This window comes from Hypanus sabinus, chromosome 1 (assembly GCF_030144855.1).
Source record: "Hypanus sabinus isolate sHypSab1 chromosome 1, sHypSab1.hap1, whole genome shotgun sequence".
NCBI lineage: Eukaryota > Metazoa > Chordata > Chondrichthyes > Myliobatiformes > Dasyatidae > Hypanus > Hypanus sabinus.
In genome coordinates, this window is record NC_082706.1 from 203052835 (window position 1) to 204206267 (window position 1153433).

At 48.1% G+C, this 1153433-nt stretch overlaps 2 protein-coding genes across 3 annotated transcripts; both read left to right on the forward strand.

Moving 5' to 3' along the window:
• The first annotated feature begins 188035 nt into the window (after positions 1 to 188035).
• On the forward strand, positions 188036 to 948782 carry LOC132402003 (transcriptional activator GLI3-like). 2 transcript variants are annotated; one of them, XM_059984438.1, is made up of 15 exons: positions 188036 to 188332; positions 267600 to 267762; positions 359360 to 359602; positions 463204 to 463309; positions 855389 to 855594; positions 862252 to 862392; positions 871757 to 871958; positions 892632 to 892848; positions 895572 to 895685; positions 902449 to 902589; positions 924858 to 925007; positions 931290 to 931454; positions 932859 to 933128; positions 937615 to 937942; positions 945030 to 948782. In XM_059984438.1, the coding sequence occupies exons 2-15, from the start codon at positions 267639 to 267641 to the stop codon at positions 947345 to 947347; spliced, it is 4725 nt and encodes a 1574-aa protein (XP_059840421.1). In that variant the 5' UTR covers positions 188036 to 188332; positions 267600 to 267638; the 3' UTR covers positions 947348 to 948782. The 2 variants fall into 2 exon arrangements, with proteins under 2 accessions (XP_059840421.1, XP_059840431.1); XM_059984448.1 differs by lacking the exons at positions 188036 to 188332; positions 267600 to 267762 and adding an exon at positions 314745 to 314787.
• Positions 948783 to 1009490: 60708 nt separating this feature from the next.
• Positions 1009491 to 1018181, forward strand: inhbab (inhibin subunit beta Ab). The gene is made up of 2 exons (XM_059984459.1): positions 1009491 to 1010214; positions 1011909 to 1018181. The coding sequence occupies exons 1-2, from the start codon at positions 1009833 to 1009835 to the stop codon at positions 1012670 to 1012672; spliced, it is 1146 nt and encodes a 381-aa protein (XP_059840442.1). The 5' UTR covers positions 1009491 to 1009832; the 3' UTR covers positions 1012673 to 1018181.
• The last annotated feature ends 135252 nt before the right edge of the window (positions 1018182 to 1153433 follow it).

The window sequence follows — 1153433 nt, forward strand, 5'->3', positions numbered from 1 at the left end:
CCGGTCCCATTCAGCACTCAGACCGGTCCCAGTCAGTCCCCAGACCGGTCCCAGTCAGTCCTCAGTCCGGTCCCTGTCAGCCCTCAGTCCGGTCCCTGTCAGCCCTCAGTCCGGACCCAGTCAGCACTCAGTCCAGTCCCTGTCAGTCCTCAGTCCGGTCCCATTCAGCACTCAGACCGGTCCCAGTCAGTCCCCAGACCGGTCCCAGTCAGTCCCCAGACCGGTCCCTGTCAGTCCTCAGTGCGGTCCCTGTCAGCCCTCAGTCCGGTCACAGTCAGCTCTCAGACCGGTCCCAGTCAGTCCCCAGACCAGTCCCTGTCAGTCCTCAGACCGGACCCCGTCAGCAATCAGTCTGGTCCCTGTCAGTCCTCAGACGGGTCCCAGTCAGTCCTCAGACCGGTCCCAGTCAGTCCTCAGTCCAGTCCCTGTCAGTCCTCAGTCCAGTCCCTGTCAGTCCTCAGACCTGTCCCAGTCAGTCCTCAGTCCGCCCTGTCAGTCCTCAGTCCAGTCTCTGTCAGTCCTCAGACCGGTCCCAGTCAGTCCTCAATCCAGTCCCTGTCAGTCCTCAGTCCAGTCACTGTCTGTCCTCAGACCGGTCCCAGTCAGTCCTCAGACCGGTCCCTGTCAGTCCTCAGTCCAGTCGCTGTCAGTCCTCAGAACGGTCCCTGTAAGTCCTCAGTCCACTCCCTGTCAGTCCTCAAACCGGTCCCGTCAGTCCTCAGACCGGTCACTGTCAGTCCTCAGACCGGTCCCTGTCAGTCCTCAGTCCAGTCCCTGTCAGTCCTCAGACCGGTCCCTGTCAGTCCTCAGTCCAGTCCCTGTCAGTCCTCAGACCGGTCCCAGTCAGTACTCAATCCAGTCTCTGTCTGTCCTCAGTCCGGTCGCATTCAGCACTCAGACCGGTCCCAGTCAGTCCCCAGACCGGTCCCTGTCAGTCCTCAATGCGGTCCCTGTCAGCCCTCAGTCCGGTCCCAGTCAGCACTCAGACCGGTCCCTATCAGCACTCAGCCCGGTCCCTGTCAGCACTCAGCCCGGTCCCTGTCAGTCCGCAGTCCGGTCCCAATCAATCCTGAGACCGGTCCCTGTCAGTCCTCAGACCGGTCCCCGTCAGCACTCAGTCCAGTCCCTGTCAGCCCCAGACCGTTCCCAGTCAGCCCTCAGTCCAGTCCCTGTCAGCCCCCAGACCGGTCCCAGTCAGTCCTCAGTCCAGTCCCTGTCAGTCCTCAGACCGGTCCCAGTCAGTCCTCAAACCGGTCCCAGTCAGTCCTCAGACCGGTCCCAGTCAGTCCCCAGACCCGTCCAAGTCAGTCCTCAGACCGGTCCCTGTCAGTCCTCAGACCGGTCCCAGTCAGTCCTCAGACCGGTCCCAGTCAGTCCCCAGACCGGTCCCAGTCAGTCCTCAGTCCAGTCCCTGTTAGTCCTCAGACCGGTCCCAGTCAGTCCTCAGAGCGGTCCCAGTCAGTCCTCAGACCCGTCCCAGTCAGTCCTCAGACCGGTCACTGTCAGTCCTCAGACCGGTCCCTGTCAGTCCTCAGTCCAGTCCCTGTCAGTCCTCAGTCCAGTCCCTGTCAGTCCTCAGTCCAGTCCCTGTCAGTCCTCAGACCGGTCCCAGTCAGTCCTCAGTCTAAGCCCTGTCAGTCCTCAGTCCAGTCCCTGTCAGTCCTCAGACCGGTCCCAGTCAGTACTCAATCCAGTCACAGTCTGTCCTCAGTCCGGTCGCATTCAGCACTCAGACCGGTCCCAGTCAGTCCCCAGACCGGTCCCTGTCAGTCCTCAATGCGTTCCCTGTCAGCCCTCAGTCCGGTCCCAGTCAGCACTCAGACCGGTCCCTATCAGCACTCAACCCGGTCCCTGTCAGCACTCAGCCCGGTCCCTGTCAGTCCGCAGTCCGGTCCCAATCAATCCTGAGACCGGTCCCTGTCAGTCCTCAGACCGGTCCCCGTCAGCACTCAGTCCAGTCCCTGTCAGCCCCAGACCGTTCCCAGTCAGCCCTCAGTCCAGTCCCTGTCAGCCCCCAGACCGGTCCCAGTCAGTCCTCAGTCCAGTCCCTGTCAGTCCTCAGACCGGTCCCAGTCAGTCCTCAAACCGGTCCCAGTCAGTCCTCAGACCGGTCCCAGTCAGTCCCCAGACCCGTCCAAGTCAGTCCTCAGACCGGTCCCTGTCAGTCCTCAGACCGGTCCCAGTCAGTCCTCAGACAGGTCCCAGTCAGTCCCCAGACCGGTCCCAGTCAGTCCTCAGTCCAGTCCCTGTTAGTCCTCAGACCGGTCCCAGTCAGTCCTCAGAGCGGTCCCAGTCAGTCCTCAGACCCGTCCCAGTCAGTCCTCAGACCGGTCACAGTCAGTCCTCAGACCGGTCCCTGTCAGTCCTCAGTCCAGTCCCTGTCAGTCCTCAGACCGGTCCCTGTCAGTCCTCAGTCCAGTCCCTGTCAGTCCTCAGTCCAGTCCCTGTCAGTCCTCAGACCGGTCCCAGTCAGTCCTCAGTCTAAGCCCTGTCAGTCCTCAGTCCAGTCCCTGTCAGTCCTCAGACCGGTCCCAGTCAGTACTCAATCCAGTCACTGTCTGTCCTCAGTCCGGTCGCATTCTGCACTCAGACCGGTCCCAGTCAGTCCCCAGACCGGTCCCTGTCAGTCCTCAATGCGGTCCCTGTCAGCCCTCAGTCCGGTCCCAGTCAGCACTCAGACCGGTCCCTATCAGCACTCAGCCCGGTCCCTGTCAGCACTCAGCCCGGTCCCTGTCAGTCCGCAGTCCGGTCCCAATCAATCCTGAGACCGGTCCCTGTCAGTCCTCAGACCGGTCCCCGTCAGCACTCAGTCCAGTCCCTGTCAGCCCCAGACCGTTCCCAGTCAGCCCTCAGTCCAGTCCCTGTCAGCCCCCAGACCGGTCCCAGTCAGTCCTCAGTCCAGTCCCTGTCAGTCCTCAGACCGGTCCCAGTCAGTCCTCAAACCGGTCCCAGTCAGTCCTCAGACCGGTCCCAGTCAGTCCCCAGACCCGTCCAAGTCAGTCCTCAGACCGGTCCCTGTCAGTCCTCAGACCGGTCCCAGTCAGTCCTCAGACCGGTCCCAGTCAGTCCCCAGACCGGTCCCAGTCAGTCCTCAGTCCAGTCCCTGTCAGTCCTCAGACCGGTCCCAGTCAGTCCTCAATCCAGTCCCTGTCAGTCCCCAGACCGGTCCCAGTCAGTCCTCATGTCCGGTCCCTGTCAGTCCTCAGACCGGTCCCTGTCAGTCCCCAGACTGTTCCCTGTCAGCACTCAGCCCGGTCCCTTTCAGCACTCCGCCCGGTCCCAGTCAGTCCTCAGACCGTTCCATGTCAGTCCTCAGACCGTACCCCGTCAGCACTCAGTCTGGTCCCTGTCAGTTCTCAGACCGGTCCCAGTCAGTCCTCAGACCGGACTACGTCAGCACTCAGTCTGGTCCCCGTCAGTCCTCAGTCATGTCCCTGTCAGTCCTCAGACCATTCCCTGTCACTCCTCAGTCCGGTCCCAATCAATCCAGAGACCGGTCCCTGTCAGTCCTCAGACCGGTCCCTGTCAGTCCTCAGTCCGGTCCCAATCAATCCTGGGACCGGTCCCTGTCTGTCCTCAGACCTGTCCCTGTCAGTCCCCAGACCGTTCCCTGTCAGCACTAAGCCCGGTCCCTGTCAGTCCTCAGACCGTTCCCTGTCAGTCCTCAGACCGGACCCCGTCAGCACTCAGTCTGGTCCCGGTCAGTCCTCAGACGGGTCCCAGTCAGTCCTCAGACCGGTCCCCGTCAGCACTTAGTCCGGTCCCTGTCAGTGTTCAGACCGGTCCCCGTCAGCACTCAGTCCGGTCCCTGTCAGTCCTCAGACCGGTCCCAGTCAGTCCTCAGTCCAGTCCCTGTCAGTCCTCAGACCGTTCCCAGTCAGTCCTCAATCCAGTCCCTGTCAGTCCTCAGTCCGGTCCCTGTCAGTCCTCAGTCCAGTCCCTGTCAGTCCTCAGACCAGTCCCAGTCAGTCCTCAGACCGGACCCCATCAGCACTCAGTCTGGTCCCTGTCAGTCCTCAGTCATGTCCCTGTCATTCCTCAGACCGTTCCCTGTCAGTCCTCAGTCCAGTCCCAATCAATCCTGAGACCGGTCGCTGTCAGTCCCCAGACCGGTCCCAGTCAGTCCTCAGTCCAGTCCCTGTCAGTCCTCAGACCGGTCCCAGTCAGTCCTCAATCCAGTCCCTGTCAGTCCCCAGACCGGTCCCAGTCAGTCCTCATGTCCGGTCCCTGTCAGTCCTCAGACCGGTCCCTGTCAGTCCCCAGACTGTTCCCTGTCAGCACTCAGCCCGGTCCCTTTCAGCACTCCGCCCGGTCCCAGTCAGTCCTCAGACCGTTCCATGTCAGTCCTCAGACCGGACCCCGTCAGCACTCAGTCTGGACCCTGTCAGTTCTCAGACCGGTCCCAGTCAGTCCTCAGACCGGACCACGTCAGCACTCAGTCTGGTCCCCGTCAGTCCTCAGTCATGTCCCTGTCAGTCCTCAGACCATTCCCTGTCACTCCTCAGTCCGGTCCCAATCAATCCAGAGACCGGTCCCTGTCAGTCCTCAGACCGGTCCCTGTCAGTCCTCAGTCCGGTCCCAATCAATCCTGGGACCGGTCCCTGTCTGTCCTCAGACCTGTCCCTGTCAGTCCCCAGACCGTTCCCTGTCAGCACTAAGCCCGGTCCCTGTCAGTCCTCAGACCGTTCCCTGTCAGTTCTCAGACCGGACCCCGTCAGCACTCAGTCTGGTCCCTGTCAGTCCTCAGACGGGTCCCAGTCAGTCCTCAGACCGGTCCCCGTCAGCACTTAGTCCGGTCCCTGTCAGTGTTCAGACCGGTCCCCGGCAGCACTCAGTCCGGTCCCTGTCAGTCCCCAGACCGGTCCCAGTCAGTCCTCAGTCCAGTCCCTGTCAGTCCTCAGACCGTTCCCAGTCAGTCCTCAATCCAGTCCCTGTCAGTCCTCAGTCCGGTCCCATTCAGCACTCAGACCGGTCCCAGTCAGTCCCCAGACCGGTCCCAGTCAGTCCTCAGTCCGGTCCCTGTCAGCCCTCAGTCCGGTCCCTGTCAGCCCTCAGTCCGGACCCAGTCAGCACTCAGTCCAGTCCCTGTCAGTCCTCAGTCCGGTCCCATTCAGCACTCAGACCGGTCCCAGTCAGTCCCCAGACCGGTCCCAGTCAGTCCCCAGACCGGTCCCTGTCAGTCCTCAGTGCGGTCCCTGTCAGCCCTCAGTCCGGTCCCAGTCAGCTCTCAGACCGGTCCCAGTCAGTCCCCAGACCAGTCCCTGTCAGTCCTCAGACCGGACCCCGTCAGCAATCAGTCTGGTCCCTGTCAGTCCTCAGACGGGTCCCAGTCAGTCCTCAGACCGGTCCCAGTCAGTCCTCAGTCCAGTCCCTGTCAGTCCTCAGTCCAGTCCCTGTCAGTCCTCAGACCTGTCCCAGTCAGTCCTCAGTCCAAGCCCTGTCAGTCCTCAGTCCAGTCTCTGTCAGTCCTCAGACCGGTCCCAGTCAGTCCTCAATCCAGTCCCTGTCAGTCCTCACTCCGGTCCCATTCAGCACTCAGACCGGTCCCAGTCAGTCCCCAGACCGGTCCCAGTCAGTCCACAGACCGGTCCCTGTCAGTCCCCAGACCGGTCCCTGTCAGTCCTCAGTCCAGTCCCTGTCAGTACTCATTCCAGTCCCTGTCAGTCCTCAGTCCAGTCCCTGTCAGTCCTCATTCCAGTCCCTGTCATTCCTCAGTCCAGTCCCTGTCAGTCCTCAGACCTGTCCCAGTCAGTCCTCAATCCAGTCCCTGTCAGTCCTCAGTCCAGTCCCTGTCTGTCCTCAGACCGGTCCCAGTCAGTCCTCAGACCGGTCCCTGTCAGTCCTCAGTCCAGTCGCTGTCAGTCCTCAGAACGGTCCCTGTAAGTCCTCAGTCCACTCCCTGTCAGTCCTCAAACCGGTCCCGTCAGTCCTCAGACCGGTCCCAGTCAGTCCTCAGTCCAGTCCCTGTTAGTCCTCAGACCGGTCCCAGTCAGTCCTCAGAGCGGTCCCAGTCAGTCCTCAGACCCGTCCCAGTCAGTCCTCAGACCGGTCACTGTCAGTCCTCAGACCGGTCCCTGTCAGTCCTCAGTCCAGTCCCTGTCAGTCCTCAGACCGGTCCCTGTCAGTCCTCAGTCCAGTCCCTGTCAGTCCTCAGTCCAGTCCCTGTCAGTCCTCAGACCGGTCCCAGTCAGTACTCAATCCAGTCACTGTCTGTCCTCAGTCCTGTCGCATTCAGCACTCAGACCGGTCCCAGTCAGTCCCCAGACCGGTCCCTGTCAGTCCTCAATGCGGTCCCTGTCAGCCCTCAGTCCGGTCCCAGTCAGCACTCAGACCGGTCCCTGTCAGTCCACAGACCGGTCCCTGTAAGTCCCCAGACCCGTCCCTGTCAGTCGCCAGACCGTTCCCTATCAGCACTCAGCCCGGTCCCTGTCAGCACTCAGCCCGGTCCCTGTCAGTCCGCAGTCCGGTCCCAATCAATCCTGAGACCGGTCCCTGTCAGTCCTCAGACCGGTCCCCGTCAGCACTCAGTCCAGTCCCTGTCAGCCCCAGACCGTTCCCAGTCAGCCCTCAGTCCAGTCCCTGTCAGCCCCCAGACCGGTCCCAGTCAGTCCTCAGTCCAGTCCCTGTCAGTCCTCAGACCGGTCCCAGTCAGTCCTCAAACCGGTCCCAGTCAGTCCTCAGACCGGTCCCAGTCAGTCCCCAGACCCGTCCAAGTCAGTCCTCAGACCGGTCCCTGTCAGTCCTCAGACCGGTCCCAGTCAGTCCTCAGACCGGTCCCAGTCAGTCTTCAGACCGGTCCCAGTCAGTCCCCAGACCCGTCCCAGTCAGTCCTCAGACCGGACCCTGTCAGTCCTCAGACCAGTCCCTGTCAGTCCTCAGTCCAGTCCCTGTCAGTCCTCAGTCCAGTCCCTGTCAGTCCTCAGACCGGTCCCAGTCAGTCCTCAGTCCAAGCCCTGTCAGTCCTCAGTCCAGTCCCTGTCAGTCCTCAGACCGGTCCCAGTCAGTCCTCAATCCAGTCCCTGTCAGTCCTCAGTCCGGTCCCATTCAGCACTAAGACCGGTCCCAGTTAGTCCCCAGACCGGTCCCAGTCAGTCCCCAGACCGGTCCCTGTCAGTCCTCAGTGCGGTCCCTGTCAGCCCTCAGTCCGGTCGCAGTAAGCACTCAGACCGGTCCCTGTCAGTCCACAGACCTTTCCCAGTCAGTCCCCAGAGCGGTCCCTGTCAGTCCTCAGCCCGGTCCCTGTCAGCGCTCAGCCCGGTCCCTGTCAGTCCTCAGACCGTTCCCTGTCAGTCCTCAGACCGGACCCCGTCAGCACTCAGTCTGGTCCCTGTCAGTCCTCAGACCGGTGCCAGTCAGTCCTCAGACCGGAAAACGTCAGCACTCAGTCTGGTCCCTGTCAGTCCTCAGTCATGTCCCTGTCAGTCCTCAGACCGTTCCCAGTCAGTCCTCAGACCGGTCCCTGTCAGTCCTCAGTCCGGTCCCAATCAATCCTGAGACCGGTCCCTGTCTGTCCTCAGACCTATCCCTGTCAGTCTCCAGACCGGTCCCTGTCAGTACCCAGACCGGTCCCTGTCAGTCCTCATTCCGGTCCCTGTCAGTCCCCGGACCGGTCCCTGTCAGTCCCCAGACCGGTCCCTGTCAGTCCACAGAGCGGACCCTGTCAGTCCTCAGACCCGTCCCATCAGTCCTCAGTCCAGTCCCTGTCAGTCCTCAGTCCAGTCCCTCTCAGTCCTCAGACCGGTCCCAGTCAGTCCTCAGACCGGACCCCGTCAGAACTCAGTCTGGTCCCTGTCAGTCCTCAGTCATGTCCCTGTCAGTCCTCAGACCGTTCCCTGTCAGTCCTCAGTCCAGTCCCAATCAATCCTGAGACCGGTCCCTGTCAGTCCCCAGACCGGTCCCAGTCAGTCCTCAGTCCAGTCCCTGTCAGTCCTCAGACCGGTCCCAGTCAGTCCTCAATCCAGTCCCTGTCAGTCCACAGACCGGTCCCAGTCTGTCCCCAGACAGGTCCCTTGTCAGTCCTCAGTCCGGTCCCTGTCAGCCCTCAGTCCGGTCCCTGCCAGCCCTCAGTCCGGTCCCAGTCAGTCCTCAGACCGGTCCCTGTCAGTCCCCAAACCGGTCCCTGTCAGCACTCAGCCCGGTCCCTGTCAGTCCTCAGACCGTTCCCTGTCAGTCCTCAAACCAGACCACGTCAGCACTCAGTCTGGTCCCTGTCAGTCCTCAGACGGGTCCCAGTCAGTCCTCAGACCGGTCCCAGTCAGTCCTCAACCGGACCCCGTCAGCACTCAGTCCGGTCCCTGTCAGTCCTCAGACCGGTCCCCGTCAGCACTCAGTCCGGTCCCTGTCAGTCCCCAGACCGGTCCCTGTCAGTCCTCAGTCCAGTCCCTGTCAGTCCTCAGACAGGTCCCCGTCAGCACTCAGTCCGGTCCCTGTCAGCCCCAGACGGTTCCCAGGCTACCCCTCAGTCCAGTCCTTGTCAGTCCTCAGACCGGTCCCTGTCACTCCCCAGTCCGGTCCCTGTCAGTCCCCAGTCCGGTCCCTGTCAGTCCTCTGACCGGTCCCTCTCAGTCCTCAGACAGGTCCCAGTGAGTCCTCAGTCCAGTCCCTGTCAGTCCTCAGACCGGGCCCAGTCAGTCCTCAGACCGGTCCCAGTCAGTCCTCAGACCGGTCCCAGTCAGTCCCCAGACCCGTACCAGTCAGTCCTCAGACCGGTCCCTGTCAGTCCTCAGACCGGTCCCTGTTCGTCCTCAGTCCAGTCCCTGTCAGTCCTCAGACCGGTCCCTGTCAGCACTCAGTCCGGTCCCTGTCAGCGCTCAGACCGGTCCCTGTCAGTCCAAAGACCGGTCCCAGTCAGTCCCCAGACCTGTCCCTGTCAGTCCTCAGACCGGTCCCTTCCAGTCCTCAGACCGGTCCCTGTCAGTCCTCAGTCCAGTCCCTGTCAGTCCTCAGACCGGTCCCTGTCAGTCCTCAGTCCAGTCCCTGTCAGTCCTCAGTCCAGTCCCTGTCAGTCCTCAGACCAGTCCCAGTCAGTCCTCAGACCGGACCCCATCAGCACTCAGTCTGGTCCCTGTCAGTCCTCAGTCATGTCCCTGTCATTCCTCAGACCGTTCCCTGTCAGTCCTCAGTCCAGTCCCAATCAATCCTGAGACCGGTCGCTGTCAGTCCCCAGACCGGTCCCAGTCAGTCCTCAGTCCAGTCCCTGTCAGTCCTCAGACCGGTCCCAGTCAGTCCTCAATCCAGTCCCTGTCAGTCCCCAGACCGGTCCCAGTCAGTCCTCATGTCCGGTCCCTGTCAGTCCTCAGACCGGTCCCTGTCAGTCCCCAGACTGTTCCCTGTCAGCACTCAGCCCGGTCCCTTTCAGCACTCCGCCCGGTCCCAGTCAGTCCTCAGACCGTTCCATGTCAGTCCTCAGACCGGACCCCGTCAGCACTCAGTCTGGACCCTGTCAGTTCTCAGACCGGTCCCAGTCAGTCCTCAGACCGGACCACGTCAGCACTCAGTCTGGTCCCCGTCAGTCCTCAGTCATGTCCCTGTCAGTCCTCAGACCATTCCCTGTCACTCCTCAGTCCGGTCCCAATCAATCCAGAGACCGGTCCCTGTCAGTCCTCAGACCGGTCCCTGTCAGTCCTCAGTCCGGTCCCAATCAATCCTGGGACCGGTCCCTGTCTGTCCTCAGACCTGTCCCTGTCAGTCCCCAGACCGTTCCCTGTCAGCACTAAGCCCGGTCCCTGTCAGTCCTCAGACCGTTCCCTGTCAGTCCTCAGACCGGACCCCGTCAGCACTCAGTCTGGTCCCTGTCAGTCCTCAGACGGGTCCCAGTCAGTCCTCAGACCGGTCCCCGTCAGCACTTAGTCCGGTCCCTGTCAGTGTTCAGACCGGTCCCCGGCAGCACTCAGTCCGGTCCCTGTCAGTCCCCAGACCGGTCCCAGTCAGTCCTCAGTCCAGTCCCTGTCAGTCCTCAGACCGTTCCCAGTCAGTCCTCAATCCAGTCCCTGTCAGTCCTCAGTCCGGTCCCATTCAGCACTCAGACCGGTCCCAGTCAGTCCCCAGACCGGTCCCAGTCAGTCCTCAGTCCGGTCCCTGTCAGCCCTCAGTCCGGTCCCTGTCAGCCCTCAGTCCGGTCCCAGTCAGCACTCAGTCCAGTCCCTGTCAGTCCTCAGTCCGGTCCCATTCAGCACTCAGACCGGTCCCAGTCAGTCCCCAGACCGGTCCCAGTCAGTCCCCAGACCGGTCCCTGTCAGTCCTCAGTGCGGTCCCTGTCAGCCCTCAGTCCGGTCCCAGTCAGCTCTCAGACCGGTCCCTGTCAGTCCACAGACCGGTCCCAGTCAGTCCTCAGTCCAGTCCCTGTCAGACCTCAGTCCAGTCCCTGTCAGTCCTCAGACCTGTCCCAGTCAGTCCTCAGTCCAAGCCCTGTCAGTCCTCAGTCCAGTCTCTGTCAGTCCTCAGACCGGTCCCAGTCAGTCCTCAATCCAGTCCCTGTCAGTCCTCACTCCGGTCCCATTCAGCACTCAGACCGGTCCCAGTCAGTCCCCAGACCGGTCCCAGTCAGTCCACAGACCGGTCCCAGTCAGTCCCCAGACCGGTCCCTGTCAGTCCTCAGTCCGGTCCCTGTCAGTCCTTAGTCCGGTCCCTGTCAGCCCTCAGTCCGGTCCCAGTCAGCACTCAGTCCGGTCCCTGTCAGCGCTCAGACCGGTCCCTGTCAGTCCACAGACCGATCCCAGTCAGTCCCCAGACCTGTCCCTGTCAGTCCTCAGACCGGTCCCTGTCAGTCCCCAGACCCGTCCCTGTCAGTCCCCAGACCGGTCCCTGTCAGTCCTCAGTCCGGTCCCTGTCAGTCCCCAGACCGGGCCCTGTCAGTCCTGAGACCGGTCCCTGTCAGTCCTCAGACCGGTCCCTGTCAGTCCCCAGACCGTTCCCTGTCAGCACTCAGCCCGGTCCCTGTCAGCACTCAGCCCGGTCCCTGTTAGTCCTCAGACCGTTCCCTGTCAGTCCTCAGACCGGACCCCGTCAGTCCTCAGTCATGTCCCTGTCAGTCCTCAGACCGTTCCCTTTCAGTCCTCAGTCAGGTCCCAATCAATCCTGACACCCGTCCCTGTCAGTCCTCAGACCGTTCCCTGTCAGTCCTCAGTCCGGTCCCAATCAATCCTGAGACCGGTCCCTGTCTATCCTCAGACCTGTCCCTGTCAGTCCCCAGACCGGTCCCTGTCAGTCCCCAGACCGTTCCCTGTCTGCACTCAGCCCGGTCCCTGTCAGTCCTCAGACCGTTTCCTGTCAGTCCTCAGACTGGACCCCGTCAGCACTCAGTCTGGTCCCAGTCAGTCCTCAGACCGGTCCCAGTCAGTTCTCAGACCGGACCCCGTCAGCACTCAGTCTTGTCCCTGTCAGTCCTCAGTCATGTCCCTGTCAGTCCTCAGACCGTTCCCTGTCAGTCCTCAGTCCGGTCCGAATCAATCCTGAGACTGGTCCTGTCAGTCCTCAGACTGGTCCCTGTCAGTCCGCAGTCCGGTCCCAATCAATACTGAGACCGGTCCCTGTCTGTTCTCAGACCTGTCCCTGTCAGTCCCCAGACCGGTCCCTGTCAGCACTCAGCCCGGTCCCTGTCAGTCCTCAGACCGTTCCCTGTCAGTCCTCAGACCGGACCCCGTCAGCACTCTGTCTGGTCCCTGTCAGTCCTCAGACGGGTCCCAGTCAGTCCACAGACCGGTCCCAGTCAGTCCTCAGACCGAGACCCCGTCAGCACTCAGTCCAGTCCCTGTCAGTCCTCAGACCGGTACCAGTCAGCACTCAGTCCGGTCCCTGTCAGCCCCAGACCGTTCCCAGTCAGCCCTCAGTTCAGTCCCTGTCAGCCCCCAGACCGGTCCCTGTCAGTCCCCAGTCCGGTCCCTGTCAGTCCCCAGTCCGGTCCCTGTCAGTCCTCAGACCGGTCCCTGTCAGTCCTCAGACCGGCCCAGTCAGTCCTCAGTCCAGTCCCTGTCAGTCCTCAGACCGGTCCCAGTCAGTCCTCAGACCGGTCCCAGTCAGTCCCCAGACCCGTCCTAGTCAGTCCTCAGACCGGTCCCTGTCAGTCCTCAGACCGGTCCCTGTCAGTCCTCAGTCCAGTCCCTGTCAGACCTCAGACCGGTCCCTGTCAGTCCTCAGTCCAGTCGCTGTCAGTCCTCAGTCCAGTCCCAGTCAGTCCTCAGTCCAAGCCCTGTCAGTCCTTAGTCCAGTCCCTGTCAGTCCTCAGACCGGTCCCAGTCAGTCCTCAATCCAGTCCCTGTCAGTCCTCAGTCCGGTCCCATTCAGCACTCAGACCGGTCCCAGTCAGTCCCCAGACCGGTCCCTGTCAGTCCTCAGTCCGGTCCCTGTCAGCCCTCAGTCCGGCCCCAGTCAGCACTCAGACCGGTCCCTGTCAGTCCACAGACCGGTCCCAGTCAGTCCCCAGACCGGTCCCTGTCAGTCTTCAGTCCGGTCCCTGTCAGTCCTTAGTCCGGTCCCTGTCAGCCCTCAGTCCGGTCCCAGTCAGCATTCAGTCTGGTCCCTGTCAGCGCTCAGACCGGTCCCTGTCAGTCCACAGACCGGGCCCAGTCAGTCCCCAGACCTGTCCCTGTCAGTCCCCAGACCGTTCCCTGTCAGCACTAAGCCCGGTCCCTGTCAGTCCTCAGACCGTTCCCTGTCAGTCCTCAGACCGGACCCCGTCAGCACTCAGTCTGGTCCCTGTCAGTCCTCAGACGGGTCCCAGTCAGTCCTCAGACCGGTCCCCGTCAGCACTTAGTCCGGTCCCTGTCAGTGTTCAGACCGGTCCCCGTCAGCACTCAGTCCTGTCCCTGTCAGTCCCCAGACCGGTCCCAGTCAGTCCTCAGTCCAGTCCCTGTCAGTCCTCAGACCGTTCCCAGTCAGTCCTCAATCCAGTCCCTGTCAGTCCTCAGTCCGGTCCCATTCAGCACTCAGACCGGTCCCAGTCAGTCCCCAGACCGGTCCCAGTCAGTCCTCAGTCCGGTCCCTGTCAGCCCTCAGTCCGGTCCCTGTCAGCCCTCAGTCCGGTCCCAGTCAGCACTCAGTCCAGTCCCTGTCAGTCCTCAGTCCGGTCCCATTCAGCACTCAGACCGGTCCCAGTCAGTCCCCAGACCGGTCCCAGTCAGTCCCCAGACCGGTCCCTGTCAGTCCTCAGTGCGGTCCCAGTCAGTCCTCAGTCCGGTCCCTGTCAGCCCTCAGTCCGGTCCCTGTCAGCCCTCAGTCCGGTCCCAGTCAGCACTCAGTCCAGTCCCTGTCAGTCCTCAGTCCGGTCCCATTCAGCACTCAGACCGGTCCCAGTCAGTCCCCAGACCGGTCCCAGTCAGTCCCCAGACCGGTCCCTGTCAGTCCTCAGTCCAGTCCCTGTCAGACCTCAGTCCAGTCCCTGTCAGTCCTCAGACCTGTCCCAGTCAGTCCTCAGTCCAAGCCCTGTCAGTCCTCAGTCCAGTCTCTGTCAGTCCTCAGACCGGTCCCAGTCAGTCCTCAATCCAGTCCCTGTCAGTCCTCACTCCGGTCCCATTCAGCACTCAGACCGGTCCCAGTCAGTCCCCAGACCGGTCCCAGTCAGTCCACAGACCGGTCCCAGTCAGTCCCCAGACCGGTCCCTGTCAGTCCTCAGTCCGGTCCCTGTCAGTCCTTAGTCCGGTCCCTGTCAGCCCTCAGTCCGGTCCCAGTCAGCACTCAGTCCGGTCCCTGTCAGCGCTCAGACCGGTCCCTGTCAGTCCACAGACCGATCCCAGTCAGTCCCCAGACCTGTCCCTGTCAGTCCTCAGACCGGTCCCTGTCAGTCCCCAGACCCGTCCCTGTCAGTCCCCAGACCGGTCCCTGTCAGTCCTCAGTCCGGTCCCTGTCAGTCCCCAGACCGGGCCCTGTCAGTCCTGAGACCGGTCCCTGTCAGTCCTCAGACCGGTCCCTGTCAGTCCCCAGACCGTTCCCTGTCAGCACTCAGCCCGGTCCCTGTCAGCACTCAGCCCGGTCCCTGTTAGTCCTCAGACCGTTCCCTGTCAGTCCTCAGACCGGACCCCGTCAGTCCTCAGTCATGAACCTGTCAGTCCTCAGACCGTTCCCTTTCAGTCCTCAGTCTGGTCCCAATCAATCCTGACACCCGTCCCTGTCAGTCCTCAGACCGTTCCCTGTCAGTCCTCAGTCCGGTCCCAATCAATCCTGAGACCGGTCCCTGTCTATCCTCAGACCTGTCCCTGTCAGTCCCCAGACCGGTCCCTGTCAGTCCCCAGACCGTTCCCTGTCTGCACTCAGCCCGGTCCCTGTCAGTCCTCAGACCGTTTCCTGTCAGTCCTCAGACTGGACCCCGTCAGCACTCAGTCTGGTCCCAGTCAGTCCTCAGACCGGTCCCAGTCAGTTCTCAGACCGGACCCCGTCAGCACTCAGTCTTGTCCCTGATAGTTCCTCAGTCATGTCCCTGTCAGTCCTCAGACCGTTCCCTGTCAGTCCTCAGTCCGGTCCGAATCAATCCTGAGACTGGTCCTGTCAGTCCTCAGACTGGTCCCTGTCAGTCCGCAGTCCGGTCCCAATCAATACTGAGACCGGTCCCTGTCTGTTCTCAGACCTGTCCCTGTCAGTCCCCAGACCGGTCCCTGTCAGCACTCAGCCCGGTCCCTGTCAGTCCTCAGACCGTTCCCTGTCAGTCCTCAGACCGGACCCCGTCAGCACTCTGTCTGGTCCCTGTCAGTCCTCAGACGGGTCCCAGTCAGTCCACAGACCGGTCCCAGTCAGTCCTCAGACCGAGACCCCGTCAGCACTCAGTCCAGTCCCTGTCAGTCCTCAGACCGGTACCAGTCAGCACTCAGTCCGGTCCCTGTCAGCCCCAGACCGTTCCCAGTCAGCCCTCAGTTCAGTCCCTGTCAGCCCCCAGACCGGTCCCTGTCAGTCCCCAGTCCGGTCCCTGTCAGTCCCCAGTCCGGTCCCTGTCAGTCCTCAGACCGGTCCCTGTCAGTCCTCAGACCGGCCCAGTCAGTCCTCAGTCCAGTCCCTGTCAGTCCTCAGACCGGTCCCAGTCAGTCCTCAGACCAGTCCCAGTCAGTCCCCAGACCCGTCCTAGTCAGTCCTCAGACCGGTCCCTGTCAGTCCTCAGACCGGTCCCTGTCAGTCCTCAGTCCAGTCCCTGTCAGACCTCAGACCGGTCCCTGTCAGTCCTCAGTCCAGTCGCTGTCAGTCCTCAGTCCAGTCCCAGTCAGTCCTCAGTCCAAGCCCTGTCAGTCCTTAGTCCAGTCCCTGTCAGTCCTCAGACCGGTCCCAGTCAGTCCTCAATCCAGTCCCTGTCAGTCCTCAGTCCGGTCCCATTCAGCACTCAGACCGGTCCCAGTCAGTCCCCAGACCGGTCCCTGTCAGTCCTCAGTCCGGTCCCTGTCAGCCCTCAGTCCGGCCCCAGTCAGCACTCAGACCGGTCCCTGTCAGTCCACAGACCGGTCCCAGTCAGTCCCCAGACCGGTCCCTGTCAGTCTTCAGTCCGGTCCCTGTCAGTCCTTAGTCCGGTCCCTGTCAGCCCTCAGTCCGGTCCCAGTCAGCATTCAGTCTGGTCCCTGTCAGCGCTCAGACCGGTCCCTGTCAGTCCACAGACCGGGCCCAGTCAGTCCCCAGACCTGTCCCTGTCAGTCCCCAGACCGTTCCCTGTCAGCACTAAGCCCGGTCCCTGTCAGTCCTCAGACCGTTCCCTGTCAGTCCTCAGACCGGACCCCGTCAGCACTCAGTCTGGTCCCTGTCAGTCCTCAGACGGGTCCCAGTCAGTCCTCAGACCGGTCCCCGTCAGCACTTAGTCCGGTCCCTGTCAGTGTTCAGACCGGTCCCCGTCAGCACTCAGTCCTGTCCCTGTCAGTCCCCAGACCGGTCCCAGTCAGTCCTCAGTCCAGTCCCTGTCAGTCCTCAGACCGTTCCCAGTCAGTCCTCAATCCAGTCCCTGTCAGTCCTCAGTCCGGTCCCATTCAGCACTCAGACCGGTCCCAGTCAGTCCCCAGACCGGTCCCAGTCAGTCCTCAGTCCGGTCCCTGTCAGCCCTCAGTCCGGTCCCTGTCCGCCCTCAGTCCGGTCCCAGTCAGCACTCAGTCCAGTCCCTGTCAGTCCTCAGTCCGGTCCCATTCAGCACTCAGACCGGTCCCAGTCAGTCCCCAGACCGGTCCCAGTCAGTCCCCAGACCGGTCCCTGTCAGTCCTCAGTGCGGTCCCAGTCAGTCCTCAGTCCGGTCCCTGTCAGCCCTCAGTCCGGTCCCTGTCAGCCCTCAGTCCGGTCCCAGTCAGCACTCAGTCCAGTCCCTGTCAGTCCTCAGTCCGGTCCCATTCAGCACTCAGACCGGTCCCAGTCAGTCCCCAGACCGGTCCCAGTCAGTCCTCAGACGGGTCCCAGTCAGTCCTCAGACCGGTCCCAGTCAGTCCTCAGTCCAGTCCCTGTCAGTCCTCAGTCCAGACCCTGTCAGTCCTCAGACCTGTCCCAGTCAGTCCTCAGTCCAAGCCCTGTCAGTCCTCAGTCCAGTCTCTGTCAGTCCTCAGACCGGTCCCAGTCAGTCCTCAATCCAGTCCCTGTCAGTCCTCACTCCGGTCCCATTCAGCACTCAGACCGGTCCCAGTCAGTCCCCAGACCGGTCCCAGTCAGTCCACAGACCGGTCCCAGTCAGTCCCCAGACCGGTCCCTGTCAGTCCTCAGTCCGGTCCCTGTCAGTCCTTAGTCCGGTCCCTGTCAGCCCTCAGTCCGGTCCCAGTCAGCACTCAGTCCGGTCCCTGTCAGCGCTCAGACCGGTCCCTGTCAGTCCACAGACCGGTCCCAGTCAGTCCCCAGACCTGTCCCTGTCAGTCCTCAGAACGGTCCCTGTCAGTCCCCAGACCCGTCCCTGTCAGTCCCCAGACCGGTCCCTGTCAGTCCTCAGTCCGGTCCCTGTCAGTCCCCAGACCGGGCCCTGTCAGTCCTGAGACCGGTCCCTGTCAGTCCTCAGACCGGTCCCTGTCAGTCCCCAGACCGTTCCCTGTCAGCACTCAGCCCGGTCCCTGTCAGCACTCAGCCCGGTCCCTGTTAGTCCTCAGACCGTTCCCTGTCAGTCCTCAGACCGGACCCCGTCAGTCCTCAGTCATGTCCCTGTCAGTCCTCAGACCGTTCCTTTTCAGTCCTCAGTCCGGTCCCAATCAATCCTGACACCGGTCCCTGTCAGTCCTCAGACCGTTCCCTGTCAGTCCTCAGTCCGGTCCCAATCAATCCTGAGACCGGTCCCTGTCTATCCTCAGACCTGTCCCTGTCAGTCCCCAGACCGGTCCCTGTCAGTCCCCAGACCGTTCTCTGTCAGCACTCAGCCCGGTCCCTGTCAATCCTCAGACTGTTTCCTGTCAGTCCTCAGACTGGACCCCGTCAGCACTCAGTCTGGTCCCAGTCAGTCCTCAGTCCGGTCCCTGTCAGTCCTTAGTCCGGTCCCTGTCAGCCCTCAGTCCGGTCCCAGTCAGCACTCAGTCCGGTCCCTGTCAGCGCTCAGACCGGTCCCTGTCAGTCCACAGACCGATCCCAGTCAGTCCCCAGACCTGTCCCTGTCAGTCCTCAGACCGGTCCCTGTCAGTCCCCAGACCCGTCCCTGTCAGTCCCCAGACCGGTCCCTGTCAGTCCTCAGTCCGGTCCCTGTCAGTCCCCAGACCGGGCCCTGTCAGTCCTGAGACCGGTCCCTGTCAGTCCTCAGACCGGTCCCTGTCAGTCCCCAGACCGTTCCCTGTCAGCACTCAGCCCGGTCCCTGTCAGCACTCAGCCCGGTCCCTGTTAGTCCTCAGACCGTTCCCTGTCAGTCCTCAGACCGGACCCCGTCAGTCCTCAGTCATGTCCCTGTCAGTCCTCAGACCGTTCCCTTTCAGTCCTCAGTCAGGTCCCAATCAATCCTGACACCCGTCCCTGTCAGTCCTCAGACCGTTCCCTGTCAGTCCTCAGTCCGGTCCCAATCAATCCTGAGACCGGTCCCTGTCTATCCTCAGACCTGTCCCTGTCAGTCCCCAGACCGGTCCCTGTCAGTCCCCAGACCGTTCCCTGTCTGCACTCAGCCCGGTCCCTGTCAGTCCTCAGACCGTTTCCTGTCAGTCCTCAGACTGGACCCCGTCAGCACTCAGTCTGGTCCCAGTCAGTCCTCAGACCGGTCCCAGTCAGTTCTCAGACCGGACCCCGTCAGCACTCAGTCTTGTCCCTGTCAGTCCTCAGTCATGTCCCTGTCAGTCCTCAGACCGTTCCCTGTCAGTCCTCAGTCCGGTCCGAATCAATCCTGAGACTGGTCCTGTCAGTCCTCAGACTGGTCCCTGTCAGTCCGCAGTCCGGTCCCAATCAATACTGAGACCGGTCCCTGTCTGTTCTCAGACCTGTCCCTGTCAGTCCCCAGACCGGTCCCTGTCAGCACTCAGCCCGGTCCCTGTCAGTCCTCAGACCGTTCCCTGTCAGTCCTCAGACCGGACCCCGTCAGCACTCTGTCTGGTCCCTGTCAGTCCTCAGACGGGTCCCAGTCAGTCCACAGACCGGTCCCAGTCAGTCCTCAGACCGAGACCCCGTCAGCACTCAGTCCAGTCCCTGTCAGTCCTCAGACCGGTACCAGTCAGCACTCAGTCCGGTCCCTGTCAGCCCCAGACCGTTCCCAGTCAGCCCTCAGTTCAGTCCCTGTCAGCCCCCAGACCGGTCCCTGTCAGTCCCCAGTCCGGTCCCTGTCAGTCCCCAGTCCGGTCCCTGTCAGTCCTCAGACCGGTCCCTGTCAGTCCTCAGACCGGCCCAGTCAGTCCTCAGTCCAGTCCCTGTCAGTCCTCAGACCGGTCCCAGTCAGTCCTCAGACCGGTCCCAGTCAGTCCCCAGACCCGTCCTAGTCAGTCCTCAGACCGGTCCCTGTCAGTCCTCAGACCGGTCCCTGTCAGTCCTCAGTCCAGTCCCTGTCAGACCTCAGACCGGTCCCTGTCAGTCCTCAGTCCAGTCGCTGTCAGTCCTCAGTCCAGTCCCAGTCAGTCCTCAGTCCAAGCCCTGTCAGTCCTTAGTCCAGTCCCTGTCAGTCCTCAGACCGGTCCCAGTCAGTCCTCAATCCAGTCCCTGTCAGTCCTCAGTCCGGTCCCATTCAGCACTCAGACCGGTCCCAGTCAGTCCCCAGACCGGTCCCTGTCAGTCCTCAGTCCGGTCCCTGTCAGCCCTCAGTCCGGCCCCAGTCAGCACTCAGACCGGTCCCTGTCAGTCCACAGACCGGTCCCAGTCAGTCCCCAGACCGGTCCCTGTCAGTCTTCAGTCCGGTCCCTGTCAGTCCTTAGTCCGGTCCCTGTCAGCCCTCAGTCCGGTCCCAGTCAGCATTCAGTCTGGTCCCTGTCAGCGCTCAGACCGGTCCCTGTCAGTCCACAGACCGGGCCCAGTCAGTCCCCAGACCTGTCCCTGTCAGTCCCCAGACCGTTCCCTGTCAGCACTAAGCCCGGTCCCTGTCAGTCCTCAGACCGTTCCCTGTCAGTCCTCAGACCGGACCCCGTCAGCACTCAGTCTGGTCCCTGTCAGTCCTCAGACGGGTCCCAGTCAGTCCTCAGACCGGTCCCCGTCAGCACTTAGTCCGGTCCCTGTCAGTGTTCAGACCGGTCCCCGTCAGCACTCAGTCCTGTCCCTGTCAGTCCCCAGACCGGTCCCAGTCAGTCCTCAGTCCAGTCCCTGTCAGTCCTCAGACCGTTCCCAGTCAGTCCTCAATCCAGTCCCTGTCAGTCCTCAGTCCGGTCCCATTCAGCACTCAGACCGGTCCCAGTCAGTCCCCAGACCGGTCCCAGTCAGTCCTCAGTCCGGTCCCTGTCAGCCCTCAGTCCGGTCCCTGTCAGCCCTCAGTCCGGTCCCAGTCAGCACTCAGTCCAGTCCCTGTCAGTCCTCAGTCCGGTCCCATTCAGCACTCAGACCGGTCCCAGTCAGTCCCCAGACCGGTCCCAGTCAGTCCCCAGACCGGTCCCTGTCAGTCCTCAGTGCGGTCCCAGTCAGTCCTCAGTCCGGTCCCTGTCAGCCCTCAGTCCGGTCCCTGTCAGCCCTCAGTCCGGTCCCAGTCAGCACTCAGTCCAGTCCCTGTCAGTCCTCAGTCCGGTCCCATTCAGCACTCAGACCGGTCCCAGTCAGTCCCCAGACCGGTCCCAGTCAGTCCCCAGACCGGTCCCTGTCAGTCCTCAGTCCAGTCCCTGTCAGACCTCAGTCCAGTCCCTGTCAGTCCTCAGACCTGTCCCAGTCAGTCCTCAGTCCAAGCCCTGTCAGTCCTCAGTCCAGTCTCTGTCAGTCCTCAGACCGGTCCCAGTCAGTCCTCAATCCAGTCCCTGTCAGTCCTCACTCCGGTCCCATTCAGCACTCAGACCGGTCCCAGTCAGTCCCCAGACCGGTCCCAGTCAGTCCACAGACCGGTCCCAGTCAGTCCCCAGACCGGTCCCTGTCAGTCCTCAGTCCGGTCCCTGTCAGTCCTTAGTCCGGTCCCTGTCAGCCCTCAGTCCGGTCCCAGTCAGCACTCAGTCCGGTCCCTGTCAGCGCTCAGACCGGTCCCTGTCAGTCCACAGACCGATCCCAGTCAGTCCCCAGACCTGTCCCTGTCAGTCCTCAGACCGGTCCCTGTCAGTCCCCAGACCCGTCCCTGTCAGTCCCCAGACCGGTCCCTGTCAGTCCTCAGTCCGGTCCCTGTCAGTCCCCAGACCGGGCCCTGTCAGTCCTGAGACCGGTCCCTGTCAGTCCTCAGACCGGTCCCTGTCAGTCCCCAGACCGTTCCCTGTCAGCACTCAGCCCGGTCCCTGTCAGCACTCAGCCCGGTCCCTGTTAGTCCTCAGACCGTTCCCTGTCAGTCCTCAGACCGGACCCCGTCAGTCCTCAGTCATGTCCCTGTCAGTCCTCAGACCGTTCCCTTTCAGTCCTCAGTCTGGTCCCAATCAATCCTGACACCCGTCCCTGTCAGTCCTCAGACCGTTCCCTGTCAGTCCTCAGTCCGGTCCCAATCAATCCTGAGACCGGTCCCTGTCTATCCTCAGACCTGTCCCTGTCAGTCCCCAGACCGGTCCCTGTCAGTCCCCAGACCGTTCCCTGTCTGCACTCAGCCCGGTCCCTGTCAGTCCTCAGACCGTTTCCTGTCAGTCCTCAGACTGGACCCCGTCAGCACTCAGTCTGGTCCCAGTCAGTCCTCAGACCGGTCCCAGTCAGTTCTCAGACCGGACCCCGTCAGCACTCAGTCTTGTCCCTGTCAGTCCTCAGTCATGTCCCTGTCAGTCCTCAGACCGTTCCCTGTCAGTCCTCAGTCCGGTCCGAATCAATCCTGAGACTGGTCCTGTCAGTCCTCAGACTGGTCCCTGTCAGTCCGCAGTCCGGACCCAATCAATACTGAGACCGGTCCCTGTCTGTTCTCAGACCTGTCCCTGTCAGTCCCCAGACCGGTCCCTGTCAGCACTCAGCCCGGTCCCTGTCAGTCCTCAGACCGTTCCCTGTCAGTCCTCAGACCGGACCCCGTCAGCACTCTGTCTGGTCCCTGTCAGTCCTCAGACGGGTCCCAGTCAGTCCACAGACCGGTCCCAGTCAGTCCTCAGACCGAGACCCCGTCAGCACTCAGTCCAGTCCCTGTCAGTCCTCAGACCGGTACCAGTCAGCACTCAGTCCGGTCCCTGTCAGCCCCAGACCGTTCCCAGTCAGCCCTCAGTTCAGTCCCTGTCAGCCCCCAGACCGGTCCCTGTCAGTCCCCAGTCCGGTCCCTGTCAGTCCCCAGTCCGGTCCCTGTCAGTCCTCAGACCGGTCCCTGTCAGTCCTCAGACCGACCCAGTCAGTCCTCAGTCCAGTCCCTGTCAGTCCTCAGACCGGTCCCAGTCAGTCCTCAGACCGGTCCCAGTCAGTCCCCAGACCCGTCCTAGTCAGTCCTCAGACCGGTCCCTGTCAGTCCTCAGACCGGTCCCTGTCAGTCCTCAGTCCAGTCCCTGTCAGACCTCAGACCGGTCCCTGTCAGTCCTCAGTCCAGTCGTTGTCAGTCCTCAGTCCAGTCCCAGTCAGTCCTCAGTCCAAGCCCTGTCAGTCCTTAGTCCAGTCCCTGTCAGTCCTCAGACCGGTCCCAGTCAGTCCTCAATCCAGTCCCTGTCAGTCCTCAGTCCGGTCCCATTCAGCACTCAGACCGGTCCCAGTCAGTCCCCAGACCGGTCCCTGTCAGTCCTCAGTCCGGTCCCTGTCAGCCCTCAGTCCGGCCCCAGTCAGCGCTCAGACCGGTCCCTGTCAGTCCACAGACCGGGCCCAGTCAGTCCCCAGACCTGTCCCTGTCAGTCCCCAGACCGTTCCCTGTCAGCACTAAGCCCGGTCCCTGTCAGTCCTCAGACCGTTCCCTGTCAGTCCTCAGACCGGACCCCGTCAGCACTCAGTCTGGTCCCTGTCAGTCCTCAGACGGGTCCCAGTCAGTCCTCAGACCGGTCCCCGTCAGCACTTAGTCCGGTCCCTGTCAGTCCTCAGACCGGTCCCTGTCAGTCCCCAGACCGTTCCCTGTCAGCACTCAGCCCGGTCCCTGTCAGCACTCAGCCCGGTCCCTGTTAGTCCTCAGACCGTTCCCTGTCAGTCCTCAGACCGGACCCCGTCAGTCCTCAGTCATGTCCCTGTCAGTCCTCAGACCGTTCCCTTTCAGTCCTCAGTCAGGTCCCAATCAATCCTGACACCCGTCCCTGTCAGTCCTCAGACCGTTCCCTGTCAGTCCTCAGTCCGGTCCCAATCAATCCTGAGACCGGTCCCTGTCTATCCTCAGACCTGTCCCTGTCAGTCCCCAGACCGGTCCCTGTCAGTCCCCAGACCGTTCCCTGTCTGCACTCAGCCCGGTCCCTGTCAGTCCTCAGACCGTTTCCTGTCAGTCCTCAGACTGGACCCCGTCAGCACTCAGTCTGGTCCCAGTCAGTCCTCAGACCGGTCCCAGTCAGTTCTCAGACCGGACCCCGTCAGCACTCAGTCTTGTCCCTGTCAGTCCTCAGTCATGTCCCTGTCAGTCCTCAGACCGTTCCCTGTCAGTCCTCAGTCCGGTCCGAATCAATCCTGAGACTGGTCCTGTCAGTCCTCAGACTGGTCCCTGTCAGTCCGCAGTCCGGTCCCAATCAATACTGAGACCGGTCCCTGTCTGTTCTCAGACCTGTCCCTGTCAGTCCCCAGACCGGTCCCTGTCAGCACTCAGCCCGGTCCCTGTCAGTCCTCAGACCGTTCCCTGTCAGTCCTCAGACCGGACCCCGTCAGCACTCTGTCTGGTCCCTGTCAGTCCTCAGACGGGTCCCAGTCAGTCCACAGACCGGTCCCAGTCAGTCCTCAGACCGAGACCCCGTCAGCACTCAGTCCAGTCCCTGTCAGTCCTCAGACCGGTACCAGTCAGCACTCAGTCCGGTCCCTGTCAGCCCCAGACCGTTCCCAGTCAGCCCTCAGTTCAGTCCCTGTCAGCCCCCAGACCGGTCCCTGTCAGTCCCCAGTCCGGTCCCTGTCAGTCCCCAGTCCGGTCCCTGTCAGTCCTCAGACCGGTCCCTGTCAGTCCTCAGACCGGCCCAGTCAGTCCTCAGTCCAGTCCCTGTCAGTCCTCAGACCGGTCCCAGTCAGTCCTCAGACCGGTCCCAGTCAGTCCCCAGACCCGTCCTAGTCAGTCCTCAGACCGGTCCCTGTCAGTCCTCAGACCGGTCCCTGTCAGTCCTCAGTCCAGTCCCTGTCAGACCTCAGACCGGTCCCTGTCAGTCCTCAGTCCAGTCGCTGTCAGTCCTCAGTCCAGTCCCAGTCAGTCCTCAGTCCAAGCCCTGTCAGTCCTTAGTCCAGTCCCTGTCAGTCCTCAGACCGGTCCCAGTCAGTCCTCAATCCAGTCCCTGTCAGTCCTCAGTCCGGTCCCATTCAGCACTCAGACCGGTCCCAGTCAGTCCCCAGACCGGTCCCTGTCAGTCCTCAGTCCGGTCCCTGTCAGCCCTCAGTCCGGCCCCAGTCAGCACTCAGACCGGTCCCTGTCAGTCCACAGACCGGTCCCAGTCAGTCCCCAGACCGGTCCCTGTCAGTCTTCAGTCCGGTCCCTGTCAGTCCTTAGTCCGGTCCCTGTCAGCCCTCAGTCCGGTCCCAGTCAGCATTCAGTCTGGTCCCTGTCAGCGCTCAGACCGGTCCCTGTCAGTCCACAGACCGGGCCCAGTCAGTCCCCAGACCTGTCCCTGTCAGTCCCCAGACCGTTCCCTGTCAGCACTAAGCCCGGTCCCTGTCAGTCCTCAGACCGTTCCCTGTCAGTCCTCAGACCGGACCCCGTCAGCACTCAGTCTGGTCCCTGTCAGTCCTCAGACGGGTCCCAGTCAGTCCTCAGACCGGTCCCCGTCAGCACTTAGTCCGGTCCCTGTCAGTGTTCAGACCGGTCCCCGTCAGCACTCAGTCCTGTCCCTGTCAGTCCCCAGACCGGTCCCAGTCAGTCCTGAGTCCAGTCCCTGTCAGTCCTCAGACCGTTCCCAGTCAGTCCTCAATCCAGTCCCTGTCAGTCCTCAGTCCGGTCCCATTCAGCACTCAGACCGGTCCCAGTCAGTCCCCAGACCGGTCCCAGTCAGTCCTCAGTCCGGTCCCTGTCAGCCCTCAGTCCGGTCCCTGTCAGCCCTCAGTCCGGTCCCAGTCAGCACTCAGTCCAGTCCCTGTCAGTCCTCAGTCCGGTCCCATTCAGCACTCAGACCGGTCCCAGTCAGTCCCCAGACCGGTCCCAGTCAGTCCCCAGACCGGTCCCTGTCAGTCCTCAGTGCGGTCCCAGTCAGTCCTCAGTCCGGTCCCTGTCAGCCCTCAGTCCGGTCCCTGTCAGCCCTCAGTCCGGTCCCAGTCAGCACTCAGTCCAGTCCCTGTCAGTCCTCAGTCCGGTCCCATTCAGCACTCAGACCGGTCCCAGTCAGTCCCCAGACCGGTCCCAGTCAGTCCCCAGACCGGTCCCTGTCAGTCCTCAGTCCAGTCCCTGTCAGACCTCAGTCCAGTCCCTGTCAGTCCTCAGACCTGTCCCAGTCAGTCCTCAGTCCAAGCCCTGTCAGTCCTCAGTCCAGTCTCTGTCAGTCCTCAGACCGGTCCCAGTCAGTCCTCAATCCAGTCCCTGTCAGTCCTCACTCCGGTCCCATTCAGCACTCAGACCGGTCCCAGTCAGTCCCCAGACCGGTCCCAGTCAGTCCACAGACCGGTCCCAGTCAGTCCCCAGACCGGTCCCTGTCAGTCCTCAGTCCGGTCCCTGTCAGTCCTTAGTCCGGTCCCTGTCAGCCCTCAGTCCGGTCCCAGTCAGCACTCAGTCCGGTCCCTGTCAGCGCTCAGACCGGTCCCTGTCAGTCCACAGACCGATCCCAGTCAGTCCCCAGACCTGTCCCTGTCAGTCCTCAGACCGGTCCCTGTCAGTCCCCAGACCCGTCCCTGTCAGTCCCCAGACCGGTCCCTGTCAGTCCTCAGTCCGGTCCCTGTCAGTCCCCAGACCGGGCCCTGTCAGTCCTGAGACCGGTCCCTGTCAGTCCTCAGACCGGTCCCTGTCAGTCCCCAGACCGTTCCCTGTCAGCACTCAGCCCGGTCCCTGTCAGCACTCAGCCCGGTCCCTGTTAGTCCTCAGACCGTTCCCTGTCAGTCCTCAGACCGGACCCCGTCAGTCCTCAGTCATGTCCCTGTCAGTCCTCAGACCGTTCCCTTTCAGTCCTCAGTCTGGTCCCAATCAATCCTGACACCCGTCCCTGTCAGTCCTCAGACCGTTCCCTGTCAGTCCTCAGTCCGGTCCCAATCAATCCTGAGACCGGTCCCTGTCTATCCTCAGACCTGTCCCTGTCAGTCCCCAGACCGGTCCCTGTCAGTCCCCAGACCGTTCCCTGTCTGCACTCAGCCCGGTCCCTGTCAGTCCTCAGACCGTTTCCTGTCAGTCCTCAGACTGGACCCCGTCAGCACTCAGTCTGGTCCCAGTCAGTCCTCAGACCGGTCCCAGTCAGTTCTCAGACCGGACCCCGTCAGCACTCAGTCTTGTCCCTGTCAGTCCTCAGTCATGTCCCTGTCAGTCCTCAGACCGTTCCCTGTCAGTCCTCAGTCCGGTCCGAATCAATCCTGAGACTGGTCCTGTCAGTCCTCAGACTGGTCCCTGTCAGTCCGCAGTCCGGACCCTGTCAGTCCTCAGACCGACCCAGTCAGTCCTCAGTCCAGTCCCTGTCAGTCCTCAGACCGGTCCCAGTCAGTCCTCAGACCGGTCCCAGTCAGTCCCCAGACCCGTCCTAGTCAGTCCTCAGACCGGTCCCTGTCAGTCCTCAGACCGGTCCCTGTCAGTCCTCAGTCCAGTCCCTGTCAGACCTCAGACCGGTCCCTGTCAGTCCTCAGTCCAGTCGTTGTCAGTCCTCAGTCCAGTCCCAGTCAGTCCTCAGTCCAAGCCCTGTCAGTCCTTAGTCCAGTCCCTGTCAGTCCTCAGACCGGTCCCAGTCAGTCCTCAATCCAGTCCCTGTCAGTCCTCAGTCCGGTCCCATTCAGCACTCAGACCGGTCCCAGTCAGTCCCCAGACCGGTCCCTGTCAGTCCTCAGTCCGGTCCCTGTCAGCCCTCAGTCCGGCCCCAGTCAGCGCTCAGACCGGTCCCTGTCAGTCCACAGACCGGGCCCAGTCAGTCCCCAGACCTGTCCCTGTCAGTCCCCAGACCGTTCCCTGTCAGCACTAAGCCCGGTCCCTGTCAGTCCTCAGACCGTTCCCTGTCAGTCCTCAGACCGGACCCCGTCAGCACTCAGTCTGGTCCCTGTCAGTCCTCAGACGGGTCCCAGTCAGTCCTCAGACCGGTCCCCGTCAGCACTTAGTCCGGTCCCTGTCAGTCCTCAGACCGGTCCCTGTCAGTCCCCAGACCGTTCCCTGTCAGCACTCAGCCCGGTCCCTGTCAGCACTCAGCCCGGTCCCTGTTAGTCCTCAGACCGTTCCCTGTCAGTCCTCAGACCGGACCCCGTCAGTCCTCAGTCATGTCCCTGTCAGTCCTCAGACCGTTCCCTTTCAGTCCTCAGTCAGGTCCCAATCAATCCTGACACCCGTCCCTGTCAGTCCTCAGACCGTTCCCTGTCAGTCCTCAGTCCGGTCCCAATCAATCCTGAGACCGGTCCCTGTCTATCCTCAGACCTGTCCCTGTCAGTCCCCAGACCGGTCCCTGTCAGTCCCCAGACCGTTCCCTGTCTGCACTCAGCCCGGTCCCTGTCAGTCCTCAGACCGTTTCCTGTCAGTCCTCAGACTGGACCCCGTCAGCACTCAGTCTGGTCCCAGTCAGTCCTCAGACCGGTCCCAGTCAGTTCTCAGACCGGACCCCGTCAGCACTCAGTCTTGTCCCTGTCAGTCCTCAGTCATGTCCCTGTCAGTCCTCAGACCGTTCCCTGTCAGTCCTCAGTCCGGTCCGAATCAATCCTGAGACTGGTCCTGTCAGTCCTCAGACTGGTCCCTGTCAGTCCGCAGTCCGGTCCCAATCAATACTGAGACCGGTCCCTGTCTGTTCTCAGACCTGTCCCTGTCAGTCCCCAGACCGGTCCCTGTCAGCACTCAGCCCGGTCCCTGTCAGTCCTCAGACCGTTCCCTGTCAGTCCTCAGACCGGACCCCGTCAGCACTCTGTCTGGTCCCTGTCAGTCCTCAGACGGGTCCCAGTCAGTCCACAGACCGGTCCCAGTCAGTCCTCAGACCGAGACCCCGTCAGCACTCAGTCCAGTCCCTGTCAGTCCTCAGACCGGTACCAGTCAGCACTCAGTCCGGTCCCTGTCAGCCCCAGACCGTTCCCAGTCAGCCCTCAGTTCAGTCCCTGTCAGCCCCCAGACCGGTCCCTGTCAGTCCCCAGTCCGGTCCCTGTCAGTCCCCAGTCCGGTCCCTGTCAGTCCTCAGACCGGTCCCTGTCAGTCCTCAGACCGGCCCAGTCAGTCCTCAGTCCAGTCCCTGTCAGTCCTCAGACCGGTCCCAGTCAGTCCTCAGACCGGTCCCAGTCAGTCCCCAGACCCGTCCTAGTCAGTCCTCAGACCGGTCCCTGTCAGTCCTCAGACCGGTCCCTGTCAGTCCTCAGTCCAGTCCCTGTCAGACCTCAGACCGGTCCCTGTCAGTCCTCAGTCCAGTCGCTGTCAGTCCTCAGTCCAGTCCCAGTCAGTCCTCAGTCCAAGCCCTGTCAGTCCTTAGTCCAGTCCCTGTCAGTCCTCAGACCGGTCCCAGTCAGTCCTCAATCCAGTCCCTGTCAGTCCTCAGTCCGGTCCCATTCAGCACTCAGACCGGTCCCAGTCAGTCCCCAGACCGGTCCCTGTCAGTCCTCAGTCCGGTCCCTGTCAGCCCTCAGTCCGGCCCCAGTCAGCACTCAGACCGGTCCCTGTCAGTCCACAGACCGGTCCCAGTCAGTCCCCAGACCGGTCCCTGTCAGTCTTCAGTCCGGTCCCTGTCAGTCCTTAGTCCGGTCCCTGTCAGCCCTCAGTCCGGTCCCAGTCAGCATTCAGTCTGGTCCCTGTCAGCGCTCAGACCGGTCCCTGTCAGTCCACAGACCGGGCCCAGTCAGTCCCCAGACCTGTCCCTGTCAGTCCCCAGACCGTTCCCTGTCAGCACTAAGCCCGGTCCCTGTCAGTCCTCAGACCGTTCCCTGTCAGTCCTCAGACCGGACCCCGTCAGCACTCAGTCTGGTCCCTGTCAGTCCTCAGACGGGTCCCAGTCAGTCCTCAGACCGGTCCCCGTCAGCACTTAGTCCGGTCCCTGTCAGTGTTCAGACCGGTCCCCGTCAGCACTCAGTCCTGTCCCTGTCAGTCCCCAGACCGGTCCCAGTCAGTCCTCAGTCCAGTCCCTGTCAGTCCTCAGACCGTTCCCAGTCAGTCCTCAATCCAGTCCCTGTCAGTCCTCAGTCCGGTCCCATTCAGCACTCAGACCGGTCCCAGTCAGTCCCCAGACCGGTCCCAGTCAGTCCTCAGTCCGGTCCCTGTCAGCCCTCAGTCCGGTCCCTGTCAGCCCTCAGTCCGGTCCCAGTCAGCACTCAGTCCAGTCCCTGTCAGTCCTCAGTCCGGTCCCATTCAGCACTCAGACCGGTCCCAGTCAGTCCCCAGACCGGTCCCAGTCAGTCCCCAGACCGGTCCCTGTCAGTCCTCAGTGCGGTCCCAGTCAGTCCTCAGTCCGGTCCCTGTCAGCCCTCAGTCCGGTCCCTGTCAGCCCTCAGTCCGGTCCCAGTCAGCACTCAGTCCAGTCCCTGTCAGTCCTCAGTCCGGTCCCATTCAGCACTCAGACCGGTCCCAGTCAGTCCCCAGACCTGTCCCAGTCAGTCCCCAGACCGGTCCCTGTCAGTCCTCAGTCCAGTCCCTGTCAGACCTCAGTCCAGTCCCTGTCAGTCCTCAGACCTGTCCCAGTCAGTCCTCAGTCCAAGCCCTGTCAGTCCTCAGTCCAGTCTCTGTCAGTCCTCAGACCGGTCCCAGTCAGTCCTCAATCCAGTCCCTGTCAGTCCTCACTCCGGTCCCATTCAGCACTCAGACCGGTCCCAGTCAGTCCCCAGACCGGTCCCAGTCAGTCCACAGACCGGTCCCAGTCAGTCCCCAGACCGGTCCCTGTCAGTCCTCAGTCCGGTCCCTGTCAGTCCTTAGTCCGGTCCCTGTCAGCCCTCAGTCCGGTCCCAGTCAGCACTCAGTCCGGTCCCTGTCAGCGCTCAGACCGGTCCCTGTCAGTCCACAGACCGATCCCAGTCAGTCCCCAGACCTGTCCCTGTCAGTCCTCAGACCGGTCCCTGTCAGTCCCCAGACCCGTCCCTGTCAGTCCCCAGACCGGTCCCTGTCAGTCCTCAGTCCGGTCCCTGTCAGTCCCCAGACCGGGCCCTGTCAGTCCTGAGACCGGTCCCTGTCAGTCCTCAGACCGGTCCCTGTCAGTCCCCAGACCGTTCCCTGTCAGCACTCAGCCCGGTCCCTGTCAGCACTCAGCCCGGTCCCTGTTAGTCCTCAGACCGTTCCCTGTCAGTCCTCAGACCGGACCCCGTCAGTCCTCAGTCATGTCCCTGTCAGTCCTCAGACCGTTCCCTTTCAGTCCTCAGTCTGGTCCCAATCAATCCTGACACCCGTCCCTGTCAGTCCTCAGACCGTTCCCTGTCAGTCCTCAGTCCGGTCCCAATCAATCCTGAGACCGGTCCCTGTCTATCCTCAGACCTGTCCCTGTCAGTCCCCAGACCGGTCCCTGTCAGTCCCCAGACCGTTCCCTGTCTGCACTCAGCCCGGTCCCTGTCAGTCCTCAGACCGTTTCCTGTCAGTCCTCAGACTGGACCCCGTCAGCACTCAGTCTGGTCCCAGTCAGTCCTCAGACCGGTCCCAGTCAGTTCTCAGACCGGACCCCGTCAGCACTCAGTCTTGTCCCTGTCAGTCCTCAGTCATGTCCCTGTCAGTCCTCAGACCGTTCCCTGTCAGTCCTCAGTCCGGTCCGAATCAATCCTGAGACTGGTCCTGTCAGTCCTCAGACTGGTCCCTGTCAGTCCGCAGTCCGGACCCAATCAATACTGAGACCGGTCCCTGTCTGTTCTCAGACCTGTCCCTGTCAGTCCCCAGACCGGTCCCTGTCAGCACTCAGCCCGGTCCCTGTCAGTCCTCAGACCGTTCCCTGTCAGTCCTCAGACCGGACCCCGTCAGCACTCTGTCTGGTCCCTGTCAGTCCTCAGACGGGTCCCAGTCAGTCCACAGACCGGTCCCAGTCAGTCCTCAGACCGAGACCCCGTCAGCACTCAGTCCAGTCCCTGTCAGTCCTCAGACCGGTACCAGTCAGCACTCAGTCCGGTCCCTGTCAGCCCCAGACCGTTCCCAGTCAGCCCTCAGTTCAGTCCCTGTCAGCCCCCAGACCGGTCCCTGTCAGTCCCCAGTCCGGTCCCTGTCAGTCCCCAGTCCGGTCCCTGTCAGTCCTCAGACCGGTCCCTGTCAGTCCTCAGACCGACCCAGTCAGTCCTCAGTCCAGTCCCTGTCAGTCCTCAGACCGGTCCCAGTCAGTCCTCAGACCGGTCCCAGTCAGTCCCCAGACCCGTCCTAGTCAGTCCTCAGACCGGTCCCTGTCAGTCCTCAGACCGGTCCCTGTCAGTCCTCAGTCCAGTCCCTGTCAGACCTCAGACCGGTCCCTGTCAGTCCTCAGTCCAGTCGTTGTCAGTCCTCAGTCCAGTCCCAGTCAGTCCTCAGTCCAAGCCCTGTCAGTCCTTAGTCCAGTCCCTGTCAGTCCTCAGACCGGTCCCAGTCAGTCCTCAATCCAGTCCCTGTCAGTCCTCAGTCCGGTCCCATTCAGCACTCAGACCGGTCCCAGTCAGTCCCCAGACCGGTCCCTGTCAGTCCTCAGTCCGGTCCCTGTCAGCCCTCAGTCCGGCCCCAGTCAGCACTCAGACCGGTCCCTGTCAGTCCACAGACCGGTCCCAGTCAGTCCCCAGACCGGTCCCTGTCAGTCTTCAGTCCGGTCCCTGTCAGTCCTTAGTCCGGTCCCTGTCAGCCCTCAGTCCGGTCCCAGTCAGCATTCAGTCTGGTCCCTGTCAGCGCTCAGACCGGTCCCTGTCAGTCCACAGACCGGGCCCAGTCAGTCCCCAGACCTGTCCCTGTCAGTCCCCAGACCGTTCCCTGTCAGCACTAAGCCCGGTCCCTGTCAGTCCTCAGACCGTTCCCTGTCAGTCCTCAGACCGGACCCCGTCAGCACTCAGTCTGGTCCCTGTCAGTCCTCAGACGGGTCCCAGTCAGTCCTCAGACCGGTCCCCGTCAGCACTTAGTCCGGTCCCTGTCAGTGTTCAGACCGGTCCCCGTCAGCACTCAGTCCTGTCCCTGTCAGTCCCCAGACCGGTCCCAGTCAGTCCTCAGTCCAGTCCCTGTCAGTCCTCAGACCGTTCCCAGTCAGTCCTCAATCCAGTCCCTGTCAGTCCTCAGTCCGGTCCCATTCAGCACTCAGACCGGTCCCAGTCAGTCCCCAGACCGGTCCCAGTCAGTCCTCAGTCCGGTCCCTGTCAGCCCTCAGTCCGGTCCCTGTCCGCCCTCAGTCCGGTCCCAGTCAGCACTCAGTCCAGTCCCTGTCAGTCCTCAGTCCGGTCCCATTCAGCACTCAGACCGGTCCCAGTCAGTCCCCAGACCGGTCCCAGTCAGTCCCCAGACCGGTCCCTGTCAGTCCTCAGTGCGGTCCCAGTCAGTCCTCAGTCCGGTCCCTGTCAGCCCTCAGTCCGGTCCCTGTCAGCCCTCAGTCCGGTCCCAGTCAGCACTCAGTCCAGTCCCTGTCAGTCCTCAGTCCGGTCCCATTCAGCACTCAGACCGGTCCCAGTCAGTCCCCAGACCGGTCCCAGTCAGTCCCCAGACCGGTCCCTGTCAGTCCTCAGTGCGGTCCCTGTCAGCCCTCAGTCCTGTCCCAGTCAGCTCTCGGACCGGTCCCTGTCAGTCCACAGACCGGTCCCAGTCAGTCCCCAGACTAGTCCCTGTCAGTCCTCAGACCGGACCCCGTCAGCAATCAGTCTGGTCCCTGTCAGTCCTCAGACGGGTCCCAGTCAGTCCTCAGACCGGTCCCAGTCAGTCCTCAGTCCAGTCCCTGTCAGTCCTCAGTCCAGACCCTGTCAGTCCTCAGACCTGTCCCAGTCAGTCCTCAGTCCAAGCCCTGTCAGTCCTCAGTCCAGTCTCTGTCAGTCCTCAGACCGGTCCCAGTCAGTCCTCAATCCAGTCCCTGTCAGTCCTCACTCCGGTCCCATTCAGCACTCAGACCGGTCCCAGTCAGTCCCCAGACCGGTCCCAGTCAGTCCACAGACCGGTCCCTGTCAGTCCTCAGTCCGGTCCCTGTCAGTCCTTAGTCCGGTCCCTGTCAGCCCTCAGTCCGGTCCCAGTCAGCACTCAGTCCGGTCCCTGTCAGCGCTCAAACCGGTCCCTGTCAGTCCACAGACCGGTCCCAGTCAGTCCCCAGACCTGTCCCTGTCAGTCCTCAGAACGGTCCCTGTCAGTCCCCAGACCCGTCCCTGTCAGTCCCCAGACCGGTCCCTGTCAGTCCTCAGTCCGGTCCCTGTCAGTCCCCAGACCGGGCCCTGTCAGTCCTGAGACCGGTCCCTGTCAGTCCTCAGACCGGTCCCTGTCAGTCCCCAGACCGTTCCCTGTCAGCACTCAGCCCGGTCCCTGTCAGCACTCAGCCCGGTCCCTGTTAGTCCTCAGACCGTTCCCTGTCAGTCCTCAGACCGGACCCCGTCAGTCCTCAGTCATGTCCCTGTCAGTCCTCAGACCGTTCCTTTTCAGTCCTCAGTCCGGTCCCAATCAATCCTGACACCGGTCCCTGTCAGTCCTCAGACCGTTCCCTGTCAGTCCTCAGTCCGGTCCCAATCAATCCTGAGACCGGTCCCTGTCTATCCTCAGACCTGTCCCTGTCAGTCCTCAGTCCAAGCCCTGTCAGTCCTCAGTCCAGTCTCTGTCAGTCCTCAGACCGGTCCCAGTCAGTCCTCAATCCAGTCCCTGTCAGTCCTCACTCCGGTCCCATTCAGCACTCAGACCGGTCCCAGTCAGTCCCCAGACCGGTCCCAGTCAGTCCACAGACCGGTCCCAGTCAGTCCCCAGACCGGTCCCTGTCAGTCCTCAGTCCGGTCCCTGTCAGTCCTTAGTCCGGTCCCTGTCAGCCCTCAGTCCGGTCCCAGTCAGCACTCAGTCCGGTCCCTGTCAGCGCTCAGACCGGTCCCTGTCAGTCCACAGACCGATCCCAGTCAGTCCCCAGACCTGTCCCTGTCAGTCCTCAGACCGGTCCCTGTCAGTCCCCAGACCCGTCCCTGTCAGTCCCCAGACCGGTCCCTGTCAGTCCTCAGTCCGGTCCCTGTCAGTCCCCAGACCGGGCCCTGTCAGTCCTGAGACCGGTCCCTGTCAGTCCTCAGACCGGTCCCTGTCAGTCCCCAGACCGTTCCCTGTCAGCACTCAGCCCGGTCCCTGTCAGCACTCAGCCCGGTCCCTGTTAGTCCTCAGACCGTTCCCTGTCAGTCCTCAGACCGGACCCCGTCAGTCCTCAGTCATGTCCCTGTCAGTCCTCAGACCGTTCCCTTTCAGTCCTCAGTCAGGTCCCAATCAATCCTGACACCCGTCCCTGTCAGTCCTCAGACCGTTCCCTGTCAGTCCTCAGTCCGGTCCCAATCAATCCTGAGACCGGTCCCTGTCTATCCTCAGACCTGTCCCTGTCAGTCCCCAGACCGGTCCCTGTCAGTCCCCAGACCGTTCCCTGTCTGCACTCAGCCCGGTCCCTGTCAGTCCTCAGACCGTTTCCTGTCAGTCCTCAGACTGGACCCCGTCAGCACTCAGTCTGGTCCCAGTCAGTCCTCAGACCGGTCCCAGTCAGTTCTCAGACCGGACCCCGTCAGCACTCAGTCTTGTCCCTGTCAGTCCTCAGTCATGTCCCTGTCAGTCCTCAGACCGTTCCCTGTCAGTCCTCAGTCCGGTCCGAATCAATCCTGAGACTGGTCCTGTCAGTCCTCAGACTGGTCCCTGTCAGTCCGCAGTCCGGACCCAATCAATACTGAGACCGGTCCCTGTCTGTTCTCAGACCTGTCCCTGTCAGTCCCCAGACCGGTCCCTGTCAGCACTCAGCCCGGTCCCTGTCAGTCCTCAGACCGTTCCCTGTCAGTCCTCAGACCGGACCCCGTCAGCACTCTGTCTGGTCCCTGTCAGTCCTCAGACGGGTCCCAGTCAGTCCACAGACCGGTCCCAGTCAGTCCTCAGACCGAGACCCCGTCAGCACTCAGTCCAGTCCCTGTCAGTCCTCAGACCGGTACCAGTCAGCACTCAGTCCGGTCCCTGTCAGCCCCAGACCGTTCCCAGTCAGCCCTCAGTTCAGTCCCTGTCAGCCCCCAGACCGGTCCCTGTCAGTCCCCAGTCCGGTCCCTGTCAGTCCCCAGTCCGGTCCCTGTCAGTCCTCAGACCGGTCCCTGTCAGTCCTCAGACCGGCCCAGTCAGTCCTCAGTCCAGTCCCTGTCAGTCCTCAGACCGGTCCCAGTCAGTCCTCAGACCGGTCCCAGTCAGTCCCCAGACCCGTCCTAGTCAGTCCTCAGACCGGTCCCTGTCAGTCCTCAGACCGGTCCCTGTCAGTCCTCAGTCCAGTCCCTGTCAGACCTCAGACCGGTCCCTGTCAGTCCTCAGTCCAGTCGTTGTCAGTCCTCAGTCCAGTCCCAGTCAGTCCTCAGTCCAAGCCCTGTCAGTCCTTAGTCCAGTCCCTGTCAGTCCTCAGACCGGTCCCAGTCAGTCCTCAATCCAGTCCCTGTCAGTCCTCAGTCCGGTCCCATTCAGCACTCAGACCGGTCCCAGTCAGTCCCCAGACCGGTCCCTGTCAGTCCTCAGTCCGGTCCCTGTCAGCCCTCAGTCCGGCCCCAGTCAGCACTCAGACCGGTCCCTGTCAGTCCACAGACCGGTCCCAGTCAGTCCCCAGACCGGTCCCTGTCAGTCTTCAGTCCGGTCCCTGTCAGTCCTTAGTCCGGTCCCTGTCAGCCCTCAGTCCGGTCCCAGTCAGCATTCAGTCTGGTCCCTGTCAGCGCTCAGACCGGTCCCTGTCAGTCCACAGACCGGGCCCAGTCAGTCCCCAGACCTGTCCCTGTCAGTCCCCAGACCGTTCCCTGTCAGCACTAAGCCCGGTCCCTGTCAGTCCTCAGACCGTTCCCTGTCAGTCCTCAGACCGGACCCCGTCAGCACTCAGTCTGGTCCCTGTCAGTCCTCAGACGGGTCCCAGTCAGTCCTCAGACCGGTCCCCGTCAGCACTTAGTCCGGTCCCTGTCAGTGTTCAGACCGGTCCCCGTCAGCACTCAGTCCTGTCCCTGTCAGTCCCCAGACCGGTCCCAGTCAGTCCTCAGTCCAGTCCCTGTCAGTCCTCAGACCGTTCCCAGTCAGTCCTCAATCCAGTCCCTGTCAGTCCTCAGTCCGGTCCCATTCAGCACTCAGACCGGTCCCAGTCAGTCCCCAGACCGGTCCCAGTCAGTCCTCAGTCCGGTCCCTGTCAGCCCTCAGTCCGGTCCCTGTCCGCCCTCAGTCCGGTCCCAGTCAGCACTCAGTCCAGTCCCTGTCAGTCCTCAGTCCGGTCCCATTCAGCACTCAGACCGGTCCCAGTCAGTCCCCAGACCGGTCCCAGTCAGTCCCCAGACCGGTCCCTGTCAGTCCTCAGTGCGGTCCCAGTCAGTCCTCAGTCCGGTCCCTGTCAGCCCTCAGTCCGGTCCCTGTCAGCCCTCAGTCCGGTCCCAGTCAGCACTCAGTCCAGTCCCTGTCAGTCCTCAGTCCTGTCCCATTCAGCACTCAGACCGGTCCCAGTCAGTCCCCAGACCGGTCCCAGTCAGTCCCCAGACCGGTCCCTGTCAGTCCTCAGTGCGGTCCCTGTCAGCCCTCAGTCCTGTCCCAGTCAGCTCTCGGACCGGTCCCTGTCAGTCCACAGACCGGTCCCAGTCAGTCCCCAGACTAGTCCCTGTCAGTCCTCAGACCGGACCCCGTCAGCAATCAGTCTGGTCCCTGTCAGTCCTCAGACGGGTCCCAGTCAGTCCTCAGACCGGTCCCAGTCAGTCCTCAGTCCAGTCCCTGTCAGTCCTCAGTCCAGACCCTGTCAGTCCTCAGACCTGTCCCAGTCAGTCCTCAGTCCAAGCCCTGTCAGTCCTCAGTCCAGTCTCTGTCAGTCCTCAGACCGGTCCCAGTCAGTCCTCAATCCAGTCCCTGTCAGTCCTCACTCCGGTCCCATTCAGCACTCAGACCGGTCCCAGTCAGTCCCCAGACCGGTCCCAGTCAGTCCACAGACCGGTCCCAGTCAGTCCCCAGACCGGTCCCTGTCAGTCCTCAGTCCGGTCCCTGTCAGTCCTTAGTCCGGTCCCTGTCAGCCCTCAGTCCGGTCCCAGTCAGCACTCAGTCCGGTCCCTGTCAGCGCTCAAACCGGTCCCTGTCAGTCCACAGACCGGTCCCAGTCAGTCCCCAGACCTGTCCCTGTCAGTCCTCAGAACGGTCCCTGTCAGTCCCCAGACCCGTCCCTGTCAGTCCCCAGACCGGTCCCTGTCAGTCCTCAGTCCGGTCCCTGTCAGTCCCCAGACCGGGCCCTGTCAGTCCTGAGACCGGTCCCTGTCAGTCCTCAGACCGGTCCCTGTCAGTCCCCAGACCGTTCCCTGTCAGCACTCAGCCCGGTCCCTGTCAGCACTCAGCCCGGTCCCTGTTAGTCCTCAGACCGTTCCCTGTCAGTCCTCAGACCGGACCCCGTCAGTCCTCAGTCATGTCCCTGTCAGTCCTCAGACCGTTCCTTTTCAGTCCTCAGTCCGGTCCCAATCAATCCTGACACCGGTCCCTGTCAGTCCTCAGACCGTTCCCTGTCAGTCCTCAGTCCGGTCCCAATCAATCCTGAGACCGGTCCCTGTCTATCCTCAGACCTGTCCCTGTCAGTCCCCAGACCGGTCCCTGTCAGTCCCCAGACCGTTCTCTGTCAGCACTCAGCCCGGTCCCTGTCAATCCTCAGACTGTTTCCTGTCAGTCCTCAGACTGGACCCCGTCAGCACTCAGTCTGGTCCCAGTCAGTCCTCAGACCGGTCCCAGTCAGTCCTCAGACCGGACCCCGTCAGCACTCAGTCTTGTCCCTGTCAGTCCTCAGTCATGTCCCTGTCAGTCCTCAGACCGTTCCCTGTCAGTCCTCAGTCCGGTCCGAATCAATCCTGAGACTGGTCCTGTCAGTCCTCAGACTGGTCCCTGTCAGTCCGCAGTCCGGTCCCAATCAATACTGAGACCGGTCCCTGTCTGTTCTCAGACCTGTCCCTGTCAGTCCCCAGACCGGTCCCTGTCAGCACTCAGCCCGGTCCCTGTCAGTCCTCAGACCGTTCCCTGTCAGTCCTCAGACCGGACCCCGTCAGCACTCTGTCTGGTCCCTGTCAGTCCTCAGACGGGTCCCAGTCAGTCCTCAGACCGGTCCCAGTCAGTCCTCAGACCGAGACCCCGTCAGCACTCAGTCCAGTCCCTGTCAGTCCTCAGACCGGTACCAGTCAGCACCTAGTCCGGTCCCTGTCAGCCCCAGACCGTTCCCAGTCAGCCCTCAGTTCAGTCCCTGTCAGCCCCCAGACCGGTCCCTGTCAGTCCCCAGTCCGGTCCCTGTCAGTCCCCAGTCCGGTCCCTGTCAGTCCTCAGACCGGTCCCTGTCAGTCCTCAGACCGGCCCAGTCAGTCCTCAGTCCAGTCCCTGTCAGTCCTCAGACCGGTCCCAGTCAGTCCTCAGACCGGTCCCAGTCAGTCCCCAGACCCGTCCTAGTCAGTCCTCAGACCGGTCCCTGTCAGTCCTCAGACCGGTCCCTGTCAGTCCTCAGTCCAGTCCCTGTCAGACCTCAGACCGGTCCCTGTCAGTCCTCAGTCCAGTCCCTGTCAGTCCTCAGTCCAGTCCCAGTCAGTCCTCAGTCCAAGCCCTGTCAGTCCTTAGTCCAGTCCCTGTCAGTCCTCAGACCGGTCCCAGTCAGTCCTCAATCCAGTCCCTGTCAGTCCTCAGTCCGGTCCCATTCAGCACTCAGACCGGTCCCAGTCAGTCCCCAGACCGGTCCCAGTCAGTCCTCAGTCCGGTCCCTGTCAGCCCTCAGTCCGGCCCCAGTCAGCACTCAGACCGGTCCCTGTCAGTCCACAGACCGGTCCCAGTCAGTCCCCAGACCGGTCCCTGTCAGTCCTCAGTCCGGTCCCTGTCAGTCCTTAGTCCGTTCCTTTTCAGCCCTCAGTCCGGTCCCAGTCAGCATTCAGTCCGGTTCATGTCAGCGCTCAGACCGGTCCCTGTCAGTCCACAGACCGGGCCCAGTCAGTCCACAGACCTGTCCCTGTCAGTCCTCAGACCGGTCCCTGTCAGTCCCCAGACCCGTCCCTGTCAGTCCCCAGACCGGTCCCTGTCAGTCCTCAGACCGGTCCCTGTCAGTCCCCAGACCGTTCCCTGTCAGCACTCAGCCCGGTCCCTGTCAGCACTCAGCCCGGTCCCTGTTACTCCTCAGACCGTTCCCTGTCAGTCCTCAGACCGTTCCCTTTCAGTCCTCAGTCCGGTCCCAATCAATCCTGAGACCGGTCCCTGTCAGTCCTCAGACCGGTCCCTGTCAATCCTCAGTCCGGTCCCAATCAATCCTGAGACCGGTCCCTGTCTATCCTCAGACCTGTCCCTGTCAGTCCTCAGACCGGACCCCGTCAGCACTCAGTCTGGTCCCTCTCAGTCCTCAGATGGGTCCCAGTCAGTCCTCAGACCGGTCCCAGTCAGACCTCAGACCGGACCCCGTCAGCATTCAGTCCGGTCCCTGTCCGTCCTCAGACCGGTCCCCGTCAGCACTCAGTCCAGTCCCTGTCAGTCCTCAGACCGGTCCCCGTCAGCACTCAGTCCGGTCCCTGTCAGTCCCCAGACCGGTCCCAGTCAGTCCTCAGTCCAGTCCCTGTCAGTCCTCAGACCCGTACCCGTCAGCACTCAGTCCGGTCCCTGTCAGTCCTCAGACCGGTCCCTATCAGTCCTCAGACCGGTCCCAGTCAGTCATCAGACCGGTCCCTGTCAGTCCTCAGACCGGTCCCAGTCAGTCCCCAGACCGGTCCCAGTCAGTCCTCAGACCGGTCAATGTCAGTCCTCAGACCGGTCCCAAACAGTCCTCAGACCGCTCCCAGTCAGCACTCAGACCGGTCCCTGTCAGTCCTCAGACCGTTCCCTGTCAGTCCTCAGACCGGACCCCGTCAGCACTCAGTCTGGTCCCTGTCAGTCCTCAGACCGTTCCCTGTCAGTCCTCAGACCGGTCCCTGTCAGTCCTCAGTCCGGTCCCAATCAATCCTGAGACCGGTCCCTGTCTGTCCTCAGACCTGTCCCTGTCAGTCCCCAGACCGGTCCCTGTCAGTACTCAGACCGGTCCCAGTCAGTCCTCAATCCAGTCACTGTCTGTCCTCAGTCCGGTAGCATTCAGCACTCAGACCGGTCCCAGTCAGTCCCCAGTCCGGTCCCTGTCAGTCCTCAATGCGGTCCCTGTCAGCCCTCAGTCCGGTCCCAGTCAGCACTCAGACCGGTCCCTGTCAGTCCACAGACCGTTCCCTGTAAGTCCCCAGACCCGTCCCTGTAAGTCCCCAGACCCGTCCCTGTCAGTCGCCAGACCGTTCCCTATCAGCACTCAGCCCGGTCCCTGTCAGCACTCAGCCCGGTCCCTGTCAGCACTCAGCCCGGTCCCTGTTAGTCCTCAGACCGTTCCCTGTCAGTCCTCAGACCGGACCCCGTCAGTCCTCAGTCATGTCCCTGTCAGTCCTCAGACCGTTCCCTTTCAGTCCTCAGTCAGGTCCCAATCAATCCTGACACCCGTCCCTGTCAGTCCTCAGACCGTTCCCTGTCAGTCCTCAGTCCGGTCCCAATCAATCCTGAGACCGGTCCCTGTCTATCCTCAGACCTGTCCCTGTCAGTCCCCAGACCGGTCCCTGTCAGTCCCCAGACCGTTCCCTGTCTGCACTCAGCCCGGTCCCTGTCAGTCCTCAGACCGTTTCCTGTCAGTCCTCAGACTGGACCCCGTCAGCACTCAGTCTGGTCCCAGTCAGTCCTCAGACCGGTCCCAGTCAGTTCTCAGACCGGACCCCGTCAGCACTCAGTCTTGTCCCTGTCAGTCCTCAGTCATGTCCCTGTCAGTCCTCAGACCGTTCCCTGTCAGTCCTCAGTCCGGTCCGAATCAATCCTGAGACTGGTCCTGTCAGTCCTCAGACTGGTCCCTGTCAGTCCGCAGTCCGGACCCAATCAATACTGAGACCGGTCCCTGTCTGTTCTCAGACCTGTCCCTGTCAGTCCCCAGACCGGTCCCTGTCAGCACTCAGCCCGGTCCCTGTCAGTCCTCAGACCGTTCCCTGTCAGTCCTCAGACCGGACCCCGTCAGCACTCTGTCTGGTCCCTGTCAGTCCTCAGACGGGTCCCAGTCAGTCCACAGACCGGTCCCAGTCAGTCCTCAGACCGAGACCCCGTCAGCACTCAGTCCAGTCCCTGTCAGTCCTCAGACCGGTACCAGTCAGCACTCAGTCCGGTCCCTGTCAGCCCCAGACCGTTCCCAGTCAGCCCTCAGTTCAGTCCCTGTCAGCCCCCAGACCGGTCCCTGTCAGTCCCCAGTCCGGTCCCTGTCAGTCCCCAGTCCGGTCCCTGTCAGTCCTCAGACCGGTCCCTGTCAGTCCTCAGACCGGCCCAGTCAGTCCTCAGTCCAGTCCCTGTCAGTCCTCAGACCGGTCCCAGTCAGTCCTCAGACCGGTCCCAGTCAGTCCCCAGACCCGTCCTAGTCAGTCCTCAGACCGGTCCCTGTCAGTCCTCAGACCGGTCCCTGTCAGTCCTCAGTCCAGTCCCTGTCAGACCTCAGACCGGTCCCTGTCAGTCCTCAGTCCAGTCGTTGTCAGTCCTCAGTCCAGTCCCAGTCAGTCCTCAGTCCAAGCCCTGTCAGTCCTTAGTCCAGTCCCTGTCAGTCCTCAGACCGGTCCCAGTCAGTCCTCAATCCAGTCCCTGTCAGTCCTCAGTCCGGTCCCATTCAGCACTCAGACCGGTCCCAGTCAGTCCCCAGACCGGTCCCTGTCAGTCCTCAGTCCGGTCCCTGTCAGCCCTCAGTCCGGCCCCAGTCAGCACTCAGACCGGTCCCTGTCAGTCCACAGACCGGTCCCAGTCAGTCCCCAGACCGGTCCCTGTCAGTCTTCAGTCCGGTCCCTGTCAGTCCTTAGTCCGGTCCCTGTCAGCCCTCAGTCCGGTCCCAGTCAGCATTCAGTCTGGTCCCTGTCAGCGCTCAGACCGGTCCCTGTCAGTCCACAGACCGGGCCCAGTCAGTCCCCAGACCTGTCCCTGTCAGTCCCCAGACCGTTCCCTGTCAGCACTAAGCCCGGTCCCTGTCAGTCCTCAGACCGTTCCCTGTCAGTCCTCAGACCGGACCCCGTCAGCACTCAGTCTGGTCCCTGTCAGTCCTCAGACGGGTCCCAGTCAGTCCTCAGACCGGTCCCCGTCAGCACTTAGTCCGGTCCCTGTCAGTGTTCAGACCGGTCCCCGTCAGCACTCAGTCCTGTCCCTGTCAGTCCCCAGACCGGTCCCAGTCAGTCCTCAGTCCAGTCCCTGTCAGTCCTCAGACCGTTCCCAGTCAGTCCTCAATCCAGTCCCTGTCAGTCCTCAGTCCGGTCCCATTCAGCACTCAGACCGGTCCCAGTCAGTCCCCAGACCGGTCCCAGTCAGTCCTCAGTCCGGTCCCTGTCAGCCCTCAGTCCGGTCCCTGTCCGCCCTCAGTCCGGTCCCAGTCAGCACTCAGTCCAGTCCCTGTCAGTCCTCAGTCCGGTCCCATTCAGCACTCAGACCGGTCCCAGTCAGTCCCCAGACCGGTCCCAGTCAGTCCCCAGACCGGTCCCTGTCAGTCCTCAGTGCGGTCCCAGTCAGTCCTCAGTCCGGTCCCTGTCAGCCCTCAGTCCGGTCCCTGTCAGCCCTCAGTCCGGTCCCAGTCAGCACTCAGTCCAGTCCCTGTCAGTCCTCAGTCCTGTCCCATTCAGCACTCAGACCGGTCCCAGTCAGTCCCCAGACCGGTCCCAGTCAGTCCCCAGACCGGTCCCTGTCAGTCCTCAGTGCGGTCCCTGTCAGCCCTCAGTCCTGTCCCAGTCAGCTCTCGGACCGGTCCCTGTCAGTCCACAGACCGGTCCCAGTCAGTCCCCAGACTAGTCCCTGTCAGTCCTCAGACCGGACCCCGTCAGCAATCAGTCTGGTCCCTGTCAGTCCTCAGACGGGTCCCAGTCAGTCCTCAGACCGGTCCCAGTCAGTCCTCAGTCCAGTCCCTGTCAGTCCTCAGTCCAGACCCTGTCAGTCCTCAGACCTGTCCCAGTCAGTCCTCAGTCCAAGCCCTGTCAGTCCTCAGTCCAGTCTCTGTCAGTCCTCAGACCGGTCCCAGTCAGTCCTCAATCCAGTCCCTGTCAGTCCTCACTCCGGTCCCATTCAGCACTCAGACCGGTCCCAGTCAGTCCCCAGACCGGTCCCAGTCAGTCCACAGACCGGTCCCAGTCAGTCCCCAGACCGGTCCCTGTCAGTCCTCAGTCCGGTCCCTGTCAGTCCTTAGTCCGGTCCCTGTCAGCCCTCAGTCCGGTCCCAGTCAGCACTCAGTCCGGTCCCTGTCAGCGCTCAAACCGGTCCCTGTCAGTCCACAGACCGGTCCCAGTCAGTCCCCAGACCTGTCCCTGTCAGTCCTCAGAACGGTCCCTGTCAGTCCCCAGACCCGTCCCTGTCAGTCCCCAGACCGGTCCCTGTCAGTCCTCAGTCCGGTCCCTGTCAGTCCCCAGACCGGGCCCTGTCAGTCCTGAGACCGGTCCCTGTCAGTCCTCAGACCGGTCCCTGTCAGTCCCCAGACCGTTCCCTGTCAGCACTCAGCCCGGTCCCTGTCAGCACTCAGCCCGGTCCCTGTTAGTCCTCAGACCGTTCCCTGTCAGTCCTCAGACCGGACCCCGTCAGTCCTCAGTCATGTCCCTGTCAGTCCTCAGACCGTTCCTTTTCAGTCCTCAGTCCGGTCCCAATCAATCCTGACACCGGTCCCTGTCAGTCCTCAGACCGTTCCCTGTCAGTCCTCAGTCCGGTCCCAATCAATCCTGAGACCGGTCCCTGTCTATCCTCAGACCTGTCCCTGTCAGTCCCCAGACCGGTCCCTGTCAGTCCCCAGACCGTTCTCTGTCAGCACTCAGCCCGGTCCCTGTCAATCCTCAGACTGTTTCCTGTCAGTCCTCAGACTGGACCCCGTCAGCACTCAGTCTGGTCCCAGTCAGTCCTCAGACCGGTCCCAGTCAGTCCTCAGACCGGACCCCGTCAGCACTCAGTCTTGTCCCTGTCAGTCCTCAGTCATGTCCCTGTCAGTCCTCAGACCGTTCCCTGTCAGTCCTCAGTCCGGTCCGAATCAATCCTGAGACTGGTCCTGTCAGTCCTCAGACTGGTCCCTGTCAGTCCGCAGTCCGGTCCCAATCAATACTGAGACCGGTCCCTGTCTGTTCTCAGACCTGTCCCTGTCAGTCCCCAGACCGGTCCCTGTCAGCACTCAGCCCGGTCCCTGTCAGTCCTCAGACCGTTCCCTGTCAGTCCTCAGACCGGACCCCGTCAGCACTCTGTCTGGTCCCTGTCAGTCCTCAGACGGGTCCCAGTCAGTCCTCAGACCGGTCCCAGTCAGTCCTCAGACCGAGACCCCGTCAGCACTCAGTCCAGTCCCTGTCAGTCCTCAGACCGGTACCAGTCAGCACCTAGTCCGGTCCCTGTCAGCCCCAGACCGTTCCCAGTCAGCCCTCAGTTCAGTCCCTGTCAGCCCCCAGACCGGTCCCTGTCAGTCCCCAGTCCGGTCCCTGTCAGTCCCCAGTCCGGTCCCTGTCAGTCCTCAGACCGGTCCCTGTCAGTCCTCAGACCGGCCCAGTCAGTCCTCAGTCCAGTCCCTGTCAGTCCTCAGACCGGTCCCAGTCAGTCCTCAGACCGGTCCCAGTCAGTCCCCAGACCCGTCCTAGTCAGTCCTCAGACCGGTCCCTGTCAGTCCTCAGACCGGTCCCTGTCAGTCCTCAGTCCAGTCCCTGTCAGACCTCAGACCGGTCCCTGTCAGTCCTCAGTCCAGTCCCTGTCAGTCCTCAGTCCAGTCCCAGTCAGTCCTCAGTCCAAGCCCTGTCAGTCCTTAGTCCAGTCCCTGTCAGTCCTCAGACCGGTCCCAGTCAGTCCTCAATCCAGTCCCTGTCAGTCCTCAGTCCGGTCCCATTCAGCACTCAGACCGGTCCCAGTCAGTCCCCAGACCGGTCCCAGTCAGTCCTCAGTCCGGTCCCTGTCAGCCCTCAGTCCGGCCCCAGTCAGCACTCAGACCGGTCCCTGTCAGTCCACAGACCGGTCCCAGTCAGTCCCCAGACCGGTCCCTGTCAGTCCTCAGTCCGGTCCCTGTCAGTCCTTAGTCCGTTCCTTTTCAGCCCTCAGTCCGGTCCCAGTCAGCATTCAGTCCGGTTCATGTCAGCGCTCAGACCGGTCCCTGTCAGTCCACAGACCGGGCCCAGTCAGTCCACAGACCTGTCCCTGTCAGTCCTCAGACCGGTCCCTGTCAGTCCCCAGACCCGTCCCTGTCAGTCCCCAGACCGGTCCCTGTCAGTCCTCAGACCGGTCCCTGTCAGTCCCCAGACCGTTCCCTGTCAGCACTCAGCCCGGTCCCTGTCAGCACTCAGCCCGGTCCCTGTTACTCCTCAGACCGTTCCCTGTCAGTCCTCAGACCGTTCCCTTTCAGTCCTCAGTCCGGTCCCAATCAATCCTGAGACCGGTCCCTGTCAGTCCTCAGACCGGTCCCTGTCAATCCTCAGTCCGGTCCCAATCAATCCTGAGACCGGTCCCTGTCTATCCTCAGACCTGTCCCTGTCAGTCCTCAGACCGGACCCCGTCAGCACTCAGTCTGGTCCCTCTCAGTCCTCAGATGGGTCCCAGTCAGTCCTCAGACCGGTCCCAGTCAGACCTCAGACCGGACCCCGTCAGCATTCAGTCCGGTCCCTGTCCGTCCTCAGACCGGTCCCCGTCAGCACTCAGTCCAGTCCCTGTCAGTCCTCAGACCGGTCCCCGTCAGCACTCAGTCCGGTCCCTGTCAGTCCCCAGACCGGTCCCAGTCAGTCCTCAGTCCAGTCCCTGTCAGTCCTCAGACCCGTACCCGTCAGCACTCAGTCCGGTCCCTGTCAGTCCTCAGACCGGTCCCTATCAGTCCTCAGACCGGTCCCAGTCAGTCATCAGACCGGTCCCTGTCAGTCCTCAGACCGGTCCCAGTCAGTCCCCAGACCGGTCCCAGTCAGTCCTCAGACCGGTCAATGTCAGTCCTCAGACCGGTCCCAAACAGTCCTCAGACCGCTCCCAGTCAGCACTCAGACCGGTCCCTGTCAGTCCTCAGACCGTTCCCTGTCAGTCCTCAGACCGGACCCCGTCAGCACTCAGTCTGGTCCCTGTCAGTCCTCAGACCGTTCCCTGTCAGTCCTCAGACCGGTCCCTGTCAGTCCTCAGTCCGGTCCCAATCAATCCTGAGACCGGTCCCTGTCTGTCCTCAGACCTGTCCCTGTCAGTCCCCAGACCGGTCCCTGTCAGTACTCAGACCGGTCCCAGTCAGTCCTCAATCCAGTCACTGTCTGTCCTCAGTCCGGTAGCATTCAGCACTCAGACCGGTCCCAGTCAGTCCCCAGTCCGGTCCCTGTCAGTCCTCAATGCGGTCCCTGTCAGCCCTCAGTCCGGTCCCAGTCAGCACTCAGACCGGTCCCTGTCAGTCCACAGACCGTTCCCTGTAAGTCCCCAGACCCGTCCCTGTAAGTCCCCAGACCCGTCCCTGTCAGTCGCCAGACCGTTCCCTATCAGCACTCAGCCCGGTCCCTGTCAGCACTCAGCCCGGTTCCTGTCAGTCCGCAGTCCGGTCCCAATCAATCCTGAGACCGGTCCCTGTCAGTCCTCAGACGGGTCCCAGTCAGTCCTCAGTCCAGTCCCTGTCAGTCCTCAGACCGGTCCCAGTCAGCACTCATTCCAGTCCCTGTCAGCCCCAGACCGTTCCCAGTCAGCCCTCAGTCCAGTCCCTGTCAGCCCCCAGACCGGTCCCAGTCAGTCCTCAGTCCAGTCCCTGTCAGTCCTCAGACCGGTCCCAGTCAGTCCCCAGACCCGTACAAGTCAGTCCTCAGACAGGTCCCTGTCAGTCCTCAGACGGGTCCCAGTCAGTCCTCAGACCGGTCCCAGTCAGTCCTCAGACCGGTCCCAGTCAGTCCCCAGACCCGTCCCAGTCAGTCCTCAGACCGGTCCCTGTCAGTCCTCAGTCCAGTCCCTGTCAGTCCTCAGACCAGTCCCTGTCAGTCCTCAGTCCAGTCCCTGTCAGAACTCAGTCCAGTCCCTGTCAGTCCTCAGACCGGTCCCAGTCAGTCCTCAGTCCAAGCCCTGTCAGTCCTCAGTCCAGTCCCTGTCAGTCCTCAGACCGGTCCCAGTCAGTCCTCAGACCGGTCCCATTCAGTCCTCAATCCAGTCCCTGTCAGTCCTCAGTCCGGTCCCATTCAGCACTAAGAACGGTCCCAGTCAGTCCCCAGACCGGTCCCAGTCAGTCCCCAGACCGGTCCCTGTCAGTCCTCAGTGCCCTCCCTGTCAGCCCTCAGTCTGGTCCCAGTCAGCACTCAGACCGGTCCCTGTCAGTCCACAGACCGGTCCCAGTCAGTCCCCAGACCGGTCCCTGTCAGTCCTCAGCCCGGTCCCTGTCAGCACTCAGCCCGGTCCCTGTCAGTCCTCAGACCGTTCCCTGTCAGTCCTCAGACCGGACCCCGTCAGCACTCAGTCTGGTCCCTGTCAGTCCTCAGACCGGTGCCAGTCAGTCCTCAGACAGGAAAACGTCAGCACTCAGTCTGGTCCCTGTCAGTCCTCAGTCATGTCCCTGTCAGTCCTCAGACTGTTCCCTGTCAGTCCTCAGACCGGTCCCTGTCAGTCCTCAGTCCGGTCCCAATCAATCCTGAGACGGGTCCCTGTCTGTCCTCAGACCTGTCCCTGTCAGTCCCCAGACCGGTCCCTGTCAGTACTCAGACCGGTCCCTGTCAGTCCTCAGTCCGGTCCCTGTCAGTCCCCGGACCCGTCCCTGTCAGTCCCCAGGCCGGTCCCTGTCAGTCCACAGAGCGGTCCCTGTCAGTCCTCAGACCCGTCCCATCAGTCCTCAGACCGGTCCCTGTCAGTCCTCAGTCCAGTCCCTGTCGGTCCTCAGACCGGTCCCTGTCAGTCCTCAGTCCAGTCCCTGTCAGTCCACAGTCCAGTCCCTGTCAGTCCTCAGACCGGTCCCAGTCAGTCCTCAGACCGGACCCCGTCAGCACTCAGTCTGGTCCCTGTCAGTCCTCAGTCATGTCCCTGTCAGTCCTCAGACCGTTCCCTGTCAGTCCTCGGTCCAGTCCCAATCAATCCTGAGACCGGTCCCTGTCAGTCCCCAGACCGGTCACAGTCAGTCCTCAGTCCAGTCCCTGTCAGTCCTCAGACCGGTCCCAGTCAGTCCTCAATCCAGTCCCTGTCAGTCCACAGACTGGTCCCAGTCTGTCCCCAGACCGGTCCCTGTCAGTCCTCAGTCCGGTCCCTGTCAGCCCTCAGACGGGTCCCAGTCAGTCCTCAGACTGGTCCCAGTCAGTCCTCAACCGGACCCCGTCAGCACTCAGTCCGGTCCCTGTCAGTCCTCAGACCGGTCCCCGTCAGCACTCAGTCCGGTCCCTGTCAGTCCCCAGACCGGTCCCTGTCAGTCCTCAGTCCAGTCCGTGTCAGTCCTCAGACCGGTCCCAGTCAGCACTCAGTCCGGTCCCTGTCAGCCCCAGACGGTTCCCAGGCTACCCCTCAGTCCAGTCCTTGTCAGTCCTCAGACCGGTCCCTGTCAGTCCCCAGTCCGGTCCCTGTCAGTCCCCAGTCCGGTCCCTGTCAGTCCTCTGACCGGTCCCTGTCAGTCCTCAGACAGGTCCCAGTGAGTCCTCAGTCCAGTCCCTGTAAGTCCTCAGACCGGGCCCAATCAATCCTGAGACCGGTCCCTGTCTATCCCCAGACCGGTCCCTGTCAGCACTCAGACCGTTCCCTGTCAGTCCTCAGACCGGACCCCGTCAGCACTCAGTCTGGTCCCTGTCATTCCTCAGACCGGTCCCAGTCAGTCCTCAGACCGGACCCCGTCAGCACTCAGTCCGGTCCCTGTCAGTCCTCAGTCATGTCCCTGTCAGCCCTCAGACTGGACCCTGTCAGTCCTCAGTCCGGTCCCAATCAATCATGAGACCGGTCCGTCTGTCCTCAGACCGGTCCCTGTCAGTCCTCAGTCCGGTCCCAATCAATCCTGAGACCGGTCCCTGTCAGTCCCCAGACCAGTCCCTGTCAGTCCCCAGACCGGTCCCTGTCAGCACTCAGCCCGGTCCCTGTCATTCCTCAGACCGTTCCCTGTCAGTCCTCAGACCGCACCCCGTCAGCACTCAGTCCGGTCCCTGTCAGTCCTCAGACCGGTCCCTGTCAGTCCCCAGACCGGTCCCTGTCAGTCCTCAGTCCAGTCCCTGTCAGTACTCATTCCAGTCTCTGTCAGTCCTCAGTCCAGTCCCTGTCAGTCCTCATTCCAGTCCCTGTCATTCCTCAGTCCAGTCCCTGTCAGTCCTCAGACCTGTCCCAGTCAGTCCTCAATCCAGTCCCTGTCAGTCCTCAGTCCAGTCCCTGTCTGTCCTCAGACCAGTCCCTGTCAGTCCTCAGTCCAGTCCCTGTCAGTCCTCAGACCGGTCCCAGTCAGTCCTCAATCCAGTCCCTGTCAGTCCTCAGTCCGGTCCCAGTCAGTCCTCAGAGCGGTCCCAGTCAGTCCTCAGACCCGTCCCAGTCAGTCCTCAGACCGGTCCCTGTCAGTCCTCAGACCGGTCCCTGTCAGTCCTCCGTCCAGTCCCTGTCAGTCCTCAGACCGGTCCCTGTCAGTCCTCAGTCCAGTCCCTGTCAGTCCTCAGTCCAGTCCCTGTCAGTCCTCAGACCGGTCCCAGTCAGTCCTCAGTCTAAGCCCTGTCAGTCCTCAGTCCAGTCCCTGTCAGTCCTCAGACCGGTCCCAGTCAGTACTCAATCCAGTCACTGTCTGTCCTCAGTCCGGTCGCATTCAGCACTCAGACCGCTCCCAGTCAGTCCCCAGACCGGTCTCTGTCAGTCCTCAATGCGGTACCTGTCAGCCCTCAGTCCGGTCCCAGTCAGCACTCAGACCGGTCCCTGTCAGTCCACAGACCGGTCCCTGTAAGTCCCCAGACCCGTCCCTGTCAGTCGCCAGACCGTTCCCTGTCAGCACTCAGCCCGGTCCCTGTCAGTCCGCAGTCCGGTCCCAATCAATCCTGAGACCGGTCCCTGTCAGTCCTCAGACGGGTCCCAGTCAGTCCTCAGTCCAGTCCCTGTCAGTCCTCAGACCGGTCCCCGTCAGCACTCAGTCCAGTCCCTGTCAGCCCCAGACCGTTCCCAGTCAGCCCTCAGTCCAGTCCATGTCAGCCCCCAGACCGGTCCCAGTCAGTCCTCAGTCCAGTCCCTGTCAGTCCTCAGACCGGTCCCAGTCAGTCCTCAGACCGGTCCCAGTCAGTCCTCAGACCGGTCCCAGTCAGTCCCCAGACCCGTCCAAGTCAGTCCTCAGACCGGTCCCTGTCAGTCCTCAGACCGGTCCCAGTCAGTCCTCAGACCGGTCCCAGTCAGTCCCCAGACCCGTCCCAGTCAGTCCTCAGACCGGACCCTGTCAGTCCTCAGTCCAGTCCCTGTCAGTCCTCAGACCAGTCCCTGTCAGTCCTCAGTCCAGTCCCTGTCAGTCCTCAGTCCAGTCCCTGTCAGTCCTCAGACCGGTCCCAGTCAGTCCTCAGTCCAAGCCCTGTCAGTCCTCAGTCCAGTCCCTGTCAGTCCTCAGACCGGTCCCAGTCAGTCCTCAATCCAGTCCCTGTCAGTCCTCAGTCCGGTCCCAGTCAGTCCCCAGACCGGTCCCTGTCAGTCCCCACAGCGGTCCCTGTCAGTCCTCAGCCCGGTCCCTGTCAGCACTCAGCCCGGTCCCTGTCAGTCCTCAGACCGTTCCCTGTCAGTCCTCAGACCGGACCCCGTCAGCACTCAGTCTGGTCCCTGTCAGTCCTCAGAACGGTGCCAGTCAGTCCTCAGACCGGAAAACGTCAGCACTCAGTCTGGTCCCTGTCAGTCCTCAGTCATGTCCCTGTCAGTCCTCAGACCGTTCCCTGTCAGTCCTCAGACCGGTTCCTGTCAGTCCTCAGTCCAGTCCCAATCAATCCTGAGACCGGTCCCTGTCAGTCCCCAGACCGGTCCCAGTCAGTCCTCAGTCCAGTCCCTGTCAGTCCTCAGACCGGTCCCAGTCAGTCCTCAATCCAGTCCCTGTCAGTCCACAGACCGGTCCCAGTCTGTCCCCAGACCGGTCCCTGTCAGTCCTCAGTCCGGTCCCTGTCAGCCCTCAGTCCGGTCCCTGCCAGCCCTCAGTCCGGTCCCAGTCAGTCCTCAGACCGGTCCCTGTCAGTCCCCAAACCGGTCCCTGTCAGCACTCAGCCCGGTCCCTGTCAGTCCTCAGACCGTTCCCTGTCAGTCCTCAAACCAGACCACGTCAGCACTCAGTCTGGTCCCTGTCAGTCCTCAGACGGGTCCCAGTCAGTCCTCAGACCGGTCCCAGTCAGTCCTCAACCGGACCCCGTCAGCACTCAGTCCTGTCCCTGTCAGTCCTCAGACCGGTCCCCGTCAGCACTCAGTCCGGTCCCTGTCAGCCCCAGACGGTTCCCAGGCTACCCCTCAGTCCAGTCCTTGTCAGTCCTCAGACCGGTCCCTGTCAGTCCCCAGTCCGGTCCTTGTCAGTCCCCAGTCCGGTCCCTGTCAGTCCTCTGACCGGTCCCTCTCAGTCCTCAGACATGTCCCAGTGAGTCCTCATTCCAGTCCCTGTCAGTCCTCAGACCGGGCCCAGTCAGTCCTCAGACCGGTCCCAGTCAGTCCCCAGACCCGTACCAGTCAGTCCTCAGACCGGTCCCTGTCAGTCCTCAGACCGGTCCCTGTTCGTCCTCAGTCCAGTCCCTGTCAGTCCTCAGACCGGTCCCTGTCAGCACTCAGTCCGGTCCCTGTCAGCGCTCAGACCGGTCCCTGTCAGTCCACAGACCGGTCCCAGTCAGTCCCCAGACCTGTCCCTGTCAGTCCTCAGACCGGTCCCTGTCAGTCCTCAGACCGGTCCCTGTCAGTCCTCAGTCCAGTCCCTGTCAGTCCTCAGTCCAGTCCCTGTCAGTCCTCAGACCAGTCCCAGTCAGTCCTCAGACCGGACCCCGTCAGCACTCAGTCTGGTCCCTGTCAGTCCTCAGTCATGTCCCTGTCATTCCTCAGACCGTTCCTTGTCAGTCCTCAGTCCAGTCCCAATCAATCCTGAGACCGGACCCTGTCAGTCCCCAGACCGGTCCCAGTCAGTCCTCAGTCCAGTCCCTGTCAGTCCTCAGACAGGTCCCAGTCAGTCCTCAATCCAGTCCCTGTCAGTCCCCAGACCGGTCCCAGTCAGTCCTCATGTCCGGTCCCTGTCAGTCCTCAGACCTGTCCCTGTCAGTCCCCAGACTGTTCCCTGTCAGCACTCAGCCCGGTCCCTTTCAGCACTCCGCCCGGTCCCAGTCAGTCCTCAGACCGTTCCATGTCAGTCCTCAGACCGGACCCCGTCAGCACTCAGTCTGGTCCCTGTCAGTTCTCAGACCGGTCCCAGTCAGTCCTCAGACCGGACCACGTCAGCACTCAGTCTGGTCCCCGTCAGTCCTCAGTCATGTCCCTGTCAGTCATCAGACCATTCCCTGTCACTCCTCAGTCCGGTCCCAATCAATCCAGAGACCGGTCCCTGTCAGTCCTCAGACCGGTCCCTGTCAGTCCTCAGTCCGGTCCCAATCAATCCTGGGACCGGTCCCTGTCTGTCCTCAGACCTGTCCCTGTCAGTCCCCAGACCGTTCCCTGTCAGCACTAAGCACGGTCCCTGTCAGTCCTCAGACCGTTCCCTGTCAGTCCTCAGACCGGACCCCGTCAGCACTCAGTCTGGTCCCTGTCAGTCCTCAGACGGGTCCCAGTCAGTCCTCAGACCGGTCCCCGTCAGCACTTAGTTCGGTCCCTGTCAGTGTTCAGACCGGTCCCCGTCAGCACTCAGTCCGGTCCCTGTCAGTCCCCAGACCGGTCCCAGTCTGTCCTCAGTCCAGTCCCTGTCAGTCCTCAGACCGTTCCCAGTCAGTCCTCAATCCAGTCCCTGTCAGTCCTCAGTCCGGTCCCATTCAGCACTCAGACCGGTCCCATTCAGTCCCCAGACCGGTCCCAGTCAGTCCTCAGTCCGGTCCCTGTCAGCCCTCAGTCCGATCCCTGTCAGCCCTCAGTCCGGTCCCAGTCAGCACTCAGTCCAGTCCCAGTCAGTCCTCAGTCCGGTCCCATTCAGCACTCAGACCGGTCCCAGTCAGTCCCCAGACCGGTCCCAGTCAGTCCCCAGACCGGTCCCTGTCAGTCCTCAGTGCGGTCCCTGTCAGCCCTCAGTCCGGTCCCAGTCAGCTCTCAGACCGGTCCCTGTCAGTCCACAGACCGGTCCCAGTCAGTCCCCAGACCAGTCCCTGTCAGTCCTCAGACCGGACCCCGTCAGCAATCAGTCTGGTCCCTGTCAGTCCTCAGACGGGTCCCAGTCAGTCCTCAGACCGGTCCCAGTCAGTCCTCAGTCCAGTCCCTGTCAGTCCTCAGACCTGTCCCAGTCAGTCCTCAGTCCAAGCCCTGTCAGTCCTCAGTCCAGTCTCTGTCAGTCCTCAGACCGGTCCCAGTCAGTCCGCAATCCAGTCCCTGTCAGTCCTACCTCCGGTCCCATTCAGCACTCAGACCGGTCCCAGTCAGTCCCCAGACTGGTCCCAGTCAGTCCACAGACCGGTCCCTGTCAGTCCCCAGACCGGTCCCTGTCAGTCCTCAGTCCAGTCCCTGTCAGTACTAATTCCAGTCCCTGTCAGTCCTCAGTCCAGTCCCTGTCAGTCCTCATTCCAGTCCCTGTCATTCCTCAGTCCAGTCCCTGTCAGTCCTCAGACCTGTCCCAGTCAGTCCTCAATCCAGTCCCTGTCAGTCCTCAGTCCAGTCCCTGTCTGTCCTCAGACCGGTCCCAGTCAGTCCTCAGACCGGTCCCTGTCAGTCCTCAGTCCAGTCGCTGTCAGTCCTCAGAACGGTCCCTGTAAGTCCTCAGTCCACTCCCTGTCAGTCCTCAAACCGGTCCCGTCAGTCCTCAGACCGGTCCCAGTCAGTCCTCAGTCCAGTCCCTGTTAGTCCTCAGACCGGTCCCAGTCAGTCCTCAGAGCGGTCCCAGTCAGTCCTCAGACCCGTCCCAGTCAGTCCTCAGACCGGTCCCTGTCAGTTCTCAGACCGGTCCCTGTCAGTCCTCAGTCCAGTCCCTGTCAGTCCTCAGACCGGTCGCATTCAGCACTCAGACCGGTCCCAGTCAGTCCTCAGTCCAGTCCCTGTCAGTCCTCAGACCGGTCCCAGTCAGTCCTCAGTCTAAGCCCTGTCAGTCCTCAGTCCAGTCCCTGTCAGTCCTCAGACCTGTCCCAGTCAGTACTCAATCCAGTCACTGTCTGTCCTCAGTCCGGTCGCATTCAGCACTCAGACCGGTCCCTGTCAGTCCACAGACCAGTCCCTGTAAGTCCCCAGACCCGTCCCTGTCAGTCGCCAGACCGTTCCCTATCAGCACTCAGCCCGGTCCCCGTCAGCACTCAGCCCGGTCCCTGTCAGTCCGCAGTCCGGTCCCAATCAATCCTGAGACCGGTCCCTGTCAGTCCTCAGACGGGTCCCAGTCAGTCCTCAGAGCGGTCCCAGTCAGTCCTCAGACCCGTCCCAGTCAGTCCTCAGACCGGTCCCTGTCAGTCCTCAGACCGGTCCCTGTCAGTCCTCAGTCCAGTCCCTGTCAGTCCTCAGACCGGTCCCTGTCAGTCCTCAGTCCAGTCCCTGTCAGTCCTCAGTCCAGTCCCTGTCAGTCCTCAGACCGGTCCCAGTCAGTCCTCACTCTAAGCCCTGTCAGTCCTCAGTCCAGTCCCTGTCAGTCCTCAGACCGGTCCCAGTCAGTACTCAATCCAGTCACTGTCTGTCCTCAGTCCGGTCGCATTCAGCACTCAGACCGGTCCCAGTCAGTCCCCAGACCGGTCCCTGTCAGTCCTCAATGCGGTCCCTGTCAGCCCTCAGTCCGGTCCCAGTCAGCACTCAGACCGGTCCCTGTCAGTCCACAGACCGGTCCCTGTAAGTCCCCAGACCCGTCCCTGTCAGTCGCCAGACCGTTCCCTATCAGCACTCAGCCCGGTCCCTGTCAGCACTCAGCCCGGTCCCTGTCAGTCCGCAGTCCGGTCCCAATCAATCCTGAGACCGGTCCCTGTCAGTCCTCAGACGGGTCCCAGTCAGTCCTCAGTCCAGTCCCTGTCAGTCCTCAGACCGGTCCCCGTCAGCACTCAGTCCAGTCCCTGTCAGCCCCAGACCGTTCCCAGTCAGCCCTCAGTCCAGTCCCTGTCAGCCCCCAGACCGGTCCCAGTCAGTCCTCAGTCCAGTCCCTGTCAGTCCTCAGACCGGTCCCAGTCAGTCCTCAGACCGGTCCCAGTCAGTCCTCAGACCGGTCCCAGTCAGTCCCCAGACCCGTCCAAGTCAGTCCTCAGACCGGTCCCTGTCAGTCCTCAGACCGGTCCCAGTCAGTCCTCAGACCGGTCCCAGTCAGTCCTCAGACCGGTCCCAGTCAGTCCCCAGACCCGTCCCAGTCAGTCCTCAGACCGGACCCTGTCAGTCCTCAGTCCAGTCCCTGTCAGTCCTCAGACCAGTCCCTGTCAGTCCTCAGTCCAGTCCCTGTCAGTCCTCAGTCCAGTCCCTGTCAGTCCTCAGACCGGTCCCAGTCAGTCCTCAGTCCAAGCCCTGTCAGTCCTCAGTCCAGTCCCTGTCAGTCCTCAGACCGGTCCCAGTCAGTCCTCAATCCAGTCCCTGTCAGTCCTCAGTCCGGTCCCATTCAGCACTAAGACCGGTCCCAGTCAGTCCCCAGACCGGTCCCAGTCAGTCCCCAGACCGGTCCCTGTCAGTCCTCAGTGCGGTCCCTGTCAGCCCTCAGTCCGGTCCCAGTCAGCACTCAGACCGGTCCCTGTCAGTCCACAGACAGGTCCCAGTCAGACCCCAGAGCGGTCCCAGTCAGTCCCCAGACCGGTCCCAGTCAGTCCCCAGACCGGTCCCTGTCAGTCCTCAGACGGGTCCCAGTCAGTCCTCAGACCGGTCCCCGTCAGCACTTAGTCCGGTCCCTGTCAGTGTTCAGACCGGTCCCCGTCAGCACTCAGTCCGGTCCCTGTCAGTCCCCAGACCGGTCCCAGTCTGTCCTCAGTCCAGTCCCTGTCAGTCCTCAGACCGTTCCCAGTCAGTCCTCAATCCAGTCCCTGTCAGTCCTCAGTCCGGTCCCATTCAGCACTCAGACCGGTCCCAGTCAGTCCCCAGACCGGTCCCAGTCAGTCCTCAGTCCGGTCCCTGTCAGCCCTCAGTCCGGTCCCTGTCAGCCCTCAGTCCGGTCCCAGTCAGCACTCAGTCGAGTCCCTGTCAGTCCTCAGTCCGGTCCCATTCAGCACTCAGACCGGTCCCAGTCAGTCCCCAGACCGGTCCCAGTCAGTCCCCAGACCGGTCCCTGTCAGTCCTCAGTGCGGTCCCTGTCAGCCCTCAGTCCGGTCCCAGTCAGCTCTCAGACCGGTCCCTGTCAGTCCACAGACCGGTCCCAGTCAGTCCCCAGACCAGTCCCTGTCAGTCCTCAGACCGGACCCCGTCAGCAATCAGTCTGGTCCCTGTCAGTCCTCAGACGGGTCCCAGTCAGTCCTCAGACCGGTCCCAGTCAGTCCTCAGTCCAGTCCCTGTCAGTCCTCAGTCCTGTCCCTGTCAGTCCTCAGACCTGTCCCAGTCAGTCCTCAGTCCAAGCCCTGTCAGTCCTCAGTCCAGTCTCTGTCAGTCCTCAGACCGGTCCCAGTCAGTCCGCAATCCAGTCCCTGTCAGTCCTCACTCCGGTCCCATTCAGCACTCAGACCGGTCCCAGTCAGTCCCCAGACCGGTCCCAGTCAGTCCACAGACCGGTCCCTGTCAGTCCCCAGACCGGTCCCTGTCAGTCCTCAGTCCAGTCCCTGTCAGTACTCATTCCAGTCCCTGTCAGTCCTCAGTCCAGTCCCTGTCAGTCCTCATTCCAGTCCCTGTCATTCCTCAGTCCAGTCCCTGTCAGTCCTCAGACCTGTCCCAGTCAGTCCTCAATCCAGTCCCTGTCAGTCCTCAGTCCAGTCCCTGTCTGTCCTCAGACCGGTCCCAGTCAGTCCTCAGACCGGTCCCTGTCAGTCCTCAGTCCAGTCGCTGTCAGTCCTCAGAACGGTCCCTGTAAGTCCTCAGTCCACTCCCTGTCAGTCCTCAAACCGGTCCCGTCAGTCCTCAGACCGGTCCCAGTCAGTCCTCAGTCCAGTCCCTGTTAGTCCTCAGACCGGTCCCAGTCAGTCCTCAGAGCGGTCCCAGTCAGTCCTCAGACCCGTCCCAGTCAGTCCTCAGACCGGTCCCTGTCAGTTCTCAGACCGGTCCCTGTCAGTCCTCAGTCCAGTCCCTGTCAGTCCTCAGACCGGTCCCAGTCAGTCCTCAGTCTAAGCCCTGTCAGTCCTCAGTCCAGTCACTGTCTGTCCTCAGTCCGGTCGCATTCAGCACTCAGACCGGTCCCTGTCAGTCCACAGACCAGTCCCTGTAAGTCCCCAGACCCGTCCCTGTCAGTCGCCAGACCGTTCCCTATCAGCACTCAGCCCGGTCCCCGTCAGCACTCAGCCCGGTCCCTGTCAGTCCGCAGTCCGGTCCCAATCAATCCTCACTCTAAGCCCTGTCAGTCCTCAGTCCAGTCCCTGTCAGTCCTCAGACCGGTCCCAGTCCGTACTCAATCCAGTCACTGTCTGTCCTCAGTCCGGTCGCATTCAGCACTCAGACTGGTCCCAGTCAGTCCCCAGACCGGTCCCTGTCAGTCCTCAATGCGGTCCCTGTCAGCCCTCAGTCCGGTCCCAGTCAGCACTCAGACCGGTCCCTGTCAGTGCACAGACCGGTCCCTGTAAGTCCCCAGACCCGTCCCTGTCAGTCGCCAGACCGTTCCCTATCAGCACTCAGCCCGGTCCCTGTCAGCACTCAGCCCGGTCCCTGTCAGTCCGCAGTCCGGTCCCAATCAATCCTGAGACCGGTCCCTGTCAGTCCTCAGACGGGTCCCAGTCAGTCCTCAGTCCAGTCCCTGTCAGTCCTCAGACCGGTCCCCGTCAGCACTCAGTCCAGTCCCTGTCAGCCCCAGACCGTTCCCAGTCAGCCCTCAGTCCAGTCCCTGTCAGCCCCCAGACCGGTCCCAGTCAGTCCTCAGTCCAGTCCCTGTCAGTCCTCAGACCGGTCCCAGTCAGTCCTCAGACCGGTCCCAGTCAGTCCTCAGACCGGTCCCAGTCAGTCCCCAGACCCGTCCAAGTCAGTCCTCAGACCGGTCCCTGTCAGTCCTCAGACCGGTCCCAGTCAGTCCTCAGACCGGTCCCAGTCAGTCCTCAGACCGGTCCCAGTCAGTCCCCAGACCCGTCCCAGTCAGTCCTCAGACCGGACCCTGTCAGTCCTCAGTCCAGTCCCTGTCAGTCCTCAGACCAGTCCCTGTCAGTCCTCAGTCCAGTCCCTGTCAGTCCTCAGTCCAGTCCCTGTCAGTCCTCAGACCGGTCCCAGTCAGTCCTCAGTCCAAGCCCTGTCAGTCCTCAGTCCACTCCCTGTCAGTCCTCATACCGGTCCCAGTCAGTCCTCAATCCAGTCCCTGTCAGTCCTCAGTCCGGTCCCATTCAGCACTAAGACCGGTCCCAGTCAGTCCCCAGACCGGTCCCAGTCAGTCCCCAGACCGGTCCCTGTCAGTCCTCAGTGCGGTAGCTGTCAGCCCTCAGTCCGGTCCCAGTCAGCACTCAGACCGGTCCCTGTCAGTCCACAGACCGGTCCCAGTCAGTCCCCAGAGCGGTCCCAGTCAGTCCCCAGACCGGACCCAGTCAGTCCCCAGACCGGTCCCTGTCAGTCCTCAGTGCGGTCCCTGTCAGCCCTCAGTCCGGTCCCAGTCAGCACTCAGACCGGTCCCTGTCAGTCCCCGGACCGGTCCCTGTCAGTCCCCAGACCGGTCCCTGTCAGTCCACAGAGCGGTCCCTCTCAGTCCTCAGACCCGTCCCATCAGTCCTCAGACCGGTCCCTGTCAGTCCTCAGTCCAGTCCCTGTCAGTCCTCAGACCGGTCCCTGTCAGTCCTCAGTCCAGTCCCTGTCAGTCCTCAGTCCAGTCCCTCTCAGTCCTCAGACCGGTCCCAGTCAGTCCTCAGACCGGACCCCGTCAGCACTCAGTCTGGTCCCTGTCAGTCCTCAGTCATGTCCCTGTCAGTCCTCAGACCGTTCCCTGTCAGTCCTCAGTCCAGTCCCAATCAATCCTGAGACCGGTCCCTGTCAGTCCCCAGACCGGTCCCAGTCAGTCCTCAGTCCAGTCCCTGTCAGTCCTCAGACCGGTCCCAGTCAGTCCTCAATCCAGTCCCTGTCAGTCCACAGACCGGTCCCAGTCTGTCCCCAGACCGGTCCCTGTCAGTCCTCAGTCCGGTCCCTGTCAGCCCTCAGTCTGGTCCCTGCCAGCCCTCAGTCCGGTCCCAGTCAGTCCTCAGACCGGTCCCTGTCAGTCCCCAAACCGGTCCCTGTCAGCACTCAGCCCGGTCCCTGTCAGTCCTCAAACCAGACCACGTCAGCACTCAGCCTGGTCCCAGTCAGTCCTCAGACCGGTCCCAGTCAGTCCACAACCGGACCCCTTCAGCACTCAGTCCGGTCCCTGTCAGCCCCAGACGGTTCCCAGGCTACCCCTCAGTCCAGTCCTTGTCAGTCCTCAGACCGGTCCCTGTCAGTCCCCAGTCCGGTCCCTGTCAGTCCCCAGTCCGGTCCCTGTCAGTCCTCTGACCGGTCCCTCTCAGTCCTCAGACAGGTCCCAGTGAGTCCTCAGTCCAGTCCCTGTCAGTCCTCAGACCGGGCCCAGTCAGTCCTCAGACCGGTCCCAGTCAGTCCTCAGACCGGTCCCAGACAGTCCCCAGACCCGTACCAGTCAGTCCTCAGACCGGTCCCTGTCAGTCCTCAGACCGGTCCCTGTTCGTCCTCAGTCCAGTCCCTGTCAGTCCTCAGACCAGTCCCTGTCAGCACTCAGTCCGGTCCCTGTCAGCGCTCAGACCGGTCCCTGTCAGTCCACAGACCGGTCCCAGTCAGTCCCCAGACCTGTCCCTGTCAGTCCTCAGACCGGTCCCTGTCAGTCCTCAGACCGGTCCCTGTCAGTCCTCAGTCCAGTCCCTGTCAGTCCTCAGACCGGTCCCTGTCAGTCCTCAGTCCAGTCCCTGTCAGTCCTCAGTCCAGTCCCTGTCAGTCCTCAGACCAGTCCCAGTCAGTCCTCAGACCGGACCCCGTCAGCACTCAGTCTGGTCCCTGTCAGTCCTCAGTCATGTCCCTGTCATTCCTCAGACCGTTCCCTGTCAGTCCTCAGTCCAGTCCCAATCAATCCTGAGACCGGTCCCTGTCAGTCCCCAGACCGGTCCCAGGCAGTCCTCAGTCCAGTCCCTGTCAGTCCTCAGACCGGTCCCAGTCAGTCCTCAATCCAGTCCCTGTCAGTCCCCAGACCGGTCCCAGTCAGTCCTCATGTCCGGTCCCTGTCAGTCCTCAGACCGGTCCCTGTCAGTCCCCAGACTGTTCCCTGTCAGCACTCAGCCCGGTCCCTTACAGCACTCCGCCCGGTCCCAGTCAGTCCTCAGACCCTTCCATGTCAGTCCTCAGACCGTACCCCGTCAGCACTCAGTCTGGTCCCTGTCACTTCTCAGACCGGTCCCAGTCAGTCCTCAGACCGGACCACGTCAGCACTCAGTCTGGTCCCCGTCAGTCCTCAGTCATGTCCCTGTCAGTCCTCAGACCATTCCCTGTCACTCCTCAGTCCGGTCCCAATCAATCCAGAGACCGGTCCCTGTCAGTCCTCAGACCGGTCCCAGTCAGTCCTCATGTCCGGTCCCTGTCAGTCCTCAGACCGGTCCCTGTCAGTCCCCAGACTGTTCCCTGTCAGCACTAAGCCCGGTCCCTTTCAGCACTCCGCCCGGTCCCAGTCAGTCCTCAGACCGTTCCATGTCAGTCCTCAGACCGGACCCCGTCAGCACTCAGTCTGGTCCCTGTCAGTTCTCAGACCGGTCCCAGTCAGTCCTCAGACCGGACCACGTCAGCACTCAGTCTGGTCCCCGTCAGTCCTCAGTCATGTCCCTGTCAGTCATCAGACCATTCCCTGTCACTCCTCAGTCCGGTCCCAATCAATCCAGAGAGCGGTCCCTGTCAGTCCTCAGACCGGTCCCTGTCAGTCCTCAGTCCGGTCCCAATCAATCCTGGGACCGGTCCCTGTCTGTCCTCAGACCTGTCCCTGTCAGTCCCCAGACCGTTCCCTATCAGCACTAAGCCCGGTCCCTGTCAGTCCTCAGACCGTTCCCTGTCAGTCCTCAGACCGGACCCCGTCAGCACTCAGTCTGGTCCCTGTCAGTCCTCAGACGGGTCCCAGTCAGTCCTCAGACCGGTCCCCGTCAGCACTTAGTCCGGTCCCTGTCAGTGTTCAAACCGGTCCCCGTCAGCACTCAGTCCGGTCGCTGTCAGTCCCCAGACCGGTCCCAGTCAGTCCTCAGTCCAGTCCCTGTCAGTCCTCAGACCGTTCCCAGTCAGTCCTCAATCCAGTCCCTGTCAGTCCTCAGTCCGGTCCCATTCAGCACTCAGACCGGTCCCAGTCAGTCCCCAGACCGGTCCCAGTCAGTCCTCAGTCCGGTTCCTGTCAGCCCTCAGTCCGGTCCCTGTCAGCCCTCAGTCCGGACCCAGTCAGCACTCAGTCCAGTCCCTGTCAGTCCTCAGTCCGGTCCCATTCAGCACTCAGACCGGTTCCAGTCAGTCCCCAGACCGGTCCCAGTCAGTCCCCAGACCGGTCCCTGTCAGTCCTCAGTGCGGTCCCTGTCAGCCCTCAGTCCGGTCACAGTCAGCTCTCAGACCGGTCAAAGTCAGTCCCCAGACCAGTCCCTGTCAGTCCTCAGACCGGACCCCGTCAGCAATCAGTCTGGTCCCTGTCAGTCCTCAGACGGGTCCCAGTCAGTCCTCAGTCCAGTCTCTGTCAGTCCTCAGACCGGTCCCAGTCAGTCCTCAATCCAGTCCCTGTCAGTCCTCAGTCCAGTCACTGTCTGTCCTCAGACCGGTCCCAGTCAGTCCTCAGACCGGTCCCTGTCAGTCCTCAGTCCAGTCGCTGTCAGTCCTCAGAACGGTCCCTGTAAGACCTCAGTCCACTCCCTGTCAGTCCTCAAACCGGTCCCGTCAGTCCTCAGACCGGTCCCAGTCAGTCCTCAGTCCAGTCCCTGTTAGTCCTCAGACCGGTCCCAGTCAATCCTCAGAGCGGTCCCAGTCAGTCCTCAGACCCGTCCCAGTCAGTCCTCAGACCGGTCACTGTCAGTCCTCAGACCGGTCCCTGTCAGTCCTCAGTCCAGTCCCTGTCAGTCCTCAGACCGGTCCCTGTCAGTCCTCAGTCCAGTCCCTGTCAGTCCTCAGACCGGTCCCAGTCAGTACTCAATCCAGTCACTGTCTGTCCTCAGTCCGGTCGCATTCAGCACTCAGACCGGTCCCAGTCAGTCCCCAGACCGGTCCCTGTCTGTCCTCAATGCGGTCCCTGTCAGCCCTCAGTCCGGTCCCAGTCAGCACTCAGACCGGTCCCTATCAGCACTCAGCCCTGTCCCTGTCAGCACTCAGCCCGGTCCCTGTCAGTCCGCAGTCCGGTCCCAATCAATCCTGAGACCGGTCCCAGTCAGTCCTCAATCCAGTCCCTGTCAGTCCTCAGTCCAGTCACTGTCTGTCCTCAGACCGGTCCCAGTCAGTCCTCAGACCGGTCCCTGTCAGTCCTCAGTCCAGTCGCTGTCAGTCCTCAGAACGGTCCCTGTAAGACCTCAGTCCACTCCCTGTCAGTCCTCAAACCGGTCCCGTCAGTCCTCAGACCGGTCCCAGTCAGTCCTCAGTCCAGTCCCTGTTAGTCCTCAGACCGGTCCCAGTCAGTCCTCAGAGCGGTCCCAGTCAGTCCTCAGACCCGTCCCAGTCAGTCCTCAGACCGGTCACTGTCAGTCCTCAGACCGGTCCCTGTCAGTCCTCAGTCCAGTCCCTGTCAGTCCTCAGACCGGTCCCTGTCAGTCCTCAGTCCAGTCCCTGTCACTCCTCAGACCGGTCCCAGTCAGTACTCAATCCAGTCACTGTCTGTCCTCAGTCCGGTCGCATTCAGCACTCAGACCGGTCCCAGTCAGTCCCCAGACCGGTCCCTGTCTGTCCTCAATGCGGTCCCTGTCAGCCCTCAGTCCGGTCCCAGTCAGCACTCAGACCGGTCCCTATCAGCACTCAGCCCTGTCCCTGTCAGCACTCAGCCCGGTCCCTGTCAGTCCGCAGTCCGGTCCCAATCAATCCTGAGACCGGTCCCTGTCAGTCCTCAGACCGGTCCCCGTCAGCACTCAGTCCAGTCCCTGTCAGCCCCAGACCGTTCCCAGTCAGCCCTCAGTCCAGTCCCTGTCAGCCCCCAGACCGGTCCCAGTCAGTCCTCAGTCCAGTCCCTGTCAGTCCTCAGACCGGTCCCAGTCAGTCCTCAAACCGGTCCCAGTCAGTCCTCAGACCGGTCCCAGTCAGTCCCCAGACCCGTCCAAGTCAGTCCTCAGACCGGTCCCTGTCAGTCCTCAGACCGGTCCCAGTCAGTCCTCAGACCGGTCCCAGTCAGTCCCCAGACCTGTCCCAGTCAGTCCTCAGTCCAGTCCCTGTTAGTCCTCAGACCGGTCCCAGTCAGTCCTCAGAGCGGTCCCAGTCAGTCCTCAGACCCGTCCCAGTCAGTCCTCAGACCGGTCACTGTCAGTCCTCAGACCGGTCGCTGTCAGTCCTCAGACCGGTCCCCGTCAGCACTCAGTCCAGTCCCTGTCAGCCCCAGACCGTTCCCAGTCAGTCCTCAGTCCAGTCCCTGTCAGTCCTCAGACCGGTCCCAGTCAGTCCTCAAACCGGTCCCAGTCAGTCCTCAGACCGGTCCCAGTCAGTCCCCAGACCCGTCCAAGTCAGTCCTCAGACCGGTCACTGTCAGTCCTCAGACCGGTCCCTGTCAGTCCTCAGTCCAGTCCCTGTCAGTCCTCAGACCGGTCCCTGTCAGTCCTCAGTCCAGTCCCTGTCAGTCCTCAGTCCAGTCCCTGTCAGTCCTCAGACCGGTCCCAGTCAGTCCTCAGTCTAAGCCCTGTCAGTCCTCAGTCCAGTCCCTGTCAGTCCTCAGACCGGTCCCAGTCAGTACTCAATCCAGTCACTGTCTGTCCTCAGTCCGGTCGCATTCAGCACTCAGACCGGTCCCAGTCAGTCCCCAGACCGGTCCCTGTCAGTCCTCAATGCGGTCCCTGTCAGCCCTCAGTCCGGTCCCAGTCAGCACTCAGACCGGTCCCTATCAGCACTCAGCCCGGTCCCTGTCAGCACTCAGCCCGGTCCCTGTCAGTCCGCAGTCCGGTCCCAATCAATCCTGAGACCGGTCCCTGTCAGTCCTCAGACCGGTCCCTGTCAGCACTCAGTCCAGTCCCTGCCAGCCCCAGACCGTTCCCAGTCAGCCCTCAGTCCAGTCCCTGTCAGCCCCCAGACCGGTCCCAGTCAGTCCTCAGTCCAGTCCCTGTCAGTCCTCAGACCGGTCCCAGTCAGTCCTCAAACCGGTCCCAGTCAGTCCTCAGACCGGTCCCAGTCAGTCCCCAGACCCGTCCAAGTCAGTCCTCAGACCGGTCCCTGTCAGTCCTCAGACCGGTCCCAGTCAGTCCTCAGACCGGTCCCAGTCAGTCCCCAGACCGGTCCCAGTCAGTCCTCAGTCCAGTCCCTGTCAGTCCTCAGACCGGACCCAGTCAGTCCTCAATCCAGTCCCTGTCAGTCCCCAGACAGGTCCCAGTCAGTCCTCATGTCCGGTCCCTGTCAGTCCTCAGACCGGTCCCTGTCAGTCCCCAGACTGTTCCCTGTCAGCACTCAGCCCGGTCCCTTTCAGCACTCCGCCCGGTCCCAGTCAGTCCTCAGACCGTTCCATGTCAGTCCTCAGACTGTACCCCGTCAGCACTCAGTCTGGTCCCTGTCAGTTCTCAGACCGGTCCCAGTCAGTCCTCAGACCGGACCACGTCAGCACTCAGTCTGGTCCCCGTCAGTCCTCAGTCATGTCCCTGTCAGTCCTCAGACCATTCCCTGTCACTCCTCAGTCCGGTCCCAATCAATCCAGAGACCGGTCCCTGTCAGTCCTCAGACCGGTCCCTGTCAGTCCTCAGTCCGGTCCCAATCAATCCTGGGACCGGTCCCTGTCTGTCCTCAGACCTGTCCCTGTCAGTCCCCAGACCGTTCCCTGTCAGCACTAAGCCCGGTCCCTGTCAGTCCTCAGACCGTTCCCTGTCAGTCCTCAGACCGGACCCCGTCAGCACTCAGTCTGGTCCCGGTCAGTCCTCAGACGGGTCCCAGTCAGTCCTCAGACCGGTCCCCGTCAGCACTTAGTCCGGTCCCTGTCAGTGTTCAGACCGGTCCCCGTCAGCACTCAGTCCGGTCCCTGTCAGTCCTCAGACCGGTCCCAGTCAGTCCTCAGTCCAGTCCCTGTCAGTCCTCAGACCGTTCCCAGTCAGTCCTCAATCCAGTCCCTGTCAGTCCTCAGTCCGGTCCCATTCAGCACTCAGACCGGTCCCAGTCAGTCCCCAGACCGGTCCCAGTCAGTCCTCAGTCCGGTCCCTGTCAGCCCTCAGTCCGGTCCCTGTCAGCCCTCAGTCCGGACCCAGTCAGCACTCAGTCCGGTCCCATTCAGCACTCAGACCGGTCCCAGTCAGTCCCCAGACCGGTCCCAGTCAGTCCCCAGACCGGTCCCTGTCAGTCCTCAGTGCGGTCCCTGTCAGCCCTCAGTCCGGTCCCAGTCAGCTCTCAGACCGGTCCCAGTCAGTCCCCAGACCAGTCCCTGTCAGTCCTCAGACCGGACCCCGTCAGCAATCAGACCGGTCACTGTCAGTCCTCAGACCGGTCGCTGTCAGTCCTCAGACCGGTCCCCGTCAGCACTCAGTCCAGTCCCTGTCAGCCCCAGACCGTTCCCAGTCAGTCCTCAGTCCAGTCCCTGTCAGTCCTCAGACCGGTCCCAGTCAGTCCTCAAACCGGTCCCAGTCAGTCCTCAGACCGGTCCCAGTCAGTCCCCAGACCCGTCCAAGTCAGTCCTCAGACCGGTCACTGTCAGTCCTCAGACCGGTCCCTGTCAGTCCTCAGTCCAGTCCCTGTCAGTCCTCAGACCGGTCCCTGTCAGTCCTCAGTCCAGTCCCTGTCAGTCCTCAGTCCAGTCCCTGTCAGTCCTCAGACCGGTCCCCGTCAGCACTCAGTCCAGTCCCTGTCAGCCCCAGACCGTTCCCAGTCAGTCCTCAGTCCAGTCCCTGTCAGTCCTCAGACCGGTCCCAGTCAGTCCTCAAACCGGTCCCAGTCAGTCCTCAGACCGGTCCCAGTCAGTCCTCAGTCCAGTCCCTGTCAGTCCTCAGTCCAGTCCCTGTCAGTCCTCAGACCTGTCCCAGTCAGTCCTCAGTCCAAGCCCTGTCAGTCCTCAGTCCAGTCTCTGTCAGTCCTCAGACCGGTCCCAGTCAGTCCTCAATCCAGTCCCTGTCAGTCCTCAGTCCGGTCGCATTCAGCACTCAGACCGGTCCCAGTCAGTCCCCAGACCGGTCCCTGTCTGTCCTCAATGCGGTCCCTGTCAGCCCTCAGTCCGGTCCCAGTCAGCACTCAGACCGGTCCCTATCAGCACTCAGCCCTGTCCCTGTCAGCACTCAGCCCGGTCCCTGTCAGTCCGCAGTCCGGTCCCAATCAATCCTGAGACCGGTCCCTGTCAGTCCTCAGACCGGTCCCCGTCAGCACTCAGTCCAGTCCCTGTCAGCCCCAGACCGTTCCCAGTCAGCCCTCAGTCCAGTCCCTGTCAGCCCCCAGACCGGTCCCAGTCAGTCCTCAGTCCAGTCCCTGTCAGTCCTCAGACCGGTCCCAGTCAGTCCTCAAACCGGTCCCAGTCAGTCCTCAGACCGGTCCCAGTCAGTCCCCAGACCCGTCCAAGTCAGTCCTCAGACCGGTCCTTGTCAGTCCTCAGACCGGTCCCAGTCAGTCCTCAGACCGGTCCCAGTCAGTCCCCAGACCTGTCCCAGTCAGTCCTCAGTCCACTCCCTGTTAGTCCTCAGACCGGTCCCAGTCAGTCCTCAGAGCGGTCCCAGTCAGTCCTCAGACCCGTCCCAGTCAGTCCTCAGACCGGTCACTGTCAGTCCTCAGACCGGTCGCTGTCAGTCCTCAGACCGGTCCCCGTCAGCACTCAGTCCAGTCCCTGTCAGCCCCAGACCGTTCCCAGTCAGTCCTCAGTCCAGTCCCTGTCAGTCCTCAGACCGGTCCCAGTCAGTCCTCAAACCGGTCCCAGTCAGTCCTCAGACCGGTCCCAGTCAGTCCCCAGACCCGTCCAAGTCAGTCCTCAGACCGGTCACTGTCAGTCCTCAGACCGGTCCCTGTCAGTCCTCAGTCCAGTCCCTGTCAGTCCTCAGACCGGTCCCTGTCAGTCCTCAGTCCAGTCCCTGTCAGTCCTCAGTCCAGTCCCTGTCAGTCCTCAGACCGGTCCCAGTCAGTCCTCAGTCTAAGCCCTGTCAGTCCTCAGTCCAGTCCCTGTCAGTCCTCAGACCGGTCCCAGTCAGTACTCAATCCAGTCACTGTCTGTCCTCAGTCCGGTCGCATTCAGCACTCAGACCGGTCCCAGTCAGTCCCCAGACCGGTCCCTGTCAGTCCTCAATGCGGTCCCTGTCAGCCCTCAGTCCGGTCCCAGTCAGCACTCAGACCGGTCCCTATCAGCACTCAGCCCGGTCCCTGTCAGCACTCAGCCCGGTCCCTGTCAGTCCGCAGTCCGGTCCCAATCAATCCTGAGACCGGTCCCTGTCAGTCCTCAGACCGGTCCCTGTCAGCACTCAGTCCAGTCCCTGCCAGCCCCAGACCGTTCCCAGTCAGCCCTCAGTCCAGTCCCTGTCAGCCCCCAGACCGGTCCCAGTCAGTCCTCAGTCCAGTCCCTGTCAGTCCTCAGACCGGTCCCAGTCAGTCCTCAAACCGGTCCCAGTCAGTCCTCAGACCGGTCCCAGTCAGTCCCCAGACCCGTCCAAGTCAGTCCTCAGACCGGTCCCTGTCAGTCCTCAGACCGGTCCCAGTCAGTCCTCAGACCGGTCCCAGTCAGTCCCCAGACCGGTCCCAGTCAGTCCTCAGTCCAGTCCCTGTCAGTCCTCAGACCGGTCCCAGTCAGTCCTCAATCCAGTCCCTGTCAGTCCCCAGACAGGTCCCAGTCAGTCCTCATGTCCGGTCCCTGTCAGTCCTCAGACCGGTCCCTGTCAGTCCCCAGACTGTTCCCTGTCAGCACTCAGCCCGGTCCCTTTCAGCACTCCGCCCGGTCCCAGTCAGTCCTCAGACCGTTCCATGTCAGTCCTCAGACTGTACCCCGTCAGCACTCAGTCTGGTCCCTGTCAGTTCTCAGACCGGTCCCAGTCAGTCCTCAGACCGGACCACGTCAGCACTCAGTCTGGTCCCCGTCAGTCCTCAGTCATGTCCCTGTCAGTCCTCAGACCATTCCCTGTCACTCCTCAGTCCGGTCCCAATCAATCCAGAGACCGGTCCCTGTCAGTCCTCAGACCGGTCCCTGTCAGTCCTCAGTCCGGTCCCAATCAATCCTGGGACCGGTCCCTGTCTGTCCTCAGACCTGTCCCTGTCAGTCCCCAGACCGTTCCCTGTCAGCACTAAGCCCGGTCCCTGTCAGTCCTCAGACCGTTCCCTGTCAGTCCTCAGACCGGACCCCGTCAGCACTCAGTCTGGTCCCGGTCAGTCCTCAGACGGGTCCCAGTCAGTCCTCAGACCGGTCCCCGTCAGCACTTAGTCCGGTCCCTGTCAGTGTTCAGACCGGTCCCCGTCAGCACTCAGTCCGGTCCCTGTCAGTCCTCAGACCGGTCCCAGTCAGTCCTCAGTCCAGTCCCTGTCAGTCCTCAGACCGTTCCCAGTCAGTCCTCAATCCAGTCCCTGTCAGTCCTCAGTCCGGTCCCATTCAGCACTCAGACCGGTCCCAGTCAGTCCCCAGACCGGTCCCAGTCAGTCCTCAGTCCGGTTCCTGTCAGCCCTCAGTCCGGTCCCTGTCAGCCCTCAGTCCGGACCCAGTCAGCACTCAGTCCGGTCCCATTCAGCACTCAGACCGGTCCCAGTCAGTCCCCAGACCGGTCCCTGTCAGTCCTCAGTGCGGTCCCTGTCAGCCCTCAGTCCGGTCCCAGTCAGCTCTCAGACCGGTCCCAGTCAGTCCCCAGACCAGTCCCTGTCAGTCCTCAGACCGGACCCCGTCAGCAATCAGTCTGGTCCGTGTCAGTCCTCAGACGGGTCCCAGTCAGTCCTCAGACCGGTCCCAGTCAGTCCTCAGTCCAGTCCCTGTCAGTCCTCAGTCCAGTCCCTGTCAGTCCTCAGACCTGTCCCAGTCAGTCCTCAGTCCAAGCCCTGTCAGTCCTCAGTCCAGTCTCTGTCAGTCCTCAGACCGGTCCCAGTCAGTCCTCAATCCAGTCCCTGTCAGTCCTCACTCCGGTCCCATTCAGCACTCAGACCGGTCCCTGTCAGTCCACAGACCGGTCCCTGTCAGTCCCCAGACCGGTCCCTGTCAGTCCTCAGTCCAGTCCCTGTCAGTACTCATTCCAGTCCCTGTCAGTCCTCAGTCCAGTCCCTGTCAGTCCTCATTCGAGTCCCTGTCATTCCTCAGTCCAGTCCCTGTCAGTCCTCAGACCTGTCCCAGTCAGTCCTCAATCCAGTCCCTGTCAGTCCTCAGTCCAGTCCCTGTCTGTCCTCAGACCGGTCCCAGTCAGTCCTCAGACCGGTCCCTGTCAGTCCTCAGTCCAGTCGCTGTCAGTCCTCAGAACGGTCCCTGTAAGTCCTCAGTCCAGTCCCTGTCAGTCCTCAGTCCAGTCCCTGTCTGTCCTCAGACCGGTCCCAGTCAGTCCCCAGACCGGTCCCTGTCAGTCCTCAATGCGGTCCCTGTCAGCCCTCAGTCCGGTCCCAGTCAGCACTCAGACCGGTCCCTGTCAGTCCACAGACCGGTCCCTGTAAGTCCCCAGACCCGTCCCTGTCAGTCGCCAGACCGTTCCCTATCAGCACTCAGCCCGGTCCCTGTCAGCACTCAGCCCGGTCCCTGTCAGTCCGCAGTCCGGTCCCAATCAATCCTGAGACCGGTCCCTGTCAGTCCTCAGACCGGTCCCCGTCAGCACTCAGTCCAGTCCCTGTCAGCCCCAGACCGTTCCCAGTCAGCCCTCAGTCCAGTCCCTGTCAGCCCCCAGACCGGTCCCAGTCAGTCCTCAGTCCAGTCCCTGTCAGTCCTCAGACCGGTCCCAGTCAGTCCTCAAACCGGTCCCAGTCAGTCCTCAGACCGGTCCCAGTCAGTCCCCAGACCCGTCCAAGTCAGTCCTCAGACCGGTCCCTGTCAGTCCTCAGACCGGTCCCAGTCAGTCCTCAGACCGGTCCCAGTCAGTCCTCAGACCGGTCCCAGTCAGTCCCCAGACCCGTCCCAGTCAGTCCTCAGACCGGACCCTGTCAGTCCTCAGTCCAGTCCCTGTCAGTCCTCAGACCAGTCCCTGTCAGTCCTCAGTCCAGTCCCTGTCAGTCCTCAGTCCAGTCCCTGTCAGTCCTCAGACCGGTCCCAGTCAGTCCTCAGTCCAAGCCCTGTCAGTCCTCAGTCCAGTCCCTGTCAGTCCTCAGACCGGTCCCAGTCAGTCCTCAATCCAGTCCCTGTCAGTCCTCAGTCCGGTCCCATTCAGCACTAAGACCGGTCCCTGTTAGTCCCCAGACCGGTCCCAGTCAGTCCCCAGACCGGTCCCTGTCAGTCCTCAGTGCGGTCCCTGTCAGCCCTCAGTCCGGTCGCAGTAAGCACTCAGACCGGTCCCTGTCAGTCCACAGACCGGTCCCAGTCAGTCCCCAGAGCGGTCCCTGTCAGTCCTCAGCCCGGTCCCTGTCAGCACTCAGCCCGGTCCCTGTCAGTCCTCAGACCGTTCCCTGTCAGTCCTCAGACCGGACCCCGTCAGCACTCAGTCTGGTCCCTGTCAGTCCTCAGACCAGTCCCTGTCAGTCCTCAGTCCAGTCCCTGTCAGTCCTCAGACCAGTCCCTGTCAGTCCTCAGTCCAGTCCCTGTCAGTCCTCAGTCCAGTCCCTGTCAGTCCTCAGACCGGTCCCAGTCAGTCCTCAGTCCAAGCCCTGTCAGTCCTCAGTCCAGTCCCTGTCAGTCCTCAGACCGGTCCCAGTCAGTCCTCAATCCAGTCCCTGTCAGTCCTCAGTCCGGTCCCATTCAGCACTCAGACCGGTCCCAGTCAGTCCCCAGACCGGTCCCAGTCAGTCCTCAGTCCAGTCCCTGTCAGCCCTCAGTCCGGTCCCTGTCAGCCCTCAGTCCCAGTCAGCACTCAGTCCAGTCCCTGTCAGTCCTCAGACCGGTCCCAGTCAGTCCTCAGTGCGTTCCCTGTCAGCCCTCAGTCCGGTCCCAGTCAGCACTCAGACCGGTCCCTGTCAGTCCTCAGACCGGTCCCTGTCAGTCCTCATTCCAGTCCCTGTCAGTCCTCAGTCCAGTCCCTGTCAGTCCTCAGACCGGTACCTGTCAGTCCTCAGTCCAGTCCCTGTCAGTCCTCAGTCCAGTCCCTGTCAGTCCTCAGACCGGTCCCAGTCAGTCCTCAGTCCAAGCCCTGTCAGTCCTCAGTCCAGTCCCTGTCAGTCCTCAGACCGCTCCCAGTCAGTCCTCAGTCCAAGCCCTGTCAGTCCTCAGTCCAGTCCCTGTCAGTCCTCAGACCGGTCCCTGTCAGTCCTCAGTCCAGTCCCTGTCAGTCCTCAGACCGGTCCCAGTCAGTCCTCAATCCAGTCACTGTCAGTCCTCAGTCCGGTCCCATTCAGCACTCAGACCGGACCCAGTCAGTCCCCAGACCGGTCCCAGTCAGTCCCTAGACAGGTCCCTGTCAGTCCTCAGTGCGGTCCCTGTCAGCCCTCAGTCCGGTCCCAGTCAGCACTCAGACCGTTCCCTGTCAGTCCTCAGACCGGAACCCGTCAGCACTCAGTCTGGTCTCTGTCAGTCCTCAGACCGGTCCCAGTCAGTCCTCAGACCGGACCCCGTCAGCACTCAGTCAGGTCCCTGTCAGTCCTCAGTCATGTCCCTGTCAGTCCTCAGACCGTTCCCTGTCAGTCCTCAGTCCGGTCCCAATCAATCCTGAGACCGGTCCCTGTCAGTCCTCAGACCGGTCCCTCTCAGTCCTCAGTCCGGACCCAATCAATCCTGAGACCGGTCCCTGTCTCTCCTCAGACCTGTCCCTGTCAGTCCCCAGACCGGTCCCTGTCAGCACTCAGTCCGGTCCCTGTCAGCCCTCAGTCCGGTCCCTGTCAGCCCTCAGTCCCAGTCTGCACTCAGTCCAGTCCCTGTCAGTCCTCAGACCGGTCCCAGTCAGTCCTCAGTGCGTTCCCTGTCAGCCCTCAGTCCGGTCCCAGTCAGCACTCAGACCGGTCCCTGTCAGTCCTCAGACCGGTCCCTGTCAGTCCTCATTCCAGTCCCTGTCAGTCCTCAGTCCAGTCCCTGTCAGTCCTCAGACCGGTACCTGTCAGTCCTCAGTCCAGTCCCTGTCAGTCCTCAGTCCAGTCCCTGTCAGTCCTCAGACCGGTCCCAGTCAGTCCTCAGTCCAAGCCCTGTCAGTCCTCAGTCCAGTCCCTGTCAGTCCTCAGACCGCTCCCAGTCAGTCCTCAGTCCAAGCCCTGTCAGTCCTCAGTCCAGTCCCTGTCAGTCCTCAGACCGGTCCCTGTCAGTCCTCAGTCCAGTCCCTGTCAGTCCTCAGACCGGTCCCAGTCAGTCCTCAATCCAGTCACTGTCAGTCCTCAGTCCGGTCCCATTCAGCACTCAGACCGGTCCCAGTCAGTCCCCAGACCGGTCCCAGTCAGTCCCTAGACAGGTCCCTGTCAGTCCTCAGTGCGGTCCCTGTCAGCCCTCAGTCCGGTCCCAGTCAGCACTCAGACCGTTCCCTGTCAGTCCTCAGACCTGAACCCGTCAGCACTCAGTCTGGTCTCTGTCAGTCCTCAGACCGGTCCCAGTCAGTCCTCAGACCGGACCCCGTCAGCACTCAGTCAGGTCCCTGTCAGTCCTCAGTCATGTCCCTGTCAGTCCTCAGACCGTTCCCTGTCAGTCCTCAGTCCGGTCCCATTCAATCCTGAGACCGGTCCCTGTCAGTCCTCAGACCGGTCCCTCTCAGTCCTCAGTCCGGACCCAATCAATCCTGAGACCGGTCCCTGTCTGTCCTCAGACCTGTCCCTGTCAGTCCCCAGACCGGTCCCTGTCAGCACTCAGCCCGGTCCCTGTCAGTCCTCAGACCGTTCCCTGTCAGTCCTCAGACCGGACCACGTCAGCACTCAGTCGGGTCCCTGTCAGTCCTCAGGCGGGTCCCAGTCAGTCCTCAGACCGGTGCCAGACAGTCCTCAAACCGGACCCCGTCAGCACTCAGTCCGGTCCCTGTCTGTCCCCAGACCGGTCCCTTTCAGTCCTCAGTCCAGTCCCTGTCAGTCCTCAGACCGCTCCCAGTCAGTCCTCAGTCCAAGCCCTGTCAGTCCTCAGTCCAGTCCCTGTCAGTCCTCAGACCGGTCCCTGTCAGTCCTCAGTCCAGTCCCTGTCAGTCCTCAGACTGGTCCCAGTCAGTCCTCAGTCCAAGCCCTGTCAGTCCTCAGTCCAGTCCCTGTCAGTCCTCAGACCGGTCCCAGTCAGTCCTCAATCCAGTCACTGTCAGTCCTCAGTCCGGTCCCATTCAGCACTCAGACCTGTCCCAGTCAGTCCCCAGACAGGTCCCAGTCAGTCCCTAGACAGGTCCCTGTCAGTCCTCAGTGCGGTCCCTGTCAGCCCTCAGTCCGGTCCCAGTCAGCACTCAGACCGTTCCCTGTCAGTCCTCAGACCGGAACCCGTCAGCACTCAGTCTGGTCCCTGTCAGTCCTCAGACCGGTCCCAGTCAGTCCTCAGACCGGACCCCGTCAGCACTCAGTCAGGTCCCTGTCAGTCCTCAGTCATGTCCCTGTCAGTCCTCAGACCGTTCCCTGTCAGTCCTCAGTCCGGTCCCAATCAATCCTGAGACCGGTCCCTGTCAGTCCTCAGACCGGTCCCTCTCAGTCCTCAGTCCGGACCCAATCAATCCTGAGACCGGTCCCTGTCTGTCCTCAGACCTGTCCCTGTCAGTCCCCAGACCGGTCCCTGTCAGTCCTCAGACCTGTCCCTGTCAGTCCCCAGACCGGTCCCTGTCAGTACTCAGACTGGTCCCTGTCAGTCCTCAGTCCGGTCCCATTCAGCACTCAGACCGGTCCCAGTCAGTCCCCAGACCGGTCCCAATCAGTCCTCAGTCCGGTCCCTGTCAGCCCTTAGTCCGGTCCCAGTCAGCACTCAGTCCAGTCCCTGTCAGTCCTCAGACCGTTCCCAGTCAGTCCTCAATCCAGTCCCTGTCAGTCCTCAGACCGGTCCCAGTCAGTCCTCAATCCAGTCCCTGTCAGTACTCAGACCGGTCCCAGTCAGTCCCCAGACCGGTCCCAGTCAGTCCCCAGACCGGTCCCTGTCAGTCCTCAGTGCGGTCCCTGTCAGCCCTCAGTCCGGTCCCAGTCAGCACTCAGACCGGTCCCTGTCAGTCCACAGACCGGTCCCAGTCACCACTCAGACCGGTCCCTGTCAGTCCACAGACCGGTACCAGTCAGTCCCCAGACCGGTCCCTGTCAGTCCTCAGTCCGGTCCCTGTCAGCCCTCAGTCCGGTCCCTGTCAGCCCTCAGTCCGGTCCCAGTCAGCACTCAGACCGGTCCCTGTCAGTCCACAGACCGGTACCAGTCAGTCCCCAGACCGGTCCCTGTCAGTCCTCAGTCCGGTCCCTGTCAGCCCTCAGTCCGGTCCCTGTCAGCTCTCAGTCCGTTCCCAGTCAGCACTCAGTCCGGTCCCTGTCAGCGCTCAGACCGGTCCCTGTCAGTCCACACACCGGTACCAGTCAGTCCCCAGACCTGTCCCTGTCAGTCCTCAGACCGGTCCCTGTCAGTCCCCAGACCCGTCCCTGTCAGTCCTCAGACCGGTCCCTGTCAGTCCTCAGTCCGGTCCCAATCAATCCTGAGACCGGTCCCTGTCTGTCCTCAGACCAGTCCCTGACAGTCCCAAGACCGGTCCCTGTCAGCACTCAGCCCGGTCCCTGTCAGACCTCAGACCGTTCCCTGTCAGTCCTCAGACCGGACCCCGTCTGCACTCAGTCTGGTCCCTGTCAGTCCTCAGACGGGTCCCAGTCAGTCCTCAGACCGGTCCCAGTCAGTCCTCAGACCGGACCCCGTCAGCAATCAGTCCGGTCCCTGTCAGTCCTCAGACCGGTCCCAGTCAGCTCTCAGTCCGGTCCCTGTCAGTCCCCAGACCGGTCCCAGTCAGTCCTCAGTCCAGTCCCTGTCAATCCTCAATCCAGTCCCTGTCAGTCCTCAGTCCGGTCCCTGTCAGTCCCAGATGGTTCCCAGGCAGCCCTCAGTCCAGTCCCTGTCAGCCCCCAGACCGGTCCCTGTCAGTCCTCAGGCCAGTCACTGTCAGTCCTCAGACCGGTCCCTGTCAGTCCCCAGTCCGGTCCCTGTCAGTCCCCAGTCCGGTCCCGGTCAGTCCTCTGACCGGTCCATGTCAGTCCTCAGACCGGTCCCAGTCAGTCCTCAGTCCAGTCCCTGTCAGTCCTCAGACCAGGCCCAGTCAGTCCTCAGACCGGTCCCAGTCAGTCCTCAGAAACGGTCCCAGTCAGTCCCCAGACCCGTCCCAGTCAGTCCTCAGACCGGTCCCTGTCAGTCCTCAGACCGGTCCCAGTCAGTCCAGTCGCTGTCAGTCCTCAGACCGGTCCCTGTCAGCACTCAGTCCGGTCCCTGTCAGCGCTCAGACCGGTCCCTGTCAGTCCACAGACCGGTCCCAGTCAGTCCCCAGACCTGTCCCTGTCAGTCCCCAGACCGGTCCCTGTCAGCACTCAGCCCGGTCCCTGTCAGTCCTCAGACCGTTCCCTATCAGTCCTCAGACCGGACCCCGTCAGCACTCAGTCCGGTCCCTGTCAGTCCCCAGTCCGGTCCCAGTCAGTCCTCAGACCGGTCCCTGTCAGTCCTCAGACCGGTCCCTGTCAGTCCCCAGACCGGTCCCTGTCAGTCCTCAGTCCAGTCCCTGTCAGTACTCATTCCAGTCCCTGTCAGTCCTCAGTCCAGTCCCTGTCAGTCCTCATTCCAGTCCCTGTCAGTCCTCAGTCAAGTCCCTGTCAGTCCTCAGACCTGTCCCAGTCAGTCCTCAATCCAGTCCCTGTCAGTCCTCAGTCCAGTCCCTGTCTGTCCTCAGACCGGTCCCAGTCAGTCCTCAGACCGGTCCCTGTCAGTCCTCAGTCCAGTCGCTGTCAGTCCTCAGACCGGTCCCTGTAAGTCCTCAGTCCAGTCCCTGTCAGTCCTCAAAACGGTCCCTGTCAGTCCTCAGACCGGTCCCAGTCAGTCCTCAGTCCAGTCCCTGTTAGTCCTCAGACGGGTCCCAGTCAGTCCTCAGACCGGACCCCGTCAGCAATCAGTCCGGTCCCTGTCAGTCCTCAGACCGGTCCCAGTCAGCTCTCAGTCCGGTCCCTGTCAGTCCCCAGACCGGTCCCAGTCAGTCCTCAGTCCAGTCCCTGTCAATCCTCAATCCAGTCCCTGTCAGTCCTCAGTCCGGTCCCTGTCAGTCCCAGATGGTTCCCAGGCAGCCCTCAGTCCAGTCCCTGTCAGCCCCCAGACCGGTCCCTGTCAGTCCTCAGGCCAGTCACTGTCAGTCCTCAGACCGGTCCCTGTCAGTCCCCAGTCCGGTCCCTGTCAGTCCCCAGTCCGGTCCCGGTCAGTCCTCTGACCGGTCCCTGTCAGTCCTCAGACCGGTCCCAGTCAGTCCTCAGTCCAGTCCCTGTCAGTCCTCAGACCAGGCCCAGTCAGTCCTCAGACCGGTCCCAGTCAGTCCTCAGAAACGGTCCCAGTCAGTCCCCAGACCCGTCCCAGTCAGTCCTCAGACCGGTCCCTGTCAGTCCTCAGACCGGTCCCAGTCAGTCCAGTCGCTGTCAGTCCTCAGACCGGTCCCTGTCAGCACTCAGTCCGGTCCCTGTCAGCGCTCAGACCGGTCCCTGTCAGTCCACAGACCGGTCCCAGTCAGTCCCCAGACCTGTCCCTGTCAGTCCCCAGACCGGTCCCTGTCAGCACTCAGCCCGGTCCCTGTCAGTCCTCAGACCGTTCCCTGTCAGTCCTCAGACCGGACCCCGTCAGCACTCAGTCAGGTCCCTGTCAGTCCCCAGTCCGGTCCCAGTCAGTCCTCAGACCGGTCCCTGTCAGTCCTCAGACCGGTCCCTGTCAGTCCCCAGACCGGTCCCTGTCAGTCCTCAGTCCAGTCCCTGTCAGTACTCATTCCAGTCCCTGTCAGTCCTCAGTCCAGTCCCTGTCAGTCCTCATTCCAGTCCCTGTCAGTCCTCAGTCAAGTCCCTGTCAGTCCTCAGACCTGTCCCAGTCAGTCCTCAATCCAGTCCCTGTCAGTCCTCAGTCCAGTCCCTGTCTGTCCTCAGACCGGTCCCAGTCAGTCCTCAGACCGGTCCCTGTCAGTCCTCAGTCCAGTCGCTGTCAGTCCTCAGACCGGTCCCTGTAAGTCCTCAGTCCAGTCCCTGTCAGTCCTCAAAACGGTCCCTGTCAGTCCTCAGACCGGTCCCAGTCAGTCCTCAGTCCAGTCCCTGTTAGTCCTCAGACGGGTCCCAGTCAGTCCTCAGACCGGTCCCAGTCAGTCCTCAGACCCGTCCCAGTCAGTCCTCAGACCGGTCCCTGTCAGTCCTCAGACCGGTCCCTGTCAGTCCTCAGTCCAGTCCCTGTCAGTCCTCAGACCGGTCCCTGTCAGTCCTCAGTCCAGTCCCAGTCAGTCCTCAGTCCAAGCCCTGTCAGTCCTCAGTCCAGTCCCTGTCAGTCCTCAGACCGGTTCCAGTCAGTCCTCAATCCAGTCACTGTCTGTCCTCAGTCCGGTCGCATTCAGCACTCAGACCTGTCCCAGTCAGTCCCCACACCTGTTGCTGTCAGTCCTCAATGCGGTCCCTGTCAGCCCTCAGTCCGGTCCCAGTCAGCACTCAGACCGGTCCCTGTCAGTCCACAGACCGGTCCCTGTAAGTCCCCAGACCCGTCCCTGTCAGTCGCCAGACCATTCCCTATCAGCACTCAGCCCGGTCCCTGTCAGCACTCAGCCCGGTCCGTGTCAGTCCGCAGTCCGATCCCAATCAATCCTGAGACCGGTCCCTGTCTGTCCTCAGACCTGTCCCTGTCAGTCCCCGGACCGGTCCCTGTCAGTCCCCAGACCGGTCCCTGTCAGTCCACAGAGCGGTCCCTGTCAGTCCTCAGACCCGTCCCATCAGTCCTCAGACCGGTCCCTGTCAGTCCTCAGTCCAGTCCCTGTCAGTCCTCAGACCGTTCCCTGTCAGTCCTCAGACCGGACCCCGTCAGCACTCAGTCCGGTCCCTGTCAGTCCCCAGTCCGGTCCCAGTCAGTCCTCAGACCGGTCCCTGTCAGTCCTCAGACCGGTCCCTGTCAGTCCCCAGACCGGTCCCTGTCAGTCCTCAGTCCAGTCCCTGTCAGTACTCATTCCAGTCCCTGTCAGTCCTCAGTCCAGTCCCTGTCAGTCCTCATTCCAGTCCCTGTCAGTCCTCAGTCAAGTCCCTGTCAGTCCTCAGACCTGTCCCAGTCAGTCCTCAATCCAGTCCCTGTCAGTCCTCAGTCCAGTCCCTGTCTGTCCTCAGACCGGTCCCAGTCAGTCCTCAGACCGGTCCCTGTCAGTCCTCAGTCCAGTCGCTGTCAGTCCTCAGACCGGTCCCTGTAAGTCCTCAGTCCAGTCCCTGTCAGTCCTCAAAACGGTCCCTGTCAGTCCTCAGACCGGTCCCAGTCAGTCCTCAGTCCAGTCCCTGTTAGTCCTCAGACGGGTCCCAGTCAGTCCTCAGACCGGACCCCGTCAGCAATCAGTCCGGTCCCTGTCAGTCCTCAGACCGGTCCCAGTCAGCTCTCAGTCCGGTCCCTGTCAGTCCCCAGACCGGTCCCAGTCAGTCCTCAGTCCAGTCCCTGTCAATCCTCAATCCAGTCCCTGTCAGTCCTCAGTCCGGTCCCTGTCAGTCCCAGATGGTTCCCAGGCAGCCCTCAGTCCAGTCCCTGTCAGCCCCCAGACCGGTCCCTGTCAGTCCTCAGGCCAGTCACTGTCAGTCCTCAGACCGGTCCCTGTCAGTCCCCAGTCCGGTCCCTGTCAGTCCCCAGTCCGGTCCCGGTCAGTCCTCTGACCGGTCCCTGTCAGTCCTCAGACCGGTCCCAGTCAGTCCTCAGTCCAGTCCCTGTCAGTCCTCAGACCAGGCCCAGTCAGTCCTCAGACCGGTCCCAGTCAGTCCTCAGAAACGGTCCCAGTCAGTCCCCAGACCCGTCCCAGTCAGTCCTCAGACCGGTCCCTGTCAGTCCTCAGACCGGTCCCAGTCAGTCCAGTCGCTGTCAGTCCTCAGACCGGTCCCTGTCAGCACTCAGTCCGGTCCCTGTCAGCGCTCAGACCGGTCCCTGTCAGTCCACAGACCGGTCCCAGTCAGTCCCCAGACCTGTCCCTGTCAGTCCCCAGACCGGTCCCTGTCAGCACTCAGCCCGGTCCCTGTCAGTCCTCAGACCGTTCCCTGTCAGTCCTCAGACCGGACCCCGTCAGCACTCAGTCCGGTCCCTGTCAGTCCCCAGTCCGGTCCCAGTCAGTCCTCAGACCGGTCCCTGTCAGTCCTCAGACCGGTCCCTGTCAGTCCCCAGACCGGTCCCTGTCAGTCCTCAGTCCAGTCCCTGTCAGTACTCATTCCAGTCCCTGTCAGTCCTCAGTCCAGTCCCTGTCAGTCCTCATTCCAGTCCCTGTCAGTCCTCAGTCAAGTCCCTGTCAGTCCTCAGACCTGTCCCAGTCAGTCCTCAATCCAGTCCCTGTCAGTCCTCAGTCCAGTCCCTGTCTGTCCTCAGACCGGTCCCAGTCAGTCCTCAGACCGGTCCCTGTCAGTCCTCAGTCCAGTCGCTGTCAGTCCTCAGACCGGTCCCTGTAAGTCCTCAGTCCAGTCCCTGTCAGTCCTCAAAACGGTCCCTGTCAGTCCTCAGACCGGTCCCAGTCAGTCCTCAGTCCAGTCCCTGTTAGTCCTCAGACGGGTCCCAGTCAGTCCTCAGACCGGTCCCAGTCAGTCCTCAGACCCGTCCCAGTCAGTCCTCAGACCGGTCCCTGTCAGTCCTCAGACCGGTCCCTGTCAGTCCTCAGTCCAGTCCCTGTCAGTCCTCAGACCGGTCCCTGTCAGTCCTCAGTCCAGTCCCAGTCAGTCCTCAGTCCAAGCCCTGTCAGTCCTCAGTCCAGTCCCTGTCAGTCCTCAGACCGGTTCCAGTCAGTCCTCAATCCAGTCACTGTCTGTCCTCAGTCCGGTCGCATTCAGCACTCAGACCTGTCCCAGTCAGTCCCCACACCTGTCGCTGTCAGTCCTCAATGCGGTCCCTGTCAGCCCTCAGTCCGGTCCCAGTCAGCACTCAGACCGGTCCCTGTCAGTCCACAGACCGGTCCCTGTAAGTCCCCAGACCCGTCCCTGTCAGTCGCCAGACCATTCCCTATCAGCACTCAGCCCGGTCCCTGTCAGCACTCAGCCCGGTCCGTGTCAGTCCGCAGTCCGATCCCAATCAATCCTGAGACCGGTCCCTGTCTGTCCTCAGACCTGTCCCTGTCAGTCCCCAGAACGGTCCTTGTCAGCACTCAGCCCGGTCCCTGTCAGTCCTCAGACCGTTCCCTGTCAGTCCTCAGACCGGACCCCGTCAGCACTCAGTCTGGTCCCTGTCAGACCTCAGACGGGTCCCAGTCAGTCCTCAGTCCAGTCCCTGTCAGTCCTCAGACCGGTCCCCGTCAGCACTCAGTCCAGTCCCTGTCAGCCCCAGACCGTTCCCAGTCAGCCCTCAGTCCAGTCCCTGTCAGCCCCCAGACCGGTCCCAGTCAGTCCTCAGTCCAGTCCCTGTCAGTCCTCAGACCGGTCCCAGTCAGTCCTCAGACTGGTCCCAGTCAGTCCTCAGACCGGTCCCAGTCAGTCCCCAGACCGGTCCCAGTCAGTCCTCAGACCGGTCCCTGTCAGTCCTCAGACCGGTCCCAGTCAGTCCTCAGACCGGTCCCAGACAGTCCTCAGACAGGTCCCAGTCAGTCCCCAGACCCGTCCCAGTCAGTCCTCAGACCGGTCCCTGTCAGTCCTCAGTCCAGTCCCTGTCAGTCCTCAGACCAGTCCCTGTCAGTCCTCAGTCCAGTCCCTGTCAGTCCTCAGTCCAGTCCCTGTCAGTCCTCAGACCGGTCCCAGTCAGTCCTGAGTCTAAGCCCTGTCAGTCCTCAGTCCAGTCCCTGTCAGTCCTCAGACCGGTCCCAGTCAGTCCTCAATCCAGTCCCTGTCAGTCCTCAGTCCGGTCCCATTCAGCACTAAGACCGGTCCCAGTCAGTCCCCAGACCGGTCCCAGTCAGTCCCCAGACCGGTCCCTGTCAGTCCTCAGTGCGGTCCCTGTCAGCCCTCAGTCCGGTCGCAGTAAGCACTCAGACCGGTCCCTGTCAGTCCACAGACCGGTCCCAGTCAGTCCCCAGAGCGGTCCCTGTCAGTCCTCAGCCCGGTCCCTGTCAGCACTCAGCCCGGTCCCTGTCAGTCCTCAGACCGTTCCCTGTCAGTCCTCAGACTGGACCCCGTCAGCACTCAGTCTGGTCCCTGTCAGTCCTCAGACCGGTGCCAGTCAGTCCTCAGACCGGACCCCGTCAGCACTCAGTCTGGTCCCTGTCAGTCCTCAGTCATGTCCCTGTCAGTCCTCATACCGTTCCCTGTCAGTCCTCAGACCGGTCCCTGTCAGTCCTCAGTCCGGTCCCAATCAATCCTGAGACCGGTCCCTGTCTGTCCTCAGACCTGTCCCTGTCAGTCCCCAGACCGGTCCCTGTCAGTACTCAGACCGGTCCTAGTCAGTCCAGTCGCTGTCAGTCCTCAGACCGGTCCCTGTCAGCACTCAGTCCGGTCCCTGTCAGCGCTCAGACCGGTCCCTGTCAGTCCACAGACCGGTCCCAGTCAGTCCCCAGACCTGTCCCTGTCAGTCCCCAGACCGGTCCCTGTCAGCACTCAGCCCGGTCCCTGTCAGTCCTCAGACCGTTCCCTGTCAGTCCTCAGACCGGACCCCGTCAGTCCTCAGTCCAGTCGCTGTCAGTCCTCAGACCGGTCCCTGTAAGTCCTCAGTCCAGTCCCTGTCAGTCCTCAAACCGGTCCCTGTCAGTCCTCAGACCGGTCCCAGTCAGTCCTCAGTCCAGTCCCTGTTAGTCCTCAGATGGGTCCCAGTCAGTCCTCAGAGCGGTCCCAGTCAGTCCTCAGACCCGTCCCAGTCAGTCCTCAGACCGGTCCCTGTCAGTCCTCAGACCGGTCCCTGTCAGTCCTCAGTCCAGTCCCTGTCAGTCCTCAGACCGGTCCCTGTCAGTCCTCAGTCCAGTCCCAGTCAGTCCTCAGTCCAAGCCCTGTCAGTCCTCAGTCCAGTCCCTGTCAGTCCTCAGACCGGTCCCAGTCAGTCCTCAATCCAGTCACTGTCTGTCCTCAGTCCGGTCGCATTAAGCACTCAGTCCAGTCCCTGTCAGTCCTCAGACCGGTCCCCGTCAGCACTCAGTCCAGTCCCTGTCAGCCCCAGACCGTTCCCAGTCAGCCCTCAGTCCAGTCCCTGTCAGCCCCCAGACCGGTCCCAGTCAGTCCTCAGTCCAGTCCCTGTCAGTCCTCAGACCGGTCCCAGTCAGTCCTCAGACTGGTCCCAGTCAGTCCTCAGACCGGTCCCAGTCAGTCCCCAGACCGGTCCCAGTCAGTCCTCAGACCGGTCCCTGTCAGTCCTCAGACCGGTCCCAGTCAGTCCTCAGACCGGTCCCAGTCAGTCCTCAGACCGGTCCCAGTCAGTCCCCAGACCCGTCCCAGTCAGTCCTCAGACCGGTCCCTGTCAGTCCTCAGTCCAGTCCCTGTCAGTCCTCAGACCAGTCCCTGTCAGTCCTCAGTCCAGTCCCTGTCAGTCCTCAGTCCAGTCCCTGTCAGTCCTCAGACCGGTCCCATTCAGTCCTGAGTCCAAGCCCTGTCAGTCCTCAGTCCAGTCCCTGTCAGTCCTCAGACCGGTCCCAGTCAGTCCTCAATCCAGTCCCTGTCAGTCCTCAGTCCGGTCCCATTCAGCACTAAGACCGGTCCCAGTCAGTCCCCAGACCGGTCCCAGTCAGTCCTCAGCCCGGTCCCTGTCAGCACTCAGCCCGGTCCCTGTCAGTCCTCAGACCGTTCCCTGTCAGTCCTCAGACCGGACCCCGTCAGCACTCAGTCTGGTCCCTGTCAGTCCTCAGACCGGTGCCAGTCAGTCCTCAGACCGGAAACCGTCAGCACTCAGTCTGGTCCCTGTCAGTCCTCAGTCATGTCCCTGTCAGTCCTCATACCGTTCCCTGTCAGTCCTCAGACCGGTCCCTGTCAGTCCTCAGTCCGGTCCCAATCAATCCTGAGACCGGTCCCTGTATGTCCTCAGACCTGTCCCTGTCAGTCCCCAGACCGGTCCCTGTCAGTACTCAGACCGGTCCCTGTCAGTCCTCAGTCCGGTCCCAGTCAGTCCCCGGACCGGTCCCTGTCAGTCCCCAGACCGGTCCCTGTCAGTCCACAGAGCGGTCCCTGTCAGTCCTCAGACCCGTCCCATCAGTCCTCAGACCGGTCCCTGTCAGTCCTCAGTCCAGTCCCTGTCAGTCCTCAGACCGGTCCCTGTCAGTCCTCAGTCCAGTCCCTGTCAGTCCTCAGTCCAGTCCCTGTCAGTCCTCAGACCGGTCCCAGTCAGTCCTCAGACCGGACCCCGTCAGCACTCAGTCTGGTCCCTGTCAGTCCTCAGTCTTGTCCCTGTCAGTCCTCAGACCGTTCCCTGTCAGTCCTCAGTCCAGTCCCAATCAATCCTGAGACCGGTCCCTGTCAGTCCCCAGACCGGTCCCAGTCAGTCCTCAGTCCAGTCCCTGTCAGTCCTCAGACCGGTCCCAGTCAGTCCTCAATCCAGTCCCTGTCAGTCCACAGACGGGTCCCAGTCTGTCCCCAGACCGGTCCCTGTCAGTCCTCAGTCCGGTCCCTGTCAGCCCTCAGTCCGGTCCCTGCCAGCCCTCAGTCCGGTCCCAGTCAGCACTCAGTCCGGTCCCTGTCAGCGCTCAGACCGGTCCCTGTCAGTCCACAGACCGGTACCAGTCAGTCGCGAGACCTGTCCCTGTCAGTCCTCAGACCGGTCCCTGTCAGTCCTCAGTCCGGTCCCAATCAATCCTGAGACCGGTCCCTGTCAGTCCTCAGACCGGTCCCTGTCAGTCCCCAGACCGTTCCCTGTCAGCACTCAGACCGGTCCCTGTCAGCACTCAGCCCGGTCCCTGTCAGTCCTCAGACCGGTCCCTGTCAGTCCTCAGTCCAGTCCCTGTCAGTCCTCAGACCGGTCCCTGTCAGCACTCAGTCTGGTCCCTGTCAGTCCTCAGTCATGTCCCTGTCAGTCCTCAGACCAGTCCCTGTCAGTCCTCAGACCGGTCCCAGTCAGTCCTCAGACTGGTCCCAGTCAGTCCTCAGACCGGTCCCAGTCAGTCCCCAGACCGGTCCCAGTCAGTCCCCAGACCGGTCCCTGTCAGTCCTCAGACCGGTCCCAGTCAGTCCTCAGACCGGTCCCAGTCAGTCCTCAGACCGGTCCCAGTCAGTCCCCAGACCCGTCCCAGTCAGTCCTCAGACCGGTCCCTGTCAGTCCTCAGTCCAGTCCCTGTCAGTCCTCAGACCAGTCCCTGTCAGTCCTCAGTCCAGTCCCTGTCAGTCCTCAGTCCAGTCCCTGTCAGTCCTCAGACCGGTCCCAGTCAGTCCTGAGTCCAAGCCCTGTCAGTCCTCAGTCCAGTCCCTGTCAGTCCTCAGACCGGTCCCAGTCAGTCCTCAATCCAGTCCCTGTCAGTCCTCAGTCCGGTCCCATTCAGCACTAAGACCGGTCCCAGTCAGTCCCCAGACCGGTCCCAGTCAGTCCTCAGCCCGGTCCCTGTCAGCACTCAGCCCGGTCCCTGTCAGTCCTCAGACCGTTCCCTGTCAGTCCTCAGACCGGACCCCGTCAGCACTCAGTCTGGTCCCTGTCAGTCCTCAGACCGGTGCCAGTCAGTCCTCAGACCGGAAACCGTCAGCACTCAGTCTGGTCCCTGTCAGTCCTCAGTCATGTCCCTGTCAGTCCTCATACCGTTCCCTGTCAGTCCTCAGACCGGTCCCTGTCAGTCCTCAGTCCGGTCCCAATCAATCCTGAGACAGGTCCCTGTCTGTCCTCAGACCTGTCCCTGTCAGTCCCCAGACCGGTCCCTGTCAGTACTCAGACCGGTCCCTGTCAGTCCTCAGTCCGGTCCCAGTCAGTCCCCGGACCGGTCCCTGTCAGTCCCCAGACCGGTCCCTGTCAGTCCACAGTGCGGTCCCTGTCAGTCCTCAGACCCGTCCCATCAGTCCTCAGACCGGTCCCTGTCAGTCCTCAGTCCAGTCCCTGTCAGTCCTCAGACCGGTCCCTGTCAGTCCTCAGTCCAGTCCCTGTCAGTCCTCAGTCCAGTCCCTGTCAGTCCTCAGACCGGTCCCAGTCAGTCCTCAGACCGGACCCCGTCAGCACTCAGTCTGGTCCCTGTCAGTCCTCAGTCTTGTCCCTGTCAGTCCTCAGACCGTTCCCTGTCAGTCCTCAGTCCAGTCCCAATCAATCCTGAGACCGATCCCTGTCAGTCCCCAGACCGGTCCCAGTCAGTCCTCAGTCCAGTCCCTGTCAGTCCTCAGACCGGTCCCAGTCAGTCCTCAATCCAGTCCCTGTCAGTCCACAGACGGGTCCCAGTCTGTCCCCAGACCGGTCCCTGTCAGTCCTCAGTCCGGTCCCTGTCAGCCCTCAGTCCGGTCCCTGCCAGCCCTCAGTCCGGTCCCAGTCAGCACTCAGTCCGGTCCCTGTCAGCGCTCAGACCGGTCCCTGTCAGTCCACAGACCGGTACCAGTCAGTCGCGAGACCTGTCCCTGTCAGTCCTCAGACCGGTCCCTGTCAGTCCTCAGTCCGGTCCCAATCAATCCTGAGACCGGTCCCTGTCAGTCCTCAGACCGGTCCCTGTCAGTCCCCAGACCGTTCCCTGTCAGCACTCAGACCGGTCCCTGTCAGCACTCAGCCCGGTCCCTGTCAGTCCTCAGACCGGTCCCTGTCAGTCCTCAGACCGGTCCCAGTCAGTCCTCAGACCGGTCCCAGTCAGTCCTCAGACCGGTCCCAGTCAGTCCCCAGACCCGTCCCAGTCAGTCCTCAGACCGGTCCCTGTCAGTCCTCAGTCCAGTCCCTGTCAGTCCTCAGACCAGTCCCTGTCAGTCCTCAGTCCAGTCCCTGTCAGTCCTCAGTCCAGTCCCTGTCAGTCCTCAGACCGGTCCCAGTCAGTCCTGAGTCCAAGCCCTGTCAGTCCTCAGTCCAGTCCCTGTCAGTCCTCAGACCGGTCCCAGTCAGTCCTCAATCCAGTCCCTGTCAGTCCTCAGTCCGGTCCCATTCAGCACTAAGACCGGTCCCAGTCAGTCCCCAGACCGGTCCCAGTCAGTCCTCAGCCCGGTCCCTGTCAGCACTCAGCCCGGTCCCTGTCAGTCCTCAGACCGTTCCCTGTCAGTCCTCAGACCGGACCCCGTCAGCACTCAGTCTGGTCCCTGTCAGTCCTCAGACCGGTGCCAGTCAGTCCTCAGACCGGAAACCGTCAGCACTCAGTCTGGTCCCTGTCAGTCCTCAGTCATGTCCCTGTCAGTCCTCATACCGTTCCCTGTCAGTCCTCAGACCGGTCCCTGTCAGTCCTCAGTCCGGTCCCAATCAATCCTGAGACCGGTCCCTGTCTGTCCTCAGACCTGTCCCTGTCAGTCCCCAGACCGGTCCCTGTCAGTACTCAGACCGGTCCCTGTCAGTCCTCAGTCCGGTCCCAGTCAGTCCCCGGACCGGTCCCTGTCAGTCCCCAGACCGGTCCCTGTCAGTCCACAGAGCGGTCCCTGTCAGTCCTCAGACCCGTCCCATCAGTCCTCAGACCGGTCCCTGTCAGTCCTCAGTCCAGTCCCTGTCAGTCCTCAGACCGGTCCCTGTCAGTCCTCAGTCCAGTCCCTGTCAGTCCTCAGTCCAGTCCCTGTCAGTCCTCAGACCGGTCCCAGTCAGTCCTCAGACCGGACCCCGTCAGCACTCAGTCTGGTCCCTGTCAGTCCTCAGTCTTGTCCCTGTCAGTCCTCAGACCGTTCCCTGTCAGTCCTCAGTCCAGTCCCAATCAATCCTGAGACCGATCCCTGTCAGTCCCCAGACCGGTCCCAGTCTGTCCTCAGTCCAGTCCCTGTCAGTCCTCAGACCGGTCCCAGTCAGTCCTCAATCCAGTCCCTGTCAGTCCACAGACGGGTCCCAGTCTGTCCCCAGACCGGTCCCTGTCAGTCCTCAGTCCGGTCCCTGTCAGCCCTCAGTCCGGTCCCTGCCAGCCCTCAGTCCGGTCCCAGTCAGCACTCAGTCCGGTCCCTGTCAGCGCTCAGACCGGTCCCTGTCAGTCCACAGACCGGTACCAGTCAGTCGCGAGACCTGTCCCTGTCAGTCCTCAGACCGGTCCCTGTCAGTCCTCAGTCCGGTCCCAATCAATCCTGAGACCGGTCCCTGTCAGTCCTCAGACCGGTCCCTGTCAGTCCCCAGACCGTTCCCTGTCAGCACTCAGACCGGTCCCTGTCAGCACTCAGCCCGGTCCCTGTCAGTCCTCAGACCGGTCCCTGTCAGTCCTCAGACCGGTCCCAGTCAGTCCTCAGACCGGTCCCAGTCAGTCCTCAGACCGGTCCCAGTCAGTCCCCAGACCCGTCCCAGTCAGTCCTCAGACCGGTCCCTGTCAGTCCTCAGTCCAGTCCCTGTCAGTCCTCAGACCAGTCCCTGTCAGTCCTCAGTCCAGTCCCTGTCAGTCCTCAGTCCAGTCCCTGTCAGTCCTCAGACCGGTCCCAGTCAGTCCTGAGTCCAAGCCCTGTCAGTCCTCAGTCCAGTCCCTGTCAGTCCTCAGACCGGTCCCAGTCAGTCCTCAATCCAGTCCCTGTCAGTCCTCAGTCCGGTCCCATTCAGCACTAAGACCGGTCCCAGTCAGTCCCCAGACCGGTCCCAGTCAGTCCTCAGCCCGGTCCCTGTCAGCACTCAGCCCGGTCCCTGTCAGTCCTCAGACCGTTCCCTGTCAGTCCTCAGACCGGACCCCGTCAGCACTCAGTCTGGTCCCTGTCAGTCCTCAGACCGGTGCCAGTCAGTCCTCAGACCGGAAACCGTCAGCACTCAGTCTGGTCCCTGTCAGTCCTCAGTCATGTCCCTGTCAGTCCTCATACCGTTCCCTGTCAGTCCTCAGACCGGTCCCTGTCAGTCCTCAGTCCGGTCCCAATCAATCCTGAGACCGGTCCCTGTCTGTCCTCAGACCTGTCCCTGTCAGTCCCCAGACCGGTCCCTGTCAGTACTCAGACCGGTCCCTGTCAGTCCTCAGTCCGGTCCCAGTCAGTCCCCGGACCGGTCCCTGTCAGTCCCCAGACCGGTCCCTGTCAGTCCACAGAGCGGTCCCTGTCAGTCCTCAGACCCGTCCCATCAGTCCTCAGACCGGTCCCTGTCAGTCCTCAGTCCAGTCCCTGTCAGTCCTCAGACCGGTCCCTGTCAGTCCTCAGTCCAGTCCCTGTCAGTCCTCAGTCCAGTCCCTGTCAGTCCTCAGACCGGTCCCAGTCAGTCCTCAGACCGGACCCCGTCAGCACTCAGTCTGGTCCCTGTCAGTCCTCAGTCTTGTCCCTGTCAGTCCTCAGACCGTTCCCTGTCAGTCCTCAGTCCAGTCCCAATCAATCCTGAGACCGGTCCCTGTCAGTCCTCAGTCCAGTCCCTGTCAGTCCTCAGACCGGTCCCCGTCAGCACTCAGTCCGGTCCCTGTCAGCCCCAGACGGTTCCCAGGCTCCCCTCAGTCCAGTCCTTGTCAGCCCCCAGACCGGTCCCTGTCAGTCCTCAGGCCAGTCACTGTCAGTCCTCAGACCGGTCCCTGTCAGTCCCCAGTCCGGTCCCTGTCAGTCCCCAGTCCGGTCCCTGTCAGTCCTCAGACAGGTCCCAGTCAGTCCTCAGTCCAGTCCCTGTCAGTCCTCAGACCGGTCCCAGTCAGTCCTCAGACCGGTCCCAGTCAGTCCCCAGACCCGTACCAGTCAGTCCTCAGACCGGTCCCTGTCAGTCCTCAGACCGGTCCCTGTTCGTCCTCAGTCCAGTCCCTGTCAGTCCTCAGACCGGTCCCTGTCAGCACTCAGTCCGGTCCCTGTCAGCGCTCAGACCGGTCCCTGTCAGTCCACAGACCGGTCCCAGTAAGTCCCCAGACCTGTCCCTGTCAGTCCTCAGACCGGTCCCTGTCAGTCCTCAGTCCGGTCCCTGTCAGTCCCCGGACGGGTCCCTGTCAGTCCCCAGACCGGTCCCTGTCAGTCCTCAGAGCGGTCCCTGTCAGTCCTCAGACCCGTCCCATCAGTCCTCAGACCGGTCCCTGTCATTCCTCAGACCGGTCCCTGTCAGTCCTCAGTCCAGTCCCTGTCAGTCCTCAGACCGGTCCCTGTCAGTCCTCAGTCCAGTCCCTGTCAGTCCTCAGTCCAGTCCCTGTCAGTCCTCAGACCAGTCCCAGTCAGTCCTCAGACCGGACCCCGTCAGAACTCAGTCTGGTCCCTGTCAGTCCTCAGTCATGTCCCTGTCAGTCCTCAGACCGGTCCCAGTCAGTCCTCAATCCAGTCCCTGTCAGTCCCCAGACCGGTCCCAGTCAGTCCTCAGTCCGGTCCCTGTCAGTCCTCAGACTGGTCCCTGTCAGTCCCCAGACTGTTCCCTGTCAGCACTCAGCCCGGTCCCTTTCAGCACTCCGCCCGGTCCCAGTCAGTCCTCAGACCGTTCCCTGTCAGTCCTCAGACCGGACCCCGTCAGCACTCAGTCTGGTCCCTGTCAGTCCTCAGACCGGTCCCAGTCAGTCATCAGACCGGACCCCGTCAGCACTCAGTCTGGTCCCCGTCAGTCCTCAGTCCGGTCCCATTCAGCACTCAGACCGGTCCCAGTCAGTCCCCAGACCGGTCCCAGTCAGTCCCCAGACCGGTCCCTGTTAGTCCTCAGTGCGGTCCCTTTCAGCCCTCAGTCCGGTCCCAGTCAGCACTCAGACCGGTCCCTGTCAGTCCACAGACCGGTCCCAGTCAGTCCCCAGACCGGTCCCTGTCAGTCCTCAGTCCGGTCCCTGTCAGTCCTTAGTCCGGTCCCTGTCAGCCCTCAGTCCGGTCCCATTCAGCACTCAGACAGGTCCCAGTCAGTTCCCAGACCTGTCCCAGTCAGTCCCCAGACCGGTCCCAGTCAGTCCTCAGACCGGTCCCAGTCAGTCCTCAGTCCAGTCCCTTTCAGTCCTCAGTCCAGTCCTTGTCAGTCCTCAGACCTGTCCCAGTCAGTCCTCAGTCCAAGCCCTGTCAGTCCTCAGTCCAGTCCCTGTCAGTCCTCAGACCCGTCCCATCAGTCCTCAGACCGGTCCCTGTCAGTCCTCAGTCCAGTCCCTGTCAGTCCTCAGACCGGTCCCTGTCAGTCCTCAGTCCAGTCCCTGTCAGTCCTCAGTCCAGTCCCTGTCAGTCCTCAGACCGGTCCCAGTCAGTCCTCAGACCGGACCCCGTCAGTCCTCAGTCCAGTCCCTGTCAGTCCTCAGACCAGGCCCAGTCAGTACTCAGACCGGTCCCAGTCAGTCCTCAGAAACGGTCCCAGTCAGTCCCCAGATCCGTCCCAGTCAGTCCTCAGACCGGTCCCTGTCAGTCCTCAGACCGGTCCTAGTCAGTCCAGTCGCTGTCAGTCCTCAGACCGGTCCCTGTCAGCACTCAGTCCGGTCCCTGTCAGCGCTCAGACCGGTCCCTGTCAGTCCACAGACCGGTCCCAGTCAGTCCCCAGACCTGTCCCTGTCAGTCCCCAGACCGGTCCCTGTCAGCACTCAGCCCGGTCCCTGTCAGTCCTCAGACCGTTCCCTGTCAGTCCTCAGACCGGACCCCGTCAGCACTCAGTCCGGTCCCTGTCAGTCCCCAGTCCGGTCCCAGTCAGTCCTCAGACCGGTCCCTGTCAGTCCTCAGACCGGTCCCTGTCAGTCCCCAGACCGGTCCCTGTCAGTCCTCAGTCCAGTCCCTGTCAGTACTCATTCCAGTCCCTGTCAGTCCTCAGTCCAGTCCCTGTCAGTCCTCATTCCAGTCCCTGTCAGTCCTCAGTCAAGTCCCTGTCAGTCCTCAGACCTGTCCCAGTCAGTCCTCAATCCAGTCCCTGTCAGTCCTCAGTCCAGTCCCTGTCTGTCCTCAGACCGGTCCCAGTCAGTCCTCAGACCGGTCCCTGTAAGTCCTCAGTCCAGTCCCTGTCAGTCCTCAAACCGGTCCCTGTCAGTCCTCAGACCGGTCCCAGTCAGTCCTCAGTCCAGTCCCTGTTAGTCCTCAGATGGGTCCCAGTCAGTCCTCAGAGCGGTCCCAGTCAGTCCTCAGACCCGTCCCAGTCAGTCCTCAGACCGGTCCCTGTCAGTCCTCAGACCGGTCCCTGTCAGTCCTCAGTCCAGTCCCTGTCAGTCCTCAGACCGGTCCCTGTCAGTCCTCAGTCCAGTCCCAGTCAGTCCTCAGTCCAAGCCCTGTCAGTCCTCAGTCCAGTCCCTGTCAGTCCTCAGACCGGTCCCAGTCAGTCCTCAATCCAGTCACTGTCTGTCCTCAGTCCGGTCGCATTCAGCACTCAGTCCAGTCCCTGTCAGTCCTCAGACCGGTCCCCGTCAGCACTCAGTCCAGTCCCTGTCAGCCCCAGACCGTTCCCAGTCAGCCCTCAGTCCAGTCCCTGTCAGCCCCCAGACCGGTCCCAGTCAGTCCTCAGTCCAGTCCCTGTCAGTCCTCAGACCGGTCCCAGTCAGTCCTCAGACCGGTCCCAGTCAGTCCTCAGACCGGTCCCAGTCAGTCCCCAGACCGGTCCCAGTCAGTCCTCAGACCGGTCCCTGTCAGTCCTCAGACCGGTCCCAGTCAGTCCTCAGACCGGTCCCAGTCAGTCCTCAGACCGGTCCCAGTCAGTCCCCAGACCCGTCCCAGTCAGTCCTCAGACCGGTCCCTGTCAGTCCTCAGTCCAGTCCCTGTCAGTCCTCAGACCAGTCCCTGTCAGTCCTCAGTCCAGTCCCTGTCAGTCCTCAGTCCAGTCCCTGTCAGTCCTCAGACCGGTCCCAGTCAGTCCTGAGTCCAAGCCCTGTCAGTCCTCAGTCCAGTCCCTGTCAGTCCTCAGACCGGTCCCAGTCAGTCCTCAATCCAGTCCCTGTCAGTCCTCAGTCCGGTCCCATTCAGCACTAAGACCGGTCCCAGTCAGTCCCCAGACCGGTCCCAGTCAGTCCTCAGCCCGGTCCCTGTCAGCACTCAGCCCGGTCCCTGTCAGTCCTCAGACCGTTCCCTGTCAGTCCTCAGACCGGACCCCGTCAGCACTCAGTCTGGTCCCTGTCAGTCCTCAGACCGGTGCCAGTCAGTCCTCAGACCGGAAACCGTCAGCACTCAGTCTGGTCCCTGTCAGTCCTCAGTCATGTCCCTGTCAGTCCTCATACCGTTCCCTGTCAGTCCTCAGACCGGTCCCTGTCAGTCCTCAGTCCGGTCCCAATCAATCCTGAGACCGGTCCCTGTCTGTCCTCAGACCTGTCCCTGTCAGTCCCCAGACCGGTCCCTGTCAGTACTCAGACCGGTCCCTGTCAGTCCTCAGTCCGGTCCCAGTCAGTCCCCGGACCGGTCCCTGTCAGTCCCCAGACCGGTCCCTGTCAGTCCACAGAGCGGTCCCTGTCAGTCCTCAGACCCGTCCCATCAGTCCTCAGACCGGTCCCTGTCAGTCCTCAGTCCAGTCCCTGTCAGTCCTCAGACCGGTCCCTGTCAGTCCTCAGTCCAGTCCCTGTCAGTCCTCAGTCCAGTCCCTGTCAGTCCTCAGACCGGTCCCAGTCAGTCCTCAGACCGGACCCCGTCAGCACTCAGTCTGGTCCCTGTCAGTCCTCAGTCTTGTCCCTGTCAGTCCTCAGACCGTTCCCTGTCAGTCCTCAGTCCAGTCCCAATCAATCCTGAGACCGGTCCCTGTCAGTCCCCAGACCGGTCCCAGTCAGTCCTCAGTCCAGTCCCTGTCAGTCCTCAGACCGGTCCCAGTCAGTCCTCAATCCAGTCCCTGTCAGTCCACAGACGGGTCCCAGTCTGTCCCCAGACCGGTCCCTGTCAGTCCTCAGTCCGGTCCCTGTCAGCCCTCAGTCCGGTCCCTGCCAGCCCTCAGTCCGGTCCCAGTCATCACTCAGTCCGGTCCCTGTCAGCGCTCAGACCGGTCCCTGTCAGTCCACAGACCGGTACCAGTCAGTCGCGAGACCTGTCCCTGTCAGTCCTCAGACCGGTCCCTGTCAGTCCTCAGTCCGGTCCCAATCAATCCTGAGACCGGTCCCTGTCAGTCCTCAGACCGGTCCCTGTCAGTCCCCAGACCGTTCCCTGTCAGCACTCAGACCGGTCCCTGTCAGCACTCAGCCCGGTCCCTGTCAGTCCTCAGACCGGTCCCTGTCAGTCCTCAGTCCAGTCCCTGTCAGTCCTCAGACCGGTCCCTGTCAGCACTCAGTCTGGTCCCTGTCAGTCCTCAGTCATGTCCCTGTCAGTCCTCAGACCGTTCCCTGTCAGTCCTCAGTCAGGTGCCAATCAATCCTGAGACCGGTCCCTGTCAGTCCTCAGACCGGTCCCTGTCAGTCCTCAGTACGGTCCCAATCAATCCTGAGACCGGGCCCTGTCTGTCCTCAGACCTGTACCTGACAGTCCCAAGTCCGGTCCCTGTCAGCACTCAGCCCGGTCCCTGTCAGACCTCAGACCGTTCCCTGTCAGTCCTCAGATCGGACCCCGTCTGCACTCAGTCTGGTCCCTGTCAGTCCTCAGACGGGTCCCAGTCAGTCCTCAGACCGGTCCCCGTCAGTCCTCAGACCGGACCCCGTCAGCAATCAGTCCGGTCCCTGTCAGTCCTCAGACCGGTCCCAGTCAGCTCTCAGTCCGGTCCCTGTCAGTCCCCAGACCGGTCCCAGTCAGTCCTCAGTCCAGTCCCTGTCAGTCCTCAATCCAGTCCCTGACAGTCCTCAGTCCGGTCCCTGTCAGTCCCAGACGGTTCCCAGGCAGCCCTCAGTCCAGTCCCTGTCAGTCCCCAGTCCGGTCCCGGTTAGTCCTCTGACCGGTCCCTGTCAGTCCTCAGACAGGTCCCAGTCAGTCCTCAGTCCAGTCCCTGTCAGTCCTCAGACCAGGCCCAGTCAGTCCTCAGACCGGTCCCACTCAGTCCTCAGAAACGGTCCCAGTCAGTCCCCAGACCCGTCCCAGTCAGTCCTCAGACCGGTCCCTGTCAGTCCTCAGACCGGTCCCTGTCAGTCCAGTCGCTGTCAGTCCTCAGACCGGTCCCTGTCAGCACTCAGTCCTGTCCCTGTCAGCGCTCAGACCGGTCCCTGTCAGTCCACAGACCGGTCCCAGTCAGTCCCCAGACCTGTCCCTGTCAGTCCCCAGACCGGTCCCTGTCAGCACTCAGCCCGGTCCCTGTCAGTCCTCAGACCGTTCCCTGTCAGTCCTCAGACCGGACCCCGTCAGCACTCAGTCCGGTCCCTGTCAGTCCCCAGTCCGGTCCCAGTCAGTCCTCAGACCGGTCCCTGTCAGTCCTCAGACCGGTCCCTGTCAGTCCCCAGACCGGTCCCTGTCAGTCCTTAGTCCAGTCCCTGTCAGTACTCATTCCAGTCCCTGTCAGTCCTCAGTCCAGTCCCTGTCAGTCCTCATTCCAGTCCCTGTCAGTCCTCAGACCAGTCCCTGTCAGTCCTCAGACCTGTCCCAGTCAGTCCTCAATCCAGTCCCTGTCAGTCCTCAGTCCAGTCCCTGTCTGTCCTCAGACCGGTCCCAGTCAGTCCTCAGACCGGTCCCTGTCAGTCCTCAGTCCAGTCGCTGTCAGTCCTCAGACCGGTCCCTGTAAGTCCTCAGTCCAGTCCCTGTCAGTCCTCAAACCGGTCCCTGTCAGTCCTCAGACCGGTCCCAGTCAGTCCTCAGTCCAGTCCCTGTTAGTCCTCAGACGGGTCCCAGTCAGTCCTCAGAGCGGTCACAGTCAGTCCTCAGACCCGTCCCAGTCAGTCCTCAGACCGGTCCCTGTCAGTCCTCAGACCGGTCCCTGTCAGTCCTCAGTCCAGTCCCTGTCAGTCCTCAGTCCAGTCCCTGTCAGTCCTCAGTCCAGTCCCAGTCAGTCCTCATTCCAAGCCCTGTCAGTCCTCAGTCCAGTCCCTGTCAGTCCTCAGACCGGTCCCAGTTTGTCCTCAATCCAGTCACTGTCTGTCCTCAGTCCGGTCGCATTCAGCACTCAGACCGGTCCCAGTCAGTCCCCACACCGGTCCCTGTCAGTCCTCAATGCGGTCCTTGTCAGCCCTCAGTCCGGTCCCAGTCAGCACTCAGACCGGTCCCTGTCAGTCCACAGACCGGTCCCTGTAAGTCCCCAGACCTGTCCCTGTCAGTCGCCAGACCGTTCCCTATCAGCACTCAGCCCGGTCCCTGTCAGCACTCAGCCCGGTCCCTGTCAGTCCGCAGTCCGGACCCAATCAATCCTGAGACCGGTCCCTGTCTGTCCTCAGACCTGTCCCTGTCAGTCCCCAGAACGGTCCCTGTCAGCACTCAGCCCGGTCCCTGTCAGTCCTCAGACCGTTCCCTGTCAGTCCTCAGACCGGACCCCGTCAGCACTCAGTCTGGTCCCTGTCAGTCCTCAGACGGGTCCCAGTCAGTCCTCAGTCCAGTCCCTGTCAGTCCTCAGACCGGTCCCCGTCAGCACTCAGTCCAGTCCCTGTCAGCCCCAGACCGTTCCCAGTCAGCCCTCAGTCCAGTCCCTGTCAGCCCCCAGACCGGTCCCAGTCAGTCCTCATTCCAGTCCCTGTCAGTCCTCAGACCGGTCCCAGTCAGTCCTCAGACCGGTCCCAGTCAGTCCCCAGACCGGTCCCAGTCAGTCCTCAGACCGGTCCCTGTCAGTCCTCAGACCGGTCCCAGTCAGTCCTCAGACCGGTCCCAGTCAGTCCTCAGACCGGTCCCAGTCAGTCCCCAGACCCGTCCCAGTCAGTCCTCAGACCCGTCCCTGTCAGTCCTCAGTCCAGTCCCTGTCAGTCCTCAGACCAGTCCCTGTCAGTCCTCAGTCCAGTCCCTGTCAGTCCTCAGTCCAGTTCCTGTCAGTCCTCAGACCGGTCCCAGTCAGTCCTCAGTCCAAGCCCTGTCAGTCCTCAGTCCAGTCCCTGTCAGTCCTCAGACCGGTCCAAGTCAGTCCTCAATCCAGTCCCTGTCAGTCCTCAGTCCGGTCCCATTCAGCACTAAGACCGGTCCCAGTCAGTCCCCAGACCGGTCCCAGTCAGTCCCCAGACCGGTCCCTGTCAGTCCTCAGTGCGGTCCCTGTCAGCCCTCAGTCCGGTCCCAGTCAGCACTCAGACCGGTCCCTGTCAGTCCACAGACCTGTCCCAGTCAGTCCCCAGACCGGTCCCTGTCAGTCCTCAGCCCGGTCCCTGTCAGCACTCAGCCCGGTCCCTGTCAGTCCTCAGACCGTTCCCTGTCAGTCCTCAGACCGGACCCCGTCAGCACTCAGTCTGGTCCCTGTCAGTCCTCAGACCGGTGCCAGTCAGTCCTCAGACCGGAAACCGTCAGCACTCAGTCTGGTCCCTGTCAGTCCTCAGTCATGTCCCTGTCAGTCCTCATACCGTTCCCTGTCAGTCCTCAGACCGGTCCCTGTCAGTCCTCAGTCCGGTCCCAATCAATCCTGAGACCGGTCCCTGTCTGACCTCAGACCTGTCCCTGTCAGTCCCCAGACCGGTCCCTGTCAGTACTCAGACCGGTCCCTGTCAGTCCTCAGTCCGGTCCCTGTCAGTCCCCGGACCGGTCCCTGTCAGTCCACAGAGCGGTCCCTGTCAGTCCTCAGACCCGTCCCATCAGTCCTCAGACCGGTCCCTGTCAGTCCTCAGTCCAGTCCCTGTCAGTCCTCAGACCGGTTCCTGTCAGTCCTCAGTCCAGTCCCTGTCAGTCCTCAGTCCAGTCCCTGTCAGTCCTCAGACCGGTCCCAGTCAGTCCTCAGACCGGACCCCGTCAGCACTCAGTCTGGTCCCTGTCAGTCCTCAGTCATGTCCCTGTCAGTCCTCAGACCGTTCCCTGTCAGTCCTCAGTCCAGTCCCAATCAATCCTCAGTCCAGTCCCTGTCAGTCCTCAGACCGGTCCCAGTCAGTCCTCAATCCAGTCCCTGTCAGTCCACAGACCGGTCCCAGTCTGTCCCCAGACCGGTCCCTGTCAGTCCTCAGTCCGGTCCCTGTCAGCCCTCAGTCCGGTCCCTGCCAGCCCTCAGTCCGGTCCCAGTCAGCACTCAGTCCGGTCCCTGTCAGCGCTCAGACCGGTCCCTATCAGTCCACAGACCGGTACCAGTCAGTCCCGAGACCTGTCCCTGTCAGTCCTCAGACCGGTCCCTGTCAGTCCTCCGTCCGGTCCCAATCAATCCTGAGACCGGTCCCTGTCTGTCCTCAGACCTGTCCCTGTCAGTCCCCAAACCGGTCCCTGTCAGCACTCAGCACGGTCCCTGTCAGTCCTCAGACCGTTCCCTGTCAGTCCTCAAACCGGACCACGTCAGCACTCAGTCTAGTCCCTGTCAGTCCTCAGACGGGTCCCAGTCAGTCCTCAGACCGGTCCCAGTCAGTCCTCAACCGGACCCCGTCAGCACTCAGTCCGGTCCCTGTCAGTCCTCAGACCGGTCCCCGTCAGCACTCAGTCCGGTCCCTGTCAGTCCCCAGACCGGTCCCTGTCAGTCCTCAGACCGTTCCCTGTCAGTCCTCAAACCGGACCACGTCAGCACTCAGTCTAGTCCCTGTCAGTCCTCAGACGGGTCCCAGTCAGTCCTCAGACCGGTCCCAGTCAGTCCTCAACCGGACCCCGTCAGCACTCAGTCCGGTCCCTGTCAGTCCTCAGACCGGTCCCCGTCAGCACTCAGTCCGGTCCCTGTCAGCCCCAGACGGTTCCCAGGCTCCCCTCAGTCCAGTCCTTGTCAGCCCCCAGACCTGTCCCTGTCAGTCCTCAGGCCAGTCACTGTCAGTCCTCAGACCGGTCCCTGTCAGTCCCCAGTCCGGTCCCTGTCAGTCCCCAGTCCGGTCCCTGTCAGTCCTCAGACAGGTCCCAGTCAGTCCTCAGTCCAGTCCCTGTCAGTCCTCAGACCGGTCCCAGTCAGTCCTCAGACCGGTCCCAGTCAGTCCCCAGACCCGTACCAGTCAGTCCTCAGACCGGTCCCTGTCAGTCCTCAGACCGGTCCCTGTTCGTCCTCAGTCCAGTCCCTGTCAGTCCTCAGACCGGTCCCTGTCAGCACTCAGTCCGGTCCCTGTCAGCGCTCAGACCGGTCCCTGTCAGTCCACAGACCGGTCCCAGTAAGTCCCCAGACCTGTCCCTGTCAGTCCTCAGACCGGTCCCTGTCAGTCCTCAGTCCGGTCCCTGTCAGTCCCCGGACGGGTCCCTGTCAGTCCCCAGACCGGTCCCTGTCAGTCCTCAGAGCGGTCCCTGTCAGTCCTCAGACCCGTCCCATCAGTCCTCAGACCGGTCCCTGTCATTCCTCAGACCGGTCCCTGTCAGTCCTCAGTCCAGTCCCTGTCAGTCCTCAGACCGGTCCCTGTCAGTCCTCAGTCCAGTCCCTGTCAGTCCTCAGTCCAGTCCCTGTCAGTCCTCAGACCAGTCCCAGTCAGTCCTCAGACCGGACCCCGTCAGAACTCAGTCTGGTCCCTGTCAGTCCTCAGTCATGTCCCTGTCAGTCCTCAGACCGGTCCCAGTCAGTCCTCAATCCAGTCCCTGTCAGTCCCCAGACGGGTCCCAGTCAGTCCTCAGTCCGGTCCCTGTCAGTCCTCAGACTGGTCCCTGTCAGTCCCCAGACTGTTCCCTGTCAGCACTCAGCCCGGTCCCTTTCAGCACTCCGCCCGGTCCCAGTCAGTCCTCAGACCGTTCCCTGTCAGTCCTCAGACCGGACCCCGTCAGCACTCAGTCTGGTCCCTGTCAGTCCTCAGACCGGTCCCAGTCAGTCATCAGACCGGACCCCGTCAGCACTCAGTCTGGTCCCCGTCAGTCCTCAGTCCGGTCCCATTCAGCACTCAGACCGGTCCCAGTCAGTCCCCAGACCGGTCCCAGTCAGTCCCCAGACCGGTCCCTGTTAGTCCTCAGTGCGGTCCCTTTCAGCCCTCAGTCCGGTCCCAGTCAGCACTCAGACCGGTCCCTGTCAGTCCACAGACCGGTCCCAGTCAGTCCCCAGACCGGTCCCTGTCAGTCCTCAGTCCGGTCCCTGTCAGTCCTTAGTCCGGTCCCTGTCAGCCCTCAGTCCGGTCCCATTCAGCACTCAGACAGGTCCCAGTCAGTTCCCAGACCTGTCCCAGTCAGTCCCCAGACCGGTCCCAGTCAGTCCTCAGACCGGTCCCAGTCAGTCCTCAGTCCAGTCCCTGTCAGTCCTCAGTCCAGTCCTTGTCAGTCCTCAGACCTGTCCCAGTCAGTCCTCAGTCCAAGCCCTGTCAGTCCTCAGTCCAGTCCCTGTCAGTCCTCAGACCGGTCCCAGTCAGTCCTCAATCCGGTCCCTGTCAGTGTTCAGACCGGTCCCCGTCAGCACTCAGTCCGGTCCCTTTCAGCCCTCAGTCCGGTCCCAGTCAGCACTCAGACCGGTCCCTGTCAGTCCACAGACCGGTCCCAGTCGGTCCCCAGACCGGTCCCTGTCAGTCCTCAGTCCGGTCCCTGTCAGTCCTTAGTCCGGTCCCTGTCAGCCCTCAGTCCGGTCCCAGTCAGCACTCAGTCCGGTCCCTGTCAGCGCTCAGACCGGTCCCTGTCAGTCCACAGACCGGTCCCAGTCAGTCCCCAGACCTGTCCCTGTCAGTCCTCAGACCGGTCCCTGTCAGTCCCCAGACCCGTCCCTGTCAGTCCCCAGACCGGTCCCTGTCAGTCCTCAGTCCGGTCCCTGTCAGTCCCCAGACCGGGCCCTGTCAGTCCTGAGACCGGTCCCTGTCAGTCCTCAGACCGTTCCCTGTCAGTCCTCAGTCCGGTCCAAATCAATCCTGAGACTGGTCCTGTCTATCCTCAGACCTGTCCCTGTCAGTCCCCAGACCGGTCCCAGTCAGTCCTCAGACTGGACCCCGTCAGCACTCAGTCTGGTCCCAGTCAGTCCTCAGACCTGTCCCAGTCAGTCCTGAATCCAGTCCCTGTCAGTCCTCAGTCCAGTCCCTGTCTGTCCTCAGACCGGTCCCAGTCAGTCCTCAGACCGGACCCCGTCAGCACTCAGTCCAGTCCCTGTCAGTCCTCAGACCGGTCCCAGTCAGTCCTCAATCCAGTCCCTGTCAGTCCTCAGACCGGTCCCAGTCAGTCCCCAGACCGGTCCCAGTCAGTCCCCAGACCGGTCCCTGTCAGTCCTCAGTGCGGTCCCTGTCAGCCCTCAGTCCGGTCCCAGTCAGCACTCAGACCGGTCCCTGTCAGTCCTCAATCCAGTCACTGTCAGTCCTCAGACCGGTCCCTGTCAGTCCCCAGTCCGGTCCCAGTCAGCACTCAGACCGGTCCCTGTCAGTCCACAGACCGGTCCCAGTCAGTCCCCAGACCGGTCCCTGTCAGTCCTCAGCCCGGTCCCTGTCAGCACTCAGCCCGGTCCCTGTCAGTCCTCAGACCGGTCCCCGTCAGCACTCTGTCCGGTCCCTGTCAGTCCTCAGACCGGTCCCTGTCAGTCCACAGACCGGTCCCAGTCAGTCCCCAGACCGGTCCCTGTCAGTCCTCAGCCCGGTCCCTGTCAGCACTCAGCCCGGTCCCTGTCAGTCCTCAGACCGGTCCCCGTCAGCACTCTGTCCGGTCCCTGTCAGTCCTCAGTCCAGTCCCTGTCAGTCCTCAGACCGGTCCCTGTCAGCCCTCAGTCCGGTCCAGTCAGCACTCAGTCCAGTCCCTGTCAGTCCTCAGACCGGTCCCAGTCAGTCCTCAATCCAGTCCCTGTCAGTCCTCAGTCCGGTCCCATTCAGCACTCAGACCGGTCCCTGTCAGTCCCCAGACCGGTCCCAGTCAGTCCCCAGACCGGTCCCTGTCAGTCCTCAGTGCGCTCCCTGTCAGCCCTCACTCCGGTCCCAGTCAGCACTCAGACCGGTCCCTGTCATTTCACAGACCGGTCCCAGTCAGTCCCCAGACCGGTCCCTGTCAGTCCACAGACCGGTCCCAGTCAGTCCCCAGACCGGTCCCTGTCAGTCCTCAGTCCGGTCCCTGTCAGCCCTCAGTCCGGTCCCAGTCAGCACTCAGTCCGGTCCCTGTCAGTCCTCAGACCGGTCCCCGTCAGCACTCAGTCTGGTCCCTGTCGGTCCTCAGACCGGACCCCGTCAGCACTCAGTCTGGTCCGTGTCAGTCCTCAGACGGGTCCCAGTCAGTCCTCAGACCGGTCCCTGTCAGTCCTCAGACCGGTCCCCGTCAGCACTCAGTCCGGTCCCTGTCAGTCCCCAGACCGGTCCCAGTCAGTCCTCAGTCCGGTCCCTGTCATCCCTCAGTCCGGTCCCTGTCAGACCTCAGTCCCAGTCAGCACTCAGTCCAGTCCCTGTCAGTCCTCAGACCGGTCCCAGTCAGTCCTCAATCCAGTCCCTGTCAGTCCTCAGTCCGGTCCCATTCAGCACTCAGACCGGTCCCAGTCAGTCCCCAGACCTGTCCCAGTCAGTCCCCAGACCGGTCCCTGTCAGTCCTCTGTGCATTCCCTGTCAGCCCTCAGTCCGGTCCCAGTCAGCACTCAGACGGGTCCCTGTCAGTCCACAGACCGGTCCCAGTCAGTCCCCAGACCGGTCCCTGTCAGTCCACAGACCGGTCCCAGTCAGTCCCCAGACCGGTCCCTGTCAGTCCTCAGTCCGGTCACTGTCAGCCCTCAGTCCGGTCCCTGTCAGCCCTCAGTCCGGTCCCAGCCAGCACTCAGACCGGTCCCTGTCAGTCCACAGACCGGTCCCAGTCAGTCCCCAGACCGGTCCCTGTCAGTCCTCAGTCCGGTCCCTGTCAGCCCTCAGTCCAGTCCCTGTCAGCCCTCAGTCCGGTCCCAGTCAGCACTCAGTCCGGTCCCTGTCAGCGCTCAGATCAGTCCCTGTCAGTCCACAGACCGGTCCCAGTCAGTCCCCAGACCTGTCCCTGTCAGTCCCCAGATCCGTCCCTGTCAGTCCCCAGACCGGTCCCTGTCAGTCCTCAGTCCGGTCCCTGTCAGTCCCCAGACCGGCCCCTGTCAGTCCTCAGACCGGTCCCTGTCAGTCCTGAGACCGGTCTCTGTCAGTCCTCAGACCGGTCCCTGTCAGTCCCCAGACCGTTCCCTGTCAGCACTCAGCCCAGTCCCTGTCAGCACTCAGCCCGGCCCCTGTCAGTCCTCAGACCGTTCCCTGTCAGTCCTCAGACTGGACCCCGTCAGCACTCAGTCTGGTCCCTGTCAGTCGTCAGTCCGGTCCCAGTCAGTCCTCAGACCGGACCCTGTCAGCACTCAGTCTGGTCCCTGTCAGTCCTCAGTCACGTCCCTGTCAGTCCTCAGACCGTTCCCTGTCAGTCCTCAGTCCGGTCCCAATCAATCCTGAGACCGGTCCCTGTCAGTCCTCAGACCGGTCCCTGTCAGTCCGCAGTCCGGTCCCAATCAATCCTGAGACCGGTCCCTGTCTGTCCTCAGACCTGTCCCTGTCAGTCCCCAGACCGGTCCCTGCCAGCACTCAGCCCGGTCCCTGTCAGTCCTCAGACCGTTCCCTGTTAGTCCTCAGACTGGACCCCGTCAGCACTCTGTCTGGTCCCTGTCAGTCCTCAGACCGGTCCCTGTCATTCCTCAGACCGGTCCCAGTCAGTCCCCAGACCGGTCCCCGTCAGTCCTCAGACCGGTCCCTGTCAGTCCTCAGACTGGTCCCAGTCAGTCCTCAGACCGGTCCCTGTCAGTCCTCAGACCGGTCCCTGTCAGTCCTCAGACTGGTCCCAGTCAGTCCTCAGACCGGTCCCTGTCAGTCCTCAGACCGGTCCCTGTCAGTCCTCAGACCGGTCCCCGTCAGCACTCAGTCCGGTCCCTGTCAGTCCCCAGACCGGTCCCAGTCAGTCCTCAGTCCAGTCCCTGTCAGTCCTCAGACCGGTCCCAGTCAGTCCTCAATCCAGTCCCTGTCAGTCCTCAGTCCGGTCCCATTCAGCACTCAGACCGGTCCCAGTCAGTCCCCAGACCGGTCCCAGTCAGTCCTCAGTCCAGTCCCTGTCAGCCCTCAGTGCGGTCCCAGTCAGCACTCAGTCCAGTCCCTGTCAGTCCTCAGACCGGTCCCAGTCAGTCCTCAATCCAGTCGCTGTCAGTCCTCAGTCCGGTCCCATTCAGCACTCAGACCGGTCCCAGTCAGTCCCCAGACCGGTCCCAGTCAGTCCCCAGACCGGTCCCTGTCAGTCCTCAGTGCGGTCCCTGTCAGCCTTCAGTCCGGTCCCAGTCAGCACTCAGACCGGTCCCTGTCTGTCCACAGACAGGTCCCAGTCAGTCCCCAGACCGGTCCCTGTCAGTCCTCAGTCCGGTCCCTGTCAGCCCTCAGTCCGGTCCCTGTCAGCCCTCAGTCCGGTCCCAGTCAGCACTCAGTCCGGTCCCTGTCAGCGCTCAGATCGGTCCCTGTCAGTCCACAGACCGGTCCCAGTCAGTCCCCAGACCTGTCCCTGTCAGTCCCCAGATCCGTCCCTGTCAGTCCCCAGACCGGTCCCTGTCAGTCCTCAGTCCGGTCCCTGTCAGTCCCCAGACCGGCCCCTGTCAGTCCTCAGACCGGTCCCTGTCAGTCCTGAGACCGGTCTCTGTCAGTCCTCAGACCGGTCCCTGTCAGTCCCCAGACCGTTCCCTGTCAGCACTCAGCCCGGTCCCTGTCAGCACTCAGCCCGGTCCCTGTCAGTCCTCAGACCGTTCCCTGTCAGTCCTCAGACTGGACCCCGTCAGCACTCAGTCTGGTCCCTGTCAGTCGTCAGTCCGGTCCCTGTCAGTCCTCAGTCCAGTCCCAATCAATCCTGAGACCGGTCCCTGTCAGTCCTCAGACCGGTCCCTGTCAGTCCGCAGTCCGGACCCCGTCAGTCCTCAGTCATGTCCCTGTCAGTCCTCAGTCCGGTCCCAATCAATCCTGAGACCGGTCCCTGTCTATCCTCAGACCTGTCCCTGTCAGTCCCCAGAACGGTCCCTGTCAGCACGCAGCCCGGTCCCTGTCAGTCCTCAGACTGGACCCCGTCAGCACTCAGTCATGTCCCTGTCAGTCCTCAGTCCGGTCCCAATCAATCCTGAGACCGGTCCCTGTCTATCCTCAGACCTGTCCCTGTCAGTCCCCAGAACGTTCCCTGTCAGCACGCAGCCCGGTCCCTGTCAGTCCTCAGACTGGACCCCGTCAGCACTCAGTCTGGTCCCTGTCAGTCCTCAGACGGGTCCCAGTCAGCCCTCAGTCCGGTCCCTGTCAGCCCTCGGTGCGGTCCCAGTCAGCACTCAGTCCGGTCCCTGTCAGCGCTCAGATCGGTCCCTGTCAGTCCACAGACCGGTCCCAGTCAGTCCCCAGACCTGTCCCTGTCAGTCCCCAGATCCGTCCCTGTCAGTCCCCAGACCGGTCCCTGTCAGTCCTCAGTCCGGTCCCTGTCAGTCCCCAGACCGGCCCCTGTCAGTCCTCAGACCGGTCCCTGTCAGTCCTGAGACCGGTCTCTGTCAGCACTCAGTCTGGTCCCTGTCAGTCCTCAGACGGGTCCCAGTCAGCCCTCAGTCCGGTCCCTGTCAGCCCTCAGTCCGGTCCCAGTCAGCACTCAGTCCGGTCCCTGTCAGCGCTCAGATCGGTCCCTGTCAGTCCACAGACCGGTCCCAGTCAGTCCCCAGACCTGTCCCTGTCAGTCCCCAGATCCGTCCCTGTCAGTCCCCAGACCGGTCCCTGTCAGTCCTCAGTCCGGTCCCTGTCAGTCCCCAGACCGGCCCCTGTCAGTCCTCAGACCGGTCCCTGTCAGTCCTGAGACCGGTCTCTGTCAGTCCTCAGACCGGTCCCTGTCAGTCCCCAGACCGTTCCCTGTCAGCACTCAGCCCGGTCCCTGTCAGCACTCAGCCCGGTCCCTGTCAGTCCTCAGACCGTTCCCTGTCAGTCCTCAGACTGGACCCCGTCAGCACTCAGTCTGGTCCCTGTCAGTCGTCAGTCCGGTCCCTGTCAGTCCTCAGTCCAGTCCCAATCAATCCTGAGACCGGTCCCTGTCAGTCCTCAGACCGGTCCCTGTCAGTCCGCAGTCCGGTCCCAATCAATCCTGAGACCGGTCCCTGTCAGTCCTCAGACCGGTCCCTGTCAGTCCTCAGACTGGACCCCGTCAGCACTCTGTCTGGTCCCTGTCAGCACTCAGCCCGGTCCCTGTCAGTCCTCAGACCGTTCCCTGTCAGTCCTCAGACTGGACCCCGTCAGCACTCAGTCTGGTCCCTGTCAGTCGTCAGTCCGGTCCCTGTCAGTCCTCAGTCCAGTCCCAATCAATCCTGAGACCGGTCCCTGTCAGTCCTCAGACCGGTCCCTGTCAGTCCGCAGTCCGGACCCCGTCAGTCCTCAGTCATGTCCCTGTCAGTCCTCAGTCCGGTCCCAATCAATCCTGAGACCGGTCCCTGTCTATCCTCAGACCTGTCCCTGTCAGTCCCCAGAACGGTCCCTGTCAGCACGCAGCCCGGTCCCTGTCAGTCCTCAGACTGGACCCCGTCAGCACTCAGTCATGTCCCTGTCAGTCCTCAGTCCGGTCCCAATCAATCCTGAGACCGGTCCCTGTCTATCCTCAGACCTGTCCCTGTCAGTCCCCAGAACGTTCCCTGTCAGCACGCAGCCCGGTCCCTGTCAGTCCTCAGACTGGACCCCGTCAGCACTCAGTCTGGTCCCTGTCAGTCCTCAGACGGGTCCCAGTCAGCCCTCAGTCCGGTCCCTGTCAGCCCTCAGTGCGGTCCCAGTCAGCACTCAGTCCGGTCCCTGTCAGCGCTCAGATCGGTCCCTGTCAGTCCACAGACCGGTCCCAGTCAGTCCCCAGACCTGTCCCTGTCAGTCCCCAGATCCGTCCCTGTCAGTCCCCAGACCGGTCCCTGTCAGTCCTCAGTCCGGTCCCTGTCAGTCCCCAGACCGGCCCCTGTCAGTCCTCAGACCGGTCCCTGTCAGTCCTGAGACCGGTCTCTGTCAGCACTCAGTCTGGTCCCTGTCAGTCCTCAGACGGGTCCCAGTCAGCCCTCAGTCCGGTCCCTGTCAGCCCTCAGTCCGGTCCCAGTCAGCACTCAGTCCGGTCCCTGTCAGCGCTCAGATCGGTCCCTGTCAGTCCACAGACCGGTCCCAGTCAGTCCCCAGACCTGTCCCTGTCAGTCCCCAGATCCGTCCCTGTCAGTCCCCAGACCGGTCCCTGTCAGTCCTCAGTCCGGTCCCTGTCAGTCCCCAGACCGGCCCCTGTCAGTCCTCAGACCGGTCCCTGTCAGTCCTGAGACCGGTCTCTGTCAGTCCTCAGACCGGTCCCTGTCAGTCCCCAGACCGTTCCCTGTCAGCACTCAGCCCGGTCCCTGTCAGCACTCAGCCCGGTCCCTGTCAGTCCTCAGACCGTTCCCTGTCAGTCCTCAGACTGGACCCCGTCAGCACTCAGTCTGGTCCCTGTCAGTCGTCAGTCCGGTCCCTGTCAGTCCTCAGTCCAGTCCCAATCAATCCTGAGACCGGTCCCTGTCAGTCCTCAGACTGGACCCCGTCAGCACTCTGTCTGGTCCCTGTCAGTCCTCAGACCGGTCCCTGTCATTCCTCAGACCGGTCCCAGTCAGTCCCCAGACCGGTCCCTGCCAGCACTCAGCCCGGTCCCTGTCAGTCCTCAGACCGTTCCCTGTCAGTCCTCAGACTGGACCCCGTCAGCACTCTGTCTGGTCCCTGTCAGTCCTCAGACCGGTCCCTGTCATTCCTCAGACCGGTCCCAGTCAGTCCCCAGACCGGTCCCCGTCAGTCCTCAGACCGGTCCCTGTCAGTCCTCAGACTGGTCCCAGTCTGTCCTCAGACCGGTCCCTGTCAGTCCTCAGACCGGTCCCTGTCAGTCCTCAGACCGGTCCCAGTCAGTCCTCAGACCGGTCCCTGTCAGTCCCCAGACCTGTCCCTGTCAGTCCTCAGAGCGGTCCCTGTCAGTCCCCAGACCCGTCCCTGTCAGTCCCCAGACCGGGCCCTGTCAGTCCTGAGACTGGTCCCTGTCAGTCCTCAGACCGGTCCCTGTCAGTCCCCAGACCGTTCCCTGTCAGCACTCAGCCCGGTACCTGTCAGCACTCAGCCCGGTCCCTGTTAGTCCTCAGACCATTCCCTGTCAGTCCTCAGACCGGACCCCGTCAGTCCTCAGTCATGTCCCTGTCTGTCCTCAGTCCGGTCCCAATCAATCCTGAGACCGGTCCCTGTCTATCCTCAGACCTGTCCCTGTCAGTCCCCAGAACGGTCCCTGTCAGCACGCAGCCCGGTCCCTGTCAGTCCTCAGACTGGACCCCGTCAGCACTCAGTCCGGTCCCTGTCAGTCCTCAGACGGGTCCCAGTCAGCCCTCAGTCCGGTCCCTGTCAGCCCTCAGTCCGGTCCCAGTCAGCACTCAGTCCGGTCCCTGTCAGCGCTCAGATCGGTCCCTGTCAGTCCACAGACCGGTCCCAGTCAGTCCCCAGACCTGTCCCTGTCAGTCCCCAGATCCGTCCCTGTCAGTCCCCAGACCGGTCCCTGTCAGTCCTCAGTCCGGTCCCTGTCAGTCCCCAGACCGGCCCCTGTCAGTCCTCAGACCGGTCCCTGTCAGTCCTGAGACCGGTCTCTGTCAGTCCTCAGACCGGTCCCTGTCAGTCCCCAGACCGGTCCCTGTCAGCACTCAGCCCGGTCCCTGTCAGCACTCAGCCCGGTCCCTGTCAGTCCTCAGACCGTTCCCTGTCAGTCCTCAGACTGGACCCCGTCAGCACTCAGTCTGGTCCCTGTCAGTCCTCAGACCGGACCCCGTCAGTCCTCAGTCATGTCCCTGTCAGTCCTCAGTCCGGTCCCAATCAATCCTGAGACCGGTCCCTGTCTATCCTCAGACCTGTCCCTGTCAGTCCCCAGAACGGTCCCTGTCAGCACGCAGCCCGGTCCCTGTCAGTCCTCAGACTGGACCCCGTCAGCACTCAGTCTGGTCCCTGTCAGTCCTCAGACGGGTCCCAGTCAGTCCTCAGACCGGTCCCAGTCAGACCTCAGACCGGACCCCGTCAGCTTTCAGTCCGGTCCCTGTCAGTCCCCAGCCCGGTCCCAGTCAGTCCTCAGTCCAGTCCCTGTCAGTCCTCAGACCCGTACCCGTCAGCACTCAGTCCGGTCCCTGTCAGCCCCCAGACCGTTCCCAGTCAGCCCTCAGTCCAGTCCCTGTCAGCCCCCAGACCGGTCCCTGTCAGTCTTCAGTCCGGTCCCTGTCAGTCCTCAGTCTGGTCCCTGTCGGTCCTCAGACTGGACCCCGTCAGCACTCAGTCTGGTCCGTGTCAGTCCTCAGACGGGTCCCAGTCAGTCCTCAGACCGGTCCCTGTCAGTCCTCAGACCGGTCCCCGTCAGCACTCAGTCCGGTCCCTGTCAGTCCCCAGACCGGTCCCAGTCAGTCCTCAGTCCGGTCCCTGTCATCCCTCAGTCCGGTCCCTGTCAGCCCTCAGTCCCAGTCAGCACTCAGTCCAGTCCCTGTCAGTCCTCAGACCGGTCCCAGTCAGTCCTCAATCCAGTCCCTGTCAGTCCTCAGTCCGGTCCCATTCAGCACTCAGACCGGTCCCAGTCAGTCCCCAGACCTGTCCCAGTCAGTCCCCAGACCGCTCCCTGTCAGTCCTCTGTGCGTTCCCTGTCAGCCCTCAGTCCGGTCCCAGTCAGCACTCAGACGGGTCCCTGTCAGTCCACAGACCGGTCCCAGTCAGTCCCCAGACCGGTCCCTGTCAGTCCACAGACCGGTCCCAGTCAGTGCCCAGACCGGTCCCTGTCAGTCCTCAGTCCGGTCCCTGTCAGCCCTCAGTCCGGTCCCTGTCAGCCCTCAGTCCGGTCCCAGTCAGCACTCAGACCGGACCCTGTCAGTCCACAGACCGGTCCCAGTCAGTCCCCAGACCGGTCCCTGTCAGTCCTCAGTCCGGTCCCTGTCAGCCCTCAGTCCAGTCCCTGTCAGCCCTCAGTCCGGTCCCAGTCAGCACTCAGTCCGGTCCCTGTCAGCGCTCAGATCAGTCCCTGTCAGTCCACAGACCGGTCCCAGTCAGTCCCCAGACCTGTCCCTGTCAGTCCCCAGATCCGTCCCTGTCAGTCCCCAGACCGGTCCCTGTCAGTCCTCAGTCCGGTCCCTGTCAGTCCCCAGACCGGCCCCTGTCAGTCCTCAGACCGGTCCCTGTCAGTCCTGAGACCGGTCTCTGTCAGTCCTCAGACCGGTCCCTGTCAGTCCCCAGACCGTTCCCTGTCAGCACTCAGCCCAGTCCCTGTCAGCACTCAGCCCGGCCCCTGTCAGTCCTCAGACCGTTCCCTGTCAGTCCTCAGACTGGACCCCGTCAGCACTCAGTCTGGTCCCTGTCAGTCGTCAGTCCGGTCCCAGTCAGTCCTCAGACCGTTCCCTGTCAGTCCTCAGTCCGGTCCCAATCAATCCTGAGACCGGTCCCTGTCTGTCCTCAGACCTGTCCCTGTCAGTCCCCAGACCGGTCCCTGCCAGCACTCAGCCCGGTCCCTGTCAGTCCTCAGACCGTTCCCTGTTAGTCCTCAGACTGGACCCCGTCAGCACTCTGTCTGGTCCCTGTCAGTCCTCAGACCGGTCCCTGTCATTCCTCAGACCGGTCCCAGTCAGTCCCCAGACCGGTCCCCGTCAGTCCTCAGACCGGTCCCTGTCAGTCCTCAGACTGGTCCCAGTCAGTCCTCAGACCGGTCCCTGTCTGTCCTCAGACCGGTCCCTGTCAGTCCTCAGACTGGTCCCAGTCAGTCCTCAGACCGGTCCCTGTCAGTCCTCAGACCGGTCCCTGTCAGTCCTCAGACCGGTCCCCGTCAGCACTCAGTCCGGTCCCTGTCAGTCCCCAGACCGGTCCCAGTCAGTCCTCAGTCCAGTCCCTGTCAGTCCTCAGACCGGTCCCAGTCAGTCCTCAATCCAGTCCCTGTCAGTCCTCAGTCCGGTCCCATTCAGCACTCAGACCGGTCCCAGTCAGTCCCCAGACCGGTCCCAGTCAGTCCTCAGTCCGGTCCCTGTCAGCCCTCAGTCCAGTCCCTGTCAGCCCTCAGTGCGGTCCCAGTCAGCACTCAGTCCAGTCCCTGTCAGTCCTCAGACCGGTCCCAGTCAGTCCTCAATCCAGTCGCTGTCAGTCCTCAGTCCGGTCCCATTCAGCACTCAGACCGGTCCCAGTCAGTCCCCAGACCGGTCCCAGTCAGTCCCCAGACCGGTCCCTGTCAGTCCTCAGTGCGGTCCCTGTCAGCCCTCAGTCCGGTCCCAGTCAGCACTCAGACCGGTCCCTGTCTGTCCACAGACAGGTCCCAGTCAGTCCCCAGACCGGTCCCTGTCAGTCCTCAGTCCGGTCCCTGTCAGCCCTCAGTCCGGTCCCTGTCAGCCCTCAGTCCGGTCCCAGTCAGCACTCAGTCCGGTCCCTGTCAGCGCTCAGATCGGTCCCTGTCAGTCCACAGACCGGTCCCAGTCAGTCCCCAGACCTGTCCCTGTCAGTCCCCAGATCCGTCCCTGTCAGTCCCCAGACCGGTCCCTGTCAGTCCTCAGTCCGGTCCCTGTCAGTCCCCAGACCGGCCCCTGTCAGTCCTCAGACCGGTCCCTGTCAGTCCTGAGACCGGTCTCTGTCAGTCCTCAGACCGGTCCCTGTCAGTCCCCAGACCGTTCCCTGTCAGCACTCAGCCCGGTCCCTGTCAGCACTCAGCCCGGTCCCTGTCAGTCCTCAGACCGTTCCCTGTCAGTCCTCAGACTGGACCCCGTCAGCACTCAGTCTGGTCCCTGTCAGTCCTCAGACTGGACCCCGTCAGCACTCAGTCTGGTCCCTGTCAGTCCTCAGACGGGTCCCAGTCAGCCCTCAGTCCGGTCCCTGTCAGCCCTCAGTGCGGTCCCAGTCAGCACTCAGTCCGGTCCCTGTCAGCGCTCAGATCGGTCCCTGTCAGTCCACAGACCGGTCCCAGTCAGTCCCCAGACCTGTCCCTGTCAGTCCCCAGATCCGTCCCTGTCAGTCCCCAGACCGGTCCCTGTCAGTCCTCAGTCCGGTCCCTGTCAGTCCCCAGACCGGCCCCTGTCAGTCCTCAGACCGGTCCCTGTCAGTCCTGAGACCGGTCTCTGTCAGCACTCAGTCTGGTCCCTGTCAGTCCTCAGACGGGTCCCAGTCAGCCCTCAGTCCGGTCCCTGTCAGCCCTCAGTCCGGTCCCAGTCAGCACTCAGTCCGGTCCCTGTCAGCGCTCAGATCGGTCCCTGTCAGTCCACAGACCGGTCCCAGTCAGTCCCCAGACCTGTCCCTGTCAGTCCCCAGATCCGTCCCTGTCAGTCCCCAGACCGGTCCCTGTCAGTCCTCAGTCCGGTCCCTGTCAGTCCCCAGACCGGCCCCTGTCAGTCCTCAGACCGGTCCCTGTCAGTCCTGAGACCGGTCTCTGTCAGTCCTCAGACCGGTCCCTGTCAGTCCCCAGACCGTTCCCTGTCAGCACTCAGCCCGGTCCCTGTCAGCACTCAGCCCGGTCCCTGTCAGTCCTCAGACCGTTCCCTGTCAGTCCTCAGACTGGACCCCGTCAGCACTCAGTCTGGTCCCTGTCAGTCGTCAGTCCGGTCCCTGTCAGTCCTCAGTCCAGTCCCAATCAATCCTGAGACCGGTCCCTGTCAGTCCTCAGACTGGACCCCGTCAGCACTCTGTCTGGTCCCTGTCAGTCCTCAGACCGGTCCCTGTCATTCCTCAGACCGGTCCCAGTCAGTCCCCAGACCGGTCCCTGCCAGCACTCAGCCCGGTCCCTGTCAGTCCTCAGACCGTTCCCTGTCAGTCCTCAGACTGGACCCCGTCAGCACTCTGTCTGGTCCCTGTCAGTCCTCAGACCGGTCCCTGTCATTCCTCAGACCGGTCCCAGTCAGTCCCCAGACCGGTCCCCGTCAGTCCTCAGACCGGTCCCTGTCAGTCCTCAGACTGGTCCCAGTCTGTCCTCAGACCGGTCCCTGTCAGTCCTCAGACCGGTCCCTGTCAGTCCTCAGACCGGTCCCAGTCAGTCCTCAGACCGGTCCCTGTCAGTCCCCAGACCTGTCCCTGTCAGTCCTCAGAGCGGTCCCTGTCAGTCCCCAGACCCGTCCCTGTCAGTCCCCAGACCGGGCCCTGTCAGTCCTGAGACTGGTCCCTGTCAGTCCTCAGACCGGTCCCTGTCAGTCCCCAGACCGTTCCCTGTCAGCACTCAGCCCGGTACCTGTCAGCACTCAGCCCGGTCCCTGTTAGTCCTCAGACCATTCCCTGTCAGTCCTCAGACCGGACCCCGTCAGTCCTCAGTCATGTCCCTGTCTGTCCTCAGTCCGGTCCCAATCAATCCTGAGACCGGTCCCTGTCTATCCTCAGACCTGTCCCTGTCAGTCCCCAGAACGGTCCCTGTCAGCACGCAGCCCGGTCCCTGTCAGTCCTCAGACTGGACCCCGTCAGCACTCAGTCCGGTCCCTGTCAGTCCTCAGACGGGTCCCAGTCAGCCCTCAGTCCGGTCCCTGTCAGCCCTCAGTCCGGTCCCAGTCAGCACTCAGTCCGGTCCCTGTCAGCGCTCAGATCGGTCCCTGTCAGTCCACAGACCGGTCCCAGTCAGTCCCCAGACCTGTCCCTGTCAGTCCCCAGATCCGTCCCTGTCAGTCCCCAGACCGGTCCCTGTCAGTCCTCAGTCCGGTCCCTGTCAGTCCCCAGACCGGCCCCTGTCAGTCCTCAGACCGGTCCCTGTCAGTCCTGAGACCGGTCTCTGTCAGTCCTCAGACCGGTCCCTGTCAGTCCCCAGACCGGTCCCTGTCAGCACTCAGCCCGGTCCCTGTCAGCACTCAGCCCGGTCCCTGTCAGTCCTCAGACCGGTCCCTGTCAGTCCTCAGACTGGACCCCGTCAGCACTCAGTCTGGTCCCTGTCAGTCCTCAGACCGGACCCCGTCAGTCCTCAGTCATGTCCCTGTCAGTCCTCAGTCCGGTCCCAATCAATCCTGAGACCGGTCCCTGTCTATCCTCAGACCTGTCCCTGTCAGTCCCCAGAACGGTCCCTGTCAGCACGCAGCCCGGTCCCTGTCAGTCCTCAGACTGGACCCCGTCAGCACTCAGTCTGGTCCCTGTCAGTCCTCAGACGGGTCCCAGTCAGTCCTCAGACCGGTCCCAGTCAGACCTCAGACCGGACCCCGTCAGCTTTCAGTCCGGTCCCTGTCAGTCCCCAGCCCGGTCCCAGTCAGTCCTCAGTCCAGTCCCTGTCAGTCCTCAGACCCGTACCCGTCAGCACTCAGTCCGGTCCCTGTCAGCCCCCAGACCGTTCCCAGTCAGCCCTCAGTCCAGTCCCTGTCAGCCCCCAGACCGGTCCCTGTCAGTCTTCAGTCCGGTCCCTGTCAGTCCTCAGTCTGGTCCCTGTCGGTCCTCAGACCGGACCCCGTCAGCACTCAGTCTGGTCCGTGTCAGTCCTCAGACGGGTCCCAGTCAGTCCTCAGACCGGTCCCTGTCAGTCCTCAGACCGGTCCCCGTCAGCACTCAGTCCGGTCCCTGTCAGTCCCCAGACCGGTCCCAGTCAGTCCTCAGTCCGGTCCCTGTCATCCCTCAGTCCGGTCCCTGTCAGCCCTCAGTCCCAGTCAGCACTCAGTCCAGTCCCTGTCAGTCCTCAGACCGGTCCCAGTCAGTCCTCAATCCAGTCCCTGTCAGTCCTCAGTCCGGTCCCATTCAGCACTCAGACCGGTCCCAGTCAGTCCCCAGACCTGTCCCAGTCAGTCCCCAGACCGCTCCCTGTCAGTCCTCTGTGCGTTCCCTGTCAGCCCTCAGTCCGGTCCCAGTCAGCACTCAGACGGGTCCCTGTCAGTCCACAGACCGGTCCCAGTCAGTCCCCAGACCGGTCCCTGTCAGTCCACAGACCGGTCCCAGTCAGTGCCCAGACCGGTCCCTGTCAGTCCTCAGTCCGGTCCCTGTCAGCCCTCAGTCCGGTCCCTGTCAGCCCTCAGTCCGGTCCCAGTCAGCACTCAGACCGGACCCTGTCAGTCCACAGACCGGTCCCAGTCAGTCCCCAGACCGGTCCCTGTCAGTCCTCAGTCCGGTCCCTGTCAGCCCTCAGTCCAGTCCCTGTCAGCCCTCAGTCCGGTCCCAGTCAGCACTCAGTCCGGTCCCTGTCAGCGCTCAGATCAGTCCCTGTCAGTCCACAGACCGGTCCCAGTCAGTCCCCAGACCTGTCCCTGTCAGTCCCCAGATCCGTCCCTGTCAGTCCCCAGACCGGTCCCTGTCAGTCCTCAGTCCGGTCCCTGTCAGTCCCCAGACCGGCCCCTGTCAGTCCTCAGACCGGTCCCTGTCAGTCCTGAGACCGGTCTCTGTCAGTCCTCAGACCGGTCCCTGTCAGTCCCCAGACCGTTCCCTGTCAGCACTCAGCCCAGTCCCTGTCAGCACTCAGCCCGGCCCCTGTCAGTCCTCAGACCGTTCCCTGTCAGTCCTCAGACTGGACCCCGTCAGCACTCAGTCTGGTCCCTGTCAGTCGTCAGTCCGGTCCCAGTCAGTCCTCAGACCGTTCCCTGTCAGTCCTCAGTCCGGTCCCAATCAATCCTGAGACCGGTCCCTGTCTGTCCTCAGACCTGTCCCTGTCAGTCCCCAGACCGGTCCCTGCCAGCACTCAGCCCGGTCCCTGTCAGTCCTCAGACCGTTCCCTGTTAGTCCTCAGACTGGACCCCGTCAGCACTCTGTCTGGTCCCTGTCAGTCCTCAGACCGGTCCCTGTCATTCCTCAGACCGGTCCCAGTCAGTCCCCAGACCGGTCCCCGTCAGTCCTCAGACCGGTCCCTGTCAGTCCTCAGACTGGTCCCAGTCAGTCCTCAGACCGGTCCCTGTCTGTCCTCAGACCGGTCCCTGTCAGTCCTCAGACTGGTCCCAGTCAGTCCTCAGACCGGTCCCTGTCAGTCCTCAGACCGGTCCCTGTCAGTCCTCAGACCGGTCCCCGTCAGCACTCAGTCCGGTCCCTGTCAGTCCCCAGACCGGTCCCAGTCAGTCCTCAGTCCAGTCCCTGTCAGTCCTCAGACCGGTCCCAGTCAGTCCTCAATCCAGTCCCTGTCAGTCCTCAGTCCGGTCCCATTCAGCACTCAGACCGGTCCCAGTCAGTCCCCAGACCGGTCCCAGTCAGTCCTCAGTCCGGTCCCTGTCAGCCCTCAGTCCAGTCCCTGTCAGCCCTCAGTGCGGTCCCAGTCAGCACTCAGTCCAGTCCCTGTCAGTCCTCAGACCGGTCCCAGTCAGTCCTCAATCCAGTCGCTGTCAGTCCTCAGTCCGGTCCCATTCAGCACTCAGACCGGTCCCAGTCAGTCCCCAGACCGGTCCCAGTCAGTCCCCAGACCGGTCCCTGTCAGTCCTCAGTGCGGTCCCTGTCAGCCCTCAGTCCGGTCCCAGTCAGCACTCAGACCGGTCCCTGTCTGTCCACAGACAGGTCCCAGTCAGTCCCCAGACCGGTCCCTGTCAGTCCTCAGTCCGGTCCCTGTCAGCCCTCAGTCCGGTCCCTGTCAGCCCTCAGTCCGGTCCCAGTCAGCACTCAGTCCGGTCCCTGTCAGCGCTCAGATCGGTCCCTGTCAGTCCACAGACCGGTCCCAGTCAGTCCCCAGACCTGTCCCTGTCAGTCCCCAGATCCGTCCCTGTCAGTCCCCAGACCGGTCCCTGTCAGTCCTCAGTCCGGTCCCTGTCAGTCCCCAGACCGGCCCCTGTCAGTCCTCAGACCGGTCCCTGTCAGTCCTGAGACCGGTCTCTGTCAGTCCTCAGACCGGTCCCTGTCAGTCCCCAGACCGTTCCCTGTCAGCACTCAGCCCGGTCCCTGTCAGCACTCAGCCCGGTCCCTGTCAGTCCTCAGACCGTTCCCTGTCAGTCCTCAGACTGGACCCCGTCAGCACTCAGTCTGGTCCCTGTCAGTCGTCAGTCCGGTCCCTGTCAGTCCTCAGTCCAGTCCCAATCAATCCTGAGACCGGTCCCTGTCAGTCCTCAGACCGGTCCCTGTCAGTCCGCAGTCCGGTCCCAATCAATCCTGAGACCGGTCCCTGTCTGTCCTCAGACCTGTCCCTGTCAGTCCCCAGACCGGTCCCTGCCAGCACTCAGCCCGGTCCCTGTCAGTCCTCAGACCGTTCCCTGTCAGTCCTCAGACTGGACCCCGTCAGCACTCTGTCTGGTCCCTGTCAGTCCTCAGACCGGTCCCTGTCATTCCTCAGACCGGTCCCAGTCAGTCCCCAGACCGGTCCCCGTCAGTCCTCAGACCGGTCCCTGTCAGTCCTCAGACTGGTCCCAGTCTGTCCTCAGACCGGTCCCTGTCAGTCCTCAGACCGGTCCCTGTCAGTCCTCAGACTGGTCCCAGTCAGTCCTCAGACCGGTCCCTGTCAGTCCCCAGACCTGTCCCTGTCAGTCCTCAGAGCGGTCCCTGTCAGTCCCCAGACCCGTCCCTGTCAGTCCCCAGACCGGGCCCTGTCAGTCCTGAGACTGGTCCCTGTCAGTCCTCAGACCGGTCCCTGTCAGTCCCCAGACCGTTCCCTGTCAGCACTCAGCCCGGTACCTGTCAGCACTCAGCCCGGTCCCTGTTAGTCCTCAGACCATTCCCTTTCAGTCCTCAGACCGGACCCCGTCAGTCCTCAGTCATGTCCCTGTCAGTCCTCAGTCCGGTCCCAATCAATCCTGAGACCGGTCCCTGTCTATCCTCAGACCTGTCCCTGTCAGTCCCCAGACCGGTCCCTGTCAGCACGCAGCCCGGTCCCTGTCAGTCCTCAGACTGGACCCCGTCAGCACTCAGTCTGGTCCCTGTCAGTCCTCAGACCGGACCCCGTCAGCACTCAGTCTGGTCCCTGTCAGTCCTCAGACGGGTCCCAGTCAGTCCTCAGACCGGTCCCAGTCAGACCTCAGACCGGACCCCGTCAGCATTCAGTCCGGTCCCTGTCAGTCCCCAGCCCGGTCCCAGTCAGTCCTCAGTCCAGTCCCTGTCAGTCCTCAGACCCGTACCCGTCAGCACTCAGTCCGGTCCCTGTCAGCCCCCAGACCGTTCCCAGTCAGCCCTCAGTCCAGTCCCTGTCAGCCCCCAGACCGGTCCCTGTCAGTCCTCAGACCGGTCCCTGTCAGTCCTCAGACCGGTCCCAGTCAGTCCCCAGACCGGTCCCCGTCAGTCCTCAGACCGGTCTCTGTCAGTCCTCAGACTGGTCCCAGTCAGTCCTCAGACCGGTCTCTGTCAGTCCTCAGACCGGTCCCTGTCAGTCCTCAGACCGGTCCCAGTCAGTCCTCAGACCGGTCCCTGTCAGTCCTCAGACTGGTCCCCGTCAGCACTCAGTCCTGTCCCTGTCAGTCCCCAGACCGGTCCCAGTCAGTCCTCAGACTGGTCCCTGTCAGTCCTCAGACCGGTCCCGTCAGTCCCCATCAGTCCTCAGACCGGCCCCAGTTAGCACTCAGTCCGGTCCCAGTCTGTCCCCAGACTGGTCCCTGTCAGCGCTCAGACCGGTCCCTGTCAGTCCTCAGACCGTTCCCTGTCAGTCCTCAGACCGGTCCCTGTCAGTCCTCAGACCGGTCCCGTCAGTCCCCATCAGTCCTCAGACCGGCCCCAGTTAGCACTCAGTCCGGTCCCAGTCAGTCCCCAGACTGGTCCCTGTCAGCGCTCAGACCGGTCCTTGTCAGTCCCCAGACCGGTCTCTGTCAGTCCTCAGACCGGACCCTGTCAGTCCCCAGACCGGTCCCGTCAGTCCCCATCAGTCCTCAGACCGGCCCCAGTTAGCACTCAGTCCGGTCCCTGTCAGTCCCCAGACCAGTCCCAGTCAGTGCTCAGGCTGGTCCCCGTCACTCCTGAGAACAGTACCTGTCAACGCTCAGACCGGTCCCTGTCACAGTGTCAACGCTCAGACTGCTCCCTGTCAGTCCTAAGACCAGTCACTGTCCCCCCTCGGGCCGGTCCCCATTAGCGCTCAGTCCAGTCCCCGTCAGTACTCAGACCGGTCCCCGTCAGTCCCCTGACCGGTCCCCATCGGTCCTCAGTCCAGTCCCCGTCAGCACTCAGACCGGTCCCCGTCAGTCCCCAGACCGGTCCCCATCGTTCCTCAGACCGGTCCCTATCAGACCTCAGACCGGTCCATGTCAGTGCTCAGGCCTGTCCCTGTCAGCGCTCAGGATGGTCCCTATCAATATTTAGACTGGCCGGTGAATAAAGTCCTAACCTGTTCAATGTTTCCCTTTAACTCAACTCCTGAAGACCTGGCAACATCCTAGTAAATTTTCTCTGCAATCTTTCAATCTTACTGATATCCTTCCTATAGTTTGGCAACCAGAGCTACACAAAATAATCCAAATTTGGCCTCACCAATGTCTTATACAACCTCACCATAACATCCCAACTTCTACACTCAATTCTTTGATTTATGAATGCCAGTATGCCAAAAGCCTTCTTTACAACCCTGTCTACCTGTGATGCCACTTTCAGGGAATTATGTATTTGAACTCCCAGATCTCTTTGTTCTTCCGCACTCCTCAGTGCCCTACCATTTGCTGTGTACGTCCTACCTTGATTTGTCCTTCCAAAATACAGCACCTCACACTTATCTATCAGATTATTCAGCTTCCCAGGCACCTTCTTCTCAGTAATACTAGCTACATTCATTTCTCCTCTGTCACTCTCAAATTTCTAGCATACTGCTTGTGGCTTCCACAGTAAAAAAATAATGTAAAATACTTATTATGTCTGTCCACCATCAATTCTTTCTCCCCCATTACTAGCATCATTTTTCAGCAGTCCAATGTCCACTCTCACCTCTCTTTTACTCTTATGACATCCTCTTTGATATTTTTGGCTTGCCTACCTTCATATTTCAATTTTTCTTCACGTAAGGCTTTTTAGTTGCCTTCTGTTGGTTTTTAAAAGCTTCCCAATCCTCTAATTTCCCATTAATTTTTGTTATATCATATAATCGTCTTTTCCTTTTATGCTGTTTTTGACTTCCCTTGTCATCTACAGTTGCCTCATCCTCCCTTTTGAATACTTCTTCATCTTTGGGATGCAACTATCTTGGACCTTCTGAACTGCCTCCAGAAATTCCAGCCATTGCTGTTCTGCCATCACTTCAGCCGGTGTCCCTTTCCAATCAACTTAGGCCAATTTCTCTCTCAAGCCTTTGTAATCCCCATTACTCCGCAGTAATACTGATTTTATCTTCTCCTTCTCAAAATGCAGGGTGATTTCTATCATATTATGATCACTATCTCCTAAGGCTTCTTTTACCTTAAGCTCCCTAATCAAATCTGGTTCTTTACATAACACCCAAGCCTTTCCCCTGCTGGTCTCACTGCTCTAAAAAGCCATCTTGAAGACATTCTACAAATTCCCTCTCTTGGGATCTAGCATTAACTTAATTTACCCAATGTACCTGCATATTGAAATCTCCTATGACTATCATAACATTTCCCTTATTATATCTCTTTTCTATCTCCTGTTGAAATTTGCAGCCCACATCCTCATTACTGTTTGGGGCCCTGTGTATATCTCTCATCAGGGTCTTCTTACGCTTGCAGTTTCTTAACTTTACCCACAAGGACTCTACATCTTCTGATCCTATGTCACCTCCTTCTAAGGATTTGATTTAATTTTTTACCAGTTAATTTTTTACCCCAACCCCTCTGCCTACCTGCCTGTCCTTTCAATACAAGGATGTTAAGCTCCTATGACTTTCTTTCAGGCAAGACTCACTGATGCCCACAACATCATACCTGTCAATTTCTAACTGCGCTACAAGATCATCTACCTCATTCTGCATACTGGGTGCTCTCAACTATAACACCTTCAGTCCTGTATTTATCTCCCTTTTTGACTTTATTGCTATGTTACACTTCAATTCATCCCACTGACTGCAATTTTGTGCTATCATCAGCCTGTCCTTCCTGACAGTCTAACAATGCACTGCATCTACTTGTGTACCATCTGCCCCGCCTTCAGCTCCATCACCCTTGTGCCCTTCTCCCTGCCAAATTATTTTAAATCCTCCCCAACAGTTCTAGCAAACCTCCCTGCAAGGATATTGGTCCTCCTCAGGTTCAGGTATAATCCTTCCTTTTTATACAGGTCATAATTCCCCAGAAGAGATCCGAATTATCAAGAAGTCTGACACCCTGTCCCCTGCACCAGATCCTCAGCCATTCATTCATTTGTACTATCCTCTTATTCCTGCCCTGACAAACACGTGCCACTGAGAGGTTGCTACCTTGGAGGTCTTGGTGTTTGGCTTCTTTCCTAACTTTCTATACTCTATGTGCAGGACCTGTTCCCCTTTTCTACCCATAACATCAGTGCCAATATTCACCACCAGCTCTGGCTACTCAGCCTCAAGACCATAAGAGATAGGAGCAGAAATGGGCCATTCAGCCAATAACATGGCCACCACAGCTACCTGTGGTAATGAATTCCACAGAGTCACCACCTTCTGGCTAAAGAAGTACCTCCTCATTTCCGTTTTAAGTTGATGTTCCTCTATTCTGAGGCTGTGCCCTCTGGTCCTAGACTTGCCCACTTTAGGAAGCATCCTCTCCACATCCACTTTATCTAAGCATTTCAACATTCAATAGGTTTCAATGAGATCCCCCCCCCTGACCTTTTCTTCTAAATTCCAGCGAGTAAAGGCCAGAGTCATCAGTCACAACTCAGACGATAACCCTTTCGTTCCTGGAATTATTCTCATGAACCTCCTCTGGACCTTCTCTAATGCCAGCACATCTTTTCTTGGGTAAGCGGCCCAAAATTGTTCACTCCAAGTGAGGCCTCACCAGAGCTTCATAGAGCTTCAGCTTTACATCCTTCCTTTTATAGTCTATTTCTGATTATTTTGCAGCCGCTCTGACATCCTTGACTCTATCACCCAGGAGGCAAAATACTATCCAGGAGTCTTTCTCGTGGCCACAGCAGCCCCTGTTTTTCCCCTAACGATCAAGTCTCCTATCATTATCACGCTACTTGAGTTTCCGAGCTGAGCCTTGGAGCTGACCTCTTAGCCACAGGCCTAGATGCTGCAGTTGTGCCCTGATACCCCCACCCCTTGCAGTACCCAAGGGTGTATACTTGTTGCTTAGGGGAAAAGTCACAACAGAACCCCACCCTGACTTCTTAATTTTGCGAGAAATTATTATGTCGCATTCCAGTATATCCTTTTCTAATTTGTCTTCCTTTCCTTCGCATTATTACATGATCTCCTTTTTTTCTTCCTTTTCTTTCAAGTCAGCAAAGTTATATATTATCTGCCTTCAGCTCTCTATTATTGCCTATTACCTATTGCCCTCCTTTTTCTCTTGATTACCCCTTTTCTCAAATTCAACATATTCAACTACAGTATCAGTACCCAAAATGCTGGAGGAACTCAGCAGGTTAGGCAACAGCTATGGATATAGTCCTGAGAAAGGATCTCAACCCAATATGTCGACTAGCTATTTCCCTCCATCGATGCTGCCTGACCTGTTGAATTCCTCCAACTTTTTGTGTTTTGCTCCAGGTTTCCAGCATCTGAAGTGTTTTCAGCTGAGCACAGCAGCAATCAACACAACCAATAGAACTGGCACTTTAAAACATTGCAGTAAATTCCAGATGAAGCCATATTTATTGTGTACAATAGCTTATTCATCTCTGAAATTGGCTAAGATAAAAGATAGATCCTGTACAATGGCTCGGCCACACCAAATGATTATGAACCTGAGAGCATTCTAACAGGTTGCATCACCATCTGGTATGGAGGGGCCATTGTACGGTATTGGAAAGCACTGCAGAAAGCCAGCTCTGTCATGGGCACTAGCCTCCCCAGCGTGAAGGACATCTTCAAAAGGCGATGCCCTTAGAAAGGCATCATCCACCATTAAGCAACTCCACCTCTCAGGACATGCCTTCTTCCCATTGCTAACAATAGGTACAGGAATCTTAAGACACACACTCAACTTTTTAGGAACAGCTTCTTCGGTCAGATTTCTGAATGGTCCGTGAACCCATGAAGACTTCCTCAATATTTTTTAATCTCTTTTATTATATATATATTTCATATTATAATTTTTTGTGTATGTTATGTATTACTGCTACCACAACTTTCACAAAATAGGCCTGTGATAATAAACCTGGTTCTGGTTCAGAGGAGGCAAAGCAAAGAAGGGATATGAGCTGCATCACCTGAATGTGGACATTAACTAGAGAAATCCAGCTTTTCAAATTCAAAAGGAAGCAATTAAAAGGTAAATAGTGATAAGTTAATCATTGCCATCTCAGAATCCTTTGCTTCAGAATGATATCACAAAAGCACACGACAAAATAGACTACACTAGAAAATCCACATAACGTTTGGCAATCCCCAATCCAGAGTCTGGAGAGGCTGCTGCATATTAATATCGAGCTACCGTCTTAGCGTGTTCTCCGGAAAGGAGCTCCAAATCCACCAGATAAAACAAGACTACCCAGTCACCAAGTCAGGAGACCAACTCTACCACCCAACAAACAAAAAAACTAAAGCTACAAGACCTACACAAAACCACATAGTTACGTATAGTTATAGTTAACAGATAGTTACAACAGTGCAAACAATACCATAATTGATTAAAAAAAACAGACCATGAGCACAGTAAAAATAGTTCAAAGATGTTAAAAGAGCCCTTGAGAATGGTGTAAAATGAAGGGACCTGGGGACACAGGCACATGGTTTTCCTTAAGTGGAAACATGAGTGGAGAAGGTGATGAAGAAGGTATTTGTTACACTTGCCTTCATCAGTCAGGAGTTGGAATGTCATGTTGCAAATGTACAAGTCATTGGTGAGACCCCACTGTTGTTTTATGCACCGTTCTGGCTTGTCACCTATGGGATGGATGTGACTAAGGTGGAAAAGATACTGAAAAGATTCACAGCGATGTTACGAGGACTGAAGGGTTTGAGTTATAAGGAGTCGCTGTGACATTTTCCTGAGAGCATAGGGTACCAAATTGGACTTTAGAGAGATATATAAAGTCATAATGATCATAGATAAGGTCACTGTATTTTTTCTCAACTTCAGTCTAAGATGGCAATGGTGAAGCCCATTGACCACTTATTGGTGGCAAAGTGAAAATCTAGCTAAATACTTCACTAATAACACTTTTTTCCTGTAAAATTTATGGTAAGCAATCATTGCAAACAATGGAGGTGAGGAAGATTTGAGGGTCAAAGTGAGCGGGTGGGAGGCGAAGACAAGGCAAGCTCAAGGCAGATTTGAGACAGACAAAGTCAGGACAAGCAGAGTTGAGGAACAGAGCAGGCCCAGAGCATTTATAAGAGACAGGTCCCAGGCCCTAGACTGAGGAATGACCTGTTACTTGGACGGGCCAGACTGAAATGGCAGGGTGCCAGGCTGGTTCTGCTCCGCAATGTTTACTCTGCTCTGCGCTGAACTGGGGCTGATGCTGTGGCCTGCTCCAGCTGCTCTGGGCTTTGTACCTGTGGGCTAACTTTCGCTCTGAATCCAATTTGCTTACTTCTACTGTTTGCAGGATTTGTTTTTTTTTCCCTGTACATTGTTTGTCAGTCTTCTTTTTTTTAATGGGTTCTTTTGGGTTTCTTTGTTTTGTGGCTGCCTGTGAGGAGAAAAACCTCAAGATTGTATAATGTATACCTACTTTGATAATAAATGGACTTTGAACTTTGGAAATCTAAAACTAGAGGATATATAGTGAAGGTGAGAGATTTAGAAAGGATGTGAGGGGTAACTTTTTCATACAGTGGGTGGTGGCTATAGGAAATGAGTGAACAGAGGATGTTATACTTAGGAACAATACTTGCAAGAAATGTAGTCAAGTGCATGAACAGAAAAAGTCTAGAGGTTTATGGACCAGTTGAAAGCATAGACTAGCTTGAAAGCACAAATTGGGCCAAATGGTCTGTATACATGCTTTATATTTAGTTCTATAATTCTATAACTCAATATTTTTCTTTCTTCTTGTTTTTGAAGATATTATTTTGTCAAGCTACTTAATACAATTTGAATAGTTTGTAAATGTCTTTGATTATCAAAGATGTCCAGGTGCTCCTAAACTCAATCCCACGATTGATGAAGGCCAATACACCATATGCCTTCTTAACCACAGAGTCAACCTGCACAGCTGCTTTGAGCGTCCTATGAACTCGAAAATCTCCTTGGAGCGACGGAGGATGAGAGGTGAGCTGATAGAGGTGTACAAGATGATGAGAGGCATTGATCATGTGGATAGTCAGATGCCTTTCCCCAGGGCTGAAATGGCTGCTACAAGAGGGCACAGGTTTAAGGTGCTTGAAAACAGGTACAGAGGAGATGTCAGGGGTAAGTTTTTTACACAGAGAGTGGTGAGTGTGTGGAATGGGCTGCCAGCGATGGTGGTGGAGGCAGATACGATAGGGTCTTTTAAGAGATTTTTGGATAGGTACATGGAGCTTAGAAAAATAGAGGGCTATAGGTAAGCCTAGCAATTTCTAAGGTAGGGACATGACTGGCACAACTTTGTGGGCCAAAGGGCCTCTATTGTGCTGTAGGTTTTCTATGTTTCTATGTGTAAGAATTGCCCAGAAGTGTACTTGTTCCGAGTTTGGCCTGCCACACAGATTTGGAGGGCATCTGGTGAGATTGTTCAACCTTCTGCCTCCAGTAACGATAGGTTTGGAATTGACAGTCGGTTGAGCTCAGGACAATATGGCCCAATAATTTCTCCTGATCCTGGATGAACACCTTTGTTTGAGATTTTTGTTTTTGACCGCTTTATTTGGCCTTATCTTATCACTCATCTCTTGTATCTGAATTGTGCAAAAATAGGCAGCATGGTCATATAGTGGTTAGCACAATGCTTTATAGTACCAGCAAATAGGGTTCAATTCCCGCTGTTGCCCGTAAGGATTTTGTATGTTCTCCCTGTAACCACATGGGTTTCATCCAGGTGCTCTGGTTTCCTCCCACATCCAAAGACAATTCAAAGGCATACCGGTTGGTAGGCTAACAGGGCATTGTAAATTGTCCTGTAATTAGGCTAGAATTAAACCAGGGGAATTCTGTGGGGCACCACTCAAAGGGCCAAAAGGGCCTATTCCCCTCTGTATCTCAATAAATAAATAAAAAGTATAGACCAATCCTTTTCCTCAGCATGCAGAATACTTGTACTTTGAGATAACATCAGTTCAACACTAGGGACATAGGAACATAAGAAAGAAAAGCAGGAATAGATCTTCTGATCCCTCAAAATGTGCTTCACCATAAGATAAAAAGAGATGCTGACATGGATTCTCTATCCCAATCTTGCTCAGTTCTTCTGCTATCTAAAAATCTATTGATCCTGCTTTGAGAAAGCTGTCGTCTGAATTTCCCAGAGCCCACCTGGGTAGAGAATTACAAGATTCACCACCCCCTAAGTGGAAAAAATTACCTTACATTTTGTCCCTGAAAGGCCAGTCCCATATATTGAGATTGTGACCATTGGCTTTCAACACTCCATCCATGGAAAAGCATCAATTCCACATTGTCACTGAAAAAAAAAATGCATGTTTCAATGAGGTCACCTATCGTTGCTTTAAAATGAAGAGTGTGCACACCTGGTCTATTTAATCAGTGCTCATAAAACAAATCTCTGGAATCAATGTCCTTCCTCTATCTTAAGTACACTCAGTGGCCACTTTATGAGCACACCTGTACTTACCTGCTGCCTGTTACGCCATTGGCTTTTAGGGCAGTAATGAAGGTCCTCTATCTCTGCCTGTCCGGAGATGTTCAGGGCTTCCTTCATCATGCCAGTAGATTCCTGTCAGTTTTCACTACTGTCAGTTATGCAAGCTGAAGGTGGAGACTCAGGAATATCCTCACACTCAGATGTAGAAAGATTCTTCATTACTGTTTCCATAACAGTTTTGTTTTACCAGTCAGGGTTGTTGCCCTGAGCTGAACCCCTGAACCTGGAGGACCGGTAGACCACTCTTAATTTGGCCTCTCCCCTTTGACTTGTTTGGCATGAGTGACCCTACCAAGAGCCAAACCATAAAGCCCTGACTCCAGCCAACATAGCTCTCCAGGTCAATGAGGCACGTAAGCTTCCAGACCACAACAACATCCTCTTGGAGATCACACCTGTACACCTGCTCGTTTATGCAACTACCTGATCAGCCAATCATGTGGCAGCAACTCAATATGTAAAAGCACGCAGGCATGGTCAAGAGGTTCAGTTGTTGTTCAGATGAAACATCAGAATGTGGATAAACTGTGATCTAAGAGACTTTGACAGTGGAATGATTGTTGGTGCCAGATGGGGTGGGCTTGAGTATCTCCTGGGATTTTCAAGCATAACGTTCTCAAGAGTTTAGAGAGAATGATCCGACAAACAAAAAATACCCAGTGAGCAGCAGTTCTGTGGATGAAAACACCTTGCTAATGAGAGAGGTCAAAGGAGAATGGCAGAATGGTTCAAGCTGGCAGGTAGGCAACAGTACCTCAAATAATCACACATTACAACAGTAGTGTGCAGAAGAACATCTCTGAGAGCACAACATGTTGAAGTTGATAGGCTACAGCATCAGAAGGCCACAAAGTACACTGAGTAGCCTCTTTATTAGGTACGGGAAGTACCTAATAAAGTGGCCACCGAGTGCATATCTTTGCTTAGGTAGGTACACCAGATCTGAATATAATATGCCAGATGTGGTTTCACCAGGGTCCTATCTAATTGGAGCAAGATGTATCTTGTACTCAGATCCTACATAGCATTTGCATTCCTAATTGCTTGCTGTATCTGCATGTAACCTGCATAAGGAGATTCAAATCCCTCAGAAAGTTAATGCCTTTCAATCCCTCGTCATTTAAAAATTGCCCTGCCTTTCGGATTTTTGCTGCCAAAACAGTGACGTTGAAGGCTTGTTACTTACAGATGATCTATCTGTAGGAGGTGTAAATAGAGGAAGATGAATGAGAAGCAAGGAGAGAGTGAGAGAGAAAAAGAGCATTGTGGCACAGTGAGTATTGGAGCAGAGCAGTTGGAGATCTGAAATAAAAAGTGCAAAAATACCCAGCAGGTGTTATTACAAAGTATTTTCAATTTAGCTTGCCATGAAACAAAGTCAATAACATTTCCTCACTTATAATGCAACTCATTATGAATGGTGTTTTACGTGCTCGACCTCTTAATTTGCTTGACATTATTTTTAATTCCTTACTAGTCACGGGGATTCAATAACAGACTGGATTTTTGATACATCTCTTCATTGATTTTAAAATATTCCTGTTATGCATTTTAATTATTTAAACAATACAAATCTCCTATGGTGTAGTCGTATAGTAATTAATATTGTTCAGAGTTTCTTAGAGATAGTAAGACCATTAGATCATAAGATATAGGAGCAGAATTGGGTTATTTGGCCCATCAAGGTTCGTCCGTTGGTTCGCCATTTCATCATGGTTGATCCATTTTCCTCTCAAGTGCATTCTCCTACTTTCTCTCTGTAACTCTCTGTCACCATGCGCTGACTAATCAAGAACCTATCAACCTCTGCTTTAAATGTTTCCAATGACCTGGCCTCCATAGCTGTCTGTGGCAACAAATTCTGAGATTGACCACGCTCTGCTTAAAGAAATTCCTCCTCATCTCCATTCTAAATAGAGATTCCTCTATTTCAAGGCTGTTCCCTCTGGTCCTAGGCACCCCCTCCAAAGGACACATCCTCTACAATCCACTCTATCTGGGCCTTTCAATATTCAATATATTTCAATGGGATTCCCCCATCATTCTTCTAAGTTTCAGCAAATAAATGCGCAGAGCCATCAATTGCTCCTTATACGATAACCTATTCATTCTCAGAATTGTTCTTGTGAACCTCCTCTGAATCCTCTTTGATATCAGCACATCCAATTTTAAATAAGGAGCTTACAACTGCTTACAATACTCCAAGTGAGGCCTCACAAGTGCCGTATAAAGCCTCAGAATTACATCCTTGCTTTTATATTCTAGACCTATTGGGTAGTAGTAGTCGATCATTTGAGTATGATGCTTTCCCATGTGGTTATTTCCTTAATGGAAGACACATGTGCATGACTTTGTTTAATGTGGAGATGCTGATACACAACCAGCCACCACAAAGTCCTTGACATATTAGGTGCACGGTTAAGTGGGATGGAGTGCAAGACAATTGGGGATTCTTCACTGCTGCAGCCTTCCTCCACCTGCATTGCTGTTGTGATGTGTCATTATCTTTTGCCAGCTGCGCCATTGAGCTCTTGGTTGTGTCTGGAAACTCCCCATTGGTCTTACCACCATGGGTGACCTTACCAGGAACTAAGGTCCAGACGGGATCTCAGGAACTCACAAGCCTCTCCATCACGACTGGTGGTGATCTTCAGAGAAGCCTTGGAGGCAAAATTAAAGGAAAGCTCAAAAGAAAGGGATTAGTAATGATCTTTACAGAATCACTTGATCCAGAGGATTGGAAAATTGCAAATATCACTCCACTCTTCAAGAAGGGAGGAAGGCAGAAGAAAGGAAATCATAGGCCAGTTAGCCTCAACGCAGTGCTTGGGAAGATGTTGGAGTTGATTATTGAGGATGTGGATTTGAGGTACTTGGAAGCACATGGTGAAATGGGCCAAAGTCAGCATGGTTTCCTTAAGGGAAAATCTTGCCTGACAAATCTTTTAGAATTCTTTGGGAACTTAACAAACAGGATAGACAAAGGAGAATCAGGGGATGCTGTGCACTTGGATTTTCAGAAGGCCTTTGACAACATACTGCACATAAGGCTGCTTAATAAGATAACAGCCCATGGTATTACAAGAAAGACGCTAGCATGGATAGAAGATTGGCTGAATGGCAGGAGGCAAAGAATGGGAATAAAGGGAGCCTATTCTGATTGGCTGCCAGTGACTAGTGATGTTCTGCAGGGATAGGTATTGGGACCACTTCTTTTACATTGTATGTCAATGATTTGGATGATGGAATTGACGGCTTTGTGGCCTACTTTGTGGAGGAATGAAGATTGGTGGAGGCACAGGTAGAGTTGAGGAAGCAGGGAATCTACCGAAAGACTTGTACAAGTAAGGAGAATGGGCAAAAAAGTGGCAAATGGAATATAATGTCGGGAAGTATACGTTCATGCACTTTGATAGAAGGAATACAAATATAGACTTTTTTTTAAAGGGGAGAAAACTTAAACATCTGATGTCCAATGGGACTTGGAAGTCCTCTTGCAGGATTTCCTAAAAGGTAAATTGCAGGTTGAGTCAGTGGTGAGGGAGCTTTCATTTCGAGAAGACTGGAATATAAAAGGCGAGATGTACTATCGAGGCTTTATAAAGCACTGGTGAGGCCTCGCTTAAAGCATTGTGAGCAGTTTTGGGCCCCTTATCTAAGAAAGGATGTCCTGATATTGGAGAGGGTCCAGAGAACGTTCACAACAGTGTTCCAGGAGTGAAAGGCTTATCAAATGAGTAGTGTTTGTTGGCTGTGGTGTCAAATGCTGTCAAATGTAATGCTACCTCATTTTTTAATATAAATTATTTCTGTTTTTGTACGAGTTCTAATCTATTCATATACTAGAGCTGATTGACTTATTACTATTATTTAATTTTTTTTCTATATTATGTATTGCACTGAACTGCTGCTGCTAAGTTAACAAATTTCATGGCACAAGCAGGAAGAGTTTAAGAGCGAGTTGAGTTGAAAAGGTGAAAGTTATTTCTTCAGCAGTTTGAGTGGGACACAACTGCGCAAGCATGTGGAAGTTGGCCAGCGAGAACAGTGGGAAGAGTTTAAAAGGAGACAGCTTTACAGAGCAGCATTGGATGAGTGGGTGACGGAGTAGTGGGAGATAGAGTAGGAAGGCTCAAAGGGACTTCAGCAATAACGGGTTGAGGTTATCTGTTTAGAATATAGACAGAAAGAATGTGTGTGAGGCCAGTTTCCTGTGCTCGGTGTAAAATGTGGGACGTCCTGGAGACTTCCAGCCTCCCGGACAGCCATAGCAGCACCAGGTGCGTCGAGCTGCAGCTCCTTGGGGACCGCGTTAGGGAGCTGGAGATGTAGCTTGATGACCTTCATCTGGTCAGGGAGAGTGAGGAGGTAATAGAGAGGAGCTACAGGCAGGTAGTCACTCCGGGCCTGGGGAGACAGATAAGTGGGTAACAGTCAGGAGAGGGAAGGGCAAGAGGAGGTGCTAGAGAGTACCCCAGTGCCTGTCCCCCTTAACAATAAGTACTCCTGTTTGAGTGCTGTTGGCTGGGGATGGACTACCTGGGGGAAGTAACAGTGGCTGTGCCTCTGGCACAGAGCATGGCCCTGTGACTCAGAAGGGTAGGGAAGGGAAGAGGAAGGCAGCGGTGATAGGGGACTCTATAGTTGGGGGTCAGACAGGTAATTCTGTGGACGCAGGAAAGAAATGCGGATGGTAGTTTGCCTCCCAGGTGCCAGGGTCTGGGATGTTTCTGATCGCGTCCTTGATATCTTGAAGTGGGAAGAAGGACTGCCAGAGGTCGTGGTACCAATGACATAGGTAGGAAAAGGGAGTAGGTCCTGAAAACAGACTACAGGGAGTTAGGAAGGAAGTTGAGAAGCAGGACCTCAAAGGTAGAAATCTCAGGATTACTGCCTGTGCCATGTGACAGTGAGTATAGGAATAGAGTGAGGTGGAGGATAAATGCATGGCTGAGGGATTGGAGCAGGGGGCAGGGATTCAGATTTCTGGATCATTGGGACCTCTTCTGGGGCAGGTGTGACCTGTACAAAAAGGACGGGTTGCACTTGAATCCGAGGGGGACCAATATCCTGGTGGAGAGGTTTGCTAAGACTATTGGGGAGAGTTTAAACTAGAATTGCTGGGGGGTGGGAACCAAACTAAAGTGACGGAGGAAAGGGAGGTTGGCTCACAGAGGGAGACAGTGCAAAAGGGAGGAAAGGCAGGTGATAGAGAAGGGATGGACTCAGACTGATGGTTTGAGATGTGTCTATTTTAATGCGAGGAGTATTATGAATAAAGCAGATGAGCTTAGACCGGAATCAACACTTGGAGCTATGATGTTGTGGCCATTGCAGAGACTTGGATGGTTCAGGGTCAGGAATGGCTACTTCAAGTGGCAGACTTTAGATGCTTCAGAAATGACAGGGAGGGAGGCAAAAGAGGTGGGGGTGTGGCACTGTTGATCAGAGATAGTGTCACAGCTGCAGAAAAGGAGGAGCTCATGGAGGGATTGTCTACAGAGGTTCTGTGGGTGGAAGTTAGAAACAGGAAGGGGTCAATAACTCTACTGGGTGTTTTTTATAGATGACCCAATAGTAATACGGGCATTGAGGAGCAGATAGGGAGACAGATTCTGGAAAGGAGTAACATTAACAGGATTGTTGTGGTGGGAGATTTTAATTTCCCAAATATTGATTGGCATTTGCCTAGAGCGAGGGTATAGAAGGGGTGGAATTTGTTAGGTGTGTTCAGGAAGGGTTCCTGACACAATATGTAGATAAGCCTACAAGAGGAGAGGCTGTACTTGATCTGGTATTGGAAATGAACCAGGTCAGTTGTCAGGTCTCTAAGTGGGACAGCATTTTGGAGATAGTGATCACAATTCTATCTCCTTTACCATAGCATTGGAGAAAGATAGGAACAGGCAAGTTAGGGAAATGTTTAATTGGAGTAAGGGGAAATATGAGGCTATCAGGCAGGAACTTGGAAGCATAAATTGGATGTTCTCAGGGAAATGTATGAAAGAAATGTGGCAAATATTCAGGGGATATTTGCGTGGGGTTCTGAGTAGATACATTCCAATGAGTCAGGGAAAGGATGGTATGGTACAGGAACTGTGGTGTACAAAGGCTGCTGTAAATCTAGTCAAGAAGAAAAGAGGAGCTTACAAGAGGTACAACAAACTAGGTAATGATAGCGATCTTGAAGATCATAAGGCTAGCAGGAAGGACCTTAAGAATGAAATTAGGAGAGCCAGATGGGGCCACGAGAAGGCCTTGGCAGACAGGATTAAGGAAAGCCCCAAAGCATTGTACAAGTATGTGAAGAGCAAGAGGATAAGATGATAGAGAATAGGACCAATCAAGTGTGACAGTGGAAAAGTGTGTATGGAATTGGAGGAGAGGGCAGAGGTACTTAATGAATACTTTGCTTCAGTATTCACTACGGAGAAGGATTTTGGCAATTATAGGGATGACTTGCAGCAGACTGAAAAGCTTGAGCATGTAGATATTAAGAAAGAGGGTGTGCTGGGGCTTTTGAAAAGCATCAAGTTGGATAAGTCTCCGGGACTACTGTGCTACTGTGGGTGGTAAGGGAGGAGATTGCCGATCATCTGGCAATGATCTTTGTATGATCAATGGGGACAGGAGAGATTCCGGAGGATTGGAGGTTTGTGGATGTTGTTCCTTTATTCAAGAAAGGGAGTAGAGATAGCCCAGGAAATTATAGACCAATGAGTCTTACTTCAGTGGTTGGTAAGTTGATGGAGAAGATCCTGAGAAATAGAATTTATGAACATTTGGAGAAGCATAATATGATTAGGAATAATCAGCATTACTTTGTCAAAGGTAGGTCGTGCCTTATGAGCCTGACTGAATTTTTTGAGGATGTGAATAAACACATTGATGAAGGTAGAACCATAGATGTAGTGGATATGGATTTCAGCAAGTCAGTTTCATAAGGTACCCCATCCAAGGCTTATTGAGAAAGTAAGGAGGCATGGGATCCAAGGTGACATTGCTTTGTGGATCCAGAACTGGCTTGCCCACAGAAGGCAAAGAGTGATTGTAGAAAGGTCGTATTCTGCATGGAGGTCAGTGGCCAGTGGTGTGACTCAGGGATCTGTTCTGGGACCCTTACTTTTCGTGATTTTTATAAATGACCTGGATGAAGAAGTTGAGGGATGGGTTAGTAAATTTGCTGATGACACAAAGTTTGTGGTGTTGTGGATAGTGTGGAGGAATGTCAGAGGTTACAGTGGGATATTGATAGGATGCAAAACTGGGCTGAGAAGTGGCAGATGGAGTTCAACCCAGATAAGTGTGAGGTGGTTCATTTTGGTAGGTCAATTATGATAGCTGAATATAGTACTAGTGGCAAGATTCTTGGTAGTTTGGAGGATCAGAGGGATCTTGGGGTCCAAGTTAATAGGACACATAAAGCTGCTGCACAGGTTGACTCTATGGTTAAGAAGGCATACGGTGCACTGGCCATCATCAATCGTGGGATTGAGTTTAAGAGCCGAGAGGTAATGTTGCAGCTATATCGGATCCTTGTCAGACCCCACTTGGAGTACTGTGCTCAGTTCTGGTCGCCTCACTACAGGAAGGATGTGGAAGCCATAGAAAGGGTGCAGACGAGATTTACAAGGATGTTGCTTGGATTGGGGAGCATGCCTTATGAGAATAGGTCGAGTGAACTCAGCCTTTTCTCCTTGGAGCGACAGAGGATGAGAGGTGACCTGATAGAGGTGTATAGGATGATGAGAGGCATTGATTGTATGGATAGTCAGAGGCTTTCTCCCAGGGCTGAAATGACTAGCATGAGAGCGCACCGTTTTAAGTTGCTTCTAAGTTGGTACAGAGGAGATGTCAGGGGTAAGTTTTTTTATGTAGGGAGTGGTGAGTACATGGAATGGGCTGCTGCCAATGGTGGTGTAGGCGGATACGATAGGGTCTTTTAAGAGACTCCTGGATAGGTACATGGAGCTCAGTAAAATAGAGGGCTATGGGTAACCCTATGTAATTTCTAAAGTAAATACATGTTTGGCACAGCATTGTGGGCCGAAGGGCTTGTATTGTGCTGCAAGTTTTCTATGTTTCTAATATAGTTTAACATTTGGCTAAGGAGTTAGTGCAGGAGGGAGAGCTTCAGAATTTTGGATCTTTGTACTCTCTTCCAGGGAAGGTGGGATATGTACTGAAGGGATGTTTGCAACTGAACTGGAGAGGGACTAATATCCCTGTGGGAAGATCTGTTAATGCTGCACAGGAGGGATGTAAATGAAAGTTGCAAGGGGCTGGGAACCAGATCACCAGAACAGATAATGGAGAGGTTGTGGAGAAAGATGTTCAGCTGACGTAGGAAGTCAGGAATTGAAAGGTCAAGCGGGTTGGGTCTAATGTTTTGAGTTGTAAGGAGTATTGTAGGAAAGGTGGATAAGCTTACAGCATGAACCAGCATGTGGAATTCTGACATTGTAGCCATTAGTGAGACTTGCCTGAAGGAAGGGCAGGACTGGTAGCTCAATGTTCTGTGGTTCCATTGTTTTAAATGTGATAGAGCAGGAAGGATTTCTAGTCACTACGTTACTACATTACTAGTCAACAAAAATATCATGACAGACTGGAGAGCTTGTCAAGTGAGGCTTTATGGGTAGAAATAAGGAATAAGAAAGGTATGGCCACTCAACAGTGCACAGGATTTAGAGGAGATTGCAGACTGTTGCAAGAGGTGTAAAGTTATGATTATAGGTGATTTTAAGTTTGCATATATTGACTGAGACGGCCATACTGTAAAAGGGCTGGATGGGCAAGAGTTTTTCAACTTTGCTCAGGAAAGTTTCCTTAATATGTACATAGAAATCTCAGTCTAGTGCGATACTAGATCCCTACTAGGGAATGTGACAGGGCATCATTTTGCATTTAGTGATCATAACGTAGTGCAGAAATTGCAGGAGCCCGAGCAGAGACACTTAAATCATCCTTAGTGACAGCTGAGGTACAGGAGGATTGGAGGACAGCTGAGGTTGTTCTGTTGGTTAAGAAAGGCTCTAAAATTAATCCACAAAATTCTAGGCCAGTGAGCTTGACATGACAGTGGAAAGTTATTGGAAAGTATTGTAAAGGAACAGATATATAAGTACTTGGATAGACGGAGACTGATTAGGGATAGTCATCATGTGTCTAACCAATCTCATAGGAAGTTACAAGGAAAGTTGATGAAGGAAAGGCAGTGGATATCATTCATAAACTTTGAAACTATTTTCTGAAGAGACCCCTGTCCTGGGGTATTCTTTAATAGAAGTTTGTAATAAAAACTAGGATTGGAATTCCAGATTCCAGCATCTATAGGAAAAGCAGCAATCATTGCCGTCACTCCTTATCTGCTCATGGAGGTAGATTCAGTTATTTTCACCCCAAATGGGGACAGCACAGTAGCATCGTGGTCAGCACATTACTATAACAGTGCCAGCAGATGCTGTCTGCCCTGCTGAATTCCTCCAGCGTTTTGTGTGTGACATGAGTTCATTTCCTGCAGTTGTACTTAAGGAGTTTGTACGTTCTCCTCACATCTGCGAGGGTTTCCTCTGGGTGCTTTGGTTTCCTCCAACATTCCAAAGACATACGAGTTAGTAGGTTAATTGGCCACATAAATGTAGTTGGATGGCACAGACTCGTTGGGCCAGTAGGGCCTATTACCATGCTGTATCTCTAAAAAAAAGCTCATTCCTTAAACTTGTCAACTTTAAAATTGAACTCTCAATATCATCAAACTTTAAGTCTCCTTTTTTCCTTTGCTGTTGCTCTTGTTGCATGGATATGAACTTAGTGGACTTTCTTTGATAATAGCAGCTGTTTGTATGGGGTGTACAGGATGCCCAGGGAGGGGTAACAATTCTAGTGAAGGGGCTCGTCTCGTTCATTCTGGGGCAGATCTCTCACCTTTGGTTCCTACCGGACGCTCAGCTCTCACCCGTGGCTCCAAGTAGCTGTTTGCACTCTGGTACACTGCTTTGACAGGCCGCTAAACCAGGTGAAAGTAACCAGCAAGCCCCAAACCCTGATGTGATAGGGATATGATTCCCTCGCATGCAAAGTCAGCTCTGGTGGACTGATGGATGAGATCAGAAGCAGAATCAGGTTTAATATCACTGGCACGTGTCATGAAATTTGTTGTTTGATAGCAGTGGTACATTGCAAAGCACAGTAATAAAAACTATCAATTACAGTAAAACATGTTATATTTTTATGCTAGCATTTAAAATAAATATGTAGTGCAAAAGAGAGGAAAAATAGGGAGGTAGTGTTCATGAATTCAGTGTCCATTCAGAAATCTTATGATGGAAGGGAAGAAGCCCTGAAACCTTAAGTGTGTCTTTAGGCTTCTGTACCTCCTCCTTGATGGTAGTAATGAGAAGAGGGCATGCCCTGGGTGCTTGGGGTACTTAATGATGGATGCTACATTTTTGAGGCATCCTTAATGCCGGGGAGGCTAGTACCCTTGATGGAGCTGGCTGAGTTTACAACTTTCTGCAGCTATTTTCAATAATGTACAGAGGCCCCTCTATACCAGACAGTGGTGCAAACAGTCAGAAGGCTTTCCAAAGTACATCTGTTGAAATTTGCAAATTTATAGATAGCATTTGAAATTTAGTGACATAGCAATTCTCCACAAACTCCTAATGAAATATAGTCGCTGTCGGCCCTTCTTTGTAATTGCATCAATAAGTTGGATCCTATGATAGATCCTCAGAGGTGTTCACATCCAGGAACTTGAAACTACTCCACTTCCGATCCCTCAATGAGGACTGATGTGTGTTTCCTTGACTTCCCCTTCCTGAACTCCTCAATCAATTCCTTGGTCTTAATTACATTGAGTGTAAGGATGTTGATGCAACGCTACTCAACCAGCTGATCTGTCTTGTTCCTGTACACTTCCTTGTCACCATCTGAAATTCTGCCAACAGTAGTCGTGTCACAGCAGATTTTTAGATGGCAATCGTTGGCCCAGAGAGTAGACATTAAGCTAAGCACGCATCCTTGAGATGTGCCAGTGCTGATCGCCAGCGGGGAGGTGACGTCATTTCTGAAGTCAAGGATCCAGTTGCAGAGGGATGTACAGAAGCCCAGACCTTGAAGCTTGTTTATCAGACTGAGGGTATGGTTGTGTTGAAGGCTGAACTGTATACTCAATAAACAGCAGGTTGATGTAGGTATTGCTATTGTCCTGGAGATCCAAGGCCAAGTGAAGTGCCAGTGAGACTACATCCACTGCAGACTTATTGTGGCGATAGATAAATTGCAGTTGGTCCAGGTCCTTGCTTAGGTAGGAGGTCTTGACCAACCTCTCATAGCACTTCAGCACAGCACAGTGGAATCCAATGGCCAATAAAGTGATGCTGCAATGTTTCATGAAGAGCAAAGGGCATGACAAGGAACAGAAGAAGTCATGGTCATCCACTGTAAAGAAGACCTAGTTGTGATGGCTACATATAACATGGGACCCAGACTTCTGAGGTCAAGAGATTGGAACTGTCCCAGTGGCTTTTCCATTTTAAAAGCTCTCCCACACAGGTTTCTTCATGTGAACTGCTCAAATCTGTCACTGTTGGATATGGCAGACAACCAGTCAATCAATCACCTAATGTTTATCTAAAACCATATAATGCCTACAAGAAACTGTGTGAACTTCAGCTGATTTTCATAATACTATAAACATATAGGAGCAGATTCACTGGCCACACTAAAAGTCCATTCCTGAGGCATTCTACAAATTCTTTCTCCTGGGATCCAGCCCCAACCTGATCTTCCCAATCTATCTGCATATTGAAATCACCCATGGCTATTTAACATTGCCCTTTTGGCATGCATTTTCTATCTCCTGTTGTAATTTATAGCCCACATCCTAGCTTCTGTCTGGAGGTCAGTTTACAACTCCCATCAGGGTCTTCTTATCCCTAACTCTGCCAACAAGGATTCTGCATCTTCACTGAAACCTATCAAATTTTGAAAGACCTTGATAGAGTGGATGTGGAGAAGATGTTTCCTACGGTGGGAGAGTCTAAGACCAGAAGACACAGTCTCAGAATAGTGGGGCCTCTTTTTAGAACAGGTGAGGAGAAATTTCTTCAACCAGAGAGTGGTGAATCTGTGGATTTGTTTGCCTCAGGCAGCTGTGGAGGGCATGTCTTTAGGTAGATTTAAGGTAGAGGTTGATAGATTCTTGATTGTACAGGAGAAGGCAGGAGATTGGGGCTGAGAGGGGAAGTGAATCAGCCATGATAAAATGGAGGAAGTGACGATGGGCCAAATTCTGTGCCTATATCTTCTGGTCTATCTTCCAATCCTACAATATGTTACTTCTTTACAAGAAAAGTTTCTGCACAAAGCTGATGAGATGGAAATGGAACTGGACCCATAAATGTTACACCACCATGGAAAGGCTGAGGGTGGGTTATGTTCAGTGAAGCAAAAAGTAAACTGCTGAGTTCCTCAAGTGGTTTGTTATCTTGCTCAAGATTCCAGTATCTGCAATCTCTTGACTGAGAAGCAATTGTCTTCAACTCAATCAGCTGATTGATTGATATTGCAGCAAAAACCTCACAATGTCACTAAGACCAAGGAAGTGATTGTCAACTCAGGAGCGGGAAATCGTGGGAACACACACCAGTCCTCATTGAGGAATTGAGAAGTGGAAAGGGTGTGCAGTTTCAAGTTCCTGGGTGTCAACATCTCTGAGGCTACGTCCACACTAGACCAGATAATTTTGAAAACATTGGTTTCGCGTAAAAATGATAGGTGTCCACATCAAGTGTTTTTGAAAATACCTCTGTCCACATTAAGACTGGTATTTGGTTGAATCTCTTCCTACTGGGCATGTGCAGGACACATCTACAGAAAACAAGCCACATGTTTGGTATTGAATCAAGCTGTGAAAGACTTTGAGTGCGTTTTTCCAGTTACAGACTTGAAAAACTTAAAAGGAAATTGGCAAACGACAGGCAGTTGTTGGCTCTCAAGCAGGAGGACTTAAAACTAATAAAAAACAAATACTGGAAATATGGAGGCAACCGACAGGCAGTTCACGAACAGCATGACCCAGTTGATGACGAATATTGAAAAACTGACTAACTCTGTTGCATTAATAAAGCACCTTGTTAAACGTATAAAACATGTCTGCACATAGGTAAACCACCTTCATACGAGCAAGGACAGAAAACAGGGCAAAGTGAGTATACTTATTTATTCAGTAAGTTATGTGTCAAAGTATTTGGTGAGTACACTTCTAACTCTTCTGGCTTCAGTCTTGTTGCCGTCTGTTCTGAAATTGTTAGGTTGAGTGGGGGTTGCGTACAAGAAAACAATGAAATGCCGCCATCTGTTCCAGCACGTCATGACAGCATTTTAAAAAATATCCGGTTACCCCGTCCACATTACTGTGCCCAATCTGGCGTTTTCAAATTTACACACTCTGGAGGGTGTTTTAGAAAAGCTCCATTTTCGGGGAGGAAGACGCCGTTTCAGTGTGGATGGCGAGTCAAAAAGAAGAGAATAAGCTTCGGTTGCGGATTTATCCGGTCTAGCGTGGACATAGCCTGAAGATCTATGCTGGACCCAACATATAGATGCAATTACAAAGAAGGCACAGCGGGGGCTATATTTCATCATGAGTTTGCCACCAAAGCTACTAAATTTCTGCAGATGTATGGTGGAGAGCATTGTAACTGATTGCAGCACCATCTGGTATGGAGGGTGCACTGCAGAGGATCGAAAAATGGTGCAGAAATTTGTAAAAAATCAGCCAACACCATCACTGGCACTAGCCCCCCCCCACCCCCACTCCACTGTCATAAAGGCAGCATCGATCATTAAGGACCCCCATCACTCAGGACATGCCCTCTTCTCATTGCTACTATCAAAGAGTAGGTACAGGGACCTGAAGACACACACTCAACATTTCAGGAACAGCTTCTTCCCTCCACCATCAGATTTCTGAATGGACAATGAACCCATGAACATTACCTCACTATTTTCCCTCTCTTTTTGTGCTACTTATTTAATTTTAATTTCTTTTATACATTGTATATACTTTTGGGGTGCCAGGGTGGAAAGACATTTCTACCGAAGGGGATGTAAGTCGCTAGACTGCAGGCCGCCCTTGAGCAATGTGTAGCACCTGCTCAGCCCCTAGATCAGGGTCCCATGAAGCCATAGGAGCAGGTGAAGGTTTGTTGTATGAGGAGCTGGCATGTATCACAAGTCCTGGTTATATAACCATTGACACCAGGCAGACAATCTCTGAAGAGTATTGACAATGGCTGGTGTCACCCACCTTGTCAAGACTCTGCCCAGAAGAAGACAATGGCAAACCGCTCCTGTAGAAAATTCTGCCAAGAACATCATGGTCATGGAAAGACATGGCACATAATGATGATAATGATGATGATATACTTATTCTAACTTAAGAGTTTTTATTATTGTGTATTGAAATGTACTGCTGCTGCAAAACAACAAATTTCGTGACATACGTCATTGATATTAAACCTGATTCTGATGTCTTGGGGCTGCCGGTAAAACAAGAAAAGCACCAAAAAATGTGGTGCCCAATCTCCAAGTGCTAATATCCACTTTTCCTTTATTGTACCTACAGCCTTGCCATGATGTGTGGCTGAGTATACTTAATTATTAAAACTGCTGTATCGGTTGTTTTTTTCAAATCCAATTCCATCTGTTCTGCATTCTGAGTTGTCAATGATGTCCTTGCAGGCAGAGGACTAGAAACCATTCTATTTTCTTGCTCTGATGTTCAAAGTTTGTTCTTACTCAAAGTCAAGTTTAGTTGTCATTCAACCATACATGAATATCCGTGAATACTGCCAAACAAAACAGCGTTACACAGCCTTAACTTGAGGCTTCCTTCTGGTGACAAAGGATGTGCCTGGTACATTGTTACCATGCTCTTGGGATATGATTAATTTTCTGGCAGGCAAGGGGATAACATGTTTGACCACACACACAAAACGCTGGACGAACTTGGCGTGTGAGGCAGCTTCATGTAATGATCTGGTCTGTGTGAACACTATGCAAGACAAATTGAGCCGGAAGGGCCTGTTACTGTGCTCTATCTCTGAATCCAAATCAAGGTCTAATGATGGCTCTTTGTTCAGCTCTGTTGGAGGACTAAGTGTGTAGGAGATGTGGTAGTGTATGGAGAGAATGGAAGCTCTGGGAGCAGTTAAGTAGGGAGACAGGGTTCCTGGGAGCAGCAGTATTGGTGACCTTTCTTAACATGGAATCATAAACACTGGAGATTCTGTAGATGCTGGAAACCTTAAGCAACACACACACACACAAAATGCTGGAAGAACTCTGGAGCTCAGGCAGCATCTATGGAGGGAAATAAACAGTCGATGCTTCTGGCTGAGACCCTTCATATTGGCCCAAAACATCGACCATTAACTCCCCTCCATAGATGTTGCCTGACGTGCTGAGTTCCTCCAGCATTTTGGATGTGTTACTCAGGATTTCCAGCATCTGCAAAATCCTTTGAGTTTATAAAATGGTTGACCCATGATTGGGCCGCCAAACCTTGTACCTTTATCACAAGGTGTGATGGAGCGCACTCGCTAAACATACTCCTTACACATGTGTATACAAACATTGCCTTGTCATTCTGCTGTCATGGTGCTGAGCATACACATTTCAATATCTTCCTCAGATATATTCTCGTATTCGGTCTTAAATCAAGCTGATGCACTCATATTGGTCACACTGGACAAAATATGGAGCTATTATTGTGTTTTCTGGTGGATACCTTTTTGTAAATATTGGCAGTTTTCATTTTATTTTCTCTAACTTTTGTAAGTTTGATTTTGACGCACCTAATAAACACCCTTACACTAAAGTGCTTAAGGGTCTCCAGCCATTTTTCCTTTGGTCAAACCCCACATGTCGCAGAGCAAGATACCCCAGTGCTGCAATCATCTAACTAACTACTCTAGAGGCCTTGAAAAAAAGGAAAAAAAAGTTCTTGTGTTCTCACAACTCCATTAAAACATAGAACATAGACGAATACAGCATAGGAACAGGCCCTTCACTACAATATTGTGCCGAACCAATTAAATTTGTTATCAAATGGCCAACTAAACTAATCCCTTCTGCCTACACAATGTCCATATCCTTCCATTTCTCTCACATTCATTTGTCTATCTAAACATCTCTTAAAAGTCCCTGAAATTTGTGCCTCTACCACCACCCCAGACAGCCACCAATCTCTGTAAAAACCTTGCCTCTCACATCTCACCTCTCACCCTAAATGCATGCTGTCTGGTATTAGACATTTCAACCCTGGGATAAAGATACAGTCTGTCTACCCTGTCAATGCCTCTCATGATCTGATAAGCCTCTCTCAGATCTCCCCTCAGCCTCCGCCACACCAGAGAAAACAACCCAAGTTTGTCCAACCTTTTGTTAAACATATCTTTGTTCACATCTCCAATTGTTCATATCTTCTTTTGTTTATGCTTTTATATTTTATTTTATTTAGTGAAACTGCACAGAGTAGGCCCTTCAGTCCTTTGAGCCACACTGCCCAGCAACCCCTGACAAACCCAGTTAATCATAACCTAATCAAGGGACAATTTACAAAGACCAGTTAACCTACCCTGTACATCTTTGGACTGTGGGAGGAAACTGAAGCACCTGGGGAAAACCCATGCATTCCTCGGAGCATCCTTACAGAACAGGATAGGAATTGAACTCCGAACTCCGGAACGCCCCGAGCTGGAATAGCGTTGCGCTAACCACTACGCTACCATGGCACCCAATTGATTTCCAACAATTATTTCTGCTGTGCTGCTACTCTAACACTGGCACCTTCTATAGGGTGAATGTACGATTGTTCGGAGTGCTGCTTGGGCTATTGCTGCAATCTTAGTTGCGATACAACAACAAAAACTCAGTCACAGGGACGAAAAACATGAAAACCACAAATATGCAAATCTCATCTTTTCACAAGCTTAATAAGGTGTCAGAATGAAAAATTACTGCCTTGTTACCAGTAACATTCAACACCCTCCTGGTTCCCTCTTGGGGCCTCCCTTTTAACTGCTCTTTTAGTGTTACAGTTGCAATTCCCAAATTTCGTATCGTCTCTGTCTCTTATTTCTGTGGAGTGACTCCAGATGCACCCTGTGTACGTTAGTTATTTGTGCACCAAGCCCAAAAATGCAATTGAACTCTGAGATCATGCTCCTGCCGTAGACCAGTTCTCCCTCCCCACACTCCTGGCATTAAGAACTTATATTGGTGTCTTTTATCCTCCATTACAGGCACTTAGTTAACAAATTTAGAAAATGGCAGTGAATAAAAGAAAGGTTGTAATGCTAAGAATTTATAAGGCATTGGTCAGAGCACATTTGGTGTATTGTGACCCGTTCTGGGCCCCCTAACTAAGAGAGAACTTAATAGCTTTGGAGTGAGTTCAGAGGAGATTCATGAAATGATCCGGGAATGAAAGGGTTAACATCTGAGGAACATTTGATGGCTCTGGGTCTGCTTTTGCTGGGGTTTATAAGAATAGGGGTGGGGGACATCTCATTGAAACCTATCAAATATTGAAAGGCCTGGATAGAGTGGATGTGGAGAGGATGTTTCCTATAGTGGGAGAATCTAAAACCAAAGGGCACCTTGTCAGAATAGAGAGACATCCATTTAGAACAAAGATGAGGAGGAATTTCTTCAGCTAGGGGGTGATGAATCTGTGTAATTCATTGCCACAGACGGCTGTGAAGACAAAGTCACTGAGTATATTTAAAGTGAAGGTTGATAGGTTCTTGATGATTAAAGGCATCAACAGTAACAGGGAGAAGGCAGGAGAATGGGGTTGAGAGGGATAATAAATCAGATGGAATGGATTTGATGAGCCAAGTGGCCTAATTCTACTCCTGTGCTTTATGGTCCTAAGCTCCAGTTGTACATGAAGTCCATAGTCATTCATCACAGGCTGGGTTAATAGGATTCTATGGAAATTCTATTAGTTCCGGCATGAGAAGTTCCCATGTAATCATCAACAGTTCAGCTTGTTTTACGATGAAAGAAAACACACATTTTATGTAGTAAAGATCCGCCCAACAGGATTATGACACGTTGAGGAACTATGCTGGTTGGGGATGGCCAATGATAATGTGTCCTATCTATCTACATGATATGCAAACCAGGGCAGTATGATATGGAGAGCAAGCTGTTGCCCCACTCTCACATCTGATGGATCCAAAGGAATGGCAGAGACTGATACAGTTTGGCACCAACAGCATCGCAGGAGTTACCAGTCAGCATTGGACTGCCTTAGGGACTCCAGCTTCGGATTTTTCCATGGGGTTTATGCCTGAAGCTTTCCCCATGAGTGGGCACAGGCACCATGCAGTTGAAGTTTGAGTTGAGATCAGAGTTTTCCTTCTCCGAGATGAATGCCCAGCCACAGCTGACAAGGCCCATTTGCCCAAAGCAACTGGTTTCAAGGTGCCAGTAACCCATCTTTACCCCTTCTGCTGTCAGTAGAAATGGTTCCATTAGGTTTAGTAGCTAAGCCACATGTGAAGGCCAGAAGCTGGTCTTTTTGTCAGGTGCACGCTATTGGGAGCATTTAAAAGGCAATGGAAGCTTACCCTCCCCTTCTATGACAACGTTAAAGAACCAATTACAAGGTATGTCAGGCTAAAATGTTGCCTTGGATTCTATATATTTTTTTCCAAATTGGTTAACAACCCCTAGTGAAATGAAGGTTACGCAGGTCATCCCTTGTTCTCATTGCTACCATCAGGTAGGAGATACAGAAGCCTGAAGGCACACACTCAACGATTCAGGAACAGCTTCTTCTCCTCTGCCGTCCAATTTCTGAATGGACGTTGAACCCGTGAATACTACCTCACTAATTTTTTTAACTTAACTATTTAATTAACATACAGTACGTTGCATACAGTAATTCAGATTCTTTTTCTCTCTATTATTAAGTCTTACATTGTACTGCTGCCGCAAAGTTAACAAATTTTACTGCATAGGCCAGTGATATTAAATCTAATTCTGATTCTGATTCTGTTTTTAATGCAGAATATTTAGTTTCATCTCAAAACCATTGAACAGAGCTACTGAAAGACATGGCTGATGCTTCTACATTTGCATGTTTTCCTCTTATGGTCAGTAAGGACTTTGTAGGTTTTGCCCATGACCACATGGTTCTCTGGCTTCCTTCCACATTCCAAGGATGGACAACTTAGAGCTGGGAAGTTGTGGGCATGCTATTTTGGCAATGGAAGCATGGAGACACTTCTGGGCTTCCCTCAGGACAGCTTGGGACGATCATTGATGCAAATGATGCATTTCATTGTATGTTTTAAACACAAGAGATTTTGCAGATGCTGGAAATCAGGCGCAACATATACAAAATGCTGGAGGAACTCAGCAGGTCAGGCAGCATCAATGGAGAAGAATAATGAGTCAATATTTCAGGCTGAGATGAAGTCCTGATGAAGGGTCTTGGCAGGAAATGCAGATCTTTTATTCCTCTCATAGAGCGTGTTTCACTGTATGTTTTGATGTTTCAATATACATACGACAAATAAAACTAATCTTTATCTCTTTACAGTCGGGAAAATTTGCCAGTCCAGCACTGTCAAAGTTGCAAATGTCCCAGGGTTACTACTGTAGTGGAAACAAATGCATCTTTTTGGATTGTAGGACTGTGATTAGACAGACAGACAGACATACTTTATTGATCCCGAGGGAAATTGGGTTTCGTTACAGTCGCACCAACCAAGAATAATGTAGAAATATAGCAATATAAACCATAAATAATTAAATAATAATAAGTAAATAATGCCAAGTGGAAATTAGTCCAGGACCAGCCTATTGGTTCAGGGTGTCTGACACTCCGAGGGAGGAGTTGTAAGGTTTGATGGCCACAGGCAGGAATTACTTCCTATGACGCTCAGTGTTACATCTCGGTGGAATGAGTCTCTGGCTGAATGTACTCCTGTGCCTAACCAGTACATTATGGGGTGGATGGGAGACATTGTCCAAGATGGCATGCAACTTGGACAGCATCCTCTTTTCAGACACCACCATCAGAGAGTCCAGTTCTACCCCCACAACATCACTGGCCTTACGAATGAGTTTGTTGATTCCGTTGGTGTCTGCTACCCTCAGCCTGCTGCCCCAGCACACAACAGCAAACATGATAGCACTGGCCACCACAGACTCATAGAACATCCTCAGCATCATCCGGCAGATGTTAAAGCAGCTCAGTCTCCTCAGGAAATAGAGACAGCTCTGACCCTTTGTGGTGAACTACATATGCCTGTCTGGACACGCCCCCCCGCTGACTGCTCCTGTGGCTCCTCCCACAGACCCCGGTATAAAGGCGATTGGGGCCTGAGCCCTGCCTCTCAGTCTCCAGGATGTAGCATGGTGGTCAATTGCTGCTTGTTCTTTCTTCCAGTCAATATAAGCTGATATCTCGCCTCATGTCTCAGAGAGTTATTGATGGTGCATCACCCTTCTTGTAGACAGCCTCAGTGTTCTTTGACCAGTCTAGTTTATTGTCAATTCGTATCCCCAGGTATTTGTAATCCTCCACTATGTCCACACTGACCCCGTGAATGGAAATGGGGGTCACCGGTGCCTTAGCCCTCCTCAGGTCCACCACCAGCTCCTTAGTCTTTTTCACATTAAGCTGCAGATGATTCTGCTCACATCATGTGACAAAGTTTCCCACTGTAGCCCTGTACTCAGCCTCATCTCCCTTGCTGATGCATCCAACTATGGCAGAGTCATCAGAAAACTTCTGAAGATGGCAAGACTCTGTGTTGTAGTTGAAGTCCGAGGTGTAGATGGTGAAGAGAAAGGGAGACAGGACAGTCCCCTGTGGAGCCCCAGTGCTGCTGACCACTCTGTCTGACACACAGTGTTGCAAGCGCAGGTACTGTGTCTGCCAGTCAGGTAATCGATAATCCATGACACCAGGGAAGCATCCACCTGCATCACTGTCAGCTTCTCACCCAGCAGAGCAGGGCGGATGTTGTTGAACGCACTGGAGAAGTCAAAAAACATGACCCTCACAGTGCTCGCCGGCTTGTCCAGGTGGGCGTAGACACGGTTCAGCAGGTAGACGATGGCATCCTCAACTCCTAGTCGGGGCTGGTAGGCAAACTGGACGGGGTCTAAGTGTGGCCTAACCATAGGCCGGAGCTGCTCTAGAACAAGTCTCTCCAGGGTCTTCATGATGTGGGAGGTCAATGCCACCGGTCTGTAGTCATTGGAGCCACCGGGTGCAGCGTCTTCGGTATAGGGACGAGGCAGGACATCTTCCACAGCACAGGAACCCTCTGGAGACTCTATTACTCTAGTAGGATAATCTATGGATTGGTTCTTGGCAACAACAGCTCACAGTTATTTGTACTGTGTTGTGCACCTTGGTTTGGAGAAATGTTGTTTCATTTGGCAATATACATGAGTATGGTTGATTGATTATAAACTGGACGTGAACTTGAACTGGACATTTTTAATGAGGGAACGAATTGTAATATATCCAAGTTTGCAGATGATACAAAACCGTGTAGGTGTGTGTGCTGTGAGATGGGGTGCAGGGCAGCTTCAAGAGGGTACAGTCAAGGCTAAATGGTTGAGTGGGGACATGGCAAGAAGTAGTATATAATGGGGAAAATGTCCATTTTGATAAAAAGAAGAGTATTTTTCAAATGGTGCAACATTAAAAAGGGCTGTTTAGAAGGACTTGGCTGTCTTTATACTCAAATCTAGTGTGCAGGCACAGCAGAACAATTCAAATCCAGATGATATGTTGCATCTATTTGAAAGAGGATTTGAGCACAAGAGCAGATACATAGTAGTTAATTATTTAAGCTTCATGTAAACCACATCTACAATATTGTGCACAAGTCATGTAACTGAATGGAGGAGTAAATGGAAGGGGTCATATTGTCCATCACTATTATTTCTTAATACAAAGACTAAGTCCACTAGTGAGAGTTGGAGTTTTAGGCTACTTACATTTCTGAGTCTCTTCTGCACAATTTTTATTTCCTGCCTTAGAAATTGATTCCGATTCTAATGTCTTTATCAGGCTTACATCAAAACATACAGTGAAATGTGACCATTGTTCTGATGAATCTCAACACAGTTCCTCAATGGATAACACTTCATCTTTTCACGAGGTACTTAAATTCCAAACTTAACATTGAACTCAATAGCAACACACACAAAATGGTACAGCCTGACCTACTGAGTCCCTCCAATATTTTGTGTGTGTTGCTTTGGATTTCCAGCATCTGCAGTTTTGCAGAACAGGCGGGATCTCCAAGTGGCCACCCACTTTAATTCCACTTCCCATTTCCATTCCGATATGTCCATCCATGGTCTCCTCCACTGTCGTGATGAGGCCACACTTAGGTTGGAGGAACTACACCTCATATTCCGTTTGGGTAGCCCCCCAACCTGATGGCCTGAACTTTGCCCAACCACCCCCACCCCTTTTCCAATTCCCATCCCCTTTTCCCTCTCTCACCTCATCTCACCAATTAACTTCCCATCTTGGTATTTCATTGCTTCCCCTCCAGGTATTACTTTTCACCTGGTGTTTCTCTCTCCCTCCCCCACCTTTTAAATCTGTTTCTCAGCATTTTTTCTCCAGTCTTGCTGAAGGGTTTCGGCCCGAAATGTCGACTGTGCTTTTTTCCATAGATGCTGCCTGGCCTGCTGAGTTCCTTCAGCATTTTGTGTATGTTGTTCTGGATTTCCAGTCTCTGCAGGTTTTCTCATGTTTGTGATTGTACTCAATAGTTTCAAATGTTATCCCAGCTTTTGATTTCTCTTTAAGTGAACCTTTCAGTGCACCTTGATCTGTTTGTGTTTTCTTCTTTGTCCCATAAAACCCAATTTTGTCTCAGGTCATAATTGTTTTTTTGTCATTTTATTTCCCCAGTATTTTCCTCTCAACTATTTCCTTGTGATCTCCTCTGAACCCTTCCTGTTCCCTCCCTTGCTTCTATATTTGAATTAGTACATCAACCTACAATGGAAACTGCTTTGCCAGCCACAAATGCCACCTGATTAGCTCAGTGTTTCTAGCATTTGCTTTTTCAGTAATGGTTTAGTAAGCAGAGAGCAAAGTTTGATCAATCTAAGTGCCTGTAAGGAGACAGATCTCAATGTTGTGTAATGTATGCATTCTTCGATAATAAGTGTAATTTGAACTTTGCTATCCATAAAATGCCCAAGAAATCACTTTTCTAACATAGTAATTTTTGTATTGTACTGTACTGCTGCCACAAAACAACAAATTTCAATTCAATAGATACTTTTAATGTAAGAGAATGTTGGCCAGAAAGAATGACAATCTTCAAATCAGTGAATTCAAATGAATCAAGGACAGTGGAAGCGGTCTTTGTTCTTGCCGTGTGCTTTGGGGTTGGAGGCTGCCATTTTGTGAAGACACTCGATTCTCCATTTTGTGAGCTTGACATGCTGGGCTTGATTAGTGTTTTAAAGAAGATACAAAGACTTTAGGTAATTTGCTGGACTGGAGGTCATTTCCAAATAAGGAGTTATTTGTAAGGTGTTCTTTGGTTGGCTATAACATGCAGGATTGTGAATGCCTGAGGCGATTCGATCTCATTGCTGACTGAGAACAAAGAGTCATGAGTCAGCAACTGTCCCTTGATGGGGAGAGGCCAATAGATGGATGCTGCTTTGGACCAGAGCCAATGACCAGGTGTTAAAGGCCAGACACGTGACCTGCGGCCAATGACACGGGAATGCGACATTTGAATTGATAAGCAATGGATATAAAAGTGGATGCTTTGTGTGTGCCGGTGGCGGTAACTTTGAAGAATAACCATCGCAGATAACAAGTGAGAAGAACTCTGCGTGAAGCATGTGGAAAATGAATCGGGACCACAAGGAACAAGGAACGCCTGGCCAGTGTAAATTCCTCTGCCCGGGTAATACCTTTGCTATTCTTTGACTATCCAGGAGAGTCAGGGATACTTAGCAGGTGTGTGCACAAGGTATTTAGTGTATGAATTCTTGTTAGTTTGAACAATAAAGGTAATTGTCAGTAAATACAGATCTCTCTGTGCCTCACTCAGAATCGTTGGAAGAGGTAGAAGCAGTATCTCTCTTTCTCTCTTTCCCAACAAGAAATGTATACAATATATATCCTGAAATTCTTTTTCTTCGCAAACATCCTCAAAAACAGAGGAGTGCCCAAAAGAGTGAATGACAGTTAAATATTAGAACTGCAAAGTGACCCCCCGCACCAGCAAAAACAAGCCCTCCACTGAGCACTCAAGTGTGCAGTAAAGCATCAGTAAAGACACAGACTTGCAGTACCCCAAAGACTACTCATTCACCCAGTAATTCAACACTCCCTCCTTAATAAGGGAAAAAGAGCTGTCCCCGTTTCACAGCGAGAGGAGAGACATAACAAACAACTTGCTGGATTTATGATGCTAAGAGTCTGTTGCGTCACTTTTTCTGAGCTCTGCGCCCGGAGAGATCGGGTCTCTGGACACACAGCCCATGGCAACTAACCCGCTGCTCCCGATGTTCCGTGTTCTCCCGCGATGCCTCAGTCAGGGGCAACGGCCTTGAATCAGCCCGTCTCCAGAGCCACGAAAATCCAGCACACTGAAAGCACGCTAGTCTTCCAGGCCAGTAGGATATCAAAAAGCAGCCAGTCGTGAGACCTCGAGAGCAGATCCCATTCCCACAAAGAACCAAAGTCAGTGTGTAACTCCAGGTCAGGGTCTTCAAAAGAACCTTGAAAAGGTAAAAAAGAGAGATATCAAAGATAGAAATAGAGCTGTTCAGGAAGATGTTAGCAAAGGAGTCACCATTTAGCGCCATCTTGACTTTACTCCGCCCCTCTTATTTCAGTGTTAATAAATCTGATTCTGAATTCAGTGTTGGGATAAAGAGTACTTCAGCATTTAAATTAATGCTTCCATGGTTTCTTAAATTAACAAGTTTGCTGATGGATCCAGAGGCATTTATGATGACTCCACACTCCGGGCAGTAATTCAAGTTCAGGTTCGAACTTAATTGACATTCAACCATACATGAGTACAGCCAAATGAAACGAAGATACTCTGGGGCCACGGTGCAAAACACAATACTAACAGTCATGCACAGCACATATAAGACAGCAGGAAAGCATACAGTTTCACACAAAAATAGCCCAAGTTCTGTCATCCATAGATGTTGCAACAGTCAAATCAGATAGTATCCAAATTAAATCATCAAATTTTCAATGGCATCTGGGACTCAAATTGAGGAAGAGCTATTGACGACTGAGTATGTTTGAGGCAGCTCACTATGACTTAATATCAGGCCTTGCAGATAAGTAATTTTCAAATTTAAAAATTTTAAACAGCTTCACTTGTAGACACCATCATGTACAGGAATTCTAAAATTACCAACATGAAAATGATTCATCCAGTAGCCTGTGGGTAATGGAGTCCCCTCACATCCAGTGCCCCAGAGAACAGCTCAGTTTTGCCAACACTTAGGGCCGCTGATGTCCGTAAGACCATAAGACATAGGAACAGAATTACACCATCTGGACCATTGATTCTGCTCTGCCCTTCCATCATGGTTTATTTATTATCCCTCTCAACTCCATTCTCCTGCCTTCTTCCCACATGCTTTGACACCCTTACTAATCAAGAACCTGTCAACCTCTGCTTTCAATATACCCAATGACTTGACCTCCACTATCACCTGTGGGAATGAATTCCACAGATTCACCACATAGTGGCTAAAATATTCCTCCTCATTTCTGTTCTATTAGGACGTCCTTGTACTTTCAGGCCCATGACTTCCCCACTATAGGAAATACCTTCTACACATCCACTCTACCTAGGCCTTTCGATATTTAATAGGTTTCAATGAGATTCCCTCCTCTTTCTTCTAATCTCCATTAATACAGGCCCAGAGCCATTCAACGCTCCTCATATGTTAATTCCTTCATCCCTGGTATCATTCTTTTGAACCTCCTCTGGATCTTTTCCAATGCCAGCACATACTTACTTAAAAAAGGGGCCAAAACTGCTCACAATACTCCAAGTGTGACCTGACCACAGATTATGTCAGTTGCCTAGACAACTTGATGAAGCCAGCAGTGCATGTGGTCAGTTCTAAACTCGATATAAGCAAAGCAGCAAGCACCTCAGCACAATGGTCAACCATTTCTCATTGGATGGACATCAGTCTCAATTGCTAATGAGAAGACTCGAAAATCAATAGAAAACGTTAGGTCAAGCAAAACACAATCAAATGCCCTGGATGACAGCAATCAATCCCAAATCATTGACTCAAAATGTCTTTATTTTGCAAGGAATTAAGCTATCATTGCAAATATGTTGATACAGGAAAAGAGACAGGAATGTGCTGTAGCGCAAAGGGTGACAGTCCGGGTACTGTGCCAGAGAGGTTCAAACATTCCCAAATATACAGCCATATCAGACACTGGTGTTCTGGCATACACCCCAATGACTGGGTCATATTATACCCCATGCCTTATCACGTTCCTTTGCAGACAACTGTTAGTGTCCGAGGAGGAATGGGATGCCAGGATCAATGTCCCACACTAGGTTATCATATAAGGCAATGTATCTTTCCGCCACTCAACTGCAGTGACAGGCTAGTTTCAAGCTCATCCTCATATGCCCATAGAATTCTTTCCACCATCTTCCTCATTCCTCAAACCTACTGAGGAATTTATTTTCTCCTGGAGATGGAGGATCTATGACAAGCATCCTTATAACCAAATGACTGTGACTACAAGGGCTGGGTTAGGCATTCCAGGAGGTATTTCCTCCACTGTATTGCTGGGGATCGCATTTTACGTGATGTTGATGAAAACATGTGGCCCAATATTAGGGACAGAATAGATCAAATCAGACCATTATTGTATTATATTTCTGTTATCAGAGATGTATTTCTGTTTTTCTTCCAAAAGGCGTGTGCAATTTTGTCTTTCATTTTCATGTAACAACAGACAGTAAACTGAGGAGATTACAGTAAAGACTGTGGGTGAGTTTTCATTCATGTATCTCATTCTGTTGGTTCTTCAATGACCTACTCATGACTGGAGTTGTAATCATAATATTTACAATAGTGGATTGTACGGCCTGATCTCTAGTATTGTACACAGTCAACAACAAGAATCACACTGTCTGACTGACTACTTTTCTTCAGGTACAGGAACGTATGCTGTCTCCATTTGCCCAAAATTAAACTCTACTGCACAATTGTGACAGAGAACAATTCCATTCACTTTATTTCCCGTGAGGAACTTTCTTTGTGCAGTGGTAAGGACAACATCACAGAATTTAAGGTACACAGTATCACACTACATATAGTTAAACACAATATAAAATACTCACAATAGATAATAAGTACTTTAAAAATAATGCACGTGATTTAAGATACAAATACACATAATAAAACTGACTGTTTTTACTGTCAAAGGTGTTATGCATACTATATATTCAAAATTGGGTGTTGAGGAGGGCACAAAACTGGATAAGGCTCTTCTGGTGCTGATGGGCAGGGATCTGTAGGTGCACCCAGATGGCATGAGAGAACAAGACAGTCTTCCCCAATCTGAAATGCAACATCCAGGTCCTATCCACTCTTGGTGTAAGTGATTTCTACTTCGTGGGTATCGCGACCTATATCAGAATCAGGTTTATCATCACTCATATCTGTCATGAAATCTGTGTTTTTTTTTGCAACAGCAGTACAGTGTAATACATAAAATTATGACAGTACTGTGCAAATGTCTTAGGCACCCTAGCTGTGTCCTTATGACTTTTGCATAGTACCATACACGTGACAAGTAAACCTGAATCTTAAATCTGGAATCAACCCATAGTGAACAGGAATATTGCAGTAGCAGGTTGTTCTGTGATGAATGATGGTTGTCTTCTTTGGCCCTGGCCGCAGGTAGAGTTGGGCTGTCCATAATAAGTGTTGGAGAACTGAGATCTCTGCAGGTCTTAGTAGAGGTTAGGTGCTCTTCATGTCCCTTGGTGTTGGGAGAGCTGAGCTTGTGGGGAAAGCTAGAGAATGGTAATAAATGGTTGAAGCTCTGACTCGAGGCCTGTGATGAGTGGCGTGCCGCAGGGATTGGGGCTGGGACTGTTCCTGTTTGTCATCCATATCAACGATCTGGGTAATAACGTGGTTAACTGGATCAGCATGTTTGCGGATGACACCATCACTGAGGGTGTAGTGCTCAGCGAAGAAGACTATCAGAGCTTGCAGAGGGATCTGGACCAGATGGAAAAATGGTCTGAAAAATGGCAGATAGAATTTAATGCAGACAAGCATGAAGTGTTGCACTTCAGTTGGACCAACTAGGGTAGGTCCTACACAGTAAATGGTAGGGCACTGCAGAGTGTGATAGAACCAAGGGATCTGGGAATACAGGTCCATAATTCATTGAGAATGGCATCACAAGTAGATAGGGTCATAAAGAAAGGTTTTGGCACATTGGCCTTCAGAAATCAAAGTACTGAGTACAGGAGACAGGATATTATATTGAAGTTGTAAAGACACTGGTGAGGCCTAATTTGGAATATTGTGTGCAGTTTTGGTCACCACCTACAGGAAAGAAGTAGATAAGGTTGGAAGAGTTTAGAGAAAATTTGCAAGGATGGTGTCAGGACTGGAGGATCTGAGTTATAAGGCCAGATTGAATAGGTTAGTGCTTTACTCCTTGGAACATGGAAGATTGAGAGGAGATTTGAGAAAGTATACAAAATTATGCGGGGTATAGATAGGGTAAATGCAAGCAGGCTTTCTCCACTGAAGTTGGGTAGACTAAAACTAGTGGTCATGTGTTAAGGGTGATGTCATCAGATGGTGTCCAACCTTCTTAGAATGTTTCAACCCTTAACCACTACACTTGCTTTAAAAACCAACAGAAGATAACTAAATAAGCAATAAGGAGAGAAATGATGAAATCTGAAGGTAAAGTATCCAATAATATAACAGAGAATACCAAAGGATACTTTCAGATATGTAAAGAGTTAAAGACAAGTGAGAGTAGATATTAAACTGCTGAAAAATGATGCTGGAGAGGCAGTTAGGCTATGCAGAGAAGGCAGGAGAATGGGATTGAGAGGGATAATAAATCAGGACAGAATCAATGGGCCAAACATCCTAATTCTGTTTCTATGTCTTATGGTGTGAATGGTGTTGTTATTTCCATTCTCTACTGGAGTTAGTTTATACAGTGTGCTTCTCCCATACAGTGAGAAACTGGGCTATTCTTCTCACGGTGGATTAAGTATCTCAAAAACTGCTGGTCCCCTACAATTTTCATGCACAACAGTCTCTAGAGAACAGCCAGAGACTCATTCCACCGAGATGTAACACTGAGTGTCATAGGAAGTCATTCCTGCCTGTGGCCATCAAACTTTACAACTCCTCCCTCGGAGTGTCAGACACCCTGAGCCAATAGGCTGGTCCTGGACTTATTTCCACTTGGTATGATTAACTGATTATTATTTATTTATGCTTTCATATTGCTATATTTCTTCACTATTCTTGGTTGGTGCAGCTGAAATGAAACCCAATTTCCCTCGGGATCAATGAAGTATGTCTGTCTGTCTGAGAATGGTGCAAAAAACAAAAATATCCAGTGAGTGGCAATTCTATGGGTGAAAACACCTTGTTAATGAGAGAGGTCGGAGGAGAATGGCCAAACTGGTTCAAGCTAACAGAAAAGCAACAGTAACTTAAGTAACAATGTATTATATCAGAAATATGCAGAAGAGCATCTCTGAATGCACAACGTGTTGAAGTGGATAGACTTCAGCAGGAACATACACTCAGTGTCACTTTATTAGGTAGAGGATGTAGTGGCCACTGAGTGGCTACTGTACATGCAATTATGAAAGGTATAGATAGGGTAAATGCCAGCAGGCTTTTTCACTGAAGTTGGGTGAGACTAGAGATCATGGATGAAAGGTAAAATATTTAAGGGGAACCTGAGGGGGGCTTTCTTCACTCAGAGGATGGTGAGAGCATGGATGACCTGCCACTGGTAGCGGTGGGTGTGAGTTCAGTTTCAACACTTAAGAGAAGTTTGGATAGGTACATGGATGGGAGGGGTATGGAGGGCTATGGGCCAGGTGCAGGTCAATGGGACAGGGAAGAATAGTAGTTTACTAGATGGCCTGAAGGTTTCTGTGCTGTAGTACTCTGTGTCACTAGGACTCTAAGGCTGATAAAGTCAATAATTTCCATTCTAGAGTTGACGTGGACCATTCTGTCCTTTCAATAATACAGTGGACTGATTGAGGGGTGACATTCTTTACATTCAATTACCCAGTAGGCTAATGCCTGCTATTTCCTTCCATTCAATAGCACTGTGCACTACCCATTACCCATTCAATAATTGCGTTTTACTTTAACTTAAACCTTTCAATAATGCAGTAGATTGCATTTTTCCTCTCAGCACATACTGGGCTGACACAGAGCCCTCTTTCTATTCAATAACACTGTGGGCTGGCATAGGCAATTTTACCTGTTTAATCATTCATTTGGATCACACAGGCCATCCTTTCCATTCAACAATGCATTGAGCTCGTCATTCCTATCTGCAAAAGCACAATGTAAATTTATTGTCAAATAATATACAGTGCCTATAAAAACCACTTGGATGTTTTCATGACTACATATATAAAACACAAAATAATTGATTGCATAAGTATTCACCCCCTTTAATATGACACAGCTAATCACCACTGGTGCAGCCAACTGGTTTTAGAAGTCACATAATTAGTTAAATGGAGATCACCTGTGTGCAGTCACGGTGTTGCAATTGATTGTAGTAAAAATACACCTGTGTCTGGAAGCTCCGACTGCCGGTGAGTCAGTGTCCTGGCAAAAACTACACCATGAAGACAAAAGAACACTCCAAGCAATGCCACGAAAAAGGTTATTGAAAAGCACAAGTCAGGAGATAGATACATGAAAGTTTCCAAGTCACTGAGTACAGTTAAGTCAATCATCAAGAAATGTAAAGAATATGGCACAGCTGTAAATCTGCCCAGAGCAGGCCATCCTCCAAAACTGAGTGACTGTACAAGAAGGGGACGTGTGAGGGAGGCCACCAACAGACCTATGACAACTCTGGCGGAGTTACAAGCTTCAGTGGCTGTGATGGGGTAGACTGCATATACAACAACTGTTGCCGGGGTTCCTCACCAGTCACGGCTTTATGGGAGAGTGGCAAAGAGAAAGCCACTGTTGAAAAAAACTCACAGGAACTCTTAGCTACAGTTCATGTGGGAGACTCTGAAGTCAGCTGAAAGAAGGTTTTATGGTCCTGATGAAACCAAATTGAGCATTTTGGCCATCAGACTAAATGCTATGTTTGGTGTAAGCCCAACACTGTACGTCATCAAAAATACACCATCCCTACCGTGAAGCACGGTGGAGGCTGCATCATGCTGTGGGGACGCTTCACTGCAACAGGCCATGGAAGGCTTGAGAAGGTAGAGAGTAAACTGAATGCAGCAAAATACAGGGAAATCCTGGAGGAAAACCTGGTGCCGTCTGCAAGAGAACTGCGACTTGGGAGAAGATTTATTTTCCAGCAAGACAATGACCCTAAGTAGAAAGCCAAAGCTATACATGGGTGGCTTAAAAATAACAAAGTTAATTGTCTGGAGTCACTGAGTCAGAGTCTAGACCTCAATCCAACTGAGAATTTGTGGCAGAACTTGAAAAGGGCTTTTCACTCACAATCCCCATTCAATTTGACAGAGCTTGAGCAGGTTTGTAAATAGTGGAAAAATTGCAGTGTCCAGATTGTGCTCTGATAGAGACCTATCCATACAGACTCAAGGCTGTAATTGCTGCCAAAGGTGTACCTGCTAAATACTGACTTGAAAGGCATGAGTAATCATGCAATCAATTATTTGGTGTTTTATATTTGTAATTAATTTAGGTCACTTTGTAGAGATCTGTTTTCACTTTGACATGAAAAAGTCTTTTTATGTTGATTGGTGTCAAAAAAGCCAAATTAAACCCATTGTGATTCAATGTTGTAAAACAACAAAACATGAAAACTTCCAAGGGGGGAGTGAATACTTGATATTCACTGTATATGTCACTGTATACTACCCTGAGATTCATTTTCTCCCAGCCATCCACAGTAGAACAAAGGAGTACAATGGAATCAATCGAAAACTAAACACAAACAAATGTAAAGACTCTGGAATGATATTGTGGGGATACACTCATCCACAATTGTTTTAATTATGGTGATGACTGTTAAAAATGGTAAGTTCAGTGAATGTTGGAGGACAAGAGAGATTATGAATTCAGTGAAAAAGGAAAAAAGAAGCATATCTGGTGTTCAGGAAGCTAAAATTGCACAGGCCCTTGAGAAACAAAAAGAAGCCAGTAAATAACTCATGAAGGGAATTATGAGAGCTAGGAGGGGTTGTAAAAAGTCCTTAGCAAGTCGGATTAAAGAGAATCCAAGCCATCAAGAAAAAGAGGATAACTAGGGAGAGGGTCGGGCCTCATAAGGGTAAAGGACGGAACATGTTCTCTGGGGAAGGTCCTAAATCAGTACCTTACTTTGGTATTCACATCATACAGATGGAGAATAGTGGGGGCCATGAGAACAGACAGGGATTCTTTAAATTGGATGTTTGTCCCATTATAAAAGGTACTGCTTCATACCTGCTTGTTGGAGGCATCTTGCTGCAGAGACCATTCGGCTTGAGCTGTGGCATGGATCCTAGCCTAAGTACTACCACACACAAGATGATGGAAGAACAGTAGGTTAGGCAGCATCTATGGAGGGAGACAGTGTTTTTTTCTGGCTTCTGCCTCCTTCCTTTTCAGTCCTGATCATGGGTCTGGAACTGAAATAGCCAAGGTTTCCAGCAACTGCCGAACTTCATGTGTCTAAGTGGTGGGCGGCTCGATAGTGTAGTGGTTAGCACAATGCTTTACAGTACAGATGAGCCAGGTTTAATTCCCATTGCTGTCTGTAAGGAGTTTGTACGGTCCCCCCATGGTTTCCTCTGGGTGATTCAGTTTCCTCTCAAGTCCAAAGATGTAACCGTTGGTAGGTTGATTGTTCATTGTAAGTTGTCCTTGATTACGCTAAGATTAAAATGGGGGATAGCTGGCCAGTGTGGTTCGAAGGGCTGCAAGGGCCTATTCCATGCTGTACCTCAATAAATAAATAACACTTTATGGGGGGGGGGTGTTTCTTTGATCAGGAACACATTTCATGGGTAGGGTATTGAAGGAGGCCTGTGCCTTTTTCAGAACCAAACAGCTCTTCCACGTCCCTTACACACCCACTGAGTTAGGATCAGTGGAACAGCCTGTCTAAAGCCTTGGCCAAAATGGGGGAGCGGGGAAGTGCATATGTTTCTGTCAACAGTGCTGAGGTTGAGAGGGTTGAAAACTTCAAGTTCCCAGCTGTGAACATCACTGTGGTGAACTACATATACCTGTCTGGACACGCCCCCCCCCCTCCACCGCTGACTGCTGCTGTGGCTCCTCCCACAGACCCTGGTATGAAGGCGATTGGAGGCACTGCTCCTCCCTCAGTCTCCAGGATGTTGTGTGATGGTCTCTTGCTGCTGACTGCTCTCTTCAAGTGAATAAAAGCCCATCTCTCGCCTCACGCCTCCGAGAGTTATTGACGGTGCATCAATCACCCATTAATGTCCTGGTCAAATCATGTTGATGTCATGATCAGGAAAGCTCACTGAAGCCTTTGGTTCCTCAGGGGGCTACAGAAATTTAGCATGTTCCCGCTGACTCTTACTAATTTTTATTGATGCACCATAGAAATCATTCTGTCGGGATCCATAACAGCTTCGTATGGTAACTATTCTGTGTGTGACTGCAAGAAAGTGCAGAGTTGTTGGCACTGCTCAGCTCCACACATCACATCACAGGAACCAACCTCCCGTCTATAAACTCCGTCGACTCTTCCCACTGCCTCAGTAAAAGGCGTACTAAATTGAGAAGGGTGACTACAGCACAGAAGGTATTATATTTGAGTGCTTACAGTTTATGGAATAAGATGAGCTTGTAGTACAGTTGCAGATTGGCATGTATGATGTTGTAGGTATCAGTGAGTCATGGCTGGAGAAGTTTGTAGCTGGGAGCTTAATGTCCAAGGATTAGCATCGAAAGGACAGGCAGGAAGGCAGAGGGGGTGGCCTTGCTCTTCTGGTAAAAACTGAAATCAAATCATTAGAAAGAAGTGACATAGGGTCAGAAGTTGCTAAATCATTGTGGATAGAGCTAAGGAACTGCAAGGGTTAAAATACCTTTATGGGAGATATATACAGATCCCCAAACAGTAGTAAGGATGTGATCTACAAATAACAATGGGAGGTAGAAAATTCATGCCAAAAAGGTAATTTTACAATAGTCATGGGGGACTTCAATATGCAGGTAGATTGATAAATCAGGTAGGTACTGGATTCTAAGTGGGGGAATTTCTAGAGGGGCTATGAGATGGCTTTTTAGAGCAGTTTGAGGTTGAGCCCACATGGGAATCAACTATTCTGGACTGGGTGTTGTTTAATGATCTGGAATAGATCAGAGAGCTTAGGTAAAAGATCATAATATAGTCAAATTCATTCTGAATTTTGAGAAGGAAAAGCTAAAATCAGACGTATCATTATTACTGTGGGGTAAAGGGTATTACAGAGACATGAGAGTGGTGCTGACCAGGATTATAAGACCATAAGACATACGTAGGAGCAAGATTAGGCCATTTGGCCCATTGAGTCTATTCCACCATTCAATGCTGGCTGATCCTTTTTACTCCTCCTCAGCCCACTCCCTGGCCTTCTCCCTATAACCTTTGATGCTGTGGCCAATCAGGAACCTGCCTGAGGTAACAAATTCCACAAATTCACCACCTTTGGTTAAAGAAATTTCTCTGCATTTCTGTTTTAAATGGATTCCCCTCTATCCTGAGGCTGAGCCCTTTTGTCCTAGATTCCCCACTATGGGAAACATCCTTTCCACATCTACTCTGTCTAGGCCTTTCAACATTCAAAAGGTTTCAATAAGACTCCCACCTCATCCTTCTAAATTCCAGTGAGCATAGGGCAGGAGCCATCAAACGTTCCTCATATAATAACCCTTTCTTTCCCAGAATCATCCTTGCGAACCCTCTCCAAAGCCAGCACATCTTTTCTTAGATAAGGAGCCCAAAACTGTTCACAATACTCAAGCTGAGGCCTCATCAGTTCCTTAAAGTCTCCGTATCATATCCCTGATCTAATATTTTAGACCTCTTGCAATGAATGCCAAATTGTATTTGCCTTCCTTACCACTGACTCAACCTGAAAGTTAACCTTTAGGGTGTTCTGCACAAGGACTCCCAAGTCCTTTGCATCTCAGAGTTTTGGAATTTCTCCATTTAGAAAATAGTCTGCATTTTTATTTCTTCGACCAAAGAGCATGACCATGCATTTTCCAACATTGAATATCATTTGCCACTTTCTTGTCCATTTTCCTAATCTGTCTAAGACGTTCTGTAGCCTTCCTGGTTCTTCAACACTACCTGCCCTTCCACCAATCTTTGTATCATCTGCAAACTTGGCAACAAAGTCATCTAATCCATCATCTAAATCATTGATGTACAGCATAAAAATAACCGGTCTGTACACTGACCCCTGTGGAACACCACTAGACACTGGCAGCCAACTAGAAAAGGATCCTTTTATTCCCATTTGCTGCCTCCTACCAGACAGCTAACGCTCCAACCATGCCAGAAACTTTCCTGTAATACCATGGGCTCTTAACTTTGTAAGCAGCCTCGTGTGTGGCACCTTGTCAAGGGCCTTCTGAAAATCCAAATATACAACATCTACTACATCCCCTTTATCTATCCTACTTGTAATCTCCTCAAAGAATTCCAACAGGTTCATCGGGAAAGATTTTCCCTTAAGGAAACCACACTGACTTTGTCCTATCCCATCCCATGTCACCAAGTATCCCATAGCCTCATCCTGAACAATGGACTCCAACATCTTCCCAACTACTGAGGTCAGGCTAACTAGGTGATAATTTCCTTTCTGCTGCCTCCCTCCTTTCTTGAAAAGTGGAGAGGCATTTGCAATTTTCCATTCTGCACCATCCTAGAGTCCAATGATTTTTGAAAAATCATTACTAATGCCTCTGCAATTTCTACCACTATCTGTTTCAGGACCCAAGTTCATCTGGACTGGTCTTTCAGCTTTTTGAACACAAGTTTGGAGGCAACATCAGATGTACGACAACTCTGGCAGAGTTTGCTAAGCATTTCTTCCTACAAAGTGAACCCCAATAGACTGAATGGCAGCGATGCTTCACTACCAGATGGACTCAATGCCTTCTATGTTCGCTTTGAAAGGGAGAATATAACTGCAGCTGTGAAGATCCCTGCTGCACCTGATGACCCTGTGATCTCTGTCTCAGAGGCCGATGCTAGATTGTCTTTAAAGACAGTGAACCCTCGCAAGGCGGAAGGTCCCAATGGAGTACCTGGTAATGCTCTGAAAACCTGTGCCAACCAGCTAGCGGAAGTATTCAAGGATATTTTCAACCTCTCACTGCTACGAGTTGTAGTTCCCACTTGCTTCAAAAAGGCAACAATTATACCAGTGCCTAAGAAGAATAATGTGAGCTGCCTAAATGACTATTGCCCGGTAGCACTCACATCTACTGTGATGAAATGCTTGAGAAGTTGATCATGACTTGACTGAACTCCTGCCTCAGCAAGGACTTGGAACCATTGCAATTTGTGTATTGTCACAATAGGTCAACAGCAGATGCAATCTCAATGGCTCCTCACATGGACAACACAAACACCTATGTCAGGATGCTGTTCGTCAACTATTGCTCAGCATTTAGTGCCAACATTCCCACAATCCTGATTGAGAAGTTGCAGGACCTGGGCCTCAGTACCTCCCTCTGCAATTGGATCCTCGACTTCCTAACCAGAAGACCACAATCTGTGCGGATCGGTGATAACATCTCCTCCTTGCTGACAATCAACACTGGTGCACCTTGGGGTGTGTGCTTAGCCCACTGCTCTACTCTCTCTATACCCATGACTGTGTGGCTAGGCATAGCTCAAATACCATCTATAAATTTGCTAATGATACAACCATTGCTGGTAGAATCTCAGATGGTGACAAGAGAGCGTACAGGAGTGAGATGTGTCAACGAGTGGAGTAGTGTCACAGCCACAACCTGGCAGTCAACGTCAGTAAGACAAAAGAGCTGATTGTGGACTTCAGGAAGGGTAAGACGAAGGAACACATACCAATCCTCACAGAGGGATCAGAAGTGGAGAGAGTGAGCAGCTTCAAGTTCCTGGGTGTCAAGACCTCTGAGGATCTAACCTGGCCCCAACATATTGATGCAGTTATAAAGAAGGCAGGACTGCGGCTATACTTCATTAGGAGTTTGAAGAGATTTAGCACGTCAACAAATAACACTCAAAAACTTCTATAGATGTACCGTGGAGAGCATTCTGACAGGTTGCATCACTGTCTGGTAAATTTAGTCAGCTCCATCTTGGGTACTACCCCACAATGTTCCCAGAACATCTTCAAGGAGCGGTGTCTCAGAAAGGCAGTGTCCATTATTAAGGACCTCCAGCACCCAGGGCATGCCCTTTTCTCACTGTTACCATCAAGTAGGAGGTACAGAAGCCTGAAGGTATCCACTCAGCGATTCAGAAACAACTTCTTCCCCTCTGCCATCCGATTCCTAAATCAACATTGAACCCTTGAATACTACCTTACTTTTTAAATATATGTTATTTCTGTTTCTTGCACTATTTTTAACCTATTCGATGTACATACACTATAACTGATTTACTTATTTATTTATTATTATTATTTTTCTTTTTCTGTATTATGTATTGCATTGAACTGCTGCCACTAAGTTAACAAATTTCACAACACATGCCAGTGATAATAAACCTGATTCTGATCTGACCTTCTCCCTTGTAATAGTATCTGCATTCAATTCTCTTCCTTCACACCCTTCAACATGCGACACACTGCTAGTGTCTTCCACAGTGAAGACTGATGCAAAATACTCATTTAGTTCATCTGCCATCTCCTTGTTCCCTGTTATTATTTCTCCAGCCTCATTTATTAGTGGTCCTATATCCACTCTCATCTTTCTTTTTATATATACTTGAATAAGCTTTTTCTATCCTCATTGATAATTTTTACTAGTTTGCTTTCATATTTCATCTCTTCCCTCCTAGTGATTCTTTTAGTTGCTTTCTGTAGATATTTTAAAGCTTCCCAATTCTCCATCTTCCCACTAATTATAACTTTGCTGTATGCCCTCTCTTTTGCTTTTACATTAGATTTAATTTCTCTTATCAGCCACAGTTGTACTATTTTGCTATTTCAGTATTTCTTTGAGTTTGGAATACATCTATCCTGCATCTTCCCTATTTTTCCTAGAAACTCAAGCCATTGCTGCTCTGCTGTCATCCCTGCCAGCATTGCCTTCTAATTTACTTTGGCCAACTCCTCTCTCATACTGCTGAAATTTCCTTTACTCCACTGAAATACAGCTACACCAGACTTTACTTTCTCCCTATCGAATATCAAGTTGAACTCAATCATATAGTGATCACTTTCTCATGAGGGCTCCCTTCCCATAAGCTCCTTAATGACCTCCAGTTCATTACATAACACCCAATCCAATATCACTGATCCCTTGGTCGACTCAATGACAAACTGCTCTAAAAAGCCATCTCATAGGCATTCAACAAATTCACTCTCTTGAGATGCATTACTAACCTAATTTTCCCAATCTACCTGCATGTTAAAATCTCCCATGAATATCATAACATTGCCCTTTTGACACACCTCTTCTATTTCCCATTGTAATCTGCAGTCCACATCCCAGCTACTGTTGGGAGGCCTGTATATAACTGCCATCAGGGTCCTTGTAGTTTCTGAGCTCAACCCACAAGAATTCAACATCTTCTGATCTTTCTAATGACTTGATGCCATTCTTTACCAGCAAAACCACACTACCCCCTCTGCCTACCTTCCTCTTCGTCCAGGACGATGTGTAACATTGGACAGCAGTGCAAATGGAATAGAAGCATTCCTGCACAAGTCCAGAGCAGAGCATGAAAAACCCAGTCTCCATAAAAGTATCGTCTAGCGGAGAGGACATCGTAGGAGTGCTTTGAGTCAGAGTGGTAAGGCTTCGGCTCAACAGGCGGAGGCGAGGTAAGTAGGTAATTTTATTTCTTATTTCTTTTTCTTATTAAACTCTTTAAAGAATAGGACGAGTGCTCTGATCTGGGAGTCTGATGTGGGATTTACAGGAGACTACCAACCTCCCCAGTGGCCACATCTGCACTAGGTGCATCGAGATGCAGCTCCTTGGAGACTGTGTTAGGGAACTGGAGCTGCAGCTTGATGACATTTGGCTTGTTAGGGAAAGCGAGGAGGAAATAGACAGGAGCTACAGAGAGGTACTCACCCCAAGGCTACAGGAGACAGAGAAATGGGTGAATGTCAAGAGAGGGAAGGGAAAACATCAGTTAGTGGAGAACACCCCTGTGGACATTCCACTCAACAATAAGTACACTATTTTGAGTAATGTTGTGGGGGGGGGGGGGAATTCTCCAACAGCGGTCATGCCTCTGGCACTGTGTCTGGCCCTGTGAATCAGAAGGGTAGGGAATTGAAGAGGATGGCAACAGTAAGAGGGGACTCCATAGGTAGGGGCCAGATAGGCGATTCTGTGGATGTGAAAAAGAAACACGGATGGTAGTTTGCCTCCCAGGTGCCAGGGTACACAATGTTAATTTGCAGGTTGAGTCTGTGGTGAGGAAGGCAAATGAGATGTTAGCATTCATTTCAAGAGGACTAGAATATAAAAGCAAGGATGTAATGTTGAGGCTTTATAAAGCACTGGTGAGGCTTCACTTGGAGTATCGTGAGCCGTTTTGGTCCTCTTATCTTAGAAAGGATGTGCTGAAACTGGAGAGGATTCAAAGAAGGTTGATGAAAATTATTCCGGGTTTGAACAGCTTGTCATATGAAGAGTATTTGTTGGCTCTGGGCCTGTATTCACTGGAATTCAGAAGTGTGACGGGTGACCTCATTGAAACCTATCAAATGGTGAAAGACCTTGATAGAGTGGATATGGAGAAGATGTTTCCTATGGTGGGAGAGTTAAGATCAGAAGACACAGGCACAGAATAGAGGGGGACCTTTTAGAAGGGAGATGAGGAGGAATTTCTTTAGTGGTGTATCTGTGGAATTTGTTGCCATAGGCAGCTGTGGAGGCCAAGTCTTTATGTATATTTAAGTCAGAGGTTGATAGATTCTTGATTGGTCAGGGCATGAAGGGATACGAGGAGAAGGCAGGAGACTGTGGCTGAAAGAAAAAATGGATCAGCCATGATGAGATGGCAGAGCAGACTCGATGGGCCAAATGGTCTAATTCTGCTTCTAAGTCTTATGGTCTTAAAGCAACCAGGATCATCAAAGATTCCACCCATCCTGAATAATCTCTCACCTACCCTATTCCATCAGGCACAAGAGAGAAAAGATTGAGAGCACATAGTTCCAGGCTCAAAGACAGCTTTCTATCCCACTGTTATCAGACTCTTGAACAAGCTTTTTGTATGGTAAGATGGAATCTTGGCTTCACAATCCATCTTGCACTTCATCGTTTACCTGCACTGCACATTTTCAGCAGCTTTTACTGTTTATTCTGCTTTCTTATTGCTTTACCTTGCTCTACCTCATTGCACTGTGTAATGATTTGATCCGAATGAACAATAAGACAAACTTTTCACTGAATTGGTACATGTGACATCAACAAACTGATCTCAGGTTCATTTCACATGTATATTGATACACAGGTGGCAGTGTGGAGATACGTCTCTACCAGAGGAGATTCAAGGCCCTCCTTCCCTCTGCTAGCTGGCAGGTCACCCCCCTGCGGCTTAGCCCCCTGATCAGGGTCATGAGAAGCCAAGGGAGTAGGTGGTGGATGGTCATATGAGCAGCTGGTGCGTATCACAAGTCCTGGTTGCGCGACCACTGACACCAGGCAGACAATCTCTGAAGAATATTGTTAATGGCTGGGGTCACCCATCTTCCCCAGCAGACTCGTGCACTCACAGACCCATTGGGCCTCGACTTCCAGCCTTTCAATCCACCTTCAGGCTTCAATATCAGCCCCAGGGACCTCAGACATCGAGTCTCAAATTCTGGACTCATCCATATCAATACATTTATCAGCTGACAAGAATGAGGTAGCTAATCAGCAGAGGAAAGTGTGAGGGGTGTGAGAAAGTTTTGAGCCAAAATGCCAAAGTTCAGAGATTTTTGCACAAAAGGCCCCGGTGAAGAGGACCACACTGTATTACAATAGTGGGAGATATCTGCCCCCTAGTGGCTATGAAGAGGATGGCCAGATGGAAAGACTGGACACAACCTGATCTATACAAGCATGGAGCATGGAAAATTAACTATCAAATGACAACTGGGACTTGTGTTTTTATTTGAAAAGTTTTGATTCTTCTATGTCCATCAGAGAACATTGGGACCCCTAGGACAAATGCACCCAAAATGTAATGTTGAGGCTTTATAAGGCATTGGTCAGACTGTACTTGGAATACTGCAAGCAGCTCTGTACCCATTCTATGAAATGATGTGTTGAGCATCCAAACAAGGTTCACAAGAATGATCCCAGGAATGAAAGGGTTAATGTATCAGATGGTTCTGAGCCTATGCTCACTTGAGTTTAGAAAAATGAGGGGAGGGATCTCACTGAATATTGAGAGGCACAGATAAGGTGCACATGGAGAAAATCTTTCCGACAGTGAGGGAGTCCAGAACCATAGGAAATAGCCTCAGAAAAGAAGAAAAGCCCTTTACGATAGAGATGAGGAGGAATATCTTTAGCCAGAGGGTGATGAATCTGTGGAACTCATTGCCATGGATGGCAATGGAGGCCAAGTCATCGGGTATATTTAAAGTGCAGTTGATAGGTTCTTGATCAGTAAGGGCATCAAAGGTTACAGAAGAAAGGGTTGAGAGTGTAAATAAATCAGCCATGGTGGAGCAGGCTTGAGGGGCCAAATGACCTAATTCTGCCTTATGAGGCCTATAGTCTTAAGATAGATGCATAGTGACCAACACAAAAGTCCCAACTTTGAACTCTCAGATGTATGGAGGACTCGTTTAAAGACTGTTATATTATTATTTCATGCTTGTTATTTATTGCTATTTATTTATGTCTGCATTTACACAGTTTGTTTACAGATGTTTGTAATTTATAGTTACTGTTCTATAGATTTGCTGGGTACACCTGAAGAAAAAGAAAGAACCTCAGGGTTGTATGTGGTGACATGTGTGTACTCTGATAATAAATTTTACTTTGAACTTTTAAAGTATAGGGAGAATGTCAGAGATACCTTTTTATTAACACAGGAGATGGTTGGTGTGTGGAATGTGCTGCCATGGGTGAAGGTAGAGACAGATACCATAAGATCATAAGACATAGGAACAGAATTAGGCCATTCAGCCCATCGAGCCCGCTCCGGCATCCCATCAGGGCTGATCCCAGATCCCACTCAACCCCATACACCTGCCTTCTCACCATATCCTTAGATGCCCTGACCAATCAGGAACTATCAACTTCCACCTTAAATATACCCATGGACTTTGCCTCCACCGCGGTCTGTGGCAGAGCATTCCACAGGTTCACTACTCTCTGGCTAAAAAAAATTCCTCCTTACCTCTGTTCTAAGTGGTTGGCCCTCAATTTTGAGGCTGTGCCCTCTAGTTCTGGACACCCCCACCATAGGAAACATCCTCTCCACATCCACCTTATCTATTCCTTTCAACATTCTGTAGGTTTCAATGAGGTCCTCCAACATTCTTCTAAATTCCAGTGAGTACAGGCCCAAAACTGCCAAACACTGCTCATATGTTAACCCCTTCATTCCTGGAATCATCCTTGTGAACCTCCTCAGGAATCTCTGCAATGACAACACACTCTCTCTCTGAGATTTGGGGCCCAAAACTGTTGATAATACTCTTAAGTGTGGACTGACTAGTGTCTTATAAAGGCTCAGCAATATCTCCTTGCTTTTATATTCTGTTATCCTTGAAATAAATGCCAACAGACTCACCCTGTAAATTAACCTTCTGGGAGTCTTGCACAAGGACTCCAAAGTCCTTCTGCACCTCTGATGTTAGAACCTTCTCCCCATTTAGAAAATAGTCCCCACTATTGTTCCTTTTACCAGAATGTATTATCATACATTTCCCAGCACTGTATTCCATCTGCCACTTTTTTCCCATTCTTCCAATTTATCTAAGTCCTGCTGCAGTTGCATTGCTTCCTCAGCACCACCTACCCTGCCACCTATCTTTGTACCATCCGCAAACTTTGCCACAAAGCCATCAATTCCATTATTGAAAGCATTGACAAACTGTGAAAAGTAGCGGGTCCCAATACTGTCCCCTGAGGAACACCACTAGTAGCCAACCAGAAAAGTCCCCCTTTATTCCCACTCGCTGCCTCTGGCCTGTCAGCCATTCCTTTATCCATGCCCATATCTTTCCTGTAATGACAGGGGATGTTATCTTGTGAAGCAGCCTCATATGTGGCACCTTATCAAATGCCTTCCGAAAATCCAAGTAAATAACATCCACTGCCTCTCCTTTGTCCACCCTGCTTGTTACTTCCTCAAAGAACTCTAACAGATTTTTCAGGCAAGATTTACCTTTACAGAAAACATATTGACTTTGATTTATTTTACCATTAGTCTCCAAGTATCCCGAAATCACATCCTTAATAATGGACTCCAACACATTACCAACCACGGTGGTTAGGCTAACTAGCCTAGAATTTCCTTTCTTTTGCCTTCCCCCCTTCTTAAAAAGTGGAGTGACATTTGCAATTTTACAGTCCTCCAGGACCATGCCAGAATCAAGTGATTCTTGAAAGATCATGACCAATTCAACCGTTATCTCTTCAGCAACTTCTCTCAGGACTCTGGGATGTAGTCCATCTGGTCCAAGTGAATTATCCACCTTAATACCTTTGAGTTTGCCTAGCACATTTTTCCTTTGTAATAACAATGGCACTCACTCCTGCTCCCTGACACCGTCGGACCTCTGGCACACTGCTAGGGTCTTCCACAATGAAGACTGATGCAAAGTGTCCATTAAGTTAATTTGCCATTTCTTTGTCCCCCATTAGTACCTCACCAGCATCATTTTCCAGTGGTCTAATATCAACACTCACCTCCCTTTTATTTTTTTATATAACTGAAAAAACTTACAGTATCCTGCTTTACATTATTGGCTAGTTTGCCCTCATATTTCATTTTTCCCTTCTTATAGCTTTTTAGTTACCTTAAAAACTTCTGTATCACCCAACTTCCCAATCACTTTTGCTTTATTATAAAGTCTTTCCTTGGCTTTTATGCAGTCATTAATTTCCCTTGTCAGCCACGGTTGCCTACCCTGCCGTTTGAGAACTTCTTCTTCTGTGGGACAAATTTATCCTGCACCTTGAGAACTCTTCCCAGAAACTTGAGCCACTTCTGCTTTATTATCATCCCCACCAGTAACCCCCCCCCACACTCCCCTCCCAATCTACCTGAGTAGGCTCCCCTCTCATACCTCTGTAATTCCCTTTATTCCATTGAGATATGGAGGCATCTGATGTATGCTTCTCCCTCTCAAATTGCGGTATAAATTCAATCAGTATTATGATCTCTGTCTCCTAAGGATTCCTTAACCTTGAGCACCCCAATAAAACCTGGATTATTACACAACACCCAATCTAAGCTAGTTTTTCCCTGAGTAGGCTCAAGCACAAGCTGCTCTATAAAAAACCATCTTATAGGCATGTGACAAATTCTCTCTCTTGTGATCCAACACCAACCTGATTTTCCCAATCCCCTTGCATATTGAAGACCCCATTACAATTGCGACATTACCTTATTACAAGCCCATTCCAGCTGTCTTTGCAATCTCAACCCCACATCTAGGCTCCTGTCTAGAGGCCTACAATATATGATTCTGATAATGTTCCTTTTACCCTTGCAATTTCTTAACTCCACCCATAAAGATTCAACATTCTGTGACCCTATGTCAGAGATGTAATTCCATCTCCTACCAACAGAGCCACACCACCACCTATGCCTTCCTGCAGGTCCTTTCAATACAAAGTATATCCTTTCATATTAAGCCCCCAACTATGACCTTCTTTCAGCCACAATTCAGTAAAGCCCACAACGTCATAACGACCAATCTCTAATTGTTCATCCACCTTATTCCAAATACTAAGTGTATTTAATTACAGCACCTTCAGTCCTGCAGTCTTTGCCCTTTTGAATGTTGCCTCTGTGGTACAATTTAACTCTTTGCTCTGTCTGTATTTCTCATTGGTTTGTCCTTCTTCACGTTCATATTACACTCATCATCTACTTGTAAACTTGCTGGCTCGTTCTCAGCTCTATCCTACTGGTTCCCATCCCCCTGTCTTATTAGTCCGTACCACTTCCAACAGCTTTACTAAACCTGCCCGCAAGGATATTGGCCCCCTAAGGAGTTAATTGCAACCCATCCCATTTGTATAGACCACACCTGCCCAAGAAGAGGTCCCAATTATCCAGAAATCTGAATCCCTGTACCTGCTCCAATTCTTCAGCCTCAAATTTAGCTGCCCCTCATTCTATTCCGATGCTCACTGTTGCATGGCACAGCCAGCAATCCCAAGATTACTACCCTTTGGGTCCTTCTTCTCAATTTCCTTCCTCACTCCCTGTGCTCTGTTTTCAGGATCACCTCCCTTTTTCTACCTATGTCATTGGAACCAATATGTACTGGCTGCTCCCCCTCCCTTTTCAGGATATTGTGAACATGTTCAAAAACATTACAGACCCTGAAGGCAAACTGTGTCTTTTTTGCATCCACGGGACCACCTATCTGTCCCCCTAACTACAAGTCCCTTCTTACTGCTGCCTTCCTCTTCATTTCCCTACCCTTCTGAGCCACAGGGTCAGACTCAGTGCCAGAGGCACGGCCACTGTTGATTCTCCTGGGTAGGTTGTCCACCTCACCAGTACTCAAAAAGGAATACTCATTGTTGAGTGGAATGGTCATGGTAGTGCCTCCACTATCTAACTTTTTCCCCTTCTTTCTCTTGACAGTCACCCATTTATCTGTCTCCTGTAGCCTTGGGGTGACTACCTCCCTGTAGCTCCTGGCTGTCACTGCTTCACTTTCCCTAACAAGCCAAAGGTCATTGAGCTGCAACTCTAGTTCCCTAACACATTCTCCAAGGAGTTGCATCTTGATGCACCTGGTGCAGATGTGGCCATCGGGGAGGCTGGTAGTCTCTTGGAAATCTCACGTCAGACACCCAGAACAGAACACTCGTCCTGCAGACATACCCCTTATTCTTCCAAGAGTTAAATAAGAAGTAAACTTACTTACTTACCTCGCCTCCGCCTGTGGAGCCAGAGCCTTACCACTCTGACTCAGACCACTCCCACGATCATTGCTACGCTAGATGGCACCTCTTTTTTATGGGGACTGGGTTTTTCAAGCTACCCTCCAGACCTGCACAGGAACACTTCTACCACACCTGCGATGCTGTCTGATCAAAGAGTCCCACTGAAGCCCGACTGCTTTTTTTAAGTTTTGACCCTTACCTGCATGGGAATGCTACTACTGCTTCTGAGCCGCTGTCCAATCAGGATGTGCTGGATGTTACGTGGTGGGCAACAATGAATATAGAATTGAGCCAGGTTTTATAAACAAACATAAACATTTATTAAACTCTGCTCAACAAAAGTGAAAAGTAAACAAACGACTAACTTAACCGCAAGTTAACTGCTATACGGCAATTTAACAGACAGCCAAACTCTGGAATAGTTCTTAAAGTCATGAAATCGAACACAGTCTTAAAGTGGTACATTCAAAAGTCCAAGTGATTTATACAGTCAGTAAGGAGAGACTTCCCTGAAAACTGATTTCTTCGAAGACGTTATGTTACTGCTGATCCCAGCCGAGAAATGCCTTGTCCAAAGGATTTATGATGAAGGAACTAAAACAGCTTAAAGGAACTGACCTTTATGCTGGAAGGTGAATACTGCACAAACCTTCCTGACCTTGCAGGGATTATCTCAGATTCAGGCCATTATTCCTAAACGAAGATTCAGTAAGGTCGATCCTTTATAAAACCGCCAAACGACACCAACTTCACTCAATCCTTCGGGTTCCCATACTTTGGTAAGGTCCTCACTCTCCAACTCAACTGTAGAGGTAAAATAAAGGTGCAACAAACAAAACTGGCAGCGACTGGCGAAACTGCTGGCAATAACCTTTGCACATTAAAATAGAAAGTAAAACTCCACTTTAAAATGAAATTGCGTCATGAAATACGCAGCAAAACTAACTAACTGCGTGACAACAGGGGTTTTCCCCTTATATACCTGTTGGAATATGCCATCACATGACCTCACACCGGCGGGAAAATAACATCATGTGACCTCACACTGGCAGGAAAATTACATCACCCCACCATCACAAGACAATTACATCATGCTTACAAGATACTCAATTACATCATGGTCATAAGACAGTCACAAGATTCCCACAGGGTATGTAACATGAAACTGGAGAGGGTTCAAAGGAGGTTAATGAAAGTAATTCCAGGATTGAATGGCTTGTCATATCAAGAGCATTTGATGGCTCTAGGTCTGCTTTCACCGAAATTGAGAAGAATGAGGGGTGACCTACATGAAGCCTATTGATTGGGGAAAGGCCTTGATAGAGTGGATGTGAAGAGGATGTTTCCTGTGGTGGCAGAGTCAAAGGCAAGAGGACACAGCCTCAGAATTGAGGGGCAACCTCTTAGAATGGAGCTAAGGAGGAATTTATTTAGTGGTGTATCTGTGAAGTTCATTGACATGGGCAGCTGTGCCTGCCTTTAGTATATGTAACATTTACCCAACAGGCTGGTATATGTCTAGGGGGAAAGGAGATCCAGCCACTCACCAACCCCACCTCCTGTACACGCAGGTGCTGTGAGAATCAACATTATGCTGCGTGTACACACAGCATAGAGTACTGTGAAATACAGTATATATGAAGGAAAAGAAAATAAAGTAAAAGGCGCCAGCTTATCAAAGTTCAGTCAGTTTAGTGCACATCGTTGGAGCTCAACCATCGAACCATTCGACCCCTCGTCACTTTCCTCCGACCTCCACATCCTCGCACCTGGGACCACCCCCTGGGCGCATGTCCACCTTCCTTGGCGTCTCCTTCCTGCCAGAAAGTCGTGTTTGATGATCCAGAGCTCAAAGCTTATGATATTTAGGGCAGCGGTGATTCCTGCCCTGCTGAACACTGCCAATCTCTGCAGGCACTTTTGAAGCATCACCCAAGCTGACTCACTGGAAAAATATGACAGAGACAGAGAAAGTGGAGAATGGAACAGAGTCCTTGTAGGAGGCAAGATAGGGCAAAGAGTAGTTGGTATAGCTGTGACAATCAGTAGACTTGTAATGGATGTAATCTCCTGAGGTGGAGACAGAGAGATCCAGAAAAGGAAGAGAAGACTCCTGCAGATGAGGGCAGTATGGAAATTGGCAGCGAAGTGGCAGAGGGCATCATGGTTATAAACAGGAAGGATGGAACCAGAGGAGAAAGGATAGACAAGGTAGGAAGAAATGTTTTGCGTGGCAAGAACAGGCTAAAACAATGGCCCAGCTCGTGAACTTCGGGCAGATTGCATGGAGCTGGGACTCTGGAAGTCTGGAAGCTGCAGGGGGAAGTCTCACTGCATAGGGCTGAGTTTCATTTTCATAAAATCTTTGGTGAAAAACAAATGTTCAAACATCATAGAAGCTCTCGGTGTGATTTTTTGATAACTAATTCTGAGATTTATTGAAATAATTTTCAGAACTTGTAGCGTAATTCATGGTGGGCTGAAGGACCTGTTTCTGTGCTGTGGTGCTTTATGACATTGCCCCGTTAAATTTAAGAAACTTCCACCCAAGTTGCTAGATGTTCAATGTATAATGCTGTGGTGAAGACAACATGGCTTCAAGATGGTGGTTCTGCCAAACTTTGTGGGCATGCAATGTCAGTGCCAGGATGTGTGGCTAAACTAGCGGGCTGCCCCCAGCACACTCTTGGGTGTGTTAGTTGTTAACACAAGCAACACATTTCACTGTATGTTTCGATGTACATGGGATATCTTGAATCAGGGCCTCTGAGAACATGGAACACATAGCACAATACTGTCTTTTTGGCCTACAACCTTTTAACCTACTCTAAGATCAATCTTTCCTCCTACATAGTGCTTTATTTTCAGGTCATCCATGTGCCTATCTAAGAGTTTTTTAAACATCCCTAATGTATCTGCCTTTACCACCACCTCAGGGCACCCACCACTCTCTGTTTAAAAAAAAACTACCTCCGACATCCCCTCTATACTTTTACATTACATTATGCCCCTTTATATTGTAGACCAATGCAACAAACTTTACTTTTCCTTAATTATTGGGTTTTAAGGTTTGAGAAATTCCCTGAAGGACAGGGAAGGAGATGTGTGAACATAAATTAATTCATTTCAGGGTTTTAATATAGTATATTTTGTGTTGGCATGTGGCCAAGTGGTCAAGGCGTTCGTCTAGTGAACTGAAGGTTGCTAGTTCGAGCCTTGGCTGAGGCTGCGTGTGTGTCCTTGAGCAAGGCACTTAACCACACATTGCTCTGCGACGACACCGGTGCCAAGCTGTATGGGTCCTAAAGCCCTTCCCTTGGACAACATCGGTGGCGTGGACAGGGGAGGCTTGCAGCTTGGGCAACTGTCGGTCTTCCATAAAAAAATCCCTGCCCAGACTTACGTCCTGGAAACTTTCCAAGGTACAAATCCATGGTCTATCGAGACTAACGGAGGCCTACGGTAGTATATTTTACTGCAATGTACTGCTGCCACAAACCAACAAACTTCACAACATGTGTCAGTAATAATGAACTTGATTCTGATTCTCACATAAGGTAGAGAAAGGGAGCTTAAAAGGAAAAGGGAAAAGTGGAAGGATCTCAAGGTCAATGTAAATTTAAAGTGGACCTACAACACTCCTCTGTAGTCAAGAAGTTATATAGGTACAATCACATGGTGTTGAACTTGAACTTGAGATTTATTATTCAAGTACAAACATGTTGCCATATACAACCCAGAGGTACGTTTCCTTGTGGGCATACTCAATAAATCCATAGTAGAATATAAGCATACCAGAATCAATGAAAGACTGCACCAGCTTGGGTGTTTAACCAGAGTGCAAAAGATAACAAATGGTGCAAACACAAAAAGGAAGAAATAATAATGATAAATAAATAAATAAGCAATAAATATTGAGAACATGAGATGAAGAGTCCTTGAAAGTGAGTCCATAGGTTGTGGGAACATTTCAATGATGGGGCAAGTGAAGTTGAGCTTTTACAGGTGAAAAAAAATACAACAGAATTTTTGAAAAACTACACATAAACAAAACTGACACACAATTGATTCTGTTATAGTTACTATTCTACAGATTTGTTGAGTAGGCCCACAAGAAAATGAATCTCAGGATTGGATATGGTGAGATACAGGTACTTTGATGCTAAATTTAATTTGGACTCTAACAACTAATGTGCAAAAGAAGACAAATGGTGCATAAATGAATAAGTAAATAAATAGACATAGAAACATAGAAAACCTACAGCACAATACAGGCCCTTTGGCCCACAAAGCTGTGCCGAACATGTCTCTACCTTAGAAATTACTCGGCTTACCCATAGCCCTCTATTTTTCTAAGCTGCATGTACCTATCCAAAAGTCTCTTAAAAGACCCTATAGTATTCGCCTCCACCACCGTTGCCAGCAGCCCATTCCACACACTCACCACTCTCTGAGTAAAAAACTTACCCCCGACATCTCCTCTGTACCTACACCCCAGCACCTTAAACCTGTGTCCTTTTGTGGCAACCATTTCAGTCCTGGGAAAAAGCCTCTGACTATCCACATGATCAATGCCTCTCATCATCTTATACACCTCAATCAGGTCACCTCTCATCGTCCGTCACTCCAAGGGGAAAAGGCCAAGTTCATTTAACCTATCCTCATAAGATGAGCTCCCCAATACATAGACACAGAAATAAATAAATAAATAATACTGTCAACATGAATCGTAGAGACTTTGAAAGTGAGTCCGTAGATTGTGGAATAAATTGTGTCGAGGTGAGTGAAATTATCCACACTGATTTGGGAGTCTGTTCCCATGTTCTAGGTTCTAAGTTAATATTTTCAGATGAGATTGTAAAATGTGTTAATAATATAAATTAGACTAAATAGTTGGATTTTCCTGTTTGCCCCAATGTTTCAGATAGAATTACTATAAAAGGGTGAATGGAAAGTAGGAGCTTGGGTTCATTTCGTACACCACAGGAGAATTTTAAAGAAATGCGAATTTTGCTCAGTTGTATGCAAATTTAGAGGCATCTCCTGAAAGCTGGGTGAAGCAATCACATTTTACAAAGAATAAAATTAGAATATAGCACGCATATGGAAAGGTCATATTTTAGTTCAAAGTTCAAAGTAAATTCACCGTCAAAATACGAATATGTCACCATATACAACCCTGAGATTAATTTTCTTGCAGGCATTTACAGGAAAATAAAGAATTACAACCAAATTTATTTTTAAAATAAAGTTTGACAAACAACCAATGTGCAAATAATTAAAATAAGTAAGAACCTGAGCTCCAGGGTCCACAAAAGGAGGTTGTGGTATCAGTTCAGTGTTGAATTGAATGAAGTTATCTGTGGCAGTTCAGAAGCCTGATGGTTAAAGGGCAACCTGGTGATGTGGCTCCTGTATCTACTTCCTAATGGTAACAGTGAGAAGAGAGCATGGCCTGTATTTGTAACCCGAATGAAATAGACCACATTTTTGTAATCACAATGTTTATGAAGCATTCGGAGTGTGGGACAAATACCTGCAGTATCTGGTGATTCACAATTGTCACAATATCTCCTCCTCACTACAAAATGCAAACTGAGTTGTAATTCATTGAAGAGTCCATAATTCATTGAAGGTGATGTCACAGCTAGATAGGGTCGTAAAGAAAGCTTTTAGCATGTTGACCTTCATAAATCAAAGTACGAAATGTTATGTTGAAGATGTATAAGATGTTGTTGAGGCCCAATTTGGAGCATTGTGTGCAGTTTTGGTCACCTAGCAACGAGATGATGTAAACAAGGTTGAAAGGGCACAGAGAAAATTTAAATGGACGTTGCCAGGGCAAGAGGGCCTGAGTTATAAGGAAAGATCGAATCGGTTAGGACTACAACTTGAGGTCATAGGTTACAGGTGAAAGGTGAAAAGTTCACGATTCAAAGTAAATTTGTTATCGAAGTATGTAGGGTGACATGGTAGCATAGTAGTTAGCAAGACGTCACAGCTCAGGTCTTCGGAGTTCAGAGTTCAATTCTGGCACCATCTTGAGGAGTTAGTACATTCTCCCCCTTAATCATGAGGGTTTCCTCCAGGTGCTCCAGCTTCCCCCCACAGTCCGAAGACATACCAGTCAGTAGGTTAATTGGGCATTGTAAATTGCTAGGATTAAATAGGTAGGTTGCAGAGCTCAGCAACTCGTTAGGCTGGAAAGGCCTGTTTCATGCCGTACCTTTAAATAAAGTTCTCTGTTGGCCGGAGTCAACTATAAATGTCACGTCCCAGCTATCTACATGATACGCAAGCCAATGCAGTACAAAATGGAGAGCAAGCTGTTGCCCATGTCGCGGGCTCACCATCTTCACACATTTGATAAATCCAAAGGAACAGCAGAGACTGATACAGTTTGGCACAAGTGGCATTGCAGTGTTGAACTCAATGTAAGATTGCCTTAGGGACACCAGCTTGCGGTTTACTCCTGAAGCCTTCCCCATGAATGGGTATAGCTGCAAGGTAGTGGAGGTTTGAGATTAGAATTTTCCTTCTCTTGCATGAACTGCTAATGAGAGCCATATGCCCAAAATCTCTAAATAAAACTAAATAAAGTATATATCACCACATACATACATACATGAAGATTCATTTTCTTGCAGACATCCACAGTAGAATGATGAAACACAACAGAATCAATGGAAAACTACACACAAAGACTGACAACCAATGTGTAAAAGAAGACAATATGTGCAAATACAATAAATAAATAGACAAATAAATGAATAATTTAAATAATACAGTGAAGATGAGTTGTAGGGTCATTGAAAGGGAGTCCATAAGTGGTAGAATCATTTCAGAGTTGAGGTGAGTGAAGTTATCCACGCTGGTCCAGGAGCCTGATGGCTGTAGGATAATAACTGTTCTTCATCCTGGTATTATGCGATGTAGGGCTCCTATACCTCCTGCCTGAGGGTAGCAGCGAGAGAAGAGAGCTTGGCCTGGATGGATGGGTCCTTGATGATGGAGTCTACTTTCTTGTGGCAGCTCTCCATGCAAATATGTTCAATGGTGGGGAGGACTTTAGTTCAAAGTTCAAAGTGAATTTATTTTTATAAAACCCTGAGATTCAATTTATTTTGGGTGTTCACAGTAGAACAAAGAAATATAAGCGAATCAATGAAAAACTACACACAAAGACTAACAACCAATGTGTAAAAGGCAAACTGCAAATAAAAAGAACTAATAACAAACACACAAGTAAATAAATAATATTGAGAACATGAAGTATAAAGTTCTTGAAAGTTAGTCCATAAGTTGTGGAATCAGTTCAGTGTTGTGGTGAGTGACGTTATCCACACTGGTTCAGGAGCCTGATGGCTGAAGGGTAATAATTGTTCCTGAACCTGGTGGTGTGGGACCTCCTGTATCTGTACCTGTGTTTTGCTATGTAACATTTGCTCTGTATTTGGAGTCAAATGGTGAACTTATAAAATTTTGCTGGGCAGAGGGAATATTGGAAACTTCCGCATATTAGTTAGAAGATTTATAGAACTATTTAGTCTCCGTCCTTGTTAGCTCCAACCTAAATTGATGTTGGTTCTGTGACAGCAGTAGAAATATTTATTGTATAGGGAACACAAAATTATTTACATCTAAGTTAACGTAATGTGATAATGGGTTAATGAGATATGCTCTTAGTTTAATAACATAGTTCGTTATTATAAAAAATTACTTTTATAAATTGTATAATATTAAATGTAATCTTTATGTTTTGCAGCCAGGTTTGTACAATGTCAATCTACTATTGTAATGAATTGATCTGTATCTCCCTTTCCAGTCCTGATGAAGCATCTTGGCCCAAAACCTCAACTGCTGATTTCCCACATAGATCCTGCCTGACCTGCTGAACTCCTCCAGCATTTTGCATTTGTCACTCAAGACACATTTTTCACAGTACCTTGGTGCAGCCAGCCATAGAGTAATTGAACATTACAGCATAGAAATGAGCACTTCAGCCCAGTGTTCCCTCTAACTCTAACCAGGGTGCACAAAAATCTTGTGCTATGCAATTTTTTTGCCCAGTGATAACAACACATGCACACTGAATAATTTCTTCAATAAAAACAGTATAAAGAAGTCATTTCTAAAATCTGTGGAGAAGCCACAGCAAATTCCACATTGTCAACACCGTTCGCATCAGAAACCAGAGGAGGAAATATGCTTGTGTACATAACATGCCGTGCCAATGAGGTTGAGGGTGACAACATTTGGTACTCAGTTTTATTTCCTTTTGGCGCTGGTAGCTAGAGATGTGTACGTGTGCACGCACCTTAAAGGGAACATTGTTTTGGCCCATCTAGTTCATGCCAAGCTGCCTAGTCCCATAAACGTGCACCCAGACCACTGCCACCCATATCCATCTATCTCATCCATGTACCGACTCAGATTTCTGTAATCATTGAAATCAAGCCCATGTCCACCACTTCCGCACTCTCACCACCCTCTGAGTGAAGATATTCCTCGTCAGGTTCCCCTTAAACATTCCACCTTTCACCCTTAACCCATGACCTCTGGTTGTAGTCTCACCCAACCTAGGTACAAAAAAAACCTGCTTGCATTTACCCTGTCTATATATTGTGTATATATATATATATATATATATATATATATGACAGTAATCAACCAATTTACCAGATTTAAATCTGATCGATTTTTTTTTGCATATTAAGTTTTGAAATCCAAGGTTTTGTATTGCATTGCTATAATTTTTTCTTAAACAGATGAAGTTACCGAGGCTATTGCTTGACTCCCAGATTCCGCCAGGGGGAGCGCGAGGTCCTTTAAAACTCAGAGATACCTGTTGATCGCGGATTCACTAAAACATTCATCAGGTTTCGCTAAAGTTCGTAAGTTATTTTTTTAAGCGAATCAAATTATACAACAGAACTAAACAAAAAAAATCTCGTTTCATTTTATTACAATGGTATATTCCTGGGGTGTTCTAAATGTTACCATAATATTAAAATCTTGGAAAGATATGCAGTTAGTTCATCAGTTTGCTAAACACAAATCCAAGTATCGATGACAAATGAGCTAAGTTAAAGGATTAATCATTTCCAAATACAGAAATACTTGACCTAATCTAAAACAGAAATGTGTGCGGATAAAACAATCCGTGTAATTTTCGGAAGGTTTATCGCATTTTGAGAAGCGATCACTGGTGAATACAGGAGCCAGCTCAAGTGTGCGGGTGACTTTCTGGTGCCGTCCTCTAAGGGCGCAAATTCCTTGTCTGTCTGAAGACCTTGCGATCTCTTAGCTCGAGAATTCATTAAGACCACAAGGCAGACGAACAGAATCAGACCACTAAGTCCATCGAGTTTGCTACGTTATTCCATCTTGGTTGATTTATTGTCCCTCTCAACCCCATTCTCCTGCCTGCTCTCTATAACGTTTCACGCTCTTACTAATCCCGGACCTATCAATCTCCAATCGCTGACTTGGCCTCCACAGCCGTCCGTCAATGAATTCCAGATTCACTGCCCTCTGGCTAAATAAATTCAAAGTTCAAAGTAAATTTATTATTAAAGTACATGTCTGTCACCATGCACAACCCCGAGATCCATTTCCTTGCGGGCATACTCAATAAATCCAATAACCATAATAGAATCAATGACAGGCTGCACCAACTGGGCGTACAACCAGTGGGCAAATATAAAAGAAGTAATAATAATAAATAAATATCTAAGAATATGAAATGACGAGTCCTTGAAAGTGTCCATAGGTTGTGGGGACATTTCTGGTGATGGGTTGAGTGAAGACAAGAAAATCTGCAGATGCTGGAAACCCACACAAAGTGCTGGAGGAACTCAGCAGGCCAGGCAGCGTCTACGGAGAAGTTTAAACTGCCGACGTTTTGGGCGAGACCCTTCGTCAGGACTGGAAAGAAGACGACGGGAAGTGAGAGTAAGAAGTAGGGGTAGCGGAGGACAAGTGCAGTGTGGTAGGTGGTAGGTGAAACCAGGATACGGAAGGGTGAAGTAAATAAAAACTGGGAAGCTGATAGATGAAAGAGATAAAGGGGCTGGAGAAGGGGAATCTGGTTGGAGAGGGTCGAAGACCATGGAAGAAAGGGAAAGAGGAGGAGTACCAGAGGGAGGTGATGAGCAGGTAAGGAGATGAGGAGAGAGAAGGAAACAGGAATGGCAATGGTGAGGAGAGGGGGCAATTGCCCTAAGTTCAGAAATCGATGTTCATGCCATCAGGTTGGAGGCTACCCAAGTTGAATATAAGGTGTTGCTCCTCCCATCTGAGAGTGGCCTCATCGCGGCAGTAGAGGATGTCATGGACTGACATGGGGTGAGTTAAGTCCAGTCCAGACAACTTTTATTGTCATTTCAACCATAACTGCTGGTACAGTACATAGTAAAAACGAGACAACGTTTTTCAGGACCATGGTGTTACATGACACAGTACAAAAACTAGACTGAACTACGTAAAAAAAAATACAACAACACAGAGAAAGCTACACTAGACTACAGACCTACACTGGACTGTGTAAAGTGCACAAAAACAGTGCAGGCATTACAATAAATAATAAACAGGACAGTGGGGCAAGGTGTCAGTCCAGGCTTCGGGTATTGAGGAGTCTGATAGCTTGGGGGAAGACACTGTTACATAGTCTGGTTGTGAGAGCCCAAATGCTTCGGAGCCTTTTCCCAGACGGCAGGAGGGAGAAAAGATTGTACGAGGGATGCATGGGGTCCTTCATAATGCTGTTTCCTTTGCAGTGAAGTTATCCCCTCTGGTTCATCAGCCTGCTGGTTGAGGGGTAATAACTGTTTCTAAACCTGGTGGTGTGAATGCTGAGGCTCCCGTACCTTCTCCAGCATCTGCAGATTTTCTCTTGTTTGTACCTTCTTCCTGATGGCAGCAGCACGAAGAGAGCATGACCTGGGTGGTGGGAGTCTTTGATAATGGATGCTGCCCTCCTGCATGTAGATGTGTTCAATGGTGGGGAGGATTTTACCCGATATGTACTGGATCGTATCAACCTACTTTTTGTAGGATTTTCCATTCAAGGTGATTGACGCAGGCTGTGATGCAACCCGTCAATATACTCTCCACGCACAACTATAGAAGCTTATGAAAGTTTTAGATGTCATGTCAATTCTTTGCAAACTCCAAACGAAGTAGAGGTGCTGCCATGCTTTCTTCATAATTGCCCTTACGTGCTGGGCCCAGGGCAGGTCCTCTGAAATGATCACACCAAGGAATTTAAAGTTACTAACCCTCTCTAACTCTGATCCTCCGCCGAGGAGTGGCTCATGGACCTCTGATTTCCTCCTCGTGAGGTCAATAATCAGCCCCTTGGTCTTGCCGACATTAAGAAGTTGTTGCTGATGTACCACTCAGTCAGCTCTTCGATTTTCCTCCTGATATGCTGATTCGTCAGCACCTTTGATTCGGCCCACGCCACTGGTGTCGTCAGCAAATTTGAATATGGCTTTGGAGTCTCCTCATCTCTGTTCCAAAGGGACATCCTTCTATTCTGAGCCTGCGCCTCTGACCCTAAACTCCTCCATCATTGGAAAGATCCTTCCCACGTCCACTTTATCCAGGCCTTTCAAAATTCGATATATGCCGGTCCTCCCTCATTCTTCTAAACTCCAGCTAGTACAGGTCCATCAAACGCGCCTCATACGCTAACCCTTTCAGTCCCGGAATAATCGTCGCGAACCTACATTCATTAACCGCGTGGCTGGCTATAATCATGTCATGGGGGGGGGGGGGACTTGGTGTTTGCTAAATAAAAATATATACATTTTTATTTCGTGATGTCTAACTTCAAGGATTTATATAGTTGAACGAATCTTCATTTCTTTTCGCAGCTGGTCACCTCCAAGACTTCCTTGGTCATTTTTGCCTGTCCCGAACTTTCGATGACTTTCAAACTTTTTGTAAGCGTTGCCTGGGGTTTAAGACAGGCATTGAATTGAATAGGATGTCGTCTTCGCGAGGCACCGCCGTTTATCAGTCCAAGTTTGTCCTCCGATCGATGATCCAATACCAACTGCCCATCCAGGTCAGATATCTATCTATCTATCTTTCCCACTCTTACTTGGCCGAATGCTATCCCCTTCATTCTATCAACTGAGAAAACCCCGTGTTGTAAAACGCCTTTCAGGTCCGCGCGGTGCCCCGCGGCCTTGCCAAGCTGCCGCAGAAGTGTGGTCGTCTTGTGTTCGACGAAAACGGACCCAAATTGCCTTCAGAGAGGTGTTGCTGAAAACAAAACGTGCTTCGGTAAACTCTCATATGGACGGGGACCGCGGTGATATGCTCCGGCGCAATCGGAAAGATTCTGTGGTTAGCTGCGCAAGAGCGTTCATAGATCGAGAGATAAACTTCAATAAAATAAGCTATTAAGATAGCAAGAAGCAGGACCGTGGCTTTGAAAACATCCGGTGTTATCACTCGTCAAGAATCCCACGATTCAAGATCGTTTAATGCCTTTTCCAATACATGTAAAGGAGAACGAAATAATTGTTACTCCGGAGACACACAAAAAAAAAACACAAGACAATGAATACATAAACATCTTATAGATTGTACGTACATAAAGTGGCGTTAGGCACAGGAATATCTGTACGTAAGGTGACTGACAGGAAACCATCAATTTTGGGGTGGGGGTGTGGTGGCGTGGGTGGAGGCTATATGCCTTACTCCTTTTTCTTTTACCAATTAATCGCTGAAGCAACAGGTGCTAAGGATTTATTCAATACCGCCAGTTTCCCGGATTTGAAACCACCAGATTGAAATATAGCTCCATGTGGTTCAGGGATGATCTTGCAGTCAGGAAATCCGCTGGCCTTACCTATGTGACCGCAGATTTCCCAACTTGGGTGATTCTTAACAGCCTCCTTAATTCGGGGCGATGGGAACGTTGACTTTGCTCCGATGTCCGCACCCCCTGAACGAATGAATAAAGAAACAGAGGCTACCTGACTGGGAAGGGGTACCGGGGACAGTGAAATCTTTAAAAAAAGCCTCTACCCTCCCACACCACAACTACTTTATCATTTTCTGTCAGTCACCTTATGTACAGGCACTCCTGTGCCTAGTGTCACTTTATGGTCAAACAATCAATCTATGTATATAAGCTGTCTAATGTATCTATATTTATTGAGTTTTTAATATCATTGTGTTCTTTATACTATTGTGTTTTTGTGCTGTATCGGATCCGGGGTGAAACTCATTTCGTTCTTCTTTACACTTGTGTACTGGAAATGATGACATTAAACCGTCCTGAATCTTGATCTCTTGAGGAAAAAATGTAACGTTTTAGTGATTTTGAATAGGTGAATTGCCAGTCGTCGGGCACAGATAAAATGTATTCTGAATGCAGCCTCACCGAACACTACGCATTTCGTACCTTAAGCGGGATCTCTTACGTTACGTACTGCTGGCTTCAAATTTTAAGACTAAAAATTCCAAGATCTTTAAATCGATGTACTTACTACTCACTCCCAGAAAGGGCGATCATCACGCCAGCATGTAACGAATCAACGCACTATAGAAAATACGCTCCGTAAAACCGCTGTTATCATGGGTGGTGATACTTTTAAGTACTCGTATGCGCGGCTCATTAGAACGCAAGTTTCAGACTGAAGTCCCGTTTCTTGGTTAAACTAGACACATTCTATAAGTCTGTTGTTAGAAACTTCTTATGGCAATTTTAAAGTTCCCAATTTGAAAAATCTCCGAAACGCCCTGAAAGCAGCGTGCCCTGCATAAATTCAATCAATCCCTGATTTCTTTTCGAAACGGTTTAAGGATAGATTCATTATTTTCCAGTCCTGGCGAAGGAATCCAACTCCAAACGTTTCTTTTTCCCCAGGAGCTGAGTGTTTCGTCTTTTTTTAAAGATTGTTCTTGCCGCGATCCTAGTTTTAGGGAGAGAGTGCCAAGTTAATTCGTTAGTAGAGTTAATCCCCAGGTCAACTAGTTAACATACTGTACCTCGAAGTGGAACGATATTCCGGAAGTCCATAACAAGAAAATACTGTGCATTAAGAACGAATGGAGCATTGCATCCCCGATCATGAGCAAAACCGCGAGGTCTCACACTTGAGATTATGAAGGTTAATTGTAATGCTATCGAATATTGAAAGGCCTAGATAGAGTAAATGGGGAGACGAAGTTCCCTACAGTCGGAGAGTCTAGGACCAGAGAGCACAGCCTCAGAATAGAAGGGCGTCCCATTAGAACAGAGGTGAGAAGGAGTTTCTTTATCCAGGGGGCAGTGATTCCGTGGAATTAATTGCCACGGACCGCCAAGTCATCGAGTATATTTACTCAATTGGTTGGCAGGTTCTTGATTAATAAGAGCGTCAAAAGTTACGTGAAGGCGGCGGGAGGATGGGGTTGAGAGGGGTAATAGATCACCCATGATGGGCCGAATGGTCTAACTCTGCTCCTGCGTGTTATGGACTTTTGGTTAACTCTCGTTTCTCTTTCCACGGAGGCCCCCGATCGGCTGAATCTTCCTGCATTCTCATTTTCTTCTACGGAATATGATTCAATTGTCTGCGAGTAAATGGAGCCGCAAGCAGCCTTGATCTCGATGTTACGGCTGCAACAAGGCTGACTCCACCCGTTACTAAAACCGTTCATTTCTCTGAGGTCAGATCAATATTTATTCTAAGATGAGGCGAAGAAAAATGTTAAACCACGAACGAGATGGAACCGCACACATCCTGTAATAATAAACAAGAACTGGTAAAATGCAATCTTCAAATGTTCGTGTGTGTATGTAACTAGATGTTTAACAGATTATGTAGCCGTCAAGAATCACAATTCGGGGCTGCTTCAGTGACGTGCATGGCGACCCCCGCATTATTCTGTCGTTTCAGATGTTAGCTCGCCTTCCCGGAGCTTTCCCGTTCCCTCGCACTTCGAGGTTTAGAGGCTCATCGAGAGATCTGCCCCCCCCCCCCCCCCCCAACGCATGTTACCGGCTGGGCCGCTGAGCGCGTACAGACCCCCACTACCAGATCCAGGCAGCGTGGATTAGAAAACAGCAAACACAGCGGACATTAAAGGGAGAAACACTGGCTGAAATACTGTAAGGGAATTTGGAGAATTTGATCTCATGCCGTGACAGTCCGTGTACCGAACTGAAATACCGAAAATATTTGGAAAGCGGCGCCCAGAGTTTACCTGTTAGTTCCAATACCTACCACTCACTGTCCGTAACATAAGACAACTGCATATAGAACGCCATTCTACTGAAATATTTTAATCCACACTTTAACTCCGAAAACTGCTCTGTGCCATGACCTGAGCGTTTGTCCCGCCTCTCTCTGTCTCGGTCTCCCTCCTCTTGCTAATACCTTCGGCGGGAGGTGTACGAGTCTTGGGACCCACACCACTAGATCAGGAACAGTTGCTGCCCTACGACCATCCCGGACCAGCGTGGATGACTTCACTGGCCTCAGCACCGGGCTGACTCCTTAGCCTGTAGACTCGCGTTCAGGGACTGACTCTGCCTTTGTTACGTGTGGTTTTTCTTGGATTCTATTGTATTTCTTTATTTTCCTGTGGGTGCCTGTAAGAAAACATATCTCAAGGTTGTGTATGGTGTACATACTTTGATAATAAATTCACTTTGAACGTTAAAACATCTTCCAAAAGTCGGGTGTACGCGGTCAATTCACGAGACTGACAAGGAGCAGAGAACTCCTTTCATTTTCCAATTTCACTTTCCATGAACCTTTTCTTTAACTTTTCCACGTACTCGACCCAACTTTAATTATCCCGTTAACTTCCTGTCCTAATTTTCCAGCTTTTCCCCCCTCGCTTTTTCTGTAACTTCAGCACAAGATCGGACTTTTGAAATCTTCGGCTCCCTGAAGTTCTCATCCCATCCATTCGCCTCCTCCCCTCTTTCATTTCCCCCTCCCCTCCATCCCTCTTCTTTCCACCCCATCCCCATTTCCTTCTCCCCTCCCTCTCTCCTCTCCCTCCCCTTCTTTCTACTCCCATCCCCCTTTCCCTCTCCTCTCCCCTCCTTCCTTCCCCTTCCCTCCCTCCTCTCCTTCTTCCCCCCCCCCCACTCTCCCTCCATCGCCCTCCCTCCCTCACTTCTCTCCCCTCTCTCCCTCGTTTCCTTCTTCCAACTTTCTACATTCAAAGTGAACCCGCCTGAGTGTCGCAGCCGCAGCCTGTCGGTGGGCCGGCCCGGGACGGGACGTCGGGGGTGTGCGAGAGAGAATGTGGCCGGGGAGGCGGGAATGTCAGACTGACAGCTCGGCGCCCTAGCCCCCTCATTGGCCCAACTGCAGTTGGCGGCGCGGTAGAGTCGGGCCGCCTGGCTCCCGTGAAAACCCCACTTTGTTTGCCGGGTCTTTATTTTCTCCTTTTTGAAAGACCAATAATTATTTTTTTATCGGGGTGAGGACGTTGGTGCTGGAGGCCACCGACTCTTCGGCTCTTGCGCTGGGAGGAGCGCGAAGCGGCGACTGGGGACTGTAGCCCGCTGCAGGTAGGAGTTTGTTCGGGGGCGCACGTCTCCCGCCCCGGGCTGAAAACCTTCCCCCACCCCACCGCAACCAGCAGAAACTCCTGCAAGTTGTACAGGCCGGTCAGGAGCCCCCCCGCCCCCCCAGACTTTGGCGGGCTCGAGTTCCGCCATCCCGCCGACCCTCTCGCGTGAAGTCTCTTTCACTCAGGGAATTTTCAATCAGACTTCGCTAAACTTTCGCCGTGAGTTCAGTTGTTTACCCCTTGTCCGAGTCCAGCAGCAGGACCCTTTCTGCCGCCGGGTTTGTTTTTCTCCGAGGAGACGGCGGAGGCTGCTCTCAGACCCATCAGTGTGTTAGATGGGGTGTTGAGGAGAACCGGTCTTCTCCCTCGGAGGACCGGAATCTCCCGCAACTTTCCCGACTGGACAAGAACCCTTTCCCCCCCACTTCCAACACAGACACACTTCACAATCCTGCAAACCGCACCGCGCTGTCGGGCCGAAGCTAGCGTTCTTATAACCGGCTTTGTTTTTTGCGCTATTTTGCTGGCTCGCAGACATTTTTCTGTTCTTGAGACTGCGTTTGACCCAATGAAGAGGAATTAAATTGAGGCGGTGGGGGACCGGCCCAGTCAAGCGGGCGAGAGGAGAGGACAGTGTTTCCATACTCAGTTGAAAATGCCCGTAGAGGAATGGAAAGCGGAGTTTTGCTGAATTCCCCGAGCTCTGTTTGTGTGTGTGTGGATGATTGCCAGCCTGTTTGTGTATGTGTAAAACATTTTAAAACAAGTTGTTTCCAGCTGTTCAACAGATCCCGTCTGCCAGCAAAAAAAATCTATGCTGGGACCCATTGGCTATTCTGCGCGGATGTGAACCGCCTTTTTTGAGTGCGGTATTCACTCGGGGGACAAACCATTTCAGCACGACTTCTTTTCCATTGATTTATACAAAAAAAAAACAAGAAAAGAAAAACTGTGAAAAGGCGTAAATAATTGAAGTAAATTTGTGAAGAAGTGTTTTAAAATCTCATCATCTCTTTGGTAGTTTGGTGCACAGTGCGTACAACGTGACTGGCAGTTAACCTCATTAGTAAAAAAGTTCTCAACGTTACCAGGAGGATTTAAAGCGTCTTGAAAAATGTGCAGAAAGAAAGTAGTTTAGTTGGCTCCCGATTCCCCTCCGTAGAGCGGGGACTGACGGTTCAAATCGCAGGCCCTCCCGTTCTTTTGGCTCCGGCTGGGTTTGGTTTAGAACACATAGAACCGCACGGGAACAGGCTGTTCGGCCCACTGTGTTGTGCAGAACCAGTTAAACTAGAAATCAAGTTACCAGCATAATAAATCCCTTCTGCCTACACAATGTCCTCATCCTTTGCGTTTCCCTCGCACGCATTTCAGTCGTGTGCGGGTTTTCATTGATTCTATTGTGTTTCTTTCTAGTTACCCGCAAATGCCTGCGGAAACGAATCTTGGGATTGTTTATGGTGACATATATGTTCTTTGGTAATAAATTTACTCTGAACGTTGAACGTTCATGTGTCTATTCTAAACCTTTTAGTTTGAACAAAGTTAGTTGGCTAAATGCGCCGTCCCCGCGGTACTTTGCCACAGCTACACGCGTGGTTAACGAAACACGCCGTCTTTATGTAAATTAAAGCTGAAATTTTAATAATTCAAACCTTTTGAAATTAAGCATTTATTAATGTCTGTTGAACGAATTGCTGTATTTCCTAAGGAAAAGAATATTTATCTAACTCCCACCCCCATACATATTTTTTTATCATGATGTTCCCAACTTAATTGCTACAGGAGGTAGTGGGGACTGGCAGTTACCAAATCGCAGCTGTTTGGTGCCTGTAAACTAGAATGACAATTCTGTCCCTGTTAGGATAGCGATGTGTATTTACAATATCTTTGCGATCGCCCCTTTGTTTTGGAACTTAAATACCTTCGAACCATAGGAGATCCAAAAGTCATCTTCTTGTTTTACTTAGTTCTCGCCCAAAAGATTCTTAGGAGAATATCTTCAGAAAATTAGTTTCAAGACTTAGCTAATTATTTTTAAGGCCCGATACTTTGGTTCTGATGTTTCTATTGTGGTTGCTTGAATTGAAATAACGTTTTTATACATTTGAACATTTAAGCACAAAATATTTCCAAACACCAGAAATGTGTTTACTTGTTATTTTTAAAAAAGATAGAACGTTTTAAAGAAAATAATGTGGATGGCTCTTGTTATGCTCTGAATGGCTACATTTATAGGTACAACAGTGGTAATGCTAAGATTCTGTTGCAGCATATTCCAGAAAATTATTTTAATTATAGTTTAATAAAATTAGTCATAAAATTATAATTAGTTTTGAGAAATTAAGTCTAGACTTAGTATTTTGCATCTATTGCCCCTAACGCAGTTACTGATGAACTGAAGTAACCTTTTTAACCATTTGTAGACTGAGGCACAAGATATTTCCAACCTGCAGAAATGTGTTTGCTTACTTTTTTTTAAAGGTGGAAGTAATTAAAGGAAGTAATATGTTATGTAATATATGTAATATAAGTAATAAAGGAAGTTGGTCTGTCTCTAGTTATGAGCTTATACACTCACTGGCCATTTTATTAGGTGCACTTGTATACCTGGTTGTTAATGCAAATATCTAATCAGCCAATCATGTGATAGCAACTCATGGAGACATGGTCAAGAGATTAGGTTGTTGTTCAGACCAAGCATCAGATTGGTGCAGAAATGTGATCTAAGTGACTGACCTTGGAATGATTGTTGGTGCCAGACGGGGTGGTTTGAGTATCTCAGAATCTGCTGATCTCCTAGGATTTCCAAGCCCAACGGTCTCTAGAGTTTACAGAGGATGATACAGAAAAAAACCCCGAAATGTCGACTGTACTTCTTCCTATAGATACTGCCTGGCCTGCTGCGATCAACCAGCATTTTGTGCTCCTATCATTTCGGATCTCCCCCTCCCCCTCCCCTCCCACTCCCAAATCTCTTACTATCTCTTCTTTCAGTTAGTCCTGACGAAGGGTCTCGGCCCGAAACGTTGACTGTACTTCTTCCTATAGGTGCTGCCTGGCCTGCTGTGTTCCACCAGCATTTTGTGTGTGTTGCAAAAAAAAATGCAATGAGCAGAAGTTCTGTGGGTGAAAATGTCATAGTGAAGTACAACACCGAAACAGACCTTTAGCCCATCTAATCTGTACCGAACCATTTAAACTGCCTACACCCATCGACCTGCACTGGGATCATAGACCTCCATATTCCTACTATCCATGTACCTACCCAAACTTCTCTTAAATGTTGAAATTGGGATCGCATGCATCACTTGTGCTGGCAGCTTGTTCCACACTCTCATGACCCCCTGATTTATGAATTTTCCCTTCACCTTAAGCTAATGAGAGAGGTCAGAGGAGAACGGCCAAACTGGTTCAAGCTGACAGGAAGTCGACAGCTACTCCAATAACCATGTGCTACAATAGTGGTGTGCAGAGGAGCATCGCTGAATTGAGCTTTGAAGTGGATGCGCTACAGCAGCAGGAGATCACAAACATATAACTTAATGGCCACTTTATTAGGTGCAGGACGTACCTAATAAAGTGACCACTGAGTGTAGCTTATGTGGCCCTTTCAGGAATTCTGATATGGTTATGATTTAATTATAACCTATTCGGTCTGGACGAAAATAAGTAAGAATCTTTTATGATGTTCTTCTTCCACTTTCACTGCTTTTGTTTTGGCTTCTTTGAAATATATCCAGGGAAGGAGCAAAACCAGAATTTTACACTTTGATGGCTTTGTCTTTGATATCTTGACAGCAAAAGGCTTGCAATTGCTTTATATAGTATAGGCAGTAACACAGAGCAGCAGAGGTGTGCCTGAGTATATTTGTGTTTAACTGCAAAAGAAAATGCACTGATGGGTTCTTATCAGTTTTCTAATCCCAGGTCCCACTCTTCCTTGAGGGCACACCTCAGATCTAGGTGAAAAATCATTGTACACTGTTTCTGTGTTTTCCTGGTTCCAGTGCCAGTCTTATAAACTCACTGTCCTTCCTGCTCTATGTTATTTTTTTAAGTTTTAGCATTTGCTAAAGACATCCCATTATTCCCTGCTCTTTTTAAGTTTCTGAAGAATGGTCTGGGTCCGCAATGTTGACTGTTTATTAATTTCCATCGATGCTACCTGACCTGCTGGGATCCTCCAGTGTTGCTCTGGATTTCCAGCATCTGCAAATTGCTCATGTTTATCATTTAAAAATTTCTAGTTTCTACCCACTTGAGAAAGATCTGTGACTTTTTATTCCTTAAAACAATACATAAATCGAAGGTCATAGTATCAAGAGATTTTGCAGATTCTGGAAATCCAGAGTAACACACGCAGACAAAATGCTGGAGGAACTCAGCATCTACAGAAATTAATAAAATCAACATTTCAGCCTGAGACCCTTCATCAGGATTCATCATGTCTTTGCACAAAACATTAGGTATTTATCCCACTCCATAGATGCTGCCTGACCTGCTGAGTTCCTCCAGCATTTTGTGTGTGTTACTGTGCATTTCCAGCACCTGCGGAATCTCTAGTGTTCATGCACACACAAAATGTTTAAGGCCAAGACCCTTCATCAGGACTCAAACATTAATTCTGGAAATGTTTTTGTCAGGTGATGATGAGAGGCATTAAAACATTGGTTATCAAATTGTCAACTTGTACTCTTTTGGCTTCTTCTTCCTTTACAGTCCTGATGAAGGCTCATTGCAGAATATGTCGACAGTTTATTCCTCCCCATAGATGCTGCCTGACTGCTGAATTACGCCAACGCTGTTTGTGTGGCTGTTGCATATACATAGTAGGTGTGTTAATTGTGTCTGAGGAAGTATATCCAGTGGGAATCATTGCTTGATCTTCAAGTATGTAACGTCCCACTGCATTGCATTTCTTCAGGGACTATTACGTTAGGGAGTTTTAAGAGATGTTTAGCTGGGCACATGAATGTGAGGGAAATGGAAGAATATGGACATTGCATTTAAGGTGAGAAGGGGTAAGTTCAAAGGAGATGAGAGTAGCAGGTTTTTTTCTCAGAGGCAGATACATTAGGGACTTGTAAGAGACACTTAGATGGGCACATGAACGGTGAGGAAAATGGAAGGATATGGACATTGTGTAGGCAGAACAGATTAGTTTATTTGGCCATTTGATTACTGATTTAACTGATTCAACACAGCATTGTGGGCTGAAGGGCCTGTTCCTGAACTGTACTGTTCTATGTTCCATTTAGTATACTCGATTTCAAACTTGACTTCTTTGCACATTGCTAGAAATAATTTTAGCATGTGTGTTTTTGAATTCTGCATGGGTCTGTTGAGAAATGGGTGACAACCATGTATTATAATTGTGGAACTCTCGTAGTCGGCAAAGTTAGCTAGTGCTGGGTTAAAGGAGGCAGCTCTAGTGCTGGTGGGGGAGGAATGGTCTATTATACCCTATTTATTAACTTCAAATTTCTATATCCATCTATCTATCTTATGAAATATGTTCTTTAGTGCTCCGATACAGAAATTGTGACATGTTAAGCCATTTTATAATGCAAATTATTCAAAGAGGCATGCTGAGTATCATTGCCATTCGGCAGTCAGTAAAAATTAATAAGTGTGTCAGCTTCCTTGCTATAGTAGGCAGTTAGCAAGTATAATACACACATTAATAAGGTTTTACACTGGAGTTAATGTTTCAGTCATACAATAATGTGATCTATTAAACGTATATTCCTAATGCCGCAGAAAGACAGACTATCACTTATCTTTGAAAAGACCAATTAGTTTGCAATTGAGAACATGCTGCTGAATTTACTAGAAAAACATTATTAATCTGGAGGGCATTTGTGTAAAATTTTCTGTGAAATAACTTCTGTTTCCTGAATTCCATTTCATTAAAGCATGCAAGTGCCTTCTTTTCCATTTGGCCAATGTAAAAATTTAACTTTTATTCCCAAGAATTTCCATCTCCCTTTGTGATTGCCTTGGGATCGTTCAGATACGTCTAACTCCTTAAAATGCTGGACTTTGTAAGCAGAGGGCTACGAACACAAGAGATTCTGCAGCTGCTAGAGACCCAGAGTAACATGCACACACACAAAATGCTGGAGGAACTCAGCAGGTCAGGCAACATCTATGGAAATGAATAAACGGTCTTGGCCCAAAACATTGTTTATTCCTTTTTATAGATGCTGCCTGACCTGCTGAGTTCCTACAACATTTTGTGCGTGTTGCTAAAGTGTGACAGTGCAGTGTTTATTTTGAAAGTGCTTGTATGTAATTACCGTTAAGTATTCCAACATGATTCATTGATTGGTCGAAAACCTACACAGTGGACTAAATGTATCCTTAGCTAAAGTGTCATTATACAGTCTAAAGCATCACTAAACACAATTGATTAAAAGTATCATTATTATTCCTTGATTGTTATTATGTGTCCTTGTTTAATTATTATTGCAAAGCTATTCTGTAGACTATAAAGTAAAAAGGCAGATTGGTTAGAATCCTGTGTTTTATAAATATAGATGCTTGGTGGTTGTTAATGGGTTTAAATGTCAAATTCAGAGTGAAATTTATCATCAAAGGACATGTACACTCAGTGGCAATTTATTAAATACTTCCTGTACCAAATACAGTGGGCACTGAACATATGTTCAAGGTCTTCTGCTGTTGTAGCCCATCAACTTCAGGATTCGATGTGTTGTGTGTTCAGAGATGCTCTTCTGCACACCACTGTTGTAAAGCGTGGTTACTTGAGTTACTGTCACCTTCCTATCAACTTGAACCAGTCTGGCCATTGTCCTCTGACTTCTCTCATTCACAAGGTGTTTTTGCTGCTTACTGGAAGTTTTGGAGGGTTTTTTTTTGCACCATTCTCTGTAAACTCTAGAGACAGTTTTGTGTGAGAATCCCAGGAAGTCAGCAGTTTCTGAGATACTCAAACCCACCCCATCTGGCACCAACAATCATTTCACCGTCAAAGTCACTTAGATTCCCAATTCTGATGTTTGGTCTGAACTGAACAGACCATGTGTGCATGCTTTATGCATTGAGTTGCTGCCACAGGATTAGGTAATTAAATATTTTCATTAATGAGCAGGTACCTAATAAAGTGGCCACTGAGTGGACATCTCTATATACTGCCTTGAGATCCATTTTCTTGTAGGCATTTACTACAAAATAAAGAAAATCAATATAAATTATGGAGGAAAAAACTATGTATAAAGACTGACATACAACCAGAAGACAAATTCGGCAAATAAAAATAATGTTGAGAACATGAGTTGTAAAGAGCCCTTTGAAAGTAATTCAGTAGATTGTAGAATCAGTTCATTTAGAATGTACATTCTAAAGGTATTGAACAGAACCTTTTTGGAAATAAAAAGTTAAATTTTAGTTTTTGTATTGTGGCACTTGGTTACTCTCCGGGTAGACGTGTGCATACTGTTCGTATGCTAAACTGCATCCTGCAGATTTTTTTAAAAATGAAACCAGTTTTTCTATGTTTGTGTTATGGGAGTAAAATAATGATACTTAGGTCACTGTTGTTGTTTAGTTAAATTTAACTGACCATTTTTCATATTGCAGAGGTTATTTTGTGAATTATGAAAGCTTATTTTTTGCCACATTAGGTTTAGTTGGCTCTCAGGCTCTGAATTTGGCTGTAGTGCTTGTCAGCATGGCTGGGTCATCAGTCATCCATGTATTACTGATGCCTTGAGGCTGTGCACCCGGTCCTCCTTAACACCCTCACAGACACAAAAGTATTTGTACTCGACCGACTTGTAGAATTACTGGTCAGAGTTCTGCCTGACTGACTTTGAGGTAAGCTTCTCTGTGCCTCCAAGCTGAATATAATCGTCTTTGTCTTGCAGGGCTAAGTTTGGCTGCAATAAATGTCGAAGAAAATACTCACTTTTCCTGTACAATTACAGATCTAGAGTCACTTTTCTGATGCAGTATGTGGTTGGTGAGATGTGTAGTTCCCAGCTGGATTTTATTTAAAAATATACTGAAAGGAGGCATTTGTTCAGTGAAAACAGAAAAAAATGTTAAATTGGTCTTGGCATTACAGTGTTGCTCATATTTATAGTTACATATTTTTATTAGATTTGCAATTTGGGTTTGAAATTGGTGATTTCAGCTTCCCAAAAAATTGAAATTCTTTTGTAAAATATAATAAAGACATGGCCCAGTAAATTTGTTTTTATAGATTTTCTTCTTAGTAGAATGAGGATACAGATAAATATGTAGCAATAAGGAATGACAGTGGTTACTTGACTGAAAGCTGTTGACTTAGTTATAAAAGACTGCAAATCTATGCATCTATCACGTGCAGAATATTTTCTTTTAAGTACTGCTGAAAATAGCAATGGCTTTTAAACATCTTCAGCTTATTGTGCAAGTGTGACTGGTTTAACAAGTCATTATATTTGACTCGATTGTTAAGCGAGGGTGAAGTCTTTGGGCTTTGGCGTTGTTACAGTGCTACGGTGTACGCTGCACTGCCGTGGATGGCTTCACTCGCCTCAGCGCTGAAGCCGTCAGCCCCTGCAGCCTGTGCACTCACTTTTGGAGACTCTGCGGCTCATGTTCTCAGCTTTACTTGTTTACTTTTCTTTCTATTATTTGCACGATTAGTGATCTCTTGCATGTTGGATGTTTGTCGGGTCTTTGCAATATGTGGTTTTCCGTGGATTCATTATATTTCCTTATTTTCCTGTGGATGCCTGCAAGAAAATGAAACTCAAGGTTGTATATGGTATGCATACTTTGATAATAAATTTACTTTGAACTTTTAATGATTTCTAAATGGACATTAAACCCATGAACGCTACCTCACTTCTGTTTTTATTTCTGTTTTCGTTTTGCACTACTTATTTTAACAATTTAATAGACATCTATATATATATTTACTGTAACTCATTTTTTTCTGTATATTTATTTATCATGTATTGCATTGTACTGTTGCCGTAAAGTTAACAAATTTCATGACGTATGCCGGTGGTATTAAACCTGATTCTGATTTTAATGTAAAGATAATTTGAATAATTAAGAAAGATTTAAATATCTTAACCTTCTCAATGCTAGTGAATTTTGTAGTATATTTGTTAAAGTTTATATAATCTATGTTGAAGGTGGAATTTTAGGATAATTAGAGCAGCAAACCTTATTGAAATAAGAACTGTGCTTGATGAAAACAGTGATTTCCATCAGTGTGTAGCTAAGTGCTCCAGACACTGATCTCTTATCCTTCTACCGCGGATAGCTATGTAATTACTTGTCGGTAGTGCTTGAATAATGATTACAGCATGGTGGAGCACCGTACAAAGCAGGGAGTATGAGTAATTAAAAGTGTTTTGATTTCCAGCCAGTGTTTAATATTTCATAGATATGTTGAAATACTTCCTGCAGTGTTTCCTGCTATTGTGATGTTCGTTATATGTTGCTGGCTATTGTTACTAAAGAAGCTCAACGGTGTGTACAGAAGTCTTAATTGAAGGTGATAAACTGTGTGGCAGAGCCAGGCTTAGGAATTGCACCTATGTTAGTTCCAGTTTCTGGCTTTTGGAACAATTTGCCTTGGTGGGATCTGTTTCCTCCCCCACCCACCCTTGTTCTGTGAAACGAAGGTTAACATTAAAACTCGTAGTCGTTCATTTTGAGTGATTTAATGTTACAAATATTGTTGGACTTTGCTTTTGTTAAAAAATTGTTGCATTGTTTTTTTTCCCCTAGAGCAAGGGTTCCCAACCTGGGATCCATGGAGTCATCTGTTAATGGTACGGGTCCAAAGCAAAAAAAAGGTTGGGAACCTCTGTGTAGAAGATTGAGGGGAGATTTGATGGAGGTATACAATATTATGTGGATTATAGACGTGGTAATTGCAAGCAGGTTTTTCCCACTGTGGTTGGGTGGCGCTTGATCTAGGGGTCATGGGCTAAGGGTGAAAGATGAAATATTTAAGGGGAACGTGAGGGGAAACTTCTTCTCTCAGAGGGTGATGAGAGAGCAGAACGAGCTGCCAACAGAAGTGGTGGATGTGGGTCTGATTTCAACCTTTAAGAGACGTGGATGGGGGGCGTGTGGAGGGCTACAGTGTGGGTGCAGGTCAAAGTGACAAGACAGATTCATAATTCGGCATGGACTAGATTGGCAGAGGGTGTGTTTCCATGCTGTTGCATTCTGTGACTCTGTAACAATTGCAAAATTAGAACTACCTTTTCAGATCATCTGCATCCGGCATCAATGGAATCTGCTGGAAAAACTTAAACTCTCACTTGTATGTACTATGCATTTAAAAGAAAGGAAAATTGATCACATTGTAACTCCGCTGTTTAAAACAAAACTCCCACTCAGTAAAAGAGGGCATTATTATGTGGTAGATTTGATATACAGTAACTACATGTGTCAATTAGAGCGCACGGAATGTGTGTAGAATATAATAGCCTTACATTTTATTTTGTTAACATGTTACTTAGTAGTTCCCATAAACACAAGAGATTCTGCATTTGCTGGAAATCCTAAGTAATGCACAGAAAATGCTAGAAGGATTCAGCAGGTCAGGAGGATCTATGTAGCGTAATAAAAAGTCAATGTTTTGGGCTAAGACTCTTCATCAGGACCTGCTGACTTCCACAAACACAAAGATGGAAGAGGGTTCTTTATCGCTATCCTCTCCCAGCTTCTCATTTCACCCTCCTCTCCCCCACCCACCTACCTTCCACCTCACACGATCTCACCCATCCCCTCCCAGCTTCTCATTTCACCCTCCTCTCTCCCACCCACCTACCTTCCACCTCACACGATCTCACCCATCCCCTCCCAGCTTCTCATTTCACCCTCCTCTCCCCCACCCACCTACCTTCCACCTCACACGATCTCACCCATCCCCTCCCAGCTTCTCATTTCACCCTCCTCTCCCCCACCCACCTACCTTCCACCTCACACGATCTCACCCATCCCCTCCCAGCTTCTCATTTCACCCTCCTCTCCCCCACCCACCTACCTTCCACCTCACACGATCTCACCCATCCCCTCCCAGCTTCTCATTTCACCCTCCTCTCCCCCACCCACCTACCTTCCACCTCGCACGATCTCACCCATCCCCTCCCAGCTTCTCATTTCACCCTCCTCTCCCCCACCCACCTACCCACCTCACACGATCTCACCCATCCCCTCCCAGCTTCTCATTTCACCCTCCTCTCCCCCACCCACCTACCTTCCACCTCACACGATCTCACCCATCCCCTCCCAGCTTCTCATTTCACCCTCCTCTCCCCCACCCACCTACCTTCCACCTCACACGATCTCACCCATCCCCTCCCAGCTTCTCATTTCACCCTCCTCTCCCCCACCCACCTACCTTCCACATCACACGATCTCACCCATCCCCTCCCAGCTTCTCATTTCACCCTCCTCTCCCCCACCCACCTACCTTCCACCTCACACGATCTCACCCATCCCCTCCCAGCTTCTCATTTCACCCTCCTCTCTCCCACCCACCTACCTTCCACCTCACACGATCTCACCCATCCCCTCCCAGCTTCTCATTTCACCCTCCTCTCCCCCACCCACCTACCTTCCACCTCACACGATCTCACCCATCCTCTCCCAGCTTCTCATTTCACCCTCCTCTCCCCCACCCACCTACCCACCTCACACGATCTCACCCATCCCCTCCCAGCTTCTCATTTCACCCTCCTCTCTCCCACCCACCTACCTTCCACCTCACACGATCTCACCCATCCCCTCCCAGCTTCTCATTTCACCCTCCTCTCCCCCACCCACCTACCTTCCACCTCACACGATCTCACCCATCCCCTCCCAGCTTCTCATTTCACCCTCCTCTCTCCCACCCACCTACCTTCCACCTCACACGATCTCACCTATCCCCTCCCAGCTTCTCATTTCACCCCCTCCTAGCTTGTACTCCTTTCTGTTGTTATTCAGGCATCCTGAACCGTCCATAGATGCTGCCTGACCTGCTGAGTTCCTCGGGCATTTTGTATTTAGTATTTACTGGTTGTACTTACCTTGACAGTCTGGGAATTTTATCCTCTAAGTGCATCTTCTAGCATGTAACTTCCAAGTAGTATTTGTTTAATATTAAAATGGCCTAGTTTCACATCTATTTCTGTATGTCCTAATTAAATACCAAATTGAATTTGTAATGTACTCAATGATCTGTTTTAAAACTTCACTTCTCAGTAGATCAGAGAATTTAAGATCTCACTAAGGCTTGTACCATCTTTGTGTGACAGGATTGAGGAAACTGCTGTCATAAATCACAATGCTTTAGTCAGGCCGTACTTCGAATATGGTGAACAGTTTTGGGCCCCTATCTAAGAAAGGATGTGCTTGTAGTGGAAAGAGTCCAGAGGAGGGTCACGAGAATGATCCCATTCTGAGGCTTTATAAGATATTGGTCAGACTGCATTTGGAGAACTGTGATTGGGCCCCTTATTTAAGAAAGGATAAACTGAGTATCCAGAGGAGCTTCAAAAGAATGATCCTGGACTGAAAGGGTTAACATTTGAGGAGCGTTTGGTGGCTCTGGGCCTGTACTCACTGGAGTTTAGATAATTGAGGGCGGAGTCTCATTGAGTAGTCTAGACAGAGCGGACATGGGGTAGGAGAGTCTAGTCTGGCCTGGATAAGAGTCTGTAATAGACTAGGACCAGAGGGAACAACCTCTGAATAAAATCCCCTTAGAACAGGGATGAGAAAGAATTTCTTTAGCCATAGAGTGATGAACTTATTGCCATGGATGTCTATGGAGGCCAAGTCATTGGATATATTTAAAACAGAGTTTGATAGGCTCTTGATTAGTCGGAGTGTCAAAAGTTACAGAGAGAAGGTAGGACATGGGTTTGAGAGGGATAATAAGTCAGCCATGATGGAATGGGGAAGCAGATTCAATGGGATGAATGGCCTAATTCTGCTCTAATGGTCTAAATCAGAATTAACTTATTGAAGTCTTGAAATAAAATTGTAAAATGAAGGGTTGCAGTGCTTGAACTTAATGTACTGAATGCTGCATCATGAAAAAAGGATTAAAATACTGTAGATTAATTTAGTGTGTGTTGTACTTTATGAATGTTTAATAACCGTAGACTATTATCTTGCTCTTCCTCTATTGCATTTATTTTTGTAACTTATAGTCATTTTTATATCCTGCACTGTACTGCTGCTACAGAACAACAAAATTCATGACAGCAACACACACAAAATGCTGGAGGAACGCAGCAGATCAAGCAGCATCTATGGAGGGGAATAAACAGTCGACATTTCAGGCCAAGACCCTTTATCAGGACAGTATTTTTTGTATTGCTCTTAGTAAGCTTACCATTGGTACAATGAAAGGACAGGACAACCAATTTTTTCTGGAAGTATTGCTTCTTCAGAATTTTATTTTTGTTATGTTAGACTGCTTGAAACTGAACACAAATATAATTTCAGAATTTTAGGAATTTGGAGAAACAAGAAATTAACTTTTATTGAATGCATTGTGTTTAATTGCATAATGGTGCCGACTCTTTCCAATAGTTGAACTAAACTAAAAATGTTTTGTTGACGATTTTTATTTGTCCTCAGTGTCTGAAGCTTCTCGTTCAAGCATCCAACAATTATCAGCCAGCATTGATGGATTCCAGTTGCCCTGACACAGTTTCTCCATGACCGCAATATCCTGGTGAAACCTTTCACTGTGCTCGTCACTGACAGCACCAAGATTTCCAGGGGACAAGGGGAATCAGAATCAGGTTTAATATTACTGGCATATGTTGTGTAATATTTTAACTTTGTGGCAGCAGGACAATGCCATACATGATAAATATAGAAAAAATCTGAATTGCAGTAAATATTAGATGGTTAAGCTTGAATAATTAGTGCAGAAGTAAATAAAAAAAAGAATGCAGAAAATGAATCTTTAGTGACATGTTGCATCTCATGGTTTTGTATGCTTGAAGCATGTAGTCAACCAGTTGCACCTAGTTTGGTGTCATAGTTGTAGAGTCATAGAAAAGTACAGCAGAGAAATAAACCCATTGACCCATCTAGTCCAGGCTGAAACCATTTAAACTCCCTACACCCTTCAACCTATAACTGGGTATCTCGCCCTCCATACCCCTACCATCCATGTACCTATCCAAACTTCTCTCAAACGTTGAAATCGAGCTTGCATGCACCACTTGTGTTGGCAGTTCATTGCACACTCTCACCACCCTCTGAGTCAAAGTGTCCTGTAGTTGCCAAGAAAATTTTCAACAACATCCTTGAATGCTTTCCATGCAATTTTCTGTTGTCCATTGGAAGTTCTGCAAATTGCCTGTCATTGATGACTTGTTTGATCTGTTGACCAACAGAAATAGCTTCCTTAATGTTGGCGTCAGTTATTCTGACTTGAATTATGAATTGAAGTAACAAATTTGGGCAATTTGAAAAAAATGGTGTGTGATAGGGAAATTTCATGGTGATTTTCATGATCAGCAGCCCAAAATCCATTACACCCAAAAATACTGAAGAAGTAAAATCTTTGTTGTCAGTGATATTAGTTCGTTAGATGCTCTTGTCTCTCAGAGTACTCATAAACTATGCAGTTTAGTGTTTTATTGTCTCTACAGATTAAGGTGAAAGCGTAAATATTTGAAGGGAGCTGAGGTGCAGTATTTTCATGCAGAAGGTGGGTATATGGAGCAAGCTGCCAGAGGAAGTGGTAGAGGGAGGAACAATTACAACGTTTAAAAGATGTTTTTGCAGGTAACGCACACAAAATGTTGGAGGAACTCAGCAGGTCAGGCAGTGTCTATGGAGAGGAGTAAAGAGCCGAGGGCCAAGGCCCTTCATCAAGATGTGGATATGTATAGTTTAAGGGTTATAACAGAACAGTTCAGTATAGGAACCGGCTCTTTGGTCCATAATGTGTTGAACAAATAAATTAGTAATCAAATGGCGAACTATATTAATCCCTTTTGACTATGCAATGTTCATATCCTTCCATTTTCCAAATATTCATGTGTCTACCTGAATCTCTCTTAAAAGCCCCTAATGTTTCTGCCTTTATCACCACTCCAGGCAGTGTATTCCAGGCACCCACCACTCTCTATGTAAAAAAAACTTGCTCCCCACGTCTCCTCTGAACTTACACCCTCTTATCTTAAATGCATACCCTCTGGTATTAAGATGAAAAAGATACTGTCTCTCTACTCTATCTGTACCTCCCAGAATCTTATAAACCTCTATCAGATCTCCCCTCGGCCTCCACTGCTCCAGAGAAAACAATTTCTCATCATAGTACGTGCCCTCTAAACCAGGCAGCATCCTGGTAAACCTCTTCTGCTCCCTCTCCAAAGCCTCGCCATCCTTCCTATACTGTATGCAATACTTCAGATGAAGCCTAACTAGAGTTTTATAAAACTGCAACATAGCTTCCTGATGTTTGAACTCAATGCCTTCTTAACCACCCTAACAACCTGCGTAGCCAGGGGCACTAGGACATTGGCAAAGTGCAGGCCAGTGGGAGTAGCTTGGATAGGCACCTTGGTTGGCGGATGGGCCTGTTTCTGTATTCCCCATGACTCTATGATTGATTAACTCTTTTATCTCTGTTATGGGGAGGAAGTATTTAGTAAGGAGATGATATTGCTGTAAACATCCTGCTGGAGGTTTGATCACTAGTGATTCTTAATGTTCCTCTGGGTCACACAGCATCGTGTCTGAAACTCTTGGATAGGCACATGGAAATATGTAGGAGGGCAGGTTTAGATTGGTATAGAGTAGTTTTTAAAGTAGGTTAAAAAGTTGTAACAGCATTGTGGCTGAAGCACCTGTTCTGGTGCTGTAATGTTTGATGTAAAAGGACAATTTTAAATATTTATTGAGAGATGCAATGTGGTAAAAGGCCCTTCCAGCTCACACACCACCCAATTACATCCGTATGACCAATTAACCTACTAACCCATATGTCTTTGAATGTGGGAGGAGACCAGAGCACCCAGAGGAAACCCACATGGTCATGGGGAGAACAATCCCCTCACAGACAGTAGTGGTAATTGAACCTGGGTGCTGTAATACTGTTATGCTAACTGCTATTCTACTGTGCCACCAAAAGTATATTCATTATGGAAATGGATCAGCAGGGAATAAAACTCGTGTAATAATCAAGACCATTCCTTTAACGTATCCAATATTTTAGATTAAAGGGAGAATGGGCCATATTAAACCTCACTTGACACATGCCATGTGGCATCCCTTTCTGCTTACCATTGTCTCATTCAGATTTTATGACTATGCTCACTGCTGTGGAGCCTTCCATGGAGACAGAAGACATGAGTGAGTGACCTGACTTCTCTGTTAGCTCTCTAACAGGGTGTTCTATCAGAAGCTGAGACTGTTTCCAAATGCTTCCGATATTCAGACTACAAGACATAGAGCATAATTCAGCCATTCGGCCCATCCAGTCTGCTCCTCTGTCCCATTCAGGCTGATTCGTTGTTTCTCTGAGCCCCATTCTCGTGCCTTCTCCCTGTAACCTTTGACACCCTGATTAACCAAGAATCTTCTAAACTCCGCTTTAAATAAACCCAATGACTTGCCCTCCACATCTGTCTACAGATTCACACCCTTTGGCGAAAGAAATCCTTCTTCATCTCTGTATTAAGTGAGGTCCTTATATATTCTGGTCTTAGACTCCCCCACTATAGGAAACACTCTGTCCACGTTCACTCTATCTTGTCCTTTCAATATTGTTTTTTATTGCACTTATTTTAACTTAACTGTTTAAAAGACATATGTACATATATACTTACTGTAAATCAGTTTTTCCCTCTATATTGATTTATCATGTATTGCATTGAACTGCTGCTGCTGTTAACAAATATCATGGCATATGCCGGTGATAATAAATCTGATTCTGATTTTCCTAAACTCTAGCGTGTACAAACTCAGAGCCCTCAAATGCTCCTCATACTTTAACCCTACCATTCCTGGGAGCATTCTCGTGAATCTCCAGTGGATCCATACCACTGCCACCATATCCTTTCTTAGGGGCTCAAAACTGCACACAGTACTCCAACGGTGGTTTAACCAATGGCGTTTTAGAAACAAAGAGTTAGGATTTTCTTGTGTGCCATAGAGAAGAACCAATTCTTTGAAACAAAGAAGTGTGGCTGGCTGTTTTCTTGAAGATTGTGAGGCTTTGCTCTTTTTATTGTAACCCAATTTGTCTTTTGCTAGCAAATCGAATATTCAAGTCGCCTGACTGGGTATCAACAATGTAATAGCGGGAAGTGGAAAAACCTGTTACAGTTCTGTTTCAGGATCCATAAGCAGTTCCTTCATCACATAAAGAGGAGAACTAAGCCACAGATTAATCTGGGCAAATAGTGAAGATATGTATTTTTGGCATGGAATCAGCTTGAACCATTAGAGCAGAGACAATCAGCCGGCTTTCCCTGAAAACTGAGAGGAAGTTATAAGATCAACACTTTGAAGCAATCCCTCAAATCCTCTTTAGCCTTGGAATGCACATGTGTGCATCCAATCCTATAACTAAAGCTCCTTTCTATAAAGTTAGGCTTCCACTGAAAGTCTGCGTTGGCATATATGAGCCTATGGAAATCGAGCAAACCTCTAAGCGTATTTCTGTGTTCTGAACTCCACCTGGCATGGAAATAGCTGAAGTCTTGCTAGAATTACCCTGTCAAAGTTTGTGGCATATTGAAACCATAATCACTCCAATAAGGTCTTACGGTTTTACAGAGAAATGCTTTGCGACAATACAGTTCCAGCCAGATGAAAATGGAAAGTAGGATGGTAGTCATCCTTTGAAATAATCAGTTGGGATTTTGTTATGTGCAGTTGAATGTAATGATCTACTCTCAGTTGCCACTTTATTAGGTACAGGAGGGGAATCCGATGTGACCTTCTGCTGCTGTAGCCCATCCACTTCAAGGTTTGATGTGTTGTGCATTTGGAGACGCACCCCTGCACATCACTGTTGTAACGTGTGGTTATTCAAGTGACCGTCACCTTCCTGTCAGTTTGAACCAGTCTCTGACCTTCCTCCTTACTAAGGCATTTTCACTCACAGGACTGCTGCTCACTGGATGTTTTCCTGCTTTTTTTGTCCCATTCTCTATGCACTCTAGAGGATTTATTTTTATTTTATTTATTGAGATACAGAGCGGAATAGGCCCTTCCGGCCCTTTGAGCTGCACTGCCTAGCATTCCCCGAATTAACATTAGCCTAATCACGGGACAATTTACCCACCGACCAGTACGTCTTTGGACTGTGGGAAGAAACCAGAGCACCCAGAGGAAGAATGGAAACATGCAGGGGCAGGAAGTGAACCTTGGTCGCTGGTAGGGTAAAACTTTGTGCTAACCATACTGTGTGAAAATTCCAGAGGATACTCAAATCACCCCATCAGGCACCAACAATCATTCCACGGTCCAGGTCACTTAGATCACATCTCTTCCCCATTCTGATGTTTGGTCTGAACAACAACTGCACTTCTTGATCATATCTGCATGCTTTTATGCACTGAGTTGCTGCCACATGATTGGCTGATGAGATATTTGCATCAACGAGCAGGTGTACCTAATAAAGAGGCCACTGAGTGTATATGTATTCCTTATTTTGTAGACCAGATGCAGGAGGATGAGAGGTGACCTGACAGAGGTGTGCAAGATGATATGAGGCATAGATTGAGTGGACAGCCAGATACTTTCCCAGGGCAGAAATGTCTAATACCAGGGGCCATCATTTTAAGGTGTTTGAAGGGAAGTATAGGGGAGATGTCAGAGGTAACACAAAGATTAGAGATTGTGAAATGTCCTGGCAGGGGTGGTGGTTAGATGTTGATACCTTTGGCCAAGTATTGAAGCCTCAGAATTGATCTGGAAGTCCAGAGGTGGTGCCCTGTTAGTCGGGGTTCCAGGTCTGTGAATCTCTGTGAGTCCACTAGGGTACTTGAAAGTCCAGTGTGTGCAACTATTTCCATATTCGTGGCTAGAGGTCAATGAGTGCGGACTGTCTTGGGGTTAGAGGACTGTGCATATATGTGGATGATGGGAGGGAGGATTGGGGGCTTGTCGCCTGTTTGCTTATTTGGTTCTGTGTTGTTCTGTCAAGCATTGTGGACACGCTTTGTTGGCAACAGAAAATGTGGTGACACTTGCAGGCTGCCTCCATTATGCCCTTTGATGTTTTGGTTGTTAATGCCAATGGCGCATTTCACTCTATGTTTCAAGGTACTCAGGAGAAATAAACTGGAATCATTTGGGGAGATTTAAGAATCTCTTACACATGGATAACAGAAAAACTGAAGGTTATTGGGGAGGGAAGGGTTAGATTGATCTTAGTGTAGTTAAAAGGGCCAGCACAACATTGTAGGCTGAAGGGCCTGTACTGTGCAGTAATGTTCTATGATTTGATTTATATTTATATAGCAATTGATCTATAAAATGGTTGTGTTGTATCCATGCTCATTTCAGAGCACTGTATTTAAAGGTATAATTATTTTAAAGTTCAAGAACTTCAAAGTAAATTTATTATCAAAGAACATGTATGTCTCCATATACAACCCTGAGATTCATTTTCTTGTAGGCATGCTCAGTAAATACAAGAACCATAATAGAATCAATGAAAGACTGCACCCAACAGAACCAATGAGTAAAAGACAACAAACTGTGCAAAAATGAAAGAAAAATAAATAATAATAATAATAATAAAAAAGCAATAAATTCTGAGGACATGAGATGAAGAGTCCTTGAAGTGAGTCCATTGCTTGCGGGAACGGTTCAGTGATGGGGCAAGAGAAGTTGAGTGAAGTTATCCCCTTTGGTTCAAGAGCATGATGGTTAAGGGGTAATGACTGTTCCTGAATCTGGTAGTGTGGGTCCTGAGTCTCCTGTACCTTCTTCCTGGTGGCAGCAGTGAGAAGAGAGCATGGCCTGGGTGGTGGGGGTCCTTGATGGCAGGGCGATGTGGTAGTATAATGGTTCGCACAGTGCTTTAGAGTACCAGTGACCTGGGTTCAATTCCCACCGTATGGAGTTTCTACATTCTCTCCTTGACTGCGTGTGTTTCCTTTGGCTGCACAGGTCTCTTCCCTTAGTCCAAAGACATACAGGTTGGTAGTGTAACCCCAGGCTCAGCCAGCACATGTTCGTTGAGGGGAAAACAACTTCTGGCCCCGTTAAAAAGAGAAATCTCGTTTGTGTGGATGCTGTGTGAAGTGTCACCCGGTTGCCCGGTTACAAATCTGCAATATCAAACAGTACATAACTTGCGATTAAACGATTGATCTTTATAATTCTTAATGTGACTATATGGTTAGTAAAGAAACAAAAAATAAGAAAAGGTCCCATTCCCATGAAACAGTCTGTTGAGTCTGTGAGTCGTTGGAGCTCACTGTTCGTTCATTTGTTCCTGTCGACCTTGGGACGTAGCCGGCTCTCAGACCCTCGCTCCTCAGTCCACTCCATCCGGTGGTCTTCCGACTCTCTCCATTCGCGTCCTCTCTCTCCATCACACTCCGACAAAAGACCGCAAAAAACCCGGCTCCCAGGCACACAAGAAAGAACAGCATTTCCGCAGTTGAATAGCCTCTGCATTCCAAAGCCCCGTTATCTCTAGTCATAACCCAAACATTTCTGCCACAGAGAAACCATTACATTAGCAGTGAAACCTTACAGATTGTTACAGTAGGTTAATTAGTCATTTTAAATTGTCCCGTGATTAAGCTAGGATTAAATCGGGAGTTTCTGGATGGTGTGGCTCGAAGGACTGGAAGGATCAATTCCATGATGTATAAATAAATAACATCCAATAAATAACTGGACGTTGCAAAATACAAAAGGGATGTGTGTGATGGCAGTGTGGTTTACAGAAATGTCAGGATGCAATTGTGGATTAAGCATTGAACATTGTCTATATGTATAGTGAGACAGTATTTCACTGATATCTGTGCTATACATGCCTTGTGCTGCATGTGGCTGTTGGTACACTGTTTTTGTACCTTGCTCCCAGAGGAACACTGTTTCGTTTGGCTGTCTTCATGGGTATTCATGTACGGTTGAATGACAATTAAACTTGAACTTAACACACTTCCTGTCATGTGGAGTCATCCCCATTTTTAGCTTGCAATCATTTTATCAATATGAAATCAATTTTCCTGTTAACCATAGCTGCTAACAAATAAAGCAGTTTGGATATTTAGACATAGTTTTAAAATAGCTGGAAAACGGCTCTTTTCGGCACAGGCCCCTCATTTAAACAGCGTTTGTAAATATACCGTGGAAGCGTAGCGGTTAGTGCGACACGATTGCACCTCAGGCGTTCCGGAGTTCAGAGTTCAATTCCAGCTGTAAGGAGTTTGTACAATCTACCCGTGAACCATGTGGGTTGTCTCCAGGGGTTCCAGTCCAAAGGTGTACTGGTTAGTAGGCTAATTGGTCATTGTAAATCGCCCTGTGATTAGGCTCGGGTTAAGTAGGAAGGTTGCTGGGCAATGCAGCTCAGTGGGCTGTAAGGGCCTGTTCCGTGCTGTATCTGTAAATAACAACAAGCAAATAAATAAATAAAGCGAAGCAACAACCGGGTCTTGCTTCAGCTCCATTGATCTGTTGTATTCTTCCATCTCAGAATTTCTAAATCTTCTTATTGCAAGTTGAACCAGTGAAAGATTTACTATCACTGACATATATGTCTTGAAATTTGTTGTTTTGTGACAGCAGCACACTGCAATATATAAAAACAGTATAAATCACAAAAAGAAATATATATTTCTGTAAGTTCTGCAGAAAGAGCAAAAGTAGTGCGGTGGTGTTCATGGGTTCAATGTCCATTCAGAAATCTGAAGGCAGAGGGGAAGAAGCTGTTCCTGAAATGTTGAGTGTGTGTCTTCGGGCTCCTGATGCCTGTTAACACCACTTCATTAGCCGCTGAGTTGGAGTCAGGGTGTGGGATTAGCCACAAAGAGTCAGCAACAAACAAAGTCTGTTTACTCAGAGAGATGAGTCTGTGTACAGAGTTCAATAGGGCTGAGGATTCTCTGTGAACTCGAGCTAATAAAGAGCAAATATATAGCAATGGGCACATTGAGAGGGCGGAATGAGGTGTTCCTCTGTACCCAGGGCGTCATCAGTGAGGCAGAACAAGGCCCCTGTGGCAAATAAATGATAGTTCTGTGCCTGGGATAATCTTTAACAGGAGACATGGCAGGAGATTTCCAGCATTTGCAGAATCTCTGGTGCTTACCACATGGTGGAAAGTAGAATTTTGCCTCCTGTCTACACTATCCAGGTTTTATTACAGTTTTTGAATGTCAGATATACTTAAACATTATTAAGTGTGTTTTAAATAATTACAAAGTAAACATTATTTAGACTGATTAAAGTAATTTAAAATGGATTAAATCACCATGAAATTGTTGGTATGGAATATGTTTCAGAGAAATAACGAACTAACTATACCTGACCTCTAGCGGGGGCTGGCACAGTAATGTAGCGGTTAGCGCAATGTGAGCGATAGCACTAAAGAGTGCAGTAGAACAGAGGGATCTGTGAATACAGATCCATGATTCCTTGGAAGTGGTGTCACAGATAGACAGGGTTGTAAAGAAAGCTGTTGGCACTTTGGCCTTCATAAATCAGGACACCGAGTACAGGAGTTGGGATATAAATGTGTAGAAGAAGTTGGTGTGACCAAATTTGGAGTATTGTGTGCAGTTTGGTCACCTACCAAAAGTAAAGATGTCAATAAGATTGAAAGAGTTCAGAGAAAATTTGTCAGGATGTTGCTGGGTCTTGAGGATCTGAGTTATAAGGAATGGTTGAATAGGTTTGGAATTTATTCCATGTAGGGTAGGAGAATGAGAGATTTGATAAAGGCATACAAAATTATGAAGGATATAGATAGGGTAAATGCATCCTCCAAATCTTCATTTTCATTGTAAAATTCAAGATTTTTGTCGATATCTTCAAATTGTTCATAGTTCTTAACTCGTTGAAGTAGTGAAATCATTACATTTTCATGCCCAGCCATATCTGGTGCCTCCAAGCCTGAATGCTTATAACCATATAACAATTACAGCACAGAAACAGGCCATCTCGGCCCTTCTAGTCAGTGCCGAACTTGAAATGCTTGAAATGCTAGTCCACGCTTGAACCGGCACTGAGCAAAGCAGTTCTGAATTGTCTTCACTGCTTACTTCTCACCAACTATCAGTGACAAATTTCACTGCTTTTTGAACACAAACACATGCAAATGACACTATTTAAGAACTGTTCACTCCAAGCACAGTGTAGTGTCTAACGGCCATACAAGTTCACGTGACTGATGTTTGTTTGAAACTGTTTGGCTGTAGCCTCCTGTCCCAATTAAGCAGCACACTGTCCCAAGTAAAGGAAAGGAATTCCAGCTATTTTCTCAATTTGTTTTTGTTCTTCAAGAGTAGCCCCAAATACACGGTTGCCCCGATTAACCAATGGACCAATTAACCAGGATATTCTGTGCCATTTCTAACGATTGGCTGGGTGACATGGCAGTGTAGTAGTTTGTGCAATCGCTTTACAGTGTCAGATGTGAGATTGGGGTTGAATTCCCACCACTGTCTGTGTGGAGTTCGTACATTTTCCTGTGATCACATGGGTTTCCTCCATGTTCTCTGAGTTCCTCCCACATTCCAAAGCTGTACAGGTTAGGGTTAATGAGTTGTGGGAATGCTGCGTTGGTGCCGGAAGCCTTGCGGGCTGAACCAGTACAATCCTAGCTGATTTAATTTGATGCAAACAGCATGCTTTGATGTATGTATGACATACAAAGATAATCTTTAAAATCTCAAATCTTTCGCATTAATGGGGGAATTTCAAAGCATCACACAATAGTTATGACAATGGAAGTAGACCACCGACCGTGGGATGAGAGGGTTATCATATCGAGAGAGACTGAGTAGACCACCGACCGTGGGATGAGAGGGTTATCATATCGAGAGAGACTGAGTAGACCACCGACCGTGGGATGAGAGGGTTATCATATCGAGAGAGACTGAGTAGACCACCGACCGTGGGATGAGGGGGTTATCATATCGAGAGAGACTGAGTAGACCACCGACCGTGGGATGAGAGGGTTATCATATCGAGAGAGACTGAGTAGACCACCGACCGTGGGATGAGAGGGTTATCATATCGAGAGAGACTGAGTAGACCACCGACCGTGGGATGAGAGGGTTATCATATCGAGAGAGACTGAGTAGACCACCGACCGTGGGATGAGAGGGTTATCATATCGAGAGAGACTGAGTAGACCACCGACCGTGGGATGAGACGGTTATCATATCGAGAGAGACTGAATAGTTTGGGTCTGCATTCTTTGCCGTTTAGAAGAATGAGGGATGACCTTATGCAAATACATAGGATCTGAAGGAGGCTTGACAGGGTAGATGTCAGGATGTTTCCTCTGGTGGTAGAATCATGAATAAGGGGACATATGGAGCTGGTCATTTTAAAACTGAAGTATACAGACATTTCTTATCACAGAGGATTTTTGACCTCTGGAATTCTTCAGAATCAGGATCAGAACCAAGTTTATTATCACCAGCATGTGACGTGAAATTTGTTAACTCAGCTGCAGCAGTTCAATGCAATACATAATCTAGCATAGAGAAACAAATAAAATAGAAATTAATAAACAAGTAAATCAATTACGTAGATTGAATAAATTAAAAAACATGCAAAAACAGAAATATTCTATATTTTTAAAAAGTGAGGTAGTGTCCAAAGCTTCAATGTTCATTTAGGAATCGGATGGCAGATGCTGTTCCTGAATCATTGAGTGTGTGCCTTCAGGCTTCTGTACCTCTTATCTGATGGTAACAGTGAGAAAAGGGCATGTCCTGGGTGCTGGAGATCCTTAATAATGGACACTGGCTTTCTGAGACACTGCTCCCTAAAGATGTCCTGGGTACTTTGTAGGCTAGTGTCCAAGAGGGAGTTGACTAGATTTACAACCTTCTGCTGCTTCTTTCAGTCCTGTGCAGTAGCCCCTCCATACCAGACAGTGATGCAGCCTGTCAGAACGCTCTCCACGGTACAACTATAGAAGTGTTTGAGTGTATTTGTTCACCCCAGCGACTGGTGGAAGTTTGATCATTAGAACTATTTAATGTGGAGGTGAGTAAAAAATTTGGTAGATTGAGGAATTGTGGTCGTCATTATGTGCCGTGTCATACGATGTGGGCGATCATGGCCTTTCCACGACCATGATTATTTTTGGAAATTTTCTAAAGAACTGGTTTGCCAATTCTTTCTTCTGGGCAGTGCCTTTACAAGACGGGTGACCCCAGCCACTATCAATATTCTTCAGAGATTGTCTGCCTGGTGTCGGTGGTCACATAACTCCTACTTGTGATATTCACCAGCTGCTCAGACAACCATCCACTGCCTGCTCCCATGACTTCACGTGACCCTGATCAGGGTGGAGGGGGGCTAAGCAGGTGCTACACCTTGCCCAAGGGTTACCTGCCGGCTAGCAGAGGGAAGGAGTGCCTTGCACCTCCTTTGCTAGAGACTTGTCTCCACCCTGCCATCCAAGCTTAGAGGAATAGAGGGATTGGTAAAACGGGCACAGAAGAAGAGACAAAACCACAGAACCATGAGGCATAGGAGTAGAATTAGGCCATTTGGTCCATTGAGTCTGCTGCACCATTCGATCATGGCTGATTTATTTTTCCTCACCAACCCTATTCTTCTGCCTTCTCCCCGTAACTTATGACGCCCTTTCTAATCAAGAACCTGTCAACCTCCACCTTAAATATATCCAATCACAAACAAGAGAAAATATGCAGATACTGCAAATGCAAGCAACACAAACAAAATGCTGGAGGAACTCAGCGGGCAAGGCAGCATCTGTGGAAAAGAGTACTGTCAACATTTTGGGCCGAGATCCTTCAACAGGATTACACATTTCTATTGCTGAAGGGTCTCGGCCCAAAGCGTTGACAGTGCTCTTTTCCGTAGATACTGCCTGGCCTGCTAAGATCCTCCAGCATTTTGTAACATGTCCAGTGACTTGGCCTCAACAGCCACCTGTGGCAATGGATTCCACAGATTCAGCACCCTCTGGCTAGAGAAACTCCTCCTCATCTCCGTTCCAAAGGAACGTCCCTCCATTCTGAGGCTGTGCCCTGTGATCCTAGACTCCCCTACTATCGGGAGCATCCTCTCCACATCCATTTAATCTAGACCTTTTAATATTCAATAGGTTTCCTCCCTCATTCTTCTGAATTCCAGCAGGTATTGAAGGCCACCTTTCATTTATGTTAGTTATGTGTAGCATTCAACCACCAACTCTTCACACTCTGCTCCAAAGCATGAGAGTCAACCAATCACATGCTACTTGCACACAAACTTAATTAGGGGCAGGAGAAAGCCCGAGATCCTTAAGCCTGCTTTACCATTTCGTAACATTAGGATATCATCCTAATCTTGTCATCGAAATCTTAAGAATATAGAAAGACTCTGATTTTTCTACTCTTTAGGGAAGAGTTCCAAAGACTCATAACCTAATGATAAAGAAATCACCTCATCTTTCTTAAATGGGTTACTTATACAACACAGAACATAGGACATAGGAAAGTGTTGCACAATACAAGCACTTCAGCTCATGATGTCATTATGACCCTTTAACCTACCTCAATATCAATCTAAACCTTCCCTCCTACATAGCCCCCCATTTTTCTTTCATCCATGTGCCTCTCTGAGAGCCTCTTAAATGCCTCCAATGTAACTGACTGCCACCACCTCTAGCAGTGCGTTCCATGCAGCCACCACTCCCTGTGTGACAATACTACCTCTGATATTTCCCCTATAATTTTCTCTGTTAAAATTATGCCTCCTTGTATTAGCCATTTCCGCCCTGACAAAAAGTCTCTGGTTGTCTACTCGATTCATGGCTTTTTATCATCTTGTACACTTCTATCAAGTCACCTGTCAGCTCCCTTCACTCCAGAGAGAAAAGCCCTAGCTCGATCAACCTATTTTCATAAGATATGCTCTCTAGTCCTGGCAGCATCCTCTGTACCCCCTCTAAAGCTTCCACATCCTTTCCATAATGAGGTAACCAAAACTGGACACAATATTCCAATGTTTCAGAACATTGTGTGTCTTTAAGACAGAGATTGTATGTCATCAAGCTGGAACAACTCATTTTTTACCCCCTAGTTTTCTGAACTCTACTGTGGAATCTGCCAGTATACCATTACCATTGGCAATATATCCAAGACCTTAGTCACCCACTGATTACAAAATATTTCCACACAATTTTTGTCAGATTCCTTCATCCTGTTTTCGAGCTCTTGATCATTCTAAAGGGAAATTAGACGAGAGAAAATTGTTCATGATTTTACTTGTTACTATTAGATCTTAGTTCTACAACACTCACCAGGATCCTGTCTAGGTCCTACTCTGATGTAACTTCTCAAAATGCATCTCTTTGCACTTGGCCTAAGTAAAATTCAGGTTTTCTACTTTCTTGTTTGATCTTGGTACTGGTCAGTTGGTGGAAAAGTTGCTAATGGATGCATATGTCTATGCATCTAAAGAGTAGGGGCCAATCATAGTCATCTAACTTCCCTGAAGGATATTTGGCTCATGTTATGGCCAATCATGTGCTCAACTATGCTTTCAATTGCTCAGAATCAGAATTATTATCACTGACATATGTTTTGAAATATGTTGTTTTGCGGCAGTAGTACAGGGTATTATATGAAATGTACTATAAATTATACCAAGAAATATATATTAAAAAAGTAGAGCAAAAAGAGAGAAGGAAATTAGTGAGGTAGTTATTGTGAGTTCATTGTCAGTTCAAAGATCTAATGGCAAAGGAGAAGAAGCTGTTCCTAAAACATTGAGTGTGTGCTTTCAGGCTCCTGTATTTCCTCTCTGATGGATGTAATGAGAAGAGGTCAAGAACCAGTGTGGCGAAGGTACTTAATGATGGATGCAGCCTTCTTGGGGTATCATCTTTTGAAGGTGTCCTCAATGGTGGTGAGACTAGTGCCCATGTTGATGAGTTTACAGCTTTCTGCAGCTTTTTCCAATCTTGTGCACTGGCCCCTCTGTACCAGATGGTGATGCAATGAGCTTGATTGCTCTCCACGGTACATCTGTAAAAATTGTAGAAACTGTTCTTTCGTTGTACATGGAAATGCCTCCAGTCTTTTTAATATGTGTGTTATTTTGCTGGTGACTTTCTTCTGTGGCTTCTTTCATGTTGCACAATCTCAATTCCAACTGCATAGTCTACTGGCCGAGTCATAACGTTTTTACCTTTTATGTGTCTTTTAAGGAGAAAAGAAAACCGCTTTTCCAATTCTTCAGATTTTGATTTTGATCTCTTAGGCAGGAATCTCTTCTGGCACTTGACATTCGTCAAATGTTCTAAATTTATTCCCTCTCAAGTTATGGACTTTCACCAGGATCTGATTTGAACTTCACTGCTGGGAACATTCATTCAAGTTGCTTGTTTCTTTTTAAATTTTCATGTCAGTATCTTTCTTCTCAGTAATTCTTATGACCATAAGAGATGGTCTGTTCCACGATTCCAACATGGCTGACCCCCTTTTTTTCCCACTCCTCAACCCCAGTTCTCAGCCTTCTGCCTGTAACCTTTGATGCCATGACCAATCAAGAACCTATCAATCTCCGCCTTAAATGCACCCAATGCCCTGGCCTCCACAGCTGCATGTGGCAACAAATTTCACAAATTCGCCACCCTCTGATTAAAGAAATTTTTCCGCATCTCTGTTTTGAATGGATGCCTCTCTATCCTGAGGCTGTGCCCTCTTGTCCTAGACTCGCCCACCATGGGAAAAATCCTTTCCACAGCTACCCTGTCTAGGCCTTTCAACATTCAAAAGGTTTCAATGAGATCCCCCCTCATCCTTCCTAATTCCAGTGAGTATAGACCCAGAGCCATCAAACGTTCCTTTCATTCCTGGAATCATCCTTGTGAACCTCCTCTGAACCCTCTCCAATGCCAGCACATCTTTTCTAAAATGAGGAGCCCAAGACTGTTCACAATACTCAAGGTGAGGCCTCACCAGTGCCTTATAAAGCCTCAGTTTCACATCCTTGCTCTTGTATTCTAGACCTCTTGAAGTGAGTACTAGCTTTGCATTTGCCTTCCTCACCACCGACTCAACCTGCAAGTTAACCTTTAGGGTGTTCTGCACAATGACTGCCCAAGTCCCTTTGCATCTCAGATTTCTGGATTTTCTCCCCGTTTAGGAAATAGTCTGCACATTTATTTCTACTACCAAAGTGCATGACCACGCATTTTCCAACATTGTATTTCATTTGCCACTTTCTTGCCGATTCTCCTAATCTAAGTCCTTCTGTATCCTACCTGTTTCCTGAACACTACCTGTCCCTCTTCCAATCTTCGTATCATCTGCAAGCTAGGCAACAAAGTCATTTATCATTTATATGCAGTTCCTTATAAAGGAAAAATCCATCCAAGACTTGCATTAGATCTGGACACCATCTAGTCCTGGGGAAGAGCCAGACATCTTGAGAGGACTGGAATATAAAAGCAAGGATGTACTGTAATTTTCTAAGGCATTGGTCAGATCGCACTTGGAGTATTATGAGTAGTCTTGAGCCTCTTATCTAAGAAAGAATCTGCTGATGTTCGAGAGAGTCCGGAGGAGGTTCATGTGAATGATTTCTGCAATGACAAGGTTAACATATGAGAAGCATTTGATGAACCCGGGCCTATACTTGCTGGAATTTAGAAGAATGAGGGGGGAATCTCAATGAAACCTATCGAATATTGAAAGGCACAGATAGAGTGGATGTGGAGAGGATGTTTCCTATAGTGGGGGGAGTCTAGGACCAGAGGGCACAGCCTTAGAGTACAAGGACATCCCTTTAGAAATGAGATGAAGAGAAATTTCTTTAGCCAGAGGGTGGCGAATCTGTGGATTGCATTGCCACAGACAGCAGTGGAGGCCAAGGCATTGGGTATAGATAAAGCGGAGGTTAATAGGTTCTTGATTAGTCAGGGTGTCAAAGATTACAGGGAGAAGGTAGGAGAATGGGGTTTAGAGGTTAATAAATCAGCCATGGTCGAGCACACTGAGTGGGCCTGTAGCGCCTCATTTCCTAGCGTATCCGAACCGACTCACAATTAGATAGCCTACGGGGGTTTGCGAGCACAGAGCTTTGGAGCCTCTTCGCCATGGGGGGCCGGTTGACAGAGGCTTAAAAGTGAGGCTGAAGTTTTCGAATAAAGTTTTTCCTTCGACTGCAGTTACCGACTCCGTGTCGTAATTTTAGCGCTGCTTGTAGCACACCGCTACAATTGGTGACCCCGACGGTCCAAACGATTTTTGGACCAGAAATGACCGACGCCGCCTCTGTTCATGTGGTTTCGTTGAAACTGCCGGGTTTCTGGACACAGCGCCCGGACCTATGGTTCCAGCAAGCCGAAGCCCAATTCCACGTTCGCCGGATCACCTCAGAAGACACCCGCTACTACTACGTGGTGGGCTCCCTCGACCAGGACACAGCTGCCCAGGTCGCGGAGTTCGTACAGTCGCCCCCGGCAGACGGCAAGTACACGGAATTCAAAGCCCTGCTCCTCAGGACTTTCGGACTCTCACGGCGCGAGCGGGCTGCCCGTTTACTGCACCTGGATGGCTTGGGCGACAGACCTCCATCGGCTTTAATGAATGAGATGTTGTCTCTGGCCGAGGGACACACAGGCCTCATGTTTGAGCAGGCATTCCTGGAGCAGCTGCCCGAGGACATACGCCTGCTGCTGTCCGACGCGGATTTCAGTGACCCCCGGAAGGTGGCAGCCCGGGCGGACTTGCTGTGGAACGCCAAAAAGGTGAGCGGGGCGTCCATCGCACAGATCTCCCAGCCACGCTCCCGGCAGCAAACCAGTCCAGGCCCGGCCGCAGAGCCCACTAACCCCCGGCCCAATGACCACTGGTGCTTCTACCACCAGCGGTGGGGCGCAGAAGCCCGCCGTTGCCGCCCGCCCTGCAAGTTCCCGGGAAACGCCAGGGCCAGCCGCCGCTGATGGCTACGGCGGCTGGCCATCGGGATAGCCTCCTGTATGTGTGGGATAGAAGGTCGGGACGCCGGTTTTTGGTCGATACTGGGGCTGAGATCAGCGTTTTACCTCCGACGAGTTACGACACCCGCAGCAGGGCACCGGGTCCCCCCCTGAGGGCCGTGAATGGCAGCACAGTAAGGACCTATGGCACCCGTCAGGTGCAGCTACTGTTCGGCCCCAGCCAGTTCACGTGGGACTTCACACTGGCCGCCGTAGCCCAACCGCTTCTGGGTGCGGATTTTTTGCGAGCTCACAGCCTGCTGGTTGACCTGCCCAGGAAGAGACTGGTACACGCCGAGACCTTTCAGACGTTCTCCCTGGGCGCGGCCCAGTTGCCAGCCCCTCACCTCGGCTCCATCACGCTGTCCGACAACGATTTCACCAGGGTCCTGGCGGAGTTCCCATCGGTTCTGGCACTGCAGTTCACAGCAGCCATGCCCAGGCACGGCGTACAGCACCACATCCCGACACAGGGACCACCCCTCCATGCCCGTGCTCGGCGGCTTCCCCCGGACAAGCTCCGACTGGCGAAGGAGGAGTTCCAGAGAATGGAGGAATTGGGGATCATCCGGCGGTCCGACAGCCCCTGGGCTTCCCCCCTGCACATGGTGCCCAAAGCGACGGGGGGCTGGAGACCGTGCGGCGACTACCGCAGGCTGAACGAGGCTACCACACCGGACCGCTACCCTGTGCCGCACATTCAGGACTTTGCGGCAAACCTGCACGGCGCCCGGATCTTCTCCAAGGTCGACCTTGTCCGAGGGTACCATCAAATCCCGATGCATCCTGACGACGTCCCCAAAACGGCTCTCATCACCCCGTTTGGCCTCTTCGAGTTCCTCCGCATGCCGTTCGGCCTGAAGAATGCCGCACAGACGTTCCAGCGGTTAATGGACGCGGTGGGACGGGACCTGGACTTCGCGTTCATCTATTTGGATGACATCCTCATAGCCAGCGGCAGTCGTCAGGAGCATCTGTCCCACCTCCGTCAACTCTGCGCCCGATTGAGTGAGTACGGTCTTACAATCAACCCTGCCAAATGCCAGTTCGGACTTGATACCATTGACTTCCTGGGCCACAGGATTACTAAAGACGGGGCAACCCCTCTGCCCGCTAAGGTAGATGCGGTCCGCCACTTCCCCCGACCCACCACGATCAAAGGCCTTCAGGAATTCGTAGGTATGGTCAATTTCTACCGCCGCTTCCTCCCTTCAGCTGCCCAGATCATGCGCCCCCTGTTCGCCCTGATGTCGGGTCCGAGCAAGAACATTACCTGGGACGAGGAGTCCGCCGCCGCTTTCGTTCAAACGAAGGAAGCTTTGGCTGACGCCGCAATGCTAGTACATCCCAGAATGGACACCCCTACCGCCCTCACAGTGGACGCATCAAACACGGCAGTCGGTGGGGTGCTGGAGCAGCTCATCGCAGGTCGCTGGCAACCCCTGGCGTTTTTCAGCAAACGCCTGCGGCCACCCGAGCTCAGGTACAGTGCTTTTGACCGGGAACTGTTGGCGCTCTACCTGGCAATCCGGCATTTCAGGTACTTCCTAGAAGGTCGGCCCTTCACCGCGTTCACGGACCACAAACCGCTTACCTTTGCGTTTACGAAAGCATCCGACCCCTGGTCGTCCCGCCAGCAATGCCACCTGTCCTACATCTCTGAATACACAACGGATGTCCGGCACGTCTCGGGTAAGGACAATGTCGTGGCGGATGCGCTCTCTCGCCCTACCGTTCATGCCCTTTCCCAAGGGGTAGACTTTGAGGCACTGGCAGAGGCACAGCAGGTAGATGAGGAGATTCCGAGTTACAGGACTGCAGTCTCTGGTTTGCAGCTCCAGGACTTCCCCGTGGGCCCAGGTGAGAGGACCCTACTCTGTGACGTCGCCACCGGCCAGCCCCGTCCGGTCGTCCCCGCAGCCTGGCGGCGACGTGTTTTCGACTCCATTCATAACTTGGCGCATCCCTCCATCCGGACAACTGTCCGGCTGGTTTCCAGCAGGTTCGTTTGGCACGGTCTCCGCAAACAGGTCAGTGAATGGGCCAGAACGTGCATGCACTGCCAGACGGCCAAGGTTCAGCGGCACACCAAAGCCCCACCGCAGCAGTTCCATCCCGCCCACCGGCGTTTCGACCACATTCATGTGGATATCGTGGGCCCCCTGCCAGTGTCGCGCGGAGCGCGTTACCTCCTGACTATCGTGGACCGGTTCACAAGATGGCCAGAGGCGGTCCCGCTCACCGACACCACCTCCGAATCTTGCGCCCGAGCCCTGCTCGCCACCTGGATATCCCGCTTTGGTGTACCAGCCCACATTACCTCCGACAGAGGCGCCCAGTTCACCTCCAGCCTGTGGTCAGCTATGGCCAGCCTTTTGGGGACTCAGCTGCACCACACCACTGCCTACCACCCACAGTCGAACGGGCTAGTGGAGCGTTTCCACCGTCACCTGAAGTCGGCCCTCATGGCCCGCCTGCGAGGAGCCAACTGGGCGGACGAGCTTCCCTGGGTCCTTCTCGGCATCCGCACAGCGCCCAAGGATGACCTGCACGCCTCGTCGGCCGAGTTGGTATACGGCGCGCCCCTGGCCGTCCCCGGGGAGTTCCTACCAGCCCCGAGGGGGCAAGAGGAAGAACCCGCTGCAGTCCTGGGCAGACTTCGCGAGAAGCTCGGTAACCTGGCCCCCATACCCACTTCACAGCATGGGCGGCACCCGACCTGCGTACCCAAAGACCTACGGAACTGTAAGTTGTACGAAGGGGCGGGCATCGGCCACCGCTGCAGCGGCCATACGAGGGGCCGTTTACGGTGCTCCGGAACAACGGGTCCACGTTCGTGCTGGACGTTGGGGGGAAGGAGGAGGTTTTCACGGTGGACCGCCTCAAGCCGGCCCATGTGGACCTGGCGCAACCGGCCGAGTTTCCGGCGCCTCGGCGCAGAGGCCGACCTCCCAAGCAGGTTCTGGCCCAGGCTGTGGACATTGGGGGGTGTATCGCCGGTTCTGGGGGGGGGTTATGTAGCGCCTCATTTCCTAGCGTATCCGAACCGACTCACAATTAGATAGCCTACGGGGGTTTGCGAGCACAGAGCTTTGGAGCCTCTTCGCCATGGGGGGCCGGTTGACAGAGGCTTAAAAGTGAGGCTGAAGTTTTCGAATAAAGTTTTTCCTTCGACTGCAGTTACCGACTCCGTGTCGTAATTTTAGCGCTGCTTGTAGCACACCGCTACAGGCCTAATTAGACGCAAATGACTTAAGTCAGCTCCTATGTCTTATGGTTTTATGATCTAACATTTATTCAAGATCTTAAATTTTCATGTCAGTACCTTCCTTCTCAGTAATTCGTGAAGTTCTTTATAAAGGAAAAGTCCATCCAAGTCTTGTTCATAGTTATTAACACAGGAGATTCTGCAGATGCTCGAAATGTTCAGCAACACACAAAATGCTGGAGGAATTCAAGTCATGCAATATCTCTGGAGGGGAGTAAACAGTCGACATTTCTGGCTGAGACCATTCAACAGGAGTGAAAAGGAAGGAGAAGAAGCCAGAATAAGGTGGGGAGGGAGGAAGGATTACAGGCTGCCAGGTGGCAGGTGAGACCAGGTGAGGAGGAATGTTGGTGGGTGATGGGGGAGGGGAATGATGTAAGAGCAAGTAGGTGAAAGAGGTGAATAAGAAGGAATCTGATAGGAGTGGAGAGTGGACCATGAAAGAAAGGGAAGGAGGAAGGCCACCTGAGGGAGGTGATTGGGAGTTGAGGAGAAGGGAAGGGGTAAGAGGGGAGCCAGAATGAGGAATAGTGAAAGAAAGAAGGAGGGAGAGGGAAGAAATCGCTTGACTTTAGTGAAAATGATGTTCATGCCATCAGGTTGGAGGATACCCAGTCAGAATATAATGTTCTGCACCTCCAACCTGATATGGACTCATGATGGCAGTAGAGGAGGCGATGAAGAGGAGTCAGACATGACTGACTGGAGATGGGAAGTAGAGTTAAAGTGGGTGGCCAACTGGAGATCCAGCCTTTTGTGGTTGATGGAGTGAAGGTGCTCAATGAAGCAGTCCTCCAAGTGAAATGTAACAGTTTCATTATAGTACTAAGATCCTTACTGTAAAGGCAGATAATTACAAAATTCTAGTCGTAAATGACCAGCTCCTTGAATCTTGTGTGTGTTGGATGCTTTATAACCTGTGAGTTCATGCAGAGGAGGAACGTTGCTCTGGATTTCCAGCATCTGCAGAATCACCTGGTTTTATACATCGAATTTCTTGTCACTAACTATGTCAGGGGCAAGGTATGGTAGTGTAGTGGTTAGTGTGACACTTTACAACGCCAGCAATCACCGATCAGGGTTCAACTATTGCCACTGTTTATAAGAAGTTTGTGCGTTCTCCCTGTGACCACATGGAATTCCTCTGGGGGCTCCAGATTTTTCCCACTATCAGCATATAGGAGGAGCACAAATCAGCATGTAGGAGGAAGACTGAAAATCAGGCCGGGTGGTGCCACAACCACCTCTCGATATCAGCAAGAACCAAGGAGCTGATTATTGACTACAAGAGAAGGAAACTGGAGGTCCATGAGCCAGTCTTCATTGGGAGGTCAGAGGTGGAGAGAGTTAGCAACTTAAACTTCCTTGGCATTATCATTTCAGAGGATCTGTTCTGGGTCCAGCATGCAAGAACAATTACAAAGTAAGCATGGCAGCCCCTCTACTTTCTTAGAAGTTTGCGAAGGCTGGGTGTGTATCTGAAACTTTGACAAGCATCTATAGATGTGTAGTGGAGAGTATATTGACTGGTTATATCATGGCCTGGTATGGAAACACCAATGTTCTTGAATGGAAATTCCTACAAAGAAATGCAGACCTCCTGACCACTGGTCGCATCAACACGGAGTGTAGGCAAAGAAAAACAAATCAATGAAAATGCACCCACAGCAAGATGGACAAAACCAATGAGCAAAGTGCAAATATAAAAATAAAAAAGCACAAAATAATATTAGTAATAGTAATAAATAAGCGAGCAGTTAATATTAAGAGAACATGATATGAAGAGTCCTTAAAATTGAGTCCATAGGTTGTGGGAGTAGTTTAGTGTTTGGGTGTGTGGAGTTGAGTGAAGTTATCCTCTCTGGTTCAGGAGCCTGATGGTTGAGGGTAACAACTGTTCCTGGACCTCCTTCTTGATGGCACTAGCAAGAAGAGAGCATGGCCTGGATGGTGCTATTCCTTGAAAAAGTTTGCTGCTTTCTTGCAGCAACACTGAATGGCACGGAGGGCTTTACATGTGTTGGACGGGGCTGTATCCACTACATTTTTGAGGTGTTTCTGTTCGAGGGCATTGGTGTTTCCTTACCAGGCTGCCGTGAAACAGAAACACAAGAGATTCCACAGATACTGGAAATCCAGAGCAACACATGTAAAATGCTAGAGGAACTCAGCTGGTCAGACAGCACCTATGGAAATGAATAAACATTCACCATTTCAGGCCAAGACATCAGATTTAATATCACTGGCAGATGTCATGGAATTTGTTGTTTTTGGCAGTAGTACAGAGCAATACATTAAAAAAACCTACAAATTACAATTGAAATGCAAATGTATTTGAATATAAGAGACCATAATACACAGGAGTAAAATTAGACCATTTGGCCCATTGAGTCTGCACCATCATTCAATCATAGCTGATCCTTTTTTCCCCCTCCTCAGCCCCACTCTCTGGCCTTCTCTCTGTAACTATCTGTCCAGTCAAGAACCGATCTGTCTCTGCTTTGATTGAGGGAAAAATGCACATACACACCACCCATAAGGGGTGAAAAAAAATAAAAATAATAACCAGTGCAAGACAAGCTCCCCTCTAACCTGACGGTCCGAAACGTCGACAGTGCTTCTCCTTATAGATGCTGCCTGGCCTGCCGTGTTCCACCAGCATTTTGTGTGTGTTGTTGTTTGAATTTCCAGCATCTGCAGATTTCCTCGTGTTTGCTCCCTTCTAACATCCAGTTTCTAAATGGACATTGAACCCATGAAAACTACCTCACTACTTTTTTTTATTTCTGTTCTCTTGCACTACTTATTTTAACAATTATTTACTAGACATATATATACTTAATGTAACTCATTTTTTCTCTATATTTATTCATTATGTATTTCATTGGACAGCTGCTGTAAATTTCACAACATATGCTGATGATATTAATTCTGATTCTGAAAACAAGAGCAAAAAAAAAGGTAGTTCATTGTTCATTCAGAAATCTGATGGCAGAGTGGAAGAAGCAGCTCCTGCATCCCCTCCTTGATGGTATCAATGAGAAGAGGGCATGTCCTGGGTGATGGGCTCCCTTGTTGATGGATACAGTCGGCCCTCCTTATCCGCGGGGGATTGGTTCCGAGACCCCCTGCGGATACCAAAAACTGTGAATGCTCAAGTCCCTTATTTAACCTGGCTCAGTGTGGTGGTCTTTAGGACCCAGCGGAACCCCGGACTTCATTTAACATGTTCATTGCGGTGGACATTAGGACCCGGTGGTGTAGCTCTGAATCCACGGTGTTTCTGTTCACAAAAATAATCACGATCACGATTGAAAATAAGGTGGAAGTAATAAAGCAACCGGAAAGAGGTGAAACACCATCGGTCATTGGAAAAGCGTTAGGCTACAGTCGGTCAACGATGGGAACAATTTTAATGGAGAATGTGAAAGGCCCTGCCCTGATGAAAGCTACAATTATTACTAAGCAACACAGTGGTTTAATTATTGAAATATGTATGTTTCTTAAGTGTTTTATATGCATAGAAAGGTAAAATATGTACTATATACTAAGAAAAACCTTTGACTAACTGGTGCTAAATAATACCGGATGTACCTGATTCGACTTCAAATCCGACTTAAAGACGGACTCAGGAACTGAACTCATTCATAACCCGGGGACTGCCTGTACTTTTAAGTCATTTCTAGATTATTTATAATACCTAATACAATGTAAATGTTATGTAAATAGTTGTTATACTGTACTGTTTAGGGAATAATGACAAGAAAAAATAGTCTGTCCATGCTCAAACAATGAGTGCAGGGGAGAGAACTTCCGGGTTTTCCTGATCTGCGGTTGGTTAAATCCGCGTGTGTGGAATCTGCAGATAAGGAGGGTGGACTGTACTGCCTTTTTGAGGCATCACCTTTTGAAGATCTCCTCGATGCTGGCGACGTTAGAGTGATGGAACTGGCTTAGAGCCTTCTGCAGCCTTCTCTGATCCCTTCCATACCACACGGTGATGTAACCTGTTAGAAAAATCTCCACAGTCCATGTATAGAAACTTGCTAGAGTCTCAGGTGACATACCAAATCTCTTCAAACTCTTAATGAAACATAGCCCCTGTCATGCCTTCTTTGTAATTGCACAGGTCATGAAATTTGCTGTTTTGTGGTAGCAGTACAATACATAATAAAACACTAAATCACAATAAGAAATATATATATATTGTATAAACATCAAGTAGTGCAAATAGAAAGGAGATTGTGTACATGGGTTCATTGTCCATTCTGAAATCTGGTAGCAGAGGGAAAAGAGACTGTTCTTAAAACACTGAGTATGTGTCTTCATGTCCCAGGTGATGAGGGTCCTTAATGCCTGGTTTAGAGAATATGTATTATGATCAGAGATTAAGGGAGCTGGGGCTTTACTCTTTGGAGAGAAGGAGGATGAGGGGATACATGATAGAGGTGTACAAGATATTAAATGGAATAGACAGAGTGGACAGCCAGCGCCTCTTTCCCAGGGCACCACTGCTCAGTACAAAAGGACATGGCTTTAAGGTAAGGGGAGAGAAGTTCAAGGGGGATATTAGAGGAAGGTTTTTCACTCAGAGAGTGGTTGGTGCGTGGAATGCACTGCCTGAGTCAGTGATGGAGGCAGATACACTAGTGAAGTTTAAGAGACTACTGGACAGGTATATGGAGGAATTTAAGGTGGGTGGTTATATGGGAGGCAGGGTTTGAGGGTTGGCACAACATTGTGGGCCAAAGGGCCTGTAATGTGCTGTACTATTCTATGTTCTATGATGTATGTCACGTTTTTAAGGCATCACATTTTGAAGGTGTCCTTGATGTTGGGGAGGCTGGTACCCATGATGAAACTGGCTGAGGTTATAACTTTCTGCAGCTTTTTCTGATCCTGTGCAGTGATACAACCAGTTAGAATTCTGTACATCTGTAGAAATTTGCAGGAGTCTTTGGTTGCATACCAATGTCCTCAAACCCCTCATGAAATATTGCCACTGATGTACATTCTTTGTGATCGCATCAATATGTTGGGCCCAGGATAGATCTTCAGGGTTGTTGACACCCAGGAACTTGAAACTGCTGATCCCCAGAATACAACTGTTTTCGAGAACTTGAAATTAGTCACTGATTTAACAACTTCAAGCAGCACACACAATATGCTGGAGGAACTCAGCAGGCCTGAAACGTCATCTGTACTCTTTTCCCTCGATGCTGCCTGGCCTGCTGACTTCCTCCAGCATTTTGTGTGTGTTGCTTGGATTTCCAGCACCTGCAGATTTTCTCTTGTTTCTTCACAACTTCAATATTGCTTTCAATCTACGGTAGTGTAGTGGTTAGTGTAACACATTAAAGCACCAGTGATGGGCAAATCAGGTTCAGTTCCTGCATCTGCACCATTTTATCAGCATGTAAAATGGCTTAAATCTTATCTATTGATACCATACTGTCTAACGTTCATCTGACTGCCTTTGCTTTCTCTAAGCCTAAAACAAGGAATTTGGTATAATGTCTGTTCTTGTACCCTTATTCAGCAAAACGACACTAACCTGACCCCCAACTTCCCTCTTTGTCCCAACAACCATCCCTGCGAACCTAAAAAAAAACAGCTAAGTCTGAGCCATGACCTCAACAGAGACCGCAGATGAAATGAATTGAACTGACTTTATTACTTACACCCTTCATATACATGAGGGGTGAAAATCTTTACGTTACGTCTGCAGGTCAGGCAAAACCTGATGCCACCGGGCTCAGTACCATTTTGACAAAGACTACAGTTGCTCTAATCTAGAGCAAAAAAATCAAACTGCCGGGGAACATCAGAGGGTCTGGTGGCATCAGATTCTGCTGGATCTGCTGAGTTCCCTCTGCTGGGGAAATCAAATGGTCTGGTGACATCTGATTCTGCCCGATTTGCTGGGGAAATCAGAGGGTCCAGTGGCATCTGATTCTGCCCGATTTGCTGGGGAAATCAGAGGGTCCAGTGGCATCTGATTCTGCCCGATTTGCTGGGGAACATTATAGGGTCTGGTGACATCTGATTCTGCCCGATTTGCTGGGGAACATTATAGGGTCTGGTGACATCTGATTCTGCCCGATTTGCTGGGGAACATTATAGGGTCTGGTGACATCTGATTCTGCCCGATTTGCTGGGGAAATCAGAGGGTCCAGTGGCATCTGATTCTGCCCGATTTGCTGGGGAACATTATAGGGTCTGGTGACATCTGATTCTGCCCGATTTGCTGGGGAAATCAGAGGGTCCAGTGGCATCTGATTCTGCCCGATTTGCTGGGGAAATCAGAGGGTCCAGTGGCATCTGATTCTGCCCGATTTGCTGGGGAACATTATAGGGTCTGGTGACATCTGATTCTGCCCGATTTGCTGGGGAACATTATAGGGTCTGGTGACATCAGATTCTGCCCGATTTGCTGGGGAACATTATAGGGTCTGGTGACATCTGATTCTGCCCGATTTGCTGGGGAACATTATAGGGTCTGGTGACATCTGATTCTGCCCGATTTGCTGGGGAACATTATAGGGTCTGGTGGCATCAGATTCTGCCCGATTTGCTGGGGAACATTATAGGGTCTGGTGACATCTGATTCTGCCCGATTTGCTGGGGAACATTATAGGGTCTGGTGACATCTGATTCTGCCCGATTTGCTGGGGAACATTATAGGGTCTGGTGACATCTGATTCTGCCCGATTTGCTGGGGAAATCAGAGGGTCCAGTGGCATCTGATTCTGCCCGATTTGCTGGGGAACATTATAGGGTCTGGTGACATCTGATTCTGCCCGATTTGCTGGGGAAATCAGAGGGTCCAGTGGCATCTGATTCTGCCCGATTTGCTGGGGAAATCAGAGGGTCCAGTGGCATCTGATTCTGCCCGATTTGCTGGGGAACATTATAGGGTCTGGTGACATCTGATTCTGCCCGATTTGCTGGGGAACATTATAGGGTCTGGTGACATCAGATTCTGCCCGATTTGCTGGGGAACATTATAGGGTCTGGTGACATCTGATTCTGCCCGATTTGCTGGGGAACATTATAGGGTCTGGTGACATCTGATTCTGCCCGATTTGCTGGGGAACATTATAGGGTCTGGTGGCATCAGATTCTGCCCGATTTGCTGGGGAACATTATAGGGTCTGGTGACATCTGATTCTGCCCGATTTGCTGGGGAACATTATAGGGTCTGGTGACATCTGATTCTGCCCGATTTGCTGGGGAACATTATAGGGTCTGGTGGCATCAGATCCTGCTGGATCTGCTGAGTTCCCTCTGCTGGGGAAATCAAAGGGTCTGGTGACATCTGATTCTGCCCGATTTGCTGGTTACTTGGGCAGTTTTGTTGTTTTTCTCATCAATAAGATGAATCATCTCGGGACTTTGCTGTGCAGATAAAGACGAGGCCAAAAATATTCATCAGTATTTATATACGAGTCGGACATCAGTTTTGGGTGACTGCTCGAGTGCAGTTAAAGAGAAGTTCGGAAATTGCCATTGCTGTTCATGATCTGGGTCCTTGAGAGAGGACTGGGTGTCACATTCCCCAACAGGAAGACGTGCACTATTCAATCTTCTGTCACCTCGGTCACCACTAAATTTTGATGTGGCTGGACGTATATTCAGACTCATTTATTTATCACATGTACACATCAAAACATCTAGCAAAATGTGCCATTGACTTAACAAGCAACTCAACTGGCCACTGCCCAGGACGGAAAAAAGCTGCAGAGGATTGGAAACTCAGCCCGCTCCAACATGGACAAGCACAGTCCCCCAACATCCACAACATCCTCAGCACTGTGCCATTCTTCACTAAGGACCCCCATCACCCAGGACACACACTCTTCTTATTACTACCATCAGAGAGGAGATACAGGAGCCCGAGAACACACACTGAATGTTTTAGGAACAGCTTCTTCCCCTCTGCCATCAGATTGTTGAAAGGAACATTGAACCCATGAACACTACCTCACCATTTTTGCTCGCTTTTCTCTTCTAATCATTTAATTTTAAAAAATACAGATTTCATATTGTAATTTGTAGTATTTTATTATAAATATTTCACTGTACTGTCATACAACAGCAAATTTCATGACCTATGTCAGTGATATTAAACCATTTTCTGATTCTGAACCGAAGGATGTGCCAGGGGGCCACCCGTAAATGATGTCACACATTCTGGCGCCAACACAGCACACCCACCACGTTCAGCAGAACAACACCAGCAACAACAACACACACCAACCAACAGCAGTAACAGAAAAAAATAAAAACACAAAATGCTGGCAGAACTCAGCAGGCCAGACAGCATCTATGGGAGGAGGTAGAGACGACGTTTCGGCCCAAAATGTCATCACTACCTCCTCCCATACCTGCTGTCTGGCCTGCTGAGTTCTGCCAGCATTTTGTGTTTTTATTTATTTCCAGCATCAGCAGACTCACTCGTGTAGCAGTAAAAGAAGCCCCCTTTTGCACCCACTCACACATGCAGACAGGCCTCTTTCCCAGGCAGGCCACCTCTGGGCCTCCAACCTCCTGCCTTTGGCCCTGCACTCTCAAACTCACAGACGCCGAGGTTCCAGGCTCCAGTGCCCGGCCTGGACTTGCAGACTTGCAGACCTCCGGGCAATGGCTGACTCAGAGGCTTTGTGCTTCTGGCCTAGACCTTTAGACTTGGCAACTTCACTCACCTCAACACTGAACTGATTCCACAACTTATCGACTCACCTTCGAGGACTTATGTTCAGAGTATTATTTATTTATTTTCTAATTACTTGCTTTTTCCATATTTGGACAGTTTGTCTTCTTTTGCACACTACTTGTCTGTCAGTCTTTGTGTGTAGTTTTTCATGCATTCTGTTGTATTTCTTTTTTCTACCGTAAATGCCTGCAAGAAAATGAATCTCAGGGTTGTATATGGTGACATATATATACTTTGAAAATGAACTTACTTTGAAGTTTTGGGATTTGGACAGTGACTAAACGGGTTTCCAGCCTTGGTTTCATGGGCCCCTTGGTTGATGGTAGGGATCTATGGCACAAAGAAGTTTGGGAACCCCTGTTCTAGGCATAAACACCAGGACAATGCCTGGTTAATCAGTCTTTAGTTCATTGAGGTTAATTATGACTTGGACCATCTGGGGGATTCCAAAAGTCATGTGGCAGGACCTCTTGCATCAATTTGAGAAGACGGGTGCGGAACTGTTTAGAATGTCAGCTGGGAGGATGATATTTCATGAAAGGACTAACTCTTTTTAATTTTGCAGGATCTGTCTTCTTTTGCACAATGGATGTTTGTCAGAATTTGTAGAATAGTTTCTCATAAATTCTATTGTATTTTTTTTTGTACTTTTGCAAATGCCTGCAAGAAGATGAATCTCAGGGTAGGGAATTTCAAAGTGACTTGGATGCACTTTAATAATAAATTTACTTTGAACTTTGAGGACGAACCTAGACTGTGGCGTTCCCTCACTAATCAGCCAGAACATCATCCTAAATTACAGATCAACTTTCATTGTCACGGATTAATGTGGAGGCCAAGTTATTGGGGTATTTTTAAAGTCATACTTAATGTGGAGGTTGATAGGTTCTTGATTAGAAAGGGTGTCAATATTTACGGGGAAAAGGCAGGAGAATGAGGTTGAGATGGATAATAAATCAGCCAGGATGGAATGGCAGAACAGACTAGATGGATGAATGGCCTGATTCTGCTCCTATGTCTTATGGTCTATGGTCTTAAGTCACAGCATGGGTCTTGAACTCATGACTTGATTTTGAGGCAAGGAGGAGGGGGTGGGGTAGAACCCTGAGCCTTGAAAAACAGGTTAATGTGGGCTAACAATTTTCCTCAAGTGGCATTGACTAATGAAAGGTTTTTAAATTGTTTGACCTATCACCTTATTCCATTACTGACTGACCGTGAAAAGTAGTATGAGATTGCTCAATGGCATGTAACTAGACACACTGGGTTCTGGACATTGTTTTAACCAAATATCCAAAGCCATCTGTCAGTTTCAGAACAAAATGTTGCAATCATAAAACATGGATTTATTATTTTTAATTTTCATTTATTGACATACAATACAGAATAGGCCCTTCCAGCCCTTTGAGCTGTGCCGCCCAGCAGTCGCCTGATTTGATTAGTTTGCTGATGACACCAAAGTTGGGGGTGTTGCGGATAGTCTGGTGGTGTTATCAGAGGTTACAGTGCAACCTCAATAGGATGCAAAACTGGGCTGAGAAGTGGCAGATGGAGTTCAACCCAGATAATTGTGAAGTGGTTCATTTTTGGTAGGTCAAACTTGAAGACAGAATGGTAAGACATGGCAGTGTGGAGGATCAGCCAGATCTTGGGGATCGTGTCCATAGGACACTCAAAGCTGCAGCGCAGGTTGACTGTGTTGTTAAGAAGATAAATGGTGTGTTGGCATTCATCAACCAAGGGATTGAGTTCAAGAGCTGTGAGTTAATGTTACAGCTATATAAGACCTTGGTTAGACCCCACGGAGTACTATGTTCAGTTCTGGTCACCCCACTACAGGAAGGATGTGGATACTATAGAGAGAGCACAGAGGAGATTTAGAAAGATGTTGCCTGGATTGGAGAGCGTGCCTTATGAGGATAGGTTGAGTGAACTTGGCCTTTTCTCCTTGGAGCGTCGGAGGATAAGAGGTGACCTGATAGAGGTGTATAAGATGATGAGGGGCATTGATTGTGTAGATAGACAGACGATTTTTCCCGGAGCTGAAATGGCTAACACGAGGGGGCCATTTATGAAGGCCAATGGACTAAAAGCTTTCTTTATGACCCTTACTGTGATGCCACTTTCAATGAATTATGGACATATATTCCCAGATCCCTTTGTTCTACCGGATTTCTCCATGCCCAACTGTTCACTGTGTAAGACCTACCTTGGCTGGTTCTACCGAGGTGCATTTATACAAACCAGAATGCATAATCACAGCGTATTTACAAGATTACTCAAATATTACTGAAATATTAGGGATCCCAAACATCCAGGGCCTGCTTTCTTGTTGCTTCTGTCATCGGGAAAAGGTACAGGAGCCTCAGGACTCACACCATCAGGTTCAGGAATAGTTATTACCCCTCAACCATCAGGCTCTTGAGCCAAGCTTCACTCAACTTCACTTGCCCTGTGATTGAAATGTTACCACAACCTGTGGACTCACTTTCAAGGACTCTTCATCTCATGTTCTCCATATTAATTGCTTATTTATTTTTTATTATTATTCCTTTTTGTATTTGAACGGTTTGCTGCCTTTTGCACACGATTTGAGTGCCCAAAGTGGTGCAATCTTTAATTGATTATATTATGGATTTACTGAGTATGCCCACAAGAAAATGAATCTCTGGGTTATATATGGTGACATATATGTACTTTAATAGTACATTTACTTCAAACTTTTGATCTTTGTAATATTAAATACACAATAGAGGGGAACTACAGAGAAGTGATAGCCAGGTGAGGAAAAGCAAAATCACCCATTCAGCCCTTTACCTCTCCCACCAATCATCCTCCAGCTTCTCTCTTCATCCCCCTCCCGCATCCACTTACCACCTATCACCTATCACCTTCCAGCTTGTACTCCTTCTCCTCCCCTCACCTTCTTATTCTGGCTTTTCCCCCTTCCTTTCCAGTCTTCATGAAGGGTCTTGGCCTGAAATGTAGACAATTTAGTCCTCTCCATCGATGCTGCCTTTCCTGCATTTTGTGCCTGTTGGTCTGGATTTCCAACATCTGTAGAATCTCTTACGTTTGTGATTTGAAGCACTAGAAAGAGTTACAGTTTATCGTTGATGAAAGCTTTGTTGAGAGTACACTGATTGGAGAGTAATGTGCTAGATTGGATTTTCCAGTCTGGATGAAGGATCTCAGCCCAAAATGTGACTTGTTTATACATTTCCCTCAAAGCTGCCTGACCTGCTGTACTCGTCCAGCATTTCATGTGTGTTACTCGACATTGGATTTGTGCTGCTTTTTGTGAGCTCAATATATCTGGCCAATTTTCCAAGTTACTGAATAGAGGCCTATGTTGTGCATGTGCTGGTGCAACTTGGCTTGAGGTGCAGTTAGTTTAGGAATGCAGGATGTTAGTACCACAACTGGAATGCGGTCTGGTCCCTAAGTCTTTCCCATTCCCAGTGTCCACAGCTGTTCCTTGTCATCACAGGGAGTGAACGGACCTGATGGGAGACTGGCTTCTGCGATGGTGAGAACGTCAGGAGGAAGCTGACGAGAATCACCTGTTCAGTACTTCTGGCTGAGTGGATGCAATCTTCTCAGTCTTGACTTTAGCGCTCAGGATCAGGTTTATTATCGGCATAGTAGGGTAACATGAAGAAAGTCACTGGAGAGACACTGAAGCTAGTTGATACGGAAATTCAACAAAATGAGACCCTCTTGGAGGAGGATTCCTGCTTGAACCAATATTACATGACATTTTAGATGCTAAAGATCAAAGGTAACTGCAGGACAATTCTATCGTCACAATGTATCTACAATGCTTCCTTTGAATTACATATAATTTTCACACACCTTCTTATTCGCACCCAGACTCCAGACACCCAAAATGAATGTTAATCAGCATTGTCTGGTTTTCAATCAACTTCTGGTATCCTCCCAGAGTCCAAAGACATACATAAGATCATAAGACCATAAGATAGAGGAGCAGAAGTAGGCCATTTGGCCCATAGAGTTTGCTCTGCCATTCATTCATGGGCTGATCCAATTCTTCCAGTCATTCCCACTCCCCTGCCTTCTCCCCATACCCTTTGATGCCCTGGCTAATCAAGAACCTATCTATCTCTGCCTTAAATACACCCAGTGACTTGGCCTCCACGGCCGCTCATGGCAATAAATTCCACAGATTTACCACCCTCTGACTAAAGTAGTTTCTCCGCATATCAGTTCTAAATGGACATCCTTCAATCCTGAAGTCGTGCTCTCTTGTCCTAGAATCACCTACCATGGGAAATAACTTTGCTATATCTAATCTGTTCAGGCCTTTTAACATTTGGAATGTTTCTAAGAGATCCCCCTCATTCTCCTGAACTCCAGGGAATACAGCCCAAGAGCTGCCAGACGTTCCTCATACGGTTACCCTTTCATTCCTGGAATCATTCTTGTGAATCTTCTCTGAACCCTCTCTAATGTCAGTATATCCTTTCTAAAATAAGGAGCCCAAAACTGCACAAAATACTCCAAGTGTGGTCTTATAGAACCTTAACATCACACCCCTGCTCTTATAGTCTACACTTTTAGAAATGAATGCAAACATTGCATTTGCCTTCTTCACAACCGGTTCAACCTGGAGGTTAACCTTTAGGGTATCTTGCACAAGGACTCCCAAGTCCCTTTGTATCTCTGCATTTTGAATTCTCTCCCCATCTAAATAATAGTCTGCCCATTTATTTCTTACACCAAATTGCATGACCATACACTTTCCAACATTGTATTTCATTTGCCACTTCTTTGCCCATTCCCCTACACTATCTAGGTCTCTCTGCAGGCTCTGTTTCCTCAACACTATCCACTCCTCCACCTATCTTTGTATCATCGGCAAATTTAGCCACAAATCCATTAATACCATAGTCCAAATCATTGACATGCATCGTAAAAAGCAGCGGTCCCAAAACCAACCCCTGTGGAACTCCACCGGTAACCGGCAGCCAGCCAGAATAGGATTCCTTTATTCCCACTCTCTGTTTTCTGCCGACCAGCCAATGCTCCACCCACGCTAGTAACTTCCCTGTAATTCCATGGGCTCTTACCTTGCTAAGCAGTCTCATGTGCGGCACCTTGTCAAAGGCCTTCTGAAAATCCAAGTACACAACGTCTACTGCATCTCCTTTGTCTACTCTGTAATTTCTTCAAAGAATTGCAAAACCATGCTGGCTTTGGCCTATCTTGTCGTGTGCCTCCAGGTACACCGTAATCTCATCACTAACAATTGATTCCAACAACTTCCAACATTTGCAATTTTCCAGTCATCTGGTACAATGCCAGAATCTATCGATTCTTGAAAGATCACCGTTAATGCTTCCAAATCTTTCCAGCTATTTCCTTCATAACCCGAGGGTGCATTTCATCAGGTCCAGGAGATTTATCCACCCTCAGACCATTAAGCTTCCTGAGCACCTTCTCAGTTGTAATTTTCACTGCACATACAGTACTTCACTTCCCTGACACTCTTGAATACTGCAGACGTCTTCCATTGTGAAGGCTGATGCAAAATACGCATTCAGTTCTCTGCCATCTCTGCGACTCTCATTACAATATCTCCAGCATCATTTTGTATTGGTCCTATATCTACCCTCGACTCTCTTTTACCCTTTATATATGTAAAAAAGCTTTTAGTATCTTCTTTGATGTTAGTCGCCAGCTTCCTTTCATAATTCATTTTTTCCTTCCTAATGATCTTCTTAGTTTCCTTCTGCACATAGCTGCAGCTCGAACGATGCAACACTGCTTAGGGACTAAGCATGTGTAATGGGTTGATCCTATATGATGCACGCTCTCTAGTCCAATAACAACAAAGTTCCAGAGTCAAAGAATACTTTACATCTTTTATTAAGAAACTAGGTCGTAACTAGACTGCGCCGCAACCCACGTGACTAACTACCATAATCTACGTAATAAATGTGCAAAACAAAATATAATGCAGGTGGAAAATATCTGGCTTCAATGATACAGGTTAGTCGGTTAGTTGGTCACATTGGTGTAACTGGGCAGTGCAGACTTATTGGGCTGGTACGGCATGTTACCGCCCTGTATCTCTCAGTTGGGAAACAATTACTGACATATGCTGTGAATTTTTATTTTTGATTGGCAGCAGCAGTACAGTGCAAGAGTAAAAATTAGCCTGAGTTACAAAAATAATTAAATAGTGCAAAAGAGGAATGGTGAGGTGAGGTGTCCATGGACTAATCAAAGATCTGATGGCTGAGGGGAAGAAGCTGTTCCTAAAACATTGAGTGTACATCTTCAGGCTCCTGTACCTCCTCCCTGATGATGGTAAAGGGAGGTAGACATGTTTTGGATGGTGAAGATCCTTGGTGAATGAGGTCACATTCTTGAGGAATCGCCTCTTGAGGGTGTCATTGAAGTTGGGGAGGGTTGTGCCCTTGACGGAGTTGACATCCTTCTGCAGGCTCCTTTGATCCTGTGCAGTGATAGTCACAATGTTGTCCATGGTACAAATTTGCTGGAGTCTTTGGTGAGATACAAAGAGCAGTTCATTTTTCTGGTTAACGAACTCATCAGAGCTGGAAGAAGTGCTTAAACAAGTTTTAAAGTGGAAAGGAAACTCAAGACATTGAGATATTAAACACCAAACACAGAGATGAAAGATGGCTCTTCAGCCCTTTACCTCTTCTATCTATCACCTCCCAGCTTCTCACTTCATTCCAACCCCCCATCCACCCACCTGATCTCACCTATCACCTGCCAGCTGTACTCCTTGCTCTCTCCCCACCCTACTTGTTCTGGCTTCTTCCCCCTCTGCTTCTAGTCCTGATAAAGGGTCACGGCCTGACAAATGTCGACTGCTTCCACAGATGCTGCCTGACTTGCTGGATACCCCTGGCACTTTGTGTGTGTTGTGATGCAAGAGGGTAGTACAGTAAATGCATTTAGAGAAAGTGAATTTGGGTCTAGAGGCGATTGTAAATAGAAGAATAAGTATTTGGAGTTAGCAGCAGATGGGAAACATTTGTGGTTACTGGCAGTGAGACAAATGCTGGAATTGTTGACTTTCAGAAATAGTTGAACTCCGTCAGTCCAGTAGGCGTTAATTTAGAGAAAGTGAGATGACATTCTTTAAACATACATTGAACTTCTGCAAGCGTGTAGGGAGCTGAAGACGGAACTTGAGGTTGCAGAATTCAAGTAAATCGGAACCAAAAACATTTGATCTAATTTTAATTTTTAATTTAGAGATATAGTACAGTAGCGAGCTCTTCTGGCCCCAATGGGTCTATGCTGCCTATTTACACAAACGTGTCCAATTAACCTACTAGGATGCCGGAGCATCCAAAGGCAAAACAACACATAGGCCTGAGACACAGGCAAGGTCATCTGACTCCTAACAATTGGTTTATTGATCATTACAGAATGTCTGTCTGGTGCTTCCCACTCCCTCCCCTCTCACTTCCCCTTTTCCCAACCATGGTTCCCCTCTCCCTGCCCCCTTCCCACTCTCAGTCCACAATGGAGACCCACATCAGAATGTACAAACCCCTTACAGATAGCGTCGGGAATTGAGCCCTGGTCTCTGGCACTGTAACGGTGCTACGCTAACATTAGGCTAGCATGATGCTCAAACTCAGATCGAACACAGACACCCAGAGTAGTGGTCACCCAGTCTACTTTTGGCATGCCTGTTATGGAGAAGACAAATTGTAAGGGGCAGATGCCGATGACTAATTTGGAAGAGTATCAGTAAATTGCAGCTTTTCCTGGAATGTGTTTTGGGAGAAAATAGAGATTTTTTTTCTCTTTCACAGACGTTTCAGATTTGTTTTCATTTTTCTTTTTATTATATCTACTCCAGTCGAGACTTTTGCTATTGTTACAAACCCTGTAACTGGGTGTCTTACCAGCAAAGATAGGAGTGTCTGTTGGAGTCTGGTGATACTATTTTCAACAATATTTATTAGTAAAAATACACAAAAATAATATCAATGAAAATATACAGATAATATACGTCATCAATACTAAACCTAAAAGTGCGGGTATAATAATAATCAATAAGAAATAAGCTCTATCGTTGTCTAGGGGATAATGAATTGTCAGATGGAAATATAAAGTTCAGTTCAGTTCATGCAGGCTGCAGTAGTTGTTGGTCGTGGTGTTTCAATTGTTGGAGAGAGAGAGAGAGAGAGAGAGAGAGAAGTAACAGCTATTGTCGTGCAAACCTTCCTTTATGATCTTGATCTGTCGATGTGTTGTTGTGGCCATTCACTTATGACCCCTCCGTCCTTTAGTTAGACCGTTCTTCCGTGGTGGACTCGTCACCCAGGCAAGGGTGGACACACACACAAGCCTCCACCAGTCTCGTAGCGTCTCTCCTGGTGCGTCTGAGGGGTGTTCCCCAGACCTCACTTTTATCCCCACTCACGGGGTCTCAGGTGTCAATCAGGTTGAGATGATGCAACCCATCAAACCAGCCCACTCTGGTTGCCCCCTGAGGGGTTTCAATGAATAGAACAGTACCTAGTACACAAACCTTCTCCAAAAGACAATAGCAGTAATCAATGGTTCTGTTCTCTTTTGTTAGCTGGAGACATTCCACTTTGTGTATCTCTGAGTTGTCTCTCTCCCATTAACTGACATGAGCTGTTTATCAATAACAACTGTCTTGGCAGCTTTCCTGTGTCTCTCTCATCTCCCTTGATAACAGCATTGGAATAGTAGCGATTTGCGATTCTCCATAAGGGTGGGGGGGTCATTGGCGATTCTGTACCCTTCTGCCCACCAGTGTTGTTCATCATTCGTAACAGTATTCGCTGATGTCATTACACTTTAACCATGTTCCAAAAGAGAACGCAGAAGAAGAGATGAAACCACAAGACTATAAGACAGAGGCGCAGAATTGGGTCATTCAACCTAAAGAGTCCGCTCCACCATTTCATCATGGCTGGGTTATTATCCCTTTCAACCCCATTCTCCTGTCTTCACCCCGTAGCCTGTGATGCCCTTACTAATCAAGAACCTATTAACCTCTTGGGTGGCAGGGTGGAGATATGTCTCTACAAAAGGAGGAGTATGGTGCTTCTTCCCTCCACTAGCCTGCAGGTCACCCTTGGGCAAGGTGTAGCACCTGCTTAGTCCCCCTCAGCAGGTGGGGGATGGCTGTATGAACAACTGATCACCCGTGGGGTCAGACACTGCCCAGAAGAAGACAATGGCAAACCACTTCTGTAGAAATATTTGCTCAAAACTGTTATGGTGATGGACATCATGATCACCCATATCATACATCACAGCACATCATGATGATGATGATGATTGGCCTCCGCTTTAAATATACCCAATAACTTGACCTCCACAGCCATCCATGGCAATGACTTCCACAGATTCACCACCCTCTGGCTAAAGAAATTCCTCCTTATCTCTGTTCTAAACAAATGTCCTTCTATTCCGAGACTGCCCTGTGGTCCTAGAACTCTTGATGTTGCCAGGACTTGAATTATAGGGAAAGGTTAAATAGGTTAGGACTTTTATCCTTGGAGTGAAGGAGAATGAGGGGAGATTTGATAGAGGTATACAAAATTAAGAGGGGTGTCGATAGGGTAAATGCAAACAGGCTTTTTCCACTGAGGTTGGTGAGTCTAGAGCTAGAGGTAATGGGTTAAGGGTGAAAGGCAAAATATTTACGGTTAACATGAGGGAGAACTTCTTCACTCAGAAGGTGCTGGGAGTGTGGAACGAGCTTCGGACATTATGCAGAATCTTCGCAAACTCCTCAGGAAGTAGAGGCGTTGCTGTTCTTTCTTTGTAATGGCACTTGCATGCTTGGCCCAGGACAGGTACACTGAAATAATAACACCAAGGAGTATAAAGTTGCTAACCCTCTCTACTTCTGATCCTCTGATAAGCACTAGTTCGTGGACCTCCAGTTTCCTCCTCCTGAAGTTGATAATGAGTTCCTTGGTCTTGCTGAAATGACTGTGTTGAGGGGTTAGTATCTGTTCTTGAACCTGGCGGTGAGAGTCCTGAGGCTCCTGTACTTTATAGCTAATGGCAGCAGTAAGAGAAGAGCATGGCATGGCCTGGGGGAGGGGGGTGGGGGGCAAGGATCTTTGATGGATGCAGCTTTTCTATGGCAACATGGCAACATTTCATTTAGATGTGCTCAATGGTTGGAAGGTTTTACCTGTGACGTACTGGGCCGAATTCGTGACCTTTCATAGGATTTTCCACTCAAAGGCATTGGTGTTCCTATACCAGTCGGCACATTTTCCACCACAGATCTCTAGAAGTTTTCCAAGGGTTTTGATGACATGCTGAATCCCCGCAGACTCCTGAGGAACTAGAGGCACTGCTGTACTTTCTTTGCAATTATATTTATACAATGGTGTCGTCAGCGAACTTAATTATGGAAATCGAGCTGGGCTTAGCTACGTAGTCTTACATATAAAGCAAGTAGAGCAGGGGGCTAAGCACACAGCCTTGTGGTGTACCTATGCTGATGGAGATTGTGGAGAAGATGTTGTTGCCAATCCAAAATCACTGGGGTCTGCAAGTAAGGAAATTGAAGCTTTAATTGCATAAGGATGTATGGATGCCAAAATGCTGGAGCTCATTAAATAGTTTTAAGGGAGTGATGGTATTGAATGTTGAGTTGTTGTGAATGAAGGACATCCTGATGTATGCATCTTTGTTGTCCTGATGTTCCAGGGTTGAGTGAAGAGCCAATGAAATCGCATTTCTGTGGATCTGTTGCTCTGGTGGGCAAATTGGAGAAAATCCAAATCACTTCTCTGGCAGGAGTTCATATGTTTCATCACCAACCTCTCAAAACCCTTCATCGGTGTGGATGAAAGTGCGACTGAAAGATATCACTGAGGCAGTTTACCATGTCCTTCTTAGGCACCAGTATATCTGAAGCTTGTGTGAAGCAGGTGGGTGCTGAAGCAAGAGGTGAACACTCCAGCCAGTTGATCAGCACAGGTATTTAGTAGTTGGCCAGATACCCCTCTGAGCCAGATGCTTTCCATGGTTCACCCTCCTGAAGGCTGCTTGCATGTCGACCTCTGAGATTGAAATCACAGAATCATCGGGGCTTGCAGGAGTTCATGGTGGTTCCTATGGGTTTTGATGGTCAAAGTGAGCATGAAAGGCATTGAGATGATCTGGATGGAAAGCCCTCTGTTGTTGCCTGTGCTACTTTCTGGGTCACTAGACTTGAATGCCTCTCATTTGGCCTTCAGCAGATGCAGATCTCTTGGTTCATCCAGGGCTTCTGGTTGGGGAAGGCTGAATGATTTTGTGAGGACACAGTCGTCTACAACTGTTTTAATAATGTCCATAACAACCATGGTGTATTCATTAAGATCCAGAGATGACTCCTTGAATACGGTCCAGTCCGCCGACTCAAGCGAACCCGTGGCTACTCCTCCGCCTCCCTTGGCCAGCTCTTTGTTGCCTTTATCTCTGGAGCCTTGGTCTTTAGCCTCTGCCTGTGTGTGGGTAGGAAGAGGACAGCCAAGTGGTCACATTTCCTGAAATGTGATCTGGGCATGAAATGGTAGACATTCCTTATAACAGTGGTCTAGTGTGTTGCAACCTCTGGTATTACAGGTAATATGTTGATGGCAATTGGACAGAGTTTTCTTCAAACAAGCTTAGTTGAAGTCCCTGACTATGATTTGAAATGTGTCGGGATGGCCTGTTTCTTGTTTTGAAATGCTTATCGTGATCCTATGCTTTATTGGATCTGGAGTAACAAACATTTAATTCTCCATTACCCTCACGTACTGAAGAATGACAATAAACAATCTCGAATCTTGAAATTAGAAGTCTGTTACAAGACCAGTGAGCTAGAATAGTTGGTTTGGCCCTCATAATCTGTCTGGTCATCTGAATGTACTTTAGTGTCTCTTCCACTGACCCCTTTTTGTTCCTTGCCACTAACTCAGAATACTGGCACCTTATTAGCCAATGAATGCACTTGATTCCTCCCTCTTCACAAAAGGAGGAGGCAAAATCCGAATGAGATCTTAAGTAAAATGTTGATGGGTGGTAGTCGTGTAATTTGAAGGCCACTGTGCAGAATGAAAAGCTGCAGTGCCCTGTGATTTCTCTTGTTTGGATAATGGCACACTCATTTGTATGCTGAGATTGCCTCGCATTCAAACAGTAAGTGAGGACATCCCCAATGCAGTGTTCCTGCATTAAAGAGTGGAGAGTCGATTCGTGACTTCACCTCTGCTCATTGCCATTGTGTTAGAGACCATCTCTTTTGAAACACAAAGGCACCTAAAGATTGCTGAGAATAGATGGCATTGGTTTTGAGGCAGATCCTTTCAAAATTTAATTTATTTGTTCTAATGTATTGTAGAGGCAAATACATAAGAGACTTTTAAGAGACATTTATATAGGCACATGAATATGAGGAAGATGGAGGGATATAGACATTGTGTAGGTAGGAGGGATTAGTTTTTGAGAGCACAAGACACAAGAGGTACTGCAGATGCTGGAAATCTAGAGCAATACACACAATGTGCTTGGAGGAACTCAGCAGGTCAGGCAGCATCTATGGATGGAAACAAACAGTCAACGTTTCAGACCAAGACCATTCATCAAGACTGGAAAGGAAGGAGAAAGAAATTAGTTTTTGGGGGAATTTGGTTTACTTTTTAGTTAGTTCAGTGCAACATTGTGGGCCAAGGGGCCTGTTTCTGTGCTGTACTATTCTGTGTTCTACATTAAAACTGCCTTTTTAAAGATCAAGGATCAACGTTATTCACAGGCACCACTCGACTTGCTGAGCTCCTCCAGCAGGTTGACTTTTAGCTCTAGATTGCAGCATCTGTTGTCTCTTTAACAAATCAAAGGGCTGTCGACCCAGTAGACCGATGAACAAACTGGGTTTGAAAAAGGGCAGTTAAACTGAGGCACTCAGTCACCCCATCCCAGTACACTGGTGCTGCAAATGAGTCACCTATCCTCCAACATTGATAGCATCAAGGGTGGGGGAGTACTACACTGTTGGCTGAAATAGTTGACCAATGTCCAGAAGGCAATAAGATATAGGAGCAGAATTTGGCCATTTGTCCCATTGAGTCTGCTCTGCCATTTCATCATGGCTAATTCATTTTCCACCTCAGCCCCAGTCTCCTGCCTTTTCCCCATAACCCTTCATGGCCTGATCAAGCTCTGCCTTAAATATACCTATTGATTTGGCCTCCACAACTGCCTGTGGAAATGAATTCCACAGATTCACCACTCTGGCTAAAGAATTTCCTCATCTCAATTCTAAAGGGCCGTCCCTCTATTCTGATGTTGTGTCCTCTGGTTCTAGACTCCCCCTCTATAAGAAACTTCCTCTCCACATCCACTCTATTGGGCCTTACAACAATCAAAAGGTTTAAATGAGGTCACCCCTCTCACCTCTTTGGTAAATGTCACCATTTTGAACAACAACCGTTTAAAAGTTTTATCTCCTAATCAATTGGCTTAATTGGTTAGTTGGTTAGTTTGCAGGTGCAGCAGGCTATCAAGGAGGCAAATGGGATGTTGGCCTTCTTTGCTGGATGATTGAATTTAAGAGCAGGGAGGTATGCTGCAACTTTACAGGGTGCTGATGAGGCAATGTCTCCTTACTTGAGGAAGGATATATTGACTTTGGAGATGGTGCAGAGAAGGTTCACCAAGTTGATTCCTGTGATGAGGGGATTAGACCATGAGGAGAGATTGAGTTGCTTGGGACTGTTCTCACTGGAATTCAGAAGAATGAGAAGAGATCTTATAGAAACATATAAAATAATGGAAGGGATAGATAAGATAGAGGCAGGAAAGTTGTTTCCACTGGTAGGTGAGATTAAAACTAGGGCACAAAGCCTCAAGGTTCAGTATATTTAGGATGAAGATAAGGAGGAATTACATTTCCCAGAGAGTGGTGCATTTGGAATTCTCTGCCCAATGGAGCAGCAGAGGATACCTCTGTCAATATATTTAAGACAAAGTTGGATAGATTTTTGCATAGTAGGGGAATTAAGAGTTATGGGGAAAAAGCAGGTAGGTGGAGGTGAGTCCATGGCCAGATCAGCCATGATCTTATTGAATGGCGGAGCAGGCTCAACGGGCCAGATGGCCGACTCCTGCTATTTCTTAAGTTCTTTTGAGGGTCAAGGGTCAGCTTTATTCACCATATATATTAGGAATTTGCTGTGGTGTGTCAGTCAGGGTGTGACATACAGCAAAAAGCAGCATTCAACAATTATAAAGAATAAAAAATATATAAAATATAAAGAATTATGTATAATCAAAAATTTTAAAAATAATAAAGTTAGGTTAAAGGATGGATATAGAATAAAATGTGCATAAAGAAATAAATACCAACATGTATTTATAGTGTAAACAGTTATAAAGAGTGGTTTAAAATGCTTGCAGTGCAGTGATGGGGGGGGGGGGGGAATTCTAACTAGAATGGTTAATCATGTTAACTCCCTGAGGGAAGACACTTTTATGATGGTGTGAAGGTTTTGTTTTAATGGCCCTATGGCGGTTTCCGGGAGGAAGCTTCTGGAAGAGGCAGTACACGGGACAGGTAGTGTCCACACTGGGCTTTTCATCCATGATGATGAAGCTGCTGTTTACTTACATCTGAAAGTAGAGCAGGGGTTCCCAACCTGGAGTCCAGAGACCCCTCGGTTAATGGTAGGGGTCCATGGCATAAAGAAGGTTGGGAACCCCTGAACCAGATTAAAACTGCTATGAGCAGGGTCTTTGATGACTGTAATTTTAATATTTTCACAGCACTGATCCTGAGGAATGAGATAAACATCTTACTGCTGTTTGGTATAACCTACAGTAGAAAATATACTATTATCTGTTTTCAAAACCACCCCTAGCCTGTCAAAATTTCCAAATATACCAATTTAGATAAGAATATTATAAATCATAGAATCATAGAGCTCTACAGCACAGAAAGAGGTTCTTCAGACCATCTAATCAATGCTAAACTATTATTCTCCATAGTCCTATCGACCTGCATCTGGACCATAGCCCTTCATACCCCTCCCGTCTGTGTATTTATCCAGCCTTCTCTTAAATGTTGAAATTGAATCCTCATCCACCACCTCTGCTGGCAGCTCGTTCCACACTCACACCACACTCTGACTGAAGAAGTTCCCCCTCATGTTCCCCTTAAGAAAAACAAAAGGTAGGGAGGTAATATTAATTATATTAATTCATACTTATATTTCATACTGCAAGTCTTTTTTCTGCAATTTTCTTTTCAATTTACCCTGTCTGTACAGCGTAGGGGTTGGTGCAATTGCTTTACAGCAGCAGTGATCATCAGTTGGGGTTCAATTTCCACTGCTGTCTGTAAGTACACACCGTGACCATGTGGGTTTTCTCTGGGTGCTCTGGTTTCCTCCCACATTCTAAAAACGTTAGGCTTTCTAGTTGTGGGCATGCTGCGTTGGTGCGGGAAGCATAGAAGCAAGCTGCCCCCAGCACACCCTCGGACTGTGTTGGTCTTTGATGCAAACTATGCATTTTACTGTGTGCATCAATGTTTCAATGCACATGTGACAAATAAAGTGAATCCTTAATGTTTCTTTATCTTAAGCCCTGACATTAAATTTTCAAAATCAGCAAGCCTGTCAAAATGTCTAAAAAAATACCATTTATTTAAATATTTAAGAATATTTAAAAATACAAATGGAGAGGAAATATACCATCCTAATAGTTAATGTTGCAAGTTTTGCTTTGACACTGTTCTTTTCAACTTAGCCTTCCTGTATTTAGTTATACGTTACCACACATAAGATGAGCCAAATAAACAGCCAACAGGTCTGAGGCAGTTGTGTTTGTGGGAAGGAAGTGGGTACTTAATGACTTTTCTATTGCTTCTGGTTCCTAGTCGTCGGCCAGCCAACTCGAGAGTCTAGCAGTTTTTTGTGCTGAACAACCTTGCTATCAGCTTAGTCAATTAGAGTTAAAAAAAGATCAAAGCAAATTTATTGTCGAAGTACAAATGTGTTACCAATGAAACCCTAGGTTCATTTTCTTTGGGTTATTCAAATTAGAATAAAGGAGAATTCAAACAAGAAGACATGAGTTGAGAGTTAGGGGGCAAAAGTTTAAGGGTAACACGCGGGGAAATTTCTTTACTCAGAGAGTGGTAGCTGTGTGGAATGAGCTTCCAGTAGAAGTGGTAGAGGCAGGTTCGGTATTGTTGTTTAAAGTAAAATTGGAAAGGTATATGGACAGGAAAGGAATGGAGGGTTTTGGGCTGAGTGCAGGTGGGTGGGACTAGGTGAGAGTAACCGTTTGTCATCAAGTAGAAGGGCCGAGATGGCCTGTTTCCATGCTGTAATTGTTATACGGTTAATACAGCAGAATCAATGAAAAACTACACAGAAACAAAGACTGACCAAAGTGCTAAAGAAGACCAATTGTGCAAATGCATACAATAAAAACCAACAAATTAATAAATAATATTGAGAACATGAGATGCAGAGTCCTTGGAAGTGAGTCGATAGGTTGCAGAATCAGATCAGTGTTGAGGTGATTGAAGTTATCCACACCGGCTCAGGAAGCTGATGGTTGAAGGGTGATTGCTGTTCCTGAACCTGGTGATGTGGGATCTGTTAATGGAATATTATTTTTTATTTGCACTTGCACAGTTTGTTGTCTTCTGCACTCTGGTTGAACGCCCAAGTTGGACAGTCATTCATTGATTCTGTTATGGTTATTATTTTATAGATTTGTTAAGAATGTCCACAAGAAAATGAACTTCAGGATTGTATATGGTGATATATAATTTATATATATATACACACACACACACACACACACACACACACACACACACACACACACACACACACACACACACACACACACACACACACACACACACACACACACACACACACACACACACTTTGATAATAAAATTTACTTTGAACTTTGAGAGGTTCGACAGTGGTGGAAATGGTTTAACTCTAGGGCAATGGTTGAATGTATTGAAGAATATAGAGGGAAAGGCAGGAAAAGCCCTCCTCATCATTGAGCTCAGCTACAAGGAGCACTGACACAAGAAAGCACCATCCAGATCACCAGGTTCAGGGACAGTTATTGCCCTCAACCACCAGGCTCCTGGATTGTTGTGGATAACCACACTCACCTCAACTCCAAACTGGTTCCACAGCATAAGGACTCATTTTCAAGGACTTTACAACTCATGTTCTCAGTAATACCTACTTACTTATATTACTACTTTTTTTTTTATATTTGTGCAGTTTGTCTTCTTTTGCACATTAATTGCTTGTCTGTCTTTGTTTCATTGATTCTGTTGTATTTCTTGTTCTACTGTGAATGCCTGCAACAAACTGAATCTCAGGGTGGTATATAGTGTCATATAGTAAACGTGCTTTGTTGATAAATGCATTTCTAAAAATTGCTTATTGAGATACAGCACAGATAGTCCCTTCCGGCCCTTCAAGTGCTGTATCCAATTGCAGAGGGAGACCTATGTCTACCCCACCACCCAAAATCTCCTATAGGGTGGCTTAAACGCAGAACTGAGATTTTTGACCTAAGTTTAATCAGTCAGGAACATTGTTAAACGTCATAATAATTTCTGCACAAGTTTTCAACTGCCATTCCTGAATGTCACATGACCAAATTATGTACATAGTTACTGACCTGTTGACACAAGAGATTCTGCAGATGCTGGAAATCCAGAACAACTCACAAATTGCTGCAGGAAATCAGCAAGTCAGGCAGCATCTACGGAGAGGAATAAACAGTCAATGTTTCAGGCCGAGACCCTTCATCAGGATTGGAAAGGAAGGGCGAAGGAGCCAGAATAAGAAGGTGGGGAGAGGGAGAGGAGCACAATCTGACAGATGATAGGTGAGACTGGGGGAGGGGATGAAATGAGAAGTGCAATGTGATAGGTGGGAAAGGTAAAGGGCTGAAGAAGAAGGAATCTGAGAGTGATCCATGGATGAAACGGAAAGATGAGGGACCCCAGATGCAGATGAGGAGAAGAGGGGAGCTAGAATGGGAAGTGGAAAAACGGAGAAGGAAGGGGTAATAATGACCAGATCAGAGAGATCAGGGTGGAGCCTACCTAGATGGACTATGAGGTGTTCCTCCTCCACCCTGAGTGTGGCCTCATTGTGGTAGTAGAGGAGGCCTTGGAGCAGCATATCGGAATGGGGATGGGGATTGGATTTAAAATAGTTGGCCACCAGGAAATCCTACTTGTTCCGGTTGGAGTAAAGCTTTGGGGAACAGGGATATCATTTTTAATCTTAAATAAACTGTCAGTTGTCACAGCACTGTATGTTTTAAATGAAAATCACTCGAATTCTGCTCCACGATAACTGCGATTTTAGATTTTAGATAACTTCAGTCTCGTCAGTTCTAAATTAAAAAAAGGTCAAGTTTTACCCCTTCTCATGCTCCAGACTCCCCATGTCCTGAATCATTTGCTGGCACAGAAAGGATTGGTAGATATCAATATAAGTCACTTAACCTCACTGCCGTCAGACTGACCTCGAACAACTAATCTCTAATGAAATCTTCCATACTTCACTCGCTAGTAATAGCTGGAGAAATGTGATTTCTTTGGATATCTTTATGTCTTAAAGTCCTTAACCAAACGGATTAGCAATCAGTTTGGTGGTGGTAGTGTCAAAAGTTGTCTCTTTTTATTAATGGAACAGAGGAAGATCTAGTCTTTAAAACTACCTAAGTTTTCAGGAGATGTTGAATAGACATTTTGTTAGGTTTGAGAAGACCTGCAGATGGTACTTTGAACCAAAACTCTCAACTTCAAACCAAAAGGAATGAAATTCCAATTTGAACTTTTTAAATATATAGTAAATGGACCAGAGATGGCTTTGGAACAGAGATTCAAAAAGGTTCAAAGGTTCATTTTATTGTCAAAGTATGCATGTACAATACAACTCTGATATTTGTCTTCTCAAGATAGCCAAGAAATACGGAAAGGTCATAGGTGTTAATGAAAGAAAAGGCATTAAATCCCTTCCCCCAGCATGGAAAAGAAAAGAAAGAAAATTCATAAACCCCAAGATCCTGCACTCTCTCCTCTGCAGAAAAAAACAGTGACAATAGCAACAAATCCCTCCCCTATCTTCCGTAGAAAGAAAGAGCAACAATAGCAATCCCTGACCCCCTCACTAACAGAAAAGAACAGTGACAGTAGATCAGAACCTGCACCCCTCTCCCCACACACAAGAAATTGACGGAACACCCACCTGCCAATCAGCCACAAGAAAGAAAACACTGAAAAGCTGAAGGAGACCAATATAAAGTACAGTCTGATAATCACATAAATCCCAGAATATTGGAAACATCTTTTCATTGTCATTCAAGGAGAGTGGCCACATGAACACCCAGAAAGAGTGAAGGCCGACCCAGGTCTGGACGCAGTGATCCTGCTGCTGACCGGCTCCATTGGCAGCAATCACTAACCCCCTCCGCATTCACCTCGATGCTTCAGTCTTCCTCAAAGCTTTGGGGTGGAGTCATTTATGTCCCGGAACCCTACCTCTGGTCTTCTTCATGAGTCAGCTTGTGCACTCGGTCCTTTTCGGGTCCCCGACTCTGCTCTCCGTGAGGCAGCTCTCCTGACCCAGCAGAGCGTAGATCATTTGATCGAGTTGCAAACTGCGCGCCATGGGCTCCAACAGTTTCATTAAGACCAAACTAGGCAAAAGGAACAAGCAGAAAGTGTAGAAAAAGTGAAATAACTGAAGAGATTTGCTACCTGGAAGTTGTCGCCCAAGGAATTGTTGTTCGCTGATGCCATCTTGACCACATTCAAAACAGAATTAGGTCATTTGGCCCAGTGTGTCTACTCCACCATTCCATCATGGCTGATTTATTATCCCTCTCAATCCCTTTCTTCTGTCTTCTCCCCATAACCTTTGACGCCCTGACTAATCAAGAATTGATCAACCTCTGTTTTAAATATTTGAAATATTTAATTATGGGGCAGTACTGTAGCATAGTAGTTAGCACAATGCTGTACTGTACAGGTGACCTGGGTTCAATTCCCACCACTACCTGTAAGGAGTTTATACGTTCTCCACATGACCACATGGATTTCCTCCGGGTGCTCCGTTTCCTCCCCATATTCCAAAGACATCCCAGTTGGTAGGCTAATTAGTCACTGTAGATTGTCTTGTGATAGGCTAGGATTAAATCAAAGAGCCGGAAGGGCCTGTTTCATGCTGTATCTCAATAAAATAAAGATAAAAAATAATGACCCAATGACTTGGCCTCTGCAACTATCTGTGGCAATGAGTTCCACATATTCACCACCCTCTGGCTAAAGAAATTCCTCCTCATCTCATTTCTAGAGGGACATTCGTCTATTGTGAGGCTGTGCTCTCCAGTTCGAGACTCCCCCATTATTGGAAATATCCTCTTCACTCTATCTAGGCCTTTCAATATTTGATAGGTTTTAATGAGAACCCCCTCTCCCCATTCTTCTAAGCTCCAGTGAGTACAGGCAGAGAGCCATCAAATGCTCCTTATATATTAACCCCTTCACTTCTGGGATGATAATTGGACTGAAATTCAAACATGCATGGGAATACTACAAAATTAACCCTCATATATTTTAAATGGAGATGGTATGACAACATAGTCATTAGAACATCACATCACCAGCTTTCAGAGTCAGAGATAGTTTTATTATCTCTGGCATATGTTGTGAAATTTGTGGTTGAACAGCAACAGTACAGCGCATTACATAAAAATATTATAAGCTATAACAAGAAATGTCCTGGGTGGTGGAGGTCCTTAATGGTGCATGCCGCCTTCTTGAGGCATTGCCATTTGAAGATTTCCTCGATGATGGGTTAGATAGTGCCAACGATGGAGCTGGCTGAGTTTACCACCATCTGCAGTTTCATCTGAACCTGTGCATTGACGCTTCTACGCCAGACAGTGATGCAACCAATCAGATTGACAAGCTTTCACTGATTGGTGTTCAGTGCTGCCGCTGTCTGTAAGGAGTTTGTATGTTCTCTCTGTGACAGCATTGTTTCGTCCAGATGTTCAGGTTTCCTCCCACATTGCAAAGATATACCGTTAGGCTTAGACACTCATAGGCATGCTGTGTTGTCTCTGGAAGCGTGGCAATACTTACATCCAAGTACATCCTCGGACAGTGTTGGTCATTGACTCAAATGATGCATTTCACTGTATGTGTCGATGTTTCAATATAATTTATAGCCATTTTTTTTGTATTACACAGTACTGCTGCCACAAAACAACAAATTCTTCCCACATTCCAAAGACATATGGTTAGGGTTGGTGAGTTATGGCTGTGCTACGTTGGCACTGAAAGCATGGTGACGCTTGCAGGCTGCCCAAAACAATCCTTGTTGGTTAGATTTGATGCAAATGATGCACTTCACTGTATGTTTCAATGTACATGTGACAAGTAGAGCTCATATTTAATCTTTCAGAAAAGTAAAGTACTTCAGTTCATGGAAAATTGAAAGAAAAGTAGAAAACTTGGGAAATACTCAGCAGGCCAGGCAGTATCTGTGGAGAGATGAACATCTAACATTCCAAGATAATGATCTTTCATTAAATCAATAGTTGCTACCTGTCCTGCCAAATATTTATGGCATTTTTCTTTTGATTTTGTTCTTAATCAGACATTTAAGTGGCTAAGTTGATGTATATGATGCCAACAACATACAGTATTGTGCAAAAGTCTTAGGTACAACTTGGGTGCCTAAGACTTTTGCACAGTACTGTATTCGTCAACGTGGAGCGAAGAGCGAGTTTGTAAATCTGGTGGGAGGAAAGGATGATATGAATGGCAAGGGTGGATATTGCCGCATGAGAAGTGTGGGACAGGTGGCAGAGAAGGAGTGCCGGGGCAGGAAGTGATGTGGGTGTGGACACTTGATTCCAAACAATTGGTTTATTGATCATTATAGAGTGTTTCTCTGGTGCTTCCTGCTCCCTCCCCTCTCCCTTCCTCTTTTCCCAACCATGTCTCCTGTCTCCCTTCCCCCTTCCCACTCTCAGTCCACAATAGAGACCCAGATCAGAACCAGGTTTATCATCACTCACATATGTCATGAAATTTGTTATTTTTTGTAGCAGCAATACAGTGCAATACATAAAATTACGACAGGACTGTGCAGAAATCTTAGGCACCCTAGCTATATATATCCCAAGACTTTTGCACAATACTGTATTTTGGTAAGTTTCTGATCTGCTACCTTGTCTGCTACCTTATCTGCAGTTGTTAATGGTTGGATGTAATAATTTGAGATGAAAATGATAATTAGGCTCAGTTTTTCTGAGTTAAGGAGGAGGAAACTCATTTGCTCATATTGAACATCTGTGCTAAAGAATAAAGTCAGTATAACTTAAAACCAGGAGAGGAGCTGGCTTAGCTATGACACGTTCCATCGCTGGGCAAGGTGAATTCAGTCATGAAGCCTGGTGCTACATATAGGAATTCTTAGGAGTCTGTACCTTTCAAAGAAAAGAATTAAAAACAGGGTGAGAAGGTATTTATTTTGCAGAATCACTGGAAGCTTATTATATCTCACAAGCATTGCACATTGTGATGGGCAGCGTGGTAGCATAGCGGTTACCATAGTGCTTAACAGCACAAGTGGAAGATTGGGGTTCAATTCTCACCGCTGTCTGAAGGCAGTTGTATGTTTTCACTGTGACTGTATGCGTTTCTCCGGGTTCTCCGAAGATGTACGGGTTAGGGTTAGGATTAGGAAGTTGTAGGCATGCTATAATAGTGCTGGAAGTGTGCCAATGTTTGCAGCCTGCCCCCAGCGGTTCCCAGATACAAGCAATGCATATTATTGTATTGATGTACATTTGACAAAGGTAATCTTTAAAGATATTTAATCTTCATCTTTTGGGTAGCTTTACTCGGTTGAAAAACATTGAGACAAATACTATATTGAAGATCTGGAATCACCTGCCAAAACGTTTTAATTTTTCTCTCTTCTAAGACACAATTAAACTATCAACAGTATGTTCTTGTCTCTTTACATTGCTTATTACAACACAGGAGCTTATCCACAGGAGGCTTGGGTTCATGGCAGCTCCCAACAGATCAGACCCATTTGCCTCATTCCACTTCTTATTTTGCTTTAGCTGTGTAACTTTATTCATTCATTTAACTTATTTGTTGAGGTACAGCACAGAATCGGTCCAATGAGACCAATAATATTGGAATATTGTTTATGGACAGTTCAGAAATCCGATGGCATATGATAAGAAGCTCTTCTAAAATACTGAGTGTGGATAGTCAGGCTCCTGTACCTCCTCACTGATGGTAATAATGAGGTGAGGTGTGTCCTGGATGGTGACAGTCCTTCATGATGGATATCACTTTCTTAAAGATGTCCTCAATGATGTGGAGACTAATGCTCATGATGGAGCCCTCTGGAGCTTTTTCCAATCTTGTGCATTGGCTCTTCCATATCAGACGGTGATACAACCCGTTAGAACACTGATGCACCATCAATAACTCACACTGAGACATAAGGCGAGATATCGGCTTTTATTGACTGGAAGAAGGAACCGGGAGTGAGTGTCCATCATACTATGTCCTGGAGACTGAGGCCGAGCGTCAGGCCTCAGATCGCCTTTATACAGGGGCCTGTGGGAGGAGCCACAGGAGCAGTCAGCAGGGGGCCTGTCCAGACAGGCACATAGTTCACCACAAACACCCTCCATGGTACATCTGTAGAAACTAAGTCTCCTCAAACTCCCTCTGAATTACATCTGTGAGATAGACGCACTACCTGTGGCAGCTCTGCACCATCTAGTTTGCAAATGTAATGCCCTGGCTCATATCTTTACTGTTATGCTGTAGGTATTTCATTTAGCAGGTCTGTAAGAGCAGTCTGTTCTGCTTTCAGCCTGTTTGGGCTATTGTTGAAGATAAAGATAGTGCGGAATGTGTGCTATCCAATTAGCGGGAGGTTTTCTTGGTGAAGGACAATAAGTTTGGTCTTGGGCTTGTGTTCAGTGGGAGACGAATAGAGAAGACGCTAAGGAGAACTGGTCGTAGCGTGCGATCTGGTGGGAGACCCGTTTGTTCGAGACGGATTGCGAGCGATGTTTGGAAGGTGGTGTGGGCTTTCACGTTGACCGAGGGTCCAGCATGTGAGTGACAGAGAAGTTCAAGGTCAGTTCCAACTTGTGTACATTTGACTGTTTAATTAGAATGGTCCCTTTTCTGTTTGTTATTCTTCATTAATCCTTTAGTTAAATTAAGATTCATAAATATAATTCCTTTAATCGTATGCAGTGTACTGTCTTTTATTTTGTGGCACTGATGTGTAACAGGGTAGCAAATTACACAGCATCCACACAAACCGGGGTTTGGAGTGGGATGAGCCGTGTCAATCTCACGGGTTTGGTGGGACTTGAGAGTTCTTCCTTAGACTTACACAGCCAAGGAAACCAGGGTGCTTCACAAGTATACATTCTTCTGCAGTCTACTATCACTGCAGAACCTGTACGTGTCCAGCACAAAGAAGAGGGCAGGAGAAAATCATTGCAGACCCAATCCATGAAGCAAACTGCCTTTTCCGGAAGTTCCCTCCTGGAAACCACTATTAAAACAAAATCTACACACCATCTTAAAAGTTTCTTCCCCCAGACAGTTAGTCAGATCAGCATTTCTATTTTGACCCCCACCATCCCCATCACTGCACTGCAGTGTAAACACTTTAAACTATGTTTTATAATGCTGTTTACAATGTAAGGACCTGCAGAAATTTTATGCACATTTTATTCCATTATCTCTGCTTTAACTTCTGACTTCATTTTTATGTCGTCCTTTGTTACTAGTAATTGCTGAATGGAGCTGTTTATTTTTTGCATGTCTGGCCCTGTCCGACACAGCACAGCAAATTCCTAATAGATGTAAATGTACAAGGCAAATAAAGTTGATCCTTGATCTTATGAAGCAGCTTGAGGCATTATACCATGTTAAGTGTGCTTTATTGTGATGATAATGAAGATGGCTGGTTCTTTGCTTTCGAAGATCAGGAGGGAATCCATCACTGTAGGACTTTTCTTCCCCCCCCCCCCCCGGCACAGTGTAGGTTTTTAGTGAGGATCAGTGCACGCGGACTGATTCCACTCTTTGGGCCGGGGGACGTTCCACAACGGCACAGTGAACTGTGATGACTGTGGTAACCGCAAGGCTGAAGGTTGAGTATTGGAGTTTTCCTTCACTTAGACAGGCTACTTGGCAGGCTAATGAGCCCCATCCACCCAGGTTTGGAGTCAGAGTTGTCCTTCTCCTAGGCTGGCTGCCGACCAAGGCTGATGAGCCCAGCCTACCCACCCAGTTATACCGCTGGACGCTCGGTCACACCATGACATAGCAAACTCAGTAAGAACAGGGACGCCACATGAAGGCGTTGCTATGGACACAGTAGGGTAGGAGAGGCCATATGCGAGTGACCTGCAGTGGTCCTGCAGTGATCACTACAGCTGGAAAGGAGAGGTATGGAAGACACTTCACCTTCTCAAGTGAGCAGGACGTCCAACCCAGGACTCACCCATCCCCACTATTTTATTTGTATGATCATTTCAAAGTTTAAAGTTCAAACTAAATTTATTATCAAAGTACATATATGTCACCTTGGGATTCATTTTCTTGCAGGCATTTGCAGGAAAATAAAGAAATACAGTAGAATTCATGAAAAATTATAAATTAAATAAAGACTGACAAATAACCAATAGGCAAAAGAGGACAGATTGTTCAAATAATTTAAAAAAAAGAAAATGATACTGAGAACAAGAGTTGCAGAGTCCTTGTGTCTGTAGGTTGTGGAATCAGTTCAGAGCTGAGTTGCGTGGTTATCTACGCTGGTTCAGGAGCCTGATGGTTCTAAGACAAATAGCTATTCTTCGGAACCTGTTCCTGGCCTGAGACTCCTGAACCTCTTGCCAGATGGTAGCAGTGAGACGAGAGCATGGCCTAGATGGTGGGGATCTTTCATGGTGGATGCTGCTTTCCTGCCGCATTGCTCAATGCCGGCAAGGGCTCTTCCTGTGAAGGATGGGGCCTTATCCACCACTCTCTGCAGTCCATTCCAGACTCGTGAAGCAACCAGTCACTTGTACCATTTTGCTTTCCATTGACACCATCTCTATGCCAGCTGCAGCTGTTGCATTATCATCGGTTGGCTTCTTTGTCTCCAAAGCGAAAGGGTGTGGGTTCAACAAATGGTTTTGTGGTGAAGAAGAGCAGGAGAAACTCTGTTAAGAGTCCTGCCATTAACCTGTATTATTCCTTCATATTAGCCCTTCCAAAGTGAAGCACCTCACACTTTTCCAGAATTAACCAGTGCGGAGGAACAGAGGGATATTGGTGTCCATGTTTATAGATAGGTGGCCACGCAGTTTGATAGTGTTGTTAAGAAGGCATCTGGTGTATTAGTCAAGGGATTGAGTTCAAGAGCTACAAGGTAATGTTGCAACTCTATAAAACTCTGGTTAGACCACAGTTGGAGAATTGTGTTCAGTTCTGGTTGCCTCATTATAGGAAGGATGTGGAAGCATTGGAAAGGTTGCAGAGGAGATTTGCCTGGATTAGAAAACGTGCCTTATGAGGATATGCTGAATGAGCTAGGGGATTTCTCTTTGGAGTGAAAGAGGATGACAAGTGACTTGATGGAAGTGTACAAGATGATAAGAGTCATAGATCAAGTAGATAGCTAGGAGACTATTTCCCGAGGGGAATTGGAATACAAGGAGGCATAACTTCGGGGTGTATAGAGGGAAGTATAGGGAGGGTTGTCATAGGTTTCCTTACAGAGAGTGGTGGCTGCGTAGAACACCCTGCTAGAAATGGTGGTAGCGGCGGATACATTAGGGAGATTTAAGATAGACACATGGATGATAGAAAAATGGAGGACTATGTGGGATTGATCTTGGAGTGGGTTTCGGGGCTTTGATGTTTCTATCGTTCATTCTATGGGGTTTCTTGTTTTGTCGATGTCTGTGGAGAGTATGAATTTCAGGTTGTGAACCCTATACATTCTCTGATATTAAAATGAACTTTTAACCTTTGAACCTTTCTGTGTTGAGAGGTATATATGGTTTTCTGATTACTGTCTATTATTGAATCATTTGATATTTTTACAAAAAGATAAGATTTCAAACCTAGCTTATGTGATTTGTTCTGTGAAAATCCATCGTCCTACATTAGATCATGGCATCATAGAGCACTACAACACAGAAACATGCCCTTCAGCCCATTTACTCCATGCCAAACCATTATTCTGCCCAGTTCCATTTACGACCCACTCCAGGACCATAGTCCTCCATACCTCTCTCATCTAAGAACCCATCTGAACTTCTCTTAAATTTTGAAATTGACTCCACATCCACTACTTACACCAGCAGCTTGTTCCACACACTCATGACCCCTCAGGTTCTCCTTACAAATTTCACTTTTCACCCTCAACCCTTGACCTCTAGTTCTAATCTCACCCAAACTCAATGGAAAAAGCCTGCTTGCATTATATCTATACCCCTCATGATTTTGTATTCCCCTATCAAATCTCCCCTCATTCTCCTACACTCCAGGGAATGAAGTCCTAACCTATTCAACCTTTCTCTGTACCTCTGGTCCTGGACGTCCCTTCAGAACACAGATAAGGAGAAATTTCTTTAGCCAGAGATTAAATTTTCTATGCACTCTTTCAAACTTATTGTTAACTTTCCTATAGGTAGGTGACCAGAGCCATACACAGTAACGATTACAACAATGACCGCACGTTATTGACCTTGAAGTGGAAATTGTAAGGCGCTATATAAATGGATCTCTCTTTTGCTTGTATTTCAATTAGCTGATGATGGTTTGCCTGAGTTCAATTTTTGCTTGAATGAGGCTTTTATATGAATGTTTCAAAGCTTTGCCTTTCTTAATGATCACATTTGTGAAGATTATAGCTGGTTCCCAGAGCAGACAGGGTAAAAAAAATGTTAGTTAAGGCAATGCTGAAATCACAAAGGAATCCTTAATATAGAGATTAGGTAAATGGCAAAATGCAAGAAAGCTAATTGAAATCCTCTAATCTGTGACTTCAGTTGAAAGTGCTGCCTGATGCTATAAGATTGCTGCTGCTTCATGGCTTTAAGCAACTCATCTAGCTTATCTGGTATTTAAAAGATAGAGTGAACTTATTTTAACAGAATTTAACACAACTACAGTGTTTGTGTTAACTTCTAATAGGTTTTGCAGGGAAATATTTGCAAAATAGTGTTTAAAAAGCTGAACGTTCTCTTAAATAAGATTAGGTTATTTGCTGCTTGTACTCTCTCATTAGTATTCTATTTACTAAAAGTTCAGTCCTGAACAATCATTTCTGACTTGAAGAGCTTATCAAAGATTCATAGAGCAGAGAAACAGATCCATTGGCTCATCATTGTCTGTGCTGACCCATTAAGTATCCGTCTTTACTAATCGATGTTACTGCTCTTTGCCTGTAGCAATCTATGCCTTGGCAATTCATGTACTTGACCAGATACTTCACTGTGAGAGTCAGAATCAGGTTTATTATCACTAACGCACACAGTCCTGTTGAAGGGTCTATAGATGCTGCTTGACCTGCTGAGCTCATCCAGCATTTTGTATGTATTACTCTGGATTTCCAGCATCTGCAGAATGTCTTGTGTTTATGGTCACTGACAGACGTCATGAAATTTCTTTTTGTTTTGGTAGCAGTACAGTGCAATACATAAAATATACTATCAATTACAATAAGAAATATATAAAAAAATAAGTAGTGCGAAAGAGAGCAAAATAGTGATGAACTCTTCATGGTTCATATACTTTTTAGAAATCTGATGGTGGTGGGGAAGAAGCTATTCCTGGTACAATGTGTGTGTGTCTTCAGGCTCTTGTACCTCCTGCCTGATGGTAGTAACAAGAAGAGGGCAGGTCCTGGGTGGAGAAGGTCCTTCATAATGGATGCCACCCTCTTGTGGCATCACCTTTTAAAGATGCCCTCGATGGTGGGGAGGATGGCCATGGAGCTGGCTGAGTTTACAATCCTCAGCAGCTTTTCCCAACCTTGTGTGTCCTCCACTACTCTCTCAGTGAGTTCCAGATTCCACCTCCCTTTGGGTGGGAAAAAAATGTCTTCCTCAGATCCTTCCTACCTCTGATGATAAACTTAGGCATCTGATTTTAGCTAATTCTGTTGCAGGGAATAGTTTCTTCCAATCTACCAAATCATATATACTTCAAATTGTGTGTCTCCCGGCTTTCTCTGCTCCAAGTTAAATAATCCCACTTATTCAGTCTCTTCTTACAACTGAAATCTTCCATCACAGGCACCATCCAATAGTGGATACAACCGAGTCCATCACAGGCAAAGCCCTCCCCACCACTGAGCACATCTACAAGGAGTGCTGCCACAAGAAAGCAGCATCCATCATCCATCCACCATCCAGGCCGTACTCTCTTCTTGCTGTTGCCATCAGGGAGGAGGTAGAGGAACCTTAGGTCCCCCACTACTAGGCTCAGGAACTGTTATTATCCTATTGCTATCAAGCTCATGAACCTCTTGACCATGTCTGCATGCTTTTATACACTGAGTTGCTGGCACATGATTGGCTGATTAGATATTTGTATAAACGAGCAGGTGTACAGATGTGCCTAATAAAGTGGCCACTGAGTGTATATGAAACCATATGCTTCCTTGGCATTTGTTTTCTTGAAGGCATTTGCACAGAGTGTATGTCCATAGTCTTCTGCTGCCGTGGCCCATCCACTTCAAGCTTCAACAAGTGAGTTCAGAGAAGCTCTTCTGCACACCACTGTTGTAACACATTGCTAGTTAAATTACTGTTGTCTTCCTGTCAGCTTGATCCAGCCCGGCCATTTTCCTCTGACCTCTTTCATTGACAGGGCGTTTTCACCCATAGAACTGCAGCTTAGTAGATGATTGTTGTTTTTCACACCATTCTCAGTAAACTCCAGAGACTTGTGCATGAAAATCCCAGGAGATCAGCAGTTTCTAAAATACTCAAACCACCCCTTCTAACACCAACAATCATTCCATGGTCAAAGTCACTTAGATCACTTTTCTTCCCCATTCTGATGTCTGGTCTGAACAACTGAACCTCTTGACCATGTCTGCATTCTTTTACGCATTGAGTTGCTGCCATATTGAGTTGCTAATTAAATATTTGCATTAACGAGCAGGTATACAGATGTACCCAATAACGTTGCTACTGAGTATATACATCACCATGTTCTATGTTGAGATTCATTTCAGTTCAGGCATTTACAGGAAAATAACACAATAGAATTTATGAAAAACTATAAATAACGAAGACTGACAAATAACCAATGTGCAAAAGAAGTCAAATTGTGCAAATGATTTAAAAATTAACGAAATAGTTGAAAGTGAGTCGATAAGTTGTGGAGTTAGTTCCATTATATCCAAGGTAAGCTACAGTGGAACTGTATGTAAAGGACTTAACTTTGTTGAATATATTGATTGACAAATTGGAGATTTTGTTCTATAGAAATCATATACACTCAGTGACCACTTTATTAGGTACACCTGTACATCTCATTAATGTAAATATCTAATCAGCCAATCGTGGTAGCGCACAATGCATAGAAGCACTCAGACATGGTCAAGAGGCTCACTTGTTGATCAGACCAAACATCAGAATGACGCAGAAATGTGACCTAAGTGACTTTGACCGTGAAGTGATTGTTGGTGCCCGACAGGGAGGTTTGAGTATCTCAGAAACAGCTGATCTACTGGGCTTTTCACGGACAACAGTCTCTCCAGCAGAGTTCCCCACCTCTTTTTATGCTATTAACTGAGGGGTCTGTGGACCCCAGGCTGGGAGCTCACTGAGAATGGTGTGAAAAACACAAAACATCCAGAGAGCGGCAGTTCTGTGAGCAAAAGTGCCTTGTTAATGAGAGAGGTCAGAGGAGAATGGCCAGACTCGTTCAGACCATGAACATACAGGAAGTAACTAATAAAGTGGCCAGCCAGTGTATATTTAAATTTATCTATTGCACAGTATTGTCCAATCCCGAATTCCCTTGATTATTTTCTCAGTGCTTCCATAAGACTGATAAACAGACCGTTCTACTTTTGCACTGTGGTTCTTTGCCTCGTGCTTTATACCATCTAAGTTTTATTTTATCCCCAAAGACTTCATCGAAAGGAGCAGATCAAAGCTGCAGATCCAAATACTTAGGATTATTTCTTAAAAATTAAACATGTTAGGTTTGCTTGCACTGTGATCAGAGTGCTTCTTACGCTGATAAGAATCAGTATGAACTTTCTTGCAGCTGATGTAATGATGATGAATGCTGTGACATAGCTATTTTGGACAGCTCTTCCCAGAGGAGGCAGAGCACTTGCTAATGAAATGAACAAAAGTAATGCTACGTGAGGGGAGATAAGAATGGGCATGGAGAAAGAGAGGTAAGAATCAAGTCAGAGCAGGAAAGGAAAAAAAAATTCAGTCGGAATAAAAAAATATGAAAAAATGAGATCTGAAGAGATCCAAGAAAAAATGAAAACTTTATAGCAGTTTTTCGATTTAGGTGTGGAAAAACAGAAGGGAAAGAGAACGTTGGACAATGGAATAGGGCAGGACAGACATCATAGGCAGTATGAGTAGACTTACTCTGATTTTTCCTTTTTAAGAGGACAGCAAGGTAGTGTAGCGGTTAGCATAATGCTTTTACAGTGTCAGTGACAGGTTCAATTCCCACCGCTGTCTGTAAGGAGTTTGTATGCTCCTCAGGTGCTCCAAATTCCTCCCACATTCCAAAGACATACGGGTTAGTTGCGGGCATACTATGTTGGCACTGGAAGCATGGTGACACTTGCCCAGCTCATCCTCACACCTTAAGGTTATAAAACATAGGGGCAGGCTTAGGCCATTTGCCCCATCAGATCTTCTCCACCATTCGATCATGGCTGATTTGTTTTCCCATTCAGTCCGTTCTCTTGCCTTCTCCCTGTAAACTTTGATGCTTTGGAGTTGTGAGGAATGTTGGCAACACGGCGACATAATGGTTAGAGTAACACTTTGCAGGGCAATTGATCATGGATTCAAAGTTCAAAGTACACTTATTATCAAAGCGTGTACACAGTTTAGAACCTTGAGATTCGTCTTCTTGCAGACAGCCACAAAACAAAGAAACATCGTAGAGAAAAAAATTCGAAAAAGACTGACAAACAACCAAATTGCGAGAAGAACAAATCATGTAAACAGTAAAATAATAAACAAATAATATACAGAACTTTGAACTGCAGAGTCCCCGCAAGTGAGTCCTCAGAGCCAGTTCAGCACAAAGGTGACTGCCGATGGCTGCAATTAATCTGGATCACTGCTTGCGTTGGCGAAAGATTGGTTCATTTTTCACTCTTGGGCCTGGGCCCTGCCATTTCAATGCAGTCTGAAGTTTCAATCTGGTTCGATCAGGGTTCAATTCCCTCCGCTGTTTGCAAGGAGTTTGTTTGTTCTCCTTTGATCGCATGGGTTTATTCTGGGTGCTCTGGTTTCCTCCCAAATTCTAAAGTATTACAGGTTAGTAGGTCGATTGGGCACGTGGGTGTAATTGGGCAGCACAGGCGCCTTGGGTTGAAAGGTCCTGTTACCATACTGTATCTCTAAATAATCTATATAATAAAATAGATCTTCATTAACCAATCCTGAAATTGTATGATGTAGAAGGAGGCAACTTCTCATGTCTGTGTCATTAAAAAAAGAACCATCCATCTAATTGCATCTCCTAGCACTTGATCTATTGTTGTGTAGGTTGTAACTCCTCAGATATGCATTCAGGCATTTTAAATGCTTCTGTCTCTATCAACATTTTAGCCAATAATTTCCAGATATCTACCTATATTGCTGAGTAAAAGTATTTTCCCCTCATCTTTTCTGTAATCATTCTACCAATTGCTTACAATTTATGCCCTTTCAACCCAGGCAACCACGTCTTTCCTGTGTATTCATGCCTGTCAAAGTATGAATACGTTAACATATGCTACCCTGAGATTCATTTTCTTGCAGGCATTCACAACGGAACAAAGAAATACAGTAGAACCAATAAAAAACTACACACAAAGAGGGACAAGCAACCAATGTGCAAATACATAAAAAATAATAATATTAATAAATAAGTAATAAGCAATATTGAGAACATAAGTTGTTGTGTCCTTGAAGGTAGGTTGTGGAATCATTCTAGTATTAATGTGAGCGAAGATATCCACCCTGGTTCAGGAGCCTGATTTTTAAGAGTACACTATTGACTGTTCCTGAACTTGGTAGTGTGATTCCCGAGGCTCCTGTAACTTCTCCCTGATGGCGGCAGAGAGAAGAGAGCATGGCCTGGGTGGTGAGGGCCCTTGATGATAGATACTGCTTTCCTGTGACAGAATTCTTTGAAGATGTGCTCAGTAGTGGGTAGGGCTTTTCCTGTGATGGACTGCGCTATATCTACTACTTTTTGTAATCTTTTCTGTTCATGGGCGTTGGTAATTTGATACAGCTTAATTAAGTATATGCTATTCAGGTAAACAAAAACATTAGAAATGCAATCTTTCCTCCAAGCTAATATTTTCCTGAATGTACCACAGTGTTGTTTATTGAATGGGGGGGGGGGGTGAGAGGGAGAGAGAGAGAGAGAACATATTCGGTCCATTGAGTATATACTAGCCCTCTAAGCAATCCTATCAGTCCTATTTATCACTTATTTCTCTGCAACCTTTTGACAAACCCCAATCCTCCTAACAATTGTCTGATTAGAAATCGGAGCTGCAACTAGACTTGGGGAGAAATTAGAGGTATAAAATGACTTGGGAATCCTCGTCCAAGATTCCCTGAAGGTTAACTTGCAGGGTGAGTTAGTTCATAAGGAAGGCAAATGCAATGTTACCATTCATTTTGGGAGGATTGGAACATTAAAACAAGGATGTAATGCTGAGACTTTAAAGGGTCGTTCAGACCAAATTTGGAGTATCGTGAGTGGTTTTGAGTCCCAATGGACAAGGTCCAGAGGAGATTTATGCAAATGACCCTGGGACTGAAAGGGTTAATAGATGAGAGTATTTGATGACTCTGAGTCTGAAACCTGCTGAATATTGAAAGGCCTGAATGAAGTGACTGTGGAGAGTATGTTTCCTGTAGTGGAGGAGCCTCAAACCAGAGAGCACAGCCACAGAGTAGAAGGACATCCATTTGCAACAGAGATGAGGAGGAATTTTTTTTAGCCAAAGGGTGGCGAATCTGTGGAATTCATTGCCACAGATGGCTGTGGAGACCAAGTCACTGGGTATATTTAAAGTCAAAATTGATAGGTCTTTGATTAGTCATGCCATGAAAAGTTTGGATTGAGAGGTGCAATCAGCCACGGTCAAGTGGCAGAGCAAACTCAATGGGCTGAATGGCCTAATTCTGTTCCCATGTCTAATGGTACTTTTGGCACAGTTTACAGTGAGCAATTCCCCAAACAACAGGCTCACTTAGGGATATTGTGCACTGATAGTGTATTCTTTCAGCTTGTCCATCTCTCTCCTCAAAACCTCTTCATTGACTATATTGTTTATTGCAAATGCAGAGTTCTGTATTGCTCCCTAAGTTACCTTTGGTGATTTTTTTTTCTGAGCATGTTCAATGTTTTTGAGTTAAGTCAGGTCTTGATTTCAACCAGTTTCTGCAAACTTGCGAAGCATCAGTTTTGCTTTGATTCTCAGGTATTTTTAAGGTTACTGGTTTCTGGCAGAAATTAGTAACTTTTGTAAGCAGAAAGACACACCTTTGGGATGATCGGTATTAAGTGGATTTTGTTTAAGAATATCTGGGATTCTAGCTTTCATTAGTTACTTACTTAAGCCTATCACCCCTATGGGGCTTAGGCCACCGACAGCAGCTCCCAAGAGTCCTGCATCCTGGGCCAGTCTTCCACGTTGACCCCATCTTCCTCTCCCACGAATGAGGTCTTCGGAGCTTCTGCTGGTGTTTCTATCACTCTGAGTTTTTATGGGATGGGGTTGCTCTCCCCTCCTCCTCTCGCAGCCGGGCTTGCGACGGTTCATGGCAGAGTTTTACAAGCAACGTGGATTTCTTGACTGTCTCTAGAGTGTGAATTGCTAGAGGGCATTTTACTTTCTGCTTTTTACCTGTGAATGTGGATGGTGGTGATAAATTTAAATTGTGTTTTGTCTTAACAATATCTGATAGAAACCTTTATTTGTATAGTCTGTTTATTTATTTAATTATTGAGATACAGTAAGCCCTTTAGCCACGCTGCCAGGCAACCCTCAATTTAACCCTAGCCTAACCACGGGACAAGTTACAATGACCAATCAGCTGTCTTTGATATGTCTTTGGACTGTGGGAGGAACCTGGAGCACACAGAGGAAACTCATGCAGTCACAGGGAGAACGTACAATCTCCTCTCAAGCAGCAATAGGAATTGAACCTGGGTTGTTGTTACTGTAAGGTGTTGTGCTAACCACTATGCTATCTAGCCGCCCATGATTTAGACACATGAAATTCAGCAGTTGCTGGAAACCTTGAGTGTTTCAGTTCTAGACCCATGATCAGGACTGAAAAGGAAGGAGGCAGAAGCCAGAAAAAACACTGTCTGCCTCCATAGATCCTGTCTAACCTGCAGTTCCTCCAGCATCTTGTGTGTGTTGGTTCTCAGGCTACGCTCGCTGGTAATGTAAAGCATTGAACCTGGGCCGATGGTACCGCAAAGCGTGGTGCTAACCACTTTGCTGCCCTTTCTGCAAATTGTTTTAAACTGGAGGAGATGGGGCAGAGTTCCAGGAAAGTTATGGCTGAGTTATTATTGCATCTGTGATGAATGATTTTTGAAAAAAAAATCTTCCCAACGTTCTTGAATAATGGAGTAAGTTGTAAGACCTAATATGCTTAACATTTTTGGGGGTTGTAACATATGACCTGCCGACTTGTTTCATGTAAAGATGTCGACTTTAATTTAAAACAATGTTCCTTAAAGGAGCCAAGTCATGAAGTGATTTTTTTTTCTCTCTCTCCTTTCCTTGCAGTTGTGCTGGTATTAAGAGCTGGGGGAATGAATAACCAGTATGGATACCCAGTCACACAGCGCTCCTGGAGTTGAAAAGAAAAAAGTAGAGAATTCCATTGTAAAGGGATCTCCTCGCACAGATGTCAGTGAGAAAGCCATAGCCTCCAGTACCACTTCCAATGGTAAGTGGTGTATCGCACAGGGATTTGCTAACTGTGAGAGCAGCAGCTTTTTTTAAACGTTCACTGCATTCCTTGTGAATGGATCATCCGCACCTGGATTTTTGTTTGTTTTGAGAAAGCGGCGGTGGGTGGAGGACGAAGAATTTGGAATTAAAGTAATCTCTTTCATAAGCCAGCCATTGAGCAATTTTCCTTTCGCACTACTGGGTTCTGTTGCAGTCAGTTTTTCTCTCTAATTGGCGAGATTTAATGTGTTATTTTCCCTCCCTCTGGGCAGCTGACTAATCACTTGCGACCAGCTATGGTCAAATGCGCGTTTGTGTAAAATGAGCTTTCTTTTCCTTTAAAAAGTGTGTTGTTTTGTGATGCCTGTCATTAGTAAAACCATAGGGTATGTTTGGGGTTAATATTCACTACTTACGGGATAGAACAAGCACAGATCACATAGAGGTTAGAATGACGTTATTACAGCTTGGAGTGTTCTGGAGTTTGGAAACCAATTCCAGCACCATTTTTAAGGAGTTTGAATGTTTTCTCCGTGTCCAAATGGGTTTCCCCAGGTTCTCTGGTTTCCTCCCACAGTACAAAGGCCATAAGACCAGAAGGCATAGGAGCAGAATCTGGCCATTTGGCCCATCAAGTTTGCTCCACCATTTCATCATAGCTTATCTACTTTTCCTCTCAGCCCCATTCTGCTGCCTTCTCCCTGTATCCCTTCACGCCCTGACTAATCAATAATCTATCAACCTCTGACTTAAATATACCCAGTGACTTGGCCTCCACAGCCGTCTGTGGCCACATGTTCCACAGATTCATCACTCTCTGGCTAAAGAAACTCCTCCTCATCTCCATTCTAAATGGACGGCCCTCTATTCAAAGTCCGCATCCTTAGACTCTCCCACTATAGGAAACATCTTCTCCATATCTTCTGTATTGAGGCCTTTCAACATCAGGTGGGTTTCTCATACTGGTCAGTAGGTTGATTGGCCATTGTAAATTGTCCTGTGATTAGGCCAGCGTTAAGTAGGTGAGTTGCTGGTCCGTGTTAGGGGACTGATCTGTGCTGTATCTCTAAATAAAATTAAAATATAATCAACAATTGAAGCAAAGGATCTTCAGAATCAGATTTACCATCACCGACATATGTCATCAAATTCGTCGTGTTGCTACAGCAGCACAGTGCGGTGCATACAAAACGGTAAAAGCCACAATAGGAAACATGTACATCAGAATCGGATTTAATATCATCCGCATATGTCGTGAAATTTGTTATATTTGCATATGTTTATATAAGTGGTGCAAAAGAGAGCAGAGTAGTGTGGTTACTGGACAGTGTAGCTTGTCGAACCAGAAGGGCCTGTTCTACACCATAAACAAACAAAAGTAAAATAGTGCGGATGGCCAGTGTTAAATGGCTGAAATTAGGGTTTAATGATTGTCCCCTATGCTTTGCAGATTGCTGCAGTCTGCTAATTAAATATTAGCTTCAGATCAAAGAACAAAACAGAAACAAAGCATTCTGTGCGCCAGGGTTCTGAACCTTTGTTATGCCATGGACCCCTACCATTACCCGGCGGTTCCGCGGTATCCGGGTGGGGAAGCCTTGCTGAGCACACAGCTGGAGACTAGCTCACATACATCGGGAAGCTTGGCGAAGAGGGACAATGTGGAGAGCTGAGGCACCCTGCGGTTCTCTTCTTCTTGGCAGGAGTTTTAGGAGATTTGCTAGGACTACTCAGTACCACGAGGAGATCTTGCAGGGTGGTAAGAGGTAATTGTTTCCATTAATAATAGAGCTGGTAATCAGAAGTTGCAGATTTAGAACGTAGAATGTAGAAATCTTCAGCACATTACAGGCCCTTCGGCCCACAATGTTATACTGACCATGTAACCTACTCTAGAACTTGTCTAGAATTATCCTACTGCATAGACCTCTATTTTCTAAGCTCTAGACCAAATTTAAAACAATTTTAGACAATAAGATATAGGAGCAGAATTAGGCTTTGTGGCCCATTGAATCTACTCCACTATTCTATCATGGCTGATTTATTATCCTTCTCAACCCCATTCTGCAGCCTTCTCCCCGTAACCTTTGACATTCTCACAAATCAAGAACCTATCAGCCTTTGCTTTGAATATATCCAGTGACATGGCCTCAACAGCCATTCATGGCAGTGAATTCCACAGATTTGTTAACCTCTAGCTAAAGAGATTCCTCATCTCTAAATGGACATCCTTTTATTCTGAGGCTGTGCCCTCTGGTCGGAAACTCCCCCACTATAAGAGACATTTTCTCCATATCCACTCTATCTGAGCCTTATCAATGGGTTTCAGTGAGACACCCCCCCCACCCTCATTCTTCTAAACTCCAGTGAGTACGGGCCCAGAGCCATCAAACGCTCCTCATACGTTAATCCTTTCATTCCCAGGATAATTCTCACGAACATCCTCTGAACATGAGAATTTACTGAAGGCCCAAAGGCTAAACAATATGCATAGCCTGGGAGATCAGGAAACTGTTTCCATTGCAACTTTTACAAGGAAATCGGATAACTGCCTGCCCATAGGGAAGGGATAGAGAAGGGATAAAGTTTTTTCAAAGAGAATGGCCTGTGATGTAAGATTCTGTGTAAGTATCTGCCGTTTGCCAGCTTGTTGTGCTGACTTCTTGCCTGGTCTCTGATATATTGAGCTCTTACTTGTGACCAAATGAAATGTGTGCAAGTATATCTGCGTGCCTGCTACTGTTCGTGTGCAGAAGCAGAACTCTGAAACCTAAGTGAGATGTTGAAAAGCAGTGAATCAGAGCAATGGATTTGCAAAAGTTTGTGAAATACTGCAGGGCAAAAGTTTTTGGGTCCTGTGACACAACAGAACTGCCAGGGATTCAGTTGTTACACCTAATCGTCCTGTTTCAGAGGCACACGGGCATTCCTAGATTTCCTTCCAAAGCAGAGTTTGAAGCGTGCCGAAGGGAAATGAAGTTGTTAACACTTTCACCCGGCATCGCTCTCCACAGCCACTCATTATCTCTCTCTCCTCCCCCCCCACCCCAAACAGTGTGCAGAATCCTAATTCACCCTGTCTCCTTCCTTCCTTTATTCTGCGGAGTATGGACAGAGGGAACAAAAAAAATCGTTGTGGGGTGGCACTAATATAAAAAACACAGTGGGGCTCTTGCTAGAAGCACTTCCTGTTGCAGTCATAGCTTGTAGCGAGCAGGCAGGGCAGCTCTGAAAGGAGTGTTAAAACTTTTTACCCATTTATGGGCCTCATGTTCAGAATGAAGTAATATGTGAGTCACATTGTACGGGTCAGAGTTGAAGAAAGGCAGCGAACAACATGGAGAGCTTTGCATTTAATATCCTGAAGGGCAGGAGAAGGGGGTGCATACATTATGATACGAGGCGGTCAGGAATGCCATGAAACCCAATCCACGGTGTCTGATAAGGATCTCTAACTCCTCTGGGACAGGCTAGATTTTAGCCCTATTAAGGCAACCTTACTTGCAACTGTTCTCCACACCATCCCCCAACCTTGTTCATCCCCCCTCCCCTCCCCCCAATCCACCCACCTAACAAAGTGAAAAGGAAACATTCCAGAATCCGCTTTTCTTTTTTTTAAAATTGCTTTTATCTGTGGGGAGTACAAAACATTTTGAGATAGAAACAAGCACGGCTTAAAATTTTCTTTTACTTCATAGTACTTAAAGTTTCACCACATTGCTTTTCGTCCTAGAGAGGAAAAAAACATACATTTTGTATGGTGTAATAAAGTTTTGATTAATTTTCGTTTTGGAAAGTCAGCGGCAGGTTTTGTTTTGAAAGGTTTTGGAATTTGGCAGCTTTAAATATTTATTATTCAAACTCATTGTACGCGATTCAGAGAGTTGATGTTGCAAAGTGGTGAAGGCTAGGGATTTCCCATTAACTTTCTTTTCATTTGACTGTGCTAATGCATGCTGTTTTTTTTAGTTAAAATTGAGTACTATCCCAATTATTAAGTCTTAGGAGACCAATCCTGTATCTTTCTATAAATGGCAGCGTCATCTCAAGTTCTTTCATCTCTTTTCCACCTCTTCTAGTTTGACAGTTGAAAAGGTCCGACTGTGCCACACAATAGTTTGATTGGTTTCTCTGGGGGATGCTGTTCTTTGCTTCATCATGCACCAGGCAGGTGGACCAGAAAGTCTTCTGATTCTTTTGTTGCTTTGCAAAGTCCCGGGGTCTTTGAGAGAATAAATCCACCGTCATGGGATAATTTGCTAAAGAGGACCAGAGGAGATGAGAAAAAAGCCTCGCCACTTGGGTGCGGAATTAATGGAACCACTGATGTTCCAGTCTTTGCAAACTGAAAGTCTTCAGGAATGTAATGGGAGGAGATAGCACATATTAAGATTCGAGATTCAAGATTAATGTTTTACTTTAAAAGAAATATGTTATTCATTTTGGGTTTAAGAAACTTAAATAGAAGTAAAATTTGCAAAATGATGCAAAGCAGAGCACCTTTATCCCCTGTGAAATTTTCAGCTGCTTAACATTTCTTTAGTTGGGATAAGTGCTCTGAGGAAAAAGTTTGTGCAGAAAAAAGATCAAGACTCACATATGCTCCCTAAGCTTTTAGATTACCCACTAACAGAAAATAGTCGGAATTCCATATGACAGAAGTAAGCTTAAGTTAACACAGGATAAAAAGTAAATTACAGATAGGATGTCCTCAGCCATCTTTGTGACTGCAGATAAGGTTTCATTTCAGAATGGACAGGCGACTTTTCCACTTACAGACCCATTCTGCTGCACCTGTGATAACAACTCCGGATTCTAATTGAAATTGGTTTGAAAATGGATTTTTAGTTTTCTGTGTCTGTGGAAATATTGAATGGAGTCGGGCTGCCAGTGAGGTTCCCAGACAGTAGAAATGTGGCAGGGAAACTGGAGTCATCTTTCAAGCCGGTATCAATGATATGACAGTTTTGTGATCTGTCATATTAATGAAATCATTGATCACTTGATGGAGAGGGTAATAAACGGTTTTCTGAGAATATTGTTCCGCGGGCTTGATCAAAGTCTGTGGAGATGAAAAAGTACGAAGCTGAAAATTGTTGAGCTACCTACATTAATAGGTGGATGGAAGCTTTTGTTGTATGTGTTTTCAAACAACATATATCTATTGATTTTTGAATTTGGCTTCAAATATACTGCTGAGGGCACATTAATCAAATCGTGGATGTTAACCTGGGCATTTTAACTTCTGAGCATTTAAGGAGTGTCGGTTCATATTTCTTTCTGTGGCTGTGTCATCTTTCTTCAATGTATGATGGAATAAGAATTCCTCGATTTTTCTCTCATTTATTTTTCTATGGCTGTGTCCTTATTCACTGATTCTGAAACCTTTTGTTGCCAAGCTCTCTGCTCTTTTTTTCCTGGGTGCACAAGTGTTATTGTGGCTGGGAGTTTCCTGAAACTGTTATCACTGAGCAACAAGCCTCACACTTGATTTTAATTACCGGTCTTCTAACTTTAAATATTTGCTGAGGTGAATCTAATTTGCACTTATGAGATGGACCGAAGGGCCTGGATCTGTGTTGTAGTGCTCTTTGATGTTATGACAATTTTTATGTGCTACACTTACGAGTGTAGCGATCACTCAACTCGGTAAGATGTTCCCCAAAAGGGTTATCCGTTGGTGGGTCCTCAGGCAGTTGAGTCTGATCCGGGATCCACATAGCCAGGATATTAGGGTGGGTTCTCTTAATGGAGGATGCCTGTGTGTGACTTACTTTAACGTGGGGAGGCTGATGCACGTGCAGCCACCACGTGGTCCTGACAGATCAAGCGTACTCTCCAGGGGCATGGAATGCGAGACAACTGGGAGCCCTTCATTGCTGCAGCCTTCCTCCACCTTCACTGCTGTTCTGATGTGCCAGCTCTACCATTGAAATCTTGGTTGAATCACTTTTTGTCTGGAACAGCCCCTTGACCTTACCGCCATGGGTGACCCTATCATGAGTTAGCCTCCAGACAGCATCACTCTTGGGATCTCAGGAAGTCACAAGCCTCTCCACCACGACAAGAGAAGCATGTGCTTCTGAAACCATTTAGAACTCATTCATATGGCAAATGCACAAGGACTTTGACCTCAGAATTCTGATCGCATATCACTGAGGGACAGATTGATATCAGATTAGTTATTGGATTGTCCGATGGCATTTGTATCAGAATTAAGTTTAATATCACTGGCATATGTCATGAAATTTGTTAACTTTGCTGCAGCAGTAAAATGCAGTACATGATATATGGAGAAAAAAGAAAACTGTGTATATAGGCGCGCGCGCGCACACACACACACACACACACAGACACACACACACACACACACACACACACACACACACACACACACACACACACACACACACACACACACACACACACACACACACACACACACAAGAACCCAAGATGGAGCTGACTAATTTTACAATTCTCTGCAGCTTACTTCAATCCTGTGCAGAAGCCCCCACCACCCCCATACCAGACAGTGATAGAGCCAGTTAGAATGCTCTCCATAACGCATCTGTAGAAATCTGAGAGTGTTTTTGGTAACGTGCCAAATCTCCTCAAACTACTAATGAAATATAACTGCTGTCTTGCCTTCTTTATAGCTGAATCAATATGTTGGGTCCAAGTTAGGTCCCCAAACATATCGACACCCAGGAAATTGCAATTGCTCACTCTTTCCACTTCCGATCCCTCTATGAGGACTGGAGTGTGTTCCCTCGTCTTAGCCTTTCTGGAGTCTACAATCAGTTCTTTGGTCTTACTGATGTTAAGGTGCAAGATTGTTGCTGCGACACCACTCAACTAGCTGGTGTATCTCTCTCCTGTACACCCTCTCGTCATCATCTGAGAATCTGCCAACAGTGGTTGTATCATCAACAAGTTTAATAACTAGGAAAACCTTTGCTTAGAATAATTTTGCAAGGCCTAGATGGAGTGGATGCGAAGAAGACATTTCCTATATATATAACGCCATTCGGCTCTACAATTCAACCACCAGGGGCAAGACATGTTAAGTGCCGGGGTTAGGACTGAGCTTAAGTTACCACTCAATGCACTTTAGTAAACTATTTAAGAACTTTTTAATAGCTATTTATTAATGCTTTTTGGGAGGGTGATTTTAGATGCATATCATATTTATACTGAGTTAAATACTGTATGTAATTAGTTTTACTATAATAAGTGTATGGGACACTGGAAAAATGTTGAATTTCCCCTTGGGGATGAATAAAATATCTATCTATCTATCTAGAGGTCTAGAACCAGAGGGCACAAATTCAGGAAGAGGGGCATCCATTCAGAACAAAGATTAGGAAGAATTTCTTCAGCCAAAATGTGGTGAATCTGTGGAATTCATTGTAACAGATGGCTGTGGAGGCCATGTCATTGGATATATTTAAAGCGGTGGTTGATAGGTTCTGATTAGTCAGGGCACCAAATGTTATGGGGAGAAGGCAGGAGAATGGGGTTGAGAGGGATAATAAATCAGCCATGATGAAATGGTGCAGTATACTTGATGGGCTGAATAGCCTAATTCTGCACCTATGTCTTATGGTTTATGGTCAAAGTTTCTTTGGAAGTAAAGAATGAAGCTTAAAACGTTGATTATTATTGTTTTATTAAGTGTTGCAAGAATAAAGAAGATGAGGAGAGAGGTATGGAGAGAGACAGAGGACAGAGCAGACAAAGGGTAGAGTAGGCAGGGACAGAGCCTAAGGAAAGAGAGTGAACAAAGGTGGTCTGGTCTATCACACCACTGAGTCCATTGAACTTCCAACAGATAATTATTAACCAATAAAAAAAGCCATATTCAAGTAATGTGACTCCCGCCACTGAAACCAGAAAGTTTGCAGAAAATTACAGAGGCATCTGTAACCACTAGATAACTCCCTGAACAATCACATGTACAGAGGTAATTGTATAAAATATAAACAAAAACAGTCATAAGAAAGTTAAACTATAAGGAAAAGAACAATTTTACAGCCCATCCATCAGTACATAGTTGGGAGGGGGGGGCATGGCATCTCTGATATTAAAGGATTAAATCAGCAAGCCTGTATTACTAAGATGTAGTACAAGGCTGACAGGCTGGAAAGACAGCCTAGAATCTGATCCTAACCTGTGGCAGTTTATTTCACATAGCCCTCTTTGAGGGCGGCATGGTAGCATTGCTGTTAGTGTGATACTTTAGAGCAGCAGTGATCAGCAATTGAGGTACAATTCATAGTGCTGTCGGCAAGGAGTTTGTACACTCTCCCCATGAACATGTAGGTTTCCTCTGGGTGTTCCCACATTCCAAAGATGTACAGGTTTGAGTTAATAAGTAGGGAGCATGCTATTTTGGCACCAGAAGTGTGCCCAGCACAATCCTTGCTGATTTCATTTGACTTTTAATGGATGCTTTTCACTGTATGTTTCAATACAGATATGACAAATAAAGTTAATCTTAAATCCTTAACTTTTTAAATCATTTTCATCTGTTATGTTTTGTAAACACCAAAACTAACTGAAATAAATACACAGGAGAGCGAGGGATAACTCATGTACTTTGTTTTTATTTTAAGCGAGGAGTGCACATATCATGTGGTAGCATCATGACGTGTGCCATTTATGTACTTTTACATTGAACCTAAAATGAATTATTTAAACAAAGAATGCTTAATCAACAAGATATTTACACTATTACTCAAATAGTATTGAAATATTAAATACAGAACAGCAGCTAGCAGCTCCCTACTGTGAGACTTATTTCTCATCCATTTGACAAAGTAGAGTCATTTTACTGAGCAACACACACAAAATGCTGGAGAAACTCAGCAATGCAGGCAGCATCTTTGGGAGGAAGGAATAAACAGTTGACATTTCAGGCTGGACTGCTCTATCTTCCATGTAAGTGTAGACAGAGTTCATGGAAGGGAGGCTGGTTCCCATGATGTACTGAGCTGTGTCCATGACTATGTGCAGTTTCTTATGGTCTTGGGCAGAGCAGTTGCTGTACCAAGTCATGAAGGATGTTTTCTATGGTGCATGTTGTTACGTCAAGCCAATTGGATGTGTACGTCTTTACCAAGCAATGAGCAAGATGTCGATCCCCAAAATGGAATTGAGGAGGGATATTGTGGGTTAGAGTTTATCAAATATTTTCTTAATCAATGTATAGAGGTTCCATCTAGAGAGCATGTGATACAAGAGCTCCTACTGGGGAGTGAAGTATGGTAGGTGACAGAAGTTTGTGTAGGGAAGCATTTTGCATCCAGTTATCACAGTGCCATTAGTTTCTAGATAATTATGGAAAAGGATAGATCTGGAGTTTGGGTTGACATTCTAAGTGGGAGAAAGGCCGATTCTGATGGTATCAGAAAGGATCTGGTGAGTGTAGATTGGGACAGGCTGTTTTCTGGCAAAGATGTACTTGGTAAGTGGGAGGCCTTCAAAAGTAACATTTTGAGACAGTAGAGAGCTTGCATATTCCTGCCAAAGATAACAGTTCAGGAAACCTAGTTTTTGAGAAGTATTGAGGCCCTGGTTGAGAAGAAGGCGGTGTAGAGCAGGTTTAGGCAGGCAGGAGTATAAGAAATGCAAGAGAACACTTAAGGAAATCAGGAGGTCTAAAAGAAGGCATGAGGTTGCTCTAGCAGACAAAGTGAAAGCAAATTGTAAGGGCTTCTACAAATATATTTAAAGCATAAGGATAGAAAGGGACATAATTGGTCCACTGGAAGATCAGAGTAGCAATCTATGTGTGGAGCTGAAAGAGATGGGGGAGATCTTAAACGGATTGTATGCATCTGCTACCTTACTAGGGAGACAAACACAGAGTCTGTAGAAGTGAGGCAAGGTCACGGACCGTACACAGATCACAGAGGAGGAGGTGTTTGAAAGAAACGAGTTGTGACTTCAGTTCCAGCAGTCAAATATCAGACCACACTGCTCGAGGATAAGGCATAGAGGGAAGAAATTGTCAGCTAAGATTAATGGAAGCTTTGTTAAGCCAATGTTAACTTCTGAACCAAAAAGATCACTAAAGAACATATATTGGTGGTTAAGTTGAGTAGCTTTCAGAATTGTACGGATAAAACCATAAGATATTGGAGCAGAATCAGGCCATTCGGCCCATTGACTCTGCTTTGCCATTCTATAATGGCTAATTTATTGTCAGCCCCATTCTCCTGCCTCCTTCCTCTAACCTTTGATACCCTTACTAATCAAGAAACTATCAACTGCCCCTTTAAATTTACCCAATGACTTGACCTCCACAACCGTCTGTGGCAATGAATTCCACATATTCACCACTCACTGGCTGACAAAATTCCTCCTCATCTCTGTTCTAACAGGACCAGGATATGATCCTTTTCTGAGGCTGTACCCTCTTGTCCTAGACTCCCCCACTATAGGGAGTCCATGTCCACTCAATCTAGTCCTTTCAATATTCAGGAAGTTTCAATGAGTTCCACCCTCATTCTTCTAAATTCAGTAAGTGCAGACTCAGAGCCATCAAATGCTCCTGAAACGTTAGCCTTCTCATCGCCTGGGTCATTCTCATGAACTTCCCCTGGACCCTTTCCAATGCCAGCTCACCTTTTCTTCAGTAAGGAGTCCAAAACTGATCTCAATACTCCAGGTGCAGTCTGACCAATGCCTCTTACAGCTGTGGCATGATGTCCCATCTTGTATTGAGAGTTTCCACCCACATTCCAAAAGATGTATGAGTTAGGATTAGTAAGTTGTGAGCCAGCTGTGTTGGAATTGAGTGTGTGCCGACACTTGCCTTCCAATGGGATGACAATGAGTGCTGTACACAATAGTCCAAGTGTAACCTCACCAATGTCTCGTAAAGCTGTAAAAAGATGTTGCAACTCTTTTATTCCCTGTTTTCTCCCACATTCCAATAGATGTACAGGTTAGGGTTAATAATTCATGGGCACTCCATGTTGGTGGCACAGCATGATTTGTATTTTTCTCTCTCTGCACATTGGGCTTTTGTTGGTCCTTTTTCTTCATGGGTTCTTTTGGGTTTCATGCATTGTGGGCTGCCTGTAAGAAGACAAATCTCAAGGTTGTATAATGTACATACTTTGATAATAAATTACTTTGAATTTTCAACTTGCAGGCTGCCCTCGGTCATTGATGAAAATTCAACACATTTCTCTGTATGTTTTTATGTTTCAATGTACATATGACGTATAATGGTAATTTTTCAAAGCATGTCTGCCTCTTGGCTGCTCTTTACCCAAATAAAGGTTGAAGCTGCAGGGAAAACTGATTTATTTTTTTATCATGCTATATTGAACCCAGTTAGTTTACTCTGATGCAACACACACAAGATGCCAGAGGAACTCAGCAGGTCAGGCAGCGTCGATGGAAACGAGTGAAAATTTGGTGTTTAGGGCTGAGACCTTTCTTCTTCACTCTTTTCCACGGACGCTGCCTGGCCTGGCCAGTCCTCCAGCATTTCGTGTGTTTTGATGTGGAGAAGGTTGTGAGTTGTTGCAAGGGGCAGACTCTCTAACACACTCGGAAAGAACAAAATTACCTTTTTTTTTCCCCTCATCATTGTTATTTTACAAAACTCTTCAAGTCGTCAGGTTTTTTGTTATTTCACTACGTACATGTATACCGTCAGATGAGACAATGTTTCTCCTGACCAGGGTGTACAGCACAGTATAACACATATAACACACAATAACTGTGGAAAGTAGGGATAAAATCTACAGATGAATTTCTTATAAATAAACAAAGTAAAGTGCATAAATTAAATATTGTAAGGTATGGAATGGATTAACTGGTGACACTTCCAATGCATTGTGGCAGGGAGTTCAGAAGCCTAATGGCCTGAGGGAAGAAACCTTTTCCCATCCTGATTGTTCTTGTCTTTATGCATTGGAGTCTCTTTCCTGATGGTAGAAAGTCAAAGAGGATGCTGTATGGATGGGTGGGATCCTTCATAATACTAAGGACCCTGCGTACGCAGCACTCCTGATAAATGTCCCCGGTGAATGGTAGGGAGACCCCTATGATCCTCTCAGCCATTCTCACAGTCTTTCGTAGGGACTTCCTGTCTAATGCTTAGCTGCTCCCAAACCAGATGAAGATGGAACTTCTTAACTGTGCTTTTCATTTGTGAATTACCAAATTTATAAAAACACTGAACAAATAGAGAGTCAACTGTCATGCTTCTGCACGGTGCCCGTGGAGCTAGTCAGAGAGATTGGGGCCTCCCTTGTCCTGCAGTTCCTTACCAGTGCAGGTGGTGACAAGGTGACATAAAAAGGTGTATCAAATTGCCTGGATGTCAGGAAGGGTGACCCAGCCAGTGCTTATAAGCGCAGTAACCATTAGAATGAAAAGACACTCACCTCCCCAGCTGTGTGGAAGAAAGCTCCACAATTGAGCTCAGAATGAGATTCATTTATTTATCAATGTATGTCAAAACATGTGCCATTTGTGTTAACAGCCAAGTGTCAACACACATCCTGGCGCCATCGTAGCATGCCCAACTTTGCTGATCTCTGGGTGTCAACCACGGGACTCGCTGATCTTGGATTTAACCTTCGAACCTTGACTATAGGAATGGACTTTGCCTTTGGGCCTTGATTTCTGGACACACTGATCATGGCTTTGACCTTCAGGCCTTGACCATAGCTCTCACAGATCATGGCTTTGACCTTTGGGCCTTGACCGTAGCTCTCACAGATCATGGCTTTGACCTTCAGGCCTTGACCCTAGGACTTGATGATCACAGTTTTGACTTTCGGACTTCAGCTTCCAGATTCACATGGACCTCTGAATCTGGTGACCTTGGTGGAGCTGCCAGCCCTCATGACACCTGCCCATATGCAGCTCTGGTCCCCGTGGTGGAGTGCACCGACCTGGACTCCGAACACTGGCTCCCACCCTGACCCCTAACTCTCCCTCATCTCTAACCTGTGTCCTAATTCCCCACACTGTCCATCCCCAAAAACCAGATAAACAGCGTTCTGAGCCACAATGTTGATGAAACTCGCAGCTCACGCCATCTTGGTGCGAGGCTGAGTGGCTACATCTGCTTATGTCAGGAGTTATTTGTTGAACTCCAGTGTTGAACTACATAGTGTACCCACAATGCTTGGTAGAACAACACAGAACTCAACAAACCAGAACATGCCCAGCGACAAAGCAACAACAGCAAAACCAGCTCTTGTCCTCCCTCCCAATATACATAGTCTTGTAACCCCAGAACAGGCCATTCTTAGGTCTCAGCCTTCAGCAGACTCGTGGATTCACAGACAATGGTCCTTTGAATTTCCCAGTGGACAAGAGAGATTCACAGACTTAAATTGGGCCTTGTCTTCTGGACTACCTTTGGGCTTCACTTACTGATAATCAATCCAGGATTCCCCGATGATGGCGAGTGAGAACACTGCATGAGGACCCCTGGATGAAGCCTCAAGCCTCAGAGTTGCCAATGACAGGATCTCATCGATTCCCATACCCAGGGGGTCCTCTGCCTTCATGACACTGTGGTCCTGCAATGACATAAGACAACCAATGGTCTCACTTTAAGGACTCTATCTTGTTATTTCATGCTCATTATTGATTGCTAATTATTTATATTTGCAATTGCACGGTTGATTGTTCTTTGATCCTGTTTACAGTTACTATTGTACAGATTTGCTAAGTATGTGGCAGAAAAAAGAATCTCAGGGTTGTATGTGGTGATATGTGTGTACTCTGGTCATAAATGTTACTTTGAACGGCAATGGCTTGCTGACCTGGTGGTGGTGGGGGGGGCGGGGTCACCTGGCCTCATCCTCAAGTTTGCTGGCCTGACTTCCAACCACTTTGAACGCGTAACAGAGGCTTAAACTGGCCTATCCTCTAATTCCCCCACATCACTGTCCCTAAACCTCAACCTGACCCCTAACAATGTCTCCAAAACTGTCCCTATAAATCTAAAACACAAATAAAAATAATTGCCTCAGCTGCGACCTCAATGAAGAGTTTTAGAAAAACACTCCATAGCAATTTCATGACAGGGTTATTTAATGTGAGTTTCAGTGCTGGCCAGAGTTAATTTAATGTGAGATTTGAATCTGAATACAGTTAAGTATGAGGAGCATTTTGTATTCCTTTAACGTAGTTTGTCTTCCCCTGCTTTCTAAGGAATGATTTGATGATTGCTCCGATTTAATTGTGTTTTGTCTCTGAGGTATTTTCTGCATCCGTTTTTTAAACCCAGGTCACTCCGTCGGTGATTGTGAGCCTGAAAGAAGGTCTGTGATCAAAGGTTTTAACGATATCATTGGTCTATGGTGATTGATTGGGAACAGAAGCTCTGAAGCATTTTACATGCATGACTTTTTTTTACCCCATTGCTTCAGGTTCTGTGAATTTCCATTAACTGTTGGTAAAGTTTACATTTCTTTTGCAATCTGAGTCCATTAGGTTATGATGAAAACAGCAGGAAAAACACCACATTGTTTTAGCTCACAAGAAAGTGCTTTGACGTGAATTAGGATTACTTAGAGCCGGTTGTGCACAGAACAGTTGAGGATAAAGTAGTTTACAATTCAAAGCACTTTTTTTAAAGGCCTTTGAACTAAGAGCTGGTGCATTTACACTTAAGCAGGTTTGGAAAAATTACTACAATGCCATTTGGTTGTATTGCTTTTTTTAAAAAACTCCCTTGATGTGTTAGGAACAGCTTCTTCCCCTCCATCATTAGATTTCTGAACACTACCCTACTTTTTGCTCTCTCTTTACACCACTTATTTATAGAAATAGAACATAGAAGAGTACATCACAGGAACAGGCCATTTGGCCCACAATGTTGTGCTGAACCAGCTAAATAGCAAGTCAAAAACACTCAGACACCTACACTATGTCCATATCCCACCATCCTCCTTACATCCATGTATCTATCTAAACAGCTCTCAAAAGCCTCTAATGTAATAAAGCCTCTATCACCGTATCAGGCAGTGCATTCCAGGCATCTACCACTCTCTGAGTAAAATACTTACCCCTCACATCCCCCTTGAACCATCTCCCCTCTCACCTTCAATTCACATCCTTTGGCATTCAGCGTTCAATGTCAATTTCTTATATAAATTCCTTATTGTAACATATAGTGTTTTTGCAGTATTTATTGCACTGTTCTGATGCGTCACAACAGATAGATAGATAGGCAGATAGGTACTTTATTGATCCCAAAGGAAATGACGGAAGCATGACAAGTGCACGGCTATACAAATATTAGAAGAGATGTAAGAAAGAATAAAAAATAAGTTACCTCGAGGATCATCACTTCCCCGGCTGCAGGCTGACTCATTGCAAAGCCTAAAGGCCGAGAGTACGAATGACCACAAACAGCACTCATTGGAGCAGCGCTCTTGTCTTAGTGCATCAGTGAGAATAAATCTGATTCTGATTCTGGGTTAGGAAGCTTTTTCCCATGGTATAGATGTCTGCAACCAGAAGATATAGATTAAGATAAGATGCAAGAGGTGCCTGAGAAACAGAAGAGTGGAGACTCCCACAACAGTTAAGGAATATCTGGAAAAGCATTTGAATCGCCAAGGCACTGCTTACTTCAGTATTTGCAGTACAGCACAGGCCCTTCAGCCCATGATATTTTGCCAACATTTTAATGATTTTAACCCTTTCCTCCCACAGTTTTCTTTCATCTATGTGTCTATCTAAGAGACTCTTAATGTATTTGTCTCTACCACCATCCCTGGTAGTGTGTTCCACACGCTCACCACTCTTTATATAAAATTGAATTGCTTTATTACTTACATTCTTCATATACACGAGGAGTGAAAATCTTTACAATATGTCTGTCTAAATGCAATATGCAATTTATAGTAATTTATAATAAATAGTATGTACAACAGGACAGTCAATATAACATAGAAATACAATTGTTTCAGCATGAATTTATCAATCTGATGGCCTAGTGGAAGAAGCTGTCCCGGAGCCTGGTAGCCCTGGCTTTTATGCTGCGGTACCGTTTCCCGGATGGTAACAGCCGGAACAGTTTGTAGTTGGAATGACTCAGGTCCTTTGGGTCCTTTTTACACACCTGTCTTTGTACATGTAATGAAGTTCACAACTACAGATGCACTGGGCTGTCCGCACCACTCTCTGCAGAGTCCTGTGATTGAGGGAAGTACAGTTCCCACACCAGGCAGTGATGCAGCCAGTCAGGATGCTCTTACCTCTGGCATTCCCCCCCCCATACTTTCCTCCAAACGCCTTAAATTTATGCCCCTCACATTTATGTTCTCAACATAGTTCTTATTGTAATTTATAGTTGCACTGTTCTGCTGCCACAAGACAACAAATTTCATGACATGTCACTGAAGATACACCTGATTCTGATTCTAAATCCATGTGACGGTGTTTGCAATGATTCTTTTATTCCCTACCACTGACAAGTTGTAGCGGTTAGTGCATCGCTTTGCAGCACCAGTGACCTGGGTCCAATTCCCACCACTGTCTGTAAGTTCTTATTTATATGTAAAGGAGCTGTTTACTTTTACTTGCATTTGCACAGTTTGTTGTTCATTGATCCTGTTTACAGTTACTCTTCTATAGATTTGCTAAGTATGCCCACAGGAAAAAGAATCTCAGGGTTGTAAGTGGTGACTTGTATGTACTCTGATCGTAAGTTTTGGTTTGAACTTTAAACTTCTCCCTGTGAGCCACGTGGATTTCCTCTGGGTGCGCTGGTTTCCTCCCACATTCCAAAGGCGTACAGGTTAGTAGATGTAATTGGTGGCATGGGTGTAACTGGATGACTCAGGATCATTGTACCAGAAGGGCTTGTTACCGTGGTGTATCTCGAAATAAGTAGTGAAGTAAATAAGTCTCAGAAGCTGAAGGGGTAATTTTTCTGAAAAAACAATTGTGGCCACACTGTTGTGATTGTGATTATTTCAGAGTAAAACTCTGTGCCTGAACAGAGTGATACTGTTTTCCCTTTTTTGCCATGTCCACCTCCACCCCCTCTGCAAACCAGATGGGGGTCTTCATCCTCTTCCTGTGCTCCCACACCATGAAGTGGGCCAGAAGCTCTGACCCTCCGCTGCTTTGACAAGGCGTAAACTTTTGCAGCTGTCCTGATGGGCTACGGTGATTGGATTCAACTGAAATACTTCTTCACACTGGGAGGAGCTGAATCTTAAACAAATCCCTTTTATCACTCGCAGTTCTATACACACTCCATAAAAATTGCATTAAGCACACAGTGTTTTAGTCTGATTGTACTTGAAATGAATAGTTTCCAGAAGCTGCAAATTTTGCGTCCCTTTGTAGAAGGCAAAATGTAAGGGAGCTATCAGTCAGAATTTACTCACTGTCTACCTTTGGCAGTTGCTATTGTAGAAGGGTCGCCTCAAGTTTATAGTTTTATTCTCCCCCCCCCCCCACCCCCAACACAGAGTTGAGTTTGTAGGCAGGCCCCTGGAACTGTGCTTATAACTGTGCTTATAGCTTTGATGACTGAAAATACAAATGGATTATTTTTGTAAACTAGACCATAAGACAAAGAAGCAGAAGTCGGCCATTCAGCCCATCGAGTCTGCTCCGCCATTTCGTCATGAGCTGATCCAATCTCCCCTTTAGTCCCATTCCCCTGCCTTCTCACCATAACCTTTGATGCCCTGACTACTCAGATACCTATCAATCTCTGCCTTGAATACACCCAATGACAAGGCTTCCACTGCTGCCCGTGGCAACAAATTCCATCGATTCACCACACTCTGGCTAAAAAAATCTTTTCGCATCTCGGTTCTGAATGGGCGCCCTTCAATCCTCAAGTCATGTCCTCTCGTACTAGACTCCCCCACCACGGGAAACAACTTTGCCACATCCACTCTGTCCATGCCTTTCAACATTTGAAATGTTTCTATGAGGTCCCCCCCATTCTTCTAAACTCCAAGGAGTACAGTCCAAACGCGGTCACATGTTCCTCATATGTTAACCCTCTCATTCCCGGAATCATTCTAGTGAATCTTCTCTGAACCCTCTCCAATGTCAGCATATCCTTTCTTAAATAAGGAGCCCAAAACTGCACACAGTATTCCAAGTGAGATCTTACCAGTGCCTTATAGAGCCTCAACATCACATCCCTGCTCCTATATTCTATTCCTCTAGAAATGAATGCCAACATTGCATTCGCCTTCTTCGCCACTGACTCAACCTGGAAGTTAACTTTAAGGGTATTCTGCACAAGGACTCCCAAGTCCCGTTGCATCTCAGAACTTTGAATTCTCTCCCCATTTAAATAATAGTCTGCCCATTTATTTCTTCTACCAAAGTGCGTGACCGTACACTTTCCGACATTGTAATTCATTTGCCACTTCTTTGCCTATTCTCCCAATCTATCCAAGTCTCTCTGCAGACTCTCTGTTTCCTCAGCACTACTGGCCCCTCCACCTATCTTTGTGTCATCAGCAAACGTAGCCACAAAGCCATCTATTCCATAATCCAAATCGTTGATATACAACGTAAAAAGAAGCGGCCCCAACACGGACCCCTGTGGAACACCACTGGTAACCGGCAGCCAACCAGAATGGGATCCCTTTATTCCCACTCTCTGTTTCCTGCCAATCAACCAACTCTCTATCCATGTATGTAACTTTCCCGTAATTCCATGGGCTCTTATCTTGTTTAGCAGCCTCATGTGCGGCACCTTGTCAAAGGCCTTCTGAAAATCCAAATACACAACATCCACTGCATCTTCCTTGTCTAGCCTACTTGTAATTTCCTCAAAAAATTGTACTAGGTTTGTCAGGCAGGATTTTCCTTTAAGGAAACCATGCTGAGTTCTGCCTATCTTGTCATATGCCTCCAGGTACTCCGTAACCTCATCCTTGACAATCGACTCCAACAACTTCCCAACCTCCGATGTCACGCTAACAGGTCTATAATTTCCTTTTTGCTTCCTTGCCCCCTTCTTAAATAGCGGAGTGACATTTGCAATCTTCCAGTCCGCCGGAACCAGGCCAAAATCTATCAAGTTTTAAAAGATCATTGCTAGTGCATCCGCAATCTCCACTGCTGCTTCCTTCAGTCTTCGAACTGTGTTGGTCGTAGGCACATGAAACATTTCACTGTACATTTCAATGTTTCAATGAACATGTGACAAATAAAGCTTTTTTTTGTTAATTTTTAAAATCCTTAAATACAATGGATACCAGCTAATTGGGCAATCAGTTAATCGAGGCAGCTACTTATTTGGAACAACTCAAAGAACTATTAAAGCATATGTACATCACACCTTGTCTCCAAGTTGTATTTGAATGGTGTCTTTTGTGCAATTTTCCTTTATGCCTTTTATTTATTTAGAGATGCCGCACGGTAACAGACCCTTTTGATTGAATGAGTTCATGCCAACCAGTTACACCCTTGTGACCAATTAACCTACTAACCTGCACATCTTTGGAATGTGGGAGGAAACAAAGCACCCAGAGGAAACCCACGCGGTCACGGGGAGAAGATATAAACTCTTTACAAACAGCACTGGGAACTGAACGCAGGTCGCTGGAGCTGCAGCAGCACCATGCTAGTATACCGCTCGAGGCTTTAAAAGTTCAAAAGTTCGAAGTAAAATTTATTATCAAAGTACATATATTCAAGGTTCAAGGTTCACTTAAGTCACCATACACAACCCTGAGATTCATTTCCTGTGAGCATGATTAATAAATCTATAGAATAATAACTGTAACAGAATCAATGAAAGATTATCCATCTAGGGTGTTCAACCAGTGTTCAGCAGACAACAAACTGTAAATGCAAAGGAAGGAACAATAATATAAATAAGCAATAAGTATTGAGAACATAAGATGAAGAGTTCTTGAAAGTGAGTCCATTGGTTGTGGGAACATTTCAGTGATAGGGCGAGTGAAGTTGAGTGAAGTTATGCCATTTGGTTCAAGAGCCTGATTGTTGAGGGGTAATAACTGTTTTTGAACCTGGTGGCGTGAGTCCTGAGGCTCCTGTATATTCCTCCTGATGGTAGCACCGAGCAGAGAGAATGTCCTTTCTTTCTCAATGCCCCTCTACCCTCATGCCATAACTTAATACCCTTAAAGAAGATGCTGTTAATATCCATGCCACGGCTTTGGACCTACTCCGGGCTGCTCTGGGGATTTGGAGCAATTTGGTTTGGAATGCTGTTGTTACTCGTGTCTATTGTTTGCATCATTTGTTTTTTCTCTCTCTCTTTCTCTGTGTAATTGGGTTCTTTTGGGTTTCTTGCTTTGTGGCTGCCTGTAAGCAAACAAATCTCAAGGTTGTATAATTTATACATTCTTTGATAATAAATGTACTTTGAAGTAGTGGCAAACTTATGGCACACACACCCAAAGTGGTTTATGTAAAATACTTTGCTGGTACATGACATGTGGGGCTGCTCCTTGATTCTTCAAATCCCACCCGTAATAAAAAGATGCATAATAATTATTTTTACTGCCAAATAATGCAGCAAAGGATTTTTTACAACCCTATAACAGTGAGATGTTTTCGCAGGAAATGTCTCCCACCAACTTGGTGCCAGCTAGATGGTTACGAGACCACGCAATATTGGATGATACAGTTTGAAATCCTTCCAGATCTGGTATGAACACCAGTATTTAGATAGTAAACGGTTACAATAACAGTACTATGTAGAAATGATGTTATTTTACAAATGCCTGTTTAAAAATTATTATCAATAATCTTTGAACTGTTTTCTAAAATACTTCATTTATTTCAATTCTTTAAGAGGTATAGAGTAGTAGAAAAGTACAGTATGGAAACAGGCCCTTCAGCCCATCCAGTCTGTGCCTAACCATTTAAACTCACCTGCACTGGGACCATACCTCTCCATACCCCTCCCATCCATGTACCTATCCAAACTTGTCTTAAACATTGAAATCGAGCTCACATGCACCACTTCTGCTGGCAGCTCGTTCCACACTCACACCACCTTCTGAATAAAGAAGTTTCACCTCATGTTCCCCTTAAACTTTTCACCTTCCTTCTTTTATTAATAGTAAAACAATGAATACATGCAAATAAGCAACAGGACTCATCATTTTCCTCGTTAATCAGTGAGTTGTAGCAGCCATATATCCATATATCATCTGTCTGTATTGTATTTGTGTTGCACGTCCTTGCTGTAGGTTAAGGGAAGCTGTCACATGGGGTTGGGCTGTGGTAGGAATAAATCACCTGCTCACCTGTATGGTGGTATAGAGAGGGGCTCAGTAGGGAATGCATATTTTTTGTTGACCACTTGTCTTTGTTTGAATTTGATAAAATTATGCTCGCCTTTGTCTTACATGAATCACAGAAGAATTGCATGATTTTATTGTTGGTATGTAATTAAGGATTAACCATACTTTTTCAAGTTGGAATTCAGTTAGTTGGAAGTGCTGTACTCCCTCACTTAGCTTCCCAGCCCCCTTTAGTTTGTTTTCAAGTAGTCGCTACAATGATAATCTCTGCTCAAATATACCAGGGCATATTTTTGCCAGTTTGGGTATAAGCTCTCAAAAGGGTCTGGCACCCTGAAGACTAAGGAGGTGAATTAGGCCATTCATCCCATCGAGTCATGTTCTGCAAGACCTCTGCTCACCCCTGTAAAGAGTTGATGAAATGCTTTACTTTACTGAGGAAGTCGGAGAGTTGGGGATATTTTTGCTATTAACTATGGGAGCTGCTTACATTGTATTGATGCAAACATGCATGTAATTTAATAGCCAGTAAGTTAATTTTGAACATTGTTAGACAATACCAGCATTCTTAATTACAGAACTTGGTACCTACATGCTGTTTGGAACATTTTAATTGGAGAATTTATAAATTGGTTCTTTGCTATCCGTTTATTTAACAATTTAGTTTGAATCTCTGGAAAATAAGTTTGTTTGTAGTTGCTTTCTGAAGTGTTACATTCATATTAATGCAAACAGCACATTTCACTGTATGTTTTGATATACCTGAAGTAGATGCATCTAAATATTTACATTCAGTGGACTGAAGACTTGATTCTGTTCATGAAATGATAGTATATTTTGATCAAACTTTCCTTATGCGCTTTGCTTAGGTACCTTTTAAAAGTTATAAATTGAGTTTTTCACCACCAAATGAGTTGCATACGTGTAAACAAACTAATTTCCTCTCCTTTAGTTAACATATTTTGCCAAATGAATGTAGTTTTCCCCACAGGATTACAGATATCTGATGGTTTTTCCTCCTAAAGACAAGTTGTAATCAAATCTGTGTGGATACATCCAGCAGTGGAGGAAAGTCAATCGTAAATTTATCACCAAAGTACAGATATGTCACCAGATTCTGTCCTGAGATTCATTTTACTTCAGGCATTTACAGGAAAATAAAATAAATAGAATTGATAAAAACTATACATAAAGATTGAACAACCAACCAATGGCAAAAGAAGGCAAATGGCGAAAAATAAATAACTAAATAAATAATACTGAGAAAGTGAGTCAGAGTTCTTCAAAGTGAGTGTGTAGGTGGTGGAATCAGCACAGAGGTGAGGTGGGTGAGTGAAGAATGTGACATATTAACAGGCCTTTCCTGCAGTGGGTGGGGATCAATTCAAGGATCAAGGAACAACTGTATTGCCCACATATATTTCAGAATCGGAATCGGGTTTAATATCACTGGCATCTGTCATGAAATTTGTTAACTTTGCTGCAGCAGTGTAATGCAATATATGGTAACTAAAGAAACAAACTGAATTAGAGTAAGTATATATATATATATATATAATAGTTAAATTAAGATAAGTAGTGCAAAACAGAAATATTTAAAAAAGTAGTGAGGTACTGTTCACGTATTCAATGCCCATGTAGAAATTGGATGGCAGAAGGGAAGAAGCTGTTCCTGAATTGTTGAGTGTGTGCCTTCAGGCTCCTGTACCTTCTACCTGATGGTAACAATGAGAAGAGGGCATGCCCTGGGCAGTGGGGGTCCTTGATGATGGACGCTGTTTTTCTGAGGCACTGCTCCATGAAGATGCCCTGGATTCTATAGAGGCTAGTACCCAAGATGGAGCTGACTAACTTTACAACTCTCTGCAGCTTACTTTGATCCTGTGCACTACCCCCGCCCCTACCCTGCCTCCGTACCAGACGGTGATGCAGCCAGTCAGAATGCTCTCTACAATACAGCTGTAGAGACTTCCGAGTGTTTTAGGTGACAAGTTAAATCCCCTCAAGCTCATGATGAAATATAGCTGCTGTCTTGTCTCCTTTATAGATGCACCAATATGTTGGGACCAGGTTAGATCCTCAGAGATATTGACATCCAGGAACTTGAAATTGATCACTCTCTCCACTTCTAGTCCCTCTATGAGGATTGGTATGTGTTCCCTCATCTTATCCTTCCTGAAGTCCACAATCAGCTCTTTCGTCTTACTGACATTGAGTGCAAGGTTGTTGCTGGTATATCTCACTCCTGTACTCCCTTCTGTCACCATCTGAGATTCTACCAACAAGGGTTGTATCATCAGCAAATTTATAGATGGTATTTCAGCTATACATAGACACACAGTCATGGGTGTAGAGAGGGTAGAGCAGTGGGCTAAGCACACACCCCTGAGGTGCACCAGTGTTGATTGTCTGCAAGGTGGAGATGTTATTTCCAATCCATACAGATTGTGGTCTGATGTTTAGGAAGTTGGGGAGGAAGGTACAGAGGCCCAGGTTCTGTAACTTTTCAATCAGGATTGTGGGAATGATGGTATTAAATGTGGAGCTATAGTTGATGAACAGTATCCTGACATAGGTGTTTGTGTTGTCCAGAAGATCCAAGACAGTGTAGAGAACCATTAAGATTGCATCCGCGGTAGACCTATTGTGGTGATAAGCAAACTGCAGTGGGCCCAGGTCCTCGCTGAGACAGGAGCTGATTCTAGCCATAACTAACCCCTCAAAGCATTTCATCACTGTAGACTCACACAAAATGCTGGTGGAACGCAGCAGGCCAGGCAGCACCTATAGGGAGAAACGCTGTCGGCGTTTCGGGCCGAGACCCTTCGTCAGGACTCAGTGCCTGGCCTGCTGCGTTCCACTAGCATTTTGTGCGTGTTGCTTGAATTTCCAGCATCTGCAGATTTCCTCATGTTTGCCTTTTATCACTGTAGATGTGAGTGCTACTGGATGATTGTCATGAAATTTGTAATTAGGCATCAGCAGTACATTGCAATACAAATAATAAAAAGAACTGTAAATTACAGGAAGTATGTATATATTTAAAAAATTAGATTGAATAAGTAGTGCAAAAAAAGAAAATAACAAGTAGTGAGTGAAGTAGTGTTCATTGGTTCAATGTCCATTCAGATACGTGAAAAGAAAAAGATTGGTCAAGACAAATGTAGGTTCCTTGCAGTCAGAAACAGGTGAATTGATCATAGGAGAACAAAGACATGGCAGACCAATTGAATAACTACTTTGGTTCTGTCTTCACTAAGGAGGGCATAAACAATCTTCCGGAAATAATAAGAGACCGAGGGTCTAGTGAGATGAAGGAACTGAGGGAAATACATGTTAGTAGGGAAGCGGTGTTAGGTAAATTGAAGGGATTAAAGGCAGATAAATCCCCAGGGCCAGATGGTCTGCATCCTAGAGTGCTTAAGGAAGTAGCCCAAGAAATAGTGGATGCATTAGTGATAATTTTTCAAAACTCCTTAGATTCTGGATTAGTTCCTGAGGATTGGAGAGTGGCTAATGTAACTCTTTTTAAAAAAAAGAGGGAGAGAAAAACTGGGGAATTGTAGACCGGTTAGTCTGACATCGGTGGTGGGGAAAATGCTAGAGTCGGTTATCAAAGATGTGATAACAGCACATTTGGAAAGATGTGAAATCATCGGACAAAGTCAGCATGGATTTGTGAAAGGAAAATCATGTCTGACAAATCTTATAGAATTTTTTGAAGATGTAACTAATAGAGTGGATAGGGGAGAGCCAGTGGATGTGGTATATTTAGATTTTCAAAAGGCTTTTGACAAGGTCCCACACAGGAGATTAGTGTGCAAACTTAAAGCACACGGTATTGGGGGTATGGTATTGATGTGGATAAAGAATTGGTTGGCAGACAGGAAGCAAAGAGTGGGAGTAAACGGGACCTTTTCAGAAGGCAGGCAGTGACGAGAGGGGTACCGCAAGGCTCAGTGCTGGGACCCCAGTTGTTTACAATATATATTAATGATTTAGACGAGGGAATTAAATGCAGCATCTCCAAGTTTGCGGATGACACGAAGCTGGGCGGCGGTGTTAGCTGTGAGGAGAAATTTTGTGCGGTTTTGGTCCCCTAATCTGAGGAAAAACATTCTTGCCATAGAGGGAGTACAGAGAAGGTTCACCAGATTGATTCCTGGGATGGCAGGACTTTCATATGAAGAAAGGCTGGATCGACTAGGCTTATACTCACTGGAATTTAGAAGACTGGGGTGGGGGGGATCTTATTGAAACATATAAAATTCTAAAGGGATTGGACAGGCTAGATGCAGGAAGATTGCTTCCGATGTTGGGCAAGTCCGGAATGAGGGGTCACAGTTTAAGGATAAAGGGGAAGCCTTTTAGGACTGAGATGAGGAAAAACTTCTTCACACAGAGAGTGGTGAATCTGTGGAATTCTCTGCCACAGAAAACAGTTGAGGCCAGCTCATTGGCTATATTTAAGAGGAAGTTAGATATGGCAGTTGTGGCTAAAGGGATCGGGGGTATGGAGAGAAAGCAGGTACAGGGTTCTGAGTTGGATGATCAGCCATGATCATACTGAATGGCGGTGCAGGCTTGAAGGTCCGAATGGCCTACTCCTGCACCTATTTTCTGTGTTTCTATGTTTCTAAACCAGATGGCAGAGGTGAAGAAGCTGTTCCTGAATCACTGAGTGTGTGTCTTCAGGCTTCTGTACCTCCTCCCTGATGGTAGCAATGAGAAGAGGATATGTCCTGGGCGGTGGCAGTCCTTAATGATGGATACCACCTGTTCGAGGCACCACTCCTTGAAGATGTCCTGGATGCTGGGGAGACTGCCCATGATGGAGCTGCTTATTTTGATTCAGTGCACTACCTGCCCCCCCCCCCCATACCAGTCGATGCAGCCGGTTGGAATGCTGTCCATGGTACATCTGTAGAAACTTGTGAGTGAACAACATTGAACAATGATGAAGAATAAAGAATTATATAAAAGTAATTGGTACAGTAGGGAATAAAATGTGTATAAATACATAAATACCATTGTGTATTTAGAATGTAAACAGCTTTATAAACAGTGGTTTACAGTGTTAGCAGCTCAGTGCAGTGTCAGGGTAATAGATGGGCTTGAGGGAGGGGCTAACTAGAATGGTTGCTCAGATTAACTGCCTGGGGGAGGAAATTTTTAAACTTCTACATGCACTTTGCATTAGCAAGGGGTTTCTTTTAGAATATCCCCAGTTTTCGTTTCCTGAAAATCTGTACTATTCCGATTGGTTGAACTGGTTAGTAATGGTTGACCTCCTAGCCAGTCGCTAATAGAAACAAGGACCTGTGCCCCTATCTCTGAAATGCCTTAGAGGAGTTGTTGAGGGTGAATGGCTTTATTGTCTACTCTTTGAGCTACTGTGTGTGTATTTAACGCTGTGGATGAGCACAGTTCCCATTGCAATCTATACAAACACTCCCGCGTGCACAATATGCTCTTGAAGGAAGGGATATTTTTATAAGAGTCACTATTTTTAGACGTGTCAACAGCTTTTGTTAAAAGTGGGAAATCGGGTTAATCTGAAGTAGCAGTCAACAAAGAAAGTGCCGAATACATTGTCACCTCCTCTGGCAAATGATTAACGTCTCATTGTTTAGATAAGGCCAGAACATCATAGAGGCTGCAAACAAGCACTAATTGCATTCTTTACAACATGGTGCTACTATATATGCTTTTCTGGTCCTGATGAACATCTCTAAATCAGATAAATAATATGTTGTTGCTTGGAAAATTTGGAAGTCTGTTGTTGCTGTTTTTTTTTATCAGAATTCAAGGGTTCTCTTTGCTGCCAACACTTAAGAAATGTTGGAGCAATGCTTGTGGCCAGAAGCATCGACTGCTTATTTCTCTCCATAGACGCTGCCTGACCTGCTAAGTTATAATCAGAGAGTCATAGGGAACTATAGTACAAATGATATCACCCTTTGGCCCATCTAGTCTGTGTCGAACTATTGACCTGGACCTGGAACGTCGCCCTCCAACCCTGCCATCCATGTACCTATTCACATTTCTCTCAGAATCAAACCCACATCCACCACTTTGCCTGGAAAATATATATGGAAAATAAAGTTGATCCTTGATCCTAATCAACCATTCTAGTCTTGGGATTCTCATCACATCCCAGCTCATGTGTTCAATACTGTGACAATATTGGTTGCTTCTCTGTCTACACATTCACCCACAACAGCTGAAATGTTCTCCTTTTCCATTTTCCTTCCCATTTACCAGACCCACAAATGTTTTTTCCCAGTTGTCTAACTGCTTCTGATGTAGTTTAAGGCCTTTTGTGCTTGTTTTATGGTCGCTTCTACATGGGAGAACCCATATGTAGATTAGGTTACTGCTTCAAGGAACAGCTTGGATTCAAGGCAACCGTGAGCTTCCATTTAACTGTCAGTTTAATTTTCCTACCCTCCTCCAACTCTGATTACTGTCTTTGGTCTCCAACACTGCCCCAGTGAGCTCAACATCAGCTTAAGATGCATTATCTCATCTTTCAGCATTCAGCAGTCAATAATTTTGTATCATCAGTCATTCTAGTCCCAGTTCCCACATTTCTGGCATTCAGTCTTTTACTCTGTCATCTCTGATGTGTCATAGCACATAGAATATAGAATATTACAGCCCACAATGGTATGCTGATCTTTTAACCACTTCTAAGATCAATGTGACCCTTTCCACCCACATAACCCTCCATTTTTCTATCACCCGCATGTCTTTGTAAGAGTTTCTTACATGTACCTGCCTCTAGCATCACCCCTGGCAGAGTGTTCCACATCACCCACAGACCTCTGTGTACCTGTCTCTGACATCGCCCTTACACTCTCTTCCAATCACCTTAAAATTATGCTCCCTGGTATTAGCATTTCTGCCCTAAGAGAACATCTCTGGCTCTCCATTCGATCTATACCTCTTATCAAGCTTTTTATTCATTACTGCCTATATCATTGCAGACATTACACACCCTGCAAACTGCCTTTTTCAAAAGCTCCCTTGTGGAATGGTTACAGGGCTATTAATACAAAAATCTGATCAATCATTATAGTTACCCCCCCCAACCCCTCTATCTATTATCTCCTGCACTGCACTGTAAACTCTTTAAACTACTTTTTGTAACGCTGTTTACATTGCAAATACATTCTGGTATTTATGCAATTTTCAAAGATTCAAAGGTTAATTTTATTGTCAAACTATGCATGTACGATACAACTCAGATATTTATCTTCCCCAGATAGCCATGAAATACAGAAAAAAATATGAGAGCAGTTGAAAGAAAAGCCATTAACCCACCTCCCCATCCCCACATGAAAGGAAAAAGAAATAAAACTCGCATACCCTCATACCTCCATCCATTCCCTTGCACAAAAATATTAACAGAACTGCCCACTCAAAAAACGGCTGCTAGAACACCAAACCCCAAACTCCCCAACCTCTCCTTCACACAAAAAAAACAACAGATCACCCATTCGGAGATATAACCATATAACATATAACAATTACAGCACGGAAAAAGGCTATCTCAGCCCTTCTAGTCCGTGCCGAACGCTTACTCTCACCTAGTCCCACTGGCCCACACTCAGCCCATAACCCTCCATTCCTTTCCTGTCCGTATACCTATCCAATTTTTTTTTTAAATGACAAAATCGAACCTGCTTCTACCACTTCTACTGGAAGCTCGTTGCACACAGCAAATGTGTGACAGCAGGTAGAACATCAAAAACTCGAAACTCCCAACCCTCTCCCTTACAAAAGAAACAGCAACAACAACATCAAACCCTCAACTTCTTCCCCGCAAAAAAGAACAGCGCCAACAGCACCAAACCCCCAAACCCCTCTCCCACAGACAAAGACCAATAGATTGTCCACACAGCAAAGCCAACAAGAGCATCAGACCCCAAATCCTCAACCGCTCCCTCGCACAAAAACCAACACAGTGCCCACCCGGAACCCCAACGTGCCAATTGACAACAAAGAAGAAAACACAGAAAACTGGAGGGGAGCAGTATAAACTACAGTCCAATAATCACATAAATCTCAGAGGTTTGAAAACATCCTCCTGTCTTAGTCCTTCTGCAAAGAATGACCACTGTACTGTTGACCTACGGCATTCTGACCACCATGTCGCTGACCTGTGGCCTCCCGAACACCACCGACCTGGCTACCAATAGCTGTCGACCACTGTCCTCCTCCATGTTCGCCTTGATGCTTCATTCTTCCTCGACGCTTCGAATTGGAGTCGGTCCTGGCCCTGCGACCCCTCTCAGGTCTTCTTCATGAGGTCGCCCACACTCGCAGTCCTCTTCGGGAAAGCAGAGCCCTAGCTCGCTCGATCAAACTTCAAACTGCATGTCACAGACTCCAGCAGTGTCTGAAACTCAATCAAACAAAAAGAACAGGCAGAAGGTGTAGAAAAAGTGAAATAATTGAAGAGATTGGCTATCTGAAAGATGTCGCCCAAGTATGTTCTTTATATCTATTGAATGTTCTGCTTTTACCAACACTTCACAGCAGATTCCTAAGACATGTAAATAGTTGTAGAAAAATAGAGCACTACAGCGCAGAAACAGATGCTTTGGTCCTTTAAGTTCATGTTGAACTGTTAACCTGCCCAGTCCCATTGACCCACACAAAGACTATATCCCTGCCATCCAAGGACTTATCCTAACATCTCTTGGAAGTTGAAATAAACTCACATCTACCACTTAGTAAGTAAAGTTGCTCCTTGATCCTCATCAAAGTTCAAAGTAAGCCCCTGCTTTACTCGCTTTACACATATGACTGTGTGGCTAAGCATGGATCCAATAATATATTCAAGTTTGCTGATGGTACCACTGCCGTAGGCGGGATCAAAGGTGGTGATGAATCAGCATAGAGGAGGGAGATTGAAAATCTGGCCGAGTGGTGCCACAAAAACAGCATCTTACTCAGCGTCAGCAAGACCAAGGAGTTGATTAATGACTTCATGAGGAGGAATCCAGAGTCTATGAGCCAGTCCTTGTCGGGGGATCAGAGGTGGAGAGGGTCAGCCAGCTGGTGTTATCATTTTGGAGGAGCTGTCCTGGGCCCAGCATGTAAGTTGCAGTTGTGCATTGCTTTACGGCGACGATTGATCAAGTTCAGTTCTGCCGCTGTCTGTAGGGAGTTGGTGCATCCTCCTCGTGACTGTGTGGGTTTCCTCCAGGTGCCCGGATTCCTTTCACATCCCAACCATTTACGGATTAGGGGCAGTGATTTGTGGGCTCGCTGTGTTGGCATCAGGAGCATGGTGGCACTTGTGGGCTGCCCCCAGCACAATCCTTGGCCTGTGTTGGTTATTAACGCCAATGATCCGTTCCACTGTATGCTTCAATGTGCAGGTGGCAAATAAAGCTAATTTTTAGATTTCCAGCAACCGCAATATTTTCTGTGTCACAGTTCTGGCATTTAATTTTCTTCATTGCTACCATAGGGTGCATGTACCACAGGTATGTTGCTGAGAATGAGGTCAGAAAGCCAATCCCAATGCTCTCACTCCACTTGCATGAGCAGCGCGTGTGCATTGATTGGGTGTATGAGTCTACGTGGAAATGTGTGTGTGCTCGTGCCATAATATATCTGAGTAACTGATTCACTTTGTTTAACACATGTACATCAAAATATTGGCTGTACAGTCAAAAGCATTGTTTGTGTCAGATTAAATTAGCAAGGATTGTGTTGCCATGTTTCCAGCATCAACATCACATGCTCACTACTGGCTAACCTTAACCCGTGCTTCTTTGGACAGTGGGAGGAAGTTGGAGAATCCAAAGGAAACCCACACACTCACAGGGAGAATGTACAAACTCCTTACAGACAGCGGCGGTATTGAACCTGGTTGTGATCACTGTAAAGTGATGCACTGGTACAAAGCTAATGGATCCACTTACATAAAACTATAACACACAGGAGCAGAATTAGGCCATTCAGCCCATCAAGTCTGCTTTGCCATTTCATCATGTCTGACTTAATTCAAAACCATTCTCCTGCATTCTCCCTGTGACCTTTGATGCCCTGACTATTCAAGAACCTATCAACCTCCACTTCATTGCTGTCTGTGGCAAAGAATTCCACAGCTTCATGTTGATCAGCAGAGAGAGCATGCAGCAGTTGGAACTAATTAAATAAACAAACAATGACTCAGATCAAAGTTCTGCATTTCTGCCGCATTTGGTTGTTCAAATTACAAAATAAAATTACCATCAAAGTACAGACAATATACGTCTCCATATACAACCCAGATTCATTTTCTTGAGGGAATACTCAATAAATCCATGATTAAATAATAACCACAATAGAACAGTGGCTAACAAGACTTGAAGAGCATCCTTAACATCAAAGACAGCAGAGCCCAGCAAAAGACAAGACTGAAGAGGTTGTAGCCAAATTCACATAGAAGTACTGAGGTTCCATCTCAGCTCCCTTCTGAGATCCTCACATGTCTGCAGCTGTTCGCCAATGAACTTGATTCAGTTCACTTGAAGTCCAGGAATGGCCGAGAGCACAGGATCTGGTAAAGGACTGGTGTAAGGTTATCGTATGAAACACTTCCTTGCTGTTAGACTAGCTGTCTTTCCAGTCAGACTATTTGAATATACTGTGTGCCAAAGTGACGTCCACTTGACGAAGATGCAAGATGGCGCCAGGGACCAATGGCAATGTTTTGCAGGCAGCTCACAAAACTACTAGATATTCTAGTTGATATATTTCATCAACAAACTGATGCAAGATATTGTGGAAAATGTTATTAAATGAACACTTAACACAAATCAGCTCAGTTAAGGGCCCTTAGCACCCAGGGCATGCCCTCTTCTAATTACTACCATCAGGAAGGAGGTACAGGAGCCTGAAGACCTATACAGGAGCCATTTCTTCTCCTCTGCCATCAGATTTCGGAATGGTCCATGAACACTCCCATTCCTCTGTAATACATAGAATGCAGCAGGAACTAGGAGATCAGGCAGCATCAATGGCGGGGAATAAAGCGCTGGCGTTTCAGCGGTGTTTTGTGTGTGTTGTTTGTAATTCTATGCATGGCGAGGTGAGATATGTCTCTACCAAAGGAGGTGTAAGGTGCTCCTTCCCTCCACGAGCCTGCAGGTCACCCTTGGGCACGGTGTAGCACCTGCTTAACCCCTCTCCCATTCAGAGTCACATGAAGCCATGGGAGCAGGTGGAGGATGGTCGTATGAGCAACTGGTTATGTGATAAATCTTGATTATGTGACCACTAACACCAGGCACACAATCTCTGAAGAGTATTGATAATGGTTGGGCTCACCCATCTTGTAAAGACACTGCCCAGAAGAAGGCAATGGCAAACCACGTCTGTAGAAAAAAATTGACGTACAATCATGGTCAAGACCACAATTGCTTATGTCATATGACACGGCACATACTGATGATGATAATGATTTCTCTTTCTCTCTGTTTATCTGTCTATCTGTCAATATATGTGGATTTAGGGTGAAAGGAGAAATATTTAAGGGGAATCTGAGGAGGAATTTCTTCACGCAGAGGATGGTGTGAGTGTGGAATGAGCTGACAGTAGAATTGGAGGATGTGGATTTGATTGGAACATGAAAGAGAGGTTTGGATAAGAGCATAGATGGGAGAGGTGTGAATGGCTATGTTCTGGGTGTAGATCATTGGGACTAGACAGTAAAACAGGTTGACACAGATTAGCTGGCCTATTTCGGTGCTGTAGCACTCTATGGCTTGAAGTAATTGAAATATTTAAACTGGCTTTTTGCAGTCAAGAACCTTACTGGCAAGCAAATTGCTTACACTAGCCATGAATGATTCAGTAAGTTAATATGTGGATTATGTGTAATCTTCTACCTTGATCTTCACTGCATTTTACCTTTATTGTGTTTCAGAAAAGATAGAATCAAAATTATTTCAAACAATCCTTCAGCTGAAATGGCTATTATCAGATGAGCAGATCACACCTTGCTAACCAATATTGCGAGAGTTTCAGGCACAATTTTATGCTTCCCCGTTTTCCATTGCTGGTGTGTCCTGCTCTTGCCTGTTGCTTCTGGAAAACAGCAGCACAGCAGAAGCCCTTCGGCCCACAATGTTTATTTTATTTTTTACTTAGAGTTACAGCACGGAACAGGCCCTGTCGGCTCAGCGAACTGCACTGCCAAGCAACCCACCTATTTAACACTAGCCTAATTTAAAATGACCAATTAACCAAAGTGGATAAATCTCCGGGTCCTGACAGGATATTCCCCAGGACCTTGAGGGAAGTTTGTGTAGAAATAGCAGGAGCTCTGACGGAGATCTTTAATATGTCATTAGAAACGGGGATTGTGCCGGAGGATTGGCGTATTGCTCATGTGGTTCCATTGTTTAAAAAGGGTTCTAGAAGGAAGCCTAGCAATTATAGACCTGTCAGTTTGACATCAGTGGTGGGTAAATTAATGGAAAGTATTCTTAGAGATAGTATTTATAATTATCTGGATAGACGGGATCTGATTAGAAGTAGCCAGCATGGATTTGTGCGTGGAAGGTCATGTTTGACAAACCTTATTGAATTTTTTGAAGAAGTTACGAGGAATGTTGACGAGGGTAAGGCAGTGGATGTAGTCTATATGGACTTCAGCAAAGCCTTTGACAAAGTTCCACATGGAAGGTTATTTAAGAAGGTTCAGTCGTTAGGTATTAATGCTGGAGTAATAAAATGGATTCAACAGTGGCTAGATGGGAGATGCCAGAGAGTAGTGGTGGATAATTGTTTATCGGGATGGAGGCCGGTGACTAGCGGGGTGCCTCAGGGATCTGTTTTGGGCCCAATGTTGTTTGTAATACACATAAATGATCTGGATGATGGGGTGGTAAATTGGATTAGTAAGTATGCCGATGATACTAAGGTAGGAGGTTTTGTGGATAATGAGGTGGATTTTCAAAGCTTGCAGGGAGATTTATGCCAGTTAGAAGAATGGGCTGAACGTTGGCAGATGGAGTTTAATGCTGAGAAGTGTGAGGTTCTACATTTTGGCAGGAATAATCCAAATAGAACATACAGAGTAAATGGTAGGGCATTGAGGAATGCAGAGGAACAGAGAGATCTAGGAATAACTGTGCATAGTTCCCTGAAAGTGGAGTCTCATGTAGATAGGGTGGTGAAGAGGGCTTTTGGAACGCTGGCCTTTATAAATCAAAGCATTGAGTACAAAAGTTGGGATGTAATGCTGAAGTTGTACAAGGCATTGGTAAGGCCAAATTTGGAATATTGTGTGCAGTTCTGGTCACCGAATTATAGGAAAGATATCAATAAATTAGAGAGAGTGCAGAGACGATTTACTAGGATGTTACCTGGGTTTCAGCAATTAAGTTACAGAGAAAGGTTGAACAAGTTAGGTCTCTATTCATTGGAGCGTAGAAGGTTGAGGGGGGATTTGATCGAGGTATTTAAAATTTTGAGAGGGATAGATAGAGTTGACGTGAACAGGCTGTTTCCATTGAGAGTAGGGGAGATTCAAACTAGAGGACATGATTTGAGAGTTAGGGGGCAGAAGTTTAAGGGAAACACGAGGGGGTATTTCTTTACTCAAAGAGTGATAGCTGTGTGGAATGAGCTTCCTGTAGAAGTAGTAGAGGCCAGTTCAGTTGTGTCATTTAAGGTAAAATTGGATATGTATATGAACAGGAAAGGAGTGGAGGGTTATGGGCTGAGTGCGGGTAGGTGGGACTAGGTGAGATTAAGGGTTCGGCACGGACTAGGAGGGCCAAGATGGCCTGTTTCCGTGCTGTGATTGTTATATGGTTATATGGTTAACCTACTAACTGGTATGTCTTTGGACTGTGGGATGAAACTGGAGCACCCAGAGGAAACACACACTGCTCACAGGAAGGACGTACAAATTTCTTACAGAGTACACTGGAAATGAACTTTGAACTCCGACACCCCAAGTGACACACTGCCCACTACATGACTGTGGCGCCCTAAAATGGCATAACTTATTTTTGGATCGAGGGAACCAGCTGGATTGCTAATTAAAGATTAGTTTTACTTGTCCTATGTACATTGAAACATACAATGAAATGTGTTAATGAACAACACAGTCCGAGGATGTGCTGACGGCATATTGCCTCCAGCAAGAACATAGTATGCCCACAAATTAATAATCCATATGTCTTTGGAACATGGGAGGAAACACGAGCACCCAGGGAAAACCCACACAGTCACAGGGGAGGACATAAAAACTTACAGATTGTTCATATACGTAGGTTAAAATTGCGGTGGGGAGGGCCATTATCATAATGGGGGTATGGTATTGATGTGGATAGAGAATTGGTTGGCAGACAGGAAGCAAAGAGTGGGAGTAAACGGGACCTTTTCAGAATGGCAGGCAGTGACTAGTGGGGTACCGCAAGGCTCAGTGCTGGGACCCGAGTTGTTTACAATATATATTAATGATATAGACGAGGGAATTAAATGCAGCATCTCCAAGTTTGCAGATGACATGAAGCTGAGCGGCGGTGTTAGCTGTGAGGAGGATTCTAAGAGGATGCAGGGTGACTTGGATAGGTTTGGTGATTGGGTAAATTCATGGCCGATGCAATTTAATGTGGATAAATGTGAGGTTATCCACTTTGGTTGCAAGAACAGGAAAACAGATTATTATCTGAACGGTGGCTGATTAGGAAAAGGGGAGGTGCAACGAGACCTGGGTGTCATTGTACACCAGTCATTGAAGGTGGGCATGCAGGTACAGCAGGCGGTGAAAAAGGCAAATGGTATGTTGTCATTCATAGCAAAAGGATTTGAGTACAGGAGCAGAGAGGTTCTACTGCAGTTGTACAAGGCCTTGGTGAGACCGCACCTAGAATATTGTGTGCAGTTTTGGTCCCCTAATCTGAGGAAAGACATTCTTACCATAGAGGGAGTACAGAGAAGGTTCACCAGATTGATTCCTGGGATGGCAGGACTTTCATATGAAGAAAGACTGGATCGACTAGGCTTGTACTCACTGGAATTTAGAAGATTGAGGGGGAATCTTATTGAAACATATAAAATTCTAAAGGGATTGGACAGGCTAGATGCAGGAAGATTGTTTCCGATGTTGGGCAAGTCCGGAATGAGGGGTCACAGTTTAAGGATAAAGGGGAAGCCTTTTAGGACAGAGATGAGGAAAAACTTCTTCACACAGAGAGTGGTGAATCTGTGGAATTCTCTGCCACAGAAAACAGTTGAGGCCAGCTCATTGGCTATATTTAAGAGGAAGTTAGATATGGCAGTTGTGGCTAAAGGGATCAGGGGGTATAGAGAGAAAGCAGGTACAGGATTCTGAGTTGGATGATCAGCCATGATCATACTGAATGGCGGTGCAGGCTCACAGGGCCGAATGGCCTACTCCTGCACCAATTTTCTATGTTTCAATGTTTCTATAAGCAGTGGCCACCTTTCTTGTACTGGGTAGGGCCCTCCTTTGGCCCAGGAATAGCGTGAATTCTTCATGATTCAACAAGGCGCTGGAAATATTTCTTAAGCGATTTTGGTCCATGTTGACATGACAGCATCAAGCAGTTGCTGCACACTTGTTGCCTGCACATTGTTGTGAACGTCCTGTTCCACCACATTCCAAAGGTCAAATAAATTTATTATGAAGTTACAGATATGTCACCATCTGCAGCTCCGAGATTTGTTTTCTTGCAGACATGCACAATAAACACAATAGAATGAATCAATGTCAAACAGCACCCAACAGGATGCACAAACATCTAACGTGCAAAAGACAGCAAATTGTGCAAATATAAAAGACAAAAAATAATAATTCTTTTAATGAATAAAGATGAAGAGTCCTTGAAAGTAAGTCCATAGGTTGTGGGAACAGTTCAGTGATGGGGCGAGTGAAGTTCTCCCCAGATTCAAGAGCAATGGTTGATGGGTATAACTGTTCCTGAACCTGGTGATGAGGGTCCTTCCTAATGATGGCAGCAGCAAGAAGAGAGCATGACTTTGGCGGTGGGGGTCCTTAATGATGGATGCTGCTTTTCTGCGACAATGCTTCATGTAGATGTGCTCAATGATGAGGAGGCTTTTATCCATGATGGACTGGGCAGTATCCACTATGTTTTGTAGGATTTTCCTTTCGAGGGCATTGGTGTTTGTATATGAGACCATGATGCAGCCAGTCAATATACTCTCCACCACACACCTATTGGTTTGAGATCAGGTGACTGTGGAGGCCATTGGAGTATACTGATCTCATTGTCATGTTGGTGGAACCAGTTGGTGATGACATGTGCTTTGTGAGATGGCACATAATCCAGCTGGCAAGGTGTAACATCAGCTTAGTGCGCCTCCCCACCCCGACCAGGGTCATGTGAAGCCATGGGAGCAGGTGGTGCATGGTCGTATGAGCAGCTGGTACATTTCACAAGTCTTGGTTATCCGGCTATTGACACCAGGCACACAATCTCCGAAGAGTATTGATAATGGCTGGAGTCACCTGTCTTGTAAAGAGACTGTCCAGAAGAAGGCAATGGCAAACCACTTCAATGGAAAAAAAAATGCCAAGAACAATCATGTTCAAGAGACCATGATCGCCTACATCATACAACATGGCACATAATGATGAGACTGTGGCCATGAAGGGATTCACATGGTCAGGTTGACTGTGGCATTTAAACGATGCTCAGTTGGTACCAAGAAGCCTAATGTGTGTCAAGGAAACGTTCTCCATACCATTACACTACCACCAGCCTGAACCGTTTAATATGAGGCAGGTTGGATCCATGGATTCATGTTGTTTATGCAAAATTCTAACCTTAGCATCAAAGAAATTCCTCCTCATCCCTGTTCTAAAGGACGTCCTTCTACTCTGAGGCTCCGCCTTCTGATCCTCGACTCTCCCACCAAAGGAAACATCCTCCGCATCTTGCATCGATTTAACATTCATTTAAGAAAAGGTTTTGTTTTTATTTTTAGAGGGCTTTTTAAAAACGTAAGACGTTCTAAACCATTGTATGGCCAATGAAATACTGCTTGATATATAGCCACTGTGGTAATGTAGGAAGCATAGCAGGCAATTTGTCTTTTCTGAAGTCCATAAATGTCACTGCTAAATTGCCAAGATTTGTTTCATCTGCAAAGTTTATAATGTAGTTCTTTGTATCTGGGTTTAGGATATTCATAAAAATACTTGGAATTTGTGTTTCCAAAATTGGCATCATTAGTGTCCCTGCTTTCCTGAGACTATAATCTATACCAAAACTGTACATTTCAGATTTGCAAATAGAAAGAATGACCAAAATGTTGTACTGAGATTGCACAACATTCAATATTTATCTAAACCGAGAATGTCAAACCCTTGACTGCTTCTTCCTGGTGTCTGGCCAAGAAGAAGAGAGAGTTGAATTGAATTGAATTGACTTTATTTCTTATACTTGAGAAGTAAAAATCTTTACATTACTTCTCCATCTAAATGTGTGATGTGCAATTTGAAATAAATAGTATGTACAAAGGATGATCAGTACAGCATAGAAATACAGTTGTGGGAGCATGAATTAATCAGTCTGATGTCCTGGTGGAAGAAGCTGTCCCGGAGTTGTTCCTGGCTTTTATGGTGCCGTTTCCCAGATGGTAGCAGCTGGAATGGTTTGTGGTTGGGGTGATGGGGTCAGAAGAGGTCATGTTGAAGTCTTCTTACTTGATAGGGAAAGATAAAGTTTAAAAGGGAAATGGCTCTGGAATTATCCTGATTATGAGGTTGCTTGAATATACAAAGCCAGATTTTTAACATGAGATAGAATATTAATGCTTTGATTATATACTACCCTGAGATTCATTTTCTTGCAAAGAAGTGCAATAGAATTTTAGAGAAAATTTACAAGGATGTTGCTGGATCTGGAGAACCTGAGTTATAAGGAAAGATTAAATAGGTCAGACTTTAATTGTTTAGAACATTGAAGATTGAGGGGAGATTTGATAGAAGTTTACAAGATTATGAGGGGTAGAAATAGGGTGAACTCAAGCAGGCTTTTTCCACTGAGGTTGGGTGGGACTGTAACTAGAGGTCATCGGTTAAGGGTGAAAGGTGAAAAATTTAAGGAAAACATGGGGGAAGCTTCATCACTCAGAGAGTTGTGAGAGGGTGGAATGAGCTGCCAGGGCAAGTGGTGCATGTGAGCTTGATTTTAATGTTTAACAGAAGTTTGGATAGGTACATGGATGGTAGGGGTATGGAGGGCTGTGGTCCCGGTGCATGTTGATTGAACTAGACAGTTTAAATGGTTTGGCATGGATTAGATGGGCCAAAGATCCTGTTTCTGTGCTGTACTTTTCTGTGACTCTATGACAGTAGTTAATGAAAACCTACACACAAAGTCTAACAAACAACCAATGTGCAAAAGAAGACAAACTGTGCAAATAATAAATGAAATAACACTGAGAACATGAGATGTGAATCCGTGAAATTTAGTCCATTAGTTGTGATTCCATAGGGAATGAATTCAGAGCTGACTAAGTGGTGTTATGCACACTTGTTCGGGACTTTGATGGTTGATGGTTTGGGAGTGTTCCTGAACCTTGTGGTGTGGGACCTGATGCACCATCAATAACTCTCAGAGACGGGAGGCGAATGATAGGCTTTTATTAGCAGCAAAAGTGACCACAACATCCTGGAGACTGAGGGAGGAGCAGTGCCTCCGATCGCCTTTATACAGGGGTCTGTGGGAGGAGCCACAGGAGCAGTCAGCAAAGGGGTGTGTCCAGACGGGTATACACATAGTTTACCACATTCACCCCCCCCCCCTTGTTTTAAAAGAGAGTCCCCACGGGGCGAAGTTTCTTACAAGTATTTTTACAGGTTAAGTCTATCAGGTGGTTGAATCTGTCACTGCGATCTATGTAGCACTGGTGGTGATTGTACCGGAGACGGTGGTTGTGCTGGCTCCGGCCTGACTTGAGGTGCCAGCCCGTTAGGCATCAGTAATCCCTCATGTGTGTGTGTGGCGCCCAGTATGGGAGTGTCGTGAGGAGTCTGTGTAGGGCTTGGTGTACGCGGTGTCTCATGGGTATATACATCGGTGGGTACGGGGTTCATAGTCACCGTGGAGTGTTCGGGGTAGGGGTCTGGTGCTTCTGTGGGCGCCAGTACGCAGATGGAGACCGTGTCCTCCCGCCCATCAGGTAAGACCACGTAGGCATACTGGGGGTTTGCATGAAGTAGGTGAACCCTCTCGACCATTGGGGAGTATTTATTGCTCCTCGCATGTTTCCGGAGCAGCACTGGCCCTGGGAACGTCAGCCAAGCCGGTAGGGTGGTCCCAGCGGCAGACTTCCTGGGAAAAGAAAAGAGTCACTCATGAGGGGCGGCATTGGTGGACGTGCATAACAGGGAGCGGATGGAGTGGAGTGCCTCAGGGAGGACCTCCTGCCAGCAAGAGACCGGCAATCCCTTTGACCTAAGGGCTAAGGATGTGGCCTTCTCCCTCTCCACCTGTCCATTCCCCCAGGGATTATAGCTCATGGTCCTACTAGTAGCAATACCCCTAGCCAGCAGGTACTGGCGCAGCTCGTCACTCATAAATGAGGACCCTCTATCACTGTGGATATAGCAGGGATATCCGAACAGAGTGAAGAGCTGGCGCAGGGCTTTTATGACGGACGTGGTAGTGGTGTCGGGGCAGGGGATGGCAAATGGGAACCACGAGTACTCGTCGATAATGTTGAGAAAGTAGACATTGTGGTCGGTGGAGGGAAGGGGGCCCTTAAAGTCAACACTCAGTCGCTCAAAGGGGCGGGTGGCCTTGATAAGTTGTGCCTTTGCTGAACGGTAGAAGTGTGGTTTGCACTCAGCGCAGACTTGGCAGTCCCTGGTCATCGTCCTGATTTCCTCAAGGGAGTAAGGCAGGTTCTGGGCTTTCACGAAATGGTAAAATCGGGTGACCCCCGGGTGGCAAAGATGTGCATGGAGGGCGTATAGCTGGTCGAGCTGCGCGCTGGCACACGCTCCCCGGGATAGGGCATCAGGGGACTCATTGAGCCTTCCAGGCCGGTACAGGATGTCATAGTTGAAGGTGGAGAGTTCGATTCTCCACCTCAAAATTTTATCATTTTTGATTTTGCCCCGCTGTTGGTTGCTGAACGTGAACGCAGCTGAGCGCTGGTCGGTCAGCAAGGTGAACCTTTTGCCGGCGAGATAGTGCCTCCAGTGCCTAATAGCTTCCACTGTGGCCTGGGCTTCTTTCTCCACCGCGGAGTGCCGAATTTCAGGGCCTTGAAGGGTATGAGAAAAGAATGCTACTGGCCTGCCTGCCTGATTGAGGGTAGCAGCCAGCGCGAAATCGGAGGCGTCACTCTCTACTTGGAAGGGAATGGTCTCATCCACCACATGCATCGTTGCTTTGGCAATGTCCCCTTTAATGCGGCTGAAGGCCGCGCAGGCCTCGGCTGAGAGGGGAAATGCAGTGGACTTGACCAGGGGGCGGGCCTTGTCGGCGTAGTGAGGGACCCATTGGGCGTAATAGGAAAAGAAGCCCAGGCACAGTCTGAGGGCTTTGAGGGTGGTGGGAAGAAGGAGTTCCAATAGGGGATGCATACGGTTGGGGTCAGGGCCAATGACCCTGTTCTCCACGACATACCCAAGGATAGCAAGTTGGGTGGTTCTGAACACACAGTTGTCCCTGTTATAGGTAAGGTTAAGAGCTTTGGCCACTTGGAAAAATCGTTGGTGTCGTGATCCTGCAAGTCGTGGCCACAAATGGTGATGTTATCCAGATAGAGAAATGTGGCCTTCAGTTGGCACTGGTCCACCATCCGGTCCATTTCCCTCTGGAAGACAGAGACACCATTCGTGACACCGAAGGGGATGCGCAGGAAGTGATAGAGCCTGCCGCCCACCTCGAAGGCGGTGTAGGGGTGGTCCTTTGGGCGGATGGGGAGCTGATGGTAAGCGGATTTCAGGTCTATGGTCAAGTACACCTTGTACTGAGCTATCTGATTGACCATATCCGCAATGCGGGGTAGGGGGTACACATCAAGCTGCGTGAAACTATTGATGGTCTGGCTATAGTCCACGACCATCCTATTTTTCTGCCCAGTCCGAACAACAACCACCTGGGCCCTCCAAGGACTTGTGCTTGGCTCAATGATCCCCTCCCTGAGCAGCCGCTGCACCTCTGACTGAATGAAGGCCCTGTCCCCCACGCTATACCTCCTGCTTTTAATTACCACAGGTTTACAGTTGGGGGTCAGGTTGGCGAACAGCGGCGGGGGAGGGATCTTGAGGGTGGAGAGGCTGCAAGTGGTCTCAGTAGTGCAGCCGTTGGCGTGGGATGTGTGTGTGTGTGTGTGTGGTTAGTAGCGGGGCATATGACGAAGTCCCACAAAACTGAGGATTCCTGACAGTGAGTGGTGGGAGGGGCCCGTCATACTCCATTGTCACACTTTTCAGGTGGCTCTGGAAGTCGAGCCCCAATAGCACAGGGGCACACAGTTGAGGCATGACCGATAACGCAAAGTCCCGATATTTTGTGCCCTGCACCACCAATGTTGCTACACAACCCCCCCGGATGTCTGTGGAATGTGATCCAGAAGCCATGGTGACTCTCTGGCTTACCGGCTGTGTCACGAGTCCGCAGCGTTGCACCTTGTCCGGGTCAATAAAACTGTCAGTGCTGCCCGTGTCAAACAGGCAGCTAGTCCTGTGCCCCTCCACCAGGATGTCCATCATTGACCTTGCGAGCTGGTGTGGAGCGCTTTGGTCGAGGGTCACGGAGGCCAGAGTTGAATCGCCGTCTTGGTGCCCGGTAAGCACTCGTGGGTTGGAGGCGGGGCGAGGTGGCGCCGACAAAAATGGTCTCCCCCATGCCTCGCACGAGGCGGACAGGCAAGATGGCGGCGACCAAGATGGCCACCCCCATGCCTTGCAAGTGGCGCTGCTCGATCATGCTCGTGGTTTGGACTTACAGGCCTTGACGAAGTGGCCCTTCTTTCTGCAGCTGGAGCAGGTCGCTTCTCAGGCCGGGCAGCGTTTTCGGGGGTGCTTTTCGAGTCCGCAGAAAGAACACTGCGCGGACTTGCAACTGGCAGCAGTCATGGTCAATACGCTGGGTTGCGGAGACTTCATGGACTTGCAACTGGCAGCAGCCAAGGTCGATTCGCCAGCGGGTTGCAGGGTCTGCAGCGTTCACGGGGCCAGTGGGAGATCGCGCGCCTGTAGAGTGTCAGCATCATGCAGCGCAGCCTCCAGCGTGTCGGCCAGCTCGATCGCCGAATGTAAGGTAAGATTGGTGTGTTCCAGCAGCCGCTGGCACACGTACACTGACCTGATCCCTGTAACGAAGGCGTCTCATACTAGCAGCTCCGCATGCTGCTCTGCCGTCAGTCCCCTGCAGTCGCAGGCCCGCACGAGCGTCTGTAGGGCCCGGACAAACTCAGCACCCGACTCTCTGGCCTGCTGCCGCCGTGTTGCTAAGTGATGTCTTGTGTAGACGGTGTTCACCGGCCGCAGGTATTGTCTTTTGAGGGCGTCCAGTGCCCCTTGGTAGGTTGGCAGGTCCCTGATCAGGGAGTAGACCCGCGGACTGACCCTGGAGAGGAGAATTTTGTGCATCGTTGCAGGCTCGGTCACACGAATCTCCTCTAGGTGTGATTGGAAGCATGCAAGCCAGAGTTCAAAAGCGATGCTGGCTTCCAGAGATTGAGGGTCAATATCCAATCTGTCGGGTCATAAAATGCTCTCCATGTTTTAAAATTGCTGCTAATAAAATTAATGCACCATCAATAACTCTCGGAGATGGGAGGCAAAAGATAGGCTTTTATTAGCAGCAAAAGTGACCACAACATCTTGGAGACTGAGGGGGGAGCAGTGCCTCCAATCGCCTTTATACAGGGGTCTGTGGGAGGAGCCACAGGAGCAGTCAGCAAAGGGGTTTGTCCAGACAGGTATACACATAGTTTACCACAGGACCTAAGGCTTCTGTACTTCTCCCTGATGGCAGCTGAATGAAGAGAGCCTGGATGGTGGAGGTTACAATTGATTACTTTTGAGAAGTCAAATTATGGATAGCAAAACTCATACTTGGGAAACAACTCCTATGCAAAAATACATGAGCAAACGATGCCGGGTTTATCACATGGTGCGGGAGTGTGGCGACTCTTTATAACCCGGTTTCTGCTGAGCCACTCATTACTTCTATTATAAGACCATAAGACATAGGAGCAGAATTAGGACACTTGGCTCATTGAGTCTGCTCTGCCCTTCCATCATTCTTCTCAACCTCTATCTTCTATTTTCCTGACTTCTCCCCGTAACCTTTGGTGCCCCAACTAACTGACCCTGAGGCCGTGGGCCTGCTTTGGCTGCTCTGGGCTTTGTGTGTCTGGACTCACTTTCATTCTAAATGCTACTTGCTTACTTTTATTGTTTGCATGATATGTTTTTTTTTATCTCTCTCTGCACATTGGGTGTTTTTTGGGTTTAACTTAATGGGTTCTTTTGGGTTTCTTTGTTTTGTGGCTGCCTGAGGGAGACGAATCCCAAGGTTGTATAATGCATACATACTTTGATTATAAATGTACTTTGACTTTTGAACCAAGAACCTATCAACCTCCACTTTAAATATCCTCAATGACTAAATCTGCACAGATGTCCATGGCAGCAAATTTCACAGATTCACCACTTCTAGCTAAAGAAATTACTCCTCATCTCTGTTCTAAATGGACTTCCCTCTATTCTGAAATTGCCCTCTGGTGCTAGACTCTGCCACTATAGGAAACTTCCTCTCCAATCCTCTCTATCTAGGCCTTTCAATATTTGGTAGGTTTCAATGAGATCTCCCAGCATTCAAGAGCCAGAAGGGCCTGTTAATGTACTTAATCCCTGTATAAACATAAAGATTGCCAAGGAAACTAAAACACTTGTCCTGCATAATCTCTAAAAACACAAAATGCTGGCAGAACTCAGCAGGCCAGACAGCATCTATGGGAGGAGGTAGCAGCATCTGCAGATTCACTCGTGTGGTCACTACCTAATCCCATAGATGCTGTCTGGCCTGCTGAGTTCTGCCAGCATTTTGTGTTTTTATTTATTTCCAGCATCAGCAGATTCACTCGTGTGCCTGCATAATCTCTGTCCTTTTGTGATACCCCTTGTGTGTTTATGATCCTTACCATCCTTGTTCATTAATCAGGGTTGTTGAAATTTTAAAGGGGGTTACTGAGGAGGTTACTTATTTTTACTGTATCATACTTTTGGGGGTTAAAAATGTTATGTGGTAAGCTGGGATAAGGAAGGAACTTAATCCAAATTAATTGCAGTATTGCCATTTCATTGAAAGCACCAAATCCACTAACAGAAAATAATAATCATTATCAGTTTCAAAGTTCAAAGCATTTATTATCAGAGTACATACACGTCACCACACACAACCCTGAGAGTCTTTTTCCTGCGGGCATACTCGGCAAGTCTGTAGGATAGTAACTGTAAACAGGATCAATGAAAGAAGAACAAGAGCATAGAAGACAACAAACTGTGCAAATGCAAAATAAATAAATAAATAGCAATAAATTACGAGCACATGAAATAACAAGATAAAGAGTCCCTAAACTGAGATAATTGGTTATGGGAACACTCAATGTATGAGCCTGATCGTTGAGGGCAGTAACTTATTGAACCTGTTGCTGTGAGTCCTGAGGCTCCTGTACCTTCTGCTGTCAGAAAAGAGCATAGTGAGGACCTTTGATGATGGATGCTGCTTTCAAATGTTTCAAGTGGATGTGCTCAATGATCGGGAGGGCTTTACCTGTGATGTACTGAGCTGAATCCACTACCTTTTGTAGATTTTCCACTTAAAAGCATTGGTGTTCCCATACCAGGCCACGATGCAGCCAGTCAATACACTTGCACTCCACATCTATAGAAGTCTATCAAAGTTTTCAATGTCTTGCCTCGTCTCCGCAGCCTCCTCAGGAAGTAGAGGTAGGGTCTTGCAGGCAAACACTCCTTGAAGTTCACTCAGTCAGCTCCAAGATTTGGTTTGTCAAAATACACATTTGTGAATGAAACATGTGAGAGCTGTTTTATGTGCTTTAACAAAAGCTGCAGCCCTTTACTTCCATTGCAAACAAACTGAAAGTAGTCGTCTTTCACTGATGTCATTACGTGAAACACCGTCTCTTAAAGTAAGCACAATAACTCAATAGGAATGTTTCTATTCTGAACAATATATGCTATCTGTCACCCATTGCTTTACCCTACTCAGGCCATCCCCACCCCCCAGAACTCACCAAAATTGGCATTGTGAATCTGTCTGGAGCTCCTACAAGCTGCCCGGCTCAGATTCTGTGTGTCTTGGGTGGAGTAACAGCAGATGCCTCTGGCTTATCCAGAAGGGTGCTGACACACACGTGGTCATGTCGTGATCGAGGAACCATCCAGCTGTTGGTGAGCTGTTTAATGCGATCTACAGAAATACATTCAGGTTTATCCTTCCTATCAACAATAAATGTCCTTTTGCCCCATTCCACAATGTGGAACAGGCCATTGTAAGGGGGTTTAAGGGGTTGTCGATGTGCATCATGGTGCACAAGAAGTGCATCAGATGGGCCACGGTTGCTGTGAGAAGTCAATGAAAGCAGCAAGAGTAGAGAGAAAGCAAACTTACTTGTTTACTTTTACTTGCAGACACTTTACAGGTTAAACCTACGTAGCAGAAACGAAATCCTTATGAGTGTTTTGGTAGCAAATTCCTAAAGGGGTAAGAAAATGCATTCTCTTAATTTTAAAATGCTGAGTCATTGCTATTCCTTGAACTGTTAAAGAGACCTTTATTTGGGAATGGTATTGTTTCAGTGATTATCCAGTAACATACGTGCAGGGGCAGAATACCATGCTGAAGTTAAACAAACTTGCCCAGAAGTTGATTGTCTATTAACCCCTTCAGTGCTGCAACAGGAGAAAGTCTGAAGATGCTGAAGATCCATCGCAATACACACAAAATGCTGCAGGAACTCATCAGGTCAGGCAGCAATAATGGAAAAGAATAAACAGTCGACATTTTGGGCTGAGACCTTTCCACGGGACTGAAGTGGAAGGGAAAAGATGCCAGAATAAAAAGGTGGGGTGGGGTGGGGAGGGGGAGGAGACTAGCTAGAAGGTGAAAGGTGAACCAGGTGGAGAGGAAGGACCTATCAAGTGTGACAGTGGGAAAGTGTGTATGGAACCGGAGGAAATAGCAGAGGTACTTATTGAATACTTTACTTCAGTATTCACTACGGAAAAGGATCTTGGTGATTGTAGGGATAACTTGCAGTGGACTGAAATGCTTGAGCATTAAGATATTAAGAAAGAGGATGTGCTGGAGCTTTTGGTAAGCATCAAGTTGGATAAGTCACCAGGACTGGACGGGATGTACGGGACGGCTATGGGTAAAGCTTGTAGTTCTAAGGTAGGGACATGTTTGACACAGCTTTGTGGGCCGAAGGGCCTGTATTGTGCTGTAGGTTTTCTGTGTTTCTATGTATATAATCTTATTGCCGAACAGATAATGTAGTAACCCAAACAAAATGAAGTCAGTTATTATGCATAAGCTTTCTGAACATTGTCTAAGTACCCCATGCTATTAAATTCCTAGGTGTTACTATTTAAGAAAACCTGCCATGACCCAGCGCATAAGTGCAATTATGAAGAAAGCATGTCAGCAGTTCTATTTCCTCAGGAGTTTATGAAGATTTGGCATGGCATATAAAACCGTGACGAACTTCTGTAGATGTGCGGTGGAGAATATATTGACTGGCTGCATCACAGGCCAGTATGGAAACACCAATAAATACCCTTGAATAGAAAATCCTACAAAAAGTGATGGATTCAGCCCACTCCATGATGGGTGAAGCACTCTTTTAAGTCCTAACCATTGAGCAAATCTACATGAAAGCAACATCGATCAGGGGAGATCCCCACCACCCAGCTCATGCTCTCTTCTGACTGCTGCCATCAGGTGAAAGGTACAGGTCCCTCAGATTTGTGCCACCAAGTTCAGCAACAGTTACTCCCTGGATCCATCAAGCTCCTGAACAAAAGAGGATAACTTCACTCAACTTCACTTGCCCCCATCATTGAAATGTTCCCCCTACCAAAGGACTCACTTTTAAGGACTCCTCATCTCTTGTTCTCATTATTTATTGCTATTTATTTATACTTGCATTTGCACAGTTTGCTGTCTTCTGCACTCTGGTTGATCTTTCATTGATCCTGTTACAGTTACTGTTCTATAGGCTTGTTGAGTCTGCCCACAAGAAAATGAATCTCAGAGTTGTTTATGGTGACATAAATGTACTCTGATAATAAAATTTACCTTGAATTTTGAACTTTAAATTTACTTTGAACTTGTATTCCATCATCTTCTGGTTTCTTCTGGTAACTGCACTGAGCAGTTTAGAGAAGTCTTCAGAACTTCAAGAATTAGTAATTACAGCTAAACACCAACAGCTGGGCTTTTCATTTAGAGATACAGGCCCTTCCGACCCAATGAGCTCCACCCAGCATCCCATCAATTTAAAAGTACCCACATCATGGGACAATTTACAATGACCAGTTAATCTACTAACCGATAGCTCTTTGGACTATGGGAGGAAACCAGAGCACCCTGAGGAAACCCAGATGGTTCATGGGGAGAATGTACACATTCCTTACCGACAGCAGCGGGAATTGAACTTCAAACGCTGGAATTCCCAGAGCTGTAATAGCGTTATGCTAACTCTGTACTAGTGTGACTGTTTTCTTTCCCTTCATTGTCTGTGACTTTGGAAGTGTGTCCAAGTACTTTTTTATTCCCTTTTCTCTGTTGAGTGCTTCTATTTGCTTTTTTAAACATGAATGATGTAACGTCTTATGATTTGGCTTTGCATGTTAACTTGATTCTCGGCACTTCAGTGATGACTTCTTATATCCTGCCAGTTTACTGGGGTGGCTTTACTGGAATATAATCTGGTGATCATAGATGTAGGTTATAGTTATACCAAGCTAAGGCCACAGGGTTAGAATTTGGCTGAGCTTCAAACAAGGGGTAATTTTATACAGATGTGTCTGAGAATATTTTTATGTCCATGATTGAGGAAAAACTCAGCAGTCACAAAATAACATTTGGAGTTAGAAATGAAAATTTTGAAGCCTACGACACAGACCTGAGAGGAATTCTGTTTCAAATTTGAAGGCAGAATGCAGGGTTAATGGCATAACTCTTGCCAGCGTGGAGGATCAGTGCGATCTTGGGGTCCATGCCAATAGGTCCCTCAAAGTTGCCATGCAAATTGATAGCGTTGTTGAGCAGTATGGCGTGTTAGCCTTCATTAGTCAGGGGAGTGAGTTCAAGAGCCACACGATAATGTCGCAGTTCCTGGTTAGAACACACTTGGAATAATGTGTTAAGTTCTGGTCGTCTCATTTTAGGAAATTGTGTAAGTGTTCGAGAGGGTGCAGAGGAGATTTACCAGGATGCCGCCTGGACTAGAGACCGTTTCTTTCATGGGTTCGGTGAGTTAGGGATTTTCTCTTAGGAGCAAAAGAGGATAAGAGAAGACTTAATAGGGGTGTACAAGATGATAAGAAGTATAGATGGAGTGGATAATCAGAGACTGTCTGCTATAGGGCAGGAGAGGGGCTGCTGCACAGGACTGAAAGAAGCTGCAGAGGGTTGTAAATTTAGTCGGCTCCATCTTGGGTACTAACCTACAAAGTACCCAGGACATCTTCAAGGAGCAGTGTGTCAGAAAGGCGGTGTCCATTATTAAGGACCTCCAGCACCCAGGGCATGCCCTTTTCTCACTGTTACCATCAGGTAGGAGGTACAGAAGTCTGAAGGCACACACTCAGCGATTCAGGAACAGCTTCTTCCCCTGTGCAGTCCATTTCCTAAATGGACATTGAATCCATGAACATTACCTCACTTTTTAAATATATATAATTTCTGCTTTTGCATCATTTTTAATCTATTTAGTATACATATACTGTAATTGATTGGTTTTCTTCTTCTATATCATGTATTGCAAGGTACCGTTGCTGCTAAGTTAACAAATTTCACATCACATGTTGGTGATAATAAACCTGATCCTGATTCTGACTTTTTCCCAGGGCAGAAATGGGGGCATAATTTTAAGGTGTTTGCAGGAAAATATAGGAGAGGTGTCCTCTGACTTCTGGTTTAAGATGGTACTGCTGAAGGTGGGTGACAACTTACTGGTGGTTCTCAAAACAAGAAGTACAAATAAATATTTGATTAATGACACTTTTTCTGTAAAAATTGTGGTAAACAATCACCGCAAACAATGGAGAGGTGAGCACGGCGAGGCTGGCTCGAGCTTTGAGGCAAGTGGGTGTGAGCGAGGTCAGGACATGTTCGAGGAGAAGTAGTCAGAGTGAGGTTGGAGCACGCTCGAGGTGGAGTTGGGACATGCAAAGTGGAGAAAAGTCAGAGTGGAGGAGTTTTGGAACCCATCCACCTAAACCCAGAGTGAGGTTTGATCAATCCTAAGTGCTGGGCTGATTTTGAAAGGTTGGGTATGGGCCAGAGCATGGCACAGGGTCCAGACACGGAACTTATTGATCCGACAGGGACCGCGTCTTAGGTCGAGGAATGACCTGACGTTTGGGGCAATTTAAATGCCGGGCTGGATGGATCGAAAAAGCAGGGTGTCAGGAGAAGATGTGAGGGTCAGTCTGGTTCTGCTCACTCTTTGCTCCACTGTCCACTGCAATGAGGCGGAGGCTTTGTGTCTGCTGGCTGCTCCACGCTTCATGTCTGAGGACTCACTTTCACTCTGAATGCTGTTTGCTTACTTTTATTGTTTGTACGACTTGTTTCTCTCTCTCTCTGCGCATTGGAAGCTTTAATGGGTTCTCTTGGGTTTCTTGTTCTGTGGCTGCCTGTAAGGAGATGGATCTCAAGTTGTATAATGTATCTGTACTTTGAACTTTGAGGTTTTCATTTTGGAGCATTTTATTTATACAGAGAGTTTGGATTGACTGGGTTGGTTTTCCATGGGGGTCAAGGAGGTTGAGGGGCAAATAACATTATGAGAGGCAAAGATAGTGTAGATAGTAAGAATTTTTTCTCCGTAAATTCAAGTTCAAATGTAATTGTCTTTCAACCATACATAAGTACAGCAAACAAGACTGTTTTTCTCTATGCCAGGGTGCAAAACATAGTGCTGATAGTCACACACAGCAGAAGACATATATAGCAGATAGCAGTAAACATACAGTCACACAAAAAATATGGAAATATAGGTGCCATCTCATTTATGAAACTGAAAAGCCAAGGCATAGATGGTCCCTGAACAGTACCTAGGATATAAATTTCAATGGGAGATAGAAAAGGCATGTAAAAAGGGTAATGTCACTAAAATTGGTTGGGGGGGGGTAGTGATTTCAATGTGCAGGTAGATGGGGAAATGCCAGAAATTTGAAAGCAGTAGTGCGATGCAAAGTCAGACGTAGCATGTTTGAGGAAAAGTGAGATCGAGGCATGGTGGAGATGGTGAGCGAGTCGAGTTGGAGATGATTCAGTGTGGGGGAGTTTCAGAACCCGTCCACCTAAACCGGCTGCTGAGTTGGGAAGGTTGAGAATGGCCTTGGGCTGGGCAGTGGGGTACAGACCTAGAGTGTATCACGGCAGCAGGGCCTGGAGGCGAGGGTTGGGCCGATTCTGCTTGGTGTTCTGTGTCACTGACTCCTCTCTCTGAGGCTGTGAGACTGCTCCGGCTGCTACGTGCTTTGTGTCTGCGAGTTTCACCACGATTTGCCCAGCTGTGTGATGAATTGAGACTGTCTGTGGGCCTACTCTGGTTGTTCCAGACTCCGAGTCTATGGACTTAATTTGGATCGGAATGCTGTTGCTTGCTTCTGTTGTTTGCATGATTTGTGTTTTTTTTTTCTCTTCGGTGAATTTTTAATTGGGTTCTTTCAGGTTCCTTGTTTTGTGGCTGCCCGTAAGCAGACAAATCTCAAGGTTGTATAATTTATACATACTCTGATAATAAATGTACTTTGAATCCTTCATATCAGAGGACAGACGTGAGCTTAGTTGCTATTACTAGTGTAAGGGTGCTTGGGAAGCTGAAAGGTTTGAAGGTAGCGAAGTCACGGAGCTGATGGACTTACACCTCACGGTTCTGAAAGAGTTGCTGAAGAGTGTGGGACATTAGTAATGGTCTTTCAAGAATCACCCGCTTCTGGAATGGTTCTAGAGGACTGGAAAATTACAAATTTTCCATCCCACTCCAGTCTTCAAGAAGGGAAGGAGGCAGAAGCCAGGAAATTATAGGCCAGTTGGCCTGACTTCAGGGGTCGGGAAGATGGTGGAGTTCATTATTAAGGATGAGGTTTCAGGGTGCATGGTTTAATTAAGGGGCAATCTTGCCTGACAAATCTATTGGAATTCTTTGAGGAAATAACAAGCAGGTAGACAAAGGAGAGGCAGTGAATGTTGTGTACTTGGATTTTCAGAAGGCCTTTTGATAAGGTGCTGCACATGAGGCTGCTGAACAAGATAACAGCCCATCATATTACAGGAAAGATACTAGCATGGATAGGAGATTGACTGATTGGCTGGAGGCAAAGAGTGAGAATAAAGGGGGCTTTTTCTGGTTGGTTGACAGTGACTACGGTGTTCCACAGGGGTTGGTATTGGGACCACTTCTTTTACGTCAATGATTTGGATGACAGCATTCATGGTTTTGTGCCTTAGTTTGTAGTTGATAAGAGACAGGAGGAGGGACAGGTAGTGGTGAGGAAACAGCAAGACTACAGAAGTGCTTAGACAGATTGGGAGAATGGGCTAAGAAGTGGTAGATGGAACAGAGTGTAGGGAAGTGTATGGTCATGAGCTTTGGTAGGAATAAAGGCATAGGCTCTTTTCTAAAGACGAAGACAAATCAAATATCAGAGGCGCAAAGGGAGTTGGCAAATGCCATGTTAACATTCACTTTGAGAGGACTAGAATACAAAAGCAAGGATGTAGTGCTGAAGCTTTATGGTGAGATTGCATTTGGAGTCTTGTGACCAGTTTTGGGCCTCTTACCTAAGAAAGATGTTCTGGGATTGGAGAAGGTACAGACGAGGCTCATGAGAATGATTCCAGGAATGAAAGGGTTAACGTACGAGGAGTGTTTGTTTGCTGTGGGGTTTATTCCTTGTAGTTTAGTACAATCTCATTGAAACCTACTGAATATTGAAAGGCTGAGATAGAGTGGATGTAGAGAGAATGTTTTGCTAAAGTGCCTGAGTCTAGCCTCGGAACAGAGTGACATTCATTTAGAACAGAGATTAGAAGGAATTTCTTTAGCCAGAGGGCAGTGAATCTGTGGAATTCAATGCTACAATGGCTATGGAGTCCAAGTTGCTGGTTATCTTTAAAGTGGGGATTAATAGATTATTGATTAATAAAGGTGTCAAAGGTCACTGGGAGAAGGCAAGCAAATGGGGTTGAGAGTGATAATAAATCAGCCATTATAGTATGGCAGAGTAGACCTGACGGTCTGAATGGCTTAATTCAACTCCTAAGTCTTATGTCTTATGGACTTTATCTTGTTGTGTTTTTGTTTGAGCTGCATCAGGTTCAGAGTAACAATTGGAAGTGACATTCAACAATCTTGAATATTGCCTCTCTGTTGTGATTTATTCTTTAGACTTCTTACTCCATCGTAGGGCACCACGGTAGCATGGCAGTTAGCACAACGCTATTACAGCTTATGGTGTCAGAGTTCATAGTTCAATTCTCTTGTCCTCTGTAAGAAAGTTTCTACATTCTCCCGGTGATTTCATGGGTTTTCTCTGGGTGCTCTGGAGTCCTCCCACATTCCAAAGACCTACCAACCAGTTAATTGGTCATTGTAAATTTTCCTGCGATTAGGCTAGGGTTAATCTGTGCGTTGCTGGGTGGCATGGTTTGGTGGGCCAAAGGGACCAGTTCCAAGCTGTTGATCTAAATAGAATAATCATCTTAATGTTATTCTGAACCATTGTAAGCTGGTATACATATGGACTGACTTTCAAAGACTCTACAAATCACATTGTCAGCATTTATTTATGATTACTATTATGTTTATTATTTTTTTGTTTTTCCACAGTTTGTCTTTTGCACGTTAGTTGTTAGTCTTTATGTACAGTTTTTCATTGATTCTGTGTATTTCTTTGTTCTACTGGGAATGCCTGAGGGTAAATGAATCTCAGTAGTATAGAAGGGTACGGGCAGGAACAGGCCATTCAGTCCACATTCATGCGGAACCAGTTAAAAAGAAAATCAAAAACACCCAAACAATGACCCCTCCTACTTACATCACATCCATATCCCTCCATCTTCCTTACATCCATATGCCTACCCAAATGTCCCTTAAAAGCCTCCAATGTATATATGGTGCCATATATGTACTTTGATAAAAAATGATTTTGTGCTTTGTATTTTGCACAAAATCAAAAACATCCCTATGCCTTTGCTCCAGTTGTCTCATCTCTGCTGTGATTTATATGCCAGATTTCTTAATGCCTTTTGTAAATAGTTTTGTTTCGCAGAATCTTAAATGTAGCTCGTCATGCACATAGGCAGTGAAATGAATCATTTAATTTTGTTTCAGTCAATTGGCTTAAATCCTTAAAACAGTCTGATTTTAAGAAGTCCTGTCTCAATAACGGTGCCTAAATCCCGCTCTTAACATAAAAACATAGAAAATTGGTGCAGGAGTAGGCCATTCGGCCCTTCGAGCCTGCACCACCATTCAGTATGATCTTGGCTGATCAACCAACTCAGAACCCTGTACCTGCTTTCTCTCCATACCCCCGATCCCTTTAGCCACAACGGCCATATCTGACTTCCTCTTAAATATAGCCAATGAACTGGCCTCAACTGTTTCCAGTGGCAGAGAATTCCACAGATTCACCACTCTCTGTGTAAAGAAGTTTTCCTCATCTCAGTCCTAAAAGGCTTCCCCTTTATCCTTAAACTGTGACCCCTCGTTCTGGACTTCCCCAACATTGGAAACAATCTTCCTGCATCTAGCCTGTCCAATCCCTTTAGAATTTTATATGTTTCAATAAGATCCCCCATCAATCTTATAAATTCCAGTGAGTATAAGCCTAGTCGATCCAGTCTTTCTTCATATGAAAGTCCTGCCACCCCAGGAATCAATCTGGTGAACCTTCTCTGTACTCCCTCTATGGCAAGAATGTCTTTCCTCATATTTGGGGACCAAAACTGCACACAATATTCTAGGTGCAGTCTCACCAAGGCCTTGTACAACTACAGTAGAACCTCCCTGCTCCTGTACTCAAATCCTTTTGCTATGAATGCCAACATACCATTTGCCTTTTTCACCGCCTGCTGTACCTGCATGCCCACCTTCAATGACTGGTGTACAATGACACCCAGGTCTCATTGCACCTCCCCTTTTCCTAATCGGCCACCATTCAGATAATAATCTATTTTCCTGTTCTTGCAACCAAAGTGGATAACCTCACATTTATCCACATTAAATTGCATCTGCCATGAATTTGCCCACTCACCTAACCTATCCAATCACCCTGCATCCTCTTAGCATCCTCCTCACAGCTAACACCGTCGCCCAGCTTCGTGTCATCCGCAAACTTGGAGATGCTGCATTTCATATATACCACATCCACTGGCTCTCCCCTATCCACTCTATTAGTTACATCTTCAAAAAATTCTGTAAGATTCGTCAGACATGATTTTCCTTTCACAAATCCATGCTGACTTTGTCCGATGATTTCACATCTTTCCAAATGTCACATCTTTGATAACCGACTCTAGCATTTTCCCCACCACCGATTTCAGACTAACCGGTATATAATTCCCCAGTTTTTCTATCCCTCCTTTTTAAAAAAAGTGGTGTTACATTAGCCACCCTCCAATCCTCAGGAACTAATCCAGAATCGAAGGAGTTTTGAAAAATTATCACTAATGCATCCACTATTTCTTGGGCTACTTCCTTAAGCACTCTGGGATGCAGTCCATCTGGCCCTGGGGATTTATCTGCCTTTAATCCCTTCAATTTACCTAACACCACTTCCCTACTAACATGTATTTCCCTCAGTTCCTCCATCTCACTAGACCCTCGGTCCCTTACTGTTTCCGGAAGATTATTTATATCCTCCTTAGTGAAGACAGAACCAAAGTAGTTATTCAATTGGTCTGCCATGTTTTTGTTCCCTATGATCAATTCACCTGTTTCTGACTGTATAGGACTTACATTTGTCTTGACCAATCTTTTTCTTTTCATGTATCTATAAAAACTTTTACAGTCAGTTTTTATGTTCCCTGCCAGCTTTCTCTCATAATCTTTTTTCCCTTTCCTAATTAAGCCCTTTGTCCTCCTCTGCTGGTCTCTGAATTTCTCCCAGTCCTCAGGTGTGCCACTTTTTTTTGCTAATTTATATGTTTCTCCTTTGGACTTGATACTATCCCTAATTTCCCTTGTCAGCCACGAGTGCACTACCTTCCCTTGTTTATTCTTTTGCCAAACTGGGATGAACAATTGTTGTAGTTCATCTATCCAATCTTCAAATGCTTGCCATTGCATATCCACCGTCAACCCTTTAAGTATCATTTGACAGTCTATCTTAGCTAATTCATGTCTCATACCTTCAAAGTTACCCTTCTTTAAGTTCAGAACCTTTGTTTCTGAATTAACTATGTCACTCTCCATCTTAATGAAGAATTCCACCATATTACGGTCACTCTTACCCAAGGGGCCTCGCACGACAAGATTGCTAACTAACCCTTCCTCATTGCTCAATACCCAATCTAGAATGGCCTGCTCTCTAGTTGGTTCCTCGACATGTTGGTTCAGAAAACCATCCCGCATACATTCCAAGAAATCCTCTTCCTCAGCACCCTTACCAATTTGGTTCACCCAACCTATATGTAGATTGAAGTCACCCATTATAACTACTGTTCCTTCGTTGCACGCTTTTCTAATTTCCTGTTTAATGCCATCCCCAACTTCACTACTACTGTTAGGTGGCCTGTACACAACCACCAGCGTTTTCTGCCTTTAAGTGTTATGCAGCTCTACCCATATCGATTCCACATCCTCCAGGCTAATGTCCTTCCTTTCTATTGCGTTAATCTCCTCTCTAACCAGCAATGCTACCCCACCTCCTTTTCTTTCCTGTCTATCCCTCCTGAATATTGAATATCCCTGGATGTTGAGCTCCCATCCTTGGTCAGCCTGGAGCCATGTCTCTGTGATCCCAACTATATCATATTCATTGATAACGTATCTGCACATTCAATTCATCCACCTTGTTACGAATGCTCCTCACATTGACACACAAAGCCTTCAGGCTTGTTTTTACAACACTCGTAGCCCTTATACAATTATGTTGAAAAGTGGCTCTTTTTGCTTTTTGCCCTGGATTTGCCTACCTGCCACTTTTACTTTTCACACTACTTTTTGCTTCTACCCTCATTTTACACCCCTCTGTCTCTCTGCCCTTGTTCCTATCCCCCTACCACATTAGTTTAAAGCCTCCTGAACAGCAGTAGCAAACGCTCCCCCTAGGACATTGGTTCCAGTCCAGTCCAGGTACAGACCATCCTGTTTATATCGGTCCCACCTCCTCCAGAACTGGTTCCAATGCCCCAGAAATTTGAATCCCTCCCCCTTGCACCATTTTTCAAGCCAGGTATTCATCTGAAATATCCTCCTATTTCTACTCTGACTAGCACATGGCACTGGCAGTAATCTAGAGATTATTACCTTTGTGGTCCCACTTTTTAGTTTATCTCCTAACTCCCTAAATTCACCTTGTAGGACCTCATCCCGTTTTTTACCTATATCGTTGGTACCTATGTGCACCACGACCACTGGCTGTTCACCCTCCCATTCCAGAATGTCCTGCAGCCGCTCAGAGACATCCTTGACCCTTGCACCAGGGAGGCAACAGACCATCCTGGAGTCTCGTTTGCGGCCGCAGAAACGCCCATCTATTCCCCTTACAATCGAATCCCCTATCACTATAGCTCTCCCACTCCTTTTCCTTCCCTCTAGTACATTTTGGTTTATTTACTACACCCTTGAGAGCCAGTTGTAAAAAATTACACTGCGTATGTATTTATCATTCATGATTTATTTTTCTGTGAGTGCCGTCTTCCAGGTAATTTGCTTCCTTGCGAGGAAGTCAGGAGGTCATAGAGACAGCTGAGGCATCAGGTAAAACGAGAAGAGTCAAATTTGTAACTTATGTTAGATTCTGCATTTCAGTCATCCTATTTCACTGATTAGTGATGAGTCAGTTCTGAGCTATTGAAATCAAGGCTTTGTTACCCTTTTGTTGTTTTCAGTCTGAGGGAGTGGATGATTCATAGTGTGGGGAGTGCAATTATCTTTATCATGCCCCCTTTACTGTGAGATGGGTCAAATTCAATCTCTGCTCTGTTCAGTAATCTTTATTTATTGAGTACAGCATGGAATAGGCCCCTCCATTCCTTCGAGCCTTGCCACCCAGCAATCCCCCAATTAAAACCCCAGCCTAATCACAGGACAATTTACAATGACCAATTAACCTACCAACCGGTACGTCTGGAATGCGGTAGGGAAACCACACGGTCATGGAGAGAACGTACGAGCCCCTTACAGACAGTGGCGGGAATTGAACCGCGGTCGCTGGCACTATAAAGCATTGTGCTAACCACTACACTACCGTGCTGCCCCTTAACAAGGCTGGTTACATTTTAACCCAATATAAATCGTACATATCTGAGTGAATCAAGAAAGATTTGAAGAGTAAGTCCTGATGCTTTCTATCGTGTGAGGGTCTGGGACCAGAGGGCAGAGCCTCGGAGTACACGGTTAGAACAGAGATGAGGAAGACTTTTTTAATTGGAGGGTAGTGAATCTGTGGAGACCAAGTTGGAGAGTCCTTGACAGTGAGGTCATAGGTTGTGGACTCAGTTCAGAGTTGAGGTAAGTGAAGTTATCCACACTCATTCAGGAGTCTGATGGCTGATGGGTAACAACTATTCCTGAATCTAGTGGTGTGGGGCCTAAGACTCCTGCACCTTCTGCCTGATGGCAGCAATGAGGACAGAGCATGGCCTGGGTGGTGGGGTCCTTGATGATGGGGTAGTGCTCCTTTGTAGATGTGCTGAACGGTGGAGAGGACATTGCCTGTGATTAGCCGGGCTGCATCCATCTCACCTTTCCGTTCTCGGGCACAGATGTATCCATACCAGCATGGTTGCAACCATTGAGGATACTCTGCAACGGAGGTGACATGCTGAACCTACGCAAAGGGAGTGGAGGCATCTAAGAAGACATTGGTGGGAACTGGGGACAGATGTTCTTCTGTCTGTGGGAGTCATTTTGTATTTTGGGGGGTTTAATAGAGAAAGGATATTGTCAGATACGTGGGTTATGACAAAAGGAAAAATGGCTGGAGTTCCTTACTACTTTGATGCAAGGGTGTTTATTAGGTGCATCAAAAAACAAACTTACAAAAATTAAGAAAATCATGAAAACAAATCTGTTAATATTTGCAAGAAGATATTTACCAGAAAACAGAATAGTAGCTTCACACTATTATAGTGACACACACAAAATACTGGAGGAACTCAGCAGGCCAGGCTGCATCCCTGGAGAAAATACAGTTGGCGTTTTGGGCCAAGACATTTCCTGTACTTTTTTCCACAGATGCTGCCTGGCCTGCTGAGTTCCTCCAGCATTTTGTCTGTGTTGTTTGGATTCTCTCTTGTTTGTGATTCAATTTCCACACTATTATAGTCCACTGTGAACTCCTGGCAGCCCCTATCTTTCAATAACCCTGTTTATTGGGCATCAGGAATATCATCTTTAATTACCCATAAAGTTAACTTAAGACTACCCATGAATTAGAACATGAGGCACGTCACAATGTGGTTACAATTATATTACAAAATAACCAAAAGTATCTACCCTAAGTACAGTATACAGTAGTGGTCGCCAACCTGTCGATCGCGATTGACTGGTCGATCTTTGAGACTTTCCCAGCAGATCCCGAAAAAAAACACAAATACTGTTGAGAGATTGTTTCCGGGTTGCGGGGTTTTAGTTCCGTTCTTTCTGTCCAGTGCGCATGCGTGTAACTCCCCCCACACTACACAGTGTAATTCAGTGGTCCCCAACCACCAGGCCGCAAAGAAGCGATATGAGTCAGCTGCATCTTTCCTCATTCCCTGTCACGCCCACTGTTGAACTTGAATACATGCAAGGTCATTACCCAAGCGCGTCAGGGATCACTGGCTGGCTTCGCATGGCCGGCGGGATATGCTGTTGCTATTGGCCTGGAGCGCGGACAGATGGGCACCGCCCCTGAACCTGTTTAGTACTCTGAATGTTCGTGGGGAACCCGATGCTGAGATATTCGCAGACGATGTAATTCGGGCTCAGGATTTCGTAAGTAGCAGAGCAGCTACCTCGCTGCGATCTACTGAAGAAAACTTTTGTCGGCTGATAGATCCTACAAGGGGGCGGGCGGGCGCCCTGTCGCATTCCTCGCTCACTCGGTCACTCTGTCTGGACTGTGACCTCCGCAGCCCCAGTACGGGAACAGCTGCACCTGGCCAAGGTGTCTGGCAGGTGGAGGCTGTCTGATGAGGCAATGAAGCCCTCAAAACTGCTTCGGTACCCTGAGTCCAAGCACCCCGCACTGAAAGACAAACCCATTGAGTGTTCTTCAGCGGAAAAATCGCGAGCAAGCAGGACAGAAGCTAAGTGCCGAGAGCCATGTAAACTAAATTGCGGAATAGACTGGGGATAATGAACCTGCTTCGAGTATCGTTGTATTCCGGTCGTGTTTAACCCCCGCCCTCGTTGGCCGGTCCGCAAGAATATTGTCAATATTAAACCAGTCTGCTAAAAGGCTGGCCCCTGGTGTTCCTATGTTATTCCTACTTCCGGGCTGTGGGGTTTTACGTCCGGTCTTTTCTGCCCCAGCGTGCATGCGTGTAACTAATTGATTTGGAGTCTATCTTGCCTTTCAGTAAGACCGCGGTAGGGGAACTTGGGCTTAAAAAGGTTGGTGACCACTAGACAGACTCAGCATGTCACTTACTTCTGCTCCTATATCCTATAGTTTTATAGAGAGAAATGGATCAGCCATGATGAAATGGTGGAGCAGCATCAATGGGCCAAATGGCCTAATTTTGCTCTTACATCTTATGGTGTTATTGTCTTACAAACAGCATAGACACATTTATACATCCCCATTACTAAAGTAACTGAATATTCCTCCGTGTGGGCAGGAAAGGCACCATAAAGCCAATCTGAGTGCATCAGCTTGGTTTAGGACCCATTATGAGAATATACTTGGGGAGACATTGATGTGTGAGTACTCGATGCAGCGACAGCAGATTGACAAGGCAATACTTGTGTGTCAGGAGTGCATTTACCATATGCTCGTTGGTTAATGCCAATTTTGCCACCTCTCATCCCCTTTAACCATCTCCTCCAGTCTCCCAGTGCAGGCTTTGAGCTGTTTGTCCGAAGGAGACTGTAATAGGCTAGAGAAATATCGAAGTATTTTGTTTACCTTCTCTTTCTTACTGCGATGTAGCATTGGAACAGAAATCTTTCCACAGGTTTCTTCACATCACTGCCATATCAACACCAAAAATATAAACAATTTTCAATCCTCTTTTGAAAAAAAATAATCTGGGATGATTATCACCCTCACTTGCTGCAGCTGGCCTTTGTTCATACAGGTAAAGTCAGTTGATTGTCTTGCAGAGATCTCTTTCCGAAAGTTTCACAGCAAAAATGATTGAGAATTGGTTATGTGTGACTTGGTTATTTCATTTTTGTCTGTTGTGGATGAAACTGGAGGGGAAATGATAAATAGAAAAGCCAATTAAAGGGATTGAATGTAATATAATATTCTACAGAAAACAGCATAACAGAAAGATAACGTCTGAACAAGTTGTGGTATTAGATAGTGCATAGACTAGAATGTAAACAAACCAAATAGTTTACATGCAGAATCCAACAGAGTTCAATGTCACTGTGCAGGTTAAAATTCTGGCTTCTTGTGCCAACATAGCATCCCCATAATTTAGAAACCCTCACTGTACATCTTTGGAATGTGGGGGGAATCGGCAGCACCTGGAGGAAACCCACGTGATCTGGACTGTGTACAGACAGTGGTGGGAATAGAGGAAGGAGGTACAATCAGTTCTGAAAGAAGGGTTATTGGTAACTGTTTGGGATGTGGACAGAACACCCCGGGTGATCAAAGGGAGATTTGGGTCTGTGAGCAGCGTCACAGTAACATAGCAGTCAGCACAATCACTTTACAGCATCAGTGATCACCGATTGGTGTATGATTCACGCCGCCCTGTGTAAGGAGTTTATACGTCCTCCCTGTGGCCACGCAGGTTTCCTCCAGGCGCTCCGGTTTCTTCCCACAGTCCAAAGGGTTAGTAAGTTGTGGGCTTGCGATGTTGGCGACAGAAGCGTGGTGACATTTGCAGTCAGCCTCCAGTGCATTGAAAACGATGACACAAATGACGCTGTGCATACATGTCACACATAAGGCTAATAGAACACGGGCGAGAACAGGCCCTTCAGCCCTTAATGTTGTGCTGAACCATTTAAAGTCGTAATCAAATGGCTAACTAAACTAATCCCCGCTGTCTGCACAATGTCCATATCCTTCCATTTTCCTCACTCTCATATGCCTATCTAAATCTCTCTTAAAGTCCCTAATGTTTCTGCCTCTATCACTATCCCAGACAGTGCATTCCGGACACCCACCACTCTGAGTAAAAAAACCTTGTCCCTCACATCTCCTTTGAACTTACCCCCACTCAGCTTAAAAGCATGCACTGTGATATTAAAAATCTCAACCCTTGAAAAGTGATACAGTCTGTCGACTGTATCTGTGCCTCTCATAATTTTATAAACCTTGATTGGATTTCCCCTCAGCCTCCGGTGTCTCCCAGAAAATAACCCCATGCTAATTTTATTAATTAACGTGGTATGTTTTGCTGACTTCAGTTTTTGTTTTGATAATTATTCCTTTAAAAGCCAGCATATTTACAACCATAATCAATAATTGTGCATACTAGTTCTTACTTTCGATGTGAACACTGCAGTGTGCTTTATGACATACAAGAAAGTGTCAGTGTCTAAACTGGGAATTTGCACTGGAAAGGAACAATAAACAATAAACTAGACACACAAAATTCTTGAGGAACTGAGGTTTGGTGGCCACAACTAGAGGTCATGGGTTAAGGGTGAAAGGTGAAAAGTTTAAGGGGAACATGAGGGGAAACTTCTTCACTCAGAGGGTGGTGAGAGTGTGGAGTGAGCTGCCAGCACAACTGGTGCATGCAAGTTTGATTTCAATGTTTAAGTGAAGTTTGGATAGGTACATGGATAATAGGGATATGGAGAGCTATGGTCGATGGGAGTAGGCAGTTTAAATAGTTTGGCATGGACTAGATGGGCCAAAGGGCCTATATCTATGCTACCTTATGACTCTGTAGCTATATAACTCAGCAGGTCAGGCAGCATCTATGGAGGGGAACAAACTTGATGTTTGGGCTGAAACCCTCATTGGGACAGGGAAGGTGGGGGGAGGGGAAGGAGTACAAGCTGGCAGGTGATAGGTGAGGGAGATGGTGGGTGGAAGAGGGGGGATAAAGTGATAAGCTGGGAGGTGATAGAAGAAAGAGGTAGAAGAGATAGAAGAACGAATCTGATTGGAGAGGAGAGTGGACCGTGGGAGAAAGAGGAGGAGGAGAGGGACTGTAAGGAGATGATGGGCAGGTGAGAAGGAAGTGAGAATGTGAGTAATGAAAAAAGAGAGAAGGGGAAGGGGGGAGAAATTACTTCAAGTTAAAGAAATTGATCAAGGACCCTGATGAAGTATCTCAGCCCTAATTGTTGACTGTTTCCGCCCCCCCACCCATAAATGCTGCCTGACCTGCTGAGTTCCTCCAATATCTTATGTGTGTTGTCGGTGCTTATTTCTTATAAGTATCCTACACGCTGCCTTTTGGTGGCCTATCAAACTCCTGCAACCACAGACCATGATACCGCTGCAATATCTGAGGAGCGAGTTCAACATCAACATACATTAGATAATTCATGCATTCCTCGGGATCTTTCATGAAAGTAGATTTCCATTGAAACCTCAGCTAATGGTGGTGTGTGCTACAAAAACGAGGCCTTCCATTGGTCCAGGTCAACTATGGACGGTGCATCCCAAATGATACACAAGCCAGGGCAGTACAGTATGGAGAGTAAGCTGTTGCCCACGTAGCAGGCGTCTCCTGTCCACACAGCTGATTAATCCAAAAGAACAGTGGAAACCGATACTGTTTGGCACCAACAATGTTGCATGAATTGCCAGTCAGCATTGAATTCAATGTAGGACTGCCTTAGTGATTGCAGCTCTAGATTTTTCCTTGAGCATTTCTCCTGAAGCCTACCCTAAGAGTGGGTATAGATGCAATGCAGCAGTGATTTGAAATTAAGAGTTTTTTTTCCTTCTAGGTGAGCTACCAACCATAGCTGATGAGCCTTACCTGTATGAAGCGATTGGTTTTAAGGCACCAGTAACCCATCTTTGCCTCTTCTCCTGTCAGTAGAAATGATTCCATCAGGTTTAGTAGCTAAGCTACATGTGAAGGCCAGGAGTTGGACTTGGATGTCAGAGGCTATTTGAAGTGCATGCCATTGGGAGCATTTAATAGGTAGAGGGAGCTTGTCCCCACTACCACCCCAGGTTATAACAACCTTTTGGAACCATTGCAAAAGTCCAAGCCACAAAAAAGCATTACTGTAGTTCTGCTGAAAGTACTGGCTGCCAGATTGAGGTTCAATTCCCGCTGCTGCTGTGAAAAGTGTATACGTTCTCCTCGTGGCCATGTGGATTTCCTCTGGGTATTCCAGTTTCCTCCCAGATTCCAAAGACATCCAGGTTGAGGTTAGTAAGTTGTGGACATGCTATTTTGGTTATGGAAGCATGGTGACATTTGTGGGTAACCCCAGCACATTTCAAACAATTATGCAAATGAGCATTTCCCTCTCTGGTTCAATGTACATGTGACAGGTAAAGCTAATCTAATCTTCATTAAAATGGAGAAAGAGCATCATCTACAGAGCAGGTATCAGTGGTTTTTTTAGGCTGTTGTGATATTTTGGACTTAAGTGTAAGGTAATCTAGCAAGTTTATAAGCAAGATTTTTGGCCTTGGGAATTCCATGAGGAGTCCAGATTGTGATTCCAGGCATTGTCACATCGAGGGGTCAGCAGTGGGAAGTGTGAGTAGCTTTCAAGTTTCAGGTCCAGGGCCTCAACTTCTCAGAGGATCTGTCCTGGTCCCAAAACATTGATGGAATCATGAAGAAGATAAAAGATTTGGTGTCACCAAAGACTCTTGCAGATTTCTACAGGTGTCCAATGGAGAGCATTCTGACTGGTTGGATTACATCTGGTATGGAAGCTCCATTGTTCAAGAACGCAAGAAGCTGCAGAGGGTTGTAGATTCAGTCAGTTCCATCACGGACACAACCCTCTCCATCACCTTCAAGAGGTGATGCCTCAAGAACATGGCATCCATCATTAAGGACCCTCACCATCCAGAACATGCCCTCTTCTAGTTACCATAATCAGAACTGATGATAGGTCTGGGCCCAAAACATTGGCACTTTACTCTTGTCCATGTCAGCCTGACCTGCTGAGTTCCTCCAGCATTTTGTATGTGTAAACATATGAGGTATTTTTTTGGCACAGTGCTCAACTTAACATTAATACTAGACATATGAATGCACTTAACATAATGACTGCAGCCTGTAACAACTGAAAATTGCAGTTGGAAAACAACGTTGGGTGTGTATGGTCCATTTTGTTTTGCGTTGAACTGTAACTAATTTCAGTTGGAATCTTATTCTGGCTTCTGGCTCCTTCCCTCCTCATTCTGATGAAGAGTCTCAGCCTGAAATGTTGACTAGATGCTGCGAGACTAGCTGAGCTTCTCCGGCATTGTGTGTGTGTGTGTGTGTGTGTTGATGAGTATTTAAATTATTTGGTATCATAGAGTCATGGGGCAGAGGTGTTCAACAAAGCGGTCCCCCAGTTGGCGTCGGGTCTCACCAGTGTAGAGAAGGCTGCACTGAGGACACCAGATACAGCAACGACCACAACAGGTGCACAGGTGAAGTGTTGCCTCACCTAAGGGGATTGTTTGGAGTCCCAAATGGAGGTGAGAGAGAATGAGCAGCTATCACACTTCTGTTGCTTTCAGGGGTAAGTGCCAGGGGGAAGATTTAGAGGAGAGACGAAAGGACAAGGGAATCACAGAGGGATCCCCACAGAAAGCGGAGAGGACTGCTTTTTGTGCACCCCACTGCCTCAAGACATTTGTTTATTTGTTTATTTTTTTGCACTGCTAATTTAATTTAACTATTCAATGTGTATATACTTACTGTCATTCTCAGTTTTTTCCCTCTCTATTATTGTGTATTGCATTGTACTGCTGACACAAAATTAACAAACTTCACGGCGTATACCGCTGATATTAAACCTGTTTCTGATTCTGATTCTGACCTCAGCTCCATCCGCAAAAAACAAAATTCCCGGTGGCCAAACTTTTCCATTCCTGCCCTAATTCCCATTCCGACTTGTTGGTCCATGGCCTCCTCTTCTGCCATGATGAGGCTACTCTCAGGGTGGAAGAGCAACACCTCATAGTCTCTCTAGGTAGTCTCCAACCTCATGGAATGAACATTAATTTCTCAAATTTCCAGTAATTTTTCACCGTCCTCCTTCCCTGTTCTTCATTTTCCCACTCTGGCCTCTGAATTCTTCTCACCTGCTCCTTCCCTTCTCCCAATGGTTCACTCTCCTCTCCTTGCAAATTCCTCTTTTTTCTGCCCTTTACCTTTTCCATCTATCACCTTCCACCTTTCTACTTCATACCCGTCCCCCACCCACCTAGCTTCACCTATAACCTGGCTTGTTCTCCTTCCCCTCCTCCCACATTAATTTCTGGCATTTCCCCCCCCCCCCCTTCATTTCCAGTCCTGATGAAGGGTAGCGGCCCATAAGGTTGACTGTATATTCAGCATAACATCCCAACACAACGTTGGAAGTAAATTTATCATCAAATTATGTATATGTCACCATATACTACCCTGAGATTCATTTTCTTGCAGGCATTCACAGTAGGACAAAGAAATCACATTCAAATTCAAATTTATTGTCATTCAATCATGCAGCTAAACAAAGGAACATTCCTCAGAGACCAGGGTGCAACAAGCAGCACATATATCACAACAGCCCATAAAATAATATTAACACAGTAAGATTAACAGATATAAAATAAGTATTCTGTAGATGTACAAGTTGACAAAGTGCATATAGTCAAATATAGAACAGTATTATTTCCACTGGCACGGTCATAAATAACGTGGTAACAGGGTCTTCAAAATACAATAGAATCAGTGAAAAACTACACACAAAGACTGACAAACGACCGATGTGCGAAAGAAGATAAAGTGTGCAAACACAAAAAAAATAAACAGTAAACTCCAGTACTTATTACTCTGATTTATGAAGGCCAAAGTGCCAAAAGCTCTCTTTATGGCCCTAAGTACCTTTGACACCACTTTCAAGGAATTATGGATCTTTGAGGAATTTCAAGGAATTATGGATATTAACTTCTAACAAGCCTTTTACAGTCAAACCAGTGATAAGCAGTTCAATGAAAGGCAAATTATACCGTTTACCAGCTTGAAAACACTTAATTTGGGAGATTTCCCAGCCTGTTCGCTAATCCCACTTATTCAAGATCCACATATGAGAGAAGTTGATATTAGCTACTGTCCATTGATAGCAGAGCATGTATTGTTAAGAGGAGGAAAATAATTGTTATCCTCTTGGGAGTTTATATTAGCTTATTTGAAGTAGGTAATTAGCTTGCAAAAAGTATGTGGTGACTAACAGCTTAATAGAAGATCCATAAATTTCTCTTGCTACGTTATGCAAATTATTAATCAGGGAAAGGTTTTTGCTGGAAATAAGGAGCTTTTCTTCATTCAGTAATGCTTATGTTGTCACAGCAATCATTTTCACAAGGACCTCTTGAGCTTCAGCATAACCTTTTTCCACACAGTATGAATATTAGGTAGGAACAGCATATAGTTTGCTTGTCAAGAGCTGTCCACTGCTCTCTTGACTATCCTGCCTGATACCTTCTCAAAGATCTCCAACAGATTTGTCAAGTAACATTTCCCCTTAAGGTAGCCATGCTGACTTTGGCCTATTTTATCACGTGCTTCCGAAACCTCATCCTTAATAATGGCCTCCAACATCTTCCCACCCACTGAGATCAGACTAACTGGCCTATAATTTCCTTTTTTTTTGCTTCTCTACCTTCTTGAAGAGTGCAGTGACATTTTCAATTTTCCAGTCCTCTGGAACCATTCTTGAAAGATAAGTACTAATGCCTCCATAGTCTCTTCAGCTACTTCTTTCAGAACCCTGGGTGCGGTCCATCTGGTGTGATGGTCTTGACAAAAGTCAGAATAAATATTGCAGCATGTTACTTTGATGCAATCCAGGTGCAGATTGTCTTGTCATTAAGGCAGGAAATATAATGTGCACTTAAGCAGATTTTAAAATTAAAAATTATTACTTGCTTTCAGAGATGAGATTCCATTTAACAGAGTTGCTTCCTTCTTCTGAGGCTCTGTAATCCTTGTGCTATCACAGATGAATATGGTATCATAAGACCATGACACTTAGTAACAGAATGAGGCTATTCAGCCCATCGTGTCTGCTCTGCCAATCCATCATGGCAGATATATTATCCCTGTCAATCCCATTCTCCTGCCCTCTCCCTATAACGTTTGGCGCCCTACTCTAAGTTCAACTTCAAAGTAAATTTATTCTCAAAGTGCATATATGTCACAAATATGTGTCTGTATTACTAATCAAGAGCCTATCAACCTCTACTTTAAATACACCCAGTGATTTGGCCTCTACAGCTGCCTGTGGTAATGAATTCTATAGAATTCACCGCCCTCTGGATAAAGAAATTTCTCCTTATTTTTGTTCTAAAGGGACATCCTTCAATTCTGAGGCTGTGTCCTTTGGTCCTAGACTCTCCACTATAAGAAACATCCTCTCCACATCCATTGCATCTAGACCTTTCAATATTTGATAGGTTTCAATAAGTTAATCTCAGTAAGGTAACTCCTGTCCTGTGACGTTAAGAGTCATAGAATGAAGGAAGCCTTGCAGCCCATCTAGTTCCTGCAGAACTGTTATTCTGCCTAGTTCCTTCAACCCGCATCTGGACCATAGCCCTTTATACCCCTCCCATCCGTGTACCTACTAAACTTCTCTTAAATACTGTAAATGAATGACCACTTCCAATGGCAGCTCACTCCACACTCTCACCCACCTCTGAGTGAAGAGGTTCCCCCTCATGTTCCCCTTAAATGTATCACCCTTTATCTATGAAGGGTACAGATAGGATCACTGCAAGCAGGCTTTCTCCACTGAGGTTTGGTGAAACTAGAACTTGAGGACATGAACTGGAACTTGAGGTGATTGCTAGAAGAAGTAAAGGTCTGAGGGAGGGATCTGATAGGAGAGGAAGGTGTACCATGGGAGAAAGGTAAGGAGGGGGCACCAGAGGGAGTTGAGAAGAAGATAAGGGTAAGAGTTCCACCATCATTTTGGACATTGATCTAGATTTCCGATTCTGCTTTCTCTTGTTCCCCCAGGAAAGGCTGGAAATTGTTGAATTCAATATTATGCCCTGAGGACTAAACACAAAATGAGGTGTAGTTCGTTCCTTGAGCTAACATAGACTTTACTGGAACAATGCAGGAGAGAGATCAGAATGGCAGTGGGTTGGAGAATTTTGGTTTAGATGTTGGATTTTGGAAAAGAAAAGGTTGATAATATTTCCCAACTGCAATGAAAGGGTGAAAATGCCCAAACTGCCGATCATGGGGTTGACATTCAAGGTCTGAAATGTCAAACCTACGATCGTGAATACTCAGACATCCGTGAACTCCGAAGGGTAAAGCCAAAGGTCAAAGTGCAGAGCCCAGTGACTCCCGAGGTAGAATTCTGAAGGTGGTGACCCCAGAGGTGGAGGCCTGAGGATGTCTCGAGGGTCAGTAACCCGCAAGGTCACTGAGGTCAGAGGACCGTGCGAGTCTGGAAGTCCTGGCCGAAAAGTCCAACTGGTGATAGTCTAGGCCCAAAGATCAAACCTGTGATCGGTGTGTCCTGGGGTTGATGCCCAGACGTCAGCACAGTCTGAAGCTGGGGGTCCGATGTCTGTGAGTCCAGGGCCAGGGACTGAAGACCTGGAGACTGCCTGTCCTGGGGTGGGAGGCCTGCGAGTGGATGCAAAAGGATCTTTTTTCCTCCAGTGCTGCTGAAGGGTCTCAGCCCAAAATGTCGACTGTACTCTTTTCCATAGATGCTGTCTGGCCTGTTGGGCTCCTCCAGCATTTTGTGTGTGTTGCTTGGAGCTTGTTTTGCTGTTGGTGTCTTGTTTTGATGCTGTTCTTGTGTGTGTTGTTCTGAACATCGTGCAGTCTGATCAATCAAGCCTAATCTGATCAATCTAAGCCTTCATTTTTCTTTCATCCATGTCTCTAAATTTCACAAGTCACTCTAATCAAAAGGTTCCCAACCTTTTTTATGCCATGGACCGATATCTTTTAGCGAGGTGTCCATGGACCACAGGTTGGAAACCCCTGTGTATCTGCCTCTATCACCCCCACATCCCCTGGGCAGGGCATCCCACACTCTGTGTAGAGTGAGGGGGTGAAGATGTTTCTGGGGGTGGAATCTCTTTGAAAGTGGAGGAAGTTAAGAGTGATGATGGATTGAATGTGGAGGATTGTGGGATAGAAAGCAAGAACAAGGGGATGAGAGGCATCTCACATTTCCAGTAAACTCCACTGTTTTTCCCCCTGCTAATTGCCATCACTCATCTGTTAACTAGTCAACTGTGAAAGCATTGTGTTACAGGAGAACCTTGATCTCTGCCTTACCCCAGACATTCTCTCCACCCCTTGTAAATTAAAACATAGGCTTTCTTATTTTACGAGTTCTGAGGTAGGGAATGTGACCCGAGATGCTAATCTGATCCTGTCCCCATGGATGCTGTTTGACCTGTTGCTTGCTTCCAGCTTTTCTGATTTCTTTTGGGAAATGTGAATATATACAGAACGGTGCTGGAAGAGGGCCAGAAACATCGTGAGGGATCCCACCCACCCTGCTCATGGACTGTTTGTCCCACTTCCATCAGGGAGGAAGCTACGTAGCATCCACACCAGGACCAGTAAACTCATAACATAGGTGTCAAACTCAAGGCCCTCGGGCCATATCCGGCCCGGTGTACAATTATATCCGGCCCGCGAGATCATTTTAGATAGATCTATTATTTTAATTATTAATGGCCCGGCGATATGAAGCCTATGATTGTAAGTTAATACCAATCATAAAAATAATGTTTGCTCAGCAGTCTTCTTCATAAGAAACGGAATTTGTGAAGTGAAACACTTTGTAGTTATAGCAGAGACTGAGACACATGAGAACAGGCTGAGAAAACGGAGGCAATGAAAGCCGCGTTCGCATGCATCCGACTGATCCGGCCCGCATGAAGCTGCATTTTGCCCAATCCGGCCCGTGACCTAAAATGAGTTTGACCCCCCTGTCATAAACAGTCATTTTCTCCAATCAAAGGCCGATCAACACATCCACCCACTAACCCAACCATTTCCTGTCAGAGTCTCCTAATGCACAGACACCTCTGCAACTAATGTCACTTTGTGGACTTACAATCAATCTATACATATATATATAAATTGTCTTATGTATTTATATTTATTGTGTGTTTTATTATTAAAATTCAAATTATATTTATTATCAAAGTACATATATGTCACTATATACAACCCTGGGATTCTTTTTCTTGCAGGCATACTCAGTTTTTTGAAAGTGAATCTGTAGATTGTGGGAACAGTTTGTTGTGTTCTTTATCCTATTGTGTTTTTTTTGTGCTGCATTGGAGCCAGAGTAACAGTTATTTCATTCTCCTTTACACTTTTGTACTGGAAATGACATGAAGTAATCTTAAATATTTAAGCCGGACTTGTGGTGTTAAGTCTGACAAAGTCAGCTGCAGAAGTCAGAACAACATGTAGTGTTCTATTTTCTATGTTCTAGAAGGTTCTTAACCTTATGTGTAAATTATTTTGTTAAAATCTCTGCAGAAACCACTTTCTATGAGCTTTGGAGCATTAAATGTTTGTTTAAGCATTACTTCTCAACCTACAGGATAAAGGTAGGGGTAGTTTCTTTGTTAATGGTGAAAGTGCAGGGAGGTTCAAGGGAGGGGGCCAGAGACAGGGAGCATGGACAGCTCAGTTGTTAACAAAAGTAAAAAAAAAATCAAAATTGCTAACAAAATATTATTCTTTAGAACATAGAACAGTACTGTCCATGATACTGTGCTGACCTTTTAACCTACTCTAAGGTCAATCTAACCGTTCCATTACTCTACCATTGCCCGTGTCAGAGCGTTCCACACACTCACCACTCTCTGTAGAAAACTTACCATTGACATCCCCCCCAATACTTTCTTCCAATCACTTTAAATTATGCCCCCTAGCATTAGCTACTTCTGCCTTGGGGAAAAATGTCTCTGGCTCTCTGCTTGATCTATGACTCTTATCATCTTGTCCACTTCTAACAAGTGACCTCTCATTCCCATTCACTCCAAAGAGAAGAGATCTATTCCTCTTCATAAAAATGTACTTCCTGCCATGAAGTACAGGATAGCAAAAGGTAATGGTTTTGCTGCAACTTTGGAAGCTCTGAACAGTACCAAGTTATAGGATATAGGAGCAGAATTAGGCCATTCGGCCCATTGAGTCTGCTGCACCATTTCATCATGGCTGATCTATTTCGCCCTCAGTCCCAATCTCCTGCCTTCTTCCCTTAACCCTTCATCAAGTCAAGTAAAGTTTATTGTCATTTAACCATACACATATATAGCGGTGGTTATTTAAAAGCGGAACTTCGAGAGCGTTAGTCCATTGTACATGGCCTTTCAGCGGCTATAACCGGAGCACCAAACATGAGTTAGATAGCAGGCAAGCTTCATGCATAGAAGGGAGACACTGCCTAACAGAGCGATCACCAAAGGAGTGATCTGAGGTAGAGTGGTAGGTCTTTGGTGATAACGGGTTACCTGTGAGGAATAGAAACAGTAAGTATGTCTGTGAGGCTGGTGTTCTGTACTGGGTATCAGATGTGGGAAGTTCGGGAGACTCCCAGGTGCGTCGGGCTGCAGCTCCGTAGGGACCGGGTTAGGGATCTGGGGATGCAGCTTGATGACCTTCATCTAGGCAGGGAAAGTAAGGAGGTGATAGAGAGGAGCTATAGGCAAGTAGTCACACCAGGGTCTTGGGAGACAGATAAGTGGGTAAGTCAGGAGAGGGAAGGGCAAGAGTCAGATACCAGAGAGTACCCCTGTGGCTGTCCCCTTAACAATAAGCACTCCTGTTTGAATAATGTTGGGGGGACAGCCTACCTGGGGAAGCAACAGTGGCTGTGCCTCTGGCACAGAGCCTGGCCCTGTGGCTCAGAAGGGTAGGGAAAGGAAGAGGAAGGCAGTAGTGCAAGGGGACTCTATAGTTAGGGGGTCAGACAGACGATTCTGTGGACGCAGGAAAGAAACGTGGATGGTAGTTTGCCTCCCGGGTGCCAGGGTCTGGGATGTTTCTAATTATGTCCACAATATCCTGAAATGGGAAGGTGAACTGCAGAAGGTTGAGATACATATTGGTACCAACGATATAGGTAGGAAAAGGGAGAAGGTCCTAAAAACAGACAACAGGGAGTTAAGAAGTAAGTTGAGAAGCAGGACCTCAAAGGTAGTAATCTTGGGATTACTGCCTGTGCCATGTGATAGCAAGTATAGGAATAGAGTGAGGTGGAGGATAAATGTTTGGCTGAGGGATTGGAGCAGGTGGCAGGGATTCAGATTTCTGGATCTTTGGGACCTCTTTTGGGGTAGGCATGATCTGTACAAAAAGGACGGATTGCACTTGAATCCAAGGGGGAACAATATCCTGGCAGGGAGGTTTGCTAAGGCTATCGGGGAGAGTTTAAACTAGAATTGCTGGGGGATGGGAACCAAACTAAAAAGATGGAGGAAGGGGCCGTTGGCTCAGAAATAGAGAAAGCGTGGAGACAGTCCGTGAGGGAGGATAGGCAGGTGAAAGAGAAGGGATACGCTCCGACCATTGGTTTGAGATGTGACTATTTTAATGCAAAAAGTATCACGAACAAAGCAGATAAGCTTTGAGCGTGGATCAATATTTGAAACTATGATGTTGTGGCCATTACAGAGACTTGGATGGCTCAGGGGCAGGAATGGTTACTTAGTGTGCCAGGCATAAATGTTTCAGAAAGGACAGGGAGGGAGGCAAAAGAGGTGGAGGCGTGGCACTGCTGATCAGAGATAGTGTCACAGCTGCAGAAAAGGAGGAAGTCATGGAGGGATTCTCTGTGGAGTCTCTGTGGGTGAAAGTTAGAAACAACAAGGAGTCAATAGCTCAGCTGGATGTTTTTTTTATAGACCACGCAATAGTAACAGGGATATCGAGGAGCAGATAGGGAGACAGATTCTGGAAAGGTGTAATAATAACAGGGTTGTCATGATGGGAGATTTTATTTTCCCAAATATTGATTGGCATCTCCCTGGAGCAAGTGGTTTAGAAGGGGTGGAGTTTGTTAGGTGTGTTCAGGAAGGTTTCTTGACACAATAGTAAGATAAGCCCTCAAGAGGAGAGGCTGTACTTGATCTGGTATTGGGAAATGAAGCTGGTCAGGTGTTAGGTCTCTCAGTGGGAGAGCATTTTGGAGATAGTGATCACAATTCTATCTTATTTATCATAGCATTGGAGAGGGAGAGGAACAGACAAGGTAGGAAAGCATTTAATTGAAATAAGGGGAAATATGAAGTTATCAGGCCAGAACTTGGAAGTATAAATTGGGAGCAGATGTTCTCAGGGAAATGTATGGCAGAAATGTGGTAAATGTTCAGGGGATATTTGCGTGGAGTTTTGCATAGGTACATTCCAATAAGATAGGGGAAGGATGGTAGGGTACAGGAACCATGGTGTACAAAGACTGTTGAAAATCTAGTCAAGGAGAAAAGAAAAGCTTACAAAAGGTTCAAAAAACCAGGTAATGATAGAGGTTTAGAAGATGATAAGGCTAGCAGGAAGGAGCTTCAGAATGAAATCAGGAGAGCCAGAAGGGGCCATGAGAAGGCCTTGGCGGACAGGATTAAGGAAAACCCCAAAGCATTCTACAGGTATGTGAAGAGCAAGAGGATAAGGCAAGAGAGAATAAGACCAATCAAGTGTGACAGTGGAAAAGTGAGAATGGAACCAGTGGAGATACCAGAGATGCTTAATGAATACTTAGCTTCAGTATTCTCTATGGAAAAGGATCTTGGTGATTATAGGGATGACTTACAGTGGATTGAAAAGCTTGAGCAGATGGACATTAAGAAAGAGGATGTGCTGGAGCTTTTGTTGGATAAGTCTCTGGGACTGGACGAGATGTACCCCAGGCTACTGTGGGAGGTCAGGGAGGAGATTGCTGAGCCTCTGGCGATGATCTTCACATCATCAATGGGGACGGGACAGGTACCGGAGGATTGGAGGGTTGCAGATGTTGTTGCCTTATTCAAGAAAGGGAGTAGAAATAGCCCAGGAAATTATAGTAAGTCTTACTTCAGTGGTTGGTAAATTGATGGAAAAGATCCGGAGAGACAGGATTTATGAACATTCGGAGAGGTATAATATGATTAGGAATAGTTAGCATGGCTTTGTCAATAGGGCAGGTCATGCCTTATGAGCCTGATTGAATTTTTTGAGGATGTGACTGAACACATTGATTTACAACGATGTTGCCTGGATTGGGGAGCAAGCCTTATGAGAATAGATTGAGTGGATTCAGCCTTTTCTCCTTGGAGCAGCGGAGGATGAGGGGTGACCTGATAGACGTGTATAAGATGATGAGAGGCATTAATCATGTGGATAGTCAGAGGCTTTTTCCCAGGGCTGAAATGGCTAGCACAGGAGGGCACAGTTTTAAGGTGCTTGGAAGTAGGTACAGAGGAGATGTCAGGGGTAAGTTTTTTATACAGAGAGTGCTGAGTGCATGGAATAGGCTGCCAGCAGTGGAGGTGGTGCGGATACAATAGAGTCTTTTAAGAGACTCCTGGATAGGTACATAGAGCTTAGAAAAATAGAGGGCTATGGTAACCATAGGTAATTTCTAAAGTCAGTACATGTTTGGCACAGCATTGTGGGACGAAAGGCTTGTATTGTGCTGTAGGTTTTCTATATTTCTATGTTTCTATGTATATAACGTTTGCAAACATAGAATGTATATGAAAATGAAATGTTTTTCTGAACCAGGGTGTAAAGCATGGTAGTTCACAAAATGCACATAACACACAATAACTTATGAAGTTAAGGATAAAATCTACAGATGAATCACACATAAATAACAAACTATGTACTTTAATATTAAATATTGTAAGGTATGGAACTGATTAACCAGTGACACTTTGAATATAATGTGGCAGGGAGTACAGAAGCCTAATGGCCTGGAGGAAGAAACTATTTCTCATCCTGACTGTAATCAGGCCCTGACTAATCAGGAGCCTATCAACCTCTGCCTTAAATACACCCAATATCTTGGCCTTCATAGCCGCCTGTGGCAACAAATTCCACAGATTCACCACTCTTTGGCTAAAGAACTTGCTCCTCAGCTCAGTTCATAAGAGTCATGCAGTTGAGGACTAAAGATTGTTCCCCAGAAGCTACCAGGGCTCTAGGGGTTATTTTACTGGCTAGTTGGCTTATTATTATTACCGAGATACAATGAAAGTCTTGTCTTGCATACTGCTCAGCCCAGTCAAATCATTACACAGAGCATTGAGCTAGAATAAGGTAAAACAATAACAGAAGATACAGAGCAAGTGCACACCAGATTGACAATAATGTGCAAGGTCATAATGAAGTAGATTGTGAATCCGTCTTATGAAAATGGAGAACCATTCAATAATCTTATAACAGTCTTGGGTTCTCAGGAACTTGCAAGCCTCTCCACCATGATAACTTGACGATCCTTGGAGAAGCATAGAGCCACAGAGTGCTCTGGTAGCGAAGCACGCCCTTCAGGTCATCTAGTCCATGCCTATAGCAACTATCCTCGAGCCTGATGGGAGAGGAGAGACAAAGGATGGCCATGGTGGGTGGGTGGAAACTTTGATTATGCTGGCTGCTTTGCTGAGGCAGTGACAAGTCTAGATACCATCTGTGATGAACATAATATGAATGCTTAAGATGGTTGATTGCGTTCCAGTTAAGTGGGCCTTTTCCTCCGTTTTGACCTTACCTCCATGGCTGACCCTACCAGGAGCTCAACACGTAGTGGCTAAACCCCCCAGAAGGCATCACTCTCGAATCTCACAAGTCTCTCCACCATGACAAGGTGACTGTCCTCAGAGAAGCATAGAGCCACATAGTGCGATAGCACAGAACCAGGCCCTTCAGCCCATCTAGTCCATGCAAACTATTATTCTGCCTAACCCCATTGTCCCACACCTGGACTGCAGCCCTCCATTCTCCTCCTATTCATGTGCTTATCCAATCTTCTCTTAGCTGTTGAAAGATTACTTTCCAGCTTATTAAATGAATCAGAATCAGGGTTATTATAACTGACATATGCATTGAAATTTGTTGCTTTGGGACTGCAGTACAGCGCAATATGTAAGAAATTACCATAAGTTACAATAAGAAATTAGTTGTGCTAAAAGAAAGCAAAAAGTAAGGTTGTGTTCATAAGGCCATTTGATGTAGGAGCAGAATTAGGCCATTTGGTCCATCGTGTCTGCTCTGCCATTTCATCATGGCTGATCCATTTCCCTCTCAGCCCCAATCTCCTGCCTTCTTCCCATATCCCTTCATGGCCCGACTAATCAAGAATCTATAAACTTCTGCCTTAAATATACCCAAGAACGGCCTCCACAGCTGACTGGTAACAAATTCCACAGATTCGTCACACTCCGACAAAAAAAAAATCCTTTTCACATTCAATTCTAAAAGGGTGCCCGTCTATTCTGTGGCAGTGTACTCCGGTCTTAGACTCCTGGACCATGAGTTCATGGTGCAGGTTTATGGTCTAGTGCAGGGGTCAGCAACCTTTACCACTGAAAGAGCCACTTGGACCCGTTTCCCACAGAAAAGAAAACACTGGGAGCCGCAAAACCCGTTTGACATTTAAAATGAAATAACACTGCATACAACGTTTTTTTTGCCTTTATGCTATGTATAAACAAACTATAATGTGTTGCATTTATGAAATTGATGAACTCCTGCAGAGAAAACGAAATTACATTTCTGCATGCAACAAAAACATTTTGAACTCCGAAAAAAAGACGTTGGGTTGAAAGTTACTTTTAAGTAAAATACTCAATGTCTATTTGAGTCCTTCTTGTATTTATGAAAAACGCCGAACTTAAATTTTCCGCCAGCAGCAAACCAAAAATAACGTCAGCCAGCTGTCATCCTGAAAAATAAAAGGACTATTTCACTGAACAATGAAAAAATATGAATATACATAAAATAATAGGCAATTAAAATATTTATCATACTTGGTTAATGGGATTTCTGCTCCTGGACCTCAGCGCACAGCGTCTGCACATCAGGGCTGTATGACGTCACCTTCATCTTTACACAGGATCGCAAGCTGTCATCTGTGAAGCATGCGCGATGTTTGTTTTTAATAAAGTTCATGTTGGAGAACACCTGCTCACATACATATGTGGATCCAAAGATCGACAGGACTCCAAGCGCATACTTTTTCATGTTTACATAAATGTCGGGCACAGCATTCCATGTTTCAAACACAAGTTGGTCCGGATTTGGAAGGTTTTCAATATCACTCCATTTGTGATTCTGAGCAAGAACGGCCTTCTGACGGGCAACATCTTCAAGGTCTGCTGTCAAGCGTCTAAACTTGGACACCCATATGTCTTTGTCGGCTATGTCGGCCAGTTCCATCTCAAGATCAGGTTGACTCACACCTGCCAATGCAGTCGTATTCAGTAGGGAAGGATCGATGCTTAAGGGAGTGACCGGGAAGGATAATGTGTTTTTTTCCTCTCTGAACTCACAGAAGCGTTTCCCAAACGATGTTTGCATTGCGATGATTGCAGAATGTAAATACTCCGAAATTATCATGTCGTGACCTTGTTTGAACTCTCTCAAATTGGGGAAGTGAGACAAAGTGCCTTTCTGTAAATCTCTGGCAAGCACTGTCAACTTGCGCTCGAATGCCAAGACATCCTCCAACATGTGCAGGGCTGTGCGTCCTTTCCCCTGAAGAGCTGTGTTCAGCGTGTTCAGGTGCGCTGTCATGTCTACCATGAAGTGTAGCTTTTCCAGCCACTCTGGCTGTTCCAGCTCAGGAAAGTTGAGCCCTTTGCTGCCCAGGAAAGTTTTCACTTCTTCCAGACACGCGACAAAGCGTTTCAGCACCTCCCCTTTGGACAGCCACCGGACTTTGTTGTGCAGCAGGAGATCAGAATATGCGCTTTCCATCTCGTCCAGTAACAAACGGAATTGACGGTGATTTAAACTTTTTGCCATTATTTTATTGACAATCTGAATGACAACATCCATTACTTCTGTGCATTCCGGAGGAAATGTTTGAGCGCACAGTGCCTCTTGGTGCAAGATGCAGTGAAAAGTCAGCAGCTTTCTGTCCAGCGACTTCTGCAGTAAAGCCACAAATCCCTTGTGCGTTCCCGTCATATTCGGAGCCCCATCAGTAGCTACTGACACCAGATGGGTGGTCTTTATTCCTTTGGCTCTTAAACAATTCAAGACAGCCTCACAGATGTCCTCCCCCCGTGTTTGGTCTTTTAGAGGTATCAACTCAATCAGTTCTTCCTGTGGCCCGGCAGAGTTTACATACCGGCAGAACAACGCTATTTGTTCAATATCGCCTTTGTCTTTAGACTCGTCACAGGCAATCGAGTAGGCCACAGCTGAATTGATGTCTTTAATTTGCTGTCTTGTGATGTCTTCTGCCATTTTTATGGTTCTGTCTTTGACAGTCTTTGCAGAGAGGGGCATATCCCTGATTTTCTGCACAATTTCACTCTTGTTTTTAAAGTCCGTGAATAGATGTTCTGAAATCTTAATGAAAGATTCTTTTATATATTCACCATCTGTAAACTGCTTCCCGTGCCTGACTATTTCCTGAGCGGCAATATAACTGGCGTATGTCGTTGATTTTCCTGACTTCATCCATTTCTGGAAATGATTTTTGCTCAGATCAACCTTCCGCATCAGTTCCGAAACGGCTTTTTTTCTCTCATCTCCATCCGGATATTTTTGAGCAAAGGCTGCGTGTTTACTCTGGAAATGCCTTGCGACATTTGACTTTTTGTTGTTTGCTAGTTTCTCATTGCATATTAAGCATACCGGTAAACCAGTCTCGTCAACAGTGAAAGCAAATGAATCTGCCCACGTATCATTAAACGTTCTGTTTTCTTCAGTCACTTTTCTTTTTTTAGAATTCTCCATAGTTGGCTTACCTTGGATCGAAAAATTAAAGAAATCGCGCACTGGCGGGTGTCAGGTATTGGCAGTGGTGACGTATATTAATAACGATAAAAACACGTTGCAGCGGTGTGTTCAGGCAGTCAGTAAACTGCAGTCGAATAACTTTATTCGAACTAAACAGCCTTGCTTCTAAGCCTCCCTCAACCCAGCCCCCATGGACGCAGATGCTGCAAAAGACACGTACTCACAAACCCCCGTAGGCAATCTCCCTTAGCCGGAATGCTGGCTAATTGAGAGCCGTTTCGGATGTGTCAGAAAATGTGTCGCCACACTTACATTGTACAAGATCACCATAATCTTCAAATTTAGAATTACATTTCAAAAGCTAACAAACTAACATAAAATACATTTTAATTAAATACTGACCAATTATTTCCCAAAGCCACAGGGAGCCACTGCACAGAGGTGAAAGAGCCACAAATGGCTCGGGAGCCGCAGGTTGCCGACCCCCGGTCTAGTGTGATCACTCGATCCAAGAACGATGTCATCCTAAGGGGTTGCTATTGGTGGGGTCTCAAGTGTCTGTAGAGGCCAACCTGGGATCCACATATTCTGGTACAGTGTGGGCAAGAGTTCAGTGGTGATTCTGGTTAGTGGTTAGATCTTTTGGTCATCATGTACTCACTACTGAACATTTAATTCAGTGGCCCAACTGAACATAGTCTCTAACTTGAGTAAACTTTTGTTCTGTGTGTGTCAGGTAAGTGAGTTGTATGAATGTCTCTACGTTTGGCAACCGGTGAACTTCATCCTATTTCATTCTCCTTTACACTTGTGTACTGAAGAATGATAATAAACAACCTTGAATCCTCTGTCTTTCTCATCAGGCAGTTCACTGCTCAGTGGTTCTGTCCAGACTTTTTAGCGGTCTATTTAGCATTCTTCCCATCACGCAATTTGAGCATCACCGAGACTCTCCTGACCAGCTGCATCACTGTCTGGTAGAGGAATTGCAAGGCATCTGACTGTGAGTCCCTTTAAGGGATTGTGAGGACTACTGAGGGGAGCATCAGGGTCTCTCTTTCACCCATCCGAGATATGGAAACAGAAACATAGAAAACCTACAGCACAATCCAGGCCCTTGGGCCCACAAAGTTGTGTCGAACATGTCCCTACCTTAGAAATTACTAGGCTTACCCATAGCCCTTTACTTTTTCTAGGCTCCATGTACCTCTTAAGTCTCTTAAAAGACCCGATCGTATCTTCCTCCAGAACTGTTGCCGGCAGCCCATTCCACGCACTCACCACTCTCTGAGTAAAAAATCTTACCCCTGACTCCCCAGCACCTTAAACCTGTGTCCTCTTGTGGCAACCATTTCAGTTCTGGTGAAAAAACTTCTGACTATCCACACAATCAATGCCTCTCATCATCTTATACACCTCTATGAGGTCACCTCTCATCCCCCATCGCTCCAAGGAGAAAAGGCCGAGTTAACTCAACCTATTCTCATAAGGCATGCTCCCCAATCCAGGCAACATCCTTGTAAATCTCCTCTGCACCCTTTCTATGGCTTCCACATCCTTCCTGTAGTGAGGTGACCAGAACTGAGCACAGTATTCCAAGTGGGGTCTGACCAGGGTCTTATATGGCTGCAACATTAAACTCTTAAACTCAATCCCGTGATTGTTGAAGGACTATACACCATACGCCTTCTCAACCACAGAGTCAACCTGCGCAGCTGCTTTGAGCGTCTTATGGACTCGGACCCCAAGATCCCTCTGATCCTCCACTTTGCCAAGAGTCTTGCCCTTGACAAATTATGCTGACTATTCCTAATCATATTATACCTTTCCAAATGTTCATAAATCCTGCCTGTCAGGATCTTTTCCATCAATTTACCAACCACCGAGGTAAGACTCACTTGTCTATAATTTCCTAGGCTATCTCTACTCCCTTTTTAAAATAAAGGAACAAAATTTGCAACCCTCCGATCCTCCGGAACCTCTCCCGTCCCCACTGATTATGCAAAGATTATCGCCAGAGGCTCAGCAATCTCCTCCCTTGCCTCCCACAGTAGCCTGGGGTACATCTCATCCGGGCCCAGAGGCTTATCCAACTTGATGCTTTCCAAAAGCTCCAGCACATCCTCTTTCTTATTTTCTACATGCTCAAGCTTTTCAGTCTGCTCCAAGTCATCACTACTATAACCAAGATCCTTTTCTGTAGCGAATACTGAAGCAAAGTATTCATTAAGTACCCCTGCTATTTCCTTCAGTTCCATATACACTTTCCCACTGTCACACTTGATTGGTCCTATTCTTTCCCGTCTGATCCTCTTGCTCTTCACATACTTGTAGAATGCCTTGGGGTTTTCCTTAATCCTGCCTGCCATGGCCTTCTCATGGCCCCCTCTGGCTCTCCTAATTTCCTTCTTCTCCTTCCTGTTAGATTTATAATCTTCTAGATCTCTAACATTACTGAGCTCTCTGAACATTTTGTAAGCTTTTCTTTTCTTCTTGACTAGATTTATTACAGCCTATGTATTATGTATCCAGAGCGTGGAGTACGCAGGGCCCTTAGCTTTGTCCATGATCCCTCCCATCCAGCTAACAATCTCTTTGACCTCCTACCTTCAGGCAGGAGGTACCAGAGCATTAGGTCAAGGACTGCGAGGGTGGGAAACAGCTTCTGCTCCCAGGCTGAAGGTACTGGTCTTCCTGCCGCCACCCAGGTCTGTCAACACTTATGAAAAGCCAGTAGCATTATACTGTTTACTTTGTGGCTTGTGTCGTAACTGTACCTTAGGGTAATAGTGATGGAGTCCTAGATGAGCACAGGACTGGAAGGGGCACTTCAGCCCAACTAGTCCATGCCAAACCTTTTAAGCTGCACCTTATTAATTGATTTGTGGTAATATTACTTTATGTGTTGCTTGTGTGGGTTATATATACTGTGTTGTGCACCTTTCTCCTGAGGAACGTTGTTTCGTTTGGCTGTATAAGTTGGTAAATTTGAAATTACAATAAACCGAACTTGAGCAATTTCTTGACTTTCGATCACTTGCTTGCCCCTTGTGTTTGAAACATTTGAGCCTGAACACAAATCAATGAGTGAGTGTCCTTTCTCCTGGAATTGCATCAAATGTAACATGATTATATCCTTTCTATTCCGCAATAGTGATCAGTCCCTTGACTTTGTGCAAAGACCGCTTGCTTGTCCTGTGAGCTTGAGATATTTGAGCCTGAGCACAAGTAAGTAAGTGAAATGTGTTGTCTCTCGGAGCTGTATCAAATGCAACAAGACTTTGCTGCAGAAAGCAATCGTGAGTTGTGGCTCCCAGTGGACCACTGTTTTGTATTGTATGCATTCTGCCAGAACTTTTAAGGGCAATTTCGAGAACGGAAGCCTGGAGTTGAGTGAAAAGATGACAAAGCCCAGGATGTCTGAGGCAGCAATAGGTTTTGAGATCAAGGCCAAGAAGCAAGCAAAGTCGTCTAACAAGTTTTTTCTCTTACGGCTCCCATGAGGGGTAACCTGTCAAATAGCATTTGGAAAAGAAAGCACTGGGCTTGATGTATTGGTGCAAATCACCTTTCTTGGGATTTAAAACTTCCCAACTTGATCATTTCTTCAGCTTTGAAGATTGCACCGTCGAAACAGATGCAAAAATCCAAGGAGCTCGAAGAGCATGCTCGTACTGAATGCAGCTTTCTCTGGAATGACAGAAAGATAAAGATTTACTTTACTTATCACATGTACATCAAGTGATCGTTTGCGTCATGTCAGGTCAGCCAGGATTGCGCTGGGGGAGCCCGCACGTGTCACCACACCTGTGGCGCCAATGCTGCACGCCTACAACTCATTAATCCTACCCTGCATGTCTTTAGAGTGGGGGAGGAAATGGGAGTGCCAGAAAGAAATCCACAGGGAGGATGTACAAACTCCTTACAAACAGTGGAATTGAACCTGCCCTCCTCCTGGCGTGTGATTGCCAAAAGTGAAGCGATTGCGCTCCCATCCCACCTCGTCAGAGTTGGCTCGCCCATGCAAAGCACTGCCTTAGGGACTGATGTCAGAAATTGTTCCACTTCGAGCCCATACTCCTTGCCGATGATTTGCAAGTCCGTGTCAGGATGAGTGTACGCTTCCTTAAATTTCAAATTAAACTACTTATCAAAGTAGTATGTGATGGTATTGGGCTCACTCTCTTCTAAACTCTAAACTTTAAAGGAAGTTTGAAGCCCTATCTAACATGGGTATCTATGGGAACCCTCATTATAAGGAGTTTATACTGTATCCACCTACTCTTCAGACTAGCACGCTTCTCTGTTTGGTCTCAGTGACGAGGCCTAGCTCCCAGTATTCACTATTCCAAACACGAGAAGGTCTGCAGTTTCTGGAAGTCCAAAGCAGCACACTCAAAGCACTGGAGGTTTAAGGCCATAAGACATAGGAGCAGAATTAGGCCATTCAGCCCATCGAGTCTGCTCTGCCATTCCATCATGGCTGATCCCGGATCCCAGTCAACCCTATACACCTGGCTTCTCACCATATCCTTTGATGACCTGACATCAGGAAACGATTAACTTCCACCTTAAATATATCCATGGACTTGGCCTCCACCACAATCTGTGGTAGAGCATTCCACAGATTTACTACATTCTGGCTAAAAGATTTCCTCCTTACCTCTGTTATAAAGGGTTGCCCCTCAATTTTGAGGCTGTGCCTCAAAGATTCAAAGAAAACTGTTCTTCTTAACTGTACGGTTGACTTGTCTAATTGGTTGATTTAGATATTTCACAAACAAAATTGGATATGAGTGTTGAAGATTGTTTTGCTTACAGTTAGCTGAATTGAAATAACTATTTTTGCCTTCCCAGTCCAAGAGAAAGAAACACTGCTTTGCAATGGGAGAAACATTAACCTTTATCTGGATTAATTATAGCCACTAATATCTATTAATATATTAATGAATTTAAAGTTTAATTTGCAGTTTTAAAGAAATTGTGGTACCTAAGCATTATGCCTACGACAGTTCTGGCCGGTTAACTGTAGCTGTATATTTCTGCTATGACAGACAGTGAGAAGTACTATCTTATTTTTGGCTTAAAATAAGTCCCTGTTGCTGGATGGAGCTTTGAAGCTGGAAGTTATATTTGTGCTGGCTATTATTTTTATCAAAAGTCCATTTTTACACTGTAACACATAATCACTGAGTGGAGCCCCAAAAACCTGCAAGAAGCTCTAATGTATCAGCCATGGACCAAAATATTTTTCTTGTCACGGTCATACAGCAATTGTATAATATCCTGAGCTGCCTGCAGGCTCAGTATTATCTGTGTATCTATTTCACAAACAAGAGAAAATCGGCAGATGTTGGAAATTCAAGCAACACACACAGAATGCTGGAGGAACTCAGCATCTATGGAAGAAAGTACAGTTGACGTTTTGAGCCGAGAGCCTGCCTATCTATCTTTTTATTTATTTATATTTTCAAGTTTATCCTATTTTGCGTATTGATTGTCAGTCTTTGTTTATCAGAAAACTGTAGTGTAGTGGCTCGTGTAACACCATCATAACACCAGCGACCTGGGTTCAATTCCCACAGCTGTCTGTAAGGAGTTTGTGCATTCTCCCCGAGACCATGTGCTCCGATTTCCTCCCCCATTCCAAAGACATGCGGGGTGGCAGGCTAATTGGTCGCATGAATGTAAGAGGACTCATTGTGCCAGAAGGACCTGTCATCATGCTGTATTTCTAAACTAATAAGTTGATATTGAACTTTATTTTCCTGTAATTGACTGCAAGAAAATGAATCTCAAGGTAGTATATGGTAAGATACATGTAGTTTAAAAATAAATTTACTTGAACTTTTGACTTTCACAATCTTTTCAGCGTAAGGTCAGACCTGAGGTACTTAGCATCCCTGTCAAATTTACTTGCTTCTTCACCTTTATTTAAGTTCAGGAGTTCCACTGAATCAAATGTCGGCACTGCTGGGAAACTGTTTGATCACTTTGCGGTATCTCATGAATAGTTACTAATCTAAACTCCAAACACACTCAGTGCCAATTGTTATTTTCATTCGTAATTGAGTAGTGCTAATAGATAAGACATGAAGAAACTTGTGCTCTTATTGAGAGAACCACGTTGAAATAGCAGATAGAGTGCATGCTCTGATCAGGGAGGCTGTGTGCACCATTACTTTATTTTCAAATCCTTCTGTGACACTGCAGGGGGAGAAAGGACTTTGAAACTTGAAAGACTAGAGTTTGCTTTCAACCTCAAAAGCGAGGAGGCAAGGGCTCTGAAATTTGCTCAGTACTCCCAATTCACCATTAGCCCATTTCATCCTTTAGCCTGGAGGCATTCTGCACTATTTGAAAAGACGTTAAGAAATTCAATCACAATAGAAGGCCCGAGTTTTGAACTTGTTTCAGTTGGTGCATTGTGGTTTGGTCTTCGGGCTTTGTGTGGGGTGAATTGAACTGAGCAACCATTGGAAAGTGAAGAGAGAATAAAAGGTGAATGAACTGCCTATGTGCACAAATCTTGGCAGAGCAAAGCCTGCCTTTCCTTGATCTTTGCATATGCAATGTATTGGAGCTTGCTTGTCAAGTACAGCCCTCGCTAAAGTCAATACAGAGCGTCTGGTTTAATGCACACTTCTTGTTGAGTTTGTCCTGTAATTGAAACCACTGTTGACCCTTTCTTGGGGGACCATTTGTAAAACCATTTATTTCACATAAACTGATATAATAAAGCTTTTTTTTCCCGTTCAGCTGATTGTGATGGTGTGACATTAGTTTGATTTAATGATTAGCCACCTGACCTCCAAGCTCCGCAGAGCTGCTTAAAGAGAGAACGAGTTCACTGGGAGGCACACTGGTCGAATACTAATGAGCAGGTTAGACTTAGCGTGGCACCAATCAGTTTTTTTTCCACTGAATGACTCTAATGGGAGAGGCTTTGTATGAGAGAGAGATTACAGGGGATTGCCCCTATGCCAGATATTTTCAAACGAGATCAACTGGCTCTGATTAATGTGTGTTTTTCTTTATATTGAGCTAGAAGTAATCTTCAATATTACAGTAATATACCTGAGGCAGACTTGTATGGCAACTTGGCACCGTAATGTAATGGCAGAAATGAGGACCCTGAACCACACCTGGGGCAGAATAGAGCAGATGGCCAAGGAGAGACGGAGATGGCAGACCTTCAGTGCTGCTCCAACGCCAGCGGCATAGCAGGTGTTTGCTGCTGCTGATGATGAGACCTGCACTATTGCAAACCTGTGCCGTTGAGGTGCGGTAGTGTAGCGGTTAGTGCAATGGTTAGTGGTTATAATGGTTATAGCGGTTAGTGCCAGCAATCACTGATCAGCGTTTGATCCCCACTGCTGCCTGTAAGGAGCGAATACATTCTCTCTAATCACGTGATGTTCTCTCCAACGCTACAGTTTCCACCCACATTCCGAAGATGTATGGGTTAGGGTTAGTGAGTTGAGGGCAGCCTACGTTGGTGCTGGAAGTGTGCCGATACTTGCGGGCTGCCCCCAGCACAATGCTCGATTTGACTCGACACAAGCAACACATTTCACAGTATGTTTAGATGTACAGTTCTGTGCAAAAGTCCTAGGCACGTAGCACTTTTGCTTAGTGCTGTATTTGTCAATGTGGAGCAGAAAGCGTGGCTGTAAATCTGGCGGGAGCAAAGGATTTTGTGAATGGCGAAGGTGGAACACCGTGGAAGGGGTGTGGGGCAGATGGCAAAGAAGGAGTGGCTAGGGGTGGGGGTGAGTGGGGAGGGGTGGCATACCCAGCCTTGAGACAACAGTCAAAGTCATTTGATTCCGAACAATTGGTTTATTGATCATTGCAAAATGTCTCTCTGGTGCTTCCTGCTCCCTCCCCTCTCCCTTCCCCCTTCCCCAGCCACGACCAAAGGTCTTAGGCACATATGTATAGCTGGGGTGCCCAAGACTTTTGCACATTGCTTACTGCCCATGTGACAAATAAAGCTAATCATTTCAATTAAATTCAAAGCAGTTTGTGGCAAGAATAAAAAAGTGCACGGTTTGAATCAGAGTTGTTATCACTGAAATAAGCTGTGAAATTTGTTGTTTTACAGCAGTATACAGTGTAATACATAAAAACTATAAATTACAGTAAGAAATATATATAAATTAAATTAGATACGTAGTGCAAAAAAAGAGCAAAATAGCGAGGTAGTGTACATGGACTGGTTCAATGATTACTAAATCTGAGAAATAAATACATTTTCTTTATTTAGCTGAATGAGTTTACCATGTTTATGCAACCTATCTTTTATTAACTTTTACTTATTTAGTATGGAACGGTCCCTTCCGACCCAACAAGCCACATATTTAATCCTAGCCTCATCACAGGACAATTTACAATGACCAATTAACCTACTAACCTGTCCATCTTTGGACTGTGAGAGGAAACTGAAGCAACGGGAGGAAACCCAAGTGGTCACGGGAGGGCGCCAGAATTGAACTCTGAACTCCGTCCCGAGCTATAATAGTGTCGCACTAGCTACTATGGTGCCCCAGTAACATCATTCCTGTTGATATTCAGCAAGCTGACAGACTGCACTTGAAGGTTTTATGTGTTTTGGCTCGATTTTGCAAAAGTGTTCTCCCTTCAGCTTACTCAGTGACTGTGCCTCTGTGGCTCTACAGCCACACTTGTTGCCGTGGTGTATTGTATGTATCACTTGCGAAGCCGGCTTGCCGCAGTCGAGCAGTGTTTGTTCCCAGGTGCGCAGAGCAATTTGGCTCAACTGATGATGATTGGTCTCTATTCTTGTGCTCATCAGTTTAAGCTTTGTAAGGAAGACAACTCTCCTGCACAAGATAACTGTGTATGTCCCTTTTGAACTTTGCTCATCTGAGAGCGAGGCTTCAAGACTCCCGCAAAGGGACTTTCTTGTTTTAGCTTTCTTAAGGAAAGAGGGAATGATAAATGATTCCTTGACAGCGTTTGGTCAAGAATTAAGGATCAAATTTATTCACATATCCTTACTTACTGGCGTTTAGGGCAACAGTGAAGTTCCTCCATCACTGTCTGCCCTTGTCCACTCTGATTCTTCAGTGATGTCTCTGTGACAGGTTTGTTCTACCAGTCAGGGTTGTTAACCTTGAGCTGAACCCCGGAACCCAAGGGACCAGTGGACTACTCTTAGTCTTACCCTCTGACCTGTTTGACATGGGTGACCCTAGCAAGGCCCAAAGCATAAAGCACTGACTCCAACCAGCCTAGCTCTCTGGGACAGTGAGGCATGCAAGCCTCCAAGCTGTGACAAGGTTGTGGTCCGCTTCAAAGTCACCATATACACTACTGTGCAAAAGTCTTAGGCGCAAGTGCAGTATATAGCCTAAGACTTTTGTATAGTACCGTATTTGTCAACAAGGAGTAGACAACGAGTTTGTAAATTTGGCAGGAGCGAAGAATGTTCAGAATGGTGAGGGTGAAGTACCTTGGGAAGGGTGTGGGTGAGATGGCAAAGAAGGAGTGCCACAGGGGGGATGTTGGCGGGGGTACAGTCTCACCTAGACCTGAGACACTAAGCAAGATCATTTGATTTCAATCAATTGGTTTATTGATCATTACAGAACATCAGTGAGTAGAGCAGTGGGCTTAGCACCCAGCCTTTTGTGCACCTGTGTGGGTCAGACCAAGTCAGGGATGCAGATCTCCATCCCTTTAAGACAGTAGAGATCTGGCCATGCTCCAGGCACCAACATAGCATGTGCACAGCTTACTCTGACTTGGAATGTGGAAGGAAATGGCACCATCCGGATGGACCCCACATGATCATGGGGAGAACGTACAAAGGCCTTGCGGACAGCGGTGGGAATTGAACCACAATCGCTGATCACTGGTGCTGTAAACTGTTGCGCTATCCACTATGCTGTTGTACTGCATAGGTCTTAATTTTACAGTACGTCTTAAATCCTGAAGCTCTGTAAATTGAAGCAGAAACCCTAAATCCACAAATCCTAAACCCTAAGTTTGAACTTTGGAAAGAGAGTTTGGATTTTCTAAAGGATCAACGAAGTATCTGTTTAGCAATGGCTTATTTGCAGTACAGGCAGAGCACAGTTCCTGCTCACTACAGGGTTGAATGATGGTTAAATTTCTGTGTGGAAGTTAATATAAGAATGTGTTCTTGTAACATCACCCAAAAAATGCGTGAGGAACTCAGCAGGCCAGGCAGCATCTATGGCGGGGAATGAACAGTCAGTGTTTCGGGCTGAAATCCTTCATTAGGACTGGAAAGGAAGGGGAAAGAAGCTAGAATTTCCAGTCCCAATGAAGGGTTTCAGACTGTAGCATAGTGGTTAGCTCAACACTTTACAGTACAGGTGACCCAGACTCAATTCCCACCGCTGCTTGAAAGGAGTTTGTACGTTCTCCCCGTGACTGTGTGGGTTTCTTGCAAGTGCTCCAGTTTCCTCCCACAGTCCAAAGACATACCGATTGGTAAGTCTTAGGCTGGGATTAAGTTGAGGGATGGCCCGCTGTAGCTGCTGCCTAGCCTGCTGAGTTGATCTTCTTGTGTCAGGTGAACAGGAATAGTGACTCTGGTTTTGATTTGTGGAGTGTGTTCTTCTTTCAGATGAGGAAAGTCCCGGCATGTACCACAGAGAACGGAGAAACGCAATGGCAATGCAGCCTCACACCGGTGGGCAGAGTCTCAACAAAATCAGTGAAGAGCCTTCGACCTCCAGTGAAGACAGGGCTTCTCTAATAAAGAAGGAAATTCATGGCTCTTTGTCACACATACCTGAGCCTTCCATCCCATACCGCGGGGCGCTGTTTACAATGGATCCAAGAAATGGCTATATGGACCCACACTACAGTAAGTACGGTCTCAATATAAATGATCAAAGATGCTTTGATGCATTTTGCATAGAGATGTTTTGACAACACAAGTTGAATTTCTGAGGGAAAGTTAATAAATATTCTGTATATAGGGTGGCAGTGTGAAGATATGTCTCTACCAAAGGAGATGAAAGATGTTTCTTCCCTCCGCTAGTCTGCAGGTCACCCTTGGGCAAGGTGTAGCACCTGCTTAGCCCTCCTGATCAGTGTCATGCATATCACAAGTCCTGGTTATGTAACCACTGACACCAGGCAGACACTCTCTGAAGAGTATTGATAATGTCTGGGGGTCACCTGTCTTGTAAAGACACTGTCCTGAAGAAGGCAAAGGCAAAGCACTTCTGTAAAAGAATTTGCCAAGAACAATAGTGGTCAAGTCCATGATGGCCCATGTCATACAACATGGCACATATTGATGCTGATGACACTATGTATTATAGGCTGCGCGATGGAGGGACTTCCTCTTTAGAGTGAAAGAAAGTGAGAGGTGACTTGATAGAGGTGTACAAAATTATAAGAGGCGTAGATTGAATGGATAGTCAGAGCCTTCATTCCAGGGTGGCAATGGCTAATATGAGGGAGCATAATTTGAAGGTGATTTGGGGAAAGTATAGGGGAATTTCAGAGGTAGATTTTTTAAACAAGAGTGTTGGGTGTGTGGAACATCCTGTCAGGGCTGGTGGTAGAGTCAGATACATTAGGGGCATTTAAGAAACTCTTAGATAGGCACATGGAGGGCTACGTCGTAGGGAAGGGTTAGATTAATCATAGAGTAGGTTAAAAGGTCAGCACAACATTGTAGGCTGAATGGCCTATACTGTTCTCCTTTTTCTATGTGTAACCCCCTGGGTCATCTCAGGCTCGCTCAGCTCGTTCTCGTCTAGGGGGAGCAGCCTTCGGCCCCGCCAAACTGGGTAATCAGCTGGTGTGGATGCTGTGTGATGTCCCCGCCTCGCCCAAAAACAGACAGTACACCATATGCGATTAAATGAGTACAATTTATAAGGGTTACTATAACTAAGTGATTAATAACGAGAACAGTATATATGAAGAGAAAAACTAAAGAAAAGGCGCCAAACTTATCAAAGTACAAACCACTTCGTGCACAACCGTTGGAGCTCAATTACTGAAGTCTTCTGGCCACCATTCGATCCCCTCCGAACTCAACTCGCAGCTCAGGACCCTCCGAGTGGTCAGCACATCTAGCTTCATCCCCCCTCCTCGGAGTATCTCCTGGCCTCGGACCCCCGCTTGGGGTCCGATCCTCGCCCAGCTTACAGCATTGCGTCCTCTCTCTCGACCCCCTCGCGCCAATCTGCCCAAAAGCTCGTCAACAAAAGCTTACAGACTCAGAAGAAAGAACATTAATCCCCATTTGGTTTACAAAGGAATACAATTCTCGTTATCAGTAAATTTTAACCCAAACAAGCTTCCAGCACTCTCTCGCAGCAAAGGAGCATTCCTGCTTTTAACAAAACAAAGAAGCCCTTTTGGTTACATACACGGTAACAAAGAAAAAAGAAGAAACCCTCTTTACACATGTTCTCTAAGAATGTGTTTATATAGCAGCAAAAGCCTAGAACATACGAGACTGAGGGGGATTTGATAGAAGTATACAAAATTATGAGGGATATAGATAGGGTAAATGCAAGCAGGTTTATTTCACTGAGATTGGGTGAGACTAGAACTAGAGGTCATGGGTTAAGGGTGAAAAGTGAAATGTTTAAGGGGAACATGACGGGAAATTTCTTCACTCTGGGCGGTGAGAGTGTGGAATGAGCTGCTAGTGGATTTGGTGAATATGGGTTTGATTCCACTATTTAAGAGAAATTTGGACCGGTACATTGACGGAAGAGATATGGATGGCCATGGTCCAGGTGTAGGTGGCTGGGCAAAATAACAGTTTGACACAAACTAGATGGGCCAAAGGGCTTGTTTCTGTGCTGCAGTCCTCTATGACCATCTCATAGGTATAACTGACTACTAAGCTTGTCTACCAGGAGGCTGACTAGTAAACCTTTTCTGATTTGATTGGCTGTGAAAGATTAGGAATGTTCAGATAATCTTGTTTGAATATCTTGAGGTGAATATATGTTGTCTTGCTTAAAGAACATCATGCCTTCTCCAATTCCACCACCTCTGTCTTGACATTTGAATCTGGTTTCACTGATCGTTAGATGTTAGCGAATGTCTAAGGAAGCACCTTCAGTCGTCGCCTGCTTCCCATTTGGTGTTTTGCAAACCGTTTTGCGTCGTTTATCTATAAAAGATGTGTAGGCGTTGGAAATGATCCAGAGGAGGTTCACAAGAATGATTCCAAGAATGAAAGGGTTAATATATGAGATGTGTTTGATGGCTCTGGACCTGATTCTTTGGAGTTTATTAGAATGGTGGGGGGGGGGGGGTGGATTTCATTGAAACCTATTGAATATTGAAAGGTTTAGATAGAGTGGGCATGGAGAGGATGTTTCCTGTAGTGGAGGAGTCTAGTACCAGAGGTCACAGCCTCAGGATAGAGGAGCATCCACTTAGAACAGAGATGGGAAGGAATTTCGTTAGCCAGAAGCTGGTGAATCTGTGGAACTTGCTGCCAGTCAGCTGTGGAGTCCAAGTCATTGGGTATATTTAAAGCAGAAGTTGATAGGTTCTTGATTAGTAATGGCGTCAAAAGTTAGAGGGAGAAGCAGGAGAATGGGATTGAAAGGGATAATTAATCTGCCAAAATGGATTAGCAGAGCAGACTTGATGGACTTAATGGCCTAATTCTGCTCCTGTGTCTTCTGATCTTAAAATGTTTGCTGTGAGGTTCAGAATGAACTTCTTAAGCAAATGAAGTGAAGTGAACACGTTCAACATGCTGGAGGAACTCAGCAGGCCAGGCAGCATCTGTGGAAACGAGCAGTCAACGTTTCAGGCCGAGACCCTTCGTCAGGACTGAAGAGGGAGGGGGCAGGGGCCCTAAAAAGAAGGTGGGGGGACGGTGAGAAGGAGAAGGCTGGTGGGTGACAGGTTAAAAACCAATCAGAGGAAGGATCAAGGGGTGGGGGAGGGGAAGCAGGGAGGGGATAGACAGGAAAGGTGAAGAAGGAATGTAAGGTGAAAGCACTGTGTAGTAGAAGAAGGCAGAATCATGAGAAAGGTGAAGCCACTTAAATTCCTATTGAGAGATTATTGAATTTACACAATAGACTGAATCTTTTTTTATTTTAGTTTCCAGTATTTCACTGCACTTTTAAAATCTGAACAATGTTATATTTTTTCAAGTAGCCAGCACAAAGTAGATCAGGGGTTCTCAAGCCCTTTGATTAATGGTAGGGGCCCATGACATTAAAAACACTGGGAGCACATGTATTAGATAAAACTACTGATGACAGATTAACACTCAGAACATGCTGGAGGAACTCAACAGGTCAGGCAGCATTTATGGAGAGGAATAAAGAGTTGACTTTTCAGACTGAGGGCCTTCTTCAGTCCAGATGAAGAGTTTCAGCCCAAATGTCGACTATTTATTCCTCTCCATTGATGCTGCCTTACCTGCTGAGTTCCTCCAACATTTTGTGTGTTTTGCTCTGGATTTCCAGCATCTGGTGAACCTCTTGCACTCATGACAGAAACCATCTTTTCAGTAAGAACATGATGTGTACAAAGCACAAATCTCAGCTGGTTGAATTTGAATTTAAATGTGATGTTTAGCACATGCAAGGTAAAACAATATTCAGACTTGGCTGAGAGAAGGATCCTTGTAAATTCAAGATGGACTATACTTTATCTGCAAGCTCGAGGTGACTGCAGCTCTAAGCTTGAAAGAAATCTTTGATTGAGAATTCTTTGGACTAAAGAGTAAAATGGGCCGGTGTGAAATTTGCTGAGATTTGAATACTTCAGAAATGGAATGTCGATTTTTTGTGATGGCCACGTCATTAGTTTAATTGTGAAAATTACAGAATCTTTTATGTTTATCACAGCAAGGAAATGTTTCAACTGGTAATGAGAAATGTAATGTGCAACACATGCAAAATGCTGGAGGAATTTAGCAGGTTAAGCTGCATTTTATGGAGAGAAGTAATCAGTTGGTGTTTCGAGCCAAGACCCTTCACCAGAACTTGAAAGGAAGGGCGCAGAAGCCAGAATAAGAAGCGGGAGTGGAAGATAGATTTGAAATTGGTGGCCATTGGGAAAATGCACCTATTTTGGCAGATGAAGCAAAGGTACCTTATAGAACAGTTCTCCAATCTATGTTGGATTTCACCGAGAGCACCAGCTTCAGTATATGATCCTGACAGACTTGCAGGTGAAGTGTCACCTCACCTGGAAAGGTGGTGGTCTTGACTGGTAGTGAGGGAGGAGGTGTAGGGGCAGGTGTAACACTCGTCCTACGTGCAAGAGGGTAATCATTGAGGAGGTTAGAGTGGACAAGGGAGTCATATAACAAGCAATGGAGATAGAGGAGGTTAATGTAACTTAACGTGCAAGTTACAGTGACATAGATATAGTACAGGGACAGTATTAACTAGAGTTATAGAGTCATAGAAAGCTACAGCACAGAAACAGTCCTTTCAGTCCATCTAGTCCCTGCTGAATCATTTAAACTGCCTTGAATCCCTTTGTATTTTAGTTACTTATGTTTATGTGGAAATGAGGGAGAATTAGAAGCAAAGGACACAATCAGAGTTCCATTTCTCTTTGTTTTTTTTCTTGTCTAATCTCTGTTGTGCAAGGTTTATTGTTGTCTGGATCTGTAAGATCATATAAAAAGTATTAATTGGAGCTGAGGGATAAGGGTATCTAAGTTTGGCTACTTTTTCTAGAAAGGGGCAGCTGAATCTTTAAAGTATAAATCCAAAACGTCCTTCTGCATGTGTGCCTTGCTAATGGGTTTAGTTTGCGAATGCTGTTCTGTGGTCACTTCAAAAGTATCGATGAAAGAGTATCATGCACCAAATGCTGGAGGAGCTCTGCAGTTCAGGCAGCTCCTATTCATGGATCGATATCTCTAACATAATAATTTTCCCTTTTTGCATTCCCCATTCTGGCTCCCCTCTTACCCCTTCTGTTCTCCTCTTTTGCCCATCACCTCTCACCTTCCTTTCCTCCCATGGTCCTCCCATGAAAGAGAGAGATGGAGAGAAGGAGAGAAAAAATGGGAGAGTGAGAGAGAGTGGGAGAAGAGAAAGAGAGGGAGAGACGGAGAGAAAGGGAAATAATGGGAGTGAGAGAGAGAGACTGTGTGTGTGTGTGTGAGAGAGAGAGAGAGAGAGAGAGAGAGAGAGAGAGAGAGAACATCACCACATTGGCAAAGGGTGTGCAAGTTTAGGACATCAAGTGAGATTCACCTAACCTTCTCAGGTAGGAGGTGAGACCCTAGATCCCTTCAGCCATGAAAATCCTTAGGCACTGGAGAAATTCATGATCTCAGGAGATGTGTCACAGTGATCTGCTTGCCATTATTTAAATCTGCACGATGAGCTCCTCACAGCAAATGTTTCTGTGTGGCTCTGGGTTCCTCGGGTGAGCTGCTACTCAACTGGAACGTCACCATGACCAGAAAGTTGAGAGTCAGTTTGGCATCCACATCATCAGAGAGAGAGAGAGAGGAGTTTAGTAATGAGAGCATGTGTGATGTCTGACCTGTAGTGACAGTGGCTTGGAAAATCGGAGTCGGCAAGTCATCAGAGACGCTCATATTCACATTCATTTATTTATCACACATTCAAAGTTCAGTTATTGGCAATACATACCATAAACAACCTTGAAATCCATTTTCTTGCAGCCACTCACAAAGCAAAGGAACACAAGAGGGTTCACTAAAACCAAAGACCACCACAGGTGCAATTTGTAAAAGAGGACAAATCATGCAAATATTAAAAGAAGTAAACAAAAACACAAGAAGCATGAACTGCAGAGTCCCTAAAAGTGTGTCCACAGCTGCAGAGGCCGTTCAGTGCTGAGGCAACTGAGGCCCGTTTCCTGCAGGGCAACAATCGATCCTGAACCTGGTGGTGTGGGACCCAAGACTCTTGCACTTGATGCCCAATGGTAGGAGAGAGAAGAGAGGGAGACCGTGGTGTTAAACGCAGGCAGACAGTGCTGAACACCTGTTTGTTTTCCGTTCTCATCTTCAACGACTTTAATCCTGCTCTACGCTTTAAGCAACGAGAACTAATGGAGCTGACCATGGGCTTGTCTTCCACTATCAGGCCTTGATGCATCATCCACCCCTGGTGACAGCTGCGTGGCCATACCTGCATTCCCGAGAGTCTAGTTTCCTGAATCTCCCAGGAAATTGCAAAAGTGCCAGATCATTGCTTTGGTTCAAAAGTACATCCTAAAAGGGAAATTACAGGTTGTAGTGATCACAGTTCAGAATCAGAATCAGGTTTATTATCACTGGCATATGCCATGAAATTTGTTGCTTTGCAGCAGTAGTACATTGCAATACTTAATAATATAAACTGTAAATTACAGTAGATATATATTTTTTAAAAAAGTTCAATTAATAAGTAGTGCAAAAAGAGGAAAAAAAAGTAGTGAGGTAATGTTCATGGGTTCAATGTCAATTTAGAAATCGGATGGCAGAGATTCTGTTCCTGAATCATTGAGTGTGTGTCTTCAGGCTCTTGTACCTCCTCTCTGATGGTGACAATGAGAAAAGGGCATGTCGTGGGTGATGGGGCTCCTTAATGACAGACGCCGCCTTTCTGAGACATCGCTCCTTGGAGGTGTCCTGAGTGCTGGGGAGTTGACTGAGTTTACACCTTCGATCCTGCGCTGTGGCTTCCCCCCACCCTGTACCGGATGGTGATGCAGCCAGCCAGAATACTCTCGGCGGTACGTCTGTAGAAGTTTGGTAACATTATGTAATGGGCTGGGTTGATCAGATCCGAACGACCCAAACCAATTCAGGTGTCCAGGAGATGTGGTAATACGCGTACAGGCATGACAAAGCCTAATTTACTATCATAAAATGGAAAGCACAAATAGAACACACTAAATGCTGCATGGTAGTAAGTTACAAAGGTTTCAGGGCTCACAATTCTCGGTCACCATGTGATTGTTGTCATTGTTGAGGACAGCACAGTTGAGTTTCCAGGTCTGGGATTTGTAAGTTAAATCACTGGATTTCACATACCAAGCATGTTTCTAATTAACACGTGGAGGCTGGCGGAAGGGAGTGACCTGGTGGTTTCTACATTAGCCAGAGGGTTTATTATCTGAAGGTGAGAGGTCATTGGACAGATGATGGATCAGGCAAGACAGCCCGATTAGTGAGGGTCTTAGCATCCAAAGTGCCAGGGATGAAAGCAGGTTTGATTGGCCCATTAGCTTGGCAGCAAAGTGGAATGCACACTTGATAACGCATGATCAAAGGATTCCTGGTACTAACAGGAGTGCTCAGAACCTCTTCCTGGCCCATTGTACGTTATACCTTAAAGGGTCTTATCATTTAAATTCTATCAATTGAGACATTGTAAATGTTTTTCTTTGTAAATCAATACATTGAACAACATGCAAAAGAAAAGATTAAAGATTAGCTTTAATCTCTTGTCTTTACCAGTTCTACAACGTATTGATTAGTAACAAAACTATTTACAGTTTCTCAGTTGATAGAATTTAGATGATTTGTCACGAGTACGTTGAAACATACAGTGAAGCATGGCCTTTGCGTCCAAACAAATCAGCGAGGATTGTGAAGCCTACAGGTATCACCACCGTTCTGATGCCGACGTAGCATGGCCACAACTGGTGAACTCTAACTGTACCTGTTTGGAATGTGGGAGGGAACTGGAGCATCCGGAGAAAACCCACACACAGTCACAAGGAAAAGCGTACAAGCTCCTTGCAGGCAGCAGAGGGAATCAACCCTCAATCTTACAAGTGATCGTGCTAACCGCTACACTGCCAGGCCACCCTGTGTAAAGACATAGGTAAAGAAAGTTTAAATCTTCTCTTCAAAGGGAATTCAGTGAAACCCTCCCTCACTGCTGCCCTCTGACTCTTCAATCTTTCCCACCCACCTGGCTTCACCTATCACCTTCCAGCTAGTCTCTTTCCCTTCCCTGCCCACCTTTTCATTCCGGCATTTTTCTCCTTCCTTTCCAGTTCCGACGAAGAGTCTCGTCCCGAACTGTCGACTGTTTATTAGTTTCCACAGATGCTGCCTGACCTGCTGAGTTCTTCCAGCATTCTGTATGTGTTGACATAGGTACATACAGGTAGGGACTTTATTGCTGTTAACATTTCCACCAGCCAGGAATCAATTTAGGATAGGGACAGTCCTGATGAAGGGTCTCAGCCCGATATGTCGACTGTGCTTCTTCCTATAGATGCTGCCTGGCCTGCTGTGTTCCACCAGCAATTTGTGTGTGTTGCATCAATTTTAGGACTCAGTTTTGCTGACACACAGAGCTTGAGTTAAGTAAACACAAGAGATTCTGCAGATCCTGGAAATCCAGAGCAACACACACAAAATGCTGGAGGAACTCAGCAAGTCCGGCAGCATCTGTGGAAATTAATAAACACTTGGATCAGGAGCCAGATGAAGAGTCCCGGTCCAAAACCAAAACTGTTAATTCCTCTCTATTGATGGTGCTTGTGTTTAATTAGAAACATGATTTCTCATCTCTGAGTTCATATATTTGGTAATTTATTTTCCCAAATGTAAGCCATTTACTGTTCGTCTGAAGTTACTAACTTTTATCCAACTGCAGTAGAAGCTGTCCAAAGGACTGTCTAATTCAGTGAATGATGGCTGAATCTCCAATCCTAGGAGAAGGAAAACTCTGATCTCAAACCTCTGCTGGCTTGCGGCCATACCCACCCATGGAGGTGGCTTCAGGACTAAACCCCGAGGGCAAATCTGAAACTGAAATTCCTAAGGTAATCCTAAATTGAGTTCAACGCTGACTGGTAACTCCTGCAATGCTGCTGGTGCCAAACTGTATTTGACTCTGCTCTTCCTTTGGCAGGAGACCAAATGTTAACAGCAATAATGCCCTTCTACCTTTATATACCTATGGCTTTATATAGGGGCGACCCCCATCAGCTGCATGGACAACAGCTCGTTCTCTGTTTCATACTGTACTGGCTTGCACACACGGCTAGGATGCAGCATCCGTGGTCAACCCTGATCAGCGGAGGGTCTAAAATCTTAATCCTAAACTGCAAATACGTTTTTGGTAGAAAACAAGGTTAGGTAGAGACAAAACTTGTGATTCCCCGGGGTGAGTTGGGAACAGTCGTTGGTCAGGAGTTTGCTCACTGAAACTCACCCTGCCCGTTAAAGAATGTACAGTGATCCGTACTGAAATCCGGGATCAATATGAAAGATCGAACACGAAGGTCGATCGGAAGTCTGGAAGTTGAAGCCCGATGCCCGAAGCTGAGGGGCTCGGAGGCCTGGGATTAGAGGACAGTCTGTCTGTGTGGGTGGGTGGAGAGGGGCTTGTCCTGAGGTTGGAGGACAGTCTGTTTAGGTGAGTGGGTGGGCAGGAAGAGAGGGGCTTGTCCTGAGGTTGGAGGACTGTCTGTGTGCATGGGTGGGTGAGTGAGTGGGAGGGAGGAAAGGGGGTTGTCCTGCTGTTGTTGTTTTGTTGTGTTATTGCGTCGCGTTGCCGAGCATGTTACATTGGCACCAGAATGTCTGGCAACACTTCGGGCTGCCCCAGCATATCCTTAGGTGTGTCGGTTGTGAATCTTTGCAGAGCTCACATACACAACACGCATAAAATGCTGGAGGAACTCAGCAGGTCAGGCAGCATCTATGGAGAAGCAGCCGATGTTTCGAGCCGAGACCCTTCATCAGGACCGGAAACTCTAGACATCTCTTTTTGAAACAGTCGCTGCCCACACCAAAGCTGTAATCCCGAGACTTTCAGAAACAGCTCCTCTGGTGCGACTCCATAACTTTGTGTTCAGTAGGAAGGATGTGACGCTCCAGAGAGGGTGCAGAGGAGATTTACCAGGATGCTGCCTGGATTAGAGGGCATATCCTTCGAAGATAGGTTGAACGAGCTACAGCTTTTCTTATTGGAGCGAAGGAGGATGAGTGGTGACTTGATAGACATGTGCAAGACGATAAGAGGCATAGATCGAGTGGAGAGCTAGAGACTTGGTCCCAGGGTGGAAATGGCTAACATGAGGGGGCATAATTTTAAGATGATTGGAGGAAAGTATAGGGGGAGATGTCAGAGGTATGTTTTTTTACACAAAGAGTGGTGGGTGTGTGGAATGCCCTGCTAGGGGTGGTGGTAGAGGCAGATACGTTAAGGGCATTTAAGAAACCCTTAGATAAGCATGTGGATGATGAAAAAAATAGATGGCATCGCGGGAGGGAAGGGTTAGATTGATCTTAGAGAAGATGAAAGGTTAGTACAATGTGGTCCAAAGGGTCTGTACTCTGCTGGAATGTTCTCTGTTTTAAATATATTTATGACCCTTGACTTTACATTGTACCCCTTAAATCTGACATGGGTGTGGGTTATACGGTGGCATGGTGGTTAGCATGACGCTACTATAGCTCAGGGTGGAGTTCAGAGTATAATTCTGGTGCCATCAATAAGGTGTCACTGCACACCCTCCCCATGGAACTTGTGGGTTTCCTCTGGGTGCTCTGGTTTCCTCCCACAGTGCAAAGACGTACGGGGTTGTTTAAGTGGTCATCATAAGTTGTCCTGTGATCAGGTTAGAGTTACTCGGGAGTTGTTCGGAGTGACGTGGCTTGAGGGCTGGAGGGGATGGCCCTGCACTGTATTTCCAGATAAATAAATAAACTACTGCACTGTTTGCAAAGAGTGCCCTCATTTCTCTATCGGGGTGATTGCTTTTCCCTCTTATGTAAGATGCTAACACCTGCAGGTATAACCACCTGGCTGTCAGTTCCCTGATGTAGCTCCATTTAGAAATCTGTTGTTGCAGAATTCTTTTGAGCAACTTTGTTGCTTGCCGTAGCAAAAATAATTATAACGGTGAAGACATTTTTAGATGTCTATAATTTGTGATCCCTTGGGAGTGTTTGCAAACTGAAGACCTGCAACTTTCATACGCTGATCTTTTTCTGCTCCGAAACAAGGCTAGAGATCGATGAATAACACCACAGGGTAAGCTAGTGTCCCTGTCTTTCTGTGGAGGGCTAATTTGTTGTTTTGTGGCCACAGTACAGCATAATACATAGAATGATCACCATAAGAATTAAAAGCCAAATAAATAAGTAGTGCAAGATGAGAGCAAAATAGTGAGGTAGTGTTCATAGGTTTATGGTCTGTTCAGAAATCTGATGGTGGAGTTAGAAGCTGTTCCTAAATGTTAAGTGTACGTCTTCAAACTCCTGTGCCTCCTCCCCAAAGGTAGACCATAAGGTATAGGAGCAGAATTAGGCCATTTGGCCCATCGAGGTAGCAATGAGAAATGGGCAAGTCCTGAGTTAGATGAAACCAGGTGAAGGGGTAGATGGGTGGGTGGGGGAGGAGGATGATGTGAGAAGCTGGGAGGTGATAAGTGGAAAAAGTGAAGGGCTGAAAAGGAAGGAATCTGATAAGAAAGGACAGTGCACCATTAGGAGAAAGGGATCACTGATCACCTATCATCTACCAGCTTGTATTCTTTCACTTTACCCCAACTTATTCTGCCTTCTCTCCTTCCTTTCCATTCCTGATAAAGGGTCTTGGACTGAAACATTATCTCTTTGTTGTCCTGCATTGATACTGCCTGGCCTGCTCAGTTTCTCCAGCATTTTGTGTGTGTTACTGTGGATTTCCAGTGTCTGCAGAATCTTTTGTGTTCACAGTCTTTCTGGGAAGCCCTGCATTGCAGGCAAATCCTTGAAACCAACACAAGTTGCTTCTCCTTGTGAACAAAGTTCTAGTGAGCTCCTGAAAGCTGTGTGAACTACAAAGAAAGAAGCAGCAGAAATGGATTGACACAGGACATTTGGAGTGACCATGAGCACCTTCTCACGGTGAGAGCCGTGCAGTCCGGCCTTTATGGCCGGAGTTATTGTCCTGAGTGGTCCGTCATGTAATAAAGCCCTTGGAAAACCTGAGCCTCCTCGGAAGTTCCAGATAGAGGCATAGAACACTACAGCACAGAAGTAGGCCCTTCAGCCCATCTCATCTGTGCCAAACCATTAATTTGCCTGGTCCCATTGACTGGCACATGGACCATAGCCCTCTATACCCCTACTATCCATGTACCTATCCAAAATTCCCTCAAATTCCCTTGCATTCCCCACCGTGTCATTGTAGATCATTGTGTCTATGAAAACTAAGGTTACAATCTTTGCACATAAGCACAACTGTGTCTCCTTGCGCCTGTGGAGTTCCCAGCTGACCTTAGTCATTCAGAAAGCTGGGTGGCATCTCTACCAAATAAGGTGTAAGGTGCTCCTTCTCTCCGCTAGCCTGCAGGTCGCCTTCGAGCAAGGTGCTGTACCTGCTTAGTTGCCCCCCCTCCCCCAATCAGGGTCAGGTGAAGCCATGGGAGCAGGTGGTGGATATTACAAGTCCTGGTTATGTGACCACTGACACCAGGCAGACAATCTCTGTAGAGTATTGTTAATGGCTATAGTCACCCATCTCGTAAAGACGCTGCCCAGACAATGGCAAACCACTCCTGTGGGAAAATTTGCCAAGAGCAATCATGGTGATGGAGACCATAATCGGCCATGTCATACATGTCATATGGCCATGTCATATCGGCCCCACAGCACATAACGGCCAAACCTAGAAGGCCCCGTTAGCGGTACGGTCACAGAGTAACACACACAAAATGCTGGAGGAACGCAGCCGGTCAGGCAGCACCTATGGAAATGAATAAACGGTCAGCATTTCAGGCTGAGATCCTTCTTCAGGACTCACCTTGGCAGCTGTGGTATGCCATCAGTGATGTGGGAGCTTTGGAACGTACCGTAAAAACCGAGAACAGTATGGCACAGTACAGGCCCTTCAGCCCATGATGCTGTGCTGACCTTTTAACCTATTCCATGATCGACCTAACCCTTCCCTCCTACATAGCCACAAACAAGAGAAAATCTGCAGATTTTCTGTCCTGCTGAAGGGGTTTGGCCCGAAACATTGACTGTACTCTTTCTCATAGATGCTGCCTGGCCTGCTGAGTTCCTCCAACATCTTGTGTGTGTTTCTCTTACACAGCTCTTCATTTTTCTATCATTCATGTGCCAATCTAAGGGTTTCTTAAAAGCCCCTAATGAATCTGCCTCTACCACCACCCCTGGATGATTGTACTACAAACACACCATTCTATGTGTAAAGAACTTCACCCTAACATCCCCCTATACTTTCTTCCAATCACCTGGTATTAGCCAATTCTGCCCTGGGGAAAAAAAAAGTATCTGGCTATCCATTTGATCTGTGCATCTTATCATTTTCTACACCTCTATCAATTCACCTCTCATCCTCCTTCACTGAGAGATGGTGCAGAGGAAATTTACCAGGACATTGCTTGGATTGGAGGACATGTCGAGGCAAAACTAAACCAAGACAAAGCTGCCACTGCTGGCGACCCTACAGATTTGTTATTCTTGCATGAAGTCCCCTCACTCCAATAGCGATTGCTCCAGAAGCTGAGGATATGTATTTGATCCCTTATTAGTGATTAGCAAACATACAATCTTGAAGTAATGAAGCTTAAGCGTACCCAAGTGTAAGCTGAGCATTACTGAGCGATCAGCAAAGGATACAACATCCCAAGCTACTACAAACTGCGGTGAACAAAGCGTGAAGACGTGACCTGTTCCCTTCGCTTTTACCACACCCCCACTCATGTGACACTCATCATAATAAACACGTAACACAAAGCAGATAGACAGCAGATGCACAGCTCCTACAGGGCATGTCTGATGAAGAAAGGTTGTGTGACTGGGGCTTTTCTCTGTGGAGCGATGGAGGGTGAGGGGTGACTTGATAGGGGTGTGTAAGGTTAGCAGCAACACAGAGTGGACAGTGTTTCCCAGGGTGGCAGTGGCCAATACCAGAACACAGCATTTCAAAGCTCAAGATAGATTTATTGTCCCAGTACCATACATATATGTCATAGTATACTACCTGGAGATTCCTTTCCTTGCAGGCATTTACAGGAAAATAAATAACTACAATAGAATTTACAAAAACTATACATGAACAAATAAAGACTGACTTATACAGTTAATGTGTGGGAGGGAAGGGTCAGAGTGATTGTGGAGGGGGGTCATATGTTGGCATAATACAGAATGACGGGCCTGTACTGTTCTATAAATGTTATGATCACAACAGTCAAAATTTATCAGCCCAAAATAACAATGAAAATGCCAGGGCCACATGATAGATCTGATTTCTGAACGACATTGGAGACAGTTTTAGCGGTTCTGTTTTTCTAAACTGATATAAATCAGTTGTGAGTGAAGAAATTGAGTGAATTTTGAGCAAACATTTCAAACAGTGGCTGTCCGCTCTTTCACTATAGTTGGACGCTGGGAGTTGCGGTGAAATAGGGGTGCTGTGCCAGAAAGCAGAGGACTAAAGTGCAGATCCAGTTGCTAGATTGAAGCATATGTTTCCGTTTTTGTTTATAATTGTTTGAGAGCTTGTTTCTGGGGAATTTTTGTTTTTAAAGGAAACTATTTAATTTTGGAAAGCATCCATGCTAATTATGCTCCCTCTCATTTCATTCTGTTTTCTTTCTGAGATGGCAAGGCAGCAGAGCAGTTAGTGTAATGCTGTTACAGCGCCAGTGACCTGGGTTTCATTTTCTGCCACTATCTGTACGGAGCTTATACACTCTCCTGTGACCGTGCGGGTTTCCTCCGGGTACTACAATTTCCGCCCATAGCCCAAGCCTGCGGGTTAGTAGGTTGATTGTCAGATGTATTGGGTGGCACAGATTCATTGGGCTGGAAGGGACTGTTACCATGCTGTATCTCTAAGTAAATAAATTTAAATTAATTAATTCCTCTCACATAAACACTCTTAATTAAGGACAGCTGTGATGGTTATAAGAAACGGTGATATGGGACGTTGATGCACTTTTGAAACAGGGCTCATGGACGTTAGTAACATAGAATAGGCTATGATTCTGAAGAGATCCATTTTCCCCTTATGCATGTCAGATCCCAGCACTCATTCCTGCTTCCAGATAGTACGTGAGAATTGACCTCTTATGAGTGCTCCCACACCAAACCACAAATACTCTCTGGGTGTGCCTTATCCCTTCCAAAGGCTTCTGCCAAAACTCTGGAGCATTTTTAAGGCCTATCATCATCATCACCATCATCATCATCATCACCACCACCATCATCATCATCACCACCACCATCATCATCATCACCATCACCACCATCATCATGTGTCATGCAAAACAGTCTTTAGAGTTTACAGAGAATGGTGCGAAAAAGCAAAAATCATCCAGTGCATGGCAGATCTGTGGGTAAAAACCCCTTGCTACTGAGAGAGGTCAGATGAGAATGGCCAGATTGGTTTAAGCTGACAGGAAGGTGACAGTACTCAAATAACCATGCGTTGCAACAGAAGAGCACCTCTGAAGGCTCACCACGTCAAACCTTGGAGTGGATGGGCTACAGCAGCAGAAGATCACACACACACTTAGTGGCTGCTTTATTAGGTACAGGAGGTATCTAATAAGGTGGCGGGCTGAGTGTATGTCATGATATTTGTTGTTTTGTTGCAGCAGTAAAGTGCATTGCCTAAAATATACTATGTATTGGTTAGGATCAACCATGGATATTGCATTCTAGCTGTTGAAGCCAATATGCAAGCCAGTACACAAGACAGTGCAGTATGATGTGGAGAGCAAGCTGTTGCCCTTGTAACAGGCTCCCCCTCGCCACACGGCTGATGAATCCAAGAGAATAGCAGAGGCTGATACAGTTTGGCATCAGCGGCGATGCAGGAGTTGGTGGTCAGTGTTGAACTCAATGTAGGACTGCGTTAGGGACTCCAGCTCCAGGCTTTTCCTCAGGTTTACTCCCAAAGCCTTCCCCATGAGTGGGTACAGCTGCAAGGCTGTGAAGGTTTGAGATCAAAGTTTTCCCTCTCCTTGATGAGTTGACAAGCCCCATCTGCCCGAAGCGACTGGTTTTAAGATACCAGTAACCTGCCTTTGCCCCTTCATCTAAATGGATAAGCCTCTCATGAAGGCCAGGAGCTGGACTTGGTTGTAAGAGGCTATTTGAAATGCATGCCATTGGGAGCATTTAATAGGTAGTGCGAGCTTCCCCACAGCCTCCACCCGCGGAGGAACAACTTAGGGAACCACTATAAGTCACAATAAAAAATATACAGAGCATATAAAATAAATCTCTGCTCCTATTGACAGTTTCTGGTTGCACCCTCCCTCTCCCACAACATTCCCTTTCCCTCGTTTCTATCTCACGCTTCACTCATCAAAAAGCTCGATGACTCTGGGATTTCCACTTTTTCCCAGTGTTCATTTGTACAGAAATGTACATAAATGCAGCCAGCTGCTGATAAACTAAGTTAAAGGTTGGGTATCTTTGAGATGGTGGTGGCGGTTGTCCATCGTGTCTGACGATACCAGGAAGCCTGTGTGGAAGAGTTTTCGAAGTGGAAACGCCATTGTACTGGGACAGTTCCACTCTCCCCACCTCAGAAGTCCGGGATCATTGTTACAGATAAGCATCACAAGCTGGGATCTTCTTTGGTTGCAGTGGATGACCATAACTCCGCCAATACTTTGTCATGCCTTTGGCTCTCCACGTAGCATTGCAGTACTGCCTACCTGTCTTCGAGATCACGCTGTAGATCTCATCTGTCCAGTCCACAGGAGCTGGCTTTACATGCTCGGACAGGCATGTCCCTATCTTACCGGGATATGAGACCTGTCATCTACCCTCACCTGGTTCAGCCCACCTGTCGTTGAGGTATGCCGAGGTGTGGCCACTCTTGCATGCAAACAGCCACTTGGAGGCACAAGGTGAGCTGAGTGTCCAGTGGAGACTAAAGGTGAGGGACTTGTCTTGGAATGGACATGACAAGCCCCTTGACCAGGGCTGGACACTCCATACACCCCATTGGATATCTTTGAGATAATGCGATTAAATGCCCCAATAAAGAAGCAATGGAGAGAGAAGGAGAAGAAGGGTGAGAATAAGAACTTTTCTGGAAATAATACACATAAGAAAATCTGCAGATTTTCTGCTGGAAATCCAGAGCAACGCACACAAAATGCTGGAGAAATTCAGCAGGTTGGGCAACATCTATGGAGAGAAATAAACAGTTAACCTTTCAGGCTGAAAAGGAAGGGGGAAGAAGCCACAATAAGAAGGTGGGGGAGAGGGAGGAGTACAGACTGGCAGGTGAGACCAGGTGAGGGTGGCTGGTCGGGGGAAGGGGAATGAAGTTAGAAACTGGGAGGTTATAGGTTTTGTTGGAATGGTTTCATGAGCAAGATTTAATTGGTTAACACAAAATGATTGCGTGGTCGTTACAACCTGAGCTTTAAAGTCCTATTTTGAAATCCACTGGTAATACTTAATTATTTTAGGCATATGCAATGGTCTGCAATTGATATTGTAATAAATTTTATCATTGTGAGATACAGCGTGTTTACGCCAACCATCAAATATGTTGTGTATTTAACATTTCAGTAAACGTTCATATATATTGGTTGATAAAGCTTTCTTCTTTATTTAAAAAATAAATTGCGGGTTATATTTGTTACAAAACATAACAAAATACACTCTACTCCTTGCAATTTCTACAGCAAACCCACTTCTATTATTCTCCCCTCCACTGCGCCCCAGATTCTACCACTAAAGTCAATCTATAGTAACCTGCAGTTCGGCCAGTTGTGTAGTGGCGTCAACACTGGACTTTGAGGTGAGTGGTTCCAGGCTGGCTCGTTGAATGCTTTTTTCCATCTGTGCCAAGTTGAGCATTGGGCTAGCAACTTGGCCTTGTAAAAAAGACAGAAAAAAGCTCAAATAGTGGCGAGGTTGCCGCAGAGGCACAAGGCGCAGAGAAGAAAAGAAATAAAAATGAACCTACATGCTTGCATTGCCTTTGAGATGTGGGCACCAGCTGAACCCAGAGGGAGACCGTGCAAACTCCACATGGACAGCGCCTCAAATCAGGCTGAATCTGGGTGCTGAGGTGCAGCAGCTCTACCAAGTGCACCTCCGTGCCGATTGTTTTATCTGGTTGTGTAAGTTTCACGTAAGTAGCAGCTATTAAATTAGATTAAATCAGAATTTCTGTGGAATGTTAGAATGGCCGTTATCAGATGTTATTTAATTATTTTCACTTGCTTGTCTACTTTTCAGTTCTGAGGTTGAGTGAGCAATTTGAAAATAACAGTGTTCCTTTTAGCTGCATTTTTGCTATGTTTCCGGTGTTAAACCAAATAATCTGATTTTGTGACAACTTGGATATATAATTTGGAGTACCCAGTGGCTGGCTCAGGAGGCAAAGCAGACACTGAGATTGTTTGGTCTCCTATCACTAATGCAGTTTTGGATTGCTGGAGGTGACGGGTATAACTGAACCCCACACTGATGCACCAAGTCAAATAGTCACAGGACAGTTCCTAAAATCTGTTCCAAAGGGCCTATAAAGTGCTGTAGATTTCTATGTGTTCAACACAACTTGGATTTTCAAAATGTGCTTCTTTTACAGTCTAAAGTGTTCCAAACTGAATACCAGTCATTGTTTGATTGTACTGAAATTATAGTCATAGAGCACCTCAGCGCAAAAACGGGTCCTTTGAATCAGAATCAGGTTTATTATCAACGTCATGAGACGTGAAATTTGTTAACTTAGCAGCAGCAGTTCAATGTAATACATAATCTAGCAGAGAGAAAAAAATGATAATAATAAATAAAATTTAAAAATAATAATAATAAACAAGTAAATCAATTATGTATATTGAATAGATTTTTTAAAAAGTGCATAAGCAAAAATACTATATATATAAAAAAAAAGTGAGGTAGTGTCCAAAGATTCAGTGTGCATTTAGGAATTGGATGGCAGAGGGGAAGAAGATGTTCCTGAATCGCTGAGTGTGTGTCTTCAGGCTTCTGTATCTCCTATCTATCTATCTATCTATCTATCTATCTATCTATCTATCTATCTATCTGTCTATATACAGCTCAGCCCTTCAAGCTGCACCACCCAGCAACCCCCTGATTTAATCCGAGCCTAATCACAGGACAATTTACAATGACCAATTAATCTACCAACCGTCTTTGTACTGTGGGAGGAAACTCGACTATCTGGTAGTAACAAAGAGAATGTACAAACTCCTTACAGACGGGGTGGGAATTGAACCTGCATCACTGGTAATGTAAGGCGTTGTGCTAACCACTCTGCTATGGTGCTGCCCTTTTGTCTAGTCTGTGTCAAACTGTTATTCTGCCTAAACCCGTTGACCTGCACCTTGACCATAACCCTCCATGCCCGTCCCATCCATTTACCTATCCAACCTTCCCTTAAGTGTTGCCATCCAACCCGGAAGAAACCCACGCAGTTAAGGAGAGAACTTTCAAACTCCTTACACATGGCAGCGGAATTGAACCCGGGTCGCTGGCACTGTAATAATGTTACACTAACCACTACGCTACCATGCCACCCCCAACGTCAGAGAGTAGAACGCCCTTCCAGGGTGGCAGGGTAGATGCATTAGGGACATTTAAGATAGGCACATGGATGGTAGTAAAATGGAGGGTAGAAAGGAAGGGTTAGATTGATCTTAGAGGAGGTTAAAAGGTCAGTACAACATTGTGGGAAGAAAGGCCTGTACCGTTTTAAGTTCTGTGGTCGTTTTGCTGAGTTTATATGTGTACACACAGAGACACGGCCAAGGACTATGAGGACTCAGCTGTTTTTAGTTAAGAAAGCCAAGCTTCTGTGGATGCCCTGAATACAGCAGGAGTCCAGAGGTAATCAGTCGGTGCAATCTAACATCAAAAAGTACAGTATAAAACAGCATGTGTTTAATTTTAAATGAGGAAGATGGTCAGATTATTTTTAATTTAGGTTTGCATTTTTCAGGCCTCATCTTCAAATGCACTCTTCACATTTAAATAAAATCCTTATACTTGGTGCAACTTGATCAGAATTACAATTCCCTCATGGCATCTTTGCAACATGTTATGATTAGGATCTTCAACTGCAAGAGCCAGGTTTATGTTCCATGTTAATGTGTCAGTTTCTGTCAGTTTTAGCAGGCGTTAGTGCCGTTACAAAGGAGGCATGGCAGTGTTTCTACTTTCTTGGAACTTTGAGCAGATTTGGCATGACATCTAAAACTTTGATTGACTTCTGTAGATGCACAATGGAGACTTTCCTGACTGGTTACAACACATCCTGCTCTGGAAAAACCAATGCCCAGGAATTGAAAAGCCTACAGAAAGTGGTGGACACAGCCCAGTCCATCACAGGTAAAGTCCTCTCCACCACTGAGTACATCTACACAGAGTGCTACCACAACAAATCAAGGACCCCCACCACCCAGGCCATGCTCTCTTGTCGCTAAAACCTTCAGGAAGGAGGTACAAGAGTCTTAGGTCCCATCCCACTAGGTTAAGGAACAGTAGTTATCCTTCAACTATCAGGTTCCTGAGCCGGTGTGGATAACTTCATTCACCTCAACACTGAACTGATTCCACAACCTACAGACTCACTTTCAAGGACTCTCCAATTCATCTTCTCAGTGTTTATTTATTCGTTGCTTGCTTGTTGTTATTATTATTTATTTTTTTCTCAGGTCGGGCTGGTAAAACCTGAGCACAAGCAAGGGAAAATCTACAGGTGCTGGAAATCCAAGCATCTATGGAAAAGAGTACAGTTGACATTTTGGCCGAGATCCTTCGGCAGATGCTGCCTGGTCTGCTGAGTTCCTCCAGCATTTTGTGTGTGTTGCTAGGTAAAACCTGGTGTATGGGCATAGCCAAGCACACTCATTTCTCAATTACTAGGGACTTTCAGACTATTCTAGTGATATTTAGTATTGTGGCTTTCTGGAGATTTACATAAATATTACTGTGTAGGTCTAATTGTTCAATGCTATTGTGTTTTGATGATACCAGATGTAGATATTACCATTGGGACAATGTATACCCTGTTCATGTTCCATAGTCTTTCAATTTCCTCTTTTAATTCAGCATATTTCCAGTGTTTTTCACTTACTGATTTCTGTATGTTATGTGTGTTTGGAGTGGAAATACCTACTAAATAAGTTGTTCTTGTTTGTATATCCTGTATTATTCTATCCAGATGATTATTATGGATTGTCCTATCTGTAATAATTGATCGGTCATTAATATAATTTGTGGTATTCTGACTCTGAAACTGGACCAGGCTTGTATTCTTGTCAGTCTTTGTTTGTCTAGCTTGTCATTGATTCTATTGTATTTCTTTGTTCTACTGTGAATGCCTGCAAGAAATGAATCTCAGGGTGGTGTATGTACTTTGATCTTTGAGCTAGTGATTTATTACAAGTTCTTGCAGCTGCTGTAATTTAGCCTTGTGGATACTATCGGTGCAACTCATTCTTAGAGGAGGGGATTGCTATCTAACGATGAGAAGCTATAACGAGGAGAGATAATGGGGAGTGCTCCGTGAGGATCGGAAAGACCTGGACAGTCTGTTAAAGGACAGTGCCAGGTTGTTCTTTGTGCAAGATGTAAAGATTAGCTTTAAGATTCATGTTTCATGAATCAGGTTCACTTATCATGCTTATTATTGAAACATGCACTGAAAATTGTCATTTGCGTTAACGACCTACACACTGGAGGGTCTGCTAGGGGCTGTTTGCAAGAGCCGCCATGTGTTCTGATGCCAGCTTAGCCTACCCACAATGCTCAGGAGAAGGACGCAAATCACAAAAAGCACCAAGACAACAACAGCAAAAGAAGCCCATTTCTTCTCTCCCACCCGCCCACATGCACAGTCCTCTAACCCCAGGTCAGGACATCTTCCTTGGCTTCAGCCTCCAGTAAACTCAGACTCAGACTTGGACTCTGGCCTGCAGATGTTGGCCTTTGACTTCCCCAGCAGACTTGCAGAGATTTTCAGACTCTGCTCCAGCCAATGGGCCTCCACTTTTGGACTTCCGGTTCGATCCTCAGCATCGATCTCAGGTCATCGACCTCCGAACACTAGGCCTCGAACTCCAGACTTGCCGACGAAGGGATCCTCGAACTCTGGTCTCTCTGATTCGCAAGCCCGTTCCTCCTGCCCGTATGGAGCTCCAACTCCAGAGCCCACCGGCAGCTCGGTGACCTGGGGGCCCTTGTCCACTCCCTGCCAGACTGACATCTGACCACGGATGTCTGTCCCATGCCCGTGTCATTGGCCATCGAATGTGGAACAGAGACTTACACTCTGCCCTGGCTTCTAATTCCCCCAGATCCCTGTCTCTAAACCCTATTAACTCCCCTCTCTGCCCCCAAACCATCTGTATGAAGCTTAAAAAAATTAAAAAAACAACTAAATCTGTGCTGTGATTCAACAAACATCAAAACTTACAGGCTTCCGATGCCACCAAAGCATGCCCACAACTCACTGAGCTGAATGTGAGAGGACACCAAAGCACCCAGAAGAGACCCAAGTGGTCACAGGGAGAATGTACAAACGCCTTACAGACACTGGCAGGAATTGAACCCTAGTCTGCCATTTGCTGGCGCTGTGAAGCGTTACGCTAACTCTATGCCACTGAGCTACCCGTGTGTGTGCGGCTTTTTATCCCATGCCAAGCTGCACCTGCCTGTAGAGCAACTTCAACATACCTTTCAATGAGAAAAAACACAGGATTCCTACAAGTAAAGACAGTGGGAGTATTACAACAATGTATAATTATTCACGTAACGAGAACGTCAATTGGATGCCATGTGTTAGCAGGCAGCAGTACTCAGAAACCTGCTCCTGGTTTCTAGGTTACAGAGCTAGGAATTGTCTTTGAGCAGATAGATGCTGCAGGAGCTCTCCCGGTGCTCTGCAATGAGATGTAACAGACCAAGAAATGAAGGGAGACATAAAAGAATCAAAGAACGAGGAGGTCAGAGCCATCACAGGTTTAGCGCTTTGCTTCAAAGATGTCTGATGTAGCCTGGGACAGCTGGCATTGAGAGACAATCAGAGGAGAGGCATCCGCTAACACTGAGATAAGAGATTGCCGCAGAATCCTGCTATCTAGTCCCAGCTCTCTTTGATGTTGCTCAGTGAGGAAGGCTTTTGGGGACAGACTGTTGTATCCTTAATCATAGCTGGCTGTTGTTCAGCCTTTTAAGGTCTCATTACACTGTTTCTTGAGGATTAATCCTCTTTAAGGTTTACATGCCATAGTTTTGTCTTGGGGGCCCTGCCAGGGACCTTGGTACCAACTGCATGAAGCACAGACATATTTTTCACGTTTTTCTGCAAAGTCACTTTTTTAATGGAATCTGTCAGACAACTAAAGCTTTTCTCTCTGCGACTTCTGCAGTTCTATCCGCTGATGTACTTCCATTGCTGAATTGCAGGCTTTGGACTATTAGTACTAAATTGCATTTATCCGGCCATCATGCTTAACCAGCCTCTTTTGCTCATAACTCTTGGCTGAATCGAAAAGAAGTGGCTCACATCTATGTAGCTGTAAACTCAAGGCCTTTGTGTGCTAAGTACTTAGGCCATAGAACATAGTATAGTATAGGAACAGACCATTCTGCCCACAATGTCATGCCTAACCAATTGAATTAGAAATCAAATAGCCAACTAAACTAATCTCTTCTGACTGCACAGTGTCCAGAAGTGCACAATTTTCATCACAAAAACAGGAGATTCTGCAAATGCTGGAAATCCAAAGCAACACACACAAAATGCTGGTGGAACTCAGCAGGTCAGGCAGCATCTGTAGAGAGGGATAAAGAGCTGACATTTCGGGCTGAAACCCTTCATCTGGATGGGAAAGGAAGTGGGAAGAAACCAAAGTAAGAAGGTGGGGAGGGGAAGGAAGGAAGGGAGGAGTATAAGCTGGCAGACGATTGGTGAGGGGGAGGTGGGTGGGTGAGGAGGGAGAGTGAAGTGAGGAGCTGGGAGGTGATCAGCTGAAATGACCTGTGGTTTGATGGTTTACTGAACCACTGCAACCAGCTCTGTTTACATCTTGTTCATGTTGTTGTAAGTTACCACATACTTTTGCACATCGGCAGTTTATTTTATTTATTTAGAAATGCTGTGCAGAATCGAGCTATGCCATCCCAGCAGCCCACAATAACCCTTGAGTTAACCCTAGCCTAATCACAGGATTCAGAATCAGGTTTAATATCACCAACATGTTATGAAATTTGTTGTCTTTACGGCAACAATACAATGCAATAAAGCAATAAGAGAAAGAAAACTGTTAGAATAGTTAAATAAGTAGTGCAAAAATAGAAATTATAAAGTAGTGAGGTTTTGTTTATGGGTTCAATGTTTATTCAGAAATCAGATGGCAGAGGGGAAGAAGCTGTTCCTGCATCGTTGAGTGTGTGCCTCATGTACCTCCTTCCTGATGGTAGCAATGATGGGACCTTGCCTTTTTGAGGCATCACTGCTTGAAGACAATTTATAATGATCAATGAAGCTGCATGTTTGGACTGTGGGAGGAAACTGGAGCACCTGGGAAAACATCTGTCTTCCACAGGGGGGACATACAGAGGATCTGAGATTGAACTCTGAACTCTAATACTAATGGGGTAAATAGTGATACCAGGAGGGTAACATGATATTAGCCGCCTGCACTAGTTGGCAGTTTCAAGTTCAACTTTATTGTCATCTGATTGTACATACATACAACCAATTGAAACAACATTCCCTCAGACCACGGTGCATCCACTAATCATATATCACACAATATAACACAGAATATTACCACAAATGAGTTAACAAAATATAATTCAAAGTGCAAGTAGTGTGCAGCTCAGGTAAACAGTAAACAACTAGTACAGTAAACAGCCTAATGACGAGACCTCGGTGATAGCAGGGTATTCATTAGTTTCACAGCCTGAAGGAAGAAGCTGTTACCCAGTCTAGCAGTTCTAGTCTTATTGCTCCTGTACATCCTTCTTGGTAGTAGTGGGTCAAAGAGATTGTGGGATAGGTGGTAGGGATCCTCAGCGATGTTTCAGGATATACTATGCTCCCGGTAAATGGTAAATGACCCTGGTGATCCTCTTGGCAGTTTTTACTGTCCTCAGTAGAGTCCTGCGGTCAGATGCCTGGCAGCCTGCATATCACACAATGATGCAGTCAAAGAGGATTCTCTGGATGGTGCTCCTGTAGAAAGTGGTTTGAATAGAGGTGGAGAGCCTTGCATGCCCCAGCCTTGTCAGAAAGTGTGGATGGTGCTGTGCTTTCTTGACTAATGAGAAGGTGGAGTGTGTCCAGGTTTGATCATCTGTTAGGTGCACACCAGGGAGCTCTCCAAGAAAGTGAAGAGCACAGAATGCTCTTTTAGTGGAGAACTCTTCACAAAACATGTGCACAATCAATGTTTATAAGCCATCTTAAGCTATTCATTATTTGCTTATTTATTTGCTTTTTTATGATTGTGTTCTTTATCTTATTGTATTTTTTGTGCTGCATCAGACCCAGAGTAACAATAATTTTGTTCTCCTTTACACTTGTGTATTGGAATTGACATTAGAGAATACTGTATCTGTTTTCCAATATGAAGCGTAATTCACAGAGAAAGAATAATATTTTAAAGGTGGCTTCATGGTACGTTGAGAGCATTCTATCCAGTCTCAAAGGCAAATCCATTTCAGTGTCGTCAAGATCTTCTGCTTGTACCACCAACTGGCGGTTTTAAATGCGGCACAACAGTAGAACAGCAGTTAACGTGTCACTATTACCGCTGGGGATGTTGGAGTCCAGAGTTCACTTCCAAGCTGTCTGGAAGAAGTTTGTAATTCTCCCCATGACCACTTGGGTTTCCTCTGGCTGCTCTGGTTTCATCTCACATTCCAAAGACACCCTGGTTGGTAGGTTAATTGGTCATTTTAACTTGTCCTGTGATTAGGCTATAGGTGGGTCAACGGACGGCGCAGCTCGTTGGTCTGGAAGGGCCTGTTCTGCGCTGTATCTCTAAATAAATTAATTAAATGAATTAGCATAAGAACTAGGAGCAGGAGTCGGCCAGCTGGCCTGTCGAGCCTGCTCTGCCATTCAATGAGTGTGGCTGATCTGACCATGGACCCAGCTCTACCGACCTGCCTTTTCCCCATCTCCCACCTGCAGAGCGGGGGATCATGGAGTGGGTCGGAGACAGTCTTTACACGCCAGGTTTAAAAAGTGACCAGGGCTTGTCGGAACTTGTCGGCTGAAGTTCGCATGGGTTATTAATAATCTAGCAAAAGCCAGTAAGAAGAAGGGAGGTTTAAGCAGAGTGGCTATTCTGAGAGCGGCCATTGTTGGAGTGGGCCTGTATTAGAGTGATCGGGCTTTAGCTCAACTGGCTTCAGCCAGTGTTAGAATGGTCATGTTTTGGTTCAACAGACTTGGCCCAGTGTTAGAGTGGTCAGCTGTAACTCAGCAGGTTTTGGCGAGAACAGGAGAGGCTAAGGGCGCTGAGTCAATTGGAATCATTTAGTTGATTGTAGAATTTAAGGTTAAGAAGTTTGAGCCAAAGGTATAACAGAGTAAACAGAATATTAGCTAAGGCAGTGGAGTGCTTTTGTAAATTGTGGGATTGCAGGGTACCTGATGGTCTCTGATGACCACATCTGCAGGAAGTGCACCCTACCTGTTCCTGAGTGACAAGGTCAAGGAACTGGAGCTGGAGCTTCATGTACTCAGGACCATGCAGGAGACTGAAAACCTCATAGATAAGACTTTTACTGATGGTGGTCACACCCAGAGTGCAGGTTTCAGATAGTAAACTGGTGATGTGATGGGAGTAACCAGTCAGTGTAGGGTTCCCCTGTGACCATTCCCCTTAGCAACAAGTACATCCCTTCAGAAACTGATAGGAGAGTGGGGAATGACCTATCAGGGCACAGCGGCAGCAGCCAGGCCACTAGTACTGTGGCTGGCTCTGAGACTTGGCAGGGTAAGGAGAGGCAGAGTGGTAGTGATTGGAGACTTAGTAGCGGATGGACCACAGATTTTGTGGCCATGGAAGAGACACCAGGATGGTGGGTTGCCCAGGTGGTAGGTTGCAGGATGTCTCAAGAGTGGCTGCAGAATATTCTCTGGTGAGCAGCCACAGGTTGTGATGCACGTTGGCACCAATCACATAGGTAGAAAGGGGGAAGAAGTCCTGTGCTCTGAGTATATGGAGTTAGGGAAGAGGCTGAAGAGCAGGATCTCCAAGATAGTAATCTCTGGATTACTCCCAGTGCCATTTGCAAGTTAGGGCAGGAATAGGATGATAGTACAGATAAATGTGTGGCTAAGGAAGTGGTGCAGAGGGAAGGTTTTGAGATTTTTGGATCATTGGGATCTCTCTGGGATAGGAATGCCCTGTACAAAAATGACAGGTTACACTTGAACTGAGTGTAACCTATATCAATCGATCAATATCCTTGTGGGCATGTTTGATAGAGCTGCTGTTAGGATGAGGGATACAAATTACAATAGGAGATAGAAAAGGCATGTAAAAAGGGCAAAGTTACTATAGTCCTGGGGGATTTCAATATGCAGGTCAAATGGGAAAATTAGCTTGGCACTGGATCCCAACAGAGGGAATTTGTAGAATGCCTATGAGATGGCTTTTTAGAGCAGCTTGCGATTGAGACCGCTAAGGGAATGGCAGCGCTGTAATGAACCAGATTTGATTGGGGAACTTAAGGTAAAGGAGCCCTTAGAAGACAGTGCTCATAATGATGAAATTCACCCTGCAGCTTGAGGAGGAGAAGATAAAACCAGATGTATCAGTATTACAATGGAGTAAAGGGAATTACAGAGCATGAGAGAGGAGCTGGCCATATTTGATTGGAAGGGGATGCTCATGGGAATGATGGCAGAACAGCAATGACTGATGTTTCTGGGGGAACATGAAAAAATTGGCCCTTGTTTTCTCAAGGACAAATCTCACCTGGCAAATATGTTGGAAGTCTATGAGGGTCTTTTAAGAGACTCCTGGACGGGAATATGCTCAGAAGGGTAGAGGGCTATCACCTTAGGTGATTTCTCGGATGGGGACATGTTCGGCACAGCTTTGTGGGCCGAAGGGCCTGTATTGTGCTGTGGGTTTTCTATGTTTCTATGAAATAACAGGCCGGATAGACAAAGGAGAGTCAGTGGATGTTGTTTATTTGGATTTTCAGAAGGCCTTTGACAAGGTGCTGCACATGAGGCTGCTACCTGTAGAGTCTTTGAAAGTGAGTTCCAAAGTTGTGGAATCACTCTTAACCGACTCTCAGATCAATTTAACCCTTGAATCATGTATCAGGAGGATGTATAGGACCCAGTGGCACTCTTTGGAAAAGAGCAAGTCAATATAGTTACACAACAGGGGGGCAGGCCCTTTGGCCCAACTGGCCCATGCTAAACAGTGTCCTGTTAGTCTCAGTTGCCTGTGTTCAGCCCATCACCCTCCAAACCTTTCCCCTCCATGTACCAATCCGACTGCCTCTTAAACGATGCAATTGTATCCTATTCGACCACTTCCTCTGACATTCCCTGGCTGACAATTATCTCTCAATCAGCGTCAACAAAAGCTCTTGATCTGACCATTGATCTTTGTGGGTCCTTGCTGCGTACATGATGACTGCGGTACTTCCCATCTCACAATAGTGGCTGCACTTCAGAACTACTTGATTGATTGTAAAGCACCTGGGAACATCCTGAGAGAGTGAATAGAGCTAAATATGTACAGGTGCTTTTTCTTCAACGCCGGCGCGCTGCAAAGAATATGGTTTTTAAGCAGTTCAGCATAGCTGTAAAGTTACTGGCACAAGATGTAATTTTAGACAAATCATATGAATTATCAGTTTGTGTTCTTTTGCATATTGGTGTCTGTCAGTCTTTGCTTAGAACATTGAACATTACAGCACAATACAGGCCCTTCAGCCCACAATGTTATGCTGACCTTTTAACCTACTCTAAGATCAATCTAACCCCTTCCCTCCCACATAGCCTTCCATTCTTCGCTCATCCATGTGTCTGTTTAAGTGTCTCTTAAATGGGAATCATTTGACATCTGTCAAATGGTCTTTCACGTACTCCTTGTTAGGCTGATAATTATTGTGTAAATCTTGTCTCTAAACACTGGTCCGTTCCTCATCTCTGGCCTGAACTCCCCAGTCTTTTTAATCTGGCCTGGCACTTAAATTGGCTATAGATCAGTTTGTTCCTTACACTTAAGCAAGGGCCCTGCTGCTTTGATTTGGCTCCAGGTCTGCTGCTGCAATGGCCGAAGGTCGGCATATTCCTCGTTCTCAGACGTGGGCCTGCACTCACTGCGCCACCACAATGCCCCTTTGAGACTCCAGTTCATCGAATCCCCTAGAGCACCACAAAAACTCCAGGTCAAAAACGCGTCCGAAAGGGAAGTTACAGGCTATTGCTCGCAGAGATCCTTGTCCAGAAAAAGCAACTAATAGGGTAGTTGTAGATTTTAACCTAAAGTAAATAAATAAGACTGTGCACATGAGTTGTAGACTCCTTGAAAATGAGTATATAGGTTGTGGAATCAGCTCAGAGTTATCCACGCTGGTAGAAGGATAATAGCTGTCTCTAAACCTGGTGGTATGGGACCTGTTTATGGAATTTTATTTATTTATTTTTATTTGGGAATACAGCGTAGACCAGGTCCTTCCGGCCCAAAGAGTGGCACTACTTAGCAACCCACTATTTAACCCGAGCCTGATCAGAGGACAATTAACCTGTTAATTAGTCTGCCTTTGGGATGTGGGAGGAAACCGGTGCACCCAGGGGAAGCCCGCGTGGTCACAACTTCTTACAGATGACTCTGGAATTGAACTCTGAACTCTGATGCCCTGAGCTTTAATAGTTTTGCGCTAACTGGTACACTTCTGTGAACGCCTCAATATTCTAAGGGCATTGAGTAGTAACCACATTTAAATTTAACATTATTTCTTGAATTATCAATCAATACCAATTGAGAATTCAGAACATAAGCAGATCAAAAACATACAAAACCCTCCTCAATGATCTCTCACAGTTCCTGACTGTTATTCAGAATGCCACGTACTGAAGACAAACATTAGAGCAGAGTAGAGTTAAGGTCAAGTTCAAGTTCAAATTTAATTGCAATTCAACCATACACATGTATACAGCTTAATGAAACATTGTTCCTCTGGGCCAAGGTGCAAAACACAATACATACAGATACACACAGCACGTATAGTTACGATAACACATACTATCACAAAATAATATTAGCACAAGACCCTGAGAGGCAGGGCCTGAAGACTGATGATGCATGGGATGTTGTCCCAGAGCCACGTTTCTGCAAGAACAAGCACACAGCAGTTCCTCGTCTCATTCTGGGTCAGATGCAAGTGAAGGCAATGCAGCTTGTCTTGCAGGGAGTGAATACTGGAGAGCAGTACTGAAGGGAGAGCTCGCTTGCAGGGGCCAGCTCCAAGCCCAACATGGATTCCAGTGCACCTCTTTTCTCTCTCACAGCACACCCAGTCCCTCCTCCCCTGGCTGGCTGTAATGGACAACATTGTGGCATGATAGTCTGGTCCATACAATAACTGAGAACACCCAGCTTCCCTTATTGGTGGCCTCGGCACTCAACCAACGAACTGGTCTTGTAGTATTGTGTTAAACCAATGTCTAACAAGATCTTGCGATCACTAGAAAAACATTTGCATTATTTCTTGGACCTGGATAGACCGCTGTAATGAAGCATGCTGCCAAATTACTAGAAGTCTTGTGTTTTTATGAGTTCACTCTGTCAGTCAAGGAACTGGGAAATATTGGAATGGGCCAAAGGGCCTGTGCTTGTGCTGTAATGTTCTAAGTTCTGTGTTCTTCAGCCTGTAGGTGGTGAAGCTGTGGAATTCATTACTACGGACTGCTGCGGAGGCCAAGTTATTGGGTATACTTAAAGTGGAGGCTGATTGGTTTGTGATTAGTAAGGGTATTAAAGGTTACGGGGAGAAGACAGGAGTATGGTGTTCAGAGGGAAAATAAATCAGCCGTGATGGAATGATGGAGCATATTCAATGGGCTGAATGGCCTAATTGTGCTCCTATGCATTATGGTCTTATAGTATTGATTCTGTAAATGTTCAAAAATCTACTGATTTCTGCCTTGAATAATCTCAGTGACTGAACATTCACTGCCATCTTGGGTGGAGAATTCCAAAGATCCACCACTGTCTGATGTAGAAATTGCTTCTTGCTTTTATTTGTCTGCTCCCTGTGAACCTGGTTCTAGATCGTTCAAGTTAGGGTAGAAATTATCCTTGTATTCTGTCAAACGCCAAGTGAATTCTATTCATTTCAATTAACATCTTGGTGCAGACTCTACACTCTCACTGCTTGGTCTGGAACTGCTCTCTCCTGTGTGGCTGAAGGCATGACCTTCAGAAATCAAAGTACTGAGTACAGGAGTTGGGCTGTTAACTTGTAATTGTGTAAGAGGCCTAATTTGGAGTATTGTGCATTGTTCCGGTCACCTACTTACAGGAATGATATCAGTAAGATCAACAGAGTGCTGAGAAAATTTACAAGGATGTTGCCGAGAATTGCAGACTTGAGTTATAGGAAAAGGTTGAATAATTTATGCCTTTATTCCCTGGAGTGTAGGAGAATGAGGTGAGATTTGATAGAGGCATACAGAATTAAGTGGGGTGTAGATAGGAAAATGGAAGCAGGTTTTCTTTCCCCACTGGAATTCGGTGAGACTAGAATTAGATGTCATGGGTTAAGGGTGAAAGGTGAAATGTTTATGGGGGGTCATGAGGGGGAACTTCTTCTGTCAGAGGATGGAATGAGTGTGGAACGAGCTGCCAGCAGAAGTGATGGATGTGGGTTTGATTTCAAATTTAAGAGAAGCGTGGATAAGTACATCGGTGGGAGAAGTGTAGAGGGTTATAGTCCAGTCGTGGGTTGATGGGACTCGGCAGAATATCAAGTGGCATGGATCAGGTAGACGGAGGGCCTTTTTCTGGGTTTTAGTGCTTTCTGACTGCGATATTTACGGATATTTTAGTAATGTTGGTCTCCTTGTACATTACTAAGAGAAAGAAAGACATATATAGGACATTCCAAAGGACTTTTGATGTATGGTTCTTGTTGTACTGTTGAGTTGGTGACAGTAACTTCTTGCAGTGTGATCAAAGTGATCCTCTGACTTGTTTTTGTTGATGTGAATTGAAAGATAAATATTATCTAGGATGTGAGGGATGGAAACTTTTTGAAATACTGCCATCAGGTACGAAGAAGGGACAGGAGTAACAATAGGCCTGCTCCACAATTAATCAAAACGTGGCCGATCCAATTATAATTCCATTTCCATGTTCCCACCTCAAAATTCAAAGTACCAAGTTCAAAGTAAATTTATTATCAAAGTATGGTAGCCCTGTCCATCACAGGCAAAGCCTTCCCCACCATTGAACACATCTACAAGGAGCACTGCCAAAAGAAAGCAGCATCCATCATCAAGGATGCCCACCATCCAGGCCATACTCTCTTCTCACTGCTGTCATTGGGAAGGAGGTACAGGAGCCTTGGGTCTCACACCGCTGGGTTCAGGAAGATTTCGTGCCCTCCAACCATCAGGCTCTTGAACCAGCGTAGATAACTTCACTCACCTCAATGCTGAACTGATTCTATAACAGATGGGCTCACTTTCAAGGGCTCTACAACTCATGTTCTTGGCATTATTTATTTACATATTTAACTATTATTACTTTTGTATTTGAACATAAGACCATAACATACAGGAACAGAATTAGGCCATTTGGTCCATCAGGCATACTCTACTATTTCACAATGGCTGATCCATTTCCCTCTCAGCCCCAGTCTCCAGCTTTCTCCCTTTATCCCCTCATGCCTTGACTAATCAAGAATCTATCAACCTCTGCCTTAAGTGTGCCCAAATGTATTGGCCTCCACAGCTGCCTGTTGTAAAGAAATCACTTGATAAAGAAATTCCTCTTCATCTCCATTCTAAAAGGATGTCCCTCTTTTCTGAGGCTGTGTTCTCTAGTCTTAGACTCCCCCATAATATCCTTTTTACATCCACACTATTGAGGCCTTTCAACATTCAATGAGGTTCCCCCTCGTTCTTCTTAATTCCAGAGAGTACAGGTCCAGAGCCAGCAAGGCTCCTGATGATGGATTTGTACTGATTGTCTTCTTTTGCACATTAGTTCTTTGTCACTCTTTGTAGCTTTTCATTGATTCTATTCTACTGTGAATGCCTGCAAGAAAATGAATCTCAAGGTACTGTTAACAATCATGTTTATCAAGGATATATCTATCTCCTTTAATAAGATCATCAAAGGCTGCTCTTCCATTGTCCTTTGAAGAGCAGAGCTCCTACTTTTAAATTCCCTCAGTAATAGATAAACATTATTGGCTTTCCTAATTACGTTACCTGCATAACAGTCTTTTGCGAATTACAGACAGGAACATCCAAATCCATTTCCCTTCAGAGATCTGCAATGTCTCATCACTAAGAAGCAAAAAGCTCTTTCGAATTCCTTTGCATACCACGAGGCGACGCGCTGCTATAGCGGATAGCATAAAACTAAACAGTGCCTGCGATCACTGATTGGGGTCCAGTTCCTACCGCTGTCTGTAAAATGTTTTGTATGTTTTCGCCGTAACTGTGTGGGTTTCTACTGGTTAGCTCCCACACTGCAAAGACATACAGTTAGGATTAGTGAGTTGTTGGCATGTAGGAAGTGTGTTGAGCTGCCGGGCACTGTATATATATTTCATTGTATATTTTGATAGACATATGACAGATCAGTTGTTTAAAAAATCTTAATCTTTACTAAAGTGGGTAATTGCATCTATTCCAACATTATCCTCCATTTATCAGATCTTTGCTTTCTCCTGCACGGCTCCCCGACCGACCTGTGTATCATCAGCAGCTTGTGGCCCACCACTTACTCCGTCTTGCCAGTCAAGATACACAGCCAAAGTGCAAAGTAAAATTTATTATCCAATTATTACCATTTACTACATTCAGCTACTTTCTCTTGCAGGTGTTTGTAGCAAAATAAAGAAATACAATAACATTTATGAAAAACTATATAAAAGAAAAACTGACAGATGGCCAATGTGCAAAAGAAAACAAGTTGTGTAAATAAAAATAATGCAGAGAATGTGAGTTGTAAAATGTCCTTGAAAGTGAGTGTGAAGATTATGGAATTGGTTCAGAGTTGTGCCGAGTTAAACTACCCAAGTCAGTTCAAGAGCCTGATGGTTGATAACTGTTCCTGAACCTGGTGGAGTGACCCAAGGCTCCTGTGCCTCCTGCCTGGTGGTAATAGTGAGAAGAGGGCATGGTCTGGATGGTGGTTGTCTTTGATGGATGCTGCTTTCTTGTGGCAGTGCTCCATGTAAATTGCTCAATGGCTGGAAGGGCTTTGCCTGTGATGGACTGGGCCATATCCACCTCTTTCTGTAGCCTTTGCATTCCTGGGCACTGGTGTTTTCATACCAGGCCCTGTTGCATCCAGTGAGGGTTCTCTCCATTGTGTATCTATAGAAGTTTATTAAAGTTTTCAGAGGCATGCTGAATCTATGCAAACTTCTCAGAAAGTAGAGATGCTGTCTGTGATAATGTATCAGCCACACTACGGGCTTTTATGTTATGGAATAACCTTTAATGTGGCATCTTTTAAAATTGCTTGTGGAAATATGGTTCCCTTTAATCCAGAGCACATGACACTTTATCAAAGGACCCCAATTGAATCTGGAAATCTAAATCTTTGTCCGTTTTGCTGTGTATGGTTTTTCATTGATTCTATTGTGTTTCTTTGTGTTTATTGTGTATGCCCAGGAGAAAATGAATCTTAGGGTTGTATATATACTTTGATAAGAAATTAATTTTGTACTTTGAACTTTGTATTTTTATCAATTAGTTGGTCAAGCATGATCTTGCCTCTCACACTACCATGTTGACACAGTTTGTGGATTGGACTATAGTTCAGATTATGATATGTTTCCGGTTTCTGGTCGCTCCTGTTTTTGTTGCTATTTTGTGCGATTTTGATCGGGTGACCTGCAGACAGTGAACTGAGCTGAACTGAACATGCCTGTACTCTTTTGATTTTGTATTTGATATTCTGTGTTTCTAAGTTGTTTGTTTTGTTGTTGTTAGTGTGATTTGTTTTGGATTTTTTTGCATGTGGTGGGGGGTGTTGATGCTTTTTTCTTTGAACAGGTTCCATGCTGTTTCTTTATTTCGTGACTGTCTGTGGAGAAGACAAATCTCGGTTGTATACTGCATCCGTACTTTGATAATGAATGTACTTTGAATCTTGGACTTTTCCTGATTACTTTGAGTGTTTCTAAGTGCCCTGCTCTGATGTCTTTATGTAATATTTCTTTATTTATTTAGTGATACAGCATGGTGTAGGCCCCTCTGACCCTTTGAGCCATACTTCCCCAGCAACCCCACAACCCAATTAACAATTAGCTGTACAATTAGCATGCACATCATTAGGAACACAGGCTCTATCTACAGAAAACGTCGCTCAGTTAGAAAGGGAGAACTTGCCGGGCGTCACAAACATTTGTGTGTAATCCTGTTTCTTTAATAATAGAATCTGCCATTGCAAATTCCAATTCCGATTCGGATTTATTTATCATGTGTACGTGGACACACACAGTTTGCGTGAACAACCTAAGGATGTGCAAGTTTCGCCACATATTCCGGCGCCAACGCAGCAAGCCCACAACGTTCAGCAAAAAATAACAACAACACCTTTCCTCCCTCACATCCGCCCACCCACCCACTCACTCTTACGGAGAGAAATCCAATCCCGGGAGAGGCCGCCTCTGGGTCACCAGCCTCCAGCGGACCAATGTATTCGCAGACATCAGGGCTTCAACCTTCCCTGGTGGACTTGCTGACCCAGGGCTTTGGCCTTTGGGCCTTGACCTCAGGACTTCTGATTGACCTTTGCACTTTGATCTTCCAATGGCAGATGTTAAGCTAACTGATCTATAGTTTCCTGGTTTCTGTCTCCATCCCTTCTTGAATAAACAAAATACATTTGCCATTTTCCAGTATTATGGAAACTTAGCAGAATGTTGTTAAACATTAAACTTAGTGCATCAACTATCTCACCATTCACTGGCTTTCATAGAGTGGAGATGGAGGATTGGTTTAAAGCCATGTGCAACATCTGATATCACAGAGGAGCTGCTACAGGGTGAGCAGCAATGTCCTTCAACTGAGACTTACATGAGGATATTATGATTGTGAGCGAAAGCAGGCCAGCTCACTGGGTATAATTAAAGTGAAGGCTGATAGGTTCTTGATTAGTCAGGGTGTCAAAGGTTACGGGGAGAAGGCAAGAGAATAGGGATGAGAGAGAATAAATCAGCCATGAGGGATTGGTGGAACAGACTCAGTGGACTGAATGGCTGGTTCTGCTCCTATGTCTTATGGTCTTTGTGAGCTATAGAGGCAAATAAACAGGTGATATTTTGGGGCAAATCCTGATAGACTAGTAAGGCATCGGTTAGAGGGTGGTGAGTGTGGAATTCATTGACTTTTGATTAGTAAGGGTGTCCAAAGTAATGGGGAGGAGGCAGGAGAATAGGGATGAGAGGGATAATAGCTCAGCCACGATGAGGTAGAACAGCCTCAATGGGCTGAATGGCCTAATACTGCTCCTATCTACTTTTGCTCTTACCTTGGTCTTTGGTATGCCAAATTACTTTTGATGACAGCTTTTCAAATGTCATCGTAGCAACAGTGTTCATATGATACTCACACAATAAGCACAGGTCTGTGCAAATCATTATCAACATGTGGCAATAATATAGTTTTGACTAGATATTATAGTTTCTAAGTGATGGATAGAAACTGATGACAGTATCATGCTGAATGACACAGCTTTGTTCATTTTAATGATGTTTCCATTCACTCATGTGAAGATGGAGTCAATCCCTTGGTGAAACTTTCCTTAATGTTTCCTGCTTGCAATTTAATCGGCAAAATGGACGCAATTACTTGTCAATTTCTCAAATGTTTTGCCGTTATGAAAATCTGGCCAATTGGGGAAAGAGTTCTTACCACTCTGGAAGCCAGAGCTTTGTTCCGGGATGTCAGCACTGCTCAGTCTGGGATACATCACAAGTGAGTTTGTTAGATTGTGGCTCCCCAAAGGCAGAGTGAAATAACCTTCCCTCTCAGCCTCTGGGAAATGAACAAACAGTCACGTTCCGCTCGGCTCTCTCGATTAAACAAAGACCCAAGTGTGCACAAATTGGTGTGTAAAGTCATTTATAATGATACAACTTCAAACGTCTATCTCAGGCAGAGCTGAGCTATTAAACTACAGTCAGTGGCCGCTTTATTAGGTACACCTATGCAACTGCAGCACGCACAAAATGCTGAGGAACTCAGCAGGCCAGGCAGCATCTGTGGAAAAGAGTAAACTGTCGACGTTTCAGGTTGAGACACCTGTACATCTGCTTGTTAATTCAAATATCTAATCAGTCCATCATGCGGCAGCAACTCAATGCAGGAAAGCATGCAGACGTGGTCAAGAGGTTCAGCTGTTGTTCAGACCAAACATCAGAATGCTGAAGAAGTATGACTTTGACTGGGATGATAGTTGGCACCAGATGAGATGGTTTGAGTATCTCAGGAACTGCTGGTCTCCTGGGGTTTTCAAGCTCAGCAAACTCTAGAGTTTACAGAGAATGGTATGAAAAACAAAAAAAAAAAATCAGTGAGCAGCAATTCTGTGAGCTAAAATTCCTTGTTAATGAGAGAGGTCAGAGGAGAATGGCCAGACTGGTTCAAGCTGACAGGAAGGGGACTGTAACACGTGACGAGAGTGGTGTGCAGAAGAGCATTTCTGAAAGAACAACACATTGAACCTTGAAGTGGGTGGGCCACCAGCAACAGGAGACCGCAAACATACATTCCTGAGATCCTGGAGAAGGGTCTCGGCCCAAAACATCGACTTTTTATTCACTTCCATCGATGCTGCCTGACCTGCTGAGTTCCTCCAACAGTTTGGATGTCCAGCATCATGTTTAAATCATGTTTAAAACATACTCTCAGTGGCCACTTTATTAGGTACTGGAGGAACACGATAACGTGGCCAATGAGGCTCATTGAGGCTCATTCTCAGGCTCATTGTAGTTACATAGTTATGGTGATTCACCTTCCTTTCAAACTTCCTCCACAAAAAATAGGATTTGGTAAGAGAGTTTCGATATTCTTCACATGACAGAGTGGGTTTCCTCTGAGTCTTCTGGGTTCATTCCATGTTCCAAAGCCGTGCGGGTTAGTAGCTTAATTGGTCACATGGGTGTACTTGGGCAGCGCGGGTTGTCGGGCCAGAAGGGCATATACTATGCCATGTCTCTAATCAAAAAATAAAGTAGGTCTAAAGTCAGTGAAATTAGCCTCTTATATCAACAGTTATATCCATGTGTTTAAACTGGATGAAGTAAATTGCATTAAATTGAAGTAATGACTTAAATCTTCAAAGTGAAAGGGTTTGTTCCTTTTTTATTTATTTTGTCACCAGTTGTCCTACCCTAGACTATCACACACAAAATGCTGGAGGGACTCAGCAAGTCAGGCAGCATCTATGGAAATGAATAAGCAGTCAACGCTTTGGGCCGAGACCCTTTAACGTGGACTAAACTTGCTGTTATCTCATTTAAGTTCCCCCGGTCTTTTCCATGCAATATTGATCTGGATATTGCTCTAGAATACATTTGATTATGTATCAAGGGCACTTTCTTCCCTTTCTTCTGTTGCCCACATCCTCTTCTAATAGAGTCCTTTCCCTTTCTGGTCCCCATCTCGCCCTTTCTCTTCTCCTCACCTGCCCATCTCCTTCCTCTGATTTTCCCACCTCTTTCCCGTTCTTCCATGGTCTACTTGTCCTCTCCTATCAGATTCTTCCTTTTTCTGCTGTTTACGTCTTCCACCTATTACCTCCCAACTTCTTGCATCAACCCCCCCGCCCTCCCCCGCAATTGGTTGCAGCTCCCTTCCGCCAGCGTGAACTCCTCTTCCTCACCCACCCCCCCTAGTGCTTTTGATGACTTCTTCTCCTTTTTTCTCCTGTCCTGTTGAAGGGTCTTGGCCCAAAACACCCGCTGTGTATTACCCTATGTAGAGGGTTTCCTGACTTGCTGAGTTTCTCCAGCATTTTGTGTGTGAATTATGTGTTTATAGTTGTGTGCATGAAAACTACCTCAGCCTCACTAGAAAAGTGTCGTAGTGCTTTCTATATTTGCAGCGTATTACTCTGCAAACCCTGTTTGTTATTTCTTGAGCAACACACACAAATTGTTAGAGAAACTCAGCAGGTCAGGCAGCATCTTTGGAGGGAATAAGCAGACCCTTCATCGGGATCTGTTGAATCTCTTGCGTGTATGCTGCTTCTTTGTAGGCAGGCACACACATGGTCATATGTATTTCATTCAGCAGTGACTGAATTTGAGGAGCACATGACCAAAGCCACCACACTTGGGAGTTCTTTAGCTTTAAAACATAACACCAGAAAGCAAAGGGGCAGAATTGGGCTCTTCAACCCATTAAGTGTGTGCCATCATGCCATTATGGCTGATTTATTATCCCTCTCAATCCCATTCTCCTGCCTTCTCCTTGTATCTGTTGACACTCTGAATAATAATCAAGAACCTGTCAACCTCGACTTTAAATATACCCAATGACTTGGACTCCACAGCAGATTGTGTCAATGAATTCCACAGGTTCACCACCCCCTGGCTAAAGAAATTCCCTCTCATCTCTGTCCTAAAATAAACATCCTTCTATTCAGAGGCTGTGCCCTTTGGTCATAGACTCCTTCTCAATAGGAAAAATCCTCTCCACATTCACTCTATCTAGGCTTTTCATTATTCAATAGTTTTCAATGAGATCCCGGCTCATTCTTCTGAACTCCCCAGCCATCACGAGCTCCTCATATGTTAACCCTTTCCTTACTGGACCTATGCTCTTGAAGCTCCTTTGGACCCACTCCATTTTCTTAGATGAGGGGCCCAAAACTGCTGTTGATACTCCAAATGCAGTCTGACCAATGCCTTATAAAACCTCAGCTTCATAAAGCATTGGTCAGACCATGTTATAACATTCACACTCAATCTTGCCTTTTCATTATATGCGTGGAGTCATTTAGCTGTTCCAGTTTATTCAGTACAACATCGCGCTGAAAAATATTGATCACAAAATAATTGTTTTTATCTACTTGTCACCTTGGTTTTGATGGAACGTTGATAGATCATTAAATATATTACACACTGAATATCAGCAGATCCCGTCAGTTGATAGAAGTTAGGATTGATTGCACATTAAAATGGGGAACTTGGGTGTGTTCTTTACTGCTCTTGTCTGTGTTTTTTTTTCATTTTGAGTCACATGGAGAAGACTAAACAATCTGTCTGAACTGCAGGAAATTCAGCATGAAGTGATTAGCATTTATAGAATGTGGCCCCTATTAAATGGTGTACTTCCACGCTCAGTAGCCACTTTATTGTGTCCTGTACTGATGAAAGTGGCCACTGAATCTACGTTCATGGTCTTCTGCTGTACCAGTGCCAGCTGTACGATCAGTGTTCAATTCCTGCCCCTGTATGTAAGGCATTTATACGTTCTCCCCATGACTGCGTGGGTTTCCTCCAGGTGCTCCAGTTTCCTCCCAAATTCCAGAGAAGTACAGGTTCATAGTAGTGAATCTGTGGAATTCATTGCCACAGGCGGCTGTGGAGGCCACGTCATTGGGTACATTTAAGGCAGACCTTGATAGATTCTTTATTACTCGGGACATGAAGGAGACTGGGGCTGAGAGGGAAATAGATCAGCCATGATAATATGCAGTCATTGGGTATATTTATAGCAGAGGTTAATAGGTTCTTGATTAGTCAGGACATGGTCAAAGCTTACAGGGAGAAGGCAGGAGAATGGGGTTGAGAAGCATGGCAACACTTGTGGGCTGCCCCCAGCTCATTCTTGGATGCGTTGGTTGTTGATACGAACACTTTGACAGTCTGGTGTATTTTAATTTTCACCAAACTGACATTATGCTTGTATTATGATTGATCTGTTCCTTTAAATATGGATTGCTGTCTCATGAAATAAGTTTAGGGATCACAAATATTTTGGTAAGGGATACGATGCGTATATTTACTTCCTAATATTGATATAAATTTACAGTCAGTGGCCACTGTGGCCAAAGTGGCCCTTATGTGCACAGCGACCTCTTTATGACCTTCGTCGATCTGACCAAGGCATTTGATACGGCCAGCAGAGATGGCTTATGGAAGATAATGGAGAAGTTTGGCTGCCCATTCATCACGATTGTTCGTCAGTTCCACGATGGCATGATGGTGAAAGTTTTGGATGATGGTGACGAGTCAGAAGCTTTCCCAGTGATGAACGGTGTGAAGCAAGGATGCGTTCTCGCCCCTACACTCTTTAACATGGTCTGCTCTGCTATGCTGAATGATGCCTTCCGCGATTGTCAGGATGGTATACACGTCAGATACAGGATTGGCGGTGGGCTATTCAACCTCCGGCATCTACAGGCTGTTACGAAGGTAAAGGAGACCATCGTCAGAGACCTCTTATTCGCTGATGATTGCGCCCTCAACGCCAGCACAGAGCAGAAGATGCAGCGAGAAATGGACTGCCTCTCACGAGCCTGTGACAACTTCGGACTTACAATCAGCACCAAAAAGACCAAAGTTATGTACCAGCCCGCACCCGGAAAGCCCTACCAGGAACCATACATCACAGTAAAGGGGCAGAAGCTACTGGCAGTCGACAGCTTTACTTATCTGGGCAGTACTCTATCACGAGCGGTGAACGTAGGTGCAGAGATCAGCAACAGAATTGCCAAAGCCAGTGCTGCCTTTGGGAGACTCCGTGAGAATGTATGGGAGCGGAGAGGACTCAGCCTTACCACCAGGCTGAAGGTCTACCGAGCAGTGGTTCTCACCACCCTCCTCTATGCCAGCGAGACCCGGACTGTCTACAGCAGACACGCTAAACAGCTCAACCACTTCCACTTGAGCTGCCTCCGCAGACTTCCCCATGTACGATGGCAGGACGAAGTCCCAGACACGGAGGTCCTGGAGCGGGCTAGCACCCACAGCGTCTACACCCTCTTACAGAAAGCCCAAGCCAGATGGGCTGGCCATGTCATCAGGATGTCTGACAGTCGACTACCAAAACAGCTGCTGTATGGAGAGCTGAGCCAGGGCAAGCGCTCAGTTGGAGGGCAGAAGAAACGTTTCAAAGACTGCCTCAAAGTGTCCCTCAAAGACCTCAGCATCAATCCCAGTAGCTGGGAATCGCTTGCTCTGGACCGCCCAACCTGGTGGAGCAGGACCACTAAAGGAGCGCATGCAGCAGAAATCAGACGACCGCAGAGGCTCAGAGGAAACGCGCCGTGCGCAAGGCTCGAGCTACCTCCACTTCCACTTTAGCACCTACCCTCATGTGTCCCACATATGGGCGAGCTTTCAGGGCCCGGATTGGCCTCACCAGTCACCTCCGGACCCACAGTCACAAACCCTCCACCTGACAGAAGTTGTGGTCGTCTTTGACTCCGAAGGATGAACAACACAACACAAACACAGTCCCTCCACTTCAAGGTTCGATGTGTTGTGCGTTCAGAGATGCTCTTCTGCACACCACTGTTGTAACGAGTGGTTATTTGAGTTACGGTCCGCTTCTTGTCAGCTTGAACCAGTCTGGCCATTCTCCTCTGACCTCATTTCCAAACAAGAGAAAATCTGCAGATTTTGGAAATTCAAGCAACACACACAAAATGCTGGAGGAACTCAGCAGACCTGGCAGCATCTATGGAAATGAATAAATAGTTGACATTTCAGGCCAAGACACGAGCCCTATACTAAAGAAGGGTCTCGGCCCGAAATGTTGACTGTTTATTCTTTTCCGTAGACGCTGCCTGGCCTGCATTTTGTGTGTGTCTCTCATTAAAAAGGTGTTTTTGTCCACCCAACTGCCACTCACTGTATTTTTTTTGTTTTTCACACCATTCTCTGTAAACTCTAGAGACTGTAATACTTGAAATTCCCAGGAGATCAGCATTTTCTGAGACACTCAAACCTCACCATCTGGCACCAACAATCATTCCACAGTCAAAGTCACATATCTTCCCCTTTTTTGATGTTTGGTCTAATACAGTGGCCACGAAATGTATGCTCGTGGTCTGCTGCTGCTGTAGCCCATCCACTTCAAGGTTCAACTTGTGCTTTCAGAGATGCTCTTCTGCACGCCACTGTTGTAATGCATGATTATCTGAGTTACTGTCGCCTGCCTGTCAACTTTGGTCTGCCAGTCTGCATGTTTTTATGCATTGACTTGTTGCCACGTGAATGGCCGATTTGATATTCGCATTAACGAGTGGGTGTATAATAAAGTGGCCACTGACTGGATGTTGTTTCATCGGAAACATTAAACTGGGACTTTGATAAAGACAGACTTGGACTGAAGCAACGAAATCAGTTTCTGTCTATGGTTGCCAGCTATGGTCTTGTTAATAATTCTTGTGTATCAAACACTGAGAACCCCAGATCCACCGATATCCTTACCTTGGTATGTTGTATTTATCTCCCAACAACAGATTACTGGCGCTCTGGTTTTAACACATTCTGCTCTTTCCATTTGTAGTCATTACAGCAAAAGGTGACTTTCTGTTCCTCTGAAGACACAGCACAGAGGTACAGGCCCTTTGGCCCAATGAATCCAAGATTGATACAGAACACAACTGGGTCGTCACACTTTCCTATGTTCAGTCTATATCCCTCTAAGCCCCAACCCTCCTTGTACATATCTAAATGCTGCTTAAAAGATGCCTTTATTAGCAGGATCACAATAATACTGCACAGATACGGCCCCTCTGGCCCAATGAGTCCATGCCATATTAAACACTGAGGAGAAATATTCATTAAAAATCCCACAAATCTCCCGCGGTTTAAGACACAGGAAGCCCTGCTGATCACTTTGAGGACCTGTCCTCTTACTAGCAAATCTCGAAACAGAGCTACAGGAACTCCCGAGATTTTCCTTAACCTTTCCTGCACCATCTCCTATGCTTTCAATATTCGATAAGTTTCGCAAGTACAGGCCCAGACCCATCAAATGCTCGTCATATTGTTAACCCTTTCATTCCTGGGATCTTGCTCAGGAACGTCCTCTGGATCTCTCCTATTCTGGCACATTCTTTTCTAGATCATTATGATCATTATGTGCTGTGTTGAATGACATGGACACGCATGGTATTTTCTTAGATAAGGGCCCAAATTGCTCACAGTGCTCCAAGTGCAGTCTGACCAATGCCTTAGAAAGCTTCAGCATTACATCCTTGCTTTTATATCCTAGTCCTCTTGAAATGAATGCTAACATTGCATTTGCCTTCCTCACCACTGACTTAACCTTCAGGGATTCTTGCATAAGCGCTCCCAAGACTCTTTGCACCTCTGATTTTTGAATTTGCTTCTTATTTAGAAAATAGCCCATGCCATTATTCCTTCCACCAAAGTGCATTCCCATACACTTCCTAACAATTTATTCCATCTGCCACTTCTTTGCACATTCTCCCAATCTGTCTCAGTCCTTCTGCAGACTCCCCGCTTCCTCCACGATACCTAACCTCTACCTGTCTTTGGATCATCTGCAAACTTGGCCACAAAGCCATCAATTCCATCATCCAAATCATTGACATATGACAAAAAAAGAATCAGTCCCAACATTGGCCCTTGTGGAATGCCACTAGTTACCAGCAGCCAACCAGAAAAGGCTCCCTTTATTCCCAATCTTTGCCTCTTTCCAGTCAGCTAATCTATTCATGCCAGTATCTTTCTTGTAAAACCATGGGCTCTTATCTTGTTTAGGAAATTATGTAAATTGTTATTGTAGTGTAGTAAGATATATCACTTCCATCACATCACGGTTGATTGATCTTTGATTGTCATTCTTCATTTTCCTTTTCCCAGTTTATTAGTTTATTGTACATAATTTCGACCTCCAGGGATGGTTCTCCTAAGATCACAAAGAGATTTATTCATCATTATTTGGAGGAGGGTAGGCCCATGAGGAACAGAGATTGTGTGAATAAATGATCTGATGAAGATGCGTGTGGCAGGGTTTTCACCCTTTTTTTCTGACTGAGCTTACGTTTCCAGCGGGCATTTGAATAACACTGAGTTGCCTTAGAGTCATTGAGATATAGAAAACTACAGCACTGAAATAGGTCTTTCATCCCATCTAGTCCAAGGGTTCCCAACCTAAGGTCCAAGGACCCCTTGGTTAATTAATGGTAGGGGTCCATGGCTTAAAAAAAGTTAGATCCAAGTTCACGATGAACTGTTATTCTCTTAGTCCCATCAACCTGCACTGGGACTAAGATTGAACCTGCATCCACCACTTGTGCTGGCAGCTTGTTCCACACTCACACCACCCTCTGAGTGAAGATGTACCCTTCAATGTCTGACCTTTCACCCATAACCATGACCTCTAGTTCTGGTCTCACCCAGCCTCAGTGGAAAAAGCCTGCTTGCATTTACCCTATCTTATAATTTTGTAAACCTCTACCACATCTCTCATTTTCCTACAGTCCAGGGAATAAAGCCCAAACATATTCAACCTTCCTCCATAACTCGGGTCCTCAGCAACATCCAAAATTTTGTCTCTACTCTTTCCATCTTATTGGTATCTTTTCTGCAGGTGTGTGACCAGAATGGCAAACTTGCAAACTTGGCCTCACCAACGCCTCATACAACTTAAATAACATTCCATAACATATCTTGTGGGAGCATTTTCCTTCATTCGGCCCTCCTTCTCCGTGAATTCCACATGCGCGTATTCAACCGACCGCGAATCGCGAAAACCCGGAAGTGCTCTTCCAGCACTTGTTATTCGAGCACGTACAGACTTTTTTATCTTGTCATTATTCCCTAAACAATGCAGTATAACAAATATTTTACATAGCATTTACATTGTATTAGGTATTGTAAGTAATCTAGAGATGATTTAAAGTATACGGGAGGATGTGCATGGGTTATCGTGGATTGGGATCGAAAAAATTGGAAGTTCTTACTAAGTAAGTCGGAACAGGTACATCCGGTATTATTCAGCGTCAGTTAGTCAAAAGTTTGTTTTAGTATATGGTATATATTTTACCTTTCTATGCATGTAAAATACTTCAGAACGTATGTTTCAGCGCCGGGCTCGGGAACTTCTTCCCGAGTTCGATTCAGTGACAGACCGCTATGGAGTGTGCTCTCCACCATGCCGGGCTGATGTGGAGGATCAAAACCCAAAACCGCAAAACCCAATAATTAAACCACTGCAAACACGAGGAAATCTGCAGATGCTGGAAATTCAAACAACAACACACATAAAATGCTGGTAGAACACAGCAGGCTTTGAACCCGTGTTGCTTAATTAAACCACTGTGTTGCTTAGTAATAATTGTAGCTTTCATCGGGGCACAGCCTTTCTCACTTTATCCTTTAAAATTGTTACGATCGTTGACCGACGTAGCCTGATGCTTTTCCAATGACCGATGGCGTTTCACCTCTTTCCGATTGCTTTATTATTTCCACTTTATTTTCAATCGTTATCGTGATTATTTTCGTGAACAGAAACACTGCAGATTCAGATCTCTGCCGCTGGGTCCTAATGTCCACCGCACGGAGACGGGTTAAATAAGGTCTGGGGTTCCGCTGGGTCCTAAGATCCACCACATTGAGACAGGTTGAATAAGGGACTTGAGCATCCGCGAATTTTGGTATCCGCGAGGAGTCCCGGAACCAATCCCTCGTGGATAAGGAGGGCCAACTTTACTACAGGAAAAATCCGATGTGCACAGGGATCTTCGAATCCAAATCCACAGAAAGCCCCACAAAGAGACAGTGGTAAAGAAAACATTTGGCATGCTTGCCTTCATTGCTCGGGACACTATAAAAGTCAGGAAGTCATGTTGCAGCTGTATGAAAAGTTGGTTACTCCACACAGGTATTATGTTCAGTTCTGGTCACCCCATTATGAGAAGGATGTGGAGGCTTTAGAGAGGCTACAGAAGAGGTTCACCAGGATGCTGCCTGGGTTAGAGAGCGTGATCTATAAGGAGAGTCTGGTTAAACGAGGTGGCTGAGAGGAAACCTGACTGATGTTTATAAAATATTAAGGTGGCTAGAATCTGTTTATTTTATTATTTTCTCTATTTATTTATTTATCTATCTATCGAGATACAGCACAGAATAGGCCCCTCCTGCACTTCGAGCTGTACCGCCCCGTAATCCCATCGGTTTAACCCTAGCCTAATCACAGCAGAATTTATAATGACCAATTAACCTACCATCCGGTATGTCTTTGGACAGTGGGAGGAAACCGGAGCACTGGGGGGAAACCCGCGCACTCACGGGGAGAACGTACAAACTCCTTACAGGCAGAGGTGGGAAATGAACCCAGGTCTCTGGCACTGTAAGTGTTGTGCTAACCACTACACCACTACACTACACTACACCTGTACTGTATTTCTTAGGGTTGAAATGTCAAATACCAGGAGATGTACATTTAAGGCGGGGGGGGGGGGTAGTTTAAAGGTGATGTGAGAGGCAAATTTTCTGTTTATGCAGGGAGTCACACACACAAAATGATGGAGGAACTCAGCAGGTCAAGTAGCATCTACGGAGTGGAATAAACAGCCGATGTTTTGCATGGAGACCCTTCATTGGGACTGGAAAAGGTAGAGTCAAAAGCCAGAATAAGAAGTTGGAGGGGTGGCAGGTGAGAGAGAAGGTAGGTGGGTGGGGGAGGTGGAAAAAGTGTGAAGCTGGGAGGTGATAGGTGGAAGAGATGAAGGAATGAAGAAGAAGAGTTCTCCAGATGACCCAGCATAAGATTAGATGTGTCCTCCACCATGAAGACTGACACAAAATAGTCATTCAAAGCCTCTGCCATTTCCTCAGTACCCAATATTAATTCCCCCTTCTCGTCCTCCAAGGGACCGACACTCACTTTAGCCACCCTTTTCTGCTTTATATAATTATAAACACTTCTACTATCAGTTTTCATATTTTGTGCTACCCTTCCTTTCTTTATTGCTCACTTAGACGGACAGAGAGACAGACATACTTTATTGATCCCGAGGGAAATTGGGTTTCGTTACAGTCGCACCAACCAAGAATAGTGAAGAAATATAGCAATATAAAACCATAAATAATTAAATAATAATAAGTTAATCATGCCATGGAAATAAGTCCAGGACCAGCCTATTTGCTCAGGGTGTCTGACACTCCGAGGGACGGTACATCTCGGTAGAATGAGTCTCTGGCTGAATGTACTCCTGTGCCTAACCAGTACATTATGGAGTGGATGGGAGACATTGTCCAAGATGGCATGCAACTTGGACAGCATCCTCTTTTCAGACACCACCGTCAGAGAGTCCAGTTCCACCCCCACAACATCACTGGCCTTATGAATGAGTTTGTTGATTCTGTTGGTGTCTGTTACCCTCAACCTGCTGTCCCAGCACACAACAGCAAACATGATAGCACTATCCACCACAGCCTCATAGATCCTCAGCATTGTCCGGCAGATGTTAAGGGACCTCAGTCTCCTCGGGAAATAGAGATGGCTCTGACCCTTCTTGTAGATAGCCTCAGTGTTCTTTGAGCAGTCCAGTTTATTGTCCATTTGTATCCCCAGGTATTTGTAATCCTCCACCATGTCCACACTGACCCCTTGGATGGAAACAGGGGTCACCGGTACCTTAGCCCTCCTCAGGTCCACCACCAGCCCCTTAGTCTTTTTCACATTAAGCTGCAGATGATTCTGCTTGCACCATGTGAGAAAGTTTCCCACCGTAGCCCTGTACTCAGCCTCATCTCCCTTGCTGATGCATTCAACTATGGCAGAGTCATCAGAAAACTTCTGAAGATGGCAAGACTTTGTGTTGTAATTGAAGTCTGAGGTGTAGATGGTGAAGAGATGGTTCTTTGTTGCTTTTTAAAGTTCTCCCAATCTTCCAGTTTCTTACTACTCTTGGCGACTTTGTATACATGAGCTTTTAGTTTGATGCCTTCATCAGCAGCTGACCCAGAGTGAGACAGGGGACTGCTGTAAGACAGGCTGGATTGTCTTCACTTGCTTCTGACCCAGAACGAGATGAGGAACTGCTGCGGGCTCATTATTGCAGAAACATGGCTCCAGGATAACATCCCATGCACCATCAATCTTCAGGCCATGCTGCTCAGGGACTGTGACTACATTTTTGTGACTGTATGTGCTGTGTTTTGCACCATAGTCCCTGAGGAACGATGTTTCGTTTAGCTGTGTACATAGGTATGGTTGAATGGCAATTAAACTTGAACTTGAAGGAATCTGATAGGAAGGCACAGTGGACCATGACAGAAAGGGAATGAGGATGGGAACCAGAAAGAGGTGATGGCATAGATTTCTAAAGTTCAAAGTAAATTTATTAATAATATACATATATGTCACTATATACCATCCTGAGATTTATTTATTTAATTGACGAGAATACAGCACGAAATAGGCTCTTTTGGCCCGTCAAGCTGTGCCACCCAACAAATCCCCCAATTTAATGCTAGCCTAATCACGGAGCAATTTACAAGACCAATTAACCTACAACCGGCACGTCTTTGGACTCTGGGAGGAAACCAGAGCACGTGGAGGGAATCTGCATGATCACGGGAAAGACGTGCAAACTCCGGATGGAAGTTGAACCCAGGTCGCTAATACTTTAAGGCATTGTGCTAATCATTATGCTTTCTTGAGGGCATACACAATAAATCCAAGAAACACAAAAGTATCACTGAAAGGCCGCACTCAACTGGGCTGTCAAACAATGTACAAATCACTCTTCCGCTAAGATGGCGGCACGTGCAAACACGGCGGCCTCTCGCAAGTCAACAAAAGGTGCTATTTTACTTTGTATTTTTTGTTTACGATTGCAAGGAACCTCTACTCCAGGAACAGGGTTACTCCATCAGTGAGCTGCTTGTTGATCGGAGCAGCTGGAATGGTGTCGGTGGCAGAGCCTACGAGCTGTTGAAAGGTCGAGCTGGGATATTGGAGAAGGAGCCGGCCGAGGTGTTCAAAGGGCTGGCTGGGTGTTGGGGTAGGAGCAGCTCACTGGGATATCGGAGAAGCCGGTTTGGGTACAGAGGAGCTAACCAGTCTGTCCTGACGAAGGGTCTCGGCCCGAAACGTTGACTGCTCAATTCAATAGATGCTGCCTGACCTGCTGAGTTCATCCAGCTCGTTTGTACATACTGCTGATCAGGTTACTCCCCACTATTTGGAAGTATCGAAGTCAGTGCAGTATAACTGTTGTCTGGAATGTTTCACTTGTGTTTTCAGGATTCTGTTGTAAGTTGTCGCGTGTATTACCCTTGTCCACCGGAGGGTCAGATGACATGGGAGTTGTGTAGCTTCGGTTGTAGCAAAGACTAGGCCTTAATGCCTCAGGCTTGCCTGCTGCTGCAGACCAGGTGTGAAGACATCCAAGCGTAACAGCTGGGGCCTGGCTTCTTCCATCAGTGCTGCCCTTTCACATTCGAATAGTGGAATGACAGGTTGTCACTGCCCGGAGAATGTACCACTGACTGCTGGATATTGTCGCTCAGGGTCTTGGACTATGTATGTGTTTTGTTTTTGAGTAAATATACTTCCTTGCTCGCTATTTTGAATTATGTTGCTCACTAATTTGAATGTTACTCGCAATTTTTGACTGTTTGCTTGCTATTTTGAATATTTTTGACCTTTAGCCCCAGAGCAACGCTATTTTGTTGAGCTGTATCTATGTATGGTTTGAATGATAATTAAACTTGATTTGATTTGAGTTGAAAAAAGCACAAATGGTTCAAGTATATAAGAGAAAAAAAAGATAATAAATAAATACGTAAGCCAAAAATATTGAGAACATGGGATGAAGAGTTCTTGAAAGTGAGTCCATTGGTTCAGTGATGGGGTGGATGAGTTTAAATCAAGTTATGCCCTCTGGTTCAAAAGCCTGTGGTGTGGATCCTGAGCTTCCCCTATCTTTTTCCTGTTGGCAGCAGTGAGAAGTGAGCTTGTCCAGTTTTCCAGTGTAGAACAGAAATGTATTTCAGGTGGGGGGGGGGAGCTGGGGAAACAGGCACCGGTGACCCCTGTTTCCATCCAAGGGGTCAGTAAGGACATGGTGGAGGATTACAAATACCTGGGAATACGAATTGACAATAAACTGGACTGGTCAAAGAACACTGAGGCTGTCTACAAGAAGGGGCAGAGCCGTCTCTATTTCCTGAGGAGACTGAGGTCCTTTAACATCTGCCGGATGATGCTGAGGATGTTCTACGAGGCTGTGGTGGCCAGTGCTATCATGTTTGCTGTTGTGTGCTGGGACAGCAGGCTGAGGGTAGCAGACACCAACAGAATCAACAAACTCATTCGTAAGGCCAGTGTGTGTAGGGGTGGAACTGGACTCTCTGACGGTGGTATCTGAAAAGAGGATGCTGTCCAAGTTGCATGCCATCTTGGACAATGTCTCCCATCCACTCCATAATGTACTGGTTAGGCACAGGAGTACATTCAGCCAGAGACTCATTCCATCGAGATGTAACACTGAGCGTCATAGGAAATCAATCCTACCTGTGGCCATCAAACTTTACAACTCCTTCCTCGGAGTGTCAGACACCCTGAGCCAATAGGCTGGTCCTGGACTTATTTCCACTTGGCATGATTAACATCATTATTTAATTACTTATGGTTTTATATTGCTATATTTCTACACTATTCTTGGTTGGTGTGGCTGTAATGAAACCCAATTTCCCTCAGGATCAATAAAGTATGTCTGTCTGAATGAAGATGTTAAAAATAGGACTGGTAGTGTTGAGGAAGAAGGGAGTCTGCAGAAGCCCTTGGACAATTGTGAGAAAGGTCAAAGAAGTGGCAGATTGTGTATAGTAATACACTTCAGCAGAAGGAATAAAAGCATAAACCAGTTTCTAAATTAAGAGAAAATTCAAAGATCAGAGGGCCAAGGGGACTTGGGAGTCCCTGTGCAGCATTCCCTAAAGATTAACTTCCAGGTTCAGTTGCTGGTAAGGAAGGCAAATGCAATGTCAGCATTCATTTTGAGAGGACTAGAATGCTAACGAAAGCAAGGATGTAATGCTGAGGTTTCATAAGACTTTGGTCCGGCTTAATTTGGAGTATTGTGGGCAGTTTTGGGCCCCTTATCCAAGAAAAGATTTGCTGGCATTGGAGAGGATTCAAAGAGGTTCAAGAAAATGATTCTGGGATTGAAGGGCTTGTCATAGAAGGAGCATTTGGTGGCTCTGGGCCTGTATTCACTGGAATTCATAAGAATGAGGGGTGACCTCATTGAAACCTATTGAAGGTTGAAAGGCCTCAGTAGAGTGGATGTGGAAAGGATGTTTCCTAAGGTAAGGGAGTGTATGACCATTGGACACAGCCTCAGAATAGAGTTACGTCCTTTTAGAACAGAGAAGAGGGTCTAGAGAAGGTTCGCGTGAATGATCCCTGGAATGGAAGGGTTAACGGATGAGCAGTGTGTGATGACTCTGGTCCTGTACTTGCTGGAGATTAGAAGAATGAGGGAGAATCTTATTGAAACCTATCAAATATTGAAAGGCTAGATAGAGTGGATTGAGAGAGGATGTTCTAGAATTAGAACAGAGAATGAAGAAACATTTCTTTCGCCAGAGAGTGGTGAATCTGTGGAATTCATTGTCAGTTCATTGAGTATATTTAAGGCCGAGGTTGATACTTTCTTGATTAGAGGGTACAGGGAGAAGGGAAAAGAATGGGGTTGAAAGAATAATAAATCAGCCATGATAAAATGACAAAGCAGAATCAATGGGCTGAATGGTCTAATTCTGCTCCTGTGTCTTATGGTCTTCTGTGTAGAGCAACTGTTGTTTTTTTACACAGGGAACCTGTTGCCAGGGTTAGTTGGTGGAAGCAGCTGAAACTAGAAGGCAAGGAGAGAAAATTTTGAAGGAGGTATTTTCATCGAGAGGGTGGTGTGTATGTGGAGCAAAATGCCAGAGGAAGTGGCACAATTACAATGATCTAAACCAGGAGTTCCCAACTTGTGGTCCATGGACCCCTCAGTTAGTGGTAGGGGTCCATGGCATAAAAGGGGCTGGCAAACCCCTGATCTAAAGGCATGTAGATAGATTGTGAAGAGGAAAGGTCTAGATGTATATGGACCAAACTCGGGCCAAACAGTAGCTTGGCTAGACATCTCGCTCGATACAGACGAGTTGGGCTGAAGGATCTGTTTCTGTGCTTTATAGTTCCTCGCCTGTAAAATCAGAGTGAAAGTAACCTGCTTTAGCTTGTTTTGGTTATTAGATTTTGGTGTTTGTAAAGCCACAGAAGCACTAACATTAGCTTTGGATTAGTTCTCTGAGGCCAATAAAAAACAGCAGGCAAACAGTAGCAGTAACACAACATATAATTTCATCCCATTTGTTCAGCTTTCTGTCTGGTGGAAAGGAAGCAGTTTACAGCCAACAAGTCTTCAGTGAAAAAGTTACATGTATTTCACTTAACAGTACTGTGTTTCATTCTGCCTAGCGGTCACTTTGCCTGATCCCCTCCCTCTAAAGGATTTTGATAGACTTTGATTCTGATAACAAATGCTATGGTCTAGGAACAGGAAAGTTAGTGGGACTAGGCAGAGTAGCAATTTGGCATGGGCTAGATGGGCCGAAGGGCCTGTTTCTGTGCTGTAATGCTCTATGACTATAAAATCGTCATCATCATTATATCTCATGTCATATGATGTGGCTGATTTTAGAGTAGGTTAAAAGGTCGGCACAACATAGTGGACCAAAAGGCCTGCTCTGTACTGTACTGTGCTATGTTTCATGTTCATGAAATCCAAAATGATCAGGAAAGACAGCAATTTCAATGATGTCTGCATCTCCACTTCTCAAGAGTAGATTGAAGGAACTTGGAGCACTGTTGCCTGTTACATAGAAAATAATCAGAAATAGGAATTAGTAATATGTGGTTCGTTCATCATGTGCTGTGTCGTCTGACGTGGGCAGTAACGGTCTTTCCATGACCATGATTGTTCTCAGCACATTTTTCTACAGAATTGGTTTGCCATTGCCTTCTTCTGGGCAGTGTCTTTACAAGACAGTTGACCCCAGCCATTATCAATGCTCTTCTTCAGAGATTGTCTGCCTGTTGGTCAGTGGTCACATAACCAGGACTTGTGATATGCACCACCTGCTCCCGTGGCTTCACGTGATCCTGATCGAGGGGAGGTGGGGGGCTAGGCAGATGCTACACCTTGCTTAAAGGTGACCTGCAGGCTAGTGGAGGGAAGGAGTGCCTTACACCTCCTTTGGTAGAGATGTATCTCCAACCTGCCACCCAAATATTATTTAGTAGAATTAAAGAATGAGATGGATGAAGGAAAAATGGAGGGCTGAATGTGAGGGAAAGTATAGATTGATATTGAGGTAGGTTAAAAACTCAGCATAAGATTGTGGGCTGAATGGCCTGTAAAGTGTGGTAATGTTCTGCATTCTATAATAAAGTGTGGAGGTTTAATGACATACTCACATTTTTTCTTTGAATACAAGGTTGTGTCAAACTGCCATTGTAGCTGGACAGAATTGGGAGTTTCAAGATTAAATCAATTCCTTTTATTTATGTGAATGACGAAGGACTGGGTGGAAATTTATCTCTATTTCAAGCTAGTTTCTGCTTATCAGCTTTCATTAATTTCTTTGTGATTCATGTATGTAGCTGGAATCCAGAGATTGGTTGCTTTTTTGGTTGTGACTGGTAATCACAAGGGATCTGACCAAGAAAATCTGTAGCATAAACACGAGAGATTCTGCAGATGCTGGAAATCCAGGGCAGCACACACAAAATGCTGGAGGAATTCAGCAGATCAGGCAGCATCTATGAAGGGAAATAAACAGTCTATGTTTCGGGCTTCATCAGGACTGGAAAGGAAGGGGTAAGAAGCCAAAATAAGAAGGTGACAGGAGGGGAAAATGTACAAACTAGAAGGTGGGTGGGGGAGGAAGGATAAAGTAAGAAGTAAAGTAAAAATTTGAGGAAGGACATTCTTGCTATTGAGGGAGTGCAGCGTAGGTTAACGAGCTATATTCCCAGGATGGCGGGACTGTCATATGTTGAAAGATTGGAGCGACTGGGCTTGTATACACTGGAATTTAGAAGGATGGGAGATTTCTGATTGAAACATATAAGATTATTAAGGGATTGGACACGCTAGAGGCAGGAAACATGTTCTCGATGTTGGGAGAGTCCAGAACCAGAGGTCACAGTTTAAGAATAAGGGGTAGGCCATTTAGAACAGAGTTGAGGAAAAACTTTTTCTCACAGAGAGTTGTGGATCTGTGGAATGCTCTGCCTCAGAAGGCAGTGGAAGCCAATTCTCTGGATGCTTTCAAGAAAGAGTTAGATAGAGCTCTTAAAGATAGCAGAGTCAAGGGATATGGGGAGAAGGCAGGAACAAGGTGCTGATTGTGGATGATCAGCCATGATCACAGTGAATGGCCCACTCCTGCACCTACTGTCTATTGTCTATAAGCTGGGAGTAGATTGGTGGAGGGGGTAAAGGACTGAAGAAGTATAAGTCCTGATGAAGGGACGGCCCGAAATATTGACTGTTTGTTGCTCTCCGTAGATGCTGTCTGGCCTGCTGAGTTCCTCCAGTAACTCTGTATTCCTCTTTCCTGGGAACACTCACTGTGATGGTGCTAACACTGTGAGGACAGATGAGATGTGCTGAAGCTCTCTTCCACATTGCTGGTGTGGAAGAGGAATTAAGTTTGAGTTTGTTATGCAGCAATCTAATTTTGAGGTGCTTCTGGAAAAATATATATGCTCTGATGGCTTACCGCCAACCTTAATCCCATTTCAGAAACACTTTTAAAGGATTTGTTTTCTGCTGCTTTCAGTTGAATTAGTATAGGCTTCAAAGGTTGCCAGGAGAAGGCAGAAGAATTAGGTTGGGAAGAATAATAAATCAACCATGATGGAATGGCAAACCTGACTCAATGGGCCGAATGGCCTAATTATACTCTTGCGTCTTATGGAATTATCTTACTGTGGCACAACTACTTGTGGTTTGTGTAATACTCTACAGTGCCAACTTTTTGCATTGGGGATTCAATTCCTGCCACTGTCTGAAAGAAACATGTCGGGTAACGACATGTTAACAGATGACACAGATTGTTTATAACAGAAACTGTTCTACATAATTCACAAGCACCATCACTGAAATGTTGTGTTCACTTTAACATAGGGTGTTTCACAAAATGACATCAGTGTATGATGACTGGTTTTGCTTTGTTTCTAAAAGAAGTAAAGAGCTGCGGCTTTTGTCAAGCATATAACACGACTCTCGCGCGTTTTATTTGCAAAATCCTACAAACATAGAACTTGACAGCCCAGTACAGGTCCTTCACTCCATGATGTTGTGCCAACCTTTAAACCTATTCAAAGTCCTGCCGAAGGGTTTCGACCCAAAACGTCGACTGTACTTTTTTCCATAGATGCTGCCTGGCCTGCTGAGTTCCTCCAGGATTTTGTGTGTGTGGCTTGGATTTCCAGCATCTGCAGATTTTCTCTTTATTTGCAAAGTCAATCTAATCCTTCCTTCCTACATAGCACTCCATTTTCTACCATCCATGTGCCTATCTAAGAGTTTCTTAAATGCCCCTACCACCCCTGGCAGGCCACTCCAGGCACCCACCACTCTCTGTATAAAAATCTTACCTCTGGCAAGCCCCCCAGTTTTTCTCCATTCTCCCCATGACCGTGTGGGTTTCCTCCGGGTGCTCCAGTTTCCTCCCACATTCCAATGATGTACAGCTTAGAGTCAGTAAAATTGTGGATGTGCTATGTTGGTGCTGGAAGCCTGGGGACACTTGTGGGCTGCCCCCAGTGCATATGGTCATTGACAAAAATGATGCCTTTCATTGTATGTCTCGAAGCTTTGATGTGTATGTGGCAGATAAAGCTGATCTTCAATTTTAATCTTGAACTTGGCTTCGACCAGGGGTTCCCAAGCTGGGGTTCACGGACCGCTGGGTTAATGGTAGGGTCCAAGGCAAAGAGCAAGGTTGAAAGCCCTGGCTGAGACTTTACATCAATATAATCAAATATTGATATTAAACTCTAGAAATGTTTTACGATATTGATACATCAAATATGTATCAATATCGTAAAACAGTTCTAAAGTTCAATTTCTGGTTGGGCTAGGGTGAATAGGGAGAAAGGAAAGTTTTGGAATAGATGTATCACATTGAAAATGGAGTGCTGTTTTGTTTGGAGGCTAGAGTTCAGGTGCATTGCTGTGGTATAGAAAAAAGGGTTCTGGTTTCCATCTTTACCATCTCTATCCCTGTTAGTAATTAGTAATCGGAGTCATAAGGTAGTCAACCTTACCCTGTGAAGTCCCGCTTCATCTTAAGCATTTAAACAAAAAGCAAATGTTTTGTTTGAAACAGCCTTCAGGTTGGCAGGATGAGGACAGATCAAATTCCACACTGTCAGCAATATCATTACCCTGATATGGGTCTGTGTGCTACTGTGTGCAAACAGCATGCTGGGCACACTGGAAATAGTAACTTACAAATATCCTTTGTTGCACTAACATATATTTTCTGACTCTTATAATATTTTTAACATAGAACATCGAACAGTACAGGCCCTTCAGCCCACAATATTGTACTGACCTTTTAACCTACTCAAAGATCAATCCAATCCCTCCCCTTGCCACTTTTAAACACTAGGTCAAGACCTATTTACTTACCCTTGCTTTTAACTCATTGAAAGTGGCATCACAGATAGATAGGGTCATCGTGAAAGCTTTTGGCACAGTGGCCTTCATTATCAGTGTATTGAGTACAGGAGTTGGCATGTTACGTTGAAGTTGTTTAAAACATTGGTGAGGCTAATTTGGAGTATTGTGTGCAGCTTTGGTCACCTACCTACAGGAAAGATGTAAATAAAGTTGAAAGAGTACAGAGAAAATTTACAAGGATGTTACTGGGTCTGGAGGACCTGAGTTATAAGGAAAGATTGAATAGGTTAGGACTGTATTCCTTGGAATGTCAAAGATTGAAAGGAGATTTAATAGAAGTATGCAGAATTATGAGAGGTACTGTTATGATAAATGCAAGCAGGATTCTTCCACTGAAGTTGCGTGAACTAGAGGATATGGGTTAAGGGTGAAAGGTGAAAGGTTTAAGGGGAACATGAGAAACTTCTTCACTCAGAAGGTTGTGAGAGTGTGGAGTGAGCTACCAGTGAAAGTGATGCATGCGAGCTTGATTTCAAAGTTTAAGGGAAGTTTAGATAGGTACATGGATGACAGGGATATGGAGGGCTGTGGTCCTGGTGCAGGTCGATGGGAGTTGGCAGATTAACAGTTTGACATGGACTAGATGGGCTGAAGGGCCTGTTTCTGTGCTGTACTTTTCTAGGACTTGACTCTGACTGACATCTTTTCGTCCTTTATTTTCAGATTTGTACTTTTATCCCATTGTAAAGCACTTTGAACTACATTGTCTGCATGAAACGTGCTCTATAATAAAGTTATTATTGTTATTATTACTGCACTTTTATATTTTCTCGGCTCAAGCTGGTAGAGGTAGAATACAGCCAAGCACGCTCATTTCTCAATTGCTGGGAACTTTCGGACTATTCTAGTGGCATTTAGTATTGTGGCTTCTGAAGATTTACATTGATATTGCCTTGTGGGCTTAATTGTTTAATGCTTTTGTGTAATTTATTTGGGATGATACCAATTGTAGATATCACTATTGGGACAATGTATACCCGGTTCATGTTCCAAAATCTTTCAATTTCCTCTTTTAATTTGGCATACTTCTGATGTTTTTCACTTAATTGGTTTCTATATGTTATGTGTGTTTGGAATGGCTCTATCTATTAAGTAAGCTGTTCTTGCTTGCTTATCCTGTAATATTATAGCCAGATGGCTATTATTATTATTATTATTGATCTATCATCGTTGTGCCTATCTAAGAATCCCTTAAATGCCTCTGATGTATCTGCCTCTATTTGTAATCAGATGAAGTCCATTCATCTCCATTGTTGTTGTCACCATGAGAACGGATTTTAGTGCCATTTCAACTAACTTTTGGAGAGGGATGTGCCTAATTTGTGACTAAAACTATCAATGCTTTGAGGCACTGGGAATCAATTTAAATGAATGTTGACACCACAGAAGAAAGATGAAAAAGTAAATGAGATACTTCTGACGAGACATGGTACAGCTCTCCGGACTCAAGATTTCAGATGATTATTACTTCCATTATTATTTCAAACTTCCAGCCTTTCTCCCAAATGTATATTTGGGATAATAATTCTGCATTTACATTTTTTATTATGTTACTTGATACAGAACATAGCACATTACAACATAGTAGAGGCCTTCAGTCCTCAGGTTCCCCTTAAACATTTCACCTTTCACCCTTAACCTATGGCCTCTAGTCTCACCCAATGGCAGTGAGAAAAGCCAGCTTACATTTACCCTATCTATAGCCCTCACTGTATGGTCACCCACTCAGTATTGGCTGGGCCACATGGGTACCAGGGATCAGGCAGACTGTATCTGAGATGACTTTTACTTATTCAAGAGCCCCAGATCTTCTCTTTTTCTTTTTCCATATATTTCTACTTCCCTTTTGAAAATTGGAACATGGAACACTACAGCACAGTACAGACCTTTTGGCCCATGATGTTGTGCCAACCTTTTTACCTACCCTCAGATCAATTTAACCCTTATCTCCCCCATTGCCATACGTTATTTCTCAGGATATATTTTGTGGAAGAAGATTCCTGTTTTCTCTCAGGGAAGGAGTACTTGTCGATGGTCTCAGTAGACTGCTCAGACATAAAGTTCACTTTTATTGTCATTCTACTGAGCACATGTATACAGCTAAACAAAACAACATTCGTCTGGGACAGGGGTTTCTATCCTGGGGTCCATGGCTTAAAAAAGCTTGTGAACCTCTGCTTTAGGACCAGGGTGCAAAGCACAATATAAATATCACATCCAGCACATAAAATAACATTAACTCAATAATATTAACAGATAATTAAAAAACCTGAAGATGGACAAATTGACATCAGAATCAGATTTATTATCCCCGGCATGTGACGTGAAATTTGTTAACTTAGCAGCAGCAGTTCAATGCAATATATAATATGAAAGTGGTAAAAAATAATAATCATAATAAGTAAATCAATATACTTCTTACTGATGTTGAGTGCCAGGTTGTTGCTGTGGCACCACTCCACTAGTTAGCATATCTCACTCCTGTATGCCCTCTTTTGCATGCAATAAAATATACAACAGTATAATGAGACCGGGTTCCTTAAGGTTGATACAGCCAGGGGTGGTGGTGGGGATAAACTCCCACTACCTAGTAAATGCTCACAATAGCGCGCATCTCAAAAAGCTTCTGACAACCAAGTCCAGTTCCGGCCTTCATGTGTGAAGGTGGAACCATTTCTACTGACAGGAGAAGGGGCAAAGGCGGGTTACTGGCACCTTAAAACCAGTCGTTCTGTACAGATGGTGATTGTCAGCCGTGGTTGGCAGCGCATTTAGGCAAAGGAAAACTCTGATCTCAAACCTCCGCTGCCTTGCAGCTACACCCGCTCATGGGGAAGGATTCCAGAGTAAACCCCCAGGGAAAATCCGGAGCTGGAGCCCCTAAGGCAGCATTTGGTTCAACGCTGAATGGCAACTCCTGCGGCACTGCTGGTGCCAGGCTGTACAGGTCTCTGCCATTCCATTGGATTCATCAGCTGCGTGGAGAGGGGGAGCCTGCTGCATGGGCAACAGCTTGCCCTCCATATTGTACTGCCCAGGCTTGTGTAATCACATAGACAACTAGAAGGCAATATGCATGGTTGACCCTGACCAACAGAAGGCCTCGATAATGAAACTGGCGCTGTCAAAAATAATGTGTACAGGGTGACAGTAGGATGTTCAGAAGTTTCACAGCCTGGGGGGGAAAGCTGTTTCCCAGCTTAACTGTCCATGTTCTTATACTGGCGTACATTCTGCCTGATGGCAGGAGGTTAAATAGGTTGTGAGACACCACGTTCACATGGAAGGGTCTTGGCCCAAAACATCAACTGTTTACTCTTTTCCATTGATGCTGCCTGGCCTGTTGAGTTCCTCCTGCATGTTGTCTCTGTTGGTTTGGATAACTTATCTACCCAGGTGCTTGTTTCATTCAGTTGGAGGAAGGAACTTTGCTGTGCTTGCTTTCTTGTTTTGTTTTAGCTTGGCCTGTCACTGGTTTCATAATAAATGCAGTAGATGATGCTAAAAGTGAATGGGGATCTGCAACAGATGCAGCCAGGTCCCTGCCCTGGGGACAGAACACACTTGTGTGCAAGAAAATTATGCCCGTCCTCCGGTGCAGATGGTCGGATTGTGACCTTCCCGTTTCCTTATTTCCTTTACTTTTATTGGATCCAAACGTGTTCCTTATCAGCTGTTTGGGTCAGACAAATCAGCTAATTCCAACGTGGACTTTTATGGTTTGACCCCGAAGAGCTACAGGAAGAAGGAGGTCAGCTTTTCTGTTCCAGTTATTCAGTAGGAAAGTGTCTGACCAGACCTAAATAAGGATAGGGTTAACTAGACACAAGAAAGTCTGCAAATAAAGGAGGGTCTTGGCCCAAAACGCCGAACCTGCTGAGTTCCTCCAGCATTTATGTGTTTTGTTTATGATTAACTATAGTTCAAAGTAAATTTATTATCGAAATACTTATACATCACCAAATGCTACCTAACCTGAGATTCATTTTCTTGTGGGCATTCACAGTGGATACAAAGAAACACAATAAAAGACTCACAAAAAACCAATGTGCAAAAGAAGTTGCAAATATGAAAACAACAATAATAATAAATAAGTAATTGATTATTTATTAACATTGGAACAAGAGTTGCAGAGTCTTTGAAAGTGAGACTGTAGGTTGTGGTATCGGTTCAGTGGTGTGGAGAGTGAAGTTACGCACACTAGTTCAGGACACTGATGGTTGAAGGGTAAACCTGCTGTGGTTTTGTATATGAGAGTACTCTGTTTGTGCCTTAATTGGAAAAATCAAAATCTCAAGTTCAGATTTATAAAAACCTATAGGCACATGACTCTGCATTATTTAGTTTGATTCTAATATAGATTAAGCTTTATTGGATTTAGATATACAATTGATTCCTGTTAATTGGGCCATCAGTTAATCAGGACGGCTGCTTATTTGGAACAACTGTTATAACTAATGGAGAAAACAGCTGGGATTCCCTTTGTTTAATTGGGACAGGAGATGTTGCCGAACAGTTTCTAACTAGTGTCAGTCATGTGCACTTGCGTCGCCATTACACCGTATTTGGAGCAAAAACATCAATTGCATGTGTTTGTGTTCAAAAAGTAGTGATTTTTGACACTGATGGTTGGTGAGAAATAAGCAGTAAGACAATTCAGAACTGTTTTGATCAGGCTTGGAGATTACAGAAATGACCAGGAATAAATATGAAAGTACTTTACTACTTCAAGGATCTACAAAGTATTTGAAACTATCGGCAATTATCTTGAATTTTACAATGAAAATGAAGATTTGGAGGATGCAATCATTGATAGCATTGCATGAAGACAGTCCATTATCTTTTTTAGGTGTCTATGCTGTTTGTGAATTTTACAGTCAATCAAAAGAACATGGCAGTGTGCACTGAACAAATACCTCTGTTGGTAACTATTAGAAACCAATACGCAATTTTATAGTACTGTAGTAGTAGTGTATTTCTTTTAAGTACATAATTTGTTACTCAGTCATATGGTAATTTGTCTTTTTTATACTTTTTTAACTATTTCCATGAAACTTTGACTAATTGGGCCAAAATGTACCGGTCCTGATGTGTCCCGATTAACCAGAATCCACTGTATTACTAAATGGATAAAATTGGCATTTAAATAACATTGTCCTAGAAGAGGAGACATTGTTTGACACGGTAGGTGGGTGACATGACAGTACAGTGATTAATGTAACACTGTACAGTTCCAGCTGTAAGATCAGGGTTCAATTGCTGCTGCTGCCGAGAAGGAGTTTGTAGGTTCTCCCTGTGCCCGTGTGGGTTTCCTCCAGATGATCTTGTTTCCTCCCACATCCCAAAGACGTGCTCAGTTAGGGTTAGTCAGTTGTGAGCTTGCTATCTTGGTGCCAGAAGCATAGCATCACTCATTCAGCACAATCCTTGCTAAGTTGATTTGACACAAATGATGCATTTCACTGTTTGTTTCGATGCACATAGGATAAATAAAGCTTGTCTTTCTCTTCCTTTCCTCTTTCCCTCTCAACATTCTGTGTAGGTTGCTGTGCACAATGTAGGCAACTGGCCAGACTTGAACAGTGATGTAGCCCTTATAGTATCATTTATAACACTAGTACAGGATGAATTGTCTGCTTCCGAGGAAGTGACAAATTGTGAGGGACCCGTGGTCATTTTGATTTGTTTGACTTTTCATTGAGAAGAATAAAACTTTCTTTAAAAAAAAAGTCAAATTGCAGCAGCTTCCTCCCACATTCCAAGAATGTACGGTTTAGGATTACGGAGTTGTGGGCACGCTATGTTGCCATGGCAACACTTGCAGGCTGCCCCCCAGCAGAATCCTCAAACTATGTTGATCATTGTCATAAAGGGCGCATTTCAGATTAAAACAGATTGGGTTTATCCATCACATGTACATCGAAACATCAAAATACACAGTGGAATGCATTGCTAGTGTCAAATCAAATCAGCGAGGATTGTGCTGGGCAAGTAACATGCCCACAGTTTACTAACCCCTACATCTTTGGAATGTGGGAGGAAACTGGAGCGCCCGGAGGAAATCTGCACAATCATGGTGAGAATGTACGAAGTTCCTACAGACAGCAGCGGGAATTGAACCCCAAATTACAGCTGGAGTTGTAAGACGATGTTGCTCCCACCCACTGTATGTTTAGATGTTTCGATGTACATGTGACAAATAAAACTAATCTTCAAGGTCTTTATATTTAAATGTAGAAAAATAATAAGTGATGTTGAAGTTTATGCAGTAGGAGACATTTGGATGAAAAATCCTATTTTTTGTCAATGTTGCTGTAAATGTAACTATATTGGAGCTCTGAATGGTAGCAGATGGCGGGAGAGCTGCATGGCCTTGGTCATAGCGATGACTAGGCTTCAAGCCACAGAGTTGCCCGTTACTGTCGCCCATCAGAGTTGATGCGCTGTGCCAGAGATGGATGTGGCGGGGTGTGCAGGTTGAAGTCGATGCTGCCCCCTGTGTTCACTCGGCAGAAGACAAGCCATATCAGCTTGATTGCAGACTGCTGCAACATTCAGTGTCTCAGGGTCTTGGACTATATTTTTAGTGTGATTGTAATTTACTGATATATGCACTTGCTATCTTATATGTGCCTTGTGCTGTGTATAACTGATGGTACTGTGTTTTTCACCTTGGCCCTGGAGTAATGCTGTTTCATTTGGCCGTATTCATGTATGATTGAATGAAAATTAAACTTGAACCTGGACTTGAACTTAATTTTATGACTCTGTTCTGCAGAAGGACTGCACAATTTTCATTCCTATAATTTGGGGGAATGATATTGTGTTGGCCATGTGCTAAATTTGAAATCAGGGCCTAAGTGAATGGGATGAATGATGTAAGCACAAGCTGAAATACCTTTATTTTTGATAAAAGTTCAAACTAAATTTATTATCAATATATATATACACATTATACAGCCTTGAGATTCGTCTCCTAACAGACAGCCACAAAGCAAAGAAACCCAAACGAACCCATTAAAATGATCATCAAACACCCAATGTGGAGAGAGAAGAAAAAAACAAATCATTGCAAACAATAAACACAAGCAAATGACATTCTGAACTGAAGTCCACGAAGAGTCTGCCCCAGACCCTTAGTTCAGTGCATAACCAAGTAAACCTCGTGGAGCGGCGAGCGGCCCATCCCTTGCCTCAGTTAATTAAATAGATCTGGATCACCTTACCCCTGACATCTCCTCTGTATCTACTCCCAAGCACCTTAAACCTGTGCCCTCTTGTGGCAGCCACTTCAGCTCTGGGAAAAAGCCTCTGACTATCCACACGAACAATGTCTCTCATCATCTTATACACCTCTATCAGGTCACCTCTCATCCTCCGTCACTCCAAGGAGAAAAGGCCAAGTTCACTCAACCTGTCTTCATAAGGCATGCTCCCCAAACCAGGCAACATCCTTGTAAATCTCCTCTGCACCCTTTCAATGGTTTCCACATCCTTCCTGTAGTGAGGAGACCAGAACTGAGCACAGTACTCCAAGTGGGGTCTGACCAGGGTCCTATATAGCTGCAACATTACCTCTCAGCTCCTAAATTCAATTCCACATTGATGAAAGCCAATACACCACACACCTTCTTAACCACAGAGTCAACCTATGCAGCTGCTTTGAGTGTCCTATGGACTTGGACCCCAAGATCCGTCTGATCCTCCACACTGCCAAGAGTCTTACCATTAATACTATATTCTGACATCATATTTGACCTACCAGAATGAACCACTTCACACTTAACTGAGTTGAACTCCATCTGCCACTTCTCAGCCCAGTTTTGCATCCTATCAATATCCCACTGTAACCTCTGACAGCCCTCCACACTATCCACAACACCCCCAACCTTTGTGTCATCAGCAAACTTACTAATCCATCCCTCCACTTCCTCATCCAGGTCATTTATAAAAATCATGAAGAGACAGGGTCCCAGAACAGACCCCTGAAGCACTCCACTGGTGACCGACCTCCATGCAGAATATGACCCGTCTACAACCACTCTTTGCCTTCTGTGGGCGAGCCAGTTCTGGATCTACAAAGCAATGTCCCCTTGGATCCCATGCCTCCTTACTTTCTCAATAAGCTTTGCATGGGTACCTTATCAAATGCCTTGCTGAAATCCATATACACTACATCTACTGCTCTCCCTTCATTAATGTGTTTAGTCACATCCTCAAAAAACTTCTCCATTGGTTCCATGTACTCATTATTGTTTCATGCACAAAATTATTTAACAAATATTATGTAGAACTACCATCATGGTATATGTATAAGATGTTTATGTAATGTAAATAGATTTTGTGTTCAGAACTTGGGTCAGAGCTGGAGACCTCCTCCCAGAAAAGGTTTCCTTCTGGCAATACAGGACTGGGTGGTTAGCACAGAAATTATCAAAAATACATAATAAAGGATCAACCACTTCAAAACAATAAAATGCAGAAAGTGCCAAGAGAAACCAGAAACAATCCAACACACTCAGGATCCTGTAGCAGTTTAATTCAATCTGATTACGTACACAGGCACAATCAAGTGTTAAACATCAAAATCACCAAAATCTTGTTTTAAAATACAAACTCGTAAAAGAAACCATACCTTACTATAATTCTGATTCAGTTTTAGAGTCAGAGTCCCACGAATTATATTACAACCGCTCCTTAATTACAGATAGGATAATCCATAATAACCATCTGGATATAATATTCCAGGAGAAACAAGCAAGGACAACATGGTTAATAGATATAGATGTTCCAAACACACAAAGATACAGGAATCAATAAGTGTAAAATGCTAGGAAAATGCTGAATTAAAAGAGGAAATTGAAAGACTATGGAATTATGAGCAGGGTATACATTATTCCGATAGTAATATCTACAACTGATATCATCCCAAAGTCACTACCCAACAGCATTAAACAATTAGACCTACACGGCAATATTTTACGCAAATCTCCAGAAAGCCACAGTACTAAACACTACTAGAATAGTCCAAAAGTTCCTAGCTATTGAGAAACGAGCATGCTTGGCTATGTCTGTACCTCGGGTTTTACCATCTTTTAGAGTCATGATTTATAGAGTCCTTGAAAGTGAGTCCATAGGTTGTGGAATGAGTTCAGTGTTGAGGTGAGTGAAGTTATCCATGGTGGTTCAGGAGCCTGATGGTTGTAGGGTAATAACTATTCCTGAACTTGGTGATGTTGGACCTAAGGCTCCTGTATCTTCTGCCTGATGGTAGTTGCAGGAAAACAGCGTGGGTGCTGGGAGTCCTTGAAGATGGATGCTGTACTTTCCTGTGGCAGCGCTCCTTGGGGATGTGCTCAGTGTTGATTCTCATGGCCTTGTGTTGAGGATGGCATGGTAGCACAGCCTTGTGGGAAAGTTTTTCACTGCCTGAACTCTGGAACAAGTAGAGACTGTTGTCTCAGCGTCAGAATTTAATCATTAGGGTAGAATTAAACAGAAACTCACTCAAAGTTTGCTAATTGTTTTATAATTCTTTGTAACAAAGACTGTCAAATACACTTGAGTATATCTAACTTTGAGGTTGATAGACTTTTGAGGACTTGGAGCATCAATGTATATAGAGAAGTGGAGTTTAGAATTTTCAGCCCTAATGGTATGTACCTTGCCTCTTATTGCCTGCTGCATGCACTGCACTTTTTCTGTAACTGTAACTCTTTATCTAGCTCTCTCTAGAAACTTTATTCTGCCCAAGGTTTCTCTTGTTATTCTCTTGTTGTGATGAATTGACCTGCTAAACCAAGATGGTATTAGTGAGAAACGGCAGTGTTTTGCCGTGAACTACTAGATAAGCTTCTGAACTACCTCTCCTGCAAGAAAATGAATGTAGGGTATATGGTGACTGATACATACCGTACTGTGCTAAAGTCTTATGCACATACTGTACATATAGCTAGGGAGCCTAAGACTTTGCACAATAGTAATTTTATGTACTGCACTGTATGGCTGCTGCTGCTGCTGCTGCAAAAAAACAAATGTCATGACATGTGAGTGATGATAAACCCAATTCTGATATAGGTCTCTATTATGGACTAAGAGTGGGAAGGGGACAGGGAGAGGGGAATCATGGTTGAGAAAGGGGAAGGGAAAGGGGACGGAGCAGGAAGCACCAGAGAGACGTTCTGTAATGACCAATAAACTATTTGGAATCAAACAACGCTTGGTGTCTCAGATCTGGGTATATCTGCACCTCTGCCCCTGCTGCCCTCCCACCCCTGGCACTCCCACCCCTGGCACTCCTCCTCTGCCACTTGTCCGACACAGCAGTGCTCCAACCTCACCATTGCCAACATCCTTTGCACCCTCCAAACTTACAAACTCGCTCACCGCTCCACATTGACAAATACAGTACTGTGCAAAAGTCTCAGGCACCCTAACTATATATACGTGTACAGTACTGTATATATTTTGACAATAAATTTACTTTGAACAGTATGTAAGACAAGTTTTTCACTGTACCTTGGTAATCTGACTATAATAAACAAATGTACCCATTTAGTCTTATGCTTAATATAATGCCCAAAGGGGCTGTACATCCTAATCCTCCTGCACCCATTCCTTATATTCTTATCACCACTTATTGAATCAAGATTTTTTTCTAATTGGAAATTTTTCTTCTCGTATACAAAAGTGATTCTTCATCCTCACATTTGATTCTCTACAAATGCGGGAAGTTACTGCAAAATGTGTGATTGCATCAGTTTCTTAACACTTCTTATGAAAGCTTTTCTCTTAAAATATCAAGTTACCAGAATGATGGCATTAGGTTACACTGAGAAGAAACTCAGACCTACAAGCAGAATACCTCTCTATGCTCTCCTAGCTCTCTACTTTATCTCTCCCCCCACTTCTTATCCCCCCTCGACCATCCCATGTTACATCACTCCTGATGAAGGGTTTCGGCCTGAAACATCGTCACTACCTCCTCCCATAGATGCTGTCTGGCCTGCTGAGTTCTGCCAGCATTTTGTGTTTTTACTCAAATCTGTTTACCCGTTTTTTAATTCACATCTCTTGAGACCTTGGCCCAATAAAAATCTGTACTTTTTAAAAATTTATTTTATTTTGCAATATAGAGCAGAATAAGCCCTTCTGACCCTTTGAGGCCACGCCACCCCCCCCCATCAACCCCTGACAAACACGATAAACTATTCTGCACTGCCATCATAGAGAGCATCCTCACATCAGCCCATCACTGTCTGGTTTGGTTCAGCATCCTCTCACAGTGTTCAAAAGCTGCAGTGAACTGTCAGGTCAGCAGAAAAGGTCATTGGCTGCATTTACCATCACTGCCAGACTCGTATGTGTGTCCAGGAGAAAGAAGCGGGCAAGAAAAAAATCACTGAAGACACTACATATCCTGCGAACTGCCTTTTCCAAAAGCTCCCTTTTGGGCAGCGCTATAGGGCTACTAAAACAAAAACTTCACTCCATCTGAAAATTTGTTTCTCTCAGGCAGTTAATCAGTTAACCATTCTACTCAGTACCCCCCTACCCCTATCTATTACCTCTGTCACTGCACCACATATACTTTAAACCACCTTTTATAATGCTGCTTACATTGTGTTACATGCTGGTATCTATGCACATTATATTCCATATTTGTCCTCTAAATTTATTTCCTTTTTATATATAATTCTTCATTGTTATGATGGTTGAATGCTGTTTTTTTTTCCATATTACATCCTGACCAATGCACCACAGCAAATTCCTAAGACATGTAAATATATATAGTGAATAAAGTTGATCCTTGACCTTTGAGAATCGCTCACCTTGAGTTCATTTTTCTTTGTTAAATATCTGCTCATGAATACAGAGAAAAAGTAAATCCATCAGGAAACAAAATGAGGAATAGTTTTAAAAATAAGTTTAAAAAAACTAGTTAAGGAACATCTGTACTGCTTAGTAGAGATGGTCAGTGTAGTTGAAGGATGTCTAGACAAAGTACTCTCATTTCTTGAGACTGCACTGATTGAAAGGTGTGTTTTATATTATAGCTGGTGGCTTATATGTTGGAATTTCCTGTTTAAAACTTCATTTCCTCCTCTAAATCATTAAGAGACCAATAAAATCTCCACAGTTATTTGTATGTATTACAGGGCAGCCTGACTGTTGCGTAGAGGGATGCTAATTTAATTAGTTTCCAAAACTATGTGCTTGCCTAATTGAAACTAATGGTGCTAGTTAAAACAACAATTTGGCAGTGTTTTAATTATTTTTATATTAACATATATTCATGCGGTGTTGCAGAAATCATTTGCTCAAACATTAATGCAGACACTAATTTGAGAATTTGTGATTTAAACTGAATTAATATGGAAGAAAAATCCTTGTGTGTTTTGTAATGTTTTTAATAGTGGTGGGAAATTGAATTAATTGCAGTGTTTTGATTCAAGATTCAAGATTGTTAAATGTCATTTCCAGTGCACAAGCGTAAAGCTTACTTACTGCCTGTTATGCCCCGGGCATTAAGGGCAGCAATGAAGGTCCTCCATCTCTCTCTGTCCTCAGTCATCTTATCCCAGGTGGAGTCTCAGGAATATTGTCACACACAGATGTAGAAAACTTCTTCATTGCTCTTTCTGTAACAGTTTTGTTTAACCAGTCAGGGTTGTTAGCCCCGAGCTGAACCCCAAGCCTGAAGGACCAGTGGACCACTCTTATTCTGCCCTATGCCCTTTGACCTGTATGACATGAGAGATCCTATCAAGAGCCAAAGCATAAAGCCCTGTCCGGGTCACTGAAGAATGCAATCCTTCAAACTATGACAAGGTTGTGGTCCTCTTGTATGACAAGTATAAAGGAGAACAAAATAACTCCAGATTCATTGCAACATATAAAAAAGCACACTAAGATAAAGAATATAATGATATAAAAAACAATAAATATAAATCCATAAAATAGCTTATATACATAGATTGACTTTATGTCCATAAAGTGATGCTAGACATAGGAGAGTGTGTACATAAGATGACTGACATGAAATGATAAAGTAGTTGTGGTGGGCTGGGTTCGTGGGGAAGTGTTGATCAGCCTTACTGCTTTGGGTAAGTAACTGTTTTGAATCTGGTGATCCTGGCATGAATGCCGCGTAGCTTCCTCCCTGGTGGGGGTGGAGGGGGGGTGGGACAGAGGGTCCGTGAGCAGGGTGTGTGGGATCTTCCACGATGTTACTGGCCCTTTTCCAACACCTTTCTGTGTAGATGTCCTTGATGGTGGGTAGGCTGGTGCCAGTGATGCACTGGACAGTTTTGACTACCCATTGTAGAGCACTCCTGTCCAGCCCAGTGAAATTTCCGTACTGTGCAGTGATGCAGCATGTTGGGATGCTCCTTACTGTGCATCTGTAGAAGGTTGTGAGTACTGCTGTGGGTGAAATAGATTTATTTCCTATTTTATATTCAATGTAGAAACCATGAGTATTAGCATGAATTTACTGTAATTGAAGGAATTTTGTACTGAGCCATTTACTCAACAATGTTTGAATGTAGCAAATAATTCCAGTAAAATATGTAGACACTTTAAAATATTACTTGAGAAATTCCAGATGACAAGGGCTTGGCCTGTGCTGTTTTCTCGCTCGATTTCAGCTGAATATAACTTACATAAAATCAAAACTACCCGAGAAGTGAAAAAGTGGGAAGTTTTTCCAGATTTCTGCACTAGGCTGCATTAAGCTGATTAGGTTTGGTAATGTGATACTTACACTCAGTGGCCACTTTATTAGGTACAGGAGAGGAACCCGCTGTGGTCTTCTGCTGTAGCCCATCCGCTTCAAGGTTCAATGTGCTGTGCATTCAGAGATACTCATCTACATGCCACTGTTGTAACACGTGGTTATTTCAGTCATTTTTGCCGTCCTCTCAGCTTGAACCAGTCAGGCCACTCTCCTCTGGTTTCTCTCAGTAATATGGCATTTTGCTAACAGAACTGCCGTTCACTGGATGTTTTTTTGTTTTTCGCACCATTCTCTGTAAACTGTAGGGATTTTTGAGCGTAAAAATCCCAGGAGATCAGCAGTTTCTGAGATACTCAAGCTACCCCATCTGGCACCAACAATCATTCTATGGTCAAAGACATTTAAGATTACATTTCTTTCCTATTCTGATGTTTGGTCTGAACGACAACTGGTCCTCTTGCATGCTTTTATGCATTGACTTTGGATTTTGGGCTGCGGATCATGAAATTTCCCTATCACGCTCCTTTTTATTGAAATTTCCTAAGTTTTTTTATTTCAATTCATAATTTGTCAATTAAAACGTTGCCCACAATGCAAGCTGAACAGTCCACGTGTGCCTCGGCTTGCTTCGGCAGGGAGGAACAGGATATAGAAAACCATTACATTTCCATGAAAGATTTTGATATTTGAGGCAGATGTTTCCCATTTTTTTGGCCTTTTATTGGTCCACAAATCAAACGCGTCATTAATGACAGGCAATTTGAAGAACTTCTACTGGGATTGAAGAAAATTGCATGAAAAGCATTCATGGTGAAAGGTTTCATTAGGGCATTGCGGTCATGAAGAAACGGTATCAGGGCAACTGAAGTCCATCAATGCTGGTTGATTATTCACAAGAAAGCTTATGGGGTGTTAGCTTTCATAAGTCGAGGGATAGAATTTAAGAGTCGCAAGGTAATGATGCTCTGGTTAGGCCACACTTGGAGTAAGTCCTGTGTCCAGTTCTGGTCACCTCACTATAGGAAGGATGTGGAAGCATTGGAAAGGGTACAGAGGAGATTTACCAGGATGCTGCCTGGTTTAGAGAGTATGGATTATGATCAGAGATTAAGGGAGCTAGGGCTTTACTCTTTGGAGAGAAGGAGGATGAGGGGATACATGATAGAGGTGTACAAGATATTAAGAGGAAATAGACAGAGTGGACAGCCAGCGCCTCTTCCCCAGGGCACCACTGCTCAGTACAAGAGGACATGGCTTTAAGGTAAGGGGTGGGAAGTTCAAGGGGGATATTAGAGGAAGGTTTTTTTACTCAGAGTGGTTGGTGCATGGAATGCACTGCCTGAGTCAGTGGTGGAGGCAGATACACTAGTGAAATTTAAGAGACTACTAGACAGGTATATGGAGGAATTTAAGGTGGGGGGGTTATATGGGATGCAGGGTTTAAGGGTCGGCACAACATTGTGGGCCAAAGGGCCTGTACTGTGTTGTATTGTTCTATGTTCTATGAAACATCCTCTCCACATCCAGCCTATCTCGTCATTTCAGCATTCAGTAGCTTTTAATGAGATCTAGTGAGTACAGGCCCAAAGCTGCCAAATGCTCCTCATATGTTAACCCCTTCATTCCAAGTACTCAGCAGGTCAAGCAGCATCTATGGAGAAGTTAACATTTCAGGCAGAGACCCTTCTTCAGGACTGAGAAGGAAGGGGGGAAGATACCAGAATAAAAAGGTGAGGGTGGGAAGGAGGCTAGCTGGAGGATGATAGGTGCAGCCGGCTGGGTGGGAAAGGTTAAGGGCCAAGGAAGGAGAAGGCATCTGTTATTTCTATGTTCTATATTATTGTTGGATACTTAAGTGAGAAGCTTCAGATTCTGAGTACAAATGAAAATCATCAACAAATCATTTTTAGCTTATTGAACTATTGCAAAGTATCAGCACCAATAAGCAATTAAACACGTTGTATTCAATAAAGGTTAATTTCTTGCTTCTCCAAATTCCTACATGATACAAGTAGTTTGAAATTATATTTGTGTTCAACTTCTAGCAGTCTATCATAAACTGAAACAATTTTCAGGAAGCATCACTTCTGAAAAAAAATTGTTGTCCAGTGTTATCTTTGCTGACATATATCATGAAGTTTGTTGTTTTGTTGGCAGCTGTGTATTGCAATACATAATTATAAATGTGAATTACAGTAGAAAAATCATATATATATATATATATATAGACATACGTAGATAAAATAAAGTTAAATTCATTTAGTGCAAAAAAAAGTAGTGAGGAAGTGTTCATGGGTTCAATGTCCATTCAGAAATCAGATGGCAGAGGGGAAGAAGCTGTTCCTGAATCATTGAGTGTGTGTCTTTAGGCTTCTGTACCTCCTCCCTGATGGCAGCAATGATGACAGCGGCCACACCCCGATGAGTACACTGCTTCAATAGGTGGGTTAAATCAGGTGAGGGTAGCTGACGGGTCTCACACCCCGGTGAGATGGGGAAATATCTATCCTAGCATGCGAAGTTAGCTCCAGCGGACTGATCTACAGAGGGACCCAAAGGCCAGGAAGGCAGTTCTGCAACACTCTGCGGAGAGCGAAGGACACAGAAGACATCGTGGTCATCCATTGCAACAAAGGCAGATCCCAGTTTGTGAGGCTTGTTTGTACCACTAGACTCAGACTTCTGAGGTCAAGAGAGTGAAACAGCCACAGAACAAAGGCTTTTCTGCTTTAAACACTCTCCCGCACATGTTTCCCGTCATCGTTGGACATGATAAACAACCACCAGATTATGTTGTGCTACAGTATATTCCACAGAACTCTGCACTAGTGCGGGAATCTCTTTGTTTGACACACACCTGATTGCACGAATTGTCACTAAGCTGACTAAGCTGCTTTTGGATGTGGACCAGATTTCAGCAATGAAAGAAGCTTTCAAGCTGACTTCAGCAAGGGTTGCAGTACCATTGCCGAGGTCCTGTGCTTTTAGACCAGAAGACATAGGAATAGAACTAGGCCATTCATTTGGGCCAAAATACCTGGCTGATTTATTTTTCATCTCAATGCTACCTCATAGTTCTACGCCACCAGGTTTGATATGTATTCCGCTTCAAACATTGGGCTCCTGAAACAGAGGATAACTTCACTCAGCTCCACACTGAACTGATTCCACAACCTATAGACTCACTATCAAGGACTCTACAACTCATGTTCTTGGTATTATTTATTTACTTATTTTGTATTTATACAGTTTCTCTTCTTTTGCACAATGTTTTTTTGCCAGTGTTTGTTTATGTGACATGTTTCATTGATTCTGTTGTATTTCTTTGTTCTGCTGTGAATACCTGCAAAAAAGAAAACGAATATCAGGGTAGTATAGAACATTAGAAAGTTTTTGACAAGAGCAGGCCATTCGGCCTAACAAAGCTTGCCAAATTCCTATTCACATAACGAGTTGAAATAACTATCGAGTTTAAATTTGGAAGTCTCTAAAGCTACTACTCTCTGCTAAACAACTAGATAGTTTGTTCCATGTGTCTACAACCATCTATGCAAAGAAATGCTTCTCAATGTTATTCTGAAATCTCTCTTTAACCAGTATCCACCTATGGCCCAGTGTCCTCGTTGATGGGTTAACTTTGAAGTGGCAGCTGACATCTGCCTTACTTATACCCTTAAAGATTTTGAACACTTCTGTCGTGTCTCCTCTCATTCTAAGTCTACTAAGGCTAAAAAGATTTAATTCTTTCAGTCATTCTTCATAGTTCATACCCTGCAGACGTGGAATGAGTCTCATTGCCCTTCTCTGAGCTTTCTCCAGTGCCTTCATAACCCTCACAAAATATGGAGACCATATTTGTACACAGTACTCAAGGTGATGCCTCACAAGTGCATTATACAGCTTAAGGAGAACATCTCTAGACTTGAACTCCACTGAGCGCGTTATATAGCCCAACATTCAATTAGCCTTACTAATCGTTTCTGTGCATTGTCTAGATGATAGTGATGAGTCTACCAGGACACCCAATCCTTCCCATACAGTGCGCTTTCTAACTCAAAAGCCCCCCCCCCCACTGTATATTTATATCTAATATTTCTACTTCCTATATGTAATACTTTACATTTACTTACATTAAATTTCATCTGCCATTTATCTGCCCACACCTGGATTTTGTTAAGATTCAACTGTATTGATTCTGCTGGCTGAATGTTATCAGCCTGTCCCCCTAATTTTGTGTCATCAGCAAACTCTACTAGTTTATTTGTTATGTGCTTATCCAAGTCTTTAATATAATTTTTTGAGCCAATTCTGCATCCATTCACACAACATACCCTGAATCCCTACTTCCTGTAATTTGTTTATTAATCTCTTGTGAGGTACCTTGTCAACAGCCTTTTGAAAGTCCAGGTAGAAGATATCAACCACTCTATTGTTATCGTATATCTTAGTTGCCTCTTCATAGAACTCCAGCGTAATTGTGTACTGGCCTGGTTCACATGGTTCATATGTTTTCTCTGTTATGCTTTTCTGTTCTGTGTAAGCTGCTTGTTTGGTTACTGTTGAAGATAAGAGATAGGGGAATTGTGTGCCATCCTATTGGGATGGACGGATTCAGGGGAGGTTTCTCTGGTGAGGGGCACTAAGGTTGGGCTTGGGGCTTTTGAGAGGGGAGAAGATTGAGGACGCCAGAGAGAAAAGGTTGGAGGAGTCGACTGGGCATGGGGCCGCGATTTGATGAAGCCCGGGGAGATGAAAGGAGAATCGGCGAAGGGGAAGCCGTGAGCTCCAATTTGTGAACATTAGTCTGTTCCATTTTAAATGGGCCTTTTTCTTCACTAACCCTTTAGTCAAATTAAGATTCATAAAGCTAAATCTTTTAATTGTATGCAGTGTACTGTCTGTTATTTCGTGGTACTGATTTGTAACAAATCAAGCAGCATTCACACAAAACAGGTATTTGGGGGGCTTACACCTCAGTCTCCCACGTTTGGCAGAGGGTGTCTTCCCTAGGCTTACGCAGCCAACAGAATCCGAATGTTACAGTAGTAAAGCATAATTTCCCTTTTCTGAATACATGCTGGCTTTCTGATATCATGCCTGTTCTTATCATCTGCTTTTCCATCACATTTTTTATTAATATTTCCATTATCTTAGCTACGATACATGTTAAGCTTACTGGTCTGTAGATACCAAAGTCAGTACAGTCACCCTTCTTATACACTGGGACAAGGTTCGCCCATTTCCAGTCCTTAGGGATGTCAACCTTCACTGACTTTTGAAAAAATTCAGGTCTGGGGTTTCTATATATAATCACTGATCTCTTTAAGTTGTACTTGGATATATGTTGTCTGGCCCTGGATATATGGTGACATATATGCACTTTAATAATAAATTTACTTTGAACTTAGAAATTTCCTGGCTTCTCCCCATAGTCTTTGATACCCTTACTAATTAAGTAATAATCAACATGAATAGATGAAGGAGGGTTATGTCCTGAACTAATGAATGGATCAGAAATAAAGAATATACGTTAAAAAATCTGTACATGTTCCAAATTATTTAAAATCATCAAATTTGGAAAGTTGTTTTTCATTTTGGTGACCTGTTTTTGCAGACATTGGAGTTAGCTTATGTGTTGTTGTTCCTATACGTCTTCTTTTGCACTTTGGCTCAGCTCAACTCTAAACTGATTCTACAACTTACCAACTCATTGTCAATGACTCTACAACTCATATTCTCAGTATATTATTTTTTATTTGTACAGTTTGTCTTCTTTTGCACATTGGTTGTTTGTTAGTCTTGGTTTATGCATAGTTTTTCCACAAATTCTATTTATATTTCTTTATTTTCCTGCAAATGACTGCAAGGAATTGAATCTCGGGGTAGTATATGGTGATATATACATAATATATGCATATTATGTACTGTATATCACATTACATATTGTCTGTACTCTTTCCAGCTTAATGACATTTTCCGAATAGTTAGGTGACCAGAAATGGACACAATTCTCCAAGAGTGGTCATGCCAGTGTTTTGCAAGTTGTGATAGGACATCCCATGCTCTTGAGCAACTCACACAAAATGCTGGAGGAACTTAAAAGTCCAAAATCCAAACACTGCTCCTATGTTTTATTGTCTTATGGTATATGTCACTATATACAATCTTGAGTCACTGGCAGCCACGCAGGAAAGGATCCTTTTATTCCCACTCGCTGCCTTCTACCAGTCAGCCAGTGCTCTAACCATGCTAGTAACTTTCTTGTAATACCATGGGCTCTAACTTGTTAAGCAGCCTCGTGTGTGGCAACTTGACAAAGGCCGTCTGAAAATCCAAACATACAATGTCCACTCCATCCCCTTTATCTATCTTACTTGTAATCTTCTCAAAGAATTCCAACAGGTTTGTCAGGCAAGATTTTCCCTTAAGGAAACTATGTTGACTTTGTCCTGTCTTGCCCTGTGTCACCAAATACTTCATAACCTCATCCTTAACAATTGACTCCAACATCTTCCAGCCATTCAGGTCAGACTAACTGGTCTGTAATTTCCTTCCTATTGCCTCCCGTCTTTCTTAAAGAGTGGAGTGACTTTAACAATTTTCCAGTCCTCTGAAACCATGCCAGACTCCAATGATTCTTGAGAGATCATTACTGATGCCTCCCCAATCTCTACCGCTTCTTCTTTCAGAATTCTAGGGTGTAGTTCATCTGAACTGGGTGAGTGATGTACCATTTGGTCTTTCAGCTTTCTGAGCACCTTCTCCCCTGTAATAGTAACTGTACTAACTGTAGTAACTGAATAGTAATAGTTCTCTTCTTCACACCTTTCAACACCTGGCACACTGCTAGTGGCTTCCAAAGTGAAGACTGATGCAAAATGCTCAGTTAGTTCATTTGCCATCTCCTTGTGCCCCATTATTATTTCTCCAGCCTCATTTTTTAGCAGTCCTATATCCACTCTCATCTCTCTTTTATTTTTTATATATTTGAAAAAGCTTTTTCTATTCACTTTGAGATTGTTTGCTAGCTTATTTTCATCTTTCATCTTTTCCCTCCTAATGATTCTTTTAGAATCATCTTCAACTTATAATTCAGATCTTCCAGACTTGGCAACACCTTTGTACACTTTTGCTGCACTCCTTCAACCTTATTTACATCTTACCTGCAGGTAGGTGACCAAAAATGCACACAATGTGTTGGGCCGAATGGCCTGTTTCTATATTTGATAACTGTGTGGCTCTATGTTTCATTGCCTGCATGTACATTTGCTTCTGTCTGCAAGTTACTTGCAAGCAGCCTCCGGTGCCTGAGTGGAGAATCTGGCATCGAGCATCATTGAGATTACTATTGATGGAAAACAGCTGGCCGTCTCTTCAGCTCATTTTAGTCAGAGGAACACTGAATGTAGAGGAATGTCTCTGAATTTTTAAAAAAAATTAGCAATCTGCTCGTTACAACTCGGTTTCAGTCTGAACAAAGGAAAAGCTGTTTGAGAAGCGATCTTGTTGAGATTGGGCCGGTGATTGCAGAATTCACTCATACTTTAAGTCGTGACACCGGGGGTTACAGTCTCGATGGCACTTAACCTTGCATTTGTCTAATGACGGTGATGTGCTGTGCACATTCGCTCAGCAGTGCCTTTGAGATGAAGTGAAAGAAAGATTTACTTGGCACATTTGCATTGAAACATACAATGAAATTTGTCGTTTTTTGTCATTAACCAACACCGTCGGAGGATTGTCCTGGGGGCAGCCCGCGAGTGTTGGCATGCTTCTGGTGCCAACCTGGCATGCCCACAACTTACTAACCCCAACACGTACATCATTTGACTTTACTCTCTTACACATTCAAATAAAAAATAAAGATTAGCTTTATTTGCCATATGCATATCAAAACATACAGGGAAATACGTGTTTGCGTCAATTCAAATCAGCGAGGATTGTGTTGGGGGCAGCCTGCAAGTGACACCACTCTTCCAGCGCCAACATAGCATGCCCACAACCACTAACTAACCTATGCGTCTTTGGAATGTGGGAGGCAAGTGGGGCATCTGGAGGAAACCCATGCAGTCACAGGGAGAATATACAACAGGGTCCATGTTGTATTACAACAATCTAGGGTACATGGTTAATGGTAGGGGCCCATGGCATTAAAAAAAGGTTGGGAACCCCTGATTTACAGACAGTGGTGAGAATTGAACCCCAATCGTGATCACTGCCACTGTAAAGTGTTACTCTTACCACTACACAACCAATGTGGCCCACATGCAAAGCATGCACAGGCCTCTATGCAGAAGTCTCTGACTTCTTCTCATGCCAATGCGCGGGCTTCACTTCAGCCCATCCCTTCTTTTAGCATGCAAATTAGGCCTCTGTTTTGCTTGCAGGAATTGCATTATTAAATGTGGTTAGACCACGCTTGGAATATCGTGTTCATTTCTGGTCACTTCATTATAGAAAGGATGTGGCAACCGTAGAGAAGGTGCAAAGGTTTACCAGGGTGCTGCCTGGATTAGAGAGCATGTCTTATGAAGATAGGTTGAGTGAGTTAGGACTCTCCTCTTTAGATTTAATAGATATGTACAAGATGATGAGACATTGACTGAACAGATGCCAGAGACTTTTTTCCCCAGGAGAGGAACAGCTAATACAAAGGGGCATAACTTTTCAGTGACTGAAGGAAAGTATAGGGAGATGTCAGAGGTAGGTTTATTACACAGAAACTGGTGGGTGGGTGGAATGCCCTGCAACATGTGGTGGTAGAGGCAGGTACATTAAAGGCATTTAAGAAACTCTTCAGAGTTCAGAGGAAATTTATTATCAAAGTATGTCACCATATGCTGCCTTGAGATTCATCTTCTCGAAAGGCACATTGACAATAGAAAACTAGAGGGCTTTGTAGGAGGGAAAGGTTAAATTGATATTAGAGTAGGTTGAAAGGTCGGCACTACGTGGCGGGGTGAAACGCCCAAACTGCTGTAGTGTTGTACATTCTATATTCTTGCCGTCCTCCGAGTATTTTGTAGAGAGATTCCTTGAAAGTGGATATTTACATAATCATCACCCCAGGTTGTGAGGTATGCAGATTAGCTCTGCAGGGTAACACAATACACACCAGTATCTGTGTAGTCTGTCCAAAGTGAAGTGCTATTCTCCACTTTGTATGGAGCATAGCCTTCCCTTTGTGCCCTGTGTCTTTCCATTCAAGTGGCTGCATTCGGCCACAGCACTGTTAGCTTTACAAGTGAAGTGAAGCATTTGTTTACACACATAAAATGGTGATGGAATGTATTTAAACAGTAGCTGAAGTAAACGTGGATTCTTCAAACAAACCTTGGTTATCAGTTCTGTAAATTTAGAAAGAACCATTTGATTTGAACGTTCCTTTGGAATTAGGATTAAGGGAACTGTGTAAATAATTCAGAGTTTGGTTATTGATAATGGCTTGAGTGTTCAAGGATCAACCTTATTCGCAATATACATTTACACGTATTAGGAATTTGCTGTGGTGTCGGTCAGGGTACTTCATGCATCAAAATAAAACAACATTCAACAATTGTGAAGAATAAAAATTATATAAAAGTAATTGGCACAGTAGGGAATAAATTGTGTATAAATACATAAATACCATTGTGTATTTAGAATGTAAACAGCTTTATAAACAGTGGTTTAAAGTGTTTACAACTCAGTACAGTGATGGGGTACTAGATGAAGGAGGGGCTAACTGGAATGGTTGATCAGATTAATTGCCTGGGGGAGGAAACTTTTAAACTTCTACATGCACTTTACATTAGCAAGGTGTTTCTTTTAGAATGTCCCCAGTTTTTTTTAACAAAATTATAAATTATTGAAGAATTCTTTGTAATTGCCATTCGAACAATGCTGATTTATCATTCCTCTCAAACCCATTCCCCTGCCTTCTCCCCATAAACCCCTAATAATCAAGAATCTATCAACCTCCTCTTTAAATATATCCAATGACTTGATCTCCACAGCCATCAGTGGCAATGAATTCCACAGGTACACCAGCATCTGGGTAAGGAAGTTCCCCCTCATCTTTGCTTTGAAGGGCCATCCCTCTATATTGAGGCTGTGGTCCAAGACTCCCCATTATAGGAGACATCCTATCCACATCTACTCTATCTAGACCTTTCAATATTCTGTGTTTTGACATGAGATCCCCCTTCATTCTTCTAAACTCCAGTGAGTACAGGCCCAGAACCATCAAATGTTCCTCAGATGTTAACCCTTTCGTTCCCTGGAACATTATCATGGACCATCTCCAATGCCTGCACATCCTTTCTCAGATAAGGGACCCAAAACTGCAGACAATACTGCACTCTCTGGTCTGACCAAAGCCTTTCAAATCTCCGCATTTATTGGAAGTTTTTGGAAATCTGCATTGAATTAACTTGTAAGTATCCTATGGGGCTGAAGCAGGGTCTCTAATGAAGAGTCAAATGTCTTTTGTCAGCATATACTGCTCTGAGAATCATTTTCTTGCGGGCATTTGCAGTAAATAAAAAGAAACACAATAGCGTCAATAACAAACCACACACGACAGAGATGGACAAACAACCAATGTGCAAAAGACAACGAACTGTGTGAGTACAAAAAGGAAAAAAATAATATAAATAAAGAAATAAGCAATAAATATGGAGAACAGGAATTGCAGAATCCTTGAAAGTGTGTCCATAGGTTGTGGAATTAGTTCACTGTTGAGGTGAGTGAATGATTCCCTCTGGTTCAGGAGAGTAATAACTGCTACTCAACATGATAGTGTGAGTCCTGAGGCTCCTGTACTTCCTTCCTGATGGCAACAGCGAGAAGATGGTGAGAGTCCTTGATGATGGATGCTGCTGTCCTGCGACAACGTTCCATGCAAATGTGTTCAGTGGCAGGAAGGGCGTTACCTGTGATGGACTGGGCCACAGGTAAAGCCCTCCCCCACTGCTGAGCACATTTTTTGCCGCTGGTTCAAACCCAGCAATGTAGTTTTGGAAAATAAACTACTAAACCACCTTGCTCCATGCTGTGTTGTGTGTAATTTACTTGCCAGCAGCCCTTTAGTAAGAGAGATTGTACACTGCACGTTTTTATTGTTTTATTGTCAAAGTCTTACTTTTTACTGCGCTTGCAGACTTCTCTGCAACTTCCACCGTTGTTCATTAAAGTTATGTGGTCGGACCAGCTCTTTTCACCTTCCTGTGGGAAAGTGTGCCTAGACCTGTGGAACAAAGTGAGAAATTGTGCCGTTTTTAAGGTGCAGAACATGATCTATTGATAATTTCCTCTGTCAAGTATGTAAACACCTGGCCTTTATTGGATGCAGGAACACTTCAGTAAGTATAAATTACTCCTATTAAGATTTGTTCATTTGTTATGTGCTGTGTCGTATGACGTGGGCGATCACAGTCTTCCCATGACCATGATGGTTCTTGGCAAATTTTTCTCCAGAAGTGGTTTGCACTACTATTCAGATGAGTTATTGCCCGTTACACTGCTGACGTTTAGGGCAGCAATGAAGGTCCTCCATCTCTGTCAAATAGAAGGAATTTTCATTGCTATTTCCATAATAATTGTTTTTTGACAAGTCAGGGTTGTTAGCCCTGCGCTGAACCCCCACCCCCAAACCTGGACCACTGCAACACACGCTGGAGGAACTCAGCAGGTAGGGCAGCATCTATGGAAAAGAGTGAAAATAGTCGATGTTTCAGGCCAAGACCTTTCATCAGGACTGGAAAGGAAGAGGAGAAGTCAGAGAACGTGGGCCACTCTTAATCTGGCCTTTATCCTTTGACCTGTTTGGCATGGGTGACCCTGCCAAGAGCTAAAGCAGAATGCCAATATAACTCTCCAGGTCATTGAGGCATGCAAGCCTTCAAACCCACCGACAAGGTTGTGGTCCTCTTGAAGGATTATTCAGATTAGTACTGGATTTAAAGTATTTTGAAACATAACACGATTGTGGCAGGCACTATATCAATGTGAGTTTCTCTTTTTCTTCACCACTTGTGGAAGTTAGGGAAATTGGCGGGTGACCAAGAAGAATCTTGTATATAACTAACCAAAGAAGACAACTTGATTTAAAATTTAAAAAAAACATGGTAAATCGAAATCTCTTGTGTCTCCTTAAGAAAGCATTTGGGTTGCCAAAAGGCCTACTTTTCAGCAACACAGTTTTAAATTCTTCCAGCAGGTTTCTGGCTGCAGTCTTTAGCTGACAGCACCCTCATCAGTGAAGGTTTTGTCTCAATACAGGCGGCTGCCTGAACCCACTGACTGGCCCCCTGTGTAGACTCACTGGCTGACAAAGCTGTCACTGAATGTAAAATTAGAATTTGAACTCCTGTTTATTATCATATATCGTAAAATTTGTTGCCTTGCAGCAGCAATACATTAAAAATGCTTGTAAATTACAATGAATAATTCAGTGGATTCTGGTTAATTGGACCAATGGCTAATTGGGCCAGTTGCTTATTTGGGACAACTCATAAAGAACAAAAACTAAATGAGAAAATAGTTGGGATTCCCTTTGCTTATTTGGGACGCTGTGTCACTTAATTGGGACAGGAGACTGTTGGTCTAATTAGCGTCAGTCACGTGCATGGATGGCCATTAGACACACTGCCAGACTTAAAGCAAACTGTTTTAAGTAGCAGCGATTGCCTTTGTTTGTGTTCAAAAAGCAGTGATTTTTGTCACCGATAGTTGGTGAGAAATAAGCAGTGGGAAAATTCAGAATTGTATTGCTCATTGCAGCTTTAGGGCTCCAAGCATTCAGCATTCAGGCTTGGAGATGCCAGAAATGACCGGGAGTGAAAATGAAAGGATTTCACTACCTCAACAAGTTAGGAGCTATGAAGAATTTGAAGGTATCAACAATCATCTTGAATGTTACAAAAAAAATGAACGTTGCGAGGATAAAATTATCAAGAGCATTGTATGAAGGCAGTCCATTATCTGCTTTAGGTGTCTGCTGATTGTGTTCATTTACAGTCAATCAAAAGAACACGGCTGCGTACACTGAACGAATACTCCATCGATAACTATTAGAAAGCCAATACACAGATTTACAATACTGTAATAGAATTGGAAGTATTCTATATTACTCTGTATTTAATTTATATACACAATTGGTTACTTAGTTAAATGGTATTTCATTTTATTTTATGCCCTTTTACCTACTTCCATGAAACTTTGGCTAATATGGGAAACCGCTTAATTGGGAAAAAATGTATTGGTCCTGATGTGTCCTAATTAACTGGAATCCATTGTATATATAAAAAATTACTTAGTGCATAAAGAGGGCAAATAGTGAGGGAGTATCCATGGATTCAAGCAGGTGAGGTGGCATCTATGGAAGGATAGACATTCTATTTGTGAGACGCATCGTCAGAAATGGAAACCAAATGATTAAGAATCAGAATCAGATTAATTATCCACTGATCCTTGGACTGTGTTGGTTGTCGATGCAAAACAATGCATTTCACTGTATGTTTCGATTGTTTTGATGCTCATGTGACAAATAAAGCTAATCCTTTATTCTTTATAAGCATGAGCAGTCAACACCAATCCTGTCAACGATCCCCAAATCCTGTAAAATCAATGATAAATATTTCAGCATTCACACCTATTACCAAATCACTTGGTCTGATAAAATTAATGATCACATTACAATTTGAAATGACCAAAATTAAAAACACACGTTTGTAAAGGCACACATTTATATTTTTATTTAGTGTTCAGCACAGTAAGAGGCCCTTCAGGCCCAATGAGCTCACAACTCATGATTACTCCCATGTGACCAAGTAACCTCCTAACCTGCAGGTCTTTGGACTGTGGGAGGAAACTGGAGCACCCGGAGGAAACCTGCGTGGTCACAGGGAGGATGTACAAACTCCTCACAGGCAGCTCCGAGAATTGAACCGGGGTTGCTGGCACTGTAATAGTGTTACCCCAACCGTGACCCTACTGACTGCTCAAGTCTCACTCCCACTCCTCCCACGGAAGTGCTGTGTTTGTACTTATGCTGATGCAGGCTAAATGGGCTGAATTCCCAGCCTGCGGACTGTGACGACTCTGATTCTGCATGTAGCAGAGCTGATAACGTCAGCTTAAGCTCTTCCAGCACAGGAAACTAGAATTTATACAACATCCTTGTGTTTGTGATGTCATCGTGACAGAAGATTCAGCTCCTGATTTAAACATGGTCAAGCATGGAACTTGGAATCTTGGTTTAGGGAAATTACTGATTAAAAACAGAAACAACATCTCTAATTGCAGTCATATGTCTCTAGAGCAGTTCAGTGGTTGGTGCAGTCACCACAGAAAGCTTCAGGTCAACGACCTTTCCTAAGACCAGACTGATGATTGGTTTACTCTCTTTCTCCATCCACAGGTTCTAGAAACATAGAAAACTTACAGGGCAATACAGGCCCTTCGGCCCACAATACTGTGCCGAACATGTACTTACTTTAGAAATTACCTGGATTACCCATAGCTCTCTATTTTTCTAAGCTCCATGTACCTATCCAAGAGTCCCTTAAAAGACCCTATTGTATCCGCCTCCACCACAATTACCGGCAGCCCATTCCACGCACTCACCACTGTCTGCACAAAAGAACTGATCCCTGACATCTCCTCTGTACATACTTTCAAGCACCTTAAAACTATGCCCTCTCATGTTAGCCATTTCAGTCCTGGAAAAGAGCCTCTGGCTATCCACACGATCAACCTCTCTCATCATTTAATGCACCTCTATCAGGTCACCTCTCATTCCTCCGTCACTCCAAGGAGAAAAGCCAAGTTCACTCAACCTATTCTCATAAGGCGTACTCCCCAATCCAGATTCTGCTGAATATTTCCAGAAAGTTCTCCTTATATTATAGATCAATTGCATGTCCGGTAGTTTATGTTCATAAAATCTATCTATGTGTATAAGCTACGTTTGTATTTATATTTATTGTGTTTTTTTTATTATCGTTTTCTTTATCTTACTTTGGGTTTTGTTTGAGTTGCATTAGATCTGGAGTAACAATCATTTTGTTCTTCTGTACAGTTGTGTACTGGAAATGACTAAACAGTCTCGAATGTAGTTTTTCTGTGAGCCACCTGCTGTCAGATTACCTCACAATCGTCAGGCTCCTGTGCCATCGTGGATGACTTCACTCACCACTACTCTGAATTGATTCCACAACATTCACACTCGCTTTTAATGACTCTTCTGCTCATGTACTCAGTATTATTTTTAAATGCACAGTTTCTCTTCTTTTGCACTTCGGTTACTTATCAATCTCAGTATATGTGCAAATGTTTGTATATTTTTTTCATAAATTCTTTATTTTCCTGCGAATGCCTCGATGTAGTATATGGTGGCCATGCTCCATGTGCTCATTGATGGGGAGGGTTTTGCCTGTGATGGACAAGTCTGTTTCTGTTACGTTCTGTAATTTTTTCTGCTCCTGGACATTGCTGTTTCCATACCAGGCCGTGATGCAAGCAGTTAGGAGACACTCCACTGTGCGTCTATAGTGGGGAAGGCTTTGACTGTGATGAATCAGTGAACAATAAGGGCCCAGCCCTGGACTCTGTGGTACACTGCTGGATGCAGACGTCTGTTCACAAGAACGGCCATCCACCAATCCCTGGCCTTCAGAAGACCATGCCGATTTTGGATCCAATTTGCCCTGGACCTCCAAAGTTTCATATCAGTCCCTATGTGGGGATCTCATCAAAGGTGTCGCCCCTGCTTAGCCTCTCCGATCAGGGTCACGTGAAGCCATGGGAGCAGGTGCTGGTGCAGATCACAAGTCCTGGTTATGTGACCACTGACACCAGACAGACAATCTCTGAAGAGTATTGATAATGGCTGGGGTCACCCGTCTTGTAAAGACACTGCCCAGAAGAAGGCAATGGCAAACCACGTCTGTAGAAAAATTTGTCAAGAACTATTATAGTCATGAGACCATAATCACTTACCTCATACGACATAGCATATAATGGTGATGATGATGGTAGTCTGTACAGCAAACTGACCTGCTGAGTCCCTCCAGCTTTTTGTGTGCGTGTGACCCTCAAGAATGTACTTTGTTGCCTCAGAAACATTCAATCAAATTGATTACACAGTATCTTATCCTGTCAAAGCTATGCTGCTTCTTTGATTAATCCCTCCTCACCAGTATAGATTAATCCTGTTCCGCTGATCTTCCTTCTTCAAATAACTTCCAATGTCTCCGCCAATGCCCTTCTCTTAAATGAATATAGATGAGAATTTACTCAAGACTTAATTTACAGTACTTAGGCAACCAAGTTATTTTTAAATATGGTTTCTGATGGTCCGGCCTCCACTGAGACCTGATATCTGTGATGACCTGGAGGGACAGAAGCAGGAGAGACAGCCAAAGTTTGTGGAAGAGCTGTGGCAAGTTCTCCAAGATGCTTGGAACAACCTACCAGCCGATTTTTAAAAATATAAAACTGCACGACAATGCGCCAAAGAGAATTGTTGCAGTTTTAAAGGCAAAGGGTGGTCACACCAAATATTGACTTGATTTAGTTTGTATTTTTAATGGTTTACTGCTCTTTATGGTAACTTTTTTTTGATATTTGTTTACTTTTTTTTGATATTTGTTTTCGAAAACATTTTTGCTTTCCAGGTTTTTTTTTTACATGCACCTAAGACTTTTGCACAGTATTGTACATCCTCTGGTTTCATGCATGAGTTGCCACTTGATCCCTGATGGGCCTTGCGCTTTACCACTTCCTCTCTTGCCCTTAAATTTTACTTGAACCTCTTTGCCAATGATGGTTCATGCCTCCCCTCTTCCCTACTAATTTTGTTTTTATTTACGTTCATACATTTTCTCCACTTCTGTTGGGCCGTTGTTATTTTCCCTATTCCCAGAATCACAAGGTCAACATAGACAGCACAGAAATGTGCCCTTCAGCCCATCTAGTCCATACCAAGCTGCTATTAAGACCATGAGACATAGGAGCAGAATTAGGCAATTTGAATATTCTGCCTTGTCCAATCGACCCATACCTCAACCATTGCCCATCATACCCAGAGTAACTGGGGGAGCTCAGCAGTTCAGGCAGCATCTATGGAAATGTAAAAAGCCAATGTTCCAGCATTTTGTGTGTGAAGTTCTGGATATCCAGCATCTGTGGAATCTCATCTGTTTCTGATTTGCCCCCTCATACCCTCTCCCATCCATGAACTTACCCAAACTTCTCCCAAATGGTGAAATCGATCCTGCATCCACCACCTCCACTGGCAGTTCGTTTCACACTTGCATCACCTACCAAGTGAAGAATTTTCCATTCAGGTTAACACTATAAGACCACAAGATATAGGAGCAGAAGTAGGCCATTTGGCCCATTGAGTCTGCTCTGCCATTCAATCATGGGCTGATCCAATTCTTCCAGTCATCCCTACTTCAGGGAGTGCGAAGCAAATATCACTGTGATGATTGTACGCTCTAGTATCAATTGTTTCGTGACAATAAAGTATTTGTACTCCCCTGACTTCATCCCACATTCTTTGATGTCCTGGCTAATCAAGAATCTATCTATCTCTGCCTTAAATACACCCAATGACTTGGCCCTCACAGGCACTCGTGGCAACAAATTCCACAGATTTACCACCCTCTGACTAAAGTAATTTCTCCACATCTCTGTTCTGAATGGATTTACTTCAATCCTGAAGTCAGGCCCTGTTGTCCTAGAATCACCCTAGAATTTAAGTTTACCCTAAATATTTCACCTTTCACCTTTAGTGACCTCTAGATCAAGAGGAATGGACAATGTGGGTGTCGATCTGGCTACCTCTTGTAGCCTAAGTGACCACTCTATTTGAGCTAATTCCCCAGCACTCTATTCTGCAATATGTTCCCTTTCTTTTCTTATCCAAGCCTTAATATCTATTGTTGTCCAGAGTATGTTGGATTTTTAGTCCTTCCCCTTCACCCCTGTGTCAACACACTGGCCCACACTTACTACTTCACTCTTCACCTTTGCTTCACAGATAAAGGCTTGTCTGCAAATTGACACTCCCAGTTTACTTTTTACAAAATCCAACGTTAATTTATCATCAAAGTACTTCAATGTCACCATATACAACTCTGAGATTCATTTTCTTGCAGGTGTACACAGTAGAACTTAGAAATACAATCAAATCCATTCAAAACTACACACAAAGACTGACAAGCAACTGATATGCAAAAGAAGACAAAATGTGCAAATCTAAAAGAAATAGTAAGTAGATAAGTAAATAAACAACATTGAGAACACGAGTTGTGGAGTCCTTGAAAGTGAATCTATAGGTTGTGGAATCAGTTCAGTGTTGAGGTGAGTGATGTTACCCACACTGGTTCAGGAGCCTGATGGTTGAGGGATAATAATAGTTCTTCAACCTGGTGTTGCGTGTCCTGTTTATGGTATTAGTGTGAATCTTGCTCCATTTCCAGGCCATTCTTATCCCTTTTCATAAATCACTTAAAACATACGATATTTCTAAACCGCTATCATATTGGCAGTCCGGCCTGGCTGTGTTCCTAAGCTAAGGCCCATTACTACTCTTTCTTCCACAGGATGCTACAAGCCTTCCAAGCTGCGTTTTAAAAATTTACCTCCACAACCTTTCAGAGTCTTTAGAAAGTACTTATACATGGAATATGTTTCTAAAAAATCTATCAAAATCTGTAACTAAAATACGTTAAGAAATTTTAGTTGCCCATCTGCATATTCTGCCATTGGGATCATCAGAGTTCAAAATAAATTTATTATCAAGATAATATATCATATACTACCTTGGGATTCATTTTCTTGCAGGCATTTACAGAAAAAACACAGAAATACTATATAATCAATGAAAATCTACACACAAAGATGGACAAACTAACGTGCAAAAGATGAAAAACTGTAAATTTTAAATCAATAAGTAAATAAATGATATTGAGAACACGAGTTGTAGAGTCCTTGGACATGATAAAGTGGTTCATTTCAGTGTTGAGGTGAGAGAAGTTATCCACGCTGGTTCAGGGGCCTGATTGTTGTGGAGCAATTATTGTTGCTGAACCTTGTAGATGTGGTCAATGGTGGGGAAGGGCTGTATCCACCACTTTAGAGCACAGCAGAACTGTACAGCACAGGAGCAGCCTCTACGGCCCACAATAGACCATAAGACATAGGAGCAGAATTAGGCCATCTGGCCCATTGAGTCTGCTCCGCCATTCAGTCATGGCTGATCCTTTTTTACTATCTCCTCCTCAACACCAGTTCCCAGCCTTCTACCCGTAACCTTCGATGCCATGTTCAATCAAGAACCTATCAATCTCTGCTTAAATACTCACAACGATCTGGCCTCCAACAACTGCATGTGGCAACAAATTCCACAAATTCACCACCCTTTGGTTAAAGAAATTTCTCTGTGTCTCTGTTTCTGCTGTGGCCTCATGTCCTAGACTCTCCCACCATGGCAAACATCCTGACCACGTCTACTCTGTCTAGGCCTTTCAACATTTGAAAGGTTTCAATGAGATCCCCCTTCATCCTTTTGAATTCCAGTAAGTACAGACTCAGAGCCATCAAATGTTCTTCGTATGATAACCCTTTCATTCCTGTAATCATCCTTGTGAACCTCCTGTGCACCCTCTCCAATGCCAGCACATCTTTTCTAAGATGAGCGGCCCAAAACTGGTCACAATACTCAAAATGAGACCTCAGCAGTGCCTGATAAAGCCTCAGCATCACATCCATGCTCTTGTATTCGAGACTTCTTGAAATGAATTGGTAATATGGCATTTGCCTTCCTCACCACTGACTTTATCTGCAAGTTAACCTTCAGGGTGTTCTGCACAAGGACTCCCAAGTCCCTCTGCACCTCATATTTTTGGATTTTCTCTTTGTTTAGAAAATAGTCCACACATTTATTTCTACTACCAAAGTGTATGACAATGCATTTTCCAACATTGTATTTCATTTGCCACTTTCTTGTCGATTTTCCTAATCTGTCTACGTCCTTCTGCATCCTACCTGTTTCCTCAACACTACCTGTCCCTCCAACAATCTTTGTATCATCTGCAAACTTGGCAACAAAGCCATCTATTCCATCATCTAAATCATTTCTAAACAGCATAAAAAGAAGTGTTCCCAACACTGACCCCTGCGGATCACCACTAGTCACTGACAGCCATCAGAAAAGGATCCTTTTATTCCCACTTGATGCCTCCTACCAATTAGCCAATGCTCTAACCACGTTAATAACTTTAACAATTGCTCTAACAAAGTTGTGCCAAACCAATTAAATTATTAATCAAATGGCCAACTAAATCAATTTTTTCTGCCTACACAATGTCTATATCCTTCCATTTTCCTCACATTAATGGGCCTATCCAAACGTCTTTTAAAAGTCACTAATGTATCTGCCTCTACCACCACCCCAGGCAGTGCATTCCAAGCACCCACCACTCTCTGTGGAAAAAACTTGTCCCCCACATCTCCTTTGAAATTACCCTTTTTACCTTCAATGCATGCCCTCGGTATTAGGCATTTAAGCCCTGCGGAAAAAAAAATACCGTCTGTCTACTCTATCTATACCTCCCATAATCTTATAAACCTCTCTCAGATCTCCCCTCAGCCTCTGCTGCCTCAGAGAAAACAAACCAAGTTTGTCCAACCTCTTGTTATAGCACATTCCTCCTAATCCAGGCAACTTTCTATAGACATTTCCATTACTGTGTATTGGTGTTTTTGTCCCAGGCCATGATGTAACCAGTCAGTATATTGTACATTGAGCACCTGTAGACATTTGTCAAAGTTTTAGTTGACATGGTGAATCTGTGCAACTTTTAAGAAAGTAGAGACGCTGTTGTGCCTTATATGAGATGACATTTATGTTTGACTTAGTCAGTAAAAGTCTACATATTTTTCTCAGTGAGTGAAAATATGGTAGTTTAGATCATGACTATAAGACATAGGAGCAGAATTAAGCCATTTGGCCCATTGAGTCTGCTCCACCATTCCATCATGGTTGGAGTTAAGAGGGATTTATTATCCCTCTTGACCGCATTCTCCTGCCTTCTCCCGTAACCTTTGACGCCAGTCAAGAACGTTCTTCACAGATGGTGGGTTCTCGATCTTTGGAACTTGCCAAGCAGCCTACACTTCAATATCTGCAGGACTGGCTTAGAAGACATGTGCCTTTGGAGTACGTCCCTGTGGAAGACCAATTCCTTGCTGGTGTCACTGATTGAAGTGTCACAGGAGATAAAAACATCAAAACAGCAGGCATGGCTATCGGAGGTCTCTGCACTAGAGCAATCTCCCTCTCCCTCCCTTTCTCTCCCTCTCTCTCCTTACCTCTCTAGCTCTCTACCTCTCTCTCTACCTATCTCTCTACCTCTCTCTCTTGATGGTGAGAGAGAGAGTCTGATGATTCTCAAGTTAGGAGAGATTGAATAAGTGATGCTGTAGACTAGCATTGAAACGGAGCTGTTGATCTCCCAACTCGCTCTGGCAGGAGCGATAGCTCTCTCTCTCCCTTATTAGTGAGTGAGAGAGCCTGACACCAAAGTGTTGGGATGGACAGTAGCTTTGATGGACTTTCGATCGTGTCTCTGGGGCATGCTACTGGTTGCATGTTGGGTGCTGGGGAGGGTTGATATTTTTGCTGCTGCTTGTGTGTGTGTGTGTGGGGGGGGGGCGGGTGTAGCTTTGGGGTTCTAACATTTTTCTGCCATTCATTTTTTGGGGTTTTTTCCCCTCTGTTTCATGGATAGCTGGGAAGAGTAAGGATATGCAGTTGTATACTGTATACAATCTCTGATATTAAATGGGACCATTGAACTATGAAACTATTACCCTCCACTTTAACTATACCCAGTTTCTGGTTGACAGTTCTCCTGTTAAACCACTATTCTAGTTTACTCTCTCTAATTCCAATAATCCTTCCTCCATTTTGAGACTCAGGGGGTTGGGCAAGGCTGTTGTGTCTTTTTCTGTGCCATTTCATCGAATTATATTCATGTCATCAAAAATTGAAAGAAATAGATTGCATCAACGTAACACCATGTACTGTTTTATGAACTTTTGAAGTGTTGTCACTGTTTTAGAGCAAGGAGCTCAGTTGATCCTTCAAATATGGCTAAGAGCTTGGAAAATAGAAGAAGTGTGGTTATTCCCAGCCTAAAGCTCATCTCGCCCCACCATGCCGAGCAGTTTTTAATGACAAAATGCCCCTCCAATCCAAACAATTGCTGCACTCGGTGTCAAAAGATCCAGCTGTTTTGAAGTCCAGTTCGTATTAAAATCCTGGGAGAACAAATTCACAGAGTAAAATTGATTCGACTGCTGCTCCCCATTACTCTCGCTGTCTCCCATTTAGCATGTTAGTTTCCTGACAGAAGAGTACACAGCACTTAGCAGCTGGTTTGTGAAACCATCAGTCAGGAAATTGTATGATAAATAGCAGGTATGGAGGTTTAGTGGCACTTTGTTCTGCCTCAGCAGTTTTAGCCTGACTTTGGAAAAGTCATCATGTGGCGTTTTGTCAAGGGTTGCAACAGAAGATAGTAACAGTACAGTTACTTATTACGCAGACACTTGAGTTATGATGTTCTCCAGATGTATTGTTCGTGTGTGAATAATAATTCAGGGGATGGATAATTATCCTGGAGCTAGTCAATGCAGACCACTTCCAACCACACCGGCTTTGTCCTACGCAGACTCTCGAGTGATGATGGACTGTCTCTGTATTGTGGCGAGGAACTGTTGGAGGACGGGGGTAGAGATGAACGATTGCTCCAAGAGTTGAGTTCATTTATTTAAGGCTGAGTTCTGATGGTAATGGAATTCATTGGTTTTGTTCTATTTGTGACAGTTAATCTGCTTGTATATGGCCTCCACATTACCTTAGGGTAGTTTTATTTCTTTTTTTTGTGTTCGGCAGTGAGTTCATTCAGCAGATTTTTAATATCACAAGAAACTGAGACCATAAGACATAGGAGCAGAATTAGGCCATGCGGCCCACCAAGTCTGCTCTGCTATTTCATCGTGGGTGATTTATTATCCCTCTCAATCCCTTTCTCCTTCCTTCTCCCGTAGCACTTCACACCCTTACTTGTCAACCTCCACTTTACGTAGAGACCCTAAGACCGTAAGATATAGGAGCAGAATTAGGCCATTTGGCCCATCGAGTCTGTTCCACCATTTCATCACAGCTGGTCTATTTCTCTCTCAGCCCCACTCCCTGGCCTTCTCCCCTTAACCTTTCACACTCTGTCTAAACAAGAACCTATCAATCTTCACCTTAAATATACCCAATGACTTGACCTCTACCGCCACTTCTACTCTGAGGCTGTACCCTCCCTCTGGTCCTAGACCCCCCTCCCCCACTATAAAAAAATATCCCCTCTACAGCCACTCGATTTTGCTATTCAATAATTTCCAACGAGATAATTGCCTCTTTCTTCTAAACTCCAGTGAGTACAGGCCCAGAGCCATCAAGTGCTCCTCAGGCATTAACCCTTTCATTCCTGAGATCCTTCTCATGATGAATATTATACACTTGATTGCAAGGTGTAATTCATACCCGTGCCTCTGTAGAGACTGGAGCTTTAACCCTAACCCTTGGACCGCTTGGAGGTTCAGTCACAAACAGGAGATGCTGCCCAGCCTGCTGGGTTCCTCTGTCATCTTGTGTGTGTTATGTATTAAATGTTCTCCGTGTTTCATTACTTTTTGGCCACTGAATTATATACTATTGCTGGCCGCTGGTCAGGAGGCCACGTGATGGTAGTTGTCCACGGAAAGACCGAGTTTCTTTCCTGTTAACGTTTTTCGGGTGGGCAATATGTCAGTTTTTCTGCCAGGCGGTGGTTGGGGATTTGGGGTCTGATGATCTTGTTGTGGTTTTTCTGTGTGGGTGATCTGTTAGTCTTTTGTGTGTGAGGGATGGGTTGGGTTTGTGAGTTTTGTTTATTGTTCTTTTTCGTGCTGCGGGGGGAGTTGATGTTTTATCTTTCAACAACCCCCATAGTGTTTCTGTAATTCCTGGCTATCTGGAGAAGACGTAACTCAGAGTTGTATTTCTGCGTACATACTTTGATAATAAAATTAACCTTTCAACTTTGCTAAATTTGATTCCCTTCAAGCCCACCTGGAAGATCACTTGCTCCCAGATCTGCTGGAACCGTGGGTCATGTATTCAGAGTCCTTAAAATCAGAATCAAGTATATTATCAATGATACACATCATGAAATGTGTTCTTTTCTAGCAGCAGTACAGGGCAATGCATAAAATATACAACATTGCACTAAGAAATATATATTTAAAAAATAAATAAGTGGTGCAAAAAAGAGAACAAAAGTAATGAGGTAGTGTTCATGGGTTCAAAGATTGTTCAGAAATCTGATGTCAAAGGGGAAGAAAGAAGCTGTTCCCAAAGAGTTGAGTGTGTGTCTTCAGGCTCCTGTACATACAGCTTGCTGATAGCAATGAGAAGAGGACATGTCCTGAGTAAAGAGGGTCATTAATGATGGATGCTGCCTTCTTGAGGCATCACCTTTTGAAGATGTCCTTTACACTGGGGAGGCTAGTGCCCATGATGGGGCTGGCTGAGTTTACAATTTTCTGCAGCTTTTTCCAATCCTGTGCAGCGGCCCCTCCGTGCCAGACAGTTAGAATGCTCTCCACAGTACCTTTGTAGGGATTTGCAAGTGTCTTTGGTGACAGACCAAATCTACTCAAACTCCTCATGAAATATAGCTGCTGATGTGCCTGCTTTGTAATTGCACCAGTATGTTGGGCCCAGGATGGACCTTCAGAGATACTGACACCCAGTGTTACGGATTCAGCAACAATAAATATATAAATGAGGCAGGGGTTTTTATAACAAATAAAACATTTATTAAACACTGAAAAACAAACCCCCAAAAGTAAACAAACAACTAACGTAACTGGAAATCAGCTGCTGTGCGGCAGCTTAAACAGTTCTTAAAGGAATAAAGCGAAAAAAGTTCTTAAAGCGATGTTGCAAAAACAGTTCTTCAAAGTAGTATTGCAAAAGTTCAAAATGCTTACAGTCCATTAAAGGAGAGACTTTTTAGATGATTTAAATTCTCTTTCACGTCGTGTTGTTGCGGTTCCCAGTCGAACTATACTTTTCCCGGAGAATTTACAAAGACGAAAATGAAACGGCTTAAAGGCACTGACCTTTCCTTGACAAAACTGTACCCAACCTTTCTGCTGTTATTTGCAGGGATTAACTCAGGCACAGCCAACAAATTCCTTTTGAATGAGGATCAAACAAGGTCGAACCTGTTTCACCGTCGAAATCGACTTTCCTCGATCCTTTAGCTCCCGAACTCCGATCTTCACTCTCCACTGATTTTTAACTGGCAGTATTATAAAAAAACTGCCGGCAATGACCTTTTAAACTTTAGGCATTAAATAAAACTCCACCTTTCAACCACACTGTGTCATAATATTGGACCACACAGTGGCATGGAGTCAAAATGGCAAATCCAGCCACGAACTGCCCCTCCTCACAGGGAGGGTTCCTCCTTTTATACCCTGTTAAAAAAAACCTGTTACATGACATCTACTGGCAGGAAAATGATGTCACTCTACCATCACAAGACCATTACTTTAAGTCTAGTATAGCTTCAACACCACTGTCACCTGACAAATACAAGATACCCACGGGTACGTAACACCAGGAACTTGGAACTGCTCACCCTTTCCACTTCTGATCCTTCAATGAGGACTGGTGTGCGACCCCCTTCCTGAGGTCCACACACAATTTCTTGGTCTTACTGACATTGGGTACAAAGTTGTTGTGGCATCACTCAACCAGCTGATCTGTCTCATTGCTGTACGCCTCCCCATTGCCATCTGAGATTTTGCCAGCAACATTTGTCTTACTGGAGAATTCATAGATGACATTACCACTGTGTTTAGCCAGACAGCCATGGGTGCAGAGTGAGTATAGCAGTGGGATAAAGTGGGAAAAAGAGGTGAAATTGTTGCTATTGTTATTGCAGTGACACAGAGCAAAAAAGGGTAAAGATCACAGTTTCATGTAGAAAGTGAAAAAACGGTTCAGAACTTTTGCCATTTGCAGGCCCAGCAGGAAAATCCATCTTGCTATTGATTTAGGTCCAAAAGGTCATAGTACATCACAACACAAAAATAAGCCATTCGTCCCATCTGGCCTATTCCAAACTATTATTCTGCCTGGTCCCATCAACTGCATCCGAATCATAATCCTCTATAACCCTCTCATCCATGTGTTTATCACATCCACAACTTCCACTGGCAGCTCGTTCCACATTCTCACCATCCCGAGTGAAGGAGTACCTCCTCATATTCCCCATACACATTTCGCCTTTCTCCCTTAACCCATGACCTAGTCTCACCCAACCTCAGTGGAAAAAGCCTGCTTGGATTTACTAACACAAGAGATCCTGCAGATGCTGGAAATCCAGGGTAACACACACACAAGATGCTGGAGAAGCTCAGCAGGTCAGGTAGCATCTATAGAGAGGAGTAAACTCTCAACGTTTTGGGCCGAGGCATTTCATCAGGACTGGAAAGGAAGCCAGTACTGTTTGCATTTACCCTATCTACACCGCTCATAATTTCGTATCCATCCAGCAAACTTCCACTCATTCTTCTACACTCCAGGGAATAAAGTTCTAGCCTATTCAACTTATCCCCCTAACTCAGTTCATTAAGTTCTGACAGCATCCTTTGTTGAGTCTACGGTTAGGTTACTGCTGGAGAACTGTTCTGATGGCTTTACGTGTCAACTACAGGAACATAAATTCACCAGTTGTTTATTTTAAGCAGCTGTTCTGAGTTCTCTCCAGCATGATTGATTCCAAGAGGAGTGCTTTTGCAGCAACCGATCGTAATGATTTGTGTAATATGTAAATAAACTTCCCATTCCAATTCACAGGGTTCAGGCAAAAATGACCCTTGTTTATTAATTTCCTGAAATACCAGAAAAAAATTTTGGGAAGGAATCCTATATGTGGCAAAAGTAGAAAAGATAGAGGTTAGATAAACACAAGAGATTCTGCAGATGCTGGAAACCCAGAGCAACACACACAAAATGCTAGAGGTCAGGCAGCATCTATAAAGGGGAATGAACAGTCAATGTTTTGGACAGAAAAGGAAGGCAGAAAAGGAAGATTCAAAGGATTCAAAGTAAGTTTATTATCAAAGTATGTTTACAGGTATACGAGCTTGAGATTCATCTTCCCCACAGACAGCCATGAAACAAATAAAGAAAACCATGGAACCCATTCAAAGAAAATCATCAGACCCCCAACGCGCAAAAAGAAATCATGCAAAATGACGAAAAGACAAGCTTAAGACACAGAACATAAAACACTAAATCGCAAACCATTGAAGCATATAAGGTTCAGCTCAGTTCAGTTCAATCTAGCTCTGCAGAGCCCCATCCACCTGATCAGAAACGCACAAAATAGCAAGAGAAGGGAGTGATGAGAAACCAGAAATAAATCATAGTTGAACCACAGAGTCCAACCCACAAACTGCATCGATTAAACCTTGCCCAAGGCAGGACTCCAGCAGCCTCGAGCAAGAGGGAGAAAGAGAGACTATTTGAATGCAGGAAGCTTCCTCCATCAGCAGCAGACGAGAAGCTGGTAGACATTGCTCACCTTCTGCTCTCACCTCGATGATTTCAATCTTCCTCGACGCTTCCCTTGGCGAGGTCAGCAAGAAATAGAGTTGATCGTGGCCTTGCATCCCATCTCCAGGCCACACGCTTCGGAACGCCCTTGGAGCTCAGTGCCAGGTCGCTCAATCGGCCCAAAAGCACACCATCGAACTGTAGATCACAGGCTCCAACAGCAGCAGAACCACACCCAATAGACAAGGAAGTGAACGAAGTCGTTTTCTGGACTAGCCTTGGTCACATTGTTCACTGGCACCATCTTCTAACCAGAACGTCGAGGAATAAGGGTGGGGAAGTAACAAAAAGCTGTGTGTTGCAACAGGTAAAGAGCTGAAGAAGAAGGAAGGTGATTGGAAAGGACAGTGAGTCATGGGAGAAAGGGAAGGAGAAGGGGCAGCAGAGGGAGGTGATAGGTAGATGAGGCAAAGAAGGATAAGAGGGGAGCCAGAATGGGGAATTGAAAATGAGAGGAGGAGGAGGGGGGATAAATTACTGGAAGTTGGAGAAAATGATGTCCATACCATTATGTTGGAGGGTTCCCAGATGGAATATGCTCCTTTAGACTGAGAGGGGCCTCCTCGTGGCAGTAGAGGAGGCCATGGACCGACATGTTGGAATGGGGATTAGAAGTAGAACTGAAATGGGTGGCCACCAGGAAATCCCCACTCGTTGTGGTGGACCAAATTAGACAAAATAAGTCAGGTGACTAGGTCACAAACTGCTGAATTCAGCAAGCCTGTAATTGCAGATGCATGAACCAGGCTGGCTTTTCAATGTCACTGTAAATGCCCAGAGGTCAGTGAACACCCCCAGTCGCCACCCAGGAAGCTCATTTTCATTGACTACCCTCATTCCAGCCACTCTAAAAGTCAGGATCTTCTCTCGTCGTTGACTCTCCCACTATTGGAAATGTCCTTGCCACGTTCCAGTCTAGCTAGGCCTATCAGTTCCCTAGGTATCAGGGCATCAATTAACCCTTTCTCAGTACACAATACAAAATCTAAAAACAAACCTGTTTCCTCGTTAGTCCCTCGACACATTGATCGAGAAAGCCATCTCTGATACACCATTTTAATTGATTTTCCATGTTATTAGTCATTATTCAGTTTACCCAGTCAGTCTTCATGTAGATTAACACTCTCTGTAGTTACAAAACCTTTGTTACAGGGAATTTTTTGATTTGTGTTGTGTCCAGCGTTACCACTAATGTTTGGAGTCTACATGCCTTCTTGAGTTGTTTTCTGCCTTTTCACCCAACCTAATTCTAAATTTATTTCTCTTCTGAGATAAGGTGTTTCCTCTCGACTGCCTTCGTCGCATTCTTTAATACGAGGATTATGTTTTCCATTTCAGTGCACCTCTTCTAAAAGTTAAGCATCCTGGAATAACTAATTCTGAACCAGGTGGCATGGCAGCACGGCGGTCAGCATAACACTTTACAGTCAGCGTTCAATTCCCTCCGCTGTCTGGAAGGAGTTTGTAGGTTCTCCCTGTGGTTGTGCCGGTTTCCTCTGGGTGCCCTGGTCTCCTCCTCCTGCTTTCCAAAGACACGCGGGTTAGGGTTAGTGAGCTGTGGGCACGCTACGTCAGCGCCAGAAACGTGGCAATGCTTACGGGCTGCCTCCAGCACCATTCTCGGACATTGGCGCAAACAATACATTTCACTGTTTGCTTCGATATACATGTGACATGCAAAGTTAATGTAATAATTTTGCCAGCACCGTATCTGAAGCCAGAATAAGGGGGTGGGGGAGAGGGGGGAAGGAGTACAAGCTGGAAGGCGGCCGGTAGCAAATCTCTGAGTTGTACTGTATATTCCGTATCTGTGTGATAGGCAGTAGATTATATCCATGTTTGAGCCATTAATTAGGCCAGCATTTGTGCTTTCAGATCATTTCATTTTCATAGCTTATCACACCAGATAGTCAGCCATTCTTGTCTGGCGCATAGTGTCAGGATTGTCTCCTTTCAGATTAACCGGGTAACGGTATGACTCGACCCTTGTTTTTTATGAGGCCGCATGGCTAGCTCAACGCTCAACTCAGCATGGATGGAAAGCGTGCTCGGGGTGAGGGGGGGAGGGGGCGTGCGACTGGGTTTGAACTTGGGAGCCTTCGTTCTGGAGTCCAGCGCTGATACTACCGTTCCACCAGCCGGCTTGATATAGGACACAGAACACTACAGCTCAATACAGGCTCTTTGGCCCACGATGTTGTGACGACCTTTTAACCTACTCTAAAATCAATCTAAACCTTCCTCCCCCCCCACCATATAGCCCTCCATTTTTCTATCATCCATGTGCCTATCTAGAAGTCTCTTAAATCCCCCTAATGCGAGGTTTCCAGCTTACTTTTTATGCCATGGACCAATACGATTAAACAAGGGGTCTGTGGAACCCAGGTTGGGAACCCTTGCCCTAAAGTATCCACGCAGGGCGTTCTATGCACGCACTACTCTCTGTGTAAAAAACCTACTTCTGACATCCCACTGTACTTTCCTGCAATCACCTTAAAATTATGGCCACTTGAGTTAGCTGTTTCCACCTTGGGGGAGAAAACTCTGGCCCTCCACTCGATCTGTGCCTCTCTCTGGCTATCTACTCAATCCATGGGCCCTGTAGATAAAAGTCCAGAAAAAACCTTGCTTGGATATGAGGAAACATCTGGAAGGCTAACAAGGTTGTGATTCAGAACATCTGGCTTAGAGAACCTACACTGAGTGGTGACTGTTAGTGCTGTGCTATTCTCCACGATTCCATAAGCATTCAGAACATTTTTTGTGTGGTATTGATTTTCTATTAAAATAGCTGATGGTTCAGGATCATCTCCTGTCAGCACTGCATTAGTACTAGGATCCTGTTGGTGCCAGAGTTCCTGTAAGTCACGGCAAGAAAGGAATATATGGTGCTTCTCAGTATGGACAGAGTGGGGAGTCCAGTAGTGTGTTATCCCGGTCTGTTATGACCGTGTTATGACCAATTCAACTGTGCTGACATGGAAGAAGCTGCAGAGGGTGGTGGACATGAGATTCTGCAGATGCTGGAAATCCAGAGCAACACACACACACAGAATGTTGGAGGTACTCGGCAGGTCAGGCAGCGTCTATGGAGGGGAATGATCAGTTGACGTTTTGGGCTGAGACCCTCCATCAGGATGGGAAAGGAAGGGGATAGAAGCCAGAATAAGGGGGTGGGGGTGGAAGGAGTACAAGGTTGTACTGTATATTCCCTCTGAAGCTCCTGCCGCTGTGTTGATTCAATTACAAGTGTGCGCCACGGTAGCTTTGCAGTTAGCATGGCGCTATTACAGCTCGGGGCATGGGAGTTCAGAGTTGAATTCTGGTGTCCGTTCGTACATAGGTTGCTTCCAGGTGCTCCAGTTTCCTCCCACAGTCCAACGATGAACTGATTGGCCATTGTAAATTGCCCTGTGGTTAGGCTCAGGTTAAATCGGTCAGTTGCTCGTGGTGCAGCTTGGAGGGCCGGAAGGGCCTTTTCCACACTGTATCTTTAAAATAAAATAAAATTTGTTTGCCAGGTAACATGATAATACGGTAAATAATAGTTTTAATGTAAGCAAATTTGGCAGCTGGGTGGAGATACATCTCTACCAAAGGCGGTGTAAGGTGCTCCTTCCCTCTGCCTGCCTGCTGGTCACCTTTGGGCAAGGAGTAACACCTGTTTAACCCCCCTCCACCAATCAGGGTCACCTGGAGCCACGGGAGCAGGGGGTGGACAGTTGTACAAGCTGCCGGTGCATATCGCAAGTCCTGGTTATGCGACCACTGACGTCAGGCAGACAATCTCTGAACAGTATTGATAATGGCTGGGGTCACCCATCTTGTAAAGACATTGCACAGTAGAAGGCAATGGCAAATCACTTCTGTAGAAAAATTTGCCCAGAACGATCATGGTCATGGAGAAACTATGATCGCCCAGGTCGTACGACTCGGCACATAATGAATGAATGATAAGTAAATATCAATCTTCTTTTAAAATAAATGTGTCAATTGTAATGTTGGCTGACTGATGAAATTCAGTGCTACCCTGCTGTTCAGTGTGTCTGTGAAATGCACTTTGAAATTCACCTCTAAATTTTCTGCTTCCTGTTCTTCCACGTTACAGCTCCACACCCGCTTTTCCCGAACTTCCACCCACCTGTTCCAATTGACGCCAGGCATCACGAGGGCCGCTATCACTATGACCCGTCTCCTCTTGGCCCACTGCACATGTGAGTATGATTCCTCACTGAACTGATTAACCTTTGTTAGTGACATTTGTGCGATTAACTGTTCATCTGCACCAGGCAAATTGAATTGTATGTACCTTGATGGCCTTTACATCAATATGGAGTTTGTTTTTAAGCATTGGCCCTGGTTCTCTGCTGTGAAAGGTGGTGGTACTATAGGCAAGTGATACTGACACTGATTAGGCTAAGGAACTTGGTCTTTACAGGAATGAATGGCATGATGTTCTGAAACTCCAACAGAAAGCATCAGAAGAAAAGTTGCAACTTATCCATTCAAGAATAAATGAATTCTTAAATGTGCTAATCAGATAAATACTGCCTAACACTCTCTCCACCAATGAAAAATGACAAATTGGCAGTGTCACTGCTTTAGATTTCAATTACCGTGCAAAACTGTAACAAAAGGTTCAAACATTCCTCTTATACATCTCATCCGGGTACTCACTTGGCGATCTTCCTTGACCATTTTTTCAGTTCCTGTACACTTGACTTGGAATTCTGTATTCTGATCGACACTTTGATTTAGCTGGCGATGAAATTTTTGAGGAGGTAGCCTGATTAAGGTTTTGCGTATGTTATGGTCCTTGCAATGTTTTGGAAAAGGCAGCATGTGGCAAGCAGGTTAAGCAAGTAAAATCCCGCAGGATCCAAGGGAGAGTGGTCGTTGGATGGAAAAATTCTTAGAAAATTGTTGATGGATGTGTTTGTTTCTAAAAGACTGTTGCTAGATCAATAACATTTTTGGAACAACATACATATTACCTCTGTTAGCCAATGCAGAGAGTATAGAATCAGAATCAGGTATATGATCTCTGTCATATGGCATGAGATTTGTTGTTTTATGGTGCAAGACAAAATTAGTATCAGTTACAAAAATAAGAAATAATGCAAAAGTTGAAGACTGAGGTAGTGTTCATGGACTGTTCATAAATCTGACGGCAGAGAGGAAGAAACTGTTCTTAAAATGTTGAGTGTGGTTCTTCAGGATCCCGTACCTCCTCCCTGCTGGTAGTAACGAGGAAGGGGGCAGATCCAGGATGGTGAGGGTGTTGAACGATGGATGCCGCCTTCTTCAGGTACTGCCTCTTGAAGTCGTCGGGGATGGTTTTGCCTGAGTTGGAGCTGGCTGAGTTTACAGGACTTTGCAGCCTCTGTGTGCGTTAGAGCTCCTTCCTCGACTGTGGTGTGGCCAGTCGGTGTACTCCCCAGGGTACATCTGTAGAAATTGGCAAGATTCTGTGGTGACGCACTAATTGCCTTGAAACTCCAAGCAGACTGTTTATGTTAGAACTGTATACTGCACTACTGGGACAATGAAGTTTATTCATTTGTTTGTTTGTTGAGTACAGTACTGAATCAGCCTTTTGAACTGCGCTCCTCAGCAATACATAACTTAGTATGTATTTTGAATATATCTAAATATTTTGAATGCATTTCTATTAACAGAGGGCACAAAAAATAATCATAGAACACTACAGCACACAAACAGGACCATGTTGACCAGGTCTTCTGCCTAGTCCCATCAACCTGCTCTGGGACCATTGCCCTCCAAAAACCTCCCATTCATGTACCTATCCAAAACTGTTTTAAATGTTACAACTGCACCGCATCTACCACTTCTGCTGGCAGCTTATTCCACACTCTCCCCACCTTCTGAGCAAAGAGGTCCCTCCTCAAATTCCTTTTAAATAGTTCACCTTTCACCCTTAACCTATGACTCCTAGTTCTAGTCTCATCCGAACTGAGGCAAAGCAGCCTGCATGCGCTCACCCTCTCTAAATCCCTCGTAATTTTGTACAGCTCCATAAGATCAACCTCAATCTCCTGTGCTCCAGGGAATTTAAAAAAACGGAATATTTGAGGCAGTTGGTTGCGGGCTTACTGGGAAGATGAGGAATGGAATTTCACCCAGAAGATGGAGGAGCCTGTTAACTCGCTGTATGAAAGGACGTTAAAAGCAGAATCTGCCTTCACGGTTAAAAACTATGTAGTTAAAATGCAGAGTTATGAATCTATTGCCAGAGGGTGGGATGAGGCTGTGTATGTCCTTAATAACTGGTTTCAGCACAGTGGGCCGAATGTCTGCTGCAGCATAAATTTTTGACAGTCTCAATGCCTCATTCTGATTATTACATTTTTTTTGCACAATGTGTATTTGATGGTCTTTTTTAATGGGCCCTACTGGGTTTCTTTGTTTTTGTGGCTGCCTGTAAGAAGGTCAATTTCAAGGTTGCTTTTGATAATAATGAACTTTGAACTGATTGACCGATGTGAAGCCCAGTTACATGCCTTGTTCACACAGGCCCCTGTGAGCAACGTGGTGTTTCTGTGTTCGATTTTATTTTGGATGCCGATCTGAGCTGTCGGTTTCTGTTTACGCAAAGTGTTTTGATGATCGTATTGGTAGAGTCACCTTCCAGAATCTTCACTTCTGTAGGAAAACTTTGCCAAGAACCTTCATGGTCATGGATAAGACCATGATGGCCCGCATCATACAGCATGGCATGTGATGATGATGATAGTGGTAGAGGCAGGTACATGAGGGGCATTTAAGAAACTCTTAGATAGGCACTTAGATGTATTGGATCTTGATTTTTTGTGATCAAAGTTCTCAGTTCAAAGTACATTTATTATCGAAGAATGTATAAATAATATAACCTTCAGATTCGCCTGCTCAAAGGCAGCCGCAATTACAATTATTACATTATTGTCACCAAACAATTGATACTAGAACGTACAATCATCACAGTGATATTTGTTTCTGTGCTTCGCACTGCCTTAAATACAAATCGAAGTAAATATAATAAAAATTGAAATTATAAATCATAATTAGAAAATAGAAAAGGGAAAGAAAGGTAGTGCAAGTCAGGTCCGGATATTTGGAAGGTACGGCCCAGATCTGGGTCAGGATCTGTTCAGCAGTCTTATCACAGTTGGAAAGAAGTTGTTCCCAAATCTGGCCGTACGAATCTTCATGCTCCTGAACCAAAACAAAGAAACACAAAAGAACCCATTAAAAAAAGACTGACAAATGCCCAATGTGCTGAGAGAAAATAAAACATACATCATGCAAATAATAAAAGCAAGCAACAGCGATTCAGAACTAAAGTGAGTTCCAGAGGCACGAAGCCCGGAGCAGCTGGAGCATGACACAGCCTCCGTTCACCACACAGTGGGGCAAATCATCGTGAAGCTCACAGCCAGGAAGCCCGGAGAAGCCAGAGTAGGACACAGCCTCAGTGCCACGGAGAGTGGCGGAAGTGTCGTGGAGCAAGCAAGCAGAACTGGCCCGACCCTCACCTCTGATCGAAGGTTCTTCAGAAATCAAAAATGAGGCATAAAACTTGTTGCTTCTGATAGTTTATAAAGTGTTAGAAGAATTAAATGAGGAAAGGAATGAGCCTGATGGCAAGGGAGGGGAAGACAGAGACAAGGAGACTCTGAGCAAGAGGCCAATCCAACGTGGTCTGCTCCTCTTTTACAAGTTTGCTTATTCCATTGAATTTCCACAGATTAACACTGAGATAAGTAATCTTCAAGTAATGTGGTATCCGCCGCTAAAACCAGGAAGTTTCCAGAAAAATACAGAGGAACTGTAACCACTCGAAAACCCACGGAACAATTACATACATAGGTAATTATATAAAAATACAAACAAGTAATACAAAACAGAGCCCCCTCCTTCCACCCCCACCTTCCCTGAATAACTAAGTCTCCCCTGCTCTGGTGCTATCAACTTTCCTCCCCACCTTTGATCCCAGCTCTGATCCCTGCCGTGTCTTCACCGTTCCCGCTGATCTTCCTCTCTCTGAGGCACAATGTCCTGTCCTCAACAATGACCTTTCCTGTGTCCCCTTTGCCTGCACCTCAGTGAGTTTCATCCCCACCCCATGACACTGAACTCTTTTTTTTAATCACCTCTGTCTTCAAGCCCATCCATGGACAACCAAATCTCATTCAGAATTGATTGTTGATTATCAAATATATTTTAAAAACCATACCGATGAAAGAAACACTCAGAAATTGCTGGAGGAACTCAGCAGGTCAGACGGAATCTATGGAAAGGAATAAACTGTCGCCATTTTAGGCTGAGACTCTTCTTCAGAATTCTGATCAACGTCGGTGGTTTCTTCCCCCTTCATAGATGCTGCCTGACTTGCAGAGTTCTTCCGGCATTTCTGGGTGATGGGGATCCTTAATGGTGGATGCCGCCTTTTTGAGGCATTGCCTTTTGAAGGTGTGTCCTTGATGCTGGGACGTCCAGTGGCCATGATGGCGCTGTCTGATTGGTTGTGTATAGCATTTTGCTGTGTTCTGGGACAAGGTACTCTGTGCAATCCACTGGATGGGCTTGGCTTGACTATTGCTGATGCATATGAGGTGTCCATTTCCTCAGTTATAAAGATCAGTTAATAACTACTCTAGATTCCATACCCTTGAGCCTCACCTGGCAGTGAAGGGGAATGAATCTGATAACTCCTTGGCTTTGCGACTCTGTGACACTAGAGTTTGAGCCCTGGTGTTGATGGTCCCATCGTTGGCAAGTCTGGAGTTTGAGGTCTAGTGTTAGGTGAGCAGCATGTCCTGATCGCTGCTGAGGATCGAGGCCCAAGAGTTGAATCAGGATTCTAGAAGTAAAGTCCCATTGGCGGGAACTGAGTCTGCGAATCCACTTGGAATGTGGAAGACCAATGTCTGCAGGCCCCAGTTCAAGTCCTCTGGAGGTCAAAGAAGATGGCCGGTCCTGGGGTTAAAGTACGTGTACGTGCATGGGTGGGAGGGAGGAACAGGGGTTTGTTTTGTTGCTGTTGTTTGATTGTTTGTTGTGTTCTGTGTTCTTCTGCCGAGCATTTCAGGAATGCTATTTTAGTGCCAGAATGTGTGACAACATCAGTCGGTTGTGATGGTTGTTAATACAAACAACGTATTTCACTGTATATTTTAATGTACTCGTGATAAATAGATTAATCTGCAAATTGGTTTTGAGGATGGTTTCTGTTTCAAATTCTGGCAATAACGTAACATAAGGCAAACATCTTTAATACTGTTGTTGCTTGTGTTGTTCTGCCCAGCATTGTGGGCATGGTACGCTGGTGCCAATGTGTGGCTGTGTTGGTTGTTAACACAAACAGCACATTTCACTTTATGTTTAGAAGTACACATGATAAGTAAACTTGAAACTTCAGTGAAAATCACGAACAGGACATTATTTTGAGTGTGTTATTTATTTAGCAATACAGCGCGGAGTAGTCACCTCTGGCCGTTCGGCCCACACTGCCCTGCAACCTCTGACAAACCTGACCTGATTCACAGTAACCTAATCACCGGATAAATTACAGTGACGCTGGAGGCGTGGTGACACTCAGCCGGCTGCCCCAGCTCACCCTCAACGTACTTTGCCAAACATTTTGATGTACATGCGACAAATAAAGCTGATCTTTTCTCTCTTACAAGAAAGCAAGCAGGGCCACATTTAGCTTGGAATTTGTCGTCGTCATACTTGATTCTGTTTTGTAAAGTTATAGTCTCTCCGAAAGGACCACTATTGCCTGCAATAAAAATTTAATGCTGCATTCCCATGGTCTCCGCTGTCTGCATTAACAAGCACAGGATGATTGATGGCAATATCATCTTAGCAAAGTAACAATTGTCATATAATGGTAGGCTTAAGGAAGATAATAGAACAGTGAACGAGAGCGCAGGAGATAGGAAATACAAGTTACAGACAGAAGGAGATAAATTTATTATATTAGACTTCAGTAACAGATTTATAGCAAACAATAGGTCAGTGCTTACAGATATTTATGTGCACATACAGTAATGTGCTAAGGTCAAGCACCCAAGATTTTTATGTGGTTTATGTGGGATGGCCTCCACAGAGCCTGGATCTCAACATCACTGAGGCTGTGTGTGATTACCTGGAGAGACAGAAGCAAACGAGACAGACAAAGTCTGCAGAAGATGTGTAGCTTGGGTGGTTGATGTTTGGGTTGAGTTGTTCTCCGATTTTGGTAATTTAATTGGAAACGTTTCTTCAGCATGTGAGGAGACATCATCAGTGCACTGATAGTTCTGGTGTGTCCCGCACATGCTTGGTCTTTATATAGTTATCTATCAGAGGATTGAATTGAATTGAATTTACTTTATTTCTTATATCCTTATCATACATGAAGAGTAAAAATCTTTACGTTATTAAATGTGCAATGTGCAATTTGTAATAAGTAATATGTACAACAGGACAGTCAATATAACATAGAGTACAATTGTATCAGCTTGAACTAGTCAGTCTGATGGCCTGGTGGAAGAAGCTGTCCTGGCTTTTATGCTGCGGTACCGTTTCCCGAATGGTAGCAGCTAGACTAGCTTGTGTTTGGGGTCCCCAGTAATCCTTCGGACTCTTTTAAAGCACAGGTCGGTCATCTGTGGCAAGTTCTCCAAGATGCTTGGAACAACCTACCGGCTGATTTTCTTATAAAACTGCACGACAGAGAATGGATGCAGTTTTAAAGGCAAAGAGTGGTCATACCAAATATTGATTTGATTCAGTTTTTTACTCTGTACTGCTCTTTATATAATTTTTTTTTTATTTAGAGACTTTTCATTATTTTGAAAGCATCTTCGCTTTACAGAATTTGTCAATCCTGTATATTTAACCATTTTATGGTTTGCTGCATCTCTAATGTGCCGGTTACATTTATTGAAGAGCTGCTGATTTAATGTCATTAAAATTGATTAACAAATGCCATCGATGTGCAATTGAGACAAGTGCTGTGGCTGTGATATCGCACAAAGCTCCTGTCGCGTCCAGCCATGCCTATGGTAATGAAATACGTGCTGAAATATATTCATGACTCTGTTGTTAGAAGATCAATTGACATGCTGTTCGATTTGTTGCACTTGCCATTCAGAGGGTATAACAGAAGGAATTGTCATTTGATTAATGGCTATGCACTTCCCATGGTCTCCACCAGCTCTACCCTGGCCAATAGGCTGGTTAGTCCTATAGAGGAGAAGGGCTCCCACAATGAGGGGAAGCTGCTCATCTCGTGAAGGGGTGGGTATCTTCAGAAAGCCAAAGGATTAGTCAAAGTTAAAGTAAATTTGTTAACTAAGTACATATATATCACCATATACAACTTTCAGATTCATTTTCATGCAGCTATTTGTATGGAAATAATTTATGAACATTTCCCATTCCCATTCCGACATGGTCTGCTCTACTGCCTCTCTCAGGTTGGAGTTGCATCACCTCATATTCCATTTGAGCAGCTTCCAACCAGACAACATGCACACAGATTCCTAACTTTTGGTAACTTTCTTCCCTCCCCCTTCTTTCTTTTTCCTTTCCTCATTCTAGCTCCCCTCTCACCTCTTCTCTTCTCCTCACCTGCTCCTCACCTCCCTCTGGTGCCCCTCCTCTTTCCATTTCTCCCATGGGCCAGGCTCCTCTCCTACCAGATTCCTTCTTTTCAGCCCTTTACATCTTCCACCCATCACCTTCTAGCTTCCTAGCTTCTCACTTCATTCCCCTCCCTCATTCATCTACCTTCCTCCTCACCTGGTCTCACCTATCACCTGCCAGTTGTACTCCTTCCCCTTCCCCCCCCCCACACAACTTCTTATCGTGGCTTCTTCCCCCTTTTCCAGTCCTGACGAAGGGTCTCAGCCCAAAACATCAACTTATAATTCCTCTCCATAGATGCTACCTGACCTGTTGAGTTCCTCCAGCATTTTGTCTGTGTGTGTGTGTTGCTGTGGATCATGGAAATGTTATGTGATTATACAGTATCTTTCAATGACAATAGAAGTAATATTAAGTAATCTGGAAAATCTACTTGTTATGTTTTGTAACATCAAAACATTGAACTAATTCAAACGAAGACACGGGAGTCCGAAATATGAGTCCAGCTATGAGTTTACTCGAAGCAAGGTGCACAGGTATCCCATGGCACTGTAATAATGTATGCAATTTACATTTAACCCATAATGAATTATTTAAATGAACAGGAATACTTAATCAACCAATATATAAATACAAGATTCCTCAAACATTACTTAAACACACAACACTACTAGTCCGTGCTGTTAATGTCCCAAAATTATCAGTTTTACAAATGGGCAAATAGCACTTTGATGAAGGCAGCAGAATTTTAGACAAACAGAATCAGAATCAGGTTTATTATCACTGACGGTACACTCAGTGGCCACTTTATTAGGTACACCTCTTGGTAAGGCAAATATTTAATCAGCCAATCACGTAGCAGCAACTCAATGCGGAAAAGCATGCAGACATGGTCAAGAGATTAGGTTGTTGTCCAGACCAACCATCAGAATGGAGAAGAAATGTGATGTAAGTGACTTTGACCATGGAATGATTGTTGGTGTCGGGGTGGTTTGAGTACATTTCAGAAACTGCTGATCTCCTGGGATTTTCACACACACAACAGTCTCTAGAGTTTTTCAGAGAAGGGTGCAAAAAACAAAAAACAAATCCAGTGAGTGGCAGTTCAGTGGGTGAAAACACCTCGTTAATGAGAGAGGTCAGAGGAGAATGGCCAGACTGGTTCAGTGGGTGAAAACGCCTCGTTAATGAGAGAGGTCAGAGGAGAATGGCCAGACTGGTTCAGTGGGTGAAAACGCCTCGTTAATGAGAGAGATCAGAGGAGAATGGCCAGACTGGTTCAGTGGGTGAAAACGCCTCGCTAATGAGAGAGATCAGAGGAGAATGGCCAGACTGGTTCAGTGGGTGAAAACGCCTCGTTAATGAGAGAGGTCAGAGGAGAATGGCCAGACTGGTTCAGTGGGTGAAAACGCCTCGTTAATGAGAGAGATCAGAGGAGAATGGCCAGACTGGTTCTGTGGGTGAAAACGCCTTGCTAATGAGAGAGGTCAGAGGAGAATGGCCAGACTGGTTCTGTGGGTGAAAACGCCTTGTTAATGAGAGAGATCAGAGGAGAACGGCCAGACTGGTTCAGTGGGTGAAAACGCCTCGTTAATGAGAGAGGTCAGAGGAGAATGGCCAGACTGGTTCAGTGGGTGAAAACGCCTTGTTAATGAGAGAGATCAGAGGAGAATGGCCAGACTGGTTCTGTGAGTGAAAACGCCTTGTTAATGAGAGAGATCAGAGGAGAATGGCCAGACTGGTTCAGTGGGTGAAAACGCCTCGTTAATGAGAGAGATCAGAGGAGAATGGCCAGACTGGTTCAGTGGGTGAAAACGCCTCGTTAATGAGAGAGGTCAGAGGAGAATGGCTGAAGCTTAAGATGACATAACTCAAGTAACTATGCGTTACAACAATGATGTGCAGAGGAGCTTCTCTGAGAGCACATGACATCAAACCTCGAAGTGGCTAGGCTACAGCAGTGGAACACCGTGAATTTACACGTAGTGGCCACTTTACTGGGTACAGGGGGTTGCTAATAAAATGGTTACTGACTGTACGGTGCAATACATAATAAAAAAAAAGAAAAATAAAATAATAAAATAGTTATAATAAGAAATTTAAAAAAATACAGTAAATAATGCAAAGAGAGCAAATTAGTGAGGTACTGTTTCATGTTTATGGAGGCTGCCTGGGAATTGGGATTCAAATTCAGGTTTGCTTATATGTCACATATACATGGAAATTTAAGAGACTACTAGACAGGTATATGGAGGAACTTAAGGTGGGGGGTTATATGGGAGGCGGGGTTTAAGGGTCAGCACAACATTGTGGGCCGAAGGGCCTGTACTATGCTGTATTGTTCTGTGTTCTATGGAAACATACACTGAAATACGTCATTTGCGTTAACGATTAACACAACCTACAGATGTGCTGGAGGCAGCCCATAAGTATCACACATTAGTGCAATTATGAAGAAATTACAACATCCTTAGAAGTTTGCGAAGATTCAGCATGTCATCCAATACTTTGACAAACTTCTATAGATGTGTGGTGGAGAGTATATTGACTGGCTGCATCACAGCCAGTGATCCAATGCCCTTGGATGAAAAAATCTTACAATAATTAGTGGATCCGGCCCAGTTCATCGCAGGTAAAGCCCTCCTCACTACTGAGCGCATCTACATGAAACAATGTCGTAGGAAAGCAGCATCCAACATCAGGGACTCCTCGCTACTGAGGACAGGCTCTCTTCTTGCTGTTGCCATCAGGAAAGTGATACAGGACCACCAGTTTTAGGAACAGTTATTACCCCCAACCATCAGGCTCCTGAACCAGAGGGGATAACTTCACTCAACTTTAGTTGCCTCATCATTGAACTGTTCCCACAACTATGGATTCACTTTCAAAGACTCTTCATCTCATGTTCTCCATATTTATTGCTTATTTATTATTACTTTAAAATTTTTTTTTCAGCTCAAGCTGGTAAAACCTGAGGTACAGGCATAGCCAAGTGCACTCATTAATTACTCAATTACTAGGGAGTTTCATACTACTCTAGTGATTTAAGCATTGTGGAAACCTGGAGATTTACATAAATATTGGTGTGCAGGTCTAATTGTGTAATGTTGTTGTGTAGTGCCTGGGATGGTACCAAGTGCAGATATTATATTTTTTGTATTTGCAGAGTTTGTTGTCTCGCCCACTGGTTGTCTGCCCTGTTGGCATGGTCTTTCATTGTTTCTATTATGGTTATTAGATTTATTGAGTATGCCCACAAGAAAATGAATATATGGTTGTATATGGTGACATATGTATACTTTGATCATAACAAAACAAGCTCCCTTCTTCTCTCTCCCCCCCCCCACCCACCCACGCAGGCGCACGCACGCATAGCCCTGTAATCCCAGTATAGGCCCCCCAGAGTTTAGGGTAACTGTATTAAAGGGATTGTTGTATTAGAAGGAAGAAAACTGCACCCAAGTTCTTCAGCGGCAAATAAGCTGTGGCAGGTGCATGTTCCGCTGAATCACGCCGCGGAGTTTCTTTTGCCAAGAGCCACTTCTGTCACTTGATAATTTCCTGTCATTCACCTCATGTAAGGCCCTCCTGCACCTAGCACCACTTTATGTACATACAATCAATCTATGCACATAAGCTAATCTTATTTATATTTGGCCACACTCAAGCAGTTACTTGTACATTGTGTTTCATAGAATTGATTTCATATTTATATTTATGTTTATTGTGTTTTTATGCCTCATCGGATCCGGAGTAACACTCATTTTATTCTCCCTTACAGTTAGTACTGAAGGATGGCTATAAAAAATCCTGATTCTTGAATGAAACTCCAGACTGAATATTAAATTAATAATTTCAAGAAATAACAAAAATATTTGATAAAGATACAGAGGGCACATATCCAAGTTATATTTTCCAGTTAGAGCACAAGTACTCTAGTTCATGCTTAACACGCAGAATCAGGCCATTCGGCCCATCAGGTTTGTTCCTCCACTCTATCGTGGCTGATTTATTCTCTCCTTCAACCCTATTTTCCTGCCTTCTCCCTGTAACTCCTGTCACTAAGTAGATTCTTCCTCCTTTATTTGTGACATTTATTGGGAGTGTTGCAGACAAAGGGCTCAAAGCATTGTTGAGGATCTCTACCACCAGCCCACAGACTCTCTGACCCGCTACCTCAGGAAGGAGGTACAGGAGCATCTGAACTAGGACTGCCAGACTTCCCTCGGGCCGTGAGATTAGTGAATACTTTGCCACCACTAAGATCTCATCACCAGTACAGCGAGCTGTTTATGGTTTACCTGCACACAACAGACACTTTGAATTATATTTTATTGACTTATTTACAGATAGATAGATACTTTATTTATGCAAAGGGTGAGAAACATTATCCAAAATTGCCAGCATTTTCTGTGGGGTCCCGTGATCTACCACAGCCTCCAGTGTGTCCAGTTTGACTCCTGTAACAGAGTCCGAGTTTCTAATCAGTTTATTGAGCCTGTTGGCATCACCCGTGTTGATGCCATTACCCCAGCACACCACCACACAGAAGATTGTACTGACGACAACAGACTGGCAGAGCATGTGAAGGAGAGGCCTGCATACTGCAAAGGACCCCAGTCTCCTCAGGAAGTAGAACAAGTACTTCCTCAGGAAGTAAAATATTATAGTGTAATATTTTGTCTTATGTGTTATATGTTGTGTGGGTGCACTGTCACCCAGAGGAACATTGTTTCATTTGAAACATAGAAACAGAAAACCTACAGCACAATACAGGGCCTACAGACCACATCCTCTATGTTTCTAAACTCCATGTACCCATCCAGGAGTCTCTTAAAAGACCCTATCATATCCACCTCCACCACCGGCAGCCCATTCCACGCACTCACCACTCTGCATAAAAAATTTACCCCTGACATCTCCTCTGTACCTAATTATAAGCACCTTAAAACTATGCCCTTGCTTGCTAGCCATTTCAGCCCTGTGAAAAAGCCTCTGACTATCCACACGATCAATGCCTCTCATTATCTTATACACCTCTATCAGGTCACCTCTCATCCTCCATCGCTCCAAGGAGAAAAGGCTGAGTTCACTCAACCTATTCTCGTAAGGCATGCTCCCCAATCCAGGCAACATCCTTGTAAATCTCCTCTGCAGCCTTTCTATAGTTTCCACATCCTTCCTGTAGTGAGATGACCAGAGTTGAGCACAGTACTCCAAGTGGGGCCTGACCAGGGTCCTATATAGCTGTAACATTACCTCTTGGTTCTTAAACTCAATCCAACAATTGATGAAGAACAATGCATCGTATGCCTCCTTAAACACAGAGTCAACCTGCACAGCAGCTGTGAGTGTCCTATGGACTCGGAACCCAAGATCCCTCTGATCCTCCACACTGCCAAGAGTCTTACCATTAATGCTATATTCTGCCATCATATTTGACCTACCAAAATGAACCACCTCACACTTATCTGGGTTGAACTTCATCTTCCACTTCTCAGCCCAGTTTTGTATCCTATCAATGTCCCACTGTAACCTCTGACAGCCCTCCACACTATCCACACCTCCAACCTTTGCATTGTCAGTAGATTTACTAACCCATCCCGCCACTTTCTCATCCAGGTCATTTATAAAAATCACAAAGAGTAGGAGTTCCAGAACAGATCCCTGAGGCAAACCACTGGTCACTGGCCTCCATGCAGAATATGACCCGTCTACAACCACTTTTTGCCTTCTGTGGGCAAGCCAGTTCTGGATCCACAAAGCAATGTCCCCTTGGATCCCATGCCTCCTTACTTTCTCAATAAGCCTTGCATAGGTACCTTATCAAATGAATTGCTGAAATCCATATACACTACATCTATTGCTCTACCTTCATCACTGTGCTTAGTCACATCCTGAAAAAATTCAATCAGGCTCATAAGGCACGACCTTTGACAAAGCCATGCTAACTATTCCTAATAATATTATGCCTCTGCAAAAGATAAAAAATCCTACCTCTCAGGAGTCTTTCCATCAACTTACCAACCACTGAAGTAAGACTCACAGGTCTATAATTTCCTGGGCTATCTCTACTCCCTTTCTTGAATAAGGAAACAAAATCCGCAACCCTCCAATCCTCCGGAATATCTCACGTTCTCACTGATGATGCAAAGATCATCGCCAGGGGCTCAGCAATCCCCTCCCTCGCTTTGGTCGTATAAATGTGCAGTCAAGTGGCAATAAACTTAAACTTGAACTATTGACCCCCACTTGAGATACATCCAACGGCTTGATATCCACAGCCAAACATAAATTCTTTCCTTTACACTATGCAATTTTACATAGAACCGTGCACATTCCCTTATTTCATTGTTGCTGCTACAGCCTCAGTAATGAGTGGTTTGTGGAGGGATTGTACAGCCTCAGACAGGAGCGGTTTGTGGAGGGATTGTACAGCCTCAGTGAGGAGCGGTTTGTGGAGGGATTGTACAGCCTCAGTCAGGAGCGGTTTGTGGAGGGATTGTACAGCCTCATTCAGGAGCGGTTTGCGGAGGGATTGTACAGCCTCAGACAGGAGAGGTTTGTGGAGGGATTGTACAGCCTCAGTCCGGAGCGGTTTGTGGAGGGATTGTACAGACTCAGATAGGAGAGGTTTGCGAAGGGATTGAACAGCCTCAGTCAGGAGTTGTTTGTGGAGGGATTGTACAGCCTCAGTCAGGAGCGGTTTGTGGAGGGATTGTCCAGCCTCAGTCAGGAGTGGTTTGTTGACGGATTGTACAGCCTCAGACCGGAGTGGTTTGTTGAGGGATTGTACAGCCTCAGATTGGAGCAGTTTGTGGAGGGATGGTACAGACTCAGACAGGAGCGGTTTGTGGAGGGATTGTACAGCCTCAGACAGGAGCGGTTTGTGGAGGGATTGTACAGACTCAGACCGGAGCGGTTTGTGGAGCGATTGTAGAGCATTAGACAGGAGCGGTTTGTGGAGGGATTGTTCAGCCTCAGACAGGAGCGGTTTTTGCAGGGATTGTACAGCCTCAGACAGGAGCGTTTTCTGGAGTGATTCTACAGCCTCTGACAGGAGCTGTTTGTGGAGCGATTGTAGAGCATTAGACAGGAGCGGTTTGTGTAGGGATTTTCCAGCCTCAGTCAGGAATGGTTTGTGGAGGGATTAGACAGACTCGGACAGGAGCGGTTAGTGGAACGATTGTACAGCCTCGGACGGGAGCGGTTTGGGGAGGGATTGTACAGTATCAGACAGGAGAGGTTTGCAGAGGGATTGTACATCCTCAGAGAGGTGCAGTTTGCGGAGGGATTGTACAGCCTCAGTCAGGAGAGGTTTGTGGAGGGATTGTACAGCCTCAGTCAGGAGTGGTTTGTGGAGGGATTGTACAGCCTCAGTCAGGAGCGGTTTGTGAAGGCATTGTACAGCCTCAGACAGGAGCCCTTTGTGGTGGGATTGTATCGCGTCAGACAGCAGCGTTTGCGGATGGACTGTACAGCCTCAGACAGGAGCTGTTTTGGGAGGGAATGTACAGCCTCAGACAGGTGCGGTATGTGGAGGGATGGTACAGCCTCAGACAGGAGTGGTTTGTGGAGGAATTGTACTGCCTCAGACAGGAGTGGTTTGTGGAGGGATTGTACTGCCTCAGACAGGAGCGGTTTGTGGAGGGATTGTACAGCCTCAGACAGGAGCGGTTTGTGGAGGGATTGTCCAGTCTCAGTCCGGAGTGGTTTGTGGAGGGATTTTACGGCCTCAGTCAGGAATGGTTTGTGGAGGGATTAGACAGACTCGGACAGGAGCTGTTTCCGGTGGGATTGTACAGCCTCAGTCAGGAGCGGTTTGTGGTGGGATTGTACAGCCTCAGTCAGGAGCGGTTTGTGGTGGGATTGTACAGCCTCAGTCAGGAGCGGTTTGTGGTGGGATTGTACAGCCTCAGTCAGGAGCGGTTTGTGGTGGGATTGTACAGCCTCAGTCAGGAGCGGTTTGTGGACGGATTGTACAGCCTGAGACAGGAGTTGTTTGCGGAGGGATTGTACAGCCTAAGTCAGGAGCAGTTTGTGGAGGGAATGTACAGCCTCAGACAGGAGTTGTTTGTGGAGGGATTCTACAGCCTCAGTCAGGAGTGGTTTTTGGAGGGATTGTACAGCCTCAGACAGGAGTGTTTTGTGGAGAGATTGTACAGCCTCAGACAGGAGTGTTTTGTGGATGGATTTTCCAGCCTCAGTCAGGAGCGGTTTGGGGAGGGATTGTACAGTATCAGACAGGAGAGGTTTGCAGTGGGATTGTACATCCTCAGAGAGGTGCGGTTTGTGGACGTATGGTACATCTTCAGACAGGAGCTGTTTGAGGAAGGATTGTACATCCTCAGACAGGAGTAGTGTTTGGAGGGATTCTACAGCCTCAGAAAGGAGCGATTTGTGGAGGGAATGTATAGCCTCAGACAGGAGCGGTTTGTGGAGGGATTGTAGAGCCTCCATCAGGAGCTGCTTGAAGAGGGATTGTACAGCCTTAGTCAGGAGCGGTTTGGGGAGGGATTGTACAGCCTCAGTCAGGAGCGGTTTGTGGAGGGATTGTACAGCCTCAGTCAGGAGCGGTTTGCGGAGGGATTGTACAGCCTCAGACAGGAGCGGTTTGCAGAGGGATTGTACAGTCTCAGACAGGAGTGGCTTGTGGAGGGATGGTACAGCCTCAGTCAGGAGCGGTTTGCGGAGGGATTGTACAACATAGGACAGGAACAGTTTGTTGACGGATTGTACAGTCTCAGACAGGAGTGGTTTGTGGAGGGATAGTACAGCCTGAGACATGAGCGGTTTGTGGAGGGATTGTACAGCCTCAGACAGGAGTGGTTTGTGGACAGACTGTACAGCCTCAGTCAGCAGTGGTTTGTGGAGGGATTGTACAGCCTCAGACAGGAGCGGTTTGTGCAGGGATTGTACAGCCTCAGTCAGGAGCGGTTTGTTGTCGGATTCTACAGCCTCAGACAGGAGCAGATTGTGGAGGGATTGTATAGCCTCAGACAGGAGCGGTTTGCGGATAGATTGTAGTCTCAGACAGGAGCGGTTTGTGGAGGAATTGTACAGACTCAGACAGGAGAGGTTTGTGGAGGGATTGTACAGCCTCAGTCAGGAGTGGTTTGTGGAGGGATTGTACAGCCTCATTCAGGAGCGGTTTGCGGATGGATTGTACAGCCTCAGACTGGAGCGGTTTGTGGAGGGATTGTACAGACTCAGACAGGAGAGGTTTGTGGAGGGATTGTACAGTATCAGACAGGAGAGGTTTGCAGTGGGATTGTACATCCTCAGAGAGGTACGGTTTGTGGACGTATGGTACATCTTCAGACAGGATCTGTTTGAGGAGGGATTGTACATCGTCAGTCAGGAGTTGTGTTTGGAGGGATTCTACAGCCTCAGAAAGGAGCGATTTATGGAGGGATTGTACAGCCTCAGACAGGAGTGGTTTGTGGAGGGATTGTACAGACTCAGACCGGAGTGGTCTGTGGAGGGATTGTACAGACTCAGGCAGGAGCTGTTTGCGGACGGATTGTACTGCCTCAGACAGGAGCGGTTTGTGGAGGGATTGTCCAGACTCAGTCAGGAGCGGTTTGTGGAGGGATTCTACTGTCTCGGACAGGAGTGGTTTGTGGAGGGATTGTACATCCTCAGTCTGGAGTGGTTTGTGGAGGGATTGTATAACCTCCATCAGCAGCGGCTTGAGGAGGGAATGTACATCCTCGGACAGGAACGGTTTGCGGACGGATTGTACAGCCTCAGACAGGAGTGGATTTTGCAGGGATTGTACAGCCTCAGACAGGTGCGGTTTGTGGAGGGATTGTGCAGCCTCAGACAGGAGCGGTTTGTGGAGGGATTGTACAGCCTCAGACAGGAGCGGTTTTTGAAGGCATTGTACAGCCTCAGACAAGAGCCCTTTGTGGTGGGATTGTACCGCGTCAGACAGCAGCGTTTGCGGATGGACTGTACAGCCTCAGACAGGAGCTGTTTTTGGAGGGAATGTACACCCTCAGACAGGAGTGGTTTTTGGAGGGATTGTACAGCCTCAGTCAGGAGTGGTTTGTGGAGGGATTGTACAGCCTCAGACAGGTGCGGTTTGTGGACGGATTGTACAGCCTCAGACAGGAGTGGTTTGAGGAGGGATTGTACAGCCTCAGACAGGTGTGGTTTGTGGAGGGATTGTACAGCTTCAGACATGAGCGGTTTGTGGAGGGATAGTACAGCCTCAGACAGGAGTTGTTCGCGGAGGGATTGTACAGCCACAGACAGGAGCGGTTTGTGGAGGGATTGTATAGCCTCAGACAGGAGCGGTTTGTTGAGGGATTGTACAGCCTCAGCCCGGAGCGCTTTGTGAAGGCATTGTACAGCCTCAGACAGGAGCCCTTTGTGGTGGGATTGTACCGCGTCAGACAGCAGCGTTTGTGGATGGACTGTACAGCCTCAGACAGGAGCTGTTTTTGGAGGGAATATACAGCCTCAGACAGGAGCGGTTTGTGGAGGGATTGTACAGCCTCAGTCAGGAGTGGTTTGTGGAGGGATTGTACATCCTCAGTCAGGAGCGGTTGGAGGTGGGATTGTATACCCTCAGACAAGAGCGGTTTGTGGACGGATTGTACAGCCTCAGACTGGAGCGGTTTGTGGTGGGATTGTACTTCCTCAGTCAGGTGCGGTTTGAGGAGGGATTGTACAGACTCGGTCAGGAGAGGTTTGTGGAGGGATTGTACAACCTCAGTCATGAGCGGTTTGTGGAGGGATTGTACAGCCTCAGTCAGGAGCGGTTTGTGAAGGCATTGTACAGCCTCAGACAGGAGCCCTTTGTGGTGGGATTGTACCGCGTCAGACAGCAGCGTTTGCGGATGGACTGTACAGCCTCAGACAGGAGCTGTTTTGGGAGGGAATGTACAGCCTCAGACAGGTGCGGTATGTGGAGAGATGGTACAGCCTCAGACAGGAGTGGTTTGTGGAGGGATTGTACTGCCTCAGACAGGAGTGGTTTGTGGATTGATTGTTCCGCCTCAGACAGGAGCTGTTTGTGGAGGGATTGTACAGCCTCAGACAGGAGCGATTTGTGGAGGGATTGTCCAGTCTCAGTCCGGAGCGGTTTGTGGAGGGATTGTACAGCCTCAGTCAGGAGTGGTTTGTGGAGGGATTTTACGGCCTCAGTCAGGAATGGTTTGTGGAGGGATTAGACAGACTCGGACAGGAGCGGTTTCCGGTGGGATTGTAGAGCCTCAGTCAGGAGCGGTTTGTGGAGGGATTGTACAGCCTGCGACAGGAGTTGTTTGCGGAGGGATTGTACAGCCTAAGTCAGGAGCAGTTTGTGGAGGGATTGTACAGCCTCAGTCAGGAGTGGTTTTTGGAGGGATTGTACAGCCTCAGACAGGAGTGTTTTGTGGAGAGATTGTACAGCTTCAGACAGGAGTGTTTTGTGGATGGATTGTACAACCTCAGACAGGAGCGGTTTTTGCAGGGATTTTACAGCCTCAGTCAGGAGCGGTTTGTGGAGTGATTGTACAGCCTCAGTGAGGAGCGGTTTGTGGAGGGATTGTAGAGCCTCAGGCAGGAGAGGTTTGCAGTGGGATTGTACATCCTCAGAGAGGTGCGGTTTGTGGATGTATGGTACAACTTCAGACAGGAGCTGTTTGAGGAGGATTGTACATCCTCAGACAGGAGTTGTGTTTGGAGGGATTCTACAGCCTCAGAAAGGAGCGATTTGTGGAGGGATTTTACAGCCTCAGTCAGGAGCGGTTTGTGGTGGGAATGTATAGCCTCAGACAGGAGCGGTTTGTGGAGGGATTGTACAGCCTCAGTCAGGAGCGGTTTGGGGAGGGATTGTACAGCCTCAGACAGGAGCGGTTTGTGGAAGGATTGTACAGCCTCAGTCAGGAGCGGTTTGTGGTGGGAATGTACAGCCTCAGACAGGAGCGGTTTGTGGAAGGATTGTACAGCCTCAGTCAGGAGCGGTTTGTGGTGGGAGTGTATAGCCTCAGACAGGAGCGGTTTGTGGAGGGATTGTACAGCCTCAGTCAGGAGCGGTTTGGGGAGGGATTGTACAGTATCAGACAGGAGAGGTTTGCAGTGGGATTGTACATCCTCAGAGAGGTGCGGTTTGTGGACGTATGGTACATCTTCAGACAGGAGCTGTTTGAGGAGGGATTGTACATCCTCAGACAGGAGTTGTGTTTGGAGGGATTCTACAGCCTCAGTCAGGAGCGGTTTGTGGTGGGAATGTATAGCCTCAGACAGGAGCGGTTTGCGGATGGATTGTACAGCCTCAGACTGGAGCGGTTTGTGGAGGGATTGTACAGCCTCAGACTGGAGCGGTTTGTGGAGGGATTGTACAGCCTCAGACAAGAGCGGTTTGTGGAGGGATTGTACAGTCTCAGACAGGAGTGGCTTGTGGAGGGATGGTACAGCCTTAGTCAGGAGCGGTTTGCGGAGGGATTGTACAACATAGGACAGGAACAGTTTGTTGACGGATTGTACAGTCTCAGACAGGAGTGGTTTGTGGAGGGATAGTACAGCCTGAGACATGAGCGGTTTGTGGAGGGATTGTACAGCCTCAGACAGGAGTGGTTTGTGGACAGACTGTACAGCCTCAGTCAGCAGTGGTTTGTGGAGGGATTGTACAGCCTCAGACAGGAGCGGTTTGTGCAGGGATTGTACAGCCTCAGTCAGGAGCGGTTTGTTGTCGGATTCTACAGCCTCAGACAGGAGCAGATTGTGGAGGGATTGTACAGCCTCAGACAGGAGCGGTTTGCGGATAGATTGTAGTCTCAGACAGGAGCGGTTTGTGGAGGAATTGTACAGACTCAGACAGGAGAGGTTTGTGGAGGGATTGTACAGCCTCAGTCAGGAGTGGTTTGTGGAGGGATTGTACAGCCTCATTCAGGAGCGGTTTGCGGATGGATTGTACAGCCTCAGACTGGAGCGGTTTGTGGAGGGATTGTACAGACTCAGACAGGAGAGGTTTGTGGAGGGATTGTACAGTATCAGACAGGAGAGGTTTGCAGTGGGATTGTACATCCTCAGAGAGGTGCGGTTTGTGGACGTATGGTACATCTTCAGACAGGATCTGTTTGAGGAGGGATTGTACATCGTCAGTCAGGAGCTGTGTTTGGAGGGATTCTACAGCCTCAGAAAGGAGCGATTTATGGAGGGATTGTACAGCCTCAGACAGGAGTGGTTTGTGGAGGGATTGTACAGACTCAGACCGGAGTGGTCTGTGGAGGGATTGTACAGACTCAGGCAGGAGCTGTTTGCGGACGGATTGTACTGCCTCAGACAGGAGCGGTTTGTGGAGGGATTGTCCAGACTCAGTCAGGAGCGGTTTGTGGAGGGATTCTACTGTCTCGGACAGGAGTGGTTTGTGGAGGGATTGTACATCCTCAGTCTGGAGTGGTTTGTGGAGGGATTGTATAACCTCCATCAGCAGCGGCTTGAGGAGGGAATGTACATCCTCGGACAGGAACGGTTTGCGGACGGATTGTACAGCCTCAGACAGGAGTGGATTTTGCAGGGATTGTACAGCCTCAGACAGGTGCGGTTTGTGGAGGGATTGTGCAGCCTCAGACAGGAGCGGTTTGTGGAGGGATTGTACAGCCTCAGACAGGAGCGGTTTTTGAAGGCATTGTACAGCCTCAGACAAGAGCCCTTTGTGGTGGGATTGTACCGCGTCAGACAGCAGCGTTTGCGGATGGACTGTACAGCCTCAGACAGGAGCTGTTTTTGGAGGGAATGTACACCCTCAGACAGGAGTGGTTTTTGGAGGGATTGTACAGCCTCAGTCAGGAGTGGTTTGTGGAGGGATTGTACAGCCTCAGACAGGTGCGGTTTGTGGACGGATTGTACAGCCTCAGACAGGAGTGGTTTGAGGAGGGATTGTACAGCCTCAGACAGGTGTGGTTTGTGGAGGGATTGTACAGCTTCAGACATGAGCGGTTTGTGGAGGGATAGTACAGCCTCAGACAGGAGTTGTTCGCGGAGGGATTGTACAGCCACAGACAGGAGCGGTTTGTGGAGGGATTGTATAGCCTCAGACAGGAGCGGTTTGTTGAGGGATTGTACAGCCTCAGCCCGGAGCGCTTTGTGAAGGCATTGTACAGCCTCAGACAGGAGCCCTTTGTGGTGGGATTGTACCGCGTCAGACAGCAGCGTTTGTGGATGGACTGTACAGCCTCAGACAGGAGCTGTTTTTGGAGGGAATATACAGCCTCAGACAGGAGCGGTTTGTGGAGGGATTGTACAGCCTCAGTCAGGAGTGGTTTGTGGAGGGATTGTACATCCTCAGTCAGGAGCGGTTGGAGGTGGGATTGTATACCCTCAGACAAGAGCGGTTTGTGGACGGATTGTACAGCCTCAGACTGGAGCGGTTTGTGGAGGGATTGTACTTCCTCAGTCAGGTGCGGTTTGAGGAGGGATTGTACAGACTCGGTCAGGAGAGGTTTGTGGAGGGATTGTACAACCTCAGTCATGAGCGGTTTGTGGAGGGATTGTACAGCCTCAGTCAGGAGCGGTTTGTGAAGGCATTGTACAGCCTCAGACAGGAGCCCTTTGTGGTGGGATTGTACCGCGTCAGACAGCAGCGTTTGCGGATGGACTGTACAGCCTCAGACAGGAGCTGTTTTGGGAGGGAATGTACAGCCTCAGACAGGTGCGGTATGTGGAGAGATGGTACAGCCTCAGACAGGAGTGGTTTGTGGAGGGATTGTACTGCCTCAGACAGGAGTGGTTTGTGGATTGATTGTACTGCCTCAGACAGGAGCGGTTTGTGGAGGGATTGTACAGCCTCAGACAGGAGCGATTTGTGGAGGGATTGTCCAGTCTCAGTCCGGAGCGGTTTGTGGAGGGATTGTACAGCCTCAGTCAGGAGTGGTTTGTGGAGGGATTTTACGGCCTCAGTCAGGAATAGTTTGTGGAGGGATTAGACAGACTCGGACAGGAGCGGTTTCCGGTGGGATTGTAGAGCCTCAGTCAGGAGCGGTTTGTGGAGGGATTGTACAGCCTGAGACAGGAGTTGTTTGCGGAGGGATTGTACAGCCTAAGTCAGGAGCAGTTTGTGGAGGGATTGTACAGCCTCAGTCAGGAGTGGTTTTTGGAGGGATTGTACAGCCTCAGACAGGAGTGTTTTGTGGAGAGATTGTACAGCTTCAGACAGGAGTGTTTTGTGGATGGATTGTACAACCTCAGACAGGAGCGGTTTTTGCAGGGATTTTACAGCCTCAGTCAGGAGCGGTTTGTGGAGTGATTGTACAGCCTCAGTGAGGAGCGGTTTGTGGAGGGATTGTAGAGCCTCAGGCAGGAGAGGTTTGCAGTGGGATTGTACATCCTCAGAGAGGTGCGGTTTGTGGATGTATGGTACAACTTCAGACAGGAGCTGTTTGAGGAGGATTGTACATCCTCAGACAGGAGTTGTGTTTGGAGGGATTCTACAGCCTCAGAAAGGAGCGATTTGTGGAGGGATTTTACAGCCTCAGTCAGGAGCGGTTTGTGGTGGGAATGTATAGCCTCAGACAGGAGCGGTTTGTGGAGGGATTGTACAGCCTCAGTCAGGAGCGGTTTGGGGAGGGATTGTACAGCCTCAGACAGGAGCGGTTTGTGGAAGGATTGTACAGCCTCAGTCAGGAGCGGTTTGTGGTGGGAATGTACAGCCTCAGACAGGAGCGGTTTGTGGAAGGATTGTACAGCCTCAGTCAGGAGCGGTTTGTGGTGGGAATGTATAGCCTCAGACAGGAGCGGTTTGTGGAGGGATTGTACAGCCTCAGTCAGGAGCGGTTTGGGGAGGGATTGTACAGTATCAGACAGGAGAGGTTTGCAGTGGGATTGTACATCCTCAGAGAGGTGCAGTTTGTGGACGTATGGTACATCTTCAGACAGGAGCTGTTTGAGGAGGGATTGTACATCCTCAGACAGGAGTTGTGTTTGGAGGGATTCTACAGCCTCAGTCAGGAGCGGTTTGTGGTGGGAATGTATAGCCTCAGACAGGAGCGGTTTGCGGATGGATTGTACAGCCTCAGACTGGAGCGGTTTGTGGAGGGATTGTACAGCCTCAGACAGGAGCGGTTTGTGGAGGGATTGTACAGACTCAGACAGGAGAGGTTTGTGGAGGGATTGTAAAGCCTCAGTCAGGAGCAGTTTGTGGAGGGATTGTACAGACTCAGACAGGAGAGGTTTCCGGAGGGATTGTACAGCCTCAGACAGGAGCGGTTTGTGGAGGGATTGTACAGACTCAGACAGGAGAGGTTTGCGAAGGGATTGAACAGCCTCAGTCAGGAGTTGTTTGTGGAGGGATTTTACGGTCTCAGTCAGGAATGGTTTGTGGAGGGATTAGACAGACTCGGACAGGAGCTGTTTCCGGTGGGATTGTACAGCCTCAGTCAGGAGCGGTTTGTGGTGGGATTGTACAGCCTCAGTCAGGAGCGGTTTGTGGTGGGATTGTACAGCCTCAGTCAGGAGCGGTTTGTGTTCGGATTGTACAGCCTCAGTCAGGAGCGGTTTGTGGTGGGATTGTACAGCCTCAGTCAGGAGCGGTTTGTGGACGGATTGTACAGCCTGAGACAGGAGTTGTTTGTGGAGGGATTGTATAGCCTAAGTCAGGAGCAGTTTGTGGAGGGAATGTACAGCCTCAGACAGGAGTTGTTTGTGGAGGGATTGTACAGCCTCAGTCAGGAGTGGTTTTTGGAGGGATTGTACAGCCTCAGACAGGAGTGTTTTGTGTAGAGATTGTACAGCCTCAGACAGGAGTGTTTTGTGGAGGGATTGTACAGCCTCAGACAGGAGCAGTTTGTGGAGGGAATGTACAGCCTCAGACAGGAGTTGTTTGTGGAGGGATTGTACAGCCTCAGACAGGAGCGGTTTGTGGAGGGATTGTACAGCCTCAGTCAGGAGCTGCTTGAAGAGGGATTGTACAGCCTTAGTCAGGAGCGGTTTGGGGAGGGATTGTACAGCCTCAGACAGGAGAGGTTTGCAGTGGGATTGTACATCCTCAGAGAGGTGCGGTTTGTGGACGTATGGTACATCTTCAGACAGGAGCTGTATGAGGAGGGATTGAACATCCTCAGACAGGAGATGTGTTTGGAGGGATTCTACAGCCTCAGAAAGGAGCGATTGGTGGAGGGATTTTACAGCCTGAGACAGGAGTGGTTTGTGGAGGGATTTTACAGCCTCAGACAAGAGCAGTTTGTGGAGGGATTTTACAGCCTCAGACAAGAGCAGTTTGTGGAGGGATTGTACAGCCTCAGACAAGAGCGGTTTGTGGAAGGATTGTACAGCCTCAGAGAAGAGCGGTTTGTGGAGGGATTGTAGAGCCTCAGACAAGAGCAGTTTGTGGAGGGATTGTACAGCCTCAGACAAGAGCGGTTTGTGGAGGGATTGTACAGCCTCAGACTGGAGCGGTTTGTGGAGGGATTGTACAGCCTCAGACAAGAGCGGTTTGTGGAGGGACAGTACAGCCTGAGACATGAGCGGTTTGTGGAGGGATTGTACAGCCTCAGACAGGAGTGGTTTGTGGACAGACTGTACAGCCTCAGTCAGCAGTGGTTTGTGGAGGGATTGTACAGCCTCAGACAGGAGCGGTTTGTGCAGGGATTGTACAGCCTCTGTCAGGAGCGGTTTGTTGTCGGATTCTACAGCCTCAGACAGGAGCGGTTTGCGGATAGATTGTAGTCTCAGACAGGAGCGGTTTGTGGAGGAATTGTACAGACTCAGACAGGAGAGGTTTGTGGAGTGATTGTACAGCCTCAGTCAGGAGTGGTTTGTGGAGGGATTGTACAGCCTCATTCAGGAGCGGTTTGCGGATGGATTGTACAGCCTCAGACTGGAGCGGTTTGTGGAGGGATTGTACAGACTCAGACAGGAGAGGTTTGTGGAGGGATTGTACAGTATCAGACAGGAGAGGTTTGCAGTGGGATTGTACATCCTCAGAGAGGTGCGGTTTGTGGACGTATGGTACATCTTCAGACAGGATCTGTTTGAGGAGGGATTGTACATCGTCAGTCAGGAGTTGTGTTTGGAGGGATTCTACAGCCTCAGAAAGGAGCGATTTATGGAGGGATTGTACAGCCTCAGACAGGAGTGGTTTGTGGAGGGATTGTACAGACTCAGACCGGATTGGTCTGTGGAGGGATTGTACAGACTCAGGCAGGAGCTGTTTGCGGACGGATTGTACTGCCTCAGACAGGAGCGGTTTGTGGAGGGATTGTCCAGACTCAGTCAGGAGCGGTTTGTGGAGGGATTCTACTGTCTCGGACAGGAGTGGTTTGTGGAGGGATTGTACATCCTCAGTCTGGAGTGGTTTGTGGAGGGATTGTATAACCTCCATCAGCAGCGGCTTGAGGAGGGAATGTACATCCTCGGACAGGAACGGTTTGCGGACGGATTGTACAGCCTCAGACAGGAGTGGATTTTGCAGGGATTGTACAGCCTCAGACAGGTGCGGGTTGTGGAGGGATTGTGCAGCCTCAGACAGGAGCGGTTTGTGGAGGGATTGTACAGCCTCAGACAGGAGCGGTTTTTGAAGGCATTGTACAGCCTCAGACAAGAGCCCTTTGTGGTGGGATTGTACCGCGTCAGACAGCAGCGTTTGCGGATGGACTGTACAGCCTCAGACAGGAGCTGTTTTTGGAGGGAATGTACACCCTCAGACAGGAGTGGTTTTTGGAGGGATTGTACAGCCTCAGTCAGGAGTGGTTTGTGGAGGGATTGTACAGCCTCAGACAGGTGCGGTTTGTGGACGGATTGTACAGCCTCAGACAGGAGTGGTTTGAGGAGGGATTGTACAGCCTCAGACAGGTGTGGTTTGTGGAGGGATTGTACAGCTTCAGACATGAGCGGTTTGTGGAGGGATAGTACAGCCTCAGACAGGAGTTGTTCGCGGAGGGATTGTACAGCCACAGACAGGAGCGGTTTGTGGAGGGATTGTATAGCCTCAGACAGGAGCGGTTTGTTGAGGGATTGTACAGCCTCAGCCCGGAGCGCTTTGTGAAGGCATTGTACAGCCTCAGACAGGAGCCCTTTGTGGTGGGATTGTACCGCGTCAGACAGCAGCGTTTGTGGATGGACTGTACAGCCTCAGACAGGAGCTGTTTTTGGAGGGAATATACAGCCTCAGACAGGAGCGGTTTGTGGAGGGATTGTACAGCCTCAGTCAGGAGTGGTTTGTGGAGGGTTTGTACATCCTCAGTCAGGAGCGGTTGGAGGTGGGATTGTATACCCTCAGACAAGAGCGGTTTGTGGACGGATTGTACAGCCTCAGACTGGAGCGGTTTGTGGAGGGATTGTACTTCCTCAGTCAGGTGCGGTTTGAGGAGGGATTGTACAGACTCGGTCAGGAGAGGTTTGTGGAGGGATTGTACAACCTCAGTCATGAGCGGTTTGTGGAGGGATTGTACAGCCTCAGTCAGGAGCGGTTTGTGAAGGCATTGTACAGCCTCAGACAGGAGCCCTTTGTGGTGGGATTGTACCGCGTCAGACAGCAGCGTTTGCGGATGGACTGTACAGCCTCAGACAGGAGCTGTTTTGGGAGGGAATGTACAGCCTCAGACAGGTGCGGTATGTGGAGAGATGGTACAGCCTCAGACAGGAGTGGTTTGTGGAGGGATTGTACTGCCTCAGACAGGAGTGGTTTGTGGATTGATTGTACTGCCTCAGACAGGAGCGGTTTGTGGAGGGATTGTACAGCCTCAGACAGGAGCGATTTGTGGAGGGATTGTCCAGTATCAGTCCGGAGCGGTTTGTGGAGGGATTGTACAGCCTCAGTCAGGAGTGGTTTGTGGAGGGATTTTACGGCCTCAGTCAGGAATGGTTTGTGGAGGGATTAGACAGACTCGGACAGGAGCGGGTTCCGGTGGGATTGTAGAGCCTCTGTCAGGAGCGGTTTGTGGAGGGATTGTACAGCCTGAGACAGGAGTTGTTTGTGGAGGGATTGTACAGCCTCAGTCAGGAGTGGTTTTTGTAGGGATTGTACAGCCTCAGACAGGAGTGTTTTGTGGAGAGATTGTACAGCTTCAGACAGGAGTGTTTTGTGGATGGATTGTACAACCTCAGACAGGAGCGGTTTTTGCAGGGATTTTACAGCCTCAGTCAGGAGCGGTTTGTGGAGTGATTGTACAGCCTCAGTGAGGAGCGGTTTGTGGAGGGATTGTACAGCCACAGACAGGAGAGGTTTGCAGTGGGATTGTACATCCTCAGAGAGGTGCGGTTTGTGGATGTATGGTACAACTTCAGACAGGAGCTGTTTGAGGAGGATTGTACATCCTCAGACAGGAGTTGTGTTTGGAGGGATTCTACAGCCTCAGAAAGGAGCGATTTGTGGAGGGATTTTCCAGCCTCAGTCATGAGCGGTTTGTGGTGGGAATGTATAGCCTCAGACAGGAGCGGTTTGTGGAGGGATTGTACAGCCTCAGTCAGGAGCGGTTTGGGGAGGGATTGTACAGCCTCAGACAGGAGCGGTTTGTGGAAGGATTGTACAGCCTCAGTCAGGAGCGGTTTGTGGTGGGAATGTACAGCCTCAGACAGGAGCGGTTTGTGGAAGGATTGTACAGCCTCAGTCAGGAGCGGTTTGTGGTGGGAATGTATAGCCTCAGACAGCAGCGGTTTGTGGAGGGATTGTACAGCCTCAGTCAGGAGCGGTTTGGGGAGGGATTGTACAGTATCAGACAGGAGAGGTTTGCAGTGGGATTGTACATCCTCAGAGAGGTGCGGTTTGTGGACGTATGGTACATCTTCAGACAGGAGCTGTTTGAGGAGGGATTGTACATCCTCAGACAGGAGTTGTGTTTGGAGGGATTCTACAGCCTCAGTCAGGAGCGGTTTGTGGTGGGAATGTATAGCCTCAGTCAGGAGCGGTTTGCGGATGGATTGTACAGCCTCAGACTGGAGCGGTTTGTGGAGGGATTGTACAGCCTCAGACAGGAGCGGTTTGTGGAGGGATTGTACAGACTCAGACAGGAGAGGTTTGTGGAGGGATTGTAAAGCCTCAGTCAGGAGCGGTTTGTGGAGGGATTGTACAGACTCAGACAGGAGAGGTTTCCGGAGGGATTGTACAGCCTCAGACAGGAGCGGTTTGTGGAGGGATTGTACAGACTCAGACAGGAGAGGTTTGCGAAGGGATTGATCAGCCTCAGTCAGGAGTTGTTTGTGGAGGGATTGTACAGCCTCAGTCAGGAGCGGTTTGTGGAGGGATTGTCCAGCCTCAGTCTGGAGTGGTTTGTTGACGGATTGTACAGCCTCAGACCGGAGTTGTGTTTGGAGGGATTCTACAGGCTCATTCAGGAGCGGTTTGTGGTGGGAATGTATAGCCTCAGACAGGAGCGGTTTGCGGATGGATTGTACAGCCTCAGACTGGAGCGGTCTGTGGAGGGATTGTACAGCCTCAGACAGGAGCGGTTTGTGGAGGGATTGTACAGACTCAGACAGGAGAGGTTTGTGGAGGGATTGTAAAGCCTCAGTCAGGAGCGGTTTGTGGAGGGATTGTACAGACTCAGACAGGAGAGGTTTCCGGAGGGATTGTACAGCCTCAGACAGGAGCGGTTTGTGGAGGGATTGTACAGCCTCAGACAGGAGCGGTTTGTGGAGGGATGGTACAGCCTCAGACAGGAGCGGTTTGTGGAGGGATTGTACAGACTCAGACAGGAGCGGTTTGTGGAGCGATTGTAGAGCATTAGACAGGAGCGGTTTGTGGAGGGATTGTTCAGCCTCAGACAGGAGCGGTTTTTGCAGGGATTGTACAGCCTCAGACAGGAGCGTTTTCTGGAGTGATTCTACAGCCTCTGACAGGAGCTGTTTGTGGAGCGATTTTCCAGCCTCAGTCAGGAATGGTTTGTGGAGGGATTAGACAGACTCGGACAGGAGCGGTTAGTGGAACGATTGTACAGCCTCGGAGGGGAGCGGTTTGGGGAGGGATTGTACAGTATCAGACAGGAGAGGTTTGCAGAGGGATTGTACAGCCTCAGACAGGAGAGGTTTGTGGAGGGATTGTACAGCCTCAGTCAGGAGTGGTTTGTGGAGGGATTGTACAGCCTCAGTCAGGAGCGGTTTGTGAAGGCATTGTACAGCCTCAGACAGGAGCCCTTTGTGGTGGGATTGTACCGCGTCAGACAGCAGCGTTTGCGGATGGACTGTACAGCCTCAGACAGGAGCTGTTTTGGGAGGGAATGTACAGCCTCAGACAGGAGAGGTTTGTGGAGGGATTGTAAAGCCTCAGTCAGGAGTGGTTTGTGGAGGGATTGTACAGCCTCAGACAGGTGCGGTTTGTGGACGGATTGTACAGCCTCAGACAGGAGTGGTTTGAGGAGGGATTGTACAGCCTCAGACAGGTGTGGTTTGTGGAGGGATTGTACAGCTTCAGACATGAGCGGTTTGTGGAGGGATAGTACAGCCTCAGACAGGAGTTGTTCGCGGAGGGATTGTACAGCCACAGACAGGAGCGGTTTGTGGAGGGATTGTACAGCCTCAGTCAGGAGCGGTTTGTGAAGGCATTGTACAGCCTCAGACAGGAGCCCTTTGTGGTGGGATTGTACCGCGTCAGACAGCAGCGTTTGCGGATGGACTGTACAGCCTCAGACAGGAGCTGTTTTGGGAGGGAATGTACAGCCTCAGACAGGTGCGGTATGTGGAGAGATGGTACAGCCTCAGACAGGAGTGGTTTGTGGAGGGATTGTACTGCCTCAGACAGGAGTGGTTTGTGGATTGATTGTACTGCCTCAGATAGGAGCGGTTTGTGGAGGGATTGTACAGCCTCAGACAGGAGCGATTTGTGGAGGGATTGTCCAGTCTCAGTCCGGAGCGGTTTGTGGAGGGATTGTACAGCCTCAGTCAGGAGCGGTTTGGGGAGGGATTGTACAGCCTCAGACAGGAGCGGTTTGTGGAAGGATTGTACAGCCTCAGTCAGGAGCGGTTTGTGGTGGGAATGTACAGCCTCAGACAGGAGCGGTTTGTGGAAGGATTGTACAGCCTCAGTCAGGAGCGGTTTGTGGTGGGAATGTATAGCCTCAGACAGGAGCGGTTTGTGGAGGGATTGTACAGCCTCAGTCAGGAGCGGTTTGGGGAGGGATTGTACAGTATCAGACAGGAGAGGTTTGCAGTGGGATTGTACATCCTCAGAGAGGTGCGGTTTGTGGACGTATGGTACATCTTCAGACAGGAGCTGTTTGAGGAGGGATTGTACATCCTCAGACAGGAGTTGTGTTTGGAGGGATTCTACAGCCTCAGTCAGGAGCGGTTTGTGGTGGGAATGTATAGCCTCAGTCAGGAGCGGTTTGCGGATGGATTGTACAGCCTCAGACTGGAGCGGTTTGTGGAGGGATTGTACAGCCTCAGACAGGAGCGGTTTGTGGAGGGATTGTACAGACTCAGACAGGAGAGGTTTGTGGAGGGATTGTAAAGCCTCAGTCAGGAGCGGTTTGTGGAGGGATTGTACAGACTCAGACAGGAGAGGTTTCCGGAGGGATTGTACAGCCTCAGACAGGAGCGGTTTGTGGAGGGATTGTACAGACTCAGACAGGAGAGGTTTGCGAAGGGATTGAACAGCCTCAGTCAGGAGTTGTTTGTGGAGGGATTGTACAGCCTCAGTCAGGAGCGGTTTGTGGAGGGATTGTCCAGCCTCAGTCAGGAGTGGTTTGTTGACGGATTGTACAGCCTCAGACCGGAGTTGTGTTTGGAGGGATTCTACAGCCTCAGTCAGGAGCGGTTTGTGGTGGGAATGTATAGCCTCAGACAGGAGCGGTTTGCGGATGGATTGTACAGCCTCAGACTGGAGCGGTCTGTGGAGGGATTGTACAGCCTCAGACAGGAGCGGTTTGTGGAGGGATTGTACAGACTCAGACAGGAGAGGTTTGTGGAGGGATTGTAAAGCCTCAGTCAGTAGCGGTTTGTGGAGGGATTGTACAGACTCAGACAGGAGAGGTTTCCGGAGGGATTGTACAGCCTCAGACAGGAGCGGTTTGTGGAGGGATTGTACAGCCTCAGACAGGAGCGGTTTGTGGAGGGATGGTACAGCCTCAGACAGGAGCGGTTTGTGGAGGGATTGTACAGACTCAGACAGGAGCGGTTTGTGGAGCGATTGTAGAGCATTAGACAGGAGCGGTTTGTGGAGGGATTGTTCAGCCTCAGACAGGAGCGGTTTTTGCAGGGATTGTACAGCCTCAGACAGGAGCGTTTTCTGGAGTGATTCTACAGCCTCTGACAGGAGCTGTTTGTGGAGCGATTTTCCAGCCTCAGTCAGGAATGGTTTGTGGAGGGATTAGACAGACTCGGACAGGAGCGGTTAGTGGAACGATTGTACAGCCTCGGAGGGGAGCGGTTTGGGGAGGGATTGTACAGTATCAGACAGGAGAGGTTTGCAGAGGGATTGTACAGCCTCAGACAGGAGAGGTTTGTGGAGGGATTGTACAGCCTCAGTCAGGAGTGGTTTGTGGAGGGATTGTACAGCCTCAGTCAGGAGCGGTTTGTGAAGGCATTGTACAGCCTCAGACAGGAGCCCTTTGTGGTGGGATTGTACCGCGTCAGACAGCAGCGTTTGCGGATGGACTGTACAGCCTCAGACAGGAGCTGTTTTGGGAGGGAATGTACAGCCTCAGACAGGTGCGGTATGTGGAGGGATGGCACAGCCTCAGACAGGAGTGGTTTGTGGAGGGATTGTACTGCCTCAGACAGGAGCGGTTTGTGGAGGGATTGTACAGCCTCAGACAGGAGTGGTTTGTGGAGGGATTGTCCAGTCTCAGTCCGTAGCGGTTTGTGGAGGGATTGTACAGCCTCAGTCAGGAGTGGTTTGTGGAGGGATTTTACAGCCTCAGTCAGGAGTGGTTTGTGGAGGGATTTTACGGCCTCAGTCAGGAATGGTTTGTGGAGTGATTGTACAGCCTCAGTCAGGAGCAGTTTGGGGAGGGATTGTACAGTATCAGACAGGAGAGGTTTGCAGTGGGATTGTACATCCTCAGAGAGGTGCGGTTTGTGGACGTATGGTACATCTTCAGACAGGATCTGTTTGAGGAGGGATTGTACATCTTCAGTCAGGAGTTGTGTTTGGAGGGATTCTACAGCCTCAGAAAGGAGCGATTTATGGAGGGATTGTACAGCCTCAGACAGGAGTGGTTTGTGGAGGGATTATACAGACTCAGACCGGAGTGGTCTGTGGAGGGATTGTATAGACTCAGGCAGGAGCTGTTTGCGGACGGATTGTACTGCCTCAGACAGGAGCGGTTTGTGGAGGGATTGTCGAGACTCAGTCAGGAGCGGTTTGTGGAGGGATTGTACAGTCTCGGACAGGAGTGGTTTGTGGAGGGATTGTACATCCTCAGTCTGGAGTCGTTTGTGGAGGGATTGTATAACCTCCATCAGCAGCGGCTTGAGGAGGGAATGTACATCCTCGGACAGGAACGGTTTGCGGACGGATTGTACAGCCTCAGACAGGAGTGGGTTTTGCAGGGATTGTACAGCCTCAGACAGCTGCGGTTTGTGGAGGGATTGTGCAGTCTCAGACAGGAGCGGTTTGTGGAGGGATTGTTCAGCCTCAGTGAGGAGCGGTTTGTGGAGGGATTGTACAGCCTCAGACAGGAGCGGTTTTTGAAGGCATTGTATAGCCTCAGACAAGAGCCCTTTGTGGTGGGATTGTACCGCGTCAGACAACAGCGTTTGCGGATGGACTGTACAGCCTCAGAGAGGAGCTGTTTTTGGAGGGAATGTACACCCTCAGACAGTAGTGGTTTTTGGAGGGATTGTACAGCCTCAGTCAGGAGTGGTTTGTGGAGGGATTGTACAGCCTCAGACAGGTGCGGTTTGTGGACGGATTGTACAGCCTCAGACAGGAGTGGTTTGTGGAGGGATTGTACAGCCTCAGACAGGTGTGGTTTGTGGAGGGATTGTACAGCTTCAGAGATGAGCGGTTTGTGGAGGGATAGTACAGCCTCAGACAGGAGTTGTTTGTGGAGGGATTGTACAGCCACAGACAGGAGCGGTTTGTGGAGGGATTGTATAGCCTCAGACAGGAGCGGTTTGTTGAGGGATTGTACAGCCTCAGCCCGGAGCGCTTTGTGAAGGCATTGTACAGCCTCAGACAGGAGCCCTTTGTGGTGGGATTGTACCGCGTCAGACCGCAGCGTTTGTGGATGGACTGTACAGCCTCAGACAGGAGCCTTTTTTGGAGGGAATGTACAGCCTCAGACAGGAGCGGTTTGTGGAGGGATTGTACAGCCTCAGTCAGGAGTGGTTTGTGGAGGGATTGTACATCCTCAGTCAGGAGCGGTTGGAGGTGGGATTGTATACCCTCAGACAAGAGCGGTTTGTGGACGGATTGTACAGCCTCAGACTGGAGCGGTTTGTGGAGGGATTGTACTTCCTCAGTCAGGTGCGGTTTGAGGAGGGATTGTACAGACTCGGTCAGGAGAGGTTTGTGGAGGGATTGTACAACCTCAGTCATGAGCGGTTTGTGGAGGGATTGTACAGCCTGAGTCAGGAGCGGTTTGTGAAGGCATTGTACAGCCTCAGACAGGAGCCCTTTGTGGTGGGATTGTACCGCGTCAGACAGCAGCGTTTGTGGATGGACTGTACAGCCTCAGACAGGAGCTGTTTTGGGAGGGAATGTACAGCCTCAGACAGGTGCGGTATGTGGAGGGATGGTACAGCCTCAGACAGGAGTGGTTTGTGGAGGGATTGTACTGCCTCAGACAGGAGTGGTTTGTGGATTGATTGTACTGCCTCAGACAGGAGCGGTTTGTGGAGGGATTCTACAGCCTCAGACAGGAGCGGTTTGTGGAGAGATTGTCCAGTCTCAGTCCGGAGCGGTTTGTGGAGGGATTGTACAGCCTCAGTCAGGAGTGGTTTGTGGAGGGATTTTACGGCCTCAGTCAGGAATGGTTTCTGGAGGGATTGTACAGCCTCAGACAGGAGTGTTTTGTGGAGAGATTGTACAGCTTCAGACAGGAGTGTTTTGTGGATGGATTGTACAACCTCAGACAGGAGCGGTTTTTGCAGGGATTTTACAGCCTCAGTCAGGAGCGGTTTGTGGAGTGATTGTACAGCCTCAGTGAGGAGCGGTTTGTGGAGGGATTGTACAGCCTCAGACAGGAGAGGTTTGCAGTGGGATTGTACATCCTCAGAGAGGTGCGGTTTGTGGATGTATGGTACATCTTTAGACAGGAGCTGTTTGAGGAGGGATTGTACATCCTCAGACAGGAGTTGTGTTTGGAGGGATTCTACAGCCTCAGAAAGGAGCGATTTGTGGAGGGATTTTACAGCCTCAGTCAGGAGCGGTTTGTGGTGGGAATGTATAGCCTCAGACAGGAGCGGTTGGAGGTGGGATTGTATACCCTCAGACAAGAGCGGTTTGTGGACGGATTGTACAGCCTCAGACTGGAGCGGTTTGTGGAGGGATTGTACTTCCTCAGTCAGGTGCGGTATGAGGAGGGATTGTACAGACTCGGTCAGGAGAGGTTTGTGGAGGGATTGTACAACCTCAGTCATGAGCGGTTTGTGGAGGGATTGTACAGCCTGAGTCAGGAGCGGTTTGTGAAGGCATTGTACAGCCTCAGACAGGAGCCCTTTGTGGTGGGATTGTACCGCGTCAGACAGCAGCGTTTGTGGATGGACTGTACAGCCTCAGACAGGAGCTGTTTTGGGAGGGAATGTACAGCCTCAGACAGGTGCGGTATGTGGAGGGATGGTACAGCCTCAGACAGGAGTGGTTTGTGGAGGGATTGTACTGCCTCAGACAGGAGTGGTTTGTGGATTGATTGTACTGCCTCAGACAGGAGCGGTTTGTGGAGGGATTCTACAGCCTCAGTCAGGAGTGGTTTGTGGAGGGATTTTACGGCCTCAGTCAGGAATGGTTTTTGGAGGGATTGTACAGCCTCAGACAGGAGTGTTTTGTGGAGAGATTGTACAGCTTCAGACAGGAGTGTTTTGTGGATGGATTGTACAACCTCAGACAGGAGCGGTTTTTGCAGGGATTTTACAGCCTCAGTCAGGAGCGGTTTGTGGAGTGATTGTACAGCCTCAGTGAGGAGCGGTTTGTGGAGGGATTGTACAGCCTCAGACAGGAGAGGTTTGCAGTGGGATTGTACATCCTCAGAGAGGTGCGGTTTGTGGATGTATGGTACATCTTTAGACAGGAGCTGTTTGAGGAGGGATTGTACATCCTCAGACAGGAGTTGTGTTTGGAGTGATTCTACAGCCTCAGAAAGGAGCGATTTGTGGAGGGATTTTACAGCCTCAGTCAGGAGCGGTTTGTGGTGGGAATGTATAGCCTCAGACAGGAGCGGTTTGTGGAAGGATTGTACAGCCTCAGTCAGGAGCGGTTTGTGGTGGGAATGTACAGCCTCAGACAGGAGCGGTTTGTGGAAGGATTGTACAGCCTCAGTCAGGAGCGGTTTGTGGTGGGAATGTATAGCCTCAGACAGGAGCGGTTTGTGGAGGGATTGTACAGCCTCAGTCAGGAGCGGTTTGGGGAGGGATTGTACAGTATCAGACAGGAGAGGTTTGCAGTGGGATTGTACATCCTCAGAGAGGTGCGGTTTGTGGACTTATGGTACATATTCAGACAGGAGCTGTTTGAGGAGGGATTGTACATCCTCAGACAGGAGTTGTATTTGGAGGGATTCTACAGCCTCAGTCAGGAGCGGTTTGTGGTGGGAATGTATAGCCTCAGACAGGAGCGGTTTGTGGAGGGATTGTAGAGCCTCCATCAGGAGCTGCTTGAAGAGGGATTGTACAGCCTCAGTCAGGAGCGGTTTGGGGAGGGATTGTACAGCCTCAGTCAGGAGCGATTTGGGGAGGGATTGTACAGCCTCAGACAGGAGAGGTTTGCAGTGGGATTGTACATCCTCAGAGAGGTGCGGTATGTGGACGTATGGTACATCTTCAGACAGGAGCTGTTTGAGGAGGGATTGTACATCCTCAGACAGGAGATGTGTTTGGAGGGATTCTACAGCCTCAGAAAGGAGCGATTGGTGGAGGGATTTTACAGCCTTAGACAGGAGCGGTTTGTGGAGGGATTGTACAGCCTCAGTCAGGAGCGGTTTGTGGAGGGATTGTACAGCCTCAGTCAGGAGCGGTTTGCGGAGGGATTGTACAGCCTCAGACAGGAGCGGTTTGCAGAAGGATTGTACAGTCTCAGACAGGAGTGGCTTGTGGAGGGATGGTACAGCATCAGTAAGGAGAGGTTTGTGGATGGATTGTACAGCCTTAGTCAGGAGCGGTTTGCGGAGGGATTGTACAACATAGGACAGGAACGGTTTGTTGACGGATTGTACAGTCTCAGACAGGAGTGGTTTGTGGAGGGATAGTACAGCCTGAGACATGAGCGGTTTGTGGAGGGATTGTACAGCCTGAGATATGAGCGGTTTGTGGAGAGATTGTTCAGGATCAGTCAGGAGTGGTTTGCGGACGGATTGTACAGCCTCAGACAGGAGCGGTTTGTGGAGGGATTGTAGAGCCTCAGACAGGAGTGGTTTGTGGACAGACTGTACAGCCTCAGTCAGCAGTGGTTTGTGGAGGGATTGTACAGCCTCAGACAGGAGCGGTTTGTTGTCGGATTCTACAGCCTCAGACAGGAGCAGATAGTGGAGGGATTGTACAGCCTCAGACAGGAGTGGTTTGCGGATGGATTGTAGTCTCAGACAGGAGAGGTTTGTGGAGGGATTGTACAGCCTCAGTCAGGAGTGGTTTGTGGAGGGATTATACAGCCTCATTCAGGAGCGGTTTGCGGATGGATTGTACAGCCTCAGACTGGAGCGGTTTGTGGAGGGATTGTACAGCCTCAGTCAGGAGTGGTTTGTGGAGGGATTATACAGCCTCATTCAGGAGCGGTTTGCGGATGGATTGTACAGCCTCAGGCTGGAGCGGTTTGTGGAGGGATTGTACAGCCTCAGACAGGAGCGGTTTGTGGAGGGATTGTACAGACTCAGACAGGAGAGGTTTGTGGAGGGATTGTAAAGCCTCAGTCAGGAGCGGTTTGTGGAGGGATTGTACAGACTCAGACAGGAGAGGTTTGCGGAGGGATTGTACAGCCTCAGACAGGAGCGGTTTGTGGAGGGATTGTACAGCCTCAGTCAGGAGCGGTTTGGGGAGGGATTGTACAGTATCAGACAGGAGAGGTTTGCAGTGGGATTGTACATCCTCAGAGAGGTGCGGTTTGTGGACTTATGGTACATATTCAGACAGGAGCTGTTTGAGGAGGGATTGTACATCCTCAGACAGGAGTTGTGTTTGGAGGGATTCTACAGCCTCAGTCAGGAGCGGTTTGTGGTGGGAATGTATAGCCTCAGACAGGAGCGGTTTGTGGAGGGATTGTAGAGCCTCCATCAGGAGCTGCTTGAAGAGGGATTGTACAGCCTCAGTCAGGAGCGGTTTGGGGAGGGATTGTACAGCCTCAGACAGGAGAGGTTTGCAGTGGGATTGTACATCCTCAGAGAGGTGCGGTATGTGGACGTATGGTACATCTTCAGACAGGAGCTGTTTGAGGAGGGATTGTACATCCTCAGACAGGAGATGTGTTTGGAGGGATTCTACAGCCTCAGAAAGGAGCGATTGGTGGAGGGATTTTACAGCCTTAGACAGGAGCGGTTTGTGGAGGGATTGTACAGCCTCAGTCAGGAGCGGTTTGTGGAGGGATTGTACAGCCTCAGTCAGGAGCGGTTTGCGGAGGGATTGTACAGCCTCAGACAGGAGCGGTTTGCAGAAGGATTGTACAGTCTCAGACAGGAGTGGCTTGTGGAGGGATGGTACAGCATCAGTAAGGAGAGGTTTGTGGATGGATTGTACAGCCTTAGTCAGGAGCGGTTTGCGGAGGGATTGTACAACATAGGACAGGAACGGTTTGTTGACGGATTGTACAGTCTCAGACAGGAGTGGTTTGTGGAGGGATAGTACAGCCTGAGACATGAGCGGTTTGTGGAGGGATTGTACAGCCTGAGATATGAGCGGTTTGTGGAGAGATTGTTCAGGATCAGTCAGGAGTGGTTGGCGGACGGATTGTACAGCCTCAGACAGGAGCGGTTTGTGGAGGGATTGTAGAGCCTCAGACAGGAGTGGTTTGTGGACAGACTGTACAGCCTCAGTCAGCAGTGGTTTGTGGAGGGATTGTACAGCCTCAGACAGGAGCGGTTTGTTGTCGGATTCTACAGCCTCAGACAGGAGCAGATAGTGGAGGGATTGTACAGCCTCAGACAGGAGTGGTTTGCGGATGGATTGTAGTCTCAGACAGGAGAGGTTTGTGGAGGGATTGTACAGCCTCAGTCAGGAGTGGTTTGTGGAGGGATTATACAGCCTCATTCAGGAGCGGTTTGCGGATGGATTGTACAGCCTCAGACTGGAGCGGTTTGTGGAGGGATTGTACAGCCTCAGTCAGGAGTGGTTTGTGGAGGGATTATACAGCCTCATTCAGGAGCGGTTTGCGGATGGATTGTACAGCCTCAGACTGGAGCGGTTTGTGGAGGGATTGTACAGCCTCAGACAGGAGCGGTTTGTGGAGGGATTGTACAGACTCAGACAGGAGAGGTTTGTGGAGGGATTGTAAAGCCTCAGTCAGGAGCGGTTTGTGGAGGGATTGTACAGACTCAGACAGGAGAGGTTTGCGGAGGGATTGTACAGCCTCAGACAGGAGCGGTTTGTGGAGGGATTGTACAGACTCAGACAGGAGAGGTTTGCGAAGGGATTGAACAGCCTCAGTCAGGAGTTGTTTGTGGAGGGATTGTACAGCCTCAGTCAGGAGCGGTTTGTGGAGGGATTGTCCAGCCTCAGTCAGGAGTGGTTTGTTGACGGATTGTACAGCCTCAGACCGGAGTGGTTTGTGGAGGGATTGTACAGCCTCAGACAGGAGCGGTTTGTGGAGGGATGGTACAGACTCAGACAGGAGCCGTTTGTGGAGGGATTGTACAGCCTCAGACAGGAGCGGTTTGTGGAGGGATTGTACAGACTCAGACAGGAGCGGTTTGTGGAGCGATTGTAGAGCATTAGACAGGAGCGGTTTGTGGAGGGATTGTCCAGCCTCAGTCAGGAGTGGTTTGTTGACGGATTGTACAGCCTCAGACCGGAGTGGTTTGTGGAGGGATTGTACAGCCTCAGACAGGAGCGGTTTGTGGAGGGATTGTACAGCCTCAGACAGGAGCCGTTTGTGGAGGGATTGTTCAGCCTCAGACAGGAGCGGTTTGTGGAGGGATTGTTCAGCCTCAGTGAGGAGCGGTTTGTGGAGGGATTGTACAGCCTCAGACAGGAGCGGTTTTTGAAGGCATTGTATAGCCTCAGACAAGAGCCCTTTGTGGTGGGATTGTACCGCGTCAGACAACAGCGTTTGCGGATGGACTGTACAGCCTCAGAGAGGAGCTGTTTTTGGAGGGAATGTACACCCTCAGACAGTAGTGGTTTTTGGAGGGATTGTACAGCCTCAGTCAGGAGTGGTTTGTGGAGGGATTGTACAGCCTCAGACAGGTGCGGTTTGTGGACGGATTGTACAGCCTCAGACAGGAGTGGTTTGTGGAGGGATTGTACAGCCTCAGACAGGTGTGGTTTGTGGAGGGATTGTACAGCTTCAGAGATGAGCGGTTTGTGGAGGGATAGTACAGCCTCAGACAGGAGTTGTTTGTGGAGGGATTGTACAGCCACAGACAGGAGCGGTTTGTGGAGGGATTGTATAGCCTCAGACAGGAGCGGTTTGTTGAGGGATTGTACAGCCTCAGCCCGGAGCGCTTTGTGAAGGCATTGTACAGCCTCAGACAGGAGCCCTTTGTGGTGGGATTGTACCGCGTCAGACCGCAGCGTTTGTGGATGGACTGTACAGCCTCAGACAGGAGCCTTTTTTGGAGGGAATGTACAGCCTCAGACAGGAGCGGTTTGTGGAGGGATTGTACAGCCTCAGTCAGGAGTGGTTTGTGGAGGGATTGTACATCCTCAGTCAGGAGCGGTTGGAGGTGGGATTGTATACCCTCAGACAAGAGCGGTTTGTGGACGGATTGTACAGCCTCAGACTGGAGCGGTTTGTGGAGGGATTGTACTTCCTCAGTCAGGTGCGGTATGAGGAGGGATTGTACAGACTCGGTCAGGAGAGGTTTGTGGAGGGATTGTACAACCTCAGTCATGAGCGGTTTGTGGAGGGATTGTACAGCCTGAGTCAGGAGCGGTTTGTGAAGGCATTGTACAGCCTCAGACAGGAGCCCTTTGTGGTGGGATTGTACCGCGTCAGACAGCAGCGTTTGTGGATGGACTGTACAGCCTCAGACAGGAGCTGTTTTGGGAGGGAATGTACAGCCTCAGACAGGTGCGGTATGTGGAGGGATGGTACAGCCTCAGACAGGAGTGGTTTGTGGAGGGATTGTACTGCCTCAGACAGGAGTGGTTTGTGGATTGATTGTACTGCCTCAGACAGGAGCGGTTTGTGGAGGGATTCTACAGCCTCAGTCAGGAGTGGTTTGTGGAGGGATTTTACGGCCTCAGTCAGGAATGGTTTTTGGAGGGATTGTACAGCCTCAGACAGGAGTGTTTTGTGGAGAGATTGTACAGCTTCAGACAGGAGTGTTTTGTGGATGGATTGTACAACCTCAGACAGGAGCGGTTTTTGCAGGGATTTTACAGCCTCAGTCAGGAGCGGTTTGTGGAGTGATTGTACAGCCTCAGTGAGGAGCGGTTTGTGGAGGGATTGTACAGCCTCAGACAGGAGAGGTTTGCAGTGGGATTGTACATCCTCAGAGAGGTGCGGTTTGTGGATGTATGGTACATCTTTAGACAGGAGCTGTTTGAGGAGGGATTGTACATCCTCAGACAGGAGTTGTGTTTGGAGGGATTCTACAGCCTCAGAAAGGAGCGATTTGTGGAGGGATTTTACAGCCTCAGTCAGGAGCGGTTTGTGGTGGGAATGTATAGCCTCAGACAGGAGCGGTTTGTGGAAGGATTGTACAGCCTCAGTCAGGAGCGGTTTGTGGTGGGAATGTACAGCCTCAGACAGGAGCGGTTTGTGGAAGGATTGTACAGCCTCAGTCAGGAGCGGTTTGTGGTGGGAATGTATAGCCTCAGACAGGAGCGGTTTGTGGAGGGATTGTACAGCCTCAGTCAGGAGCGGTTTGGGGAGGGATTGTACAGTATCAGACAGGAGAGGTTTGCAGTGGGATTGTACATCCTCAGAGAGGTGCGGTTTGTGGACTTATGGTACATATTCAGACAGGAGCTGTTTGAGGAGGGATTGTACATCCTCAGACAGGAGTTGTGTTTGGAGGGATTCTACAGCCTCAGTCAGGAGCGGTTTGTGGTGGGAATGTATAGCCTCAGACAGGAGCGGTTTGTGGAGGGATTGTAGAGCCTCCATCAGGAGCTGCTTGAAGAGGGATTGTACAGCCTCAGTCAGGAGCGGTTTGGGGAGGGATTGTACAGCCTCAGTCAGGAGCGATTTGGGGAGGGATTGTACAGCCTCAGACAGGAGAGGTTTGCAGTGGGATTGTACATCCTCAGAGAGGTGCGGTATGTGGACGTATGGTACATCTTCAGACAGGAGCTGTTTGAGGAGGGATTGTACATCCTCAGACAGGAGATGTGTTTGGAGGGATTCTACAGCCTCAGAAAGGAGCGATTGGTGGAGGGATTTTACAGCCTTAGACAGGAGCGGTTTGTGGAGGGATTGTACAGCCTCAGTCAGGAGCGGTTTGTGGAGGGATTGTACAGCCTCAGTCAGGAGCGGTTTGCGGAGGGATTGTACAGCCTCAGACAGGAGCGGTTTGCAGAAGGATTGTACAGTCTCAGACAGGAGTGGCTTGTGGAGGGATGGTACAGCATCAGTAAGGAGAGGTTTGTGGATGGATTGTACAGCCTTAGTCAGGAGCGGTTTGCGGAGGGATTGTACAACATAGGACAGGAACGGTTTGTTGACGGATTGTACAGTCTCAGACAGGAGTGGTTTGTGGAGGGATAGTACAGCCTGAGACATGAGCGGTTTGTGGAGGGATTGTACAGCCTGAGATATGAGCGGTTTGTGGAGAGATTGTTCAGGATCAGTCAGGAGTGGTTGGCGGACGGATTGTACAGCCTCAGACAGGAGCGGTTTGTGGAGGGATTGTAGAGCCTCAGACAGGAGTGGTTTGTGGACAGACTGTACAGCCTCAGTCAGCAGTGGTTTGTGGAGGGATTGTACAGCCTCAGACAGGAGCGGTTTGTTGTCGGATTCTACAGCCTCAGACAGGAGCAGATAGTGGAGGGATTGTACAGCCTCAGACAGGAGTGGTTTGCGGATGGATTGTAGTCTCAGACAGGAGAGGTTTGTGGAGGGATTGTACAGCCTCAGTCAGGAGTGGTTTGTGGAGGGATTATACAGCCTCATTCAGGAGCGGTTTGCGGATGGATTGTACAGCCTCAGACTGGAGCGGTTTGTGGAGGGATTGTACAGCCTCAGTCAGGAGTGGTTTGTGGAGGGATTATACAGCCTCATTCAGGAGCGGTTTGCGGATGGATTGTACAGCCTCAGACTGGAGCGGTTTGTGGAGGGATTGTACAGCCTCAGACAGGAGCGGTTTGTGGAGGGATTGTACAGACTCAGACAGGAGAGGTTTGTGGAGGGATTGTAAAGCCTCAGTCAGGAGCGGTTTGTGGAGGGATTGTACAGACTCAGACAGGAGAGGTTTGCGGAGGGATTGTACAGCCTCAGACAGGAGCGGTTTGTGGAGGGATTGTACAGACTCAGACAGGAGAGGTTTGCGAAGGGATTGAACAGCCTCAGTCAGGAGTTGTTTGTGGAGGGATTGTACAGCCTCAGTCAGGAGCGGTTTGTGGAGGGATTGTCCAGCCTCAGTCAGGAGTGGTTTGTTGACGGATTGTACAGCCTCAGACCGGAGTGGTTTGTGGAGGGATTGTACAGCCTCAGACAGGAGCGGTTTGTGGAGGGATGGTACAGACTCAGACAGGAGCCGTTTGTGGAGGGATTGTACAGCCTCAGACAGGAGCGGTTTGTGGAGGGATTGTACAGACTCAGACAGGAGCGGTTTGTGGAGCGATTGTAGAGCATTAGACAGGAGCGGTTTGTGGAGGGATTGTTCAGCCTCAGACAGGAGCGGTTTTTGCAGGGATTGTACAGCCTCAGACAGGAGCGTTTTCTGGAGTGATTCTACAGCCTCTGACAGGAGCTGTTTGTGGAGCGATTTTCCAGCCTCAGTCAGGAATGGTTTGTGGAGGGATTAGACAGACTCGGACAGGAGCGGTTAGTGGAACGATTGTACAGCCTCGGATGGGAGCGGTTTGGGGAGGGATTGTACAGTATCAGACAGGAGAGGTTTGCAGAGGGATTGTACAGCCTCAGACAGGAGTGTTTTGTGTAGAGATTGTACAGCCTCAGACAGGAGTGTTTTGTGGAGGGATTGTACAGCCTCAGACAGGAGCAGTTTGTGGAGGGAATGTACAGCCTCAGACAGGAGTTGTTTGTGGAGGGATTGTACAGCCTCAGACAGGAGCGGTTTGTGGAGGGATTGTACAGCCTCAGTCAGGAGCTGCTTGAAGAGGGATTGTACAGCCTTAGTCAGGAGCGGTTTGGGGAGGGATTGTACAGCCTCAGACAGGAGAGGTTTGCAGTGGGATTGTACATCCTCAGAGAGGTGCGGTTTGTGGACGTATGGTACATCTTCAGACAGGAGCTGTATGAGGAGGGATTGAACATCCTCAGACAGGAGATGTGTTTGGAGGGATTCTACAGCCTCAGAAAGGAGCGATTGGTGGAGGGATTTTACAGCCTTAGACAGGAGTGGTTTGTGGAGGGATTTTACAGCCTCAGACAAGAGCAGTTTGTGGAGGGATTTTACAGCCTCAGACAAGAGCAGTTTGTGGAGGGATTGTACAGCCTCAGACAAGAGCGGTTTGTGGAAGGATTGTACAGCCTCAGAGAAGAGCGGTTTGTGGAGGGATTGTAGAGCCTCAGACAAGAGCAGTTTGTGGAGGGATTGTACAGCCTCAGACAAGAGCGGTTTGTGGAGGGATTGTACAGCCTCAGCCTGGAGCGGTTTGTGGAGGGATTGTACAGCCTCAGACAAGAGCGGTTTGTGGAGGGATTGTACAGCCTCAGAGAAGAGCAGTTTGTGGACGGATTGTACAGCCTCCGACAGGAGCGGTTTGAGGAGGGATTGTACACAGTCTGGAGCGGTTTTTGGATGGATCATACAGCCTCAGACAGGAGCCGTTTGTGGAGTGATTGTACAGCCTCAGACTGGAGAGGTTTGTGGAGGGATTGTACAGCATTAGACAGGCGCAGTTTGTGGAGGGATTTTCCAGCCTCAGTCAGGAGTGGTTTGTGGAACGATTATACAGTCTCGGACGGGAGCGGTTTGCGGAGGGATTGTAGAACCTCCATCAGGAGCTGCTTGAAGAGGGATTGTACAGCCTCAGTCAGGAGCGGTTTGGGGAGGGATTGTACAGTATCAGACAGGAGAGGTTTGCAGTGGGATTGTACAGTTGTACAGCCTCAGAGAGGTGCGGTCTGTGGACGTATGGTACATCTTCAGACAGGATCTGTTTGAGGAGGGATTTTACATCGTCAGTCAGGAGTTGTGTTTGGAGGGATTCTACAGCCTCAGAAAGGAGCGATTTATGGAGGGATTGTACGTCGTCAGTCAGGAGTTGTGTTTGGAGGGATTCTACGGCCTCAGAAAGGAGCGATTTATAGAGGGATTGTACAGCCTCAGACTGGAGCGGTTTGTGGAGGGATTGTACAGCCTCAGACAGGAGTGGTTTGTGGAGGGATTGTACAGACTCAGACCGGAATGTTCTGTGGAGGGATTGTACAGACTCAGGCAGGAGCTGTTTGCGGACGGATTGTACTGCCTCAGACAGGAGCGGTTTGTGGAGGGATTGTCCAGATTCAGTCAGGAGCGGTTTGTGGAGGGATTGTACAGTCTCGGACAGGAGTGGTTTTTGGAGGGATTGTACTGCCTCAGTCAGGAGCGGTTTGTTGAGGGATTGTACAGCCTCAGCCCGGAGCGCTTTGTGAAGGCATTGTACAGCCTCAGACAGGAGCCCTTTGTGGTGCGATTGTACCGCGTCAGACAGCAGCGTTTGTGGATGGACTGTACAGCCTCAGACAGGAGCTGTTTTTGGAGGGAATGTACAGCCTCAGACAGGAGCTGTTTGTGGAGGGATTGTACAGCCTCAGTCAGGAGTGTTTGTGGAGGGATTGTACATCCTCAGTCAGGAGCGGTTTGAGGTGGGATTGTATACCCTCAGACAAGAGCGGTTTGTGGACGGATTGTACAGCCTCAGACTGGAGCGGTTTGTGGAGGGATTGTACTTCCTCAGTCAGGTGCGGTTTGAGGTGGGAATGTACAGCCTCAGACAGGAGCGGTTTGTGGAGGGATTGTACAGCCTCAGTCAGGAGCGGTTTGGGGAGGGATTGTACAGTATCAGACAGGAGAGGTTTGCAGTGGGATTGTACATCCTCAGAGAGGTGCAGTTTGTGGACGTATGGTACATCTTCAGACAGGAGCTGTTTGAGGAGGGATTGTACATCCTCAGACAGGAGTTGTGTTTGGAGGGATTCTACAGCCTCAGTCAGGAGCGGTTTGTGGTGGGAATGTATAGCCTCAGACAGGAGCGGTTTGTGGAGGGATTGTAGAGCCTCCATCAGGAGCTGCTTGAAGAGGGATTGTACAGCCTCAGTCAGGAGCGGTTTGGGGAGGGATTGTACAGCCTCAGTCAGGAGCGGTTTGGGGGGGATTGTACAGCCTCAGACAGGAGAGGTTTGCAGTGGGATTGTACATCCTCAGAGAGGTGCGGTTTGTGGACGTATGGTACATCTTCAGACAGGAGCTGTTTGAGGAGGGATTGTACATCCTCAGACAGGAGATGTGTTTGGAGGGATTCTACAGCCTCAGAAAGGAGCGATTGGTGGAGGGATTTTACAGCCTCAGACAAGAGCGTTTTGTGGAGGGATTGTACAGCCTCAGACAAGAGCAGTTTGTGGAGGGATTGTACAGCCTCAGACAAGAGCGGTTTGTGGAGGGATTGTACAGCCTCAGACTGGAGCGGTTTGTGGAGGGATTGTACAGCCTCAGACAAGAGCGGTTTGTGGGGGGATTGTACAACCTCAGACAAGAGCAGTTTGTGGACGGATTGTACAGCCTCCGACAGGAGCGGTTTGTGGAGGGATTGTATAGCATTAGACAGGCGCAGTTTGTGGAGGGATTTTCCAGCCTCAGTCAGGAGTGGTTTGTGGAACGATTATACAGTCTCGGACGGGAGCGGTTTGCGGAGGGATTGTACAGTATCAGACAGGAGAGGTTTGCAGTGGGATTGTACATCCTCAGACAGGAGTGGTTTGTGGAGGGATTGTACAGACTCAGATCGGAGTGGTCTGTGGAGGGATTGTATAGACTCAGGCAGGAGCTGTTTGCGGTCGGATTGTACTGCCTCAGACAGGAGCAGTTTGTGGAGGGATTGTCCAGACTCAGTCAGGAGCGGTTTGTGGAGGGATTGTACAGTCTCGGACAGGAGTGGTTTGTGGAGGGATTGTACATCCTCAGACTGGAGTGGTTTGTGGAGGGATTGTATAACCTCCATCAGCAGCGGCTTGAGGAGGGAATGTACATCCTCGGACAGGAACGGTTTGCGGACGGATTGTACACCCTCAGACAGGAGTGGATTCCGGACGGATTGTACAGCCTCAGACAGGAGTGGATTTTGCAGGGATTGTACAGCCTCAGACAGGTGCGGTTTGTGGAGGGATTGTACAGCCTAAGACAGGAACGGTTTGTGGAGGAATTATTCAGCCTCAGTGAGGAGCGGTTTGTGGACGGATTGTACAGCCTCAGAGAGGAGCGGTTTTTGAAGGCATTGGACAGCCTCATACAGGAGCCCTTTGTGGTGGGATTTTACCGCGTCAGACAGCAGCGTTTGCGGATGGACTGTACAGCCTCAGACAGGAGCTGTTTTTGGAGGGAATGTACAGCCTCAGACAGGTGCGGTATGTTGAGGGATGGTTCAGCCTCAGACAGGAGTGGTTTTTGGAGGGATTGTACAGCCTCAGTCAGGAGTGGTTTTTGGAGGGATTGTACAGCCTCAGACAGGTGCGGTTTGTGGACGGATTGTACAGCCTCAGACAGGGGTGGTTTGTGGAAGGATTGTACAGCCTCAGACAGGTGTGGTCTGTGGAGGGATTGTACAGCTTCAGACATGAGCGGTTTGTGGAGGGATAGTACAGCCTCAGACAGGAGTTGTTCGCGGAGGGATTGTACAGCCTCAGTCAGCAGTGGTTTTTGGAGGGATTTTACAGCCTCAGTCAGGAGTGGTTTGTGGAGGGATTTTACGACCTCAGTCAGGAATGGTTTGTGGAGGGATTAGACAGACTCGGACAGGAACGGTTTCCGGTGGGATTGTACAGCCTCAGTCAGGAGTTGTTTGCGGACGGATTGTAGAGCCTCAGTCAGGAGTGGTTTCTGGAGGGATTATACAGCCTCAGACAGGAGTGTTTTGTGTAGAGATTGTACAGCCTCAGACAGGAGCGGTTTTTGCAGGGATTGTACAGCCTCAGAAAGGAGCGATTTGTGGAGGGATTTTACAGCCTCAGTCAGGAGCGGTTTGTGGTGGGATTGTACAGCCTCAGACAGGAGTGGTTTGTGGAGGGATTGTACAGCCTCAGACAAGAGCGGTTTGTGGAGGGATTGTACAGCCTCAGTCAGGAGCAGTTTGGGGAGGGATTGTACAGCCTCAGACAGGAGAGGTTTGCAGTGGGATTGTACATCCTCAGAGAGATGCGGTTTGTGGACGTATGGTACATCTTCAGACAGGAGCTGTTTGAGGAGGGATTGTACAGCCTCAGTCAGGAGCGGTTTGGGGAGGGATTGTACAGCCTCAGTCAGGAGCCGTTTGGGGAGGGATTCTACAGCCTCAGAAAGGAGCGATTGGTGGAGGGATTTTACAGCCTCAGACAAGAGCGTTTTGTGGAGGGATTGTACAGCCTCAGACAAGAGCAGTTTGTGGAGGGATTGTACAGCCTCAGACAAGAGCGGTTTGAGGAGGGATTGTACAGACTCAGTCTGGAGCGGTTTGTGGATGGATCATACAGCCTCAGACAGGAGCCGTTTGTGGAGTGATTGTACAGCCTCAGACTGGAGAGGTTTGTGGAGGGATTGTACTGCATTAGACAGGCGCAGTTTGTGGAGGGGTTTTCCAGCCTCAGTCAGGAGTGGTTTGTGGAACGATTATACAGTCTCGGACGGGAGCGGTTTGCGGAGGGATTGTAGAACCTCCTTCAGGAGCTGCTTGAAGAGGGATTGTACAGCCTCAGTCAGGAGCGGTTTGGGGAGGGATTGTACAGTATCAGACAGGAGAGGTTTGCAGTGGGATTGTACAGTTGTACAGCCTCAGAGAGGTGCTGTCTGTGGACGTATGGTACATCTTCAGACAGGATCTGTTTGAGGAGGGATTTTACATCGTCAGTCAGGAGTTGTGTTTGGAGGGATTCTACAGCCTCAGAAAGGAGCGATTTATGGAGGGATTGTACATCGTCAGTCAGGAGTTGTGTTTGGAGGGATTCTACAGCCTCAGAAAGGAGCGATTTATAGAGGTATTGTACAGCCTCAGACTGGAGCGGTTTGTGGAGGGATTGTACAGCCTCAGACAGGAGCGGTTTGTGGAGGGATTGTCCAGACTCAGTCAGGAGCGGTTTGTGGAGGGATTGTACAGTCTCGGACAGGAGTGGTTTGTGGAGGGATTGTACATCCTCAGTCTGGAGTGGTTTGTGGAGGGATTGTATAACCTCCATCAGCAGCAGCTTGAGGAGGGAATGTACATCCTCGGACAGGAACGGTTTGCGGACGGATTGTACAGCCTCAGACAGGAGTGGATTTTGCAGGGATTGTACAGCCTCAGACAGGTGCGGTTTGTCGAGGGATTGAGCAGCCTCAGACAGGAGCGGTTTTTGCAGGGATTTTACAGCCTCAGTCAGGAGCGGATTGTGGAGTGATTGTACAGACTCAGTCAGGAGCGGTTTGGGGAGGGATTGTATAGCCTCAGACAGGAGAGGTTTGCAGTGGGATTGTACATCCTCAGAGAGGTGCGGTATGTGGACGTATGGTACATCTTCAGACAGGAGCTGTTTGAGGAGGGATTGTACATCCTCAGACAGGAGTTGTGTTTGGAGGGATTCTACAGCCTCAGTCAGGAGCGGTTTGTGGTGGGAATGTATAGCCTCAGAGAGGAGCGGTTTGTGGAGGGATTGTACAGCCTGAGACAGGAGTTGTTTGCGGAGGGATTGTACAGCCTAAGTCAGGAGCAGTTTGTGGAGGGATTGTACAGCCTCAGTCAGGAGTGGTTTTTGGAGGGATTGTACAGCCTCAGACAGGAGTGTTTTGTGGAGAGATTGTACAGCTTCAGACAGGAGTGTTTTGTGGATGGATTGTACAGCCTCAGACAGGAGCGGGTTTTGCAGGGATTTTACAGCCTCAGAAAGGAGCGATTTGTGGAGTGATTGTTCAGCCTCAGTCAGGAGCGGTTTGTGGTGGGAATGTATAGCCTCAGACAGGAGCGGTTTGTGGAGGGATTGTACAGCCTCAGTCAGGAGCGGTTTGGGGAGGGATTGTACAGCCTCAGACAGGAGCGGTTTGTGGAAGGATTGTATAGCCTCAGTCAGGAGCGGTTTGTGGTGGGAATGTACAGCCTCAGACAGGAGCGGTTTGTGGAGGGATTGTACAGCCTCAGTCAGGAGTGGTTTGGGGAGGGATTGTACAGTATCAGACAGGAGAGGTTTGCAGTGGGATTGTACATCCTCAGAGAGGTGCAGTTTGTGGACGTATGGTACATCTTCAGACAGGAGCTGTTTGAGGAGGGATTGTACATCCTCAGACAGGAGTTGTGTTTGGAGGGATTCTACAGCCTCAGTCAGGAGCGGTTTGTGGTGGGAATGTATAGCCTCAGACAGGAGCGGTTTGTGGAGGGATTGTAGAGCCTCCATCAGGAGCTGCTTGAAGAGGGATTGTACAGCCTCAGTCAGGAGCGGTTTGGGGAGGGATTGTACAGCCTCAGTCAGGAGCGGTTTGGGGGGGATTGTACAGCCTCAGACAGGAGAGGTTTGCAGTGGGATTGTACATCCTCAGAGAGGTGCGGTTTGTGGACGTATGGTACATCTTCAGACAGGAGCTGTTTGAGGAGGGATTGTACATCCTCAGACAGGAGATGTGTTTGGAGGGATTCTACAGCCTCAGAAAGGAGCGATTGGTGGAGGGATTTTACAGCCTCAGACAAGAGCGTTTTGTGGAGGGATTGTACAGCCTCAGACAAGAGCAGTTTGTGGAGGGATTGTACAGCCTCAGACAAGAGCGGTTTGTGGAGGGATTGTACAGCCTCAGACTGGAGCGGTTTGTGGAGGGATTGTACAGCCTCAGACAAGAGCGGTTTGTGGGGGGATTGTACAACCTCTGACAAGAGCAGTTTGTGGACGGATTGTACAGCCTCCGACAGGAGCGGTTTGTGGAGGGATTATATAGCATTAGACAGGCGCAGTTTGTGGAGGGATTTTCCAGCCTCAGTCAGGAGTGGTTTGTGGAACGATTATACAGTCTCGGACGGGAGCGGTTTGCGGAGGGATTGTACAGTATCAGACAGGAGAGGTTTGCAGTGGGATTGTACATCCTCAGAGAGGTGCGGTCTGTGGACGTATGGTACATCTTCAGACAGGATCTGTTTGAGGAGGGATTTTACATCGTCAGTCAGGAGTTGTGTTTGGAGGGATTCTGCAGCCTCAGAAAGGAGCGATTTATGGAGGGATTGTACAGCCTCAGACAGGAGTGGTTTGTGGAGGGATTGTACAGACTCAGATCGGAGTGGTCTGTGGAGGGATTGTATAGACTCAGGCAGGAGCTGTTTGCGGTCGGATTGTACTGCCTCAGACAGGAGCAGTTTGTGGAGGGATTGTCCAGACTCAGTCAGGAGCGGTTTGTGGAGGGATTGTACAGTCTCGGACAGGAGTGGTTTGTGGAGGGATTGTACATCCTCATACTGGAGTGGTTTGTGGAGGGATTGTATAACCTCCATCAGCAGCGGCTTGAGGAGGGAATGTACATCCTCGGACAGGAACGGTTTGCGGACGGATTGTACACCCTCAGACAGGAGTGGATTCCGGACGGATTGTACAGCCTCAGACAGGAGTGGATTTTGCAGGGATTGTACAGCCTCAGACAGGTGCGGTTTGTGGAGGGATTGTACAGCCTAAGACAGGAACGGTTTGTGGAGGAATTATTCAGCCTCAGTGAGGAGCGGTTTGTGGACGGATTGTACAGCCTCAGAGAGGAGCGGTTTTTGAAGGCATTGGACAGCCTCATACAGGAGCCCTTTGTGGTGGGATTTTACCGCGTCAGACAGCAGCGTTTGCGGATGGACTGTACAGCCTCAGACAGGAGCTGTTTTTGGAGGGAATGTACAGCCTCAGACAGGTGCGGTATGTTGAGGGATGGTTCAGCCTCAGACAGGAGTGGTTTTTGGAGGGATTGTACAGCCTCAGTCAGGAGTGGTTTTTGGAGGGATTGTACAGCCTCAGACAGGTGCGGTTTGTGGACGGATTGTACAGCCTCAGACAGGGGTGGTTTGTGGAAGGATTGTACAGCCTCAGACAGGTGTGGTCTGTGGAGGGATTGTACAGCTTCAGACATGAGCGGTTTGTGGAGGGATAGTACAGCCTCAGACAGGAGTTGTTCGCGGAGGGATTGTACAGCCACAGACATTAGCGGTTTGTGGAGGGATTGTACAGCCTCAGACAGGAGCGGTTTGTTGAGGGATTGTACAGCCTCTGCCCGGAGCGCTTTGTGAAGGCATTGTACAGCCTCAGACAGGAGCCCTTTGTGGTGGGATTGTACCGCGTCAGACAGCAGTGTTTGCAGATGGACTGTACAGCCTCAGACAGGAGCTGTTTTTGGAGGGAATGTACAGCCTCAGACAGGAGCAGTTTGTGGAGGGATTGTACAGCCTCAGTCAGGAGTGCTTTGTGGAGGGATTGTATATCCTCAGTCAGGAGCGGTTTGAGGTGGGATTGTACTGCCTCAGACTGGAGCGGTTTGTGGAGGGATTGTCCAGTCTCAGTCCGGAGCGGTTTGTGGAGGGATTGTACAGCCTCAGTCAGCAGTGGTTTTTGGAGGGATTTTACAGCCTCAGTCAGGAGTGGTTTGTGGAGGGATTTTACGACCTCAGTCAGGAATGGTTTGTGGAGGGATTAGACAGACTCGGACAGGAACGGTTTCCGGTGGGATTGTACAGCCTCAGTCAGGAGTTGTTTGCGGACGGATTGTAGAGCCTCAGTCAGGAGTGGTTTCTGGAGGGATTATACAGCCTCAGACAGGAGTGTTTTGTGTAGAGATTGTACAGCCTCAGACAGGAGCGGTTTTTGCAGGGATTGTACAGCCTCAGAAAGGAGCGATTTGTGGAGGGATTTTACAGCCTCAGTCAGGAGCGGTTTGTGGTGGGATTGTACAGCCTCAGACAGGAGTGGTTTGTGGAGGGATTGTACAGCCTCAGACAAGAGCGGTTTGTGGAGGGATTGTACAGCCTCAGTCAGGAGCAGTTTGGGGAGGGATTGTACAGCCTCAGACAGGAGAGGTTTGCAGTGGGATTGTACATCCTCAGAGAGGTGCGGTTTGTGGACGTATGGTACATCTTCAGACAGGAGCTGTTTGAGGAGGGATTGTACAGCCTCAGTCAGGAGCGGTTTGGGGAGGGATTGTACAGCCTCAGTCAGGAGCCGTTTGGGGAGGGATTGTACAGCCTCAGACAGGAGAGGTTTGCAGTGGGATTGTACATCCTCAGAGAGGTGCGGTTTGTGGACGTATGGTACATCTTCAGACAGGAGCTGTTTGAGGAGGGATTGTACATCCTCAGACAGGAGATGTGTTTGGAGGGATTCTACAGCCTCAGAAAGGAGCGATTGGTGGAGGGATTTTACAGCCTCAGACAAGAGCGTTTTGTGGAGGGATTGTACAGCCTCAGACTGGAGCGGTTTGTGGAGGGATTGTACAGCCTCAGACAAGAGCGGTTTGTGGGGGGATTGTACAACCTCAGACAAGAGCAGTTTTTGGACGGATTGTACAGCCTCCGACAGGAGCGGTTTGTGGAGGGATTGTATAGCATTAGACAGGCGCAGTTTGTGGAGGGGTTTTCCAGCCTCAGTCAGGAGTGGTTTGTGGAACGATTATACAGTCTCGGACGGGAGCGGTTTGTGGAGGGATTGTAGATCCTCCATCAGGAGTTGCTTGAAGAGGGATTGTACAGCCTCAGTCAGGAGCGGTTTGGGGAGGGATTGTACAGTATCAGACAGGAGAGGTTTGCAGTGGGATTGTACATCCTCAGAGAGGTGCGGTCTGTGGACGTATGGTACATCTTCAGACAGGATCTGTTTGAGGAGGGATTTTACATCGTCAGTCAGGAGTTGTGTTTGGAGGGATTCTACAGCCTCAGAAAGGAGCGATTTATGGAGGGATTGTACATCGTCAGTCAGGAGTTGTGTTTGGAGGGATTCTACAGCCTCAGAAAGGAGTGGTTTGTGGAGGGATTGTACAGCCTCAGACAAGAGCGGTTTGTGGAGGGATTGTACAGCCTCAGTCAGGAGCAGTTTGGGGAGGGATTGTACAGCCTCAGACAGGAGAGGTTTGCAGTGGGATTGTACATCCTCAGAGAGGTGCGGTTTGTGGACGTATGGTACATCTTCAGACAGGAGCTGTATGAGGAGGGATTGTACATCCTCAGACAGGAGTTGTGTTTGGAGGGATTCTACAGCCTCAGTCAGGAGCGGTTTGTGGTGGGAATGTATAGCCTCAGACTGGAGCGGTTTGTGGAGGGATTGTAGAGCCTCCATCAGGAGCTGCTTGAAGAGGGATTGTACAGCCTCAGTCAGGAGCGGTTTGGTTAGGGATTGTACAGCCTCAGTCAGGAGCGGTTTGGGGAGGGATTGTACAGCCTCAGACAGGAGAGGTTTGCAGTGGGATTGTACATCCTCAGAGAGGTGCGGTTTGTGGACGTATGGTACATCTCCAGACAGGAGCTGTTTCAGGAGGGATTGTACATCCTCAGACAGGAGATGTGTTTGGAGGGATTCTACAGCCTGAGAAAGGAGCGATTGGTGGAGGGATTTTACAGCCTCAGACAAGAGCGTTTTGTGGAGGGATTGTACAGCCTCAGACAAGAGCAGTTTGTGGAGGGATTGTACAGCCTCAGACAAGAGCGGTTTGTGGAGGGATTGTACAGCCTCTGACTGGAGCGGTTTGTGGAGGGATTGTACAGCCTCAGACAAGAGCGGTTTGTGGGGGGATTGTACAACCTCAGACAAGAGCAGTTTGTGGAGGGATTGTACAGCCTCAGACAAGAGCGGTTTGAGGAGGGATTGTACAGACTCAGTCTGGAGCGGTTTGTGGATGGATCATACAGCCTCAGACAGGAGCCGTTTGTGGAGTGATTGTACAGCCTCAGACTGGAGAGGTTTGTGGAGGGATTGTACTGCATTAGACAGGCGCAGTTTGTGGAGGGGTTTTCCAGCCTCAGTCAGGAGTGGTTTGTGGAACGATTATACAGTCTCGGACGGGAGCGGTTTGCGGAGGGATTGTAGAACCTCCTTCAGGAGCTGCTTGAAGAGGGATTGTACAGCCTCAGTCAGGAGCGGTTTGGGGAGGGATTGTACAGTATCAGACAGGAGAGGTTTGCAGTGGGATTGTACAGTTGTACAGCCTCAGAGAGGTGCTGTCTGTGGACGTATGGTACATCTTCAGACAGGATCTGTTTGAGGAGGGATTTTACATCGTCAGTCAGGAGTTGTGTTTGGAGGGATTCTACAGCCTCAGAAAGGAGCGATTTATGGAGGGATTGTACATCGTCAGTCAGGAGTTGTGTTTGGAGGGATTCTACAGCCTCAGAAAGGAGCGATTTATAGAGGTATTGTACAGCCTCAGACTGGAGCGGTTTGTGGAGGGATTGTACAGCCTCAGACAGGAGCGGTTTGTGGAGGGATTGTCCAGACTCAGTCAGGAGCGGTTTGTGGAGGGATTGTACAGTCTCGGACAGGAGTGGTTTGTGGAGGGATTGTACATCCTCAGTCTGGAGTGGTTTGTGGAGGGATTGTATAACCTCCATCAGCAGCAGCTTGAGGAGGGAATGTACATCCTCGGACAGGAACGGTTTGCGGACGGATTGTACAGCCTCAGACAGGAGTGGATTTTGCAGGGATTGTACAGCCTCAGACAGGTGCGGTTTGTGGAGGGATTGTGCAGCCTCAGACAGGAGCGGTTTGTGGAGGGATTGTTCAGCCTCAGTGAGGAGCGGTTTGTGGACGGATTGTACAGCCTCAGACAGGAGCGGTTTTTGAAGGCATTGTACAGCCTCAGACAAGAGCCCTTTGTGGTGGGATTGTTCCGCGTCAGACAGCAGCGTTTGCGGATGGACTGTATAGCCTCAGACAGGAGCAGTTTTTGGAGGGAATGTACACCCTCAGACAGGAGTGGTTTTTGGAGGGATTGTACAGCCTCAGTCAGGAGTGGTTTGTGGAGGGATTGTACAGCCTCAGACAGGAGAGGTTTGCAGTGGGATTGTACATCCTCAGAGAGGTGCGGTTTGTGGACGTATGGTACATCTTCAGACAGGAGCTGTTTGAGGAGGGATTGTACATCCTCAGAGAGGAGTTGTGTATGGAGGGGATTCTACAGCCTCAGTCAGGAGCGGTTTGTGGTGGGAATGTACAGCCTCAGACAGGAGCGGTTTGTGGAAGGATTGTACAGCCTCAGTCAGGAGCGGTTTGTGGTGGGAATGTATAGCCTCAGACAGGAGCGGTTTGTGGAGGGATTGTACAGCCTCAGTCAGGAGCGGTTTGGGGAGGGATTGTACAGTATCAGACAGGAGAGGTTTGCAGTGGGATTGTACATCCTCAGAGAGGTGCGGTTTGTGGACGTATGGTACATCTTCAGACAGGAGCTGTTTGAGGAGGGATTGTACATCCTCAGACAGGAGTTGTGTTTGGAGGGATTCTACAGCCTCAGTCAGGAGCGGTTTGTGGTGGGAATGTATAGCCTCAGACAGGAGCGGTTTTTGGAGGGATTGTAGAGCCTCCATCAGGAGCTGCTTGAAGAGGGATTGTACAGCCTCAGTCAGGAGCGGTTTGGGGAGGGATTGTACAGCCTCAGTCAGGAGCGGTTTGGGGAGGGATTGTACAGCCTCAGACAGGAGAGGTTTGCAGTGGGATTGTACATCCTCAGAGAGGTGCGGTTTGTGGACGTATGGTACATCTTCAGACAGGAGCTGTTTGAGGAGGGATTGTACATCCTCAGACAGGAGATGTGTTTGGAGGGATTCTACAGCCTCAGAAAAGAGCGATTGGTGGAGGGATTTTACAGCCTCAGACAAGAGCGTTTTGTGGAGGGATTGTACAGCCTCAGACAAGAGCAGTTTGTGGAGGGATTGTACAGCCTCAGACAAGAGCGGTTTGTGGAGGGATTGTACAGCCTCAGACTGGAGCGGTTTGTGGAGGGATTGTACAGCCTCCGACAAGAGCGGTTTGTGGGGGGATTGTACAACCTCAGACAAGAGCAGTTTTTGGACGGATTGTACAGCCTCCGACAGGAGCGGTTTGTGGAGGGATTGTATAGCATTAGACAGGCGCAGTTTGTGGAGGGATTTTCCAGCCTCAGTCAGGAGTGGTTTGTGGAACGATTATACAGTCTCGGACGGGAGCGGTTTGTGGAGGGATTGTAGATCCTCCATCAGGAGCTGCTTGAAGAGGGATTGTACAGCCTCAGTCAGGAGCGGTTTGGGGAGGGATTGTACAGTATCAGACAGGAGAGGTTTGCAGTGGGATTGTACATCCTCAGAGAGGTGCGGTCTGTGGACGTATGGTACATCTTCAGACAGGATCTGTTTGAGGAGGGATTTTACATCGTCAGTCAGGAGTTGTGTTTGGAGGGATTCTACAGCCTCAGAAAGGAGCGATTTATGGAGGGATTGTACATCGTCAGTCAGGAGTTGTGTTTGGAGGGATTCTACAGCCTCAGAAAGGAGCGATTTATGGAGTGATTGTACAGCCTCAGACAGGAGTGGTTTGTGGAGGGATTGTACAGCCTCAGACAGGAGCGGTTTGTGGAGGGATTGTACAGCCTCAGTCAGGAGCAGTTTGGGGAGGGATTGTACAGCCTCAGACAGGAGAGGTTTGCAGTGGGATTGTACATCCTCAGAGAGGTGCGGTTTGTGGACGTATGGTACATCTTCAGACAGGAGCTGTATGAGGAGGGATTGTACATGCTCAGACAGGAGTTGTGTTTGGAGGGATTCTACAGCCTCAGTCAGGAGCGGTTTGTGGTGGGAATGTATAGCCTCAGACAAGAGCGGTTTGTGGAGGGATTGTAGAGCCTCCATCAGGAGCTGCTTGAAGAGGGATTGTACAGCCTCAGTCACGAGCAGTTTGGGGAGGGATTGTACAGCCTCAGACAGGAGAGGTTTGCAGTGGGATTGTACATCCTCAGAGAGGTGCGGTTTGTGGACGTATGGTACATCTCCAGACAGGAGCTGTTTAAGGAGGGATTGTACATCCTCAGACAGGAGATGTGTTTGGAGGGATTCTACAGCCTGAGAAAGGAGCGATTGGTGGAGTGATTTTACAGCCTCAGACAAGAGCGTTTTGTGGAGGGATTGTACAGCCTCAGACAAGAGCAGTTTGTGGAGGGATTGTACAGCCTCAGACAAGAGCGGTTTGTGGAGGGATTGTACAGCCTCAGACTGGAGCGGTTTGTGGAGGGATTGTACAGCCTCAGACAAGAGCGGTTTGTGGGGGGATTGTACAACCTCAGACAAGAGCAGTTTGTGGAGGGATTGTACAGCCTCAGACAAGAGCGGTTTGAGGAGGGATTGTACAGACTCAGTCTGGAGCGGTTTGTGGATGGATCATACAGCCTCAGACAGGAGACGTTTGTGGAGTGATTGTACAGCCTCAGACTGGAGAGGTTTGTGGAGGGATTGTACTGCATTAGACAGGCGCAGTTTGTGGAGGGATTTTCCCGCCTCAATCAGGAGTGGTTTGTGGAACGATTATACAGTCTCGGATGGGAGCGGTTTGCGGAGGGATTGTAGAACCTCCTTCAGGAGCTGCTTGAAGAGGGATTGTACAGCCTCAGTCAGGAGCGGTTTGGGGAGGGATTGTACAGTATCAGACAGGAGAGGTTTGCAGTGGGATTGTACAGTTGTACAGCCTCAGAGAGGTGCGGTCTGTGGACGTATGTTTCATCTTCAGACAGGATCTGTTTGAGGAGGGATTTTACATCGTCAGTCAGGAGTTGTGTTTGGAGGGATTCTACAGCCTCAGAAAGGAGCGATTTATGGAGGGATTGTACATCGTCAGTCAGGAGTTGTGTTTGGAGGGATTCTACAGCCTCAGAAAGGAGCGATTTATAGAGGGATTGTACAGTCTCAGACTGGAGCGGTTTGTGGAGGGATTGTACAGCCTCAGACAGGAGTGGTTTGTGGAGGGATTGTACAGACTCAGACCTGAGTGTTCTGTGGAGGGATTGTACAGACTCAGGCAGGAGCTGTTTGCGGACGGATTGTACTGCCTCAGACAGGAGCGGTTTGTGGAGGGATTGTCCAGACTCAGTCAGGAGCGGTTTGTGGAGGGATTGTACAGTCTCGGACAGGAGTGGTTTGTGGAGCGATTGTACATCCTCAATCTGGAGTGGTTTGTGGAGGGATTGTATAACCTCCATCAGCAGCAGCTTGAGGAGGGAATGTACATCCTCGGACAGGAACGGTTTGCGGACGGATTGTACAGCCTCAGACAGGAGTGGATTTTGCAGGGATTGTACAGCCTCAGACAGGTGCGGTTTGTGGAGGGATTGTTCAGCCTCAGTGAGGAGCGGTTTGTGGACGGATTGTACAGCCTCAGACAGGAGCGGTTTTTGAAGGCATTGTACAGCCTCAGACAAGAGCCCTTTGTGGTGGGATTGTTCCGCGTCAGACAGCAGCGTTTGCGGATGGACTGTACAGCCTCAGACAGGAGCAGTTTTTGGAGGGAATGTACACCCTCAGACAGGAGTGGTTTTTGGAGGGATTGTACAGCCTCAGTCAGGAGTGGTTTGTGGAGGGATTGTACAGCCTCAGACAGGTGCGGTTTGTGGAGGGATAGTACAGCCTCAGACAGGAGTTGTTCGCGGAGGGATTGTACAGCCACAGACAGGAGCGGTTTGTGGAGGGATTGTATAGCCTCAGACAGGAGCGGTTTGTTGAGGGATTGTACAGCCTCAGCCCGGAGCGCTTTGTGAAGGCATTGTACAGCCTCAGACAGGAGCCCTTTGTGGTGCGATTGTACCGCGTCAGACAGCAGCGTTTGTGGATGGACTGTACAGCCTCAGACAGGAGCTGTTTTTGGAGGGAATGTACAGCCTCAGACAGGAGCGGTTTGTGGAGGGATTTTACAGCCTCAGTCAGGAGTGGTTTGTGGAGGGATTGTACATCCTCAGTCAGGAGCGGTTTGAGGTGGGGTTGTATACCCTCAGACAAGAGCGGTTTGTGGACGGATTGTACAGCCTCAGACTGGAGCGGTTTGTGGAGGGATTGTACTTCCTCAGTCAGGTGCGGTTTGAGGAGGGATTGTACAGACTCGGTCAGGAGAGGTTTGTGGAGCGATTGTACAACCTCAGTCATGAGCGGTTTGTGGAGGGATTGTACAGCCTCAGTCAGGAGCGGTTTGTGAAGGCATTGTACAGCCTCAGACAGGAGCCCTTTGTGGTGGGATTGTACCGCGTAAGACAGCAGCGTTTGCGGATGGACTGTACAGCCTCAGACAGGAGCTGTTTTGGGAGGGAATGTACAGCCTCAGACAGGTGCGGTATGTGGAGGGATGGTACAGCCTCAGACAGGAGTGGTTTGTGGAGGGATTGTACTGCCTCAGACAGGAGTGGTTTGTGGATTGATTGTACTGCCTCAGACAGGAGCGGTTTGTGGAGGGATTGTACAGCCTCAGACAGGAGCGGTTTGTGGAGGGATTGTACAGCCTCAGTCAGGAGTGGTTTGTGGAGGGATTTTACGGCCTCAGTCAGGAATGGTTTGTGGAGGGATTAGACAGACTCGGACAGGAGCGGTTTCCGGTGGGATTGTACAGCCTCAGTCAGGAGCAGTTTGTGGTGGGATTGTACAGCCTCAGTCAGGAGCGGTTTGTGGAGGGATTGTACATCCTCAGACAGGACCTGTGTTTGGAGGGATTCTACAGCCTCAGAAAGGAGCGATTTGTGGAGGGCTTTTACAGCCTCAGTCAGGAGCGGTTTGTGGTGGGAATGTATAGCCTCAGACAGGAGCGGTTTGTGGAGGGATTGTACAGCCTCAGTCAGGAGCGGTTTGGGGAGGGATTGTACAGCCTCAGACAGGAGCGGTTTGTGGAAGGATTGTACAGCCTCAGTCAGGAGCGGTTTGTGGTGGGAATGTACAGCCTCAGCCCGGAGCGCTTTGTGAAGGCATTGTACAGCCTCAGACAGGAGTGGTTTGTGGAGGGATTGTACAGACTCAGACCGGAGTGTTCTGTGGAGGGATTGTACGGACTCAGGCAGGAGCTGTTTGCGGACGGATTGTACTGCCTCAGACAGGAGCGGTTTGTGGAGGGATTGTCCAGACTCAGTCAGGAGCGGTTTGTGGAGGGATTGTACAGTCTCGGACAGGAGTGGTTTGTGGAGGGATTGTACATCCTCAGTCTGGAGTGGTTTGTGGAGGGATTGTATAACCTCCATCAGCAGCAGCTTGAGGAGGGAATGTACATCCTCGGACAGGAACGGTTTGCGGACGGATTGTACAGCCTCAGACAGGAGTGGATTTTGCAGGGATTGTACAGCCTCAGACAGGTGCGGTTTGTGGAGGGATTGTGCAGCCTCAGACAGGAGCGGTTTGTGGAGGGATTGTTCAGCCTCAGTGATGAGCGGTTTGTGGACGGATTGTACAGCCTCAGACAGGAGCGGTTTTTGAAGGCATTGTACAGCCTCAGACAAGAGCCCTTTGTGGTGGGATTGTTCCGCGTCAGACAGCAGCGTTTGCGGATGGACTGTACAGCCTCAGACAGGAGCAGTTTTTGGAGGGAATGTACACCCTCAGACAGGAGTGGTTATTGGAGGGATTGTACGGCCTCAGTCAGGAGTGGTTTGTGGAGGGATTGTACAGCCTCAGACAGGTGCGGTTTGTGGAGGGATAGTACAGCCTCAGACAGGAGTTGTTCGCGGAGGGATTGTACAGCCACAGACAGGAGCGGTTTGTGGAGGGATTGTATAGCCTCAGACAGGAGCGGTTTGTTGAGGGATTGTACAGCCTCAGCCCGGAGCGCTTTGTGAAGGCATTGTACAGCCTCAGACAGGAGCCCTTTGTGGTGGGATTGTACCGCGTAAGACAGCAGCGTTTGCGGATGGACTGTACAGCCTCAGACAGGAGCTGTTTTGGGAGGGAATGTACAGCCTCAGACAGGTGCGGTATGTGGAGGGATGGTACAGCCTCAGACAGGAGTGGTTTGTGGAGGGATTGTACTGCCTCAGACAGGAGTGGTTTGTGGATTGATTCTACTGCCTCAGACAGGAGCGGTTTGTGGAGGGATTGTACAGCCTCAGACAGGAGCGGTTTGTGGAGGGATTGTACAGCCTCAGTCAGGAGTGGTTTGTGGAGGGATTTTACGGCCTCAGTCAGGAATGGTTTGTGGAGGGATTAGACAGACTCGGACAGGAGCGGTTTCCGGTGGGATTGTACAGCCTCAGTCAGGAGCAGTTTGTGGTGGGATTGTACAGCCTCAGTCAGGAGCGGTTTGTGGAGGGATTGTACAGCCTGAGACAGGAGTTGTTTGCGGAGGGATTGTACAGCCTAAGTCAGGAGCAGTTTGTGAAGGGATTGTACAGCCTCAGTCAGGAGTGGTTTTTGGAGGGATTGTACAGCCTCAGACAGGAGTGTTTTGTGGAGAGATTGTACAGCTTCAGACAGGAGTGTTTTGTGGATGGATTGTACAGCCTCAGACAGGAGCGGTTTTTGCAGGGATTTTACAGCCTCAGTCAGGAGCGGATTGTGGAGTGATTGTACAGCCTCAGTGAGGAGCGGTTTGTGAAGGGATTGTACAGCCTCAGACAGGAGAGGTTTGCAGTGGGATTGTACATCCTCAGAGAGGTGCGGTTTGTGGATGTATGGTACAACTTCAGACAGGAGCTGTTTGAGGAGGGATTGTACATCCTCAGACAGGAGCTGTGTTTGGAGGGATTCTACAGCCTCAGAAAGGAGCGATTTGTGGAGGGATTTTACAGCCTCAGTCAGGAGCGGTTTGTGGTGGGAATGTATAGCCTCAGACAGGAGCGGTTTGTGGAGGGATTGTACAGCCTCAGTCAGGAGCGGTTTGGGGAGGGATTGTACAGCCTCAGACAGGAGCGGTTTGTGGAAGGATTGTACAGGCTCAGTCAGGAGCGGTTTGTGGTGGGAATGTACAGCCTCAGACAGGAGCGGTTTGTGGAAGGATTGTACAGCCTCAGTCAGGAGCGGTTTGTGGTGGGAATGTATAGCCTCAGACAGGAGCGGTTTGTGGAGGGATTGTACAGCCTCAGTCAGGAGCGGTTTGGGGAGGGATTGTACAGTATCAGACAGGAGAGGTTTGCAGTGGGATTGTACATCCTCAGAGAGGTGCGGTTTGTGGACGTATGGTACATCTTCAGACAGGAGCTGTTTGAGGAGGGATTGTACATCCTCAGACAGGAGTTGTGTTTGGAGGGATTCTACAGCCTCAGTCAGGAGCGGTTTGTGGTGGGAATGTATAGCCTCAGACAGGAGCGGTTTGTGGAGGGATTGTAGAGCCTCCATCAGGAGCTGCTTGAAGAGGGATTGTACAGCCTCAGTCAGGAGCGGTTTGGGGAGGGATTGTACAGCCTCAGTCAGGAGCGGTTTGGGGAGGTATTGTACAGACTCAGACCGCAGTGGTCTGTGGAGGGATTGTATAGACTCAGGCAGGAGCTGTTTGCGGACGGATTGTACTGCCTCAGACAGGAGCAGTTTGTGGAGGGATTGTCCAGACTCAGTCAGGAGCGGTTTGTGGAGGGATTGTACAGTCTCGGACAGGAGTGGTTTGTGGAGGTATTGTACATCCTCAGACTGGAGTGGTTTGTGGAGGGATTGTATAACCTCCATCAGCAGCGGCTTGAGGAGGGAATGTACATCCTCGGACAGGAACGGTTTGCGGACCGATTGTACACCCTCAGACAGGAGTGGATTCCGGACGGATTGTACAGCCTCAGACAGGAGTGGATTTTGCAGGGATTGTACAGCCTCAGACAGGTGCGGTTTGTGGAGGGATTGTACAGCCTCAGACAGGAACGGTTTGCGGAGGGATAGTACAGCCTCAGACAGGTGCGGTTTGTGGACGGATTGTACAGCCTCAGACAGGGGTGGTTTGTGGAGGGATTGTACAGCCTCAGACAGGTGTGGTCTGTGGAGGGATTGTACAGCTTCAGACATGAGCGGTTTGTGGAGGGATAGTACAGCCTCAGACAGGAGTTGTTCGCAGAGGGATTGTACAGCCACAGACATTAGCGGTGTGTGGAGGGATTGTACAGCCTCAGACAGGAGCGGTTTGTTGAGGGATTGTACAGCCTCAGCCCGGAGCGCTTTGTGAAGTCATTGTACAGCCTCAGACAGGAGCCCTTTGTGGTGGGACTGTACCGCGTCAGACAGCAGTGTTTGCGGATGGACTGTACAGCCTCAGACAGGAGCTGTTTTTGGAGGGAATGTACAGCCTCAGACAGGAGCGGTTTGTGGAGGGATTGTACAGCCTCAGTCAGGAGTGGTTTGTGGAGGGATTGTACATCCTCAGTCAGGAGCGGTTTGAGGTGGGATTGTACTGCCTCAGACAGGAGCGGTTTGTGGACAGATTGTACTGCCTCAGACTGGAGCGGTTTGTGGAGGGATTGTCCAGTCTCAGTCCGGAGCGGTTTGTGGAGGGATTGTACAGCCTCAGTCAGGAGTTGTTTGTGGAGGGATTTTACAGCCTCAGTCAGGAGTGGTTTGTGGAGGGATTTTACGACCTCAGACAGGAGTGTTTTGTGGATGGATTGTCCAGCCTCAGACAGGAGCGGTTTTTGCAGGGATTTTCCAGCCTAAGTCAGGAGCAGTTTGTGGAGTGATTGTGGAGCCTCAGTCAGGAGCGGTTTTTGGAGGGATTGTACAGCCTCAGACAGGAGTGTTTTGTGTAGAGATTGTACAGCCTCAGACAGGAGTGTTTTGTGGATGGATTGTACAGCCTCAGACAGGAGTGGTTTTTGCAGGGATTGTACAGCCTCAGAAAGGAGCGATTTGTGGAGGGATTTTACAGCCTCAGTCAGGAGCGGTTTGTGTTGGGAATGTATAGCCTCAGACAGGAGCGGTTTGTGGAGGGATTGTAGAGCCTCCATCAGGAGCTGCTTGAAGAGGGATTGTACAGCCTAAGTCAGGAGCGGTTTGGGGAGGTATTGTACAGCTTCAGACAGGAGAGGTTTGCAGTGGGATTGTACATCCTCAGAGAGGTGCGGTTTGTGGACGTATGGTACATCTTCAGACAGGGGCTGTTTGAGGAGGGATTGTACATCCTTAGACAGGAGATGTGTTTGGAGGGATTCTACAGCCTCAGAAAGGAGCGATTGGTGGAGGGATTTTACAGCCTTAGACAGGAGTGGTTTGTGGAGGGATTGTACAGCCTCAGACAAGAGCAGTTTGTGGAGTGATTGTACAGCCTCAGACAAGAGCGGTTTGTGGAACGATTGTACAGCCTCAGACAAGTGCAGTTTGTGGAGGGATTCTACAGCCTCAGACAAGAGCAGTTTGTGGAATGATTGTACAGCCTCAGACTGGAGCGGTTTGTGGAGGGATTGTACAGCCTCAGACAGGAGTGGTTTCTGGAGGGATTGTACCGCCTCAGACAAGCGCAGTTTGTGGACGGATTGTACAGCCTCCGACAGGAGCGGTTTGAGGAGGGATTGTACAGACTCAGTCTGGAGCGGTTTGTGGATGGATCATACAGCCTCAGACAGGAGCCGTTTGTGGAGTGATTGTACAGCCTCAGACTGGACAGGTTTGTGGAGGGATTGTACAGCATTAGACAGGCGCAGTTTGTGGAGGGATTTCCCAGCCTCAGTCAGGAGTGGTTTGTGGAACGATTATACAGTCTCGGACGGGAGTGGTTTGCGGAGGGATTGTAGAACCTCCATCAGGAGCTGCTTGAAGAGCGATTGTACAGCCTCAGTCAGGAGCGGTTTGGGGAGGGATTGTACAGTATCAGACAGGAGAGGTTTGCAGTGGGATTGTACAGTTGTACAGCCTCAGAGAGGTGCGGTCTGTGGACGTATGGTACATCTTAAGACAGGATCTGTTTGAGGAGGGATTGTACATCGTCAGTCAGGAGTTGTGTTTGGAGGGATTCTACAGCCTCAGAAAGGAGCGATTTATGGAGGGATTGTACATCGTCAGTCAGGAGTTGTGTTTGGAGGGATTCTACAGCCTCAGAAAGGAGCGATTTATGGAGGGATTGTACAGCCTCAGACAGGAGTGGTTTGTGGAGGGATTGTACAGCCTCAGACAAGAGCGGTTTGTGGAGGGATTGTACAGCCTCAGTCAGGAGCAGTTTGGGGAGGGATTGTACAGCCTCAGACAGGAGAGGTTTGCAGTGGGATTGTACATCCTCAGAGAGGTGCGGTTTGTGGACATATGGTACATCTTCAGACAGGAGCTGTTTGAGGAGGGATTGTACATCCTCAGACAGGAGTTGTGTATGGAGGGATTCTACAGCCTCAGTAAGGAGCGGTTTGTGGTGGGAATGTACAGCCTCAGACAGGAGCGGTTTGTGGAAGGATTGTACAGCCTCAGTCAGGAGCGGTTTGTGGAGGGATTGTACAGCCTCAGTCAGGAGAGGTTTGCAGTGGGATTGTACATCCTCAGAGAGGTGCGGTTTGTGGACATATGGTACATCTTCAGACAGGAGCTGTTTGAGGAGGGATTGTAGAGCCTCAGTCAGGAGTGGTTTTTGGAGGGATTGTACAGCCTCAGTCAGGAGCAGTTTGTGGAGTGATTGTACAGCCTCAGTCAGGAGCGGTTTGTGGAGGGATTGTACAGTATCAGACAGGAGAGGTTTGCAGTGGGATTGTACATCCTCAGAGAGGTGCGGTTTGTGGATGTATGGTACATCTTCAGACAGGAGCTGTTTGAGGAGGGATTGTACATCCTCAGACAGGAGTTGTGTTTGGAGGGATTCTACAGCCTCAGAAAGGAGCGATTTGTGGAGGGATTGTACAGCCTCAGACAAGAGCGATTTGTGGAACGACTGTACAGCCTCAGACAAGAGCGGTTTGTGGAGGGATTGTACAGCCTCAGACAAGAGCAGTTTGTGGAGGGATTGTACAGCCTCAGACAAGAGCGGTTTGTGGAGGGATTGTACAGCCTCAGACTGGAGCGGTTTGTGGAGGGATTGTACAGCCTCAGACAAGAGCAGTTTGTGGACGGATTGTACAGCCTCCGACAGGAGCGGTTTGAGGAGGGATTGTACAGACTCAGTCTGGAGCGGTTTGTGGATGGATCATACAGCCTCAGACAGGAGCCGTTTGTGGAGTGATTGTACAGCCTCAGACTGGAGAGGTTTGTGGAGGGATTGTATAGCATTAGACATGTGCAGTTTGTGGTGGGATTTTCCAGCCTCAGTCAGGAGTGGTTTGTGGAACGATTATACAGTCTCGGACGGGAGTGGTTTGCGGAGGGATTGTAGAACCTCCATCAGGAGTTGCTTGAAGAGGGATTGTACAGCCTCAGTCAGGAGCGGTTTGGGGAGGGATTGTACAGTATCAGACAGGAGAGGTTTGCAGTGGGATTGTACAGTTGTACAGCCTCAGAGAGGTGCGGTCTGTGGACGTATGGTACATCTTCAGACAGGATCTGTTTGAGGAGGGATTGTACATCGTCAGTCAGGAGTTGTGTTTGGAGGAATTCTACAGCCTCAGAAAGGAGCGATTTATGGAGGGATTGTACATCGTCAGTCAGGAGTTGTGTTTGGAGGGTTTCTACAGCCTCAGAAAGGAGCGATTTATGGAGGGATTGTACAGCCTCAGACAGGAGTGGTTTGTGGTGGGATTGTACAGACTCAGACCGGTGTGGTCTGTGGAGGGATTGTACAGACTCAGGCAGGAGTTGTTTGCGGACGGATTGTACTGCCTCAGACAGGAGAGATTTGTGGAGGGATTGTCCAGACTCAGTCAGGAGCGGTTTGTGGAGGGATTGTACAGTCTCGGACAGGAGTGGTTTGTGGAGGGATTGTACATCCTCAGTCTGGAGTGGTTTGTGGAGGGATTGTATAACCTCCATCAGCAGCAGCTTGAGGAGGGAATGTACATCCTCAGACAGGAACGGTTTGCGGACGGATTGTACAGCCTCAGACAGGACTGGATTTTGCAGGGATTGTACAGCCTCAGACAGGTGCGGTTTGTGGTGGGATTGTACAGCCTCAGTCAGGAGCGGTTTGTGGAGGGATTGTATAGACTCAGACTGGAGCGGTTTGTGGTGGGATTGTACAGCCTCAGTCAGGAGCGGTTTGTGGATGGATTGTACAGCCTCAGTCAGGAGCGGTTTGTGGAGGGATTGTACAGCCTCAGACAGGAACGGATTTTGGATGGATTTTCCAGCCTCAGTCAGGAGCGGTTGTGGAGTGATTGTACAGCCTCAGTCAGGAGCAGTTTGTGGAGGGATTGTACAGTATCAGACAGGAGAGGTTTGCAGTGGGATTGTACATCCTCAGAGAGGTGCGGTTTGTGGATGTATGGTACATCTTCAGACAGGAGCTGTTTGAGGAGGGATTTTACATCCTCAGACAGGAGTTGTGTTTGGAGGGATTCTACAGCCTCAGAAAGGAGCGATTTGTGGAGGGATTTTACAGCCTCAGTCAGGAGCGGTTTGTGGTGGGAATGTATAGCCTCAGACAGGAGCGGTTTGTGGAGGGATTGTACAGTCTCAGTCAGGAGCGGTTTGGGGAGGGATTGTACAGCTTCTGACAGGAGAATTTTGCAGTGGGATTGTACATCCTCAGAGAGGTGCGGTTTGTGGAGGGATTGTACATCCTCAGAGAGGTGCGGTTTGTGGAGGGATTTTACAGCCTTAGACAGGAGTGGTTTGTGGAAGGATTGTATAGCCTCAGACAAGAGCGGTTTGTGGAGGGATTGTACAGCCTCAGACAAGAGCAATTTGTGGAGGGATTGTACAGCCTCAGACAAGAGCGGTTTGTGGAACGATTGTACAGCCTCAGACAAGAGTGGTTTGAGGAGGGATTGTACATCCTCAGACAGGAGTTGTGTATGGAGGGATTCTACAGCCTCAGTCAGGAGCGGATTGTGGTGGGAATGTATAGCCTCAGACAGGAGCGGTTTGTGGAGGGATTGTAGAGCCTCCATCAGGAGCTGCTTGAAGAGGGATTGTACATCCTCAGTCAGGAGCGGTTTGGGGAGGGATTGTACAGCCTCAGTCAGGAGCGGTTTGGGGAGGGATTGTACAGCCTCAGACAGGAGAGGTTTGCAGTGGGATTGTACATCCTCAGAGAGGTGCGGTTTGTGGACGTATGGTACATCTTCAGACAGGAGCTGTTTGAGGAGGGATTGTACTTCCTCAGACAGGAGATGTGTTTGGAGGGATTCTACAGCCTCAGAAAGGAGCGATTGGTGGAGGGATTTTACAGCCTCAGACAAGAGCGTTTTGTGGAGGGATTGTACAGCCTCAGACAAGAGGAGTTTGTGGAGGGATTGTACGGACTCAGACAAGAGCGGTTTGTGGATGGATTGTACAGCCTCAGACTGGAGCGGTTTGTGGAGGGATTGTACAGCCTCAGACAAGAGCGGTTTGTGGGGGGATTGTACAACCTCAGACAAGAGCAGTTTGTGGACGGATTGTACAGCCTCCGACAGGAGCGGTTTGTGGAGGGATTGTATAGCATTAGACAGGCGCAGTTTGTGGAGGGATTTTCCAGCCTCAGTCAGGAGTGGTTTGTGGAAGGATTATACAGTCTCGGACGGGAGCGGTTTGCAGAGGGATTGTAGAGCCTCCATCAGGAGCTGCTTGAAGAGGGATTGTACAGCCTCAGTCAGGAGCGGTTTGGGGAGGGATTGTACAGTATCAGACAGGAGAGGTTTGCAGTGGGATTGTACATCCTCAGAGAGGTGCGGTTTGTGGACGTATGGTACATCTTCAGACAGGATCTGTTTGAGGAGGGATTTTACATCGTCAGTCAGGAGTTCTGTTTGGAGGGATTCTACAGCCTCAGAAAGGAGCGATTTATGGAGGGATTGTACATCGTCAGTCAGGAGTTGTGTTTGGAGGGATTCTACAGCCTCAGAAAGGAGCGATTTATGGAGGGATTGTACAACCTCAGACAGGAGTGGTTTGTGGAGGGATTGTACAGCCTCAGACAAGAGCGGTTTGTTTAGGGATTGTACAGCCTCAGTCAGGAGCAGTTTGGGGAGGGATTGTACAGCCTCAGACAAGAGCGGTTTGTGGAGGGATTGTACAGCCTCAGACTGGAGCGGTTTGTGGAGGGATTGTACAGCCTCAGACAAGAGCGGTTTGTGGGGGGAATGTACAGCCTCAGACAGGAGCGGTTTGTGGAGGGATTGTACAGCCTCAGTCAGGAGTGGTTTGTGGAGGGATTGTACATCCTCAGTCAGGAGCGGTTTGAGGTGGGATTGTACTGCCTCAGACAGGAGCGGTTTGTGGACAGATTGTACTGCCTCAGACTGGAGCGGTTTGTGGAGGGATTGTCCAGTCTCAGTCCGGAGCGGTTTGTGGAGGGATTGTACAGCCTCAGTCAGGAGTGGTTTGTGGAGGGATTTTACAGCCTCAGTCAGGAGTGGTTTGTGGAGGGATTTTACGACCTCAGTCAGGAATGGTTTGTGGAGGGATTAGACAGACTCGGACAGGAACGGTTTCCGGTGGGATTGTACAGCCTCAGTCAGGAGTTGTTTGTGGAGGGATTGTACAGCCTCAGTCAGGAGTTGTTTGTGGAGGGATTGTACAGCCTCAGTCAGGAGTTGTTTGTGGAGGGATTGTACAGCCTCAGACAGGAGTGTTTTGTGGATGGATTGTACAGCCTCAGACAGGAGCGGTTTTTGCAGGGATTTTCCAGCCTAAGTCAGGAGCAGTTTGTGGAGTGATTGTACAGCCTCAGTCAGGAGCGGTTTTTGGAGGGATTGTTCAGCCTCAGACAGGAGTGTTTTGTGTAGAGATTGTACAGCCTCAGACAGGAGTGTTTTGTGGATGGATTGTACAGCCTCAGACAGGAGCGGTTTTTGCAGGGATTGTACAGCCTCAGAAAGGAGCGATTTGTGGAGGGATTTTACAGCCTCAGTCAGGAGCGGTTTGTGGTGGGAATGTATAGCCTCAGACAGGAGCGGTTTGTGGAGGGATTGTAGAGCCTCCATCAGGAGCTGCTTGAAGAGGGATTGTACAGCCTAAGTCAGGAGCGGTTTGGGGAGGTATTGTACAGCTTCTGACAGGAGAGGTTTGCAGTGGGATTGTACATCCTCAGAGAGGTGCGGTTTGTGGACGTATGGTACATCTTCAGACAGGGGCTGTTTGAGGAGGGATTGTACATCCTCAGACAGGAGATGTGTTTGGAGGGATTCTACAGCCTCAGAAAGGAGCGATTGGTGGAGGGATTTTACAGCCTTAGACAGGAGTGGTTTGTGGAAGGATTGTCCAGCCTCAGACAAGAGCGGTTTGTGGAGGGATTGTACAGCCTCAGACAAGAGCAGTTTGTGGAGTGATTGTACAGCCTCAGACAAGAGCGGTTTGTGGAACGATTGTACAGCCTCAGACAAGTGCGGTTTGTGGAGGGATTCTACAGCCTCAGACAAGAGCAGTTTGTGGAACGATTGTACAGCCTCAGACAAGAGCGGTTTGTGGAACGATTGTACAGCCTCAGACAAGTGCGGTTTGTGGAGGGATTCTACAGCCTCAGACAAGAGCAGTTTGTGGAACGATTGTACAGCCTCAGACTGGAGCGGTTTGTGGAGGGATTGTACAGCCTCAGACAGGAGTGGTTTGTGGAGGGATTGTACAGCCTCAGACAAGCGCAGTTTGTGGACGGATTGTACAGCCTCCGACAGGAGCGGTTTGAGGAGGGATTGTACAGACTCAGTCTGGAGCGGTTTGTGGATGGATCATACAGCCTCAGACAGGAGCCGTTTGTGGAGTGATTGTACAGCCTCAGACTGGACAGGTTTGTGGAGGGATTGTACAGCATTAGACAGGCGCAGTTTGTGGAGGGATTTCCCAGCCTCAGTCTGGAGTGGTTTGTGGAACGAATATACAGTCTCGGACGGGAGTGGTTTGCGGAGGGATTGTAGAACCTCCATCAGGAGCTGCTTGAAGAGGGATTGTACAGCCTCAGTCAGGAGCGGTTTGGGGAGGGATTGTACAGTATCAGACAGGAGAGGTTTGCAGTGGGATTGTGCAGTTGTACAGCCTCAGAGAGGTGCGGCCTGTGGACGTATGGTACATCTTAAGACAGGATCTGTTTGAGGAGGGATTGTACATCGTCAGTCAGGAGTTGTGTTTGGAGGGAATGTACAGCCTCAGACTGGAGCGGTTTGTGGAGGGATTGTACAGCCTCAGACAAGAGCGGTTTGTGGGGGGATTGTACAACCTCAGACAAGAGCAGTTTGTGGACGGATTGTACAGCTTCCGACAGGAGCGGTTTGTGCAGGGATTGTATAGCATTAGACAGGCGCAGTTTGTGGAGGGATTTTCCAGCCTCAGTCAGGAGTGGTTTGTGGAACGATTATACAGTCTCGGACGGGAGTGGTTTGCGGAGGGATTGTAGAACCTCCATCAGGAGTTGCTTGAAGAGGGATTGTACAGCCTCAGTCAGGAGCGGTTTGGGGAGGGATTGTACAGTATCAGACAGGAGAGGTTTGCAGTGGGATTGTACATCCTCAGAGAGGTGCAGTTTGTGGACGTATGGTACATCTTCAGACAGGAGCTGTTTGAGGAGGGATTGTACATCCTCAGTCAGGAGTTGTGTTTGGAGCGATTCTACAGCCTCAGTCAGGAGCGATTTATGGAGGGATTGTACAGCCTCAGACAGGAGCAGTTTGTGGAGGGATTGTACAGACTCAGACCGGAGTGGTCTGTGGAGGGATTGTACAGACTCAGGCAGGAGCTGTTTGCGGACGGATTGTACTGCCTCAGACAGGAGCGGTTTGTGGAGGGATTCTCCAGACTGAGTCAGGAGCTGTTTGTGGAGGGACTGTACAGCCTCAGTCAGGAGCGGTTTGTGGACGGATTGTACAGTCTCAGACAGGAGTGGTTTGTGGAGGGATTGTACATCCTCAGATAGGAGTGGTTTGTGGAGGGATTGTACATCCTCAGACAGGAGTGGATTCCGGACGGATTGTACAGCCTGAGACAGGTGCGGTTTGTGGAGGAATTGTACAGCCTCAGACAGGAGCGGTTTGTGGAGGGATTGTTCAGCCTCAGTGAAGAGCGGTTTGTGGAAGGATTGTACAGCCTCAGTCCGTAGTGGTTTGTGGAGGGATTGTACAACCTGTGACATGAGTGGTTTATGGACATATTATACAGCCTCAGACAGGAGTGATTTGTGGAGGGATTGTACAGCCTCAGACAGGTGCGGTTTGTGGACGCATTGTACAGCCTCAGACAGGAGTGGTTTGTGGAGGGATTGTACAGCCTCAGACAGGTGTGGTTTGTGGAGGGATTGTACAGCTTCAGACATGAGCGGTTTGTGGAGGGATAGTACAGCCTCAGACAGGAGCGGTTTGTTGAGGGATTGTACAGCCTCAGCCCGGATCGCTTTGTGAAGGCATTGTACAGCCTCAGACAGGAGCCCTTTGTGGTGGGATTGTACCGCGTCAGACAGCAGCGTTTGCGGATGGACGGTACAGCCTCAGACAGGAGCTGTTTCTGGAGGGAATGTACAGCCTCAGACAGGAGCACTTGTGGAGGGATTGTACAGCCTCAGTCAGGAGTGGTTTGTGGAGGGATTGTACATTCTCAGACTGGAGCGGTTTGTGGAGGGATTGTACAGCCTCAGACAGGATCGGTTGGCGGATTGATTCTACAGCTTCAGACAGGAGGGTCTTGTGGAGGGATGATAGAGCCTCAGACAGGAGCGGTTTGTGGAGTGATTGTACAGACTCAGTCAGGAGCGGTTTGTGGGGGGATTGTACAGCCTCAGACAGGAGTGGTTTGTGGAGGGATTGTACAGCCTCAGACAGGAGTGGTTTGTGGAGGGATTGTACAGCCTCAGTCAGTAGCGGTTTGTGGAGGGATTGTACAGCCTCAGTCAGGAGCCCTTTGTGGACGGATTGGACAGCCTCAGACGGGAGCGGTTTGAGAAGAGATTGTACAGCCTCAGACTGGACCGGTTTGCGGACGGATTTTACTTCCTCAGTCAGGTGCGGTTTGTGGAGGGTTTTTACAGCCTCAGACAGGACGGGTTTGTGGAGGGATTGTACAGCCTCAGACAGGAGTGGTTTGTGGAGGGATTGTACAGCCTCAGACCGGACGGGTTTGTGGAGGGATTGTACATCCTCAGACAAGAGCAGTTTGTGGAGGGATTGTACAGCCTCCGACTGGAGCGGTTTGAGGAGGGATTGTACATCCTCAGACAAGAGCAGTTTGTGGAGGGTTTGTACTGCCTCCGACAGGAGTGGTTTGCGGAGGGATTGTATAGCCTCAGACAGGAGTGGTTTGTGGAGGGATTGTACAACCTGTGACATGAGTGGTTTATGGACATATTATACAGCCTCAGACAGGAGTGATTTGTGGAGGGATTGTACAGCCTCAGACAGGTGCGGTTTGTGGACGCATTGTACAGCCTCAGACAGGAGTGGTTTGTGGAGGGATTGTACAGCCTCAGACAGGTGTGGTTTGTGGAGGGATTGTACAGCTTCAGACATGAGCGGTTTGTGGAGGGATAGTACAGCCTCAGACAGGAGCGGTTTGTTGAGGGATTGTACAGCCTCAGCCCGGATCGCTTTGTGAAGGCATTGTACAGCCTCAGACAGGAGCCCTTTGTGGTGGGATTGTACCGCGTCAGACAGCAGCGTTTGCGGATGGACGGTACAGCCTCAGACAGGAGCTGTTTCTGGAGGGAATGTACAGCCTCAGACAGGAGCACTTGTGGAGGGATTGTACAGCCTCAGTCAGGAGTGGTTTGTGGAGGGATTGTACATTCTCAGACTGGAGCGGTTTGTGGAGGGATTGTACAGCCTCAGACAGGATCGGTTGGCGGATTGATTCTACAGCTTCAGACAGGAGGGTCTTGTGGAGGGATGATAGAGCCTCAGACAGGAGCGGTTTGTGGAGTGATTGTACAGACTCAGTCAGGAGCGGTTTGTGGGGGGATTGTACAGCCTCAGACAGGAGTGGTTTGTGGAGGGATTGTACAGCCTCAGACAGGAGTGGTTTGTGGAGGGATTGTACAGCCTCAGTCAGTAGCGGTTTGTGGAGGGATTGTACAGCCTCAGTCAGGAGCCCTTTGTGGACGGATTGGACAGCCTCAGACGGGAGCGGTTTGAGAAGAGATTGTACAGCCTCAGACTGGACCGGTTTGCGGACGGATTTTACTTCCTCAGTCAGGTGCGGTTTGTGGAGGGTTTTTACAGCCTCAGACAGGACGGGTTTGTGGAGGGATTGTACAGCCTCAGACAGGAGTGGTTTGTGGAGGGATTGTACAGCCTCAGACCGGACGGGTTTGTGGAGGGATTGTACATCCTCAGACAAGAGCAGTTTGTGGAGGGATTGTACAGCCTCCGACTGGAGCGGTTTGAGGAGGGATTGTACATCCTCAGACAAGAGCAGTTTGTGGAGGGTTTGTACTGCCTCCGACAGGAGTGGTTTGCGGAGGGATTGTACAGCCTCAGACAGGAGTGGTTTGTGGAGGGATTGTACATCCTCAGACAAGAGCAGTTTGTGGAGGGTTTGTACTGCCTCCGACAGGAGTGGTTTGCGGAGGGATTGTACAGCCTCAGACAGGAGTGGTTTGTGGAGGGATTGTACATCCTCAGACAAGAGCAGTTTGTGGAGGGTTTGTACTGCCTCCGACAGGAGTGGTTTGCGGAGGGATTGTACAGCCTCGGACAGGAGCGGTTTGAGGAGAGATTGTACACCATCAGACAAGAGCGGTTTGTGGAGGGATTGTGCAGCCTCAGATTGGAGTGGTTTGTGGAGGGATTGTAGAGCCTCAGACAGGAGGGGTTTGTGGAGGGTTTGTACAGTTTCAGTTAGGAGCGGGTTGTGGAGGGATTATACAGCCTCAGTAAGGAGTGGTTTGTAGAGGGATTGTACAGCCTCACACAGGAGCGGTTTGTGGTGGGATTGTACAGCCTCGTGCAGGAGCAGTTTGTGGAGCGATTGTAGAGCCTCAGACAGGAGCCCTTTGTGGACGGATTGTACAGCCTCAGTCAGGAGGGTCTTGTGGAGGGATTGTTCATCCTCAGACTGGAGGGGTTAGTGGACGGATTGTATTTCCTCAGACAGGAGCGGTTGGCAGATGGATTCTGCATCTTCAGACAGGAGGGTCTCGTGGAGGGATGATAGAGCCTCAGACAGGAGCGGTTTGTGGAGTGATTGTACAGCCTCAGTCAGGAGCGGTTTGTGGAGGGATTGTACAGCCTCAGACAGGAGTAGTTTGTGCAGGGATTGTACAGCCTCAGACAGGAGTGGTTTGTGGAGGGATTGTACAGCCTCAGACAGGAGCGGTTTGTGGAGGGATTGTACAGCCACAGACAGGAGAGGTTTGTGGAGGGATTGTACAGCCTCAGTCAGGAGCTGTTTGTGGAGCGATTGTACAGCCTCAGTCAGGTGCGGTTTTTGAAGGCATTGTACAGCCTCAGACAGGAGCCCTTTGTGGTGGGATTGTACCGCGTCAGACAGCTACGTTTGCGGATGGACTGTACAGCCTCAGACGGGAGCTGTTTTTGGAGGGAATGTACAGCCTCAGACAGGTGCCGTTTGTGGAGGGATGGTACAGCCTCAGACAGGAGTGGTCTGTCGAGGGATTGTACAGCCTCAGACAGTAGTAGTTTGTGGAGGGATTGTGCAGCCTCAGACAGGAGCGGTTTGCCGAGGGATTGTACAGCCTTAGACAGGAGAGGTTTGCGAATGGATTGGCCAGCCTCAGACAGTATCTGCGGACGGATTGTACATCCTCAGGCAGTTGTGTTTTGTGGAGGATTTGGACTGCCTCAGACGGGAGCGGTTTATGGAGGGATTGTACAGCCTCAGAAAGGTATGGATTCCGGACGGATTGTACAGCCTGAGACAGGTGCGGTTTGTGGAGGGATTGTACAGCCACAGACAGGAGAGGTTTGTGGAGGGATTGTACAGCCTCAGTCAGGAGCTGTTTGTGGAGCGATTGTACAGCCTCAGTCAGGTGTGGTTTTTGAAGGCATTGTACAGCCTCAGACAGGAGCCCTTTGTGGTGGGATTGTACCGCGTCAGACAGCAACGTTTGCGGATGGACTGTACAGCCTCAGACGGGAGCTGTTTTTGGAGGGAATGTACAGCCTCAGACAGGAGAGGTTTGCGAATGGATTGGCCAGCCTCAGACAGTATCTGCGGACGGATTGTACATCCTCAGGCAGTTGTGTTTTGTGGAGGATTTGGACTGCCTCAGACGGGAGCGGTTTATGGAGGGATTGTACAGCCTCAGAAAGGAGCGGTGTGTGGTGTGATTGTAGAATCTCAGTCAGGAGCGGTTTGAGTAGGGAATGTACAGCCTCAGGATGGAGCGGTTTGTGGGGGGATTGTACAGCCTCAGACAGGAGTGGTATGTGGAGGGATTGTACAGCCTCAGTCAGGAGCGGTTTGAGGTGGGATTGTACACCCTCAGACAAGAGCAGTTTGTGGAGGGATTGTGCAGCCTCAGACTGGAGCGGTTTGTGGAGGGATGATAGAGCCTCAGACAGGAGCGGTTTGTGGAGTGATTGTACAGCCTCAGTCAGGAGCGGTTTGTGGAGGGATTGTACAACCTCAGACAGGAGTGGTTTGTGGAGGGATTGTACAGCCTCAGACAGGAGTGGTTTGTGCAGGGATTGTACAGCCACAGACAGGAGAGGTTTGTGGAGGGATTGTACAGCCTCAGTCAGGAGCTGTTTGTGGAGGGATTGTACAGCCTCAGACAAGAGCCCTTTGTGGTGGGATTGTACCGCGTCAGACAGCAGCGTTTGCGGATGGACTGTACAGCCTGAGACAGGAGCTGTTTTTGGAGGGAATGTACAGCCTCAGACAGGAGCAGTTTGTGGACGGATTGTACAGCCTCAGTCAGGAGGGTCTTGTGGAGGGATTGTTCATCCTCAGACTGGAGGGGTTAGTGGACGGATTGTATTTCCTCAGACAGGAGCGGTTGGCAGATGGATTCTGCATCTTCAGACAGGAGGGTCTCGTGGAGGGATGATAGAGCCTCAGACAGGAGCGGTTTGTGGAGTGATTGTACAGCCTCAGACAGGAGCGGTTTGTGGAGGGATTGTACAGCCACAGACAGGAGAGGTTTGTGGAGGGATTGTACAGCCTCAGTCAGGAGTGTTTGTGGAGCGATTGTACAGCCTCAGTCAGGTGCGGTTTTTGAAGGCATTGTACAGCCTCAGACAGGAGCCCTTTGTGGTGGGATTGTACCGCGTCAGACAGCAACGTTTGCGGATGGACTGTACAGCCTCAGACGGGAGCTGTTTTTGGAGGGAATGTACAGCCTCAGACAGGTGCCGTTTGTGGAGGGATGGTACAGCCTCAGACAGGAGTGGTCTGTCGAGGGATTGTACAGCCTCAGACAGTAGTAGTTTGTGGAGGGATTGTGCAGCCTCAGACAGGAGCGGTTTGCCGAGGGATTGTACAGCCTTAGACAGGAGAGGTTTGCGAATGGATTGGCCAGCCTCAGACAGTATCTGCGGACGGATTGTACATCCTCAGGCAGTTGTGTTTTGTGGAGGATTTGGACTGCCTCAGACGGGAGCGGTTTATGGAGGGATTGTACAGCCTCAGAAAGGAGTGGATTCCAGACGGATTGTACAGCCTGAGACAGGTGCGGTTTGTGGAGGGATTGTACAGCCTCAGACAGGAGCGGTTTGTGGAGGGATTGTTCAGCCTCAGTGAAGAGCGGTTTGTGGACGGATTGTACAGCCTCAGTCCGTAGTGGTTTGTGGAGGGATTGTACAACCTGTGACATGAGTGGTTTATGGACATATTATACAGCCTCAGACAGGAGTGATTTGTGGAGGGATTGTACAGCCTCAGACAGGTGCGGTTTGTGGACGCATTGTACAGCCTCAGACAGGAGTGGTTTGTGGAGGGATTGTACAGCCTCAGACAGGTGTGGTTTGTGGAGGGATTGTACAGCTTCAGACATGAGCGGTTTGTGGAGGGATAGTATAGCCTCAGACAGGAGTTGTTCGCGGAGGGATTGTACAGCCACAGACAGGAGCGGTTTGTGGAGGGATTGTACAGCCTGAGACAGGAGCGGTTTGTTGAGGGATTGTACAGCCTCAGCCCGGATCGCTTTGTGAAGTCATTGTACAGCCTCAGACAGGAGCCCTTTGTGGTGGGATTGTACCGCGTCAGACAGCAGCGTTTGCGGATGGACGGTACAGCCTCAGACAGGAGCTGTTTCTGGAGGGAATGTACAGCCTCAGACAGGAGCACTTGTGGAGGGATTGTACAGCCTCAGTCAGGAGTGGTTTGTGGAGGGATTGTACATCCTCAGACTGGAGCGGTTTGTGGAGGGATTGTACAGCCTCAGACAGGATCGGTTGGCGGATTGATTCTACAGCTTCAGACAGGAGGGTCTTGTGGAGGGATGATAGAGCCTCAGACAGGAGCGGTTTGTGGAGTGATTGTACAGACTCAGTCAGGAGCGGTTTGTGGAGGGATTGTACAGCCTCAGACAGGAGTGGTTTGTGGAGGGATTGTACAGCCTCAGACAGGAGTGGTTTGTGGAGGGATTGTACAGCCTCAGTCAGTAGCGGTTTGTGGAGGGATTGTACAGCCTCAGTCAGGAGCCCTTTGTGGACGGATTGGACAGCCTCAGACGGGAGCGGTTTGAGAAGGGATTGTACAGCCTCAGACTGGACCGGTTTGCGGACGGATTTTACTTCCTCAGTCAGGTGCGGTTTGTGGAGGGTTTTTACAGCCTCAGACAGGACGGGTTTGTGGAGGGATTGTACAGCCTCAGACAGGAGTGGTTTGTGGAGGGATTGTACAGCCTCAGACCGGACGGGTTTGTGGAGGGATTGTACATCCTCAGACAAGAGCAGTTTGTGGAGGGATTGTACAGCCTCCGACTGGAGCGGTTTGAGGAGGGATTGTACATCCTCAGACAAGAGCAGTTTGTGGAGGGTTTGTACTGCCTCCGACAGGAGTGGTTTGCGGAGGGATTGTACAGCCTCAGACAGGAGTGGTTTGTGGAGGGATTGTACATCCTCAGACAAGAGCAGTTTGTGGAGGGTTTGTACTGCCTCCGACAGGAGTGGTTTGCGGAGGGATTGTACAGCCTCAGACAGGAGTGGTTTGTGGAGGGATTGTACATCCTCAGACAAGAGCAGTTTGTGGAGGGTTTGTACTGCCTCCGACAGGAGTGGTTTGCGGAGGGATTGTACAGCCTCGGACAGGAGCGGTTTGAGGAGAGATTGTACACCATCAGACAAGAGCGGTTTGTGGAGGGATTGTGCAGCCTCAGATTGGAGTGGTTTGTGGAGGGATTGTAGAGCCTCAGACAGGAGGGGTTTGTGGAGGGTTTGTACAGTTTCAGTTAGGAGCGGGTTGTGGAGGGATTATACAGCCTCAGTAAGGAGTGGTTTGTAGAGGGATTGTACAGCCTCACACAGGAGCGGTTTGTGGTGGGATTGTACAGCCTCGTGCAGGAGCAGTTTGTGGAGCGATTGTAGAGCCTCAGACAGGAGCCCTTTGTGGACGGATTGTACAGCCTCAGTCAGGAGGGTCTTGTGGAGGGATTGTTCATCCTCAGACTGGAGGGGTTAGTGGACGGATTGTATTTCCTCAGACAGGAGCGGTTGGCAGATGGATTCTGCATCTTCAGACAGGAGGGTCTCGTGGAGGGATGATAGAGCCTCAGACAGGAGCGGTTTGTGGAGTGATTGTACAGCCTCAGTCAGGAGCGGTTTGTGGAGGGATTGTACAGCCTCAGACAGGAGTAGTTTGTGCAGGGATTGTACAGCCTCAGACAGGAGTGGTTTGTGGAGGGATTGTACAGCCTCAGACAGGAGTGGTTTGTGGAGGGATTGTACAGCCACAGACAGGAGAGGTTTGTGGAGGGATTGTACAGCCTCAGTCAGGAGCTGTTTGTGGAGCGATTGTACAGCCTCAGTCAGGTGCGGTTTTTGAAGGCATTGTACAGCCTCAGACAGGAGCCCTTTGTGGTGGGATTGTACCGCGTCAGACAGCAACATTTGCGGATGGACTGTACAGCCTCAGACGGGAGCTGTTTTTGGAGGGAATGTACAGCCTCAGACAGGTGCCGTTTGTGGAGGGATGGTACAGCCTCAGACAGGAGTGGTCTGTCGAGGGATTGTACAGCCTCAGACAGTAGTAGTTTGTGGAGGGATTGTGCAGCCTCAGACAGGAGCGGTTTGCCGAGGGATTGTACAGCCTTAGACAGGAGAGGTTTGCGAATGGATTGGCCAGCCTCAGACAGTATCTGCGGACGGATTGTACATCCTCAGGCAGTTGTGTTTTGTGGAGGATTTGGACTGCCTCAGACGGGAGCGGTTTATGGAGGGATTGTACAGCCTCAGAAAGGAGTGGATTCCGGACGGATTGTACAGCCTGAGACAGGTGCGGTTTGTGGAGGGATTGTACAGCCTCAGACAGGAGCGGTTTGTGGAGGGATTGTTCAGCCTCAGACAGGAGCGGTTTGTGGAGGGATTGTACAGCCACAGACAGGAGAGGTTTGTGGAGGGATTGTACAGCCTTAGTCAGGAGCTGTTTGTGGAGCGATTGTACAGCCTCAGTCAGGTGCGGTTTTTGAAGGCATTGTACAGTCTCTGACAGGAGCCCTTTGTGGTGGGATTGTACCGCGTCAGACAGCAACGTTTGCGGATGGACTGTATAGCCTCAGACGGGAGCTGTTTTTGGAGGGAATGTACAGCCTCAGACAGGTGCCGTTTGTGGAGGGATGGTACAGCCTCAGACAGGAGTGGTTTGTCGAGGGATTGTACAGCCTCAGACAGTAGTAGTTTGTGGAGGGATTGTGCAGCCTCAGACAGGAGCGGTTTGCCGAGGGATTGTACAGCCTTAGACAGGAGAGGTTTGCGAATGGATTGGCCAGCCTCAGACAGTATCTGCGGACGGATTGTACATCCTCAGGCAGTTGTGTTTTGTGGAGGATTTGGACTGCCTCAGACGGGAGCGGTTTATGGAGGGATTGTACAGCCTCAGAAAGGAGCGGTGTGTGGTGTGATTGTAGAACCTCAGTCAGGAGCGGTTTGAGTAGGGAATGTACAGCCTCAGGATGGAGCGGTTTGTGGGGGGATTGTACAGCCTCAGACAGGAGTGGTATGTGGAGGGATTGTACAGCCTCAGTCAGGAGCGGTTTGAGGTGGGATTGTACACCCTCAGACAAGAGCAGTTTGTGGAGGGATTGTGCAGCCTCAGACTGGAGCGGTTTGTGGAGGGATGATAGAGCCTCAGACAGGAGCGGTTTGTGGAGTGATTGTACAGCCTCAGTCAGGAGCGGTTTGTGGAGGGATTGTACAACCTCAGACAGGAGTGGTTTGTGGAGGGATTGTACAGCCTCAGACAGGAGTGGTTTGTGCAGGGATTGTACAGCCACAGACAGGAGAGGTTTGTGGAGGGATTGTACAGCCTCAGTCAGGAGCTGTTTGTGGAGGGATTGTACAGCCTCAGACAAGAGCCCTTTGTGGTGGGATTGTACCGCGTCAGACAGCAGCGTTTGCGGATGGACTGTACAGCCTCAGACAGGAGCTGTTTTTGGAGGGAATGTACAGCCTCAGAAAGGAGCGGTGTGTGGTGTGATTGTAGAACCTCAGTAAGGAGCGGTTTGTGTAGGGAATGTACAGCCTCAGTAAGGAGCGGTTTGTGGTGGGATTGTACAGCCTCAGGTTGGAGCGGTTTGTGGAGGGAATGTGCAGCCTCAGATAGGAGCGGTTTGTGAGGGGATTGTACAGCCTAAGTCAGGAGCAGTTTGTGGACGGATTGTACAGCCTCAGTCAGGAGCCGTTTCTGGACGGATTGTACAGCCTCAGACAGGAGCATTTTGCGGACGAATTGTACATCCTCTATCAGGAGCGGTTTGAGGAGTGATTGTACAAACTCAGACAGGGGCGGTTTGTGGACTGATTGTACTGCCTCAGTCAGGAGCGGTTTGTGGAGGGAATGTGCAGCCACAGACAGCAGCAGTTTGTGGAGGGAATGTACAGCCTCAGACAGGTGCGGTTTGTGGAGGGATTGTACAGCCTCAGACTGGAACGGTTTGTGGAGGGATTGTACAGCCTCAGACAGGAGCAGTTTGTGGAGGGGTTGTTCAGCCTCAGTCAGGAGCGGTTTGTGTAGGGAATGTACAGCCTCAGTAAGGAGCGGTTTGTGGTGGGATTGTACAGCCTCAGGTTGGAGCGGTTTGTGTAGGGAATGTACAGCCTCAGGATGGAGCGGTTTGTGGTGGGATTGTAGAACCTCAGTCAGGAGCGGTTTGTGTAGGGAATGTACAGCCTCAGGATGGAGTGGTTTGTGGAGGGATTGTACAGCCTCAGACAGGAGTGGTTTGTGGAGGGATTGTACAGCCTCAGACAGGAGTGGTTTGTGGAGGGATTGTTCAGCCACAGACAGGAGAGGTTTGTGGAGAGATTGTACAGCCTCAGTCAGGAGAGGTTTGTGGAGGGATTGTACAGCCTCAGTCAGGAGCTGTTTGTGAAGGCATTGTACAGCCTCAGACAGGAGCCCTTTGTGGTGGGATTGTACCGCGTCAGACAGCAGCGTTTGCGGATGGACTGTACAGCCTCAGACAGGAGTGGTTTGTGGAGGGCGGTTTGTGGAGGGATTGTACAGCCACAGACAGGAGAGGTTTGTGGAGGGATTGTACAGCCTCAGTCAGGAGCTGTTTGTGGAGGGATTGTACAGCCTCAGACAAGAGCCCTTTGTGGTGGGACTGTACAGCCTCAGACAGGAGCTGTTTTTGGAGGGAATGTACAGCCTCAGACAGGAGCAGTTTGTGGACGGATTGTATTTCCTCAGTCAGGTGCGGTTTGAGGAGGGATTGTACAGCCTCAGACAGGAGCGGTTGGCGGATGGATTCTACAGCTTCAGACAGGAGGCTCTTGTGGAGTGATTGTACAGCCTCAGTCAGGAGCGGTTTGTGGAGGGATTGTACAGCCTCAGACAGGAGTGGTTTGTGGAGGGATTGTACAGCCTCAGACAGGAGTGGTTTGTGGAGGGATTGTACAGCCACAGACAGGAGAGGTTTGTGGACGGATTGTACAGCCTCAGGTGCGGTTTTTGAAGGCATTGTACAGCCTCAGACAGGAGCCCTTTGTGGTGGGATTGTACCGCGTCAGACAGCAGCGTTTGCGGATGGACTGTACAGCCTCAGACAGGAGCTGTTTTTGGAGGGAATGTACAGCCTCAGACAGGAGCAGTTTGTGGACGGATTGTATTTCCTCAGTCAGGTGCGGTTTGAGGAGGGATTGTACAGCCTCAGTAAGGAGCGGTTTGTGGTGGGATTGTACAGCCTCAGGTTGGAGCGGTTTGTGTAGGGAATGTACAGCCTCAGGATGGAGCGGTTTGTGGAGGGATTGTACAGCCTCAGACAGGAGTGGTTTGTGGAGGGATTGTACAGCCTCAGACAGGAGTGGTTTGTGGAGGGATTGTTCAGCCACAGACAGGAGAGGTTTGTGGAGAGATTGTACAGCCTCAGTCAGGAGAGGTTTGTGGAGGGATTGTACTGCCTCAGTCAGGAGCTGTTTGTGAAGGCATTGTACAGCCTCAGACAGGAGCCCTTTGTGGTGGGATTGTACCGCGTCAGACAGCAGCGTTTGCGGATGGACTGTACAGCCTCAGACAGGAGCTGTTTTTGGAGGGAATGTACAGCCTCAGAAAGGAGCGGTTTGTGGTGGGATTGTACAGCCTCAGGATGGAGCGGTTTGTGTAGGGAATGTACAGCCTCAGGATGGAGCGCTTTGAGGTGGGATTGTACACCCTCAGACCAGAGCGGTTTGTGGAGGGATTGTGCAGCCTCAGACTGGAGCGGTTTGTGGAGGGATTGTAGAGCCTCAGACAGGAGCCCTTTGTGGACAGATTGTACAGCCACAGTCAGGAGGGTCTTCTGGAGGGATGATAGAGCCTCAGACAGGAGCGGTTTGTGGAGTGATTGTACAGCCTCAGTCAGGAGCGGTTTGTGGAGGGATTGTACAACCTCAGACAGGAGTGGTTTGTGGAGGGATTGTACAGCCTCAGACAGGAGTGGTTTGTGGAGGGCGGTTTGTGGAGGGATTGTACAGCCACAGACAGGAGAGGTTTGTGGAGGGATTGTACAGCCTCAGTCAGGAGCTGTTTGTGGAGGGATTGTACAGCCTCAGACAAGAGCCCTTTGTGGTGGGACTGTACAGCCTCAGACAGGAGCTGTTTTTGGAGGGAATGTACAGCCTCAGACAGGAGCAGTTTGTGGACGGATTGTATTTCCTCAGTCAGGTGCGGTTTGAGGAGGGATTGTACAGCCTCAGACAGGAGCGGTTGGCGGATGGATTCTACAGCTTCAGACAGGAGGGTCTTGTGGAGTGATTGTACAGCCTCAGTCAGGAGCGGTTTGTGGAGGGATTGTACAGCCTCAGACAGGAGTGGTTTGTGGAGGGATTGTACAGCCTCAGACAGGAGTGGTTTCTGGAGGGATTGTACAGCCACAGACAGGAGAGGTTTGTGGACGGATTATACAGCCTCAGGTGCGGTTTTTGAAGGCATTGTACAGCCTCAGACAGGAGCCCTTTGTGGTGGGATTGTACCGCGGCAGACAGCAGCGTTTGCGGATTGACTGTACAGCCTCAGACAGGAGCTGTTTTTGGAGGGAATGTACAGCCTCAGAAAGGAGCGGTGTGTGGTGTGATTGTAGAACCTCAGTAAGGAGCGGTTTGTGTAGGGAATGTACAGCCTCAGGATGGAGCGGTTTGTGGAGGGATTGTACAGCCTCAGACAGGAGTGGTTTGTGGAGGGATTGTACAGCCTCAGACAGGAGTGGTTTGTGGAGGGATTGTTCAGCCACAGACAGGAGAGGTTTGTGGAGAGATTGTACAGCCTCAGTCAGGAGAGGTTTGTGGCGGGATTGTACAGCCTCAGTCAGGAGCTGTTTGTGAAGGCATTGTACATCCTCAGACAAGAGCCCTTTGTGGTGGGATTGTACCGCGTCAGACAGCAGCGTTTGCGGATGGACTGTACAGCCTCAGACAGGAGCTGTTTTTGGAGGGAATGTACAGCGTCAGAAAGGAGCGGTGTGTGGAGGGATTGTAGAACCTCAGTAAGGAGCGGTTTGTGTAGGGAATGTACAGCCTCAGTAAGGAGCGGTTTGTGGTGGGATTGTACAGCCTCAGGATGGAGCGGTTTGTGTAGGGAATGTACAGCCTCAGGATGGAGCGCTTTGAGGTGGGATTGTACACCCTCAGACCAGAGCGGTTTGTGGAGGGATTGTACAGCCTCAGACTGGATCGGTTTGTGGAGGGATTGTACAGCCTCAGACTGGATCGGTTTGTGGAGGGATTGTACAGCCTGAGACAGGAGGGGTTTGTGTAGGGTTTGTACAGTTTCAGTCAGGAGCGGGTTGTGGAGGGATTATACAGCCTCAGTAAGGAGCGGTTTGTGGAGGGATTGTACAGCCTCACCAGGAGTGGTTTGTGGAGCGATTGTAGAGCCTCAGACAGGAGCCCTTTGTGGACGGATTGTACAGCCTCAGTCAGGAGGGTCTTGTAGAGGGATTGTTCATCCTCAGACGGGAGTGGTTTGCGGACGGATTGTACTTCCTTAGTCAGGTGCGGTTTGTGGAGGGATTGTACAGCCTCAGACTGGACGGGTTTGTGGAGGGATTGTACAGCCTCAGACAGGAGTGGTTTGTGGAGTGATTGTACATCCTCAGACAAGAGCAGTTTGTGGAGGGATTGTACAGCCTCAGTCCGGATCGGTTTGTGGAGGGATTGTACAGCCTTACACAGGAGCGGTTTGTGCTGGGATTGTACAGCCTCAGTCAGGAGCGGTTTGTGGAGGGAATGTGCAGCCTCAGATAGGAGCGGTTTGTGAGGGGATTGTACAGCCTCAGTCAGGAGCCGTTTCTGGACGGATTGTACAGCCTCAGACAGGAGCATTTTGCGGACGAATTGTACATCCTCTATCAGGAGCGGTTTGAGGAGTGATTGTACAAACTCAGACAGGGGCGGTTTGTGGACTGATTGTACTGCCTCAGTCAGGAGCGGTTTGTGGAGGGAATGTGCAGCCACAGACAGGAGCAGTTTGTGGAGGGGTTGTTCAGCCTCAGTCAGGAGCAGTTTGTGGAGGGAATGTACAGCCTCAGACAGGTGCGGTTTGTGGTGGGATTGTACAGCCTCAGTCAGGAGCAGTTTGTGGAGGGAATGTACAGCCTCAGACAGGTGCGGTTTGTGGTGGGATTGTACAGCCTCAGTCAGGAGCGGTTTGTGGAGGGAATGTGCAGCCTCAGATAGGAGCGGTTTGTGAGGGGATTGTACAGCCTAAGTCAGGAGCAGTTTGTGGACGGATTGTACAGCCTCAGTCAGGAGCCGTTTCTGGACGGATTGTACAGCCTCAGACAGGAGCATTTTGCGGACGAATTGTATATCCTCTATCAGAAGTGGTTTGAGGAGTGATTGTACAAACTCAGACAGGGGCGGTTTGTGGACTGATTGTACTGCCTCAGTCAGGAGCGGTTTGTGGAGGGAATGTGCAGCCACAGACAGGAGCAGTTTGTCGAGGGAATGTACAGCCTCAGACTGGAGCGGTTTGTGGAGTGATTGTACAGCCTCAGACAGGAGCAGTTTGTGGAGGGGTTGTTCAGCCTCAGTCAGGAGCAGTTTGTCGAGGGAATGTACAGCCTCAGACAGGTGCGGTTTGTGGAGGGATTGTACAGCCTCAGACTGGAGCGCTTTGTGGAGGGATTGTACAGCCTCAGACAGGAGCAGTTTGCGGACGGATTGTACAGCCTCAGAATGGAGCGGATAGTGGAGGGAATGTGCAGCCTCTGACAGGAGCTGTTTGTGAGGGGATTTTACAGCCTCAGTCCGGATCGGTTTGTGGAGGGATTGTACAGCCTCACACAGGAGCGGTTTGTGGTGGGATTGTACAGCCTCAGTCAGGAGCGGTTTGTGGAGGGAATGTGCAGCCTCAGATAGGAGCGGTTTGTGAGGGGATTGTACAGCCTAAGTCAGGAGCAGTTTGTGGACGGATTGTACAGCCTCAGTCAGGAGCCGTTTCTGGACGGATTGTACAGCCTCAGACAGGAGCATTTTGCGGACGAATTGTACATCCTCTATCAGGAGCGGTTTGAGGAGTGATTGTACAAACTCAGACAGGGGCGGTTTGTGGACTGATTGTACTGCCTCAGTCAGGAGCGGTTTGTGGAGGGAATGTGCAGCCACAGACAGCAGCAGTTTGTGGAGGGAATGTACAGCCTCAGACAGGTGCGGTTTGTGGAGGGATTGTACAGCCTCAGACTGGAACGGTTTGTGGAGGGATTGTACAGCCTCAGACAGGAGCAGTTTGTGGAGGGATTGTTCAGCCTCAGTCAGGAGCGGTTTGTGTAGGGAATGTACAGCCTCAGTAAGGAGCGGTTTGTGGTGGGATTGTACAGCCTCGGGTTGGAGCGGTTTGTGTAGGGAATGTACAGCCTCAGGATGGAGCGGTTTGTGGTGGGATTGTAGAACCTCAGTCAGGAGCGGTTTGTGTAGGGAATGTACAGCCTCAGGATGGAGTGGTTTGTGGAGGGATTGTACAGCCTCAGACAGGAGTGGTTTGTGGAGGGATTGTACAGCCTCAGACAGGAGTGGTTTGTGGAGGGATTGTTCAGCCACAGACAGGAGAGGTTTGTGGAGAGATTGTACAGCCTCAGTCAGGAGAGGTTTGTGGAGGGATTGTACAGCCTCAGTCAGGAGCTGTTTGTGAAGGCATTGTACAGCCTCAGACAGGAGCCCTTTGTGGTGGGATTGTACCGCGTCAGACAGCAGCGTTTGCGGATGGACTGTACAGCCTCAGACAGGAGTGGTTTGTGGAGGGCGGTTTGTGGAGGGATTGTACAGCCACAGACAGGAGAGGTTTGTGGAGGGATTGTACAGCCTCAGTCAGGAGCTGTTTGTGGAGGGATTGTACAGCCTCAGACAAGAGCCCTTTGTGGTGGGACTGTACAGCCTCAGACAGGAGCTGTTTTTGGAGGGAATGTACAGCCTCAGACAGGAGCAGTTTGTGGACGGATTGTATTTCCTCAGTCAGGTGCGGTTTGAGGAGGGATTGTACAGCCTCAGACAGGAGCGGTTGGCGGATGGATTCTACAGCTTCAGACAGGAGGCTCTTGTGGAGTGATTGTACAGCCTCAGTCAGGAGCGGTTTGTGGAGGGATTGTACAGCCTCAGACAGGAGTGGTTTGTGGAGGGATTGTACAGCCTCAGACAGGAGTGATTTCTGGAGGGATTGTACAGCCACAGACAGGAGAGGTTTGTGGACGGATTGTACAGCCTCAGGTGCGGTTTTTGAAGGCATTGTACAGCCTCAGACAGGAGCCCTTTGTGGTGGGATTGTACCGCGTCAGACTGCAGCGTTTGCGGATTGACTGTACAGCCTCAGACAGGAGCTGTTTTTGGAGGGAATGTACAGCCTCAGAAAGGAGCGGTGTGTGGTGTGATTGTAGAACCTCAGGTTGGAGCGGTTTGTGTAGGGAATGTACAGCCTCAGGATGGAGCGGTTTGTGGAGGGATTGTACAGCCTCAGACAGGAGTGGTTTGTGGAGGGATGGTACAGCCTCAGACAGGAGTGGTTTGTGGAGGGATTTTTCAGCCACAGACAGGAGAGGTTTGTGGAGAGATTGTACAGCCTCAGTCAGGAGAGGTTTGTGGCGGGATTGTACAGCCTCAGTCAGGAGCTGTTTGTGAAGGCATTGTACATCCTCAGACAATAGCCCTTTGTGGTGGGATTGTACCGCGTCAGACAGCAGCGTTTGCGGATGGACTGTACAGCCTCAGACAGGAGCTGTTTTTGGAGGGATTGTACAGCCTCAGAAAGGAGCGGTGTGTGGAGGGATTGTAGAACCTCAGTAAGGAGCGGTTTGTGTAGGGAATGTACAGCCTCAGTAAGGAGCGGTTTGTGGTGGGATTGTACAGCCTCAGGATGGAGCGGTTTGTGTAGGGAATGTACAGCCTCAGGATGGAGCGCTTTGAGGTGGGATTGTACACCCTCAGACCAGAGCGGTTTGTGGAGGGATTGTACAGCCTCAGACTGGATCGGTTTGTGGAGGGATTGTACAGCCTCAGACTGGATCGGTTTGTGGAGGGATTGTACAGCCTGAGACAGGAGGGGTTTGTGTAGGGTTTGTACAGTTTCAGTCAGGAGCGGGTTGTGGAGGGATTATACAGCCTCAGTAAGGAGCGGTTTGTGGAGGGATTGTACAGCCTCACCAGGAGTGGTTTGTGGAGCGATTGTAGAGCCTCAGACAGGAGCCCTTTGTGGACGGATTGTACAGCCTCAGTCAGGAGGGTCTTGTAGAGGGATTGTTCATCCTCAGACGGGAGTGGTTTGCGGACGGATTGTACTTCCTCAGTCAGGTGCGGTTTGTGGAGGGATTGTACAGCCTCAGACTGGACGGGTTTGTGGAGGGATTGTACAGCCTCAGTCAGGAGCGGTTTGTGGAGGGAATGTGCAGCCTCAGATAGGAGCGGTTTGTGAGGGGATTGTACAGCCTAAGTCAGGAGCAGTTTGTGGACGGATTGTACAGCCTCAGTCAGGAGCCGTTTCTGGATGGATTGTACAGCCTCAGACAGGAGCATTTTGCGGACGAATTGTACATCCTCCATCAGGAGCGATTTGAGGAGTGATTGTACAAACTCAGACAGGGGCCGTTTGTGGACTGATTGTACTGCCTCAGTCAGGAGCGGTTTGTGGAGGGAATGTGCAGCCACCGACAAGAGCAGTTTGTGGAGGGGTTGTTCAGCCTCAGTCAGGAGCAGTTTGTGGAGGGAATGTGCAGCCTCAGACAGGAGCGGTTTGCCGAGGGATTGTGCAGCCTTAGACAGGAGAGGTTTGCGAATGATTGGACAGCCTCAGTGACGATCGGTTTGCGGACGGATTGTATAGACTCAGACGGGAGCGGTTTGTGGAGTGATTGTACAGCCTCAGACAGTATCTGCGGACGGATTGTACATCCTCAGGCAGTTGTGTTTTGTGGAGGATTTGGACTGCCTCAGACGGGAGCGGTTTATGGAGGGATTGTACGGCCTCAGAAAGGAGCGGTGTGTGGTGTGATTGTAGAACCTCAGTCAGGAGCGGTTTGTGTAGGGAATGTACAGCCTCAGGATGGAGCGGTTTGTGGGGGGATTGTACAGCCTCAGACAGGAGTGGTATGTGGAGGGATTGTACAGCCTCAGTCAGGAGCGGTTTGAGGTGGGATTGTACAGTCTCAGACAGGAGTGGTATGTGGAGGGATTGTACAGCCTCTGTCAGGAGCGGTTTGAGGTGGGATTGTATAGCCTCAGACAAGAGCAGTTTGTGGAGGGATTGTACAGCCTCAGTCAGGAGCGGTTTGTGGAGGGATTGTTCATCCTCAGACGGGAGTGGTTTGCGGACGGATTGTACTTCCTCAGTCAGGTGCGGTATGTGGAGGGATTGTACAGCCTCAGTCAGGAGCGGTTTGAGGTGGGATTGTATAGCCTCAGACAAGAGCAGTTTGTGGAGGGATTGTGCAGCCTCAGTCAGGAGCGGTTTGTGGAGGGATTGTACAGCCTCAGACAGGAGCCCTTTGTGGACGGATTGTAGCGCCACAGTCAGGAGGGTCTTCTGGAGGGATGATAGAGCCTCAGACAGGAGCGGTTTGTGGAGTGATTGTACAGCCTCAGTCAGGAGCGGTTTGTGGAGGGATTGTACAACCTCAGACAGGAGTGGTTTGTGGAGGGATTGTACATCCTCAGACAGGAGTGGTTTGTGGAGGGCGGTTTGTGGAGGGATTGTACAGCCACAGACAGGAGAGGTTTGTGGAGGGATTGTACAGCCTCAGTCAGGAGCTGTTTGTGGAGGGATTGTACAGCCTCAGACAAGAGCCCTTTGTGGTGGGATTGTACCGCGTCAGACAGCAGCGTTTGCGGATGGACTGTACAGCCTCAGACAGGAGCTGTTTTTGGAGGGAATGTACAGCCTCAGACAGGAGCAGTTTGTGGACGGATTGTATTTCCTCAGTCAGGTGCGGTTTGAGGAGGGATTGTAAAGCCTCAGACAGGAGCGGTTGGCGGATGGATTCTACAGCTTCAGACAGGAGGGTCTTGTGGAGTGATTGTACAGCCTCAGTCAGGAGCGGTTTGTGGAGGGATTGTACAGCCTCAGACAGGAGTGGTTTGTGGAGGGATTGTACAGCCTCAGACAGGAGTGGTTTGTGGAGGGATTGTACAGCCACAGACAGGAGAGGTTTGTGGACGGATTGTACAGCCTCAGGTGCGGTTTTTGAAGGCATTGTACAGCCTCAGACAGGAGCCCTTTGTGGTGGGATTGTACCGCGTCAGACAGCAGCGTTTGCGGATGGACTGTACAGCCTCAGACAGGAGCTGTTTTTGGAGGGAATGTACAGCCTCAGAAAGGAGCGGTGTGTGGTGTGATTGTAGAACCTCAGTAAGGAGCGGTTTGTGTAGGGAATGTACAGCCTCAGTAAGGAGCGGTTTGTGGTGGGATTGTACAGCCTCAGGTTGGAGCGGTTTGTGTAGGGAATGTACAGCCTCAGGATGGAGCGGTTTGTGGTGGGATTGTAGATCCTCAGTCAGGAGCGGTTTGTGTAGGGAATGTACAGCCTCAGGATGGAGCGGTTTGTGGAGGGATTGTACAGCCTCAGTCAGGAGTGGTTTGTGGAGGGATTGTACAGCCTCAGACAGGAGTGGTTTGTGGAGGGATTGTTCAGCCACAGACAGGAGAGGTTTGTGGAGAGATTGTACAGCCTCAGTCAGGAGAGGTTTGTGGCGGGATTTTACAGCCTCAGTCAGGAGCTGTTTGTGAAGGCATTGTACAGCCTCAGACAGGAGCCGTTTGTGGTGGGATTGTACCGCGTCAGACAGCAGCGTTTGCGGATGGACTGTACAGCCTCAGACAGGAGCTGTTTTTGGAGGGAATGTACAGCCTCAGAAAGGAGCGGTGTGTGGAGGGATTGTAGAACCTCAGTAAGGAGCGGTTTGTGTAGGGAATGTACAGCCTCAGTAAGGAGCGGTTTGTGGTGGGATTGTACAGCCTCAGGATGGAGCGGTTTGTGTAGGGAATGTACAACCTCAGGATGGAGCGCTTTGAGGTGGGATTGTACACCCTCAGACCAGAGCGGTTTGTGGAGGGATTGTACAGCCTCAGACTGGATCGGTTTGTGGAGGGATTGTACAGCCTCAGACTGGATCGGGTTGTGGAGGGATTATACAGCCTCAGTAAGGAGCGGATTGTGGAGGGATTGTACAGCCTCACCAGGAGTGGTTTGTGGAGCGATTGTAGAGCCTCAGACAGGAGCCCTTTGTGGACGGATTATACAGCCTCAGTCAGGAGGGTCTTGTAGAGGGATTGTTCATCCTCAGACGGGAGTGGTTTGCGGACGGATTGTACTTCCTCAGTCAGGTGCGGTTTGTGGAGGGATTGTACAGCCTCAGACAGGACGGGGTTGTGGAGGGATTGTACAGCCTCAGTCAGGAGCAGTTTGTGGAGGGAATGTACAGCCTCAGACAGGTGCGGTTTGTGGTGGGATTGTACGTCCTCTATCAGGAGTGGTTTGTGAGGGGATTTTACAGCCTAAGTCAGGTGCAGTTTGTGGACGGGTTGTACAGCCTCAGTCCGGATCGGTTTGTGGAGGGATTGTACAGCCTCACACAGGAGCGGTTTGTGGTGGGATTGTACAGCCTCAGTCAGGAGCGGTTTGTGGAGGGAATGTGCAGCCTCAGATAGGAGCGGTTTGTGAGGGGATTGTACAGCCTAAGTCAGGAGCAGTTTGTGGACGGATTGTACAGCCTCAGTCAGGAGCCGTTTCTGGACGGATTGTACAGCCTCAGACAGGAGCATTTTGCGGACGAATTGTACATCCTCTATCAGGAGCGGTTTGAGGAGTGATTGTACAAACTCAGACAGGGGCGGTTTGTGGACTGATTGTACTGCCTCAGTCAGGAGCGGTTTGTGGAGGGGTTGTTCAGCCTCAGTCAGGAGCAGTTTGTGGAGGGAATGTACAGCCTCAGACAGGTGCGGTTTGTGGAGGGATTGTACAGCCTCAGACTGGAGCGGTTTGTGGAGGGATTGTACAACCTCAGACAGGAGCAGTTTGCGGACGGATTGTACAGCCTCAGACAGGAGGGTCTTGTGGAGGGATTATAGAGCCTCAGACAGGAGGGGTTTGTGGAGGTATTTTACAGCCTCAGACAGGAGCGGTTTGCGGATGGATTGTACAGCCTCAGACTGGGGAGGTTTGTGGACGGATTGTGCAACCTCAGTGAGGAATGGTTTGTGGACGGATTGTACAGCCTCATACAGGAGCGGTTTGCAGACAGATTGTACAGCCTCAGACAGCAGTGTTTGTGGAAGGATTGTACATCCTCAGACAGGAGAGGTTTGTGGAGGGATTGTACATCCTCAGACAAAGCGTTTTGAGGAGGAATTTTACAGCCTCAGTGAGGAGCGGTTTGCGGACGGATTGTACAGCCTCAGTCAGGAGCGGTTTGTGGAGGGTTGATGCAGCCTAAGACAGGAGCAGTTTGCGATGGGATTGTACAGCCGCATACAGGAGCGGTTTGAGGAGGGATTGTACTTCTTCAGAACAGGAGAGGTTTGTGGAGGGAATTTACAGCCTCAGACAGGAGCGGTTTGTGAAACGATTGTACAGCCTCAGTCATTTGCTGTTTCCGGACAGATTGTACAGCCTCAGACAGGTGCGGTTTGAGGACGGATTGTAAAGCCTCAGAAAGGAGCCATTTGCGGATGAATTGTACAGCCTCAGGCAGGAGCGGTTTGCGGACGGATTGTGCAACCTCAGTCAGGAGCGGTTTGTGCAGGGATTGTACTGTCTCAGACAGGAGCGGTTTGTGGAGGGATTGTACAGGCTCAGAAAGGAGCGGTTTGTGGAGGGATTGTACAGCCTCATTCAGGAGCCGTTTGTGGAGGGATTGTATAGCCTCAGACTGGAGTAGTTTGTGGGGGAATTGTTCAGCTTCAGACAGCAGCGTTTCCGGAGGGATTGTACAGCCTCAGACAGGAGAGGTATGTGGAGTAATTGTACAGGCGCAGACAGGAGTGGTTTGCGGAGACATTGGACAGACTCAGACAGGAGCGGATTGTGGAGGGATTGTCAGCCTCAGACAGGACCGTTTTGCGGAGGGATTGCACATCCTCAGACAGGAGGGGTTTGCGGATGGATTGTACAGCCTCAGTCAGGAGCGGTTTACGGATGGATTCTACAGCCTCAGTGAGAAGCGGTTTGTTGAGGGATTTTACAGCCTCAGACAGGAGCGATTGTGGAGGGATGGTATAGCTTTTGAGAGGAGAGCTTTGTGGAGCGATTGTACAGCATCAGACAGGAGCGGTTTGCGGACGGATTGTACATCCTCTATCAGGAGAGGTTTGTGGAGGGATTGTACAGCCTCAGACAGGAGCGGTTTGTGGACTGATTGTATAGCCTCAGTCAGGAGCGGTCTCCGGACAGATTCTATAGCCTCAGACAGGAGCAGTTTGTGGAGTGAATGTACAGCCTCAGACAGGAGTGGTTTGCGGATGGATTGTACAGCCTCAGACAGGAGCGGTATGTGGAGGGATTCTACAGCCTCTGACAGGAGCGGTTTGTGAGGGGATTGTACAGCCTTCGACAGGAGTGGTTTGCGGATGGATTTTACAGCCGCAGACAGGAGCGGTTTGCGGACGGATTGTACAGCCTCAGACAGGAGTGGTTTGCGGACCGATTGTACAGCCTCAGTCAGGAGCGGTTTGTGCAGGGATTGTACAGCCTCAGTCAGGAGCGGTTCGTGGTGGGATTGTATAGCCTCAGTCAGGAGCAGTTGGTGGACGGGTTGTACAGCCTTAGTCAGGAGCGGTTTGTGGAGGGATTGTACAGCCTCTGACAGGAGCGCTTGGCGGACGGATTGTACATCCTCAGTCAGGAGCGGTTGGGGGAGGGATTGTACATCCTCAGTCAGGAGCGTTTCGGGGAGGGATTGTACAGCCTCAGACAGAAGCGGTTTGTGGAGGGTTGTACAGCCTCAGTCAGGAGCGCTTGGCGGACGGATTGTGCATCCTCAGTCAGGAGCGATTTGCGGAGGGATTGTACAGCCTCTGACAGGAGAGGTTTGTGGAGGTATTTTACAGCCTCAGTGAGGTGCGGTTGGCGGACGCGTTGTACAGCCTCAGTCAGGAGCAATTTGTGGAGTGGATGTACAGCCTCAGACAGGAGCGGTTTGAGGATTGATTGTAGAACCTCAGACCGGAGCGGTTTGTGGAGGGATTGTATAGCCTCAGACAGGAGCGGTATGTGGAGAGATTGTACAGCCTCTGACAGGAGCGGTTTGCGGATGGATTGTAGAGCCTCAGACAGGAGTGGTTTCAGGAGGGATTGTACAGCCTCAGTCCGGAGTGGTTTTTGGACTGATTGTACTGCATCAGTGAGGAGCGGTTTGCGGATGGACCGTACAGCTTCCGACAGGAGCGGTTTGTGGAGGGATTGTACAGCCTCAGAGAGGAGCGGTTTGCGGACTGATTGTACATCCTCTTTCAGGAGCGGTTTGAGGAGTGATTGTACGACCTCAGACAGGAGCGGTTTGTGGAGCGATTGTACAGCCTCAGACAGGTGCGGTTTGAGGACGGATTGTAAAGCCTCAGAAAGGAGCCATTTGCGGATGAATTGTACAGCCTCAGGCAGGAGCGGTTTGCGGACGGATTGTGCAACCTCAGTCAGGAGCGGTTTGTGCAGGGATTGTACTGTCTCAGACAGGAGCGGTTTGTGGAGGGATTGTACAGGCTCAGAAAGGAGCGGTTTGTGGAGGGATTGTACAGCCTCATTCAGGAGCCGTTTGTGGAGGGATTGTATAGCCTCAGACTGGAGTAGTTTGTGGGGGAATTGTTCAGCTTCAGACAGCAGCGTTTCCGGAGGGATTGTACAGCCTCAGACAGGAGAGGTATGTGGAGTAATTGTACAGGCGCAGACAGGAGTGGTTTGCGGAGACATTGGACAGACTCAGACAGGAGCGGATTGTGGAGGGATTGTCAGCCTCAGACAGGACCGTTTTGCGGAGGGATTGCACATCCTCAGACAGGAGGGGTTTGCGGATGGATTGTACAGCCTCAGTCAGGAGCGGTTTACGGATGGATTCTACAGCCTCAGTGAGAAGCGGTTTGTTGAGGGATTTTACAGCCTCAGACAGGAGCGATTGTGGAGGGATGGTATAGCTTTTGAGAGGAGAGCTTTGTGGAGCGATTGTACAGCATCAGACAGGAGCGGTTTGCGGACGGATTGTACATCCTCTATCAGGAGAGGTTTGTGGAGGGATTGTACAGCCTCAGACAGGAGCGGTTTGTGGACTGATTGTATAGCCTCAGTCAGGAGCGGTCTCCGGACAGATTCTATAGCCTCAGACAGGAGCAGTTTGTGGAGTGAATGTACAGCCTCAGACAGGAGTGGTTTGCGGATGGATTGTACAGCCTCAGACAGGAGCGGTATGTGGAGGGATTCTACAGCCTCTGACAGGAGCGGTTTGTGAGGGGATTGTACAGCCTTCGACAGGAGTGGTTTGCGGATGGATTTTACAGCCGCAGACAGGAGCGGTTTGCGGACGGATTGTACAGCCTCAGACAGGAGTGGTTTGCGGACCGATTGTACAGCCTCAGTCAGGAGCGGTTTGTGCAGGGATTGTACAGCCTCAGTCAGGAGCGGTTCGTGGTGGGATTGTATAGCCTCAGTCAGGAGCAGTTGGTGGACGGGTTGTACAGCCTTAGTCAGGAGCGGTTTGTGGAGGGATTGTACAGCCTCTGACAGGAGCGCTTGGCGGACGGATTGTACATCCTCAGTCAGGAGCGGTTGGGGGAGGGATTGTACATCCTCAGTCAGGAGCGTTTCGGGGAGGGATTGTACAGCCTCAGACAGAAGCGGTTTGTGGAGGGTTGTACAGCCTCAGTCAGGAGCGCTTGGCGGACAGATTGTGCATCCTCAGTCAGGAGCGATTTGCGGAGGGATTGTACAGCCTCTGACAGGAGAGGTTTGTGGAGGTATTTTACAGCCTCAGTGAGGTGCGGTTGGCGGACGCGTTGTACAGCCTCAGTCAGGAGCAATTTGTGGAGTGGATGTACAGCCTCAGACAGGAGCGGTTTGAGGATTGATTGTAGAACCTCAGACCGGAGCGGTTTGTGGAGGGATTGTATAGCCTCAGACAGGAGCGGTATGTGGAGAGATTGTACAGCCTCTGACAGGAGCGGTTTGCGGATGGATTGTAGAGCCTCAGACAGGAGTGGTTTCAGGAGGGATTGTACAGCCTCAGTCCGGAGTGGTTTTTGGACTGATTGTACTGCATCAGTGAGGAGTGGTTTGCGGATGGACCGTACAGCTTCCGACAGGAGCGGTTTGTGGAGGGATTGTACAGCCTCAGACAGGAGCGGTTTGCGGACTGATTGTACATCCTCTTTCAGGAGCGGTTTGAGGAGTGATTGTACGACCTCAGACAGGAGCGGTTTGTGGAGCGATTGTACAACCTCAGACAGGAGCGGTTTGTGGACTGATTGTACTGCATCAGTGAGGTGCGTTTGGCGGTCGGACTGTACAGCATCCGACAGGAGTGGTTTGCGGAGTGAATGTACAGCCTCAGAGAGGAGTGGTTTGCGGAGGGATTGTACAACCTCAGACAGGAGCGGTTTGCAGATGGATTGTACAGCCTCAGAGAGCAGCGGAATGTCGAGGGATTGTACAGCCTCCGACAGGAGCGGTTTGTGGAGTTATTGTACAGCCTCCGACAGGAGTGGTTTGCGGATGGATTGTACAGCCTCAGACAGGAGTGGTTTGTTGAGGGATTGTACAGCCTCAGACAGGAGTGGTTTGCGGATGGATTGTATTGCGGCAGACAGGAGTGGTTTGCGGAGGGATTGTATAGCCTCAGACGGGAGTGGTTTCTGGAGGGATTGTACAGTCTCAGTCCGCATCAGTTTGTGGAGGGATTGTACAGCCTCACACAGGAGCGGTTTGTGGAGGGATTGTACAGCCTCAGACAGGAGCGGTTTGTGGAGAGATTGTACAGCCTCAGACAGGAGCGGTTTGTGGAGGGATTGTACAGCCTCAGTCAGGAGCGGTTTGTGGAGGGAATGTGCAGCCTCAGATAGGAGCGGTTTGTGAGGGGATTGTACAGCCTAAGTTAGGAGCAGTTTGTGGACGGATTGTACAGCCTCAGTCAGGAGCGGTTTGTGGAGGGATTGTACAGCCTCAGACAGGAGTGGTTTGCGGATGGATTGTATTGCCGCAGACAGGAGTGGTTTGTGGAGGAATTGTATAGCCTCAGACGGGAGTGGTTTCTGGAGGGATTGTACAGTCTCAGTCCGGAGCGGTTTGTGGAGGGATTGTATAACCTCAGACAGGAGCAGTTTGAGGAGGGATTGTACAGTCTCAGTCCGGAGCGGTTTTGTGGAGGGATTGTACTGCCTCAGACAGGAGCGGTTTGTGAGGGGATTTTACAGCCTAAGTCAGGTGCAGTTTGTGGACGGGTTGTACAGCCTCAGTCCGGATCGGTTTGTGAGGGGATTTTACAGCCTAAGTCAGGTGCAGTTTGTGGACGGGTTGTACAGCCTCAGTCCGGATCGGTTTGTGGAGGGATTGTACAGCCTCAGTCAGGAGCGGTTTGTGGAGGGAATGTGCAGCCTCAGATAGGAGCGGTTTGTGAGGGGATTGTACAGCCTAAGTCAGGAGCAGTTTGTGGACGGATTGTACAGCCTCAGTCAGGAGCCGTTTCTGGACGGATTGTACAGCCTCAGACAGGAGCATTTTGCGGACGAATTGTACATCCTCCATCAGGAGCGATTTGAGGAGTGATTGTACAAACTCAGACAGGGGCGGTTTGTGGACTGATTGTACTGCCTCAGTCAGGAGCGGTTTGTGGAGGGAATGTGCAGCCACAGACAGGAGCAGTTTGTGGAGGGATTGTACAGCCTCAGTCAGGAGCAGTTTGTGGAGGGAATGTGCAGCCTCAGACAGGTGCGGTTTGTGGAGGGATTGTACAGCCTCAGTCAGGAGCGGTTTGTGGAGGGAATGTGCAGCCACAGACAGGAGCAGTTTGTGGAGGGGTTGTTCAGCCTCAGTCAGGAGCAGTTTGTGGAGGGAATGTGCAGCCTCAGACAGGTGCGGTTTGTGGAGTGATTGTACAGCCTCAGACAGGAGCAGTTTCTGGAGGGATTGTACAGCCTCAGACAGGAGCAGTTTGCGGACGGATTGTGCAGCCTCAGACAGGAGGGTCTTGTGGAGGGATTATAGAGCCTCAGACAGGAGGGGTTTGTGGAGGTATTTTACAGCCTCAGACAGGAGCGGTTTGCGGATGGATTGTACAGCCTCAGACTGGGGAGGTTTGTGGACGGATTGTGCAACCTCAGTGAGGAATGGTTTGTGGACGGATTGTACAGCCTCATACAGGAGCGGTTTGCGGACAGATTGTACAGCCTCAGAGAGGAGCGGGTTTGCGGAGGGATTGTACAGCTTCAGACAGCAGCATTTGTGGAAGGATTGTACATCCTCAGACAGGAGAGGTTTGTGGAGGGATTGTACATCCTCAGACAAAGCGTTTTGAGGAGGAATTATACAGCCTCAGTGAGGAGCGGTTTGCGGACGGATTGTACAGCCTCAGTCAGGAGCGGTTTGTGAAGCGATTGGTCAGCCTCAGTCATTTGCTGTTTCCGGACAGATTGTACAGCCTCAGACAGGTGCGGTTTGAGGACGGATTGTAAAGCCTCAGAAAGGAGCCATTTGCGGATGAATTGTACAGCCTCAGGCAGGAGCGGTTTGCGGACGGATTGTGCAACCTCCGTCAGGAGCGGTTTGTGCAGGGATTGTACTGTCTCAGACAGGAGCGGTTTGTGGAGGGATTGTACAGGCTCAGAAAGGAGCGGTTTGTGGAGGGATTGTACAGCCTCATTCAGGAGCCGTTTGTGGAGGGATTGTATAGCCTCAGACTGGAGTAGTTTGTGGGGGAATTGTACAGCTTCAGACAGCAGCGTTTCCAGAGGGATTGTACAGCCTCAGACAGGAGAGGTATGTGGAGTAATTGTACAGGCGCAGACAGGAGTGGTTTGCGGAGACATTGGACAGACTCAGACGGGAGCGGATTGTGGAGGGATTGTCAGCCTCAGACAGGACCGTTTTGCGGAGGGATTGCACATCCTCAGACAGGAGGGGTTTGCGGACGGATTGTACAGCTTCAGTCAGGAGCGGTTTACGGATGGATTCTACAGCCTCAGTGAGAAGCGGTTTGTTGAGGGATTTTACAGCCTCAGACAGGAGCGATTGTGGAGGGATGGTATAGCTTTTGAGAGGAGAGGTTTGTGGAGGGATTGTACAGCCTCAGTCAGGTGCGGTTTGTGGAGGGATTGTACAACCTCAGACAGGAGCGGTTTGTGGACGGGTTGTACAGCCTCAGTCAGGAGCGGTCTCCGGACAGATTCTACAGCCTCAGACAGGAGCAGTTTGTGGAGTGAATTTACAGCCTCAGACAGGAGTGGTTTGCAGATGGATTGTACAGCCTCAGACAGGAGCGGTATGTGGAGGGATTCTACAGCCTCTGACAGGAGCGGTTTGTGAGGGGATTGTACAGCCTTCGACAGGAGTGGTTTGCGAAGGGATTGTTCAGCCTCAGTCAGGAGCAGTTTGTGGACGGGTTGTGCAGCCTCAGACAGGAGCGGTTTCCGGATGGATTCTACAGCCTCAGACAGGAGCAGTTTGTGGAGTGAATGTACAGCCTTAGACAGGAGCGGTTTGTGGACGGATTGTACAGCCTCAGACAGGAGCGGTTTGCGGACCGATTGTACAGCCTCAGTCAGGAGCGGTTTGTGCAGGGATTGTACAGCCTCAGTCAGGAGCGGTTTGTGGTGGGATTGTATAGCCTCAGTCAGGAGCAGTTGGTGGACGGGTTGTACAGCCTCAGTCAGGAGCAGTTTGTGGAGGGATTGTACGGCCTCTGACAGGAGCGCTTGGCGGACGGATTGTACATTCTCAGTCAGGAGCGGTTCGGGGAGGGATTGTACATCCTCAGTCAGGAGCGTTTTGGGGAGGGATTGTACAGCCTCAGACAGGAGCGGTTTGTGGAGGGTTGTACAGCCTCAGTCAGGAGTGCTTGGCGGACGGATTGTACATGCTCAGTCAGGAGCAGTTTGCGGAGGGATGTACATCCTCAGTCAGGAGCGTTTCGGGGAGGGATTGTACAGCCTCAGACAGGAGCGGTTTGTGATGGGATTGTACAGCCTCAGACTGGAGCGGTTTGCGGACGGATTGTAATGCATTAGTGAGGAGCGGTTTGCGGATGGACTGTACTTCTTCCGACAGCAGCGGTTTGTGGAGGGATTGTACAGCCTCAGACAGTAGAGGTGTGAGGAGGGATTGTAGAACCTCAGACAGGAGCGGTTTGCGGATGGTTAGACAGGGGAGGTTTGTGGACGGATTGTGCAACCTCAGTGAGGAATGGTTTGTGGACGGATTGTACAGCCTCATACAGGAGCGGTTTGCGGACAGATTGTACAGCCTCAGAGAGGAGCGGGTTTGCGGAGGGATTGTACAGCCTCAGACAGCAGCGTTTGTTGAAGGATTGTACATCCTCAGACAGGAGCGTTTCGGGGAGGGATTGTACAGCCTCAGACAGGAGCGGTTTGTGATGGGATTGTACAGCCTCAGACAGGAGCGGTTTGCGGACGGATTGTAATGCATTAGTGAGGAGCGGTTTGCGGATGGACTGTACAGCTTCCGACAGGAGCGGTTTGTGGAGGGATTGTACAGCCTCAGACAGTAGAGGTGTGAGGAGGGATTGTAGAACCTCAGACAGGAGCGGTTTGCGGATGGTTTGTACAGCCTCAGACAGGGGAGGTTTGTGGACGGATTGTGCAACCTCAGTGAGGAATGGTTTGTGGACGGATTGTACAGCCTCAGACAGCAGCGTTTGTTGAAGGATTGTACATCCTCAGACAGGAGAGGTTTGTGGAGGGATTGTACATCCTCAGACAAAGCGTTTTGAGGAGGGATTATACAGCCTCAGTCAGGAGCGGTTTGTGGAGGGTTGATGCAGCCTAAGACAGGAGCAGTTTGCGGTGGGATTGTACAGCCGCATACAGGAGCGGTTTGAGGAGGGATTGTACATCTTCAGACAGGAGAGGTTTGTGGAGGGAATTTACAGCCTCAGACAGGAGCGGTTTGTGAAGCGATTGTACAGCCTCAGTCATTTGCTGTTTCCGGACAGATTGTACAGCCTCAGACAGGTGCGGTTTGCGGACGGATTGTAATGCATTAGTGAGGAGCGGTTTGCGGATGGACTGTACAGCTTCCGACAGGAGCGGTTTGTGGAGGGATTGTACAGCCTCAGTCAGGAGCAGTTCGAGGAGGGATTGTACAGCCTCACACAGTAGCGGTTTGCGGATGGATTCTTCAGCCTCACAAAGGAGCAGTTTGTGGAGGGATTGTACAGCCTGTGACAGGAGTGGTTTGCGGAGGGTTTGTACAGCCTCAGACAGGTGCGGTTTGAGGAGGGATTGTAGAACCTCAGACAGGAGCGGTTTTTGGACTGATTGTACTGCATCAGTGAGGAGCTGTTTGCGGATGGACTGTACAGCTTCCGACAGGAGCGTTTGTGGAGGGATTTTACAGCCTCAGTGAGGAGCGGTTTGCGGAAGGATTGTACAGCCTCTGAGAGAAGTGGTTTGCGGAGGGTTTGTACAGCCTGTGACAGGAGTGGTTTGCGGAGGGTTTGTACAGCCTGTGACAGGAGTGGTTTGCGGAGGGTTTGTACAGCCTGTGACAGGAGTGGTTTGCGGAGGGTTTGTACAGCCTGTGACAGGAGTGGTTTGCGGAGGGATTGTACAGCCTCAGACAGTAGAGGTTTGAGGAGGGATTGTACAGCCTCAGTCAGGAGCGGTTTGTGGAGGGATTATACATCCTCTATCAGGAGAGGTTTGTGGAGCGATTGTACAACCTCAAACCGTGGTTTGAGGAGGGATTGTACTGCCTCAGTCCGGAGCGGTTTGTGGAGGGATTGTACCGCCTCATACAGTAGTGGTTTGTGGAGGGATTGTCCAGCCTCAGACAGGTGTGTTTTGTAAAGGCATTGTACAGCCTGAGGCAGGAGCGATTTGCGGAGGGAATGTACAGCCTCTGACAGGAGAGGTTTGTGGAGGTATTTTTCAGCCTCAGTGAGGAGCGGTTTGTAGAGGGATTGTATAGCCTCAGACAGGAGTGGTTTGTGGAGGGATTGTACAGCCTTTGCCTGAAGCGGTTTGCGTCGGATGGTACAGCCTCAGTCAGGAGCGGTTTGTGGATCGTTTGTATAGCCTCAGATGGGAGCGGTTTGTGGAGGGATTGCACTGCCTCAGTCAGGTGCGGTTTGTGGAGGGATTGTACAGCCTCAGACAGGAGCGGTTTGTGGACGGATTGTACATCCTCAGTCAGGAATGGTTTGAGGAGGCATTCTACAGCTTCAGACAGGAGGGTTTTGTGGAGGGATTATCGAGCCTCAGACAGGAGCGGTTTGTGAACAGACTGCAGCCTCAGTCAGAAGCGGGTTGCGGACAGATTGTACAGCCTCAGACAGGAGTGGTTTGTAGAGGGATTGTGCAGCCTCAAACAGGAGTTGTTTGTGGAAGGATTGTACAGCCTCAGTCGGGAGCGGTTTGTGGAGGGATTGTACAGCCTCAGTCCGGAGCGGTTTGAGGACGGATTGTACAGCCTCAGACAGGAGTGGTTTGTGGAGGGATTGTACAGCCTCAGTCAGGAGCGGTTTGTGGAGGTATTGTTCAGCCTCAGACAGGAGTGGTTTGTGGAGGGATTGTACAGACTCAGACAGGAGCGGTTTCTGCAGGGATTGTTCAGCTCAGACAGGAGCGGTTTGTGGAGGGATTGTACAGCCTCTGAGAGAAGTGGTTTGCGGAGGGTTTGTACAGCCTGTGACAGGAGTGGTTTGCGGAGGGATTGTACAGCCTGTGACAGGAGTGGTTTGTGGAGGGTTTGTACAGCCTGTGACAGAAGTGGTTTGTGGAGGGTTTGTACAGTTTCAGTCAGGAGCGGGTTGTGGAGGGATTATACAGCCTCAGACTGGAGCGGTTTGTGGACGGATTGTATTTCCTCAGTCAGGTGCGGTTTGAGGAGGGATTGTACAGCCTCAGACAGGAGCAGTTGGCGGATGGATTCTACAGCTTCAGACAGGAGGGTCTTGTGGAGGGATGATAGAGCCTCAGACAGGAGCGGTTTGCGGACGTATTGTACAGCCTCAGTCAGGAGCGGTTTCCGGATGGATTCTACATCCTCAGACTGGAGCAGTTTGTGGAGTGAATGTACAGCCTCAGACAGGTGCGGTTTGTGGAGGGATAGTACAGCCTCAGACAGGAGCAGTTTGCGGATGGATTGTACAGCCTCAGTCAGGAGCGGATTGTGCTGGGATTATACAGCCTCAGAGTGGAGCGGTTTGAGGAGGGATTGTACCGCCTCAGACAGGAGTGGTTTGAGGAGGGATTGTACAGCCTCAGTCCGGAGCGGTTTGTGGAGGGATTCTACATCCTCAGACAGGAGCGTATTGTAAATGCATTGTACAGCCTGAGGCAGGAGCGATTTGCGGATGGATTGTACAGCCTCTGACAGGAGAGGTTTGTGGAGGTATTTTTCAGCCTCAGTGAGGAGCGGTTGGTAGAGGGATTGTATAGCCTCAGACAGGAGGGGTATGTGGAGGGTTTGTACAGCCTCAGTCAGGAGCGGTTTGTGGAGGGATTGTACAGCCTCAGTCAGGAATGGTTTGTGGAGGGATTGTACAGCCTCAGACAGGAGTGTTTTGCAGATGGATTGTACAGATTCAGAAAGGAGACATTTGTGGAGGGATTGTACTGCCTCAGACAAGAGTGGTTTGTGGAGGGATTGTACCGGCTCCGACATGAGCGGTTTGTGGACGGATTGTACAGCATCAGACAGGAGCGGTTTGTGGCTGGATTGTACAGCCTCAGTCCGAGCGGTTTGCGGATGGATTCTACAGCCTCTGACAAGAGCGGTTTGCGGACTGATTGTACAGCCTCAGTCTGGATTGATTTGCGGAAGGATTGTACAGCCTCATTCAGGAGAGTTTGTGGAGGGATTGTACAGCCTCAGACAGGAGTGGTTTGTGGAGGGATTGTATTTCCTCAGTCAGGTGCGGTTTGAGGAGGGATTGTATAGCCTCAGACAGGAGCAGTTGGCGGATGGATTCTACAGCTTCAGACAGGAGGGTCTTGTGGAGGGATTATAGAGCCTCAGACAGGAGCGGTTTGCGGACGTATTGTACAGTCTCAGTCAGTAGCGGTTTCCGGATGGATTCTACATCCTCAGACTGGAGCAGTTTGTGGAGTGAATGTACAGCCTCAGACAGGTGCGGTTTGTGGAGGGATAGTACAGCCTCAGACAGGAGCAGTTTGCGGATGGATTGTACAGCCTCAGTCAGGAGCGGATTGTGCTGGGATTATACAGCCTCAGAGTGGAGCGGCTTGAGGAGGGATTGTACCGCCTCAGACAGGAGTGGTTTGAGGAGGGATTGTACACCCTCAGTCAGGAGCGGTTTGAGGAGGGATTGTACAGACTCAGACAGGAGTGGCTTGAGGAGGGATTGTACAGCCTCAGTCCGGAGCGGTTTGTGGAGGGATTCTACATCCTCAGACAGGAGCGTATTGTAAATGCATTGTACAGCCTGAGGCAGGAGCGATTTGCGGATGGATTGTACAGCCTCTGACAGGAGAGGTTTGTGGAGGTATTTTTCAGCCTCAGTGAGGAGCGGTTGGTAGAGGGATTGTACAGCCTCGAGCAGGAGCTGTTTGTGGAGGGATTGTACAGCCTCAGACAGGAGTGTTTTGCAGATGGATTGTACAGATTCAGAAAGGAGACATTTGTGGAGGGATTGTACTGCCTCAGACAAGAGTGGTTTGTGGAGGGATTGTACTTCCTCAGTCAGGTGCGGTTTGTGGAGGGATTGTACAGCCTCAGACAGGAGCGGTTTGTGGACGGATTGTACATCCTCAGTCAGGAATGGTTTGAGGAGGCATTCTACAGCTTCAGACAGGAGGGTTTTGTGGAGGGATTATCGAGCCTCAGACAGGAGCGGTTTGTGAACAGACTGCAGCCTCAGTCAGAAGCGGGTTGCGGACGGATTGTACAGCCTCAGACAGGAGTGGTTTGTAGAGGGATTGTGCAGCCTCAAACAGGAGTTGTTTGTGGAAGGATTGTACAGCCTCAGTCGGGAGCGGTTTGTGGAGGGATTGTACAGCCTCAGTCCGGAGCGGTTTGAGGACGGATTGTACAGCCTCAGACAGGAGTGGTTTGTGGAGGGATTGTACAGCCTCAGTCAGGAGCGGTTTGTGGAGGTATTGTTCAGCCTCAGACAGGAGTGGTTTGTGGAGGGATTGTACAGACTCAGACAGGAGCGGTTTCTGCAGGGATTGTTCAGCTCAGACAGGAGCGGTTTGTGGAGGGATTGTACAGCCTCTGAGAGAAGTGGTTTGCGGAGGGTTTGTACAGCCTGTGACAGGAGTGGTTTGCGGAGGGATTGTACAGCCTGTGACAGGAGTGGTTTGTGGAGGGTTTGTACAGCCTGTGACAGAAGTGGTTTGTGGAGGGTTTGTACAGTTTCAGTCAGGAGCGGGTTGTGGAGGGATTATACAGCCTCAGACAGGAGCCCTTTGTGGACGGATTGTACAGCCTCAGTCAGGAGGGTCTTGTGGAGGGATTGTTCATCCTCAGACTGGAGCGGTTTGTGGACGGATTGTATTTCCTCAGTCAGGTGCGGTTTGAGGAGGGATTGTACAGCCTCAGACAGGAGCAGTTGGCGGATGGATTCTACAGCTTCAGACAGGAGGGTCTTGTGGAGGGATGATAGAGCCTCAGACAGGAGCGGTTTGCGGACGTATTGTACAGCCTCAGTCAGGAGCGGTTTCCGGATGGATTCTACATCCTCAGACTGGAGCAGTTTGTGGAGTGAATGTACAGCCTCAGACAGGTGCGGTTTGTGGAGGGATAGTACAGCCTCAGACAGGAGCAGTTTGCGGATGGATTGTACAGCCTCAGTCAGGAGCGGATTGTGCTGGGATTATACAGCCTCAGAGTGGAGCGGTTTGAGGAGGGATTGTACCGCCTCAGACAGGAGTGGTTTGAGGAGGGATTGTACAGCCTCAGTCCGGAGCGGTTTGTGGAGGGATTCTACATCCTCAGACAGGAGCGTATTGTAAATGCATTGTACAGCCTGAGGCAGGAGCGATTTGCGGATGGATTGTACAGCCTCTGACAGGAGTGGTTTGTGGAGGGATTGTACAGCCTCAGTCAGGAGCGGTTTGTGGAGGTATTGTTCAGCCTCAGACAGGAGTGGTTTGTGGAGGGATTGTACAGACTCAGACAGGAGCGGTTTCTGCAGGGATTGTTCAGCTCAGACAGGAGCGGTTTGTGGAGGGATTGTACAGCCTCTGAGAGAAGTGGTTTGCGGAGGGTTTGTACAGCCTGTGACAGGAGTGGTTTGCGGAGGGATTGTACAGCCTGTGACAGGAGTGGTTTGTGGAGGGTTTGTACAGCCTGTGACAGAAGTGGTTTGTGGAGGGTTTGTACAGTTTCAGTCAGGAGCGGGTTGTGGAGGGATTATACAGCCTCAGACAGGAGCCCTTTGTGGACGGATTGTACAGCCTCAGTCAGGAGGGTCTTGTGGAGGGATTGTTCATCCTCAGACTGGAGCGGTTTGTGGACGGATTGTATTTCCTCAGTCAGGTGCGGTTTGAGGAGGGATTGTACAGCCTCAGACAGGAGCAGTTGGCGGATGGATTCTACAGCTTCAGACAGGAGGGTCTTGTGGAGGGATGATAGAGCCTCAGACAGGAGCGGTTTGCGGACGTATTGTACAGCCTCAGTCAGGAGCGGTTTCCGGATGGATTCTACATCCTCAGACTGGAGCAGTTTGTGGAGTGAATGTACAGCCTCAGACAGGTGCGGTTTGTGGAGGGATAGTACAGCCTCAGACAGGAGCAGTTTGCGGATGGATTGTACAGCCTCAGTCAGGAGCGGATTGTGCTGGGATTATACAGCCTCAGAGTGGAGCGGTTTGAGGAGGGATTGTACCGCCTCAGACAGGAGTGGTTTGAGGAGGGATTGTACAGCCTCAGTCCGGAGCGGTTTGTGGAGGGATTCTACATCCTCAGACAGGAGCGTATTGTAAATGCATTGTACAGCCTGAGGCAGGAGCGATTTGCGGATGGATTGTACAGCCTCTGACAGGAGAGGTTTGTGGAGGTATTTTTCAGCCTCAGTGAGGAGCGGTTGGTAGAGGGATTGTATAGCCTCAGACAGGAGGGGTATGTGGAGGGTTTGTACAGCCTCAGTCAGGAGCGGTTTGTGGAGGGATTGTACAGCCTCAGTCAGGAATGGTTTGTGGAGGGATTGTACAGCCTCAGACAGGAGTGTTTTGCAGATGGATTGTACAGATTCAGAAAGGAGACATTTGTGGAGGGATTGTACTGCCTCAGACAAGAGTGGTTTGTGGAGGGATTGTACCGGCTCCGACATGAGCGGTTTGTGGACGGATTGTACAGCATCAGACAGGAGCGGTTTGTGGCTGGATTGTACAGCCTCAGTCCGAGCGGTTTGCGGATGGATTCTACAGCCTCTGACAAGAGCGGTTTGCGGACTGATTGTACAGCCTCAGTCTGGATTGATTTGCGGAAGGATTGTACAGCCTCATTCAGGAGAGTTTGTGGAGGGATTGTACAGCCTCAGACAGGAGTGGTTTGTGGAGGGATTGTATTTCCTCAGTCAGGTGCGGTTTGAGGAGGGATTGTATAGCCTCAGACAGGAGCAGTTGGCGGATGGATTCTACAGCTTCAGACAGGAGGGTCTTGTGGAGGGATTATAGAGCCTCAGACAGGAGCGGTTTGCGGACGTATTGTACAGTCTCAGTCAGTAGCGGTTTCCGGATGGATTCTACATCCTCAGACTGGAGCAGTTTGTGGAGTGAATGTACAGCCTCAGACAGGTGCGGTTTGTGGAGGGATAGTACAGCCTCTGAGAGAAGTGGTTTGCGGAGGGTTTGTACAGCCTGTGACAGGAGTGGTTTGCGGAGGGATTGTACAGCCTGTGACAGGAGTGGTTTGTGGAGGGTTTGTACAGCCTGTGACAGAAGTGGTTTGTGGAGGGTTTGTACAGTTTCAGTCAGGAGCGGGTTGTGGAGGGATTATACAGCCTCAGACAGGAGCCCTTTGTGGACGGATTGTACAGCCTCAGTCAGGAGGGTCTTGTGGAGGGATTGTTCATCCTCAGACTGGAGCGGTTTGTGGACGGATTGTATTTCCTCAGTCAGGTGCGGTTTGAGGAGTGATTGTACAGCCTCAGACAGGAGCAGTTGGCGGATGGATTCTACAGCTTCAGACAGGAGGGTCTTGTGGAGGGATGATAGAGCCTCAGACAGGAGCGGTTTGCGGACGTATTGTACAGCCTCAGTCAGGAGCGGTTTCCGGATGGATTCTACATCCTCAGACTGGAGCAGTTTGTGGAGTGAATGTACAGCCTCAGACAGGTGCGGTTTGTGGAGGGATAGTACAGCCTCAGACAGGAGCAGTTTGCGGATGGATTGTACAGCCTCAGTCAGGAGCGGATTGTGCTGGGATTATACAGCCTCAGAGTGGAGCGGTTTGAGGAGGGATTGTACCGCCTCAGACAGGAGTGGTTTGAGGAGGGATTGTACAGCCTCAGTCCGGAGCGGTTTGTGGAGGGATTCTACATCCTCAGACAGGAGCGTATTGTAAATGCATTGTACAGCCTGAGGCAGGAGCGATTTGCGGATGGATTGTACAGCCTCTGACAGGAGAGGTTTGTGGAGGTATTTTTCAGCCTCAGTGAGGAGCGGTTGGTAGAGGGATTGTATAGCCTCAGACAGGAGGGGTATGTGGAGGGTTTGTACAGCCTCAGTCAGGAGCGGTTTGTGGAGGGATTGTACAGCCTCAGTCAGGAATGGTTTGTGGAGGGATTGTACAGCCTCAGACAGGAGTGTTCTGCAGATGGATTGTACAGATTCAGAAAGGAGACATTTGTGGAGGGATTGTACTGCCTCAGACAAGAGTGGTTTGTGGAGGGATTGTACCGGCTCCGACATGAGCGGTTTGTGGACGGATTGTACAGCATCAGACAGGAGCGGTTTGTGGCTGGATTGTACAGCCTCAGTCCGAGCGGTTTGCGGATGGATTCTACAGCCTCTGACAAGAGCGGTTTGCGGACTGATTGTACAGCCTCAGTCTGGATTGATTTGCGGAAGGATTGTACAGCCTCATTCAGGAGAGTTTGTGGAGGGATTGTACAGCCTCAGACAGGAGTGGTTTGTGGAGGGATTGTATTTCCTCAGTCAGGTGCGGTTTGAGGAGGGATTGTATAGCCTCAGACAGGAGCAGTTGGCGGATGGATTCTACAGCTTCAGACAGGAGGGTCTTGTGGAGGGATTATAGAGCCTCAGATTGGAGCGGTTTGCGGACGTATTGTACAGTCTCAGTCAGTAGCGGTTTCCGGATGGATTCTACATCCTCAGACTGGAGCAGTTTGTGGAGTGAATGTACAGCCTCAGACAGGTGCGGTTTGTGGAGGGATAGTACAGCCTCAGACAGGAGCAGTTTGCGGATGGATTGTACAGCCTCAGTCAGGAGCGGATTGTGCTGGGATTATACAGCCTCAGAGTGGAGCGGTTTGAGGAGGGATTGTACCGCCTCAGACAGGAGTGGTTTGAGGAGGGATTGTACAGCCTCAGTCCGGAGCGGTTTGTGGAGGGATTCTACATCCTCAGACAGGAGCGTATTGTAAATGCATTGTACAGCCTGAGGCATTAGCGATTTGCGGATGGATTGTACAGCCTCTGACAGGAGAGGTTTGTGGAGGTATTTTTCAGCCTCAGTGAGGAGCGGTTGGTAGAGGGATTGTACAGCCTCGAGCAGGAGCTGTTTGTGGAGGGATTGTACAGCCTCAGACAGGAGTGTTTTGCAGATGGATTGTACAGATTCAGAAAGGAGACATTTGTGGAGGGATTGTACTGCCTCAGACAAGAGTGGTTTGTGGAGGGATTGTACTTCCTCAGTCAGGTGCGGTTTGTGGAGGGATTGTACAGCCTCAGACAGGAGCGGTTTGTGGACGGATTGTACATCCTCAGTCAGGAATGGTTTGAGGAGGCATTCTACAGCTTCAGACAGGAGGGTTTTGTGGAGGGATTATCGAGCCTCAGACAGGAGCGGTTTGTGAACAGACTGCAGCCTCAGTCAGAAGCGGGTTGCGGACGGATTGTACAGCCTCAGACAGGAGTGGTTTGTAGAGGGATTGTGCAGCCTCAAACAGGAGTTGTTTGTGGAAGGATTGTACAGCCTCTGTCGGGAGCGGTTTGTGGAGGGATTGTACTGCCTCAGTCCGGAGCGGTTTGAGGACGGATTGTACAGCCTCAGACAGGAGTGGTTTGTGGAGGGATTGTACAGCCTCAGTCAGGAGTGGTTTGTGGAGGTATTGTTCAGCCTCAGACAGGAGTGGTTTGTGGAGGGATTGTACAGACTCAGACAGGAGCGGTTTCTGCAGGGATTGTTCAGCTCAGACAGGAGCGGTTTGTGGAGGGATTGTACAGCCTCTGCGAGAAGTGGTTTGCGGAGGGTTTGTACAGCCTGTGACAGGAGTGGTTTGCGGAGGGATTGTACAGCCTGTGACAGGAGTGGTTTGTGGAGGGTTTGTACAGTTTCAGTCAGGAGCGGGTTGTGGAGGGATTATACAGCCTCAGACAGGAGCCCTTTGTGGACGGATTGTACAGCCTCAGTCAGGAGGGTCTTGTGGAGGGATTGTTCATCCTCAGACTGGAGCGGTTTGTGGACGGATTGTATTTCCTCTGTCAGGTGCGGTTTGAGGAGGGATTGTACAGCCTCAGACAGGAGCAGTTGGCGGATGGATTCTACAGCTTCAGACAGGAGGGTCTTGTGGAGGGATGATAGAGCCTCAGACAGGAGCGGTTTGCGGACGTATTGTACAGCCTCAGTCAGGAGCGGTTTCCGGATGGATTCTACATCCTCAGACTGGAGCAGTTTGTGGAGTGAATGTACAGCCTCAGACAGGTGCGGTTTGTGGAGGGATAGTACAGCCTCAGACAGGAGCAGTTTGCGGATGGATTGTACAGCCTCAGTCAGGAGCGGATTGTGCTGGGATTATACAGCCTCAGAGTGGAGCGGTTTGAGGAGGGATTGTACCGCCTCAGACAGGAGTGGTTTGAGGAGGGATTGTACAGCCTCTGTCCGGAGTGGTTTGTGGAGGGATTCTACATCCTCAGACAGGAGCGTATTGTAAATGCATTGTACAGCCTGAGGCAGGAGCGATTTGCGGATGGATTGTACAGCCTCTGACAGGAGGGGTTTGTGGAGGTATTTTTCAGCCTTAGTGAGGAGCGGTTGGTAGAGGGATTGTATAGCCTCAGACAGGAGGGGTTTGTGGAGGGTTTGTACAGCCTCAGTCAGGAGCGGTTTGTGGAGGGATTATACAGCCTCAGTCAGGAGCTGTTTGTGGAGGGATTGTACAGCCTCAGACAGGAGTGTTTTGCAGATGGATTGTACAGATTCAGAAAGGAGACATTTGTGGAGGGATTGTACTGCCTCAGACAAGAGTGGTTTGTGGAGGGATTGTACCGGCTCCGACATGAGCGGTTTGTGGACGGATTGTACAGCATCAGACAGGAGCGGTTTGTGGCTGGATTGTACAGCCTCAGTCCGGAGCGGTTTGCGGATGGATTCTACAGCCTCTGACAAGAGCGGTTTGCGGACGGATTGTACAGCCTCAGTCTGGATTGATTTGCGGACGGATTGTACAGCCTCATTCAGGAGAGTTTGTGGAGGGATTGTACAGCCTCAGACAGGAGTGGTTTGTGGAGGGATTGTACAGCCTCAGACAGGAGCGGTTTTTGAAGGGATTGTACAGTCTCTGACAGGAGAGTTTGTGGAGGGATTGTACAGCCTTTGCCTGAAGCGGTTTGCGTCGGATGGTACAGCCTCAGTCAGGAGCGGTTTGTGGATCGTTTGTCTCGCCTCAGATGGGAGCGGTTTGTGGAGGGATTGTACAGCCTCAGTCAGCAGCGTTTTGTGGACGGATTGTACAGCATCATACAGGAGCGGTTTGTGGACGAATTGTTCATCCTCAGACAGGAGCGGTTTGTGGAGAGATTGTACTTCCTCAGTCAGGTGCGGTTTGTGGAGGGATTGTACAGCCTCAGACAGGAGCGGTTTGTGGACGGATTGTACATCCTCAGTCAGGAATGGTTTGAGGAGGCATTCTACAGCTTCAGACAGGAGGGTTTTGTGGAGGGATTATCGAGCCTCAGACAGGAGCGGTTTGTGAACAGACTGCAGCCTCAGTCAGAAGCGGGTTGCGGACGGATTGTACAGCCTCAGACAGGAGTGGTTTGTAGAGGGATTGTGCAGCCTCAAACAGGAGTTGTTTGTGGAAGGATTGTACAGCCTCAGTCAGGAGCGGTTTGTGGAGGGATTGTACAGCCTCAGTCCGGAGCGGTTTGAGGACGGATTGTACAGCCTCAGACAGGAGTGGTTTGTGGAGGGATTGTACAGCCTCAGTCAGGAGCGGTTTGTGGAGGTATTGTTCAGCCTCAGACAGGAGTGGTTTGTGGAGGGATTGTACAGACTCAGACAGGAGCGGTTTCTGCAGGGATTGTTCAGCTCAGACAGGAGCGGTTTGTGGAGGGATTGTACAGCCTCTGAGAGAAGTGGTTTGCGGAGGGTTTGTACAGCCTGTGACAGGAGTGGTTTGCGGAGGGATTGTACAGCCTGTGACAGGAGTGGTTTGTGGAGGGTTTGTACAGCCTGTGACAGGAGTGGTTTGTGGAGGGTTTGTACAGTTTCAGTCAGGAGCGGGTTGTGGAGGGATTATACAGCCTCAGACAGGAGTCCTTTGTGGACGGATTGTACAGCCTCAGTCAGGAGGGTCTTGTGGAGGGATTGTTCATCCTCAGACTGGAGCGGTTTGTGGACGGATTGTATTTCCTCAGTCAGGTGCGGTTTGAGGAGGGATTGTACAGCCTCAGACAGGAGCAGTTGGCGGATGGATTCTACAGCTTCAGACAGGAGGGTCTTGTGGAGGGATGATAGAGCCTCAGACTGGAGCGGTTTGCGGACGTATTGTACAGTCTCAGTCAGTAGCGGTTTCCGGATGGATTCTACATCCTCAGACTGGAGCAGTTTGTGGAGTGAATGTACAGCCTCAGACAGGTGCGGTTTGTGGAGGGATAGTACAGCCTCAGACAGGAGCAGTTTGCGGATGGATTGTACAGCCTCAGTCAGGAGCGGATTGTGCTGGGATTATACAGCCTCAGAGTGGAGCGGTTTGAGGAGGGATTGTACCGCCTCAGACAGGAGTGGTTTGAGGAGGGATTGTACAGCCTCAGTCCGGAGCGGTTTGTGGAGGGATTCTACATCCTCAGACAGGAGCGTATTGTAAATGCATTGTACAGCCTGAGGCAGGAGCGATTTGCGGATGGATTGTACAGCCTCTGACAGGAGAGGTTTGTGGAGGTATTTTTCAGCCTCAGTGAGGAGCGGTTGGTAGAGGGATTGTATAGCCTCAGACAGGAGGGGTATGTGGAGGGTTTGTACAGCCTCAGTCAGGAGCGGTTTGTGGAGGGATTGTACAGCCTCAGTCAGGAATGGTTTGTGGAGGGATTGTACAGCCTCAGACAGGAGTGTTCTGCAGATGGATTGTACAGATTCAGAAAGGAGACATTTGTGGAGGGATTGTACTGCCTCAGACAAGAGTGGTTTGTGGAGGGATTGTACCGGCTCCGACATGAGCGGTTTGTGGACGGATTGTACAGCATCAGACAGGAGCGGTTTGTGGCTGGATTGTACAGCCTCAGTCCGAGCGGTTTGCGGATGGATTCTACAGCCTCTGACAAGAGCGGTTTGCGGACTGATTGTACAGCCTCAGTCTGGATTGATTTGCGGAAGGATTGTACAGCCTCATTCAGGAGAGTTTGTGGAGGGATTGTACAGCCTCAGACAGGAGTGGTTTGTGGAGGGATTGTATTTCCTCAGTCAGGTGCGGTTTGAGGAGGGATTGTATAGCCTCAGACAGGAGCAGTTGGCGGATGGATTCTACAGCTTCAGACAGGAGGGTCTTGTGGAGGGATTATAGAGCCTCAGATTGGAGCGGTTTGCGGACGTATTGTACAGTCTCAGTCAGTAGCGGTTTCCGGATGGATTCTACATCCTCAGACTGGAGCAGTTTGTGGAGTGAATGTACAGCCTCAGACAGGTGCGGTTTGTGGAGGGATAGTACAGCCTCAGACAGGAGCAGTTTGCGGATGGATTGTACAGCCTCAGTCAGGAGCGGATTGTGCTGGGATTATACAGCCTCAGAGTGGAGCGGTTTGAGGAGGGATTGTACCGCCTCAGACAGGAGTGGTTTGAGGAGGGATTGTACAGCCTCAGTCCGGAGCGGTTTGTGGAGGGATTCTACATCCTCAGACAGGAGCGTATTGTAAATGCATTGTACAGCCTGAGGCATTAGCGATTTGCGGATGGATTGTACAGCCTCTGACAGGAGAGGTTTGTGGAGGTATTTTTCAGCCTCAGTGAGGAGCGGTTGGTAGAGGGATTGTACAGCCTCGAGCAGGAGCTGTTTGTGGAGGGATTGTACAGCCTCAGACAGGAGTGTTTTGCAGATGGATTGTACAGATTCAGAAAGGAGACATTTGTGGAGGGATTGTACTGCCTCAGACAAGAGTGGTTTGTGGAGGGATTGTACTTCCTCAGTCAGGTGCGGTTTGTGGAGGGATTGTACAGCCTCAGACAGGAGCGGTTTGTGGACGGATTGTACATCCTCAGTCAGGAATGGTTTGAGGAGGCATTCTACAGCTTCAGACAGGAGGGTTTTGTGGAGGGATTATCGAGCCTCAGACAGGAGCGGTTTGTGAACAGACTGCAGCCTCAGTCAGAAGCGGGTTGCGGACGGATTGTACAGCCTCAGACAGGAGTGGTTTGTAGAGGGATTGTGCAGCCTCAAACAGGAGTTGTTTGTGGAAGGATTGTACAGCCTCTGTCGGGAGCGGTTTGTGGAGGGATTGTACTGCCTCAGTCCGGAGCGGTTTGAGGACGGATTGTACAGCCTCAGACAGGAGTGGTTTGTGGAGGGATTGTACAGCCTCAGTCAGGAGTGGTTTGTGGAGGTATTGTTCAGCCTCAGACAGGAGTGGTTTGTGGAGGGATTGTACAGACTCAGACAGGAGCGGTTTCTGCAGGGATTGTTCAGCTCAGACAGGAGCGGTTTGTGGAGGGATTGTACAGCCTCTGCGAGAAGTGGTTTGCGGAGGGTTTGTACAGCCTGTGACAGGAGTGGTTTGCGGAGGGATTGTACAGCCTGTGACAGGAGTGGTTTGTGGAGGGTTTGTACAGTTTCAGTCAGGAGCGGGTTGTGGAGGGATTATACAGCCTCAGACAGGAGCCCTTTGTGGACGGATTGTACAGCCTCAGTCAGGAGGGTCTTGTGGAGGGATTGTTCATCCTCAGACTGGAGCGGTTTGTGGACGGATTGTATTTCCTCTGTCAGGTGCGGTTTGAGGAGGGATTGTACAGCCTCAGACAGGAGCAGTTGGCGGATGGATTCTACAGCTTCAGACAGGAGGGTCTTGTGGAGGGATGATAGAGCCTCAGACAGGAGCGGTTTGCGGACGTATTGTACAGCCTCAGTCAGGAGCGGTTTCCGGATGGATTCTACATCCTCAGACTGGAGCAGTTTGTGTAGTGAATGTACAGCCTCAGACAGGTGCGGTTTGTGGAGGGATAGTACAGCCTCAGACAGGAGCAGTTTGCGGATGGATTGTACAGCCTCAGTCAGGAGCGGATTGTGCTGGGATTATACAGCCTCAGAGTGGAGCGGTTTGAGGAGGGATTGTACCGCCTCAGACAGGAGTGGTTTGAGGAGGGATTGTACAGCCTCAGTCCGGAGCGGTTTGTGGAGGGATTCTACATCCTCAGACAGGAGCGTATTGTAAATGCATTGTACAGCCTGAGGCATTAGCGATTTGCGGATGGATTGTACAGCCTCTGACAGGAGAGGTTTGTGGAGGTATTTTTCAGCCTCAGTGAGGAGCGGTTGGTAGAGGGATTGTACAGCCTCGAGCAGGAGCTGTTTGTGGAGGGATTGTACAGCCTCAGACAGGAGTGTTTTGCAGATGGATTGTACAGATTCAGAAAGGAGACATTTGTGGAGGGATTGTACTGCCTCAGACAAGAGTGGTTTGTGGAGGGATTGTACTTCCTCAGTCAGGTGCGGTTTGTGGAGGGATTGTACAGCCTCAGACAGGAGCGGTTTGTGGACGGATTGTACATCCTCAGTCAGGAATGGTTTGAGGAGGCATTCTACAGCTTCAGACAGGAGGGTTTTGTGGAGGGATTATCGAGCCTCAGACAGGAGCGGTTTGTGAACAGACTGCAGCCTCAGTCAGAAGCGGGTTGCGGACGGATTGTACAGCCTCAGACAGGAGTGGTTTGTAGAGGGATTGTGCAGCCTCAAACAGGAGTTGTTTGTGGAAGGATTGTACAGCCTCTGTCGGGAGCGGTTTGTGGAGGGATTGTACTGCCTCAGTCCGGAGCGGTTTGAGGACGGATTGTACAGCCTCAGACAGGAGTGGTTTGTGGAGGGATTGTACAGCCTCAGTCAGGAGTGGTTTGTGGAGGTATTGTTCAGCCTCAGACAGGAGTGGTTTGTGGAGGGATTGTACAGACTCAGACAGGAGCGGTTTCTGCAGGGATTGTTCAGCTCAGACAGGAGCGGTTTGTGGAGGGATTGTACAGCCTCTGCGAGAAGTGGTTTGCGGAGGGTTTGTACAGCCTGTGACAGGAGTGGTTTGCGGAGGGATTGTACAGCCTGTGACAGGAGTGGTTTGTGGAGGGTTTGTACAGTTTCAGTCAGGAGCGGGTTGTGGAGGGATTATACAGCCTCAGACAGGAGCCCTTTGTGGACGGATTGTACAGCCTCAGTCAGGAGGGTCTTGTGGAGGGATTGTTCATCCTCAGACTGGAGCGGTTTGTGGACGGATTGTATTTCCTCTGTCAGGTGCGGTTTGAGGAGGGATTGTACAGCCTCAGACAGGAGCAGTTGGCGGATGGATTCTACAGCTTCAGACAGGAGGGTCTTGTGGAGGGATGATAGAGCCTCAGACAGGAGCGGTTTGCGGACGTATTGTACAGCCTCAGTCAGGAGCGGTTTCCGGATGGATTCTACATCCTCAGACTGGAGCAGTTTGTGGAGTGAATGTACAGCCTCAGACAGGTGCGGTTTGTGGAGGGATAGTACAGCCTCAGACAGGAGCAGTTTGCGGATGGATTGTACAGCCTCAGTCAGGAGCGGATTGTGCTGGGATTATACAGCCTCAGAGTGGAGCGGTTTGAGGAGGGATTGTACCGCCTCAGACAGGAGTGGTTTGAGGAGGGATTGTACAGCCTCTGTCCGGAGCGGTTTGTGGAGGGATTCTACATCCTCAGACAGGAGCGTATTGTAAATGCATTGTACAGCCTGAGGCAGGAGCGATTTGCGGATGGATTGTACAGCCTCTGACAGGAGGGGTTTGTGGAGGTATTTTTCAGCCTTAGTGAGGAGCGGTTGGTAGAGGGATTGTATAGCCTCAGACAGGAGGGGTTTGTGGAGGGTTTGTACAGCCTCAGTCAGGAGCGGTTTGTGGAGGGATTATACAGCCTCAGTCAGGAGCTGTTTGTGGAGGGATTGTACAGCCTCAGACAGGAGTGTTTTGCAGATGGATTGTACAGATTCAGAAAGGAGACATTTGTGGAGGGATTGTACTGCCTCAGACAAGAGTGGTTTGTGGAGGGATTGTACCGGCTCCGACATGAGCGGTTTGTGGACGGATTGTACAGCATCAGACAGGAGCGGTTTGTGGCTGGATTGTACAGCCTCAGTCCGGAGCGGTTTGCGGATGGATTCTACAGCCTCTGACAAGAGCGGTTTGCGGACGGATTGTACAGCCTCAGTCTGGATTGATTTGCGGACGGATTGTACAGCCTCATTCAGGAGAGTTTGTGGAGGGATTGTACAGCCTCAGACAGGAGTGGTTTGTGGAGGGATTGTACAGCCTCAGACAGGAGCGGTTTTTGAAGGGATTGTACAGTCTCTGACAGGAGAGTTTGTGGAGGGATTGTACAGCCTTTGCCTGAAGCGGTTTCCGTCGGATGGTACAGCCTCAGTCAGGAGCGGTTTGTGGATCGTTTGTCTCGCCTCAGATGGGAGCGGTTTGTGGAGGGATTGTACAGCCTCAGTCAGCAGCGTTTTGTGGACGGATTGTACAGCATCATACAGGAGCGGTTTGTGGACGAATTGTTCATCCTCAGACAGGAGCGGTTTGTGGAGAGATTGTACTTCCTCAGTCAGGTGCGGTTTGTGGAGGGATTGTACAGCCTCAGACAGGAGCGGTTTGTGGACGGATTGTACATCCTCAGTCAGGAATGGTTTGAGGAGGCATTCTACAGCTTCAGACAGGAGGGTTTTGTGGAGGGATTATCGAGCCTCAGACAGGAGCGGTTTGTGAACAGACTGCAGCCTCAGTCAGAAGCGGGTTGCGGACGGATTGTACAGCCTCAGACAGGAGTGGTTTGTAGAGGGATTGTGCAGCCTCAAACAGGAGTTGTTTGTGGAAGGATTGTACAGCCTCAGTCAGGAGCGGTTTGTGGAGGGATTGTACAGCCTCAGTCCGGAGCGGTTTGAGGACGGATTGTACAGCCTCAGACAGGAGTGGTTTGTGGAGGGATTGTACAGCCTCAGTCAGGAGCGGTTTGTGGAGGTATTGTTCAGCCTCAGACAGGAGTGGTTTGTGGAGGGATTGTACAGACTCAGACAGGAGCGGTTTCTGCAGGGATTGTTCAGCTCAGACAGGAGCGGTTTGTGGAGGGATTGTACAGCCTCTGAGAGAAGTGGTTTGCGGAGGGTTTGTACAGCCTGTGACAGGAGTGGTTTGCGGAGGGATTGTACAGCCTGTGACAGGAGTGGTTTGTGGAGGGTTTGTACAGCCTGTGACAGGAGTGGTTTGTGGAGGGTTTGTACAGTTTCAGTCAGGAGCGGGTTGTGGAGGGATTATACAGCCTCAGACAGGAGTCCTTTGTGGACGGATTGTACAGCCTCAGTCAGGAGGGTCTTGTGGAGGGATTGTTCATCCTCAGACTGGAGCGGTTTGTGGACGGATTGTATTTCCTCAGTCAGGTGCGGTTTGAGGAGGGATTGTACAGCCTCAGACAGGAGCAGTTGGCGGATGGATTCTACAGCTTCAGACAGGAGGGTCTTGTGGAGGGATGATAGAGCCTCAGACTGGAGCGGTTTGCGGACGTATTGTACAGTCTCAGTCAGTAGCGGTTTCCGGATGGATTCTACATCCTCAGACTGGAGCAGTTTGTGGAGTGAATGTACAGCCTCAGACAGGTGCGGTTTGTGGAGGGATAGTACAGCCTCAGACAGGAGCGGATTGTGCTGGGATTATACAGCCTCAGAGTGGAGCGGTTTGAGGAGGGATTGTACAGACTCAGACAGGAGTGGTTTGAGGAGGGATTGTACAGCCTCAGTCCGGAGCGGTTTGTGGAGGGATTCTACATCCTCAGACAGGAGCGTATTGTAAATGCATTGTACAGCCTGAGGCAGGAGTGATTTGCGGATGGATTGTACAGCCTCTGACAGGAGAGGTTTGTGGAGGTATTTTTCAGCCTCAGTGAGGAGCGGTTGGTGGAGGGATTGTATAGCCTCAGACAGGAGGGGTTTGTGGAGGGTTTGTACAGCCTCAGTCATGAGCGGTTTGTGGAGGGATTGTACAGCCTCGAGCAGGAGCTGTTTGTGGAGGGATTGTACAGCCTCAGACAGGAGTGTTTTTCCAGATGGATTGTACAGATTCAGAAAGGAGACATTTGTGGAGGGATTGTACTGCCTCAGACAAGAGTGGTTTGTGGAGGGATTGTACAGGCTCCGACATGAGCGGTTTGTGGACGGATTGTACAGCATCAGACAGGAGCGGTTTCTGGCTGGATTGTACAGCCTCAGTCCGGAGCGGTTTGCGGATGGATTCTACAGCCTCTGACAAGAGCGGTTTGCGGACTGATTGTACAGCCTCAGTCTGGATTGATTTGCGGAAGGATTGTACAGCCTCAGACAGGAGAGTTTGTGGAGGGATTGTACAGCCTCAGACAGGAGTGGTTTGTGGAGGGATTGTACAGCCTTTGCCTGAAGCGGTTTGCGTCGGATGGTACAGCCTCATTCAGGAGCGGTTTGTGGATTGTTTGTATAGCCTCAGATGGGAGCGGTTTGTGGAGGGATTGTACAGCCTCAGTCAGCAGCGTTTTGTGGACGGATTGTACAGCATCATACAGGAGCGGTTTGTGGACGAATTGTTCATCCTCAGACAGGAGTGGTTTGAGGTGAGATTGTACTTCCTCAGTCAGGTGCGGTTTGTGGAGGGATTGTACAGCCTCAGACAGGAGCGGTTTGTGGACGGATTGTACATCCTCAGTCAGGAATGGTTTGAGGAGGCATTCTACAGCTTCAGACAGGAGGGTTTTGTGGAGGGATTATCGAGCCTCAGACAGGAGCGGTTTGTGAACAGACTGCAGCCTCAGTCAGAAGCGGGTTGCGGACGGATTTTACAGCCTCAGACAGGAGTGGTTTGTAGAGGGATTGTGCAGCCTCAAACAGGAGTTGTTTGTGGAAGGATTGTACAGCCTCAGTCAGGAGCGGTTTGTGGAGGGATTGTACAGCCTCAGTCCGGAGCGGTTTGAGGACGGATTGTACAGCCTCAGACAGGATCGGTTTGCGCACAGATTGTACATCCTCAGTTGCGTTTTGTGGAGGATTTGGACTGCCTCAGACAGGAGCGGTTTGCGGACGGATTGCACAGCCTCAGTCAGGAGCGGTTTGTGGATGGTTTGTACAGCCTGAGACATGAGCGGTTTGTGTTGGGATTGTACAGCATCAGACAGGAGTAGTTTGCAGACGGATTGTACATCCTCAGTCAGGAACGGTTTGAGGAGGGATTCTACAGCTTCAGACAGGAGGGTTTTGTGGAGGGATTGTACAGCCTGAGAGATGAGCGGTTTGTAGAGGGTTTGTACAGCCTCAGACTGGAGCGGTCTGTGGTTGGATTGTACAGACTCAGGCAGGACTGGTTTGAGGAGAGATTGTACAGCCTGAGTCTGGAGAGGTGTGCGGACGGATTGTACAGCCTCAGACTGGATAGGTTTGCAGACGGATTGTACATCCTCAGTCAGTTGCGTTTTGTGGTGGAGGATTTGGACTGCCTCAGACAGGAGCGGTTTATGGAGGGATTGTACAGCCTCAGACAGGAGCGGTTTATTTAGGGATTGTACAGCCTCAGACAGGAGCGGTTTGCCGAGGGATTGTACAGCCTCAGATGGGAGAGGTTTGTGGAGGGATTGTACAGCCTCAGACAGGAGCGGTTTGCCGAGGGATTGTACAGCCTCAGTCAGGAGCGGTTTGTGGAGGGATTGTACAGCCTCAGATGGGAGCGGTTTGTGGAAGGATTGTACAGCCTCAGTCAGCAGCGTTTTGTGGACGGATTGTACAGCATCATACAGGAGCGGTTTGTGGACGAATTGTTCATCCTCAGACTGGAGAGGTTTGAGGAGAGATTGTACTTCCTCAGTCAGGTGCGGTTTGTGGAGGGATTGTACAGCCTCAGTCAGGTGCGGTTTGTGGACGGATTGTACATCCTCAGTCAGGAATGGTTTGAGGAGGCATTCTACAGCTTCAGACAGGAGGGTTTTGTGGAGGGATTATTGAGCCTCAGACAGGAGTGTTTTGCAGATGGATTGTACAGATTCAGAAAGGAGACATTTGTGGAGGGATTGTACTGCCTCAGACAAGAGTGGTTTGTGGAGGGATTGTACCGGCTCCGACATGAGCGGTTTGTGGACGGATTGTACAGCATCAGACAGGAGCGGTTTGTGGCTGGATTGTACAGCCTCAGTCCGGCGCGGTTTGCGGATGGATTCTACAGCCTCTGAGAAGAGCGGTTTGCGGACTGATTGTACAGCCTCAGTCTGGATTGATTTGCGGAAGGATTGTACAGCCTCAGGCAGGAGAGTTTGTGGAGGGATTGTACAGCCTCAGACAGGAGTGGTTTGTGGAGGGATTGTACAGCCTTTGCCTGAAGCGGTTTGCGTCGGATGGTACAGCCTCAGTCAGGAGCGGTTTGTGGATCGTTTGTATAGCCTCAGATGGGAGCGGTTTGTGGAGGGATTGTACAGCCTCAGTCAGCAGCGTTTTGTGGACGGATTGTACAGCATCATACAGGAGCAGTTTGTGGACGAATTGTTCATCCTCAGACAGGAGTGGTTTGAGGTGAGATTGTACTTCCTCAGACAGGAGCGGTTTTGGACGGATTGTACATCCTCAGTCAGGAATGGTTTGAGGAGGCATTCTACAGCTTCAGACAGGAGGGTTTTGTGGAGGGATTATCGAGCCTCAGACAGGAGCGGTTTGTGAACAGACTGCAGCCTCAGTCAGAAGCGGGTTGCGGACGGATTGTACAGCCTCAGACAGGAGTGGTTTGTAGAGGGATTGTGCAGCCTCAAACAGGGGTTTTTTGTGGAAGGATTGTACAGCCTCAGTCAGGAGCGGTTTGTGGAGGGATTGTACAGCCTCAGACAGGAGTGGTTTCTGCAGGGATTGTACAGCCTCAGTCAGGAGCGGTTTGAGGAGGGATTGTACAGACTCAGACAGTAGCGGTTTCTGCAGAGATTGTTCAGCTCAGACAGGACCGGTTTGTGGAGGGATTGTACAGCCTCAGACAGGAGTGTTTTGCAGATGGATTGTACAGATTCAGAAAGGAGACATTTGTGGAGGGATTGTACTGCATCAGACAAGAGTGGTTTGTGGAGGGATTGTACAGGCTCCGACATGAGCGGTTTGTGGATGGATTGTACAGCATCAGACAGGAGCGGTTTGTGGCTGGATTGTACAGCCTCAGTCCGGAGCGGTTTGCGGACGGATTCTACAGCCTCTGACAAGAGCGATTTGCGGACTGATTGTACAGCCTCAGTCTGGATTGATTTGCGGAAGGATTGTACAGCCTCAGACAGGAGAGTTTGTGGAGGGATTGTACAGCCTCAGACAGGAGTGGTTTGTGGAGGGATTGTACAGCCTTTGCCTGAAGCGGTTTGCGTCGGATGGTACAGCCTCAGTCAGGAGCGGTTTGTGGATCGTTTGTATAGCCTCAGAGTGGAGCGGTCTGTGGAGGGATTGTACTTCCTCAGTCAGGTGCGGTTTGAGGAGGGATTGTACAGCCTCAGACAGGAGTGGTTTGTGGAGGGATTGTACAGCCTTTGCCTGAAGCGGTTTGCGTCGGATGGTACAGCCTCAGTCAGGAGCGGTTTGTGGATCGTTTGTCTCGCCTCAGATGGGAGCGGTTTGTGGAGGGATTGTACAGCCTCAGTCAGCAGCGTTTTGTGGACGGATTGTACAGCATCATACAGGAGCGGTTTGTGGACGAATTGTTCATCCTCAGACAGGAGCGGTTTGTGGAGAGATTGTACTTCCTCAGTCAGGTGCGGTTTGTGGAGGGATTGTACAGCCTCAGACAGGAGCGGTTTGTGGACGGATTGTACATCCTCAGTCAGGAATGGTTTGAGGAGGCATTCTACAGCTTCAGACAGGAGGGTTTTGTGGAGGGATTATCGAGCCTCAGACAGGAGCGGTTTGTGAACAGACTGCAGCCTCAGTCAGAAGCGGGTTGCGGACGGATTGTACAGCCTCAGACAGGAGTGGTTTGTAGAGGGATTGTGCAGCCTCAAACAGGAGTTGTTTGTGGAAGGATTGTACAGCCTCAGTCAGGAGCGGTTTGTGGAGGGATTGTACAGCCTCAGTCCGGAGCGGTTTGAGGACGGATTGTACAGCCTCAGACAGGAGTGGTTTGTGGAGGGATTGTACAGCCTCAGTCAGGAGCGGTTTGTGGAGGTATTGTTCAGCCTCAGACAGGAGTGGTTTGTGGAGGGATTGTACAGACTCAGACAGGAGCGGTTTCTGCAGGGATTGTTCAGCTCAGACAGGAGCGGTTTGTGGAGGGATTGTACAGCCTCTGAGAGAAGTGGTTTGCGGAGGGTTTGTACAGCCTGTGACAGGAGTGGTTTGCGGAGGGATTGTACAGCCTGTGACAGGAGTGGTTTGTGGAGGGTTTGTACAGCCTGTGACAGGAGTGGTTTGTGGAGGGTTTGTACAGTTTCAGTCAGGAGCGGGTTGTGGAGGGATTATACAGCCTCAGACAGGAGTCCTTTGTGGACGGATTGTACAGCCTCAGTCAGGAGGGTCTTGTGGAGGGATTGTTCATCCTCAGACTGGAGCGGTTTGTGGACGGATTGTATTTCCTCAGTCAGGTGCGGTTTGAGGAGGGATTGTACAGCCTCAGACAGGAGCAGTTGGCGGATGGATTCTACAGCTTCAGACAGGAGGGTCTTGTGGAGGGATGATAGAGCCTCAGACTGGAGCGGTTTGCGGACGTATTGTACAGTCTCAGTCAGTAGCGGTTTCCGGATGGATTCTACATCCTCAGACTGGAGCAGTTTGTGGAGTGAATGTACAGCCTCAGACAGGTGCGGTTTGTGGAGGGATAGTACAGCCTCAGACAGGAGCAGTTTGCGGATGGATTGTACAGCCTCAGTCAGGAGCGGATTGTGCTGGGATTATACAGCCTCAGAGTGGAGCGGTTTGAGGAGGGATTGTACAGACTCAGACAGGAGTGGTTTGAGGAGGGATTGTACAGCCTCAGTCCGGAGCGGTTTGTGGAGGGATTCTACATCCTCAGACAGGAGCGTATTGTAAATGCATTGTACAGCCTGAGGCAGGAGTGATTTGCGGATGGATTGTACAGCCTCTGACAGGAGAGGTTTGTGGAGGTATTTTTCAGCCTCAGTGAGGAGCGGTTGGTGGAGGGATTGTATAGCCTCAGACAGGAGGGGTTTGTGGAGGGTTTGTACAGCCTCAGTCATGAGCGGTTTGTGGAGGGATTGTACAGCCTCGAGCAGGAGCTGTTTGTGGAGGGATTGTACAGCCTCAGACAGGAGTGTTTTTCCAGATGGATTGTACAGATTCAGAAAGGAGACATTTGTGGAGGGATTGTACTGCCTCAGACAAGAGTGGTTTGTGGAGGGATTGTACAGGCTCCGACATGAGCGGTTTGTGGACGGATTGTACAGCATCAGACAGGAGCGGTTTCTGGCTGGATTGTACAGCCTCAGTCCGGAGCGGTTTGCGGATGGATTCTACAGCCTCTGACAAGAGCGGTTTGCGGACTGATTGTACAGCCTCAGTCTGGATTGATTTGCGGAAGGATTGTACAGCCTCAGACAGGAGAGTTTGTGGAGGGATTGTACAGCCTCAGACAGGAGTGGTTTGTGGAGGGATTGTACAGCCTTTGCCTGAAGCGGTTTGCGTCGGATGGTACAGCCTCATTCAGGAGCGGTTTGTGGATTGTTTGTATAGCCTCAGATGGGAGCGGTTTGTGGAGGGATTGTACAGCCTCAGTCAGCAGCGTTTTGTGGACGGATTGTACAGCATCATACAGGAGCGGTTTGTGGACGAATTGTTCATCCTCAGACAGGAGTGGTTTGAGGTGAGATTGTACTTCCTCAGTCAGGTGCGGTTTGTGGAGGGATTGTACAGCCTCAGACAGGAGCGGTTTGTGGACGGATTGTACATCCTCAGTCAGGAATGGTTTGAGGAGGCATTCTACAGCTTCAGACAGGAGGGTTTTGTGGAGGGATTATCGAGCCTCAGACAGGAGCGGTTTGTGAACAGACTGCAGCCTCAGTCAGAAGCGGGTTGCGGACGGATTTTACAGCCTCAGACAGGAGTGGTTTGTAGAGGGATTGTGCAGCCTCAAACAGGAGTTGTTTGTGGAAGGATTGTACAGCCTCAGTCAGGAGCGGTTTGTGGAGGGATTGTACAGCCTCAGTCCGGAGCGGTTTGAGGACGGATTGTACAGCCTCAGACAGGATCGGTTTGCGCACAGATTGTACATCCTCAGTTGCGTTTTGTGGAGGATTTGGACTGCCTCAGACAGGAGCGGTTTGCGGACGGATTGCACAGCCTCAGTCAGGAGCGGTTTGTGGATGGTTTGTACAGCCTGAGACATGAGCGGTTTGTGTTGGGATTGTACAGCATCAGACAGGAGTAGTTTGCAGACGGATTGTACATCCTCAGTCAGGAACGGTTTGAGGAGGGATTCTACAGCTTCAGACAGGAGGGTTTTGTGGAGGGATTGTACAGCCTGAGAGATGAGCGGTTTGTAGAGGGTTTGTACAGCCTCAGACTGGAGCGGTCTGTGGTTGGATTGTACAGACTCAGGCAGGACTGGTTTGAGGAGAGATTGTACAGCCTGAGTCTGGAGAGGTGTGCGGACGGATTGTACAGCCTCAGACTGGATAGGTTTGCAGACGGATTGTACATCCTCAGTCAGTTGCGTTTTGTGGTGGAGGATTTGGACTGCCTCAGACAGGAGCGGTTTATGGAGGGATTGTACAGCCTCAGACAGGAGCGGTTTATTTAGGGATTGTACAGCCTCAGACAGGAGCGGTTTGCCGAGGGATTGTACAGCCTCAGATGGGAGAGGTTTGTGGAGGGATTGTACAGCCTCAGACAGGAGCGGTTTGCCGAGGGATTGTACAGCCTCAGTCAGGAGCGGTTTGTGGAGGGATTGTACAGCCTCAGATGGGAGCGGTTTGTGGAAGGATTGTACAGCCTCAGTCAGCAGCGTTTTGTGGACGGATTGTACAGCATCATACAGGAGCGGTTTGTGGACGAATTGTTCATCCTCAGACTGGAGAGGTTTGAGGAGAGATTGTACTTCCTCAGTCAGGTGCGGTTTGTGGAGGGATTGTACAGCCTCAGTCAGGTGCGGTTTGTGGACGGATTGTACATCCTCAGTCAGGAATGGTTTGAGGAGGCATTCTACAGCTTCAGACAGGAGGGTTTTGTGGAGGGATTATTGAGCCTCAGACAGGAGTGTTTTGCAGATGGATTGTACAGATTCAGAAAGGAGACATTTGTGGAGGGATTGTACTGCCTCAGACAAGAGTGGTTTGTGGAGGGATTGTACCGGCTCCGACATGAGCGGTTTGTGGACGGATTGTACAGCATCAGACAGGAGCGGTTTGTGGCTGGATTGTACAGCCTCAGTCCGGCGCGGTTTGCGGATGGATTCTACAGCCTCTGAGAAGAGCGGTTTGCGGACTGATTGTACAGCCTCAGTCTGGATTGATTTGCGGAAGGATTGTACAGCCTCAGGCAGGAGAGTTTGTGGAGGGATTGTACAGCCTCAGACAGGAGTGGTTTGTGGAGGGATTGTACAGCCTTTGCCTGAAGCGGTTTGCGTCGGATGGTACAGCCTCAGTCAGGAGCGGTTTGTGGATCGTTTGTATAGCCTCAGATGGGAGCGGTTTGTGGAGGGATTGTACAGCCTCAGTCAGCAGCGTTTTGTGGACGGATTGTACAGCATCATACAGGAGCAGTTTGTGGACGAATTGTTCATCCTCAGACAGGAGTGGTTTGAGGTGAGATTGTACTTCCTCAGACAGGAGCGGTTTTGGACGGATTGTACATCCTCAGTCAGGAATGGTTTGAGGAGGCATTCTACAGCTTCAGACAGGAGGGTTTTGTGGAGGGATTATCGAGCCTCAGACAGGAGCGGTTTGTGAACAGACTGCAGCCTCAGTCAGAAGCGGGTTGCGGACGGATTGTACAGCCTCAGACAGGAGTGGTTTGTAGAGGGATTGTGCAGCCTCAAACAGGGGTTTTTTGTGGAAGGATTGTACAGCCTCAGTCAGGAGCGGTTTGTGGAGGGATTGTACAGCCTCAGACAGGAGTGGTTTCTGCAGGGATTGTACAGCCTCAGTCAGGAGCGGTTTGAGGAGGGATTGTACAGACTCAGACAGTAGCGGTTTCTGCAGAGATTGTTCAGCTCAGACAGGACCGGTTTGTGGAGGGATTGTACAGCCTCAGACAGGAGTGTTTTGCAGATGGATTGTACAGATTCAGAAAGGAGACATTTGTGGAGGGATTGTACTGCATCAGACAAGAGTGGTTTGTGGAGGGATTGTACAGGCTCCGACATGAGCGGTTTGTGGATGGATTGTACAGCATCAGACAGGAGCGGTTTGTGGCTGGATTGTACAGCCTCAGTCCGGAGCGGTTTGCGGACGGATTCTACAGCCTCTGACAAGAGCGATTTGCGGACTGATTGTACAGCCTCAGTCTGGATTGATTTGCGGAAGGATTGTACAGCCTCAGACAGGAGAGTTTGTGGAGGGATTGTACAGCCTCAGACAGGAGTGGTTTGTGGAGGGATTGTACAGCCTTTGCCTGAAGCGGTTTGCGTCGGATGGTACAGCCTCAGTCAGGAGCGGTTTGTGGATCGTTTGTATAGCCTCAGAGTGGAGCGGTCTGTGGAGGGATTGTACTTCCTCAGTCAGGTGCGGTTTGAGGAGGGATTGTACAGCCTCAGACAGGAGTGGTTTGTGGAGGGATTGTACAGCCTTTGCCTGAAGCGGTTTGCGTCGGATGGTACAGCCTCAGTCAGGAGCGGTTTGTGGATCGTTTGTATAGCCTCAGATGGGAGCGGTTTGTGGAGGGATTGTACAGCCTCAGTCAGCAGCGTTTTGTGGACGGATTGTACAGCATCATACAGGAGCAGTTTGTGGACGAATTGTTCATCCTCAGACAGGAGTGGTTTGAGGTGAGATTGTACTTCCTCAGACAGGAGCGGTTTTGGACGGATTGTTCATCCTCAGTCAGGAATGGTTTGAGGAGGCATTCTACAGCTTCAGACAGGAGGGTTTTGTGGAGGGATTGTACAGCCTCAGACAGGAGTGGTTTGTGGAGGGATTGTACAGCCTTTGCCTGAAGCGGTTTGCGTCGGATGGTACAGCCTCAGTCAGGAGCGGTTTGTGGATCGTTTGTATAGCCTCAGAGTGGAGCGGTCTGTGGAGGGATTGTACTTCCTCAGTCAGGTGCGGTTTGAGGAGGGATTGTACAGCATCAGACAGGAGCAGTTTGCGGACGGATTGTACAGCCCAAGTCTGGATTGATTTGCGGAGGGATTGTACAGCCTCAGACAGTAGAGTTTTGTGGAGGGATTGTACAGCCTCAGACAGGAGACGTTTGCGGACGGGTTGTATAGTCTCAGACAGGAGTGGTTTGTGGAGGGATTGTCCAGCCTGAGACATGAGCGGTTTGTGGAGGGTTTGTACAGCCTCGGACAGGAGTGGTTTGTGGAGGGATTGTACAGCCTCGAGCAGGAGCTGTTTGTGGAGGGATTGTACAGCCTCAGACAGGAGTGTTTTGCAGATCGATTGTACAGATTCAGACAGGTGACATTTGTGGAGGTTTTGTACATCCTCAGACTGGAGCGGTCTGTGGAGGGATTGTGCAGCATCAGACAGGAGCAGTTTCCAGAAGGATTGTACATCCTCAGTCAGGAACGGTTTGAGGAGGGATTGTACAGCCTCAGTCAGGAGCGGTTGGCGGAGCGATTGTATAGCCTCAGACAGGAGCGGTTGGCGGACGGATTGTACAGCCTCTGACAGGAGCGGTTTGCGGACGGATTGTACAGCCTCAGTCTGGATTGATTTGCGTTGGGATTGTACAGCCTCAGACAGGAGAGGTTTGTGGAGGGATTGTACAGCCTCAGACAGGACTGGTTTGTGGAGGGATTGTACAGCCTCGAACAGGAGCGGTTTGTGGAGTGAATGTACAGCCTTAGTCTGGAGCGGTTTGTGGAGAGATTGTACAGCATCAGACAGGAGTGGTTTGTGGATGGATTGTCCAGCCTCAGACAGGAGAGGTTTGTGGAGGGATTGTACAGCCTCTGTCAGGAGCGGTTTCTGGAGGGATTGTCCAGCCTCTGTCAGGAGCGGTTTCTGGAGGGATTGTACAGCCTCAGTCAGGAGTGGTTTGTACAGGGATGGTACAGCCTCAGTCAGGAGTGGTTTGTTGTCGGATTGTACAGCCTCAGAGAGGAGCGGTTTGTGGAGGGATTGTACAGCCTCAGTCAGGAGACGTTTGCGGACGGGTTATACAGTCTCAGACAGGAGTGGTTTGTGGAGGGATTGTACAGTCTCAGACAGGAGTGGTTTGTGGAGGGATTGTACAGCCTGAGACATGAGCGTTTTGTGGAGGGTTTGTACAGTCTCGGACAGGAGCGGTTTGTGGAGGGATTGTACAGCCTCGAGCAGGAGCTGTTTGTGGAGGGATTGTACAGCCTCAGACAGGAGTGTTTTGCAGATGGATTGTACAGATTCAGAAAGGAGACATTTGTGGAGGGATTGTACTGCCTCAGACAAGAGTGGTTTGTGGAGGGATTGTACAGGCTCCGACATGAGCGGTTTGTGGACGGATTGTACAGCATCAGACAGGAGCGGTTTGTGGCTGGATTGTACAGCCTCAGTCCGGAGCTGTTTGCGGACGGATTCTACAGCCTCTGACAAGAGCGGTTTGCGGACTGATTGTACAGCCTCAGTCTGGATTGATTTGCGGAAGGATTGTACAGCCTCAGACAGGAGTGGTTTGTGGAGGGATTGTACAGCCTTTGCCTGAAGCGGTTTGCGTCTGATGGTACAGCCTCAGTCAGGAGCGGTTTGTGGATCGTTTGTATAGCCTCAGACTGGAGCGATCTGTGGAGGGATTGTACTTCCTCAGTCAGGTGCGGTTTGAGGAGGGATTGTACAGCATCAGACAGGAGCAGTTTGCGGACTGATTGTACAGCCTCAGTCTGGATTGATTTGCGGAGGGATTGTACAGCCTCAGACAGTAGAGTTTTGTGGAGGGATTGTACAGCCTCAGACAGGAGACGTTTGCAGACGGGTTGTATAGTCTCAGACAGGTGACATTTGAGGAGGGATTGTACAGCCTCAGTCAGGAGCGGTTGGCGGAGCGATTGTATAGCCTCAGACAGGAGCGGTTGCCGGACGGATTGTACAGCCTCTGACAGGAGCGGTTTGCGGACGGATTGTACAGCCTCAGTCTGGATTGATTTGCAGTGGGATTGTACAGCCTCAGACAGGAGAGGTTTGTGGAGGGATTGTACAGCCTCTGTCAGGAGCGGTTTCTGGAGGGATTGTCCAGCCTCTGTCAGGAGCTGTTTCTGGAGGGATTGTACAGCCTCAGTCAGGAGTGGTTTGTACAGGGATTGTACAGCCTCAGTCAGGAGTAATTTGTTGTCGGATTGTACAGCCTCAGACAGGAGCGGTTTGTGGAGGGATTGTACAGCCTCAGTCAGGAGCGGTTGGCGGAGCGATTGTATAGCCTCAGACAGGAGCGGTTGGCGGACGGATTGTACAGCCTCTGACAGGAGCGGTTTGCGGACGGATTGTACAGCCTCAGTCTGGATTGATTTGCGGTGGGATTGTACAGCCTCAGACAGGAGAGGTTTGTGGAGGGATTGTACAGCCTCAGTCAGGAGCGGTTTCTGGAGGGATTGTCCAGCCTCTGTCAGGAGCGGTTTCTGGAGGGATTGTACAGCCTCAGTCAGGAGTGGTTTGTACAGGGATTGTACAGCCTCAGTCAGGAGTAATTTGTTGTGGGATTGTACAGCCTCAGACAGGAGCGGTTTGTGGACGGATTGTACATCCTCAGTCAGGAATGGTTTGAGGAGGCATTCTACAGCTTCAGACAGGAGTGGTTTGTGGAGGGATTGTACAGATTCAGACAGGTGACATTTGTGGAGGGTTTGTACATCCTCAGACTGGAGCGGTCTGTGGAGGGATTGTGCAGCATCAGACAGGAGCAGTTTCCAGACGGATTGTACATCCTCAGTCAGGAACGGTTTGAGGAGGGATTGTACAGCCTCAGTCTGGATTGATTTGCGGTGGGATTGTACAGCCTCAGACAGGAGAGGTTTGTGGAGGGATTGTACAGCCTCTGTCAGGAGCGGTTTCTGGAGGGATTGTCCAGCCTCTGTCAGGAGCTGTTTCTGGAGGGATTGTACAGCCTCAGTCAGGAGTGGTTTGTACAGGGATTGTACAGCCTCAGTCAGGAGTAATTTGTTGTCGGATTGTACAGCCTCAGACAGGAGCGGTTTGTGGAGGGATTGTACAGCCTCAGTCAGGAGCGGTTGGCGGAGCGATTGTATAGCCTCAGACAGGAGCGGTTGGCGGACGGATTGTACAGCCTCTGACAGGAGCGGTTTGCGGACGGATTGTACAGCCTCAGTCTGGATTGATTTGCGGTGGGATTGTACAGCCTCAGACAGGAGAGGTTTGTGGAGGGATTGTACAGCCTCAGTCAGGAGCGGTTTCTGGAGGGATTGTCCAGCCTCTGTCAGGAGCGGTTTCTGGAGGGATTGTACAGCCTCAGTCAGGAGTGGTTTGTACAGGGATTGTACAGCCTCAGTCAGGAGTAATTTGTTGTGGGATTGTACAGCCTCAGACAGGAGCGGTTTGTGGACGGATTGTACATCCTCAGTCAGGAATGGTTTGAGGAGGCATTCTACAGCTTCAGACAGGAGGGTTTTGTGGAGGGATTGTACAGCCTCAGTCAGGAGACGTTTGCGGACGGGTTATACAGTCTCAGACAGGAGTGGTTTGTGGAGGGATTGTACAGTCTCAGACAGGAGTGGTTTGTGGAGGGATTGTACAGATTCAGACAGGTGACATTTGTGGAGGGTTTGTACATCCTCAGACTGGAGCGGTCTGTGGAGGGATTGTGCAGCATCAGACAGGAGCAGTTTCCAGACGGATTGTACATCCTCAGTCAGGAACGGTTTGAGGAGGGATTGTACAGCCTCAGTCTGGATTGATTTGCGGTGGGATTGTACAGCCTCAGACAGGAGAGGTTTGTGGAGGGATTGTACAGCCTCTGTCAGGAGCGGTTTCTGGAGGGATTGTCCAGCCTCTGTCAGGAGCTGTTTCTGGAGGGATTGTACAGCCTCAGTCAGGAGTGGTTTGTACAGGGATTGTACAGCCTCAGTCAGGAGTAATTTGTTGTCGGATTGTACAGCCTCAGACAGGAGCGGTTTGTGGAGGGATTGTACAGCCTCAGTCAGGAGCGGTTGGCGGAGCGATTGTATAGCCTCAGACAGGAGCGGTTGGCGGACGGATTGTACAGCCTCTGACAGGAGCGGTTTGCGGACGGATTGTACAGCCTCAGTCTGGATTGATTTGCGGTGGGATTGTACAGCCTCAGACAGGAGAGGTTTGTGGAGGGATTGTACAGCCTCAGTCAGGAGCGGTTTCTGGAGGGATTGTCCAGCCTCTGTCAGGAGCGGTTTCTGGAGGGATTGTACAGCCTCAGTCAGGAGTGGTTTGTACAGGGATTGTACAGCCTCAGTCAGGAGTAATTTGTTGTGGGATTGTACAGCCTCAGACAGGAGCGGTTTGTGGACGGATTGTACATCCTCAGTCAGGAATGGTTTGAGGAGGCATTCTACAGCTTCAGACAGGAGGGTTTTGTGGAGGGATTGTACAGCCTGAGAGATGAGCGGTTTGTAGAGGGTTTGTACAGCCTCAGACTGGAGCGGTCTGTGGTTGGATTGTACAGACTCAGGCAGGACTGGTTTGAGGAGAGATTGTACAGCCTGAGTCTGGAGAGGTGTGCGGACGGATTGTACAGCCTCAGACTGGATAGGTTTGCAGACGGATTGTACATCCTCAGTCAGTTGCGTTTTGTGGTGGAGGATTTGGACTGCCTCAGACAGGAGCGGTTTATGGAGGGATTGTACAGCCTCAGACAGGAGCGGTTTATTTAGGGATTGTACAGCCTCAGACAGGAGCGGTTTGCCGAGGGATTGTACAGCCTCAGATGGGAGAGGTTTGTGGAGGGATTGTACAGCCTCAGACAGGAGCGGTTTGCCGAGGGATTGTACAGCCTCAGATGGGAGCGGTTTGTGGAGGGATTGTACAGCCTCAGTCAGCACCGTTTTGTGGACGGATTGTACAGCATCATACAGGAGCGGTTTGTGGACGAATTGTTCATCCTCAGACTGGAGAGGTTTGAGGAGAGATTGTACTTCCTCAGTCAGGTGCGGTTTGTGGAGGGATTGTACAGCCTCAGTCAGGTGCGGTTTGTGGACGGATTGTACATCCTCAGTCAGGAATGGTTTGAGGAGGCATTCTACAGCTTCAGACAGGAGGGTTTTGTGGAGGGATTATTGAGCCTCAGACAGGAGTGTTTTGCAGATGGATTGTACAGATTCAGAAAGGAGACATTTGTGGAGGGATTGTACTGCCTCAGACAAGAGTGGTTTGTGGAGGGATTGTACCGGCTCCGACATGAGCGGTTTGTGGACGGATTGTACAGCATCAGACAGGAGCGGTTTGTGGCTGGATTGTACAGCCTCAGTCCGGCGCGGTTTGCGGATGGATTCTACAGCCTCTGAGAAGAGCGGTTTGCGGTCTGATTGTACAGCCTCAGTCTGGATTGATTTGCGGAAGGATTGTACAGCCTCAGGCAGGAGAGTTTGTGGAGGGATTGTACAGCCTCAGACAGGAGTGGTTTGTGGAGGGATTGTACAGCCTTTGCCTGAAGCGGTTTGCGTCGGATGGTACAGCCTCAGTCAGGAGCGGTTTGTGGATCGTTTGTATAGCCTCAGATGGGAGCGGTTTGTGGAGGGATTGTACAGCCTCAGTCAGCAGCGTTTTGTGGACGGATTGTACAGCATCATACAGGAGCGGTTTGTGGACGAATTGTTCATCCTCAGACAGGAGTGGTTTGAGGTGAGATTGTACTTCCTCAGTCAGGTGCGGTTTGTGGAGGGATTGTACAGCCTCAGACAGGAGCGGTTTTGGACGGATTGTACATCCTCAGTCAGGAATGGTTTGAGGAGGCATTCTACAGCTTCAGACAGGAGGGTTTTGTGGAGGGATTATCGAGCCTCAGACAGGAGCGGTTTGTGAACAGACTGCAGCCTCAGTCAGAAGCGGGTTGCGGACGGATTGTACAGCCTCAGACAGGAGTGGTTTGTAGAGGGATTGTGCAGCCTCAAACAGGGGTTTTTTGTGGAAGGATTGTACAGCCTCAGTCAGGAGCGGTTTGTGGAGGGATTGTACAGCCTCAGACAGGAGTGGTTTGTGGAGGGATTGTACAGCCTCAGTCAGGAGCGGTTTCTGCAGGGATTGTACAGCCTCAGTCAGGAGCGGTTTGAGGAGGGATTGTACAGACTCAGACAGTAGCGGTTTCTGCAGAGATTGTTCAGCTCAGACAGGACCGGTTTGTGGAGGGATTGTACAGACTCAGACACGAGTGGTTTGTGGAGGGATTTTACAGCCTCAGACAGGATTGGTTTGTGGAGGGATTGTACAGACTCAGACACGATCGGTTTGTGGAGGGATTGTACAGCCTCAGACAGGAGTGTTTTGCAGATGGATTGTACAGATTCAGAAAGGAGACATTTGTGGAGGGATTGTACTGCATCAGACAAGAGTGGTTTGTGGAGGGATTGTACAGGCTCCGACATGAGCGGTTTGTGGACGGATTGTACAGCATCAGACAGGAGCGGTTTGTGGCTGGATTGTACAGCCTCAGTCCGGAGCGGTTTGCGGACGGATTCTACAGCCTCTGACAAGAGCGGTTTGCGGACTGATTGTACAGCCTCAGTCTGGATTGATTTGCGGAAGGATTGTACAGCCTCAGACAGGAGAGTTTGTGGAGGGATTGTACAGCCTCAGACAGGAGTGGTTTGTGGAGGGATTGTACAGCCTTTGCCTGAAGCGGTTTGCGTCGGATGGTACAGCCTCAGTCAGGAGCGGTTTGTGGATCGTTTGTATAGCCTCAGAGTGGAGCGGTCTGTGGAGGGATTGTACTTCCTCAGTCAGGTGCGGTTTGAGGAGGGATTGTACAGCATCAGACAGGAGCAGTTTGCGGACGGATTGTACAGCCCAAGTCTGGATTGATTTGCGGAGGGATTGTACAGCCTCAGACAGTAGAGTTTTGTGGAGGGATTGTACAGCCTCAGACAGGAGACGTTTGCGGACGGGTTGTATAGTCTCAGACAGGAGTGGTTTGTGGAGGGATTGTCCAGCCTGAGACATGAGCGGTTTGTGGAGGGTTTGTACAGCCTCGGACAGGAGCGGTTTGTGGAGGGATTGTACAGCCTCGAGCAGGAGCTGTTTGTGGAGGGATTGTACAGCCTCAGACAGGAGTGTTTTGCAGATCGATTGTACAGATTCAGACAGGTGACATTTGTGGAGGGTTTGTACATCCTCAGACTGGAGCGGTCTGTGGAGGGATTGTGCAGCATCAGACAGGAGCAGTTTCCAGACGGATTGTACATCCTCAGTCAGGAACGGTTTGAGGAGGGATTGTACAGCCTCAGTCAGGAGCGGTTGGCGGAGCGATTGTATAGCCTCAGACAGGAGCGGTTGGCGGACGGATTGTACAGCCTCTGACAGGAGCGGTTTGCGGACGGATTGTACAGCCTCAGTCTGGATTGATTTGCGGTGGGATTGTACAGCCTCAGACAGGAGAGGTTTGTGGAGGGATTGTACAGCCTCAGACAGGACTGGTTTGTGGAGGGATTGTACAGCCTCGAACAGGAGCGGTTTGTGGAGTGAATGTACAGCCTTAGTCTGGAGCGGTTTGTGGAGAGATTGTACAGCATCAGACAGGAGTGGTTTGTGGATGGATTGTCCAGCCTCAGACAGTAGAGGTTTGTGGAGGGATTGTACAGCCTCTGTCAGGAGCGGTTTCTGGAGGGATTGTCCAGCCTCTGTCAGGAGCGGTTTCTGGAGGGATTGTACAGCCTCAATCAGGAGTGGTTTGTACAGGGATGGTACAGCCTCAGTCAGGAGTGGTTTGTACAGGGATTGTACAGCCTCAGTCAGGAGCGGTTTGTGGAGGGATTGTACAGCCTCAGTCAGGAGACGTTTGCGGACGGGTTATACAGTCTCAGACAGGAGTGGTTTGTGGAGGGATTGTACAGTCTCAGACAGGAGCGGTTTGTGGGGGGATTGTACAGCCTCAGACAGGAGTGTTTTGCAGATGGATTGTACAGCCTCAGTCAGGAGTGGTTTGTACAGGGATTGTACAGCCTCAGTCAGGAGTGTTTTGTTGTCGGATTGTACAGCCTCAGACAGGAGCGGTTTGTGGAGGGATTGTACAGCCTCAGTCAGGAGACGTTTGCGGACGGGTTATACATTCTCAGACAGGAGTGGTTTGTGGAGGGATTGTACAGTCTCAGACAGGAGTGGTTTGTGGAGGGTTTGTACAGCCTGAGACATGAGCGGTTTGTGGAGGGTTTGTACAGCCTCGGACAGGAGCGGTTTGTGGGGGGATTGTACAGCCTCGAGCAGGAGCTCTTTGTGGAGGGATTGTCCAGCCTCAGACAGGAGTGTTTTGCAGATGGATTGTACAGATTCAGACAGGAGACATTTGTGGAGGGATTGTACTTCCTCAGACAGGAGTGGTTTGTGGACGGATTGTACAGCCTCAGCCAGAAGCGGTTTGCGTCGGATTGTACAGCCTCAGTCAGGAGCGGTTTGCGGATGGGTTGTACAGTCTCAGACAGGAGTGGTTTGTGGAGGGATTGTCCAGCCTGAGACATGAGCGGTTTGTGGAGGGTTTGTACAGCCTCGGACAGGAGCGGTTTGTGGAGGGATTGTACAGCCTCGAGCAGGAGCTGTTTGTGGAGGGATTGTACATCCTCAGACAGGAGCAGTTTGTGGAGTGAATGTACAGCCTCAGACAGGTGCGTTTTGTGGAGGGATAGTACAGCCTCAGACAGGAGCAGTTTGCGGATGGATTGTACAGCCTCAGTCAGGAGCGGATTGTGCTGGGGTTATACAGCCTCAGAGTGGAGTGGTTTGTGGAGGGATTGTACATCCTCTATCAGGAGCGGTTTGAGGAGGCATTGTAGAGCCTCAGACAGGAGCGGTTTGTGGAGGGTTGTACCAGCTCAGTCAGGAGCGGTTTTTGATGGGATTGTACATCCTCAGTCAGGTGCGGTTTGCGGACAGATTGTATGTCTTCAGTCAGGAGCGGTTCAAGGAGGGATTGTACAGCCTCAGTCAGGAGCAGTTCGAGGAGGTATAGTACAGCCTCACACAGTAGCGGTTTGCGGATGGATTCTACAGCCTCACAAAGGAGCAGTTTGTGGAGGGATTGTACAGCCTGTGACAGGAGTGGTTTGTGGAGGGTTTGTACAGCCTCAGTGAGGAGCGGTTTGCGGAAGGATTGTACAGCCTCTGAGAGAAGTGGTTTGCGGAGGGTTTGTACAGCCTGTGACAGGAGGGGTTTGCGGAGGGATTGTACAGCCTCAGACAGTAGAGGTTTGAGGAGGGATTGTAGAACCTGAGACAGGAGTGGTTTGTGCAGTGATTGTACAGCCTGTGACAGGAGTGGTTTGTGGACGGATTGTACTGCTTCAGTGAGGAACGGTTTGCGGATCGATTGTACAGTCTCAGACAGGAGCTGTATGTGGAGGGATTGTACATCCTCTATCAGGAGAGGTTTGTGGAGCGATTGTACAACCTTAGACCGGAGCTGTTTGTGGACTGATTTTACTGCGTCAGTGAGGAGCGATTTGCGGACGGACTGTACAACCTCCGACAGGAGCGGTTTGGTGAGGGATTGTACAGCCTTCGACAGGAGCGATTTGCGGACGGATTGTACATCCTCAGACAGGAGCGGTCTCCGGACGGATTCTACAGCCTCAGACAGGAGCAGTTTGTGGAGTGAATGTACAGCCTCAGACAGGTGTGGTTTGTGGAGGGATTCTATAGCCTCAGACAGTAGAGGTTTGAGGATTGATTGGAGAACCTCAGACAGGAGCGGTTTGCGGATGGATTGTACAGCCTCAGACAGGAGCGGTTTGCGGATGGATTGTACAGCCTCAGACAGGTGTGGTTTGAGGAGGGATTGTACTGCCTCAGTCCGGAGCGGTTTGTGGAGGGATTGTACCGCCTCATACAGTAGTGGTTTGTGGAGGGATTGTACAGCCTCAGTCCGGAGCGGATTGTGCTGGGATTATACAGCCTCAGAGTGGAGCGGTTTGAGGAGGGATTGTACAGACTCAGACAGGAGTGGTTTGAGGAGGGATTGTACAGCCTCAGTCCGGAGCGGTTTGTGGAGGGATTCTACATCCTCAGACAGGAGCGTATTGTAAATGCATTGTACAGCCTGAGGCAGGAGCGAATTGCGGATGGATTGTACAGCCTCTGACAGGAGAGGTTTGTGGAGGTATTTTTCAGCCTCAGTGAGGAGCGGTTGGTAGAGGGATTGTATAGCCTCAGACAGGAGGGGTTTGTGGAGGGTTTGTACAGCCTCAGTCGGGAGCGGTTTGTGGAGGGATTGTACAGCCTCGAGCAGGAGCTGTTTGTGGAGGGATTGTACAGCCTCAGACAGGAGTGTTTTGCAGATGAATTGTACAGATTCAGAAAGGAGACTTTTGTGGAGGGATTGTACTGCCTCAGACAAGAGTGGTTTGTGGAGGGATTGTACAGCCTCTGACAGGAAAGGTTTGTGGAGGTATTTTTCAGCCTCAGTGAGGAGCGGTTGGTAGAGGGATTGTATAGCCTCAGACAGGAGCCCTTTGTGGACGGATTGTACGGCCTCAGTCAGGAGGGTCTTGTGGAGGGTTTGTTCATCCTCAGACTGGAGCGGATTGTGGACGGATTGTATTTCCTCAGTCAGGTACGGTTTGAGGAGGGATTGTTCAGCCTCAGACAGGAGCAGTTGGCGGATGGATTCTACAGCTTCAGACAGGAGGGTCTTGTGGAGGGATGATAGAGCCTCAGACAGGAGCGGTTTGCGGACGTATTGTACAGTCTCAGTCAGGAGCGGTTTCCGGATGGATTCTACGTCCTCAGACTGGAGCAGTTTGTGGAGTGAATGTACAGCCTCAGACAGGTGCGGTTTGTGGAGGGGTAGTACAGCCTCAGACAGGAGGGTCTTGTGGAGGGATTGTTCATCCTCAGACTGGAGCGGTTTGTGGACGGATTGTATTTCCTCAGTCAGGTGCGGTTTGAGGAGGGATTGTACAGCCTCAGACAGGAGCGGTTGGTGGATGGATTCTACAGCTTCAGACAGGAGGGTCTTGTGGAGGGATGATAGAGCCTCAGACAGGAGCGGTTGGCGGACCTATTGTACAGTCTCAGTCAGGAGCGGTTTCCGGATGGATTCTACGTCCTCAGACTGGAGCAGTTTGTGGAGTGAATGTACAGCCTCAGACAGGAGCGGTTTCTGGAGGGATTGTACAGCCTCTGTCCAGAGCGGTTTGCGGACGGATTGTACAGCCTCAGACCGGAGCGGTTTGTACAGGGATTGTACAGCCTCTGTCAGGAGCGGTTTGTTGTGGGAATGTACAGCCTCAGACAGGAGCGGTTTGTACAGGGATTGTACAGCCTGTCAGGAGCGGTTTGTTGTGGGAATGTACAGTCTCAGACAGCAGCGGTGTGTGGAGGGATTGTACAGACTCAGACACGAGTGGTTTGTGGAGGGATTTTACAGCCTCAGACAGGATTGGTTTGTGGAGGGATTGTACAGCCTCAGACTGGAGCGGTGTGTGGAGGTATTGTCCAGCCTCAGCCAGAAGCGGTTTGCATCGGATTTTACAGCCTCAGTCAGGAGCGGTTTGCGGATGGGTTGTACAGTTTCGGACAGGAGCGGTTTGTGGAGAGATTGTACAGCCTCAGTCAGGAGACGTTTGCGGATGGATTGTACAGCCTCAGACAGGCGTGGTTTGAGGAGGGATTGTACTGCCTCAGTCCGGAGCGGTTTGTGGAGGGATTGTACCGCCTCATACAGTAGTGGTTTGTGGAGGGATTGTACAGCCTCAGACAGGAGAGGTTTGTGGAGGGATTCTACATCCTCAGACAGGTGCGTTTTGTAAAGGCATTGTACAGCCTGAGGCAGGAGCGATTTGCGGAGGGAATGTACTGCCTCTGACAGGAGAGGTTTGTGGAGGTATTTTTCAGCCTCAGTGAGGAGCGGTTTGTAGAGGGATTGTATAGCCTCAGACAGGAGGGGTTTGTGGAGGGTTTGTACAGTTTCAGTCAGGAGCGGGTTGTGGAGGGATTATACAGCCTCAGACAGGAGCCCTTTGTGGACGGATTGTACAGCCTCAGTCAGGAGGGTCTTGTGGAGGGATTGTTCATCCTCAGACTGGAGCGGTTTGTGGACGGATTGTATTTCCTCAGTCAGGTGCGGTTTGAGGAGGGATTCTACAGCTTCAGACAGGAGGGTCTTGTGGAGGGATGATAGAGCCTCAGACGGGAGCGGTTTGCGGACGTATTGTACAGCCTCAGTCAGGAGCGGTTTCCGGATGGATTCTACATCCTCAGACTGGAGCAGTTTGTGGAGTGAATGTACAGCCTCAGACAGGTGCGGTTTGCGGAGGGATAGTACAGCCTCAGACAGGAGCAGTTTGTGGATGGATTGTACAGCCTCAGTTAGGAGCGGATTGTGCTGGGATTGTACAGCCTCAGTCAGGAGCGGTTTGTTGTGGGAATGTACAGCCTCAGACAGGAGCGGTTTGTACAGGGATTGTACAGCCTGTCAGGAGCGGTTTGTTGTGGGAATGTACAGTCTCAGACAGCAGCGGTGTGTGGAGGGATTGTACAGACTCAGACACGAGTGGTTTGTGGAGGGATTTTACAGCCTCAGACAGGATTGGTTTGTGGAGGGATTGTACAGCCTCAGACTGGAGCGGTTTGTACAGGGATTGTACAGCCTCAGTCAGGAGCGGTTTGTTGTGGGAATGTACAGCCTCAGACAGGAGCGGTTTGTACAGGGATTGTACAGCCTGTCAGGAGCGGTTTGTTGTGGGAATGTACAGTCTCAGACAGCAGCGGTGTGTGGAGGGATTGTACAGACTCAGACACGAGTGGTTTGTGGAGGGATTTTACAGCCTCAGACAGGATTGGTTTGTGGAGGGATTGTACAGCCTCAGACTGGAGCGGTGTGTGGAGGTATTGTCCAGCCTCAGCCAGAAGCGGTTTGCATCGGATTTTACAGCCTCAGTCAGGAGCGGTTTGCGGATGGGTTGTACAGTTTCGGACAGGAGCGGTTTGTGGAGAGATTGTACAGCCTCAGTCAGGAGACGTTTGCGGATGGATTGTACAGCCTCAGACAGGCGTGGTTTGAGGAGGGATTGTACTGCCTCAGTCCGGAGCAGTTTGTGGAGGGATTGTACCGCCTCATACAGTAGTGGTTTGTGGAGGGATTGTACAGCCTCAGACAGGAGAGGTTTGTGGAGGGATTCTACATCCTCAGATAGGTGCGTTTTGTAAAGGCATTGTACAGCCTGAGGCAGGAGCGATTTGCGGAGGGAATGTACTGCCTCTGACAGGAGAGGTTTGTGGAGGTATTTTTCAGCCTCAGTGAGGAGCGGTTTGTAGAGGGATTGTATAGCCTCAGACAGGAGGGGTTTGTGGAGGGTTTGTACAGTTTCAGTCAGGAGCGGGTTGTGGAGGGATTATACAGCCTCAGACAGGAGCCCTTTGTGGACGGATTGTACAGCCTCAGTCAGGAGGGTCCTGTGGAGGGATTGTTCATCCTCAGACTGGAGCGGTTTGTGGACGGATTGTATTTCCTCAGTCAGGTGCGGTTTGAGGAGGGATTCTACAGCTTCAGACAGGAGTGTCTTGTGGAGGGATGATAGAGCCTCAGACAGGAGCGGTTTGCGGACGTATTGTACAGCCTCAGTCAGGAGCGGTTTCCGGATGGATTCTACATCCTCAGACTGGAGCAGTTTGTGGAGTGAATGTACAGCCTCAGACAGGTGCGGTTTGTGGAGGGATAGTACAGCCTCAGACAGGAGCAGTTTGCGGATGGATTGTACAGCCTCAGTCAGGAGCGGATTGTGCTGGGATTGTACAGCCTCAGTCAGGAGCGGTTTGTTGTGGGAATGTACAGCCTCAGACAGGAGCGGTTTGTACAGGGATTGTACAGCCTGTCAGGAGCAGTTTGTTGTGGGAATGTACAGTCTCAGACAGCAGCGGTGTGTGCAGGGATTGTACAGCTTGTCAGGAGCGGTTTGTTGTGGGAATGTACAGTCTCAGACAGCAGCGGTGTGTGGAGGGATTGTACAGACTCAGACACGAGTGGTTTGTGGAGGGATTTTACAGCCTCAGACAGGATTGGTTTGTGGAGGGATTGTACAGCCTCAGACTGGAGCGGTTTGTACAGGGATTGTACAGCCTCAGACAGGAGCGGTTTGTACAGGGATTGTACAGCTTGTCAGGAGCGGTTTGTTGTGGGAATGTACAGTCTCAGACAGCAGCGGTGTGTGGAGGGATTGTACAGACTCAGACACGAGTGGTTTGTGGAGGGATTTTACAGCCTCAGACAGGATTGGTTTGTGGAGGGATTGTACAGCCTCAGACTGGAGCGGTGTGTGGAGGTATTGTCCAGCCTCAGCCAGAAGCGGTTTGCATCGGATTTTACAGCCTCAGTCAGGAGCGGTTTGCGGATGGGTTGTACAGTTTCGGACAGGAGCGGTTTGTGGAGAGATTGTACAGCCTCAGTCAGGAGACGTTTGCGGATGGATTGTACAGCCTCAGACAGGCGTGATTTGAGGAGGGATTGTACTGCCTCAGTCCGGAGCGGTTTGTGGAGGGATTGTACCGCCTCATACAGTAGTGGTTTGTGGAGGGATTGTACAGCCTCAGACTGGAGAGGTTTGTGGAGGGATTCTACATCCTCAGACAGGAGCGTTTTGTAAAGGCATTGTACAGCCTGAGGCAGGAGCGATTTGCGGAGGGAATGTACTGCCTCTGACAGGAGAGGTTTGTGGAGGTATTTTTCAGCCTCAGTGAGGAGCGGTTTGTAGAGGGATTGTATAGCCTCAGACAGGAGGGGTTTGTGGAGGGTTTGTACAGTTTCAGTCAGGAGCGGGTTGTGGAGGGATTATACAGCCTCAGACAGGAGCCCTTTGTGGACGGATTGTACAGCCTCAGTCAGGAGGGTCTTGTGGAGGGATTGTTCATCCTCAGACTGGAGCGGTTTGTGGACGGATTGTATTTCCTCAGTCAGGTGCGGTTTGAGGAGGGATTCTACAGCTTCAGACAGGAGGGTCTTGTGGAGGGATGATAGAGCCTCAGACAGGAGCGGTTTGCGGACGTATTGTACAGCCTCAGTCAGGAGCGGTTTCCGGATGGATTCTACATCCTCAGACTGGAGCAGTTTGTGGAGTGAATGTACAGCCTCAGACAGGTGCGGTTTGTGGAGGGATAGTACAGCCTCAGACAGGAGCAGTTTGCGGATGGATTGTACAGCCTCAGTCAGGAGCGGATTGTGCTGGGATTGTACAGCCTCAGTCAGGAGCGGTTTGTTGTGGGAATGTACAGCCTCAGACAGGAGCGGTTTGTACAGGGATTGTACAGCCTGTCAGGAGCAGTTTGTTGTGGGAATGTACAGTCTCAGACAGCAGCGGTGTGTGCAGGGATTGTACAGCTTGTCAGGAGCGGTTTGTTGTGGGAATGTACAGTCTCAGACAGCAGCGGTGTGTGGAGGGATTGTACAGACTCAGACACGAGTGGTTTGTGGAGGGATTTTACAGCCTCAGACAGGATTGGTTTGTGGAGGGATTGTACAGCCTCAGACTGGAGCGGTTTGTACAGGGATTGTACAGCCTCAGTCAGGAGCGGTTTGTTGTGGGAATGTACAGCCTCAGACAGGAGCGGTTTGTACAGGGATTGTACAGCTTGTCAGGAGCGGTTTGTTGTGTGAATGTACAGTCTCAGACAGCAGCGGTGTGTGGAGGGATTGTACAGACTCAGACACGAGTGGTTTGTGGAGGGATTTTACAGCCTCAGACAGGATTGGTTTGTGGAGGGATTGTACAGCCTCAGACTGGAGCGGTGTGTGGAGGTATTGTCCAGCCTCAGCCAGAAGCGGTTTGCATCGGATTTTACAGCCTCAGTCAGGAGCGGTTTGCGGATGGGTTGTACAGTTTCGGACAGGAGCGGTTTGTGGAGAGATTGTACAGCCTCAGTCAGGAGACGTTTGCGGATGGATTGTACAGCCTCAGACAGGCGTGATTTGAGGAGGGATTGTACTGCCTCAGTCCGGAGCGGTTTGTGGAGGGATTGTACCGCCTCATACAGTAGTGGTTTGTGGAGGGATTGTACAGCCTCAGACTGGAGAGGTTTGTGGAGGGATTCTACATCCTCAGACAGGAGCGTTTTGTAAAGGCATTGTACAGCCTGAGGCAGGAGCGATTTGCGGAGGGAATGTACTGCCTCTGACAGGAGAGGTTTGTGGAGGTATTTTTCAGCCTCAGTGAGGAGCGGTTTGTAGAGGGATTGTATAGCCTCAGACAGGAGGGGTTTGTGGAGGGTTTGTACAGTTTCAGTCAGGAGCGGGTTGTGGAGGGATTATACAGCCTCAGACAGGAGCCCTTTGTGGACGGATTGTACAGCCTCAGTCAGGAGGGTCTTGTGGAGGGATTGTTCATCCTCAGACTGGAGCGGTTTGTGGACGGATTGTATTTCCTCAGTCAGGTGCGGTTTGAGGAGGGATTCTACAGCTTCAGACAGGAGGGTCTTGTGTAGGGATGATAGAGCCTCAGACAGGAGCGGTTTGCGGACGTATTGTACAGCCTCAGTCAGGAGCGGTTTCCGGATGGATTTTACATCCTCAGACTGGAGCAGTTTGTGGAGTGAATGTACAGCCTCAGACAGGTGCGGTTTGCGGAGGGATAGTACAGCCTCAGACAGGAGCAGTTTGCGGATGGATTGTACAGCCTCAGTTAGGAGCGGATTGTGCTGGGATTGTACAGCCTCAGTCAGGAGCGGTTTGTTGTGGGAATGTACAGCCTCAGACAGGAGCGGTTTGTACAGGGATTGTACAGCCTTCAGGAGCGGTTTGTTGTGGGAATGTACAGTCTCAGACAGCAGTGGTGTGTGGAGTGATTGTACAGACTCAGACACGAGTGGTTTGTGGAGGGATTTTACAGCCTCAGACAGGATTGGTTTGTGGAGGGATTGTACAGCCTCAGACTGGAGCGGTTTGTACAGGGATTGTACAGCCTCAGTCAGGAGCGGTTTGTTGTGGGAATGTACAGCCTCAGACAGGAGCGGTTTGTACAGGGATTGTACAGCCTGTCAGGAGCGGTTTGTTGTGGGAATGTACAGTCTCAGACAGCAGCGGTGTGTGGAGGGATTGTACAGACTCAGACACGAGTGGTTTGTGGAGGGATTTTACAGCCTCAGACAGGATTGGCTTGTGGAGGGATTGTACAGCCTCAGACTGGAGCGGTGTGTGGAGGTATTGTCCAGCCTCAGCCAGAAGCGGTTTGCATCGGATTTTACAGCCTCAGTCAGGAGCGGTTTGCGGATGGGTTGTACAGTTTCGGACAGGAGCGGTTTGTGGAGAGATTGTACAGCCTCAGTCAGGAGACGTTTGCGGATGGATTGTACAGCCTCAGTCAGGCGTGGTTTGAGGAGGGATTGTACTGCCTCAGTCCGGAGCGGTTTGTGGATGGATTGTACCGCCTCATACAGTAGTGGTTTGTGGAGGGATTGTACAGCCTCAGACAGGAGAGGTTTGTGGAGGGATTCTACATCATCAGACAGGTGCGTTTTGTAAAGGCATTGTACAGCCTGAGGCAGGAGCGATTTGCGGAGGGAATGTACTGCCTCTGACAGGAGAGGTTTGTGGAGGTATTTTTCAGCCTCAGTGAGGAGCGGTTTGTAGAGGGATTGTATAGCCTCAGACAGGAGGGGTTTGTGGAGGGTTTGTACAGTTTCAGTCAGGAGCGGGTTGTGGAGGGATTATACAGCCTCAGACAGGAGCCCTTTGTGGACGGATTGTACAGCCTCAGTCAGGAGGGTCTTGTGGAGGGATTGTTCATCCTCAGACTGGAGCGGTTTGTGGACGGATTGTATTTCCTCAGTCAGGTGCGGTTTGAGGAGGGATTCTACAGCTTCAGACAGGAGGGTCTTGTGGAGGGATGATAGAGCCTCAGACAGGAGCGGTTTGCGGACGTATTGTACAGCCTCAGTCAGGAGCGGTTTCCGGATGGATTCTACATCCTCAGACTGGAGCAGTTTGTGGAGTGAATGTACAGCCTCAGACAGGTGCGGTTTGCGGAGGGATAGTACAGCCTCAGACAGGAGCAGTTTGCGGATGGATTGTACAGCCTCAGTCAGGAGCGGATTGTGCTGGGATTGTACAGCCTCAGTCAGGAGCGGTTTGTTGTGGGAATGTACAGCCTCAGACAGGAGCGGTTTGTACAGGGATTGTACAGCCTGTCAGGAGCGGTTTGTTGTGGGAATGTACAGTCTCAGACAGCAGCGGTGTGTGGAGGGATTGTACAGACTCAGACACGAGTGGTTTGTGGAGGGATTTTACAGCCTCAGACAGGATTGGTTTGTGGAGGGATTGTACAGCCTCAGACTGGAGCGGTGTGTGGAGGTATTGTCCAGCCTCAGCCAGAAGCGGTTTGCATCGGATTTTACAGCCTCAGTCAGGAGCGGTTTGCGGATGGGTTGTACAGTTTCGGACAGGAGCGGTTTGTGGTGAGATTGTACAGCCTCAGTCAGGAGACGTTTGCGGATGGATTGTACAGCCTCAGACAGGCGTGGTTTGAGGAGGGATCGTACTGCCTCAGTCCGGAGCGGTTTGTGGAGGGATTGTACCGCCTCATACAGTAGTGGTTTGTGGAGGGATTGTACAGCCTCAGACAGGAGAGGTTTGTGGAGGGATTCTACATCCTCAGACAGGTGCGTTTTGTAAAGGCATTGTACAGCCTGAGGCAGGAGCGATTTGCGGAGGGAATGTACTGCCTCTGACAGGAGAGGTTTGTGGAGGTATTTTTCAGCCTCAGTGAGGAGCGGTTTGTAGAGGGATTGTATAGCCTCAGACAGGAGGGGTTTGTGGAGGGTTTGTACAGTTTCAGTCAGGAGCGGGTTGTGGAGGGATTATACAGCCTCAGACAGGAGCCCTTTGTGGACGGATTGTACAGCCTCAGTCAGGAGGGTCTTGTGGAGGGATTGTTCATCCTCAGACTGGAGCGGTTTGTGGACGGATTGTATTTCCTCAGTCAGGTGCGGTTTGAGGAGGGATTCTACAGCTTCAGACAGGAGGGTCTTGTGGAGGGATGATAGAGCCTCAGACAGGAGCGGTTTGCGGACGTATTGTACAGCCTCAGTCAGGAGCGGTTTCCGGATGGATTCTACATCCTCAGACTGGAGCAGTTTGTGGAGTGAATGTACAGCCTCAGACAGGTGCGGTTTGCGGAGGGATAGTACAGCCTCAGACAGGAGCAGTTTGCGGATGGATTGTACAGCCTCAGTCAGGAGCGGATTGTGCTGGGATTATACAGCCTCAGAGTGGAGCGGTTTGAGGAGGGATTGTACAGACTCAGACAGGAGTGGTTTGAGGAGGGATTGTACAGCCTCAGTCCGGAGCGGTTTGTGGAGGGATTCTACATCCTCAGACAGGAGCGTATTGTAAATGCATTGTACAGCCTGAGGCAGGAGCGATTTGCGGATGGATTGTACAGCCTCAGACAGGAGCGGTTGGCGGATGGATTCTACAGCTTCAGACAGGAGGGCCTTGTGGAGGGATGATAGAGCCTCAGACAGGAGCGGTTTGCGGACGTATTGTACTGTCTCAGTCAGGAGCGGTTTCCGGATGGATTCTACGTCCCCAGACTGGAGCAGTTTGTGGAGTGAATGTACAGCCTCAGACAGGTGCAGTTTGTGGAGGGATAGTACAGCCTCAGACACGAGCAGTTTGCGGATGGATTGTACAGCCTCAGTCAGGAGCAGATTGTGCTGGGATTATACAACCTCAGAGTGGAGCGGTTTGTGGAGGGATTGTACATCCTCTATCAGGAGCGGTTTGAGGAGGGATTGTACAGACTCAGACAGGAGTGGTTTGAGGAGGGATTGTACAGCCTCAGTCCGGAGCGGTTTGTGGAGGGATTCTACATCCTCAGACAGGAGCGTATTGTAAATGCATTGTACAGCCTGAGGCAGGAGCGATTTGCGGACGGATTGTACAGCCTCTGACAGGAGAGGTTTGTGGAGGTATTTTTCAGCCTCAGTGAGGAGCGGTTGGCAGAGGGATTGTATAGCCTCAGACAGGAGGGGTTTGTGGAGGGTTTGTACAGTTTCAGTCAGGAGCGGGTTGTGGAGGGATTATACATCCTCAGACAGGAGCCCTTTGTGGACAGATTGTACAGCCTCAGTCAGGAAGGTCTTGTGGAGGGATTGTTCATCCTCAGACTGGAGCGGTTTGTGGACGGATTGTATTTCCTCAGTCAGGTGCGGTTTGAGGAGGGATTTTACAGCCTCAGACAGGAGCGGTTGGCGGATGGATTCTCCAGCTTCAGACAGGAGGGTCTTGTGGAGGGATGATAGAGCCTCAGACAGGAGCGGTTTGCGGACGTATTGTACAGCCTCAGTCAGGAGCGGTTTTCGGATGGATTCTACGTCCTCAGACTGGAGAAGTTTGTGGAGTGAATGTACAGCCTCAGACAGGTGCGGTTTGTGGAGGGATAGTACAGCCTCAGACAGGAGCAGTTTGCGGATGGATTGTACAGCCTCAGTCAGGAGCGGATTGTGCTGGGATTATGCAGCCTCAGAGTGGAGCGGTTTGTGTAGGGATTGTACAGACTCAGACAGGAGCCCTTTGTGGACGGATTGTACAGCCTCAGTCAGGAGGGACTTGTGGAGGGATTGTTCCTCCTCAGACTGGAGCGGTTTGTGGACGGATTGTATTTCCTCAGTCAGGTGCGGTTTGAGGAGGGATTGTACAGCCTCAGACAGGAGCAGTTTGCGGATGGATTGTACAGCCTGTCAGGAGCGGATTGTGCTGGGATTATACAGCCTCAGAGTGGAGCGGTTTGAGGAGGGATTGTACAGACTCAGACAGGAGTGGTTTGAGGAGGGATTGTACAGCCTCAGTCCGGAGCGGTTTGTGGAGGGATTCTACATCCTCAGACAGGAGCGTATTGTAAATGCATTGTACAGCCTGAGGCAGGAGCGATTTGCGGATGGATTGTACAGCCTCAGTCAGGAGGGTCTTGTGGAGTGATTGTTCATCCTCAGACTGGAGCGGTTTGTGGACGGATTGTATTTCCTCAGTCAGGTGCGGTTTGAGGAGGGATTGTACAGCCTCAGACAGGAGCGGTTGGCGGATGGATTCTACAGCTTCAGACAGGAGGGCCTTGTGGAGGGATGATAGAGCCTCAGACAGGAGCGGTTTGCGGACGTATTGTACAGCCTCAGTCAGGAGCGGTTTCCTGATGGATTCTATGTCCTCAGACTGGAGCAGTTTGTGGAGTGAATGTACAGCCTCAGACAGGTGCGGTTTGTGGAGGGTTGTACCAGCTCAGTCAGGAGTGGTTTTTGATGGGATTGTACATCCTCAGTCAGGTGCGGTTTGCGGACAGATTGTATGTCTTCAGTCAGGAGCGGTTTAAGGAAGGATTGTATAGCCTCAGTCAGGAGCAGTTCGAGGAGGGATTGTACAGCCTCACACAGTAGCGGTTTGCGGATGGATTCTACAGCCTCACAAAGGAGCAGTTTGTGGAGGGATTGTACGGCCTGTGACAGGAGTGGTTTGCGGAGGGTTTGTACAGCCTCAGACAGGTGCGGTTTGAGGACTGATTGCAGAACCTCAGACAGGAGCGGTTTGTGGACTGATTGCATTGCATCAGTGAGGAGCGGTTTGCGGAAGGATTGTACAGCCTCTGAGAGAAGTGGTTTGCGGAGGGTTTGTACAGCCTGTGACAGGAGGGGTTTGCGGAAGGATTGTACAGCCTCAGACAGGAGTGGTTTATGGAGGGATTGTACAGCTTCAGTCCGGAGCGGTTTGTGGAGGGATTCTACATCCTCAGACAGGAGCGTATTGTAAATGCATTGTACAGCCTGAGGCAGGAGTGATTTGCGGTGGGATTGTACAGCCTCTGACAGGAGAGGTTTGTGGAGGTATTTTTCAGCCTCAGTGAGGAGCGGTTGGCGGACGGGTTGTACAGCCTCAGTCAGGAGCAGTTTGTGGAGGGAATGTACAGCCTCAGACCGGAGCGGTTTGTGAACTGATTGTACTGCATCAGTGAGGAGCGGTTTGCGGACGGACTGTACAGCCTCCGACAGCAGCGGTTTGTGGAGGGTTTGCACAGCCTTCGACAGGAGTGGTTTGTGGATGGATTTTACAGCCTGAGACAGGAGCGGTTTGCGGACGGATTGTACAGTCTCAGACTGGAGCGGTTTGAGAAGGGATTGTACAGCCTTCGACAGGAGTGGTTTGCGGATGGATTTCAGAGCCTAAGACAGGAGTGGTTTGCGGACGGAGTGTATAGCCTCAGTCAGGAGCTGTCTCTGGACGGATTTTACAGCCTCAGACAAGTGCAGTTTGTGGAGTGAATGTACAGCCTCTGACAGGTGTGGTTTGCGGAGGGATTCTACAGCCTCAGACAGTAGAGGTTTGATTGTAGAACCTCAGACAGGAGCGGTTTGCGGATGGATTGTACAGCCTCAGACAGGCGCGGTTTGCGGATGGATTGTACAGCCTCAGACAGGCATGGTTTGAGGAGGGATTGTACTGCCTCAGTCCGGAGCGGTTTGTGGAGGGATTGTACAGCCTCAGACAGAAGCGGTTTGCGGATGGATTGTACAGCCTCAGACAGGCGTAGTTTGAGGAGGGATTGTACTGCCTCAGTCTGGAGCGGTTTGTGGAGGGATTGTACAGCCTCAGTCCGTAGCGGTTTGTAGAGGGATTGTTCAGCCTCAGACAGTAGCGGTTTGCGGACGGATTGTACATCCTCCATCAGGAGCGGTTTGAGGAGGGTTTGTACAAACTCAGACAGGAGCGGTTTGTGGACTGATTGTACTGCCTCAGTGAGGAGCAGTTTGTGGAGGGAATGTGCAGCCTCAGACAGGATCGGTTTGAGGAGGGATTCTACAGCCTCAGTCCGGAGCGGTTTGTGGAGGGATTGTACAGCCTCAGACAGGAGCGGTTTGTGGAGGGATTGTACATCCTCAGTCAGGTGCGGTTTGCGGATGGATTGTACAGCCTCAGTCAGGAGCGGTTCGAGGAGGGATTGTACAGCCTCACACAGTAGCGGTTTGCGGATGGATTCGACAGCCTCACAAAGGAGCAGTTTGTGGAGTGAATGTACAGCCTCAGACAGGTGCGGTTTGAGGAGGGATTGTGGAACCTCAGACAGGAGCGGTTCGAGGAGGGATTGTACAGCCTCAGACAGGAGTGGTTTGAGGAGGAATTGTACAGCCTCAGTCCGGAGCGGTTTGTGGAGGGATTGTACAGCCTCAGACAGGAGCGGTCTGTGGACGGATTGTACATCCTCTATCAGGAGCGGCTTGAGCAGGGATTGTACAACCTCAGACTGGAGCGTTTTGTGGACTGATTGTACTGCATCTGTGAGGAGCGGTTTGCGGACGGACTGTACAACCTCCGACAGGAGCGGTTTGGTGAGGGATTGTACAGCCTTCGACAGGAGCGGTTTGCGGACGGATTGGACATCCTCAGACAGGAGCGGTCTCCGGACGGATTCTACAGCCTCAGACAGGAGCAGTTTGTGGAGTGAATGTACAGCCTCAGACAGGCGTGGTTTGAGGAGGGATTGTACTGCCTCAGTCCGGAGCGGTTTGTGGAGGGATTGTACCGCCTCATACAGTAGTGGTTTGTGGAGGGATTGTACAGCCTCAGACAGGAGAGGTTTGTGGAGGGATTCTACATCCTCAGACAGGTGCGTTTTGTAAAGGCATTGTACAGCCTGAGGCAGGAGCGATTTGCGGAGGGAATGTACAGCCTCTGACAGGAGAGGTTTGTGGAGGTATTTTTCAGCCTCGGTGAGGAGCGGTTTGTAGAGGGATTGTATAGCCTCAGACAGGAGGGGTTTGTGGAGGGTTTGTACAGTTTCAGTCAGGAGCGGGTTGTGGAGGGATCATACAGCCTCAGACAGGAGCCCTTTGTGGACGGATTGTACAGCCTCAGTCAGGAGGGTCTTGTGGAGGGATTGTTCATCCTCAGACTGGAGCGGTTTGTGGACGGATTGTATTTGCTCAGTCAGGTGCGGTTTGAGGAGGGATTGTACAGCCTCAGACTGGAGCGGTTGGCGGATGGATTCTACAGCTTCAGACAGGAGGGTCTTGTGGAGGGATGATAGAGCCTCAGACAGGAGCGGTTTGCGGACGTATTGTACAGCCTCAGTCAGGAGCGGTTTCCGGATGGATTCTACAGCCTCAGACAGGAGGGTCTTGTGGAGGGATGATAGAGCCTCAGACAGGAGCGGTTTGCGGACGGATTTTACAGCCTCAGTCAGGAGCGGTTTCCGGATGGATTCTACATCCTCAGACTGGAGCAGTTTGTGGAGTGAATGTACAGCCTCAGACAGGTGCGGTTTGTGGAGGGATAGTACAGCCTCAGACAGGAGCAGTTTGCGGATGGATTGTACAGCCTCAGTCAGGAGCGGATTGTGCTGGGATTATACAGCCTCAGAGTGGAGCGGTTTGTGGAAGGATTGTACAGACTCAGACAGGAGTGGTTTGAGGAGGGATTGTACAGCCTCAGTCCGGAGCGGTTTGTGGAGGGATTCTACATCCTCAGACAGGAGCGGTTGGCGGATGGATTCTACAGCTTCAGACAGGAGGGTCTTGTGGAGGGATGATAGAGCCTCAGACAGGAGCGGTTTGCGGACGTATTGTACAGCCTCAGTCAGGAGCGGTTTCCGGATGGATTCTACGTCCTCAGACTGGAGCAGTTTGTGGAGTGAATGTACAGCCTCAGACAGGTGCGGTTTGTGGAGGGATAGTACAGCCTCAGACAGGAGCAGTTTGCGGATGGATTGTACAGCCTCAGTCAGGAGCGGATTGTGCTGGGATTATACAGCCTCAGAGTGGAGCGGTTTGTGGAGGGATTGTACATCCTCTATCAGGAGCGGTTTGAGGAGGGATTGTACAGACTCAGACAGGAGTGGTTTGAGGAGGGATTGTACAGCCTCAGTCCGGAGCGGTTTGTGGAGGGATTCTACATCCTCAGACAGGAGCGTATTGTAAATGCATTGTACAGCCTGAGGTAGGAGCGATTTGCGGAGGGATTGTACAGCCTCTGACAGGAGAGGTTTGTGGAGGTATTTTTCAGCCTCAGTGAGGAGCGGTTGGAAGAGGGATTGTATAGCCTCAGACAGGAGGGGTTTGTGGAGGGTTTGTACAGTTTCAGTCAGGAGCGGGTTGTGGAGGGATTATACAGCCTCAGACAGGAGCCCTTTGTGGACGGATTGTACGGCCTCAGTCAGGAGGGTCTTGTGGAGGGATTGTTCATCCTCAGACTGGAGCGGTTTGTGGACGGATTGTATTTCCTCAGTCAGGTGCGGTTTGAGGAGGGATTGTACAGCCTCAGACAGGAGCGGTTGGCGGATGGATTCTACAGCTTCAGACAGGAGGGTCTTGTGGAGGGATGATAGAGCCTCAGACAGGAGCGGTTTGCGGACGTATTGTATTTCCTCAGTCAGGTGCGGTTTGAGGAGGGATTGTACAGCCTCAGTCAGGAGCGGTTTCCGGATGGATTCTACGTCCTCAGACTGGAGCAGTTTGTGGAGTGAATGTACAGCCTCAGACAGGTGCGGTTTGTGGAGGGATAGTACAGCCTCAGACAGGAGCAGTTTGCGGATGGATTGTACAGCCTCAGTCAGGAGCGGATTGTGCTGGGATTATACAGCCTCAGTGTGGAGCGGTTTGTGGAGGGATTGTACATCCTCTATCAGGAGCGGTTTGAGGAGGGATTGTTCAGCCTCAGACAGGAGCGGTTTGTGGAGGATTGTACCAGCTCAGTCAGGAGCGGTTTTTGATGGGATTGTACATCCTCAGTCAGGTGCGGTTTGCGGACAGATTGTATGTCTTCAGTCAGGAGCGGTTTAAGTAGGGATTGTACAGCCTCAGTCAGGAGCAGTTCGAGGAGGGATTGTACAGCCTCACACAGTAGCGGTTTGCGGATGGATTCTACAGCCTCACAAAGGAGCAGTTTGTGGAGGGATTGTACGGCCTGTGACAGGAATGGTTTGCGGAGGGTTTGTACAGCCTCAGACAGGTGCGGTTTGAGGAGGGATTGTAGAACCTCAGACAGGAGCGGTTTGTGGACTGATTGTATTGCATCAGTGAGGAGCTGTTTGCAGATGGACTGTACTGCTTCCGACAGGAGCGGTTTGTGGAGGGATTTTACAGCCTCAGTGAGGAGCGGTTTGCGGAAGGATTGTACAGCCTCTGAGAGAAGTGGTTTGCGGAGGGTTTGTACAGCCTGTGACAGGAGTGGTTTGCGGAGGGATTGTACAGCCTCAGACAGGAGCGGTTTGTGGACGGATTGTACTGCTTCAATGAGGAACGGTTTGCGGATCGATTGTACAGTCTCAGACAGGAGCTGTATGTGGAGGGATTGTACAGCCTCAGACAGGAGCGGTTTGCGGACGGATTGTACATCCTCTATCAGGAGAGGTTTGTGGAGCGATTGTACAACCTCAGACCGGAGCTGTTTGTGGACTGATTGTACTGCATCAGTGAGGAGCGGTTTGCGGACGGACTGTACAACCTCCGACAGGAGCGGTTTGGTGAGGGATTGTACAGCCTTCGACAGGAGCGGTTTGCGGAGGGATTGTACTGCCTTAGGGAGGAGCGGTTTGCAGATGGATTGTACTGCCTCACAGAGGAGCGGTTTGTGGAGGGATTGTACAGCTTCAGTGAGGAACGGTTTGCGGATCGATTGTACAGTCTCAGACAGGAGCTGTATGTGGACGGATTGTACATCCTCTATCAGGAGAGGTTTGTGGAGCGATTGTACAACCTCAGACCGGAGCTGTTTGTGGACTGATTGTACTGCATCAGTGAGGAGCGGTTTGCGGACGGACTGTACAGCCTCCGACAGGAGCGGTTTGCGGACGGATTGTATAGCCTCAGTCAGGAGCGGTCTCCGGACGGATTCTACAGCCTCAGATAGGAGCAGTTTGTGGAGTGAATGTACAGCCTCAGACAGGTGTGGTTTGCGGAGGGATTCTATAGCCTCAGACAGTAGAGGTTTGCGGAGGGATTGTACAGCCTCTGACAGGAGCGGTTTGTGGAGGGATTGTAGAGCCTCAGTCAGGAGCGGTTTGTGGAGGGGTTGTACACCCTCAGACAGGAGCGGTTTGTGGAGGGATTGTACAGCCTCAGTCAGGAGTGGTTTGTGGTGGGATTGTGCAGCCTCAGTCAGGAGCGGTTTGTGGAGGGATTGTACAGCCTCAGTCTGGAGCGGTTTGTGGAGGGATTGAACAGCCTCAGACAGGAGAGGTTTGTGGTGGGATTGTACAGCCTCAGACAGGAGCGGTTTGTGGAGGGATTGTACAGCCTCAGTCAGGAGCGGTTTGAGGAGGGATTGTACCGCCTTCGACAAGAGTGGTTTGCCGATGGATTTTACAGCCTGAGACAGGAGCGGTTTGCGGACGGATTGTACAGCCTCAGAAGGAGTGGTTTGTGGAGTGATAGTACAGCCTCAGTCACGTGTGATCTGCGGGCCGATTGTACAGCCTTAGACAGGAGCGGTTTGAGGAGGGATTGTACCGCCTTCGACAAGAGTGGTTTGCCGATGGATTTTACAGCCTGAGACAGGAGCGGTTTGCGGACGGATTGTATTGCCTCAGTCAGGAGCGGTCTCCGGATGGATTCTACAGCCTCAGACAGGAGCAGTTTGTGGAGTGAATGTACAGCCTCACACAGGTGTGGTTTGAGGAGGGACTGTAGAACCTCAGACAGGAGTGGTTTGTGGATGGATTCTACATCCTCAGACAGGAGCATTTTGTAAAGGCATTGTACAGCCTGAGGCAGGAGCGGTTTGCGGACAGATTGTACTGCGTCAGACAGGAGCGGTTCGTGGAGGGATTTTACAGCCTCTGTCAGGAGCGGTTTGCGGAGGGATTGTACTGCCTTAGGGAGGCGCGGTTTGCAGATGGATTGTACTGCCTCACAGAGGAGCGGTTTGTGGAGGGATTGTAACGCCTCAGACAGGTGCGGTTTGTGGAGGGATTGTACAGCCTCAGACAGGAGTGGTTTGCGGATGGATTGTACAGCCTCAGAAGGAGTGGTTTGTGGAGTGATAGTACAGCCTCAGTCAGGTGTGATCTGCGGGCCGATTGTACAGCCTTAGACAGGAGAGGTTTGAGGAGGGGTTGTACAGCCTCAGACAGGAGAGGTTTGTGGAGGGATTGTACAGCCTCAGTCAGGAGTGGTTTGTGTTGGGGTTGTACAGCCTCAGTTAGGAGCGGTTTGTGGATGGATTGTACAGCCTCAGACAGGAGCGGTTTGTGGAGGGATTGTACAGCCTCAGACAGGAGAGGTTTGAGGAGGGGTTGTACAGCCTCAGTCAGGAGTGGTTTGTGGAGGGATTGTACAGCCTCAGACAGGAGCTGTTTGTGGAGGGATTGTACAGCCTCAGACAAGAGTGGTTTGCCGATGGATTTTACAGCCTGAGACAGGAGCGGTTTGCGGATGGATTGTATAGCCTCAGTCAGGAGCGGTCTCTGGATGGATTCTACAGCCTCAGTCCGGAGCGGTTTGTGGAGGGATTGTACAGCCTCAGACAGGAGCGTTTTGTGGATGGATTGTAGAGCCTCCATCAGCAGCGGTTTGTGGAGGGATTGTACAGCCTCAGTCAGGAGCGTTTTGTGGAGGGATTGTACATCCTCAGTCAGGAGCGGTTTGTGGAGGGATTGTACAGCCTCCGACATGAGTGGTTTGTGGAGGGATTGTACAGCCTCAGACAGGAGCGGTTTGTGGAGGGATTGTACAGCCTCAGTCAGGAGCGGTTTGTGGAGGGATTGTACAGCCTCAGTCTGGAGTGGTTTGTGGTGGGATTGTACAGCCTCAGTCAGGAGCGGTTTGTGGAGGGATTGTACTGCCTCAGACAGGAGCGGTTTGTGGAGGGATTGTACAGCCTCAGTCGGGAGCGGTTTGTGGAGGGATTGTACAGCCTCAGACAGGAGCGGTTTGTGGAGGGATTGTACAGCCTCAGTCAGGTGCGGTTTGTGGAGGGATTGTACAGCCTCAGTCAGGAGTGGTTTGTGGTGGGATTGTACAGCCTCAGTCAGGAGCGGTTTGTGGAGGGATTGTACAGCCTCAGACAGGAGCGGTTTGTGGAGGGATTGTACAGCCTCAGACAGGAGCGGTTTGAGGAGGGATTGTACCGCCTTCGACAAGAGTGGTTTGCCGATGGATTTTACAGCCTGAGACAGGAGCAGTTTGCGGATGGATTGCATAGCCTCAGTCAGGAGCGGTCTCCGGATGGATTCTACAGCCTCAGTCAGGAGCAGTTTTTGGAGTGAATGTACAGCCTCCGACAGGAGCTGTTTGTGGATTGATTGTACAGCCTCAGACTGGAGTGGTTTGTGGAGGGATTGTACAGCCTCAGACAGGAGCGGTTTGCGAAGGGATTGTTCAGCCTCAGACAGGAGCAGTCTGTGGATGGGTTGTACAGCCTCAGACAGGTGCGGTTTGCGAAGGGATTGTTCAGCCTCAGACAGGTGCAGTTTGTGGACGGATTGTACAGCCTCAGACAGGAGCGGTTTGTGAAGGGATTGTTCCGCCTCAGACAGGAGTGGTTTGTGGAGGGATTGTACAGCCTCAGACAGCAGCGGGTGATGAGGGTTTGTACAGCCTCATTCTGGTGCGGTTTGTGGAGGGATTGTATAGCCTCAGACAGGAGCGGTTTGTGTTGGGATTGTTCCGCCTCAGACAGGAGTGGTTTGTGGAGGGATTGTACAGCCTGAGACTGGAGTGGTTTGTGGAGGGTTTGGACAGCATCAGTCAGGAGCAGTTTGTGGAGGGTTTGTACAGCCTTAGACAGTAGAGGTTTGAGGAGCGATTGTAGAACCTCAGACAGGAGCGGTTTGTGGACGGATTGTACTGCTTCAGTGAGGAACGGTTTGAGGATCGATTGCACAGTCTCAGACGGGAGTGGTTTGCGGATGGATTGTACAGCCTCAGAAGGAGTGGTTTGTGGAGTGATAGTACAGCCTCAGTCAGGTGTGATCTGCGGGTCGATTGTACAGCCTTAGACAGGAGCGGTTTGAGGAGGGATTGTACAGTCTCAGTCCGGAGCGGTTTGTGGAGGGATTGTACAGCCTCAGTCAGGAGCGGTTTGTGGAGGGAATGTGCAGCCTCAGACAGGAGCTGTTCGTGGAGGGATTGTACAGCCTCAGTCAGGAGCGGTTTGTGGAGGGACTGTAGAGCCTCAGTCAGTAGCGGTTTGCGGAGGGATTGTACAGCCTCTGACAGGAGCGGTTTGTGGAGGGACTGTAGAGCCTCAGTCAGGAGCGGTTTGTGGAGGGGTTGTACACCCTCAGACAGGAGCGGTCTCCGGATGGATTCTACAGCCTCAGTCAGGAGCAGTTTTTGGAGGGAATGTACAGCCTCCGACAGGAGTGGTTTGCGGATGGATTGTACAGCCTCAGACTGGAGTGGTTTGTGGAGGGATTGTACAGTCTCAGTCCGGAGCGGTTTGTGGAGGGATTGTATAGCCTCTGACAGGAGCGGTTGGTGGGGGGATTGTTAAGCCTCAGTCAGGAGCGGTTTGTGGTGAGATTGTACAGCCTCAGACAGGAGCGTTTTGTGGATGGATTGTAGAGCCTCCATCAGCAGCGGTTTGTGGAGGGATTGTACATCCTCAGTCAGGAGCGGTTTGTGGAGGGATTGTACAGCCTCCGACATGAGTGGTTTGTGGAGGGATTGTCCAGCCTCAGACAGGAGCGGTTTGTGGAGGGATTGTACATCCTCAGTCAGGAGCGGTTTGTGGAGGGATTGTTCAGCCTCCGACATGAGTGGTTTGTGGAGGGATTGTACAGCCTCAGACAGGAGCGGTTTGTGGAGGGATTGTACAGCCTCAGTCAGGAGCGGTTTGTGGAGGGATTGTACAGCCTCAGTCAGGAGTGGTTTGTGGTGGGATTGTACAGCCTCAGTCAGGAGCGGTTTGTGGAGGGATTGTACTGCCTCAGACAGGAGCGGTTTGTGGAGGGATTGTACAGCTCCGGTCAGGAGCGGTTTGTGGAGGGATTGTACAGCCTCAGACAGGAGCGGTTTGTGGAGGGATTGTACAGCCTCAGTCAGGTGCGGTTTGTGGAGGGATTGTACAGCCTCAGTCAGGAGTGGTTTGTGGTTTGATTGTACAGCCTCAGTCAGGAGCGGTTTGTGGAGGGATTGTACAGACTCAGACTGGAGTGGTTTGTGGAGGGATTGTACAGTCTCAGTCCGGAGCGGTTTGTGGAGGGATTGTATAGCCTCTGACAGGAGCGGTTGGTGGGGGGATTGTTAAGCCTCAGTCAGGAGCGGTTTGTGGTGAGATTGTACAGCCTCAGACAGGAGCGTTTTGTGGATGGATTGTAGAGCCTCCATCAGCAGCGGTTTGTGGAGGGATTGTACATCCTCAGACAGGAGTAGTTTGTGGACGGATTCTACAGCCTCAGTCAGGAGCGTTTTGTGGAGGGATTGTACATCCTCAGTCAGGAGCGGTTTGTGGAGGGATTGTACAGCCTCCGACATGAGTGGTTTGTGGAGGGATTGTACAGCCTCAGACAGGAGCGGTTTGTGGAGGGATTGTACATCCTCAGTCAGGAGCGGTTTGTGGAGGGATTGTACAGCCTCCGACATGAGTGGTTTGTGGAGGGATTGTACAGCCTCAGACAGGAGCGGTTTGTGGAGGGATTGTACAGTCTCAGTCAGGAGCGGTTTGTGGAGGGATTGTACAGCCTCAGTCAGGAGTGGTTTGTGGTGGGATTGTACAGCCTCAGTCAGGAGCGGTTTGTGGAGGGATTGTACTGCCTCAGACAGGAGCGGTTTGTGGAGGGATTGTACAGCTCCGGTCAGGAGCGGTTTGTGGAGGGATTGTACAGCCTCAGACAGGAGCGGTTTGTGGAGAGATTGTACAGCCTCAGACAGGAGCGGTTTGTGGAGGGATTGTACAGCCTCAGTCAGGAGCGGTTTGTGTAGGGATTGTACAGCCTCAGTCAGGAGTGGTTTGTGGTGGGATTGTACAGCCTCAGTCAGGAGCGGTTTGTGGTGGGATTGTACTGCCTCAGACAGGAGCGGTTTGTGGAGGGATTGTACAGCTCCGGTCAGGAGCGGTTTGTGGAGGGATTGTACAGCCTCAGACAGGAGCCGTTTGTGGAGAGATTGTACAGCCTCAGACAGGAGCGGTTTGTGGAGGGATTGTACAGCCTCAGTCAGGAGCGGTTTGTGGAGGGATTGTACAGCTCCGGTCAGGAGCGGTTTGTGGATGGATTGTACAGCCTCAGTCAGGAGCGGTTTGTGGAGGGATTGTACAGCCTCAGTCAGGAGCGGTTTGTGGAGGGATTGTACAGCCTCAGTCAGGAGCGGTTTGTGGAGGGATTGTACAGCCTCAGTCAGGAGCGGTTTGTGGATGGATTGTACAGCCTCAGTCAGGAGCGGTTTGTGGAGGGATTGTTAAGTCTCAGACAGGAGCGTTTGTGGAGGGATTGTACCGCCTTCGACAAGAGTGGTTTGCCGATGGATTTTACAGCCTGAGACAGGAGCAGTTTTTGGAGGGAATGTACAGCCTCCGACAGGAGTGGTTTGTGGATGGATTGTACAGCCTCAGACTGGAGTGGTTTGTGCAGGGATTGTTAAGCCTCAGACAGGAGCGTTTGTGGAGGGATTGTACAGCCTCAGACAGGAGCGGTTTGCGAAGGGATTGTTCAGCCTCAGACAGGTGCGGTTTGTGGACGGGTTGTACAGCCTCAGACAGGAGCGGTTTGCGAAGGGATTGTTCAGCCTCAGACAGGTGCGGTTTGTGGACGGATTGTACAGCCTCAGACAGGAGCGGTTTGTGAAGGGATTGTTCCGCCTCAGACAGGAGTGGTTTGTGGAGGGATTGTACAGCCTCAGACAGCAGCGGGTGATGAGGGTTTGTACAGCCTCATTCTGGAGCGGTTTGTGGAGGGATTGTATAGCCTCAGACAGGAGCGGTTTGTGTTGGGATTGTTCCGCCTCAGACAGGAGTGGTTTGTGGAGGGATTGTACAGCCTGAGACTGGAGTGGTTTGTGGAGGGATTGTTAAGCCTCAGACAGGAGCGTTTGTGGAGGGATTGTACAGCCTCAGACAGGAGCGGTTTGCGAAGGGATTGTTCAGCCTCAGACAGGTGCGGTTTGTGGACGGGTTGTACAGCCTCAGACAGGAGCGGTTTGCGAAGGGATTGTTCAGCCTCAGACAGGTGCAGTTTGTGGACGGATTGTACAGCCTCAGACAGGAGCGGTTTGTGAAGGGATTGTTCCGCCTCAGACAGGAGTGGTTTGTGGAGGGATTGTACAGCCTCAGACAGCAGCGGGTGATGAGGGTTTGTACAGCCTCATTCTGGAGCGGTTTGTGGAGGGATTGTATAGCCTCAGACAGGAGCGGTTTGTGTTGGGATTTTTCCGCCTCAGACAGGAGTGGTTTGTGGAGGGATTGTACAGCCTGAGACTGGAGTGGTTTGTGGAGGGTTTGGACAGCCTCAGTCAGGAGTGGTTTGTGGAGTGATAGTACAGCCTCAGTCAGGTGTGATCTGCGGGCCGATTGTACAGCCTTAGACAGGAGCGGTTTGAGGAGGGATTGTACAGTCTCAGTCCGGAGCGATTTGTGGAGGGATTGTACAGCCTCAGTCAGGAGCGGTTTGTGGAGGGAATGTGCAGCCTCAGACAGGAGCCGTTCGTGGAGGGATTGTACAGCCTCAGTCAGTAGCGGTTTGCGGAGGGATTGTACAGCCTCTGACAGGAGCGGTTTGTGGAGGGATTGTAGAGCCTCAGTCAGGAGCGGTTTGTGGAGGGGTTTTACACCCTCAGACAGGAGCGGTTTGTGGAGGGATTGTACAGCCTCAGTCAGGAGCGGTTTGCGGAGGGATTGTACCGCCTTCGACAAGAGTGGTTTGCCGATGGATTTTACAGCCTGAGACAGGAGCGGTTTGCGGACGGATTGTATTGCCTCAGTCAGGAGCGGTCTCCGGATGGATTCTACAGCCTCAGACAGGAGCAGTTTGTGGAGTGAATGTACAGCCTCACACAGGTGTGGTTTGAGGAGGGACTGTAGAACCTCAGACAGGAGTGGTTTGTGGAGGGATTCTACATCCTCAGACAGGAGCATTTTGTAAAGGCATTGTACAGCCTGAGGCAGGAGCGGTTTGCGGACAGATTGTACTGCGTCAGACAGGAGCGGTTCATGGAGGGATTTTACAGCCTGTGTCAGGAGCGATTTGCGGAGGGATTGTACTGCCTTAGGGAGGAGCGGTTTGCAGATGGATTGTACTGCCTCACAGAGGAGCGGTTTGTGGAGGGATTGTAACGCCTCAGACAGCAGGGTTTGCGGACGGATTGTAGAGCCTGAGGCAGGAGCGGTATGCGGAAGGATTGTACAGCCTCAGACAGGAGCGGTTTGTGGAGGGATTTTGCAGCCTCAGTGAGGAGCTGTTTGCGGACGAATTATACAGCCGCAGTCAGGAGCAGATTTTGGAGGGAGTGTACAGCCTCCGTCAGTAGTGGTTTGTGGATGGATTGTACAGCCTCAGCAGGAGTGGTTTGTTGAGGGATTACACAACCTCAGACTGGAGTGGTTTGCGGATGGATTGTCCAGCCTCAGACTGGAGCAGTTTGTGCAGGGATTGTACAGCCTCTGTCAGGAGCGCTTTGCGGAGGGATTGTACAGCCTGAGGCAGGAGCGGTTTGCGGAGGGATTGTACAGCCTCTGACAGGAGCGGTCTCCGGATGGATTCTACAGCCTCAGTCAGGAGCAGTTTTTGGAGGGAATGTACAGCCTCCGACAGGAGTGGTTTGCGGATGGATTGTACAGCCTCAGACTGGAGTGGTTTGTGGAGGGATTGTACAGTCTCAGTCCGGAGCGGTTTGTGGAGGGATTGTATAGCCTCTGACAGGAGCGGTTGGTGGGGGGATTGTTAAGCCTCAGTCAGGAGCGGTTTGTGGTGAGATTGTACAGCCTCAGACAGGAGCGTTTTGTGGATGGATTGTAGAGCCTCCATCAGCAGCGGTTTGTGGAGGGATTGTACATCCTCAGTCAGGAGCGGTTTGTGGAGGGATTGTACAGCCTCCGACATGAGTGGTTTGTGGAGGGATTGTACAGCCTCAGACAGGAGCGGTTTGTGGAGGGATTGTACATCCTCAGTCAGGAGCGGTTTGTGGAGGGATTGTTCAGCCTCCGACATGAGTGGTTTGTGGAGGGATTGTACAGCCTCAGACAGGAGCGGTTTGTGGAGGGATTGTACATCCTCAGTCAGGAGCGGTTTGTGGAGGGATTGTACAGCCTCAGTCAGGAGTGGTTTGTGGTGGGATTGTACAGCCTCAGTCAGGAGCGGTTTGTGGAGGGATTGTACTGCCTCAGACAGGAGCGTTTTGTGGAGGGATTGTACAGCTCCGGTCAGGAGCGGTTTGTGGAGGGATTGTACAGCCTCAGACAGGAGCGGTTTGTGGAGGGATTGTACAGCCTCAGTCAGGTGAGGTTTGTGGAGGGATTGTACAGCCTCAGTCAGGAGTGGTTTGTGGTGGGATTGTACAGCCTCAGTCAGGAGCGGTTTGTGGAGGGATTGTACAGACTCAGACTGGAGTGGTTTGTGGAGGGATTGTACAGTCTCAGTCCGGAGCGGTTTGTGGAGGGATTGTATAGCCTCTGACAGGAGCGGTTGGTGGGGGGATTGTTAAGCCTCAGTCAGGAGCGGTTTGTGGTGAGATTGTACAGCCTCAGACAGGAGTGTTTTGTGGATGGATTGTAGAGCCTCCATCAGCAGCGGTTTGTGGAGGGATTGTCCATCCTCAGACAGGAGTAGTTTGTGGACGGATTCTACAGCCTCAGTCAGGAGCGTTTTGTGGAGGGATTGTACATCCTCAGTCAGGAGCGGTTTGTGGAGGGATTGTACAGCCTCCGACATGAGTGGTTTGTGGAGGGATTGTACAGCCTCAGACAGGAGCGGTTTGTGGAGGGATTGTACATCCTCAGTCAGGAGCGGTTTGTGGAGGGATTGTACAGCCTCCGACATGAGTGGTTTGTGGAGGGATTGTACAGCCTCAGACAGGAGCGGTTTGTGGAGGGATTGTACAGTCTCAGTCAGGAGCGGTTTGTGGAGGGATTGTACAGCCTCAGTCAGGAGTGGTTTGTGGTGGGATTGTACAGCCTCAGTCAGGAGCGGTTTGTGGAGGGATTGTACTGCCTCAGACAGGAGCGGTTTGTGGAGGGATTGTACAGCTCCGGTCAGGAGCGGTTTGTGGAGGGATTGTACAGCCTCAGACAGGAGCGGTTTGTGGAGAGATTGTACAGCCTCAGACAGGAGCGGTTTGTGGAGGGATTGTACAGCCTCAGTCAGGAGCGGTTTGTGGAGGGATTGTACAGCCTCAGTCAGGAGTGGTTTGTGGTGGGATTGTACAGCCTCAGTCAGGAGCGGTTCGTGGAGGGATTGTACTGCCTCAGACAGGAGCGGTTTGTGGAGGGATTGTACAGCTCCGGTCAGGAGCGGTTTGTGGAGGGATTGTACAGCCTCAGACAGGAGCCGTTTGTGGAGAGATTGTACAGCCTCAGACAGGAGCGGTTTGTGGAGGGATTGTACAGCCTCAGTCAGGAGCGGTTTGTGGAGGGATTGTACAGCTCCGGTCAGGAGCGGTTTGTGGATGGATTGTACAGCCTCAGTCAGGAGCGGTTTGTGGAGGGATTGTACAGCCTCAGTCAGGAGCGGTTTGTGGAGGGATTGTACAGCCTCAGTCAGGAGCGGTTTGTGGAGGGATTGTACAGCCTCAGTCAGGAGCGGTTTGTGGATGGATTGTACAGCCTCAGTCAGGAGCGGTTTGTGGAGGGATTGTTAAGCCTCAGACAGGAGCGTTTGTGGAGGGATTGTACCGCCTTCGACAAGAGTGGTTTGCCGATGGATTTTACAGCCTGAGACAGGAGCAGTTTTTGGAGGGAATGTACAGCCTCCGACAGGAGTGGTTTGTGGATGGATTGTACAGCCTCAGACTGGAGTGGTTTGTGGAGGGATTGTTAAGCCTCAGACAGGAGCGTTTGTGGAGGGATTGTACAGCCTCAGACAGGAGCGGTTTGCGAAGGGATTGTTCAGCCTCAGACAGGTGCGGTTTGTGGACGGGTTGTACAGCCTCAGACAGGAGCGGTTTGCGAAGGGATTGTTCAGCCTCAGACAGGTGCGGTTTGTGGACGGATTGTACAGCCTCAGACAGGAGCGGTTTGTGAAGGGATTGTTCCGCCTCAGACAGGAGTGGTTTGTGGAGGGATTGTACAGCCTCAGACAGCAGCGGGTGATGAGGGTTTGTACAGCCTCATTCTGGAGCGGTTTGTGGAGGGATTGTATAGCCTCAGACAGGAGCGGTTTGTGTTGGGATTGTTCCGCCTCAGACAGGAGTGGTTTGTGGAGGGATTGTACAGCCTGAGACTGGAGTGGTTTGTGGAGGGATTGTTAAGCCTCAGAGAGGAGCGTTTGTGGAGGGATTGTACAGCCTCAGACAGGAGCGGTTTGCGAAGGGATTGTTCAGCCTCAGACAGGTGCGGTTTGTGGACGGGTTGTACAGCCTCAGACAGGAGCGGTTTGCGAAGGGATTGTTCAGCCTCAGACAGGTGCGGTTTGTGGACGGATTGTACAGCCTCAGACAGGAGCGGTTTGTGAAGGGATTGTTCCGCCTCAGACAGGAGTGGTTTGTGGAGGGATTGTACAGCCTCAGACAGCAGCGGGTGATGAGGGTTTGTACAGCCTCATTCTGGAGCGGTTTGTGGAGGGATTGTATAGCCTCAGACAGGAGCGGTTTGTGTTGGGATTTTTCCGCCTCAGACAGGAGTGGTTTGTGGAGGGATTGTACAGCCTGAGACTGGAGTGGTTTGTGGAGGGTTTGGACAGCCTCAGTCAGGAGTGGTTTGTGGAGTGATAGTACAGCCTCAGTCAGGTGTGATCTGCGGGCCGATTGTACAGCCTTAGACAGGAGCGGTTTGAGGAGGGATTGTACAGTCTCAGTCCGGAGCGATTTGTGGAGGGATTGTACAGCCTCAGTCAGGAGCGGTTTGTGGAGGGAATGTGCAGCCTCAGACAGGAGCCGTTCGTGGAGGGATTGTACAGCCTCAGTCAGTAGCGGTTTGCGGAGGGATTGTACAGCCTCTGACAGGAGCGGTTTGTGGAGGGATTGTAGAGCCTCAGTCAGGAGCGGTTTGTGGAGGGGTTTTACACCCTCAGACAGGAGCGGTTTGTGGAGGGATTGTACAGCCTCAGTCAGGAGCGGTTTGCGGAGGGATTGTACCGCCTTCGACAAGAGTGGTTTGCCGATGGATTTTACAGCCTGAGACAGGAGCGGTTTGCGGACGGATTGTATTGCCTCAGTCAGGAGCGGTCTCCGGATGGATTCTACAGCCTCAGACAGGAGCAGTTTGTGGAGTGAATGTACAGCCTCACACAGGTGTGGTTTGAGGAGGGACTGTAGAACCTCAGACAGGAGTGGTTTGTGGAGGGATTCTACATCCTCAGACAGGAGCATTTTGTAAAGGCATTGTACAGCCTGAGGCAGGAGCGGTTTGCGGACAGATTGTACTGCGTCAGACAGGAGCGGTTCATGGAGGGATTTTACAGCCTGTGTCAGGAGCGATTTGCGGAGGGATTGTACTGCCTTAGGGAGGAGCGGTTTGCAGATGGATTGTACTGCCTCACAGAGGAGCGGTTTGTGGAGGGATTGTAACGCCTCAGACAGCAGGGTTTGCGGACGGATTGTAGAGCCTGAGGCAGGAGCGGTATGCGGAAGGATTGTACAGCCTCAGACAGGAGCGGTTTGTGGAGGGATTTTGCAGCCTCAGTGAGGAGCTGTTTGCGGACGAATTATACAGCCGCAGTCAGGAGCAGATTTTGGAGGGAGTGTACAGCCTCCGTCAGTAGTGGTTTGTGGATGGATTGTACAGCCTCAGCAGGAGTGGTTTGTTGAGGGATTACACAACCTCAGACTGGAGTGGTTTGCGGATGGATTGTCCAGCCTCAGACTGGAGCAGTTTGTGCAGGGATTGTACAGCCTCTGTCAGGAGCGCTTTGCGGAGGGATTGTACAGCCTGAGGCAGGAGCGGTTTGCGGACGGATTGTACAGCCTCAGACAGGAGCGGTTTGTGTAGTGATTTTACAGCCTCTGTCAGGAGCGCTTTGCGGAGGGATTGTACTGCCTTAGGGAGTAGCGGTTTGCGGACGGATTGTACAGCCTCTGACAGGAGCGGTTTGTAGAGGGATTGTAGAGCCTCAGTCAGGAGCGGTTTGTGGAGGGGTTGTACACCCTCAGACAGGAGCGGTTTGTGGAGGGATTGTACAGCCTCAGACAGGACGGGTTTTTGGAGTGATTGTACAGCCTCAGACAGGCGAGGTTTGTGGAGGGATTGTACAGCCTCAGACAGGAGAGGTTTGTGGAGGGATTGTAGAGCCTCAGTCAGGAGCGGTTTGTGGAGGGATTGTACAGCCTCTGACAGGAGCGGTTTGTGGAGGGATTGTAGAGGCTCAGTCAGGAGCGGTTTGTGGAGGGGTTGTACAGCCTCCGTCAGGAGCGGTTTGTGGACGGATTGTTCAGCCTCAGACAGGAGCCGTTTGTGGAGGGATTGTACAGCCTCAGACAGGACGGGTTTTTGGAGTGATTGTACAGCCTCAGACAGGCGAGGTTTGTGGAGGGATTGTACAGCCTCAGTCAGGAGCGGTTTGTGGAGGGGTTGTACAGCCTCCGTCAGGAGTGGTTTGTGGAGGGATTGTTAAGCCTCAGACAGGAGCGTTTGTGGAGGGATTGTACAGCCTCAGACAGGAGAGGTTTGTGGAGGGATTGTACAGCCTCAGACTGGAGTGGTTTGTGGCGGGATTGTACAGCCTCAGTCAGGAGCGGTTTGTGGAGGGGTTGTACAGCCTCAGTCAGGAGCAGTTTGTGGAGGGATTGTACAGCCTCCGACAGGAGTGGTTTGTGGAGGGATTGTTAAGCCTCAGACAGGACGGGTTTTTGGAGGGATTGTACAGCCTCATTCAGGAGCGGTTTGTGCAGGGGTTGTACAGCCTCAGTCAGGAGCAGTTTGTGGAGGGATTGTGCTGCCTTCCGACAGGAGTGGTTTGTGGAGGGATTGTTAAGCCTCAGAGAGGAGCGGTTTGTGGAGGGATTGTACAGCTTCAGTCAGGAGCGGTTTGTGGAGGGATTGTACAGCCTCAGACAGGAGAGGTTTGAGGACGGATTGTACAGCCTCAGTCAGGAGCGGTTTGTGGAGGGATTGTACATCCTCAGACAGGAGTCGTTTGTGGAGGGATTGTAAAGCCTCAGTCAGGAGCGTTTGTGGAGGGATTGTACAGCCTCAGACAGGACGGGATTTTGGAGTGATTGTACAGCCTCAGACAGGAGTGGTTTGTGGAGGGATTGTGCAGCCTCAGACAGGAGAGGTTTGTGGAGGGATTGTACAGCCTCAGACAGCAGCGGTTTGTGGAGGGATTGTAGAGCCTCAGTCAATAGCGGTTTGCGGAGAGATTGTACAGCCTCTGACAGGAGTGGTTTGTGGAGGTATTGTAGAGCCTCAGTAGGAGTGGTTTGTGGAGTGATAGTACAGCCTCAGTTAGGTGTGATCTGCGGGCCGATTGTATAGCCTTAGACAGGAGCGGTTTGAGGAGGGATTGTACAGTCTCAGTCCAGAGCGGTTTGTGGAGGGATTGTACAGCCTCAGTCAGGCGCGTTTGCGGTGGAATTGTACAGCCTCAGACAGGAGCGGTTTGTGGTGTTATTATGCAGCCTCAGACAGGAGCGCTTTGCGGAGAGATTGTACATCCTCAGTCATGTGCGGTTTGCGGACGGATTGTACGTCCTCAGTCAGGAGCGGTTCGGGGAGGGATTGTACAGCCTCAGACAGGAGCGGGTGATGAGGGTTTGAACAGCCTCTTTCTGGAGCGGTTTGTGGAGGGATTGTATAGCCTCAGACAGGAGCGGTTTGTGTTGGGATTGTTCCGCCTCACACAGGAGTGGTTTGAGGAGGGATTGTACAGCCTCTGTCTGGAGCGCTTTGCAGAGGGATTGTACAGCCTGAGGCAGGAGCTGTTTGCGGACGGATTGTACAGCCTCAGACAGGAGCGGTTTGTGTAGTGATTTTACAGCTTCTGTCAGGAGCGCTTTGCGGAGGGATTGTACTGCCTTAGGGAGGAGCGGTTTGTGGACGGATTGTTCAGCCTCAGACAGGAGCGGTTTATGGAGTGATTGTACAGCCTCAGACAGGAGCCGTTCGTGGAGGGATTGTATAGCCTCAGTCAGGAGCCTTTTGTGGAGGGATTGTAACGCCTCAGTCAGCAGGGTTTGCGGATGGGTTGTTCAGCCTCAGGCAGGAGCGGTTTGCGGACGGGTTGTAAAGCCTCTGACAGGAGCGGTTTGATGAGGGTTTCTACAGCCTCAGTCAGTAGCGGTTTGCGGAGGGATTGTACAGCCTCTGACAGGAGCGGTTTGTGGAGGGATTGTTAAGCCTCAGACAGGAGCGGTTTGTGGAGGGATTGTACAGCCTCAGACAGGAGCAGTTTGTTGAGGGATTGTACAGCCTCAGTCTGGAGCGGTTTGTGGTGTTATTATACAGCCTCAGACAGGAGAGGTTTGAGGAGGGATTGTACAGCCTCAGACAGGAGAGGTTTGTGGAGGGATTGTACAGCCTCAGTCAGGAGCGGTTTGTGGAGGGATTGTGCAGCCTCAGTCAGGAGCGGTTTGCGGAGGGATTGTACAGCCTCTGACAGGAGTGGTTTGTGGAGGGATTGTAGAGCCTCAGTAGGAGTGGTTTGTGGAGTGATAGTACAGCCTCAGTCAGGTGTGATCTGCGGGCCGATTGTACAGCCTTAGACAGGAGCGGTTTGAGGAGGGATTGTACAGTCTCAGTCCGGAGCGGTTTGTGGAGGGATTGTGCAGCCTCAGTCAGGAGCGGTGTGTGGAGGGAATGTACAGCCTCAGACAGGAGTGCTTTGCGAAGCGATTGTACAGCCGCAGTCAGGAACGGTTTGTGGAGGGATTGTTCAGCCTCAGACAGGAGCGGTTTGCGGAGGGATTGTACAGCCTCAGACAGGACGGGATTTTGGAGTGATTGTACAGCCTCAGACAGGAGTGGTTTGTGGAGGGATTTTGCAGCCTCAGACAGGAGAGGTTTGTGGAGGGATTGTACAGCCTCAGACAGGAGCGGTTTGTGGAGGGATTGTACAGCCTCAGACAGGAGTGGTTTGTGGAGGGATTGTACAGCCTCAGACAGGAGCGGTTTGTGGAGTGATTGTACAGCCTCAGACAGGAGTGGTTTGTGGAGAGATTGTACAGCCTCAGACAGGAGAGGTTTGTGGAGGGATTGTACAGCCTTAGACTGGAGTGGTTTGTGGAGGGATTGTACAGCCTCAGTCATGAGCGGTTTGTGGAGGGTTTGTACAGCCTTAGACAGTAGAGGTTTGAGGAGAGATTGTAGAACCTCAGACAGGAGCGGTTTGTGGATGGATTGTACTCCCTTAGGGAGGAGCGATTTGTGGAGGGATTGTACAGCCTGAGGCAGGAGCGCTTTGTGGAGGGATTGTACTCCCTTAGGGAGGAGCGGTTTGCGGATGGATTATACAGCCTCAGACAGGAGCGGTTTGTGGAGGGATTTTACAGCCTCAGTGAGGAGCGGTTAGCGGACGGATTATACAGCCGCAGTCAGGAGCAGTTTGGGGAGGGATTGGACATCCTCAGACAGGAGCGGTTTGCGGACGGATTGTACAGCCTCAGACAGGAGAGGTTTGAGGAGGGATTGTACAGCCTCAGTCAGGAGCGGTTTGTGGAGGGATTGTAGAGCCTCAGTCAGCAGCGGTTTGCGGAGGGATTGTACAGCCTCTGACAGGAGTGGTTTGTGGAGGGATTGTAGAGCCTCAGTCAGGAGAGATTTGTGGAGGGATGGTAGAGCCTCAGTAGGAGTGGTTTGTGGAGTGATAGTACAGCCTCAGTTAGGTGTGATCTGCGGGCCGATTGTACAGCCTTAGACAGGAGCGGTTTGAGGAGGGATTGTACAGTCTCAGTCCGGAGCGGTTTATGGAGGTATTGTGCAGCCTCAGTCAGGAGCGGTGTGTGGAGGGAATGTGCAGCCTCAGTCAGGAGCGGTTTGTGCAGGGTTTATACAGCCTCAGAGAGGAGCGGTTTGCGGACGGATTGTACATCCTGTATCAGGAGCGGTTTGTGGAGGGATTGTAGAACCTCAGACAGGAGCGGTTTGAGGAGGGATTGTACAGTCTCAGTCCGGAGCGGTTTGTGGAGGGATTGTGCAGCCTCAGTCAGGAGCGGTGTGTGGAGGGAATGTGCAGCCTCAGACAGGAGTGCTTTGCGAAGCGATTGTACAGCCGCAGTCAGGAACGGTTTGTGGAGGGATTGTTCAGCCTCAGACAGCAGCGGTTTGTGGAGGGATTGTAGAGCCTCAGTCAATAGCGGTTTGCGGAGGGATTGTACAGCCTCTGACAGGAGTGGTTTGTGGAGGGATTGTAGAGCCTCAGTAGGAGTGGTTTGTGGAGTGATAGTACAGCCTCAGTTAGGTGTGATCTGCGGGCCGATTTTATAGCCTTAGACAGGAGCGGTTTGAGGAGGGATTGTACAGTCTCAGTCCAGAGCGGTTTGTGGAGGGATTGTACAGCCTCAGTCAGGAGCGTTTGCGGTGGAATTGTACAGCCTTAGACAGGAGCGGTTTGCGGACGGATTGTACGTCCTCAGTCAGGAACGGTTCGGGGAGGGATTGTACAGCCTCAGACAGGAGCGGGTGATGAGGGTTTGAACAGCCTCTTTCTGGAGCGGTTTGTGGAGGTATTGTATAGCCTCAGACAGGAGCGGTTTGTGTTGGGATTGTTCCACCTCACACAGGAGTGGTTTGTGGAGGGATTGTACAGCCTCTGTCTGGAGCGCTTTGCGGAGGGATTGTACAGCCTGAGGCAGGAGCTGTTTGCGGACGGATTGTACAGCCTCAGTCAGGAGCGGTTTGTGGAGGGATTGTAGAGCCTCAGTCAGGAGCGTTTGTGGTGGACTTGTACAGCCTCAGTCAGGAGCGGTTCGTGGAGGGATTGTACTGCCTCAGACAGGAGCGGTTTGTGGAGGGATTGTACAGCTCCGGTCAGGAGCGGTTTGTGGAGGGATTGTAGAGCCTCAGTCAGCAGCGGTTTGCGGAGGGATTGTACAGCCTCTGACAGGAGTGGTTTGTGGAGGGATTGTAGAGCCTCAGTCAGGAGAGGTTTGTGGAGGGATGGTAGAGCCTCAGTAGGAGTGGTTTGTGGAGTGATAGTACAGCCTCAGTTAGGTGTGATCTGCGGGCCGATTGTACAGCCTTAGACAGGAGCGGTTTGAGGAGGGATTGTACAGTCTCAGTCCGGAGCGGTTTATGGAGGGATTGTGCAGCCTCAGTCAGGAGCGGTGTGTGGAGGGAATGTGCAGCCTCAGTCAGGAGCGGTTTGTGCAGGGTTTATACAGCCTCAGAGAGGAGCGGTTTGCGGACGGATTGTACATCCTGTATCAGGAGCGGTTTGTGGAGGGATTGTAGAACCTCAGACAGGAGCGGTTTGAGGAGGGATTGTACAGTCTCAGTCCGGAGCGGTTTGTGGAGGGATTGTGCAGCCTCAGTCAGGAGCGGTGTGTGGAGGGAATGTGCAGCCTCAGACAGGAGTGCTTTGCGAAGCGATTGTACAGCCGCAGTCAGGAACGGTTTGTGGAGGGATTGTTCAGCCTCAGACAGCAGCGGTTTGTGGAGGGATTGTAGAGCCTCAGTCAATAGCGGTTTGCGGAGGGATTGTACAGCCTCTGACAGGAGTGGTTTGTGGAGGGATTGTAGAGCCTCAGTAGGAGTGGTTTGTGGAGTGATAGTACAGCCTCAGTTAGGTGTGATCTGCGGGCCGATTTTATAGCCTTAGACAGGAGCGGTTTGAGGAGGGATTGTACAGTCTCAGTCCAGAGCGGTTTGTGGAGGGATTGTACAGCCTCAGTCAGGAGCGTTTGCGGTGGAATTGTACAGCCTTAGACAGGAGCGGTTTGCGGACGGATTGTACGTCCTCAGTCAGGAGCGGTTCGGGGAGGGATTGTACAGCCTCAGACAGGAGCGGTTTGTGGATGGATTTTACTGCTTCAGTGAGGAACGGTTTAAGGATCGATTGTACAGTCTCAGACAGGAGTGGTTTGTGGAGGTATTTTACAGCCGCAGTCAGGAGCGGTTTGTGGAGGGATTGTACAGCGTCCGTCAGGAGCGGTTTGTGGAGGGATATTACAGCTTCAGTCAGGAGCGTTTGTGGTGGAATTGTACAGCCTCAGACAGGAGCGGTTTGTGGAGGGATTGTAGAACCTCAGACAGGAGCGGTTTGTGGAGGGATTGTATAGCCTCAGACAGGAGAGGTTTGAGGAGGGATTGTACAGCCTCAGTCAGGAGCGGTTTGTGGAGGGATTGTAGAGCCTCAGTCAGCAGCGGTTTGCAGAGGGATTGTACAGCCTCTGACAGGAGTGGTTTGTGGAGGGATTGTAGAGCCTCAGTCAGGAGAGGTTTGTGGAGGGATGGTAGAGCCTCAGTAGGAGTGGTTTGTGGAGTGATAGTACAGCCTCAGTTAGGTGTGATCTGCGGGCCGATTGTACAGCCTTAGACAGGAGCGGTTTGAGGAGGGATTGTACAGTCTCAGTCCGGAGCGGTTTGTGGAGGGATTGTGCAGCCTCAGTCAGGAGCGGTGTGTGGAGGGAATGTGCAGCCTCAGACAGGAGTGCTTTGCGAAGCGATTGTACAGCCGCAGTCAGGAACGGTTTGTGGAGGGATTGTTCAGCCTCAGACAGCAGCGGTTTGTGGAGGGATTGTAGAGCCTCAGTCAATAGCGGTTTGCGGAGGGATTGTACAGCCTCTGACAGGAGTGGTTTGTGGAGGGATTGTAGAGCCTCAGTAGGAGTGGTTTGTGGAGTGATAGTACAGCCTCAGTTAGGTGTGATCTGCGGGCCGATTTCATAGCCTTAGACAGGAGCGGTTTGAGGAGGGATTGTACAGTCTCAGTCCAGAGCGGTTTGTGGAGGGATTGTACAGCCTCAGTCAGGAGCGTTTGCGGTGGAATTGTACTGCCTCAGACAGGAGCGGTTTGTGGTGTTATTATGCAGCCTCAGACAGTAGCGCTTTGCGGAGAGATTGTACATCCTCAGTCATGTGCGGTTTGCGGACGGATTGTACGTCCTCAGTCAGGAGCGGTTCGGGGAGGGATTGTACAGCCTCAGACAGGAGCGGGTGATGAGGGTTTGTACAGCCTCTTTCTGGAGCGGTTTGTGGAGGTATTGTATAGCCTCAGACAGGAGCGGTTTGTGTTGGGATTGTTCCACCTCACACAGGAGTGGTTTGTGGAGGGATTGTACAGCCTCTGCCTGGAGCGCTTTGCGGAGGGATTGTTCAGCCTCAGACAGGAGCGGTTTATGGAGTGATTGTACAGCCTCAGACAGGAGCCGTTCGTGGTGCGATTGTATAGCCTCAGTCAGGAGCCTTTTGTGGAGGGATTGTAACGCCTCAGTCAGCAGGGTTTGCGGATGGGTTGTTCAGCCTCAGGCAGGAGCGGTTTGCGGACGGGTTGTAAAGCTTCTGACAGGAGCGGTTTGATGAGGGTTTCTACAGCCTCAGTCAGTAGCGGTTTGCGGAGGGATTGTACAGCCTCTGACAGGAGCGGTTTGTGGAGGGATTGTAGAGCCTCAGTCAGGAGCGGTTTGCGGAGGGGTTGTACAGCCTCTGACAGGAGCGGTTTGTGGAGGGATTGTACAGCCTCAGTCTGGAGCGGTTTGTGGTGTTATTATACAGCCTCAGACAGGAGAGGTTTGCGGAGGGATTGTACAGCCTCAGTCAGGAGCGGTTTGTGGAGGGATTGTACAGCCTCAGACAGGAGCGGTTTGTGGAGGGATTGTACAGCCTCAGACAGGAGAGGTTTGAGGACGGATTGTACAGCCTCAGTCAGGAGCGGCTTGTGGAGGGATTGTTCAGCCTCAGTCAGGAGCGATTTGTGGAGGTATTTTCCAGCCTCAGACAGGAGCGTTTTGTGGAGCGATTGTACATTCTCAGACAGGAGCGGTTTGCGGTCGGATTGTACAGCCTGAGGCAGGAGCGCTTTGTGGAGGGATTGTACTCCCTTAGGGAGGAGCAGTTAGCGGACGGATTATACAGCCGCAGACAGGAGCGGTTTGCGGACGGATTGTACCGCCTCAGACAGGAGCGGTTTGTGGAGGGATTGTATAGCCTCAGACAGGAGAGGTTTGAGAAGGGATTGTACAGCCTCAGTCAGGAGCGGTTTGTGGAGGGATTGTAGAGCCTCAGTCTGCAGCGGTTTGCGGAGGGATTGTACAGCCTCTGACAGGAGTGGTTTGTGGAGGGATTGTAGAGCCTCAGTCAGGAGAGGTTTGTGGAGGGATGGTAGAGCCTCAGTAGGAGTGGTTTGTGGAGTGATAGTACAGCCTCAGTTAGGTGTGATCTGCGGGCCGATTGTATAGCCTTAGACAGGAGCGGTTTGAGGAGGGATTGTACAGTCTCAGTCCAGAGCGGTTTGTGGAGGGATTGTACTGCCTCAGTCAGGAGCGGTTTGTGGAGGGAATGTGCAGCCTCAGACAGGAGCACTTTGCGAAGCGACTGTACAGCCGCAGTCAGGAGCGGTTTGTGGAGGGATTGTTTAGCCTCAGACAGGAGCGGTTTGTGGAGGGATTGTACACCGTCCGTCAGGAGCGGTTTGTGGTGGAATTGTACAGCCTCAGACAGGAGCGGTTTGTGGAGGGATTGTACAGCCTCAGTCAGGAGCGTTTGCGGTGGAATTGTACAGCCTCAGACAGGAGCGGTTTGTGGAGGGATTGTATAGCTTCAGTCAGGAGCAGTTTTTGTTGGGATTGTTCCGCCTCACACAGGAGTGGTTTGTGGAGGGATTCTACAGCCTCTGTCTGGAGCGCTTTGCGGAGTGATTGTACAGCCTGAGGCAGGAGCTGTTTGCGGACGGATTGTACAGCCTTAGACAGGAGCGGTTTGAGGAGGGATTGTACAGTCTCAGTCCAGAGCGGTTTGTGGAGGGATTGTACTGCCTCAGTCAGGAGCGGTTTGTGGAGGGAATGTGCAGCCTCAGACAGGAGCGCTTTGCGAAGCGATTGTACAGCCGCAGTCAGGAGCGGTTTGTGGAGGGATTGTTTAGCCTCAGACAGGAGCGGTTTGTGGAGGGATTGTACACCGTCCGTCAGGAGCGGTTTGTTGTGGAATTGTACAGCCTCAGACAGGAGCGGTTTGTGGAGGGATTGTACAGCCTCAGTCAGGAGCGTTTGCGGTGGAATTGTACAGCCTCAGACAGGAGCGGTTTGTGGAGGGATTCTACAGCTTCAGTCAGGAGCAGTTTGTGGTGTTATTATGCAGCCTCAGACAGGAGCACTTTGCGAAGCGATTCTACAACCTCAGTCAGGAGCGGTTTGTGGAGGGATTGTACAGCCTCAGTCAGGAGCGGTTTGTGGAGGGAATGTGCAGCCTCAGACAGGAGCGCTTTGCGAAGCGATTGTACAGCCTCAGTCAGGAGCGGTTTGTGGAGGGATTGTACAGCCTCCGTCAGGAGCGGTTTTTGGAGAGATTGTACAGCTTCAGTCAGGAGAGTTTGTGGAGGGATTGTACAGCTTCAGACAGGAGCCGTTTGTGGAGGGATTGTTCAGCCTCAGGGAGGAGCGGTTTGTGGAGGGATTGTAACGCGACAGCAGCGTTTGCTGACGGATTGTACAGCCTCAGACAGGAGCAGTTTTTGGAGGGATTGTAGAGCCTCAGTGAGGAGCGGTTTGTGGAGGGTTTATACAGCCTCAGAGAGCAGCTGTTTGCGGACGGATTGTATATCCTGTATCAGGAGCGGTTTGAGGAGGGATTGTAGAACCTCAGACAGGAGCGGTTTGTGGAGGGATTTTACAGCCTCAGTGAGGAGCGGCTTGCGGACGGATTGTACATCCTGTATCAGGAGCGGTTTGTGGAGGGATTGTAGAACCTCAGACAGGAGCGGTTTGAGGAAGGATTGTACAGTCTCAGTCCGGAGCGGTTTGTGGAGGGATTGTACAGCTTCAGTCAGGAGCGGTTTGTGGAGGGAATGTGCAGCCTCAGACAGGAGCGCTTTGCGAAGCGATTGTACAGCCGCAGTCAGGAGCGGTTTGTGGAGGGATTGTTCAGCCTCAGACAGGAGCGGTTTGTGGAGGGATTGTACAGCGTCCGTCAGGCGCGGTTTGTGGAGGGATATTACAGCTTCAGTCAGGAGCGTTTGTGGTGGAATTGTACAGCCTCAGACAGGTTCAGTTTGTGGAGGGATTGTACTGCCTCAGACCGGAACGGTTTGCGGACGGATTGTTCAGCCTCAGACAGGAGCGGTTTGATGAGGGTTTCTACAGCCTCAGTCTGGAGCGGTTCCTGGAGGGATTGTACAGCCTCAGACAGGAGCGGTTTGTGGAGGGATTCTATAGCCTCAGTCAGGAGCGGTTTGTGGTGTTATTATGCAGCCTCAGACAGGAGCGCTTTGCGGAGCGATTGTACATCCTCAGTCATGTGCGGTTTGCGGAGGGATTGTACATCCTCAGTCAGGAGCCGTTCGAGGAGGGATTGTACAGCCTCAGACAGGAGCGGGTGATGAGGGTTTGAACAGCCTCTTTCTGGAGCGGTTTGTGGAGGGATTGTATAGCCTCAGACAGGAGCGGTTTCTGTTGGGATTGTTCCGCCTCAGACAGGAGTGGTTTGTGGTGGGATTGTACCGCCTCAGACAGGTGCGGTTTGTGGAGGGTTTGTACAGCCTCAGTCAAGAGCGGTTTGTGGATGGATTGTACAGCCTTAGACAGTAGAGGTTTGAGGAGCGATTGTAGAACCTCGGACAGGAGCGGTTTGTGGATGGATTTTACTGCTTCAGTGAGGAACGGTTTAAGGATCGATTGTACAGTCTCAGACAGGAGTGGTTTGTGGAGGTATTTTACAGCCGCAGTCAGGAGCGGTTTGTGGAGGGATTGTACAGCGTCCGTCAGGAGCGGTTTGTGGAGGGATATTACAGCTTCAGTCAGGAGCGTTTGTGGTGGAATTGTACAGCCTCAGACAGGAGCAGTTTGTGGAGGGTTTATACAGCCTCAGAGAGGAGCAGTTTGCGGAGGAATTGTATATCCTGTATCAGGAGCGGTTTGAGGAGGGATTGTAGAACCTCAGACAGGAGCGGTTTGTGGAGGGATTTTACAGCCTCAGTGAGGAGCGGCTTGCGGACGGATTGTACATCCTGTATCAGGAGCGGTTTGTGGAGGGATTGTAGAACCTCAGACAGGAGCGGTTTGAGGAGGGATTGTACAGTCTCAGTCCGGAGCGGTTTGTGGAGGGATTGTACAGCCTCAGTCAGGAGCGGTTTGTGGAGGGAATGTGCAGCCTCAGACAGGAGCGCTTTGCGAAGCGATTGTACAGCCACAGTCAGGAGCGGTTTGTGGAGGGATTGTTCAGCCTCAGACAGGAGCGGTTTGTGGAGGGATTGTACAGCGTCCGTCAGGAGCGGTTTGTGGAGGGATATTACAGCTTCAGTCAGGAGCGTTTGTGGTGGAATTGTACAGCCTCAGACAGGTTCAGTTTGTGGAGGGATTGTACTGCCTCAGACCGGAACGGTTTGCGGACGGATTGTTCAGCCTCAGACAGGAGCGGTTTGATGAGGGTTTCTACAGCCTCAGTCTGGAGCGGTTCCTGGAGGGATTGTACAGCCTCAGACAGGAGCGGTTTGTGGAGGGATTTTACAGCCTCCGACAGGAGTGGTTTGCGGATGGATTATACAGCCTCAGTCAGGAGCCGTTTGTGGAGGGATTGTTCAGCCTCAGGGAGGAGCGGTTTGTGGTGTGATTGTACAGCCTCAGACAGCAGCGTTTGCTGACGGATTGTACAGCCTCAGACTGGAGTGGTTTGTGGAGGGTTTGTACATCCTCAGACAGGAGCAGATTTTGGAGGGATTGTACAGCCTCAGTCAGGAGCGGTTTGTGGAGGGTTTATACAGCCTCAGAGAGGAGCAGTTTGCGGACGGATTGTATATCCTGTATCAGGAGCGGTTTGAGGAGGGATTGTTCAACCTCAGACAGGAGCGGTTTGTGGAGGGATTTTACAGCCTCCGTGAGGAGCGGCTTGCGGACGGATTGTACTTCCTGTATCAGGAGCGGTTTGTGGAGGAATTGTAGAACCTCAGACAGGAGCGGTTTGAGGAGGGATTGTACAGTCTCAGTCCGGAGCGGTTTGTGGAGGGATTGTACAGCCTCAGTTAGGAGCGGTTTGTGGAGGGAATGTGCAGCCTCAGACAGGAGCGCTTTGCGAAGCGATTGTACAGCCGCAGTCAGGAGCGGTTTGTGGAGGGATTGTTCAGCCTCAGACAGGAGCGGTTTGTGGAGGGATTGTACAGCGTCCGTCAGGAGCGATTTGTGGAGGGATATTACAGCTTCAGTCAGGAGCGTTTGTGGTGGACTTGTACAGCCTCAGACAGGAGCAGTTTGTGGAGGGATTGTACTGCCTCAGACCGGAACGGTTTGCGGACAGATTGTTCAGCCTCAGACAGGAGCGGTTTGATGACGGTTTCTACAGCCTCAGTCTGGAGCGGTTTGTGGAGGGTTTATACAGCCTCAGAGAGGAGCAGTTTGCGGACGGATTGTATATCCTGTATCAGGAGCGGTTTTTTGGAGGGATTGTAGAACCTCAGACAGGAGCGGTTTGTGGAGGGATTTTACAGCCTCAGTGAGGAGCGGCTTGCGGACGGATTGTACATCCTGTATCAGGAGCGGTTTGTGGAGGGATTGTAGAACCTCAGACAGGAGCGGTTTGAGGAGGGATTGTACAGTCTCAGTCCGGAGCGGTTTGTGGAGGGATTGTACAGCCTCAGTCAGGAGCGGTTTGTGGAGGAAATGTGCAGCCTCAGACAGGAGCGCTTTGCGAAGCGATTGTACAGCCGCAGTCAGGAGCGGTTTGTGGAGGGATTGTTCAGCCTCAGACAGGAGCGGTTTGTGGAGGGATTGTACAGCGTCCGTCAGGAGCGGTTTGTGGAGGGATATTACAGCTTCAGTCAGGAGCGTTTGTGGTGGAATTGTACAGCCTCAGACAGGTTCAGTTTGTGGAGGGATTGTACTGCCTCAGACCGGAACGGTTTGCGGACGGATTGTTCAGCCTCAGACAGGAGCGGTTTGATGAGGGTTTCTACAGCCTCAGTCTGGAGCGGTTCCTGGAGGGATTGTACAGCCTCAGACAGGAGCGGTTTGAGGAGGGATTGTACAGCCTCAGTCAGGAGCGGTTTGTGGAGGGATTTTACAGCCTCAGTGAGGAGCGGTTAGCGGACGGATTATACAGCCGCAGTCAGGAGCAGTTTGGGGAGGGATTGGACATCCTCAGACAGGAGCGGTTTGCGGACGGATTGTACAGCCTCAGACAGGAGAGGTTTGAGGAGGGATTGTACAGCCTCAGTCAGGAGCGGTTTGTGGAGGGATTGTAGAGCCTCAGTCAGCAGCGGTTTGCGGAGGGATTGTACAGCCTCTGACAGGAGTGGTTTGTGGAGGGATTGTAGAGCCTCAGTCAGGAGAGGTTTGTGGAGGGATGGTAGAGCCTCAGTAGGAGTGGTTTGTGGAGTGATAGTACAGCCTCAGTTAGGTGTGATCTGCGGGCCAATTGTACAGCCTTAGACAGGAGCGGTTTGAGGAGGGATTGTACAGTCTCAGTCCGGAGCGGTGTGTGGAGGGATTGTGCAGCCTCAGTCAGGAGCGGTGTGTGGAGGGAATGTGCAGCCTCAGACAGGAGTGCTTTGCGAAGCGATTGTACAGCCGCAGTCAGGAACGGTTTGCGAAGCGATTGTACAGCCTCAGTCAGGAACAGTTTGTGGGGGGATTGTTCAGCCTCAGACAGCAGCGGTTTGTGGAGGGATTGTAGAGCCTCAGTCCATAGCGGTTTGCGGAGGGATTGTAAGCCTCAGACAGGAGCGGTTTGTGGAGGGATTGTACAGCCTCAGACAGGAGCGGTTTGTGGAGGGATTGTACAGCCTCAGACAGGAGAGGTTTGAGGACGGATTGTACAGCCTCAGTCAGGAGCGGCTTGTGGAGGGATTGTTCAGCCTCAGTCAGGAGCGATTTGTGGAGGTATTTTCCAGCCTCAGACAGGAGCGTTTTGTGGAGCGATTGTACATTCTCAGACAGGAGCGGTTTGCGGTCGGATTGTACAGCCTGAGGCAGGAGCGCTTTGTGGAGGGATTGTACTCCCTTAGGGAGGAGCAGTTAGCGGACGGATTATACAGCCGCAGTCAGGAGCAGTTTGAGGAGGGATTGTACATCCTCAGACAGGAGCGGTTTGCGGACGGATTGTACCGCCTCAGACAGGAGCGGTTTGTGGAGGGATTGTATAGCCTCAGACAGGAGAGGTTTGAGGAGGGATTGTACAGCCTCAGTCAGGAGCGGTTTGTGGAGGGATTATAGAGCCTCAGTCTGCAGCGGTTTGCGGAGGGATTGTACAGCCTCTGACAGGAGTGGTTTGTGGAGGGATGGTAGAGCCTCAGTAGGAGTGGTTTGTGGAGTGATAGTACAGCCTCAGACAGGAGCGGTTTGTGGAGGGATTGTACAGCGTCCGTCAGGAGCGGTTTGTGGAGGGATATTACAGCTTCAGTCAGGAGCGTTTGTGGTGGAATTTTACAGCCTCAGACAGGAGAGGTTTGAGGAGGGATTGTACAGCCTCAGTCAGGAGCGGTTTGTGGAGGGATTGTTCAGCCTCAGTCAGGAGCGGTTTGTGGAGGGATTGTTCAGCCTCAGACAGGAGCGGTTTGTGGAGGGATTGTACAGCGTCCGTCAGGAGCGGTTTGTGGAGGGATATTACAGCTTCAGTCAGGAGCGTTTGTGGTGGAATTGTACAGCCTCAGACAGGTTCAGTTTGTGGAGGGATTGTACTGCCTCAGACCGGAACGGTTTGCGGACGGATTGTTCAGCCTCAGACAGGAGCGCTTTGATGAGGGTTTCTACAGCCTCAGTCTGGAGCGGTTCCTGGAGGGATTGTACAGCCTCAGACAGGAGCGGTTTGTGGAGGGATTCTATAGCCTCAGTCAGGAGCGGTTTGTGGTGTTATTATGCAGCCTCAGACAGGAGCGCTTTGCGGAGCGATTGTACATCCTCAGTCATGTGCGGTTTGCGGACGGATTGTACATCCTCAGTCAGGAGCCGTTCGAGGAGGGATTGTACAGCCTCAGACAGGAGCGGGTGATGAGGGTTTGAACAGCCTCTTTCTGGAGCGGTTTGTGGAGGGATTGTATAGCCTCAGACAGGAGCGGTTTGTGTTGGGATTGTTCCGCCTCAGACAGGAGTGGTTTGTGGTGGGATTGTACCGCCTCAGACAGTTGCGGTTTGTGGAGGGTTTGTACAGCCTCAGTCAAGAGCGGTTTGTGGATGGATTTTACTGCTTCAGTGAGGAACGGTTTAAGGATCGATTGTACAGTCTCAGACAGGAGTGGTTTGTGGAGGTATTTTACAGCCGCAGTCAGGAGCGGTTTGTGGAGGGATTGTACAGCGTCCGTCAGGAGCGGTTTGTGGAGGGATATTACAGCTTCAGTCAGGAGCGTTTGTGGTGGAATTGTACAGCCTCAGACAGGAGCAGTTTGTGGAGGGATTGTATTGCCTCAGACCGGAACGGTTTGCGGACGGATTGTTCAGCCTCAGACAGGAGCGGTTTGATGAGGGTTTCTACAGCCTCAGTCTGGAGCGGTTCCTGGAGGGATTGTACAGCCTCAGACAGGAGCGGTTTGTGGAGGGATTGTACAGCCTTAGACAGTAGAGGTTTGAGGAGCGATTGTAGAACCTCGGACAGGAGCGGTTTGTGGATGGATTTTACTGCTTCAGTGAGGAACGGTTTAAGGATCGATTGTACAGTCTCAGACTGGAGCGGTTTGTGGAGAGATTTTACAGCCTCAGTGAGGAGCGGCTTGCGGACGGATTGTACATCCTGTATCAGGAGCGGTTTGTGGAGGGATTGTAGAACCTCAGACAGGAGCGGTTTGTGGAGGGATTGTACAGCCTCAGTCAGGAGCGGTTTGTGGAGGGAATGTGCAGCCTCAGACAGGAGCGCTTTGCGAAGCAATTGTACAGCAGCAGTCAGGAGCGGTTTGTGGAGGGATTGTTCAGCCTCAGACAGGAGCGGTTTGTGGAGGGATTGTACAGCGTCCGTCAGGAGCGGTTTGTGGAGGGATATTAAAGCTTCAGTCAGGAGCGTTTGTGGTGGACTTGTACAGCCTCAGACAGGAGCAGTTTGTGGAGGGATTGTACTGCCTCAGACCAGAACGGTTTGCGGACGGATTGTTCAGCCTCAGACAGGAGCGGTTTGATGACGGTTTCTACAGCCTCAGTCTGGAGCGGTTTGTGGAGGGTTTATACAGCCACAGAGAGGAGCAGTTTGCGGACGGATTGTATATCCTGTATCAGGAGCGGTTTGAGGAGGGATTGTAGAACCTCAGACAGGAGCGGTTTGTGGAGGGATTTTACAGCCTCAGTGAGGAGCGGCTTGCGGACGGATTGTACATCCTGTATCAGGAGCGGTTTGTGGAGGGATTGTAGAACCTCAGACAGGAGCGGTTTGAGGAGGGATTGTACAGTCTCAGTCCGGAGCGGTTTGTGGAGGGATTGTACAGCCTCAGTCAGGAGCGGTTTGTGGAGGAAATGTGCAGCCTCAGACAGGAGCGCTTTGCGAAGCGATTGTACAGCCGCAGTCAGGAGCGGTTTGTGGAGGGATTGTTCAGCCTCAGACAGGAGCGGTTTGTGGAGGGATTGTACAGCGTCCGTCAGGAGCGGTTTGTGGAGGGATATTACAGCTTCAGTCAGGAGCGTTTGTGGTGGAATTGTACAGCCTCAGACAGGTTCAGTTTGTGGAGGGATTGTACTGCCTCAGACCGGAACGGTTTGCGGACGGATTGTTCAGCCTCAGACAGGAGCGGTTTGATGAGGGTTTCTACAGCCTCAGTCTGGAGCGGTTCCTGGAGGGATTGTACAGCCTCAGACAGGAGCGGTTTGAGGAGGGATTGTACAGCCTCAGTCAGGAGCGGTTTGTGGAGGGATTTTACAGCCTCAGTGAGGAGCGGTTAGCGGACGGATTATACAGCCGCAGTCAGGAGCAGTTTGGGGAGGGATTGGACATCCTCAGACAGGAGCGGTTTGCGGACGGATTGTACAGCCTCAGACAGGAGAGGTTTGAGGAGGGATTGTACAGCCTCAGTCAGGAGCGGTTTGTGGAGGGATTGTAGAGCCTCAGTCAGCAGCGGTTTGCGGAGGGATTGTACAGCCTCTGACAGGAGTGGTTTGTGGAGGGATTGTAGAGCCTCAGTCAGGAGAGGTTTGTGGAGGGATGGTAGAGCCTCAGTAGGAGTGGTTTGTGGAGTGATAGTACAGCCTCAGTTAGGTGTGATCTGCGGGCCAATTGTACAGCCTTAGACAGGAGCGGTTTGAGGAGGGATTGTACAGTCTCAGTCCGGAGCGGTGTGTGGAGGGATTGTGCAGCCTCAGTCAGGAGCGGTGTGTGGAGGGAATGTGCAGCCTCAGACAGGAGTGCTTTGCGAAGCGATTGTACAGCCGCAGTCAGGAACGGTTTGCGAAGCGATTGTACAGCCTCAGTCAGGAACAGTTTGTGGGGGGATTGTTCAGCCTCAGACAGCAGCGGTTTGTGGAGGGATTGTAGAGCCTCAGTCCATAGCGGTTTGCGGAGGGATTGTAAGCCTCAGACAGGAGCGGTTTGTGGAGGGATTGTACAGCCTCAGACAGGAGCGGTTTGTGGAGGGATTGTACAGCCTCAGACAGGAGAGGTTTGAGGACGGATTGTACAGCCTCAGTCAGGAGCGGCTTGTGGAGGGATTGTTCAGCCTCAGTCAGGAGCGATTTGTGGAGGTATTTTCCAGCCTCAGACAGGAGCGTTTTGTGGAGCGATTGTACATTCTCAGACAGGAGCGGTTTGCGGTCGGATTGTACAGCCTGAGGCAGGAGCGCTTTGTGGAGGGATTGTACTCCCTTAGGGAGGAGCAGTTAGCGGACGGATTATACAGCCGCAGTCAGGAGCAGTTTGAGGAGGGATTGTACATCCTCAGACAGGAGCGGTTTGCGGACGGATTGTACCGCCTCAGACAGGAGCGGTTTGTGGAGGGATTGTATAGCCTCAGACAGGAGAGGTTTGAGGAGGGATTGTACAGCCTCAGTCAGGAGCGGTTTGTGGAGGGATTATAGAGCCTCAGTCTGCAGCGGTTTGCGGAGGGATTGTACAGCCTCTGACAGGAGTGGTTTGTGGAGGGATGGTAGAGCCTCAGTAGGAGTGGTTTGTGGAGTGATAGTACAGCCTCAGACAGGAGCGGTTTGTGGAGGGATTGTACAGCGTCCGTCAGGAGCGGTTTGTGGAGGGATATTACAGCTTCAGTCAGGAGCGTTTGTGGTGGAATTTTACAGCCTCAGACAGGAGAGGTTTGAGGAGGGATTGTACAGCCTCAGTCAGGAGCGGTTTGTGGAGGGATTGTTCAGCCTCAGTCAGGAGCGGTTTGTGGAGGGATTGTTCAGCCTCAGACAGGAGCGGTTTGTGGAGGGATTGTACAGCGTCCGTCAGGAGCGGTTTGTGGAGGGATATTACAGCTTCAGTCAGGAGCGTTTGTGGTGGAATTGTACAGCCTCAGACAGGTTCAGTTTGTGGAGGGATTGTACTGCCTCAGACCGGAACGGTTTGCGGACGGATTGTTCAGCCTCAGACAGGAGCGCTTTGATGAGGGTTTCTACAGCCTCAGTCTGGAGCGGTTCCTGGAGGGATTGTACAGCCTCAGACAGGAGCGGTTTGTGGAGGGATTCTATAGCCTCAGTCAGGAGCGGTTTGTGGTGTTATTATGCAGCCTCAGACAGGAGCGCTTTGCGGAGCGATTGTACATCCTCAGTCATGTGCGGTTTGCGGACGGATTGTACATCCTCAGTCAGGAGCCGTTCGAGGAGGGATTGTACAGCCTCAGACAGGAGCGGGTGATGAGGGTTTGAACAGCCTCTTTCTGGAGCGGTTTGTGGAGGGATTGTATAGCCTCAGACAGGAGCGGTTTGTGTTGGGATTGTTCCGCCTCAGACAGGAGTGGTTTGTGGTGGGATTGTACCGCCTCAGACAGTTGCGGTTTGTGGAGGGTTTGTACAGCCTCAGTCAAGAGCGGTTTGTGGATGGATTTTACTGCTTCAGTGAGGAACGGTTTAAGGATCGATTGTACAGTCTCAGACAGGAGTGGTTTGTGGAGGTATTTTACAGCCGCAGTCAGGAGCGGTTTGTGGAGGGATTGTACAGCGTCCGTCAGGAGCGGTTTGTGGAGGGATATTACAGCTTCAGTCAGGAGCGTTTGTGGTGGAATTGTACAGCCTCAGACAGGAGCAGTTTGTGGAGGGATTGTATTGCCTCAGACCGGAACGGTTTGCGGACGGATTGTTCAGCCTCAGACAGGAGCGGTTTGATGAGGGTTTCTACAGCCTCAGTCTGGAGCGGTTCCTGGAGGGATTGTACAGCCTCAGACAGGAGCGGTTTGTGGAGGGATTGTACAGCCTTAGACAGTAGAGGTTTGAGGAGCGATTGTAGAACCTCGGACAGGAGCGGTTTGTGGATGGATTTTACTGCTTCAGTGAGGAACGGTTTAAGGATCGATTGTACAGTCTCAGACTGGAGCGGTTTGTGGAGAGATTTTACAGCCTCAGTGAGGAGCGGCTTGCGGACGGATTGTACATCCTGTATCAGGAGCGGTTTGTGGAGGGATTGTAGAACCTCAGACAGGAGCGGTTTGTGGAGGGATTGTACAGCCTCAGTCAGGAGCGGTTTGTGGAGGGAATGTGCAGCCTCAGACAGGAGCGCTTTGCGAAGCAATTGTACAGCAGCAGTCAGGAGCGGTTTGTGGAGGGATTGTTCAGCCTCAGACAGGAGCGGTTTGTGGAGGGATTGTACAGCGTCCGTCAGGAGCGGTTTGTGGAGGGATATTAAAGCTTCAGTCAGGAGCGTTTGTGGTGGACTTGTACAGCCTCAGACAGGAGCAGTTTGTGGAGGGATTGTACTGCCTCAGACCAGAACGGTTTGCGGACGGATTGTTCAGCCTCAGACAGGAGCGGTTTGATGACGGTTTCTACAGCCTCAGTCTGGAGCGGTTTGTGGAGGGTTTATACAGCCTCAGAGAGGAGCAGTTTGCGGACGGATTGTATATCCTGTATCAGGAGCGGTTTGAGGAGGGATTGTAGAACCTCAGACAGGAGCGGTTTGTGGAGGGATTTTACAGCCTCAGTGAGGAGCGGCTTGCGGACGGATTGTACATCCTGTATCAGGAGCGGTTTGTGGAGGGATTGTAGAACCTCAGACAGGAGCGGTTTGAGGAGGGATTGTACAGTCTCATTCCGGAGCGGTTTGTGGAGGGATTGTACAGCCTCAGTCAGGAGCGGTTTGTGGAGGGAATGTGCAGCCTCAGACAGGAGCGCTTTGCGAAGCGATTGTACAGCCGCAGTCAGGAGCGGTTTGTGGAGGGATTGTTCAGCCTCAGACAGGAGCGGTTTGTGGAGGGATTGTACAGCGTCCGTCAGGAGCGGTTTGTGGAGGGATATTACAGCTTCAGTCAGGAGCGTTTGTGGTTGAATTGTACAGCCTCAGACAGGAGCAGTTTGTGGAGGGATTGTACTGCCTCAGACCGGAACAGTTTGCGGACGGATTCTTCAGCCTCAGACAGGAGCGGTTTGATGACGGTTTCTACAGCCTCAGTCTGGAGCGGTTCCTGGAGGGATTGTACTGCCTCAGACAGGAGCGGGTGATGAGGGTTTGAACAGCCTCTTTCTGGAGCGGTTTGTGGAGGGATTGTATAGCCTCAGACAGGAGCGGTTTGTGTTGGGATTGTTCCGCCTCAGACAGGAGTGGTTTGTGGAGGGATTGTACAGCCTCAGTCAGGTGCGGTTTGTGGTGGGATTGTACCGCCTCAGACAGGTGCGGTTTGTGGAGGGTTTGTTCAACCTCAGTGAAGAGCGGTTTGTGGATGGATTGTACAGCCTTAGACAGTAGAGGTTTGAGGAGCGATTGTAGAACCTCAGACAGGAGCGGTTTGTGGATGGATTTTACTGCTTCAGTGAGGAACGGTTTAAGGATCGATTGTACAGTCTCAGACAGGAGTGGTTTGTGGAGGTATTTTACAGCCGCAGTCAGGAGCGGTTTGTGGAGGGATTGTACAGCGTCCGTCAGGAGCGGTTTGTGGAGGGATTGTAGAACCTCAGACAGGAGCGGTTTGTGGAGGGATTGTACAGCCTCAGTCAGGAGCGGTTTGTGGAGGGAATGTGCAGCCTCAGACAGGAGCGCTTTGCGAAGCAATTGTATAGCAGCAGTCAGGAGCGGTTTGTGGAGGGATTGTTCAGCCTCAGACAGGAGCGGTTTGTGGAGGGATTGTACAGCGTCCGTCAGGAGCGGTTTGTGGAGGGATATTAAAGCTTCAGTCAGGAGCGTTTGTGGTGGACTTGTACAGCCTCAGACAGGAGCAGTTTGTGGAGGGATTGTACTGCCTCAGACCAGAACGGTTTGCGGACGGATTGTTCAGCCTCAGACAGGAGCGGTTTGATGACGGTTTCTACAGCCTCAGTCTGGAGCGGTTTGTGGAGGGTTTATACAGCCTCAGAGAGGAGCAGTTTGCGGACGGATTGTATATCCTGTATCAGGAGCGGTTTGAGGAGGGATTGTAGAACCTCAGACAGGAGCGGTTTGTGGAGGGATTTTACAGCCTCAGTGAGGAGCGGCTTGCGGACGGATTGTACATCCTGTATCAGGAGCGGTTTGTGGAGGGATTGTAGAACCTCAGACAGGAGCGGTTTGAGGAGGGATTGTACAGTCTCATTCCGGAGTGGTTTGTGGAGGGATTGTACAGCCTCAGTCAGGAGCGGTTTGTGGAGGGAATGTGCAGCCTCAGACAGGAGCGCTTTGCGAAGCGATTGTACAGCCGCAGTCAGGAGCGGTTTGTGGAGGGATTGTTCAGCCTCAGACAGGAGCGGTTTGTGGAGGGATTGTACAGCGTCCGTCAGGAGCGGTTTGTGGAGGGATATTACAGCTTCAGTCAGGAGCGTTTGTGGTTGAATTGTACAGCCTCAGACAGGAGCAGTTTGTGGAGGGATTGTACTGCCTCAGACCGGAACAGTTTGCGGACGGATTCTTCAGCCTCAGACAGGAGCGGTTTGATGACGGTTTCTACAGCCTCAGTCTGGAGCGGTTCCTGGAGGGATTGTACTGCCTCAGACAGGAGCGGGTGATGAGGGTTTGAACAGCCTCTTTCTGGAGCGGTTTGTGGAGGGATTGTATAGCCTCAGACAGGAGCGGTTTGTGTTGGGATTGTTCCGCCTCAGACAGGAGTGGTTTGTGGAGGGATTGTACAGCCTCAGTCAGGTGCGGTTTGTGGTGGGATTGTACCGCCTCAGACAGGTGCGGTTTGTGGAGGGTTTGTTCAGCCTCAGTGAAGAGCGGTTTGTGGATGGATTGTACAGCCTTAGACAGTAGAGGTTTGAGGAGCGATTGTAGAACCTCAGACAGGAGCGGTTTGTGGATGGATTTTACTGCTTCAGTGAGGAACGGTTTAAGGATCGATTGTACAGTCTCAGACAGGAGTGGTTTGTGGAGGTATTTTACAGCCGCAGTCAGGAGCGGTTTGTGGAGGGATTGTACAGCGTCCGTCAGGAGCGGTTTGTGGAGGGATTGTAGAACCTCAGACAGGAGCGGTTTGTGGAGGGATTGTACAGCCTCAGTCAGGAGCGGTTTGTGGAGGGAATGTGCAGCCTCAGACAGGAGCGCTTTGCGAAGCAATTGTATAGCAGCAGTCAGGAGCGGTTTGTGGAGGGATTGTTCAGCCTCAGACAGGAGCGGTTTGTGGAGGGATTGTACAGCGTCCGTCAGGAGCGGTTTGTGGAGGGATATTAAAGCTTCAGTCAGGAGCGTTTGTGGTGGACTTGTACAGCCTCAGACAGGAGCAGTTTGTGGAGGGATTGTACTGCCTCAGACCAGAACGGTTTGCGGACGGATTGTTCAGCCTCAGACAGGAGCGGTTTGATGACGGTTTCTACAGCCTCAGTCTGGAGCGGTTTGTGGAGGGTTTATACAGCCTCAGAGAGGAGCAGTTTGCGGACGGATTGTATATCCTGTATCAGGAGCGGTTTGAGGAGGGATTGTAGAACCTCAGACAGGAGCGGTTTGTGGAGGGATTTTACAGCCTCAGTGAGGAGCGGCTTGCGGACGGATTGTACATCCTGTATCAGGAGCGGTTTGTGGAGGGATTGTAGAACCTCAGACAGGAGCGGTTTGAGGAGGGATTGTACAGTCTCATTCCGGAGCGGTTTGTGGAGGGATTGTACAGCCTCAGTCAGGAGCGGTTTGTGGAGGGAATGTGCAGCCTCAGACAGGAGCGCTTTGCGAAGCGATTGTACAGCCGCAGTCAGGAGCGGTTTGTGGAGGGATTGTTCAGCCTCAGACAGGAGCGGTTTGTGGAGGGATTGTACAGCGTCCGTCAGGAGCGGTTTGTGGAGGGATATTACAGCTTCAGTCAGGAGCGTTTGTGGTTGAATTGTACAGCCTCAGACAGGAGCAGTTTGTGGAGGGATTGTACTGCCTCAGACCGGAACAGTTTGCGGACGGATTCTTCAGCCTCAGACAGGAGCGGTTTGATGACGGTTTCTACAGCCTCAGTCTGGAGCGGTTCCTGGAGGGATTGTACTGCCTCAGACAGGAGCGGGTGATGAGGGTTTGAACAGCCTCTTTCTGGAGCGGTTTGTGGAGGGATTGTATAGCCTCAGACAGGAGCGGTTTGTGTTGGGATTGTTCCGCCTCAGACAGGAGTGGTTTGTGGAGGGATTGTACAGCCTCAGTCAGGTGCGGTTTGTGGTGGGATTGTACCGCCTCAGACAGGTGCGGTTTGTGGAGGGTTTGTTCAGCCTCAGTGAAGAGCGGTTTGTGGATGGATTGTACAGCCTTAGACAGTAGAGGTTTGAGGAGCGATTGTAGAACCTCAGACAGGAGCGGTTTGTGGATGGATTTTACTGCTTCAGTGAGGAACGGTTTAAGGATCGATTGTACAGTCTCAGACAGGAGTGGTTTGTGGAGGTATTTTACAGCCGCAGTCAGGAGCGGTTTGTGGAGGGATTGTACAGCGTCCGTCAGGAGCGGTTTGTGGAGGGATTGTTCAGCCTCAGGGAGGAGCGGTTTGTGGAGGGATTGTAACGCGACAGCAGCGTTTGCTGACGGATTGTACAGCCTCAGACATGAGAGGTTTTTGGAGGGATTGTACAGCCTCAGTCAGGAGCGGTTTGTGGAGGGTTTATACAGCCTCAGAGAGGAGCAGTTTGCGGACGGATTGTATATCCTGTATCAGGAGCGGTTTGAGGAGGGATATTACAGCTTCAGTCAGGAGCGTTTGTGGTGGAATTGTACAGCCTCAGACAGGAGCAGTTTGTGGAGGGTTTGTACAGCCTCAGACAGGAGCGGTTTGTGGAGGGATTGTACAGCCTCAGACAGGAGCGGTTTGTGGAGGGATTGTACTGCCTCAGACAGGAGCGCTTTGAGGAGCGATTGTACATCCTCAGTCATGTGCGGTTTGCGGACGGATTGTACGTCCTCAGTCAGGAGCGGTTCGAAGAGGGATTGTACAGCCTCTGACAGGAGTGGTTTGTGGAGGGATTGTACAGCCTCAGACAGGAACGGTTTGTGGAGGGATTGTACAGCCACAGTCAGGAGCGGTTTGTGGTGTTATTATACAGCCTCAGACAGGAGCGCTTTGTGGTGGGATTGTATAGCCTCAGACACGAGCAGATAGTGGAGGAATTATGCAGCCTCAGTCAGTGGCGGTTTGCGGAGGGATTGTATAGCCTTAGAGAGGTGCAGTTTGCGAATGGATTGTACAGCCTTAGACAGGAGCCGTTTGTGGAGGGATTGTAGAGCCTCAGTCAGGTGCGGCTTGCGGAGGGATTGTACAGCCTCAGACTGGAGCGGTTTGTGGAGGGATTGTACAGCTTCAGACGGGAGTGATTTGTAGAGGGATTGTGCTGCCTCAAACAGGAGTTTTTTGTGGAAGTATTGTACAGCCTCAGTCAGGAGCGGTTTGTGGAGGGATTGTATAGCCTCAGACCGGAGTGGGTTGTGGAGGGATTGTTCAGCCTCAGCAGGAGTGGTTTGTGGAGCGATAGTACAGCCTCAGTCAGGTGTGATCTGCGGGCCGATTGTACAGCCTCAGACAGGAGCGTTTTGAGGAGTAATTGTACAGTCTCAGTCCGGAGCTGTTTGTGGTGAGATTGTACAGCCTTTGACAGGAGCGGTTGGTGGAGGGATTGTAACGCCTGAGACAGCAGCATTTCCGCACGGATTGTACAGCCTCAGTCAGCAGCGGTTTGTGGACGGAATGTCCAGCCTCAGACAGGAGCGCTTTGCGAAGCGATTCTACAACCTCAGTCAGGAGCGGTTTGTGGAGGGATTGTACAGCCTCAGTCAGGAGCGGTTTGTGGAGGGAATGTGCAGCCTCAGACAGGAGCGGTTTGTGGATGGATTATACAGCCTCAGACAGGAGCGGTTTGTGGAGGGATTGTTCAGCTCAGACAGGAGCGGTTTGTGGAGGGATTGTACAGCCTCAGTGAGGTGCTGTTTGTGGAGGGATTGTACAGCCTGAGACTGGAGTGGTTTGTGGAGGGATTGTACAGCCTCAGTCAGGAGAGGTTCGTGGAGGGATTGGACAGCCTCAGTCAGGAGCGATTTGCGGAGGGATTGTACAGCCTCAGACTGCAGCGGTTTGTGGAGGGATTGTACAGCCTCAGACAGGAGTGGTTTGTAGAGGGATTGTGCAGCCTCAAACAGGATTTGTTTGTGGAAGGATTGTGCAGCCTCAGTCAGGAGCTGTTTGTGGAGGGATTGTACAGCCTCTGTCAGGAGCGGTTTGTGGAGGGATTGTACAGCCTAAGTCAGGAGCGGTTTGTGATGGGATTGTACAGCTTCAGTCAGGAGCGGTTTGTGGAGGGATTGTTCATCCTGAGACAGGAGCGGTTTGTGGAGGGATTGTACATCCTCAGTCAAGAGCGGTTTGTGGATGGATTGTACAGCCTTAGACAGTAGAGGTTTGAGGAGCGATTGTAGAACCTCGGACAGGAGCGGTTTGTGGATGGATTTTACTGCTTCAGTGAGGAACGGTTTAAGGATCGATTGTACAGTCTCAGACAGGAGTGGTTTGTGGAGGTATTTTACAGCCGCAGTCAGGAGCGGTTTGTGGAGGGATTGTACAGCGTCCGTCAGGAGCGGTTTGTGGAGGGATATTACAGCTTCAGTCAGGAGCGTTTGTGGTGGAATTGTACAGCCTCAGACAGGAGCAGTTTGTGGAGGGTTTATACAGCCTCAGAGAGGAGCAGTTTGCGGAGGAATTGTATATCCTGTATCAGGAGCGGTTTGAGGAGGGATTGTAGAACCTCAGACAGGAGCGGTTTGTGGAGGGATTTTACAGCCTCAGTGAGGAGCGGCTTGCGGACGGATTGTACATCCTGTATCAGGAGCGGTTTGTGGAGGGATTGTAGAACCTCAGACAGGAGCGGTTTGAGGAGGGATTGTACAGTCTCAGTCCGGAGCGGTTTGTGGAGGGATTGTACAGCCTCAGTCAGGAGCGGTTTGTGGAGGGAATGTGCAGCCTCAGACAGGAGCGCTTTGCGAAGCGATTGTACAGCCACAGTCAGGAGCGGTTTGTGGAGGGATTGTTCAGCCTCAGACAGGAGCGGTTTGTGGAGGGATTGTACAGCGTCCGTCAGGAGCGGTTTGTGGAGGGATATTACAGCTTCAGTCAGGAGCGTTTGTGGTGGAATTGTACAGCCTCAGACAGGTTCAGTTTGTGGAGGGATTGTACTGCCTCAGACCGGAACGGTTTGCGGACGGATTGTTCAGCCTCAGACAGGAGCGGTTTGATGACGGTTTCTACAGCCTCAGTCTGGAGCGGTTCCTGGAGGGATTGTACAGCCTCAGACAGGAGCGGTTTGTGGAGGGATTTTACAGCCTCCGACAGGAGTGGTTTGCGGATGGATTATACAGCCTCAGTCAGGAGCCGTTTGTGGAGGGATTGTTCAGCCTCAGGGAGGAGCGGTTTGTGGTGTGATTGTACAGCCTCAGACAGCAGCGTTTGCTGACGGATTGTACAGCCTCAGACTGGAGTGGTTTGTGGAGGGTTTGTACATCCTCAGACAGGAGCAGATTTTGGAGGGATTGTACAGCCTCAGTCAGGAGCGGTTTGTGGAGGGTTTATACAGCCTCAGAGAGGAGCAGTTTGCGGACGGATTGTATATCCTGTATCAGGAGCGGTTTGAGGAGGGATTGTTCAACCTCAGACAGGAGCGGTTTGTGGAGGGATTTTACAGCCTCCGTGAGGAGCGGCTTGCGGACGGATTGTACTTCCTGTATCAGGAGCGGTTTGTGGAGGAATTGTAGAACCTCAGACAGGAGCGGTTTGAGGAGGGATTGTACAGTCTCAGTCCGGAGCGGTTTGTGGAGGGATTGTACAGCCTCAGTTAGGAGCGGTTTGTGGAGGGAATGTGCAGCCTCAGACAGGAGCGCTTTGCGAAGCGATTGTACAGCCGCAGTCAGGAGCGGTTTGTGGAGGGATTGTTCAGCCTCAGACAGGAGCGGTTTGTGGAGGGATTGTACAGCGTCCGTCAGGAGCGATTTGTGGAGGGATATTACAGCTTCAGTCAGGAGCGTTTGTGGTGGACTTGTACAGCCTCAGACAGGAGCAGTTTGTGGAGGGATTGTACTGCCTCAGACCGGAACGGTTTGCGGACAGATTGTTCAGCCTCAGACAGGAGCGGTTTGATGACGGTTTCTACAGCCTCAGTCTGGAGCGGTTTGTGGAGGGTTTATACAGCCTCAGAGAGGAGCAGTTTGCGGACGGATTGTATATCCTGTATCAGGAGCGGTTTTTTGGAGGGATTGTAGAACCTCAGACAGGAGCGGTTTGTGGAGGGATTTTACAGCCTCAGTGAGGAGCGGCTTGCGGACGGATTGTACATCCTGTATCAGGAGCGGTTTGTGGAGGGATTGTAGAACCTCAGACAGGAGCGGTTTGAGGAGGGATTGTACAGTCTCAGTCCGGAGCGGTTTGTGGAGGGATTGTACAGCCTCAGTCAGGAGCGGTTTGTGGAGGAAATGTGCAGCCTCAGACAGGAGCGCTTTGCGAAGCGATTGTACAGCCGCAGTCAGGAGCGGTTTGTGGAGGGATTGTTCAGCCTCAGACAGGAGCGGTTTGTGGAGGGATTGTACAGCGTCCGTCAGGAGCGGTTTGTGGAGGGATATTACAGCTTCAGTCAGGAGCGTTTGTGGTGGAATTGTACAGCCTCAGACAGGTTCAGTTTGTGGAGGGATTGTACTGCCTCAGACCGGAACGGTTTGCGGACGGATTGTTCAGCCTCAGACAGGAGCGGTTTGATGAGGGTTTCTACAGCCTCAGTCTGGAGCGGTTCCTGGAGGGATTGTACAGCCTCAGACAGGAGCGGTTTGAGGAGGGATTGTACAGCCTCAGTCAGGAGCGGTTTGTGGAGGGATTTTACAGCCTCAGTGAGGAGCGGTTAGCGGACGGATTATACAGCCGCAGTCAGGAGCAGTTTGGGGAGGGATTGGACATCCTCAGACAGGAGCGGTTTGCGGACGGATTGTACAGCCTCAGACAGGAGAGGTTTGAGGAGGGATTGTACAGCCTCAGTCAGGAGCGGTTTGTGGAGGGATTGTAGAGCCTCAGTCAGCAGCGGTTTGCGGAGGGATTGTACAGCCTCTGACAGGAGTGGTTTGTGGAGGGATTGTAGAGCCTCAGTCAGGAGAGGTTTGTGGAGGGATGGTAGAGCCTCAGTAGGAGTGGTTTGTGGAGTGATAGTACAGCCTCAGTTAGGTGTGATCTGCGGGCCAATTGTACAGCCTTAGACAGGAGCGGTTTGAGGAGGGATTGTACAGTCTCAGTCCGGAGCGGTGTGTGGAGGGATTGTGCAGCCTCAGTCAGGAGCGGTGTGTGGAGGGAATGTGCAGCCTCAGACAGGAGTGCTTTGCGAAGCGATTGTACAGCCGCAGTCAGGAACGGTTTGCGAAGCGATTGTACAGCCTCAGTCAGGAACAGTTTGTGGGGGGATTGTTCAGCCTCAGACAGCAGCGGTTTGTGGAGGGATTGTAGAGCCTCAGTCCATAGCGGTTTGCGGAGGGATTGTAAGCCTCAGACAGGAGCGGTTTGTGGAGGGATTGTACAGCCTCAGACAGGAGCGGTTTGTGGAGGGATTGTACAGCCTCAGACAGGAGAGGTTTGAGGACGGATTGTACAGCCTCAGTCAGGAGCGGCTTGTGGAGGGATTGTTCAGCCTCAGTCAGGAGCGATTTGTGGAGGTATTTTCCAGCCTCAGACAGGAGCGTTTTGTGGAGCGATTGTACATTCTCAGACAGGAGCGGTTTGCGGTCGGATTGTACAGCCTGAGGCAGGAGCGCTTTGTGGAGGGATTGTACTCCCTTAGGGAGGAGCAGTTAGCGGACGGATTATACAGCCGCAGTCAGGAGCAGTTTGAGGAGGGATTGTACATCCTCAGACAGGAGCGGTTTGCGGACGGATTGTACCGCCTCAGACAGGAGCGGTTTGTGGAGGGATTGTATAGCCTCAGACAGGAGAGGTTTGAGGAGGGATTGTACAGCCTCAGTCAGGAGCGGTTTGTGGAGGGATTATAGAGCCTCAGTCTGCAGCGGTTTGCGGAGGGATTGTACAGCCTCTGACAGGAGTGGTTTGTGGAGGGATGGTAGAGCCTCAGTAGGAGTGGTTTGTGGAGTGATAGTACAGCCTCAGACAGGAGCGGTTTGTGGAGGGATTGTACAGCGTCCGTCAGGAGCGGTTTGTGGAGGGATATTACAGCTTCAGTCAGGAGCGTTTGTGGTGGAATTTTACAGCCTCAGACAGGAGAGGTTTGAGGAGGGATTGTACAGCCTCAGTCAGGAGCGGTTTGTGGAGGGATTGTTCAGCCTCAGTCAGGAGCGGTTTGTGGAGGGATTGTTCAGCCTCAGACAGGAGCGGTTTGTGGAGGGATTGTACAGCGTCCGTCAGGAGCGGTTTGTGGAGGGATATTACAGCTTCAGTCAGGAGCGTTTGTGGTGGAATTGTACAGCCTCAGACAGGTTCAGTTTGTGGAGGGATTGTACTGCCTCAGACCGGAACGGTTTGCGGACGGATTGTTCAGCCTCAGACAGGAGCGCTTTGATGAGGGTTTCTACAGCCTCAGTCTGGAGCGGTTCCTGGAGGGATTGTACAGCCTCAGACAGGAGCGGTTTGTGGAGGGATTCTATAGCCTCAGTCAGGAGCGGTTTGTGGTGTTATTATGCAGCCTCAGACAGGAGCGCTTTGCGGTGCGATTGTACATCCTCAGTCATGTGCGGTTTGCGGACGGATTGTACATCCTCAGTCAGGAGCCGTTCGAGGAGGGATTGTACAGCCTCAGACAGGAGCGGGTGATGAGGGTTTGAACAGCCTCTTTCTGGAGCGGTTTGTGGAGGGATTGTATAGCCTCAGACAGGAGCGGTTTGTGTTGGGATTGTTCCGCCTCAGACAGGAGTGGTTTGTGGTGGGATTGTACCGCCTCAGACAGTTGCGGTTTGTGGAGGGTTTGTACAGCCTCAGTCAAGAGCGGTTTGTGGATGGATTTTACTGCTTCAGTGAGGAACGGTTTAAGGATCGATTGTACAGTCTCAGACAGGAGTGGTTTGTGGAGGTATTTTACAGCCGCAGTCAGGAGCGGTTTGTGGAGGGATTGTACAGCGTCCGTCAGGAGCGGTTTGTGGAGGGATATTACAGCTTCAGTCAGGAGCGTTTGTGGTGGAATTGTACAGCCTCAGACAGGAGCAGTTTGTGGAGGGATTGTATTGCCTCAGACCGGAACGGTTTGCGGACGGATTGTTCAGCCTCAGACAGGAGCGGTTTGATGAGGGTTTCTACAGCCTCAGTCTGGAGCGGTTCCTGGAGGGATTGTACAGCCTCAGACAGGAGCGGTTTGTGGAGGGATTGTACAGCCTTAGACAGTAGAGGTTTGAGGAGCGATTGTAGAACCTCGGACAGGAGCGGTTTGTGGATGGATTTTACTGCTTCAGTGAGGAACGGTTTAAGGATCGATTGTACAGTCTCAGACTGGAGCGGTTTGTGGAGAGATTTTACAGCCTCAGTGAGGAGCGGCTTGCGGACGGATTGTACATCCTGTATCAGGAGCGGTTTGTGGAGGGATTGTAGAACCTCAGACAGGAGCGGTTTGTGGAGGGATTGTACAGCCTCAGTCAGGAGCGGTTTGTGGAGGGAATGTGCAGCCTCAGACAGGAGCGCTTTGCGAAGCAATTGTACAGCAGCAGTCAGGAGCGGTTTGTGGAGGGATTGTTCAGCCTCAGACAGGAGCGGTTTGTGGAGGGATTGTACAGCGTCCGTCAGGAGCGGTTTGTGGAGGGATATTAAAGCTTCAGTCAGGAGCGTTTGTGGTGGACTTGTACAGCCTCAGACAGGAGCAGTTTGTGGAGGGATTGTACTGCCTCAGACCAGAACGGTTTGCGGACGGATTGTTCAGCCTCAGACAGGAGCGGTTTGATGACGGTTTCTACAGCCTCAGTCTGGAGCGGTTTGTGGAGGGTTTATACAGCCTCAGAGAGGAGCAGTTTGCGGACGGATTGTATATCCTGTATCAGGAGCGGTTTGAGGAGGGATTGTAGAACCTCAGACAGGAGCGGTTTGTGGAGGGATTTTACAGCCTCAGTGAGGAGCGGCTTGCGGACGGATTGTACATCCTGTATCAGGAGCGGTTTGTGGAGGGATTGTAGAACCTCAGACAGGAGCGGTTTGAGGAGGGATTGTACAGTCTCAGTCCGGAGCGGTTTGTGGAGGGATTGTACAGCCTCAGTCAGGAGCGGTTTGTGGAGGAAATGTGCAGCCTCAGACAGGAGCGCTTTGCGAAGCGATTGTACAGCCGCAGTCAGGAGCGGTTTGTGGAGGGATTGTTCAGCCTCAGACAGGAGCGGTTTGTGGAGGGATTGTACAGCGTCCGTCAGGAGCGGTTTGTGGAGGGATATTACAGCTTCAGTCAGGAGCGTTTGTGGTGGAATTGTACAGCCTCAGACAGGTTCAGTTTGTGGAGGGATTGTACTGCCTCAGACCGGAACGGTTTGCGGACGGATTGTTCAGCCTCAGACAGGAGCGGTTTGATGAGGGTTTCTACAGCCTCAGTCTGGAGCGGTTCCTGGAGGGATTGTACAGCCTCAGACAGGAGCGGTTTGAGGAGGGATTGTACAGCCTCAGTCAGGAGCGGTTTGTGGAGGGATTTTACAGCCTCAGTGAGGAGCGGTTAGCGGACGGATTATACAGCCGCAGTCAGGAGCAGTTTGGGGAGGGATTGGACATCCTCAGACAGGAGCGGTTTGCGGACGGATTGTACAGCCTCAGACAGGAGAGGTTTGAGGAGGGATTGTACAGCCTCAGTCAGGAGCGGTTTGTGGAGGGATTGTAGAGCCTCAGTCAGCAGCGGTTTGCGGAGGGATTGTACAGCCTCTGACAGGAGTGGTTTGTGGAGGGATTGTAGAGCCTCAGTCAGGAGAGGTTTGTGGAGGGATGGTAGAGCCTCAGTAGGAGTGGTTTGTGGAGTGATAGTACAGCCTCAGTTAGGTGTGTGGGCCAATTGTACAGCCTTAGACAGGAGCGGTTTGAGGAGGGATTGTACAGTCTCAGTCCGGAGCGGTGTGTGGAGGGATTGTGCAGCCTCAGTCAGGAGCGGTGTGTGGAGGGAATGTGCAGCCTCAGACAGGAGTGCTTTGCGAAGCGATTGTACAGCCGCAGTCAGGAACGGTTTGCGAAGCGATTGTACAGCCTCAGTCAGGAACAGTTTGTGGGGGGATTGTTCAGCCTCAGACAGCAGCGGTTTGTGGAGGGATTGTAGAGCCTCAGTCCATAGCGGTTTGCGGAGGGATTGTAAGCCTCAGACAGGAGCGGTTTGTGGAGGGATTGTACAGCCTCAGACAGGAGCGGTTTGTGGAGGGATTGTACAGCCTCAGACAGGAGAGGTTTGAGGACGGATTGTACAGCCTCAGTCAGGAGCGGCTTGTGGAGGGATTGTTCAGCCTCAGTCAGGAGCGATTTGTGGAGGTATTTTCCAGCCTCAGACAGGAGCGTTTTGTGGAGCGATTGTACATTCTCAGACAGGAGCGGTTTGCGGTCGGATTGTACAGCCTGAGGCAGGAGCGCTTTGTGGAGGGATTGTACTCCCTTAGGGAGGAGCAGTTAGCGGACGGATTATACAGCCGCAGTCAGGAGCAGTTTGAGGAGGGATTGTACATCCTCAGACAGGAGCGGTTTGCGGACGGATTGTACCGCCTCAGACAGGAGCGGTTTGTGGAGGGATTGTATAGCCTCAGACAGGAGAGGTTTGAGGAGGGATTGTACAGCCTCAGTCAGGAGCGGTTTGTGGAGGGATTATAGAGCCTCAGTCTGCAGCGGTTTGCGGAGGGATTGTACAGCCTCTGACAGGAGTGGTTTGTGGAGGGATGGTAGAGCCTCAGTAGGAGTGGTTTGTGGAGTGATAGTACAGCCTCAGACAGGAGCGGTTTGTGGAGGGATTGTACAGCGTCCGTCAGGAGCGGTTTGTGGAGGGATATTACAGCTTCAGTCAGGAGCGTTTGTGGTGGAATTTTACAGCCTCAGACAGGAGAGGTTTGAGGAGGGATTGTACAGCCTCAGTCAGGAGCGGTTTGTGGAGGGATTGTTCAGCCTCAGTCAGGAGCGGTTTGTGGAGGGATTGTTCAGCCTCAGACAGGAGCGGTTTGTGGAGGGATTGTACAGCGTCCGTCAGGAGCGGTTTGTGGAGGGATATTACAGCTTCAGTCAGGAGCGTTTGTGGTGGAATTGTACAGCCTCAGACAGGTTCAGTTTGTGGAGGGATTGTACTGCCTCAGACCGGAACGGTTTGCGGACGGATTGTTCAGCCTCAGACAGGAGCGCTTTGATGAGGGTTTCTACAGCCTCAGTCTGGAGCGGTTCCTGGAGGGATTGTACAGCCTCAGACAGGAGCGGTTTGTGGAGGGATTCTATAGCCTCAGTCAGGAGCGGTTTGTGGTGTTATTATGCAGCCTCAGACAGGAGCGCTTTGCGGAGCGATTGTACATCCTCAGTCATGTGCGGTTTGCGGACGGATTGTACATCCTCAGTCAGGAGCCGTTCGAGGAGGGATTGTACAGCCTCAGACAGGAGCGGGTGATGAGGGTTTGAACAGCCTCTTTCTGGAGCGGTTTGTGGAGGGATTGTATAGCCTCAGACAGGAGCGGTTTGTGTTGGGATTGTTCCGCCTCAGACAGGAGTGGTTTGTGGTGGGATTGTACCGCCTCAGACAGTTGCGGTTTGTGGAGGGTTTGTACAGCCTCAGTCAAGAGCGGTTTGTGGATGGATTTTACTGCTTCAGTGAGGAACGGTTTAAGGATCGATTGTACAGTCTCAGACAGGAGTGGTTTGTGGAGGTATTTTACAGCCGCAGTCAGGAGCGGTTTGTGGAGGGATTGTACAGCGTCCGTCAGGAGCGGTTTGTGGAGGGATATTACAGCTTCAGTCAGGAGCGTTTGTGGTGGAATTGTACAGCCTCAGACAGGAGCAGTTTGTGGAGGGATTGTATTGCCTCAGACCGGAACGGTTTGCGGACGGATTGTTCAGCCTCAGACAGGAGCGGTTTGATGAGGGTTTCTACAGCCTCAGTCTGGAGCGGTTCCTGGAGGGATTGTACAGCCTCAGACAGGAGCGGTTTGTGGAGGGATTGTACAGCCTTAGACAGTAGAGGTTTGAGGAGCGATTGTAGAACCTCGGACAGGAGCGGTTTGTGGATGGATTTTACTGCTTCAGTGAGGAACGGTTTAAGGATCGATTGTACAGTCTCAGACTGGAGCGGTTTGTGGAGAGATTTTACAGCCTCAGTGAGGAGCGGCTTGCGGACGGATTGTACATCCTGTATCAGGAGCGGTTTGTGGAGGGATTGTAGAACCTCAGACAGGAGCGGTTTGTGGAGGGATTGTACAGCCTCAGTCAGGAGCGGTTTGTGGAGGGAATGTGCAGCCTCAGACAGGAGCGCTTTGCGAAGCAATTGTACAGCAGCAGTCAGGAGCGGTTTGTGGAGGGATTGTTCAGCCTCAGACAGGAGCGGTTTGTGGAGGGATTGTACAGCGTCCGTCAGGAGCGGTTTGTGGAGGGATATTAAAGCTTCAGTCAGGAGCGTTTGTGGTGGACTTGTACAGCCTCAGACAGGAGCAGTTTGTGGAGGGATTGTACTGCCTCAGACCAGAACGGTTTGCGGACGGATTGTTCAGCCTCAGACAGGAGCGGTTTGATGACGGTTTCTACAGCCTCAGTCTGGAGCGGTTTGTGGAGGGTTTATACAGCCTCAGAGAGGAGCAGTTTGCGGACGGATTGTATATCCTGTATCAGGAGCGGTTTGAGGAGGGATTGTAGAACCTCAGACAGGAGCGGTTTGTGGAGGGATTTTACAGCCTCAGTGAGGAGCGGCTTGCGGACGGATTGTACATCCTGTATCAGGAGCGGTTTGTGGAGGGATTGTAGAACCTCAGACAGGAGCGGTTTGAGGAGGGATTGTACAGTCTCATTCCGGAGCGGTTTGTGGAGGGATTGTACAGCCTCAGTCAGGAGCGGTTTGTGGAGGGAATGTGCAGCCTCAGACAGGAGCGCTTTGCGAAGCGATTGTACAGCCGCAGTCAGGAGCGGTTTGTGGAGGGATTGTTCAGCCTCAGACAGGAGCGGTTTGTGGAGGGATTGTACAGCGTCCGTCAGGAGCGGTTTGTGGAGGGATATTACAGCTTCAGTCAGGAGCGTTTGTGGTTGAATTGTACAGCCTCAGACAGGAGCAGTTTGTGGAGGGATTGTACTGCCTCAGACCGGAACAGTTTGCGGACGGATTCTTCAGCCTCAGACAGGAGCGGTTTGATGACGGTTTCTACAGCCTCAGTCTGGAGCGGTTCCTGGAGGGATTGTACTGCCTCAGACAGGAGCGGGTGATGAGGGTTTGAACAGCCTCTTTCTGGAGCGGTTTGTGGAGGGATTGTATAGCCTCAGACAGGAGCGGTTTGTGTTGGGATTGTTCCGCCTCAGACAGGAGTGGTTTGTGGAGGGATTGTACAGCCTCAGTCAGGTGCGGTTTGTGGTGGGATTGTACCGCCTCAGACAGGTGCGGTTTGTGGAGGGTTTGTTCAGCCTCAGTGAAGAGCGGTTTGTGGATGGATTGTACAGCCTTAGACAGTAGAGGTTTGAGGAGCGATTGTAGAACCTCAGACAGGAGCGGTTTGTGGATGGATTTTACTGCTTCAGTGAGGAACGGTTTAAGGATCGATTGTACAGTCTCAGACAGGAGTGGTTTGTGGAGGTATTTTACAGCCGCAGTCAGGAGCGGTTTGTGGAGGGATTGTACAGCGTCCGTCAGGAGCGGTTTGTGGAGGGATTGTAGAACCTCAGACAGGAGCGGTTTGTGGAGGGATTGTACAGCCTCAGTCAGGAGCGGTTTGTGGAGGGAATGTGCAGCCTCAGACAGGAGCGCTTTGCGAAGCAATTGTATAGCAGCAGTCAGGAGCGGTTTGTGGAGGGATTGTTCAGCCTCAGACAGGAGCGGTTTGTGGAGGGATTGTACAGCGTCCGTCAGGAGCGGTTTGTGGAGGGATATTAAAGCTTCAGTCAGGAGCGTTTGTGGTGGACTTGTACAGCCTCAGACAGGAGCAGTTTGTGGAGGGATTGTACTGCCTCAGACCAGAACGGTTTGCGGACGGATTGTTCAGCCTCAGACAGGAGCGGTTTGATGACGGTTTCTACAGCCTCAGTCTGGAGCGGTTTGTGGAGGGTTTATACAGCCTCAGAGAGGAGCAGTTTGCGGACGGATTGTATATCCTGTATCAGGAGCGGTTTGAGGAGGGATTGTAGAACCTCAGACAGGAGCGGTTTGTGGAGGGATTTTACAGCCTCAGTGAGGAGCGGCTTGCGGACGGATTGTACATCCTGTATCAGGAGCGGTTTGTGGAGGGATTGTAGAACCTCAGACAGGAGCGGTTTGAGGAGGGATTGTACAGTCTCATTCCGGAGCGGTTTGTGGAGGGATTGTACAGCCTCAGTCAGGAGCGGTTTGTGGAGGGAATGTGCAGCCTCAGACAGGAGCGCTTTGCGAAGCGATTGTACAGCCGCAGTCAGGAGCGGTTTGTGGAGGGATTGTTCAGCCTCAGACAGGAGCGGTTTGTGGAGGGATTGTACAGCGTCCGTCAGGAGCGGTTTGTGGAGGGATATTACAGCTTCAGTCAGGAGCGTTTGTGGTTGAATTGTACAGCCTCAGACAGGAGCAGTTTGTGGAGGGATTGTACTGCCTCAGACCGGAACAGTTTGCGGACGGATTCTTCAGCCTCAGACAGGAGCGGTTTGATGACGGTTTCTACAGCCTCAGTCTGGAGCGGTTCCTGGAGGGATTGTACTGCCTCAGACAGGAGCGGGTGATGAGGGTTTGAACAGCCTCTTTCTGGAGCGGTTTGTGGAGGGATTGTATAGCCTCAGACAGGAGCGGTTTGTGTTGGGATTGTTCCGCCTCAGACAGGAGTGGTTTGTGGAGGGATTGTACAGCCTCAGTCAGGTGCGGTTTGTGGTGGGATTGTACCGCCTCAGACAGGTGCGGTTTGTGGAGGGTTTGTTCAGCCTCAGTGAAGAGCGGTTTGTGGATGGATTGTACAGCCTTAGACAGTAGAGGTTTGAGGAGCGATTGTAGAACCTCAGACAGGAGCGGTTTGTGGATGGATTTTACTGCTTCAGTGAGGAACGGTTTAAGGATCGATTGTACAGTCTCAGACAGGAGTGGTTTGTGGAGGTATTTTACAGCCGCAGTCAGGAGCGGTTTGTGGAGGGATTGTACAGCGTCCGTCAGGAGCGGTTTGTGGAGGGATTGTTCAGCCTCAGGGAGGAGCGGTTTGTGGAGGGATTGTAACGCGACAGCAGCGTTTGCTGACGGATTGTACAGCCTCAGACATGAGAGGTTTTTGGAGGGATTGTACAGCCTCAGTCAGGAGCGGTTTGTGGAGGGTTTATACAGCCTCAGAGAGGAGCAGTTTGCGGACGGATTGTATATCCTGTATCAGGAGCGGTTTGAGGAGGGATATTACAGCTTCAGTCAGGAGCGTTTGTGGTGGAATTGTACAGCCTCAGACAGGAGCAGTTTGTGGAGGGTTTGTACAGCCTCAGACAGGAGCGGTTTGTGGAGGGATTGTACAGCCTCAGACAGGAGCGGTTTGTGGAGGGATTGTACTGCCTCAGACAGGAGCGCTTTGAGGAGCGATTGTACATCCTCAGTCATGTGCGGTTTGCGGACGGATTGTACGTCCTCAGTCAGGAGCGGTTCGAAGAGGGATTGTACAGCCTCTGACAGGAGTGGTTTGTGGAGGGATTGTACAGCCTCAGACAGGAACGGTTTGTGGAGGGATTGTACAGCCACAGTCAGGAGCGGTTTGTGGTGTTATTATACAGCCTCAGACAGGAGCGCTTTGTGGTGGGATTGTATAGCCTCAGACACGAGCAGATAGTGGAGGAATTATGCAGCCTCAGTCAGTGGCGGTTTGGGGAGGGATTGTATAGCCTTAGAGAGGTGCAGTTTGCGAATGGATTGTACAGCCTTAGACAGGAGCCGTTTGTGGAGGGATTGTAGAGCCTCAGTCAGGTGCGGCTTGCGGAGGGATTGTACAGCCTCAGACTGGAGCGGTTTGTGGAGGGATTGTACAGCTTCAGACGGGAGTGATTTGTAGAGGGATTGTGCTGCCTCAAACAGGAGTTTTTTGTGGAAGTATTGTACAGCCTCAGTCAGGAGCGGTTTGTGGAGGGATTGTATAGCCTCAGACCGGAGTGGGTTGTGGAGGGATTGTTCAGCCTCAGCAGGAGTGGTTTGTGGAGCGATAGTACAGCCTCAGTCAGGTGTGATCTGCGGGCCGATTGTACAGCCTCAGACAGGAGCGTTTTGAGGAGTAATTGTACAGTCTCAGTCCGGAGCTGTTTGTGGTGAGATTGTACAGCCTTTGACAGGAGCGGTTGGTGGAGGGATTGTAACGCCTGAGACAGCAGCATTTCCGCACGGATTGTACAGCCTCAGTCAGCAGCGGTTTGTGGACGGAATGTCCAGCCTCAGACAGGAGCGCTTTGCGAAGCGATTCTACAACCTCAGTCAGGAGCGGTTTGTGGAGGGATTGTACAGCCTCAGTCAGGAGCAGTTTGTGGAGGGAATGTGCAGCCTCAGACAGGAGCGGTTTGTGGATGGATTATACAGCCTCAGACAGGAGCGGTTTGTGGAGGGATTGTTCAGCTCAGACAGGAGCGGTTTGTGGAGGGATTGTACAGCCTCAGTGAGGTGCTGTTTGTGGAGGGATTGTACAGCCTGAGACTGGAGTGGTTTGTGGAGGGATTGTACAGCCTCAGTCAGGAGAGGTTCGTGGAGGGATTGGACAGCCTCAGTCAGGAGCGATTTGCGGAGGGATTGTACAGCCTCAGACTGCAGCGGTTTGTGGAGGGATTGTACAGCCTCAGACAGGAGTGGTTTGTAGAGGGATTGTGCAGCCTCAAACAGGATTTGTTTGTGGAAGGATTGTGCAGCCTCAGTCAGGAGCTGTTTGTGGAGGGATTGTACAGCCTCTGTCAGGAGCGGTTTGTGGAGGGATTGTACAGCCTAAGTCAGGAGCGGTTTGTGATGGGATTGTACAGCTTCAGTCAGGAGCGGTTTGTGGAGGGATTGTTCATCCTGAGACAGGAGCGGTTTGTGGAGGGATTGTATAGCCTCAGACAGGAGCGGATAGTGGAGGAATTATGCAGCCTCAGTCAGTAGTGGTTTGCGGAGGGATTGTATAGACTTAGAGAGGAGCCGTTTGTGGAGGGATTGTACAGACTCAGACAGGAGCGGTTTGTGGAGGGATTGTACAGCCTCAGACAGGAGCGGTTTACAGACGGATTGGACAGCCCCTGACAGGAGCGGTTTGCTGAGCGATTGTATAGCCTCAGACAGGAGCGGATAGTGGAGGAATTATGCAGCCTCAGTCAGTAGTGGTTTGCGGAGGGATTGTATAGACTTAGAGAGGAGCCGTTTGTGGAGGGATTGTACAGACTCAGACAGGAGCGGTTTGTGGAGGGATTGTACAGCCTCAGACAGGAGCGGTTCGTGGAGGGAATATACCTCAGTCAGGAGAGTTTTGTGGAGGGATTATACAGCCTCAGTCAGCAGCGGTTTGTGGTGGGATTGTACAGCGTCAGTGAGGAGTCGTTTGCGGACGGTTTGTACAGACTCAGTCAGGAGCGGTTTGTGGAGGGATTATACAGCCTCAGTGAGGTGCTGTTTGTGGAGGGATTGTACAGCCTCAGTCAGGAGCGGTTTGTGGAGGGATTGTACAGCCTCATTCAGGAGCGGTTTGTGGGGGGATTCTACAGCCTCAGTCAGGAGCGGTTTGTGGATGGATTGGACAGACTCAGTCAGGAGCGGTTTGTGGAAGGATTGTACAGCCTCAGTCAGGAGCGGTTTGTGGAGGGATGTTTCAGCCTCAGACAGGAGCGGTTTGTGGAGGGATTGTACAGCCTCAGTGAGGTGCTGTTTGTGGAGGGATTGTACAGCCTCAGTGAGGTGCTGTTTGTGGAGGGATTGTACAGGCTCAGTGAGGTGCTGTTTGTGGATGGATTGTACAGCCTCAGTCAGGAGCGGTTTGTGGAGGGATTGTACAGCCTCAGAGAGAAGCGGTTTGTGGAAGGATTGTACAGACTCAGACAAGAGCGGTTTGTGGAGGGATTGTCCATCCTCAGAAAGGAGCGGTTTATGGAGGGTTTGTACAGCCACAGTCAGGAATGGTTTGTGGAGGGATTGTACAGCCTCAGACAGGAGTGGTTAGCGGACGGATTGGACAGCCTCAGTCAGGAGTGGTTTGTGGAGGGATTGTTCAGCTCAGATGGGAGTGGTTTGTGGAGGGATTGTACAGCCTCAGTGAGGTGCTGTTTGTGGAGGGATTGTACAACCTGAGACTGGAGTGGTTTGCGGATGGATTGTACTGCCTCAGTGAGGTGCTGTTTGAGGACGGATTGGACAGCCTCAGACAGGAGCGGTTTGCGGAAGGATTGTATAGCCTCAGACAAGAGTTGTTTGTTGAGGGATTGTATAGCCTCAGACAGGAGCGGATAGTGGAGGAATTATGCTGCCTCAGTCAGTAGTGGTTTGCGGAGGGATTGTATAGCCTTAGAGAGGAGCCGTTTGTGGAGGGATTGTACAGACTCAGACAGGAGCGGTTTGTGGAGGGATTGTACAGCCTCAGACAGGAGCGGTTTGTGGAGGGATTGAACCTCAGTCAGAAGAGGTTAGTGGAGGGATTGTACAGCCTCAGTCTGCAGCGGTTTGTGGTGGGATTGTTCAGCTCAGACAGGAGCGGTTTCTGGAGGGATTGTACAGCCTCAGTGAGGTGCTGTTTGTGGAGGGATTGTACAGCCTGAGACTGGAGTGGTTTGTGGAGGGATTGTACAGCCTCAGCCTCAGTCAGGAGCGGTTTGTGCAGGGATTGTATAGCCTTAGAAAGGTGCAGTTTGCGGATGGATTGTACAGCGTCAGACAGGAGCCGTTTGTGGAGGAATTGAAGAGCCTCAGTCAGGAGCGGTTTGCGGAGGGATTGTACAGACTCAGACTGGAGCGGTTTGTGGAGGGATTGTACAGCCTCAGACAGGAGTGGTTTGTAGAGGGATTGTGCAGCCTCAAACAGGATTTGTTTGTGGAAGGATTGTGTAGCCTCAGACAGGAGCGGATAGTGGAGGAATTCTGCAGCCTCAGTCACTAGTGGTTTGCGGAGGGACTGTATAGACTTAGAGAGGAGCCGTTTGTGGAGGGATTGTACAGACTCAGACAGGAGTGGTTTGTGGAGGGATTGTACAGCCTCAGTCAGGAGCGGTTTGTGGAGGGATTGAACCTCAGTCAGAAGAGGTTAGTGGAGGGATTGTACAGCCTCAGTCTGCAGCGGTTTGTGGTGGGATTGTACAGCGTCAGTGAGGAGTAGTTTGCGGACTGTTTGTATAGACTCAGTCAGGAGCGGTTTGTGGAGGGATTATCCAGCCTCAGTGAGGTGCGGTTTGTGGAGGGATTGTACAGCTTCAGTCAGGAGCGGTTTGTGGAGCGATTATACAGCCTCTGTCAGGAGCGGTTTGTGGAGCGATTGTACAGCCTCAGAGAGGAGCCCTTTGCGGACGGATTGTACAGCTTCAGTCAGGAGCGGTTTGTGGATGGATTATACAGCCTCAGACAGGAGCGGTTTGTGGAGGGATTGTTCAGCTCAGACAGGAGCGGTTTCTGGAGGGATTGTACAGCCTCAGTGAGGTGCTGTTTGTGGAGGGATTGTACAGCCTGAGACTGGAGTGGTTTGTGGAGGGATTGTACAGCCTCTGTCAGGAGAGGTTTGTGGAGGGATTGTACAGCCTCAGTCAGGAGCGGTTTGTGCAGGGATTGTATAGCCTTAGAGAGGTGCAGTTTGCGGATGGATTGTACAGCGTCAGACAGGAGCCGTTTGTGGAGGAATTGAAGAGCCTCAGTCAGGAGCGGTTTGCGGAGGGATTGTACAGCCTCAGACTGGAGCGGTTTGTGGAGTGATTGTACAGCCTCAGACAGGCGTGGTTTGTAGAGGGATTGTGCAGCCTCAGAGAGAAGCGGTTTGTGGAGGGATTGTACAGACTCAGACAGGAGCGGTTTGTGGAGGGGTTGTACAGCCTCAGTCTGGAGCGGTTTGTGGAGCGAATGCACAGCCTCAGAGAGGAGCGATTTGCGGACGGATTGTACAGCTTCAGTCAGGAGCGGTTTGTGGAGGGATTGTACAGCCTTCGTGAGGTGCTGTTTGTGGAGGGATTGTACATCCTCAGTCAGGGGCGGTTTGTGGAAGGATTGTACAGCCTCAGTCAGGAGCGGTTTGTGGAGGGATTGTACAGCCTCAGTCAGGAGTGGTTTGTGGATGGATTGTACAGACTCAGTCAGGAGCCGTTTGTGGAGGGATTGTATAGCCTCAGACAGGGGTTGTTTATGGAGGGATTGTATAGCCTCAGACAGGAGCGGATAGTGGAGGAATTATGCAGCCTCAGTCAGTAGTGGTTTGCGGAGGGATTGTATAGCCTTAGAGAGGAGCCGTTTGTGGAGGGATTCTACAGACTCAGACAGGAGCGGTTTGTGGAGGGATTGTATAGCCTCTGACAGGAGCGGTTTGTGGAGGGATTGTACCTCAGTCAGGGGAGGTTTGTGGAGGGATTGTACAGCCTCAGTCAGCAGCGGTTTGTGGTGGAATTGTACAGCGTCAGTGAGGAGTCGTTTGCGGACGGTTTGTACAGACTCAGTCAGGAGCGGTTTGTGGAGGGATTATACAGCCTCAGTGAGGTGCGGTTTGTGGAGGGATTGTACAGCTTCAGTCGGGAGCGGTTTGTGGAGCGATTATACAGCCTCAGTCAGGAGCGGTTTGTAGAGCGAATGTACAGCCTCAGAGAGGAGCGGTTTGCGGACGGATTGTACAGCTTCAGTCAGGAGCGGTTTGTGGAGGGATTGTACAGCCTCCGTGAGGTGCTGTTTGTGGAGTGATTGTACAGCCTCAGTCAGGAGCGGTTTGTGGAGGGATTGTACAGACTGAGACTGGAGTGGTTTGTGGAGGGATTGTACAGCCTCAGTCAGGAGAGGTTTGTGGAGGGATTTTACAGCCTCAGTCAGGAGCGGTTTGCGGAGGGATTGTACAGCCTCAGACTGGAGCGGTTTGTGGATGGATTGTACAGCCTCAGACAGGAGTAGTTTGTAGAGGGATTGTGCAGCCTCAAACAGGAGTTGTTAGTGGAAGGATTGTGCAGCCTCAGTCAAGAGCGGTTTGTGGAGGGATTGTACAGCCTCTGTCAGGAGCTGTTTTTGGAGGGATTATACAGCCTCAGTCCGGAGCGGTTTGTGGAGGGATTGTTCATCCTCAGACAGGAGCGGTTTGTGGAGGGATTGTACATCCTCGGACAGGAACGGTTTGCGGACGGATTGTACACCCTCAGACAGGAGCGGTTTGAGGACGGATTGTATAGCCTCAGACAGGAGTTGTTTGTGGAGGGATTGTATAGCCTCAGACAGGAGCAGTTAGTGGATGAATTATGCAGCCTCAGTCACTAGTGGTTTGCAGAGGGATTGTATAGACTTAGAGAGGAGCCGTTTGTGGAGGGATTGTACAGACTCAGACAGGAGCGGTTTGTGGTGGGATTATACAGCCTCAGTCAGCAGAGGTTTGTGGTGGGATTGTACATCGTCAGTGAGGAGTCGTTTGCGGACGGTTTGTACAGCCTCAGTCAGGAGCGGTTTGTGGAGGGATTATACAGCCTCAGTGAGGTGCGGTTTGTGGAGGGATTGTACAGCTTCAGTGAGGAGCGGTTTGTGGATGGATTGTACAGCCTCCGTGAGGTGCTGTTTGTGGAGGGATTGTACATCCTCAGTCAGGAGCGGTTTGTGGAGGGATTGTACAGCCTCAGTCAGGAGCGGTTTGTGGAGGGATTGAACAGCCTCATACAGGAGCGGTTTGTGGAGGGATTGTACAGCCTCAGACAGGAGTGGTTAGCGGAGGAATTGTATAGCCTCAGACACGAGCAGATAGTGGAGGAATTATGCAGCCTCAGTCAGTAGCGGTTTGCGGAGGGATTGTATCGCCTTAGAGAGGTGCAGTTTGCGAATGGATTCTACAGCCTCAGTCAGGAGCGGTTTGCGGAGGGATTATACAGCCACAGACTAGAGCGGTTTGTACAGGGATTGTACAGCCTCAGACGGGAGTGATTTGTGGAAGGATTGTACAGCCTCAGTCACGAGCTGTTTGTGGAGGGATTGTACAGCCTCAGTAAGGAGCGGTTTGTGGAGGGATTGTACAGACTCAGACAGGAGCGGTTTGTGGAGGGATTGTACAGCCTCAGAAAGGACCGGTTTGTGCAGGGTATGTACAGCCACAGTCAGGAATGGTTTGTGGAGGGATTGTACAGCCTCAGACAGGAGTGGTTAGCGGACGGATTGGACAACCTCAGACAGGAGTGGGTTGTGGAGGGATTGTTCAGCTCAGACGGTAGCGGTTTGTGGAGGGATTGTACAGCCTCAGTGAGGTGCTGTTTGTGGAGGGATTGTACAGCCTGAGACTGGAGTGGTTTGCAGATGGATTGTACTGCCTCAGTGAGGTGCTGTTTGAGGACGGATTGGACAGCCTCAGACAGGAGCGGTTTGCAGAAGGGTTGTATAGCCTCAGACAGGAGTTGTTTATGGAGGGATTGTATAGCCTCAGACAGGAGCGGATAGTGGAGGAATTATGCAGCCTCAGTCAGTAGTGGTTTGCGGAGGGATTGTATAGCCTTAGAGAGGAGCCGTTTGTGGAGGGATTGTACAGACTCAGACAGGAGCAGTTTGTGGAGGGATTGTACAGCCTCAGACAGGAGCGGTTCGTGGAGGGATTGTACAGCTTCAGTCAGGAATCGGTTTGTGGAGCGATTATACAGCCTCAGTCAGGAGCGGTTTGTGGAAGGATTGTACAGCTTCAGTCAGGAGCGGTTTGTGGATGGATTATACAGCCTCAGAGAGGAGCGGTTTGTGGAGGGATTGTTCCGCTCAGACAGGAGCGGTTTGTGGAGGGATTGTACAGCCTCAGTCAGGTGCTGTTTGTGGAGGGATTGTACAGCCTGAAACTGGAGTGGTTTGTGGAGGGATTGTACAGCCTCAGTCAGGAGAGGTTTGTGGAGGGATTGTACAGCCTCAGTCAGGAGCGGTTTGAGCAGGGATTGTATAGCCTTAGAGAGGTGCAGTTTGAGGATAGATTGTACAGCGTCAGACAGGAGCCGTTTGTGGAGGAATTGAAGAGCCTCAGTCAGGAGCGGTTTGCGGAGGGATTGTACAGCCTCAGACTGGAGCGGTTTGTGGATGGATTGTACAGCCTCAGACAGGAGTGGTTTGTAGAGGGATTGTGCAGCCTCAAACAGGAGTTGTTTGTGGAAGGATTGTGCAGCCTCAGTCAGGAGCGGTTTGTGGAGGGATTGTACAGCCTCTGTCAGGAGCGGTTTTTGGAGGGATTGTACAGCCTCAGTCAGGAGCGGTTTGTGGAGGGATTGTACAGCCTCAGTCAGGAGCAGTTTGTGAAGGGATTGTTCATCCTCAGACAGGAGCGGTTTGTGGAGCGATTGTACATCCTCGGACAGGAACGGTTTGCTGACGGATTGGACAGCCTCAGACAGGAGCGGTTTGTGGAGGGATTGTACAGCCTCAGTCAGGAGCGGTTTGTGGACGGATTGAACCTCAGTCAGAAGAGGTTAGTGGAGGGATTGTACAGCCTCAGTCTGCAGCGGTTTGTGGTGGGATTGTACAGCGTCAGTGAGGAGTCGTTTGCGGACTGTTTGTATAGACTCAGTCAGGAGCGGTTTGTGGAGGGATTGTACAGCCTCAGTGAGGTGCGGTTTGTGGAGAGATTGTACAGGTTCAGTCAGGAGCGGTTTGTGGAGCGTTTATACAGCCTCAGTCAGGAGCGGTTTGTGGAGCGATTGTACAGCCTCAGAGAGGAGCCCTTTGCGGACGGATTGTACATCTTTAGTCAGGAGCAGTTTGTGGATGGATTATACAGCCTCAGACAGGAGCGGTTTGTGGAGGGATTGTTCAGCTCAGACAGGAGTGGTTTGTGCAGGGATTGTATAGCCTTAGAGAGGTGCAGTTTGCGGATGGATTGTACAGCGTCAGACAGGAGCCGTTTGTATAGGGATTGAAGAGCCTCAGTCAGGAGCGGTTTGCGGAGGGATTGTACAGCCTCAGACTGGAGCGGTTTGTGGAGGGATTGTACAGCCTCTGTGAGGTGCTGTTTGTGGAGTGATTGTACAGCCTCAGTCAGGAGCGGTTTGTGGAGGGATTGTACAGACTGAGACTGGAGTGGTTTGTGGAGGGATTGTACAGCCTCAGTCAGGAGAGGTTTGTGGAGGGATTGTACAGCCTCAATCAGGAGCGGTTTGCGGCGGGATTGTACAGCCTCAGACTGGAGCGGTTTGTGGATGGATTGTACAGCCTCAGACAGGAGTAGTTTGTAGAGGGATTGTGCAGCCTCAAACAGGAGTTGTTAGTGGAAGGATTGTGCAGCCTCAGTCAAGAGCGGTTTGTGGAGGGATTGTACAGCCTCAGTGAGGTGCTGTTTGTGGAGGGATTGTACAGCCTGAGACTGGAGTGGTTTGCAGATGGATTGTACTGCCTCAGTGAGGTGCTGTTTGAGGACGGATTGGACAGCCTCAGACAGGAGCGGTTTGCAGAAGGGTTGTATAGCCTCAGACAGGAGTTGTTTATGGAGGGATTGTATAGCCTCAGACAGGAGCGGATAGTGGAGGAATTATGCAGCCTCAGTCAGTAGTGGTTTGCGGAGGGATTGTATAGCCTTAGAGAGGAGCCGTTTGTGGAGGGATTGTACAGACTCAGACAGGAGCAGTTTGTGGAGGGATTGTACAGCCTCAGACAGGAGCGGTTCGTGGAGGGATTGTACCTCAGTCAGGAGAGGTTTGTGGAGGGATTGTACAGCCTCAGTCAGCAGCGGTTTGTGGTGGAATTGTACAGCGTCAGTGAGGAGTCGTTTGCGGACGGTTTGTACAGACTCAGTTAGGAGCGGTTTGTGGAGGGATTATACAGCCTCAGTGAGGTGCGGTTTGTGGAGGGATTGTACAGCTTCAGTCAGGAATCGGTTTGTGGAGCGATTATACAGCCTCAGTCAGGAGCGGTTTGTGGAGGGATTGTACAGCTTCAGTCAGGAATCGGTTTGTGGATGGATTATACAGCCTCAGAGAGGAGCGGTTTGTGGAGGGATTGTTCCGCTCAGACAGGAGCGGTTTGTGGAGGGATTGTACAGCCTCAGTCAGGTGCTGTTTGTGGAGGGATTGTACAGCCTGAAACTGGAGTGGTTTGTGGAGGGATTGTACAGCCTCAGTCAGGAGAGGTTTGTGGAGGGATTGTACAGCCTCAGTCAGGAGCGGTTTGAGCAGGGATTGTATAGCCTTAGAGAGGTGCAGTTTGAGGATGGATTGTACAGCGTCAGACAGGAGCCGTTTGTGGAGGAATTGAAGAGCCTCAGTCAGGAGCGGTTTGCGGAGGGATTGTACAGCCTCAGACTGGAGCGGTTTGTGGATGGATTGTACAGCCTCAGACAGGAGTGGTTTGTAGAGGGATTGTGCAGCCTCAAACAGGAGTTGTTTGTGGAAGGATTGTGCAGCCTCAGTCAGGAGCGGTTTGTGGAGGGATTGTACAGCCTCTGTCAGGAGCGGTTTTTGGAGGGATTGTACAGCCTCAGTCAGGAGCGGTTTGTGGAGGGATTGTACAGCCTCAGTCAGGAGCAGTTTGTGGAGGGATTGTTCATCCTCAGACAGGAGCGGTTTGTGGAGCGATTGTACATCCTCGGACAGGAACGGTTTGCTGACGGATTGGACAGCCTCAGACAGGAGCGGGTTGTGGAGGGATTGTACAGCCTCAGTCAGGAGCGGTTTGTGGACGGATTGAACCTCAGTCAGAAGAGGTTAGTGGAGGGATTGTACAGCCTCAGTCTGCAGCGGTTTGTGGTGGGATTGTACAGCGTCAGTGAGGAGTCGTTTGCGGACTGTTTGTATAGACTCAGTCAGGAGCGGTTTGTGGAGGGATTGTACAGCCTCAGTGAGGTGCGGTTTGTGGAGAGATTGTACAGGTTCAGTCAGGAGCGGTTTGTGGAGCGTTTATACAGCCTCAGTCAGGAGCGGTTTGTGGAGCGATTGTACAGCCTCAGAGAGGAGCCCTTTGCGGACGGATTGTACATCTTCAGTCAGGAGCAGTTTGTGGATGGATTATACAGCCTCAGACAGGAGCGGTTTGTGGAGGGATTGTTCAGCTCAGACAGGAGTGGTTTGTGGAGGGATTGTACAGCCTCAGTGAGGTGCTGTTTGTGGAGGGATTGTACAGCCTGAGACTGGAGTGGTTTGTGGAGGGATTGTACAGCCTCAGTCAGGAGAGGTTTGTAGAGGGATTGTACAGCCTCAGTCAGGAGCGGTTTGTGCAGGGATTGTATAGCCTTAGAGAGGTGCAGTTTGCGGATGGATTGTACAGCGTCAGACAGGAGCCGTTTGTGGAGGAATTGAAGAGCCTCAGTCAGGAGCGGTTTGCGGATGGATTGTACAGCCTCAGACTGGAGCGGTTTGTGGAGGGATTGTACAGCCTCAGACAGGAGTGGTTTGTAGAGGGTTGTGCAGCCTCAAACAGGATTTGTTTGTGGAAGGATTGTATAGCCTCAGACAGGAGCGAATAGTGGAGGAATTATGCAGCCTCAGTCACTAGTGGTTTGCGGAGGGATTGTATAGACTTAGAGAGGAGCCGTTTGTGGAGGGATTGTACAGACTCAGACAGGAGCGGTTTGTGGAGGGATTGTACAGCCTCAGTCAGGAGCGGTTTGTGGAGGGATTGTTCATCCTCAGACAGGAGCGGTTTGAGGACGGATTGGACAGCCTCAGACAGGAGCGGTTTGCGGAAGGATTGTATAGCCTCAGACAGGGGTTGTTTATGGAGGGATTGTATAGCCTCAGACAGGAGCGGATAGTGGAGGAATTATGCAGCCTCAGTCAGTAGTGGTTTGCGGAGGGATTGTATAGCCTTAGAGAGGAGCCGTTTGTGGAGGGATTCTACAGACTCAGACAGGAGCGGTTTGTGGAGGGATTGTATAGCCTCTGACAGGAGCGGTTTGTGGAGGGATTGTACCTCAGTCAGGAGAGGTTTGTGGAGGGATTGTACAGCCTCAGTCAGCAGCGGTTTGTGGTGGAATTGTACAGCGTCAGTGAGGAGTCGTTTGCGGACGGTTTGTACAGACTCAGTCAGGAGCGGTTTGTGGAGGGATTGTGCAGCCTCCGTGAGGTGCTGTTTGTGGAGTGATTGTACAGCCTCAGTCAGGAGCAGTTTGTGGAGGGATTGTACAGCCTGAGACTGGAGTGGTTTGTGGAGGGATTGTACAGCCTCAGTCAGGAGAGGTTTGTGGAGGGATGGTACAGCCTCAGTCAGGAGCGGTTTGCGGAGGGATTGTACAGCCTGAGACTGGAGTGGTTTGTGGAGGGATTGTACAGCCTCAGTCAGGAGAGGTTTGTGGAGGGATTGTACAGCCTCAGTCAGGAGCGGTTTGTGCAGGGATTGTATAGCCTTAGAGAGGTGCAGTTTGCGGATGGATTGTACAGCGTCAGACAGGAGCCGTTTGTGGAGGAATTGAAGAGCCTCAGTCAGGAGCGGTTTGCGGAGGGATTGTATAGACTTAGAGAGGAGCCGTTTGTGGAGGGATTGTACAGACTCAGACAGGAGCGGTTTGTGGAGGGATTGTACAGCCTCAGTCAGGAGCAGTTTGTGGAGGAATTGTACAGCCTGAGACTGGAGTGGTTTGTGGAGGGATTGTACAGCCTCAGTCAGGAGAGGTTTATGGAGGGATGGTACAGCCTCAGTCAGGAGCGGTTTGCGGAGGGATTGTACAGCCTCAGACTGGAGCGGTTTGTGGATGGATTGTACAGCCTCAGACAGGAGTGGTTTGTAGAGGGATTGTGCAGCCTCAAACAGGAGTTGTTTGTGGAAGGATTGTGCAGCCTCAGTCAGGAGCGGTTTGTGGAGGGATTGTACAGCCTCTGTCAGGAGCTGTTTTTGGAGGGATTGTACAGCCTCAGTCAGGAGCAGTTTGTGGAGGGATTGTTCATCCTCAGACAGGAGCGGTTTGTGGAGGGATTGTACATCCTCGGACAGGAACGGTTTGCGGACGGATTGTACACCCTCAGACAGGAGCGGTTTGAGGACGGATTGGACAGCCTCAGACAGGAGCGGTTTGCGGATGGATTGTATAGCCTCAGACAGGAGTTGTTTGTGGAGGGATTGTAAAGCCTCAGACAGGAGCAGTTAGTGGATGAATTATGCAGCCTCAGTCACTAGTGGTTTGCAGAGTGATTGTATAGACTTAGAGAGGAGCCGTTTGTGGAGGGATTGTACAGACTCAGACAGGAGCGGTTTGTGGAGGGATTGTACAGCCTCAGACAGGAGCGGTTTGTGGCGGGAATGTACCTCAGTCAGGAGAGTTTTGTGGTGGGATTATACAGCCTCACTCAGCAGAGGTTTGTGGTGGGATTGTACAGCGTCAGTGAGGAGTCTTTTGCGGACGGATTGTACAGCCTCAGTCAGGAGCGGTTTGTGGAGGGATTATACAGCATCAGTGAGGTGCGGTTTGTGGAGGGATTGTACAGCTTCAGTGAGGAGCGGTTTGTGGAGCGATTCTACAGCCTCAGTCAGGAGCGGTTTGTGGAGCGATTGTACTGCCTCAGACAGGAGCGGTTTGCGGACGGATTGTACAGCCTCAGTCAGGAGCGGTTTGTCGAGGGATTGTACAGCCTCAGTGAGGTGCTATTTGTGGAGTGATTGTACAGCCTCAGTGAGGTGCTGTTTGTGGAGGGATTGTACAGCCTCAGACAGGAGCGGTTTGTGGAGAGATTGTACAGCCTCAGAGAGAAGCGGTTTGTGGAGGGATTGTACAGACTCAGACAGGAGCGGTTTGTGAAGGGATTGTACAGCCTCAGAAAGGAGCGGTTTGTGGAGGGTTTGTACAGCCACAGTCAGGAATGGTTTGTGGAGGGATTGTACAGCCTCAGACAGGAGTGGTTAGCGGACGGATTGGACAGCCTCAGACAGGAGTGGTTTGTGGAGGGATTGTTCAGCTCAGACGGGAGCGGTTTGTGGAGGGATTGTACAGCCTCAGTGAGGTGCTGTTTGTGGAGGGATTGTACAGCCTGAGACTGGAGTGGTTTGCGGATGGATTGTACTGCCTCAGTGAGGTGCTGTTTGAGGACGGATTGGACAGCCTCAGACAGGAGCGGTTTGCGGAAGGATTGTATAGCCTCAGACAGGAGTTGTTTATGGAGGGATTGTATATCCTCAGACAGGAGCGGATAGTGGAGGAATTATGCAGCCTCAGTCAGTAGTGGTTTGCGGAGGGATTGTATAGCCTTAGAGAGGAGCCGTTTGTGGAGGGATTCTACAGACTCAGACAGGAGCGGTTTGTGGAGGGATTGTACCTCAGTCAGGAGAGGTTTGTGGAGGGATTGTACAGCCTCAGTCAGCAGCGGTTTGTGGAGCGATTATACAGCCTCAGTCAGGAGCGGTTTGTAGAGCGAATGTACAGCCTCAAACAGGAGCGATTTGCGGACCGATTGTACAGCTTCAGTCAGGAGCGGTTTGTGGAGGGATTGTACAGCCTCCGTGATGTGCTGTTTGTGGAGGGATTGTACAGCCTCAGTCAGGAGCGGTTTGTGGAGGGATTGTACAGCCTCAGTGAGGTGCTGTTTGTGGAGGGATTGTACAGCCTGAGACTGGAGTGGTTTGTGGAGGGATTGTACAGCCTCAGTCAGGAGAGGTTTGTGGAGGGATTGTACAGCCTCTGTCAGGAGCGGTTTGTGCAGGGATTGTATAGCCTTAGAGAGGTGCAGTTTGAGGATGGATTGTACAGCGTCAGACAGGAGCCGTTTGTGGAGGAATTGAAGAGCCTCAGTCAGGAGCGGTTTGCGGAGGGATTGTACAGCCTCAGACTGGAGCGGTTTGTGGATAGATTGTACAGCCTCAGTAAGGAGCAGTTTGTGGAGGGATTGTTCATCCTCAGACAGGAGCGGTTTGTGGAGGGATTGTACATCCTCGGACAGGAACGGTTTGCGGACGGATTGTACACCCTCAGATAGGAGCGGTTTGAGGACGGATTGGACAGCCTCAGACAGGAGCGGTTTGTGGATGGATTGTATAGCCTCAGACAGGAGTTGTTTGTGGAGGGATTGTATAGCCTCAGACAGGAGCGGATAGTGGATGAATTATGCAGCCTCAGTCACTAGTGGTTTGCGGAGTGATTGTATAGACTTAGAGAGGAGCCGTTTGTGGAGGGATTGTACAGACTCAGACAGGAGCGGTTTGTGGAGGGATTGTACAGCCTCAGACAGGAGCGGTTTGTGGAGGGAATGTACCTCAGTCAGGAGAGTTTTGTGGAGGGATTATACAGCCTCAGTCAGCAGCGGTTTGTGGTGGGATTGTACAGCGTCAGTGAGGAGTCGTTTGCGGACGGTTTGTACAGCCTCAGTCAGGAGCGGTTTGTGGAGGGATTATACACCCTCAATGAGGTGCGGTTTGTGGAGGGATTGCACAGCTTCAGTGAGGAGCAGTTTGTGGAGCGATTCTACAGCCTCAGTCAGGAGCGGTTTGTGGAGCGATTGTACTGCCTCAGACAGGAGCGGTTTGCGGACGGATTGTACAGCCTCAGTCAGGAGCGGTTTGTCGAGGGATTGTACAGCCTCAGTGAGGTGCTATTTGTGGAGTGATTGTACAGCCTCAGTGAGGTGCTGTTTGTGGAGTGATTGTACAGCCTCAGACAGGAGCGGTTTGTGGAGGGATTGTACAGCCTCAGTCAGGAGCGGTTTGTGGAGAGATTGTACAGCCTCAGAGAGAAGCGGTTTGTGGAGGGATTGTACAGACTCAGACAGGAGCGGTTTGTGGAGGGATTGTACAGCCTCAGAAAGGAGCGGTTTGTGGAGGGTTTGTACAGCCTCTGTCAGGAGCTGTTTTTGGAGGGATTGTACAGCCTCAGTCCGGAGCGGTTTGTGGAGGGGTTGTACAGCCTCAGTAAGGAGCAGTTTGTGGAGGGATTGTTCATCCTCAGACAGGAGCGGTTTGTGGAGGGATTGTACATCCTCTGACAGGAGCGGTTTGCGGACGGATTGTACACCCTCAGACAGGAGCGGTTTGCGGACGGATTGGACAGCCTCAGACAGGAGCGGTTTGTGGAGTGACTGTACAGACTCAGACAGGAGCGGTTTGTGGAGGGATTGTACAGCCTCAGAAAGGAGCGGTTTGTGGAGGGTTTGTACAGCCACAGTCAGGAATGGTTTGTGGAGGGATTGTACAGCCTCAGACAGGAGTGGTTAGCGGACGGATTGGACAGCCTCAGACAGGAGTGGGTTGTGGAGGGATTGTTCAGCTCAGACGGGAGCGGTTTGTGGAGGGATTGTACAGCCTCAGTGAGGTGCTGTTTGTGGAGGGATTGTACAGCCTGAGACTGGAGTAGTTTGCGGATGGATTGTACTGCCTCAGTGAGGTGCTGTTTGAGGACGGATTGGACAACCTCAGACAGGAGCGGTTTGCGGAAGGGTTGTATAGCCTCAGACAGGAGTTGTTTATGGAGGGATTGCATAGCCTCAGACAGGAGCGGATAGTGGAGGAATTATGCAGCCTCAGTCAGTAGTGGTTTGCGGAGGGATTGTATAGCCTTAGAGAGGAGCCGTTTGTGGAGGGATTGTACAGACTCAGACAGGAGCGGTTTGTGGAGGGATTGTACAGCCTCAGACAGGAGCGGTTTGTGGAGGGATTGTACAGCCTCAGACAGGAGCGGTTTGTGGAGGGATTGTACCTCAGTCAGGAGAGGTTTGTGGAGGGATTGTACAGCCTCAGTCAGCAGCGGTTTGTGGTGGAATTGTACAGCGTCAGTGAGGAGTCGTTTGCGGACGGTTTGTACAGACTCAGTCAGGAATCGGTTTGTGGAGTGATTATACAGCCTCAGTCAGGAGCGTTTTGCAGAGGGATTGTACAGCCTCAGACTGGAGCGATTTGTGGAGGGATTGTACAGACTCAGACAGGAGTGGTTTGTAGAGGGATTGTGCAGCCTCAAACAGCAGTTCTTTGTGGAAGGATTGTACAGCCTCAGTCAGGAGCGGTTTGTGGAGGGATAGTACAGCCTCTGTCAGGAGCGGTTTGTGGAGTGATTGTACAGCCTCAGTCAGGAGCGGTTTGTGGAGGGATTGTACAGCCTCAGTCAGGAGCAGTTTGTGGAGGGATTGTTCAGCCTCAGACAGGAGCGGTTTGTGGAGGGATTGTACATCCTTGGACAGGAACGGTTTGCGGACGGGATTGTACACCCTCAGACAGGAGCGGTTTGCGGATGGATTGGACAGCCTCAGACAGGAGCGGTTTGTGGAGGGATTGTACAGCCTCAGACAGGAGTTGTTTGTGGAGGGATTGTATAGCCTCAGACAGGAGCGGATAGTGGAGGAATTATACAGCCTCAGTCAGTAGTGGTTTGTGGAGGGATTGTACTGCCTCAGACAGGAGCCGTTTGTGGAGGGAATGTACTTCAGTCAGCAGCGGTTTGTGGTGGGATTCTACAGCGTCAGTGAGGAGTCGTTTGCGGACAGTTTGTACAGCCTCAGTCAGGAGCGGTTTGTGGAGGGATTATACAGCCTCAGTGAGGTGCGGTTTGTGGAGGGATTGTACAGCTTCAGTCAGGAGCGGTTTGTGGAGCGATTGTACTGCCTCAGACAGGAGCGGTTTGCGGACGGATTGTACACCCTCAATCAGGAGCGGTTTGTGGAGGGATTGTACAGCCTCAGTGAGGTGCTATTTGTGGAGGGATTGTACAGCCTCAGTGAGGTGCTGTTTGTGGAGGGATTGTACAGCCTCTGACAGGAGCGGTTTGTGGACCTTTTGTTCAGCCTCAGTCATGAGCCGTTTGTGGAGGGATTGTACAGCCTCAGTCAGGAGCGGTTTGTGGAGGGATTGTACAGCCTCTGTCAGGAGTGGTTTGTGGAGTGATTGTACAGCCTCAGTCAGGAGCGGTTTGTGGAGGGATTGTACAGCCTCAGTCAGGAGTGGTTTGTGGAGGGATTGTAGATCCTCAGACAGGAGCTGTATGCGGATGTATTGGACAGCCTCAGACAGGAGCGGTTTCCGGAGGGATTGTATAGCCTCAGACAGGAGTTGTTTGTGGAGGGATTGTATAGCATCAGACAGGAGCGGATAGTGGAGGAATTATACAGCCTCAGTCAGTAGTGGTTTGGGGAGGGATTGTCCAGCCTCAGACAGGAGCCTTTTTTGGAGGGAATGTACCTCAGTCAGCAGCGGTTTGTGGTGGGATTGTACAGCGTCAGTGAGGAGTCGTTTGCGGACGGTTTGTACAGCCACAGCCAGGAGCGGTTTGTGGAGGTATTATACAGCCTCAGTGAGGTGCGGTTTGTGGAGGGATTGTACAGCTTCAGTCAGGAGCGGTTTGTCGAGCGATTGTACAGCCTCAGTCAGGAGCGGTTTGTGGAGCGATTGTACTGTCTCAGACAGGAGCGGTTTGCAGACGGATTGTACAGCCTCAGTCAGGAGCGGTTTGTGGAGGGATTGTACAGCCTCAGTGAGGTGCTATTTGTGGAGGGATTGTACAGCCTCAGTGAGGTGCTGTTTGTGGACGGATTGTACAGCCTCAGACAGGAGCGGTTCGTGGAGGGATTGTACAGGCTCAGTCAGGAGCGGTTTGTGGAGGGATTGTACAGCCTCAGAAAGGAGTGGTTTGTGGTGGGTTTGTACAGCCACAGTCAGGAATGGTTTGTGGAGGGATTGAACAGCCTCAGACAGGAGCGGTTTGTGGAGGGAATGTACCTCAGTCAGGAGAGTTTTGTGGAGGGATTTTACAGCCTCAGTCAGCAGCGGTTTGTGGTGGGATTGCACAGCGTCAGTGAGGAGTCGCTTGCGGACGGTTTGTACAGACTCAGTCAGGTGCGGTTTGTGGAGGGATTGTACAGCTTCAGTCAGGAGCGGTTTGTGGTGCGATTGTACAGCCTCAGAGAGGAGCGGTTTGCGGACGGATTGTACAGCTTCATTCAGGAGCGGTTTGTGGAGGGATTCTACAGCCTCCGTGAGGTGCTGTTTGTGGAGGGATTGTACAGCCTCAGTCAGGAGCGGTTTGTGGAGGGATTGTACAGCCTCAGTCAGGAGCGGTTTGTGGAGGGATTGAACAGCCTCAGACAGGAGCGGTTTGTGGAGGGATTGTACAGCCTCAGACAGGAGTTGTTAGCGGAGGAATTGTATAGCCTCAGACACGAGCAGATAGTGGAGGAATTATGCAGCCTCAGTCAGTAGCGGTTTGCGGAGGGATTGTATCGCCTTAGAGAGGTGCAGTTTGCGAATGGATTGTACAGCCTCAGTCAGGAGCGGTTTGCGGAGGGATTATACAGCCACAGACTGGAGCAGTTTGTGGAGCGATGGTACAGCCTCAGACGGGAGTGATTAGTGGAAGGATTGTACAGCCTCAGTCAGGAGCGGTTTGTGGAGGGATTTTACAGCCTCAGTCAGGAGCGGTTTGTGGAGGGATTGTACAGCCTCAGTCAGGAGCGTTTTGTGGAGGAATTGTTCAGCCTCAGACAGGAGCGGTTTGTGGAGGGATTGTACAGCCTCAGTCAGGACCGGTTAGTGGAGGGATCGTACAGCCTCAGTCAGGAGCTGTTTGTAGAGGGATTGTACAGCCTCAGTCAGGAGCGGTTTGTGGAGGGATTGCATAGCCTTAGAGAGGTGCAGTTTGCGGATGGATTGTGCAGCGTCAGACAGGAGCCGTTTGTGGAGGAATTGTAGAGCCTCAGTTAGGAGCGGATTGCGGAGGGATTGTACAGCCTCAGACTGGAGCGGTTTGTGGAGGGATTGTACAGCCTCAGACCGGAGTGGTTTGTAGACGGATTGTGCAGCCTCAAACAGGAGTTGTTTGTGGAAGGAGTATACAGCCTCAGTCAGGAGCGGTTTGTGGAGTGATTGTACAGTCTCAGTCCGGAGCAGTTTGTGGAGTGATTGTACATCCTCGGACAGGAACGGTTTGCGGACGGATTGGACAGCCTCGGACAGGAGCGGTTTGCGGAGGGATTGTATAGCCTCAGACAGGAGTTGTTTGTGGAGGGATTGTATAGCCTCAGACAGGAGCGGATAGTGGAGGAATTATACAGCCTCAGTCAGTAGTGGTTTGTGGAGGGATTGTACAGCCTCAGACAGGAGCCGTTTGTGGAGGGAATGTACCTCAGTCAGCAGCGGTTTGTGGTGGGATTGTACAGCGTCAGTGAGGAGTCGTTTGCGGACGATTTGTACAGCCACAGTCAGGAGCGGTTTGTGGAGGGATTATACAGCCTCAGTGAGGTGCGGTTTGTGGAGGGATTGTACAGCTTCAGTCAGGAGCGGTTTGTGGAGCGATTGTACAGCCTCAGTCAGGAGCGGTTTGTGGAGAGATTGTACTGCCTCAGTGAGGTGCTGTTTGTGGAGGGATTGTACAGCCTCAGACAGGAGCGGTTTGTGGACTGTTTGTTCAGCCTCAGTCATGAGCGGTTTGTGGAGGGATTGTACAGCCTCAGTCAGGAGCGGTTTGTGGAGGGATTGTACAGCCACAGAGAGAAGCGGTTTGTGGAGGGATTGTACAGTCTCAGACAGGAGCGGTTTGTGGAGGGATTGTACAGCCTCAGAAAGGAGTGGTTTGTGGTGGGTTTGTACAGCCACAGACAGGAATGGTTTGTGGAGGGATTGTACAGCCTCACACAGGAGTGGTTAGCGGACGGATTGGACAGCCTCAGACAGGAGTGGTTTGTGGAGGGATTGTTCAGCTCAGACGGGAGTGGTTTGTGGAGGGATTGTACAGCCTTAGTGAGGTGCTGTTTGTGGAGGGATTGTACTGCCTGAGACTGTAGTGGTTTGCGGATGGATTATACTGCCTCAGTGAGGTGCTGTTTGAGGACGGATTGGACAGCCTCAGACAGGAGCGGTTTGCGGAGGGATTGTATAGCCTTAGAGAGGTGCTGTTTGTGCAGGGATTGTACAGACTCAGACAGGAGCGGTTTGTGGAGGGATTGTACAGCCTCAGACAGGAGCGGTTTGTGGAGGGATTGTACAGCCTCAGTCAGCAGCGGTTTGTGGTGGGATTGTACAGCCTCCATGAGGTGCTGTTTGTGGAGGGATTGTACAGCCTCAGTCAGGAGCGGTTTGTGGAGCGATTGTACAGCCTCATAGAGGAGCGGTTTGCGGACGGATTGTACAGCTTCAGTCAGGAGCGGTTTGTGGAGGGATTGTACAGCCTCCGTGAGGTGCTGTTTGTGGAGGGATTGTACAGCCTCAGTCAGGAGCGGTTTGTGGAGGGATTGTACAGCCTCAGTCAGGAGCGGTTTCTGGAGGGATTGAACAGCCTCAGACAGGAGCGGTTTGTGGAGAGATTGTACAGCCTCAGACAGGAGTTGTTAGCAGAGGAATTGTATAGCCTCAGACACGAGCAGATAGTGGAGGAATTATGCAGCCTCAGTCAGTAGCGGTTTGCGGAGGGATTGTATCGCCTTAGAGAGGTGCAGTTTGCGAATGGATTGTACAGCCTCAGTCAGGAGCGGTTTGCGGAGGGATTATACAGCCACAAACTGGAGCCGTTTGTGGAGCGATTGTACAGCCTCAGACGGGAGTGGTTTGTGGTGGGTTTGTACAGCCTCAGTCAGGAGCGGTTTGTGGAGGGATTTTACAGCCTCAGTCAGGAGCGTTTTGTGGAGGAATTGTTCAGCCTCAGACAGGAGCGGTTTGTGGAGGGATTGTACAGCCTCAGTCAGGAGCGGTTTGTGGAGGGATCGTACAGCCTCAGTCAGGAGCTGTTTGTAGAGGGATTGTACAGCCTCAGTCAGGAGCGGTTTGTGGAGGGATTGTATAGCCTTAGAGAGGTGCAGTTTGCGGATGGATTGTACAGCGTCAGACAGGAGCCGTTTGTGGAGGAATTGTAGAGCCTCAGTTAGGAGCGGTTTGTGGAGGGATTGAACAGCCTCAGACAGGAGTTGTTAGCGGAGGAATTGTATAGCCTCAGACACGAGCAGATAGTGGAGGAATTATGCAGCCTCAGTCAGTAGCGGTTTGCGGAGGGATTGTATCGCCTCAGAGTGGTGCAGTTTGCAAATGGATTGTACAGCCTCAGTCAGGACCGGTTTGCGGAGGGATTATACAGCCACAGACTGGAGCGGTTTGTGGAGCGATTGTACAGCCTCAGACGGGAGTGATTAGTGGAAGGATTGTACAGCCTCAGTCAGGAGCGGTTTGTGGAGGGATTTTACAGCCTCAGTCAGGAGCAGGTTGTGGAGGGATTGTACAGCCTCAGTCAGGAGCGGTTTGTGGAGGGATCGTACAGCCTCAGTCAGGAGCTGTTTGTAGAGGGATAGTACAGCCTCAGTCAGGAGCGGTTTGTGGAGGGATTGTATAGCCTTAGAGAGGTGCAGTTTGCGGATGGATTGTACAGCGTCAGACAGGAGCCGTTTGTGGAGGAATTGTAGAGCCTCAGTTAGGAGCGGTTTGTGGAGGGATTGAACAGCCTCAGACAGGAGCGGTTTGTGGAGGGATTGTACAGCCTCAGACAGGAGCGGTTTGTGGAGGGATTGTACAGCCTCAGTCAGCAGCGGTTTGTGGTGGGATTGTACAGCCTCCATGAGGTGCTGTTTGTGGAGGGATTGTACAGCCTCAGTCAGGAGCGGTTTGTGGAGCGATTGTACAGCCTCATAGAGGAGCGGTTTGCGGACGGATTGTACAGCTTCAGTCAGGAGCGGTTTGTGGAGGGATTGTACAGCCTCCGTGAGGTGCTGTTTGTGGAGGGATTGTACAGCCTCAGTCAGGAGCGGTTTGTGGAGGGATTGTACAGCCTCAGTCAGGAGCGGTTTCTGGAGGGATTGAACAGCCTCTGACAGGAGCGGTTTGTGGAGGGATTGTACAGCCTCAGACAGGAGTTGTTAGCGGAGGAATTGTATAGCCTCAGACACGAGCAGATAGTGGAGGAATTATGCAGCCTCAGTCAGTAGCGGTTTGCGGAGGGATTGTATCGCCTTAGAGAGGTGCAGTTTGCGAATGGATTGTACAGCCTCAGTCAGGAGCGGTTTGCGGAGGGATTATACAGCCACAGACTGGAGCGGTTTGTGGAGCGATTGTACAGCCTCAGACGGGAGTGGTTTGTGGTGGGTTTGTACAGCCTCAGTCAGGAGCGGTTTGTGGAGGGATTGTACAGCCTCAGTCAGGAGCGTTTTGTGGAGGAATTGTTCAGCCTCAGACAGGAGCGGTTTGTGGAGGGATTGTACAGCCTCAGTCAGGAGCGGTTTGTGGAGGGATCGTACAGCCTCAGTCAGGAGCGGTTTGTGGAGGGAATGTACCTCAGTCAGCAGCGGTTTGTGGTGGGATTGTACAGCCTCCATGAGGTGCTGTTTGTGGAGGGATTGTACAGCCTCAGTCAGGAGCGGTTTGTGGAGGGATTGTACAGCCTCAGTCAGGAGCGGTTTGTGGAGGGATTGCACAGCTTCAGTGAGGAGCGGTTTGTGGAGCGATTCTACAGCCTCAGTCAGGAGCGGTTTGTGGAGCGATTGTACTGCCTCAGACAGGAGCGGTTTGCGGACGGATTGTACAGCCTCAGTCAGGAGCGGTTTGTCGAGGGATTGTACAGCCTCAGTGAGGTGCTATTTGTGGAGTGATTGTACAGCCTCAGTGAGGTGCTGTTTGTGGAGTGATTGTACAGCCTCAGACAGGAGCGGTTTGTGGAGGGATTGTACAGCCTCAGTCAGGAGCGGTTTGTGGAGAGATTGTACAGCCTCAGAGAGAAGCGGTTTGTGGAGGGATTGTACAGACTCAGACAGGAGCGGTTTGTGGAGGGATTGTACAGCCTCAGAAAGGTGCGGTTTGTGGAGGGTTTGTACAGCCTCTGTCAGGAGCTGTTTTTGGAGGGATTGTACAGCCTCAGTCCGGAGCGGTTTGTGGAGGGGTTGTACAGCCTCAGTAAGGAGCAGTTTGTGGAGGGATTGTTCATCCTCAGACAGGAGCGGTTTGTGGAGGGATTGTACATCCTCTGACAGGAGCGGTTTGCGGACGGATTGTACTCCCTCAGACAGGAGCGGTTTGCGGACGGATTGGACAGCCTCAGACAGGAGCGGTTTGTGGAGTGACTGTACAGACTCAGACAGGAGCGGTTTGTGGAGGGATTGTACAGCCTCAGAAAGGAGCGGTTTGTGGAGGGTTTGTACAGCCACAGTCAGGAATGGTTTGTGGAGGGATTGTACAGCCTCAGACAGGAGTGGTTAGCGGACGGATTGGACAGCCTCAGACAGGAGTGGGTTGTGGAGGGATTGTTCAGCTCAGACGGGAGAGGTTTGTGGAGGGATTGTACAGCCTCAGTGAGGTGCTGTTTGTGGAGGGATTGTACAGCCTGAGACTGGAGTAGTTTGCGGATGGATTGTACTGCCTCAGTGAGGTGCTGTTTGAGGACGGATTGGACAACCTCAGACAGGAGCGGTTTGCGGAAGGGTTGTATAGCCTCAGACAGGAGTTGTTTATGGAGGGATTGCATAGCCTCAGACAGGAGCGGATAGTGGAGGAATTATGCAGCCTCAGTCAGTAGTGGTTTGCGGAGGGATTGTATAGCCTTAGAGAGGAGCCGTTTGTGGAGGGATTGTACAGACTCAGACAGGAGCGGTTTGTGGAGGGATTGTACAGCCTCAGACAGGAGCGGTTTGTGGAGGGATTGTACAGCCTCAGACAGGAGCGGTTTGTGGAGGGATTGTACCTCAGTCAGGAGAGGTTTGTGGAGGGATTGTACAGCCTCAGTCAGCAGCGGTTTGTGGTGGAATTGTACAGCGTCAGTGAGGAGTCGTTTGCGGACGGTTTGTACAGACTCAGTCAGGAGCGGTTTGTGGAGGGATTATACAGCCTCAGTGAGGTGCGGTTTGTTGAGGGATTGTACTGCTTCAGTCAGGAATCGGTTTGTGGAGTGATTATACAGCCTCAGTCAGGAGCGTTTTGCAGAGGGATTGTACAGCCTCAGACTGGAGCGGTTTGTGGAGGGATTGTACAGCCTCAGACAGGAGTGGTTTGTAGAGGGATTGTGCAGCCTCAAACAGCAGTTGTTTGTGGAAGGATTGTACAGCCTCAGTCAGGAGCGGTTTGTGGAGGGATAGTACAGCCTCTGTCAGGAGCGGTTTGTGGAGTGATTGTACAGCCTCAGTCAGGAGCGGTTTGTGGAGGGATTGTACAGCCTCAGTCAGGAGCAGTTTGTGGAGGGATTGTTCAGCCTCAGACAGGAGCGGTTTGTGGAGGGATTGTACATCCTTGGACAGGAACGGTTTGCGGACGGGATTGTACACCCTCAGACAGGAGCGGTTTGCGGATGGATTGGACAGCCTCAGACAGGAGCGGTTTGTGGAGGGATTGTACAGCCTCAGACAGGAGTTGTCTGTGGAGGGATTGTATAGCCTCAGACAGGAGCGGATAGTGGAGGAATTATACAGCCTCAGTCAGTAGTGGTTTGTGGAGGGATTGTACTGCCTCAGACAGGAGCCGTTTGTGGAGGGAATGTACCTCAGTCAGCAGCGGTTTGTGGTGGGATTGTACAGCGTCAGTGAGGAGTCGTTTGCGGACAGTTTGTACAGCCTCAGTCAGGAGCGGTTTGTGGAGGGATTATACAGCCTCAGTGAGGTGCGGTTTGTGGAGGGATTGTACAGCCTCAGTCAGGAGCGGTTTCTGGAGGTATTGAACAGCCTCAGACAGGAGCGGTTTGTGGAGAGATTGTACAGCCTCAGACAGGAGTTGTTAGCAGAGGAATTGTATAGCCTCAGACACGAGCAGATAGTGGAGGAATTATGCAGCCTCAGTCAGTAGCGGTTTGCGGAGGGATTGTATCGCCTTAGAGAGGTGCAGTTTGCGAATGGATTGTACAGCCTCAGTCAGGAGCGGTTTGCGGAGGGATTATACAGCCACAGACTGGAGCCGTTTGTGGAGCGATTGTACAGCCTCAGACGGGAGTGGTTTGTGGTGGGTTTGTACAGCCTCAGTCAGGAGCGGTTTGTGGAGGGATTTTACAGCCTCAGTCAGGAGTGTTTTGTGGATGGATTGTACAGCCTCAGTCAGGAGCGGTTTGTGGAGGGATTGTACAGCCTCAGTCAGGAGCGTTTTGTGGAGGAATTGTTCAGCCTCAGACAGGAGCGGTTTGTGGAGGGATTGTACAGCCTCAGTCAGGAGCGGTTTGTGGAGGGATCGTACAGCCTCAGTCAGGAGCTGTTTGTAGAGGGATTGTACAGCCTCAGTCAGGAGCGGTTTGTGGAGGGATTGTATAGCCTTAGAGAGGTGCAGTTTGCGGATGGATTGTACAGCGTCAGACAGGAGCCGTTTGTGGAGGAATTGTAGAGCCTCAGTTAGGAGCGGTTTGTGGAGGGATTGAACAGCCTCAGACAGGAGCGGTTTGTGGAGGGATTGTACAGCCTCAGACAGGAGTTGTTAGCGGAGGAATTGTATAGCCTCAGACACGAGCAGATAGTGGAGGAATTATGCAGCCTCAGTCAGTAGCGGTTTGCGGAGGGATTGTATCGCCTCAGAGAGGTGCAGTTTGCAAATGGATTGTACAGCCTCAGTCAGGACCGGTTTGCGGAGGGATTATACAGCCACAGACTGGAGCGGTTTGTGGAGCGATTGTACAGCCTCAGACGGGAGTGATTAGTGGAAGGATTGTACAGCCTCAGTCAGGAGCGGTTTGTGGAGGGATTTTACAGCCTCAGTCAGGAGCAGTTTGTGGAGGGATTGTACAGCCTCAGGCAGGAGCGGTTTGTGGAGGGATCGTACAGCCTCAGTCAGGAGCTGTTTGTAGAGGGATAGTACAGCCTCAGTCAGGAGCGGTTTGTGGAGGGATTGTATAGCCTTAGAGAGGTGCAGTTTGCGGATGGATTGTACAGCGTCAGACAGGAGCCGTTTGTGGAGGAATTGTAGAGCCTCAGTTAGGAGCGGTTTGTGGAGGGATTGAACAGCCTCAGACAGGAGCGGTTTGTGGAGGGATTGTACAGCCTCAGACAGGAGCGGTTTGTGGAGGGATTGTACAGCCTCAGTCAGCAGCGGTTTGTGGTGGGATTGTACAGCCTCCATGAGGTGCTGTTTGTGGAGGGATTGTACAGCCTCAGTCAGGAGCGGTTTGTGGAGCGATTGTACAGCCTCATAGAGGAGCGGTTTGCGGACGGATTGTACAGCTTCAGTCAGGAGCGGTTTGTGGAGGGATTGTACAGCCTCCGTGAGGTGCTGTTTGTGGAGGGATTGTACAGCCTCAGTCAGGAGCGGTTTGTGGAGGGATTGTACAGCCTCAGTCAGGAGCGGTTTCTGGAGGGATTGAACAGCCTCTGACAGGAGCGGTTTGTGGAGGGATTGTACAGCCTCAGACAGGAGTTGTTAGCGGAGGAATTGTATAGCCTCAGACACGAGCAGATAGTGGAGGAATTATGCAGCCTCAGTCAGTAGCGGTTTGCGGAGGGATTGTATCGCCTTAGAGAGGTGCAGTTTGCGAATGGATTGTACAGCCTCAGTCAGGAGCGGTTTGCGGAGGGATTATACAGCCACAGACTGGAGCGGTTTGTGGAGCGATTGTACAGCCTCAGACAGGTGTGGTTAGCGGACGGATTGGACAGCCTCAGACAGGAGTGGTTTGTGGAGGGATTGTTCAGCTCAGACGGGAGCGGTATGTGGAGGGATTGTACAGCCTTAGTGAGGTGCTGTTTGTGGAGGGATTGTACTGCCTGAGACTGGAGTGGTTTGCGGATGGATTGTACTGCCTCAGTGAGGTGCTGTTTGAGGACGGATTGGACAGCCTCAGAGAGGAGCGGTTTGCGGATGGTTTGTATAGCCTTAGAGAGGAGCTGTTTGTGCAGGGATTGTACAGACTCAGACAGGAGCGGTTTGTGGAGGGATTGTACAGCCTCAGACAGGAGCGGTTTGTGGAGGGATTGTACAGCCTCAGTCAGCAGCGGTTTGTGGTGGGATTGTACAGCCTCCATGAGGTGCTGTTTGTGGAGGGATTGTACAGCCTCAGTCAGGAGCGGTTTGTGGAGGGATTGTACAGCCTCAGTCAGGAGCGGTTTGTGGAGGGATTGTACAGCTTCAGTCAGGAGCGGTTTGTGGAGCGATTATACAGCCTCAGTCAGGAGCGGTTTCTGGAGCGATTGTACAGCCTCAGAGAGGAGCAGTTTGCGGACGGATTGTACAGCTTCAGTCAGGAGCGGTTTGTGGAGGGATTGTACAGCCTCCGTGAGGTGCTGCTTGTGGAGGGATTGTACAGCCTCAGGCAGGAGCGGTTTGTGGAAGGATTGTACAGCCTCAGTCAGGAGCGGTTTGTGGAGGGGTTGTACAGCCTCTGTCAGGAGCGGTTTGTGGAGTGATTGTACAGCCTCAATCAGGAGCAGTTTGTGGAGGGATTGTTCAGCCTCAGACAGGAGCGGTTTGTGGAGGGATTGTACACCCTCAGACAGGAGCGGTTTGTGGACGGATTGGACAGCCTCAGACAGGAGCGGTTTGCGGAGGGATTGTATAGCCTCAGATAGGAGTTGTTTGTGGAGGGATTGTATAGCCTCAGACTGGAGCAGATAGTGGAGGAATTATACAGCCTCAGTCAGTAGTGGTTTGTGGAGGGATTGTACAGCCTCAGACACGAGCCGTTTGTGGAGGGAATGTACCTCAGTCAGCAGCGGTTTGTGGTGGGATTGTACAGCGTCAGTGAGGACCCGTTTGCGGATGGTTTGTACAGCCTCAGTCAGGAGCGGTTTGTGGAGGGATTGTACAGCCTCAGTCAGGAGCGGTTTGTGGAGCGATTGTACTGCCTCAGACAGGAGCGGTTTGCGGACGGATTGTACAGCCTCAGTCAGGAGCGGTTTGTGGAGGGATTGTACACCCTCAGTGAGGTGCTGTTTCTGGAGGGATTACACAGCCTCAGACAGGAGCGGTTCGTGGAGGGATTGTACAGCCTCAGTCAGGAGCGGTTTGTGGAGGGATTGTACAGCCTCAGAAAGGAGTGGTTTGTGGAGGGATTGTACAGCCTCAGAAAGGAGTGGTTTGTGGTGGGTTTGTACAGCCACAGTCAGGAATGGTTTGTGGAGGGATTGTACAGCCTCAGTCAGGACTGGTTTGTGGAGGGATTGTACAGCCTCAGTCAGGAGTGGTTTGTGGAGGGATTGTAGATCCTCATACAGGAGCTGTTTGCGGACGGATTGGACAGCCTCAGACAGGAGCGGTTTCCGGAGGGATTGTATAGCCTCAGACAGGAGTTGTTTGTGGAGGGATTGTATAGCCTCAGACAGGAGCGGATAGTGGAGGAATTATACAGCCTCAGTCAGTAGTGGTTTGGGGAGGGATTGTACAGCCTCAGACAGGAGCCGTTTGTGGAGGGAATGTACCTCAGTCAGCAGCGGTTTGTGGTGGGATTGTACAGCGTCAGTGAGGAGTCGTTTGCGGACGGTTTGTACAGCCACAGCCAGTAGCGGTTTGTGGAGGTATTATACAGCCTCAGTGAGGTGTGGTTTGTGGAGGGATTGTACAGCTTCAGTCAGGAGCGGTTTGTGGAGCGATTGTACAGCCTCAGTCAGGAGCGGTTTGTGGAGAGATTGTACTGCCTCAGTGAGGTGCTGTTTGTGGAGGGATTGTACAGCCTCAGACAGGAGCGGTTTGTGGACTGTTTGTTCAGCCTCAGTCATGAGCGGTTTGTGGAGGGATTGTACAGCCTCAGTCAGGAGCGGTTTGTGGAGGGATTGTACAGTCTCAGACAGGAGCGGTTTGTGGAGGGATTGTACAGCCTCAGAAAGGAGTGGTTTGTGGTGGGTTTGTACAGCCACAGAGAGGAATGGTTTGTGGAGGGATTGTATAGCCTCAGACAGGAGTGGTTAGCGGACGGATTGGACAGCCTCAGAGAGGAGTGGTTTGTGGAGGGATTGTTCAGCTCAGACGGGAGCGGTATGTGGAGGGATTGTACAGCCTTAGTGAGGTGCTGTTTGTGGAGGGATTGTACTGCCTGAGACTGGAGTGGTTTGCGGATGGATTGTACTGCCTCAGTGAGGTGCTGTTTGAAGACGGATTGGACAGCCTCAGACAGGAGCTGTTTGTGCAGGGATTGTACAGACTCAGACAGGAGCAGATAGTGGAGGAATTATGCAGCCTCAGTCAGTAGCGGTTTGCGGAGGGATTGTATCGCCTTAGAGAGGTGCAGTTTGCGAATGGATTGTACAGCCTCAGTCAGGAGCGGTTTGCGGAGGGATTATACAGCCACAGACTGGAGCGGTTTGTGGAGCGATTGTACAGCCTCAGACAGGTGTGGTTAGCGGACGGATTGGACAGCCTCAGACAGGAGTGGTTTGTGGAGGGATTGTTCAGCTCAGACGGGAGCGGTATGTGGAGGGATTGTACAGCCTTAGTGAGGTGCTGTTTGTGGAGGGATTGTACTGCCTGAGACTGGAGTGGTTTGCGGATGGATTGTACTGCCTCAGTGAGGTGCTGTTTGAGGACGGATTGGACAGCCTCAGAGAGGAGCGGTTTGCGGATGGTTTGTATAGCCTTAGAGAGGAGCTGTTTGTGCAGGGATTGTACAGACTCAGACAGGAGCGGTTTGTGGAGGGATTGTACAGCCTCAGACAGGAGCGGTTTGTGGAGGGATTGTACAGCCTCAGTCAGCAGCGGTTTGTGGTGGGATTGTACAGCCTCCATGAGGTGCTGTTTGTGGAGGGATTGTACAGCCTCAGTCAGGAGCGGTTTGTGGAGGGATTGTACAGCCTCAGTCAGGAGCGGTTTGTGGAGGGATTGTACAGCTTCAGTCAGGAGCGGTTTGTGGAGCGATTATACAGCCTCAGTCAGGAGCGGTTTCTGGAGCGATTGTACAGCCTCAGAGAGGAGCAGTTTGCGGACGGATTGTACAGCTTCAGTCAGGAGCGGTTTGTGGAGGGATTGTACAGCCTCCGTGAGGTGCTGCTTGTGGAGGGATTGTACAGCCTCAGGCAGGAGCGGTTTGTGGAAGGATTGTACAGCCTCAGTCAGGAGCGGTTTGTGGAGGGGTTGTACAGCCTCTGTCAGGAGCGGTTTGTGGAGTGATTGTACAGCCTCAATCAGGAGCAGTTTGTGGAGGGATTGTTCAGCCTCAGACAGGAGCGGTTTGTGGAGGGATTGTACACCCTCAGACAGGAGCGGTTTGTGGACGGATTGGACAGCCTCAGACAGGAGCGGTTTGCGGAGGGATTGTATAGCCTCAGATAGGAGTTGTTTGTGGAGGGATTGTATAGCCTCAGACTGGAGCAGATAGTGGAGGAATTATACAGCCTCAGTCAGTAGTGGTTTGTGGAGGGATTGTACAGCCTCAGACACGAGCCGTTTGTGGAGGGAATGTACCTCAGTCAGCAGCGGTTTGTGGTGGGATTGTACAGCGTCAGTGAGGACCCGTTTGCGGATGGTTTGTACAGCCTCAGTCAGGAGCGGTTTGTGGAGGGATTGTACAGCCTCAGTCAGGAGCGGTTTGTGGAGCGATTGTACTGCCTCAGACAGGAGCGGTTTGCGGACGGATTGTACAGCCTCAGTCAGGAGCGGTTTGTGGAGGGATTGTACACCCTCAGTGAGGTGCTGTTTCTGGAGGGATTACACAGCCTCAGACAGGAGCGGTTCGTGGAGGGATTGTACAGCCTCAGTCAGGAGCGGTTTGTGGAGGGATTGTACAGCCTCAGAAAGGAGTGGTTTGTGGAGGGATTGTACAGCCTCAGAAAGGAGTGGTTTGTGGTGGGTTTGTACAGCCACAGTCAGGAATGGTTTGTGGAGGGATTGTACAGCCTCAGTCAGGACTGGTTTGTGGAGGGATTGTACAGCCTCAGTCAGGAGTGGTTTGTGGAGGGATTGTAGATCCTCATACAGGAGCTGTTTGCGGACGGATTGGACAGCCTCAGACAGGAGCGGTTTCCGGAGGGATTGTATAGCCTCAGACAGGAGTTGTTTGTGGAGGGATTGTATAGCCTCAGACAGGAGCGGATAGTGGAGGAATTATACAGCCTCAGTCAGTAGTGGTTTGGGGAGGGATTGTACAGCCTCAGACAGGAGCCGTTTGTGGAGGGAATGTACCTCAGTCAGCAGCGGTTTGTGGTGGGATTGTACAGCGTCAGTGAGGAGTCGTTTGCGGACGGTTTGTACAGCCACAGCCAGTAGCGGTTTGTGGAGGTATTATACAGCCTCAGTGAGGTGTGGTTTGTGGAGGGATTGTACAGCTTCAGTCAGGAGCGGTTTGTGGAGCGATTGTACAGCCTCAGTCAGGAGCGGTTTGTGGAGAGATTGTACTGCCTCAGTGAGGTGCTGTTTGTGGAGGGATTGTACAGCCTCAGACAGGAGCGGTTTGTGGACTGTTTGTTCAGCCTCAGTCATGAGCGGTTTGTGGAGGGATTGTACAGCCTCAGTCAGGAGCGGTTTGTGGAGGGATTGTACAGTCTCAGACAGGAGCGGTTTGTGGAGGGATTGTACAGCCTCAGAAAGGAGTGGTTTGTGGTGGGTTTGTACAGCCACAGAGAGGAATGGTTTGTGGAGGGATTGTATAGCCTCAGACAGGAGTGGTTAGCGGACGGATTGGACAGCCTCAGAGAGGAGTGGTTTGTGGAGGGATTGTTCAGCTCAGACGGGAGCGGTACGTGGAGGGATTGTACAGCCTTAGTGAGGTGCTGTTTGTGGAGGGATTGTACTGCCTGAGACTGGAGTGGTTTGCGGATGGATTGTACTGCCTCAGTGAGGTGCTGTTTGAAGACGGATTGGACAGCCTCAGACAGGAGCTGTTTGTGCAGGGATTGTACAGACTCAGACAGGAGCGGTTTGTGGAGGGATTGTACAGCCTCAGACAGGAGCGGTTTGTGGAGGGATTGTACAGCCTCAGTCAGCAGCGGTTTGTGGTGGGATTGTACAGCCTACATGAGGTGCTGTTTGTGGACGGATTGTACAGCCTCAGTCAGGAGCCGTTTGTGGAGCGATTGTACAGCCTGATAGAGGAGCGGTTTGCGGACGGATTGTACAGCTTCAGTCAGGAGCGGTTTGTGGAGGGATTGTACAGCCTCCATGAGGTGCTGTTTGTGGAGGGATTGTACAGCCTCAGTCAGGAGCCGTTTGTGGTGGGATTGTACAGCCTCAGTCAGGAGCGGTTTGTGGAGGGATTGTACAGCTTCAGTCAGGAGCGGTTTGTGGAGCGATTATACAGCCTCAGTCAGGAGCGGTTTCTGGAGCGATTGTACAGCCTCAGAGAGGAGCAGTTTGCGGACGGATTGTACAGCTTCAGTCAGGAGCGGTTTGTGGAGGGATTGTACAGCCTCCGTGAGGTGCTGCTTGTGGAGGGATTGTACAGCCTCAGGCAGGAGCGGTTTGTGGAAGGATTGTTCAGCCTCAGTCAGGAGCGGTTTGTGGAGGGGTTGTACAGCCTCTGTCAGGAGCGGTTTGTGGAGTGATTGTACAGCCTCAATCAGGAGCGGTTTGTGGAGGGATTGTTCAGCCTCAGACAGGAGCGGTTTATGGAGGGATTCTACACCCTCAGACAGGAGCGGTTTGCGGACGGATTGGACAGCCTCAGACAGGAGCGGTTTGCGGAGGGATTGTATAGCCTCAGATAGGAGTTGTTTGTGGAGGGATTGTATAGCCTCAGACAGGAGCGGATAGTGGAGGAATTATACAGCCTCAGTCAGTAGTGGTTTGGGGAGGGATTGTACAGCCTCAGACAGGAGCCGTTTGTGGAGGGAATATACCTCAGTCAGGAGCGGTTTGTGGAGGGATTGTACAGCCTCCATGAGGTGCTGTTTGTGGAGGGATTGTACAGCCTCAGTCAGGAGCCGTTTGTGGAGGGATTGTACAGCCTCAGTCAGGAGCGGTTTGTGGAGGGATTGTACAGCTTCAGTCAGGAGCGGTTTGTGGAGCGATTATACAGCCTCAGTCAGGAGCGGTTTGTGGAGCGATTGTACTGCCTCAGACAGGAGCGGGTTGCGGACGGATTGTACAGCCTCAGTCAGGAGCGGTTTGTGGAGGGATTGTACACCCTCAGTGAGGTGCTGTTTCTGGAGGGATTACACAGCCTCAGACAGGAGCGGTTCGTGGAGGGATTGTACAGCCTCAGTCAGGAGCGGTTTGTGGAGGGATTGTACAGCCTCAGAAAGGAGTGGTTTGTGGAGGGATTGTACAGCCTCAGAAAGGAGTGGTTTGTGGTGGGTTTGTACAGCCACAGTCAGTAATGGTTTGTAGAGGGATTGTGCAGCCTCAAACAGGAGTTGTTTGTGGAAGGATTGTACAGCCTCAGTCAGGAGCGGTTTGTGGAGGGATTGTACAGCCTCTGTCAGGAGTGGTTTGTGGAGTGATTGTACAGCCTCAGTCAGGACCGGTTTGTGGAGGGATTGTACAGCCTCAGTCAGGAGTGGTTTGTGGAGGGATTGTAGATCCTCAGACAGGAGCTGTTTGCGGACGGATTGGACAGCCTCAGACAGGAGCGGTTTCCGGAGGGATTGTATAGCCTCAGACAGGAGTTGTTTGTGGAGGGATTGTATAGCCTCAGACAGGAGCGGATAGTGGAGGAATTATACAGCCTCAGTCAGTAGTGGTTTGGGGAGGGATTGTACAGCCTCAGACAGGAGCCGTTTGTGGAGGGAATGTACCTCAGTCAGCAGCGGTTTGTGGTGGGATTGTACAGCGTCAGTGAGGAGTCGTTTGCGGACTGTTTGTACAGCCACAGCCAGGAGCGGTTTGTGGAGGTATTATGCAGCCTCAGTGAGGTGCGGTTTGTGGAGGGATTGTACAGCTTCAGTCAAGAGCGGTTTGTCGAGCGATTGTACAGCCTCAGTCAGGAGCGGTTTGTGGAGCGATTGTACTGTCTCAGACAGGAGCGGTTTGCGGACGGATTGTACAGCCTCAGTCAGGAGCGGTTTGTGGAGGGATTGTACAGCCTCAGTGAGGTGCTATTTGTGGAGGGATTGTACAGCCTCAGTGAGGTGCTGTTTGTGGACGGATTGTACAGCCTCAGACAGGAGCGGTTCGTGGAGGGATTGTACAGCCTCAGTCAGGAGCGGTTTCTGGAGGGATTGTACAGCCTCAGAAAGGAGTGGTTTGTGGTGGGTTTGTACAACCACAGTCAGGAATGGTTTGTGGAGGGATTGTACAGCCTCAGACAGGAGCGGTTTGTGGAGGGAATGTACCTCAGTCAGGAGAGTTTTGTGGAGGGATTTTACAGCCTCAGTCAGCAGCGGTTTGTGGTGGGATTGTACAGCGTCAGTGAGGAGTCGTTTGCGGACGGTTTGTACAGACTCAGTCAGGAGCGGTTTGTGGAGTGATTGTACAGTCTCAGTCCGGAGCGGTTTGTGGAGTGATTGTACATCCTCGGACAGGAACGGTTTGCGGACGGATTGGACAGCCTCGGACAGGAGCGGTTTGCGGAGGGATTGTATAGCCTCAGACAGGAGTTGTTTGTGGAGGGATTGTATAGTCTGAGACAGGAGCGGATAGTGGAGGAATTATACAGCCTCAGTCAGTAGTGGTTTGTGGAGGGATTGTACAGCCTCAGACAGGAGCCGTTTCTGGAGGGAATGTACCTCAGTCAGCAGCGGTTTGTGGTGGGATTGTACAGCGTCAGTGAGGAGTCGTTTGCGGACGGTTTGTACAGCCACAGTCAGGAGCGGTTTGTGGAGGGATTATACAGCCTCAGTGAGGTGCGGTTTGTGGAGGGATTGTACAGCCTCAGTCAGGAGCGGTTTGTGGAGGGATTGTATAGCCACAGAGAGAAGCGGTTTGTGGAGGGATTGTACAGTCTCAGACAGGAGCGGTTTGTGGAGGGATTGTACAGCCTCAGAAAGGAGTGGTTTGTGGTGGGTTTGTACAGCCACAGACAGGAATGGTTTGTGGAGGGATTGTACAGCCTCAGACATGAGTAGTTAGCGGACGGATTGGACAGCCTCAGACAGGAGTGGTTTGTGGAGGGATTGTTCAGCTCAGACGGGAGCGGTTTGTGGAGGGATTGTACAGCCTTAGTGAGGTGCTGTTTGTGGAGGGATTGTACTGCCTGAGACTGGAGTGGTTTGCGGATGGATTATACTGCCTCAGTGAGGTGCTGTTTGAGGACGGATTGGACAGCCTCAGACAGGAGCGGTTTGCGGAGGGATTGTATAGCCTTAGAGAGGAGCTGTTTGTGCAGGGATTGTACAGACTCAGACAGGAGCGGTTTGTGGAGGGATTGTACAGCCTCAGACAGGAGCGGTTTGTGGAGGGATTGTACAGCCTCAGTCAGCAGCGGTTTGTGGTGGGATTGTACAGCCTCCATGAGGTGCTGTTTGTGGAGGGATTGTACAGCCTCAGTCAGGAGCGGTTTGTGGAGCGATTGTACAGCCTCATAGAGGAGCGGTTTGCGGACGGATTGTACAGCTTCAGTCAGGAGCGGTTTGTGGAGGGATTGTACAGCCTCCGTGAGGTGCTGTTTGTGGAGGGATTGTACAGCCTCAGTCAGGAGCAGTTTGTGGAGGGATTGTACAGCCTCAGATGGGAGTGGTTTGTGGTGGGTTTGTACAGCCTCAGTCAGGAGCGGTTTGTGGAGGGATTTTACAGCCTCAGTCAGGAGCGGTTTGTGGAGGGATTGTACAGCCTCAGTCAGGAGCGTTTTGTGGAGGAATTGTTCAGCCTCAGACAGGAGCGGTTTGTGGAGGGATTGTACAGCCTCAATCAGGAGCGGTTTGTGGAGGGATCGTACAGCCTCAGTCAGGAGCTGTTTGTAGAGGGATTGTACAGCCTCAGTCAGGAGCGGTTTGTGGAGGGATTGTATAGCCTTAGAGAGGTGCAGTTTGCGGATGGATTGCACAGCGTCAGACAGGAGCCGTTTGTGGAGGAATTGTAGAGCCTCAGTTAGGAGCGGTTTGTGGAGGGATTGAACAGCCTCAGACAGGAGCGGTTTGTGGAGGGATTGTACAGCCTCAGACAGGAGTTGTTAGCGGAGGAATTGTATAGCCTCAGACAGGAGCAGATAGTGGAGGAATTATGCAGCCTCAGTCAGTAGCGGTTTGCGGAGGGATTGTATCGCCTTAGACAGGTGCAGTTTGCGAATGGATTGTACAGCCTCAGTCAGGAGCGGTTTGCGGAGGGATTATACAGCCACAGACTGGAGCGGTTTGTGGAGCGATTGTACAGCCTCAGACGGGAGTGATTAGTGGAAGGATTGTACAGCCTCAGTCAGGAGCGGTTTGTGGAGGGATTGTACAGCTTCAGTCAAGAGCGGTTTGTCGAGCGATTGTACAGCCTCAGTCAGGAGCGGTTTGTGGAGCGATTGTACTGTCTCAGACAGGAGCGGTTTGCGGACGGATTGTACAGCCTCAGTCAGGAGCGGTTTGTGGAGGGATTGTACAGCCTCAGTGAGGTGCTATTTGTGGAGGGATTGTACAGCCTCAGTGAGGTGCTGTTTGTGGACGGATTGTACAGCCTCAGACAGGAGCGGTTCGTGGAGGGATTGTACAGCCTCAGTCAGGAGCGGTTTCTGGAGGGATTGTACAGCCTCAGAAAGGAGTGGTTTGTGGTGGGTTTGTACAACCACAGTCAGGAATGGTTTGTGGAGGGATTGTACAGCCTCAGACAGGAGCGGTTTGTGGAGGGAATGTACCTCAGTCAGGAGAGTTTTGTGGAGGGATTTTACAGCCTCAGTCAGCAGCGGTTTGTGGTGGGATTGTACAGCGTCAGTGAGGAGTCGTTTGCGGACGGTTTGTACAGACTCAGTCAGGAGCGGTTTGTGGAGTGATTGTACAGTCTCAGTCCGGAGCGGTTTGTGGAGTGATTGTACATCCTCGGACAGGAACGGTTTGCGGACGGATTGGACAGCCTCGGACAGGAGCGGTTTGCGGAGGGATTGTATAGCCTCAGACAGGAGTTGTTTGTGGAGGGATTGTATAGTCTGAGACAGGAGCGGATAGTGGAGGAATTATACAGCCTCAGTCAGTAGTGGTTTGTGGAGGGATTGTACAGCCTCAGACAGGAGCCGTTTCTGGAGGGAATGTACCTCAGTCAGCAGCGGTTTGTGGTGGGATTGTACAGCGTCAGTGAGGAGTCGTTTGCGGACGGTTTGTACAGCCACAGTCAGGAGCTGTTTGTGGAGGGATTATACAGCCTCAGTGAGGTGCGGTTTGTGGAGGGATTGTACAGCCTCAGTCAGGAGCGGTTTGTGGAGGGATTGTACAGCCACAGAGAGAAGCGGTTTGTGGAGGGATTGTACAGTCTCAGACAGGAGCGGTTTGTGGAGGGATTGTACAGCCTCAGAAAGGAGTGGTTTGTGGTGGGTTTGTACAGCCACAGACAGGAATGGTTTGTGGAGGGATTGTACAGCCTCAGACATGAGTGGTTAGCGGACGGATTGGACAGCCTCAGACAGGAGTGGTTTGTGGAGGGATTGTTCAGCTCAGACGGGAGCGGTTTGTGGAGGGATTGTACAGCCTTAGTGAGGTGCTGTTTGTGGAGGGATTGTACTGCCTGAGACTGGAGTGGTTTGCGGATGGATTATACTGCCTCAGTGAGGTGCTGTTTGAGGACGGATTGGACAGCCTCAGACAGGAGCGGTTTGCGGAGGGATTGTATAGCCTTAGAGAGGAGCTGTTTGTGCAGGGATTGTACAGACTCAGACAGGAGCGGTTTGTGGAGGGATTGTACAGCCTCAGACAGGAGCGGTTTGTGGAGGGATTGTACAGCCTCAGTCAGCAGCGGTTTGTGGTGGGATTGTACAGCCTCCATGAGGTGCTGTTTGTGGAGGGATTGTACAGCCTCAGTCAGGAGCGGTTTGTGGAGCGATTGTACAGCCTCATACAGGAGCGGTTTGCGGACGGATTGTACAGCTTCAGTCAGGAGCGGTTTGTGGAGGGATTGTACAGCCTCCGTGAGGTGCTGTTTGTGGAGGGATTGTACAGCCTCAGTCAGGAGCAGTTTGTGGAGGGATTGTACAGCCTCAGACGGGAGTGGTTTGTGGTGGGTTTGTACAGCCTCAGTCAGGAGCGGTTTGTGGAGGGATTTTACAGCCTCAGTCAGGAGCGGTTTGTGGAGGGATTGTACAGCCTCCGTCAGGAGCGTTTTGTGGAGGAATTGTTCAGCCTCAGACAGGAGCGGTTTGTGGAGGGATTGTACAGCCTCAATCAGGAGCGGTTTGTGGAGGGATCGTACAGCCTCAGTCAGGAGCTGTTTGTAGAGGGATTGTACAGCCTCAGTCAGGAGCGGTTTGTGGAGGGATTGTATAGCCTTAGAGAGGTGCAGTTTGCGGATGGATTGCACAGCGTCAGACAGGAGCCGTTTGTGGAGGAATTGTAGAGCCTCAGTTAGGAGCGGTTTGTGGAGGGATTGAACAGCCTCAGACAGGAGCGGTTTGTGGAGGGATTGTACAGCCTCAGACAGGAGTTGTTAGCGGAGGAATTGTATAGCCTCAGACAGGAGCAGATAGTGGAGGAATTATGCAGCCTCAGTCAGTAGCGGTTTGCGGAGGGATTGTATCGCCTTAGACAGGTGCAGTTTGCGAATGGATTGTACAGCCTCAGTCAGGAGCGGTTTGCGGAGGGATTATACAGCCACAGACTGGAGCGGTTTGTGGAGCGATTGTACAACCTCAGACGGGAGTGATTAGTGGAAGGATTGTACAGCCTCAGTCAGGAGCGGTTTGTGGAGGGATTTTACAGCCTCAGTCAGGAGCGGTTTGTGGAGGGATTGTACAGCCTCAGTCAGGAGCAGTTTGTGGAGGGATCGTGCAGCCTCAGTCAGGAGCTGTTTGTAGAGGGATTGTACAGCCTCAGTCAGGAGCGGTTTGTGGAGGGATTGTATAGCCTTAGAGAGGTGCAGTTTGCGGATGGATTGTACAGCGTCAGACAGGAGCCGTTTGTGGAGGAATTGTAGAGCCTCAGTTAGGAGCGGTTTGTGGAGGGATTGAACAGCCTCAGACAGGAGCGGTTTGTGGAGGGATTGTACAGCCTCAGACAGGAGCGGTTTGTGGAGGGATTGTACAGCCTCAGTCAGCAGCGGTTTGTGGTGGGATTGTACAGCCTCCATGAGGTGCTGTTTGTGGAGCGATTGTACAGCCTCAGTCAGGAGCGGTTTGTGGAGCGATTGTACAGCCTCATAGAGGAGCGGTTTGCGGACGGATTCTACAGCTTCAGTCAGGAGCGGTTTGTGGAGGGATTGTACAGCCTCCGTGAGGTGCTGTTTGTGGAGGGATTGTACAGCCTCAGTCAGGAGCGGTTTGTGGAGGGATTGTACAGCCTCAGTCAGGAGCGGTTTCTGGAGGGATTGAACAGCCTCAGACAGGAGCGGTTTGTGGAGGGATTGTACAGCCTCAGACAGGAGTTGTTAGCGGAGGAATTGTATAGCCTCAGACACGAGCAGATAGTGGAGGAATTATGCAGCCTCAGTCAGTAGCGGTTTGCGGAGGGATTGTATCGCCTTAGAGAGGTGCAGTTTGCTAATGGATTGTACAGCCTCAGTCAGGAGCGGTTTGCGGAGGGATTATACAGCCACAGACTGGAGCGGTTTGTGGAGCGATTGTACAGCCTCAGACGGGAGTGGTTTGTGGTGGGTTTGTACAGCCTCAGTCAGGAGCGGTTTGTGGAGGGATTTTACAACCTCAGACAGGAGCGGTTTGTGCAGGGATTGTACAGCCTCAGTCAGGAGCGGTTTGTGGAGGGATCGTACAGCCTCAGTCAGGAGCGGATTGTGGAGGGATTGTATAGCCTTAGAGAGGTGCAGTTTGCGGATGGATTGTACAGCGTCAGACAGGAGCCGTTTGTGGAGGAATTGTAGAGCCTCAGTTAGGAGCGGATTGCGGAGGGATTGTACAGCCTCAGACTGGAGCGGTTTGTGGAGGGATTGTACAGCCTCAGACAGGAGTGGTTTGTAGACGGATTGTGCAGCCTCAAACAGGAGTTGTTTGTGGAAGGAGTATACAGCCTCAGTCAGGAGCGGTTTGTGGAGGGATTGTACAGCCTCTGTCAGGAGCGGTTTGTGGAGTGATTGTACAGTCTCAGTCCGGAGCGGTTTGTGGAGTGATTGTACATCCTCGGACAGGAACGGTTTGCGGACGGATTGGACAGCCTCGGACAGGAGCGGTTTGCGGAGGGATTGTATAGCCTCAGACAGGAGTTGTTTGTGGAGGGATTGTATAGCCTCAGACAGGAGCGGATAGTGGAGGAATTATACAGCCTCAGTCAGTAGTGGTTTGTGGAGGGATTGTACAGCCTCAGACAGGAGCCGTTTGTGGAGGGAATGTACCTCAGTCAGCAGCGGTTTGTGGTGGGATTGTACAGTGTCAGTGAGGAGTCGTTTGCGGACGGTTTGTACAGCCACAGTCAGGAGCGGTTTGTGGAGGGATTATACAGCCTCAGTGAGGTGCGGTTTGTGGAGGGATTGTACAGCTTCAGTCAGGAGCGGTTTGTGGAGCGATTGTACAGCCTCAGTCAGGAGCGGTTTGTGGAGAGATTGTACTGCCTCAGTGAGGTGCTGTTTGTGGAGGGATTGTACAGCCTCAGACAGGAGCGGTTTGTGGACTGTTTGTTCAGCCTCAGTCAGGAGCGGTTTGTGGAGGGATTGTACAGCCACAGAGAGAAGCGGTTTGTGGAGGGATTGTACAGTCTCAGACAGGAGCGGTTTGTGGAGGGATTGTTCAGCCTCAGAAAGGAGTGGTTTGTGGTGGGTTTGTACAGCCACAGACAGGAATGGTTTGTGGAGTGATTGTACAGCCTCAGACAGGAGTGGTTAGCGGACGGATTGGACAGCCTCAGACAGGAGTGGTTTGTGGAGGGATTGTTCAGCTCAGACGGGAGCGGTTTGTGGAGGGATTGTACAGCCTTAGTGAGGTGCTGTTTGTGGAGGGATTGTACTGCCTGAGACTGGAGTGGTTTGCGGATGGATTATACTGCCTCAGTGAGGTGCTGTTTGAGGACGGATTGGACAGCCTCAGACAGGAGCTGTTTGCGGAGGGATTGTATAGCCTTAGAGAGGAGCTGTTTGTGCAGGGATTGTACAGACTCAGACAGGAGCGGTTTGTGGAGGGATTGTACAGCCTCAGACAGGAGCGGTTTGTGGAGGGATTGTACAGCCTCAGTCAGCAGCGGTTTGTGGTGGGATTGTACAGCCTCCATGAGGTGCTGTTTGTGGAGGGATTGTACAGCCTCAGTCAGGAGCGGTTTGTGGAGCGATTGTACAGCCTCATAGAGGAGCGGTTTGCGGACGGATTGTACAGCTTCAGTCAGGAGCGGTTTGTGGAGGGATTGTACAGCCTCCGTGAGGTGCTGTTTGTGGAGGGATTGTACTGCCTCAGTCAGGAGCGGTTTGTGGAGGGATTGTACAGCCTCAGTCAGGAGCGGTTTCTGGAGGGATTGAACAGCCTCAGACAGGAGCGGTTTGTGGAGGGATTGTACAGCCTCAGTCAGGAGCGGTTTGTGGAGGGATCGTACAGCCTCAGTCAGGAGCTGTTTGTAGAGGGATTGTACAGCCTCAGTCAGGAGCGGTTTGTGGAGGGATTGTACAGCCTCAGACAGGAGCGGTTTGTGGAGGGATTGAACAGCCTCAGACAGGAGCGGTTTGTGGAGGGATTGTACAGCCTCAGACAGGAGTTGTTAGCGGAGGAATTGTATAGCCTCAGACACGAGCAGATAGTGGAGGAATTATGCAGCCTCAGTCAGTAGCGGTTTGCGGAGGGATTGTATCGCCTTAGAGAGGTGCAGTTTGCGAATGGATTGTACAGCCTCAGTCAGGAGCGGTTTGCGGAGGGATTATACAGCCACAGACTGGAGCGGTTTGTGGAGCGATTGTACAGCCGCAGACGGGAGTGATTAGTGGAAGGATTGTACAGCCTCAGTCAGGAGCGGTTTGTGGAGGGATTTTACAGCCTCAGTCAGGAGTGGTTTGTGGAGGGATTGTACAGCCTCAGACAGGAGTGGTTTGTAGACGGATTGTGCAGCCTCAAACAGGAGTTGTTTGTGGAAGGAGTATACAGCCTCAGTCAGGAGCGGTTTGTGGAGGGATTGTACAGCCTCTGTCAGGAGCGGTTTGTGGAGTGATTGTACAGTCTCAGTCCGGAGCGGTTTGTGGAGGGATTGTACAGCCTCAGTCAGGAGCGGTTTGTGGAGGGATTGTATAGCCTTAGAGAGGTGCAGTTTGCGGATGGATTGCACAGCGTCAGACAGGAGCCGTTTGTGGAGGAATTGTAGAGCCTCAGTTAGGAGCGGTTTGTGGAGGGATTGAACAGCCTCAGACAGGAGCGGTTTGTGGAGGGATTGTACAGCCTCAGACAGGAGCGGTTTGTGGAGGGATTGTACAGCCTCAGTCAGCAGCGGTTTGTGGGGGGATTGTACAGCCTCCATGAGGTGCTGTTTGTGGAGGGATTGTACAGCCTCAGTCAGGAGCGGTTTGTGGAGCGATTGTACAGCCTCATAGAGGAGCGGTTTGCGGACGGATTGTACAGCTTCAGTCAGGAGCGGTTTGTGGAGGGATTGTACAGCCTCCGTGAGGTGCTGTTTGTGGAGGGATTGTACAGCCTCAGTCAGGAGCGGTTTGTGGAGGGATTGTACAGCCTCAGTCAGGAGCGGTTTCTGGAGGGATTGAACAGCCTCAGACAGGAGCGGTTTGTGGAGGGATTGTACAGCCTCAGACAGGAGTTGTTAGCGGAGGAATTGTATAGCCTCAGACACGAGCAGATAGTGGAGGAATTATGCAGCCTCAGTCAGTAGCGGTTTGCGGAGGGATTGTATCGCCTTAGAGAGGTGCAGTTTGCGAATGGATTGTACAGCCTCAGTCAGGAGCGGTTTGCGGAGGGCTTATACAGCCACAGACTGGAGCGGTTTGTGGAGCGATTGTACAGCCTCAGACGGGAGTGGTTTGTGGAGGGATTGTACAGCCTCAGACAGGAGTGGTTTGTAGACGGATTGTGCAGCCTCAAACAGGAGTTGTTTGTGGAAGGAGTATACAGCCTCAGTCAGGAGCGGTTTGTGGAGGGATTGTACAGCCTCTGTCAGGAGCGGTTTGTGGAGTGATTGTACAGTCTCAGTCCGGAGCGGTTTGTGGAGTGATTGTACATCCTCGGACAGGAACGGTTTGCGGACGGATTGGACAGCCTCGGACAGGAGCGGTTTGCGGAGGGATTGTATAGCCTCAGACAGGAGTTGTTTGTGGAGCGATTGTATAGCCTCAGACAGGAGCGGATAGTGGAGGAATTATACAGCCTCAGTCAGTAGTGGTTTGTGGAGGGATTGTACAGCCTCAGACAGGAGTTGTTTGTGGAGGGATTGTACAGCCTCAGTGAGGTGCTGTTTGTGGAGGGATTGTACTGCCTCAGACAGGAGCCGTTTGTGGAGGGAATGTACCTCAGTCAGCAGCGGTTTGTGGTGGGATTGTACAACGTCATTGAGGAGTCGTTTGCGGACGGTTTGTACAGCCACAGTCAGGAGCGGTTTGTGGAGGGATTTTACAGCCTCAGTGAGGTGCGGTTTGTGGAGGGATTGTACAGCTTCAGTCAGGTGCGGTTTGTGGAGGGATTGTACAGCCTCAGTCAGCAGCGGTTTGTGGAGGGATTGTACAGCCTCAGTGAGGTGCTGTTTGTGGAGGGATTGTACAGCCTCAGACAGGAGCGGTTTGTGGACTGTTTGTTCAGCCTCAGTCAGGAGCGGTTTGTGGAAGGATTGTACAGCCACAGAGAGAAGCGTTTTGTGGAGGGATTGTACAGTCTCAGACAGGAGCGGTTTGTGGAGGGATTGTACAGACTCAGAAAGGAGTGGTTTGTGGTGGGTTTGTACAGCCACAGACAGGAATGGTTTGTGGAGGGATTGTACAGCCTCAGACAGGAGTGGTTAGCGGACGGATTGGACAGCCTCAGACAGGAGTGGTTTGTGGAGGGATTGTTCAGCTCAGACGGGAGCGGTTTGTGGAGGGATTGTACAGCCTTAGTGAGGTGCTGTTTGTGGAGGGATTGTACTGCCTGAGACTGGAGTGGTTTGCGGATGGATTATACTGCCTCAGTGAGGTGCTGTTTGAGGACGGATTGGACAGCCTCAGACAGGAGCGGTTTGCGGAGGGATTGTATAGCCTTAGAGAGGAGCTGTTTGTGCAGGGATTGTACAGACTCAGACAGGAGCGGTTTGTGGAGGGATTGTACAGCCTCAGACAGGAGCGGTTTGTGGAGGGATTGTACAGCCTCAGTCAGGAGCGGTTTGTGGAGCGATTGTACAGCCTGATAGAGGAGCGGTTTGCGGACGGATTGTACAGCTTCAGTCAGGAGCGGTTTGTGGAGGGATTGTACAGCCTCCCTGAGGTGTTGTTTGTGGAGGGATTGTACAGCCTCAGTCAGGAGCGGTTTGTGGAGGGATTGTACAGCCTCAGTCAGGAGCGGTTTCTGGAGGGATTGAACAGCCTCAGACAGGAGCGGTTTGTGGAGGGATTGTACAGCCTCAGACAGGAGTTGTTAGCGGAGGAATTGTATAGCCTCAGACACGAGCAGATAGTGGAGGAATTATGCAGCCTCAGTCAGTAGCGGTTTGCGGAGGGATTGTATCGCCTTAGAGAGGTGCAGTTTGCGAATGGATTGTACAGCCTCAGTCAGGAGCGGTTTGCGGAGGGATTATACAGCCACAGACTGGAGCGGTTTGTGGAGCGATTGTACAGCCTCAGACGGGAGTGGTTTGTGGTGGGTTTGTACAGCCTCAGTCAGGAGCGGTTTGTGGAGGGATTTTACAGCCTCAGTCAGGAGCGGTTTGTGGAGGGATTGTACAGCCTCAGTCAGGAGCGTTTTGTGGAGGAATTGTTCAGCCTCAGACAGGAGCGGTTTGTGGAGGGATTGTACAGCCTCAGTCAGGAGCGGTTTGTGGACGGATCGTACAGCCTCAGTCAGGAGCTGTTTGTAGAGGGATTGTACAGCCTCTGTCAGGAGCGGTTTGTGGAGGGATTGTATAGCCTTAGAGAGGTGCAGTTTGCGGATGGATTGTACAGCGTCAGACAGGAGCCGTTTGTGGAGGAATTGTAGAGCCTCAGTTAGGAGCGGTTTGTGGAGGGATTGAACAGCCTCAGACAGGAGCGGTTTGTGGAGGGATTGTACAGCCTCAGACAGGAGTTGTTAGCGGAGGAATTGTATAGCCTCAGACACGAGCAGATAGTGGAGGAATTATGCAGCCTCAGTCAGTAGCGGTTTGCGAAGGGATTGTATCGCCTTAGAGAGGTGCAGTTTGCGAATGGATTGTACAGCCTCAGTCAGGAGCGGTTTGCGGAGGGATTATACAGCCACATACTGGAGCGGTTTGTGGAGCGATTGTACAGCCTCAGACGGGAGTGATTAGTGGAAGGATTGTACAGCTACAGTCAGGAGCGGTTTGTGGAGGGATTTTACAGCCTCAGTCAGGAGCGGTTTGTGGAGGGATTGAACAGCCTCAGACAGGAGCGGTTTGTGGAGGGATTGTACAGCCTCAGACAGGAGCGGTTTGTGGAGGGATTATACAGCCTCAGTCAGCAGCGGTTTGTGGTGGGATTGTACAGCCTCCATGAGGTGCTGTTTGTGGAGGGATTGTACAGCCTCAGTCAGGAGCGGTTTGTGGAGCGATTGTACAGCCTCATAGAGGAGCGGTTTGCGGACGGATTGTACAGCTTCAGTCAGGAGCGGTTTGTGGAGGGATTGTACAGCCTCAGTCAGGAGCGGTTTCTGGAGGAATTGTTCAGCCTCAGACAGGAGCGGTTTGTGGAGGGATTGTACAGCCTCAGTCAGGAGCGGTTTGTGGAGGGATCGTACAGCCTCAGTCAGGAGCGGTTTGTGGAGGGATTGTATAGCCTTAGAGAGGTGCAGTTTGCGGATGGATTGTACAGCGTCAGACAGGAGCCGTTTGTGGAGGAATTGTAGAGCCTCAGTTAGGAGCGGATTGCGGAGGGATTGTACAGCCTCAGACTGGAGCGGTTTGTGGAGGGATTGTACAGCCTCAGACAGGAGTGGTTTGTAGACGGATTGTGCAGCCTCAAACAGGAGTTGTTTGTGGAAGGAGTATACAGCCTCAGTCAGGAGCGGTTTGTGGAGGGTTTGTACACCCTCTGTCAGCAGCGGTTTGTGGAGTGATTGTACAGTCTCAGTCCGGAGCGGTTTGTGGAGTGATTGTACATCCTCGGACAGGAACGGTTTGCGGACGGATTGGACAGCCTCGGACAGGAGCGGTTTGCGGAGGGATTGTATAGCCTCAGACAGGAGTTGTTTGTGGAGGGATTGTATAGCCTCAGACAGGAGCGGATAGTGGAGGAATTATACAGCCTCAGTCAGTAGTGGTTTGTGGAGGGATTGTACAGCCTCAGACAGGAGCCGTTTCTGGAGGGAATGTACCTCAGTCAGCAGCGGTTTGTGGTGGGATTGTACAGCGTCAGTGAGGAGTCGTTTGCGGACGGTTTGTACAGCCACAGTCAGGAGCGGTTTGTGGAAGGATTATACAGCCTCAGTGAGGTGCGGTTTGTGGAGGGATTGTACAGCTTCAGTCAGGAGCGGTTTGTGGAGCGATTGTACAGCCTCAGTCAGGAGCGGTTTGTGGAGAGATTGTACTGCCTCAGTGAGGTGCTGTTTGTGGAGGGATTGTACAGCCTCAGACAGGAGCGGATTGTGGACTGTTTGTTCAGCCTCAGTCATGAGCGGTTTGTGGAGGGATTGTACAGCCTCAGTCAGGAGCGGTTTGTGGAGGGATTGTATAGCCACAGAGAGAAGCGGTTTGTGGAGGGATTGTACAGTCTCAGACAGGAGCGGTTTGTGGAGGGATTGTACAGCCTCAGAAAGGAGTGGTTTGTGGTGGGTTTGTACAGCCACAGACAGGAGTGGTTTGTGGAGGGATTGTTCAGCTCAGACGGGAGCGGTTTGTGGAGGGATTGTACAGCCTTAGTGAGGTGCTGTTTGTGGAGGGATTGTACTGCCTGAGACTGGAGTGGTTTGCGGATGGATTGTACTGCCTCAGTGAGGTGCTGTTTGAGGACGGATTGGACAGCCTCAGACAGGAGCGGTTTGCGGAGGGATTGTATAGCCTTAGAGAGGAGCTGTTTGTGCAGGGATTGTACAGACTCAGACAGGAGCGGTTTGTGGAGGGATTGTACAGCCTCAGACAGGAGCGGTTTGTGGAGGGATTGTACAGCCTCAGTCAGCAGCGGTTTGTGGTGGGATTGTACAGCCTCCATGAGGTGCTGTTTGTGGAGGGATTGTACAGCCTCAGTCAGGAGCGGTTTGTGGAGCGATTGTACAGCCTGATAGAGGAGCGGTTTGCGGACGGATTGTACAGCTTCAGTCCGGAGCGGTTTGTGGAGGGATTGTACAGCCTCCATGAGGTGCTGTTTGTGGAGGGATTGTACAGCCTCAGTCAGGAGCGGTTTGTGGATGGATTGTACAGCCTCAGTCAGGAGCGGTTTGTGGAGGGATTGTACAGCTTCAGTCAGGAGCGGTTTGTGGAGCGATTATACAGCCTCAGTCAGGAGCGGTTTCTGGAGCGATTGTACAGCCTCAGAGAGGAGCAGTTTGCGGACGGATTGAACAGCTTCAGTCAGGAGCGGTTTGTGGAGGGATTGTACAGCCTCCGTGAGGTGCTGCTTGTGGAGGGATTGTACAGCCTCAGGCAGGAGCGTTTTGTGGAAGGATTGTACAGCCTCAGTCAGGAGCGGTTTGTGGAGGGGTTGTACAGCCTCTGTCAGGAGCGGTTTGTGGAGTGATTGTACAGCCTCAATCAGGAGCGGTTTGTGGAGGGATTGTTCAGCCTCAGACAGGAGCGGTTTGTGGAGGGATTGTTCAGCCTCAGACAGGAGCGGTTTGCGGACGGATTGGACAGCCTCAGACAGGAGCGGTTTGCGGAGGGATTGTATAGCCTCAGATAGGAGTTGTTTGTGGAGGGCTTGTATAGCCTCAGACTGGAGCAGATAGTGGAGGAATTATACAGCCTCAGTCAGTAGTGGTTTGTGGAGGGATTGTACAGCCTCAGACACGAGCCGTTTGTGGAGGGAATGTACCTCAGTCAGCAGCGGTTTGTGGTGGGATTGTACAGCGTCAGTGAGGACCCGTTTGCGGATGGTTTGTACAGCCTCAGTCAGGAGCGGTTTGTGGAGGGATTGTACAGCTTCAGTCAGGAGCGGTTTGTGGAGCGATTGTACAGCCTCAGTCAGGAGCGGTTTGTGGAGCGATTGTACTGCCTCAGACAGGAGCGGTTTGCGGACGGATTATACAGCCTCAGTCAGGAGCGGTTTGTGGAGGGATTGTACACCCTCAGTGAGGTGCTGTTTCTCGAGGGATTACACAGCCTCAGACAGGAGCGGTTAGTGGAGGGATTGTACAGCCTCAGTCAGGAGCGGTTTGTGGAGGGATTGTACAGCCTCAGAAAGGAGTGGTTTGTGGAGGGATTGTACAGCCTCAGAAAGGAGTGGTTTGTGGTGGGTTTCTACAGCCACAGTCAGGAATGGTTTGTGGAGGGATTGTACAGCCTCAGACAGGAGTGGTTTGTAGAGGGATTGTACAGCCTCAAACAGGAGTTGTTTGTGGAAGGATTGTACAGCCTCAGTCAGGAGCGGTTTGTGGAGGGATTGTATAGCCTCTGTCAGGAGTGGTTTGTGGAGTGATTGTACAGCCTCAGTCAGGACCGGTTTGTGGAGGGATTGTACAGCCTCAGTCAGGAGTGGTTTGTGGAGGGATTGTAGATCCTCAGACAGGAGCTGTTTGCGGACGGATTGGACAGCCTCAGACAGGAGCGGTTTCCGGAGGGATTGTATAGCCTCAGACAGGAGTTGTTTCTGTAGGGATTGTATAGCCTCAGACAGGAGCGGATAGTGGAGGAATTATACAGCCTCAGTCAGTAGTGGTTTGGGGAGGGATTGTACAGCCTCAGACAGGAGCCGTTTGTGGAGGGAATGTACCTCAGTCAGCAGCGGTTTGTGGTGGGATTGTACAGCGTCAGTGAGGAGTCGTTTGCGGACGGTTTGTACAGCCACAGCCAGGAGCGGTTTGTGGAGGTATTATACAGCCTCAGTGAGGTGCGGTTTGTGGAGGGATTCTACAGCTTCAGTCAGGAGCGGTTTGTCGAGCGATTGTACAGCCTCAGTCAGGAGCGGTTTGTGGAGCGATTGTACTGTCTCAGACAGGAGCGGTTTGCGGACGGATTGTACAGCCTCAGTCAGGAGCGGTTTGTGGAGGGATTGTACAGCCTCAGTGAGGTGCTATTTGTGGAGGGATTGTACAGCCTCAGTGAGGTGCTGTTTGTGGATGGATTGTACAGCCTCAGACAGGAGCGGTTCGTGGAGGGATTGTACAGCCTCAGTCAGGAGCGGTTTGTGGAGGGATTGTACAGCCTCAGAAAGGAGTAGTTTGTGGTGGGTTTGTACAACCACAGTCAGGAATGGTTTGTGGAGGGATTGTACAGCCTCAGACAGGAGCAGTTTGTGGAGGGAATGTACCTCAGTCAGGAGAGTTTTGTGGAGGGATTTTACAGCCTCAGTCAGCAGCGGTTTGTGGTGGGATTGTACAGCGTCAGTGAGGAGTCATTTGCGGACGGTTTGTACAGACTCAGTCAGGAGCGGTTTGTGGAGGGATTATACAGCCTCAGTGAGGTGCGGTTTGTGGAGGGATTGTACAGCTTCAGTCAGGAGCGGTTTGTGGAGCGATTGTACAGCCTCAGAGAGGAGCGGTTTGCGGACGGATTGTACAGCTTCATTCAGGAGCGGTTTGTGGAGGGATTGTACAGCCTCCGTGAGGTGCTGTTTGTGGAGGGATTGTACAGCCTCAGTCAGGAGCGGTTTGTGGAGGGATTGTACAGCCTCAGTCTGGAGCGGTTTGTGGAGGGATTGAACAGCCTCAGACAGGAGCAGTTTGTGGAGGGATTGTACAGCCTCAGACATGAGTTGTTTGTGGAGGGATTGTATAGCCTCAGACAGGAGCGGATAGTGGAGGAATTATACTGCCTCAGTCAGTAGTGGTTTGTGGAGGTATTGTACAGCCTCAGACAGGAGCCGTTTGTGGAGGGAATGTACCTCAGTCAGCAGCGGTTTGTGGTGGGATTGTACAGCGTCAGTGAGGAGTCGTTTGCGGACGGTTTGTACAGCCACAGTCAGGAGCGGTTTGTGGAGGGATTGTATAGCCACAGAGAGAAGCGGTTTGTGGAGGGATTGTACAGTCTCAGACAGGAGCGGTTTGTGGAGGGATTGTACAGCCTCAGAAAGGAGTGGTTTGTGGTGGGTTTGTACAGCCACAGACAGGAGTGGTTTGTGGAGGGATTGTTCAGCTCAGACGGGAGCGGTTTGTGGAGGGATTGTACAGCCTTAGTGAGGTGCTGTTTGTGGAGGGATTGTACTGCCTGAGACTGGAGTGGTTTGCGGATGGATTGTACTGCCTCAGTGAGGTGCTGTTTGAGGACGGATTGGACAGCCTCAGACAGGAGCGGTTTGCGGAGGGATTGTATAGCCTTAGAGAGGAGCTGTTTGTGCAGGGATTGTACAGACTCAGACAGGAGCGGTTTGTGGAGGGATTGTACAGCCTCAGACAGGAGTGGTTTGTGGAGGGATTGTACAGCCTCAGACAGGATCTGTTTGCGGACGGATTGTATAGCCTCAGACAGGAGCAGTTTGTGGAGGGATTGTACAACCTCAGTCAGCAGCGGTTTGTGGTGGGATTTTACAGCCTCAGTCCGGAGTGGTTTCTGGAGGGATTGTACAGCCTCAGTCCGGAGCGGTTTGTGGAGGGATTGTACTGCCTCAGTGAGGAGCGGTTTGTGGAGGGATTGTACAGCCTCAGTCAGTAGCGGTTTGTGGTGGGATTTTACAGCCTCAGACAGGATCTGTTTGCGGACGGATTGTACAGCCTCAGACAGGAGCGGTTTGTGGAGGTATTGTACAGCCTCAGTCAGCAGCGGTTTGTGGAGGGATTGTACAGCCTCAGTCAGCAGCGGTTTGTGGTGGGATTTTACAGCCTCAGTCAGGAGCGGTTTGTGGAGGGATTTTACAGCCTCAGTTCGGAGCGGTTTGTGGAGGGATTGTACAGCCTCAGACAGGAGTGGTTTGTGGAGGGATTGTACAGCCTCAGACAGGATCTGTTTACGGACGGATTGTACAGCCTCAGACAGGAGCGGTTTGTGGAGGGATTGTACAGCCTCAGTCAGCAGCGGTTTGTGGTGGGCTTTTACAGCCTCAGTCCGGAGCGGTTTGTGGAGGGATTGTACAGCCTCAGACAGGAGTGGTTTGTGGAGGGATTGTACAGCCTCAGACAGGATCTGTTTGTGGACGGATTGTACAGCCTCAGACAGGAGCGGTTTGTGGAGGGATTGTACAGCCTTAGACTGGAGCCATTTGTGGAGGGATTGTACAGCCTCAGACAGGAGCGGTTTGCGGATGGATTGTACAGCCTCAGTCAGGAGCGGTTTGTGGTGGGATTGTGCAGCCTCAGTCAGGAGCGGTTTGTGGACGGATTGTACAGCCTCAGACAGGAGCCATTTGTGGAGGGATTGTACAGCCTCAGACAGGAGTGGTTTGTGGAGGGATTGTACAGCCTCAGACAGGAGCGGTTTGTGGAGGGATTGTACAGCCTCAGACAGGAGTGGTTTGTGGAGGGATTGTACAGCATCAGTCAGGAGCGTTTTGTGGATGGATTGTACAGCCTCAGACAGGAGTTGTTTGTGGAGGGATTGTATAGCCTCAGACAGGAGCGGATAGTGGAGGAATTATACAGCCTCAGTCAGTAGTGGTTTGGGGAGGGATTGTACAGCCTCAGACAGGAGCCGTTTGTGGAGGGAATGTACCTCAGTCAGCAGCGGTTTGTGGTGGGGTTGTACAGCGTCAGTGAGGAGTCGTTTGCGGACGGTTTGTACAGCCACAGCCAGGAGCGGTTTGTGGAGGTCTTATACAGCCTCAGTGAGGTGCGGTTTGTGGAGGGATTGTACAGCTTCAGTCAGGAGCGGTTTGTCGAGCGATTGTACAGCCTCAGTCAGGAGCGGTTTGTGGAGCGATTGTACAGACTCAGTCAGGAGCGGTTTGTGGAGGGATTGTACAGCCTCAGTGAGGTGCTATTTGTGGAGGGATTGTACAGCCTCAGTGAGGTGCTGTTTGTGGACGGATTGTACAGCCTCAGACAGGAGCGGTTCGTGGAGGGATTGTACAGCCTCAGTCAGGAGCGGTTTGTGGAGGGATTGTACAGCCTCAGAAAGGAGTGGTTTGTGGTGGGTTTGTACAGCCACGGTCAGGAATGGTTTGTGGAGGGATTGTACAGCCTCAGACAGGAGTGGTTTGTGGAGGGAATGTACAGCCTCAGTCAGGAGCGGTTTGTGGAGGGATCGTACAGCCTCAGTCAGGAGTGGTTTGTGGAGGGTTAGTACAGCCTCAGTCAGTAGCGGTTCGTGGATGGATTGTACAGCCTCAGTCAGGAGCGGTTTCTGGAGGGATTGTACAGCCTCAAACAGGAGCGGTTTGTGGAGGGATTGTACAGCCTCAGTCAGGAGCGGTTTGTGGAGGGATTGTACAGCCTCAGTCAGGAGCGGTTTGTGGAGGGATTGTTCAGCCTCAGACAGGAGCGGTTTGTGGAGGGATTGTACAGCCTCAGTCAGGAGCGGTTTGTGGAGGGATCGTGCAGCCTCAGTCAGGAGCGGTTTGTGGAGGGATTGTACAGCCTCAGTCAGGAGCGGTTTGTGGAGGGATTGTATAGCCTCAGACAGGAGTGGTTTGTGGAGGGATTTTATATCCTCAGACCGGAGCAGATAGTGGAGGAATTATGCAGCCTCTGTCAGTCGTGGTTTGTGGAGGGATTGTAGAGCTTCAGTCAGAAGCGGTTTACGGAGGGATTGTACCTCAGTCTGGAGAGGTTTGTGGAGGGATTGTACAGCCTCAGTCAGGAGCGGTCTGTGGAGGGATTGTACAGCCTGCGACAGGAGAGGTTTGTGGAGGGATTGTACAGCCTCAGTCAGGAGCGGTCTGTGGAGGGATTGTACAGCCTCAGTCAGGAGCGGTTAGCGGACGGATTGGACAGCCTCAGACAGGAGTGGTTTGCGAAGGGATTGCACAGCCTCAGTCAGGAGTGGTTTGTGGTGGGATTTTATAGCCTCAGACACGAGCAGATAGTGGAGGAATTATGCAGCCTCATTCAGTAGCGGTTTGCGGAGTGATTGTATAGCCTTAGAGAGTTGCAGTTTGCGAATGGATTGTACAGCCTCAGACAGGAGCCGTGTGTGGAGGGATTGTAGAGCCTCAGTCAGGAGCGGTTTGCGGAGGGATTGTACAGCCTCAGACTGGAGCGGTTTGTGGAGGGATTGTGCAGCCTCAAACAGGGGTTTTTTGTGGAAGGATTCTACAGCCTCTGTCAGGAGCGGTTTGTGGAGGGATTGTACAGCCTCAGTCAGGAGCGGTTTGTGGAGGCATTGTACAGCCTCAGTCAGGAGCGGTTTGTGGAGGGATTGTTCAGCCTCAGACAGGAGCGGTTTGTGGAGGGATTGTACAGCCTCAGTCAGGAGCGGTTTGTGGAGGGATCGTGCAGCCTCAGTCAGGAGCAGTTTGTGGAGGGATAGTACAGCCTCAGTCAGGAGCGGTTCGTGGATGGATTGTACAGCCTCAGCCAGGAGCGGTTTGTGGAGGGATTGTACAGCCTCAGACAGGAGCGGTTTGTGGAGGGATTGTATAGCCTCAGACCGGAGCAGATAGTGGAGGAATTATGCAGCCTCAGTCAGTAGTGGTTTGTGGTGGGATTTTACAGCCTCAGTCAGGAGCGGTTTGTGGAGGGATTGTACTGCCTCAGACAGGAGCGTTTTGTTGAGGGATTGTACATCCTCAGACAGGAGCTGTTAGCGGACGGATTGGACAGCCTCAGACAGGAGTGGTTTGTGGAGTGATTGTACAGCCTCAGTCAGGAGTGGTTTGTGGAGGGTTTGTACAGCCGCAGTCTGGAGCGGTTTGTGGATGGTTTGTACAGCCTCAGACAGGAGCGGTTTGTGGAGGGATTGTACAGCCTCAGTCAGGAGCGGTTTGTGGAGGGATTGTTCAGCCTCAGACAGGAGCGTTTTGTTGAGGGATTGTACATCCTCAGAAAGGAGCTGTTAGCGGAGGGATTGGACAGCCTCAGTCAGGAGCGGTTTGTGGAGGGATTGTACAGCCTCAGTCAGCAGCGGTTTGTGGTGGGATTTTACAGCCTCAGTCCGGAGCGGTTTGTGGAGGGATTGTACAACCTCAGACAGGAGCGGTTTGTGGAGGGATTGTACAGCCTCAGACAGGATCTGTTTGCGGACGGATTGTACAGCCTCAGACAGGAGCGGTTTGTGGAGGGATTGTACAGCCTCAGACTGGAGCAGTTTGTGGTGGGATTTTACAGCCTCAGTCAGGACTTGTTTGCAGACGATTGTACAGCCTCAGACAGGTGCAGTTTACAGACAGACTGTACAGCCTCAGACAGGAGCGGTTTGTGCAGGGATTGTACAGCCTCAGTCAGGAGTGCTTTGCGGAGGGATTGTACAGCCTCAGAGAGGAGCCATTTGCGGACGGATTGTACAGCCTCAGACTGGAGCGGTTTGTGGAGGGATTGTACAGCCTCAGACTGGAGCCATTTGTGGAGGGATTGTACAGCCTCAGACAGGAGCGGTTTGCGGATGGATTGTACAGCCTCAGACAGGAGCGGTTTGTGGTGGGATTGTACAGCCTCAGACAGGAGCGGTTTGCGGATGGATTGTACAGCCTCAGACTGGAGCAGTTTGTGGTGGGATTTTACAGGCTCAGTCAGGACTTGTTTGCAGACGATTGTACAGCCTCAGTGAGGTGCTGTTTGTGGACGGATTGTACAGCCTCAGACAGGAGCGGTTCGTGGAGGGATTGTACAGCCTCAGTCAGGAGCGGTTTGTGGAGGGATTGTACAGCCTCAGAAAGGAGTGGTTTGTGGTGGGTTTGTACAGCCACGGTCAGGAATGGTTTGTGGAGGGATTGTACAGCCTCAGACAGGAGTGGTTTAGAGGGATTGTGCAGCCTCAAACAGGCGTTGTTTGTGGAAGGATTGTACAGCCTCAGTCAGGAGCGGTTTGTGGAGGGACTGTACAGCCTCTGTCAGGAGTGGTTTGTGGAGTGATTGTACAGCCTCAGTCAGGAGCGGTTTGTGGAGGGATTGTACAGCCTCAGTCAGGAGTGGTTTGTGGAGGGATTGTACAGCCTCAGACTGGAGCAGTTTGTGGTGGGATTTTACAGCCTCAGTCAGGACTTGTTTGCAGACGATTGTACAGCCTCAGACAGGTGCAGTTTACAGACAGACTGTACAGCCTCAGACAGGAGCGGTTTGTGCAGGGATTGTACAGCCTCAGTCAGGAGTGCTTTGCGGAGGGATTGTACAGCCTCAGAGAGGAGCCATTTGCGGACGGATTGTACAGCCTCAGACTGGAGCGGTTTGTGGAGGGATTGTACAGCCTCAGACTGGAGCCATTTGTGGAGGGATTGTACAGCCTCAGACAGGAGCGGTTTGCGGATGGATTGTACAGCCTCAGACAGGAGCGGTTTGTGGTGGGATTGTACAGCCTCAGACAGGAGCGGTTTGCGGATGGATTGTACAGCCTCAGACTGGAGCAGTTTGTGGTGGGATTTTACAGGCTCAGTCAGGACTTGTTTGCAGACGATTGTACAGCCTCAGTGAGGTGCTGTTTGTGGACGGATTGTACAGCCTCAGACAGGAGCGGTTCGTGGAGGGATTGTACAGCCTCAGTCAGGAGCGGTTTGTGGAGGGATTGTACAGCCTCAGAAAGGAGTGGTTTGTGGTGGGTTTGTACAGCCACGGTCAGGAATGGTTTGTGGAGGGATTGTACAGCCTCAGACAGGAGTGGTTTAGAGGGATTGTGCAGCCTCAAACAGGCGTTGTTTGTGGAAGGATTGTACAGCCTCAGTCAGGAGCGGTTTGTGGAGGGACTGTACAGCCTCTGTCAGGAGTGGTTTGTGGAGTGATTGTACAGCCTCAGTCAGGAGCGGTTTGTGGAGGGATTGTACAGCCTCAGTCAGGAGTGGTTTGTGGAGGGATTGTAGATCCTCAGACAGGAGCCGTTTGTGGAGGGATTGTAGAGCCTCAGTCAGGAGCGGTTTGCGGAGGGATTGTACAGCCTCAGACTGGAGCGGTTTGTGGAGGGATTGTGCAGCTTCAAACAGGGGTTTTTTGTGGAAGGATTCTACAGCCTCTGTCAGGAGCGGTTTGTGGAGGGATTGTACAGCCTCAGTCAGGAGCGGTTTGTGGAGGGATTGTACAGCCTCAGTCAGGAGCGGTTTGTGGAGGGATTGTTCAGCCTCAGACAGGAGCGGTTTGTGGAGGGATTGTACAGCCTCAGTCAGGAGCGGTTTGTGGAGGGATCGTGCAGCCTCAGTCAGGAGCGGTTTGTGGAGGGATAGTACAGCCTCAGTCAGGAGCGGTTCGTGGATGGATTGTACAGCCTCAGTCAGGAGCGGTTTGTGGAGGGATTGTACAGCCTCAGACAGGAGCGGTTTGTGGAGGGATTGTATAGACTCAGACTGGAGCAGATAGAGGAAGAATTATGCAGCCTCAGTCAGGAGCGGTTTGTGGAGGGATTATACAGCCTCAGTGAGGTGCGGTTTGTGGAGGGATTGTACAGCTTCAGTCAGGAGCGGTTTGTGGAGCGATTGTACAGCCTCAGAGACGAGCGGTCTGCGGACGGATTGTACAGCTTCATTCAGGAGCGGTTTGTGGAGGGATTGTACAGCCTCCGTGAGGTGCTGTTTGTGGAGGGATTGTACAGCCTCAGTCAGGAGCGGTTTGTGGAGGGATTGTACAGCCTCAGTCAGGAGCGGTTTGTGGAGGGATTGAACAGCCTCAGACAGGAGCAGTTTGTGGAGGGATTGTACAGCCTCAGACAGGAGTTGTTTGTGGAGGGATTGTATAGCCTCAGACAGGAGCGGATAGTAGAGGAATTATACAGCCTCAGTCAGTAGTGGTTTGTGGAGGGATTGTACTGCCTCAGACAGGAGCCGTTTGTGGAGGGAATGTACCTCAGTCAGCAGCGGTTTGTGGTGGGATTGTACAGCGTCAGTGAGGAGTCGTTTGCGGACAGTTTGTACAGCCTCAGTCAGGAGCGGTTTGTGAAGGGATTATACAGCCTCAGTGAGGTGCGGTTTGTGGAGGGATTGTACAGCTTCAGTCAGGAGCGGTTTGTGGAGCGATTGTACTGCCTCAGACAGGAGCGGTTTGCGGACGGATTGTACACCCTCAATCAGGAGCGGTTTGTGGTGGGATTGTACAGCCTCAGTGAGGTGCTATTTGTGGAGGGATTGTACAGCCTCAGTGAGGTGCTGTTTGTGGAGGGATTGTACAGCCTCTGACAGGAGTGGTTTGTGGACCTTTTGTTCAGCCTCAGTCATGAGCGGTTTGTGGAGGGATTGTACAGCCTCAGACAGGAGCGGTTTGTGGAGGGATTGTACAGCCTCAGAAAGGAGCGGATTGTGGAGGGATTGTACAGCCTCAGACAGGAGTGGTTTGTAGAGGGATTGTGCAGCCTCAAACAGGAGTGGTTTGTAGAGGGATTGTGCAGCCTCAAACATGAGTTGTTTGTGGAAGGATTGTACAGCCTCAGTCAGGAGTGGTTTGTGGAGTGATTGTACAGCCTCAGTCAGGAGCGGTTTGTGGAGGGATTGTACAGCCTCAGTCAGGAGTGGTTTGTGGAGGGATTGTACATCCTCAGACAGGAGCTGTTTGCGGACGGATTGGACAGCCTCAGATAGGAGCGGTTTGCGGAAGGATTGTATAGCCTCAGACAGGAGTTGTTTGTGGAGGGATTGTATAGCCTCAGACAGGAGCGGATAGTGGAGGAATTATACAGCCTCAGTCAGTAGTGGTTTGGGGAGGGATTGTACAGCCTCAGACAGGAGCCGTTTGTGGAGGGAATGTACCTCAGTCAGCAGCGGTTTGTGGTGGGATTGTACAGCGTCAGTGAGGAGTCGTTTGCGGACGGTTTGTACAGCCACAGCCAGCAGCGGTTTGTGGAGGTATTATACAGCCTCAGTGAGGTGCGGTTTGTGGAGGGATTGTACAGCTTCAGTCAGGAGCGGTTTGTCGAGCGATTGTACAGCCTCAGTCAGGAGCGATTTGTGGAGCGATTGTACAGACTCAGTCAGGAGCGGTTTGTGGAGGGGTTGTACAGCCTCAGTGAGGTGCTATTTGTGGAGGGATTGTACAGCCTCAGTGAGGTGCTGTTTGTGGACGGATTGTACAGCCTCATACAGGAGCGGTTCGTGGAGGGATTGTACAGCCTCAGTCAGGAGCGGTTTGTGGAGGGATTGTACAGCCTCAGAAAGGAGTGGTTTGTGGTGGGTTTGTACAGCCACAGTCAGGAATGGTTTGTGGAGGGATTGTACAGCCTCAGACAGGAGTGGTTTGTAGAGGGATTGTGCAGCCTCAAACAGGCGTTGTTTGTGGAAGGATTGTACAGCCTCAGTCAGGAGCGGTTTGTGGAGGGATTGTACAGCCTCTGTCAGGAGTGGTTTGTGGAGTGATTGTACAGCCTCAGTCAGGAGCGGTTTGTGGAGGGATTGTACAGCCTCAGTCAGGAGTGGTTTGTGGAGGGATTGTAGATCCTCAGACAGGAGCCGTTTGTGGAGGGATTGTAGAGCCTCAGTCAGGAGCGGTTTGCGGAGGGATTGTACAGCCTCAGACTGGAGCGGTTTGTGGAGGGATTGTGCAGCCTCAAACAGGGGTTTTTTGTGGAAGGATTCTACAGCCTCTGTCAGGAGCGGTTTGTGGAGGGATTGTACAGCCTCGGTCAGGAGCGGTTTGTGGAGGGATTGTAGAGCCTCAGTCAGGAGCGGTTTGTGGAGGGATTGTTCAGCCTCAGACAGGAGCGGTTTGTGGAGGGATTGTACAGCCTCAGTCAGGAGCGGTTTGTGGAGGGATCATGCAGCCTCAGTCAGGAGCGGTTTGTGGAGGGATAGTACAGCCCCAGTCAGGAGCGGTTCGTGGATGGATTGTACAGCCTCAGTCAGGAGCGGTTTGTGGAGGGATAGTACAGCCTCAGTCAGGAGCGGTTCGTAGATGGATTGTACAGCCTCAGACAGGAGCGGTTTGTGGAGGGATTGTATAGACTCAGACCGTAGCAGATAGTGGAAGAATTATGCAGCCTCAGTCAGTAGTGGTTGTGGAGGGATTGTAGAGCTTCAGTCAGGAGCGGTTTGCGGAGGGATTGTACAGACTCAGAGAGGAGTGGTTTGTGGAGTGATTGTACAGCCTCAGTCTGGAGCGGTTTGTGGATGGATTGTACAGCCTCAGACAGGAGCGTTTTGTTGAGGGATTGTACATCCTCAGACAGGAGCTGTTAGCGGACGGATTGGACAGCCTCAGTCAGGAGCGGTTTGTGGAGGGATTGTTCAGCCTCAGTCAGGAGTGGTTTGTGGAGTGATTGTACAGCCTCAGTCTGGAGCGGTTTGTGGATGGATTGTACAGCCTCAGACAGGAGCGTTTTGTTGAGGGATTGTACATCCTCAGACAGGAGCTGTTAGCGGACGGATTGGACAGCCTCAGTCAGGAGCGGTTTGTGGAGGGATTGTTCAGCCTCAGACAGGAGCGTTTTGTTGAAGGATTGTACATCCTCAGACAGGAGCTGTTAGCGGACGGATTGGACAGCCTCAGGCAGGTGCGGTTTGCGGAGATATTGTATCGCCTCAGACAGGAGTGGTTTGTGGTGGGATTGTATAGCCTCAGACACGAGCAGATAGTGGAGGAATTATGCAGCCTCAGACAGTAGCGGTTTGCGGAGGGACTGTATAGTCTTAGAGAGGTGCAGTTTGCGAATGGATTGTACAGCCTCAGACAGGAGCTGTTTGTGGAGGGATTGTACAGCCTCTGTCAGGAGCGGTTTGTGGAGGGATTGTTCAGCCTCAGTCAGGAGCGGTTTGTGGAGGGATTGTACAGCCTCAGTCAGGAGCGGTTTGTGGAGGGATTGTGCAGCCTCAAACAGGCGTTGTTTGTGGAAGGATTGTACAGCCTCAGTCAGGAGCGGTTTGTGGAGGGATTGTACAGCCTCTGTCAGGAGTGGTTTGTGGAGTGATTGTACAGCCTCAGTCAGGAGCGGTTTGTGGAGGGATTGTACAGCCTCAGTCAGGAGTGGTTTGTGGAGGGATTGTAGATCCTCAGACAGGAGCCGTTTGTGGAGAGATTGTAGAGCCTCAGTCAGGAGCGGTTTGCGGAGGGATTGTACAGCCTCAGACTGGAGCGGTTTGTGGAGGGATTGTGCAGCCTCAAACAGGGGTTTTTTGTGGAAGGATTATACAGCCTCTGTCAGGAGCGGTTTGTGGAGGGATTGTACAGCCTCAGTCAGGAGCGGTTTGTGGAGGGATTGTACAGCCTCAGTCAGGAGCGATTTGTGGAGGGATTGTTCAGCCTCAGGCAGGAGCGGTTTGTGGAGGGATTGTACAGCCTCAGTCAGGAGCGGTTTGTGGAGGGATCGTGCAGCCTCAGTCAGGAGCGGTTTGTGGAGGGATAGTACAGCCGCAGTCAGGAGCGGTTCGTGGATGGATTGTACAGCCTCAGTCAGGAGCGGTTTGTGGAGGGATAGTACACCCTCAGTCAGGAGCGGTTCGTGGATGGATTGTACAGCCTCAGAAAGGAGCGGTTTGTGGAGGGATTGTATAGACTCAGACCGTAGCAGATAGTGGAAGAATTATGCAGCCTCAGTCAGTAGTGGTTTGTGGAGGGATTGCAGAGCTTCAGTCAGGAGCGGTTTGCGGAGGGATTGTACAGACTCAGAGAGGAGTGGTTTGTGGAGGGATTGTACAGCCTCAGTTAGCAGCGGTTTGTGGTGGGATTTTACAGCCTCAGTCAGGAGCGGTTTGTGGAGGGATTGTACTGCCTCCGACAGGAGCGTTTTGTTGAGGGATTGTACATCCTCAGACAGGAGCTTTTAGCGGACGGATTGGACAGCCTCAGACAGGAGTTGTTTGTGGAGTGATTGTACAGCCTCAGTCAGGAGTGGTTTGTGGAGTGATTGTACAGCCTCAGTCTGGAGCGGTTTGTGGATGGATTGTACAGCCTCAGACAGGAGCGTTTTGTTGAGGGATTGTACATCCTCAGACAGGAGCTGTTAGCGGACGGATTGGACAGCCTCAGTCAGGAGCGGTTTGTGGAGGGATTGTTCAGCCTCAGACAGGAGCGTTTTGTTGAAGGATTGTACATCCTCAGACAGGAGCTGTTAGCGGACGGATTGGACAGCCTCAGGCAGGTGCGGTTTGCGGAGATATTGTATCGCCTCAGACAAGAGTGGTTTGTGGTGGGATTGTATAGCCTCAGACACGAGCAGATAGTGGAGGAATTATGCAGCCTCAGACAGTAGCGGTTTGCGGAGGGACTGTATAGCCTTAGAGAGGTGCAGTTTGCGAATGGATTGTACAGCCTCAGACAGGAGCTGTTTGTGGAGGGATTGTACAGCCTCAGTCAGGAGCGGTTTGTGGAGGGATTGTTCAGCCTCAGACAGGAGCTGTTTGTGGAGGGAATGTACAGCCTCAGTCAGGAGTGGTTTGTGGAGGGATCGTACAGCCTCAGTCAGGAGTGGTTTGTGGAGGGTTAGTACAGCCTCAGTCAGGAGCGGTTCGTGGATGGATTGTACAGCCTCAGTCAGGAGCGGTTTGTGGAAGGATTGTACAGCCTCAGACAGGAGCGGTTTGTGGAGGGATTGTACAGCCTCAGTCAGGAGCGGTTTGTGGACGGATTGTACAGCCTCAGTCAGGAGCGGTTTATGGAGGGATTGTACAGCCTCAGACAGGAGTGGTTTGTGGAGGGATTGTATATCCTCAGACCGGAGCAGATAGTGGAGGAATTGTGCAGCCTCTGTCAGTAGTGGTTTGTGGAGGGATTGTAGAGCTTCAGTCAGGAGCGGTTTGCGGAGGGATTGTACCTCAGTCAGGAGAGTTTTGTGGAGGGATTGTACAGCCTCAGTCAGGAGCGGTCTGTGGAGGGATTGTACAGCCTCAGTCAGGAGCGGTTAGCGGACGGATTGGACAGCCTCAGACAGGAGTGGTTTGCGAAGGGATTGCACAGCCTCAGTCAGGAGTGGTTTGTGGTAGGATTTTATAGCCTCAGACACGAGCAGATAGTGGAGGAATTATGCAGCCTCATTCAGTAGCGGTTTGCGGAGTGATTGTATAGCCTTAGAGAGTTGCAGTTTGCGAATGGATTGTACAGCCTCAGACAGGTGCCGTTTGTGGAGGGATTGTAGAGCCTCAGTCAGGAGCGGTTTGCGGAGGGATTGTACAGCCTCAGACTGGAGCGGTTTGTGGAGGGATTGTGCAGCCTCAAACAGGGGTTTTTTTGTGGAAGGATTCTACAGCCTCTGTCAGGAGCGGTTTCTGGAGGGATTGTACAGCCTCAGTCAGGAGCGCTTTGTGGAGGGATTGTACAGCCTCAGTCAGGAGCGGTTTGCGGAGGGACTGTATAGCCTTAGAGAGGTGCAGATAGCGAAAGGATTGTACAGCCTCAGACAGGAGCTGTTTGTGGAGGGATTGTACAGCCTCAGACTGGAGCGGTTTGTGGAGTGATTGTACAGCCTCAGTCAGGAGCGGTTTGTGGAGGGATCGTGCAGCCTCAGTCAGGAGCGTTTTGTGGAGGGATAGTACAGCCTCAGTCAGGAGCGGTTCGTGGATGGATTGTACAGCCTCAGCCAGGAGCGGTTTGTGGAGGGACTGTACAGCCTCAGACAGGAGCGGTTTGTGGAGGGATTGTATAGCCTCTGACCGGAGCAGATAGTGGAGGAATTATGCAGCCTCAGTCAGTAGTGGTTTGTGGAGGGATTGTAGAGCTTCAGTCAGGAGCGGTTTGCGGAGGGATTGTACAGACTCAGAGAGGAGTGGTTTGTGGAGGGATTGTACAGCCTCAGTTAGCAGCGGTATGTGGTGGGATTTTACAGCCTCAGTCAGGAGCGGTTTGTGGAGGGATTGTACCGCCTCAGACAGGAGCGTTTTGTTGAGGGATTGTACATCCTCAGACAGGAGCTGTTAGCGGACGGATTGGACAGCCTCAGACTGGAGCGATTTGTGGAGGGATTGTACAGCCTCAGACAGGAGTGGTTTGTGGAGGGAATGTACAGCCTCAGTCAGGAGCGGTTTGTGGAGGGATCGTACAGCCTCAGTCAGGAGTGGTTTGTGGAGGGTTAGTACAGCCTCAGTCAGTAGCGGTTCGTGGATGGATTGTACAGCCTCAGTCAGGAGCGGTTTGTGGAGGGATTGTACAGCCTCAGACAGGAGCGGTTTGTGGAGGGATTGTACAGCCTCAGTCAGGAGCGGTTTGTGGAGGGATTGTACAGCCTCAGTCAGGAGCGGTTTGTGGAGGGATTGTTCAGCCTCAGACAGGAGCGGTTTGTGGAGGGATTGTACAGCCTCAGTCAGGAGCGGTTTGTGTAGGGATCGTGCAGCCTCAGTCAGGAGCGGTTTGTGGAGGGATTGTACAGCCTCAGTCAGGAGCGGTTTGTGGAGGGATTGTATAGCCTCAGACAGGAGTGGTTTGTGGAGGGATTGTATATCCTCAGACCGGAGCAGATAGTGGAGGAATTATGCAGCCTCAGTCAGTCGTGGTTTGTGGAGGGATTGTAGAGCTTCAGTCAGGAGCGGTTTACGGAGGGATTGTACCTCAGTCAGGAGAGGTTTGTGGAGGGATTGTACAGCCTCAGTCAGGAGCGGTCTGTGGAGGGATTGTACAGCCTGCGACAGGAGAGGTTTGTGGAGGGATTGTACAGCCTCAGTCAGGAGCGGTTAGCGGACGGATTGGACAGCCTCAGACAGGAGTGGTTTGCGAAGGGATTGCACAGCCTCTGTCAGGAGTGGTTTGTGGTGGGATTTTATAGCCTCAGACACGAGCAGATAGTGGAGGAATTATGCAGCCTCATTCAGTAGCGATTTGCGGAGTGATTGTATAGCCTTAGAGAGGTGCAGTTTGCGAATGGATTGTACAGCCTCAGACAGGAGCCGTTTGTGGAGGGATTGTAGAGCCTCAGTCAGGAGCGGTTTGCGGAGGGATTGTACAGCCTCAGACTGGAGCTGTTTGTGGAGGGATTGTGCAGCCTCAAACAGGGGTTTTTTTGTGGAAGGATTCTACAGCCTCTGTCAGCAGCGGTTTGTGGAGGGATTGTACAGCCTCAGTCAGGAGCGGTTTGTGGAGGGATTGTACAGCCTCAGTCAGGAGCGGTTTGCGGAGGGACTGTATAGCCTTAGAGAGGTGCAGATAGCGAAAGGATTGTACAGCCTCAGACAGGAGCTGTTTGTGGAGGGATTGTACAGCCTCAGACTGGAGCGGTTTGTGGAGTGATTGTACAGCCTCAGTCAGGAGCGGTTTGTGGAGGGATCGTGCAGCCTCAGTCAGGAGCCGTTTGTGGAGGGATAGTACAGCCTCAGTCAGGAGCGGTTCGTGGATGGATTGTACAGCCTCAGCCAGGAGCGGTTTGTGGAGGGATTGTACAGCCTCAGACAGGAGCGGTTTGTGGAGGGATTGTATTGCCTCTGACCGGAGCAGATAGTGGAGGAATTATGCAGCCTCAGTCAGTAGTGGTTTGTGGAGGGATTGTAGATCTTCAGTCAGGAGCGGTTTGCGGAGGGATTGTACAGACTCAGAGAGGAGTGGTTTGTGGAGGGATTGTACAGCCTCAGTTAGCAGCGGTATGTGGTGGGATTTTACAGCCTCAGTCAGGAGCGGTTTGTGGAGGGATTGTACCGCCTCAGACAGGAGCGTATTATTGAGGGATTGTACATCCTCAGACAGGAGCTGTTAGCGGACGGATTGGACAGCCTCAGACTGGAGCGGTTTGTGGAGGGATTGTACAGCCTCAGACAGGAGTGGTTTGTGGAGGGAATGTACAGCCTCAGTCAGGAGCGGTTTGTGGAGGGATCGTACAGCCTCAGTCAGGAGTGGTTTGTGGAGGGTTAGTACAGCCTCAGTCAGTAGCGGTTCGTGGATGGATTGTACAGCCTCAGTCAGGAGCGGTTTGTGGAGGGATTGTACAGCCTCAGACAGGAGCGGTTTGTGGAGGGATTGTCCAGCCTCAGTCAGGAGCGGTTTGTGGAGGGATTGTACAGCCTCAGTCAGGAGCGGTTTGTGGAGGGATTGTTCAGCCTCAGACAGGAGCGGTTTGTGGAGGGATTGTACAGCCTCAGTCAGGAGCGGTTTGTGGAGGGATCGTGCAGCCTCAGTCAGGAGCGGTTTGTGGAGGGATTGTACAGCCTCAGTCAGGAGCGGTTTGTGGAGGGATTGTATAGCCTCAGACAGGAGTGGTTTGTGGAGGGATTGTATATCCTCAGACCGGAGCAGATAGTGGAGGAATTATGCAGCCTCAGTCAGTCGTGGTTTGTGGAGGGATTGTAGAGCTTCAGTCAGGAGCGGTTTACGGAGGGATTGTACCTCAGTCAGGAGAGGTTTGTGGAGGGATTGTACAGCCTCAGTCAGGAGCGGTCTGTGGAGGGATTGTACAGCCTGCGACAGGAGAGGTTTGTGGAGGGATTGTACAGCCTCAGTCAGGAGCGGTCTGTGGAGGGCTTGTACAGCCTCAGTCAGGAGTGGTTTGCGGATGGATTGTACAGCCTCAGACAGGAGCGGTTTGTGGTGGGATTGTACAGCCTCAGACAGGAGCGGTTTGTGGATGGATTGTACAGCCTCAGACTGGAGCAGTTTGTGGTGGGATTTTACAGCCTCAGTCAGGACTTGTTTGCAGACGATTGTACAGCCTCAGACAGGTGCAGTTTGCAGACGGACTGTACAGCCTCAGACAGGAGCGGTTTGTGCTGGGATTGTACAGCCTCAGTCAGGAGTGCTTTGCGGAGGGATTGTAGAGCCTCAGTGAGGAGCCATTTGTGGAGGGATTGTACAGCCTCAGACAGGAGTGGTTTCTGGAGGGATTGTACAGCCTCAGACAGGAGCGGTTTGTTGAGGGATTGTACAGCCTCAGACAGGAGTGGTTTGTGGAGGGATTGTACAGCCTCAGTCAGGAGCGGTTTGTGGAGGGATTGTACAGCCTCAGTCAGGAGCGGTTTGTGGAGGGATTGTACAGCCTCAGTCAGGAGCGGTTTGCGGAGGGACTGTATAGCCTTAGAGAGGTGCAGATAGCGAAAGGATTGTACAGCCTCAGACAGGAGCTGTTTGTGGAGGGATTGTACAGCCTCAGACTGGAGCGGTTTGTGGAGTGATTGTACAGCCTCAGTCAGGAGCGGTTTGTGGAGGGATCGTGCTGCCTCAGTCAGGAGCGGTTTGTGGAGGGATAGTACAGCCTCAGTCAGGAGCGGTTCGTGGATGGATTGTACAGCCTCAGCCAGGAGCGGTTTGTGGAGGGATTGTACAGCCTCAGACAGGAGCGGTTTGTGGAGGGATTGTATAGCCTCTGACCGGAGCAGATAGTGGAGGAATTATGCAGCCTCAGTCAGTAGTGGTTTGTGGAGGGATTGTAGAGCTTCAGTCAGGAGCGGTTTGCGGAGGGATTGTACAGACTCAGAGAGGAGCTGTTTGTGGAGGGATTGTACAGCCTCAGACTGGAGCGGTTTGTGGAGTGATTGTACAGCCTCAGTCAGGAGCAGTTTGTGGAGGGATTGTACAGCCTCAGTTAGCAGCGGTATGTGGTGGGATTTTACAGCCTCAGTCAGGAGCGGTTTGTGGAGGGATTGTACGCCTCAGACAGGAGCGTTTTGTTGAGGGATTGTACATCCTCAGACAGGAGCTGTTAGCGGACGGATTGGACAGCCTCAGACTGGAGCGGTTTGTTGAGGGATTGTACAGCCTCAGACAGGAGTGGTTTGTGGAGGGAATGTACAGCCTCAGTCAGGAGCGGTTTGTGGAGGGATCGTACAGCCTCAGTCAGGAGTGGTTTGTGGAGGGTTAGTACAGCCTCAGTCAGTAGCGGTTCGTGGATGGATTGTACAGCCTCAGTCAGGATCGGTTTGTGGAGGGATTGTACAGCCTCAGACAGGAGCGGTTTGTGGAGGGATTGTTCAGCCTCACACAGGAGCGGTTTGTGGAGGGATTGTACAGCCTCAGTCAGGAGCGGTTTGTGGAGGGATCGTGCAGCCTCAGTCAGGAGCGGTTTGTGGAGGGATTGTACAGCCTCAGTCAGGAGCGGTTTGTGGAGGGATTGTATAGCCTCAGACAGGAGTGTTTTGTGGAGGGATTGTATATCCTCAGACCGGAGCAGATAGTGGAGGAATTATGCAGCCTCAGTCAGTCGTGGTTTGTGGAGGGATTGTAGAGCTTCAGTCAGGAGCGGTTTACGGAGGGATTGTACCTCAGTCAGGAGAGGTTTGTGGAGGGATTGTACAGCCTCAGTCAGGAGCGGTCTGTGGAGGGATTGTACAGCCTGCGACAGGAGAGGTTTGTGGAGGGATTGTACAGCCTCAGTCAGGAGCGGTCTGTGGAGGGATTGTACAGCCTCAGTCAGGAGCGGTTAGCGGACGGATTGGACAGCCTCAGACAGGAGAGGTTTGCGAAGGGATTGCACAGCCTCAGTCAGGAGTGGTTTGTGGTGGAATTTTATAGCCTCAGACACGAGCAGATAGTGGAGGAATTATGCAGCCTCATTCAGTAGCGGTTTGCGGAGTGATTGTATAGCCTTAGAGAGGTGCAGTTTGCGAATGGATTGTACAGCCTCAGACAGGAGCCGTTTGTGGAGGGATTGTAGAGCCTCAGTCAGGAGCGGTTTGCGGAGGGATTGTACAGCCTCAGACTGGAGCGGTTTGTGGAGGGATTGTGCAGCCTCAAACAGGGGTTTTTTGTGGAAGGATTCTACAGCCTCTGTCAGGAGCGGTTTGTGGAGGGATTGTACAGCCTCAGTCAGGAGCGGTTTGTGGAGGGATTCTACAGCCTCAGTCAGGAGCGGTTTGTGGAGGGATCGTGCAGCCTCAGTCAGGAGCAGTTTGTGGAGGGATAGTACAGCCTCAGTCAGGAGCGGTTCGTGGATGGATTGTACAGCCTCAGCCAGGAGCGGTTTGTGGAGGGATTGTACAGCCTCAGACAGGAGCGGTTTGTGGAGGGATTGTACTGCCTCAGACAGGAGCGTTTTGTTGAGGGATTGTACATCCTCAGACAGGAGCTGTTAGCGGACGGATTGGACAGCCTCAGACAGGAGTGGTTTGTGGAGTGATTGTACAGCCTCAGTCAGGAGTGGTTTGTGGAGTGATTGTACAGCCGCAGTCTGGAGCGGTTTGTGGATGGTTTGTACAGCCTCAGACAGGAGCGGTTTGTGGAGGGATTGTACAGCCTCAGTCAGGAGCGGTTTGTGGAGGGATTGTTCAGCCTCAGACAGGAGCGTTTTGTTGAGGGATTGTACATCCTCAGAAAGGAGCTGTTAGCGGACGGATTGGACAGCCTCAGTCAGGAGCGGTTTGTGGAGGGATTGTACAGCCTCAGTCAGCAGCGGTTTGTGGTGGGATTTTACAGCCTCAGTCCGGAGCGGTTTGTGGAGGGATTGTACATTCTCAGACAGGAGCGGTTTGTGGAGGGATTGTACAGCCTCAGACAGGATCTGTTTGCGGACGGATTGTACAGCCTCAGACAGGAGCGGTTTGTGGAGGGATTGTACAGCCTCAGACTGGAGCAGTTTGTGGTGGGATTTTACAGCCTCAGTCAGGACTTGTTTGCAGACGATTGTACAGCCTCAGACAGGTGCAGTTTGCAGACGGACTGTACAGCCTCAGACCGGAGCGGTTTGTGCAGGGATTGTACAGCCTCAGTCAGGAGTGCTTTGCGGAGGGATTGTACAGCCTCAGTCAGGAGCCATTTGCGGACGGATTGTACAGCCTCAGACAGGAGCGGTTTGTGGAAGGATTGTACAGCCTCAGACTGGAGCCATTTGTGGATGGATTGTACAGCCTCAGACAGGAGCGGTTTGCGGATGGATTGTACAGCCTCAGACAGGAGCGGTTTGTGGTGGGATTGTACAGCCTCAGACAGGAGCGGTTTGCGGATGGATTGTACAGCCTCAGACTGGAGCAGTTTGTGGTGGGATTTTACAGCCTCAGTCAGGACTTGTTTGCAGACGATTGTACAGCCTCAGACAGGTGCAGTTTGCAGACGGACTGTACAGCCTCAGACAGGAGCGGTTTGTGCAGGGATTGTACAGCCTCAGTCAGGAGTGCTTTGCGGAGTGATTGTACAGCCTCAGTGAGGAGCCATTTGTGGAGGGATTGTACAGCCTCAGACAGGAGTGGTTTCTGGAGGGATTGAACAGCCTCAGACAGGAGCGGTTTGTTGAGGGATTGTACAGCCTCAGACAGGAGTGGTTTGTGGAGGGATTGTACAGCCACAGTCAGGAGCGGTTTGTGGATGGATTGTACAGCCTCAGACAGGGGAGGTTTGTGGAGGGATTGTTCAGCCTCAGACAGGAGCGGTTTGTGGAGGGATTGTACAGCCTCAGTCAGGAGCGGTTTGTGGAGGGATCGTGCAGCCTCAGTCAGGAGCAGTTTGTGGAGGGATAGTACAGCCTCAGTCAGGAGCGGTTCGTGGATGGATTGTACAGCCTCAGCCAGGAGCGGTTTGTGGAGGGATTGTACAGCCTCAGACAGGAGCGGTTTGTGGAGGGATTGTACTGCCTCAGACAGGAGCGTTTTGTTGAGGGATTGTACATCCTCAGACAGGAGCTGTTAGCGGACGGATTGGACAGCCTCAGACAGGAGTGGTTTGTGGAGTGATTGTACAGCCTCAGTCAGGAGTGGTTTGTGGAGTGATTGTACAGCCGCAGTCTGGAGCGGTTTGTGGATGGTTTGTACAGCCTCAGACAGGAGCGGTTTGTGGAGGGATTGTACAGCCTCAGTCAGGAGCGGTTTGTGGAGGGATTGTTCAGCCTCAGACAGGAGCGTTTTGTTGAGGGATTGTACATCCTCAGAAAGGAGCTGTTAGCGGACGGATTGGACAGCCTCAGTCAGGAGCGGTTTGTGGAGGGATTGTACAGCCTCAGTCAGCAGCGGTTTGTGGTGGGATTTTACAGCCTCAGTCCGGAGCGGTTTGTGGAGGGATTGTACATTCTCAGACAGGAGCGGTTTGTGGAGGGATTGTACAGCCTCAGACAGGATCTGTTTGCGGACGGATTGTACAGCCTCAGACAGGAGCGGTTTGTGGAGGGATTGTACAGCCTCAGACTGGAGCAGTTTGTGGTGGGATTTTACAGCCTCAGTCAGGACTTGTTTGCAGACGATTGTACAGCCTCAGACAGGTGCAGTTTGCAGACGGACTGTACAGCCTCAGACCGGAGCGGTTTGTGCAGGGATTGTACAGCCTCAGTCAGGAGTGCTTTGCGGAGGGATTGTACAGCCTCAGTCAGGAGCCATTTGCGGACGGATTGTACAGCCTCAGACAGGAGCGGTTTGTGGAAGGATTGTACAGCCTCAGACTGGAGCCATTTGTGGATGGATTGTACAGCCTCAGACAGGAGCGGTTTGCGGATGGATTGTACAGCCTCAGACAGGAGCGGTTTGTGGTGGGATTGTACAGCCTCAGACAGGAGCGGTTTGCGGATGGATTGTACAGCCTCAGACTGGAGCAGTTTGTGGTGGGATTTTACAGCCTCAGTCAGGACTTGTTTGCAGACGATTGTACAGCCTCAGACAGGTGCAGTTTGCAGACGGACTGTACAGCCTCAGACAGGAGCGGTTTGTGCAGGGATTGTACAGCCTCAGTCAGGAGTGCTTTGCGGAGTGATTGTACAGCCTCAGTGAGGAGCCATTTGTGGAGGGATTGTACAGCCTCAGACAGGAGTGGTTTCTGGAGGGATTGAACAGCCTCAGACAGGAGCGGTTTGTTGAGGGATTGTACAGCCTCAGACAGGAGTGGTTTGTGGAGGGATTGTACAGCCACAGTCAGGAGCGGTTTGTGGATGGATTGTACAGCCTCAGACAGGGGAGGTTTGTGGAGGGATTGTTCAGCCTCAGACAGGAGCGGTTTGTGGAGGGATTGTACAGCCTCAGTCAGGAGCGGTTTGTGGAGGGATCGTGCAGCCTCAGTCAGGAGCAGTTTGTGGAGGGATAGTACAGCCTCAGTCAGGAGCGGTTCGTGGATGGATTGTACAGCCTCAGCCAGGAGCGGTTTGTGGAGGGATTGTACAGCCTCAGACAGGAGCGGTTTGTGGAGGGATTGTATAGCCTCAGACCGGAGCAGATAGTGGAGGAATTATGCAGCCTCAGTCAGTAGTGGTTTGTGGTGGGATTTTACATCCTCAGTCAGGAGCGGTTTGTGGAGGGATTGTACTGCCTCAGACAGGAGCGTTTTGTTGAGGGATTGTACATCCTCAGACAGGAGCTGTTAGCGGACGGATTGGACAGCCTCAGACAGGAGTGGTTTGTGGAGTGATTGTACAGCCTCAGTCAGGAGTGGTTTGTGGAGTGATTGTACAGCCGCAGTCTGGAGCAGTTTGTGGATGTTTTGTACAGCCTCAGACAGGAGCGGTTTGCGGAAGGATTGTATAGCCTCAGACAGGAGTTGTTTGTGGAGGGATTGTATAGCCTCAGACAGGAGCGGATAGTGGAGGAATTATACAGCCTCAGTCAGTAGTGGTTTGGGGAGGGATTGTACAGCCTCAGACAGGAGCCGTTTGTGGAGGGAATGTACCTCAGTCAGCAGCGGTTTGTGGTGGGATTGTACAGCGTCAGTGAGGAGTCGTTTGCGGACGGTTTGTACAGCCACAGCCAGGAGCGGTTTGTGGAGGTATTATACAGCCTCAGTGAGGTGCGGTTTGTGGAGGGATTGTACAGCTTCAGTCAGGAGCGGTTTGTCGAGCGATTGTACAGCCTCAGTCAGGAGCGATTTGTGGAGCGATTGTACAGACTCAGTCAGGAGCGGTTTGTGGAGGGATTGTACAGACTCAGACAGGAGTGGTTTGTAGAGGGATTGTGCAGCCTCAAACAGGCGTTGTTTGTGGAAGGATTGTACAGCCTCAGTCAGGAGCGGTTTGTGGAGGGATTGTACAGCCTCTGTCAGGAGTGGTTTGTGGAGTGATTGTACAGCCTCAGTCAGGAGCGGTTTGTGGAGGGATTGTAGAGCCTCAGTCAGGAGTGGTTTGTGGAGGGATTGTAGATCCTCAGACAGGAGCCGTTTGTGGAGGGATTGTAGAGCCTCAGTCAGTAGCGGTTTGCGGAGGGATTGTACAGCCTCAGACTGGAGCGGTTTGTGGAGGGATTGTGCAGCCTCAAACAGGGGTTTTTTGTGGAAGGATTCTACAGCCTCTGTCAGGAGCGGTTTGTGGAGGGATTGTACAGCCTCAGTCAGTAGCGGTTTGTGGAGGGATTGTACAGCCTCAGTCAGGAGCGGTTTGTGGAGGGATTGTTCAGCCTCAGACAGGAGCGGTTTGTGGAGGGATTGTACAGCCTCAGTCAGGAGCGGTTTGTGGAGGGATCGTGCAGCCTCAGTCAGGAGCGGTTTGTGGAGGGATAGTACAGCCCCAGTCAGGAGCGGTTCGTGGATGGATTGTACAGCCTCAGTCAGGAGCGGTTTGTGGAGGGATAGTTCAGCCTCAGTCAGGAGCGGTTCGTGGATGGATTGTACAGCCTCAGACAGGAGCGGTTTGTGAAGGGATTGTATAGACTCAGACCGTAGCAGATAGTGGAAGAATTATGCAGCCTCAGTCAGTAGTGGTTTGTGGAGGGATTGTAGAGCTTCAGTCAGGAGCGGTTTGCGGAGGGATTGTACAGACTCAGAGAGGAGTGGTTTGTGGAGGGATTGTACAGCCTCAGTTAGCAGCGGTTTGTGGTGGGATTTTACAGCCTCAGTCAGGAGCAGTTTGTGGAGGGATTGTACAGCCTCCGACAGGAGCGTTTTGTTGAGGGATTGTACATCCTCAGACAGGAGCTTTTAGCGGACGGATTGGACAGCCTCAGTCAGGAGCGGTTTGTGGAGGGATTGTTCAGCCTCAGACAGGAGCGTTTTGTTGAAGGATTGTACATCCTCAGACAGGAGCTGATAGCGGACGGATTGGACAGCCTCAGGCAGGTGCGGTTTGCGGAGATATTGTATCGCCTCAGACAGGAGTGGTTTGTGGTGGGATTGTATAGCCTCAGACACGAGCAGATAGTGGAGGAATTATGCAGCCTCAGACAGTAGCGGTTTGCGGAGGGACTGTATAGCCTTAGAGAGGTGCAGTTTGCGAATGGATTGTACAGCCTCAGACAGGAGCTGTTTGTGGAGGGATTGTACAGCCTCAGTCAGGAGCGGTTTGTGGAGGGATTGTTCAGCCTCAGACAGGAGCGGTTTGTGGAGGGAATGTACAGCCTCAGTCAGGAGTGGTTTGTGGAGGGATCGTACAGCCTCAGTCAGGAGTGGTTTGTGGAGGGTTAGTACAGCCTCAGTCAGGGGCGGTTCGTGGATGGATTGTACAGCCTCAGTCAGGAGCGGTTTGTGGAGGGATTGTACAGCCTCAGACAGGAGCGGTTTGTGGAGGGATTGTACAGCCTCAGTCAGGAGTGGTTTGTGGAGGGATTGTGCAGCCTCAAACAGGCGTTGTTTGTGGAAGGATTGTACAGCCTCAGTCAGGAGCGGTTTGTGGAGGGATTGTACAGCCTCTGTCAGGAGTGGTTTGTGGATTGATTGTACAGCCTCAGTCAGGAGCGGTTTGTGGAGGGATTGTACAGCCTCAGTCAGGAGTGGTTTGTGGAGGGATTGTAGATCCTCAGACAGGAGCCGTTTGTGGAGAGATTGTAGAGCCTCAGTCAGGAGCGGTTTGCGGAGGGATTGTACATCCTCAGACAGGAGCTGTTAGCGGACGGATTGGACAGCCTCAGTCAGGAGCGGTTTGTGGAGGGATTGTTCAGCCTCAGACAGGAGCGTTTTGTTGAAGGATTGTACATCCTCAGACAGGAGCTGATAGCGGACGGATTGGACAGCCTCAGGCAGGTGCGGTTTGCGGAGATATTGTATCGCCTCAGACAGGAGTGGTTTGTGGTGGGATTGTATAGCCTCAGACACGAGCAGATAGTGTAGGAATTATGCAGCCTCAGACAGTAGCGGTTTGCGGAGGGACTGTATAGCCTTAGAGAGGTGCAGTTTGCGAATGGATTGTACAGCCTCAGACAGGAGCTGTTTGTGGAGGGATTGTACAGCCTCAGTCAGGAGCGGTTTGTGGAGGGATTGTTCAGCCTCAGACAGGAGCGGTTTGTGGAGGGAATGTACAGCCTCAGTCAGGAGTGGTTTGTGGAGGGATCGTACAGCCTCAGTCAGGAGTGGTTTGTGGAGGGTTAGTACAGCCTCAGTCAGGAGCGGTTCGTGGATGGATTGTACAGCCTCAGTCAGGAGCGGTTTGTGGACGGATTGTACAGCCTCAGACAGGAGCGGTTTGTGGAGGGATTGTACAGCCTCAGTCAGGAGCGGTTTGTGGAGGGATTGTGCAGCCTCAAACAGGCGTTGTTTGTGGAAGGATTGTACAGCCTCAGTCAGGAGCGGTTTGTGGAGGGATTGTACAGCCTCTGTCAGGAGTGGTTTGTGGAGTGATTGTACAGCCTCAGTCAGGAGCGGTTTGTGGAGGGATTGTACAGCCTCAGTCAGGAGTGGTTTGTGGAGGGATTGTAGATCCTCAGACAGGAGCCGTTTGTGGAGAGATTGTAGAGCCTCAGTCAGGAGCGGTTTGCGGAGGGATTGTACAGCCTCAGACTGGAGCGGTTTGTGGAGGGATTGTGCAGCCTCAAACAGGGGTTTTTTGTGGAAGGATTCTACAGCCTCTGTCAGGAGCGGTTTGTGGAGGGATTGTACAGCCTCAGTCAGGAGCGGTTTGTGGAGGGATTGTACAGCCTCAGTCAGGAGCGGTTTGTGGAGGGATTGTTCAGCCTCAGACAGGAGCGGTTTGTGGAGGGATTGTACAGCCTCAGTCAGGAGCGGTTTGTGGAGGGATCGTGCAGCCTCAGTCAGGAGCGGTTTGTGGAGGGATAGTACAGCCGCAGTCAGGAGCGGTTCGTGGATGGATTGTACAGCCTCAGTCAGGAGCGGTTTGTGGAGGGATCGTGCAGCCTCAGTCAGGAGCGGTTTGTGGAGGGATAGTACAGCCTCAGTCAGGAGCGGTTCGTGGATGGATTGTACAGCCTCAGCCAGGAGCGGTTTGTGGAGGGATTGTGCAGCCTCAGACAGGAGCGGTTTGTGGAGGGATTGTATTGCCTCTGACCGGAGCAGATAGTGGAGGAATTATGCAGCCTCAGTCAGTAGTGGTTTGTGGAGGGATTGTAGAGCTTCAGTCAGGAGCGGTTTGCGGAGGGATTGTACAGACTCAGAGAGGAGTGGTTTGTGGAGGGATTGTACAGCCTCAGTTAGCAGCGGTTTGTGGTGGGATTTTACAGCCTCAGTCAGGAGCGGTTTGTGGAGGGATTGTACAGCCTCCGACAGGAGCGTTTTGTTGAGGGATTGTACATCCTCAGACAGGAGCTTTTAGCGGACGGATTGGACAGCCTCAGTCAGGAGCGGTTTGTGGAGGGATTGTACAGCCTCAGACAGGAGCTGTTTGTGGAGGGATTGTACAGCCTCAGTCAGGAGCGGTTTGTGGAGGGATTGTTCAGCCTCAGACAGGAGCGGTTTGTGGAGGGAATGTACAGCCTCAGTCAGGAGTGGTTTGTGGAGGGATCGTACAGCCTCAGTCAGGAGTGGTTTGTGGAGGGTTAGTACAGCCTCAGTCAGGGGCGGTTCGTGGATGGATTGTACAGCCTCAGTCAGGAGCGGTTTGTGGAGGGATTGTACAGCCTCAGACAGGAGCGGTTTGTGGAGGGATTGTACAGCCTCAGTCAGGAGCGGTTTGTGGAGGGATTGTGCAGCCTCAAACAGGCGTTGTTTGTGGAAGGATTGTACAGCCTCAGTCAGGAGCGGTTTGTGGAGGGATTGTACAGCCTCTGTCAGGAGTGGTTTGTGGATTGATTGTACAGCCTCAGTCAGGAGCGGTTTGTGGAGGGATTGTACAGCCTCAGTCAGGAGTGGTTTGTGGAGGGATTGTAGATCCTCAGACAGGAGCCGTTTGTGGAGAGATTGTAGAGCCTCAGTCAGGAGCGGTTTGCGGAGGGATTGTACATCCTCAGACAGGAGCTGTTAGCGGACGGATTGGACAGCCTCAGTCAGGAGCGGTTTGTGGAGGGATTGTTCAGCCTCAGACAGGAGCGTTTTGTTGAAGGATTGTACATCCTCAGACAGGAGCTGATAGCGGACGGATTGGACAGCCTCAGGCAGGTGCGGTTTGCGGAGATATTGTATCGCCTCAGACAGGAGTGGTTTGTGGTGGGATTGTATAGCCTCAGACACGAGCAGATAGTGGAGGAATTATGCAGCCTCAGACAGTAGCGGTTTGCGGAGGGACTGTATAGCCTTAGAGAGGTGCAGTTTGCGAATGGATTGTACAGCCTCAGACAGGAGCTGTTTGTGGAGGGATTGTACAGCCTCAGTCAGGAGCGGTTTGTGGAGGGATTGTTCAGCCTCAGACAGGAGCGGTTTGTGGAGGGAATGTACAGCCTCAGTCAGGAGTGGTTTGTGGAGGGATCGTACAGCCTCAGTCAGGAGTGGTTTGTGGAGGGTTAGTACAGCCTCAGTCAGGAGCGGTTCGTGGATGGATTGTACAGCCTCAGTCAGGAGCGGTTTGTGGACGGATTGTACAGCCTCAGACAGGAGCGGTTTGTGGAGGGATTGTACAGCCTCAGTCAGGAGCGGTTTGTGGAGGGATTGTGCAGCCTCAAACAGGCGTTGTTTGTGGAAGGATTGTACAGCCTCAGTCAGGAGCGGTTTGTGGAGGGATTGTACAGCCTCTGTCAGGAGTGGTTTGTGGAGTGATTGTACAGCCTCAGTCAGGAGCGGTTTGTGGAGGGATTGTACAGCCTCAGTCAGGAGTGGTTTGTGGAGGGATTGTAGATCCTCAGACAGGAGCCGTTTGTGGAGAGATTGTAGAGCCTCAGTCAGGAGCGGTTTGCGGAGGGATTGTACAGCCTCAGACTGGAGCGGTTTGTGGAGGGATTGTGCAGCCTCAAACAGGGGTTTTTTGTGGAAGGATTCTACAGCCTCTGTCAGGAGCGGTTTGTGGAGGGATTGTACAGCCTCAGTCAGGAGCGGTTTGTGGAGGGATTGTACAGCCTCAGTCAGGAGCGGTTTGTGGAGGGATTGTTCAGCCTCAGACAGGAGCGGTTTGTGGAGGGATTGTACAGCCTCAGTCAGGAGCGGTTTGTGGAGGGATCGTGCAGCCTCAGTCAGGAGCGGTTTGTGGAGGGATAGTACAGCCGCAGTCAGGAGCGGTTCGTGGATGGATTGTACAGCCTCAGTCAGGAGCGGTTTGTGGAGGGATCGTGCAGCCTCAGTCAGGAGCGGTTTGTGGAGGGATAGTACAGCCTCAGTCAGGAGCGGTTCGTGGATGGATTGTACAGCCTCAGCCAGGAGCGGTTTGTGGAGGGATTGTGCAGCCTCAGACAGGAGCGGTTTGTGGAGGGATTGTATTGCCTCTGACCGGAGCAGATAGTGGAGGAATTATGCAGCCTCAGTCAGTAGTGGTTTGTGGAGGGATTGTAGAGCTTCAGTCAGGAGCGGTTTGCGGAGGGATTGTACAGACTCAGAGAGGAGTGGTTTGTGGAGGGATTGTACAGCCTCAGTTAGCAGCGGTTTGTGGTGGGATTTTACAGCCTCAGTCAGGAGCGGTTTGTGGAGGGATTGTACAGCCTCCGACAGGAGCGTTTTGTTGAGGGATTGTACATCCTCAGACAGGAGCTTTTAGCGGACGGATTGTACAGCCTCAGTCAGGAGCGGTTTGTGGAGGGATTGTTCAGCCTCAGACAGGAGCGTTTTGTTGAAGGATTGTACATCCTCAGACAGGAGCTGATAGCGGACGGATTGGACAGCCTCAGGCAGGTGCGGTTTGCGGAGATATTGTATCGCCTCAGACAGGAGTGGTTTGTGGTGGGATTGTATAGCCTCAGACACGAGCAGATAGTGGAGGAATTATGCAGCCTCAGACAGTAGCGGTTTGCGGAGGGACTGTATAGCCTTAGAGAGGTGCAGTTTGCGAATGGATTGTACAGCCTCAGACAGGAGCTGTTTGTGGAGGGATTGTACAGCCTCAGTCAGGAGCGGTTTGTGGAGGGATTGTTCAGCCTCAGACAGGAGCGGTTTGTGGAGGGAATGTACAGCCTCAGTCAGGAGTGGTTTGTGGAGGGATCGTACAGCCTCAGTCAGGAGTGGTTTGTGGAGGGTTAGTACAGCCTCAGTCAGGGGCGGTTCGTGGATGGATTGTACAGCCTCAGTCAGGAGCGGTTTGTGGAGGGATTGTACAGCCTCAGACAGGAGCGGTTTGTGGAGGGATTGTACAGCCTCAGTCAGGAGCGGTTTGTGGAGGGATTGTGCAGCCTCAAACAGGCGTTGTTTGTGGAAGGATTGTACAGCCTCAGTCAGGAGCGGTTTGTGGAGGGATTGTACAGCCTCTGTCAGGAGTGGTTTGTGGATTGATTGTACAGCCTCAGTCAGGAGCGGTTTGTGGAGGGATTGTACAGCCTCAGTCAGGAGTGGTTTGTGGAGGGATTGTAGATCCTCAGACAGGAGCCGTTTGTGGAGAGATTGTAGAGCCTCAGTCAGGAGCGGTTTGCGGAGGGATTGTACATCCTCAGACAGGAGCTGTTAGCGGACGGATTGGACAGCCTCAGTCAGGAGCGGTTTGTGGAGGGATTGTTCAGCCTCAGACAGGAGCGTTTTGTTGAAGGATTGTACATCCTCAGACAGGAGCTGATAGCGGACGGATTGGACAGCCTCAGGCAGGTGCGGTTTGCGGAGATATTGTATCGCCTCAGACAGGAGTGGTTTGTGGTGGGATTGTATAGCCTCAGACACGAGCAGATAGTGGAGGAATTATGCAGCCTCAGACAGTAGCGGTTTGCGGAGGGACTGTATAGCCTTAGAGAGGTGCAGTTTGCGAATGGATTGTACAGCCTCAGACAGGAGCTGTTTGTGGAGGGATTGTACAGCCTCAGTCAGGAGCGGTTTGTGGAGGGATTGTTCAGCCTCAGACAGGAGCGGTTTGTGGAGGGAATGTACAGCCTCAGTCAGGAGTGGTTTGTGGAGGGATCGTACAGCCTCAGTCAGGAGTGGTTTGTGGAGGGTTAGTACAGCCTCAGTCAGGAGCGGTTCGTGGATGGATTGTACAGCCTCAGTCAGGAGCGGTTTGTGGACGGATTGTACAGCCTCAGACAGGAGCGGTTTGTGGAGGGATTGTACAGCCTCAGTCAGGAGCGGTTTGTGGAGGGATTGTGCAGCCTCAAACAGGCGTTGTTTGTGGAAGGATTGTACAGCCTCAGTCAGGAGCGGTTTGTGGAGGGATTGTACAGCCTCTGTCAGGAGTGGTTTGTGGAGTGATTGTACAGCCTCAGTCAGGAGCGGTTTGTGGAGGGATTGTACAGCCTCAGTCAGGAGTGGTTTGTGGAGGGATTGTAGATCCTCAGACAGGAGCCGTTTGTGGAGAGATTGTAGAGCCTCAGTCAGGAGCGGTTTGCGGAGGGATTGTACAGCCTCAGACTGGAGCGGTTTGTTGAGGGATTGTGCAGCCACAAACAGGGGTTTTTTGTGGAAGGATTCTACAGCCTCTGTCAGGAGCGGTTTGTGGAGGGATTGTACAGCCTCAGTCAGGAGCGGTTTGTGGAGGGATTGTACAGCCTCAGTCAGGAGCGGTTTGTGGAGGGATTGTTCAGCCTCAGACAGGAGCGGTTTGTGGAGGGATTGTACAGCCTCAGTCAGGAGCGGTTTGTGGAGGGATCGTGCAGCCTCAGTCAGGAGCGGTTTGTGGAGGGATAGTACAGCCGCAGTCAGGAGCGGTTCGTGGATGGATTGTACAGCCTCAGTCAGGAGCGGTTTGTGGAGGGATCGTGCAGCCTCAGTCAGGAGCGGTTTGTGGAGGGATAGTACAGCCTCAGTCAGGAGCGGTTCGTGGATGGATTGTACAGCCTCAGCCAGGAGCGGTTTGTGGAGGGATTGTGCAGCCTCAGACAGGAGCGGTTTGTGGAGGGATTGTATTGCCTCTGACCGGAGCAGATAGTGGAGGAATTATGCAGCCTCAGTCAGTAGTGGTTTGTGGAGGGATTGTAGAGCTTCAGTCAGGAGCGGTTTGCGGAGGGATTGTACAGACTCAGAGAGGAGTGGTTTGTGGAGGGATTGTACAGCCTCAGTTAGCAGCGGTTTGTGGTGGGATTTTACAGCCTCAGTCAGGAGCGGTTTGTGGAGGGATTGTACAGCCTCCGACAGGAGCGTTTTGTTGAGGGATTGTACATCCTCAGACAGGAGCTTTTAGCGGACGGATTGGACAGCCTCAGTCAGGAGCGGTTTGTGGAGGGATTGTTCAGCCTCAGACAGGAGCGTTTTGTTGAAGGATTGTACATCCTCAGACAGGAGCTGATAGCGGACGGATTGGACAGCCTCAGGCAGGTGCGGTTTGCGGAGATATTGTATCGCCTCAGACAGGAGTGGTTTGTGGTGGGATTGTATAGCCTCAGACACGAGCAGATAGTGGAGGAATTATGCAGCCTCAGACAGTAGCGGTTTGCGGAGGGACTGTATAGCCTTAGAGAGGTGCAGTTTGCGAATGGATTGTACAGCCTCAGACAGGAGCTGTTTGTGGAGGGATTGTACAGCCTCAGTCAGGAGCGGTTTGTGGAGGGATTGTTCAGCCTCAGACAGGAGCGGTTTGTGGAGGGAATGTACAGCCTCAGTCAGGAGTGGTTTGTGGAGGGATCGTACAGCCTCAGTCAGGAGTGGTTTGTGGAGGGTTAGTACAGCCTCAGTCAGGGGCGGTTCGTGGATGGATTGTACAGCCTCAGTCAGGAGCGGTTTGTGGAGGGATTGTACAGCCTCAGACAGGAGCGGTTTGTGGAGGGATTGTACAGCCTCAGTCAGGAGCGGTTTGTGGAGGGATTGTGCAGCCTCAAACAGGCGTTGTTTGTGGAAGGATTGTACAGCCTCAGTCAGGAGCGGTTTGTGGAGGGATTGTACAGCCTCTGTCAGGAGTGGTTTGTGGATTGATTGTACAGCCTCAGTCAGGAGCGGTTTGTGGAGGGATTGTACAGCCTCAGTCAGGAGTGGTTTGTGGAGGGATTGTAGATCCTCAGACAGGAGCCGTTTGTGGAGAGATTGTAGAGCCTCAGTCAGGAGCGGTTTGCGGAGGGATTGTACATCCTCAGACAGGAGCTGTTAGCGGACGGATTGGACAGCCTCAGTCAGGAGCGGTTTGTGGAGGGATTGTTCAGCCTCAGACAGGAGCGTTTTGTTGAAGGATTGTACATCCTCAGACAGGAGCTGATAGCGGACGGATTGGACAGCCTCAGGCAGGTGCGGTTTGCGGAGATATTGTATCGCCTCAGACAGGAGTGGTTTGTGGTGGGATTGTATAGCCTCAGACACGAGCAGATAGTGGAGGAATTATGCAGCCTCAGACAGTAGCGGTTTGCGGAGGGACTGTATAGCCTTAGAGAGGTGCAGTTTGCGAATGGATTGTACAGCCTCAGACAGGAGCTGTTTGGGGAGGGATTGTACAGCCTCAGTCAGGAGCGGTTTGTGGAGGGATTGTTCAGCCTCAGACAGGAGCGGTTTGTGGAGGGAATGTACAGCCTCAGTCAGGAGTGGTTTGTGGAGGGATCGTACAGCCTCAGTCAGGAGTGGTTTGTGGAGGGTTAGTACAGCCTCAGTCAGGAGCGGTTCGTGGATGGATTGTACAGCCTCAGTCAGGAGCGGTTTGTGGACGGATTGTACAGCCTCAGACAGGAGCGGTTTGTGGAGGGATTGTACAGCCTCAGTCAGGAGCGGTTTGTGGAGGGATTGTGCAGCCTCAAACAGGCGTTGTTTGTGGAAGGATTGTACAGCCTCAGTCAGGAGCGGTTTGTGGAGGGATTGTACAGCCTCTGTCAGGAGTGGTTTGTGGAGTGATTGTACAGCCTCAGTCAGGAGCGGTTTGTGGAGGGATTGTACAGCCTCAGTCAGGAGTGGTTTGTGGAGGGATTGTAGATCCTCAGACAGGAGCCGTTTGTGGAGAGATTGTAGAGCCTCAGTCAGGAGCGGTTTGCGGAGGGATTGTACAGCCTCAGACTGGAGCGGTTTGTGGAGGGATTGTGCAGCCTCAAACAGGGGTTTTTTGTGGAAGGATTCTACAGCCTCTGTCAGGAGCGGTTTGTGGAGGGATTGTACAGCCTCAGTCAGGAGCGGTTTGTGGAGGGATTGTACAGCCTCAGTCAGGAGCGGTTTGTGGAGGGATTGTTCAGCCTCAGACAGGAGCGGTTTGTGGAGGGATTGTACAGCCTCAGTCAGGAGCGGTTTGTGGAGGGATCGTGCAGCCTCAGTCAGGAGCGGTTTGTGGAGGGATAGTACAGCCGCAGTCAGGAGCGGTTCGTGGATGGATTGTACAGCCTCAGTCAGGAGCGGTTTGTGGAGGGATCGTGCAGCCTCAGTCAGGAGCGGTTTGTGGAGGGATAGTACAGCCTCAGTCAGGAGCGGTTCGTGGATGGATTGTACAGCCTCAGCCAGGAGCGGTTTGTGGAGGGATTGTGCAGCCTCAGACAGGAGCGGTTTGTGGAGGGATTGTATTGCCTCTGACCGGAGCAGATAGTGGAGGAATTATGCAGCCTCAGTCAGTAGTGGTTTGTGGAGGGATTGTAGAGCTTCAGTCAGGAGCGGTTTGCGGAGGGATTGTACAGACTCAGAGAGGAGTGGTTTGTGGAGGGATTGTACAGCCTCAGTTAGCAGCGGTTTGTGGTGGGATTTTACAGCCTCAGTCAGGAGCGGTTTGTGGAGGGATTGTACAGCCTCCGACAGGAGCGTTTTGTTGAGGGATTGTACATCCTCAGACAGGAGCTTTTAGCGGACGGATTGGACAGCCTCAGTCAGGAGCGGTTTGTGGAGGGATTGTTCAGCCTCAGACAGGAGCGTTTTGTTGAAGGATTGTACATCCTCAGACAGGAGCTGATAGCGGACGGATTGGACAGCCTCAGGCAGGTGCGGTTTGCGGAGATATTGTATCGCCTCAGACAGGAGTGGTTTGTGGTGGGATTGTATAGCCTCAGACACGAGCAGATAGTGGAGGAATTATGCAGCCTCAGACAGTAGCGGTTTGCGGAGGGACTGTATAGCCTTAGAGAGGTGCAGTTTGCGAATGGATTGTACAGCCTCAGACAGGAGCTGTTTGTGGAGGGATTGTACAGCCTCAGTCAGGAGCGGTTTGTGGAGGGATTGTTCAGCCTCAGACAGGAGCGGTTTGTGGAGGGAATGTACAGCCTCAGTCAGGAGTGGTTTGTGGAGGGATCGTACAGCCTCAGTCAGGAGTGGTTTGTGGAGGGTTAGTACAGCCTCAGTCAGGAGCGGTTCGTGGATGGATTGTACAGCCTCAGTCAGGAGCGGTTTGTTGAGGGATTGTACAGCCTCAGACAGGAGCGGTTTGTGGAGGGATTGTACAGCCTCAGTCAGGAGCGGTTTGTGGAGGGATTGTGCAGCCTCAAACAGGCGTTGTTTGTGGAAGGATTGTACAGCCTCAGTCAGGAGCGGTTTGTGGAGGGATTGTACAGCCTCTGTCAGGAGTGGTTTGTGGAGTGATTGTACAGCCTCAGTCAGGAGCGGTTTGTGGAGGGATTGTACAGCCTCAGTCAGGAGTGGTTTGTGGAGGGATTGTAGATCCTCAGACAGGAGCCGTTTGTGGAGAGATTGTAGAGCCTCAGTCAGGAGCGGTTTGCGGAGGGATTGTACAGCCTCAGACTGGAGCGGTTTGTGGAGGGATTGTGCAGCCTCAAACAGGGGTTTTTTGTGGAAGGATTCTACAGCCTCTGTCAGGAGCGGTTTGTGGAGGGATTGTACAGCCTCAGTCAGGAGCGGTTTGTGGAGGGATTGTACAGCCTCAGTCAGGAGCGGTTTGTGGAGGGATTGTTCAGCCTCAGACAGGAGCGGTTTGTGGAGGGATTGTACAGCCTCAGTCAGGAGCGGTTTGTGGAGGGATCGTGCAGCCTCAGTCAGGAGCGGTTTGTGGAGGGATAGTACAGCCGCAGTCAGGAGCGGTTCGTGGATGGATTGTACAGCCTCAGTCAGGAGCGGTTTGTGGAGGGATAGTACAGCCTCAGTCAGGAGCGGTTCGTGGATGGATTGTACAGCCTCAGACAGGAGCGGTTGGTGGAGGGATTGTATAGACTCAGACCGTAGCAGATAGTGGAAGAATTATGCAGCCTCAGTCAGTAGTGGTTTGTGGAGGGATTGTAGAGCTTCAGTCAGGAGCGGTTTGCGGAGGGATTGTACAGACTCAGAGAGGAGTGGTTTGTGGAGGGATTGTACAGCCTCAGTTAGCAGCGGTTCGTGGTGGGATTTTACAGCCTCAGTCAGGAGCGGTTTGTGGAGGGATTGTACAGCCTCCGACAGGAGCGTTTTGTTGAGGGATTGTACATCCTCAGACAGGAGCTTTTAGCGGACGGATTGGACAGCCTCAGACAGGAGTGGTTTGTGGAGTGATTGTACAGCCTCAGTCAGGAGTGGTTTGTGGAGTGATTGTACAGCCTCAGTCTGGAGCGGTTTGTGGATGGATTGTATAGCCTCAGACAGGAGCGTTTTGTTGAGGGATTGTACATCCTCAGACAGGAGCTGTTAGCGGACGGATTGGACAGCCTCAGTCAGGAGCGGTTTGTGGAGGGATTGTTCAGCCTCAGACAGGAGCGTTTTGTTGAAGGATTGTACATCCTCAGACAGGAGCTGTTAGCGGACGGATTGGACAGCCTCAGGCAGGTGCGGTTTGCGGAGATATTGTATCGCCTCAGACAGGAGTGGTTTGTGGTGGGATTGTATAGCCTCAGACACGAGCAGATAGTGGAGGAATTATGCAGCCTCAGACAGTAGCGGTTTGCGGAGGGACTGTATAGCCTTAGAGAGGTGCAGTTTGCGAATGGATTGTACAGCCTCAGACAGGAGCTGTTTGTGGAGGGATTGTACAGCCTCAGTCAGGAGCGGTTTGTGGAGGGATCGTGCAGCCTCAGACAGGAGCGGTTTGTGGAGGGAATGTACAGCCTCAGTCAGGAGTGGTTTGTGGAGGGATCGTACAGCCTCAGTCAGGAGTGGTTTGTGGAGGGTTAGTACAGCCTCAGTCAGGAGCGGTTCGTGGATGGATTGTACAGCCTCAGTCAGGAGCGGTTTGTGGAGGGATTGTACAGCCTCAGACAGGAGCGGTTTGTGGAGGGATTGTATAGCCTCAGTCAGGAGCGGTTTGTGGAGGGATTGTACAGCCTCAGTCAGGAGCGGTTTATGGAGGGATTGTACAGCCTCAGACAGGAGTGGTTTGTGGAGGGATTGTATATCCTCAGACCGGAGCAGATAGTGGAGGAATTGTGCAGCCTCTGTCAGTAGTGGTTTGTGGAGGGATTGTAGAGCTTCAGTCAGGAGCGGTTTGCGGAGGGATTGTACCTCAGTCAGGAGAGGTTTGTGGAGGGATTGTACAGCCTCAGTCATGAGCGGTCTGTGGAGGGATTGTACAGCCTCAGTCAGGAGCGGTTAGCGGACGGATTGGACAGCCTCAGACAGGAGTGGTTTGCGAAGGGATTGCACAGCCTCAGTCAGGAGTGGTTTGTGGTAGGATTTTATAGCCTCAGACACGAGCAGATAGTGGAGGAATTATGCAGCCTCATTCAGTAGCGGTTTGCGGAGTGATTGTATAGCCTTAGAGAGTTGCAGTTTGCGAATGGATTGTACAGCCTCAGACAGGTGCCGTTTGTGGAGGGATTGTAGAGCCTCAGTCAGGAGCGGTTTGCGGAGGGATTGTACAGCCTCAGACTGGAGCGGTTTGTGGAGGGATTGTACAGCCTCAGACTGGAGCAGTTTGTGGTGGGATTTTACAGCCTCAGTCAGGACTTGTTTGCAGACGATTGTACAGCCTCAGACAGGTGCAGTTTGCAGACGGACTGTACAGCCTCAGACAGGAGCGGTTTGTGCAGGGATTGTACAGCCTGAGTCAGGAGTGCTTTGCGGAGGGATTGTACAGCCTCAGTGAGGAGCCATTTGCGGACGGATTGTACAGCCTCAGACAGGAGCGGTTTGTGGAAGGATTGTACAGCCTCAGACTGGAGCCATTTGTGGATGGATTGTACAGCCTCAGACAGGAGCGGTTTGCGGATGGATTGTACAGCCTCAGACAGGAGCGGTTTGTGGTGGGATTGTACAGCCTCAGACAGGAGCGGTTTGCGGATGGATTGTACAGCCTCAGACTGGAGCAGTTTGTGGTGGGATTTTACAGCCTCAGTCAGGACTTGTTTGCAGACGATTGTACAGCCTCAGACAGGTGCAGTTTGCAGACGGACTGTACAGCCTCAGACAGGAGCGGTTTGTGCAGGGATTGTACAGCCTCAGTCAGGAGTGCTTTGCGGAGGGATTGTACAGCTTCAGTGAGGAGCCATTTGTGGAGGGATTGTACAGCCTCAGACAGGAGTGGTTTCTGGAGGGATTGTACAGCCTCAGACAGGAGCGGTTTGTTGAGGGATTGTACAGCCTCAGACAGGAGTGGTTTGTGGAGGGATTGTACAGCCACAGTCAGGAGCGGTTTGTGGATGGATTGTACAGCCTCAGACAGGGGAGGTTTGTGGAGGGATTGTTCAGCCTCAGACAGGAGCGGTTTGTGGAGGGATTGTACAGCCTCAGTCAGGAGCGGTTTGTGGAGGGATCGTGCAGCCTCAGTCAGGAGCAGTTTGTGGAGGGATAGTGCAGCCTCAGTCAGGAGCGGTTCGTGGATGGATTGTACAGCCTCAGCCAGGAGCGGTTTGTGGAGGGATTGTACAGCCTCAGACAGGAGCGGTTTGTGGAGGGATTGTATAGCCTCAGACCGGAGCAGATAGTGGAGGAATCATGCAGCCTCAGTCAGTAGTGGTTTGTGGTGGGATTTTACATCCTCAGTCAGGAGCGGTTTGTGGAGGGATTGTACTGCCTCAGACAGGAGCGTTTTGTTGAGGGATTGTACATCCTCAGACAGGAGCTGTTAGCGGACGGATTGGACAGCCTCAGACAGGAGTGGTTTGTGGAGTGATTGTACAGCCTCAGTCAGGAGTGGTTTGTGGAGTGATTGTACAGCCGCAGTCTGGAGCGGTTTGTGGATGGTTTGTACAGCCTCAGACAGGAGTGGTTTGCGGAAGGATTGTATAGCCTCAGACAGGAGTTGTTTGTGGAGGGATTGTATAGCCTCAGACAGGAGCGGATAGTGGAGGAATTATACAGCCTCAGTCAGTAGTGGTTTGGGGAGGGATTGTACAGCCTCAGACAGGAGCCGTTTGTGGAGGGAATGTACCTCAGTCAGCAGCGGTTTGTGGTGGGATTGTACAGCGTCAGTGAGGAGTCGTTTGCGGACGGTTTGTACAGCCACAGCCAGGAGCGGTTTGTGGAGGTATTATACAGCCTCAGTGAGGTGCGGTTTGTGGAGGGATTGTACAGCTTCAGTCAGGAGCGGTTTGTCGAGCGATTGTACAGCCTCAGTCAGGAGCGATTTGTGGAGCGATTGTACAGACTCAGTCAGGAGCGGTTTGTGGAGGGATTGTACAGCCTCAGTGAGGTGCTATTTGTGGAGGGATTGTACAGCCTCAGTGAGGTGCTGTTTGTGGACGGATTGTACAGCCTCATACAGGAGCGGTTCGTGGAGGGATTGTACAGCCTCAGTCAGGAGCGGTTTGTGGAGGGATTGTACAGCCTCAGAAAGGAGTGGTTTGTGGTGGGTTTGTACAGCCACAGTCAGGAATGGTTTGTGGAGGGATTGTACAGCCTCAGACAGGAGTGGTTTGTAGAGGGATTGTGCAGCCTCAAACAGGCGTTGTTTGTGGAAGGATTGTACAGCCTCAGTCAGGAGCGGTTTGTGGAGGGATTGTACAGCCTCTGTCAGGAGTGGTTTGTGGAGTGATTGTACAGCCTCAGTCAGGAGCGGTTTGTGGAGGGATTGTACAGCCTCAGTCAGGAGTGGTTTGTGGAGGGATTGTAGATCCTCAGACAGGAGCCGTTTGTGGAGGGATTGTAGAGCCTCAGTCAGTAGCGGTTTGCGGAGGGATTGTACAGCCTCAGACTGGAGCGGTTTGTGGAGGGATTGTGCAGCCTCAAACAGGGGTTTTTTGTGGAAGGATTCTACAGCCTCTGTCAGGAGCGGTTTGTGGAGGGACTGTATAGCCTTAGAGAGGTGCAGTTTGCGAATGGATTGTACAGCCTCAGACAGGAGCTGTTTGTGGAGGGATTGTACAGCCTCAGTCAGGAGCGGTTTGTGGAGGGATTGTTCAGCCTCAGACAGGAGCGGTTTGTGGAGGGAATGTACAGCCTCAGTCAGGAGTGGTTTGTGGAGGGATCGTACAGCCTCAGTCAGGAGTGGTTTGTGGAGGGTTAGTACAGCCTCAGTCAGGAGCGGTTCGTGGATGGATTGTACAGCCTCAGTCAGGAGCGGTTTGTGGAGGGATTGTACAGCCTCAGACAGGAGCGGTTTGTGGAGGGATTGTACAGCCTCAGTCAGGAGCGGTTTGTGGAGGGATTGTGCAGCCTCAAACAGGCGTTGTTTGTGGAAGGATTGTACAGCCTCAGTCAGGAGCGGTTTGTGGAGGGATTGTACAGCCTCTGTCAGGAGTGGTTTGTGGAGTGATTGTACAGCCTCAGTCAGGAGCGGTTTGTGGAGGGATTGTACAGCCTCAGTCAGGAGTGGTTTGTGGAGGGATTGTAGATCCTCAGACAGGAGCCGTTTGTGGAGAGATTGTAGAGCCTCAGTCAGGAGCGGTTTGCGGAGGGATTGTACAGCCTCAGTCTGGAGCGGTTTGTGGAGGGATTGTGCAGCCTCAAACAGGAGTTTTTTGTGGAAGGATTCTACAGCCTCTGTCAGGAGCGGTTTGTGGAGGGATTGTACAGACTCAGTCAGGAGCGGTTTGTGGAGGGATTGTTCAGCCTCAGACAGGAGCGGTTTGTGGAGGGATTGTACAGCCTCAGTCAGGAGCGGTTTGTGGAGGGATCGTGCAGCCTCAGTCAGGAGCGGTTTGTGGAGGGATAGTACAGCCGCAGTCAGGAGCGGTTCGTGGATGGATTGTACAGCCTCAGTCAGGAGCGGTTTGTGGAGGGATAGTACAGCCTCAGTCAGGAGCGGTTCGTGGATGGATTGTACAGCCTCAGACAGGAGCGGTTTGTGGAGGGATTGTATAGACTCAGACCGTAGCAGATAGTGGAAGAATTATGCAGCCTCAGTCAGTAGTGGTTTGTGGAGGGATTGTAGATCTTCAGTCAGGAGCGGTTTGCGGAGGGATTGTACAGACTCAGAGAGGAGTGGTTTGTGGAGGGATTGTACAGCCTCAGTTAGCAGCGGTTCGTGGTGGGATTTTACAGCCTCAGTCAGGAGCGGTTTGTGGTGGGTTTGTACAGCCTCAGTCAGGAGCGGTTTGTGGAGGGATTGTACAGCCTCCGACAGGAGCGTTTTGTTGAGGGATTGTACATCCTCAGACAGGAGCTTTTAGCGGACGGATTGGACAGGCTCAGACAGGAGTGGTTTGTGGAGTGATTGTACAGCCTCAGTCAGGAGTGGTTTGTGGAGTGATTGTACAGCCTCAGTCTGGAGCGGTTTGTGGATGGATTGTATAGCCTCAGACAGGAGCGTTTTGTTGAGGGATTGTACATCCTCAGACAGAAGCTGTTAGCGGACGGATTGGACAGCCTCAGTCAGGAGCGGTTTGTGGAGGGATTGTTCAGCCTCAGACAGGAGCGTTTTGTTGAAGGATTGTACATCCTCAGACAGGAGCTGTTAGCGGACGGATTGGACAGCCTCAGGCAGGTGCGGTTTGCGGAGATGTTGTATCGCCTCAGACAGGAGTGGTTTGTGGTGGGATTGTATAGCCTCAGACACGAGCAGATAGTGGAGGAATTATGCAGCCTCAGACAGTAGCGGTTTGCGGAGGGACTGTATAGCCTTAGAGAGGTGCAGTTTGCGAATGGATTGTACAGCCTCAGACAGGAGCTGTTTGTGGAGGGATTGTACAGCCTCAGTCAGGAGCGGTTTGTGGAGGGATTGTTCAGCCTCAGACAGGAGCGGTTTGTGGAGGGAATGTACAGCCTCAGTCAGGAGTGGTTTGTGGAGGGATCGTACAGCCTCAGTCAGGAGTGGTTTGTGGAGGGTTAGTACAGCCTCAGTCAGGAGCGGTTCGTGGATGGATTGTACAGCCTCAGTCAGGAGCGGTTTGTGGAGGGATTGTACAGCCTCAGACAGGAGCGGTTTGTGGAGGGATTGTATAGCCTCAGACAGGAGTGGTTTGTGGAGGGATTGTATATCCTCAGACCGGAGCAGATAGTGGAGGAATTGTGCAGCCTCTGTCAGTAGTGGTTTGTGGAGGGATTGTAGAGCTTCAGTCAGGAGCGGTTTGCGGAGGGATTGTACCTCAGTCAGGAGAGGTTTGTGGAGGGATTGTACAGCCTCAGTCAGGAGCGGTCTGTGGAGGGATTGTACAGCCTCAGACAGTAGAGGTTTGTGGACGGATTGTACAGCCTCAGTCAGGAGCGGTCTGTGGAGGGATTGTACAGCCTCAGTCAGGAGCGGTTAGCGGACGGATTGGACAGCCTCAGACAGGAGTGGTTTGCGAAGGGATTGCACAGCCTCAGTCAGGAGTGGTTTGTGGTAGGATTTTATAGCCTCAGACACGAGCAGATAGTGTAGGAATTATGCAGCCTCATTCAGTAGCGGTTTGCGGAGTGATTGTATAGCCTTAGAGAGTTGCAGTTTGCGAATGGATTGTACAGCCTCAGACAGGTGCCGTTTGTGGAGGGATTGTAGAGCCTCAGTCAGGAGCGGTTTGCGGAGGGATTGTACAGCCTCAGACTGGAGCGGTTTGTGGAGGGATTGTGCAGCCTCAAACAGGGGTTTTTTTGTGGAAGGATTCTACAGCCTCTGTCAGGAGCGGTTTGTGGAGGGATTGTACAGCCTCAGTCAGGAGCGGTTTGTGGAGGGATTGTACAGCCTCAGTCAGGAGCGGTTTGCGGAGGGACTGTATAGCCTTAGAGAGGTGCAGATAGCGAAAGGATTGTACAGCCTCAGACAGGAGCTGTTTGTGGAGGGATTGTACAGCCTCAGACTGGAGCGGTTTGTGGAGTGATTGTACAGCCTCAGTCAGGAGCGGTTTGTGGAGGGATCGTGCAGCCTCAGTCAGGAGCGGTTTGTGGAGGGATAGTACAGCCTCAGTCAGGAGCGGTTCGTGGATGGATTGTACAGCCTCAGCCAGGAGCGGTTTGTGGAGGGATTGTACAGCCTCAGACAGGAGCGGTTTGTGGAGGGATTGTATTGCCTCTGACCGGAGCAGATAGTGGAGGAATTATGCAGCCTCAGTCAGTAGTCGTTTGTGGAGGGATTGTAGAGCTTCAGTCAGGAGCGGTTTGCGGAGGGATTGTACAGACTCAGAAAGGAGTGGTTTGTGGAGGGATTGTACAGCCTCAGTTAGCAGCGGTATGTGGTGGGATTTTACAGCCTCAGTCAGGAGCGGTTTGTGGAGGGATTGTACCGCCTCAGACAGGAGCGTTTTGTTGAGGGATTGTACATCCTCAGACAGGAGCTGTTAGCGGACGGATTGGACAGCCTCAGACTGGAGCGGTTTGTGGAGGGATTGTACAGCCTCAGACAGGAGTGGTTTGTGGAGGGAATGTACAGCCTCAGTCAGGAGCGGTTTGTGGAGGGATCGTACAGCCTCAGTCAGGAGTGGTTTGTGGAGGGTTAGTACAGCCTCAGTCAGTAGCGGTTCGTGGATGGATTGTACAGCCTCAGTCAGGAGCGGTTTGTGGAGGGATTGTACAGCCTCAGACAGGAGCGGTTTGTGGAGGGATTGTACAGCCTCAGTCAGGAGCGGTTTGTGGAGGGATTGTACAGCCTCAGTCAGGAGCGGTTTGTGGAGGGATTGTTCAGCCTCAGACAGGAGCGGTTTGTGGAGGGATTGTACAGCCTCAGTCAGGAGCGGTTTGTGGAGGGATCGTGCAGCCTCAGTCAGGAGCGGTTTGTGGAGGGATTGTACAGCCTCAGTCAGGAGCGGTTTGTGGAGGGATTGTATAGCCTCAGACAGGAGTGGTTTGTGGAGGGATTGTATATCCTCAGACCGGAGCAGATAGTGGAGGAATTATGCAGCCTCAGTCAGTCGTGGTTTGTGGAGGGATTGTAGAGCTTCAGTCAGGAGCGGTTTACGGAGGGATTGTACCTCAGTCAGGAGAGGTTTGTGGAGGGATTGTACAGTCTCAGTCAGGAGCGGTCTGTGGAGGGATTGTACAGCCTGCGACAGGAGAGGTTTGTGGAGGGATTGTACAGCCTCAGTCAGGAGCGGTCTGTGGAGGGATTGTACAGCCTCAGTCAGGAGCGGTTAGCGGACGGATTGGACAGCCTCAGACAGGAGTGGTTTGCGAAGGGATTGCACAGCCTCAGTCAGGAGTGGTTTGTGGTGGGATTTTATAGCCTCAGACACGAGCAGATAGTGGAGGAATTATGCAGCCTCATTCAGTACCGGTTTGCGGAGTGATTGTATAGCCTTAGAGAGGTGCAGTTTGCGAATGGATTGTACAGCCTCAGACAGGAGCCGTTTGTGGAGGGATTGTAGAGCCTCAGTCAGGAGCGGTTTGCGGAGGGATTGTACAGCCTCAGACTGGAGCGGTTTGTGGAGGGATTGTGCAGCCTCAAACAGGGGTTTTTTGTGGAAGGATTCTACAGCCTCTGTCAGGAGCGGTTTGTGGAGGGATTGTACAGCCTCAGTCAGGAGAGGTTTGTGGAGGGATTGTACAGCCTCAGTCAGGAGCGGTTTGTGGAGGGATTGTTCAGCCTCAGACAGGAGCGGTTTGTGGAGGGATTGTACAGCCTCAGTCAGGAGAGGTTTGTGGAGGGATTGTACAGCCTCAGTCAGGAGCGGTTTGTGGAGGGATTGTTCAGCCTCAGACTGGAGCGGTTTGTGGAGGGATTGTGCAGCCTCAAACAGGGGTTTTTTGTGGAAGGATTCTACAGCCTCTGTCAGGAGTGGTTTGTGGAGGGATTGTACAGCCTCAGCCAGGAGCGGTTTGTGGTGGGATTTTACAGCCTCAGTCCGGAGCGGTTTGTGGAGGGATTGTACATTTTCAGACAGGAGCGGTTTGTGCCGGGATTGTACAGCCTCAGACAGGATCTGTTTGAGGACGGATTGTACAGCCTCAGACAGGAGCGGTTTGTGGAGGGATTGTACAGCCTCAGACTGGAGCAGTTTGTGGTGGGATTTTACAGCCTCAGTCAGGACTTGTTTGCAGACGATTGTACAGCCTCAGACAGCTGCAGTTTGCAGACGGACTGTACAGCCTCAGACAGGAGCGGTTTGTGCAGGGATTGTACAGCCTCAGTCAGGAGTGCTTTGCGGAGGGATTGTACAGCCTCAGTGAGGAGCCATTTGCGGACGGATTGTACAGCCTCAGACAGGAGCGGTTTGTGGAAGGATTGTACAGCCTCAGACTGGAGCCATTTCTGGAGGGATTGTACAGCCTCAGACAGGAGCGGTTTGCGGATGGATTGTACAGCCTCAGACAGGAGCGGTTTGTGGTGGGATTGTACAGCCTCAGACAGGAGCGGTTTGTGGATGGATTGTACAGCCTCAGACTGGAGCAGTTTGTGGTGGGATTTTACAGCCTCAGTCAGGACTTGTTTGCAGACGATTGTACAGCCTCAGACAGGTGCAGTTTGCAGACGGACTGTACAGCCTCAGACAGGAGTGGTTTGTGCAGGGATTGTACAGCCTCAGTCAGGAGTGCTTTGCGGAGGGATTGTACAGCCTCAGTGAGGAGCCATTTGTGGAGGGATTGTACAGCCTCAGACAGGAGTGGTTTCTGGAGGGATTGTACAGCCTCAGACAGGAGCGGTTTGTTGAGGGATTGTACAGCCTCAGACAGGAGTGGTTTGTGGAGGGATTGTACAGCCTCAGTCAGGAGCGGTTTGTGGAGGGATTGTACAGCCTCAGTCAGGAGCGGTTTGTGGAGGGATTGTACAGCCTCAGTCAGGAGCGGTTTGCGGAGGGACTGTATAGCCTTAGAGAGGTGCAGATAGCGAAAGGATTGTACAGCCTCAGACAGGAGCTGTTTGTGGAGGGGTTGTACAGCCTCAGACTGGAGCGGTTTGTGGAGTGATTGTACAGCCTCAGTCAGGAGCGGTTTGTGGAGGGATCGTGCTGCCTCAGTCAGGAGCGGTTTGTGGAGGGATAGTACAGCCTCAGTCAGGAGCGGTTCGTGGATGGATTGTACAGCCTCAGCCAGGAGCCGTTTGTGGAGGGATTGTACAGCCTCAGACAGGAGCGGTTTGTGGAGGGATTGTATAGCCTCTGACCGGAGCAGATAGTGGAGGAATTATGCAGCCTCAGTCAGTAGTGGTTTGTGGAGGGATTGTAGAGCTTCAGTCAGGAGCGGTTTGCGGAGGGATTGTACAGACTCAGAGAGGAGTGGTTTGTGGAGGGATTGTACAGCCTCAGTTAGCAGCGGTATGTAGTGGGATTTTACAGCCTCAGTCAGGAGCGGTTTGTGGAGGGATTGTACCGCCTCAGACAGGAGCGTTTTGTTGAGGGATTGTACATCCTCAGACAGGAGCTGTTAGCGGACGGATTGGACAGCCTCAGACTGGAGCGGTTTGTGGAGGGATTGTACAGCCTCAGACAGGAGTGGTTTGTGGAGGGAATGTACAGCCTCAGTCAGGAGCGGTTTGTGGAGGGATCGTACAGCCTCAGTCAGGAGTGGTTTGTGGAGGGTTAGTACAGCCTCAGTCAGTAGCGGTTCGTGGATGGATTGTACAGCCTCAGTCAGGAGCGGTTTGTGGAGGGATTTTACAGCCTCAGACAGGAGCGGTTTGTGGAGGGATTGTACAGCCTCAGTCAGGAGCGGTTTGTGGAGGGATTGTACAGCCTCAGTCAGGAGCGGTTTGTGGAGGGATTGTTCAGCCTCAGATAGGAGCGGTTTGTGGAGGGATTGTACAGCCTCAGTCAGGAGCGGTTTGTGGAGGGATCGTGCAGCCTCAGTCAGGAGCGGTTTGTGGAGGGATTGTACAGCCTCAGTCAGGAGCGGTTTGTGGAGGGATTGTATAGCCTCAGACAGGAGTGGTTTGTGGAGGGATTGTATATCCTCAGACCGGAGCAGATAGTGGAGGAATTATGCAGCCTCAGTCAGTCGTGGTTTGTGGAGGGATTGTAGAGCTTCAGTCAGGAGCGGTTTACGGAGGGATTGTACCTCAGTCAGGAGAGGTTTGTGGAGCGATTGTACAGCCTCAGTCAGGAGCGGTCTGTGGAGGGATTGTACAGCCTGCGACAGGAGAGGTTTGTGGAGGGATTGTACAGCCTCAGTCAGGAGCGGTCTGTGGAGGGATTGTACAGCCTCAGTCAGGAGCGGTTAGCGGACGGATTGGACAGCCTCAGACAGGAGAGGTTTGCGAAGGGATTGCACAGCCTCAGTCAGGAGTGGTTTGTGGTGGGATTTTATAGCCTCAGACACGAGCAGATAGTGGAGGAATTATGCAGCCTCATTCAGTAACGGTTTGCGGAGTGATTGTATAGCCTTAGAGAGGTGCAGTTTGCGAATGGATTGTACAGCCTCAGACAGGAGCCGTTTGTGGAGGGATTGTAGAGCCTCAGTCAGGAGCGGTTTGCGGAGGGATTGTACAGCCTCAGACTGGAGCGGTTTGTGGAGGGATTGTGCAGCCTCAAACAGGGGTTTTTTGTGGAAGGATTCTACAGCCTCTGTCAGGAGCGGTTTGTGGAGGGATTGTACAGCCTCAGTCAGGAGCGGGTTGTGGAGGGATTGTACAGCCTCAGTCAGGAGCGGTTTGTGGAGGGATTGTTCAGCCTCAGACAGGAGCGGTTTGTGGAGGGATTGTACAGCCTCAGTCAGGAGCGGTTTGTGGAGGGATCGTGCAGCCTCAGTCAGGAGCAGTTTGTGGAGGGATAGTACAGCCTCAGTCAGGAGCGGTTCGTGGATGGATTGTACAGCCTCAACCAGGAGCGGTTTGTGGAGGGATTGTACAGCCTCAGACAGGAGCGGTTTGTGGAGGGATTGTATAGCCTCAGACCGGAGCAGATAGTGGAGGAATTATGCAGCCTCAGTCAGTAGTGGTTTGTGGTGGGATTTTACATCCTCAGTCAGGAGCAGTTTGTGGAGGGATTGTACTGCCTCAGACAGGAGCGTTTTGTTGAGGGATTGTACATCCTCAGACAGGAGCTGTTAGCGGACGGATTGGACAGCCTCAGACAGGAGTGGTTTGTGGAGTGATTGTACAGCCTCAGTCAGGAGTGGTTTGTGGAGTGATTGTACAGCCGCAGTCTGGAGCGGTTTGTGGTTGGTTTATACAGCCTCAAACAGGAGCGGTTTGTGGAGGGATTGTACAGCCTCAGTCAGGAGCGGTTTGTGGAGGGATTGTACAGCCTCAGTCAGGAGCGGTTTGTGGAGGGATTGTATAGCCTCAGACAGGAGTGGTTTGTGGAGGGATTGTATATCCTCAGACCGGAGCAGATAGTGGAGGAATTATGCAGCCTCAGTCAGTCGTGGTTTGTGGAGGGATTGTAGAGCTTCAGTCAGGAGCGGTTTACGGAGGGATTGTACCTCAGTCAGGAGAGGTTTGTGGAGGGATTGTACAGCCTCAGTCAGGAGCGGTCTCTGGAGGGATTGTACAGCCTGCGACAGGAGAGGTTTGTGGAGGGATTGTACAGCCTCAGTCAGGAGCGGTCTGTGGAGGGATTGTACAGCCTCAGTCAGGAGCGGTTAGCGGACGGATTGGACAGCCTCAGACAGGAGAGGTTTGCGAAGGGATTGCACAGCCTCAGTCAGGAGTGGTTTGTGGTGGGATTTTATAGCCTCAGACACGAGCAGATAGTGGAGGAATTATGCAGCCTCATTCAGTAGCAGTTTGCGGAGTGATTGTATAGCCTTAGAGAGGTGCAGTTTGCGAATGGATTGTACAACCTCAGACAGGAGCCGTTTGTGGAGGGATTGTAGAGCCTCAGTCAGGAGCGGTTTGCGGAGGGATTGTACAGCCTCAGACTGGAGCGGTTTGTGGAGGGATTGTGCAGCCTCAAACAGGGGTTTTTTGTGGAAGGATTCTACAGCCTCTGTCAGGAGCGGTTTGTGGAGGGATTGTACAGCCTCAGTCAGGAGCGGTTTGTGGAGGGATTGTACAGCCTCAGTCAGGAGCGGTTTGTGGAGGGATTGTTCAGCCTCAGACAGGAGCGGTTTGTGGAGGGATTGTACAGCCTCAGTCAGGAGCGGTTTGTGGAGGGATCGTGCAGCCTCAATCAGGAGCAGTTTGTGGAGGGATAGTACAGCCTCAGTCAGGAGCGGTTCGTGGATGGATTGTACAGCCTCAGCCAGGAGCGGTTTGTGGAGGGATTGTACAGCCTCAGACAGGAGCGGTTTGTGGAGGGATTGTATAGCCTCAGACCGGAGCAGATAGTGGAGGAATTATGCAGCCTCAGTCAGTAGTGGTTTGTGGTGGGATTTTACATCCTCAGTCAGGAGCGGTTTGTGGAGGGATTGTACTGCCTCAGACAGGAGCGTTTTGTTGAGGGATTGTACATCCTCAGACAGGAGCTGTTAGCGGACGGATTGGACAGCCTCAGACAGGAGTGGTTTGTGGAGTGATTGTACAGCCTCAGTCAGGAGTGGTTTGTGGAGTGATTGTACAGCCGCAGTCTGGAGCGGTTTGTGGATGGTTTGTACAGCCTCAGACAGGAGCGGTTTGTGGAGGGATTGTACAGCCTCAGTCAGGAGCGGTTTGTGGAGGGATTGTACAGCCTCAGTCAGGAGCGGTTTGTGGAGGGATTGTATAGCCTCAGACAGGAGTGGTTTGTGGAGGGATTGTATATCCTCAGACCGGAGCAGATAGTGGAGGAATTATGCAGCCTCAGTCAGTCGTGGTTTGTGGAGGGATTGTAGAGCTTCAGTCAGGAGCGGTTTACGGAGGGATTGTACCTCAGTCTGGAGAGGTTTGTGGAGGGATTGTACAGCCTCAGTCAGGAGCGGTCTGTGGAGGGATTGTACAGCCTGCGACAGGAGAGGTTTGTGGAGGGATTGTACAGCCTCAGTCAGGAGTGGTTTGTGGTGGGATTTTATAGCCTCAGACACGAGCAGATAGTGGAGGAATTATGCAGCTTCATTCAGTAGCGGTTTGCGGAGTGATTGTATAGCCTTAGAGAGGTGCAGTTTGCGAATGGATTGTACAGCCTCAGACAGGAGCCGTTTGTGGAGGGATTGTAGAGCCTCAGTCAGGAGCGGTTTGCGGAGGGATTGTACAGCCTCAGACTGGAGCGGTTTGTGGAGGGATTGTGCAGCCTCAAACAGGGGTTTTTTGTGGAAGGATTCTACAGCCTCTGTCAGGAGCGGTTTGTGGAGGGATTGTACAGCCTCAGTCAGGAGCGGTTTGTGGAGGGATTGTACAGCCTCAGTCAGGAGCGGTTTGTGGAGGGATTGTTCAGCCTCAGACAGGAGCGGTTTGTGGAGGGATTGTACAGCCTCAGTCAGGAGCGGTTTGTGGAGGGATCGTGCAGCCTCAGTCAGGAGCAGTTTGTGGAGGGATAGTACAGCCTCAGTCAGGAGCGGTTCGTGGATGGATTGTACAGCCTCAGCCAGGAGCGGTTTGTGGAGGGATTGTACAGCCTCAGACAGGAGCGGTTTGTGGAGGGATTGTATAGCCTCAGACCGGAGCAGATAGTGGAGGAATTATGCAGCCTCAGTCAGTAGTGGTTTGTGGTGGGATTTTACATCCTCAGTCAGGAGCAGTTTGTGGAGGGATTGTACTGCCTCAGACAGGAGCGTTTTGTTGAGGGATTGTACATCCTCAGACAGGAGCTGTTAGCGGACGGATTGGACAGCCTCAGACAGGAGTGGTTTGTGGAGTGATTGTACAGCCTCAGTCAGGAGTGGTTTGTGGAGTGATTGTACAGCCGCAGTCTGGAGCGGTTTGTGGTTGGTTTATACAGCCTCAAACAGGAGCGGTTTGTGGAGGGATTGTACAGCCTCAGTCAGGAGCGGTTTGTGGAGGGATTGTACAGCCTCAGTCAGGAGCGGTTTGTGGAGGGATTGTATAGCCTCAGACAGGAGTGGTTTGTGGAGGGATTGTATATCCTCAGACCGGAGCAGATAGTGGAGGAATTATGCAGCCTCAGTCAGTCGTGATTTGTGGAGGGATTGTACAGCCTCAGTCAGGAGCGGTCTCTGGAGGGATTGTACAGCCTGCGACAGGAGAGGTTTGTGGAGGGATTGTACAGCCTCAGTCAGGAGCGGTCTGTGGAGGGATTGTACAGCCTCAGTCAGGAGCGGTTAGCGGACGGATTGGACAGCCTCAGACAGGAGAGGTTTGCGAAGGGATTGCACAGCCTCAGTCAGGAGTGGTTTGTGGTGGGATTTTATAGCCTCAGACACGAGCAGATAGTGGAGGAATTATGCAGCCTCATTCAGTAGCAGTTTGCGGAGTGATTGTATAGCCTTAGAGAGGTGCAGTTTGCGAATGGATTGTACAGCCTCAGACAGGAGCCGTTTGTGGAGGGATTGTAGAGCCTCAGTCAGGAGCGGTTTGCGGAGGGATTGTACAGCCTCAGACTGGAGCGGTTTGTGGAGGGATTGTGCAGCCTCAAACAGGGGTTTTTTGTGGAAGGATTCTACAGCCTCTGTCAGGAGCGGTTTGTGGAGGGATTGTACAGCCTCAGTCAGGAGCGGTTTGTGGAGGGATTGTACAGCCTCAGTCAGGAGCGGTTTGTGGAGGGATTGTTCAGCCTCAGACAGGAGCGGTTTGTGGAGGGATTGTACAGCCTCAGTCAGGAGCGGTTTGTGGAGGGATCGTGCAGCCTCAGTCAGGAGCAGTTTGTGGAGGGATAGTACAGCCTCAGTCAGGAGCGGTTCGTGGATGGATTGTACAGCCTCAGCCAGGAGCGGTTTGTGGAGGGATTGTACAGCCTCAGACAGGAGCGGTTTGTGGAGGGATTGTATAGCCTCAGACCGGAGCAGATAGTGGAGGAATTATGCAGCCTCAGTCAGTAGTGGTTTGTGGTGGGATTTTACATCCTCAGTCAGGAGCGGTTTGTGGAGGGATTGTACTGCCTCAGACAGGAGCGTTTTGTTGAGGGATTGTACATCCTCAGACAGGAGCTGTTAGCGGACGGATTGGACAGCCTCAGACAGGAGTGGTTTGTGGAGTGATTGTACAGCCTCAGTCAGGAGTGGTTTGTGGAGTGATTGTACAGCCGCAGTCTGGAGCGGTTTGTGGATGGTTTGTACAGCCTCAGACAGGAGCGGTTTGTGGAGGGATTGTACAGCCTCAGTCAGGAGCGGTTTGTGGAGGGATTGTACAGCCTCAGTCAGGAGCGGTTTGTGGAGGGATTGTATAGCCTCAGACAGGAGTGGTTTGTGGAGGGATTGTATATCCTCAGACCGGAGCAGATAGTGGAGGAATTATGCAGCCTCAGTCAGTCGTGGTTTGTGGAGGGATTGTAGAGCTTCAGTCAGGAGCGGTTTACGGAGGGATTGTACCTCAGTCTGGAGAGGTTTGTGGAGGGATTGTACAGCCTCAGTCAGGAGCGGTCTGTGGAGGGATTGTACAGCCTGCGACAGGAGAGGTTTGTGGAGGGATTGTACAGCCTCAGTCAGGAGCGGTCTGTGGAGGGATTGTACAGCCTCAGTCAGGAGCGGTTAGCGGACGGATTGGACAGCCTCAGACAGGAGAGGTTTGCGAAGGGATTGCACAGCCTCAGTCAGGAGTGGTTTGTGGTGGGATTTTATAGCCTCAGACACGAGCAGATAGTGGAGGAATTATGCAGCCTCATTCAGTAGCGGTTTGCGGAGTGATTGTATAGCCTTAGAGAGGTGCAGTTTGCGAATGGATTGTACAGCCTCAGACAGGAGCCGTTTGTGGAGGGATTGTAGAGCCTCAGTCAGGAGCGGTTTGCGGAGGGATTGTACAGCCTCAGACTGGAGCGGTTTGTGGAGGGATTGTGCAGCCTCAAACAGGGGTTTTTTGTGGAAGGATTCTACAGCCTCTGTCAGGAGCGGTTTGTGGAGGGATTGTACAGCCTCAGTCAGGAGCGGTTTGTGGAGGGATTGTACAGCCTCAGTCAGGAGCGGTTTGTGGAGGGATTGTTCAGCCTCAGACAGGAGCGGTTTGTGGAGGGATTGTACAGCCTCAGTCAGGAGCGGTTTGTGGAGGGATCGTGCAGCCTCAGTCAGGAGCAGTTTGTGGAGGGATAGTACAGCCTCAGTCAGGAGCGGTTCGTGGATGGATTGTACAGCCTCAGCCAGGAGCGGTTTGTGGAGGGATTGTACAGCCTCAGACAGGAGCGGTTTGTGGAGGGATTGTATAGCCTCAGACCGGAGCAGATAGTGGAGGAATTATGCAGCCTCAGTCAGTAGTGGTTTGTGGTGGGATTTTACATCCTCAGTCAGGAGCGGTTTGTGGAGGGATTGTACTGCCTCAGACAGGAGCGTTTTGTTGAGGGATTGTACATCCTCAGACAGCAGCTGTTAGCGGACGGATTGGACAGCCTCAGACAGGAGTGGTTTGTGGAGTGATTGTACAGCCTCAGTCAGGAGTGGTTTGTGGAGTGATTGTACAGCCGCAGTCTGGAGCGGTTTGTGGATGGTTTGTACAGCCTCAGACAGGAGCGGTTTGTGGAGGGATTGTACAGCCTCAGTCAGGAGCGGTTTGTGGAGGGATTGTTCAGCCTCAGACAGGAGCGTTTTGTTGAGGGATTGTACATCCTCAGAAAGGAGCTGTTAGCGGACGGATTGGACAGCCTCAGTCAGGAGCGGTTTGTGGAGGGATTGTACAGCCTCAGTCAGCAGCGGTTTGTGGTGGGATTTTACAGCCTCAGTCCGGAGCGGTTTGTGGAGGGATTGTACATCCTCAGACAGGAGCGGTTTGTGGACGGATTGTACAGCCTTAGACAGGATCTGTTTGCGGACGGATTGTACAGCCTCAGACAGGAGCGGTTTGTGGAGGGATTGTACAGCCTCAGACTGGAGCAGTTTGTGGTGGGATTTTACAGCCTCAGTCAGGACTTGTTTGCAGACGATTGTACAGCCTCAGACAGGTGCAGTTTTCAAACGGACTGTACAGCCTCAGACAGGAGCGGTTTGTGCAGGGATTGTACAGCCTCAGTCAGGAGTGCTTTGCGGAGGGATTGTACAGCCTCAGTGAGGAGACATTTGCGGACGGATTGTACAGCCTCAGACAGGAGCGGTTTGTGGAAGGATTGTACAGCCTCAGACTGGAGCCATTTGTGGATGGATTGTACAGCCTCAGACAGGAGCGGTTTGCGGATGGATTGTACAGCCTCAGACAGGAGCGGTTTGTGGTGGGATTGTACAGCCTCAGACAGGAGCGGTTTGCGGATGGATTGTACAGCCTCAGTCAGGAGCGGTTTGTGGTGGGATTGTACAGCCTCAGACTGGAGCAGTTTGTGGTGGGATTTTACAGCCTCAGTCAGGACTTGTTTGCAGACGATTGTACAGCCTCAGACAGGTGCAGTTTGCAGACGGACTGTACAGCCTCAGACAGGAGCGGTTTGTGCAGGGATTGTACAGCCTCAGTCAGGAGTGCTTTGCGGAGGGATTGTACAGCCTCAGTGAGGAGCCATTTGTGGAGGGATTGTACACCCTCAGACAGGAGTGGTTTCTGGAGGGATTGTACAGCCTCAGACAGGAGCGGTTTGTTGAGGGATTGTACAGCCTCAGACAGGAGTGGTTTGTGGAGGGATTGTACAGCCACAGTCAGGAGCGGTTTGTGGATGGATTGTACAGCCTCAGTCAGGAGCGGTTTGTGGAGGGATTGTACAGCCTCAGACAGGAGCGGTTTGTGGAGGGATTGTACAGCCTCAGTCAGGAGCGGTTTGTGGAGGGATTGTACAGCCTCAGTCAGGAGCGGTTTGTGGAGGGATTGTTCAGCCTCAGACAGGAGCGGTTTGTGTAGGGATTGTACAGCCTCAGTCAGGAGCGGTTTGTGGAGGGATCGTGCAGCCTCAGTCAGGAGCGGTTTGTGGAGGGATTGTACAGCCTCAGTCAGGAGCGGTTTGTGGAGGGATTGTATAGCCTCAGACAGGACTGGTTTGTGGAGGGATTGTATATCCTCAGACCGGAGCAGATAGTGGAGGAATTATGCAGCCTCAGTCAGTCGTGGTTTGTGGAGGGATTGTAGAGCTTCAGTCAGGAGCGGTTTACGGAGGGATTGTACCTCAGTCAGGAGAGGTTTGTGGAGGGATTGTACAGCCTCAGTCAGGAGCGGTCTGTGGAGGGATTGTACAGCCTGCGACAGGAGAGGTTTGTGGAGGGATTGTACAGCCTCAGTCAGGAGCGGTCTGTGGAGGGATTGTACAGCCTCAGTCAGGAGCGGTTAGCGGACGGATTGGACAGCCTCAGACAGGAGAGGTTTGCGAAGGGATTGCACAGCCTCAGTCAGGAGTGGTTTGTGGTTGGATTTTAAAGCCTCAGACACGAGCAGATAGTGGAGGATTTATGCAGCCTCATTCAGTAGCGGTTTGCGGAGTGATTGTATAGCCTTAGAGAGGTGCAGTTTGCGAATGGATTGTACAGCCTCAGACAGGAGCCGTTTGTGGAGGGATTGTAGAGCCTCAGTCAGGAGCGGTTTGCGGAGGGATTTTACAGCCTCAGACTGGAGCGGTTTGTGGAGGGATTGTGCAGCCTCAAACAGGGGTTTTTTGTGGAAGGATTCTACAGCCTCTGTCAGGAGCGGTTTGTGGAGGGATTGTACAGCCTCAGTCAGGAGCGGTTTGTGGAGGGATTGTACAGCCTCAGTCAGGAGCGGTTTGTGGAGGGATTGTTCAGCCTCAGACAGGAGCGGTTTGTGGAGGGATTGTACAGCCTCAGTCAGGAGCGGTTTGTGGAGGGATCGTGCAGCCTCAGTCAGGAGCAGTTTGTGGAGGGATAGTACAGCCTCAGTCAGGAGCGGTTCGTGGATGGATTGTACAGCCTCAGCCAGGAGCGGTTTGTGGAGGGATTGTACAGCCTCAGACAGGAGCGGTTTGTGGAGGGATTGTATAGCCTCAGACCGGAGCAGATAGTGGAGGAATTATGCAGCCTCAGTCAGTAGTGGTTTGTGGTGGGATTTTACATCCTCAGTCAGGAGCGGTTTGTGGAGGGATTGTACTGCCTCAGACAGGAGCGTTTTGTTGAGGGATTGTACATCCTCAGACAGCAGCTGTTAGCGGACGGATTGGACAGCCTCAGACAGGAGTGGTTTGTGGAGTGATTGTACAGCCTCAGTCAGGAGTGGTTTGTGGAGTGATTGTACAGCCGCAGTCTGGAGCGGTTTGTGGATGGTTTGTACAGCCTCAGACAGGAGCGGTTTGTGGAGGGATTGTACAGCCTCAGTCAGGAGCGGTTTGTGGAGGGATTGTTCAGCCTCAGACAGGAGCGTTTTGTTGAGGGATTGTACATCCTCAGAAAGGAGCTGTTAGCGGACGGATTGGACAGCCTCAGTCAGGAGCGGTTTGTGGAGGGATTGTACAGCCTCAGTCAGCAGCGGTTTGTGGTGGGATTTTACAGCCTCAGTCCGGAGCGGTTTGTGGAGGGATTGTACATCCTCAGACAGGAGCGGTTTGTGGACGGATTGTACAGCCTTAGACAGGATCTGTTTGCGGACGGATTGTACAGCCTCAGACAGGAGCGGTTTGTGGAGGGATTGTACAGCCTCAGACTGGAGCAGTTTGTGGTGGGATTTTACAGCCTCAGTCAGGACTTGTTTGCAGACGATTGTACAGCCTCAGACAGGTGCAGTTTTCAAACGGACTGTACAGCCTCAGACAGGAGCGGTTTGTGCAGGGATTGTACAGCCTCAGTCAGGAGTGCTTTGCGGAGGGATTGTACAGCCTCAGTGAGGAGACATTTGCGGACGGATTGTACAGCCTCAGACAGGAGCGGTTTGTGGAAGGATTGTACAGCCTCAGACTGGAGCCATTTGTGGATGGATTGTACAGCCTCAGACAGGAGCGGTTTGCGGATGGATTGTACAGCCTCAGACAGGAGCGGTTTGTGGTGGGATTGTACAGCCTCAGACAGGAGCGGTTTGCGGATGGATTGTACAGCCTCAGTCAGGAGCGGTTTGTGGTGGGATTGTACAGCCTCAGACTGGAGCAGTTTGTGGTGGGATTTTACAGCCTCAGTCAGGACTTGTTTGCAGACGATTGTACAGCCTCAGACAGGTGCAGTTTGCAGACGGACTGTACAGCCTCAGACAGGAGCGGTTTGTGCAGGGATTGTACAGCCTCAGTCAGGAGTGCTTTGCGGAGGGATTGTACAGCCTCAGTGAGGAGCCATTTGTGGAGGGATTGTACACCCTCAGACAGGAGTGGTTTCTGGAGGGATTGTACAGCCTCAGACAGGAGCGGTTTGTTGAGGGATTGTACAGCCTCAGACAGGAGTGGTTTGTGGAGGGATTGTACAGCCACAGTCAGGAGCGGTTTGTGGATGGATTGTACAGCCTCAGTCAGGAGCGGTTTGTGGAGGGATTGTACAGCCTCAGACAGGAGCGGTTTGTGGAGGGATTGTACAGCCTCAGTCAGGAGCGGTTTGTGGAGGGATTGTACAGCCTCAGTCAGGAGCGGTTTGTGGAGGGATTGTTCAGCCTCAGACAGGAGCGGTTTGTGTAGGGATTGTACAGCCTCAGTCAGGAGCGGTTTGTGGAGGGATCGTGCAGCCTCAGTCAGGAGCGGTTTGTGGAGGGATTGTACAGCCTCAGTCAGGAGCGGTTTGTGGAGGGATTGTATAGCCTCAGACAGGAGTGGTTTGTGGAGGGATTGTATATCCTCAGACCGGAGCAGATAGTGGAGGAATTATGCAGCCTCAGTCAGTCGTGGTTTGTGGAGGGATTGTAGAGCTTCAGTCAGGAGCGGTTTACGGAGGGATTGTACCTCAGTCAGGAGAGGTTTGTGGAGGGATTGTACAGCCTCAGTCAGGAGCGGTCTGTGGAGGGATTGTACAGCCTGCGACAGGAGAGGTTTGTGGAGGGATTGTACAGCCTCAGTCAGGAGCGGTCTGTGGAGGGATTGTACAGCCTCAGTCAGGAGCGGTTAGCGGACGGATTGGACAGCCTCAGACAGGAGAGGTTTGCGAAGGGATTGCACAGCCTCAGTCAGGAGTGGTTTGTGGTTGGATTTTATAGCCTCAGACACGAGCAGATAGTGGAGGATTTATGCAGCCTCATTCAGTAGCGGTTTGCGGAGTGATTGTATAGCCTTAGAGAGGTGCAGTTTGCGAATGGATTGTACAGCCTCAGACAGGAGCCGTTTGTGGAGGGATTGTAGAGCCTCAGTCAGGAGCGGTTTGCGGAGGGATTTTACAGCCTCAGACTGGAGCGGTTTGTGGAGGGATTGTGCAGCCTCAAACAGGGGTTTTTTGTGGAAGGATTCTACAGCCTCTGTCAGGAGCGGTTTGTGGAGGGATAGTACAGCCTCAGTCAGGAGCGGTTCGTGGATGGATTGTACAGCCTCAGCCAGGAGCGGTTTGTGGAGGGATTGTACAGCCTCAGACAGGAGCGGTTTGTGGAGGGATTGTATAGCCTCAGACCGGAGCAGATAGTGGAGGAATTATGCAGCCTCAGTCAGTAGTGGTTTGTGGTGGGATTTTACATCCTCAGTCAGGAGCGGTTTGTGGAGGGATTGTACTGCCTCAGACAGGAGCGTTTTGTTGAGGGATTGTACATCCTCAGACAGGAGCTGTTAGCGGACGGATTGGACAGCCTCAGACAGGAGTGGTTTGTAGAGTGATTGTACAGCCTCAGTCAGGAGTGGTTTGTGGAGTGATTGTACAGCCGCAGTCTGGAGCGGTTTGTGGATGGTTTGTACAGCCTCAGACAGGAGCGGTTTGTGGAGGGATTGTACAGCCTCAGTCAGGAGCGGTTTGTGGAGGGATTGTTCAGCCTCAGACAGGAGCGTTTTGTTGAGGGATTGTACATCCTCAGAAAGGAGCTGTTAGCGGACGGATTGGACAGCCTCAGTCAGGAGCGGTTTGTGGAGGGATTGTACAGCCTCAGTCAGCAGCGGTTTGTGGTGGGATTTTACAGCCTCAGTCCGGAGCGGTTTGTGGAGGGATTGTACATCCTCAGACAGGAGCGGTTTGTGGAGGGATTGTACAGCCTTAGACAGGATCTGTTTGCGGACGGATTGTACAGCCTCAGACAGGAGCGGTTTGTGGAGGGATTGTACAGCCTCAGACTGGAGCAGTTTGTGGTGGGATTTTACAGCCTCAGTCAGGACTTGTTTGCAGACGATTGTACAGCCTCAGACAGGTGCAGTTTGCAGACGGACTGTACAGCCTCAGACAGGGGCGGTTTGTGCAGGGATTGTACAGCCTCAGTCAGGAGTGCTTTGCGGAGGGATTGTACAGCCTCAGTGAGGAGACATTTGCGGACGGATTGTACAGCCTCAGACAGGAGCGGTTTGTGGAAGGATTGTACAGCCTCAGACTGGAGCCATTTGTGGATGGATTGTACAGCCTCAGACAGGAGCGGTTTGCGGATGGATTGTACAGCCTCAGACAGGAGCGGTTTGTGGTGGGATTGTACAGCCTCAGACAGGAGCGGTTTGCGGATGGATTGTACAGCCTCAGACTGGAGCAGTTTGTGGTGGGATTTTACAGCCTCAGTCAGGACTTGTTTGCAGACGATTGTACAGCCTCAGACAGGTGCAGTTTGCAGACGGACTGTACAGCCTCAGACAGGAGCGGTTTGTGCAGGGATTGTACAGCCTCAGTCAGGAGTGCTTTGCGGAGGGATTGTACAGCCTCAGTGAGGAGCCATTTGTGGAGGGATTGTACAGCCTCAGACAGGAGTGGTTTCTGGAGGGATTGTACAGCCTCAGACAGGAGCGGTTTGTTGAGGGATTGTACAGCCTCAGACAGGAGTGGTTTGTGGAGGGATTGTACAGCCACAGTCAGGAGCGGTTTGTGGATGGATTGTACAGCCTCAGTCAGGAGCGGTTTGTGGAGGGATTGTACAGCCTCAGACAGGAGCGGTTTGCTGAGGGATTGTACATCCTCAGTCAGGAGCGGTTTGTGGAGGAATTGTACAGCCTCAGTCAGGAGCGGTTTGTGGAGGGATTGTTCAGCCTCAGACAGGAGCGGTTTGTGTAGGGATTGTACAGCCTCAGTCAGGAGCGGTTTGTGGAGGGATCGTGCAGCCTCAGTCAGGAGCGGTTTGTGGAGGGATTGTACAGCCTCAGTCAGGAGCGGTTTGTGGAGGGATTGTATTGCCTCAGACAGGAGTGGTTTGTGGAGGGATTGTATATCCTCAGACCGGAGCAGATAGTGGAGGAATTATGCAGCCTCAGTCAGTCGTGGTTTGTGGAGGGATTGTAGAGCTTCAGTCAGGAGCGGTTTACAGAGGGATTGTACCTCAGTCAGGAGAGGTTTGTGGAGGGATTGTACAGCCTCAGTCAGGAGCGGTCTGTGGAGGGATTGTACAGCCTGCGACAGGAGAGGTTTGTGGAGGGATTGTACAGCCTCAGTCAGGAGCGGTCTGTGGAGGGATTGTACAGCCTCAGTCAGGAGCGGTTAGCGGACGGATTGGACAGGCGCAGACAGGAGAGGTTTGCGAAGGGATTGCACAGCCTCAGTCAGGAGTGGTTTGTGGTTGGATTTTATAGCCTCAGACACGAGCAGATAGTGGAGGAATTATGCAGCCTCATTCAGTAGCGGTTTGCGGAGTGATTGTATAGCCTTAGAGAGGTGCAGTTTGCGAATGGATTGTACAGCCTCAGTCAGGAGCCATTTGTGGAGGGATTGTAGAGCCTCAGTCAGGAGCGGTTTGCGGAGGGATTTTACAGCCTCAGACTGGAGCGGTTTGTGGAGGGATTGTGCAGCCTCAAACAGGGGTTTTTTGTGGAAGGATTCTACAGCCTCTGTCAGGAGCGGTTTGTGGAGGGATTGTACAGCCTCAGTCAGGAGCGGTTTGTGGAGGGATTGTACAGCCTCAGTCAGGAGCGGTTTGTGGAGGGATTCTTCAGCCTCAGACAGGAGCGGTTTGTGGAGGGATTGTACAGCCTCAGTCAGGAGCAGTTTGTGGAGGGATAGTACAGCCTCAGTCAGGAGCGGTTCGTGGATGGATTGTACAGCCTCAGCCAGGAGCGGTTTGTGGAGGGATTGTACAGCCTCAGACAGGAGCGGTTTGTGGAGGGATTGTATAGCCTCAGACCGGAGCAGATAGTGGAGGAATTATGCAGCCTCAGTCAGTAGTGGTTTGTGGTGGGATTTTACATCCTCAGTCAGGAGCGGTTTGTGGAGGGATTGTACTGCCTCAGACAGGAGCGTTTTGTTGAGGGATTGTACATCCTCAGACAGGAGCTGTTAGCGGACGGATTGGACAGCCTCAGACAGGAGTGGTTTGTGGAGTGATTGTACAGCCTCAGTCAGGAGTGGTTTGTGGAGTGATTGTACAGCCGCAGTCTGGAGCGGTTTGTGGATGGTTTGTACAGCCTCAGACAGGAGCGGTTTGTGGAGGGATTGTACGGCCTCAGTCAGGAGCGGTTTGTGGAGGGATTGTTCAGCCTCAGACAGGAGCGTTTTGTTGAGGGATTGTACATCCTCAGAAAGGAGCTGTTAGCGGACGGATTGGACAGCCTCAGTCAGGAGCGGTTTGTGGAGGGATTGTACAGCCTCAGTCAGCAGCGGTTTGTGGTGGGATTTTACAGCCTCAGTCCGGAGCGGTTTGTGGAGGGATTGTACATCCTCAGACAGGAGCGGTTTGTGGAGGGATTGTACAGCCTTAGACAGGATCTGTTTGCGGACGGATTGTACAGCCTCAGACAGGAGCGGTTTGTGGAGGGATTGTACAGCCTCAGACTGGAGCAGTTTGTGGTGGGATTTTACAGCCTCAGTCAGGACTTGTTTGCAGACGATTGTACAGCCTCAGACAGGTGCAGTTTTCAGACGGACTGTACAGCCTCAGACAGGAGCGGTTTGTGCAGGGATTATACAGCCTCAGTCAGGAGTGCTTTGCGGAGGGATTGTACAGCCTCAGTGAGGAGACATTTGCGGACGGATTGTACAGCCTCAGACAGGAGCGGTTTGTGGAAGGATTGTACAGCCTCAGACTGGAGCCATTTGTGGATGGATTGTACAGCCTCAGACAGGAGCGGTTTGCAGACGATTGTACAGCCTCAGACAGGTGCAGTTTGCAGACGGACTGTACAGCCTCAGACAGGAGCGGTTTGTGCAGGGATTGTACAGCCTCAGTCAGGAGTGCTTTGCGGAGGGATTGTACAGCCTCAGTGAGGAGCCATTTGTGGAGGGATTGTACAGCCTCAGACAGGAGTGGTTTCTGGAGGGATTGTACAGCCTCAGACAGGAGCGGTTTGTTGAGGGATTGTACAGCCTCAGACAGGAGTGGTTTGTGGAGGGATTGTACAGCCACAGTCAGGAGCGGTTTGTGGATGGATTGTACAGCCTCAGACAGGGGAGGTTTGTGGAGGGATTGTTCAGCCTCAGACAGGAGCGGTTTGTGGAGGGATTGTACAGCCTCAGTCAGGAGCGGTTTGTGGAGGGATCGTGCAGCCTCAGTCAGGAGCAGTTTGTGGAGGGATAGTACAGCCTCAGTCAGGAGCGGTTCGTGGATGGATTGTACAGCCTCAGACAGGAGCGGTTTGTGGAGGGATTGTATAGCCTCAGACCGGAGCAGATAGTGGAGGAATTATGCAGCCTCAGTCAGTAGTGGTTTGTGGTGGGATTTTACATCCTCAGTCAGGAGCGGTTTGTGGAGGGATTGTACTGCCTCAGACAGGAGCGTTTTGTTGAGGGATTGTACATCCTCAGACAGGAGCTGTTAGCGGACGGATTGGACAGCCTCAGACAGGAGTGGTTTGTGGAGTGATTGTACAGCCTCAGTCAGGAGTGGTTTGTGGAGTGATTGTACAGCCGCAGTCTGGAGCGGTTTGTGGATGGTTTGTACAGCCTCAGACAGGAGCGGTTTGTGGAGGGATTGTACAGCCTCAGTCAGGAGCGGTTTGTGGAGGGATTGTTCATCCTCAGACTGGAGCGTTTTGTTGAGGGATTGTACATCCTCAGAAAGGAGCTGTTAGCGGACGGATTGGACAGCCTCAGTCAGGAGCAGTTTGTGGAGGGATTGTACAGCCTCAGTCAGCAGCGGTTTGTGGTGGGATTTTACAGCCTCAGTCCGGAGCGGTTTGTGGAGGGATTGTATATCCTCAGACAGGAGCGGTTTGTGGAGGGATTGTACAGCCTCAGACAGGATCTGTTTGCGGACGGATTGTACAGCCTCAGACAGGAGCGGTTTGTGGAGGGATTGTACAGCCTCAGACTGGAGCAGTTTGTGGTGGGATTTTACAGCCTCAGTCAGGACTTGTTTGCAGACGATTGTACAGCCTCAGACAGGTGCAGTTTGCAGACGGACTGTACAGCCTCAGACAGGAGCGGTTTGTGCAGGGATTGTACAGCCTCAGTCAGGAGTGCTTTGCGGAGGGATTGTACAGCCTCAGTGAGGAGCCATTTGCGGACGGATTGTACAGCCTCAGACAGGAGCGGTTTGTGGAAGGATTGTACAGCCTCAGACTGGAGCCATTTGTGGATGGATTGTACAGCCTCAGACAGGAGCGCTTTGCGGATGGATTGTACAGCCTCAGACAGGAGCGGTTTGTGGTGGGATTGTACAGCCTCAGACAGGAGCGGTTTGCGGATGGATTGTACAGCCTCAGACTGGAGCAGTTTGTGGTGGGATTTTACAGCCTCAGTCAGGACTTGTTTGCAGACGATTGTACAGCCTCAGACAGGTGCAGTTTGCAGACGGACTGTACAGCCTCAGACAGGAGCGGTTTGTGCAGGGATTGTACAGCCTCAGTCAGGAGTGCTTTGCGGAGGGATTGTACAGCCTCAGTGAGGAGCCATTTGTGGAGGGATTGTACAGCCTCAGACAGGAGTGGTTTCTGGAGGGATTGTACAGCCTCAGACAGGAGCGGTTTGTTGAGGGATTGTACAGCCTCAGACAGGAGTGGTTTGTGGAGGGATTGTACAGCCACAGTCAGGAGCGGTTTGTGGATGGATTGTACAGCCTCAGTCAGGAGCGGTTTGTGGAGGGATTGTACAGCCTCAGACAGGAGCGGTTTGTGGAGGGATTGTACAGCCTCAGTGAGGAGCGGTTTGTGGAGGGATTGTACAGCCTCAGTCAGCAGCGGTTTGTGGTGGGATTTTACAGCCTCAGTCAGGAGCGGTTTGTGGAGGGATTTTACAGCCTCAGTTCGGAGCGGTTTGTGGAGGGATTGTACAGCCTCAGACAGGAGTGGTTTGTGGAGGGATTGTACTGCCTCAGACAGGATCTGTTTGCGGACGGATTGTACAGCCTCAGACAGGAGCGGTTTGTGGAGGGATTGTACAGCCTCAGTCAGCAGCGGTTTGTGTAGGGATTGTACAGCCTCAGTCAGCAGCGGTTTGTGGTGTGATTGTACAGCCTCAGTCAGGAGCGGTTTGTGGAGGGATTGTACAGCCTCAGTTAGGAGCGGTTTGTGGAGGGATTGTTCAGCCTCAGACAGGAGCGGTTTGTGGAGGGATTGTACAGCCTCAGTGAGGAGCCATTTGCGGACGGATTGTACAGCCTCAGACAGGAGCGGTTTGTGGAAGGATTGTACAGCCTCAGACTGGAGCCATTTGTGGATGGATTGTACAGCCTCAGACAGGAGCGGTTTGCGGATGGATTGTACAGCCTCAGACAGGGGAGGTTTGTGGAGGGATTGTACAGCCTCAGACAGGAGTGGTTTGTGGAGGGATTGTACAGCCTCAGTCAGGAGCGGTTTGTAGATGTATTGTACAGACTCAGAAAGGAGCGGTTTGCAGACGGATTGTACAGCCTCAGACAGGAGCCATTTGTGGAGGGATTGTACAGCCTCAGACAGGAGTGGTTTGTGGAGGGATTGTACAGCCTCAGACAGGAGCAGTTTGTGGATGGATTTTACAGCCTCAGACAGGAGCGGTTTGTGGAGGGATTGTATAGCCTCAGAGCGGAGCAGATAGTGGAGGAATTATGCAGCCTCAGTCAGTAGTGGTTTGTGGAGGGATTGTAGAGCTTCAGTCAGGAGCGGTTTGCGGAGGGATTGTACAGCCTCAGTCAGCAGCGGTTTGTGGTGGGATTTTACAGCCTCAGTCAGGAGCGGTTTGTGGAGGGATTGTTCAGCCTCAGACAGGAGCGTTTTGTTGAGGGATTGTACATCCTCAGACAGGAGCTGTTAGCGGACGGATTGGACAGCCTCAGACAGGAGCGGTTTGTGGAGAGATTGTACATCCTCAGACAGGAGCTGTTAGCGGACGGATTGGACAGCCTCAGTCAGGAGCGGTTTGTGGAGGGATTTTACAGCCTCAGTCCGGAGCGGTTTGTGGAGGGATTGTACAGCCTCAGTCCGGAGCGGTTTGTGGAGGGATTGTACAGCCTCAGACAGGAGTGGTTTGTGGAGGGATTGTACAGCCTCAGTCCGGAGTGGTTTGTGGAGGGATTGTACAGCCTCAGTCAGCAGCGGTTTGTGGAGGGATTGTACAGTCTCAGTCCGGAGCGGTTTGTGGAGGGATTGTACTGCCTCAGTGAGGCGCGGTTTGTGGAGGGATTTTACGGCCTCAGTCAGCAGCGGTTTGTGGTGGGATTTTACAGCCTCAGTCAGGAGCGGTTTGTGGAGGGATTTTACAGCCTCAGTTCGGAGCGGTTTGTGGAGGGATTGTACAGCCTCAGACAGGAGTGGTTTGTGGAGGGATTGTACTGCCTCAGACAGGATCTGTTTGCGGACGGATTGTACAGCCTCAGACAGGAGCGGTTTGTGGAGGGATTGTACAGCCTCAGACAGGAGCGGTTTGTGGAGGGATTGTATAGCCTCAGACCGGAGCAGATAGTGGAGGAATTATGCAGCCTCAGTCAGTAGTGGTTTGTGGTGGGATTTTACATCCTCAGTCAGGAGCGGTTTGTGGAGGGATTGTACTGCCTCAGACAGGAGCGTTTTGTTGAGGGATTGTACATCCTCAGACAGGAGCTGTTAGCGGACGGATTGGACAGCCTCAGACAGGAGTGGTTTGTGGAGTGATTGTACAGCCTCAGTCAGGAGTGGTTTGTGGAGTGATTGTACAGCCGCAGTCTGGAGCGGTTTGTGGATGGTTTGTACAGCCTCAGACAGGAGCGGTTTGTGGAGGGATTGTACAGCCTCAGTCAGGAGCGGTTTGTGGAGGGATTGTTCAGCCTCAGACAGGAGCGTTTTGTTGAGGGATTGTACATCCTCAGAAAGGAGCTGTTAGCGGACGGGTTGGACAGCCTCAGTCAGGAGCAGTTTGTGGAGGGATTGTACAGCCTCAGTCAGCAGCGGTTTGTGGTGGGATTTTACAGCCTCAGTCCGGAGCGGTTTGTGGAGGGATTGTACATCCTCAGACAGGAGCGGTTTGTGGAGGGATTGTACAGCCTCAGACAGGATCTGTTTGCGGACGGATTGTACAGCCTCAGACAGGAGCGGTTTGTGGAGGGATTGTACAGCCTCAGACTCGAGCAGTTTGTGGTGGGATTTTACAGCCTCAGTCAGGACTTGTTTGCAGACGATTGTACAGCCTCAGACAGGTGCAGTTTGCAGACGGACTGTACAGCCTCAGACAGGAGCGGTTTGTGCAGGGATTGTACAGCCTCAGTCAGGAGTGCTTTGCGGAGGGATTGTACAGCCTCAGTGAGGAGCCATTTGCGGACGGATTGTACAGCCTCAGACAGGAGCGGTTTGTGGAAGGATTGTACAGCCTCAGACTGGAGCCATTTGTGGATGGATTGTACAGCCTCAGACAGGAGCGCTTTGCGGATGGATTGTACAGCCTCAGACAGGAGCGGTTTGTGGTGGGATTGTACAGCCTCAGACAGGAGCGGTTTGCGGATGGATTGTACAGCCTCAGACTGGAGCAGTTTGTGGTGGGATTTTACAGCCTCAGTCAGGACTTGTTTGCAGACGATTGTACAGCCTCAGACAGGTGCAGTTTGCAGACGGACTGTACAGCCTCAGACAGGAGCGGTTTGTGCAGGGATTGTACAGCCTCAGTCAGGAGTGCTTTGCGGAGGGATTGTACAGCCTCAGTGAGGAGCCATTTGTGGAGGGATTGTACAGCCTCAGACAGGAGTGGTTTCTGGAGGGATTGTACAGCCTCAGACAGGAGCGGTTTGTTGAGGGATTGTACAGCCTCAGACAGGAGTGGTTTGTGGAGGGATTGTACAGCCACAGTCAGGAGCGGTTTGTGGATGGATTGTACAGCCTCAGTCAGGAGCGGTTTGTGGAGGGATTGTACAGCCTCAGACAGGAGCGGTTTGTGGAGGGATTGTACAGCCTCAGTGAGGAGCGGTTTGTGGAGGGATTGTACAGCCTCAGTCAGCAGCGGTTTGTGGTGGGATTTTACAGCCTCAGTCAGGAGCGGTTTGTGGAGGGATTTTACAGCCTCAGTTCGGAGCGGTTTGTGGAGGGATTGTACAGCCTCAGACAGGAGTGGTTTGTGGAGGGATTGTACTGCCTCAGACAGGATCTGTTTGCGGACGGATTGTACAGCCTCAGACAGGAGCGGTTTGTGGAGGGATTGTACAGCCTCAGTCAGGAGCGGTTTGTGGAGGGATTGTTCAGCCTCAGTCAGGAGTGCTTTGCGGAGGGATTGTACAGCCTCAGTGAGGAGACATTTGCGGACGGATTGTACAGCCTCAGACAGGAGCGGTTTGTGGAAGGATTGTACAGCCTCAGACAGGAGCCATTTGTGGATGGATTGTACAGCCTCAGACAGGAGCGGTTTGCAGACGATTGTACAGCCTCAGACAGGTGCAGTTTGCAGACGGACTGTACAGCCTCAGACAGGAGCGGTTTGTGCAGGGATTGTACAGCCTCAGTCAGGAGTGCTTTGCGGAGGGATTGTACAGCCTCAGTGAGGAGCCATTTGTGGAGGGATTGTACAGCCTCAGACAGGAGTGGTTTCTGGAGGGATTGTACAGCCTCAGACAGGAGCGGTTTGTTGAGGGATTGTACAGCCTCAGACAGGAGTGGTTTGTGGTGGGATTTTACAGCCTCAGTCCGGAGCGGTTTGTGGAGGGATTGTACATCCTCAGACAGGAGCGGTTTGTGGAGGGATTGTACTGCCTCAGACAGGATCTGTTTGCGGACGGATTGTACAGCCTCAGACAGGAGCGGTTTGTGGAGGGATTGTACAGCCTCAGACAGGAGCGGTTTGTGCAGGGATTATACAGCCTCAGTCAGGAGTGCTTTGCGGAGGGATTGTACAGCCTCAGTGAGGAGACATTTGCGGACGGATTGTACAGCCTCAGACAGGAGCGGTTTGTGGAAGGATTGTACAGCCTCAGACTGGAGCCATTTGTGGATGGATTGTACAGCCTCAGACAGGAGCGGTTTGCAGACGATTGTACAGCCTCAGACAGGTGCAGTTTGCAGACGGACTGTACAGCCTCAGACAGGAGCGGTTTGTGCAGGGATTGTACAGCCTCAGTCAGGAGTGCTTTGCGGAGGGATTGTACAGCCTCAGTGAGGAGCCATTTGTGGAGGGATTGTACAGCCTCAGACAGGAGTGGTTTCTGGAGGGATTGTACAGCCTCAGACAGGAGCGGTTTGTTGAGGGATTGTACAGCCTCAGACAGGAGTGGTTTGTGGAGGGATTGTACAGCCACAGTCAGGAGCGGTTTGTGGATGGATTGTACAGCCTCAGACAGGGGAGGTTTGTGGAGGGATTGTTCAGCCTCAGACAGGAGCGGTTTGTGGAGGGATTGTACAGCCTCAGTCAGGAGCGGTTTGTGGAGGGATCGTGCAGCCTCAGTCAGGAGCAGTTTGTGGAGGGATAGTACAGCCTCAGTCAGGAGCGGTTCGTGGATGGATTGTACAGCCTCAGACAGGAGCGGTTTGTGGAGGGATTGTATAGCCTCAGACCGGAGCAGATAGTGGAGGAATTATGCAGCCTCAGTCAGTAGTGGTTTGTGGTGGGATTTTACATCCTCAGTCAGGAGCGGTTTGTGGAGGGATTGTACTGCCTCAGACAGGAGCGTTTTGTTGAGGGATTGTACATCCTCAGACAGGAGCTGTTAGCGGACGGATTGGACAGCCTCAGACAGGAGTGGTTTGTGGAGTGATTGTACAGCCTCAGTCAGGAGTGGTTTGTGGAGTGATTGTACAGCCGCAGTCTGGAGCGGTTTGTGGATGGTTTGTACAGCCTCAGACAGGAGCGGTTTGTGGAGGGATTGTACAGCCTCAGTCAGGAGCGGTTTGTGGAGGGATTGTTCATCCTCAGACTGGAGCGTTTTGTTGAGGGATTGTACATCCTCAGAAAGGAGCTGTTAGCGGACGGATTGGACAGCCTCAGTCAGGAGCAGTTTGTGGAGGGATTGTACAGCCTCAGTCAGCAGCGGTTTGTGGTGGGATTTTACAGCCTCAGTCCGGAGCGGTTTGTGGAGGGATTGTATATCCTCAGACAGGAGCGGTTTGTGGAGGGATTGTACAGCCTCAGACAGGATCTGTTTGCGGACGGATTGTACAGCCTCAGACAGGAGCGGTTTGTGGAGGGATTGTACAGCCTCAGACTGGAGCAGTTTGTGGTGGGATTTTACAGCCTCAGTCAGGACTTGTTTGCAGACGATTGTACAGCCTCAGACAGGTGCAGTTTGCAGACGGACTGTACAGCCTCAGACAGGAGCGGTTTGTGCAGGGATTGTACAGCCTCAGTCAGGAGTGCTTTGCGGAGGGATTGTACAGCCTCAGTGAGGAGCCATTTGCGGACGGATTGTACAGCCTCAGACAGGAGCGGTTTGTGGAAGGATTGTACAGCCTCAGACTGGAGCCATTTGTGGATGGATTGTACAGCCTCAGACAGGAGCGCTTTGCGGATGGATTGTACAGCCTCAGACAGGAGCGGTTTGTGGTGGGATTGTACAGCCTCAGACAGGAGCGGTTTGCGGATGGATTGTACAGCCTCAGACTGGAGCAGTTTGTGGTGGGATTTTACAGCCTCAGTCAGGACTTGTTTGCAGACGATTGTACAGCCTCAGACAGGTGCAGTTTGCAGACGGACTGTACAGCCTCAGACAGGAGCGGTTTGTGCAGGGATTGTACAGCCTCAGTCAGGAGTGCTTTGCGGAGGGATTGTACAGCCTCAGTGAGGAGCCATTTGTGGAGGGATTGTACAGCCTCAGACAGGAGTGGTTTCTGGAGGGATTGTACAGCCTCAGACAGGAGCGGTTTGTTGAGGGATTGTACAGCCTCAGACAGGAGTGGTTTGTGGAGGGATTGTACAGCCACAGTCAGGAGCGGTTTGTGGATGGATTGTACAGCCTCAGTCAGGAGCGGTTTGTGGAGGGATTGTACAGCCTCAGACAGGAGCGGTTTGTGGAGGGATTGTACAGCCTCAGTGAGGAGCGGTTTGTGGAGGGATTGTACAGCCTCAGTCAGCAGCGGTTTGTGGTGGGATTTTACAGCCTCAGTCAGGAGCGGTTTGTGGAGGGATTTTACAGCCTCAGTTCGGAGCGGTTTGTGGAGGGATTGTACAGCCTCAGACAGGAGTGGTTTGTGGAGGGATTGTACTGCCTCAGACAGGATCTGTTTGCGGACGGATTGTACAGCCTCAGACAGGAGCGGTTTGTGGAGGGATTGTACAGCCTCAGTCAGCAGCGGTTTGTGTAGGGATTGTACAGCCTCAGTCAGCAGCGGTTTGTGGTGTGATTGTACAGCCTCAGTCAGGAGCGGTTTGTGGAGGGATTGTACAGCCTCAGTTAGGAGCGGTTTGTGGAGGGATTGTTCAGCCTCAGACAGGAGCGGTTTGTGGAGGGATTGTACAGCCTCAGTGAGGAGCCATTTGCGGACGGATTGTACAGCCTCAGACAGGAGCGGTTTGTGGAAGGATTGTACAGCCTCAGACTGGAGCCATTTGTGGATGGATTGTACAGCCTCAGACAGGAGCGGTTTGCGGATGGATTGTACAGCCTCAGACAGGGGAGGTTTGTGGAGGGATTGTACAGCCTCAGACAGGAGTGGTTTGTGGAGGGATTGTACAGCCTCAGTCAGGAGCGGTTTGTAGATGTATTGTACAGACTCAGAAAGGAGCGGTTTGCAGACGGATTGTACAGCCTCAGACAGGAGCCATTTGTGGAGGGATTGTACAGCCTCAGACAGGAGTGGTTTGTGGAGGGATTGTACAGCCTCAGACAGGAGCAGTTTGTGGATGGATTTTACAGCCTCAGACAGGAGCGGTTTGTGGAGGGATTGTATAGCCTCAGAGCGGAGCAGATAGTGGAGGAATTATGCAGCCTCAGTCAGTAGTGGTTTGTGGAGGGATTGTAGAGCTTCAGTCAGGAGCGGTTTGCGGAGGGATTGTACAGCCTCAGTCAGCAGCGGTTTGTGGTGGGATTTTACAGCCTCAGTCAGGAGCGGTTTGTGGAGGGATTGTTCAGCCTCAGACAGGAGCGTTTTGTTGAGGGATTGTACATCCTCAGACAGGAGCTGTTAGCGGACGGATTGGACAGCCTCAGACAGGAGCGGTTTGTGGAGAGATTGTACATCCTCAGACAGGAGCTGTTAGCGGACGGATTGGACAGCCTCAGTCAGGAGCGGTTTGTGGAGGGATTTTACAGCCTCAGTCCGGAGCGGTTTGTGGAGGGATTGTACAGCCTCAGTCCGGAGCGGTTTGTGGAGGGATTGTACAGCCTCAGACAGGAGTGGTTTGTGGAGGGATTGTACAGCCTCAGTCCGGAGTGGTTTGTGGAGGGATTGTACAGCCTCAGTCAGCAGCGGTTTGTGGAGGGATTGTACAGTCTCAGTCCGGAGCGGTTTGTGGAGGGATTGTACTGCCTCAGTGAGGAGCGGTTTGTGGAGGGATTTTACGGCCTCAGTCAGCAGCGGTTTGTGGTGGGATTTTACAGCCTCAGTCAGGAGCGGTTTGTGGAGGGATTTTACAGCCTCAGTTCGGAGCGGTTTGTGGAGGGATTGTACAGCCTCAGACAGGAGTGGTTTGTGGAGGGATTGTACTGCCTCAGACAGGATCTGTTTGCGGACGGATTGTACAGCCTCAGACAGGAGCGGTTTGTGGAGGGATTGTACAGCCTCAGACAGGAGCGGTTTGTGGAGGGATTGTATAGCCTCAGACCGGAGCAGATAGTGGAGGAATTATGCAGCCTCAGTCAGTAGTGGTTTGTGGTGGGATTTTACATCCTCAGTCAGGAGCGGTTTGTGGAGGGATTGTACTGCCTCAGACAGGAGCGTTTTGTTGAGGGATTGTACATCCTCAGACAGGAGCTGTTAGCGGACGGATTGGACAGCCTCAGACAGGAGTGGTTTGTGGAGTGATTGTACAGCCTCAGTCAGGAGTGGTTTGTGGAGTGATTGTACAGCCGCAGTCTGGAGCGGTTTGTGGATGGTTTGTACAGCCTCAGACAGGAGCGGTTTGTGGAGGGATTGTACAGCCTCAGTCAGGAGCGGTTTGTGGAGGGATTGTTCAGCCTCAGACAGGAGCGTTTTGTTGAGGGATTGTACATCCTCAGAAAGGAGCTGTTAGCGGACGGGTTGGACAGCCTCAGTCAGGAGCAGTTTGTGGAGGGATTGTACAGCCTCAGTCAGCAGCGGTTTGTGGTGGGATTTTACAGCCTCAGTCCGGAGCGGTTTGTGGAGGGATTGTACATCCTCAGACAGGAGCGGTTTGTGGAGGGATTGTACAGCCTCAGACAGGATCTGTTTGCGGACGGATTGTACAGCCTCAGACAGGAGCGGTTTGTGGAGGGATTGTACAGCCTCAGACTCGAGCAGTTTGTGGTGGGATTTTACAGCCTCAGTCAGGACTTGTTTGCAGACGATTGTACAGCCTCAGACAGGTGCAGTTTGCAGACGGACTGTACAGCCTCAGACAGGAGCGGTTTGTGCAGGGATTGTACAGCCTCAGTCAGGAGTGCTTTGCGGAGGGATTGTACAGCCTCAGTGAGGAGCCATTTGCGGACGGATTGTACAGCCTCAGACAGGAGCGGTTTGTGGAAGGATTGTACAGCCTCAGACTGGAGCCATTTGTGGATGGATTGTACAGCCTCAGACAGGAGCGCTTTGCGGATGGATTGTACAGCCTCAGACAGGAGCGGTTTGTGGTGGGATTGTACAGCCTCAGACAGGAGCGGTTTGCGGATGGATTGTACAGCCTCAGACTGGAGCAGTTTGTGGTGGGATTTTACAGCCTCAGTCAGGACTTGTTTGCAGACGATTGTACAGCCTCAGACAGGTGCAGTTTGCAGACGGACTGTACAGCCTCAGACAGGAGCGGTTTGTGCAGGGATTGTACAGCCTCAGTCAGGAGTGCTTTGCGGAGGGATTGTACAGCCTCAGTGAGGAGCCATTTGTGGAGGGATTGTACAGCCTCAGACAGGAGTGGTTTCTGGAGGGATTGTACAGCCTCAGACAGGAGCGGTTTGTTGAGGGATTGTACAGCCTCAGACAGGAGTGGTTTGTGGAGGGATTGTACAGCCACAGTCAGGAGCGGTTTGTGGATGGATTGTACAGCCTCAGTCAGGAGCGGTTTGTGGAGGGATTGTACAGCCTCAGACAGGAGCGGTTTGTGGAGGGATTGTACAGCCTCAGTGAGGAGCGGTTTGTGGAGGGATTGTACAGCCTCAGTCAGCAGCGGTTTGTGGTGGGATTTTACAGCCTCAGTCAGGAGCGGTTTGTGGAGGGATTTTACAGCCTCAGTTCGGAGCGGTTTGTGGAGGGATTGTACAGCCTCAGACAGGAGTGGTTTGTGGAGGGATTGTACTGCCTCAGACAGGATCTGTTTGCGGACGGATTGTACAGCCTCAGACAGGAGCGGTTTGTGGAGGGATTGTACAGCCTCAGTCAGGAGCGGTTTGTGGAGGGATTGTTCAGCCTCAGTCAGGAGTGCTTTGCGGAGGGATTGTACAGCCTCAGTGAGGAGACATTTGCGGACGGATTGTACAGCCTCAGACAGGAGCGGTTTGTGGAAGGATTGTACAGCCTCAGACAGGAGCCATTTGTGGATGGATTGTACAGCCTCAGACAGGAGCGGTTTGCAGACGATTGTACAGCCTCAGACAGGTGCAGTTTGCAGACGGACTGTACAGCCTCAGACAGGAGCGGTTTGTGCAGGGATTGTACAGCCTCAGTCAGGAGTGCTTTGCGGAGGGATTGTACAGCCTCAGTGAGGAGCCATTTGTGGAGGGATTGTACAGCCTCAGACAGGAGTGGTTTCTGGAGGGATTGTACAGCCTCAGACAGGAGCGGTTTGTTGAGGGATTGTACAGCCTCAGACAGGAGTGGTTTGTGGAGGGATTGTACAGCCACAGTCAGGAGCGGTTTGTGGATGGATTGTACAGCCTCAGACAGGGGAGGTTTGTGGAGGGATTGTTCAGCCTCAGACAGGAGCGGTTTGTGGAGGGATTGTACAGCCTCAGTCAGGAGCGGTTTGTGGAGGGATCGTGCAGCCTCAGTCAGGAGCAGTTTGTGGAGGGATAGTACAGCCTCAGTCAGGAGCGGTTCGTGGATGGATTGTACAGCCTCAGACAGGAGCGGTTTGTGGAGGGATTGTATAGCCTCAGACCGGAGCAGATAGTGGAGGAATTATGCAGCCTCAGTCAGTAGTGGTTTGTGGTGGGATTTTACATCCTCAGTCAGGAGCGGTTTGTGGAGGGATTGTACTGCCTCAGACAGGAGCGTTTTGTTGAGGGATTGTACATCCTCAGACAGGAGCTGTTAGCGGACGGATTGGACAGCCTCAGACAGGAGTGGTTTGTGGAGTGATTGTACAGCCTCAGTCAGGAGTGGTTTGTGGAGTGATTGTACAGCCGCAGTCTGGAGCGGTTTGTGGATGGTTTGTACAGCCTCAGACAGGAGCGGTTTGTGGAGGGATTGTACAGCCTCAGTCAGGAGCGGTTTGTGGAGGGATTGTTCATCCTCAGACTGGAGCGTTTTGTTGAGGGATTGTACATCCTCAGAAAGGAGCTGTTAGCGGACGGATTGGACAGCCTCAGTCAGGAGCAGTTTGTGGAGGGATTGTACAGCCTCAGTCAGCAGCGGTTTGTGGTGGGATTTTACAGCCTCAGTCCGGAGCGGTTTGTGGAGGGATTGTATATCCTCAGACAGGAGCGGTTTGTGGAGGGATTGTACAGCCTCAGACAGGATCTGTTTGCGGACGGATTGTACAGCCTCAGACAGGAGCGGTTTGTGGAGGGATTGTACAGCCTCAGACTGGAGCAGTTTGTGGTGGGATTTTACAGCCTCAGTCAGGACTTGTTTGCAGACGATTGTACAGCCTCAGACAGGTGCAGTTTGCAGACGGACTGTACAGCCTCAGACAGGAGCGGTTTGTGCAGGGATTGTACAGCCTCAGTCAGGAGTGCTTTGCGGAGGGATTGTACAGCCTCAGTGAGGAGCCATTTGCGGACGGATTGTACAGCCTCAGACAGGAGCGGTTTGTGGAAGGATTGTACAGCCTCAGACTGGAGCCATTTGTGGATGGATTGTACAGCCTCAGACAGGAGCGCTTTGCGGATGGATTGTACAGCCTCAGACAGGAGCGGTTTGTGGTGGGATTGTACAGCCTCAGACAGGAGCGGTTTGCGGATGGATTGTACAGCCTCAGACTGGAGCAGTTTGTGGTGGGATTTTACAGCCTCAGTCAGGACTTGTTTGCAGACGATTGTACAGCCTCAGACAGGTGCAGTTTGCAGACGGACTGTACAGCCTCAGACAGGAGCGGTTTGTGCAGGGATTGTACAGCCTCAGTCAGGAGTGCTTTGCGGAGGGATTGTACAGCCTCAGTGAGGAGCCATTTGTGGAGGGATTGTACAGCCTCAGACAGGAGTGGTTTCTGGAGGGATTGTACAGCCTCAGACAGGAGCGGTTTGTTGAGGGATTGTACAGCCTCAGACAGGAGTGGTTTGTGGAGGGATTGTACAGCCACAGTCAGGAGCGGTTTGTGGATGGATTGTACAGCCTCAGTCAGGAGCGGTTTGTGGAGGGATTGTACAGCCTCAGACAGGAGCGGTTTGTGGAGGGATTGTACAGCCTCAGTGAGGAGCGGTTTGTGGAGGGATTGTACAGCCTCAGTCAGCAGCGGTTTGTGGTGGGATTTTACAGCCTCAGTCAGGAGCGGTTTGTGGAGGGATTTTACAGCCTCAGTTCGGAGCGGTTTGTGGAGGGATTGTACAGCCTCAGACAGGAGTGGTTTGTGGAGGGATTGTACTGCCTCAGACAGGATCTGTTTGCGGACGGATTGTACAGCCTCAGACAGGAGCGGTTTGTGGAGGGATTGTACAGCCTCAGTCAGCAGCGGTTTGTGTAGGGATTGTACAGCCTCAGTCAGCAGCGGTTTGTGGTGTGATTGTACAGCCTCAGTCAGGAGCGGTTTGTGGAGGGATTGTACAGCCTCAGTTAGGAGCGGTTTGTGGAGGGATTGTTCAGCCTCAGACAGGAGCGGTTTGTGGAGGGATTGTACAGCCTCAGTGAGGAGCCATTTGCGGACGGATTGTACAGCCTCAGACAGGAGCGGTTTGTGGAAGGATTGTACAGCCTCAGACTGGAGCCATTTGTGGATGGATTGTACAGCCTCAGACAGGAGCGGTTTGCGGATGGATTGTACAGCCTCAGACAGGGGAGGTTTGTGGAGGGATTGTACAGCCTCAGACAGGAGTGGTTTGTGGAGGGATTGTACAGCCTCAGTCAGGAGCGGTTTGTAGATGTATTGTACAGACTCAGAAAGGAGCGGTTTGCAGACGGATTGTACAGCCTCAGACAGGAGCCATTTGTGGAGGGATTGTACAGCCTCAGACAGGAGTGGTTTGTGGAGGGATTGTACAGCCTCAGACAGGAGCAGTTTGTGGATGGATTTTACAGCCTCAGACAGGAGCGGTTTGTGGAGGGATTGTATAGCCTCAGAGCGGAGCAGATAGTGGAGGAATTATGCAGCCTCAGTCAGTAGTGGTTTGTGGAGGGATTGTAGAGCTTCAGTCAGGAGCGGTTTGCGGAGGGATTGTACAGCCTCAGTCAGCAGCGGTTTGTGGTGGGATTTTACAGCCTCAGTCAGGAGCGGTTTGTGGAGGGATTGTTCAGCCTCAGACAGGAGCGTTTTGTTGAGGGATTGTACATCCTCAGACAGGAGCTGTTAGCGGACGGATTGGACAGCCTCAGACAGGAGCGGTTTGTGGAGAGATTGTACATCCTCAGACAGGAGCTGTTAGCGGACGGATTGGACAGCCTCAGTCAGGAGCGGTTTGTGGAGGGATTTTACAGCCTCAGTCCGGAGCGGTTTGTGGAGGGATTGTACAGCCTCAGTCCGGAGCGGTTTGTGGAGGGATTGTACAGCCTCAGACAGGAGTGGTTTGTGGAGGGATTGTACAGCCTCAGTCCGGAGTGGTTTGTGGAGGGATTGTACAGCCTCAGTCAGCAGCGGTTTGTGGAGGGATTGTACAGTCTCAGTCCGGAGCGGTTTGTGGAGGGATTGTACTGCCTCAGTGAGGAGCGGTTTGTGGAGGGATTTTACGGCCTCAGTCAGCAGCGGTTTGTGGTGGGATTTTACAGCCTCAGTCAGGAGCGGTTTGTGGAGGGATTTTACAGCCTCAGTTCGGAGCGGTTTGTGGAGGGATTGTACAGCCTCAGACAGGAGTGGTTTGTGGAGGGATTGTACTGCCTCAGACAGGATCTGTTTGCGGACGGATTGTACAGCCTCAGACAGGAGCGGTTTGTGGAGGGATTGTACAGCCTCAGACAGGAGCGGTTTGTGGAGGGATTGTATAGCCTCAGACCGGAGCAGATAGTGGAGGAATTATGCAGCCTCAGTCAGTAGTGGTTTGTGGTGGGATTTTACATCCTCAGTCAGGAGCGGTTTGTGGAGGGATTGTACTGCCTCAGACAGGAGCGTTTTGTTGAGGGATTGTACATCCTCAGACAGGAGCTGTTAGCGGACGGATTGGACAGCCTCAGACAGGAGTGGTTTGTGGAGTGATTGTACAGCCTCAGTCAGGAGTGGTTTGTGGAGTGATTGTACAGCCGCAGTCTGGAGCGGTTTGTGGATGGTTTGTACAGCCTCAGACAGGAGCGGTTTGTGGAAGGATTGTACAGCCTCAGACTGGAGCCATTTGTGGATGGATTGTACAGCCTCAGACAGGAGCGCTTTGCGGATGGATTGTACAGCCTCAGACAGGAGCGGTTTGTGGTGGGATTGTACAGCCTCAGACAGGAGCGGTTTGCGGATGGATTGTACAGCCTCAGACTGGAGCAGTTTGTGGTGGGATTTTACAGCCTCAGTCAGGACTTGTTTGCAGACGATTGTACAGCCTCAGACAGGTGCAGTTTGCAGACGGACTGTACAGCCTCAGACAGGAGCGGTTTGTGCAGGGATTGTACAGCCTCAGTCAGGAGTGCTTTGCGGAGGGATTGTACAGCCTCAGTGAGGAGCCATTTGTGGAGGGATTGTACAGCCTCAGACAGGAGTGGTTTCTGGAGGGATTGTACAGCCTCAGACAGGAGCGGTTTGTTGAGGGATTGTACAGCCTCAGACAGGAGTGGTTTGTGGAGGGATTGTACAGCCACAGTCAGGAGCGGTTTGTGGATGGATTGTACAGCCTCAGTCAGGAGCGGTTTGTGGAGGGATTGTACAGCCTCAGACAGGAGCGGTTTGTGGAGGGATTGTACAGCCTCAGTGAGGAGCGGTTTGTGGAGGGATTGTACAGCCTCAGTCAGCAGCGGTTTGTGGTGGGATTTTACAGCCTCAGTCAGGAGCGGTTTGTGGAGGGATTTTACAGCCTCAGTTCGGAGCGGTTTGTGGAGGGATTGTACAGCCTCAGACAGGAGTGGTTTGTGGAGGGATTGTACTGCCTCAGACAGGATCTGTTTGCGGACGGATTGTACAGCCTCAGACAGGAGCGGTTTGTGGAGGGATTGTACAGCCTCAGTCAGGAGCGGTTTGTGGAGGGATTGTTCAGCCTCAGTCAGGAGTGCTTTGCGGAGGGATTGTACAGCCTCAGTGAGGAGACATTTGCGGACGGATTGTACAGCCTCAGACAGGAGCGGTTTGTGGAAGGATTGTACAGCCTCAGACAGGAGCCATTTGTGGATGGATTGTACAGCCTCAGACAGGAGCGGTTTGCAGACGATTGTACAGCCTCAGACAGGTGCAGTTTGCAGACGGACTGTACAGCCTCAGACAGGAGCGGTTTGTGCAGGGATTGTACAGCCTCAGTCAGGAGTGCTTTGCGGAGGGATTGTACAGCCTCAGTGAGGAGCCATTTGTGGAGGGATTGTACAGCCTCAGACAGGAGTGGTTTCTGGAGGGATTGTACAGCCTCAGACAGGAGCGGTTTGTTGAGGGATTGTACAGCCTCAGACAGGAGTGGTTTGTGGAGGGATTGTACAGCCACAGTCAGGAGCGGTTTGTGGATGGATTGTACAGCCTCAGACAGGGGAGGTTTGTGGAGGGATTGTTCAGCCTCAGACAGGAGCGGTTTGTGGAGGGATTGTACAGCCTCAGACAGGATCTGTTTGCGGACGGATTGTACAGCCTCAGACAGGAGCGGTTTGTGGAGGGATTGTACAGCCTCAGACTGGAGCAGTTTGTGGTGGGATTTTACAGCCTCAGTCAGGACTTGTTTGCAGACGATTGTACAGCCTCAGACAGGTGCAGTTTGCAGACGGACTGTACAGCCTCAGACAGGAGCGGTTTGTGCAGGGATTGTACAGCCTCAGTCAGGAGTGCTTTGCGGAGGGATTGTACAGCCTCAGTGAGGAGCCATTTGCGGACGGATTGTACAGCCTCAGACAGGAGCGGTTTGTGGAAGGATTGTACAGCCTCAGACTGGAGCCATTTGTGGATGGATTGTACAGCCTCAGACAGGAGCGCTTTGCGGATGGATTGTACAGCCTCAGACAGGAGCGGTTTGTGGTGGGATTGTACAGCCTCAGACAGGAGCGGTTTGCGGATGGATTGTACAGCCTCAGACTGGAGCAGTTTGTGGTGGGATTTTACAGCCTCAGTCAGGACTTGTTTGCAGACGATTGTACAGCCTCAGACAGGTGCAGTTTGCAGACGGACTGTACAGCCTCAGACAGGAGCGGTTTGTGCAGGGATTGTACAGCCTCAGTCAGGAGTGCTTTGCGGAGGGATTGTACAGCCTCAGTGAGGAGCCATTTGTGGAGGGATTGTACAGCCTCAGACAGGAGTGGTTTCTGGAGGGATTGTACAGCCTCAGACAGGAGCGGTTTGTTGAGGGATTGTACAGCCTCAGACAGGAGTGGTTTGTGGAGGGATTGTACAGCCACAGTCAGGAGCCGTTTGTGGATGGATTGTACAGCCTCAGTCAGGAGCGGTTTGTGGAGGGATTGTACAGCCTCAGACAGGAGCGGTTTGTGGAGGGATTGTACAGCCTCAGTGAGGAGCGGTTTGTGGAGGGATTGTACAGCCTCAGTCAGCAGCGGTTTGTGGTGGGATTTTACAGCCTCAGTCAGGAGCGGTTTGTGGAGGGATTTTACAGCCTCAGTTCGGAGCGGTTTGTGGAGGGATTGTACAGCCTCAGACAGGAGTGGTTTGTGGAGGGATTGTACTGCCTCAGACAGGATCTGTTTGCGGACGGATTGTACAGCCTCAGACAGGAGCGGTTTGTGGAGGGATTGTACAGCCTCAGTCAGCAGCGGTTTGTGTAGGGATTGTACAGCCTCAGTCAGCAGCGGTTTGTGGTGTGATTGTACAGCCTCAGTCAGGAGCGGTTTGTGGAGGGATTGTACAGCCTCAGTTAGGAGCGGTTTGTGGAGGGATTGTTCAGCCTCAGACAGGAGCGGTTTGTGGAGGGATTGTACAGCCTCAGTGAGGAGCCATTTGCGGACGGATTGTACAGCCTCAGACAGGAGCGGTTTGTGGAAGGATTGTACAGCCTCAGACTGGAGCCATTTGTGGATGGATTGTACAGCCTCAGACAGGAGCGGTTTGCGGATGGATTGTACAGCCTCAGACAGGGGAGGTTTGTGGAGGGATTGTACAGCCTCAGACAGGAGTGGTTTGTGGAGGGATTGTACAGCCTCAGTCAGGAGCGGTTTGTAGATGTATTGTACAGACTCAGAAAGGAGCGGTTTGCAGACGGATTGTACAGCCTCAGACAGGAGCCATTTGTGGAGGGATTGTACAGCCTCAGACAGGAGTGGTTTGTGGAGGGATTGTACAGCCTCAGACAGGAGCAGTTTGTGGATGGATTTTACAGCCTCAGACAGGAGCGGTTTGTGGAGGGATTGTATAGCCTCAGAGCGGAGCAGATAGTGGAGGAATTATGCAGCCTCAGTCAGTAGTGGTTTGTGGAGGGATTGTAGAGCTTCAGTCAGGAGCGGTTTGCGGAGGGATTGTACAGCCTCAGTCAGCAGCGGTTTGTGGTGGGATTTTACAGCCTCAGTCAGGAGCGGTTTGTGGAGGGATTGTTCAGCCTCAGACAGGAGCGTTTTGTTGAGGGATTGTACATCCTCAGACAGGAGCTGTTAGCGGACGGATTGGACAGCCTCAGACAGGAGCGGTTTGTGGAGAGATTGTACATCCTCAGACAGGAGCTGTTAGCGGACGGATTGGACAGCCTCAGTCAGGAGCGGTTTGTGGAGGGATTTTACAGCCTCAGTCCGGAGCGGTTTGTGGAGGGATTGTACAGCCTCAGTCCGGAGCGGTTTGTGGAGGGATTGTACAGCCTCAGACAGGAGTGGTTTGTGGAGGGATTGTACAGCCTCAGTCCGGAGTGGTTTGTGGAGGGATTGTACAGCCTCAGTCAGCAGCGGTTTGTGGAGGGATTGTACAGTCTCAGTCCGGAGCGGTTTGTGGAGGGATTGTACTGCCTCAGTGAGGAGCGGTTTGTGGAGGGATTTTACGGCCTCAGTCAGCAGCGGTTTGTGGTGGGATTTTACAGCCTCAGTCAGGAGCGGTTTGTGGAGGGATTTTACAGCCTCAGTTCGGAGCGGTTTGTGGAGGGATTGTACAGCCTCAGACAGGAGTGGTTTGTGGAGGGATTGTACTGCCTCAGACAGGATCTGTTTGCGGACGGATTGTACAGCCTCAGACAGGAGCGGTTTGTGGAGGGATTGTACAGCCTCAGACAGGAGCGGTTTGTGGAGGGATTGTATAGCCTCAGACCGGAGCAGATAGTGGAGGAATTATGCAGCCTCAGTCAGTAGTGGTTTGTGGTGGGATTTTACATCCTCAGTCAGGAGCGGTTTGTGGAGGGATTGTACTGCCTCAGACAGGAGCGTTTTGTTGAGGGATTGTACATCCTCAGACAGGAGCTGTTAGCGGACGGATTGGACAGCCTCAGACAGGAGTGGTTTGTGGAGTGATTGTACAGCCTCAGTCAGGAGTGGTTTGTGGAGTGATTGTACAGCCGCAGTCTGGAGCGGTTTGTGGATGGTTTGTACAGCCTCAGACAGGAGCGGTTTGTGGAAGGATTGTACAGCCTCAGACTGGAGCCATTTGTGGATGGATTGTACAGCCTCAGACAGGAGCGCTTTGCGGATGGATTGTACAGCCTCAGACAGGAGCGGTTTGTGGTGGGATTGTACAGCCTCAGACAGGAGCGGTTTGCGGATGGATTGTACAGCCTCAGACTGGAGCAGTTTGTGGTGGGATTTTACAGCCTCAGTCAGGACTTGTTTGCAGACGATTGTACAGCCTCAGACAGGTGCAGTTTGCAGACGGACTGTACAGCCTCAGACAGGAGCGGTTTGTGCAGGGATTGTACAGCCTCAGTCAGGAGTGCTTTGCGGAGGGATTGTACAGCCTCAGTGAGGAGCCATTTGTGGAGGGATTGTACAGCCTCAGACAGGAGTGGTTTCTGGAGGGATTGTACAGCCTCAGACAGGAGCGGTTTGTTGAGGGATTGTACAGCCTCAGACAGGAGTGGTTTGTGGAGGGATTGTACAGCCACAGTCAGGAGCGGTTTGTGGATGGATTGTACAGCCTCAGTCAGGAGCGGTTTGTGGAGGGATTGTACAGCCTCAGACAGGAGCGGTTTGTGGAGGGATTGTACAGCCTCAGTGAGGAGCGGTTTGTGGAGGGATTGTACAGCCTCAGTCAGCAGCGGTTTGTGGTGGGATTTTACAGCCTCAGTCAGGAGCGGTTTGTGGAGGGATTTTACAGCCTCAGTTCGGAGCGGTTTGTGGAGGGATTGTACAGCCTCAGACAGGAGTGGTTTGTGGAGGGATTGTACTGCCTCAGACAGGATCTGTTTGCGGACGGATTGTACAGCCTCAGACAGGAGCGGTTTGTGGAGGGATTGTACAGCCTCAGTCAGGAGCGGTTTGTGGAGGGATTGTTCAGCCTCAGTCAGGAGTGCTTTGCGGAGGGATTGTACAGCCTCAGTGAGGAGACATTTGCGGACGGATTGTACAGCCTCAGACAGGAGCGGTTTGTGGAAGGATTGTACAGCCTCAGACAGGAGCCATTTGTGGATGGATTGTACAGCCTCAGACAGGAGCGGTTTGCAGACGATTGTACAGCCTCAGACAGGTGCAGTTTGCAGACGGACTGTACAGCCTCAGACAGGAGCGGTTTGTGCAGGGATTGTACAGCCTCAGTCAGGAGTGCTTTGCGGAGGGATTGTACAGCCTCAGTGAGGAGCCATTTGTGGAGGGATTGTACAGCCTCAGACAGGAGTGGTTTCTGGAGGGATTGTACAGCCTCAGACAGGAGCGGTTTGTTGAGGGATTGTACAGCCTCAGACAGGAGTGGTTTGTGGAGGGATTGTACAGCCACAGTCAGGAGCGGTTTGTGGATGGATTGTACAGCCTCAGACAGGGGAGGTTTGTGGAGGGATTGTTCAGCCTCAGACAGGAGCGGTTTGTGGAGGGATTGTACAGCCTCAGTCAGGAGCGGTTTGTGGAGGGATCGTGCAGCCTCAGTCAGGAGCAGTTTGTGGAGGGATAGTACAGCCTCAGTCAGGAGCGGTTCGTGGATGGATTGTACAGCCTCAGACAGGAGCGGTTTGTGGAGGGATTGTATAGCCTCAGACCGGAGCAGATAGTGGAGGAATTATGCAGCCTCAGTCAGTAGTGGTTTGTGGTGGGATTTTACATCCTCAGTCAGGAGCGGTTTGTGGAGGGATTGTACTGCCTCAGACAGGAGCGTTTTGTTGAGGGATTGTACATCCTCAGACAGGAGCTGTTAGCGGACGGATTGGACAGCCTCAGACAGGAGTGGTTTGTGGAGTGATTGTACAGCCTCAGTCAGGAGTGGTTTGTGGAGTGATTGTACAGCCGCAGTCTGGAGCGGTTTGTGGATGGTTTGTACAGCCTCAGACAGGAGCGGTTTGTGGAGGGATTGTACAGCCTCAGTCAGGAGCGGTTTGTGGAGGGATTGTTCATCCTCAGACTGGAGCGTTTTGTTGAGGGATTGTACATCCTCAGAAAGGAGCTGTTAGCGGACGGATTGGACAGCCTCAGTCAGGAGCAGTTTGTGGAGGGATTGTACAGCCTCAGTCAGCAGCGGTTTGTGGTGGGATTTTACAGCCTCAGTCCGGAGCGGTTTGTGGAGGGATTGTATATCCTCAGACAGGAGCGGTTTGTGGAGGGATTGTACAGCCTCAGACAGGATCTGTTTGCGGACGGATTGTACAGCCTCAGACAGGAGCGGTTTGTGGAGGGATTGTACAGCCTCAGACTGGAGCAGTTTGTGGTGGGATTTTACAGCCTCAGTCAGGACTTGTTTGCAGACGATTGTACAGCCTCAGACAGGTGCAGTTTGCAGACGGACTGTACAGCCTCAGACAGGAGCGGTTTGTGCAGGGATTGTACAGCCTCAGTCAGGAGTGCTTTGCGGAGGGATTGTACAGCCTCAGTGAGGAGCCATTTGCGGACGGATTGTACAGCCTCAGACAGGAGCGGTTTGTGGAAGGATTGTACAGCCTCAGACTGGAGCCATTTGTGGATGGATTGTACAGCCTCAGACAGGAGCGCTTTGCGGATGGATTGTACAGCCTCAGACAGGAGCGGTTTGTGGTGGGATTGTACAGCCTCAGACAGGAGCGGTTTCTGGAGGGATTGTACAGCCTCAGACAGGAGCGGTTTGTTGAGGGATTGTACAGCCTCAGACAGGAGTGGTTTGTGGAGGGATTGTACAGCCACAGTCAGGAGCGGTTTGTGGATGGATTGTACAGCCTCAGTCAGGAGCGGTTTGTGGAGGGATTGTACAGCCTCAGACAGGAGCGGTTTGTGGAGGGATTGTACAGCCTCAGTGAGGAGCGGTTTGTGGAGGGATTGTACAGCCTCAGTCAGCAGCGGTTTGTGGTGGGATTTTACAGCCTCAGTCAGGAGCGGTTTGTGGAGGGATTTTACAGCCTCAGTTCGGAGCGGTTTGTGGAGGGATTGTACAGCCTCAGACAGGAGTGGTTTGTGGAGGGATTGTACTGCCTCAGACAGGATCTGTTTGCGGACGGATTGTACAGCCTCAGACAGGAGCGGTTTGTGGAGGGATTGTACAGCCTCAGTCAGCAGCGGTTTGTGTAGGGATTGTACAGCCTCAGTCAGCAGCGGTTTGTGGTGTGATTGTACAGCCTCAGTCAGGAGCGGTTTGTGGAGGGATTGTACAGCCTCAGTTAGGAGCGGTTTGTGGAGGGATTGTTCAGCCTCAGACAGGAGCGGTTTGTGGAGGGATTGTACAGCCTCAGTGAGGAGCCATTTGCGGACGGATTGTACAGCCTCAGACAGGAGCGGTTTGTGGAAGGATTGTACAGCCTCAGACTGGAGCCATTTGTGGATGGATTGTACAGCCTCAGACAGGAGCGGTTTGCGGATGGATTGTACAGCCTCAGACAGGGGAGGTTTGTGGAGGGATTGTACAGCCTCAGACAGGAGTGGTTTGTGGAGGGATTGTACAGCCTCAGTCAGGAGCGGTTTGTAGATGTATTGTACAGACTCAGAAAGGAGCGGTTTGCAGACGGATTGTACAGCCTCAGACAGGAGCCATTTGTGGAGGGATTGTACAGCCTCAGACAGGAGTGGTTTGTGGAGGGATTGTACAGCCTCAGACAGGAGCAGTTTGTGGATGGATTTTACAGCCTCAGACAGGAGCGGTTTGTGGAGGGATTGTATAGCCTCAGAGCGGAGCAGATAGTGGAGGAATTATGCAGCCTCAGTCAGTAGTGGTTTGTGGAGGGATTGTAGAGCTTCAGTCAGGAGCGGTTTGCGGAGGGATTGTACAGCCTCAGTCAGCAGCGGTTTGTGGTGGGATTTTACAGCCTCAGTCAGGAGCGGTTTGTGGAGGGATTGTTCAGCCTCAGACAGGAGCGTTTTGTTGAGGGATTGTACATCCTCAGACAGGAGCTGTTAGCGGACGGATTGGACAGCCTCAGACAGGAGCGGTTTGTGGAGAGATTGTACATCCTCAGACAGGAGCTGTTAGCGGACGGATTGGACAGCCTCAGTCAGGAGCGGTTTGTGGAGGGATTTTACAGCCTCAGTCCGGAGCGGTTTGTGGAGGGATTGTACAGCCTCAGTCCGGAGCGGTTTGTGGAGGGATTGTACAGCCTCAGACAGGAGTGGTTTGTGGAGGGATTGTACAGCCTCAGTCCGGAGTGGTTTGTGGAGGGATTGTACAGCCTCAGTCAGCAGCGGTTTGTGGAGGGATTGTACAGTCTCAGTCCGGAGCGGTTTGTGGAGGGATTGTACTGCCTCAGTGAGGAGCGGTTTGTGGAGGGATTTTACGGCCTCAGTCAGCAGCGGTTTGTGGTGGGATTTTACAGCCTCAGTCAGGAGCGGTTTGTGGAGGGATTTTACAGCCTCAGTTCGGAGCGGTTTGTGGAGGGATTGTACAGCCTCAGACAGGAGTGGTTTGTGGAGGGATTGTACTGCCTCAGACAGGATCTGTTTGCGGACGGATTGTACAGCCTCAGACAGGAGCGGTTTGTGGAGGGATTGTACAGCCTCAGACAGGAGCGGTTTGTGGAGGGATTGTATAGCCTCAGACCGGAGCAGATAGTGGAGGAATTATGCAGCCTCAGTCAGTAGTGGTTTGTGGTGGGATTTTACATCCTCAGTCAGGAGCGGTTTGTGGAGGGATTGTACTGCCTCAGACAGGAGCGTTTTGTTGAGGGATTGTACATCCTCAGACAGGAGCTGTTAGCGGACGGATTGGACAGCCTCAGACAGGAGTGGTTTGTGGAGTGATTGTACAGCCTCAGTCAGGAGTGGTTTGTGGAGTGATTGTACAGCCGCAGTCTGGAGCGGTTTGTGGATGGTTTGTACAGCCTCAGACAGGAGCGGTTTGTGGAAGGATTGTACAGCCTCAGACTGGAGCCATTTGTGGATGGATTGTACAGCCTCAGACAGGAGCGCTTTGCGGATGGATTGTACAGCCTCAGACAGGAGCGGTTTGTGGTGGGATTGTACAGCCTCAGACAGGAGCGGTTTGCGGATGGATTGTACAGCCTCAGACTGGAGCAGTTTGTGGTGGGATTTTACAGCCTCAGTCAGGACTTGTTTGCAGACGATTGTACAGCCTCAGACAGGTGCCGTTTGCAGACGGACTGTACAGCCTCAGACAGGAGCGGTTTGTGCAGGGATTGTACAGCCTCAGTCAGGAGTGCTTTGCGGAGGGATTGTACAGCCTCAGTGAGGAGCCATTTGTGGAGGGATTGTACAGCCTCAGACAGGAGTGGTTTCTGGAGGGATTGTACAGCCTCAGACAGGAGCGGTTTGTTGAGGGATTGTACAGCCTCAGACAGGAGTGGTTTGTGGAGGGATTGTACAGCCACAGTCAGGAGCGGTTTGTGGATGGATTGTACAGCCTCAGTCAGGAGCGGTTTGTGGAGGGATTGTACAGCCTCAGACAGGAGCGGTTTGTGGAGGGATTGTACAGCCTCAGTGAGGAGCGGTTTGTGGAGGGATTGTACAGCCTCAGTCAGCAGCGGTTTGTGGTGGGATTTTACAGCCTCAGTCAGGAGCGGTTTGTGGAGGGATTTTACAGCCTCAGTTCGGAGCGGTTTGTGGAGGGATTGTACAGCCTCAGACAGGAGTGGTTTGTGGAGGGATTGTACTGCCTCAGACAGGATCTGTTTGCGGACGGATTGTACAGCCTCAGACAGGAGCGGTTTGTGGAGGGATTGTACAGCCTCAGTCAGGAGCGGTTTGTGGAGGGATTGTTCAGCCTCAGTCAGGAGTGCTTTGCGGAGGGATTGTACAGCCTCAGTGAGGAGACATTTGCGGACGGATTGTACAGCCTCAGACAGGAGCGGTTTGTGGAAGGATTGTACAGCCTCAGACAGGAGCCATTTGTGGATGGATTGTACAGCCTCAGACAGGAGCGGTTTGCAGACGATTGTACAGCCTCAGACAGGTGCAGTTTGCAGACGGACTGTACAGCCTCAGACAGGAGCGGTTTGTGCAGGGATTGTACAGCCTCAGTCAGGAGTGCTTTGCGGAGGGATTGTACAGCCTCAGTGAGGAGCCATTTGTGGAGGGATTGTACAGCCTCAGACAGGAGTGGTTTCTGGAGGGATTGTACAGCCTCAGACAGGAGCGGTTTGTTGAGGGATTGTACAGCCTCAGACAGGAGTGGTTTGTGGAGGGATTGTACAGCCACAGTCAGGAGCGGTTTGTGGATGGATTGTACAGCCTCAGACAGGGGAGGTTTGTGGAGGGATTGTTCAGCCTCAGACAGGAGCGGTTTGTGGAGGGATTGTACAGCCTCAGTCAGGAGCGGTTTGTGGAGGGATCGTGCAGCCTCAGTCAGGAGCAGTTTGTGGAGGGATAGTACAGCCTCAGTCAGGAGCGGTTCGTGGATGGATTGTACAGCCTCAGACAGGAGCGGTTTGTGGAGGGATTGTATAGCCTCAGACCGGAGCAGATAGTGGAGGAATTATGCAGCCTCAGTCAGTAGTGGTTTGTGGTGGGATTTTACATCCTCAGTCAGGAGCGGTTTGTGGAGGGATTGTACTGCCTCAGACAGGAGCGTTTTGTTGAGGGATTGTACATCCTCAGACAGGAGCTGTTAGCGGACGGATTGGACAGCCTCAGACAGGAGTGGTTTGTGGAGTGATTGTACAGCCTCAGTCAGGAGTGGTTTGTGGAGTGATTGTACAGCCGCAGTCTGGAGCGGTTTGTGGATGGTTTGTACAGCCTCAGACAGGAGCGGTTTGTGGAGGGATTGTACAGCCTCAGTCAGGAGCGGTTTGTGGAGGGATTGTTCATCCTCAGACTGGAGCGTTTTGTTGAGGGATTGTACATCCTCAGAAAGGAGCTGTTAGCGGACGGATTGGACAGCCTCAGTCAGGAGCAGTTTGTGGAGGGATTGTACAGCCTCAGTCAGCAGCGGTTTGTGGTGGGATTTTACAGCCTCAGTCCGGAGCGGTTTGTGGAGGGATTGTATATCCTCAGACAGGAGCGGTTTGTGGAGGGATTGTACAGCCTCAGACAGGATCTGTTTGCGGACGGATTGTACAGCCTCAGACAGGAGCGGTTTGTGGAGGGATTGTACAGCCTCAGACTGGAGCAGTTTGTGGTGGGATTTTACAGCCTCAGTCAGGACTTGTTTGCAGACGATTGTACAGCCTCAGACAGGTGCAGTTTGCAGACGGACTGTACAGCCTCAGACAGGAGCGGTTTGTGCAGGGATTGTACAGCCTCAGTCAGGAGTGCTTTGCGGAGGGATTGTACAGCCTCAGTGAGGAGCCATTTGCGGACGGATTGTACAGCCTCAGACAGGAGCGGTTTGTGGAAGGATTGTACAGCCTCAGACTGGAGCCATTTGTGGATGGATTGTACAGCCTCAGACAGGAGCGCTTTGCGGATGGATTGTACAGCCTCAGACAGGAGCGGTTTGTGGTGGGATTGTACAGCCTCAGACAGGAGCGGTTTGCGGATGGATTGTACAGCCTCAGACTGGAGCAGTTTGTGGTGGGATTTTACAGCCTCAGTCAGGACTTGTTTGCAGACGATTGTACAGCCTCAGACAGGTGCAGTTTGCAGACGGACTGTACAGCCTCAGACAGGAGCGGTTTGTGCAGGGATTGTACAGCCTCAGTCAGGAGTGCTTTGCGGAGGGATTGTACAGCCTCAGTGAGGAGCCATTTGTGGAGGGATTGTACAGCCTCAGACAGGAGTGGTTTCTGGAGGGATTGTACAGCCTCAGACAGGAGCGGTTTGTTGAGGGATTGTACAGCCTCAGACAGGAGTGGTTTGTGGAGGGATTGTACAGCCACAGTCAGGAGCGGTTTGTGGATGGATTGTACAGCCTCAGTCAGGAGCGGTTTGTGGAGGGATTGTACAGCCTCAGACAGGAGCGGTTTGTGGAGGGATTGTACAGCCTCAGTGAGGAGCGGTTTGTGGAGGGATTGTACAGCCTCAGTCAGCAGCGGTTTGTGGTGGGATTTTACAGCCTCAGTCAGGAGCGGTTTGTGGAGGGATTTTACAGCCTCAGTTCGGAGCGGTTTGTGGAGGGATTGTACAGCCTCAGACAGGAGTGGTTTGTGGAGGGATTGTACTGCCTCAGACAGGATCTGTTTGCGGACGGATTGTACAGCCTCAGACAGGAGCGGTTTGTGGAGGGATTGTACAGCCTCAGTCAGCAGCGGTTTGTGTAGGGATTGTACAGCCTCAGTCAGCAGCGGTTTGTGGTGTGATTGTACAGCCTCAGTCAGGAGCGGTTTGTGGAGGGATTGTACAGCCTCAGTTAGGAGCGGTTTGTGGAGGGATTGTTCAGCCTCAGACAGGAGCGGTTTGTGGAGGGATTGTACAGCCTCAGTGAGGAGCCATTTGCGGACGGATTGTACAGCCTCAGACAGGAGCGGTTTGTGGAAGGATTGTACAGCCTCAGACTGGAGCCATTTGTGGATGGATTGTACAGCCTCAGACAGGAGCGGTTTGCGGATGGATTGTACAGCCTCAGACAGGGGAGGTTTGTGGAGGGATTGTACAGCCTCAGACAGGAGTGGTTTGTGGAGGGATTGTACAGCCTCAGTCAGGAGCGGTTTGTAGATGTATTGTACAGACTCAGAAAGGAGCGGTTTGCAGACGGATTGTACAGCCTCAGACAGGAGCCATTTGTGGAGGGATTGTACAGCCTCAGACAGGAGTGGTTTGTGGAGGGATTGTACAGCCTCAGACAGGAGCAGTTTGTGGATGGATTTTACAGCCTCAGACAGGAGCGGTTTGTGGAGGGATTGTATAGCCTCAGAGCGGAGCAGATAGTGGAGGAATTATGCAGCCTCAGTCAGTAGTGGTTTGTGGAGGGATTGTAGAGCTTCAGTCAGGAGCGGTTTGCGGAGGGATTGTACAGCCTCAGTCAGCAGCGGTTTGTGGTGGGATTTTACAGCCTCAGTCAGGAGCGGTTTGTGGAGGGATTGTTCAGCCTCAGACAGGAGCGTTTTGTTGAGGGATTGTACATCCTCAGACAGGAGCTGTTAGCGGACGGATTGGACAGCCTCAGACAGGAGCGGTTTGTGGAGAGATTGTACATCCTCAGACAGGAGCTGTTAGCGGACGGATTGGACAGCCTCAGTCAGGAGCGGTTTGTGGAGGGATTTTACAGCCTCAGTCCGGAGCGGTTTGTGGAGGGATTGTACAGCCTCAGTCCGGAGCGGTTTGTGGAGGGATTGTACAGCCTCAGACAGGAGTGGTTTGTGGAGGGATTGTACAGCCTCAGTCCGGAGTGGTTTGTGGAGGGATTGTACAGCCTCAGTCAGCAGCGGTTTGTGGAGGGATTGTACAGTCTCAGTCCGGAGCGGTTTGTGGAGGGATTGTACTGCCTCAGTGAGGAGCGGTTTGTGGAGGGATTTTACGGCCTCAGTCAGCAGCGGTTTGTGGTGGGATTTTACAGCCTCAGTCAGGAGCGGTTTGTGGAGGGATTTTACAGCCTCAGTTCGGAGCGGTTTGTGGAGGGATTGTACAGCCTCAGACAGGAGTGGTTTGTGGAGGGATTGTACTGCCTCAGACAGGATCTGTTTGCGGACGGATTGTACAGCCTCAGACAGGAGCGGTTTGTGGAGGGATTGTACAGCCTCAGACAGGAGCGGTTTGTGGAGGGATTGTATAGCCTCAGACCGGAGCAGATAGTGGAGGAATTATGCAGCCTCAGTCAGTAGTGGTTTGTGGTGGGATTTTACATCCTCAGTCAGGAGCGGTTTGTGGAGGGATTGTACTGCCTCAGACAGGAGCGTTTTGTTGAGGGATTGTACATCCTCAGACAGGAGCTGTTAGCGGACGGATTGGACAGCCTCAGACAGGAGTGGTTTGTGGAGTGATTGTACAGCCTCAGTCAGGAGTGGTTTGTGGAGTGATTGTACAGCCGCAGTCTGGAGCGGTTTGTGGATGGTTTGTACAGCCTCAGACAGGAGCGGTTTGTGGAGGGATTGTACAGCCTCAGTCAGGAGCGGTTTGTGGAGGGATTGTTCAGCCTCAGACAGGAGCGTTTTGTTGAGGGATTGTACATCCTCAGAAAGGAGCTGTTAGCGGACGGGTTGGACAGCCTCAGTCAGGAGCAGTTTGTGGAGGGATTGTACAGCCTCAGTCAGCAGCGGTTTGTGGTGGGATTTTACAGCCTCAGTCCGGAGCGGTTTGTGGAGGGATTGTACATCCTCAGACAGGAGCGGTTTGTGGAGGGATTGTACAGCCTCAGACAGGATCTGTTTGCGGACGGATTGTACAGCCTCAGACAGGAGCGGTTTGTGGAGGGATTGTACAGCCTCAGACTCGAGCAGTTTGTGGTGGGATTTTACAGCCTCAGTCAGGACTTGTTTGCAGACGATTGTACAGCCTCAGACAGGTGCAGTTTGCAGACGGACTGTACAGCCTCAGACAGGAGCGGTTTGTGCAGGGATTGTACAGCCTCAGTCAGGAGTGCTTTGCGGAGGGATTGTACAGCCTCAGTGAGGAGCCATTTGCGGACGGATTGTACAGCCTCAGACAGGAGCGGTTTGTGGAAGGATTGTACAGCCTCAGACTGGAGCCATTTGTGGATGGATTGTACAGCCTCAGACAGGAGCGCTTTGCGGATGGATTGTACAGCCTCAGACAGGAGCGGTTTGTGGTGGGATTGTACAGCCTCAGACAGGAGCGGTTTGCGGATGGATTGTACAGCCTCAGACTGGAGCAGTTTGTGGTGGGATTTTACAGCCTCAGTCAGGACTTGTTTGCAGACGATTGTACAGCCTCAGACAGGTGCAGTTTGCAGACGGACTGTACAGCCTCAGACAGGAGCGGTTTGTGCAGGGATTGTACAGCCTCAGTCAGGAGTGCTTTGCGGAGGGATTGTACAGCCTCAGTGAGGAGCCATTTGTGGAGGGATTGTACAGCCTCAGACAGGAGTGGTTTCTGGAGGGATTGTACAGCCTCAGACAGGAGCGGTTTGTTGAGGGATTGTACAGCCTCAGACAGGAGTGGTTTGTGGAGGGATTGTACAGCCACAGTCAGGAGCGGTTTGTGGATGGATTGTACAGCCTCAGTCAGGAGCGGTTTGTGGAGGGATTGTACAGCCTCAGACAGGAGCGGTTTGTGGAGGGATTGTACAGCCTCAGTGAGGAGCGGTTTGTGGAGGGATTGTACAGCCTCAGTCAGCAGCGGTTTGTGGTGGGATTTTACAGCCTCAGTCAGGAGCGGTTTGTGGAGGGATTTTACAGCCTCAGTTCGGAGCGGTTTGTGGAGGGATTGTACAGCCTCAGACAGGAGTGGTTTGTGGAGGGATTGTACTGCCTCAGACAGGATCTGTTTGCGGACGGATTGTACAGCCTCAGACAGGAGCGGTTTGTGGAGGGATTGTACAGCCTCAGTCAGGAGCGGTTTGTGGAGGGATTGTTCAGCCTCAGACAGGAGCGGTTTGTGGAGGGATTGTACAGCCTCAGTGAGGAGCCATTTGCGGACGGATTGTACAGCCTCAGACAGGAGCGGTTTGTGGAAGGATTGTACAGCCTCAGACTGGAGCCATTTGTGGATGGATTGTACAGCCTCAGACAGGAGCGGTTTGCGGATGGATTGTACAGCCTCAGACAGGGGAGGTTTGTGGAGGGATTGTACAGCCTCAGACAGGAGTGGTTTGTGGAGGGATTGTACAGCCTCAGTCAGGAGCGGTTTGTAGATGTATTGTACAGACTCAGAAAGGAGCGGTTTGCAGACGGATTGTACAGCCTCAGACAGGAGCCATTTGTGGAGGGATTGTACAGCCTCAGACAGGAGTGGTTTGTGGAGGGATTGTACAGCCTCAGACAGGAGCAGTTTGTGGATGGATTTTACAGCCTCAGACAGGAGCGGTTTGTGGAGGGATTGTATAGCCTCAGAGCGGAGCAGATAGTGGAGGAATTATGCAGCCTCAGTCAGTAGTGGTTTGTGGAGGGATTGTAGAGCTTCAGTCAGGAGCGGTTTGCGGAGGGATTGTACAGCCTCAGTCAGCAGCGGTTTGTGGTGGGATTTTACAGCCTCAGTCAGGAGCGGTTTGTGGAGGGATTGTTCAGCCTCAGACAGGAGCGTTTTGTTGAGGGATTGTACATCCTCAGACAGGAGCTGTTAGCGGACGGATTGGACAGCCTCAGACAGGAGCGGTTTGTGGAGAGATTGTACATCCTCAGACAGGAGCTGTTAGCGGACGGATTGGACAGCCTCAGTCAGGAGCGGTTTGTGGAGGGATTTTACAGCCTCAGTCCGGAGCGGTTTGTGGAGGGATTGTACAGCCTCAGTCCGGAGCGGTTTGTGGAGGGATTGTACAGCCTCAGACAGGAGTGGTTTGTGGAGGGATTGTACAGCCTCAGTCCGGAGTGGTTTGTGGAGGGATTGTACAGCCTCAGTCAGCAGCGGTTTGTGGAGGGATTGTACAGTCTCAGTCCGGAGCGGTTTGTGGAGGGATTGTACTGCCTCAGTGAGGAGCGGTTTGTGGAGGGATTTTACGGCCTCAGTCAGCAGCGGTTTGTGGTGGGATTTTACAGCCTCAGTCAGGAGCGGTTTGTGGAGGGATTTTACAGCCTCAGTTCGGAGCGGTTTGTGGAGGGATTGTACAGCCTCAGACAGGAGTGGTTTGTGGAGGGATTGTACTGCCTCAGACAGGATCTGTTTGCGGACGGATTGTACAGCCTCAGACAGGAGCGGTTTGTGGAGGGATTGTACAGCCTCAGTCAGCAGCTGTTTGTGGAGGGATTGTACAGCCTCAGTCAGCAGCGGTTTGTGGTGTGATTTTACAGCCTCAGTCAGGAGCGGTTTGTGGAGGGATTTTACAGCCTCAGTTCGGAGCGGTTTGTGGAGGGATTGTACAGCCTCAGACAGGAGTGGTTTGTGGAGGGATTGTACAGCCTCAGACAGGATCTGTTTGCGGACGGATTGTACAGCCTCAGACAGGAGCGGTTTGTGGAGGGATTGTACAGCCTCAGTCAGCAGCGGTTTGTAGTGGGATTTTACAGCCTCAGTCCGGAGCGGTTTGTGGAGGGATTGTACAGCCTCAGACAGGAGTGGTTTGTGGAGGGATTGTACAGCCTCAGACAGGATCTGTTTGTGGACGGATTGTACAGCCTCAGACAGGAGCGGTTTGTGGAGGGATTGTACAGCCTCAGACTGGAGCCATTTGTGGAGGGATTGTACAGCCTCAGACAGGAGCGGTTTGCGGATGGATTGTACAGCCTCAGTCAGGAGCGGTTTGTGGTGGGATTGTGCAGCCTCAGTCAGGAGCGGTTTGTGGACGGATTGTACAGCCTCAGACAGGAGCCATTTGTGGAGGGATTGTACAGCCTCAGACAGGAGTGGTTTGTGGAGGGATTGTACAGCCTCAGACAGGAGCGGTTTGTGGAGGGATTGTACAGCCTCAGACAGGAGTGGTTTGTGGAGGGATTGTACAGCCTCAGACAGGAGCGGTTTGTGGAGGGATTGTACAGCCTCAGACAGGTGCGGTTTGTGGAGGGATTGTACAGCCTCAGACAGGAGCGGTTTGCGGATGGATTGTACAGCCTCAGTCAGGAGCGGTTTGTGGTGGGATTGTGCAGCCTCAGTCAGGAGCGGTTTGTGGACGGATTGTACAGCCTCAGACAGGAGCCATTTGTGGAGGGATTGTACAGCCTCAGACAGGAGTGGTTTGTGGAGGGATTGTACAGCCTCAGACAGGAGCGGTTTGTGGAGGGATTGTACAGCCTCAGACAGGAGTGGTTTGTGGAGGGATTGTACAGCCTCAGACAGGAGCAGTTTGTGGGGGGATTTTACAGCATCAGTCAGGAGCGTTTTGTGGATGGATTGTACAGCCTCAGACAGGAGCAGTTTGTGGGGGGATTTTACAGCCTCAGACAGGAGCGGTTTGTGGAGGGATTGTACAGCCTCAGACAGGAGTGTTTTGTGGAGGGATTGTACAGCCTCAGTGAGGAGCGGTTTGTGGAGGGATTGTACAACCTCAGTCAGGAGCGGTTCGTGGAGGGATTTTATAACCCTGGAGGCGTTCAAGTTATATTGATGAGCGGAGAGGAATGAAAGAAACCTGAAACTTTCAGCGTACATGCTCTTTAAATCTCTCCGGCATAAAGTGTCACAGTCATATCATATTAATATATCATATTTTTGGATCAGACTTCATGAACAGAGGCATCTTTATTTACAGGGAAATCAAAGTTAATATTGTGGAAAATGAGTCATGATATGTAGATGGCACTGCGCATATCCGTGGTAATCAGTTACCATGCTGTAATTACATGGACTTTGAAGGAAAAAAATGAAATTGTTTTAAAGCAAATCCTCACTGTGAGCAGAAGGAATCATTTTTAACGCATTTAACCAAGTGCTAAACAGATGCCTGATATTCTACAAATACTTTTCAAATGAGTCTGCCATTACGTCTTGTAATTACTGAGCGAATGTGCCCGGAGCCAGGTAATAAATCTGATGTAATCTCTGCGTGTATTAAGGAGAATAAAGGGGACTGTTTGTGCATCAGACTCAGGGAATTTGTGAGTATGCATATACCCTGATATTGGAGACTTCTACCCCTCCCCCCAAGCTCTTGTGTCCAATGTTAGACTCTGGTTATTTTGGTTGTCAAAAAAATCAGGTCCAATAGGTTTATAGAGTCCTGGTTAATCTGGATCGAGGCAGCTTCCCTTTGGTGCATCAATAATCTGAAGTAAAATTAAATTAAAATCTCATAAAATGAAATATGTTTCATATTAGCCACTTGACACTTAATTTGCCTCTGAATAAGGAAAGAAATCTCAAATTAACCTCTCTATGTTTTTTTCTCGGCAGGTCTTATTAGGGTTAGTAATAACTGCAATTATCTCTGTGATAATATTAACCTCTGTGCATATGAATATGTACTCAACTGTGGCACCTCTGACGCATTTGTGACTGCAGTGCAACCATCTTGTCTGGGTTCATTACGCAGGATCATTCCTGCAATGGAAACAGTGCTGAGTGGCACCCAACACAGGTTGTGTTCAGGCCTTAAACTTATATTCTGTCTGGGTAGCATGAATATCAATTTCTTCTTCCGGTAAAATAAGACTTTCCTCTTCTTCTATTCCCCACTCTGGCCCCTTACTTCTTCTCACCTACCTTTCACTTCCCCGAGTCCCTTCCTCCTTCCCTTTCTCCCACGGTCCACTCTCTGCTCCTATCAGATTCCTTCTCCAGCCCCTTATCTTTCCCACTTCCTGACTTCACCTATCACCTTCTTGCTATCCTCCTTCCCCTCTCCCCATCTTTTTATTCTAGCATCCTTCCCCCTTCCTTTCTAGTCCTGAAGAAGGGCCTCAGCCCAAAACGCTAACTGTTTATTCATTTCCATCGATGCTGCCGGAGTTCCTGAGTTCTTCCAGCATTTTGTGTGTGTTGCTTTCAAACCTCAGTAACCTAATAATAGTCATTGCTTTGAATGGGTGGAGAGGAGAAATATATCAACATTCATCACCATTCATCATCAACAACTCTTCAGTTAGACCATTTTAACATTGTTGAATCCTGATGCTTTAGGTCATCTACCTACGAGAAAGATGTGAATAAGGTTGTAAGAGTACAGAGAAAATGTTCAAGGTTGTTGCTGGGTCCAGAGGACTGGAGTTATCGGGAAAGGTTGCATAGGTTACGACTTTATTCCTTGGAATGTAGAAGATTGAGGAGGGATTTGTTTGAGGTATACCGAATTATGAGGGGCATTGGTAGGGGAAATGCAAGCAGGCTTTTTCCACTGAGGTTGGCTGCGACTACAACTGGAGGTCGTGGATTAAGGGTGAAAAGTGAAATGTTTAAGTGGAACATAACGGGAAATTTCTTCACTCAGAGGGTTATGAGAGTGTGGAACGAACTGCCTGCACAAGAGGTGCAGGCGAGCTCAATTTCAATGCTTAAGAGAATTTTGGATAGGTACATGGGGGAGGGCTATATTCCAGGTGGAGATTGATGAGAGTGTGCAGTATAAGCGGCTTGGCACAGACTAGATGGACTGAAGGGTCTGTTTTCTGTGTTGTACTTTTCTGTGATTCAAAGGTTTTTTGAAAACGATGGGAGATGTGTGGTGAGAGACCCAGGACAGAGCAGACAAAGGGTAGAGCAGGCAGGGACAGAGCCTAAGGAAAGAGAGTGAACAAAGGTGGTCTGGTCTATCACACCACTGAGTCCATTGAACTTCCAACAGATAATTATTAATCAATAAAGCTGCCACTTTTAAGTAATGTGAGTCCCGTCACTGAAACCAAGAAGTTTCCAGAAAATTGCAGAGGTAACTGTAACCACTGGATAAGGCACTGAACAGTCACATGCAGAGAGGTGATTGTGTAAAAATACAAACAAGCATAAGAAAGTTAAACTAATTAAACTATGAGAAAAGTAACAATTCTAAAGCCCAATACAACATTGTTCAGGTTCCTAGACATTATTTCTCAGGACCTCATGTGGGAGAACCCATCCTCCATGCAGATTCTGCATTTCATCCTAAACTTTGACAAACTTCTATAGCTGCACAGTGGAGAGCATCCTGATTGGCTGCATCCTGGCCTGGTATGGAAACACCAATGCCCAGGAGTGGGGAAACCTTCAAAAACTGGTGGGCTCAGCCCAGTCCATCTCGGACAATCCCCTCCCTACCACTGAACACATCGACAAGGAGCATTGCCACAGTAAAGCAGCATCCATCATCAGGGACCCCCCCCCCCCCCCCCACCCAGGCCGTACTCTCTTCAGGCTGCTGCCGTCAGGCAGGAGGTGCAGGAGCCCCAGGTCCTATGCTGAGATTCATTTTCTTGCAGACACTTACAGTGACATATACATACTTAGTTAATAAATTTACTTTGAACTTTTTCATTAACCAAACAGCTTGGCAGAGGATGAGCTGCTTATAGCAGTTGTTAAAATGCTATCTTCTCCGGAACATACTGATGCAGTTCTGCACTGCCATCATAGAGAGCATCCTCACATCAGCCCATCACTGTCTGGTTTGGTTCAGCATCCTCTCACAGTGTTCAAAAGCTGCAGTGAACTGTCAGGTCAGCAGAAAAGGTCATTGGCTGCAGCCTACCATCACTGCAGGACTTGTATATGTCCAGAATGAAGAAGCAGAATCATTGTGAAAACTGCCTGCTCTGTAAACCGTCTTTTCCAAAAGTTCCCATCTGGAAAGAACTATAGGGTTATAAAAACAAAAACTTAACACCACCTTTGAAGTTTCTTCCACTAAGCAGTTTAATATCCTCAACCTAGTTAGCCTCCCCACCTATTACCCTGTCACTGCACAGTAAACTCTTTAAACCACTGTTTATGATGCTGTTTACATTGTAATTAACATGATGGTGTTTATGTATTTATGCATATCTTATTCTATATCTACACTTTAATCTCTAACTTTATTTTTTAAGTAATTATTTATTTGTATAATTGTTGAATGTTGTTTTCTGTTGCATGTCACGTTCTGAACAACACACCACAGCAAGTTCCTGACACGTGTCAATGTGCACTCAGTAGCCACTTTATTATGTACACCTGAACACCTGATTGTTAATGCAAATATTTAATCAGCCAATCATGTGGCAGCAACTCAGTTTATAAAGCATGCAGACATGGCCAAGAGATTCGGAGATGTTCAGACCAAACGTCAGAATGGGGAAGAAATGTGAGCCAAGTGACTTCGTCCGTGGAATGATTGTTGGTGCCAGACGGGGTGGTTTGAGTATCAGAACCTGCTGATCTCCTGGAATTTTCATGCACAACAATTTCTAAATTTCACAGAGATTGGTGCAAAGAAACAACAAAAGAAAAAAATCCAGCGAGTAGCAGTTCTGTGGGTGAAACTGCCTTGTTAATGAGAGAATTCAGAGGAGAATGGTCAGACTGGTTCTGTGGGTGAAATTGCCTTGTTAATCAGAGAATTCAGAGGAGAATGGTCAGACTGGTTCAAGCTGACAGGAAGGTGACAGTAACTCAGATAGCCATGTGTTACAGCAGTGGTGTGCAGAAGAGCATCTCTGCATGCACACCATGTCAAACCTTGTAGTGGATGGGCTACACTACAGCAACAGAAGACCATGGACATACACTCAGTGATCACCTAGGTGCCAGAGGTACCTGATAAAGTGGCCACTGAGTGCACAATATATAATGAATAAAGCTGATCCTTGAAGTGGAGGATCTTGATGCTTTTACTCTGATTTTCATTAAACCTTGCCGTCCTGAACTAAAGGTTCCTTCTCCTTTGGTTTGGAGAGGGAAACCTTACTGCCGGCTGCAGAGTTCTGGAATGTAGTTGCCAATGCTTCACTGAGACTAAGAGTGCACATGCTTAGCCCAGCATCAGTGAAACAAACAACAGGCTGGTTGTCTACAAATAGTCCATATTGTTATCGATAGATGTGTTGACACTGGGGCAGCACGGTAGTGAAATGGTCAGTGTAACGCTGTCGTAGCACCAGCTGTAAGATCCATCTCTCACTGCTGTCTGTACGGAGTTTGTATATTCTCCCCTTGACTATGTGGGTTTTCTCCCAGTGCTCCAGTTTCCTCCCACATTCCAAAGACATACAGGTTACGATTAGTCAGTTGTGGGCACGCTATGTTAGCACCAGGTGCATGCAGACACTTGCGGGCTGTCCCCAGCTCAATCCCCGCTGATTTGATTTGACGTAAACAATGTATTTCACTGTATTCAAACCACAAACAAGAGAAAATCTGGAGGAACTCAGCAGGCCGACGTTTCAGGCCGAGACCCTTTGGCAGGATTGGAGAAAAAAGCTGAGGGGTAGGTTTTAAAGGTGGGGGGAGGGGAGAGAGAAACACCAGGTGTCAAGTGAAACCTGGAGGGGGAGGGATGAAGTAAAGAGCCGGGAAGTTGATTGGTGAGATGAGATGAGAGAGGGAAAAGGGGATGGGAAATAGAGAGGGGGGTGGTGGTCAGGGGGCATTACTGTAAGGTTGAGAAATCGATGTTCATTCCATCAGGTTGGAGGCTATCCTAATGTTCCTGCAACCTAAGTGTGGCCTCATCACGACAGTGGAGGAGGCCATGGACGGACATATTGGAATGTGGATGGGAAGTGGAATTAAAATGGGTGCCACTGGGAGATCCTGCTTGTTCTGGTGGACGGAGCATAGATGGTCAGCAAAGCGGTCTCCCAATCTATCTTGGTTCTCACCGATGTACAGGAGGCTGCACTAGGAGCACTGGACACAGTAACTGACCCCAACAGACTACAGGTGAAGTGCCACCTCACCTGGAAGGACAGTTTGGGCTCTGAATGGTAGTGAGGGAGGAGTTGTAGGGGCAGGTGTAGCACTTGTTCTGCTTGCAAGGATAAGTGCCAGGAGGGAGACTGGTAGGGAGGGACGAATGGACAAGGGGAGTCACATAGGGAGAGATCCCTGTGGAAAGCAGAAAGTAGGGCGGAGGAAAAGATGTGAAGGGATCCCATTGGAAGTGACGGAGGTTTTGGAGAATTATGCGCTGGCCATGGAGTCTGGGGGGGGGTGGGTGGCGTTGGTGACTTTCACTATATGTTTCAATGTACATGTGACAATAAAGCTTATCTTTATCCTTGATAAGTTTCTCTAAATATTTTGCTCTTCACCTTCCAATTCATGTCACTGAACTTCTCCAGTGATTTAACAGATATTTCATTTGGAAACAGTGCGGTAAGCCGTCTGAGAAACAGTCCACTTTATAAAGTGTGTATGTACCTAACTCTCAATCCAAAGAACCAGAACGTACTGTAATCTAAGCACAGTGTGCTTATGTATTGCTTCAGTATGTAAGTAGTTTTACAAAAATAACATGGGACAAAGAGGATTGTATATTGCACATTAAAGTTACTGGGCTGGAGTAAATGATCCAAAAGGTTGTTACTTTCTGGTGGCTAAAACCCTTTAGAAGTCGTCAACAATAACCGTCGAAGGAATGAAGCCGAAAAGTAGCATAGTATTTGAAGATCTGAGGAATTTAGTGAAAGAAACGGCAGCAAGGTTTATTTGTGCTTTAGTCAGCAGTATTAGCCAAGCAAAAAGATATTGAGTGGAACATTCACATGCACTGAACCAGAATTAAGCCTCACCCTTCAGGGGCCACTGGTAAACCTGCTGCAGCTTCAGTTCCACAAGGAAGTGGACTGTGACAGACTTCTCCAAGCACAGCGCTTGAGCGAGTATTAAAGGCAAGGATATCTTGTAGCAGAACAGAAAGCCATGGCTTGAACTGTAGTTGCCTCAGAAGATACTAAATAAAAGGAAAGTGAAGTTTAAACACAAGAGGTTCTACAAATTGCAGAGCCACAGACACAAAGTGCTGGAGGAACTCAGCAAGTCAGGCAGCATCTATGGGAAGGAATAGACACTCAACCTTACAGGCTAAGACTCTTTACCAGGACTGGAAAGGAAGGGGGGAAAAAGCCAGATGAAGCAGGTGGGAAGGAGTAGAAGCTGGAAGGTGATGGGTGAAGTCGGGTGAGAGATGAGGTAGGTGGTTGAGGAGGATGGTTGAAATAAGAAGGTGGAAGAGGTAAAGGGCGGAAGAAAAGGAATGGTAGCATAGCAGTTAGCAAGATGTTATTACAGAATGGGACGTTCCAGAGTCTGGAGTTTGATTCTGTATGGAGTCCCTGTGGAATTATTGGGTTTTCTCCAGGTGCTCTGGTTTCCTCCCACAGTCCAAAGACATATCGGGTAGGTTAATTTCTTATTGTAAGTTGTCCTGTGATAGGGTTGGAGTTAAATCAGGTGTGTCGGGGATTGCTGGGGTGGCAGGGCTCAAGGGGCTGGAAGGTGTGTTGTAGCTCACTAAATAAATAAAGAGAGGGAACCATGGGGAGAAAAGGGAAGGGGGAGGGGCGCTTGAGGGAGAAGTGGGCAGGGGAGGAGACAAGAAGGGGTGAAGGGGTGCCAGAACGGGGAATGGAAGAACAAGGGAGGAAGGAGAAATTACCTGTTTGAAAAATTAATGTACATTTGTTTCGTTTTGAAAACTGACTTTATTCAGCTATCCAGAACAAAGCCAAATTCAGAGTTAATTGTATAACCATTCACTGTTCCCTTTTACCTGCAGGAATCATTAAGGGATAATTATAATCAAGTTAGAAGCAGGTGGTATGGAGTTCCTTGGGTTTCAGGAGAATCGGTCAGCTGTAAATGTGATACTGCTTAGGAACAAGAAATGTTCTTTCGTTTAAAAAAAAGGCCACAGTATTGACCACAGTATCACAGAAGCATACAATGACGACTATGGTCCTTTGTGTAATCTAAGTGTTTCCTGGCTCCCAGCCTTCTCCATTGATCGCAGAAGAATGTGAAAGGAGGAGGAAGATGTCCCATTTGCAGAATTATTGCTGTATCTTAACCGGAGACAAACAAAATCCCTGCCTATTTCAGACCCTCATTAGCCACAATAACTAGGTTGATGCCTTTTGCTGATTTACTGGTTCAGCTTACTGCAAAACTAACTTAAAATAATCACAAACACAAGAGATTCTGCAGATGCTAGAAGTCCAAAGCAACACAAAAAATCCTGGGGATCTCAGCAGGTTGGGCAGTATCTATGGAAATGAATGAATAGTTAACACTTTGGGCTGAAACCCTTCAGCAGGGCTGGAAAGGAAAAAGGAAGACGCCAGATTAAAATGGTGGGGTACGTCATAATGGCTGAATCACAAAAGACACAAACTTCAATATTTATTGCTTATTTAGTTATTTATTATTATTTCTTTTTGTATTTGCACAATTTGTTGTTTTTTCCACTCTGGAAGAAAACCCAGTGTTGCATGGTCTGAGTTTCCAACTCTTTCGATTGTGTGCTTTAGTGTTTCCATGTCATGGTCCAGCCTGTGAAGTCCACGTTCCAGTTCACAGTCCGGTCCATGGACTCCGGACTCCGGGTCATCTGGCTGTCCCTTGTTTCAATTGGGCTTTATCACGGGCACCTGATGCTCGTCTTGGGGCTGGGAATATAAGTGGCCCTGGGTACGAGTGCAGGTGCTGGTTTGTCTTGTCAGTATCCCGTCCTCGCCTCCGTGGGGTAAGCCAGACCGTCTTTGCTGATACCCTGAGGCTGGACTGTTCCCTTCCCTTCCCCTTCTTTCTGTAGCCCCTAGCTGAAGCTTTGCCTGCTACTCTTTCACCTGGAGCTTCGCCTGTGTCTTTGACTATTCTCGCTGTCAAGTTCTACTGCCAGAGCAAGACCGGAGCCTTGCTGTGTCCAGATAAAGAACCGTCTTTCGTTGTTTGGAACTGTCTCTTTGTGTCCTCACCTTCGCTAGGTAGGTCCGGCCATTTGCCGCTACCTAGTGTTGAGAACGATCTCGTCATGTTTTGCTTTCTGTGTATGAGTCCCAACCCTACGTCCTGTTCTCAAGGAAGGGTCCCAGCTCTGTGTTCTGCGTTCCTGTCTCCCAAGACCAAGGCTCTGTGTTCTGCATTTCTGTCTACCAAGTCCAAGGCTTTCTGTTCCTGTCCTGTCCATGTGCCTCGCCCAGCCCAGGAGTGCATTGCCCAGCCCCATGCTGGAGTTCCCTCGTCCTGCCCAGGAGTCTACATCCAGTCCTGTAGCCTTGTCTTGTCCTTGCCAAGATCCTTGTCCTGAGACCTAGCCTAGACCCAGGTTTCGGTTCTGAGTCAAGACCCAGGTTCCGAGTCCTTGTCCAGACTCTGGTTTCAGAGTTCCAAGTACCTAGTCCAGGCTCCTTGTTCCTCATTCCACGTCCGGGTCCCATGCTTCTAACCCTAGTCCTAGCCCAGGCCCTGAATCCTAGTCTCGTCCAGGCCTTGTGTCAATGTCCAGTGTCCTTTCTTCCCTACTCCCCTCGCCTTCTTGACACACCTAGTCCTTTCACTAATACTTCAGTGTCTGTGTTGTGCACTTGGGTCTGCCTCTAGCACCCAGACCAGGTGCTGATGCAGCCCGTTAGAATGCACTGCGCTCTATATCCGTAGAAATTTGCCACAGCCCTTCAGACTCCCAATGAAGTATAACCAGTGGTGTGCCTTCTTTGTGAATGCATCAATACATTGGGTCCAGGATAGATCTTGCTAGTGTGGATCCTGATATTAGGATGTTGAACTAGCTTTGAAGAATGGCCAGGAATTGCCAGCTTGGCAGTTAAAGCTCAGAATTGCACCCCCTGCACTATATCTGTGAGATTGTAAAGTCTGCAGCTGGATGCTGCCTAGTCAATCCACACAACTCTGGTTGGAACTCATTATTCTGAAATGCTGACTGGAAGCACTCTGGTGACCAAAGGTACAGCATATATATTTCATGAAATCAATTAGTAAGTAATGCAGCACTTCCTAATCTTCCCAATTTTCTTAAATTGCACGGTGTTTTTTGAGCTGCTGATGCACTTCTCTTCAGGCACTGATATTAATTTTGTGCCAACCAACTTCCAGTCAAGATGGTGCCGAGCTGCTGTCTCCACCAAGGTCGTAGCTCAGGTTTCGTGCTTTTATTGAAGTTTGTTCTAAAGTTCAAAGTTCAAAAAGTTGGAGAGGATTATCCACGTGTGTGTGGGTGGGTGGGAGGAACGAGGTTGTTTTGTTGCTAGCTGTGTTCTCTTTTGTGTTGTTCAGCCAGGCATGCTGTGTTAGTGCCAGGAAAGAACATAGAAGGTTATGGAGCAGTACAGGATCTTCGACCCATGATCTGTGGTGACACTTGCAGGCTGCCCCCCTACATAACCTTAGGTGCTGTTGGTTGTTAACACAAACGATGCATTTCATTGTATGTTTTGAAGAACACATGATAAATAAATCTGAGTTGCGTGTCCCAACTGCAACGCAGTTAGTGTAATACTATACAGCCCCAGTGCTCAATTCAGCCCTCAATTCCTACCTCTGTCTGTAAGGAGTTTGTATGGACCACATGGATTTTCTCCAGGTGCTCCTCTCACATTCCAAGGACATTTGGGTTAGTCGGTTAATTGGGCAGCATGGGCGTGTTGGGCCAGAATGACCTGTTACCATGTTGTATCTCTAATTTAAAAAATATAATCAAAAACACATTTGATTGAAGGCAGTTTTTTACATGTTTCCACCACTAAAAACAAAAAAAATATTTAAACATTAAGACATTTGACATGAAGTAAAATACTAAAAAAAATCTTTCTCCTCTGCCACCTAATCCTCATAGAATTCCAATGAGAGTCACTGAGGTCTCAAATTGTACAACAGGTAGGATTTGAGAGGCAAATTCCCAATGTGATGCCATGAAGACACTGGAGCAGAATTAGGCCATTCAGCCCATTGAATCTGCTCCACCATTCCATCTTGGCCAATTTGTTATCCTTCTCAACCCCATTCTCTTGCCTTCTCCCCGTAACCTTTGACACCCTGACTAATCAAGAACCTAGCCGTCACGATGTGCGCTGGAACTCAAATGCAGAAGAACGACAGACTCTGATGCAGAGACAGCGACGAGCTCTTATTTGTAATAATTCCAGAAGAACACTGTGAGAAGTAACATTCTCAAAACTAGGAACCCGTGATTAGTGCTAATCGGGCATTCGCTGAAACAATGCAAGTAACACGGAATCCCCAAACATATCAAAATAAACTTGACAAGTTTAAACAGAAATTACCAGGAGACCACATTCCAAACAGCGAATCGCTTGAGAAAAACACAAGGAATTTTGAACAATCAGCAAATCTCGTTAAACAACAATTAACCAATTCAGATGCTCTAGAAACCTCGAACCCCAACACTCTCCAGTGCCTCACATAGGCCTGAAGAACTCGTTACAGCTCCACTTTAAATATACCTAGTTACTTGGCCTCCATAGCTCTCTGCACCAATGAATTCTATAGATTCACTACCCTCTTGTGAAGAAATTACTCAACATTTCTGTTCTAAAGGGATGACCCTGTATTCTGAAGCTGTGGCCTCTGGTCCTAGACTCCCCCAACTGTAGGAAACATCCTCTCCACATTCACTCTATCTAGGTCTTTCAGTATTTAACAAGTTTCAATGAGAACCCCCATTCTTATGAATTCCAGTGAGTATCGTACCAGAACCATCAAACTCTCCTCATAAAGGGACCCTAACAAGACAGTACTTGGCCATTAGATTGATGATGTCGAGCTGTGGTTCCCAGTGACAGGCGGGTTTCCACTTATTCAGTTTGTCTCAGACCTCTATGTGGAGCAGCACGTTCACATCAGTTTGAGACTTGGTGAATGGATTACAAGCTGACAGGTTACAAGTAACCTGATAAAGTTTAATTAGTACCACTGACAATAGGTTTATTTGAGAATTAAGTTTTAAGAATGTTGTGTTTTCCATTCTCCCATTTCTAATAATTCTGTCAGGTATTTCTATGGTATTTTGTTATTTTCCCATAAATTAAAGTTCAAAGTAAAATTTATTATCAGTCACTACATACAATCGTGAGATTCTTTTTCCTGTGGGCATACTCAACAGATTTATAGAACAGTGACTGTAAACAGAATCAATAAACAACAAACGAGTATAAATAAATAGCAATAAATAACGAGTATGAAATAACGTTAAATGGAAGAGTGTGAAGAAAGAAGATAAAAAGTCCTTAAAATGAGACCATTGGTGTGGGAGCACCAGAAATAGAATGAGTGTAGTTATCCACCCTCTTTCAAGAGCCTGATGGTTGAGCACTAGTGACTGTTCTTGAACCTGGTGGTGTGCGTCCTGAGGCTACAGCGAGAAAAGAGCATGGCCTGGGTGCTGAGGATCTTTGATGACAGGTGCTGCTTTTCTTTGGCAAGGTTTCATGTAGATATGCTCGATGGTTGGGAGGGCTTTACCCGTGATGTACTGGGCCAAATCCACTACCTTTTGTAGGATTTTCCACTCAAAGGCATTGTTGTTCTCCATAGCAGGCTGTAATGCAGCCAGCCAGCACACTTTCCACCTCACATCTATAGAAGTGTGCTAAGGTTTTTAGGACATTCTGAATCTCCACAAACTCCTGAGGAAGTAGAGGCATTGTCGTGCTTTCTTCACAATAATATTTATATGATGGGTCCAGGACATGTCCTCTGAGATAGTGACACCCAGGAACTCCTCTCCACCTCCGATCCTCCAATGATTACTGGCTCATGGAGCTCTGGTTTCCCCCTCCTGCAGACGACATCACAGGAGTTGCCATTCAGCTTTGAACTCAACACAGGACTGCTTTAGGGACTCCAGCTCTGGATTTTTCCTCAGGGTTTACTCCTGGAGCCATTCCCATGAGCGGGTATAGCCGCAAAGCAGTTGAGGATTAAGATTAGTTTTTTTTCCTTCTCCTAGATGAGCTGCCAGCTGTGGTTGATGAGGCCTGTCAGCCCGAAGTGACTGGTTTTAAGGTGGCATTAACCCATCTTTGCCTTTTTCCTGTCAGTAGAAATGGTTCTGCTGGGATCAGATAAATCACACGTGAAGGCCAGGAGCTGGACTTGGTTGTCAGAGGCTGTTTGAGACGCATGCTACCGGGAGCATTTAAGAGCCTATCCCAACTACCCCTTCTCAGCTATGACAGCTTAAGGAACCAGAATGTAAACAGCATGTAGGCAATTCAAAGGCACGGGGTAGATGCATCCCAAAGATGAAGAAGTATTCTAAAGGGAGGATGAGGCAACCGTGACTGACAAGGGAAGACAAAGACAGCATAAAAGCAAAAGAGAGGGTATATAATAGAGCAAAAATTAGTGGTAAGTTAGAGGATTGGGAAGCTTTTAAAAACCAACAGAGGCAACTAAAACGTCATAAGGACTGGAAAGATGAAATATGAAGGTGAGCTTGCCGATAATATGAAACAGGTTACAAAATGTTTTTTTAGATATATAAAGAATAAAAGAGAGGTGAGAGTGAATGTCAGACTCTGGACATTGATGTTGGAGAGAGCATAACGGGGGACGAGGAAATGGCAGACAAACTGAATAAGCATTTTGCATCAGTCTTCACTGTGGAAGACACTAGCAGTGTGCCAGAAATTGAAGTGTGAGGGGGCAGAAGTAAGTGTATTTGCTATTACTAAGGTGAAGGTGTTTGGGTAGGTGAAAGATTCTGAAGGTGGATATATCACCTGGACTAGGACTGCATCCCAGAGTTCTGAAAGAGGGAGGAGAAGAGATTGTGGAGGAATACAAAGGTAAGTGGAGGGCCAGGGAGGTTTGAGGAAGCAGAGAGTCTGCAGAATTGGGAGAATGGGTAAAGAAGTGGTAAATGGGGTACAGTGTAGGGAAGTGTGTGGGCATGTACTTCGGCAGAAGGAATAAAGGTGCAGACTATTTTCTAAATGGGGAGAAAATTCAAAAATCAGAGATGCAAAAGGACTATGGAGTACTTGTGCAGGATTCCCTAAAGTTTAACTTGCAGCTTGTGTCAATAGTAAGGAAAGCAAATGCAATGTTAGCACTCATTTCAAGAGGTCTAGACTATGACACAAGGAAGGATGTAATGCTGAGGCTTTATAAGGCACTGGCCTGACGGCACTTGGAGTATTGTAAGTTTGGACCCTGCCTTATCTAAGAAAAAACCTACTGGCGTTGGAGAGGGTCCAGAGGAAGTTCATCAGAATGATTCTGGGAATGAAAGGGTTATCATACAGTATTAGAGCCTTACTGGCTGGATTGAGGGGAGATTCCATTGAAATCTCTCAAATATTGCAAGGTCTGGATACACTGGATGGAGAGAGAATATTTCCTCTGGTGGGAGAGTCTAAGACCATAGGACACAGTCTCCCAATACAGTGACCTCCATTTAGAACAGAGATGAGGAGCAATTTCTTTAGTCAGAGGGTGGTGAATTCTTTGCCACAGACAGTTGTGGAGGCCAAGTTATTGGGTATATTTAAAACGGAGATTGATATATTCGTGATTAGTCAGCTCGGCAAAGGTTACGCGGGGAAAACAAGAGAATGGGATTGCGTAGGTTAATAAATCAGCCATGTTGAGATGGCGCAGCAGAATGAATGGGCGGAATGGCCTATTCCTGACTTTCTGTCTTGTCGTCTTAAGCAGGGAGCATCCCAGGGGTCTCCAGCGAGCCCACAGTCACAATCATTTGCAGACATAACTGAGCATATGTCGGAGATTCTCCAAAGCCAGTCATATGTGCAAATATTTATTATATATAATAATAAATATTTATAATACGCGCAAATATTTAAAACCTTCGCCTCGGATATTGGGCAAAACATCAGATGAGAGAGATTCATCAACTCGCTTCAGTGACCAGAGGCAGCAACAGTTTTGAAGATCAGAAGAAGGCGGAGATTAAACTGTACTTGACTCGGCACACTGTTTAAGTTTCCGCTTTGCCCGATGCTTACTGCTTTCGCAGGCAAACCGAGGAGAACTCCGACAAGTTTAAAAACTCGAGTTAATTGAAGCAGCCTCTCTTAATGAAGACGGTCTCGCACTGTATATTTACAGTTTCTGTTCCTCTCTGCCGTGCGGCGAAGAGCGATTGGCTTTCAAGTCCGGAGGAGAGCAAACATTACTTATTTTTGTATGGGGGAACTGGACGATTGGGGGGAGGGGGGGCAAGGAAAGACTGACGTCAGAGTATATTCCTAGAAATGCACAAAAAATACTCGAAATGCAATCGAAGGAGATGAACTGCCTCGTGAAGAACCCCCACCCTGTCGGAAATATTTAGTAAACTCCCCGAACAGTGGGCACCTACTTCTGTTCCTTTGTGTTTCACTTAAGAGGTTTCTTTGATGGGCTGAGCGCGTCCTGCTCTTGAAGGGTTGAATGTATTCAAGTGCTCCGAACTGCGTTTGACTGTCTTTGTTTTCTTTTGCGGAACTGTTTATTTTTGCAGCTTCCCACGCTGGTGCTCTTGGGCCACTGCATTTTTCTGCGTGATTTACATTCCTCGAGGCGGAATGCCTCCCGATTCTTCCGGCTGAACCGCCTTTGCGACCCTTAAATTGTTCAGTTTTGTTTTGCAGTTATTAGGCAGCGAAGGGTTCTTCAGCTATTGCAGAGGGATGGGGAGGGAGCCCCTCAATTATTGCAGTGGCTATCGTGCTGTGGAGGTGTGGGAATGTAATTCAACAGTACTGAAAGCGTTGACTATGTACTGAATGGAAAGGCATTGCTAGGTTTATTCCTGCAAATATATTTTTTACGAATAAAGTTTATTTTGTTCAAAAAGTTGTTTACTACCGCGAGCTCAACCGCTTCAGGTTTTATCCGCGGTGTGCCAATGACTGCTGTTACTTACGTTTGCGGATAAAGTTTTCTTTTAAGGGGGCGGGGTGTGAGGAAGATTGAACCAGCCGTCAGGGTCCACCTGAGGAACGGCAATTCGTGCAATTTACATTCCACGAGGCGGAATGTCTCCTAATGGACCAGCACCCTAACTATTAACCCTAGCCTAATCAGTTTACAGTGACCAATTAACCGCTATGCCTCTGAACTGTGGGAGGAAACTGGAGCACCCGGAAGAAACTCACACGGTCTTGGGGAAAACGTAGACACTCCTACTGACAGCGCCGGAATTGAACCCCGACTCCAAAGCCCGAGCTGTTGCGCGCACGGCCCTAAACTACCACGGCGCGCTGTAACGAATGACCTGTCCTGATAGAGGGACCTCGGGCCGACACGTCGACTATTTATTCCTTTCTGTAGGTGCTGCCAAGTGCCTGCAGTATTGTTTGCGTGTGTTAGTGCTACTCTGGTTTACAAGAGTTATTTCTTTTTATTTCTCGGCGGTAATCTGCTGCGCCCAAACCTGCCATCGTAGTAGCCAGCGCAATTGTTTTACAGTTCCAGCGATTAACGATTGGGGTTCGATTCCCGCTGCTGTCTAGAGGGAGTTATAACCGCGTGCGCTTCCTCAGGGCGCTCTGGTTTCTTCCCATATTCCAAAGACGTACAAATTAGGGTTACTGAGTTGTGGGCATGCTACTGTACTGTTGGAAGCATGGCGCCAGTGATGGACGGTCTCCATCACAATCTTCGCTGACTGATCTGACGCATTTCACTGAATGTTTCAATGTAACTGTGACAAATTAATCGTTTAAAATTTTTACCAGAGTAGGCTATTGTGTCTTTTCCAACATTATCCTTAAGCTTTCAAATCTTTGACCAATCTATACTGTCTTGTGACCTCCCCATTATCAAGTAACTTGTACAGTTTTATGTACATGTGCCAAAGAAAGCCAATCGTTAATCTTTAATTTAGTGCGGTAGCGGGCTGCAGTCCATTTCCAGCTGTAAATATAGGGTTGGGACAATGCCCACGAATGGAAACGACTACCCGGCAGCGTAATGGTTAGCACAGTGCTTTACAGTACAGGCGATCTGAATTCAATTAGTTTGTACGCTCTCGCTCTCACGTGTGTTTCCTCCGGGTGCTTCAGTATCCTCCCACCTTGTGCCATAGGTAGGATAATTGGCTATTATAAATGCTCCTGTGATTCGGCTGAGTTAAATCGGGGGATTGCTGAGGCCGGAAGGGCGTTGTCGCCCAGTATATTGTGATGTTCTGTGCGGGGGCGTGATCGACAGCCTGCCCTTGCATTTCTAATGACCAGTACTGTTTACTGTTCTTGTGTTAAAATGCTTTTGTGGGATTATGAGGGGGAAGTTCCAGTTCATTTATTGTTACATTTTAGCTTGGGTTATATAATTGGTTGCTTGTGTATTTGTGGGTCACCTCCTCCATCTGTGTGATACTGGTGGGGTTCACTCTCCGAGCCATTGTGCCTGGTCTTTTTCATGTCTATCACAATAAAACTGTTATTGAGTGAAAGGGCTTTGGCATGTGTGTTATGGACCAAATGTTCGCATCCATCCACCAACCAGGCCATAACAGGGTTGTCGGTGGTGGGAGATTTTAATTTCCCAAATATTGATTGGCACCTCCCTAGAGCAAGTAGTTTAGAAGGGGTGAAGTTTGTTAGGTGTGTTCAGGAAGGTTTCTTGACACAATAATAAGAAAATCCTACAAGAGGAGAGGCTATACTTGATCTGGTATTGGGAAATGAACCTGGTCAGGTGTCAGATCTCTCAGTGGGAGAGCATTTTGGATATAGTGGTCACATTCTATCTCCTTTACCATAGCATTGGAGAGGGAGAGGAACAGACAAGTTAGGGAAGTGCTTAATTGGAGTAAGGGGAAATATGAGGCTATCAGGCAGGAACTTGAAAGCATAAACTGGGAACAGATGTTCTCAGGGAAATGTACAGCAGAAATGTGGCAAATGTTCAAGGGATATTTGCGTGGTGTTCTGCATAGGTATGTTCCAATGAGACAGGGAAAGGATGGTTGGGTACAGGAACCATGGTGTACAAAGGCTGTCGTAAATCTAGTCAAGAAGAAAAGAAAAGCTTACAAAAGGTTCAAAAAACTAGGTAATGATATATATCTAGAAGATTATTAGGCTAGCAGGAAGGGGCTTCAGAATGAAATTAGGAGAGCCAGAAGGGGCCATGAGAAGCCCTTGGTGAGCAGGATTAAGGAAAACCCCAAGGCATTCTACAAGTACGTGAAGAGCAAGAGGATAAGACATGAGAGAATAGGACCAATCAAGTGAGTCAGTGGAAAAGTGTGTATGGAACCGGAGAAGATAGCAGAGGTACTTAATGAGTACTTTGCCACAGAAAAGGATCTTGGCAATTGTAGAGATGACTTACAGCTGACTGAAAAGCTTCAGTGTGTAGATATTAAGAAAGAGGATCTGCTGGAACTTGGACAAGTTGGATAAGTCTCCGGGACTGGATGAGATGTACCCCAGGCTACAGTGGGAGCTGAGGGAGGAAATTGCTAAGCCTCTGGCCATGACCTTTGCATCATCAATGGGGATGGGGAAGATTTTGGAAATTGGAGGGTTGCAGATGTTGTTCCCTTATTCAAGAAAGGGAGTAGAGATAGCCCAGGAAATTATAGATCAGTGAGTCTTACTTCAGTGGTTGGTTAGTTGATGGAGAAGATCCTGAGAGGCAGGATTTGTGAACATTTGGAGAGGTATAATATGATTAGGAATAGTCAGCTTGGCTTTGTCAAAGGCAGGTCGTGCCTTACAAGCCTGATTGAATTTTTTAGAGGATGTGACTAAACATATTGATAAAAGAAGAGCAGTAGATGTAGTGTATATGGATTTCAGCAAGGTATTTGATCAGGTACCCAATGCAAGGCTTATTGAGAAAGTAAGGAGGCATGGGATCCAAGGGGATATTGCTTTGTGAATCCAGAACTGGCTTGCCCACAGAAGGCAAAGAGTGGTTGATGGATCACATTCTGAATGGAGGTCGGTGACCAGTGGTGTGCCTCAGGGATCTGTTCTGGGACCCTCACTCTTCGTGATTTTTATAAATGACCTGGATCAGGAAGTGGAGGGATGGGTCAGTAAATTTGCTGATTAGGGATGTTGTGGATAGTCTGGAGGCCTGTCAGAGTTTACAACAGGACATGGATAGAATGTAAAACTGGGCTGAGAAGTGGCAGATGGAGTTCAACTCAGGTAAGTGTGAGGTGGCTCATTTTGGTAGGTCAAATATGATGGCAGAATATAGTATTAATGCAAGACTCTTGACAGTGTGGAGGATCAGAGGGATCTTGGGGTCTGAGTCCATAGGACACTCAAAGCTGGTACACAGGTTGACCCTGTGGTTAAGAAGGCATACGGTGTATTGGCCTTCATCAACTGTGGGATTGAGTTTAGGAGCCAAGAGGTAATGTTGCAGCTATATAGGACCCTGGTCAGACACCATTTGGAGTACTGTGCTCAGTTCTGGTGACCTCACTACAGGAAGAATGTGGAAACCACAGAAAAAGTCCAGAGGAGATTTACAAGGATATTCCCTGGTTTGGGGAGCATGCCTTATGAGTGAACTCAGCCTTTTCTCCTTGGAGTGATGGAGGATGAGGGGTGACCTGATAGAGGTGTATAAGATGATGAGAGTCATTGATTAGTCAGAGGCTTTTTCCCAGGGCTGAAATGGACAACACGAGAGGGCATAGTTTTAAGGTGCTTGGAAGTAGATAAAGAGGAGATTTCAGGGGTAAGTTTTTTTTTATGCAGAGAGTGGTGAGTGCGTAGAACAGACTGCAAGCAATGGTGGTGGCGAAGGCAGATACGATAGGGTCTTTTAAGATGGGTACATGGAGCTTAGTAAAATAAGGACATATTCAGCACAGCTTTGTGGGCTGAAGGGCCTGTATTGTGCTGGAGGCTTTCTGTGATCTGTGTTTCTATGCCTTGCTCTCTTCCTGCTGCTACCATCAGGCAGGAGGTACCACAGCACCAGGTTCAGAATGAATTGTTACCCTGCAACGCTGAACCAGCGTTGATAACTTACCCCAACACTGGGTTGGCTCTACAACCTACAGTCTCGTTTTCAGGGACTCTGCAACTCACCTTCTCAGTAATTTTTTTTTTATTTGCACGATCTTCTTTTACACATTGGTTTATTTTTCGTAAATCGTGTTCCTCTATTTTCCTGCAAACGCCTGCAAGGAAATCAGTGTCGGGGTAGTAAGTGGTAACATGTACCTCGATAATAAATGTTACTTTGAACTTTGTTCAAGAATTGCAAAGGTTCTTTATTCTATATAGTTGCTGAATGATTAACGTCCTGCCAACGCACCTCAGCACGTTCTAAAGTGTGTAAATATATAATGAGAATAGAGTTGATCCTTGATCCTCGATCCTTTTATCCGTTCTCCACGAGACTGAAATTGAACAAGTACAGTAGCTGGAATTTGCCCTGAGAACCTGGCCGCTCCGTGCCTTTGAGTACAGCAAGACTGGCAGCGGGTCAGGTATTTTTGCGCTTTCCGTTGACATGAAAAATCTGCTGATTGTGGCGATCACTGGCAGTGGTGTCACTGGTGGCGTTGGGTCCAAATCTCTCATTCTTCTCTCGTCAAATCCGTTCCCCTTTTAACAGCTGAAAATCAAGGACTTGACCTCTGTGCATTCCACTCGCCATGAATAATTCAATTTAAAGTGATGATTATAATTCATTTCATCAGAATGGGTCAAACTACCTTAAAACGCATGCAGCAGCGAGATAAGTGAACTGCTTCGTCTTTAACTGTTTTTTAAGAAGGCTCTGATCGCTAAATGGAATCGCTCGGTCTCAGATGACGCAACGATGCCCATACCTTGCAGCGAGGGGAGCCTTCATTTATTCTCTTCAGGGCAAGTACTGTATGGGTTTGCGATGCCTGTAACTTGCAGCGAGGAGAGCCTTAATTTATTCTCTTCAAGGCAAATATGGGTTAAATATAGTTGCTACATTTCAGCTGGGTCCTGCAAACCACCGAAATCGGAGCGCCCTCAAGCAATTTCAATTAATTTTTAAAAATTCCCATACATACTTGCCCAGAATTGGGGTCCTGATGAAGGGTCTGGGCCCTAAACGCCGACTGTTCATACCTCTCCATAGACGCTGCCTGACCTGCTGAGTTCCTCCATCATTTTGTGTGTGTTGCTCTGGATTTCCAGCATCTGCGGAACCTTTTGTTTATATGATATACTTCCCAAACTTTCGTCAGCTGTCTAACGCTCATTACCAACACGAGGAAGTCTGCAGATGCTTCAAATCTCTTTTTTGTAACATAGTAGCAAATTGGAATTTTGAATTAATCATAGAATCACAACACAGAAACAGACCATTCGGTCCATCTAGTCCGTGCCGAACTATTATTCTGACTAGTCTCATCAACTGGCACCTGGACCATATGCTTATCCATGTACTTATCCAAATTTCTTTTAAATCGGTCATTTATAAAACGGAAATACCGAACTCTTCTGTTGCGGTCTAGCTGGTTTTTACCCGCCTACTCCGGTCTATTTACCCCTCACCGCCACCCTTTTCATCCCAGAGTCCCGGCGGTATCACGCCCGAGCCAGGTTGATAGACAAGCGATTTACTCGCTAGCTTCATCTGTTTTGCTTTAGACTGAGTAATACGGGGAGCGCAAGGATGTGTCCATTGATTTCTCTATTACTAGATTCCCTGCTTTAGAGAACCCGCCGAAATCGTGCTTTGGGAGCATCTAAGACTGTAAGTGAATCGGCAGAGTCCCATCATTTCAAGAATTACGCTTAAATCCAATTGGTTTTCCTTGCTCCTGTTAGGAATCTGTCCCCCCTCCCCCATGACACATCATAGACACCTATCAGCAAAGCGGGCGAATTTCCGGATGCACCCACCGAACTGCGCCCTAATAATCTCTTGATGTATGTGTTCGTCTTTCGACCCTTTGATACACGAGATTTATTGACCCCCTTCTCCTCACCGTTTTATGGGGTTTGTTCCGAATGACCATTTCCTCAACTTGCTCGTTTCCGTTCCGGACTGGTCGCTCAGAGGGTGTGAAATTAAGCCCTGCTCACAGAACATAGAACTTTACAGCACAGCACTCTAAAACCAATCTGCCTATCGGATAGTTTCTTACATGTTTCTAACATTGAATGCCTCTATCATCGCCCCCGGCAGCGCGTCCACACACCCGCCACACTGGGTAAAAAAAATACCTCTGACATTCTCCCTAACTTTCCAACAATCATCTTAAATTTTTGCCCCCTGGTATTAGACATCTGCGAATAACTAGCCATTGATGGTAGAACTAGAGGTCATCGGTTAAGAGTGAAATTGAAATGTTTAAGGGGAAGCTGTGAGCTACCGGCGGGTGCGGTTTCGAAATTAACATTTAAGAGAAATTTGGGTATATGCACGGATGTGAAGTGGACGGAGGGCTATGGTCCAGGTAGAGATCGATGGCCAGGTAGAATAATAATCTGGCACGGACTAGATGGGCCAAATGGCCTGTTTTGCGCGGCAGTGTCTATGGCTATTTCCGCCCTGGGGAGATGCCGAGGAAATGAAGGGGTGGCGCGAGAAATGCCGGAAGTTTGGTAAAACCAGAATTGGACTTTCAGAACTTCAGATGCTGTGAGGTGTCTCAGCCAGTGAAATACTTTCTGACTGTGGCAGTGTGGCGACGAAATCGGGGCCAATTAGCAGATAGGAACATTCCACACCGGAAGATAGTCGTTAAAATCCGTAGTTGATCCGCTTTTATTTACACACCATTTTAATCTTACACTGTTTGACTCCCGTTTGAACAAGGAACACATGATTTAACTGGCATCTTCAAGGGCATCGTCATCAGTTTTAAAAGATCGTTCTATATTTCTGTTACTCTAATTTTGGGCGCGATTTGTGGTCAGTCATCGGAGTGCGAACATCAATGAAAACAGAGCACGATTCTTCACTGTTAAATAAATGTAAAATATATGTAACCTTTAGTGTCGAGGACAGCTTCATGGAGCGATGCCTCAGAAAGGCGGTGTCCGCCACTGAGAACCCCCATCATCCGTCATTGCTGCCAGGAGGGACGGACAGAAGCCTGAAGGCAGACAAACAGCTTCTTCCCCTCTGCTATCCGATTTCCGAACGGACCTTGAACACTACCTCACTACTTGTGTTATTTCTAATCTTTTGCACTACTTATTTAACCAGTATACTTGCTGTAATTCACGGTTTTCCCTATTATTGTCTATTGCATTGTACTATTGCCAACGACAGCAAATTTCAGACATGTGCCGGTGACATTAAACCTGACTCTGATTTTGACCTTTCCGGTTTAATCGGCTTTAATAATAGGAACGCAATATCATATAATTAAAATCTAAGAAAGGCAGTTTTTTTTTATTTTAAAGCCGCCATCCATATGACTGAGTAGAACCTGTAGGGTGAGGCAGAAAGAATATTAAACACCAATATTAAAACGTGTAGTTACCACCTTCATTTTCTCCTGGCACCTCTCTTTCCTCGCCACGGCTTTCATTCGGGCTTCTTTCGCGTGTGACAGACTCTCCATCATTTCGCCAAAAAGGGCGGCACGCTAGCGTAGCCGTTAGCGTGTCGCTTTACAGTTCTGGCAACCCGGGTTCAATTCCCGCCGCTGTCTGTAAGGAGTTTGTATGTTCTCCCCGCGGCCGCATGTGTTCCCGTTCCCCCCACCTTCCAAAGGCTTAGCGGGTGGTTATTTAATTGGTCACGTGGGTTTAATTGGGCCTGTTACTGTGCTGTATCTTTACATGAAAATAAATAAGACATAGGAGCAGGCCATTCGGCCCATCGAGTATGTTCCGCCATTCCATCACGGTCGATTTATTATCCCTCATAACCCCATTCTCCTGCTTTCTTCCTGTAACCTTTAACGCCCCGACTAATCAAGAACCTACCAACCTCCCTCCGCTTTAAATATACCCCTTGACTTGGCTGTAACGGATTCCACCGATTCACCTCCCTCTGGCGAAAGAAATTCCTCCTCATCCCTGTTCTAAAGCGACATTCCTCAATTATAGCCCCAGACTCCCCCGCTATGGGAAACATCTCCACGTCCACTCTGTATTCGATAGGTCTCTATAAGATTTCCGTCACCCCACCCCAAGCCCGCCGCCACTCTTCGGAGCTCTCCAGCCCAGAGCCAGCAAACGCTGCTCTCCAGACCCATTGACTGGGCGATGCAACAAGGAAAGTCTGCTCAGGGAAGGAGAAAATTTTGTTTGTTAGGGTCCGGAGAACGCTGCAATTTGTTTGTTGCCTTTTGGAGTATTTCACACCTACAATTCAGCATAAGGTGGAAAGATTTTCATAAACATAAGGCTAGAAGAAAAATCGAGTCTTGGCTTAATTATTATTAAGTTTGGGTTCGCTTAAAATTAGGTCTCTTTTCAGGGCGCCCCGTTAGATCAGAGAGGAGGAGGAATTTCTTTAGCCAGAGGGTGGTGATTCTGTGGAACTCATTGGCACGGACGGCTATTGAGGCCAAGCCATCGGGTATATTTAAAGCGGAAGTTGATAGGTTCTTGATTAGACAAGGCATGAAAGTTTACGGGGAGAGGGAATTAGAGAGGGATAATAAATCAGTCATGACGGAATGGAGGAGCAGACGCGATGGGCCGAAGGGTCTAATTTTACTCTTTTCCCTTATGGTCTTCTGGTGTAATTCAGCGCTTGCACTAAGAGATGGCAAGATTTTCATCAGTTAGGACTAAAATGGAAATTTGTGTCTTAGTTTGGATTCGCCAAAAAAATTGGCGTTTTGATTTTTTTTAAATGAGCGTCTTTTTACAAAGTTCAGATTTTTAAGCTTATGAAATACAAGTGAGGAGAATAAATTCTCGGGAGCCCGCAGTGATGTCGCCGCATTAATCTAGGAGGGAGAGAGCTGCAGCAGGGACTGAAAACAGTGAAGGGGCAGAGAGCCGGTCAGTTGCCACTTACAATTGTATGTGTGCAGATCAGCGGGACAGCTACCGAGACGGCAAAGACTTCATGATTAATGGCGTTTACACTTGACACAAGCTCCCTTTTATTTATCTGCGGTGCCGTTTAGCGATATTATCGCTCACCTGAATGAAAAATATTCAGTCATACCAATATTGCGTTGTAAATTGAGTAGAGTCACTTTTTTTTATTCTATCTTTAAGCCTTATCGCCTGCACAGTAATTTCTTCCCGAGGCTTGATATAGAGAAACAGGATTTAGCTGTACTTGATACAAAGCTGTTTGAATTTCCACTAGAAGTTCAGGTTGTTGGCGGAAATATATGGGGAATGTGTCTCCTCTCAGTATAAATGCTGATAAGTATTTCATTAAATATGTAAACAAGTAATAGCCTGGATTTTTTTCAGGACTTGCTGACTTTCTAATGCGGACCCAGTTTGCATACCGTGCTTGTCATTCCGCTTCCCTCCAAATCAATCACCGTCCGGTTCCAGTCAGCGCGCAAGCAGACAGTATCATTCATCGTGAGAATAATTTCTGAACTGGATACACGGAGTTTATAATGACCGAATAGTCACTGTGATAACGGCAGACGACACACGCTGGAAAAAAAAGAGAAATTCTCCGCATTCTCATGACGTGCTCGGAAATTAGAAGTAATGTTAAACAAATGTTTATTCGATTAGCTGGCTTTAACGGCGTTAAGCGTGAGCGGGAAGCTTCTGACATTGAAGTGACGGCGATTTGCCTGTTATACAGTCCTCACGTCAACGTGTTTGTTAGTAATTCTGTGTGACTCCAGCCCCGAGTTGGGGTTCGGAGCCTCGCAGGCTCCCGCCTTCTCCGAATTACTAAATTTAAAGACATTTCAAAAACGAAGCACCATCTTCTGGAGATTTATTGTGTATATTCCTGTCTTTGCATGATATTAGTTTCTGTTGTTTTACCTGCTCGGAATTAACCTCTTGTGAGCTATACCGTACCAAGGTTCATTTCCGCAGATTCCCACGTAAACTGGGCACCTTTCAGAGCACGAGTAACCTTTTAAATTGTAGCAGATCAGAATCGAGTTTGTTATCACTGACACGTGTCAGGAAATTTGTTGTTTTGCGGAAACAAATGAAAGACATAAATAATTACTCTAAGTTAAAATTTAAAAATATGGAAAAGTAGTGCAAAAAGTGATCAAAATAGTGAGCTCTCCCCTTCCACTCTTGCTCTGATGAAGGGTCTGGGCCTTACATAGAGTAACCGGAGAGTAACTTTATCCGAGGGGTGAAATGCTTAATACCAGAGGGCATGCATTGAAGGTGAAAGAGGGTAGGTTCAAAGGGGATGTGAGGGGTAAGTTTTTTACTCAGAGAGTTGTGAATGTTTGCAATGTGCTGCCTGGTAGATGTTTAGATAGACAGATGGATGTAAGGAAGATGGGAAGTGGTCTTGGTGTAGGTAGGAGGGTTTAGCTTTTGGGCTGAAGGGCCTGTTTCTGTGTTGAACAATTCTATGTTCTATGAAACGTTGACTGTTTATTCAGCTTCATAGATGCTGAGGGTGGTTCATGGGAATCTGATGGCAGAGAGGAAGAAGGTGTGTGTGTGTGTGTGTGTCCTCAGGCGCCTGTACCTCCTCCATGAAGGTAGTAATAAGAAGACATATGAACATAAGACATAGGAACAGAATCAGGCCATTCAGCCCATCGAGTCTGCTCTGCCGTTCTATCATGGCTAATTTATTATCCCTCTCAATCCCATTCTCCTGCCCTCTCCCCGTAACTTTTGATACCATTACTGATCAAGAACCTTTCAACCTTTGCTTGAAATATACTCAATGACTTGGCCTCCACAGTCCTGTGGCAATGAATTCCACAGATTCACCACCTTTTGGCTAAAGAAATTCCTCCTCACATCTGTTCTAAATGGATGGTTGTGCCTCTGGTCACAGACTTCCACAAATAGGAAACATCTGAGTTTTCTCAATTACATTAAAAAGTTTTAATTTTCTGTTAATGGTTTAGAGTATGGAGGAGATGGGGTGAGAGAGAAAGTGCATTTCCTGATTTCCTTGTTTTCCGGATTACATGTGAATTACTTATTTTATGTAGAAATACAGCACAGAACAAGACCTTTTCAGCTCAACGAGCTGTGTCACCCAGCAACTCACCTATTTGACACCAGCCTAATCATAGGACAATTTACAACAACCAATGAACCTACTAACCAGTGCGTCTTTGGAATGTGGAAGGAAAGCGGGGGAGGACGTACAAACTCCTTACAGATGCCGTCGGAATTGAACTCTGAACTCCAGAGCCCTGAGCTCCAATAGCATCGTGCTAACTGCTACGCTACAATGGTACCCCCTTATTATACAATTAGCTGAGTTACTGTTTGTTGTAGGAATGTGAACAATAGCTGTTAATTAGTACTCCAACTAACTCTATAAATGTCAATCAAACTATTAGGTTTAATTAACTGCACCCACTTCAGAAACAGGCTTCCAGGTAATAAACTGCAATTCTGTTTCCTGCCGTTAGCTGAATAGAGATGTGACTTTCAATTCTAGAACACTGCAGGCGACCAAGGGCTGGTTTTATTGCATTAGAAAGAAATCTGTAGTTTTATGTAGCATCTACTTCTCTATGCCCCATTGGGTCATAGGCTGTCAACAGCAGCTTGCCGAAGTCCTCTATCCTCAGCCAGTCTTTCTAGTTGTTCCCAGGTGTAGCCCATCTTCAAAGATTCTTCCTCTCCCAGGGACGAGGTCCCTTAGTGTCATGGAGTACCTGATGAATGACTGAATCCAGGTGTGAAGAAATGACAGACTCCCATGCAGAGACAGAAACAAGAGTTAGTTCATAGGGACTCCAGCAGAACACTGGTAACTGGACTGAGGAACACCGTGAGATGACTTATTCTCAAAGCACAAGGGCCCTGCGATACACAAGGGCAACATGGCAATGTAATGCTTTACAGTCCAGGCAACCCGCTGTGACTATGTGGATTTCCTCTGGGTGCTCCAGTTTCTTCCTGGAGTCCAAAGTAGGAGAGAAGGAGCTACTCACTATTCCAAGAATACTAAGGTGGACACAGTGTGACCCAGCCTGAAACTGAGATCGACCCTCAGCCCATCATTCCATCCTCTAAGATCCTCATCCTGATCACTTGGGATCACATGAGCCTGCTCCATGGGTTCAATGTCCACTTAGGAAGGATGGCAGAGGAGAAGAAGCTGTTCCGGAATAGCTGAGTGTGTGTCTTCAGGCTTCTGTATCTCTTACCTGATGGTAATAGTGTGAAGAGGGCATGTCCTGGGTGGTGGAAATCCTTAATGATGGACACCACCTTCCTGAGGCACCGCTCCTTGAAGATGTACTTTAATTTGGCCTCCACAGCCATCTGTGGCAATAAATTCCACAGATTTCCACCTTCTAGGAATCAGACAAATCTTCAATCAGCCGCGGTCTCCCAACTCTCCTCCTCCTTTATCCTCACCCACCAACTGATTGTCTCTGTGCTTAAAAATTCTTGAGGTACCAGTTGACTCTAGTTCAGAATACTTTATTTGCGCTCCAAGAATATACCAAGGTTACACTAGAATGTCAGCTGGAGAAACACTTGGATTCAAAACCTTCTGACATAGGTGAGAGGGTCACTAATTGAATTTTGGTCGTTCGTTATGTGCTATGTCATATGATGTGTGCAAGGTCTCATGACCATGATTGTCCTTGGCAAATTTTTTACAGAAGTGGTTTGCTATTACCGACTTCAGGGCAGCGTCTTTACAAGATGGATGACCCCTGCCATTATCAATACTCTTCCGAAATTGTCTGCCTGGCATCAGTGGTCATTTAACCAGGACTGGTGATATGCACCAGTGCTCACATATGACCATCTACCACCTGCTCCTATTCCTTCATGTGACCCTGATCGGGGAGCTAAGCAGGTTCTAGACCTTGCCCAAGGGTGACCTGCAGGCTAGCAGATGAAGGAGCACCTCATGTCTCCACGTCGCCAACCACCACCCGAAAAAAATTGCTAGAATCATGATAACTGAAAGCTTGAGGGAAATTCATGGAGCGCTGTAACAATCTATAGGCTGCAGTTACATTACAACGCAGCAGGTAAGACCCGAATCCATCAAAAACCATCGGTCATTGGAACAAAAGGCAAAGTGCAGAAGCCCTTTGTTGGTCGGATATTGAATCCTAGCTCTCTACATGATATGCAAGCCAGGGCAGTACAATATGGAGAGCAAGCTGTTGCCCTTGCAGCTCCACACATTTGATGAATTCAAAGGAACGGCAGACACAAATACAGTTTGGCACCAGCAGCATCACAGGATTGCCAGTCAGTGTGGAACTCTAGGCAGGACTGCCTTAGGGACTCCAGCTCTGGAAGCCTTCCCCAGGAGTGGGTATACCCTCAAGGCAGCAGAAGTTTGAGATAAGAGCTAGTATATGCAGCTGGTGCATATCACAAGTCCTGGTGATACAACCTCTGAAACCAAGCAGACAGTCTCGGAAGTGTATTGATAATGGCTGTAGTCACCCATCTTGTAAAGACCTGTCCAGAAGAAGGCAATGGCAAATATCTTCTGTAGAAAAATTTGCCAAGAATAATCATGGAAAGATTGTGATTGCCCATGTTATACATCATGGCATATATTGACAATAATGATGAATGATTCATGAATAATGGTTATCTTCGAACACGTTGCCCAGGTTGCCATTATTGGAAAAAGATTTCATACAAGGACCTCAGTCATTTTTTGTTTCTTCAGTAATTCACAAGCACTAATTATAATAATCTGAATGTCGCTCTGGTTGAGAACAGTTAATTCAGCACAGATCTGGGTCCTCCCGGTTCTTTGTAGTTTGTAGACAAGGCCTTTCATTGATGGACAAATTTATTCTCCAAAGTAAATTAACAGTTTTTAAACGGCAGACTTGCGGTAAGTCACAGGAAAAACTCTCCCCACCATTGAACGCATCTCCAAGGAGTGCCGCCACAAGAAAGCAGCGTCCATCGTCAAGGACCCTCACCACCCAGGCCATGCTCTCTTCTCGCTGCTGCCATCGGGAAAGAGGTACAGGAGCCTCAGGACTCACCCCACCAGATTCAGGAATAGTGATTATCCTCAAAATCGGAATCAGAATCAGGTTTGATGCCATCGGCACATGTCGTGAAATTTATTGTTTTGCAACGGTAGTACAATGCAATATGTAATATTTAATAGTATCTTTATTAATTTTAAAAATATATCTGTTCTTATATTTAATTGTAAGAAGAAATATATTTTCTAAATTATAGGTTTTTTTCAAACAGCTTCTAATTGTTGCTTCCTGAAATTCCCATAGCTGTGGATTTCAGCTGTAGTAGTCCTAAATGTCAATATTTGATGATTCCCTTCAGAGAGGCATGCACTTTCCAGTGCCACCTTGAATCCTTCAGCCATCAGACTACTGAACCTGCGAGGATACCTTCACTCACCTCAACTCTGAACTGATTCCACAAACAATTCCTATAGACTCGCTTTCAATGACTCTACAACTCATGTTCTCTGTATTATGTATTATTATTAATAATATTATTTGTTTATGTTTGCATTTTCATAGTTGGTCATTTGCACATTGATTGCTTGTCAGATGTCGTACTTCATTGTTTCAAAATGAATCTCTTGGTGACACATACTGAATGTACTTTGATAATGAATTTACTTTGAACTGTAATGTTAAGGCAAAAATAAATTGTGTTCAATTATTGGAGTACGTAACCTGTTAAGCAGTGCAAGAAAATGGCAATAGAGTAATAGAACACAACAGCACAGGGCCTTCGGTCCATCTAGTATTCTAGTCCATGCTGAACTATTATTTTGCCTAGTTCTATCCACCTGCACCCAGACCATAGCTTTTCATATACCCCTCCCAACCTTGTACTTATCCAAATTTTTCTTAAATGTTGAAATTGAACCTACATCTAACACTTCCGCTGGCAGCTCATTCCACACTCTCACCACCTTTTGAGTGAAGAAATTCCCTCTTTTTCAGAAAATCCCCCCTTTTGTTCCCCTGAAACTTTTCAACTTTCACCTTCACCCATGACCTCTAGTTCTAGTCTCAACCACCCTCAGTGGAAAAAGCCTGCTTGCATTTACCCTATCTATGCCCCTCGTAATTCAGTATGCCTCTGTCAAATCTCCCCTCATTCTTATACATGCCAGAGAATGAAGTCCTGAACCTATTCAATCTTTCCTTATAACTCAGGTCCTCAAGTCTCAGCATCACCCTTGTAAAGTTTCTCTGCACTCTTTCAATCTGATAGGCATCCTTCCTGTAGGTAGGTGACCAAAAATGCATAAAAATACTCCAAATATTATTCGGCTTGATCCCATGGATCGGCAGCTGGCCCATAGCCCACCGTACCACTCCCATCCATGTACTCACCCAAACCTCTACTAAACGTTGAAACCCACGTCCAGCGCTTCTGCTGTCACTTACGTTACCCTCTGAGTGAAGAAGATTACCCTCATCTTCCCCTTAAGCATTTCAACTTCCATGAGTCAGGGAAAGTAAAAGGTTGGCAGAATGCTCAGCATTTCTTCTTCTTTTATTATTTGGGGTCAAGTTATTGACCTTTCAGCCAATGTTTGTATTTATTTATTCAATCAAATGAGTTTATTATTCCCAACAACTCTTATTGGCCTCAATTCCCAGATATAAAGAAGTGCTGGAAATCCATTGTAGATAAGACAGCATCTGCGGAGGGAAAAGCAGAACCAACATTTTCATGTTTGTGCCCTTTTGTCTTAAACTTAAACTATCCCAGACTATCCACTACCACTGTGTAGCTGGCCTCCCTCAACACAGGAGACATTTTGAGTAGATGGTTTGTGCTGTGTCTCTAAGAAATCAAACATAGAACATAGCAAAATCGGCACATTGCAGGCCTTTCAGCCCATGATGTTGTGCTAACTGAAATCTAAGATCAATCTACCCCTTCCCTCCAACATAGCCCTCCATTTTTCTTTCATCCATTAAGAATTTCTTTAATGCATCTAATATATCTATCCTGGCAGGGCATACCACATACTGACCACAGTGTGTAAAAATTTTACCTCCGCCATTTCAACCCCCCCCCCCCATCACTTTCCTCCAATCACTTTAAAATTATGCTCCCTCATATTAGTTATTTCCACCCTGGGAAAGTCTCTGGCTGTCCACTCGATGTATGCCTGTTAGCATCTTGTGCACCTCTATCAATTCACCTATCATCCTGCTCCCCTCCAAAGAGGTCTAGCTTACTCAACCTATCCTGATAAGACATGCTCTCTAATCCAGTCATTTTTTCTGGTAAATCTCCTCTGCATCCTCTCTTAAATTTTCGCATCCTTTCTCTAAAGAGGCAACCAGAACTGAACACAATATTCCAAGTGTGGTCTAACCAGGGTTTTATAGAGCTACAACATTACCTCATGGCTTTTTCAAAGCAAGATGCCCCAACATTAATATGATAGCATCTCCCACCAGTGTTTGTTTTATCATAATTTGCTTTTCTTTAACCAAATTATCTTATTATTAATCCAGCAATGCTATTTGCTTTATGGAGCAACCATCTCAACGTTAAACTGCCTCCAAAGGTTTGTGTTGTATTTGCTCTGGTTCCTGTGTTCCTGTACTCCTTTCAAATTTGTTTGTTCATTATGTTCTGTCTTATATGACATGGACGATCATGGTCTTTCCATGACTTTGACTGTTCTTGGCAAATTTTTCTACAGAAGTGGTTTTCCATTCCCTTCTTCCGGGCAGCCATTTTCAATCTCTTCAGAGATTGTTTGCCTGGTGTCAGTGGTTGCATAACCAGGACTTGTGATATACACCGGCTGCTCATACAACCATCCACCACCTACTCCTGTGGCTTCTCATGACCCTGATTGGAGGACTAAGCAGGTGCTACATCTTGCCAAGGGTGACCTGCAGGCTAGAGGATGGAGCACCTCCACTGGTAGAGATATATCTCCAACCCGCCACCCTCCTTTCAAATTAGCATAATTTGATTCATACTCACAGACACTCTCATCCTGCACTGGTCACTTTTCATCCTTTTTTTTTTGCTGCTGTTTATCAATTTTATACTGCTGCTTGTTTTAATATAACTCTATCAGTACCATTGAACTGTCTTTCATAAACATGCATCGTGCACTTCATGCCAACCTGTCAGTCTTCAGACCATGCTGCTCAGGGACTTGTGTTGACTGTATGTGACTGCACCGTAACTATCTGTGCTGTGTGTGGTTATATGTGTTGTGTTTTCCACCTTGGCCCCAGAGGACTGATGTTTTATGTTGTTGTATACGTCTGTACTCTTTCTTTTGCCTATTACACTGCTGGTGTTTAGGGCAGCAGTGAAGGTCCTCCATCTCTGGTGGCGTTCACAGCTTCCTTCATTGTGTCCGTAACTTTTTCTCAGTTTATTGTCATTCATGCAAGCCCTGGGTGCTGACTGAGGAATACCATCTCACACAGATGCAGAAGGATTCTTAATTGCTGTTTCCACTGAAGTTTTGTTTGATCAGTCAGGGTTGTTAGCCTTGAGCTGAACCCCTGAACCTGGAGGATCGGTGGACCACTGTTAGTCTGGCCTCCACCCTTTGACCTGTTTGGCATGGGTGACCCTACCAAAGCATGAAAGCCTGACTCCAGCCAGCATAGCTCTCCGGGTCATTGAGGCACACAAGCCTCCAAACCATGACAGGGTTGTGGTCCTCTTGGAGGATACATGTGTATGGTTGACCAACAATAAACTCGAACTTGATATTGCTTCTTTGCATGCTTCCTAAGGTTTTGTAGTTTGTTCTTTACTAACATGCCCATGACCAAAAGCTCCTTAGCTCCCTAGTTTTATTTGTGTTTTTGGCAACAGTATGAAAAGTTAATTACAGGTATTGCTAGTTGCTGCCAGGTTGCATTCTAGCCTTCCAAACCAAAAATGAGAGTCATAAATGTGCAGAAGTCCCACTGAAGTGTTAAGAATGTGAATTTCTGTAAAATTGTGAAGAAGAGCAATTGAGGTGCGGTAGATTTTAATTATTTCAAAGATTTTGTTTCCCTGTACAGGATATACACTCAATTGCAACTTCATTAGGTATATCTGTACACTTTAAACTTTGAACTTTGCATTCACAGTTCCTGAAGCAGTTCATGCCTGCCTGCAGCAAAATTGAGACATCACTTAAGCATGTCTAATAAGAGGCAATTAACATTCATGCCTGAAAAATGCCAGCCAATGGCCTTTTCCAACAATTAGGTCTTATGAGAATAGGTTTAGTGAGCTAGGGCTTTTCCTTTTGGAGTGAAAGAAGATGAGAGGTGACTTGATAAAGGTGCACAAGATAATAAGAGGCATAGATCGAGTGGAGTTGTCCTGGTATATAAGAAGGGTGACCCCACTGACCCTGCTAACTATAGACCAATAAGCTTAATGTGTATCATAGGTAAGATATGGAAACATCAATGAAGAATGTGATGGAAAAGCAGCTGATAAGAACAGGCATGTTAGCAGAAAGCCAGCATGGGTTCAAAATGGGGAAGTCATGTTTTACTACTCTGCTGGAGTTCTGTGAAGAGGCAACTAAAATTTAGAGTGGTTGATGTCATTTACTTGGATTTTCAGAAGGCTTTTGACAAGGTACCCCACAATCAAAATACAGGAGGCGGGGATTCAGGGTAAGGTGGGTGAATAGGTGCAGAAATGGCTCAAAAACAGAAAACAAGGTATAGTGAGAGGATCATTTTCACACCTAGAAAATGTTAAAAGTGGGGTTTGCAGGGATCAGTTTTGGGGCCACTGCTGTTTTTCATTTACATTAATGATTTGGATAAGCACATAACAAATAAACTAGTAGAGTTTGCAGAAGACACAAAATTAGGGGGACAGGCTGATAACATTCAGCCAGCAGAATCAATACAGTTGAATCTTAACAAAATCCAGGCATGGGCAGATGAAATTTAACTTAAGTACTGTAAATGTAAAATGTTACATATAAGAAGTAAAAATATTAGATATAAATATACATGGTGGGGGGCTGAGCCTCGGAAGGTGCACTGTATGAGAAGGATTTGGGTGTCCTGGTAGACTCATCACTATCAGCATCTAGACAATGCTCAGAAACGATCTGGAAGGCTAATTGAATGTTGGGTTATTTAATGTACTCAATGGAGTTCAAGTCTAGAGATGTTCTCCTTAAGCTATATAATGTGCTTGTGAGGCCACACCTTGAGTACTCTGTACTATTTTGGTCTGCATATTTTGTGAGGGATGTGAAAGCACTGGAGAGTGTTCAGAGAAAAGCGACTAGACTCATTTCAGGGTATGAGCTATGAAGAAAGACTTTAAGGATTATATCTTTTTAGCCTAAGGAGGCGTAGAATGAGAGGAGACATGACAGAGGTGTCCAAAATCATTAAGGGAGGTGGGTGCCAGCTGCTACTTCAGGATAAATCCATCAACGAGGACTCGGGACCATAGGTGGAGACTGGTTAAAGGGAGATTTCAAACAAACATCAGGAAGCATTTCTTTACACAGCAAGTTGTGGGCACGTGGAACAAACTACCTAGTTGTGTAGTTGAGAGAAGTACCTTAGAGACTTTCAAATCTAAACTCGATAGTTATTTCAACACACTATGTGAATTGGAATTTAGCAAGCTTTGTTAGGCTGAATGGCCTGTTCTTGTCAAAAACTCTGTAATGTTTGAATGTTCTAATGGATAACCAGAGACTTTTTCCCAGGGAGGAAATGACTAATGCAAGGGAGCATAATTTTAAAGGAGGAAAGATTAGTGGGCAGGGATATCAGAGGTAAGCTTTTTTATAATGTTAAAATTCACCGCACCTCTGCCTGATGTGTCGTGGCTTGTTTAATTTTGTGGCAGATGTGAAATATCACAGAATATGTATTTGTTGATTGCTTTATAAAGATTTGATTTACTGGAGTGAGAAAGAAAGTGAAAACCATGAAATATTTGAAGTAAAACTTTTGGAAGACTAGTTCAAAGCCTTAGTCGATGTAACTAATCAGTTTCAAATGCAGTTAGCCTGTGAGTGGTTCTGAAGTGGTACAAGATGCCAGAGTCATCAGAAATGAAGCATTTAACTCTGAAACTACTTTTATGATTACATTTCAAGTCATCTGAGCCAGTGTCAGAATCAGATTATATGAAGATCAGACTCTTTAGAAAACACATTACGTATATTGGTATCATGAATTGTTTAACAAGAGACCAGTGTTTAGTTTGTGTATAGTGTCATAGAAAAGTACAGCACAGAAACAGGCCCTTCAGCCATCTAGTTCCTGCTATCCCATTTAAACTGTCTGTATTAATCTGTATCAGGACCATAGCCCTCCATATCCCTACCATCCTTTACTTAGAAGTTAGAACATTACAGCACAGTAAAGCCCCTTCAGCCCACAATATTGTGCTGACCTTTTAACCTACTCCAAGATCAATCTAAACTAGAAGTTCCCAAACTGGGGTCCATGGATCCCTTGCTTAATGGTTTGGCCCAAGGCATAAAAAAGTTGGGAACCCTTGATCTAAACGTTACTTTCCACATAACCCTCCATTTTTCTATCATCCATGTACCTATATAAAAGTCTCTTAAATGCTCCTAATGTATCTGATTCTACCACCACCCCGGCAGTTCATTCTACGCACACAACACTCCCAGTATAAAAAACCTGACCTCTTAAAAATATATATATACTTTCTTCCAATCACCTTAAAATTATGCTCCTTGTATTAGCAAATAATTTGATATACATTTTGATGTACAGTACTGTGCAAAAGTCGTAGCACATATATACGGCTCGGGTGCCCAAGACTTTTGCGCAATGTGGAGTGCAGAGCAACTTTGTCAATCTGGCAGGAGCAAAGGATGTTGGAAATTGTGGCAATAGAACAGTGCTGGAGTGTTGTGGGACAGGTGACAAAGGAGGAGAGCCGGGGTGTGGGAGGTGGGGGTGTGCCGCTGTTGTAGACACACCTAACCCCTGGGGCAACAAGCAAGGTTCCGAACTATTGGTTTATTGTTCATTACAGAATGTCCATCTGGTGTTCCCCACTCACTTCCCATTTTTCCAACCCTCTCCCTGCCCTCCTTCCCGCTCTCAGTCCACAATAGAGACGCATATCAGAATCAGGTTTATCATCACTCACATGTCATGAAATTTGTTTTGTTTTCGCTGCAACAGTACAATGCAACACACAAAATCACAACATTATTGTGCAAAGGTCTTGGGCACACTATCTATATATACATGTACCTAAGACTCTTGCACAGTACTGTCGAATTCTTTGATGTATTTTTAAAGCACTTTGTAATGTCTATTTAATCATGTTCCTTTGTGTCATTCTAAGACATATTAGCAGGTTTGCATACTGTAACAACTGACAATTTATCCTGTACATAAAGAGGAAAGGGAAAATATATAAGTAATTCAAATATTGTTGTGTGTAATGTCATAGACAAGTAAAGAATAACAATTGCTTGGTATTCCCTACGTCCTGAACCTTTGGAATTTGTTTCAGTGAGTTTTAGTTCCCCTGGAGATTAACTTTGATCTTTGTCAAATTCAGATATTTCAAGCCCCTTGTAACTGATAACTAAGTGGAATTAGTTTCTCACATCAGATTACAGTCTGTCATGGTGATTGGTGCGAACAGCGAGCACTGATGATCGCTGTCTGTAAAAATCTGCCTCTACGTTCTGATTGCATCAAAGAAATGTGCTCCCCCCACTGCTTTGACAGCTGCTCCCAATGGCTTTTTCTTACGCAGAAGATTAATTGGAAAAACGAGGGGGGGGGGACAAAAACCATTAGGTGGGGGTCAGCGCTGCGGCGATGTTACGCTGGGCTTTGAGAACTCTTTTTTACAGAGAGCCAAGTCGCTGGAGCCAGAAACTGTCCCTGCGAGAGGACGGGAGAGCCTTACTGATATCTCAGAAAGCCTATTGTAATCACTCAGCCTCACACGAGCGTTCCCACATGAGAATCTGGAGACAGGCGCTAGTTAGTGCTATCCTACCGAAGTTAGTCCATTGACATTTTTCCAAAAACTGCGCCGAAGGCCCATTTTTAAATATATTTCAAATCACATCCTTTAACATTTTGGTCTGTTTCTGACCAGAGAAATGTTGATCTAACGCTAGGGGCATCATTTTAACGTGATTGAAGAAAGGTATAGGGGGGATGTCAGAGGTGAGTTTATCTTTACACAGAGAGTGGTGGGTCTGTGGAATGCCCTGCCGGTGTGGTGAGAGAGGCAGGTACATTAGGGATGTTTAAGAAGATCTTAGATAGCCACGTGGATGATAGAAAAATGGAGGGCTATGTGGGATAGAAAGGTTAGATTGATCTTAGAGAAAGTTTAATATTTGCCACAACATCATGGGCTGAAAGGCTTGTGCTGTAATGTTCTATGTTATATGTTTAATGTGGCAGCACAGCTCAAAGTTCAAAGGAAATTTATTATCAAAGTACATATATGTCACCATATACAAGCCTGAGATTAATTTTCTTATGGTTATATTCAGTAAATCCAAGAAACATAGTAGAGTCAATGAAAGACCACATCCAACAGGATGAACAAACGACTAATGTGCAAAAAACGTCAAACTGTGCAAATACAAAAGAACACAACGAAATAGTTATAATAAATAAATAAGCAATAACTATTGAGAATATAAGATGAAGAGTCCTTGAAAGTGAGTTCATAGGTTTTGTGAACTGTTCAGTAATGGGGCTAGTGAAGTTATCCCCACTGGTTCAAGAGCTTGATGGTTGAGGGGTAATAACTTGGTGTTGTGAGCCCCTAAGGATCTTATACCTTATTCCTGATATGGTAGCAGTGAGAAGTGAATATGGCCTGAATGGAGAGAGTCCTTGATAACTGATGCTGCTTTCCTGCAACAGCACTCTGTGTAGATGTGTGCAATGGTGGGAGGGCTTTACCCGTGATAGACTGGGCATATTCTTTATTTTTGTAGGATTTTTCATCCAAGGGCATTGCTGTTTCCATACCAGGCTGTGATGCAGCCAGTCAATATACTCTCCACCACACGCCTATAGAAGTTTGTCAAAGTTTTAGATGTCATGCCGAATCTTTGCAAACCCCTGAGGAAGTAGAGGCACTGCCATGCTTTCTTGGTAATTACACTAACATGGTGGGCTCAGGGCAGGTCCTCTGAAATGATAATACTGAGGGATTTAAAGTTGCTGGCCCTCTCCACCTCTGATCTCCCTGTGAGGACTGGCTCACAGACCTCCGGTTTCCACCTCCTGAAGTCAATAATCAACTCCTTAGTCTTGCTAACACTGAGTAAGAGGTTGTTTTTGAGTGCACCGCTCAGCCAGATGATCAATCTCCCTCCTACATGCTGACTTGTCACCACCTTTGATTCGGCCTATGACGGTGGTGTCACCAGCAAACTTAAATATGGCATTGGAACCTCACAGTCATAAGTATAAAGCGTGTAAAGCAGGGGGTTAAGCACACAGTCTTGTGTGTTGATAGAGTTTGTGGAAGAGATGTTGTTGCCAATCGAACTGACTGGGGTCTGCAAGTAAGGAAATTGAGCATCCATTTGCACAAGGAGGTATTGAGGCCAAAGTTTTGAAGCTTATTGATAAGCTTTGGGGGAATGATTATATTGAATGCCGAGCCGTAGTTGATAAAAAGTGTCTTTGACGTGTGCATCTTTGGTGTCCTGATGTCCCAAGGTTGAGTGAAGAGCCAGTGAAATGGCATCTGCTGTGGACCTGTTGTGATGGTAGGCAAATTGGAGTGGATGCAAGTTGCTTCTCAGGCAGAAGTTGGTACGTTTCATCGCCAACATCTCACATTTCATGCCAGTAGCATAGTGGTTGGCACAGTACTTTAACAGCACCACTGACAGGGGTTCAATTCCAGCCGCTGTCTGTAAGGAGTGTGTACATTTCCCTGTGCTTATGTGAGTTTTATTCCGGGTGCTCTGATTTCCTCCAGTGTTCACATGATGGAAAGGATTGTGGGTTATTTTGTCACATGGAAGTGATTGGGCTTCCCAGGCTCGTTGGGCCGGAAAGGTCTGTTAATGTGCTTTATCTCTAAATAACCAATACATGGTTGTGTTTGGTTTAGTATCATAATGGGTATACCCAGGTTGTGAATCATGGCTTTGCTATGGTGAAGAGAAATGTAATCTAAAATTCTTAAAAATATATCAATCTCCAGCAATCCCCTGATTTTTGTTTTCTCTTTCAGGCCTCCCTCTCTCTCAGGTAGCCCAGCATTTTCTGACATCTCGCTCATCAGAATTTCTCCGCACAGAACACCAGTTGGCACTTCGGAGCCCGTGTTTAACCCACCACATCCATACATTAACCCCTACGTGGACTACATTAGGTCTCTGCACAGTAGTCCCTCTCTGTCAATGATCTCTGCAGCGAGGGGACTGAGTCCGACTGATGGTGAGCACTGTGGGAAGTTTTTCTACCTTAGAATGCTTTAGAAACGGTAAAGTACAAAATGTGTACATGTTTGATGATTAACTGAAACCATTATGAAAATCTTACAATTTAATTTTTAAATTAGAGTATCTTTCATGCAACATTAGAAAGTGGCCACTTTATTAGGTACACCCGTACACCTGCATGATGGTACAAATATCTCACCAGCCAATCATGTGGCAGCAGCTCAATGCATTAAGGCATGCAGATAAGGTCAAGAGATTCAGTCGTTGTTCAGACCAAACATCAGAATGTGGAAGAAATGTGATCTAAGTGACTTTGACCGTGGGATGAATGTTCTTGCGCACAACATCCTCTAGTGCAGGGGTTCTCAACCTTTTTCATGCCATAGGCCCCTGCCATTAACCAAGGGTTCCTGCTCTAGAGTTAACGGAGAATGGTTAAAAAAGAAAAAAATAAACCATCCAGAGAGCGGAGCGGCAGTTATGTGGATGAAAACACCTTGATGGTGAGAGAGGTCAGAGGAGAATGGCCAGGCTGGTTCCAGCCGACAGGAAAGCACCAGTAACTCAAATAACCGCACATGACAACGGTGGTGTGCAAAAGAGCATCTCTGAGCGCGCAACACCAAGAACCTTGAAGTGGATGGGCACCCTCAGCGGGAAACCACACCGGGTTCCACGATTGTATCTAATAAAGTGGCCATTGAATGTATATGTAAATTTATGGTGTGAGCCTATGCAGTCAGCTGTGTATCTTTTTGCTGTGTGGATTCAATGCATATTGAACATTTTTCAATAGATTATGGTTTTGTGCTTAAGTGAAATTCTCTCGGAATGAAGACGTTTAATCTTTAATATTTGTGTAGCAGCTTATTTTTCTCAGTGCTGCAGAGAGTCTAGACGCTTTCATTCTAGAAGTCTTGTGGTTTCTCAGTAACATTGCTGAGGAACTCTAGTTCTTGGACCGGATGCCTGAAAGACAGCGGTAGAAAGAGAGAAAAAAAACATAATTGGACTTAGAATTTTTGAACATTTTAACTCAGGAAATTTAAGAACTCAATCCCTAATATTTTCCACAGTTCCCAAAAAGACAGCAGTAACATAAGTTTGTGTTATATTTAGAATTCATTTTTGGGGTAACAGGATTAACACAAACCTTCAGAATTCAAAGAGGACAAAGAAGAATTATGAGCACAACTAGTTTTATGTTGTCTGAATTTCAAGGGCGTGTAGGCTACAGGTTTGACACTTCATTTGAAGGATCTCACCTCATTACACCAGCTGTATAAATAATTTCAACAAAGTTTGCATTAAGAATACTTGTGACATTGAGTCCTATAGCATTGAAGCCAACTACCATGTAACAAAGATAGAACATTGAACAGTATGCCACAGGAACAGGTCTTTTGGCTGTGCTAAACCAATTAAATTAGTGATTAGATGACCAACTAATCTCTTCTGCCTACACCCATATCCCTCCATTTTCCTCACTTTCAGGTGCCTATTCAAACATTTTTTTAAAATTCCCTGATGTATCTGCCTCTACCACCATCCCTAGCAGCACATTCCAGGCACCCACCATTCTGCATAAAAATTCAATTCCGAGTTCAAGTTTAATTGTCATTCAACCATACACATGAATACAGCCAAATGAAACAGCGATCCTCTGGGGCCAAGGTGCAAAAAACATTTCCAAAGTCTTACATAGAACAAAGCACATAGCAGACATCCCACCTCTCCCAGAAGTTCCGGGAGTCTCCTGCATATTGATAGCGGCTCCCTGAGTAGACCTATCAGCTTTCTCTGTGGGCGGGCTTTACAGTCGACCTCTCTCTCTCTTTCATTGTCCATCAGTTCAGTTTAGCGTCTTTCTTTAGGAAAAGGTTTGGACCATCTGCTCCACCAATGGCCAGCCTTTATTTCATATCTTGAGTCAAAGAGTGAGAATCAGAAGTCATCTCCTATTCAGAAGAGCCTGGAAGACCCCCAGATAAAAATATACACGGTTTCTCCATAACGCCACACAATGTTTTGACAAATTCAGTTTGATTTTTCAAAGCAAGGCACCTATCCTCTTCAAGCTGGATGAGATGTAGAAGAGCTCCTGCATGACATAGCAAGCAGATTTGTTGAGCCAAAGGTATCGAGAGAACAGAACGTTCAGGAGATCGATGTGAGCAACCCTGAAATTATCCGCCCAGATGAAGAGCTTTTTACTGGATACCTGGCAAGGAGGCAGTTGCTAAGTGAGGAAGCACAAGAGATCCCCCCCTTACAAGACAAGACAAGATGCCAGAACCTTCTATGTCAGGAGCTTTCAAGAAATCTTGGAGAAGTTTCCAATGAGAGACCAAATCTGGAAAAATCTGTCAGTGGTCAATACAGAGAGCCAAGATGAGGTGAATCCAGAGCAGATTCTGACTTTGGCTGAGAGGTTTCCAAATGTGATCAAAGCAGATGCAAGAGAACAGCTCCACTTGGAAGTCCTGGATTATGTCTCAACTGACCTTGAAGGACTGGTGCCAAACTACAAGAGTTTGCCAGTTGACGAGTTCTGGGGGAAGCTGTCCAAAGTAAAATCTGTGAGCACAGGGCAGTAGAGATTCAAAGAGCTCTGCCAGTTGATGAAGCTACTTTTGGTGCTGCCAAATTCTAATTGTGATGTGGAAAGGGCATTCAGCATGGTGCATCACATTAAGACAGAATTCAGCAGTCAGCTGTCTCATAAAACACTTGTGAATCTGATGTCTTGCAAAATTAACAAATTCATTGACACAGACTGCCGTGAGGTTGAGACTTCTGGCAAAATGCTCAAATCTGCCAAGCAAGCCACGTCACAGTACAAGGAAAGTTTGCAAAAGAAATAGAAAAGCTATTTGCATAACAATTTAGCTACTAGCATTGAGACTGTCAACAAAATACTCAACAAGGAATATATATATATATATATATCTGTGTGTGTGTGTGTGTGTGTGTGTGTAAATAGTTTCAAAATGTGATCAAATAAATTGTTGTGTTCTTTCATAATCAAATGTCCTGTATACATATGCCCTTGGAGCTTGACCAGGGAGGGGGGGGATATGGTTTTGCGGGGAACAGGGGTGGTGGTGCTACCTCCCCGAGATGAGTTTTTGCAGGGTGGGATGTCTGACATAGAGCACAGATAATTATGACTACAGAAGAACATAGTTACAAAAACAAATTGCCCAAGTCCCTGAGTGAAATGGCCTGCAGACTGATGGTGCATTAATGATGTGCTGGAGCCACGTTTCTGCAAGAACAGCCCACAGCAGCTCCTCATCATGCACAAGTGCAGCCGCAGACGAGGGCAATCCAGCTTGTCTTCCACCGAGCAAACCGATGGGAGGAGTCAGCGCCCGACCCAACTAAGACTCCTACCCATCTGCCATGCCTCCGCACTCTCCCACACTGCCTCCTGCATCTACTCCCCTGGGATTCCCTGCGGCATGAAGGCCTGGTCCACACAGCTCCTCCACCAATGAACCAGTGAACCAGACTTGCAGTATTCTACATCACCAATGTCCAACAGGGTCTCTTGATCACAAGGGAAACATCCAGGACAACCCCTTGCACTGTTGGTTGAACCACACACTGCCCCTGATGCAGTGTAGCAGGTAGCAGATGGCAACATGGTCCACATCAAGTTCAGCTCTACCGCTGTCCCCTGGGGGAGTAGACCTGCAGTACTTGATGTTCTCAATATCCATCAGTCTCTTGCAATCGTAAAAAAAGAGGTAAAGAACAAACAATTACACCGTTGTTTGGACCCAGAGAAGCAGTTGCAACTGAGCGCACAACCATATTATCAGACACCCTCACAAAAAAACTTGCCGCTCGCATCTTCTTTGAAATTACCCCTCTGACATTAAATGCATGCTCTCTGGTATTAGATATCTCAACCTTTGGAAAAAGATGCTGACTGTCTCCTCTACCTAGGCCCCTCACGATCATATAAATCTCTGTCAGATCTCCCCTCAGCCTCTGCCACTCCAGAGAAAGCGACCCACTTTTGTCCAACTTCCCATTATAGCAGATGCCCTCTAATCCAGACAACGTCCTGGTAAACCTCTTCTGCACCCTCTCCAAAGCCTCAACATCCTTCCTATAATGGGATGACCAGAACTGTATGCTCCAGATGTGGCCTAACTGGAGCTTTATAAACCCGCAACATTATTTCCTGACTTTTGCTTCCTAAAACAGTACCTCTCTGAATTTCGGCACCTCCCTGCAGGAGTGAGGGTAGGACAGGGATTGAATCTCAATGTGCCCAGATAGGGGTGAACAATAGAATGGTTCATTAATAAGAATGTCTAAATGGGAATATTGTTCAGACAAACTAGAGTAAACCGGAGAGGATTTTTTAAAATTCGTGATTCATCCATGATTTCTACTCTGGGATTCAGAACTGCAATCTAAAATCATCCAAAAAAGTTTGCTGGGGAGAAGATACTTGGAGTGAAGGAGGTGACTTGATACTGGTGTACGATGTGGTAAGAGGCATAGATCAAGTGGACAGCCAGAGACACCTGCCTCAGGGTAGAAATGGCTGATACGAGGGTGCATAATTTTAAGTAACACACACAAAATGCTGGAGGAACTCAGCAGGCCAGGCAGCATCTATGGAAAAGAGTAAACAATCGACGTTTCGGGCCAAGTCTTGTTTGTGCATCACTTTTAGATGATTGGAAGAGAGTATAGGGGGATGTCCGAGGTACTGTATGTTCTTCACACAGAGAGTGGTGGGTGCTTGGAATGCCCTGCCAGAGGTAGTGGTAGAGGCAGATACGTTAGAGTCTTGTAGAAAGGGAAATTGGTGATAGAAGAATGAAGGGCTATGTAGGAGGGAAGTGTTTGATCTTGGAGCCAGTTAAAGGGTCAGCATATGATGGGCCAAAGGGCCTTTACTGTGCTGTAATGTTCTATGTTCAATGAATATTTTGTAAGTTTTACACATCTTTCATCCTTGGTGCACTGAGCAAGTACCCCATTCTCCTGCCTTATCCCTGCATTCTATGATGTCTTTACTACTCAAAAAGCTAACAACCTCTGCTTTATATATACCCAATGACTTGGGCTGCACAGCTATCTGTGGCAATGGTCTCCATAGGTTCATCACATTCTGGCCAAAGAAATTTCCTCTGAACTTTGTTCTGAAGAGGCGTCCTTCCATTCTGATGCTGTGCCCTCTGGTCCTAGACTCCCCCACAATTGGAAACACACTCTGCACATCCACTCTGTCTAGGTCTTTTATTATTCTGTAGGAGACAATGAGTTTACTTCAGTTTATGGTTGGATGGACTGAAGCCATTTTCTTTAGTCTCTTCCATGAGTTCCATTTCCATGCCATTAACTGATCCTTTCCCCAGTCACTGCTTCAGGCTCTATCAGACTGTTTTAGACTCAGCCCCATATAACTTTGCGCTGGGGTTCAACCCACACTTTCTCTCTATTACAAAGACAATTAGCTTGCACCTCCACGGTATGATTCATCTTTACATCTGTCATAGCCTATTTTCTGTCAAAGCCTTCATCCATGCTTCTACCTTCTCAAGGCTCAGGAATTCCAGTTCTCTGGACTGATCCCCGTACGACAATTTTTCTGGACTTTACATCACCCAAAACTGTAATGCTGGTTTTCTGAATCTCACCGAGTATGCTCACCTACCCAGAACTCAGATCTCTCTCCAATGCCTTGTATTTTAAATGTTCATTCCCAGTTCAGATCCCCTCAATGGCCTGATCTATCCAAATCTCTGTAAGCTCTGCCAGCACTGTAACCCCATTATTCTCATTCCGGTCCATTATTCCACTGTGGAATTCATTGTCACAGGTGGCTGTGGAGGTCAGGCTTTTGGGTATATTGAAGGCAGAGGTTGATCATTTCTTGGTTAGTCAGGGTATGAAGGGATACAGGGAGAAGGCAGGAAATTGGAGCTGAGAAGGAAAATGGATCAGCCTTGATGAAGAAGCAGAGCAGACTCGATTGGCCTAATTCTGCTCCTGTATCTTATGGTCCTATGGTCTTATGTCTTCCTGCTCATCACTACTGTTCACTCCACTGTGACAAGATTTTATCTGCCATGTAGTGCGGACGTCCATTTCCTAAACCTCCCATGTCCATGTCCATGTCCATGTCCTAGTTCCATTCTTAACAAATGTTTGCTGTACCATTTCTTGAAGAGGTAAAGGGCTGATAGGAAAGGATGGTGGACCACGGGAGAAAGAGGAGGAGGAGCGGAGCCAGAGGGAGGTGAGGAGAAGAGAAGGGGTAATCGAGGGGAGCCAGAATGGGGAATGGAAAATAGAGAGAAGGGAGGAGGAATGATCAGAAGCTAGAGAAGTCAATGTTCATGAGATCATGTTGGGGGCTACCCAGATGGAATAAGTCCACCATGAATAAATGGCGGAGCAGACTCGATGGGCTAAATGGCCTAATACAGCTACTACGTCTCATGGCCTTTTAGGTGTTGCTCCTTCAACTTGACTGGTGGTCATGAAAACTTGGTCGGTACCCTAGTCAGGTGCTCTATGTGACGTGTAATATGAAATATTGTATAAGATAAATTGTCAGTTCAGTTAACTGGCTTTTACTTAGTGATTCGGATAACGGTCTCCGATCTGTTTGTTTTTTCAGTACCACATGCTGGAGTCAACCCAGCTGAATATTACCACCAGATGGCTCTGCTGACCGGTCACCGTAGCCCATATGGTGACATCCTTCCTCCTGCTGGTACCGCTGGTGCTCTGCACATGGAGTACCTCCACGCCATGGAGGGTAAGTAACAATGAGGGAAACCATGGCTGATAGTTCAGCAAACACAGGTTCCAGTTACAGGCTCTAAAACTGATATCTGGCTAAAGGTCACCCCTTTAGAACAGAGATGAGGGGGAATTGCTTTAGCCAGAGGCTGGTGAATTTATGGAATTCATTGCCACAGATGGCTTTTGGGGCCAGATCATTGCTAAGGGTAGGAATAAAAGGGGCCTTTCCTGATTGGCTGCCAGTGACTGGCGGTGTTCTGCAGTTGTCTGTAGGACTGTTTGTTTTCACGTTATATGTCAATGGTTCTGATGTCTGAATTGATGGCTTTGTGGCCAAGGTTGCGAATGAGGCAGGTAGTGTTGAGAAAGCAGGGAGTCTGCAGGTTAGAAGACTGGGCAGACGGAATATCGCATGGGGAAGTGTATGCTCATGCACTTTGATAGAACAAATAAAAGTGTAGATTATTTTCTAAGCGGGGAACAAATACACAACTCAGAGGTGCAAAGGAATTTGGGAGTCCTTGTTCAGGATTCCCTGAAGGTTAACTTTCAGGTTGAGCCTGCAGTAAGGAAGGTAAATGAAATATTAGCATTCATTTCGAGAGGACTACAATATAGTGGTATCATTGGGCGCCACTGTAGCAAAGTGGTTAACGTGGTAACGTTACAGCTCGGGGCACCAGAGATCAGAGTTTAACTCTGGTGGCCTCTGTAAGAAGTTTGTAGGTTCTTCCCATGACAATGTGGGTTTCCTCCCACAGACCAAAGATGTACCGGTTAGTAGGTTAATTGACTATTCTAACTTGTCTTGTGGTTAGGCTTGGGTTAAGCAGGTGGGTTGTTGGGTGGTGTGGCTCATTGGGCCACGTTGTATCCCTAAATTCAAAGAACAAGGATGCAATGTTGAGGCTTTAAAAATAAAAACTGGAGATAAATATTTAGAATCAGAATCAGGTTTAATATCACTGGCATATGTCCTGAAATTTGATGTTATGTGACAGCTGTACATTGCACTACATAATAATAAAAAAAATAAATGATGTAAAAAATATCTTTTTAAAAACTCAGTGGTGCAAAAAGAAAATAAAAAAAAAGTTGAGGTAGAGTACCTGTTTCATTGTCCACTCAGAAATCTGATGGCAGTGGGGAAACAGCTGTTCATAAAGCTTTGAGTATGTGTCTTCAGGCTCCTCTACAACCTCCTTGAGAAGAGGGCACATCCTGGATGATGGGGTCCATAAGGACGGATGCCACCTTTTTGAGGCATCACCGTTTGAAGATGTCCTCGATGCTTGCCTGCCTCTTACTCTTAACCACAGCCTCAAAATCTCTTGTCAACCTTGGTTCCCTATACCAGCAAGCCTTGCCTTTCACCCAAGCAGGAACATACAAGACTTGAACTCTTGATGTCACACTCTGAAAAGCCTCCCACTTGGCAGGCACTCCTTTCCCTGTAAGCAATCTCACCGCTGCAGGATGCCTCCTGATAACTCCAAGATCTGCTCTGCCTGCGTTATTTATTTGTTGAGATTCAGCAGGGAATAAACCCTTCTGGCCCTCTGAGCCAATGCTGCCCAGGAACCTCCAACTGAACCCAGGACGATTTACGATGACCAATTAGCCTACCAACCGGTATGTCTCTGGACTGTAAGGGGGCAACTGGAACACCTCGAGGATACTGATGCGATCATGGGATGAACGCATAAACTCCTTACAGAGAGTGGCTGGGTTGCTGGTACTGTAACCTGTGGTGCTAACCACACGTTACTGTGCCGCTCCCATGAACCCTCCAAGTTCAGGACCATGACCTGTGCACTGGATCCGAAGTGCTCCTGACAGACACTGTGGTCATTTGCCCTCCCTCATTTCCCAGGCGAACATCCAGTGTTACACCATCCTCTGTGTATGGGTATTTACACAGAATTCTCTAGATTTCAAATACCATAATTCAGAATTTGCATAGAATCTGCGTAGAATTCTCTCGATTTTAAATCCTGGAATTAAATACTAGAGTTTACACAGAACCTATGTAGAGTTCACTAGATTTTACATATTAGAATTCAATACTAGAATCTACATGAAACCTACATCAAATTTACTAGATTTTAAATACTAGAATTCAATCTTAGAACTAACATAGAATCTGTGCAGAATTTGCTAGACTTTATACACTGGAATTAAATATTAGAATTTGCATTGAATCTATGTAGAATTCACTAGGTTTTAAATACTGGAATACATTACTAGTATTTACATAGAATCTATGTAGAATATAGCAGGTTTTAAATGCGAGAGTTTACATAGAATCTGCATTGTATTTAATAGATTTTAAATACTAGAGTTCATTTACATAGAATCTGGATGGAATTTACTGGCACCATTTGGCTTTGCGCATCACTGCCACTCTCCTTTCACTCTGTCACACTCTTGATTTATACCTTTCGATTCTCCTTCCCTCCGTACACCCTTAGAGCCAGGCTGCCAATCGAAACCACACAAAATAGTAACAATAAAAGGAGTGGCCAGAAACCAAAACACCCGCCCGTCTTCCACTCTCATCCTTATTGATTTCAGTCTTCATCAATGCTTTGATCGATGACATCAGCGAGAAATTGAGTTGATCATGGGGTTGCCTCCAGGCTGCATGCATCGCTGGAAGCCTCACGGAGACGGCAATGTGCCAGATTGCTCAATCAGCCTGAAAATACACCATCATAGTGCAGATGACAGGCTCCAACAGCAGCAGAACCACATTTGAAAAAAAAGAAGTAAAAGTAAAAGAAGTAGATTTGTGAACCGTCTGGAGGATGCTGCCCTTGATCACATTGTTGGTTGGCATTATCTTCTTCTGGAAGGTGTCTATCTAAAAGCCTCTGAACTCCACTAGTCTGGCTGATTCTCCTAGTTCCCTGGAAAACTGCACTCTGTGTAAAACACAAGAGGTTCTGCAGATGTTGGAAATTCTGGCATCTTCCTCATCCTTTCAGGTCCTGAAAAAGGGTCTCAGTTTGTAACATTGACTGTTTATTTCCTTCCACTGATGCTGCCTGACCTGCTGAGTTCCTCCAGCATTTTTGACTGTGTGACTCTTTGCATATAAAAAAAAACTTGCGTCTCATGTCACCTTTAAATTCCCCTCCTCTAACTTTAAAAGCATGTCCTCTGGTGTTTGGCGTTTCTGCCCTGGAGGAAAGATTCTGACTTTCTACCCTTTCTATGTAGCTAATAATCTTGTTCTAATAACTGTGGGGTAATGTTACAGCTATATAAGACTTCGTTGGACCCCACTTGGAGTACTGTGTTCAGTTCTGGTCACCTTACTACGGGAAGGATATGGCTATTATAGAGTGAGTGCAGAGGAGATTTACAAGGATGTTGCCTGGATTGGAGAGCATGCCCTATGAGAATAGTTAGAGTGAACTTGGCCTTTTCTCCTTGGAGCAATGGAGGATGAGAGGTGACCTGATAGAGGTGTATAAAATGATGAGAGGCATTGATCGTGTGGCTAGCCAGAGAGTTTTTCCCAGGGCTGAAATTGCTAACACAAGGGTGCTTGGAAGTAGGTACGGAGTGGGTGTCAGGGGTAACTTTTTTCACACAGAGTGGTAGGTGCATGGGAGTGCAGTGCTGGTGACTGGTGGAGGCGGATACAATTGGGTCTTTTCGGAGACTCTTAGGTAGGTACATGGAGCTTAGAAAAACAGAGAGCTATGTGGTAGGGAAATTCTAAGCAATTTCTAGAGTAGGTTACATGGTTGGCACAACATTGTGGGCCGAAGGGCCTGTAATATGCTGTAGATTTCTATGTTCCATGTTCTATGTAAACTTTTACCAGGTTTCTCTTTAGCCACTGACCAAGAACAACCCAAGTTTAGACCATAAGATACAGGAACAGAATTAGGCCATTTGGTCCATCAAGTCTGTTCCACCATTTCATCATGGCTGATCCATTTTCCCTCTCAGCTCCAATCTCCTGCCTTCTCCCTGTATCCCTTCATGCCCTGACCAATCAAGGATCTGTCAACCTCTGTCTTTAATTTACCCAGTGACTTGGCCTCCATAGCTACCTGTGGCAACAAATTCCACAGTTTTACCAGGTTTACTTTGAACCCTCTCCAATGTCAGCACATCCTTTCTAAGATAAGGGGCCCAAACCTGCTGACCATACACCAAGTAAAGCCACACCAGTGCTTTATAAAGCCTCAACATTACATCCCTGTCTTTATATTCTAGTTCTCTAGAAGTGAATACGAACATTTCATTTGAATTCCACCGACTCAATCTTTCTTTACAGCTCGTACCCTCTAATTCAGGCAGTATCCTAATGACCCTCTTCCACACACTCTCTGCAGTCTCCACCTCCTTTTAAGAACTACTTACTGTGCATTTCATGGAATGTGAGTAGTTCATAAAACTTCTGCAATACACACAAAATGCTGGAGGAACTCAGCAGGTCAGGCAAAATCTGTGGAGAGGAATAAAGAATCAATGTTTCAGACCAAAACCTTTCATCAGGACTCTTGGCCTGTAACGTTAATAGTTGCTGCCTGACCTGCCGAGTACCTCCTGTATTTTGTGTGTGCTACTCTGGATTTCCAGCATCTGCAGAATCATTTACGGTTATTTTGGATTTATTTTAATTGCAAAAAGACTTTGTGGTAAAATTGTTTCGGTTGAGTGGCTTTTCTTTCACAGATAGTTCATTTCAGGTAAACTTCATGTTCCATGTAATCAATCAGAAAATATTTAAATGCATATTGATAAAGATCCCACTGCAGGCTTTGATACTCTTCCACAGGTGTAGTGGACTACGAAGAAGAGTATCAATGGTTGCAGCAGGATTTGGACCAGCAGGAAATGTGGGTTGAAAAATAGCAGATGGGATTTAATGCAGTCAAGTGTGAGGTGTTGCACTTTGGGACTTACAGGGTAGGACTTACACAGTGAATGGTAGGACACTGAGGAGTGTGGTAGAACAGAGGGTTCTGAGAATACAGATCCATAATTCTTTGAAGGTGGCTTCACAGGTAGATAGGGTCATAAAGAAAGCTTTTGGCACATTGTCCTTCATAAATCAATGTATTGAGTACAGGAGCTGTTGAAATTGTGTAAGACTTTGGTGAGGCCTAATTTGCGGTATCGTCCACAATTTTGGTCAATCTACCTATAGGGAAGATGTAAATAAGTTTGAAAGAGTTCTGAGAGAAATTAACAAGGATGTTGCTGGGTTTGGAGGAACTGGCTTATAGGGAAAAGTTGAATAGGGTAGGACTTTATTCCCTAGGGTATGAGGGGAGATTGATTAGAGGTATAAAAAAATTAAGAGGGTTATGGATTGGGTAAGTGCAAGCAGGCTTTTTCCACTGAGGTCGGATGAGATTAGAACCAGAGATCAATGATTGGGGTGAAAGGTGAAATGTTTAAGGGGTTCATGAGGGGGAACTTCTTCACTCAGAGGCTGGTGAGAGTGTGGAGTGAGCTGCCAGTGGAAATAGTAGATGCAAGTTTGATTTCCACATTTAAGGGCAGTTTGGATAGGTACATGGATGGGTGGGCTATGGTCCAGGTGCAGGTGAATGGGACCAGGGAGATTAATAGTTCAGCACAAACTAGATGGGCCAAAGCATCTGTTCTATGACTCTACAAAATATGGAGGGTTTACTGATACCTTTGAGGCTTCTGTAGGTCAGGGCCAACCATGGATGTGCATTCTAGCTGTCTAGGTATGCAAGCCAGGGTGGTGCGATGTGAGAGCAAACTGTTGCCATGTAGCAAGCTCTTTCCCTCCATGCATCTGATGAACCCAAAGGAACGGCAGAGACCGATGCAGTTTGGTACCAGCAGCATCGCAGGAGTTGTCGGTCAGCGTTGAAATCAACATCAGACTGCCTCAGGGAGTTCAGCTCCAGAATATTCCCTCGGGCTTTCCTCCATCCCCGTGAGTGGTACAGCCGCACAGCAGTGGAGGTTTGAGATCAGAGTTTTCCTTCTCCTAGATGAGTTGCCAACTATGGCTGAGGAGCCCAAAGTGACTGGTCTTAAGGCACCAATAACCCACCTTTGCTCCTTTTCCTGCCAGCAGAAACAGTTCTGCACAGCTTAGTAGCCAAGCTACGCATGAAGGCCAGGAGCTAGTCTTGGTTGTCAGAGGTTATTTGAGATGCCATCGGGAGCATTTAATAGGTAATGGGAGCTTGTCCCCATAACCACCCCTGGCTTTGACAACCTTAAGGAACCTTTTATTGATACACAGCACAGGTTTTATGCTGAAAAACCTGCTTTGTATCCCTTTATCATTGAGAAAGTTGTGCTAGTCTACAGTTAAATTATAATTCTACTGGTAATACACTTTTGTCTCATGTTAAATTCATAATGTCTGCACTTTCCATCCAATTTATAAAAGGAAAAGGATACTCAGCCTACTTAATTAGGGTGGGAAGAAAATGGTTTGAATTTTACTTTCATTCATTGTGAACAGATAAATCTTGCTAATGTTACCCAGAAAATATTTTGAACCATTCATGATTCAGGTTTGAATTTGGGTGTAGTGTGTTTATTTGGGGCTCTTTTAATTTCTCATCAATATGCCAGCATCTGTCGATGCGCAGCACGGTGACGTAATGGTTAGCACAATGCTTTCCAGTGCCGGCACCTCGGGTTCATTTCCCTTTGCTACCTGTAAGGAGTTAGCATGTTCTCCCCACGACTGTGTGGGTTTCCTGCAGGTGCTCTGGTTTCCTCCCACAGTCCAATGATCTACCGGCTGGTCCTTTAATTGGTCACTGTAAATTGTCCCATGATTAGGCAAGGATTAAATCAGGGGATTGCTGGGTGGCACGGCACGAAGGGCTGGAAAGGGCTGTTCCAAGCTGTATCTCAATAAAGAAATATCCAGGTGAAGTGAATATAATGACCCAAGAACTATGAGCTAAAATAAAATGTGTGTGAGTAATTCAGGAAGAAGTCAGCATTGGAATCACTGGACAGTATTGGGGTTTTGGCTGATGGGGCTGTGGTTGGACAAACAACACTTAATGTTTTATTTTCATTTGCCAATCATTTGGTATTTATACAAAACTAAGTCTTGTCATTTTTTTAAAGAAGGAATTTGACATGAGCAAAATTACACAGCTGTCCTCCCCTCAGCACCTCACCCTGTCATGAACATTGCCTCACTATTTTTGCCCACAGTCTGCACTGCCATTGACTTAATTTTTGAATTTAATTTAAATACTCATTCTCCTGTCTTCTCCCCATTACCTTTGATATCCTGGCTAATCAAGAACCTAGCAACAGCCACTTTAAATATACTGAATGACTTGGCCTCTACAGCTGTCTGTGGTAATGAATCCCACAAATTAACCACTCTCTGGTTAAAGAACTTCTTCCTCATCTCTGTTCTAAAGGGACATTCCTTCTGTTCTGAGGTCCTAGACTCCCCAACTATAGGAAACATCCTCTCCATGTTCACTCTATCTCGGTCCTTCTAACTCCTTCCCCTTTCCTTTCCAGTCCTGATGAAGGGTCTCAGCCCAAAGTGTCGACTGTTTACTAATTTAAGTTACTAATTTAGTTTACTAATTAAGGGATATGCTGCCTGACCTGCTGAGCTCCTCCAGCACTTTGTGTGTGTGTTGCTCTAGATTTCCAGCATCTGTAGACTTTCTCGTGTTTAGGTCTTTCAATATTTGAATGGTTTCATTGAGATTCTCCCTCATTCTTCTAAACAGCAGCAATGACAGGCTCCTCATACACTATCCCTTTAAATCCCTTTCAAACCTCTTATTTTGCTCTATTTTTGCACAATAACTTTAAAAAAATATTTATTTCTTATTGTAACTTAAGGGATATTTATGTCTTGCACTGTACTGCTGCAAAATAACGAATTGCACAACATGTGATGGCGATACAAACCTAACTCAGATACATTCTTATAGATGGGGTGGGGGGGTTGAGAACCTTTAATCGACTCTAAAGGAATTTTAGTTGGTCTCTGCCACCTGTCAATCTTACTTACCTTGAGTTTTCTGACTTCATTAGTGATGAGGGATATAGAGATAGAAATTAGGTAACAAAGATGAAAATTTATCTGGATGTGTACCTACTCTTCACTGGACTGAACATTTGCAGCTTCATTTACTGCTGGTTACACACTCAGTGGCCACTTTATTAGGTACACCTGTACACCTGCTCATTAATGCAAATATCTAATCAGCCAATTATATGGCAGCAACTTAATGTATACAAGCATGCAGACGTTGTCAAGAGGTTCAGTCATTGTTCAGACCAAACAGCAGAATGGGGAAGAAATGTGATCTAAGTGACCTTGACCGTAGAATGAATGTTGGTGCCAGACGGCATGGTTTGAGTATCTCAGAAACTGCAGATCTCTGGGATTTTAATGCACAACAGTCTCAAGAGTTTACAGAGGATGCTGCAAAAAACAATAAAACACCCAGTGAGCAGCAGTTCTGTGGGTGAAAATGCCTTGTTAATGAGAGGTCAGAGGAGAACGGCCAGACTGGTTCAAGCTGACAGGAAGGCGACAGTAACTCAAATAACCGTGCCTTACATCAGTGGTGTGTGGAGAAGCATCTCTGAATGTACAACACGTCAAACCTAGAAGCTGATGGGCCTCAGCAGCAGAAGACCACAAACATACACTCAGTGGCCACTTCATTAGGTACAGGAGGTACCTAGCACAGTGGCCATCAGCTTTCCAGCATGGTTAAATTGTCACCCTGGCCAGATTGGTTATTTCAACAAGTATAGAAGTAATTTCGGCCACCTTTGAGCATCTTGAGCAGCTAATTATAACACAAGTGTAAATGTTATAATTACATTTACAATTCGTAATGCTGGCCGCCTTGGACTTGTTCCATTTTGTGCGGCTAATGATAGCCACAAACTGTAAAACTTAATTCCAATTTGAGATTTCTCAACTTCTGCTTCCTATTCAGTCAACTTTTGTTCTGAAGGTATCCTTATTCCTGGTTGAGGAATGAACCACTGTCTCTGTGGTTGTGGGGAATTAATGATGTGAATGTCTAAGCAGCCGTCAGATTCATAAATCACGAGAAATGAGAGGGGCAATACATAGAAGCCTTTTCATTTTGTTTAGCAATTTATCATTTTGTGTGCACATTAATAAACAGGGTTCCCCTGAGGTAAGGTGGTGGAAGATAAATCCTTCTTTCTAATTTTCCTCAATTGTAGCCAGTAGATCACAGGTGAGGAGTAAGCTGCTTATCAGAGAAAGAGTCATTTTTTTCTGAACATCTTTCTGCACATTAGTTGGGCATGATGAATAAACGGACATTTTGAACATGAAATACTACATGGTCCTCTGCTCTCTTTTTTTTTAATTAATACAACAGGCTCCCGCTTCCCCAGTCCGAGGCTGTCAGCCAGGCCAAGCCGAAAGCGCACCCTGTCTATATCCCCGTTGTCCGACCCCAGCTTCGACCTTCAGACGATGATACGGACTTCGCCCAGTTCCTTGGTCACCATCCTCAACAACTCCCGCAGCAGTTCCTCCACCAGTGGCTCCTATGGTCACCTGTCTGCCGGTGCAATAAGGTAAGGTGTTGAATCATGATGTACTTTGCTTGTAGTTCAACTTTCCTATGCTTGCTTGTGTTTTTATATAATCACCCTTATTCAGTGGATTCCCATTAATCAGGACGCATCGGGACCAGTATGATTTGGCCCAATTATGTGACTGTCTCAATTAGCCGAAGATTCATGGAAATAGTTAAAACATATCGAATCTTGAAGTGGATGGGCTGCAGTAGCAGAAGACCGCACCAGGTGCCACTCCTGTGCCTAATGAAGTAGACACAGAACATAGATTGCGGATTATTTTTAAATTTGGAATTTAACTTTTTTTCTGTTTGCCTCATTTTCTGTTTTACACACCTGAAGAGGGCTTGGTCGTGAGTTGCTAACTGCAATCATCTGATGCTGGGCTTAGACAGGGCAAAAGGTCACTGCTAAGGAAGACCTTTATAATTTAGGTACTCATCTTACAGTGTTGGCCAAGTGGTTAAGGCCTTCGTCTAGTGATCTGAAGGTCACTAGTTCGAGCCTTGGCTGAGGCTGCATGTGTGTTCTTGAGCCATGCACTTAACCACATATTGCTCTGCGACGACACTGGTGCCAAGCCGTATGGGTGGTGTGGAGAGGGGAGACTTGCAGCTTCGGCAACTGCCGGTCTTCCACAAAAAAAAAACATGCCCAGGCTTGTGCAAATACATGGAGGCCTACACACTACACTCACCTTACACCTGAGAGAAATGTTTGCAGCTTCAATTCTTTCAGTGCTGGTTCAATGAATAAGGCCGGGTATAATGTCACCGTTAATGCTGTGACTGAATCATTCAGCAGTTACTTTTGCATGTGAAATATAGGATATGAATGCAAGGATGTAATACCGTGTCTTCATATGGCATTAGAGTACACTTAGAGTATTGTGAACTGTCGTGGGCCAATGTGCTGGCAATGGAGAGGGTCCAGAGGAGGTTCATGAGAATGACCCCAGGAATGAAAGGGTTAACATATGCAGAGAGTTTGATGGCTGTGGGTCTGTAATTGCTGGAGTTTAAAAGAATGAGGGGACGATTACTCTGAAACCTATCGAATAACGAAAGGCCGAGATCAAGTGGACATGGAGAGAATGCTTCCTATAGTAGTGTGGGGGTGGGGACCAGAAGGGACAGAGTCAGAATAGAGGATATCCCTTTAGAACAGAGGTGAGGATGAATTTCTTAGCCAGAGGGTGTTGAATCTGTGGAATTCATTGCCACAGATGGCTGTGGAGACCAAGGCATTTGATATATTTAGAAGTGAGGTTGATAGGTTCTTGATTACTAAGGGCATCAAAGGGAGACTGCTGGAGAACAGGGTTGAAAGAGATAATAAATCAGCCGTGATGGAATGGTGGAGCAGATCCAATGGGCCAAATGGCCCAATTCTGCTTCTATGTCTTATAGTCTTATTGTCAAAATGTTACTGTTAACGCTGAGACTGAATAGATTAAACTGGACAGAAATCGTACCACAATAACTCACAAGGACTTTCCCTTCCTCCTTTTTTCCTGCTGTGATGTTTCTTTCTACTCAAGGATCAACCTTATTCACCACGTAGATTTAAAATGTATTAGGAAATTGCTGTGGCGTGTTTGTCAAGGTGTGACATGTAATGAAAGACAACAATTTTCAAAATTATCAAGAAAGAATTATATAAAAGTTTTTAAATTATTTTAAAAAATTTAAAAAGCTAATATATGCAGAAATGGAATAAAAGGTGCAAAAAATAAATATATACAATGTAAACAGCATTATAAAAAGTATTTTAAAGTGTTGACAGTGCAGTGACAGGGTGATAGATAGAAAAGGATAGGGGATCTGTAATATTTTGTAACTCAAAAACATAAAACTAATTGAAAAGAAAAACAAGAGAGCCAGGGAGATGCACGTTTGTTACTTCCGTTTTTACTTTAAGTGACATGCACATATATGACATGGGGGTGTGATGACGTATGCCATTCACGTACTTTTACATATAACCCGGAATGAATTATTTAAACAGCAAAGAATGCTTAATCGAACAATTTATGTTCAATATTGCATGAATATTACTGAAATGTCAAATACCCAAGAGTCTAACCAGAATGGTTGATCAGATTAACTGCCTGGGCAAAGAAAGTTCTGAGATGGCATGAAGTTTTTGTTTTAATAGCCCTAAAAAGCAGGGGTCCCCAACCTTTTTTATGTCACGGATCAATACCAATAAGCAAGGGGTCCATGGATCCTGTCATGTTTTATAACTTCAAATCATCAAAGGAAGACACGGGAGTCCGAAAATGCAGGTCTAATTTTGTGTTTACTTGAAGCAAGGCATACACTTATCATGATGATATATGCAATTTACATATTTATACATTTAATCTGTAAGAAATTACTTAAATAAACAAATATATATATATATATACACATACACACACATACATACAAGATTACTCAAATATTACTGAAATATTAAATGCACAACAGACTCCAGGTTGGGATCTCCTGCTACAGCGAGTTCCAGGAGGGAGCCTTTGGAAAAGGCAGCTTGCAGGGTGGTTAGTGTCTAATGATTTTTCCTGCCTGCTTCGGTGTATTTTGTTGTTGGTGCATTAGTTTGAGTCTAAGGTGGCTTGTTAGAGAATGATGTAAAGCTCTGTTCATCTTGACTGTGGATACAATGTTGAAGGTGGTGCTCTGTATCTCTCTCAAGCTCCTGGTACGGCCAGCAATACCTCAAATTTCAGCATCCCAAAGGGGTAGCAAGTATTTGTGTTGCAGCAGTTAAGTCAGGGAGTTCCATCGAGTTTTATAGAAAATATTTTAAATTATTCTGATTTGATGAACAGGGATGCATAATTTATCAGTGCTCTGAGGAAAGTTGTGTGCATTAAGCAAATGCTGTTGACTTTTTGATGCCCAGTTGGTTGTCCCTTTGGAATAATATTGTGTGAGCGGACTGAGGGAAAACTGAGGCCCAGAATTTGAAATACCATTGCTGTATCAGAATTTAATTATTCATGCAGAACTTTAAACTTGAGAGCAGATTATATTATCTCTTTAATTTGAGAGAGAGTGTATAGAACGTAGAATGTTACAGCACAATACAAGCCCTTCCCACAATGTTGTGCTGACCTTTTAACCTACTCACAATCAATCTAACCCTTCTCTCTACAAAGTCATCCACTTGCCTATCTGATTACTGCCTGTTAGGCCACTGGTGTTTATCGCAGCAAGGAAAGTCCTCCATCCCTGATTGTCCGTACCATCACAAGCAGATGCCTCATTGCTGTTTCTGTAATAATCTTTTGTTTTACCATTCAGGATTGATAGCCCTGAGCTGGAGCCCCAAACCTGGAGGACCAGTGGACCGCTCTTAGTCTGGCCTCTGCCCTTTGACCTGTTTGGCATGGGTGACCCTCCCAAGAGCCAGAGCACAAGGCCCGGACTCTAGCCATTATAGCTCTCTGGGTCATTGACGCATGCACACCTCCAAGCACTATGACAAGGTTGTGGTCCTCAGAGGATCTGCCTATCTAAGAGTCTCTTAAATGATCCTAATGCATTTGCCTCCACCACTACCCCTGGCAGAGCATTCTACATGCCTACTGTTCACTGTGTAAAAATCCCCCAGCCTCCTATAATTTCCTCCAATAACCTTAAAATAAACCCCGCTCATATTAGCCACTTCAGCCCTGGGAAAAAGTCTCTGCCTGTCCACTCGATTTATGCCTCCTATCATCTTCCACACCTTTTCTCCAAAAGTTCTTCCCTATTGTGAGTTGTCTGGCTGACAAGTGCACATAAACGATAGCTTGTAGAGGAAGATTCCAGAAATTGTAGTGTAACTCGCAGCTCATTCAGAAGAGCAAGCATTTGTGACTTTGCATAGAGCTGGCAGCGAACTCCATGATAAAACCTTGAATTTTGAACTTCAAACATGAGCGCGTTGTCCTCACTGTCTGGACTGATCAGACGAATGTGTAAATGAAAATCCGCTCAGTGATCACGTTCCCAGGCACACCTGCTCATTAATATCTCATCGGCCTATCATGTGGCAGCAACTCAATGCATAAAGGCATGCAGACATGGTCAAGATGTTCAGTTGTTGTTCAGGCCAAACATCAGAACGGAGAGTAAGTGTGATCTAAATGACGTTGATTGTTGGTGCCAGATGGGGTGGTTTGAGTATCTCAGAAACAGCTGATCTCCTGGGATTTTCACACACAACAGTCTCTGGAGTTTACAGAGAATGTTTGGAAAAAACATCCAGTGAGTGTCAGTCCTGTGGGCTAAAAAATACCTTGATAACGAGAGTGGTCTGAGGAGAACGGCCAAACTGGTTCGAGCTGACAGGAAGGCAACAGTAACTCAAATAATCACGTGTTACAACAGTGGTGAACAAAGGGGCATCTCTGAATGCACAACGTGTCAAACCTTGAAGTGGATGGACCATGGCTACAGAAGACCACAATCATGTAATCGTTGGCCATATTAGGCACTTCCTGTACCTAATAAAGTGGCCACTGAGTGCAGTAAAAACACCAAACGAGTGGGACACATAATGGTGTTTTTCTCTTTTATGGTAATACACACAAAATAAATAAATCCTTACTCATCCAAAGCATATCACGGTGGCACATGATCGAAGTCTCTACTGCCCTGTTAGATAATTAGAGGAGGGAGTTAAGTCATTTTATTTTTTGATGAATAGGTTGTGTGTTGAGAAATAAATTGGACAAACTGCTAGTGAGCTCAGTAAACTCAAAATTTACCATTAGGGGAAGCTCAGGACAAATTTTGAGTTTGATATGTATCTTCTGATTAATCCCCTATCAAACCAACCTGCTGTCCGCCACAGCTCTAGTCCATTGGAATAATTCATGACTACGCAGGCACAATCACTATGCACAATGGGCTTTCAAAGCAGGTGATTTATTTATTTATTTAGCGATACAGCACCGAGTGGGCCCTTCCAGCCCTCTCAGAAATCCCTGACAAATCCGATTAACCGTAACCTAAACACGAGACAATTAACCTACCTGCTACGTCCACGGGGAGGGCGTACGGACTGAGTTTTCTGTGTTAGAGTTATAAAGTCATAGAACACTACAGTACAGGAGCAGGTCCTTCAACCCATCTAATCTGTGCTGAACCATTAATTTGCCTAGTCCCATCGATCTGCACTCGGACCATAGGCCTCCATACCCCTCCCATCCATGTACCTGTGGAAAGTAATCTTAAATGTTGAAATCAAATCTGCATCTACCACTTGTTCCACATTCTCACCACCCTCTCAAAGAAGAAGCTCCCCCTCATGTTCTCCTTTAACAATTCACCTTTCACCCTTAGCCCACAACTGCTCGTTGTAGTCTCATCTAACTTCAGTGGAAAAAGCCTGCTTGCATTTACCCTGTCTGTACCTCACATAATTTTGTCTATCTCTATCAAATCTCCCCTCAGTCACATGGGTGTAATTGGGCAGCACAGGCTCATTGGGCCAGAAGGCCCTGTTACAATTCTGTATCTTCAAATCAATTAAAAATAAAGCTAATCTTTAATCGTTTAATTGCACGTGTACACCAAAGTCCTTCTGTTCCTGCACACACCATAGAACTTTTTCATTTAGTAAACACGTCTAGTGGAACTGGTTCTCGTCCTGATCTGTCGGTTCCTCCCACTTTCTCCAAACTCAAGGTGTAGCCAAGGCACCCACATAAGCCCCAGCTATGCCTGCCTTGTCATTGGCTACAGTCCAAGTTGCAAGCCTTCCATGGTAATGCTCCCTAATTCTTTCTGCTCTACAGTGATGGCCGCATGGGGGCTGCTTCATTTTCCCATGCTGAGCTCATCAATTTCAACAACTTTGCCTCCAACTTCCACCTTGCCCTTAAATTCACTTCGTCCATTTCTGACATCCCTTTCCCCACTTTTGATCTCTTTGTCTCTATCTCTGGAGACAAGCTGTCAGCTGACAGATTTTCTAAAGACTACCAATTCCCATGAATTTCTTGACTATGTCTCCTGCAAAAATGCTATTCCCTTTTCTCAGTTCTTCACCTTGGCTGCATCTGTTCCCACAATGAGGCTTTCCTTTCCAGTATGCCAGAGATGTCCTCCTTCCTCAGAGATCAGATTTTTCTTCCTCCATCATTGATGCTGCCCTCACTTGTGTCTCCTCCATTTCCTGGGCATCAGCACTCACCCCATTTTCCCACCACCTTAACAGTGATAGAGTTCATCTTGTCCTCACCTACCACAGCATGAACCTCTGCATCCAACACATCATTCTCTGCAGCTTCCACCATCTTCACTGGAACACCACCATCAAACGTGTCTTTACCTCCTCCCCACTCCGTATTCATAGGGATCGAAACCTCCATTCCTCCCTTATCCATTGGTCTCTCCACACTGATCTCCCTTCTAGCACATCCCTGCAAAAAGTGCTACACCATCCTGTTCAGCTCTTCCCCCACCTCCATTCAGGACCCCAAACAGTTCCTTCCAGGTGTGGTAACACTTGGCCTGCAAATCCCTAGGGGTTGGTTACTGTATCCGGTGCTCCCGGTCCAGCATCCTTCACACTGGTCAGACCTGACTTGGACTGGGGGCCAGCTGTGTCAAGAACCTTAGCTCCATCCACAAAAAGTGGAATTTCCCTGTGGCCAACCATTTCAATTACTGTCCCCATTACCATTCTGACATGTTGATCCATGGCCCCCTCTTCTGTTATGATGAGGCCACTGTCAGGCTGAAGGAGCAACACCTCATATTCCATCCAGGTAGCCTTAACCTGGTGACATGTACATCGGTTACTCCAAATTCCCCTTTTTTTTATCTCTCCCTCTTCCCTTTCCTTCATTTTCCTCACCTCCCTATCACCTCCCCGATGCCTTTCCTCATTCCCTTTCTCCCATGGTCTACTCTCCTCTCCTAACAGTTTCCTTCTTCTCCATTCCATTACCTTTTTCACCTATCACTTCCCAATTTCTTACTTCCTACCCCATCCCCTACCGAGCTGGCTTCACCTATCACATTCTAATTGTCCTCACCCCCTCTCCCCCACCTTCTTGTTCTGGCTTCTTCCCCCTTCCTTTCCAGTCCTGATGAAGAGTCTGGGCCTGAAGCATCAGCTCTTTATTCACTTCCATTGACGCTGCCTGACCTGCCGAGTTCCTCCAGCATTTTGTGCATGCTGCTCCATTTAGTCCATTCTGCTTGTTCCTGTTCTTTCTGCCAGAGTGTATCGCCTCATGCTTTTCTGAATTAGATTTTATCTGCTACTTGTCAGCCTTTGCTAACTGTCCCATTTACAACCTTTTGCTCTCCTCCTCACTATTTACCAAACCTGATAGAAGTTTTGCCCTGCACAACTAATATCTTAGTCATTAAGGTACATAAAAAAAGGCAAGAACTGACTCCAGGGCAGCACAGTAGCCTAGCAATAAGTGCAACGCTTTGCAGCAGTCAGCTGTAAGATCGCGGGTTCAACCCCTGCCGCTGCCTGTAAGGAATTTGCACATTCTCTCCGTGATCGTGTGGGTTCCCTCCCACATAACGGATCAGAGTTACTGAGTTGTGTGCATGCTGACTTGGTGCCAGCATCACGTGTGACATTCTGGGGCTGTTCCACCGGTTTGAATTGATGCAAATAATGCATTTCACTGCATATCTTGTACATGTGATAAAGATAATCTTTCATCTTTGTATATGATCTCACTGTGCTAATAAACTCCAGTTTACTACAACTCTCTGCTTTCTCCATTTCCTTATCCATTAATGATGCAAGATGGTTCAAAATATCCCTTTGCAAGACTCCAGGCCAGCAAACACATCAACTCATAAATATGCATTGCAAATTCTTAAGAATTTTGTTGCCTGGACTTTGAGGGTAAGGTTGTCAGAAACAGCTGGGTTACTTAATAGCCAACTGGAACCTTATAGATTCCTTACGAGTGATCATTGACTCCACTCTATGTGTAACAAAGACTTCCTGCACTCCTGGGTAAAGTTTTCACCTGCTAATCCCCTTTGCAACATTCTTTATCACAGAAGAAAAATCAATGAATTGAACTTTCACTGCTGTATGGCTTTTTTGAAGATGGGAGTTCATCTCAAAGAGATCTCCATCAAATTTGTATCAAAGGCATGTTATAATATAGTCTAGTATTTTATCCATGTTGTTCTGTTCAGAGGCAGAAGATGGTTTGATTTTTGACATGTGCAATGATTGTTCACCACAACACGGTAGCATAGCAGTCAACATAACATTATTACAGCGCCAGCGACCCAGGTTCAGCTTCACTACTGTCTGTAAACACTTTGTACGTTTTCCCCATGACCGCGTGGGTTTCCTCCAGGTGCTCCGGTTTCCTCCCGCATTCCAAAATGTACGGGTTAGGGTTGGTAACTTGAGATCATGCTCTGTTAGTGCCAAAGTTCGTGAACCTTGTGGGCTACCTCCAGCATGTCAACGATGCAGGTAATACATTTCACTGTAGGTTTCAGTATTTTGATGTACATGCGGCAAATGAAGATGCACTTTAAGTATTTTTAAGAAGTAGAATGAGACAGCTTTGCATATTGGGGCAGCGTGGTAGCATAGCAAATGGCGTAAAGCTGTTACAGAGCCAATAATGCAGACCCAAGGGTGGGATCTGTATCACAGCTTCTCTCAAGTTGTGAAGACCGTAAGGCATAGGAGGAAAATTAGACTGCCTGACCCATCGAGTTTACTTATCATGGCGGATTCATTTTCCCTCTCAGCCTCCTGCCTTCACCCCATAACCTCTGCTGTCCCTACAGATTAAATACCAATCAGCTGCGGACATGCCTTCTTCATAATTAGACTCATGGAGCACCACAGTACAGGAACAAGTCCTTCAGCAAATCCAGTCCATATTAACAAGTAATATCCCATTGACCTGTCCCTGGACCATAGTCCTCCACATCCCTCCCATCCATGAAGGTATCCAAATTTCTCTTAAATGTTGAAATTGAACCTGCATCTACCACTTCCATCGGCAGCTTGTTCCACATTCTCACCACCCTTTAGGTGAAGAAATTTCCCCCAATGTTCCTTTAAACATTTTACCTTTCACCCTTAGCCCATAACCTCTAATTCTAGTCATACCCAACTTCAGTGGAAAGAAAGTAGGCTTCCGTTTACCCTGTCTATACCCCTCATAATTTGTATACCTCTTTCAAATCTCCCCTCATTCTTTTACGCTCTAGGAAATTAAGTCCTAACCTATTCAACCTTTCTTCAATTCCTGGCAACATCCTTGTAAATTTTCTCTGCACATTTTCAATTTTATTACATCTTTCCCGTTGGTAGGTGACCAAAGCAATATTCCAATACTCCAAATTGGGCCCCACCAACGTCTCGTACAACTTCAACATATCATCCCAACTCCTGTATTCAATTCTTTGATTTATGAAGGCCAATAAACCAAAAGCTTTCTTTACAACCCTTTCTACCTGTAATGCCACTTTAAAGTACCTACTGCAGTGTGTGCCATGCTACTTGGTTTGTCCTACTGTGACCACACACTTGCCAGCATTAAATTCTGTCTGCCATTTTTCAGCCTATTTCTGTAATCAATCCAGATCCCACTGCAAGCTTTAATAGTCTTCCTTGCCATTCACTACACCCCAATCTTGGTGTCATCAACTAAATTGCTGATCCATTTCATCATGTTATCACCCAGATCATGCATATACTATAGATGATATCCCCATCAGTTGTCTAAACTCCACCAAGTTCAGGACTAGAGCCATCAAATGCACCTCATATATTAACTCTTTAATTCCCGGTTTAATTTTGCTTGTCATACGAGGTTACTGTTGTCTTCCTGTCAGCTTGAACCAGTCTGGCCATTCTCCTCTGACCTCTCCCATTAACAAGGAGTTTTCGCCCAAAGGACTGCTGCTCACTAGATGTTTTGTCGTTTTTCACACCATTTTCTGTAAACTCTAGAGACTGTTGTGCGTGAAAATCCCAGGAGATCAGCAGTTTCTGAGACACTCAAACCTCCCTGTCTGGCACCAACAATCATCCACCAATCAAAGTCACTTAATATCACATTTCTTCCCCACTCTGCTATTTGGTCTGAACAACAACTGAACCTCTTGACCATGTATGCATGCTTTTATACACTGAGTTGGTGCCACATGATTGGCTGATGAGATATTTGCATTAGAAAGCAGATGTACAGGTGTATCAAATAAAGTGGCCTCTGAGTGTTGTTCAACAATTTATTTAAAGACTTGTGCCCAATATCAGTAGTGAGGTCATGTACTGAATACAGATACAGAGGAGGAGGTGTTTGCTGTCTTGAGGCAAATTAGGGTGGATAAATCCCCAGGGCCTGACAACGTGTTCCCCCAGACCCTGTGGGAGGCAAGTCCAGAAATTGCAGGGGCCCCAGCAGACATTTAAAATGTCTTTATGCATGTGTGAAGTGTCAAAGGATTTGAAGTTAATTTTGTACCATTGTTTAAGAAAGGCTCTAAGAATAAGCCAGAAAATTATAGGCCGGTGAGCCTGACATCAGTAGTGGGTGAGATATTGGAAGGTATTTTAAGGGACTTGATAGATATGGACTGATTAAAGATAGTCAGCATGGCTTCATGCATGGTAGGTTGTGTCTAACCAATCTTATAGAGCTTTTTGAGGAAATTACTGAGAAAGTTGATGCAGGGAAGCCAGTAGATGTTGAAGGCATTTGATAAGGTCCCGCTTGGGAGGTTCGTCAGGAAGGCTCAGTCGCTTGCTGTTCAAGAAGAGGTAGTAAATTGGATTAGACATAGGCTTTGTGGGAGAAGCTAGAGAGTGGTAGTAGATGATTGCTTCTCTGACTGAAAGCCTGTGACTGATGGTATACCACAGGGTCCATTGTTGTTTAACATCTATAGTATATGAATGATCTGGATGATAACGTGGTGAAATGGACCAGCAATTTAGTGGATTACACGAAGATTGGGATGTAGTAGATGGCAAGGAAGACTATTTAAGCTTGCAATGGGATCTGGATCAACTGCAGAAATGGGCTATAAAATGGCAGATGGAATTTAATGCCGATAAGTGTATAGTCATAGGAGTCAGAGTCATAGAAAAGTACAGATGTTGCACATTAGGAGGGCAAACCAGGTAGCATAGCACAAGTGATACCTATCGTATTGAAAGGCCTAGAGTAGAGTAGACATGAGGAGGATGTTTCCTATGATGGAGGAGTCTAGAACTAGAGGGCATAGCCTTAGAATAGAGGGTATCCCTTTAGAACAGAGATGAGCAGGAATTTCTTCAGTCAGCAGGTGGGGTATCTGTAGAATTTATTGCCACAGATGGATGTGGAAGCCAAGTCATTAGGTATATTTAAAACTGATGTTGACAGGTTATTGATTAGTCAGGGTGTCAAAGGTTATGAGGGGAAGACACAAGAATAGGGTTGAGAGGGATTAAAAAAAATCAGCCATGATGGAATAATGGAATGATTAATGAGCTGAATGGCCTAGCTCTGCTCCTTTGTCTTTTGGCCTTGTGGCCTAATTCCAGACGCATGAATAAATTATAGTTTACTCCATTGGATCCGACTGCCTTTACTTTCTTTGGAAAGTAGTATTGAGTGTTACAGTTTCCAGAGAGTTTGGGAGATGGAATGCAGTAACCATTGATTTTCAGAACAGAATCAGGTTTACAATCACTTGCATGCACCATGAAATTGGTTGTTTTGCGGCAGCGATACAGTGCAATACATAAAAATTACTATAATTTAAAAAATAAAATGTGCCAAAAAAAAGAGGAATAATGAGGAAGTGTTCATGGATCGTTCGGAAATCTGATGGTGGAGGACAAGATGTTCCTAACTCATTGAATGTGGGTCTTCACACTCTTGTTATTACCAGTGGGGTACTTCCTTCGAGAAGAGGGTATGTCCCGAATGATGAAGGCCCTACCTCTTGAAGATGTTCCTGATGTCTGGATTTGGTCATAACCTCCATGCCTGAAGTTAGCTCTGCTATCACTGTGTCCTCCAGGTTCTTATACAGTAGTAGGATTTTACCTGGGTTACATTTACCGCATCATTAATGTAAACAACTTTCCTCAACATTTTGGCAGGAATGTTGCTCATACAAATGTTGAAGTGCACAAGAGCAAGGGCACCACCTTCTGGAGGTTTTGTGGCTTATCGATCTTATCTCACCATTACTGTGGGCAGATCGCAATGCAGAGACGACAAACACAGATCTTTAACTTGCTGTGATGTGGTTGTGCTCAAGTTCTCCAGGCTTTCTAATTATGCCATATGTTGCACATTGAATGATAATGGAGAGTGATTGAACTGAGGGATCTAGGAATGCACAACCATAAGTCCTCGAAAGTGGTGGCACAGGTAGATGGGGTTATAATGGACATATTGGACTTAATAAATCCAAGTATTGAGTACATGGTTTGGGATGTTGAAATTGTATAAAGCTGGTGAAGTCTGATTCAGAGTATTGTGTGCAGTTCGGTCACTTACCTACAGGAAAGATATAAATAAGAAAGAAAAAGTGCAGAGAAAATTGACAAGGATCACACATAAATTCTGGAGGAACTCAGTAGGCCAGGGAACATCTATGGAAAAGAGTGAACAGTCAACGTTTTGGGCCGGACCCTTGTAACCTTTACCCTTGAGGGTAATGTGCCTGATAGATATTGCCAGAACTTGAAGACCTGAGTTATAGGGAAAGGTTGAATAGGTTAGGACTGTATTTTCTGGAGTGTAGGAGAACGGGGGAGATGTGAGTGAAATATACAGAATTATGAGGGGTATAATTGTTTTAAGGAGAACCCTGAGGGGGAGTTTCTTCACTCAACTGGTGGTGTGAGTGTGGAACGAGCTGCCATTGGAAGTGGTGGATGTGGGATTGATTGCAACACTTAAGAGAAGTGAGGAGTTTATACGTTTTGGCCGGGACCACGTGGGTTTTCTCTGGCTGCGCTGGCTCCCTCCCTCAGTCCAAATGCGTACGGTTAGCTGTAGTGGGCATGCTAAGATGGTGCCAAAAGTGTGGTGACACTTGTGAACTGACACCCCCACCTCAGCACGTCGCACATCGACACCAATGACGCATTCATGATGTTTCGATATACATGTGACAAATAAAGCTAATCTTTACCTTCGGAATGAGTAGAGTTTGGTAAATGAATAGACAGCAGGGTGGAATAGAGTTGTGACATTATGTAGGGCTAACTGGCTTTGACAACCAATATAAGCATTATGTAGACTGCAGCATTGTCTAACAATGGGTCTGAGATCACTGCCGATTAATGAAGTGATGACAGGTATTAGCATGTATAATGTGCTTTAATAGACATTTAATGACATTTAATTCAAGGAGGGGGAGAAAGACCTTCCCAGGGGAATAGTCTATCAGTGAAACCCATTGATCACCAATTTAGGCAGTTTCACAGTGAAGAGGTTAATCCATCAATCCGTTAACTAAACAAGTCTGATGGAAGTTCTGTCGCTGACACTCTGCATGGCCCGAGCTTTCTGTTTTCACAAGTGAATGAGTGATATGACAACACGAAGCTCGCAACAGATTAAAATGATTGATTCTTTTCTCTCTTTGTAATAAGATCTAGAGACATATGGAATGACTTAGTTCACACCAGCACTGAAATGTACCTCATTAAATGGAAAATGAAATACGAATATACACCCAGTGGCCGCATTATTAGGTACTTCCTGTATTTAATAAAGTCACCACTGAACGTATGTTTATGATCTTCCTCAAGGTTTGATGTGGTGTGTGTTCAGAAATGGTTTTCTGCCACCACTGTAGTAATGCGTGGTTATTTGAGTTCATGCTTTCCTCTCAGCATGAACCGGCCGAGCCATTCTCCTCTGAACTCTCCCATTTTCACCCACAGGGCTACTACTCACTGTCTCTTTTTTTGCATCATTCACTGTAAGCATTCAATGGTTCCCATCTGGGATCCACAGACCACCTTGCTTAATGGTATTGGTCCATGGCATAAAAAAGATTGAGAACCCCTGCTCTGGAGACTCTTGTGCATGGGAATCCCAAGAGATCAGCAGTTTCTGAGATACTCAAACCACCCCATCTGGCACCAACAATCATTCCACAGTCAAAGTCACTGAGATCACATTTCTTCCTCATTTTGATATTTGGTCTGAACCTCTTGACCATGTCTGCATGCTTTTGTGCGTTGAGTTGTTGCCACGAGATTGGCTGATTAGATACTTGCTTTAACAAGCGGGTGTACAGGCGTACTTAATAAAGTGGCCACTGACTGTACATGTGATAATCTACTTCACTGACATTAAATCAACAGCCTTTTGCCCTGCAGTTGCTAATTTTTGGCAGAATGGAATTTGAAAAATATCCTAATTAGCTGGCAGTTAATGTTGTGTAACCTTGGCAATACATTTTAATGGAAAGAATGTTTAATTTGTTGCTCTTTTGATTGTTAATTTCTATGACCCCATAATGAAATTTCAGTTTTTAATTGAGATTTGATTGCTGCAATCCATATGTACCCACGTGGGTAAAATTGGAGCAGCTGAATTTTGTTCAAAGTTTTGTAAGCAGCTTATGAGCTGTCTTCCAAAATGGCGGTCAGAGTCAACTCTGTGCTTGGAACGGTTGATCAGGACAATATATTTGAAAAAGCCCTCTGTTGCCAATGTTAATACAATCAGTCAAGTCAAAGTAAAGTTACTTACTTACTTGCTGCCAGTTACATTACTGATACTGTGGTCACCCTGCTGAAGTCCATTCTCATTGTGTTATGATAAATTAAAACCACTTCATTCAACTGCCCATTCCCATTCTGATATGTTGGTCCATGGCCTCCTCTACTACCTCAATGAGGCCACACTCGGGTTGGAGGAGCAACACCTCATATTCCGTCTTCCAACATGATGACATGAACATCAATTTCTTTAACTTAGAGTGATTTCTGACTTTTTCAATTCCCCTTCTAGTTTCACTCTCACCTTCCCATCACCACTCTTTGGTTACCTTCCAACACCAGCTCCGTAGCTAAGAAGACCCAGCAGCATCTCTACTTCCTGCGAAGGCTGAGGAAAGTCCATCTCCCACCCCCCATCCTCATCACATTCTACAGAGGATGTATCGAAAGCATCCTGAGCAGCTGCATTACTGCCTGGTTCGGAAATTGCACAGTCTTGGTTTGTAAGACTCAGCAGCGGATAGCTGAAGGGATCATTGGGGTCTCTCTTCCCACCATTACAAACATTTACACCACATGCTGCATATGCAAAGTTAACAGCATTGTGAAGGACCCCAAGCACCCCTCATACAAACTCTTCTCCCTCCTGCCATCTGGCAAAAGGCACCGTAGCATTCGGGCTCTCACGACCGGACTGTGTAACAGTTTCTTCCCCCAAGCCATTAGACTCCTCAATTCCCAGAGTCTAGTCTAGTCTGTCTGTCTGTCTGACACACACACACACACCTGAACACCACTCCACTCCCTTTGCAATTTTTGCTCATTTCTTTCTCAATTCTTGCTAAAACAATTGTTTACATTTACATTATTTATTATTATATTGTAATTTGCTCTTTATTATGCCTATTATTTTGTTTGTTAATTATTGTACTATCTTGCACTGTTTTGTGCACTTTATGTAGTCCCGTGTAGCTATGAAGTCTAGTGTAGTTTTGTGTTGTTTCATGTCCTGGAGGAATGTTGTTTCATTTTTACTGTGTAATGTACCAGCAGTTAGGGTTGAAATGGCAATAAAAACAACTTGACTTAACTTAACCTTCCTCTTTCCCTTTCTTCCATGGTCCGTTGTCCTCTACATCTTCTTCAGCTCTTTACCTCTTTTTATCTATTTAATCTCCTTCTCGCTGACCGCCATTCCCCTCACCTATCACCTGCTGGCATGAACTCCATCCCTCCCCACATCTTCTTATTCTTCCTCCTTCCTTTCCAGTCCTGATGAAGGGTCTCAACCCAAAACATCGACTGTTTATTCCTCTCCATAGATGTTGTCTGATATACTGAGTTCCTCCAGTATTTTGTGTTGCACATGTTTTATTGTTGACTCATTGAGTTTATTCAAGGATAAGTTTTTTTTAAGTTTGCTTACTCCTTGGGATGCCCAGGATTGAATGGTTTGTCAAATGAAGAGTGTTTGATGGCTGTGGACCTGTTTTCACTGGAAGTCAGAAGAATAATGGGTGACCTCATTGAAACCTATTGAATGGTGAAAGGGCTTGATAGAGTGGATGTGGAGAGGATGTTCCCTAGGGAAGGAGAGTCTAAGACCGGAGAACACGGCCTCTGAATAGAGGGGCATCCTTTTAGAATGGAGATTAGGGGGAGTTTCTTTAGCCAGAGATTGGTGAATCAGGCATCTGTGGAGGCCAAGTCTTTATGTATATTTAAAGCAGCGGTTGATTGATTCTTGATTGGTCAGGGCATGAAGGGATACTTGAAGAAGGCAGGAGATTGGGGCTGAGAGGAAAGTTGGATCAGCCATGATGGTGGAGCAGACTCATTGGGCCAAATGGTCTAATTCTGCTCCTATATTTATGGTCTTATGGTTCCGATTTCAGCCTTGGGTAACCATGGAGACCATTCCAAGCATAAATAAAAGGGAAGTTCTGATCTTGCAGTTGAGTGATATCTGGTGAACATTTTTGGCGAGCTGTATGTATCTGTGTCTAGAATGTTCAAGGTGCAGTTTGAGTGTATGTTGCTTGTTCCCTTCAAGAACAACCTACTGACAAAGTCCAGGGTCCACCAGCCACTGAATGCACAGGTGATGAGACAATTAAACATAGAACATTACAGCATATTACAACCTTTTAACCTATTCCCTATCAATCTAATCCTTTCTTCCCACATAACCCTCCATTTTTCTTTCTTCCATGGGCCTACCTAACAGTCGCTTAAATGTCTCTATTGCAGGGGTTCCCAACCCTCTTTATTCCATGGACCAATACCATGGTTTAGTAAGTTTTCTGATGACAGAAAGGTTGGAGGTGATGTGGATAGTGTGGAGGGCTGTCAGAGGTTACAGCGGCACATTGATAGGATGAAAAACTGGGCTGAGAAGTGGCAGATGGAGTTCAACCTAGTGTGAAGTGGTTCATTTTAGTAGGTCAAAATTGATGGCAGAATATGGTAAGACTCCTGGCAGTGTGGAGGATCAGAGGGATCTTGGGGTCCAAGTCCATAGGATGCTCAAAGCAGCTGTGCAGGTTGACTCTGTGGTTAAGAAGCCATATGGTGTATTGGCCTTCATCAATCGTAGAATTGAATTTAGGAGCCGAGAGGTAATGTTGCAGCTATATAAGACCCTGGTCAGACCCCACTTAGAGTACTGTGCTCAGTTCTGGTCACCTCACTACAGGAAGGATGTGGAAGCCATAGAAGGGGTACAGAGGAGATTTACAAGAATGTTGCTTGGTTTGGGGAGCATGCCTTATGAAAGCAGGTTGAGTGAACTGGTCCTTTTCTCCTTGGAGTGATGGAGGATGAGAGGTGACCTGATAGAGGTGTATAAGATGATGAGAGGCACTGATCATGGGGATAGTCAGAGACTTTTTCCACAGGGCTGAACTGTTTGCCACAAGAGGACACAGGTTTAAGGTGCTGGGGAGTAGGCACAGAGGAGATGTCAGGGGTACGTTTTTTACTCAGAGAGTGGTGAGTGCGTGGAATGGGCTGCCGGCAACAGTGGTGGAGGCGGATACGATAGGGTTTTAAGACTTTTGGATAGGTACATGGAGCTTAGAAAAATAGTGAGCTATGGGTACGCCTAGTAATTTCTAAGGTAGGGACATGTTCGTCACAACTTTGTGGGCTGAAGGGCCTGTATTGTGTTGTAGATTTTCTATGTTTCTAATACCATTAAGCAAGGGTTCCACGAACCCCTGTTCTAATGAATCTGCCTCTACCATCACCTCGGCAGTACGCTCCACAAACCCACCACTCTGTGTAAAAAACTTACCTCTGACATCCCCCCCCCCATACATTCCTCCAATCACATTAAAATTATGCCCACTCATCTTAGCCATTTATGCCCTAGGAAAAAGTTTGCTAGTTGTCTATTGACCTATGCCTTAGTCATCTTATCAGCTTGTACACCTCTATCAAGTCACCTCTCATCCTCCTTTGCTCCAAAGAGAAAAGCCGTGGCTCACTCAGAAGATATGCCCTCATCCAAACATTGTCCTGCTAAATCTCCTCTGCACCTTCTCTTGAGCTTCCATATATGCCAGGAAAGCACCAGATCCTTTCTCATGGAATAAAATGTTCATAAATACAAAAACACCTTCATGTATTTACAATGTAAAGAGCATTATAAATGTGGTTGAAATTGCTGTGGTGTCTTGGCATTTACATGCAATGAAAAATATCCAACAATTATACAGAGTGATATAGTGTAGTAGTTAGCACAATGCTTTACAGTTCCAGCAACCTGAGTATAATTCCTGCCGCTGCCTGTAAGGAGTTTGTACCTTCTCCCCGTGACCACATGGGCTTCCTCCGGGTGCTCTGGTTTCCTCCCACAGTCCAAAGTCGTACCAGTTGATAGTTAACTGGTCGCTGTAGATCGGCCCATGATTAGGCTAGGATCAAATCGGGGGATTGCTTTGTGGCACAGCTCGAAGGTCTGGGAGGGCTTGTTCTGCACTGTATCCCAATAAATAAACAAAGAAGTTACAAATACAGATCTGGAATAAAATGTGTGTAAGTACACAAATACCAGCCTGTAGTTATCATGCAAACAACATTATAAAAATTGGATTAAACTGGGGTAATGGATTGAGGGGGGAGTGGAAGGGAAAGGAAGCTAGAATGGTTGATCAGATTAACTGCTAGGGGAAAGAAGCATTTAAGATAATGTGAAGATTTTGTTTTAAGAGCCCTATAGCAGCTTCTGGAAGAGAGCTTTTGGAAAAGGCAATTTGCAGATGTCCATGAGGTATCTACAGCACTGCAGCCTGCAGTCAGTACTAAACTAGACAATCTGCCTAATCGGTAAATCTGTTTCTCTGGAGTAAAAGATTAATGGGGGAACAAAAATAGTAAGGGAACGTTTAACAGTTCTCGCTTCCAGTCAGTAATAGTTGTAATGACGTTTATTGCATCTGGGATTTTCAAGGTTCTTGTTAGATAACGCTCAGTTTTCTAAGCAATGGTGAATCGACTAAGCTAGGGTTTTGTGGGTCACCTGAGCTCTCTTCACACTGGTCATCCTGAGCACTTGTTTGCATGGTAACGATTAGCTTCACCGAAACATACACTGAAATGCGTCCTTTGCGTCACCGACCAACACTGTCTGAGGATGTGCTGGGGACAGATCACAAGTGTTACCACGCTTCCAGAACACAATTTACCAGTCCTAACCCATGTGTCTTTGGGAGGAAACCAGAGAAAGCCACCCGGTCATGGGGAGAACGTACACACTCCTCACAGAAGATACAGGGGGGAATGTCAGTTTTTTTTTAAAACACAGAGAACATTGTATTCATTTCAAGAGGACTAAAATACAAAAGCAAGGATGTAATATTACTTGGAGTATTGTGAGCAGTTTTGGGCCCCTTATCTAAGAAAAGGTGTGCTGACATTGGAGAGGGCTTACGAAAGTGATTCTGGGATTGAAGGACTTGTCATGGAGCATTTGATGGCTCTGAGCCTGTATTCACTGGAATTCAGAAGAATGAGGGGCGACCTCATTGAAACCTATTGAGAGTTGAAAGGCCTCAGTAGGGTGGATGTGGAAAGGGTGTTTCTTAAGGTGGGAGAGATAATAACCGGAGGACACAGCCTCGGAATAGAGTCGTATCCTTTGGAACAGAGAGGAGGAATTCCTTCAGCCACAGAGTGGTAAATCTGTGGAATTCACTGCCACACATGCCTGTGCAGGCGAAGTCATTGGATATATTTAAGGCAGAGTTTGGTCAGGGCATGAAGGGATACAGGGAGAAGGCAGGAGTTTAGGGCTGAGTGGAAAAATGAATCAGCCATGATGAAATGGTGTAACAGACTCACTGGGCCAGGTGGCCTAATTCTGCTTCTATATTTTGTGGTTTTATGGCCTTATGGGTCCTTGGAATGCCCTGCCACTTTTATATAAGAAACTTTTATATAATAGACACATAGATAGTAGAAGAATGGAGGGATACATAGGAGGAAGCGCTGGACAGTGGTGTAGTGTCATCCGCATCGACCAAGACAAGTGATCCCAGGTTCAAATCCAGCCGGCTCCTAGCACGCTTTCCACCTCCGCTGGGTTGAATGTTGAGCTAGCAACTCGGCCTCATAAAAAGCAGACAAATGCTAAAGAAATGGCAAGAAACGGCTGCTCGATGCGCCACAAAGTGCAGAAAGGAACAACAACAGCAGCGTGGGGGGGTGGGGGGGAAGGATTAGATTGATTGTGGAGTAGGTTATAAGGTCAGCACAACATTGTGGGCTGAATGGCCTATACTGTGCTGTAATATTCTGTGTTTGATGTACGCATGACAAATAAAGTTAATCTTTATCTTGATATTTAAATTAAATTGTGCTATATGTTAATTCTTTTAAATATACTTTGAGAGAACTAGAGGTATTTGAACATGCAAAGGGGAATTTTTCTTTGATTATCCACCTGGTAATCCTCTTCTGTACCTTGCTTTTACCTAGTCCTGCCCTCAGCTTTCCTTACCCTGCCACTCCAGTAGCCATTCAACAAATGCACCACCAGATAATGAGCCGCCAGCAAAGCCTGGGTTCCGCCTTTGGCCACAGTCCTCCTCTCATCCATCCTGCTCCGACGTTCGCTCCGCAACGCCATGTGCCAGGCCTGCCCACTGTGCTTGCCCCCGGACAGATCTCTTCATGTCCACCTGAACCTGCTCAGGTAAGAGAAAACAGAGGGGGGTGTTGTGATGGAAAATAACTGGTTCTTTGAGTCTCAACAGTAGAGGCCTGGACACACACAGTTTTAATAATAAGGAATTTATTTACAAGGGGAAGTCAGGTCAACACAAGCAACTACAATACACAGGAAGCGGTGTGGGGACAGGGTACGGTTACACAAACAAAGAACAAGGGAAAAGCACTACGACAGCTATCCCCCTTGACCTTGGATAGCCGCGGCTCCCTTACCAGGACAAACGATAGACCTTCCCAAACATAAATCAATGCACTTACCTCCAATGAGGTGGTCTGTAAGAAAGGGCTAGCCAAGGGCAAGTCTCTTAAAGCATGGGGCTGGGCAAGATAATCCAATTAAGGTGACCAATAATTTAGGTGTGCTTGATTAGTTGGGAGGGACCAAATGTTGGTTGGCATGTGGTGTGTCCTCCGACCAGCCAGGTGGCGGTGCATCTGTCACGTGGTTGGTATCTCTGGATACAGGGGGTAATGGAACTGTGCTGGAAGTCTTCATGGGGTGTAATTGGTTGTCTGTTGTATCCGATGATGACGGGCATGAAGAAACCTATGCAGGTGAGTTTTTAAAGTAGAAAAGCTGTTGCACTGGGGCAGTTTGACTCTCTCGACCTTAGAAGTCTAGGCCCAGTGGTACAAGTAGCCATCACAACTGGGGATTTCCTTGGTTGTGGTGGATGACGTGACTTCTTCCACGTTTTGTAATCCCTTCGCTCTTACCTTAACAGATAATTCACAAACGTGGCCAATTCAAAGGATTATGTTAAACCACATTAATGCACAGAAATAGGAACCAATGTTTGCATAATGTTTACTTTATTCTTTATGTTGTTTGAGAATAGTTCTGCAAGGAATTAGAATCAAGTTATTTTAATCACTGTCTTATATGACATGAACACAAGTGATTCTGCAGTTGCTGGAAATCCAGAGCAACATACACATAATGATGGAGGAACTCTACTGAGTCCATGGAGGGAATAAACAGTGGAGGTTTTGGGCTGAGTCCTTTCATCCTCTCCATGGACACTGCCTGACTTGCTGAGTTCTTCCAGCACTTCGTGCGTTACTCCCAGATGACATGAAATTTGTACAGTACAGTACAAAGCCATAAAAGTTACTATAAATTATAAAATGAACAAATAGTCTCAAAAGAAGGAATAATGAGGTAGTGTTCATGGGTTCATGGACCATTCAGAAATCTGATGATGGAGGGAAGAAGTTGTTCCTGAATTGTTGAGCGTTAATCTGCAGGCTCCTGTACCTCCTCCCTGATGAGGACATGTACCATTTAGAAACTTGCCAGAGTCTTTGGCAACGTACCAATTCTCCTCCAATTCCTAATGAAGTAGAGCCTCTGCCTTCATGATTGCTTCAATGTGTTGGGTTCAAGACCAATCCTCCAAGATGTCGAAGAAACTTAAAGGTGCTCACCCTTTCCACCACTGGCTCCTCGATGAGGACTGGTGTGTGTTCCTTCGACTTCCCTTTCCTGAAGTCCACAACCAGTTGAGTTGCAACACCACTCAAGTAGCTATCCGTCATCTTGCTGTATGCCTCCTTATCACCATACCACTTTGAAGTGATGGTGCTGTTCAGTGTACTATGGTTATTGAAATCCAATTGAGTTGTATACAGCAGATCAGGCAGCGTCTATGAAGAGGGGTAAACATTCAATGCTATGAGCCAAGGACTGAAAATGAAGGGGAAAGGAGCCAGAATAAGAGAGTTGTTGGGGGTGGGGGAGGAGGGAGGAAAGAGTAGAAGCTGGTAGGTGATAGGTAAGACCAAGTGAGGGCAAAGGTGGGTAGGAGAGGAGAGATGAACTGAAGAGTTGTGAAGGGAAAGGGGTGAAGAAAGAATCTGGTAGGAGAGGGGAGGGAGAGGGGACAATAGGAAAAAGGGAAGGAAGGGAACCAGAGGGAGGTGATGGGCAGGTGAGGAGAAGAGAAGTGATAAGAGGGAAGCAGAAAGGGGGACGAAAGCCTCATTTGCCTGGGTCACCTCCAACCTGATGGCATGAATGGTAGTTTCTGTAACTTAGGGTAATTTCTCCCTCCTCCCCTTGTCCTGGCCTCCTGAATATTCCCAGTCGCTACATTTCATGGTTTGCTAATCATGACAGAAGTAGGCCAGAGACATTTTCAATTCAAGGAGCAGGAGCAGAGACCATAAACAGAGGGACATATGGATCTGTGTGGGCCGACGGTTTCTCAATGGATCAGAGACAGGGTTTATTTATTTATTGAGATACAGTGTGGAATAGGCCCTGCCAGCCCTTTAAGCCACGCTGCCCAGCAATCCCCCATTTAATCTTGGCCTACTCACAAGATAATTTACAATGACCAATTAACCCACCAACTGGTACTAGTTTGGAATGTGGGAGGAAATCAGAGCACATGGAGGAAGCCCACACAGTCACGGGGAGAATGTACAAACTCCTTTCAGGCAGTGTCGGGAATTGAACTTGGGTCACTGGTAAAGTAAGGTGGTGCGTTAACCACTTCACTACCTGTGACACCCCATTCTTCGGTACCTCAGGCTTCGTTGTGCTTCTCCACAGATGCTGCCTGACCTGCTGAGTTACTCTAGCATTTTGTGTGTGCTGCTCCAGATTTCCAGCATCTGCCGAACCTCTCATGCACACGATTGGATTGTGTTCAATCACGTCTGAAGTTTCTCACGTCTTTCTAGAGTAAGCCAACCAGTGAGTCAGCGGTGAGCAGCACTGGCGACCCAATGCAGAACAAGCGCTCGCGGATTAAAGCTGACGAGGAGCTGCCGAGCCCAGGCGGAGGGAGCGAGCAGGTACAGCGACGACTTCATTAATCAGCACCCCCACCACACCACCTCGCAGCAGATGCATTCTATAATACATGCAACTTCTATCAGAGTGCTCAGGGACCAATTACAGAAACGGTCTTGTCCTTCACGTTGTTTGCTTTCCTTGTAATACGAAGGTGATTAAGTATAGAATTTAAATTTGTAGTGCAGATTCGAGAGGTGCCTCGGATACGCTGAGGTGATCTTGCCACTTTAGGTGTAAGTCATCGCGGCCTTGAATCTGAAATGAATTTGCAATTCAAGTGGATCTTTATAACAAGAAATAGAACAGCCGCTCATGCAAGTATGTAAGTCACCATTGTAATCAGTCCAGAAGGAGAACGGAACATTGTATGGTGTGGTGGTTGTCCTGTGTTCGAGGATGGCAGGAGACCTGAGCGCAAGATTTTTTAAAATGGAAAAGCCATTGCACTGGGGCAGTTCCAATCTCTCGACCTCATAAGTCTGGGTCAGGTATGAACAAGCGCCACAGTCTGGGGTCTTCCTTGGATGCAGTGGATGACCATGATATCTTCTGTGCCTTGTCACACACCTTTGCTCTCCGCAGAGTGCAGCAAAACCACCTTCCTGGCCGCTGGACTCTCTGTAGGTCTGCCCAGTCCGCCAGAGCCGACTTTGCATGCTCAGGCAGGCATGTGCTATCTCACTGGGGTATGAGGTCTGCCAGCTACCCTCACTTGGTTTAGTCCTCCTGCCGAAGCGGTGTACTGGGATGTGGCCGCTGTTGCGCGCAGGCAGCTACTTGGAGCCGCAGGTGTGAGCTGAAAGTCCAGAGGGAAGCAACGGTGAGTGAACTGTCCCAGAATGGACACAAGAAACCCTTTGGCCAGAGGTGATACCCCTCTCTGGACACCCCATACACCCCATCTAGAACATTACAGCACAGCATAAGCCCCTCAGTCCACGATGTTGTGCCGACCTTCTAACCTACCCTAAGATCAATCTAACCCATCCCTCCATAGCCCTTCATTTTTCTATCATCTGTGTGCCTCATTCATCTGCCTCTACTACCGCCCCTGGCTGCCCATTCCATGCACCCACCACCCTCTTTGCAAAGAAATGAAACTCAGACATACACCCCCCACGCAAGACTTTCTTCCAGTTACCTTAAAATTATGCCAATTTTGCACCCTGGGAAAAAGTTTCTGGTTGTCCACTCGGTCTAGGCCTCTTGTACACCTCTATCAAGTCACCTCTCATCCTCCTTCAGTCCAAAGAGAAAAGCCCTAGTTTACTCAAGCACATAAGCCATGCTCTCTAATTCAAGCAGCACTTCTGAAGCCTCTCTAAAGTTTCCATCTCCTTCCTATAATTAGGTGACCAGAAACAAACGCAATTTTACAAGTGTGGTCTAATCAACCGAAGGCATGCTCTCTAATCCCAGCAGCATCCTGGTAAATCTTCTCTGCACCCTCCCTAAAGCTTCCACATCCTTCCTGTAAAGAGGTGATGAGAACTGGACACAATATTCCAAGTGCAGTCCTATTATTGCCTTGGGTCCAAAACATTGCTAGATAAATGAGTTTTGGAATTTGGAATTATTGCCTTGGATGGTGCCTAGATTAGAGAGCATACCTTATGAGGAAAAGTTGAGCGATCGAGCTCTTGTCACTTTGGAGTGAAGGAGGATGTGAGGTGACTTGATAAGAGGTGTATAAGATGATAAGAGGCATAGACGGAGTGGACAGACAGCTTGTTCCAGGGCAGAAATGGCTAATACATGGTGATTGGAGGAAAGTATAGGGAAGGATGTCAGATGCAGGTTATTTACACAGAGACGGGTGTGTGGAACACCCTGCCAGGGGCAGTGGTAGAGGTATATACATTAAGAACATTGGAGAAGCTATTAGGTAGGTACATGGATGATAGGAAAATGGGTGGCTGAGATTGATCTTAGAGTGGGTTAGAAGTTCAACACCATGGGCCAAATAGCCTGTACTGCTGTAGTGTTCAAAGTTCTATACATTAAATGAACATTTTCCAATTTAAAAATCTTTCAAAGTGATTTTTCTTCAATGGTGTGCTAAGATCTGAAAAGCAGACCATCACTAACTCCCCAGTTAGATGGCTACTCTTTTATTTTTAGAATAGCTTGCTTATATTTAGAAATTTTGGCTGATTCTGTAAACTGCCTCCTGTGATGTCTTTTTCAAAAAAAGATTGTTCCCGGTTATCATCAGCTGTTACCTCCAGCTACACATTAATCAACTCTGTGCAGTCTTCTGGAGTGTATGATGTTGTTTTGTGGCAGAGAATATTTTATTTTTATGCAATAATTTGAACATGTTTGTCATCAGCTTTCACAAATGAAACATGAAGGTTTAACTTTTACAGTAGTTTACATTGCACACAGATCTTATAACCTCACAGGAAATGGTCCTCAAGCATTTCCCTCGGACCCTACAAGCTTCCCGTTCCCATATGAAACACATTTGTAGTTTTTGAAAAGAAATAAAAGACAGCCTAAGACAATGTGGACACACACTATGAATTCCTGGGAGCTGCTTTCTTGAACACCTTCACTCCATCCGGAACACACAGAATTTCCCAGTGACCAGCCTTTTCAATTCCCACTCCAACATGCCTGTCCATGGCTTCCTGTACTGACATGATGGGACCACGCTCCGGCTGGAGGAACAACATCTCGTGTTCCTTCTGGGTAGTCTCCAACCTGATGATCATCACTTTCTCCAACTTCTGGTAAATTCTCCCCCTTCCCCTTCTCTCGTTTTCCACTCCCCACTCTGGTTCCCCTTTCATCTCTTCTTTTCTCCTCACCTATCACCTCCCTTTGGTCCTATCCTATCCTATCAGATTCCCCCTTCTCCAGCCTTTTCTCTTTTTGACCAATTGACTTCCCAGCTCTGTACTTTGCCTCTCCCTCCTCCGGGTTTCATCTTTCACCTTCCATTTTACACTTCTTCCTCCCCTCGCCCCCAGCTTCTTACCCTGATTTCTCATCTCTTTTGATGAGTCCTGATGAAGGGTTTCAGCCTGAAACATCTACTGTACTCATTTCCATTGGTGCTGCCTGGCCTGCTGAGTTCCTCCAGCATTGTGCGTGTGTTGCTTGGATTTCCAGCATCTGCAGATTTTCTAACTTGCGATTCAACCACCCTCTGGTGCCCCTCTTCCTTCCCTTTCCCCCATGGTCCACTCTCTCCTTTCAGATTTTTTCTTCTTCAGCTCAGCCCTTTACCTTTTTCCTTCAATCACATCCCAGCTTCTTTATTCCCCACTTCCCCACCCACCTACCTTCCTCCTCACTTGGTCTCACCTATCCTCTGCCAGCTTGTGTTCCTTCCCTTCCCCCCACCTTCATGTTCTGGCTTCTTCTCCCTTCATTTTCAGTCCTGATGAAGGGTGTTTACACGAAACATGGACTCTTTTTTCCTCTCAATAGATGCTGCTGAGTTCCTCCAGTATTTTGTGTTGCTCTGGATTACCAACATCTGCAGATTCCCTCTTGTACATGCTACGAAGCAGGGTAGGAGAGTGAAAATTGCTCTTGGAGTGCAGAGGACCAAAGTAAACTGGTAGCTTCTAGCAGACGCACGTTGAGACAGAGGGACAGATGTTCAGCTTTGCTGTTGTTGAGGTGTTGTGAGATAGTTATCTGTGATGTGCTGAAATCGATGCACATAGAAAAGCACATCACAGAATCAGGCTCTTTGGTTTTCCCAGTCCGTGCTGAATGATTTAAACTGCCTACGCCCATCAACTTGCACCGGGACCATAGCCCTCCACATCCCTACCATCAACATACCTATCCAAACTTCAAGCTTGCATGCACCACTTGCACAGGCAACTTGTTCCACACTCTCATCACCCTCTGAGTGAAGAAGTTTTCCTTCCTGCTCAACTTAAACTTTTCACCTTTCACCCTTAACCCATGACCTCGAGTTGTAGTCTCACCCAACCCCAGTGGAAAAAGCCTGCTCACATTTACCCTATCTATACCCGTCATAATTTTGAATACCTTTATCAAATCTTCTTTCAATCTCCTACGTTCCAAGGAACTCTTCCCCCTTTCCAGGTTTCACCTATCACTTACTGCCTTGTACTTCTTCCTCCCCCCCCCCCCCACCTTTTTGCTCTGACTTCCCATTTTTTTTTCCCAGTCCTGATGAAGGGTCTCGGCTCAAAACATCGACTGTTTACTCTTTTCCATAGATACTGCCTGGCCTGATGATCTCCTCCAGCATTTTGTGTGTGTGTTGCTCGGATTTCCAGCATCTGCAGATTTTGTCATCCAAGTCCTAATCTTATATTCATCTTTCCTATAGTTCCTGTAGGTATAAGTTAATGCAGTTGATTTTAATACTACTTTCCATTCCCATTCTGACATTAGACCATAAGACATGGGAGCAGAATTGGGCCATTTGGCCCACCAAGTCTGTTCCGCCATTCAATCATGGTTGATCCTTTTTTCTCCTCCACAGCCCCACTTCTGGCCTTCTCCCCGTAACCTTTGTTGCCATGTCCCATCAAGAACCAATCACTCTCCGCCATAAATACACCTGGCCTGTGCAGCTACCTGTGGTAATAAATTCCACAAATTCACCACCCTCTGACTAAAGAAACTTCTCTGCATCTCTGGTTTAAATGGATGCCCCTCTATCCTGAGGGCCCTCTTGTCCTAGACTCCCCCACCATGGGAAGCATCCTTTCCACAGCTACCCTGTCTAGGCTTTTCAACATTCAAAAGGCTTCAATGAGATCCCCCTCGTCCTTCTAAATTCCAGCAAATACAGACGCAGAGCTATCAAACATTCCTCATATGATAACCCTTTCATTCCCAGAATAATCCTTGTGAACATCCTCTGAACCCTCTCCAATGCCAGCACATCTTTTCTTAGATGAGGAGCCCAAAACCGTTCACAGTACTCAAGGTGCCTTATAAAGCCTCAGCATCACATCCCTGCTCTTGTATTCTAGACCTCTCAAAATAAAAGCTAACATTGCATTTGCCTTCCTCACTACTGACTCCACTTGCAAGTTAACCTTTAGGGAGTTCTGCACAAGGGCTCCCAAATCCCTTTGTATCTCAGATTTTTGGATTTTCTCCCTGTATAGAAAATAGTTTACACATTTATTTCTACTACCAAAGTGCCTGACCATGCATTTTCTAACAGCGTATTTCATTTGCCACTTCCTTGCCCACTCTCCTAATCTAAGTCCTACCTGTTTCCTCAACACTACCTGCCCCTGCACAAATCTTGATATCATCTGCAAACCTGGAAACAAAGCCATCTATTCCATCATCTAGATCATTTATATACAACATAAAAAGAAGTGGTCCCAGCACCGACCCCTGTGGTCACTGGCAGCCAACTAGGAAAGGATCCTTTCATTCCCACTGTCACGTACCCCGTGACCGGGTTAAAGAACCAGCAGAAATGGAAAACACTTTGGAGTCTGGTATTACTAGTAACTAATAGTGTTTATTAGTAACTACGTAATACAGTAATATAAGTGCAAATATATTGAACAGGTGAGCAATGATATATGTGTGTGTGAAAATAGGAACAAAACTAGGCTCTTTCATACCTAGGGGTAAATGGATACAGTCTTACAATGATGGAGAGAGTTCAGTTCAGTTCGAGGTAGTTGGTTGAGTGACGTTGGAGAGAGAGAGAGAGGTGAGAGGTGAACTGTCGCCGTCAATCTTCCTGTTGTCTTCCGAAGTCCTGTTGTGGTCACTGACTGTGACCATAACACGTACGACCGTTCCTCAGTGGTGGAATTATCACCCAGGCAAGGGTGGACACACAAATAATTCCCCACCGGTCGCGCCTTTTCACATTGTGAGCCACTGATCAATTTCCCCGAATCGATCCTCCAAAACCCCCTCCTTCGTGGTGTGTCCTGGTGTGTCTGTCTGTGTAACAGTGGACCTGGTTTTTATCTCCACATGTTGGACACCAGCTGTCCATCAACCTGCTCCGCCCACAGCTTTCTGCAGAAACTCTACAAAAGCAGGCAAGTGGCCTCGGATAAAGGTAAACAATCAGCAGAGGAACCATAACATCATCCTTTCAAGCAGTTTCTGTCTCTCTCTCTCTCTCTCTCTCTCTCTCTCTCTCTCTCTCTCTCTCTCTCTCTCTCTCTCTCTCTCTCTCTCTCATTGTGCTGGACGCCTCCCTTTCTCTTAGTATCAATGAGTTTTGGAATCAGGTGATTGACCTTGGATGCTGCCTAGATCAGAGAGCATGTCTTATGAGGAAAGTTTAAGCAATCTAGGGACTTTCTCTTTGGAGCAAAGGTGGATGAGAGGTGACTGATAAGGGTGTACAAGATGATAAGAGACGTAGGTCAAGCAGACAGTCAGGGACTTTCTTCCCAGGATGGAAATGGCTAATATCAGGGTACGGTAATTCTCAGGTGACTGGAGGAAAGTTTTGCGGGGATGTCAGAGGTAAATTCTTTACATAGAGAGCGGTGGTAGAGGTAGGTACATGAGGGACATTTAAGAATCTCTTAGACAGCCACATGGATGATAAAAAAATGGAGGGCTATGTAGGAGGGAAGGGTTAGATTGGTCTTAGGGTAGATTAAAAGGTCGGTAGAATACCACGGGCTAAAGGACCTGTACTATGCTGTAGTGTACACTGTTGTCTCCATCAATTGTACATGCCCTTGTCTAACATTGCACCCGCTCTAAAGGTGACCAGAACTGATGGCAATATTCACGAGTTCAATTCAAAACTGGATTTCTCTACCACAGGAGCAGCCGGAAGGAATGACACTGGTCAAAGAGGAGGTGGATAAAGATGAAAGCAAGCAAGAGCCGGAAGTCATTTATGAAACCAACTGCCACTGGGAAGGATGTACACGGGAATTCGACACACAGGAGCAGTTAGTCCACGTAAGTAGTCGAGGCCAGGAATGCTCATGTTTCTCTACCAGAACTTGTGAAGGTCAGATTTTTGTTTTGACTTCAAAACATCGTGCACTCAATGGCCACATTTCTGGGCACATCTGTACACCTGCTCGTTAATGCGAATATCTAATCAGCCAATCAGGTGGCTGCAACTCGATGCATAAAAGCAAGCAGACATGATCAAGAGGTTCAGTTGTTGATCAGACCAAATATTAGCATGGAGAAGAAACAATATCTAAATGACTTTGACCAGGAGTGACTGTTATGCCAGATGGGTTGTTTAAAAATCTCAGAGAATGGTGCAAGAACAAAATAACATCCAGTGAGCGACAGTTCTGAGGGTGGAATGCCTTGTTAGGGAGAGAGGTCAAAGGAGAATGGCCAGACTTGTTCAAAGTGACAGGAAGGCAACAGTAACTCAAATAACTACCCGTTACGACAGTGGCATATAGAAAAGCATCTCTGAATGCACAACATCTCGAACTTTGAAGAGGATGGGCTGCAACAGCAGAAGTCCACGATATAGACTGAGTGGCCACTTTACAGAAAGTAATTAATAAAGTGGTTTCTGAGTATATTTCTCAACCCAGAACTTTGTAAAATAGTGCAATTATTATTTATTGCTGGTTACTAAATGGCTAAAAACTTGACCAAGTTTGTTATTTAAGTTCAAGGCTATTGTCATTCACCCATACACATGTACTGTGTACAGCTAAACAAAGCATCTTGTTTTAAAATCTTGGGCCAAAATACAAAACACACTACATGTAGTCTCACTTCGCACATAGGGTTATGATCCAGCACATACAGTCACAAAATAATTTTAATATCAGCACATGCTAAAAAGGATGCTTGTGTTTTGGATTGTGTAAATGAAAATAATCTGCTCAGTAAGGCTATTTTCATCTAAATTTTTTAAAGTGTTCTCGAGATTTATAAGTGTCTCTAACCATAACATAGAAAAAGTGCTCTAGTTCTAATTCCAATGAGGTGGAATTTTTTAGCCAGAGGGTGGTGAATCTGAGGAATTCATTGCCACACACAGCTGTGGAGGACAAGAGCTTGGGTATATTTCAAGCTGAGGCTGATATTTTCCTGATTAGTCAGGGCATCAAACGTTACGGGGAGAAGGCACGAGAATAGGGTTGAGAGGGATGAATCAGCCATGATGGAATGGAGAAGCAGAGCCGAAGGACTGAATGGCCTAGTTCTGCTCCAATGTCTTATGGTGTTTATACATGGGAACTAAACGGCTACAAACTTGATGACTACAAACGTCTGAGCCAAAAGAAGGCCGCCGACAAAAGCTCAACAAAAAAGAATCTTGTGTTTTGGATTGTAGAAATGAAAATGTCAGTCTTTCCAATCAGGAAACAGAGGACATTTTCATCTAAAATTTTGTCATTTCTAAAACTATGCCAAAGCTTTTGAAGTGTGAAAGAAAAAACACTCTAGTTCTTGATGATGCATTGCATTCTAAGTCCATTCTAATGTTTGAAACCAACATATTACTTGTCCTAACTACTCTGCATTGGCATCCTGTATCTTTTAGAATAGATTTTTAAAGTTCTCTTACTTGTTTTTAAAACTCTGCATGGTCTGGGACCGGAGAACTTCACAGAATCGTTTTTGTTTTATAATCCTGCTTGAGCTCTCAGGTCTTCTTCACTGGTCTCTTAAATTTAAACAATCTCCCTCAAAAGACAATTGGCAGGTCAGCTTTTTTGAACTCTGCTCCTGAACTGTGGAACTTAATACCTAAACTGTAAAGGATACTGACTCAGTTGATACTTTTAAACAACAGCTCAAAATCTATTTACTTAATCTTGTTTTTAACTAGCATCTTTCTGCTATTTTCATGTCTGTACTATATTCCATTGACAGTGACTTTGAACTTTGGCGTTTGTATGAACAGTGTTCTGCAATACAGTACTGTGCAAAAGTCTAAGGTCTCTCTCTCTCTCTCACACACACACACACACACACAGATAAACCTGATTCTGATGCGGGTCTCTATTGTGGACTGAGAGTGGGAAGGGGGCAGGGAGAGGGAAATCATGATTGGGAAGAAGGGAAGGGAGAGGGGAGGGAGTGGAAAGCACCAGAGAGACACTCTGTAATGATCAATAAACCAATTGTTTGGAATCGAATGACCTTGCCTGGTGTTTCAGGGCTGGGTGTGTTTGCACCTGTGTCAACAGCAACCCCCCCCCTCCCACTATCCTTGGCACTCCTCTGCTCTCTGTCCCACACCCCTCCTGCAGCGCTCTAGCCTCACCATTCCCAACATCCTTTGCTCCCACAAGCTTCACAAACTCGCTCTTCTCTCCATGTTGACACATATAGTACTGCGCAAACTTCTTAGGCACTCTAGCTACACATGTGCCTTTGAGACTTTTGCACAATACTGTATGATATTGTGGTTGTTGTTATTATTATTATTATTATTATGTTTAGATTTCTCCATCTCTATCACAGCATGTAAATGAGTCTTTGGAAGCCATGGATAATGACGACAACCATGGAGTATTTACTTTTCTTGACCACTTGGTAGTTTTGATCATAGTGAACTCCATCATTGTCTTCCAACAACTCTCTTCCTTTGTTCATTTTACTGGGTCTGTTCTGGCTTTATATTGCAAATTCCAGCTAATTGGGATCCATCGGGACCAGTACATTTTGGCCCAATTAAGTGGCTGCCCCAATCAGCCTAAGCTTCATGGAAGTAGTTAAAAAGGTATTAAAAAGGCAAATTACTGTTTAACTAAGTAAAAAAATTATGTATTTAAATGAAATACAGAGCAAATTAGAACACTATCAATACCACTGCAGTACTGTAATATTGTGTATTATTTCCCAATAGTTCTTGACAGAGGAGTTAATGTTACAAGGGAGAAGGTGCTCAAAAAGCTGAAAGATCGAAGGGTACATAAGTCACCTGGACCAGATGAACTGCCCCCTAGGGTTCTGAAAGAGGTTGCAGTAGAGATTGTGGAGGCATTAGTAATGATCTTTCAAGAATTATTCGACTGTGGCATGGTTCTGGAGGACTGGCAAATTGCAAATATCACTCCACTCTTTAAGAAAAAAGGAAAACAGCAGAAAGGAAATTATAGACCAGTTAGCCTGACCTCAGTGGTTGGGAAGATATTAGAGTCAATTGTTAAGGATGAGGTTATAGAGTACTTAGTAACACAGGACGAGGTAGGACAAAATCAGCAATGTTTCCTTAAGGGAAAATCTTGCTTGATGAACCTGTTGGAATTCTTTGAGGAGATCACAAGCAGGATAGATAAAGGGGATGCAGTGGATGTTGTATATTTGGACCTTCGGAAGGCCTTTGACAGGGTGCCACACGTGAGGCTGCTTACCAGGTTAAGAGTCCATGGCATTACAGGGAAGTTACTAACATGGTTAGAACATTGGCTGATTGGTAGAAGGCAGCAAGTGGAAATAAAAGGATCCTTGACTGGTTGGCTGCCAGTGACTAGTGGTGTTCCTCAGGGGTCGTTGTTGCGACTGCTTCTTTTTATGATGATTATTAATGATTTAAATGATGGAATAGATGGCTTTGTTGCCAAGTTTGCAGATGATATGAAGGTTGGTGGAGGGGCAGGTAGTGTTAAGGAAACAGGAAGACTGCAGAAGGAGATTAAGAGAACAGACAAGAGAGTGGCAAATGAAATACAATGCTGGAAAGTACATGGTTTTGCACTTTGGTAGTAGAAATAAATGTGCAGACTATTTTCCATATGGGGAGAAAAATCAAAAATCTGAGATGCAAAGGGACTTGGGAGTCCGTGTGCAGAACACCCTAAGGTTAACTTGCAGGTTGAGTTGGTGGTGAGGAAGGCAAATGCAGTGTATGAATTCATTTCAAGAGGACTTGAATACAAGATCAGGGATGTGATGCTGAGGCTTTGTAAGACTCTGGTGAGGCCTCACCTTAAATATTCTGAACAGTTTTGGGCTCCTTGTCTATGAAAAGATGTGTTGGCATTGAAGAGGGTCCAGAGGAGGTTCACAGGATGATTCCAGGAATGAAAGGGTTATCATATGAGGAACGTTTGATGACTCTGGGTCTGTACTCACTGGAATTTAGAAGGATGAGGGGGGTTCTCATTGAAACCTTTTGAATGTTGAAAGGGTTACACAGAGTAGATGTGGAAAGGATGTTCTCAGGGTGGAGAGGTCTAGGATAAGAGGGTACAGCCTCAGGTTAGCAGAGCATCCATTTAAAACAAAGATGTGGAGAAATTTCTTGTTACCCCAGGCAGCTGTGGAGGCCAGGTCGTTGGGTGTATTTAAGGTGGAGTTTGATAGGTTCTTGATTGGTCACGGCATCAAAGGTTAAGGAGAGAAGGCTGGGGAGTGGGGCTGAGGAGGGACAAAAAGAGGATCAGCTATGATTGAATGGTGGAGCAGACTCGATGGGCCAAATGGCCAAATTCTGCTCCTATGCCTTATGGTCTAAATATACTGCTGTGTTCTTTTGATTGACTAAAGGAACAAAATCAGTGCAGCCAAACTAGTGAAGATAACGGACTGTCTTCGTACATTCTCCAAATCTTAATTTTCACTGTAATCTTCAAGATTATTATGGATAACTACACATCCTTCACAGTGCCTAACTTGTTGAAGTAGTGAAATTGTTTTATTTTCACTCCCAGCCATTTCTGGCATCTTCAAGCCTGAATGCTTGAAACCACAGTGAGGAAAACAGTTCTGACTTGTCTGACTGCTTATTCCTCACCGACTAACAGTGATAAAAATCACTGCACTGCTTTTTGAACAGGAGCACATCTGATGCTGTTTAAAAACTGTTCACTTTAAGCATGGTGTAGTGTCTAATGGCCACACAACTGACACTAGTTAGAAACTGTTCAGCAATAACATCGTGCCGCAAAACTTGCAGCACAGTGTCCCTTATAAACAAAGGGAGTCCCGGCTATTGTCCTTTATAAACAAGGGGAGTCCCGGCTATAGTCCCTTATAAACAAAGCGAGTCCCGGCTATTGTCCCTTATAAACAAAGGGAGTCCCGGCTATTGTCCCTTATAAACAAGGGGAGTCCCAGCTATTGTCCCTTATAAACACGGGGAGTCCCGGCTATTGTCCCTTATAAACAAGGGGAGTCCCAGCTATTGTCCCTTATAAACACGGGGAGTCCCGGCTATTGTCCCTTATAAACAAGGGGAGTCCCAGCTATTGTCCCTTATAAACACGGGGAGTCCCGGCTATTGTCCCTTATAAACAAGGGGAGTCCTGGCTATTGTCCCTTATAAACAAAGGGAGTCCCGGCTATTGTCCCTTATAAACAAAGGGAGTCCCGGCTATTGTCCCTTATAAACAAAGGGAGTCCCGGCTATTGTCCCTTATAAACAAGGGGAGTCCGGGCTATTGTCTCGATTAATTTTTGTTCTTTAAGAGTTGCCCCAAATAAATGGCTGTCCCAATCAACTGATTACCCAATTAACCAGACTATTGTATATTCAAATACAATATACAATATTCAAATCTATTGTATATTGTAACCAATTGTATATTCAGATCTAAGCAGGTCATCTCAGCAGTAGCATCTCTTTCGGTTTACATAAGACCATAAGATATAGGAGCAGAATTAGGCCATTTGGCCCATCACTTACAACACAGTGATTTATAGCATTCTGTTGTGTAACGGTTAATGTGACGTTATTACAGCTCGGGGTGTCCTGAATTCAGAGTTCAATTCCGGTGCCATTCTGTAATGAGTCTCTGTACATCCTCTCCGTGGAATGCGTGGGCTTTGATTGGGTCCTGCGGTTCCCTCCCACAGTTCAGAGATGTACCTGGTAGGTCAACTGGTCGTTGTAAATTGTCCCGTGATTAGGTTGGGGCTTATCGGTTTTGTCGGGGGCTGCTTGAAGGGCCGGAAGGGCCTACTCCTCAGTGCGTCACTAAAAAATAAATAAACAAATCTCCCGATGTCTCCAGTTAGCCATTCCATCTAGTTACCCAGCTGTTGACAGAAGCTGGATACCAGAGAAACATGCAATCTTAACAATTTCACATTTTGGTTTAGTGACAGACGTAACACCACTTCACTGTTTTCTTTTGTTAATTTGCTTTTCTTTTCCGATCCTGTCCTTCAGCCTGCCCCTCTGTATATCCATCTTTACTTTCAGTCTGCCTCCCCGAAGCTTCCTCAGCATTGCATCCTTGCTTTTATATTCTAGTCCTCTTGAAATGAATGCTAACATTGCATTGTTCTCTGGAATAGGACTGTTGACTGCATTTCAAAGTGTTTTGTTAAAGGTTTTCAGAAATCTTGGCAACTCCAGCCCCTGGTGGCGCTCCTTCTAAACGGTCCTGTTGAAATGTCAGAGCTGTTGAACTGCGGAGCAGAGGCGACATGTGTTTCATATTTAGTCAAATCACAGCCTGCTGATGGAAACACAAGAACTCTGCTCATGATTGCGTGCCAGAGCAGACTCATTTACATCGAGAAACTTGTGTTGCATTTCGAGTGTTAAACAGTGAGCTGAATGTTTCAAGGATTTAATTGGAGTCTTGTCAGTGTTTTAGCTTACGTTGGGAGCATCTGTATGGCAGCTGGAGAGGTTTCTCAGCCCTCTGAGGCTCAAATACTAACTCAGTAAAATAATGCTCAGCCTTTATAGCGTAAAACCATTACAGTGCCAGTGACCTGGGTTCAATTCCCACCGCTGTCTGTAAGGAGTTGCTAAGTTCTGCCTGAGACTGCATAGGTTTCCTCCAGCTACTCTGGTTTCTTCCCACTCTTCAAAAATGTACAGGGTTAGTAGGTTAAATGGTCACATGGGTATAATTGGACGGAGCAGTTTCAGTGGGCCAGTAGGGCCTGTTATTGTGCTGTATCTCTGAATAAATAAATAAGTAATAAACTAATGCTTAGATACCACTGGACAACAAAGATTTTGCTTCCTCAGAACTTCTGGGTGTATCTTATGGATTTCGAGCTGTTGACCAAGAAAATCGCCATGAAATTTCCCTATAATGCACCATTTTTTTTGAAATTGCCTATATTTGTCATTTCAATTCATTATTCAAGTCAGAATAGCTGATGCCAAGATTGGTTGGTCCGCAAATCAAAAAAGGGAATCAGTGACAGGAATTTCAAAGATCTTCTAGTGAGACCGGAGAAACTCACATGGAAGGCATTCAAGGATGTAGTAGAAAACTTTCTTGGTAACCACAAGAGCACCAAACTACAAATGTTTGTACGTGCAGCTGGTTGACAATGTGCTTCAAGCATACAAAACCATGAAGTGCAACATGTCACTATAAAGATTCATTTTCTGCATTCCCATTCAGACTTCTTCCCTGCAAATCTTGGTGCTGTTAGTGACGAACAAGGTGAAAGGTTTTACCAGGATACTGTGGTCATAGAGAAATGGAATCCATCAGTGCTGGCTGATCATTGTTGGACACTTAAGTGAGAAGTCTCAGACACTGAGTACAAATGAAAATCGTCACAAAACATTTTTAGCTTAGTTGAACTATTGCAAAGCTTCTGCAACATTATGAAATTAAACACATTATATTCAATGACAGTTAAATTCTAGTTTCTCCAGATTCCTTAGCGGAGCGACCAGTCTGATATTATATTTGTGTTCAGCTTCAAAAGGTCGATCCTAAACAAAGAAAATTTCTGAGGAAGCAACACTTTCAAAAACATTTGTTTTCTGGTTTAAGTTGATACATAAACTACAAGGCAGAAGTTGGACGTAAATAATTAGAATCTCAAATTTGATGCTGCCTAGAGTGAGTGGGTCACTGTTCCTGTTTATTATATTTCTGGTAGAGATTTTTAGTGAACACTATCAGTTATTATTCTCTAGACAGTAATGCATTACCTGACTGAGTAGACGTCATTGCCCAAATTCACTGATCTTATTTCTGGCCATCGTCATGCTAGTGGAGCGACGAAGAAAATCTGCTGTGACTTGTAATCATAGAACTGCCTTCTCCTGCAGTGCTGTAGGTTATTACTGTGAACACGGTTGAATTTCCGACCTGCCTGTAAGAGGCGTTCATACGTTCTTTCCGTGACCATGTGGGTTTTCTCCCACTGTCCAAAGACTTACCTGTTGGTACGTTAATTGGTCATTGTAAACTGTCTCATAATTAGTTTAGGGTTAAATCAGGGCTTGTTGGGTGATGTGGCTCAAAGATACTGCACTGTATTTCAATAAATTTTTAAAAATCTTACAAACACTTATTTCATCAAAACTTTCCCTTTTCATAGCATTCCCAGTTTAGTTTTCTTTTATATCTTCTTCCTTTCAACTCAACATCTTCCACTAAACTAACTGTTAGTGCAACAGAGTCATAGCACAGAAGCAGGCCCTTGGCCACCTAGTCCATGTAGAACTATTACTCTGCCTAGTCCTGCACCTCAGACCATAGCCCTCCACATTCAAATTTAACTTCCACACTCACACCACCCTCTGAGTGAAGAAGATCCCCCCTCACGTTCCCCTTAAGCGTTTCACCTCTAACCCTTAACCCATGACCTCTAGTTGTAGTCTCACCCAATCTCAGTGGAAAATGCCTGCTTGCATTTACCCTATCTATACCCGTCGTAATACTTGATACCTCTATCAAATCTCCCATTGTTGTCCTGCACGCCAGGGAATGAAGTTCTAACCTTTCCAACCTTTCCCTATAACTCAGGTCTTCTGGTCCCTGCAACCTTTCAACTGCTCTTTCAGCCTGCTACTATAGTCCTCCTGGTGCCACAAGATATCACTTTAATGCAATCTTAGCTCATATTCCATTTTCAAGTTTCAGTAATGGTCATCAATATTAGTTATCTGGTTGTCGTTTGAATGGTGATATCAGGTACAGTAGTTATATGCTCAGTGCAATCAGATTCAGTTTATTGTCATTTAGAAACCACAAATGCAATGCATTAAAAAATGAGACAACGTTCCTCCAGAATGATATCACAAAAGCATATGACAAAACAGACAACACTAGGAAATCCACATAATGTTTCATTAAGTCTATCAAAGTGTGTTCCTAAAATTAAATCAAGAATAAAAGGTAAAAGGTTTTTCAAGGGTTCATATTTCCTACCAATGCTGCCATTTGGTAATATTATAAAAATAATAGATTTTTTTCCTCCTGGCTGTGTTTATTGGCTCTATACTCAGTGGCCACTTTATTAGGTACTCCTGTACACCTGCTTGTTAATGCAAATATCTAATCAGCTAATCGTGTAGCTACAACTCAGTGCATCTGTAGCATGCAGACGTGGTCAAGAGGTTCAGATGCTTTTCAGACCAAACATCAGAAAGGGGAAGAAATGTGATCTAAGTGACTTTGACTGTGGAATGATTGTTGGTGCCAGACGGAGTGGTTTGAGTATCTTAGAATCTGCAGATCTCCTGGGATGTTCATGCATAACAGTCTGTAGAATTTACAGAGAATGGTGCGAAAAACAAAAAAAAATACAGCGAACAGCAGTTCTGTGGGTGAAAATGGCTGGTTGATGAGAGAGGTCAGAGGTGAATGGCCAGACTGGTTCAAGCTGACAGGAAGGTGACAGCAACTCAAGTAACCACGTATTATAATGGTGATGTGCAACAGAGCATCTCTGAATGCACAACATGTGGAAGCTTGAAGTGGATGGGCTACAGCAGCAGAAGACGACAAACATAGAGTCAGTTGCCACTTTAGTAGGAGCAAGACGTACCTAATAATGTGGCCGCTAAGTGTAGATTGGGACTGAAGCAGTGAGTTTCTTGTTCTGAATGAGCGACTCTCTCTTTGTTGATAACAACAAAATAGACTTTCAATCACTGTTCCATATTTATTCACTTGTGGTTTCACTGGAAGCATTTATTTTATTGCCGCATCTTACCGAGATGAGTGATAAAAATCCCATTTAAATGAGTGGCGAATTTGCATTACATCGCGTAAGAGGCTCTTGGTCACTCAAGGGTCAGTCAGTGATGGTGACTGTACGGCTACGGCTTTCCATTTTAGTCTGGGAGTGACATTGCTGTCTTGCAGAATATTTATGAAAACAATGCATCTACATGTACAAGTGCCGTGCCCTACAGAACGGCTGAGATCCTATATTCAGCAGCAGAAGATAAAAGTTGTCATTCGAAAATGAAAGCCGGTTCTCCCTCCTTGTGTTCGGGCAAGATAAACTGCAGTGGAGTTTGAGCACCGTTTCTGCTTTGCTCCTGGCAGGGACGTTAATTGGTATAATGCAGATTTTTTTTTTGATCAGCACGGATTATTCCAGTTATCTTTCCTCAGTATCGTAGTTTGTGATGAAAAAGCCTTTGGTGAAACACTGATGTCGTGTTTCCAAGTAAAGCAGTGTAGCGATTGACATCTGAAAGAAAGGGTCTGATTTACCAGCGTTTAATTGATAACATTGAGGGGTAAGTAATAATCCAGGCCAAACTGATTTGCGAAATTGCTTAAAATGCAGTCTCTTTGTGATTACATTATTTAAACCTATTCAGGCAACTGGAGAGTCTTTGTTCATCTTCTGAGATACTTGGGGTATTTTGACTGTTAAATCTATCGCATGCTTATAGAGTGGTTAGGAGATAAACTGGTAGGGTAAAGATTAATAACCAGTTGCACTTCCATCACTGCCTGCTTGTCGATTTTCTGGGATTGGGCTGTCTGTTCAGTATGAAAATTATTGATTAAATAAAACTTGTTATTAGGCCAGGGTGTGATCCATAATCACAAACAGAGTAGACATCCTTCTTCCCAAGCGAGACTTGTGCATCAAAACCTTCCACAATATTTCATGTCAACTGTTCTATTCACTTTGCGTAGACTCTGGGCTGGATTTATTGAGTATGCCCGCAAGAAAATGAATCTCAGAGTTGTATATGGTGACGTATGCGAACTTTGATGATAAATTTACTTTGCTTAGAGAGAAATGCACCATAGGATTCTGTCTGCATAGGTTTTGTTTTCTCTAAAAGGATTCAAAGTACATTTATTATCAAAACATTTATACAGAATACAGCTCTGAGATTCATGCTCCCGCAGGCAATCATAAAACAAGGAAACACAGTGGAACTCATTCAAGGAAACATTGAACACCCGACACGCGAAAAAAAGATCAAATTCCGCAATCTGCTAAAAGTGTGCGAACAATGCATAGAATAACAAACATCAAACCAGTAGTATTCAGTTTAGTTCAGTTCAATGGCGCAATGCTAGCCAATTCAGGGCGAAAGGCTGTTTCTCGCTGTAGCACCCCAGTCCATATTGATGGACCCTGATCGTACCGCTCAGAAACTACAAAACTGCAAAAAAACAGGGTAACCAGAATCCAGGAACACATGCACCAGTGAGCCTCAAAGTCCCCCAAAACAAGCCCACTGCCACACCAGTCAATCCTGGCAATGTGGATCCCAAAACTCCCGCACTTTCCTCTGACAGCAGCTCACAAGAGCGAGAGGAGGACTGGTCCCACCACCGTGAATGCTGTGCCAGCAAGTCTTCCTCAACTCTACCAGGCAGGACGTGGATCTGTCACATATCTATCGTGGATCACTGTTCATTGCAGGAAATCTGCAATGCTTTCTCCCTTTCAAATGCCTTTTCCTCGCTTCATTACTGAGTTGTTGTTGACTGGGAACATTCATTCAAAGTTCAAAGTAAACTTATAATCGAAGTACTTATGATCCCCTTTTTTTAGGCTTTTTCGAGGTACTAGACAAGGCTGTCCTTTAAGTCCTTTTTTATTTGATATTGCCCCAGCGCCCTTGGCAATTGCTATTTGTGATTCACCTAACATATTTGGTATTATTCATGGGAATGGGACGCATAAAATATCATTATATGCAGATAACCTGTTATTATATATTTCTAACCCAGAGAAATCCATTCCTGCAGTAATTGGCTACTGATTATTTTACTTATTTGGGAGTTAAAATTACTAAGGAGTATAAGGATATATTTAAAGTTAATTTTTTACTGTCTTTATCTTTGATCGGTAGAATTAATGCTATTAAGATGTTTATTTTACCTAAATTTCTGTATCTATTTCAGTCAGTATCAATTTTTGTTTCTAAATCTTTTTTTGATACTATCGATTCTAAAATTTCTTCATATATATAGCAATATAGAAATCCCAGGTTAAGTAAGAAATATTTACAGAAATCAAAAAAGGAAGGCGGTTTGGCTCTGCCAAATCTTAGATTTTATTACTGGGCACTTAATATTCGATATTTAAAGTTTTGGACATGAGATGGATGAAACTAAAACTCCACGATGGATGAATTTCCAGCGGGAGTCTGTACAGGGGTTTTCATTGGCTTCTATTCTAGGAGCTGCGCTTCCCTTTGTATTTACTAAACTGAATAAACAAATGACTAATCCAATAGTTAAACATACAATACGAATATGGTTTCAATTTCGTAAACTTTTTGGATTTAATAAATTTATCCTGTCAACCTCTATTATATTTAACTTTTTTTCCAACCATCTAGAATTGATCAAGCCTTTTTGTTGTGGAAAGCAAAAGGAATAACATGTTTTCGTGATTTATTTATGGATGATTGTTTTATGTCTTTTGAACAGTTGTCTAATAAATATAATTTGCCTAGATCACACTTTTTCAGATATTTACAGATTAGAAACTTTCTGAATGCTACTTTATCTACTTTTCCGATATCACATCCAATCGAAGTTACAGAAAAATTTTGGGGTTTAAACCCCTTTCAGAAGAATTTAATAGCAATTATTTATGATTTGATTACGAAAATACATCAAGGTACTTATGATAAAATTAAGAATAAGTGGGGAAGAGAACTTCAAATTTCTTTATCTACAGAGGAATGGGAGAAAATTCTTAAACTAGTTAATACTTCTTCAACGTGTCCCAGACATGCTTTGATACAATTTAAGGTGGTCATAGGGCTCATATGTCCAAGGATAAGTGAGTACATTTTTACCCTCATATAAACCCTGTTTGTGATAAATGTAATTCTGAAGTAGCTTCTTTGACACATATGTTCTGGTCATTCCCTCTGTTAAGAAAATATTGAAAAGATATTTTTGATATTATTTCAGTAGTTCTGCATGTTGATTTAAAACCTCACCCTATCACCGCAATCTTTGGACTACCAGTGATAGACTCTAGTCATTTATCCTCACCAGCTTGTCATTTAATTGCTTTCATGACATTAATAGCCAGAAGATCGATTTTATATAAATAGAAAGATTCCAATCCACCTACCACATTTCAATGGTTTCCCCAAATGATTGCATGTTTAAATTTGGAAAAAATTAGGAGCAGTACTGCGGATCCCTCAGTTAAATTTGAAGGAACTTGGAAGCCATTTATTCAATAATTTCATATGATGTATGTTGACCCTTTCTGAATCCTTTTCTTCAGTAATTTTTTTTATGGATAGAGGAGCGGAGTTAAACGACAAAATATAATTTTAACTGATGAATTATGGCAGCCCAATCTTTCTTTGTTTTTTTTAGATTAGTTTGTTTTAGTTTGGGTTTTTTTCTCTTTTTCCTTTTTTTTTACAATTATAATTATCTTTTTCATGGTTAATTACTAAGAGATTGGGAGTTAGACTCCTTTTGTTACTTGGAATATGTGTTTTTACTAGTTAACCATTATTAATGTACTCCTGATCTCTATATATTAGTATTAATATTGTTTATTGAAACTTAATAAAAAGATTGAAAAAGAAAGGAAGTACTTACATGTCACCATATACCATCTTGAGATTCATTTTGTTACAGGCATTCAGAGTAGAACAAGGAAATATAAATGAATCAATGAACACAGGCTGACAAATAATTAGTGTGCAAAAGAAGACAAACTGCAATTTTAAAATAATAAATAAATAAATAATGCTGATAATATGACACACAAAATGCTGAAGGAACTCAGCGGGTCAGGCAGGATCTATGAAGAAGAACAGAGCTGACGTTTCAGGCCAGGCCCCTTCATCGGGACTGGAAATGAAGCAGGCAGAAGCCAGAACAGGATGGTGGAGGAAGGGAATGGGTACCAGCTGGCAGGTCATAGGTGAGACCAGGTGAGAGGGAGGTTGAGTGGGTGGGGGAGGAGTTTGAATTGAGAACCTAGAAGGTGATAGGTGGAAAAGGTAATGGTCTGAAGAAGAAGCAATCTGATAGGAGAGAAGACCATGGGAGAAAGGGAAGGAGGAGGGACACCAGAGGGAGGCGATGCGCAGGTGAGGAGACAGGAAGGGATGAAACTGGAGCCAGAATAGGAGATAGAAAAAGAGAGAAACTGGATAGAGAGGAGCAAAATGATCAGAAGTTAAAGAAATCAGTGTTCATCCCATCAGGTTGGAGACTACCCACACAGACTATGAGCTGCACAAAATGTACTGCAGATGATGGAACTCCAAAGCAACAAACACAAAATGCTGACATGACTCAGCAGGTCAGGCAGAATCTATGGAAGGGAATAAACGGTCAATGTTTTGGGCTGAGACCCTTCATCATGACTGGAAAGAAAGGGAGAAAAAACCAGAATTAAAAGGTGGGGGGTGGGGAAGGAGAACAAGCTAGAACATAACAGGTGAAGCCAGGCAGGTGGGAAGTGGGATGAAGTAAGAAGTTGGGAGGTGATAGGTTGTAAAGGTAAAGGGCTGAAGAAGAAGGAATCTGATAGGAGAGGAGAGTGGAAGGTGAAGAGGAGGTAAGAGGGGGCCAGAGTGGGAATTGAAGGGGGAGCAAGAAACTTACTGGAAGTTGGAGAAGTTGATGTTCATGCCATCAGGTTGGAGGCTACAGAATATGAGCTTCTCCAATCTGAGAGTGACCTCAGCATGGCATTGGAGTAGGTCATGGACTGACATGTCAGAATGGGAATGGAGTTTGGAACTAAAATGGTTGGTCATCAGGAAATCCTGCTTTTTGCGGAAGGAGTGAAGGTGCTCAACAAAGTGGTCCCAAATCTACGTCAGGTCTCACCAGTACAGAGGAGGCCATGTTGGAGGGTACCAGATACAGTAGACAATTCCAACAGACTCGCAGATGAAGTGTTGCCTCACCTGGAAGGACTCTTTGGGGCCTGAATGGAGGTGAAAGGGTAGGCGTGGTACTTTTTCCACTTGCTCGGATAAATGCTCGGAGGGAGATTAGTGGGGAGGGACAAATGGAGAAGGAATCACAGAGGGAGTGATCCCTACAGAAAGCAGAGTGTGGGTTGGGGGGGGTAAGATGTGTTTGGATTCTGCTGAATGCGGTGGAAATTGCAGAGAATGATTCACTAGATGCGGAGTCTCAAGGGGTGAGGGCAGCATCAGAGTTGGAGAATTCCACTCCCCTTTCCCTCTTCTGCAATTTCCTTTAATTCTTTGACAGATCTTTTTCCTCTGGGCTGTGTTGACTAACTACTCTCAGTGTTCACTTTATTAGGCACACCTGTACACCCGCTCGCATCTAATCAGCTAATCATGTGGCAGCAACTCAATGCATAAAAGCATGCAGACATGGTCAAGAGGTGCAGTTGTTGTTCAGACCAAACGTCAGAATGGGGAAGAAATATGGTCTAAGTGACTTTGACCGTGGAATGATTGTTGGTGCCAGACAGGGTGGTTTGAGTATCTCAGAAACTGCTGATCTCCTGGGATTTTCATGCACAACAGTCTGTAGAGTTCACAGAGAATGGTGTGAAAAGTAAAGAGTAGGTCTGTGGGCAAAATGCTTTGTTTGTGAGAGGGGTCAGAGGAGAATGACCAGACTGGTTCTAACTCACAGGAAGGGAACAGTAACTCAAACAACCACATGTTACAACACTGGTGTGTAGAAGAGCATCTTGAACCTTGAAGTGGATGGGCTACAGCAGTAGAAGACCACAAACGTACACTCAATGGCCAAATTATCAGGTATATGAGGTTCCTGATAAAGTGGCCACTGGGTTTATGCGTACTTTAATAATATATTTACTTTGAACTTTGAACAATCTGTTATCAACTTACTTAATATTTAAAAGTCTCTGTTTCAATTCTAATACAGTGGATTCTGATTAATTGTGCCTATTTGGGCCAACTATAAAAGTAGAAAAGCTAATTGTGAAAATATCGAGGATTTCTTTCATTTATTTGGGACAGTATGTCGCTGAATTAGAGCAGGAGACAGTTGCTGAGCAGAGTCTAACCAGCATCAGTCATGTGCACTTGTGTGGCTGCTAGATGCTACATCATGTTTAGAGTGAACAGTTTTTAAATAGCGTGGTTCCATGTGTTTGTGTTCAAATAGCAGTGACCTTTGTCATTGATAGTTGGCGAGAAATAAGCATGAAGATGTTTTGCTCACTGCGGTTTCCAGCATTCAGGCTTGGAGATGCCAGAAACGGCTGGGAGTGAGAATTAAACGATTTCTCTACTTCAACAAGTTAGGAACTATGAAGAATTTGAAGGTATTGGCAATCATCTTGAATGAAAAAGAAGATCTGGAGGATGCAGTCGTCAAAAGCATTGTCTGAAGACAGTCCATTTATCTAACTAAGTATTTGTGTTGATTTTGTTTATTTACAGTCAATCAAAAGAACATTGTACACTGGATCAATTATTCCTCCGTTAATGACTGTTAAGAACTAATATACAGCTTTATAGCATTGTAGTAGCATTGATAGTGTTTTAATTTCTCCTGTATTTCACTTAAGTACATAATTTGTTACTCATTTTAACTGCAGTTTGTCTTTTTTTTATATCTTTTTAACTATTTCCATAAAACTTAGGCTAATTGGGGCAGCCGCTTAATTGAGCCACAATGTACTGGTCCTGATGTGTCCCAATTAACTGGAATCCACTGTAACTCGGTTGTGTGTATGCACCTTTGCTAACTGGCGCCTAATAAATCTGCAGTTTATTTAATTTATTCCTTCTTACAAGGACTGCACTGTTGAATAAACCTGTAATTTTGATTCTTTCCTGAATTGCTATGGAAACAGTGTTTAAAAAACCTTCAGACTGGCAGTTTCCTGACTGCCTCAATTTGACTGCCAACTTATCTTGGTTTTTGTTCTGAAGTTGTAAAAATGATGTTTGTTTCACGGAGCTTCAGTGATGAGAAAACTGGTCAAAGCATTCATGCTGTTGAAAGAAATTGTTATTTATGGCATGTGACCAATGAAACTGCAGTTGTTTCCATGCACTTGATTTAAGGAGATCACGGGGCTCATTATACAAACACAGCAAAACTGTACACTTGGGACCAAGGATTAAAAATAACTGTGGATTTCCTTAGTATTTTGACCATTCAGATGACGTACAAAAGGGCCGGCAAAAAAGTAGAACTGCAAAGCACAGAAAGAGAACAGTGACTGTTCTTTTAAACAGCTCACCACTGATTCAGCTTTCTCGTGAGCACCCCTGCAAACTTCCCTGCTTTAGTGTAAACACTATTACCTAACAAAGTAATCTTCAACCTGTATCCACATCTGTATGAGAAGCTGCTGCAGGAAAGCAGCTTCCATCATCAGGGAACCCCCCCCCCTCCCCCCAACACCACTCTCTTCTCGCTGCTGCCATCAGGAAGAAGGTCCAGGAGCCTCAGGACTCGCACTACCAGGTTCAGGAACGGTTTATACCCCTCAACCATCAGGCCCTTGAACCAAAGGGGATAACTGCAGTTAACTTCACTTGCCCCACCATTGAGACGTCCCCACAACCACTTCCAAGGACTCTTCATCTCATGTTCTTGATATTTATGGTTTAGAAACGTAGAAAATGTTTGTTTATTGTTATTTCTTTCTTTTAGTATTTGCAAGGCTTGTTGTCTCTGCACACAGGTTGAACACTTAAGTTGGTTATTATGGTTATTATTCTATAGATTTAATGAGTATGCCCAAAAGAAAATGAATCTCAGGATTGTAAGTGATGACAGTTATGTATTTTGAACTTTCTTTCATACGGTGTCTGGTCATCGCTTGCTGCATAGCAAAGAATTTCTCCTCTCAAATTATTTAATAAGTTAAAAGTGAATTTATTATCAGAGTACGTATATGTCACCATATTCTACACTGAGAATCGTTTTCTTGCAGGGATTTACAGGAAAATAAAGAAATACACCCAATGGCCACATTTTTAGGCACCTCCTGTACCTAATAAAGTGGCCACTGAGTGTACCTGTTCGTGATCTTCGTAGCCCATCCACTTCAAGATTCGATGTGTTGTGTATTCAGAGCTGCTCTTCTGCACACCACTGTTGTAACGCATGGTTATATGAGTTAACGTCAGCTTGAACCAGTCTGGCCATTCTCTTCTGACCTCTCTCATTAACAAGGAGTTTTTGCCCACAGAACTGTTGTGCATGAAAATCCCAGGAGATCAGCAGTTTCTGAGATACTCAAACCACCCCGTCTGGCACCAACAATCATTCCATGGTCAAAGTCACTTAGATCACATTTCTTCCCCATTCTGGTGTTTGGTCTGAACAACAGCTGAACCTCTTGACCATGTCTGCAAACCATGGAAAACTGTGCATAAACAAAGACTGGCAAACAATTGATGTGCAAAAGAAAGACCAGCTGTGTGAATAAAACAAATAATACCGAGAACATGATTGAAAGTGACTCGGTAGCAGAATCTGGAGATGACTTGGGAGAGGCTGTAGCGGCTGATAAGAGACACAGATGGAGGGGCTAGCGAAAGACCCTTTCCCAAGGTGGAAATGGCAAATATGTTGGGACATAATTTTAAGGTGTTTGGAGGAAAGTATAGATGGGATGTCAGAGGTAGGATTTTTACACGGAGTGTGGGAGTGGTGGTAGAGGGAGATCCATTAGACTTAGATAGGCACAGAGATGAAAGAAAAATCATGTAGAAGGGAAGGGTTAGATTGATTGTGAAGTAGATTTAAAGGTTGGCACAACATTGTGGCTGAAGGGCCTGTACTGGGCTGTGTTGCTCCATGTTCTGTACTAGCTGTGTTAAAACAATTTCAAAATCATAATTAAAGATTCAAGTGATTATATATTATTCAAGATATAATTTCAAGCGAGACAAAATGTTTTATATTAAATTGGATACTTGGCATTACAGGTGTTGGAAGTATCATCATTTTCATTGTCAAAATGTGATAGAATTGAGTTTATTTTCACTGACAGAAGTCGTGAAAGTTGTAGTGACAATTAAAGGTGAGGCTAATCTTTCTTTCTTGCCTAGAACCCTACAACCCAGAAAGAAATGAAGGGCCTCAGATCTTATCTTGTGAATTCTCACCAGGTCGAACCTGGCACACGATCTAATTTTGGATCTGTCTGTACAAGTGTTGGGCAGTAGTAGCAAGGCCCTACTTCACCACAGCGCTAGTGGACGGGGCTTAATTCCCGCCGCTGCGTTTGTACATTCTCCCCATGACTGCGTGGGTTTCTTCTGGGTGCTCCAGTTTCCTCCCACAGTCCAAAGACGTACGGGTTTGTGGCCACATGGATGTAGCTGGGCTGCACGGGTTAGTTTGGCTGGAAAGGCCTGTTACCTGTCAAAGAACACTGAGGCTGTCTACAAGAAGGGTCAGAGCCGTCTCTATTTCCTGAGGAGACTGAGGTCCTTTAACATCTGCTGGACGATGCTGAGGACGTTCTACGAGGCTGTGGTGGCCAGTGCTATCATGTTTGCTGTTGTGTGCTGGGGCAGCGGGTAGCAGACACCAACAGGATCAACAAACTCATTCGTAAGGCCAGTGATGTTGTGGGGGTGGAACTGGACTCTCTGATGGTGGTGTCTGAAAAGAGGATGCTGTCCAAGTTGCATGCCATCTTGGACAATGTCTCCCATCCATTCCACAATGTACTGGTTAGGCACAGGAGTACATTCAGTCAGAGACTCATTCCACCGAGATACAACACTGAGCGTCATAGGAAGTCATTCCTGCCTGTGGCCATCAAACTTTACAACTCCTCCTTCGGAGTGTCAGACACCCTGAGCCAATAGGCTGGTCCTGGACTTATTTCCACTTGGCATAATTTACTTGCTATTATTTAATTATTTATGGTTTTATATTGCTATATTTCTACACTATTCTTGGTTGGTGCGACTGTAACGAATCCCAGTTTCCCTCGGGATCAATAAAGTATGTCTGTCTGTCTGTCTGTCCATGCTAAATTAAAAAAAATAAGACATCTTACACACCTCTATCAAATCTCCTCTCATCCTCCTTTGCTCCAAAGACAAAAGCTCTCTAATCCAGGCATCATCCTGGTAAATCTCTGCACCCTCTCTAAAGCTTCCACATGCTTCCTATAATGAGGTGACCGGAACTGAGCATAATATTCCAACCATGGTCTAACCAGGGTTTTATAGAGCTGCAACATTACCTTGCGGCCTTGTCGAATGAAGGCCAGCGCACCATACACCTTTTAATCAGTAATGGCCGATTAATTTGGGATTTGCACACAGGAGTTCTGTTTGTTACGTAGGAAAGTGCCATGCAGGGCTGTTGGAAAAATAGGCACAGTCCAGACCAATCAGCTTGAACTCACAAAAGTGAAGCTAGTCCGCCCTCTCCTGGTACAGCCCTGGTACTGCAAGTACTTCCAGCTTATGGCAATGTAGTAAAACCACTGAAGCAGGGGTTCTTAACCTTTGGTCCACGGACCCCTTAGGGATTCATGGATAGATTCCAGGGGGTCCATGAACTTGGATGGGAAAACATTTACATCTTTATTTTCAGTAACTTCTAAATTAAATTTAACATTTCCTTCAATTATGAATGTAGGCAACAAACCACAGTAGTGTTGTTCAGGCTAAACAACAAGTGATATGCCTTTAAAAAATAAAGTTTAATTTTAACTTGCTTATATTTTAAATGTATAATCTTGTTATTTAATGCGTTATTAAAGAAGCACATATATTACAATATATTCAAATACGTTTTTTAAAATATTTTGATAACCATATTTCATTTTATTTTACATATTTAAATACATTATTGTGAGAAAGGGTCCACAGGCTTTACCAGGTTGCCAAAGGGGTCCATGGCATATAAAAGGGGTTAAGAAGCTCCGCACTAAAGCAACCAATGCATATTAAAAATAATCAAAACAGCATGAATGACATCCGAACAGTTTTTTATTTATGTTTTAATTTATATTTTCACTTCCAATAGACTAAACTTCACTCACCACAACTCTGAACTCTTCCTGCAGTTCCCAACGTGGGATCCATAGACCACATGCTTAATGGTATTGGTCCATGGGATAAAAATGTGTGGGAAACCCTGTTATGTTCTGTGTTGCCTAGGACTCCCCTCACCATAGGAAGCATCCATTCTGTTTAGACCTTTAAACGTCCATTAGGTTTCAATGAGATCCCCCTTCATTCTGCTAAACTCCAGTAAATACAGGCCCTGAGTGATATTTTCATACATCAGTGAAATTGCTTAATATTATGGATATACTTTAAGACAGGAGATGATTACTTGCAACAGCTGGAAAACTGTGAAGGGATACATTTATAAAGGCTTTGGTGCCGATGCTGGAAAAAGGTGCAAATGATCATTGATGCCAGTTCTACTGCATATCACCCATAGTTGTTTGCTGAGAACTGCTAATTCTTGCTAATAACCCTCATGCACTGTCAATTTACAGGATATGGTCTCTCGTTTGGCTGTATTCTTGCATGGTTGAATGTTAATTAAACTTGAACTTGAAAGTTACCACAGACTGACAGGAGAAGCCCAGAGGGCAGACTTTTGCACTGAAATAAATTATCCAGGAGTCAGAATTTCACAATGCTGAAATAGGAAAAGCGAGCTTCATAAACTTTGATATTTGCAGGCCACGCTGTAGGAAGTGTTTAAAGATGTCTGAGGAAGTAAGGAAGGTTGGGTGCAACTAGAACTTGAGGTCATAGGTTAAGGGTGGAAGGTGAAATATTTAAGTCGAACCCAAGGAGGACCTTCTTCTTGCAGAGTGTGGAATGACCTGCTGCTGGAAGTGGTGGATGCAGGCTTGATTTCGACATTTGAAAGTGTTTAGATAGGTACATGGACGGGAGGGGTACAGATGCCCATGGCCCAGGTGCAGGTCAATAGAACTAGGCAGAATAAGACCCAATGGGCCAAAGGGCCTGTTTCTATGCTGTTGTGTTCATTTACTGTGTATCTCTAGATAAGGGTCAGTGAGACTAGGAGCAATGACAGTTTGGTGTGGACTAGATGGGGCTGCTCTGTGTTGTAGTGCCCTGTGGTTCTAAGTGGTAACGAGATGTCCACTGACAATTTGCTTGTTGATTCCCCAATCAGCACATCAATAATGACCACATCCACGGTGAGAAGAAGGAGTTTGTGTGTCGCTGGCAGGACTGCTCTCGGGAACAGAAGCCATTCAAAGCCCAGTACATGCTCGTGGTCCATATGAGGCGACATACTGGGGAGAAGCCACACAAGTGCACTGTGAGTCTCTTCATTGAGTTGTTGTTTACCAGACTTCACTTGTTCTATCATCAAGTCAGATCATTCATCCCTCTCCATAGACGCTGCCCGACACGCTGAGTTCCTCCAGCATTTTATGTGTGTTGCTCTAGGTTTCCAGCATCTGCAGAATCTTTGACCTTCACTTCGATATATATTAATTGTATTTTCACTGCTTTGTTCTTAAAGATGGTGTCTCACAGTTAGCTCAGCAGTTTATTTTTCTTCCTGACTTGTTCCAGGAATAACTAGTAATGTTTTACGTGCTTCTTCTATTTGGTTTGGGTTGAGTTCTGTCGGGTGGCTACTAGCCAAAAGCTGAGACCAGTGCACTATAACAGGATAGCAACTCACCAAGTCTCCTTTGACAGAACGCTTCAAAATCTCGACCTTTGCCATTCAGAAGATCAAAGGTCATTGTCCCCAAGGTCACCCCACCTCACACTTGGATAGCCATCACCATTTTTTCACCACTCGTACGTCAATATCCTGAAACTCCATAGCAGCATAGTAGCCTAGTGGTTGGCACAATGCTTTACAATACAGATGAGCTGGGTTCGATTCCAGCCACTGCCTGTTTGTTTGCCCATCTTATGATTTATAAATGGTTCATAAACCCATGAACATTTACTTCTCTACCTTTATCAATCTGAAAAAGATTTTCTATGAAGTACAGATATACTATACAGTGGATTCCAGCTAATTGGGACTCACCAGGACCAGTGCATTTTGGCCAAATTAAGTGGCTGCCCCAATTAGCTGAAGTTTCATGGGAATAGTTAAAAAGGATTTAAAAAAAAGCAAGCTACCATTTAACTGAGTTACAAATTGTTTTTAAATGAAATATGGAACAAATTAGAACTCTACCAATACTACTACAGTACTATAAAACTACGTATTAGTTTCTAATAGTTTATCGATGGAGGAATTCATCCAGTGCTCACTGCTGTGTTCTTTTGATTGACAGTAAATAAACAAAATCAACGCATTTGCCAAATACAGATTGCGGGCTGCCTTCAACAGTAGCTTCCTCCAAACCTTCATTTTAATTGTAATATTCAAAATAATTGTCAATACCTTCAAGTTCTTCTTGGTTCCTAACTTGTTGAAGTAGTGAAATCGTTTCATTTTCACTCCCAGCCATTCTGGCATCTGCAAGCCTGAATGCTTGAAACCACTGTGATCAAAACAGTTTGGAATGGTCTTACAGCTTATTTCTCACCAACTATCAGTGACAAAAATCACTTTTTTTGAATGCAAACACATGCAACTGATGCTATTTAAAGTCCGCTCTAAGCGGTGTGTAGTGTCTCATGGCCACACGGCTGACACTAGTTAGAAAATATTTGGAAACAGTCTCTTGCCCCAATTAAGTGACATAGTGTCCAAAATAAACAAAAGGAATCCCAGCTATTTTCTCAATTTGTTTTTGTTCTTTAAGAGCAGTCCCAAATAAGCAACTGACCCGAATATCCAATAGCCCAATTAACAGGAATCCAAGAGATTTCTATCAAGTAAGAAACTTGGAAAGAATAATAATCAACAGTGCATCTGGAGCAGTGCAGAGGTAGAGTAACTAAAAAAACAGAATTTGTTATCACTGAACTTTGTTGTTTTGTGCGAGCAGTACAGTGCAGTACATAAAAATGACTAAATATTACAAAAATAAGTAAATATGCAAATTGAAGGAATTGATTGTGGACTTCAGGAAGGGGGAGTCAAGGGTCACACACCAGTCCTCACTGAGGGATCAGAAGTGATCAGGGTGAGCAGTTTCAAGTTCCTGGGGTCACCATCTCTGAGGATCTATCCTAGGCCCAACATATTGATGCAATTGCAAAGAAGGCACGACAGCAGCTATATTTCAATAGGAGTTTGGGGAGACTTGGTATGTCGCTAAAGACCCTCACGAGTTTCTACAGTTATACCATTGACAGCTATCTGACTGGTTACTTCACTGTCTGGAATGGAGGGGCCACAGCACAGGATCGGAAAAAGTTGCAGAAAGTTGGAAACTCAGCCAGCTCCATCCCCAGCATCATCAAAAAGCAATGCCTCAAAAAGGCGGCATCCATCATTAAGGACCCCCATTGTCCACGACATGCCCTGTTCTCATTGATACCATCAGGGAGCAAGTACAGGAGGCCAGAAGACATGCAGTCAATAGTTTATGAATGGCTTCTTCCCCTCCCCCATCAGATTTCTGAATGGATAATGAAGCTATGAACTCTACCTCACTATTTGTTTTCCTTTTTTTTTGCACTAATTATTTAATCTAATTTTTTATACATTACTCTTATTATAATTTATAGATTTTATTACGTATTGCAATGTACCGCTGCTGTGGAACAACAAATTTCACGATCTATTCCAGTGATATTAAACCTGATTCTGATAACAAGACATTGTTCGTAGCTTCATCGACTGTTCAGAAATCTGACGGTAGACGGGAAGAAGCAGTTCCTAGCGTATTGAGTGTGTCTTCAGGCTCCTGTACCTCTTCCCTGACTGGAGTAAATGCTGGCAAACAGATATTATTACTCACTGTGGGGATTTTTGAATCTCGGCATTTGTTAACTTTGAGACTCCAAGGAAATGTGGCACGTTATTCAGTGGAATATTATAGCTGGATCTTTCACTAAAGTTTTCCACTTGCCTTTACTTGTATATTCTGGCTCGAGCTGAAATTCCAATTGCCCCAATTTACTTCTTTGTGGCACGTACTGCATTGGTTTCTGAAGAAATCTACATATGAGAGAGAGATTTTCCAGTAAATGCCACATGAAGTTAGAAAGATAGAGCATGACAGCACAGAAACAGGCCTTTCAGCCCATCTACTCTGTGCCAACTGCTGTCTTCCCATTGACAACTTGGACCATAACTCTCCATACCCCTCCCTAAATTGGTGAGATTACCTCAACAAAATAGTACTTTCAAACATACAGGCTACCTCTCAAGAACATACAACTGTACAGCACTGAACAGGCCATTCGGCCCAAGATGATCTTGACAGCAATTTGTACTAGATGTCCTCTTCCTGTGTTTCAACAATATCCTTCCAGTACCTTCATAATCATACGTCTATTGAAAAGCCTTTTAAACTCATCCAAACTGCTTGGTAACCCACTCCAAGTACTCATTTCTCTCTTTGCCCCTCATGTCACATCCCTGAAAGTTCACCATTTGGTGTTTGATATTTCTACCCTGAGGAAAAGATCCTGGTTGTCTTTATGCCATCTTTAAGGAGTTTGTACGTTTTCTCCATGGCCTTGCAGATTCCCTCTGGGTGCTCTGGTTTCCCCCCACAGTCCAAAGATGTACTGGGTTAGTAGGGGGTTAATTGATCATTGCAAATTGTCCTGTGATTAAATTGGTGGGTTGCTGGGCAGTACAGTTCATTGAGAAGGGTGTGTTCCGCAATGTATCTCTAATAAATAAATATTGTAAGCAAAGAAGATCCCATGATATTAAAGGCAAGATACTCGTACAGCTTGTACGAGAGCCGACCAGGGACAAGACTATTCTGGATTTAGTGTTATGTAATGAACAGGATTTGATAAGCGATCTTGCAGTAAAGGGGCCATTAGGAGGTAGTGATCATAATATGATAAGTTTTTATCTGCAATTTGAGAAGGATAAGGGCAGATCGGAGGTGTCAGTGTTGCAGATGAACAAGGGAAACTATGGAGCCATGAGGGAGGAGCTGGCCAAAGTTGACTGGATGGATAGCCTAGCAGAAAAGACAGTGGGACAGCAATGGCAGGTATTCTTGGGAATAATGCACAAGGTGCAAAATCAGTTCATCACCCAGAGAAGGAAGGATTCAAAGGAGGGGGAAGGGGCCACAGTGGTTGACAAGGGAAGTCAGAGATTGCATAGCATTAAAAAAAAAGTAAGTATGACAGAGCTAAGGTGAGTGGGAAGACAGATGATTGGGAAATTTTTAAGGAACAACAGAACTTAACTAAAAAGACAATATGGGGAGAAAAAATGAGGTACGAACACAAGCTAGCCAGGAATATAAAGGAAGATAGCAAAAGCTTTTTTAGGTATGTGAAGAGAAAGAAGATAGTTAAGAACAATGTTGGGCCCTTGAAGAATGAATTGGGTGAAATTGTTATGGGAAACCGAGAAATGGCAGAAGAATTTAATGAGTACTTTAGATCTGTTTTCACTAGGGAAGACACAAGCAATCTCCCAGATGTATGGATGGGCCAAGGACATAGGGTAACAGAGGAAATGAAACAGATTGACATTAGGAAGGAAACGGTGATGAGAAGACTGATGGGACTGAAGGCTGACAAATCCCCAGATCCAGATGGTCTGCACCCTAGGGTACTAAAGGAGGTGGCCCTGGAAATTGCGGATGCATTGGTAATCATTTTCCAATGTTCCTTAGATTCAGGATCAGTTCCTGAGGATGGGAGAATGGCTAATGTTATCCCACTTTTTAAGAAAGGAGGGAGGGAGAAAACAGAGAACTATCGACCTGTCAGCCTGACATCAGTAGTGGGGAAGATGCTAGAGTCCATTATTAAAGATGAAATAGTGGCATATCTAGATAGCAGTGATAGGATTGGGCCGAGCCAGCATGGATTTACCAAGGGTAAATCATGCTTGACCAATCTGTTGGAGTTTTTCGAGGATGTAACCAGGAAGTTAGACGGGGGAGATCCAGTGGATGTAGTGTACCTCGATTTTCAGAAGGCATTTAATAAGGTCCCACATAGAAGATTGATGGGTAAAATCAAAGCTCAGGGCATCGGGGGGAAGGCATTGACATGGATAAAAAACTGGTTGGCAGATAGAAAGCAAAGGGTAGCAGTGAATGGGTGTTTCTTGGAATGGCAGGTGGTGACTAGTGGGGTGCCACAGGGCTCTGTATTGGGACCACAGCTGTTTACCATTTACGTTAACGATTTGGATGAAGGCATAGAAAATAATATCAGCAAATTTGCTGATGATACTAAGCTGGGTGGCAGTATGACATGTGATGAGGATGTTAGGAGAATTCAGGGTGACTTGGATAGGCTGGGTGAGTGGGCAGATACTTGGCAGATGGTGTTTAATGTGAATAAGTGTGAGGTTATCCACTTTGGGAGTAAGAACAGGAAGGCAGATTATTATCTGAACGGTGTAGAGTTGGGTAAGGGAGAAATACGAAGAGATCTCGGAGTCCTTGTTCATCAGTCACTGAAGGTGAATGAGCAAGTGCAGCAGGCAGTGAAGAAGGCTAATGGAATGTTGGCCCTTATTACAAAGGGAATTGAGTACAAGAGCAAGGATATCCTCTTGCATTTGTACAGAGCCCTGGTGAGACCACACCTGGAGTATTGTGTATAGTTTTGGTCTCCAGGGTTAAGGAAGGACATCCTGGCTGTAGAGGAAGTGCAGCGTAGATTCACGAGGTTAATTCCTGGGATGTCTGGACTGTCTTATACAGAGAGGTTAGAGAGACTGGGCTTGTACACGCTGGAATTAAGGAGATTGAGAGCGGATCTGATTGCAACATATAAGATTATTAAGGGATTGGACAAGATAGAGGCAGGAAATATGTTCCAGATGCTGGGAGAGTCCAGTACCAGAGGGCATGGTTTAAGAATAAGGGGTAGGTCATTTAGGACAGAGTTAAGGAAAAACTTCTTCTCCCAGAGAGTTGTGGGGGTCTGGAATGCACTGCCTCAGAAGGCAGTGGAGGCCAATTCTCTGGATGCTTTCAAGAAGGAGCTAGATAGGTATCTTATGGATAGGGGAATCAAGGGATATGGGGACAAGGCAGGAACCGGGTATTGATAGTAATTGATCAGCCATGATCTCAGAATGGCGGTGCAGGCTCGAAGGGCCGAATGGTCTACTTCTGCACCTATTGTCTATCGTCTATACTAGAATGAGTGGTTATTTCAGATACTGTCCCCTTCTTGTCAGACTGGCAGGAGGCAAAGAGTGGGAATAAGGGGCAGTGTTTTTGGTTGACTCCTGGTGACTAGTGGTGATCTACAGAGGTCAGTGTTGGGACCGTTGCTTTTCACATTATATTGTCAGTGATCTGGATGATGGAAATGTGGCTTTGTTGCCATATTTGCTGATGATACAAGATGGGTGGGGCATTTTTATTGTATTTCTTCATGGTGTAGCTGATGGAAGACAGTTCAGAATTCGATGATTTATTGCATTATTTATGATTAGATTTATTTGCACATGCCTTGCATAACGTTAAAAGAGCTGAGGGATTGCAGTAATATGCAGTGAATCTGTTTTGTACAGTTTGAGGGCTGTGCAAAGGCCTACTCCAGACTGGAAAACTTGAAAACGCACCTGCGGTCTCACACAGGAGAAAAGCCGTATGTCTGTGAGCACGAGGGCTGTAACAAAGCATTCTCCAATGCGTCAGACCGGGCAAAGCATCAGAACAGAACCCACTCCAATGAGGTAAGTTGTTTTCTGGCACTCGTACAGCTTTTGCTTCTACCATTGGTTCTGTATTGCAAGAAAATTAATCCTGCGGTGACACATGAACTTGGAGGTCAGTCACTTTGTCAGGTAGCTCTTGTGCCTAATAAAGTGGCCACTGGGTGCACGTTCATGGTCTTTTGCTGCTGTAGCCCATCCATTTCAAAGTTTGACACATTACACATTCAGGGATGCCCCACCATGCCCCACTGTTTTGTAATGGGTGGTTATTTCAGATACTGTCCCCTTCTTGTCAGCATAAGCCAGTCTAGCAATTCTCCTCTGACCTCTCTTATTCACAAAGAGTTCTTGCCCACAGAACTTCTTGCAACATTTTCTGTAAACTCTAGAGACTGTTATACATGAAAATCCCAGGAGCTCAACAGTTTCTGAGATACTCAAACCACCCCTTCTGGCACCAGCAATCATTCCACAGTTGAAGTCACATTAATCACATTTGTCCCCATTCCAATGTTTGATCTGAACAACAAATGAAACTCCTGACCACGTCTGCATGTTTTTATGCATTGAGTACCGTGCAGTAATTAGTTTCTTTAATGTTTTATAAAGATGGTTTACTTATTTCTTTCTCCATTCTACAGCTACTATTTGCAATGGACAAACAGCTTCCACATTAACATGCCTGATATAAGTAGCGGTTGTTATCAGTGAGTACAAGACAACCACTGACCAATCGACCGTAAGACAGAGGAGCAGAATTAGGCCAATTGGCCCCTTGAGTCTTCTCCACCATTCAGACATGTTCTATGTTTGATTTATGGATAGAGCTCACTTTGGGTTAGTAAGTTGTGGGCTGCCCAGCACAATCCTCACTGATTTGATTTGACACAAATGACACATTTCACTGTACAGTACTTTTCAAAAGTTTTAGGCACAAGTATATAGTTAGGGGCCTAAGACTCTAGCTCGTCTAAGACATTTGCTATTCTAGGAGAACCAACAGTTGCACACAGATTGGATCAAACGGGTATCTCCTGCTGTTCTGGTTCAATCAAATGAAACTTCAGACAAACAAGGTTAAAATCACACTGACAAAAGGAACTTAAAAGGAAATACACAATATTCCTTTTTTCTCTGTCAACTTGTTGTACGGAGAAGAAAGAAGAAAGCCCCTAACTCTGAGTGGAGTCATCGGGACGCTGCTGTGATGGTGTCTTTTTAGCAGGCTTGTTTTTGCAACACCAAGTTGCTAGCTCGATTCTCTACCCAGCACGGATGGAAAGCGTGCAAGGGAGCCGGCTGGATTTGAACTTGGGAGCCTTCGCTCCGAAGTCCGGCGCTGATGCCACTACGCCACCAGCAGCAACATTTCTTGTAAGCAGTTGTTCTAATACTCTTTCATTGTGTTTTGATGTTTTACAGAAACCTTACGTTTGTAAGATTCCTGGCTGCACAAAGCGTTACACTGACCCTAGTTCCCTCCGAAAACACGTCAAAACAGTTCATGGACCCGAGGCTCACATCACGAAGAAACAGCGTGGAGATATCCACCCAAGGCCCCCAGCACCCCGGGACCCAGCCAACAACTCGCAGTCCAAGTCGCCCGGACAGCAGCAGGCCGAACTGAACAACGCTACCTCAAAGCGAGAAGAATGTCTACAGGTTAAGGCCATCAAGAAAGAGAAACCAATGGTATATGCACATTATTTTCAACATCAGAAGTGTCACTCGTTACGCCAAGTATGACACGATTTCCTTCCAGCTTAGATCCATAGGGTCATAGTAAAGTACAGCACAGATGCTGAGGCAACTCTCTCCCACTTGCTCCAATAATAAACCAGTACCATTTCCAATTACATTGGACCTGCAGTCGCAGGACCTAATAAATCTCTGTTGCTTACTTCCAGTGCAAAAAGCATCTATCCTCAGATGAGGAGTCTGAAACGGTCTTACTCAGAGATACTGCACAGTAACTGGCCCTGTTCCCTTTCAGCTGCACGGGTGCCTGTTCCCTCTCAGCTGCATGGGTGCCTGTTCTCTCTCAGCTGCACGGGTGCCAGTTCTCTCTCAGCTGCACGGGTGCCTGTTCCCTCTCAGCTGCATGGGTGCCTGTTCCCTCTGAGCCGGGGGGGGGTGCCTGTTCCCTCTCAGCTGCGCGGGTGCCTGTTCCCTCTCAGCCAGGCGGGTGCCTGTTCCCTCTCAGCCAGGCGGGTGCCTGTTCCCTCTCAACTGCGTGGGTGCCTGTTCCCTCTGAGCTGGGCGGGTGCCTGTTCCCTCTCAGCTCCGCGGGTGCCGGTTCCCTCTCAGCTCCGCGGATGCCTGTTCCCTCTCAGCCGGGCGGGTGCCTGTTCCCTCTCAGCTCCGCGGATGCCTGTTCCCTCTCAGCCGGGCGGGTGCCTGTTCCCTCTCAGCTCCGCGGGTGCCTGTTCCCCTCAGCTGCACGGGTGCCTGTTCTCTCTCAGCTCCGCGGATGCCTGTTCCCTCTCAGCTCCGCGGCTGCCTGTTCCCTCTCAGCTGCGTGGGTGCCTGTTTCCTCTCAGCCGGGCGGGTGCCTGTTCCCTCTGAGCCGGGGGGGTGGGGGGGGGGTGCCTGTTCCCTCTGAGCCGGGGGGGGGGGTGCCTGTTCGCTCTCAGCTGCGTGGGTGCTCAGCTGCGCAGTAACTAAAGTACACAGCCTTTGATGCCACATAGCTAGAATTTTCTTTTATATAATCTTAGTATCATTTTGAAATTATGTGAATATAATTTTGAAATCTATACTAATGTAATTGTGAAATACCCTGTAATTAATTATTGATGAATATAATCCATAAATTTTCTAAATAATCAACGTACCGCAACCTTCACTTTGAAACATTTTAGAGCATCAACATATTTACATTGTCAGTGTTTCAAGATACAAATTGTATCAATAAGCACAGATTGCAAGTCGGTAGCTTAATGTTAATAAACCTCTTGCCCACTGAACGCCAACGCCATCTACAAAAAAAAGCATTTAAAATGCCGTGCGGTGTAAAAGTTTCCTATTCAGAGCAATGGTTAGTCCACACAGCTGTAAAAAAAACTAGAGGAGATGTTGGAACAGGCCATCCTGCCCAATTACACCCATGTGACCAATTAACCTACTAACTCGTACATCTTTGAAATGTAGGAGGAAACCTACACGGTCATGGGGAGAACGTACAAACTCCTTACAGACAGCAGTGGCATACAGCCCAGACCCTTTATAAATAAATTAGAACATAGAACATTACAGCACAGTACAGGCCCTTCAGCCCACATTGTTGTGCCGACCAATTAACCTCCACTTATGACCAACCTAGCCCTTTCCTCTGATGAAACCCTCCATTTTTCTATCATCCAAGTGCCCATCTAAAAGATTTTTAAATGCCCCTATTGTGTCTTCCTCCACCATTGCCTCTGGTAGGGCATTGCATGCACCCACCACTCTCTGTGTGATGCTAACTGCTCCGCTAACATACTGACCCACTGAGTACTCAAAAGTCCCACTAACAGAGAGGTTGCCACAGTCACAGGGAAATTCCAAAGTCACATGGGGAGATGAGATTTGGGAATAGTTTTCAGAACCCAAAAGGATCTAAAAATATGTATTTGGTATCTGAAAGATCAAGTTTGACAGAGCTCCTGTCTGGGAACAATTAACAAAAGGACAAAGGTACCTTCATAGAGTCTCACAGAACCAGGCCCTTTGGCCCAACTGCTTCATGCTGCCCACTGCATTTTCCTTGCTAGTCCCAGTTGCCTGTGTTCAGCCCATATCCCTCCATGCACCTAGCCAAATGCTTAGATGCTGCAGTTGTCCCCATCTTGAACAATTCATCTGACAGCTTATTACTGGTTCTCATGAGCCTCTCTGTAAAGAATTCAGTGATGTGTAGATGATTAACCTTTCAGAAATGGTTTGGAATAAACCCAGAGCAGGCATTGGTAATATTTATCATGAGTCTGAAATATAATGCATTCTGCAGATTATTAACACATTCTAAAGGATTTTTGTCAATTTTTTATTTGAGATTTCTTGTTTTTCTTGTTTGCAAGTGACATTTACTGATCAGTTATTTTGATTAACTCTGTCCTATATGTAAGTGCTACTAACAGAAAGTAACTGTTCTCTTTCTTGTTTTCACTAACTTGCTGACATTACTGTCTGGTGCTTTCTTGTTCTGTCTTCCTAAGGACAGTGGGTAATAAGGTGAGATTTTAATGCCTGAACCCTTCTCCCATTAACTGACCGACTTGGTTTTATTATGACTTTAAGTTATCCAGCTGTGCATTTATGGAATTTTAAAATTTCATTTCAAAGCTCAACTTTATTCACTTACACGTATTAGGAATTTGTTGTGGTTTTTTGATGGACATACAAGAAAAAGCATTCAACAATGATAAAGAACAAAGAATTAAATAAAAAATAAAGTTAGAGATTAAAGTATGGACATGGAATAAAGCACACTAAATCTGCGGTACTCTGCAAAATTCTTAGGCATATGCATGTAGTTCGGTTGCCGAAGACTTTTGCACAATACTGTATTTGTCGTTGTGGAACAGAGAACATATATGTAAATCTGGAAAGAGCAAAGGATATTGGGAATGGTGAGGGTGGAGTGCTATGGGAGGGGTGTGGGACAGGTGGCAGAGAAGGAGTGCCGGGGGCAGGGGTGGGGTGGGTGCAGACACACCCAGCCCTGAGACACCAGGCAAGGTCACTTGATTCCAAACAATTGGTTTATTGATCATTACAGAATGTCTCTCTGGTGCTTCCCGCTCCCTCCCCTCTCCCTTCCCCCTTTCCCAACCATGAACTACCCTCTCCCTGCCCCCTTCCCGGTCTCGGTCCACAATAGAGACCCATTTCAGAATCAGGTTTATCATCACTCACATATGTCATGAAATTAATCTCTGTGGCAGCTGTTCAGCCCAATATATAAAATTACTACAGTACTGTGCAAAAAATTTAGGCACCCTAGCTATATATGTGCCCAAGAATTTTGTACAGTTCTGTAATTATAAAAGCAATCCTACAGAACACAATGTACAAGTGACTGTTGTATCTACAGACTGATTGTATTTACGTGAAGTGACACTCTGTGGTGTGGATGTAGTGGTGGTGGGGAACAGAAGGGTGGGTTATTGGATGGAGGTGTTGATCAGCCTGACGAGTTGGGGGAAGTAACTGTTTTTGGGTCTGCTGGTCCAGGCATTTATGCTACATAGCCTCCTCCCAACGGGAGTGAGGCAGACAGTCTACGAGTAGGGTGGACGGGCTTTTTCTGGCACCTTTCTGTGTGTCAGACTTGCAGGCGTCCAGTTGTGGCAGGTTTGTGATGTTGTGATTTCTTTCAGATTGTACAAAACTCTGAAGCCACCAAAGAGGGAGTTCACACTGTTCCTGTTTATAGATCCGCAGAACTTGTTAACAGGAGAATTTCAAAGTTCAAAGAGTTGAAAGTAAATTTATTATCAAAGTACATATGCATCACCAAACACTACCTGGAGATTCATTTTCTTGCAGGCATTCACAGTAGAACAAAGAAGTACAATGAATCAATGAAAAGCTAGCAAGACTAACAGCCAATGTGTAAAAGCAGGCAAGCTGAGCAAATAATGAATAAATGAATGAATGGATAAATAAATAAATAGACAGAGTGACAGATAGCTAGATAAATAGATAGATGGGCCGATGAAAGATAGATAGATAGACAGACAGATAAATAGATAGACGATAGGTAGATGATAGATGGATAGATAGATAAATAGATGATAGCTTGATAGATAGATGTACATGGATAGACAGACAGATGATAGACAGATAGATAGATGATAGGTAGATAGACAGATGATAGATGGATAGATAGTTAGACATAAATAGACGATAGCTCGATAGATAGATGTACAGATAGATAGACAGATAAATGGATAAATTGGTAGATAAATAATTAAGTCAATCAATCAATTAGACGACCAAACAAACATTAAGTTGTAAAGTCCATGAACATGAGTCCAAGGGTTGCATTCAGTGACCAGTTAAGTGTTGTGGTGGGTGAAGTTGTCCACAATTCCGCTCTGATGTTTAATGTCGTGATGCTTTGATGATCTAATTGAACCCACTCACGCGTGTAAGTTCAGGGAACTCAATCGCTTCTTTCCCTGCCCCTTCACAGACATCTCAGCCAAGCCCTGGTGGTCAGTCTTCGTGCAGCAGTGAACCGTCCCCCTTCAGCGCCCACTCCAACAGTGGGATCGAGCTTAATCTGAATAGCGGAGGCAGTGTGGGAGATCTCAGTGCCACTGATGAGGCACCAATCATGGACTCTACAGTATCCACAGCAACCACAGCATTGGGCCTGCAGGCCCGAAGGAATTTGACAGGGACCAGGTGGATGGAGCAGCTAAAGATGGAGAGGTTGAAACAAGTCAATGGATTCCTTCCCCGAGTCAACACTGTGCCAGCTACCAAAAACATCACATTGCCTCCCCTTCCAGGAAATGGTAAGGAAAAGACTCAAGGGTTTGCAATAAATATGTTTACTTTAGAACATAGAATGTAAACCGCGCAGTTAGGCTCTTGGGCCTATGGTGTTGTACAAAACTTTTAACATACCTGAAGATTAAGGCCCCTTATCTAAGAAACGATCTGCTGGCTTTGGAGGGAGTCTAGGGGAGCTTCATAAGAATTATTTCGGGGGATAAAAGAGTTAATGTATGAGGAGCATTTGATGACACTGGACCTGTACTCTGGAGATTAGAAGAATGAAGGGGAATTGCACTGAAATTGAATATTGAAAGAACTAAATATAGCGGGTGTGAAGAGGATATTTTGTAAAGTGAGTGAGTCTAGGACCAGAGGGCACAACCTCCAAATAGAGAAACATCCATTTAGAACAGAGATGTAAAGGGTTTTTTTTTCTCTAGAAGATGATGGATCTTTGGAATTCATTGCCATAGATGGCTGTGGAGGTCAAATCCTTTGAGGTGGAGCTTGATAAGTTCTTGATTAGTAGGGTCATCAAAAGTTATGGGGACAAGTCAAGAGAATAGGGTTGAGGGGGATAATAAAAAATGGAATGGCAAAGCAGACTCGATGGGCCAAATGGTCTAATTCTGTTAATATGTCTTATGGTTAATCTAACTCGTCTCTCCAACAGAGCCCTCCAATTTACTATCATTCATGTGCCTGTATAAAAGTTTCGTAAATGCCCCTAATGTATTTGTCTCTACCACCACCCCTGGCAGGGAATTCCACACACCTACCACTCTTTGTGTAAAAAATGCCTCCGATATACTTTCCTCTAATCACCTTAAAATTATGCCCCTAAATTTATTTAGAGATTGTTTGTTCATTATGTGCCATGTCATATGATGTAGATGATCACTGGTCTTTCCATGACCATCATAGTTCTTGGCAAATTTTTCTGCAGACGTGGTTTGCCATTGCCTTCTCGTGGGCAGTGTCTTTACAAGATGGGTAACCCCAGACATTATCAATACACTTCAGAGATTGTCTGCCTGGTGTCAGCGGTCACATAAGCAGGACATGTGATATGCACCGGCTGCTCATACAACCACCCACCACCTGCTCCCATGGCTTCACATAACCCTGATCGGGTGGTCACCTTGCCCAAGGGTGACTGCAGGGTAGCGGAGGGAAGGAGTGCCTACACCTCCTTTGATAGGGACGTATCTCTACCCCGCCACCCTTATTTAGAGACACAGGACAGCAACAAGCCCTTTCTGCCCAACAACACCCCACTGCCCTCTTACACCCTTGTGACCAATAAACGTACTTACCATATATCTTTGGAATGTGGGAGCAAACCAGAACGTGCGGAGGAAACCCACATGATTACGGGGAGAAAGTACCTTACAGGCAGTGGCAGGAATTGAACCTGGGTAACTGGTGCTATAAAGCGTTGCTCTAACCACTACACTACCGTGCTTCCCAAATGTTCCTTAAGACACTGCACTGAATTATTCCTTATACATGCAGAGATAAATGGCATATCTGACTATAATCACGGGGTGTTTAATTAAGTTTCAAATTAAAACAGCTCGAGGCAGGGAGAGGAAGACATTGTTTTCTTGAAAAGAGAAGCTTCTGGGAAATAATTACACATTTGATTTGAATTTCATATCATATTTTAAAATCTAAAATGAACAATAATAAAGGAATGTCAGAATATGGCACCAAGTGCTTTGGAATTCGTGAGGTCCACAGACAGAGCTTATATCAATGACATACTGTACTTTTGGCAATTTTTAACTGATAGCAATTACATTGTAAAGAAAACCCACTCCCTGGGCTCACAATCAGGTTTTTTATTACCGACATGTGTCGTGAAATTTGTGGTTTTGTGGCAGCAATTACAGTGCAATACATAAAGATTACTATAAGTTACAATAAAAACTAAATCAGACCATAAGGCATTGGGGCCATTCAGCCCATCAAGTCTGCTCCACCACTGATGGCTGATTTATTATCCCTCTCAACCCCATTTCCTGTCTTCTCCCCATATCTTCATGCTCTGACATCCTATCAACCTCCATCTTAAATACACTCAATGACTTGGCCTCCACAGCAAGAAATTCCACAGATTCACCACCCTCTTGGCTAAAGAAATTCCTTCTCATCTCCATTCTATTCAGAGGCTGTGCCCTTTGATCCTAGACTCCCACACTATAGGAAGGTCCTCTCCACATCCACTCTATCGAGCCCTTTCAACATTCGATGGAGTTTAAGAAGATTCTCCCCGCCCCCGCCTCCATTCTTCTAAATTCCAACCAGTACAGCCCAGAACCATCAATCACTCCACATATGATAAACCCAGAATTCATTCCTGGAATAATTCCTGTGAATCTCCTTTGAAGCCTCAGATAAGGGGCCCAGAACTGTTCACAGTACTCCAAGTGAGGCCTCACCAGTGCTTCAGCATTACATCCTGTGGTGAACTATGTGCCTGTCGGGACACGCCCCTGCTGACTGCTCCTGTGGCTCCTCCCACAGGCCCCTGTATAAAGGAGATCTGCGGCCTGATGCTCGGCCTCAGTCTCCAAGACATTGTATGATAGACACTCACTCCTGGTTCCTTCTTCCAGTCAATAAAAGCCGATATCTCGCCTTACGTCTCAGTGTGAGTTATTGATGGTGCATCACATCCTTGCTTTTGTATTCTAGTCATCACAATCTAAGTCATGCAAAAAGACAACAAAGTAGTGAGGTTGTGTTCTTGAGTTCATTGTCTGTTCAGCACTCTGATGGCGGAGGGGAAGAAGCTGTTTCTAAAATGTGAGTGTGTGTCTTCAAGCTCCTGTCCCTCCTCCCTGACGATAGTAATGAGGAGAGGGCATGTCCTGGGTGGTGGATGCTGCCTTCTTGAGCCAGCACCTCCTGAAGATGCCCTTCATGGTGCGGGGGGTTGTGCCCGTGATGGAGCTGGTTGAGTTTATGACTATCTTCAGCTGTTTCCGATCCTCAGTTAGTTCCTGTGAGGCAGCCGATCGAAATGCTCTGCACGGTACACCTGTAGAAATTTGGTGACTTCCCAAATCATGGTCTGGAACAGCAAAGTAGATGGCTGCATAATTCCAGACAATGATGCAGCTCAGTGAGTTTTCAAAATTGTTTCTGACTCATCCCTCATGAACAGGCGCACATCATTAAACAGATTGGACATCCTCCAACCCAATGGCAAGATCATCCACTTCTCTAACTTCTGGTAATTCCCCTCCCTTCACCCATCTCTCTTTTTCCATTCCCGTCTTCCCCCTTCTCCTCACCTTCCCATCACCTCCCTCTATTTCCCCTCCTCTTTCCCTTTCTCCCATGGTCCAATGTCCTCTCCTATCAGAGTCCTTCTTCAGCCCTTCAACTTTTCCACCAATCACCTCCCAGATTCTCACTTCAACCCCCCTCCCCCAGCCAACCACCTTCCCCCTCACCTGGTCTCACCTGTCACCTCCCAGATTCTCACTTCAACCCCCCTCCCCCAGCCAACCACCTTCCCCCTCACCTGCTCTCACCTGTCACATCCCAGATTCTCACTTCATCCCTCCTCCCCCAGCCAACCACCTTCCCCCTCACCTGGTCTCACCTGTCACCTCCCAGATTCTCACTTCAACCCCCCTCCCCCAGCCAACCACCTTCCCCCTCACCTGCTCTCATCTATCACATCCCAGATTCTCACTTCAACCCCCCTCCCCCAGCCAACCACCTTCCCCCTCACCTGGTCTCATCTATCACATCCCAGATTCTCACTTCATCCCCCCTCCCCCAGCCAACCACCTTCCCCCTCACCTGCTCTCATCTATCACATCCCAGATTCTCACTTCATCCCCCTCCCCCAGCCAACCACCTTCCCCCTCACCTGCTCTCACCTGTCACATCCCAGATTCTCACTTCATCCCCCCTCCCCCAGCCAACCACCTTCCCCCTCACCTGGTCTCACCTATCACCTGCCAGCTTGTACTCCTCCCCCAGCCCCACCTTGTTATTCTGGTTTCTTTCCCCTGCCTTTCCAGTCTTGATGAAAGGTTTTGGCCCAAAACGTTGACTGTTTATTCCTCTCACAGACAAGTCTGTGTCTGACTTGCTGAGTCCCTGCAGCACTCTGTTGTTGAATTGAATTGAAATGACTTTATTACCTACATCCTTCATATACATTAGGAATAAAAATCTTAGTTATGCCTCTGTCTAAATGTGCAACTTGTAGTAATTTATAATAAATAGTATGGACAACAGGACAGTCAACATAACATGCTGTGTCACCATGAATTAATCAGTCTGATGGCCCGTTGGCCCTGGCTTTTATGCTGCGGTACCGTTTCCCGGATGGTAGCAGCTGGAATAGATTGTAGTTGGGGTGACTGGGGTCTCCAGTGATCCTTTGGACCCTTTTTACGCATCTGTCTGTGTAAATATCCTGAATAGTGGGAAATTCACATCTACAGATGCAATGGTTTTCTTCCCAGCACATCTGTAGATTTTCACTCTGGATTTATTAAAACTTGGCAGGTTGCCTTGCCACTTACAATTGTGTAAGTGCTAACTTTGGTGACTGGAAGAAGAGTTATAAAGTCTTACTGAGAAAAATACTGTTGTACAGGTAAAGTATTCCACCTGTGAGGAAGCCATTTGTAAGTTCTCTCATTACGATGTAGTTGGTGCAGAGTGCTGATGAACTTGAACTAAAGATCATGGGTTAAGGGTGAAAGGTGAAATAATTTTGAGGAAGCTGAGGGGAAACTTCCTTCACTCAGAGTGTGGTGCGAGTGTGGAACGAACTGCCAGAGGAAGTGGTGGACGCAGGTTGGATTGGAACATTTAAGAGAAGTTTGGATAGGTACATGGATGGGAGGGGTATGGAGGGCTATGGTCCAGGTGCAGGTCAATGAGATAAGGCAGAATAAAATTCAACATGGACTAGATGGGCCGAAGAGCCTATTTCTGTGCTGTAGCACTCTAGACCTATGACTCTTCATAGAGGGTTTAAACTAATTTGGCAGGGGGATGGGAACCAAGTGATAAGACTGAGGATGGGGCTCTTGGTATACAAGCAGATGCATTTTGTGTAGTGACTCTGTGAGGAAGGACAGATGGATGACAGGGCTAGATTGAAGTCAGTGGAATGAGTTAAAGTGCAACAAGGGGTCAAAATCAAAAAGGGTGATGAATGCAGGCCTGAAGGTATTGAATTTGAATGCACACAGTATACAGACTAAGGTAGATGATCTTGTAGCACAGTTCGAAACTGGCATTTATAACTTTGTGGGTATCACTGAATTGTGGCTGAATGAAGGTTATAATTGGGAGCTTAATATCCAAGGACACACATTGTTTCGAAAGGACAGGCAGGTAAGGCAGCAAGGGTTAGGCTGTTTCTGTTGGTAAAAAATGAAATTAAATCCTTAGAAAGAGATGACATAGGATCAGAAGATGTAGAATCCTTGTGGGTAGAGTTAAGAAACTTCAAGGGTAAAAGGACCCTGACAGGAGTTATATACAGGTCTCCGAACAGTAGCCAGGATGTAGAGTACAAATGACAATGGGAAATAGAAAAGGCATGTGAAAAGACTACTGTTGCAATAATTATGGAGAATTTCAGTGTGCAGGTAGATTAGGAAAATTCGGTTGGTGCTGGATTCCAAGAGACGGAATTTGTAGAATGCCTACGAGGTGGATTTTTAGAGCAGCTTGTGGTTGAGTCAATGAGGGGAACATCAATTCTGGATTGAGTGTTGTGCAATGGCCCAGATTTGATTAGAAAAAGGAATCTTTATGAGGCAGTGATCAAAATATGATAATTCTGTCAAAATATGATAGAATTCACCCTGCAGTTTGAGGGGAAGAAGATAAAGTCAGCTATATTACAGTGGAGTAAAGGGAATTGCAGAGGCATGAGTGAGGAGCTGGCCAAAGTTGATTGGAAGGGAACACTAGCAGGGATGTCAGCAGAACAGTGATGGATGGAGTTTCCAGGGGAAATTCAGAAGGTGTAGAAATAGATACATCCCAAAGATGCAGAAGTATTGTAAGGGGAGGATGAGGCAACCCTGACTGACAAGGGAAGTCAAAGACAGCATAAAAACTAAAGAGAGGGTATATAATATAGCAAATGTTAGGAGGAAGGTAGAGGATTGGGAAGCTTTTAGAAGATGAAATATGAAGGTAAGCTAGCCAATAGTATAAAAGAGAATACCAAAATGTATTCAAATATAGAAAGAGTAACAGAGATGAGAGTGGATATTGAACTGCTGGAACGAGATCTTGGTTCAATTCCCACCGCTGACTTGGAGTTTGTATGTTCTCCCCGTTACCATGTGGGTTTCCTCCGGGTGTAGTGGTTTCCTTCCAGATTCCAAAGACGTATAGGTAGGGTTAGTAACCTATGGAATGGTGAAAGGCCTCAACAGAGTGGATGTGGAGAGGATGTTTCCTATGGTGGGAGAGTCTAAGACCATAGGACACAGCCTCAGAATAGAGGAGCATCCTTTTAGAACGGAGACGAGGAGGAAATTCTTTTGCCAGAGAGTGATGAATTTGTGGAATTCATTGCCAAGCCACTGGATACGTTTAAGGCCGAGGTTGATAGATTCTTGAATAGGCGGGGCATGAAGGTTACAGGGAGAAGGCAGGAGATTGGGGCTAAGAGGGAAAATTGACCAGCCATGATGAAATGGCAGAGCAGACCTGAATCAAACCATTTGGCCTATGTCTTATGGTCTTAGAGTAAGTTGTAGCAATGTTATCTTGGTGCGAGAAGCATGGCAACACTTGCGGGCTGCCCCAGTACATCCTCACCGATTTAATTTGCTGCAAACGATGCATTTCAATGTACATAGGACAAAGAAAGCTAATCTTGCCAGAAGCATGGTGTGGCATGCAGAGTTCCCCGGGCACAATCTCCGCTGATTCGATTGATGCGAAAAATGCGTATCACCATATATTTCAAAGTCCATGTGACAGAAAAAAAAGCAAATCTTTACACCTTCTAACTGTACTTTGAAGTCTCTCTCTTGCTGAGATTAAATGTAAAATAGTTTCCTGTTCTAATTGCTAATTGAGTTTTCCGTTTGAACGCAGGCTCTCAGCTGCACAGCTCAACCGATGGAGGATCCATGACTATCCTGCCAAGTCGGAATGAACTGCCGAACTCAGACGTCATGACGCTCAGTAAGGCGATGGAGAGGCGAGACAGCACCACCAGTACCATCAGCTCTGCCTACATGAGCAGCCGCAGGTCCTCCGGCATTTCACCGTACCTCTCAAGCAGGAGATCCAGCGAGGTGTCCCAGGCGGAAGGCCGGCTGAGCAACCCCAGCGTGACGGATTCCTACGACCCCATTTCGACGGACGCCTCCAGGCGGTCCAGCGAGGCCAGCCAATGTGGCAGCCTGCCTGGGCTGCTGAGCCTGACTCCGGTGCAGCACTACCGCCTGAAGGCCAAGTACGCCGCGGCCACGGGCGGCCCTCCACCCACCCCCCTGCCCAACATGGAGCGCATGAGCCTGAGGGCGCGGATGGCGCTGCTGGGCGACTGCCGGGACACGGAGATATTCCCCCTGCCTCAAATAAACACCTCCCGGAGGTGCAGCGACGGGACATCTAATGGGTTCAGCAGGAGGCCCCTGCTGCCCAACGACGTGCCGGGCAATGGGATACGAAGAGCCAGCGATCCTGTGAGAGGTGTGGCTGAACCGTTCCCGGCACTCCCCGTGCACCGCTATAACAGTCTCAATAACGTTAATCCTGCCCCAGCTCCACCCACGACAGAACGACGCAACTTCAGCCTTCAGAACTACACTCGCTCAGATGGGAGCCTCCACCGCAATGCCTACTCCCCTTGCCCACCCAGTATCAGTGAGAACGTTCTTCAAGAGGCCTACAGCCACCTTGATGAGGATTTCCTGCCGGATGACGTGGTTCAGTACATCAGCTCGCAAAGTAAGGCTGGCAGCCAGCTCCGGAATGAAATGAGTGTGCCAAGCATGGACATCTTTGAGCACCTGCCGAACGTGCCGTCCGGCGATAGGCCGCAAGACCGCATGGCCGGCGCGTCTTCCTTCGACCAGGTTCAGACCGCCGCCCAGCAGTTCCACAGCCCGCAGGTGAACCCGGAGCCAAGTAAGGACGATCTACCCATTCAGTGGAATGAGGTCAGCTCGGGGAGCGTCGACCTGCCGCCTCAGAAGCAGAAGTACAGGCATCGGGCCGCGGGAAGCCTGCAGCAGAGTCGTGCGCCCGGAGTCTTTGCCAGCGCGGCGAATCCTCCACAGAGCCTCTCGGCCGCTCAGCAGAACGCGTTCGCGTCCCAGCCGAATAGCTTCCAACAGTGCATGGAGATAACTCCGTGGGGAGCCCAACGGAACATGAAGATTGCGAGCTCCCAAACAGGCAAAGGGCACCAGCACAGCCAAAACCTGAACGGGCAGATGTTGCTTGCTGCATCTGGAGAGTTCCCTTACGCTGCCAACCTACCGAACCCCGAGATAGAGTCAGACAGCTTGCAGATCGGTCACGGTCAGGAGGCGCCCACGTACCCCTCACTGGCCGCGCGGCATCAGGCCGCAAAGGTGACCTCTGGGGCTCAAAGCAGAAACACAACGGTGCAGAATTTCACCCAGTGTCAGCAGGTGGCCTGCCAGCCAGTAACGGAAGGGCCGCGTTTCCGCGGCATGAATGGCTCCGCCCAGGCAAGCGCCGGTGATCCGGGCAGCCGAGGATTTGGCAGCCAGCCACCTCAAGCTGCTGTATTCCTGGGGCCGCACAGTCCCCATAATCCGGGGAATCAGCAGTTTGGACCAAATGCAGGAAAGGGTCACCAAACGTTTACAAGTTACAATGCCGGCAAGCAGCCAGGCCTGCCCACAAATCGAGTGCTCCCCCATCCCGGCGACATTAACCAGCTGTACAGGATGGCCGGCGTTAAGACCGAGACGCAGGAACAACCGCAGCTGCTGAACAACCCCTGCTCCCATCTGCAGCATTACGGCCGGCAAGGTTATGATCAGAACTCTCCCTTCAAACCGCAGAGCGTCGCATTCACAGCTCAGGAGGCAAACTGCCCACTGCAGCCGGCCGGCCATGCCAAGTCTTCGGAGCTGCTCTCTCCGGGTTCCAATCAAGTAACGAGCACCATGGACGTCAGCCACCTAGACACTGTACAGATCGATTTTGACGCAATCCTAGATGACGAAGACCATGGGAGCTTAATTTCAGGAGCACTGAGTCCCAGCATTCTGCAGAATCTCTCCCAGACTTCTTGCCGCCTCAATACCCCGCGCACATCTCTCACGTTCCATAGCATGCCCGTGAACACCACAAACATGGCCATTGGTGACATGAGCTCCTTGCTGACGTCACTTGCAGAAGAAAGCAAATTCTTAACGGTTATGCCGTAACCATCCAGATAACGGGCAGGGTGTTTTCTCTCCTTTAGCCACCTATGTACGTTTTAACTATTCCATCCTAACTGAGGGATGGGTTCCATTGAACTCCTGATACGGGATTAAAGGTGTATGAATCCAGGTGTCCCCGTACACCGTGCTTGGGAGAAAGTGTCTTCCGCTGACATTTTTAAAAATTGAACAGCATCAGTATTTTAAGTTAGAATTTGTTTATCGCTCTGTTTACTGAATGAAGAGCTAAGGTACATGTTTAATATGCATGCTTAGAACATTAAATGAGGCCAAACATAAGCACTGTTTCTTGTAATTGTTGTAATGACCACAATTTTAGTGTAATTTGTCCGATGTCAACATTTTCACAGGAAGACATTTCACTTTAGGGTATTTTTTTTTTAAATGAGTGAACGTCTTTGTGAAACTATTGACAAATATCCAGTTCTGAAGAAGGCCTCGCCCTGAAACTGTTTGTTCATTTCCACGGATGCTGCCTGACCTGCTGAGTTCCTCCAGCACTCTGTGTCTGTGTGTGTGTGTGCGTTGCTATTGACAAATAGGTTTGGCTTCTCAGTCGAAGCCAAGTGAAGTCTTTGACTCAGGTAGGTCTTAAGGTTGATATATCCTGTTTTGTTGACCTACGGGAAGTGTTAAAGGAGATGTGAAGGCATTGCAGCCAGAATGCTTGAGTATTTTTTACTGACTGTTGAATGGAACATTTTTATTGTTTTTGGTCTTTTTTTGTTATGTTGTTTTTTTTTGTCAGGAAAGCCATATGGAGACCAGTACTAGTTTTAGAACATTTATTTTAGAGTTTGTTTGGCTCTTTAGCACTGTATGCATTCTAAAGTAGACATGATCATTTCTAGGATAGCATAGTAGAACATATTGGTTGTGCTTTACAAAAAAGCGGCATGTTATTTGCTGAATGTTTATAAGGTATGTGCCTTATTTTTGTGTCAGTTTTACACATCGGGACCAACAATACTGCCAAAATTTTGACTTGATAGTTGTGCTTGATGTTAAGCAGTTAGCACTCCATTTAATATTTCCTGTTTGAGATCTCACAGGCAGTTTAGGAATTGTGCATTAAAGCTTATTGTTTAACTGATTTAAATATCTTCACCATTGTAGTTCATCTTGTAAAATACACACTGTACCTTCAATACTTTCCAGTATTTTTTAGATTTTTTTTGGTGAAAGCGTTAACAAAATGTAATCCCGTTAATGTAAATACCTTCACGTAGAAATAGAAAGGCCATTCTGAACTTCACTGGTGTTGACTCTCTAAGCTCCACCAAGAAGTTGTGGACATGCCTTTCACAAAAATCCAATCCTGTAGCCGTGTACGTAAACATCTTTCGCTTTGGAAAATACTTAGCTGTTGTGCAAAAAAAGGAACAAAAAAGTTTGTACAATTTTAATAAACCTGTCATTCTTATTTTTTTTGCTAAGTTGTCTTTTGTAAGCAGAAACTTTTAGTTTTGAGTTCCACTTTGAAAACACAGGAAAATGAGGTTTCTACAGCGAAGAATGAGTTTTCATATTAATAACTTAAAAATGGGCTGGTTAGGAGTAAATGATTAGATTAGATTTTGACATCAGAAGATATTTTCTTGTTAAACAGAGAACATAGAACATTGCAGCACAGTACAGGCCATCGGCCCCTAACATGCCAAACTTGTAAGCTATTGCAGGATCAAGGATCAACTTTATTTGCTGTGGACTGTTGGCGTGCCACGCAACAAAAAATACATTTGAAAATTCTAAAGAATAAAGAAATCTATAAAAATAAGTTACAGGTTAAAGTAGGGGGATAAACTAAAAAATGCATAATGCATAAATACTAGTATGTATTTAAAACATTATTGAACAAGGTTCCCAGCCTGGGTTCATAGACCCCTCAGTTAATGGTAGGGGTCCATTGTATAAAAAGGATTGGGAACCCCTGTTACAGGGGGTGGATTAAAGTGTTTACAGTGCAGTGACCAAGGTATTCAATAAGAGGGGGTTGGGGGGTGCTAACTCGAATGAGTGATCAGATTAACTGCCTGGGGCAAAAAAAACTTAAAGTTTTTGATATAATAGTCCTCTAAGGTCAATCTAACCCTTCCCCCCCCCCCTACAACTGACCAGGTACTGCACTTCGATGTCCTATAAGACATGGGAACACAGGCTGGCTATTCTGCTCCGCCATTCCATCATGGCTTATTCCTCTTAACCCTATTCTCCAACCTGGTCCCCAAAGCCACTGAAGCCTTACTAATCAACAACCTATCAACCCAGCTTTAAATATACCCAATGAATTGGCCTCCACATCTGTCTGTGGTAATGAATTCCACAGATTCACCACCCTCTGGCTAAAGAAATTTCTCTTCATCTCTGTTCTAAAGGGATGTCTTTCTATTCTGAAGTCGTGCCCTCTTGTCCTGAACACCCTACTATACAAAACATCCTGTCCACATCCACTTTGTCTGGGCCTTTCGATATTTAATAGGTTTCAATGGAATTCAACTTCAAGCTTAATTGTCATTCAACCAAACATGAATACAGCCAAACGAAACTGCATTACTCTGGGGCCAAGGTACAAAACACAGTGCCAACAGTCATACACAGCACAAAGCAGATATAGCACATATAAGATAGCAGAAATATACAGTCACACACACACACAAAAAGTATGGTCCAAGTTCCTGAGTCCATGAATGTTACAGCAGTCTGCAAACTCAATACAGCGGATGTTCCACTGAGCGACCACTGGAGGGCAGCACCGGCACCAGCCTTGGTGCCACACCACACTGCTTCCAGCACTGACTCTCCTGGACACTGCAAGCAGATGACACCACGGCTTGAGTCCCTGTCCTTGCTACAACGGGCCACGCAACTCTCCTGCTGCCTCACCAGTGACTCGCAGCATTCCGCATTACCGGTGTCCAGCAGTCTTGAGATCACAAGCAAAGCGACTAAGACAATCACTTGCTATTAGACTGCATGCCGCCTCCAAGCACAAACACTTCTCCGATGCAGGCAGCATCACCATCCACACCAAGTCCAACTCCTGCAGTTTCTCCGCCAGCGAGCAACTCACTGATGAGGTAGACCTGCAGTACTTTTAAGTTCTTAATTCCCCCTTCATTCTTCTAAACTCCAGTGAGTACAGGCCCAGAGCCATCAACACTTTCATTGCCAGAACCGTTCTTATGAACCTTTGGTTATTATTATTCCATTGGTTGTAATGTGTCAGCAGCCAGTCTGAGGACTGGAACGGTTATGCATTAATGCAAGCTATTGCATTAAAGTTCCTTAAAGATTCTTCTGCACTTTTCTTGTGTTGATGCTATTATTGCAGAAGAGACGTTGAGGGAGTTAGCATGTTAGTGCTGTACATCAAACCCATGCCATTGTATCACAAAATGTTTTTTTCAGTCTTTCGCTAATACAGATCATGAACCCATCCAGGGTTTATTCAAGATTCAAGTTTGTTTAATGTTATTTCCAGTACAAGTGTGAAGGAGAACAAAATAATTGTTACTCAGGCTCAATGAGCACAATAATATCATCGTCATCTTTATATGCCGTGTCATATGATGTGGACGATCACGGTCTTTCCATGACCATGCTCCCATGGTAGTAACAAGAAGAGGGCATGTCCATGTGGTGTGGATCTGCCTTCTCGAGATGACCTTGATGATGGGGGGTTGGGGGTCTGTGCCCCTAATGGAACCTGGCAGAATCCACGACCCTTTGCAGCTTTTTTCAATCCTGTGTATCGCAACTTCCATACCAAGCAGTGATGCAACCAGTCGGAAAGCTCTCCATCATACGGCAGTAGAAATCTGTCAGTCTTCAGTGACAGACCAAGTCTCCTCAAGCTCCTGGCAAAACGAGGCCTCTGGTGATTGCCCGGCATAGATCCTGTGAGATGTTGATGCCGAGGAACATGAAGTGGCTCACTCTTCCCACTGCTGATCCCTTGATGAGGACTGCTGTGTGTTCTCCCGTCTTCCCCTTCCCAAAGTCCACAAATCGATTCTTCGATCTTGCTGACGTTGAGATCAGGATTACTATTGCAACACCAATCAGCCATCTGATCTGCCTCACCTCCTCATCACCATCTGATTTTCTACCAACAATAGTTACTGCATTTTTTTGGTAGCGAAAGAGACCATTTAGCCCAATAGATCTACGGCAGATCAACCCCATTAAGACCATTGTTCGGGTCCCTGCAAATTATTTTCCTGTAAATGTCTGTCCAGTTTTCAAAAGCACTGCTTAATTTTATTTCTATCATCCTTACATCCGCTCGGCTTTGGATTGGAAATAAAGATGATCAAAATAAAATTAAACAGTGCTTTTGAGAAGTGGAGCAGCATTTACAGGAAAAAAAAGACTACATTGAGGAGACTCCGTGTTGAGTATTCTCCTCCTGTCAAGGCATATAACATTGCCTTGCCCAGCACAGGCAGCATCGTTCGGCAGGATGGTGGGATGAAAGAAAACTCCAGTGCAGGCTCAGCAAAGCAAGAAACGTCTTCAGATCAATGAGCAATATGTGGGGATCATCCAAGTACAGCATCCACACAGAACACAACAAGTAACGAAACAACAGTAGCAAGACCAGCTTTCCCCCCCCTCACACTCACACATTTATTAAAACACTGGCCACCTTTCTTGGTCTGAGGAGCTGCACTTGGGAAGATAAGAGATTTTCAATGGCATATTACTGAAAGAAAACAATGCTATGGGATTAACTGTCCAGTAAATAAAATAGAGATTGGAACACAACACACAAGAAAGATGAAACCTTTTATTTTTCTCTACATCTCATTTGAAATATTTTCAAGATATCAGTGAAGCCTAAAATAATCAACACATAAGATTCTGCAGGAAATCCAACGTAAAACAGACAGGCAGCATCAACGGAGATGAGTAAAGAGGTGATGTTTTGAGCTCAGATCCATTATCAGGACCCAATGCTTTCCATAGATGCTGCCTGACCTGCTGAGTTCCTCCAGCACTGCGTGTGATGTCCGAAATAATCCCAACTTGGATTTACATGTGATTGCTGACAGCATGAACATCAGCGTAAGAGACGTTAATAAGAAAGGTTAGCCGCTTTTACAGCAACGGGCGTTCTGGAGTTCTGTGAGGAACCCCCGTGCATCCTCTCCGTGGAATGAATGTGTTCTCTTTGGCTCCTCCAGTTCCCTCCCACAGGCCAAAGACGTACTGAGCATTACTCATGGTCATTGTAAATTGGCTGTGATCAAGTTAGCGTTAATTGGGTTTGTTGGGGGGGGGGGTGCTGGGACAGCATGGCTCGAAGGGCCAACTCCACGCTGTATTGCTAAATGACAAGCAGAGTAAATATTACCACAGATTGCCCTCATTTTGTGCTTCTGCCTACAACTTATGCTTTGATTTGCTACTTAACCAACGTGCTCTGACTTGCCTTTTTGTAAGACTCAGCTTCGCAGTTACTCTGATACCACACTTTATGGAGCAAACACTCCAGAGGGCGACAAGAGGACACGGCAAAATGGAATCCAGGAGATTTTAATGAGTACCCCAAACAGGGTATCCAGGGAAAGATCAATGGATCAGTGTGGATTCATAGGCAATTCCAAATGAACATTTCTGAACTGTACTTACTGTAGAGAGCCTGACGGCACAGAAACAGGCCCTTCAGCCCATTTAGTCCATGCTAACTCATTCTGTGTAGTCCCATCGACCAGCACCAGAGCCCTCCATACCCCTGCCATCCATGTACCTATTCAAACCCTGCTTAAGCACTGAAGTCGAACCCACATCCACCAATTCTACTGGCAGATCGTTCCACACTCACTGTCCTTGGAGTGAGAAAAGATCCCCCTCAGATTTCCCTTAAATGTTTCACCTCTCACCCTTAACCCTGTATCTTGAGTCTCAGCCAACCTCAGTGCTTGCATTTTGTCCCTCATAATTTTGCATTCAGCAAGAAAGCTAGGGGAATCAAATCTCATTCTCCTACACCCAGTGAATACAAGTCCCAACCTATTCAACCTTCCCTTGTGATTCAGGTCGTTAAGTCCCGGCAACAATCTTGTAAATTTTCTCTGCATTTTTTTCAATTTTACTGTTATCTTTCCTGTAGGTAGGCGACCAAAACTGCTCACAATACTCCTTATCAGGCCTCACCGATGTCCTGCACAATTTCAACACAAGATCCCATCTCTACTCAATATGTTGATTTGTGAAGACTCTCTCTACCTGTGACACCACTTTCAAGGAATTATGGACCTGTATTCCCATATCGCTCTGTTTTTGCATATTGGTTATTATATGTCCTGTTGGGTACGGTCTTTCATTGTTTCTGTTGTGTTTCTCATCTCTACTGTGAATGCCTGCAAGAAAATGATCTCAGGTTTGTATATGATGACATATGTACTTTGATAATAAAGTTACTTTGAACTTGTGCCCAACTCACCAACTTCCCTTGGCAGTTCATCCCAGGTTTCACTACTGTCTGCAGTTACCTTCAGTACTACAGCTGTCAGTCAAAGTCATACAACATTACAGCACAGTAACAGGCACTTCGGCCCATCTAGTCCATACCGAAATATTGACCTGCCTCGTCCCATCGATGTGCAAACGGACCATAGCACCTCCATACACCATCCATCCACCTATCCGAATTTCTCTCAAGCCCACATCCACCACTCCCACGAGCAGCTCGTTCCGCATTCTCACTACCCTCCTCATGTGCAAGTTTCCAGCTCCCTGAAAATGGTAGCATAACAATTTAGGATGGTAGAGAATGCATAACACATACCTAAATTATTACAAGAGTGCTGCTAAAGTAGTTAACATTCTGGACCACTGTTCCCCCTAAGCTGTGCAGGTGCAAGGCCACACTGTAACTGAAACACTTCCACGCACATAGCCTTTGTTACCACACAGCTGGAGTTTTCTTTTATATAATGTTAAAATCATTTTGAAATTATGTTAATATAACTTTGGAATTATGCTAATATAATTTTGAAATCTATGTTAATTGTGAACTACCCTGTAATTAATTGTGCTAATCAACACAATTCAAGAATTTTCTAAAATAAAAATGTATCGTAAACTTTACTTTGAAACATTTTAGAGTTTTTTTTTTACATTTACATTGTCAGTGTTTCAAGTTACAACACTTAAAAATTGCAACAATAAGCACAGGATGGAAGTCGGCAGTTCATGGTTAAGAAACTGCCAGCTTGCTGAACACTGACATGGTCTAAGTTTAAAAGTTTATGTAACATGGAAGATTTTCTTTGTTGTACTGTACTTCATTACACCTTTGGTTAATAAATAAAACCAGAAGTCTGATTTTTCAATTTCCTTCTAAATATTAATAGTATGCATATTGACAAAAAAGTGTTTAAAGTGCCGTGCAGTTTTCAGGCTCTGTAAAACTTACCTGCTCAGACCAATGGTTGGTCAGCAGAACTGTAAAAAAAAATCAGATGGAATGTTCTGGACCATGCAACAGTCCGACTAACAACACCACGCCCCTACCACCCCACACCCCCCACCCAAGGACACTCTGGCAATGATACGAATTATTTCATCCCTGCTGTTCTCACTGGAGTTTCGAATAATGAAGGGTGATGTCATTGAAACTTACTGAATATTGAAATGTTATTCATCACAGTCCAGTGATGATGTTGGAATCCAGAGTAACAAATCTGGAGTGACGGATTTCAACGCTAATATTACATTGTGCTCCTGCACTCAATCGACTTTAGAAGGATGGGGGGGGGGTCAGAGGGTACTGGATATTGAAGGGTCTAGATCAGTAATTCCCAACAGGATGGTACCACCCCCCCCCCAAGGGGTCAGTTACATGTCCTAAGGGGCATTAGGGAGATGGAAGTCATCAGGGGGTGTTTAAGATTCTTTGGGAGGGCGATAAGCGGCACCCTAACTTGAGGCACAAGACCTGACTGACCGTTAGAGCAGGCACTTCCAAAAAATAAAGATGAGGCATTGGAATACAGGAAACATGGAAAAACTGCAGCACAATACAGGCCCTTCGACCCACAATGCTAGCCGAACATAAATTACCTAGGGTTACCCATAGCCCTCTGTTTTTCTAAGCTCCATGTACCTATCCAGGAGTCTCCTCAAAGACCCTATTGTATCCACCTCCACCGCCGGCAGCCCAGTCCACACACTCACCATTCCCTGTGTAAAATCTTACCTGACATCTCCTCTGTACCTACTTCCAATCACTGTAAAACTGTGCTCTCTCGCGACAGCCATTTTGGCCCTGGAAAAGAGCTTCTGACTATCCACACGATCAATGCCTCTCATCATCTTATACACCTCTATCAGGTCACCTCTCATCCTCCACCTCTCCAAGGAGAAAAGTCTGAGTTTACTCAACCTATTCTCATAAGGCTTGCTCCCCAATCCAGGCAGCATCCTTGTAAATCTCCTCTGCACCCTTTCTATAGTTCCCACATCCTTCCTGTTGTTGGGTGACCAGAACTGAGCACAGTACTCCAAGTGGTGTCTGACCAGAGTCCTATATTGCAGTAACATTATCTCTCGCCTCTTAAACTCAGTCCCATGGTTGATGAAGGCCAATGCACCGGATGCCTCCTTAACCACAAAGTCAACCTGTGCAGCTGCTTTGAGTGTCATTATGGACTCGGAACCCAAGACCCCTCTGATCTTCCACACTGCCAAAAGTCTTACAATTAATACTATATTCTGCCATCATATTTGACCTACCAAAATGAACCACTTCACACTTATCTGGGTTGAACTCCATCTGCCAATTCTCAGCCCAGTTTTGCATCCTATCAATGTCCCACTGTAACCTCTGACAACCCTCCAACACCCCTAACTTTGTGACATCAGAAAATTTACTAACCCATCCCTCCACTTCCTCATCCAGGTCCTTTATAAAAATCACAAAGAAGAACCATAGTTCTGCAGGCAGAGAGCATTCATAGTCACAAAGTGTCTGAAACTTGGCAACCTCAGCCAACCTTACCAACCAAATATTGGGGGTGCTTAACTTATTAACCATCGTGGCCAAAAGTTCCCCTTGACTTGCAGCATGGAATGAATTCATGCAACTTAACAGTCGGTAAGTCAAGTACACCCTCTTACCTTTCTCTAGAGATCTATGGAAAACAGATCACGCAATGATTCAGTGCTGATCAGAACCAAACGGTGAAGTAGAGCCAATCAGTGAACCTACTGACCCCGAGAATTCCTCGAGGTGTTCAAAACAACCTTGGCTTCATAGCTGTGGTTAAGAACACCCTTGAGGAGTCTGAGACATTACATGTTTTGTCAATTGTGCTAACTGGAACAGTTAAAGGTAGCTTGCCAAATACCAGTTCTCTCCCAAACAACATTCAAGTTCCAATCCGAATCCTCGTCAACGTAATTTTTGCTGTTGTGATCTTCTTCACCTCGCTGTTCCTTTGTATGCCGCTATCATCATTCCATCCATGTCAAGTTGCTGCCATTGTCAACATCCAATAAGGATTCCCAGATTGTATTAATTTTTTATTTTAATTTAACCCTGTTAATGATGGATAAATACATACAGCATGATCTCCGAGTCTGATGGTGGTGACGCCTCGAATTCTAATCCTGCTAAGAAACAGAAACCACAGAAAGTGTGTCAAAACAATGTTACGTACCTGGAGTATGGTTTTATCCTGTTCCCTTCAGATCAGTGACACTCCATGTGTCTTATTTGCAAGAGTGTGTTGTCTAATTGTGGTGAACTATGTGCCTGTCTGGACACGCCCCCTGCTGACTGCTCCTGTGGCTCCTCCCACAGGCCCCTGTATAAAGGCGATCGAGGTCTGATCCTCTGCCTCATTCTCCAGGATGTAATATGATGGTCACTCACTGCTGGTTCCTTCTTCAGTCAATAAAAGCCGATATCTCGCCTTACGTCTCAGTGTGAGTTATTGATGGTGCATCACTAATGAAGCCGTGAAACTATCGAGATTGCAGGAACACTTCTGTAAAAGACAGCCTGAGAAAGCTACTTATGGTATTACTCAGTTCCAAAAGATGAAAGAAGCATTTGAAAAGCGTTGCACACTTGGGTCATTTGCAAAGAAAGCTAAAAATAACCTTGATAGTAGTCTCTGCTTCTTATAACATTTCCAAAATGACAGCAAAGTGTGGAAAATGTCAGTCAACTGGTGAAAGATTAATAATGCCTGCTGTATCAGAAGTACAGCATCTTGTTGTATCAGTGTTCTCAAATGGATACCAGTATTTTAAAATCAATTCCTCTGAGTAATAACTCTGTAGCCTATCATATTGGTGAAATGAGTGAAAACAAGTCAACTGCACAGAGCTACAAAATAAAACAGAATTTGATATACAACTGGATGAGTCAACTGTGCGAGACAATGAGGCATTGCTAAAGTACGGTTTATCAAAAATGGAAAAGTTTATGAAGAGATTCTCTTTGTAAAAAGTTAAACAAATATCAATGGAGAAAATCAATCTACAAGAAGCTCCAAATGTATATTGAGGAACATAAACAAGTGGAAATCTGCAGGTGCTGGAAATCCGTGCAAAACGCTGGAGGAACTCAGCAGGTGAGCCAGCATCTATGGAAAAGTATACAGTCAACGTTTTGGGCCGAGCCCCTTCGGCAGGACTGGATTACAGGACAGGACTGATTAGGAACGTAATTTCTTGTCAAACAGATGGAGCACCATATATGATAGGTCACCATGCTGGTTTAGTGACATTTATGAAAAAAGAAATTCCAAGTCTGTTTGCAATCCATTGTGTAATTCATCAACAACTTCTTGCAGCCAAAAACTTCAGCCAGCTACTTTCTTCAAGCATGACTCTTGTAATACCTGCTATCAACAAAATTAAAGCTCATCTATTAAATAGCAGAATATTTCACCAGTTATGCCAAGATGACAATGAAGAGTTTGAACACTTGCTTCTTCACACTGAAGTGTGTTGGTTGTCAAAAGGCTGCTGCTTAAAATGTTCCTTTGATCTTCTTGACACTGTGGTTGAATTTTTGCTCGAAGTTGACAAGAGCTTGGGAAGAAGGTAGAACTTCTCCATGGAGATCTGGCATACCTAGCTGATCTGTATGACAAAATGAACATTCTAAATAAGCAACTGTAGGGTGTGAATTTCAATTTAATCCAGGCAAAAAGTCCAGTGTCCACTTTTAATGGAAAATTGGAAATATATAAGCAAAACATTGGGAGTAGAAAGTTCTCTCAGACAATAGACAATAGGTGCTGGAGTAGGCCATTCGGCCCTTCAAGCCAGCACCGCCATTCACTGTGATCATGGCTGATCTTACACAGTCAGTACCCTGTTCCTGCCCTCTCCTCATATCCCTTGACTCCGCTATCTTTAAGAGTTGTACCTAACTCTTGCAGTTGCCCTGCATGGAAAATATGGCATTCTCTTTCACAGATGGTGATTTGCAAGACTACTGTTTACGCCTGTACTCACCGAAGAAAGATTTTCAGAATCAATTCAAAGAAATTCTGGACTGGGTAATTAACCCATTTCTTTGCAAGGTGGAAGAACAGGAAGAGGGCTTGCAAGAAGAAATAATTGAAATTCAGAATGATGAAGCAGCAAAAAATGCTTTTCAAAAATGTCAGCTTTTGTGGTATGTGGCTACGCTGTCATATGAAGTTTCCCGGTGTTTGGAGACCAGCCAAACCGCTCTTCATTGCATTTCCATCCTCCTACCTTGTTGAAAGAGGCTTCAGTGCAGAGAACCATATACTCAAAGACAGAAACTGCTTGGACATTGTTGCACGTGGGGACTTAAGGCTTCTGCTGTCACAACTTGAACCAGCTATTTCAACACTTGCTAAAAACCATCGAGCTCAAGGATCACATTAATATCAAAGCTGCAGTACAGTGCACAGGTACTGAGTAAGCTAGGTTTAAAGGCAAATAAAAGTTCAAAGCGAATTATTTTTCCTGGGTTAGCATATGGTAGACATGTTTTTACACAATGGGGGCGCCATAGAATCTATTGTGCCCAAGAGGGCCATTGGCAAGGTATTACAGTTGGACTAAAAAAAGCTTGGGAAACATTGGTCTAGATCAAATGGATGTGGAGAGGATGTATCCTACAGCGGGGGAGTCTAGGACCAGAGGGCTCAGTCTCAGAATAGGACATCACTTTAGAACAGAGATAAGGAGGAATTTCCTTTGCCATAGGGCAGATATTCTGTGGAATTTATTCCTCCAAATGCTGTGGAGGTCAAATCATTGGGTACATTTAAAGCAGAAGTTGGCAAGTTCTTGATTAATCAGAGTGTCAAAGGTTACAGGGAAAAGACAGCAGAATAGGGTTGAGAGGGATAATAAATCAGCCATCGTGGAATGGTGGAGCAGACTCGATGGGCTGAATGGCCTAATTCTGCTTCTATGCCTTCTGGTCTTATATAGGTGAAATCTGAAAGCAGTGAAGCCGACGAATAATGTGGTAAACACATGGTCCGAGATACTAAGAGATATCATGAGATTGAGCTGATTGTAATACATTTGATTGGTACTGGCAGCATTGATGAAAGCACTGACACAGTCGCCTCCTACATCTGCTTTGATGGAGGTGCCTCCATCGCAGTAGTACAGCGGTTAGTGTAACACTATCACAGGGATCGCCGCAGGCTGCAAGGAGTTTGTACGTTCTCCCCGCGAGCATGTGGATTTCCTCTGGGTGACCCGGTTGCCTGCCACACCCCAAAGGTGTACGGGCCAGTAGGTTAATTGGTCATATGGATGTAATCAGGTGGTGCTGGCTTGTTGAGCCAGGAGGGCCTGTTACCGAGCTGTTTTTCTAAATTAAATCCCCACCAAAGCACGATCCAGAATGAGGACTGAGAAGGGAGTTGGCCAGTGCAGAGAGTGGAAGGGGAGTGGTGAGATGGTCTGAAGGTGTGGGGGGGGGGGGTGTTAGATGACAGGTAGGCAAGGGGACTAAGGGTGGTGCTGGGAGACAGTCTCAGGTGAATGATCGTTGAAGGTAAATGGAGAGGGAAGGAAAAAGAGTGAAGGACAGTGAAATAGATGGAGCCAGCTAGGTAGAGGGAGGGATTGTGAAGGTTGGAGGCAGCTGCTGGAGGGAGATTAGACAAGAAGACATGGGAGCAGAAAAGATGCAGGGAGCCAGTGTCACTCTCTTTCCCATTCTACTGATCTGTCTAAGTCTTTCTGCATCCTACCTGTTTACTCAACACTACCTGCCCCTCCACCAATCTTCGTATCATCTGCTGTTACGGATTCAGGCAACAATAAATATGAGCTAGGCAAGGGTCAGGCAGGAGTTTTTATAACAAACAACACATTTATTAAACACTGAAAACAAACCCCCCAAAAGTAAACAAATCACTAACGTAACTGGAAATCAGCTGCTGTGCGGCAGCTTAAACAGTTCTTAAAGCAATGAAGCTCAAACAGTTCTTAAAGCAATGAAGCTCAAACAGTTCTTAAAGCAATGAAGCTCAAACAGTTCTTAAAGCAATGAAGCTCAAACAGTTCTTAAAGCAATGAAGCTCAAACAGTTCTTAAAGCAATGAAGCTCAAACAGTTCTTAAAGCAATGAAGCTCAAACAGTTCTTAAAGCAATGAAGCTCAAACAGTTCTTAAAGCAATGAAGCTCAAACAGTTCTTAAAGCAATGAAGCTCAAACAGTTCTTAAAGCAATGAAGCTCAAACAGTTCTTAAAGCAATGAAGCTCAAACAGTTCTTAAAGCAATGAAGCTCAAACAGTTCTTAAAGCAATGAAGCTCAAACAGTTCTTAAAGCAATGAAGCTCAAACAGTTCTTAAAGCAATGAAGCTCAAACAGTTCTTAAAGCAATGAAGCTCAAACAGTTCTTAAAGCAATGAAGCTCAAACAGTTCTTAAAGCAATGAAGCTCAAACAGTTCTTAAAGCAATGAAGCTCAAACAGTTCTTAAAGCAATGAAGCTCAAACAGTTCTTAAAGCAATGAAGCTCAAACAGTTCTTAAAGCAATGAAGCTCAAACAGTTCTTAAAGCAATGAAGCTCAAACAGTTCTTAAAGCAATGAAGCTCAAACAGTTCTTTAACTGGATGATCAACCTCATCACCCTCATTCCTTTGCATTAATACTGCTCCTGCAGCCTCATCACTAGCATCTACAGCTAATGAAAAAGGTTTTTCAAAGTCAGGTGCCTTAAGCACAGGTTGTTGACATATCATTGTTTTCAATTTTTCAAATGCTTCTTGACAAGGCACCGTCTATACAAACTTCTCATTCTTCTGCAAAAGGTTAGTTAATGGAAGGGCAACATTAGCAAAATTCTTACAAAATTTTTGATAATATCCTACCATTCCCAAGAAACTTCTGAGAGTTTTTTTCCCTATTGGAGTGGGAATCTCTAAAATTGCCTGAACTTTTGCCTGAACAGGAGCTACCTTACCTTGACCCACAACATAACCAAGGTAAGTCACAGTGGCATGTCCAAATTCACTCTTAGCTAAATTAATAGTTAAGTTAGCTTTTGAAAGCCTTTCAAACAATTTCTCCACCGCAATAATGTGTGCTTCCCAAGTATCATTTCCTGTCACTAAATCATCAATATAATCATCAGTATCTTTCAATCCCTGAATCACAGAATTAATCATCCTCTGGAAAGTACCTGGGGCATTCTTCATCCCAAATGGAAGAACATTATACTCATATAACCCAGATGGAGTTACAAATGCAGAAATCTCTCTACCTCTATCCGCTAATGGAACACACCAATACCCTTTCAATAAATCAATCTTTGTAAGGAACTTTGCTTTTCCAACTTTATTTACACAACCATCTACTCTAGGAATTGGATATGCATCTGTTTTCGTTACAGCATTCACCTTCCTATAATCCGTACAAAACCTAATACTACCATCTGGTTTTGGCACCACAACACATGGTGAACTCCAATTCGAGTTAGAATGTCTAATATTATTCTCTAACATATATTCAATTTCTTCCTCAGCAAGTTCACATTTTTCTATGTTCATTCTATATGGGTGTTGTTTAATAGGTTTGGCATCTCCAACATCTACATCATGTGAAGCTATAGTAGTCCTTCTCGGAACATCTGGACACAAATCCTTATATTTAAAAAGTAATTCCTTCATCTGTTGTTTCTGCTCTAGCTGTAACTGTACTAATTTCTCATCAATATTTTCCAGAATGGTTGAATTTGGTAACCTAACAGAAACCATGTTGGATTTAGAATGAAATTCAGATGAATCATCTATCATGTTCCTAATTAAATCAAACTCATTCTCACTAACCACAACAGTCACAGTATCAGATTGTTTCCCAACATATGGTTTTATCATATTTATATGGCAAAGTTGTGTTGACGATCTGGAGTTTTTATCATGTGATCCACATCATCGATTTTAGACACAATTTCATAAGGACCATGAAATCTAGCTTGTAAAGGATTCGTTTGCACTGGGAAAAGAACCAACACCTTATCTCCAGGCTTAAAAATCCTCATCCTAGCTTCTTTATCATACCAGCTTTTCATTTTCTCCTGAGCCAATTTTAAATTTTCCTTGGCTAAGCAACAAGCTTTATGTAACTTGCCCTTAAATTTCAAAACATAGTCCAACAAATTAGTGTGTATTTCCTTACTAGTCCACTGTTCTTTTAATAAAGCCAAAGGTCCTCTAACTCTATGCCCAAACACAAGTTCAAATGGACTGAAACCTAAAGATTCTTGTACCGATTCCTTTACTGCAAATAAAAGTAAGTTTATACCCTCATCCCAATCACTTTCATTTTCCACACAATATGTCCTAATCATATTTTTGAGGGTAGAATGAAACCTCTCCAAGGCACCTTGCGACTCTGGATGGTATGCAGATGAAGTGATTTGCTTAGCTCCCAATTTATAAACTATCTGTTGAAAAAATCCAGACAGCCTTGATCAGTTTGTATTTCTTTAGGTAATCCAAAATAAGTAAAGAATTTTATAAGAGCCTTTGTCACAGTTTTAGCTTTTATATTCCTAAGTGGTACTGCCTCTGGAAACCTAGACGAAGTACACATGATAGTCAACAAATACTGATAACCAGTTTTTGTCTTTGGTAATGGACCAACACAATCTACAATAACTTTAGAAAATGGTTCACCAAATGCTGGGATAGGTTGTAATGGAGCTACTGGTGTAACTTGATTTGGTTTACCCACAATTTGACAAGTATGGCACATTTTACAAAACATCGCCACATCTTTTCTTAGACCATGCCAGTAAAAATGTTTTAAAATCTTGTCCACAGTTTTCCTTACCCCTTGATGTCCACCTAAAGGCACACTATGAGCTAAAGTCAAAATCTCATTTCGATAAACTTTAGGGACAACTACCTGGTAAACAACATTCCAATCCTCACTTGCAGGAATTGTAGGCGATCTCCACTTCCTCATCAACACTCCTTTTTCCAAGTAAAATCCTACTGGTACCTTCTCAATTTCACTATCTAGTAGAGCTTGTTCCCTTAATTTTATAATCCCAGGGCCTCTATTCTGCTCTGCTATCATCTCCTTCCGAGACAGAGATAAATCTTCATAGTCAGACTTACTCCAAGAAACTTGTTCAAACAACAAAGGTAAGAAAGTCTCTGACACATCCTCAAAACTCGAATCCTGAGTTGAACAGTCATGATTAACAACCTCATTCTGCACATCAATCTTTTTAGCCATAGCTCTAGTCACAACACAGGAAGAATCTGTGTTAGAATTCAACTCTGGTTCCTCTGACTCCATTGTCAAATGCACTTCAGGAAAAACTTGTCCACCTGCCAAGTCATTACCTAACAATAAAGAAATATCATTCACAGGTAAGCTAGGTTGTAATCCTACTTTAACAAATCCTGCAACTAACCCTGACTTTAAATTTACTTTATGTAAATGTACAGGCACAAAATCACTCCCAACACCTCTTATATAATTTACCTCACCAGTATCAGACTCTTCATTAAACTTCAACACACTGTCTAACATCAGTGATTGAGAAGCACCAGTATCCCTAAGGATTTTTATTGGCACCAGAGTAGATCCTTTTTTCAAGGATACAAACCCTTCAGTTATAAAATGATCATATCCCTTTCTAACTTGGTCAGACTCTAACAAAAACTCTTTTGTGTTTATCAAACCTTGTAATTTTATAGGTGATTCAGTATGTTGCACACAAGCATCTGGAACTGCTTCCTTCTCTTTCTTTTTCAATCTGAAATAGTTAGCCATTACATGGCCGGGCTTCCTGCAATAGTTACAAGTAAGACTAAACTGTCTTTCCTTCACAGGTTTTCCTTCCTCCTTACCTTTCTCATTAACTTCTGATTTAATTTCAGATTTACCTTAAGTCTCCATGTTATTTTTCCTCTTAAAAATTCTGCCCTGAGGAAATTCATTCTTATGGATTAAAACATACTCATCAGCTAATCTAGCACAGTCCTGCAATTTATCAGTATCCCTCTCATTTAAGTAGGTCCTTAGTTCAACAGGAATGCTTCTTTTAAATTCCTCCATTAAAATCAGCTCTCTCAATGTATCATAGTCCTCATTTACATTTTTAGAAGAAACCCATCTCTCAAAACACATAGCTTTATCATAGGCAAATTCCACATAAGTCTTTTCCACAGACTTCTTCAAACTTCTGAATCTTTCCCTATACGCTTCTGGGACTAATTCACATGCCTTTAAAATATGCATTTTCACATAATCATAATCTAATGCTTGCGCAGCAGTTAAAGCTGTGTAAACTTCTTGTGCTTTGCCTTTAATTACACTCTGTTACAACATTGACCATTTATCTTTCGGCCACTCTGACATCCGAGCAATCGTTTCAGAATGTTGAAAATATCTTTCCACTTCTGTTTCACTGAATGGAAGGACCAATTTAATTTCTTGACTAGCAACAAATGGCTTTTTAGAACCAGAAGACCAATTCCCAGACCTTAATTCCGTCATTACATATTCAAATTCCCTTTTTTACTGATCAGCTTCTAACCTACAATGCTCCAATTCTGCTTTACTTTGTTCCAACTTCATTTGTTCGATTTGCAACTGCAACTCTATATTACTTATTGGAAATGACTCTAAAATCGATTCATCAAAATCACCCGAATCCATATAGTGTGACGCGATTTTTCTCTGTATTACAGCCTTTGATGTAGTCTTCAAAATACCTTGAAGTTGCAACCTACTAGCTATCTCAGACACCTCAGTCTTTTTCGCCCTCGCTAACAACTCTGCGCCTGGCGAAACCGGAAACTCATCAATATCCATTGTTGCCGAATTCCACTCACAGGCCAATCAAACAAACGAATCGAGTATTCCTCTATTCCAAAACACCGATCCAAAAGTTAGCAAGCATTTAAACTCAAATGATCCAATCCGGACGCAGCCCCCATATTTATGTTATGGATTCAGGCAACAATAAATATATGAGCTAGGCAAGGTCAGGCAGGAGTTTTTATAACAAACAATACGTTTATTAAACACTGAAAACAAACCCCCAAAAGTAAACAAATCACTAACATAACCGGAAATCAGCTGCTGTGCGGCAGCTTAAACAGTTCTTAAAGCAATGTTGTGAGGACTGCCGAGCGCATCATTGGAGCCTCCCTGCCCTCTATTGTGGACCTGTACTCTTCCAGGTTGAAGAAGAGGGCGGGGAACATCATAATGGACTCCTTCCATCCTGCACACGGACTGTTTGAACTGCTTCCGTCTGGTAGACGCTTCAGATCCCTCCAGACTAAGACTAATAGGCACTGGAGAAGTTTTTTCTCTACTGCGGTCACTTTGCTGAACAGTTAACTGCCGGTTAACTGTCGGCTAACTATTACTTGGATTGCACTACTTGTGTGTATAATCTATATATTAATTTATATTTATCATTATTATTGTTATGAGCAGAGAGACAACATCTGCCGGAAGTAAATTCCTTGTATGTGCACAGGTACTTGGCGATTAAAGTCTGATTCTGATTCTGATGTTGCAAAAACAGTTCTTTAAAGTAGTATTGCCAAAAGTTCAAAATGCTCACAGTCCATTTAAGGGAGAGACTTTTTAAGACGATTTAAATTCTCTTTCACGTCATGTTGCTTCGGTTCCCAAATCGAACTTTTTCCCACGAAGAATTTATAAAATGAAACAGCTTAAAGGCACTGACCTTTCCTTTACAACACTGTCCTCAATCCTTTCTGCTGTTTCGCAGGGATTAACACGAGAACAGTCAACGAATTCCTTCCGAATAAGGATCAAACAAGGCCGAACCTGTTTCACCGTCGAAATCGATTCTCCTCGATCTTTAACTCCCGTACTCCGATCTTCACTCTCCACTGATTCTCAACTAGCAGTATTGTAAAGAACCTGCTGGCAATGACCTTTTAAACTTTAGGCATTAGATAAAACTTCATCTTTCAACTAAACTGCATCATAACATTAAATCACGCAGTGGCATGAAGTCAACTTGGCAAATCCAGCCACGAACTGCCCCTCCTCTCAGGGTGGGGTCTTCCTTTTATACCCTGTAAAAAAAACCTGTCACATGACCTCTACTGGCAGGAAAATGATGTCACTCCAGCATCACAAGACCATCACCTCAAGTCCAGTATAGCTTCAACCCGTCACGTGACAAGGGTACCACTGTCACGTGTCACGGGTACGTAACACTGCAAACTTGGCAACAAAGCCATCTATTCTATCGTGCAAATCATTTATATTCAGCATAAAAAGAAGAGTTCCCAACACCGAACCTTGTGGAACACCACTAGTCACTGGCAGCCAACCAGAAAAGGATCCTTTTATTCCCACTCGCTGCCTCCTACCAATGAGCCAATGCTCTAACCATGGTGGTAACTTTCCTGTAATACCACAAGCTCTTATCTTTGTAAGCAGCCTCATGTGTGGCACCTTGTCAAAAGCCTTCTTAAAATCCAAATGTACAATATCCACTGCACCCCCTTTATCTATCCTATGTGTAATCTCCTCAAAGAATTCCAACAGATTCATCAGGTGGGATTTTCCCTAAAGGAAACCATGCTGATGTTGTACTATCTTGTCCTGTGTCACCAAGTACTTCATCACCTCATCCTTAACAATTGACTCCAACATCTTCCCAACCACTGAGGTCAGGCTAACTGGTCTGTAGTTTCCTTTCTGCTGCCTTCCTTCTTTCTTAAAGAGTGGAATAACATTTGCAATTTTCCAGTCCTCTGGCATCATGCCAGAGTCCAATGATTTTTGAAAGATCATTTCTAATGCCACCACAATCTCTAACGCTACCTCTTTCAGAACCCTAGGGTGCAGTTCATCTGGTCCGGGTGTCTTGTGTACCTTTAGGTCTTTCAGCTTTTTGAGCACCTTCTCTCTTGTAACAGTAACTGCACCCACTTCTCTTCCTTCCCACTCTACTACATCAGGCACACTGCTACTGTCATCCACAGTGAAGACTGATGCAAAATATTCATTTAGTTCATCAGCCACCTCCTTGTCCCTCGTTATTATTTCTCCAGCCTCATTTTCTGATGGTCCTATATCCACTCTCATTTCTCTTTATTTTTAACATACTTGAAAAAACTTTTACTATCCACATTTTCTAGCTTGCTTTCATATTTCATCTTTTCCCTTCTAATGATTTTTAGTTGCTCTCTGTAGGCTTTAATAACTTCCCAATCCTCCATCTTCCCACTAATTTTAACTTTGCTATATGCTCTTTCTCTTGCTTTTACAATAGCTTTGACTTCCCTTGTCAGCCACGGCTATTATATTTTACCATTTGAGTGTTTCTTCATTTTTGGAATACACAGGTCCTGCACCTTCCTCATTTTTCCCAGAAGCAGAAGTGATTGCTGCTCTGCTGACATCCCTACCATCAGCATCCTCCAATATACTTTGGCCAACTCCTCTCTCACACCACTGTAATTTCTCTTACTCCACCGAAATACTGCTACGTCAGACTTTACTTTCTCCCTCTTAAATTTCAAGTTGAACTCAATCATATTGTGATCACTGACACCTACGGGTTCCTTTACCTTAAGCTCCCTAATTGCCTCTGGTTCATTACATAACACCCAATCCAGTACAGCAGATCCCCTAGTAGGCTCAATGACAAACTGCTCTTGAACGTTCTCTTAGGCATTCAACAAACCCACTCTCTTGAGATCCATTACCAACCTGATTTTCCCAATCGACCTTCATGATAAAATCTCCCATGGCTACCATAATATTGCCCTTTTGACTCGCCTTTTCTATTTCCTGTTGTAATCTGTGGTCCACCTCCCAGCCACTGTTGGGAGGCCTGTATATAACTGCCATCAGGGTCCTTTTACCCTTGCAGTTTCTTAACTCAAAGCTCAAAAATTCAACATCTTCTGATCCCATGTCACATCTTTCTACCGATCTGATGCCATTCTTTACCAGTGGAGCCACACCACCCCCTCTGCCTGCCTTCCTCTCCCTCCGATATAATGTGTAACCTTGGACATTCAGCTCCCAACTACAACCATCCTTCAGCCACGATTCAGTGATGGCCACAACATCATACCTGGCAATCTGTAATAGTGCAATAAGATCATCCAAATTATTTGTCATGCTATGCGCATTTAGTTTAACATCTTGAGTACCACATTTGGTATCCTTTCTGACTCTGCATCCCTAATGATTTGATACTCAGCCTGTTGGCCGCAACTAAGTCCCATCACTTGCCCGCCCTTCCCGACAATCTGACTGCATGCTATCATTACTTTTTTTTTTACTAATTATGTAAAAGTAGTATTTCATGAGTTCTGAATGACTTTAGATTGTTCTAGGATCATAAAGATCAGCGTAATTTGACATATACTGAAACATGCAGTGAATTGCATCAAATCAAATCAGCGAGGATTATGCTGGGCAGCCCGCAAGAGTCACCGTGCTTCTGGCACCAACACAGCATGCCGACAACTCACCGTGGGAAGTCTAGGACCACAAGGCATTGACTCAGAACGCAAGGTCATTCCTTTAGAATGGAGGTGAGGAGGAATTACTGCAGCCAGAGGGTGAGGAGTGTGAATCCAAGGAATTCTTTGCACAGACAGTTGTGGAGTCCAAGCCATTGGGTATATTTAAATTGAAGGTTGATAGGTTCTTGAGTAGCAAAGGTATCAAAGGTCAGGATCAGGTCAATTATCTACCTATTTACTTATTTTGTGTTGGTGCATGGCCAAGTGGTTAAGGTGTTGGTCTAGTGATCTGATGGTCACTAGTTTGAGCCTCAGCTAAGGCAACGTGTTGTGTCCCTGAGCAAGGCACTTAACCACACATTGCTCTGCGACGACACCAGTGCCAAGCCGTATCAGCCCTTCCCTTGGACAACATCGGTGGCGTGGAAAGGCACTGGGAAACTGCCGGTCTCCCATACAACCTTGCCCAGGCCTGTGCCCTGAAAACCTTCCAAATCCACGGTCTCTCGAGATTAACGGATGCCTATTATTATTTACTTATTTATTTGCACTGTCCCATAGGACCATTCTGGTCTTACGAACCACGCTGCCCAGCAACCCCTGATTTATTCCTACCTTAGTCATGGAATAATTTACAATAACCGGTACATCTTTGGGCTGTGGGAGGAAACCAGAGCACCTGGAGGAAACCCACATAACCACCACCCCGGCAGGCATTCCAAACACCCACCATTCTCTGTAAAAATCTTATCTCTGGGGGCAAAAATTTTGCCCCCTTGTCTAACTTGCTTTTTCCTCCATTTCTGTTTATACTTTTGTAAATATTCAGTTTTTTTAATTGAATGTTGGTCTCAAGTTATCATCAATATCTGGAGAATTAATTGTCTTCCCTACTGCCATGATGCACCAAAATAGTTTAGATACTTTTGCAAATTATTAAGACTTTGGATCTGATGAGCTATTTATCAAAACAATTTTAGGCATAAGTTACCCTGTTTGATATGTGATTTCAACAGCAGACACCACCAGGTAGGTTCAGGAACAGTTATTACCCTTCAACCATCAGGCTCCTGAACCAGCATAGTTAACTTCACTCACCTCAGCACTGAACTGATTCCAGAAAGTCACGCTCATGGACTCTACAACTCATGCTGTCAGTAGTTTACACATTGGTTGTTTGCCAGTCATCGTTTTTGTATATTTTTTCATAAATTCTATTATATTTCTTTATTTTCCTGTAAATACCTGCTAGAAAATGAATCTCAAGGTAGTATATAGTGATATATATATATATATTTTTGATGATAAATTTACTTACTTTACATATGATTCAAGTGTCAGTTCTTTGCAGCTTCTCCAAGGTGCCAGACTGGAGGTGCCGTTTCTCTCTTGTCCAGCAGAGGGCACTGTTGCACCATGAGCGGCCAGGCTTCTGGCAGTCCAGTGGAAAGGAGCTGAAGACCAGGCTCTGGTGAGAGACACGAACACACAGACACAAAAATCAGAGTGAAAGCCAGGTTTAATATCACTGGCATATGTACGCACCGGGCCAGACTGTAAAGGAGAGGAGGTGAGGGATGGGCCGGTTCAAATCACTGCTCCACGAGGTTTCCTCACCTCTGCACCGAACTGTAGCTGTGGCCTGTAATGATCAGAGTGTGGACTCAATTTTGTGAGCTTCAATTCTCTATGCTTTTCACTTACTCTTATTGATTTTTCTTTTCTTCTCTCTGCACATCGGGGGTTTGATGGTCTTCTTTTGTTTCAGCGGGTTCTATAATGTTTTGTGGCTGCTGGTAAGAAGGCAAATCTCAAAGTTGTATAAAGTATACACACTTCGATAGTAAATGTGCTTTGACTTGACTTGAATTTTGTTGTTTTGCAGCAGCAGTACATTGCAAATTGTAATAAAAACTGTAGATTACAGTAAGTAGTATATTGGACCATAAGATATAGGAGCAGAATTAGGCCATTTGGCCCATCGAGGGAGAGAGAGAGGGGGGGGAGCAAGAAGGAGAGAGAGGGAAAAAGGGGCAGAGACAGGGGAAAGTAGTGCAAAAGTAGAAAAAACAGTAGTGAACCCATGAACACTACTTCATTATTTTGATCTTTTTGTATTATTTATTTTATTTTTTATATCTTTCTATCGTAACATATAGTGGAAATTACAGCAGTATGAGAGAGGAGCTGGCCAAAGTAAATTTGAAGGCGATGCTGGCAGAGACGTCAGCAATGGCTTAGGTTTCTGGGAAAAATAAGGATGGTGCAGGATAGACCCATTCCAAAAACAAAAATATTCACATGGCAAAATAGTACAACCAGGGGTCAAAGCTAATGTAAAAGCAAAAGAAAGGTCATACACAAAGCAAAAATTAGTGGGAAGGCTATTGGATGTTGTACATTTGGACTTTCAGAAGGCCTTTGACAAGGTGCCAGACATGAGGCTTCTTACCAAATTAAGAGCCCATGGTATTACAGGAAAGTTACTGGCATGATTAGAGCATTGGCTGATTGGTAGGAGGCAGTGAGTGGGAATAAAAGGATCCTTTTCTGGTTGGCTGCCAGTGACTAGTGGTGTTCCTCAGGGGTCGGTGTTGGGATCACATCTTTTCAATGATTTAGATGGTGAAATAGATGGCTTTGTTGCTAAGTTTTTAGATGATATAAAGATTGGTGGAGGGGCAAGCAGTGTTGAGGAAACAGGCAGGATACAGGACCTAGACAGATTAGGAGAATGGGCAAATGAAATACAACGTTGGAAAATGCATGGTCAATGCACTTTGGTAGAATAAATGAACGTGCAGACTATTTTCTAAATGGGGAGAAATTCAAAAAACCTGAGATGCAAAGGGACTTGGGAGTCCTTGTGCAGACCAACCTAAAGGTTAACTTGCAGGTTGAGTCGGTGGTGAGGAAGGCAAATGCAATGTTAGCATTCATTTCAAGAGGACTAGCAGGGATGTGATGCTTTATAAGGCACTGGTGAGGCCTCAGCTTGAGGTATTGTGAACGGTTTTGGGATCCTCATCTAAGAAAAGATGTGCTGGCATTGGAGAGGGTCCAGAGGTGGTTCACAAAGATAATACCAGGAATAAAAGGGTTATCATACGAGGAACGTTTGATGACTCTGGGTCTGTACTTGCCTGGATTTAGAAGGATAATGGGGAATCTCATTGAAACCTTTTGAATGTTGAAAAGCCTAGACAGAGTAGATATAGAAAGGATGTTTCCCACGGTGGGGGAGTCTAGGACAAGAGGGTACAGCTGCAGGGAAGAGGGTCGTCTATTTAAAATAGAGATGCAGAGAAATTTCTTTCGCCAGAGGGTGGTGAATTTGTGGAATTTATTACCAGAGGCAGCTGTGGAGGTCAGGTCACTGGGTATATGTAAGACAGAGATTGATAGGTTCTTGACTGGACATGGCATCAATATAATATTAATGACAAGACTCCTAGCAGTGTGGATGATCAGAGAGATCTTGGGGTCCATGTTCATAGGACACTCAAAGCTGCTGCACAGGTTAACAGTTTTGTTAAGAAGGTATATGGTATGTTGGCCTTCATCAACTGTAGGACTGAGTTCAAGAGCTGTGAGGTAATGTTACAGCTATATAAGACCTTAGTTAGGTCGCACTTGGAGTACTGTGTTCAGTTCTGGTCACTTCACTACAGGAAATCTCCTCAGCGAGTGCTGAGGCGATTTACAAGGACATTGTCTGGATTGGAGAGTGTGTCTTATGAGAATAGGTTGAGTGAACTTGGTCTTTTCTCCTTGGATCAAAGGAGGATGAGAAGTGACCTGACAGAGGTGTATAAAATAATGAGGGGCATTGATTGTGTGGATAATCAGAAGCTTTTTCCCCAGAGCTGAAATGGCTAACACAAAGGGGCATAGTTTTAAGGTGCTTGGAAGTAGGTACGAGGGGATGTCAGAGGTAAGTTTTTCACACAAAGGGTGGTGGGTGCTTGGAATGCACTGCCAGCAACGGTGGTAAAGATGGATACAATAGGGTCTTTTAAGAGACTTTTAGATAGGTACACGGAGGTCAGAAAAATAGAGGGCTATGTGGTAGGGAAATTCTAGACAGTTTCTTATGTAGGTTACATGGTCAGCAAAATGTTGTGGGCCAAAGGGCCGGTAGTGTGCTGGAGATTTCTATGTTTTATGTCCATTCCACACTATGAGCCTCTGGAAGATCTTCCATATCTTCTGGCCAAGAAAGATCTCCATCCACACCCTACTGCTTTAGTGTCACCAAGAGGACCTGGCCACAACCATCATGAGGAAACATTGGAGATGGATTGGGCATGTGATGACAAGAGAAGCCAACTCCATCATCAAGGCAGCACTTCAATGGATCAATGAAGGGTGGAGGAAAGACCAATTTGGCACTGCACAGTAGAGGCAGAAATGAGGACCCTGACCACATCTAGGGCACAGTAGGGAAGATGTAAGGACAGATAGAGATGAAAGACCTTCATTGTTACTCCAGCATCATCATATGCAGTAACCAACTTAATATCACTATCACAAGTCATGGAATTCATTGTTTTATGGCAGCAGTGCAGTAAAAGACATAAAAATTACTACAAGTTACAAAACATTGCATAAGGGGAATAGTGAGATTGTGCCCATGGATTCATAGAATGTTCAGAAATCTGCTGGCAGAGAGGAAGAAGCTGCTCCTAAAACATTGAGTGTGTTTCCTCCCTGATGGACACAATGTCCCAGATGGTGCAGATCCTTCAAGATGGCAATCTTCCAAACCACTCCTTCCATCCAATTCTGGATGTCTCTCCATCTGTTGTGATGGAAATGAGAAAGGTTCTTTGGGTCTCAAGTCCAGAGCTCAGGACACACAGTTTTAACAATAAGGAGTTTATTTACAAGGGGAGAAAAAGCTTGGGAGCAACACAAGTGGCTACAGTATTCATACAAACACGCTTAGAATAGAGGAGGGTGGGAAAGTCAGGTCTGCAGTACAATACACAAGAAAACCATGTGGGAATGGAGTACAGGTACACATACAAGCAGGGGAAAATTAACTACAATACTTGCCCCCCCCCTCCCTTTGGCTATGGGCAAGCACAGCTCCTTGCTAAAGGGACAACAATAAACACTTGCACAACTCTATTCAATGCACACCTTACCTAGAGTGAAGCACCCTCAAGGATGGCAAAAGAGAGCCATGTAGCACCCTTTATAGGTCAGGGGGCCAATGGCTTGGTGCTAGACAGGTTAATCCAATTAAGGTGGCCAATGGTTAAGTGTGCATTGATTAGTTGGGAGGGGCAAAATGTTGACTGGCAGGTGGTGTGACCTCCGACCAGGTGAGGGCAGTGTTGTCACAGGACAGGCAGGTGGTGTGACCTCCGACCAGGTGAGGGCAGTGTTGTCACGGGTCAGGCACAGCTCCCCGATTACACTATCCTCATGAAATTCTCTTCCTCTCTTGAGCCTCAAAGCAGTGCAGCCTCTGATGTTTTGGCTGTAGGTGGTCTTGGCGGCTTTAACAGGTCTGAGCATGTTATGGCTCTGTTTTGGTGAATTCTACAGGGTGTGGTCCAACAATGTCACAAACCCCGTCTCCATTTCAAGATGAAGGAAGTCCAGTTGTTTCCAATTATAAGTGCTTTGGTTGCAATTCTAAGAGTTGGGACTGCTCTTAAAACTGAGGAATTTGATGTGTTTCTACAAGCAGCATATGTAAATGCTAAACTTTTGGATAACCTCCCATTCTGAAGAAATTGAATCTTCCCCAGTACTGGACAGCTGTAATGGAGGGATTTTATGTGCTACTATGATCCACAAATTGGATCCTCTTTTAATGAAGCAACTGGATATGCTGCTTTGATTAAAGCATTGCAGACCCTCATTCTATGGAAGTATCAGATGTGCTTCTGATAAAGGAATTGGAAATGCTTCTGAAGCTGGTTGTATTAGCAATCAATGTCGGACACTTGCCTTCATCAGCTAGAATATAACCATATAACCATATAACAATCACAGCACGGAAACAGGCCATCTCGGCCCTTCTAGTCCGTGCCGAACCCTTAATCTCACCTAGTCCCACCTACCCGCACTCAGCCCATAACCCTCCACTCCTTTCCTGTCCATATACCTATCCAATTTTACCTTAAATGACACAACTGAACTGGCCTCTACTACTTCTACAGGAAGCTCATTCCACACAGCTATCACTCTCTGAGTAAAGAAATACCCCCTCGTGTTTCCCTTAAACTTCTGCCCCCTAACTCTCAAATCATGTCCTCTAGTTTGAATCTCCCCTACTCTCAATGGAAACAGCCTGTTCACGTCAACTCTATCTATCCCTCTCAAAATTTTAAATACCTCGATCAAATCCCCCCTCAACCTTCTACGCTCCAATGAATAGAGACCTAACTTGTTCAACCTTTCTCTGTAACTTAATTGCTGAAACCCAGGTAACATCCTAGTAAATCGTCTCTGCACTCTCTCTATTGATATCTTTCCTATAATTCGGTGACCAGAACTGCACACAATATTCCAAATTTGGCCTTACCAATGCCTTGTACAACTTTAGCATTACATCCCAACTTCTGTACTCAATGCTTTGATTTATAAAGGCCAGCGTTCCAAAAGCCCTCTTCACCACCCTATCTACATGAGACTCCACTTTCAGGGAACTATGCACAGTTATTCCTAGATCTCTCTGTTCCTCTGCATTCCTCAATGCCCTACCATTTACTCTGTATGTTCTATTTGGATTATTCCTGCCGAAATGTAGAACCTCACACTTCTCAGCATTAAACTCCATCTGTCAACGTTCAGCCCATTCTTCTAACTGGCATAAATCTCCCTGCAAGCTTTGAAAATCCACCACATTATCCACAACACCTCCTACCTTAGTATCATCGGCATACTTACTAATCCAATTTACCACCCCATCATCCAGATCATTTATGTATATTACAAACAACATTGGGCCCAAAACAGATCCCTGAGGCACCCCGCTAGTCACCGGCCTCCATCCCGATAAACAATTATCCACCACTACTCTCTGGCATCTCCCATCTAGCCACTGTTGAATCCATTTTATTACTCCAGCATTAATACCTAACGACTGAACCTTCTTAACTAACCTTCCATGTGGAACTTTGTCAAAGGCTTTGCTGAAGTCCATGTAGACTACATCCACTGCCTTACCCTCGTCAACATTCCTCGTAACTTCTTCAAAAAATTCAATAAGGTTTGTCAAACATGACCTTCCACGCACAAATCCATGCTGGCTACTTCTAATCAGATCCCGTCTATCCAGATAATTATAAATACTATCTCTAAGAATACTTTCCATTAATTTACCCACCACTGATGTCAAACTGACAGGTCTATAATTGCTAGGCTTCCTTCTAGAACCCTTTTTAAACAATGGAACCACATGAGCAATACGCCAATCCTCCGGCACAATCCCCGTTTCTAATGACATATTAAAGATCTCCATCAGAGCTCCTGCTATTTCTACACAAACTTCCCTCAAGGTCCTGGGGAATATCCTGTCAGGATCCGGAGATTTATCCACTTTTAAATTTCTTAAAAGCGCCAGTACCTCCACCTCTTTAATTGTCATAGGTTCCATAACTTCCTTACTTGTTTCCCACACCTTAGACAATTCAATATCCTTCTCCTTAGTGAATACCGAAGAGAAGAAATCATTCAAAATCTCTCCCATCTCCTTCGGTTCCACACATAGCTGACCACTCTGATTCTCTAAGGGGCCAATTTTATCCCTCACTATCCTCTTGCTTTTAATATAACTGTAGAAACCTTTCGGATTTACTTTCACCTTATTTGCCAAACCAACCTCGTATCTTCTTTTAGCTTTTCTAATCTCTTTCTTAAGATTCCTTTTACATGTACAACAGAATACAGGAACAAGGAGGATGTGATGTTACTGCACAAAAAGATTAATTAGGTCACAGTCAAGTACTTGTAAAAATTACTTATTATTGTCAAATGCACCAAAATACAAAGAAAAGATTATCTTGTGTATCATCTACTCTTGGACAGGGTTGACCATGGACATTGCATCCAAACTGTCTACATGATACACAAGCCAGGGCAGTACGATATGGAGAGCAAGCCATTGCCCTTGCAGCAGGCTCCCCCTCTCCACGCAGCCGATGAATTCAAAGCAACAGCAGAGACCAATACAGTTTGGCTCCAGCAGTGCCATAGGAATTGCCAGTCTGCATACATTTACGATAGGACTGCCTTGGGGATTCCAATTCTGGACTTTTTCCTCAGAGTTTACTCCTGAAGCCTTCCCCATGAGCGGGTGTAGCCGCAAGGCAGTGGAGGTTTGAGATCAGAGTTTTCCTTCTCCCAGATGAGCTGCCAACCACGGCTGATGAGCCCCTTCTGCCCAGAGCAACTGGTTTTCAGGCACCTGTAACCCAACTTTGCCCCTTCTCCTCTCAGTAGAAATGGTTCCCCCGGGCTTAGTAGCTAAGCCACATGTGAAGGCCAGGAGCTGGGCTTGGTTAACAGAGGCTATTTGAGGCGCACACCCCTGGGAGCATTTAATAGGTAGTAGGAGCTTGTCCCCATTTGCAGAGGGAGCACTCCCCCACCCAGCTATGACAACTTAAGGAGCCTGTGTATTATCCATACAGATTAATCCATTACACAGTGCATTGGCGTCGTTAGAAGATAAAAGAATAACAGGATGCAGAATGAAGTGTTACTTTATATTTTTATTTAGAGATACAGTGCAAAACAGGACCTTCCAGCTCGACAAGCCCCAGCAACCCACCGATTTAACCCTAGCCTAATCACAGGACAATTTACAATGACCAATTAACCTACGAAGTGGCATGTCGTTGGACCGTGGGAGGAAACCGGAGCACCCACAGAAAATCCATGTGGTTCAAAGGGAACATACAAACTCCTTCCAGATGGTGCGGGTATGGAAGTGGGAACTCTGGAACGCCCTGAGCTGTAACAGCAACGGACGTGCTAACCACTACACGACCTTATCGTGGTGTCCTTGCAGTTACAGACAAAATCAGCTTTTGATCACATTTGGAGTTGTATTACATGTGAGGTTAGTGGCATTTCAGCAGTCTCATTCACAGTGTCGGGTGTATTTATATCAATGAACTTTCAGGCTCCCGCTTGTTCATCCCTCTGAACCCTGACTCTTCGTCCTCTTGCCATTTGACTTGCTTTGCCCTCTCTGCAGCTTGCTTTAATTTAGTATTTTATCTTGGTATCAATTCCACAGCCAAAATAGATTAATACCACCTCTGTTGTACTCAGAATCAAGTTTAATATCAATGACGCATGTCGTGAAATTTGTCATTTTGTGGCAGCAATACATTGCAATACTTCAGAGAAAAACTATAAATTACAATAATAAGTCTAAAAAGAAAAGAAAAGTAAATTAAATAAGTGCAAAAGGAGATGAAAAACAATACTGAGGAAGTGTTCTTGGGTTGGTTGTCCTTTCAGAAATCTGATAACCGAGGAGAGGAAGCCATTTGTGTGTGCCTTCAGGCTCCTGTACCTCCTTCCTGACGGTAGCAATGAGAAGAGGGCATGTCCTGGGTGATGGGGGTCCTTAATAACAGATGCCGCCTTTCTGAGGCATTGTTCCCTGAAGATTTAGAGGTGACCAAATTGAAAACTATCAAATGTTGAAAGGCTTTGATAGAGTGGATCTGGAGAGGATGATTCCTATGATGGAAGAGTCTAGGATCAAAGGACAAAGCCTCAGAATAGAGGACATCCTTTTTGAATAGAGATGAAGAAGAATTTCTTTGACCAGAGAGTGGTGAATCTGTGGAATTTGTTGCCACAGGCAGTTGGGGAGGTCAAGTCTTTACATATAGCTAAGACAGAGGTTGATAGATTCTTAATTAGTCAGGACTTGAAAGGATGCAGGGAGAAAGTGGGAGATTAGGGCTGAGAGGGAGAATGGACCAGCCTTGATGAAATGACAGACCAGACTCGATGGGCCAAATGATCTGATTCTGCTCCTAAAAAAAATGTCCTGGATGCTAGTGCCCATGATGGAGCTGGCTGAGTTTACAACTTTCTGTAGCTTTTTACGATCCTGTGAAGAGGCTCCTCCGTACCAGATGGTGATATAACCAGTTAGACTACTCTCCACCGCACAGCTGTAGAAATTCAGATGACATGCCAAATCTCCTCAAAATCCCAATGAAATATAGTCACTGTCACGTCTCATTAGGTTTTCCTGTGGATATTGGCCAGACGTGTTGACATGCATCCAGGGTGGCATATTGCTGGGATGGTTTGGAATTGTTTGTATATGCATTTCCAACATGAAGAGCACGTTCTGTTTATTATGTTAGACCCTGAAACAGGAAGAGGCCATTGGGCCCCCAGTACCTGCTTCTTTCTCCAAGGATCACCTTGTCGTGGTGGAGGGGCTTCTGAGTTTCTAACAATCCAAGCGCCGTCTAGCGTTTAGCTCCTGGTAGGGTCACCCGTGGCAGTAAGGTCAAGGGGGAAGTTCCAGACAAAGAGCGATCCAACCAACACCTCAGTGGTGGAGCTGGTGGAAGATGGTGACATTGAAGGTGGAGGAAGTATGCAGCAGTAAAGGTCCTTAGTTGTGTAGCACTCCATCCCACTGGACTGTGTGGTGGCTGCCCGTATGTCAGCCTATGTTAAACAAAGTCACGCACAGGCGTTCTCCATTAAAGGGAATAACCCCTTGGGTTATTGCACTACTTCCCGCCCATCCTGCAATAAAGTCTGACTAGCTTAGCTAGAGTTCAGGCTGCAGCTCAATAAAACCCTGGCTAGACCACACCTGGAATACTGAGTTCCGTTCTAATCTCGTCATTACAGTAATGATGTGGAAGCTTTAGAGAGGGTACAGAGGAGATTCAATAAGATGCTGTCTGGATTAGAGAGAATGTCTAATGAGGATAGGTTGAGCGAGCTAGAGCTTTTCCCTTTGGAGTGAAGGAGGATGACGATAGGAGGCAGAGGTTGGGTGGACAGCTAGAGACCTTTTTCCTGGGGAGGAAATAGTTAATACGAGGGGGGATAATTTTAAGGTGATTGGATGAAAGTACAGGGAGGATGTCAGTAGTAATTTTTTTATACAGAGAGTGGTAAGTTTGCGGAACGCCCTGCCAGGGTTGGCGGTAAAGGCAGATACATTAAGGGGCATTTAAGAGGCTGCTTGTGTTTGAGTGATCGCTCTCTCCTTTGATGCTGTCAGAGCAGCAGGATTTAATCGACGCGGTTTATAGAATAGACACTTTGGATGTGATCTATTTTCAGGTCACTCTTTTTTTGTTGCTATTTCTGGGCAATTTTTGATTCAGGGTGGCTTGCAAGAACATAGAAACGTAGAAAGCCTACAGCACAGTACAGAACCTTTGGCCCACAAAGCTGTGCCGATCATGTCCTTACCTTAGAACTACCTAGGTATCTTCTCAGGTAGGGACATGTTCGGCACAGCTTTGTGGGCCGAAGGGCCTGTATTCTGCTGTAGGTTTTCTATGTTTCTATGTTTACCTAGGGTAACCCATAGCCCTCTATCTTTCTAAGCTCCATGTACCTATCCAGGAGTCTCTTAAAAGACCCTATCGTTTCCGCCTTCACCACAGTCACCAGCAGCCCATTCCATGTACTCACCACTCTCTGCATAAGAAAACATCCCCCAAAACATCCCCTCTGTACCTACTTCCAAACTATGCCCTCTAGCCATTTCAGCCCTGGGAAAAAGCCTCTGACTATCCACACGATCAGTGCCTCTCATCATCTTATACACCTCTATCAGGTCACCTCTCATCCTCCATCACTCCAAGGAAAAAAGGCCGGGTTCACTCAACCTGTTTTCATAAGGCATGCTCCCCAATCCAGGCAACAACCTTGTAAATCTCCTCTACACCCTGAAATAACAAACACTGAGCTGAACTGAATATGCCTTTTGATTTTGTGTTTTATATTCTGTATTTTTGTTGTTGCTGCTTGTGCAATTTGTTTTTTTTTGTGTGTGGGGCAGGGATTTGCTGTTTTTCTTTGAATGGGTTCCATGATTCCTCTTTGTTTAATGGCTGTCTGTGAGTTCTCCGAGTTAGTTACATGTATCTGCATACATTACTGCCTGTAACACCGCTGGCGTTTAGGGCACCATTGAAAGTCCTCCATCTCTGGGGGCTTCCTTCATCGTGTCAGTAGCTTCGTTTTCACTACTGTCGATCATGCAAGTCCCATGTGGAGACTCAGGAATACTGTCACATTCAGATGTAGAAGGATTCTTCATTGCTGTTTCTGTAACAGCTTTGCTTTACCTGTCAGGGTTGTTAGTCTTGAGCTGAACCCTCGAATCTGGAGGATCAGTGGATCACTCTTAGTCTGGCCTTTACCCTTTGACCTTTTTGGCATGGGTGACCCTACCAAGAGTCAAAGCATAAAATCCTGACTCCAGCCAATGTATTTCTCCAGGTCATTGAGGTATGCAAGCCTCTAAACTCAATGCCAAGGATACTGCATACATGTATTTTGATGATAAACGTGTTTTGAATCTTTCAATCATTTGAATGAAAGAAAGTGAAGAGCTATGTGGGAGGGAAGAGTTAGTTGACGTTACATTGATGCTGTTGAGGCCTAATTTGGGATATTGCATTTTTGTACTAATTTACTTTTTCTGAGTCGTGTAATATCAAGAAACTGGCTAATGAACAACTTAGCGACTAAATCTCCACTTGGGTAGAAAATGATAAAGCTCCACTACTTGCTGAATAGGCAGAGACATTAGAGATGTTTAACAGACTCTTACCAAGCTGTGTGGATGATAGAAACATGGAGGGCTTTGAGAGGGTTGCATTAGGTTAAAAAGGTTGGCACAACATTGTGGGCTGAAGGGCCTGTTCTATGCCATTCTATGTTTTGCAATGAATAGGTAAACATTTTGAGACCTCAGTTTCTAGAAATACCAGCCAACTGATACATCAGTCTAAAGCTCATTGAGTTAAGCTCAAAAGAATGAGAGGAAACTATAGTGTATTTAATATTTCAGTAACATTAGAGTAATAGTATAAATATATTGCTTGATTAAGCGTTCTTTGTTTGTTTACATAATTTGTTTTGGGTTACATGTAAGAATTACGTAAATGGTATGTCATTTCACCACCACATCATATGTGAGCACCTCACTAAGAAAGAAAATAAGTGTAGACAAGTTATCCCGGGCTCCCATGATTAGTTTCTGGAATTACAAAACATAACAGAGAGAGTTAGCGACTTTAAATTCCTGAGTATTTCTACTTCAGAGGACCTGTCCTGGACTCAGCGTGTAAATACAATTGTGAAGAAAGCACAGCAGAGCCTCTACCTCCTCAGGAGTCTGCGGAAATACAGCACGACATCAAGAAGTTTGATAAACTTCTATAGATGTGCGGTGGGGAGTGTATTGACTGCCTGGTATGGAAACACCAATGCCTTTGAACAGAAAATCCTACAAAAGGTAGTGGAATCGGCCCAGTACATCCCAGATAAAGCCCTCCCAACCAGTGGGAACATCTACATGAAACACTATCGAAGGAAAGCAGTACCCATCGTCAGATGTCCTCACCACCCAGGCCACGCTCTTTCTGAAGGCTATGCTTTTTCTTGAAGGAGATCTTCTTCTTCAAATAAAGGGGCTTCCCTTTCTTCACTATTAACACTGCCCTCAACTGCATCTCTTCCATTTCATGCACATCTGCTCTTACCCCTTCCTCCCACCACCCTGCCGGGATAGGGTCCCTCTTGTCCTCACCTACCACTCTACCAGCCTCTGCATCCAGCACATAATTCTCTGGAACTTCTGCAATCTCCAACGGGATCTCACCACCAAGCACATCTTTCCCTCCCCCCCCCACTTTCTGCTTTCTGCAGGGATCGCTCCCTATACGACTCCCTTGTCCATTCATCCCTCCCCACTTATCTTGCTCCTACCACTTATCCTTGCGAGTGGAACAAGTGCTACACCTGCCCCTGCACCTCCTCCCTCACCATCATTCAGGCCCTAAACAGTCCTTCCAGGTGAGGCAACACTTCACCTGTGAGTCTGTTGAGGTCATTTACTGTATCCAGTGCTCCCAGTGTGGCCTCCTGTATATTGGTGAGACCCAGCGTAGACTGCAAGACTGTTGCATTGAGCACCTACGCTCGGTCTGCCAGAAGAAGCAGGATCTCCCAGTGGCCACACATTTTAATTCCACTTCCCATTCCATTCTGATACGTCAATCCATGGCCTCCTCTACTGTCGCGATGAGGCCACACTCAGGTTGAAGGAACAACACCTTATATTCTGTCTGGGTAGCCTCCAACCTGATGGCATGAACATCGATTTCTCAAACTTCCAATAATGGCCTTCCCCACCTTCACCATTCCCCATCCTCTTTTCCCTCTCTCACCTTATCTCCTTGCCTGTCCATCACCTCCCTCTGGTGGTCCTGCCCCCTTTTCTTTCTTCCATGACCTTCTGTCCTCTCCTATCAGACTCCCCCTTCTCCAGCCCTCTATCCCTTTCACCAATCAACTTTCTAGTTCTTTACTTCATCCCTCCCCTTCCTGGTTTCACCTGTCACCTTGTTCTCTCTCTCCTCCCCCATGTTTAAAATCTAATCCTCGTCATTTTTTCTCCAGTCCTGCTGACGGTTCTCAGTCTGAAACATCGACTGTACTTTTTTCCCATAGATGCTGCCTGGCCTGCTGAGTTCCTCCAGCATTTTGTGTGTGCTACTCGAATTTCCAGCATCTGCAGATTTTCTCTTGTTTGCGCTCCTTTCTCACGGCTGCCATCAGGTAGAAGGGTCAGGAGCCTCAGGGCTCACACCACCAGGTTCAAGAACAGCTACCACTCCACAACCATCAGGTAGAAGGGTCAGGAGCCTCAGGACTCACACCACCAGGTTCAAGAACAGCTACCACTCCACAACCATTAGGTAGAAGGGTCAGGAGCCTCAGGGCTCACACCACCAGGTTCAAGAACAGCTACCACTCCACAACCATCAGGTAGAAGGGTCAGGAGCCTCAGGACTCACACCACCAGGTTCAAGAACAGCTACCACTCCACAACCATTAGGTAGAAGGGTCAGGAGCCTCAGGGCTCACACCACCAGGTTCAAGAACAGCTACCACTCCACAACCATTAGGTAGAAGGGTCAGGAGCCTCAGGACTCACACCACCAGGTTCAAGAACAGCTACCACTCCACAACCATCAGGTAGAAGGGTCAGGAGCCTCAGGACTCACACCACCAGGTTCAAGAACAGCTACCACTCCACAACCATTAGGTAGAAGGGTCAGGAGCCTCAGGGCTCACACCACCAGGTTCAAGAACAGCTACCACTCCACAACCATTAGGTAGAAGGGTCAGGAGCCTCAGGACTCACACCACCAGGTTCAAGAACAGCTACCACTCCACAAACATCAGGCTCTTGAACAAAAGGGGATAGCTACACTCACTTGCCCATCCATTGAGATGTTCCCACAACCAATAGTCTCACTTAAGGACTCCTTATCTTGTTATTTCATCTTCTCATTATTTATAGTTGTATTTGCATAATTTGTTGTCTTCAGCACTCTGGTTGATCTTCAATTAATCCTGTTATAGTTACTATTTTATAGATCTGCTGAGTATACCCGCAGGAAAATGAACCTCAGGGTTGTAAATGGTGACATATATGTGCTCTGATAATAAAACCTTACTTTGAATTTTAAACATTGTTAGAAACCTGACACAAAAATAGGTCTTGCCAGAAGCACTCATCAGGTCAGGCAATATCCGTGAAAGGGAAAGCAGTTAATATTTCAGCTGTGGGACCTTACATATGACAGCGATAATAAGCCTGATTCTGATTCCAATTCTGGTTTATACTGGCACATGTACCAAGATACAGTGGAAAACTTGTCCACACAGATCAATTCGTTGCACAGAGCCTTGAGCCAGAGTATGAGGTACAATAATGTACTGAGTGCATTACGGTTACGGGCAAAGTGTAGTGCAGGCAGAGAATACAGTGCAAGGTCACGACGAAGTAGATTGTAAGGTCAAAAGACCATCTCTTGATAGCATCCTAGAGGTCCTGCTGATATCAGCAGGTTATATGTTGCCCTTGACCTTGGAGAAGAGAGATGAGCAAAATAGTGAGGTATATTTTGTTGTGACAACACATTCAATCCCTCAGTTAGCATAACCTGCGCTGGTCAGAGATAGTCCTTGTGGTGGTTTGGATACTCCGAGATTGGATGGGCTCTCGATAGAAAGTTATTCATTATTTTCCTTTCATGTGAGTGTCTGGAGGTGCCTAAACGAAAAGAGAAAATGAAAAAGTGATTAAAGATTAGCTTTATTAGTGACATGTACATTGAAACATTGCTGGTGCCAACGACCAACACAGCTCGAGGACGTGCTGGGGGCGACCCACAAGTGTCACCATGCCCACAGCTTACTAACCCTGACCCATACTGTGTATGGGAGGAAACCGCAGTGCCTGGAGGAAGCCCACCTGGAAATGGGGAGAGCATGCAAACTCCTTACAGGCAGCAGCTAAACTGTAACCTCTACGCTACCTTGTCGTTCTGTTACACTATCTGATACACATAGTAGATCAGGCAGCATTAATGTAGAAAGAAACATGAGGTCTGTTTCAAGTCGATAGCCTTTATTTTAGTTTTGATTTCCAACATCTGTTATATTTTGACATTTGAATTTCCTCAATAATTGGTCGGCTGGATTCTTTCCATTCATCGTTGGATGGAATTTGGTGTTTAACTGAAGCACTGGAAGTTCTCCACTAATCAGAGTGTTGAATGTGCTTTGACAATCAAGGAATGGGACGTGCTCCCATGACAAAAGGTTTGGATGGGCTCCTGAAATCTTTTGGATGTATTTCTATCACGGAGAGACTGAATCTGATGTCTGTACTGATACATTTGATATGTGCCAATAAGGACATATAAACTTAGAATACAACAGCACTATACAGGCCATTCAGCCCACGATATTGTGCTGTCCCTTTAACCTTCTGTATGATCAATCTAACCCTTCCCTCCCACATAGCCATCCATTTTTCTGTCATCCATGTGTCTATATAAGAGTCTCTTAAATGCCCCTAAGGTATCTGCCTCTACCACCCCCCCCCCCCCAGCAGGCATTCCACATGCTCAGCACTCTCTATGTTAAAAAGCTACCCCTGACATTCCCCAAGCAACCTGCAAAATGCTGGAGGAACTCAGCGGGTCAGGAGGCATTTATGGAAATGAATAAACAGTCGACGTCTCAGGCCAAGAGCCTTCTTCCAGGCTGGAAAGGAAGGGGGAAGATGCTGGAATGAAAAGGTGTGGGGAGGGGAAGGGGACAGCTAGAAGGTGATAGGTGAAGCGTGGTGGGTAGGAAAGGTAAAGGGCTGGAGAAGAAGGACAGGAGAGGAGCGTGGACCAGAGGAGAAAGAGAAAGAGGAGGGGACTCAGGGGCAAGTGATGCAGGTGAGAAGAGGTAAGAGACCAGAGTAAGGCACAGAGGAAGAGGGGAGGGGGTGGGGTGAGAGGGAGTGGGAGGGAACCAATTTTTTTACCAGAAGGTGAAATCAATATTCATACTGTCAGGTTGGAGACTAGTTGGGTGGAACATAAGGTATTGCTCCTCCACCCTGAGGGTGGCCTCATCTTGACACGAGGAGGCCTTGGACTGACACGTCGGAACGTGAATGGGAATGGGAAATAAAATGTTATCACTTCCCACTCAGCTCGCTACCTGTTTCAATGTCAAAGCATATTGTCACGGACATCCCCCCCATACTTTCCTCCAATCCCCTAATCCCCTTAATATGGTGACGGCCCCCCCCCCCCGCCATATTAGCCATTTCCATCCTGGGAAAAAGTCCAGTATGCCTCTCATCATCTTGTACACCCCCCTCATCCTTTGCTCCAGAGAGAAAAGCCACACTCGCTCAACCTATCCTCATAGGACATGTTCTCCGATCCAGCAGCAAAAGCTAAAAATGTGATTGTGGCTTTATGATCAAGAGATTTAATCTGCACTGATAGAGAAGGGCTGTTTGTGCTTGTGTAATAGAAGGACTGGATGTAATTTTACAATGAAGCGATTTAATTTCCTGCTCCGATGAAGAATTTGTAATCCAGTAATGATGAGCTAAGAAAATCTGTTACAGCATTGACTGGATGTTGTGCTCTGATATGGGCAATGGACAGTCTCCAGAAAAAGGCAGCTTGAAGTTCTACGTACAAAATGTTGCTCCAGTAAAGTAAACAGATGCATTGAAATAATAGAAAAAATGGACACTCGAATGATCGAGGGAAAAGACGTGTTGCTCAGATGTACAAAATTAATGTGTTTCCATATTGAGTGATTTGGACGTTCTTCAATAAGAGAGCAGCGTACGTGCTCATGTAATGGAAAAATTATATAGAAGATCATAGCAGCGTAAGACATACAGAACTGTGCAAAAGTCTTAGGCGCATATACAGCATATCGGTAGGGTGCCTGAGATTTTTGCAAAGTACTGTAGTAATTTTACGTATTGCACTGTACTGCTGCTGGTGCAAAACAAAACTGTGACATATGTGAGTGATGATAAACCTGACCCTCCATTGTGGACTGAGAGTGGGAAGGGGGCAAGGGAGGGGAATCATGGTTGGGAAAGGGGGAAGGGAAGGGTAGGCAGTGGGAAGTACCAGAGATCCATTTTGTAATAATCAATAAACCAATTGTTTGGGATGAAATGACTTTGCCTGGTATCTCATGATTGATGTGTCTATAACTGCACCAACCCCTGGCACTCCTTCTCTGCCACCCCTCCCATGGTGCTCCGCTCTCACCATTCCCAACATCCTTTGCTCCCGCAAGGTTTACAAGCTCACTCTCCACTCCATGTTGACAAATACAGTACAGTGCAAAAGTCTTAGGCACCCTAGCTATATACTATATATTCAAAGACTTTCACACAGTACAGTAGGTGCAGAATAAGGGATCTGCCTCTACCGCCACCCCTGCTACTCCATCACAGCTGATTTATTATCCCTCTCAACTCCATTCTCCTGCTGTCCAAGTTGCCTGCCATCTTGGACAATGTCTCCCATCCACCCCATAATGTACTGGTTAGGCCCAGGAGTACGTTCAGCCAGAGACTCATTCCACTGAGATGCAACACTGAGCGTTATAGGAAGTCATTCCTGCCTGTGGCCATCAAACTTTACAACTCCTCCCTCGGAGTGTCAGACACCCTGAGTCAATAGGCTGGTCCTGGACTTATTTCCACTTGAAATAATTTACTTATTATTATTTATGGTTTTATATTGCTATATTTCTACATATTCTTGCTATTCTTGGTTGGTGTGACTAACGAAACCCAATTTCTCTCGGGATCAATAAAGTATGTCTGTCTGTCTGTTCCCTGGAACCCTGACAAATCAAGAACCTATCAACCTTCATCTTAAAACAGTCAGTCTTCTGATAGAGGGGGTGCATTCAGTCACACTGACTGAAAAGCCTAGACCGAGTGGATGTGGAGGGAAAGCCTGCTATAGTGGGGGATCTCGGACCAGAGGACACAGCCTCAGAATACAAGGATGTCCTTCAGCACGGGAATGAGGAGGAATTACTTTAGCAAGAAGGTTGAAGGCCAAGTCATTTGGTACATTTAAAGTGGGCATTGATAGGTTCATTATTAGTGAGGGCCTCAAAAGATACAAGGAGAAGGCTGAAGAATGGGGCTGAGGAGAACAATAAATCAGCCATGATGGAATGCTGGCTTCTATGTCTTCTGGTCTTATGTCTTTCTGGATAATAAACATAGCAGGCTTGGAGGATGTCATCAGATTCAGTTCTCGTTCCAGCTTCACATTTGGAGTACTGTGAGCAGTTGAGTACCCCATATTTAAGAAAAGATGTGCTGGCATTGGAGAGGGTCCAGAGGAGATTCACAAGAATGATCCCTTAAGTGAAAGATGTTAATATATGAGCAGCGTTTGATAGCTCTGGGCCTGTGGACATTGCAGTTTAGAAGAACAAGGTAGGATCTTGTTGAAGCCTATCGAATATTGAAGGGCCTAGATAGAGTGGATGTGGAGATGTCTCCTGAAATGGGAGACTCTAGGACTAGAGGCCACAGGCTCAGAATACAGGAATGTTCATTTTGAACAGAGATGAGGAGGAATTCCATTTCCTCCCAGATTCCACCAATTACTGCATATAAGGGGAAACTTACTAAATTCACCTTCCAACTTGCACCTCTTTTGAATATGAGAAGAAACCAGAGAACGTGGGGGAATCCTATGCGGTCGTAGGGAGAATATGCACGCGGACTACAGTGGAATTGAACCCGGGTTGCTGGTGTTGTAATAGTGTTATGCTACCACTGGACCACAATGTCTCTACGCTATAGCACTGTCCCTTTAACGGGGAATTGTACCTGATGAGTAATGAAATGATTAGAGATAATGACTTAATTGAAAGTGTTCCCATAAATGTGAGGTTACACACCCTTCCATATTCCGGTTATTAGAAGTTTCCCTTTATCAAGGGATTGCATCTGTTCCTGTGATGAGAGCATTTCAACGGCTTTTCTTGCAGGCAGGGGTCCCTGGGGGCCATGGACCCCTTGCTTAATGGTATTGGCCTATGGCATAAAAAGTGTTTGGATCCCCTGCTTGCACAGGGCACAGCCTCAGAATAGAGGGCCGTCCATTTAAACAGAGATGAAGAGCAATTTCTTTAGCCAGAGAGTGATGAATCTGTGGAATTCGTTTCCACAGATGGCTATGGAGGCCAAGTCATTGGGTATATTTGAGGCAGAGATTGATAGATTTGGGGCGTGAAGGGGTACAGGGAGAAAGCAGGAGATTGGGGCGAAAGGTAAAATGGATCAGCCATGATGGGCTAAAATAGTCTAATTCTGCTCCTATATCTTATGGTCTTATGAACTTGAATTTCAAGAATAATTTTATGCACAATCTGCTAGTGTTGCAGGAGTAGATAAGCTTTAAGCAAGGAAGTAGGTGGGCTACAAAAATAGTTGAATATGCTCCTTTAGAGAGTGGGTTGGACAGATTTTTACCATCAGCTTGTAGGATTTTCCTACCTTAGTGAACTGTAGATGTTTTTCCATAATGAAGAATTTGGATTAGTGTTATTGTTTCTGCACAAGATTAATTGTGCCATAGTAATACCGGCTGGTGGTGTAGTGGCATCAGCGCTGGACTGCGGGGCGAGAGGTCCCAAGTTCGAATCCGGCCGGCTCCCTTGCACACTCTCCATCCGCGCCTAGCATTGAGTGTCGAGCTAGCAACTCGAGCTCGTAAAAGAAAACCTGGAGAGGAATGGGCTCCGCCAGGTTTCAGATGCCCAAGGCACGCTGTACGATGAGCAATCACCAAAAAGATCGGTGCAAGAAGCTTGAGATGACGTCGCCTCAACGACTCCACCAGGAGTTAAGAGCACACAATACAGATGTTGGTTCCTTTATGATGCTATTACTGGCAGTGGTAGTGTAAATAAGCTCTCGTTACCTATTAAATGCTCCCAATGGCGTGCACCTCAACTAAGTCCAGCCCCTGGCCTTCACATGGCCTTAGCTACTAAACCTGGTGAAATCATTTCTACTGATACGAGAAGGGGCAAGGGTGGGTTACTGGTGCCTTAAAACCAGTCGCTTCAAGTGGATGGGACTCATCACTTGCAGTTGGCAGCACACCTAGGAGAAGGAAAACTGATCTTAAACCTTATGGCTTATGGGTATACCCATTCGTGGGGCAAAAATCCCCAAAGGCAAAATCCAGAGCTGGAGTCCCTAAGGCGGTCCAATGTTGAGTTCAACACTGACTGGCAATTCCAGCGACACTGCTGGTACCAATCTGTATCAGTCTCTGCCGTTCCTTTGGGTTCATTAGATGTGTGGAGAGCGTGAGCCTGCTACATGGGCAACGGCTTGCTCTCCATATTGTACTGGCCAGCCTTGCATATCTAGACAGCTAGGACACAATATAAGACCATAGTACCATAAGGTATAGGAACAGAATTAGGTCATTCAGCCCATTGAGTTTGCTCCACCATTCTATCATGGCTGATCCTGGATCCTACTCAACACCATACACCTACCTTCTCGCCATATCCTTTGTTGCCCTGACTGATCAGTAAATGATCAACCTCCACCTTAACTATACCCATGGACTTGGCCTCCACTGCACTCTGTGGCAGAGCATTCCAGAGATTCTCTACTCTCTGACTTAAATTATTCCTCCTTTTCTGTTCTAAAAGGTCACCCCTCAATTTTGAGGCTGTGTCCTCTAGTTCTGGATTCCCCCACCATAGGAAACATCCTCTCCACATCCACCCTATCTAGTCCTTTCAATATTCGGTAGTTTTTAATGAGATCCCTACGTATTCTTCTAAATTCCAGTGAGTACAAGCCCAAAGCTGCCAAACGCTCATATGTTAAACCCTTCAATCCCGGAATCTTCCTCGTGAACCTCCTCTGGACTCTCTCCAATGACAACACATCCTTTCTGAGTTACGGGGCACAAAACTGTTGACAATACTCCAAGTGTGGCCTGGCCAGTGTCTTATAAAGGCTCAGCATTATATCCTTGCTTTTATATTCTATTCCCCTTGAAATAAATGCCAACATTGCATTTGCCTTCTTTACCACAGACTCAACCTGTAAAATTATCTTTCTGGGAGTCTTGCATGAGGACTCCCAAGTCCCTCTGCACGTCTGATGTTTGAATCTTCTCCCCATTTAGATAATAGTCCGCACTATTGTTCCTCTTACCAAAATGTGTTATCATACATTCCCCAACACTGTATTCCATCTGCCACTTTTCTGCCCATTCTTCTAATCTTTGTATCATCCATAAACTTTGCCGCAAAGCCATCAATTTAAAACAATGTGAAAAGTGGCGGTCCCAATACTGACCCCTATGGAACAGCTGTAGTCACTGGCAGCCAACCAGAAAAGGCCCCCTTTATTCCCACTCTCTGCCTCCTGCCCGTCAGCCATTCCGCTATCCATGCCAGTATATTTGCTGTAACGCCATAGGATTCTGCCTTTCTCGTGTTTGACATTTCAGTGAATGTCCCCACGTACATGTGACAAATAAAGGTGGTCTTTAAAATTTTAAAACATGTTACTTATGCCTTCTGATGTATTATGCCAAGTTTTGGAAGCACGTTTTGGACATATAGAAAGTACTGGGGAAGAGGGGAAGTCAGAGGTAAACACAAAGTACACTGCAGATGCTGTGGTCAAATCAAGACGTACAAAAAGGCTGGATGGACTCAGCAGGTCGGGCAGCATCCTTTGAAAGAAGCAGTCAACGTTTCAGGTCGAGACCCTTCGTCAGGACTAAAGAAGGAGGGGGCAGGGGTCCTATAAAGAAGGTGGGGGGAGGGTGGAAAACCAATCAGAGGAAAGATCAAGGGGTGGGGGAGAGGAAGCAAGGAGGGGATAGGCAGGAGAGGTGAAGAAGGAATCTAAGGGGAAAGCACTATGGGTAGTAGAAGAAGGCAGAGTCAAACGAGGTGGTAGGCAGCTGGAAGAGGAGACAGAGTGAAGGTGGGATGGGGGAAGGGAGAGGGAGGGAATTACCGGAAGTTGGAGAATTCGATGTTCATACCAAGGGGCTGGGGACTACCCAAACTGTATATGAGATGTTGTTCCTCCAACCGAAGTTTGGCCTCGTCAAGGCAGTAGGGGAGGCCATGTATGGACGTATCCAAATGGGAATGTGAAGGAGAGTTACATTGAGTGGCCACTGGGAGATCTTGTCTGTCTGTCTTCCCCTCCCTCCCCCACCCCTTGACCTTTCCTCTGATTGATTTTCCACCCTCCCCCCACCTTCTTTATAGGGCCCCTGCCCCCTCCTTCTTTAGTCCTGACGAAGGGTCTCAGCCCGAAACGTTGACTGCTCCTTTCAACGGATGCTGCCCAACCTGCTGTGTTCATCCAGCTTTTTTGTACGTCTTAAGTCAGAAGTAGATTTGTTTACATAGAGAGTGGTGGATGCATGGAACGTGTTGCCAAGAATGCTGGTACATGCAGATACATTGGAACATTTAAGAGACTTTTAGATATGCACATGGATGACAGAAAAATGCAGGACTACATGGAAGGAAGAGTTAGATCAGGGGTTCCCAACCTTTGTTATGCCATGGACCAAAGACTGGGAACCCCTGGGTTAGATTGATCTTAGAGTAAGCTAAAAGGTCTACACAAAATCGTGGGATGAAGGGCCTGTACTATACCTGTTGCCTTTAGTCAGCATTTACTTCCTCAAGGCGCTGTTGTAGTGAAGTGACCTGTATGGACATCTTGCAAAACAAAGTTTTTTTACTAACACGAGAAAATCTGCCATTGCTGGAAATCCAAAGGAATGCACACAAAATGCTGGAGGAACTCAGCAGGTCAAGGTAACAAACAGTGGATGTTTCGGGCCGAGATCCTTCATCAGGACTGAAGAAGGGTCTTGGCTGAAATGTCGACTATTTACTGCCTGACCTGCTGAGTTCCTCTAGCATTTTGTGTATTTTGTTCAAAGTTTTCACTGTACCTTGGTTTATCTGACGATAATACACCAGTCGACAAGTTTACCCATGACTCTGGGTGGGGGGATGGAGATACCTCTATACCAATGAGGGTGTAAGGTGCTCCTTCCCTCCACTAGCCTGCAGGTCTCCCTTGGGCAAGGTACAGCACCTGCTTAGCCCCCCAATCAGAGTCACATGGAGCCATGGGAGCAGGTGGTGGATGGTCGTATGAGCAGCTGATGCAGATCATAAATCCTGGTTATATGATCACTATATAATCACTAATCTCTGAAGAGTATTGATAGTGGCTAGGGTCACCCATCTTGTAAAGGCACTGCCCAGAACGCAAACCACTTCTGTAGAAAATTTTGTCAAGAATAGTCATGGTCATGGAAAGATCATGGTCGCCCATGTCATACAACACATAACAAACGAACGAACCCCAGCGTTATGTACATAAATTCCCATCCGTTAGAATTTTCTGCAATCACTTCCTTACCAGTGACAAAAGATCTGGAGTTCCTGGCTTCAACATGCTGCTGTTCTTAAATAAAGGAGAACTGGAGAGGGCTGTAAGACTGGACGTACACAATGAATGATGGGATCTTGGTGAATGTAGAGGAATAGGAGGACCGCCGTGTACAAGACCAAAGATCCCTGAAGGTGGCAGTACAGACAAAAACATGAAAATTTTTGCTCTCATTAGCTGGGAATAAGTTATAAGGACATCGAACGTAAAACACAACAGCGCAGTCAGTACTGGTCACTTATGCCAACCTTTGAACCTACTCCAAGGTTAATCTACTCCTTCTCTCATCTATGTGACTATCTAAGAGTTTCTTAAATGTCCCTAATGTAACTGCCTCTACCCCTGGCAAGGCATTCCAAGCACCCAACCCATCATTCTCTGTGTAAAGAACTTACCTCTGACATCCCCCCCATACTGTTCGCCTGTCACTTTAAAATTATCCCCTTGTAGAAGCCATATCTCCCCCGGGAAAATGTCTCTGGCTCTCTAGTTGACCTTATCACCACATAGACCTCTGTCCAAGACCTAAAAGGTGGAGCTGGCAGAAGATGATGACATCACAGTGGCAGTGAAGATGAAGGAAGGCCACAGCAGTGAGGGGTCCCCAGTCCTCTTACATTCCATGTCACTGGATCCCAACACTAATCTGTCAAGGACCGTGTGGCAGCTACCTGGGCATCAGCCTCCCCACGTTAAACAAAGTCACGCACAGGCATTCTCCATTGAGAGAATCACCCCTTGGGAGAACATCACACTCAACTCGAGTGGTCGCAATACTACGTTACCTCTTATCTTCCTTCACTCCACATGTTGGGAAGAATTAACAGTGAGGGAAAAGCGCAAGATGCGTGCGATCAGTCTTGGTTGCATGTTAATTTAATCTTAAATTAGAAGTTTTTTTTCTGTTTCTGAGTTTTATATGTTTTCCTGTCATGGGATGGCTGTGTATATATGCTGTACTGCACCAGCTCTATGATATGCTGTGCTGCTTTGTAAAATAAGAATAAATAATAATAAAAATTTGAATTACAAAAGAAAAAGACCTAGCTCACTCAATTACTGGAAAACAGCAAATGGGACTTCCTTCTTCAAGAAAATATGGGAAACTGCATATAGTTCTGTGCAAAAACTCTTAGGCACATATATATAGCTAGGGTGCCTAAGACTTTTGCACAGTACTGTATTTGTCAACATGGAACGGAGAGCGAGTTTGTAAATCTGGTGGGAGAAAAGATTGTTGGGATTAGCGAGGGTGGGGGACTGTGTGGGAGGTGGTTTGTGGGACAGGTGGCAGAGAAGGAGTGTAAGTGAAGGGGAGGGTGTGAAGTGGGTCCAGACACTCCCAGCCCTGAGGCACCATTCAAGGTCATTTGTTTCCAAACAATTGGTTTATTGGTCATTACAGAATTTCTCTCTGTTGTTTCCTGCTCCCTCCCCTCTCCCTTCTCTTTTTCCTAACCGTAAGCCCCCTGTCCCTGTCCCCTTCCCATTCTCCATCCACAACAGAGACCCATATCGGAATCTGGTTTATCATCACTCACAGATGTCATGAAATTTGTTTTTTTTTGTGGCAGCAGTACAGTGCAATACATAAAATGACAATAGCACTGCGCACCCTAGCTACATACAGTATATGTGCATAAGAATTTTGCACAGTATTTTCCCTGAACACATCGTGTTAAGAGTTGATCTGTATGGACAGTACGTGAGAAAGGGTTTCCATTGTATGTCGGTACATGTGACATACGTAGCAGTGAACCATCTGATTGGCTTATCAGAGTTCTCTTTGGGAACTAGTTGACTTGATCAGCATTTCTGATCTTGCTGTTATTTCATTTCCAAAGATCAGAAACATACTGATACACGTGTAATCTCACCTACAGAGATGTTTATGATCATAGAATACATTAGGATCAAAGGAGCACAGCCTCTTCCACGGAACAAACTCCTTCATGTTCCTGTACTCTTTCTACAAGCCCCTCCAGTACCTTCACATATTTATCTACTTTCCACTTAATACTTCCCTGTTAAATCTGTGGCCAGCTCTGCAGCGGGCCCTGCTTCTTCTACTCATCGTCACCTGACTGGAGAGAAAGGTTGTCCTCTCGTTGCCTTGGTACTTTTGCCAAATAGCTTAACTGCACTGCCCTGTAAACACTTCAAACCACTGTTATAATGTTATTTACATTGTAAATACGCCGGTATTTATGTAGTTATTCATATTTTATTCCATATCTGTACTTTACCGTCTTATTTTCTTATTGGAATAAAAGGGGATAACTACGCTCACTTGCCCCATCATTGAAACGTTTCTACAAATAATGAACTCACTTTCAGGGGGAAGGGTTAGATTAATCTTAGAGTAGGTTAAAGGTCAGCACAGCATCATGGGATGAAGGGCCTGTACTGTGCTGTACTGTTCTGTGTTCTAAGCTCTATAATTAAAGCACAGCATTCACTACCTCTATTGCTTTACTCACCTGCTCTTGTTGCATCGGTGGTCACAGTGCAACTCTGACTGAGATTTATTGCAATTTATTTTGTGCATTCCTTATAATAGCTTCAAGGTACCTCAGCAGTTCTGAAGATGTCATTGCCTACAAGAAACCACAGCAAACTACAAACATTAGAAAACAAAATAAAAAATACATATTTAAAATGTTAATAAGATTGAAAGAATGCAGAGAATATTTATAAGGATGTTGCCATGACTTGAGGACTTGAAGTATAGGGAAAGGTTGAATAGGTTAGGACTTTGTTCCCTGGAGCGTAGGAGAATGAGGGGCGAATCGATAAAGGTATACAAAATTATGAGGGGTATAGATGCAAGCAGGCTTTTACCACTGAAGTTGGGCGAGCCTAGAACTAGAGGTCATGGGTTAAGGGTGAAAGGTTTAATGTTTAAAAGGAACATGAGGAGGAACTTCTTTGCCCAGAGGGTGGAGCGAGTGTGGAACAAGCGGCCAGTGGAAGTGGCGGATGTGGGTTTGATTTCAAAATTTAAGAGTAATTTGGATAGGTACATGGATCAGGGCATTAAGGAGGACAATGGTCCGGGTGCAGGCCGATGGGACGAGGCAGATTAACAGTTTGGCATGGATTAGATGGCCCAAAAGGCCTGTGTCTGTGCTGTACTGCTCTATGATTCTAGTAATAAAAAAATTGAAGATGTGAATATTCACTATTAAGTCTTAAAACATCAAGCAATGCCTCGTATTGCTGGCAGAGTTAACCTTACTTTCCAAAGCTTTGCCTGGTAGGTTTCACAAAAGGCAAATCAAAGTCAAAGTAAATTTATGCTAAAAGTACACACTATATTTGTTACCTTCTATTACCCCAAGATTCATTTTCTTGCAGGCAGTTACAGGAATAGAGAAAGTACAGAGGAGATGTTACCTGGGTTTCAGCACCCAAGTTACAGAGAAAGCTTGAACAAGTTAGGTCTTTATTCTTTGCAGCATAGAATGTTGAGGGGGGACTTGATAGAGGTATTTAAAATTATGAGGGGGATAGATAGAGTTGACGTGGATAGGTTTTTTCCATTGAGAATAGGGGAGATTCAAACAAGAGGACATGAGACATGAGAGTTAAGAGGCAAAAGTTTAAGGGTAACACGAGGCGGAACTTCTTTACTCAGAGAGTGGTAGCTGTGTGGAACGAGCTTCCAGTAGAAGTGGTAGAGGCAGGTTCGTATTTAAAGTAAAATTGGATAGGTATATGGACAGGAAAGGAATGGAAAGGGCTGAGTGCAGGTCGGTGGGACTAGGTGAGAGTAAGCATTCGGCACGGACTAGAAGGGCTGAAATGGCCTGTTTCCATGCTGTAATTGTTATATGGTTATATGCCATATGGTTAATATAAAGGTATACAATAGAATTCATGAAAAACTATTCATGAAGATTGACAAACCACCAATGTGCTAAACAAGGCAAATTGTGGAAATAATTGATAGATGGACAGATAAATAGATAGACAGATAATAGGTAGATAGATACAGACTGTATATAGATAGATAGACAGATTACTAGATAGATAAACTAAAGAAATAATACTGATAGTATGAGCTTTAGAGTCCTTGAAAGTTAGTCTCTAGATTGTGGAATAAATTAAGCATTGAGTGAGTGAAGGAACACTGAGTTTCTCCAGTATTTTATGTGTTGCTCAGGTATTTATAAGCTGGAGAGGATCAGCAGTAGTCCCTAGTTCCAAAAACGTCCCACAAGGAGACACATTCTTCCCTTTTCATAGCAACAGAAACGTATACACTCAGTGGCCACTTTATTAAGTACACTTGGACTCAGTTTGTTAATGCAAGTATCTAATCAGCAACTCAATGCATTAAAGTATGCAGACATGGTCAAGAGGTTAAGACCAAACATCAGAATGGGGATGAAATGTGATCCAAGTGACTTTGACCCTGGAACAGTTGTTAATACCAGAGGGGATGGTTTGAATATCAAAACTGCTGGGATTTTCATGCACAATAGTCTCTCAAGTTTACAGAGAACAATACAAAAACAAATAAAAACATTCAGTCAGCAGCAGTTCTGTGGGCGAAAATGCCTTGTTAGTGAGAGAAGTCAGAGGGGAATGGCCAGACTGACAGGAAAGCGACAGTAATTCAAATAACCAAGTGTTATAACAGTGAAATGCAGAACAGCATCTCTGAATGCACAACATGCCAAACGTTGAAGTGAATGGGCTACAGCAGCAGAAGATCATGAACATACACTCATTGCTAAATGTTTAGGTCAGGACAAGCACCCACTGCATGTATAATGGGAAACGGGGAAGTGGCAGAAAAATTAAATGTTGCACCTGTCTTCACAAAACAGGTAAATGTGAAGTCACAGCAAGCAGTTAAAAAGGCAGTAGGTCTTTTGACATTCATAGCAAGGAGCATTGAGTAGAGAAGGGAAGGTATCTTGCTACAATTATACAGGGCCATTGTTTAAACACGTGGGTGTATTGTGTGCAGTTTTGATCCCCTTTCCACAGAGAGGATACGCAAAGCAGCCTCTCAGGGAACACAATACTAAAACATTAAAATGTCCCCAGTAACTCCCTCACCACCATCCAGGGACCTATACAGCCCTGGCAAGTTAGGCAGAGATTCGTGTCTGATATGTTTTGCAACTCCAAAATATAAAATTAATTGAAAGGAAAAGACAGAAAGTCCACTTTGTTTTTACTTTAAATAAGGTGCGACATGGTGACATGTTGAAGTATGCTATGAATATACTTTCACTTATGAGTGAGGTCGACCATGATGTTGCGTCCTTGCTGTCTACATGATACACAAACCAGGGCAGTACAACATGGAGAGCAAGCTGTTGCCCATGTAACACACACAAAATGCTGGTGGAACACAGCAGGCCAGGCAGCATCTATAAGGACGAGCACTGACAGTGCTTCTCCTTATAGATGCTGCCTGGCCTGCTGTGTTCCACCAGCATCTTGCGTGTGTTGTTTGAATTTCCAGCATCCGCAGATTTCCTTGTGTTTGTTGCCCATGTAGCAAGCTCCACTTCTCCACGCATCTGATGAACCCAAAGGAATGGCAGAGACCAATACAGCTTGGCACCAGCGGCATTGCAGGAATTGCCAGACCTTGAACTCAATGTAGGACAGCTTTAGGGCTTCGGATCTGGAATTCCCCTTGGGGTTTACTCCCGAAACCTTCTCCACAAGCGGGTACAGCCACAAGGCAGTGGAGGTTTGAGATCCGAGTTTTCCTTCTCCGAGATGAGCTGCCAACCATGGCTGATGAGCCCCATCTGCCCAAAGCAACTGGCTTTAATGTGCCAGTAACCCGCCTTTGTCCCTTCTCCTGTCGGTAAAAATGGCTCCCCCAGGCTTAGTAGCCAAGCAACATGTGAAGGGCAGGAGCTGGACAGAGGCTATTTGAGGTGCACACTGCTGGGTGCATTTAATAGGTAGTAGGAGTTTGTCCCCATTACCACCCATGCCTGAAACAACCTTAAGTAACCGATAATGGATTATTTAAACAACAAAGAATGCTTAATCGAACAATTTTATTTAAATATTACTGAAATATTAAATACACAGCAATATCTATCTGTTGTGAGAAATCAGGTTCGATAATTGGGGACAGATGACACTAACTATCGGTAAGTAGGTTGACTATTTACCTACAGGACAAGACAAACACTAAATATTCAGTAAACCATTCAAGTTCCACTCAGTTACAAATATTCAACTAAACTGAGTGCTGAGAGGAGCAGGGCAAGACAGATACTAAACACAAATACTTATCTGAAGTGTGCACCCGAGCCCTCTTTACTGTAGCACACCTCCAGTATATACTTTTTTCCACAGCAATGCAACCCCTAGCCCATGGTTTCTGTGCCGCTGCTGTGGCATCACCAGCTAAACGGTAGCTTGTGGGAGGAGCTGCAGTGGTCCTTCTATGGGTCAGTCCCTGCTTCCTCCAAGGGAGCGGCTTTCAATGAGCAGGTAAGTTTGAAGTTTGCTGCAACATTCCCCTCCTGTATCCCACTCCATCTGCCCATCACCAAAACGTTCTTCCCACAGGGTCCCTTCCCTCCCCCGGTTCCCACTTTCATGCCCCACCTGCCTTATTTGGTTGCTCCTTTCTTTCCTAGCGCTGCCACCTCCCAGCCTCTGTCACTATACCCACTCTCCCCACCCCGTCTGCTTATCACATCCCTTACCTGTTATCTCTCTCCCTGGCCAACTCTTGCTCTGTGTCGTCCCCTCCCCTCTTCACACTGGCTATTTCCCCTCTGCTCTTTCAGTCTCTATCAGAATGGTCAACTGTCCATTTCTCCTTGTCAATGCTGCTTCTCTGTGGAGTTTCCCCAACAGTACACTTTATTTTAACCAAGGTTTCTCTGTTCTACAACAAGACCCAAGCCCCTGTCATTTACTGTGTATGTTCTGCCCTGGTTTAACTTCCCAAAATGCATCACAGAGTCATAGAAAAATACAGCATAGCTATTGGCCTTTCAGCCCATCTAGTTCATGCTGCACCATTTAGACAGCCCGATCCCATCAACCTGCACCGGCACCATCGCCCTCCATACCCCTACCATCCATGTACCTATCCAAACTTCTCTTAAACATTGAAATCAAGCTCATATGCACCATTTGTAACACGAGGGGGAATTTCTTTACTCAGAGAGTGGTAGCTGTGTGGAATGAGCTTCCAGTAGAAGTGGTAGAGGCAGGTTCGGTATTGTCATTTAAAGTAAAATTGGATAAGTGTATAGACGGATTTATTTGCGGATGACACCAAGCTGGGCGGTGGTGTTAGCTGTGAGGAGGATGCCAAGAGGATGCAGGGTGACTTGGATAGGGTAGGTGAGTGGGCAAATTAATGGCAGATGCAATTTAATGTGGATAAATGTGAGGTTATCCACTTTGGTTGCAAGAACAGGAAAACAGATTATTATCTGAACGGTGGCCGATTAGGAAAAGGGGAGGTGCAATGAGACCTGGGTGTCATTGTACACCAGTCATTGAAGGTGGGCATGCGGGTACAGCAGGCGGTGAAAAGGCAAATGGTATGTTGGCATTCATAGCAAAAGGATTTGAGTACAGGAGCAGGGAGGTTCTACTGCAGTTGTACAAGGACTTGGTGAGACCGCACCTAGAGTATTGTGTGCAGTTTTGGTCCCCTAATCTGAGGAAAGACATTCTTACCATAGAAGGAGTACAAAGAAAGTTCACCAGATTGATTCCTGGGATGGCAGGACTTTCATACAAAGAAAGACTGGATTGACTAGGCTTATACTCACTGGAATTTAGAAGACTTGGGGGGGGGGGGGATCTTATTGAAACGTATAAAATTCTAAAGGGATTAGACAGGCTAGATGCAGGAAGATTGTTTCCAATGTTGGGGAAGTCCAGAACGAGGGGTCACAGTTTAAGGATAAAGGGGAAGCCGTTTAGGACCGAGATGAGGAAAAACTTCTTTACACAGAGAGTGGTGGATCTGTGGAACTCTCTGCCACAGGAAACAGTTGAGGCCGGTTCATTGGCTATAGTTAAGAGGAAGTTAGATATGGCCCTTGTGGCTAAAGGGATCGGGGGGTATGGAGAGAAAGCAGGTACAGGGTTCTGAGTTGGATGATCAGCCATGATCATACTGAATGGCGGTGCAGGCTCAAAGGGCTGAATGGCCTACTCCTGCAACTATTTTCTATGTTTCTATGGACAGGAAAGGAATGGAGGGTTATGGGCTGAGTGAGGGTCAGTGGGACTAGGTGAGTAAGCATTTGGCATGGACTAGAAGGGCCGAGATGGCCTGTTTCCGTGCTGTAATTGTTATATGGTTATATTTGTGCAGGCAGCTCGTTCCACACTCACATCATCCTCTGAGTGAAGACATTTTCCCTCATGCGCCCCTTAAACTTTTCACCATTCACCCTTAACCTATGACCCCTGGTCATAGTCCCATACCCCCCCCCCCCCCAGCATGAGTGGAAAAAGCCTGCTTGCATTTACCCTATTTACATCCCTCATAATTTTGTGGATGATTGGCAGGTGGGTGATCTGTTGGTTGTTTTGTTTGTAAGAGGAAGGTTGGGTGTTCGGTGCTACTGTCACATTCTGTGAGTAAAGAGGTCAGGGATCGTTGATTGTTATTGCGGGTGTTTTTTTTTGCTGTGGGTGAGGGGGGATTTTTTTAGTCTGTGAGTATTGTTCCTTTTCTTTTTTGTATGGGGGGGAGTTGATGTCTTTCTTTCATCAACACCCATGGCTTTCTTGTATTTAATGGCTACCTGGAGAAGACAAATCTCACCAGAGTTATACTTTGACAATAAAATGAACCTTTGAACTTCTACTCTCCAAGGAATAAAGTCCTAACCTACTCAATCTTTCCATATCATTTGGCAATTCCCTGTGTAAAATTCCATCTACTTTTCCCATTGATCTGGATCCTTAAGAAAACTTTCTTCATGGTCCACTACACCTCCAATTTTGGTGTCATATGCAGAATTACCAAACATACCCCCTACATTTTGAATACAGACCACTTACGTTGCAAGGGTACTCGAGTATAAAATAATGATCTTGATGATATTGTTCAGAGTTCAAAGTAAAATTTTATTATCAGAGTACGTACATACATGTCACCACATACAACCCTGAGATTAATTTTCCTGTGGGCATACTCAGTAAATCTATAGAGTGGTAACTATAACAGGTCAATAAAAGATACAGAAGACAACAAACCATGAATTAACAAGATAAAGAGTCATTAAGGTGGTTGCGTTATTGGTTGTGGGAGTATCTCAGTGGATGGACAAGTGAGTGTAGTTATCTCCTTTTGATGGTTGAGGAGTACTAACTGTTCTTGAAAGTGCTGGTGTGAGTCCTGAGGCTCCTGTACCTTCCACCTGATGGCAGCAGCGAGAAGAGAGAATGGCAGGGTGGCAGGGATCTCTGATGATGGACGCCGCTTTCTGACGTCAGTGTTTCATGTAGATGTGCTCAGTGGTTGGGAGAGTTTGCCCGTGATGTAGCAGTGTTATTTGTCTTGTATTTTCTTGTCGTTTGACTTTCCTATGCTTGCTTGTATTTATTTATTTATTCATTTTTACTTAGCAGTGCCGTGTGGAGTCGGCCCTTCTGGCCCTATGAACCATGCCGCCCCAGCAACCCCACAACCCCAATTAACCGGAACCTAAACACGGACAATTTACCATGACTGGTTTACTTACCCAGTACGTCGGTAAACCGGAGAGCCCAGGGAAAATCCACGCATTCCACGGAGAGGACAGAGATTCCTTACAGAACGGCACCAGAATTGAACTCTGAACTCTGGAATGCTCCGAGCTGTAATAGATCCGTTCAGTTTTGGTTGCCTCAGTATAGGAAGTTTTAGAGAGAGTGCAGAGGAGACTTGCCAAGATGCCACCTGAATTAGAGACCATGTCTTATGAGGATAGTTTGAGCTAGCTAGGGCTTTTCTCTTTGAAGTGCAGGAGGATTGGAGGTGACGTGATTGGGGTATACAAGCTGATTATGGTTGTTATAGCCAGGGGTGGTAATCGGGGCAAGCTCCCACTACCTATTAAATGCTCCCGATGGTGTGTGTCTCAAATAGCCTCTGACAACAAATTCCTGGAACTCACATGTGGCTTAGCTACTAAGCCCAGTGGAACTGTTTCTACTGACAGGACAAGGGACGAAGGCACATTGCTGCTGCCTTAAATCCCGTTGCTTTGGGCAAATGGGGCTCGTCAGCCATGGTTGGGAAAGGAAAACTCTCTCAAACCTCTGCTTCCTTGTGATTACACCCATTCATGGGAAGGCGTTGGGAGTAAAATCCGAGGGAAAAATCTGGTGCTGGAGTCCCCAAGGCAGTCCTACATTGAGTTCAACACTGAATGGCAACTCCTGCGATACTGCTGGTGCCAAGCTGTATTAGTCTCTGCCATTCCTTTGGATCCAGCAGATGCATGGAGAGGGGGAGCTTGCTCTCCATGTTTAACTGCCCAGGCTTGCCCATCCAGACAGCTAGGAGGCAACGTCCATGGTTGACCCTGAGCAATGGAGCCCTGCATAAGACGATTAGAGGCAGAGATCAGATGTACAGCCTGAGACCTTTTTTCCGGGGCAGAAATGGTTAATACAAGTGGGCAAAGTTTTAAGGTGATGGGGGAAAAGTATAGTGAGGATGTCAGAGGTAGATTATTTTACACAAGGGGACAGTGGGTACATGGAACTGGCTGCCAGGGTGGCATGTGGGGCATTTAAAAAAATCTTGAGATAGGCACGTGGATGATAGAAAACTGGAAGGCGAAGTGGAAGGGAAGAGTTAGGTTGATCTTACAGTAGGTGTAAGAGTCAGCACAACGTCATGGGCCGAAAGGCTTCTACCGAGTTGTAGAATTCTATGTTCTATTTTCCACTGTACTGTGCAAAGGTTTTAGTCACACACACACACACACACACATATATATATATATATAATGTAGCCAGGGAGCCTAAGACTTTTGCACAGTACTGTATTCATCATCGTGGAGCAGAGAGCGGGTTCGTAAATCTGGAGAGCTGCGGGCGATCATTACAAAATGTCTCTCTGGTGCATCCCACACCCTTCCCCTTTTCCCAAACAGGACTCCCCTCTCCCTGCCCCCTTCCCAACCTCAGCCCACAATAGAGACCCATATCAGGATCAGGATTATTACCACGCATGTCATGAAGTTTGTTTTTTCAGCAGCAGTACAGTGCAATGCATGAAATTACTACAGTACTATGCAAAAGTCTTAAAGTCTTAGGCACACTGGGTGTGTGTGTGTGTGTGTGTGTGTGTGTGTGTGTGTGTGTGTGTGTGTGTGTGTGTGTGTGTGTGTGTGTGTGTGTGTGTGTGTAACACTTTTGCACAGTACTGTATGTACTAAATAGTAAGTGAGGACTGAAATAAGAAGATTTTTCTTCACTCAGGGGCAGTAAGTCTTCAGGTTTCAGTGGAGACTGCTTTTTCGAAGCACAGACCAATGGGTTTCTGGGCATTTAGGGACTGAAACATAAAAGTGAGGATGTGATGTTGAGGCTTCATCAGTTGGAGCACTCGGAGCAGTTTTGTGTCCCTTATCTAAGGAAAGGAGGTGCTGACACTGCAGAGGGTTCATAGCAGGTTCATGAAAATGATTCCAGGATCGAAAGGCTTGTCATATGAGGAGCGTTTGATGGCTCTGTGCCCGTACTCACTGGAATTCAGAAGAATGACGGGTGACCTCATTGAAACCGATCGAATGGTGAAAGGCCTCGATAGGGTGGATGTGGAGAGTCTAAGATGAGGAGGCACAGCCTCCTTTTAGAACAGAGATGAGGAGGAATTTCTTTAGCCAGGAAATGGTGAATCTGCAGAACTTGTTGCCACAGGAAGCTGTGGAGCCCCAGTCATTAGGTACAGTTAAGACAGAGGTTGATAGATTCTTGATTGGTCAGGGCATGAAGGGATACAGGGAGAAGGCAGGAGATTGGGACTGAGAGGGAAAATGGATCAGCCATGATGAAATGGTGGAGCAGACTCGATGGGTCAAATCTGCTCCTATATCTTATGGAAAAACATAAATATAAATGATTGTATCTAGGTACAGTACCTAAATACTCAAATAGCACACAAAAAACAACAGAAGGAACGCAGACTCTCTGCTTCATAGATCCTGCCTGATCTGCTGAGCTCCTCCAAAATTTTCTGTGCGTTGATCCAGATTTCCAGCATTTGCAGAATCTGTCTCCACGCGGTATACAATGCGTGAAAAGTTCCACTTATGTACATTCGCAAATGCTTGTGCCTCCACAAACAAGCATACAGAGAATCAGAATCAGGTTTATTATCACCAACATACATCGTGAAAACTGTGGTTTTGTGGCAGCAGTACAGTACATATAAATTACTATGTTACAATAAAAAGTCATACAGAAAGAATTCCCTCATCCTCTATTTCCCCCCTCGGCCTCTTACCTGTTCTCACCTGCCCATCACTCCTCCCCCCTCCCCTCTCCCACCTTTTTTATTCTGGCTTCTAACCCTTCCTTTCCAGTCCGGATGAAGGGCCTCGGCCTGAAACACCGACTGTTTATTCATTTCCATAGATGCTGCCCGACTCTCTGAGTTCCTCCAGCATTGGGCCGTTCAGAAATCAGAGGCCGAAAGACGGACCTTTCATTTCGAAGCGTTCTGTAATTGCTGGGGAGGGAGAGCTATCCGCGAACACCGACATTACCGGCCCACATCCCTTGCCCATTGGAGGTCAAAGGGCGCGGGAACTTTGATATCATTGGACGTGTTTCCGTCAGGTTGAAGTAGGAGGAAGACTATTGGGAGCCCCTGGTGCATTGATACAATAGCGCACAGTAGTATACACACATCCACGTGGCGTCTTACGGGCAAAAGAGGTTAATGCGCAAATAGAAACGCCAAGCACTCGGAAACACCGCTCTGCTTTTCTCCCATTAGCGATGGTGGGGTTCCACTCAACCCTGAACGTGAAAGCTGTTACCACACTCGGCAAAATTACGGGATCACACAGCGCCAACAAAACCATTCGATTCATAAAACGCAGATTAACAGTTCAGTTTTTTAAAAACTGAAGATTACAAGGAAAATACTATGAGCAAAGGCAGAATAGCGATTGCCAGTATTTCACGTACACTCTGTAAAACAAAAATTTTGCAGATTCGGGACACCTTCCGGCATTTGATGTGTCAGTTGTTCCGACAGGCATTGAACCCGAGCGGGCCGTGGCAGTGGGACCGGGTGGGTATTAGACTGAAGAACGCTGAGTTGGACTAGCGCTTTGTACCATTTGGTCTCTATTAAGTTGCATTCTGTAAAAAGATTACAGACACATGGAGCGAGGAGAGAGAAAGAATGGGAAGCGAGAGGCAAAAAGAGGGGAGAAATAGGCGTCCGGGGGAGGGAGACTCAATTTCAAGTTCAGTTTTATAGGCATTCAACATACACTTGTATATAGCTAAGCGAAACATCGTTCCTCTGGGACCAAGGTGCAAAACCCAGTATATATGTCACATAAAATAGAATTAACATAATAATATTCATAGATGATAAACTATCCTGTATCTCTACAAGTTGACATAAAATGCATTTAAGACATATAGTTAAATCTGCTACCGGCACTGTCATAAATAATGTGTACTGGGTGTTCAGAAGTCTCACACCCCGGGGAGAGAAGCTGTTACCCAGCCCGGACAGTTCTAGTACTTATACTGCCGTACCTTCTGTCGAACTGTAGGAGGTCACGGGAAATCGAGTGATGGGACATTCCAAGCAGGATTCTGTCAAAGTCTGACTCACGGTTAATCCATTACAGCACGATGACATAAGAGGGGTTAACGTCGGATTTACGCATCGGTCATATTCCTCCGAAATCCTATCCTAACCCGCTCCGCAGACCCAAAGCAAAAAAAAACGTCGCCGTGAGACTGATCGGCCGGGTCGGTTTTGTGCACAGGCAACCTCAAAAGGAATGTTTACTGCAGCCGTTGTTTATTTTTCACCCAGGCTGATGATCTCTTTTGAACTTGGAAAATAAAATAAAAGACAAATAAACTTTGTGTGTGTGTCCCCCCCACCCCGGTTCCCCCCCCCCCCCCCCCCCCAGAATGCGGCGGCTCCGTTCACTGAGAACCGGCAATTCTTGAAGCGGCCGCTAATAACATGTTTGGTAGCGGGTTGAGATGAGATTCCGAGTCTGTCGGATAGTACCTCGCCGAGAATGCCCCGGGCAGGGCAACTTGCTTGCCAGCGACGTCCACATTCTGATCTCTTCTGTGCAGTTAAAAGCGCAGATTTGGACACTGATGAATATTAACTGACAATGCACACGCAAGCTCCCATGTTTAAAGAAGGATCCGTTTGTTTTTAGTCACACCAGCTCCATCAAAACCAACTCTCTTCGCGCGTCTCATTCTTTTGACGCAGATTCTGTTTTCGTCCTAAATATAGAGCCAAGTGCCAAACTTAGCGGGGTTTCTGTGAGTTTTTACACTATAATCCCCCCCAAGTGCGTTTATTTCGCTGGATTTTGTACATCTGTGTTTCTAGAGAGGAGGATAGCTTTGTGGACAGAGTCGTTCGTGACCATAAAGAATTCCTTTAATTGTTCCACGGTTAACTGTTAAAAAGGTCTATTTTGCTTGGAGTCTACAGTCCGTATAACGGCGAAAACAAAGTTTTCTGAGGCAGGGAGTGAGCCTGCCGCCGGTCTCAAAGCTGAGGCATTTGGTCAGCAGTTTTGTTTCCTTCCATGCTAAAACATCTCTGAAATCCACGCTTCCAAGTCGCCCAAAGGGTTAAGTAGCTGTAAAAAAAAAGACGCCGAAGGTCGCATTCGAAAGTCTGCAGCCTCCGCCCACTCCTGCTCCACCCTCCCTTTGCCGGTTATCCTGCCCTCATTATAGTTTCTGAATTGTAAAGACCTCCATTGTACCCCCACCGCTGCACAGTCATCTGTTCCGGTCTGACACTCATGCCCATGAGCTCAGAGCCCCGCGGACCCAAAAGTGCGAAAAGGTCTCTTGTCAGAAGCAGTTCAGAAGAGAGAGTGAAGAGCTCACAGCGACTGCGAACTGTCGAGCTGTTCCGCTCTGGAAGAGAGAGCGAGAGAGATATAAAGAGAGAGAGATAGAGGAGAGAGAAAGAGAGAGAGAGAGAGAGACAGAGAGAGAGAGGGCAGAGAGCAGGGAGAGAGAGAAAGAAGACGCTTGAGTCGAAGTCGGGACAATTATATTTATTGAGCCAACTCTCGTCTCCCAAGACATCAAGCCACTTCCCCGGGACTTCCAGCAAGAACCTGAAGAATTTACTGCATATACGAAACTTCAGATAAACTTTGATTTTATTTATTAAATTTTGTATCTCTCTCCAGCCTAGACCCTTGCCGGTGTTTGAAGATGTCATTTTACCTGCTCGGTGGATTTTTTCTGCTGTTCGGTGGATTTTGGGCGCGGGCTTCGCCCACCTTACCTGTGGAGGACGCGCGAGTATCCGACTGTCCGGCGTGCGCGATGCCCCGGCTGCAGGCGCACTCAGCCGGCGCTGACAGTCAGCTGGTGGAGGCCGTGAAAAGGCACATATTGAATATGCTGCATCTCAAGAGCAGGCCCAATATCACCCAGCCGGTCCCCAAAGCCGCACTTTTCAGCGCCCTGAAGAAGCTGCACGTTGGGCGGGTACGAGAGGACGGCCGAGTGGAAATCGAGGAGCATCCGTCCGGCTTGTCAGCGCTGAACGAACCCGAACAGGCTTCGGAGATCATCAGCTTCGCTGAAGCAGGTTAGATCCATGGCGTCACGGCGCGTTTTTATTCGGATTTAATAAATAACGTTTGCAATTGAATTGAAGGGATCGCTGAGTAGTGAAGTGTGTGTATGTGGCACAGATATCATCTGTTAAAAAACGGCAGTTAAAACTCGAAAGCTGAAGCCCATTGGGTATACACGAGAGATTCTGCAGATGCCGGAAATCCACAGCAACACACACACACACACACACACACACACACACACACACACACACACAGACACACAGACACACACACACAGACACACACACACACACACACACACACACACACACACACACACACAGACACACACACACAGACACACACACACACACACACACACACACACACACACACACACACACACACACACACACACACTGCTGGAGGAACTCAGCAGGTCAGGCAGCATCTATGGAGAGGGATAAACAGTCGACTATTTCGAGCCGCGACCGTTCATCGGGGTTCTGTCTCGGCGCGAAACGTCAGCTTATGCATTCCTCTCCTGGACATGCTGCCTGACCTCCCGGGGTCCTTCAGCATTTCCCGGTCACTGGGTTAGCACGCTTCGGGCGGCGAGGGAACGCAGCCGGCCGGGAGGGTGCAGAGATGGATCAAGCAGGAAGAGTCTAATCTTCGAATAGCTTTTCCCGAGTGGCTGACAGTTTCCACGGGCGGGGTTGCTCTGTCACCGCGGGAGCATAAAGCAAAGATTGCACCTGGACCCAGGACGGAATGTGAGTGAAGCCAATGTTTCCAACAAAGCTGCTTCTATACGTACCGTGGAGCATATGGGATCAATGGTAAAATAAATGTTTCTGATTGGCCAGGGGTGACGGTAAAGGTAGATACATACACCAGGTACGTTAAAAAAAAAACTAGACAAGCGCGAGGGTGGATTGAAAAATGTAGGGTTGTGTAGGAGGAACGGGTTAGTTTGATAAGAGCATACGACATAGGAAGAGTTCGGCCCATCGAGCCTGCTCTGCATTCCGAAACAACACGCACAAAATGCTGGAGGAACTCAGCAGGTCAGGCAGCATCTGTGGAAAAAGAGTACACCGCCGGCATTTTTGGGTCGAAACCCTTCTTCAGTCCGGAAGAGGGGTCTCGGCCCGAAACGTCGACTGTTCACTCTTTTCCACAGATGCTGCCTGACCTGCTGAGTTCCTCCAGCATTTTGTGCGTGTTGTTTCGGATTTCCAGCATCTGCAGACTTTCCCGTGTTTGCTCCGCATTCCATCATGGCTAATTTATTATCCCTCTCAACCCCACTCTTCTTGCCTTCTCCCCGTGACCTTTGCCACCCTGGCTCATCAACAACCTCAGCTTTCAATGTCAGCCAAATGACTTGTTCTCCACAGCCGTCTGTGGCAGTGAGTTCCACATTCTGGCTGAAGAAATTCCTCTTTATCTCTGTGCCAAAGGTACGGCCCTCTATTGTGAGGCAGCGCCCTCTGGTCCTAGGCTGCCCTACTAGAGAAAACATCCTCGCCACGTCCACTCTATCTGGGCCTCTCAGGTTTCAATGTGGACTTCGTCTTGGGGCGGGCTGGCATAACATCGTAGATTGAAATGCCGTAATGTTCTGGGTTCGATGTTTTATGATTGCCACTGTCTAACTGGTTGATGTCATGCCCCTCCTCTACCCACCCCGCTCCCCCCCCCTCCCCCCGGTCTTCAGGTCCGTCTCCGGACGTTTTGCACTTTCACATTGCCAAGGAGGAGGACAGCGAGCTGACTCTGGTGGACCAAGCCAATGTGTGGCTGTACCTGAAGCTCTCAAACAAGTCCAGCCGAAGCAGGAATAAGGTGAGCATTCGGCTGTACCGAGGAGACGACAGCGTCCCCTTCGTCGAGAAGCAGGTGGATGTCAAAGTTAGCGGCTGGCAGACGCTGCCGGTGTCGAGGGCGGTGCAGGAGGCGCTGAGCACGCCGCAGAGGTCCCTGCTCCTGACGGTTGCCTGCGCGCAGTGCAGGGAAGCCGGTGCCTCCCCCGTGCTGCTGGAGGCAGCGGGGAAGGACGAGTCGTTCCGCCCCTTCCTGATGCTCCTGCTGCGGGAATCGGACGCTCACACGCACCGAATCCGCAAACGGGGTCTGGAGTGCGAAGGCAAGTCCAACATCTGCTGCAGGAAGCGTTTCTATGTGAACTTCCGAGACATCGGCTGGAGCGACTGGATCATAGCGCCTGCCGGCTACTATGGGAACTACTGCGAGGGAGAGTGCCCGAGCCACATCGCCGGCACCTCAGGCTCGTCTCTCTCCTTCCACTCGGCCGTCATCAATCATTACAGGATCAGGGGCTACAGCCCCTTTAACAATATCAAATCCTGTTGTGTCCCTACCAAACTCAGGGCAATGTCCATGCTCTATTACGATGACGGACATAACATTGTGAAAAAGGACATCCAGAACATGATCGTGGAGGAATGCGGCTGTTCGTAAACCCTTAGAGATCCCCACACCCCACATCCTCAAAGAGGGAGCCCTGTACAAGCTTCAGCACACTCAGACTCACACACACACGCACACACACTCACACTCACACTCACACACGCACACACACTCACACTCACACACACACACACACACGAATACAGACGGAAGAAACATTCACTTGCTACACTCTCTAGATTTAGGACGTAACTCTGCCGTGGAACCTCCCCGCAGCCTTAAGATCAACTCAGACCTTTAAAGATGCCGCCAGGCCTGCTGAGTTCCTTCAGCATTGTGTGTGTGTTGCTCAGACTTTTAAACACACGAGCTTCTGCAGGTGCTGGAGATCCAGAGTAAAACACACACACACACACACACACACACACACACACAAAATCCTGGAGGAACTCAGCAGATCAAGGAGCGGTGGGGGGTGGGGGGACTGTTGACGTTTCGGGTCCGAACCCTTCAGCCGAAACGTCCAGTGAGATCTCTGAGCCCGCGGAGAGGTTCCACGTAGCCACCGACTTGAACCCATCCATCTAGACCAGATCGCAGATGACCATCACCGCCAGTAAACTGTGACGGACTTACACACACACACACACACACACACACACACACACACACACACACACACACACACGCACACACTAGCTTTCCTTGCATTTATTTTACCGTGACATCCAATGGCACTTTCCCCAGACAAAAATGCACACGATCCTTTCGTTGTGAACACAGGGTCGAGAGTTTTTACACGGAGGTGCACTGCCTTTTGTTTGCAAAACTGCCTACACACGTGTAAGATGCCTAAGTCCAGAACTATGCAATCTTTTTAAAAATGGTTATGGATGGTTTACGTGAAAGGAGACGCGTGTTTCCACTGGAAGTTATCATTGTTGAGGGAAACTTGAAAGAAACGCGTTCTCCTCGCTTGTGGGCCAAACATTTTTTTTAAACTTTGTGACTACGATTTGCACTAAAACGACATTTGCCTGTCTAACCGTATTTATACAGACGAGTTTGAAAGAACAGGGGACTGCACTCCAGTTAACTAGAGTTTCTGTGAAATTCTGTATCGGCGGATGAACATATACCAAAGAGATTTGTGTAAATGTTATTGTGATTTCTACAAGGATAATATTTTTTAAAAATCTAAAAAAAAGGTATATACACACACAGCACCTGTAGACGAACAAGGCTCCGGTATCAGGGTTTGGATGAAACACTCTATACGTTTGATCCATCGGCATGTAGACATCTGGATGTCTGGGCGCTCCTAACATCTGACTAGCAGACCCCCAGGTGTAGTTTGCACACTGAAAGCGATTAGCAAAAAGCACTTCCCGCAGTCAGCGCTTATTCGTATTTAAGAACGTTGAATCAGCGTATTTGAGAAAGAAAAGAAATCCGAACTTTAGCTTAAAAATAGTAGGCATATTTTTTATAACGACATCGCCTTAGGGCGATCAAAAAGTGTTAAATAAACATATTGTTTTAATGTTTCACGTGAAATATTGCGAAGATGATTCACCATAATCTGCCCGTTTGACTAGGCGAAAGACGCGTGATTTCCTGTCATCGGGGTGCGCGGTAGAGTAGCGGTTGGCGTAGCACCATTACAGTGCCAGGCGCCCGGGTTCAATTCCTACCGCCGGCTGGGTGCCGCGGTTTCCTCCCATAATCCAAGGATCACGTGGGTGTAATTGGGCTCGTTGGCCCGAAATGGCGTATTTCTAAGGAAATCTTCCCCGGAATCCAGTTAATCTGTCCAGTTCAAATTATTTATTTAATGATGCCATTCTCCCCGACAATGTGGATTTCCTATATCACCAAACACTGCCTGTTGTCTCGGGACTCTGGCGAGGATTCCTCGCATCAGAAACTCGGGGGCTGGCAGGAAGGTGGTTTATTGCCAACGACTGAATGGGGCCAGACTGAAGTCCAATTTGTGAAGATTAGACATTCGGGAATAACCTCCAACGCGGGTGGCGAATACAGCCACGTCTTTTAATGACACTTGGGCCGTGAGAGTAGAGATTCCACGTAACTTTTCTGACTCGCTGCTGATTGTCCCCTTGTCAGTAGAAATCAAGCCTATGGCGTTAAGCACCAAAAAAAAAGTCTTTTTATGTTTTTTTAAAATTGTGGACTAGATGTATTTTACACATCACTGTACAGTGCGAGATAATGTACATATATGATTTCAATCTGCGAACTTTTTATTGCCTTAATAAGTTCCATTGTTGGTCTGGGCAAGTGTGTGTGTATGCGTGTTTTTAATTGGAATTAGGCCATAAGACATAGCAGGCCATTCGGCCTATCGAGTCTGTCCCGCTATTCCATCATGGCTGACTTATTCTCCCTCTCAACCCCATTCCCCCACTTTCTCCCCGTAACCTTTAAGGCCCTGACTAATCAATAACCTACCAACCTTCGTTTTAAATATTTCCAATTACTAAATTGGCCTCCGCAGACGAAGTAAATCTGAACCGATTGAATAGATCATGAATGGAAATGGTATACAAGGCCTGTCGCACCCTTTTCAGGTGGCTATCAATTTGTTTTCATTCGGGTTCAGTGAACATTCGAGTGTTTATTGAAATTTGCCTTTGTCACCCCCTTCAGACCGCGCATTCTGGTTCATAACCAGCAAAGAATACAAAGGTAAAGCCCCACCCCAACACAATCCCCTCAACGGGTATTTGTCATCATTATGTACAGAGTAATGATGACATCATTTGTATTTGTCATCTACTCACAGATGCCAGTAGACTTGTTGGAATCGCTACACTTCTGGGTTGTGTCTAGTCTCACTAAGCTAGGTTCATGGACTGAGCTCACAGTGTCTCTGAGCAACGCTCAGATAGTCACATGCATCACAGAAAAATGGAGTGGGTTAAAATGTTGGCACAACTTTGCGAGATGATGAGGCTGTACTGTGCTTGTAACGCTCTGTGTTCTAACACAAAGGTGCTTGAGGAACTCAGTAAGTCGGGCAGCCTCTGTGGAGGAAATGAACTGTGAAAGTTTGGGGCCCAGAACTTTCATCCGTATTGGAAAGGAAGGGGGTAGAAGCCAGATCAAGAGGAGTCCTCTCCTATCAGATTACTTCTTGGCCAGCCCTTCATCCCTCCTATCACCTCCCAGTTTCTTACTTCATACCAGTTCTCCCACCCCTCCACCCTGTCACCTTCCCCCCTCTGTCTAATCCATCACCTGCCAGCTTCTACTCGTCTCCCTCCACCTTATTCTGGCTTCTTCCCCACTTCCTTTCCAGTCCTACTGAAGGGCTTCAGCCTAAAACATTGACTGTTCATTTCCCTCAATCCATGGTGCCTGACCCGCTCAGTTCCTCCAGCATTTTAGGTATGTTGCTCTGGATTTCCAGCATCTGCTTTTCCTGTGTTTGTGCACAATATCTTTGGCCAAGGTTGTGGTTACTGCATGGAAAGTGGGCTTGTGTGCCTTTAGGAGAAGCAAATATCTTTTCTGACAAAGATTGACTCTTTAGTACAGACGGACTATTGTAGGAAGGAGGTGTTGTCATTGGAATGCCAAACTGAAGTCCATTTGGCGAGAGTGTAGAAGATTCCAAAGCCTAACTAATTCAGGCAAGAATTCTCAAATCCTATCAATACTTAACAACCTGAATAGAAAAATGGAATAAATTGTGGTATCCTGCTGTGTAAACGGGTTGGGATGATCTTTTGTTGTATCAGCAGTCACCTTATTTCCCAATACCAACATGTAGGATATTCATGAAAGGTGTCATGAAACTGCAAACATTTATTTAGACTTAGGAGCAGAATTCGAGTTTGCTTCATCTTTCCATCATGGCTGATTTATTATCCCTCTCAAGCCCATTCTCCAATCTTCTCCCTAATGCCTGATTACCCAAGAACCTATCAGCCTCTGCTTTAAAAAATACCCGGTGACTTGGCTTCAATAGCCATCTGTGGCAATGAATTCCAGAGATTCACCTCCTTCTGGCTGAGGAAATTCCTCTTCATCTCTGTTCTAAAGGGACACCCTATTCTGAGGCTATGCCCTCTGATCCTAGATCCCCCCTCCCCCACTATAGGAAACATCCTCTCCACAAAGAATTTTAAAATGTAGGTTGTGCCGAGATTCATATGAAAGGGAGAGAGGTTTGCAAAGAGAAGTCCAAGGCTCTGGGGATAGCCTGTTGAAGCTACAGAAAAGAGAACTGGGTGCTCAGCTTTCTCAGTGTTGTGTTGCCAAAGGTTACAGAGAAAAAGATGTTTGAGGCTGCTAGGTGATGTGTGAAATATGAGAAGAATTTTCAAATCAAAACTTTGCTTTGATCCTGCGGGGATCACATTAGCTTTCCTAAATGTCATCGCAGTGTCACTCAACTAATCTATTTGCAGATTATACAGCCACAAAATTTATCCCAGTAATTCTGTGGCCAGTAAACAAACCTTCCTGTCAGCTTCTGCATGCAATTCTGACACATTTTTTATTGAGAGACAGAACTATGAAGATTACAGACAATTGTACAGATTGTGTTATCAGAAGAAAGGGGGGGGGGGAAATCTCATTGAAACCAATCGAATGGTAAAAGACCTCGATAGAGTGGATGTGGAGAGGATGTTTCCTGTGGCAGGGGAGTCTAAGACCAGAGGGCACAGTCTCAGAATGGAGGGACGTACTTTTAGAATAGAGATGAGAAGGAATTTCTTTACCCAGAGAGTGGTGAATCTGTGGATTTCATTGCCACAGGCGACTGTGGAGTTCAAAGTCATTGGGTATACTTAAACAGAGGTTGATAGGTTCTTGATTTGTCAGGGCATGAAGGGAAACAGCGAGAAGGCAGGAGAGTGGGCTGAGAGGGAATTGAATCAGCCATGATGAAAAAGCAGAACAGACCTGATGGGCCAAATGGCCTAATTCTGCTCCTATGTCTTATGGTCTTATGGTGTTATGGGGCAGGCATGACATACGTATATAATTTTATTGTGAAGGACTGCAGTTTTAGTGACCTTTAATTATCTACCAATAAGTCTATGCAGTTTTAAAAAAGTTATAACTTTCCTTGTAAAATTGCAATGTTACGTCTTTTTCACAACAAAGACCTAAATGCTGCATCTTCTAATACTCCGGCGAGTGAAACGAGAGTTCCTGTTTACCTCTGAGTGTCTAACTGCAACTTTTTGCTCTTCTGAAAATGCATGCTTAATTTGAAAAGCAGATAGAATTGACAGTAAATGTTTTTGTTTTATTTTGATCTGACTTGCACCTTATCTAGACCAACAATCCCAAATTGTCTTTCCCATTTTGTTCATCTGCAACTTAATGCTTCAAAACAATGTTCGGTAGGCTAATATGATTTCAAAAGTAAAATTAATTTATGGACTTGTGTAAACAGTATAATTTGATCATTTGATATTTATTGTACATCAGTAAATAAATGTTTATTTTTAAGTTGCATAAGGGATATTACCATATGTTGCAAAATAATGGATGCTGTTCATGGAATAAAGTTATCAGCATTGAAAAACTGGCTTAAGTAATTTCTCAGTGAAACCAGTATGCTTCAACACCTATTAATAAACAAATGTAGAGCTAAATCAGATGTAATGATACTAATTGAATAATTAAGTTGGATCTTTGTAATAGGTTTTCTACCAAATAGAGGTCCCTTCCATTTCATTATGTTTACATGTTTGGACCTGATTCACTTAACCCGCTGGGATGGGACATGTTTAAAGCCTGTGGGAATTGCATTCATAAGATCAAGGCCATTCGTCCCATTGAGATTGCTGTGCCATTCAATCATGGCTTATTTATTATGCCTCTCAACCCTATCCTCCTGTTTTCCCACTGTAGCCTACGAGGCCCTTAATACTCAAAGAACCTATCAACTTTCACTTTAAATATATCCAATGACTTGATCTCCACCACCATCTATGGCAAAGAATTCCACAGGTTTGCCCCCCTCTGGCTAAATAAATTCCTCCTCATCTTTGTTCTAAAGTGATGTCTGAGGCTATGCCCTCTGGTCCTAGACTCCTCCACTCTGACTAGGAAAGATCCACTCCACTCCACTCTGTCTAGGCCTTTCAATATGCGGTTCTGCTCCCCCCCACCAACTCATTCTTTTAAACTCCAGTGAGTACAGGCCCAGAGCCATGAAATGCTCTTCATACATTAACCCTTTCATTCTTGGGATTGTTCTCGTGAGATTCCTCTGGACCACCTCCAATGCCAGCACATCCTTCCTTGAAAAAGTGGCCCAGAAGCATGGAGCCATAATACTGAAGGAACAAGCTCGTTAACGAGCTGTTTATCTGCTCAAGGTTGGGGCTTTGCTCTGATGCCTAGGACAACATTTATCCATAATACAAAAGCAATTAAACTAATTAAATAACCATTATATTGTTCTTGAGGTACATTGCCGTGAGAAAATTGGCTGCTTTCCTTCTTCTTTACAGTGGTGATGTAAAGTATACTATAAATAAAGTATTTTTGACTTGTTGAAGAAAGTCACCACATCCGTTCACCGCATTACTTGAAGACACAAAACAAAATGCTTTTTGAGGATTGCAAATGGAGGCTATGTAGGCCTTGGGCCATCACCAGTACTCAGTACAGGTATCATCAGAAAATCCAAATCAAAGTTTAACATTCAAAGAAAAAGGACACTTATTATCAGAGTACATGTATGTCACCAAGTCCTATCCTGACATTCATGTTCTTGCAGGCATTTGCAGTAAAAAAAGAAATACAATAGAATCAATGAAAAAGAATCAGGTTTATTATCACTAACATATGTCATAAAACTTGTGTTTTTTTGACAGCATTACAGTCACAGGCATAAAAGTTACCAAAAGCTATAAAATAATTTTTTTAAAAAGCAAGAATGTTTTAATGAGGCAGTGTTCATAGGTTAAACAGAAGAGATTCTGCAGATGCTGGAATCATGTGAAAAATGCTGGAGTAACCCAACAGGGCAAGAGGCATCTATAGAGTCGAGGCTTTGGACTGGAAAGGAAGGGGCAGAAACCAGAATATGAAGTTTGGGGGGGGGGCGGTGAGGGGGAGGAGTACAAACTAGCAGGTGATAGGTGAGACCAGGTGAGGATGAAGATGGGTGGGTGGGGGAAGGAGGATGAAATAAGAAGCCGGGAGATGATATGGTTGAAGAGGTATGTGAGGACCTTCCTTTTGAAGTCTACATTTAGGAGAATGAAGACTGTTCTCTACAGTTAAAATATGAGGTCAGACTACATAAAGCTAAGGATGTGGTGCCAGGGATCACTTGACTGAAGTTTCCAGTCTGAAAGGGCACTTGGAGGAATAGTGAAGGAAACAGTTCCTGTTTGTCAGGATGAATAGAACTAGATGTTATATGTAGGCAAAAAAGGCAAGTTGGGAATCTGTTTTCTGAAAGTTTGGCACTAAGCACTGCCAGGTCCTCGTTAGTGAAAGGCTCCCCCTGAAATTTGAATAACTGTTGACTATCGTCATGTTGTTACAAAGATAGGTGGAGGGGCAGATTGGGAGAATGGGCATAGAAGAGGCAGATGGAATATATTGCAGGGAAGTGTAGGGTCATGCACCGTGGTAGAAAGAATAAAGGCACAGACTATTTTCTAAACAGGGAGGAATTTCAGAATTGAGAAGTTCATAGGGACTTGGGAGTCCTTGTGTGAGATTCCCTAAAGGTTTACTTGCAGGTCGGGTCAGTGGTGAGGAAGGCAAATGCAATGTTAGCATTCATTTTGAGGGGACTAGAATATAAAAGCAAGGGCGTAATTCTATGGCTCCTTAAGGGTTTGCTCAGACTGCACTTAGAGGATAGTGAGTTGTTGTGGCCCTTTACCTAAGAAATGATGTGCTGGCATTGCAGAGAGTCCGGGTGAGCTTCATGAAGCTGACCTCAGGACTGAAAGTGTTGATGTACGAGGTGTGCTTGATGGCTCCGGGCCTGTAGTTGCTGGAGTTTAGAAGAATAAGGGGGGATCTCATTGAAACCTATCGATTATTGAAAGGTCCAGATAGAATGGATGTGTGGAGGATGTTTCCTATAGTGGGGGAGTCTAGGACCAGAGGGCACAGATAGAGTGGATGTGGAGAGGATGTTCCCCATAGTGGGGGAGTCTGGGACCAGAGGACACAGATAGAGTGGATGTGGAGAGGATGTTTCCTATAGTGGGGGAGTCTAGGACCAGAGGGCACGGCCTCAGAATAGAAGGACGTCCCTTTAGAATCAGAGGGAGGTGAATCTGTGAAATTCATTGCCACAGTCAACTGTTAAGACCAAGTCATTTGGTGTATTTAAAGTAGAGGTTGTTAGGTTTTTCATTTGTAAGGGCGTCAAAGATTATAGAGTCATAGAGTCACAGGAAAGTACAGGACAGAAACAAGACTTTTGGCCCATCCAGTTTATGCTGAAACATTTAAACTGCCTACTTCCATTGACCTGCACCGGGATCATAGCCCTCCATACCCCTATCATCCATGTACCTACCCAAACTTCTCTTAAACATTGAAATCGAGCTTGCATGCACCACTTGTACTGGCAGCTCATTCCACACTCTCACCAGCCTCTGAATGAAGAAGTTTCCCCTCATATTCCCCTTAAACTTTTCACCTTTTACTCTTAACCCATGATTTCTTGTTCTAGTCTCACCCAACCTCAGTGGAAAAAGCCTGCTTGCATCTTCCCTCATAATTTTGTATACCTCTATCAAATCTTCTCTCATTCTATTTTCCAAGGTCCTTACCTATTCAATCTTTCCATATAACTCAGGTCCTCCAGACCCGGTAACATTCCTGTAATTTCTCTCAGTACTCTTTCTATTTACATCTTTCCTATAAGTAGGTGACCAAAACTCCAAACTAGGCCTCATCAATGCCTTATACAACATCCAATCTCCTGTACCCAATACTTTGATTTATGAATGACAAAGTGCTAAAAGCTTACTTTATGATCCTATTTACCTGTGACACCACTGTCAATGAATTATGGACTTGTATTCCCAGATCCCTTTGATCTACCACACTCCTCAGTGCCCTACTATTCACTGTGCAAGACCCACCCTGGTGGGCCCTACTGAAGTGCAACACATCACACTTGTCTGCATTAAATTACAGGGAGAAGGCAGGTGAATGGGTTTAAGAGGGATAATAAATCAGCCATGATGAAATGGTGGAGAAGGCTCAATGGGCCAAATGGTCTAATTCTGCTCCTATGTCTTATGGTCTAAATGATGCTTGTTTGGAAGACCACAACCACATCCCAGCTGTTCATGAAATAAACAAAAATGTTGTTTTGTATACCGTAGCACAAGTGCAGTCAGCTACATCTGGAAAAAAGGTGTCACTTCCATTTCTGTTTACTGACCAAGAGTTCAGGTGAAGAGCTTCAGGTTTCCAGGTGTGAACATCACCAATACCTTGTCCTGGTCCTACCACATTGATGTCATGGCCAAGGAAACTCACAATGCCTCTACTTCCTTAGAAGGCTAAGGAAATTTGGCTGGTCCCCATCGACCCTTACCAACTTTTCATGATACACTATAGAAAGAGAGAGTGTGGGAGTATGTTTCCCATCGTGAAGGATTCTAGGACCAAGCAGCACAGCCTCAGAAAAGGAGTAAGTCCCTTTAGAACAGAGATAAGGAGGAATGTATTTGGCCAGAGGGTGGTGGATCTGTGGAATTCATTGTCACAGATGGCAGTGGAAGCCAAGTCATTGGGTATATCTAAAATGGAGGTTGATAGGTAAGGGCATCAAAGGTTAGAAACATAGAAACATAGAAAACCTACAGCACAATACAGGTCCTTCGGCCCACAAAGCTGTGCCGAACTCATCCCTACCTTAGAAATTACTAGGCTTACCTATAGCCCTCTATTTTACTAAGCTCCATGTGCCTATCTAAAAGTCTCTTAAAAGACCCGATCGTATCCGCCTCCACCACCGTTGCCAGCAGCCCGTTCCACGCACTCACCACTCTCTGAGTAAAAAACTTACCCCTGACATCTCCTCTGAACCCACACCCCAGCACCTTAAACCTGTGTCCTCTTGTGGCAACCATTCCAGTCCTGGGAAAAAGGCTCTGACTATCCACACAATCAATGCCTCTCATCATCTTATACACCTCTATCAGGCCACCTCTCATCCTCCGTCGCTCCAAGGATAAAAGGCCGAGTTCACTCAACCAACTCTCATGTTGCAGGGAGAAGGCTGGAGAATGGGGTTGAGAGGGATAATAAATCAGCCATGATGAAATGGCAGAAAATGTTCAGTTGGCCTGATTAGACAATAGACAATAGTCAGTAGGTGCAGGAGTAGGCCATATGTACTTGGATGATAAATTTAAGGTACTTTGAACTTTATTGTTTGATGTGTTGTGTGTCCAGAGAGCTCTTCTGCAGAGAAGGCTGAGGATATAGACAATAGACAATAGACAATAGGTGCAGGAGTAGGTCCTTCAGCCCTTCTAGCCAGCACCGCCATTCATTGTGATCATGGCTGATCTTACACAATCAGTACCCCGTTCCTGCCCTCTCCCCATATCCCTTGACCCCGCTATCTATAAGAACTCTATCTAACTCTCTCTTGAATGCAACCAGAGACTTGGCCTCCACTGCCTTCTGGGGCAGAGCATTCCACATATCCACCACTCTCTGGGTGAAAAAGTTTTTCCACATCTCTGTTCTAAATGGCCTACCCTTTATTCTTAAACTGTGGCCTCTAGTTCTGGACTCACCCATCAGCGGAAACTTGCTTCCTGCCTCCAGCGTGTCCAATCCCTTAATAATCTTATATATTTCAATCAGATCCCCTCTCATCCTTCTAAATTCCAGTGTATACAAGCCCAGTCGCTCCAATCTTTCAACATATGACAGTCCTGCCATTCTGGGAACTAACCTCGTGAACCTACGCTGTACTCCCTCAATAGCAAGAATGTCCTTCCTCAAATTTGGAGACCAAAAGTGCACACAATACTCCAGGTGGGATCTCACCAGGGCCCTGTACAGCTGCAGAAGGACCTCTTTACTCCTATACTCAATTCCTCTTGTTATAAAGGCCAGCATGCCATTAGCTTTCTTCACTGCCTGCTGTACCTGCATGCTTGACTGATGTACAAGAACACCTAGATCTCGTTGTACTTCCCCTTTTCCTAACTTGACTCTATTTAGATAGTAATCTGCCTTCCTGTTCTTGCCACCAAAGTGGATAACCTCACATTTATCCACATTAAACTGCATCTGCCATACATTTGCCCACTCACCCAACCTGTCCAAGTTGCCCTGCATTCTCATAACATCCTCCTGATATTTCACACTGCCACCCAGCTTTGTGTCATCAGCAAATTTGCTAATGTTACTTTTAATCCCTTCATCTAAATCATTAATGTATATTGTAAACAGCTGCGGTCCCAGCACCGAACCTTGCGGTACCCCACTGGTCACAGCCCGCCATTCCGAAAGGGACCTGTTAATCGCTACTCTTTGTTTCCTGTCAGCCAGCCAATTTTCAATCCATGTCAGTACTCTGCCCCCAATACCATGTGCCCTAATTTTGCCCACTAATCTCCTACGTGGGACTTTATCAAAAGCTTTCTGGAAGTCCAGGTACACTACATCCACTGGCTCTCCCTTGTCCATTTTCATAGTTACATCCTCAAAAAACTCCAGACGATTAGTCAAGCATAATTTTCCCTTCATAAATTCATGCTGACTCGGATTGATCCTTCTACTGCTATCCAAATGTGTCGTAATTTCCTCTTTTATAATTGACTCCAGCATCTTTCCCACCACTGACATCAGGCTAACCAGTCTATAATTCCCTGTTTTCTCTCTCCCTCCTTTCTTGAAAAGTGGGACAACATTAGCCACCCTCCAATCAGCAGGAACTGTTCCTGAATCAATAGAACATTGGAAAATGATTACCAATGTGTCCACGATTTCTAGAGCCACCTCTTTAAGTATCCTGGGATGCAAACCATCGGGTCCCGGGGACTTATCAGCCTTCAGACTCAACGGTCTATCCAACACCGTTTCTTGCCTAATATAAATTTCCTTCAGTTCATCCTTTACCCTAGTTCCTTTGGCCACTATTACATCTGGGAGATTGTTTGTGTCTTCCCTAGTGAAGACAGATCCAAAGTACCTATTCAACTCATCTGCCACTTCCTTGTTCCCCATTATAAATTCACCCGCTTCTGTCTTCAATGGCCTAATTTTGGTCTTAACTATTTTTTTGCTATTCACATACCTAAAGAAGCTTTTACTATCCTTCTTTATATTCTTGGCTAGTTTACCTTCGTACCTCAATGTTTCTTGGTGTATTGCCTTTTTTGTTATCTTCTGTTGCTCTTTAAAAGCTTCCCAGTCCTCCAGTTTCCCGCTCATCTTTGCTATGCTATACTTCTTCTCTTTTATTTTTATACTGCCCTTTACTTCCCTCGTCAGCTACGGCCGCCCCTTACCCCCCTTAGGATTTTTCTTCCTCTTTGGAATGAACTGATCCTGCACCTTCTGCATTATTCCCAGAAATACCTGCCATTGTTGTTCCACTGTCATCCCTGCTATTGTTCCATTGAACTTTGGCCAGCTCCTCCCTCATAGCTCCATAGTTCCCTTTGTCCAACTGTAATACTGACACATCCAATTTTCCCTTCTCCTTCTCAAATTGTAGTTTAAAACATATCATATTATAGTCACTACCTCCTAAAGTTTGCTAGTGCTGCTCGGGGGGGGGGGTATTAAACTAAATTTTCAGGGGGCAGGGATCCAGAATGTGAGAGAGGATAGCGAGATGAAGAATAAAGGACAGGTGGGGACTACACGGTTCCGGAGTATTAAGTGTGTAGTAGAGAAAGGTGAGGCGGAACAAGTGATAAGGAGGACACATGTACAGAGGGATGGTTTGATGGAACATGGAGTTAAATGTGCAGAAAGAATAAGTAAATTTAGGAAGAACAACAAAATTCAAGGGGCATATAGCCCGTTGGGAGTTCGGGGAACTGGGTTAAGCACAATAGGCAGCGATTCAAACAGAGAGAGGAAAAATGGGCTAAAAATTCTATATCTGAATGCACAAAGTGTCAGAAATAAGGCGGATGAGCTTGAAGCCCAGGTGCAAATGGGTAACTATGATGTTGTTAGGATAACGAAGACATGGCTGCAGGGAGATCAGACCTGGGAAATGAATGCACAAGGGTATACATGCTTTCGTAGGGACAGAAATGTGGGCAGAGGGAGTGGGGTGGCCCTGTTGGTGAGGAATGAGATTCAGTCCTTTGCAAGGGGGGACATAGGATTAGGAGAAGTAGAGTCTGTGTGGATAGAACTGAGGAACAATAAGGACAAAAAGACCCTAATGGGTGTTGTCTACAGGCCACCAAACAGTAGCATGGATACTGGGTGCAAGTTGAATAGGGAGTTAACATTGGCATGTGGCAAAGGTAATGTCGCAGTAGTTGTGGGGGATTTCAACATGCAGGTGAACTGGGAGAATCAGGTTGGTGCTGGACCCCAGGATAGGGAGTTTGTAGAGTGCCTACGGGATGCATTCTTGGAACAGCTTGTACGAGAGCTGACCAGGGACAAGGCTATTCTGGATTTAGTGTTGTGTAATGAACTGGATTTGATAAGCGATCTTGAAGTAAAGGAGCCATTAGGAGGTAGTGACCATAATATGAAGTTTTTATCTGCAATTTGCGAAGGATAAGGGCAGATCAGAGGTGTCAGTGTTGCCAAAGTTAAATGGATGGATATCCTAGCAGAAAAGACAGTGGAACAGCAATTCTTGGGAATAATGCATAAGGTGCAAAATCAGTTCATCCCCCGGAGAAGGAAGGATTCAAAGGGGGGGATAGGGGCCACAGTGGTTGACAAAGGAAGTCCGAGATTGCACAGCATTAAAAAAAAAGAAGTATGACAGAGCTAAGGTGAGTGGGAAGACAGATGATTGGGAAGTTTTTAAGGAACAACAGAACTTAACTAAAAAGGCAATACAGGGAGAAAAAATGAGGTACGAACGCAAGCTAGCCAGGAATATAAAGGAGGATAGCAAAAGCTTTTTTAGGTATGTGAAGAGAAAGAAGATAGTTAAGAACAATGTTGGGCCCTTGAAGAATGAATTGGGTGAAATTGTTATGGGAAACAGAGAAATGGCAGAAGAATTTAATAAGTACTTTAGATCTGTCTTCACTAGGGAAGACACAAGCAATCTCCCAGATGTATGGATGGGCCAAGGACATAGGGTAACAGAGGAAATGAAACAGATTGACATTAGGAAGGAAATGGTGATGAGTAGACTGATGGGACTGAAGGCTAACAAATCCCCAGGTCCAGATGGTCTGCATCCTAGGGTACTAAAGGAGGTGGCTCTGGAAATTGCGGATGCGTTGGTAATCATTTTCCAATGTTCCTTAGATTCAGGATCAGTTCCTGAGGATTGGAGAATGGCTAATGTTATCCCACTTTTTAAGAAAGGAGGGAGGGAGAAAACAGAGAACTATCATCCTGTCAGCCTAACATCAGTAGTGGGGAAGATGCTAGAGTCCATTATTAAAGATGAAATAGTGGCATATCTAGATAGCAGTGATAGGATTGGGCCGAGCCAGCATAGATTTACCAAGGGCAAATCATGCTTGATTAATCTATTGGAGTTTTTTGAGGATGTAACCAGGAAGTTAGACAAGGGAGATCCAGTGGAAGTAGTGTACCTCGATTTTCAGAAGGCATCTGATTGTAACATATAAGATTATTAAGGGATTGGACAAGATAGAGGCAGGAAATATGTTCCAGATGCTGGGAGAGTCCAGTACCAGAGGGCATGGTTTAAGAATAAGGGGTAGGTCATTTAGGACAGAGTTAAGGAAAAACTTCTTCTCCCAGAGAGTTGTGGGGATGTGGAATACACTGCCTCAGAAGGCAGTGGAGGCCAATTCTCTGGATGCTTTCAAGAAGGAGCTAGATAGGTATCTTATGGATAGGGGAATCAAGGGATATGGGGTCAAGGCAGGAACCGGGTATTGATAGTAGATGATCAGCCATGATCTCAGAATGGCGGTGCAGGCTTGAAGGGCCGAATAGTCTACTTCTGCACCTATTGTCTATTGTCTATAATGGTTCCTTTACCTCGAGGTCCCTGATCAAATCTGGTTCATTGCACAACACTAAATCTAGAATTGCCTTCTCTCTGGTAGGCTCCAGTACAAGCTGTTCTAAGAATCCATCTCGGAGGCACTTCACAAACTCCCTTTCTTGGGGTCCAGTACCATTCTCATTCTCCCAGTCTACCTGCATGTTGAAACTCCCCATGACAACTGTATCATTACCTTTGCGACATGCCAATTTTAACTCTTCATTCAACTTACACCCTACATCCATAGAACATAGCACATAGGACATACAACAGTTCAGCACAGGAAAAGGCCACTCGGCCCAGAATGTTGTGCTGTACCAGTTGTATAAATTAATCTAATGGCTAACTAATCTCTTCTGTCCATGTAATGACCACATCCTTCCACTTTCCTCACATTCATGTGCCTATCTAAATGTCTATTAAAAGTTCTCAATGTTTCTGTACCTACTACCACCCCAAGTAGTGTATTATAGGCACCCATCACTCTCTGTGTAAAAAACCTTCCCCTCACATTGCCTTCATGTTATCTCCCTCACCTTAAAAGCTTGAACTTTGATATTGTACATTATAATTTTTGTAAAAAGATATTGTCTGTCTACTCCATCTATAATTCTTACCAAATCAGAATCAGGTTCAATATTCCCAGCATATGTCGTGAAATTTATTGTGAATCTCTATCAGATCTTCACTCAGCCTCCACCATTCGAGAGAAAACTGTCCAAGTTTGTCCAACTGCTTGTTACAGCAGATGCCCTGTAATCCAGGCAACACAGTGGCAAACCTCTTCTGCCCCCTCTCCAAAGCCTCAACATCCTTCCTATAATGGAGAGACGAGACTGTGGGCAATGCTGCAGATGAGGTCTAAATGAACTTCTATAAAGCTGCAACATAACTTCCTGATTCTGAACTCACTGCCTTGACTAGTAAAGGCAAGCATGCCGTATGCCTTCTTAACCATCTGATCAACCTGTGTAGTCACTTTCAGGGAGTTATGAACTTGGACCACAAGATCCCACCACTCATCGACAAGGATCTTGCCCTTAATAGTGTACTGTCTCTTTGATTTCGACCTGCCAAGGTGCAACACTTCACACTTGGCTGGGTTAAACCCCATTTGTCATTCCTCTATCCATCCCTGTAACTGATATATATCCAACTGTGTTCTTTGCCAGTCTTCTATGCTATCCACAACATCTCCAAACAATCATTTGCAAACTTACTAACCTATCCACATAAATTTGTATCATTTATACACATCACAAACGGCAGAGGTCCCAGTACAGATCCCTGCAGAACACCACTAATCACAGACCTCCAGCTAGAATGTCCCTTCACTACTCTATGTTTTCTATGGACAAGCTAATTCTGAAGATAAACTACATGGATCTCATGCATCTTAATCTTCTGGATGAGCCTCCCATGAGGGTCCTTGTCAAATGCCTTACTAAAGTCAATGTAGACAACACCCACGTCTCCACCTTCATCAAGTCTGCTCTTATGCCTTACATAAAGCATTCTATCTGCTTGTGTGACAGTTTGGTATGGCAACTGTTCTGCACGCGACCACAAGAGAGCTGTGGACACAGCTCAGCACATCCCAGGAGTTAACCTCCCCTCCATGGACTCTGTCTACACTTCTTGTTGCCTCAGTAAAGCAGCCAGCATAATCAAAGACGGAATGCATCCTGGCCATTCTCTCTTCTCCCCCCACTGCCATCAGGCAGAAGATACACATGTCTGAAAGCACATACCACTAGACTCAAAGATTCAAAATACATTTATTATCACAGTCTGTATCTAGTATACAACCCTGAGATTTGTCTTCCTGCAGACAGCCACAAAACAAAGAAACACCATGGAACCTGTTCAAAGAGAAGGTCAAATGCCCAGTGCGCAATACAAAGAACAAACCACACATATGGCAAAAAAAAAATCCAAGCGAATAGCCAAATATCAAACATCAAACTGCAGAGCCTTGAAACAGCCTAGGAACGTTCAGTTCAATTCAATTCTCTGCTGCTATCATCAGACTCTTGAATGGACCTCTTGTATGATAAGATGGACTCTTGACATCACAATCTACCTTATGATTTTGCACTTTATTGTTTATGAGCACTGCATTTTGTACTGTTTACACTCTATACTGCATTCTGTTATTGTTTTACCTTATTCTAGCTCAATGCACTGTCTAACAATTTGATCAGTATGAACAACATGCAAGACAAGGTTTCACTGTATCTTGACACAGCTGACCACAATAAACCAATCCCAATCCCAGAGAATCTTACAGGGGCAGTAGATGTCAATTACACATTGGCTCTTCAACTGTACAACCAATGTCATCCGTAGTGGCATCAAGACAACTTCAATATCCAAACAAAAGGCCTTCATGGCTCCACATAGGAACACAAGCAATGTCCAAAATAAGGAGAGTTATGATGGTCAGTTTCTTTATACTATACTCCTTTATCTTATGTTCTCAGGACTTTCAAAAGAGCTTTTTCTTTTCTTTATAGAGACTAATAGAATTCTCACTGGTAAGGGCATGGCCGCTCTTCCTTTACTTACTGATACAGCATGGAGTGAGCCCTTCTGCAGTTAGCTTGCCTTCCATAGAGGCAGCAGAGGGTTGGCTGGCCACAGCTCAAACACCATCTATAAATTTGCAGAATCTCAGATGATGACGAGGATGTGTAGGAATGAATTTAGATCAGCTGGTCGAGTGGTGTCACAATAACAACCTTGCACTCAATGCCAGTAAAACCGAGGAATTGATGGTGGACTTCAGGATGGGGAAGATGGGAGAACACGCACCGATCCTCATTGAAAGGGTCAGCGGTGGGAAGGATGAGCAGCTTCAAGTCCCTGGCCATCAACATCTTAGAAGATCTAGCCTAGACCCAACATATTGTTGTAATCATGGAGGAGGCAAGCCAACAGCTATACCTCATTAGGAGTTTGAAGAGATCTGGTATATCACCAAAGACTCCAGCATATCTCTACAGATATACTGTGGAGAGCATCCTGACTGGTTGCTTCACTGCCTGGTGTGGAGACTCAAACGCACAGGATCAAAAAATTTGCAGAGAGTTCTATACTTAGGCAGATCCATCATGGTCACTGGGAGTGTAGAGATTTTCAAGGATGTTGTCAGTATCTGAGGGATGATTCATGGTTGCAAATTGGGACTTTTTAAATTAGAGTGTAGGAGAATGAGAAGTGATGTTATAGAGGTGTATAAAATTATAGGTAGAGTGGATGCACACAATATTTTCTAATTAAGAAGTAGGGGGCATAGGCTTAAGTGAGAGGGGACAGATTTAATAGGAGCCCAAGGGATAACATTTTCACCAAGAGGGTGGTCAGTATATGGAATGAGGTAACAGGGAAAATGTTGAGGCAGGTATAACAACAACATTTAAAAGGTATTTGAACAGGTGCCTTTTCATTGTTGGTGGGATCACTCTGCTATGGAGAGGGAAGACTGCCTTTTGATTACTGGGTGTTTGCTCTGCAATGGAGAGGGGAGGGCCTGCTGCTGTCTCTGGAGAACGTTACCCAGGTTTTCTGCTTTTTGAATAAGGACTTAGACTATAGACTTTTTTCAGACATAGTTTTTTCTATTCTGTGGTTTTTGCCTGATCTTTCTCATTATTTGTGTGTGGGGGAGGGAGATTTGGAGGGGTCAATGTGCCTGTTCTGTTTTTGTTTATGGGGAGGGGGGATTTGGGGGTTGATGACTGTGCTGACATTCCTTTCTTTCTTGGTTTCTTTGCTATCTGGAGAAGAAGAATTTCAGAGTTGTATACATCGATAATAAACAAACCTTTGAACCTTTTAAACTTTGAGGCACACAGAGAGGAAAGATTTAAAAAAGGGATTAGATTTATCTGTCACATTTACATCAAAATATACAGTGAAAAACTGTCGCCTGGCATCAAATCAAATCAGCGGGGATTGTGCTGGGACAGCCCGCAGCCATTGCCACGCTTCCAGCACCAACATAGGAAATCCACAATTCACTAACCATAACCTGTACGCCTTTGGAATGTGGGAGGAAACCGGAGCATCCGGGGGAAACTCACGTGGTCACGGGGAGAACTGACAAACTCCTTACAGACAGCAGTGGGAATTGAACCCTGCCAGATGGTGATGACAGGGCATACAGGACTGAGATATACCAACTAGCTGAGTGGTGTTACAGCAACAACCGTCAGTAAGACCAAAGACCTGATTGTGGATTTCAGAAAGATTAAGACAAGGAAATACACACCAGCACTCACAGAGGGATCAGAAGTGAAAAGGGTGAGCGGTTTCAAGTTCCTGGTTGTCAACATCTCTGGGGGCCTACCTTGGACCCAACATATTTATGCAGCTATGAAGAAGACAAGACAGAGGCTATATTTCATTCGGAGTTTGAGGAGATTAGGTATGTCACCTAAAACACTCGTGAATTTCTACAGATGTACCGTGGAGAGCATTCTAACTGGCTGCATCACTGTCTGGTGTGGGGAGGGGGGGTGGGGGTGATGGGCTATTGCAAGGAACAAATAAGCTGCAGAGAGTTGTAAAATTAGTCAGCTCCATCATGGGCAGCAGCCTCCGTAGTATCCAGGACATCTTCGAGGAGTGATGCCTCAGAAAGGCGGCATCCATCATTAAGAACCCCAACACCCAGGACATCTCTGCTTCTCACTGTTACCGTCAGGAAGGAGGTACAGAATCATGAACTCAGTGATTCAGGAACAGCTTCTTCCCCTCTGCCATCCGATTTCTGAATAGGCATTGAACCCAGGAACACTCCCTCACTACTTTTTTTTATTTCTATTTTTTGCACAGCTTATTTATTTTAACTACAGTTACTGTAATTCATGCTGTTATCATGTATTGCAATGTACTGCTGCTGCAAAGACAACATATGCCAGAGATATCAAACCTGATTCTGATTCTGATTACAGCTGGCCGCTGTAAAGTGCTACGCTAACCACTACACTACTGTGCTTCCTCCAACCTGGGTTTCGAGGGCAAATTCCACGGACCCCTCAGTTATTGGTAGGGGTTTATGGCATTATAGAAAAGGTTGGGAACCCCTGATTTAGAGGGCTATCCCTTGGTTTGTCCCTCCAATGATTTATAGGGATAGGAACCAAACATGGGAAAGTGGGTCTAGCTCAGAAGGCAATGTGGGTCCGTATGGACCAGTTGAGCTGGGGGGCACATTTCGCCCAAGCAGACAATAATCAGCTGCAAGTCCATTCAAATCAGTTCTCCCTTAAGAAAAATGGGTTTCGTCTCCAATATTAATTCAAGATGTTGAAGGTGTTGGGCCTGAAAAGTGATGACACTGTGTGTTAATGATGAGGAAAGCAATTCATATTTTGTACAAGGGTTTGGGCAACAATGAGGTCTTTGGTTCTGAGTAAGTTCCTATTCCGATGTCTGACTGATAGTGAGAACCAAACACTGACATTCAGCACACTGCTTAAGGGAGATAATGTCTGTGTCTGCTTTAAACTAAGGTTGCAGTATTGAGAGAGTGCCAGTAATTGATCATATCACACTAATGGAAGATTATTCCCTATCGGCTTCAATGATCTTGCAAGTACACGAATACTTTGAGAACAAGTGCAAAGTGTTTGTAATAGCACTGGAGGAAAGGCAGCAACTACAGAGAGGAATAAACAGTCGATGCTTTGGTCTTGAGACCCTTCATCAGTAAGGGTGTAGACAACACTGATACATCAGGGACAGTCATCTTAGGGCCCAGCCCAACCAGGAGTCCTGGCTGAATATAAAGGTGCGCTCTCGACAAAGTCCGAGGTGCTGCCTTCAGGTCTACAGAGAGAACAGCTACCCGAGCAGCTAGGGAAAAACCTTATCTGAGGCATCAAGAGGGCAAAGGTCACCTCCGCACAAAATAATCAGGAGGACCTTTCCGATAAGCTGTCCGGCGTACGTGGCTGGGCATCAAGAGAAAACAGCATCAACTGCGCTGGCGGACGCTTTCCACCCCGATGCTCTAAGCAACTTACACGCACGCCTGAAGACACACCAGCCACGGAAGCTCACCCTCCCCCCTTCCAGGTTAGCAGGCACCGTCTGTAACAGCAGCAGACATGAGCAGAGCCCACCTCCGTAAAGCTGCCAGGCCAGACAAAATCCCGGGCCGAGTACCCAGGGAGTGTACACACCGGCTCATTGATGTCTTCAACATTTTACTCATCCTGGCTGCCATCCCCAGATGCTTCAAGTCAGCCACCATCATCCCTGCATCAATGAACCCTGCACCTTCAGAACTAATTGACCATCACCTGGTGGCACTGACAACAATCAGCACGAATGCTTTGAAGTAACAGCTCAGAACTCCAATCCTGCCACATTGGAAAAGGCTACTGACAGAACCATTGTACAGCAAGTGTCATGCGCTTGGCCCTGACACACCTAGAGAACAAGGACACGCTCAGTACGTCAGAACTCTGCTTCCGGATATCATTTCCACTTGCAACATTATTGGCCCAGAGACCTTGGTGGACAAACTCCGACTCCTTGGTCTAAATATACCACTGTGCAACTGGGTGTTAGATTTTCTAACCAACACACCTCAGATAGACAGGATGCACAACTCCCTCCCCATCATCCTTAGCAGGTGTGCCCCCCCGAGGCTGTGTGCTGAGCCCATTGCTGACAACTCTGCTTAAAACTGACTGCACAGCCAAACGCCAGAGAAATCACGTTCTCATGTTCCCTGACGACACGACAGTGGTGGGGCTCATCACCAACAATGATGAGATGGCCCACAGAGAAGAGGTGGAAAAGCCTGAGGCCTGGTACCAGGCAAGTAATCTCTTTCTTAATGCCAACGAGACAAAGGAGATGGTTATCGACTTCGGGAGAATCCGCACATCGGCGGCACAGCAGTGGGAACCGTGAGCAGTTTCAAACTCCTGCGAGTGCACATCTCACACAGCCTCTCACGGTCCCAGAACACATTCTGCACAGTCAGGAAAATTCATCAATGCCTCTGCTTTCTGAGCAGGCTGAAAAGAGCTGAACTTTACACACCTATACTAAGGTCATTCGTAGAGAGCAGCCTAACATGCTGCATCAACATATGGAACGGAAAGTGCACTGCAGCGGACACTCCTCAACAGGCAGTCAACATCGCCCAACGCATCACCGGCACCATCCAGGACATATGTACAGAAAGGTGCCAGAAAAGGACCAGGAACCTACCCTGTCATGGACTGTTAGAACCACTCCCATCAAGGAGGCTACGTATCATCCATACCAGGACCATCAAACTCAAAAACTGCTTACTTTCCCAAGCAATAAGGCTGATCAACATCTTCGCCCACTAACCCAGCCCTCTGTACACCCAGCCATTACTGCTTTATCATTTCCTGTCGGTCAGCTTATGTACAGAGATTTCTGTGCCAAGTGTCACCTTATAGACATACAATCAATCCATGTATATAAGATATCTTATGTATTTACATTTATTGTGTTTATTTAATTATCGTGTTCTTTATCTTATTGTGATTTTTTTTGTGCCTCGTTGGATCTGGAATAACAATTATTTTGTTCTCCTTTACACTTCTTGTACATCAGGACAAACCTTTCCTGAACCCAGCTCAAGTGGCCCCTAAATTTCTCCCACATTACTTCTGTGCTTTCCCCTTTGAACATCTGCTTCCAATTTACTCTCGCTAGTTCCTGCCTCATCCCTTCAGTTAGCCCTTCCCCAGTTAAGCACTTTACCATTTTGTCTGATTTTATTCCTTTCCATAGCTATGCTGAAGCTAAGGGAGTTGTGGTCACTCTCACCAAAATGCTCCCTCACCAAGAGGTCTGTCACCTGACCAGGTTCATTACCCAGAAATAGATCCAGTATGGCCTCTCCTCTCGTCGGCTGGTCCACATACTGTGTCAGGAATCCTTCTTGAACACACCTGACAAATTCAGCCCCATCTATCCCCCTTGCACTCAGGAGGTGCCCGTCAATATGAGGGAAGTTGAAATCAAATCACCCATAACTACTACCCTGTATTTCATGCACCATTCTAAAATCGCCTGCTCCTCGGTGTCCTGAGGGCTATTTGGGGGCCTATAGACTACTCCCAGCACAGTGATTGATCCCTTCCTATTTCTGACTTCCACCCAGACTGACTCTGTGGACACTCCTTCTGTAGCGTCCTCCCTTTCTACAGCCATGATACTGTCCCTGACCAGCAATGCCACTCCCGCCTTTTCTACCTCCCATCCTATTCCTTTTAAAACACCTGAACCCTGGGACCTGCATCATCCAATCCTGCCCTTCCTCCAACCGAGTTTCAGTAACGGCCACAACATCGTAGTTCCATGTACTAATCCATGCTCTAAGTTCATCCGCCTTGTTCCTAATAGTCCTAGCATTGAAATAGACGCATTTCAACTCCTTGAACTGGATACAATTATGTTCTGTCCCCTGCCTGTCCTTCCTCATCAACTCAGAACTCTTAGCATCATGCCCTTGTCCTTCTACCTTAATCCCTGCACTCACATTCTGATTCCCAACCCCCTGCCAAACTAGTTTAAACCCTCCCCAACAGCTCAATCAAACCTGCCTGCCAGAATATTGGTCCCCCTGGGATTCAAGGGCAATCTGTCCTTTTTGTACAGGTCACAACTGCCCCAAAAGAGGTCCCAATGATCCAGAAATCTGAACCTCTCCCATCCATTTACTTTTCCAAACTTCTCTTAAATGTTGCAATTGAACCTATATCCACAACTTCCACTGACAGCTCCTTCCACACAGACACCACCCTCTGAGCTAAAAAGCTCCCCCTCAGGTTCCCTTTAAATATTTCACTTTGCACCCTTAACCTATGAATTCTCATTCTAGTCCATGGGTTCCCAACCTTGCTTTTAAGCTGAGAACCAATACCATTAAACAAGGGGACTGTGGACGTCAGGTTGAGAATCCCTGTTCCAGTCTCACCTGTCCTTTGTGGGGAAAGTCTGCTTGCAGTTACCCTAAATATACCCCTCATAATTTTGTGTACCTCCATCAAATCTCTCCATATTTTCTTATGCTCCAGGTCTACATATTGACCCTACAAGAGGAGGAACTCGCAGGTTACTCTAGCGGTAACATAACGCTTTACAGCATCAATTTCCTGTTCATTTCCTGTTGCTGTCTACACAGAGTTTGTATGTTCTCCCCGTGACTACGGGGGTTTTCCCTGAGTGCTCCAACTTCCTCCACATTCCAAAAACCTTCGGGTTAGGGTTGGGCTTGCTGAGTTGTACCGGAAACATGGTGTCACTTTCCAGCTGCCCCCAGCAGAACCTCGGAATGGGCAGGTCACTGACACAAACAACACTTCTCACTCTATGTTTTGATGTATGTGTGACAAATAAAGCTAATCCTTATCTACTTTATCTGGCACTTTTCCTTAAATATTCAAACTAGCCACAGCTAGACTGGAATGTATTGGCATTCTTCAAAGATCCAACCTGAATTAAACAAGGGAACTGCATTTGCCATTCTCCAGTCCTCCGGCACTTCAAGGATTCTCAAACCCGTGTTCTCAGTATTATTCATTTATTTACTTATTAATTATGTTTTTTTTTCTGCTCAAGCTGGTAAAACCTGACGTACGGGCAGAGCCAAACACACTAATTTCTCAATTGCTAGGAACTTTCAGACTATTCCAGTGGTGTTTAGTATTGTGGCTTTCTGAAGATTTACATAGATATTGCTGTGGGTAAGCCTATGTTTAATGCTTCTTGTGTAGTGACTGGGATGATATCACTTGTAGAACTTACCATTGGGACAATGTAGACCTTTTCATGTACCAAAGTCTTTCAATTTCCTCTTCTAATGCAGCATATTTCTGGTATTTTTCACTTACAGATTTCTGTTAGTTATGTGGGTTTGAAATGGCTATGCCTATTGAGTAAGTTATTCTTGTTTGTTCATCATACCCGGACTGTTGTTATGGATTATCCTGTCTGTAATAACAGATCGGTGATAATATAACATGTAGGACTCTGGTTCTAAAACTGGATCAGGTTTGTATTTATAATAAGGTATGGTATCTTGTATGAGCTTGTATTTTAAAACAATATTTTGGTGAATGCTATTTGCCACCTGATTGTGTCTGTGTAAGTAATCAGATTGAGTTAAACTGCTGCAGGGTGCTGTAATGTGTTGGATTGTTTCTGGTTTCTATTGGCTATTTCTGCATTTATTATTTTGAATTTGAATGTCCTTTATCATGTACTTTTGATTATTTTTGCGTTAACCTGATGTGTATTATTATTATTTTTGTATTTACACAGTTTGCCTTCTTTTCTGCACTGATTGTTTGTCAGTCTTTGTTTGTGTACAGCTTTTCATTGTTTTTGTTGTATTTCTTTGTTTTGCTGTGAGTGCCCCCAAGAAACCGAATCTCAGGATACTCAGGATACCTAATTTGATAATAAATTTATGTTGAAGTTTGAACATTGAAACCCTGGTTGGACCACACTTAGAAAATTGTGTTAAATCCTGGTCACCTCATTATAAAAAGGATGTAGAAGGTTTAGAGAGAGTGCAGAGGAAATCCACTAGACTGCTGCCTGGATGAGAGAGTATGTCTTACAAAGACTGATTGGGCAAGCTAGGGATTTTCTCTTTGGAGCAGAGGAGAATGATAGGCAACTTTATAGAGATGTACAAGATGTTAAGAGGCCTAGATCAAGTGGATAGCCAGAGATCTTTTCCTAGACTGGAAATGACTAATATAAAAGGACACTATTTTAATGTGATTGGAGAAAAATACAGGAGGGAGGTCAGAGGTAAGTTTTTTTAAAAAGACAGTGGCGAGTACATGGAATGGCTTTCCAGGGCTGGTGGTAGAAACAGATATATAAATATAGCATTAAAAGGCATCTTAAATAGACCCATATGATGAAAGAAAAATAGAGGGGCATGCAGGAGGGAAGGGAAAGATTAAACTTAGAGTAGGTTATAGGGTTGGCACCCTCTCCAAAGCTTCCATATCCTTCCTGTAATGAGGCAATGAGGACTGAACACAATATTCCAAGTGTGGTCTAACCGGGGTTTCATGTTCTATATTATATGAAATGCATCATGTGTACCTGGGGTGCTTTTCCCTCAAACCGCACACGGATTTCTTGGCTCTAGCAAATTTCGACAGATGTATCTTGGAGAGCATTCTGACTGGTTGCGTCGCTGTCTGGTATGGAGGGGCCACCGCAGAGGATCGGAAGAAAAAAACGCAGAAAATTGTAAACTGTCAGCGCCATCATGGGCACTACCCTCCCTAGCATCCAGGACACCTTCAAATGGCAATGCCTCAAAAAGGCGGCACCAATCATTAGGGGCACCCACCACCCAGGACATGCCCTCTTCTCATTGCTACCATCATGTAGGAGATACAGAAACCTGAAGGTGCACACTCAACGATCAGGAACAGCTTCTTCTCCACCGACGTCAGATTTCTGAATGGACATTGAGCCCATGGGCACTACTTCACCATAGTTTTTTTTTCCCCTTTTTCTTGCTCTCTTTATGCACTACATATTTAATTTAATATTTGATATATTTCTTTTTGTAATTTATAGATTTAGAAACTATGTATTGAACTGTACTGCTGCCACAAAACAACAAATTTCACAACATATGCCAGAGGTTTTAAACCTGCTTCTGATTCAGCTTCTAGCAGTCCGCTCCAAGTTTAACGTTTGGCACCTTATCAATTGGACAACCTCCCAGCATTCATTACTAACTATTTCAAAACGTGCCATGAAATTAAGTCCAGAAGAGGTAAATGAAAACTAATAGAAGGTCATTTTGAAATGATTTTTTAAAACATGTTTTCAGAGCAGCCATACTCTTGATTTTCACCCATTTTGGTATTTTAGGACAACTTCTATTTCAGTGGCTTTGAGCACTGACTAGAAACAGACAATATATGACTATAGCTAAGCTTTATAACATATGCCAACCATAATCTGACAGGTAATTTAAATATCAAACAAGCGAAAATCTGCAGATGCTGGAAAAGCAAGCAACACACACAAAATGCTGGAGGAACTCAGCAGGCCAGGCAGCATCTATGGAAAAGAGTACAGTCGACTTTTCGGGCCGACATCCATCCGGGTTTTGGGCTGAAACGTTGACTGTACTCTTTTCCATAGGTAATTTAAATACGCAATCTTTCAAATTTTCCATTCACCATTGCTCAGCACAATTCTCAATGATTTGATTTGACGCAAATGACACTTTTCACTGTATGTTTCGACGTACCTATGACAGAAAAAGATAATCTTTTTAAATCTTATCAGCATTAAAAGGTCTCCCCCGCCTCCCCAGCACTACAAATGTCTTCTTATGAGATGATTTGGCTGTAATTTCCTCTTTGTTCTATCTGCCAGCTCATCACTTATACGTCACCAGCAATCTGTCTGCCTACCTGTCTTTCTAACAAACAGCTTACGTCTCAAAGAACTTGTTAAAATCAAGTTTAATGTCACTGGCATATGTCATTTGTTTTTTTGCGGCAGCAGGTCATTGCAATACATAATGATAAAAGCTATAAATTACAAGAAGTATATGTAAAAAAATAAATTAAATAAGTACTGCAAAAAGAGAACAAAAAATAGTGAGGTGGTGTTTATTGTCTGTTCAGAAATCTGCCAGAGGGGAAGAAGCTGTTCCTGAAATGTTGAGTGTGTGTCTTAATGCTTCTGTACCTTCTCCCTGATGGTAGCAATAAGAAGAGGGTATGTCCTGGGTGATGAGAGTCACCAATGATGGCTGCCTTCTTGTGACATTGTCTTTTGAAGACGTGCTAGATGATGGGGAGGCTAGTGCCCATGATGAATTTGGCTAAGTTTACAACCTTCTGCAGTTTTCTTTCCCAATCCTGTGCGGGGGCCCCTCCATACCAGATGGTGATTCAACGAGTTAGCAATCTTGGAACTACTGCCTCAAATAGGACACTTTGATTATGGCGTCTTCGTAACAGATGATCTGTCCTGAGATCAGCACGTAAGTCCCATGACAAAGAAGGCATGTCAGTGTCTCTACTTTCTTGGAAATTTCTGTAGATTCAGCATGTCATCCAAAACTTTGACCAATTTCTAAAGATGCACATCTGGGGAATATCCCAACTGGTTGCATCACAGTATGGGAACATCAATGCCCAGGAAGGGAAAGGTCTACAGAAAGTGGTGGATACAACCCAGTTCATCACAGGCAAACCCCTCCGCACTATTGAGTGCAATTACAAAGATTGTAGCCACAAGGAAGCAGCATCCATCATCCAGAATCCCCTCATTCTCTCATCTCACTACAACCATTGAGCAAAAGCATCTGGGAAGGTTTCAAACAAAGTTCAGGAACAGTTATTACCATTCAGCCACCAAGCTCCTGAACCAGCGCGGATAACTTCACTCACTCAAGAAAGTCTGCAGATAATGGAAATCAAAGCAACACATGCAAAATGCAGGAAGAATTCAGCAGGTCAGGTTCTATGGAAATGAATAAACCAACAGTCGACATTTTGGACTGAGACCCCTGAGTTCCTCCAACTTCATTCACTTCAACACTGAACTGGTTCCACAGCCAACAGACTCACTTTCCAGGACTTTAGAACTCATGTTGCCAGTATTATTTACATATATATATATATATATAATTTGCACTATATGTCTTCTTTTGCACGTTTGTTATTTGTCAGTTTTTTATGTATAGTTTTTCATAAAGTCTACTGTATTTCTTTATTTTTCTGTAGATTCCCACAAGAAGATGAATCTCAAGGTAGTATAAGGAGGCATGTATTAAAATTTGATACTATATATTAAAATACATATATTAAAATTTGAGGAACACACACAAAATGCTGGTGGAACGCAGCAGGCCAGGCAGCACCTATAGGAAGTAGTTCTGTCGACGTTTCGGGCTGGGACCCTTCGTCAGGACTAACTGAAAGGAAAGATAGTAAGAAATTTGAAAGTAGGAGGGGGAGGGGGAAATGTGAAATGATTGGAGAAGACCGGAGGGGGTGGGGTGAAGCTGAGAGCTGGAAAGAGCTGAGAGCTGGAAAGGTGATTGGCAAAAGGGATACAGAGCTTGAGAAGGGAAAAGATCATGGGACAGGAGGCCTAGGGAGAAAGAAAGGGGGAGGGGAACACCAGAGGGCGATGGAGAACAGGCAGAGTGATGGGCAGAGAGAGAGGAAAAAAAAGAGGGGGGACTAAATATATCAGGGATGGGGTAAGAAGGGGAGGAGGGGTATTAACGGAAGTTAGAGAAGTCAATGTTCATGCCATCAGGTTGGAGGCTACCCAGATGGTATATAAGGTGTTGTTCCTCCAACCTGAGTGTGGGTTCATCTTGACAGTAGAGGAGGCCATTTGATAGACTCTTTAATGAATTCAGTGATGCAGTCTACATAAACCTGAAGGGTTCACAAATTTCCGAAGATTCACTATGATCTGATTATCGAAAGTTCTTCTACTCATTGCATAACTGAATGGGCGGCGGTCATTTCAAGATTTAATTCTGCTTTTATTCGCCTCCGTCAAGGGAAATATCGCACTTCCTTTAACGCCCTCAAGCCTGTAAGAATTTAATAGGTTTCAATTTCAATGGAAATACCTGAGTACTTCTATGCAGGCAAGAGTGTGCTAATTATGGCTTAATTTCTATTTTTGACTTTAATATTTGAAAGGATACGAAAGGAACCATGTAGTAAAATGTTGAAATTAAAGAACTATAGAAATTAGATCGAAATCTTTCATGATTTATATAACTTTTATAATCTTTCAAGACTTCTCTGCTGCAGCCCTATTAGATCGAAGTTTATGGGGAAATAGTGGAGGAGAGAGCCTGACAATGCATCAGCAGCTTTAGGTATCACGATCCACACCAGTACTGTTGAAACCCAAGTGTGGAGGGAAAATAGACTTTAGTATAGAGACAGTGACCAGAATTCAAACAGAACAGTGGCTCAGCCAAGCGACACTGCAAGGTGTAAAATTCTCAAAACTAGGACCTCATAATTAGTGCTAATCAGGCGCCTGCATAAATAATACAAGTAACATAGATTCCCTGAGCCCATCAAAATCAACTTAACAAGTTTAAACTGAGAGCACCAGGGGACTACATTACAAAGAGTGAGTTGCTCAAGAAAAAACACAAGGAACTCTTAAACAATTAATGACTCTCGTTAAACAACAATTAACTAATTCAGGTATCCTTGGAGCCCAATGCTGTCTGGCTCCCTGCACATCAGAGTACACCCTGGCATCTGATGGTCCAGCGAGAGCTGAAAACTTGAGGAAAATCTCAGGAAGCAGAGTGTGACCTGGACAACTCGAGATGGACCTGGGAGACTCAAGCGGGACAAGGTGAACTAGAGAGGGACTCGGGGGAACACAAGACAGACTTGGGAACCTTGAGACAGGGAGGACATTGAATAAACCTTGGTGTTGTTATGTGTTATTACCTTCTGCCAGCTGCACCACTGAGGTCTTGTATAAAGGTGTTCACTGCTGTTTGTGATATCAATAAATGATTTGTACTTGGATTTATGGGCTATAATTTGTGTCCTTCACCCTGATCAAAAAGGCTCAGTAGCGCCTTTATTTCCTGCAGGGACTGCAGCTCTGGATTTTCCCCTGGGGCTATAATCCCAAAACCTTCCATGTGCGTAGGTATAGACGGAAGGTTTGGGATCAGAGTTTTTCTTTTCGTACATGAGCTGCCAACCATGGCTGACTAGCCCCATCTGCCTGAAGTAAGTGGCTTTAAGGCACCAGTAACCGACCTTTGCGCCTTCTCCTTTCTGTAGAACCAGTTCCACCAGGCTTAGTAGCTTAACTACGCATGAAGGTCTGGAGCTGGAATTGGTTGTCAGAAGCTATTTGAGATGCTGTTGGGAGGATTTAATATGTAATGGGAACTTATCTCCACTAGTACTCCTGGCTATAACAACCTTGAACTATAAGAGCACAAAATCATAAGATACAGAGCAGAATTTTAGTTAATTCAGCCCATCAAGTCTGCTCCATCATTGCATCATGGCTGATCTACTACCCCTCTCAACCTCATTCTCTTGCCTTCTCCCTGAAGCCTTTGATGCCCTTACTAATAAGTACCTATCAATCTCCACTTTAAATATACCCAATGACTTGGACTCCACAGCCACCTGTGGCAATGAATTCCTCTGTGTAAAAAAAGTTGTTCCTCATCTCTGTTCTAAATGGATGTCCCTCTATTCTGAAGCTCAGTCCTCTTGGTCCTAGACTCACCTACAATATGAAACATCCTCTCCACATCCACTCTATCCAGGCCTTTCAATATTCGACAGGATTCAATGCGATCTCCTCTCATTCTTCTAAACTCCAGTGAATGCAGGCCCAGAGCCACCAAATGCTCCTCATGTTAACCCTTTCATTTCTGGAATCATTCTTGTGAAACTTCACTGGACCCTCTCCAATACCAGCACATCTTTTCTTTGAAAAGGGCCCAGAACTGCTTACAGGGAATCAGAAATATACAAATTGGGGCTTTTTATGAAGTTGACAAGGAATACTGAAAAGATTGCTGAAGAAAGAGCATTCTGAATTCTTGGCAAAAATAAGGAAGTTATGCGAAATGCTGTTTAGGACTCGACCAGATTCCTGTTTTGTTCTGAGCATCACACTTCTTGGAAGGACATCAAGGTCTCAGAGAGGGTGCAAAACAGATTTATTGTGAACGAGAGACTTCTGTTCAATGGCAAAACTCAAAGAGGTGGGTGTGTCCTCCCTACAGCAGAGAGGGCTCAGAAGAGATTTGACAGAGGTTATCTAAATTGTGAAGAATTTTGAAGGAATAAAACAGCCTGTTCAATCATCGTAAGATCCTTAATCGGATAGTAGAACCGAGGACAACTGGCACAAGAACAAGAAGGAGACAAAGGGGTACTGTCATTCAGGACTGCTGGCAAAGTGACACTAGCACGTTCAGCAGTAACTTCAAAAAAGATCCACGAGGAAAAAATAGAACTTTAATGCATTGATGACAGGGAGGAATAGAGAGAATTGGCTGCTATATCTGCCAAAGAAACATCCCTGGCACAGTTGGGTGAAGCACCTCCTTCTCTGTTGTATGATTTCATGATAATAGGAGCACGCACAGGCTTAAGCCTAGAGTGGGAGACCCAAAGTTCAAAGTAAATTTATTATCAAAGTACGTGTATGTTGCAATACACCACCCGAAGATCAACTTTCTTGCAGGCACTCACAGTAGAACAAAGAAATACAATAGAATCAATGAGAAACTACATGAAAAACAACCTGTATGTAAAAGATGACAATATGTGCAAATATGTGCCTCCGCCAGTCAGGATTGACCATGACTGCTGCGTCCTAGCCGTCTATGTGATACACAAGCCAGGGCAGTACGATATGGAGACAAGCTGTTGCCCATGTAACAAACTCCCTTCTCTCTACACATCTGATGAAACCAAAGGAATGGTAGAAACCCATACAGTATCGCAGGAGTGCTAGTCAGAGTTGAACTCAACGTGGGGACTCCAGCTCCAGATTTTTTCCCTGGGGTTTACTCCCGATGCCTTCCCCATGAGTGGGTGTAGGCACAAGGCAGTGGAGGCTTGGGTCAGAGTTTTCCTTCTCCTAGATGAGCTGCCAACCACGGCTGATGAGCCCCTTCTGCCTGAAGCGACTGGTTTTAAGGTGTCAGTGACCCGCCTTTGCCTCTTCTCCTGTCAGTAGAAGCGGTTCTGCCGGGGTTCGTAGCTAAGCCACAGGTGAAAGTGCAAATAAACAGCCAAACAGAAGCCAGGAAGTAAGTACTGAGAACGTGAGTTGTAGAGAACTTGAAAGTCAATCTCAATCAAGAGAGAGGTTACGTTTAGATTCTTGAATGTTGCTGCGTACATTCAGAAATCTAAGCGTAACCTCGCTCTTGATTGAGATTGACTTTATGGGGACGTACAAGATGAGGTGAGGGCTGTTTTGAGTGGGTATTTCCAGGGTGGAAATGGCTAATATGAGGGGGACATTATCTGAAGGCGATTGGAGGAAAGTGTGGGGGTAAGTTTGTTTACACGGGGTGGTGAACACTCTGCCAGGAATGATGGTAGAGCTGGATACATGGGGCGGCATGCTGGTGTAGTGGTTCACATAATGCTTCACAGTACCAGTGACCCCGGTTCAATTCCCGAACACCGCTGCCTGTAAGGAGTTTGTACGCTCCCCAAGCAGGCGCTCCGGTTTCCTCTCGGTGTTCCGGCTTCCCCCCCACAGTGTGACAGAAGACTCTCAACCACACTTGGAGCAAGATAGAGAAGATGTTCAAGGACAGACAGAGATAGAGGAACTTCATTGATGCCCTAAATGCTTGCAGCATAATGGGCAGCAACTAAGCACTATTGAACATAATGCTGCCGGTTATTTCATGATCTGTGTTAAGCCCTGCTTAATATGTGACCCACAGACCCAATGGCTAGCATTAGCTTCTGCCCCACCAATAACAGAGATTAAATCCTCATTCTCCTGTTCAGAGTTTTCTATGCCTCTGCATTTCCCCTATCTCTGATACCTTGACCACAGTGGATTCCATGGATACTACAGGGGAAGTGTAAGCTTGCAGATGACAGGAAGATTGGTGGAGTTGTGGATAGTGTAAAATGTTGTGGTAGGTCACAACAGGACCCTGGTTAGACCACACTTGGGATATTGTGCTCAGTTCTGGTCACCTCACTATAGGAAGGATGTGGAAGCTTTAGAAAGGGTGCTGGGAGATTTACCAGGATGCTGTCTGGACTATAGGCAATGTCTTAGGAAGATAAGTTGAGTGATCTAGGACTTTTTTCTTTGGAGTGAAGGAGGATGAGCGGTGACTAGATAGAGGTGTACAAGGTGATAAAAGGCATAGCCAGAGTTGACATCCAAGGACTTTTCCCTGGGGCAGAAATGGCTAATACGAGAGGGAATAATAGTCAGGAAAGTATGAGGGTTATGTCATTTTTTTGTTACACACAGGGAGTGGTGCGAGTGTGGATTGCGCTGGCAGGAATGGTGATAGAGGTAGAAACATTAGGAACATCTACATAGGCACACAGATGATAGAAAAATGGAGTGCTATATAGGAGGGAGGGGTTAGGTTTCTCTTAGAGTTGGCTCAAAAATTGGCACAACATTGTGGGCTGAAGGGCCTGTACTTTCGGGTTCTATGTTCTGTGTTGTGTGTTCTACAGTATGTTAGCTGGAGCTGCCGTGGTTATACTGCTGGCTGTACTGTAGTGTTCTATGTTCTGTGCCGTGGTTATACTGCTGGCTGTACTGTAGTGTTCTATGTTCTGAGCCGTCGTTATACTGCTGGCTGTACTGTAGTGTTCTATGTTCTGATCCGTGGTTATACTGCTGGCTGTACTGTAGTGTTCTATGTTCTGTGCCGTGGTTATACTGCTGGCTGTACTGTAGTGTTCTATGTTCTGATCCGTGGTTATACTGCTGGCTGTACTGTAGTGTTCTATGTTCTGAGCCCTGGTTATACTGCTGGCTGTACTGTAGTGTTTTATGTTCTGAGCCGTCGTTATACTGCTGGCTGTTTGAAGGTGAGTTCCTGGTTAAGCTACTCAGGCCATTGATAGAGGGTTGGAACGTCCGGCAGAGATGCCTCCGAAGTTCAAAGATGCTTGGAATTTTCCGGAACACAAGATCCCCATGTACTGAGATGCAGTGAAAACCTTGTATTGCAGATCAGACCATTACACTGTGCATTGCAGTACAGTAAAACAGTAACAATGCAGAATGAAGTGTAACAGCCACAGGGAAAGTGCAGTGCAGGTGGACAATGAGTGCAAGACTCACTTATTTATCACGGGTCTATCGAGAGATTTGCTTCACCAGTCAATACTGTCTGAGGGTGTGCCGGGGCAGCCCACAAGTGTCACCACACATTCCAGTGCCAACATAGCCTTCCAACAATGTCCGCAGAGCCACACAAGCAACAGCAACAACAAAATAACAACAGCCTAACGAGCCATTTTCCTACCTCCAGCCAATCACATACAGAGATAAACCAGCAATCTCAGGACAGGCTGCCCCCAGGCCTCCAACCTGCAGTGCATTTCCTAAAACACACCCAACGTGGTACAGGAGCCTGAAGACACCCATTCAACAGGTCAGGAACCTTCTTCCCATCAGATTTCTGAACTGTCCATCAACATTCATTACCTCACCATTTCGATCTTCTTGCACTACTCTTACTGTAAATTATGTTCATTTTTAGGTACCGCATTACACCGATATCTCAAAACAAAATTTAAGCATTACAATATATGCCAGTAAATATAAAGCTGATTTAGATTCTGATTATAGTATTTTATGGTTCATTATCTTGAATATATTTATCAGTTTGACTTGCAACCTTTACTAATTCAAGAAACAGATAGGGTAAATGCAAGCAAGCTTTTTCCACTGAGGTTGGGTGACTCTGCGGCTGTGGCCAGCAATCAATGGGCTCTTGGACTGGCTTCGTGGCTTTCATGGTTCATTTTCTCAGTGAAGTTAGTTTATTTTTTATTCTTTGCATGATCTTTTTTTTGCACTTCGGCTGTTTGACATTCTTTGTTGCACGTTTTTTCTTTGTTTTGTGGCTGCCTTTAAGAAGACGAATGTCAAGTTTGTATATAGTATACATAATATATAGGCATCAGTTAGTTTTGAGAGACCCTGAATTTGCACCTTGGGAGGTTTCCAGGGTGCAGGCCTGGGCAGGGTTGTATGGGAGACTGGCAGTTGCCCAAGCTGCAAGCCTTCCCCTCTCCATGCCACCAATGTTGTTCCAAGGGAGGAGCAAGGGCTGATACGGCTTGGCACCGGTGTCGTCGCAGAGCAATGTGTGGTTAAGTGCCTTGCTCAAGGACACAACATGTTGCCTCAGCTGAGGCTCGAACAAGCACCCTTCAGATCACTAGACCAGCGCCTTAATCACTTGGCCACGCGCCAACATACACACTTTGATATTAAATGTTAATAATAATAAATAGTAAATACTTTGATAATAAATGTACTTCAAACCTTGAACTTTATCCATACCCCTCATGATTTTATGGAATCCTATGAGGTCACTGCTTATCCTAAAGATCTAGTATGACCAACCTCTCCTTATAAATCATCCACTCTAATCCAGGTAGCATCCTCTGCAATCCTCTCCATCTGTCCTATAACAGGGTGATCATAACTGGATTAGTACTGTGAATGTGGCTGAACTTATTTCATAAGTGTTTCATCATGACATCTTTATTCTTCAGTCTACTTCAGAGTCCAAGACCACACATTCTTTGCTCCCCACCATTTCAAAGTTCAAAATAAAATTTATTATCACAACACATATATATGGCACCATATACAGCCCTGAGATTCATTTTCTTGTGGGCATATTCAATAAATCTATAAAATAATAACTATAAAGGAATCAATGAAAGATCACCTAACTAGGGCATTCAACCAGAGTACAGAAGACAACAAACTGTGCAAATACAAATATTAATAATAATAATAAATACATACATAATAAATATCTAGAACGTGAGATGAAGAGTCCTTGAAAGTGCATCCATTGATTGTAGGAACAGTTCTGTGATGAGGCAAGTGAAGTTATGGGGCAAGAGACTGATGGTGGAGGGGTAATATCTGTTCCTGAATCTGGTGGGGTGAGTCCTGAGACTCCTGTTCCTTCTTCCTGATGGCAGCAGCAAGAAGAGAGCATGTCCTGGGTGGTGGAAGTCCCTGAAGATGGAATCCTCATACAACTTCAACATGACATCCCAACTCCTGCACTCGTCTCTGATTGATGAATACCAATGTGTTGAAAGACGTCTTTACAACCTGACCTACCTTTAAGGAATTATGGATCTGTGTGGTCGGGGGCATGGTTTTAAGGTGACTGGAGGTAAGTATAGGGAGGATGTATTGTGGTAGCAAGTTCACAAGTTTGGTGAGCGAGTCAGAAAACACTAACTATGAATAAGCATATTAGTCATTTATTTACAAACAGTAAAACGTTCAACCAAACATTTAATTTACCCCAAGTTACATAAACTACAGAGCTAAATATTCAACAAACAGGTGCTTAGCAAAACAACCACGTGGAGCACACTTTGCCAAAGGTTCTGTGAGGCATGCCCTGGGGAGAAAAGGATAAGAGAGAGAGAGAGCTTTCCGCATGTGCTATTCTTTGTACCTCCCCCCCTCCCCAAGGTGGTCGAAACCGGACATTAGGTGCCATGGCGTGCAAGCCAACCAATGGGAAGTGCGGGTGCAGTTTTAAACTGACTAATCCACAGAAGCGGCTTTTGGCTGGCAAATAAGCCACATCCCCACACTACAGGGGATGTCAGTGGTAAGTATTTTATGCAGACAATGTCATTGTGTGGAATATGCTGCCGGAGGTGGGGGTAGAGGCAGATAAATTAGGGGAATTTAAAAATCTCTTAGACAGGCACGTGGATGATAGAAAAATGGAGGGTTATGTGGGAGGGAAGGGTTAGATGGATTCTAGATTAGGTTAAAAGGTCAGCACAGTATTATATGCTGAAGAGCTTGTACTGGGATGTAGTGTTCTATGTTCTATATGTGTCTACTCACTTGAAATCTGAAATGAAAGAAAGGAAAAACGAATTGAAATGATTGAAAAAATGTTTATACCATGCTTTGGAATATATTCCAATAGTTTGCCTATCACTGAAGACCGATTAACAGGCCTGTGCTTACTTGGTTCATTCCTTCCTCCCTCTTAAACAAGTCTACAATATTAACTGATTTGGCAGGACCTGTTTTGGCCCGAAACATCAACAGTACTTTTTTCCATGGATGCTGCCTGGCTTGCTGAGTTCCTCCAGAATTTTGTGTGTGTTACTTTGGGCAGATAGATCTCATCAGCATGGTTGGCAGCTCACCTAGGTGAAGATGATCGCAAACCTTCGCTGCCCTGGATCTGTGCCTACCCAATGGGAAGGCTCTGAGAGTAGCATTATGTGCCATGTCATATGACATGGGTGATCATAGTCTTTACAGGTCCATGATTGTTCTTGTCAAATTCTTCTACAGACTTGGTTTGCCATTGCCTTCTTCTTAGCAGTATCTTTACAAGGTGGGCAATGCCAGCCACTCTTCAGAGACTGTCTGCCTGGTATCAGTGGTTGCATAGCCAGGACGTGACATGTGCCAATGTGGGGGAGGGGGTCCTAAGCAGTGGCTACACCTTGCCCAAGGGTGACCTGCAGGCTAGTAGAGGGAAAGAGGATCTTACACCTCATTTGGTAGAGGTATATCTCCACCTCACCACCCAATAACCCTGAGTAAACCTCGAGGGAAAAATCCAGAGCTGGAGTACTACGTGCAGTTCTGGTCTCCTTACTTGGTGGAGCAGGCTCAGCGGGCCAGATGTCCTATTCCTGCTCCTGTTTCTTATGCTCCTAAGGCAGTCCTGTCGTTGAGTTCAACGCTAACTGGTAACTCCTGTCAAACTGATGCTGAACTATATCAGTCTCTGTTGTTCCTTTGGATTCATCAGCTGTGTGGAGATGGGGAGTCTGTGATATTGGCAACAGCTTGCCCTCCATTTTGTACTGGCCTGGCTTACGTAACACGTAGACATCTGGGACACATCAGTGGTCAACCCCGACTAGCAGAAGGTCTCAAGGGGCATGGTCTTATTGTCTTAAACATAATCACCATAAGATATTGTTGAAAGAAAAAATTTGAGAACCCTTTGCAATTGCCTAGTTTTCTGCATTAATTACTCATAAAATGTGGTCTGATCTTCATCTAAGTCACATTAATGGACAAACACAGTCTTCCTAAACGAATAACACTCAAACAATTGTACTTTTCATGTCTTTATTGAACACGTTGTTTAATTATTCACAGTCCGGGCTGGAAAAGTATGTGAACCCTTGCATTTAATAACTGGTAGAACCTCCTTTAGCAACAATAACTCCCACCAAACATTTCCTGTAGGCGTTGATCAGACTTGCACAATGACAAGGACGGAATTTAGACCACTCCTCCGTACAAAACTGTTTCAGTTCATCGATACTTTTAGGATACCTTGCATGAACAGCCCTCTTCAGGTCATGCCACAGCATCTTAGTTGGGGTAAGGTCTGGCCTCTGACATGGCTATTCCAAGACACAATTTAAAAAAAATTTTAAATCATCCTGTTCCTGATTTACCCTTCTGTTTTGGATCATTGTTTTGTTGCATCATCAAACTTCTATTAAGCTTCAGGTGACAGACCGTTGTCCTGAATTCTCCTGTTAAATGTCTTGACACGATTTTGAATTTATTGTTCCCTCGCCGATTGCAAGGCCACGAGGCAGCAAAGCAGCCCCAGACCATGATGCTCTTTTTACCGTGCTTCACAGCTGGATGAAGTTTTGGTGTTGGTGCACATTGCCCTTTTTCCTTCAAACATTTCTGCTAAAAGGTTAAATTTTTGTCTCATCTGTCCATGGAACATTGTCCCAGAAGTGTTGTGGAACATCCAGGTGGTCTTTTGCAAACTTGAGATGTGAAGAAATGTTTTGTTTGGAGAGCAATGGTTTCTTCTGTGGCATCCTTCCATGAACACCATTCCTGTTCAGTGCTTTTTCTTACAGTGGACACATGAACAGAGATTTTAACAAGTTCTAGAGATTTTTGCAAGCCTTTTGCTGTTACCTTTGGGTTCCTTTTCACCTCCATCAGCATTGCATATTATACTCTTGGTGTGATCTTTGCAGGGCACCCACTCCTAGGGAGATTAGCAACAGTACTGAGTTTCCTCCATTTGAGGACAATTTCTCTTACTGTGGACTGATGAACACTCAGGTCTTTAGAAATGCTATTAAAGACTTTTCCAGCTTCATGCATCTCTACAATTCTTCACCTAAGATCTTCTGAAAGTTGTTTTGATTGAGGCATGCACATAGGAAGATTTTTCTTGAGAAGAGCAGGCTCTGTCTGAAATCTCTCTTTGTGTGTCTTTTTTATAGGGCAGGGCACCTCTACAACCCACACCTCCAATCTCATCCCAATGATTGGAACACCTGACTCCAAACAGCTTTTGTACAAAGCATTACCCGAGAGGTTCATATACTTTTTTTGTAATTATTTAAATGGTGTACTCAGTTTTGACAAGAAGAGTGCAATTGCTTGTGTGTTATTAGCTTAGGCAGATCATGCTTGTCTATTATTGTGACTTAGATGAAGATCAGATCACATTTTATGAGTAATTAATGCAAAAAACTAGGCAATTGCAAAGGGTTCACAAGCTTTTTCTTGCAACTGGTTTGATAATATGATAATCAGCTGCATGGAGAGTTGGGTGGGGAGGTGTCTGCTACATGGGCAACAGCTTGATCTGCATATCATACTGCCCTGGCTTACGTCCTGACTTGTGTATCACATATCCTCTGAGACACAACGTCCATGGTCAACCACAACCAACAAAGGGCCTCAAGTTTTAGATCCTTATTCTTAACAGCTTACTTTTCCATAACTATGCTCTCTGTAACTGAACTATGATTACTGCTACAAATATGCTCTCCCATTCTTTAATACTTATTCTAGAATTTTCTCAAGCCATTCCCATCCCATCACCCACTCAGCCCCTTCCACTGACACCAATCCCATCCCATCATCCTTGCTGAATTTCCCACACACTGTCCACTGCAGGCTGGAGGCCTGGAGTCAGCCTGTCCTGGGGTTGGACGACTTGGCTGTGTGTGGCATTCAGTGGATGGGTGGGAACAGTAGAGACACTGCTGTTGTTTTGTTGCTGTTATTGTGTTGAACATTTTAGGCATGCTATAAGAACTTAAGCTAGGAGCAGAATTAGGCCATCTAGCCCTTGGAGTCTGCTCCGCTATTCAATAAGATCATGGCTGATCTGGCCATGGACTCACCTCCACCTACCTGCCTTTTCCCCATAACCCTTAATTCCTCTACTATGCAAAAATCTGTCCAACCTTGTCTTAAATATATTTCCTGAGGTAGCCTCCACTGCTTCATTGGGCAGAGAATTCCACAGATTCACCACTCTCTGGAAAAAGCAGCTCCTCCTCATTTCTGTTCTAAATCTACTCCCCGAATCTTGAGGCTATGTCCCCTAGTTCAGTCTCACCTACCAGTGGATACAACTTTCCTGCCTCTATCTTATCTATCCCTTCCATAATTTTAAATGTTTCTATAAGATCTCCTCTCATTCTTCTGAATTCCAGTGAGTACAGAACTCAATCTCTCCTCATAGTCTAACCCCCTCATCTCTGGAATCAACCTGGTGAACTTCCTCTGCACTGCCTCCAAAGCCAGTATATCCTTCCTCAAGTACGGAGACCAGAACTGCACGCAGTACTCCAGGTATGGCCTCACCAGTACCCTGTACAGTTGCAGCATAACCTCCTGCTCTTAAATCCAATCCCTCTAGCAATGAAGGCCAACATTCCATTTGCCTTCTTGATAACCTGCTGCACCTGTGCTATGTTGGCGCCAGAATGTGTAGCAATCTTGCAGGCAGCCCCTAGCACATCCTTAGGTTGTGTTGGTTGCCAATGGAAACGATGCATCTCACCGTTCGTTTCCATGTACATCTGATAAATAAATGAATCTGAACCTGAATGTTCTCCTGAATATAACTTAGGAACTCTTGTTCCTGACACCTTTTACATTGCACCCAAATCTAGTTCTTATACTTAAATATGTATGTAAATTAAATTAAATGAATAGTGCAACAAGAGAGATAATGTTCATGCGTTCATTGCCTGTTCAAAAATCTGATGGCAGAGGGGAAGAAGCTGTTCCTAAATCATGTAGTGTGTGTCTTCAGGCTCCCATACCTTCTCCCTGATGGTAGAAATGAGAAGAGGGCATGTCCTGGGTGATGGGGGTCCTTAATGATGGATGATGCCTTTCTGAGGCATTGCCTTTTGAAGATGTCCTTGATGCTGGGAAGGCTAGCGCCTATGATGGAGTTAGCTGAGTATCTGCTCTTGTGCATTGGCTCCTCCATACCAGATGATGATGAAACCAGTCAGAAAGCTCTCCATCATACATCTGTAGAAATTTGCTGGAATTGCCGGACAAATTAAATCTCCTCATACTCCTGGTGAAACATAGCCCCTGCCATGCCATCTGTGTAATTGCATTGATATTTTGGGTCCAGTATTGTTCTTTAGAGATGTTGACACCAGGAACTTGAAAATGTTCGCCGTTTCCGCTGCTCATCCCTCGATGACAACTGGAGTGTGTTTCCTCAATTTGCCCTTCCTGAAGTTTGGAGGGTGGGCAGAGTCTGTAATTTTTCCTGTTGGCTTCTTTGTTCTGGCCACATATAAGTCCTACAGTAATGGTAGACTGCAGCCAATGACCTTTTCTACTGACCTGACAGTTCGCTGTAGTTTTTTAAACATTGTGAGAGGATGTTGTACCAAACCAGACAGTGATGGCTGATGTGAGGATGCTCTCTGTGATGGCAGTGTAGAATTGCACCAGTAGGTTCAGGGGAACATGAAATTTTACCAACTCCCCAAGAAGTTAATCTTCTACGGTGCCCTTTTGTTAGTTAAGCAGGCATGGTTCTATCACACGAGGTCTTTGAAACAATGATGCCCAGGACCCTGAATGTTGAAACAGTGCTAACTGTTCATATAAGAGAATGATAATAAACCTGACTCTGATTCTGACAGATGAAGACCTGTGTCAAAAAGGTCAAAGAATGTTCCATGTTTTCTATTCAACAGTAGCAGCAAGACACAGGAAAAACTGCAATGCAGACACACGCAGCTGAAGAACAATAATTAATTGAACAGATGAAGACTCGCTGGCCTTCAAAGTGAAAGTACATTTATTATCAGAGTATGTGTAGGTCACCGTATACTACCCTGAGATACATTTTCTTGCAGGTGAACACAGTAGAACAAAGAAACACATTCGATTCAATGAAAGAACCACAAAGATGGACAAACAACCAACGTGCAGAAGACAACACATTGTGTAGGTACAAAAATGGAATAATAGTATACAAAAATACATTTCACAACCAGAAATTACAAGCTGCAGATTGCAGCAATAGTAGATCAGAAGAAATATATGAAGTATCTTCCAAGAGGATCACAACCTTGTCGTAGGGTTTGGAGGCTTGCGTGCCTCAATGACCCAGAGAGCTTTATGCCTCTCTCTGGAGTCAGGGCTTTATGCCTTTGGGTTTTTGTAGGGTCACCCATGCCAAACAGGTCAAAGGTGAGAGGCCATACTATGAGCATGCCACTGGTCCTCCAAGTTCAAAGGTTCAACTCAGAGCTAAGAACCCTGACTCTTTAAAAAAAACCTGTTACGGAAATAGTAATGAAGTATCCTTCTATATCTGTGCGTGATGGCATGGACAGACGGAGATTGGAGGACCTTTATTACTGCCCTAAATGCCGCGGCGTAACAGGCAAATGAAAATATGAAAAACACCAGTACAAACCACCAGCATCAGCTTGATCAGCTTTATATCGACGACTAACCTTTGGAAAATCTACTGCATATTTAGATAATCAACTCCTCATATTTACATGTGGCTTGAGCCTCTTTGGTGATTAAAATGATCTCTGCATTTAGCAGGTGTGGCCTAGGCCTCAGGCCTTAGCACTACCTAATACAGGAACCAGCACTCACCACTGATCCTATTATTGGTCCTGTTGTGAAATATCACCTCAGTATATAGCATGGCTTTATGAAGTTTGTTGTATCACATTACGGTTCAGACAAATGGAATGTAACTTTCCTGAGGTCACATTCCAAATAAATTATATTTTGTTTGATAGAGTGCTGAAAATAATAATGATGGAATGCAAAATAGCTGGTTATTTAAGTCAAAGTTTAAAGTTCAAAGTAAATTTATTATCAAAGTACATGTATGTCACCATATAAAGTCTGAGATTGGCTTTCATGAAGGCATATTCAGTAAAAAGAACTATAATTGAATCAGTGAAAGACCACACCCAGCAGGCCCGACAAGCAACCGGTGTTGAAAAGGCAACCAACTGAGCAAATAGAAAAGAAAAAAAATAAATAAATCGATACACAACAAATATCGAGAACATGAGAAGGATGTGATTCCATGGGTTGTGGAAACATTTCAGTGAAATTGAGTGAAGTTATCGCCTCTGGTTCAGGAGCCTGATGCTTGAGGGGTAATAACTGTTCTTGAACCCAGTGGTGTGAGTCCTGAGGCTCCTGTACCTCCTTCCTGATGGCAGCAGTGAGAAGAGAGCATGACGTGGGTGGTGGGGATCTTAGATGATGCATGCTGCTTTTCTGCGACCAATGGATGCTGACAGTGGTTCAGAGTAGGTCACCAAATTCAGTCCAAATCCTTTCAAAGGGTGTTCTATTGCATGTTATCCATTTTTCTGCTCACATCGAGATAGGGTAAGACCATAAGACATAGGAACAGAATTAGGCCACACATACTTGGCCTCCATACCATCAGGTGTGGAGCTGTCAGGGCGCAGGATGCAGGATTGTAAACTCTCCCAGATCCTTCATGGGCATTAGCCTCCCCACCATCGAGGACATCTTCAAAAGGTCAGGCCTCAAGAAGGAGGCATCCATCATTAAGGACCATCACCACAAAGAACATGCCCCCTTCTCATTACTACCATCAATGAGGAGGTACAGGAGCCTGAAGACACTCCCTCAACATTTTAGGAATAGCTTCTTCCCTTCTGCCATCAGATTTATGAACAGACCATGGAATCCAATGAATATTACCTCAAATTTTGCTCTATCTTGCACTACTTACTTTTTAAAATATATTTCTTATTGTAACTTGTCATAATTTTCATGAGCTGCTCGGGACTGCTGCTGCAAAGCAACGATTTTCACAACGTACAGTACGTCTGTGATAATAAACCTGATTCTGAGTCATGGCTTTTCTCCCCCTCTGAACTCCATTTGCCAGCTTTCTCCCCATAACCTTTGATGCCCTCACTAATCTAAAACCTATCAACCTCCGCTTTAAAGTTACCCAATCATTCGGCCTCCACAGCCATCTGTGGCAATGAATTCCACAGATTCACCACCCTCTGGCTAAATAAGTTCCTTCTCCTCTCTGTTCTAAATGGACGTCTGTCAATTCTGAGGCTGTGCCGAGTTAAAAGTTAAAGTCTGTCACGATCCTTATAGGCTCATCAGGCCGGTGCTTATGCCAGTTTCTGTGGTGTGAAGCAACTGAGAGTATGACACTGCTCCCCCCCAACCCCCACCCCCCAGATAGGATGCCAGTCTATCACGAGGTTAACCCCCAGCATTTTGCCAGTACCCATTTTCAGCTGGGTGGACTGGAGCAGTGTGTGGTTAAGTGCCTTGCTCAAGGACACTGCCTTGGCTGGGGTTGAACTCATGACTTTCAGATTGCTAGTCCAACAACTTAACCACTTGGCCACACGCATTGGAAACATCCTGTCCAAGTCCACTCTCTCTAGGGCTTTCAATGCTTTTTGTTTGAAGTAACTAAAACAGCTTTGTGACAGTTACTTTATTATATATGATACAAAAATGCATATTATGCATTTCTAAGGAGGACACAGCTTCAGAATAGAGGGTCATCCTTTTAGAAAGGAGATGAGGAGGAATTTCTTTAGCCAGAGGGTGGTGAATCTGTGGAATTCTTTGCCATAGGCAGCTGTGGAGGCCACGTGTTTTTGCCTATTTAAGGGAGAGGCTGATAAATTCTTGAATGGTCAGGGCATGAAGGGATATGGGGAGAAGGCAGGAGATTGGGGCTGAGAGGAAAATTGGATCAGCCATGATGAAATTGGCCATCAGATGTGCCAAATGGCCTAATTCTGCTCTTTTACCTTATCGTATTATGGTCTTATTATTATGATTTATTGTTCTTGCCATGTATCATTGGTTGGCAAAAGTATCCATTTATCATAAAGCAGAGAGCATCGATGCCAAATTGCCGATCATATAATAGTGATGCAGCATCGATACTTTCCAATTCCTACGTAGCAATTCTGTAAACCAAAGCACTACTGCAAGGATCATTAACCAAACAAGATCATCATACTCTGTATGTCTTGTATACAAGTTAATCCTCATCTTAATCAAACTGGATCAGGAGATTTGGTAAACACAAGGAAATCTGCAGATGCTGGAAATTCAAGCAACACACACAAAATGCTGGTGGAATGCAGCAGGTCGGGCAGCATCTATAGGGAGAAGCGTTGTCGACGTTTCGGGCTGAGACCCTTCGTCAGGAGATTTGGTATGTCACCAAGCATTCTAGCAAATTTCTACAGATGTACTTTGGAGAGCACCGCTGTCTGGTGTGCAGCTTCTAACGCACAGGGTTTCAAGAGATGCGGAGGGTTATCGGCCATCTCCTTCACAGGCACAACTCTCTGCACCATCAAGGAGATCTTCAAGAGGAGGTGCCTCAAGAAGACGGCGTCCATCATTAAATACCCTCACATTCCAGGATATGCCCTCTTCTCATTACTACAATCAGGGAGGAGTTGCAGGAGCCTGAAGACCCACACTCAGCAGTTTAGGAACAGATTCTTCCCCTTGGCCATCAGACTTCTGAACGTTCCATGAACCCATGAACACTATCTCATTACTTGCTTTTTGCACTATTTACTTTCACAGCTTAGAGTAATTCCTATGCATTGCTCTGTACTGTTATCACGAGACAAGAAAGTTCACAATGTATATCACTGATAATAAACCTGATTCAGATTCTGAACTCAAGTTTATTGTCATACGCATGAGTATAGGTGCAATACAAAATTTACTTGCAGCTGAAGCTCAAGCACACACCATCAACACAGCATCAGACACAAAAAAATTAACATAAATTATATACAATTGTTACAAAAGAAAAAAAAACACACAATTACATCAAAAAGGGAAGCCTATTTTAGTGCAAATTGTTGCTAAAGTGTGGTGGTGATTAGGATTTTGCTGTTTGGTTCAGGAATGAATGGCTAAAGGGAAGACCTGATGAAGGGTCCCAGCCGAAAATGTCAACCGTTTATTCCCCTCCATTGATGCTGCCTGACTTGTTGAGTTCTCTGTGTTGCCCTGGATTTCCAGAGAATCTCTTGTGTTTACACATTGAACCTCCAGCAGGGCTACAACCTTGTCATTGGGTTTGGAGGCTTGTGTGCCTCAGTGATCTGGAGAGCTATGGGCCAGGGCTTTATGCTTTGACTCTTGGTAGCTTCACCCATGTCAAACAGGTCAAAGGGCAGAGGCAAGTTTTCCAGGTTTGGGGGTTCAGCTCAGAGATAACAACCCTGACTGGTCAAACATAATTGTCACAGAAACAGCAATGAAGATTCCTTCTCCATCTGAGTGCAACGGTACTCCTGAGTCGCCACCCGGGACTTGCATGACTGACAGTCGTGAAAACTATGAGGAAGGGAAGTAACTGTTTTTGAACCTGATGGTTGTGTGAATTCAAGTTTCCATTCCTCCTGCCTGATAGTAGCTTGGCAAAGATGACAAGGTCCAGGTAGTGATGATTAACGTTGCCATCTTAAGTATAAACATGAATTACATCTACAGTAATGTGATAGCAAGGAAGAAACAATGGCCTTACTGAATCCAGCATCTTCAGTATATTATTAGGGGGCATAATTTTAAGGAGATTGGAGGAAAGTATAGGGAGCATATCAGAGGTAAGTTTCTTTACACAGAAAGAGGTGGGTGCATCATCAGCCTGCTGGGGTGGTGGTAAAGGCAGAAACATTAATGGCCCTTGGTCTGTGAGTTTACAATACAGTGTTGGGAAATGTATGATAATGCATTTTGGTGAAAGGAACAGCAGTGCAGAATATTACTCAAATGGAAGAAAATTCAAACATCACAGGTGCAAAGGGACTTGGGAGTCCTCACGTAACACACACTGAAGGCCTGTGGGTCATTCATAGGTTGAGTCTGTGGTAAAGAAGGCAAATGCAATGTTGGTATTTATTTCAAGGGGAGTAGAATATAAAAACAAGGAGGTAATGCTGAAGCCTTATAAGAAACCAGTCAGGCTGGAGTATTTTCAACAGTTACCTCAGAAAGAATGTGTTGTTATTGGAGTGAGCCCAGAGGAGGTTCACGAGGATGATTTTGGGAATGAAGGGGTTAACATAATAGGAGTGTTTGGCAGCTTTGGGCCTGTACTCACCGGAGTTTCAAAGAACGCGAGTGGATCTCACCGAAACCTACTGAATGTTGAAAGGACTAGATAGAGTGGGTGTGGAGAGGACGTTTTCTCTGATTGGGGTATCCAGAACTAGAGGGCACTGCCTCAAAATTGAGGGGTGACCCTTTAGAACAGAAGGATATGGGGAGAGGGCAGGAATGGGGTACTGATTGTGTATGATCAGCCATGATCACAGTGAATGGTGGTGCTGGCTAGAAGGGCCGAATGGCCTACTCCTGCACCTACTGTCCATAAGTAAGGAGGAATTTTTTTTTAGCCCATGAGTGGTGAATCTATGGAATGCTCTGCTACAGACTGCAGTGGAGGCCAAGTCTGTGGGTATATTCAAAACGGAAGTTGATAGACTAGTGGGGGCATCAAGGGACATGGTGAGAGGGCAGGCATATGGGGTTGAATGGGATCTGGGCTCAGCCATGAAGAAATGGTGGAGCAGAATTGATGGGCTGAATGGCCTAATTCTGCTCCTCTATCTTATTGTCTATGATTGTGGGGGATGTTGGAGACTTGTTGTCTGCGAGTCCTCTGGAGGCTGGTGAGGTGCCCAGTCCTGGGATTGGAGGACAGAGTATGGGTGGGTGGGAGGAAGGAAAGGGGCTCGTTTTGCTGTTGTCGTTTGGTTCTTCTTGTTCTGTTGTTATTGTGATTGCTTGTGTTGCTCTACTGGGCACTGTGGGCATGCTATGTTGGCACCAGAATGTGCGAGGGTGACACTTGCAGGCTGCCGCTGTTTTGATGAACATGTGATAAATAAATAAATCTGCATTTGAATACTTCCAGACTATTTATAAACTAGCTCAAAAATATCTTCTGGGTGAATTTTAGAAATTCCGCCCTCTAAGCCTCTCACACTAAGATGATGCCAGTTAATATTAGCCTATTTTGCCAAACGTCTATTTCCTATCGAATCCTAAGAGGCCTCAGTTGAAAATCTACTGGACTATCTTGCCTCTTTATTGCAGTAATGGATTCCAAAATGAGTATTAAAATGTTACCTTTTCTTGTACGGAACATCCCCTGCCTGAAGATGCTTATCATGGAATGTGGAGTTACTAGATCTGCCCTGATTTCAAGTATGTATTTGTGAAAGCAGCCATATCATATTCCCAATTCTCTCTGTTCCGGGGGCCTGGTAGTGTAGTGGTTAGTGTAACATTTTACCGTACAGGCGACCCAGATTCAATTCCCACCGCTGCCTGTAAGGAGTTTGTACATCCTCCGGATGTTCCAGTTTTCTCTCACAGTCCAAAGATGAACCACTTGGTAGGTTAATTGGCCATCATAAATTGCCCCATGGTAAAGCTCAGATGATATCGGGTGATTTCTGAGTGGTGTGGCTTGAGGGGCTGGGATGTCTTATTCTGCACTGTACCTCAACAAACAAACAAATAAATAGATAAATGCTGTGCACTGTCCCCAGCATCTCCTCGGATAGTTACGATCATTGACACAAAACAACATATTTCACTGTATGTTTTGATGTTTCAAAGTTTACATGACAAATAAAGCCAAACTCTCCATCTGTCTTCATTGTAGGACTTCATATAAGACATTGGAGTAGAATTAGGCTATTTGGCCCATTGAGTCTACTCTGTTATTCCATCAAGGCTGATTTATTATCCCTCTCAACCCCATTCTCCTGTCTTTTCCCTATGACAAACTTACTAATCAAGAGCCTATCACTCTTTGCTTTAAATATACTTGGTCTCCACAGCCGTCTTTGTCAAATCTGTCTTCTGTGGTGTCTGGTAACAGATGGCGATCTTGGAGTTCTCAAAATTCTCTGATACCATACTTCCAAGCCTTTTATAATGTTATTATAATAAACCTTCTAGGCTAGAGATTCCCAACTATGTTTATGCCATGGACCGATACCATTAAGCAAGGTGTCCATGAACCCCAGGTTGGGAACCCCTTGTGGGGGTTCATGGTGTAGCAATCTCATCCACACCTTGTATATCTTTCACCCTTGCAGCAGTAGGAACATCTGAGATCAATCCAATCCACTTTTCTGTCATTCATGTGTCAATCTAAGAATTTTTTAAATACCCCTAATGAATTTGCCTCTATCACCACCCCTGGCAGGACACTCCGCACACTCACCACTCTCTGTGTAAAGAACTTACTTCTAACACCTCACCCCTATACTTTCCTCCAATCAAATTAAAAATAAACCCCCTTGAATAAGCCATTTCCACACTGGGAAAAAGTCTGGCTGTCCACTATGTCTCTTATCATCTTATATAGCTCTATCAAGTCATCTCTCTTCCTGCTTTGCTCCAACGAGAAAAGTCATAGTTCCTCAATCTATCTCCATAAGACATGCTTTCTAATCCAGGCAGCATCCTGGCAAATCTCCTCTGCATCCTCTCTAAAAGTTTCTACGTCCTTCCTATCTACATCCTGCAACCAGAACTAAACGCATTGTCCCAATATAAATGCAGTATTGATATCTAATATCGGAGGGCAAGCATTTAAGGTGAGAGGGAATAATTTCAAAGGAAACGTGCAGGGCAAGTTTTTTCACAGAGACTGGTGGGTGCCTGGGGTGCAGGTGAAGGTAAATACAGTCGAGCTGTTCAAGGGGCTCTCCTCTCAGACAGTCACATGAATGTACATGAAATAGTAACATGGACATTATGTAGGCAGAAAGGATAAGTTTAGTGGGCATTTGAGACTAAATTTACTAATTTAATTGACTAATTTAATTATTACTGTTACTTATTTAGAGATACAGCACAATAACAGACTCTTCTGGCCCAATGAGCTAACACCACCCAATAACATCCATGGGACCAATTCACCTATTAACCCCATACATCGTTGGAATGTGGGAGGAAACCAGAAAAACCAGAGGAAGTTCTCAGGGTCACAAGGAGAGCATACAACTCCTTTTACAGACAGCAGCAGGAAATGAACCGGAGTTGCTGGTGATATTAACGTGTTACGTAACCCATTACCTCATACTGTTCCCTTTTCTACTTCAATGTACTGTTGTGAGATGGAGGGGATCAGAGCTCATTAAAGTTGTATATGCTGGAGATTCTGCAGGTGCTAGACATCCAGAGCAACACACATAAAATGATGGAGGAACCCAACAGGTCAGGCAGCATCTACAGAAATGATTGAACTGATGACGTTTTGCTCCGAGACCCTTCATTGGAAAGGAAGGGGGGGATGCCAGAATAAGAAGCTGTGGGAAGAGGAAGGGGACAAGCTAGTAGGTGATAGGTGAAGCCGGGTGGATGGTCAAGGGTCGGGGGGGAGGGGGGAGGGAATGAAGCAAGAAGCTGGGAAGTGATAAGTGAAAAAGGTAAAGGGCTGGAGAGGACGAAATCTGATAGGACAGGAGAGTGGACAATGGGAGAAAGGGAATAAGGGGAAGGTGACAGGCAGGTGAGGTGAAGAGGTGAGAGGTCAGAGTGGGGAATAGATGAAGAGAGGGAGAAAAAATTACCAGAAGGAGAAATCAATGTTCATGCTAGGGCTACTGAAAGGTGTTGCGTTTCCGCCTTGGTGGCCTCATCATGGCAGAAGAGGTCATGGATTGGCACGTCGGGATGGGAAAGGGGGATAGGAATTAAGATGGTTGGCCACCGGGAACCTCGGCTTTTTGTAGATGAAGTGGAAGTTCTCGACTAAGTGGTCTATGTCAAGCCTCAGCAATGTAGAGGAGGCTGTGCTTGGAGCACCAGATGCAGGAGATGACCCCAGCCTCGTCTAGAAGGAGCCATGTACCAAATTCACAGTTGGCAGGAAACTCATTTATTGCGCAATACTGCCATGAATGTTGTGTTGCATCAGCTACGTAGGAATAGGCTTCTCTGAAACAGTTGCTGTGGAGCAAGATACAAAATGCAACTCATCACGGACATCATAACAAGCTAATTTCAAAGTCATGTGGTTGTTTTGTAATGTATGGCTTGTACGGCAGGATTAGTAGCAGCAATGTGACCAGTCAAGTCGGGTATCAAAGTTCAAAGTTCAAAATATATTTATTATCAAAGTATGCATACATTATACAACGTTGAGACTTGTTTCCTAACACGAGACAAAGAAACTCAAATGAACATATTATAAAAAGACTGTCAAACATCCAATGTGTAAGAAAACCCAAATAATTCCAACAATAAACACAAGCATTCTGAACTTAAGTTCACACAGCGAGTCCATCCCCAGACCCTTAGTTCAGCACAATGTTGGATAAACTTGGCAGAGCAGCGAGCTGAGCTATCCCGTCCCTCACCTTAGGCCCCAACACTCTGACCTTTCCAAGCTGGCCCGGGGTCTAAATCCTCATTCAAATCCCGCTGCCTCGATTTTGCCTGTGCAAGCCTTAACAATTCTGCCTGGTGCTTAAATCGGCATCCACACATTGGGCTCATTCATCTCAATCCCCTCTGGGGCTTGCACCCCATCAGCTTGGTATGGCCTGCACCCGACCTTTCTGATTCAGCCCAGCGCCCAAATCGATCGAACCTCGTGCCTTTCTCACCCACAGCAACAAGCCCATTGCCTCTCTTCACTTCTGTTGTGCCACATTGAATTACCTCCAAGTCCAAAGGGACATTTATGATGGTCCTTTACCAGAAAGAGAGTGATGAACAAAATATTTAGTTGTTTTCCTTGTTTCATTAGCCAGCAGCCAGGAGTCACTGAGATTCACCAGTGCCATCTCAAACCAGAAGATGTTCTACTAAGGAGTTATTCCTTTAATGGAGAATGCCTGTGCGTGACCTTGTTTAACATGGAAGGCAGCAAAACAACTGGGGACCCTTCACTGCTGCAGCCTTCCTCCACCTTCACTGCAGTTTCGATGTGTCACCATCTTCCGCCAACTCCATTGTTCAGGTCTTGGTTGGATCTCTCTTTGACTGGATCCTTGCCCTTGACCTTACCACCATGGGTAAGCGCCAGGATGGCTAAGCTCTCGACAGTATCACTCTCAGGAACTCACAAGCCTCACAGACCTCTCCACTGCAACGAGGTGATGATGTTCGGAGAAGGTGGCAGGATTATCCCACTGCCACACTGAGGCCAACTCATGCCCCATTGGACTTTTTCCAGGATTGACCTATACATAAGTAATGGTGATCTCCCGACTTCACTGAGAACGATGCGATAACTGGCTCCATAGGAGGAAACGTCTACTGTCCAGCAATCTGGGTTAATTTCCCACCACTCTCTGTAAGGAGTTTGTACGTTCTCACTGTGACTACATGAACTTCCTCCAGGTGCTCCAGTTTCCTCAGACAGTCCAAAGACGAACGGGTTAGGGTTGGTAAGTTGTGGGCATGCTATATTGGGACCGGAAGCATTGTGACACTTGCAGGTTGCCACCAGCACATCGTCAGACTTAGTTCATTGTTGGCACCAATGAGGCATTTCATTGAATGTTTCGATGCTTCAATGTACATGTGACAAACGAGTCTCATGTTACTAAACACACCTTGGTCGGAGGGTAATTTGTCAAGTTTGGTTCACAAGAGATTTCATGAGGCTTTGGGAAGGTGGTGAAGACATTGTAAGAATGTGGAACCATGTTTTTTATACATTTAGCCATCATGTGAAAAACACGGAAAACAGAAAGAATGGGCTAAACTCAGGCTAGGTCCTCGGCAATCCTGATGATACTTTAACAATCTTGCTAAACAATAGAGCTAAAACAGACCAAAAAGATTCTGGAATGGCACACACAAAATGCAAGAGGGACACAGCAGGTCAGTCAGCAACTATGAAGGGAAATGAACAGTTGACATTTTGGGCAATGACAATGGCAAGTTATAGTTAGGACACATGAGACTGAAGATACTGCTAACCGGACCAACAGACCAATGTTGCTTCTAATTTGTAATGACCAGTGTTTGCAAAAACTCTTGTGCTGTGCAATTTTTTGCCCAGTGATAACAACCTGTGTGCACTGGTAAGGTGGCTGGGTGTTCGAACACAGCGGCTTCTCAGCGGCCAACCAAAGGTGCACTTTTCTTTTTAAAATGTGTTTTTTTTATGATCATGAGACTATACTATACCCCAAGATCAATGGGTACAGCAGGTTTAACACATCAGTGATCTGTTCATTGTTCAGAGCCACCGGCCAGAGTCTTGATGAAACCAGCTGAAGATTAGGAGAAGGAGAAGCAGAAGGAGAAGTTGGTGGACAAGTCAGAGAAGGAGAAGCCAGTGCTCAGCTGGAAGAAGGAGAAGGAGTAGTCGGTGCACAGGCCAGAGAAGAAGCCAGCAGTCAGCCGGAAGAAGGAGAAGCTGGCAGACAGCCAGGAGAAAGAGAAGTCGGTGGACAGGACGAAGAAGGTTCAGAGGAACTGAGCTGGTGCAGACTGTGCTACTTGAAACCATTGGAGTTGGTACACGAAAGCAGCATGCAGTACGGCCATGAGTGACTGTATTGGATACTTCCCTTGCGATCACAAGACCCTGTTGGATATTGACAATGTGAGATGCCACAGGCCTGTTTCTCTTGTTTGGTGGGGAGACAGGTGACAAGGCAGCAGCATGGCCTCAGTTGAGGCAAAGACTAGGCCTCAAGTCGTGGGCTTGCCTGCTGCTGCAGCCCAGGTGAGATGATGCTGGATGTGGTGTAGCATGGAGTCTGTGCTCGGTTGGAAGCTGGCTTCACCCCTCAGTGCTGCCCTCCAGTGTTTGACTGGTGGAAGGACAGGCTGGATTGCCAGGAGCTATACCATCAATTTGCATGTTGTTCAGGGATTTGAAATACACATGTGTTTTCCTGCGTAACAATGTCTGTGTGTGTGATTTTTTTTCTTTCTCACCATTTTGAATGTATGTTATGCACCTGGTCCCCAGAGGAACACTATCTCATTCGACTCTAACCATGTATGGTCTGATAGGTAATTAAACTTCATTTGAATAATTTCTTCAATAAAAACTGTATAAATAAGCCAGTTCTAAAATCTGCAGACAAATCATCGCAAACTACGTTGTCAACACCATCCGCATCAGAAACTGGAAAAAGAAATGTGATTGTGTCCAGTCGTGAAATAAGACCATAAGACCATAAAGAATAGAAACAGAATTAGGCCATCAAGTCTGTTCTGCCATTCAATCGTGGCTGCTCCTTTTTCACTCCCCTCAGCCCCACTCCCCAGCTGTACCCCGTAACCTTTGATGCTGTGTCCAATCAAGAACCTATCAAACTCTGCCTTAAATACACCCAACGACCTGGCCTCCACAGCTGCCTGGGGTAATAAATTCCACAATTATACTAAACAGGCCAATGAGGTAAAGGGTGACAACCTTTTGTGCGCAGTTAAATTCCTTTGTGCACTAGTAGCAAAAGATGTGCGTGCACACACACCTTAGAGGGAACATTGCAACAGACTATCTGTTAGGAGAGTTACTTAGAGAATTAGTGATTGTTCTTACATTGAGAATTGTTATCAAAATAGATAAAAATAAAGAGTGTATTTGTCCATTTATTCATTCAGAGTGATCAGAAGGTTCTTCCAAATCATGGCAAGTTGTTTTTCCTTTAAAAGTCCAGTATTTATCCCGCACTAACCGATCCAGAATCCTTGATGAAGGGTCTTAGCCCAAACATGGGCTGCTCATTCTCTCCATACATGCTGCCTGACCTGCTGTGTTCCTGCAGCATTTTTGTGTGAGTTTCTCTGGATTTTGAGCATCTCCAGATTCTCTTACATTTCTATTCTTTATATTGACCACAGTCTGTTGCAAATTATTTTGTCATTATTTGAAGATGTACGTCATTCGACCCCATGGGTCTGTCCCATCAATTGAACTATTTCAATTCCTGTTACGCGGATTCGTACCATATCTTTAATTTGCTGACTCAACAATAATCCATTACAAGCCTTAAAAATGATGATTGATTCAAGATTTCCATCATTAATTCATTTTGTTGAGATGAACCACAACCTATCACAACCTGTTAGTCTTGAGAACTCCAATTAACTCAGCAACCACACACTTTTTGAAGAAAAGTTACTGTATGATTTCAAAGTTCAAACTGGAAAATAAAGATAAAAGTAAATTTATTATCAAAGAATGTATATGTTACCATACCCTGAGATTCATTCTTTTACAGGCATTCATAAAACAAAGTGCAACAGAATCTATGCACAAAGACCAAAGTGCAAAAGAAGACAAACTGTGCAAATATGAAAAAAGATAATAAATAAATAAGTAAATAAATAACACTGAGAACATGAGTTGTTGAGTCCTTGAAGTTGAATCCATAGGTTGTTAACTCAGTTCAGAGTTGAGGTGTGTGAAGTTATCCTTTCTGGTTCAGGAGCCTGATGGTTGAGGGGTAATAACTGTTCCTGAACCCGGTGGTGTGGGACCCAAGGCTCCAGTTACAGCTGAGGGTAGACAGCATAGCCTGGTGGGGAGGGCTTTTTCTGGGCTGTACTCACTACTTTTTGTAAGATAGGGTAGTAAGGAGAGCTTTTGGTACATTGGCCTTTATAAATCAAAGTATTGAATACAAAAGTTGGGATGTTATGGTGAGGTTGTATAAGGCATTGGTCAGACCGAATTTGGAGTATCGTGTGCAGTTTTGGTCACTGAGTTACAGGAGGGATAGTAATAAGATTGAAAGAGTGCAGAGAAGGTTTACAAGTATGTTGCCGGGACTTGAGAAACTGAATTACAGAGAAAGGTTGAATAGGTTAGGACTTTATTCCCTTGAGCATAGAAGAATGAGGGGAGACTTGATAGAGGTATATAAAATTATGATGAGTATAGATAGAGTGAATGCAAGCAGGCTTTTTCCACTGAGGCTAGGGGAGAAAAAAACCAGAGGACATGGGTTAAGGGTGAAGGGGGAAAAGTTTAAAGGGAACATTAGGGGTGGCTTCTTCACACACAGAGTAGTGGGAGTGTGGAATGAGCTGCCAGATGAAGTGGTAAATGCGGGTTCACTTTTAACATTTAAGAAATACTTGATGAGAGGTGTATGGAGGTATATGGGCCAGGTGCAGGTCAGTGGGACTGGGCAGAAAAATGGCTCGGCACAGCCAAGAAGGGCCAAAAGGCCTGTTTCTGTGCTGTAATGTTCTCTGGTTCTATTCAAGGGTATTGGATACTCTCCACTGTGTATCTATTGAAGTTTGTCTCAGGGTATGGTAACATATGCGTACTTTGATGATAAACTTATTCTTATCTTTACTTTCCAATTTGAACTTTGAAATCATACAATAATTTTTTTTCAAAAAGCGTGTGGTGCCGAATCTGTGCAAACCCCTAAGAAAGTAGAGGCACTGCCATGCCTGTTTTGTAATGTCACTGAGGTGCTGCACCTAGGACAGAACCTCTGAAATGATAACACCGAGGAATTTAAAGTCCTCAAACTCCCTACTATAGGAAACATCCTCTCCACATCCACTCTATCTAGGTCTTTCAATATTCGACAGGTTTCAATGATATAGCCCCTCATTCGTCTAAATTCCAGTGAATACAGGCCCAGAGGCATCAAATGCTTCTCATGCGTTCACCATGATGATGCCAAGAATTATCCTCATCTCCCCTGACTACACCGGTCCCCAGAAGCTGGCAGTTACCCAAGACTGAGTGAAGGTCCTATTTCTCAGGACAAACATTGGGTTATGAATGAGAGAGAAATAATTTCAATTAATTTAACACTTCTCATAATCCCAGAATGATGCTTAATCAGTTAATTTTATATTCTGTACTGTAGTCACCATTATAATGTCCCTCCATCCATTTAAAGTCAGACTGGATGCCTGGAGTTATAAGAAGAGGCTCGATAGGCTGCAGATTTTTTTTTTCACTGGAACACAGGAGACTGAGAGATGATGATATGAGGAGCATTTGATGGCTCTGAGCCTGTATTTGCTGGAATTCAGAAGAATGAGGGGCACCTCATTGAAACCTTTTGAACAGTGATGGCCTTGATAGAGTGGGTGTGGAGAGGATGCTTCAGGTGGGAGAGTCATAGCCTAAGATCAGAGGCCAGAGCCTAAGAAATAGAGGGGCATCTTTTAGAATGGAGATGAGGAGAAATTTCTTTAGTGTAGAGTGGTAAATCTGTGGAATTCTTTGCCAGAGGTGGCTGTGGAGGCGAAGTCTTTATGTATATTTAAGGCAGGCATTGATAGATTCTTGATTAGTCAGGGCATGAAGGAATACGGGGGAAGGCAGGAGATTGAGACCAAGAGGGAAAATGGATCAGCCATAATAAAATAGCAGAGAAGACTTGATGGGCCAAATGGCCTAATTCTGCTACTGTATCTTATGGCCTTATGGTTATAGAGGTTTACAAGATCATGAGGGGCATAGATGAAATAAATGGTCAGAGCACAGTTCCCAGGGTAGGGGAACTGAAATCCAGTGGGCTTAGTTCTAAGCTGCGAGTGAAAAGATTTAAAGGGTCCAGACAGTGAACTTTTTCACCTTTTTTGCCTATCCACACTACTGCTATTTGCCCACATTAAGACATAGGAGCAGAATTAGGCCTTTTGGCCCATCACATCTGCTCCATCATTCTATTATGGCTGATTTGTTATCGCTCTCAACCCCATTCTCCTGCCTTCCTGTAACACCCTTACTAATCAAGAACTTATCCACTTTAAGTACACCCAAAGACTTGGCATCCACAGCTATCTGTGGTAATAATTCCACAGATTCACCACCCTCTGGCTTAGACCATAAGTCATAGGAGAAGAATTAGGCCATGTGGCGATTCAAGTCTGCTCTGCCATTCAGTCATAGCTGATCCTTTTGTCCCCTCCTCAGCCCTACTCCCTGACCTTCTCCCCATAACCTTTGATGCCATGACCAAACAAGAACTCATCAAGCTCTGCCTTAAACTCACCCAACATCTGCCTGTGGTAAAAGATTGCACAAACTCACCACAGATTTCTCCGCATCTCAGTTTTAAATGGACACCACTCTATCCTGAGGCTCCCCCACTATGGGAAATATCCTTTCCACATCTACTCTGTCTAGGCTTTTCAACATTCGAAAGACTTCAATGAGATCATCTTATTCTTCTAAATTCCAACAAGTACAGACTCAGAGCCATCAACTGTTCCTTGTATGATAACCCTTTCATTCCTAGAATCATCCTTGAGAACCTCCTCTGAACCCTCTCCAATGCCAGCACATCTTTGCTTAAATGAGGAGGCCAAAACTGTTCACAATACTCAAGGTGAGGCCTCACCAGTGCCTTATAAAGCCTCAGCATCACACCCCTGTTCTTGTATTCTAGAAATAAATGCTAATATGGCATTTGCCTTCCTCTCCACTGACTCAACCTGCAAGTTAGCCTTTACAGTGTTCTGCACAAGGACCCCTAAGTCCTTTTGCATCTCAGATTTTTGGATTTTCTCCCTATTTAGAAAATAGTCTGCACATTTATTTCTTCTACCAAAATGCAAGGCCATGCATTTTCCAACAATGTATTTCATTTGCCACTCTCTTGCCCATTCTCCTAATCTGTCAAAGTTCTTCTGAAGCCTACCTGCCCCTCTACCAATCTTCATATCATCTGCAAACTTGGCAACAAAGTCATCTATTCCATTACCTAATCATTTACATATATACAGAATAAAAAGAAGTGGTCCCAACACTGACCCCCGCGGAACACCACTAGTCACTGACAGCCATCCAGGAAAGGATCCTTTTATTCCCACTTGCTGCCTCCTACCAATCAGCCAACGCTCTAACCAAGCCAGTAACTTCCCTGTAATACCATAGGCTCTTAACATGGTAAGCAGCCTCATGTGTGGCATCTTGTCAAAGCTTTGAAAGTCCAAATATACAACATCCACTACATCTCCTTTATCTATCCTACTTGTAATGTCCTCAAAGAATTCCAACAGGTTCATCAGGCAGGATTTTCCCTGAAGGAAATCATGCTGACTTTCTCCTATCTTGTCTTGTGTCACCAAGTACTCCATAACCTCATCCTTCACAATTGACTCCAACATCCTTCAAACCACTGAGGTCAGGCTAATTGGTCTATAATTCCCTTCCTGCTGCTCTCCTCCTTTCTTAAAGAGTGGGGTAACATTTGCAATTTTCCAATCCTCTGGCACCATGCCAGAGTCCAATGGTTTTTGTAAGTTCATTGCTAATACCTCCACAATCTCTTCTGCTACCTCCTTCAGAGCCCTAGGCTTCAGTTCTTCTGGTCCGGGTGACTTATGCACCTTTAGGTCTTTCAGTTTTTTGAGCACTTTCCCCTTGTAATAGTAACTGCACCCACTTCTCTTCCCTCACACCTTCCAACATCTGGCACACTGCTAGTGTCTTCCACAGTGAATACTGATGCAGAAATACATATTTAGTTCATCTGCCATCTCCTTGTCCCCCGTTATTATTTCACTGATCTCATTTTCTAGCAGTCCTATATCCACTCTCATCTCATTTTTTTACCTACTTGAAAAAGCTTTTACTATCCACTTCCTCCTCACAAGGAGAAATTCCTCCTCATCTCTGTTTTTGAAGATGTATTTCTATTCTGGGGCTATGTCCTCCGGTTGGAGACTACCCCACTACAGGAAACATCCTCTCTACATCCACTCTATCTAGGCCAAGGGTTTCCAACCTTTTTAAAGCCAAGGACCTCTACCATTAATCAAGGGGTTGGGCACCCCTGATCTGGGCCTTTCAAGATTCAATAATTGCCCCCCCCCACCCCATTCCTCTAAACGCCAGAGAGTACCAGCCCAGAGCCACCAAAAACTCCACATTAGTTATGCCTTTCATTCCGCAATCATTAGATTTTTATTCGAACTGAGAGAAGCTATAAATATAAAGGCAGGTGCGCGTCAAATATATATAAGCTGGAGCAGAAAACATTAAACTCAAATTTCTTACACTCTTGCTCTGTTGTTCACACTTCTACCTTTTAAATAATTATCCACCTGGGACAAAGCTCTCCCTCCCCTACCTTTCTTATACCATTCTACCTCCCCTCTTAGCCCTTCTTTTTCCACACCTGCCGAGGACCTCTCATCTCTCCCTTTCTCCCTTAGTCCAATTTCCCCTCCTATCAGATTCCTTCTTCTTCAGCCCTTTACCATTTCCACCAATCACCTCCCAGCTTCTCACTCACCTGGTTTCACCAATCGCCTGCCAGCTTGTACTCCCCCTCCCCACACCTTCTTAGTTTGGCTTCTTTCCCTTTCCTTTCCAGTCCCGATGAAGGGGGTCAGCCTGCGTTGGATAAAGCACTCTGCTTTCTCAAGAGTTTAATTTTTCTGTCTATTATGATCAAAATTACTTTGCAATCTCATAGTGGAGGGAGGGTCTGAAAGCAGCACCTCTGCCCCAAGCTTGGCAAAACCTATCAACTGGTGGAAAGTTGTAGAACATTGCTGGAATCATGTATTAAATCCCACTATCCTATTCAAAGTTCAAAGTAAATTTGTTATCGACATGTGTATACCATAAACAACCTCGAGGTTCATTCCCCATGCAGCAACCCAACAGGAAAAGAAAGCAGCGTTGTGGATAGCACAACACTTTACAGTACCAGTGACCCATGTTCAATTGCCACTGCTGCCTGCTGTAAGGAGTTTCCTCTAGGTGCTCTGCTTTCCTCCCACTGTCCAATGATGTACCAGCTGGTAGGTTAATTGGTCCCTGTAAATTGTCCAGGGATGCTGCCCTGCCCACCTATGCTCAGTGGCTTAGGGACTTCATCTCCAGTCTATACCTTGAGAAGTTCCATTATTCAACTCTCAATTCGGACATAAAGTTCCAAAAAGTGTGGGGACCTTTTCTTGAATATTTTCAGAATTCCCAGCCAGACTAAAGGTTCAACCCTTCTTCCTCTCCTCTGCACATAACTCCCCGACTTTCAGCATTCTCCGGTAAAATTCTACAAACTCAGACATGTAAACATACAACAGTTTATGTGTTAGGAAAATACGCCTTCTCTATGCCAATACAGCTCTGTGGGGATAAAGGTTCTGTTTAACCCTTTTTGCTAATGTAATGATGGCTTGGAGATGGGAATTGGGAGGGGTAGGCCGGGGCAGGGAGACAACCAAAGCATGATTGTACTACGGTGCATCCCCTTCGTAGATGTGAATTATACATTTGTTACATTTGTTATGTTCTGCACAAACCTCCTTTGTACTACACTTTCTTGATATAAAAAAAGCAATAAAAATATTGCTGAGAAAAAATTGTTCCGTGATTAACCAGTTAAATCTGAGGTGAATGAAGCCAGTTCAGGAGCCCAATGACTGTAGGGCTGCTCACAAACCTGGCGGTGGTGTGAACTCCCACCTCCCACCTGACGGGAGCCGCAAGAAGACAGGACAAACGCAACACGCACAAAATGCTGGTGCAAGTAGGCAGGTCAGGCAGCATCTGTGGAGGGGGATTATTGACTGTTTATTCCCTCCATAGATGCTGCCTGATTTGGTGGGTGAGTGTGTGTGTGTGTGTGTGTGTGTGTGTGTGTGACCCCACAACCTTATTTGTTGACTTCTTTTATTTTAAACAATTCTTGCTGGTAGGTACAGGACTGTGACACAAAAGAGAGTGTCTGTTTGTCTCGGAGAGCTGACATTTCTGAAATAGCCCAGCTATCAGTTGCTTGCATTGTTGGCAGAAGAGGAGGTACCCAATAAGACTCAGCATGCAAATCTCACCACAGTGACCCTGCTCCAACCCTGTCTTAACGTGAGCGTTTTATGGGAGTGGAGGATGAGAGCTACTTCAAGGTCGCCAGAAGACTTGTTCACTAATCAGCCCGTGTTGCAAAGCCTTTTTTTAAACTTGAAATAAAAGAAACTGCTCAGAATATTTAAGATCCTTTGTTGACTTGTGGCATGTCTTCGACAGCGGGTGGGGGTAGGGAGGAATCGGCAGAGTTTATACGCTTATTCGAAAAAAGTCATTGCTCTCCAGAGCTGGCAACAATAAACCACAGAAGTAACATTTTTGAAATCCAACACGTTTGAAATACACACAGTGGCCACTTCATTAGGTACACCTGTACACTTGCTCACTACTGCAAACTTCTCATCAGCCAATCCTGTGGCAACAACTCAATGCATAAAAGCATGCAGACATGGTAATGAGATTCATTTGCTGTTCAGATGGGGAAGAAATGTTATCTAAGTGGTTTTGACACTGTCTAAATTGATGCCAGATGGTTTGAGTATCTCAGAAACTGCAGATCTCAGGGATTTCCACATAGAACAATCTCTAGAGTTTACAGAGAATGGTGTGAAAAACAAATAAACATCCAGGGAGTGCCATTTCTGAGGGTGAACGATATGTCTATCCATGGCCGCCTCCACTGTCGTGATGGGGCCACACTTAGGCTGGAGGAACAACACCTTGTATTCCATCTTGGTAGCCTCTAACCTGAAGTCATAAACATTGATTTCTCAAAGTTCTGGTAATGCCCCTCTTCACCATTTCCCATCCTTTTTTCCCTCTTTCACCTTATCTCCTTGGCCGCCCATCGCCTCCCTGTGGTGCTCCTCCCCCCTTTTCTATTTTCCATGGCCTTCTGCCTCTTGCACCCAGCTCTTTACTTCATCACCTGTCGCCTTGTGGGAGTTTATTCCCTCCCCTCAAGTTTTAAATCTTCTCCTCAGCTTTTTTCCTCCAGTCCTACTGAAGGATCTCGGTCTGAAACGTCAGCTGTACCTTTTTTCCATAGATACTGCCTGGTCTGCTGAGTTCCTCCAGCATTTCGTGTATGTTGCTCAGATTTCCAGCACCTGTAGATTTTTTCTTGTTTGTTAATGAGAGACAACAGGGGAGGCTGGCCAGACTGGTTCAAGGCAACAGTAACTCAGATAGACACGTCTTTCAACAGTGGTGTGCAGAAGAGTATCTCTGAATGGGCTACAGCAGCAGAAGATCACACCAGGTTCCACTCCTGCGGATACTTTATTAGGGACACTTCTGTACCTCATAGAGTGACCAGTGAGTGCGTATTGAAGCAGGCTCCTGGGTCATCGGGGCTGTCATTGGTCAGGTAAAAAAGATAAAGTTTAGCTATCTTAGCCACATGAACAAATCACTTTTCTTGGGACACAGACTCCTGCAAGGCATTGTCTGCCTGTACAAAGATTGCAGTGATGAGGATAAAGAAATTAAAGCATTTTAAAGATTAGATTTATTTGTCACATGTAAATCAAAGCTTTGAAACATACAATGAAACACATCGTTTGCATCAAGAAACTCTCCAGTCAGGAGCCTGATGGTTGCAGGGTGACAATCAGCTAAGCCATCTACACAGAGCACAGCCACAAGAAAAGAGCCACCATCATCAGGGATCCCCACCATCCAGGCCAGGCTCTCTTCTTGCTGCTGCCATCAGGAAGAAGGCACAGCAGCCTCAGGTCCCACACCACCAGATTCAGGAGCAGTTATTACCTTTCAGCCATCAGATTCTTGATCTAGTGTGGATAACTTCTCTCACCTCAACTCTGAGCTAATTCCACAACCTGTGGATTCAGAATCAGGTTTAATATCACTGGCATATGTCGTGAAATTTGTTGTTTTGCACCAGCAGTACATTGCGATGCATAATTTAAAAACCCATAAATTACAGTGAGGCTTACTGTATTGTCTAAAATGGTTTATTATCTCTGTCATGTACGATGTGAAATTTATTGTTTGTCAGCAGCAGTGGAGTGCAAAGATACAAAATTACTATGAATTGCAAAAATACATGAATAATGCAAAATGAGGAATAATGAGGAGGCATTCACGAAGAGTTCAGAAATCTGATGGTAAAGAAACTGTTCCTAGAACGTTGAGTTGTTATGGGATCACCATTATCATTATGTGCCATGTTGTATGACGTTGGCGATCGTGGTCTTCCCTCTGGTTTTAATCTGAAGAACCCCTTCACTCTATTGTTCTTATTCTTTTCTCTATCTAAGACCATGATTGTCCTTACACCACCATCAAGAGCACTTACTGTGCCATCCCACACCTGCACACTGGCAAGTCTGATCACCTGGCTGTGCTTCTACTCCCAGCGTCCAGGTAGAGACAGAGGACCAGAGCACCAGTGGTGATGACCACCAAGGTCTGGTCAGGGAGGCAGAGGAGCGCTTCAAATCGGTAGGCTGGATTGTATTCAGGGGGTCCTCTTCAGGTCAGGATGAATATGCCACAGCTATCACTGACTCCTTCAAGACCTGTTGGATGAGTGTGCGCCTTTGAGAACATGCCGTATGCAATCAAATCAGAAGCCCAGGATAAACCTGGAGATTTGCTAAGGCTTAGATCTGTGCAATTCAAGACTGGTGATCTAGAATCCTACAAGAAGTCCAGATACAACCTATGGAAGGGCAACATGAGAGTGGAGAAGCATTTCCGTGTGAAGTTAGAGAGACGTTCAGATGCACGTCAGTTCTGGCAGGGTTTGCAGGCCATTATTTCATACAGGCAAAAACCTTACAGTGTAAATGGCTGTGATGCTTCACTCCCCAATGAGCCTGGCACCATTACTTTGAAAGGGAGAATAACACTTCACCTATGTGAATCCCCACAGTATCCTTTACCCAGATGCTACAGTGATCTGTCTTTCAGAGGCCAGTGTCAGATCATCCTTCAAGAGGTGAACCCTCGCAAGGCAAGAAGCCCAGATGGTGTCCCTGGTAGGATTCTGAAAACCTGCTCTGACCAACTTGCTCTAGGATATCTTCAGTCTGAGTTACTCATCTGCTTCAGAAGGGCCTCAATCAAACTGGTCGAAAGAAGAGCATGGTGAGCTGCCTCAATGACTATTGCCTGGTATCACTCGCATCTACTGTGATGAATGGGAGGAATGGCTTGGTTTGGCGACTGTATTTCCCGTGACCACAAGAAACTAGCTCTCAAGCAAGCAAGTACATCCCTTTAAGTGAACAAAGGTTTATCACCGTGGCCGAAAGCAAGGCACTCTTTCAATCATATTGACATCTTTCCTGTAGGCAGATGACGAAAACTGCACACAATACTCCAAATTAGCCTCATCAATGCTGTATACAACTTCAACATAACATCCCATCTCCTGTACTCAGTACTTTGATTTATGAAGGCTAACATGTTGAAAGTTTTCTTTCCAACCCTATCTACCACTACTTTCAAGGAATTATGGATCAATATTCCCAGATCCCTCAAAATGGTTTACTTAGTCTGATAAAAAGGAGTCTTGCACTCACAATCTACCTTGTTATGATCTTGCATTTTATTGCTTACCTACATTGCATTTTCTCTGCAGCTTTTACACTTTGTTATTAAAACAATAACAATGCAGAATAATGTTTATTTTAATAACAATTGTTTTAATGTACTGGTTAGGCATAGGAGTACATTCAGCCAGAGACTCATTCCACCGAGATGCAGCACTGAGCATCATAGGAAGTCATTCCTGCCTGTGGCCATTAAACTTTACAACTCCTCCCTCGGAGTGTCAGACACCTTGAGCCAATAGGCTGGTCCTTGACTTATTTCCACTTGGCATGATTTACTTATTATTATTTAATTATTTATGGTTTTATATTGCTATATTTCTACACTATTCTTGGTTGGTGCGACTGTAATGAAACCCAGTTTCCCTCAGGATCAATAAAGTAGGTCTGTCTGTCTGTTACCTTGTTCTAGCTCAATGCACTGCGTAATGATCTGATCTGTATGAACAAAGACAAGATTTTCACTGTACATAGAACACAGAACATAGAAATCTACAGCACATTACAGGTCCTTTGGTCAACCACATCGTGCCAACTACTCTAGAAGCTGCTTAGAATTTCCGTACCAAATAGCCCTCTATTTTTCTAAGCTCCATTTACCGATCTTAAAAGATAACAATAAACCAATTCCAATACCTAAGGTTACAATAGAATCTAGATCAACTGGTAAAGTGGGTAAGGGAAAGGAAGTGGAGCTTGACTCAAACAAGAAAGAATTCATGAAATGGAAAGTTAAACCAGGGCAGGACAGACAGTGAATGAGAGAGCCCTGAGGAAAGGCGCAGAGCAGACATCTAGTAGTACAAACACATTGTTCCCTGTGACACCAGATGACACACTCGTCTTGTTTGGCACAAGATGAGTCCTGAAGAAGGATCTCGGCCCGAGAAGTCGACAGGTTATTCATTTCCATAGATGTTGCCTGACCTGCTGAGTTCCTCCAGCATTTTGTGTGCATTGCTCTTGAGGTGGTACTTTAGATAAAATAATAACTGAATGCAGGAAAGTGCAAAGCAGGTGTTCATGATGGTACACACAGAGGAAATGCTGGAGGAACTCAACACGCCAGGCAGCATAAATTGGAGGGAATAAACAATCGATGTTTGGGGCTGAGACCCTTCATCAGGACTGGAACAGAAGGGGGTCAGGACCCAGAATAGGAAGGTGGGGGAGGGGAAGGAGTACCAGCTGGCAGGTGATAGGTGTGACCAGGTGAGAGGGAAAGTGGGTGGGTAGGGGAAGGGTGATGAAGTAAGAAGCTTGGAGATGATAGTGGAAGAGGTGAAGGATTGAGGAAGAAGGAATCTGATAGGAGAAGAGATTGGAAGAAAGGGAAGTAAATTAGCCAATAAGGCACAATTGCCATGATGAGGTAAATTGTGAGATTAAGAGTTCATCTTTAATATACCAGAGATCTGTACAAAAGTCCTTTATCAGCAGGATAAAAAGCTTGAACCTGGTGGTGCAAGTGTTCCAAGTTTTCTATTCTTCTGCATGGCAAAAGAAAGGGAGATTAGAGAATTTTCAGGGTTTGTGTGGTCTTTGATTACACTGGCTGCTTTAGTGAGGCTGCAAGAAGTGCAGGCAGAGTTCACAGAGAGGAGGATTGGGCTCTGTGATTTCTCGTGGTCTAGGGCAGAGCAGTTCCTGAGAGTATATATACATAGGATGATTTCAATGGTGCTTCAATAAAAATTGGTAAGGGTAAACAGCAACATAGAGCATAATCTTATCCTTGAGCTGAGGACTGTCACCAAGAATACAGATACTGACCTCAAATCAAGGTCTAGATTAGCTTTGATAAACAAAAACCTTACTTCAAAACCTTGGTTCAAATCTTAATGATTTGTGTATTTATTCAAGACACCAGTGGCAACGGTTGACTTCTGAATTGCTATCTCTATTCCCCCAAGTTAACTGCAAAAGCTTTATAGTCATAGAGAGAGAGAGAGAGAGAGAGAGAGAGAGAGAGAGAGAGAGAGAGAGAGAGAGAGAGAGAGAGAGAGAGAGAGAGAGAGAATGAATGGCAATAGGCTCTTCGATCCACCTAGTCTGTGCTGACTATCAACCATCTTTTTCCATTTTTTATCCTATTCTCCCACATTCTCATCTACTGTACTGCAGTATGGACTCTATCTCTCAGTAGGGTCAATTTCCAGTGGCCCATTGGACCTACCAACCCCCACGTCTACGGGATGTTGGAGGGAAACCATGCAGTCGTAGTGAGAGAGGCCACGCCCGAAGTCAGGGACTCTGGCACTGTGTAGAATCTCTGTGTTTACCATGGAACACTTGCCTCCATCAGTCAGAGCATTGAGTGTGAGGGTTGCGACATCATTTTATAGTTGTATAAGATGTTGGTGCCGACCACCTGCAGTTGGAATGTTGGTACTGATACTGGTTTATTATTGTCACTTCTCTGAGGATTGTCACCTTGTTCTGGTGGAGAGGCTAGTGAGTTCCTGACGTCCCAAGAGCGATGCCGTCTGGAGTTTAGCCATCTGGCACTTAGCACCTGGCAGGGTCACCCATGGCAGTAAGGTCAAGGGGGAGGTACCGGACAGCGAGCGATCCAACCGAGACCTCATCGGTGGACCTCTAGTAGCTGTTCTCTATACTGCTCTGGTCTCTTCTCTCTGTTTTCCATTTTTCAAGTTTAATGATCAATCAGCCAGTTATGAATACCCAAGTGAAACAGTGTTACTCCAGAGCCAAAGTGCAAAATAGGGTACCAACAGTCATAGACAGCACAAAGCACATGTAACACATATAGAATAGCAGAGACGTTAAAATACAGACACAATTTTGTGCTTTTATATAGAGAACTGAAAGGACAACAGTTCAATGTGTCCTGAATCTTCTTCAGTCTATCGTTAGCAATTCTTCAGTGACTGTACTCAGTTGGAAGCTGGTTGTGCACAGAAGGCTAAAGAAATTTGGTGTATCCCGTTGACTCTCACCAATTGCCATCGATGTACTATAAAGCATCCTGCACTGATGCATCGCAGCCAGGTACAGCAACTGTCCTGCTTGTGACCACAAGAAACTCCGGATGAGCTGTGGAAAGAGCAAAGCAGCCAGCATAGTCAAAGATCCCACTCACCCCGACATTCTTGGGCAGAAGATCTAAAATCCAGGCTCAAGGAGAGCTTCTAGGAGACTTTTGAAAGGTTCCCAGTATGGTAAAATGGACTCTTGACCGCAGAATCTACCCTTTTCTGATCTGGCTCCAAATTGTCCACCTGCATTGCACTTTCTTCTGCACTCTGTCCTCAATTTACCTTGTCATCGTTGGTCCTTTCAGTGCATTCTGGCTCATTGGGCAGCAACCTTGCCATCTCTTTAGCATTTTTACCTGTTTTTTATGTGGCCGCGTTGCTAGCTCAATGCTCGACCCAGCACGGATGGAAAGTGTGCAAGTAACCGGCTGGATTCGAACCCGGTGTCATTTGCCTCGAAGTCGGTGTGGAGGCCACTACACCAGCAGCCAGCTTCCAGTTCACCTTGCTCTAGCTCAGTTCACTGTGTAATGACCTGATCTGTATGAACAGTTGGCAAGAAAAGCTTTCTAGCATATCTCAGTTCTTGTGACAATATTCCAAGATAGCCCTCAATCAACATTATTAAGTTGCATCATCTGGCCAGAAGCTACTGGGAAGATTTTGCTTCATAGCCAGTGGCTCGTCCAGGCCACACTCTACAAGTGACTATTTTATTAGACGTTAAAGACTGATGCATAATAAGGTTATGAATGTTGCTGCTTTAATTATGTAAGTGTTTAAGAGACTTTTAAATGGACACATGGATGATGGAAAAATAGAGGGAAGGGTTAGAGTAATTTAGGATTGAGAGAGTGCCATGGTTGTGTGACGGGTAGCAATGATGCTATTATGCCACGGTCATGTGGCAGTTAGTGCGACGCTGTTACACCTCAGGGTACTGGCAGTTCAGAGTTCAATCCCAGTGTCCTCTGTAAGGTGTTTGTATGTCTTCCCCGTATCTCCAAATAAATTAATTAATTAAAGTCAGTACAACATCATGTGCTGAAAGGCCTTTTCTATTATGTTTTCTGTTCTATACTGAATCCACAAAATGACAATCTCCAGTGTTACCAGTCTGTATTTGCCTTGTTAAAGGGGCTGGAAGTAACAAGGCTTGAGAAATGGGGTATTGTGTTAATAAATATGGGATTCCCGGTGATGTACAATAGGGCAATGTAAATGAAATTATTTTTTCTTTCTTTCCCCATTTCTTTTGTCACATAAGGTTTAATTGCTCCCGCACTCCCATGTTTCATACCCTTCAACAAAATGGCGGGAGGAATCTCGTGCAGCACTCATTGCTGGTTTGAGGTAGCACTTGAGAATCTATTACACTTGTTCACAGGGAGAGTGTCATCAGGATGTTCCATTTTAGTTACAAGAAAATTAGAATGATACTTTTTTTCAGTGAGTGCAGGACAGGTTATATCTGAAGCCCATCCTGTCCAGTTCCTGACAAAGCTTAGAAAGAAGTTACCACAGAGCCTTTGCCTTCTGTGAACCAGGCTGTAGGTTCTACATAGAGCATTTCAGCACAGTACAGGTGCTTCAGCCCACAATATTGTGCAGACCTTTTGAACTACTCTAAGATCAATCAAACCCTCCCCCACCATTTTCTATTAGCCATGTGTTCATATACCATTCCATCCCCATGTCTGTCCAGCTTAAATTGAGTAAGGTTAACCACAGAGTTCTGGATTCATCACGTATTGGCAAGTCCATCGAGAGCTCTGCGTAGGAGTCCCAGCTTGGCATTCATCTCATACACAACTCTTACTGCCTGGGATACAATTTGCTTGTTCACATAATGTGTTCTTCAGCAACACGTAGCAACAATTGTTGCAAGCCAGTAGCGCAGCTAAGTGTAACAATTATCAGATTAAGTGAAATAATATTAAATACAAATTATTTCTTTGATGCCCGTAAATCCTACAACCTCCTACCCTTGTTTTAAGTTGCTGATTCACACAAGAATATAGGTTTACGAACTGTTTGGTTGATTGGGTACTGTCAGGATGAAGATTGTAGAAATTAGAACATGTAAAAATGGCCTCCACTAAATGCAGAATAAATTGCACCGTAATCCTCAAACTTAAATGTCATGATGTGCTACATTATCACTTTGAAGCAACTCTTGCTTTGCCGCAAGATAACACAGAGGCAGTCACCATACTGAGAATTTTAATCTTTGAAATAGGGGAGTGGAATTAAAATGAACTTTGTTCCAAATGAACAGCAATCATCAATGTACTGAACACATAGTGAGAGGAACCAGAGAAGCACAGGCAGGGTAAGTCCAGGATGAGCTGAGGTGGAGATGTTGGTGTATCTGTCACCCTCCTCTGCGTGAGGTGCAGTGGAAGAACACAATCATACTGAGGTTTCTCTGACTCCTAGTAATTGCTCCCCACTTCACTATCCCCCATTTCCATTTTCCTCTCTCACCTTATTTCCTTACCTGCCCATCACCTCTCTCTGGTGCTCCTCCCCCTTCACTTCTTTCCATGGTCTTCTACCCTCTCCTACCAGATTCCCTCTTCTCCAGCCCTTTATCTCTTTCACCAATCATCTTACCAGCTTTTTACTTCACCCCACCCCCTCTCCCCATTTCATCTCTCACCTGCCACCTCGTGCTTGTTCCTCCCTTCCCCCACCTCCTTACTCTGATTTCTCCTCTTCCTCTCCAGTCCCGATGAAGGGTCTCGGCCTGAAACGTCGACTATTTACATTTTTCCGTAGATGCTGCCTGGCCTGCTGAGTTCCTCCAGCATTTTGTTGTGTTGCTAGAGATTTCTCTGTATTCTGCTCAGGTGTTTGTTTCTACCTTTCTTTAATGTTTTAATTTATTTATTAATATTTTAATACATTCAAAAAAAATTATAAGCACGTCTCTCTTTCTCACACACACACACACACACACACACACACACACACACACACACACACACACACACACACACACACACACACACACACACACACACACACACACACACACACAATCCTGGAGGAACTCAGCAGGTCAGGCAGGATCTATGGGGAGGAAAAAAGAGTCAATGTTTAAGGCCAAGACCCTTCTTCAGGACTGGAAAGGAAGGAGGAAGATGCCAGAATAAAAAGGTGGGGGTAGGGAAGGAAGACAAACTAGAAGGCGATAGGTGAAGCCAGGTGTGTGGGAAAGGGAAAGGGCTGGAGAAGAAGGAATCTGATAGGAGAGGAGATTTGACCACAGGACAAAGGGAAGAAGGAGGGGCACCAGGGGGAGGTGATAGGCAGGTGAGGAGAAGAGGTAAGAGGCCAGAATGGGGAGTAGAAGAAGAGGAAAGGGAGAGGGGAAAAGAAAAAAAATGTCAGAAGAAGCAATCTACATTCATGTCACTAGGGTGAAGGATACCCAGATGGAAAATGAGATGTTGTTTCTCCATCCTGAGATGGAGCATAGCAGAAAAAGAGGCTATGTCAGAACAAGAATGGGGTTAGGAATGAAGATAGTTGGACTTCGGGAAACTCCACTTTTGGCTGATGGAGCAGAGGTGCCTGACGAAGCTATTTCCCCACTTTATGTCTGGTCTTACCGGTGTAGAGGAGGCTGCACCAGAAGCACCAGATACAATAGATGACCCCACTGGAGCTGAGAGGCATTTAAAACCCATCTTAAAAGCCACAGAGACTTTGACAGAAGATGAGGCCATGTGCACAGCCTTGTGTCCCTCCAAGGCCTGTCGAGGGATGTGATCAAGGGCTGAGCTTCCCAGCGCACAACCTAGCTCCTGGCCATCATGGCCTCACCTCCCTAATCAGAACAACGTGTTAGCTTCATTTGTTACATGTACAATGAACAATAATAAAATTTCTATTGTAATGCCTTGGCTCAAAACATCAAGTGTTCATATCTATCCAAAGATGACCCTAAGACCATAAGCTATAGGAGCAAAATTAGGCACTTTGGCCCATCGAGTCTGCTCCACCATTTCATCATGGCTGGTTAATTTTCATTCTCAGTCCCAATCTCCTGCCTTCCCCCACATATCCCTTCATGCCCTGACCAATCGGGAATCTGTCAACATCTGCCTTAAATACATAAAGACTTGGCCTCCACAGCCATATGTGGCAACAAATTCCACAGATTCACCACTCTCTGGCTGAAAAAATATCTCCTCGTCTCTGTTGGAAATCCCAATAGTGATCACAATATGATCAAGTTCACTTTGAAATTTGAGAAGGAGAAACTAAATTCCAACATGTCGGTATTTCAGTGGAATAAAGGAAATTTCAACGGCATGAGAGGGAAACTGGCCAAAGTTGACTGGAAAGAGACACCAGCAGAAAGGACCGCAGAGCAGTAATGTCTGGAGTTTCTGCAAAAAATGAGGTAAGTGCATGACAGATACATTCCAAATAAGAAGAAATTTTTGAATGGAAGAAGGACACTGCCATGGCTGACAAGTGAAGTCAGAGCAAACATAAAAGCAAGAGGGAACACAAGGAAGCCAAAGCCAGTGGGAAGATAGAGGATTGGGAAGCTTTTAAAACTTGCAGAAGAAAACTAAGATGCCAAAATTAATTGATTCTTGAAATATCATTACTAGTGCCTCTACAATCTCTTTAGTGGCTTCTTCTGGAACCCTAGATGGTACACTATCTGGTCCAGGTGACTTATCTATCTTCAGATCTTTCCGTTTCTCAAGAATCTTCTCCTTAGTAATCGCAACTTCACACACTTCTGCCCCACTGACACCATCAAACTTCTGGCTTACTGCTATTGTCTTCCACAGTGAAAACTGATGCAAAATACTTAGTTCATCTAATCACAAACAAGAGAAAATCTGTAGATGCTGGAAATCCAAGCACCACACTCAAAAAGCTGGAGGAACTCAGCAGGCCAGGCAGCATCTATAGAAAGTAATACATTTGATGTTTTGGGCTGAAACCCTTCGGCAGAAAGTCCACTCTTTGGTTTTAATGTTGGCTTTGATTTCTCCTGTTAGCTACCATTGTGTCATCTTGCCTTTAGAATACTTCTTCCTCTTTGGGATGTATGTACCTTGTGCCTTCCAAATTGCTCCCAGAAATTGCAATTATTGTTGTACTGCCATCATCCCTGCCAGTGTTCTTTTCTCTTTTTTTTGTAATTTATTTTTATTGAAATTTATCATCAAACAAACATTTCCATAAGATGTATTTCAGATACTATATACATATATATCATATAATCATATTTGTCACAAATCTCCACATAATATTTATCTGAGGTATACACTCACAGAAAGGAGAGGAGAGAAAGAACAAGCAAAAGGAGAAAACTATGTACAAAGTAGGGCGTGATCTATTTTTAACAACATATTCATTGACTTGTAAGAATAAAATCAGGCCTATGAGGTGTTATGTAGTTAAACCATTTTTCCCCAATATGAATCAAATTATTCCAACTTATGATCAACAGATGCTGTTATCTTCTCCATTTTGTAAATGTCCACTGTAATTTCCATCCATACATTTAATGTTGGGCTCTCCTGTGATAACCACTTCCTGGTAAGGGCCTTTTTACCAGTCACCAGCAGAATATTCATTAAATATTTATCTCTTTTCAACCATTCTTGAGGTATATACCCAAAATATATGGTCTTACTCTCTAAGGGTATTTCACATTTAAAGATGTCCTGTAGGGCATTATGTATCCCATTCCAATAGTCCTTGATAATGGGGCATTCCCGGAAAATATGACAATGGTTTGCAGTTTGATTTCCACAATTTCTCCAGCAAACGCGTATGTTACTATCATTATGGGATTTCTGAGAGGGTGTAATAAAATATTTTATCAAGCTTTTCCACCCGAACTCTCTCCATTTCTGTGAACTGGTATGCTTCCATTGATACCTCCATATTATTGTCCATTCTTGGGGATGGGGCCTACCTTCTCTTAGAGATTATTATTTTGCAGCACAGTTGAGAGCTGTGATATGCTGCTGTAACCCATCATATGACACTCAATGGAAAAACAGTGAGGAGAAGATACTTTCCATCCCCATACAGGCAATTTAGGTTGATAACAACCTACAAAGTTACAGAAATACTAATGATAACCCATGGGTGAAATGGACTCTTAAAATATGGAAAACTATTATAAAAGAATATAAACTAGAGAGAGGCATTGCAATTCTTAAATGGTGTGCATATGACTCAGATTTTACACCGAATAAACTGGATGCTAGATTTAAGGACTGGACAGCTAAAGGAATAACAGCTATTTCCAATGAAAGAAGGAACACTGTTCAGTTTTGAAATGCTTAAAGAGAGACACTTATTAGAAAACAAGACTTTTATTTACAGTAGCAACAGTATGTTAATAGGTCAGTTAAAAATGTAACCAAGGCAAGTACATGTCTGATAAAGCTGTTTAGAAAAGCATATAATTCAGACAACGGTAGTAGAATCATTTTAAGCATGTATAAGGGTTTGTCAAATCTTAAAACACATTTGACTTCATACATTAAAACAAAATGGGAGAAGGAAGGAGGGATAATAATATCTGAGCCAGTGTTCTTTTCCAATTAATTTTGGCCAACTCCTCTCTCATAGGTCTGTAATTCCCTTTACTCCACTGTAATACTGTTACATCTGACTTTAGCCTCTTCTCAAATTTTCAGGTGAATTTGATCATATTATGATCACTTGCCCCAAGGGTTCCTTTACCTTAAGCTCTCTAATCAAATTCAGTTCATTGCACAACACCCAATCCAGAATAGCAAATCCCCTAATGGGCCCAACCACGAAATGCTCTAAAAAGCATCTTGTAGGCATTCTAGCTATTTCCCCTCCCTTGGGATTCAGCAGCAACAGTATTTTCTCAATCTACCTGCATATTGAAATCCATCATGACTATTGTAACATTGCCCTTTTTATTTTTATTTTCTATCTCCCATTGTAATTGGTAGATGCGCCTTTACTATTGATTGGGGGTCTGTATAGAACTCTCATCAGGGTCTTTTTACTCTTGTAGATCTTGAGTTCTCCCCATAACGATGCAATACCTCTGCAGCTTGAAAGGTGATATCAACTTGATAGTTGAAGGCTTGGCTGCAAAATGATACAGTGAAAGGAATGTGGAGTGCAAAAAAGGCCATAACTGGAGGGCTGGTGTGTTTAAGAAAGTTGGGTGAGGGCTCAGAATTCAGGAACGGAAGCTGAGGAATGATCGACACAAGAATAGATGAGGACCAATCCTCTGCTGGTCAGGGATTTTGGTGGGAGCATGACCTTGTTGCTCGCATTGAGAGGAGGCACAACAACGACCTTGCACTGATCATCAATAAGACCAAGGAATTGATTGTGGACTTCAGGAAGGGGATGTCGAGGAAACATACGCCAGTCATTAATGAGGGATCTGCAGTGGAAAGAGTGAGCAGTTTCAAGTTCCTGGGTGTCAATGTCTCTGAAGATCTATCCTGGCCCCAACATATTGATGCAATTACAAAGAAGGCACAACAGCAGCTGTATTTCATTAAGAGTTTGAGGAGATTTGCTCTGACACTAAAGACCCTTCAGATATCTACAAATGTTTTGTGGACAGCCGTCTAACTGGTTGCATTACAGTCTGGAATGGAGGGACCACTGCACAGGATTGGAAAAGGTGCAGAAAGTTACAAACTCAGCCACCTACATCATAGGCAGCAGCCACCCCAGCATCGAGGACATCTGAGGCAATGCCTCAAAGGGGCTCCATTCCATCACTAGGATCCCCACTACCCAGGACATCCCCTCTTCTCATTGCTACCATCAAGGTAGTGGTACAGGAGCTCGAAGATACACACTTAATGTTTTAGAAACAGCACCCTCTCCTCTGCCATCAGATTTCTGAATTTTCTGAATTTTCTCTTCTCTTGCACTTCTTATTTAATTTAACTTTTTATATACTGTATCTTTTATTGTAATTTTCATGTTTTGTGTTATTATGCATAGCAATGTATTGCAGCGGCAAGACGACATTTTTCATGACATACACCTATGATATTAAACCTTATTCTGAATCTCTGCATGTTACCTTCTGTTGGGAAGTTTACACCCACTGGACTGATAAGCACAGGATTGGAATGATAGCACCACGACAGCACAGCAGTTAGCGCGATGTCTTTACAGCTTGGGTGTTCTGGAGTTCAGAGTTCAATTCCGACACCATTCTGTAAGGAGTCTCTGTATGTCTTCCTTGTAGAATGTGTGGGCTTTCTCTGGGTCCTCTGGCTTCTGCCCACAGTCCAAAGGCATGCTGAGTAGGTTCATTGGTTATCGTAAATTGTCCTGTGATTGGTTCAGGGTTAGTTGGGCTTGTCAGGGTTTGGTGGGGCAGTGTGGCTGAAAGGACAGTTCAAATGGTCTGTGCCAAACCATTTAAACTGTTTAATCCCATCAACCTGCACCGGGATCATAGACCTCCATACTTCTACCATCCATGTACCTATCCAAACTTCTCTTAAACATTGAAATCGAGCTCACGTGCACCACATGCACTGGTAGCTCATTCCATACTTGCACCACTCTCTGAGTGAAGAAGTTTCCCCTTTTCAACTTTCTCCCTTAACCCATGACCTCCCAACCTTAGTGGAAAAAGCCTGCTTGCATTTACCCTCTCTATACACTTCATGCCTCCATCGAACCTTCTCTCAATTTTCTATGTACCAAGGAATAAAGCCCTAACCTATTCAATCTGCACACAATTCTCCAAATTATGTCTCACTGATGGTTTATACAACTTCAACATAATGTCCCATCTCCTGTACTCAATACTTTAATTTATGAAGGCCAATGTGCCAAAAGCTTTCTTTATGGTCCTTTCTATGTGTGCTGCCACTTTCAATGAATTATGGACCTATATTCACAGATCCCTTTGTTCTACCACACTCCTCAGTGCCACTGTGTAAGACCCACCTTGGTTTTCCATACCAAAGTGCAGCTCCTCACACGTGTCTGCATTAAATTGCATCTACCATTTTCAACCCATTTTTCCAGTTGGTCCAGATCCCACTGCAAGCTCAATGAGCACTACCCCACAATCTTGGTGTCATCTGCAAATTATCATCCAGATCACTGATATAGATGATTAACAACAATGAACCCAGCACTAACCTTGTGGCCTTCACTAGTCACAGGCCTCCAGTCAGAGAGACAACGCTCTAGTAAAATCCTTCGGCTTCTCCCACAAAACCAATGTTTAATCCAATTTACTATTTCAACTTGAATGCCAAGCAACTGGACTTTCTTGACCAACCTCTCATGCGGGATCTTGTCAAATGCCTTGCTAAAGTCCAAGATGACAACTGCCTTGCCTTCATCAACTGTTCTGGTACTTTCCTCAAAATAACTGTATAAGATTGGTTAGAAGTGACCTACCGTGCATGAAGCCATAATGACCATCCTCAATAAGTTTACGCCTATCCAAATACTCATATGTCCAGTCCCTTAGAATACCTTCCAGTAACTTTCCCATTACTGATGTCAGGCTCACTGGCCTGTGATTTCCTGGTTTCATTTTAGAGCCTCTCTTAAACAGCAGGTCAACATTAGCTATCCTCCAATCCTCCAATACCTCACCTGTCGCTAAAGATGATTTAAATATCTCTGCTAGGGCTCCAGCAATTCCTGCACTTGCCTCCCACATGGTCTGAGGAACACCTGGTCAGGCCTTAGGGATTTATCCACCCTAATTTGACTCAAGACAGCAAACACCTCCCCCTCTGTAATCTATGTAGGGTCCATGACCTTTGCTGCAGCTTTGCCTCACTTCTATAGACTCTGTGTCCATCTCCTGAGTAAATACAAAAGCAAGGAATGCATTTAAGATCTCCACCATCTGTTTTGACTCCACTCATGGATTACCATTCTGATCTTCCAGAGGATCAATTTTGTCCCTTGCAATCCTTTTGCTTTTAGCATATCTGTAGAATCCCTTAGGATTCTCCTTCATCTTCTCTGCTAGTGCAAACTTATGTCTTCTTTTAGCCCTCCTGATTTCTTTCTTAAGTGTGCTCTTGCATTTCTTGAACTTCTTAAGAACCTTATGCACCTGTTATGCACTTTTTTTCTGAATCAAGGTTCTCTGCACCTATTATCTTAACTTTTATTCTGACAAGCACACATAATCTTTGTACTCTCAAATTTCACTTTTGAAGGCCTCCCATTTACACAGTACACCTTTGCTAGAAAACATCTGTCCTAGTCCACACTTTCTGATACCATCTAAATTGACTTTTCTCCAATTTAGAATCTCAACCCACGAACCAGACCTATCCTTTCCCTTAATTACCTTGAAACAAATGGTACTGTGGTCACGAGATGCAAAGTGCTCCCATCTCCTGCATCCTGCCCTGTCTCATTTCCTAATTGTAGATCAAGTATCACACACACTTTTGTTGGGACTTCTATGTGGGATAGATGGGATAGAGTCAGTCATATGTGTTAAGGAAACTTTCCTGAACACATTTGACCAACACTATCTCATCTAGTCCTTCTACACTATGGGAGTCCCAGTAATATGTGGAAAATTAAAATCATTTACTATACCAACCTTATGTTTCTTTCAACAGTCTGCGGTCTATCTACAAATTTGCTGTTCTAAATCCCGTGGACTGATGGGTGGTTTGTAATATAGCCTGATTAACATGGATTAACCTTTCTTATTCCTCAGTTCCACCCACAAAGCCTCACTAGACGAGTTCTCCAGTCTGTCCTAACTGAGCACAGTGTGACATTTTCCCTGATTAGTAATGCCACCCCACCTCCTTTAATACCTCGTGCTCTGTTGCATCTAAAATACAGAACCCTGAAATATTGAGCTGCCAATCCTGCCCCTCCTGCCACCAAGTCTCATTAATGGCTACAACTTCATGATTCCAGGTGTTGATCCAGGCCCTGAGCTCACCTGTCTTTCCTACAATATTTCTTGCTTTGAAATAAGTGACGTCAGCGTCAAGCGCGCACTTTAAAAGGCAGGACTTCTTTTCAGAGCGGGCAGCGTCGAGCGGGCAGCGGAGTCCGTGGAAGCAGAGTCCTGGGCTTTGGCTAAGTGGAAGTCCGTGGAAGCAGAGTCCTGGGCTTTGGCTAAGTGGGAGTCCGTGGAAGCAGAGTCCTGGGCTTTGGCTAAGTGGGCTTCGGCGTAAGGGGACTTCGGTAAGGCTGTGTGATTGCTCGCTGAGGGGAAGAAGGTAAGGTCACTAGGTGCTTTTTAGACATTCTATTAATTCAGTTCAGGTATGGGGGAGACAGTCAGAGCAGTGGTGTGCTCCGTATGCAGTATGTGGGAGGTCAGGGTCAACACAGTTGTCCCTGATGACCACACCTGCAAGAGGTGCGTCCAGCTGCAGCTCCTATCAGCCCGAGTTAGGGAGTTGGAGCTGGAGCTGGATGAACTACGGATCATTCGGGAGGCAGAGGCAGAGATAGATAGGAGTTATCAGGAGGTAGTCACACCAAAGAACCAAGATTTAGGCAGATGGGTGACGGTCCAGAGAGGCAGGGGGAGCAGGCAGAGAGAGCAGAGCACCCCTGCGGCCATTCCCATTAACAATAAGTATACCGTACTGGATACTGTTGATGGGGATGACCTACCAGGAATGAGTTGTAGTGGTCCTGCCTCTGGCAGAAAGGGGAGAAGGGAAGAGAAGAGAGCGATAGTTTTAGGGGATTCTATAGTTAGGGGGGCAGATAGGAGATTTTGTGGGGCAGATCGGGAGTCTCGGATGGTATGTTGCCTCCCTGGTGCCAGGGTCCGGGACATCTCAGATCGGGTGCAGGCTATTCTTGAGAACGAGGGCATGAACCCAGATGTAGTGGTCCATGTAGGGACCAACGATGTAGGTAAGGTGAGTGAGGGGGTCCTGCTTAGGAGTGAAGCTGAAAGGGAGGACCTCCAGGGTGACAATCTCGGGATTGCTACCTGTGCCATGTGCGAGTGAGGCGAAGAATAGAATGATTATGCACATTAATATGAGGCTGAGAGCATGGTGCAGGAAGGAAGGGTTCAGGTTTTTGGATAATTGGTCTTTGTTCCAGGGACATTGGGATCTGTTTCGAAGGGACGGTCTACATCTGAACCAGAGGGGTACTAGCATTCTTGCAGGAGTGTTTGCCAGTGCTGCTCGGGGGGGTTTAAACTAGATGTGCAGGGGGCAGGGATCCAGATCCAGAGGGTTGGCCAGAAGGAGCATGGGATTAAATGTGTAGAAGGTTTGGGTAATCTTGAGAAGGTCATCAAAATTCAGGGTGCAATTAGCCCGATGGAAGTTCAAGGAGCTGGGTTAGGTACAGTAGACAGTCTTTTAAGCAAAGAGAGGAGGAATGGGCTAAGAATTCTATACTTGAATGCACGTAGTGTCAGAAATAAGGCAGATGAGCTTGAAGCTCAGATGAAAATGGGGAACTACGATATTGTTGGGATAACGGAGACATGGCTGCAAGGGGATCAGGCCTGGGAATTGAGTGTACCAGGGTATACGTGCTATCGTAGAGACAGAAATATGGGAAGAGGGGGTGGGGTGGCCCTGTTGGTAAGGAATGAGATTCAGTCCTTAGCAAGAGGTGACTTGGGAACAGGGGAAATAGAGTCTGTGTGGATTGAGCTGAGGAACAGCAAGGGTAAAAAGACCCTAATGGGTGTTGTGTACAGGCCCCCAAACAGTAGCGTGGATATTGGGTACGTTGATTAGGGAGTTAACATTGGCATGTGCTAAAGGTAATGTAGTCGTTATGGGAGATTTCAACATGCAGGTGAACTGGGAGAATCAGGTAGGTGCTGGACCCCAGGATAGGGAGTTTGTGGAGTGTCTAAGGGATGTATTTTTGGAACAGCTTGTGCTTGAGCCAACCAGGAACGAGACTATTTTGGACTTGGTGATGTGTAATGAACAGGAATTGATAAGTGATCTTGAAGTAAAGGAGCCATTAGGAAGTAGTGATCATAACATAAGTTTTTATCTACAATTTGAGAGGGATAAGGGCAGATCAGAGGTGTCAGTGTTGCAATTAAATAAAGGAGACTACGGAGCCATGAGGGAAGAGCTGGCCAAAGTTAAATGGGCGGATGCCCTGGCAGGAAAGACAGTGGATCAGCAGTGGCAGATATTCTTGGGCATAATACAAAAGATGCAAAAGCAGTTCATTCCAATGTGAAGGAAGGATTCAAAGAGGGGGAAGGGGCCACAGTGGTTGACAAAGGAAGTCAGAGATTGTATAGCATTAAAGAAAATGAAGTATGACAGGGCGAAGATGAGTGGGAATACAGATGATTGGGAAAGTTTTAAGGAGCAGCAGATCTTAACTAAAAAAGCAATACGGAGAGAAAAAATCAGGTATGAGCTCAGTCTAGCCAGGAATATAAAAGGGGATAGCAAAAGCTTTTTTAGCTATGTGAAGAGAAAGAAGATAGTTAAGAACAACATTGGCCCCTTGAAGAATGAATTGGGAGAAATTGTTATGGGAAACAGGGAAATGGCAACAGAATTTAATGCGTACTTTAGATCTGTCTTCACCAGGGAGGACACAAGCAATCTCCCAGATGTATGGATGGGCCAGGGTCATAAGATATCAGAGGAATTGAGACAGATTGACATTAGGAAAGAAACTGTGATGAGTAGACTGGTAGGACTGAAGGCTAATAAATCCCCGGGTCCAGATGGTCTGCATCTGAGGGTTCTAAAAGAGGTGGCTCAGGAAATTGCGGATGCATTGGTAATCATTTTCCAATGTTCCTTAGATTCAGGATCAGTTCCTGAAGGTTGGAGAGTGGCTAATGTTATCCCACATTTCAAGAAGGGAGGGAAGGAGAAAACGGAGAACTATCGCCCTGTTAGCCTAACGTCAGTCGTGGGGAAGATGCTTGAGTCCATTATCAAGGACGAAATTGTGGCACATCTAGATGGCAGAAATAGGATTAGGCCGAGCCAGCATGGATTTACCAAGGGCAAATCATGCTTGACTAATCTGTTGGAGTTTTTTGAGGGTGTAACAAGGATGTTAGACGAGGGTAAGCCAGTGGATGTTGTATACCAAGATTTTCAGAAGGCATTCGATAAGGTGCCACATAGGAGATTGGTGAGTAAAATCAGAGCTCATGGCATTGGGGGCAGGGTTTCAACATGGATAGAAAACTGGTTGGCAGATAGAAAGCAAAGGGTAGCAGTGAATGGGTGTTTCTCAGACTGGCTGGAGGTGACTAGTGGGGTACCACAGGGCTCTGTATTGGGACCACAGCTCTTTACGATTTATGTCAATGATTTAGATGAGGGCATTGAAAACTATATCAGCAAGTTTGCTGACGATACTAAACTGGGTGGCAGTGTGACATGCGAAGAGGACGTTAGGAGAATACAGGGAGACTTGGATAGGCTGGGTGAGTGGGCAGATACTTGGCAGATGTCATTCAATGTGAATAAATGTGTCCTTTTGCATTTGTACAGGGCCCTGGTGAGACCACACCTGGAATATTGTGTACAGTTTTGGTCTCCAGGTTTAAGGAAGGACATTCTGGCAGTTGAGGAAGTGCAGCGTAGATTCACTAGGTTGATTTCTGGGATGGCAGGGCTGTCTTACGCAGAGAGATTGGAGAGATTGGGCTTGTACACGCTGGAATTGAGGAGATTGAGAGGGGATCTGATTGAAACATTTAAGATAATTAAAGGATTTGATAGGATTGAGGCAGGAAATATGTTCCAGATGTTGAGAGAGTCCAGTACCAGAGGGCATGGATTGAGAATAAGAGGTCAGTTATTTAAAACAGAGTTGAGGAAGAGCTTCTTCTCCCAGAGAGTTGTGCAGGTGTGGAATGCACTACCTCGGAAGACGGTGGAGGCCAATTCTCTGGATGCTTTCAAGAAGGAGCTAGATAGATATCTGATGGATAGGGGAATCAAGGGATATGGGGACAAGGCAGGGACTGGGTATTGATAGTGAATGATCAGTCATGATCTCAGAATGGCGGTGCAGACTCAAGGGGCCGAATGGTCTACTTCTGCACCTATTGTCTATTGTCTATTGAAATATATGAAGCTCAGAAATTCAGATGCACCATGCTAAACCTTTTGGTTCTTAACTTTGTCTGAGATCTTCCCAACATCTGTCTTCACAATCTCTCCACTATCTGTTCTGGCACTCTGGTTCCCATCCCCCTGCAAATCTAGTTTAAACCCCACCATGCAGCACCAGCAAACCTTCCTGCTGGGATATTATTCTTCCTCCAGTTCAGGTGCAAACTGTCCCTTCTGTACAGGTTTCACCTTCCTTGGAAGAAAGCCCAATAATCCAAAATTCTTATGTCCTCCCTCCTACTCCAAGTCCTTAGCCACATGTTAAACTGTATGATCTTCCTGTTTCTGGCCTCACCAGCTTGTGGCCCAGGTAGCAATCTTGAGACCACAACTCTGGAGGTCCTACCCTTTAACTTAGCACCTAACTCCCCAAACTCCTTTTGCAGGAACTCATCACTCTTCCCAAGTACGGCATTGGTACCTACATGGACCATGCCCTCTGGCTGTTCAACGTCCCACTTAAGAACGCTGATGACTCAGTTTGAAGTATCCAGGACCTTGGCACCCGGGAACCAACATGCCAGCTGGGAATCTTGTTCTCGTCCACAGAATTTCCTTTTTGTTCCACTAAGTAATGGAGCCCCTGTCACCAGGGCACTTCTTCTCCCCATTTCCCTTCTGAGTCACAGAGGCAGATTCAGTGCCAGAGATTCACCCATGGTGACTTTCCTCTATTAGGTCTCCCCAACCCCCCACTACAATATCCAAAGTGATACCTGTTGTTGAGGGGATGGCCGCAGGGGTACTCTGCACTGGCTCCTTAACCCCTTTCCCCTTCCTGACTGTTAACCCAGTTTCTAGTGTCCTGCACTTTGGGTGTAACTGCTTTTCTATATGTATCCTATCTACCAATCCCTCAGCTTCCTGAATGCTCAAAGGTTCATCTATTATCGAAGTATTTATGCGGTGTACAGCTCTGAGATTCTTCTTCTGATAGCCACACAGCTAAGAAAAAAATATGGAAATCAGTTCTGAGAGAGAAAACATACTGTCCCCCCCCCCACAAAAAAGAACAGGAACACGATCATCGACTCCCAAAATCCCCCTAAGTGCATTACAGCCTCTGGGGCAAAATCACAAATATCCTTCAAAATAATTGTGGAAATTTCAGAGGGGAATTTGAAGACAGCAAGGTGCACTAAACGATGATAAGATATTCAAGCAACACACACAAATTGCTGGAGGGACTCAGCAGGCCAGGCAGCATCTATGAAAAAGAGTACAGTTGACAATTTGGGCTGAGACCTGCCGAAGGGTCTCTGCCCAAAATGTTAACTACTTTTTTTCCCATAAATGTTGCCTGGCCAGCTGAGTTCCTCCAGCATTTTGTGTATGTTGCTTGGATTTCCCACATCTGCAGATTTTCTCTTGTTTGTGAATGATAAGGTATTTTCCATAAACACGAGATTCTACAGATGCTGGAAATCACACACATAAAATGTGGGAGGAACTCAGCAGGTCAGGCAGCATCTATAGAGGCGAATAAACAATTGATATTTCAGGCCAAGACCCTTCTTCAGGACTGGAAAGGAAGGGGTGAAGAAGCCAGAATAAGAAGGTGGAGGTGGAGGGGTGGGAGTACATGCTGACAGGCGATTGGTAAGACCAGTCGAAGGGAAGGTGAGGGTGGAGGAATGGGGGGTTGAAATAAGAAGCCAGGAGCTGATTGGTAGAAGAGGTCGAAAAAAAGGAATCTGATAAGAGTTGAGAGTGGACTATGGGAGAAACGGAAGGAGGAGGAGAACCAAAGGGAGATAATCGGCAGGTAAAGAAGGATAGGTGAGGATAAGGGATAGAAAAAATACAGAAGGGGGAGGGAGAGATATTGATCTTATCCATATCGATAAACAGATATATGGAGAAAAAAGGTATTTTCCATATACAATCTTCAATTTGAGACATAAAGCATTGGTGATGTCTCACTTGGAGTATTGTGAGTAGCTTTGGGCCCCTTAACATAGACAGGACATTCTGAAACTGCAGAGTGTTCAAAGGAGGGTCATGAAAATTATTCCAGGATTGAATGGCTTGTCATATGAAGAGCATTTGATTGCTCTGGCCTGTATTCACTAGCATTCAGAAGAATGAGGGGTGACTTCATTGAAACCTATTGAATGGTGAAAGGCCTTGATAGAGTGGCTGTGGAGAGGATGTTTCCTATGATGGGGGAGTCTAATACAGAGGTCACAGCCTCAGAATAGGGCAGAGTCCTTTTCCAACAGAGATGAGGAGATATTTTTTCAGCAGAGTGAATCTGTAGAATTATTTACAGTATGTGGCTGTGGAGGCTGTCTTTATGTATATTTAAGGCAGTGATTGATAAATTCTGGATTAGTCAGGGCATGAAGTGATATGGGGGGAGGCAGGAGATTGAGGCTGAGAGGAAAAATGGATCAGACTCGATGGGCCAAGTGGCCTAATTCTGCTCCTATATTTTATGGTCTTATATCTTGGCCAGAATATTGCTTACTTATTTTTCGAAATAGAGTCATGGGATTTTTTTTCAGTCACCCTAGAAAATTCCCTTGGCTCTATTTTGAAAAGAAGTAAATAAGATCCTGGCCAAGAAACTGGAAGAGCCCTCGATTAAGCTGTGAGCCAACACACAGCTCACTGAGCAGCGCTGCAGTGAAGTGTTGTTCTAGATTAAGTCAAAAGATAATGTTGCATAACAACAATGCATTATCATTGCGACAAAATACAATGTGTCAAATAAAATAATAATGCATTCTTGTTGTGATCAGTAGTTACCAAAGACCAGCTCAGAACTCTGACTTCTGAATTCTGTCTACCTGACCCTAGGTTCTACAAAACAGCCTAGCACTACGCTTTATTAGGTACCTCTTGTATGTAATACAGTGGCCTCTGAGAAGTTTGGATAGGTTAATGCATGGTAGGGGTATGGAGGACTAAGGTCCAGGTGCAGATCAATGGGATTAGGCAGTTTAAGTGGTTTGGCATGCACTAGATGGGCCAAAAGGCCCGCTTTTGTGCTGTAGTTTTTCTATGACTCAATGGCACAGGAGTATGTGCAGCGAGTCTGGGGAAATCACATTCAATACTATTTTGCTGTTGTTGGTGGTGTGTCATTGGACAGGGGATCAATAGTGTGTGTGGGGGGGTTATTCAGTGTTTCTAATCAATATTAATAACTGAGACAGAAGAACCCAGTTTAAAGTTTAGACAATATAATGACAAGCAGGAAGTGAGGAGCAAGCAAACATCTGCTTGGTGATGTGGACAGGTAAAAATCAGAATCAGGTTTATTATCACTGAAATACAGTATGTCATGAAATTTGTTGCTTTGCAGTAGCACTATACTACAAAGCATAATATATACTCTCTGGCCTCCTATACCTAATAAAGAGACCACTGAGTGTATCTCCTTGGTCTTCAGCTGCTGTAGCCCGTCCACTTCAAGGTTTAATGTTCACAGATGCTCTTCTGCACACCACTAATGCACGGTTATTTGAGTTACTGTTGTCTTCCTGTAAGCTTGAGCCAGTCTGACCATTCTCATCTGATCTCTGTCATTAACACTCACTGGCTGCTTTTTACTTGCTTCTCGCACCATTCTCTATAAATTCCAGAGACAGTTGTGCGTGAAAATCCCGGGGGATCAGCAGTTTCTGAGATACTCAAACCACCCTGTTTGGAACCAACAATCATTCCATGGTCAAAATCATTTAGATCTCATTTCTTCTCCCTTCTGATGTTGAGCCTGAACCATACAGAACCTCTTGACCGTGTCTGCATGCTCTTATGCATTGAGTTGCTGCCACTTGATTGGCTGATTAGATTTTTGCATTAAAGAGCAGGTGTAGTTTGTAGAGTGGCCACCGAGTGTATAGTGTGAACCTGCTGAGAGTTTATTTTTGTATTAAAATGTCTGTTGAATTTACAACAGAAGGAAAAGTGTTAGTTCTGGCCTTAGATTTCACAGTCTCTTGGTGTTGGGTTTGTGGGTGATGGTTGCAGCTGGGAATTAGTTTTAATTGATCATTTTGATTGCCTTATTCTGGGCAAGCAATAGCATTCTCAAGTTGGGCATAGAAGCGTGTGCGATCATCAAATGTTCTGATCGCAAATGTATAATCTAATTCAGCATCAGAAAGATAAATTGTTGAGCAGCGGCCAATCAGTTGTGAGAAGGCAAAGTTCACTCAGGATCTTTAATCACATACTTGAGGCATCGATTCACAGCAGTTTGGTGTTTTGAGCAGTGGCCAATCAGCAGAATCGGTATTGATTGGCAAGAGCAAATTAAAGTAAGGCAGGGCAAACAGAGTGCCCATTGTTGGAGTGGGCAGAGTTAGAGTGGGGATTGTGAGGCTTTAGCTCTTCAAGGCTTCAGCGAGGAGAGGCTTGTGTGTGAGAAGACCAAAAAGCTGGAGTAGATTTTTTTTGCCCCATTTATTTATTGTTTTCCTTCTTGATATTTGCAGATTTCGAACAGTAGAGATGCCAGGCAGGATAGTTGCATGCTCCTCTTGCAGGATGTGGGAAGGCAAGGATTCCTCCAGTGAACAGTAAGGCACTGAGAGCGCAGTAGGACAAAGGGGTCTTGGAATACAGGTCCATGATACATTGACAGTGGTGGCACAGCTAGATAGGGCTGTAAAGAAAGCTCTTGACATATTGGCCTTCATAAATCAAAGTACGGAGTACAAGAGATGAGATGTTATGTTGAAGTTGTGTATGACAATGTTGAGGCCTAATTGGGAGTATTGTGTGTAACTCTGGTCACCTACCTGCAGGAAACATGCAAATAAGGTTGAAAGAGTACAGAGAAAACTTATAACTTATAACTTATAAGCTGGAGGGCCTGAGTTATAAGGAAAGACTGAATAGCTTAGGACCAATGCTCTTTTTTTTTGCACCATTCTCTATAAACTCTAGAGACTGGTGTCCCTGAAGTTCCCAGATCAGCAGTTTCTGAGACAACCCATCTGGAACCAACGATCATTCCACAATCAAAAACACTGAAGGTCACATTTCTTCTGCATTCTGATGTTTGATCTGAACAACAACTGATCATGTCTACATGCTTTTATGCATTGAGTTGCTGCCACATGATTGGCTGATCAGATATTTGCATTAATGAGCAGGTGTACAGGTGTACCTAATAAAGTGGACACTGAGTGTACATAAAGGCAGAAATTGATAAGATTTTTAGGACACACGGGAAATCATGAAATTTGGAAAGAGTGGTAATGTGGTCCTGGGGCAGATGACCAACTATCTTCTTTACAGATGGTTGGAGTCCCTCAAGGAATGCAATGATCTAACACCCCTTTCCAGGCAGCTCTAGGTTCTAAATGGCAATGATGAAATAGATGAACTGAAACAGCTTTTAATTCAAGCAGAAAGCAGATGATTTTATGAAGTGATATTAGGTGATCTAAGGGTTAAGTAAAAAGATGTTTACATGTTGATGAAATATCCAAAGTCTTTCGGAAGTGAAGATTGACTGCTGAAGGTATAGATCAATTATAGCCAACATTGATGTGAGATTGTGCTTTGACATTTTTAAAATTTTTGAATTATCAGCTCGATTGTTTCTGGTTCAGAGGAAGGGAAATGTAAACAAGTGAACACAACAGTCTGCCTGTAGATGTCACAGACAAAGATCATCATAGAGAACTGCAGACGGCAGCCGATAGGTGGAAAGAGTGAAAACGGAATGAGGTGGGGTAGTGAAAATGGAAAGTTTGCCTCGTTGTTTCTCAGCGTCAGCTTTTGCTCAGTGGCAGGGCTTGTTCCTCTGTGAGAAATGAACCATTCCAGGAACTAAAGCCCACTCATTCACTTTCGAGTTTGCGATCTGACGTCCTTACCCAGTCTGGTCTACTTGAGGCTTGTTCACTGCCCTTTAAAATGACCTACTCAACCAGCAAAGTAATAACACCCAACTGACCAGCTGACAAAAAAGCTAAGACCCAAACATCACAAAAACACCCAAGAACACTTGACCCCACAAAGACTGATGAGAGGTCTTGGCCTAAAATATCAACTCTATTCCTCCCCGTAGATGCTGCCTGACCTGCTGAGTTTCTCCAGCATTTTGTGTGTTTTACTCCAGATTTCCAGCATCTGCAGAAATCTCTTGTGTTATTCATTAATATCTGGGGTCCTGCACCAAAATTGAAAGACAAAGGGGGGCTCCAGAGAAGCAGGCACCAGGGGTCATATGAGTGTCCCCATATAACTCATACCCTCAAGTATAACTTGAACTGGACGAAAATGGCTATTACAAAGGGGCATAACTTTAAGGTGCTTGGAGGTAAGTGTAGTAATGTTAAGGCTTTATAAAGCACTGGTGAGGCCTCACTTGCAGTATTGTGAGCCGTTTCAGGCCACTTAGAAAGGATGTGCTGACATTGGAGAGGGTTCAAAGGAGGTTCTTAGAAATAATTCTGGGATTGATACTCTTGTCACATGAGGAGCAATTAATGGCTTTGGGCATGTATTCACTGGAATTCAGAAGAATCAGAGGTGACCTCACTGAAACCTATTGTTGAAAGGGCTCAATATAATGTATGTGGAGAAGTTTACTATGGTGGGTAAGTCTAGGATAAGAGGACTTACACTCAGAATAGAGGGGTGTTCTTTTAAAATGGAGATGAGGAGGAACTTCTTTAGACAGAGCATGGTGAATCTGTGGAATTCATTGCCACAGGTGTCTGTGGAGGACAAGTCATTGGGTATATTTAAGGCAGAGATCGATAGATTCTTGATTGGTCAGGGCATGAAGGAATACGGAGAGAAGGCAGGAGATTGGGGCTGAGAGGGAAAATGGATCAGCCATGATGAAATGGTGTTGCAGACATGATGGGCCAAGTGGCCTAATTCTGCTCCTATGTCATCTGGTCTATTATTGGCGGGGGGGGCGGTATTAGAGTTAGGTTTTTTACACAGAATACTTGGAAAACTCTGCCAGGGGTGCTGGTAGAGACATGAGTGCATTTATGGGGCTTTGAAATAGGCACATGGATGGTACAAAGAAAGAAGGCTATAGGGGACGGAAGGGTTAGATTGATCGTAGAGTAGGTTAAGGGGGTTAGCATAATATTGTGGGCTGAATGGTCAGTACTGTTCTATGTTCTGTGCCGGTCAAAATAGAGAATGACTGATATTCTCACAAATGCATACTTTAGCCGACATCTTTTCAGATCTGAACCACATCAACAGTTTGGGGTGATGAGGACAGAGTGGCCACATTTGATATTTGACACCAATGGATCTCATGGCATCAGGTGGTACCTGGTTAAGGAGACTTACTTTTGATTACTGAACATAGAGTACGGGCACATTACAGGCCCTTCAGCCCTTGATGATATGCCTACATTGTAACCTACTCTAAGATCCCTCTATATAGCCCTCCTTTTTTCTATCTATTAGTCTCAAATGCCCCTAATGTATCTGCCTCTACTACCAACTCTGGTAGGCCATTCCCCACACTCACCACTCACTGTATAAAAATACCTACCTCTGACATCCCCCGATACTTTCCTCCAAACCATCTTAAAATGATGCTCCCTTATTTTAGCTATTTCCATCCTGGGAAAAAAGTCTCTGGCTGTCCACTCAATCTATGCCTCTGATTATGTCTCTTGTCCAGTCTCACATCTCTCTGCAGCTCTCCGGAGTGAAAAGCTGAGGGAGCAGCTGAGAATGCTCACAGCATGGAGACTCGAATGTCCATTACCCGAAATGATTTGCAGTACCATTGCCAACCAAGGTGGCTGAGTTCAGAAGAGTGTCGCTGCCAGTTTGGGCCTTATCACCATGGCAACCCTGGCACCCTACCAGAGATGTTCCCTTTGACCTCTCCATCCTCCCCCACTCCCCCAACCTCTCCGCAATTAAAGCTAACTTTCCTTCTCTCACTTTTCCAGTACTGATGAAGGATTTTGATTTGAAACATTACTTTTTGTTTTCTTTTTCCACTGATGCTCTTTGAACGGCTGAATGGTTTTCAGCCCCGGAGACTCAGGAGGTCAGGTAGCATCTATGGAAAGAGATAAAGAGTTGATGTTTCGGGTCGAGACCCTTCATCAGGATTCCAAAGAGAGCAGGAAGAACCTAGAATAGGAAGGTGGGGAGGGGGGCAGAGAAGTGTACAAGCTAGAAGGTGATAGGTGAAGCCAGGGGGTTGGGGGAGGTGGATGAAGTGAGATGATAGGTGTAAAAGGCTGGAGAAGAAAGAGTCAGATTGGCAAGGAGAGTGGACCATGGGAGAAAGAGAAGGAGGAGGAACACTGGGGGCAGGTGAGAAGAAGAGGCAAGAGGCCAGGGTGGGGAACTGAAGAAGAGAGAAGGGGGAGGGGAAGATGGAGTAATTAATGTTTATGCCATCAGATCGGAGGCTACCCAGACAGAATATGAGGTGTTACATCTCCAACCTGAGGACCTTGAAGCATCTTTGTTAGGCATACTGTAACTTCAAAACATTAAACTAATTCAAGGGAAGACACAGGAGTCCGAAATGTGAGTTTGTGTTTACTTTAAGTGAGGGCACATGTATCATGTGGTAGCGTGATGACATATGAAATTCATGTATTTTTATATATAAACTGTAATGAATTATTTAAATGAACAAGAATGCTTAATCAAACAATATATATACAAGGTTAGGCCATGATGTAAGTATTTAGGATACTCTTCACTGTGCATCTGAGGAAGTTTGATAGTGTTTTTGTGACATGAGGGACCTCAGTGTAAAGTACCCTGAAGGTGGCAGCACAGGCTGTTAGTGTAGTGAAGAAGGCAGATGATAAAATAACCTACAATGCTGGAGGAACTCACTAGGTCAGACAGCATCTATGGAAAAGAATGAACAGACAATGTTTTGGGCTGAGTCACCTATCACCTTCCAGCTAGCCTCCTTCCCCTCCCCACCCCCACCTTCTTATTCTGGCATCTTCCTCCTTCATTCTCAGTCCTGAAGGGGGTCTCGGCCTGAAACATTGACTGTTTATTCGTTTTCATAGAGGCTGCCAGACCTGCTGAGTTCCTCCAGCATTTTTTGTGTGCTGCTTTGGATTTCCAACATCTGCAGACTTTCTTGTGTTTATGATCAATCTACATTGGGCTGAACAGAGAATGTAAGTTCAGGGAGGTTTCTGCTAATTTGTACGATGACGTAGAATGGAGACCATTTTGACTGGTTGCATCACCACCTGGTATGGAGGCTCCAATGTCAATGATTGAAAGAGGACGCAGAGGGTTGTAAACTCAACCAGCTCCATCATGGGCACAACCCTCCGCACCATCAAGGACATCCTCAAGAGGTGGTGCATGAAGAAGGTGACATCCATCATTAAGGGCACTCACCATCCGGAACAGGGGTTCCCAATTTGGGGTCCACGGGCCCCTCATTTAACGGTAGTGGTATATGGCCTAAATAAAGGTTGGGAACCTCTGATTTAGACCATACCCTCTTCTTATTACTACCATCAGGGAAGAGATATAAGAGCCTGTAGGCCCACAATCCAATGCTTTTGGAACAGCTTCTTCCCTTCTGCCATCAGATTTCTAAATGGTCCATGAACACAACTTCATGATACCTCTTGCATTATTAATTTACTATTTATTTTAACTTATAGAATTTATTTATGCAATATACAGTATTGCTGCCACAAAACCTCTATCAGGTCAGCTCACAGCCTCAATCTTGTTACTACTTTTTAAGAGATTGGTGAGGCTATTACTGGAAATTCAGTCACTAAGAACATAAGAAATAGGAGCAGGAGGAGGCCATCTGGCCCATCGAGCCTGCTTTGCTAATAAATAATATCATGGCCGATTTGGCCATGGACTCATCTCCACCTACCTGCCTTTTCCCCATAACCCTTAATTCCCCTACTATGAAAAAAATCTATCTGAACTTACCTTAGATATATTTACTGAGGTAGTCTCCACTGCTTCATCGGGCAGAGAATTCCACAGATTCACCACTCTCTGGGAAAAGCAGTTCCTCCTTATCCCCGTCCTAAATCTACTCCCCCAAATCTTGAAACTATGTCCCCTAGTTCTAGTCTCACCTACCAGTAGAAACAACTTTCCTGCCTCTATCTTATTCTCACCTATCAATTCAATCTCTCTTCACAGTCTAAACCCCTCATCTCTGGAATCAATCTGGTGAACCTCCTCTGCACCACTTTCCAAGCCAGTATATCGTTCTTCAAGTAAGGAGACCAGAACTGCAAACAGTTCTCCAGGTGCAGCCTCACCAGTACCCTGTACAGTTGCAGCATAACCTCCCTGCTCTTAAATTCAATCCCTCTAGCAATGAAGGCCAACATCCCATTTGCCTTCTTGCTAGCCTGCTGCACCTGCAAACCAACCTTTTGTGATTCATGCACAAGCGCTCCCAAGTCCCTCTGCAATTTTTTACCATTTAAATAATAATCTGCTCTTTCAGTTCTCCTTCCAAAGTGGATGACCTCACATTTACCAACATTGTACTCCGTCTGCCACACCCTTGCCCACTCAACCAACCTGTCTATATCTCTCTGCAGACTCTCTGTACCTTCTGCACAATCTGACTTTCCACTCAATTTAGTATCATCAGCAAGCTTAGATACACTACACTCGGTCCTCTCTTCCAGATCACTAATGTATATTGTGAACAGTTGTGGTCCCAGTACTGACCCCTGCAGCACACCGCTCATCACTGATTGCCAACCAGAGTAACACCCATGTATCCCAACTCTCTGCTTTCTGTTGGTTAACCAAACCTCTATCCATGCATTCTTATCTTATGGATAGTCTTTATGTGGCACCTTATTGAACACCTTCTGGAAATCCAAGTAAATAACATCCATCTGTTCTTCTTTATCCACTAGGCTCATTATATCCTCAAGGAAGCCCAGTAAGTTTGTCGAACAGGACCTACCTTTGCTGAATCCATGCTGCATCTGCCTGGTGGATCCACTTCTTTCCAGACACCTCGCTATTTCTTCTTTAATGATAGTTTCAAGCATTTTCCCAAATACAGATGTTAAACTAACTGGCCTATAGTTACCTGCCTTTTGCCTACATCCTTTTTTGAACAGTGGCATGACATTCACCTCTTCCAATCCACTGGGACCTGCCCAGAATCCAGACAATTTTGGTAATCATCACCAAAGCCTCAACTATAACTTATGGCATTTCTTTCAGTACACTGGGATGCATTCCATCAGGACCAGAGGTCATATCTATCTTCAGGCGCACAAGTTTGCTCAGCACTATCTCTTTAGTGACAGCTATTGTATCGAGGTCCTCACCTCCCATCGTATCCATAACATCTCTCTTTGACATATCAGATGTGTCCTCCGCCGTGAAGACCAACGCAAAATAGCCATTCAAAGTTTTGGCCATTTCTTCATTCCCCTTTCTTCCACATTATAAAAACTTTTACTATCTGTTTTTATATTTTGTGCTAGTTTATTTTCATAATCTAGCTTCCCTTTCTTTATTGCTCACTTACACTCAAGTCGCTACACTCCAGGAAGGAGGTAATTGAACTGGAGAACACACAGTGGAGACTCATCGTGCTTTTGCCTGGGATGGAATGTTTCAGTTATGGAGGAAAATGGACCAGAATTAGGGTATTATCTTTGGGACAGAGGAAGAACCTTTGAAAGGTATAAAAAATTCACAGAGGCCGACAGGGTCCATCATGAGGTCTCCAAACAGGAGGAATCTAAGATCAGAAGTCATTGGATTAAGGTGAAAAGTAAGTGGCTGTTGGATTGGGGTATGGAATTGTCATTTTTTATATAGTAAGTCATCATCCCATCACACAGGACATGCCCTCTTCTCCTTGCTGAGGAGCTACAGGATGCTGAAGACACACACTCAATGTTTTAGGAACAGCTTCTTAGAACACAGAACATAGAAATCTGCAGCACATTTCAGGCCCTTTGGCCCACAATGTTGTGCCGACCATGTAACCTACTCTAGAGACTGCCTAGAATTTCCCTAGAATTTCTAAGCTCTGTGTACCTATCTAAGAGTCTCTTAAAAGCCCCTTTGGTTTTGCTTCCACCACCACCGCCAACAGTGCATTCTATACACCCACCTCTCTCTGTGTGAAAAACTTACCTCTGACATCCCCCCAGTACCTATTTCCAAGCACCCTGGTGTTAGCCTCTTCAGCCCTGGGAGAAAACCTCTGGCCATCCACACAATCAATGCTCCTCCTCTTCCCCACTGTCTTTAGATTTCTGAATGGGCAATGAACCTACGTACACTACCTTTATATTTTTTTCTTTTTTTTGCTCTCTTTTCGCACTACCTATTTAATTTAAATTTGTTATATATACAGTTTACTGTATTTCATATTGTAATTTATTGTTTTATTATTCTGTATTGCATGTACTGTTGCCACAAAACATCTTTCATGACATATGCTGGTGATGTTAAACCTGATTCTGATTAGTAAAATTTTCCTATGATTGTTTGTGTTTTTATATAATCATCTGTATTCGTGCAATCATTCAGAGAATTGTGGTGAATTTGCCTCTGAGTTTTTCTGGAAACTTGGCTAGCTTATTGGTTAACTCTTATCAATAATCAGTAAGAGATGACCACACTATTTTTAATCTTTCTCTTTCTTTTGTCTCCTGCCAGGGTTCTTTCTTCCCTCTTCTTCTTTCCTCTTGGAACACTTAATAAAATGACAAGTGTCATGCTTCTGAAGAACCATTGGGTTTTATCCCATTATAGAGCTCAAGATCAAAAGACATAGGATCAGAATTGGGCCATACAACCCGTTGAGTCTGCTCCACCATTCCATCTTGGCTGATTTATTAACCCTCTCAACCCCATTATCTTTGAATCTTTAACTAATCAAGAACCTATCAACCTCCACTTTAAATATACGCAATGACTCAGCCTCCACCGGCATCCATGAATTCCACAGATTCATCATACTCTGGCTAAAGAAATTTCTCCTCATCTCTGTTCTAAAGTGAGGCTGTACTCTCTGGTCCTCTAGGTTCCCCCACACAGAGAGTGATGGGTGCATGGGATATCCTGGCAGGGGTGGTGGTAGAGGCAGAAACATTAGTGGCATTTAAGAGACTCTAGATAGGCACATGGATGAAAGAAAAATAAAGGTCTCTGTGGGAGGGAAGAGTTAGGTTGATTTTGGAGTATGTGAAAGGGCTAAGGGGTGTGTAAAAACACAAAATGCTGACAGAACTCAGCAGGCCAGACAGCATCTATGGGAGGAGGTAGTGACAACGTTTCGGGCCGAAACCCTTCATCAGGAGTTTTCATCCAGCATTTTGTGTTTTTATTTATTTCCAGCATCTGAAGATTCACACGTGTTGCCTAAGGGGCACGTATTGTGTTGTAGTGTTTGATGTTCTAGCTGTTAATCCCTCAGATAACAAAGCAATCTATATTGGCTGTTTGATTAGGGTGTAGAATTGTTCCTTTTTCCTAGTATTTTCCTTTTCCTATGCTTGGTTGTATTTGTATATAATTACCTGTATAGGTGTAATTGTTCAGCAAAATTTTCCAGTAATTGTAGTATAGCTGATTCTGTATGTTTCTAGAAATTCCTTCATTTTTCTGAAACAGGTGTCACAACACTTGAATCTGACTGTTATATACGTTAATTATTAATCACTGGGAAGTTGAAATCTCTAGTCTGAGTATGAGATGAACACTGCTTCTTTCTCTGTTGCTCTCCTCCTCCATAAGATCATAAGATATAGGAGTAGAATTAGTCCACTAGGCCCATCGAGTCTGCACCACCATTCCATCATGGCTGATACCTTATACCTCTCAACCCATACTCCTGCTTTCTCCCCTAACCCTTGATGCACTGACCAGCAAAGAACCTGTCAACCTTCACTTTAAATACGTATATCCAATGACTTGGCCTGCACAGACATCCATGGCAACAAATTCCACTGATTCAAGAAATGCCACCTCATCTCTGTTCTAAATAGATGTCCCTCTATTGCCCTCCGGTCCTAGACCCTCCCACTATAGGAACCATTCTCTCCACATTCACTACATTAAGACCTTTCAATATCCCATTCCAAGCTCTTTCCAAGATGCCAGTTTTTGCACTACCACAATATAAAAACCAGAATTACTTTGGGCAAAACATAAAGTTCAAAGTTCGAAGTAATATTTGATAGATTTCAATGAGAAACCCACCTCATTCTTCTAAACACCAGCAAGCCCAACTGGAAAAATCATTCATTTAGATCAAACATTTAGTTGAACATTTTGAAAAACATTGCATTCTACATATTCTGAATTCCACAAATAAAATATCTGTAGTGATAAGTAGGCAATAAAAATCAGAGAAGATATTTTTGCTGATTTTATTGTTACCAGCTTGATTGCTTTCAAATATTATGTCATCTCTGATACAACTGATTGGGGTCAATCTCAAGGATTCAAGATTATTTAATATCATTTCCAGTACACAAGTGTAAAGGAGAACACATTAATTGTTATTCCAGAACTGATGCAGATCAAAAACAAACACAAGAAAAAGAACACAATAATTATAAAAACCACAATAAATATAAATACATAAGATAGCTAACAGACATCAATTGATTGTATGTCTATAAAGTGACATAAGGCACAGGAGTATCTGTACACAAGGTGACTCTGTGTCAGAAAGTGATAACGTAGTGGTGGTGGTGGGGGTGTGCTGTGCACATTAATATTTACGTCTTTCTAGAGATGCACAGTAGAGAGCATCCTAACATGTTGTGTCACTGCATGGTATTGAAACTGCACTGTGGCAGACAGGAAGGCCCGACAATGGTTAGTCAAAGTGACCCAGCACATTACCGGCATCAGCTTCTCCACCTTCAGACATATAAACAGAAAGCAGCCAAAAAAAGGCCAGCAGTATCACAAAGGATCCCACCCTCCCTGCTGATGGATTGTTTATGCCAATCCCATCAGGGAGGAGGCTACGTAGCATCCACACCAGGATTACCAGGCTCAAGAACAGTTATATTCCTCAAGCAGTAAGGCTGATCATTATAGGGAATATCCTCTCTACATCACCCTGTTGAGGCCTTTCAATATTCAATGGGTTTTATTAAGACCCATGCACCCCCCGCCCCCCCCCCCCCCCCCCCAGTTGTTCTGAATTCTAAATTCCATCTGGGCAGCATGGTAGCATAGTGGACGACGCTTTGCAGTACCAGCTACCCTGGTTCGATTCCCACCACTACCTGTAAAAAGTCTGCATGTTCTCCCTGTGACCACATGAGTTTCCTCCAGGTGCTCCAGTTTCTTTCCACGGTCCAAAGCTATAATGGTTGGCAGGTTAATCGGGCATTATAAGTTATCTCATGGTTAGGCTCGGGTTAAATCGGGGGATTGCTGGGCAGTGCGGCTCAAAACGCTGATTCCACACAGTATCTCAATGACTAAAGAAATAAATTTCTCCTCACATGTTAACCATTTCATTTCCAGAATCATTCTTGTGAACCTCCACTGGATCTTGTCCAATGCCATCACAGCTTTCCTTAAATAAGAGGCCCAAAACTGCTCACAATACTTCAAGTGTGTTCTGACCAATGCCTTATAAAGCTTTAGCATTTCATCCTTCCTTTAAATTCTAGTCCTCTCGAAATGAATGCTAATATTGTATTTGCCTTCCTTACCATTGACTCAACCTGCAAGTTATCCTTGAAGGAATTCTACACAAGGACTCCCACATTCCTTTGCACCTTTGGTTTCTGAACTTGCTCCCCATCTAGAAAATAGTCTACGCCTTTGTTCCTTCTGTCAAAGTTCATGACCATACACTCCTTCACTGTTTTCCACTGACCACTTCTTTGCCCATTCTCCTGGCCTGTCTGTAGACTCCCTGCTGCCTCAGCACTATTTGTCCCACCACCTACTTGGTAATGTCTCAGCAACACACACAAGATGCTGGAGGAATTCAGCAGGCCAAGCAGCATCTATGGAAAGGAGTACAGTTGATATTTTGGGCTGAAACACTTTTGTTCTGTAAAGTTGACTGTACTCTTTTCCATAGCTGCTGCCTGGCCTGCTGAGTTCCTCCAGCATTTTGTGTGTGTTGCATGGATTTTCAGCATCTGCAGATGTTCTCTTGTTTCTCTCTTGGTAACACATGCAAACTTGTCAGACTAACTGGCCTATAATTTTCTTTCTTTTTCCTCCCTCCTTTCTTAAAGAATTGAATAGCACTTGCAATTTTCCAGACTTCCAGTATCATTCTAGAACCTAGTGATCCTTGAAAGATCATTACTAGTGCCTCCACAATTTTTTCAGCTGCCTCATTCAGAACCCTGGGGTGTAGTCCATCTGGTCTCACTGACCTTCAGACCTTTCAGCTTCCCAAGCACCTTCTCCTTAGTAATAGCAACCACACTGACTTCTGCCCCCGACACTATTGAATTTATGCCACACTGCTCGTGTCTTCCACAATGAAGAATGACACAAAATACTTATGAAGTCCATCTGTTATTTCTTCATCCACCATGACTACCTCTTCAGTATCATTTTCCAGCAGTCCAAAATACACTCTTGCCTCTCTTTTGCTCTTTATTTATCTGAAAAAACTTTAGGTATCCTCTTTAATATTTTTTACTGGTTTACTTTCATATTTTATCTTTTTAGTTGCCTTCTGTTGTTTTTTTAAAACCTTCCCAATTCTCTAACTTCTCACTAATTTTTGCAATACTATATGCCCTCTCTTTGGCTTTTACCTTTAACACTCAATCCAGAGTTGCCTTTCCCCCGGTGGGCTTAACCACAAGCTGCTCTAACAAGCCATCTAGTTAGCATTCTACAAATTCTGTCTCTTGGGATCCTGCACCAACATGGATTTCCTAATCTACCTGCATATTGAAGCCCTCCATGACTACCCTAACATAGCATTTATTACATGCCTTTTCGATTTGCCACTGAAACTTAGATCTCATATCCTGGTTACAGTTCGGAGTCCTGGATATAATTTCCTACTAGGGTCTTTTATCCTTGCAATTTCTTAACACTACCTACAAGGATTCTACATCGTCTGATCCTACGTTACCTCTTTTTAAGGTTTAGATTTCACTTTTTTACCAACAGAGCCACCCCACACACCCTGCCTACCCATCTGCCCTTGCAGGTTGAGCTCTAAAATACAATCTTCTTTCAGCCTTGTCTCAGTAATGTCCACAATGTCATAACGCCCATCATTAACTGCGCTGCAAGATAATCTATTTTACTCTGTAAACAGCGTATTTCAAAACATAAAAGACCTTCAGTCTTGTAGTCTTGTATTCATCATCCTTTTTGATGTTACCCCCATGTTACACTGCAATTTTGCCCTATCATCTTCCTGTCCTTCCTCACAGTCTCACTACACACTGCATCTACTTGTATACCAACCACCCCATCCTCAGCACTATCATTCCAGTTCACATCCCCTTGTCAACTTAGTTTAAACTTTCTTTGGCCATTCCCAAATGTGGCTCTCCTCTTACCCCCCACCCCCCCAGCTCACCGGCTCATCACCAACCTCCTTCTGCTTTTCCCATGGTCCACTCTCCTCTCCTTTTTCTTCAGCCCTTTACCTTTTCAAAGTTCAAAGTAAATGTATTATCAAAGTACATACATGTCATCCTGAGGTTCATTTTCTTGTGGGTATAATCAATAAATCTATAGAAAAATAACTACAACAAAATCAATGAAAATCTGCCCAAATAGGGTGTTTGACCAGAGTATGGAAGTCAACAAACTATGTAAATACAAAATGAAATAAATAATAATAATAAATAAATATCAATAACAAGAGATGAAGAGTTCTTGAAACTGAGTCCACAGGTTGTGGGAACATTTCAATGAAGGGGCAAGTGAAGTTGAGTGCAGTTATCCCCTTTGGTTCAAGAGCCTGATGGTTGAGGGGTAATAACTGTTCCTGAACCTGGTGGAGTGAGCTCTGAGGCTCCTGTATCTCCTTCCTGATGGCAACAGCAAGAAGTAAGCATGGCCTGGTGATGGGGGTCCCTGATGACGGATGCTGTTTTCCTCCTTTGTGTAGAGGTGCTCAATGGTGGGGAGTGACCTTTGATGGACTGGGCTAGATCCACTACATTTTGTGGAATTTTCCATTCAAGGGCACTGGTGTTTCCAAATCAATCTGCAATGCAACCAGTCTACACACTTTCCACCACAGATCTATAGAAGTCTGTCAAAGTTTTAAATGTCATGCTGAAGCTCTGCAAACTCCTAAGGAAGTAGAGGTGCTGCTGTGCTTTCTTCATAATTGGACTTACATGCTCAGCCCAGGACAGGTCTTCCAAAATAATAATACTGAGGAATTCAAAGTAGTTGACCCTCTCCACTTGTGATCCTCCGATGAGGACCAGCTCATGGACCTCCAGTTTCTTCTTCCTGAAGTCAATAATCAGCTCCTTGGTCTTGCTGATGTTGAGTGAGAGATTATTGTTGTGGCAATATTCAACCAGAGTTTTGCCTATCACCTCCCAGCTTCTTATTTTTCATACCCCCACCCACCCACCCACCCACCTGTCTTCCCCATCACCTGGCTTCACCAATCACCTGTCAGCCTGTACTCCTTCCCTTCCTCCCAACTTCTGATTCTGTCTTTCTCCTCCTTTCCATCCAGTGCTGATAAAGACTCTCAAACCCAAAATGTCAACTTTTATTTCCCTTCGTAGATACTGCCTGACCTGCCAAGTTCCTCCAGCATTTTGTGTGTGTTCATGGCGGCCATGGTGCCCAATTTTGTGCATTTGGCTCATATCCCTCTAAACCCTGACCTTCCGTGTTCCTATGCTAGTGCGTCTGAAATGATATGAGAGTACCTACCTCAACCACATCAAATATATCATTTCATGTACTCAATACCCCCGTGTGAAAAAGTTGTTGCTCAAGTCTCTTTTCAATCGACCCCCTCTCACCCTAAAACTACGTCCCACTGTTTTGGACTATCTTACCCTGTTGCCATCCACCATCTCTTCGCCTCTCATAATTTGAAATGTTTCTCTAAGGTCTCCCCTTCATTCTGCTGTGTTCCAAGGAATAAAGACCTAAATGTTTCAAAGAATAATTGGACCACGTTGTCCTGGTTGGTCGGGTAGAGATACGTATCTGCCAAAGAAAGTGTTAGGTGCACCTTCCCTCTGCTAGCCTGCAGGTCACCCTTGAGTGAGGTGTAGCAGAGTCACGTGAAGCCATGGGAGCAGGTGGTGGATGGTCGTATGAGCCGCTGGTGCATATCAGCTGCTTCTGGTAATGAGACCACTGCTGCCAGGCACACAATCCCTGAAGAGTATTGATAATGTCTGGGATCACCCGTCTTGTAAAGACACTGCCCAGAGGGCAAAAGACAAATCACCTGATTGCCAAGAACAATCATGGTCATGGAAAGACAATGACCACCTGCGTCATATGATATGGCCCATAATGATAATGGTGTTGTTCTCAGGAACCATCATTGCAATATCTTGGATAAGACATTCCAATACTTACTTCTCATTGTTAGCATCAGAAAGCTTCTTCCCCTCTGCCATCCAAATTCTGAATGGACATTGACCCCATGAACATTACCTCACTACTTTTTTATTTCTACTTTTGCACAACTTATTTAATTTAACTATTTTATATATATGTATACTTACTGACAGTAATCCACAGATTTTTAAAATTATTATGTTTTGCATTGCACTGCTGCTGCAAAGATCAACAGATTTCATGACATTTGCCAGTGATATTGAAACTGATTCTGATTTTGATAACTCAAGTCTTTATAATATCAGACAAGATGGGTAGCGATTTCCGAAAGATAAAAAAAAAACCTTCTTTTGGCACATGCACATCGAAACTTCAAAATGTACAGTGAAATGATCAACACAGGCTAAGGATTGTGCTGGGGACAGCCCACAAATGTTGGCATGTCTCTGGTGCCAACATGGTATGTCGATATTAACCCTACCATACACTTTGTAATGTGGGAGGGAACCAGAGCACCAGGAGGAAACACATGTAGTTTTGGGCACAATGTACAAACTCCTCACAGACAGTAGTGGGGATCGAACACCAGTCGATGATCGCTGGCATTGTAAGTAGATTGCGCTAGCTGCTATGTTGCTGTGCGCCACTCACAGACCCGTATTTTTCTGTGATCATCCTGGAGCTGATCCCTCTTCTGAACTTATATCAACCATCCTGCTTTCTGATCTGATTTTATCTTTCATTTTATTATCAAAGTACATATGTATCATCGTATACAACCCTGAGATTCATTTCCTTGCAGGCATACTCAATAAATCCAGTGACCATAATAGAATCACTGAAAGACCACATCAACAGGATGGGCAACCAGTGTGCAAAGACAACAAACTGCAAATACAAAAAGGAAGAGATAATAATAATACAATAAAATTATAACAAAGGCAATAAACACTTTTGCTACATTGTATTCTTTTGACGTAATGTCTTGGTTCAAAACCAATCCGGAAAATTTGCAAAGAAAAATAAGAACTGAAATGACAATCTCCTGGTTTCTTCTTATCTCTTTCATTCCTCCCATTCTCACTTCCCATAGCTTGCAAAAGCTGACACATAGTCAGTGAAGCCAATAGCACTAACTGAAAGTATCACAAGCTCCTAGGAAGCCCTATCACTCCCTCTGTTGGAACTTTCAACTGCTGAATGCTTTGTGCCAATCTATACAATGTGTACTGTATATTGGAATGCAAAACCGTGACAGTTTCCTGGTGTTAAGATAAGTAGATACACTTTGATGAAAGGGCAAATGCTGATTTATTCTGTCCCATTATACTAATGTAAACTATTTAGATTTCTCCAGCACTGCATTCTGGGTATGTGCTTTACCACAGTGTATAACATTACACTGTTTTGTTATTCTGAACAATGTCTTTCTGTAAACACTAGGGATTCTGCAGATGCTGGAAATCCAGAGTAACACACAAACATAAAATGCAGATGGAACTTAGTGGGTTAGGCAGCATCTGAGGGGAGGATTAAATAGCTGAGGTTTTGGGAATACCCCCAAGAGGACCCCAACCTTGTCGTGGTTTGGAGCTTGCGTGCCTCAATGACCCAGAGAGCTGTGCTGGTTGGAGTCAGGACTTTATGTTCTGGCTCTTGGTAGGGTCACCCATGCCAAACAGGTCAAAGGGTAGTCAACAAAGGCTAACAACTCTGACTGGTAAAACATAATTGTTATGGAAACAGCAATGAAGAATCTTTCTGCATCTGAGTGCGACGGTATTCCTGAGTCTCCACCCGGGACTTGCATGACTGACGGTAGTGAAAACGGAGAGGAAGCTACCGACACGATGAAGGAAGCCCTGAACACCGCCAGAGATGGAGAACCTTCATTGCTGCTCTGAACGACAGCGGCGAAGCGGACAGTAGGTAGGTTAGGTTTTGGGCCAAGACCCTTCATCAGAAGTTTCTATTTTGTTCTTTTGTTATCAGATGATACATAACCTTATAATTTCACAATCAGATTGAGTTTCAGATTTATCACATGTACCTGGAAGTATACAGTGAAGTGCGTCATTTGCGTTCACAGTCCCACCCTTAATTTTACCCTTTGTTCTCCTCCACTTCCCATCATATTAGTAAATATGTTGGCTCTGCAGGTGGTGGTCTTCCACCCTGTGCAGCTTCAGTTTGAATCAAACCTCGAAGAATCAGCCTCTACTGTCTTAGGTGTTACTGGACCTGTTCTGGACCCAGCACGTAAATGCAATTGTGAAGAAAGCATGGCAGAGCCTTTACTTCCTTAGAAGTCCACAGAGATTTGCTATGACATCAAAAAACTCTGACGAACTTCTAAAGATGTGTAGTGGAGAGCATATTGACTGGTTACATCATGGCCTGGTATGGAAACACCAATCTCCAAGAATGGGAAAGCCTACAATAAGTGGTGGATACATCCCAGTCCTTCACAGGTATAAGCCTCCCCACCTCTGAGCACGTCTACAAAGAGCACTGTCACAAGAAGGACCCTGCTCTTGTTACAAGAATCCCTGGTTGTAATAATGATCAGGGAGCTACTGAGAGAATCTTTAATACTGTTTATATCGTCTCAACAGAAGAACACGTGAACTTACACAACCAAGAAACTCTGTACACACCTACCACATTTCTCTGACCTTCCATGAACAGTCAAAGAATAGAAAATATAATACTAGTCAAAAAGGAGTTTCTGGTGCTGGCCACGTGTTCCTTGTAGTTCTGTTTCGTATCTCCATGTGTCTGTGGGGCTCCTCACATCTGGGATAGTTGGTCTCCTATAGAGTTACCACTGCCAGCGCACTGAAGCATCTGCTTTCATATTCATTTCTTACCAATTCAAATATTGCATTCCATTGTCATTGACCGTAGGTCATGTGTCTGACCTTTAACACCTTTTTATTGGCTCTGCTCCAGGCCGGCATCCATTCATTGCCCTCTTCCCGGCAGGTGACTATCAGTAATTTATGGCTTTTTGTTCTCAATCAGAAACCAGCTTGAATCACACAAACCAGACACTGACTAACATTCACAAACCTTCATGTTATATCCAACCAAAGAACACCTCACAAATAACTTCTTACTTGGAAATGATCCCTAGTTCAGCAGATTACCTGAGGCATCATTGTGTTTACTTTAAAACACCAATCAAGCCAAGCGACTAATTCACAAAATGGAGGACAGTCTCTTCATAAATTGGCAGCTTCCATCTCCTCCCTCTTGGCAAGATCAAAGGCCGTTGGTCTGTCTGCTCCCATTGTCCTGGATTCATTCGAATGCACTGATTTGCAGTTCTTTCTGCTGCTGCCATTGGGGAGGAAGCACAGGAGTCTTGGGTCCCACATCAAAGTTCAAAGTAAATTTGTTACCAAAGTACATTCATATCACCATATACAGCCCTGAGATTCATTTTCTTTTGGGAATACTCAGTAAATTTATAGAATAATAACCATAACAGAATCAATGAAAGAACGCCCAACTTGGGTACTCAGAGTGCAGAAGACAACACAATGTGCAAATACAAAAAGAAATAATTAATAATAGATAGATAGATAAATAGATAGATAGATAGATAGATAGATAGATAGATAGATAGATAGATAGATAGATAGATAGATAGATAGATAGATAGATAGATAAATAGATAGGTAAGTAGGTAGATAGATAGATAGATAGATAAATAGGTAGGTAAATAAATAAATAAGCAAGCAAGCAATAAATATCGATACATGAGATGAAGAGTCCTTGAAAGACAGTTCAATGGTTGTGGGAACATTTCAATGATGGGGCAATTGGAGTGAAGTTATCTCCTTTGGTCAAGAGCTGAAAGATTGAGGGGTAATAACTGTGCCTGAAGCTGGTGCTGTGAGTCCTGAGGCTCCTGTACCTTCTTACTGTCAGGGACAGTTATTACCCCTAAACCATCAGACCCTGAGCCAGCATGGGTACTTCACTCATGTCAACACTGAACTAATTCCACAACTTATCGTCTCACTTTTGAGGACTCTGCAACTCAGGTCCTCGGTATTATTTATCTAACCATCTATTTATTTATTTATTGTATTTGCACAGATTGTTTTCTCTTGCACCTTGGTTACTTATGTGTAAATTTTCATTGATTCTATTGTACTTCTTTGCTCTACTATGAATGCCTGCAAAGAAAATGAATTGCAGGGTTGTATATGGTGACATATACTGTATGTACTTTGATAATAAATTTACTTTGAATGTTAAAGGTGCTGGTGGCTACCTCTAGGCTTTCAATCTGAATCGAAGATGTAGGGATGGTATAAATCAGAATACTGGGCGTGTCCAAAGGGGCCTTCAATCTGCTTACAGCCACGAGTCGTGAAATTGCAACTAACAATGCATTGGATGCATTCCTGGAATGCGTATGAGTTGAACGGAGCCTGTCAGATTGCATCACAGGCTGTTATGGTAATGCAGATGCGCAGGAATGTAAGAAGCTGCAGAGAGTAGCGGACTCAGCCCAAAACATCACCGCCACATCCCTCCCATCATCCGTCATATCTACAGGCAACATCCATCATCAAAGATCTCCATCCTTTGGGCCATACCATCTTCTCTCAGCTCCCACTGGGTAGGAGGTACAGAAATCTGAAGTCTCACACTACCATATTCAGGAACAGCTACAACCATTCAACCATTTGGTTCTTGAAACAACTGGCACAATAAGAATCAGTATCAGAATCAGGTTTATTATCCCCGGCATGTGACGTGAAATTTGTTACCTTAGCAGCAGCAGTTCAATGCAATACATAATCTAGCAGAATTTTTAAAAAATATATTAATAATAAATAAACAAGTAAATCAATTATGTATATTGAATAGATTTTTTTAAAAAACATACAAAAAACAGAAATACTGTATACTGTATTAAGAAAAGTGAGGTAGTGTCCAAAGATTAAGTGTCCATTTAGGAATTGGATGGGAGAGGGGAAGAAGCTGTTCCTGAATCGCTGAGTGTGTGCCTTCAGGCTCCTGTACCTCCTACCTGATGGTAACAGTGAGAAAAGGGTATGCCCTGGGTGCTGGAGGCCATTAATAATGGACACTGCCTTTCTGAGACCCCGCTCCCTAAAGATGTCCTGGGTTCTTTGTAGGGTAGTACTCAAGATGGAGCCAACTAGATTTACAACCAGGACATCTTTAGGGAGCGGTGTCTCAGAAAGGCAGTGTCCATTATTAAGGGCCTCCAGCACCCAGGGCATGCCCTTTTCTCACTGTTACCATCAGGTAGGAGGTACAGAAGCATGAAGGCACACACTCAGCAATTCAGGAACAGCTTCTTCCCCTCTCCCATCCTTCTTTCGGTCCTGTGCAGTAACTCCCTCCATACCAGACAGCGATGCAGCTTGTCAGAATGCTCTCCACAGTACAAGTATAGAAGTTTTTGAGTGTATTTGTTGACATGCCAAATCCCTTCAAACTCCTACTAAAGTATAGCCACTGCCTTGCCTTCTTTATAACTACATTGATATCACTGGACAACAAAGATTTTGCTTTCTGAATACCTTTAGGTGTATCTTATGAATTTTGGGCTACTGATCATGAAAATCACCATGAAATTTCCCTGTCACACACCATATTTTAATAAACTTATGTTTATTATTTCATTTCATAATTCAAGTCAATTAAAATGTTGCCTACAATGCAAGCTGGAAAGTTTCCTATCTTGTCCCGCTTACTTGGGCAGCACAGCTAATGCATGGCAGGACAGGTTTTAGTAATAATTATTGGGTTTGGGACTGTTAGGACAGAATTTGCTTTCATCAGGCACAAAAATTTCTATGAAGGATTTTGATATTTGAGACAGATGCTTCCCGGAATAACTGATGTCAAGATTAAGGGAAGCATTTTTGTTAGTCCACAAACCAAACAGGTCATCAATGACAGGCAATTTGAAGAATTTCTACTGGGACCGGAGAAAATCACATGGAAGGCATTCAAGGAAGTTGTTAAGATTTTTCTCAGCATCTACAGAGCACCGAAGTACATGCAGCTGGTTGAAAGCATGCTTCAAGCATATAAAACCATGAAGTCCAACATGTCACTAAAGATTCATTTTCTGCATTCCCATTTAGACTTCTTCCCTCCAAATCTCGGTGCTGTCAGTGACGAGCACGGTGAAAGGTTTCACCAGGACATCACAGTCATGGAGAAAAGATTCCAGGGCAACTGGAATCCATCAATGGTGGCAGATTATTGCTGGACACTTAAGTGAGAAGCATCAGACACTGAGTACAAATGAAAAACTTTAACAAAATATTTTTATCTCAGTTGAGCTATTGCAAGCATCATTATGCAATTAAACACATTATATTTAATAAAAGATAATTTGTTGTTTCTCCAAATTCCTATGTGATACAAGTAGTCCAAAATTATATTTGTGTTCATCTTCAAGCAGTCTATCATAAACAAAAAAAAATTCTGAGGAAGCAACACCTTCGAAAGAATTTGTTGTTCAGTGTATGTTGGGACCAGGTTAGATCCTCAGAAATCTTGACACTGAGGAACTTGAAGCTGCTCACTCTCTCCACTTCTGATCCCTCTGTGAGGATTGGTGTGTGTTTCTTTGTCCTACCCTTCCTGAAGTCCACATTCAACTCTTTCATCTTACTGACGTTGAATGCCAGGTTGTTGCTGCAGCACCACTCCACTAGTTGGTCCCTCTCGTCACCACCTGAGATTCTACCAACAATGGTTATATCATCAGCAAATTTATAGATGGTATTTGAGCTATGCCAAGCCTCATAGTCATGTGTATATAGAGAGTAGAGCAGTGGGCTAAGCACACACCCCTGAGGTGCGCCAGTGTTGATCGTCAGTGAGGAGGATATGTTATCACCAATCTGCAGATTGTGGTCTTCCGGTTAGGAAGTTGTGAATCCAGTTGCAGAGGGAGGTACAATGGCCCAGGTTCTGCAACTTCTCAATCAGGATTGTGGGAATGATGGTATTAAATGTTGAGCTATAGTTGATGAACAGCATCCTGACGTAGGTGTTTGTGTTGTCCAGGTGGTCTAAAGCTGTGTGGAGAGCCATTGAGATTGCATCTGTCATTGCCCTATTGTGGCGAGAGGCAAATTGCAATGGGTCCAGGTCCTTGCTGAGGCAGGAGTTCAGTCTAGTCATGAACAGCCTCTCAAAGCATTTCATCACAGAATGAGTGCTACTGGGCAATAGTCATTAAGGCAGCTCACATTATTCTTCCTAGTCGCTGGTATAATCTCTAATCATTAGACAGTTAAACAACATGACTACTTTGTTCACCTGCACTAAAATATGTTTTGTTACATTTTTGTTCTAATTGATTTTTGCTTGTAATAATTTTGTATAATTAATTTTTACTTCATGTTTTCTTGTGAATGCTTAATAAGCAGCAGAAAGTTGTAAACTCAGTCAGCTCTATCAAAGGCATGATGTCTCAAAAAGGTGGCATCCATCATTAACGACCCCCATCACCCAGGACATGCCCTCTTCTCATTGTTACTATCAGGGTGAAGTTACAGGAGACACACACTCAATGTTTCAAGAACAGCTTCTCCCCTTCTGCTATCTGATTTCTGAATGGACATTGGACCCATGAATATCAGTTCACTACTTTATAGCACTACATATTTAACTTTTTAATGTATCTACTTCTTACCGTAATTCAGTTTTTATTATGTATGGCTGCTGCGAAACAACACATTTCATGACACATGCCAGTGATATTGAACCTGATTCTGATTCTGCTGCAAGGAAGTTTTTCATTGCACCCATGTACTTGTGCATTTGACAATAAACTTGACTTTGCCTTTAAAAACTTTGAAGATGCAATCTTAATCAGCATGCCAAGGATCTGACGAGATTTGGTAATGTGCAATGAGAAATGTTTTGTTAATGATCTTGTAGGGAGGCATGGAGGAAAGAGGGGCCATAATATGGAACTGTAACTATGCTTGAAACTGGCGTAGCTCAGTCTGAAATGGTCTCAGCCAGAACATCAACTGTTTATTTTCTTTCATAGATGTCGCCTGACCTGTTGACCTCCTCCAGATTGTTGTGTGTGTGGCTCAGACTAAAATCAGGGCTTTCCACCTAAACAAATGCAATGATGAAATCTGAGGAACAGCTGTCTGTGGTACACTGGGGAACTGTGCTGAAGAATAGTACACAGTACTCTGCAAAAGTCTTCGGCTAGGGAGCCTAAGACTTTTGCACAGTACTGTATTTGTCAACATGGGGTGGAGAGCAAGTTCGTAAATCTGGCTAGAGCAAAGGACGTTGAGAATGGTGAGGGTGGAGTGCCACGAAAGGGGTGTGGGACAGGTGGCAGAGAAGGAGTGCTGGGGGCAGAGATGGTGTGAGTGCAGACACACCCAGCCTTTAGACACCAGACATCATTTGATTCCAAACAATTGGTTTATAGATCATTACAGAATGTCTTCGCTGGTGCTTCCTGCTCCCTTGCATATGTCATGGTTTTTTTTGTGGCAGCAGTACAGTGCAAAAGATAAAATTACTACAATACTGTGTAAAAGTCTTAGGCGCCCTAGCTGTATAAGACCATGAGACCGTAAGATATAGGAGCAGAAGTAGGCCATTCAGCCCATAGACTCTGCTCCCCCATTCAATCATGGGCTGATCCAATTCTTCCAGTCATCCCCACTTCCCTGATTTCACCCCATACCCTTTGATGCCCTGGCTAATCAAGAACCTATCTATCTCTGCCTTAAATATACCCAATGACTTGGCCTCCACAGCCACTCCTGGCAACAAATTCCACAGATTTCCCACCCTCTGACTAAAGTAATTTCTCCGCATCTCTGTTCTAAATGGACATCCTTCAATCTTGAAATTGTGCCCTCTTGTCCTAGAATCTCCTACCATGGGAAATAACTTTGCTATATCTAATCTGTTCAGGCCTGTTAACATTTGGAACGTTTCTATGAGATCCCCCCTCATTCTCCTGAATTCCAGGGAATACAGCCCAAGAGCTGCCAGACGTTCCTCATAGGGTAACCCTTTCATTCCTGGAATCATTCTCATGGAATCTTCTCTGAACCCTCTCCAATGTCAGTATATCCTTTCTAAAATAAGGAGCCCAAAACTGCACACAATACTCCAAGTGTGGTCTCACGAGTGCCTTATAGAGCCTCATCATCACATCCCTGCTCTTATATTCTATACCTCTAGAAATGAATGATAACATTGCATTCGCCTTCTCCACTGACTTAACCTGGAGGTTAGCCTTTAGGGTATCTTGCAAAAGGACTCCCAAGTCCCTTTGCATCACTGCATTTTGAATTCTCTCCCCATCTAAATAATAGTCTGCACTATTTATTTCTTCCACCAAAGTGCATGACCATACACTTTCCAACATTGTATTTCATTTGCCACTTCTTTGCCCATTCCCCTAAACTATCTAAGTCTCCCTGCATTATCTCTGTTTCCTCAACACTACCCGCTGCTCCACCTATCTTTGTATCATCAGCAAACTTAGCCACAAATCCATTAATCGCATCATTGACATACATCGTAAAAAGCAGCGGTCCCAAAACCAACCCCTGTGGAACTCCACTGATAACCGGCAGCCAGCCAGAATGGGATCCCTTTATTCCCACTCTCTGTTTTCTGCTGACCAGCCAATGCTCCACCCATGCTAGTAACTTCCCTGTAATTCCATGGGCTCTTACCTTGCTAAGCAGTCTCACGTGGCGGCATCTTGTCAAAGGCCTTCTAAAAATCCAAGTGCACAACGTCTACCGCATCTCCTTTGTCTACCCTGCTTGTAAGTTCCTCAAAAGAATTGCAGTAGGTTAGTCAGGTAGGATTTTCCTTTCAGGAAACCATACTGGCTTTGGGCTATCTTGCCATGTGCCTCCAGGTATTCCGTAATCTCATCCCAAACAATTGATTCCAACGAATTCCCAACCACTGATGTCAGGCTAACAGGTCTTTAGTTTCCTTTCTGCTGTCTCCCACACTTCTTAAATAATGGGGCAACATTTGCAATTTTCCAGTCATCCGGTACAATGCCAGAATCTATCGATTCTTGAAAGATCATCGTTAATAAATACGTGCGTAAGACTTCTGCACAGAAGTTCTGTAAGTTCTGTATGTGATCCATTTTCACGAAAAGAGAAACCGAGAAAAAAATGGATTTATTCACCCATGAACTTTATTTACCTAGAGATACAGGCCCTGCCAGCCCAACGAGCCACACTGCTCAGCAACCCAGCTATTTAACACTCATCTAATCACAGGACAATGACCGATTAACCTACTAAATGATCATCTTGAAAGAAACTGGAGCACCCAGAGGAGACTCATGTGGTCATGGGGAAAACATGCAGACTCTTTACAGACAGATTGGGAATTGAATCCTGATTTTCCAGTCGTTGAAGCTGTGTGGTGTTATATTAATTGCTACACTATTGTGCCAGAAAATGATGGCACCTAGATCAAATTGTGTGATATCAATGGTTAGAAAATAAATGGACAGCCAATAACATGGATTTTGAAAGTGAGGTCGTTCAACTAATCGGTTGTTCTTTAATCTTATGGAACTTTAATCTTATAGATGTACTTCTGTGGACTTCTTTGGCAAGTCATTGAGTATATTTAAACTGGAGGTTGGTCATTTCTTGCTGGGTAATTGTGTCCTAGGTTACAGGGAGAAGTCAGGAGAATGGGGTTGAGAAGGATAATAAATCAGCCATGATGGAATGGCGGAGCAGACTCAGGATCAGAATAAGGACAGAAAAGGAAGGGGAGAAGTCGGAGTATGAGGATGGGGGGAGGGGAGGAAGAAGTGCAAGGTGGCAGGTGATAGGTGAAACTGGGAGAGGGGGAGGGATGAAGTAAAGAGCTGGGAAGTTGATTGGTGAAAGGGATAAAAGGGTTGGAGGAGGGGGAATCTGATAGGAGAAGGTAGAAGACCAGTTAGTAGGTTAATTGGTCATTGTAAATTGGCTTGTGATTCGACCAGTATTAAATAGCTGGGTTGCTGGTTGGTGCAGGCTCACTGGGCCGGAAGGGCCTATTCTGCACTGTATCTGTAAATAAATAATGTTCCACTTGAAGTGTTAAACTGTGATAATGTCAACTATTTGTTTCACCATGGAAGTGTTAAATAGCAGAGCAGCTCTTTCACACGCATCTGAGTGTTCACACACAGTGATTATCAACAACAAAACCGAGTTCCGTTGTGCTCCATATAAAACCAGAAGTTAATTCAGAGAGCCATGGTTCAATCCAGGACAGACCATGCAGGTTTATTCAGGGAAGGACGTATATTGGTTTAACTTCTTGAGTAATAAAAACACTAGAAACAGTGGGCGGGGCAGACAGCATATGTGGACAGGGAAACCAGGGCATTGGTTCATGAAGACTCTATCAGAACTGGGTCAGTGAGAAAATTAGTTTCAGCTGCAGAGAAGGTTGCTACGTATGTTGATAGGGCACTTACGAAGGCATATGGTGTTTTGGACATCAATAGTCAGGGGACTGAGTTCAAGAATCACAAAGTAGTGTTACAGCCCCATAATACCCTAGTTGAACCACACTTGAAATAAGATCATAAGACGTAGGAGGATCGTAAGCCATTTGGCCCATCGAGCCTGCACTGCCATTCAATCATGGCTGATCTTTATTCCCCGCTCCTCAACCACATTCCCTGGCCTTCTCCGTGTAACCTTTGATGTCGTGTCCAATCAAGAACCTATCAATCTCTGCCCTAAATACACCCAACAACCTGGTCTCCACAGCTGCCTCTGGTAACAAATTCCACAAGTTCACCACCCTCTAGCGAAAGAAATTTCTCCACATCTCTGCTTTAAATGGGCGCCCCTCTATCCTGTGGCTGAGCGTTCTTGTCCCATCTTTTCCACACCTACTCTGTCTAGGCCTTTCAACATTCGATAGTTTTCAAAGGGAACCCCCTCATTCTTCTAAATTCCAGTGAGTAAAAACCCAGAGCCATCGGATGTCCCTGATATGATAACCCCAGAATCACCCTCGTGAACTGCCTCTGAACATTCTCCAATGCCAACAAATCTTTTCGTAGATGAAGAGCCCAGAACTGTTCACCACACTGGTGAGGCCTCACCGGTGCCCTATGAAGCCTCAGCCTTACATCCTTGCTCATGTGTCATGTTCAGTTCTGGTTGGATCATTATAGGAAGGATGTGGAAGGTTTTGAGAGGGTGCAGGGGAGGTTTACCAGGATGATGCTTGGACTGGAGGACATGTCTTATGAAGATAGGTTGAGTGTGTTAGGGCTTTTCTCTTTGGAGTGAAGGGGGATGAGAGGTGACTTGATAGAGGTGTACAAGATGATAGGGGGCATAGAGTAGATCGAGATGATGGCCTGCTGTTATACTGTCCAGTTCTGTACTCCTAGCTTTTAGACACATTATAAGAGTCTTTTTATAATTGTTATTGTCTATATATTATAAAGTATGAAGATTTTAAAGAATAGCTTTATTTATCACGTGCATATTGAAGCATACAGTGAAAAGCATCATGTGTGTCAAATCAAATCAGTGAGGATGTGCTGGGGACAGCCTGCAGTGTCACCACGCTTTTGGTGCCAGTATAGCCTGTCTACAACTCACTAACCCTGTCCCATCTGTCTATGGAAAGTAGGATACCTACAGTATGTGATTATGGAGAGAACTTACAGGCAGCAGCAGGAATTGAACATCGATTGGTGATTGCTGGAAACTGTAATACTGTTATGCTAACTGCTCTACTACCATACCATATTGGCAGAAGTGCTTAACTTGTTGAGGTTTAAAGGACAGCAAAATGTTTTTATAGTGAGTAGTGCCCAGTATTGAACTACTAGGCTGTAGACACATTATCATAGCCTTGCTATCAAGCCCCCATAGTTACTCCGCTCTGCGCCTTGTGGCGCATCGGGTGGCAACCTTGCCACTTAGTTAGCATTTTTGTCTATTTTTTTTACAAAGCTGATTTACTAGCCCAAAGCCCAACCCAGCACAGATGGAAAGCGTGTGAGGAGCCAGCTGGATTCAAACCCAGGACTATTCACCTCGAAAGCCAGTGCTGATGCCACCTCACCACTGGCTGGCCGTCAATTCAGAATCAGAATCAGGTTTATTATCATCGGCACGTGATGTGAAATTTGTTAACTTAGCAGCGCAGCAGCAGTTCAATGCAATACATACTCTAGCAGAGAGAAAAAAATAATACTAATAAATAGAATAAAAATAATAATAATTAAGTAAATCAATTACATATAGTGAATAGATTTTAAAAAAACATGCAAAAACAGAAATACTGTATATTAAAAAAAAAGTGAGGTAGCGTTCAAAGATTCAATGTCCATTTAGGAAACGGATGGCAGAGGGGAAGAAGCTGTTCCTGAATTTCTGAGGGTGTGCCTTCAGACTTCTGTACTTCCTCCCAATCTCCCCCAAATTTTGTCATAATTTATGTAAAAATCACCATAATGCTTGCTAGTTAATGTGTTATTCTCTGTAAACTTCACTGAAGATCGTCACCTGGTCACGATGGAGAGGCTCATGACCATCTGAAACCCTGAGGGCGATGGCACTTGGAGTTTAGCTCCTGATGGGTTCACCCACGGTGTAAGGTCAAGGGGGAGGTTCTAGACAAAGAGCGATCAACCAAGACCTCAGTGGTGGAACTGGCAGAAGGTGATGACACATCACAACAGCAGTGAAGGTGGAGGAAGGCTGCAACAGTGAAGGATCCCCAGTCGTCTTACATTCCATGTCACTGGACCCTGACCCCGATCTGTCAAGGGCCATGTGGTGGCTCTCTGTGCATCACGTTAAACAAAGTCACGCACAGGTGTTCTCCATTAAAGGTACCACCCCTTAGGAGAACAACATACTCCACTCGAATGATCGCACTACCACAACTATCTTCTGTAAAGATGACTTTATTCGTTTACTTGTACTTTGTTTCGATCACTTTTGCATCCAATGACCAGTCTGCTGCTTCATTTAAAAAGGCATTTCGAGCATTTCCTTTTCTTCCAGCAAATACTTTTCTTCCCCTTCTAAAATCCATGAGCTTCGGGACCCAGACAACCAGGTCCAAGAGCATTTATTACCCCTCAACTATCAGGCTCTTGAGCCAATTTGGATAACTTCACTGAATGGATCCCACAACCAATGAGCTCACTCCTAAGAACTCTTCAACTCACATTCGTGATATTTATTGCTCATTTATTTATTTATCCCCCCCCCCACCGGCTATTTTTGTATTTGCACAGATTGGTGCCTTTTGCACAGTGATTGTGCTGTGCGGTTTTTCATTGATTCTACTGTGTTTCTCGCTATTTACTGTGAATGCCCACAAGAAAATGAATCTCAGGGTTGTATATGGTGACATACACAGTACTGTGCAGAAGTGTTGGGCACACATATATATCGCTAGGGTGCCTAACACTTTTGCACAGTACTGTATTTGTCAGTGTGGAGCACTGCAGAGGGGTGTGGGACGGGGGCACAGAAGGAGTGCCAGGGACGGGGGTTGGCACAGGTGCTGATGTGCCCAGCCCTGAGACACCAGGCGAGGTCATTTGATTCCAAACAATTGGTTTATTGATCATTACAGAATGTCTCTCTGGTGCTTCCTGCTCCCTCCCCTCTCCCTTCCCCTTTTCCCAACCATGATTCCCCTCTCCCTGCCCCCTTCCCACGCTCAGTCCACAATAGAGACCCGCATCAGAATCAGGTTTATCATCACTCACGTATATCATGAATTTAGTTTTCCATTTGTGACAGCATTACAGTGCATACTTAATATTACTACAATACTGTGTAAAAGTCTTAGGCAGCCTAAGTATGTACTTTGATAACAAATTTACTTTGAACATTAAAGTCAGGGACAGGCTGGCCAAGATCTCTAGAATTATTCAAGTCTATAATTTGGGTCAGACGTGCTTGGAGTTATATTTAGAACCATAGAACACTACAGCATAGTACAGGCCCTTCAGCCCTCCATGTTGTGCCGACCCATATAATCATTAAAAAAAGTACTAAACCCACACTACCCCATAACCCTCCATTTTTCTTTCATCCATGTGCCTGTCCAAGAGGCTCTTAAATACCCCTAATGTTTTAGCCATTACTACAGAAGTGCGCAGCTAATAACAAAAACAACTTTCCTAGCAGTGGTTACCCTAATGAGTAACAGGTCTACATAATGTCACATCCGTCGGATATCTCCCATGACCACTTCTCCACCCCACTGTGTTCCTGTAAAGAGCTTAAAAAAGTCACTGCTTTAACTTGTTATTGATTCTAGAGTCTTTTTCAATGTGTTTGTATTCAGCTTCTATATCATCTGACTCACAGAGGATATGTTGTGGGTAATGAGTGGGATGACAGTTGACTCAAGTTTGTTTTCCCCTCTTAATATCAAAGTCATCATTGGCTCATGTAGTTGTCATCTGTAGCCAAAATAATCAGTCACTGCCTGCGAGCCTGCAAGGGGACACGCTGCATGGTTCTGACATGCCTGCTAAACCAGCAACTCATCTACCTTCGGCATGCTTTGCAGGTCTTTACCTGCACACTTTGTCGAAGAAGTCTGTTGTGACTGCAACACATTTTAAGTACTACAGGAATGTCTGAGAAGGAGTGGTCAATTTGAACTCGCTTTGGGAGGTTTCTTGCTGGATTTTTATTTATTATTATTTTATTTGGTTGGCAGACGGTGTGGGACAGGCCCTTTGAGCCATGCCACACAGTAATCCCCCGATTTAATCCAAGCCGAATCATGGGAAATTTTACAATGACTAATTAACCTACCAGCCGGTATGTCTTTGGACTGTGGGAGGAAAGTGGAGAAGCTGGAGGACACCCACGCGGTCACGGGGAGAATGCACAGTGGCAGGAATTGAACCCCTGTCGCAGACACACTGAAGTATTCTGCTGACACTATGTTTCTGTGCTGCCTTTGCAACATTTGCGGGCTGCCTCCAGCTTTTCCTTGGGCACGTTCGGGGGTTCACCTCAGGGCTAACGACTCCGACTGGTCAAACAAAGCTGTTACGGAGGCAGCAGTGAAGAATCCTTCTGCATCTGTGTGTGCCGGTATTCCTGAGTTTCCACCCAGGAGTGGCACGACTGACCGTGAACCAAAGTCCTGAATGCCACCAGAGATGGAGGACCTTCATTGCTGCCGGTGAAACGGGCAAAGGAAGAAGGTTCCAGTGCACTCTCTCACATCGTTTCTGTTGCCCCCCTGCCTCTAGGTGGCTGTAACAGGCAATGGGCTGGGCTGCAGGGCCTGGTTCATGCAATAACCCGGGGGTACGCAGCCCTGCTGCTGTTGGTCTCACTGATGAACCAGGCTTACAGTATCTTGTATTACTGTGAAGACAAGAGATTCTGCAGAGACTGGAAGCCCCAAGCAAAACACAACACACTGCAGAAACTCGGTAATTCAGGCAGCCTCTACGGAGGGGATTTAACAGTTAATAACTTTGATGAGGCTCTTCCTCCACAGATGCTGCTGCTTGGCTTGCTGAGTGCCGCTATCGTTGCATGTCGCGCCAACACACGACAGCAAATTCCAGATACGTGTCAATGTATATGGCAAATAAAGCTGATTGATTCCCATCCGACAGGTTGGTCCATGGCCTCTCCTACTGCCATGATGAGACCACTCCGTGATGGAGGAGCAACACCTCATATTCTGTCTGGGTAGCCTCCAACCTGACAGCATTAACGTCGACTTCTCCACTTCTGGTAATTTCTCCACTCCCCCCCCCTTCTCTCTTTTTCCATTCCCCACTCAGGCTCACCTCTTCTCTTCTCCTTACCTCCCTCTGGTACCCCACCTTCTTCCCTTTCTTCCATAGACCACTCTTCTTTCCTATCAGATCTCTTTTTCTTCAGCATTTCCTTTACCATCTCCACCGATCACCTCCCAGCTTCTTACTTCATCCTCCCTTCTCCCATTCAGCCATCTTCCCCCTCTCCGCTCATCTGACTTCACCTGTCACCTGCCAGTTTGTACTCCTCCCACTCGAGATGGCACCAGCGAACAATGATTCTTTGGAGACATCTTCCAGATGGTCAACCATTTCAATCTTTCTACGTCTTCAACTTAGTCCTTTTATCTTAATTTTGTTTTTGACACTGTTGGAGCCTGTGACTTACGGTCTGTAGTTCAAGTGAGCTAGCGCTCTGCTGTCTCTGAGAAAACTCCAGGAAGAAATGCAAGCACGAGCTACCACAAAGACGGGTCACGCTACTCGCCAATTAAAGCATTGATGAAGATTGAAACATCGAGGCCAATGTGGAGGAGAGCGAGTGGTTCTTGGAAAGGCCACTGGTTTGAGTTGCTTTCCTCAGACAGGTCATTGTTTCAAGTTTCTTTCCTCCTGAGAGGCCATTGGTTCAAGTTTCTTTCCTCCTGGGAGGCCATTGGTTCAAGTCGCTGCTGTCGGAGATGCCACTGCATTGTGTTATTTTCCTTGGAGGGGTCACTGGTTCGAGTCACTTTCTTCAGAGAGGCTGCTGGGTCCTGATGCTCTTGGAGATGTTATCAAAATTCTGAGATTTATGGATCCAACTGTAGTTCATATTGTCCTCTTTTAGTACCTATGTTTTGTCCATTCTTTCAGTTACCGATTGGCGGACAGGGGACTTGGGTGATCTGTTAGTTTTTGTGCAAGTGAGGGGTAGGGGTTTGAGAGTTTTTATTTCTTTTTCTTTTCATGCAGTGGTGATTGATGTCTTTCTTTCAACTACTTTTATGGTTTTCTGTATTCTATGGCTATCTGGAGAAGACAAATCTCAGAGTTGTATTCTGCATACATATTTTGTTAATAAACTAAACCTTTGAAACTTTGAAACTTCCTGCCCCTGAATGACTTATCCCTGGTTTCTTCCCCCTTCCTTTCAAGTCTCGATGAAGGGTCTTGGCCCAAAGTATCGACGGTTTCTTCCTTTCTATAAATGTTGCCTGAGTTCCTCCAGCATTTTGTGTGTGTTGCCCTTGATATTGTAAGAACCGAAAGCTGATCTTGGCAAGCTATTAAAGTTCCCTGACTTCATTGCATAATCGTCCCTGAGGCCTGATATGGCCATTCTGGCTGAAACCTCGAAGCACAGTAGAACTAACAATTCCTTGGGAAGAACCAGATTAAGGAGAAGTTTGAGTGTAAGAAAGCCAGATAACAGGAGCTGGTAGAGCTGTGCCAGAGGCAGGGGTGGAGGATGCAATGTGAGTCTATCGAGGTTTTGCTGGCTGTTTACTCTGCAGAGCCTACTCACTCCTTGACATGGGGCTGCAAAGAAAAGCCTTCAGGATCGTCACAGAGATTGCTGAGCCAGCTTCCAGAGTGAACTGTGAACCAATGCTGCTGGGACATAAGCCTGGGCCTGATCAGCACTGGCTAGGTCGCCTGAGCCAGCGTATCTGATGTTGAAAGACCCGATGACCTCGGGTTACAGCACCCTAGGATCAGTATCCTGGTGTAGTTTAGATCTGTGACTTTGCTAAGTACCCATTCCCTTATAAAGTATAAACACAAGAGATTCTGCAGATGCTGGAAAACCAGAGGAATATGCACAAAATTCTGGAGGAACTTGGCAGTTCAGGCAGCATCAATGGGGAGGGTGGTGTGTGGGAGTAAATGGTCATTGTTCAAGCTGAGACCTTTCATCGGACTGAAGTTTACATATCACAAGTAGTCTTTATTCATGTGTTTATTTATTGAGGCACAGCATGGAATAGGATCGTCTGCCCTTTGAACCATACTGTACAGCAATCTCCCAACTTAACCCTAGCCTAATTACAGGACAGCTTACAATGATCAATAGATCTACCAACCGGTATGTCTTCGGACTGCGGGAGGAAACCGGAGCACCCGATGAAAACCCACGCAGTCACGGGGCGAAGACACAAACTGCTCACAGGCAGCAACGGGAATTGAACCCAGGCCGCCTGTACTGTAAAGTGCTGTGCTAACCACTAGGATATTTTCTGAAGGAGGAAATGCAATTGAGAACGAAAAGCTTATACAGCTACACAGAAGTGGGACAAATTACTTCAGTCTGTTAAAGAGCTGACGCAAATAGGTCAAATGAAAATCTTGCAGAGCAAGAGGTCAAGCAATGACTATTCCTTGATCCTAATAGAATGCATTCACAAGCCCTTGAAACTCAGGCAGCAAGCATTTGAACTTGTTTAGCAATCGACTCTTGATGATGTCTTCAGACGACCTGAATTTCCAGACATGCACACAACACATTGTTCACAACTCTTCTTCTGTTTTGACTGTGGTTTCCAGGGGTGGAGGACTTACTGAGTGACGTGTCATGGATACAAGTGTGAGACACGTGGGCAAGATGCTGAAGTGGGGGGGGGCGGGGGGGGGGCGTGTGAAAATGTAATAGACCTGCGAGAAACCCAGATGGCTCCTAAGCATCAGAGTTTGGTGAGTGACTGGGCTGGGAAATGAGACACCAAAGAGGATGTGAGGTAATGATTGAAAAGGATTTTCTGAGTGGGAAAAGCTGATCTGAGAAAACATCTGGACAATACTAACTATCAATACTCCCAGTGACAATTCATTCTTTTACAGGAAAATTAAGAGCATCAGAGCACAATTTCAAAAATAAGTAGTTTGCTGGCACAGCAAGTTCAGAGTTAATGTATTATCAAACTATATGCCAGTCTGCGGTCTCCTGTCCTGCCGTGATGAGGCCACTCTCTGGTTGAAGGAGCAACACCTCATATTCCATCTGGGTAGCTTCCAACCCAACGGCATGAACATCAATTTTTCTAACTTCCAGTAATTTCTCCCCCCTCCCCACATTAATTCACTCATTCACTTTGTGCTGTATCTTTTGACGTGGATGATCATGGCCTTTCCATGACCATCACTGTTCCTGGCAATTTTTTTTCTGCCAAGTGGCTTGTCATTGCCTTTTTTTGGGCTGCGCCTTTACAAGACGGGTGACCCCAGCCATTATCGATCCCCTTCAGAGACGGTCTGTCTGGTGTCAGTGGTCGCATAACCGGGACTGGTGATATGTACCTTCTCCTCATAGCACCATCTACCACCTGCTCCCGTGGGTTCATGTGACCCTGATCGGGGGCTAAGCAGGTACTACACCTCTCCCAAGAGTGACCTGCAGGTAATGGAAGATAGAAGTGCCTTACACCTCCTTTGGAAGAGACGTATCTCCACCCCACCTCCCTTTTCACCATTTAATATATTGTACATAAAATTCTGGAGAAACCAGGCAGGTCAGGCAGCAACCATGAAAGGGAATAAACAGTAGACATTTTGGGCCAAGACCCTAACTGATGTAGGGTCAGAAACGTAAACTGTTTATTCTCTTCCATAGATGCTGAGACCATTTGAGATCCTCCACGTGTAGTGTGTGTTGCCATTGCGTGCAGGCCGCACCAGCACACCACAGCGAACTGCAAAAATATCTAAATGTATGGCGAATAAAGTTGATCCACTCCCACTCTGACATGTCGGCCCACAGTCTCCTCCCCGGCCACTCTCGGGTTGGAGGAGCAACACCTCATATTCCTTTTGGGTAGACTCCAACCTGATGGCATGGACATCAATTTCTCCAATTTCCAGTAATTTCTCCCCCCCCCCCCAGAGTAATTTCAAAGTTCAAAGTAAATTTGTTATCAAAGTACGTATATGTCACTATATGACACACATAAAATGCAGGAGGAACTCAGCAGGTCAGGCAGCATCTATGGAGAGGAATAAAGAGAATACTTTTCAGGCTGAGACCCTTCATCAGGAAATAAATGGGAGAAAGTCGGCAGATGACCTCTGCAAGGGACTGGCAGCTGTTTGTGGACCTCAAAGGGCAGCTGAAGTTCCCCGACCATATCGCAGCCACCAGCCTGCGACCAGACATTGTCCTTGTGTCTGAGTCTACAAAGCAGGTGGTGATGCTGGAGCTGACAGTCCCATGGGAAGATCACTTGGAAGAGGCCTTTGAAAGGAAGCTATCTAAATATGCAGGACTGGTCAGCAACTGTCAGCAGGATGGATGGCGAGCGAGGTGTCTCCCAGTGGAGGTTGGATGTAGGGGATTCACAGCCCGTTCTTTACCCAGGGGTCACCAACCTTTTTTTTTGCACTGCGGACCGGTTTAATATTAACAATATTATTGCGGACCGGCCAACGGTGGGGGGGACAGGGGGAGGTGTTGATCACAACCGGAATATAGGTGATAAGTCAACTATGTCACTTATAAGAGGCTAATACACTCAATTTCGTTTCTAAAAGGGTTTATCTAAGGAATTTAATATTAAACACAGAGCGCATATTTCCTTCGCATGAATATAGTGATGTCAATAGCATCATTACATTTTAAGTAACGTTTGGATATTAAACACACAGCACGTATTTTCCTCGTATGAACATATAAAATCATTGCAAAAAACCAATATCGCTAAATCAGTGGGAACACTAGGCTTGTTTCCCTGCAACAAGACGGTCCCATCGAGGGGTGATGGGAGACAGCGATACTTGAAGGGGGTTCCTTATGTCCAATCTATTCTGCAATTTAGTTTACGTGGCTCTCAGCACTTGCTCCTGTCCTGCTTGCTCACGTTTTTTCCGCTCAAAAAACTCAACATTTTCCAATGTTCTATAGATTCAGGAACAGTTTCTGCTGATTGGAGGGTGGCTAATGTTGTCCCACATTTCAAGAAAGGAGGGAGAGAGAAAACAGGGAATTATAGACTGGTTAGCCTGACGTCAGTGGTGGGAAAGATGCTGGAGTCAATTATAAAAGAGGAAATTACGACACATTTGGATAGCAGTAGAAGGATCAGTCCGAGTCAGCATGGATTTATGAAGGGAAAATCATGCTTGACTAATCGTCTGGAGTTTTTTGAGGATGTAACTATGAAAATGGACAAGGGAGAGCCAGTGGATGTAGTGTACCTGGACTTCCAGAAAGCTTTTGATAAAGTCCCACATAGGAGATTAGTGGGCAAAATTAGGGCACATGGTTTTGGGGGCAGAGTACTGACATGGATTGAAAATTGGCTGGCTGACAGGAAACAAAGAGTAGTGATTAACTGGTCCCTTTCAGAATGGCAGGCAGTGACCAGTGGGGTACCGCAAGGTTCGGTGCTGGGACCGCAGCTGTTTACAATATACATTAATGATTTAGATGAAGGGATTAAAAGTAACATTAGCAAATTTGCTGATGACACAAAGCTGGGTGGCAGTGTGAAATGTCAGGAGGATGTTATGAGAATGCAGGGTGACTTGGACAGGTTGGGTGAGTGGGCAAATATATGGCAGATGCAGTTTAATGTGGATAAATGTGAAGTTATCCACTTTGGTGGCAAGAACAGAAAGGCAGATTACTATTTAAATAGAGTCAAGTTAGGAAAAGGGGAAGTACAACGAGATCTAGGTGTTCTTGTACATCAGTCAAGCATGCAGGTACAGCAGGCAGTGAAGAAAGCTAATGGCATGCTGGCCTTTATAACAAGAGGAATTGAGTATAGGAGTAAAGAGGTCCTTCTGCAGCTGTACAGGGCCCTGGTGAGACCCCACCTGGAATATTGTGTGCAGTTTTGGTCTCCAAATTTGAGGAAGGACATTCTTGCTATTGAGGGAGTGCGGCGTAGGTTCACAAGGTTAATTCCCGGAATGGCGGGACTGTCATATGTTGAAAGATTGGAGCGACTGGGCTTGTATACACTGGAATTTAGAAGGATGAGAGGGGATCTGATTGAAACATATAAGATTATTAAGGGATTGGACACGCTGGAGGCAGGAAGCATGTTCCTGCTGATGGGTGAGTCCAGAACTAGAGGCCACAGTTTAAGAATAAGGGGTAGGCCATTTAGAACAGAGATGTGGAAAAACTTTTTCACCCAGAAAGCGGTGGATATGTGGAATGCTCTGCCCCAGAAGGCAGTGGAGGCCAAGTCTCTGGATGCTTTCAAGAGAGAGTTAGATAGGGCTCTTATAGATAGCGGGGTCAAGGGATGTGGGGAGAGGGCAGGAACGGGGTACTGATTGTGTATGATCAGCCATGATCACAGTGAATGGCGGTGTTGGCTAGAAGGGCTGAATGGCCTACTCCTGCACCTACTGTCTATTGTCTATTGTCAATGGGTTTGTCTTTAAGTGCAGGGTGCTTGGACTCATGGTGCCAAAGCAGTTTTGAGGGCTTCATTGCCTCATTAGACAGCCTCCGGGCCCGAACTCCAGCCTCCTCCCGCCCGCCACTAGACGCCTTGGCCAGGTGCAGCTGGTCATGGGTCAGATGAGAGGAGAAGGTGAGGGCTGGAGGTCCCCGTGCCGGGGCCGCGGCAGTCGCGGTCCGGAGAGAGTGACCGACAGAGCGAGGAGTGCGACAGGGCGCGCTCTCACCCCCCCTTGTAGGATCTATCAGCTGAGGGATGACTTTCAGTAGGCCACAGCGAGGTAGCTGCTCTGTTACTTACGAAACCCTGAGCCCGAATTAAGTTGTCTGTGAATATTTTAGCACTGGATTCCCCATGAACATTCGGTGTGGTAAACAGGTTTAGAGATGGCGCCCATCTGTCCGCGCTCCAGGCCAGTAGCAACGGCACTTCCTGCCAGCCGCGCGAGGCCAACCAGTGATCCCTGGTGCGAGGGTGTCACTGCGTTTAGGCGGCTGATGACCTCGCGAGCGTTCAAGTTCTACAGTCGGCGTGACAGGGACTGAGGAAAGATGCAGCTGACTCGTATCATTTCATATCACCAAATCATATCATTTCCTCGCGGCCCGGTGGTTGGGGACTGCTGCTTTAGCCAGAGCCTGTAGCAATTTGGGCATCAAGGGAGAGAGGAAGAGGAGAGCCATCTTCAGTACCACCAGGGAGCAGGGAGATGCTGAGAACAGAAGTGGTAACGAGTCTTGAAAGTGAGTCTTTAGGTTGTGGAATCCACTCAGAATTGAAGTGAGTGAGGTTATCCAAACTGGTTTAAGAGCCTGATAACTGTTTCTGAACCTGGCAGTGTTTATTTCATATTATTTATTTATTGAGATACAACGCGGAACAGGCCCTTCCCATCCTTTGAGCCATGCCACCCAGGAATCGCCTGATTGAATCCCAGCCTAATCACGGGACAATCAACCAGCATGTCTTTGGACGGTGGAAGGAAACCAGAGCACCCGGAGGAAACTCACACGGTCACGGGGAGAACGTACACACCCTCTACAGTCAGCAGCGGGAATTGGACCCATGGCTCCTGCACCTCTTGTGCAACGGTAGTAGTGAGAAGAGATGGTGGGGGTCTCGATGATGGATGGGCTTTCTTGTGGAAAGTTCCTTGTAGGTATGCTCAATAGTGAGGAGAGCTTTCCTGTGAGGGTCTGGGCCATTCCCAGCACTTACTTTAAATTACTTTAGCTTGTGCAGGGGACATTCCAAACAGCTGAGGGTCAGAATCAGATTTACTATCACTGACACATGTTGAGAAATTTGTTGCTTTGTGGCAGCAATACAGCACAAAGTCATAAATTTATTTACTAACGTAAAACTACGTTAAAATTACTTACCGTACAGCTGCCTCAAAGCAGCAAGAATAAATAAATAGTGTTACAGAGCCCAGTTAATTGTGTAGAAGCCAGCAGATCTGAATGACACATTGATTCAGTTTCTCTCTTCATCGATGCCGCCAGATCTGCTGCAATTTTCCAGGCTTTCCAGATTTTCTATTTTAATTTGGGACTTCCTGCCCCTGCGGTCTTTAGCTTTTCAAGTAAGCTTTCTGCTAGCTTGCCCCCAACAGGGAATTTGTCCTCTTCCTGTGGAAGACAACAGGGCTTCAATAGGGAAGGGGTGGAACAGTAGCATAGTGGTTAGTGCAATCGCCTTGCAACTCCAACGTTCACCGATCAGGTTCAATTCCTGCCGCTGCCTGTAGGAAGTTTCTTTCACATTCTCCCTGTGACCGTGTAGGTTTCCTCCGGGCGCTCCAGTTACCTCCAACGTTTCAATGACGTGTGAGTTAGTAGGTTAATTGGTCACATGGTGGTACAGAGTGGCAGATTGAGCAGTCATGGTTAGGGTTAGTAAGTTTTAAGCGTGTTATGTTTGTGCTGGAAGCATTGCAACACGTACGGACTGCCCCCTGCACATCCTCTCTGATACAAATTGATGCAAACAACTCATTTCACTGTATGTTTAGATGTTTCTTTATACTCGTGGCAAATAAACCTGATCTTTAAAGCTTCAGCTTCATTTCTCTCGTCACTTTCAGCTGCAATCTTTGTACAAGTGGACACTGCCCTACTGGCGGTGGGGGGGGGGGGGCTGCGTCTCTAGAAAAGTGACAAAATCTGATTGTCCACAACATCAAGAACATTACGTTATGGAAACAAGAGGGAATAATTTTAAGGTCACTGGATGAAAGTATGAGGGCAGGATGTCAGAAGTAAGTTTTTTTTTATACAGGGACTGTTAGGTGCATGGAACACCCTGCCAGGGGTGGTGGTAGAAGCAGATACATTAGGGACATTTAATAAACTCTTAGATAGGCACCTAGGTAATTATAAAGCCATCCCACAACCTCCTCTTGGCTCTCTGACCACATCCACACAACGGTAATCCAGCATTCAGACCTTTGCTGAAAACGGGGAAACCAGTCATGAGGATAATCACCGTATCCCCGATGAGGGTCGTCATGGTATCCATAATGAGGATCATCACAGTATCCCTAACGAGGTTCATTGGCCTATACCCTACACGGTGATCTCTATGGTTTAGTACTATTTTGAAATGACTAGCTGTCTGAATGTTCAAGGAAGTCGCCACAAACGGAAAAGACACGTACCTCATCTTGTCACTGACTATATCTGTAAGTGTCAGGCACCTCACAGCCCTGATGTGCTCCCTTCTAAATGCCTGGGATGTCACCTTCAAGTCTAGAGACACAGCAGCTCTCAGAGCAGCCGGGAGAAAGCACATCTTGGGCATCAAGAGGGCAAAGACTTCCTCTGCAGAAACACCTGACAAAGGAGACATGTATCAACTTCAGGAGAGCTTACACCAATCACACCTCCACTTACATCGGCAGTGGAAACTGTGAGCAGTTTCAAACTCCTGGGTGTCCACACCTCTCACAGTCCCAGAACACATCTTATTCAACCAAGAAAGCTCAGCCAAAGCCTCTACTATCTGAGGAGGCTGAGGAAAGATTGAAAATGTACATCAATACTCACACTCTTGTCGTGACGCATGGTAGAGAGCATCCTAACGTGCTGCATCACTGCAGGTTGCAGAAACTGCTCTGTAGCAGACAGGAAGGCTCTGCAATGGGTAGTCAAAACTGCCCACACATCACTAGCACTAGCCTACCTGCCATCACGAACATATATTCAGAAAAGAGACCGAAAAAGGCCAGAAACATCATAAAGGATCACACCCCCCTGCTCATGGACCATTTGTGCCACTCCCATCAGGGCGGACGCTAAGTAGCATCCATATCAGACTCAAAAACAGATACCTTCCCGACTTGTACTTGTACCAAGTGCTTTATCATTTCCTCTCATAGGAACATTTTGTACAGACACTTCTCTGACTAGTCACTTTATGGATGTACAATCAATCTGTGTAAATAAGCTATTTTATGTATTTATATTTATTGTGCTTTTTTTGTGTTGCATCAGATCCGGAGTAACTCATTTACGCTTGACATTAAACAATCACGACAGAAGAATGGAGGGCTATGTAGGAGGATGGGGTTAGAGTAGGTTAAAAGGTCAGTATAATACCCTGGGCTGAAGGGCCCTGTCCTGTGCTGTAAAGATTTATGAAGCAGGAAACGAGAGTTGGAAATTAAAATATATATTTATTTAATTTTTATCCACTTTACAAGCACATTTTATACTTTATCTCAAAGTTTTGTACAGTGGCTGGTGAATTTCTGATACCTCAGTGGTTGCAATTTGGAAATCAGCTGAAAGCTGAACTTACTGAGTACTCATAAAACCATAAGGCATAGGAACAAAATTGGGCCACTCAGCTCATCGAGCCTGCTCCGCCATCTCATCATGGCTGATCTCGGATCCCACTCAACCACATACACTTGCCTTCTCACCATATCCTTTGATGCCCTGACTGATCAGGAAACGACCAACTTCCATTTTAAATATACTAACAGACTTGGCCTCCACTGCAGTCTGTGGCAAAGCATTCTACAGATTCACAATCCTCTGACTAAAAGAATTCCTCCTTACCTCCGTTCTAAAAGGTACCCCTCAATTTTGAGGCTGTGCCTTCTAGTTCAGGACACCACCAGCAGAGGAAACATCCTCTCCACATCCACCCTATCTAGTCCTTTCAACATTCGGTAGGTTTCAATGAGATCACCCCGCATTCTTTTAAATTCTAGTGAGTACAAGCCTAAAGCTGCCAAATGCCCCTTATATGTTAACCCCCTGATTCCCAGAATCATCCTCGTGAACCTCCTCTGGACTCTCTCCAATAACAATGCACCCTTTCTGAGATACGGGACCCAGAACTGTTGGACAATCCTCCAAGTGTGGCCTGACTAGTGTCTTATAAAGGCTTAGCATTGTCTCCTTGATTTTATATTCTATTCCCCTTGAAATAAATGCCAACATTGCATTTGCCTTCCTTACCACAGACTCAACCTGTAAATTAATCTTCTGGGAGTCTTGCATGAGGACTCCCAAGTCCCTCTGCACCTCTGATGTTTGAACTTTCTCCCCATTTAGATAATAGTCCACAGTATTGTTCCTTTTACCAAAATGCATTATTGTACATTTCCTAAAACTATATTCCAACTGCCACTTATTTGTCCATTCTTCCAATTTGTTTAAGTTTCGCTGCAATCACACTTCTTCCTCTGCTCTACCTGCACCTCCACCTATCTTTATATCATCCACAAACTTTGCTACAAAGTCATCAATTCAATTATCTAAATCATTGACAAACATTATAAAAAGTAGTGGTCCCAATACTGACCCCAGAGGAATGCGACTAGCCTCACCACACATCAAACCCTCTCCTCAAACTCCACACACTCCCATCCCCAAACCTCTCATTGCTTTTCATTCCTCCTATAGTCTATCCTTGCCACTCTCCTTGACGTGACAAATCCCAACTGAAACCTATCATTGAAATCAGTTGGATCATGAATGTCTTCTATGGTGGGGGAGTCTAGGGCCAGAGGGCAGAGCCCCAGAATAGAAGGACAACCATGAGGAGGAGTTTCTTTAACCAGAAGTTGGTGAAACTATGGAATTCATTGCTGTGGAGGCCAAGTCATTGGGTATATTTAAAATGCAGGTTGATAGGTTCTTGATTAGTAAGATCGTCAAAGGTTATGGGGAGAAGCGAGGAGAAAGGAGTTGAGATGGATAATAAATCAGCCATGATGGAATGACCAGTAGACCAGATGGGCCGAGCGATCTAATTCTGCTGCTATGTCTTATGGTAGTATGGTCTTATTTCCTTGTCTGGCTGCAGTTCTCCAGACATAACTAGCCTCGGCATTCCAAGTAGACCCAATCTATATTTCCCCTCTGGAGCATTCTCTTTCCATTCATTACATTTTGACTCCACCACAAAAATTCCAAAATTATTCATCTCGTTGGACATGAAAAATGTAATTTCCCTTGGCTACCTATTTCCAATACCCCGGGAGCAATATATTAAAAGTCTTAAATGGATACACTTCCCAATCTCGTCCTTTATATCTTTCCTCACCATTTTCTCCATGGTTGAATGGCAGAGTCATTTGTCACCAGCATACAGCTCTTTATTCCGATTCTAAACAAAATTCTTAGAACAGGGAAGCTATTGAACAACGTGCACAGTGTTGGCGAGGGAGCCCTTTCGGTCAGAATGTCCGGACTTGAGCAATGTTAACAAGTGCTCATTTTATTTCGCCCCAAATCTCTTAAACTTAATCCAGCTCCTCAGCTTTAGACCCTTGCAATTCACTTTGTTGATTTAAAATGTTTGTGTCTTTGAGCCTTTCTTTTAGAATGTAGAATATAGAACAGTACAGCATAGTATAGGCCTTTTGGCCCTCAATATTGTGCCGACCTTTCAACTTAGTCCACGACCAATCTAATCCTTCCCTCCTACATAGCCCTTCATTTTTCTTAGACACACACATACTCTCTGTATACCTCCACACACCCCTCCACCCATACTTGCTTCCAATTGCCTTAAAATTATCCCAGGAGTACTGGCCATTTTGGTCCCAGGAAAATGTCTCTGACTATCCATTCGATGTATCCCTCTTATCATCTTGTACACCTCTATCAAGTCACCTGTCATCTTCCTTCACTCCAAAGAGAAAAGTTGTTGTATATACATAAAGAATATAGAACTGTACAGCACAATATGATCCCTGCGGCCCACACTGTTGTGTCACCCTTATAACCTACTCTAAAATCAATCTAATTCTCCCCTTCCACAAGGCGCTCCACTTTTCTATCATCCATGTGCCTATCTAAGAGTAAATGCCCCTAATTTTGTTCTCCATATTCCTCAGTGCTCTATCATTCACTGAGAAAGCCCTACCCTGGTTTGTCCTTCCAAAGTGCAACACCTCCCACTTGCCTGCATTAAATTCCATCTGCCATTTTTCAGCCAATTTTTCCAGCTGGTCCAGATCCCTCTGCAAGATTTGTTAGTCTTCCTCCCTGTCCACTAAACCCCGAATTTGGTATCATCCACAAATCTGCTGATTTAGTTAACCACATTATTATTCAGAACATTGACGTAGATGACACACAATGGACCAGCACCGATCCCTGTGGCACTCCACTAGTCACAGGACTCCAGTCAAAGAAGCAACCACTACCATTCTCTTGCTTCTCCCGCAAATCCAATTTACTATCTAATCCTGAACGCTGAGCGACTGAACCTTCTTGACCAGCCTCACATGTGGGACCTGGTCAAGACCTTGCTAAAGTCGATGTGGAGAACATCCACTGCCTTGCCTTCTTCAACCTTTCTGGTAGCCTCATTGGCAAATTCAAGGAGGTTAGACATGCCCTACCAGGTAGAAAGCCAAACATCTCCAATTAAAAGAGTGACAAGGGTAATTTAAGGGATTCCCAAACCGTAACTCGCCAGCTGATAATGGTTGACTGGACAGGCAAGAAATTACCGCCTCCAGCATTCTTTGAAGTCTTTATCCAGGATTCAGGGGTCAGTTGACGGTTTGTGATGTGAAGATGCTGGTTAAATTTTTTGCTGGTTTTTGGCCAAACTTTAAAACAAAATTCTGCCTGCAGGGGGAGAAAATATTTCTCGCACTGATATATTTTTGGCTGAATCCACAACAGTTGTCAGGGAACCTGGAGCAGCCTGTTGAGGCTGGAGGAAGAGAGAAGCAGTGGGGAGGAAAACAGGTCAACCAGCTTCTGGTGAAGCGGGGAAGAAATAGGATATGGTGCAGATGGTCATCTCCACAGATCTTCAATAAATGTTTCTCCACTAAAATTTTTTTATCATGGAGTATCTGAGAGGCCTTTACTTCAACAAAAGGGTTTGCCTCCAAGCTGTGAGCTTCACAGTGGGGCGAGGACAGCAATTCCTGCTGTTGTCAAGATCACTTAACTTCAGACTTCCAGCTCCAGATGGAGGACATCAGCAACGTCCCCTGGTTTTAAGATCAGTGCTACAGGGAGGTCTCCAACACAGGAGAATAATCTGTATTCCTTTCCCCGCGAACAAAGCAGTGCCCACCCCGCCCCTTGAAAGCTGATGGCTGCCTTTAATTGATCTCAGAACTGCTTAGCTTTCAACCATCAACTCTCCGCACTCTGCTCCGAAGCACAAAGGCCGACCAACCACACACTGCTTGCACACGAACCTAATTGCGAGCAGGAATATACATTCTGACCGGTTGCTTCGCCGTCTAGTTTGGAGGGGCCACAATGTAGGACTGGAAGAAGCTGCAGAAGGTTGTAAACTCATCATGAGCACTGCCCTCCCCAGCATCAAGGGCATCTTCACAAGGCAACAGCTCAGACTGGCAGCATTCATCGTTAAGGACCCCAACTAATGTTCCCTCTAACTTATACTGACCAGTGTGGGCAAAGATCTTGTGCTGTGCAGTTTTTTGCCCAGTGAAAACAACATGGGCACATTGAATAATTTATTCAACAAAAACAGTATAAAGAAGCCAGTTCTAAAATCTGCAGACAAATCAGCACAAAGTCCACATTGTCAACACCGTCTGAACCAGAAACTGGAAAAGGAAATGTGATTGAGTACGATCATGAAATACACTTAACATGCCAAAGAGGTAGAGAGTAACAACTGTTTGTGCACAGTTTAAATTCCTTTTTGTGCTAGTAGCAAAAGGTGGGTGCATGTGCACACGTAGCACACGTACACATCTTAGAGGGAACATTGACCCTCGCCACCCAGGACATGCCCTCTTCTTATTTCTACCATCAGGGTGGAGGTACAGGAGCCTGAAGACACTCATTGGTTTTGCCTTCTGCCATTAGAATTCAGAGCAGACAATGAACCTATGAAAACTACCTCACTATTTTGCTCCCCTTTTGTGCACCGCACATTTAATTTAATTTGCATCAAGTCCTGATGAAGCATCTGAGATCTGATTTATGTTTATTATTACTGATGTAGCCTCAGTGGGTACTTCATTAGGTATATGTGACTTACCTAATACAGTGGCCACTGAGTGTGCAGTTGAGGTATTCTGCTGCTGTAGCCCATCCGCTTCTAGGTACATTCGAAGACGCTTCTCCGCACATCACTGTAGTAACGTGTGGTAATTTGAGTTGCTGTCACTTTCTTGTCAGCTTGAACCAGTCGAGTCAGTCTCAGAGTCATGGAACACTTCTGCACAGAATCAGACCCTCTCGTCTGAGCCAAGCTATTATTCTGCCTAATCCCAATGACCTGCACCGGGACCACAGCCCTCCATGCACCCATCCAAATTTCTCTTAAACGTTGAAATTGAACCCGCATCCACCACTTCCACTGGCAGCTCGTTCCGCGCTCTCACCACTCTCTGAGTGAAGAAGCTCCTCCTCACGTTTCCCTTAAACAGTTCACCTTTCACCTCTAATCACTGATCTCTGGTTCTAGTCTCAGCCAACCTCAGTGGAAAAAGCCTGCTTGCATTTACCCTATCTATACACCCCATATCATACCTATCATTCTCCTCTGACCTTTCTCATTAACAAAGCCAAACCACCGTTCACTGGGTTTTTTTTATTTTGCACCAGTCTCTGTAAACTCTACAACGTGTTATACATGAAAATCCAAAGAGATCAGCATTGTCTGAGATACTCAGACCACTGGGTGTCGTAAGGTGGGCGTTGGGAACGGACCCAAATGCAAGACACAGACACTGAAGTACTAGGGACAGGACTAGGTGTATCAATAAAGCAAGGGAAGTGGGGAAGAAACGACACTGGACAAGACTAGCAGACAGGGCATGGGTTAGGTCTAGAGTAGGAAAGTGGGACCTGGACAAGGAACTAGGATCCTGGACAAGGACTCCGAGCCAGGGACTGGACAGGGACCCGGACCCTGGGTCTTGACTCAGGCTCGGACTCTGGATCCAGGTGAGGAGTAGGCATAGCAAGGCAATAGGACTGGACGTGGGGGCAAAATGCGGGACTCCGGGGCTGGACGAGGACATGAAGCTCAGACTTGGTCTTGGTCGAGGGAGAGCAGGAATGCGGAGCCTAGGTCGAGGGAGAGCAAAGCAGAAGCGGGGAGAGGCATAGCTGAACACGGACACCAGCCCTGGACGAGATCAGGACTCAGGGCCTAGGCCACGACTTGGATTTGGACACGGACTGGCACCTCCTCGGAGCCTTGGACCAGAGCACAGAGCCCTTGGAACAGGACATAGGGCCGGGACTCATGGATACTATACAGGGACTCAAAGAGACAGTTCCAAGCTCAATGATAGATAGTTCCTTCTGTTGGCGTGGCAAGGCTCTGGTCTCACTACGGTGGCTGAACTTGACGGCGATACAGATGAGGACGCAGGCCTGGGTAGCAGGCCAGACTTCAGAGGGAAGGAAGGGAACAGTCCAGCCTCAGGGTAACGGCAAAGATGGCCTGACTTACCCCACAGAGGCAAGGACAGGAAGGGACAGATCCCACCGTAGGGTAACAGCAAGAACAGCCTGATTTACCCATAGAACCGTAGAACATTACAGCACAGAAACAGGCCTTTTGGCCCTTCTTGGCTGTGCCAAACCATTTTTCTGCCTAGTCCCACTGACCTGCACCTGGCCCATATCCTTCCATACCCCTCTCATCCATGTTCCTGTCCAAGTTTTTCTTAAATATTATAAGTGAGCCTGCATTTACCATTTCATCTGGCAGCTCATTCCACACTCCCACCACTCTCTGCGTGAAGAAGCCCCCCTAACATCCCCTTTAAACTTTTCCCCCTTCACCCTTTTTTTTCTCCCCTAGCCTCAGTGGAAAAAGAGAGGCAAGGACAAGATACAGACAAGACAAACCAGCAACCACCCTCGTACCCAGGGCCACTTATATTCCAAACCCAATATGAGAATCAGGTGCCTGTGATTAAGCCCAACGGAAACAACGGACAGCCTGAAGACCCGGAGTCCGGAGTATACGGACCGGACCGTGAACCAGAACGCAGACTTTACGGACCAGACCATGACACTGGGTCTCTCCGTCAAAGTCACTTGGATCACATTTCTTCCCTGTTCTGGTGTTTGGTCTGAACAACAACTGAACCTCTTGACCACATCTCCATGCTTTTATGCATTGAGTTGCTGCTACATGATTGGCTGATGAGATACTGTATTTGCAGTAACAAGAAAGTGTATCAAATAAAGTAGCTGTATGGGGTGGCGGGGTGGAGATATATCTCTACCAAAGGAGGTGTAAGGTGCTCCCTCTCTCTGCTAGCCTGCCGGTCACCTTTGGGCAAGGTGTAGCACCTGGTTTGCCCCCCCCCCCCAATCACAGTCACTTGAAGCCATGGTGGATGGTCGTATGCGCAGCTGGTACACATCACAAGTCCTGGTTACGTGACCACTGACGTCATGCAGACAATGTCTGAAGAGTATAGATAATGGCTGTGGTCACATATCTTGAAAAGACACTTCCGAGAAGAAGGCAATGGAAAACCACTTCCGTTAAAAAAATTACCAAGAACTTTCATGGTGATGAGGCATTGTCCGTCTACGTCATATGACATGGCACATAATCATCATGATAATGCTGACTGAGTGTATGTTATGAAACACGTTATTTTGTGGCAGTAGTCAAATCCTGATGTAAGGTCTCGCCCCAGAACGACTGTTTATTCCCCTCCACAGATGTTGTCTGAGCCACTAAGTTCCTCCAGCATTTTGTGCCTTTTTCTCTTAAATTCCAGAGAAGGGGGAAGAGACAGAAAAACCAGGGGTATGTTTTAGATAGGATGAAAATACTTGATGGCAGCCCATGACAGAAAGGAAGGCATGGTAGTGTAGTGGTTAGCACAACGCTTTACAGTACCAGCAACAAGGGTTCAGTTCCTGAAGCTGCCTGTAAGGAGTTTGTACGTTCTCCATGTGCCTGGGTGGGTTTTCTCCAGAGATTCCTGTTTCCTTCTACGGTCCAAAGAAGGTACCTTTTGGTAGGTTAATTGCTCATTCTAAACTGTCCCATGTTTAGGCTAGGATTAAATTGGGGGATTTACATTGTTTATCAATAAATGAATAAATAAATAAATAAATAAAAAGTAATTCAAACTCTTTTGGTCACTCTGTCACAGACCTTTCGTGAAAAATGTTTCTTTTTTCTAAATTTTCTCAGTTTTGATGAAACAGTAACTCTGTTTCTCTCCCATCGATGCTGCCTCACCTGTGGGAATTTCCAAATTTTGTTTTTATTTCATATTTCACCATCGGTGATTTTTTTTTGTTTTTGAAGAGATTGGGTGTTTCACAGAAACAAAAGAGGTGGTGTTGAACTCATGAGAACACTCTGGATGATAAACATCATAATTTCCATCTTTTAGTTGTAGCCTGATGTGTCATCTGCCTTGTGTCGGAGCTTCATTTAGTCCCTCGTGTGCTAAGTAAACATGTCAGAAATATTTAGCCCAGAGACTGCCATCTGTTTCACTTCTTTTATTACCATTTATTTCTAAGCTGTCTCCACTATCTCAACTAGGGAGATACATTAATAACAACGACAGGACTATGGACTTCATCAGCCTGTTACCAAAGTTTCTGCTGGATCACGACCGCATACGGTCTGGCAGTGCCGCACAGAGCCGCCAATGCACAATGTTGTGCTGGCCCTTTAACCTATTCCAAGATCAATCTAACCCGTCCCTCACGCATAGCCCTCAATTTTTATTTCATCCATTTGCCTTTCTAAGAATCTTTAAAAGCCCCTAATGTATCTGCACAGGTGTCGGGGAGAAGATACGTCTCTTCCACGGGAGGTGTAAGGTGCTCCTTCCCCCTGCTAGCCTGCAGGTCACCCTTGGGCAAGGTGTAGCATTACACAGGGTGTCACCGCGGCTGATGCAGAAGCCACTAGTTGCAGGCCGCAGCCTCAGTCCAGCACTTAAACGAGCAGACCCCACAGAGGAATGAGCCGAACTGGCCTGTCTCTCACCTCTGACTCCAACACCCTGACCACTTCGGTCTGCCCTGGCACCTATACCATCCTATCTTCACAGGATATTCACTCCAATCCGGGCAGCATCCTGCTAAATCCCCTTTGCGCCCTCTCTAAAGTTTCCAAGGCCTTCCTACAATGAGACAACCAGAATAGAACACAATATTCCAAGTGTGATCTAAGTTTTATAGAGTTGCCACATTACCTTGCGGCTCTTGAACTCAACCATTTGCCTAGTGAAGGCCAACACTCCATATGCCTTCTTAACCACCCTATCTGATACTCTGTGTTCAAAGGAAGATCAGTAGACTAATTTCCTAACATCTATTCCCATTTCATCAGAAATTTCAGGGATTTCATGTGAAAAAATGCTCCTTAGTCATGTCAGCCTGTAACATTTTAGCTCTAGGATCTTTGACTCATCTGGAATATTAAGGAACACTCTCTCATAATAACCCGAGGCATCAAGGGTTAAACTATGAGGGCAGATCACAAAGAAATATTGCTTCTAAGTAGATCATCAAAAATCAAGGGCTAAGGAGCTGAACTGCCAGAGTGAAACTACTTGGGAATGAAGTTAGAAAGCTCTGAATTACAGAAATGTAAATTAAAAAGTCATGGAGCACTATAGCACAGAAACAGGCCCTTCTGCCCATCTAGTCTATGCCAAACTGTTATTCTGCTGAGGTCCACTGACCTGCACTGAAACATCAATACCCCTCCAATCCATGTACGTCTCCAAAACTTCTCTTACATGTTGAAATCAAACCCGTATCCACCACTTCCACTGGCAGCTCATTCCACACTCTCACCACCCTCTGAGGAAAGTCCCCTCAGATTACCTTTAAATATTTCACTTTGAACCTATGACCTCTAGTTCAAGTTTCTCCCAACAGTTGAAAAAGCCTACCTCCATTTACTCTATCTATACCCTTTGCGTCGTT

What these genes read in the sequence shown, in the direction of transcription:
- LOC132402003 (XM_059984438.1), top strand. Translation starts at nt 267,639, where the DNA reads ATGGATACCCAGTCACACAGCGCTCCTGGAGTTGAAAAGAAAAAAGTA. An exon ending in CAGGCGGAGGGAGCGAGCAG is followed by an intron (nt 895,686 to 902,448) that starts GTACAGCGACGA and finishes TCTCTACCACAG; the next exon opens with GAGCAGCCGGAAGGAATGAC. An exon ending in GCCTCCCCTTCCAGGAAATG is followed by an intron (nt 937,943 to 945,029) that starts GTAAGGAAAAGA and finishes GTTTGAACGCAG; the next exon opens with GCTCTCAGCTGCACAGCTCA.
- inhbab (XM_059984459.1), top strand. Translation starts at nt 1,009,833, where the DNA reads ATGTCATTTTACCTGCTCGGTGGATTTTTTCTGCTGTTCGGTGGATTT. An exon ending in CATCAGCTTCGCTGAAGCAG is followed by an intron (nt 1,010,215 to 1,011,908) that starts GTTAGATCCATG and finishes CCCGGTCTTCAG; the next exon opens with GTCCGTCTCCGGACGTTTTG.